Source organism: Falco cherrug, chromosome 12, assembly GCF_023634085.1.
Source record: "Falco cherrug isolate bFalChe1 chromosome 12, bFalChe1.pri, whole genome shotgun sequence".
In the NCBI taxonomy this organism is placed as follows: domain Eukaryota; kingdom Metazoa; phylum Chordata; class Aves; order Falconiformes; family Falconidae; genus Falco; species Falco cherrug.
The window spans coordinates 4604466-5703718 of record NC_073708.1 but is presented as its reverse complement, the minus strand read 5'-3'; the positions used below and the strand labels follow the sequence as shown (position 1 = coordinate 5703718).

General features: G+C 44.8%; 23 protein-coding genes, 2 long non-coding RNA genes and 7 other non-coding genes across 105 annotated transcripts; 19 read left to right on the top strand and 13 right to left on the bottom strand.

Moving 5' to 3' along the window:
* The first annotated feature begins 12230 nt into the window (after positions 1-12230).
* Positions 12231-97584, top strand: TNR (tenascin R). Of its 2 annotated transcripts, none has more exons than XM_055724216.1 (22): positions 12231-12400; positions 59428-59983; positions 62359-62835; positions 63292-63555; positions 64368-64483; positions 67008-67158; positions 69806-70075; positions 71858-72043; positions 74859-74948; positions 75061-75324; positions 75977-76243; positions 76353-76472; positions 77005-77148; positions 78456-78575; positions 79110-79253; positions 79866-79996; positions 80994-81126; positions 84163-84314; positions 85224-85320; positions 86139-86300; positions 87884-88047; positions 88496-97584. In XM_055724216.1, exons 2-22 carry the CDS (start codon positions 59488-59490, stop codon positions 88613-88615), a joined length of 4068 nt encoding a protein of 1355 aa, XP_055580191.1. In that variant the 5' UTR covers positions 12231-12400; positions 59428-59487; the 3' UTR covers positions 88616-97584. The 2 variants fall into 2 exon arrangements, with proteins under 2 accessions (XP_055580191.1, XP_055580190.1); XM_055724215.1 differs by having other exon boundaries at positions 77002-77148.
* Positions 29670-35601, bottom strand: LOC129737163 (uncharacterized). Its single transcript, XR_008734672.1, has 3 exons — positions 33350-35601; positions 30187-30392; positions 29670-30059 (listed from the first exon to the last, which is right to left on the bottom strand). It is a non-coding gene; the product is annotated as an uncharacterized LOC129737163 (long non-coding RNA).
* LOC114016956 (uncharacterized) lies at positions 35607-106377 on the bottom strand. 19 transcript variants are annotated; one of them, XR_008734658.1, is made up of 16 exons: positions 106252-106377; positions 103206-106153; positions 72184-73736; positions 68994-69409; positions 68645-68857; positions 64353-64519; positions 63569-63660; positions 63274-63484; positions 61903-62026; positions 56162-56253; positions 53101-53280; positions 47765-52163; positions 44401-47684; positions 40979-41163; positions 38599-39353; positions 35607-38256 (listed from the first exon to the last, which is right to left on the bottom strand). It is a non-coding gene; the product is annotated as an uncharacterized LOC114016956 (long non-coding RNA). The 19 variants fall into 19 exon arrangements; XR_008734657.1 differs by lacking the exons at positions 35607-38256; positions 38599-39353 and adding an exon at positions 39746-40673; XR_008734659.1 differs by lacking the exons at positions 35607-38256; positions 38599-39353 and adding an exon at positions 39746-40414.
* On the top strand, positions 106361-112107 carry KIAA0040 (KIAA0040 ortholog). The gene is given in 3 exon segments (XM_027811227.2): positions 106361-107716; positions 108612-108676; positions 108679-112107. Coding segments are annotated over 3 exon segments (477 nt in total). The 5' UTR covers positions 106361-107675; the 3' UTR covers positions 109050-112107.
* Positions 112108-115491: 3384 nt separating this feature from the next.
* Positions 115492-144340, bottom strand: TNN (tenascin N). Its single transcript, XM_005443352.3, is given in 21 exon segments — positions 115492-115925; positions 116529-116692; positions 117382-117549; positions 118249-118345; positions 118916-119006; positions 119008-119058; positions 119907-120031; positions 120554-120684; positions 123158-123421; positions 124803-124859; positions 124862-124966; positions 124969-125058; positions 126058-126281; positions 126283-126321; positions 129136-129295; positions 129298-129376; positions 131426-131526; positions 132054-132239; positions 133105-133368; positions 136874-137251; positions 138023-144340. Coding segments are annotated over 21 exon segments (3513 nt in total). The 5' UTR covers positions 138567-144340; the 3' UTR covers positions 115492-115730.
* A 3304-nt stretch (positions 144341-147644) lies between these two features.
* On the top strand, positions 147645-150705 carry MRPS14 (mitochondrial ribosomal protein S14). Of its 2 annotated transcripts, none has more exons than XM_055724943.1 (3): positions 147645-147728; positions 148134-148292; positions 150389-150705. In XM_055724943.1, the coding sequence occupies exons 1-3, from the start codon at positions 147654-147656 to the stop codon at positions 150569-150571; spliced, it is 417 nt and encodes a 138-aa protein (XP_055580918.1). In that variant the 5' UTR covers positions 147645-147653; the 3' UTR covers positions 150572-150705. The 2 variants fall into 2 exon arrangements, with proteins under 2 accessions (XP_055580918.1, XP_055580917.1); XM_055724942.1 differs by having other exon boundaries at positions 147663-147791.
* A 188-nt stretch (positions 150706-150893) lies between these two features.
* CACYBP (calcyclin binding protein) lies at positions 150894-157535 on the bottom strand. The gene is made up of 6 exons (XM_055724941.1): positions 157382-157535; positions 156833-157025; positions 156021-156117; positions 155359-155458; positions 154002-154096; positions 150894-152196 (listed from the first exon to the last, which is right to left on the bottom strand). Exons 1-6 carry the CDS (start codon positions 157400-157402, stop codon positions 152037-152039), a joined length of 666 nt encoding a protein of 221 aa, XP_055580916.1. The 5' UTR covers positions 157403-157535; the 3' UTR covers positions 150894-152036.
* A 7016-nt stretch (positions 157536-164551) lies between these two features.
* RABGAP1L (RAB GTPase activating protein 1 like) lies at positions 164552-419406 on the bottom strand. Of its 9 annotated transcripts, none has more exons than XM_055724784.1 (26): positions 419137-419401; positions 396929-397096; positions 395468-395660; positions 393422-393632; positions 391817-391991; positions 390855-391015; positions 389899-390009; positions 385084-385150; positions 383011-383113; positions 381187-381353; positions 375238-375382; positions 360167-360260; positions 355279-355429; positions 278017-278130; positions 266083-266157; positions 262442-262567; positions 260930-261073; positions 247524-247565; positions 227296-227424; positions 179985-180077; positions 172531-172641; positions 169989-170093; positions 168677-168760; positions 168105-168176; positions 166542-166739; positions 164552-166176 (listed from the first exon to the last, which is right to left on the bottom strand). In XM_055724784.1, exons 2-26 carry the CDS (start codon positions 397061-397063, stop codon positions 166021-166023), a joined length of 3162 nt encoding a protein of 1053 aa, XP_055580759.1. In that variant the 5' UTR covers positions 397064-397096; positions 419137-419401; the 3' UTR covers positions 164552-166020. The 9 variants fall into 9 exon arrangements, with proteins under 9 accessions (XP_055580759.1, XP_055580760.1, XP_055580761.1 ...); XM_055724785.1 differs by having other exon boundaries at positions 419142-419401; XM_055724786.1 differs by lacking the exon at positions 419137-419401 and adding an exon at positions 418840-418948.
* On the bottom strand, positions 319714-332542 carry GPR52 (G protein-coupled receptor 52). Of its 2 annotated transcripts, none has more exons than XM_055724796.1 (2): positions 332400-332542; positions 319714-332171 (listed from the first exon to the last, which is right to left on the bottom strand). In XM_055724796.1, exon 2 carries the CDS (start codon positions 330500-330502, stop codon positions 329417-329419), a length of 1086 nt encoding a protein of 361 aa, XP_055580771.1. In that variant the 5' UTR covers positions 330503-332171; positions 332400-332542; the 3' UTR covers positions 319714-329416. The 2 variants fall into 2 exon arrangements, 1 of the variants encoding a protein (XP_055580771.1); XR_003561737.2 differs by lacking the exon at positions 319714-332171 and adding an exon at positions 332185-332323.
* A 16035-nt stretch (positions 419407-435441) lies between the features above and the next one.
* Positions 435442-501509, top strand: RC3H1 (ring finger and CCCH-type domains 1). Of its 10 annotated transcripts, none has more exons than XM_055724775.1 (20): positions 435442-435606; positions 458946-459314; positions 466609-466729; positions 468070-468309; positions 469437-469612; positions 470446-470646; positions 471387-471513; positions 473649-473767; positions 475743-475855; positions 479248-479529; positions 479839-480056; positions 481552-481928; positions 483109-483240; positions 483829-483999; positions 487184-487394; positions 488343-488433; positions 488554-488689; positions 490702-490872; positions 491460-491575; positions 492771-501509. In XM_055724775.1, exons 2-20 carry the CDS (start codon positions 459084-459086, stop codon positions 492922-492924), a joined length of 3387 nt encoding a protein of 1128 aa, XP_055580750.1. In that variant the 5' UTR covers positions 435442-435606; positions 458946-459083; the 3' UTR covers positions 492925-501509. The 10 variants fall into 10 exon arrangements, with proteins under 10 accessions (XP_055580750.1, XP_055580753.1, XP_055580748.1 ...); XM_055724778.1 differs by having other exon boundaries at positions 435443-435606; positions 471381-471513; positions 490729-490872; XM_055724773.1 differs by having other exon boundaries at positions 435443-435606; positions 471381-471513.
* Positions 501510-504594: 3085 nt separating this feature from the next.
* Positions 504595-513386, top strand: SERPINC1 (serpin family C member 1). The gene is made up of 8 exons (XM_027811241.2): positions 504595-504778; positions 507314-507427; positions 507989-508367; positions 511045-511260; positions 511593-511730; positions 511816-512209; positions 512556-512620; positions 512844-513386. Exons 2-8 carry the CDS (start codon positions 507330-507332, stop codon positions 513015-513017), a joined length of 1464 nt encoding a protein of 487 aa, XP_027667042.1. The 5' UTR covers positions 504595-504778; positions 507314-507329; the 3' UTR covers positions 513018-513386.
* A 1749-nt stretch (positions 513387-515135) lies between these two features.
* ZBTB37 (zinc finger and BTB domain containing 37) lies at positions 515136-540578 on the bottom strand. Of its 7 annotated transcripts, none has more exons than XM_055724792.1 (5): positions 540446-540578; positions 538320-538431; positions 535164-536116; positions 533663-533762; positions 515136-531393 (listed from the first exon to the last, which is right to left on the bottom strand). In XM_055724792.1, the coding sequence occupies exons 3-5, from the start codon at positions 536084-536086 to the stop codon at positions 530905-530907; spliced, it is 1512 nt and encodes a 503-aa protein (XP_055580767.1). In that variant the 5' UTR covers positions 536087-536116; positions 538320-538431; positions 540446-540578; the 3' UTR covers positions 515136-530904. The 7 variants fall into 7 exon arrangements, 4 of the variants coding, with proteins under 4 accessions (XP_055580767.1, XP_055580766.1, XP_055580769.1 ...); XM_055724795.1 differs by lacking the exons at positions 538320-538431; positions 540446-540578 and adding exons at positions 532837-532921; positions 537493-537632 and having other exon boundaries at positions 531277-531393; XR_008734750.1 differs by lacking the exons at positions 538320-538431; positions 540446-540578 and having other exon boundaries at positions 515136-527740; positions 528634-531393.
* A 100-nt stretch (positions 540579-540678) lies between these two features.
* NPL (N-acetylneuraminate pyruvate lyase) lies at positions 540679-576049 on the top strand. 14 transcript variants are annotated; one of them, XM_055724806.1, is made up of 23 exons: positions 540679-540765; positions 541926-541972; positions 542441-542480; positions 542722-542767; positions 543178-543209; positions 543495-543574; positions 544150-544174; positions 544588-544640; positions 544968-545017; positions 545565-545614; positions 546592-546622; positions 546816-546858; positions 564882-564950; positions 566564-566637; positions 567752-567839; positions 568977-569034; positions 569125-569200; positions 570536-570628; positions 571442-571590; positions 571777-571823; positions 572630-572714; positions 573971-574010; positions 575390-576049. In XM_055724806.1, exons 13-23 carry the CDS (start codon positions 564886-564888, stop codon positions 575539-575541), a joined length of 927 nt encoding a protein of 308 aa, XP_055580781.1. In that variant the 5' UTR covers positions 540679-540765; positions 541926-541972; positions 542441-542480; positions 542722-542767; positions 543178-543209; positions 543495-543574; positions 544150-544174; positions 544588-544640; positions 544968-545017; positions 545565-545614; positions 546592-546622; positions 546816-546858; positions 564882-564885; the 3' UTR covers positions 575542-576049. The 14 variants fall into 14 exon arrangements, 12 of the variants coding, with proteins under 12 accessions (XP_055580781.1, XP_055580779.1, XP_055580780.1 ...); XM_055724804.1 differs by lacking the exon at positions 544968-545017; XM_055724805.1 differs by having other exon boundaries at positions 546592-546858.
* On the top strand, positions 541538-541615 carry LOC114016975 (small nucleolar RNA SNORD74). Its single transcript, XR_003561760.1, has one exon. It is a non-coding gene; the product is annotated as a small nucleolar RNA SNORD74 (small nucleolar RNA).
* On the top strand, positions 542298-542364 carry LOC114016972 (small nucleolar RNA SNORD75). The gene has a single exon (XR_003561757.1). It is a non-coding gene; the product is annotated as a small nucleolar RNA SNORD75 (small nucleolar RNA).
* On the top strand, positions 542573-542654 carry LOC114016969 (small nucleolar RNA SNORD24). Its single transcript, XR_003561754.1, has one exon. It is a non-coding gene; the product is annotated as a small nucleolar RNA SNORD24 (small nucleolar RNA).
* On the top strand, positions 543018-543100 carry LOC114016976 (small nucleolar RNA snR60/Z15/Z230/Z193/J17). Its single transcript, XR_003561761.1, has one exon. It is a non-coding gene; the product is annotated as a small nucleolar RNA snR60/Z15/Z230/Z193/J17 (small nucleolar RNA).
* LOC114016970 (small nucleolar RNA snR60/Z15/Z230/Z193/J17) lies at positions 543267-543352 on the top strand. Its single transcript, XR_003561755.1, has one exon. It is a non-coding gene; the product is annotated as a small nucleolar RNA snR60/Z15/Z230/Z193/J17 (small nucleolar RNA).
* On the top strand, positions 545418-545496 carry LOC114016973 (small nucleolar RNA SNORD79). The gene has a single exon (XR_003561758.1). It is a non-coding gene; the product is annotated as a small nucleolar RNA SNORD79 (small nucleolar RNA).
* Positions 546673-546748, top strand: LOC114016974 (small nucleolar RNA SNORD47). The gene has a single exon (XR_003561759.1). It is a non-coding gene; the product is annotated as a small nucleolar RNA SNORD47 (small nucleolar RNA).
* Positions 546767-553202, bottom strand: HEBP2 (heme binding protein 2). The gene is made up of 5 exons (XM_027811222.2): positions 552212-553202; positions 549672-549756; positions 549166-549301; positions 548745-548910; positions 546767-548292 (listed from the first exon to the last, which is right to left on the bottom strand). Exons 2-5 carry the CDS (start codon positions 549744-549746, stop codon positions 548118-548120), a joined length of 552 nt encoding a protein of 183 aa, XP_027667023.1. The 5' UTR covers positions 549747-549756; positions 552212-553202; the 3' UTR covers positions 546767-548117.
* Positions 576050-576820: 771 nt separating the features above from the next.
* On the top strand, positions 576821-628465 carry DHX9 (DExH-box helicase 9). 5 transcript variants are annotated; one of them, XM_055724749.1, is made up of 30 exons: positions 576821-577029; positions 578689-578829; positions 580126-580240; positions 580506-580618; positions 580990-581135; positions 584929-584975; positions 585635-585771; positions 586394-586483; positions 586579-586740; positions 588101-588178; positions 588488-588679; positions 589190-589331; positions 589827-589909; positions 591118-591274; positions 591853-591953; positions 592793-593006; positions 593211-593305; positions 593452-593525; positions 594185-594337; positions 595999-596159; positions 598123-598234; positions 599265-599426; positions 599573-599700; positions 600853-601082; positions 603348-603463; positions 604305-604505; positions 605418-605515; positions 606268-620983; positions 621825-621922; positions 627412-628465. In XM_055724749.1, the coding sequence occupies exons 1-28, from the start codon at positions 576919-576921 to the stop codon at positions 606291-606293; spliced, it is 3585 nt and encodes a 1194-aa protein (XP_055580724.1). In that variant the 5' UTR covers positions 576821-576918; the 3' UTR covers positions 606294-620983; positions 621825-621922; positions 627412-628465. The 5 variants fall into 5 exon arrangements, with proteins under 5 accessions (XP_055580724.1, XP_055580722.1, XP_055580726.1 ...); XM_055724747.1 differs by lacking the exons at positions 606268-620983; positions 621825-621922; positions 627412-628465 and having other exon boundaries at positions 605418-605879; XM_055724748.1 differs by lacking the exons at positions 606268-620983; positions 621825-621922; positions 627412-628465 and having other exon boundaries at positions 576963-577099; positions 605418-605879.
* Positions 628466-631334: 2869 nt separating this feature from the next.
* On the top strand, positions 631335-700780 carry LAMC1 (laminin subunit gamma 1). Its single transcript, XM_055724744.1, has 28 exons — positions 631335-631880; positions 675267-675571; positions 677512-677642; positions 679047-679213; positions 680347-680535; positions 682562-682679; positions 682778-682876; positions 682976-683112; positions 683988-684110; positions 684200-684389; positions 684658-684770; positions 686073-686294; positions 686386-686574; positions 688031-688276; positions 688605-688758; positions 689212-689354; positions 690083-690261; positions 690410-690566; positions 692897-693102; positions 693521-693600; positions 694023-694160; positions 694359-694503; positions 695089-695238; positions 695649-695763; positions 696141-696340; positions 696567-696725; positions 697231-697330; positions 697777-700780. Exons 1-28 carry the CDS (start codon positions 631484-631486, stop codon positions 698031-698033), a joined length of 4809 nt encoding a protein of 1602 aa, XP_055580719.1. The 5' UTR covers positions 631335-631483; the 3' UTR covers positions 698034-700780.
* A 5660-nt stretch (positions 700781-706440) lies between these two features.
* LAMC2 (laminin subunit gamma 2) lies at positions 706441-725053 on the top strand. Its single transcript, XM_055724948.1, has 23 exons — positions 706441-706522; positions 710825-711013; positions 713465-713594; positions 714536-714634; positions 714839-714975; positions 715364-715486; positions 715607-715796; positions 716150-716262; positions 716554-716772; positions 717755-717934; positions 718456-718689; positions 718932-719068; positions 719369-719522; positions 719646-719851; positions 720123-720202; positions 720660-720797; positions 721565-721709; positions 721973-722122; positions 722588-722702; positions 722803-723002; positions 723571-723729; positions 723819-723918; positions 724127-725053. Exons 1-23 carry the CDS (start codon positions 706441-706443, stop codon positions 724375-724377), a joined length of 3531 nt encoding a protein of 1176 aa, XP_055580923.1. The 3' UTR covers positions 724378-725053.
* A 1486-nt stretch (positions 725054-726539) lies between these two features.
* On the bottom strand, positions 726540-757959 carry NMNAT2 (nicotinamide nucleotide adenylyltransferase 2). Of its 2 annotated transcripts, none has more exons than XM_055725287.1 (12): positions 757759-757959; positions 736793-736881; positions 735990-736057; positions 735197-735275; positions 733998-734127; positions 733375-733455; positions 733216-733260; positions 731819-731895; positions 730147-730248; positions 729835-729902; positions 727940-729703; positions 726540-727900 (listed from the first exon to the last, which is right to left on the bottom strand). In XM_055725287.1, exons 1-11 carry the CDS (start codon positions 757841-757843, stop codon positions 729601-729603), a joined length of 927 nt encoding a protein of 308 aa, XP_055581262.1. In that variant the 5' UTR covers positions 757844-757959; the 3' UTR covers positions 726540-727900; positions 727940-729600. The 2 variants fall into 2 exon arrangements, with proteins under 2 accessions (XP_055581262.1, XP_055581261.1); XM_055725286.1 differs by having other exon boundaries at positions 726540-727909; positions 727951-729703.
* Positions 757960-769222: 11263 nt separating this feature from the next.
* On the top strand, positions 769223-823135 carry SMG7 (SMG7 nonsense mediated mRNA decay factor). 8 transcript variants are annotated; one of them, XM_055724196.1, is made up of 24 exons: positions 769223-769594; positions 791319-791350; positions 792654-792771; positions 793750-793882; positions 797100-797271; positions 798111-798182; positions 799214-799364; positions 799705-799840; positions 801894-802056; positions 803148-803304; positions 805588-805658; positions 805974-806034; positions 806687-806806; positions 807051-807486; positions 811220-811364; positions 812611-812751; positions 812869-812999; positions 813761-814126; positions 815666-815815; positions 817907-817987; positions 818575-818734; positions 820090-820260; positions 820360-820511; positions 820986-823135. In XM_055724196.1, exons 1-24 carry the CDS (start codon positions 769566-769568, stop codon positions 821097-821099), a joined length of 3462 nt encoding a protein of 1153 aa, XP_055580171.1. In that variant the 5' UTR covers positions 769223-769565; the 3' UTR covers positions 821100-823135. The 8 variants fall into 8 exon arrangements, with proteins under 8 accessions (XP_055580171.1, XP_055580168.1, XP_055580167.1 ...); XM_055724193.1 differs by adding an exon at positions 777447-777595 and having other exon boundaries at positions 812611-812999; XM_055724192.1 differs by adding an exon at positions 777444-777595 and having other exon boundaries at positions 812611-812999.
* Positions 823136-824380: 1245 nt separating this feature from the next.
* NCF2 (neutrophil cytosolic factor 2) lies at positions 824381-835133 on the bottom strand. 2 transcript variants are annotated; one of them, XM_005443323.4, is made up of 15 exons: positions 834816-835133; positions 834240-834322; positions 833824-833932; positions 833504-833638; positions 833036-833143; positions 831951-832010; positions 830742-830785; positions 830390-830531; positions 830045-830107; positions 829614-829692; positions 827913-827956; positions 827221-827372; positions 827040-827151; positions 826790-826952; positions 824381-824682 (listed from the first exon to the last, which is right to left on the bottom strand). In XM_005443323.4, exons 1-15 carry the CDS (start codon positions 834987-834989, stop codon positions 824585-824587), a joined length of 1566 nt encoding a protein of 521 aa, XP_005443380.2. In that variant the 5' UTR covers positions 834990-835133; the 3' UTR covers positions 824381-824584. The 2 variants fall into 2 exon arrangements, with proteins under 2 accessions (XP_005443380.2, XP_014138755.2); XM_014283280.3 differs by lacking the exon at positions 833036-833143.
* Positions 835134-839332: 4199 nt separating this feature from the next.
* ARPC5 (actin related protein 2/3 complex subunit 5) lies at positions 839333-844054 on the bottom strand. The gene is made up of 4 exons (XM_055724200.1): positions 843849-844054; positions 843125-843197; positions 841146-841322; positions 839333-840606 (listed from the first exon to the last, which is right to left on the bottom strand). The coding sequence occupies exons 1-4, from the start codon at positions 843989-843991 to the stop codon at positions 840544-840546; spliced, it is 456 nt and encodes a 151-aa protein (XP_055580175.1). The 5' UTR covers positions 843992-844054; the 3' UTR covers positions 839333-840543.
* A 1176-nt stretch (positions 844055-845230) lies between these two features.
* APOBEC4 (apolipoprotein B mRNA editing enzyme catalytic polypeptide like 4) lies at positions 845231-863356 on the bottom strand. The gene is given in 3 exon segments (XM_055724947.1): positions 845231-845857; positions 845859-846112; positions 862687-863356. Coding segments are annotated over 3 exon segments (783 nt in total). The 5' UTR covers positions 862976-863356; the 3' UTR covers positions 845231-845617.
* Positions 863357-882380: 19024 nt separating this feature from the next.
* Positions 882381-961593, top strand: RGL1 (ral guanine nucleotide dissociation stimulator like 1). The gene is made up of 18 exons (XM_055725109.1): positions 882381-882514; positions 883418-883528; positions 911171-911379; positions 920985-921062; positions 934481-934665; positions 937955-938079; positions 938693-938902; positions 943994-944097; positions 945233-945317; positions 947798-947887; positions 949756-949842; positions 951009-951041; positions 952472-952593; positions 953457-953546; positions 955605-955793; positions 956978-957215; positions 958534-958648; positions 960788-961593. Exons 1-18 carry the CDS (start codon positions 882488-882490, stop codon positions 960973-960975), a joined length of 2286 nt encoding a protein of 761 aa, XP_055581084.1. The 5' UTR covers positions 882381-882487; the 3' UTR covers positions 960976-961593.
* A 3448-nt stretch (positions 961594-965041) lies between these two features.
* Positions 965042-1024986, bottom strand: COLGALT2 (collagen beta(1-O)galactosyltransferase 2). 2 transcript variants are annotated; one of them, XM_055725104.1, is made up of 13 exons: positions 1024443-1024986; positions 1023685-1023808; positions 984857-984967; positions 983206-983323; positions 982321-982455; positions 977788-977992; positions 972778-972897; positions 972225-972301; positions 970240-970346; positions 969292-969424; positions 967891-968018; positions 967165-967371; positions 965042-966743 (listed from the first exon to the last, which is right to left on the bottom strand). In XM_055725104.1, the coding sequence occupies exons 3-13, from the start codon at positions 984868-984870 to the stop codon at positions 966467-966469; spliced, it is 1521 nt and encodes a 506-aa protein (XP_055581079.1). In that variant the 5' UTR covers positions 984871-984967; positions 1023685-1023808; positions 1024443-1024986; the 3' UTR covers positions 965042-966466. The 2 variants fall into 2 exon arrangements, with proteins under 2 accessions (XP_055581079.1, XP_055581077.1); XM_055725102.1 differs by lacking the exons at positions 1023685-1023808; positions 1024443-1024986 and adding an exon at positions 1019351-1019756.
* Positions 1024140-1037853, top strand: TSEN15 (tRNA splicing endonuclease subunit 15). Of its 3 annotated transcripts, none has more exons than XM_014283284.3 (4): positions 1024140-1024164; positions 1025282-1025363; positions 1026609-1026744; positions 1037414-1037853. In XM_014283284.3, exons 2-4 carry the CDS (start codon positions 1025291-1025293, stop codon positions 1037616-1037618), a joined length of 414 nt encoding a protein of 137 aa, XP_014138759.1. In that variant the 5' UTR covers positions 1024140-1024164; positions 1025282-1025290; the 3' UTR covers positions 1037619-1037853. The 3 variants fall into 3 exon arrangements, with proteins under 3 accessions (XP_014138759.1, XP_055581081.1, XP_055581080.1); XM_055725106.1 differs by lacking the exons at positions 1024140-1024164; positions 1037414-1037853 and adding exons at positions 1024267-1024448; positions 1034987-1037406; XM_055725105.1 differs by lacking the exon at positions 1024140-1024164 and adding an exon at positions 1024299-1024448.
* Positions 1037854-1099253: the final 61400 nt, after the last annotated feature.

Below are 1099253 nucleotides of genomic sequence, written 5' to 3'. Positions count from 1 at the left end.
GCTCTTGGGGATGTGAAAAAAGAAGCAGGGATGAAGCCTTACAGCAGAATTGGGGACAGATACTTTCCTGATTCAACGTTGCTGCCAGTTTCTAGCTTGGCTGTAGGGCACATACATTCTCCTTCAAAGCTAGGAGGGTGTGGGGACGCATGAAAATTGCTGTTGGCTTCTGGGGAATCTTGCCCAATGGGGAAAAACGTGATGCTCGGCTCCAAAAGAGGCGTGGGTGGCCCTTGGGTGCTGTGTGCAGGTGTTCTTGCTGTTTCTGGTATGCCAGTGGGGACGAGCAAGAAGAAGAAAAAGAGAAGAGAGCATACTAGCTTGCATCTTGCTCCGAGGTGCTACCTGCAGGTCTCCATCGTATGAGTCACCCAAGTCACTGTGCCAGAAGGAAACAAAATTGGTTCCTTCTGCTTGATGGCAGCTGTCTGATGCGTCCCGCTGAGCACTAGCTTGATTTTTATTTTGCAGCATTTGAAGAGAATTCGGTGCTGGGTGACTGTGCTGGGTTGTGTGAAGCATCCTTCCCAGCCTGCCGGCACGAGGAGCAATGGCCATCGCTCTTGCTGCTTCAGGCGTGGGTTTCCCTCAGCCGCTGTCTTTGTTTATTGCTGCCTACTAATTTGTTTTGCAAGCTGCTGTGGCTGCTGTTGTACCCCAGCTCCGTGCCGCGCAGCCGCTGGTTGGCAGGTGACCTCATTCCTTCTCTCCCCTATTTGAAGGTTTTAAGTTGAAATCGCTCTGACAAAGCTGAGATCTTAAAAAGAAAAGAAGAAAACCAGCTATTTTGAATGCTGTAAGGTTGCGGCTTGAATTAAACAGGGAAAACAGTTTAACACTGGCTGCCCTTATTTTTTTAGCTTTCATTCTGTTTCAATCAAGATAAAATGCAAATTTGGTGTCTGGCCCTAATTAGAAACACAGCAGCTCATAAACACAAGTTGATAGCATTTTTGGCTTTGTCTCTTTGTCACGAGTGGTATGCTCCTTATTTTAATCCCCTTAATCTTCTTTCCTTCAGGTAACTCTTTGCAGTTGACATATTAAGTCGCATATAATTACTTACTATAATCTCTTTTTATTTTCAACAGCATTTGGTCAATATTTTTTCAATTAGTCACCTCCTCAACAAATGGTTCCTATCAGGTTTTCAGCTTTTCTCGAGTTGGGGAGTTGCTTGAGCTTGGGAGGGGGCTCCAGAGGGCTCTGGTCTCCCCCCTGTCCAGAGCAGGGCTTGCCTCAAAGTTGGATGAGGTTGCTCAGGGCTTGGAGGTGTTCCCAGATCACCTGAGCAAGGATTGGAGATCTTTGGGATCTAGGAAACCTGTTCCAGTGCTCAGCTGCTCTCCTTGTGAAAATTAATTGCAGATGGTGGGCACTTTGGAGTCTTTATTCTATTTTTTTTTTTTTCTTTTGAAATAAAAGGGTTACAAAGCCCTTGGCTGGAAGCTGCCCCAGAATGGTTTTGCCTGCAGCGCTTGTGTCCCTTCGAGAGGTGTTGGGTGAGTCAGAATTTTCTCTGATAAGGGGAATTTAAAACCCTGCCTGGCCAGCCAGCCTCTTTAATTAATTTTAAAGCATTTAATAGAAGAGTAGGAGGAACATCCCTCAGTGCTAAAAAGAAGTTCACTGCTGGAGGGAATCAAAAATGATGGTCAAGGGGAAATTTAAATTAATATCAATATGTCAGGGCTCTTCAGCAGTGAGTGCAGACGGCTGCTAATGCCAGCGTTCAACCCAAACACTGGAGCCTCGTTTGTTTAGGGTAATTTTGTTTAACTATGGAAGGTCATAACGACAGCAGCAGATAATTGGAAAGGCAAATCTAACTCCTTCCTTGCTCAAAAGTCCTCTTTCCTTTCTTGCTGCTTTTTGGAGGCCAGAAACACCCAGCAAGGACCTGCAGCAGCCCAGGGGTGAAGGAGAGCGTTTGGCTGCAGTGTTTGCTTTGAAGAAATCATCTTGCATGTCGGCAGCGTCCATGCGTGCAGGCGGCAGCGTTAGCCCCAGCATTCTGGCCAGCATCCAGAGAAGGTAATTGCATCCTGCCTCCTGCCAGTCGTGCCGCCGTCCACAAAGACCTTTTCTTGGGACCAGCCTCGTAAGATCTTCCTCGCTCGATTTCCGCGAGGGGCTTTTCCTTCCTCTCAACAGTGCAGAGACCGTGTGCTGCACTTGGTCATGGGTGGAGGGTTCTTACTGAGCATCTGTGGGAGGTCAAGGACTGTCACTTGCTGTAGATGTTGAGGAGCTGAGGGGTTTGGCTAGCAGGGAGTTGTGCTTGAGACTATGGGAAGCTGTGAATCATAGCAGCACCTGTGGCATAAGGACTGGAGCCCACATCTGTTCTCTTCTGGAGAGACACCTGTAGCCCTGGTCCCCACAGCCCCCTGGTAATTGTCACCATGTAGTTTGCTTTAGTTTTGCTTTGACAGCTGCAAATGAATTCTCGAAGTGAGGGTCTTCTCATCCTTATCTCTGTTCAACTGCAAAGCATTATTTGGGTATTCTAAGTCTTTAATGTCTTCATAAATGAATTTAAGTGGTTGGTTGGGTTAAAGCAAGACTTCTTTCTTTGGTCCATGTGTTAACCAGACATTTTTGATGAGCAGGTCTTGCCAAAACACTGTTTTAAATCTTGCCAGCTGAACTCTCACGCCCTAAATCTGGCTTTGGCTGATGGCTGGCCATTGTTACTTGGTAGAGGCAGGACAAGAATTTACCCTCTAACAGCAAGCAGCAGAAAGAATTCTTGGGAGGGGAAAAAGTGAGGGTTTGACATCTCTAGAAAGAAAACTAAGTACACGCCTTCCTTGGCCAGCCTGCAGTGCACGGAGGAGGTGGCTCCAGCTCCTGCAGGACCACAGCATCCTGCAGGGCTCGCTGCTTCATGAACCTTTCAGGTGAAGGAGGCCTCACACACCCTTCGTAGCCTATCTTCTCATCTCCCTGGGATAGCAAGTGTGCGCATCATCAGTGGGCTGCAGCAGAAAATAGCTCGCTGGGGGGAGGGGGGGTCATCTGCGATAGCTGCTTGCCCAAAGCCTCTGGTGAATGCAGCAGCAAAAGCAGAGAGGTGCAGGTTAATTTTTTTCCTCTCCCAGTTTTGCCTTCCCTTAAAGCTGTCGCTGTCTCCCTGCTCTGTTTAGGGAGGTGTGTTAACCCTGATGCTCTTGTTTGACGAATATGGGGGGGGGGGGGCAATAGGACTGGCTTTTACCTGGAGACTGGTGTGAGTAGCAGAGGGGTGTGAGCTCCATGAGCATCTCTAAACCTGTCTTCCTCCCCAAAATCCCCCCAGTGCCTCCAGCCCTCTGAGGGCTGAGGAGCATGCTGTCACCTGGTCTCTTTTCAGGCAGCCAAGGAAAATAGTTTGGAAACTTTCAGGAAAAAAAAGAAACCATAAAGGCCATCCTTAGATGGAGGCGTGAGTAATAGCATGTGACAGCTGACAACAAGCCAGCAGCGTGTGCTCAACGCGAATCCCAAACCAGCAAGTGCCAATGTGCTCTTCCAGCCCTGCCTGCCCTTCCCATCACCCCTCTCCATGCCAGAAGCCTTGCTGGGAACAAGAGTAGCCCCAGGGGCTTTTAATTCAGAAATTAAATGTGTTTATTTAAAGCTTACCTCGCAACCCCCTCGGCATCGTGAGCCTTCCTGATAGGGCTGGCCAGCGCTGCAGGGGGCCACGGGCATGGTGTTGGGTTCCAATGGACCGAGCTGTGGAGGTGCCATCCCATGTGTCCCCTTCTCTGGACCCTGCAGTGAGGACAGTGACTGCCAGAGGACGAGCAACTCATGCTGCAGGTGTGACCCCATCCCACTGCCTGTCCCTCCACCCGTGAAATGTGCGGGCTTGGGTAGGGAAAATGCTCAGCAGCTTTGATCCCAGGAAGGCCTTAGTTAAACAAGTTTGTCTTGATTATGGTACTTAATCTGACTTGTCAAAATCCTCATAAAATCATTTAGGACTTTAAGAGGAAAAACACACTCCCCTCATCCTCCTAGACCTGAGCAGGAGCTGGTCTGAAGCTGCCAGCCCAGCCCAGCTGCTCCTGTCCCATTGCTGGTGGCCCAGGTCAGAGGTACATGCTGGAGATGCTGCCTCCGCGGATGAGCCCTCACTGTCCAGCCCAGTGCCAGGGCTCAGCTACCTATAAAATATACAGAGTTAATTTATATAGAGTTAATTTATGTAGAGTTAGTTAATTTATATTTTTTTAATTGTTATTAAAGTAATTATTAAGAGCTGACAGCTCTTGCCTGATCCCATGGCGACTAAAAAACATCCTGAAGCTGGCATGGATCTGTGGAGTACCGAGCGACCCGTGACTAAATGGGGCAGGGGGGTGTTGAGACGAAGCAAAGCGGGGCCGACCCCTCAAAGTCATAAGAGCTTCACGCTCGAGCTGGCGCCAGACGGGCACCCGAGCCAGGGTGAAATGAGCCAAAGCCCAGCAGACCGCGATGGCCCTGCCCTCGGCATGGCCCTGGTGAAGGCGAGCAGCGGGCTGGGGGCTGCAAATCCTGGGGGGCACCCAGGGCAGCCCTGCCCAGGGCTGGGGGGAAGGTGCAGCTGCATCCCAACGCCATGGGAGCAATGCCATGCTCCCCAGCTCTGCATGGAGGAGGAGAGCTAATTTCCAAGCTCTTTAAACGCGATGAGAAATGATGGGTTTACATTGCTGGCAAAAGGCGGCGGGGCTGGGAAGATCTAGGAGCGCCACATCTATTTTGTGAGATCTTAAGGAACAGGTTATGTCTGGATGTTAGTGGAGAAGACATCCCTGTGTGCCCCAGCTCACCCAAGAACAAGGAGGAGGAGAGGGCAGCATCAATTACATCCTGTGCCCCCCCCCCCCCCCTTTTCTCCTGTTCAGTTTTTTCCTGTAGGAGATTAATGGGAACTCTTTGTCTTCTAACATGACTGTACCTTATGAATTCTCTGTCGCACCCTCATCCTTTAAATTATCCACATAATAAAATATGTATTCAGTGATTTCAGGTCATAATTTGATCTGCTTAGGGAAGAAAAGGAATGATGGAGAAGGGTTGCCGGCATGCTCAGCTCTCCTCCATTTATCTTTATTTATCGTATTTTTTTTCCTAACCACCTGTGTGCAGCCAAGCGATGGAAATGCCGGTAACTGTGTCCTGGTTCCTTGCAGACCAATGCCCCCCCCGGCGCCTCCAACTTGGCAGGACCTGGTGACCCACCCTGGTCTGTTGGCAGAAGTGACGTTTGGGGTGGCCGAAGGGCTGAGCCATCCCCGTAATTCCTGCCTTGCCCTCGCTGCCTCTGGGCTTGGTTTTACGCAGCTGTAAAATGGGCACAAATTTGCCTCCATGCAAACCCCAGGCCCATGGTGGTTCCTGCAGGAAAGCAGCTCCACACAGGTAAGCTGGGGGGGCACGTGAAGCAACCGGGATCTGCCCAGCCTGCTGGAAAAGGTGGGATGGCATGGCCTTATCCCAAGGCAGAGACATGGCTCTAAAGATCCCTCCTTCGTTTTTCCTGTGGGCAGCTGTGGGGCTGCTGTACAGCACTGGAGCTGCCAGAGTTTCATTTTAATATCAGATTTTCAGCCTGAACATGGGTTTTAATTACTTGAATACACTCCTGCGACATTGAAAAACCTAGTGCATGGCAATAGCGGCACTAAAGGGCATTTTGCATTTTAAAAAATCCCAGGAGCTTGTAATGCCTTGATGTTGCTGGGGGATGCTGCAATTCCCACCAGAGCTGTGAAGCTGCCTTTGCCCCATGGGGCCGGGAGGAGGAGGAAGGGGAAGGAGCCCGGCACTGCGCAGCCTGCAAGGGGACATCCCCAGCATGGTGTGTCCCAGGCGAGGGGACATCCCCAGCATGGTGTGTCCCAGGTGCAGGGCAGCCCCCAGGCACCAGCCTCTCATGAGGAGGAGGAGACAATCTGGGGGGATTTTTGGCCTCTTCTGCACAGGGGGAAGGAAACCCTCCCCACTCAGCTTCACCACAGGGAGTGATCGTGTGGAGAACACATTATGCTTGTTTGTAATAAAAAATCAGGGTTTAAAATCCTTCTGTTTAATGCGGTCCTTGGACTGATGTCTCCCGGTGCCTGTTTTCCCCATGGCTGTTTACACAGCTATTTGTCTGTCTTCGAGCCTGCAAAGCCTCTTCTTATGGGGATGTAAAGCCAAGGGTTTCAGCTGTGCTGGCTGGTGGGTCAGTGCTGCTGCCTGGGGAGGCAGGAGGTTTGGGAGAAGGCTTCTTGAAAGGAGGTTTGGGGGGCTTCCTCTCTGCCCAGATGCTCCGAGCCCCCGTAGGCTCTTTGCCTCTTGCCTGCACTTTTAAGGGCTGTTTATTCTGGCGATGGAGATGCTCTCTGCGTGGCTGGTACCACTGACAGATGAGAAAGCAAGGGCTTGTCACGGCAATGATACTTTAATGATGATGAAGTGTTAGCGTCAGCATTGCTTACCCCGGACAGGTGGAAAGGGGGAGAAAAACCACATCGGTGCCACCTGACCAGGGAGGGGACCCGGCTGACCTGGGCATTTCTGAGCAGCTAAGGGTGGCCTTGCTGCTGCACATTCTGCCACAAGCAGGGGTGTGGTGGGGGAGACAAAAAGTGAAGGCAATGCCCCAGAGCACCCAGCGTGGTTGGCAAAGCTGGGTAGTGTCTTGTTTTGCCGGGATTGCATTGTGTTTTGTCAGTGGAGGAGATGCTCAACCCAATGCCAGCTCTTGGTCCCTGCAAGCTCATCACACCTTGCCTGCCCAAATCCCCTGCTGCAGGCATGGGTGCCACTAGTTGCTTTCCAAGTTTGCAGTGTGTTTTGATGCTGAGAGGTGACAGCATCGTATCAAAGTCCCCTGCCACTGGGGCAGTGTGCTGTCCCATAGCGCTGCCAGCCTGGCTTGGGTGAAAAGCCTCCTGCGTGGTCTGAGCTCCAAGAGGGACCCTCAGAGGAGCCCTTGCAGGGTGGCACCTCTCCCCCCACTCTCCCTGTGGCCCGTGGGTCCAGGCACCAGCCATCTCAGGTGGGATGGAGAGGTATTTGGGGATGAGGCTGAGCACAGGTCAGCAGCAAAGCAGCTCATGCACCTGTACATCAGGCTGAAATAAAGAGCTTTTATTTCTTATAAAGAAATAAAAATTCTCCCAAAGCAGCAACACCTCCATCCGAGGTGCTTTACTGTCTTTAGAGGCCATCAAGTGCACTGAGATGCAGCTGATGCTAGGGGGAAGCAGGGAAATTGCTGCTAGCAGCACCCTAAAACCCAAGGATGGGGCATGGCTTTGCAGCTGCTCCCCCCCAGCAGCAGCAACCAACCTCAGCCCTGCCCTATGGGTGACTGTCGTCTTCTGAGGCTCTCCCAGGGATGCTTGAGGAGGGGCTGAGGATAGAGAAGGATGGACATGACCAACACCTAGAGACAGGAGGTGCCCTGTCCTTGGCACCTCTTACAACCGGCAATGCATCTCTGTGCTCTCAGCCGCGAAGTTATGTCCTCCCTTAAAATGTAAAATTAAAAAATCCATTTGGTTTCTTATGTGCTTTTGGTGATCCCTAAGCACGGGTTTATTGGATGTCTTCTAAAAGGTCTTCTCTCCTAATGAGCACTGTGTATAGAGCCATGTTGGCTCAACCCACCTGCTGCAGTAGTTGGACATCACAGTGATGCCATACTATAATATTAATATTTATTATTCACATATGAAATGTTAGATGAACTGTTTTGTCATTGAAAGCACAAACTTCTCCCAGCTTCACAGTGAGGCCGTTTGCTTCTTGCCAGCAGGGTCAAAGATGGAGACACCCTCATGGACAACACGGGTCATAGGTGCCAGCACATCTCCCACCCAGGCTTGCCATGTCTCCCACTGCTGGAGCATCTCAAGGTATTTCTGCTCTCTCTCAGAAACACAAACCCTACACTAAGGAAGCTCTTTGCAGCAAGCTGGGATCAGGCTTTCCCTTCCCATCACTGGGAGGACTGATGTCTTGGTGCTATGGACCGATAAAACACCTGGGCTGCCTTGCCATAAAGCTCGCATCTATTTTGCAGGGCTGTTTGCTGGCTCCGCCACTGTTCTCCGCACCCCTGCCAGTGCTCGCCTTCATTCAGCCATTGTATGATAGCAGATAATTTCGGGGGTTTTGATTGTAGGGTATTAGATGGATTTAAAGATTTGGGTTTATTGCTTTCATGATTACAGTCAAACATTTTTAATATCACTCCTGGTTTATGATACGCTCCCTCTTATTATCCACAGACATGCCACCCTGTGTGTGCTGCAGGTTCCTGGGGAAGTGGCTCAGGATGCTGTCAGCCCCCATGGCCCCGAGCATCCCCCTGGGGTTCTAAGCATTCCCCCAGGGCACTGAGCATCCCCCACCATGGCCCTGAGCAGACCCCCTGGATGCCCCAAGCATCCCCCCAGGGCACTGAGCATCCTCCCATGGCCCTGAACACCTTCCCATGACCCTTAAGCATCCACCCCAGGTCCCTGAGCATCCCCCCCATGGGGCTCAGTGGGGCTGCAGTGCCTGGGGTGTTCCCCTGCCCAGGAGAAGCCCTGCGGGCTGGGGACCTCTCCGAGACTATTCAGCCTTCCTGGGGTCTCTGCATGGGGAAGGCAGCGCCTGCCCTCGGCTGTAATTTAAATAGATGGGATCAGGATGGATCAACGTCTAATTCCTCACCTGGGTGAATGGAGACATATGTTTAATTTTCTGGTAATTCAAGCTGGGAACCCCAGCTCGTTCCTCTGCGCGCACACAAGGATCACCGCTGCCAAGAGGCAGTTTCGCTTTGTCTGCGTAAAATCCCCTCCCTGGGGCTGCCATCCCCAGCATCGGTGATGGGAGAAGAAACAAACATTTCCCAAACTTCTTCTGAAAGGACAGAGTTCCCATGCCCCTGCACACCCAGGGGAAACGGCAGGGATGCTCAGTGCCCAGGGATGCGGGTGGGTGCCGGCTGTGTTTCCATCCAGGTGTTTCTTGAGGGCTGTGCTGGGAGAGGAACGGCAGGAGGGGAGAGCTTGGAAACAGCAGCAGCTCACTGCTGGGCATCTCCCCAAATGGGACCGCACAGAGAAGGGATCCTGGGGTTTTCAGGCCAGGCCAGGCCAGAAGGTCTTGTGCTTTTCCCTAATGCACCATGTTATTGGGAGGTAGAAACTCCTGGGGTGTCCAGCTGAGACCAAATCCCGCTGGCATCAGCAAGGCAGGCTTGGGAAGCGTGAAGGTGCCCGGGCTGCATGTGTGTTTATGGGCCAGAGCCCCAAGGAGCAGGAAACAGCACAAACGGAGGGGGGACAGGGGTTTGAAATGATGTCCCCAAAGATATCTTTGAAATGAAGACCTCTAGTTTTTCCCAGAATGATGCCCCAGGACCCCTTCAGACCAAGACCAAGGTGTGTCTTGTGTTCAATACAAAACAAGCAAGTTTCCCGTTTTGGGGGTGTGTTTTGCTCTGAAGTACATTTAAGAGCAAGGGATTTTGTGTGTTGCTCCTCAGCTTCGCCATGGGTTTTGTTAAGGTTCCTCTTAGGCGGGCTGTGACAGCCTTAGACCCTGCTTTTTCCTTGCACCTTCACTACCACAGGAATTCAAGTGTGCCATTTTGATACCCAGCCACCCTGCCCTGAGCAACTTGGGCAAAAAACCTCTCCTTCATGCATGGTGGTGGTTAAAATGCCATGACTTTCAGGGATGTTGCCCTCCACTTTGACTTGCAAGCTTGTCATCATGACTGGAAGCTGAAGAGGAGCAGTGACCTCCTTGTCTCCAGCTCCTGTGATTTCAACTTCCAAGGCAGGACCCAGCCAGGTCCTTTTGCCCACCACAACAAGAAGCCCGGGTGAATAAAGCCAGGAGGGCCTGATCAGCAGTTTCAATCTTGCATATGGTTTCTTGGGGTTTTTTGTATGTGTGGTCCAAGGAACGTAATTTTTGTCTTGCTGGTACATCTGTAAAACCAAAAAGGGAGTTTTCTTGCAGCTGAGGTACCTCATTTCCAACTCGGGTTTTTGCATTATGGTAGGAAAGTTGCATGCCACCTCACTGGTGGTACCCGTTGGGTGTAGGTCAACCAGGTTTAGTTAGCTCTGGTGTCTGAAGTGAGGCCATCAAAAATCCCTGCCTACTCCCTTGGGGCTGTGGGTTTCACTCTGTAGGATGTCTGTGCACGTAGGTGCAGATAGATGACTCCCTGTACATCTAAGTGGGCACTTATCTACAAAGCTGAAGCATCTCATCGTTCTTAATGGGCTTTACATCTCTCAATGAACTTCCATTTCATGGAGGTAGAGGTAGATTAGGCAATTTACCCAAAGCGATGTGGGGAAATTGGGAAATGAAATTATATCTCTGCAGTCACGGATACTTTTAGGGCCACCAGGTTACCGTGACTAAGGAAGGTCTGATTTAACTTATCAGGATGGGAGTCTCTCAGCTGACGGAGCAGCTTACCAGGAAAATGTTTGAGCCACCTGTGGAAACTGCATCTAAAAGTTGTACGCAGAATTAGAATGACTTGCTTTTTTCAACTTTGGTTTACCAGCTCAGCTGGAAAAAAAAATCTTCTACCAGAACATTACTCATTGTTGAGCAAAAAGCTTTTGGAGGCTTATGACTTTGAATATCCAGGTAGGTTCTGGTGTTAAAAGGAATTAGAGTGCTCCAAAGATATTAAAATATGACATTACAGCCTCTTCGGCATCTTTCCTGCATTATTTTGGCTGAGTGATGGTAATTGGGTGAGTTTGTCAGGAATTCACAAATGGCTTCAATGGCTCTTAACCTGCAAAGAGAGAATTCGATTGAAAATTTCTCCTGGCTGTATTTGAGGCAGTGACCACTGGGGATGGAGGCTTGTTTCTGGTGGTCTTGGTGAGGCCAGCCTCTGGCTGTACAGAAATAGTGGGGAGTGATAAACTCGGGTGTTTTTAACCAAGTCAAGTAAGGATGGGTGTAGAAGTACCTACTGCCAGCTTGACCATTTATCCTTCCACTTCCCCAAGGTCTGACAGCCGGTCGGAGGCAATGTATAATGCTAACATCCCTCTCTTTCCCCATCCTGCTTGGAAGGGGAGCTGGGGGTGACCCTCAAAGAGGGACCAGAGTGAGGATGGTTTTCAGTCCCCATGCTGAGGCTGAGGCTTCTGCCCTCTCCTCCCCAACCAAGCAGCTCTGTTCCCCTGTCCGGGCAGTGATGTACAATTTGATACCCCAACCTCCCAGCTGGGTAGGAAATCCCCCCCAGATCCCTCCCAGACCTTTGGAGGGAGAGTAGACCCAAACTTTGTTGTGTGGGGTTATAGAATCATAGGATGGTTTGGGTGGGAAGGGACGCTTAAAGGTCAGCTAGTCCAATCTTCCTGCCCTAAGCAGGGACATCTTCAGCTAGGTCAGGTTGCTCAGACCCCCATCCAACCTAAGCTTGAATGTTTCCAGGGATGGGGCACCTACTACCTCTCTGCACAGCCTATGCCAGTGCTTCACTGCTCTCATCACTACCCTCTTTTACTTGAAAACTATTACTCCCTGTCCTATTGCAACATACCCTGTAAAAGAAATCGTAGACTCCTACACTACCACGTTGGAAGGGTCCTCAAGAATCATCTGGTCCAGCCTTTCCTGGCAAAAACAGTCTAGACAAGATGGCCCGGCACCTTGTCTAGAGGAATCTTAAATGTGGCCGAAGTAGGGGAATCCACCACCATCCCCATCTTTCCTCTAAGCTCCTGTTAGGCACTGGTGCTGTTAGGAGGTCTCTTCCCTTCCCCAGGCTCAAATCCCAGCTCTCCCAGCCTGTCCGCACAGCAGAGGGGCTCCAGCCCTCGGACCATCTTTGCGGCCACGCTGGTTCACATTCAGAGCCCAGTAAGGATGAGGCTGAACTCAGTTGGCTCTCACTTTTGGTTTGCATCCCATTTTGTGGAGTGGCATCCTTCCCCCCCCCCCCCCCCTTTTCCAGGCGCTTCCCCCCGGGAGCCGGTGCCCGGCGGCGGGCGGTGCGGGGCCGTGGGGGTCCCCGGGGGCGGCGGGGGGCGGTGGGATGCGATGCGGCGGGGCCGCCTGGGTTTGCGGGTGGGATTTTCCTCCCGCCTCTGCCCACTAGGTGGCTGCGTGCTGGGAGAGCCCGGAGCGGGGAGCGGAGGGAGAAGAGGGGAGAGCAAGAGGGAAAAAAAAACAAGGGGAAAAAAAAAAAAAAAACCGAGCTGCTGAAATTTAAGCAGGAGAGGGAGCGGCAGCGCGGCAGTCCCGGGGTCCCTCCTCTCCGCCGCAGCAGCCAGCGGGGCTGCCGGCGCCAGGCGGGGCGCCAGGCCGAGCCCGGGGACCCCGCAGCGGGGCCGCCCCACTTCCCTCCCGGCGGCGGCAGGAGGCGCCGGCCCGGCCCGGCCCGGTGAGTCTGCTCAGCACCGCGGACAGCTCCGCGGCCGCGCTCGGCGGGCGGCCGCCATCGGGCTCCGCGTCCGGGGCTCCGCGTCCGGGGCTCCGCGTCCGGGGCTCCGCACCCCGCGGCCGCGCTCGGGGCTCCGCGCTCGGGGCTCCGCGTCCCGGGCTCCGGGCTCCGCGTCCGCGCTCGGGCTCCGCATTCGGGGCTCCGCGTCCGCGCTCCGTCTCCGGGCTCCGTATTCGGGACTCCGCGGCCCGGGCTCCGCGTCCGCGCTCCGGGCTCCGCGCCCCGCGGGTGGCCGCGCCCCGGCCCGCGGCCGTTTGTGCTCCGGGAAGGGACCCGCGGCTCCCCCGCCGCGCTGCGGGCTGCCCCCGGCCGGGCCCCGGGGGGCTGTGCGGGGGAAGGCGGTAGGGGTTTGGGGCGGGGGGCAAACGCTGCCCGCACTTTCTGCAAGTTCCTTTTGTTGCTGGAATGAGGTTAAAGAAATTTGGCTCTTGGCACCTGCGTCATACGGCGAGAGGAGACATTTCGGGGAGGGGAGGAGGTTTCTTGCTGCATACTCGCCGGCAGCGCTGAGGGGGCTCACTCACACCCTCTCCCCCTCCAGCTCCAGCTCCCTGCCCACGCCGTGCCCTCCCTCCCTCCCGCTGCCCGCCGCTCCCCTCCGCCGGGCGCCCAGCGCAGCCCGGTCCCCGCAGGGCCGTGCCGGGGACGCAGCATCCCCGACCCCGGCGGGGGGAGCAGCCCTGCGCAGCCCTTCCCTCCCGCACACGGCTGCCCCCGCACGCTGCTGGCCGACACGGAGCCCCCCCAGGCTCGCTGCGGAGCCCTAACCCCGGCTTTCTGTCCCAATTCACCAAAGTTTGAATGGGATTTTTGCCTTCTCTCCTGCCTGCTCACGAGTGCCTGGTGGGCGGCGAGGGTCCCTTTCTCTGGGAGAGCTGACCCCTGGAAGGGGCCGTCTGAGAGCTCTGGGCTGAACGATGCTCCCCGAGCCTGCGCTGAGCTGCGACTTTTAAAGCCGGGGAGCAGAGCACTGGCTTGGCGAGGTCACCGCTGAGCAGAAGGGGGGGCGAGCAGCTGGAGGAAGGGGCGGCAAGGGTGTTTCTGAGGCACACGTTAATTAGGCATGCTTCGTTAGCAGTTACCTGTTACGGCTTCTGGCAGAATCCATCTGTCCAGAGAGGAGAAGGAGGCTGAGCCCGGTGGGGAGATGCTTCCTGAAGAGGCAAGGGGTTTGCCAAGGCTCTGCAGAGCCAGGGGGAAAGAAGCATCCCTGTATCCTGCCCTCCTGGCTGGAAGTGGGAAGCGCCTCGCTGCTGCAGGCTCCTGGCTGTGTGTTGGCTAGGCACCTGAGACTAGACATCTCCTCCTGCGGTGGCACTGGGGTGGCAAGGAAGGGCCAGGTTTGCGGGTCACTTTCTGCCAGCAGCATCGCTGTGGCTGCCCCCCGCATCACACCCCCATGGGACGAGTGTCTGCAGGCAGGGAAACTGCGGCATGGGGAATGGGCAGGAGGAGGCCAGGCAGGCAGGCAGGGGGGGCCAGATGAGGGTTCTCCTGCACCTTTGGTGGAGCATGAGTTTGTCTGTTTATTTGACTCTCAGGTCTGTGCTCACAGCGATGGGGTGCGAATCCCCAGGACGGGATGCTGGACAAGTGGGTTTGGTGGGAGAGAGGGGCCCCAGAGCATCAGCGGCCCCACCAGCCTGCCAGGAGGAGCAGGTCTGCCCCTGGGTACCTGTGCAGCAAGAGGTGGTGACTCCTCAGGGGCTGGGGCTCTCACTGGGGCCACAGGGCAGAGGTGGCCCTTGGAGGGGCATGGACCCACATGTAGATCCATATCAGCGGAACTGGAAGGTACAGTGCTGGTTGCCAAGGCTCATCATGCTGCTGCTGGGGTGGGATTTGGCTGTAAATTCTGGCAAACCAAGGCTGAGGAGAAGGCTTGTTTGGGGCTGAAGCTGGGGTTTCCTCTGGGCTCAGCTCCCGGTGAGCAGAGGCGGTTCTGTGGGCGGGGATGGACTGGGCTGCCCGTGTCCAGGGGGCTGCTTGTGGGGTACAGGGGAGCTCAAGTCACACACACACACGGAGAACTCCCCACCCTGCCCTGTACCCTAAACCTGCTCAGAGGGACTCAGCAGGTGGCTTTGGGCACCAGCAAGGTGAGGACAGAAGGCTGCGGTGACACAGGGCAGCAGCCTTGGAGGTGGACACAGATCTCTTGCTGTTCTCTGACAGTGATGCCCCAGGCTACCCAATCCCTGCTAAGGCAGCTCAAGGACCATGTTAGGAGGCAGAAATAAATCCTAGAGGAATCCTTCCCTGCCACAGCCACAGCTCTGGCCACCAATAGCTTCATCTGCAGCTCTGGGTAGGGCAGGGGACAGGCACCCAAACCTGCTGCGCTGGGGTGGGCTGGGGGCCGGGGCTCCTGCCCCAGGCTCAGGATGTCTCTGGGGCTCCCAGCCCTCTCCCTGCTCCCATTCATCTTGCCAGAGCGCGTAGCAAATGCAATAAACACCGAGAAAAATGCTAATTAGTGACTACAAGCATGCAGGGTGTAAAGTAGATGTTTAACCATATTATATAAACAAACATAAAGGAGCCATAAATTAGGTGGGGGAAGAAGTCGATCCATTGATGGAACTGCCCAGGCAGAAGAGAGAAAGGCAGCACACAGCAGCCGAGGGATGGGGACACAGCGTGGCCGTTGCCTGTAATCCTCTCTCCTTTTAATTGCACCTGTAACAAGAAACAAAAAGTCAATGTTGTTAGATGCTGCTTCTCTGTAGGGTGGTCCCAGCCAAGGGAGCAGCATCCTACAGCCAGGCCAGGGTTAAAATCCCGGAGAAAGCAAAGCCTGGGACTCCTTGGAGCCTCTCAGCCCTTGGGAACTGGTCTCTAACTGTGCCCAGTGTGCTGGCTGGAGTTACTGGGAGGTGGCTGGTAAATCCTGTGGCATTAAGTGCATTAAGTTCGAGGTCTCTACAGGACCTGTTTGACAACATGATTAGTTCTCTGTCTTCTCTAACCCACATCACTGCTTTCAGCCCGGTGTCACCTTCACTGTGCAAGAAATAAAATAAGGAAATAAGAAAGAAATAGGGATAGGAAATTGAAAACAAAAATAGAAAATAATGGGGCACGTTTGGCGGGTACTGTTTGTCCATCCCTTGGCCTGGAAGGGATTTTCCCCCCCAGTGCTCTCCCACGTCTCACAAGGCGGTTCAAGCCTCCTTACCAATGCGCCTGAAACTAACACCGGGGTGCTGGGCTCCCTTGTAGCCAACCTTTAGTTAAGGATTTTATTTCTGTTTTTTAAATTTTTTTAATTTCTATACTTTAAAGACCTTTAGTTAAGGATTATCTCCATCAGCTCCCTATGCTCCCTCAGCCCTGCAGGGAGCTGCTTCAGCTGGGTGTTATGGGGACTGGCAGGGCCTCTCCCCTCCATCCCTCCCCGCTATTCCCTGGCTGAAGAAGGGGGTTGCAGTGTGGGTGAGAGAGCCCCTTCCCACTGGGGCAGCAGCATCCCTGCACTAATTAACTGATGATGATATTCCCTGAAACAGATTGGAGGAGTGGGACTGATCCAGCCCAGGGATGGGCAGCTGGAGCTGGCAGCCAGCTCGGTGCTGCCTGTTGAGACATCACGTCCCCACCCGCCTCTTGGCCTCTGGACCAGCTTGGGGAGTTTTCTGACTGAATTAATATTCAAAGGACCATCCTTTCCTGCCAAAATCTCAGCGGCAAACCTCCCACTCAGGGGCTGCTGTGGGGTGCTAAGAGCCCCTCTCCTCCTGTGCCTCCCCAGTCCGGCCCAGCATGTCATCCTCATTTCGGAGCTTGATTTTATTTTCCCTTTCTAATTACCCGTTGCAATCTCTCCCGGCAGCTCCTTGATGAGCCCCTTGTTTGTAATTGTTTGGTCCTTTTTTTAACCCCTCTATTTTCCTTGATGCTCTGCAATGTCAAAGCCCTGTATTTCCATAAGCCAGCACGTTTCTCTCCGGTAAAGCATCTGCAGGGCAGCAGCACTGGCAAGGTGCAGGCAGCAAAGCCGGCAGCTGCCTGTCTTATGTCTCCCAGCTTCAACCGGCCGCCTTCAGTAAAACACAACGCTTTTAATAAGCCAGCACGGTGAGCTCGTCCTGCGGGCGCATGTGCATCCGAGTCAGCAGAGTTTGGGAACACATGAGAGTGGTGGAGGTGTCACAGCTGCGGGATGTCACATGTCCCCTCTCCTCTTCCCCACGCTGGAGACCCTCATGGGGTATGGGTTTTGATACCCCATGGTTGGCTGCTGCCAGACTTGCCTGCAGGGTGGAAATTCCAGGGACACTAAATTCTCCCCTCATGCTCGCTGGGGTTGCTGAGGGTAGGAAGGGGGCTGGGTCCCCCCAAAACCCCTGCAAAAAGAGACAGCAAAGGGGGTATGGGCTCACTGAGGTCCCTGTCTCTCGGAGGTCTGGTGGGCAGAGATTTTAATCCGAACCTTTTTCTTCTAAACTGTTGGGTTTGGGGAGCAGCTTGACCCAGAACAAGCTAAGACCCACCCCAGCTACCACCTCCCACCTCCTCCCTGCCCCTCTCTCAACTTTTGTGCTAAACAAGCGCTTTTTGGCAGGCATTTCTGCTCCCCATCCCTTTTCCCAGGTCACGCAGAACCCCAGCGCTTGTCCTCCACAGCCAGCCACCACAGGAGGATGAGATTTGAAGCCTCCTGCTAGAGCATGGTCATGTGGGTCATCGTTAGAGGACTTATTCAGGGATGTTTAATTGGTATCTGGGTAAGCGTGGGATGTAGCCAGCCCACCTCATTTCCCTTGGCCCAACTGGAACTCCTTCTCCTTTTGCAGGAGCTCTTAAAATCACCCACACTTTGTGGAAATGAGGTGCGTGTAGCTACTACAAGTGTAGAAATGTCCTTTGGTAATGGCTGACCTCCAGGAGAGAGGTCTGGCAGAGGCGAGGGGTTGTTTCTCTCCTTTCCCTCCGCTCATGAGAGCCATCACATGAGGGAGAAATTATTTCAGCTTTCCGTCCTTCATCCCCAGGACAGCTGCCTCCTCTTCCTCTCGCTCACTTGGGAAGAAGACCCGACTTGCAATCGTGTGGGGCTGGGGGCTGTGGATGGGGAGCTGGAGAGGCGCCTGGGGAGCAGACATGCTCCAGTGGGTGCTAGCTCTCCATCCAAAGTGCAAATATCCTCCCTGGAGGAAGAAAAACAGCCTTAACTCTGCCCACCCAGCACCACTCTCTGTTTCAGAGCCTGCCATCATGGGATGTGAGGCAATGTCCCAAGGGAAAACTGCTCCATTTGCATTAGCTGGAGCACACGGCTGGCCGGCGTAATTACTCTTCCTTGGCCCCGCTGCCTGGGATTTGAAAATTGATTGCTGAGTCAATACTGATGCGTTTGGACCATGCCGGACTGCCTGCAGCGGGAGGCAAGCGCTCGGGACGGCTGCCCCCACCCATGGCCAGCATGGGGAAAGGCTGGGCTTTGGCTTTCTGAGCTCATCTCCAGCAGGAGAGGTGACCCCTGAGCCCCGCTGCACCGTGCTGGAGCGGGGTGGTGGGTGCAGGACGTGTGAGCAAGCAGGAGGAGCATGTCCCGGGTCATGCGGCCCCTCATGGATCCCACCCTTAGGGCTCCAGTCCCACCATTGTGGTCCTGGAAGATCATCTCCGTCAGGGAAATGTTTCTGGGTGAAGGTCTCAAGCTGTTTCCCCGCTGGCTTCCTTCATTTTGGCTGAAACTATGTTAGTCAGCAGAAATCCCTGAAACTGTGGATTCCTAAAGTGGGTATTTTATTTTCCTTTGGGTTTTGGTGGAGGAGTCCTCTAGTCCCCGTGGGGTTTTGCAGTCTCGCCTTGCCCAGCCTGGCAGCCAGGAATAGGTCCTGTCGATAGAGCACAACCATGTCCCTCCTAAACAACACAGGGGACATGCAGGGAGCTCCACCAGCGGCAATTTTGGCTGCTGGCAGCTGAGCTCACACTGCAGACAGCTCAGCATCCCCGCGGCGAGAGCACGGCCGGTAATTAAAACGCAGATTGATTGAGTTCGATCTGGTTGTTGTCCCTTGGGGAAGCGAGGGGCTCCCCAAGGGGACTTGCTGGTGCTGACAGCACCCAGTGTTTGTCACGGGGGATCGGTGCCCCGCCTGGCCCTGCCTGCCTGTGCCCACGGCTGTGGCGCAGGATTCGGCCCCTCCTCACACAACACTCGATGCCCGTGTTTTTGGAAGGGATGCTTGTACTTGCATGGAGACTTAAAAGAAAATCCCTCTGCAAAGCATCAGCATTAAACTTATCTTTAATTACACAGTTAATTTATTATGTAGCACTAGTAACAAAGTAAAATGGGTAAACGGCTCTAAGATAGCACGCCGAGGATTGCCTCATTTAGTAAATAATTTTAACTTAAGTAATTATTTCCTGCAAGGGGGATGATGAGGGAGTGTCCCAGGGGGCATTTCATTCATGGCCACAGGAGGGATGAACCCTCTGTGTAATTCCTCATTAACTCCTGGATGCTGTTGTCACCTGCTCCGTGTCTGGCTGACGTGCACCCATCACCCCACGCACCCCAATGGGGTCCCAGCGGGCGCTTTCAGTGCTGCCTGTGTGTGCTTGCTGGCCCCAGCCTGGCAGCATCCCTGGGCAGAGGCTGGGTGGTTTTCCTTTGGGTTGCTGCGTTTTTTTCATCCCCAATTTTAACATAGCCACTTGTCATTTTGCTAAAGCTGCATCTCCTTTTGCTAGCCTTGCATAATGAGGACTAATTGCAGCGGGACACCGATTAACTTGCTGGGCACTTTCCTGCTGGGCGGGAGGTGGTGGGCAATGGCTGAGCTGGAGGCAGGCAATGTTACCCGCATCCCTGGTACCTGGCACTTGTGGCACTGCTGGCTGCATCTCGAGGTCCTCCAGCTGCCCTGTTTTCGGTAGGAAACATGGTTTATATGTAGCTGCTTCATTTCTGTTCCCCCCCCGCCCCATCTTCCTCTGCAGCTCATCCTGCTCTCCCCTCCTCCCTGGCTTGTCCCCGTCGTCCCCCCCCCATCCCTCTCTGGCTTCGCCCACACGCTCTTCCCCACTCCGGCCTTTTGTTTCCCCCTGGGGCTTCATTTAAAAGCGCTATTGATGCTGTTAGGCGCTAATATGAAGAGAGTCTCTCTCCGTCTGCCCTCCGCAGATGGGGACCTCGGCTCAATCCACGTCCTGTTCTCCACTGGGGAATAACAATGAACTTGGGCACCATGGAGAGATGGAGAAAGAGCAGCTCTGTGCTCTGGGAGACAGCCCTGTCCCCGGGGCCAAAATAACTCCACTTGTTTTATTTATCAACTCCGGGGGGACGGGGAGTGAGTGGCATACAGATGTTGCCACAGCTGGCTCTGCTGGCCCCACGTGCCTGCGACTGGCCCTGCAGTGGGGTCCCCTCTGGAGGGGGGATGCTCTGTGGTGTCTGGGTCTCGGCATCCCATCCAGAGCTGGAAAACCAGCTGAGGGGTGTTTCAAAATACAGAGCAAGATTTGGGCTGTGGGCATCTCTGTGGCCAAGCCCCAAGAAGCCTTCAGCTGCCAGCATCCGATCTGCCACGAATTTCTACCCTCCCCCAGGCTGGTACCCTAGTGATGCTCACACAGAGCCTGAGACAGCTATGCATTTACCCAGCATCTCTGGTGCTTGCAAAGGGAAGAGGAAATGGGAGAAAAGTCCTTCTTCATCTTTTATGCACGCACACAAAATGAAACGAAGGGTGGTAGCCACTGAGCTGGTTTTTCCCCATCCCCTGCTCCCTCCCCACCACTGCCCCCCTCATACACGCAGACTCACTCCCCCCTGCTCCTCTCTTCCTGCACTACCACGAGTGAATTGGATTAGTCACCTTCTTAATTAACTGTGCCGGTGTGAGCTCTATTAGGTATTAAATGTTTGTCACAATCCAATTAAAAAAATCCATCCCAGCAGGGCAGGGCTTTGTAGGCACTGGGCGTTTGCAGCCCTCACACCGGGGGTGTGGAGATGTGAAGTTGGGTGGGACGGGGCGGGGGGGGTGAGCCTGGTGGGGTTTAACCCCCCCCTCAATTCATGGATACCCCAGGGTCTTGTTTGGCCTTTGGGAAAGGTCATCCTCACCCTCTAAGCAAGGAGTAGACCCAAAGGTGGTGCCCTGAGGAGAGGCAGGGATGTCCCCACAGCACCTCCCAAGCACCCCCCGACCCAATGCAGGTTGTAAATTGGGCTGGAGCTGGGTGAAATCCATGATGGAGCTGGGGTACACAGACTCTGACCAGCAGCGGGGTGCCTGGCGGCATCGGTGAGGCCAGCCTGGGGTAAACCCAACCTTTTTGGGGGGGTTAAGGGCTGTGTTGTTAGTGTGCAGGCTGGACGCTTTCGGGAGGGAGATGGCATCAGCATCTTCAGCGTCAAAGGCAGCGTTCGTTTTGAATGAACACCCACACCAGGGATGAATGAGGTTTAGTTTCTGCTTCAGAACCAACCCAGCTCCCGAGGACAGGCATGGCACATCCTCCTGCAGCCCCCTACACGGTCCAGCCACCTCCCTGGGGCAGGAATTGTCCCAAGCTCTGCACCCCATCGGATGCCTTCATCACTGCTCATCTCTTTTATCTATCTTTTTCTCGGTCTTCTAGACCATTTCTGAGCTGTAACAAACTTTCACCTCTTGTCTTAGTTCCCTTAATAGCCTCTGCAGAAGGACTTTATGAAAGTCTCCTGGAAACTCTGAATTTATTACAGCTCCTTATGCCTCAGCACACAGCGCTTTTCTGGCTCCCTCGGGTCAGGGCTCCGGTAGTTTATAGGAGGCATACGGAGTACTTAGGCTGGTTTCTTCCTAGCCCAAATTATTATTTATCATTTTTATGTATTTATTAATTATTTATCAATATATAATTATTATTATGATGTATTATGAATATGTTTTCTCCCCACGCCAAGTGACAAGGCTCACTGGGCTGTGATGTTTCCCAGCATCACCTTGTGTGTATTTTGCTGTAGAGGATGGTGAACCACTGACCAGATGGGTGGGAAAAGCATCATTTTTCACAGTAGATTATATGTCATTCAGCACTTTTAGTCTAAAAAAATGCCTCTTGAGTGAACCCTGCAGGTACCCAGGGGGGTCTCAGTGGGTACCCATGGCCACACTTCTCACCCATGAGGTCCTGAGGCAGCTGATGTGGTCCAGGAGGTGAGACCCTGATGGGGAGCATCTCATTTGTGGCAGAGGCAGAAAGCTTAATCCCTTTAAATTTCTCTTTATTGATTGCAGCTTTATGGCTAAATCACTCGATGTAGCGATGCATGATCTTCCCCATCGCAAGTGCATTAGTGGCCTGCGGAACTCCAGCCATTGCACAGCACTGCACAGCGGCACCTCACCTGCCATCCCCTCCACAGGGCTTGGCAGAGGAGCTCAGGCAGCACCCAAGCATCCCTGATTTCCAGCATGAAACGGGAATGCTTGGGCAGGCCCAGGGAAGAGAAGTGGGATGCGATGTGTTGCCTGCACGGACAGGGGTGCAGGTGCCGACGTGCTGAGGCGCTTGCCTTGGGGAAGCAGTTGGAGGTGGTTTGTCAGCCATGGGTGCAGCATGGAAGAGGTCAGTGCTTTGGGCCCTGCTTTCAGTCTCCCAGGTGGAATTATAGGTGCTTTACATCATGCATCTTCTGGGGGTGTCATATCCTACATCCTGTACCTGTACTCCTGCCTCCACTCCATGGGTGTCCCCAAAACACATCCTCCTCACCAGGATGGTGGGCTGTGGCAGGGGATAAGAGGAATTTGGAGGTGTTATCAATTCCCAGAGCAAAGAATCTGCTTCTCTGGAGGATTTTTCTTTCCAGCAATCAATGGAAATGTGTTTATCAGGAAAACGTGTTTGACCTGGACAAGTGTTTTACTGATGTAAACAGAGCCAGGGAGAGTGATGGGGGGGAGGAGAGATAAGGAGTGTTAGGAGAGGAGAAACAGCCACAGAAAGGACCAGGAGGGAGGAGAGGAGGCTAAAGGGGCAGAAGTAAGGAGGGATCCTGCCCTTCCCTGCCCAAGCTGCCAGAGAGCAGAAATAGGGGCACACACACACACCCCAAGCTTTGCCCAGACCCCTGTGAGTGGTGGGCAGGGGCTGCCAGGTACAGGCAGGCAGAGGGGCTTCGCTGCCTGCCCAGGTGGGTTGTCTCCAGCCGGTCCAGGCAGCTCCTTAGGGAGCAGAAAGGAACCGGTTTCCTTAAATTAGCAGGAGTGCAGGCAGGGGAAGGAGCGAGGAGGGCAGGTTTCCATGGAAATGGGAGCTGGCATGAGAGGTGGCAAAGGCAGAACAGGCAGCAGTGAGCCCTGGCAGGGGGGATGCTCTGCCCACCTGCCCCTCGCTGCCCGAGGGAGGGCTTCTCCCTGTAGTTCCCGGGTATTACTTGGAGCAAAAATTAATCTCTTCGCAATGGAGACATTCTTATGCCTGCTGCTATGATAACAGGTCTTTTCTTCTTCCTCCGCAGCATCATTTATGCTATAAGATCCTCAGGAAAGACAAGAAGCAAATGCCCAGCCTCAAAATGCTGGGTTGGGAAGTGAGACTAGGCAGCAGGTTTGGAAAAAAGAGCAGTTTCAAATGTCAGGGGAATTTGTGTGATGAGGATGTGGTTTGCAGAGGGCAGCTGGGCCAGCAGGTTAATGTGCCTACCCTTTGCAGAATGAACTGGGGGACATTTAATGACTGTAAATAGCAAGGGCTTGGGTTTTACATCTGGTCTTAAAAATACCCGGTAAATCCCAGGTGAACTCTCACTTGTCTGTAGTTTGGCCTCAGTGTGTATTTCGGCTCCTGGGTAGGAGTAGCTCTGTCTTGCAGTCTTGCCCCTGCACATCCCCTTTGGGTCCCATCCTAACCAGAGGAGAAGTCCTCATACAGGATCCTGTGAGGCTGGTGGCAGAGCAAGATTCAGGTAAAGAAAACAGATTCCTAATATCAGTGGGGCATTGCGCACAGGGGTTCTGTGCAAGCAGCAGGACGAGCATCACTTGGGAGCTGGGGAAGGCATGTGCCTCCCTTCAGCTGGGAGCGAACCTCTTCTCCTCTGGCCCAGGCCGGGTAGAGCAGAGCAGAGATGGAGCTGGTCGTGCTGCAGAGAAGAATAAGGCATTATCTTGATTCTACTTACAGCTGGAGAAGGGGACGTGTGTGCCATCGCTGCATCCCGCACGTATGCGTGTCGCTGGCAGGCTCATACCCAGGTCCTGCGCAGCGCAGCCTGGCTGGGTGCAGGGGAATTTAGGAGCCCGTTCAGCAGCCCATGGATGATGATCCTTGCATGTCCAAGCCCCAGCCCAGCACCAGCGAAATGCTCTTCTCCAAATTCAGTGGGATTTGAGGTAGGGTGGTGATGTGACTGCCACATGCAGTCAGGGACCACACTGCAGAGCATCAGACTACCTGCCCTCCTCCCCCAGAGCGGCTCCTCAGCCACCCCCAGCACTGATTTGAAGTCACCCAGCCCCATAAGAACCCCTCAAGTGCCACCACCCTGGAGAAAAATCCAACTTACACCACCAGTGAGATAGAGAGAAGCCCAAGACCATGCCCAGATGGTGCCAGCAGACACCTCTCCCCTGCCCTGGCATACGGCCTGTGGCAGCCTGGCGCTGATGACTTTTTCATAAGCCACTGCCTGACACGAGGCCACCGAGTCCAGTAGGTTGGCACTGGTGGCTTTTATTTCCACCCTCCTCAAGAGTTTGGGTTCCACTGAGCCCGGTGCAGACAGACCTCTCATTGCATCAGGGCATGTGGTGCCCCCCACCAGCTGGAGGGACAGTCCTCCATCGGCTGGGACAAGGCAGGAGGGACCCCAGATCGGCTCCCGGGGGCAGAGGGAGCTGGGTAGCCCCAATGCGGGTGAAGGATGTGCTGCCCACTCCTGCTGCCTGCTCCTGCCGGGGGGCATGTGGCCATGGGACCCGTGGAGCTGGCGCGGAGGAGGCTGCTGAGATCCAGTCCAGCCTGGGCTCCCTTCCTCCTAAAATAAGGGTATTTGGGGAACACCCCGCTGCAGAAAGCAGCAGGATTCATCATTTACCTTGTTAGTGCCAATGCTTGGGATCGTCTTAAACAGGACACCAAGGGAATTAGAACAGATCTAAGTCTTTGGGGTACACATTGAACTGTTAACTGATGCCAAGCTGGGGGTGCTTTCTTCAAACTTACCATCACATACGCGTCCTTTTTGCACCTGAACCTCCATACCTCTCTATCCAAATTGGGGAAAATCTCAGCTTTGCTTCTAGGGACCAGTGCTGGCTGCTGGCTGTGGCCACAGCAATATGCCAGTGTGCCCAGCTCCAGCGCAGCCACATCCCACCTGTGGCCATAAATCACCTTCCTGGAGGGAAACTGCCTCACTGACCTCGGGCAATTAGTATTTGCCTCGTGCCTGGATATGCCAGGGGTTTTTATCCCCTCTAAGCTTTTATCCTCTCTTGTTATCCCTTTTGGTGTCTAATCCTGCCTCGAATCCCACTAAGCCGCTGACGTGGCTGTGCCCAGACCCTGACAGCCACCCAGGAATAATTCCTGCATCGAAGGGTGGGGATGCTTTGGGGTCCTCCAGACCAAAACCAGAGCAGACTCAGGGGGGAGCACTGGCCATCCTTAATAGGCTAAAAATTAAATTGGAGCGAAAAAACAGGTTTTTAGTGGGGGGGTTCTTCCCAAATCCTGCAGACAGCTACAGAAATACATTTTCCGCCACTTGACCTTGATAAAGCACTCACTCCAAATGAGATTCAGAGGTGCAAATACAGTTAATTGCTGGGTTGGGCTCCACTCCTGAATTGTGGGGATCCTTAGAGTGCGATGGGTGACGGTGTGTGGGACACCCCAATTACATGGCCAGTGCTGGGTTGTCCCCAGCAAGGGAGCATCTCACCTTGCTGCATCCCCTCCACGGCTTTGCAGAAGACAAAGCTCTCAGCTCTTTGCTTTCCCCTGGAGCTGCTCTGCCCCAGCCCTGGGCTCAGCCTGGCAAAGGTGCTGCAAACTCATGACACCTGTGGGTACCACCAGTCTTTCCCCGCCCATCATCTCAGCTGGATCCTTTCTCCTCCCTTCTTTTTTCCTCATGGTCACTTGGAAACAAATGTTTTAATGTAAAGGAAGGAGGAGCTGGGGGGAAGCCCAACCACCATCCCATTTATGCCCTGGTGTGTTTGGTATGAAAAATGACACTTGGGACAAGTCCAGAGCCAGATCTCCAACTCCCAGCCTCCAGCAGGAGCTGGTCTCAGTAAAATACCCCCTGCTTACACAAGAAAAAGCTTTAACTTCTTGCTTGCTGGGTTGGAGGCAGCCTAGCAGCTGCCCACATCTGCCCATGCCACGCTCGCTCGCTTGGTCCCCAGAGTGGCTGTACTGGTGCCCCTCAGTGTCCCAAGCCCGGCTGCAAATGCCACCCCACTACATCACAGCCCAGCAGCGTTAATTGCCCTCGTTGCTTTGTAATTACCTGGTAATTACTATATTCTCATTCCCCAGTCTGCCTTCCTGCACCCTGCAGCCACATCCCCATTAGGGGTGCCTCTTGATTATCCCTAATGATGGCAATGCAGCTGAATGCAGCTGAATGCCAAATTCCCCATTTCCCTGTAATCTGCACTGCGGCAGTGCAGCCAGAGCTAAGGCCACGCTGGCTTTGGGACTGTGGGGCTTGTTACTCACTTATTATCCTCTGGGCTCACCAAGATGATGGGGGAAAGGGGAGATGTCCCCCGGGATGGCCCCCGGGGACTGCGGGGAACACAGCAGTGTGCTGGCCCCAGGCAGCTCAGTGGGGTTTTCCCACCCCAGACTGGGCGTGCAGGCAGGAGACAGGCAGCCTTTGCCAGCAGGGGAGCACACTGGTGTGGCTGAGACCTTCCCAACTCATTCCACTCACCTTCCTTGTAGGGATGCACAAGGTGCATCGCGCCCCCTCCCCAGCCAGGAGGGGGTTTATCCAGGCAGCTGCGTGGGCTTCTCCAGTTGCTGTAGCAAATGGGAAGGTGAAGCACCAGAGTGAAGAATTTAATTTTTTAGTCTATTTCTGTAATTCCTTATTTTGTTTATTCCTCATCCTGCTTAGGGAGACTGAGGCATGGGCACTGAGCTGGGGGCTTTGACTGCAGGGATGTGCCAACATCCCAGGGCAAGGCAGGGATGGGTCACATCCTGCTCTCCCCACCCTGGAGGGGAGTCTGCTCACAGGCTGCTGCCTTGTCCCCATCCTGTAGAGAACCAGGTGCCCATCCATCATTCCTCCGCGATATGGCATTTGGGGAGAAATCCCCCAGATGCCTGCAGGGTTCCCCTGCCTGAGCTGAGCAGGCAGTGGCACTCCTGAGCAGATCACAAGGGCTAGTGGCATCCCTGTGCTGAGTGGGAATTGCTTGGAATTGCTTGGAATGTCTTCTGGGGTAGTGAGGTCTTGCATGGTCCTGCTGTACCTCCCTGGTGGGAGGCAGGATTACTGCTAGGCAAGGGAGGTTGGCAGGGATGCTGAGATTAATGGGCTTTCGGAAGGAGGTAGCTTGGGTGGGATGCTTCTTGAGCCTTTTTAATAGCAAAAAATAAAAGATAGCCTCCCAGGACAGAAAATAAATAGCAAAGCCCATTGACAGTGCCTGTCGCGGCGTGAGGTGCTCCGTTCGGCTGAGCATCCTTGGGTCACTGCTGGTCCTGCTGGGCAAAAAAAGCCCCTCTGCAGGGGATGGATCCATCCAGGGCATGATGTGGAGGGGGGGGGGGAACAGAGGGGAGGGGGAAATCACCAGTGATGACTATCACAAGGAGGAATTAGCAGAGGCAAACACCCAATCCAGCTGCTGAACCCCCAAAAGGTACCTGTGGGGGGATCTGGATGCTCCTCCTCCCCAAAACTCTTGCAGGGATCCACCAGGGATATGGGTGATGCCTGTGGGGCTGTGACCAACCTCTTGACAATTTTATTGCCACCTTAGCAGCTCAGAGGGAAAGACCAAGGGCTTTTTATACTTGAAAAAAGTCTTTTTTAAAACTTCGAGCTGTGCTGTTTCCAGCATGGGGGCTCAGGAACACAGGGTTGGGGATAGGGCAGCAGGGAGAAAATGAACCCCCAAAATTTCCCTTATTTGAACCCAGCAGCCAGAGAGGTTTGGGGTTGCTCAGCACAGGTGCAGGTTTTTGGCTGAGCTGGCAGCACGTGGCTGGCCAAGTGCCAGTCCCCGAAGCAGCAGCTTGGGGTTTTAGCCTTTCCCTGGGGTGAGCGCAGCCAGCGTCAGCGCTAAAAAAAAAAATATGACACAACGGAGGTGTGAATCAGCAAGAGGAAAATTCCCACCATTCAGGGAGGGAGAGCAGGCAGAAAAATTGCAGGCAGAACCATGCTGGACTCTGCAAGGCAACTTCATGGGATGCAGTGATGGGATAGGAACGGGGAAGGCAAGGAAAGGCATGGAGGCATGGTGCCAGAGCAGCCGGTGATGTATAGCAGCAGGGCAATGTATGGAGTATGTTCAGCAGATGATCCTGCAGGCTTGAATTCCAGCTGCCAGGAAGCCTGGGAAAGCTGCCCCAGGTACCAATCTCACAGCATCACTGAAATGTGGGCTTTGTCCCCAAACCCACTGTCCTCTGCAGGGTGGCCAGGTCCCGAGCATCCCAGGGCGAAGGGATGCAGGAGTGTGGGTACATGTGTTCACCAGTTGCAGGTTTCTTGGTGCCCATGTGCAGGACAAAGCCTAACCCCAAAAATGGGGAGAAAAGTGTGTCAGGGCAGGGAAGCATCCCTGGGGTGGGATGCTGAGCTCCTGCACCTTGTGCTCCTGCACCAATGGGTGTTCTTCCACCACAGTTTGCTGAGCTAGAGCTGAGCATGGCTTAAAAGAGAGGGCACAGAGACGGGGCCGTATTATCTCGCCCGTAACGCACTCGAGCTGAGCAGCGCAATGGAGGCCATAAACAAGATTGATGTACGGATTAAAGAGACAGAGGAAAGAGAGGCAAAGGTTAAGAATATAAATAGGTAAAGCTCCAACCAGGAGTGCGAGGTAGAGGCTGGGCAGGAAAGACAGTGAATAAAGCAGGGAGTGAGTGGCCAGAGGGCTAGATAAACATGCAAGGGATGGGGGAATTGAGAGAAAAGCCAGGTGGATAAATAAGCAGCGAGATGAGAACAGCACCAGGGGGCTTGGGGTTAGGGAGAGCTGGGGCGCAGGGTGGAGGGATGGGCATGTGGTGCTGACTGTGCCAGGGCGCTCAGCATCATTGGAGAGGAAAGAAATAAAATCAAAACCCAGCATCTCCCAAACGCAGCTCATCTCTGTTCCCCTGCCAAGCACCAAGTTGCTTTTTCCAGCTTCCTGTTTTCCCAGCTCTCTGCTCAGACATTATTAATTCTACAGCCCAAGTCGACAGAGCTATTCGAAACAAAGCGAGTGGCACCATGGTGCTAATTCCCAGCAGCAGCCAGGCACCATCAACCAGCACCACACTGCCTTCCCCGACCCTTAATGAGCCCCCAACAGGGCGGCACCATTAATTGCATTGCCTTGCACCCTAAAAGGATGGTCCAAAATATATATGTGCATACATCTATAGCATGCACAGTGTTCCTATTAACATCCGTAGTGGGGGGTTCTGCTGGTTTTAGGTTGCCAGCTCTGTGGGGAAGATGCAGGGATGTCCCTGTGTTGGAAAGCTGGAGAGGGGCAGAGCAAAAAGGAGAAAATCTCACTCATCCATAGAGGCATTTTTGAGGGCCATACATCTCATGGGGGAGCAAGCCTCCCCTGCCACAGCCGCGCCATGCCTGGCTTTGCTCATGGCTCAATCCCCTGGCTCCCTATCACCAGCAAGGGGATTAAATGCTCTTTTTATGGCATGGCTGGGGTGGAGAAAAAGCCCCCAGTGATGCTTTGCTCTCCACTGCAGCCATCAGGTCCCTGCACATTCTACGGAGTCGAATACTGATGGAGAGGGGGGACAGTCATCTTTTCACATGGACAGGACCCAGCAGGGATGCTTGTGCCCTCGGGTACCCCCCAGCAGTTGTGCTTCCCTCATCATTGGAGACAAGTTTTTACAACTGCTTGGACAGACAGTAGTTTTTACAACGGTTTTTACAACTTCTAGAACCACTGAGTTGCAGTTCTGGTGTCTCAAAATAGATTGTCGTTAAAGTGTCAGGGTAGCAGGTCCCTTTGGTGGCCAATTATTCTTCTTTATTATATCAAAGACACTCAGCAAAGGCCAAAAAATAAAATAATCTAGGTGATTTACTCCTCTTTGTAATTAGAGTTACTAATTAGACTGTCCTTCATAACACGGTGGGGTTGTGTCCAAGAAGCGTTGGCAACGTGGATTTTGTCAGCAGCCCTACCCAAAGACCTAAAACTCTCTGGCTGGCTCCTGTGAGGGACCATGGGGACATCACAGCAGTGTCACCAGCACAGCTTCAGTTTTGGGACCTTTCTCCTTTGTTGCTCCAGCTTAGGATGCATCTTGCTCAACTCCAGGATGGGAAGGACCTTGGAGAACCTCGGCTGATGGGTTCTGTTGGGACCCAACAATTGCTATGCAATTATTGAGAAAGTAATTGAGCAAATGGAAATGACTGAAAAATAAGTAGCAGAAAAGGGATATTTGAGGCCTTTCCATAACTCAGAGGATTTCCCCATGCAGCTTGCTCCAATGGGGAAAGAGGGTGCCTGTGCAGGGTACCAAATGCAGGGTTTGCTCACCGTTTTCCTCTCCTCGGCACTCACCGCTGATGCTGGTGGGGTTGTGTCCTCTGGAAACAGGCTGGGATGGGGTTTTGCTGAGTGGAAGAGAGCATCTCCTGTTGGATTTTGGTGCTGGTGCATGCTCTTGCTGGGATGGCTGACACTTGAAATTTGTAACTGCACTTTCCTTCAGATATATTGACCACAAGGTTCTGCTGGGCTTCCTAAAAATAAAGCAAAAATAAGAGAGAGATGTTAAAAAGTCACTTTAGCTGGCTCCAGCCCTTAAAAATAGGGGTGTCTTTTCAACAGGCAAAGGACTGGATAGCTTGTTTGGGTTATTTTAATTAATCTTTACCAGCATCCTCTTTATCTCTTATGACCCTCGCACCTGGTCCTGCCACCTCTCTGTGGGGTGACAGTGGCCAAGCCCTCCCATCCCATCCCATCCCATCCCAGGTCCCCATCACCTGCTTCATCTCTCAGGCTGTGGTGACTTAGGGCTGCATTTGCTCATGGGTGTTATAGGATTTATTGTTATTTTTATTTTGGCCCTGAACTGGAAAGGAGAGAGGATGTTTTGGGAATTGTTTTTCGCTTGGTTTAATTCATTTTTAATCGGCTGACGGTAATGATTTGATACAGACAATCTTCCCCAACTGAGGTTAATCAGGACGGAGCAAGCCTTTCACTTGGTGTTATTTAGAGAGGCATTTTATAGAAATACTGTTAGAGAGGTTATTTAACCATATATTTGTTTTCATTGTGTACACAGCTTTTTCATGGGCTTCCCAGCTTTTAATGCTGAGAGATTTTATTTATTTTTGTCATTTGGAGGGAATTCAGGCCTGCCAAAGTGCCCAGGACAGATAGCCCCGTAGGCTGCAGTAATCTGTTCAGACCATCTGGGCTCCAGCTCCTGGAGCAGCCCCGGTAGGGAGAGCTGGAAAGCTTTAACCAGCCCCAGCCCCATCAGCCTGGGAAGATGGGGTTTTTTGGAGATGTGGTGACAGACAGATACCCCAATGGGGATGTGCTGCCTCCTGTCAGTCCCTGCAATACAAAGCTACTCCCAGTGCACCATCTCTCTGGAAGGGCTGAGTTTTGCTCTGGTGGGTTGGTGATGGGTTGGGGGCAAAATTAAACTGGGAGGTGGAGGCAGCCCCTCGAAGCTTGAAATTTAAACTATAGAACAGCTGAATGGTCCAGCAGCCGAGCTCCAGCACAAAGTTTTCCAGCCAGCGCAGAGCAGCGAGCATCCACACCACCTTGAAAAACACCCTCCCCAGGGCAGCGGGGAGCAAATCCAACCCCTAGATACCAGCTGAGCAAATACTCATTTACTCCTACAGGTAGGGCTGCATATGGGTATTCCTAGGCCAGACACACGTAGAAACCCACTTGTCAGCAAAGCCCCCAGGGCTGCTGCTTTGCAAGGGAACGCCAGCGCTTTTAGCTGTGGTTCTTGACCCGCCAGAGATGCTCAGGGACCAGAGAGTCCCCCCGGCATGAGCGGTGCCTGCGTGGGGCTGCGCTCGCTTTTGTTTTCATCTTGTTGCAAGGAGTAAAGCATCTGTCTGGAGACAGTAAATTATCCCCTCGGCTGGTGTATAGCTAATGTAATTGAGCTGCATTTAAAGACTCCCCAAGGTGCTCCCTTCTCAGCCTGGCAGTTTGCAGTGTGCTTGCTCCCAACTGCAGCCCAGCACATCCCAGTGCATCCCTCTTGGGGGGACCAGCATCCCCAGCTGTTGTTTGCAACTGGTTTTCGATGGGGGTGGGTGGGAAAAGCAGTTCTGCCCAGTCCAGGCCCCAGGCAGGAGATGATGGATTATTTGCAGTCTGCAGTTGTCTGTGCATAGTGGAAATTGCCCACTGCTGGTTTGGGCAGGTGGGCTGCCAAGCAGCAGGATCAGACCATTGCAAGGGGCTCTGTGGAAAACAGAGCCACCCCAGTTCAACCCCAAAATCATTTACTGGCCTCACCAAAAGTTTCCAGAGCCTTGAAGCCTGTAAAAAACTGCCGTGCTCTACTGCCTGTCATAATCTGCATGTCACAGCAGGGAAACCTGTGTTTCCTTTTAATTTATAAAAACTCCCAGATGTTCTGGCTCCAGATGTGCAGTGAGCAGCCTGGGCAACACAAACCCACTAGTGAGGGCTTACTGGGGGGTGTTATTTTAATCCTGAATGTGTTTGCCACCACAATGGCTGCTTTCTACCATCTCATGACTTTTATTCAGAAAAAAAACAACCAACAAACCAAGGTACAGGCAATAGGCTGTGGCAGCAAGGCAGTTTTCTGGCTGCTTGCTCAGGCAATCCCAGTTTATGCTTTTTTATAAGAGGCAACCTGTGGCTATGGCTTGAAACCAAAAAGCCAGGAGAGCCAGTCTCCACCCCAGTGCTGCTTCCCAATTCTTCAATAAAATCCTTACCCTTGACCCTGAAAGAGCTTAGATCTCCTGTCACGCCGTGTTATATTCAGCCTTCCCCATATAGATGGGGCATTGCTGGGTACTGAAGTGCTCCCCCAAATCCCCAGAGGACTGACATAGCAGGGCAGGAGTGCCAGCTGTCCCCATGTCCCTCGGGGAGAGCACTGCCTCGTGGTCTGCAGCAAGCTCGGCTCCGTCAGGTGCCTTTACAGGCAGCGCAGCAAGGAAATAACAGGAGAGAGATGCCAACTGCTTCACCTCCCTTTCTCTGGTCGCTTTGAACCTAGCCAGAATTAGGAAAAACTCCCCCAGAGTTTGCAGCGGGGTCGCAGTGTGGTGCTGGGAGCTGCTACCTGCCCCATCCGTGGTGTGGCTGCATGGCAGGTTGCTCCCCCTTCGTTAGCTTTTCCACTCCCAGTGCTCGCCAGCAGCATCTCGGGGGGTGGGTGGGGTGGGGAGCGGGGGGCGGCGTTTGCAGCAGCACAGGGCCACCCAGCCTGAGCTCCCTGGCTAGGGCTGCCTCCCTCACCCCTGGACTTATTTATATCTTTTATTTTTCTCTCTGAGCCATATTCCTCCTGGCATTGCTAAACCAAACAGAGTACAAAATCTGATAAGCGCAAGGTAGCATTTTTTTTCCCCCTGCAGGATACATTATTTACGAAGCTTATCGATTGTGGGAAATAACCCAGGGGCGTTCAAACATGAGCTACATCCACTCTTACACCAGACATGTTAATTACCTGCAAGCTGTTACTGGCTTCTCTGCTGCTGAGCATCACCCGCAGACCAGGAGAGTTTAGGGATGCGAGGAAATGTAGCTCGCGAGCTGCTGGATCACACCTTTTCCAGCAGCCTCCTGGAGATGCTGGGAACGGGCATCGCTCTCACTTTAAACCCCATGTGCTGCATCAGTCATCTAAATTTGCCTGCCTTAGCTCCCAGCCATCACTCCCGCTCTGCCTTTCTCCTCTGCTGTAAAGAGCTCTTTAGTATCTTCTTTAGTATTTCCCTGCCTTGACAGTTCTTATAGGAAGTCATGAAGTCACCTCTCAATCTTCATGATAAACTAAGCAGACTGAGCTCTCTAAAGCTGGCAGCTTCCCCATCCTTGGGGAGTTCTGCGACTCTCTCTGTAACCACTCCAATCTCTCAATGTCCTCTCAAGGAGCACGGCCACTGGACCTGCTGTCAAAGCACTTGTCCTCAGCTGCATCAGCGCTATGTAGAGGATAAAATGGTACCCTACTCCTCCATGGCACCCTAAATGATGCAACCCACCCTCTGCTGGCAGAGAAGCTTTTTCCCTCCTCTTAGTGCTGATGAAAGAGGTGCCAAACGCTGCTCGTGAGGCACCAGGGTGGTTTCTGGAAGATGAAGGTAGCGTGGGGGAAGCACAGGTGGGTCTGGCAGTGCCTGGGGTGGGCAAGCAGCTGAAACCATGGGGAGAGCAGCACCAGTGGGATGTGGAGCTCAGGGCTGCACCGCAGGAACTTACAAAATTTTGTACCTTTGCAACAAACCCACTTCTACTACTACTACTATCACACCAGATACACTTTTAATTTAAAAGAATGAAGTGTCCTTAGAGTCATTGTCCAGCTCTAGGTATGGAAAACCAGAGTGGGTCAGGGATGCTCCTCCACCCAGGCAGGAAGAGAAGGGGCACCACCAGCTGGAGGACGTGGTCATACCCATCACAGAAGCTGCAATGGACATAAGCTGAAGGATAATGGAATGATAACATCAGTAGTTAGGGCTGCAACAGAGATTAAATGCTGGGATTGCAATGGAGGACAGTGATGGGGTGAAGGCACCTGCTCAGGGCTGATGCAAATCAGTGTAATATCACTGCCCTGAGTCTCAGCTCACACCCCGATACCCATCCCAGCTATGATACTTCAGGGAGAGGAGAATGACCAATAAATGAAGCAATAACAGCAAAAGACTATAAAACCATAATGAAAAATAATTAAAATACAACCATTGGTATGGGGATAATTATGAATGCAGGGAAGGTGGCGGTAACTGCGCTAGGCGATGAAGGCAATGAGGAGCAGGAAAGGCGCGCTGCTGGTGACGGGCCGATGGAGACACCGACTTGTCTGGATGGAGACGCAGATCTTGAAATTGTAATGGGAATAATTATGACTGTAATGGGGTGGTAATAAAGATAATGGAATCGTAATTGAGGAGGGGATGGCTGTAAAGGAGGAGGTGCACATAACAGCCTTGTAAAGGAGATGATAAGAAAGATAATGGATGGTAATGGAGTTGTTGTTAAAGGTAATGGAGTTATAATGAGGTGACGACTGCGGCAGGTAGAAGGGATGGTTGGTTTAACGAGGACTATGATGCAGAGAGGACTCTATTTCTAATTCATCATGACAGGCAGTGCTGGAGGTGACCATGAGGCTAATAATAACTGAAGGGGTCAATCGTTAAGACAAATGCAGCCACACAACGAGCACAGCAGGACTGCAGTCCCTGGAGATGCAAGGTGGAGGTGCAAAACCTGGGCAGCGGGTATGTGGTGTTGCATCATGAGGTACAAGGCAGAGGAGACAATAAAAAGCACCGTGACAAATTATCTGGGCAAGTCCTCTGAGGTTTGCTTTAGTGCAGGGCTGCCCTTCAGAGTCTTGAACCTAGGAGACAGGGATGGGGTGGGGGACAGCAGCTGACAGGGGCCATGTGTCCCCAGGGAGGGCAGCCCACAGCAACTATGAGGAGCCACTGCAGCAGAGATGATGGTGACAGGGACCGGCTGATGACCACAGGGGGAGGAATTGGGATTAGCAAGGGCAAGGCTGGCTCTTGCAGCATCAGGACAGACATACAAGCAAACACATCAGCTTGTAGTGACTTGGGCACCTCCACAGGGGGACAATTCAGAAAGCAGTTAATGGCATCATCCATAATGGCAACATCCCATGCAACGTATCTGCTCTTCACCTCCCGCTGAAGCTCAGCCCAAGGTCCCCAACCCTTCCTGCAGAGCTGCTTGCCACACACCACCAGCCAAGCCCCAGCCTGTCCCCCACCACTCCCCTACCCACCAGCCCAGTTACCCTGTCAGAGGAGTAAAATTAGATTGGTTCCACTTGACTTGTTCTTGACAAACCCATGTCAGTCGTTACTTTCTAACCTCATTATCTTCCAGGTTTGTACAAACTGATTGCTTAATGAGTTCCTCTTGCAAGCCTTCCTGTTTTGAAGCCTCTAACTCCAGGGGTTGCCCCACTTCAGCCCCCAGCTTGCCCTGGGCTCCTGCAGTGCTGGAGAAACACTGAATGCTTCCAGGGTTGGGTTGGCTCTGGCAGTACGCCCAAGGGAGATTTTGGGCAGCCCTGCCAACACCAGCACACCTGGCTGATCCAAACACCCTGGAAGGTCTTCTGCCCACTGAGTTGGGCTCCTGCCCAATATAATCATCCTGTCCTAATTAGCTGAGTGCAAGGAAAGGCTCAAGCAAAGCCCACTCTGAATCCTTTAGTTTTCCTCCTGCATTTAAGCAACATCCTTGGGCTTTCCTCAGCTCTCCCTCTCCTTCCTGTGCATTTACAAAAAGGTTTTGCCCAGCCTTAAAACAGCCAGTGCGCTGGAGCTCGTTCTGCACCTTCACATCTCCAACTTGTAGCTGCCCTGTTGTCCCCATCACCAGGTCTCTGGCCTCAGTTCCCCTTCTCTGCAGCTCTTCTTTGGGTCTGAGGTCCATCAGGTCTCTGCATCACTTCCCTCTTGTTCCTCTGCATCAGGATGGCTTGTTGTGGTGCCCCTAATGCATTCGCTTTAGATAATTGCCAGCTTCCCTGTGCTCTTTAGCCCTTAGATTATCCTCCCTAGAGATGCTACCTACTGGTTCCCTGAGATTTTTGCAGTGCATTATCCTTGCTCTGCTGTTCACGCTCCCTTTCTCTTGGCATTGTGGGATCCGCTATTTTGTGACTTATTTCCTGAAATTACCTTCCACTTCTTTCAGTCAGTTCTTCTCTGTTAGCCCAAATCAAGCCCAAAATAGCAGCTTTTCCAGTAGCTTTCTCCATCACTGGAAATGAGATGTTGCACTAACACACCCAGGGAACTGAATGGCTCTGTCCTGCTGTATCGCTCACCCCAGAGATGTCCATGGAGATGCCATTACCACCAGGCTCTGTCATGTAGAGGTACTTTGGGTTTGGAGAGTCCCTCACACCCATCCACCTCATTCTTCTACCTCACATGAAGTCTGTCCCACCAGCTGCACCCCTTTTAAGTTAACCACATTTGATGTAACCTGTTCCCCACCCCTTGCTAACCTTCAGGAAAAGCGGAACCCCATTTTCGGGACACTCCTTTCCTTCATTTTCCTTGCCTGCTTCTCCCCAGCAAGTCACGGAGGGTCCTATGTGTCCTACCAAGTCCCTGTTATTTAAGCCCTAGACTGAACAAGGTACTAAGATGTCTACATCAGCCTGTTTGTTTGCCATGCTCTGCCACACGTGTACAGAAACATTTGCCCTGTTATTTGCTTTCTTGTCCCTTTTCTGATCTCACCACTTATTTTTTTCCTGCCATTTGTTGGCATTTCTTCTGTTTGCCTTGCTGGCATGACAGGTGCCTTTCCTCATTCAGGGGATCCCAACCTCCCCCCAGCAAGGACTTCTCCATACACATCAAGAGCCTCTGGTTCCGCTGACCCCCAGCCCAACAGCAGATGAGAGCATTTCTCCACTCCTCACCCACAACCCAAGATGACAGGGAGCCTGTCTCCACCGGCCACCTCTCAGCTCATTTTCACCCAGAACTCCTCAAGACCTTTGCAATTCCACCCCTGCTTCCAGGAGACAGTTTAATGGGTTTAAAGTACCATCTGCATGTGTCCAAGAAGAAGGGGAGAAGTAGTGTCCTTCAAACGCTTAAGCACCTGTGAAATAAATAGAAGAGCTAATAAAAAAATATATTAAGGGTGAAAAAACTGGAAAAAGAGGAATACAGGAGATTGTACCAGCCTTGGAGATAACCTAGGGACATTTTTGTATCACGGAAAGTCCATTTTCAGTACAGATGGGACTTTTTCTTCTTAATCGCTTTCCCAACAGAAAGCCACCAAGTCACAATAACCTAACCCACCAAAGGACAAAGCAATTGCAAGTCCTTTCTCTGCTAGCTGGTTGCCAAATCAAACTCTGCTAGATAGGGGGGGTGGGGGCAAATACTCTACAACAGGTCTCCCAAAGGGAAAACAGGGAACGAGGGTGAAGGATAGGAGGGGAAATTGGAAAAGAAACACTGCCCAGCTGCAGGATGAACTTGTGCAGAGAGCCCTTAATAACTAACCAGCTCTGGCTGCCTGGGGAATTTAGTAGAAAAACTCCCATTTTTGTCATCACCAGCAACGCCAGCCCTGATAAATAACAAGCTGGAAAATTTGTGGGCACTCGTGTCCTAGAGACCAAGGAAGGCAATGGAGCCTTGAAGCAAAACTGGAAGAGTTGGCTTTCACATGCTGTTGCTTGGGAGGTTTGTACTGGGATGATGTCCCTCATCTCCAGTATAGGGCTGGCCAGGAAGCTCAGGAGGAGTTTGCCTGAGGATTTCAAGGGATCAGGATATTTGCTGGTCATTTTGAAGCAGAGCTGCTTATAGCTGCCTGATATAGGAGGAAAACCTGGAAAAAAGCCAGAGCAGAAGGGAAATAAAATGCAAAACCTGTGATAGTGCATGGGAAGGCACCAGCAACACAGAGCTGGAAAGGATCAACACTTTGTCCACCGGCCTTAATATAAAGCGTTTAAGCTGTCTGGAGCCTGCTTTCCTGCAGAGCTCTCTGCTCAGCCGGTCTTTAAGCGCAGGAACAATATTATCCACACTGAGAAATGCCCAGAGGCAAGGTGTCCCCCCAGCCCAGCCCCCCACATTTGCAGATTAGCAGCTGTGATTTCCCTTTAGGGGTGGCAAGATAAAGACAAGGAACTACAGTAAAGGTTGGGGGGAAAAAACTGAGGCTGACCTGATGCTGGCTGGAGAGGGAGACTCGGAGCAGGACTCCTTTTCCTAGTTAACGGAAATCCCATGGAGTAAGGGCTGATCTCTCTTTTTGCTCTCTGCCACCTTCTTTTCACTAAGTTCCCCCAGTCTGGTGTCTTCAGAGCTTCTGGGCAGCAGCCAAAGCCCCTCCAGGCTCCGTGGTCACGCAGGTGACTTTGGCCAGGAAGACAAACCTGGGTGCTGGGGTGAGCGCTGGCTGCAGTAAGGCTTGGTGCTATGGGGTGAGCTGTTGTGCTGGGACCAGAGGCACTGGGGTCTCTACAGCAATGGGACCAGCTCCTGATGGCATTGCATCCTCACACCTCATCACAGGGACACAACCTGCCACTACCGAGGGATTAGTCAGCCTTGAAGTGTGGCAGGAGGATGGAAAACCAGTAATAAGCATATGGTCATCCCCCAGGGAGCTGGCTCCAGCCACAGCTGGTTGTCCCAAGCCTGCAGAGATCACATTAGCATGGAAAGGCACAGCAAAAATAATTTTTTTTCAAAAAAAAAAAAAAAGAATCAACCTTTTCAGGCATTGCATGCTTGCTTTGATCATGCCCTGTGCTCAGCAGCCTTACCCCACATAAGCCCAGCCACCCAGGCCAGCAGCCTGCTGCCAAAGGGAAAAGTCCATAAACATCCCACATGCCCTGCTGCATCTCTCCAGTGTTTCCCCCTCTGCCCAAGCTTGTGAGGGTATCGGCATCTGGGCATAACCTCAGGATGTTGCTGAAATAGTTGGAGAGAAAAGAAAATAAAAAGGGAGATAAAAATTCCCATTATGCAAGAGAAGAAACAGTGTTATTTTGGCTTCTGTAGATGCCCAGCTGTCAGTGCACACTGTTCTAGCTCCCTGAGAAACGGTACCTTGTGGGGAAAATCCTACAGGATGCAATAGCAATGCAGCTAATGGAGTTACCCTGAAACCTGCAGGATTTAATAGCTCGGGATGCTCTTTCTAATAGTGGCTTTAACCATCCAATGTGTTTTTCTTTATGGCAGGGGGAATTATTCTTGCCCTTTCATAGAGCACGAGCCACAAAAACCTGTAAGAAAGCCATTTTCTATTAAGCCCTGTATTGCTTTCAAGGGGGTAAAAAAGCCAGGAAATGAAACTCAAGTGAAGTTTCCCCAAAGTTATAGTTTCTTTTTAATTCTTAAAGTCTTACAAGGATTTGAGAGTTGGACTCTGCACGCTTGGCATCCATGGTCATTTAGTTTGGAATGAAATCCAGGCATGTCACAGCCAAGGAGCTCATGGGTCTCACCAGGACCCAGCTTTGGGCTGAACCCAAATGTACATGTTCAGCCCAGGGTTCGCCAGGCAAACAAATTGAGTTTTCACGGTCGTTGCTGTGGTATCAGAGTAGTGAGAAGTCTTGACTGAGTGTTTTATAAAACAATTTGTAAGCAGTGGGCAAAAATCGTCTATTGGCATCCATGTGAAAACTGGGAGTCAAACTGGCTGCTGTGGGAACAGGCTGCTGCAAGCTCTGGTTCTCCTTTCCCCTCACCTTCCTGGATGACTGTGCCAAAGCCACCAGTGGCGACGTCGCCTCCACACCGATTTGTTGCTGGTGTTGTAGAAATTAAAGACGTGCTCTTTTCAACTCTGAGAAGGTACACTCAGCTGCTGTAGATTTCCATGATGGGCATTGCTCACCCTGTGCCTGCACAGATGCGTGTGCATTCACTCCTCCCCCGGGGTGTAAGTTTTCACTTCACCTACTTGTCCAAAATGTTGCCGTTTGATTTCTTGTCGACTCTTGGACTGCTCAGAGATGTGGGATCTGCTGAGAGAGCTGTGGTGAAGAGCTTGGAAGAAGGGGAGAAAGGGGGTCCTCTGATCCAAAGGAAGAGTCCTGCAGAGATGGGCCTGCCTTGTCCAGGTCCTGCAGCATTACAGGTGCCCTCATGGAGTGTGGCATGGTGGCACACATGGTGGGGTGACATCTCTTGCTTAGAGCTGCTCAGTGGGGTTAAAGCTGAGCAGTCACCTCAGTCACACACAGAGACCCCCTCCAAGGGATGCTCTTTGCAGCCTCCTCACTTAGGAATATAAAACAGATGTCACAGCAAGGTCCTGGGGACCTGACACCATCCTGCTAGCACCACGACCAGCCTGCAGCACCAAGCAGAGATACCAGGGGTGCAGGCAGCTGTGCCACAACCCTGCCTGCAGCCAGTGTGAATGGGGTAGAGACACCACAGAAGCTGGTTTTGGTACAGCCAAGGCAACCTGGCTGCCCTTGGCCACTTCTGCCTCTTGGGGAACATGATTTTCCCCACCTGAATGGCACAAAGCACCAGTGAGACACAGGGGCTGCAGAGCACCTATCGGTGCCAGGATATACCTTACGTGCAGCTGGGGGAAGAGCATCCAAACGCTGCTGATGAGCCCAGGACCATGATGTCAGCTCCCACAGCAGACAAACACCAGGACTGGATTCATGAGCCATTTCACCTGGGCATCAGCCCAGTCTGAGTCAGTCTTCAGGCAAGCAGCAGCAGTCCTGACATTGCACAGTCAGGGTTGGGTCTAAAAATAAAATTATAAAGGAAAAAAAATTATATTCTTAGCTCCAGCCCTGTTCCAGAGCCCCCCAGGGGACACTGAGATTGAGAGGAGATGGCAAAGTCCAGGAGGTTGGAAGCACAGCTCTGGGCTGAACGTGCTGGGTGTGCAGCAACATCAGCTGCATTTCACAACAGAGAGGGAGCTCCCCATGACACCATCTCCTGCCCTCATTTTTAGGGAGGAAAGAAAAATGAAGCAAAGGAAGCATCCAAAAGGCCACGCCAAGTCCCAGGTAGCCGGTGCATAAGGCTGTGACCACCACGCTGTAAATCCTCACCCACATCCCTTGGTTTTTGTGCTGTTGCCACCTCCCTTGCAGGCTCGGCCGCGCTCTCTGGAGCAGCGTATTTGGGTAATTTATTCTCCCCTGGCAAGCTCAGCTCGTGGGTAGCATCTGGCTCTCTGCAAAGGTCACTCTGTTTTCTTAGCATCAGCCTTCCAGCCTGGTTTGGCAGCAGGACCCCGAGACTCACCAAAAACCTGGCTTTGCAGCCCTCCCCTTAAACAGAATAAGGTTACTCAGAAAACAAGTTACCCTGAAACATGGCTCAAGAGATTTCCTTTAAAATAGATATTCAGGCTTCAAGGCCATTTTCCAACTAAAACCATACGAAGCTTAACTTCAGACAGGTTTGGGAGCTGCTCTGATGTGCCTCAGTTTGCCTTTGCCAACCAACACGTTGCTCCAGCAGCCAGACCCGGACTGAAGCCAGGAGCTGGAGCAGTGCCCGCAGGATGCTCCACTGCCCTCAACAGGGCTCACAGACACGTTGCCTATTGCCTGTGATCAGATTTGCTCCCTCAGTGTCTTAACTTGTCCCAGGTCCCATTTTTCTGTGCAATTTGCAATATGGGATGGCTCCTTCCAGCAGCCACAGTACTGCCTCCCAGCCCTGGAAAGCAGGGACTTCCACAACTGATACACTTTTATGGACATTTAAGATTTTATTTAAGTTCCTGATGTCATGGAAGATAGAAAAAATATTTTTTAACATGCCAAGAAAGGCTGACATGAAATGCAGGTGAGTTTCCTTCACCTATCCCCACCCCCTAGAAAAATAAAACCAAAACATTTAAAGTAGTTATAAGAAAGAATTTTTTTTTTTATGAGGGTGCCTAAACACTGGCATAGGTTGCCCAGAGAGGTGGCAGATGTCCCACCCCTAGAAACATTCAAGGTCAGGTTTGGATGGGGCTCTGAGCAACCTGATCTAGTTGAAGATGTCCCTGCTCATAGCAGAGGGGCTGGACTAGATGGCCTTTAAAGCTCCCTTCCCACCCAAACCATCCTATGAAAACCTTATGCTAACAAGAACATCACTACACACCTGAAGCCAGAGGTGTGCAAGCACAGCAGAGCCACTGTCAGATGAATGTCCCTGTTGACATCAGCACTTTCTACTTAAGCTTCTTGGGCTCTCCAAACTAGCAAAACTCTTTGTTTTCAGAGTCAGCTCAACATGAACTTGCATAAGCAGGTCTGCTGCGGGATGGATGGACCCACCATGGGTGCACCCATGGCCACAGTCCGATGTTGAAGCATTGCCAGAGTCAGGTAACAAGTCATCATCTCTCCTATGTCTCCAAAGCCTACATGCATCTCTCACCGCCACAAATAAATCTCCAGGCTTTTTCAGAGTTGGATTTGTAACACCGAAGCCTCAGGTTGCGTGTACTCAAGTGTTCCATGGGAATTCAAAGGTCACTGGAGTGCTTTTGAAAAAATATTACTTAAGCTCCTCTGAAAAGCAGGTACTTCAGTGGGGGCTTGATCAGGTTTATAATCACGTACGGAAGCATTATCCCATGATTTTAGTCTAGCAAAAATGCAAAACATGATACCCAGCAAGGAAAAAACAGAGTTTGAGTTGCTGATGGGGTTTTAAGTCAGTTCAGGGAGAGGGAGCATGGCAGCTGAAGGGAAGCAGTTCCACGGCCAAGCATCCAGCAGCTCTCCCCATCCAGATGCACTGCATCTAGCTGGAACGAGACCTCTCTTCCAGCTTTAAGAGCCACACTCATCACTTCCCAGGGCAAATCTCCAAGCAAAGCACTCAGAAGAAGCCTTAGGGCACACTGATTACATTTGCCTAACTTGCTCAGGGCAGAGGTTTCCAGTGTAACCAGTAACCCCAAGCAAGGGCAGCCCTTTTGCACTGGGAGCAGGGCAGCAGGCACAGAGCATCGACTGATTCCCCACTGCCTGTAAGACACTTGTCCCTGTGCCCATGGTTGCACTGCATCCCAAGATGCTTTCCAGAGGTGCTCCCACCTTCACTGTCTGACCAGCTCTTCCAGCAGTTTTCACTCAGACCCAGCAAATGCAGAGCAGCTTTGTCTAAAGACAAATAAATTTTAAAAACCCTCAGAAGGCCATTATAAAAACCATATACCCGCTGGATAACCCTGGCTGCAGCTGTGCCAGCTCAGGGCTGTGTGCTCTAATTACTCTGGAAATCACTGATTTACCTGCAAAATTTCAAAACCAGAACAAACCCTTGATCTTTTTTTTTTTTAAAAAGAAACAGTTGTGCCTCCTGGCTTTTGCAAACAAAGAGCATTTTACTGCATTCAGCTGTTCTCCAAGTTTGGTTTAGATGATGCTAAAGTCTGTGTGCTCCAAGGCGCCCATGTTTAGGTCAGCAGGAAGGCTTGTGGGTCACCCAGGAGGGGTAGAAAAGCCTGTGACAGGCACTGGCAGGCTCAGAGCTGCAGGAGTGGCCCAGAGGAGATACCAAAGCAGCTCAGAGACAGAGCATCACCTGGGCACACAGGGAAGTCCTGGCATGAACCAAGCCCACCTCAAACCCACTGATAGGAAATACAGGGCAGGGAGCCAGGTGAGGTAATGAGACCTTCCCACCCTGTCTTCTCCCACCCCATGCTTGAGAGCCAGCTCTGAGGAGCTTAAGATTCAATGTTTATTTTTAAATAGCATTCTTCTCAGGGTGTAAATACTTAAAGAAAATACTTGAACCCCCTCCAAACACATGGCTTTCTTTACAATTAATTGCTTGGCCCATTTAGCATCCCAACTTTGCTTAGAGCAAGGGATCCACCACACATTAAAAAAAAAAAGTTTACATCAAAAAAAAAAGAAAGTTTACATCTTTATATATGCATGAGACACAGAGGACCACACAGGGCACACACTGTAGAGAAGGAAGAACTGCAGAAAAATCAACACAACAAGCACACCTGAACTCCGGAGCACAGGACTCAGGTCACAGAAGATCAATGTGTTTCCTCCTCCAAGGCCACAGGCAACGTTCAGGCTTCTCAGGGGCCAACACGTGGCAGAGCAACAGCATGTTAATGCACATACTGGAACAAGACAGAAGTAGCACTCCAGGATCTTCTGGTATTTCTTCCACCTGGTATCAAAAGGCAGCACTGCCACAGGCACCCCACCAGACTTCCATGTTCCTCATGGAAGCACAGTCCTTACAGAAAAAGTCAGCTCCCTGTCTTCTCCCTCTTAGCTATATCTCCTATCTATCTAGAGCATCACTAACCACACTTAGTGTCCACCCAGCACCACAAAACCCCCAGCCCCATCCTTACCATAGATACTCTGCTCCTGAGCTGATACAAACAAGCAAGAACTCAGCAGAGCCACATGGACCTAAAAGGAGTTGATCAGCCAACCTAATTACTTATGGCTGGTACCACCCCTGTAATTAGCCATCTCACCTGTGAGAGCTGCAGCAGCTTTAGAAAGGAGAAACACAGGGTGAAGGAGATGGAATTTCAAAATAACTATCAACAACGCTTGGCATTCCTTTGGTTTCTCCAGAACAGCCAAGGCAGGTGTGTATCTAGCAGACTAGATCCCCTGCCAGGAAACATAATCATATATGAGAATGATTATAATGACTTGCAAGCAGAAAACCTTCCATCGGAGCATGCTGCAGCACCGTACAAGCCGTAATGAGTGAAAGCCCCTCTGCAAGGCACACCAGAACACCACAGGTGAAACACCAACCATGCCTTGGCTTTAGGGCACCCACCTATTTGGGCAGGAGGAGATCTGAGCTGCTCTGGCCTGGCCCTGGCCACATGGTGTTGGCCTCAGTCCAAGGAGGCAATTTGTGATGAAAGCCCAGAACCTGGCAGCAGAGCTCGTCACATCCACGTGCTGCATGAAAAGCAACATGATTTTTTTTTTCCCAGAGCCCTGCAAAACCAAATATTAGACAAAAATACATGTGAAGCTGCTATTGATCTTCCAGCCAAGCTTTGTGTTAAAAGAACATTCTTTTCTACTTACTTCACTTAAAAAAGAAAATGAGGTATCAGAGACATCACAGCTCAATTTTATCTCCTACAGACCAGCCAAACACCATGTTAGAGGTTGGCAAGGCCAGCCAAGATAGGAAGAGAACCCACCCAAATTTCAGTGTGACCAGATTGTAAAATTAATCTTTTTCCGTAGTTTTGGCAGTGGAGTTGTCCCTGTCACCTGCCCAGCTGAGCACACGTCTGAGAAGTCTGTTACAAGGCTTTCTGTTTCCCTTCCTCACATGCATTTTAGCGGAGTATTTTGGACTTTGTGGAAGAGAAGTGTTCTATAGGTAATCCCACCAGAGTACAAGGACTTTGGGTAATTAAATATCTATCTAGAGTGGAAAATTAGACTGGCACCTCTGCAGAGAAACAGATTTCCACCAGCTCATGGTACTGTTCATTAGGCTGTCATCTCAGCATTTCATAGGGAGCTAGCCCTATGTTATCCCCATTTTTCAAAGGGGTTAAGCAGCAGTGCACCAGCAAGATGTATCCATGGCAAAAGAGCATGGCCAGGGTCAGGGTGGGGGTGAAATGCCTGACTGCTGCCGCCCACCCTATCCACTCAGCCACATCAAATGAATGAATTATATCCCAAAAGGTAAAACAATTGCTCCAAAATGGAAATGGCTGTGCCAGAACACCAGCCTGCTTGAAAGCCTCATGGTGACCTACTCCAGAAGGACGCCCTAACCCACAGCAAAACCCAGCTGGGGACATCATACTCATGTGCAAGTCGTTGTCCCCCTCTCAAGGAGGACCACCCTGAAATGTCAGTGGATCTGTTCCTTGCAGCAAGGAACCACCCAAGCCTGTTCCCAGGTGGGATCCTTGCCTTGCCAGTTGAGTGAATAGAGTGTTTTCTGCTGTTTCCCATTCATTTTCCCATGCAGAGCTTCTTGCACAAATCTCTCAAAAGCTTCAACCCCTTTCTCCTACTGCAACAATTTGAACTTCACTAGAACCACAGAGGTCCCACCAGTCTTACCATGATGCATCTCAAGCCTTCCCAGCTGGTGGCCTCACCAGCAGTTTTCCAGGGATGCCTAGCTTCCAGACTCAACAAAAGAGCCCCATCCTCTGAAGTGCCATCCTCCCTGCCCTGCTCAGCAGTCACAGCTTGGAGTTACAGGTAGTGGAGGCACCACAGTGCCTAATGCCTCTGATTTTGAAGAGAAAATTGCAGCTGTGTAGCCCTCATCGCATGGCCCGTTGCAGGCTGGTGGTGGGTGGGAGTAGCCAGGGAGAGGCCAGGTCCAGCCATACACCAAGACATCCCTCTGAACACTGTCCTATTTGCTCTGTTTAAAGTGCATAAGAAGCAGTCCATGTCCAACTCAATTAGCAGGTTGAGTCTGCCTAATTTGACAGGGCTGTCCTGCTCCCAGCAGGCATCAAGGGGCGTTTGCTCCTCACTTTCTGCAGGAATAGGTTGCAGCCAATAATTCCTTGCTTTCAAATTGCTACGCTCCAACTCTGCAAATATTTTTTGGCCGTTTCCCGTCTTCCCACAGTGCTGCAATTGCTGCCCAAGTGATCTCGTTTCTCAGTTCAGCAAGCCCTGCTCGGATGGCTGCAGTGTGTTATTTATCATTATTTATCTATCCATTCCATAAGAAGTGAAGGAGGGCAGCAAAGGCAGGCACAGAAGTGTGTTTCAACTGACTGTGGTTAATTTTGGATTAGAGATTGTCAGAGTCTCCGAAATACGAGGTGCTGAGCCAGCCTTCTGGGACATTGGGGACCACAGAAGTCAACCTGAAGATGAATTTTGACCCGTCCATGAAAAGGGTTACATCACATCACTGCCTGTCACAGGCCTGAAGGGGTCTCCTTCATGCTGAGTCTTACATCTCCACACAGTTCTTCAGCATAAAAACAGCCTTAAAATTGATTTTAAGTGCTCGCTGGTGAACTGTCTAACCCCAACACTTACAATACTAGTGGGAGAACTAAAGCGAGCAAAACCAAGCTCTAGCTTAAAAAACATCACAAAGCAGTGGGCTTGCCTCCAAGCTCCCATGCCCTGCACCAGCTCCAGGCTCAATGAAATTATGTTCCACACTTATATCCACTCCTTAATGAGGTACTTACCTATTATAGGGCAGTAAAACCCCAACCTGACTCAGATCTTTGGCTGGTGCAAGCCCACATTGACTGCAGCTGTTTTCCCTTCCCAAGGATCTTGGGCTTCCCTGCAACAAAAGCGCTGAGGCTATTTCCAGTTCTTCCCCAGGGATGTAAAATGGGGAGAGATACAGATTTTCCCACTCACCTTCGTTAATACGGTAGCCCAGGTCTTCCGCCAAAGTACAACAGAAACAAATCTATTTTTAACCAAACCGCTCCAGTAGAAGCCTTCAAGACCTGCTATAAAAATGACTGAAGAATATTATCTCTGGCATACCTTGATTAAAGCCATTTTATATTCCTCCAGAGGCACTGGGGGGTCTGTGCAGGCACCCAGCCAGCTCCTCAGACCCAGACGTGTCTGTGGCAGCTACCCCAGCTGTCAGGAAGGTATAACCTAAGGAAATCTAGGATTTGGACTGCACATCTCGGCATTACTTGTTGTAGAGGGTTCCCATCCTAAAAGCCCAGCCCAGCTCTGTCCTACCCCTGTGAGCCCCTCTCGCTACCTGGGGCAGACAGGCTCTCGAGGCTTAGGAGAGCCCTGAACCACCATGGCCTCCAAGGCTGGGTGGGTGATCACAGTCCTCCTCTCCCCTATCCCCCCTTGCCCTTTTTCCAGAGCCCAAAACTGAGCCCCTGGAATATTAAGCAATCTGGAGTCTCAGCTTGTTCTTTGGGAAGGTGCACGTTTTTTTCTTAGCTGTTGTGAAAGCAGTTTTTAAGAGCATCAGGGCAGAGAGGCAGGGGGGGATTCTCCCCTTTCTTTTGGCTCCCTAAAGAGACCCACTTGCAGCCCTTATTTTCCTACCTCCACATCCTGAGATGTCAAAAGAGGGAGGACGAGGGCCAAACCCACTGGCTGGGCTGCCCCCCTGCTATGGCTGTTAGGGTCAAAGGGATGGCAAACTGGGGAGAGGAGGGGATGCGACCACCTCACGTAACGCCGTTGTAACAGCAGCACAAATTGCAAAGGGAAATCCTTGCTCCCAGCGCTGCACAAGGATGACCAGGGGTGATTTAGCTGGTCATTTCCAACATCCCATCTTTCCTGGGGGATCCACCTGCGGGCAATGCCACATGCTCTTTGGGAAGCATGCTTGCAGCCAAAAAAGATGTTTCAGAGGAGGACCTGTCCCTACCAAGGGAAGGATGAGGGGCACTGTCCTGGGGTGGGGGAGCCACATCTCCAGCATCAGGCTGGACCGGGGCTGGTGGGTAGGTCAGGGTGCAGCATCCTGGTGTTGGGGTGGTGGGTACGCGTGCGCCAACCCAGGGCTATAGGTCTCCTCTTGGCCATATGTCCCTGACACGCATTAACCTGGGGAGCTTTCCTAAACACAGCACCACCAGTGCGTCTCTTTCCCCCTGCAGTGCCTGGAAATGCTGCCTCCTCTCCGTACACGCACGTGTGGCTCATCAGAAGTGAGAAAAGCCCCAGATTAACCTATCTGACACAACAGAGCCTGTCACTGCCTGCCCTGCCTTCCTCTGCGGGAGCAAGCACCCGTCATCCCATTCACCACCTGGAAGGAGGAATACATCCAGGATGTGTCAAACCCAGACCAGCTGCCTGGGTCAGAAAAAAACAGTTATTACTGCAAACTCTATATACATTATTTATCAAATGAAGTCTCTGCAGCAGGACCACAATTCATTACTCCACTCTGGCTTTCTCGTGCTCCCTTCAGCTGTCTTTTCAATGGGAAATGATAGAAAACATTTGCAGGCTCCTTGTGGTCACTGCTGCAAGGCTGTTCCCCTCCTGAGGAGACCCTGTAGGTCACCAAGAGGGGCCTGGGACAAGCTTTGCCCAAGCAAAATCATCAGCCAGCCCCACCGCAGCAACTTTGCTCCAGCCCCAAATCCATTGCACAAGTACCTACTGCTGCTCTGAATATTCCGGGTGAAATGACAGTGGGAAGGGGAGTAGAAAATACCAATTACTGGAGGGTTCGAACAGCACAAACCCTGGTGCTACCTGCCAGGTTGCATATGCGTGTAAATCAGCTGTAAGATGTGATTTAGTTTGAGCAACATATTAAAAAGCAAGGAAAATCTGATTTTTTTCTAGTGGAGGGGGGGTGCGTTATAAAGCAGGTGGGGGAAAGCCACAGCATGCACAACCCTGATCACATGGCCCTGACCTCTGCTTCATCCCCACAGTGTAAAAATACACATGTGGGGGGAAAACAAATGCAAAAACACACCAGATGAGCATTTCTTTTCCATTCCCCTGACTTCGGGTCAGGTATAAATGACTAGGCAAACCAAAAAGCAAGTTAAAAAAACTGTGCTCATTTGACTTCAGCAGGTGGCTTTGCTTTCACTGAAAGCAAACTGAGTTCCTGGGTGCTCTTGCTCAGAGTTCCTGGGGAAAAATGCAGCAATCCCCTAATTATGGTTAAAAAAAGCCATGATAATAGCGGGGATTTTCCTCTCCTGGTCTGCAGTGCTGTTATCCATTTAAACGTGGTCGCGCCGGCAGCATTCAGAGATTATACAGGGCAATGGAGGTTGCAGCACATCAGATTTCTTCAACATGACTTTCTACTTCGTCGCACACTCCTTCATCTCCATCACACCGTATGCTCAATCTGTGGCAGGGGTAATGGGTGGCAGCATTTTGGCGATGGAGCATCCCAAGCTGGGCCGTTTTCATTTGCTTCAACTAAGCCCTGAGGAGGTCCGGGTTGACTCGTAGACTCTAATGCAACATGACAGCCAAGCATTGGCTACACGAGCACGAGGGCTTGCTGCTGGCACCCAAGCTGAGTGCTGGGAGCAAACGGGAAAAAAAAAAGCCTCGTGCCCACAGCTGAGAACAATCCGAATCCCACCCGCTGGTTATGGGCTGTGAGTTCACAGCATAATTGAGGTGGGATCAATTAACCGTGGAGGCTCTCATGCTTGGTTTTCCCCATGCTGGAGGATGACCGGGAGGATCACCACCCTGACTGCCTATGCATGGATGGGCAGAAAGTGGGATGCCGCTGAGGGGGGAGTGGGAAGGGTTGGCAAAGCCATGGCTGTTAGAGAGGGAGGAGAAAGGAGATTTGACTGTCCTGGGCAGCAGCACCTCTGCAGTATTGTGCCTGCAGGATCCACGCCACGCCCACATTCAGCTGGGTCCTACGTTACCCTCCAAAATTAATTACTGGTGCCCCTGCTGAAGATAAAACTGAAATCATATTTATTTTTGCGCTTACATTCCAGTTGTCGTGTAATTAAGTACTGCCACGTAATTAAAGAGGATTTAGAGGCTGTTTACGCCCTGCAATGCTCCATAATTACAGCTAATTCCTCCTTTACGGCTTCCAAGCATCTCCGGTGGAGCTCCGGGAGCCGCCAGGGCAGGCAGAGCGGCTGTCGTGGGGCTCAGAAATGCGTGCACAGCTTTAACGCTGAATGGTGGCATCTCAGAAAGGCCTGGCCCCATCCCAATATCTTCCTTTAGCAGTTTAATCTCTCCCTAGGCATGGGGCAGGAGCGATACCCCCAGGAGCATCATTATGGGCAAACGGTGATGCAAGGGAGAGCAGCAGCAGGAGCCATCCCAGCCTCTGCCCCCAAGCTCTCCCTGGTAAAACTGCTGTAACTCCCAGAGACACTGCATAAGGATTAAATAAACCATTCTGCAACAGAGAGGGCTGCTGAGGGGTGATTTATTTCATAACTGAGTGTGAATAAATATATGCTGTGCAGTGCAGGACGTGATGACCTTTCATGGGTAGGGAGTCCCAAGGGACAGGGCTGTCCCAGCAGTGGGGCAGGCGAGGCCATCTCCAACAGACATCAAATCTTAGTGCTCAGAGAGCTGGGCTACGAAATATTCACCTGCCACAACTCAAATCATACATCCAGCCTTGTAAGTAGGCATGGAAGGGCTCAGCTTTAGCAGCCAGCAACTCCCATTAGGACCTGGGAGTCCAGGTGCCACTTGACCGGGGTGTTACATATAGACCCAGAAGGGAACGCCGTCACCCTCCTGCAGGACACCGGACACCATGTTGGTGTTAAAGGATGGAGAGAAGCATCTAACCATGAGCCATGACATGCTGCACCGTGGGTTTGCAGTCTGCACCTGCATCTCAACGTCACCCACGGAGCGCTGGGGCCAGTCACAGCAAAGAGGTACGGGCAGTAGCCAGGCCACTGCCCAAGCCCACTGTTAACCGCCTTTATTACAAAATTAGGCATCCACCTTGGCTTTCATTGCACAGTTAGGTGTCCACCTTTGCAAGCTGGTCATACAAGTGAATTTTGCACCGAGCAAGTGTTTTTCATGGTGTGTGGTTCAGCGCAGTCGCTTCGAAGGGAGAGCTGATAACGTACCTGCTGCTGCCTGAAAATATATATATAAATTAAGACAGGCAGCGTCACAAATTGCTCAGTAAAATGCTGGGATGGGCTTGGATTAGAGCTGGCACCCTTGTGAAAATGAGACTTAGCCTGGTGACTCCCCAGGCTTCACAGGGGAGCAGGTCGGAGGCAGCGGCTGAATGAGACGATGTGAAGCCAGACACGCTGCATCCCGGCTGCACCTGTTAATGGGAAAATGAAATGAGATTCCCCCAAAACCTTTGCGCTAAGCCACTGCCTGCTTTCCTGTGGGAGCTTATAGAGACTATTGATATATGTCGTGGCAATTGAATAAAAGAATATGTAATGAAAGCAAGATATAACGTAGGCTGCAATCATAGAGGCGTACATGAATTATTAAGCTGGCAGCATTTGCAGTCAGTTGGGGGGAACTATAGATTTCTTCCTCCACATATGGTTAGGGAACGCTGGTAAAAGCATCGAAGTATTTCATCCTTAAATATGTTATTAGTCAGTGGGGTGAAAATCGTTCTCTCTCTGAGGGCTGCTTGGTGGTGGCGTGAAATGACTCGGTTGGGTTTCTCCGGCGCCGTGCAGGTGTCACCTGCTGGTCCTCAGCTCCAGCCCCATGAGTCCACAAGGTCTGACCTTCAGCTAACCAGTGTTATGAGGAGACATGATGCTTTGCTCCTCGAAGCTTTCCATCTCCTTTAATTCTCCCAAAAGCCTGCAACAGGCTGCGTTGTGAGGGAAGACGAGGTTTGCAGTTAGGCAGAGGGTGCAGAAGGGGTTGATCAGGGAGAGGGCTCTGTGTGCTTGCACGTAGCAAGGACCTGCATTCTGCCACAAAGCCCAAGGAACTAATGCAAGGAAAACCCTTTTAAACAGACAAGTTATACATCAGTAGGTTAGTAATAACTGGGAGCAAGTGCTCTTCCCTACAGAAAGCTGCAGGAGGGAATTGGGTCTGCCGGACAGGCTGCATCTCTACATCTGCTCAGGAGAGTCCTTCTGGGGCAAATCAGCCTCAATGACACCGAATCTGCAGCAGTTTCAAGCTGCTGAGGAGCTAAGCCAATTATTTCCACTATTTCTCAGTTAGCAACTTGCAACGTAAGTGCTTTCCAGTGAGATGGGCAAACCGCAAGAGTTTCTCACCAGATCACAAAGCAAAGCAGAAGCAAGACGTGTGCCTGCCCGTGCATACATCCCCACCTGCCATGGCTGGAGGACTGTGGCACCCAGGAGCGATTTCAGCGTAGAGCCAGTACCGATGCTGATGCACGGGAGTGATGGGTTGCTCTAAACCAGCGAGTACCGCAGCCTCTTTTGGGAGGTCTAAAAAGAAAAAAACAGAGATGGGCTTCAGAGGTTCCAATCCACCTCGGTTTGCCAGCTGTGTGGTCCCTTTGGAATGGAAGGTGTACGGTGGGAAGCTGACCAGAGACATCACAGAGCTGAATTTCCTTCCCTGTGAGCCCAGCCAGTGGGAGCAAAGCACCTCGCCATAGCATGGAGCAGCCACCCTCTGCACTGAGTGCTTGGGTACCTCCAGGGGGGTTTGGGGAGACTTGAAAACTGTCCATCAGGGGGTCTTTTGCCTTATGGGAAACCTCCAACACACTTTTCAACATAAACCCCCAAATAATACACTCGGAGGCTGCCTGCCTGCTTCACGCACCACCATGCCCCGGGCTCGCTCCCACCATCAGCAGCAGTTGGGAGCAAATCCGTCACGGCGGTCTGGCTCCTGCCAGCCGAGCTCTGGCAGGGAACACATCACAGCTCCAATGAGCCAGCCCCGACACAGCTCGGGGACCGCTGGGTGTCAGCTAATATCTGCCTGCTCCTGCTGTGCTGGGGAAGCAGGCAGCGAACTCCGTTTCTCAATGGTTTGTTGGTTGGTATTATGGATGGATGCTGGTGTGAGCTCCAAATAGATCCGATTTTCCAATTTGCCATCTGCACCAAAAGCAGGGTCTGTGGTTCATCCAGTGTTCAGGAAAGCAGAATGCAATAAATGCATGAAATGCGTATATGTACACATATATTTCTATGTGCTCTGGGTAGATTAAAATGTTTCTCACCCAAAACAAAAACATTCACTTCATTTTCACACCTTTAGTGACTACAAAAACAATTCAATGTTTAGTGACTTCAAAAATATTTTAATAAACAATATCTGGCTGGAGAAACAAATGCTTTAATTTTTCAAGCATCTTTCCAGGCAACATTGAGTGGTTGTTTTTAACCAGAGCAATTCACCAAAACTGGCATGAAAATAGAAATATTGTTGGACCATCCAGATATTAAATTATCTCCAACAAATGCTGGCAGTCACACTTCTGGCATCATCCTTGTTGTGCAGATCTGATGTCCCTGCTCCCATCCTGCAACAGCCCCTGGGGCACAGTTTGCATTTGTTACATTCGTATTGCTAAGCAATAAAAAAAGGGGCTGCAGATGCTGCTGGGGAATATGGTGCTGTAATTCTGGGTGAAGCTGCCCCCCCAAAAACTGCTGCCACACCATTAATAACTTTCTCGGCACAGCTGCTCTGAGCATCACTGCACGCAGGTTCCCTTTTGCATGCCCAGCGCTGAGCTGCTCACACAGATACAGCCCATCAGCAAAATGTAAAAATAGCTGAAAATATATAATTGGGGTGGATGCACTGTGGATTTAATAGGGTTTTGCTATTTCTTCCTTTGCTGGCCCATAAGACACAAATCCTGGGTGGAGAGAGGCCATTCGGGAAAGAAAGAGCACGCTTTGCTGTGGTATATGTTTGGCAAAAGCCCTCAAATATTTTTCTCAGTTGTATATTGTGTGTATTTTTATTGAGCATCACACAGAAATTGCAGCAGATTGATTCTTTCACAGCTCCCCAAAGTTGAAATGCTTTGGAGCTGAAAGCTCAGTACCTGACAAACTTCGTAATTAACTTTAATAACTCTTTTATTTAAACTTTAATTCAAACACCCATGTTTCTGGGGGACTGTAGGGAGGGGTGGGAAAAAAAAAAGTACAGCAAACCAAGGGAAACCAGCTCTGGTAAAGTAAAGCTGCAGCCTCAAGCCAGAGGCAACTGGAGATCCACTATCCTGTCCTGGGAGCGAGCAGATGGAGAGGCACTGCCCCAGCCCAGTGGAAAACAAAGGAGAAGATTTTGCCATCAGATACCAGGGAAGGGCCAGGCTCAAAGCTCAAAGCTGCCTTCGCTGCCCCAGCCAGGATTTCCAAGGCCACCTCCAGAGACAGAGGGAGCAAAGCCACCAGGAATGCCACCAGCTTGGAGTTTTATCTGAACTTGGTGACAACGAAGGCAAAATTAAAAAAAAAAAAAAAAAAAAAGATTAAAAAGCACCCCAGATAAATTTGCCCTAACACAACTAATTTTACATGTGAGATGACCACAGAAATTTGCTTCTTTTTCCTTGTACAGGGAGAAAGAAAAAATATATAGTCCTGGATCTGTTTGCTCAGTCAGTGGTTTCTAATGCTTCTGTCACTGCCCATGGGCAGCATGAGCTGGGCTGGGAAGCGCTGGGAGGACAGGAGGATGAGGAACCCCAAGCAGGAACATTAATGCAACTTCTCTTCCCTGACAGACAAGCCTTGAGCTGTCAGACCATGCATGCAGCCCCGGCACCCTGCCAGCCAAATCCCAGCACTAGCCCACCCTTGCCAAGCCCACGGTGGTGGTGTCCTTTAGGGAAAAGCAAATCGTTGACAGGAGGAGCAGGAGACAAAGCAGGACCAGATAGGGAATGGAGAGGACAGACCCTGGGAACACATCCACAGATCTGGCAGAGCTTCAGAGCTGTCAGCCCAAGCCTCCAGGAAGAAGCTGAGGATTAATAGGGATGTCTGGCTCAGATGGTCTGCTGTGGGTTGGAGGGCACCAAAGAGCATCCTCCTGCCCTGCAGGACCCTGTGGATTCAGCCTGGTTTGAGGCAGAGACAGCCCAAACGAGGTGACTTTTCACAACTTCACAGAAAAGAGCCCACACAGTGGCATTAAGCCTGATCCAGCACCTAATCGATGCAGGATTACATTTCTTTATTTATTTTCCTTCCATGATCCTGTTCCTAATAATAATAAAAACCAGCAAGCTTCCTTAGCATAGTGCCATGTGGATGCCACCGCACCCGCAGCATCACCCCCTGCCCAAGGCCACTGCGCTGAGCAGGGCTGGAGGGGGATGCCGTGACTTACCGCTCAGAAACGAGAGCTGGGCAGCATCCCACCGGTGTCTGCCGTGATGAATATACTGATAACGAGATTCAGATCAATGATCCTGGCAGTTCCTACCAGCAAACAAATGGCTTTCAGTCTATGGGTTAGAGAGTCGTTAACTACCCAACCTGCTCACTGTCATTCGTGAGCGATCACCACCCTGTATCTGCTCACCCCACTCTATCCACCCACCCGTCTCCCACTCCCTCATCCCTGCATCCACCTAGAGCCCTTCTCCCCCCATCCCTCGGCTCCAGTTTTGCTCATAAACAGGCTCTGGCATCTGTATTGAGCCAGGCTGGATCCGAAGAGCAGGGAGAGGGAGGATTTCATTTCCCCATGTCTAAGCTGTTCCCGTAATCCTGCAAGGAGGCTGGCTTTGAAGCTCTGGCCCAGCTCGGCGCAGCTGGCTCATCACCACAATTACTTCCACTCCAAGCACACACAAAAAAGCTGAGCGAGAGGCCAAGGAGCAGGTAGTTAGCCCCGAATGCTGACGAGTCAGTCAAAGGCAGCCGGTGCTAATTAGTCCCTGTGCCTTCCCCTGTCACGGTTGCCCCATTACACAGGGACAAGAAGTCTCTCCATGGGTCAGCCAGGGCCACCCAGGAGCCACTGGAAAGCCCAGAAGGCAGAGGAGGATTTGGGGGGTCAGAGTATGAGAGTCCAGCCCCAAATCGCCTCTTACAGAGCATCGACTCCACTCCCTCCCTCACACTGTCACCTCCAGCGCCCTCCTCCATTCTGTCTTTTGCAAGCATGGCCAGAGCAACCATGGCAGCCAAGGGGAAGGAGGAGAACACCCCGCCACAGAGTTATTTCTATTTTTCTTGCTTTTCCTAACACTAGAAAAACAGAGATCCTACCGAAGGAGTCCCAGGTGCCTGCTCACAAGAAGCAGGCATTAAGTAGGGAGCCAGGAAGAGAAGTGCAGCAGAAACATTGTGGTAATATGGGATAACAACCCTGTGAATGCTGTGAGGTGGCTGAATAGTTGTATTTTCTGGAGTAACATGATATTGTTGGAGAGAAACCAGTGAACAAATATTTTCATCCAGCAACAGGGCATGGGGGGAGGCATGACCATTTCCCAGGGAGCCGGAGAGTTGCTCCAGAGCAGAAGAGTCATTACGAGTAAGGGAGGGCAATTGCTCAGGATTATGGCACTGGCAGATACCAGCAGTCAGATGCAGTGAGCAGCCCCGAGCATGGCTCAGCTGTGGATCACAGTCGAACACGGCACTGTCATCCTCTCCCACACCCCCCTAAAAAAACCCCAAATACTAAATTGCTGGAGTATTGGCTGGGAGAGCACCCACCCTGCCAGACCAGCTCCCATGGTTTGGAGAAGATCCCAGATGAGTGATTTGGAAGCATCCATCACTGCCCTGCACCTCTGCTCACCATGACCAGCATGCCCTAGCATGGGGCAGATGTGAAACCCCAAGTCCAGACCCTACAGGGTCTGTACTAAATGCAGTTTGGGAGATTTGGCTTTAGGCAGCTTGCTGGGAACACTCAACCTGCCACTCCTTTCCACCTCCGTTTCCCAGTTCTAGCAACTGGTATCAGAGCTACTGCAATAGGCAACTGAGTCAGATCAGGTTGATGTCTCATCTCCTTTTGCCCTCAGATGTCCCAGAAGAAGGATCACGTTGCAGTGGGCAGATGTTGGCAATTTGCAGCTCTCCATGTAGTGGCCCTTCAAGGCAGGTCCCATTCAAACACGTCACAGCAGCACTCGGGCCTCTGAAGTTCTTGAGGTTTAAAGTCCTTCTTAACCCAGATAGTCCTATGGGCTTATTTGTAGCCTTTGAACCTGTACAAATGGCTAAGCCCTCTTACAGCCTAAATACAGAGATATTAATGTGACTAAAACCAGAGTTATTAAAGTTAATTATGAATTAGGGCTGGACACTGCAAGAGGCATGTCCTGGCTTTGAGTAATACCTAAACCCCACAACTTCTTGGAGCTTTGGTAATCCTCAGCTCATTGCATCTTTTTACCAGCACTTTAAAGAGCCTGTTGCCCAGATGTAATGTGCCTGCTGCATCTTTTACACTGCTGGTGCAGAAAGAACCACAAAGCACATCTCCAGCGCTCACCAGTCCAGGTCCTACAAACACAACACAGGTAGGGAGCCACAAACAGGGTGATTTACATTCCATCCTAAAATGCTGCAAGAAATCCAATCGAGCATTTGAGCCATTAGCTGGAAATCTTTAATTAGCTGTCCTGACACTGAAGCAAGTGCCAGGGCTCAGCTGAGAGCCTCTAACCATGGCACAATGTGCCCAAGGAGAAGCCACACTCCAGCAATCCCACCTGGCCTGCAGGGAAAGTACAAGGCAAACAGTATCTTTGGGTGCAATGACATTGCAGACACAGCCTCTGTGCTGTCCTGTGACGGACCTGGTGGTGATTCCTCATGGCAAACCACTTGGAGTTAAGTATTGGTCAGCAGATAACGGTCCCAGCAAGAGTAATGGGGCCAAATCCATCCACAGCACAACTGGGCTGGCACTGCTGATTTCAGGCTGGAGATAAATGCGGTTCTCGGAGGCTGGCTTACCATCCAGGGGCTCGCGATCGATACCAGAACAAGAAGTTGTGTTGTCCCAAATCAAGGCAAGGTTAACTTGTAATCCAGAGCATGGGCAGGGTGTGAAGCCACTTTAACAGGAGGGATTTGTCTGCTCAGAGCGTGGACCTGAACAAGCTGGAGCCTGCCTGTAATTTAACGGTGTTTAACATCAAGGCTACCGTTCCTATAGCTACTGGAGGAAGCTTAGCAACCCTGGCTGCAGCTCCTGGGGCACGGGAGACAACCGAAGGAGAGTGCAGGGATGTGTCACTGTCACCCATACTTTAACCCCTTGGACCCTACACACTGTACTGATCTGGCACTGAAGGCAGGTCCCATGCAGGGTGTTTCTGCTGAAAACGTGGCTGTTCAATGCTTTGTTAGTACCAGATCAACTGTTTCCTTACACACATACAAAAAAAAAAAATAGCAACAAGAATCTGCTTCTGTCACTGTTCAAGGGCTATGGCAGGGTTTCCCCCCAGGTCACAGGCTCCACGTAGGGTTGATTTAGGCTCCATCAACACCAGCAGGACTGAGTGTGCATCAAGTCAGCCCCACGTCTCCCTGGATGGCTTTGCCCAGAAGGACTTGCCTCTCTGCACTGAGCACAGTTTCAGGGCTAACACCAAGTGTGCTCTTTTTCTTCTGTGTCCCCAGGTCCTCCCTGCGCTTGGCTGACCAAAGCTGGCTTAGAAGGCTCTTCCCTCTCCCAAGAAAATGGGGACTGACAGTGAAAACTCGGTCCTGAGGAACGTGCTCATCAGCTTCAATTTGCTTCTGCTGGGTGCCATCCTCAAGCCTTTCGAGTGCAGGGTGGAGGTGACAACAGAGCCGGCCAAGAGGCCGATGGTGGATGAGGAGGGCGGCCTTGCCAACTGCAGCCCACCCATCAAAGAGCAGCCCATGGTCTTCCACCACATCTACAACATCAACATCCCCCTGGATAGCTGCTGCTCATCCATGTTCAAGTCTTCGGCCGAGGAGGTGAGTTCAGAAGACGACCGGCTGGCAGAATACGCTGAGCAGACCTCCGACAGCGAGAGCCAGGTCACCTTCACCCACAGGATAAACTTGCCCAAGCAGGCCTGCAAGTGCTCCACCTCCCTCCCGTCCCTGCAGGAGCTGCTGAGCAGGATTGAGATGCTGGAGAGGGAGGTCTCCATGCTCCGGGACCAATGCAACTCCAATTGCTGCCAAGAAAATGCAGCCACAGGTAGTAACGCCATCCTGTTAGCGCTCGCTGGGGACTGAGGGTTCAAGCAAAAGGCAGGAGAGATAAATACAGAACGGGTGATGCCACTCAGAGTGGCAACAGAGAGAAACCCATGTTCACCTGTGATGTGGCTGCGGCTTTAGGGGAAAAGTTCAGCTTAGGTCCTTTGAGGCAGGAAAACCTCTGGGAGGGATTTGGCCACTCAAGTCCCCATGCCCCGCTTGCTGCAGAAACCCTGTAATGGCCAGAGCTACAGCCCCATTACAGACAAAATTAGAGCCGCCAAGGGGTGGGCAGGGTGACCTCCCAGCCCTGCAGTCTTTGCAAAGCTGTTAGAGACCTGCCACCGCTCCTGGGACAGGGAGGAGAGACGGAGCTGCTGCTCTCCTAAGCTGTCCCTGGGCTAAAGGCAGCACCGCAGGAGCTGGCAATAACCCCTTCATCTTCTCTGTAGGAGGAGTGAATCTGTATGAAAAGCTGAGTTTAAAAAAAATTAGAAGAGTAAAAAATCCAGGGAATAACTTCTGTTGCCATGAAAGATGCAAACAAAACCTATTACAAAGGCACAAAACCATCAATGGGATATTTTATCTGAATGGAAATATTTGTGGTTTGAGCCTCTCATTTCACCACGGCCATTCCTCAGAGCCAGGGAAGAAACATGCAGCTGAAATCAGGTGGGTTAGGAAAGGTTTGGGCTAGAGGCTGCATTTTGATAGCACAGGAGCCATCATAGTGATGGTTTTCCTTACATCTTGGGGAGGCTGGTAAGAGGGACTGTCCCAAAGGGCATCCAACCTTCACACGGCCCAGCCCTGCTTGGGGCTCTGACACACCAGGGCTCCTTGCAGGAAAAGGCCACCAGGCAAGGAAAGCCCCGCAGGGCATCTTTCCAGGGCCTGCTTTTCAGGCCAAGAACAACAACAGGGAGGAAGAAAAATCAAAATCAACTTTTTCCCCCCAGTACCCAGTGCTTTTTTTTAAGTTTTGCAGCTACTAGTGTAATTTTTCCGGTGGTACCCCAACTAGGACACATTAAAATGAAATAGGTGCAACCCACACTCAGGTCAACAGAGTTGGATCAAGGGTGTGTGGGTTGAGGAGGAAGAAAATGGGAGGCTCGGGCTGACATCTCCCATTCCAGCCGCAGGCTCAGCCCACAGCCCCCCCTTCCCCCCCCATGTGACAGTCATCAGCTGCATTAATAATTAAGACAAAACAGAAAACACACATACGTGCCACCAGTGTGTGCAAAGCAAGGGTTAAAATCATCTAGGAAACTCCGTGGGAAAAAAACTGTTTTAAAGGAATTAATTTGAAACTCTGATGGGCCTATTTGGGTTACTTGCAGCATAGGCAGGCAGTCCCATTAAACATTCATCGCTCGGTGGAGTCTCCACTCCAATCGCAGATGCACTGAACTAAAACTGGAGTAATTTCATTTATTTTTACTGGAGCTGCTTTTAATTCACTGCACCACGAAGGAGATCGGGATCCCTACCCCACCACCCGAGGCGTTTCCCCAGGGAGAGCCGCCCTCTTCCAGCACACTTACAAGCATCCTCTCTCCTTTTGATAACTTAACTAGAGACTGAGATCTGAAGAAACCCTGATTGTCATTCCCAGCATTTGCAGTTTAGATGGGAAGTGTCCTGCAAGGTAACCCAAATGGGTCTGTCTGGCACAGCATGTAACTGAACCCTGCTGAGGATAAAAGCGGGACATAAGAGGTGGTGGCCATGGTGGCCACATGCTTTCCCTGCTTTCCCACAACCCTAGCACACCCAAACCCCTGATATTTTGTGCAAAGCCAATGGCTCCATGCTAATCAGGCTTTCCAGGATAGGGATGAAGATGATGTCTTTGGGTATATACTGGCTTTTTGTAGGATAGAGGGTGAGCAGACAGGGATTGCTCACCTGTAAAAAGGAACAGGGGGTGGAGAGGAGACAACAGGAGTCACGGCTGGTGCAGAGACCTTGGCCAGGGAAGGCTTTTTCCCAGTAAGAGGTCTAGGGAAGTTCCCATCGACTGGGAGCTGAGCTGAAAAGAAACCAAAGGGAGCACTTGTACCCCAACAAGGCTGATGGCACCCATAGCTATGGAGGCCAGCGCTCCCAAGGGGACAGACAAACTCCTAGAGACCCACCCAAACCACACCATGAGCCCGTATCACCAAATCTGCCCCTGCCAGCCCTAAATCCACCAGCTCCCCAGAGCTGGACGTGCTGAATCAGACAGAGGGTCATCCCATGCTTGCCCCACACGTCTCCCCCCTTCCCCACCACCCATGGACAGGCTGACCCAGTGCCAACGCTGACCTTTTCCCACCTCCCACCTGGTGGGCTCTGACCCTCGGTCCTGCCTCCTTTCAGGGCAGCTGGATTACACCCCGCAGTGCAGCGGCCACGGGAACTTCAGCTTGGAGTCGTGCAGCTGCGTGTGCATGGAGGGCTGGGCGGGCAGCAACTGCTCCGAGCCCCGCTGCCCCCGGGGCTGCTCCAGCCGCGGCGTCTGTCTGGAGGGCCAGTGCATCTGCGACAACGACTATGGGGGCGAGGACTGCTCCCAGCTCCGCTGCCCTGCCGGCTGCGGCTCCCACGGGCTCTGCGTGGACGGCGAGTGCGTCTGCGAGGAGGGTTTCGCCGGGGAGGATTGCTCCCAGCTGCGGTGCCCCCACGACTGCTCAGGGAAGGGCCACTGCGCCAACGGCACGTGCATCTGCCGGGAGGGCTATGCCGGGGAGGACTGTGGGTGGCTGCACTGTCCCAACGCCTGCAGCGGCCGTGGGGTCTGCCAGGACGGTCTCTGCATCTGCGAGGAAGGCTATGAAGGGCAGGACTGCTCAGCAGGTAGTGGGGGCATGCAGGGGGAAAGCCAGACCCTAACGTATGAGCAAGGGCTTCAGAGTTCCCAGAGCCCCCTAAGAGCACCATGAAGCCTGGGAGAAACTCCCATCCAGCAGAGCATGTCACACAGGACCTGCTCAGGCCCCGCAGTTTGACCACCTTCCTGTTGTCCCTGTCCCCAGAGACACCATGGGCAAAGGTTTGCGAGGCAAGCAAAAAGCCAGCAAGTTCCATCCCAACATCAGTGGCAAACCCTGGGTGCAACAGCAGCTGCAGTCAGTTTCTCCTGAGCCTTTGCCTTGCTATAGCACTGAGTACAACCACAGATAGCACGTAACCCCCAGCTCAAAGCCCATGCCCGTGTCCCACCAGCAGACCCACACACCCTTCCCCATGGGGGGGTGGGAGGATAAGCCACACACACCCTGACGCTCTCCTTACCTCTGCCCTTCCCATCAGTGGCTCCTCCTGGAAACCTGCGAGTGACGGGGATCAGCGACAGCTCCATCGAGCTGACCTGGGACAGCCCCGGGGCAGCCACCGAGTATGTCATCTCGTACCAGCCGGCGGGGCCAGGGGGCATCCAGCTCCAGCAGCGGGTGCCCGGGGACTGGAGCAGCATCACCATCACAGAGCTGGAGCCAGGCGTTGCCTACAACATCAGCATCTATGCAGTCATCAGCGATGTCTTGAGCACCCCCGTTACCTCCAAGGTGATGACCAGTAAGTATCCTACCGCACTTGTCACTTGGTAACCAGATAACCAGAGGTGATGCTCAAGCTGTCTCGCTTTTTCCACAAAAACCTTCTAGCAGTAGAAACTTGAGCCTTCAAAAAAAAAACAAAAAAAAAAATGAGGATATTTTTATCCCCATTTATATTTGTACGGGAATATAGGAAAGCAGGAAATACGTCCACCCTCTGCAGAAAGACTTAGTCTGGATGACAACCTGAATGATTAAAAATCAAAGAAACTTTCAGTGTTTGACAAAAGCCCCCAGAATACGGCCCAAAATATTACACTTTTCTCCTCATAGAAAATATCACGATACATTGCAGAAGTCACAGGTCATCCTCCCACTCCTGAACGGGTTGCCCATGGTGAATCCCCACGACGTGGGTGATAGTGCAGCAAGAGGGGCTGCCTCTGTGCATCGAGACATACGTAGTCCTGACCAGGACTGTGATGCACAGAGGAAAACAGGAATATCAAGCTGTAATGGCAACCTGCAGAAAGGTTCCTCAGAAAATAAAGATACAGAGGGCAGGGGAAAACACAGTAACTATACAGACACCCCCTTTGCAACCCCATCGCTCACTCTGTGTGCACAGTAATGCAGTGTCCGGCAGCCCAGGCATTTCCCTCTTCTCCCCCCAACCCACGCTGAGGAGGGACAAAGGGGCTCTGCTAACAGCTACCAAAAGGTTCCCCATTGTTGTTGCCCAGATAATGAAATACCCACAGGGAGCAGGGTGGGGATGGGCAGCACCCGCACACCCCTCCTGCTCTGCTCACCCACCCTGCTCCCTTCCAGACCTCGCCACGCCGCAGGGGCTGACGTTCAAGACCATCACAGAGACGACAGCGGAGGTGCAGTGGGAGCCCTTCTCCTTCCCCTTTGATGGCTGGGAGATCAGCTTCATCCCCAAGGTACCGCCGCCACATGCATGGCATCACCTAGTCACCCTAAAAACACCGAGCGAACGGATCCTAAATCAGCTTCCAGTTACCCCCGCCTCACAAACCTGACCTCTGTTTGCAATTTGTGTGCTTCGCCTCGGACAGCCCCAAACACCTCAACCTCCAACTGCCAGCTTCAGGTTCCCCAGTAGTCTGGTGTCAACACATACACATTCTCTAAGAAATTCCCCAATAAAATCAAGGCAAATAAATAAATAAACCTTCTAGCCTTGCTGCCACCTACCATCACACACACCCCCCTTTTTTCCTTCCACATCCTTTCCCACGACCCTTCCTCCTCCTCCTCTCCCTCGCCCCTGCTCTCTGCACGCTAAGCTACCCAAAGCAGCCCGGCTCAAACCAAGCAGCTGCCGGCTCTCAGACAACAACCTTCAGCATCCCCGAGTCACACGCACAGCTAATTCCTGCCACGGAATTTTAATCACAGGTAGAAATTGTGCCAGAAAAGATGAAAGGATGAAAATGTTGCCCTAAATATCGCAAATTTTCTATGCACGGCAACAAAAATTGTACATCAAGTATTTCATCTATATTCATAATTTCTACACCATTTAGCCCTAAGTATAGCTTCAATTGTATATAGAGCCTCTTTACAAGAGCAGTCAAGCCCCAGCAGTAAAAGAAATGCTGATTAAGTGCTCAATTATGACGTTTTCACTTGTACAAAACCCTTGCTGGAGTCAAAGGCAGCTCTGGGCAGAGGAGAATTTTAAAACTTGGCCCCAAAGTTTTAAATGCTCTTAACTGTAAAGGGCCATTATGCAGCATGAAGCAAGGGCCCAAGTGCTTTAAATAACTCAGTCCCTCATTTCCAAAAAAGGCTGGAAGGATGCAATTTTGGTACATCTACACACAAATTCTGTCAGAAGTCAAAGTTCAGGTACTGCAGGTACAAACTCCAGGATAATTTTCATTCACCGGTGGGATAAAAGCCCAAATGATAAGGCAACATCAGGGAAGAGCATTTCGTAACAAAAAGTAGCTATCTTGCCAGCATTTCACTGATACTCAGGAATTAAGCTCAACAGCATCCCCCTGAAGCAGATAAATGGGGATAGATCCATTTTAGGGTGATGAATCACCAGGATAGAAGCAAACATCTCCCTGCAGGGTCAGAAACGATAGGTTTTTCTCAAGCCAGCCCAAAAATACAAACCATTGGCCCTCCTTTCCGTTTTTAAGCTTTACACTTAAAACCACACAGCAACATTTCAGGATTTCAAGGAAGAGATAAGGTGCAAAAGGATGGCAGCTCCTGGGTGCAGGTTTTTGGAGCAGGGAAAGGATGCAGCTCTTTGGGCTTTGAGGTTCTTGCACCCATCGGTCAAGCGCATGGTCCTGCAGCGTGAACACTCACGCCTCTGCTTATTGACTGCTGAAATTGTATTCACTGAGTCTCCATCACAGCTTTTCTCCTAAAATAAGGCAGAGGGTGCTGTCTCCTTCATTGCCTGGAAGCATCACTGCCTTGGGCAAACTCTAAACCATTGCCACACCCCAAATAAAACTGAAACCAAGTCCCAGAGACTAAAAACAAGAGAGTTATAACAGCAGCAGCACAAATAACCTCTACGAGCAAAATCAAAGCTCACTCTGTCTTCCCAAAAACTGGGCAAGAGGATGCTACTTTGGTCTTCAGCATCCCCGTGAGGCTGCTCACACCCTCCCACAGAGCAATCCTCCTCCTGTGGTACCCGCAATGCTTTTGCCCCCCAGAAGCCGGGTCAGGCAGGGATTGCCTGTCAGCTGCGTGTGCTGGGGATGGGGTGCGAAAAAGGTGAAGCAAAGACAGATTTATAAAAGAAAATTAGGAAAGGTAAGATGGCAATTTATGGCTAAAATGGAAGATTTCCTGTTTAATGAGAAAAGAGATTAATATGAATTGAGAGCTATGTGCAAAGATTTGTTTAGCGTGTTATTAGTGAAGACAGCGGCAAGAAAAGATCCTTTGTCCAAACACTGGCAGGAAAGGTGACATTTGCAGTTGCTTAAAGCCTTACAGTTTTTCAGAGCAAAACCACAAAGTATAATGAGTTTAATAAAGATATGTAAAAAGCAGGGGATGGCAAAATAAAGACCTTACTGTTTCATACCCATATATGAACAACAAAAGGTTCCTGGCACCTGAATAGTAGGAAAAGGAGTCTAGCCCAGGCTTTGGTTTTATTGTCTTTTCTCTTCTGGAGAACAGCAGACATGCAGATGGCAAAATACAGAAGTTAGGGGTGGGGAGAGAAGGGATGGGGGAGGATTTCTCAGCCCAGCAATGTGAGTGCTCTGTGTTGGTGGGTGACTTCACCCGGGGTTTCTGCACCTCCATAGTGGAATGTGCCAGGGTGACAACACAATTTGGGGATGCAGGGCTGGGCGGGGAAGGTTGCAACGTGGGGACCACCTTCTCACCATGCATCAATCCCCCCAAACCAGCTTTTTCAGTTGTGTTTTTTTAACGCTTATTTCTGCTCCCTGGCAGAATAATGAGGGCGGTGTGATCGCTCAGCTCCCCAGCACCGTCACCACCTTCAACCAGACAGGGCTGAAGCCGGGGGAAGAGTACACCGTCACTCTGGTGGCCCTGAAAGAACAAGCCAGGAGCCCTCCCACCTCTGACAGCGTCTCAACCCGTGAGTGAGCCTGACCCTGGGCAGCACGGCAGTGCCCAGGGCTTGGTCCCCAAAATAAGGTCCCATCAGCAAGAACAGCCCAGCACTGCATGGCAGGGCTGAAACTAGCACAACTCAACTGCCCAAGCTACAGGTGCATCGCAGAAACAGCTTCTTCATGCGGTATCTCGTCCCTCTCCCTCCCAAAGTGCTGCAAGCACAGAAACCGTGGCGAGGTTAATGGGGTTGGGAACGAAGGCTTGGGTCCACTGTTATTACATAGCTCTTCTCCACTAATCTCACAATTTGGAGGCTGAACGCCCCCAAGAAACATCTCTATAAATGTATCGCCTGCACATATATAACAGATTAAAACTCCCACCTGCTTTTGTGCCACTAAACACCCTCTACTCCCAGCAATTCAGGCAAATCAGGCAGCAGGACAGGGAGCCAGGAGCAACAGCATGTCCCTTCCTAACCAATTTCTTTGGCTGGTCACTGGTCCACCCCATAGGCTGCAGGAAATTCAACTGTATCTTCTCCTTGCCGAAGGAGATGTGGTGATGGGCAGAGCTCACAGGGGAGAAAAGGCTCTCCGTGTCAGATCTGCTGCAGTCTGCCTTGGCAGCCAGGCAGATGTCTACCTCCATCCAAGTTGTTGTGAATGGAATCGGCATTTAAATAGCTGCCAGAGGGTTATAACGAGGTGATGCTCTCTTCGGGCTGCTAATTTGAGGCAACAGTGAGAGCGAAGGGAGCAACCCCCCACCAGCAGCAGCTTGCTGCAGGTCTGAGCTTCCTCGGCACAGTCCTCCTGCCTTGCCTCCACGCTCAGCTCAAAGTGGCTTAACAGAGACATCTCCTGGTCAAGCCCAAACCTTCCTTTCCCTAAGAAGACAGCAAAAAATAAAGGCTGGTACTTCAGACTCTGCAGTTGACCTTTGCAGGGGATCGCAGATGGAGTGGTGGGCTCCCAGCTCCCTGCTCCATGAAGGTGTCCCCATGCTGGTATGTCTGCCTTCCTCTGGGGCACACCCCATAGCTTTGCCTCCATCATCCTCGTCCTGCCTCAGCACCTTGTGCCGGGATCGAGCAGCAAAAGCATGGATTTATGCTGCACAGCTAACTAGAACTTGATGCTCCCCAGCATCACCTGGATGACTGGACAACATGAAGTAGTTGGAGATTTCAGGGTTTGGATAAGCATGATGTGGTCCTGGCCAAGCTGGGCAGCCAGCTTGTACTTAAACACTATGCTTCCCAGCTGTCCTCCCTCCTCCATTGCTGTTTTACCCCCAGACCTCACCCCATTGCTCCCATTTCTCCCACATGTCTTTTTCTAACCCTCCCTGGTCCTTCCCACCCCTGCCCACACACATCTCCCCCCGAACTTCCCACCCTGGGGTGCAGCATTCAGCACATCCTTATTACATAGTGTCATTTTCTAATATGTACTTGCATGCAGTATAGCCTGAATTACAGAACCAGTGTGGGGTTTTTCACCCACCTTGTGGTCATGTAAGTGGTAAAACGGGCTGACTGGCGGGCTCCAGGCATCAGTGCTGCCATGGCACAGGAGCGATGGCCGGGCTTGGCCCATCCATCCACCTGCGCAGCAGTGAGGTCCTGCTGGACTCAAAGCATCCATCACCTGGGCTTAAGCCCATGATTTGCAGAGGTCAAGTGTTCCCAGATGAGGAGGAGGGAAGGGCCCAATTCTCTGCAAAAGAAAGCAGAAATGTCCAAAATGATCTCCTGGTAGATCCCCAGTATGAATTTAACTAAAACCCCTTTATCTGAGAGGCTTTGGTAGACACCCACCACAGCCCCGCACCCAGCTAGTTATGAAGACTCACCAGAGCAGTTGCATTTTCTCTTCTCTCCCCACAGCTAAGACATAACAGCTTTATGAGCCAATCCCTCAGCTTAACGACAAACCAGGAGCTGGCACCGAAACAGGAACATTTCTAGATATGTGCCTCAGTTCTTGATGCTTGGATCAGTCCTTGGCCCCACGTTATTTAACACATTGTCAACACCTTTCAAAAGACATAATATCATTGCTGATAAATTTTGCCAGCGATGGAAAGGCTCAGACAAGAGTAAATTGAGTGGAAGGAGATCATCGATAAAAGCAGTCTGAATGGCTCAAAGAGCTGGGCACAAAGGAAAACTGTGTTCTTCAACACATTGCAAAGTACAAGCAGTTATCTAGGAGCAAAGGAAGTGGACCACAGTCAGACGTAGGAGGTTTTATCCTGGGAGATGTCACCTGAAAAAGCCAGGGAGGAATTGTTACAACCAGCTCGAGGGAAGGGCACGGGTTGCATTACAGCTGTAAAGGGCATCAATGAAAGAGCTGCTGGCCTTGCTCTGATGCCCACAGCTCGGGAGAGACATCAGTGAAAGTGGAGAGGGTTCAGGAAAGAGCCAGGAAATTGGGACAAGGGACTGGCAACCCATCAAGACCAAACCCTCTGAATACCTTGGGGTAGGGTGTCATGTCTCCTGCCCATGCCACCTCCCTGCCTTATCCCCAAATGTTAATTCAGGCCACTCTGAAGGTCAGGTCGAAGCATGCCTGAAGCTTGGTGTCCCCAAAGATGCCACCTTGCCCCATCTAACCCTCCCAAAATAACAGGTGCCTGTTTCCCCCCCTCCTCCACAGTCATCGATGGCCCAACGCAGATCCTGGTGAGAGATGTCTCCGACACGGTGGCCTTCGTGGAGTGGACACCGCCACGTGCCAAGGTGGACGCCATCCTGCTGAAGTACGGGCTGGCGGACGGGGAGGGCGGGAGGACCACCTTCCGCCTGCAGCCCCCCCTCAGCCAGTACTCCCTGCAGGCCCTGCGTCCCGGCGCCCGCTACCGCCTCGCCGTCAGCGCCCTCCGGGGTGCCAACGAGAGCCGGCCAGCCCTCGCCCAGTTCACCACAGGTAGCTAGCTGGCTTTGCTGGGAGAACTGGCGTGAATTTGTAAGCCTCCAGCAAGCACGGGCAGATGGCTTGCTGCAGTCTGCAGGTGGGCTGTTGCATATCTGGAGCTGAATCGAGGGTTTTTTTGGCATCTGGGATTTAGTGGTACCTGGTTTTCCTCTGGCATGAGTGAGTTCGGGTTTAATCCAGTGTACTGGGAGGAAGCAGCGCAATGAAAACTATGGTTAAGGTGCAGGTTCAAATGGAGATGCCCAAACGCAGGTGCCTCGCATCCCATTGCGGTGCCAGTACAGAGCAAGGCAGCGCAAATTATTCAGCTCACCCTAAAACACGCAACCTATACCACCCCTTGACCCCCCTCCACTAGTGCCTACATTTCTGTTTAGTCCCTAAAACCTCCAGAGCAACAGGTCTTCTTCATGCCCTGTGCCCCCCAGGGATGCTGGCATGGTCCCCAGGGCAGCCCAGGTGATCCCGGATGCCAGCACCCGGCAGGTGACTCAAACCCCCACATTTCCATGGCAATGCCTGAGCAAACCCCACCTTGGCCGCACCCTGCTGCAGCATCAAGGCTGAACCTGCTGCTGCCTGGGACACACGGCCCCACCAGCTTCAGTGCCCATTCAGACCCACAGCTTAGCTTGAGCTTACTGCTAAAACTTTAAAACCCAGCAGTTTGCACCCTTAATAGCAGCTGTGGATCAAAGTGCAATTCTTAAAAGCACCAAAGCAGCAAGCACAGGTCTGAATTCAAGGCGATGCTTGCTCCCATTCAGTGTTGAAAGCCAAGGCAGATGCCTTGCCAAAGGAATCAGCAGTTACGCAGCTGAAAGCAGCCCGGTCAGAAACATGGTTATCTTATTTTATATCTTCTCTGAATACCCTAACTGGTCGGTAAAACTTTAATTAATGTTAAGCCTGCACATAGCTAACAGGTTTAATTTACCGTGCCATAAAGGAGAAAGTAGAGCGTGTATTTCAGTGCTGGTTTATGGTATATAAATTATTTGTCATGTATATTTCTGGTGGATACTAGGCTCCTACTATAATAACTGCGGTGTGTGAATTGTGTGTGTATGTATCTTTATAGATAAATATTTTGGACGAGATGTTCACCCCGACTGATTTGCTGCGTTGGCCTTCCTTGCTTTATTTCTAAAAGGCAACATAAAAAATCCCCCCCTAAACTGAGATCTATCAAGGAGCAGTAATTACCCCTGTCCGCTGGCACCCAGCCCCTGCCCGGCACTAACCCATCGCTCACCAGCAAGGTTTATCGTGCAAATCAGAGCATATTTGGTGCACAGCCTCAGCAGCACTAATAAACAAACCCTTTGGGCAACATCTGAGTGTGAATGAGCTGGTAAAGATGCTTGAGGTTCTACTAAGGGCTGTTACTAAGGCGTAACTGCTACAGAGCCCTTTTTCTCTTATGCACGCTACCTCGGTTTCTCTTACTCTAACATAGGGGGGAAACACTTTTCTTTTTCAAATAACACACCATTAGATCTTGAATTGAACTTACTGAGGGATGCTGCAAACATCCCAGCACTCGCATCGGTCTCACGGGTGGCATCTCTCGGTCTGTGCTAAGCAGGAGGTGAGAGCAGATGCCCCAGCCCTGTCTGCAGGGACATGCCCTGGGGAGGAGGGACCGCACGTGGGACCTCATGGACATCACACTTGGGTACCCCTCTACTGCCGTTTAGCCATGGAAAGGCTATGGGGTGCATTCCTGGTGCCCGGCGATGAGACGGTGCCTCTCTCCCTTGTGTTGCACAGAGATTGATGCCCCCAAGAACCTGCGGGTGGGCTCGCGGACGCCCGCCAGCCTTGAGCTCGCCTGGGACAACAGTGAGGCCGAGGCCCACAGCTACAGGGTGGTCTACAGCACCCTGGCAGGGGAGCACTACCACGAAGTCCTGGTGCCGCGTGACACCGGTCCCACCACCCGGGCCACCCTCGCAGGTATGCGTGCACCCACACGCCCTTCCTCCCCCTCCTCCTCCTCTCAAGCAGGTAGGGCAATGGAGAGCCCCGTCAGCACCAATGCTCGGTTGCCCTTATGCTGCCACATATTTGAGGCTATTTTGGAGTTTACTAGTTACCAGAGAAAATAGGTTCCTTGGGATGAAGTTCATTTCCCGCTCTGTGGGTCTGCATTTGGACACAGCTTATCCATGAGCTGAACAACGCACCTCCCAGTGATGCACCTCCAGTCTGTCCAGGCGCCAAAGAGAGCTGGCAAGGAGCAAAGTGAGAAATGGGGAGAGGAAGCATTTTTAGACTGATCTAAAGGAAGATACCATTTCACCGTTCTTTCTTTTCCTTGCTGAGAAAGAGCCATGGGCACCAATGCCCCGTAAGAGCAATGGGGAGCCAGGCTGCCCGAGTTCATTGCCTTTCTCCTAATCAAGCACAAAACAGATCCAAATCCAGGGATGCTATTTTTGAGCAGGTCCTTCAAGTGGTACATTATTCAGGCCAGCACAGGGTGTGCCACTGGGGGCTGCAAACACCACCCGCCTCCTGCTGCCCGGGAAGTCCCAAACACCTTCTGCAGCAACATGGTGAAGCACCGTGTGAGGTCTGGTTTCCATTTTTTTTCAACAGCAACTGCTTGCCTGCTGGATTTGCAGCTCCGGTGGCATTTTTGGGGACAAATACAAGACTTAGGCATGTACAAAAAAGATCACTCATTCATCCTGAAGCTCTTCAGTATGGCAGGACACCAGGTTCTTCCACATCAACTGTCTTTGCCCTCCTGGGATCGCCCCAGTCCAAAGGGGGCTCAGGCATCTCTGCCGTAAGGAACTATAGGAGTAAGTTCAGTGGGAAAGTCAAACGCGAAGTTACAAGTACAGTGGCACCAAGTCACGAGAAAGGCTGGTGGGCAGGAAAGCAATTAAAGCAGGTAGCTTGAAAAACGTGGTATGTGGGGAAAAAGGAAAATGTTAGGGATAGTTTCTGCTGCATTCATGATGAGGACACGCATGGAGAACCAGGATGGGATCAAAGAACCAGTGCTGGTCGCCTGCTAGGTTTCCTCTAGGACATTTACTACCTTGGTAAGGGAGAAAGAGCATTAGAAATGGGCCAGATCCCCCCTCCCGCAGAGGTGCAATACCACCCCAGCGACCCAGACTGCGGTGACACCCATGGCAGAGGCTGAGCTTGCCTCGGAGGACATGGCAGCCCAAAGGCTCTTGTTTTCCTGAATAATAACGTAAAAAGCTGACAAGTCTCTGCCAGACTCAGGCAGGGCTACAGGAAAGCCTCTCGGGAGCAAGCTCCAGAAATGCAGAAGCTTAAGTCAACAGCAGTGAGCGATTTTTATATAGTGCTTCCATCATCACCTAAGTGCATTTCTTCTGGTTCCCAGGGTACTATGTAATAAACAAAGAAATTTACAAAAAAAAAAAAAAAAAAAAAAAAAAATCACAGCAGAAAATAACCACAAAAACATTCTACTGGCAAAAAAATAATCCAGGATAGCACGTGAGCCTCTCCCATAGCTCCATTACGCACATGGTAGTCGTGTCCTCCAAAGTCTTGCTGCACGTGGTGCAAAGCCCGTTGGGGTGGGTTTCCAGCCAGCCAGGACCTGGTGGGATCCATGGAGTGAAAGCAACCAACAATTCCTTCATCCACCTTCATCTGCCTGCAGGAAAACCAACAAGGAACAGTGCTGAGCAGAGCTTATCAAAGATTTAAGCTTAAAATACAGCAAGCCTTGCCCTGCCCCATATGTCTCTCTTCAAAATCAGCATTTGCACAGAAACAGCCACAAGTTTGCTCCATCCAGAAGAGCTGGGAGAGAAAAGGCATCATTTTATACATTCCTGCTCATTTCTTCCTTCTCCTCCCCCTTCCTCCCAGGCTCTTCTCCTTTCCAGGCTACTTCTGACACTTACTAGGCAGGGGCAAAGGGGGTCCGTTTCCACCCCCTGGCACCAAGACTGCACCATAGCAAGAGGAAAGGAGCAGGGAATGTGGGTTTCCCTCCCTCCTGGCCTCTCAGGGAAGGTTTTAGTGGCTTCAGGGGATGCTGCCCCTGGGCAAGGCAGGGTGAGACTGGGCTGGAGGGTTTATGGCTTTCTCTAACCCTGTGGGAAAGATCATGAAGCACAGGGAGGCATGGAACAGAGCTGCCAGCAGCCAAGCAGAAGTGAGAGGCAGAGGCAGGAGATGTCCCACAGAGATAAAACATCGATCAGCAAGAGGTGCAGGGGAAAGGAGCTGGATGAGCTTGATTCCCATAGCCCTTGAGAAAGGCACCGCAGGATGCATCCATCCCAAGGAGCAGCACTTGATTCAGCTCCCAGAAAGACTGCGCCTTTCCTAATTAATGTGCATTTCATTTACTCTGCATAATTTATTTCTCTTCAAGACACCAGCCCTGTGACAATATTTGATGTTGAATCAGTTTGGAAACAAATGTAAGATACTTTATCGTTCCCATCTCAGCTCACATACACACAATTTCTGTCTCGGTGCCAGCAATTACAGCAGACCTCAGCAACAACTTTTAGAAATTGCTTATTACTGAGCCTGAATAATCCAAATTCCCTGTCCAAAGGCATCCATGTGGCTTTTTAAAAAGGCTCAGCTCTTCTGCAACGTGCAGAGGAACCGCTGACCTGTGGGAGGGCTGCTCACCCCAGGGATGTTCAGGAGGGTCCCCCCCTGTCCCCAGCTGTGGGAGGTGGGGGGGTCCCTCCCTAAGGCCACCCAGCCAGGTGCTGCTCTCACACCCCTTTGTGTCCTTTGCACCCCCCGGCAGATCTGGTGCCAGGGACAGAGTATGGCATTGGGATTTCAGCGGTGATGGACAGCCAGCAGAGCGTGCCGGCAACCATGAACGCCAGGACCGGTGAGTTTGGCCCCATTGCATGCTTCAAGCACGGCTGGCTCCTATGGCTCAGATGTCCCCATAGGACAGTCCGTGCATGGGAACAAAGGTGTGCACCAACCCTCTCCCACAGAGCTTGACAGCCCCCGGGACCTCCTGGTGACGGCCTCCACAGAGACATCCATTTCACTGGCCTGGACCAAAGCCATGGGTCCTATCGACCACTACCGTGTCACCTTCACCCCTGCCTCAGGGATGGCATCCGAAGTGACAGTGCCCCGGGATGAGTCACAGCTCACCCTCTCGGAGCTGGAGCCCGGGACAGAGTACACCATATCCATCATCGCTGAAAGGGGACGCCAGCAGAGCCTGGAGGCCACCGTGGATGCCTTCACAGGTAGAGAAAGATAAACTGGGGCCAAGGGCACAGACCACCACCCCACATTGGCATCTACGCCAGCCCGCTGTATCCCCAGCACCTAAACTCTTGAGATGGTGATGGGGATGAGAGCTGGAGGCAATGCATCCATATGGGAACAGGTCTGTTGACCTCAAAAGGAGGATGGCCCTACCAGTGTAGGTGCATTGTCCCCTTTGCCTGCAGCTCTGAGCACACTTGCTTGGCTAGAGGCTCCCATAAGGACAAGGCAGGGTTGGGGGAACGGAAAGCCCATGCCTTCCCCTGTGGTCAGGGTGGCCTGTGTGTCCATAAGAAAGAGAAATGAAGCCTTGAGGGACCTTACAAGGACCTCTGGGTAGAAAGCCTGCAGCTGAGAAGCTCAGACAACACATACCATCTGTAGTGGGACAGCCTTACCACCTACCGTATGGGTCTGGGATGGAGCGTGTGTGCAGGCAGAGCTGAAAAAAGCACTGTTTTTCCCCTCACGGTTCTGCCTCTTGATCCCAGCACAGTTTCAGATCAATAGAGAGCCCAGAGCTCCAGCTTTGCCACCTCTCTTGGGTATTTCCCACACAAACACTGAGAACATCGTGGAGGCCAGGATCTGCAGATGGTTGGGGCTGCATCTCCCCTCTCCATCTTGCAGGTGTCCGGCCCATCACACAGCTCCACTTCTCCCAGCTGACATCATCCAGTGTGAATGTCACATGGAGCGACCCATCCCCACCAGCAGACCGCCTCATCCTCACCTACAGCCCCCGGGATGAGGAGGAGGCACAGCAGGTCACACTTGAAGGCACCCGTAGGCACGCCAGCCTGGCGGGCTTGCAGCCATCCACCGAATACCTGGTGTCACTGGTGGCTGTGCACGGCGCCATCAGCTCTGAGCCTGTCATGGGCTCCATCACAACAGGTACCATGGAAAGCCCCCCACCGGGCACAGGACCCTACCAGGAGGGCGGGCCGGGGGACAGGGAGCGGACCTGCCTCCCACAGCTTTGGTTTCTGCTCCATCTCACCAGGGATTGATGCGCCGAAGGACCTCAGGGTGGGCAATGTCACTCAGGAGTCCATGATGGTCTACTGGAGCCCTCCCATTGCTGCCTTTGACCACTATAGAATATCCTACCGTGCCGCCGAAGGTAATGGGTCAGACCGCTCTTGCTCATACCCTGAGCTCACAGCTGCCAACCCTCCCTCCACCCACTGACAGGAGCAAGCCACCAGGTCATCTTCACCCCAGGCAGCATCCTGGTGCCCTGGGCAAAGCCACCAATAGCTGGGATGGACCAAGAGGCTGCAGGGACGGGGTGTCTGGGACAAGGATGGGAAGGGACCACCGCAGCCAAGGGCCAGCCCAGCACAGAGGGGCACAGGGAGTGATTCACTGCAGTGAGCTCTCCCTGGGGATGGTTAATTCGGGGCCCAATCCTGAAATCCCACCTCCCTCACCTGCTTCCCAGGTTCATCTCCCTTGGTCCCAGTTTTGCCTTTGATGCTGAAAAGGTTGAGCCAGCAGCGATAGGCACACAGGTGTGCACCTGCAGGCACAAAACCCAGTTACCCCCAGTATCAGCCCTGGACTGGTGGCATTGCCCTCCCCTCCCAGGCACCTCCTATAGCCCAGGGATGGGGCCAGCTGTGATGCCAAAGCTCTTGGCTCCATCCCAGCAGGCAGGACAGACAGCACCGCCATCGGCAGCGACGCCACCGAGTACGCCCTCCGCCACCTGCAGCCCGCCACCAAGTACGAGATTGGGGTGAAGAGCATGCGGGGCCGGGAGGAGAGCGAGGTGGCCTCCATCACCGTGTACACAGGTGGGAAGGAGCTCCTGGTGGGCAGGTAGCGCTCAAACTGTGCCAGGGCCAGCCCTGGCAGCCCCTGCTTGCACTAGTAATCAGGCAGCTGAGAGCAAGCTAGACCTGATGCAAGCTCAAGATGATGAGCAAGGCTCACAAGGGCCCAGTGTGTACTTTTGAAGTATATCTAAGCAAAGCCTTTCCCAAATATGCGTAGGTAGTCATGGGAGGGAGTGATAAATCTGTGTACTGGGCACAGGGAAGCCAGAGATACGATGGTGGGCAACCATGACAACCTTTCCTAAAGGAAGTACAGACTTCCAGAAATAATCCCCGGGGAAGCCCGGACACAGACAGCATCTGCTGCAAGAATAAAACCCTCTGCTAACTTCAAACTCCTCAAAACCTAAAAAACTCCTTAACATCCCAGGCTGTGCGTCAGGAAAGCAGTGGAAGAGCAGCCCCGGTAGCAGAGTAGCACCAGCTATGACATCTCTGCTCTCCAGCTAGGGCGGCAGTAACTCCTCTGCAGGCACATGTGCCTGTGTTACCGAAATCTCAGAATGAAGAACTTATCGACACCAATGTGATGCAGATAAGCAGACACTTCTTTATTGACAGCCGGGTGCGTGAGTGAGTCCTCTCACGATCAATGCACACCAAGTTTCAAAATCATACACCATATATAGAACTTATTCATACATATTCATTAAGTATTCACGCATAATCATGGTATTTCCCAAAAATCATTAACATACCCTCCTCCCAAATCCGATTCTGCACAGTAAAGGTTAGAAAGGTCCAGAAATGGGTCTGGGGTACGATTTGGGTAGGTGGTACATGAGTCGGTGGTCGCTATCTCCCCCCTGCCGGAGTTACCTTTTACTAAAGCTCACGGTTTCTTGGCAGGTAACTACAAGCTGTTCCAGTTGACTCTCCCCAGTTCCCGTTAATTCTACATTCTGACATTTCAATACACTTTCTACATACAGAAGACTAGTCAAATACAAAGAAATCTGTAAAATCCCAAATTTGTTACCTAAGTTTTAAACAATGATTCTAGCCCATTCTTCTGGCCTTGGTACAGGGCTGTACAGAGGATTTCATAGCAACTTTTGCTGTGCAACTACAAGTTTCATTAAAATCTGTTTCTTATTCCAAATGATTTTACAAAATCAAATAAAGTCAATTAATTCTAACTTATTAGCAGATCTGTAACACCTGGGTAGCAAGTCAGGACCACGAGCGATGGGCCACAAGAAGCCTTTCCAGTCCACATTCCCATCTTTTAAACACTTCTGACTCTGAATCTGTCTTCTGTGCAGCCATGGATGTCCCCTTGGGGGTCACGGCCACCAACATCACCCCTACCGAGGCGCTGCTGCAGTGGAACCCACCGCTGTCAGAGGTGGAGAGCTATGTCCTCGTCCTCACCTGCCGCACAGGTATGCTGGGGCTCCATTTCACCTCACCTCCACCTCTCCCCCACCCCAAAGCCCAGGGCTCAGTAGGTGTCCTCCACGGAAGGAGCCCTTGCTTCAGGAGGGCAGCAGCTGGTGGGTGGCGTGGCTGTACCCCATCCTCAGACACCAGCTCCTCCCACGCAGGTCCCATGGCATGCGCCTTGCACTGCCCCCACCAAGCCTCAGAGCACAGCAGTCCACACAGGGAAGGACTGGGATCCTCCCAATTTGCTAACTGGCCCACCAGCAGCAGCCCTGGGGCAAGCAAGTACCCATCGCAAAGAAACTCGGTGTGTGGCAACACCAATGAAACCCACCACTGAAGGCAAAGAAAGTATCAGACAAATATAGGGACCGTGGGAAAAATAAGACCATCCTTCAGACCGACCACCACCACTACAGCTCACCTGCTGCACTGGAGCTCACGGTGTTTCAGCCATGGTGTGTCATACCCATAGACACATTTTGGAGAACCACCTTGAACATCTACCTTAACTCATCTCTTTTGGCTTACAGTTGCAGGAGAAACAATTCTGGTGGATGGAGTCAACCAGGAGTACCAGCTGACCAATCTCCTGCCCAGTACCACCTACACAGTCTCTATGTACGCCACCAACGGGCCTCTCACCAGCCAGACCATCAGCACCAACTTCACAACTCGTACGTACAGTCACCTCCCCCATCGCCTGTTATGCGCCCCTACCCACACATCCACCCCAGGAAAGGCGGCCAGCAAGGCTCAGCCAAAGCTTTTGTCACATACACATGGGTGTAGAAGTAGCCATGTGCCAAAAGGCCACCCAGATACCAGTGCTGGGCACAACACAAGAACAGAATTTTAATCACAACAAGCATCAACCATCATTTTCACTCTTGCAACCTCCATCCACCTCTTTCTTTGATTTCCCCTGGATGTGGTTCCCCGAGAAGACCCTTGACCAGGTCTTTTTCTTGCCCCAGGCTATAATCCAGGAAAGTCCCACAACCCATTTTGCTTACAGGAAGCTCGGCAGGCCCCATAACACATGAATTTCAGAGCTGTTACCCTTCAGAGAACATGCAAGTAGAGAAGGACATTTAGAGGGCTTACAGAGCTCTGATCAAGGTTGGAGATGGGTGGTGGGGTCTGGAAACTGAGGGTGAGGATGGACTTTGGGCTGTAGCTCAGGGTTGCAAGGTCGAATCCCAGTGCACTGAGTTGGGAAGCAGGCCTGGGGAGGTTGGTTGTCTGTGAGAACTTGCACTTCCCTTGGTCCCAATCCACCCTTGCAGTTTTGGATCCTCCAACAAATCTGACTGCCAGTGAAGTCACTCGACGGAGCGCCCTGCTCTCCTGGGTGCCTCCCGTGGGAGAGATCGAGAACTACGTCATGACCTACAGATCCACCGATGGCAGCCGGAAGGTGAGCGAGTCCTCACAAAGAAAGAGGCTCATTAAGTCAGGGAATAACACAACTGTGGAGAAATGAGCAGGAGAAACCCAACGAAGTAAAAGAATGATGCTCACCAGGTCAGGGAGAGACCAGAAGGGCAAACGCTGCTTTCTACATAAGCAATACTTTAGACAAAAAGTTAGAAAACACAGGAAAAGATTGCCTGGGGCAAAATCTTCATGTACATCTGCAGGTCTGGGCAACGAGGGCATACCTGGGAAGTCTGGAGGAACAGGGGAAATTCCCAACTTGGGAAACACAAGCAAGCTGAGGCAGGAGAAAATTACCCTGCAAACAGAGATGCTGAAAAAGCCATTTGCCCTTCTTGCAAAAGGAAGATAGGAGCAGACAGCTAATTAATCCCGCAATACAATATATTTGATTATTTAATGAGTACGTCCATATCTGCCTGTCCGGAGGCTGCTACAAACACTATCAGGAATACGTCACTGCAGAGTCTCATTGCCTTTGCCGGTGCAACTGGCTCGCCGCAGCCGGAGGATAATAGCTTTGCAAAGGGGTTCGATATAATGCTAAGTGGCATTGGCTGACGACCAGAAAAATTAACATGACAGGAACTGATGGAGCCAAAACTGGCTGATAACCAGGTTTTGGCCAGCTCTGCTCCTTGCAATGCTTGGGCAATCAGTCATGCCCCGGATTGAGGGCACGCAGATCCCGACAGTCGGTAAACAGAGCACACAGACTGCAAACATTTACATCTCCTGTGCCTAAACCAAACCAGCTAGCTTTCTCCTGCCCAAACCATCCCAAAAGGTTGCATATATATTGACACCACCTTGACTTAGTCCAGGGGTGTAAGCAGCCATGCAACACTCCTCGGCCAGGCACCAAGGGCTGCAGCAGTTTGTAGCTTCCCTTCCCTCCTCGCTTGCTCTTTAGGCTCCCCATCGCTTTTCTCATCTGTTGCTCTTGGTGTCTACCTCCTTCTGGGACCCATGTACAGGAGCTGATTGTGGATGCCGAGGACACATGGATCCGCCTGGAAGGGCTTTCTGAGACCACAGAGTACACCGTGCGCCTGCAAGCTGCCCAAAACACCATGCGGAGCGGCTTCATCTCCACCACCTTCACCACAGGTGAGGACCTGCGCCGCATCAGCTTGGCCAGGTGGGGTTTAGGCCACTCACCATGCTGGCAGACACAGACTGCTTTTGTGGGCTCTCCCTTCTCAGGCAGCATTTCACCATGATCCACAGAGAGGTATCTTCATTGCCACGACCTACAGAGCTGTTTTGCTATGCAAAGTTAATGGCTATACCTATATCTATAATACAACACAAGACCCAGTCCAGGGCAAGGGGTTTTGAGCTTCAGACCAGGAACCATCAACCAAACCCCTCACCTTGCCCTTGCCCCTCCTCAAATGCATAAATAGAGGGGGAAAAAAACCCAGAAGCTAACAACATGTATCAAGAGATATGCTCTTGGAGTGAGCAGGGAGAGACTCAGCTGGTCTCTCCATGCTGTAAACATGGTCCAACCTCTCAGATACATCATAGAATCATAGAATGGTTTGGGTGGGAAGGGGCCTTTAAGGGCATCTGGTCCAACCCCCCTGCCATAAGCAGGGACATCTTCAGCTAGGTCAGGTTGCTCAGAGCCCTGTCCAACCAGACCTTGAGTGCTCCCAGGCATGGGGCATCTCTGGAAATATCAAGCAGGTGCATCTCCACTACCATCAGTGGAGTCACGGACAGCAGAGCCAACATGCCCGCAGGACTGCGATCCCACAGATTTTACCTAATGGCATTATTCCTCCCTCCTCTCATTCCACAGAAGTCACGATCCACTGAGGTAACGGGGATTTCCTTTCCAAATCAAAGGGTGGGCGTCCACATCCAACCCTCACAGACAGAGTGCTTATGCTTGCAAGAATGACACTTGTATAAAAATGTCACCATTGCCCCCACCTTTTGCAACCATTCATGTTAGAAACTGTGCAAAGCATGTTGTCCCTCCGCCTCTTTGAAAGCCATGCTAGGCCTGGGCACTTAACAGACAGAGTGCCTGTTGTTCAGGGCTGAATCCAATTGCATTTCTCCTGGGCTTCAAAAGCACTAAACCTGAAGATGATGTCCACCAAAATTCCTCCTATCTGTGCTGCCAGTTCGATTAGGAGAGTTTTCTTTGCATCTGCTGCAGATACACTTTCCCATCTCAGTTACATGCAAAGGTCCCTTCATCTGCTTTTAAGAGATAATAGAAACTATTTACATTACCAAAAAAACCCCAGAAAAGACTCTTCCCTAATGCATCTGTGGATCAGGTTTTCCTGTTATTCTCACCTCTTATGCAGGCATATAAACCCAGCACAATTCAGGCAGGTGATGGAAAAATGCATGTCATCTTTGAGGTTCTTTGGAAGTCAGGGACAAAACTGCATGGGGCTGGCTTCTCCACTGAGATAAAGCAGCAGAAATCCACTCACGTCAGGCAAGGAGAGCACCGTTTCCATTAAACACAAATGCCAGACCTCGGCAGTATTAGAGACACCATTGCCAGCTGATGCAGCATCCAAACACATGTTTAATTGCTTTTAAGATGAAGATAGGCATCAACTAGACACCAGCTTCTCCCCACTTACCCCCCATATCAATGAGACAGAAGCACCCAGGAACGACCGCTGAGGCAACACAATCCATGGGCAGCATCCTCAGCAAACAATCGGGGTCTGGGATTCAATTATTTCATTTACTCTGGCAGCACATCAGGGCACTTTGCAGAGAATAAGGACTTGTCTTTAAGGAGACAGGAAAAAAAAAAAAAGAAAGAAAACAAAAATACCAACCAGGCTTAATTTAAATTGTTTTGCTTCCTTCTGCTCACAGTACACATCCCGGGGTTCTGCCATTGCTTCTGACATATTAATAGCTCAGCCTCTTTGTTTCATGTTTGCATAAGGTTCTTGGGGAATTGTATACAGATGGGACAAAAGGAAGAAACAGATACAGTATTTATAATTTATAGTGGTTTGAAATGTCTTTCAAGGTCTCCTTCGCTCCTAAAGATATGAATATAAATTAAGAAACGAGTAATCTCTGCAGAGCTCAGGGGAGCCTGAAGTCGTTGTCTTTGAAGCAGTTTTCATTGTTGGGTACTCTAAAATGCAAACACTGCCTCACCAGACCTTGCGTTACAGAGCACAGAGACAGGAAAAAATAGGGGGTCTTCAACATTTGGACAAAGTGACAACCTCCAAAGTCTCCAGGTGGCATGAATGGGGGGGAATACACCCAAGTGGGAAATAACAGACAAGGGTCTGTACCCTGGTCCTACGGGGTATCACGCAGTCGTGACAGATGTACACAGCACACCCTTTGCACCTTCTCAATGAGTAACCAAGGCACCCTCCAAAGCCACATCCGTATTTCCAGCTCTGCACTCATTTACTCCAGCATCCATATGCACCAACGGCAAAGAGAAAGATGTAGTTCCACATTTTTGCATTAAAGGAGAAAAAAATCAAACTCAGAGTTGACATCCCAATATTGTTGGGGTCTTGTAGTTCAGACTCTTTTAAACTCTGACCCCTAAATGAAAAGTTTCTTCCTTAGAGGACACCTGGAGCACAGCCACACAGCCCGTGCTGTCTGCCCATCTCTAGTATCTGGCACAGCCTAATTCCTGCTCAGTTTGCAAGTGACAGTCAGCCTGGCATAAGTCCACCATTGTTTCCAAGGGCATGGATCAGGAGAATCCATCTGGAATCAGTAAAGTCATAAAACTTGCTTGTAGCTGGCAATCCTGAGAGGAGGACAGGTTCTGGTATTGTCACAGCTGTCTAAATACGCCGGTCACGGCTCAAACCCCAGGGTTTCAGACACAGTGCAGAAAGATGATGCAAGAAGTGACATCCCTCATCATTCACAGCGAGGTTACAATGCGCCTTTCCAATATGCACACACTTTTTTCCACTAAATCCTCCAGTGTTGTTGGCAGAGGTGAAGTCCCTCCACTTCACAGAGTAACTTGAGACGCAGAAGCCAAATTAGACTTTTCCTGGATCACAAGCAGTGGGGCCCGAGGCGTGTGGAAAGGGTGTTGCTCTGCTTAAGTTTTTCTTGGGTTGTTTTTTGTTGTTGTTGTTGTTTTGTTTTTTTTTTATCTTGCAGGCGGCCGTGTCTTCGCTAACCCTCAAGACTGCGCCCAGCACCTGATGAATGGAGACACGCTGAGTGGCATCTACACCATCTCCATCAACGGGGACCTCAGCCAGCGAGTGCAGGTGTACTGCGACATGACCACGGATGGAGGCGGCTGGATTGTGAGTAGCCGTGTGGCTGTCCTCTGTGTTGTCACCATCACAAAGTAACCGAGCCTCACGCTACCAGCAAAGCCAAGCACCACGCTGCACGGGAACGACAGCAGGCTTAATATCGCATGCTTCATTTCCCACGCCATAGGGAATGGCCCACGCTCCAGTAATAATAGTTACACTTGGAGAAATGCCCTTTGATTTATTTGACATGTTTGCAGTGCTTCTGGAGAGCAAAATCTGAGAATGAAGCTGATTTATTGTTCTAGAAATGAAATTAATGGCCGGTAGCTTTCACAGAGAATGATTCACGCTGCCTGCAGTAGGAGGGTGTCAGGCATCACCCCAATTGAGTCCGCACAGGAGCACTTTAGAAGCAAATGCCTGTTTGGCTTTTGAATTGCACAAACACTGCCTGTCTTGATGTAGATGGACTGACAGCTTAAGTAAATAATGCTCTGGTGCTTTGATTTTATTCATGTCAAATGCTTGCTTACACGCATTACACAAAACCCTGCTAGATGTATAGCTAAAACAACAAAAAAAAGGACTTGCCCAAATGCTGATTTCTAGCATGGGTATTATTCTAGCTAGGAAATTTACCTCCATCTCACTCTGCTTCAGACCATCCCCTTGCATGCCACAGAAAGAGCCAGCTGAAAGCAGAATCACATGCTAGAAGAACAGTCACCATGCATTGGGTAGAGCAGAAAGCTTGACGGCTGATTCCTTCCTGTTAGAGCATTGATTTGCCTCGGACATCATCTAACATCTCTTCAGTTTCTCCATCTGCACATGAATTAATTGCATGGCTACAATTAACACTAACTGGATGGGCACTGCAATTTGTGCCTCTGAAAGGGGCAATGGAAAGAAAAAGTATTGTCTTTACTTCACACTGATCTTCCCCCACCACAGGTCTTCCAGAGGCGGCAGAACGGGCTGACTGATTTCTTTCGGAAATGGGCGGATTACCGGGTTGGCTTTGGAAACCTGGAGGACGAGTTTTGGCTGGGTATGACCCTCACTGGTTGTCTGTCAATGACACGTCAAACCTGAGCCCCCTACGCACCCTGCTGCTCGCCCATGCCAGCTGTTGGCTCCTTGCCTTTCACCCCACTCCTCTACGCTCTCCCTCGGACAGTTTTTCTTCCATTCATTCCCAGCCCTTCACATTAGAAAGTCACTCAGGGGCACACAACATAAAAGCACATTGTGAAGGCCAGCAGCTCCCCAGTTTGCTCCTCCTAGGAGAGAAGGGGCTAAGCTGGGAGTTTTCATGGACCAAAAAGCATCATCCTCCTTTGGATGACTACAGGTTGCATCAGTAGCATCTATGGCTCACGGACCTCGCCTGGCCTTGGCCAGCAAGCCAGTTGCCCGAAGAAAGTAGGAAAGGGGCAAGTGGGAGGAAACCCAGCACAGCTCTGAAACGGAGCGTGCTGCCCCAAGACCTGAGCACAAGCCAAGGCCAGCCCTGCAGCGTGAACACGCTCTGGCTCGTGTGGAAGCTTAGCAGCAATGGGAGAAGCACCAAGGCTCCGCAGCTGAACTCCCCCAGCTTCAGCAGCAGTGTGGAGAAAGCTGAGCCTGGGCCTTGAACCCACCTCTCATAGCCACGGGGAGGTGAAGCTCAAGTGCAAACAGAGCTCAGACCCCACCGCTGCCAGGAGACACAAAGACTTAGCCAGAAGCGCTGTTGCTTTTTGGTTCCCCTCCTCGCCCTCATTTCCCACAGCTGTGTTATTTACCTAGAGCTCTTTTTGTTTGCTCACGGAGTGGATCCAGGCACTCACTGGGTCTCACCGGGTGTCTTGCTGCTTGTGTCACCAGGCTTGGACAACATCCACAAGATCACGTCCCAGGGGCGCTACGAGTTGCGAATAGACATGAGGGATGGCCAAGAAGCAGCGTACGCCTACTATGACAAGTTCTCCATCGGTGACTCCCGGAGCCTGTACAAGCTGCGAATCGGGGACTACAACGGCACTTCAGGTACAACCTCCTTGCTAGCAAGTAGTAAGGAAATCCTGGCACCCGTGAGTCTGAAACTATAAAGGAAATCCCAGCATCAAAGCTCACTTGTTTGGAGCAGCAAGACACAAACCCATAGCCCTTTCTGCCTCCCTGCAGTCCGTCATGTAAGCCAGGCTGGATAAATCCCACTAAGGACACAGGGAATTTTCCATCGGGGATTAGATATTTAATATCAGAGGCATTACTGTTCAGATAACCAGGTCAATCATCAGAGGTGTCATCTCACTTGGCAGTAACCGCAGAGCACTATTGATGCTGTGCTGGAGGGTGTATTTATTGCCCTCCCACAGCAATGGAAAAATCTGAAATCCTCTTCATTGTTTCCTCTTGCAGAGGCCAAACAATGGCCAGTTTTTCAAGGACACTGTCACACCTGCTTGCTCAGTCAATGCAGCAGCATGAGGCTTTGCCCACCAGAAAACAGTGGGTGATGGAGGGAGGGCACGGAGGTCTCTTCCCAAGAAGGCGGAGAGGGGACGGCTGCAGCCTCTTTAGCTAGGATAGATAGGATAGACAAAACTTCACCACCATGTACTTAGCAAGGAACCACACACCATATCCAAGATGCAGGAATTTTTTATTCCAAACCTGGTAGCTGCTACTGGAAAAACAGCAACAGGAATCTTGGTTGTGTGCAACAAAGCACTTGCTCTGACCTTAAGTCCTAGGGCATGAGGCACCCAACCTATTACCAAAAATGCCAGTAACTACTGCAGACATGACTCCCTCCCTTTCCCCACACAAGCTCCCCTTCTAGCCGCCCAGCCAAGGAGCTTCTGCTCCCCCTTGAGCAAAGAGAGCCAAGACCTGCCCAATGGTTCATCGCCAAGAGGTGTCCTAGCAAGCTTCTCTGTGCCTGGACTGCATGATGCTGGCATGAGTCCACTTTGTATTTTCTTAGGGACCACCAAGGAGCATAGTAAGAATGTCTCCTGTAAATACATCAGTTGTAATAACCATGTTTCACTTGGATGTTCTTTCACCCAAAAGCAGCTCTTTTGGTCCTTAGTAAGAAGGTGAGATGAGGTTTGTGGTTTTGGTAGAATAAGACATCACACACCTCCCAAAAGCTTCTTGCCCTTATCCAAAGTGAGAAAAGAAGGCTAAGCATCTTGATTCAAGGGACAAATGCTTGGTCTCCATTAGGTGAAAAAGTTCCCTTTGGCTCACAGGAGGGAAGGAGGCTGAAAGAGTCCTGAAGTTAAGTAGTGGAGCCAGGCTTTGGAAAATCAGGGATGCCCAAATCTAGGACTTAGTTCATTTCTGAAACACTGAAATTCAGATCCAAACTCAGACAGCATTTTATCTGCCAAGCCTAAGCAGCCGCTGAGCTTTGCTATGGTCTGTACTGATCCTAAACGGACAGCAGAGGACCTCAGATGAACCAGTTGTGAGCAATTCCAGTTAACGTTGTTCCCAGACCTTCAGCTGCTTGAGCCGTGGATTGGCAGGCTGCCACATCTACCAGAATATCTTAATTTCCTTGTGAAAAGACCAGGTGACTCCGGCTCTAACACCTTTAACGGCACCTCTTTCCACAGGGGACTCCCTCAGTTATCACCAGGGCCGCCCCTTCTCCACCAAGGACAGGGACAACGATGTGGCTGTGACCAACTGTGCAATGTCCTACAAAGGGGCCTGGTGGTACAAGAACTGCCACCGTACCAACCTCAACGGCAAGTACGGGGAGTCCCGGCACAGTCAGGTAAGGACAGAGCTGGGCTGAAAGCCTTCGGCATTTCTTCTAGGGGTGTGACCAAGCCTGACAGCAAGCCTAGGCTAGAGCTGGGGCCGCACAGTCCATGCACCAGGGGTGGGAGCACCGGTGGGGTGACCCCACACCAGCTGGAGCAAAGGGAACCACCTTCAAGCCATTTAAGCTGATGCTTTGTGCCTCAAACTGGCTGCCATGGTCATTTACCATGGCACCTTACTGCATTACATTAAAAAAATATACATACTGGAAATCTGATCAGGAGCCTTTGAGCAGTGGGAAAAACAACGGCATGGCTGCAGAAGAGTTTCTTACCCTTCCTGTAGCAAGTTCTTCCTTCTGACTTCTCTACAGCCATCAACCCTGTTTCCTTCCTTTCCAGCTCTGGTTTCTTGTTAGGGTCTTTCTTTACCCTGTGCCTTTCTCTCCCTCCTGCCAGGGGATTAACTGGTACCATTGGAAAGGCCACGAGTTCTCCATCCCCTTTGTGGAAATGAAGATGCGACCTTACAACCACCGTAACATCGCTGGGAGGAAGAGACGGTCCCTACAGCTCTGAGCCAGCTGAACCCCTCCTGCCTCCCACCACCTGACCTTTTCTGTCATTTGTTTGTATTTTATAATATGAAAAGGGAAAAAAAACCAATTACTACTCATCTGAGATAGCAACCTGCCCCCCCACGAGTGCTGGAGGGAACCAGGGTACAAGCAAAGGCCGTGTGAAAGGGAAGACCTCGTTGCTTTGCATCTGTCCCAGAGAAATACCAAATTTCCAGTTTCCCTACCCCAGTCCTCTGGCCCTTAACATGAGAACAAGAAAGAGACAGACAGATTTTTTTGATATTTTTTTAAAACACATAGAAATCCCCAGCAAAGCCTGTTAGAAATGTTTGTCACAGGGCTCATGGCAGAAACCTTCCCCACAGGGACCTTGGGGCAGCCATTTCCACCCCAGTCATGGCCAGGGACACCCGTCCTCTCCCTGCCTCCCTGTTGCCTCCTGGAAGGGAAGTCCCAAGCTTCATGCCATCCTGTAGACACCAACTCTTCCAGCAGGCAGAGGCCTATCTCTCTTTCTGGCCTGGTCATCCCTCCCCTACACACAGGCACTGCACACATGAAGACAAACTGAGGATGAGCAAACGCAAGGCTCATCCCATCCCCAGTTTTCACACATCACACCAGGAGGGCTTGGCAAGCATCAGCATATGTAGGCAAACTCTAGAAAGCCCACAGCTCATGTGCTGGCCCCACCACAGCCAAACTCATCCTCATGTACATGGGGTGTAGGGGAACAAGAGCTGTTCCACCAGCCCCAGCCTGTATCATCCACGCCTTCCAGTTGAACTCATCCCACTCCAGGTGCACAACATCTGCCTGGGTTGTGCTGAGCTTGATGGAGAAGAAAGGAGTCAAAGGAGAGGACCTGGGAGAAAAATCACTACTTGTGGTCTTGAGGCCTAGGGCCCGTTTCCTCTGCTATTTCTACATCCCACTGCGCTGGCTTTCACTGAGGGCATTGGTCCCAAACCAAATAGTCTCAGAGAAGGAGCAGCAACCAAAAGAGCCACCACACAAGCGCAGCCCAGCCTGAAGCCGGCAGCTGGTACAGCCCAGGTGCTATTGTTCAGAGACCTCCACGGTACACGGGGAAGGATGGCAACACAGCTGAGGGAAGAGAAGTGCAAGCTGAGAAATGCCCATTCCTTCCCTTCTCCTGCACCACCCCTCTTCGCTGCCATCACAAGAGGGACACAAATCTCAGTGCCTTGGTATCAGCATCTCTCTAACAGGAAATCAACCATTTCCCTTCCTGGAAGGAATGTTTAGTCCATCCAGATTCTGGAGCTCTTCAAGACTCTTGAAAGAATAGATGAGTTCACTCTTCCCACCCTTAACTTCTCCTCTTTTAAGGAAGATGGACCCTTTGGATAGCTCTGGCTGGGTCCTGTTACCATTGACACCACCTCCATGTAGCCCAAATGACCACCCACCGGAGTCACTCCTCTGCTGAGTGCTCGGATCAATGCTGGGTATTGTCACTGGTCTGGTCTCGGAGAAGGGACTTGTCCCCACAGCCAAGGACAATACAGCTCATCATTGGGTTTGCAGCCAAGGGAGCATTACAAATGCTAAACGCTGCTTTGTTATTTTATCACACTGAAGCTGCTTTGTCTCAAGAAACATCTACCAGATGGCAACATAAAGGCATCTTTACAGTAGCTTATAATTCAGGCCAGTGTCTCTTTCATGGCCATGCTCCTGGATCTGCTGACGTTACTCACCATGGCTGCAGAGCTGAAGAAGGGCATTAAGCAGGAAACGCAGCCTCCTTGTCCATGTACTGGCACGCAAAATCATAGCTAACCCCAAGGTCAGGATCAGATCCAGGCTCCAGCCCTTCAAATGGTCAGCTTACAAGCTGCAGTCCAACCTGGAGGAAGGATGCTGTAGCTCAGCAACATCACGTGTGTAAATGAGGCATCTCTTGTTACTTCCAATCAGCATCAAATCAGGCAATAAGTCAACCAGTTGGGCAACAGGTCAGTCAGAGAGGCTGCAGATGATGGGAACTCTTGTAGGACATGGCCGGTGTCACAGATGGCAGCATGTCACACCTCCTGAGCAGCCTGCCCTGTTTTATGTCCTAAAAGTCAAGCAGCAGCCACAGCCGATTAAAACCTAAGAAGCCTCCTAGTGGACCGGCAGAGTAATATTTTTCCCAACATCACCAAGAGTTTATGGGCAAGAAGTGTCCTAACAGAAGCACTGTAGTGCACCGGTTATAACCAGGAGCAGAGACGGGCGGTGGATGGTGTTCATGGCTGCTCAGATGGTGCTGTTTGCTTGTCTACCCAGGCAAAAGGAGGAGACGTCCGTGGAAACACGAGAGCTCATCACTAGCAATCAAGTGGAAGGCAAGAACTCTCTTTTGAAAAGTATGAGTCAAACAGAAAAATCAAAACAAGCTTTTTCCAGGGGGTTCAAAAGAAGATCCTCAAAAAAGTTGATTGTTCTCTTAACAGATTTACTGACGCATATCTCTCCCTCCCTGCTCATGTCCGTCATCCCTTTTATAAGTCCTGTAACTGGGATGAGAGGGCCCAGTTGACACAATGCCATCATTGAGTCTGAAGGACACTCTTGGAGATAACACCCGACCTTCTGGTGCTGTTATATACCATTGCTGGTCCCTGCTCTCACACATGGTACCAGAGTGTTGTCTTTCTATTACCTCGGTGAAACGCAGTTGCTAAAATCTTTTAAAGGAAAGACTTCTACACGTCATGGTTTTCTCCTGGTGATAGCCTAACCCAAGCCTAAGCACGCAATTAGCAAGGATGACATGGTCATTTGGGCCATTGTCCCTTGTTCAAGTTGCCCACGTACAAGATACAATTTTCCAGAAATTCATTTTTCATTATTGCCTGATGAATTTTCCTGGACAAAGCTCCTGCCAGCAGTTTCAAGCAAATTTGTGCTTAACGTTGATGCTACAGAGCGTCAGAGAGTGTGATGAAGTACAATCTCTCTGCACCCTCCATCAGTGGTTGGGCAAGCCCTTTTTCTGAATTCACTCTCCAACCAGACCAGGTTTGGCCCTTGTCCCCCATCAGCACAGCGCTGAGACTGAATAAGTCTTGGCATGAAATTCCCAGAAGCCAAGCCCAGATGCTGCCAGTGCTCATCTCACCTTGACTCCAGCACGTGAACCATCACTGGGCTCTGGTGGCTCCTCTGCCATCCAGCTCATACGACCCAGGCTTGCCCCAGAGCCCAGAAAGGAAACTGAAGCCATTACCCAAACCCCACTATCCACTGCGAGATGCCAGCTCCCACAACATCAAGCAGGAGGAAGCACATCATGTCCTTCACCCAGCAGAGCACCACGTGTACCCAGGACCCTCTCAGCCTTTCAAAGCTGCCTCTTATTTCTAACCCCAAAATCTTGGAAGAAAACACCAAGGGACTTTCATCTCTTGCCCAGTTTTGATTTCCCTCTGTTTCCATTCCAGCCAGACCTCCAAGGCCACCATGCACTGCACTAAAACATAACAGAAAAACCCAAAACCAAAAGTTCTTGAAAGGAAAAGCTGCTTTTACTAAAGTGATCCTTAAGACAGCACTTATAAATTAATAATTTGGGGAAGGAGAGAGGCCAGGCCCTCCCCAAAGGTAGCTGGGTTTTGGCAGGAGGATGCTGGAAGAGCATCCACACAAAAGTTTGGGAGAAGCCTTTGTTTCTACTGCTTTCCTTTGCATTGCTTTACCATGGGCATCTCAAGGCGTAGTACCAGCCTAAACGCGCTTTTGCCCAGCCTCTTACCTCCTTCCCAAAGCGACGCTCCCCCCAGGAAGCATCAGGGTGCGGACAGCACAGCTTATGCCATCTTCATTGCCAGTGCTGCAGCAGGTGAGGGCTCGAGCAGTGGTGTCCCCACGCTGGGGCAGCCCTGTGCCTGCCACAGGCTTAGAGCAACCTGCTGAAGCACAGCAGGAGCTCAAACACCCACCTGGTGCATCACCTCGGTGCCAGCACATGCCCTTCATCCAGACCCAGAGCCACCCTCCTGGGATGTCCCCACCGTCACACCCTGAGGTAACCATCACCCCCTGCCCTGTGGCCCCCTGTGATGCCCACAAGCTCTGACCTTACCAGACACTGCCAGCAAAGAGCACCCCCCGCCCCCGCCAAAACCCTTTAACTCCTGCTTACACCGCTAACAGAGGGCTCCATCCCGGGGCCAAGGGAGAAGCCCATCCGTGTTTCTGCCAACCAAGCACCCTGGGATGGCCATCAAACCCAGCTGGTACCCTCCAGGCTCACCTTCCCCCTTCCTTAAACCTGATGGTGCCCAGATGGCGGTGGCAGGTCCTTGCCCCTTCTGGGGGGGGGGGGGGGGGGGGGGGGGTCGGGTAAGGTGGAGGGAAAGACTCATCCCTGGGGATGTGCTCATGCCTGGACCCACCTCGGCACCCAGCCTACAGCTCTCCAGGTCTCAGTGGTTTCTCAGAAGGATGGTGACACGAAGACCTAAACAAAAAAACGAGCAGTCCCTTGTGTACAGGTGTTACCCTGGAATTGTATTTATTACTTTAAAAAAAATTTAGAAACCATAAATAAGAAGGAAGAACGGAGGCGACGAAATCCCTTGGACAGGTTCTGACGAACTCAAACACAAACCAACGCAACCAAATGAGGGGGAAGATAAAAGCAAATAAATGCATAAATAAAATAAATAATATAAATAAATAATATATTAAACAAGCCTCCCCACCCTGTAATGAAAACGTAGCTCGGAGAATGGGATCGACGCTTGTTAACCATTGTTAACTAGTATTTTTAGTCCTGACCGCTCTTAGGCTATGTATAGTTCCTTTTTTTAATGCATTTTCTATACATTAATAAAAGATACCGAAGAAGCGAGCCGTGTGCCTGTCCAGGAGCGGGGTGGGAGCGGGGTCCTGGCGCATCCAAGCCCGGCAGCAACACAGCCCCCCCCAACCCCACTCCAAGCAGGGACGTGCATTCCCTGCCCCTAATCCTTTATCCCACAGGAGAAGGAGCACAGGCGGCTTGTCAGCAGGGATTCGCACGCTCTCACCCTCCTGTAGGACATGCCCCGCCCCAGCAGAGCTCAGATCCTTCTGCATCCAAAGCAGCTGTCCAGAGAGGCTTGTTTTTTTGCTCTGCTCTTTGCAGCTGAGCTGCAAGGTGTCACAGTCGAGGCAGCCGCCCCAAGAAAACATCCTCCTTGTTTGCAAAGCACAGCCAGAAACACCAACCAGGAGGAATAGAGCAGCTGAGAGACAAATCACATGCCATGTGATAAAAAAAAAAAAAAAAAAAAAAAAAAAAAACAGAGGGAGGAAATTCTGGGGGCAGCCCAGTGTCAGCTGGTGGTGCCATGTCCATCCTTGGAGGTGCTCAAGACCAGGCTGGAGAATGCCCTGAGCAACCTCATCCGCCCCCACGGCTGCCTCAGGCAGCAGGTCAGCTCAGAGGCTCCCAAGACCCACCCCACACCCCGCCCCCCACCCCCCACCCAAACTATTCTGTTAAAATATATAACAATAAAGTGACCCCAAAGTTGGGTTGGTGTGGCCGGTCCTTTAACCACGGTAAGGCAGGGAGCTGTGCTTTGGCCTCAGCCCAGCGCAAAACATTTTGTTAATAAATTTAGCTGCTCCCATGAGCTAGAGAGGCCCTCAGCTCTGCAGCTTGCAGCCAGAGAAAGCAAAGCCACAGTGTAAATGCTCAGAAGCAGAGCAAAACAACCCCAGAGTCTTCAGTTAGAGCTATTCTCCCAATTTAGACAGCAATCTGTTCCCAGCATGATGGAAACCCCACCAAAAACCAAATTGCAAGGCTATTTCCAGCAGAACATGCTCCCCAGTGGAAAACAACAACAAAACAAAAAAAGCCACGAAAAATGAAAAAGCAATATTGATTTAGCAAAAATCTCTGGGACAAGTAAGAATTTCAGAGGATTTTGAAAGCTGTTTCACAGACAGACTTTATTTAGACCTCCTTGTCTTAAGTTTTCAAGTTTGACACGTAGCCAGGCAGGATGAGAAAGCCCAAAAGAAGCTCTTCCGCCAGACTGGTTCAATATTTTCTAAATTTAAGTTCTAAGAGGCAAAACAGGGGAATTTGCAGCAGTTTCTCAACTTCTCTTTCTTGTTCTGATTCAAAAGAAAAAAAAGAAAGAAAACAAAAAAAAAAAAAAGGAAGTTGTGAGCAGGGGGATCGCCCACCTTGGCCACAGCCACCAGCACAGCAAAACACCAAGCCTGAAGCCTGGTAGACTCAGCTGTCTGGATCAAATGAACTTTTTCATGTTTGAAGGGAATCAGTGCCATGGAAGACCCTTCAGGCAAGCCCAGGATGGAGATGGGTTTGGGATGGAGAGGAAGGGTTGTCTGCACCAGTGCTTGACATCCCAGTCTCACCATGCTTGGCCAAACAGTTGATCCAATGCAGTGGGTTTTGTTTACGGTCCCTTAGAGGAGGGCATTGCTCTCCATTGTACCCCTCGTGCAGCATGTCTGGGGCCAACTGGGGACCCCAGGACCTCCATTCCTTGCAGAGCACCCCAAAAAATGCTCACCTGGAGGAAACACGGTCTTCCCATTGCAATAACCAGACATGAGAGCTGGGCACGCAACGCTCAGAAGTTGGTACCCAGAGAAGGCAGGCGCATGTGGGACCGCAGCATCCTTCTGGACCATAACCCACCTCCCAAAATCAGAGCCATGGCCCAACTCCATGCTTCAGATGGGATGAGAAAGGGGTCAGGGCTGGCACAAGCTCTTTCCTAAATGCTCCAAGTTTTGACTTAAGCCAGGAAAGTGTTTTGCCCCACCACGCCAACCCCTGGGGAGCTCCTTCCCTGTCACCCATTGCAGGTGCCCACCACTCTCATCGCCCTGGCCCCCTCTGCCCTTGCTCAAAGCCATCTGTATACTCTAGACACAGTCCTGCAGTATCACATGTGGTGGGATTGCACTTTTCCAGCCACTCCAAGGAGCACACGTCCCCAGGGAACCCAGGCTTTGCGCAGGCACACACTGCAGGCAGCCATGCTCCTCTTTGGGCACTTCCAGCCATCACAGAGCATCACATCACCAGCTCCCCCATCTGCACTTTGTACAGAGAGATTTCATCACAGCCCTCTTACCAAAGTCCCCTTCTTGCATGAGCGATGCTGGAGAACTTTGTTCCACCAGCAAACAACAGGAGGGTGTACAAAGGTCCTCAGCAAGGGCGTTGGGCATCCATCCCAAACCTGGAGCTCAAGCAAGGCATTCCCAGCAACACACCCCACAACCTCAGCCCAAAAAACCACAAGGGAAATGCTCAGACAGGAGCAAGCAGCACTGTGGGAGGAGGTGCAACGCCTGCAGGAGCAAGGCTGGAACAGATCAATGAAGGGGCATCCTCGTCCCATGAATTCACAGCTGCTTTATGCCTGGCGGGATGTGATTTTGATAGCACCATCTTTAACATGCTTGGGTTTTAATTCCCCCTCGTAAGCCTGGATGTGCTCATCATCCCTTTAAAACCTCATTCCCATTTTTATATTTTCAAATCCTGTGGCTACAGGCTCTAAAGCTTAATTACGTAGAGTGTAAAAACAAAAATAAATATCTCTTTTAATCAAATCTAAATGCAGGGCTTTTATATTTCATTGATTTGTCCCGTCTCCCTGGGATAAGGAGCACTACAGCCATGGCCTCGACACGCAGTAATTTTTCTGCTTCTAAGACATTATAACAATCTTCCCCACCAAAAAAATATAATCTGCATTGTATACATCATATTTGAGGCAAGATCCTAGCTATGATTAGGGACCTTCTTACAGTGGCATTTCACTCCCACTATTTTGGATTGCCTCCTGCTGTCGGTGGGGATGCTGAAGGTGCGCAGCCCTCCTACAGCACGCACCATGCAATGTATAATAAGCCCACTCATTCCCAGCGACGTAGCTGATCCTCTCTCTCCCACCCAAGTTATCCCCTGGGTGTCACTCCCCCGTGGGCACCAGGGCCTGACACAGCTGCCAGACAGCAGAGTGGAGCACACCAGGATGCTGGTGGGGACACAAGCCACCTCTGTTGCCCACAAGGGCACCTTGTTCCCAGGCCATCCCCTGCGTTTGGTGACATCGCAACAAAAGACGGGTTTGAAGGAAGTAATTCTGCAAATGTTTAGGAGAAAAACCCTCCCCATAAGTGAGAAAAGGGGGGTGGAGGGGTGGAGGGGTGGGCAGGGGAGTGGGAGATCTTTCCAGAATTTCAGGAGAAGGCGTTGGAAATGGGCGGGAGCAGCAGAGAGGACAGTCCTGGAGGAGCATCACTGGCAGCCATTGTCCCCCTGCTCCTGGGGACAGGCTCTGGCCCTCCTCCTGGTCCCACGTCCCCTGCTGCACTCATGCAGAAAGCAGCCAGCACCTGCCTGCTCACCACCTCGTATCGGTTCCTCTCCCGTGACCCAAAGCCACCTCTCCCCTGCCCAGGCGGGACTCTGCCCCTCCAAATAAAGGAACCTGCTCTCCCTCACAGGGGGCAGAGAGAGGCAAAACACCTCCAGGAGAAAGGTCTTCAGTGTGGTTTAACTCTTTGACCCACCATAATTTGCATTTTGCTCTCGGTTCCCTCTCTAGGGAGGGTGTGAGCCCCCCCAAGCCACCCTGCCCAAGCCCCAGCACCCAGCTGCATCCTCCCCACCAAGCCTTGCTAGCAAGCAAGATGGGGAGGAGGAAGAGGAAGAGTCTTTGAACTGTGAAGAGCAAGGGTCAAATATTCCCCATCCCCAGGCAGGAGCTAAGCCCCAAGGCAGCGCAAAACATCCCAGCACAAAGGCATACCTTGGCCAACTGCAACAGGGCCACCAGCCAAAATCCTCATGTGGTCCCAAGCTAAGGGACATCAGCTCACTGGAGGTCTCCAGGAACAGCTTCCCCCATGGAAGTGGCTTATGGAGGTGAAGGAGTAATAAAAACATTAAAAAAAAATTAAAAAATTGGCAGCCACTTATCATGAAAAAAATGGGATTGGATCTCCCTGCCCACCTCAGCTGGGCTCCGGGCACTGAGGGATGGCTGCTGATTGCTCCTCAGCATCGCAGGGCTAAGCCAAAGGAAGGACTGCAGAGGATGGCACAGCCAGCACAACTGGTTTGTCACCTAAAAATCCACCTTGGCAGATCAGATCCAACACCCATCCGGCATGGGAAACCCCCGGGAGTGGCTGCTCTGGGAGGAGGCACAAGCTACCTCTTCCCACTACTGGGGGCACACGCTGGTCCTCAGGGGGCACTGGGGCTGCGCCCGAGCATCACTTGCTCCTCTGCCTTTGGTTCCCACCTCCCACAACTCCAGCCCTTGGGAGGTGATCCCACGCCCATGCCAAGGGAAGGAGCACCCCCATTCACCAACGAGTTTTTCTTCCCCTGGCCTTCATGTAACTGATCCTTGAGCCATTCCTAAGTGGGAAGGCACCACCCGGCACATCTCCTCACCCCCCTCACCCACCGCCAGCACTGCGCATAGGATTTCCTCAGGAAGGAGTTCCTGAAGGCTCGTGTACACAAAACAATCATCAGCTCTAAACCAAGAACAAGCCCTCACCGGTTCCCTCCGGATCCCCACAGCACACACTGGGACACACAGCCTCCCGCCCTCCCACACGCACGCGGGTCCCCATACCCCATCTTTTCTCAACACAAACACCAAGCAGAACTTGAGGAGGCACCCAAGGACCCCACCTTGCTCCCACCCCAGCCCTTTCTCTCCCCTCAGCACCAGGGAGGGAATCTCCAGCAGACCTGGACCCACCTCAGCAAGCCCAGCTGCACCCAAAGCCGCACAGGTGACGGGTGGGGAAGAGCCACCCCCATAAAACACCCCAGTTTTGAGGCATTTCCCCTAAAAGCAGCCTTTCCCTCATGCAGGACTGCGCCCCAAACCAGCACACTGGCACCAAGGTGGGACCTGGACACCTGAGCCCACCCCAACCCCACGGCTTCCCCCTGCCAGGAGGGGACAGAGCCAGGCAGGCACCAACAGAGGGAGAAGAGGGGATGAAGCAGCAGCCACAGAGCCTGCCAGCCCCAAAATCACCAGCTCAGTGTTTGTTCTCCACCCACCCCCCCCAAGGGTCACCACCCCATCCCATCCCACCCCATCCCATCCTGCTCCTGCCTCCCTGTTCTCCAAAGCCAGAAAATCCATTGCTGCTGCTAAAGCAAATACCAAGGGCTGCTATTTTTATCCAGCACACAACTAGGCGTGCTTTATTTTTGGTATTTAAACTGCAGGCTTTTTTTGTGGGAGGGGGAAAGGGAGGGAGAAAGGCAGAAGCATGGGGGAAAAATGAGAGGAATGTTCCTCCGGGAGCAGAGTTTTCCATTGCTTACTTTAAGCCAGGCTGGCGCCTACAAACGGAAATCGCAACCGGAGAGCAAAGCAAGCAGCTGAGAAGAAAGGTGTGATCACATCTGCAGTCACTTCACATCTCCTCCCATCCCACCGTGCTGAGAAAAAGCCAAATATACCAGCCCTAGGTACCAGCTGGGTGTTACAAGGCAGGAGTGAAGCTCCCAGCTGTGCAATGGGGCAAACTAGTAAATAAATCAGCTGAATCCGATGAAACAAGGGGAAAATAAGAGGGTGGTTTTATTTTCAGTGTAAAATTAGTAGTGTGTTCCAAATAAAATTAGAAATTGAGAGGATGCTGGAGGAAATGGAAGTTATCAGGGGAGCTTTTCAGCATGTGAAAGGTTTTGATCTTGCAAGGAAATGAGGGGTTTCAGAAGGATGGATGGAAAACAGGGGCTGGAGGTAGGATTTTGGCTCAGACCGACATCCCACAATGTGACAGGGGCTTCTCTGGCACGGGCTTACTTGGTTCCTGGTGCTGAGGGGCACCAGCAAGCAGGGAGATGTGTAATGTGGAGCAACAGCTATTCATCAGCAGCTGAGTCACGGCTTCCTCTCGCCCATTAGAGTTTCCGAGAAACAAAGGGCAATCCCCTGGAGCCCAGATACGCTGGATGCCAAACAAAACTAGGAGGTGGTGGGTTCAACACACAAACACACACCCCCGCACCCCCAGAAAGTCCTTTTTCCCCACGCTGCATATGAAGGAGCTGTGGAACTCCTCACTGCAGGAGACATCCACAGGGTCAGGCATCAAAAGGAATTTAGATTCTTTCAAAGCATCTCCTGTGGACCACTATGGGGAAGAGGATGCCGGCTAGACAGGGCCGTGGCCTGACTGATTATATTTGTATATACTTGCATTAATTCTAAGTTTCTTCAAGTCCATCCAGTGCTTCCCAGCTTGGTTTAATGGTGTCACTACACTCAATGGCATCAAGGCTCCCCTTTACAGGTAGGAGCATCACGGGAGGTTTAAACGCTGAGCTCAGCGTTATCAGTGCCCACTGGCTCCACCACTTTGCCACAATGCTCCTGCCTGAAGCCAAGTGGATGCTGAAGCACCGTGCTTGGAAGGGCCCCCAAAAAGCCAGGGAAGGTGCCCAGGCTGGCAGCTCCTCCCTTGTTGAGGCCTCTGCCAAATTAAATTAGCGACAAGAAGGCGCCAAGCCCCAGCGGGGCTGTTTGCCCAGGGAGCAAAGCAAACCTCCCAGCCGCCACAGCAGCAGCTCTGCTGGGGATGGGCAGGGCTTTCATCACCCCAGCCCTGGACACCCCTGAGCCTGGTGCCTCTAATGATACAATATTTCCAGGCAATCCTATTAGGCTGGTTTCAAAGGTGACGTTACGCTGCCTGGTGCTGTGGAGTGGCTGGGTGGCTTCTCGTGCATGTGCTGGGAAGGCTGTTTCACAGGAGGGTTTGGTACCTGCAAATGAGGGAACTGCCACAGCTCTGCGAGGGGGGGAGCTGGGATGGGGGGAGCTGGGATGGGGTGAGCCGGGATGGGTGAGCTGGGATGGGGTGAGCCGGGATGGGTGAGCCGGGATGGGGTGAGCCGGGATGGGGTGAGCCGGGATGGGGTGAGCCGGGATGGGTGAGCCGGGATGGGGGGAGCCGGGATGGGGGGAGCCGGGATGGGTGAGCCGGGATGGGGTGAGCCGGGATGGGGTGAGCCGGGATGGGGTGAGCCGGGATGGATGAGCCGGGATGGGGTGAGCCGGGATGGGGTGAGCCGGGATGGGGTGAGCCGGGATGGGGTGAGTGGGGATGGGTGAGCCGGGATGGGGTGAGCCGGGATGAGTGAGCCGGGATGGGGTGAGCCGGGATGGGGTGAGCCGGGATGGGGTGAGCTGGGATGGGGTGAGCGGGGATGGGTGAGCCGGGATGGGGTGAGCCGGGATGGGGTGAGCGGGGATGGGTGAGCCGGGATGGGTGAGCCGGGATGGGGTGAGCCGGGATGGGGTGACCTGGGATGGGTGAGCATGGATGGGGTGAGCCAGGATGGGTGAGCCGGGATGGGGTGAGCTAGAAAGGGATGAGCTAGAAAGGGGTGAGCTGGGATGGGGTGAGCCATGAACATGGTGCAAAGCCCAGGGATCTCCATCCTGTAGCATAAAAACTGAGAAAAAAGTTCCTGGCACTAACAAGCAGTGAATCCTTACGTTAAAAGGGTTTGGTACTTCCCGCAGCACATAAACACCTTGCCAAAGGCTACCAGGAGACACTTGGCACAAGCCGCAGCCTGCAATGGGGGTCTCTCACTCACACACCCCCCGGCCCCAGCAGCAGGATGAAGGCAGCAGGAGGGAGGCCAGCAGAGGCAGCTGGGGCTGGCAGGCACCTTGGCTCCATCCCTCCTCTGCCCCTCTTTTCTCCTATTCCCACCGTGACTGTGCTGCTGGCACTGCCGGGGCACGGGGCTATTTTCCAGCAGCCTGGAAGGGTCTGGCAGCCCCAGCTCCCCCAGCCCGGTGCCTTGGCACCAGGACCCAAGGGGAAAAGCAAAGCCACCGGCTCTGAAGCGGGGAGGAGGGCGAGGAGGGCAGGCAAGCACGGGGTTTTTGTAATCCAGAATGATTCAAGCCAGCCAGAAAAATTCCAGCAAAACATTTTTCTAGTTGTGGCTTGCCCAGCTGTCAACATCACAACGCTGCACAGAGCCCGCTCAGCCCCAGACTGGGGAGCACTGGGAAGCCGGTGACTCCTGGCATCCCTCAGGATGCTCGGAAGCAAGAGGGAGGGAAAGCAGCATGTGGAAGCTGGGGCGGCGATCCACGCTGAGCCAAAATCAAATTTTGGGAATATCAGAGCCCTGCACAGGCTGGAGCGGCTTCCTGGGGGGAAAACATCACGTACAGCCCCCATGGGTGCCCACTTATATATTTATATTTATATTTATATTTATATTTATATTTATATATGTATCTATAAAGCACCCTACACTATACTGATAAACACCCTTTGGAGCCACTCGAGGGCAGAGGTGGGGCAGGACTCGGCCTCTCGGTACTTCAGCACTTCGCTTTCCAACCAATTAAAAAAAAAAAAAAAGCCACCAAACTGTGCCCTGTGCCCCGCGCCCGGCGGAGAGCAGCCCCCCGGCGGGGGGGGGCCTCCCGGTGTGCCCCCCCACCTCCCACCGCTTTCCCCGCTGCAGGGGCGTGGGGTGGCACCTCCCTTTGGGACACGGGGCTCTGCCCTGTCCCTAAAAGCCCCCCGACAGCATCGGCGCCCCGCAGACCCCACCCCCCGCTGCCCCCGAAACAGCTCCTGGGGAAACCGCTGCCGCAGCCCAGCCGCCCCCCGCCACTGCCCAGGCCGGGCTTGTACCCCCTCCCCATTGCCGCCGCCCCAGACTGAACAGCCCCAGCTCCGGCAGCGCCCGGCCGCGCCCGGGGCACCCCCGCTGTGCCCCCCCACACCCCGCGGTGTCCCCCCACCCCGCGGTGCCCCCCCGGGCTCCCCCCTCCGGCGGTGCCCCCCCCCCCGCTGCGCACCCCCCCGCTGTGCCCCCCACCCCCGGCGGGGGCGCGGGGCCGGGAGCCCCGGCGGGGCGGGCGGGGGCGGGGGCAGCGGGACGGGGCGGCCCATTTCCTCCGCCGCGCTGCGGGCCGGGCCGGGCGGGCGCCGAGGTAGGTTGGCCGGCCGGGGGTCGGGGCGCGGGGGGGGGGCCCGGGGGGAGCCGCAGCGTTACCCTGGGCGTTGCGCTCCCCCCAGCAGCGCCGTTCCGCTGTGCGGGGGTTGAAGGCCACACCATTTGCTTAACGGGCGGGGGGGCGCTGGGGGTGGCTCCGGGCGGGGGCAGGTGGGGACAGCGGCACTTGACGGCGCCGAGGAGCAGCCGGCTGCGGGGGGCCACGCCAGCCCAGCGCAGGGGTGCGGGTCAGCAAAGCTCGAGGTAAGGCTGCGCCAGCGGGTGCTGCTGCGGGGGTCCGCAGCCCCCCGAGCCTCCCGCAAGCAGCGCTGTGGGCAGCCCAGCCGCGGAGGGGCACGGGTGGCCGGCCGGGGTACCGCGCTGCCGGTGACAGTGTCGAGGGGGTGGACGTGGCCCAGAGGGGCGCCCGGTGCTGTCGGGGTGATGGGGGTGATGTCGGAAGGCAGAGCTGGCCCGTACACCGAGGGCGGCCATCCCGCCGGCGTGCGGATGGTGTCCCAGCGGGCTCCAGGCAGCATTTTGCAAAATACTTTCACTTTAACCCTCTTACCCAGCACTCGGAGGGGTAGTTTTCCAACTCGCTCCCTTTAGGGGACGAAAGCATCGCCGCACGGCTTCTGGCTGGAAGGTCTGACGGCGGTGGGAATAAGACGGAGCTGTAGTTGGTTTTGTTTGCTGGGGGATAGCTTTTGGTGTTTGGTTTTGAACGTTTGAGGAAGGTCTCTGGAGCCTGCTGCGAGTTTGGAGAGACCGGCAGCAAAACTCGTATTATTCACCGTTTCCGAAAGAGTAACATGCAATCCCAGCGCAGGAAACTGCTCACTCCCAGTGTCAGCTTTCATCCAGTTTTCCTTTAAGTCTGCAGGTGCAAATGGGAAAATAGATGTCACTGGTGTGCATGCATGCGTAGCTGTGTCTCTGCTAGTTGTACCAGAGAGTGCACAGGCTCTGAGAGAGAAGTTAGCCTCTCCTAGCTGGATCCTGAGCTATCACTGCCAGCAGAAGTGGGTACAAAGCTTGATACAAAGCAAATAACAGAAGGAAACGGTCAAGTTGAATATTGTGATTCCTGCTTTGCACCACGTAGCATCAGTTGCATGAAGTGAGGTCTCACCAGAAGATCCGGTATGGTCCGCATTAAGGAAACGGGGGCAGCTGCAGGTCAGATGCTTTTGTGTTACCACGGCAAGTCCCAAGCTGCAGCTGAACACCAAGCGTGGGGGAGTTCAAATAACCTAGGGGCACACGGGGTCAAACCCCGCAGGTCATGGGCTGTCAGTTGGTTGTTCTCCAGAGCTGCCCCCTGCTTCAACATGGATGCAGGGAGAAGCACCTTAGAACAGCCCCGCTCCTGCCTGAGCCAGGCATGTCAGCCAAGAGGAGCAGCTGAGCTTTGTTAGGCTGGAGGGAACTACACACAGATGTAAGAGCCAGTTGAGGGTTGAGCCTAAAGGATTTAACTTGCAAAATCAGGTCCTAAACCACCTCCAGCTCTCTCCCCTCTGCCACAGTGACCCTGCATAACAGTTTCTAGCTCTTTGCCCCCTGTTTCCAGCAAACTGCAACTTTTCTGCAAACTCTACCTCCATCCCCAGCTGCTGCGGTCGCTCTGCAGCGCACAGGATGTGGGCAAGCCAGCATTGCCAAGGCAACCCCTCTGTTTTGATTTCCCCATGCTCAGGCTGGCAGCCTTTACCCCTCCAGCCCAGCCAGGCAAGCCGTGCATGCCGATGGTTTGTGGTGCCATCCCAAGCTGGCCCTCCAAAGGAGCTTGTTTTCCACCCACGGCTGCCTGTAACTCCAGAGGAGTGGCAGACGATCCCCACCCTTGAAAACCGGCTCTTGCAGAGCCAATGTGGATTAAAGAACCTTGTATTGGACGCCCAACTTCGATTAAAACTTACACAAGACGTGCAAACCCCAGCCATGTAGAGCTGCTGTCAGAAGAAGCCGTCCATCCCTGGCCACAGGATTTCCCGAGCAAGTTACCGTGTCAGCTTTCCCCTGACTCGCTGCCAGCACCGGCTACCCAAAAACAAAGAGCTCATTTAGCAGGGCGCTCGGCAGCCCTCCCCGAGATGCTGCCCTGTCTCCCAGTGCCTCCCTGGGCCTGTTTTTTGGTCCCATATCTTGACCCAAAAAAACAGCTGACCTCCCAGCTGTGGCAACACGTGCATTGGGCACACGGTTCACACCCGTCATGGACCACGGCACGGACGCAGCTCTCCCTGTTCGTCCCCTCTCCAAGGGGAGACGTTGCTGTTGCACCACGCTCAGTGGCAGCATGGATTTTTCCTAGATGCAGCTCCCCACTGTGCACACAGGCTTTCAGCTGGTGATGGCCTTGGGTAACCCCTCTGCCCTCGGAGCCACTGGCTCAAAAGGCACCAGTTTTTCTACTTTCCCCTCCCCCCTGCTTTTTTTTTTTTTTTTTTTTTTTTTAATTAAACTGAAGAACCCCTTTATTTAGCGCACAGGCATCCCTTCATCTACAAAACAAAAGGCGACGCACACACCAAAAAGAAAAGGCATTTGAAAACCAGCTGCATAGCTATGCTGAAAGGTGGCCCCAGGATTTTGGTGCTGCTTGGTCAGGGTGGTAGCAGGTACCTCTGCCTTCCCCTTGCCAGGGACACTCGGCCGCATCCCTGCTGCTATGGGATTGCTCAGAGCAGCCACATGTCCCCAGCTGGGCACTTCCCAGGACAAGCAGCCAGAGCCTCTAGAGCACATTCAACTCCAGTTTAAAGTGGAAACATTTCAAAGGACTCTGCTCCCTGGGTTGTTTTTTTCTCTCTTTTTTTTTTTTTTTCTCTGCAAACAATTAATTACAAGTTTAAAAGGAAGTTCCAGCCCTCCTTCCCTCCCCAGAAGTTTAGAGGCAATAAATATAAAGCAGCTCAGCCCAGGAATAAAATTGTACATCCTGTTTTGTCTGAAATTAAAGGCGGTTGTTGTTTTGGGGTTGGGTTTTTGTACTTCTTTTTTGGAATGAAGTGTATCCTAGGCGTCCAGTATTCCTGCCTGGATAATGAGCTGTCAGGATATTTATGGATAAATGGCAAACCTGCATCACACAGATGATTCAGGCTGAGGAAAAGCTGCTCTGTTTACTTGTGTTGCAGTTTAACCTTTACGACAGCTGCCCCCAAAAAAGGCCTTAGCAAGGAGGAAGGCTGGGACAGGAGCAGTCTTCAGAAGCCGCTGCCCTTTGCTTGTCATGCCTGCAGGCAGCAGAGAGCTGCACCCAGAGAGCCCTTGCTTATCTCTCCTGTCAGCAAAAGCAGATCTGTAACCTCACTGCCGGCCCTGGGCAGCGGGTAGGAAAAGGGTGGAAGGGATTTCGGTCTCTGAGCCTTCAGTGGTAGCCTGTGATTTCTCAGGTGGGGACTGGACATCACTGTCCTCTGCCGGGTAAGGGCATGAGGCAAGGCAGGGAGCAGCCAGTTTCCCAAGGCCAGCAAGTTGCCCAGTGGCAGAGGTAGGGTAAAAAAGGCTCTTCTGTGTCTTGCAGCACCATCCCTCCCTCCTGGGTGCATGCCTGGCATCCCCCCCCCCCCATCCTGCTTGCCTACCTCCAGAAAAAGCCCCACCACAGTCCTTTTTTTTTGTCTTTTTGTGGTTTGTTTTTTTTTTTTTTAAATTCCCCTTCTAGCAAGCAGAAACTGGAAGATGCAGCAGACTGGAAAAAAAAATCCAGCAATAAAAGATTAGCTTCAAACATCTTCACTTAGCCAAAGCCCAAACCACCTCCCAAAGTGCTGCATTTCATTTGGTAAATCTCCAATGAGAGTTTTTCAGAAAGGCACCCACAGAAATTCATACGCCTGTTTTCATCACATTTCCCATGCACGTGTTCGAAAGAAAAAGCACCAGCACCAGCTAATTGGGGCCAGCTCAGCTATGCTCTCGTGCATATCGAAACAATACATTTACAGCGGTCAGTCTGTTTCTGTGAGAGGCAGGGAGGATAAACCCCTTCTTTTAATAGGATCTAAGCACTTGTCCAAAATTCCCCAAAAAAGCCCAAACTGAGAGCTCAGCATCTATGCTGAAGGACATGGCTCTTGGGATCCTGGCAATCAGGTCTGAAAGCCAGTGGCTGGGGGCAGCTGGGGAAACAAGACCCCCCCATACAGCTTTGTAGGTCCCAGGACACTGTTTCTGAAGGCAGGTTTTTCCCTTGGGAAACACCTATCTGGGGGCTGCCCACCAGCTCCCGCCTTGGCAGCGGCACAGGGGCTATGGTTAGGTTTGGGTGGGACTTGCGGTTTCTTTTTCAGGCAAGGCTGGCAGCTTGGTTCGTTAGGAGGCAGGGTGTAATTGCAGAGTGAGGCAGGAAGATACGCAGTGGCACCAGCTGGGTGAAGCAGAGCATCCCAAAACGCTCGGTGCAGGAAAGCATCCCTTAGCAGGTGCCGCAGCAGAAATAATCGTGATGCAAAGCAAGGAAGGATGCTATAGAAAGGAGGCTTTAGCTGAAACCAGCCTGGGTGCTCTTCTCATTCATCTGGTGCTGGGGCTCTGGGAGAGCTGCCAGAGGGAGAGCCGAGGAGTTGGTGGTCACAGGGGACAAGTGGATCAACTGCTCCAGGACACCTTTGGAGCTCAGGCTGTACCTTTTAAGTTTTTATTACATGGAAGCATTGGCTTTTCTTTTCCCATGCCTCAGTTTCCCCTCCTGTGCACACGGGGATTTTGCATTCCCTCAAGAGGCTACACGGCTTGAATCCCAAAGGCTGGCAAAGACGCTGATGTAAAAAGCTGAGCAAGGGTGAAACACGGTATTACAGCTTGATGTTGCCCCTGCCAGCTCTTCATCTGTACAACCCATAATTTAGCAAACCTCATATTGAACCAGAACTGCAAACTCACAGTACAAAGCCCCCTGCCCTACTCAAAACCCCCAGGAGCTTTGCCTGGCCCCAGGAGAGCAGGAGGGCTTCCCTGGGAGCCCCGCCACTCAGCAGCACCTCTCCCTCCCTGAGGGGAGAGGAAAACCTTACGTCAGGCCGCAGAAATGCTCCTCAGCCCTACCCAAACCCTTGGAGCAATTCCCAGGTGAGGCACGGCACCGGCTTTTCCATCCCCAGCCAACCCTCGTCTTCCCCCACCGCTGCCTTTGTGGCCAGCCCTGGGCGCATGGAGGCAGCCCTGGGCACCAGGCTGGGGTCCACCCACTTGCCTATCACCTACGAGTCCCACTGACCATAGTCCCCATCAAAAATCCAGGCTGTTTAACCACAGCCCCCACCCCAAACCTGCTGGCAGTGCCCCGGGTGCCAGAGCGACAGGGCCAGACCCCCGTGTGGTGGCTGGGACAGGCACACCTTGCCTCTGCGCTGCCCGAGCACAGGGCAGTGTCCTGCCCACAGCAGCTGGGCTGCCTGTCCCAGACCGTGAGAAATGGGCTGTTCAAATGAGACACCCCATCCCAGGGTGGATGGGAGTAAAGAGAGACCTGTGACATGTCAAGTCCCAGTTCCGATGGCAGCAGAACTGCTCTCTGTGGTGCGGTCCCTTGCAAGGTGGACCAGGCAAGTCCTTTCCTGGACAGGAAAGCTCCTGCAGACAATATTTCCTCTTCTAAGAAATAAGCCCTACAGAGGTCTAGTAAGAGCTCCGTGTTGTGGCTGCCAAGCAAGAGTTGAGGTATATGTCCAGAGGGGCAGAATTTGTGCTTGGCTAGATGACAAGGCATGTAGGGATGCTCAAAGCCCTCCTTGCCCATCCACACCACCACGAATGAACCCCAGAAGAGGTTGACAGGCTGTGTTTCTCAGATGGGGACATCCAAAAGGATGTGGCTGGCAGCATGGCCTGTCCCTTGTGACCCCAGACCTCTCCAAGGCAGCAGACCTTTCATCCTGCTGAGGCTTTGGCTGTGCTGGCAGCTCCATGGAGAAAATTGCTGAGGGAGCAGGCACCTGATCCGTGTGGTTTCCTGTCTTTGCAGGCACCATCCAAGGACATTTGTGGAGCCCACTAGCTGCTTACAGAACGTATCCCAGGGGGCCTTCAGGTGGAGAGAGCAGCACAGGCAGCCTGCCCAGGAGCCAACATGGAGCAGAAGATCAGCTCTTTCTTTAATTCCATCTTGGAGCTCATCCGTACCAAGCACGAGGAAGGTGTCTTCAACACTGTCTGCCTAGCTGTGCTGATGGGTCTGCCCTTCGTCGTCCTCATTGCTTTCATTTTCATCTGCTGCCACTGCTGCTTCTGCAGCCGAAAGGGAGAAAGCAGGAAGAAAGGTGGCCCCAGCAGCAATGGGCAGCTGCACGCCGAGAGGAACAAGAAGAAAAAGAAGAAGAAGAAGAAGGATGAAGAGGACCTGTGGATCTCGGCTCAGCCCAAGCTGCTCTTGCTGGACAAGAGACCCTCCTTGCCCATCTAGCAGACAGGAGGGCATTCAGGCCCTCCTCTCTGAGATGCCACCAGTCCTTTCAGCTGTGCACTAGGAGGGACGAGGAGATGCCAAAGCTGCTGCCACTTTATGGTGACTTTCAAAAGAGGCTGAGCCCAGCGGCTAACCAGCGTGTTGAAGGGCCAGCAGAGAGCAAGGCAGTCAGGCGCAGGTTTATGTAAGCCACTTCTGCCCAACCATGACAGCATGCCCAAGGGCAGAAACCCCGGCAAAGGACAGGTGTGCATGTGGACACGTGCCCTGCTGAGCATGCAAGGGTATCCTGCCACCGGGCCATACGTACCTCCTGCCATGAGCACAATGCATGCACCGGGCTGGCACGCAGTGAAGCGGGTGCGAGGCTCTCCCTCTGCACTCATATGCAAGCACACGCACTGTGGCGCAGGCAAGGGTGCGGGGGACCATGTGCACTCAAAGACCGAGCCACCTGCTTGCTCCCCCTGCACAAACACGGAGGGCCGCATAATGAAGTGAGCCCAGGCATGCCTCATTCGCTTGCCCGGCCGCGAAGATGGCACAACTTGACTGTCTAGGCTCTGTCCAAACTCAGCTCACGCTGGAGATGCAAAGAAAGCTGAGAGCAGCTACCCCACAGCTCAAAGATGTGCCATCTTCCTGGCCATCAAAGGCAACTGAGAGCACCTGAAGCCAGATGCCCTCAGCCCAACCTTAGAGACCTCAAGACACCACCTTAAGGCAGCAAAGTGGAAGGATGCATTGCCACCCAGGTGAGAGGCAGGGAGGAGAGAGAAGGCTGCAAGACCGGCCCTTTTGCACCAGCACTTAAGAAGACAAACCTTTCTTGAAAGACTGTTTTATACAGACTTGCCTTTAAAGAGCCCACCACGCTACTGCAAGAGTGGAAACGCAAGCTGAGGCTGTGTAAAGGCTTAGCTATGGGCATTAGAGTTATTTATTGAATGACTACTAAAGAAGAACAGGACCAAAGGCCCCTCTGTTGTGGGGCTAGGCACACTGAAGCGGTATTGAAGCAGCAGACACGCTCTCCCAGCACACTCAGCCACCCCCTCTCCCTGCAGCCCTTGTGCCACGCATTAAACACACGCAGACCCACGAGCACGCGCTGCTGCAGGCTGATGCCATGCGGGCAGCTCTGTATGCTGTGCAGAGGGCTTTGGGAATGGCTGTCAAGCCTGCCTGCTCTGGGATTTGGCATGTGCTGTAGGAGCAGAGGCGGGTAAAGTTCATGCCCACAGTCATCCCTTACTCAGGGATGCAGCGTACAGCTGGACTCTGCACCCCTCTCCATCCTCATCTCCCTTGGATGCATGACGGCTCAGCCAGGCAAAGCAGCTAGAGACCACACACAGCTCTCACCCCTACTCTGGTTTTAACCTTCTGCTTCCCCTAGGGCTGCGTGCCCAGCCTACCTCCCAAGGAGCTCAGGGTCTCTGCCTCCCCACTCTCCACCCCGCCAGGCTTTGTCTCCCCCAGCTTGTTTTGCCAACGAGGAGTGTGCGCGTGTGATGACAAGCCCCATCACATCTGGGTTTTGCCCAGCATCTGTACACTGGATGTTTTCCTCCCGTTTTCTTCCAGTTCCTAAGAGCTGCTGGAGCAGACCAGAGCTACCAGCCAGAGCCAGACATCTGGGGGGACGAGCAGCCAAATCCATGTGAGCAAGCCTGGATGGAGCTGCTGGACACAACCGCTTCCACCCCAGGCAAGGACAATGCCACCTTCCCCTGGCTCCCAGGGCACGTCCCACTGCGGGGCAAAGCCACCAGTTAGAAACAGCTGCCTGTGCCACCCAATCCCAGCACAGCCTGTTTTGACCCATGCGGAGAGGGTGGTAATATTAACATCACGTCACTTCACGGGGTTTGGCTGTGTGTGGCTGTGCTGGTAACAGCCGGGAGGCCAGGCTCCTCCTTGAACAGCCCCTTAAATTGACCCCATATGTGCCTTAATTTTCCAGCTTGCTTTGTTACCATTGAAATAAGTAACTCCCTCCTCCTCCAAAACATGAAGCAATATACAATGCTATAAAAAAATCAGGATTTGCCACAGCTAATCCTAGAGAGAAACATGCAAGAATAGCGCTGGTCTCTGTCCCAAACCCCTAGCCCAGCCAAGACCCTGGAGAGCCAGCACTATATTTGTAATATTCCTTCTTCCTTCCCCCCATCCAGGTACTTTTCCCAGCCCTCCTACCTCCACGCTTACCAGGTGGGCAAAGCAGCCTCCCTGCCCAGGCAGGTGTTCCTGCTGCAATCCAGAGGCACCGGCAGCCCTGGAGGAAGGGCGGCGCTGCCTGGAGAAATAAAAAAAATAAAATATCAGAGCGAAGGGAAACACGATGGGAGGTCAGAGGCATACCCAAACAAGCAGAGGCACGGAGGCAGGCAGCACCAGCAGAGTACAACCTGCCTGGTGTGGAGCTGCTGGGCTTTGCGCAGCTCCCAGCAGGAAGGTCCTTCTCTGGAAGGGGAAGCAAGTAATGTTAGGTGAGAGCAACCAATTCCTACCAGAACTAGAGAACTGTCAAGAAAACGTGTGTTGTGTTGCATGCAACACGTCTGATCCAGGCTTTGGGGAGTTCAGAGTCAAGTCTGAATTTCAAGAGCTCCCCAAAATCATTCAGACCATCCCAGGGCTGGGCAGGGCGGGACTAGGATACAACCCTACCCTGATCCATCCGACCAGTGGATGGTCTGAGCCTCTGCACCCTGTAAAGCACGCGGGCCACCTTGCTCGAGGGGTGCTGGTTTAGCCATACCACGCACTGAATAAGCTGCTTCTTGAGACAAAAGCAAAAGAGCAGCAACAGCCTGAGGTGCACCAGAACCCGCCACCCATCAGCAGCAGCAACCCCACCCAACCCATGCTAACAAGGCAGCAGGAGACGCATGGTACACAAACCCTGCTGCATGGGTCCCCACTCTCCAGCCACCGCACTGCCTCCCCACAACTGCATTTCAATATCAACCTTTTATTTTCCCTAAACAGTTCACGTAACAGGGGGAAAGATAAACCAAAACAAATTTTTTGGTTTTATTTTTTTTTTTTAATAAAAAGAACCCAAAAATAAATGACTCAAACTGCAAACAAATGCTGTGTCTCTAGCGCTCAGTCGTGTGTTTATTTTCCTGGGGAAATCTTTCTTGTATCTGCATCCTGGCCCTAGATAAGACACAGGGAGAGCTCGGCGGGCAGAGGCTGTGCAGTCTGCCTGCAGCCAGCTGTGCAGCTCAGAGACATTTTCTTAAAGAAACAGCTTAGTTTAATAAAATTTAATGGTCTTGCCTTGTTAACGAACTCAGCCAAGCTCCTCTACCCAAGGGCAAAAAGTAGCAGGAAGAAGAAAAGCTGTGTTTGTGCACTGCAGGAGGTGGGCTGCAGAGGAGTTATTTTAACTTGCAGAGGGTCAACAGCACAGACTAGTTAACCCCAGTTGGTTTTGATCAGACAAGTATTTCACGGTGTCTGCAGCTTCTCGCAGCTGCCTGCATTGGGTAAGTCGTAAGACCAGGCACACACCACTACTGGGCAGAGCTTTCCAAGTCATGCACCACTGAGGTCTCCCTCCACAACGGCAAAAAATAAAAACCTGCTTCTCACCTGGGTGATGCACCAGGCTGCACCTTGCCTACAGAGCTGAGGCTCTGGAAGAGGCTGGTGGTATGAGGCATGCAGGACCACAGCAGCGAGCAGCTAGAAATGGCAGACACACACTTTTGGGGGGAAGGAACGAGCAGTGTGCCCACCTTGCTTCTCTGCAGACAGCAGCCCTGCACATTGTATTCAGGGCCAGGCGTTCAGGGGTACCACGGGCTGCAGAGGGAAGGGGAAGTTCCTGGGTCCTAGGTTAGAAACAGGCAGGGGTTGGGGTGAAGCTGAGCATCTTGGCGCAGTCCAGGGATTGAGGGGATGCAAAAATTGCCCCCACAGTCCATGAAACCCCACTAGGAGGGAAAATTTGGATCTTCACTGACTCTTCCCCTCTATTTACTCAGCCAACAAAGCTCAGAGCCGTGACCAGAAGTAGCACTGCTGCTTTGCAAGCCAGTGCCCAGTGTAATAAGACACTTCTATCTTCTCTCCAAATTACACCGTTCAGAGGACATTATCTTTGGGAAGAGGCAGGCCTTCTCCCTCCTCGTCCTGGGTAAATGCTGGGGAACTGAGTGAAGAATCCACCACCTCTCCACCCGCAGCAGCATTTCACTGAGGTCCCCCTACAGCAGCACTGGCCACACTGCACCCCAGATGTGTCACACCAGATGGGTCCTTGCTGGTGGGACCCAGCAACAGGACAGTCCCCATCTACACAGTGATGTCAAGGCAAAGAGGATCCTTCTTGGATTCTAATTCTGCCCCTGGGCGTGTTGCAGACCAGTATATAAAATTCAGGTGACCTCAAGGCAAGGCAGAGGTTTTCAGAATATGTTTTGGCCCTACAGCATCACCATTACAGGGCTGAGTATTGCAGCAAAACAAGGTAGTAAGAGGCTCTGACATTTTTTACAGGACTACCCGAACCAGCCTGAACCTTGAAACCAGAACGGCCAAGTCCTTAAAGCAAACGAACTGCTTTAGCTGAGTAGTCCCAGCTTCTGAAGCTGTAGCACTGACTCCCGTTAACCCCAAAAAGGTCTCTCCACAGAGGCCAGCTGGACGCAGGGCAGTTTCTCCTGCACTAGCACGAAGAGATGATGCCATCCTGTGGCTGTTTGGGAACACTGACTTCCTGCAACGGTTTTCAAGCTGCCTCCACTTTGACTGCCCTTCCTGGTGAAAGAGGGACACATAATTAGAAGGGGTAAGTAAACTCTCCTGAGAAACTGCAAATAAGGTGTCTTATTTACCTTTATCTCTGAAATACAAAGCTCATACCTCTTAAGAGAATATTCCCTGCTCTCATGTAAGATTCAGCTTCAGAAGGAGATCATGTCTACACTGTGCCCTTTAACTGAACAACACAGCAAAACCTGTTCTTGCCTACAGACAGGCGACAGGAAGAAATCACTTCACCACAGTAAAGAACCCTCATCATTTTCCTGTGTTTTTCTCTCAAGCTCTTAGCACAGAACCTCTGCTATTTTCCTTTCCTCCCTCTGTTAGTCTCCTCCTTCCCCCAAACCAGGGCCTGGATATCCTAACACGGCTCAGATGAGTCTCTGTCTGCCCATGCACACAAGAGGCACACTCCTGATAGTACTCAGCTTTGAGAATCAATCCTCTAGCTAGCTGTCCTCAGCCAGGTCCTAGCAACCACAGACCAATTAATTGCTTTGCAGTATTAAGTCATTTAAGAGATCACATAGCCCCCATCCCTGTTTTAGAGCAGACTCTGAAGACCTAGTCTGGGCCTGAGTATTGCTCCATCTCCGTAAGGAAGGCTTAGTTTAAATGGGAAGAAAAAGAGTTCTGCCACCCAAAGCAGACAGAAAAATTTTATGAGCTCCTTTATTTTCTATTTCATTACTTCCCCCCAAATCCAGGAAGGATTCTTTAAAATGTATTACTCAGTTTAGCACTGGGATAGAAAAGGCCATTAAGACATAGGACAACCATGCTCCAATCTGCTCAGACAAGGAAGCCTTTGAGCAAGCATCTGTTGGTGAGCTCATACTTCTTTTCCCTGGCTGTAGCTGATGGTCCAGAATTTTAATATCTGCTCAAGGAAAGAAAATAAAACTCACCTTTATGGCTGTGAGGAAAAAAAGTAGCCAAATGTGAAACCATGCTAGGGAGAGCACGCACGATTTGTTTAACTCAGAGATACTCATTTTAGAGGCAGATGACAAGTATTATCATTTCAGCATCAGTAGCTACCGCACTGCTAATGAAAAAACAGAAGGTGGCAGATGGGACAGTTGCATGGAGAATTTTTTTCATGGTCTGTAAGCGCCTTCTCAGGCAAGCAGTATGCAGAGGCAGGTTTGGAATGGTAAGCAGAGGATTGGAGGAGTATAGCCCTTGCACTCACCCTCTTCTGGGCCTTGCCCAGGAGTGTAAACATTAATTTACTGCATGTCTTCTCAGGCTTTTCTTTGGGCTGGGAGACAAGAAGACACAAGCAAAATAGAAAGCAGGATTTTAACCTGGAGATTAGATGATACTGGAGGTTGAGGAACCCAGACTACAGACCTCACTTGGGTTAACGAGCCTTGCCAGCAGCCTGACATTTCCCAAAACTCAGCTCTTTGACTGCAGGAAGAGTAGGGAATGTGCCCCAAATGATGAGGCAAAAAGGAAAAGAGGACCACCCACAGACCAAGGCAGGGAGAGGGGACAATCTCAGGAAAGGGCTCTCTGATGTAAATTAGGGGGATGTTATTTTTTAGTGGGTTCGAATTTAATTTTTTTGAAGTCTGAAGCAGATGGCACCTGAGAGAAGGACAGAATTAAGGGGAGTCAGCAGCCTGGGGTTTAAGAAAGAACAACATGTGTTAAAGCTTGTTTTATGTAAAGTTCATAGAAGGTGCATACATTGGATCGAGCAGGTGTTTGTGTTTAGCCAGTCAGGGGAGCTACAGGGATGCTCCCCACAAGCCCTCTCCCAGTCTCTAACAGACCATCCACCAAGAGCTCCAAAGGCTGGAAGCAGGCTAGGCTGCAGATGCAATCTCTGGGGGCATGCTGGTCAGCGATTGTGTCCAATGTATTGGAGAAAGCTGTCTGAATCTAACTTGTTAAGAAATACTGAATCTTTGGGTACTGTCCTTCACAGAGTTCAGCCCTGATCTTGTTCCTCTTCCCCGATACGGACCTCTTCTTCCTCCCCATGGTTGGCTTATTACTGGAAGACTGAGGATGGATCTTCATCTCAGTAAAAAGGATGGAGAATTCATGGCCTTTCCATGGCTCCCGGTTCATGCCCTGGGAAAAAAAACCCATGGAATTTCTATTACTAAAGCACCCAGACCAGGTGTTAAGAGTCTACCACTACTGTCCCCCCTCTAATACCATTTAACTCTCCAATAAACAGAGACGCTATTGTTTACCAGATTTTGACTGTAATTATAACCAGTCTTCCAAACACTCCTAATATAAATCAAATCTCTATCCAGTTTGGAACACAACAGGACTGAGTCATCTTCAAATCAAAAAATAAGCCTGTACAATGAGATGCACACCAAAGCACGCACTGAAAGCCAAGGCACAGGCTACATGAGACAGTGAGCCAGCATCCCACTGTGTCTCCTAGTGACTGTTCTTTTATGTGCTCCCCTCAGAAATCAAGGCAGCTCAACATCAAGTATCTCTGCCCACAAGAATAAGGGAGCTATGCGCTCAAATCCTCTGGATCCAGGGAGGACAGAATAAGAGCTGGAAGTTTCTTTATGGATTATTTTCCCTTCAAATGAAGTTACTTAGGATAGCCTGGGCAATCTCTCCTGCTCCAAGGAGGGACATCCCACGCATGTGTTTTCTCAGGGCTAGGGAAAAGAGTTAACCACCACACAGAGCTCTGCTGCTCACCTCACTGTGCTTGTTCTCTCCATATTTCCTATTCAGGTTGGCCAAGTGGCAGTTCTTGTACCACAACACAGCACGGTGTGTCAGAGCACAGCTGCTGAGAGCCACATCACTGTCTCTGTCCCACACAGTGAACATCCAGCCATTGTGGTAGGTCATTGCATCCCCTAAGGGAAGGGATGAAAGACATGAATAGGAGTAAGACACTGCAGTTGCTCAGCCTAAGGGCTTATACACCCTTCAGGCAGAACACAGCAAGCCTGTCAAGGGAAAAGCAACAGCACAGCATAGATCTGGACAATACTTTCTAGAGGGCTGCTATTAGAGGGCATATCCTAGGGCCGGATCCTCCCAGCTGAAGAACTAAACCTTATGGCAAGAGAATATTAAAGCATTAAGTGGAAGACCAAGGACACAATGGCAATGGTAAGGACCTACCAGTGGCAGAAGCCAGCACCAAGATGGCTACTGCTGCTGGGCAAACTCCCATCTGGAACAAAAGCCACTTTCTTTGCACTTCTCACCTGGGAAGCCCCAGAAGTTGCTCCCGAGTCAGCATAGGTTACCTCATGGAAATGCTTCCCGTTCTGCCTTCTCAGCTGGCGTTTCACTGGGTTAGAGCACCCTCTCTTCCCCATGGAAAAGCAACTGTTTCTCCTATCTTCTGAGGAGACGGGCCTGTGGGCACACTCTCCTCCGTCTTCCTAGGACTTCCAGGCTTCTCTCCTCAAAGGGTACCACATCTGCTCTAACCTGACCTAACGAGCTCCCACACTACTGGAAAAACAAATACAGAGGTCCCAGATTCACTTCCCTGTGCCAAGCAGAGACAGCACAAGTACAAGGCACTCCTCACCGGCATTGCCTCTGTAATTCCCCGCTGACAGCCTCTATCTGTCCCTGCTCCAGGCAGCCTGGAAGAAGTCATAGACAGCACAGACAGATTCACTAGCTGTCTGCAAATCCACCCGGAGCTCATAGCGGATGGAGCTGCTGCTTGTGAGATTGTGCAGCTTGTCAAGACCTAGAAGGAAAAAAAAAAAAAAACCCAAAAAAACCTCTGTAAAGGGAAAAGCTTGTTAACCTTTGCAGTCCTAGACTCTTACCCTGTAGCCATTTTGGTTAAATCGGCTATTTCCTGCCTCCCTCCTTCCCTGCTTGATGCTGTCATGACATTTTGCCAAGTTTATGCTGTCTTATCTCATTTTCTGGCAAGAGGCAGCAGCATCAGAAAAAAATCAAACAGCCTAAACCAACACAAGACTGGCTGTAGTGCAACATTATTTTTCCCAGAACATTTAAAGACCCTTGCGCTAAAGACCTTGACCTATTTAGTGCTGGATTTTCTGATCCACAGAGAGTTCACTAACAGGACAGACAAAAAATGACCAAGTACACCAAGTTTTTTGTAGTATGCTGGTCTTAGCATTTTCACAAATGCAATTTCCTTATTTCCCCTCTCCTAGGAACACCCGAGCCTGAAATAAACCTTTCCAGAATTTGGCTTGCTCTGGGACTTCTCCAAAGCCCAAAGATGTCAATAGAAATACTTAGTGGGCCTTTAGAGATCCCTCAATACTTCATTAGCATTTCTAAGGAAGACACAAAAGCTGACAGTTCAAGACTGCAGGCTTGGGGGGGGCGGGAAGTGGATAGCTCAGCATTTAAGTGCTTCTACAAAGCTAATCTTCAGCTCTTCACTAGTCACACCCGTGTACCGTACCAAGCCAAAATACCCCAGTGTGATCTCCAAAGCCTTCCACATAATTTTCCCAGCGTTTGTAGAAATCCACCCGGCCACTGCTCTGCCTCTGAAACACCTGCAAAGTAAGTGTGAGTTCATGACAGGTTGAGGAGATACAAAGAAGACAGAGATCAGAAATACTCATCCTGATTCAGACGCAGATGAAAAGGTGACACATTCAGGAACAGACAGCTCTACCCGATGGTACACTGCACCTGCGCAGGGTATGCACAGGAATCCATTTCCATTTTCTGACTGCACAGAAGCGCTGGGGTGAATATTTAGTTGTGTAAATTTTACAGTTTACTTTCTACAAATGCCTGAATGTGATCTAAAAGTTTAGACAAAAGAGACTTAGAGACAAGATACACCAGACATTTGGGTTTCTAAACTTCACCAAAATCAGAGGGACTTAGCATCCACAACCAAACAATGAAAAAGCCTTTGAGTGATTTAGCTTCCCACATCATTCCTACCAACAGCCTGAGATCAGCATCCACCACCCTTCCTAAAACATGTCACTCCATCAAGAAAGAGCTGAAACATAGTAGCACAGTAGAGCAAAAGGAGCCTCAGCTAACATCAGTACCAAGTCCACTTGATTATGTGGGCAAAAAAAACCAAAGAGGTGCAGAGAATCACTGACTATCCATCTACCTCCATCGTCACAGTACACCTGCATCAGCCTGCTGCCATGCCCATTCAGGTAAATGGTGTACGTGCTGCTGGAGGCACTTCTGCTGTCTCTGACTGCAGCCTGCTGGATACGGGTAGAGGAAGGTAACAGTGAGAACAGGGAGGGCAAAACTTCACACCAGCAAAGCAGGCCATAGAGCTGGAGGAGGCATTTCACACCCTTAGGAATCTCCTAAGGACAACAGGACTGGAAGAGATGTAAAGAACGCAGCAGCTCCCACTGTACACTCACACAGTGCCCAGCTGCATCAGCAGGTTGCTGCTGGCAGCCTTTCCCGCCACCTGGGAGCTGGCACATGGATGGGGTCCCCAGGGGCCACAGGAAATACAGGAGAAGGAGCCCTTGTTTGTGAAGGTGGGAGTGTCAGCAAACAGGGACTTCAGTTTCTCTGCATTTCACAATTTGCCCACAATGGACAACCCCTGTGGGCACTAGCACAGTAAAAGAGGCTCCCACAGCAAGCTGGCATGAGGTTTTGTTTGATTTGCTACCATTCTAGTGTGCATTTCCTCACTTCCTGACCTTCGAAAACAACCTCGGCAGCTACCCAATGCCGCGAAAGTACTTAAAGATCTGTGCCCTACCATTACCGGATGGTGCAGAAAGATCTCTAGCATGTCATCATCTCTCCTGCCCACTGGCAGCTCACCAGCAGGCTTTGTCCTGTGCTTGGCTAGTGAGGTTTGCCAGCAGCACTGACCAGCATGGGCAATCTTCATTCACGCCATCCCATTGTGTTTCCAAGCCTCCAGATGGCGTGGCTTAGACTAGACACCCAGCCAGGAGACACATCATTGATCTGCTGGATGGTTCGCTTATGATCACATAGTTCCTCAGTGCATCTGTACAACATGAACTCCATGGCTGACCTCCACCATAAAGCACAACAACTGCAGAGCACAGGGAAAAGTGCAACACCTAAGGCCAGTTCCTACCTGCTGAGAAGGTACTGTCTGTTCTGCTCTGGTGATCTCCCTTATAGGCCATCAAAAAGATGGCATGCCTCACTCCTTATTCCAGTCCTTCTAGCACAAACGGTTGTTTGCCAGGACTCAGCTGTACTTCCTGCCAAATAAAACAGATCAAAGGTCAACCCAACTCTGAACGGCATTTAGCTTTTCCAAACAGTGCCTCATACTACATATGCATTTACAGGCTCTTCTCGTAGGGTTCAGACAGGCACATTCACTGTATATCCGTGAAACATGCAGTCAGGCCATCTCCTCAGAAGGAAAGTTCCGGGCAAGGTCTCAGGAAACACTGTTGGGACACTGAGGATACCCTGTCCCTGGTGAGTGCTGCCCTTCCAGCTAATAAGTTAGAAAAGTGAAGTGAAGCAGCAAATGTTCTTTGCACCCAGAGATCTGTTGGGAAGAGGCATTCCACTGTCAAAGTCCCTCCACAGCTTCTACTCCTGACAGTAACACATTTCCTTCCTTAAGCTCTCCCTCCCTGGGCTGTGGATAGCATAGATTCGCCCTCAAAATTGTTTTCTTGTGGTCCATATACCCACAAGACCCAACTGGCAGAGCCCATAATCACAGGGTGATTTCGGTGGGGTCTGCAAGACTGAAGAATTCACTGTACCTTACTTGTGCTGTCTTGACCCTGGAAGGTCAGAGCGTAGCCATCAATCTGTGCTGCAGGAGGAGTCCAGGTAACCACACCAGTAGAATGAGTCACAACTGATACATGGAGGTTCTTGGGAGGATGAATCTCTATTGAAAAATAAAATTCAAGTCCCATTGCATCAATGAAAGACGGCAACGGCAGTGCAGGGCTTGGGCTGAGATTTCAAAACCTGATCCTGTCAATGGGGAAGTACAGAAGTCACCCAGTGACCTTCATAGCCAGAAAGCAGTAGGAGCCTGGACCAAACATGGCAAGGCCTGCTATGGATCTGGTCTGGGATGCTTTGTGAGCCCTGCAATTGGCTCAACTGTACAGGAGCTCCTGATATGCCTGTTTGAGAAGTTGCCATCAGGCTCATCTCTGAGGAGCATTCACAGACAGGTCAGGTTTGAGCTCTATGCCTCAATCCTGGGGCATGGTCCTAGTGTGCCCTGCTGAGAGCCCCTACACCTTGTCGCCCTACTGCAGATAAAGAATGACTTCATGGGTTTCATTGTTGTCATGCTTCAGCCTTCTTTAGCAAGTGCAGGAATACAAGGAAACCCACAGCTTTACAGTTTGGTCTGTGCTGTATATGGGACACCAGCTCCCTCACTGACATCAAGGGCTTAGCCAGACTTCTCCTGTGCAGTCAGACTGCCCAAACAGAATTATTTTTATGCAATGCCAGATCACAGCAGTTGTCAAAAAGTATCTTATGAAATACCCACAACAGGGCTGCAGTTCTTCCCTTAGGATAAAAACTATTTCTAAAGTTCAGTTGGAAATAATAACAATAGAAGCAGCCTCTCCCTAATTTTCATCCAGTGCTTGCTATATTCTATATATTTTGGGAACGTGTTAAGGAAAACAATGTAAAGAGTATGATTTGTCTGGCTTTCCAGGTTTTAGAGAGAATGTTCTTGGTGGGCAGTGCTGGCCTTCAGCGAAGAGTGCTCCAACCCTGAAGTACACCTGAGTTTATAGCAAACGGTAACTAAATAATTCATCTAAATTCCCTGCTCTTCCACAAACCTCCCTGGGAGACTATGGACATGTCATTGTCCATTGATTCAGTTCTTCTCCATATAAACCAGGCCACAACATTTCCCAGACCTTGAAGAGTGCTACAAGGATAAGCGTAACAACAATCATAACACATCAGTGAAATTCTACAGTTGTTAAAAGCCACAGCGAAAGAACAAGGACAAGCAACGTCTGTCTTAGATAAATGAGTGGAGCAGCACGCCTTCTCCCAGGAAATGCTGCACTCCTCAAGCATCGAGTTACCGCTTAAAAAAAAAAAAAACAAAAACAAGGCAGAGAAGAAATCAAACCACCAAATACAAGAACAACAGGGACAGTGACACCAAGATCCACACAGCACCGTGTCTAAAACACTGGCTATGCATTATAACTGAAGGCCATAGGCTAATGATTTAAGCATTAGTTCAATATCTAATGAACTTATGCTTCATTTGGGAGACCACTACACAATGGCTAAAGTAAAACGACCCAGACACCTCGGAGTAGCTCACTACGTGTGTAGCCCCCGCTGGACAGAAGAGGGAGCTAAAAGGTACCAAATCCACGACGAGAAGCAAGGGGTGGGAAGGGCGGCCTTACACAGCGCTGCTCTTGCAGGCCGGCCCGCAGTTTCCATGGGCGCTGCTGCAGCCGGGTTTAACGCTAGGGAATAATCAGCATTCACCTTGTGTAAGAAAATGTTGTTTGGAGGATTTTTTTCCCCCTCCGTACCTGTATTATTTTAGCAGAGGTGTCATTACTTTTGGAAATATAACACACACACACAAAAAAAAAAGATGAAAGAAAAAAAAAAAAAAAAGAATACATGAGGGTTTTTAGTGCAGGTATTTCAAAAATATCTACACCAATGCTTAAAGCATTCCCTCTCCCAGAAATTTCATTTCACTTGAGTGTCTCCATTTTCATTCCAGTTAAGAAACCCCACTATAACATTTCAGTTCGCAGAAACTCTGCTTGCATTTCTAGTTCCAGATAGGTTCAGTCTCTTGGCCTCAAGAGACTCGCACCAGCTTGATTCATAAACTAAGAAAAAGTACATTAGCAAAGGCAATGGATCTGGAATGACCCTGACATGTTCCCAGTACACCATAATCCTTATGGCTGACTGAACAGGACAGATTTAAGCCTGTTTGGCAGTCTCCAAGGTCCAGTCTAAGGTTAGTAGTCAAAGGGCAGGCCATTCTTTTTAACTGTGCGCGATTCTAAAATGGTTTAACTTTGGTTGTTAAACCTCTGTTATTGTTAGGCTTGATAGCAGCACATGAAGCACTACATGCTTTTGATTAAGGACTACTGAAATAAGCTGGGTACCATCAGCTGTCATCACTCTTGTATGACGACATCTGCTTTTTCTATAATCATCTATAGCAGCAGTCTGTTATAGTAGCCTATACTTACACATTTATCTCCAGAATGGGTTTACCACTGTGCATCTTCATCACCCAGTAATGCAAAGGGAGATCACGAAACACAGAATAATAAGAGAGTAGGGTCCCTTCTACCCTGTTTCCTTTCACTTCTGCCCACAGTTACCTGTCAGTGTGTCAGGGCTTGCCCTCTTGCTCTGCTTGCTTCCCAGCTCTGCCCAGAGATGGATAGGGAACTTCATGCCTGATTTCAGTCCTGCCAAGGTGGTAGTGCTTCTGTCCTTCCTCACTTCTATTTCATAGGTGTCCCCATCAGCAGAAGCGTAGCTTACCATATACCTGTCTATGGGAGCTTGGACGTTGTCCCAGGAGATGGTGGCCGAGTCCTCTGTCACGACGTCACTAATCAGATTCTTGGGACTGTCCATTTCTAAGAAATAAAGTGCAGAGTAGAAAAGGCGGGTAATTAAAAGACACATGCTCCCTTTAAAGCTTTTGTTTTCTAAAGCCCCATGACCCTACCCTCAGGAAGGAAAGGATGACATGGACTAACCCATCTGTAGCTTTACTGGATCTCAGTAGCTGATCACCACACTTGCTATTGACAATGCAGAACTGGAGTAAGACAAAGTAAGGCACTGAGACATGGCCATATTCAGACAGAGGCCTCCTAAGTATCATCAAGCAGAGATACAGGGAAGAATGATTGTGCAGAAGGTCCAACTGAAATCTGAGGCTATGTCAAACCTAAATTCTTATGAACCTTAAGCAAGATCCATTAGACCATTATTCAGGAGTCCTGGCTGACACAGATACAGGGAGGCAAAGAAAAAGATGTGAGAGACTGAGGCAGCACCAACACCCTGCTCCCCTTTATCAGCCTCTCCCACAAATACCTCTTTTTGAGATGTGAGGTGCCAGCAAGGTATAACACTTCTCTACATTACAACTGAGGAAGGAAGACCTCGGTAAAAGAAGTGGCCAAGGGAGAACATAATCATAGCTAATTCACCACGTGAAACTACATTCCTCCTTCCATAGCTGCAACCATCGTACTCCAAGATTTCCAGAGGCCACTCAGAGTGTGCCTGCCCTCTTGCTCTGCTTGCTTCCTTTCCCTGCCCAGATACAGATGACACACACCACAATTGGCTTCAAGCTAACCAGGACAGCAAGACCTGTGTCCTGCCCTGTCTCCCCCTCATTCCCAGGAAAGGCTAGCAGTGTCCTCTGCCGAACAGTCAGTCTTCAGCCTAGCTAAGCAGTCAACTTTTGCAAGCAAAAGTCTTGATTATACAAAGGGAATTACTGACAGTTAAGAAAGACCTAATCCAGGCTCAAACCATTTGCTAGCCTTTCATGTTTTGGGAGAAGACGATTAGGATAAGCATGTTTCCTTCAAAGTCTTGATTCATTGATAAATACTATTCTTATAAGTGAAACTAGTTGAATCCTGCCTAAACTTAGGACGGTTCAACAGCAGTAGCATATACTGTGGGGCAGAGCTAAGCCACAACTGCAAACCTTAGCATACCTGAAGACCAAAAAGAGCAGGCAAAGTTGCTAAGCGAAGGATCACAGTGCTTTAGCAAGAGCTGTGAAGCTCATACTGGGCTGATAGTTTCTGAACTAACAGAGCAGCTATTAGTTCTCTACACTTAGCACTATCTCTATGTGAAGCTTGAAGGTGCCCCCTCAAGACAAACGAGTGTCTAGTATATGCTCTATAATAGGTCAGAAGAAAACAGGACAGAAGTTGAGGTCACCTCCACAACGGTGTCATGTAAAAGCAAAAGGATTCTCTAGAATACCTGTCACTGCCTCAGTGCTGATCCTCTTGCTCTGCTGGGCTCCCTCCTCTGCCCAGGGAAGATGACATATTCAATGCCAGGTTTTAGTCCTGTCAGACTTGTGGTAGTCTTGGTCTTTCCCACTTCCATCTCCTCTGTGTCACAATCAACAGAGGTGTAGTTCACCTATCTAGGAGAGCCTAGACCCTGTCCCAGGAGATGGTGGCTGTGTCCTCTGTCACTTGGTCAGTCACCAGGTGATCTGGGCTGTTGATTTCTGCAGAGACAGTTAAAAGTGAAGAACACAGGCTGTCATAATCAGGCTGTACTGTGACACTCTTTCCCCCTTTAAGGGCCTTGCCAGTGTCTTCCTTTTTCAAGTTCCATTTCTGATCACACATTAATTAGAGCCATAAAGCTGGGAGGTGTCAAGGTCTGAGGTGGTTTGACTGGGGTCTGTCTTTAATCCTTACACATGCTTTCCTAGGAAACTACACAGCCAGTCCTACCTGGACAGAAAAGAGCCTTTTCAAAGCAAGATATTGTTACTTCCTTGTTTCCTCATGGCCACAAGACTCCAAAGCTCACATACACGTCATCTCTCCAGAAAGTCAGATGCCAACCAAAGCTCTTTTGTTAAGAGATCAGAGTGACCCAGGTACACGTTTACTTCAGCCAGTCTATGACCTAGGGCATGAGTCTTGCAAATGCTTACAACCATTTGCAATGGATTCAGACGTTCAGCTTGACAGTGTTGTTATAAATTGGCAACCCTCACACTGGGCAGATCCCTTATACCTCCTTAACTAGGACTGGCAACACAGGGGAAAGTCCTAATAAGAACAACTGAGGAACCAGGATTAATCATCCTATTGCAAGAAAAGGCATCCTGTATTCTGTTAATTTCTCTGCATTTCAATATTTTCATCCGCAAAAAGGAACTGAGCATTTCCTTATTCCACGATGAAGGATAAACAAATTAACCAATTAAAACAAGACTACACAAATACATGAGACACTTTTGCAAAGGCTTCATTTTCCTTAATCCCTATTAGTATTCACAACACAGCCCATTTGTAGTACATACAGGTAACCAGAATCTCTCTGTGGTGATGCTGAAAAGGTTTCACAGCAAGACGCACTAACCTCAAGACTTGATCTGTTAAGCCTGAATCTCCCTCTGCTGTGAAACTGTCTTGGGATGGACGTACTCACTGTTGTTAAGGGCAAGCTGGGCTGTAACTTACAGTCTTAACAAAATATATTGCCCACTTACCTGTTATAGCCTCAGTGCTGACCCTTTTGCTCTGTTGTTCTCCCTTTTCTGCCCAGATGCAAATGACATACTCCATGCCTGGCTTCAGTCCTGCCAAGGTAGTGATATTCTTGTCTTTCTCCACCTCTCTCTCCTCTGTGTCCCCATTAGCTGCAGTGTAGCTCACTCTGTATCTGTCTGTTAAAGCCTGGACTTTGTTCCGGGAAACAGTAATTGCATCCTCCATCACTTGTCAGCTCAGTTGGGCTGTCGATTTCTGTAAGCAGAAGTCATAATTATTAGAAGTTTCAGTATAGTGCTGTGGTAATCACAGTGGTCTAAAGACACAGACAACACAAGTTTTTATAGGCAGAGGTAGTATGTTTTATTAAGACTATCAAATATATTTGGAAAAACAGGTGAATTTTGAGAAAGAATTCTATGCCCAAAGAAAAAGAGCTTGTGTGTCCAAAAGCTTGCCTGTTTTTTTTCCTCCAGCTCAAACTGGTAAATCTAACAGAAGTTTTATCTGTAGCTATAAACTGAGTTTTGATCATGCAGTGTAAATAACTGACACTTAAGCGAGTCCCATTGAATATCACCATTTGCAGAGCCAAATCATTTTGTACTGTTGGATACAGTGCAAGTAGATAAAAAGTGGGTGCTAACCACCTGCAAGCCCTGCCACTCTTGACACATTGGTAAACATGCTTGCATGTCAGTGCGAAGGCAGCCAGCCCTCTGCTCCTGTGCTAGGTGAGCTAGGCCGCTGGCTTCTGCAGGAACACTTAGGAGTGAAGAATGCAGATTGTCCCAATGAAGCTACACTTACACCCTTCCCCTCAAGGGCCCTGCCAATGTCTTCCACCTGTCATCCTTTATTTCTTACCAAGGATGGACCTGAACTACAAAGCTGGAAGGTGCTCAGTTCTGAGGTATTTCAGCTGTGGTCTAGGTCTCCTCCTCACAGCAGCAACAGCAGGACTTTCTGTTGGGGGGAGACAAAAGAACAGCCAGCCCTGCACCAGCAAAGAGGAAAGCCCAACTGCCTTCTGAAGATCACTGCCTCTTGCCTGGGTTGCTCTGGAAATTAACCCCAAGACCAAATCACCTCCTCAGAATCTGTCTGAAATGCAGCTCTCCTGGAACAAGGTTATTTCATACTAAAGCAAAACATCCTACCTGTCACAGCCCTGATGTCTGCTGGGCTCCCCTCTCTGCCCAGAGGCCAGTGGCATATTTTTTGCTTGGCTTCAGTCCTGTCAGAGCATCAATGCTCTTGTCCTTCCCCACCTCCATGTCCTTTGTGTCCTCATCAGTTTTATTGTATATCACCAAGTACCTGTCTTCCAGAGGCCAGATCCTATCCCAGGAGATTGTGACTGTGTCTTCTGTCAGCCATCTGGGCACTACGCTACACTGGCAAATTTTTTAAGAGAAGGTTTGAAGGAGTGAGGACTACTCTCACATTCTCCACTAGAAAAAAAAGCCGCTTTCAATCTCCTCCCATTATTACAATCATTCCCCTGCCCTTTTCACAGATGGAAACATGATGCTAGAATTCACGAGCCTTAAGTCACTACCACAATGCAGCCTGCGGGAACATGGCCCTTCGAGGACAGCCCAACAGTCCATGATCTTTACACAGAGCATTGTTTTTATTGGTTTTGGTTTTTCTTCACTAACTGCTAAATACATCTTAGCAGTCGGAGCAATGAAGCACTTGCAGATGTATCCCAAATGATTGCAACGGCATTTTATTCCGGCTTAGTCTTCTGCAGGCTCTAAACTCCAGAGCACAAATGCACAACCATCTAACAGCCACACTGTAATTTACCACACACCAGCTTAGCTGCACTATGATTTACCACACATTAGTTATGGTAAAAGTTGTGCTTTTTCCACCTGTGTGTACTAATCTCGCCTCTTTTGTGAGATGAAAACACATTACTTCTCATTTTAATGAAAGATGCTGAGGTTTGTTTGTGTCACCCTAGAACAGTGCACACTGGGAACATGTATTTGAATAATCACAACTCGGCTAGTTAGCAGTGTAAGATGCTCACCTGTGGCAAGAAAAATCAAGTGAATGATTTTCTTGTGTGATATGAAAATCAAGTTTTTTCTTCAGTTATAAAAGTACTGCAGCTGGATATGGGCTGTGCCTGTACCCATATGCAATGTATTTAACTCCTTCACAACCTGGGTGGTCCAAGAGTTTCCTAGCCAGTCACCTGTACAAGTGAGAACATGGGCTAGCCTGAGACAATGGACCAACTTGAAAGCAGGTGACTGACTAAGCTTCATAATTAAGCATTTAACTGATCCTAACTGATCCTTGCTGGGTGGGAACTTGAGGCAGTCTTACAAATCCTCCGAGGCAGCTCCTGTTGTGTCTGGTCTGATTTATATGCTTAAATGTGTTGGTTAGCATCCTGACTGGAGCATCCCAAACACTCCCCCAGGTAATTTCTGCTGTAGAAGTCCAGATTGCACACATATAATGTTTCTAAGTGACCAGTACAAGCTGCTCCTGTACACACACAGCCACACTGGACCATCACTGGCTGGATTATAAGAACTGAGCAAAACTGGTTCAAGGAGTTTCCCAATCTAGCTGCAAATGCAAGCACCTTCCAATGGAGACTCCCTGTCACCAAGGGACAGCAACCAAATGTCCTGTTTGGGAGATTTGATTCCCCAAGTGATTCTCAATTTATGCCATGACCCAAATAACTTTGGTTTTCCTCTTTAACAAACACTCATGACTATTTGTACAAAATGTGCATGACCCGCCTCGTTCTATTGGGAAAGGCCACAACAGCCACCCAAAGAAAAGCTTGGAGGTGGTTTATGGCATTTTAAAAGAAAAGCACAAACGACACATCCCACTTACAAGGCTTTCATTTTGGCTGTGTTTCACTGTTTTTTATACCAGTAGTAAATGCTGCCTACCACAGGGCCTGTCCACAGCAGGGCTCAAAACAAAGAGCCTTCAAACCTCTGCAAAGCAGGAAAAGCTTTACTAAAACAAGTAAAACTGATTAAGGAGTTTGAATGTCAAACTCAGTTCCCTCTGCTGCTGCAGCTTACCTGTCAGCTCTGGTACTCGCCTTCTTGCTCTGCTGGGGCCCCTTCACTGCCCAGATGTGGGTGACATACTCTATGCCTGGCTTCAGATTCAGTAAGGTGATCATGCCATTTTCACTCCCCACTTCTATTTCCTTGGTGTCCCCATCAGCTGAGGTGTATCTCACCAATACCTGTCTATGGGAGCCTCAACTTTATTCCATGAGACAGCGGCTGTATCTTCTGTCACCCGATCAGTTGCCACATTGGGCTATCAAGTCCTGAGAGAACATTTCAGAGTACAGGATTAGGAAACTCCAGCTGAATTAAACCTGCCACGACACATGCCCATTTCCTTCATTTTTGCCTTGCTGCTATGGCCAGCTAAAACATATCACCTAGGTTCCCTCCTACAGCCCCTTGAGAAGAAAGGCATCTGTGGGCAACCAGCATGGTCAGAGTGGGGACTGTTCCCACCATTTAGATGAAAACATTAGAAAGCAGGACTGTTCCACCACTTAGAGGAAACTTCCAATTTTTTTTCTGCAGGAATAGCTTGCATGCTACCTGCCTCACCTTCCATGGGTACAGACTTGAGCATTACGTTCTTGCTTGCCCTCCTCACAGCACCAAGCATAGGCCCCATCCTTTCTCTGCCTGCAGTATCAGCCATTTGTTGCTCTTCCCTTTCTGCCTACCCTGCAGACCTGTCTCTCAGATTCCCCCAGGGCTTCTGCTATTTTAAGTGATGAATCAAAGTTTAGTGGTAACTCTTGCAATAGCTGGTATTCGTCTTAGTCACAGCTCCTAAGTTCCAGGCATTACATAAGAACATGAGCAGAATTACTCATTGTGGATTTTTTTTTTCCTTTTTAAGAAGTTTTGCAGCCCCATGTCTGTGAAGAACAGCTTGAAAACACAAGCCGAGGGTGCTGCAAATAATCAGAATCTACACAGGGAAGAAGAGCAACCTCAATGGCAGCATGGAGGTTGTAGGTTCTGTTGTTTCAAATCAATTTTATTTTAATGGAATAATTTAAAAGACAACCTCAGGAATGTCAGGCCTGATTTGGGGTTTTTCAGCCTTTGAATGCAGCATGCCTATCCTTTGGGTAGACATATTTCAGAGTTCCCAGAATTTTATAGGTAGAACAAGAGTTCAAAATTCTTCAAGCTCTCTTTTGCAATATAATAGCTCAAAATTATTCTGCCTTTTTTTTTTTTGCCTTTTTCATAAAAAAAAAAAAAAAAAAAAAAAAAGACCTTGAAGCATCAATGAACCAACAGGGTTTCCAGATCTGTTTTAACAGTCAGGTCTGGAATGGCTAGGCTTCCATTACAGGAAAGACAACAGTCAAGTAAGAGTAGAACCTGCCAGGCCTTCTGAGCTGCGCTGAGCATACAGTTGGAGCAGAAGCCAGCTTAAAGATGTTTCTGTGCTCTCCTCATACAGGAGATTACTATGTCTGACTTGGGCTCTGTTACAGGATAAAGCAGTCCAAAGCTTCAACCTCTAAGGGCCAGCAAGGAGCTGAAGCCCTTTCAGTCACTTCAGATATAAGAGGTGAAGACTAAAGCTACTACAGAAATGCCAGGGCTGGGACACTGTGCAGTCCGCTGGACAAGCACAACTTCACCACCATGGGGCAGGCATACCAGAACACACAGCAGGCTGGGACTACAGCCCCAGTGGAAATGCACGCCTGGCAACAGTGTGCTAATATGCTCCTCGGTCCAACTATTCTGTTCAGTCTGGTGACCAGAAAAATAATGTTGGAGTCGGGCAATACAAGAAGGAAGAAGAACATCTTGTCTTCCTTGCTGTTCCTGGGCTCAGAGACCAGACATATCAGTGGCAAATAGCCGTGAGGCAGTTGGCGGCAGCTGCCCCAAGGATCCACGAGGAAGGGCCATACCCAGATCACAGATCGTGTGCGCTAGATTTAAGCAAGGTCATTCTGTCAACAATCTCATTAGGGAAGTCATGAACCAGAAAACTTTGAGTTACTGTTGGACCTAGCTCTGAGCTTGTCTGAGGGTTGTTATTACATACAGAGGCCAGCTTACTATGCTTTACCCTGAGTCTGGCTAGAGTCATTAGTCAAGTTAAGGGAGAAGTTACTGTAGGTTTAAAAATCAAGGCAAAAGACTCAGCTATGGCTAGGTTTAGTGTTTAATATACAACGTAGACAAGCCCAAACAAGATATAAGCAGACCTGGCTGCAGGTCATGCATGAAGGCAGCCAGCTGTGCACCTTTAGTGCTGCCATCTTGACAGATCTGTCCCTGAACTCTGTAGTAACATCACTATCAAAGAAACTTTCCACATACCAGTCCTACCACTCACTGAGGATGGTTTCCCCTCTGTATTGTCCTTCACAGGTACGACAGTGACCTTGTACTCTGTGCCAGGTTTCGAGCCTACAAAGAGCAAAAGGGAGCATTACCAACAATTAGGGAAGACAGAAATCTAAACTTTAAGTTCCTTTCTACTACAAACCTAGAACTGGATAGACTAAACAAAATAGCTTTAAGAAAAATTACTATCTAACTTCCTTTTGTCTTGAGAATGCCTCGATAGCACTTTTAGCCTAGGCTTACCCTTATTGCTGACATTAACTATAGCAAGTGGGGATTTCCATAACATCAGTGTTACCAGCTTGGAAACAGAAGCATATTCTTTATCCCTAACAAGGACAGAATTAAAGCTGAATGACTATTCCTTGTAACTTGCTATCCACAGGGTAGAAAGGCTTCATCCCTGTGGAGACCCATTATTACAGGATGGGGGAACCCCAGCAGATCTCACCCTAGACTACAGCAGGCACGAGGTGAATTGAAACTGGCCATCCACACACAAAAGAAAAATCGTCTCAGGACTGTGGTCTGACTGTCAATCACTCCTGCCACTTCTCCCTGCCCAGTTTGGAATACCCACAAGTACTCACCAGTCATACTGTAGCCACTCTTAGGGTCATTGCTTTTGGGCACCATAACTTGCTTCTCATCCATCTCCACCAGGGATCTGAACTTCAGCTTGTAATAATCCACATCTGTTGGCGGGTTCTCCCACCCCACTTCCAGGGAGTGTTCCATCTCCTCTGTTATCCAGACAGCATTAAGTGCAGACAGGACTGGGAAGGATAGCAGAGGGCCATGAGGAAGCAGCCTCTGCACAAAAAGGTAAATATAAGATACAAAGTTGCTAAACAGTCCTCCTCCCTACCCAGTCACGGGCTCTAAGACCCCAGACATTTTCCTCAGCCAAACTGAAGAGTTAAGCAAGTACAGCATAATCATTATTTCACTCCAGCTCAAGAGTTTTCTGGCTCTCAGCTCCCACCTGTTATGCTAGAAGCGAGAGAAATGTCAAAATAACCAAACTTCTCACTGCTCTTGCCAAGTGCAGGCAGACAGCATAATATCACCTTCTAACAAAATGGCATTTCGGTTCTCAAGGGACTGCTTCAGACATGCAGTCTTTCCACACTCAACCTCCTAACCTCAGCAGCATCAGGCCCATTTAGTCCTGGGAAGAAACTATGAAGAAAACTTGCTGCTGCAGATATGCTCGGCAAATTAGTACCTAGGAATGACAACCTGCCTACTTTAAAGTCCCTTTTGCATCCAGTCAAACAGTGCATTATTCTTAATAACATGCTGGCTTTATCTTGCACGCTTCCATTCCTGTTTCTTGCAGCAGACAACGTTATGGATTCCCTGGAATTCAGGGGTGTCAATGCAAGTAGGATTTGGACAAGATAAAGGGAAAGAGAGGAAGTTTGCAATATATTCAGCCCTAATGATACATATCTGGGAATAGATTGCCCAGAAAAGAACATTGACAGAAATCTGCAACTGAGGCCGGGAAGAGAAAGCACACTCCAGCACTCAGACAGGATGTTACCAACCTGCAAAGCCAAACAATTCACTCTACTTGTTCAAATTAACTTTAAAGATCTACAGCTTCTGACTGAAGAAAATACTGCCTGCTCCTACCTGTACTTGCTTCTAGATACTTTGGCTCACTGTCAATCCCCTTCTTCACATGACGAAGTGTGACATTGTATGTGGTGCTGGGGTGGAGACCCACAATCTCATAACTGAGCTGCTCTTTGGGCATGTGGACTTATTTCACCAATGTCTCATACCCTATGGGATGATAGGTAACGAGGTAATTTTCCACATCAGCCATTGGATCCCAGCTGACAGCCAGAGAGTTCTTTGTAGAGTTCAGCAGCTGCAGGTTCTGAGGACTGAGCACTGGAAGAGAAACAAAGGAAAACATTACAATGAGGACGACGTCTTGCCACATGGCCAAGCAAGAAATTTTTTCGAATCTATTTTGAATACAGAGAGAATGCAGAACTAGAATTCCCAGGCTGCAGTAATCTTGGATTTGTCCACTTCTTTCTGCTTAACAGCGTATCATTAAATACACATGAATAGTGCAGTCAGTAAAAATTAAAATAACTCCCTGGAAAACTCTTCCCAGCTTCTAAAGCAACACTAGCATGGGGAAAACTCTCTCATAAAGCTGTCCCTTCCAATACCTCTAGCATGAGAAAGACAAGCCAAAACCTTCTTTTCACATCACTGTCAGAGTTATTTCAAAATGTCAACTGGTCCCCAAAACTGGGGAACACAGCTTCTCCATGGCAGAGATAGAAAACTGAACTTTTATCCTGATGGAAACTTACACTTGGTGCCCAGAGGAGATTTGGGCAAATCTGCCTTAACTGTTTTGCCACAAGACAGACAGCTCATCAGGTTTTGAAGCAGCCCTTGAAAGCGGTCAATGTCGAACATCTGTCAGGTAGTTTATCTGATTTTAGTTACAAGTAAGCACATCATAAACTGATCAAACCATCTACAAGCTGTATTTCATTAGCAAGGTACTAACCAACAGAAGAAAATAGATATCGATTGCCTGTAAAAAGGCATGTGTCAGCAACATCAGGTCACATAACACCATGAGACTCTTCTCACTTGAAAGGCAGCATTCATTCCCTCATGTAATTCACAGCTTTCACCAAATTCCACCCTCAATATGTGCATGACATTGCCTTTAATGAAAACTTTGTACAAAATAGGAAAATGTTGATCCTGCCTCTCCTTGTGATATAGAAGCCGAATTTCAATAATCCAGCTTTGCAGTAAAATAACAAGGTACCCAAATACGTATGGTGTGGTTCAGAAGAGGATTGTATCTACCTCTCTGAAGAGGAGAAGTGTAGCATAAGAAAGCATATCATCCATTTAGGACAATGCCTAGGACAACTTGTGTTTCAGAACATGTATGAGGGGTTCTTGCAAAGGCAGTGACTCTAGCCCAGGGGAAATGGATTTTACATGTTTTTCAGCTCTGCCCCAAGATGCACCAGAGCCGTCTCCTCCAGCCGATGTGACAAACCCCAGCACTTCAGGGCTTGACAAAGACACACCTGGGCCAGGGCCAGGGCTGTGAAGGGGAAGGAGGCACTGCCTGGACCTGGACTTGATAACCCTTGAAAACCTCCACTTCTTGCTCTCCAGCAGCAGAGGACCTCCTAGCCTGAAGCAAAAGGGTTCCTCACAGGCACAGCACTAATTGCGGAGGTGAATTAGGAGGACGGGTGGTTGCGGCCCATGCCAGAGTCCATCTCGCATCCTGCTGGCTCCCATCCATCTCTATCCATTAAGCAGCTTCTCCTCCAGAAGCAGGCTGAGGCTGGAGCAAGCAGGGAATGAGCAGCACATCCATAGATCCAGGGCTGGGCCAAGAGCTCACACGGGGGCTTGTTGGGAACCCTGGCTCCCCTGGGAACAGCAAAGAGTACCTCTTTCTTTTCCAATTTCCTGATTACAGCATCAGCACAAAGACTTCCCAGTTAAACTGCTGAGATAGCAAAAAACTGCTTTTGTGGATACCTTGTTTTAAGTTGCTGGTTTATTCATCTTCAGATATCCCACAGTGCTACTCTTGGAGTGACAGGAAACAAAGTTTAGAAAGAGCACAGGCCAATACTTGCTGTTCAATATGTCCTTGTCCTCTATTTCTCCATCAGAAGGAATTTTAAGTCCTCAATTATACTGTTGCATGCTTGATAGTAACTTCTAGATGTTCAGGCATTCCAGTTACTATGGCGATATACAACAAAATATGTCATGTCATAATCTGAGACACATAAAAAAAAGAAAATAATGATAAATAAATACAGTGCTCTGTGTAAATCTCCCAGGATGCAGAGACAGAACCCAAAGTGGAACAGAAAAGGCAATCTGACATCTATGGGAGAGCAATGCTTGGCTACAGATGCTGAGAAAGGAACCATTTGCCTCTGGACTCAGAAGTTTTTAAGTAGGAGTGGAGATGTGCTCAGAAACAGTAGCAAAATGGATCATGCTGTGTGTATTAACTCTGTAGTGCTTGCTCACTGAGAGAGCAGAGGCCACTTTCACAGGCTGTAAAAGAGCTGAGGGTGTTGTGTAAGGAAGAGGATCCAAAGCTGGACTCAGCCAGCCCTTTGGGAGAGGTTGGCTGAGCAATAGTTCTCTGGAAGAAACTCTTCTGCTTGCCACCTCTGTAAAAGTTGCTGCCTCCCAAGCAGCAAATCCCAGTCTACTGACAGGAGAGAAGGGAGCTGGAGTCACAGAGAAACATCCCTATATAGTGTGGAAGGCATAGGAGGAGTGAAGTTTTGATGCAAAGATCTTGTTTGGATGAAGAATTTGAGCTAATGATCTTTTATTTAAAAGATGACTCTCTAAGCAGATAGATCAAGCCTGAGAGGCGACGGAGGATCTGGAGCGGAAAAGACCTGAGAGTAAGGTCACTGCAAACCTTTTCTGAGCAATACCTGAGCACAGGGGGTGGGTGTTACCTACTTCTCCTTCAGGAGAAGCTGTGAAAGATTAGACCAGGGGTCCTCAAACTATGGCCTGCAGGCCAGATACAGCCCCCCAGGGTCCTCAATCCAGCCCCCCATATTTACAGAACCACCCCCCGCCGGGAGTTGGGGGGGGAAACCAAGCAGCCGCAGATGACTGCCTGCCACTTCATCCGCACGCCGGCCCCCTGTTTAAAAAGTTTGAGGACCCCTGGATTAGACCAAGCAGTGATGTGCTGAGAAGGAAAGGCAGCCTCCAGGGTAAAAGGCTGAATGCTGAAGCCTGGAGTATCAACCTGCGGTTATAAGGAGATTATAGCTTTTTCAGAATTAACCAGGAACTGCTGGACACACACCCCAAGGTCATCTCAGTCAGGTCTTCTCAGGCAAATCCTACTGCATTGTAACAAAGCAGGATAAGGGAGAATTTCCCAAAGACCTCACTTCAAAGGGTGGTTATTGAAAGGATTTATACATCCTTTGTCTCACAGATTTTATCAAATCAACTACCTTATTGGCAAGCAGTACACTCTGCAGCAAACATGATTTTACCTTCCATTGTCTCATTTGTATGTCAAGGAATAGACTCTGGCTCCCTCTTTAATTATAGGCTCCGTAGCCAGTTCGCTCTCTCCTTCAACTGCTGCACACAGGCTTGTGTTAGCACTGACTTTAACTGCATTTTTATGCCTTACTACCTTTCTGCAATTCAGAAATGTTTTCCAGGCTATTCTTGAAAACAAGGACCAGTCAGCAACCCCTAGCCCAGCAGGAACTCTGAGAGGAACATGGCAACCCCAAGCTTGGCTTACCTATAGGATTAATCAAATGTTTATGGGAGGAAGAGAAAAGTTGGATTGAAGGAATGAAGGAAGAAATAACTCACAGGCACGTCTCACCCTGGGAGCACTCAAGGCCAAAGAAGCCATCGTGGCAGTCGCATTCTCCTGTGTCACAGAACCCATTGCCACTGCAATCCCTGGGACATCGTTTCTCACTGCAGTCCTCTCCAATGAACTCCGTGTAGCACTGGCAGACCCCTTTGGCTGTGTCACAGATCCCATTGCCGCTGCAGGTCTCAGGACCGAGCTGATAGCTGCAGTCCTCACCAAAGTAAGGCTCATCACAGATACAGTTCCCACTGTCGCAGTGCCCATGGCCGCTGCAGTGGCTGGGGCAGGTGGGGTGGGAGCAGTCACTGCCCTCCAAGCCCTCGGCACACTTAGAGCTGCAAGTCTTGTAGAGGAAAGTCCCATGGCTGCTGCAGTGTGAGACACCTGGCCAGAGCAGCACCAAGATGCACAACAGCAAGTGTGACACACAGATGAAAGAAAAAGAGAAAAAAAAAAAAACCAAGAAAAATTAGGAACATAAGAATAGACAGGTAGTGCAAAGGTGTGTTCAAGGTCATTAAAGAAAAAGCATAAATATTGCTGGAACGTATGAGCTGAAAAAGACCAAAGACATCACCTTGCCCATCTCCCCCAGTCCACCTGTATTTTTTATGTAAGCAAAGAATTAGCACTTCTCCCTGTCTCCATTCCCCAAACATCAGTTTATTAAATCTTTTCTTAGAGGCCACACAGTATAAAACTTTGATCACAGGCAGAGCCAGTGGCCACCACAAAACAGCATCATCGTAAACTCTGCTCTTCTTTTTAGTCAGTTATCAAGAAGGAAATAAAAAGACAAATTCTCAACAATTGCAAAATTCTGGAGGCAAAAAGGAGAAAGGAAGAGGCAGCAATGAGAAGTGCTTCCCTCATCTTGCACCCTCCTGTCCTCCAGAAATTCCTCCACTGAACCCTCCCACCTATGTGAAACTCAGGAACTTGTTCCCTTCCAGTTCCGAGAGATGCTTGTGGAGATTTGCCCTGCACTGGTTCTTTATATGACAGAAGCCAGAGCACCACCCCATCTGTAGGGCTCAAGCATTTCACTCACAGAGAACTCCCAATAACATTGAGAAATGGATTCCAGTCCCCAAATCTCTAAGGTAAATAGGCTGTATCTGGGATCTAAGAACCGATACTGCATTTGTAACTTACCTTGGCTTCCCCCACAGCAATTCTGAGGGCTGCAAACTTCTTTCAGCTCTACCACTTCTTTCTCAAGCTTCTTCATCCTTCTAAACAGATCTTTAATGTGAGTCAAAGTTTCACAATCCCCTTTGGGTGTGTGCACATGGATGTTGTGCCTAAAGATTATATTCTGGTCTTTGTCTTCCTCATCCTCCCCAGGATCTATCTGCACTCCACTGTTGTCTTCATGCTGTAATGGGTCTGCTTCCACCTTAATCTGGGAGGATGTGGGCAGGTCAGTCTTGTAGGAGTGGCTGAAGGATATTCTTTGCCCATCACTGGTGCAGTTGTGAGATGCAGGATGTTGAATAGCAGATGTTTGAAGAGCGCAGCACAGCAATAGCCCCATTAACAAAGCAAGCCAGTTCTGGAAATCCGTTTGGCAGGTTTTTAGAAGAAACACTGACCCCTCAAACAGCAAAGCTGCTTTCAAGAAGGGGGTGGTGGTGGTGGTGGTGAATATATAACTAAGAAGTTTATATATATATATATATATAAAGCTGGTTTTCATTATTTTCTAAAAGACAAATTATTTGTTTTGCCATGATTCAGTACTAGGTTGGCCAAGTACCTGGAAAAAGAGTCACACTGGATAAATTAGATACAAAAGAGCTTCTAGATGCTCCAACTAGGAGCTTTAAGTTTGCAACCTTCAAGGAAAACTTAGTATCACAGTCCACCATAACTATTAATTATGCCATAGCACTTCTCATTCCCCTGCAGTTACAACAGACATTGTATTAGTCTCCCAGCTGTGAACTGCATTACTGGTTGCTTTTTGGCCATGGCAATCTTCAGCAGCTTGCACGGTTTTCACCTAGAAGTGTGATAACTGTGCAGTGCTGCACGCATGAAAAATTCAGAGTCAACACTGATCTTTTGGCACAAGAAGTTTGAGAGAGAGTTTCGCTCACTTAACATGCATCATGCATGAGATATCTCTCCCAGGACAACTGCATTTCAGGCATGGGTGGAAGTGTTTTCAGGAAGGTATTCAAGGGGACACCAAGGGTCTGTTTCTACAGGGACTATTAAGTGTGGAACACTTGCTCAAGGAGGGAGATCAGCTAAGAGAAATGGACCACAGAACAGGTGTCACTGGGATAGACTGGACATGTTTGCACGCAGCTGCAAAACAACTCACACCTTTCTACAGCACGCTGTTAAACATCCCTATCCTTCTCCCATCCCTTAGGGCCCGTGGCGCTGCAAGTGCACCTTGTGCTGACCTGACCAAGTATGAACCCCAGCCTTAGAGTCCTCATCTCTGCCTGCTGGAGACACAGCAGAGGGGCTGAGTTTCTGTGGAGCTGAGGACATCTGCTCTGTACAGGCAGGACTGAGAACCTTATCTGGCTTCACATGTGCTGTCGATTACATCTCACAAAACCCTCACTTCGGGTACAACTGTTCTGATAGAGCTGAACCAGCTGTCTTCAGCTTCAAGGTCTCACACTAATGATTCCTGATTTTAGTCCACCAGTTCAAAAAGGCCCTTCAGATTTAAGTTACCAGGTTTTCATCATTGGATTCAAATGATACATAAAATTAAACCCATCCTCCTCTTCTAATACAGCGCATAGCCTACGCTTTTATCTGGATCAGGGAGAATTAAAAAAAATTCCTCTATGTGAAACCAACACATCGGCACTTTGTGTGCCTGAACGCTGGATTCACTTGAGGGATTTCAAGGTCTTGCTTTGACTTAGTTATCTGATTTGTTATCTTAGCATTGGCAAGGTTAATTTAGAAGATACTGGAGTAAATCTGTTAACACATGGAGCAAGAGAATGTGTTGCAAACCCATTTGTTTTCCTGTACTTTTATTTCAAAAACATTTCTTGTTTCCTACCCTGCATAAATAAATAGGATGAGCTTGGGTTTAGGCTGATTAAGCCTCAAAACTAAGTCTTAAAAATAAATAAAACACTACTGTTTAACTGCATTGATATTTAGATGTCAAAAGTCCAAACATTTAGTTTAAAGTTTTCAGGCATAGTCTTTAACAAAACCAAATCTGTTTGCTGTAAAAGTCTTGTGCTGCAACTAAGCAAGAATTTTGGACTTAAGAAATTAACACCTCATAGATAAGAATAACAGGAAGGAAGGAACTGAACAAACAAGGGTAGAAGGATAAAGTGTAAAGCTAGAAACCTAAATTTATCAATTGGCTTATTCAACATTACAAGCTAAATTTTGGCATTAATGGTAGATGTCAATCTGTAGAGGAGGTGATATATGCTTGCTTAAATACTTACACTTTCGTATCAACAGGATGCAGATACATACCATATGTAGCTTACTAAGCAGTCATGTTACTCATCACACAAGCAGAAGAGAAAACATTATTTAAGTGCTAAATTAGGTAATGCGAGAACTAGAAAGCATTTGGCCAATATGTATCCATAGTAACAGGACTTCTGAACTCAAGATAACAGTGCTGCCCCAAATAATACTCTCTGAAGTAACAGAAGACTCCACTCCTAAAGAGTCATACCAAGCTTCCAGCTCCTCTGCTATTTCCACTATAGTCACATTTCTGAAAGTCAAACAATCCCAAGTTATGATGAAAATTAACTGTTTCTGTGAAACATTCTTATATCTCCTAAATGTCTGCCAGAACTTTGGAAACACCCCTACCATCAGAGTCATGCCTTACCATGCACATCTACAGGAAGGTGTCCTTCATGCTCAGAAACACGAGGCTTTGGTTGCTAACACAAGAAACAGAAAACCACCAACACTGGAAATACGTATTATATCTGCTTATACCTATACTGCAGGCCACTCTAGTGTATCTCTCTTCAAGCAAAGTCATCACTGATATCAACCAAAATAGGGTATGGATTTCAAGATTCGGTCTACAACTCCTATATTTTATATGTAATAAAATAAGGGAATTATCTCTGCTGCCACTTGTAGCAATTTGTTTGGTTGGGTTTTCCCCCCTCCATTCAGCACTTATCTACACTTAACTTACAGTAAAAGAAATGGAGGGGGGGGAAATTATGTTGCTCTGCAGAGGCAGGGCTGCTTCCCTGTCTCTGTCTCATGAGGTTTTGCAGATACCTGTTTATGACTAAAGATACAGCCTTCCCACAGACACACACTGCTATTCTGCTTTCCAAGACTCCTCTCCCTCAAAGAGCTACAGAAACTAATCATCTCTTTCTTTTTCTGCTATGCAGACTTCTGAAACAAATCAACAGATTGCTTCAAAGCTCTGAACAAGTTCAACGCCTAAGTTCCACAGGTTCTCATCATAGCCTACTGCAGGAAACCCCAAAAGCTTTGTTTTGCAGGGTTTATTTCCAAACCCCTGCAGGTGTGTTGCGACGGAGGGAAGACACAGTCACTCAATATGAGCGATCAGCAGACTTCGTTTATTGTACCTTACAGTCACCTTTTATGCCTTGTTATAATTAGCTCATACATATTACAAAAGTTAAGCTCATTATTGGTTAGTTGCCTAAATACCAAGCCCGCCCCTAGTTTCTCTTCTGTAGTTTTCTGTTCCCACCTGCAACATTCTTTTCCCACCGAAATCTTCCTGTTATTGTGTAACAAGGACAGCCAAAGACAGTGTATTTTGCTTTACTTCAGATAAGCTGAGAGCGATGTGCATTTTTGTCCAGCCAGCTGGACTATGTCTATGAGACCTTTTTTCAGCTAGCAAGTTATCCACAGAGGTGAGTCCCCCAAACCACCCCACCACCCCACACAGGCACATGCACAAAATCGCCCAGCACCAAGTGCTGAATAGCATTTGGAGTTGTAACATGATGTCATTACTAATTAGGGCTTCATGGGAACCACAAATTGAGGTCAGATTTTCCTGGTTTTAAAGATCATTCAGGAGGAAAACCCCTTGAACATAAGCATTTCTGTCAAGCATAATGAAAGAGGACAGCTTTTTTTGGCTTCTTCATCATGTAATGAAGAGATTTTCCCCTGCTGTTAAAAAGAGTGGGTTTAACTGATTCTTCGTGGGGAATATCATGCCGCACATATAACTGGCAATAATAGCAGATTAGGGAAAGGACTAATTTAGGAAAGAACATCTAACAGTCAGATCTACTACACGCAGAATACTCTCCTAAGGAAAGGGACGCAAGAAGCCCTGCTCACGTCTTTCCAACCTTTGCAGAGGAAAGCATGGGATGATCAAAGCTGGAAAGAACCTACAGTAATTATGTGAAAGACTCCAATGACCTAACTCTCTAAGTCTTTTTGCATCCCACAGGTCAATGCTTGAATATCTGGGCATAGGCCTTCACAGCATTATCTTCTGCTAACGCCCAGTCAGCCACAGGAGAGATGCATGACTGGAAGTTGCTTCAATCAAGGCAAGAGCTGATAAAGATGTGGATGTACTTACCAGGGTGCCACCCAGGCAATGTGGAGATGGGATTGAGGAGAGAAAGGATGGACTTGTAGTCACAGGAAAAAGGAAATGCAGGTCTAGGACAGCTCCAGGGTTGCAGAAACGGAAGAAAATAGAGAATTATAAGAGCAAAGATTGAGAAATGGGGCAGAATATGTACATATCCAAGCAGCAAGTGTTATACAACGTGACACTAAAAACAACACACATTAAAATTGAAGAAAAAGAGGAAAAAAAAAAAAAGAGGTGCAGTGAAAGGAGCCATAGGCTGAGACTGAGATTTCTAAGTACCATGGGAAAGTACATTGTGTGATTTTCTGAGCACAGCATTTTGCACACAGAGGCTATAACAGAAGCCGCCAAGCTGCACCATAATGCAGGAGACACAAGAGCTGGCAGTTTCCTAACTGCCAAGTCAGAAAATTGGCATGTTTGACTGTCCTAAAGCCAGGGGAGATTTCTTCAGGAACGCAAATGGAATAACAAATACAAGAAGACATTTCAGAAAGTCCTTAGCAAGTTCACAGAAGTGCTGCTGATATCCAAACAGCCATCACTTATTCAATAACTCCTGAGAAGAGCAGCAATGGCCCTGTCTGACCAACACTGGGAAGGTAGCATTTAGGGTCAGGATACACAAACATTACCAGTGACAGACACTCATCATGTACTCTGCTTTTCCATGGATGTTGACCTTAAAACGCCACACTGCTTAAAGCATGGAGATGACAACGTGGGAGTATGTAGCAGCAGCCTGTGGAGAGAAGAAAATGCACCTGCAGAGGCACACAGCAAAGCTGTGCTCTTCAACACAGAAGCAGATGTAGCAGCACAGAAGCTGGTAAGCTAGCTCATCTCTGAGCAAGTTGGAATGCATTTGCACTCCTTACATCTTGTAACACTTTTAGCAATAAAGAATGACACGAGTCAGTAACACCAAAGAGTCGAACTCAGTCATTGGGGGCTACTATTTTCTGTTGGCGCTCTGACAAAAATGAAGGGACAAAACATGCACAAAATGATGATACTACTGCTCAAACACTAAGCAGTCTAGCCCGTTTTACTTCTGCTTTACCTATTTTTCTTAGTGAAGCATTCAGCTGAGACAAGCTACTAATTTTACAGACAAATAAGTATCATAAGTATAATTTAGTTAACCAGCTGGATTATTTGTCTTTATTTTCTGTGGTGAAACTATTCTACTGTTGCAAACCTCATCTACTTCAAAAAGCTCTGCATCAGATCCCCTTTTCTCTGATATTGGTCATAGAAGTCATTTGATGCAACTGCTGTAATAAGCCACTATTATGCAATCTTCACACAATTAATGGTTGCAATTAATGCAACCAATGACTGCCAAAATAGCAATCACTAACTTAGCAAGGTTGTTTCTTTTGCAAGTATCTACCTTTTTTACTTTGAGACTGAACAAACTTTACCTAATGCTACAGAAGTTTGGGATGATTTGAAATAATTAATAGAAAAACATAATTATAATCAGCCAGGTAGACACTGTGCTTCTGGATTCATCCTTATATTCACCTTTTCTTTCACCCAAATTATTCTGCAACGTCTGATAAACAAAGTGTATTAACTGTTCATATATGAATGAGAGGTTGCTTCTGAAATCCTATATACTCATTAGAAAGTGCAGAGAGGCTTAACAGTTTGTACATTTACTAGTTAGTATAGATATGCTTCTGTAATATATTACAAATTATGTTTATAATATAATCATGTTTTGTAACAAATTTCCTAGCTCCCCTCTGTTAAATCATTAGCTTTCAGTGTAAGTCAGTCTTTCCTGAAGCAAATCTTTGTTCTGTTGCCTGCATAGCTCAAGAATTTTGTAACTCCTGCATTTGATAATTTTAACTTAATGAATGACTGACATTTTTATTCTAAATCGTATAATCAATAAAGTAGTTTACTGTGAAAATAGTGATATATTTCATTTTATGTGGTAAGAAACTTCTACTGGCTTTCACCACCGAGTCTGTGAAAAGGTACACTAGAAGGCATAGCAAGAGCTTTTGGATGAGAAAATACAGAACAGTTACCAAGAGTGTTTGTTGCAATCACAAGATGTGTGATTAAATTCCAGCATGATCTCATGACGAAAGGAAAGGCTTTTAAAACAACTACTGTCACATACAAATCAGAGCCTAAAAGGGAAATTACTAGGAAAAAGCATCTAAAATAATCACCTTCTAGGTGAAACCCTAACTCTCTTAAAGCCAGAGGAGAAACTCCCATTTACTTGAGCAGATAGGTGGTTTCATACGGTTGGAGGAGACAACCTGGGAAAGCTTAAGCCCTTCAAAATAGAGTAACATTAAATACCACTATACATTTTACAGTAATAACACGTGCCCGTGATACAGGACTATTGATGTTTGTGTAAGGCTTCCAAAGTCTTGGATGGCATCTGCTACAGGAAGTCAAAGAAAAATTAACTGGGTTTTTCATTCAAAACAAACAACAGGAATCTCAATGGAAATAAAAATACTTTTCTCCTACCTTTTCTGAGAGCTGCCTGATTCAGAGTCCTTCTGATGCAGCCACCAGCTCAAAGGTAATTCGAGCAAGCTGAAAGGTCACCAAATCCTCTCCTCTTCCCACTCCAGCTGCAAACTAGCAGTAGTCCCTGTGCTGAATTTAAGGCCTCATGAACCAGATGAAAGGAACCAACACAGGCCTCAGGGTGTTTCCTTCCCACAAACCACCTAAGGAGCACGCTGGGTTTGGGAGCGATTCCCCTACTCAGTATCAGTCTTGCATACCAGCAGGAAGATTAATTTCCTATTTGTTTTATGCTCTGCTTCTAGGCAAAAGCCAGAAAACCCTTCCAGCCTTGTAAATCTAGTTTCAAACATCCCAGAATTATCACTGAGACCCAGATACTGACAAGTACATTTGTAGTATTAATGATGTGAAATTCAGGTGCAGTAACATAACAAGTAAAAATAAAACACCTTTTAAAACCAGCAGTAGTTGAACACAACACCGCACTTATCCAGCACAATACTTGAGAAAAACCCTCAAGAACTTCAAAGAAAGCAAATTATGTGTTGTAAGTATTGTTATAAGATTATTTTAACCACATGGATTAGTGAGCCAGGTTTTAGCTAGAAATTGTCTCAGATTCTGACTAGTTGCTTCGCTTTATTGCAACCAGAAGCCATGGTGAAGGAGCTGAAGGCAGCAGCAGCTGATGCATCGTTAGCTCTTGCCAAGCTGTCACTGCAACAGGGGAGTGAAGTCAAATGCAGCAACTGCACTGAACACTGCAAACACTGCTAACTCGCGCTGAGGGTCCGTGCTTTTTCACCTAGTTTCTATTTATTAAAGCTATAAGCACCAAACACTCTGTCCTGGGCAACCCTGTTACAAAAAGGGAAAGGTAGTGCTGCAAGGCAGCAGGCATAGCCCCAGGGCCATCAGTGGGAAAGTGCTGTGTACACAGGTGATGCTATTGAGCAAGGGAAGGATTCAGCCCTGGCTGAAGAAACAGTTCTCCTTCCCACACTCACTGCTTCCTCACTCACCTGGAGCATCCAATAAACACAGAGATAAAGGGGAAGTGGAACAAGGTATTGTAGAAACAAAGGCATGCTCTAACATCCAAATCCACTTTGATCACATCCAGCTCCCTACTTTGTTTGCTCTGCTGATATTCTACAGATTGCTTTTACCAGCTTGAAAGCTGAAAAAATAGCAAGTTATAGACAGTAACATCAGGGAACAAAGCTTGACATTCTCTCCCTGCAAACAGCAGAAACCTAATTCCAAGCTGTCAACACACCACGCCACCAGGAAACACAAACAGCCTGAATTTTGAACTGGATACTCACAGAAGGGTTGCAGCCCACAGGCTGTGCAAGCTGGGCCCTTGCTGCTGCAGTTTCCCTCCATAGACAGACCCTCTTGCAGCTTAAGAGCAGCCTTTCAGCTTCTCAGAGTACGAAGGGAGCGCAGAAAGGTGGGAAACAAGGCCAGTGACAAGCATCTCAACCTCTCCATGGCTCATGACACCCATCTAAAGCAAGGAAAAGGGAAAATGGCTATACCTCTATGTCAGTTTAAGGGTCTGTCTAACAGGTGTTAGTGGTTTCAGCTTGGCACATCACAGGACAAACACCTTCGGGGTAGCTAACACCCAAGTTGGCAGGGCAGCCAGAAACCAAACAGGCTGTGGAGAATGAACCACTTCATCAGCACCAAAAATGGTCTCTTTCCACTGATCACCATCACCTGCACCAGGCAACCTAGGTGGGCAAGTTACTGTGGAAGCTGTTGTTGCTGTCTGCAGCACGGATAATAAAATTTAAGTGCATTAGCCTGCCAATCTAGCCATTTCCAGATGACATGTATGTACTTCAGGACCAGCACAATACACCTGGCACAGACAGCAAGCAGCATGGCAAACAGAGGGAATCCACCTTCTCACATGACTTTTTGGATGTAGCTGACAAGCTGATACAAAGGGAAAATTTAATCAAAACGATTAATTCAACATCAAAAACTTAATGGATGTTCTCCCTGAGATCAAGACCTAGATGTTTTAAACACTGCCTAAGTGAAGTCCCAGTCAACAGAACAGGACAGATTCTCTCACCCGACAACAGGGCAGCTAAGAGCAACAGAAGCAGAATTTCCCAGATATATTTTTTTTACTGTTCAGGGTTACGGTTGTTCAATTTTGTCTGTAAAACGGTGTAACTTACCCAAAATTCATGAGTTTAAAAGAAATACAAAACGCTGATACAAATTTACGCACAGTCCTAGGTGACATACAATGAAACTCTTTACAAAATAAAACTAGAACCTGTAAGAGCAAGGGCAGGTACGCTTTTCTAGACAGGGGCCCACAAGGCGATGCGAGGCCTCTGCACCCCATTCCCCCCGCGGGGCTCCCTCCCTGTCCTCCACACAGACTTCCCAACACGGGATCCCCCAAAATCGGATCCTGCGTGTCTGTGGCAGCTGCCAGCTCCCTCTGGCGAGCCAGGCCCGCCGCTCCCCGCCGCTCCCCGCCGCTCCCCGCCGCTCCCCGCCGCTCCCCGCCGCTCCCCGCCGCTCCCCGCCGCTCCCCGCCGCTCCCCGCCGCTCCCCGCCGCTCCCCGCCGCTCCCCGCCGCTCCCCGCCCGCAGCGGCGCGGCCAACGGGGCTCCCGCCGTTCCCGCCCCCAGCAGCCCCGCCGGCCCGAGGCGCATGCGCGGGGCGCCGCCGCGCAGCGACAAAATGGCGGCGTCCGCGCTGGGCTGGGCGCTGCGGGCCGCTCGGCAGGTCAGCGCGGCTCCCTCCCGCCCCTGTTCCCCTCAGGGCCCGGCCAAGGCGCTGTGGGAGCGGGTAGGGCCCGGCGGGGCTTGTTAGACTGCGGGCGGCGGCGGCTGGCCGCGGCCTGGGCCCCGCGGCAGCGCAGACCGGGCCTGAGCCGCTGGGGTGTAATGGGGGCGGGGGTGTCACCAGTGTGTCCCCTGTCGCACGTTGCTCGCAGCCGTGCGGGAGCTGAACTGCATCGCACAGAACCTTCAGGGGAAGCAGCTGCTTTGCAAGAATGTAATTTGAAAAAGTCTGACAGGAGAGGGAAAAAAAAAAAAAAGATACACTTTAGGAAATAACTCATACTTGACCTGGGCAAACGGTATGTGCAACAGGTGGGTGTTATAAATTTAGGTTTTTTTTAATTAGGTTCTTCCCTTGCCCCGCACGTGGCAAGTGCGGAGCTACTACGTGGACTGGAGGATGCTGCGGGACGTCAAGAGAAGGAAGCTGGCGTACGAGTACGCGGACGAGCGGCTGCGGATCAACGCCATCCGGAAGAACACCATCCTGCCCAAGGAGCTGCAGGTAGCGGTGGCCGTGCCCCGGCCAGGGCAGCGCATGGGCCCGCACCGGCCTCACTGCCGTCGTGTGCCCTGGGCTGCAGCGGCCGCCATACGGAGCCGAGCAGCTGTGCCAGGTCATGAATGATGGCGTTTCCCTAACGCATAAGCACGTACATTGCACGGTTACCACTGGCACCCAGGTGCCTTCAGAGCCTCTGCCTTTTGGGGGTGTTTAGAACAGTGTATCCACCTGACTAGAGCTTGTGTATGTTGGGTTGTGGGTTTTTTTAAACCAGTGCTTCTCCTGTAAGCAGTATATGTAACGCTACATATGGTGAATCTCATTTTTTTTTTCCTGTCACAGCTCTTACTAACATACATTCGGAAAGCTGTTTTCTTTATTTCTGATACTATGGGATGTTACATATTTTGTAGTTTCCTAAGTAAACTTTACTTTTTTTTTTGTACTTAAAAACCTGGAAGCCTGATCCAGCCAAAACCAATTTGTTCAAAAGAAATACTTAATTTTACTCCTTCCCTGAGCTTCAAGCATGTAAAAAGATGCATCAAATGTGGCAGTTAGATCTGTTCTTAAAAAAGCAGTTATTTGATGGCCTGCTCCCAGTCTTCCTTACTAAGCATTAAAAACATTTGCAAGTATCAGAAATATTTCTCTGTGATGTTGATCTGGCCACGCCCAGTTGTGGCAAGATCTTTTCACATTTAAACATCCTGATAAAGTGTATGAATCTGCGTTCTATATTAACTGTAATTAATTGTATTAATTGCAAGTCTAGTCTGTTGGGTGTCCTTAGAGAGCAACAGCAAAACATGACCTTCTCCTCCTCCTCTCCCTCCCCCCCCACCCCCCCCCCCCCCACCCCCCAAAAAAAAAAACCAACCCAACCCACCACACCAAACAAAAACCACAAAACCAAAAAAACAAACACAAAAATGGCAGCTGGCTTTGCTTTTAGTATTCCTCAGCTGCTTTTGTAATCTTTTGAAGTCACTAAGTCATAGGAGCAGTTAAAATGAAGAAAAAGACTCTAGGAAAGTAACTTTTTTTTTTCTCCTCTACAAAATGTTATTTGGCTCTGAATTTAATGTCTTAAAGAGTTTTTGAAAGCATAGGCTACTTTCTGAATAAAATCCTGGGAATTAAATGGGTCAAAAAAAAATACTGTTTGGCTGTACTAGACAGTGTATAGGTAGAGCTATATACACTGTACAAAACCAGTAACTGAAATACGCTCTGAAGACAGAAAGTCCTACTGACCTTCCTGTTAGTGAAGTCGAAAGTCATATTCCTGCTTTCTTGATGATGTCTTTCACTGAAGGCGAACATCACTTTAGAAGACAGCCTTATACTATTACTGTTTACGTAGGCCGGCCTCAGTCTTTCCTTATACCTGCAAATGACTTCCTACCATGACTGAACACGGGATTCATCGAGCCCTTGTGTCTTTCAGAAAATAGCACATTAGGAACGCTGCAGTTAGGGATGCTTCCCTAGCCTCAAGCAGCTTCCTTTTGGCTGCGTTTCGTTGTTGGGCTCGCTTGTTCTGACATTTCAGTTGCTGCTACCTGGTGCTTCCTGAAAACTGTTAAGCTGTCTTGTACACAGAAGGACCTTTCTTAAGGCTTTTTATTAGAACAGAGATGCTTTGACTTGTTCTCCTCTGGCTGTAATGCCTTCTGAATTAGGCTATGTGATATCCCATTTACTGACATCAAACCACATTACCGGCGAAGGCAGTTGATAAGGGACAATATATTTACATTCAGCTTATCTTAAAGGACTAGCCCACCCTGCAACAAGAAAGCCAAGTGGATTTTGTCTAACTGTAACTACTGGTTTGAGGTGGTTCAGTCTGTAGTAAGGTTAAATTTTGGACCTCTTAAAGAGCTAGCCCACCCTGCAACAAGGACAAACTATCATTACTGGCATGAGGTTGTTTAGTCTGTGTAATAAGGTTAACTCGGGGGTCTCGGTGTGGATCATTTTACGTTCACTGTTAGGATGCCTAGAAAGGGTCAAGTGAGGAAGATGGGCCATAAGCCGCCTCAGAATCCTGGGGAACAGGATAAACATTGTGCTGTGGTCTTCTCTTTTAGGAAGTGGCTGATAAAGAAATTGCTAACTTGCCCCGGGACAGCTGCCCTGTGAGGATCCAAAACAGGTGTGTCCTGACATCCCGCCCCCGGGGGGTGAAGCGTCGTTGGAGGCTCAGCAGAATCGTTTTCCGCCATTTTGCTGACCATGCTCAGATGTCGGGGATACAGAGGGCTATGTGGTAGATCACTGCATGGATGTACATTCAGGCAGAAAACACAGAATACACTCCGTTGGTGTATTTGAGTAATTAAAGCAAGACTGACCTGTCTACGAGTCCAGCATCAATATCAAACTAATAAAAGGAACAATGACAAGCCATGCTGATTCATTAAACTCACTGGAGTGCAAGTGGCATCAGCTGACAAAAGCAGCATAACTGTACTAAACTGGTCTGTATGAGAGGCAGTTTTATTTTGAGAAAAAGAAGTCACTACCTGATGGCTGGAGAAATAAACAGGTTTGTGATATGGGCAACATTAGAAATAAAGACATACAGCACAAGGCTCATTTAAATGGCTCATTTAAACAGGTTTTTTTGCTACCGTACGGTAAGTTCACCATGGTAATTTGGGTAAAAGCATAAATGAAACTGTACAACAGGGTAAAGGGGTATTCTGCCACAAACAGGCGTGAGCACAAACTGAAAATATAACATGGCCTCAAGTTTAGATTCTGTCACTTTGCAAACTTAGTACACATGTATTAACAAGCAGACAAAGTGGATAAAAGGACCTATTAGAAACTACAGTGTGCTACTATTTGTCTACTGTTTGTAGTACAGCACTTGGTCCAATGCTTTAATAACAAAGTAGCAAGTAAGTCCTAGTCCAGACCATAAGAGAATAATGGCTTCCTTAATTTGTACAGTAACATCAAACACATCTGTCCTTGGGAGACACATGAGAAGGAAGCAGGAAAGAGTAACAAGAAGCTTGCTGCTAAGCTCATGTTTGCCCTGTACTCTTCTTCAAAGCAGGGTAATAAAGGGGTAATGGCTACTTTGCCCCCCTCCCCCACCTCAGAGACACCCCAAGGAGGTCACAGCATAGGCACTAAAGAGCTGTTTTCATTTTCAAAATTCATACCAGGTTAAACAGCCAGTAATTAACTTCTGAGAATAATTAAATTTTAATACCATAGAATTAACATCATACTGTTTCTGCTCAACTATCAAGTGCTTGAATAGTGGTTCTACTTTCTTCAGCATTTCTCCCTTTGTGACATGCTTTACAGTTCAACATACTTTCCCACATCTAACCAAAAAACCACAGCCCGTGTAGTGAGCATGACATTAGCCCCAGCAACCAGCCGGTACAGCTCTCCCTTGCAGCAGAGGCCCTGACCCATCCTAGTTCAGGGTTCCTTTTCCTTTACATTCTGTTCTCTGTTTCACAGCACTCTCCACTCATCTGAGATGCTTTTTCAAGGAGGGGTAAGGATATACCTATCCTCCACTCTTCAGGAAATGGTGAAGCACTTGACTGAAGGAAATGCTTTATAAGCTATATTTTATTTAAATATTTTCTCCAACCTGAAATGGAAAATGACTGTCTTGGAAGCCTGGAAGAAGGTTGTGTAAACAATGATCTTTGCAGCACAGCGTGTCTCACATGGAAGATCAGTGTTAAGGCGGCCCTTAGAGTACTTTCAAATATCCATTGGTATGTCCCCTTTGGATTGCTTTTCTCTGCTTTCAACCCAGGCCTTGTTGATGGTGCGCTTCATTTCATCATCCCCTTCTGCATACATCTTTTTTAAAAGGTTCATAAGCCCTTCACTAGGATCTGAGGTGTCGTAGGCAGCCTTCCTGCAAAACGGATACATAGGAGAAAAGAGAGTATATTCAACAATTCTGTGAAAAAAACTTTTTTTTTTTTTTTTTTTTGAAACGTCCTGGTTAACAGTGAGGATTCTGCTTTGGCAAAGGCTTCAGACCCTGGCAGTCTCACTCAGCTTCCAAGGAGCGAGAAGTAAGTGCAAGTTGAACAGTACACCCAGAGCTGCCCCCCACTAAAGATGATGGGAAGCATTCTGCAGTAAACATGACCCAGGAAGCACCACCCAAAGTTAATTTTAGAATGCAGAAGTGGAATATAGCAGTCACAGAAAGTGCCAGTATCTGTCCATGATGTTATGTGACAAGTGAATAAAAATAGAAAAAGAACCACACTGAGCTCTTCGAAGTGACCACATTCACAACTCAAAAGGTATTTTTCTGCTTCCCATTCTTCTGATTATTTCCAGAGGTTAATCGAGTCAGTTTTAGCACCTTGCCTTTCAAAGCAATTTTCTTAACAGCTGACAATCGGTGCCACCCAGATGGTAAGCACCTGGGTACGACATGCCCCATATTACCAGACTATACATAATGTCCTCTCTGGCAAAATTGCCTCTCTCTAGCCTGTTTTCTAAAACCCCCTAGGTAGTTACTAATGCAGCTGCAAGCTATCTGCAAAACAGGTAGACTGAAGTAGATTAGGAGAGAGAACAAGTTCCCCAAGCTCGGGGCTAAGCACCAGCCTCACAGACACAAGCACTCAGAAGCTGAGGTATGTTTCCCAATTTACTCATTTGCCATACTGTAAATCCTCAACACTGAGTAAGGCAGCAATACTGATCACAGCAGGCTGGGCAGCATGCAGGGCTTCTCTGCAGAAGATACAGGTTTCACAAAATGACCCGGTCCCTCCAGCAACCTGCATGAGTAGTCAAGTCACCTTCTCTTAATCTCCAGTCATCTCATTTGAGAGGGGAAGGTAGTTCTGCTCTAAATGCAGGTATGGTTAGTTAAGACTAATAAGTTTTAGCAAACCACCCTATAAAACACAATATGAATAGTTGTTGGCAGGTGTAACTTTTGAGAGGGTGAGTTTTTCCATGCTTCAACGTGAGCTTATGCATTCTGGATAAACACATGTGTACAGTAAAATAAAATTATTACAAGATATACTACTTTTATATATATTTAATCTCTTGTCCCCAGGTGTTTCCTGCTGTAATTCACCACCCTTATATATCCAGTGTCTAAGCTGCTTGCAGGATTGCTGCCAAGCTCTTGAAGTGATACAAATTAGCTTGAGACCTTATATAATGATCTAGGTAAACAAAGACCTGTGTTGCCAAAAGGACCCTGGGATTTTTGCACAGGCGCTTCACACACAGGTGACTACAACATTTATTTTACCAGCACAGCTGCAGGGAATGTATTTCTTTTAATAAAGTCAACTTCACTAGAGACATTCTTGCAAGGAGTGCAGCCATCAAAATATAAATATATAAATGAATCTTTAACTGGCTGATTACCTTTAGCACTCTCACTACAGGTCTCATCTATCCTTTTTCCTACGATGCAGCCTCGATCACAGCAATAACACACCAGAACAGTGGCAAACAGCTACTCAAAGTGTTATCTCCTCCATTGCCAGTCCTACTAGTACCAAAAAAAATCTCAGCCTAATGATTCTCAAACATCTTAAGGGCTTGTCCCCCACAAGAGTGACTCTCAGTTTGACCGTGCAGTCAGTATCGTACTGACCGGCTCTCCTGGCAGTCCTAAAGCAGTCTGTAGGACAAGAAATGGAATACGAGATGAAGGGTTGAAGAGACACTTACTCTTTCTCTTTGCTTTCTTTCTCCACTTGAGTGAGACATTCCCATTTTTCCTCCCGCTTCTTCCTACACATCACAAGGACCATGTCTGTCTTTATCTGTATGGTGAACAGCAAGGTGTGAATTTAGAATGCTTCATAAAGGGATGCCAGTCACAGCCACAATAAGGAACGTAGCTTTGAACATAGACCTGCTCCTTTACTCACAAATTCCCCAAAACATTTATCCTCTTGATCAGTATGTAGCACACAATTTATAGTACGTACACAGCTTCAGGATACAAAGTATCAACCTCGTTGTGGACAATTTAGGTGGCATAATTAATATAATACCAGTACAGAACTGTAGTACCAATACAGAAGAGCTTATGGGGCTGCAGAAACGCCATTTAGTGATTCTCAGGATGCTAGAAGTACCCAGGACTGTCTGGTGAAGGGTGGCTATACTTACTAGACTTCTCCAAGAACACAAAGGTAGAGGCTCTTGCAATTTATTTCTTCAAGAATAAGAAACTAGTTTTAGGGCATTGCTAAATCTTTCAAGCTCCAAGCAAAGCCTGTTTAATTGCAACGCTGACCTAAATTTTGCAAAAAAACTCCTGTGCGCCACGGCACACAAGAGTCTGCTGGAGCTTTAGCTTAGCCAGTACGTGACCACTGCTCACTTTTACACCATGTTAAAAATTACCAGAGCATCACCCTCATTTACTTCAGTTGTTCTAATTTTACACTGGCCTAGTTTTAAGGCAACTTCAAATTGAACCATCATGTCTTCACATCTGATGTCACTAAGCACAGCACACAAAGCACAGAACGCACACAAGGTATTTTGACACATCCCTAAGCCCAGAAAGGTGCTATGAGTAGCAGAGTAGTGACACTATCAGCAGTAAAATGTTACTAGTGTTCAATTCTGGAGCAACAAACCCTTACAAAGGCAAAAGCACGTTTCAGACTACTTTGGGTATTAAGCCTATTTAAGCTTCCCAAGATTCCAGACTGCTAAGGCTCTTGGAGGTTAAAATTGCAAAGAACTTCTCAGAGGTATTTAAAAGCACAAGGATGCAAATAGATGCTTTGTGGAATTTTCTGCTTATTGATTTCCGAAATCCGGTTGGCGAGCTGTTAAAAAAAGCATATGATATCCAGACATGATCTTTTGAAACAGGAGCCCGTGGATTCCAGAGGATAATTCCACAGTTATGACTGTTACCAATTAGTAAGAATCAAATTCACAGTGAAGAGACTTTACAGACAGAAGGGAGGGACTGAAGGTTAGTACCCAGTTTCCTAACTAGTCAGGCAAAGAACACTGTACTTTGTGAGGGACTGAAACACCTCTAACAAGACAGTGCACGGACCTTCCTAGAGCTGCCTTCCACAGAGATGGGTTTCAGGAGGTTGTTGAAGGTCATGGTGTAGTTCTTCCCATTCAGGTTCTTCACTAGCAGATCAAATGACCTGGAACCAGAAAGTGGAGGGAAGTCATATTTCAATCACTGTAAGACTGTTGTACTTTGCCGCTGAAAACAGTGTTTGAAAGCCCTTTATATAGCATATTTCTTGGGAAAGCTTGTCAACAGGCTTGAATTACTTCCTTCCCAAGGCTCTCAAATCTTCAGTCGGATTTAATACTGAGGACTTCAAAGGACCTATCCAGACTTCAGAACAAGTCAAGAACTTTAGGGTTCTTTCTACCTACACTGGTCTTGAAAAGGTAGATTTACTTCACATACACTTCAGTTCTATCACCATCAAAACCTGGACTAAGACTACATATCCTGTCAAGCACGAGGTACCACAAGCATCTGTAAAATGAAAATACCCTGATACCCTCTAAAGAGGGCTACACTTAATGTGCAAAGTGCTACTGAAAGCTAATACTCCTCAAGTTTAAAAAAAGAAAAAAGGGGGTGGGGAGTAATGGCTGATCCAGAACAGAACTCAACACATCCCTGCATTTCAAACAGTCATCTTCACCCATGTTCTCCCCCTGTGCTGTGGTGGAACAAGGTAAACTCACCTCTCTGTGAAATTCACCTGCACATTCTCAGCTGGAAGCTTCTGGACTCCACTTAAAGAGATGTAAATCTTAATAAACTTATCTGACTGATCCCAACCTGCAAGTAAAAACAAAAACAAGAAAAAAAAAAAAAAGAGAGATTAGAGTTCCAATTTTCCTCCATAAGCTTCATGCATTCCATTCCAACTCCCTCTGCAAAGTTCCCTAGCAATGACGAGGATCTCTCTGCCTTATTGAAACAACCAATCTTCAGAGGGATAAGGGAAAAACAAGAATTATTCAGGCATAACTGGAGAGCAAAAGGAGGTCATCACATGTGGCCCTGTTCCCCAATTCCTGCAAATTCTGAGAAAACACACACATAACCAGCTTCAGGTAAAAGGAGAGCAACACCTTCTGTGCAGGGGGAGTCAGAGGTAGCTGTCTGCTTCTGCTGCAGTTTCCTTGACCCACTTTTTCTCCTGCTCCCTGCACAATGAGTATCTTAAGCAATTCCCTCTCCTTTCACCTACATGGCGAGCAGAGAAGCCAAAGCTCACTTTCACTCCTGCTAAGCACCAGGCAATGGAAAAATACTAGCTGGTCTACCAGGATCATTGGTGCATCCCACCAGTACTATCACACAAACGGAATTAGCACACACCATGGCTGGGGCAGCACAGCAGGCACTGTGAAAGTTGGGTCTCCAGTATGAAATAACCATGTAACAAGGCTTTTCTATAATGCTACGTGTCAACTGTAAATCATACTAGAGCCGCCCTGCCTTCTCTTCAGACAGAGGCTCCAGTAAGCGTTCAGAAAAACAGTCCTACCATAGTTGTTTATTTTCACCGTGTACCCCCCCAGCGACGACTTGTCTTCCTCTACCACATCTTTTGGCTTCGGAGGGGGCTGATTCTTGATTTCTAGCTCTAGCTTGTGTTTCTCCGTCATCAGGACATCACGAAGCCGCTTCCTCGTGGCTTTGGTGAGCAATTCTTTAACCTCTTCCAAATCTTTTTGTAACTGGTTCAGGAATAAAAAGATCACACGCATGTCCCTGACACAGCTCTCTCCAACCAAGACCCACAGCCGAGCTCTCGCACGTTCAGCCTCCCCAGGTGCAGCGGTTCCAGGTCACCGCCAGCACCATCGCTTCCCGCCGCGCCCCGCCCCGCAGCCGCGGCCGCCCGCCCGCCGCGCAGCCCCGGCCCCGTGCGCTCGCCCCTCCACCAGCCCGTGCTGCGCCAGCCCCAAACCCAAGAGCAACCGGGAGGGGGCCGAGCGCAGGACGGCGCCCCCCGCCCCGGGCTGACAGCGCCCCGCGGGCCCCCCCCGGCCCCCCCGCCCCCCGGGCACACAGGCACAGCCGCGGGGCTCACCTCTTCGCGCGCTGCGGCCATGGCGCGTGCGGCGGCTCCCACGGCCCCTCTGGAACCTTCCGGCCTCCCGCCCCGCCCCGCTCACCCGCTGCGCCGGCGCGCGCGCCGAGGAAGTGACGCGCTGGGGTTGCTGCCGCCGCCAGGCGCGCGCGGCGCGAGCTTCGCCCGTTCCGCCGGGTGAGCGGAACTGCTCCTCCCGCCCCCGGCCCCGCCTCACCCGCCGTGTTGCCATGGCGACACGCAGCCGCGCGGCCAGGCCGAGGGGTGGGGCCACGGCCCTTCCCGCCTCCTGGGCGGCTGAGGCGGGCGGGCGGCTGAGGCGGGCGGGCGGCTGAGGCGGGCGGGCGGCTGAGGCGGGCGGGCGGCTGAGGCGGGCGGGCGGCTGAGGCGGGCGGGCGGCTGAGGCGGGCGGGCGGCTGAGGCGGGCGGGCGGCTGAGGCGGGCGGGCGGCTGAGGCGGGCGGGCTCCAGTGCGACCGCGATCGTAACTCTTCTAGAGCAGATTTGTCGTGCCCCTCCCGAGTACTGTCACCTCGGTTGCAGCTGCCCGAGACAAAAACTGTAGCGAGGTGTTTCTCCGCCGTTACCGCGTCAGCGTACTCAACAGCAACGAAGGAGCTTCTGTATCCTCAAGTCCTAGTCGGGCATTAAAATTTCCCAGAGGAAACAAAAAATTAAAAAAACAATCTTTCAGTAAGCAGGTAAATGGAAGAGTCAGCGTTTGCCTCTCTTTAACAATGGAGCCCGAGGCAGGACGCAGCCCCTCAGCGTTTACAAAATAGGTTTCTCTAAAAGAGGATGCCAGTTATAACATCTATTTTACCAAACCAAGGAATACCAGCTCCTTTGCTGATTTGTGGGATTAGGGTTTTTTTTCTGTTCCTCTTCTAAAGGGAACATCAAGGAATTAATTAATCTGTAAAGAGGTGGCTTTTTTTATAGAGGTGTGGAGGGAAGAACAGACTGGATGAAGGTAAATACACAGAAAAGCTGAAGCCAAGGCTTTATGTTCAAGTCTGCATTCCACAAAACAGTTTTAATACGTTGTACTGAACTGTTCTATTATAACCCTCTGGTCCAGTGCTTCAAGATCTGCAACTGAGAAAGGGTCAGGAAAGATCTACATAACTAACTATGAGGTTCTGGTTTAATTTTCATAGGAATGAGCTTCAGCCTGTCTGCCTTCAGGAACAGCATTTGAAGCTGGGCTTGTTGATTTTTATCTGCAAAATACAATATGGTCAACTGGAATGTCCTTCAGTGTGATGGTTATTTAATAGGTTACGGGCAGTCGCTTATTCAGGAATTGCTTCCTTATGATCTTTTTGGTGAGCAACCACTGAGACAAGAAAAAACTGTGCTTTTTTTCTTAGCTACTAGTCTTTACTTTCTTCACTCCCAGTTGCAGTCTTATATTAGGAAGCACTCACAGTTTTAGAATTTAAATTGGTATTGCTTTATAGTTTTAATTTCTGGCTAAAGAAGAAAATGCTTTCACTGCTATATAAATGCACGTATATATGTACAATATAAATGCAAGTATACTATATGTAAGTGACCCTGTAATTTGCCTTTTTTTCCTGGGATTTTTTTAAAACCACCATTTATTTTGTTTCCTTAAATCAGGAGCATTTTGGTGCCCGTGGCACTTCCACTTCAGTGGCAGCTCCTGTGTGGAAGAGTTTCCACTCCTGTAATGCAAAAACAAGTTCCACACAGCTCTCCTTTGCATACAACTGCAGTAGCGCCTGGATGCTGCATCCTCCTCTGGCTGGAGACACAAGAGCCTGACAAAGCCAAGTTTATTCTGTGCATCCCTTTCCATCCCAAGTGGCAGGCCTTCTCCGGGGGCGGGGGGAGAGGGGTGGTTGGGGGTGAGAATCAGAACAGTTCCTGCATCGGGAGGGGGAAAAGGCGCTAGGTTAGAGTTAGCAGGAGTACTGAAACTCAGCAGGAAGATGCTGGTCTAGTCTAGCAGCCAAAGTGCAGTACAGAGTGCTCCTCAGTGCCCATCAGCTGGGGGTCAGGGGGAAGGGAAGGAAGCATCTGAGAGGGCTTTGAAAGGATGTGCTCTCTTTATCTAGCACCATTCCTTCTGCTTCTGTCTGCAGGCATAGATAGCAACTGATGACAAACAGTCTTTGAATAGTGATGTGGAGGTAAATCAATACAAATCGTTAGGTCTGGTAAATTTAATCTTCAGCTTTTCTACTGCTTTGCCTTCATATCTTCTGCTGAAGTGCTGTGCGCTTTTCCAGTTATCTGGGAATAATGGCTGTTCATCTCAATTAAAAAAAAATCCTAGAGCAAATGCTGACACGGAAAAATGGTTTTATAAAGCATTTGAATACTTTTGACTGCTGTAAATTCTGCTCTGTCCTATTCTTGCTCTGTTATGAGTTTTCAGTCTCTTGCTGTTTCCTTCTGCTCCCTGTCTTCCTTCAGGCACGCTGCCTCATGGCTTACCTGCTTATTTCTCTTGTGTACTCCAGGGAAGCATGAAGTCCTTAACAACTCCTGTTGCCTCATTGCTCTATATGAACAACCTTTAAGAAAAGCATATTTACCAGTATATTCTCAGTGCTGGAAACCTCAGATTAGCATTTGGAACAGAGGACCGGGGTGACCTGTTAGCTCTCTAACACAGCATCTGTCAGAGCCGTGCAGAACAGGTTATCCCTTGTGAACCATCAAGTACATTTATCCTAACAAACGGGCTGGAGTTAGCTATGTAGCACACACACGTTTTGGACAGCTGGTTTGCCAAGTCACTGTGTCCTAGTGCAATAGTGCCGCCTGAAAATAACCAGCTGAGTGACCTGTATTGGCAGGCCTGACACAGCAGCTGCTTATTGTTGCAAACAGATTTAAGCTGTTTCTTAAGTAAATGGCTTATGAAAATAAGCACCTTATTCCCATTTTGTTTGCATTTCCATTTATTTTACAAGGTATCGTTCACACAATGATAACAAGGTACCGATCCAAACAATTCTGTAACAATTAAAAAAGTAAACATTTGTTGTGACCATGTACATTGAATTGCACTTTTAATAACAAGCATCACACTTATATTTCCATATTGTACTTTATATAATACGTGGATTTGTTATACAAGTACTGGCAGTACTGAATTGCTCTCAGAAGTCTGGCATTGCTGTTTTTTTTCCTAGCACTCTAGGATTTGTGGACTTGGGACACACCCAGGAAACAAATGCAACTCCAAACCTGGAAAACTTCATTGTAATGGAGTTGGAGCTTTGAGGCTACTCTCTGGTTTTTGTGCTAAAGTGAATCCACCTTGGATGGCAGACACTGAGGGATTTGGATCATGCTCGATTAGACCCTTTTCTGCATTCATGTGCCATGTTCAGAGAAGCCACAGACTCTTCTTCCGTGGGAAAGCAATCGTTCCCAAAGCTTGAGAGAGCGCTCCTGGCACAGCTTTTGAAGGTGGTATCAGCAGTGGTGCAAACCCAGGGATTACTGGAAGCAGGGAATTGGGATTTGGAGAAAAATCTGAGAACATCTGTTCTTGTTTGCATTAGTAGTACCATCCATGTATTATATAAAATACAAAAATAAGGGAAATGGAAAGGAAATTAGTACAGCCCAGTATTCTGGTGGTATCAAATCACAAATGGAATTTATGATACCAAACCCCTTTGATGTATTTATCCCCTTGTGATTCAGTTTCCTATATATTATTCTATATATAAGTTATAGTTTTTCAAAGATACATATATATTCCTTTACAGGTTAAATAAAAGCAAGTCCCACTGAATAAGAAAATAAGAGGAAGTAATGTCCTAATTCTCTACCCATATCTTTTTTTCTTTTTTAGGTAAAAATAGCATGAAATACATTCAGTAGCGAAGCAGTTGGAATCCAGGAGAAGTTGAGAGCCCTGTATTCCTGGAGGATTAACCTGTACGTGTTAAGTCACGATCCGAAATAAATTATGTAGACTTCTGACTTGGGAAAGATAGAATCTTGATCAATGCTGAGTATTATTTATCCAGTTGCAAATTCTTTGAATTTCCCCAACCCCACCTACGGATCAGCCCAGCTTTAAGGGCTGCTGTGATATATACCTAACCAAACTTGAAAGGTCCAAACTTGAGTGCTTCATTGTGTCTCCCCTTAGTAGTATTACCTGGAAGGAGGTAATGGGACAGCTTCCAGTAGGATAGTAGGATAACAAACGGAAAAATAATTTAGTTCAAGCCTTTGTGTTTGCAAGAACCACATGATGCCTGGCGCTGTGTGTACTCACCACCCGGGGTATGTACAGCATTAGATGTGTAGCGCAGCCAGCTGTTTGCACAACAGCCCGTTCTGCAGGGCTCAGCTGCAAGAGAGGCAGGCTGGTCAGCCAGAACAGTCCCTCGGTCTTGAGGGAAAAAGCTCTGCCCTGATCTTCACATTCAGAGAATAACACATACTAAGGTTTTCTCTCTAGCAGTTGGAAGAAAACCAGCATTGTAAGATAAGAGTGTTTCTCTTTTCAATGCCAAAGGTATTTAGGCTTATTAGATTATGCAGAAGTATGCCAATTATCCCTGAGTCTAACAGTGAATCAAAGTAAGAGGTATAGTACAAGTAGTTTCATGGATTTCACTGCAACTGGTTAATAGAAGGAAGGGAACAACCCTACCTTTATCCCGTGGAGAAAGCACATAGCTTTCAAGTTTTGATACTTCAGTGCCAGTAAATTCAGGTTTTTATTTACTCCTAAATTGCCACATTCAGTCAGTGAGTGTCACTGTGACTCTGAAGTCAATGGGATATTTCATGCTTTGTTGAGGGGCTGGATTCTTGCTGTTCTTGACTTTCTTATCTCCCTCTCCCCTTGTAAATGGCTGGTTTTATTTTGTTTTTAACACAATGGCACAGATGAAAGCATCTACCTTACAAGAAATTTTAAGGGCCAACCAAGAGAAGTCCTTTAAAATGTCTAACAAGGGAAAAAAAAATGCTTACCTGTGTAAGCAATGAAACTTAGCTGTAGCAAATCATATGCTAATTAATGGGCAGGACAAAGGATGTTGTTTGTCAGGTGGCAGTACCGATTACATGGCTGACTACCTTTCCTGAACATTAATGCATAGGGACCTCAGGGATTTTGCAGTTTCTTGGATTAACACCACACATGATATTTTCTATTTTATTGTTTTTAATTCTCTCTGGGTGCATTTAGAATTTAACTAAGTGAAGTAAGTCCTATTACTTTAGAATATTAAGTTTGATTGACAAAGATAATACAAGACTAGTTCACAGATGTACCGTGTAACTAAATCAGCCTTGCTTCATTTATCCTGTAAAGTATTACAGTCAAAGTAAAAACAGATTCTTTTTAAAGTGAAAAAAGCACCTCAGGCACCTCACCCCGCAATATCGGGCATCTCAGGAACAGATTAAAATCCAACAAGGTAAAACAGTTGTACTAAAAATACTCTTTGGAGGTCTGTCCCCAGTCAAAGCAAAGGTTTTATTTCAGAACTGTGCATTCTCAATAAAATCAAAAAATAAGTTTTGGTTCCACATATATATTTATAAAATTCAAATTACCTTTAATGAAAGTTTGATGTGGACGCATAGTTTAATACTGACTCAGGAAGAAAGTATTAATCACTCCAGACTTGGGAGCTATGTTAGCTGTTCCAGTACCACATGAAAGTAACAGTTTCAGTGAGACTTTGATGATATTTCCTGCTGAAAAGGAACGAGCCAGCTATCCCTGACGAGTTGGTCTGGGATACGTGTGCGTGTAGCTCTGTCACCTGCTGCTGAAAGGGCTAATTAAAACCCAGATTTGTTTTCTCACAGGAAGCTAAGTTTTCCAATAGCATGTACAGTCAGCAGGTAGAACTTTAGCTTGCCTGGTTTAATCCTGCAGTCTTGCTCCTTTCCTTGTTTCTGAATATCACTAGGTTTTTTCATTAAGATAATGCCATAGAGCTATTTTCTTATTCTTTCAGTTGTTTTGAGAAGACACAGTATCCACGTAAATATTACTCTTCGAAATGCCACTGCTACAAACACTACCTTGGATCTACAGATGAAGGGTGAAAATTGTTTACTGCCTTTATGCCATTGACTTCTGAAACTTTTTTTGCTGATGTAAGCCAGCTTCCATACTAGAAGGTTTTGAAACCATCACGGTTAGCCGTTAGCAAACATGTTATGGAAACTCAACTTCCAAAGCCAGAGAGCTGCTACACTCAGGAAGATGATGATGTGTCAAAGCTTGTTCCATGAAATGTGGTGACCTTATTTAATGGTTCTTTTTTGATGAACTGGGAAGTCCCACTGCCAAGATCCACTTGCACTCGCTGGACCCTTTGAGATGATTTAACTCATTAACCTGGCAAAACACTAACCGGGGGAGCAGGAAATCCACCCACATATTTTTGTTTGTTTTTGATCATCTCCAGTAAGTGCCGTAACAAGGACAAGGGACACGACTGTACAGCAGGGAGTTGGAGGGGTGATATCTTTGAGCAGCACTGAGCTGTTAACGTTAACTCAGCTACTCAGGGAATCACAGTCTTACCCATTTTTTTATTATTATTATTGCATTTTTCCAATCAAGGTTTTAAATTCACTTCTAATTATGATTTAAGATAAATGAAACGAGAAATTCGGACACTTGTCAAACCATTAGTGTCACTCATTGGCACAGTACTCAAATGGAACAATCAGATGCCCACCAGCTATTCTTAAATGTCACTTTGAATTTATTATGCAGTTCATTTCAAGTGTGAAGCAGAACTGGTAAGTGAATGACTAATACTAGGTTTAGGCAGTCAAGAGAATGGAAACATTTATGTAAATATTATTAGCAAAAAAGTGACCAGGGAAAAAGATCTTTGTTACAAATATTTGCAAAAGAAATTCTGCTTTTCCTCCCCTTTTTTCACGTTGTATTAATATATCCAGATAATCACTATTCTTGCAGCTACATTTTAAAATATTAAAAAATTTTAACCCCTTAATCTTAGAAGAGAGAATTTTGTTGCAGTACAGTTGTGTCAGGATACTGATTTTATTTTGATCTCTACTTCAAACAGCTGACTGCCTTTCAGAATCATTCATTTGGCACAGGTAACATTAAATCTGTACTACCCTGTTTAAAATAATTCACAATTATGCTTGACAACAAAGCACAAGATGGGTAACATTAGATTTTATTGTACAAAACTGACAAGATATGGCATTCCTTAGAATTAAAAAAAATAATAAAACAGAACTAATGTCCCTGGAACAATTTTGTAAATGGAACAATTAATACACAACCTTTAGTCCAGCAATGACATTTACCTGCAAGACCATCTTTAGACATGACAGGTATAGTTAAAAAAATATTCCATCAGTTCAAGCAATAGTTTAGCTTTCCATGAAATAAGTATTTCTATAAACACTTTATGTTCAGTCAAAACAAATGCTTTTGAATTTTCTTACCTTAAGAGATATAAAACAACCAGACAGGTTTGGGAATCATCAGAGAAGTCTACCCCATGGGAAAGTCTAGGTTTTGTATTCCATTTGAAAATGTTTGTTTTTACAAAAATAAGTAATACCAATGCAGCATTTCCTAACCAAATATTTCTAGCAAACCGATCTTGCTTCTGTGATGTTTTATTCATCAGTGCAGCACAAGCCTTTTGAGTTTTCTATTTGATACCTCAATTTCTGTGTCAAATTCAGAATTTGAATATAGACCCAGGGAAAGGTTTTCATTGTTTTTACTCATAAAACCTACCCTTTATTGCACAGGATTTACAAAAGGTCAAAACTATGCAAGGTCTCCGCTCTGCTTCTCAGCAAAAACATCAAATAAATGTTGAACAGTTTTCCCTTTATCCCAGTGGAAGGGGTTTTTTCTCGGAATTCTTTGTATAAACACTAAATAAAAAAGGGAACCAGATAACTGCATGTTAAATTCCAGTTCAGCTGGAAATAGCCTTTAAACAACAGTGCTACAAAGAACTGCACTACTTGCATTTCTGAAGAAAAAACAATCAAAACTAAGAAATTATCAGGGAAGCTCATAAACAATTGTGCCAAGAGAGCACAAGACTATCTTTGCTATGGCCTAAGCTTTACAAAAAGTGCTTCTCTGCAGGACGCAGTCACTGCGATAAACTTCTGAGATGGTCCCAGGGCGTAAGTTATCCTAGACACCCGCACACACACTAGTACTTATTACACTGTGCTTTCTATGAAGAGATTATGATTCAGTACTTTACATTTTCCATTCTCTCTCTTCCTCCAGAAGAAGGAAAACCTTCTATGCAAGATAAAAATAATTTTGAATAATTAGTCATGTATTAAAGACCTAGTTTTGAAGTATTTATTTAACATCTAGTCATATAAAATAAAGTGTAAAAGTATGAAGGTATCAGAACGTGGCTTTCAGCAAGGCAGTTTGGGAAGTAAGAATTCAACATAAAACAAGAATTATTTTTTTTTCCCCTTTGAAAAGGGTCACATCAGAATGAATGAAAAACACCGAAGAATTTCACTTCAAGCCTGCACTCCTGCCTTTTGTCCTTTCCCCAAGAGGAGAGACCACTGGAAGAATCCTCCAGGGTTTCAGCTGTGTTGTTCTTTGTGCTCTTGTATTGGGTCTGGCTGGAACTATGTGCTGCCCTCCTTGGATGGCAGGGGTGGCTGAGGCTGCTGCAGTGGCTGTGTGCCTGTGGCTGTTTTGATAGAGTTCAGGGTTTTGCTAAACCAAGAGTTTTTGGCAGCTTGGATTTCGTTCATAAGGGCTCCTCTCTGGTGCTCCAGCTCCTAAGAAAGCAGAATAGTCAGAATTGATCAAACGACAATTAATTAACTAACAAAAAAGCATATTCAAACTCAGTCCCTGCAATCCAGCACTTTCCCTGTGACCTCGCAGGCACTGGGGAGAGAAAATAGGTTGAAATTGCAGAAACAGCAGAAGATATTTAGATATACAAATAACAGTCTCTTTTCTTTCTTTCTTTTTTTTTTTCTTTTTTAAAGAGAGAAGATTGTTCTGGAACTTCACAGATACACAGCGTTACAGGTATATGGCTCCCTTTTTGAACAATTTTTTGCACGACTCAGAACTATTCTGGACTGAGCACGAGGTTGAGGAGACTGCCCTGCTGCTGTACTTCGGTTCCACATACCTGAATTTTGCACTTGGCTTCCACAAGCTGCAGTTTGGTCTGTGCAAGTTCCAGCTCCATCTCTCTCAGCTGCTTCTTCAGTGCATCCTTCTCATCATCTATTTCTATGCCTTTGTTCTCCATGCTTACAGCAGGCAGCTTCAGTGCCCCCTCCTTACTGAAAATCTCACTGCAGTGTTTGCAGGCCATCACTTTACCCTGAAATACCCAGAAAGCTCATTTTTAATCCACGTCACAGGAGTCGCTATACTTCCCGGAAGAGCCATTTTTATGTTAGACTGCCTTTCAAGTCAGTAATCTTGAACTATCTAGCACTGCAATTTTCATATGGGGCATGAAAAGAATTTGAGAATTTCATGAACAATTTCCAGGGTATATTAACCAGTATACAAATTCTTAAAATCTACTTAGCGTGCTCTGTCTAAACACAGAGACTTTGCTCCTAGGTTAGAATTACTCAAGCCCTCTTGCTACCAAAGCGTTGTAATATTTTACAGTGTTTATGCCAGCACAATTCAGAAGAGTGAATTATACTGCAGAGACTTTTCATCTTCCATAAAAGCACTTGACCAAATTAATAGAGATTGTGATATTTTAAAGAATGCCAGGCAGCTTTTCCGTATTTCCAGAAGCAAGGAAGCAGCCTGTGCTCACTGCAAGGGCTGATACTGTCCCGTTGGTGCCGGCTTAGCATCGTACAGGATGGCCCTTTTTGGCCACAGTGCCCGACACACGGCGCTAAGGTTCTCATGCTGCCTGGAGAGGTGAACCAGTTACTTACAGCTGAAAATATAACACAGCTGGCCTGGCTCGCACAAACTAAGACGGGGTATTGAGCTACTTCAGCAGATTACAGAAATATCAATCCTAAAATTATTTTTTTAATCAATGACATTAAAAAGTCACTAAAAAGCAACAAATCTGGTTCAGCTTGAGTACTAAAGAAAACTAGAAGCTACAGCAGAGGGAAAACAATTCTGCCTACTCAGGAGTGACCAGGCTGAGGGACGGAATTACTACCTGAGGAGGAATCATTTAGTGTGGCTGTTCCTGGTAAGGGCATTTAGAGAAGGCAGAGGAACTGCTATGGAAATTCTGAGGATGGCCCAAGCTGTGCCAATTAATTAAGCCGACTCTGCTTACATTATGGAAACCCAAATATTAACATTGTCCCATTCAGCCAATTCTGACCCCTCACGGTGCACACCGGAGAAGCAACATGTTTTCTCTTCTAGAGAGGCTATTCCCCCTCCCCCATGTAATTAAAACATCCAAGTAAACACCGTCTCGCTACATTTTTTGCCAAAAGTATACATTTCAATAGGAAAAAGAAAAGCCAAGTACTATATCCACTTCAGTTTGAGTGTGATGCAAGGAACCGTGAAAGGAAATGAGCCCTTTCATTGTTTTCACCTGATGAAACATGCATGTGGGACTGTCAAGTGTAGCTGGGTGGACACCGCTGCTGTTACGTTAAACTTCAGCTCACATTTTGTTCTGTAGCCCTGGCATTTAGCAGTGCTTGCGTTAGAAACATCCCCTATGTAGAGGCATCGCTCTCACCTTCACAACTTCCAGTTCATCTTTACTGGCTGCTTGTTGTTTTTCCAGCCTGGTACTCAGCTGGGAACAAATCTGGAGCAGAGAAAGCAGTTTCTTAGCTTATGTTAACTATACTCAAATATAACCTGTGCTTTTTAACAATTTTTGTTAGAGCCAACATTTCTTAAAATTCTGCCTCACTCAGGATTATGCACCCCCCCCCCCCCTTAACAAATGCACTGCTGCTGATAATGAGACCGAAAAACGGCAGCATTCAGTACGGAACCTGAACACAGAGACCGGAATGTTTTATGGATGCACTGGTTTATCATGTTTATACTACATTATGTCACAAAGTAAAGAAGCATTCACCCTACAGTACTAAAATTAGCTACAGACAGGTTATACCTGATTCCCTAAATTAGGAGACTTAGGAAAACCACAAAAAGATTTATGACAAATTACAATGCTTGCTCTCCGAAAGCCTGAAATACAGCACCTCTTATTTAAAGGATGACATCTGCAACTCCGAAAGCTTAGCTCTCAGAACAGGCTGAAAGAAGAAATACCAGAAAGTGTCTCTAGAATGGTACCTGTTTGTACTCTGCAATAATGGCTGTGGTTTTCTTGATCTCAGATTCTGCCTTCTCTAGCTGCTTCCTGAAGACTTCCTTCAGCTAGGCAGTGAGGGAGAGAAGTTACACAGTACACTGAAAGAAGTTCTCAAAATGCATCACCAGATTGTTCTCTCAAAGCCTTGCTGTGTTTGCAACGGTTCTACACCTTCTTCCCACACTCCAGTTCTTCAGAAAAGTGTCTGATTTATTCACTATACTAATACTTACTATATTCAGTTATAGCCAAAAAGTCTACGCTGCGGTGCAGCGTATGCCTGCTTAGAGAATTCTCCTGGAGGGTAAATCTCTTCCTCCGCATTAAATGGTGGTACAGCGTGGTCCACAGAATGCAAAACAAACGCATTACTGTGAAATGGATTTTACTGATTTTGGTTTTGTTTTTCTGCACGCTGTCAGAGCAGGTTTGGGCAGGCAGATTATTTGGTTTTTTGGAGATGGAACAGGAAGAAGAATCTCAGCACTATCATTTTCATCTCCCTAACAGAAGAAAAAAAATAATATCTGTTTTGGTCTGTGGTGCTGCATTAAAATACAGCTAACTCACTCCTCCACCGTTCAGAACCACTAAGTTTTGAGAGCCCTTTCACTAGGAAAAACGCCTCCATTGCTTGTTTACACCCAATAGAGAACTCGCCCTCCTCCATTTTAGACACACACAATTACCGTTTGATTGTTGTAGTGACTGCTGTCAAACGGCAAAAACAAAACCTGGGGTATCACTTTTGAAACATACCTTCACGTGTGGCAGTATTCAGCACGTCGGATACATAGGATTAACAAACTAAGACTGAACATTTTGCAAACAAGCAGGAGGCCAGGTCTAGTCAGCACAATCCTCCCAGCCCTCAACCCTGTGCTGCTGTTGGTCCTAGCTTCAGGCAGGAACGTTCACAGCTTGACTGCAGGGAACCAGCAGCTGAACCCAGAATGGCCTCTTATTAAGACAATTCCTCCAGCTCCTTGTTTAGATAATTAAAAGAGGTCTGATCATGTCTCCTTAGTTGTGATTGCTCACCACCAGTGAAAATTAATATTACAATACTGGGAAGAGGATAAGGTGTAGAGAACTGAACATTCAGAGCTCAAGTAAAGGAAAACACTGAAAAACATACTTAAAAAAAATTTACCCCAGCACTGTAAATTTGTAATTGCAACTGCATTTTGAAGTCAAAATCCTTGCTGCAACTGCAACATACTCATGCTCTTCTGCATATCCTTTTGTGTACATTTCCTTGCTAAATGTTGCTAAAGTTGGAGAATGCCTTACCTGAGCAGTTTCCTCTTCCTGCTTCCGTTTCTCTTCCTCAGTCTCCACTAGCTTCTGTTTGGTCAAGAGAAGTTCCTTGTTCAAGACATCTGCTTTGTCTTCAGCCTAGAATTAGAAACGCTGCTGTAAATCAGATGTTATCTGTGCCAAAGCAAACGTGTGGGTCTACACATCTCAGAAATTCTGCAGATTCAGGTTCTAGCATTGCCTTTTCCTGCCCTCTGATGGCTCACCTAACATGTTTTAGATGGAATTCCCTCTTCAAGAAGCCGTTTATCTGGGTTACTTCACTGTGTTTCAACAACTGTGCACAAGGACCCTTTTGCCAAATGTTTACTGACGCCCAGATGGCAAGCAAGTATAGATGCTATGTCCTAATACAAACCGAATACAACAATGTATAGAATACTTTTGTTGGGAACAATATTAATCTAAGCGAGAGCAGCATGATTTAGCTCCTGTGGAACTTCACATAACTCACTGGGTTTTCGTATCGCAAGTGGGGAAACCAGGTAGTACGGAAAACATTGGGTGCCTGCACTGTGCCCTACACGGTGCCCACGCAAAGGCAAAGGCAAGCATAAGAGACAAACAGGACCCCAGATAAAACGGTTTATCAGTGCAAATAAGTATTACCTGGAGAAAGCTGATACTGTGTGCGTGCTGGAGAGTATGAATTTTCTCCTTTCTCTGAAGGGCCAAGCTTATGGTGAAACATACTGGGACTGCTCTGTTTTTGGGAGCACTATCCTCACCGATCAGCGGGAGAGAAATGTGTTTCTCAGTGTCTGGACATATTCTGCTGACCTCCCCAGCTGGGAGGTACTGCAGCACACCGCTCCTCCTGTTCAGTAACTAGGTGACAGAACAGACAATGCTTGCAGTGGAATAATACTTAGTTTGCTGAAAACACAAGAGGGAAAATGGCACTGGAAACAACGCGCAACGGTGCAGGACTTGTCTTTCTGTTGCAGTTTGGTGTTCTGCCACTGCTGGTGGTATCAGCTGATCTAGCTGCTACAGTGTTAATTATTAATGAGAGTGCTAGTGGCAATTGTGGCTAGCAGAAGAAGCTCCACCAGGGGCCACGACTGAAAAGGCGGACTGAGGATTCCTGCATTGCTTAGTGTGTCTATGGCTGTACAGGAGAAAGGAAAACAAGCAGCGAAAGAACAGAAAATTGGTAAGACTGGCATCTTCGAACAGAAGAACTCTGGGATTACAAGGATATTTTTGATGAAAGATCTGTTTAAGATATGCTTTGAAGGAACTACAAATCTTTCCTCCTTTTTTGTGTTCATTCCAGGTTCTCCAAACACCTGCGGTGGTGTACAGTATCACTTGTCCTCGCAGATGAGGAGTGCAGGAGCACAAAGCTTTTCTTTCAGGTGGGGTGTGGGAAAACTTCACGGAGCCACTCTCATCTACAGAAAGACTGCTAAAATGCAGGAGAGGAAGGAATGGGACTGGCAAAGGGGTGTGCTTGGCAGCCTTGAGAAAAAGCAGGCACGGGCAGCAGCAGGCATACAGCTGCTTTATGCACAGCCATACCCAGGGAGGACTGTGCACCCCAGCGCGCTGCTTTCGGCCTCAGCACGAGCCTGCCCACTCCATCACCCAACGTGCATCTCTGCCTGCGTTTGCTCACTAAGACAGCTTGGATTTTTACAGTCACGTGGATCCAAATCAGCAGAGCCTACCTGTCAAGGATCTGCCTAAACAGAAATACAAATTGCACAACGGCGGTCATTGATGTTTACAATTTTGAGGTTAGATAAAGAAAGCCAAATAACTACAGGAAATCAAATTGAGAGGCCCTTGCAGGAAAGGATTTTACATTATGAAAGGCACTACAGCCCTCACTGAGCAAGGGACTAATCACAGGCTGTGGTGGAGTGTGGCCCTCCTGTATTTAGTACCTTAGTAAGAGCTCTTACAGCACGTACCGGTACTGCATAAACCACTCCAGAAACAGGAGGGTTGAACGGGTAGTTCTCTTCAGCTCTGAGATAAAGGGCTCTGGATGCAGCTGCCCTCCACATTCCAGTCTTCACAGGAAACAAAAGCAGTTATCAACAAACACCCAGGAGCCCTTCTAATTTTTGGTGCCATGTCACTTTGTTACCTGAATTTTGCTGGCTGCACTAAAACTGCTGTGAAAAACAGATCCACGTAAGGTGGCAAGATGTTCTGCAAGACAACTTCCCTTGAAATTAGCCTTTTGAGGAGTATGTGGTGCTTTTTTCAAGTAAATGTTTGTACTTTGGTATCTACCTAAAGGTTATGGCTTACATTTTCTAAAACAATCCATAAGAGAGAAGGCGCAGTTAGCGTTGGCAAGACACCGCTGTGAACACCTACAGCTGCACGCATGTGGAAATCCAGCCTTCTGCCTGCAACCAGGAGTGAGGTTGTCAAGAAAATAATGGCACATATAATTATACTTTTCATGTTGTGTTCATGCTTTCACTTGAGCACAGAGCAGGGCTCCTAAAATCGGTGTTGCCAAGCCTGAGCTGGGTCCCATCTGTGTTAGCATTACCTGGTCCAGGTCATTCCGTAAGGCAATTTTGCTTGTTACAAGCTCATGGGCAAGGTCATCGTTCTCCTGCTCCAGCCGCATGCTTGCTTCTTGGAGCCTGCGGTTTTCCCTCTGCAGGAAGAAAGGAAGAACCAGAAAAAGAAGTTAATCCTTATCAATATTAAAGAGCAATAAGCGAGTATATTGTGTGTGTAAAACACCGAGAAGGCAAGAGTGCACATTAAGACAGGACTGCTGCTCTGGGAAACAACAGTGAATTAAGCCAGCAGTGCAAATGCAGCTGTTCCACTTACATCCCAATGGTTATGATTGTGTCGCATTAGTGACACACCGATTGTAGGGTTTCTCTGTCCAATGTAAACACAGTCCTCTCCACAAAAGCACTTAGTTTCTGCTTGCCCATCATCAAAAGAAATCAGGCAGATAAAATCTAACCCAGAAGCAGTGAACAGGGACCAATTAAAAGATACTCATAATAATGTTTCCAATTGAAAGCAGAAAGCTGTCCTGCTCCATTTTACATAATTTTGTCTGCAGGAATCCATAAAAACAGTCCATTTTGTAAATGACGTAGTGCCAACTTCCCATCTTCTGTGGGACCGCTAAAGAACAGCATTTAGCTCATATAATCCTTATCGCCATTTGTGCACTTTCTGCGTAACCTGTGCCAGTGACAACAGCATGTGTTTTCCAGGATAGCTGCTGAGAAAAAGTGCCAGGTGGAGAGGGGACCTCACACCCCAAGCACAGGCCCAGAACCCGCTTGGCAGGCGGCGTGCCGCAACGTGAAATGCACAACTTCGAGACTGCAGGCCCTGGTCCTCGGTGCGCTGCCTGCCTTACCCACTCCGCACCGGCAGAAATGACTACGGAGAGCACTAGCTAGAGAAGGGGAGTACACCTGAGAAGAATGTACAGTAGTAATTCGTGTTTTTTCAAAATCGGTTTCAGTGACTGTTCTTCTAGGGCTGAGAAACAGAATCACATTCAAAAGATGGCTGTGGGTCAGTGGACTTCCAGGAGTCCACATCAAACACACATCTTCAGAAGAACACAGCCAAGCGGGACAGATGGAGGTGCCCTCCTCCAACGGATTTTAAGAGAGTAAACAACGTGCTGGCCTTCAGTCGCACGCTGACTTGTGTCTCTTTCATACCAAAAGAGACTGCAAAGGGAATCTGTGCACTATGGAAACGGAAGGAAAAATGGAAACGCGTAGGTGGAGGAACAATAACCTACATGCTGAGATTTCAAAATGGACCTGTGCTCACTTGAAAGGTAAGTTATGTTCTCCAAGACAAAACAGAAAAAGTGAACATATGTCAGTGCTTAAGACAGCAGAAAAATCTCCAAGAGTTGTTCAGCAAATGCCTTCCTACAAAATGTGATTTCTTTGCATAAGCACATTATTCACCTGCCTTCACTTCCTCCTGCTCGCCAGCTACACTCAGAGATCTTTCCAAACTCACCACCGTGAAACTGCAATTTTCATTTCAGTTGCAAGAAGATTTCGCATGCTTTGCTTAAACAAAAAAGGCCAACTACCGCTCTAAGAGGATGCTAAAAAAGGTCTCTTCTGTGTGGAGCTTCCTCTGTGGCAGGAACCAGAACCTCTACAAATACACTCTCCTTAATGTGACCCTATTGTGCAACTAGACTGTGCACTGCCCTGTACAGGAAAGTAAGTTTGTTTCCTTTCCAAAAGACTGTATTTTAAATAACTTGTTTTGTTACCAAAACTGTAAGTAAAATACTTCTGTTTTAACACAGTTAAAATAACCACTGCTAAAAGATGCGTAACTTTGGGGATCTTTTTTTATTTTAATTGCACTGTATTCTGTTTGGGACAAGGAATTTTTAAAAGTAAAATTCTTCTGTAGGGATAATACAAAGTGTAAAATCAAACTGCAGTCTTTAATAACAATAGTAATTAAAAAGGCTCTAATGTGTCTCTACTTCTGTATTTTGTTCAGGCGATCTTGGAAATGTTGATTTTTATAGACACAGATCTGCCCGTGAGCAGCTGTCAGAAAGTGAATTGAGTTCACCTAAAAACCGGGACCAGATCAGCTGCAGCATTAATATCCCTTTTCATGGGGATGTTGCTTAGAGGGAGAAATCAGCAAATTCTTAAGACTTCCCACAAAATAACCCAGAAAGAATTTTGCTTTAACATTTTTGCTATGCTTTTGCCAAAAGCTTCGGTGTCCGCAAAGCAAGCTGCACAACGTGAAGTTCGAAGTTCCTGCTTTGCATTCACAGACAAGTGGGTAAGCAAGCTACGTGGCTGGAAATGCGTTATCCTCCTCTTAAACTAGAATGTACATGGCACGTTGTTAGGAAGTAAAGATCTCTTACCTTGGGCATCCAGTCAATAGCTAAGAGATGTTTTTATCTCATTCACCATACTTTTAATTTCCAGCTGAAAGTCTCTTACAGGGGCACCTTTACTCTTCCTCCACACAGGGCAGGATGTGCGATCAGATGGTTTGTCTTTTCCAGCTCCTCCCCCCAGATCTAGCCGTGAAACATTGCCTCCTTCCTCAGGAGGAAACTCTTAATCTGCTTAAGTCTAAATAAAACCTAACGGTACACAGTAAAGACAAAAATAGCAAATAGTGCTTTTCATGTGTAGCGACCTGTTTTCAATGGCTCTGAAGTATTTGCGGGGTTTTATAAAATACCGTTTGCAAGGGCATGAAGTTCAGCAGATGGAGCTGGCTCGTTACAGCAGGACTCACATCACAGACAGCATTTTGTAACCTGGCATAAGCCAACTAGTCAGACCTGCTGGTTGTCCCTGGTGTAAACAGACAGCTTCCTGCCTTTCCTCTACACACCACTAACAATTTACTGACTATGACAACAATTTCCTTCTCTTCGGCATCGCGCAGTTTCTACAATCAGTAAAATAAGAGATTCCTCTTTCCCAAATGCCTGCCTCCCAGTTACAAAAGGCAGCTGGTGAACTCTGGTTAGCTTTTAAAAGGAGGATACCGCATTTCCACAAGGGACAAACACCGCTGATACATACAAACACAAATAAACTTACCTCCTATAAAGTCACAGACCAAACACTGCTTTCAACCATTGGTGTAAAGACAATGAAAACAGGATATAAAATAATATTTAATACCAACAAAGACAGCCAAAAAAAAAAGAAAAAAAAAAGTCGCTGATTCTTCAGTGTGTTTTTGGTTCTGAGTTTTAAAGAGGATATATACTTCAGCTTCCATCACACACTGGACGGAGAAAAGTAAATTTGAAAGCAGCAGGCAAGCCTCAGTTCAGGAAGACTGAAAGGCTGAACTCCACCCTCTGCTTCCCTCCAGCCAGCACCAAGGACCAACTCCTGACAAGATTAGTGGCGATGATGCATCCTCTCTGTGCTGCTGCTCGAGCTGGGTGTAACGAGTCACAAACCTTGTTAAGCAATTCAGTGTCACACTTTCTGATGAGCAAACACCCAAACCCCAGATCTTTGGGCAGGAACAGATCCTCAGCGGTGGAATGAAAACACTGATTAAAATTCACTTCTCTGGTGTGAGCAAACTGAAGTCTTTTTAAGCCCATTGGAAAGAGCTTTTGGAAAGGAGCTCTATAGGAAAACCTCGTGAACCTCCTCCATCTAGAAACCCAAAAGGCTTTTACAGCAAACTATCCAGGAAAACCTCTCATGGGAAGCAAGACAGAAGCTCCTGGAGGTGGTTTCTCTTTTGTTTGTTGACTCTGAAGAAGCATTCCCCAAAGTGCCCCAGCACACTTTTTTTTTTAGAAAAAACACAAACAATCATCCACATAAAGATTCATCTTATGTTTTTCCTCATGACGGTTACCATTCAGTTACCCGTGACTCTGAATAAAAATGACCAGCTTATTAATTTTTGCTTCCACTTCAAACACGTGAAAGGCCATTATGTCCAAATCACACATTTATTCAGACAGATAACTTCTCCACTGCACAAGGTCCACAGAGGAAAGGGTGTTTCTACTCTCAGAACAGACCTGTGTGCACAAGCAGGGTCTGCTTGCAAAACTGCAGCCCTTCTCTGCATGCTTACATACCCTTTATTATAAATTAAGAAGTCCCAAGCCCAACTCTGGCGATTTCTCATCAAGGAAACCCAAACCCTGTTACATGAGTTGTTCTCACCCACAGAAAAAAACCCCATAATATATAGAAAAATATCAAACTATATTGCTATTTTTTCTGTATGTGCAACTCAATTTTCTTCCCGGCTTCTAGAGGGAATTTGTAATTTGTTTTAACCAAAAGTCATGAAATTTGGTGACAAACAGCAATTCAGAGCACATTTACTTTTGCAACTTTTAAAAATCTGACAAAAATGTGATATTGGTTATAAGCAACGGAAAACAAAATGAAAAAGTGTCCATAAAACCCCCACGCTTTTCCTAAGTAATACCTGTAAATACAGAAAGAAACAAACACCAAAACCAATGGCACTCTTTAATGCTGTTCCTTTGGTAAGTCAAACCACAATCAACATGTAAAATACGAGCCAGGCAGGAACTCCTGCGGCACGTAACGCAGCTCGTGGCAGCACATGAATTTAACCTGTCAAGAGAACGCGACCGGTTAATGGCAGGGCAAGATTTCGCAAACCCAGCCCGTTTCTGGAGCCCGTGGGGGTCTGGGGTCAGGGGTCAGGAGGAGCGTCCTGCTGGGATATCCCCAGCTGCCCTCAACCAGGAAGCATCTCTGTCCTGGCGTTTTGTAGGAGGCTGCTCAGGAACACCCTTCCCACGCTCAGAAGCACCTCTAGGACCCGAGTGCTGCGGAGGAGGGGAAGCCACGCACTGTGCCCGCACACTGCTCTGGTTCAGTCCTGGTCTCCCTGGGATGCCCAGGTGACAGTCCCACACGCGAGAGCTGCAGTGGCTCCCGCACGTTCCCCCCGCAGCACTCGCAGCGCAGTGGGGATGGACCAGGAGGAGGAGGCAGCAACGCAGCAGCAGCCCCACCGCCACTGCAGCGGCTGCTCACCCCTGGCGCTGTGCGCGGCACATCTCCTACTCTCTCAACAGTCCATCCAGCCATTTCCACCGAGGGCAGGTCACACCGAGGTGTCTTACTCAAGACATCCTTCAACTCCGAAGTGCGTCTCTATGGTCCTGACAAACGGCTATTGGCAATAAAAACCAAAACATGCTGCAAACAACAAAACCTCTAACAACTACAACTAAATACTACCAACAGGCTGAAAGTCCATTTCCTTCTTGACCTATAAAAGGAATATTTCTGCAGGGATCTCCACTCCAGTGATCCCATCCAAGAACCATCCCCACCCTGGGCGGTAAACCAAGAACTCGCTTTGTTTTGGGAAGAGAAACTGTAAAAATGACACCGATGAAGGTCCCGAGGGCACAGCCCACACAGAGCGCACGGGGCAGAGGGAGCGGACAGCAGCGCCGCGCTCAGAGGCAACGCTGGCTCCTCGGCAGTGCAGACTCGGGTCTTTTCCCAAGCCAAGGCTGGCTGGGCAAAGTCTAGCTCTGCGGCTGCCAAAATGAAAGGCGTTTCTAAACACACGGGCTGCGGAGTGATTGTTTGAGGGGCAATCAAAGTTGGCTCTCCACTTTCTGCCTGCAAGGACCCACACAGCCTGCGTTTCCTGCTGCCCCTTGGAAACCCTTGAAATGTCGATTCCTACCAGCCTCAGCTGGACACACTAATAAAATCGAAAAAGCAAGAAAAGGAACAGAGAGCACTTACAAGCAATTCTCCATGATACTCATCAGCTGAAGGATTTGTGGGGACTCTCTCTAATCACAGCATCGCTAAGAGGATGAGACTCACTCCCCCTTCATAAAAAAAAATAATCACGCAGCAAGTTTCAAAAGTGCAAACCAAAACCCCAGGTGTGATCTTGACTGTGACAGTGACTCACATAAACAGTGGCCAAAGAGTCACTTTCTGCATCCTCATCTGCAGCTTGGGGATAATGTTATTCACTGTCCACCACCCAAGATTAACTATTTAATATGCTTCCACAGAGCTTTAAAGAACCCTTATTTGTTTTCTAAGTATTATTTTAATTCCACAGTACTGTAAGTGAACCGCTGGAAAAATACTTAGTCAGAAGTTAATCATCAGCATGTTGTGGTTTTTTCTAAATAGGCCATACTACTGGCTCTCGGCTGCTACAGCAGTCCCAGTTCTCACAAACAATAAAATCTACACCCTTTAACATCAAAAGAACTACACTCCAAACACCATTTTTCACAGGTAAATGCTTTTTTTTTTTTTAAAAAAAGGTCAGTTTTACTTTCTCTGTACCTGTAACTGTCTTGTCACATTTATGAATTACGGCATCGTCTTTCACTACAGATTTTCATACTGCGGTTTTCTGAACATGGTGCACTTACCTTATATTCACAGACCACATAAACCTGTTGCACCCTGTATGATTATTTACTGCCCCACACTCCTGGCAGACCCTGTACCAACCGCAATGTCACTTAACATATTAAGGCACAATGAAGTACAGCAGGAAAACAGTACTGGTACATGTAAGCAATGTCAGTTCCCAGCTAACCGGGCAACGGGCAGTAAAGTGCTTCATCTCTGGCAGCTTCACCTAAAGAAAACTCAGTTTTTCAAAACAGGGTAAGCAATAAATGGATCCTGAACTCTAAGTGAAATCTATGCCTAGAGGCAGCGCCTCCACTACACAAAAATCTATGGCAACAGAATGCAGCTATGACAATAAAAGCAAATACATTGGAAAGATAAGCAATGTGGACCCAAAATTGAAGAACTATTCTTTTTCAGTGAACTATCAAGCTATCTTATTAATAAGTGAACCTTTATTTATCTGCTGCTTTAAAGCAGGATATTTATCACTACTTATTCTATTGCAGTAGTCCATTGGGACCCCAGGAGAGCTCTGGGTGCCACTGTACTAGGCACTATGTTAACAAAAAACGACTAATGTTTGGTATAAACAGAGCTGAATAGCAAGGATCGCATCAGTCAAGGAAGAGTTCATCTTCCAAAAGTCTCTGTGGATGCCACTGCACACAGCTTGGGCTAGAACAATGTGTATTTTCTCCTTTTTGTGTCTGTAGCTGAGAATCACCCTTTGTTTCTGCGTCTCATGAAGATCTCCCGTAAAAGTGCAACAGCAGGAGAGTTACCTACAAACATATAAACTGAAAGAAGAAAAATATTATATGTGGCTACTTGCAGACGTCTTGAGAGTTGCAAATTGTGATTGAAATATTCACGGAAAAAACACTAAATCCAAGTGTTCCAAGTGCTTGTTCAAGAAAGGGGATGAGTTTCACCTGCCACCTAACTTCCCTACGGTCTGCATCAGCATATCCCAGAGAGGTGAGCGCAGTACACGCACCCCTGCTTCGCCGCCGGAACCGGGTCACTCCCCATGGGACTCGGGCAATGAAACAGGTTCCCACATAGCATCTCCCCGTACCTTGTATCTGTCCATAGGATCTTCCTGCTGCAGCTGACTCTCTCGCATTGTTTGGTACTCTCTCTCATATTTCTTCAGCTTTTTTGTGGGCACCTGTGGAACAGATTTGGAAAACATGCATTTAAAGATTAGAGGAGCACCAGAAAGGCTGTCTGAAAACTCTCCTTGCAAAGAGGAAGCCAAGGAAGTGCTGGAAAGCTGCTGCTGAGTACGGTCACTCCCCATTGCCCCCGCCTTCCCTCCTCAGCATGCCATGTCAAACACTTCCCAGTACAGTTCACATCGACAGAAATCTTTCTGTGCCTACTGCTGTTACTCAAATAAGGAAAAAAAAGGAAAACAAGAGTGATGCAGAGACATTTTGGTAAGAGTAACAAGAAGAAAAAAAGGCATGAACAGCGAGCAAGAGAGCAAGAGGAAAATATGCTGTGGTACATATGATTCACCAAAACAATGCCTTAGCAAGAAAAATGTTAAAAGTGAGGTTAGAAGAAAGGAGCGTTCATACAAAAGAAGCGGACAATTCCCCGGGGGAGAGCCAAGAAATGGATTTTATTGCTGAAAGAGTATTAATGTCTAATGTGACCAATGCCCTCCTGAAGTCTGCCAGCAGACTCTGCTTGGCAAAGGTGGAGACGCTGCAGTGCTGGCTCCAGCTGCAGCAGGGAAACAGTGAGGCAACCACATACAAATCACAAGCAAATTCAGTAAACAGCCATGCAGAAAGGTCAAGTTCCAGACCGCTCGATTCTGGGAAACACAGCTTCAACTTAAACCAAGGCACACCAAGAACACCTGTGTTCTTTTAAACAAAGCTCCAAGATCCTCTGCTTTACTTTCACCTTTTAATTGGATACACAGTGCTGTGTGAGTGATCCCGTCTCTCTCTGGGGACCTCTGATGGCATTGCTCTACCCCAGCGCACACAAGAAGCTGGCCCTGCTGAGTGTCGAGTCATCTGCTGGCAGATCCCTACCGCCATGTACCATCATCACTCGTAAACATATGCTTTTCCTGGATCTGTCCTGTAGGTATCTGCTCTTCTTGCATATATTGATAGTGTCTAGCTCACTCCTGGTGTGAGGACATGCCACTGTCACCTTGCCTTAGGGCAAAAAACTACTGCCAATGAGCAGAGATACATGTCTACATGCAGTTTTGGCTTATGTTTCCCTTTACTGGTTTTCGGCCCAGTACCTCCTTCCTCTGCAGCACAGGAAGGGGCCGAGGAAGTGCTCAGTGTTGCTGCAGAAGCTTCTGGGAGGTACGGTTAGAAAACGTGAAACCCACGGTCGGCAAAGCACCGTGCACAGAGGTCACTAACGCCCACAATTCCTGATGAAATCTTAAACCAACCCCCCTAAAGAAAGCAAAGAGAAAGGGTAAACATGAAAACATGAAGCAACTTGGATAAACATACAAAACAGTTTCGATTCCATGACACTTAACGGTGCAAACCACAACGAAAGGAAAATGACTAAATCAGAGATGCTTTTTTATGTTTCAACCGAACGACATTCAAGATGCAAGCCCAGCCCGTTTGGTCTTAGCTCCAACTTGAAACTGTTCAGGTTACTTAATATTCAAGAGCAAGAAATCATTTCAAAGCGGTGTTCTAAATGAAGTGAACCAGTCACACATCCGAAGCCTGATCAATTCCTTCCTTCCATGATGCTTACTGGGATCTCATTTGGAGAACCGGATCAAGGTTCCCAGGCTGGGGTGTTAGAGGACGACCTCCAAACCTAGCCCTGTGCTGCAGTGGAGTTTTGTGCTCCAGTACGCGACCAGCAGAAAAGGAAGATAAAGATGAGGGAGACACTGTGGCACAGTATGGCAAAAAGGTGCAACATAGGTGTAACTTAGAAGATGACCTGTTCAACCAAACGTTTTCCTGATTCTTGATGCTTTTCACTAAAGACTTTAAAGTACACATAAGAACTAAGTCTCATTACACAGAGCGAGCTGCACGAGGACTTCAGTAAGAACCCTGTCCTCTGAAGGAGCGGGAAACATGATTGTTTTGGTGTAGTGAGAAAAGCGTGGAAAGCAAAGGTAGTTACCCAGTCCCAATCCTCTTCCCCCCAGCAATTCCCCCATGCACAGGGGAACCCCCCCGTGTCATGTGCGCGCTGCTGCACCCCTCAGCCTGGCACTGGGTGCTGGGGACTGCCTCCTCTGACCATCGCAGGGACCCACCAACGCCTTCACCTTTGCAGCTGCCGGCAGCAGCACCCTCCTTTTTGCTTTAACCACGAGATTCGCTTAAATGACTTGTGAACAAGAATCTGCAATCCAGGGTATCCAGGCATACTACAGCCGAAAGGTAATAATCTGAGTAAGTAACTCTTACCAAGAGAGCAAAAGGGATACAGCACCGCTATGACCCCCGTGCCTCCGCTGAGCGCTGTGCCACAGCTGTCCCTCACCAGGCCGAGCCACTGGTGTCCCTCACCAGGCCGAGCCACTGGTGTGCAGCTCTCCTTGCCCGTTCATTAAATATTGATTTTTTTAAGCTGCCTCAGAGCAGCCTTATTTCTCTGGTTTCACCTTGCGTTCTGTATCAAGATGAGGCAGAACTTAACTTGCACAGAGTCTGTTTGGCATTTCGTCATCTGCCTCGACAATACCAGAAGCTAACCTGAACACATCACATCAAAAACCGTATGATGAGCAGGGGAGAACAAGAGTCAGCTGCTTCATTTAACTCTGCTCTCCACCACCTTCACAGCCCCTGTTTCCACTCACTGACAATTCACAACCATTTCTTAACACCCGGTAATTCATCCCTCCAACCCTTCTTACCTACATGTTCTCCTTTACTTTCTTAAATTCTAATTCATAGCTGTGAGGAGGACGACACATGGGTCCTCAGTGGCTGCGTGTGGGATAAGCTCCCTCCCTCACCACTACCAGAGCTATCCATGGCTTGGGATGACGGGAGGTTCACGTGCCTGGCACGTTCTTCAACAAGCAAACAGCATGGCAACACTGTCTTGGCAATACTGACAGTAAATCGTACCGGAATCGGGGATCAAATCATGAAAGGTGTAAGCACCAGGGTGTAAGCATCGTGTTGCAACACAGAAAACTGCTTCTGTGCTTTTTGAAAGGGTACCATGACTTAGGCGTGTTCACATCTATTTATGCTACAACTTTGCCTTAATTGGAAAGCAGTTACCTAAACACAGGGAAAGTCTGTCTTAAGGAGTTGGAGGGAGGGGGGGAGAAATTCCTGTTAGGAAACCAGTCCATACTAATCCACTTATAAAATAGATACCTGAACAGATATGCTTAATGACTTTGGCAGGGACTATGCTTCACTGTTACTGTCTGTTTGGCTACATTACTCAAAGGAGCTTGATAATTTATTCCAGCATTTTCTTCTTCTGAGTATACACTAATAAATAAATAAATAAATAAATAAATTAAAAAGCCCATTTCCATATTCCCCAATTTAATTCCCTGGAACAGTTTGTGAATTCAACAAGGGACTTCTCTGTAAGCCCTTTCATAAGTGCATAGTGCTAGCTATGCTTCAATCTTCATGGACTGATCCTGCACAGAGTGTGCTCATAAATTTTCTGTAAAAGCTTCTGCAGTATTGATTTCTTCTTTCTTTAGCACCGTTGGGTATATTGGTTAGAACTGATGGTTATCAAATTTAGGAGACTCTTACGGTTTACAAACATTTCTCATCTGTTTATCTCAGTATCTTATCTCCTTGACTCGTTTTATTTTATTACGTTCAAGCACAAAATCATGTCACAACTAGTCGTACATAGAGAAAAAGCCATGCAGGGCATCTTAATAAAACATCCACGCGGAAGAACTGAACAAGCAAAACCTCTTCCTGAAAAAACCCAACAGGCTACTACAGTGAACGTGCAAAGGACTCACTGCAGTGAGAGGATAACATGGCAGGTGAGAAACAAACCTACTTTGTTTTTAGCTGCCCCCCTGCTCAGACAGGGCTGGGAAGATCTGCTCCACCTTCCCTTGCAGCCCTGCGCGTGGGCAGCGTGCCACGCGTCGGCAGCCGCCCAGCTCCAGGAGACCTCTCCCTCGTTTTGCAATTTCTTTCGCTGTTTACAGACAGTTCAGCCTGACCTTGCTGGATTAATAAATCACACACCTATGACTCCTTCCCCCCAAATGTTTTATTGCTGTAATGAAGCATGAGCACTCAGAGGAGGCAGTTATCATTATGTTCATTTGACAGCCAAGGAAATGGAAGCAGAGATGTAAAGTGATTTCCTGAACATACTGAAGACAGCCAGGGGCTGATCCAGACAGGAAAATCCTATTACCTGATTTCTGATTTCCAGCACTGCCACAATGACAGGCTGAACACAGTATCTCCCAGATTCCCACTTCTCTATCTAGCACTGCATAAACACTCCAAAAATATACTGTACCACCACACCAACAATGTAGCCAGCATTCTGTGATCTCTGCACTCTGTACATTTTCCTCTGTAGCTCTCACCTCAATGTGCAAGTTGAAAAAAAAAAAGAAAAAAACCAATTAGCCAAACACGCAATGCTTTCCTTTCCCATTCTTTGAAGAAGGTGACTTAATTTTCTGTTTCACTGGTGATGGATTTGCTTGGTATTTCAAGACTGAGGTGAGGGACCTGCATCCCTCCAAAGGCAGGGTTGCACTGTGTGCTGGTGACCGATGCAGGAGACTGCCAAGCTTGCTTTGGGCGAGCACCCACAGCAGCCACAGCCACTGGCTGCAGCCCAGCTTCTCTTTTATTCATCCATCACACACACACCCCAGGCTGCGGTCCCCATGATAAGCCCAGACTCTTCTCACTGCTGCAAAGCAGGACCATTTCCAAGCACGTGTGATGCCCAGGAGCCTGGCTCAGAGGCGAGAGGACCAGCTCCAGCTCACTCGGGCTCAGCTCAGCCCTTGCACACAGCCAGGAGCCCCAGCTGCAAGAGGCTCTCACTAAACCCCTGCCACGTCTGCCCCTCTTGAGGAGACCCAAGTTATGCTTGTGCATACTTAGGTGTCTTCACACTGATTTAAAACAACGCTAAAAGCAAGTGAATTTCAAAATTACACTTGGCTCTGTGAAGTGTGTCCTGTGAAGACAGTGAGCTTTAAACGGAATCTCAGCAGGTTAGCAACAATTTCAGATCCCACGCATCATCTTAGTTCACACTCAAAAGCTGTATCTTTTTGTTCCAGTTAATACTCCACATTTAAAAGACAACTAAATCAGGTTCAAAGAAGGATAATATAGCTCCATTTAAACACTTAATTAGGCCAAATTAAGGCTTTAATGTAACAAAAGCATACGAAGAAACTGACTCAGTGCTCTGCTGCTCTGTGCAGTCATTGCTATGGGTAACTGTATCCTCCTTTTCCTAAAAAGTGGTTGCCCAAAGGCATGATGAAGTATCCTGTGATATCGGTCACTGGGAGTAAAATCCAGAAGTTGGTAAGCAATTCATTTTTCTTTTTGAGAGATGCAGGAATGAAAAAGAAAGAACAAACCCCACAGTAACATGTTGACACAACAGACTCGTCTCTTGGATTAGACTTTAAAGGGGGTGAGCGGATGTCATATTTAGGTATTATGCCATACAACCCGAACAACTGTACCTCCAATGAGGTATTAGCCACAAGCATGAGATCTGGGAGGAAAAAGGGGAAATCTTAATTCCTCACAAACCTCTCTTGGTGATGGGTAGTCCACAGAGAAGAAAATCTGCAGCATAATTTGCAGAAAAAAATGCAGGGATTAAAATCAGCTGTTACCTAAAGAAAATTCACAAGCTGTAGCATAGCTTGAAGAATTCCCATTTCTCTTTCTGTCACCGTGCGGTGAAGGGCTTGCTGATCACAAGCTGTTTCACCGCAGGTTTGAATCAAGTGGAACAGCCCTCATCAGTGTTTCACCTAGCTGCAGCATCGCAGTCAGGATCCAGACATCCCCCACTCTAAACCACACCTTAAATCTCATTAAACATCTAACCCCTGGTTTTGGGGCGAGGTGAGCGGTTAAGTTTTGTGAAGCAGCCTCTCAGACATCATCTGACTCCAGCAGGGTCCTCACTGCAGCCTGGCTCCGGGCAAGCCTGCAGCACAAACTGCCGTGCTGGGGCTGACGAGCCACCTCTCAGCGCCGTGGATCCAGGTGGGTCCATGGTGCCGTTATTTCCCTTGAGCTCGCATGCTGCACGCAGCACAATAAAAGCCCCAAATGTCAGATGCTATTTTACCGTCTATGTTGGCAGGAAGATGTTCCCTCAAATTCCTTGTAAATGTATATTGTGTTGGAGAGATCGTCTGCTCAGTGCGTGCCTGTCTGAGTGCCTGCACAGAACAGCATTTCTCTTCCACCTCACGACTGGAAAAAAGAACTAACAGAAATGCTCTTTTTACTTCAGCAAAGCAGATTGCTCCACACCAGCACACCTAAGTATTCTTTCCTTGTAGGGGGAGAGTCTTCTTCCCTCTGCAAGTCACCTCGTTGCCAGCTCTGTAGGTGTAAGACCTCCTGAAGAAAGTCTTCAGGATAACACAAATCCAATCTGAAAGCTGGCTGGAGGCAAAGGAAACCAGCTTTGCTGTGAATTTTTATTTTTATTTAATTCTTCCATGTAAGTCCATTATCAAAAGATCTCAACTGCAATTTAGACACCCACAGGAATTTACAAGAAGAAGGTAAAGGCAGGTTGCAAAATCTATAGCATACCTGCACGCTCTACTGTGATTCAGAACGGCAGCAGCCACGCAGCCAGTGATGCTGGATGGTTTCCAACACCAGATCCTTCTGTCAGTTTTTAATCTCTACAACATATTTCCGTTCATCGAAACCTGCTGAACCTGGCAAACCCCATTATTTTTCCATAGCCCCGCTGTTTGAAATATCTGCTTAGTTAGGCTCAGCTAGCAATGCAGCTAACCAAGTTTAAAGAGTAAGCGGAGACCGAACGGACCTCAATCAGCCTCACTGTACAGCAATCCAGCAGCAACTCAGGAAAACAGAACAAAATTCAGATTCCCTGGACTGTAGCTCTAAACAGCGGTGTGTACTTCTGCACTCACCACAGTGCTCATGTTCGAGACGCGCATCTATTGACTGCAGGGGAATCTGCATCGGGGAAAAAAAAAACAACCAAAAAGGCTCAAGGAGAGGATGTTCTGCCTTGCGGCACAGATTCTTCAAAACACTCCTTTTCAGATCCTCAAAACAGTTTTCAGCATTCAAAAATTCATTTTCACTTTGAGATATGGAGGGCTTATTATCCACTTCAACTCTATTTGTTTTAGCGAAAAAGAGACACCCCGAGTGGCTTAAAAGCAGTGCTTGGAAATGGCTGATTATTTTCTATCCTTGCAGCTGATGTCTAGCAGCTCAGCCAGACAAACAGTGCTTCCTCTCACGCGTACAGATAAGGGCTTTAATATTGAGCTGCACACCGTGAAAGGAAACAGCTATATCCACTTTGTCAGCAAGCACCTATTTTGCATTTAAATTGGCTCTGGTCAACAGGAATACTGTGGTTAAGGATACCAATATTTGGAACATTCTAGATGGAAAATATCTGTGTACAGGTCATTTTTATTATTCGACATAACTCAAAGAATGCCTGAGCAATGAGATCTCTGTCACAAACGACTATATAGGCTAAATGAGACTGCGTATCTATCCCGAGGCCACAGATTAGGACCAGGTAACTGGGGAACTGACACTGACCAGCCGCCTGGGACAAGGCCCTGCTCTGGGTAACACAGTTACTATGGTCAGCAGCCGTTTTCCCAGCACAGAATTTATTCATTGGTTGGCACCTCCTAACGTAAGAGTTCCAGGGGATTTTGTGTCTTTCTTACACCTTTTGGTATACAGGACTTGGTGTGAAGGGTTTCCTGTATCTCCTCAGTGACTATGCAAAATCCAGCCCTCGGCTCCCCCCATTCAGAGGTACATAATTCATTTTGATTTATATCTAACCCATGCCCACAATAATTTTAAAGCTTTGGTTGTACTGCTTGGCACATCACAGCAGCAGAAGAGAAGGGCGAGCAGGAAGGCAAGCGCAGCCTTCTCCACCATCCCTGGGACAACACCATCAGAAATTCAGAAGTCCCCGGTGATTTTCTTGTACCACTAAGCAAAGAAACCACCTCAGGTTCACTTTCCAACCTTGTTTATCCTGGAACTAACACAGACCTACCCCACAAGCACACTTAAGGAAAAGTACTGACACATGGCTAGCAACTGATCAGTAGCCAAGTCCAAAATATTGGTATTATCAAGGCTGTAAAACCTGGCATGTTGAATGTATTTAGTTCGCAGGGTCCACAGCTTCCAGCTAATAAACCCCCAGCTGAGTGTGTCTTCTGAAACCTGCAGGAGGGTGGCGAAACCTGGGACCGGTGTCTGCCAGGCTAGATCCTGACTGCTGAGTTACCAAGCCATGTCTTGGCTCCTGTCACACTCCATGCCCAGCACAAGATTAAAAAAAAAAAAATATTCTCCCTCCTGAGATGGAGGATGGGTGTTAGAGCATAACTGAACCCTACGGCCAGGTAGAGCTATATTCACCAGTAAAGAGCCTCACGTACTCCTTGAACACACGTTCTATGTGTTAATATTATTTTAGATCAATTCTGTGTCACAGCATCAAGAAAACTGTATTGCTGTCACACTTTAAATTGGCATCTTTAAAATCACCATCAGGCTTCTCTGATGTGTGGTGAGGCCCTTGATGCTAAAACACCTTTCATTACTTTAAGTATTTCAAACTCCCAAGTTACTAAGAGCAATTCCCTATCAGTGCATTATGCCATTAACAAAAAATATATACATTTTCTATATAACAGCTGAACCATTACATACTTACATTCAGGGCTCCACAGTCCCTTGTTATATAAAATACTTTTATCTTTATTTCAGCAACTAACGCTGTTACCACATCTTCTCAAAAGCCCTGCTTTTTTTCTGCTTGCCCAGCTCCATAAACACAACTGCTAAAACCCCAAAGCAAAATAAATAAATAAATTCTTTAAAACCGCACATTAGACGATCAGCATTTTGAAAACAAGTGGGACAGTGTCCAACTTCCAAGGTATCAGAAACGCTCGCTGAGGCACGGAACAGCATCTTAGTGCAGTAATGAATCCTTGCTCTCCTCTGTTCTCTCTCTAATCCTTCACCTGCTGAGATTTCCTCTTTGCCTGTAATAAGGCTTCGGGTTTTGCCATACTTGCACCTTTCAGTCACTGTGGTACTGGCGAAACACCTCGGCACGGATCTGGCGGGTAACTGGAGGAAGGTTGGCCAGCAGTTTAGGAACACCAGCCAGCCATCCCTGTAGAGTAAGGGGCTGCTGGGGAGCACCCCTGGGGATGGGAGCGCGCAGCAGCACCGCACGTCAGCCCCAAGAGATACAGAGCAGGCGCACCGATTCGCACACCTGTATACACAAGGCTGCTTTTTGGGTTTTTCAACCTTCTGTGGTCTCCGCTGGCCCAGCTATGGCCCCACCCCACCGCTAGCACCGCCGGCTGAGCGTGCCACTTCACCCACGTGGAGACCGATGCTCATCCTTTACGTCTAGCCGAGACCCTGTCAAGCTAACCGATTACTGGTGAACTCGAGACCTTCTGCTGTATCATCTCGCATGGAAAATCCCACGAGCATCTTAAGCACCGACAAAAGCAATAAGTTGGCGTCAGGCAGGAGGGGCTGAGGGCAGTAGCTGAAGCGTGGCCATGCCACCAGCCGCAGCTGGCAAGCCAAGCCCCTGCTGCCACTGAAGGGAGGTCTACAACAGAAAGGGCTCCCACAGAGGGAGAACAGCTACTCCTTGTGGAAAAGGAAGCCAGCTAGTATTAGCAGCAGCATCTGGCTCCCACCATTTTCAACCCCCGGGTACCAGCAGCAGAGAAGCCAGCCGGCCCTTCTCTTCTGTTTTTTTCTGAGCTCTCTGTCCCAGGTCTGTCTATTCCATTTCCCATTCTGCTGGCCATGGAAAGAATGAGGCCCCCACTTCTGGGATAACTGAATTCCTGTTACCCTGTTCCAGTATTGCCTGACCTGCTCTGGAAGTTCAACCTGAGTGTGGGTGATCACTGTGTGCTTGTTCTTGCCTAAGCACTCAGCTTCTGTGATCTCCAAGGTGAAGGACAAACAAATATAGTACCTCGTACCACGGTACCGTAACTGGGGATTACTTTGGTGAGTCTACCTTGTAGCAAAAGTGCAACGCTGTGTATACACACCGAGCTTTGTCTTGGCAGAGCTAACCCATGACTCTGAAATCAAGCCATCTGGATTTTTCTCAGCACAAAAGACAAGCCTACGGCTTTAAACCCTCAGCGACCAGCGTAACCAGCACCCCAGCCAACACGGGTGGCTTTTTTTCTTTGTGAGTTCATGTTGACACAGCTAGAAGGAAGCAACAAAGAAAAAAATGTGTGTATTGAATGGTGCAAGAAAGCACCAACTGAACAAGATAAAACCCACCAAACTACATTGTTCCAGCCTCAGCACTGTCTTTATGCCAAATTCCTCCAAGAATCGGGTTCAAAAAGAATGAAAATAGTTGTAGGCAATGAAGACAGAATATTTTTAACCACCACATTCACCTACTCAAACTTTCTAATCCATTTTCTAGTAATTAAGAAATTACAAAGTAATTAAGTAATTAGAAATTAAGAAAAAAGGGATTAACTACCTTTTCATCTAGTTTTAGCACTCCTTTCAAAGTTGGTGACTACCGATCACGGAGACACTGACAGAACACCCATAAATACGCAAACTTTGCATTTGCTATGAGTACACAACAAAGCTTTTGGGTTTGTATATAGCTTTACTAAGGTGTTACGTGTTACATTAATGGCAATCCACGAGAAAAGGCAAGGGAGGGAAGAAAGCTGAAGGCTTAGAGTTCAGGAGCTTCACATGTCTCGTTTGACCCACTTCATTTTCTCATCTTAATATGATGACTACTGTATCTAACAGGTACGAAGTGGCTGTATCAGTCACACCTGACCTACCTCACCTGTGGGTTCTTTATTCTAATTTAACCATTTCTGCATTTAAATGTTGAAATATGGCCTCACAAAGTAACTCACCACCTGGCTCTTCTTTAATTGCAAAGCTCCATGCTGATACCCAACACATTCAAGGTAATTAAAACTAAAGATCTATAGAACCAATAATGTCTAGAAACTTTTTTCAAATTTCTTCTCCCAAATGGGCTTTTAACACAGTGACACTAACAGAAGCACAGTTTCTCAAGTGTCCAGAAAAACTTGCATCAATTTTCCTGAAATTCCTTTTAAGAAGAAAATGAGGAAGCTCCAAAATACTGAGATGTTCCGCTTTTGAATGTTTAATCACAAAGATTCTGTTCTTATTTATAAAATGTCTATTTGAAACATTGCTTAAATAATTCCTTCTGGATCCAATGACAATAAGAGAGCAGCAATAAGGAATGCTTTCAAACATGAAGAAAAGAGAAAACAAACAAAAACTTAATATAACATATTAATTTGGAACAAATAAAAAATAACTAAAACTAAAAGCAGAAGACAAAAATTTAAATTCTTGAGTTTTGTAAAGCTTAAACCAGCAGAGATTCATGCAGACCAGAAGAAAATCCTGTATTCCCAGTATTTAAGTATCACAAATCAAACCACCCGGCGGACTTGGCTGAAACCCACGCTCTGCAGAGCTGGTGAGTGTGCAGCTGAGGCACGGAACTGGCTCCACAGCAACATAATTCTATAAACTGTAGTTCCTATTTCATTCTTTATTCACAGGACTGATTGATAAAAGTAACTTTACAGTTGTAAGTCTTCTCTAGCTCTGGCTTCACGACTACATGATAGTTCTATTAAAAAAAAAACAAACCAACAAAACCCCCAGAAGAGTATCCGATAGCCTTAAAGCATGAATTAAAAAGCTTAGGAAATGGGTCAAAAAGCCATTGTCAAAGGGAATCATTATTCAATAACATTTTTCATTTTTGGTTAATGACATTCTAAAGGCTGTCTTCTGGGACTCATAAAAGATCCAGCACTATCAAACAGTACAGTGGCCTGGAAGTGAAAAATACAGTCCTGCTAATAAAATCTGCAGATGACACATGGATAGAAAGAGCTGTAAAGAACAAGAAGAAGGGCCAGAAAATTGCAGACATATATTTGACTTCCTGGAAACAGCATACTCGCATGAAACACACCGCTGTGCCGACTCCAGACCAAAAGGACGCAGGGCTTACCTACAGCACAGAGCCACAGACCTCCAGCTGGGGTCGAATCCCATGAAGAGGTGGGCTCAGCCCCAGGAAAACACCGTTCAGACTTTTCCAAAAGTTTGGTATTTTTTCTGCTCTCTGGGAAGAACCAGGGATGGGGGGGAATGAGAGGCATGTGCTGTGAATGCCAGCCATTGACCTGGCTCTCCCTCTTGTCTCACTCCTCGATGGCAAGCGGACCAAAATAATCCTTCAGAAATATGCTTTTTTTTTCCCCCCACTTCTAATTTTTAATTGTATCAGTGCCATTCATAACAGCAGCCCCACAGGGAAGCTGCACCGGCCCCACGCAGGAGGCCACACAGCACAGCGTGGGGCTGGGAGCAAACACTGGTATGGGGAGAAGCTGCAGCGAGCAAACGCGGAGTTGGGCTGCGGCAGAACGGCTAATGGGAGCCCTGGTATGTACAAGGATAGGAAAAAGCAAGGTGACTAGGGAAGTTTTAATCCTGGATTGCCAGTGAGACCAATACTGGAATACTGCATCTAGGCCTGGAAGATGCAGTCGGGCGAAAAAAAATAAAAAATTAAGAGGATGCGGAGCAGAGCCACTGTGCTGCGCAGGGTGTAAATGCCTCGCAGCAGGAGATTTAAGAGCACAAGCTCCTCAGTTTGCACAAGACAGCACGGACAGCTGAGCTGGTCGCAGCATGCAAGTACCTTCACAGGGATAAAATAAGTAACGGTGCAGAATGCTGTACCCGGGTACAAAACCACATGCCGGATCCAAGATGGGAAGCAGAAACCAGAAAGAATCTAAACGAGATTTTGAACAGCGAGAGATTACCATGGAAAATGATACCTTTCCCACCTCCTGTTACACCCCAGTGAGAGCTGGATGCTTTTCCAGAACAGCATTTAATAGTTCTTAATTTTCAAAAAATGCTACTGGAATAAAGTTGGATGAAAGAGAGAAGCTTCAATAGCTGAAAGATGTAACCTCTGTGAAGGCACAGGCAGGATGAACCAGCTCTCCCATTTCCATGCAACTGAACCTGGATGCCAAACAGGGAAACCACTGGGCTGATGTGCACTGGTGCGATACCGAAGACCAGTGCTTGGCGCAATGCAGCAGCACCTGAGGGCTTCTCACGGAGTGGGGAGCTGCCCCTCCTGCCCTCCCACTCCCCAAATGCCATGTTTTCTGCACAGATACCACAGGCTACGGCTTCACCTTTGATGGTTTCTACTCCACTTAATAACAGGCAGCAGCAAAAATGTGCTGCGCATTGAAGGTTTAAGACAGCTGAAAACAAATGCGATGCAATATAAATAGTTGAAGGTATTTTAGTACCGATTATTACTTTTCATATTGAATAACAAATGAGTGATGAAGGTCAAATAAACATGAAGAAGAATAACATTCTATGCCAGCTACAGGTTACCACAATATAAAACAGATGCTTCTTCCCTGTTTATGTGTTCCACATTTAGGGCCAGATTTGTGTATGTTAAACAAGCACTCCGCGAGTTTTATCAGGGTGTCCACTCCATGATCAAGCCTGGGTTTAGTAGCGTGAGGGACCAGGAGCTTACCCACTGCGGGGACATTGCCTCCTCTCAGGCTACAAGGATTCGTATATGACACATACGGGGCTTTCAACACTGTCACTGCAGAAGCTGCGCCAGTTTTCCTAAATATGCTGGAACTCCAAGACTTTAAAACATGGGAAATCCAAGGAAGGAAGAGATTTCATTTTGATGCATTTAGTTTTAACATCAAAAGGTGCCAACCAAGTCTTATTGAGAAAAAATTGCCGTCAAACTAGTATTTGTGCACATCAGTTCTACTCTCAAACCTAAAATACAGTAGTAAGCAAACCACAGTCTGATACAACGATCCATTTAATTAACTTTATATAAGCAGTTTCCTTCACTGACTTCAAATCTTGATGATTTCTGGGGGAAGACAACAACGTTGTGGGGCTGACTCCTTAAAGCAGAATAAACATGTAGAACTCTTATAAACAAAAATTTAGGTGATGGTAAACATAACATGTGCTATTCCATATAAACATGTCTCACCTGAATTTTTGGGAAGACAAGATTTGTACTGGCAAAAGAAATCACAGAAAAGGTTGTGAAGCTGGAAGGATGACAAGCGAGAGTAGAATACACAAAATGTTTAAAAATTTTAGAGTTAAAGGAAGAGCAGCTGCATCGTGAAATCACAAAAGCCAAGGGACTTGAGCAATCAAAGGAAAGGAAAGACAAAAACTATTAGAGCTTTTCTTTTTCTGCATCACCTGCTTAATAAATAAAATTTGTTATTTTATTATCTGTGTATCTTATTTATCTGCAGAAAAAAGAAATTTTTTTCTGCTCCAAAGACAAGGTGAGAGGATCAGGGCGGAATCTGGCTGTTCCTGCCCCACAGAGGAGGAAGAAGTGGAGGCCAGACCACTCCTAGGGACATCCCGAGAGCAGGGAAGGGCGCAGACAAGGATTCTATCTGCTGAAAACAGCCAGTTCTAATAGCGACCACCCAAGCTCCCTTATTGCTCCTTTGGCAGCAGCAACAGCAGCAGCATGCCAGCACTAATGCCACCCAGGGAAAAATAGTCTTCAAAAGCTCAAACGCTGTCAGCTCCTCCTCATTTGCAAGAGTTAGAGACTTAGAAAAGTGTAGACTGGAAGGGCTCTCCAGTAGGCACAGACCAACGTCCTGCTCAGGCAGGGATAGCTTCAAAGGCAGAGCATGCTGCTCGTGAGAGTCTCTCCAAGGACGGAGAAGCCAGGGCCACCCTGGGCAGCGCTGCTTCCCCTTACACTGAGCCAGAATTTGCTTCGCTGGAAATCCAGACCATTCCTTCTCATCTCCTGACTGTGTGCCCCTGAAGGGCGTTTGGCTCCAGCCTCTCCAGGACCTTCTTTTTGGTGGCAGGAGACTGCAATCAGATCACTTTTCCTGAGCTTTCTGGTCTTCAGGCTAAGCTGCCCCAACCCTTTCACCCTTCCCTGCTGCGGTCAGCCCCCTGCCCTCGCAGGGCTCCTCTGCCCCCTGCCCTCCCAGGGCTCCTCTGCCGGACCTGGGCTCTGAATATCCCTTTGTTGTGGTTTAACCCCCACCAGAAACTAAGTACCACTCCCTCCCTGCCCCCCTGCAGCGGGATGGGGAGGAGAACTGGGGAAAAGGTAAAACTTGAGGGCTGAGATAAGAACAATTTAATAATTGATATAATAACAATGATAACAACAACAATTGTAATGTCAAGGAGAGAGAAGGGGAGAGGAACACAATCCAAAGGGAAGGGAAAAAGCCCCAAGTGACGCACAACACAACGGCTCCCCACCTGCTGACCGATGCCCAGGCCCCAGCCAACTCCCCCCAGTTTCTATACTGAGTACGATGGTCTATGGTATGGAGCACCCCTATGGCTAGTTCGGGTCAGCCATCCCGGCCGTGTCCCCTCCCCATTTCTTGTGCCCCTCCAGCCCTCCCGCTGGCAGGGCCTAAGAAACTGAAAAGTCCTTGACATAGTGTAAACATGACCCACAACAACTACAACACCAGTGTGCTATCAGCATTGTTCTCACACCACATCCAAAACACAGCATTGTGCCAGCCAAGAAGAAAAATTAACTCTATCCCACCCAAAAGCAGGGCACCCCTTCCTCTGGGGGGGCTCAAACCTGGACTCAGCGTGTGAGATGCAGCCTCAGGACTGCTGGGTGGGAGGAATCAGCATCCCACCCGACACGCTGCCAGCCCGCCCTTGTCCCCACACGCTGCTCGCTCCTGTTGCCACCCACCATGACTCCCAACGCCCTTTTTGCACTGATACTATCGACGTTTGGTTCCCAGCCTGCACAGACTATGGAGTTATTTCTGCCCAGGGAGGAGCCCTGGGTTTTGCACTTGCCTTTGCTGAACCTCAGGAAGTCCAGCCCACCCCTGCTGAGGTTCCTCTGATCAGCAGACCTGTCTTTCCGTGTGTCCACCACCTATTCTCTGGATTTTGCTGCCTGAAAATGAAGGTTTTGCCACTTGAAAAACAGGGCACATCCTCTTCTGGTGTCTAGGCCTGAAGATGCTAAACAGTCCCAGTCCCACTATAAACCCCAGAAACGTTTACCCAGCCGCCTGTTAAACCCACTGACCGCTATGCCCTGTGCTCCTGCCAGGCCACCTAGTTCTTCACCCCATTTGCAGTTCACCCATCCGCTCTGAACCTCCTTAGTTTGGCTTTGACGGGAAATTGAGAGCCTAGAAATCATTACGGCAGAGCCTGCTGGCGTGTAACTACAAATCGCTTGTATGAAATGGCTGCTAATTCCCCTGAACAGAGCGCTAAACACCAGGCAGGCAGGCAAATGAGAATACAGCAAAGCTCTCCAGAAGAATGCCCTTCAACCCTGGATTAAGAGGATTATACCACTTAGCATACCATTTTTGCAACCCCTTGGGTCCAAGTTTTCTGCAGATAAGTCGAGAATTGAAATTCCCCAGAGTAAAGCTACGCAGTCCTTGCACAAACTACACAGCAGTCCACTTTCGTAGGTCGCTTTGCATGTCTGTACGAAGCAGTTTCAGAATAACTGGAAATCTCGAAAGCAGGACCACACAGCAAAACAACCATGTGTCATGGTCACACTGCAATATGACTAATTTTATTAAAATATATGTTGGAGGATTGCTATCACACAGCGTTGCTTTGGAGTATATTTAAAAACCCCTTATCTCGGATCATCTGCAAACTGTTCCACTGTCTACTATTTATGTGCATCAAAGCAATGCTACAAAACCACTGCTACGCCTTCCACGGAAAAATTCATATTTGCCACTGAAAAATACGAATAGAGTTGACGGGACCTGGACAACAGCGGATAATTCTGATTTTCCTAACGAAGTTCATTACCACGGACATGTCAGAAGGTTAGGCAAGGCTGCCCTCAAGCAAGAGCACCCCACAACAGCTACCAGCTGGGCCTGGTTTGGTTTCGGCATTAACCCTTTGCCACCTCATGTCGTAACACGTGGCGCTCTCTGTGCAAGACAGACTCTGTGTGCCTATGGCACTACCCAAGTAACTATGAGTTACTAGTTGCAAGATTTCTGGAACTACAGCGATAACGATCCTGCCATCCAAACCACGGAACAGAATGAAAGCCTTTAAATAACTTTTTTTTTTTTTTTTAAAACTTCACTCTGCAACCAGAGCAGCATAGTAGAAATTCCTTTAAATGTATATGAAGCCTGGATTTTGCAAACAAACAGATGAATCCCAGATTGCAAAAATACATGTGCTATTAACATGAACTCTCAGAATAAACAAAAGCACTGCAAATTCCTTCTGCAGAATCTTACTTCATGTACAGTACATACCTTTGTGCAATCTGGTAGAATGACCAGGACAGTCGAGGGGATTTGCCCCAACTTATCCCAGCTGGCAACTTGTCCCATGATTAAACATAGCAGTAGAGAACTGAAAGAAACTTTCTGAGTCATCAGGTCCCGTCCCTTAGTAGCGCAGGCTCCCACGCACTGTCTAACCCTATTATAATCCTGTCGAGCTTCATCTTAAACCTCCTCAGGTTGTTTGCACCATTATTTGCTTAGTTAATACAATTCAAAACCATTTAAATGGGTAGTTAAGTATTTCCTATGTAAACCCTGCAAACCCCACATTTCTTAACTTATTTACTAGTACATAATGCACCGAAACATGTTAATACTCCAGGAAAAAAAGAGTTGGTGAGAACATGTATTTAACTTAAGTCAATCATTCACATCTGATAAATATTAGTAATAATGATACTTTTCCTCCCATGGTTGTTCCGTGTAAGTATCTCCGTTTACTAGGAGATAAGTAGTTACTTCATAGAGAATTTTTTTTCTTTTAGTGTTATTTTCAGAGTGGCAAAAACCAGCCAGAGCTGTAACGTGATGCTCTTGATACCAGTTATTGTCTCCTGCAGCCACTTGCAGCTGACCCGGAGGAACGGCGAGATACATATTGCAATGTCCAGTACTTTTGCTCCAAAGCTATACAAAACTTCAGAGGCCATCACCCAGCCAGCTTCAGTAGCACTTTCCAAAGACTGAAATTATAGGGTAAGCCATCCATGAAATGTTTTCCTACCACAAGGATTTTAATTTAAACAACTGCAGTACAGGCTCTAGCCCACACAAGCAGTTCAGGACAGGAGGCATCTAGGAAACCCCACTGCCACCATCACCTGCTCCAAGAAACTCATCCGAAGGGCTCTCCCGGAGCCCGCCGGTGGGACCTTCTCCGCCAGCACCCGGCTCCCGATAGTCCTGTTGCAGCATCCCTACCTGTCTGAAGGATACTTCTCTCGGCTTCTAGTCAGAATCATAAATGCTGCCCCAGCAATCAGCTAAGGCAGAAGAAGAGGAAGGGTTGTGCCTGGACAATTAACTAATTGTAAACAGTAAAAAACTAAATTAACTAAAATATACCACCTATTTCAAAACACGAGCATGAGAAAAGTACGTAACTCCTAATACCCCGGTGAAGTTAAAGTCTCTTTGGAGCCCAGTCTCCATCCAGGTCATAATAAAGTAACAATTTTATCTGCACTGGATTTCCATATTTATTATTTAACTATTCTAACGGGCCTTGTAAATTCTAGCCTAGAGGAGGCCAGAGACAGAAAAAGGCACCATAATAAAAGGGACTGGGCAGAGCTCTGGATTAAGTCCAGCAGCCTAACGGGAGACGCAGGAGAGGAGTTCGTGCACCCGAGATTTCCTGAGCGTGGACAGGCAGAAAAACCCAAGCAGGAACTGTGCGCAGAGAGGTTTTACACAAGATAGCAATAAAGCAAATTTTTCCTTTTCTGAGAACACCTCCCTTCGTCACAGCTTAGCGAACTGCCTGGACACAAACACATACACAGACCGAAGTGTGCAAACACAAATGCTTCATTGGGTGGCCAAAGAATTAGCCTGATTCGTATTTAGACTGATTTTTTAACGGTATCTGCCTTCAAGTTAAGCTCAACACCTGTAAATGCACTTTTATTTTCCAAGCCTTACTTTGACTGCTTCTAGGTGGACTGGCTCCCACACGGACTCATCTGTAGAATTTGAGACCAAAGATGAACTTTGGCACCAATCCTCAGAACCTAACTTTATTGACTTGAATGCAGCTCCCCACAGGGGCTGGGATCTCCATGAGGGAAGAAGATGACCACACTATACGTGTCATTTACACAAAGACATAGGCTATTTATGAAAAAAGGAAGCGGCCATTTAACTAAAAAGTTTTTACAGATATTTATGCTGATTTCAGGAGAACATATAAAAGTGTAACATCACCAGTGCCATGCAAGGAATAGATTCTCTCAGATTTAGTGATGATGGTGACCTACACCCCACATCCTCGGCATACACTGAGCATTTGCCCTGAACTTTTAACTGATGTGCTAAGGCAAAGGAAGTGTTTATATCATTTAGTGCTGATTCCATGGATAGATAAGCTCAGTCATTTGCTGCTTTAATTATTATTTCTATTATTTCAATATTATTTCAACTGTTCTCATACTGAGCAAATCACCTTCTTCTAAACTTAGTAGCCCAGAAAGATCTTATTTTAACAATCTTATCTCTTCTGACATCAATTATTTTTATTGATGCATGACAGCAAATTTCTGAAAAAGCAATAAAAAGAGAAACTAAACAGCAAATAGCTTCCAGCAGAAGGACTTAACCACTGGACAGAGTATAACTTTAAGCATAATTGGCAAAGGAGCAAGAGCAACACCTACCACAGATTTGGGTTTGCTGACTGCCACCAGATTGGCCAGAAAGTCTTCATCATACAGTTGGCTAAAAACATGGGCATCGTAAGCCACCGTTATGGAGATTTCTTCCATCATTTTGCTGGCAATCTGCCGTTAGCGGCCCAAGCAGGTTGACAATCCAAGGCTGAACCTTGGCTCAGTTCCGTGTCGGTTGCTCACACCCACCTGAAGAAGCTAATGAGGAAGGAGCGTCACCAGAGAATGACCCAGCAAACCAGCTCCCCTGGGGGTCCTCCTCTCAAGGGCGCCTTTGGGTATCACGGGAAGCACGTCTGAAACACCTGCTCACCCTCCCAACACCCAACTTGCAAAAGGCACTGGCTGCAGCTTGGGGAAGGCCAGGGAACCTGCTTTAACTGCAGTCTGAGGCTCAGGATGAGGAAGCAGTAGCCAAACCAGATTATTATTAAGCAAGAAAAGATCTGTCAGTGCTTGACAGCGGGACTGGAATCAGTTCTGTTCTCCTCAAGCTTTGTCGCAATTGTTTATTCTTTAGATCCGGTTTTCTCCCACAAAAGCTGATATTCTTGTTAGCAGAGTCTTGCTTTCCAATGAATTGCTTCTTCTGGCTTATTTGTAAATTCATGGAGAGGGGTGTAATGATGATTTCTTTCAGGCATTCCTTGGAATTTTTCCACAAGTTTCTAAACCTCTTCTTTAAAGTCTTTAAAACCACTCACTAGATCTGAACAGCATTTTGTGCCACGCAGACACCGATGGCATCAAATCCCAACCCTCCAAAAAGTTTTTCAGTTTCCATTTGTCATAGAGGGTAAAACAGCAATGCAAAATGTAATGAAGGCTGTAAGCTCTTCCCTGAATAAACTCACACCACCACAAGTGAAATAAAACCAACATACACAATCAAAACTTCCCACAGTTGAAGGTTTTTAACTTGAAGTGGGGATTGGTTTGCTTTTAATCAAGAAGTGACATGGTACCTCTTGTCTATGTGTCCTAAACAGCATAGGTACCTTCCAAATTGCTCCTCACTTTCCAACTCATTTATCGTAACATTATCTAAAACAGTGCAAGGAAAAAAATGGAAAAAAAATAACTGAAAATCTGTATTCTCAAAACTACAAAAAAAAATCTAGAAAATAGTAAGTGATTCGAAAACACAAACAAAACAACTCCAAAAGAAACTCCTTTCAGGACACTCAGACAAGGTAAAGCTCCTAACCAAATTCACCTCTTCTGCTTAGACTCATTCACCGCATTTTTATCTTCTCTGGAAGTCTTTAGTTCTTCCTGGTGGAAAATCACACCTGATCAAGAAACATAAATCATTTCAGCCATCTTCAAAAAGAATATGTGCTGGATGCAGCAAATCCGGTAGAAATTTCCAGTTCAGTTGGCGGTAGCATATGGTTACACTCTCGCTTTCCAGAATAAACAGGGTCAGACCCACCTTGCTTTTCTGTTTTTCCTGTGCTTTTGGAGTATCCTTATCAAAGATTACACAGGTATCTAAATAGCACCAGGTGCTATTTGCAGTTGAATAGGAGACTTGAGCAACAGCTGTAGCGTACAGGATTAAAACCCCACCACGTCTTTCACTTAAGGGCGGGGGGGAATTACATGTTATTGCTAGGAAACAGAGTTCTAATAGGCTTATGGCAAACAAAAACCGCAGCACTTGAGGTTAAATCCTTGAGAATAAAGCAGATTCTGATCATGCTTAACCCTTGCAGGAAGAAGAAAGGTATTTTTTCCTTGAAATGCACCCATCGTGCGTTTTTAAAAGTTCTTCTTCAAAGGCTTGCAATTTTTTTCCAATTAATTCCCACAGCAGAAATGCTTTAGATGCCAATCCCGAAGCTCCGATATCCAGCTCACGAGATCGCTCTCCGTGTCACCTATGCAAAAATCATACCTGCTGTGCTAAATCCTGCCCAGGTTTTCCGAAGCCCTTGAAATGACGGCTTCCTCTTCGCTTCCACTGCCTCATGGGGTGCCTTTATTTGCTCTTGTAGCAAAAGTTCAACGCGTCAGGCTAAGAGTGGCTCCTCCTTGGCTGCCTCTGAGGTGTGCTGACAAAGGCACCTGTTGTAAGAGGTAAAGAAAGTCCCTTCCCACAACCCCTCCCTGCTGGCACCGGCTCCGGAGGCTCCCAACAGGGACCGACCTTACGTTGGAACAGGCGCAGGGGAGAGAGCAGGCGGTACAACAACAAACATTCCCATGTTAATGAGAGACCAATTTAATTCTGCAATAAGGGCAGGAGGTGGGGAATGCAAATTATCAGACGCACTCCCCAGCTGCAGCTACTCAAATCCCTCCCCTGGTTTCACCATCAGGCATTTCTATTTATAAGGAATTATGGACCAGAACCTACACTCCCCCCCCCCCCCCCCCCCCCAGGTTTTTTTTTCATATCTACAGAGGGTTTGTAATTTTGGCATGTTCTAACTAGCCATTGCCGGAACTAATAACTGATTTTGGATGTTGGCTAATGCATATCTTTACTTTAAAAAGAATGTTTTTCAGCTGTCTTTTCAAGCTAATGGAGCTGAGCTGCCCACAGATCCCTATGGACCTGCAATTTACATCCGCGATAACAGTCTGTGCTGTAACCTGAATCAGCGCACATCATCTTAGGTATCAAACCAGTTAAACTAAATCTTTTGAATGAAACCGACTGAAGCAAATCCGTCCACCCAGACACAGTGGTAGCATGCTCACGCCAGAGGAACTGGAAAGGACAAGGCAAGCAGAGAGATGCCCTTCACCGCCTTCTCAGGCCACACAACACACTCCTCCCAGCATTTCAGCACAGAGCCTTCCCCTCAGCCAGGCTTTCTGAGTGCTGAAGTGATGAATAATCTAGCAAAAGACAATAAAAACCACAGAGTGCAGCTTCATATTTATTTAAAGCAAATAGCGCTTCTCCGTATAACACCGCGTCTACCTTGCAGTAGCCTCCCTCAAAGAACAGGAACGCAGCCCCCTCCATGGCATAGGTTTGAAAGCATACCTCCAAAGCAGGAATTTTTGGAGAAGCGGTTCAACCAAGCAGTCAGGCCGACAAAGGAGAGCCAGCAGAAGGACAGGTGAGCTGCAGAAAACTTAACTAATTAAGGTAAGTAGTCCTAATTACAGTTGTTGGGATTTATATACTGGTGGATAATAGAGATGAATGGAAAATTCCTGAATTGAGCAAAACAGCCAGTTTAGCAAAGCCAAATCCTGCTCACTCCCAAGATAAATTCACTCTCACTCCACCCCCAGGAATGTCTTGCTGCTATCTGACGGGGATAGGATCTTCTGATAGACAGAAATCGCGTTACGTATGTGAGGTATGTGCAGCTTCTTGCTAAGCTCTCCCTTCCTGCCACCACATTTCTGAAATGCAAAGGCGTTTTCTGTGATTTGCTTTCCGTGTATTAATGAAACTGGGAAGATCACAGCAGTCTTCAGATAAGGAAACATAAAACTCCTTTCAGAGCACTTGGAATGGCATTTGGCAGTCTTCAAGATAAGTTTACAGGGGTTTCCCCCCACCCCCCAGATCGGAATGAATAACGGTAGTATCAGCTCTTTCCCTAATTGCCTTACCCAGTAATGACCTGTAAGAACTGTTTCAAACACAACCAGCAGGTGAAAAAGACCGGGTTACACATCAAACACTGTGAATCCCAAAGCACAGCTCCATTCTCTCCTCGCCCACAAAGGGCTTCCCAACCACCAGAGAACGGCGGAGAGCCCAGATCTTCTGTCCACACACTAAACCCCTGCAGCGCTGGTGCTGTGCCGGACCCTCGGCCACCCCAAACACCCGTGCTGGGGTGAAAGGTGGGGGAGCAGCTGCCCGTCCCTCGCACGCCTGCTTATCCCAGGGAAATAAGAAGCAAAGCGTGTACCGCTGTGGTGGTGCAGCCTTTCAGAAGGCTGCGCTTTTATTCATAACCCTGTTCCAGTTTTAGACATCAGAAGGTAAATACCTTTAGAGGTGTTTTGGGATTCAAAGTGAGAAATGAACGCCAAGCCGTTGCTCGCAGCAATGCCCCACACCTTTCGAGAAAAGCAGTTGCCAGGCTCAGGCTGATCTACATGCAGTTCCGCTATGGCTTCTCCAAGTTTTATTTTTTTAATTGAAAATGTCAAATAACACGGCCTATTTCCGCCCCCCCAGCCCCAAAGAAGTGGGTGTATGCACCTGTGTTTCGTTTAAAATAATCCTCCAAATGTGTGGAAAAATCTGGGCTTGCTGTGCTTCAGCATATGTACTTACAGGGGTAAATCCTCCCAATTTGCAGCTACTCTGCATTCTCCTGATTTGAAAGTGGGCAAGATTATAAACTGATTTTTACAGATTAAAGCCAGTAAAGTCATCCCGCCGGGCAGAGCGAGGGTTTCTCTCCCAGCGTGGCTGGAATTGCTGAGGCAGAGGCATTCAAGACAAACCAGTGATGCTGGCGTGTGCTCCCCCTCCATGTAAACGTGTAGCCCGGCACAGGGAAAAGCTGAGGACTTCTAAGTCTTCATTTTCTGTTGCCAGCTCTGCCTCTTGAATTATTTACTGTAAGCCCAAAGGAAGAGAGAGCACTATCGCCCAGGTCTCCTTCAGTCTTACGGGAAAGCACAAATAGCAAACTCACTGCAAAAGCAGGAGGAACCTTTATAAATACATCTGCTTTGTTATGGATTAAAACGAACGGAGCAGAAAATACCCCAACTCCCCTCTCCCAGCCTCCCCTAATCAGCTGCGTGCCACACAAAAACTAGTCCTGCTCCCATGCAACAACTGCTGCATAAGGATTTTCTTCCACAAAGTTCCTAGATGATCTTTAAAGCTTATTAAAAGAAGTAAAACCATCAGCCTCACCCCTCAATCTACAGAGGGTGGAAGGCCAGGCCAGCTGCTACCTCCCCAACCTGTTGAAGGTCACTCCCTGTATTTATAAAAGCATATTCTCCATTAATTCTGTACTGTGTATTTGTTCTGTTCTCAAAGAGGTGGTTATTAACGCAGTTAGAAAAGGTTTGGGTCAAGTTTGCACTTCATTTCGAGTTTTACATTAACTTGAAATTACCGCTAAACAAGGGCATGAAGCTGCCTAAACCAAATCCACCCGTTTGACTTCTAAAAGCCATACGAACCTGAAAAAGATGGAAGAGCAGCACAGCTGGGATGCCAGCGTACAGGTACATATTTAGTCAGCTCAGTCCATTCCAGATTCTTCTGCAGCCTTTTAAATTAATTCACAACTCTCTTCTGATTTTTGATTAATTAAACCCACATTTTAACTTTCTGTGTCCGTATTTTTTTTTCCATACTGCCACAATCACTTTCTAAGGACACTAGAAGTTACCTCCCCTCTTCAGTCACGTTTCCCTCAAACATCAGCCGCCTGGCAGAAATACCTCACTTAACAAACCTCCTTCTTGTCTGCCAAGAACCTGCATTAGAGTTGGGATGACTTTTTGCTTGTTTGTGTTTTTCCAGCAGCAAAGGCAGCACGGGGCTCTGACCAGCCCGAACCACTGGTGCAGTTTATTGCCCGGCCCCACAACGAGCCGCGGTGCGATGGGTGATGGAGGCAGTGGGGCTGGGGAAAGAGCCTGACATCCTTGAGCCAGTACCGCTACCAGGTAAAAGGAATATTGAATCTTACTGTGAGATTTTGGAAATCCTAGCCTTTGGCTGTTGAAAAAAACAGGTTTTTACAGCATATTTGGGGCATAAATGGTGCATAGAACCTGATGTAACCGACTGAGGTTTAAAAAGGAGCTGAGAATACTTCCTCCTTCCCATCTTTTTATTTTAGCAAAATAAAGGATTTTGGTTTTTTTTTTCTTTTCTTTTTTCTGTTTACAAAGGGAAGGGGTGGTACTGGTGAGCTCTATAACATGCGCACGCCTACTCCAGCCTCGCACAACCTGAGTGGGGCCGCGCTAATTTGCACGGCAGACAGCCCCACAGAAACCACTTAGAAGGAAAAGGCAGAAATTCCTAAACTGACTTTGAGCGTCATCTCCTGGAAAGCAGCTGGCTTCAGCCACCTGTTTCATGTTCCACCCTTCTTCTTTGGGGACCCATTTTTTATCTCCCCCCTGGCTCAGTGATGGCAGAGGACCACGAACAACTTCACACCCCAACGAGGGAGGCAACAGCCGTCCAAGAGCAAGCCCATGTACCAGGGACCTTCCCCAGCTGCCCCAGGGCCACCGCCAGTGTCTCCAAATTCCATCCCCTCCAAGACAAATCAGTACAAACAAGTCCCTCTGGCTGCTGAAGGGACAAACAATCTGTTTGCCATCGTGAATGTCTCCGATATATATTCCCCGGGGCTATTAATCCAACTGAATAATGCTTGTATGGCATTCAGACCATGCCAATGCCATTGAGAGCTAAGTTCCATAATAAACTGACTCTAACCCAACAATAATCTAATCTAACCTGCAAAATGTATTTTAAATTTGTTGCATTTATCATTTCAATTGGTATTGAAAAGAAAAAAAATGGCGTCAAGCATATTTTTCAAGAAAATTATCATAGCAGGTATATAGGAATGCTTTGCACTTACAATTATTTATATGGATTTCTGGCCTGGCTTCAATATAGCATGATTCAGGGATTTCACCCAAATAGCCTGCAAGTTAGTGCAAGTAGAGCCAACTTTTATCAAGCAAAAGCTTCATCAGAGCAACAGAGCTAGTTCAGGCTTCGTATCAACAATAATCAGACAGCAAGTAGCAAGTATAGATCCGTATCATACCTTCCCCCATGTTCTGCTGTCTTTTAATTTGCAGCATGTGATCAGCAAACAAAAGATATTAATTAATATCAAGGAGCACATTAAATAGTGAACATCTCTCACATGAAAAGACACAGGGTCCAGAACTCAGGGCTTCTCATTCTAAGCCCACACCTGACTTTCCATCCCAAGGTAGATACATCTCTCCCTATTTTTTCTTTCCCCTCCCCAAAGATGGGTTAACAGCCCTTATCTACTTCCCAGAGGAAGATTAAAAAAAAGGTGAAATTAATGAAAAATGCAAATGTGGAAGTTGTATTACCATTGTTGTTATTACTGTGATGTTGCCTGTCAAGTTTTCTCCAGAGTGCTGTTAAATACCTTACAAACCTGCCACACTGCAGAGGGAGAGCGCAATGACGCGGTCACCTGGATGACCTATCCGAAGCACCCTATACCACATCAGATTTCAGTTTTTTTACTGACTTTCACTTTGCACCTGACCTTTAAGCCTGGGACAAGAAAAAAATGGAGAAAGAACAAAAAGGCTGCAGAGCCAGGCACTATGAGAAATTCTTGTAGTTAAATGAAAGAAAAAGGCAGGACCACAGCACATCCTCTGTCCCCCAAAACCACAGGAGCTGGTGAGGCACAAACCCACCGTAATATACTCTGCTGTGCAATGAGTAGGCAGGAGCTGTTGTACCCCTGGAGCACCACAGCAGAGCCCCAGAAAGGGCTGTAACCACGTCTTCCACGTGGACCCCCTGCCAGAAGCGTCATGGAAAAGGTGAGACATTTCGATGTGTAAACAGCACAATAGTAATGGCATATTCCCAAAACAAAAAATAAATCTGCAGCATGATTGCTTGGATGATGAGATAAAGAGTAATTAAGACTGAAATGACGCAGGTGAGCAGGAAATGGCACGTGGTGTCAGCTAAACTAAGCTAAACCAGACAGACTAGTCCAAGTATCTCGGCAGCGGAGGTATAGAAGACAGTTTGATTGTGAGACGCAGTCTAGACGGAGGCATGCCTGAAGACTCCGAAATGAGATTATTCCATGCATTATACATTAAAAGTACAAACTACTGATACTTTCCAGGAGAGCAATGTGTCCCACAATGCTGGAGTTAAGAATGCAAGCATTTGCTTGGAGGTCAAAGAACTGAATGCAGCCAAAAAAGTCCAGAAAACAGCACGGGCTAGTATATATTTATACCAAAGATGATTAACAGCAATCTGATAGAAAAAGCATTTGACATGAGAGATCCATTTGCTGAGAAAGACAGAAGACAGCTACTTCTCAGTACTCCCCTGGACCAGTTCCCCTGGCATTTGTACAGGTCAGCTCCAGAGGAGGAAAGCAGCTCAGGACTGTGCAAGCTGATCAGCCGTGTAAGACTACCAGCAGCATCCACTAATCTAAGCTCCACGTAATCCTTTGCCGCTAAATCCCTATTCATCATCATACAGTACAGTGAAAGGGAAATTCTGTTCTCAGAAGATGATTTGGGAGACAAACTATTTCAGTGCTTAACTGTGCTGATCTAGTCTCCTACTGTGAAAATCTGCATCTAGGTTTTAATGCTTCAATATACCACAATGAGAAAAACATCTGTATTTACATATGATTTAAAGATTAACTTGTCTTGATTTGACTGTTAATAAGCTTATTTTAAGAGCTCAAATGGTTATGTATAGAAGGGTGAGAGAAGGCAGATTATTCCACAAGTTATCAGAGTTCTCTATGTGATAAGGAGGTAATTCTTCAGATATGGGAGACCAGAGATATTTCCATATACTGTTCCACCCTCCCCATTTGTCTTATTCCAAGTTTGTCTTTTAGTTAAAATTTGAACTATAGCTACCATTATATCTATGCAACTAGAAGAAATGAGATACTCCCTTAAAAAAAAAAAATAAAAAATTTCAGGAATCGGTCCAGCTTAGCACAGATGTCCACAGGGCAAGAGAACATTTTCTCCTCGTGTCCATGTGCTCTGGCTGGGCACAACGTACTGCTCAAGCTGAGTTCAGTGTCTCTGCCATGCATGCACAAGGGCTGCTCCCTTGGAAGCCCACTCGCTCCCAGTGCTCCTGTTGACTCCCCTCAACATCCAAATAAAAGGCTACATATTTAGAGAGAAAATTGAGCCATAACTTCTAATCTGTTCTTGATTTTCAACATACCTTTTATATAGGGTAAGCGTTTATGCAAAATTCCTTCTGCAAGGAATGCAAGGAAAGTGCCTGGAATGAATAAGAGCTAATTTTTGCTTGATTTGAAGTCAAAAATCCACAACAGCAAACAAATTAAATCAGAGGACGCGATAAAATTTAGGATGATTTTTTTTTAAAAAAACAACCAACAACAACAACCCCCCCCAGGTTTTTCAAAAGAGGTTTATATACCATAATGTTCCTCAATGTGTTGTCCTGTAGGACAAGAAGAAAAGGCCTCAAGCTTCACCAGGGCAGGTCTAGATTGGATATTCAGAAAAATGTCTTCACGGAAAGGGTTTGTCAAGCACTGGAACAGGCTGCCCAGGAAAGCGATGGAGTCACCGTTCCTGGAGGTATTTGAAAGACTTGTAGATGTGGCACTTGGGGACATGGGTTAGTGGTGGACTTGGCAGTGTTGGGTTAATGGTTGGACTCTATGGCCTTAAAGGTCTTTTCCAACCTAAAGGATTCTATGAGTCTATGATGCCTTTAACTGAGGAGCATGGCAGTTCATTCATCAAAGTTATCGTCACCATCTAACACTGATGCTGACGTGACCAATGCTATTACAACACACAGCCAGGCACTGTTATGGTATATCCACCTCATGTTTTCCTGAAACATGTGAAAAGTGACTCAAGTCAGCGGTTCTGATTCTTGGCTTGGCAAGGTGGATCTCTGGCACCCTAACAGCTCCATTACACTTCTGCTGTCCTCCTCTACCCACGTGCAGCCGCTCCAAACGCTCTGCCACTTTACCTATGCGCCAACTACTCCACCATCAGCAACCTCCTCCTCTCCTTGACACAATTTCAGGCAAACCTGTGCCCTGGCTGGGATCCCAACCCCACCCGACAAAAATGCAGCTGTTCCTGCAGAACTGCCCCTACAGCAGGGCTTTTCCCAGCGCTGCCGGGCAGGTGAACGATAACCATCTGTTCACTCTCTGCAGATCTAGTTCGGCTAAAGAAGCCTGGAACATGGACACAGCTGAAGTTAAAGCAGCCAGAAACACAGTAAGCAGAAAAATGGCTTAAAGCCATCTTTGTTCTGGCCCTTTTTTTTTTCTTCCATCAAGGACTGTTGGGATCGAACGGATTCCCAGCTGCTATCTCACACCAGCTACTGCAGTCCATTGCCAGCTACACTTTTAAAATATACTTCCAGTATACTCCCAGATGCTGCTCCAGCTTGACAAATACCATGAGGAGCGTGCTCAGCTGATGAGTGGGAACACCAGTAAAAATAGGGTAGCGGATGGTATTGGAGAGAAGACAAACAGCCATACAAGTGAAGGCACCCTGCTGCAACTCCAACGCTTATGGCTCTGCTTCCGCGCTATGGAAGAAATCTGTTAATAAATAAGATGTATAAGTAAATAAATAAGAATACGGATGGGCTGCAGAAAAGCAGCCAGACCATGGCCCCTTCGGTATTTTGAAGGTTGCTTAGCAACAGGCTGGCTGCTGCAGGGCTAAAGTAGCATGAAATTAGCAGCTTTTCAGCAAAAAAACAAATTGAATGTAAAACTGGGGAGGTGGCCTTTGAGTGGCAACAAGGAGAAAAGCATTAACTGGTCAATTGGATATGGTGGGCATCTTTTAGGAGTGTTTCCTGAGTGTGGGGGATCTAATTAATGCAGCCATGGGCCTTTGTCCTGCCTGGCAAGTTAATAATCCAATCTTGATTAAAATGATGGCTGTTACAGTCACCTCATGGGTTAATTACTTATTAATGATCTTAAATAGCTCAAACCCAACCATATCAGACTTTGCTATACTAGTGCCAGCTGACTATACACCATGTTTACAGTTCCAGAATTATCAAATATATTTCCCCATCATTTCAGGTCTACGTTATCTTGATGCTATCGCTTCATTCACTTAAGGAATCTGGTCCCTGTGAATCCTTTGAGTAACTGAATCTCAGCATCATGGATCCACATGTTCTGACCAAATAATTCCTCCAAATCATATTGCTTCTCTAGTCTTCTGGAACAACCCTGTGTGGACGCAGAGAATCATTACATAGACAGCAGCTATTAGAGAGAACTAATGAGAACAGCAAGAAAAACATGTGTACACATTTCAGGGAAGACTTAAACAGGAGTTTTGAAAGAAAGATTTTTCTGGGTCATATCATCTGGGGCCAGGTTGTACCAGTTAATTGTTTCCCACTGCTAATCGTGCATGAAGCTGGTCCCTGGCAGCCAGACACAACCAGGGACCCATATGGCACGTGATCCATTGAAAGGTGGTGTAGGATGGTGGCTGGGGCAGGAGAGATGCTAAGTTAGCTTGTCCAGGCATTAAACTGGAGGAGGAAAGGGAAAACACTGTGGTTCTTTCCCCTGCTTTTTATACACGCACCGAGCAGTGGTAACTTATTTTACTCCTTATTTACAAAACAGCTTGTATTTGTGTGGCACTTCAGAAGCAGAATAAGACCTAGTGCAAGTGCACCTGGGTCGGGGCAACCCCCAGTATCAACACAGGCTGGGCAGAGAACAGGTAGAGAGCAACCCTGAGAAGGACTTGGGGGTGCTGGTGGACAAAAACCTCAACGTGGCATGATAATGTGCACTTGCAGCCCAGAAAGCCAACTGAATCCTGGGCTGCGTCCCCTCCAGCGTGGCTGGCCGGATTCTCCCCCTCTGCTCTGCTCCGGTGAGACCCCCCTGCAGCGCTGCCTTCAGCTCTGGGGCCACCAACACGAGAAGGGCACGGACCTGTCGGAGCGCGTCTGGGGGAGGCCACGAAGATGCTTGGGGGGCTGGAGCCCCCCTGCTATGGAGACGGGCTGGGAGAGCTGGGGTTGCTCGGCCCGGGGAAGGGAAGGCTCCGGGGAGACCTTCCGGCAGCACCAGTGCCTGGTGGGGCCGGCGGGGCAGCTGGGGACGGGCTTTTACACGGGCACGGAGTGATGGGACACGGGGCATGGTTTTAAGCTGAAGGAGGGTAGAGGTAGAACAGTTATTATACTGTGAGGGTGGGGGGACACTGGCAGAGGTTGCCCAGAGCAGCTGTGGGTGCCCCATCCCTGGCAGTGCTCAAGGCCAGGCTGGACGGGGCTTGGATCAGCCTGGTCTGGTGGGAGGTGTCCCTGCCCAGGGCAGGGGGGTTGAAACTAGATGGTCTTTAAGGTGCCTTCCACCAACCCAAACCGTTCTATGATTCTATCTAGGGGCCTACATGTGAATCAAATTTGCTTGGAGCAGGGAAACTTCTCACCGGCATTTCATCCGTCTTAGTGCCCCAGCACAGCACTTAATTGTTCCTGAGATTGGGGTGGAGTATATACAAGCTGTCACCAGTTCTGTTGGCAATAAATTATGTATTGTAGAGCAGGCTGACTATTTTCAGTCTTTATAATTTTCAGAATGATTTCTGTGTCCTTGGGGGCTGCACACAGAGAAGCCTTTGGCAATGTTTTGTTTTCCTGTTTGTCTGGGGTTGAAGAGAAGGCAACCGAGGCTCACTGATATGGCAAACACTTAAGTGAGATGTCCTCCATTTCCTTAATGAGCCTATTAAGTCATCAATCTATCAAAGGTGTAATGACAAGTCTCAGAGGACAGAAACACAGAGAGACAACTCAGTGTCCCAGGATTTTCCTAGTACATGTACACAAGAAAACAACCTACAGGCTACAACAGTTAACTGGGAACAACATGATCCTGTTGCTGGAGAAGTACATCAGCCTAAAATACCTTGACACTGCCTTTTTGCATGGCCAGAGTAAGCTGTGCCCGAGATAGCCTGCCCACCTGCTTGCCCATCTCCTCCTCCGAATGGGAGATGATAAAACCCTGCTTCATGGAGCTGCTGTATACATTCATCTCTGGGGTATTTGGAGACTCAAGTGTCTGGTGAAACTGTTAGTGCTCCCTGAACTTGAGCAAAATGAGTGACTGAAGGGAGATAGTCTTAGTTTAGGTCACAAGAACCAAAGATGGTATCAAAACTCAAAAGGAATTGTATTCTCCACTTTCCTAAATGAGTCCTTGCAGGTGTGGACCCCAGGATTTAATCTCCCCAAGGAGATTAAAAAAATACTACTATATTAAATCAAATATACTGGTTACCAGGCATACAGCAACTAGCTTACATCACTCTCCAGCACACAGGATTTGATTTAGATGGTTAACTATTACCCAATGCTGCACGTTTTCAAGTGCTGAGCCCCGTTTTATGTGGAAACGGCATTGCTCGCAGGACTAGTATCTGTGTGCAGCGCCTGTTGAAGCTGGCTCACTAGTATCTACCGGGCTAAAGGCTCGGTGTAACACCAACAGGCAGCAGGCTCCCTTGCCCTGGTACCTCAGCTGTGACACAAACCGAGCAGTGAAGCAGAGCCAGGGAAAACAGTAAGTACTGGAAACTACCAGGGAGAAGAGATTTAATAAGTGAAGGTGCAGACAAGCCTGAATCTTGCATTCGAATCATTAAGAGTGGAAAAAGTGAAGCAGGAAGAACAAATAGCATCAGCAATGCTTAGGAGTCTGAAAGAGATGTACTAAAATACATGCTTATTTCTCTTAAAATGTCACTCTCTGTCAACTGTCATGGTTTCCAGACGTCCAGAATCAAATTATATTGTAATTGCTTCCTATTTGGACAAGGTCACAAAAATAAAAGCTCAATACCTTCCTAAATTACAGTCTACTATATGTTCCTTATGCTCCTGTAGCAGCCAGGTCTCCTCTTCTGATGTCAACAAATTTGCCTTCAAAAAGAAATGTTGGTTTAGGTCCATTAGTGTAGTGTAAGGCACATTAAAAACTTAAGAGCCGTCGTTACTGATCTTTCTGAGAAACCTCCCAGAGCACAGAGATCTTTAACCTCTTCCTAATCCTTTCTAATTCACTTTGTATCATAAAAGCAACAAAAAGGAAACAAATATGAAACCCAGACCCATGCAACATTCGGACAGGTGATCATTCTCCACGTGCCCTCATCAATGAGTAAGGACCTGCAAAATCCCTTACACCAGGGATTCAAAACCATTCCTCAGTTTTTTCCACCTCTCCCCCTGCCCCCAAATCCCCGTGACGGTATATAATCTTGTATAATATTCCTGTATGATGGATCAAAGGTTGAAAAGCCACAAGGTACATAGGTAAATAGTTCCCTTGTATGAACACGTCGCCTGCACACACTGCTTCTGCCAAGGCCTTCTACAAGACATTGTTACCAACACCGTGTGGATGTTACAACGAAGGTGGAAGGAAAAGAAAGAGGTACTCTTTGCTGTTCCCAGGGGAGCCAGGGTTCCCAACAAGCCCCCGTGTGAGCTCTCGGCCCAGCCCTGGATCTATGGATGTGCTGCTCATTCCCTGCTTGCTCCAGCCTCAGCCTGCTTCTGGAGGAGAAGCTGCTTAATGGATAGAGATGGATGGGAGCCAGCAGGATGCGAGATGGACTCTGGCATGGGCCGCAACCACCCGTCCTCCTAATTCACCTCCGCAATTAGTGCTGTGCCTGTGAGGAACCCTTTTGCTTCAGGCTAGGAGGTCCTCTGCTGCTGGAGAGCAAGAAGAGGAGGTTTTCAAGGGTTATCAAGTCCAGGTCCAGGCAGTGCCTCCTTCCCCTTCACAGCCCTGGCCCTGGCCCAGGTGTGTCTTTGTCAAGCCCTGAAGTGCTGGGGTTTGTCACATCGGCTGGAGGAGACGGCTCTGGTGCATCTTGGGGCAGAGCTGAAAAACATGTAAAATCCATTTCCCCTGGGCTAGAGTCACTGCCTTTGCAAGAACCCTCTCATCAAAACATTCTGCTTGGAAAAACAAACCATCCCAAGCAAGATGTTGCTTCTGTACCATGTCCTTCCTCCTCTGAAAGGTACACACTGCTTCACATGGGGCGCAGAAAAGGACAAATGGGTTAAGCACTCTTGGACAAAGTTCATTAAAACCAAAACCTAAATTTCACTTTGCATTCGAAGAAACCCGAGGGCTGAATTTGCCTCTAAGCATCCTGTTGCTCCTAAAAGCCACTGGGATTTGTGTCTATACAGGCTGATGTGAATGTTAGGGTCTGGATGAGCTCCTGTAATGAAGAAAACTGTGAGCTGGGATCTGTATTCTGCAGACACCAAATGGCAGCTCCTTTCAGCACAGAGCCCCTGTTTCATTTCTACCTCCTGAAGAAAGAAATCGCACTTACTATTTTCAGGCCTATTTAAAACTTGAAAGTAATGCAGTGGTGACAAGGTGATGAAAATCTTTTTTTTTTGTTTCTGACAGGTCAGGTAGATTGCAAAGTCACCAAAACTAACAGCCTGACAATATGTTTTTGTGTGTCATTGCCGGTGGGAAAAGAAAAGAGCCCAAAGTGGAAAAAATAGTTTATCAGGGGATGAAGGTGTTATTGAATAGAGCATCTTGCAACAGGCTACCGTCGCGAGAGTGGAAGCGTGCGAGCAAGCAGAACAAAGCATTCTCGATAGGCAGTGAGGAATCAAAGCCCTGATCTGTTCCTGATTTCTTCCACTGCTCTTGACTAGCTGAAATATAATCAATATTCCCTACCGTGTAAAGATGGAGCATCCCAGGTGGCTTACTCAGACTGCCATGAAATGGTTCCTTGTGAGGATGTACGATAAGGTCATTGATCTCGTGCTCTAAGCTATGGGTTAACAAAAGGATTTCTGAGATTAAAAAAGAGCTGTTCAGACAATCACTTGACTCTGCTAAGAACTTCAGCTATAGTTTATTTTTTTTTTTTCCCAGAGGTCAAGGCCTTAACCTCTGAGCCTCTCCAAGCTACACCACCCCCAGCAGATTTATGTTGGTGAAAGTACACCTGTATTTCTTGGGAGAGGAGCGATGCAGACCCCCTGCAGGCTGGTGCAACGTGCAGGCACAGCTGGGCTGGAGGATGCTGAAGCTGAAGATTTTGCAGCTTTGTTGTCACAGTAACTGGGTGACTCAACCTGACACGCTGTCTTTGGGCCCGAGCCATGCATACACACTGAATTCATGCCTTATACTTCCAGATTTAAGATATTATTTATGATGCTGATTAATTACTCAGCAATGAGATTTTTTTTTCATGGCTTTTGACTGACTCAAGGATCAAATTTTGGTTAAGAATTATTGTCAAGGAAATTGCATTAATTAAGCAAAGGAAGTTGAAAGAAAAATAAAGAGATACAATAACGTAACAAGGGCTTGATCTTCATCTGCTGTTTGAACAATTGAACAGGGAAATGAGATACATGGTCAAGGCTTCCCAACGAACAGACCTACAATACTACTTTTTAACATTTGCCTATGCTTTCAATTTTTGTTGCAGAGATAAGGAACATAGGGGAGTGAGAGCAAAGAGAAGGAAGCTGTCATCCCCCCCATGGCTTCCACACCTCATCAGTACACCTGTAGGGTGGCGGGTGCGCTTCTGAAACGACGAGTGTAACAGCAATGAATTTCTGCAGAGAGCTGGCTGACATGGCAATGGGTTGACACCACTTTGCCCAGGCAGTTCACAGCACTACATGAAAATAATCACTTACACACAAATTATTTCAGACTTAAGCAACATGATACAGCCAAACACCACAACACTACTTTAAAATCTGTGAACGAGTAAACCGGCACATTGCCATTCTTAAATAAAACTAAGCACTTTTACAAATGGAGATAAATATACCAGGACGTTTCTACATAGCACTTTAGCTGGATTCTCCAAAGTCTCTGACATACAGCTCTTCACCTCCATTTACCAGCCTGATGTAACTTATTTATGTCCAAACACAAATGAATTAAACAACATAAACAATTTAATCCTACATTTACTATACTATTTACCTCCACAAGAGAAACAAGGCTATAATATGGTAAAAATAAAAGCAATTCTGCAGGGAAACAGAGAATCCTGAAGCAAAACAACAAGGAGATCCTAAAAATGTGAATACTGCCCTTATGAAGCACCTAACTAAACTACTCCAGTAGCTACATATTGCTTAAGTAACAGCCAAGTAACCATTCACTGAATTTAACTTTGAACAGTGTCAACAATGGCAAAAATATTGCCTTGAGTTTGCAATGGAAAGTTATTAACAGGGACTTGAGTTCTAAAGCTACTGTCACTGCAGAGCTCTGCATTTATAAAACGCGTATGGCCATCTTTCTATCCTTAGTTTTGTTTGTTCACTAATTTTCAAAGTGGAGAAATTCAGCTGCAGGTGCTTGAGAAATCAAACACCAGCAAAAATATGTAAACACACTGCCCCCAGTGTCTTTGTTTATTTGCAAAAGCTCTGCAAGAAAAAGAGAGAAAAAAAAAAAAAGAGAACATTGTTATTGTTAGTCTTTGCCTTCCCCCCCTCCCCCCCCCCCCCCCCCCCCCCCCCCAGTTATTTTTAAAAGTTTAGCTTTAGGTCTCAGTATAGCATGGTGCTTCAGAATTTGTCACTTCATTTAATCTGTCAAAAAACAAATGAAATTAAACAAATGTCCGGTCCCAACTGTTTTCTGCACTACACTGAGAATGAATCACTGGGTTTTTTTCCCCAAGCCACCGCATGCAATAACCATTGGCTCCAGCTTACCTAAGCTTTCTGTAACATAGTCATGACTTGTTTCCAATAACTTGTTTTAAATTCTGTAACATCTGCAGAAATAAAATAACCACAGCATTTCTGAGACAGGCACGTATCAGAAAGGCTGATCAAGTATGACACAAGGCAGCTTGAAAAATTTTGTCCAAATGCCATTTCTTCCACATGCATGTATTCTAAGATTTCTAGGCTTAGAAATAAAAGATAATTCTCCTTGTGTGCACTGAATTCCTGGTAGATAACAGAGCTTCTTCCTCCACTGGTCAGAGGGGAGAATAGAGTTTCTGTGGCCACCGGAAGTGAGCTCTAAAAAAATTAAAGACATAATATTCTTCAGGGTCCTGCAGTTTAAAAAAGGACTGGTCACGGACAACACAAAGACTCAGGCTAGCAAGGGTCACAGCTTCTGTGCCACAGGGTCTTTTGTATGGGAAGAAATAGATTTCCTCTGAATTGCCACCATGCTACTTAGTGCTGAGATGCTACCTGTTCCCTCAGATCCGACTGCTTGAAAGAGGTTTAAGAGAAGCGCGGGTGACTTTTCTCCCTCAGGGAGATTTCTCCATGTTAAGCCTCAATGGTTTTGTTGATGCTGAAGATGATACCAAGGAACACGTCTTGGCCAACATAAATATGGGGCACAGAGCTCATTACCAGCCATTTCTGCATCAATACTTCTACCTATGCGTCTTTCTCCACAAAATCCGAAAGCCGGTAGGTTTGTTCCATTTAATTATGGACATAAGTGCTGATCCTGGGATACGTTTATTCAGCCTCTACGGTCTCTTTTGCATCACAGAAGTGCCTTCAAAAAGGAAATCATCTTACTGTGAGAACACAAGGCACTGCAAACCTGCCAGGCACCACTGTCACAGTCCTTCTCCATTTTCAAACTCAAGACATCCCTCAGAAGAATCAAGTACAAGTTCCTGGGTTTGTTTCATTCAAAGGAAGCGAGAGTTTAGACTTTCTCTTCTAAAGAACAATTAAGATGACTACTACGTGACAGTAGTAACTAGACACTCTGCTACCACTTGACATAAGGACCACTGGACGCATGAAACTTTCTGTGGAACATTTTATCATGTCACCTTCTAGGAAGTCAGTCAATCCTCCAGCCAACCTGCATCTGGGATTCGAATGCAGCCAGTTCAGCCTGGGAAAAATTTTCACTTCCTCTTACTCATAGAGCTGAGTTATTTTAGACAAACTGTGTCAAAGATGGCAGAAGACAGAACTGTTAAACAGTGCAACTGCCTGCTACCTTCACCTATTGCTCTCTGTACTATTTTCAGAATCAAGGATGGAAAGGAGCTGTTATTCATCCAGGAGGAAGGAGCCAGACACAAGAAGCTTAAGCCAAAAGACCTTCCGACTATGCCTTCCTTCTTCCGTTCTGTATGGAAAAAGATCTGTCAGCCTGGAAAGCCATGGCTCCTGACGGCACCAAGGTAAACAAAACAAATGTAGGTGGCCTGCTGGACCGTGGAACGGGTTTCAGACGTCCCCCTCACCTTACCGAATTAAACAGTGAATACTGTGGGCAGATCTCTTCATGATAAGCGCTGTGATACAATTGCTGGGGATACAGACGATGGATATTCCTATCCACTTTTCTACCTCCAACTTTTACAGTTCTTTGAAGATCCTTACCTTCAGCGCTTCTTGTTGATGCCATTACTCATGGAAGCACAAGTACACATGCCAACAAATGACTACTGCAAGGACACTAAAATATTTGTACTCACTCAGGTTGCTGCAAAGCTACTTTAGATGGCTAAAATGTGATTACATTTAACTACTACTAAAAAAATCCCATTCCTTCTCTGTTGATAACAATATACCTGATGTCATTTAAAATGCCAAACCAAATGAAAAAAACAACAAATACAATTGTTGAAATGAAAAATACAACAAATACCCACCCCCCAAAAAACCAAACCAAACAAAAAAAAAAACCCACTTAGTAAAAATTGAATGGTTTTCCTAATGCTTAAACCCCATGAAAATATAACCTCACTACTAGGCAATATGTCTGCACACCAGAAAGCTAGATATGCAAAAAAGTTCAAATAAATAAGTATTCCAGAACTGACACTTTTTAAAAATGCATTACACGTTATGAGTTGTTGACACTTACTACCAAGATTACAATAATATTTAACATCCAATTCCACTGTAGGCACTTTCATCTGATTGTCAGGTGCCAGTTCATTGCGCTTCGTTGTAACACAAAGGCAAGCAGAAAGAAGGAAGCTGAAGCCGAAAACAGAATAGGCATTAAAAACCATGACCCTCCTCACAAGGACAATTGGATCCTGCACTTTGGCGATAACAGGGCAGACATAATAAGTGGAATTGATCATTGGCTTTTAATAAGAAATCACACACAGGCATGGCAGGGTTTTCTATAGATCTAAACACAATTTTTAATTCAGTTTGGCCTTTTCTTGAGAAGTTGATAAACGAGCAATTTTTTTCCTGTCCTTTATATTGGAAGATTAATTAGATACATCACTGGTAGAAGCAAACGAATATTCAAGGCTTGTGCAGTTTCAGGGCGTTTCTGCAGTTATCTCCTTTGCTTTTCTCTTGCATTTGGGTTGCCTTACCACCTCTCACAATCGCAAAAAAACCCCAAGTATCTAGATAAATACACGTATACACATATAAACACAAAGCGAGAAAATGCACTAGAGAGAAGACAGAGAGCAAGTCAGCTATTTTACTCCTTTCCATTGGAACTCACATAAATCAATATATAATCCTCTGTTAAACCATGCCTGCAAAAAATTACTTTCAGGTAAAACAGTGCCAGAGGTGTGAATAAAGTAATTCATCCCCATCAGTAAGTTGCGAGCTTCAAAACACCGGTTTGAATTCAAAACATTTAAATAGCAACATTATGAAAGTAAATCTGTTTTAAAACTGCACAAAGGACAACTCTGAAACGAGGAAAAGCTTAGCACGCCTCCTGCTACCTGAGCCTTTTCTTTCTGACTCCTCTAGCAGAGCTATTCTCCATGAGCCGTACAAGGCTCCTGGCAAGCCAGCCCTGTGGGTGCACCCAGGTGGGATCAGTCACCTTGTCAGTACAGTGAGAGGTGACAAAAATGCGTGTGTTTGTTTTGCATTGAAAAAGGCACATTTTTTTCTCAAGGCCATTTGCTCTTCCCACCTAAGGTACTGAGAGCAGCAACCCTGTGACACTGCCGGGGAGCCGTAATTCCTCCAAAGAGCGTAGAGATTGACGTGGTTAGGAAGAAGCTTCTCTTAGAAGAACTTCAATATACCACGTCTTTCCTGCCACTGATGATGATGAAAGATGAGACAAGGAGTCACTGGAATCCCTGAGCCACATAAAAGAAAGTCTCATTACAGATACTGCTCCATAAACAGAAAAATCTTCCCTGCAGGTTCCTTTGCTCAGTTCCTGTATAGCCCATCCCACATGTTCCTCCCCCCTTCACTGGGCTCCCAGTTAACCTCCCAGGATCTCTCCACCTACCTGTCTGCTACACCCAACTTCATGGCATTTCCAGATCTGCAATGTAATGCATTTTGAATGTTGGCTCTGCTCTGTTTCCAAATATCACAGGACAGTCATGGAGAAATGGGCACAGCTCCCTGAATTCACTTGAAAAACGTCAATCCAGGAAATTTTCGGATGGAGAAAATCTCCCAATGAGACTTGCTTTCTCCCATTCTACAACTCAATTGACTGAAGTTAGGTGCAAGAACAGAGGTATGATAGGCTTCCTATGCTAAAATCAAAGGACACTGCAATTCCTTTTGGACACACACAGATTTCTAACGAGAGAAATTGCATTACGGGATGCAAAAGGCAACTGAGGCAGATTTAGTGAGTCTGCAGAACGTGCTAGTTGTTCTAATGAAACAGCATCATTAAGCTTAGCTCTCATTAATCTAGAATAGGCTCTTCATTCATTTGGTTGTTTATCAAACAGGGCTTCAAGAGACATAGGAAAGACTATGAAATCTCTTGTAAAGCAAAAAAAATTAGGAGGAAGAAAAGCGCCTCCCCGTGTCCCCCCCCCCCCCCCCCCCCAAAAAAAAAAAAAAAAAAAAGCATGAGTACAAAAAGCATTGGTAATCATTCCATGAAGTAGGAAATTAGGGTAATTCCTTACTCTAGAGACACAATACACAGTCTGCTCTGGTCAGGCAGAAACTTATCATCCCCAAACCCATTTTTACAGCTGTAATTGTCACTGGATGCTCTAGGAGGAACATGACCCTCCCTTTGTGAAGGCCTTGGCAAAATGAAAGGTATGGTCATCATAGACTAGAAAACTAACAGCAAACAAAGGAGGAGAATCCCCCATTCATTAACTCTAAAACTTAGTATTTTATTACATTTCATTTATGTAATTAATTAGCATCTGACACCCTACTCAGAGAATTTGTCTTTCTCCTCTGTTTGGCTGTCTGGGAGCTGGGAAACATGTGCAATATTGGGCTCTATCTGCCCTAAGAGCCTCAGAAAATACCTTCATAGAATCAGTCTCTTCCACCTGGATGTATATTCTACTCTGCAAATGTTTGCTGTAATCCTTCAGCCCAGTATTAACGGGACCCCAGCTTTGCATAAATGCACGTAACATGCATATGACAAAACCAAAGGGAAGTTTCTTGGGACATGTTGTTACACAGTATGAATTAGTTCCAAACATTCCTAAACCACGGAATACTACCCAACAATCACCTGCTGGAAAATACTACTATTATTGCCGATTCCACTGACTTTGTTCACAGTGATTTCCTTACCGGTAGATGACTGGAATTCAGACCTGGTGAGTAATCACCATGGATAACACCTAATTGAAAGAGACATTCTCTACCACATTTTATATACAATTATCAATTAACAGGAGCTTTTTTCTTTGTATTTGCAGAGCTGTTCTTGAGGGAAAGATTGATGCTAATTCTTTTTGTTTCAAAATCAGGATGATAAAACTAATTCCAAAGCAGCAGCTTCAAAATCCAAGGGTTAGGTCCTGAACTGATGAGTCAAACTTAGAAGTTGTGAAATAAAGAAGAAAAACCACCAAGTATTTTTTCATTTGCCTTTTCTAGAATAACGTCAACTAGAGCTCAAGAGAAAAAAAAAAGGAAGCAAGGACAAATGGATTTTTATTACATGTTAAACTAGTGTTTTGTTTTGCAGTAGTATGGGAACAAAATAAAAAGAAACACTGGAAAAGATATAGCCAGAACATGAAACCTGGCCACACCATGATTCTATTTTCATGTTTTTATGCCTGAGTAATTAGCTTAGAAACCTAAAGAAAATACACTTACTGTGTGATACTTACTCTAAAAACATCTGGTGTTTAGTTTACAAATACTGATACAGAAGTGAGAAACAGTTGAAAGACACACAGTGCCTCATCCATACAGCAGAAAAAAATAATCACATTTAAGGGTCTTGTTTGGATATTTTTTAACACAACAAGTTTTGCTGCATTCAACAAAACAGACAATTATTCTTTGTATAACCTCTGCATTCCCCAGAACCTCTTCTTGTCATAATTATCAAAACCATAATTTCCTATTTGAGCATGTCAACTCCTGCAATTATTAGCTCCTGTTTGTAAATAAATACCATGATTATAATACCTAATTGCAGAATCAGAAACAAAATCAGAACAGTTGAGGTTGGAAGTGACTTGTGGAGAACATCTTGCCTAAACCACCCCTTTAGGAAGCAGGGTTCCCTACAACAGGCTGCTCAGGACCAGTTGCATTTTAAGTATCTCCGCAGATGGAGACTCCATGACCTCCCTGGGTGACATGTTCTTGTGTCTGATCACCCCTGAAGTTAATAAATAAATAAAGAGCTTTTAAAGAAATTATTTTATTTCATTTTATGTCCACTGCCTCTCGTCTGTTCACTGGACATCACTCAGAAAAGCCTGGCGCTCTATACTATAGTTCCTCCCACCAGGTATTTCTACACCAGGGGTAAGATCCCCCACCAGAGCCTGCTCCGCTCCAGGCTGAACAGCCTTCCCTCCCAGCCCTTCCTCACGGCAGAGATGCTCCAGTCCCTTGATAATCTTCTTCAAGGCCCTTCACCAGACCCTCACCACTGTAGCTACGTGCTGCCCTGGGCAGACCAGGCCTGGACACAGCACTCCAGATGTACCTCACCAGCGCAGAGTGAGAAGGACCACCTCACTGACCTGCCGGCAACACTCCTCCCAACACAGGACACCACTTGCCTTCTTTGCAGCAAGGGTACACTGCTGGCTGACATTCAACCTGGTGTCCAGCAGGACCCCCAGGTCCTTTCTGCCAAGCTGCTTTCCAGCCAGCTGCCCCCCCGTAGGCACTGGTGTATGTGGCTGCTCATACCAGGCACAGGGCCTCGCACTGCCCTTTGCTGAACTTCATGAGATTCCTGCCAGCCCGTTTCTCCAGCCTGTCAAGGTCCCTCTGGAGACCTGTCAGTCCATCGGCCGCTCCTCCCAGCCCTGTCCCCCCCGCAGACCTGCTGAGGGTGCTCTCCGCTCTGTCCTTCAGGTCATTAACGAAGAGGCCAAGCAGCACTGGCCACCAGCCTGACATCCTGCTGATCACAACCATCTGAACCAAGTGATTCAACCACGTTTAAATCTACCTCAACATCCACTTATCTAGTCCATATTCATTAGTTTGTCTATAACGATGCGGCAGACAGTGCCTATACTTGCTATACTTGAGATAAATAACATTCTCAGCTCTCGTCTCATCCACCAAGATAATCATCTCATCATAGAAGGCTAATAGGTTGGTAAGCATGATTATCCTTCCTAAAGCCATATTGATGACTCCTGATCACCTTCTTCCTTATGAGGTGATTTTCTCTTCTGCCTAGCAAATATTTAATGTGCCATCTCCAGTCAGAGGTTACATTCCTGTGATTCAGATTTGGCTCTCTAAGGACATTCTAAATGGCAAAAGTGTGAAAAGTTGATCCAAATAAATAAACACTGTGAATGTGAAGTCAGTTCAATCCTTGTGTGTCCTAAATCAACGCAGGACATCGAGTTAACAAAGTCAAGGCATTGCGTAATCACTCAGTGGGGATGCGTAACACAAATGCTAAGATACTAAAAGAAGTACAAATGGAAGTGTCTGCATGCAAAAGTGCAAGAAAAAACAATGCAGAGAACGCGTTCCAGGAATGGTATGTATTGACAAGCAAGGACACAAGTACCAGCAATCAAACTAGCCAACGATGAGAAACTTCTTGCTACATCTAGATCAGAAGGCCAGCGCTCTAGTGAGGCTGAACTAGAGATGACCAGCCAGTCGGAAACCCGCAGCAAAGCCACACCATGTCACCTCTGCCCACAGAAAAGCAGGCTGGACACCACAAACCCACCCGCCCTGAGGCAATGGAGTCCAAGGACAGCAATGATGGGCTGAAGCCAGCAAGCTTCTGAGGGAAAAGAGCACACCACGAGAACTGTTTGACTCCTAAAGAATACCGAAAATCTGTCTAAAAGCCAGTTTACTGCCATCAACTAAGAAGAGCCCAAGAGACACAGTGAGGGGACTTTATAGCCACCATCACTCATCCCACGCAGGTGATCCTGCACAGATGCCTTCGTGTTGGTGAGCATGTGGCTATCAGTATGAGTGGCATCTATGACAGAAGGAGTGCAAATGAGTGAAAACAGATTAATTTAAAGTAAATATCACCCCCCCCCTCCAATAAGGTCTTGCACTGAGCTTCCTCACATTAAGTTCCTGAAGTCTTTCACATTTTCACTGTTTTAAACGCATCACCTATGTTCAGAGTCTTTCCGATTTAGATTAACTTTTCTGACTACGCCATTAATCCTGACAACAACCTTAACTAAAAGGGTCTGAGTTTCAGAATGCTCCTCTCCAAGAGCTTAGTTGTTCCTAGCTTAACTATCAAAATACTGCTCGGGACACAGGTTAGACCCCCTCCTGTGACTCCCACCTGAATGAGGAATGAGTTGCATTCCCAGTGAATTAGCAGAACCCAACTATACTCCTTACAAGGGCTGAGTTACTAACACATCAGAAAGTATCTTGAATCTTCTACTTTTTCCTATCCCTGCTAACCCCAGGTCTTGATGCTAAAGTCTCCCTCCATTCCAGTAATTCCTACTAGTCCTTGTGTACTTCTGCAACACTCAGGAGAGCGCCTTGACTCTGCATCTGCTGTACTCATATGTGCTTTTCTCTTATACAACAGAATCCAGAATGTGCAAAATCCTGCGTGTGCAATAGATTCACTGTCAGATCCTTCAGCTGTTTCCCTGTTCACATTGATGAACAGTTCAGAATTTATTCCCTGCTTCTAAAAGGCCCCACATGCTGAACCCACATGAAGCACTAGGCACTGAACATCTGCCTCAAATGCATTTCAAAATACTTTCCCAACAAAACACATTGTATACGTATGTACCCCATACAAATAGAAAAAAATAATGAAAAATAACATCACGTGGCACACAATATATTGCACAAGAAAATAAGAAAGGCATGCCCAAGAAAATTGATAAATATCTCTTCCATAAAGAACCATGAGGACTTCTATTATAAATGCCCATCAGAAAAATGCACAGACTAAGTAAACAACATATAGATAGTTTTCCTGTACTTGCTAAGTCCTTAAATTACTCATTTTCAAGAACTGAGCAAAGGACTAAATACTAAACAGTGAACTGTAGTCTTTCACTCTCAAATACTCTCTTTCAGCAGCAGAGTTGAAATCCAAGTCCAATTTTAATAAAACCTTTGCACAGATCTTTTTTCTGGCTGAAATAAACATTAGTATGGCAAGCCCCACTGTTTCACAAGATCAGTATTCTAACAAGTACGGAAAACGGCCCTGCTTAATAATCTATGAAATTAAGCAGCAAAAAAGGAAATGAGTGAGAGCGATAAAGGCTGGGTGTTAGAGGAACATTCTTTCTGATGGAACATACTCAGTCCGTTCTTGGGCCACACTAAATGTGCATTTCCCATCAGTGCTCACACTCCAAGAAATAACAAAAGAACTTTTTTTCAAGATCAAGTATTAAGCCCACCCACAGCTATACATATTCCAACAAAAAAATCCCAGAAGAAGTAGCAGACTTTTCAAATGTCACCTCTGTGAACCTCTGCAGCCATTTTAAATGGAAGATTTCCATCCTCAAAAGCTTACAGCGAGGCTCTGCTAATTTGCCGTCATTCATTAAAAGCCCAGTACTTGTGGTCCAAATGTTCAAAGCAGCCTACCTTTTCACAGAATGGTCTTGGATAGGGTAGAAAATAAAAGATATTCTGCCTTGGTATGCTTGATATACAAACAAAACTAAGTTTCTACTCCAATACAAGTGTATTATACAGCAGCACTCAGCAAATAAATAGCTTCTGAGCTAAACAAATAATATCTGACCTTTGGTTGCACGATTATCATACATTTGATTAACGGGGTTAGTGTAAACACTGTTTATAAATCAATTAATGAATTACTGAGTTCTGATAATTCAGTTTGTTTGATACTGCATTGGTTTTCTATTTGAATTATTAACTTGAACCGAAGCAGAGGGAAAACCTCAGAGCTTTCTTTAAATAACAATAGGTGTGCATGTATAAATTACACAAACATATAACAAGTAATAAAATAACAATTTCATTGCTTCACTTTCCACATGCTACTGCCATTCTTAATGTCACACCTTACTTTCCCTGTAAAAACCTTGGGTGAATGAGAAGAAAAGAAGAGCATCCTTACCTTAATGTTGCAAGCTTGTTCCATCAGTCTTCTGGCGTTCTCTTCAGCTCTGTACCTCTTGGGCAACTGAACCCTGAAGAATTTTAAAGCTCCTTCAAAATCTGCTTGCAGAAGGTCCTCTTTTGAGGTCTGCAATTAAACAAAGGGAACTAAAGTAAACACTGAGAACACGCAGTCATGCTCATTTCCTGGGTTTGTCACTTACTGAATGTATTCCAAACCACCAACATTCACATTAGCTAAAAAACACCCTCCTTGAATTCAGCTCTCTAACCCCAACCTCATCAAACAAACCAGAGGCTAAAGCATATCCAAGGAATGCCAGGCAGAGCAGCACAATCAGAGGACTGTAACACATTAATGCATTTTATCCTTCTATACCTGGAGGGTAAGAAAGGGATTCTGGCTCAGCCTGTCAAGATGTCACTTAGTGTGGAGAAAAACAGAACCCAAGGAAAGAAAAGAAACCTAGGAGAATGTATAGTATTTTCTAGAGAGCTTGTGCATTAGACCATTGCTGATTCTCATAATGCTGCCCTAAAAACCCAACGTATATATAGATATATATGGTTGCAGACATGAACAGCAGAAGCAGGAATGCATATGACTCATAAGAGGCATCAGCGAGTCAATGTGCAGAAGTCTGTGACACAATTTCTCAAAGAACACTGTGCTAGAAAATGTTTTACAAGCTTATTTCTACATCTCTCATAATACTGTACCTCTCAGTGTGGTACCAAGCCTAACAGGTCAGAAAACATTAAACATTCAACATTAATCCAGTTCTGCTACTGACGGAGCAATATGATTCACAGGGACAAATGCATTCATCTTTGGATTTACTAAGAGCTACACCAACAGATGTAGCAGATAGGAAATACCAAGCCTTGGGATAGCTCCTGTAAAATGTTCACAGAAGCTGAAAGGCCAGACAAGACATGTAGGACATCATCTCAAAAATGTGAATGTCAAGATATTTACCCTAGAAAGAGTTAACAAAAACGTGTTAATGTACAGACTAGTATAACGGAGACCAGTGCTGTGTATCCCAGTATGACTGCAAATACCTCAGGAGCAGCACCGGTACCTTTTGTTAAGGTTAATTGCTGAATGAATTGCTCACGTACCACCGCCAACATTTTCATGTGTGCATCCCCCGCTTCCTCATGAGTAACATCCTTTTTCACCTTGTTCTATGCAGTAGGTGTATTACATACACATCATTTCCAAGTTTGATTCTTAACTATGTCGTTATCCACTCAAAATCCCTCGCTGTCTCTAATTTCAGACTTTCCAGAAAACACACCTTAGCCAAACACAAGAGATTTAGCTCTATGCAGGGAGAATGGGGAGAAACCATGTCGCCTTTGACATGCCAGACGTAAGGCTCGATGATACTATTATTTCTCTTGGGTGTTAAATTGGTTTTAAATGAATAAAATAATAAAATAAAAATAATTATCACTACAATGCAGAGAAAATTTTACTTTTACTTACAAATCCTCCCTACACACCCTACAAAGTAGCATCTCTAGTTCATTTACGTGAAAATAATTACATCTACTATGTAAAAACCCTTCTTAAAAGTACAAATGTATTGTTTCCCAAAGCAAACTGAACTTCAGCATGGTGCTGCAGACATGTAACCACAATACCTAATAATGCAAACCTAGTTTGCCATATTCCACATTTCTGCTGAAAATGCTACAGCACCCTACCCAGAGGTTCTATCAAACCCAGCGATTTATCCCAACTTTATTTGGTGGGGGGAAGGAAGAAGGGCTTTGGAAGGGATTTAAAATTATGTACCAAGCTTGGAACGGCAACAGAAGTTAAGGGGGTGTCTTGATGATTATACAGCCTCTCTGATAGTGGAGAGCGTGACCTGACATCAGGGGAGTGCCCCTCCAACACTGATCATCACCATCATCGTGTCCAATTTTTCACTTGGGGAACAGGCATAGCAATGCCACCTGTGATGTCCCCATGTTTACCCATCAACCGGTGTATTTCTGGAGATTATTATACTGTGTACCCCAATGGGCACTGTTGTAGTAGTTTTTGCTACGTTAACCGAATGAAAAGCCTGAGAAAACTCCAAGTACAACTCAAGTAGCTTCAGCATATCTGTTTCCACAGGACTGCAGCATTTTTAAGGCAGACAACTTTCTATCAGCAAAATCCTGAGTTCTCCTAAGGTCTATTTGACCCTCCCTTCATTCACAGCCAAGGAAGCTGCTGGGTCACCACTGCAGGGGCACAAGAAAAACTGCCTTCAGGATGCTGATGAGAAATGTTCAACTTTACAACCTATTGCATCTGATTCTGTCCACAAAGATCTGGCAGACGGACTGGTTGGCTGAGACTCAATCAGACACGACCAGGGTAGTGTTGACAGAAAGCTGGAGCCATTGGGTATTTGATGAATCAGACCCACTCACAAATGCAGCCACGGCCAACACATCTGCTTCCTCCTCCTCGCATCGTTATTTCTCTTGGACAAGTTTTTACTGAGGTTATATATGCTTCTGTCACACTTGAGACGAGATCACCATTTCATATCCACAACGGGGCTATATTTAAGATTATCTGCAAGTTGCAGAGCACGGTGGGAGCAGCCTGTCACGCAGGCAGCATCGCTGCCAAAACCAGCGCTGGCAACCAAAGCTGCGCCTGGGCAAAGTTCAGCTGGGTGATGCGGATCGAAGAGCAGTACACGATAACAGCTTACCTGAAAGCAGTTCCTCTCCTTCCCTCTCAGTGATGGTGACAGCTGTGATCACTACCCAATACAACTACATTTCCCTATTACCCTGCAAATTTGTTTTCCTGGGAGACGAGCCCTCCCACATTTCCAGCCCCTTTCCAGTACTATGGCAGCCTCTCCCTCCCTCCTCCAAAATCTGGCCCCAGACACGGCTCCAACCCCAGTGCACAGGGACACCGGCCACCCCGGGGAGCCCCTTCTGCTGCAGCTGGTGGTTTCACACTGAAGGTGCTCAGTGCCTGCGATGCTGGAAGACGGGCAGTCTCCACGGCAGGCAGCTGGTACACGCTTCCAACAGAGTGGGAGGGTGTTTTCAATTAAGACTTCTGGACAGTTGCTCCCAGCACAAAACAAACACCAAACACACTTTTTGCCAAAGTTTTATCATTTTGTCAGAGGCTGAGCTATCCTAATTTGAAGCATGTAGTCTTCTTAGAGGTCCTGACTAAACACCTGTATTTTAATTTTGAATTTAATTTTCTTAAACCAACATAATGCATCAAGAGGTTTGGAATTATTTTTCTTTTTTAGAAATCAGAGGAGAAAACACCCCAAAAAAGGGCAATAATCAGCAATTAAACTACCCTGCCAGACTTTAGAAAAGCAGATGCCTCTACCCTTTATGCCCATAGCACTTCGTTTTAAAATAAATACTAAAAAATGACAGAGGCAAATACATCAGAAAAACAGCAACTAAATATAAAACATTTAAAGTCACATTTAACTCTTCTAGGTTTCTCTTTGAATCACTGTTATAATAATATTGTAATAGCCCACAACAAATTACTCTCATTGAATTTTGAGTTCTCAGTCCTGAAAAATCTTAGTCAACGTAATTCCCATAAGAATAATGACGAATCATGGAACTAAGAACTCCTGACAGAGTTTACTGAACTAGAATTATAGTCATGAAACACTGTAAACCATCACATTGTACAGTTGGCAACATCAGCGGTAGAGCCTATATTGCTCAGCTCTTTCTACTTTGCTGAGGATTTTAATATCATGAAAATAACCTGTTGATCAAAAAATCAGTTTCACTATTAAAATCACAAGAAATTGAAGTAACATTTTGAGAGCAATATTAACTGGGTCATGTACTTTGTATATTTTCTGCAAATTAATTTAAATTTAAAAATTTTAAAAACAGCAATGTTGGCATCCTAAGATTCACATTTCCTGACATTTTGTGCTTTTAATCAATAATGCATAAAGATATCTCAGGACCCTTTTGGCAGCTGTCTGACAGGCGGAGATTTGTAAGTGCGTTGGTTCACGTCACTCAGCTTGTGGAACTCATCAACAACTTATTTCACCAAACCATCTGTAAGTTTAATGAACCAATAATTAAAGTCTGGCAGGTGCACTGGATTTTTGTGCACTCAGAGACTTCAGGGCATTTTTTTATTATTCTAGATGTAATCTCCAAATAGTCATCTTTTTGGTTAAAATATATTTTTAAAACCGGGCAAAAGAGGAAACTCAGTGAGAACTATAACCAAAAGTTTCAGCTTGCCTTTTAGCACTTGACTAAATATGCCCTCAAATGTCCTTCCCACATCGCTTATGTATTTCAATATATTCATAAAATTATCTTATATGGATTAGTTGAAACTAAGGGAAAGCCCTTTCCTACAAGTACTAGCAAAGCTTACAAATCTAAAGGTAAAGTTCTAGAAAACCACAAATGTTCAAAAACAGGAATGAAATTTGAGAGACTTAGATTATGTTAACTTTGATTTATTTTTTTTTTAAAGTAAATAGTGTTACTACTACTTTCCCCAAAATATTTAGGAAAATGTGATTAAGATAAAGGACGAAGCCTTAGCTTTTTTCTTTAATTTAATTTCTGTCTTCAACTATTATTCTGCTGTCTCATTTATTACTGACTATATAACTAAAACTCCTATTCCCACATGGGAACTAATACAGCAGAAGAAATTTCAGATCAACCACACTACACTTCCTTAATTTAATGATTCCTCTTTCATACAAACAGATAAAAATTACTGATTTTGACATAGATCTTTAGAATTTCTATAGAATGTCAGTGAACATAAACTGCCTATTTTACACTTTAATGTGCATGTGTCAGGAACAAGACCAATTTAAAGGTTGAGAAGAATCTGGCTGTACTCTGCTCCACTATTTAATTTACTACTGGTAAATTCAAACCATTTACAAGTGTCCTCACACTAATTTTTCAGAACATACTATTTAATCTGTAACACACACAGATGCAATTTTAACTTTTTTTTTTTAAGACATGCAATGTGAAATCAAGGTATTCAAGCTATTTTTTTATAACTTGATAGTTCCTCTTCCACTGGGAGCAACAAGACTGCAATGCTGCACGTCGTACGACTTTGCACTGTGCTGCCCTCAAACACAAGCTGCAGACCTGGCATCCATTCAGTGAGTCCAAGAGGACAAAGCTGACCACCTGTGCTGCCAAGGACCAGGAGCGTGGATAAACCTGGAATCCAGGCCTGGGGAAGACCGATGGGGGAAGCTACGCTGCTGCAGCCACACCGGCACACACATCTAGCACAATACACCTAAGGACTCCTTTTACTGGCACAGCTTCTGTACATTTCTTTGCCGTGAAAGCTACACTGTTAAACACATTTTTTCCTAAAGAAAATCTATGATCTCTGTAACATGCTGTTTGGTACCAAAGCACTATGGAAAAAAAAATAGCTTTGGTTTGTGTGCAATGAGTTGGCATCCATAAATATGGGGATAATCTTGTGTACACCCAGTAGTATCCCTCTGCTCAAAATTTCACCACTGCATTTATACGTAGTTCCAGACTTAGAAAGCTAATGTTCATTCTGCCACACAAAATACTGATGAATGTGGATAAAGACAAACACAAAATCTACTTGCTTCATCCACCCACAGTCATCCCAAAGGGGATAAACCCACACAGAATTAGGACTGTTTCACTTGCCCATCAACGCAGGTAGCTGATGCAGTGAGTAGGTGATCTGAATTTTTCTACAGCTGGCATAAAGGTTATAGATTATATTTCTCATTTAACAATACAATGGCACGTATTCTGCGTGTTCTAGGCATTTATTCCCAAAACCACAGGCGATGGAGAAGCTTATGCATGTACAAAAGAATCTAGTTCTTAATTTTATGACAACACTGAGGTTTTGAAATATCTTCAGTTCTGATTAAAGTATAGATTCCTGGTCTCTAGAGATTTCTCATTCTAAAAAAAAATTATCAGGAACATGGTCTCTCCTCCTCTACAGAAGGGGTATATGTCAAAAGGGATATATGTTAGAAGAGATATATTAAGCTAATAAAACCTGACAGGAAACCCCGCTGACTCCACAAGTCAAGACTCTCTAATAACACAAGCGTGATTTGTATTATTTTGCCTTTTCCCCCCTCTTTTTTTCTTTTTTAATAAACAGCATGATGTCACGCAGCAAAGCTAAGCTGCCTGGGTGATGAAGTATGCTAAATTTCCTGGTATTCTCCATCTGGAGGGCCAGATACAAAGCCTGATTAAGTAGAGTGAAAAAGAGCTTCGTGGTTTTGTCTCTGCTCTCCTTAGAGCTCATCACAAAACAATTCACAATGATTTGGCAGTCCTTGCCCAAGAGACCATCAGCAGGATGGGATGCATGAATGTTTAGGTACACTTAGAGGTAAACTGGAATAACATTCACACAACAGATTCAACCATGCGTTATTAGCTACTACACTCAATTCCACAAGTGACTGTAGATATGCAAATTCATCTGTGCTTCACTAGCAATCAAAAGAGTTTGTGGATTTTTTATTTTTATCCAACATCTCACAGTGCAGAGACACACTGGTTCAACCGCCCACCCTTTTTTTTTTTTTTTTTTAACACCAAACATAATACGCAGAGCACATTCATTTCTGTGAGTATGCTGCAGAACACGGGTACAGGCTTCTGTAGGACGATGAAAATGTTAAGCCAGGTCACTGTAACCACCTGAAAGGACTGTACAGCATATGGAAATAAAGGAAAGGCACCATCCCACTAGGAAATGGGATGGGACGAGTAAAGAACTGTCTTCACATGCATCACATCAAAATGACATTCTGATGTACAAGGCTGTTGAGCAAGTGTACCTCTGAGCTGCAGCCAGGTTTAGTTACAACACCCCAGAGCAGACTCAGCTAGGAGGAGGCACTGACTCCTGGATTTGCCACTCTTTTGTGGGTTTGAGTCTGCTTCATACAGCAGTAGAAATGGTAAGTGTGCTCCTCCGTACCGTAACACACCACACCAACTTCAGGCCATTTCACACACAGACATCATTTGCTATGATGGATAAAACCATCTTTAACAATTTAATTCCCAGATAATTCTACACATGTATTTTAAACTTTTTTTACATACTGTCAACTGCCTTTTCAAGATCAAACACAGAAACAGCAGTAAACGAAAATACATCAACACAGATTGATTTTTTATGAATGTTTAAAGCTAACCTTTGATGTCACAAGTATAAAATTTGAAATGCTGAGCATTATCGCACTTTTAATCAGTATCTAGGAGTAGACTGGGCATGCTGTTTATTTGGAATCATTACAGAACTAAGAACAAAAGCATTCATGGCTTTAGGAAAGATATTTTTTTTTTGTAAGGCAGCCCTGTTCGTGAACCCTTCAAGCTAGTTAAGGAGTGGCACCGATCCCCATTAGCAGGACTAGCATCCAGCCCTCCCAGCTGACATCAAAAAAAAAAAAAGAAAAGACAAGACTCAGTGCTTAGCAGATGGGTTTATGAGAAGCCAAGAGGAAAAAATATAAGAGACCTCTCATGCCTCCATTCAGTGTCAGCAATCCTGGGGAAGGGAATGCAGGTTTGGGAGGGAAGATGCCAAATTTGCAATGAATTAATTTCAAGAAAATGATCTCACCGCAAGCAGCCGAGGCACAAATAGGCGATGCCCCATTCCCAGAAGTTCCAGCACCCGACATGCATACTCATTCACCAGCTTGCTTCTCTCGTCATGCATGTCCTGGGACTTTTTGACAGGTGGTGTGAGCTTGGCAGCTGGGGTTTTGCAAGGCACCCCTTCTTCCATGAGCAGCAAGTAGTAAGTATCCAGAGTGAGAAGAACAGGCTTTGAACCGCAATTTCAAAAAAGTGCAAGATTAGAAGAGCCAGCCTCAGATCTTTGAAATGGGCTTGGATGGCCGCCTACAGCAATGCCCGTCGGTCTCTCAGAAAGAGAAAGGCATCTTTGCTAAGAATCAAGGAAAAATATGATCCACCCTGCTGGCTCAGCCAGAGTCCAAAGTAGATTTGAAAAACAAACCAGAGAAAACATGGATCTAAAAATGTACCTAAAAAGCAGGAAAATGGCAGAAAATGAGTGCAGGAAAGCTTGAATGGGAGAAAAGCAATGGAGAGCTTTTAGGGCTCTGTGTCTGTGGACGTGTGTGCAAGCAGCAGCAATAAGAGCAATAAAGCCAGGGCAGTTCTAAAGCTGCAAAGAGAAAAGGATGAGCTCATTGCAATCTCTGATTCGTGACAAGCGTGGCGGCTGCCGCTGCTGCCTCTCGCTGTGAATCAGTAATGAAGGGGTAGGCAAGGAGGGGGCTGGGAGGAGGAGGAGGGGGTGAATGAGCATGCAGAGAGCCTCTCGGGGGAGAATGCCGTAATAAGAAGCCAATAGTGAGCGGCTGGACAGCTGAGCTCCCCCTCCCCGTCTACCTTAAATCAATTCAGCTGTAAGGGTTTTTGCTTTTGAATCCCAGGCTCACGGCACATGAACTGCATCCTCTAACGTTTGATGGTTAGGAAGAAACTGGCCTGCCAGCTGGTATAATGAGTTGTAGTCAATCCGCTTCTGAATAATGCAAATACAGAGTCAGCACAACCCGGAGACGGGCAGGTAGGGCAGGAGACCCTCATCCCTCCCAGATGATGGATGGGAGAGGAGCAAGGACATCATGATGGACTGCTGGTGAGGAGAGAGCAGCAGGCGGCTTCTGAGAAGCTGAGAAGCCATAGCCCATCTTTGCATAGCTTGTACAGGATTGAATTCAATAATTTAAATAATAATAATTTCCAGCGCTGTGTTCTCAGGAGGCATTTCTAAATCTAGAGATGACGGGCAGAGAGGGAATGATGTCAGCACATGCATTTGAATTGATTCTAGAAATTAACTGCACACTTGTAAGGAAAATGCTATGATGTCACACCTTAAATTGCCTCACATCGCTCCCATGCAGGGAACTGGCCAGGTGCCTCTGCCATCTGGGTAAAGACAGCCTGGCAGGTATTACTTCATGTCATGGATTTTACGAAGTACGTTTTAATGCTGCTTCATTTTCGAATTGCCTAGTTATAAAATGGGCTATGTAACAGAACAATACACATTTCCCATCAGAGCAGACACCAACATTCCATACACATCTAACATACAGAAAGGTGGTAATTTAAAATATTGCGAGGAGCTCTATGGATCTAAAACACATTAATAGCAAACACTTCTGCAAATATAGCTCTAAATATCATATGCCTAACATGTCAAGAAAAAACATATTTAGTTAAAATACTAATGCCAAGCAAAAGTCTGTAGCATGGAGATAATAAACATGTTTACTGTGAACATGACTAGACAAGTACTACAAAAGCAGGGAAAATTAGAAAAAGATACTAATTGCATTCAGTCTGACATACCACCCATAGTGGACTCCTTTCAAATATAAGTAAATTCTCTTGGATGAGAATTATTATTATTATTATTATTTTAAAAGGACATTATTATCAAAAGCAGTCCCAGCCACAGAGATCACCTTGGCTCATGGTGACACACGAAGCAGGTGGGAAAATGGTTAAAGCAGAACCAGCAGAAGTCATAGGTCAAAGATGACAGAGGATGACAATGAGGCCTCACCCACTTACCCTCTGGTGACATGGGGTTTAAGTCAACTAAAGCACCTGCAAATTTTGCGCCGTATTGGATAAGCTGTTTAATACAGGTGGTCTTCTGGAAGCTGATTTAAGTGTCTCAGGTTATGAACCACTGTTTTGCAGATAAAAATCTTCCGTACGGATCAGTCCACAGAGCAGGGTTCTGAAGAGGTGGAGGCTACAGCAGTCCTGAGATGAGGGGTATTTATGAGGTCCTTTACAAGAGAAGCCATGACTCAAGAACAAAAGCACAAGCAACAACTCCAGGTTAAGACTATAGTGAAGATTGTGATGGGAACTCTCCTTTCCAAAATCTCTCTGCATGCAGTTACAGAGATTCTGGTTTATTATGAATTTTGTTATTAAATATATAGGTAAACACCACAATGCTGCTAAATTATACATCACAGGTTAAATTATCAGCTAACCAGACTTATGTTTGTAGGGTGAAACGTTTCAAAGAAAAGGGAGTAGCTTTCCGTATTTTTTCTGAATTTCTTAAGTGTTTCCATTTAATTTAAACACATGCTGGTAAACGTGGTATTTTAGAAACATCAGGTTTTATCTTCCACATGTGAATGAAAACGTTGCTCAAAACGTTAAAAAGGAGTAAGAGCATTATACTGCGTGTATTGGGAGGCAAGTTACAGAACTGACTAGAAGCACAGAGGTGAACCAGCAGTCACCGGTGACTTGTGGGCAAAACAGGAAAGAGGTCAGAGAATTCAGAGCACCATCCATGTCAAAAGCCTTAAATTCTTCCTTGCATATACCAGACTTCAATAAGCTAATAGCTAACTCTCATCCTTATAGAAATTCAGGTTTGGTTCACTTTGTGCAAGGCCTAGGCTTACGAAAAATGAAGTGATCATTATATAAAGTCTTTAGTTGTAGAAAGTTATAATAGCATCCAATAGTTAGAAGATAAAACCAGATGAATTCAGGTTATAAATAAGGTGTAAATTTTTAGGAAAGAGGAAAATTAACTACAGGATTAGCTTCCCAAGAGATGTGGTCTACTACCATCATTACAATTTTTACATTAGGCCTGGATTTCTTGTTTAAAAAGAGGTCTCTCAAATAAAAAAACCCACACCTTAATTATCAGCTGAAATTCAACACTTTGTGTTTTTCAGGAGCTCCTTTCACACAGCTTAACAGTGAACTGTCATTCAGATGTGCAGTTAGAGACTTTTTACACTCCCTACCACTCTTAAATACTTCCACATCCTCAATGAACACTATATGTTATTTTAATGCATGTCCGACCAGGAACTGCAGTTTTCCCTTCATGTAAACTTCACTACTCTCATCCATGCCATTAGATTACTGTCCTGCCTTCTTCAGAAGGGCCGGACTGAAGCGAACTTAAAAACTAAAAATGGCTCAAAAGGCAGTAACTGGTACAGCAAGTAGAATATCTTCGGATGAACACATATTAGTCGTGCTTTGATTTCCATGTCACAGACTATCTATCTGGTCTTTAAGTACAGTTAAATCCTGTTTCTGACCTTCCTATCCATGTTTACTCACATGGGACTGATGCAGTTCAGTTCTGCTCAGATGTACACAGCTGATGTCCAATGAACTGGGAAGAAGTGGCTAATGGCAAAATATTTTCTAAGCAAATAAAACCATATAGGATGCGAGTTGAAATTACCTATATGTTCTGAATCTTGTAGCAAGATACCAAGGATCTTGATAAGTCCTTTGTAAATCTCCATACTTTAAAATATACCAAATTAGAAGAACATATGAAACACTACAGAACATAAATAAATAAACAAATAAATAAATAAATAAATAAGTGTATATAAAACCTGAGAAAATATTTGGGAAAGGCTCATGGAATTCCACGACAAATGATGGGTTTCTATCTATCATTTTATGACAGTTGAAGTGGGAGCTTTGTGCTTCTTCTTCTGTTTTCTATAGGGAAAAAAGTATGTGCCATCAGGACTGTTGCAGCCTCTACCTTTAGATTTTCTATCTTTCTATCTTCTATCTTTAATATTTTGCCAAGAATGCATAGAGCCTGAACACAAACATGTTAGTTTTAAGGTATACATAGTGGGTTAGTTCCCAGGTAACAGTATTCTCACTTGCATGTTGAACAAGGCACAACCACTTGCTGTAAAAACTGGCAACCTGCCCACCTGACATTATTTTAAAATGATGGCCCTATGGGAGCACTACAGATTTCCTTCATCCCTCTCTGCTCCCGCTGCTTGCCCACGTTCCCCCTGAGCAAGCAGCCCAGCCTTTTGTGTCCTCCCTCTACCCCAGTCCTTCCTGCAAAACCACCACTGGTCTCGTCTCCTATCCTGCACTTTGCGTTGACAAGAATATCAAATTTTTACGATAATGGGGCACAATACTGAAAGGTCACTACTCAGATAAACTAAACATTTTCATAATTGCTATATCAATTCCTAATTGATCAATGATGATGTATGATAGCATCTCTCTTTTCTATGTCAACTGCAAAAAACAGAAAAAGGAAACAAATTGGATCGCCTTTCACATTTTAGTGGCAAAAATTACTGACTTTGAAAAGCTGAACAGTCTGTAATACTGGAAGAACAAAAAAGAAAGTTCCCCTTGAAGTTTATTCCTGTAAAAGGATAAGAAAAATTCTGCACCAGAACAGCTCTGAAAAATCCATCTGCGTTACATCATGCCCACCATAAGAACCTCACCTCTTACCTTATCAGAAATTACTTTGTCCTTTCTGTTCTTCAGGTCTAATTACAACTGTAATCTGGATTTAGTGAAGTTTACATTTTTACCATTATTAGAGAGAACATGATAAAAAAATTAATTTCCATAGCAGATTCCACCAGCAATGTGTGCTGGCGTCTCGCTGGTCGGTCTGTTCTTAAATGACTTGGAGAAGAGGGTGAACTGCGGGGTGACAATGTTTGCAAGTGCTACTAAATTATTCAGGGTTTAAAGACAGGGGCTTACAGTAAAGAATTGCAGAAGGACTGTAAGAGACTGAATGACGGGGCAATAGTACGGTAAATGAAAGTCAATGTACATAAATGTAAATTGATGCATATGGAGAACAGTTATCAATTTTATATATAAATTATAGACTCTGAGCTGACAATTGCTACTCAGGAATGAATCCTGGAGTCACTTTGCACAGTTTTATGAAAATAGCAGCTCAGTGCACAGCAGCAGTCAACTAAATACACCAAATAGTAGGAATTAATAGGAAGGGAATAGAGATCTAAACAGAGAATGCCATTATTCTACAGTATAACTCCTTGTGTTTTAATCTTTGATATTATGCTTTACTCTGGTCCTCCCATCTCAAAAAGGAGATAACAGAGACAGTAAAGTATTTATAGAGTGAATAAGCTCATCGGAGGCTTCCAAATGTGGAGACAAATAATAAGAACAAAGATTATTAAACCTGGAACATAGACTGTTGATGAGGGATATGTAGACTTATAAAATCATGAGTGGTGTGGAGAAAATGAAGAGGTACCATCTGTCCAAAATGCCTTCCAACACAGGAACCTCACATGAAACTCACAGGTGACAGGTTCAAAGCAAACAGAATGATAAACTGAGAAAATCTCTGTGGCTGCTAGTTTACTGTGTCCAAAAAGTCACCAGACAAACCCCTGGAATAACAAATCATATAGAGTTATTAAATGTGAGACACCACCTCTTTCTCAGAGTCTCCAAGACACAAATTGCCAGGGGGGGCAGGGGAAGAAAGAGTATTATGAGTATTATTGCCCTTTTCTTACAGTCTTTCCTATGTACCCACTATTGGCAACAAGATACTGGGTAGGTAAGCCTACAAGTCTGACCTGGAATAACTATTTTACGTTTTTATTTACTTCAATTACATACTTAAGAAACAATTTTTCCGTAAGGTCACAAGATTTGCTAGGCACATATATACAATATATTAAAAAAATAATAAAATATAATAAATAACAAAAACTAATAGCATCAGTCAGAACTGTATGCAGTCCTGAAAACACCATCTTCAGTTTCCAACATCTCGAAATTACAAACAGACAATATAATGGGGAGGTGTCATCAATATATAAATCAGGGTCCGGCGCTGCTAAAGAAATGCAGTCCAACAAATTTTTTGTTACCTTCTCTGCATTCAGTCTTCTATTCCTTTAAAAAGAGAACGTCTCCTCCCTCAAAATTCCAAATTTATGGTGAACATTCACCTAATAGAAATTTAACCAATTTCAGGCATGAGGAGATCAAATGGGCTAAGAAAGTAACTAGTCAGGACAGGATGGAGTTTTAGCATGCAGATAAATGTGGACATTGAGAAAATTGGTTATATTAAGGCTGGGAAATCAGCAGTCTGGGAGTTGAATGATTTTGGAAGTTTTCAGGCACAGATTTTTCATTTGAAAGAGATAATCTCCAACCAGTCACCACATACTGGTTTTTGGGGTAGGGGGTGCGGGTGTCGGGGAGGAATTCTTCAGCCCTGCAAAACCTACAGTTTAAGGACATCCTCAATTTAGGAACTAGAAATATAAAAACAGTGGTCTGAGAGCCTCTTGAAAACTGAATTTCTTGTCCTCTACCTAATGGAGAAGGCTTTGAAAACAGAACAGTTGGTTCTGATCCCTGGCACCAAAGAGTTAGGATCATCTTCTCTACCAGAAGCTTCAGCTCTTATCCTGGGATCAGCCACATAAAGAAGCTAAAAAAAATTTCAGTAGAAATACAAAGAACATCTATTTTTCCTTATATTCTAATGTGGACACTTCTGTTTTATCTTGAAACGAGTCTTTTGAAGATTTAATGCACTTACAGAGTGGACTAAACCAGATCACCTAGATTCAAAACCAGTTTAGGTTGGAAAGGAAGCCTGCATGTCAATTCACCCAACCCTCGGCTTAAAGCAGTGCCAATTTAACAATCAGTTCAGGCTCCTCAAGCCATTGCAAATGCAAAGAACAGCATCTGTATGCAGAGAGAGAACGAAATAACTCTTGGATACAAGGCCTAAGTACCTTTACCTACACACTCAGTGAACTTCTCATGTGATACCTCTCAAAAAGTTACAGTAATTATCACAATTTCATTCCCAACTGAAAGACAATCCACATTTTTTAATTATCTGCATTGACAATATGCAAGTTTTACCTAAAATGGGCACCTGTCCAGTCTTCACTGACATCCTCAGAAGTTTAGCCAGTAAGATTACACAAATTTTCGGTAAGATGTGGAAGAGTATGATTGCTCAACTTAACTGTTCCTTCTCTACGGCCTGTTTTCATCTAACCAATAAATTTTATTTCCTTACTTGCTGTTACGACTTGAACCCTTCGGCTTTTGCCTTCTTTGTTTTCTTAAAAGACTACATACACTACTTTTTAAAACACAAACGCCCCAGGCTAGATTGTGGCAAGTGATAATTTCTGAAGCAGGTGACAAAGTGAGACATATCTCAAGGGAAGTCACACCGGTCACTTCAGTTTACACTGCAAGCAACACAGCTTCCTGAAGGAAGAGGTGTCACTTCCCCACCACCAGCAAGATCTAAGCTGCACAAACCCAGATGACGGGTCTGGCTATCTTTGGGTATGTACACTTCTCACAAGCACAGATTTTTCAGCTACGCCTTCAACACAGAACAAAATTTCAGATCTGATTTTCAAGTTCTGGGTGGGTGCAAGCAGTAATTCAGGAGATGGATGGACAAAATCCAAGACAGGTGAAGTCAGATGTCTATCCAAAGAAGATAATGTCTTGAAAGTGAGAAAAGAAAACCTACAATTCACTATTGCAAATTCATCAAGAAGTGAAATGCAAAATGTATACAGAAGTACATCATAATTTTATTCAAAATTTGTGCTCTTACACAACCCCAAACTTCAGGTGGTGAAACAGTATTTGTGGAACCCGCTCATTCGTCATGAATACTATTTCATGCAAACAGCCCCCATAGTTCTCAGATGCAGTAGATTTTTTAGAAATATGGAAATACATTAATATAGAAAACATTGTGACCTCTCTTAAAGATTCAGTCATTCACCTCTAAAACGATTAATACAGAATTGAGGAGATACAGAACTATTAAGATGCTCTAGAGTTCAAGAAAACTAAAAATACTGGTTTATTTAGTAAACAATATGAATGGTATCTATAAATACTTAAAGGTGATAAACACTAGTGTGAGTGTCGTTGGAAATGGACTATTTGAGATAAAGGACAATGCTGATATAAGAGTAGATAAGTGTAAAATGATCAGTAATAAATTTAAACTGGAATAAGGGCAACGGCCTTCCATCAGCAATATTGCTGCTGTTACTAGTTTATGAAATGGATGCTGTGTCACATAATGGCATCATATAGCAGAGGTGCATTTCTTTGGCCCAGGAGGTCCTTTGCAGTCCAAATACAGAAAAAAGATAAAGATAAAAAATAACCCTCCTTATACAAGGTAGGTTTGACAGTTTGTTGGTTTGGGTTTTTGTTGGGGTTTTTTTTGTTTGTTTTTTTGTTTTGTTGGGGTTTTTTTTGTTTTAATCTAGGGAGCCTCTGTATCAACTACTTGAATTAATAGCATCATCTGCTGTCCCCGCCACTACAACCAGTATGCTTCTCCGTAATCTGCTGGGCACAGACTGACACAAACAACATTGAGACCGAAAGGTGGCAACAGAAATAACCGAGAAACACAACTGTTTTGTTTGTGTAGTAGACAGTTATCACTCGATAACACGCAGTGAGAAGTGTAAGAACTCATAAGCACCGTTAGAAATGCTGCTTGCATTTGCCTGAGCTCAAGGAACAATGTATAGAAGTACTGGTTTTAAGGTAACATAGGTACTGAAGTGAAACTCTGTAAGATAACGCACTGGCTGGGAAACACAAGCAGTAACAAACACGTTGCTTCTCACTATTTTCAACCCATTTTCCTTGGAATATTATACATCTTCCTGTTCAAAACTATGGGTTTTCTCTGGCATTAAGTAACATGTCCTTAATGTCAGCCAGATGAAAGCTCAACAACCTAAGCATCGACCTTAAGAGCTGTTACAAATCGCACTCCATGAGTAGATGAACCCTCAAAAAGAAAGCTGGGATATGGACCCATTTTAAACCCCCGTGGTTCATCCCTGCACGTGTACTCCTCCCTGCCTTTTCAGCAGTTAGCAACTACAACAGTAGTTAATCTAGAGGCCGATTTGTCCACAATCACGTTTTGACGTCTGCCTCAGTTAGCTAATTCAAAAACAAAGCACGTGTTTAGCTGGTTTTGCTAAGGTAGCACAATCAGAGGATTAAGGAAATAATTACCAAAATATTACAATATGAAAGAAAGCTTATTATTGATATTTTTTTCTTAGCACATATGAAGATTTTAATGCTTACTTTGTAATTTCCAAGTAAGAAACTAACTAGCTGATGACAAAACAGATCAGAAAGCATGCTGGCACTGGAATGGTGTATTTTCCTTTATCATTCATAATTAACGGTCTTAATTGGGATTTTAAAAATAAAAATACCGACGTTGTTTGTTGAGTTGCTCTAAACCAGTTTTCTACTCTGCCTTTTTCAACACTGGGGTTCTTTGCACACCCCAGTGCTTCACCGTATTTCTGCTGCTCAGAAAATGAAAGGTGAAGGATTCAATCTTCCGTCAGCTCGGTTTACTAAATGTTAATTCAGTTGCAGTCTCTCCATGACCGAACAAAGTGATTAATTTCAAACTGTAAAATAGTGCCACCAGCTGGAGAGCCTGGCTGATGAGCACTGTGGAATACACGAAAAGCAGTGACATGCATTAAAAAGCGTAACATTTGGATGCTACGGGAAAAAAAGACCATGCTTTTCCTTCTATAAGAAATCAGATTAATGCCCTATTGCAAATTATGGCCTCCATAGGAGGTCACAAAGCTTTAGCTATTCATTGCCACAATCATACTCAGAACTAGGAGAAAGGGAAGGATTCCCCTCATGTCTTAAATACATGTTTATCTTCCAAAGATTACTGCATCAAGGTGTCTCGGGTAATTGGTCACAGAAGTAGTACTGTCATTTCAAAACTAACAAGCATTCGCTTTGAACACTAGCAGCTGCTTGTAACAGTGAGAAACTGCATTGAGTAGAAGGGAGTTCAAGATAAAAGCTTTATTCTGTTGCTATTTAATGAGGGACTGAGGCACACGCTTCACAAGGAAGTGAGCAAAACGGCATTTACACAATAAACACTCAATATCCCACTGACGAAGGATTCCCTCGTCCAAATTAAAAAGAATCCAAAAGATTGTGGATGAGAGAATAATCGCTCTGTTTTAACAAGGAACAAATCCTTAGAGGCTGTTTTAGTTTGCTTCAGAATCAGAGAGAGACAAGAGCTCAGAAACCCAGTTTTTAAAGTGGTTGTTCTGCAGCACGCACATTCAGTTTCTGTAACTTAAAAAGACCTGTATGCTAAATCACTTTCTAATGATTTTTCTAATGATTAGGAAAGATTATGAACACATTTGAATAGGAAAAAAATTACTTTAGGTCTTGGAGTAGAAAATATTTTCCTCCCTAACGGAACAGCAATTCCTGCTGAAAGCAAATCATAATGCTAATTCAATTGTATATAATCACCAGCTCCATCTTGGTACCACCATGGAACTGTGCTCGGACGTGAGTGTTTCTGACCCAGAATCTTGTCTGTCTTACCTGTATTTTCTTTGTACTTGTTTTTGGTTGCAATATAGAAATACTTTCCCAGGATTATACCTCCCTTACCACTTACAGCCTATTACTGCCAGAGCAGGCAGATACAGCCTACTGCAAATATATGCATATATAAGAAGAATTGCTATAAGCAGAATTGAAACCAACTCTTAATACAAAATTGGGCTAATTATTCAACAACAAAAAAAATCCTTACGTGCTGTATGACATCTGTGAGTTAAGGATTTTAGTCCTTTCCAACATCATCACATTTTCTGAATAGTTGTTCTGCTGCTAACCTCAGTTCAACCATTCCCACCACCAGCAGCTGGAAGCAGCCCACTGGGTGCATCCCCACGGGCTCAAAATCATCCTTCACAACCAAACTGAACTAAGCTCCCATTTCCCAGAAACCTTGCCAGCTATTTTCAGCTCAGTCCAAGTACTCCTCTCCTTTTCTTCTTCAGTTTTAAGATCCATAAGCTATCATCTCTACCTCTGTTGAGAACCTACTACTGTGGCAGCATACCTGTTGGGTGCTGCTTGGATGCTTGCTTTCACTTCTTCACTATCACACCGTAACCTACTAGATTTCCCTTTATCCATACTGGCCTTAAAAACCAGAACATTAACAAGCCCCCGTAGTTGCAAATAAAATATGAAACAGGAAGAAAAGAGCACACACCTCCCTCCTCCCTTTTTACAAATTTAGATTTGTGTAGGAGCACTTCCCTGGAAACGTACAAGGAAGAAATTTCCTGTTTATAGGCAACTTCATTTAATATATATACTCACGCAGAAAGTCACAGCCCCATTTGACACATTAACTCTGTTAGTGTCAAACACATTATTTTGGACATTTGCTTACCATAACGCTAAATACCGTCTCATACCTACACTGCAGTACTTTGCCAAAGTTACCCTACCTCAAGTGAAAATATATGTGTTCTGAAATTTCCAATTGCTCTGTTCACAGCAGCAGCATACATATATTCCTGGCATGGAGCACTTTTTCTGTAAAACTGCCACAGAATTTGAATCTCTGAAAATTACTCTTTACTGAGTAACTCAACCAGTAGTTGTTCTCCCTTTCAAGGTAAATGATAAGGAAAACCCACTGGAGAACTAGCAACAGCATCATGATACTAGTCAGCGTACATGTCGTGGGGCTGTTGTGTTAGGAGTGACAGGCTGCTCTACCCTGAGCCTTAGCCTAAATTATTTGACAAGGATATAATTTGAATTCAAAGGTGGCATTTCAAATTCCATACCACATGCCTGAACCTGTACTGGATTTCAACTAGAGCCAACTTGTGAAGGTTGATGTAAGTTAACTTTGAGCTATCTCACTGGCATCAAAAGGGCCAATGCTTTACTTAAAGGTTTACTTGTTTGTTTGTTTGTTTGTTCAGGTAAATTTTGTGTCAAAGCCAAAGATAGAAGTTCTCCATATTATAAAAGACTTCCATTCCTCTCTTAACATTACAAATACATTCGATACCAAATAATATTCAACCACATGCATCTTGAATATTTATATTAAAGAACCCAGCCACAAAATAAATATGCTGTGAATCAGAATTGTTTTCTTAATAGTAATTACACGAGACTTTTAAATCCTTAGACTGCACTCCTTGTTCCATGAACTTTGTGACACGATCAAGTTTAATAGAAACAGACCTACTGTAAGTACAATTTTGAAGATATCTCTATCCAAATAGATATTTGTCATGCGTTCTCTCCTCCAGAAGCCCCACTATTATTGTTCCCTTAGAGATGATATATTAAGCTAAGAAAATAGTCCATACAGTTTAATAACATTGAAAATAGAAACAAACAAACCCTTTCTAATCAATGACTTACCTTTAAGAGAGCCAAGGCTACATGGAAGATTATGTTCATACCCTGAAAATAAGAAGAAAAATACTTCAGTCAGTCCCAGCATACCAGCCTCTCTTCCCTATTACTTACTATGTAGCATCAAAACTAGATGCTGCCAGTCTCTGGGGAATGCCTCCCTCTTCCCTGCTACACTTCAAAGTTCATCATTAAAGCCCCAAGGCACAGGTTCCAAACTCCCGGCTGGGGAAGAAGACAGCTCTTTGGAGCTTTTGGAATGTTACTGTTCAATTAATCAGGTGCTATGGATGCGACAGAATATCCCTACATCGTTTCAGTACCTGTCAATGCTGGTTTTCACGAGCAGTGCATCAAAAAAACCACAATAAACATTCTAGTTGATAGCATTTTTACCAAGTAACTGAGCTTAGCTCAGTTTAACCATGTACAATCTTTCATGCTCAAACTGTAAAAAAAGAACCAAAATGAAAGAAAAAAGACCCCACGAGTACACAATACACCTTTTTCGCTGCTATTAACCAAAAGTCCAAACTATTTCAAAGGTAAGCAAGCTGATGTCTGTATCAAAGAGTTGCCTTCTGTTTTGATAAAGCTGGAAACACAAGTGTACAGAAATCTATTCAGTGAAAAATACAGTGATGATGTGAAATTATTTAAAAATCAAAGAAAGTAAAACCCACTCATGTGACTGATCACAGAGGGGTGAAAAAGGCTACATTTCCACTTACGTTGCATACAAAAATATGAAATAGCATTCCTCTGCTTTTGTTCAACATCGTTTTATTTTGACAATCAAGACTTGGAGATTTTTGCAGAGGGAAGGGGAACATGTACCCTGAATGAGGCTCCTTTGGAGCAGCCTAACTGAAACTGCTCCTGGGGTCCTGCTTGGAAAAGTAGCCAGGGGCAGATCAGGCCAGAGGATGCAAGCTGACAGCCTTGCTGGCAAAGCACACATTGCCTCTGCTGCTGGAAGCACCTCTCCTGTCTGTAGCCTACATATCTTGATTATTTAAGATTATAAAGAGCTCTGTGTTCATTGAAATAATGAAAAATACCATATGCAAGTCTCATTTGTACTATGTACTTTGTGTTCAGACTATTTTCCTAGATTGTATTTTACAAATCCTCTTGCCTGCTTGTTTAATGGCATGATAAATCTTTTCTTATAATGTCTTTCAGAGCTGATACCTAAAAATTTGCACACAAGGAATACTGTCGTTGCAATACATATCATTGTGGGATAACAACAGGACTTTTTCTAAGGGAAACTTCTCCAATGAATTTCTGCTTCTGCAACTGCATATTTTTCCAAGTCTCTTACTGGAAGTCTGAGATCATATTTCTATAAAAATTAGCTTTCATAAAAATCTGCAGAGACTGTTCAGAGGTATTCTTGAGAAGAAATTGCATTTTTTTACATGGGTAGTATGGTGCCTTGAAGGTACCATTAATTAGTCTTGGAAACGCTACGACATTAGATATAATGAATATTGCAACACTCTGTGAATTAATTTGCAATCTGACGCATAATCATTATGATATCAAACTGACTTTTTCCACTAGAGGTCACAATTGTAGCAGGACTGAACCTGGCTTCATCAACAGGAAACCCTTCTTCCAAATAGAACAAGTATTTCAAGGTTACTTCGCTTTTTATACTTCTTTTTAACAGGAAAAAAAAAAAGTCTATCTGTGAATTTCAGTCATGACACTGATAATACTAGCACCACCAGCAGCAAAATAAGTTCATAGTACTCTCAGTTTTATTCCAAATATCAACCTGAAGTCAACATATCATTCCATATGGTCATGACATCAACTTTTATTTCCCAACAGAGAGGATTTGCTGTGAACATACAACCTACAAATCAGAGACACACTGCTACAAGGCATCACAAACACTGTGCTTTCTTCTTAACTGATTGATCAGATTTTGTTATTTTATGAGTAGGAGTATTCTGTCTAATTGTTGGATTACTGAGGAATTAGTATCCTGTGTATTTTCTGACACTACCAAAAAAAAAAAACCCCAAAAGAAAACCAAACCAGTTTTCATTTATTTTCGATATAATTTTTTTCTGATCTGCCCAAAATTCACATCACTTCTGAATTCAAACTAATCAGACTCTCTCCTGGTACTCCTCCTAGAGGATCACTCTTCACGTGGATAGCAAATGCAGCAGAATAGTTTTCCTGCTTTGAGAATCTTCAGCTCTTTTTCTAGCCCCACTGGGCAAAGGGCAGCAGGCAGACTCCCTCACATTACTGACAACACACAAGCCCCCTAAAATCAGAACACCAAAAGGACTTAAAAACCTTCATTATACAGCTGTCCTGAGTGGCACTCTGCTACTCCTGGGAACAGAAAACATTCCGCACCTCCCTCTTTCCTCAGCAGGAGAGGGAACCCCCAAATCCAGGCGGTATTTCAGACCTGAGGCAGCAGGTGCTGCAGCTCCACACTGACCAGCCTGGACTTGCTGGACCTGAAGGATTAACATACCCCCGACAGCTGAGGGACTGGAGGTGTCATCTGGCCACCTACAGTGAGGCATCTACTCGTGTTTGGGTTTACAGAAAGATGCTTCAGATTTCAAATGCAGTGCCTTACCTACCCATCGTAACAAGGCACTTTATACCCGCTGATCCACATACTTGAGCTATTTTTTTCCTAATGCATGCAAGACTATTCTGACATAGCCAAGCTTAATGATTATGAAAAAGAAGGCTCAGCTCATTTTTCCCCCAATCTCTTATTTAAAATCCTACTTCATTTACCACACACTGATTTATAAGATTCAGCTTAAACTTCTCCATCTATTTTAGAAGAAGGACCAAAAATACCAATGTGCACCAGACATATAAATCATTGCTAGCAATATCCCTCCAGCAATTTTATAATGGAAACATGAAAGTACATACAAATCATCCACAAGGGGGAAAGAGAAGGGAGCCCATACGAAATAAGCTTTGGATAATTACTTTTTAAAATCAAAGGTCATATGTTTAACTAGGCACTTTGAAATAAATGCTTTACTGTCATGCAAATCTCATCTTAATATTTAAAAAAAATGCAAATGTGAAAGTTGTTTGTAATTGCCTAAACGCTTGGGGGGGGTTAATATACAACAGACAGAAGTAAAAATATACACTCACTAAACAAGAACTGTTATAAGAGTACAGGAATGGGTAGGGGCTTATCATCATGTCATATTGCTTCTCCATGATGCTGCTGTTCCTGTGTTTTTCAACCTGAGAGGCTTTGCTGCTGGTGAGTAAATGCAGGAGGAGTGTGCAGCCTGCACAGACATTAAGCCCACAGGCAAAAATCCCAGAAACAAGGCATGTGGGTATCGTTCTCTTCGGAGCTTTTAACTAGCCTTTTGCAGAAGGCTAGCAGTTTCTATGACAGCCTGGCTTATCTGCCTAGTTAAGCATCTGCACAGGATCTTCTGGTTTCCGACAGGTGCTATTTAAAAATTCTCTTAAGCTGGTGTAGAGGCCCAGAGCATTTTAAGAGATCTCATTAAGCTCAGCAGTTCTGGAGAAGGAACAGGCTCGTCTCAAAGCAGACAACCCCTCGACTTCTGCAGTCACGAGGGTAAGATAAGGGTCAGGAAAAGGAAAATGTTAGCGTTTGTGCCACCTTCCAGCTCCTTCCAGCGCCTGCTGCCTGCCACACTGACCGTGCTCTGCTTTATGACGACTTGCGTAGGACAGCACTTACTTCAGAAGAAGGACCATCGTTTTGCAGAAGAACCCTTTGTACTTACTGGGACGATAGTGCTGGGATGAAAGCTCACCATCCAGTAAACCACCATTTAACTCACTTAGACTGCGCTTTACGGAAGCATCTGCTTATTTATTTATGGCCAAAAGACCCTAATTTCCAACAGGATTGTAGGTAACATTCTCTCGGGCAAAATAGTGAAACTGTATCTCATGAGACTGTAAAAATGAAACACTTCAACTGCATGATACACATGCACGAAATTAAGACTGGCTTAAAGTAAGTGTTAATCTTACTATGTTAACTCTCTTCTAGCAAGAGATTTTCACTGTTCCTTAACTCCCTCTGAAGCCAAGATTCCTTCTGCAGATAGAAGCCCTCTTTGAAGGGTCCTCACTTTGAGTCCCTCTGCACTCTGAAACAAGGTGACTTTTGAAAAGGCCTGAAAAGAAGATCGGGAACAAAGAACAGCAAATGGTAAAGATCTGATTTTGCAGGATCCAGTTTGTCTTTAATGAGATCTCTGTGACAGACAGGATGCCTGTGGCTTCCTTTGGAAGGGAGGAAGCACATATACCCATCTGACCCAGCCCATCTACCCAGAGACCCGAAAAAGGGAAGTTAAGGGGGCAGCAAACTAACGCTTGCTACTAGCAAAGCTCAACAGCCCCGCATGAAGCTGACAGAAGAGTTAGGCCAAACGATTTAATCACGCGGTTATCTGGACCACATCTGCCTAGGGGATGACTGTGGAATTTAGGTCCTGTTTTAAAGCTTCTCTTCAATGCCAGAAGCCTCTGGGAGAAGGTAGGCTATAATAGTTGCTAGCATCTCTCCCCCTCCAACCAAGGTGACTCAACGGACCTTCCTCTGGTTACATGGCAATACCCTCTGCATCATTTTCACAAACAAAAGGAAGTGAATCTCTTAGAAAAAAAATATTGAAAATTCACTTTTTTAATCAGTGTTCTTATCTGTGGTTTTGCTCCTAGATACGCACAACATGTAGAAGAAAACAGTGAAGACATCGATGCAATATTCTCTGAAGTTCAGCACCAGGTAAAGCAGATGTATGTGAAAGTCAACTGAGCACCTCCTTAAGGTCAGAGAAGTCTCAAGCCTCACATGCCATGCCATCAGGAAAACCAGTTAACCTGTTCCAGCTTTCTAATAACTGAATTTTCCTTTTTTGCTAAAGAGGGATTAGCTATTCAACTGAAGTTAATTTGACATTGTTTCATAATTCGAAAGTGTTTCATAATTATGTGTTCAGTTGCATACTCTTTCAAAGGAGCTGCAGAGGGTAATTGGGGTTACAAACTCTAAAGAAGAATTAAAATTCTATTTACGGTTTGGATTGTTTCCAGCAAAATACTTATTTAGCAACTGTAATATGTTGAGAACACACAATAAACTTTAGGAATGTCACAAATGTATTTAACTTGCTGACAAAATAAATATATGGTCTGGAGCTCAGATTTCTCTTTGTAAGTAACAGACTCGGAGCATGCTCTGCAGGGATACACATGTTAATTAACATCTTTTACTTGGATAGTTTGTGTAGCTTGTACATTCATTCTATTTCAATGACAACTAAGGGGAAGGAAGGTTAACTCACTCAGATAAGGCACAACATAAAATAGCAAGCTTTGTATAAGCAACAGATACAGCTTTCTTACTAACAGTTATATTAGAGAGAGAAAAGGCAAAAAAGAAAAGAAAAATCAAACTGCATAGAGATCTTACTGCTAACATATGAGGTACAGTTGGACTCTTTAGACTGGGCTTCCCCCAGTGACTCCACACACACTGCCTACCACAGGAGCTCACACTGGGAAACGCTACAACACAAGAAAGAAAAAAACACAGCAATCTCCATCCTGATATGATGATGCTGTGACTAATACACAAACCAAATTAAAACCAGTTGACTCAATTATTAGGTAAGCAGGTACCAGGGAGATGGTAAAAATGGCACCATGGGATTCAGCATTTATTGTGCCACCTTTGTGTATTTTGCAGCATGAAAAGGCACATGATAACTACTACTAGGCAACCATGAACCTGTATTAGTATGATTTCATATGAAATTTTGTTTGGTTGGTTGCTTTCAACAAAAATGAATGGGATTTAGAAGTTCTAGTGAATGTTTACATGTTTTGGGTGATTTTCACATAATTTGCTGCTGAGATGTTGCTACGGCTGAATGAAGGTAGAGTGCTATGAGATTAGCGCCTTTTTGTCTCCAGCTTCTGTGACTGTTTTTGAAGAATAAAAATTACCGCCACAGAATCTGAACTCATTTTCATGTACCAAACTGCTCCCTGCCTTCAGGTATTTCTGCAGTGACATGCTCCTAATTCACAGGCAGCTGCTTATAGGCACTAACATTACTATTCTGGTTTTCCAAAGTTTAAGTTTAAATTACAGGGGGTTTAGACAATCCTTTCCCTCTTCCCAAACCTGATTAATATGGGGATGAAGAAAGGGGCCTAGGCATCAAGGGCCGTATCACATACATATAAGGAGGACAGACACAGAGGTCTTGTATCTCTGTAGCTAACACAGGTCCTCCAGCTCTCATGGGGAACAGGGAATGGCTGTTAGACATGCTTGGAGGAGCAGGAATCCTCCAGATCCCAGTTTCCTTGAGAGGAGACAAGATGAGGGGTTGAGAACACCTCGTGACAGAGAGCTGTGCCTCCTTCCCCCTCCACATGTGGTCACATAACACAAAGACAAATGCCTGCCCATGTTAAATCCATGTCCTGCTTCCCTGCGCTCTGATCTCTTTCCCAGCATTCATTCCCCATCTTCGCCCTTTCTCTGCCACCACACAGTCCTGGCCCTTGTCCCTCTACACTCCGACATTCATTCTTCCTTTCCGACAGCCACCTGAATGCAAAGTTCACGTTTTGATTTTACATACTCAGAAAATTCAGTACGGCCTCAAGATGCCAAGCACGAAGTAATGGAAAATGTTTTGGCACAGGCAGACTGTGCTATCCTCTTTTTTAAAAACAGTCCCCAAATTAGCTTAGCTTCCTGGATTTGTTCACGGAATATCACTCTCCCATTTGTGATACTTTCTTTCAGTTATTTCTGAAGCGTTTTTGAGGACTGCCAAGACTGCTTAGAATATGCTGTTATTCAAATACAGCAGATGGCACTGGTGTTAAGTAAGCATTATGGAAATTTACTGTATTCCTAGAAAAATCAGCCAAGTGAACATCAACTAGTAAGTGGCTAAAATATTTCAGTAGCAATTGGGAAAGTAACTCAGAGCCATACTGTGACATCGCATTAGATGCTTCTTCCCTCTAAGGTGCAAACTAGGTCATTCAAACAGGTCCCTCATCTTCGGCGACTGTCACCGGTACCTTAGAACATTTTCTGAAACAGAAGCAACATTTCAGGACCACAACATCTATTAACATCACCAAAAAGGTACCTCCTGTTCACATAAGTTATCTTGAACTGCAGATTGTTGTGAGACTCTTTTTTTCTTTGCTCATGGTGAGCATTTATTGCAGCTTTGTTATTTTGGGGATCAACAAGCTGCAGCTATGAATGGAAGACACATAAATTATGGATGCTCACAGGAGCAGCTGGACAACATAGCGTAAAGGGTTATGCTAAACCTTGTGGCTCTCCAAGAACCTCTCAGATGTACTCTATTAAAATACTGTTCTCCTCAGTCCAGGCTTGAATTATTATAAATTCTGTGTAGCTTTAGAATTAAATAGAACGTTTTGTGTTCCCCTGTCCGTGTGGCAATACAGAACATGGTATTACATAATTTCTATTGTTAATTGAAATTGTATATCCAAACACCTAGTACTTCTTATGACCTTCACTTTGAAAAAAACTTAAAATTCTTTATCATTATAATCTCAATGTTATAAGCATACACTCAACAAAGGCTTTAAAAGTTCCTCATGCATCAGACACAATAAAATACTACGTCCTTTTTCCTTTCTTTTTACTTTAATTTCTGCTGAAATTAAAACTGGAAAAACCCCACAGTGGAATACAGCTGTAGTCATCAGATAAATTACGCTGAAATTACTTTTAGCTTGGATTTAAATAACTCATCTAAATACATAAAAGCAAAACATCCACATCCACAGCCAGGAAACCTGAGCTAACTCCATTGCAGACCTCAAGTTTTTGCAACCAAAAAGATTGTAATGGCTGACATGTCAACAGATGCTTGAATGTAGCAAACAAGCATTACCACTGGACATGGATGTTCAAATTCTAGTCTTCCATCTGGAGTCTGAGAGACAACCTATTCTCTTTCTTCTTAAATTAATTAAAAGCTAGTTACAGCAGTCTCAGAAAGAAATCCTTTCCAGTGTCTTTACATGAAACAGCAGTGGAGGAGACTTAGCTCCCTCGCAGGCATAATGGAAAGAGCAATGGACAGGAGGAAAGGCAGTCCAAATGCCAAAGTCTAATCTCCTGTCCTTGTAAGAAGGAAAAAACCCCACACCCACCCACGCACACCCACCCACCCACCCCCTTTTCCACTGACTTTACTTCTGCAAAGAGTACTGAAATAATGCAAGCAGCTTTAGCACAGACCTATACCTACTCAGAATTTAAGCCTAGCTTTTAATATGCTCTTACTAAAAGCGATCTTGTTTCTAGCAAGCCCAGTTTGCTGTTTTATAAGATCTATTAAAACATTCATAACTGGAAGGGTTAATAAACATAGACAATATGTCAACAATAGGTAATTCCAAAAAGTTCAAGTTTTCTTCCCCTATAGATCTACAGAAGATAAGTAACTGTACACAATCTTTTATTTAATTCACATTTCACCTGAGTGCAGATTTAAAGAGGAAGTGGGCTTGTTCCTGACTCAATTCCTGAGGAAGTTTAACAAATTAAAATGTTAATCTGTTCTTTCTCAACTCTGTGGAAGGCATCACAGAAGTATCTGACAGTGATAGATAAAAAATAGCAGGCTATTATGGTATCTACTACTCAGTACTAACACACAGAGATGACTGGTCTTAGCATCTGAGGGATACCATACGGTGTAGTGTTTCCTGGCACATCCATTCTTCAGCAAGACGCACATAAGACAGACATCAAATCTTCAGCGCCAATAGTTATAATTCCTCTAAGATTTTCATTATTTCATTACGAAGCAGTGCTCCTAGGAACCACAACTACTCAACACGGTGCCACATTTTTACTATCAATAGGTGCGCATTTACTAGCGCCAAGTCATTCACATTGTAAAAGATTTTTAAAAACACCCATTGGCCTTTATCACAGTTTCTCAAAACTTCTTATAACAGTTATTTCATACAAAGTTTGGAAAGCTCTAGTTGACAAACAAACACTAAGAAATGATGCTATCTACCTTTCAATTCGCACTTCTTCCACTGTGCTGCTATGTGGTCCTGTGAAAGGTAGTTTCACTTCTTTGTTATCACTTATATTACAACACATTAAATTATTTCCTATTCAAAACTGATAATCAGTTGCATCCCCTTCTATTCAGTCTTGATCACAGAGCAGCAGCTTAGTAGTCAAAGTATTAATTTTTGTAACAAGACTATGTAATTACTGACACTAAAATACAAAAATATCTGTACCAGCCCAGAAAAGGCAGCATGTAGTAGGGTTTTTTTTATATACTCCTTAAAAGGAGAAAACCATAATCCTTAAGTATTTTATATCGACAAGAACTGCACATAAAAATAGTCAAATCGACTCAAAACAGAGGTGACCAGTAGCAACTTGAAATTGTAGGTTAGTAATGGAATTGACAGTTTGAACTCGGACCCTCCTTTAGTTTTGGCAGTACTGTATATATCACAACCAGTTACAGTATTTTCTTTTTTAAATAGGAAAAAATAATGAAAATTTTAAAAATGCTTAAAACTTGTCTGTCAACTCGTTTGATTTTTTTTTTTCCTCTTCTAAATGCCTAATTAAGGTAACTTATCTAGTGCTTTTAAAACACATTTTCATTTTAAAGTGAACATTTAAAGATGCACAATGAAGTTAAATGTCAACTCTCTGATAATCTATAGTACAACCCAGGTGCAGTTACTGCACATGGGACAGCTCTAAGCAACATGCACTTTATCTAGACGAGTCGCTACTTCTGAGCATGACTTGAAATAATTTAAGATGGAAGAAAAAGAGACAGCAAAGCAGAGCAAGCTCAGAGTGGTCAGTAACATAATGTCATATTGATAAATAAGATTGGCATGTCCAAAACCAACTCTGACTTTCATCAACAAAGTTGTTCTTCAATGCAAACAGAAATCGTGAAAGGGGAAGAGACAAAGGAAACTTGAAACAGGCACCTGAAAGGAACATTGTGGAAAGCTTTTCAGTTGATACCGACTTGTTAAAATATACCTATGTAGACAAAAACATGCACTTTGCTGTAATCACATGAAAAGTTTCAACTAGATCAATATGTTTGTGTTTTTATAATGGGCAGTCAAGCCTTATAGTATGTACCATGGTATGGAGTACCTGCCTGCAAGCCCAAGATCTTCCTCAAGTTTCTGTTGTAGGAAAGACAAAGAACTCCAAAATATTTTCTGTTTAGATGAGGATGGGTGACGGATTCTGTCCCAAAGTCACTGAGACAATATTCTATGGCCACTGGAAATGTAGATAATTTGGCAGTTGAGTCACATCCTCAACAGCCTGGAGACAACTTAAAGAAACAAAACACCAAAAGGTCTTAGGAAGACAACAAGATAAAAGAACTCAGAATCACACAGAGGCCATGGCAAGTCCCAAATCCATATGAATTTAAAGAAAACTGTTCTTTCTATCAAGTCATATTTAACATGAGAACAATGAAAAGACCTGGAGTGTAATGTCACTCGCTTCGATGGAATTTTAAAAATTTCTCCATAAAATTTAATTCCCATCATAAATTTAGCTACTTTTTCCCAGGATATGCTCCTGCCCAGGAGGTCCACAGCCCGGCTTGTGCTGCTGTCCCACTGTGCGTGCAAGAGAAGGACATGACCTTCCCTGGTTAGTGGCGAAACTGCAGGATCTCCCACAGGTATTTTTCCTCTCTGGATTGAGAGTTAAAGAGTATCTGTAAAGACCAATTTCATTCTTCCAGCTGCAGTCAAAATCTAAAAAAACGAAGCACATGCAAAACCTCTTGGTTGACACGAACTGTTCATCCATAATTCAAATATTTCCATGGACTCCAGAAAAGCTCCCTTGGAATGACTAGTTGGCAGCACCCATTCAGCAATGGTTTTATCTGTTTTTCTTCCCCTAGTATTTTTCTTTCATAAAGGAGTTACATAGGATGTAAACATTTTGTCAACAACAGACAGGACAGGGATGTGGAGAAAACACAGTCAGGAAGGAAGTTGAAGGCTATTTAAAATTCATCTGTATCTATGACAAATTAACGAGAAGGCTGGAAGCTTGTTTTTAAAAACATATGACACTTCAAAGACTTCTTGATTTTTTGAGGATTTTTTTGCAGGATTTTTTTTTTGTTCCACTGTTAGCAGCTGCAACTGTTTTTTCTCCTTCCAGTTGCTGGAATTACAGGCATGCTGTTTGTTCAGAGATAAAGTAAGGAACAATTTAATGCAGACAAATTTATTTATTTAGTTTTGACGGCTTCATTCCTCCTTCTGGAGGCTGACCAGACAGACAGGTTCACAGTATGATTTCAGTCCTCCATTAAGGAATAGATTCTTTCTTACTCTATAGCCATAAGCCTTCAGATTTTACTTCTATGATGAGAGCCAACTACATTTTTATTTTAATATGATTTTAATCTACACTCCTCCCACAAATTCTCAGAAGCGCCTGTTACTTCAGCCTAGTTGACTCATGAATCTTAGGAACAGCTTCCTGATAGTCTACACCATTGCCTCACACTGCCCCACTGTTTCTCAAGATGTCTACAAGTATCTTCTCACTTGCAATCCATTTTCTAACCATTTCTGGTTCATTTTTAGCTGTTGTAAAAGAGGCTCCGTTAACTTTATGTGATTACCCTCCACAAATGCTAACAAGTTTCCCTTGCTCTAGCAGACTCTAGTGTTGCACTCTCCCACTTTCTCCTTGGATTCTTTCACCTTTGTGCCCAGAGTAATCCCTTCAGGCATGCTGAGATAAACACTGCCAGATGTGAGATGAATGCAAATGTTTTAAGAGTTGTTTCTTTTTTCATTCTAAATATTAAATCTATATTAACCATGACTAAAAGACTTCTTCAGCATATTTTATCATCAAGCTTAATATAACAAAAAGTGCAGGAGCTTCAGACAGGATGTAACTACAGTGCTATCACAATAATCACCACTATGAAAAGATGTTCTGTACTTTTTGACAAGCGACCTCTTAAAATGGTCATTTCTGAGTGCAGCTCCACATCAAGATCAGAAGGAAGTAATAAACTGAACTGACAAAGAATGATCAAATGCACACCAGCAGCTCATTCTGAAAATTAACTCGCTAACAGTTGAAAAGTGATCAAGGGATTGCATTCACCTACTGCATGACCAAAGAGGAGGACAAAGAGCAGAAAAAATAGCAACCTTTCTACTTCTTCTATTTGCTTACTTAAAATCATCGACATTGTGAAAGAAATAAAGCTCAGTTATTTATATGGAAGTGTGAAAACACTTCACCATTACTAACTTTCACACTTACCTGGCTACCTGGTGGTATTAACCTACCTCTTTTTGATAACTGTGCACCAATAAGCAGAAGAAACAATACTCTCAAGGAAAAAAATAGTGAGTTATGAGTGGTAAACCATATTGGTTTAATAATGAATCCTATCAAGGCATGGGCCACGAGCCTGAAAATTCACCAGTAAAATACTTCCCAATAAAAATTAACAGAATGAACTAGAGTCAACAGTGTTTTGTACTCATGAAACCCTTTGCATTTAAAATTCTTAATTATTTTATTTATTTATATTTTTTAGTATTTGTGATTGATGTAAATCAGAGGGGAAATCACTAGCATGTTCAAAACCAGGTTTAATTCCATGGATGTCCTGATTTCCCAGTGACAAAAGGAAGTACTAGTATTTTACCAACATAAACGTTCCATCCAGCCTTATCACTATTCTGTCTGGTTTTTTAAAAGAAGTGCAGATATATCTGCAATACAGAAATGTACCATTTTGCATCTGCAGTGATGCGTTCCTCAGTTGGAACAGTGGTAAAAAACAAAAGGGAAGAGCTTTATTCAGTTGTGCTGCTTGGCACCTCTCACTGTTTGTTTAATACCACGCCATCAAAGCAACACGCAATATCCTTACTGTCTTTGGGCACTCTGAATCAGACAATTTGGAGAGCTTTCCCTCTAAAAGCCTGCTAGGCTTTTACTACTAGGTATCTTTAAGAAATTAGAATTCCTAACTTCGAATAAATTATTTAACAAATTAAATGAAGAACAGATGTGTGCATCAGATATTCTTAATTAGATCCCTCAGCAATGAATGAGGGAATCCACAATTCTAATTTTAAAATCAAACCAACATTTCACCGAACATCTTCTCTTCGATATAACCATGGTTTCTACATAATTTAGTTACACACACTTCAAAATTAAATGGTAAATGACTCCAACAAAACAAAACAAAAAAAGAAGAAACATGCATGGAGAGGAGAAAAGGCTTTCCAATAAAAGTTTTTTTTACCTCACAAAGTAGTAAGTCAATGATGTGGAAGACCATGCAGAGTGGAAACTTGGCAGTAAAAAGAGTGAGGAACCACTGGGACGCATACATATGAGCTTCCAAATTGAGGTCTGAGAAATGGCTATGCAAGTCTGGTAGTTGCTCCTAGAGTAAAGGAAAAAAATAAATGCTTCAGTATTACTCATTAATCCGAGTTCTTCATCTACGCTGCCAGTAACTACCAGGTTGCTAAACACTGAAAAACACAACAAAGTGAAATCCTGGCTTCTTTTGAGCAATGGAAACATGTTTCTTCATAAATTTCAGTGCCCATGGTTACAGTTTTTAGTAAAATATCCACTGTGGATCCTATCACAGTACCAAATAATGTACTGAGATTATATTGAGAAGTTACATAAACTTTATTGAAAGGAGGAGCAGTTGTGAAAGGTATGTCATGCATAGCATATAATGTTTAAGTTACTCCTTTGCTGGGTCTTGCTAAAAATGCTCCTGATATAAAAACTAACAGATACTAGAACAAGGAGATCACTTTGCAAAGCCTGGAAGCAATAAAGCACACAACTCCATCAAACCATTCCTCTAACTAGGAGGATATATTTAAGCAACATAAACCAAGCACTGATAGTCCTACTGTACACTGAGGATACATTCATATTCAGTTAACAAAGTAAAAATCTTTGTTAACACATGTAAATACTGAGAACACCATATGCCAATGTATCAAATTAATTAGTATGTAATTCTAATCCATCAAGTGGGAAATACGTACAATTTGACATCTGAAAAAAAGATCATTAAATTAACAGTGGTCTGTTTTGTTTGGCTTTAATATTTCTCAGAGGTATATATGGTTATCTGTGGTAATGGACTTCATCAGCTAGCTTTCCCTATGCTAACAGAAGCACAGGTCAAAGCTTAATGAACTGTTAGTAACTGCTTATTAGTCAGAACAACAATGTGTTAAACTTGCAGCCATTTATTTATGTTAAATTGCTCTGACTGTGAAATAATTCCATCTGATAAAAGAGCAACGTATTGAAGACACAGTAAAATCTACAAAATAACCTATGCTTGATTCATATTTCATAAGCATCAGGATGTCCTGATTTGCCTGACCTCTTAACCATCAACATAATTCATAGAAAGTAGGACACTGATGGTGGCAGTCCAAAAGAAACTCTGGCCTTAACAGAACAGCTATTTTCTCTCTAACCACCATCACAAAACAGGGGGGAGAACAAGCAAACAGAGAGAAAAACACCCAGATACCTACTCTGCTTGGATACAAAGATTAGCAGCAAGCCTGGTTTGTGAAAGACAAAAGAAATCAGAAACACATCTGGCTCACAAGGTTTGGACCCAGATATTAAACTTCCTTGCTTTAGTTCTACCCCACCCCCAAAAGGAGAGGGGTTTTACTGTCCAGTAGCTTATGGAAGCAAAGCATTAATCTCTTCATGCCAGTATTTCCATTAATCAAAGTAGAATAATTTGTTATTCTGGCCCTACCTGCATTAACTTCTCCAGCTGGAAAAATTTGCAATGGAGATCTTCAAAGTTATTTCTGTAGAGGTCCCTCAAGCCATAGTCATACATTATTTTCACAAATACACAGAATGCCTGCTCCTCTGGCATCTGTTTGGAAAAATACAGAAATATAATATTAAAAACTGAGCTGATGCTGGAAATGCCTTACACAAATACACACACTTAAAAACCTTATGCATGATGAATTCAGAACCAGGGATATATTAAAAATTTTAGCAAAGCACTATGAATGTAGAATTAAGCAATTAAAATCTCAAGGGGCCTACTCTCCTTGATGAGCACCTAGATTTAGCTCAGTAAGACCTTCTTTGGAGAAAATGTGGGATCATATCTTAGGTTCATATACATATACATCCCCACAGCAGCACAACTGTCGTCAGTATTCTTTCTGCCAAATACATATGAGAACAACCAGTACACAACTGTCATCTACAAAACAACATTAAAAAAAAAAAGACAGAAAGAAAAGAAAAAACAACAACTAATGACAGTGATTTCTGAGAGAGATCTGGTTAAACAGGAAAAAATTGGGAGAACTAAGGTACAACCAGTTCTTAGTGCAAATAACACTTATCTTCTTTCATGCAAACCCCAGGACATCAAACTCTCTAAAGTCAGGTTTCCCACAGAAGTAAGGAAATCACAAATTTTGCCATCAGAACCTACTTGTGACCTCAGGAGCGCTGATTCCATCTATAAACATCATGACTTTTCCAGAAGCCCTATCTCCGTCATTTCTATTTAATTTTGACCAGAATTTCTCATCCAACAGAGTTTTAGAAGGTGGCACTAAAAGACAAAGTATGTGAGCCACTCTGACGTTTCATTTGTTGGCTTGAGCCCATTGAACACTGAATTTGTGGGAAGCCCTGTGTCATGAAACCTTCACTGACAAGACATCTCCCCCACACCTTCAGGTAACACAAGAACAAGGTAGGCACAAGCAGAGTCACCGCAGACCCCAAATCAGATTTCCAAACACATTAAAAATAATCTTTCTTTTGCAGGCACCAGATTGGAACAAATGAAAACAATTACTGAGTATCAAGAATGACGACTCTTGACCTTTTAGTGTATTGACTCATTCAGCTTCTTGCCAACCCCTCATCAAATATCAGCAATGGATAAAAAGCTCAGTATTTTCTTCAAAGAGAATTTTAGTCTCTTGATATTTACCTCCAGGGTTTCATCTTTTATGTTCAGCCTATGATTATGGCCTGTCTCCATGGGCAGACACTTTCATTTTCATTTTCAGACATCATACATGAAAGTAACTAGTTAGCATAAAGAACTGCCAGATCAGCTGCTAGCTACCTGTCTAGGCTAGATTTGCCCAGGACAAGCTCTTATGAATCTCAAAGCTCTTTAACACAATTTTATCTGGATGGAATGGATCCCCACTGACAGTGGATAAAAGCTGCAGACAAAGTAAAGGGAGAAATAGTTTTATCCTGACCAAAAGGCTTGAATCTGCTGTATAATCAGATGAATGCAAATTTCAGGTTTTTTGGTAAAGTAACAATTATTTCTAATCAAATGACAGATGCTCATGCACAAGCACACCTACCTTGCATGCTCAATCAAATGCACGTGCATTGACAATCATTCCTCCCCCAAGACAGGGAGAGGGAGTGGGAACGGGAACAGAGTAAGTACTAAGCCAAAGTTGTTTACAGGCAGAGGCTACCAAGTCCTCACTCTCAGTAGACAGAGGTTCTCCAATATTACCAACCCCAAGAATTTAAAATCATAAATCAAGTTTTCATTTCTTATTTTATTTAAGCAAAACACATATTTTTGGCATTTCTGTTCTGATTTTTTGGCATTTAGATATTTGCCCCTAATTATCTTTTCTTTGGAATCAAAAAAAGCCAAAAATTTACAATTTTTTAAAATGAAATTTTAGTTTTTCACATAGCAATGACTTCAAAAATAGACAACAAGGAAAAAAAAGTTAAATACTGTGAGACTTACAGTAAAATGATTAGAGTTGGCAACACTGTTCCCCTGCAATTAGAAGTTACCTGCTCACCTTTGATAGGAATTTCACCAAAGCAGCAAAACCACAAAAATCCAGGATGGAGGTTCAGGCTACCCAACCATCCCTGAAAGATATCTACACTGAAGAGAAAGGATATCCTGTCCCAGAAAAAAAAGGGAAAGGAAGGGGTCCAGAAATCCATGCAAAGATAAAGAGTTAGAGAGGGTCTTACAAGCATTCACAGCATACAGATTGGTTGGAGAATTTGAGAAAAACAAAGAGTCTGAGGGCATCCTGGGAAGCTCCCAACTTACATGAGCTCATTGAGACTGCTTCCCTTTCCCCCTGTCTCTGATTATTTCAGTTTAATATCCTATTATGAAAGCAAATGTTATAAAGGGCATATTAAAATGAGTGTAATTGCCATTTAGAATTCCCAACGTACAGGGCAATTTCTTCTAACTCCAGAAAGACTAGAAACAGAGGTGATTCTCTATAGTAATGACAGCACACAACTAAGTGAGAGGAGCCGAAGTATTAGTCAAATGTTAAGAATGCGACACCCACTCATTTCTAAACAACTCTGGTATTGAAAATGGCTTATTCGTCCAATGGAACTTAAAAATCCTTCTTTGGGTAAAAAGTTAATTGCAAAATAACTGTTAGATAAGCTAATTTGCACGGTATGTGGGATTGCAATAATGTGACTAACTCAGGTTTATCCTTAAAAGAGTCTAAAGCTTCTCTGCAACACTGTCACTGTACATTATGCTCCTTAAGTCTTCATGGAGTCACAGATCTCACCAGGAATTAACACTTAAATTAATCTGAATTTGAATTCTTGATGCCTTAGGAAGCATATGTGTAACATCTATACCACCAACAGCTGACTCAAAACCACAATCCAAAGTGTATTTCAAAAATTTATTAATTAAAGCCTGACAAAAAAAGCAGGCAAGAGCCTGACTAAGAGTTGTTGGGGTTTTGGGTGGTTTATTCAGATACTCTTTATGATACCCACACTACATGAATCTGCTGCTTTTCCACTGACACATCAAAAGTTAAAGCATCTTCAAAATATAAAAATTATGTATTTACCTATCTATCTCTATATATACATGGATGTGTATATATAGGAAGCAACAGATCAAAGTTTGTAGGTTTTGGTTACAGGCAAAAATATCAAGGTTAAAATTCAGCTTTCACACAAAAGACATTATAAAATGTCCTTAGGAGAAAAAGGCTGACTGAAAATTAATGAGACTGCCTGCTCTTGTTTGCTGCTCCAAGAATATCTCCCAAAGTTAAACTCCCCATAAACCCAAAGGGAGTTCACCTACCTGACAACTACATTAAAAGAAAACATTAATATGTAACAAATTAATTTCAGGTTTTGACACAGAAGTACTTGACAATTTAATGGATTTCTCCTATATAAAGGAAATGGGCATTCATAAAGATAGAACCCATTAGTCACTATTTGCCAAAAAGCAACAAGAGGAAAATGAATACAGGCAAATAAACAACATTAAATATCTGTCAAATAGCATGTTACAGTACTACTGATTTTAAAGCTGCTTTGGTTTCAAATATCAAAGCTTTCATTTTGCAATTAACTCACATGAAGTAGAAGCACAGCTGCAAGGAAAGACTGTCCCTGGCAATAGCCAATGTCTTCATCATAGACAGAGTATGCCTAGAAAAAAGAAAAGTCAACATATATTTAAAATGCACACAGGCATTATCAAAATGTGCTATAATCAATGAGCTATTCAGAATTCATAATGCAATGCGGGCTGAAATAATAAAGGGAGTGAAACTGTAACCGTGCTTGCGTAGGCTTTCAGGGCGCTTAAGAAAACATCTACAGATCACTCTCAATCTCCCATAGATCCCATATCGGTGTATTTTTGTCTTTATTTTCTGAACAGCATGAAAAGAGTTGGGTGCAATTTCCTTTCACCTAAATCAAGGATAATTCTGCTGAGGTCCGGAATGATATAACTTTAAGGATAAAACAAATATGATGTAAAAACCAGGTTAGCTTGTGCTGTGGGGAATGCTTGTTTGGTTTTGGAAACACAAGTTCTGACATCACGGAAGTATAGAACCTGAGGCTGGCTGTTAGAAAACCACTGAGAACTGCTCTAGCCTGAAAATTTCATCAGAAACAGTTTTTTCATCTCCTTGTTATGCTGAAGAACAAACAAGACTCATTTTCCTATTGTATGACTGACATAGTACTTTTTTCTTACTCTTAAAAAAACAACACTAAAATAACTAACCTTTCCTTCCCCCCTTACTTTTCCGAGACAAGAAGACAGATACTGTTTTTAAAGAGATGTCAGAGGATGTTAAGAATTTCAGAAAACTTGTGAAAGTATAAGCAGCAGCAGGATTGACATCAGGGGGAGAGACATCCTGAGAGAACAAGCAAGGTACTAAGGTTACAGCCAGGGAAAGCAAAAGCACAAGGTCAGAGCTACGGGGAGGAACAAGCCACAAAAATCAGAACATGGGCTTTGCCCCCACGACCGTTTACAGATGAGAACGTTTCAAACTGGAACACCGTGCTTATCTCTTTTTTAAAGTCTTGAATGAACTCAAGATTGCAAATTCACTGAACAGGAGCACAGAGAGCCTGAACAAACGATGGCAGGTGATGCGCTGGTGGGTCTATCGTACAATATTTTAGCTGCCTCTTCAAAATGTAAGAAGAATTGTGTCTCAAAAAGAGATGCAACCCCTTTCCAGCCAAACCTATTAACATAATTGCAGATAATTTCTGCCAGAAATGTTGAAATGGAGGCCAAAACATTTAAATTTACACCATCTTTCCTTTTTCTTTCTGATGGGCAAAAACTAAGAAGTATTTATAAGGAATTCTGTCATGATTCCAGAAAAGAAGATCTCTGTAAAGAATACAACCTCAGTATTTCTTTAAAGTTCACTGTTTATAAACAATTAACCCATACATTTCCAATTATGTCTGTAGCTTGTGAAAAACTGAACTGTGACTTACAGCTTTTTGCTATTTGTCTATATTGCTTACCATTTTTTAAAGTACGTTAGATGGGATGAGTTAAAATCTGAGTGAAAATAATCCAAATCCACTGCTCAGTTTCAATGGTGAAGCAAATACAAGACTAGCCACAAAAAATATTGAAAAATATTAAATGAACCATCACAATCTGCTTACTAGTTTAAACCAGCTCTAGCCACAAAAGTAAAATATAAAAAATAACTCCTTAAGTCTACAATAGCAAATACAAAACCTGACTTGGAAAAAAAGGATGCTCACTCAGAAAAAGTTCATTTAAAATTACTCTTTAGCTACTAAGCTCTGAAATAACAGAAATTACTTTCAAAACTTAAATTAATATTGCATAGGACTAATTAGAACCATCCACTGGTTAATCATCATCATAATGAATCTTTATCTACTTATTCCAAAATCTATTAGTTCATTGATGTCAAATATTTTATTTCTGTAGCATTCCTAAAAGATGTGTTATTTCTGCCTTTGAAACGCTAGCCTTGTGTAGAAACAGATGTGTAAAATTTTAAATAATGCATCTGGAGTTATGATTTCTTTGTACTATATGACATTTTTTACTTTACTTAAAAAATCCAGACTGAAAAATCAATAGCAAATTATCAGCACGTATGGGTTCTCTGTTGTGAGAAGCACTATCAGCACAATAGATAATAATTTGCTGAAAACAGCAATAAATTAATCCAAACAAGTTTTAAAATAACTACTGAGAAACCAACACACTGGAACAAACAAACCGTCTCCAAAATGGACATAGGTTAAAAAGTACAGAAATTTATCAGAAATAAAAAGATACTCCTTTTGAGACTGTGAAAGCAAGCTGAAATGATGGCAAAAGAGGAAAAATGGGGAGGGTGCAAAAAAATCCTCACTCTGCATGTTCAGTATAAAAATATGAATGAAGACCAATAAATTTTCTCATAAGCAACTTCCTAAACACATTAAAACTAGTAATACATCCATTTCAAACACATCCAGAGCAGGAAGGCAAAGCCTCTGCTTGGAAAATATATGATCAAGGTAGAAAAGCTGTATTTAAACTAGAGCAGAAAATCCACAGGAACTTTCCCTGTGTCTGTTTTATTACAGAAGAATCACAGAGGTTGTCATCCAGCCATTTCCAACAGGGGATGTGTTGAAGGACCTGTTTCCAACTGAGTATCAGAAGAGATGATAAGTTGAAAGGAATAAAAATACTAAAAATGTATTAAGAACAGACAATATTCACCCAAAAAGCCGGGGGGGGGGAGTGAACTGGTAAACCATTAATTGGCTGATTAAATCAGAAGAACAGATGACAAATTTGAAGCATTTGTAAAAAGAGGTGATCTACAGAACTACAAATCAGTAAGTACTGGATAATATGGTTTTAAAAAATATTTCAAATTAATTAGTGGACACAGGTATACATAGGATATATAAAATAAATTCATCTGAAGGACAGTAAAAGAACAGTAAAAAGTAAAAGAACATCATCATTAACAAACCTTCGAAGCAACCAACAACCATGGAAAAAAATATTAACTACTTGATCTGCTTGCTTTTTGAAATTAGTTTCCACCAGGTCCTTCCCCAAACCCCCAAAATCTGATCTTCAAAAGCAGCTGTTATCAGATACTTGGCTACTAACTGCAGTGCTACACGGGAATTAGATAAAACTGAGAAAGATTCTGCTGTTAAGTCAAAGCATCGTAATACTGACAACAAAAGATTTATTTTTTAATGAAGTCTCTAAAATCTAAATGATTTCATTGTATTTGCCCAAAGCAAAAGAGTTTTTTGGAGCTTTATGCACATTACATTTCCAATTATACTTTTTCAGTTTTAAGTAACCTATGGGACTTGATACTGCTGAAATATGACGTCAGAAATAAGGATGCTACCTACAGCCACCACCATAATATCGTATTATTAACAAAAGATCTAAGATTAATTATTTAAGATTTATCCTTTAAAGGGACTGAGGAGCATTAACTTTGTCTTTCCACATGAAATACAAAACCAAAGCAAAATCCCAAATCCCCTATTTCCATTGCAGTCGTTGTAACTTTGTAATTTCAAGCAAACAGGATTTTTCCCATGACAACCTATGACAATGCTGTGGTCTTTTAAGTTATTATTTTCTTAATCTCTTGGGGAACTTCCAATCACAATTCACTAGTTAACTGAGATTTTAAATATTCTCTGTCTCATAAATGGGACTTAATGAAGATACTGATTTGAAGACTACTTTCACTCATTTTAACTAAATTAAGATCTTACAGAATTAAAATGTCTTTTTAATACTTATCTGTCTTCTGAAGAGACCTACTACACAGTTGTTAGTACAACACCGTTAGAGAAAGTGAATACTTTGGAAGCAACGGTCTCCTCAGTGACAGAGAACCACATGCATGTTGGGAAAGTGAATGAAGAATCCAGAGACGGACAGAAATTCTTTGCTAAAATAATTAATGGAGGAAAATTTCCCAAGATCAGAATCTTCTGTAGACAGAAAAATTCCAAGGAAGTAGCATTTAAAAGACGAATGAAAAGACTGCTGACTTGAATTTAAAACCCCAGATTTGGGATTTCTGCAACTAATGTGTATAAGTTCCAGCAGTTTTTAAAACTGAAGAGTAGAGAGCATATCTCAAGTTCCAGAATGAAATGTTTTTCATCATTTTGCATCCTCATAAGCATGAAAACTATCGCTTAACAGTTGCTGAAGGTTCAAATGTACTTAACGAAATGCAAACCACTAACTAGCAAACACCAGCTTACAATCACATTGCCAATTTGCTTTTTCCATAGTAACTCAATGACATTAGAAACTAAACGTTGCAATTATATAAGAAACTCAAGAGAGCTCATGAAAAATATTTCTGTAGTGTCTGCCTCGTACAAAGGTTTTATTTCCAGAGCTTCCACTTCCCCCGCCCTTCTTCGCGGTAATGCAGAGGGAAAGGTATGAGCAGAGGCTCCACAGATCCCCATCTCTTATCTGCAATAACAGTATCTCTCTTGTCAGTAATAACGTTTCCTGGCACAGGAAACACTCACTCCTCTGAAAAAGTGACAGGCACGCTGGCACAATGCTCATTAACAGCCATACAAGATATCCAGCATCTGTGTCTCAGGAAAAAGGAAAATGTAACAGGAATTGAATGCAAGTTTTTTGGGAGAGAATGACAAGCCTCGTTTGCTCTAATTACTTCACCTTTGTGTCAATACCAGATGATAGAAACGATCTAAGGAATCTACTCTATGTTTGATGCAGACATAGGTCTGTGCTGAAGTCTGCTTTAGTACAGTTAAAAGACCTACATGGTATCTGAAAACCAGACTGTGTCAAGAAAACATCCATACTTTGATGCAGACTTCTCAAGCAACAAGGTATTTTACAATATGTTTGATTGCTGAATAATTTTAGTGATAGTATAATTTAAAACTCCATACCTAAATTTATTGTAAGGCTAACAGTCTGAAAGTAATAATATTCCTACGACTGCAGCATTTAGGATGTATCACATTATACAAAGACTTTCAGTGTTAACTGAAAACTGTATTTTTAGAAATTAGTTACTCATTTATTGAGTATCAGGGAGAGGCACATGTATGTTATACAATATGCCTCCTCCAGAGCTATAAGAGCTGAGAGAATGAATTAAGTCTTCACATTTATTCAGGCAGATCTCCGAACATGCTAAAGCCTTTACTCTCCTTCCAGCATCCAAGATTCACAGTCTTGACCTTTTCACTAGTACAGTCTCAGCAGAAACCTCATATGCAACACCAGTACTGCTGCTCCCGTGCTGAGCACAGACGCATGGAGAAGAAACCTTATTAATATGTAAATGGAAGAAGACAAGATAACGTAAAATATCCTTTGCATGAAACAAGACAACAATATTTACGAAAATTGCTCTTCAACCCAGGAGCAAAGAAAATAAATAACTAAAAATAGATGAAAAAAAATTCTTAACTGATCCTGTTTACGCTACTATGTTTATTCTAAAATTAGCAAATTTTAGGAATTTATTTACTCCTATAGGAAAGAAAGAGATCAGTTCTCTGACAAATAATTAAACCAAAGTGGACAAATACTGAAATTCTCCATTTGTAAATCTGAGGAGATACTAAGGATTGAAAAATGTGGAAGAATCTGTGCATGCTGAGAAGAGGTGATCATCTCAAAAAAGGTGCTACAATGAAACTGAAATGAAAATGTAAAAAAAGGATGAAAGTTAGACAATCAGCTTACAGGACAGTACTAAGCAGCAGCTCTGCCACGCTGAAGGATGAGCCAAAGAGTAATCCATCATTCGCAGCTTATCACGGTATAGAGGCTACTGGTCACAGAAGAGCAATTCCAAGACATTTTCACATTTCAATTATACAGAAAAGAAAGCCCAAACCTGCCTATTGCAGCCCATTCGGTATTAGCTTTGCTAGAAAAACAGTTTACTATTCTCTCTACTAATGTGCGTACCAACAAACAGACAGACATTGGAACGACAAGTAAACCAGCGTGTTTCGTTTTACAGTAACCCAACTATCGCATCTATCCTGCACCTAAAACCTTCAGGCAAGAGTGACTGGGCTTAGGAAAAACACTACATTTGATCAACCAAGGTTAGGTAAGTATTTAGTAACAAAATATATCGTGATAAAAATTAGTCATATACATCCATAATGCTTTTGTTTACTGGAAAACACTAACACCAGCTTTGAGTCTCTGAAAAGTGATTCAACCGTTTTTAGAAAAACAGGGAGGCCTCGTGCCTATTTTTCCAGTTTGCCCAGTAAGAACATTAACCCAGCTAACCTGATGGATTTCCCTGCAACATACACCCTTTCTCCTATTAAAGTCACAGTGGCTGGTCGTTGAATAGGAGTTACCTTAGTCAGAAAATTATAGAGAAAACGCATCTCACGCTAAATTCTGCACTACATACACTCCGAACAGTTGAGAGGACTAATTCTGCCAAGTGCTTTGATTCCCTGGAGCATCGAGCTGTTAACTACATATGCACGCATGGAAGTAGGCTGTGAGTACTATTCTGTTATGCATTGTAAGGCAGAGAATGAGCTCGTTAAACAGAGCTGGAATTCGCATAGTATTTAAACAGAAAGTATGCAAGTAACAGAAGTATTTTCCCTAAAGATGTTTGCCCTGTGCAATCTAGTTTATGAGATGTCCTCAAGTGAAATCTCCAATCTAGAATCTGGAACTCTTTTCATTCCTTATCACCATTGTCAGCCTTAAACTTTATTTTTAGATACTTTGTCACATAAATGTTCTGCAACTGAAAAAGTTTCCATCTTTCCTGATTTCCTACTGTTCTGAAGAAGAGATTAAGAGACGGAACTAAAACTGACAGACCTGTTAACATGAGGCAGTGAGCTTTTAATGGTTTTCCTTTTTATCTGACAGCTCAGATCATCTCTCATTTCAGTGGGGAACGAAGAAAATGCTCTTCAGCTTTTTTACCCTCCCACTTGAGGACAGAACTCTTCTAGCCTTATTCAATAATCCTGTTCTTCAAATATCTTGCTTTCATATTAGAAGAAGGGCATGAGTGCACAGCACCTCAGTTCAAAGTTATTCTAGTAATATAAAGCAGCCACAAAATTACTTTCAACACAGATGATTATTTTTTTCCAACAGAATGACAAAATTATAAGCAAATCATTTAGGTTTTAACAATATTTCTCTAAAACTCACTACATCAATCATAAACTCAAGGTCTAGGCAGACCCAGCCACAGACCGGTCATCTGAAGAAGGGAACCCATAAGCATTTAAGAAAACTCTGCAAGGATGAAGGAAAAGTTGCTGCCTACAAATCTATGTAGCAGTTGCATCTGATCTCAGTACTGGCAAGTAGGTAGAAACTGTCAAGAATAAAATTAGTAAACTTATGAATAATTCAATGTTGGAGATTAGATATGGCTGTTCTACCAGGAAGTGATGCTTCCCAAAGCCTTCTTTGAACCAGTAAGCATATAAGAGAATGAGGCAGTCAATAGAGTCTACTAAGATTTTTAGCAAACCTTCAACAAGATCCCTTCCTGAAGGCTTCTGAGGGAACTAAGCTGCCATAGAAGGTCCTTTTCTATACTCATATAATTGATTAAAGGACAGAAAAAGCAAAAGGTCGGAATAAACAGTTCCCACCTACAGAGTGAAGGTGAGGTCACTCCCAAAACCTTACACAAAGCCGTGCTAGCGCTGATGCTGGTGAAAATATTCACAAATTCTACAGACTACATAAAAAATAGCACAGTAACAAAGACTGCTGATGCTGTTTGGAGCAGTAAATTAAAAGCTGACTGCAAAGATGTTATGCAGAACATGTTCGTATCAAGAGAAAGTGGCAAAGTGGCAGAGGTCATTCAACTGCAGATAAATACAAAATGCTTCCATGGGAAAAGCAGTCCTTAACCTGACGTACACACTGACAGGCCTCTGATCTAGATCACAGCATCACAGAGTGGTTTGGGTTGGAAGGCACCTTAAAGATCCATCTAGTTCCACCCCCTGCCCTGGGCAGGGATACCTCCCACCAGACCAGGTTGCTCCAAGCCCCGTTCCAGCCTGGCCTTGAGCACTTCCAGGGATGGGGCACTCACAGCTGCTCTGGGCAACCTCTGCCAGTGTCCCACCACCCTCACAGTAAAGAATTTCTTCCCAATACCTAATCTAAATCTACCCTTTTTCAGTTTAAAACCATTCCCCTTGGCCTACTGCTACAGGCCTGTGTAAAAAGCCCCTCCCCAGCTTTCCTGTCGGCCCCATCAGGCACTGGGGCTGCTAGAAGGTCTCCCCAGAGCCTTCTCTTCCCCAGGCTGAGCAACCCCAACTCTCTTCCAGTCTGACTTCATAGAGAGGTCCTGCAACCCTGTGATTGTCTTCATGACCCTCCTCTGGATGCAGTCTGACAGATCCATGTTCTTCCTATGTTGGGGGCCCCAGAGCTGGACACAGTACTGCAGGTGGGGTCTCACAAGAGCAGAATAGATGAGGAAAATCACCTCCCTCGACCTGCTGGCCACGCTGCTTTTGACACAGCCCAAGACACGGTTGGCTTTCTGGGCTGCAAGCACACATTGTTGGGCCATGCTGAGCCTTTCGTCCACCAGCACCCCCAAGCCCTTTCCCCTCAGAGCTGCTCTCAATCCATTCCCTACCCAGCCTGTATTTGTGCTTGGAATTGCCCTGACCAGGTGCAGGACCTTGCACCTGGCCTTGTTGAACTTCATGAGGTTTGCGCAGGCCCACCTCTCAAGCCTATCAAGGTCCCTCTGGATGGCATCCCTTCCCTCCAGTGTGTTGACCTCACCACACAGCTTGGTACTGCCAGCAAACTTGCGGAGGGGACACTCAACCCCACTGTCCATGTCACCAACAAAGATGTTAAACAGTGCTGGTCCCAACACCAATCCCTGAGGTTACTGTTTTCCACTTCAACAACAAGTCATTGACCACAACTCTTTAAGTGTGACCATCCACCCAATTCCTTATCCACCAAGTGGTCCATCCATCAAATCCATGTCTCTCCAGTTTAGAGACAAGGATGTTGTGCAGGACAGTGTCAAATGCTCTGCACAAGTCCAGGTAGATGACGTCAGTTGCTCTTCCCTCATCAGTCCATGCTGTAACCCCATCACAGAAGGCCACCAAATCTGTCAGGCACAATCTGCCCTTAGTGAAGCCATGTTGGCTGTCACCAATCCCCTCCTTATTTTCCATGTGCCTTAGCATAGTTTCCAGGAGCATCTGCTCCATGATCTTGCCAGGCACAGAGGTGAGACTGACTGGCCTGTAGTTCCTCAGGTCTTCCTTTATTCCCTTTTTAAAAATGGGGGTTGTGTTTCCCATTTTCCAGTCAGTGGAAACTTCACAGGACTGCCATGACTTCTCAAATATGATGGATACCATCCGTTCTCTTAGGACCAATGCATGCATCAATAAGTCCCATGGACTTGTGCACCTTCAGGTTCCTTAGATGGTCTTGAACCTGATCTTCCCCTACAGTGGGCAGTTCCTCGTTCTCCCAGTCCCTGCCTTTGTTTTCTGTGACTTGGGTGGTCTGGCTGGAGCACTTGCTGGTGAAGACTGAGGCAAAAAATCACTGAGTACCTCAGCCTTCTCCATATCCCCAGTAACAAGGTCTCCCATTTCCTTTCTGAGCGGGCCCACATTTTTTCTAGTCTTTTTTTTTTTATCACCAACATACCAATAGACCCTTTTCTTGTTGCCCTTGACATCCCTGGCCTGATTTAATTCTTTCAGGGCTTTAGCTTTCCTACCCTGATCCCTGGCTGCTCAGACAATTTCTCTGTATTTCTCCCAGACTACCTGCCCTTGCTTCCACCCACTGTAGGCTTCCTATTTGTGTTTGAGCTTGTCGAGGAGCTCCTTGTTCATCCATGTAGGCCTCCCGGTATTTTTGCCTGACCCCCTCTGTGTTGGCATGCCTTGCTCCAGAACTTCAAGATCCTTCAAGAAAGAGGAACAACATCTGCAGCAGCTTCCTCTGCAGGAGCAGTCGAGGCCCTGAGAGCAGGGAAGGCTCCCAGCTTTGGAAGACAAGTAAAATTCTTCACTTTTAATACAGAAAATCCAGGAAGGTCTGGGATCTCTGCCTCTGTGAAGCTGCCTGCTAGACAGATAATTCCTTTAAGTTGTTTCTAGTTCAGACAGATTCATTACTTTATCTTCTATTTATTAAACAAAATAGACTGAGATACTAATGCATGAAAATGTTTTTCTTTCCAAAGTACGTTCCCAAATCCTCTCATCATCCTCATGGAACTTCTACAGACTCTTTCCAATGATTTAGTTCAGGACACAGTAATCAAAAACAGCTGCAGCAACTGGAAAATACCAAATTACTCAAGTCATTCAGTTCCTACACAAAACTGATCTATCAATACGTCATATAACACCTCATCATTCACCATTGCCACCTTCTCTGTGACATCAAGATATCTGTATCAGAAATTATTTTTCTATTTTCTTTTAGGTGACTAACTGGAATACATTGAATGAACAAGTGATCTTCACGATGCTTTGTTTGAAATGCATCTATTCAGTGCTGATGTATAGTAACCTGCTAGCTAGCTAGTTTTTAATTCTTTAATGTGTATCTTGTTCATGTTCTAACTTGTCCAGCATTTAAGCATTTTTTTGATGACAGACTACACAACGGAATTTTGATAAAATTACCTTGTTACCGTCACCAATGAAACCTGTATTTTTTATTAGCTTGTCAAGATCTATTTTCAGTAAACTCATAGGCATTCATTATAATACACTTATCACATTTAATTCTTGCTAAGCTGAATGCTATTCCATCATTTTTACTTAACTGGTATCAAACTGACAAGCCCACAATTACCTGCATTATGCTAGTTATTCTTTTCAAAGACTGGCAGAGGAACTGTTTTCTTGTAGCCCTTTAGAGCCCTCCAAGATTAGCAAGATATAAGTCGTTAAAAGTTTTCTCTGCTCCTTTATTTTTTACTGGTTTTTTTTAAATGGGAATTGCTCATGACAATGAACTTCAATATATGTAACCTAAGCAGCTATATTTAACAGTCATCCAAATTATTGTTTGAATAGGAGTCAGTATCACCATAGAATTTTTCTGGAGAACGGGAATATGTATCATTATATCCCAAAGGCAGGACACTCTTTTCTGCTTGTTATGACAACTCCATCATTTCTGTCTATTAATCAACTGGAGGTGGAAACAGAGTAACAAGGAAAAGGAAGGGAAGTGGAAACGGCTTTGTCTAAGGCAATAATTTATTCTACATGTAGAGAAATATGTAAAACGAAAACTGACTGCCAGAAGCACAATAAAATCTGCAGCTGACAGACAGAGAAGAGAACTACCTATCTAGATGCAACATTCTACCTCCGGGATCTCTCCTGAGCAGCAAAAGTCTGTCTGTACAAGCTGGACAAATCTGTTCATATAGTACCTCAATTTCCTATGTGCAAATTGGAAAAAAAAAAATTTGGAGTTTTCTTTGATCAGAGGTGATCTGAGAACTAAGAGTGAAAAAGTTATGCACACAATACTGCTTGTGGAATGGTCAGCTAATTTGTTTTCTATGTAATTATCTAGAGACATTCTTGCTTAAGCTTATAGCAGAGCTTGCTCTGAGGATTTCTCCTCCTCTGCAAACCCCTCTACCAGCAAAGCAAAAAAAGTTCTTCTACATCATACTTCTACTGAAGCAGACCTCTAATATCAAACTGCCCACTATTAAAGCTAGCTTGAGCCTTGCTCTTCTTATATGCATTTCAGGAGATACAAAATGCTAAGTTGTTAAAAGTACTGCATGCTATCCAGTACTGCAGAAAGAGTACATTCTCCACATGCAAGCTAAATAAAGCTTTAAAATCTTATTGATTAGTGGCACGGATCAGAACAGGGCTAGCAGAGCAAAATACAGTCATAGCAAAATATGGAAGACACTTTAAAATTCAGAGTACTGACTGTACCTTACAGATTTTGTATAGAGATTCCTGACCGTCTCCTTCCGTATCTTTGAAATAATCATGTGCTGGAAACGTACGATGAATATCTCGTGTAATGACACTCTCTTGAGCAGAATCCTGTAAAAAAAAAAAAAAAAAAAAAAAAAATGAGAGAAAAATCCCGAGGTATTAGCCCAGTAACAGTGTAATTAAACATAACAGAATATAAAATTCAATGTGCAGTCAACGTGGATACATTAGATAACTGCTTTACTGACTCATCCTCCAAAAATGCTTTGAGAAGAAACTGAAAATCCTCTAGTCTCATATGCAGTAATAATTTGACAGTTTAACAAGAGCAACGTGGCATGTTTTCTGTCCTTCAGGCTTACAGTTCATTTTTAAAACTCATGGGAAATGACTAGTTATTTAATTGTAGGTGCATTTTTACTAGAGAACATATGTTTATGTATTTCTCTGGGAGTAAAAAAGAAAATCAGACTGTCTCTCTCTTGCAAGCTCAGTGGTAATAATTTTAAATGTACATCCATTTACCATAAAAGCGGTGTCAATTACAAATAGGAACTACTACTTTGAAACATTCAAAAGTTTACCATTAAATGGTCTTTAAAAGAACAAAATCAGATGAAGTATCAGAACTGTTGCACTTTCCCATAAATCCCATATCCTTCCCTGCTACCATCTCTTTTTCAGTTACACTTTTACATTGACTAGCACCTAAGGATAAGGTCAGGTGCCTTAACACTGGTGTCAGATGCCATTTTAGAAGCCCAAAGATAACGCCTGGTAAGGAGCTGCTACTGCAGAAGGATACAAGTCTGTTGTAAGTGCTGCATCATCTCTGCAAGCTTCATGTGGGTGATCTGCATATACAAAGACAGCTAAAATGACACCAAATGCCCACGTTTAGGCAACAGAGCTGTTCCCTAGACATACCTAGCTCTGCAGATAAAAGAAGCAATTGCTTACAATACTGCGTTTCTATAAAATGATGGAAATCACTGCAATCAGACCTGAGTAATACCACTGTGTGTATGAGGAACTGGTATCAAAATGTCAGAGCTGAAACTACACCAGTTAATCAATTATCTTCAGGTTCAGTTACCTTCACTATGAGATAGTACCTCTTTAGGTTGGTAAATATCAAATGGTGCTTTTCTCTACTACCTTTTAATCCTAAAGGAAAAAAACAACAGAACCCTCATCTGTGACTCAGAAGATAAATCCTTTATAAATACTTCTACTTTGAAAACAAAGTATCTGCTATAGAAAAGCTCCTAAACCCTCAAACTGCAGTTTGTAATCCAGGCCTCCCCATAAAAAAGCTTCTTCACACCTACAGGAGTCAGCAACTGGGTGATCTCCTGAATTTGGGCAGTTTCCCAAGCCCGTAAAGCCCTTCCTGTGAGCCTATGCCATACAGTAAGGCAGCTGCCCGGGGGGCTTGCCCAGCAGTCCACAGCAATTCCCCAGCACAGCCTCCTTTGGGACTACCCATAACCAGCGCACACAAAGGCATCATCACCCCGGGCTGCGTCAGGACCCCAGAGGGGAAACCCCATCATCGTGTTTCTCTACTCACTTGAACGGCATCTAAGGAAACAGCTATAGTCGCAACAAGCATAAACATCACAAGCATAAACATCACTTTAACAGGTTTGATAAGAGCACTCAACTGAGTATCACAGACAAGAAAAAAAAAGAAGTCATGGGGTTTTTTATTATTATTATTTATTTATTTATTTAATCTAGTTATCTTCTATTCTCATCTGTTTTCTCATACCCTGTCATTTTTTCCACCCTCCACGTTAAACTATGGCTTTATCTTTCCTCCTCATCCCTCTCTGCACTGGGCACAGTCTTCCAGTCCTTGCACATAGAAGTCTTCCTCTTTCTTCTCTCAAATCTCTCTCTAAAGTTCACTGCTTCTCTGAATCTTTGCTATCATTAATTTATCCATTTACACTGTCCTAATTTTCAGTGATCTCAGCTGTTGCTTCCCCTTTGTTTGACAATAACATCCTTAGTACTAGACACAAGTAGTAATGACACAAGCTGTATTTTGTAAAGTACCAGGCATGTTGTTATGTGCTATGAAAAGGAAAGCTTACAAAGAGAGGTGATGTTTTTATTATGCTAATGGATATTGCTGAAGAAATTAAACACACTTTTGAGCTTTCACTGGGTTATCATCACAATTTTCAGGACATCTAAGCATCGTGCGACTATCAGTAACTAAAACTAACCATACAGCCTAAATCACACTCAACAAAATATATAATAGTAATAATAAAAATTTAGTAACAAGCAGTTCTCTAATTGACTTCTTTAATGAGTATCTTCATTCACATGGCTTTCAAACACAAGAGAGGCCAAATAACTGCAGTCATCCTCGCAGATTTATCTGACTATTGAGCTACATTGTAAGGAAACACCTTAAACAACATTGAAGATCCGCCAATACAGCACAGTTCGAGTCCGTTATAAAAACCTGTTATATTAATTCTTCAGCACAAGTTTGAAAAGATCCAGGCGTTTTAAAGAAAGTTACAGGAAGGCCACCACGTCCAGCACATATATCGCTTTTCTGTCAAGCCACAGAACGTGTTTGACTTCCCTGGATTTCTCTCTTTCCTTGAACTGGGAGGCAAATGTATAACTGAGCACAACTGGAAGTTGACAGGGTAGATGTCCCAGATAGGACCAAAAAGTATTTGTGTAAAGGCCCAAATGCAAATTCATTTTTACCGAGTTAGGAGGAGACAGAAGCAGAGTTTTCACTCAGCATTATTAACAATAAATGGTTCTAAAAAACTGAAGGAAAACAATAAAACCGACCCAAAAATAAAATCTCAGCTGAAAAACAGGAGAATTAACGCCTTCTCAAAAGACAACATCCATCTGAAATAAGATAAACCTAGAATCTTAACAGAAACAAGAAATTACTCTAGAGTGAAGGTAAGTGTAGAACTACTTCTTAAAATACATTAAAAATATTTTGGTTACATTTCTACCTTTTTCCAGGTAGAGTTTGCTGATAGCGCTTCTCTCAAGGAGTACCACAGCAGATGAGCTTACAGTTATCCTAATAAAGGTTTTCAGATTATTTTTATTCTTCTGAAAGTCATGATTAGTTAATTTATTACAAAAAAAAGCTAAGGTGAGATGGCTATCAAAGCATTCAGAGTTCTAATAATCTTTCTCACATCTCATAATCATTTCTGTGCTGCCAACTCAGAGAAACAATATTCTACTGAGGAAAAGAATTATCTTCATATGTCAACTATATGACAGCTGACATTCTACTGAACAAGCTCTCTACTTTGAGTCGTCTCACTTTTAAAACAGCTCAACTTCTGCAACTGTGAAGCAACTGCATTGGAATACTGACTCCCTGACAGCGCTGTCATTTTAAACTATTAAGATGCTTCTGAATGTGGACACTTGATGCCAGAAGGCAGACTGACATAGAAATACAGAAGGGAACAGAAAACCGTTTATATTAAATAAATGTTAAAAGAAAATTAAGGGTACATAGGCACTCAAAATTGGCAACCCTAATGCGCGTACATCAGGGATTATTTTTTAATAAAGAACATTTCACACTCTCTCCAAAAAGGACCTCTACTCATTTGTCGTCATAGGCGTACACATTCTAGTGATGAGTTACAGTTAGGGAGTAGAAGAGAGTCCTGTAGGTACAGCCTTGCTTCCTTTGTTGCAAGAACTGGAAGACAGGTATGGTACAAGCCAGAAAAATGTATTAAGAAAGAAAAATCTTTTGGGGCATAACATCTCAATGTTGTGTTGACTTGGATCCTTTCCCCACTTCTGCCCAAATTTACTTATGTGAAAGGAGGCACACCAATTACGCAAAGAATTCCACAAGTGATCACCTGCGTTTTCTTTACTATACAGCTGCCTGTACTACAGCCGTTGGCTCAATATGGAGAAACGCAGCATTATTTACAGTTGCAATTAAAGGTATTCAGAGTTTCATGTGAATACTAAAAAAAAAAACAATAGGTCACAGGTGTGTCAAACCTGGCATTCAAACTGAGTAGTACTTCTGACCTCAATCTCCTTGTGCTCCATTTCCCTGGTTAATAATAATTCCCCATCTCAGTAGGGTGTGATGAAAATCAATTAACATCTGAAGCACTGAAATACCATAGTGATGAATCCTGCAGAAATGCCAAATTGGAAAATAACAACTTCAACCTCAAATCCTGATCTGAATAGCATATAGTAAGGCACAGGGTTACATGATGAAAATACACAATGAAAAATAGTAAGGGGGGAGAAAGAAAAGAAAGGAAAAAAAAAAAAGCTGCTCATTAGATTAGCACTATTCCTTTTGTACACAGGGCAGAGGTCCTGGGAAGAAGACAACCAAAACCATGGAACTATGTGTGATAATGAATATGTCATTACACATTCTGGTAGGCAATGTTCATATTGTACTCAACTTTCAAAGGCTTATCTCTAATCTTAAACTCCTTCAAAGTTTGGTTTTATCAAATATGTTTACATATGAAAACAATATGATTTGTATATGCTGAAGGCTCAGTACAAGTTCACCTGACTGGGCCCATTTAAAAGGTCTGTAACTCTGGTGAGGTTCAAAGAGCTGATTTTGCATCTCATTGTCCCGCCTGTGCTTCATCTCTTCACTAGCTAAAAATAGCCAGAATCCAGATTATAAGGAAAGTTAAAAAAGGGAAAAAAAGGAAAAAGAAAAAAAAAAAAACCAAAACAGAAGAAAAAAAGAAAAAAAAAAGAATAAAATAATTTCAAAATGGGGTTTCAACTTCTAAAATTACCATGCCCTAGAAATCTTGGTGTGTCATGCTCCTTCAGGATTAGACATTTCTGAAACTTTTCTATACATTGTATGGAAAGCAAAACCTCCCAGGCTGCCACAGGTGTTCATCACTCTTGTTTCGCCAGAGTCAGATGATGTGGAAACACACCATCTGCTGATAGCGGGAGTTAGAGGTGCCCTCAATAAATCTATGCCTCTTAATCCTGAAAAGCTGTAAATTTAAATATTGACTTGCCAAGTGCACATTATTAGACATTATGACACTTTCAGTACCCTAAGCGTTCTGCTGAAGGAACAGATTTTTTGCATATTGTTCGTTTTGTTCCTTACGGTTCTTTGTGGTCCTCTACAGTTTCCACACATGTCCACAGGGGAATATGACTAATAACTTTAAATTCTCTAAAACATAATCACAAACACGCAGCAAATACAAACCACAGAAAATAGATGAGTCAATCAGTAGAGGTTTGAAATGATCTGCGTAACTGGCATGTAGCTTTGCCCCCCGTTATTAATGGTGTCCCCACAAACTCATGCTTTCACTGAAACCTGACATTATGTTGTGCCAGCATATATATACACACCACCAGCCCCTTTCCCCTCATCATTTTCCATACACCTTTTAACCCTCCAAGTAGAATGTGCGATCCAAGAAAATCCCAGGTTCCCTACCAATCAGTATTTGGAAGAAAAAAAAAATCGATAGCTCTTCCTTTTAAAAACATTGAATACAGACATACGGCTTATGCTCAGTTCTTCTGTAGCATTTCTGTAATGCATACCTTATAGTTCAGTTATTTTCTACAAATAGATTTTCTTTCAGTCATCATCAGGTTTTATTCAGCTGAGAACATATAATACTCAAACAGTACTAATTAACAGAGAAATAGAAACAGAAAAAAGCAGGGGATTATTCTTTAGAGAATTTTTTTTTTTAACAGTTACATATCAAGATATTAAAAGTGAACATAATATTTAGGTTAGTTCAGTAAATACACTGGCCAGCTGAACTTTGCAAATTCTGGCTCACTATCAGCTGTATTTATTGCTGCTTGGGCAAAACCGCTTTCTACAAGCGGAAAGAAAGAAGAGTCCTACTGGACATGGGGCCAAATCAATAGTTCAAATCTAAGCAGTCCTGGGCTTCCAGCAGGTCACGCCTGGATCTAAATTTAGTGTCAAAGGCTTTCCTCTCTCATCAGCATAATGTATTGGATTACTAATATAGCTCTGCCCAAGGAAGCAGACATCATCTTTTATCAAATTATCTCCCATTCTTCTCAAGCTGTGTTTGACAAGGTAGAGGCAGCTGCTCCACGCCTCAAATTTTGAGAATTCCCAAGACAGGATCCCAAGAAAAGCATCTACAACACGTCCCTTTTTAGACTAAGAACACAAAATTGCCTATCGCTTCTAAATACCAAATTCTCTAATTTTTTACAAAGCTTGCGGGCTGGGACCCTAATCCTTTTAGATACAGTACCACTGGGAGTGGACAGGCCAAGACCTTGTTGTGACCTGATCCATTATTTATAAGATCATCCATTTGAGTGCCAAGGAAATGGGCAATGATGCTCATTTCGAAAGGCTGTAGTTTTATTTCTTTCAACACTTAAGTCAATCTTAAAACTACTTGAGTGGAGGAGCAGCTGTGACAAGGACACTCTGCCCAGCTGCCCAGCATGAGGTTTTTAACCCTCCCAGAGGCTGGTGCTGATAGTTTCCAGCTACAAGCTGCTGGACAAGGTAGATCTGGACCATAGAAAATGACAACTCCAAGATATTCTTAAAGACTGCACAGAAGAAAAAGGCAGGACTAGAATAATAAAGATACCTATGTAAATACTATTCTGTATGTGGCTATAAAAGAGAGTGATATTGTAGCAGTCACAGAGGTAAGGCAGAAACAGCTCAGATCTTAACAGGGTTGAGCCATCAATCAGCAACAGACAAGATGACATTTCTCTGTAAAAAAATCACAGCAAAACTAGATCAGACACAAACCGATCAATTCTGCATACACTCTCTTGTTCTGAAAAACAAAAAATATCCATGACCTTTATGATCTTTGTGTTTTGTTTTCCTTCTCCCTCTCCTATTCTGTACACCCTCCCTCTCTTGTATGCTACTGATATATAATTTATTCTTCTTACTCTGCCATATCCTTTCTGAAAGATGTTGTCAAAAGAAAAACGCTGTTTGTGCTGCTGGGCAAGAGATCAACTTTTGAATGCAGCAGGCTCAATTTTTTGCCATCGGCATGCTATGCTGTGAATTCAAAGTTACTCTTAAACACTAATCTTGAAGGCTCCCTGATCTCCCACAAGAGATAAACTGCTCTGTACACTAGCTGATGGGGCTTGGGGTTTTGGTGGGGTTTTTTTTTTGTTTGGTTTTTTTTTCATATGATGTACAGTTGGCATGAAGGGCCATGCACATCTGTTTTGAAGATATCACAGTATATCAGTTTCCATTTTATTATGTTTGGGGCTTTATTTGGGTCACCCAATCTTTAGCAGATATGAAATCCAGCATTCTTTTCTTAAAAGAATTTTTTAAGCTCTGGGTTTTGTCTTAGGTTTGCTCTTGTTTTTAATAGCTATGACTTAGGAAGGTTGGCCTCTCCGAAGGACATGAAGATACATTAGACCAACTAAAAGGCATGTTATCCAGTTTACTCATCAACATTTCACCTTTTTTCTCTGAAATGTGTATAGGCGCTATCTCCTAAAGGGACAAGTAAAAAGGTAACCCACAGATTTATCCCTGTAGCAAGTTAATTTTGCCCAATTTTCTGGTTTGCCAATTTTTAGTTTAGGTTTCTGATTACGTCTCTTCTGTGAGAGGCACAACTGCATTTGCAAAGGTTGGAAAAATGTTATTGTGATTAATCTGTAATTTGAAATTCAAATATTTCTGATTCTACCATCAAGTCATTGGGTAATTTCCAGAAGCAACTGGAAAGGTAAGGCCTGCTTCTAACAAACAATACTTAACTGCAGCAGGATCAGACAGCTGTGGAAAACTGTGAAACTGTTTACAGCGAATGGAAAAGGTGACATATTTGAATTCCTGACTCCTATTTATGTACTTTAATTGATGTTGCTACAAAACTTACTTCAATTTTAAACAAGTGCCTTCACATTTTAGCTACAAGAAGCACAAAAAAGAAAAATAGTTACTGTTTAAGAAAAAAAAATATTTTAAAGGCAAAGTTTTCTAAAAGCTGATGCCTTAAAAAGATTAGTTTCCTGCAGCATCACTGACCAAGTAGATACCTGTCTAGTCAGTGTTTCTTTCAACATGTTTTTATGAATTCTGAAATTAAACTTTCTTTTGGCAATCAAAAGATGGCATGATCCATATAACTGGTCCATTTATGATTTTAAAGAAAGAGCTGCCTTCCAGAGTTGCTTGACTTTTCCTTCACAAGCCAAGTGACTCCCGGTCTAAGAAAGTATTCTATATGCAGGGCCTCCTAGAACACCCTAACAATTTACCATCTGTATTGCTTGCTGCTGGCAAAATATTAATAAAAAAGAGAAAATGCTGTAATATCAAGGAAGTTTATCTGGTTCAGTGATGCTGATTTTTAACAAGGAGGAAAAGCCTTGCAGCACTATGCAGATAAAGATTTGCCAATACATTGATTTTGAAAAGCTTATTAAGCTTGCAGCTGTTGAAGTGTGACGCTTATTTCTTCAAAAAGGAAATGTCTGCCCCTCATTTTCTTTAACAATGGAGTTCTTTCAATAATCCAGGCAGAAACATTTCAGCAAGACCTACGGCGAGCTGTAATCTTTACAATAAGTAAAAACATTATTTTTTTTTACAACTGAGTTACCTCCCAGTTACCTCTCATTTGACATCTGGATGCTTTCATTTTAGTACTTGCTCTTACAACACCATCTTCACACCTTCTTTAATGTGAAAGCATCCTGTTATTTGGAAGTATGTAGTTTTTGAACCCCTCATCTCCCAGAACTATTAAGATCAACAAGCCCATTACGATCTTCTCTATTCTTTATATAAGAAATCCAAAATCTGGTGGTTTTGTTGACTTGACAGCCCTTTGTATCACTCAGCATTGACATCAGACTATGAGACCAAAGACTCTGGCTCTTTGGGAGAATAGAAGATCAAAACCACTTTTCGACAAGATCTTAAAGTCTTTATGCAGCCTGAGGAAACAGTGCATTGCAGAAGATGAAGGCTAGGGAACAGGCAGACGGTTAGGGAAAAGGACAGAAATACAAGCACATGGTTTTCATGCCTGCCTCAGTTAAAGCCTGATTCAGCTGTGGAGATACTGAACACTGTATATTATTTCTGAGCATCAAGTCCTTCATTGGTAAATCTAGAGTGATAATATCCATAAATAAGCAATTAATGTGTGTCAAACACTTTTATACTTAACACAAAAATAATTATGGGGATGCCACAACATCATACTAAAAAGAAAAGTTATGTAAGCCTAGTATATCATTGACTATAAGGGTTTTTTCTATTTTGTTGCTGCTTTTAAAATAAATTTATGAAAAAGAGTTCTATTAATCTACAATTTGAACACTTCATGTACATCTCTTCACTGGATCCTTGAGAGCGCATAAGACATTGAAGACAGCTGCTGAAATGGCAGTTATCCAGGTCTCTGCTGAGCAACCACCGCTGCCACTACAGGTGGCACGTACAGCAAACGCAGCTCTGGAATTTGCTGAAAGATGAATCGTAGACATGAGTGATTTAGAGATGCTGATATGGGGAGACTACAGAGCTCCCTTAACCCTTTCTTCAAATCTTCTCCCAGTTACAAGGAGAGGGAATGCAGCACACAGGGACTTCCACCTCCTGACAGCACTACATGTAGCTGAAAGTAGGTTTAAGCAGATGCTGCCTAGGCTCATACTGACTTCTCGATATCTGAGCTTATTACTAGAAGTCTTGGATACAATTTTAGATGAACTAATGAAGAAAAATACTGGAAGGAAGAGAATCACAAATGTTTGAGGTGGGAAGGGACCTCTGGAAGTCATCTGGTCCAACCTGCCTGCTCAAGCACAGCTACCTAGAGCTATTGCCCAGGACCATGCCCAGACAGCTTTTGAACGTCTCTAATAGTGAAGATTCCACAACCCCATGGGCAACCTGTGCCAGTGCCTGCTCACCCTCCACAGTCAAAAGGTTTCTCCTTATGTTCAGGGGGAGGTTTCTGCATGGCCATTGCCTCTCCTCTCTCACTGGGCACCACTGAGAAGAGCCTGGCTCTGTCTTCTTTACAGACTCCCTTCAGGTATTCATATACACTGACAAGATCCCCCTGAGCCTTCTCCACTCCAGGCGGAACAGTCCCAGCTCTCTCTGCCTTTTCCCACAGGAGAGATGCTCCAGTTCCTTCAACTTCTCACTGGCCCTTTCCAGTATGTCCGTGTCTCTCTCACACTGGGCAGCCCAGAACTAGACCCAGCACTCCAGGTATGCCTCACCAGTGCTGAGTAGAGGAGGAGGATCCCCTTCCTCAACCTGCTGGCAACCCTCCTCCCAATGCAGGAGGATGATGCCATTGGCCCCCTACGTGACAAGGGCCCAAGGCTGCCTCATGTTCAACTTTGTGTCATCCAGACCCCCAGGTCCTTTTCTGCAAAGCTGCATTCCAGCCTGTCAGCTTCCAGGGTGCTAGAAACCAGCATGCCAATTGGCTTGTTCTAACTGCATCTCTAATTCTCAAGCAAACCCAGCATTTTCAGGCTACGGTGATTTCTGAATTCAGCATAAGCCCCAAAACCCCTGCCGTCCCACTCCTCACAGCTGAGACACAGCAGTGTAACCACTGCATATGGCAAAGGGCGAGCCATGCCACAGCGCTCGGTGTGTAATTGGGACCTGTGGGGCTGTGTGTGAATCATCAAAAGAAGCTCCATTTTTGCCCTTGTATATTGATCTAGTTTATTCCTATTGTTTGAAAACTGAAATTCACTTTAGATTCAATGCCTCCTAAGATTTAGATCAATACAGTACTGGCATTAGAAAGTATTTATTTGGCCACATATGGGTCATAACAATAAAGACCAGACAGTGCAGACAGCACAGCACACAAAAATAATCCTAACTTAGTTTCAAATGTTATCAGTTTTCTGTATAGTGCTTTTTAATGTATCCGAAGGTTTCTCAAGCACTTTATATAAGCATTGCATAGGAATAAGCAGATTTCAGGAATATTCTTCTGTTGTCTCTCCTTGTAAAAAACAAAGGAGTCTATGTCCACCTCTTATTTAATGATGAAGTTTAGTTATTCCAATTATTCTGACTGTAACGGGGAGGTTATCTGTGTTTACAGGTAATACTGTTACTTCACAACTATCTCTTACTGAATCCCTTCATTTCCAGAGGTTACACACAAACGAAATTTCTGTAATGTCTATGCATACACTCTCCATGACAAAACAAGAGTGAATCTGTTTAAATATGCTAATTCCACATGAACCAACACTGCCCTTCTTGGCACCTCTGACATTTACGCCACTGAGCAATACAAACAGGAAAATCAGTTATTCCCCATCCCCTAAGAAGCAAGGAATATCCATGAGACACAGGAAAACAGCTACTTTCATCATCATAAGATGCAATTAACTAAGTTCAGTATAAGCCCTCAGGCATGGAAGAATAAAACAAATTTATAATGATAAAATGAAAACAAACCACAAAGAGATGATAATCCATTCATATAAAGGATATCACTGGAATAAAATACCATGAGACAGCACTTCATTTTAATGCTACAGAAGCACCTTCCACACATTTGCAGTCATAACATGGCTCAGCTATGTTACTCAGTTAAGGTCTCTATTAAAAGCTAGCACCCATGTAACATTTAAGTAAAGCTAAACCGGTGAGGTTTAAACACCACCCCCAAGAAAAAAAACCCACAGCTGGACTGAAGTCAACTGTACTTTCTTACGATACTTTTCGAGGGTCACCATCAATTAAACACAATTTTATCATCTGGAAGGTTTGTTTGCTGTGTTACTAGACCATTGTATTTAACACAAAGAAAACCACTTCCTCATTTTTAAAGTAAGGTTGTATACACAGTTAATTCTCACACACCAACTACTACTGCAAAGTCTGCAAAAACCCAAAAGCCACCTACAGAAACCCCAGAAAATTAAACTGATTCGGTAACTTCCCTGTCAGTGTATCTTTTTCACCTCCAAGAATATCTAAAAAGATAGGGGCTGAAGTAGTAACAAAACAGGCATCCTGTAATCGGGTATGACGGAAAACTGGAAAGCCACAAAAGGTCCCTCCCACGGCCTAGCAGGTCTGGCTGGGAAGGAAGGTACTCAGGACTTCAGAGGCCCTCTCAACACTGCCAGCAAAACAACTCATAAATCAAGACAGATCAAGTTAAGCTGCTGTTGCAAAGGCATCCCCCAGAGCTGTGCAACTGCAAGCATGCTTTTGCTGTGTAATGAAGGGTAACACACAGAGACAAGGTTACAGCGAACGGGTAACCTTGATTGAGCTTTTCCTCCTCCTTGTTTTCCTTTTGGCTTTCCAGACAAAACACTTCACATGAAATTTTGTTACTTCATTATACGTATACTTGCCTGAGGTGAAGAAGAGGCTTCAACTTCTGATTAAATGACCCCCAGTACTTTAAAAATGTGATTACAACAGGCTGGTGAACAACAAAATGGGAAAGAAAGTTCTATCAGACTATCAGACCAGGCTGAAGAGTCAATGGACAATAAGCAGCCAGTAGGGACTGAAATATGGGACAGAGGAAAATGTAAAGCAGGAGAGAGGGAAACAAACAGAAGGCACAGAAATGAAGACAAGAAGAGGTGGTGAAATGGAGAGGACCAATAAGAAATAAAACAAGATAAAGGATGGGCGACAAGAGAAGTACCAGATAGACTGAATTTAGTTCTCATTGATTCATAAAAGGAAGCTATAAATCAAATACTTTATAGTCAATTAAACTGATTAATATCAGTTTGAAAGAAAATCCAGATTAGTTTTATACTATGCATGCTATGGAATTTTATAAAATCTAGTTCTAGCTGTTAAGATAGGTGAAAAGGGTTTTTTCCTTTTTGAGTATTATAAGCATAGTAGACTAATAAAACAATCCTACTGTTTCCGTTCTTGAACTCCTACAATATACAGCTGATGCAGATTAAAATTTAAACTTCTTAAAGTTGCTTATCCACTTTGGACTTGGAGCGGGTACTGGCTTTGGATACTACTGCTCACTTCTTGTACTTGATTATTGCAGCTAGAAAACAAGATTTAAGAAAATATTGCGTGCACTGCAATACTCTCTGATCTGGATACTTCCAGTTATTACTGGAAAGAATACGGGTAACAAAGGCTCAGTCTTCTTTTCATTACTCCTTTCGACAAGGATTCCTGTACCTTGCATTACACTTCACCATTGTGTTTCTTAATAGACACTTTCAGATCTCATTTGGTTACAATGTGCAATTCCTTATCTATTTGACCTTAGCTCACTTATGCTTAACTTACAGGGGTGTAATAGCCTCTTTACAACTTTTACCATCATGTACAATCATTAGCTTGCAAATGGAAGGAAATATTAATCGAAATATCTACTTAAAAGTGTATAAATATTGCAAATAAAGACAGCTTCTTACTACTTCTGAATCTACATTTCTGTAATTATCACACATTCATTTATACATCAATTTATACATAAAATCCATATTTCCCTGCAGGTAACATTTATGAATCACATACCATTTAAAGTGTTCCCTCTGCAATATGTAGTAGCCTTTAAGTATCTATGGGTTTATAGACCAATAGCCTATACCACTTTGAATCACTTGGCTCTCATAAAAATAAGATCCATACAAGCTTTAGAATGTTCAACATGGAAGGTTCAATCTAGAAAGTAAAAAGCAATTTATTATGTTCTTTTTTTAAAAAACTGGTATTTAGTACTGTTTTAAAGCTAGATGCCCTATAGCTTTGTAGGAATGTGTATATCATCACTTCCAAGGATCATACAGCATGGTCAGAGGATTAAATAAGTCCCGAAGAACACCACAAGCTTCTCAAATACATTCTTTTCCCAGGTCAAAGGACTAAACCATACGGACAAAACTACTTTACAGAAGTTATTCTTATTGCTGACAATACAAGTAAAAAAATTAATGTCAAAAAAAAGAAGCACCAACCAGCAGGACAGCTGATACTCTTTCCTTAAAATATGTCGTGCATCTTAATTTAGACGCAACCGAGCCTATGTACCAAATTTTCAAAATAAGGACTCTTCTGACAGATTATGGCAGAGAGGTTAGTGCCTTTACGTCAGGTCAGGCAAAACCTACAGAGCAGTTCAGTTGAGGAAGAAATCTCTGCTCAGTCAAGGGCTCTCCTGTTAAATATTGGCTTACTGAAGACTGGATGTGCTGCTAGCAGTTGCTGAAACTTCAGTTTTGTGTGTAAGGAACAGTGGAAAAAATTTAGGAAAAACCCAAACAACTGTAATAAGTGATCATAAGAACTTTAACACAGCTATCCCGCTACATCATTGCAAAAAAATCTGATCTTTGGGGCAGAAGGATGATAAAGCTGCACAACCCATTGTAAATGGAATCTCATTTTGCTGCCCTACACGGGTACCTAATGCTTTTGATAGTGAAAAAGGGCATTTGAACAATGCCCTTAATAATGCGCTTTAACTTTTTGTCAGCCCTGAAATATTCAGGCAGTTGGATTAGATGATCATTGTAGGTCCCTTCCAAAAGAACTACTCCATTTTATTCTATAACTTCAAATGTTATAGACCCTTGCATGTCCATTCACCCCTCTGATTTTACAATTCCTAATACCTTTAGTATAGCACAGAGGCTTCCAAATCACAGAACACTATTTCAGGGCACACAGCCCATACAATCTCAGCGTATAGTCAGAGAGACATTTCTACCAGTTGAAGGATCAGCTTAGTGGAACACAAACAGACCCTTGTTCAGAAAACAAAAAATAAAATTAGCACATTTCTTTCAGGATATGCTAACTAGCATAGGGCAGCATGATGGTGAACATTCTCAATGTGGATTTTGGCATGGTAAAACTCCCCAAACTGCTTTACAGCTCCAAAAGGCAGATGTACCTGATCTAGCAATCCATCTAAATGACTTTATTCTAACAAAAACCTGACTAATTATCTTAACAGGCAGAACAAACGTTGATCAGGGCATTAGCAATATTGAGCCTTACCAGCATTTTCACCTTCTCAAGATCAAGACAGAGAACTAAATTTGCTGTTACAGAAAAGTGGGTTACAGCCTCTCACGGAGAGATTAAGCAGAGAGAAAAGATTAATGTTCTGCTGTATAAATGCCTGTCAAGATAGAATATAAAAGATAGAAAACACCAAAAATATATAAAACCAGATCTGAATCTGAACAAAATATGGTACAAAGTGTTCCATTAAGTACCTGCAGCTTTTTCTGCAAAGAATCAGTAAGTGTAAACACAGATTGCTATTTTTAGGCAAAACAAAAAATGTGTGTTCAGGAAACACCCGGAGTCTCTCGCTCTTCGATTCTGCTTAGTACTTTTCTATGTGACAGCTACCATCTTCCCAAGTTTTCTCTTAATTGGAAATTACTTTATCTCCAAAGACTGAAAAAGTATTCAACTTGATGCATAATTTCTTGCAAAGCTATCAGAAACTACGGTATCTTACTAATAATGAAAATTTAAATAAAAAAAATAATTATAATCTGAGAGTAAGGTAGGGAGCTATTTATTTAACAGATAATTGTATTTTTATGATTAAAAGTGTTTTTATCTGATTTTTTTTTAACCCCATTAAATCTCTCTGTACACTGTTGCCTTAAAACATGCAGTGTGACAGTGGCTCAATCAGCAGTTAACAACACTAAAGTTCAGAGCCTACTATTTTCACTTCAGCCTTACGTTGTGTCATAGGAAAAAAACCAAAATATAGAAGTTCATCCTGAAAACACATTTAAAAATTATCTCTACAATTTTACCGCAGCTAAATTTGCTGTTTCAAAGCAAGCAGTCGAAAAAGGACCTGAAAGTTCTCCCCAACCTGAGCAGCAGTACCAGTTACAGATCAAAAAAGGGAAACTTAAGTAATACAAAAATTAAGAAAGTGTGGGGAAGGGAAGGTTACAGGTTTAAAACTCCAGGGATCTATCAAATCTAATATATCATGATGGTAATTTTTAAGTTGCCTTATGTTACTTATACTCTACTGTTTAAAGAGCTCATCACAAATCAAAGCGTCCAGGAGAAAGAGAAGAAAGGGCACACCACACATCTAGTACTCCTGACTTCAGACTCAACGATGCCTTAAACCCAGAAAAGGGCACCTTTCCTCTGATAAGATCCACAAAAATTCCAGGTTCATGATGTCCAGGACACATGTTAACTCGGCGTATTTCCCATCAGACCTAACGATTATCCCTTCCTCCATGAAGCCCGTTGTCGGTTGGGCTACAAAGAGGAAAAAGCCAACCCATCATGATACAGCCACGAATCAACATGCTGGTTTATAAGAAAAAAGACTGCAGTCCGACGATTGTCCTTAATTCTCAGGCCCATCACATGATAAAATCAATCCATATTTTATATGGTAAACACATTCGTGAAAAAATGTTACCCTTTGTGGTGAAAATAAGTCGATCATAATTGAAAAAGTAAAAAAGGCACATTACGAAAATAAAGTATTTCCTTTCCAGACTATTTGTAAACCAGGCTTTTTTACTTCTAAGCATAGAATTTCTTTTAATTCTTCCTGATTTACCCTCTCCTGCTTAAATGTTCTTTAACATATAAACCAAAATACTAATATATTAAATTACGAACTTAAAAGAAGTATTTGTCATTCCATTTGCAAATCACATAATCGCCTATCATTCTCAGTCATCCTAGATATGTCACATACTGTAGCTTCATAGAAGAAATATACATAATGCATAAAACTTCAAACAAAATAGCTTTCGCTTTGCATTGTTTTTCCCAGTGCACCATTCCAAGAAAGCAATATAACACACTACAAAAGGGCAATACATTAAATTTGCAGAGAGGTCTTTTATTTGTCTTTGAAATTATTCATTATGAACAAATGCCCCAAGAGCAGACCTCATCAATAATTGACAGACTGAGAGGAGGAACCTTGCAAGAGAGAAATAAAAAGTACTGGGAAACCTCTGGACAAAAATAAGGAAGAAAAATAAAGAAGAAAACATTCACAAATTACACTAGCATGGGTTAAAATAATATTCCCACTCATCACTGATGCTGTGACAATCATGGGGTGTAGTAGTAAACGAGGATGGTGTTTAGAGTTGGTAGAGGTCTGTATCTTCATGAAATAATACAAAACTGATAACAGACACAAAAATGTTACATTCAAAGTACAGTGAATACACACTTTAAATTCAGACTGAAGTGCATTATTCTCACTGCAGGTGCAAAATAAATGCATTTTTCAAAGGTATTTGTCACACTTATTTCCTAGTGGATTACCTAGGAACACATCAATGATGTTGCAGAGTTGTTTTTTGAGAAGTCAAGCATGTATTTCTGGATGTTTGAAAAAATAACCACAACAAAAAAGGAAAAAAACCCGTCAAAACCAAGACAAACCCAAACCCTGAAGTATTTAACCATTAATTTGTAGGCCAATAATTCTTCATGCTTCGTTAGGCTTACTACTTATTTTACAGCTGGCTCCCAGAGACAGGAGGAGAGAATCTTACAGACAGGCAACAATTACAGCTTGAGCACTGTGAACACATGAGACTGCACAGCATTTACCACCCATCACTTCAAAGAGACAGGGAGAAAGCCAAGTAAGGCATTGATACCAACTAGCCAAAACCAAATGGAAGCAACAGCATTCTTTGAATCCAGGAATTATCTAAAACTCACGTTTTTAGAAGTTTTTAACACTACAGAGAGCACCAAGGGATGACCGAAGTTAGTAAAAAATACTGCCTGGGTTCTGTTGTTACTTGTAAAACAGCAAATTTACTGAATTTTTTCCAAGACCTCAAGGAGTGTGTGTAACATGAATGACGAAAAGTAATTTGTCATTTGTAAGGATATAACTGTCATTACAGAAAACTGTGCATCTCCATCCTGCATGGCCACTCTTACAAACTAGGGTCAATAACTCGTAGAAGTGCGTTTTATACTTCAGAAGTGATGGCAATTTAACCTTAAAAAGAAAACAAAATCCTGTTTGAAATTAAGGGGACCAAACATACTGAGCATCACTTCAAGTCAAAGGGCAAGCTAACCTCTGCCTCAATTAGCCATCCACTTCCAAAATACTGTATCACGATACTACAGCACACAGTAATCACGCTGCATGTGGCTTAAGGCTGCCACAGCCTTGTGCTCCCCTCCCTTTGGCTATGCATCCCCACACACTCCCTTAAGCCAGTACCAGCATTTATCTGATCATACGCTGAACTAATGTAGGCCACAGCTACCCCAGAGGAAAATATATCATTAATTTCCATCCAGGTCAGCTCCCTGATGTCTCTTGCTGGCCGCTCACATGAGCTCCAGTGGCAGTGGAAAAGCAGAGTGGGTAGGAATGGTCAGCTGGGGCAGGCGAGAGGTCAGGACTGCAGCCACCCCAATTTAGATCAGCTGAAGCTATCAAGGAACTCTATCTATCAGCTTTTCAAAAAGCGGCAGCTCCATGCCACATAATATTTCATGTAGGACAAAGTTTAAAGATCCTTTGCAACTGAAAGTACTGGAAAGAACACTTGGCGCAGAAGCTGCTTCCCAAAATGATAGCTCAGGCAGGACCTGGCCCCATTCATTTTCAGGTTTGACACAGAATCTCCCAGATTACCTGTGTATCTGTTACATTCACTTCTATCACTTAAATATATATATATATCTCTCCAAATAATTCCATCTTATGAAGCACTGGAGGGATGGTCACCTATAAACAATAAAGAATCAGGTTTGTCTGACTCCTGGTAGCTGATTACATCTATTAGAAGTTAGTAATGAGTTTTAAGTGCTTCCTGTGTTTGCTCAGAGCTCCCTGTAACAGCTCTTCTTTCTTTTTTTCACTGGTTAGCTCTCTACTCTCAAATGTGTCTGTGCCTCTAGCAATCAACACGGTTCTATTTTCTTCCTTTAAATAGTTTTAAGTGTATTTCAGTATTATCTCAGACAGTGGTATTTCTTACGTATTTCTAAACATAGTGATAACATACTGTGGTATTTCTTGATTTTGAAAACACATTGAAAGCAACACACTTGAAGCTTTAAAAAATAATAATACACGGTAGCCAGTCAGGCACATAAGATCAGAACTTGGCCCAATGACTCCACTGCCAGGTAACTGAAGCCAAAAATAAAAAGCTCAGCTACAAAGAAATGGAATCCAGCCAAGTTAATTTTGTACAAAACCACACAAACTAAGAGGGCAATATACCACGAGAGAATTGGATTTCAAATCTCTCATCTTTTCTGTGAAAGATGTACAATACTGACAGCACAGATGGCACCAACTCAGTCCCAATCAAAACTAATGAAGTTGAACTTGATACACAACAATTTAATGAGCACAATGTATTTTTGTTTTCTCATCCATTTGAAAGCTATCACACAGCTGAAATCATTAAGCCAGCACATTAAATGCACAATGTATTGTAATAGAGGTAGTATTTTGTGAACACCTAAGAAAGTTAGTAGCAAATGATGAAATATATAGACATAATTGAATTGTAGATGGCTTTCCTGTCCCAGTATAAAGTTTAATTGATATCACATACTATTAATCTTTAAAGGAAGAAGCCTTGTTCAGTTTTGTTATTTTTAAAAGAAACTTTACAAGGCAACACACTTAAATAAAAAAATCCACTCAGTAGCATTTAAATTTATATATTGCCCATACCCAGCAAAAATCACGGTAATGAGTTAGATGACATTTCACTTTACTAGCAGCTACAGCTTTAAAATCTTCATGCTTGAGGGTCAGAGAGAAACGAGGAAAACATGTGGAGTAACTAAGCAGACTTACCATGTCTAAATCACTATCTCAGTACTGCATTCAATTCAGAACTGAAACCCCTGTGTTTTTATTGGGTTGTCTTTAAGTCTTTTTAAAATAAAAATATAAAATACTTCATAACAAACAATATTAACTACTCAGAGGAAGACAGAATTCGTGCCTGGCTTACAGTCCAAAAAATATATATTTTTTTTTTAATCAATAACAAAACCCTACAAGAGACTTTAATTGTCAGTAAGATGAAGAACATTCACCTCCAGCACAGCGTACGCCCAGTGCATTACGCCTCCATTTCGAGTTATGGCCAGCACGGCGTCTCCAGCCCTATGGTGTTCTATGAAATCATGGCTGCGCTGCAGGATGCACGGGGGGGAGTGAGGCAGGCGCCCGCACACGCTGCACCGGCACAGCGGCACAGGCACCGGGCTGAGCACCTGGCAAATCCTCACACACCACCAAAAAGGCAATCCAAACTGGAAAGCTATGGTTTTTTGGATAATACAAACCTTAAAATAATCTCTCCTCATTCTTCCTTTTCACAGGCTCCTATCAGCCCAACGCCTGCCTTTTCAGGGTTGCATGCATCTGATTGCACCCAGTTCCACTGCTTCGGTACAAAATACAGTTTGCAGCTTTTCACACAAATGCCATCAAACCCCAAATCAACCATACCTATCTAGGTTAAACACTGAAACAACGTTTCACCTGATTCAATTAAAAAAACCAAACCACCAAACTAAACTTCACGATGAGAACAGTAAAATCAGTCATTTTAAAAAACCCTTCCCCACTGAATTCCTTTTGTGCAAAAAAGCAAAAGAAACTCAGTATAAAAGATACTGTAATGTAATAAAAACAACCTTGTTCGCATTTTTATTAATTATTTTCATAAATATATATTGTGCCTTGCAATTAAAATTCCGTGTGCCTGAGTTGCCATGGCAGCACAACTTCCACAGCACAGTAAATTCTTCCAGCTCAGCCACGACCAGTGCTACAAAGCTGCAAGGCAGGCTGCATTTGGAAGGTTTGCAGGGTGACTGGTGGAGACCAGGCAGGTATCAAGTGGAAAAAGTAACTGCCACCCTTTAGAAAATGTACAAATTTATATTAAGCAAGACTTTTGCATTTCCAGGGTGCTCCTGAGGAATGCGAACCCTGACTTTTTGCACCACCCCCTCACCCCCAAATTGTCTTCTCAGTCCCCTAATGGCTGAAAACAATCCTGATAGACTATTTCAGCAGTGCTCACCTCGGGCAGCTTGGCCGGAGCTATAAATAGTGCCTGCTGCCATCTGCCATTCTATTCCTGTGCCGCCGGCACTGCTGGCGCTGGGCTCGCACCGTGCTGCCAGGCCCGCGGCTGGGGAGCCAGCAGCCGCACAAAACCCGAGTGCAAGACGGAGATAATGAGGTGAGCAACAAAAACGGTACCGCTGTAATTAACTGCTGTTTTGATAGCCGCTGCCATAAAGAAATCAGATGAATGCTAAGAGAACCTTAAAAAGTATAATTAATAATACTGTGTACAGTCTGCAGGCACTTTTCTTATTGTAACGTTCAGACATGGTTCCTTACAATGACACCATTCTTGCTTTCAGTTTCACAGAAATTAGTAATAGATAAAAATAAACCTCAGATATCAACTGCAGTAGCCAAAAATAATCCAGCTGGGGAGCCAGATCTAACTTTCTGAATGAGTCAGCTCCAAAAATGTGGAGCGAGTTCAGAGCCCAGGGTTTGCCCTCTTCTCCCCAGCCCCCCAGCTCTGCCCACCATCACCATACCAGCGTACTGACACCAGGAACAGACTCTGTTAGTGCCGTTTCAAGACAGAAACCATCTTTTCACTTCCAGAGTAATCCAGACAGCTCAGATTTTCAGAAGCAAACCATCACGCCATTGGCACGTCTGTAGCTTGACATCTTTCATGCAATGCCCACCACGTGGAACAACGACCACCGTGGCTGATAAACGCCTGACACTACAAAATAGATTGCACTGAAGCTGACTACAAAATTACTGTCTGGCACTGCCAAATAAAGTTCCTGATTTGGGAAAAAGACACGGTATTTGATCCCCACACCCCCCCGTTAAATACTCTGGGGCTTAATTCTCCTTTCACTGTGGTCAGAAGCAGAACTGCTACTGATGTAGCAGCGTTACGGCTTCACTGTTCTAAAATAACAACTATGTCTATATAAAGGTTTTGATACAGAATCATAGAATGGTCTGGGTTGGAAGGGACCTTAAGGATCACCTAGTTCCAACCCCCCTGCCATGGGCAGGGCCACCTTCCACTAGACCAGGTTACCATTACTCAGAAGTTATATAAAATTAGAAATATAAATATATATAACACATTGCTGAAATCGATGCTTGTAGAGTTGTTATCAATAGATCACATTTTGCTTATTTTTTTAAACAAGTGTAGTTCTGAGTACATTTGTCATATCCCACATATCTGGTTTCCCAATATTCTTGGTGTCTTCCGAACAGATCTCTCATCTCCCTGCTCGTTCCCGTATATATCCTACAGAGCAGATCAAGCGAAGCCGTAATTCTTCTGTACCCAGCACTTGCGATACTGTGTGCCCCGTGGCAAGGCTGTCGGTACAAGCAATCTTATCAACAAAGGGGAGGGAGCGCAGCAGAGGTCTGCCAGGATGACCTGAGGGCTGAACCCCATGACACAAAAGGACAGCCCAGGGCTGCCTGGGTTAAACTGAGAAGGAGAAGGCTCAAGTGCAAGCTAACTGCAGTCTATCAAGAGGGAGGTTACAGGGAAGATGGAGGCAGATGCTTATGTTTTCCTATTATTTTCTATGTTCTATATGTATAAGATCTCAGTCATTTAGGTCAATAACTTTTTTTCTGCTATTAGGACATGGGTTGTTTGCATTGGTACACTGGAATTTCCTTTAATACAGGAAATTCTATTTTTCTATAACTTTTATACAAAAAATGATTTGACATAAACCGTAACTGCCTAAAGCTTTTTCATTTAGAAAAGATAACATAAAGTGATAACCTTGTTTTGTTTACTATATGAAGCACTTTGAAGAGTTGAGTAATTTTACAGCCTGTACATAAATGTCTCCAAGCGTTGCTCAAGCCTACTTTTTAAGTTTCACCATCAAGTTAAGCAAAATTGTTCTTGATTATTTCCCTAAAAAATCATGCTAATTCCATCACTCTATAATGCATAATAAGCTCGATATAGCCTGCAGTCTTTCCAGCGTTTTGGAAAAAAGGGGGGAAATATGTATTTCCACTATCTATAAAATCTAACAGATGCAGAATGGCATTGGGAATTGAAGATTCAGACCTGTCCACCCCTGGGACTTAAGTGCCAGGTAAGCTACAGTGCCAGCACATGAGCTATGTACACTACCAACTGCTTGGTCACAGTTACACCAACAGTACTGCCACTCATTGACATGAGAGAGATGTAAGAATAATGACAGCTTACTTACCTCTAGCTGTTATTCTCTGAGATGTGCCCTATGCACGTACGCTCACACCGTGCATTGACGGGACACTGGAAAGGCAGCACACCAGTACAACGGGTGACCAAGAGCAGGTTCAGAACTCCACCTTGGGGATCTGTAAGACTTTGCCAGACCAAGCTGTATAGCTGCCCTGATTTAGTGACAGCCACAGTCCTGTCCTGAGAGAAAAGCTTGACTAGGTGACCTCTAGACAACCCCTCCCCATCTCTGGCTGTGCCATCCTGAAGCGGATGAACCCTTCAGACACATGATGTAGCTTGTCCCATCCCCACTTCTATTTAGGACCTCTGCTATAAGGATTAGAGTTCTCCAAAAAGCCTTGGAGAAAGGAAGAAAAAACATGGTAAATGAAGATCCCACTCATGAATCAGGCTCCTAACTCTAGCTCAAAGTCACCTGCTGTGGTGAGAATTTGTCCCAGCTCAGCTGTCTGGCTCAGAAGGATGGCATCTAGTGATCAGTATTTTTTTCCCCTGACAGCAGCCAGGATCTTCCAAAGCTTTCGTATTTCCACTGCGTGGGCATACACGGAGCCTGCCTCCACACAAAAGAGCTTAGTTTGTGACTGAAGTACCTAGCAAGTACAGAGCAAGTCTGTAGGAGGAGATAGCAAATATTCACATTTACTTTTTACAAGGTAATCTTTCTGACAAAGTAATCTCTAATGTACTTTTAACCCACATACTGTTGACTTGCACACTCTTGACACTTTAAATATCCACTTTTGCTTCACATGGGAATTCGCCTCAGCAGCAGAGCCAGCAAAACAGGAACATCCATTCCCTCTTTCTAGGCAGCTAGCAGAATTTTAGTTTCTCGTAAGTGACTCTATCAATTATTTTGTTTCAATTATATGTTCAGACTGCCAAATTGGATAAAACACATCCTTTGTAAAACTTTCATCTCATACCTGAAAAGATAAATTCACCTGCCTGAATAAGCAAAAAAAAAAAAAAAACCAACCAAAAAAAAACCCCCAAACCTACAGAAGAGTTTCTTCTAAGCACAGAGAAATACTAATCCACGGGAAACTTGAGGTATAATCAACACAGCATAAAAAAAAATAGAATAAATCTTATGAGTACAGAAATATACAGCCTCAACAGTTGTTGAGGTTGGGAAGGACCTCGAGATTGTCTCGTCAGAGCCCCTGCTCACAGCAAGGGCAGCTACAGCAGGTGGCTCAGGATCACATCCAGTCACTGCTTTAGCATCTCCAGGGACGGGCATTCAGCAGCCTCTGCGGGCAGCCTGTTCCAGTGTTTCACAGCACTCACGAGAAAAAGATTTTTCTTGTCCTTAAACAGAAAATCCTGTATCTCAGTTTGCACCCAGCACCTTTGTCCTGTCACTGGGTAACACCGCCTCTGCCTCTGCCTCCTTAACGGCCCCTCTCCCCAGGCATTTGTACACATGGTTAAGATCTGCCTCATTCTTTTCTCCGGGCCTGATAATTCCAGCTGTCAGTCTCTCCTTGGACGATGGATGCTGCCAGCGGTTAATTATCTCCGTGGCCCTGTGCCGGGCTCACTTCAGCATGCCCACACCTCTCTTGCCCTGGGAGCCCAGCACGGGCCACCGTGCCTCGCCAAGGCTGAGCAGAGGGAGAGGATCCCCTCCCTCCCCATCCGCTTAATGCCCCAAGGACGATGGACCTCCTTCCAGTGCCACTTGCACACCTTTGGGACAACAGCTCAGTACCAACATTTCCGCACAAGAATATCCATATACTGAGCTACAGTAACCAGCATAACATTCCCTTTATATTTATTTGCCACTAATATCAAAACTATATACCTGAACAGCTAATAAAAGATCACTTTTTATTAACACATCACTCTGGATGGTATGTCTTCCAAAAACGCAACACTGCTACAAATGGTTAAAACGTATCAAGCTCACAAACCAACAGCTTTTGAAATGGTGACTTTCTTTATTAGTGTATATATTTAGAGGAGGCTAACGATATTTTTTTCCAATTCTGCAGCAGACAGGAAGTTGCCATCACTGTGAGGTTTCCAGGCCAGAAACTAGTGTTTTGATTGTAAAACATTAAGCCTGAAGCACTAGAGGAGAGCAGCAGAACAAAAGGTTTTTATCATTGTTCTTCATGCTTTAATTACCTTTATCAAATACCATCTGAGACTAGCTATTTTTAAACTCCTCCACCGATTCTGTAATTATACTAAGTTAACACAGATTTTATTCTTCCCTACTTATACAGGTCTATTCTAAATAAAACCTAACATATTTGTGTAGAAAGTACCACAGGATATTTACACACCTATCAATCTAACACCAGCAACTTCCAGACACAACCCTAGGTTAAAGTTCTCAGTTAAACACAAACAAACTCTATAAAAGGGAAACAGAAGTGATGTACTGGGATGATTTATCACTACAAAACACTTCACTAGTAGAGGCAAGTGGTCATTAAAAGATCTGCTTTTATCCAGTGGAAATACAATTTGTAATAATTTAAACACATATCAACATGGTGTCATTTTTATTACTTATGCAGTATCGTTTTCTATGCATCCATTGGGAAAACGAAAGCCACAGCACCTGTTTCTTAGTTATCATCACTTTGAGTCTCTTGCATTGCAGAGTCACTAAAAACTGTAATATTTGCCAAAAAATTTTGATGTATTATTAAATACTTCTATTGGATCATAATTATTAATATTAAAAATGTTCAATTTTTACTTATCATCAATTTCTTAAGAAGGCTTCTTTACCTTAGCTAAATGTAAGTTCTGAATTAGATAGAAGATAAAGAAGTCTTTCTGGAGGCCCTAGGTAAAAGGTGTCCAGCACTGAAACCATCCTCATCACTGAACCGTTGAAAGAAATTCTGAAGAAAAAAGCCACAAAAGCGCCCCAGAGCAGGACAGCTAGGCAAACCGTACACATGGAGACTGGGAAAAAAGCAGGAGAACAGCTCACTGGAAAGAAGGGAGAAGTTGCCCACTGATAACTGTAAAGAGATGCAGCCCAGCAAAAACTGACACATCGATTACATCAAACACTTCAAGATTTAAAGCAGAGAAACTACGCATACAGGGAAAAAAATGAGTAAACTGTCATGGGACTAACACACACACAAGCAGGATTCTGAATTGGAAGTAGAGTCCAAAATATCTTTAAAAAATTTCCTTTTCCAGGGAAGTTCCTAAGTGACAAGGCTTCAGAGTCATGTTCAGGCTGGCTTTTTCTGGCCAAACCTTACTTTTTTTTTTTTAATGTGCAATGGCAGATTGTACCAAGAGAGGCAGAGCACACCCATCTCACATCTGCTGTTTACCTCAAAGCTGGGACCTTGAGAAAGGAGAAGTATCTACTTAAATCCTTCCTAAACTGAGGACAAAATTTAATCCAATTCTTCCACATCCTCCCCAGTGGGCATTCAGAGGGAGCTCTCTGTAAGCTCTTTCTCAAACACAGAAGGTGCATCATCACAAAAGGGGTCAAACGATTGATAAAGTAGGGAGTGCTCCTCCAACAAAGGAAAAATATATCAATATATTACCATGAAAAACTATTTGTAACAAATCAAAATCTTGGCAGAGAGTCTATTAACACAAGTTTAAAAGGTGAAGAATATAAAGAAGGAGCAAAGATCCCAAAGTATAAAAAATTCATGCCGTTTGATTTAAAAGGCTTCACTCTTTTAGACATTTTGAACTGGATAAATAAATGCTTTTTAGGAATATTCTTACTATTGTGGAACTTGCACATACGTGTTAATTCAAACTATAATGCAGCTCTCCATTGTTCTGGAAAGCTAAAGGAGTGCTAAGTATAGCTCAAATCCTGACAATATTTTTAAAAATACCTAATTTGTTCATTTCGTGTTCTTCTGCTTTGATAATTATTTCTTTTCATCTCTCCCTGACTCACATACTGAGGCGACCAAAGGAGAATGAACAAATAGAGGTGGGAGGAGAATTGAGAAGTGGCATGGACTTGAAAAGCTTTGAATGTCTTCAATCATCTGGAAAATCACAAGTACCAACCTTTTAACTTCTGTAATTAAAGCCTCATGACATGTAGTACCGAGCAGCCTTTAGTAGTTCACTACTAGGTACAATTACATTTTAAAGGCTTTTCCTTATTTTTATGCTGCTTTTAGTTTCTAACACAGTATTTAAACAACTGTACTTTGATTTTCATACTGGAAAACAGAACTTGCAGCTGTGAAGGACAAGAAAAACTGAAGGGGAGGCACCAGAGGAGCCAGAGCTCTGCCACTCCTCAGCCGTGCTGGTTTGAGACATTACCACTTGGCTCCGGACCGAAAACATCTTGATTTTATGGGAGAAAGAAGTGACAGAAAAAGCAATGCTGAAACTTTTAACTAGAACAGAGTAGAAGTTGCATTTTCCCCACAGTGAGGCATATGCATCAGCAGTGCTGCTTCCACACAGCCTCTAGGGCCACTTAGAGCTGGATTCTCCTTCCACAAAAATATTTTGAAAATATTGTAGCGTTCGTATGGAAATTATTCACCTTGAATATGCCTTTGAAGGTAGCATCCAAAAATATCTGTTTCTGTTTATGTTTCAGAAATTAACTCTTTAACTTAAAGCCCAAACCTCTGAGTACAATGTAGCCTTTTAAAATTCTACCAGAATGCCCTCATGATGTAAACCTATATCAGAACAGATAGAAACATAAAAACGGGGGCTGGGGAAAATATCCATGATCACGTCCACCATATTAAGCATATGGCAAGTAAGATTTTGAGTTCTTGCTTTGGATATCTTCTTACTCTCAATTTTATACCTAATTTTGGCAGCTATTGTCAGCAGGTGTTTTAGAAGTACAATACATATTCCGCAAAAGGGAGATTACACGTCACCGCTTGCTGTGCCTTATTCCATGCAAACCCACATCCACGAAGAATTGTATTAGATAATTGGTCACATTTCAAGAACAAGAACCTGATTTTGTAAGAACTAAAAATCGTTCAGTACTCCCTACAATTAAAAGACAATGCACATACAATATGCTGTATTTCAACCCTAAATTTAGATGAATACAAATCAGTATCTCCAAATTCAACACAGAAGGTCTTAAAGAAATATGTATCAAACATACAAGCAACATTTTATTTTTAAGAGAAAGAAGTGAAATACGAATGGCAAAAAAAAATTGTTTTAAATAGGTTGAAATGCACAAAAATAACATCGTGTAGACAGAACACAAGGCTGTAAAATAAGGAGCTTGCAGGTTCCTTTTCCTCAAGGTTCTTTTGCTTCAAGGAGAAAGAGCAGTAATTGTATCACTGCCTAGGCCCAGGAGACGGGAATCAGGACAAAGAGAATGCATTTGAAAGTAATCCATGTCAGACCTGCTAATACCACAACATACATCTCTTTGACATTAACAGAGACCAACAGACACAAATAAAGTGCAGACAGTAGATAATCTGTTTATATTTCGACTCTGCTTTTTAGTTAAGAATGGATTTTGTGAAATGAAAGGGTTTACTGAAAGCTATATGCAAAGTTCTTCTATTTTTCAGTAATTATTTAAGAATTGTTGCAATTACAGAGACAAAAATGATGACTGATTATTTCTCCTGAACAAGACAGCATCCCTGTTGCTATGAGCCAGGTTCTCCATCACTAAATGTTTAATCCTGTTTATCCTATGCGAATGTGCTTAAGGAAATCAAATAACCATTCATTTTTCACACCAAAAATAGAAATTTTGTCAAGATCTTATTAAAAAAAGTGTTCTTAAATGCTGAGATCCTGTGGGTTCCAGTTCCTCTGGTTTTTAATAATACAATCACATCCAGAATTGGTCCAGCATGTAGATGTAGCTAAATAACACATTCAAAGTCAGTTTGTACCTATCAAACTAGGTATGTAAATAACTATCTTTTTTTTCCCCTCCACTATTTTTCAGCGGTGAGAATGCTTTTAAGTCCTACAAATAAAAAAACCCAAAACATTTTTACCTAAATATCTAACAGCAGAAACAGCAAATACCACTGTCCAAAGGGCTGCAGATATGAAACTGGCACTACTAAATCCTACCAAGACAGACTTTTCCCACTCCCAAACTAGAGATGGGGCAGGCAAGTGGGCTGAATGAATTTTTCCCAACAGTGAAGAGAAGGAGAAAAGTACTTTTAAAAGAGCAAAGAAACAAAACCAAGGTTAGGATTTTTTTATCTTAACTCTTACCTGAAACCTTCACCCTGCTCCCCCACTTATTTTAACTGATGTGCTTGCTTGGAGGTTTATAATACTTCGAGTTTCAAAAATTTCTACTAATTTCTACTAACTACTTCTCAGCAAATAAGAAAATCTGAACCCCAAATAAAGGAACACAAGTAAGGCAAGAGCCTGGGCTGGTACGGAAGTTGCACAAAGTAAATTAATTAAATTTATTAGTACCTGTACAGTCTGGGAACCACAATGTATGTACCCAACCATCAGAATCTAAGTATTCAATGACTTGTACAGATGTAACTCAATTTATCTTTCAAAGAAAATATCACAAATGGTTGGGAGTGATTATAAATATCTAAATTTGAACAGCAATGCTATGGCCCATGTTGGGTATTGTAACTAAGCAGATTAACAACCAACAAAATACAGGCCCACATTTAGAAAACTGAAAAAACTATCTGAAATTTTTCAAAACAGAAAATACTACTCAACTCAATCATATTTATCATTATTTAAAGATTTATTTTTTTGCATATACTTCCACAAACGTTTAAGATCCCCCTTAGCTTAAACAGTAGTCAAAGGAACACCTTTTTATCATTTACTGTATATGATAACATCATTTGCCTGTTTTCTATGCAATTACTGAAAAACATTCAATTTTGGTGAGTACATTACTCAAAACCCACTTGCCACATGAAGTCTATTTCTTGTCTATCGAGCAGGCTCACTGAAATGTCCCCCTTTTGTTTGCAAATCCTCGATGTCAGCAATAAAGAACTCTGACATTAGTAAAAACTATCTAGAGCCCATCTTATTTGCATTACTAACACATGCAACATCAAAAATACAAAACTTAAGAAAAAAAACCACCAGAATTTGCTGTATAAGCAACTCCGTGTTCATACTTCCATCACAGCAATCCTATTTCAGTACAGAGAATTAATTCTTAGTTACCAAGCAATTCATCCAAAAGTTTCCATTCCTCATTGTTCCATATGAAAATCACATTGCAAAACTCCAATCCCCTCCGATTCGCAGAATCACAGAATTGTTTAGGTTGGAAAAGACCTTTATGATCAAGTCCAACTGATCTTAACCCAGCACTGCCAAGCCCACCATGAAACCACATCCCTAAGTGCCACATCTACATGCCTTTGAAACACCCACAGGGATGGTGCCTCAATCACATCCCTGGGAAGCCTGGCCCAGTGCTTGACCACCCTTTCGCTGAAGATGTTTTTCCTAATATCCAATCTAAGCGTCCCCTCGTGCCCCTGTCGCTTGCTATTTCAGAAAAGAAACCAACCCCCACTGCACTACAACCTCCTTCCAGGTAGTTGTAGGGTAATGTAAATTAATTTCAAACAGAGTCATGCCTATGACAGGGCAGATGGGATGCTGAGGAGGGTGGCAGCAGGGTGAGATGGAAGGTCGGAGGGAGGCAGGGACAAGGATGGGAGCGCTGCTCTGCCCAAAGCCGTTGAAAACGGCCTGACAATGTTTTTTCGGTCTCATTTTACCTGGCTCCATGCGAGCAGCACAACTCTAGCTGAAGCTCTGACTCACACATCCACATTTTAGTGTCAGTATTCTCAGCACAGTCAGATTGAGTACTGCTTTAAATCGTCATTATTCTTGGCTTTTAGGTTTTTATTTTAACACAAAATACAATTACATTGCCAGTAAAAAATACTGGTCTTCCACATATCCATCACAAAATATTTTCCTGGCTTCTTGGCATGATGGGAAATCAGAACTATAAAAAGATCCATATATTATAGAACAAGATTGGTAGGCAACTTATGAACACAATAAAAAAGAAGTTTTTAACATAAATGGGGAATATGATTATAATAACTATTAAGATATGTGCAACAGTTGTAACAATCTAAATTGTATTTATATATACAAGTTAGACAGTAATAGGTATAGCATAAACAGTAAAAAGCAAACTTCTTCCAAGAAGAAAATTACTTGACTACAATTAAGACAAATTACTACACTACATACCCATTTAGCATACAGTACATTGTCACTGGATTGGGAACACTATGCTAAAACCTTTCTTAATGCAGACAGGTGTCACTTCCACTTAACTGTTGCTAAATCTCTTTGCAATAAGTACAGTACATGTGTTAAATATGACCAATGTTAACTAGAAGGAATGTGGTTTATTTTAGACAGTGGCATCCAGAAGAAGTAACTTTCTCTAATTCCCTTTTACCGACTAGCACCTACACTGTTGAAATTCAGAGGCAAAGAAACATTGCTGCCCTGCTGTTACAGCAGCAACGCAGACTGTTTACAACAAGAAATGAGGGCAACAGGTATTTCAGAGTCCTACTGACCCTCTTACACTGTAAAACAGTAAACCAATTTCCAAGAAAACCTGAAGTTATTTTAATCAGTTACTAATGTAAAATTGTAAAATTAAATAAGATAAATTGAAATTGATCGCCTTGCATTTTCCTGCTCCTCCTTAAGGAAATTAACTCTACACTAAAGGGAATCTCCTTTGGCTTCACCAAGTGCACAGGCTCTATTTCTCTCTGGCTTCTTAGCAGTAATCTGCTAATATCCCAACTGACACCTGCCCACTCTGCCAGCTTTTCCTTATATTTTCTCAGCCAAACTAAACAATCACGTCAGATAAAGGACAGCCATCGTCATCCTCATCATACCCACTCTCCCTGCGACAGTGGCCAGCAAAGCACTGGAGCACAGCTTGGCGCTCTCCATCGTTTGCTGCCTTTGTAACAATAGACAAGTACGTAACAAGTGCGACACGGGAGGCAGCATCAACCGAACAATCTCCTGGCCTCCTTCAGACCTACAGTCTATCAGTATTTCCCCTTATTAGAACAAAAACTGGCTTTGGCAACACAAGGAACTATCAGACTACTCAGGCTGTGCCTGTACCTTCTCTTCTGCTTTCAGTCCCATGCTTTTTTAAAACTGGGAACGAAGTGAATAATGTAACTTAAATTTCTGTTCTGTATACTGTAAACCATTGCATCCAAAGTTAAGACAGTAATGTCCAGAGGGCAAGAAAATCCTCACATACTGCTTTAGACAAAAGCAGCTTATTACAGACCCCATTTTTAATATATTTATTATCCATTCTCTGTTTTCTGAAGTATTGTGTTGCTAAATTGGTTGAGCAGGCTTTACAAAACTTTGTGTACCTACTGAAAACATGTTCTGTTTCAGTAACTTCAATATCGCTGACTAAACATTACCACTGACACTTCGCATACCATCTGAACATTAAAAGTATTCACGCATATTGTTTCTGTTTTAATTCTGTTTTTAAAAGCTTCATCACCATTCTGCAACCTCTTCCTTATCTTGTCATTTCTCCGGTATTTGTTGCAACAAAAAACAAGGCCTGCTTTCAGTACCCAATTACAGGAACAATGTTACCCTGTAACTGCATAAGACAGCTTTTCATTAAACTCGCTCTCACCAATACATCACTATTAGCGATGCATTAAAGTGTATTTTTAGCCTCATTTCTTATGGAAATGAATCCTCCCCAGCCACTGCATTCCAGCTCTGCCTCTGTATTGCCTTCCAATATGCACCCTGAGGGGCAGCACCAGAGGATTTTCACTGACACATAAAGGAAAGGTGCTTGACACTTTTAACTGTTTCCCACTTTATTACTTGTAGACAAACTGTCTATTACCAGTAGGTGAGAAATAGAAAATAAGTAACTTCAAAACTAGTGTTTTCACTGAATTGCATTCTTCCTTGCCTCCACAAATCTATACTACTCAGCAGTGACTGCAAAGGCATTAATTCGTTACATCTTTGAATAAGTAATTGAGTAAGTTAAGTAACTAGCTAGTTACTTAACAAATACCACCTTCATATTTCTTAAAGGCTAGAACATTACATTGGGCATTTTTTTTTGGCGGGGCGGGGGGGGCGCAGGCTTGAGCAGAGAAAGATTGGGAGGTTCATGTCCTTCACAAAATCTCTCGTTTTAAATTTTGGCCAAAACATTCTTCTTCATTATACACAGACATTTTTGTTTGATATTTAGGTAACTCTGAATGAGTTGTTCTCCTATCAATTTCTTTTATGTTGCTTACTTTGAGAAAAAGTATGTTATTTTTTATTTATTATTTTACTCACATACAGAACACCTCAACTTCTTCTGCAAGGAGGACCACAACTGCACTTGTTCCCCTGTTCAAAATTCGTACTTTGGGGGTTTTTGGTTGGTTTCTTTTTTTACTTTGGGGGTCAGCTGTGTTTTAATCGTTATTAAAACAAATCCATTCTGCTCTTTCCTTGATAACATCAGGCATTTGGTTGTTCTTTTGGGGAGGGCAGGAGGGCTGAGACCTTTGCTTCCTACACAGACTAAGAGGCATGTGATAACCACCTGTGGTAGGCATCATCTGCACAACAAAGAGCCTGAGGAACATCACTACAATACTTACACAGATATCTATTCACAGTAATAATACATTTCCTCAGCTCCCTATTTTGAATAAAGCATCATGAGTTACAGTGCAAACAGCACTTCAAAACTGCATTTATTTACATGCAGTTAATAATTCATCCCGACCATGCTGTCCATAAATACACTATCAGCACAATTTATCATTCATATAACCTTCCCATAAGTAATGCTACAACAATCCTATAAAGTAGTGATTTAAGACTCCATACATAGGCACATCCACCTAAGTATTAGAAATATCCTGCTTTAGAAAGCCAAATACAGTGGAGAACCATTGTTTCCTATGGTTAGGGTTTTCTGTGCTAACAACCTAGACTCTTACTGGAATTTTAATACTCCGTCCATATAGCTTGAGTATTATTCACATCATCTTATCTACCTAGAAATTCCATACGCATGAATAACTAACTGTAATTGAAAGCACAGGAAGCATGGCAAGGTTGGTTTTAAAAAGCTGTTAATTTTTCACTGCACAGCATTTCTCCTGTAACAGTAACAGAATGAAACTCAGTACAGGCAGTGTATACAGTTACCTCTGCAAAAAGATACAGCATCCATCAGATTTTAGAATACTGGCTGTAACAAAAATAATTGCTAAATGCCTTCCTGCTTTACGCAAAAATTAGAGGCACATTCTGAAGAGTGCTGACTCTCCAGGATAAAGTTTTCTAAAATCCTACATCGATTTGTTGATTCTTCAAATTATTTTTATGTGGATGACCTTGCCACTAGTGTCGGTGTAAGATTTTTTATACTGTTTTTGTTAAATTGTATTTGGGTTTGATCTCTACAAAATGCAGTCTCATCAGAAGCAGAAGTTTTCTTCACACTTCAACGAGGAAAATTTCCAAACTCTGGAAACTGTCCTGTCTAGCTACCCTGAGAAACACACTTACAGCTTTCCTGAAAAAGCCTTCACTAAGCTTTCAGCTTCAGCTCCATATGGGCTAGCAAAATAGTAATATCAATTTTAGCAAAACCCTTCTTCATCTGGTGCCCCATTAAAGGAAACACTTAAAGAGTTCACATAAAAGTTTTGAATTGTGTAGCTGGTGGGGACAATTTTAAGAACTGCAGTTCTAGAACTGGATTTTCTAAAACGCATCATTCACCTCAACAAAAATCACATCGCTGGCCCACTAAAGACATTAGTTCATTCCTTAGACAACGGATGCTGCTAATCACTCCGGTGCAATTTTGCCTCATACCAAGAATTACCAGGGGGCAAGCAAACAAGGTGTTCCCAAACAACTGTTTCAGCTGTTACTTTTCTAATCCTGTTTCACAGTTATTAATGCTCAAATCAAGGTAGCACATACAAATAACGGTGCCAACTTCTAAGAAAACTCTTCATTTCTAACATAATTATTTTGTCACACAAACCGTGGAATTGGAAAAAACACAGTCACAGAATGGATGTCTACTTCTTGGCATTAACAAAAAGTTCAAAAAAAATCTCTACTGAATGATGGAAAGAGAGAGAGAAAAAACCAAACCCTGTTCCAACAGAGCAGAAATGTGATTTATTCCTACCCACCTGCTACCTAGCAATATTTTAAAACAACCTCATATATATTAGATGAAGAACAGTGTAAGTCACCCATACTATCACCCACCCTGGACACTGGATAAGCATGACTGCCGAGTTTAAGAGAACAGCCCACTTTCAAAAGTAAATTTAACTGAAATGCAGCCCAGCCAGATCAAGCTCTCCAGTAAGCATGCAATGGATGCTACCCACCGTGAAAGCAATGGAAAACACAGACTGCAGCAAGTCATTGTTTCATTTGATGACATTTCTCCACACACTGCCCTTACCTCTCATCCATGTCTTTTACCCAATTAAAAACTCCCTTTCGGAGCACAGCTCTGAATTTTTTAAATATGCTTTGATCAACAAAAACTTACTTGATTTGCAACTGCTCTCTGTTTAGTATTAATTGTTCATGCCCTGGAGACTTCCATTTCCCAATTTAAACTAAAAAAAAGTAATATAAAATGTGCTATTTGACACCAGTATTGTAACTCTAATCCATATTCAGAAAGGTAACTTAACTTTTCTGTTCCCTTCTGATCTCAACCAAATTCTAAACAAGCACCAGATATGAAAAGCAAGGTGACAGTATCCTTATATGTATGTGTGAGGTGCTTCCCTCATCAGTCAGGGGCAGCCACCTAAACACAGCTTTGAAAAGAATTCAAACTGTCCAGTTGTCCTAAGTCCCCTCTTAGAACAGCTCTTCCTCTTCTCCAGTCACACTGCTTCCAACTACGATGCTCTCGGTACAACGCAGAGCACTGCTTGTTAGAAAAGCCTGGAGGCACCTGACAAACTACATGGAAAAGAGAGAAGTGGGAGAAGATAGGACTGACCAAACAAATGAAATTAATAATATATAAATGAATGAAAAATAGGAGGAATGGAAACAATCCATTATGTTGACGGACCCATTAAACTCAACTCATAATAGCATTTCCGTCCGTGGTATAACCCGGAGTTCCAGTAAGACAACTCAACAATCAGAAACAAAGATGATCTAGGCTAAATATCTGTAATCCTTAACTTGGCTAAAAAACCCCATCATGTAATATGGTTAGAAGAAAATGATCACATTTGAAATCTCAGTACATTTACAGACTATCTGTGGAGATGAATTATTTTTTTCAGTAACAAATCCACAGTTGTCGAGTTACTTGACTAGGATGTGGGGTTGGCTCAGCAAACCCGAAAAATCAAAGTAGTGTTTTACGAATGTAACTTTAAATCCCCAGGATTCCAAGCACCATTCTATCTCTTTCTATTACACCGCAAAAAAGATCACAATATGCAAAGCTCTAAAAGCCACGAGATACAATTTTTGCCTCAAAAAGTCCTACCTATTCTTGATTATTTATTGCCTTTCTAAAAGCCATTTGAGAATGACCTTTAAATTTAAAGACCTTACCCTGTGGGTGTCTACCATATAATAGTGAGGTCTGGAAGTCAGAGCAAATGACAAAGGAGCACTGATTTGTGTTCCATCCAGAACACCACAGCTCCCTCTAACAACTTCCCAGAGTAGGTATGATGTTTTGAAACTTAAGGAAAGATCGCAAGTAGAGATCTGAATTAGATGTGGACACAGCACATTAGAAACAGAGAGGAGTGAGGTTAATGATCCGCCAGGAAAAGGCAACCTCAGAGAGACCAAGCGAAACAAGGACGATCAAAAAGTGCAAGATTAGTGAGAAGCCATCTAATCAGCTCTTGGTCGTACCTTAGTAACTTGGGGGGGTTGTTTTGTTTTAAACAGAACTATTACAGGATAGAGAATTTATACCTGGTGTCAGGACTGAAACAACATTAAATTTAGGTAACATAACCAGAACATAAATGTAGAGACTGAGAATGCACTGGAACAGATCAAATTTGGACCATCAGGTATTTTTTAAAATAAAAAATGATGTGTTACCACAATAAAAAGTAGCTGTTTAAAACCATACCCCCCCCAAAAAAAAAAAAAAAAAAAAGGGAATAGAAAAATGGTTCTTGCTTTTCTAAGTAATCTTCCTCTTCACAGGTCTAACAAAATTATTTTCCATAGAAAAAAAAATAATTAAAAGCATAGAAATCAAACCTAGTAAAGGTAAGAACAGCTGTCTAAGGCTCTTCTCTTTTCTTTCACATTCAGTCCTCCTGAGAGCAATAAATTAACTAATCAGAAGTGTAAAAAACCAATACTCCAGAAGCCAATATTTGATAACAACACAAGAAGAAACACCGTCGAAAACAAGGCATAAGGTTTGAAGGCAAAATCTTCTCACAACACCTAAAATCTACACCTTTCCAAAACTTCCCACACTGACTGGAGGAAATTAATGCTTTGCAGTATCACACACATTAAGATAAATCATGTCACTGAATGCATCATTGTCAAACGGCTTCGTTTGGTTATGTTTCATTCGGTTTGCTTCAAGGTTTCTGCAACATTTACTGGATTAGTTCCAAGTCCGATCTGGAGCCCGTCCCATACACCCAGATGGTATCGCTACGTGTGACAGGGTGGGGAGGAAGGACGTCCTCCTTCAACCTCAGCTGAGAAGCAGCTCAGATTTTATGTAAGCCCAACAATAACCCTTTTTTTGTTTGTTTTCTTCAACCACACAAAAAAAATTGCGACAGAATTACAGTGCCTTCAGGCCAATTCTCTGATCCAGGGAGAGCATTAAGGCCTATTTACAATCGCTATCACAGCGCCAAAATACATTTGGGCCATAACATGTAGTTTCTGCCTTGCTGGTTCAAATTCAGTGTATGTGCTCAAATGCACCAGTGTTCTCCAAGGGAATGCAACTCATAAACATATGTAGCCTAAAAAATTCATGACTTCAGGTATTAATTTTGTGAGTTCTGGATGAGTTTTAGATTTGAAATCTTTAAAACCAGCACTGCAGAACGTCAAGTCAAAAAGACCTCAGAATGGATCCATGCCTTGTCCTATACATTATTTTGTCACCTGTGAATCATCTAACTAATAATGAAATGAGTGTGAATTGAAAGTTGCCCGTTTTATAGCCTATAACTTTATATTTGATCAAGATCCAAGTCTTCTAAAACAAGAGACCAAAATAAAAATGAAAAGAAAGAAAAAAAAATATCTTACCCACTGTTGACAGTGGGCTTACAATCAAGCTGGTTATCAAAACTACTGATCTTAAGAGAATTAGGCAACTGAGTCTAAATGTAATGTGAGTGTTACACTTTTCTAAGTATTAACGCTAGAATTATTAAAGACATGTATTTTTATTAGGGTTCAGAGCCAAGATTTTTCTACCAGTCTTCTGAACCACTCCTAAGAGGTTGTAATGGTTACCAACACAGGATACAAATCCACTGGCACAAAATACTAAATTCTAAATCTAACTGTGAATTCATGGAAGTCCAAGAAAAATGAAACCTAAATATAACACAACGTATGCTGATATTGCCCTAATTTTGAAAGAAAATGGTTAATGAGAAAGCAGGTCAACACAAACACAGAGATGCTGTTGCAACGAACCAGAAAGAACTGAAGAGACTGAGCTGAGATAAACCATTTTGTCCAGTTATAACAGCACAAGACATAACATGAACTTGATTTATATGCATGAGATTGTCTTGTCTTGTTGTGGAAAATAATAGTGGCATGAATAAACTGAAGTGTGACCAAGAACCTTCTGTTAGGCAGAAAGTTCTCACAGGATGAAAACAGGCTTTTTGTAGCAGTAGTCAAGGAAGCATGTTACACATCTAACAGAAGTTCTACACAACAGTAAACAATTATATAACAACCTTTTTTAAGATTACAGTCACACTTAAGTAAAAAAGTCTTTTTTTTTCATTAAAAAAACAACAAACAAAAAATGAAAAACAAAAATCGCACACTCCCTACAGCATTTGAAATTTCAATTCTAATTTTGAACGTTCAACTATTCCACCAGACAAACTGGATAGTAACAGATGACAGCAACAAAAAATACTTAACATTGATTCAGTCTTTACCTTTAATCTAGTCATGGCGTACTTTAATGCCTTTTATGTTCACATGGTCGTAACTCACATCAAGGAAAAATGGCCAATATGCTGTTACATTAAAAAAATAAGAGCAATGCAACCATGGGAAGGGGAGGGCTCAACAAAGAAACTATAAAAAAATTTAGCCAAATTCTTTGGAGTTCAGATACAGAAGTTCTAAAATAATATCCTAGAGTTATACTTTTTAAACTGTCATGTGTTTACCACAACAATCTATATTTAGTTTTTCAATAATGTGAAATAATATGGTATAATATTCTTACAACTAGCATCTTTACATATGTGCAAAAATAACACTATGTTTCAATCCAGCCTGTCAATGTGCTTATTTAGAGGACAGGAGGAAAACATGAAATGCAATATAGCAAACCAGAGCTATGCATCCTCTCCCTTTTGTCTTTCATGGTCTTCAGCAGTATTTCTTAAACAGAGACACAAAACGCGCTTTTTTGAACATATGTTAACATATTGCCTTCAGTTCAGCACACAAACACAGATGCACACTTGTTTCACGCGAGACTTCTGTTCTCATTAGTAATGCTGCTGCTGCTGCATTCCCTGCTACTGTAATGGAGACACTCATGAGTTATATTAAGTACTTGCTGAAAAACCTGAAGTTTAGGGCCTTCCATGTCACTGCGAGGCTGAATACAGAAAACTAAGCCAAACTTCCTTAAAATTCCATGATTCCCCTATAGTCAATGGGAATTCTGCTTCCAGCTGGGATGAAGGGTTGGACCAAAATGTGCGTAATTAATAATACTGACAAGCTACTGCATTGAAAAGCGGCAAAAATGCTTCCTGATTAAATTATTGGCAAATTTTGATGACTTCTAGACTGCAAACATTGTTATGAAGCACATTAGAAATGCCTGCCAGTGACTACACCTTCATTTTTCGATATTTTAAATTACCAGTAACAAGAATGTTTCCAATAAGATAACAGAAAAAGAAACCCAAACCGACAGTATAAACTAAACATCCACCTAAAATTTCAAGTTTTTCTTTACAAGCACATTGTTTTTCAAATAATAATTATTGTATAAGGAAGAAAAATTCAAGTGCCAATTGTCTTGCTGCTTTCTGCAAGTTCACTTACATTCTATTATAAGAAAATGAACAAGACATAGTCATGAAAATAATTTAGACATTGACATCCAAAGCTACAATTTTGCCTGACATTTTCCCAACTTTTCCATGAACAAGAGGAAGAAGACTCAAGCTAGCCTGAATATGCAGCAGTGCATGGAACTGCAACACCACAAAAGATTTGAGCATAGAGAATCGAATGTACCTTAAAAAAAATCACATTTTAGTAACATAACTATTGACACTGGTTTTAAAAGAAAACAAGAAAATGTCATTAGGGGCAAACTAGTGTTAACTGATCTAATTGCAAAATGACAGGAGTAGGATGGAACTTCTTTCCTCTATAAGAAAAAAAACCTAATGCGAATATATAGTTTTGGAGATACACTGACAGAGCAAACCACAGTCTGTTTCCAACTTTATAAATATATCAGCCCCAGTTATATGGATATAGAGTTTGAATTCTGGTTTTATTTCTCAATGGGTAACACATTAGTTCACAAAATAGGTAACATGCTGACGATTATAAGCGGAACGACACAGCCATACTCAATCCTCATCATGGCTCATTAAGATACTTGCTTTGTTCACTGTGGAACTTTGTTGTTAGCTTCGCTGTCAACTGTGGTGAGTGCAGAAATACTTGAGAAAATACCAGTTTACCATACATACTCTATGTCATCAGCCACAATAGGCTGTCAAGGAAATTTTCTCAACGATTCAGTCCCTCCTTGAATACAACATTGCAGTCTCTCTGCACTGTTAGTGATCTCCTTATCTTTTATCCTGTTGGTATGATAGCACAGATTTTCTAACAGTGTGATAAAGTAGAGGTCTTGTTGGACCTCTGCTGAGCCAGCTGCAGCTTGGGAGGGGTACCTGGCTTAGCCACATGCAAGGCAGGCACTCCTGCTTTTGCAGCATCACTTTTTATTTTAAAAAATCACGGTATTTAGATAGGATTAAGAAGCCTTTTTTGTTGTGGACTGCCTATAATAATAGCCTGACTCTTAACTACTATAATTATTGCAAAAAAAGTGAAATTTATCCCCTAAATCTTGATTTACAGAACTAGCAATATAGTTCCCTTCACGACTGCTTTGTTGGTGCTTTTCCAGAAGGTATTTTGCCTCAGGAGCAAGAAGAGGTGGGGACAGCTGATCCTGCTGACGCTTCTACTCTCACAGCCACCTTCCACACACAAAGATGCACAGCCACAGATGTTCATTTTTCACTCACAAATTTATTCAGAACAAAACAGCTGAAGTAAATTGTGTGTTCTTAGTTCCTGACAGACCAAACATGAAAAGAAATACCCAGAGTTAGCGTATGAAAAGTAATAAAGATGTAACAACAGAACAGAGCAGGAAGGTAGGAGCAGACACTTGAGGTTGGCCCTTAGTTCCTCTAGTACCAACACTGTCTGCAGTGGCAACTAGGAGCAGATGCCTAAGGACAAGCGTAAGAACAGGGGACACATACTGTGACGATTCCCCCATCACGGTCTGCCAGCCACTGGTAATCTGCAGCACGTGGACTCCCAAACCAGAAGCATGAGGACAGCATTTAATACACTATTCCTCCCTGAATGTCTCTGAGTATGTAACCCATGTCAGCTTTTGACATCCAGAGTGTCTGTTGCGAATGTATTCCACAAGTCACTGGACACTGCTGATTTTCATAGTGCTACCTTCATTTAATTTTTTTTTACACTGGAACAGAAAACGATGAGTAATCGCACCCAGTTCTCCCCCATGACATTCATGACCTTGCAGACTTGTCAGTCCCCTGCACCTTAATCCTTTCCTTTCTAGGCTGAAAAATCTTAACAGAGATTTTTTAATTCTCCCTAGGAAAGGCTCTTTTGTCACTCCCCAGAACTCGCTCCAGCTGTGCTACCATGGACCAATTACACCCAGCATCCAAGGTCCAGGCACGCTAAAGTGATGCCAGTGATGATTTCTAATAGTTATCTTTATTATTTTTATCATTAGTAATATCTCAATACTTTTTGGTAAGCCATGGCTCATTAAACTATGATTTTCATAAGGCAACTTACAGTAACTCAAAATCCTCTTCCTGACAGGAAACAGATACAATTCGTTTTGTTATTGTATGAAAACTAAGAGGTGCTTTTCTTCAGAATCAATATTTATATTTAATCCCTCTAATTTCACCTGCCACTTGAAATCCAAATTTTTCCCAAAATAAATTATCAACAGGCATTTCTCACATATATCACATTTCAAATCTCTTTTTTCCAAATGTAAACACTTTTTGTCTTGCTATAAACTTATTTTTAAACAAAATCAACACCATTATTACAAAAGCACTTTGCTATAATTTTTATTTTTAAAATACAGACATTTTAATATGCAGTGAATTTAATAAAGTAAGATTATCATTGAAGCACAATTGTATCAATGACCAACCATCACAGGCATACTTTTCCCCAAAAAAGCTTCTCAAGCCAGGATAAACCAGAAGAAAGGAGCTGCAAATGCACAGGGATAATACAGACAAAACTTCCAGTGGCACTTAGGCAAGAACCCTCTTACGCCGCGCCACCAGAATCAAAGGAAATACAATCAAAGAGATAAAAGTATCTCCAGAAATTCCATCCAGAACACTGATTCACCACCAAAACAGAGTGTCTTTAGTTAGCAACATTTACAAATAAAATCAGTGGCAATTTCAGCCCAACAGAAGAGGTTGGAGAACTTGTCATCTGTCGATGAGGCTTGCTGCCAAGATACCTGAAATCTAGTAAACAAGGTACAGCAACAGCTTCTTTTAGATACAATGAAATGCAGTATAGATTTAAGACTAGATGTTCCCTTGTAGGACATGATCTTTCTAGTACTCTCATAAAAGTTTTTACATGAGTCAAGTGAAAAAACATGTCTACATAACAGCAAAACTGAATTTCAAATTCAAATTTGAAACTGAACTTTAAAAAAACCAAAAGCCAGAGATCAAGTAAAGCACACCCAGCAAAGGAAAATAATTAATTGGTTGCGAGTTCCCAAGGTAAGAGATCACAGAAAATATGGTCTCCGAAAGTCCTGAGTTGAAAAATAAAAAACCTTAAAAACAATTTAATTATGATAGCATGTAGTTGTATTTATTAGACTGCTTCCTTTTCTATACATCATCTTCATAAGCCAACACAAGATACTGCCTGGACAATATTAAGTAGCCAGTATTACAGAGAAAGTAGTTTTGGATAAAGGTCCTTCATTTACAGCCTGTGTTTGCTGTTCCAGCTTTGGTAATTTTAGTACATGCTTAGCACTTATCCAACTCTAGCCACAGAGTGGTCCCCAAAGCCCTTAAAATGAAGGAAAAGCTGCCACTGAAACCTTGCCATCATATGACTGTTTACATCCCTTATATATGTATAGTTGCATTAAAACTCACTATAAAAATTGTAGTGTCCAAAATCTACCCGATTATAATAAAATTCCCTTATGAAGATCCCATTCCCCTATTGAGGGCATAGAGGAAGAACAGAACTAATGTGTTCTTGACCTAATAACAATTCATTACTCATACAGATATTTTTTTTTTTAATTACAATAAATTCCCTTACCATTAAAAACCCTAATAAACAAAGCTCTGCAACCTTGTTGAGGCAGTTTAAGGCATCATTGCCTTAAGCTGTCTATGCCTCCCCTTCTTTGGAGGATTAACTCCATGTAGTAAAAGTACAAGCAGAGGACATGCACGCTCATCAGCTGTGCCAGCTGCCGTACAGCCCTACCCACTGCTGCTAAAAAGCTGCCAGACCAACCTGAAACACCAAGGGAACAGGAGGGGAGGCATGTTTCATTCTGCTGCTGGAATGGTAACAATTCAAACCACCACGAGTTTACTCAGTGAACATGAATCAGAGGTTTCAATGGCATGTTGGATGGAGAGAGACCTACACGAATCTTGCCAGGGAACAGGAAAGTATACATATTCCAAAGCAACACAAGTGTTTTGTATTTAGCAATCCCCATTTAAGCATACATGTGAACACCAAGATAGAGTAACAGAATGGCATTAAGGTAAACTACTGAAATAAGTAAAAAAAGGTCACTTGCTCTCAAGCATTTGGCCCTCCAAAGCCACAACCCCACCTGGGCTCATCTGATGTAATAATTTCTGTAATACAACAGATAAGAAGCAGTCCATCTGAGGAACAGTCAGCTCTTCTGCCTCAATGCACAGGTCCTGTATTTGCTTCCTCACCACAAAACAGCTAATGAGAACCTGTATGCTATTATCACTTAATAAATGCCAAAAACCTGTGGGTTCAGCAAGTGTCTTTCATAGGTCAGAACAAATTTGCCTGATCATGGAAAGAATCATTTGTCCATTTACAAATCCAAATTTAGATGTCACACAAGTAGAACTTTTACATAATACATGCACAAGCATAAATAACACTAGAGAGATCATGAAAGGACTAGAAACTCTAACCTGGTACAAGTATTTGAAGACTTCCCTACCCAAAGCGTACGAAATTCAAAGCGGTACATGTGCCACAAGTAACATACTTAGTTCTTTCCCAAGAACGCTCCATTGTACTTTCCCTAACCACTACTCGGTTTCTCATTTAAATATTTCATAAAATTTAATTCTTCCATGATAAAACAATTTGTGCTTATTCAAATATCTTATAGAAGAAGGGGAAAAACAAAGACAACAAGCATTACCTATTTCATTTAAAGAAAATAAAGAAACAAAAGGCAGTGCTGTCAGGATGCAGAAATGCCCTCCCATGATTAACACTGTCATCTCGTGAGCTTCCCCTTCTCAAAATCTTGGTGTTTTGTCACTTCTTTTAATACTGCTGGTTGCCAAATTTAGATTGAGGAGCTTTGAGGCAGGGACGAATACCCCATATAAAAAGTGAAACTCTTTTCCCCGGTAATCATTCTATTTACAAAGTTTCACTTTGATCCGAATCACCTTTTCTTTGTTCAGACGACTCACGCGGTGATTAAAACGAAAGCCTTCGGCATTGCTGTCACATTCTTCTCCAGGGGGTTAAGTTTGACCGCAGTCAGCATAAGACTGTGATAAAATCCCAAAGAACTCCAGGCACTTTTACTGCCCGAAATTGGTTTTCCTAGCCTCCTGTCAGCGCAGCTGAAAGCACTAAGATTTCCTTATACTCATCCTACCTTTCACAGTACTTGGACAAAGGAAAAGTCCACAGAAATTATGGATGTTAAAGCGAGGGGGTTTTTAGTATTTTCCCGAGGCTGCGCTGGGGCACAGAGCCATTAACAGCTTCTTCTCCATTCACATACTGTTCCTTTAGCACTTAAAGCTCATGGACCTCAGAGGATTTTCATAATACCAGATTGAGAAAGGAGTAATTTCATTTAAGAATGACTAGAAAAATCTGTGAGTAGGAAACTACTCTTAAATATCCTTCCAAATCGCTTTCACCCCACTAATCTGCAATAATTTGTTAACAACTAAAAATGCTTAATGGCTGCAGAGATCTATGTATAAATTCAGTATATGCTTAAAAAAAAATTTAAGTATGTCTATGTTAAAAAGGCGGAGGGTGGGTCAGCAGAAATCAGATTTTACCTGAACTTTGTATTTGGTTTAGCAAAAAAAAACCGTAACCTTTGGAAAATACTACCTTTAAGCAACGTTCCAGGCAATGCTGCAAATACCAGGAAAACACTACCTCAGTGATGGATTTCTAGAAAGGCCCAAAAATTAATCGGCATCAAGTTAACAAAATGTTTGGTTTTGCTATTCAAATGATATACGTAAAAAATGTTTAATCAAAAAAACCGCAACAAAATAAATCTAGCTCAGCTGTTTAGAAGAACAATGCACCACTCCATCCATAAAACAGCCTAAAGAGAGACAGCAGTAACAGGGGGCAGGGATGAAGTCCAAGGCATAAAGTTATCCTTTTGGTGACAGTGACAATAAAACTGAAAGGTCTGCAAATCAGCTGATCCTGGAGGATGGCTGGGGAGGCCACTGCCACCTTCACTGACATTCTTCCCCCCCAGTGCTGCTGGCCTTCCCAACCTTTGGCACTGCTCCTGGCAAAGCCAGCGCCAGGACCAGCATGTTGCCAGGCACGTGGCAAACGAGCTTCAGGTCTGATAAAGCAACATTCCCACCACAAGCAGCAGCTTGGGTTGAGAGACACAGATCCTCAGCATTCAAACACCAACATTAAAAAACAAGCAAACAAAAATCTTACAAATTGATATATCTGTTTGGCTACAACTGCAGTATGGAAAGATAAAAGAGATTCCTGTTGAGAACCAGCTGTGAGATGGTCTTACAACTGATGCATTTCCCATCAACTCGATATCCTGTTGCAACTATCTTTTGTTTATAGTCTAACTTAATTTTTCATACACAATATAATATAGCTAATGAAATAACTAATCATTACATTGATACATTTTTCTCAATCCTCAATTTCTAATATTGACTGGTAAGTTATTTTACCTTAAAATGGTCATGTTATTATTTTTGCTGAGTGTGAAAACTAAGCGTGCTTATGGATATTCGGTCATCAAACACTAATTAAAAATAATCATAAAAACAATATAAAGGCTATTTTTAAAAAGTCCTCATTAACTCTTATCTATGAAAGGTGGCTCAATAAAGCAAAACACTGCAAACTTTTCAGTAGAGGAAGCACAAAGATTCTGCACAAAACCAAACCTAGCTTGATACCTCACGCTTTACCAAGTACAATTACAAAACAGATTCTTAAGCAGAAACAGGGCAGGTGGGGGGCGGAATATCTTACTATTAGACAATAAGTAAACTTTACAAAGACGGCATTGTACTTTTCATTACTACAGTTTTCCTTCCCTTTAAAGAACAGTTATGTTAAGGAGAAATTCACAGAAAATAAGGAAGCACACAGAATTTGGTTATGAAAAAATTACTTTCCTGGTAGTGCTTTTGCTGCCATTACACAGGTTTTTTACTTTTTCCTTAGGCTGAAGATATGAGGTTCCAAAAACAGTAAGGCAATCAACCTTGACATAGCCTCTGTTACAGTACAAGCGCAAGTATTCAAAAGAAATGTAATGGCACAACATAACCTACCAGACAAAGGAGCTCTTTATATATAGTTGTTGTTGTTTTGCTAACCTATTAGGTATATCTCTTCACTTTACGCTTTTTATTTAATATTTAGCATAATCTTATCACTACCTTTTTTTTTTTTTAAAGAACCTAAAGTTTTAGCAACTCCTTCAATATATCTGTATATGAAGAGATTTTATTATTAACTGTATTATCAACAATGATTTTTTCACATTGATTTCTTTAGTTAGTGTCTGGTCACCTACTTACAAGGTATTTCATAAATCATAAAGATCTTTAGACACATGAAAATGGGATATGTAGTCCAGATGCCAGCTTTAAAAGTCTCATTCATTAATCAGATTTTCATACAAGAACATGAGACTTTATGTAATGACAGAATGAAAACCAGAAATGACATACTGGGTGACTGGAATTTCTATTGGAGATTTTAATCCATTAAACATTCAGTCATAATTTTGGAAGATAATTTAGCACCAGCTGGAATCCTCAGACAGCATCAGTAAAACAATAACAAACCTCCCTGAAACAAAATTTTAAATCACGAGTTTAGAAAACACTTTCAAAAAAAATGAAACACTCTTACTAAATTTAAAAATTCATGTGACTGACCACCAGGTCAGATCCTGTCGTCTGGGAAACAGCAAGAAGAAATGCAGTATTTAACTCTGCTGAGGATGTTTAATTTGACAGATTCCAGGACAGCAGGAGACACAGATTTACAGAGAATAGGCTGAAATGGGACTTTACAGGAACTGAAATTCAGGGTCCAGACAAGCAAATTAGCATTCTTGCACCAACAATGCTAAGCCAATGCTTAAGAAACAAAACAAGAAACAAAACAAAAAAAAGGACAAAGAACCTAGGATATGATGGCAGGGTATTGGATTTCTACTATGTTCTCTCCCTCCAACGACAGCCTGAGGAAAAGGGAAATCTTCAGTTCTGCCTGACAACTCCACAAGCTCAACACAATGGTAGAGAGAAACATATTGCTAACTCTGCCCTTTAGGGCAAGAAGCCAGTGGGCTGGCGAGTAAACTTTGTGCTGCAGCCTCTGAAGCAGCTCTCCTTCTGACCTACCGTGTGCAGGCAATAAAGCTTCAAGGTGCTGGACATCAGCTCCGTTTGCTGAGGTTATATAAGCAAGGTTCAACTAAGGCACTACCAATACAAATGAGTTAGCCTGTGTAATTCTACGTATTTGTAATTACAGTACCATACTAACAATGCATCTACTGCCTCCAGGCTGTGTTTAATAAAACATTAGTTCAACTTCAAGCATCTTCTAGAATTCAAATTCACAAATTCAAGAATTTTCTTGAATTTCAGGAGGTCCCATAGAAACTTGTTAGCAGGAATGCCAACAAAACCCAGAAGCAGTGAGCAGCCAGCTCTGGAGCACAGATATAAAACTACTTCATTGGTATGAAACCAGCCCTGTGAGTTGGGAGAAATGAGATAGTTCATTGCTCCTTGTCTAAGTCTTGCACGCTGAGGACCTACTAAGCAGGAAACAATGACAAAATAGTGACAAAACGAAATGAATCCAAGTCATGTCTGTAAGAAGAGACGGTGTTACGCAACCTTACAGAGCAGCAGTCAGCCGAAAAGAGCCTTCTGAAATAAACAGCAACTTTTCAAAAGAAGGCAGCAGCCACATTCCTGTAGACATGGAGCATTACAAGATACGTGCAAAGAATACTGCTCAGTTTTCCATATCTATCGGGGCTAATTGTCAGCAACAGCTCAGCTTAGCTAGAGGAATGTTTCAAGTCATATTTCAATCTGCTTTAAAGACTGTACAGTGCTAGAAACCAGTATATAAACGTTTAAGATGGCCAGTAAGCAGCTTTGAGGTTTGGATTTTAAATCGTTCGCTCTTGAGTCCTAACCCAAAAGAACTTTCACAGAGAACAGAGCATAACATCAGGGAACTAACGCCAAAGTTGGTTTTGATAAACATAATACTACTTTATTCCATTGTTTTAACTTTCTTACAGGTTTAAAAAACATACAGGGGTTCAGAACCACCTCAACAGAACAAAGAATACATAATTAAAGGAGATCTATAGTCAAACCACAAGTGTCCAAGCGTGGTTAGCTTCCGTTACAAAAAGTAATCGGCATGATCTTTACATATGCATTTTGGTGAAAGAAGGACTGATAGTGCAGTGTTACAAGGCACCAATAACCAATAATTGGGCCTTTTTTAAAAGCCAATAACCATCTAAGAAACTTACATTTGGTTCAAAATAGTAATTTAAATATTTTATTGATTGGCATGCATCTGAACCCCTGGCAATTTACTACATAAACCTAATGTGCACCCTTGCAAAATAAAAAAAGATTTCATCAGTGGACCTGAAAATCAGTTCAGTACAAAAGGAAATACTGAAGCTCTTTGCCTGCATTTAATACTAAACTGTCTTGTTCACCTCCTCCAAGAACACTTGTCTAACAAACAGCACAGAAGTATTTCTCTTAAAGCAAGTGTAATTTTTTTAATCCTGTAGCATTGACCTATTCCATGTGCTATGAAAATATTAGGCACAGACCACGATTTACGTTTTCTCTAAAAAAAATACAGTTATGTGCAAGCTAGGTTCACACAACGGATTGACAGCTACAACAGTAAGCTATTTAGACCTCCCAAAGATAAGGGTTGGTTAGTTTTAATTTTCTAAGCAGTGAGGCACACTGCTGTGCGCGATTATCATATTTGCATTAGGATTATCTGTGTAGCCAATAAAGGAAAAGCTTCAGTACACCCTAAAGGACACTACATCGATACTGTGTGCTAATTTAACAGGATCAAGAGAATGAGAGAGTGAAGAAGTCATTGTATGTGGGCAGCTGCAGTCACTCAGCCAGCCAGGAAGGGCTATTGCTTTCTGCAGGAAGAACGGTGTGAAACTCAGTTTACCTCGTAGGTGCCCTCAGACTAAACCACTTGGACATGATGGGATCTAGGGATGCATAGCATGGAAAAAAAAAGGGGAAATGAGAGGCAGAGCTCCCATGAAAGTTGTACCAAAATGTGCCGTTTTATCCAAAAGCGTCATGCCCAGTGTAAGTTTTATGCATTGCAAATTGTTTGTACAACTGAAAATTGTACAAGATGTGAGCAGAGACAGAGCTGACTGTTAATCTGCAATATCTACTATAGTCCTCAGGTATATAATTTACGGATAGCCACTTACTTTGTTGTTGATTGTTTCCTCTTAAATATATTTAAATTCAGAAGGCTACAGTATATTCCGACACAAAGATAGTAAGACAACTTTTCTACAAGGGGAAAAATGTAAGGTAGTAACTAACTTATTTATTTTATGAGGAACCACCTCTGATGTGGTAGTTATTTCATGCCCTTTGGAAGATTTTTAGTTCTGACTTTCTTCAGCGTCTCTGTTGAATTGCTCTCCTCACAATTTCACAAGAGCTATATTCAAGTTCAGTGACCCCTCTTACAGCAGCCTTTGCCTTTTCCACAATCACTTTTAAACTCACTCTAACATCATAGCAAGCTATTCAGGTAAACATTTCTCTTCTGGCAAGCTTCCAGATACAGCAAATACTATCGAAACTCCGCGTTTGATTACGTGAGCCAGTTTTCTTTAAATGGAGCAGGAATTAGCCCGTTTTCTCGGTTTAGGGTCCCGTGCATCCCTGTCTTTTAAACACATACAAGATGAACATATTGTCTCTGACAGTCTCCGCAGTCCCAGCCTGAAAACACTGTTGGAGAGGCTATATATCACACAGTTGCAGAAACTATTGCTTATAGCAAGCCATGTCGTTAAGAAGGAAAGTGCTGGGTTTTCCAGCACCCTAGAGCTCTCCAGCAGAAAGTATATGATATAAGGGAGCCACAGCATGTAGAACACACTGGTTATCCGAAACAAAACCATGGCATAGCGGCGATCAGGGCTGTGCCCAGTCTCCCCAGCAGCATCCACTTCGTGGCTAGGAAATCGAGCTCTCCGATCATTTATCTCTTTGGTGTGCTGCCGGCAAATTTTAAAGATGTGGAAATACGTGAAACATATGACAAAGGCAGCAGGAGCATATAGTAAGCACACGATAAAGCCAGTAAAATAGGCATTAGTTAGCCAGGAGGTAGCACACCATTCAAAAATATCTCCATGGTAACCAGGTTTTCCCCAACCAAAAAAGGAAGGCAAGAAGATCAGACAAGAGTATATCCAGATCAAGATGATGCAGATTCTCAAGCGACAAGGTGTGACCAGTTGATTATAGGAGAGAGGCTTTGTTATAGCGAGATAGCGATCCACACTGATGCAAGCAAGACATGCCATAGATACGCTTTTTAGCACAGAGATGATATATCCAAAAACTTGACAAGTCAAGGACTCGTGGACACCTGTCGAGTAGTGGAGCAGTGACAAAGTAGGAACCAAGCAGCTAACTCCAACAAAAAGATCAGCATAGGCCATGGTCTGAATAAAATAGCTGGTGGTATAATGATGCAGAAGTGGAGCACAGTGAAAAACAAATATCACAGTTAAGTTACCCGCAATAATTAAAAATGTTAGCAAGACAATAACAACTGTCTCAAGGATACAGATGTCAACTGCATTGTAGTGACCAAATCCAAGAGGGCAGGAGAGATGCTCAGATACGTTCATAACACTACTGCTCATATTCAGAGTCCTCCATTCAATCCATCGGGACTGGTTCATGTTTTGTGATTAGGGAACACTGCAATCTGAGCCTTAGTGAGCAGATGACCTGCTTAACAGCAGCTAAACTCTGCTTCAGCGTCTCACGAGCTCTCTTTGTAGACACTGCCAGTGCTTACATTTGAGAGGATTACAGTCCCATAGCTGTTGATGCCGCCTCAGCATCAGTGCATCACCTCTGGCACACCTTAGCTTTAAGGAAAGAAAGAAAGAAAAAAAAAAAAACAAAAAAACAAAAGCCAGAAAGAGAAAGGCCACTGATCAGCTCCTCCAGTGCTCTCGACCAATCTTTAGCAAACACAAGGCACTTCTAAAACAAACAGATACTGTGAAATAACGGAAATAAAAACTGACAAAAGAGACACATTCATTTCCCAGGACATAGGGGGGGGGGGAATCTCTGACTGCTTATTTTCCTGAGAAAGTCATTTACTTTGGATGAGTGAGGGGTGAGGGGGAGGAAGGGAAGGAGGAACCTCCATACAGCTCAGGTTTCCTGGACCAGCAGCAGTTACTGGAGATAATCTTTTTAATGTCTCAATTTAAATCACAGACTGACTGGAGAGTAAAGGAGAAAGTTCATCATCTAATACTGTCTTTTCTGGCTCCACGCAGGAGATGGTACTCCGTCTTATCCATGCTATTCATTGGAAAGGTAAGGAAAACATTTTTGTCAAGGTTAATTCCAATAGACTCACCACTGTTTGGGTATGAATAATGAATTTTATTTGGAGGGAGACGGGTGGGGGACAAGGCAGATTTGTCCTCTGACTCCCAAGAAAGAAAATACATCTCACGTACAATGAGGAAGATTGTGTCTATTCATTTAAAAATGAAAATAATTTAAGAATAGAATTTGGAGACTTATGTCAATATTCACAATTCCTTCAAGCAGTTATAGTCCATTACAATTATTAATGCCAGAAGCATAACTCAAGGTCCCCACAGACAAAATAAATTCTCTTGAATTTAATTTCAGCAATGGTAATTTAAAATAACCATCTTTGGAAACTCTGCCATATCTGCTACAGTGGATTGGTACCCAGGAGTTCACAGGTATATCCATGATATTGCTCACCTCTGTAGCAACACCTGAATCATTTCACAAACCCCCATACAACGAGAACAGAAACTTCCATCTGCATTCTGCTGTGAAGCTAACGAAATGCTGATTTGACTAGAAAAGCTGCCATTGTTTACTAATCCATTATTCTGTTATTCAGCTTCATCTTCTTAGTGTTGTAGGGTTTCTATATTTATTAGATGATTGGCATAATAAAGACCTGCTTTAAAAAAAAAATGTTCTTCTAATTGCAGGACATTACCTTGTTCATTTCATTCACAGTTACGGAGAAAGCAAACGCTAAAAGCAAGCATCTCCTCTGTTCAGTTTTAAGGAAATACTTCATTAGTTCAGGAATCATTAGGCAGGTAATTAATTGTATACAATCTTGTTTTTTGAAAGGCCCCTAAAATGTTAAAACCATCTTTAATCCTAGAGTTCCTGAGACTAGAAGACTGGCAGTGGAAATTAATGAATCCACACGAAATGATCTCCAAGGTCATTCAGATATTAATGCTGGCATTTGCTTTAAGTCTCTTTAAAGTACCAGAATCTCTCTGATGTTTTTGATAGTCCTTGCTGTGTCTTCAGGAAGAATTTCAGATACTAGGAAAGAAAAATTTTCAATTCAGTTGCAGCAGTTTGAGGGAAAGCATTCTTTTTGGAGTTAATTTCCTGTCGTGCATCGCCACGCTGTACAGAAAGTCCTTCTGATTTTATAACATCCCAGAATATTTCCGGCTATTCATTCCCTTCGTCTATAAGCAACAGAGCACGTATATAATTAGTACTTTCTCTAATTCTTTGTTAAAGCAATATAGCAATTTTTCTCACCTACACGCATCCTTATCAGCCGCTTTGACGAACTGCTTGACAGGGGAGTCCTAGTTACTGTGGTGCGGCTGGAGCGTCTGTCGCTATTCCTTCTCTCCTTCCCCCTGGAATGATTCTTGCACCTGAGTCCGCCGCCGCTGCTCCTCCTCCTCCTCCCGCCCGCCCGCCCCCCCCCCCCCCCCCCCCCCCCGCCGCCGGGCGCTGCAGCCGAGCCGGGCGCTGGAAAGGTGACAGCCGGCCCCGGCCCCGGCGCGCAGCCAATGGCCGCGCCGCGCCGCTGTCACTAGGTAACGGCGCGCGGCCCGGCCCGGCCCGGCGGCGCCCCCCGCAGCGCGGCGGGGGCTCGGCCCCGCTCGGCCCCGCTCCGCTCGGCCCCGCCGCCGCCCGCCGGGCAGGTGCTCGCCCCGGCAGCCCCGGCGCGGGCCACACCGCGCCAGCATGCCGAGGGCGTGCGGCCCCGGCCCGGCCAACTCGTCCTTCAGAGCGAGCGATCATTTCATCTATAGGTGGAAATACAGCATTTCAGAAACCGCCATCACCGTCTACCTAAAAATGTTCTGCAAAAGTTACTCTCGGGTTACCGATTTCGCACGCAGCTTTTATACGGTGCCTGCAAATGTTGAGCTGGGTAAAATACTTGCTACAGTCTAACACACGTTTGTCTTGTCTTACTTGAACGACAAAATCACAGTCCCCTAAAAATTAATTATTTTTATACTTCAGGCAGATTATTTTAAAACTCGTCTGCAAGCGGTTTCAACACTGTGCGAGTTTTTAATTGCCTCAACCGGCTGCAAACATGGGTTTAAATACAAATACTTGTGAATAACACATTCTTCCCCACAGCACAGACTTTTTAACCCAATTAACTAATCTCGCTATCCACGCAAATGGATGCTGCTACTCCCTCATTAAGGACTCAAACTTCTGTTTACTTCTGCTGCCTAGAAATAAAAACCAGCAACAGAAGTACAATCATCAAAGTTATCGTACACAGACACTCCATACGTCCTCTGACACAGAAACAACAAATTTAGATACCAACATACCAACCACGAAACAGTATTTTGGGCTATAGATCAGGAAGAGACACATGTCAAGAACGGGATCGAAGGCTTTAACAAACTAAGTCATTAGAAACTACAGTCATATAAATTCTTTTAGTTCCGAGGCAAACCACAGGCAAAATTTTAATAAGCTGCTCCCAGGTTAACATCTTGTATTTCGAGTATAGCCTGGAGCAAATATTCAAGACTGAATGACAAGTCTGTAGAAATGTGAAGCAAGAGAAAATGCAGCAGTGGAAAAGTGGTTTGCAATAACGGCGTGTGATCATTCCAAATTCTTCCATCGAAAGATTTTAAAAAAAAAAAAGAAAAAACCAACAAAAATTAAAATCACTCCGATACCTCAGAACTGTAAATGGCTGCAACAACAGATTTAATGACTAAATTTAGTCCCTGAGCACAGCTTTAAGCCATAGCTCTCCATACCACAGGCAGAACAATAGGAAGCAATTTTTATTCCTCCTCTTCCCACTCCTCCTGTGGGGGAGGAGGAGGAGAACAAACAACGGTGTGCACAGGCATGGCAGCAACCAGTACTTCATTCTCCCTCTCTGCCCTCACCTGTTTTGGGGTTGGCACCGGAGACATAAAGGGCCAAAATGTCTTAAAATGGACGTTAGAAAGCCTGACTGACATGTTAAGAGAAGCAAAGGTAAAGCCTAAAATGAAGTGGACCGCAGTAACTACGTGCTCGGTGCATCCTGCTCAATACGGATTTACATACTGGTAACTACTAAAGTTTCCAAATGTTACAGCGACCGTTGAGTCACCCTGCTCACAGGTCGGATCCAGCCGACGTACAAAACCCCAGCGCCTGTTACTGTGTGCACAGAACACCGAACTCTGATAGCAAGCGCTCGTGTCAGCCAAATATTTCAGGTCTTGCAGGAGAAACCCGGATACTGCTAAGCAGGTACGAGACAACAGAAAAATCAATGGCAACCTCTGCTGGTTGGTTTTCAATGCAGGTAAAATGCTTCCCTTTCATCAATTGTAACTAAAGGGACAAAGTAATTCAAAAGTGAGGAAGTATCATTTCATTTAAAAAAAAAAAAAAAGTCACACTGCAAGCTGCCAGTGGCTTTATCACCTCAGTTATTCCCAGAGCCCAACTCCTGGTGGCATTTTCTAAGCAGCAGCAGTGCAAACTGGAACTGACTGACTGCGCTAACTTGTACTGTGGTTTACGTATATTTGGAGACAAGTGAAAATTAAAGCAGAAGTCAGCTAGTCCTGACAAAACGATGCAATTACAGACAGCCTTTTACAAGAGGCAGCAACACTGAAAAGCTATATGGAAAAAGTTTTCTAGGTGTACATTGGAGACACAGTAGGGACTCTGGCATGGTTTTAAACAAAATGTGCTTCAGGATTATTTTTTTTTTATTGGCATGTAAAGGAAAGGAAGTGAGAATGAGTAAACAGTTATATTGGAAGAATTTAATGGCTGTCACCAAGGCAGTATTTTACATGGTACAGAAATTCTGCAGCTGGTTACGTCCAGCAGAAGGACTGTGCTGTTCTTCAAGCTGAATAGAAGGAGCAATTCCACACCTTCTTTATAAATTACATCAGCTAGAAACAACAGAAGTTACCATCCAAACTAGAAGACTCGCACCATCTGATCCTGCTGAAAACAGAGGAGATGTGGTAGGAGCTCGAGCTTTGTGTACAAGAAGAAAGCCTGTTAAAGCAGTGGTGATGTGTGTGATCCTGTAAGGAAACGAGGTAAAGCTTCTCCGACAGAAAAAGTCCATACAGAGGTAGATTTAGAAGCTTCAAGCAAGGAAACAATCTATTACTCACTTCTATTCAGAAGGGAAGAGCAATATTTGTCTTCTAAATCTTTTTTTGTAAAGCAACAGGACTGATAGAAGCAATTCCTGCAACACACAAAGCAGCATCTCAGTCGCACCACTCATTTCTAGTTTGAAGTCTTTCAGGACTCTCTTTGTTAAAATATTGAATGGTCAGCTGGATTAAATGGACAACAATGATTTCTGTAAAATCTTTTAAAAAGATATTGATTAGAGCAGGGAGATGCAGCTGAGAGTACAGGATGAGGAACATAACAGATATTTACTTAGATGCAGACCTGAATTACAATGTTGATATACATACCAGCTCCTTATCTTCTTTTCTTCTGCCTGACTCCCCATCCCCCCCCCTTTTTTTTTGAAGTATTATTTTGTTTTATCCACTTTCTCCTCAGCCTATAGAACAAAGGTGTTTCTTCAGTTTGCTTTATTTTTATCTTAACTACCTTTGGCATTTACATGTCCACTGCCTCGTATGAACACCCTGGTTTTGTTTCTAATGCCTCCAGAAAAATTCTGTTCTAAAAAGCTTGCAGCTTGTAGTGCAGTTTAAAGAGACGGAGTAATAAGAAAAATCAGTAGTTGCCTTAATTTTGTGTTTGTGTGTACATGGTTGGGTTTTTTTTACATCAGACCGGTGTTTGAAGTTACTCTCTGAAGTCATACTGGTGCTATATTTAAGGCAGAAATCAGTTTTATTTGTTATTTGGAATATAAAGCCTCTTCCCAAAATCCACCCACTAAAGCTGTCTATTTTCAGAACTGCCATGAAAAGCTCTAGCTTACACAGAATACACAGAAATATTTACCTGAGTACAGGCATATAATATCAGATATAAGAGGTATACACGTATAATACTCTCCCCCCCCTGCTTTGAAACAATCTTCACTTAAACACTTCATGTTGGAAGGCACCTCTGGATATCAGCTGGTCCCAACACCCTGCTCAAAACAGGGCCAACTTTAAAGTCAGGTCCAACACCAAATTTAGGCCAGGTTGCACTGGGTCCTATATCCAAGCTGAGTCATGAAAATCTCCCAGGGATGGAGTTTTCACAGCTTGCATGGGTCCCCCACCTTTGACCTCTCCCACTGTGACTCCCAGTACCGACTCAGAATTTTTCTTGTTGCAACTTCTCTTCATCCTCATCCAGACTAAACACACTTGGGCCAGTGGTGAAAACCCAACAGTGTCAGTTCTCAAGGAAACTACAGTATCTTGTAGAAAGTTTAAACCCATGAAATATTTCTTCACCTGATAGTCTCATTTCTCGGTTTTGCTACCACAGATAATTTTCCTTTCCTTCTCCCTCCCACCCCATGATCATAAAGAACGCCATAAAACATTTAACAATGCTATGGCCCACATACCCCTGTGACTGCAAAAAAGATCAAGTGATAGGAGTTACACAGCTATGTTTTTGAAATGCAAATGCCCTTGTGGAGCACCTACCTCACTGTTAGAGGAAAACCTTATCCCAAAGCCTGCATAAGCCTTTTCCACATTAGAGGCAAAACTGAATTTGATGGCAGCAACCCAGTAGGTTCTATAAGGTGGGGAAGAAGGAAGTGGCTGGTATAATTTGGAGTGGAGGGTGGAGGGAGTTCAGGTAAGAGGCTGGAAGGGGATAGTAGCTTTCTAAAAGGTCAAGTTCTGTGAGGGATGTGGAAGGGAGCTAATGATCCCTTTTTCTCTTAATACTACTCCAGCAGGCTCTGCTTCAGCCTACCCCTCTGCTGGACTCGCAGCCCCAGTCCTCTTCTAATACTGTTTCTAATAAGGCAAATATTAGCCAGTATCATCTACATGTTTAGTAATTAGCATGCTGTGATGCAGAACAAGAAACTGGCAAAAACCAATTTTTTTCGTGTGTTGTGGTGGATTGGTAGAGAAAGATGGGCATTCACATTTGCAAGTTTATTGTGCAGTCTTTTCATGCTGTTATCTAACAATTACATTACACAATTCTGAAGTTTGAAACTTTTAAATTACCCACGAACATTATTCATGTATTTAATAAATATTAAGCAAGTTGTCAGAGCAAATTGCTACAATCTCCCTTTAAACATTCCTACCTGTGATCTCACGGATTAGATAGTTACTCTTCTGAATTTTACATTAAAGAACATTTTTCTTCAGGAGGAGCTTCCCTCAAGATTATATTGATGTTCCTAAGACAAATGGAATTCACTTTACAAACTCAATTCGGAACGACAAATACCACCAAACTTCCGTGCCTCTAATCAACTGAAAGAAAGCACTGTGCAATAAACTATCAAGAAGTGAATTTACTTCAGGGAAATGCTGTGAAGTCTAATGAATGGTGACAATTAGCATTTTTCAGGAATTAAACATAGTATTTGCTTTACACAGCAATTAAGCTATGAAAGGGTGCTATTTACTAACTGACTACATATGATAAGAAATGCGCCAAAATGAATGAAAATGGACGTTGGAAAAACAAGAAAAATGTCTCACGATAGTATGAAAAGCAAAAATTAAACATGTGCCCTCTGAGAGTTTCATGTACCTGCCACTAAAACTAATCCCCCTACTCCTAAACTAGCAGTAGTTAAAAAAAAAAAAAAAAAAGGAGAAAAAAAAAGAAAAAAGTAAAGTATACTAGCAAAAGAGAGGCTTACTACCTACCACTGCTCCAGGTATCCCAACAGAGGGCTGTTACTTGCATTGCTTTTCCTTTAGCTCCTGCTTTTGATTATGTGACTGATGTTTAGTGAGTGATTTGTAAAAGCACACGGAAAGTCTAAAACATGCATTTTTTTCAGAATTGTCCCTCTGCATTTCAAGTGCCACAACAAACCCATGTCCTATCCATGCAGCTGTCCTAACATAAAACATAGCCTCTATGCATTAGTACATTAGAGTGAACGGAAATGAACTAGCTATTAATTACACTGCTTTCAAGAGATGATTAGAATTTTAACCTATTAAATCACAGGACAAAAGACAGCAATTAAGAGACTGTAAATGAAGAAACAGTGAAATGTAGAGAATAATCTGAACAGTGCAGGTAGCATTACCCTTTTTCCTGTGGGAATCATTTCTCATATTTTAAATTAACGCTTCAAAGATTATTTTAATACAGCATTCATTTAAACTTTTTAGAGTCATGTTTTGACATAGTTGTGTTTTTACTAATGCTTTTGTCTATGTCAAGCCAGGAATTACATTCCATAAATATTGGTATTCTAAAAGCATATCACAACTGGGCAACAAGACAGTGTATGTTCAGAAGGATTCCAGCTGACTTGGCAGAAGCATAAGCTCAGTCAGTACTAGTAGTAATTCCATTTCAGCCGAGCTAGAATAAGAGATTTTAAGGCTATTAAAAAAAAAAAAATCCCAAACACTGTGACCACCTACTTTGATTTTTCACATACTGCAACCCAAAGAGTTCTCTTAACTACAGCATGACCTTTTAAAAGGCAGCCCGTTTTGAATTAATGAGGTCAAATGATGAATAATTTATTGTAGCCTTGACTAGGAAGCCAATTTCTAAGGCCTGTGCAAAAGCAACTACTAAGATACGAACACAAGGATCAAAACCATATACATCTGTCAGTCTTTCAAAATCACAAGTTTGGATGCACCAAAGAATAAAGTTGACATACATGCAAACCTAACTAACTTTCATTTATCACTGCCTTTTAAAAACAAACAAAACCAGCTGCATCCAATATTATTTCTTTAAATTCTCCCAAAAGCATCGCCACTATTTTATCCTTAAAGCATTCCTCGGAACTCAGTGCCAAGGCCACACATCTGTCAACTACTGCATGATCAACACTGCACAGGCTTCCAAATCCTTCTCCATCTCAGCACCATACTTCTGAATGTCACAGCGGCAAACCTCTCTGACAAAAACTGCCCACCGTAAGCTTTGGCAACTTACTTTTAATCTGTGCTGAAAGCTCCAATGCAGAGTGCAGCCATGTGCATCATTCTTCTCAAAAATAGTTTCAAACTTTCAAAATTATCCACTTCAGTCTAATTCTCTTTTCTAAATACTGTGAAGTGGCAGCTACCATTATGTGACAAATTGACGGATGCATGGCAGAAACAAGATTCAAATCCACTTTCTGTGGATGCGTCTTATGTTAAATGGTCACAGTACATTCTCCCAGAGCATCTATTCTAATCTAGATGGGCTGGCTGGAAATGTGCCTAGTCACATGGACAATTTATTTTTTATTTGCATATATAATTGGCACATTCCACCCTAAACTTTTCCTTTATTAGATTTTTTTAAAAATAGTACTTTCTCAAGGAGACAAGAGGTAGCTCGGAAAACCACCAAACAACTAGGATCATTTAGGAGAAAGTCACAGTTTCAACTGCTCATGTAGACAAAAATGGGTTTAGAATTAAAGATTCACTATTTGTTTTACTGCAAGACAGCAGGTAGTACTCACGCCTGATTTGAACTAGTAAATCCAGTTCCACTCTTGAGAACAATAAAGCTGAAAACAATCAAAGTAAATTGTGAATTCTGGAAGACTATCTTTAACCAAAGTGTTACTCTGTATTACTATTCTACAACTTTCGTGAAGAAATGGAAGAGAGGAACATGGGAAGGATATGGCATAAAATCTATTTATAAACTGAAGCGTGGCACAATTTCTTCTTGTGCATTTTAAGCTCAGCTTCATTTAAACCAAATTTTCCTTCCGGCTGGAAGTGCTGCAGAGGTATCACTTACACTCTCTTCCAGCATGGAGTCTATATCAGCACGCACTTGCGTCAATAACCATATATGAGAAAAGGACCAGGAATAGCTTCCTACCAAGAACGATCTAGAGGGAAAATTTTGCGAACAATAGCAGTTGAAGCAGAGTCCTAGCTAACTCACAGACATGGAACCTGGCAATGACAGACATTTGGAAAATGCCACTGAAAGCAAGAACTACTGATATTTCCCTCCCCACCCCGCCACCTCCACCCAGAGTTAAAAATTGGCTAATTAAAACTTATAAAATCATCTCACATCTGATAACTATGTTTCAAGATTAATAACATCTAAATATATTCAACTTCCAATAACTAGCAAATGTTGTCTTAAATTACTTTGATTGTATTAGATAATGAGGACGTTTATATCTAGAAATTGGCACATGTAAAATGTTATGTGAGCTGAGAAATTATTTTCTTTATTCAAAAAGAAATACCAAACCTGACATTATTTGCCATCTCTAAGAAAAAAAACTGAAATTAAACATATACTTTATCAGCTCTAAAAATAGGTTAAATATAAAGGCAGAGGTTTTGAGAGCTACAAGTCCTTTAGCAAAGGTCACTTTCAGGGAATGCAGAAGTCAAGTCTATAGATTAAATTCAAGCCCAGTTTCTTTCACCAAGATTAAATTTACACATAAACCTTTCCCCTCTGCTCAAAATTATGGCTTGAAGCTAAATGTCAATCTCTTCACTAATATATTTTTAAGATATATCACATGTAACTGCACAAAACTCAGCATATCAACACACTGAACTAAATACTGGCCTCTAAGTAATTGACAATATGCCTGGGAAGGGCCATACAGGAAGAAATGGAAGTACTGGGTCCTACTTGCTGTATTTGTATAGGATGCTAGTGGCCATCATTTTTATACGGCCACTAGAATTAATTTGGCTTGAAAAGGCACACAGCATGTTTCCTGAACACCCTTCTTCCCAGCATGTCTGTGATGTCTGCTGCAGGAACAAGCTAAGCATAATTTGTTCTCCTACTTTTAATGAAAGGTAAGATAAAGAATGACATGGCAAAAATTGAGTTACTTGCTGCAAAACTTAAAACAGTAATCTTTAAAGCAATCCTACAGTAACGAAAAAGAAACAACCAAACAGAATGAGGGACAGCATTTGACAGCGTAAAGAAAAATGATTCCCATAACAGAAGCAGTTGCTTATACCTTATTTATAGCCATTCCATATAATGAAATAAAGATCTTGGAAATTACTCTCTAACAGTTACGGTTTTCTAATACACTAACTACAACATATAAAAATGAAATCCCAGCAGCAATTTTCTACAAAGGCAAAGCTTTATACTCTGATTTGCATCCATTTTTCTGCATAAGGTATGAAAACACTCAGTAGTCAAAAAAATTGCCATAGAAATGGAATAAGGCTAGATGAAAAAAAATTAATTCTTTTTCAGGATATGTTCTAACCAAAGTGCTCACTGGGGAAGAGTTTTGCTACATTTCCTTTTACCCCCAAAGAAGGCTCTTTATAAAACAAAGCAAAAAAAAGAGTGAGGAAAAAATGGTTACATTCAAAAAGCTATATTTTATTGTTATGGCAACTGATGTGCTAAAAATAAAGAAATAAAGTTGTTATGGCAACTAGAATTTTAAAGGCAGTCAAAAGTAGAATAATCAAACATTCTGCTGGCTTAAAATGTAACGTCTATGACTCAATTTTCAGAAAGAGCTTCAGAGACAAGTAGTGGTTGGGTTTTTTTGGATTCTGCTTTAAAGATCACAATTAGTACAAGTTTCAGAGAACTCTACACAGTACAAGGGAGGAAGTCAAAGTGAACAGAAAAACAGTCATTTGAAGTTCTCACGGTCAGCAGGAAGAAACACACACCACTCCTTTAATGTCCTGATGACCCTACCTAGATCCATAAAATGTATTGGCCTATTATTAAAATAAACAGCAGTAGGACAGTATCTATGTAAGTCATCACAATGATCAAAAGACACTATATAACTAAAAGGTACTTAATGATTTTACATTAAGTACTGAAAAATTCAGGAGTACCAAAATTCATCAGTCTGAAGCAGCAGACTTCTGCCCCTGTATACATATGAAATTATAAAGAGAACTACAATTATAAGATTCTAACATATTTAAATTTCAGATACATGCTTGATCATCATTACTGGGCTCCTAGCTATACAAGCACTTCCACGACAATCTTAGCAAACTCACTGTCTCCCATCCAACACATCTCAGATTATCGAAATTGGTACTTTTATTAAAAAAATTAACAGAACAGTGCGCACTACGCAATGTTCCAAAGCCCATAATCAGATAAGCCATAATTACTACTACGAAAAGTATTTAGAAGATACTTCAGAGAATTATGAATAGAAACAGCAACTTATAGTGGAAATTTCTGCACTGGAACCACGCACCTAGCATGTGCTAGCATCCCAGTGTAAGCCAGGATTTTAACACAGTATGTGCCTTGTATTTTGTCTTCACTGAGTTAATCAAGGGTCCTTCTAGGATAACTCATAACTCCTTTCTGACTCATATGAAAAGTCTCTCAGTCCAGTCCACAAGAGCCTTCAGTGTGCAGAAGCAGCATGGACAAGAATACAGATCAAAGTCAGGTTCCTCCTTCACTTGTACTAAAGGGAAGAGAATCAGATAAACTCCTTATTGCAGCACAAAAAAAATCCACAAGACGTAAACTGGAAATTCAAACAACACACAAGAGACTGCAGCAAGGATAACACAGACAAATTTAAGTCTGATTTTGCTTCCTCAGTATTAACCCTTGAGGCTAGATACACACACAGTTAACTCATTCCCTCTTAAGCATCACATGAAGCCACAGGTATTTCTAGAGATGCAAATAAGGCAGGGAAATAGATTAACTAATGCATCTGTGACAAAGTCATCAGCTTCTGCAAGGAAAACTCCATGTACAACAGTCACTATACATAAATTTTCATCAGTCAGGATAAATTTTAGATATATGAATATCAAGGTTTTAAATCAAAGTTTTAGAAGTATTCTGTCTGATGCTTAGGCTAAAGGAGCCAAGCTGCATATTTTCAAGGTTTGTTGCTGACTCAACCAGCTACTGAAGACAAAAGGCATGTTGTTCTGAGCTTTCTATGAAATTAGTGTCCTTATTGTATAATAATCTAAACTTAAATCAAGTGCATGGTTGCCCGAAACACGAGTACAAAGAAAACGTGCAGCAGCCCAAATAACCCCCCACTTAACTGACAGCTCTGTAAAACCCCTGCTTGCAGTCAGCATCTGAGGGTCCTGTTTCTTGTCGGATCAGGTATAGCCAGTCTGCACTGAATATACATACGGACATATATTTTAAAAAGCATCTCAAAAGAGTATTTATTTTAACAGTTGCAGGCACATTTTATCCTTAAAATGTATTTCTGTATTTTCCATTTTACATTAAAGAAGAATTTGAGAGCAAGCATCTTCATAGAAAGGCCAAGGAAATCCTGGAAGGTGTGACAACAAAGACCAAAAGTGCTTTCAGGGATTACATTTACAAATGCATGAAAGAAAGGTGGCATTGCTCCAAAAAGGTAGCTCTAATTCCTTTGCCATATAGGTAACAAGAAGCATACTATTTAGACTGCAATGTGACATTAACCTAACTAAGGCTACCTGAAGACTGCCTCAAAAAGGGCCTCACCTGTCCCTCTGGCCCTACCCCAGCTATATGCTCCCAGCCCACCCCTTACACCACACCTACACAGTGAGTCAATCTCATTGCTCTAACAGAGAAATGGGGTGAAGGACATTTTCTAATTAAAAATCTAAAAATTACTGTGATTAGCCTTGCCATTGCTAGATAGAGTATACAGAAGAGATGGAAAAAAGCAGTAAAATAAACCTCTTATGGCAAGCACACAGCTTGAAACCGTACACACACACCCCCCCATAAGTGATGATTTAGTTTTAGATTCAGGCTCTATATTGTACTATCTAGTCAAAAAAAGGTTGTATTTTGAAACTAGATTGCTTTTGAGACAAACCAGCCATATGAAGATGGCTTTATAATGTGCAGCATATGATTAAAAAACTTGAAGCTCTATATCGTCAATATTCAGTTGTCAGTTTGAAAAACAACTGATGAAAATTCACAAGAAAAAAAAATTCTAGCTGCCAAAATATTTGGGTATGTCCACAGAAACCTACATAAAAGATTATTAGAAAGAGTATATGCACTAGCAGACTGCAACTGATGTCGTTTTGGTTAGTTTATCTCAGCAGCTGCAAATTTGCATGCTGATAGGGGAAATTACTCTTAAAAATGTTTAACAGATATAGACTGTAAAGATCTATAGGTCTCTCATGTCTTCTGAAGTGATTACTGTAAAACATACTTAATACTAGTGCAGCCCCTTAGAAGAATATCCTAAAGAATGTATGAATAATACTGTCATTAGGGGTTTTAGCATAAAGAAGTCATACATAAATTAAGGTAGCAAAAGGTATCAGAATTACGCCTTATATTAAATTCCAGTTCGAATTTAAGTGATGTATTCATAACTTATGTATGCTTTAACTTTTCTACACAGGCAGCACAAGCCTTTCTGGGTTTTGTTACTATTTCTATTATAGTGAATTGCCCGTTGCTAGCTGCACACTGCTGTGGTAACACATGCTTTAATAAAATGTTGACCATCAGTACTGTTGTTAACAAAGGCATTTTAAGAGACTTTAAACACCAACTGTGATTCTTCAGAGAAATAAAAAAAGCTAGATTGTATAGTTTTGGATCCTTTGATTCTTAGTGTTCCTCTCTACGCATTTAGAGCTCTCTGTTTAATTCTTATGGCATCAAACCTTAAAATATTGAAACCAGCAATTAATAGTCAGGAAAAGGTGGTTTGTTCTCTTAAATAAATGTATTTAAGATTTCTGAAACATTACCTTTCATAGAATAGTCACAGGAAACACTTTATTTTAAAAAGTGACTTCTGCATCTTTTTCTCTGTAAGGAGGTACAGGATTCCAGATGGGGCTTTTAGACAAAACAGTTCCTGATGATTTCAACCAACCTTTCAGAAAATCACACAACAGAATCTACAAGGAAGTTGCCCTCAGCCTTAATTCAGGCACAAACCATTCCAAATACAAACCACAGCTAGCAAAATTCAGGTTTTCGAAAGGCATAGTCATTTTTAGATGGAGTCACTGCATTTGCACAACACAGCAGTTCAGCAACCCAGTGACACACAAATAGCCTTCTTACTTCAAAGTCAGACTGAAGCTGGCTTGAAATTCTTTTGAAGACTAACATTACTGTTCATTTACGTGTGCAATAACAGAAATTAGTTAGCCTTACAAAAAAAACATTTGCAATCCAATTACTCTGATTTTAAGTGCAGCACTCTGATTTCCAGAATATGAACCCTATGGGGATAGTATCACCTAATTCCTGTCATACTACCTGCTCCATTACAGCAACATACAAAACCCGATGTTTTGTCTCTTCCTCTCACCTTCAACAGCTTCAGCCCTCCAGTAACACAGCCTCCTGAATGCCAGTTATACAACCTCTGTTTGAAAGCAGGGGCCAGTTAGGAAGAAGTGACTTTTAGATGAAAGAATTTCATCTAAATATACCAAGAGATGGCTGATTGTTTAAGAAAAAATGATGTTCTCGGGAACTGCAGCTCTCTTGCAGTGGTCCACATACATAACAACTCACTTCATCTAAGCAGTGCCCTCCGCTGCAAGACAGAGATGCCTCCACACAGAATGAATGTGCATCGCAAAGACACACTACAGAGAACTTCAGAAATGATCCAATTTTACTCAGTGGTGTAGAATACTGTTGTTTAAAATGTCTTCTTATTATGAGCTGCTCTTCCAGCATCAGTGTCATTCCTGCTACAGGAAAACTGAATGCCTATTAACAAACCAATATTCAAATTAAACTAGGATACCTATTAATGTTTTATCTAGGAAGGAGTATCATGGATTTTAACATGAGCTCTGAGGTGCCAAGCATTTACCAGAACTACCAGCTATTACTGCACACCCTACTGTAAAGAAATACACTGAGACATCCCCACTCCGTCCTACCTAACAAAACACTTATCTGTATCAATATACATATATCCAGAGTCTATGAGACTATCAATCTTAATATCAGTTCTTCCAGTAACCATCATTTAAACCTATTCAGGCCATAATACTGATATTACCCAAGGTTTTATCATTCCGTTTGAAAAGATGGGCAACTGTGCTCCCCTCCTTTTGCAGATAACAGTGTATAAATTCACACAGACAAAACAGAACACAGTCTCAAAGAGGGCAAATGCAAATCTCATTTGCACTCTACCCTTCAGAACAAATGTGTCAATTTATGTGACTTTCAGTGCTGGTAGGTCATACAGCACCCAAGAGCCAGGAATTGTACTGTGAGTGTCATTTCAGTGTTGTCGTAAGTGGGTTCTGTACAGAAAAGCAACTGCAGGAAAATTCTTAACGTGGCAGAACTTTCTATAATTTTATGCAGGCCCTGAAAAACATATTATTGGCATTATTTTCCACCTCAAACATCATAAATAAAAGTTAAAATTAAGATGACATAAAAATAAAAATTACTAATGGATGCTACTCCTTTTTTACCTGAGAAGAGCTGTCATTAAATTGACGCATTTATCTGAAGATGAAGAGTAAGCACAAGATTTTCCCTTTTGTGCACACAAAATTGAAAGTTTTTCTCCAGATGAGCTCTAAATGAATCAAAACTTGGCAAATTAAATTCACCTTAGGGACATTTTATTCCTCAGTTTGTAAGAGTAATACTAACATTTACTATGAAACTAGGTACCCTGTTACACTCATAATGAACTAAACCTTTTATCTGAAGACTGAATTTAAATGAAGCTATTTAAAGAACTAAAATTCTGACAACTTATGCTCTTCAGAGGCAATATTTTTTCACTAATTTCTAATAAGTATTTTCAGTTCATGTATACTTCATTATTCCACTGTATGCAGTGCCACTAAAATAATTCAAACAAGTAGACTGTAAGTGTCAGCACTAACAGCTCCACTCACACAAAAAATGCAGCATCCTATCAACCCAACCATCATACGATCTGGTTTTTCTCTACAAATCACATTAAATTATAAAAATATCAGGAATCTACTTGCCATTAAATGAACGGTCTCAGTTTAAGAGTTAAATAATAGTCATCCTATTCTTACCCTTTAAGAAAAGGTAAAGTAAAACTTAAGAAACTGCCTATAGATACTGAACTGAAAAGAAACATGAAGTTGGAAGAGTTGTACATACATTTCAAAGTCATCAGTCCCTCTAGAATTATTTTGCTTAATATCTAAGTACCTCATTCAAAAAGCAACAGAACAGGTATTAGTTACCTCTCTTTTTAGACAGCTGAAAAAACCAATTTTTTATGATGATAATTTTAATAGGATCTTTTATAATTGTTACGTATATACCATTCCCCATACCTAATCTCTCTAAAAGTCAAGGGAGAACACTCTTAATTAGTAGAGAGAACAAATAAAGATGCAAAGAAAAAACTACAACAACAAAAATATAATAGGTCAGCATTTCTGAAACTTTTTAGCTTTCATTGCTGGGAAGTTTGTTCCATGCAGAAAGACGGGCATGCTGTGTTCTGAATATTTGTAATCACAAATTGGACAAGGTACCACCTTCAAAGATTTCAGGATGCTTTTCTTGCAAAAGGGGGGACCCTTTATCATTTTCAGTAGGCTATCTGCCATAAGCATGTGTCGAAAGAAAAGATGACAGTTGTATGGGGTTTGGCCGTAGTCCAGGAGAGCAGTCTATTCAGAAATATGAGAATGCTTCACTGCATAGACACAGTTTTGAAAAACTGCTGCAGGAAGAAGCTAACATGTCACATACTGCTCCTGATGCTCTCCTATTGCTTGTGACCAGAGTGCGTAACACAGCTCTGATGAAATGGCTCACTCCTCACTGTACTGGGCAGTGAACACAAAAGTTATTCCTTGCTTACGTAGAAGCATAGACTCCCCCATTTTCAGTTAGGACAAACAGATGCAGAATTCCGAACACAAATATTTGCTACAGAAATACTCTCCTGTTTCAGTTCATTAACTAACCTGCTGTGGCAGCTGGTGAACAGTCATCTTTTTAATTAGACACCCTTACTGATTAATTAGTCTCAGAACACTGAGCAGTGAAACCCTGCATGATATCATCTGGACAAAAAATATTCCTCTTCCTAGTGCTAACTTAATATCCTTTGGTATTGCTGCAAATAACAAGCTTGATTAATTTTCTACTCAAACTAAAATGACCTTCCTATGTAAGTAATTCTCTCAATCCACAGCTAAACTGTTTCAACCCGTGTCATACAAATAAAAAAAATAATTTAAAAAAAAAAAAACCAAACACCCAAACCCACAAACATGGTATGAAAGCACCAGTTTCAAAGTCAGCTGCATTTAATCCTATTTGTATAGACACAGTGGATTGTTTGTAATTTCCTCCACTTCCCATTTACTGACTATGCAAGCAAACTAGCAATACAAATAAAAAAGCCAAGTAAATATTAAGTATGAAACAAAGCAGCAAATACCTTTTCTTGTTTCAACATTTAGGTAATGTCAAAGTTTAAAAAGTAAATACATTTCTACATTAGGTTTACATGAAAGTTGATCTTTGCTTCAGTCCTTTGAGATCTGTCTGCTGAGAGATGCACCAAGGATAATAGATAATTAAAGATAATACAATGCACGGAAGACCGTGCTTAAGCAGATGATGAAACTTCAGCAATGGTATTTGCTATTTTTAGCTATCCTATTTCTAACTTTTAATTTGGGACAAGAGACTACTATTCTACTTTCTGGAGGAGAAATGACACAAACATTCATTTGTAGGATTCTCATAGTCTATGAGAATAGTCTACTCTACCACTATGAAAAAGTCTGTCTCAGAAGGCGCTTATAATAATGAAATATAGCTGTTAAAGGATTCCAAAGATTTTTCTCTCCTGTAGATCTTCCTTTTCTTTAAAGGTTTGTAACAGAAGTGCTAAGATTGATCTGATGACCAGCCAGTCAGAGACCGCAGCAAAGCTACAGCACATCACCTCTGCCTATAGGAAAGCAGGCTGGAAGCCACAAACCCACCCACACCGAGGCAACAACGGACAGCAATGATGGGCTGAAGCTGGGAAGCTTCTGAGGGAAAAGACCACACCACAAGAATTGTTTGGCTCCTAAAGAGTACCAAAAACTTGTCAAAAAAACAGTTTGTCATAACTAACCAAGGGAAATGCAAGAGATGTAGGGATGAGTTGTAGTCACCATCCCTTGTCCTCTGCATCACACAGTCGATTCTGGCTAAGGCAGCTGAATACATGCCCCGTAGGGCTTGTGACTACAGGGATACAAGAAAATTAATGTGAGTAATGTGTAATTCCAATAGTGTACACAGATTACTTCCATTTGCCATCATTTACCATCCTTTTCAGCAAACAAGTGCTAAAGTTTAATTTTCTATCTGGGCCTGTAAAACTTGTTCACCTGAGAGGTTTCCAGACACCTCCTTAACTTTTTTTTTTCTTTTTGGTTTGTAATGAGACGGTATGGCTTATAGGAATCAGAAAGAATAATACTGGTCCAAATAGAATGGATGAACTATGTATATTAGCTCTACATCAATTACATTTCGTCCAGCCCAAAAAACAATACATTTGCTCCATGTTCTGCAGCAATGGAATGTACTTTCCTGTAATTGGTCCCTATTGCATGAGAATTGTACCTCTGTGTGATTAGTGCCAACTTCAAATTATTATGTTACTGAGATAAATTATTTTCATGATATGGCAGTATTTAATCCCCAAATCAATGCCTCTCATATTCTTAGGATTTTCACTCTTCTGCAGAGTTACTTGAAACGTTATGGGCCCAGACACACATCACCATTACACAGTCAGCAGACAAAGCTATTTTTTGGCCAACTCTTCTGAAGCCTGACCCTTTAATTAGTTATTATCTCTAACTGTTCTGGGCACATGCTCATATTGTATTGCCAAAGGAAATTATGACAATAAACAAATAATCTTATTTTTGGTTCTCTTACAAGTCATTTGGAAGGACAGCCATTTAGTCTTTCTTTAAGACCTTCAACTCAAAGTCACCATCTATCTCAAAAATGAGCATTCACATTCATATGCAAACTTCCATTGCTTCTGAGTAACATAACACTACCAACATCTACTTTATCTAAAACCAGGCTTCTTTTTCTGATCATACTTTAAACAATTATAATAATAAATTTAAAACACGTTTTGTTTCCTGAAACCAGAACAGTAGCAGCATTTAGAAGCAGTCTGTATATGCTGTTAGATGAACTTGATACATACAGCTCATTTCTTAATGGAAATCAGATTGTAAACTGAAAGTCTTTTATAAGGAAATGATACACTTACTCATAAATCCTACCTTAAAATGGTCCACCCAAAAGTTTTCAACCTACAGAAAGTGAATGACTGCCCTCTTTTTCTCCTTTCATTCTTTCACTTACACAGTGACACAGAACCCTAACAGGGGTTACTTTCTAAACTGAGGAGAAAGGACTTGAGTGCAGGTAATTTCAAGAGTAATCAGCCACAGCACTACAAAACAGGCACCTAGTTTGTAACACTGAAAAGGATAGAAAGAAATTTTGCCCTACAAATTCAGCAGTGAGAACACACAAAAGAATGAAGCCATCTAAAACAGAAAAGCAGAATGTTAATAAAAGATAAAACATCTGTCCCGGTTCAGATGGAACAAATGTTCTACAGTAAGTTACTTTGTTGCTGCTCTCAAGTGACAGCAGATCTCTTAATGATTTACACATTGACAGTGCCTGACTCCTATTCTGAAAAGGACAGAGTGGGGAAACGTGGAGCATAATTGTTGCTGAGTACCAGTCACCTCGGTTGTAAACAGGGTAAGCTGTAGCTTGCCACTGGTCAATATATCAGAGCTCAAAATATATCTCGTAATGGAAAAAATTAATCTGAGTCTCTTGAGAGGAACCAGTGAAGCTGAACATGAAATAATGTGTCGATGAGGCAGGAGAAAAAAATCTCCATCAAGGAAGTGACCCTAGCTTGTGCATGTTTTTCTACTTCCATTCTTTTAAGAAATATATCTCATACCCTTTTACAAAAGCTCTATATACAAATACCACCCCTTCATTGTCATCACATAAGCTGCTTTTTCTCACTCTGATTTACCTTTGTCTCTTCCTTAAGATAAATAAATAAATGAAAATATACATTCATTTCTACTGATTATGTTTTATTTTCCCCTTCCTATACTGTGACATGTGCAGCAGGGTCAAAAGCCTATGGCACACATGCCAGAAAGGTAACTCAAGCAGATTTTGATTGTCATACAGTACAGATTTACATATATGTCAGAAACGAAGCAGCTGCCAAATCACAACTCCTACTCTCTCAAATTGTATGCAAGACCTACTATTGTGCTCCAGTCAAAATTTCTGAGAGGCTCACAGTAATCACCAAGCTGAAGCTCAGCAGGAGTGCTTGTCAGTAAGAAAGTATTTGGGAGAGCAGAAGTATTTCTTTCTCCCTTCCCTCCTGGAACTCCAGACTTACCTAGAGATGGGGAAATGTATTGGCATGCGAATGCTCTGATACAGGAAAAGAAACACCGTTCACTAGATCATTCCTGACAGACTGCTGACCTCCAGTGTGGTGGACTAGAGGACATGCCTCCTGGAGAAAATGCGTACAGCATTGATTTTTCTAAATAAGACAGAGATTTTATTTTGCTTTCTGTGCTGAACTGAAACAGTAAAACATGGCCCAAATTACTCTCTCCTACAGAACACACTGAACAAATCACTCCTCTAACTGAAAAATACTGCAGTAGATTTCAGAGCTCTGCATACAGATGGATACATGCAGTATAACACAGATCTGTGAAGTGATATGACTAATAGTTGGCCAATACAACATGCTACTTCTGCACAAACGGCACGCAACTGGAGTAGAACAACAAACGTGTCTATATCACAGTCTCCAAAGTACATTTAAACAGTGAGTCTGCTATCATTCGGTTCATCACAAGGAACACATTCCTCCTCCACTAGCGAGCACAGTTTCACCAGAGTTAACCAGCAACACTGCGGTAAAGTTCCAGTTTTCAGCAAATATCTCTGCTCCCCATAAAAGGTAGTCATAAATTAGGTATCACATATTCAATATTAATAATTCTAGCTCTTGGGATCACCTTTCAAGCTATGATAAAACAACAGTTTTCAAGATCGGTTCCTCAAGTTAGGCTTCTGAAATTTTCCTTTAGATCTCATAATCAAAGCAGTCAAAGATGCTTTTAAAGCCAAGCCTCATTCAAGAAAACTGGCTGGCATTCCTAACCTTACTGGTGAGTACTGTTTAACACTGTATTAATTACTACATTCTCTCCAGCATTTTGCTCTAGCGTTACACAGTTCAGCCACATTATTTTGAACATCAGACAAAAATCCCCCAACTATACCTATATAAACTTACTTTCTTACAGATGTCTGGGTGCAGAGATGATTGCAAAGTGCCCTCTTTCTCACTGAGGTACCGCAGCTGGCAGTTCAGCCAGACAGTGCAGTAAGGCCAGATGACCAGAAAGGGGAAAGGGCTGGGGTGCTGGGAGAACAGGCTCTTACAAAGGAGCTATTAGAGTGAGCTAGGAGGTAAGGGAAGCATGGGACAGTTTGAGGGGCCTAGGCGCTAATGGGGAGCTGTTTAAGGGAGGGAACTGCACGAGGAGGTGAGTAGGCAGTGGGTCAAGTTCACAGACGTTACTACCACCTCCCGCTTCTTCCATCTCACACTTCATTCTCAGGACTGCAAGTGCAGAACACTGCCACCTCTAATCACCTAGGAATGTCTTGAAGAAATATGCTCAGGAATGAACACACACACAGAATACAGAATCATAAAATGGTTTGGGTTGGAAGGGACCTTAAAGACCATCTAGTTCCAACCCCCTGCCATGAGCAGGGATACCTTCCACTAGACCAGGCTGCTCCAAGCCCCATCCATCCAGCCTGGCCTTGAACACCTCCAGGGGTGGGGCATATACCACTAAAGCAGTCAAGATACCAACAGAAATATCCAGCTTCCAGAAGCAGCCTAAACATTAAGAAGAACGACCAAAATATGAGGGGACAATGAATCTCTGTAAATGTATGCATAACCTGAAAGAATGAAGATGAAAGCTATATATTTGATGGGAAGAATAAATAATTATGGAAAAAATAAAGTATACGTTGTTGGTATATTGGGATGGTAGCACAAAAACAACTGAAAAAAATAAATCAGTTGTGCTTTTTCATACAGGAGAAGCAAGTGAACAATTGTTAATACCCGAACAACTCTGAAGTTTAACATGCATATTATTATTGACACACATAAGTAACACTACAGCAAAGCTTTTGGGGGGGATTCAGAGAATAACATACACATGCCCCTCTCTCTCTCAAATACCTTAACTCACATTACCAACACACCAAAATGAAACTGAAAGTTCTCTTCACAAACATAAATATCGGATAATAATTCATACAAAAGTAGCTGACAAGTTTTTCTGGAGCACCCAGTATTAACTGTTCCTAAAAATGGGCCCAAGCTTTGGTTTGGCATAGACTCTTTCCTGTTCATTTCTTTTCTTGAATCCTTTCATGCAATGTATGCCAAATGATGTGATCACCAGCAGTTACATACAGTCAGACTATAGAAGAAATTTTGAGATTTCAGAATAAAAGTGATTCATTACAGGGAAAAAAAACGAGTTTGTGTAAATGCTTCAGTTCAGAATAGGACTTGATTTTTCTAATCCCTAACAGCATAATATTTCACATTAAACACTGTATGCAATATCTTTCAAAATATACATCATTGAAATACTTCTATCATGAAAAGGCCAAGTGTAGCAAGGTATTTTTAAGGCATGAGGTCCTAGCATCAAGATAAGGCTTGCATTTTAGACGTTTTCCACTCCCTCCTCCGCCGTGAAACAAACATCTTCCCCACTTTTGGAAAGCAAGAGCAAAATAATGGAGGTGGTTTTGATGCAACATACAGCTGACAGATGTCCTGTGAATGGTTTCTAAGGAAAATATAACCCAACGACAACGTCAAAAAAGAAAAATTTACACTATCAAAACATCCTTCTTTATTGGTAAAGGAAAAAGAAGCCATGAGACAGCTCTCACTCTGGGGATGCTTTTAAACTTTACAAACATAGCAGGTAGGTCAAATTAAGAGGACAAGTATCAAAAAGGTATGACAACATTATGAAAGGGAACTTCAATAACAATGTCTACCACAGAACTTTGGTATGGACAAACAATTCATTCTCTAGATAACAAATCCAACACTTTCTATGAGCAACATACAAAATTATCTTCATCCATTTCTGCCATTTTGACCATTTTTGAGACCACTGTTTTTCCCAGAATGCCTAACTACTCTGCAGTGGCAAGAATTTTAGAACCTCAAACGGTGAGTTTACCTCCTGACACTGCACAGAGTTTTTGCTACTATAACACATTGGTTCCCAGTCTTTCCATCACAGTTATAAGCAGTCTGGAACATCTATGCAGACAACTCCTAGTAACATTTACTGACTGCACTGATGACATTAGCATACAGAATGAGAAGAAATTCCCAGAAGGATTTTCCTCTCAAATCCCATACAGCAAGGAGACTGGTTTCCTGCTAGGTAAAAATGGTTTTAATATTCTTTTTTAAAATAAACAACAAAACAAGAAATGCCCAACTTTCTGAGGTTTCGTTTTGGGTTGTGTTTTTTTTAACTAAAAACTTGAAAATTAAGGCACACAGAGAACAGAAATTGTTGAAAAACAAAGTGATGAATTTGAGTTTATTAAAAAGGAACAAAACCACAAAACAACAAACACCTGAACAAGCTGATGTACCTGTTATCACCACAGCAAGTGAATAGAAAGCAAAATGTCAAGCATTACTACGGATATAGGTTAGCAATTAATGCCATTCAGCAGGTACCCCTGGCAGGAGGTAGAGGCACCTAATCACAATTTCAGTTGCTTAAAACAAGTCAAACTGTTTCACTCTTTTGCTGCTTTACTAATGAATAAAACTGCTACTCAGCAGAATTCATTTTAACCAAAGGAGAAAAGAAAAAAAAAAAAGAGGGGGAAAAAAAAACCCCAAGTCACTTACCATTGTGATGAGAACTCTATATTTATCCAGCATTGCATGGTTGTCATGGCATCCTGCCAGCAACTGCCAAACCTCTGCCCTCAGTGCTTCTGGAACACCACTTTTCACCAGGGTAGATAATCCATTTGGTCTCACAACAAGATTATTGTGCCTGAGAAACAAACAATCACTTGCCTATTATATTTCAACTATAGGAGTAGAAATCAAGATTAAAACATTATTTAGAGTTTTTAAACTTTCCAATGTTATTCTGAAAAGGAGAGTCAGCAGCTGGCAACACGAACTTTTCTTTCACTGGCTGCATTAATTAGTATTTGCCAGACTCAAAAATTCTGCAAGGATTTACAGTAAGAACCAGTGGCAAAATGCAATGATATCCAAATTCTCTACATGTAGAGAAAGTAATGAAAATTAAAACAATAATCAACTGCAGAAATTGAACTACACTGGCTCATGAAGAACAATTTGAATTGAAAGAGAAAAATATGCCATCTGTGCAGACAATTCAATTTAAGTATTTGTCCAACATATACATTTCACTTAGGTTAAGAAAAGGAAATTAAAAATAACCTAAGCTGTATAGAGAATTAAATTTTGGAAAACAAATAAAAGCCAGTATTCAGAGTACTAACATGAGGACTGAAGTTCCAGTTTTAACTTCATGGCAAGAGTATGTTGCAAGTCCCACAGAGCAGTTAACACTTGCATATACCTTGGTAAAATCCCACCATTCCAAATAAATGTGCCTATTAGTCTGAGCTGCTGTTTTACTCTCGGTTTGTACACACACACACCCCCCAAGAAATGTAGGAAGACAACTGCAAGATGGCTGGGTTTATTTTCCAACACTGCATAATTAATCCTACAAAAGTTGGTATAGAGAACTATGAAAAGGCCGTATTTAGACAGGTTGAATACTAAAGACACGTTTTTAAAAAACAATCCAGTCACTGAGCCCAGACGTTTAGGATAAAATCATTGCACACGCACAAGACTGCAGAGCTTTTGTTTGGTCACAGATGTTTAAAAATCCTTTTTGAAATAACAGTGTCTACTGATCTAGATTAAAACTCTCTTTGACTTCTTACGGCAATTTTCATTGCAATACAGCAGGAAGACTGCATGAACTGACTCTTTATTCTTCCTAATGTGCTTTGCTCTGTTATTGTTTTGACCACTGTTATGTTTTTCACCTCTACTGGTAGAATAATGAGAGCGGCAGTTTAGCCAAATGCTAGCAAGCTGCGATTAAGTTAAATAACCTGCAATTTGACCCTTGAATCTAAGTAAACATTTAGAGACTCATTCTTTGAAACAGGTCATTAAGATGTGAAAAGTTTACCATTACTGTTTAAATTTAAAAGGTGCTCTAAAATTTCTTTTTCCTACATTCCAAGGATGATTTTTCCAAATGATTTAAGAATGAAAAGTGTGATTATATAATGCCCTTATTATTTTACATTTTAAGTGTGTAGTGCAATACAAGTAATTTCAGACTTTGTAATTCAGTTAGCCAAATTAAAACCCAACTGTCCCTTTTCTCTTCTTCAGTACATTTTGCAGCAAGTCATATTAGACTAATGGTCTTGTGATGGGAAAAAGCTAGAAAGAAAAAACAATAATCACAGAAATATTAAAAGAACTAGACACTCTGAGTGGTTACAAAATTATGAAAGGTACATTAAGGAATAAATAATTAAAATAAACCAGAAACTTAGTTGTGTGAAACTGAAGCATTCATAGGACACTTCTAATAAGGTTACTTTGGTTATTACATGAATTTGATCACGCGTGTTATATGAGAAACACAGAAGGCCACCTCTGAGGATGTGGTGAGCAGATAAAATAAAATGAACAGCTAAAAAGGTACATTCCCATAGAAACATAACCAGGATTTTTTCAGGGACAGCTGGAAAACAATTCAAAGAGCTTATGGCAACAACTAAAGGAGATGCATATTCCATGCTGTAATACCATCCTTACTACTGAACATACTCACAGTTGAGAATTAATTATGCTATACTACACCAGATCTAACTGGATTTGTTTTATATTTTGATAGTTTTATGGTAGAGGTAATACCTTAGCAACATTACTCCATGCAGTAAAGCATAACTCGCTAACAGACAACTTCTCAGTTTCTGAATGTCTGTTTGGGAAACAGCTCCATCATTAACAAATATTCCTCTGCATTCTACAATGATGAAAAAATATGCATTTTTCCGTCCTTTGTGTAGAGGCCCAGGCACCTTACATTCCTAGATGCTTTCTGACACCTGTTTGGCCAGACTATAACAAGCATAAAATAAAAGCTTGTCTTATTCTAGCCTTATCCTTTAGCATGTGGGAAAATTCATGTGGGCCATTCATGGATGCTGACATCTTTAATTTGTTACAAAGTGCTGTAATTCTCCTGCCCGAAATTCAAAGACAATTTTAAAACATCAGACAGCAAGGATGCAGAATAGTGATGCATAGACTATGCCTCAACTTGACAAAAAAATACTTCTGATCAAAGACTGCTATTGACCATTACTACTTTAAAAAAAAAAAATCAACAGAAAACCCACACACATCAAAAATAGTTAAGTACTCAGCTAAACTAACTCAGCTTGCAAGAACAACTTTAATGCTGAGGATGCAGTAAATAGTAAAATAAATTAAAAGATATCCATTACTTTCAAACTGTTTATTGTTGGTATTTTTGGTAAATTAACTTATTCCTGTTTATGTGTTTGAAGGAGACTCTTGAAGCAATGCTTCTGCTGAGTCAGTCCATTAGGTTACAGTGACATTTTAATGAAACAACAAGAAGCAATTAAAGTGCAAGAAGTTTTTCATCTAAAAGACAAATCAGCACACACATTTCTCCAAGTGGAAATGTTAATTTTTGTTTGTTTACTTTTTTTACAAGTGCACAGATATTCCACTAGCATATGCTGCAGTTTTTAACATACTACAAGGTTTTATTTCAATCTATTTTTAGTTTTTAAATTGTTAACGTTTTTCCATCTGTTACTCTTTCCAAGCTCTGTTCTTAAAATGTAACATAACACTATTAAAGAATTAAAGTATTTTATACACTTGAATTTCTCTCAAAAGGTAATACTTCTTGAGATACTCCTAAAGAAAGTGTTTGCTACTGCTAGTCATCAAGCTGGCTGGGATCTCCCATTTTTAACTCATTTTAACTAAGGAGTTTTAACTACTAAATGAATTTCTGAGTTAAGTGCGTAAGTTATGTTAGGACTTCAAAACAGTTTACTTCAGAAGTCTTAATATTTTGTCCCATTGAACAGTATTCTTAAGAAGTATATGAAGAAATAGCGGGTTACGTGAAACTTGAGAGAACGAGCAGATGGTTACTTGAGCATGCTTATCCACAGGAGTCCAGATATTTGTCAAGGGCAAAAGCTAAAAACTAGAAGAACCAACCAACAGATGAACTAAAAAAAAATAAAAATCAAAATAAGTAGCATCTTCCAATGCAAATGCAATGCAGACTGAAACAAGCTTGCCACACAGTTCTCCAAGGACTCAGGATGGCCTTCCTCCTTGGCCTTGGGGTGCCAGATATAGCAACCGATTTATAAACTCTCCCTTGTGATGTCCTTTAGAATAGGCTTTGGAAAGTTTTAACAGCTCCACAGCAGATCTGTTTATAGCCTTTTCAGGCGAGGAAAACACACTTGTCAACAATCAGCTGAGTTCCACACTTTTCATCATTACTTTCTTAATCATTCAGAGGGTCCGTAGTCAGAATATTTGTACAATCATTCCATGAAATATTTGTGCTTCCTCAAAAACATCTTTCATTGAGGCCAGAAACTTGGATGACAAAACAGTTAAAAACAAGAAGGAGGGAAGGGTTCTATTAAGCTCAATAAAATCTTGTGATTTTTTTGTGATTTTATTATGTGATCTCATTTAGCAACTTTTGCATGAGATTCCCATTAAAGATGAGGTCCGCAGCAAGACGCTATATTTCTCCAAAGCTACAAAGTGCCCAAGTAAAAGGAGGAATTGCCCAAATAAATCCTTTAATGTTTTTCAGCTGTCTTATGGGAGCAAGGAAAAGGAAACTTTGCCAATTCCAGATTAAGGACCTCTGATTATTTTTGTCCTGGGCAGCAAGAGCTATTACTTACAAAGGGAAAACCAAGTAAGTGGTTCTGGCATTTACTAGTAGTATAAGGTCTCTCAGAGGCAGCAAATACACAGACTTTTTCCTCTCTTGGCAATGTATATGCTGCTACTGAAGCACTTAATTAAACCACAGAAATACGCTGTCAAGAACATACTCTAGGCTTACAAATATTCTTCCTTTTACTCTCCAACAAAAACAGTTTCAGTAAGGATCACAGTCTTTCTAGAATTACTTTTCAAGTGCTTACATATAGCACATTGTGGGGGGTGGGAAAAGGGGAAAAAAAGACTACTTCTAAACAAATCAATCAACTAAATGTACGTCAGCTAGCAGAAATGGCTTGTATAGGATAGACTGGAGTTGCTCTCTTTTCTATTCTAGCACTGAGTTTCATGAGAGCTTAACATTCAGCCCCAAGGAACACAGGTGGCCAGAAAGTTCTGCATTTGACCACTCACACCTGCAGTGTAAGCATACACAGGCATTTCTCAAACACTGAAGGAACAAGACTTTTGCAGATGCTGTGAGAGATTTGTCAAATAACTGCAAGTTAAAATAAGAGAATTTACCAGTCCCTTTTAAACTAGGTTTAAAAAAACCCCACACTTTGGTTTGTTTTGTATTTTAATTTTTAAACTGTATAAGCTAAAGAACTTCAAATCTCCTGTTCAAAAAGCCTAGTGTCATAAAACAAAGGCAAGGTTAGTATGCAAAATCTAAATTTAAGAAATGAAATATTACCATCTCCCCAGTAATTCTCCCCAGGAGTACAAAATCTTCTCAGGACAATCCTTTGACACATCACCAGTGCCACTGGAAAGTTCATTATCACTCTCTGCAAAAGGAAAAAAAAAAAAGAAAAAAAAGAAAAAAAAGGAAAACAAAAGCATGCGCAGATTTACCAAAGAGAACAGACATTAAAGATGCATACATATAGGTCTCAGACAAATTCTTCTCACTGACATATCAGTTTTAAAACCACAAAAAGACAGAAAATATTAGTGGAACCATAAAGAATGTTTAGCAGACCTGACAAAGTAAGTGTATTAATAAAGTTACCGTGAAGTTTAAAAGAACAAGACTAGGGAATAATTCACAGCACCGGTACAGGAAAAAGGGCTAGGATCTAGAAAAACATTATTGTGAGAAAAGATTCAAGGCTGTCAACCATCCATTTAATGAAAACTCACAATGCAGTATTATGCAAAAGTCACATCCACTCCAGACTTCACATGGAAGAGAACTCTCCTAAGCATAGTACATAATGCTGCTTCATTACACTGCATACCTTAGGCGCCATTCTGCTCTTGTGTGATACTCTGAGCTCAGGAAGCCTACTCAGAGCCACAAAATAACTTTTTTTTATTGAAACACATTCATGGAGGAGCAGCAAAAACACCACTGTGACATTAAAGATCATATTGCATGGAACACAAAAAAAAAATCTTCAAATGGAAAAGTAACCTCGTAAGTGTTAAGAATAAAACAGTTATGGAGGAATATATGTCATATGACTAATACACTAAACCAGAAGGGTACTGTGAGCCTGGGTTGTGCGCTCAAATAACCACCCAATTCAAGTAACCACCCATTTCCAAGTGTCTGCTGATGGGTCTATGTAGCTGTCCACAGGAAGCTCAACAGTCCAACTCTTTAGAGCAGCTCTTCATGTGAATATGGTTTTGCAATTATTCAGAATTTTCCCAGTTTCATCTGAATAAAATACTGCTAAAAATTAAACTTGAGTACAAGGTCATCAACAACAAACACTGACAGGGCCCCAATCCTCAGCATCTTTCCTATGAAACACAACCTAAAGAGAAAAGAGGCACTGCAACAGCCCCGTTACCCTCAGAGGCTTCTGAAGCTATGGACACTTTAGATGTCTGCAACCTCGGAGACCCTCTCTTTCCTATGAAATGAGCTGTCTCAAGAAGCTAAAATAAAACAAAAACCAGAGGACCAATGCTACATCTGCTCCCAAAATCCCTCAGATACTCTCTTCAACACAGCTCAGTCACATCTGGTTGCTGACCTAATTTAATTCCTCAGGTACATTAAACACTTCACCTCCAACTTTACATAGACAACAGCAGTAGTTCAGGTAGAGGAGGATCTTCGGTACTTGTACAATTATTCTCTTAAGTCTTCATTCTTGTCACTGTCACTTCAATTACGTATTTCTAATTTATAGTCTCAGCAACCATCAAATACAAGTCATTAATAAAAATACCCTTAGTGCTTAAATTTGACAATGAACTGTGAGGACAAAGATAGCATATACTTTATTTCAAGGACAACTGACAGCAAAAATACTGCCCTGAGAGAAGCATATCAGAAATCTCTTTATATTTCGAACTGAACATTAGGTTAGTGAAATTCTTTTACTTGGAACCCGTTCACACAGCTCTACAGGCTCCAAATTACAAGACCAACATGCATTTGCTTTCCCTTAGAATTGAGAAAAAACCAAAAACAACAAACATCCACATTCATCATAAATCTACAGGAAACTTCATTTTAAGGTTTCTCAAACTTTTGTATATTAGATCATTCACTAGATCTAAAGATGGAAATATGAAGACCTAAAAATCCCAAATTTATCATTTTCAATGAAATTTGATATTACTATAAAAGGTTTTCCAGTAACCAAAGGTACCCATTAAGTTCCAGCGGATGAAATACATTTGAAGACTCAACTTTCCTTTCATTTTAACATTACCAAAAATACCATAAAGGTAAATCTCACTTACCACCCAGGCCTGGTAAGAACTAAAGCAATTAAATGCATTACATTTTTAAAATTCTCTCCTCTGCTGATTTGCCTAACTAGGTCAAAGAGATCAGTTATAAATGCATCCCTTCTATTTCCTATGGAAACAAAGGGAAAACATTTCTGAGGAAACCTTCTTTAGATTGAGCACCTTGGCCATTCAGAGATACAAGGTACAGGTTAATGATACTAGTACATACAAACAATCTCAAGAAACCTGGCTCACACCAGAAATTTATCATAAACCACAATGGCACACAAGTTTCACATATTCAAGGTAAAGGAAGACAGTCTGGCATAAAATTCTGAAAGGAGAGATATGAATTATTTTGGCGAGACTAAAGAACTACAGTGCATCTCTGCAAGAGCTATTGGTGAAAATACACACAAACTAATCTTGCAGCCTGAAACAAAATCTGATAAAGATGAACAAAACACCCAACCAGATTGAAATGTTTAAAAAAAGAAGCTACACTGAATACTTTCAGAAACAAAGCACGCTAGTTGTTATATGAGCCAAACCTGAGCTTGCCAAGGAATCCTAACATCAGACAAAAGAAACAAACTCGTTTTCTCACTCCAGCAGTATTCTATGCAAAATTCTTCGAAGTTCTTAAGGAGATCAGTGTTACATAGCATACATGCTCCAGTAAGATATATCACAAAGCTACAGTGCTTCAACCCTGAAAATTCTTTCATCTAGAAGGCTTAAGAGCATTTGGAATGTATTATTCAGTTATATGTCAGAAAACCACAGGCCTTAATTAGAAATGCCATATGCTCCCTTTCAAAAGACACCAACGTCAAACTTCAAAATAGAACAGGGCAAAGGAGAAAGAATAAACAGCTTTAAAAATCTCTACTTTGTTTGCATTCTAAAGACTATTTACATATTCTAAACTGTGTAAGCACTTAGTTATAAATTAAGAGGAGGGAGAGGAAAGGAAAAAAAAAAAAAAAAAGGGGGAGGGATATTTAACTGTAGATGTTCTTCTCCGAGGTGTACTTTTATACACTTTTTTCCACATTCTAAAGCATCTATAAGCCAGCAGCATTAGCCAGAGCATGATTTTATCCAGCTTTATTCTGCTGGGAATGCCACAGATCCCTTCCTCTATGTACTGTGTACTTCTCTCTTCCTCCTTTATTTGCCCTGACCTCTCAGAGCCTACCAACTGCTCGATACAACTTCGGGCCTCATCAGAATGAGAGGAGGATGGGAGATGTCTCAAGGGAGCAAACCTGGGTTGTAAATGTGCGTACACAGTCTTTAAGAATACTTATAGGTAACAGTAAGTGTCTCAGGTTTTTTGTTTACTTGTTCAGTGTGAATTGCAATGGGATCCACAAAAAGCTCACTCTGTGGATGCCTCATGAACCTCCCTGAACTCAGTCTCCATTTAAAACAAGCCTGAAAGCATCCCTCTGTGTGACATCAGCCTAGAATCATAGAATAGTCTGGGCTCAAACAGACCTCTGGAGATCTAGTCCTATCTCCTACTCCAAGCACCTCTAGATCAGGGCGCTCAGGGATCTGCTTGGGAGGTGTGCTGGTTTTGGCTGGGGTAGTTCATTTTCTTCACAGCATCCAGCGTAGGCCTGTGTTTCAGATTTGCGCTGGAAGCAGCACCGATAACACAGGGTGGTTTTCGTTACTGCTGGGCAGTGCTTAAACAGCACCAAGGCCTTTTCCGCCTCTCACACAGCCCCTGAGCAAGTGTAGGCTGGCGGGCATAGGAAGCTGGGAGGGGACACAGCTAGAACAGCTGATGCCAACTGACCAAAGGGATATTCCAGATGACAGGACGTGATGCTCAGCATAAAAAGCTAGGGAAAGAAGGAGGAAGGGTAGGGGGAATGTTCAGAGCCACGGTGTTTGTGTTCCCAAGTAGCTGTTACGCATAACGGAGCTCGGCTTTCCCGGAGACAGCTGAACACCTGCCTGCCAATGGGAAGTGAAGAATGAATTCCTTGTTTTGCTTTGCTTGCACACATGGCTTTTGCTGTACCTGTTAAACTGTCTTTCTCTCAACCCACGAGTTTTCTCACTTTTACCTTTCCAATTGTGTCCCCCGTTCCACTAGCAGGGAGTGAAGGAGTGGCCGTGTGGGGCTTAGCTGGGGTTAAACCATGACACAAGAGTAGTCTTGAACACTTCAGGAAAGGAGACTGCAGAATCTCTCTGGACAACCTGTTCTCCTACTTGACCATGCTCATGGTTTAAAAACAAACCAACCAACTCAGCCACCAAAAACATCCTTTGATCTAACCAGAATTTCCCAGGTCTCAGCTTGTGTCTGTTGCCTCTCAGCCTGTTACTGTGCACCTCTAAGAGTCTGCCTCCATCTTCTCCAAGTCCTCCAGTGTAGCAGTTGTAGACAGCAATAAGATTCTCCTGTGTGTATTTTGTTCTCCAGCCTGAACTGACCCCAGTCCCTTAACCCCTCCTCGTACATCACGTGCTCCTGCCATCTGGCCAGCTCGGTGGCCTCCACTGGACTTGCTCCAGTGTGTCAGTGACTGTCTTATACTGGGGAGCCGAAAACTGGACGCAGTACTCCAAATGCAGTCTCACAGGTGCTGAAGGGAGAGGATGGATCACTTCCCTGGAGCTGCTGGCTGGGCTTCTGCTGAACAGCCCAGGGTGGACTTGGCCACCTTTGCTGCAAGGGTACGCCACTGAGTCATTTTCAACTTCTTGCTTGCTGGGATCTGCAGGAACTTTTCAGCAAAAGTCACTTTTTATCTGGTTAGTGTCCAGCCTGTCTTGTCCCGTGGGATTATTATACTGTGGATTCAGGACTTAGCACCTGCTGTTGTTGAACTTGATGAGGTTCCTGCCCGTGCCTTTCTCCAGCCTGTTCACGTCCCTCCAAGTAGGAGCCCTGCCCTCCAGCACTATGGACCACTCCCCCCAGTTTGCTGTTGTCCACAAACCTGCTGAGCATGCACTTGATCCCACCATATAAGTGATTAAACAAGACATTTGACAGCATTGGTGCCAATACTGATCCCTGAAAGATACGAGTACTCGATGGCTGCCAGCTGGACTCTGCACCATTGATTGATTCTTGCACACCACCAGTCCAGCCAACCTTCCAACCGCATTATTTTTCACTTACCCTGCCCCTACCTCATTGATTTAATGGTAAGAACACTATGGAAATGGTGTTGGGAGTCCCTGCTAAAATCAAGGTATACAGCGTCCACCACATGCCCCTCGCCCACAGTACTGGCCACCTTGTCACAGAAAGTAATGAGGCTGATTACAATGATTTGACATTTATAAATCTATGCTGACTGTTCCCAATGACTTTGTTTGTCCTTCACATGGTTAGAAGCTACTTTCAGGAGTATTCGCTCCATAACCAGTCCCAGGAACCAAGGTTAGACTGGCCTGGAACTTCCTTCTGGCCCAATGGCATTTGCTTTTTTTCTTTTGGACATTTGCCATTTGCATGAGAGAAATATGGAAGCCTGTACAGATATCACTCGGGCTGAGGGAGAATCTCTGGATGGTAGATTGTGGATCCAGGCTGTTTTGTTACTATACCTACAGACAAACATAAAAGTGTAAAAAGTGGTCTCTTTCAAAAATCTATAGGGACATTCAAAAACAAATTAAAAAAGAATATAACTGAAAAGAAGACTGGCAGCCTACTGGATATACATAAGTTTGTGTCTACTCCATGTAGAAACACCCATTACATAAATTATTCATTACATGAGCAGACTGGGCACAAAGAGTTGTATTTTAAGCAGCCCAGCACTAACCTATTATGTAACAATACTCTATTGACCATTTACAATACACCACCACCCCCTTAAAAAACAGACCCCAACTTGCTGAAGCATGACTGTTCATATGAAAGACCTCTTTGCACTTTAGCAGCACCTTTAGCAAAATAAACTATGGGTCATTATTCTCAATAACCAATAGTTTGGAAAATGCTTCCCAAAATGGCCCACCTTCCATGTAGCAGAGGCACATCTTTGGTCTTAGTCAGATCCAGAACAGCCTGAAAGGCTGTTAATAGTGGAAAACAAATAAAGCTTTCAGAATGACAACAATTACCCTTAATATGTTGGGAAACATGCGTTTGGGGTTTTTGTTTGGCTTTTATAATAAAGTATTTCTAACTGATGCAGTGCCACAGAAGACGCAGTAAAATGGCTGTACGCATTCGGAACACTGTAAAACCACAAGAGGCTTTGACTATCTCCCAAGATAGCAACAGAATGATTAAGATGAGCTTTATGAGACAGCTCCACTAGCTTATCCAAACTCTTGAACTTGGCTAAAGAGAACACAGGTCCTGATCATATAGTCCTGCAGATACTTGCCTAACTTAACCCTACAAACCTGCGGTTACCTCCCTAAGCAGTTCATTCCAAGGACTTCATTACTCTTACTCTACCTGACTGTATCTCAGTTCAGACGTAATTTTTTCTACGGCAAATTTAAGCCAATTACCTTTTTCTCCTAAAAAAATTTTAGCACATGTCACTTCCAAAAAAAACCCCCCAATTTCTGTCTTTATTCTTTCTTCTTTAAAAAACTCTGCTGCTTTGCTCAAAGGACTCCAGACTTCCACTCATTTCTGATTTTTCCTCCAGCTGGTCTATATTTTTTCTTGATGAGAGGTGTCCAATGAGAGGTAGAAATACTGAGGCATGAAGTGTTCAAAACAGAATTACTTACACAGTAACTCTTTTTCATAAGCAAATACCCGACAGAAAAAAAAACAACCATACACACAGAGACACAAAATCTCGGTCTTTTCTTTCCCCTCATTTATTTTGATAGCACGAGGCTATCAAATACAGAACATGGAGCATCCTTAGAGGAGAACACTAGTATTGACAGCAGCAAGGTTGTGTGAAGACTGCAACAAAATACTGTGAGAAACCAACTCAGAAAAAAGTCAAATAGCACAGATGTTCCGCTCTCTGATCAGGTACTTAACAATCTCTTTCAAATGAAAACAAAACAACTATGTTTATTGGTATTTTCCTTTTTTGGCCTGAGGAAATAGATTCCAGTTAAGAACTCTTACTCATGTCAACAAACATTGACATATTGAATAGCTTGAATGTTTTTAATCTTCCCATTTTTACAGTGAAAAAGGGGTTGTTGTTTTTATTTTTGAATGGGCCCTTTTTTGCATCCTACTTCAAAAATTTTCCTTTAAACAATTCTCATCTCATCTATATTTAACACCAATTATATAGTTTTCCTTAAAGAAATCTACTACATCACCTGGAATATGACAGGACCATGGAAGTCAAACTCATTTGTCAGTTAATAAAAAAGGCAAATAAGGCAGAAAACTATACTGTTGTTTCAGAGAGTCCAAGCATGAAAGTAAGTAAGTGAAGTACATCCTAAAATGAGTAGAAATGCATTAATATAGCAGATAAAAATGAACAGGTGGGATTTTGAGCACTGATGTGAAGAAGAAAAAAAGCATTTTTAATGAGTTTTAATTGAGAAGCTGTTACATGTGAAATAAGGAGTAGGTGGAACTGAAAAATAATATAGTTGGAGCAGCCTGAAGGAGAAGGAAATTAGGTCATGAAGATAGGTGGGAATAGAATCTGAATACTTCAACAATGAGAAGTTTGATTTTTATGTAGGAGAAGAACAAAAAAATGAAGGGGGAGCTCAAGTTGGCAGCATATTATCAGGGCAACAAGATATAGACGTTACTGACATGGAATCATTCCATACATACTAGATGAAAGAGGATCGTGAGAAAGGCCACAAAAAAAAGCTGATTTCCATTTATAGGGTAACAGGAAATTATAGAGCATGAACTAGAGCTTTGCCAGGAAAGACAAGAGTGAAACAAAGTTTAAGTCATTAAATTCGTTCTAGTATTAAATTAGGTACATTTTCAGAAAGGTCCAACTTTTCAGTGCATTACAAAATATTTTAATGAACACAAAAAGATTTCAAAGTGCCTTCCAAATGATATATTTATGAAACCACAATCCTCAGTAGATTTTCTAATTTAGAGGGAAAGGCAATAATCAGGAGCAGAAAAATATGGATTTATGAATAGGAACAAAGATGATTTGCATTGAATTCTGCTTACAAGAACCTTCTGTTTATAGGTAAGTTACATCATTAATTTGAAGAAAAAATAATTTGGCAGCTACTGAAGTACATATAAAGAGAGTAAAACTGACAAAGATACCCCAGGTCTTCACTAAAAGCTATCAGTAATAACAAAAAATAGTATTTTTATTCTTAATTCTCTTTTTTTTTGTATTGTAAGTACACATTTTTCACTTCAAATCACTCAAGCAAAAGCTAATGCTGACAAATCTCAAAAATTCTGATTATCTTGCAAACAGTCTGCAAATTTAATTGCTTCTCTGTGTAACTGAAAATCTGGTTCCCCAAACCCCCTACATTTGATAACCTCTGAAAGAGGGTAGAACAGCATGGGATTAGATGTCTCTTTCACTCACTGTATACAGTAACGGGTTTCACATGTTATAAAGAAGTCTGTGCAAAATCTCTCAAAGGATCCATACATCCACTTTGAAACAAACCTGTTGGTTGTGTGAAATGGCCAGCCAAACTGCTTTTTCTTTTTAATACAATAAAAAATATTCTGCATTTAAAAACATATCTTAGTTCTGAGTCATATAGTTTCTACACTGGCCCTTCATTATTGTCATATTAGACAAGAATCATTAAAGAAAGTCAGACAAAATAAACCTTAACTGTGCATCTAAATCTGAGTGTAGAAACATGCGCAAATGTTCTACCTTCGTGTAGTGAACATACAAGTGAGGCACCATGACATATCTAAATTTGATGTACAAATGCTTAAAGCTGAATAAGAGAGTGAAGAAAAATCATCACTTCAGTTCAGTAGTTTTTCTCCCACACAGATGACAAAGCCAACTAAATGCTGCACAGCAGAGGTATTCTTGTAAATATAAACATCTTCCACATGTACTGTGCTGCCTGAAAACTGACATCTTTGAGAACACACAAGAAAATGAAATTTGAGATGTTGCAATTCTAAAGTAATGCAATTCTTTACTCTGTATTACTGATCTACAAATTTGTAGAGTAGTACCTACTGCCATATTTGATATACTCAAATAAAAATATCACCATTATAAAACACATTAAAAATATATATTGCCTGGCTTTTACTTAAAGTGCCAAGGTAGTATGCAAGGCACTGATTATAAAATACTCAGACTTAAAAAAAATACTCGAAAGCTAGTGACCAAAACTAAAACCACAAGATTCTCACTCTGAGGTTAACAATGACTAGTAAAAAGTCAGGGGAAACTGTCTGTTGAGAAAAGTCTTTTTAATCATCTCTATATAATGTGGTTATACAAAGTGGTTAAATAAGAATTTTTTTTATTATATGAAATGTGAAATGCTATGAGCATAGTAGTGCTAGCATGGGGCCACACAACACAGCGCTACACAACACAGCGCTCATGGCAAACCTGAGAAGATCCTCTAGCAATAGTAAGTTCTAATTCCTAATAAACTGACAGAATTGCAAATTCTTTTTCAAATTACTTTCAAAAATACCCCATACTGTTTATAGGCAGACAAGGAAAAGGTAATCACTACTAAAAATAAAGCATCCAAAACATTTCAAATAATCTGTAATTGCTTCCAGACAAGATGCAAACACCAATTCATACTCATTTATTACTGAAAATTGTCTACATTGTACCACAATCTTGAAGTGATTTTATGTAAGTTATTAAAAAAAGGATTGAAATCCAAGAAACAGATTTCACCTATGTACCCAAGGAACTGAAAGCTCCCTTAATCTGAAAGTAATTTTTCCCATAATTCTGCAAGAATAAACCAAAACCATCAAGAGATTTCCCTGCAGCATTCATGAACTGCCAGCCAGAATTATGGAATTATATTTTGCCTTGAACTTCACAAAGTCAGCATGAGCAACAGATTTTATAAAAGAAAGAATCCCTACCTACAATGTGTTCCCAGGTGCACCTTGCAGGTGTGTCTGAGGAAGAGGGGAATATAATACTCGGAGCAAGTCACACATTTCTTAGGGGCCTAGCCTGCAAACCTAGTTTACAAGTGAACTCCAATAGTAATCTAGGTTAGAGGACAGGAAAGAACCAGAGCCACAGGCAAGCAACCTTCCCTGTACTTCCCTCTCCCCACACATCTGGAACAGAAATAACCTTAAAAGTCCCTGTTATTCCATTTCATATACAACCCTGCAATTTCATTAAATACTTCTGTAACCCATAAAAGTGCTTCGAATTCAATTTCAAATACTTGCCTTTTAACAGAAAGGCCATACTTGCCTGAACAAATTTAAATACAACTGTAGCTATCAACAAGAATTGTTACCATTCAGAGCATATTAAAAGAACCAGAGTCTTCTGCACTCGGGATTTTTTCATGTACTAAGGAAGGGATCACATTTTTTCTGGCGTTCTTCAGATGCGCTTGTATTTTCCAACTCATCTCTTAATAGAACTGCAGCAAAGAGCTCTTGTCTGAAGACAGCCACTAGCCAAATAACCTAATGAATTTAGGGTTTATAAAGTTTTAGTTCATTTTTATGGATATAGCAAAAAGACTCCAATGCAGATTTAATTGATCTTGTTTAGGACCCACCAAGGTTACTCTGTATTGGATTACGATAACAAACAGTTCCTATGAATTCCAACAAGCTATTTTTAATTTGGATAAAAAGGCAGAGTGGAGTATTTCTACACTACTAATGTTGTTGTTCTCACTCAGTCATCCTCATTTTTTCACACTATCCCTCATCGTAAACCCCTATTTTATCACAAAATACTCTCAATAGTTCTGACTCCTAAAACACCACCACCTCTACTCCTTTGCTTTTCTGAATCCCAAAAACGGGCTCTACCACCCACAACATTTGACACAATATCCTAATTTAGTCTGGCTGATCATCTCCAATCATTTAGTATTGCCCACTCCTTATCTACTGTACACATCATCTTTTTGTGCCATCCAAAACGTCACACAGATTTCTTTGAAGCTTTCAGGGTCCTCTGTCCTTTCATTTCTATTCTCATTGTCAGACTTCACCATCTCCACACTGAGTTTCCATACCTCATGTTAATTTTTCTACTGTATAATATCTCTTTTTCTTAGAGTACATATGGCTAGAGAGAACACAGAGATAAAGTACCACCCTCTTGAGTTTGTTATTTTTTTCTCTTTTGCTCTTCTTTCTTACTTCTACAGATTCATATTTGTATATAATCTCTTATTATTAAAGGCCAATAACTAAACACCAAACACATTTCAATAGGAATTTTCTCAGTTTAAGTCCACTGTTCATGGATCAGTATCCACTATGCTGTCAACTGCATCCCTATTCAGTTCCTAGCTGTCAGAAAAGTAGTATCTAACCCATCAAGAAATGTATTGTTGCAAGTAAATAAAAACACAAATCCAAGTAACACTGTATTCCTGGAAGTCATCTGAGAGTGTTCTAGAGACAATCTATAAATCATGCTCAGAAACTTCTTTTTGGAGACTGGGTAAGCATGTTATCTTTTACCTATCATGAATTAGCTGTTTCAGGACATCTGCTAAACATTCCGAGTTTGCTCTGCAGGCAATTTATGGATTGGAATAAGAGCTAGTAACCAGACACCTGGGATCACATAAAACTTCAGGGGGGTTAAAAATAATGTGCAACTCAGATACAATTGGTTTAAAGTCTATTTTCTGTTTTTAAACAGAATTGCTCCCACTTACAGTGATCCTTACCCTTCCAACATTATTCTGATTCAAGAAGAAACTCAAATGGAGTTATATCTAGTATTCTCCTAAAATACTATATTATAGTTAAAAAAAAAAAAGGAATAGAAATATTAGAGCAAATGGAAGGTTGTCATTTCATATATGGTCTAAGTATGCACTGCTGCTAAAAGAAGCCAACCTTTTCTCCCCCTTCTCCTTTCTTTCTAGGACTACATTCTCCTGGCAAATGCTTCTGCTGGAAAGCAATTTTCTCCAATCCTCTGGCTCACACATGCAGCCAGCCATTTCATCCTGCCATAGAATGACGTTATGATAAAAACATTCTGTGCAGCTTTGTCTTTTTTGAATAATGCACTATACAAACCATCACTTCTGTACATGTTCTCACTTACTCTTAACACTCCAAAAAGGAGAAAAATTAGTTCAACCAATTGTGCTCTGCACCTTGTTACAAAGTTCTACTTAAAATTAAACATTAATAGTGAACATTTCTGCTTATTGATAAAAATTGAAACTTACATTCACTTTATGTGAACCCTTTCCACAAAATGTAAGAATTTCCTCATTATAGATCTTTTAAAATTATGTTCTGAATTTAACAGAAAACTTCTTATCAAGGAGCGTACTTTACATCCTAGGTTTTGACAAGAAATCATTAATATTAATTATATTTTAGAATTATTATCTCTAAAGCAAGGAACCTTAGATGACTGGGTTGCCAGAAATATCTATTACAATGTTAATATTTTTTTTAAAAAAAAATGAGGTTGACCTGAAAGATCCCCAAGTAGCTATTGCACAATCTTCGCAGAGATCTTAGTTTTTTTATATAGCTGTTCAGATGAAAAATAAAGCTAAAATGAGAAAATAATATTAAAAACTAGTAACGTTACTTAGGGAACATAGGATCACAGCTTTCTATATGCAGTTGCTGCATATTTGAAAGGGACTATGCCTAACACTAGTATAATAATTATTTTAAATCATTATTGTGAAGGGCAGGAATCATGTTTGGCCTTTCATTAAAACAAAAAGAACAAGAATATTGAAAAAAAATGCCTTCTTTCTTATGAACAACTTTATTCATATACTCATAAGACAACCCACTGAACTGTGTGTATGCACACACAAAGAGTACACAGAAACCAGGTAAAGTGCAAATGAGGCATGCATTGCTATACAAATGAAACTGCAACATATAGTGCTTCTGAAGTAAATTAAGTAATATTTGGTGGGCATGTAGGATATATATGAGGATATATAAGGGAAAAAAAAAAAAAGAGAGAACAGATAACAATCAGCAATAGCTGTAATGGGAACACCAGCCTTTGGCTTGTGAAATAGTGAAGTCCTTATAATGCATACCTGCCCTACTCAGGTTGCAAGCAGAAAAAAAACCTATATGGCCAGGTAGCCATTCTTAACAATAATGAAAAGAAAAAGCCTTCTTCCAAGGCTAAGACAAGACACTGTAAATTCAAGGGTTTGTTTTTTTTCCCCCATCATCATAATTAGAACCCTGAAAAGAAAAAGAAAGAAAAAGAATGAAGTGATTTATTTAGAACAACTGCAAATGACTCATTTAACCTGCATATCCACTAGGATAGATAACTTCTAGGCAGAGAACTCTAAATGCAGTTTCCATGAGAACAGAGTCACATCATGATATTTTTAATGTCTTCTCCTAGGAAGTAATCTACATTTAAAATATGGAAACTAGCATTAGGAAGCTAAAGCAAAGTTAAACTTAGGTTCATACCCCAGTGGAATACTTCTACTCTGTAATAAAACAAAGCCATTCTACAATAGCATCAAGAGGACAATATCCACATTATTACTAATTGTGCTACATTCATCAAATCCTGGAACAGTGCTTTACTCTTCCCAGTAGGAAGCAATATAAAAAAAAAAAAGTATTCAAGTAATTACTTAAACCCTATCCTATCAAACAAGCTCCAGAAAACATTCTGACTGTACGACTCAAACATCCAGCAAGAGAACACCCACAGATGTTGAACTACACTACGCTCAACCTGAAGACCCAAATGTCAAGTCTGAAATAATACTTGCTATGAACAGTAAAGCAATCCCAAATACCAATTAAATATAAAAGTTCCTTTAGGGAAAATAGTATTCTTACTATTCAGAAGTGGTACTTGATACAAAGGAGGGAATAATGGTGATAGTCCATGCCCATCCCATTCCCCCAAGGAATCAGTAGGTTTTTGATTCACCAAAGAGCACTTTGGCTGTGGGTTTTGTAAGCCTGGTGTCACCTGGGATAGGTGGGGGGTTTTGTTTGTAACTGGGAGAGAGCAAGCATGTAACTGCATCTGTCTGCTCCCGATTCATCACAGGGCTCGGATTCATATTGCATAAACTAATATCCGACTACTTACCTATAATTAAGAATCAAGAAGGAATTTTTCCAATTGTAGTAACTGAGACTTTTTGTAGTATTGACACAATAGTGCCAGAAATCTGAGGAATAATTTTGTTAACGATCACAAGTTCTGGTAGATGAGATGTCCAGATCAAAAAAGGCATAAAGCCTATTCTGAATGCTATGGGCTAACCCTCAGGAGTACAGGGAGACAAGAGTAGACCAAGGGCCTTAAAAAAAATCCCAACCTACCAAAAAGACCACCAGTGGGAGAGACACTGAGGTACTGTTAGCTTTGGAAGGGGCAGTAAATACACTGGGTCCGTGAACAGCAGCAATCCCTGACACGATCCCACCTGAACCAGGAGATATTTTGGTAAACCCAAGTTATAAATGAGGGAAAACAAAGCACATGCTAAGCAGACCGACTGGGAGTGGGGGAATTCCTGGTATGAGTCTGATTGGGATTTTGTTGGTTTTCTTTACGAACAGGCATTTAAAGCCTGCCGTTTCAAAGCCCATTTCAATGCTGTCCTTTAGCAGCACATTCAAAGCAAATGGCTTCTGATCAGAAGACAATCTCTCTAAAAAAGGTTTTCCATCTTGTTAGCAGAGCACATCAGTAACATTTTGAAACATTTTGAAAAAAAATGGACATGCGTCGTCTGCTGCTGCTACTGGAAGAACTCCAAATAATGCGTTGGTAAAAATACCATTACTAAAGAAAAAGAACTGCTGCTAGTAGAAAATTACACGTGATCTTTTTGTCCAGAATAGTTGTACTTCTAACAGACACAAACAGAAAGAATTAAATGAGTAAATTAACAGCAGAAATGTGACAGTACAACCTATGGGAACTATAAGTGCTCATTTATCCTTACCTTCTTCTGCCTCATCCTCCTGCGATGACATAGGCCCTCCTCCACTTGTTGGGCTGACCAATTCTTCCTCTCTCGCAGATTCTCTTTGTAGACTAACAACTTCATAAATTGCATCCCCAGCACTTGCGTGGCTCCTTCCTTCAGACTAAAAGAAAAATCGTGTATGTATTAGGTCCCCACTGGTGATAAACACAGTTCTAAGAGCATGCCAAAACCAAACCTAAACACATACAAACAAATCTCCTAACAAGGCTAAACAATAGTTTGGGCAAGGCTCCCTCAGATATCTTTGCAATGGCACATGCAGACTGGCAATAATTGACAGCTCTGTTTCTCCAAGTTTTATAGGTAGGAAATATAAATAAAACTGCATTATTTCCAAAGCTCCCTCTTAAAAAACCATTTTAAGTATTGTTCAGAACAATGATAAAAAAAGCTTCTCATTTTAAATAGCTACAATGAGATTAGGTCAAAGAGAAACCGCAGCGAAAAAAAAAGCTAAGAACAGGAAAAATATCTGAGTAACTGACATCACAGACACAGGAATGGAATGCCTGAGGTTGAGGTGTATGTGTGTGTTTAATTAATGGTAAGAGGTTTTAGTAGGTAAAGACAAGACTAAAGAAGAAACAAAACCTCATGCTTTTTGAAAGCCATAAATTGTGAAAAGCTCCTTTGTAGTGTTTTACTCATTAAAAAACAGAAAAAAATCATACTTCTTCCAGTGAGCATAATTTGTAATATACTGCTTTCAACAGGGAAAAGTATTGGCTGTACCTAGCTATGAAATTTGTGTTTGTAGCCTAAGGTTATTTTTTGTTCTTTACTTTTATATATGTGTGTGTGTGTGCACGTGGACAAATCATCTGTCAATCTAACAGTTACATTAACTTGGAAATTTGCATGTGGTATCTGTAACAATATATATATTTGACATCAGAAATAATTTGAGATCAGTGGAAATAATTTTGTTCTGTAAAAGCAGTTTTTCTTCCAAATCTGTCTCTCTAGGAATTTGCTAGCTTTCAAGGCAAACTACCTCAAAGGCTGGGGGGCAGGGGGAAGTTGTTTATGTTCTTTTAGGTCAAACTGGAAAGGTTCCGTTCAATCAAAGTCTTTCATGTTCAATGGGCTTCCACATGAAAAAGAGTTAGTTACCCACATGTTAAGCACTGGATACAAAGTTGCAAGTTTAAAAATAAAAGCAGTATTAGTTGTCCTCTGGGATACAGTTGTGAACACAATTATTATTGAGTGATTAATACATTTGTAGGGAGTTGTATAAAACTGCAAACTAATGATTGTATTAAATGAACTAGCCCAAAATGTGCTATTTTGTTCTTCGTGCATCTTGCCTAACCAGTTAAAATAAGTAACTTCTTTCACATATTAGAAACATCAAGTTAACCATGAAAAAGAACACAATTTCAGTGAAAGAATATTCAATGTGTTTTAAAAAAACATGATTTAAAAAAAAAATTATAAAGTTGAAAGACTCCATTAGCACCTTTGCTGGAGATCCACATGAACTGCTGACCAGCACTTGCAATTGCAACAAGCTGATGAAATTATGCAGATGGGTAGCTTAAATAGGGACTGCTTGAACTAATACAATACAAATTATTTTTTACTGAGAAAACTTCCCTACTGTATTTTAGATTAATCATTCAGTTCTGTTTCCTTTAAAGCTGATACTCCTTGGAAGCAGTGGCTCCAATTATCAGCCAGTTTTGCTGACTGAACTTCTCATTAAGTCAACTTAATGAACTTCATTCAGGGTGTAGGCATAAATACCCTGCATTTTGTAACATTTAGCGGGACGATATTAGCACCATTATGCCTGTTCTATTCTCACAGAACACCACTATCAAGTAATTACAAAGTACTTGGTTAAATCAATGAAGTATTGATGCCACTAATATTATTAACCATTGCTATCTATAGCCTTTATTTTTGAGGGAATAAGCTGTGAGGTGCTGTGGATTTTGTTGCATGTTACAAGAATTACAAGTGTTCAGCTTGTTCTAGTTAACTGCAAGATGTCTCCCCATACAATGCAAATAATTTGGGGTTTTTGGGTTTTTTTCTGAAGCAGAAATTTGCTATCTACAGGAATCCACCTTTATAAGGATCATGTTCTAGTGATGAAAATGTGCATGAGTAACATAGCAAGATAGATAGATAGATAGATAAAACAATCTAAATCATGCAGCAACCTGCATTTATGTCATTCCTCGTAACTGACTGCACTTCAACCAGTCTTGGTTCAGACTATTAAATCTACCTGAATCCTTCCTTGGAAGAATTCTGCTTTCACTCTGCTAATACAGACAAGTCCCATTTACCCCTTGTAGGAAAATGCCATTTTATTGCTTCCTTTCTTTTGGAACATAAGTAATGGATGCTTCCTTAGTGGAATGGGCACGTTCCTGAGACAGCCCAGATCTGAAGTCTCCTGCAAGGGCCCTGCATGCGAGAACTTAAACTGGGCAGACTGCACGCATGAATTTCTCACCCACAGTCAAACATGCTAAATTTGCACAATGACGGACAGCATTATCGTCAGGATTTTACATCAGCACAAAATTATACTACAGGACTCATTGTCCTGCACAGAGAAGCCACCTCTCTTTGGAGCTGAGGCTTTTGATATTAATCTGCTGTTATATTCCCTAGAGTCTACTTATGCTCAACTGCTTTCCCAAAAAGGTCACAAATGGCTGATCCCAGTGCTGTTTGCAATGTTATTCTCCCAGGAGGAAGAGTGCCCTGAGGTACAGTGCCTTTCACAGTATTGGCAGGGCAGGAACAGCTATTGCAATAGTCCTGTCCAATGGATAATCAGCTAAATAAGGACTTGCAACAGGTGAACCAGAGAGATCCTGTCATCCATAATCAGGACCTCTTCTTATAGAAAGATTACAAAGATTAAAAGCATTTGTTTCCCAAAAATCTGTGGAACAGCTCCTCAGAATTTTACGGCAGGAAGAAATGCATGTGTTTCTTCAAAGAGGGGAGGCACATGTGTTTGTCACATTATAAGGGGTGAGAAAGAAAAAAAGAAAGCATCCATGTCACTCAATTTAAAATGGTACAGTTGTAAGTGATTTAAAAGGAAAGCTTAACTGATTATAGATAAGTATCAAACAGCTGAGAATGTAATATTTTCAAGTGTATTTTCTTTAAATTCAAAACGTAGATCATCTCAACATTTGCATATGACAGTTGGTTTTCCCAGATTTTCTTAAATTCTAAGTTGCTATGCTAATCTCTAGAAGAAATACAGAAACATCATTGCATGAGATTTATTTACTCACTGTTAAACACAGCAGCACTTTTGCCATGTAATATCAACATAGCTTGCTTTTTCAGACCTATTACTATACCCCACAGGAAGACAACAACTCAAAGATTCCCATTAGGCTAAGTAAAATTAAATCACCGCTCTTTGGTTTCATTAGTTAAAGATGATGGACACTATTCCAATACAAATGGCACAGTACGCTTCTGCTGTTCACATTTTCAACCAACACCACAACAGAAGCCTTTAGAGAAAGCAAGTCACCAGCTGCTGCAGGAGCATGCACTTGCACATCATCCTACAATGCTAATGGGTAGGCAGAGATACTTTATGTACCTCACAATGCCAAAAACAGAAGAGACTTCAGCATTGAAGTGGGTGGACCACTTGGAAAATAAGGAATTGGCTAGATGGTCACACTCAAAGAGTTTTGGTCAATGGCTCAATGTCCAAGAGGAGACTGGTGACAAGTGGCATTCCTCAGGGGTCCATAGTGGGACCACTGCTGATCAACATCTTTGTCAGTGACATGGACAGTGGGATTGAGTGCACCCTCAGCAAGTTTGCTGATGATACCAGGCTGTGTGATGCAGTTGACACACTGAAGAGAAGGGATGCCAACCAAAGGAACCATGAAAGGCTTGAGAGGTGGGCCCATGTGAACCTCATCAAGTTCAACAAGGCCAAGTGCAAGGTCCTGTGCACCTGGGTCAGGGCAACCCCCAGTATCAACACAGGCTGGGCAGAGAATGGATTAAGAGTAGCCCTGAGGAGGAGGACTTGTTGAGCTTTTTGTCCACCAGCACCCCCATGACCTGACAATGTGCACTTGCAGCCCAGAAAGCCAACCATGTCCTGGGCTGCATCAAAACAAACATGGCCAGCAGGTTGAACGAGGTGATTCTCCCCTCCACCAGCAGTACCACATTCAGTTCTGGGGCCCCCAACATAAGAAGGATATGGACCTGTTGGAATGAGTCCACAGGAGGGCCACAGCAATGATCAGAGGGTTGCAGGACCTCTCCTATGAAGTCAAACTGAAAGAATTGGGGTTGCTTAGCCTGGAGAACAGAAGGCTCCAGGGAGACTTTATGGCAGCCTTTCAATACTTAAAAGGGCAGTTATGAGAAAAATGGAGACAGGCGTTTTACAAGGGCCTGTAGCAACAGGGCAAGGGGAATGGTTTTAAACTGCAAGAGGGTAGATTTATTGTGAGGGTGGTGAGGCACTGGAATAGGTTGCTCAGAGAAGCTTTGGATGCCCCATCCCAGGAAGCGTTCAAGGCCAGGCTGGACAGGGCTCAGAGCAACCTGGTCTAGTGGAAGGAGTCCCTGCCCATGGCAAGGGGCTGGAACTAGATGGTCCTCAAGGTCCCTTCCAATCCAAACCATTTGATGATCCTGCTCAACAGATAACTATTCAAGAAACATTACCAGATGAGACGGATATATCATCTTTCAGTACTTCAGGAAGAAATAAATGCACATTAATCACACAAGCACAGGACTGGGAAAGCTGACATAAAAGGGAATACACAACTATACATTAAGCTTTACCTTAACCACTCCTCCCCTCTGTAGAATTGAGCAGTGTTTGCACAACCTGGCTACAAAGCCAAACTCCTAGGGACTGACAAACTGAAATACTTCAGAGAAAAGAGTTTTAGAAAACCAGTTATTTCTTATTCTTACAGCCACCTCTCAGCAGCCAGGATTTCCCCTTCTTACATAATAGTTGATTTTAGAGTGAAAAATTGGAATAGTGATTTCCCAAATTTACCAACCAAATGGACTTGGCTTTAGATATCTGCACACAGGCCATGAAACTATAAAGAATTCAATAGGTAGGTTCAAAATTGTTTAAGCCCACAAAGCCAATGACTTATGGACTTATGACTCATTATAATTGAGTTTACATAGCATGCTGGTTTTGGCTGGAGTAGAGTTAATTTTCTTCACAGCATCCAGTATCGGCCTATGTTTTGGATGTGTGCTGGAAACAGTGTTTGTATGTGCTTACACAGGCCTTTTCTGCCTCTCACACCACCCCCAGCACAAGATGTTGGGAGAGGACACAGCCAGGACAGCTGACCCCAACTGACCAAAGGGATATTCCCGACCACAGGACATCGTGGTCAGCATATAAAGCTAGGGAAAGAAGAAAGAAGGGTGAGGGGATGTTTGGAGGCATGGCACTTCGTCTTCCCAAGTAACTGTTATGCATGATGGAACCCGGCTTTCCTGGGGACGGCTAAACACCTGCCTGCCAATGGGAAGTGCTGAACAAATTCCTTGTTTTGCTTTGCTTGTGCACACAGCTTTCGTTTTACCTGTTAAACTGTCTTTATCTCAGTTCACATGGTTTCTCACTTTTAGCTTTCCAATTCTCTCCTCCATCCCACCAGGTGGGGAGCGAATGAGTCGCTGTGCGGGACTTAGTTGTCAGCTGGGTTAATCCGTGACACATAGGCACAGGACATTTATACAGGTTCCACAACCATTACGCATTTAAGCATCTCAAAAACAAACAGTTAAAAGAAACAAACTACTGAGGTGCAGGTGTCATGCTAGCTTTTATAAAGGCCAAATTAAGACAGACAAAAAATGCTACCAGCATCAACTTTGCTTTAAAAAACAAACATGCATTACCTGTTTTAGCTTCATATAAAAAGTTTCTGTGAAGGTTTTTCTGCTGAAGTACCAGAAGCGTTCATTGGCAGGATACACACGCACAATAGTCTCCAGCAAAAAACGAACTGGCTCTACTACTTCAGTAACAACCATATCCACTGCCACAGTCATGAATACACACTTATCTAAAACACAAAAATAAGTCACATACAAACAAATAAGTCAAAGTTCACATTTCTCAAAGCAACAAATGACAAAAGTAATCAGTTTTTCAGATCGAAGACCCCTTCTACAGAATTATTGATTCTATTGCACCTATTTTATTTATCTGAGTTTTACACCCTATATGCCTGCTGTATAGAATGAGAATACGCGTTAAACAGCATACAAAGTGACTCTGATAACTTTTTAAAACAAAGGCAGTATGTCTTTGTTTTAAAGACAGGAGCAAAATGCCATGCAAAGTAAACACCATGAAGATTCCTAATCCCCTTCAGAGAAAAGGAACATGCACAGGATAAGGTCGTGTTTTAAAGTGTACTTACTGCTATCGGAAAAAAAATATATATATATATGTATTCATGTATAGCAAATCAATGTCAAGGATCTCCTAAAGCATTGTTTATCCTCTCACAACACTGAAAAACAATTCACAACATTTTTTGTCTGTGCTGATACCCTATCAGTTAAAAGGACTCAAAACATCTTACACCTCCCAATCCCACTCTCAGGGTCAGACACTCCTCATAGCAGCAAAACATATTTTTGAAGCAAAGCATGGATCAGTAATCTTAACCTGTAATAGCTCCATCTTCCTGATACTTGAAGCATAACTCCAACTTTTTCAAGGAGAATGCAGGATCAGCTGACCAGAGGACAAGACTGATAACACACCAAGTGTATTCTGCAGGTTTACAGTGCAAGAAAAGGTTTGCTGCTTCTGGCAACACTCAGACAGAGGTAGTAACCACTACGTTGCATCACAGCCAATAGCTCTCTTGCTGGAAGCACAGATTTTTAAAGTAACACTTAGAACCAGACAGTACAGACCCCTAGGATCTCTTGTCTTATCAGACCAAAGAGGAAAGCGAGCATTTAAGAAATAAATTTAAGAAAAAGAAGAAAAAAGAAAGAAAAAGCCCCACATCACAAAACCAAACCACACCACACACACAAAGTCAGAGCGTAAAATAGAAACTGTGTTGAGCTGCACTTTGCCTATATGCTACAAGAAATAATGTGGTTTGATGGTTTGAAAATCCATCAGCAACAGCAGTGACACTGGCTGTACATACTCGAATGTGCCTTTAAGCACCTGATGCTTCCTATCCCAAGGCAGAGTTCACGAACGCCAGATTTGCATTCAAACCTTTTACATCACATCGAGAATAAATTCTCACAATAAGAAATGGTGCTATATAATCAAGCACTTCAGTGCATCACTTCCAGCTGCCCCAAGATGAAGGGAATGTAATGCTATTTCTAACCAACTCACCTCAAAACTAAAAGAAAGAGAATAGCAATGCCTACTATTTATACTGCTTTGCTGAGTACAGAAGCTGGAAAACAACTTCTGCACGCTTAGGTCCAAAAAGTCCCAATAACCAGAGAACAGGCACATAAGCCCCAGACATTTAACATCTCCAAATGAGCAACACACAGTTCTATGAACAATTATTCATATTTCTATGTTGCATATATTTATGCAGAAAAGTTCCTACCCACAGACTCTTGGAACATAAGGGCATATGTACTCAGGCATGTGCACCACTATTCTCAGGAGAAAATACATACACCAAACCCATGTCAGGTAAAACAAATTTACAAACTAGATTAAATTACCTTTAGGAGTTTCCTCATTAAGGACTAGAAACATGGGTGCATTAGGATTCCACATTCCAGTAATTACATAAGCCTTCCCATCAGAACTCTTTCCCATGGATTCCTAAAAACAAAACCACACAGGATTATTAGTTATGGTTTGAGATCAAAAAGATTGAATATGGGGAGGGGAAACAGTTGTAGGAACTTCAGAGTAAGATTGTGTTTGCTCTAGACAACACAATCTAAATAAAGAATATGAAATAACGGATTGAGAATGGTTACAGGGAAATGGGAGAGAAGGAAGAAACTTCAGAAGAAGAGAGGAGAAACATTACATAAGAAAATTTAGACAAAATAGTTCATCAACATATTTTTTTAATGCATATCAGAAGCGTGAAAGTGTGGTGGGATGTCTGCCACTCTGCTTTCTAAGCAGCCAAGATGGTTGTTAGGAGAAGATGAATTACAAGAGACTCCATAAAATTAAACTAGCCCCACAGCATACACAGAATTGATCCAGGAAAAAAACCCAAAAAACTAAAAAACAAAACCAAAAATAACTTAATAGAATAAGGCCTTGACAACTCTAACTCAGAGGTCAGTCTGAGTTTTCCCAATCCATAATCATACCTCTGCCAGATTTCTCCCTGAGTTGCTCAGGCATGGACTTAACATTTGTATGTATGCCAATGAACTGGAATTCCAGTCCATAGGAACTTGAGATTTAAAGAGCCAAATTTCAGGCTCTCTACTTACATTCAGGACAAAATGCAGATAAAGTCAAAACAGGCACATATGATGAAGTTAGTATTAATTGTAACGCCTCTAAATCTGGTTAAGATAATCTTTTGCTACACATCTGTTACTTCTAAAAATATTTCTTAGAGACCTGCTGGGAATAATCAAAGTACATGACCTGCACATATGAGCCATTACTAGTATGAGGCAAGTACATGGCTCTTGAAGTTTTCTGGGACAGTTCCTATGGATCTGACAGGCTTGTAAGGGTAGCCACTTTATAGCTGAAAGGAGACTGACATTCCTACTCTGCAATCCAATTTGTGGTAGAGCAGTAAGAGTGACCGAGTTCTCCAGATTTAAAGAGGGAGAAAGGGGGTTGAAAGGAAAACACAAATTTATATGCATATGCTATAGCCAAGAAATGAACTAATAAGCCATTACATCTAGCAGTTAAATGCACCTGGAATGTAAATGTAAATAGAATTATAGGTGCACTAAAGACAGGAATTCAAATATACAATCCATGCAGTAAAGAAGTGTTGCATAGATTTATAGAAGCCAATTCATTACACTCCATAACTCTCATTTATTTGATTTTCTAATCAAATAATAAAAACGGAAAATCAGAAATAACGTCAGCCAATAAAACCAGGAAAAATGAGCTAGTAGATACAAACAGGTAAATAAAAGAGTCTGAGAAGAGAACTGATAGCTAGAATCATCAACATGAATAAAATGGACTAGACAAAACTGGGATAACTGCATAGCCACAAAATGTTTGATTGGTTTAACTAAAGCACTTCTTGAGTTGAAAAGGGATGTTCTTATCCACAGTGTGAAAGTAAATTGATATTATCACAGAAAATACCATACTATTTTGTAGTTCTCTTAGAAGCAACTCTAAGAAACGAAGATTGTAGAAGACAAGAATACATCAAACAGAGCAAGAATTGAAATTCAAATAAAGAAAATAAATGCAAAATTTTCAGCACCTTGGAAAAATATGAGCACCTCCCCAACACCCAAATATAAAAAAAAAAAATATTTGCTTTAAATTTCTAGGCAACATGCTTGATACAATACAGAAAGCATAGTTATTTGTAACAACCAGCTGTCAGCTGACCTAATCAGTGCTTCACCAACTGAACAAAAAACAGATGACACAGGTTTTGACATTACTTGAAATATTTTGTCCATTGCATGTAACAAGTTTTTTTCTAGTTTGAAGATCTAAACCCCAGGATTTAAGAAACAAAAACCAAACAAAACCAAACAGATGAGAGGTTTGTTTTGGTTTTTTTTTTAAATCACCTCTATCTTACCAAACAGGTTATTAGAGCTAAGTATTACCATGTCTAGTAAATGCATGTCACTGTTCTTCACATTTCGTCCAGGGCTTAGTAGCATCCCAAAGCACCTGTGAAGTTTATTTAGGGAAAAAGAAAAAAAAAAAAAAAACAAAAGCAAAGAAAAAATAGATAGATATTAGCTCTTCAAAATACAAAAGTATTTTCTTGAACATAATGGCACAACCACCTACTGCTTCTAATTTAAAGAAAACCTTTCTTAGAAATATTTTTAGTGTTATGGCAACGCTCAAGAAACATCACAATATGTACTATAGAAACAACAATGAAATTACTTTCCAGAATAAAGATGACAGAAATCAGTGTCTGATCTGTGAACAATCAATTATTCTTAGAGACAACTCAGAATACTGAGTTTAAAGACACAAACAATTCCTGTACATTAGTGATGGAGATCGGCAAGAAGAAATTCACTCTCTTCCCAGTCCATTTTAAAAATCACTTACATATAATCATAAGAAAAGTTACAAATTCACCTATTCTAACACCCATAACGTCACTGGCATAAAACATCATGTAGCATCATGGGCTCTTAAAAAAAATACAAACACCTATTTGCTCAATTTTTAGACTTCCATTCTTTATTAATTTTTTTTAAAACTGAACTTGTGCTATACAGGGCCTCGAATTCCAGAATTCCCACCCAATCATTTGACAACAAAATGTTCTTAGCATTTTTAAAACTAAAAAACCTAAAAAAATTCCTAAAACATTCAGACTTTCCAAACTTTCCGAATACTGAAGGCACAAAGCCAGGTCTGAAGTTTCTGCAAATCATCTTTATCTTTCTCTCCTTTGAATATATTCCATTATGAATAAAAAAAAATACCAAACAGAATTATGTATTTGTAGCATAAGCTGCAAGCCATTTTGCCCAGACTTTGAAAAATGTTAGATCTCAAATGAGGAAAAAAACCCCAAGTTGAAAGCAATTCCATCACGTAATGTTATGGAAAAATCAGGTCATGTTTCAGAGGGTTTTACTTTGAGAATTTTTCTTCTGTACAGCTCAATTCTCTAATAATCAGACATAGCACTTTCTATCACTTACTTTCAGAACAGTGTAAACCAGAATTGATCTCTACAAGCAATCTGACCCAAACCTCTACTCAAAGTATGACCAACTTCATCCAGGTTGCCCAGGGTTTTGTCAAGTCAAGTTCTGAGCAGCTCTGTGAACAGGGAATGAATGATCTATTTTGGCAACCTGTTCCAGCGCTCAACTCCCTTTGAATTCACAACAACTGGCCTACTTCAGCAGAGGAATTTCCAGTGAAGTAACTTGTGTCCATTGACTCTAATCCTACCACTCTGCACCTTCAAGAAGAGTCTGGCTCCATCTCCTCCATACCTTTCCACTAGGTATTTGAATGCACCAGGAAGAGCCCCCCATTCCCACCTTCTCTATATCTGAACAAAAGCAGTTCTGTCATCTGGGCTACCCATTTATCCAAATGATAATTTGGGGTTTTCAGCAAACAAATTGTAAGAGATTATATGAACATTCACAGGTTAGCAATGAAGATAAAATAGTTTCACAGCTTTCAGGAAAGCACAATATCATGAACAGACATGTAATTTTTTTTATATATATATATATATATAAAATAACTATCATTTCATTATCGCTATTAACTGTAAAAGTCTTGAAGATACGCAATTATTACACCATCTAGTAAGTTTACCCCTATTACATTTGGCTACATGATTTTCATTTTCCACCTCATTACACTTAAACAGTAACTTACGTCCACAATTGTATTTTTCCTTTTCCATATTCTTTTGCTACTAGAATCTTAAAAATCAACGTGGTAAATAAAACAGTAGACAAGAATTTTGACTTATCTGTCTAGCATAATGCAGTGCCATGTAAAGCAACCAAGCCAGCTATGATGCTAGGACTTGTATTTAAACACACAAGCCAGCTTCTCTGCTAAACTAATTACACCAGGCAGAACGTTACAGCAGACTGGCTTACTACTTTTTGTTCCTGGGGTAGGAACAGCTCTGAGACGTCTATGATTTATAGTAGTAGAGGGGTCACTAGCTTCTGGTACCTCTGCTAAAGAAAACTGTAAGGTGAAGACTCAGAGGCAGGCAAAATATCTGTGCTTTTCAAAGGCAACAGCTCACAGATCCTAGCTCGTGCTGTGCATCTCTCAGATGAGCACAAGTTCTAATGTGTGCCAGCCGAAATTTTTGCTAAGTATGCTTCCAAAACAGTGGGAGTCAGGATCAAGTAACCCCTGCCTCTCACAGAAGCAGATATTTATGATTACTGGCAGCACCCTGCTACTAGAAGACTCAGGGCTGCTCTTCCCACTAAGTTCAAAGAGCAAAATGAGTTCAAATGAGTTCAGGACCCTCACTTGCAGAGCAGCTAGATTTTACACAAACAGTTATCGACAGATTTAGCCTCTGATTTGAGGAGGCTGAACCACACACCCAGGATTTGAAACGACCAGCACACACTGTGGCCCTCAGTCTTGCCACTTTTGACATGTTGGGGTTTCTGCACTTCCAGCTTGCTACCAAGTGGCTATGTGCAGGTGCACTGCTCTGTTTAAATTCAACTAGTTTCTAGACCTGCAAAAAAAGAACTGAAATTATTCTTCACTAATACGTATTTCCATTTATATAAATACAAATGCTACCCACTGATAAGGCTAATGGTATTGAATTAACATGGTAACATGATCTTTAAGAGTTTCAACTGCTACTGAGCAACCAACCAATATTCTGTACATCAGCTCTAAGGACACCAGTCTAGACTTTAACTCAAGCTATACCTACATAACTTGGTATTAACTCTCCCATATGACTGGTAGCATACTATATTTAAACACCACTCTATTGAGAACAGTCAATCTTCTCATTTCTCAGAAAGAAAGGCTATTTCACTCTTCAGAACAACTTTCTTAAAGCCCCCGATCATTAACCAGAATTTTCTTCTTGAGTCCTGTAAACAACTGAGACTTGATATCCCACATTGTGGGAACTGAACCTATGTAGCACCACACAACTCAAACCTGGGAGACAGGAATGAACATAATTTCTTTACTTGCTCTGACCTAGATAAAACCAGGCAAAACCCAGGTCAAACAGGCCACAAAGACAGAAAGGACCAAAGTAACTCAACCAGCAGTAACCTACACTATCAACCTAACCCAGCCGTAAGCCCCATGTGAATACCACGAGGTGGCAAGTTTCTCTGAGTGATACCAGGTTTATTCTTCTGAGCCCATGAAGAAAGATTCTTTAATTCTTTAGACCAGAGACCAAATTTCTTTAGCAACATTTTTTCACTTTATAATTTCCACTTAGAAATACTTCTGAAGAAACATTAAATTGCTTGGAAGCTCACTGTCTGCTTTAACCTCTGTTGATCTTCTATACCAGTTTTGAATTTTAATATTATGTAGGGTAAGCACATAAAATGACTTACAAGCCTGTGTATGTCATATCAATTAAATAACTTTTTATCAGCAAAGGCTGTGGTGATAAAAATAATATCCTAATTGAATATCCTAAACAACATAAAAATTAAAGCTAGGTACATCATCAAAATAAAAGGAAGGTATCTGTACTTTTTTGGGGAAAAAAAACCCAATAATCAAATGCTATTCAGAAATGCTTAAAAGAGCATTTATCATTCATTAACTGAATTCTGAAACCAAAATTATTTAAATTAAAAGTACATTGAAAATATATTTTTTTAAAGCCACTGAATAGCAAAAGCACAATTTTACAACACAAAAGAACAATGATAAAAAAATCTGCTGTATATTCCTTGCCTAAAATTTTAGTTTCATTTTTGGAATAAAAGCTTGAAAGCAAGTCAAGAGATCAGTCTTAGGTTTTGGGAGGGTTGTGGGGTTTTTTCCTTGATTCTCCTGTTATCTTGAATTTCCTTTTCACTAAAATTGAATTCTCCTATTGCTACTCTTTTGATAAGATTGCCATCTGGTGGCATCTGCTATTTTTAAAAATTGTGCTATTGAGAAGGAATTCCCCAATTTAAATTAATACAATACCTAGTGCTACTGTAGTAACAAGAGTCTGCTGTTAATGAAAACATTAACTAACAGTTATTCTTCACCTTCATGGCCCACTTCTCGTGCAAAAGCTTTGCACAGAAGGTCAGGTTATATTGTCCAAAAGAGATTCCCTTCATGTAATTTCCAGGAAATACAACATCAACCATTCCTGGGCTCTTCACCACCACTCGAAGATAGACGTTAGAATCATACTGTAACAAAACTACAAAGGAATCCTACACATCTTGAAGTCTGAACCAGAAGACTGCTGCTTCTAACCAGCAGGCTGAGTACAAACTTGCAGTGTTCCAGTATATTGATCTAACAAATTAATATGCTCCAAGGTTTAACATAGCTCAGACAACCAAACATGGTTACTTTTACTAAATAGTGAGATGCTGGTAATGCAGGATTACAATAAACACATGTTTTTGCACTACTTAAAAAACAATGGAAAGCAAAAGCATTTCAATGTCCTAAGTATCCTAACACCACATTCAAAAAGACAACTAAAAGGCAAAAAACCCAAGAATCTTTGAGTATTACAGACTATGTTTCTTGTTTTCACTTAAAAATGACACAAATACTTCAAAAGAAATTTAAAACTAAACTGCACACCTACAAATCAATTACATTGTGCAACAATACTTTGTGTTATTGTTGTATTTTTTCCTTCCACATAACTTGAAAAGCCAGGGAAAAGAACATTAAATACTGTTCTCTCAAAAGCTCAAACTGCACTATTTTTATAGGAATCTCACCTTTCAATGGCCAGTTCTTTGTTCGAGAGTTGCTGAACTGTAATCACCACTTTCTTCTCAATTCCCTGTTTAAGCTTGAAATATAACTTCTCTCTATCCTTTGGCACAGGGCTAAAAGAACAAAGAAACAAATTTCTTTAGCACAGTATGGAACACTAACTATTAAACACAGAAAAGAGAGTAGCAGCCCACTTAAATGGCTCAACTCATTTGAGAGACCTTCTATTTCTTCATTCACAAGTTAATAAACTGGCACTGAAGAAAGAGATTATAGGCTCACACTTCATATAATAACTGTCTGGGGGATTTATCAGACAAACATATCCAAAAATGCATGGTGTATTTTGGGTTTTAAAAGGATAGAAAACGTAGTACATTGCCTGGGAAATAAAAAAATAAATACATTTTCACAGAATTAAGTCTTCTTATCAACTCCCTCTTCCACTAAAAAAAATCTTGTCATTAACTGTTAGGCAAATAATACTTTGTTCCCTTGTCCCCTGTAATGCTTAGAGAAGTTTACGTTTTCTAAATCTTCAATAAATTTGGAATTCATTAGCCTAGACTAAGAAGAAACAACTCGGTGCGGGGGGTGGGCAGGGAAGAGAGACCACTAGACTGTATATCTCAAGACAACTAAAGGTTTGACTAAAGTTTTTAACAGACTTCCTACTATCTTATTTCCATACACACACGCCTATCTTGAGCACCCCTAAAAGAAAGCATGTATTTAAAAGAAAATAACTTAAAAAGGGTATCCTGATTTTTAACCTTTTTACAGAAAAGATACAGAGAAGAAAACTGTAAAAGCAAAGAAACAGCTTCGTTTCTATAACAAGGCTACTTATGAAAAGAGGCCAAATCAATTTTACTGCAACATAGTAGCTGTGCATTCTGCAAGTAGCTATATGTTTTTTTCAAATAGATTTATACTTTTCCTTTTCCATTTAAATTACCTAAAGTTTCCTTTCCCATCGTCTTCTTTAACTTCTAAGGAAACACTGAAAGTGTACACATCACTATCTGGAGTAGGAAGAACAAAGTCCTTAACATGATCAGATGCTTGTTTGGAAGAACGTTTGAACGCTGTTGAAAAACTGTATAAAATTCGGCTGACCTGCAGAAATGCAAAAGAATTAAAAGTTTTATCAAAACTAGAAGTATCTTTGATGGCATATTGTGACATCTTTTTGAAGGTCATAAAATTACTGCCACTTAGCTCTTATAACACACAAAGTATGCCTCATATCACACAGATCACATATAACACATTAGATTGGGTGCTTCACAACCAAGCAAATTCAGTAACATCATCTCCTATTTCCATTTGTGTCACATTCACTGCTCATGCAATATATATTAATTTACTGAGCAAGACTAGGAATGCAACTCATTAGAGGAGCTGAATAATGTACTTTTCAGGTTTTGTATTTAATAACACAGCTTACAGCTTCCTCCCACAGATGTCAAACAAAAAGGCAATTTCTTCTCTTTCAACCTCAATTTTTCCACCCTAGAAAATCCTTTTCTCCCAAACTATCACATCGTCTTCCTAAAATACCTAAGGCAGTACTGTAAAATGATTCTGTCTAACTTACGAGGTCTACACTGCAACTTTATTCTGAAACCTACCCAAATGAGGCCTGAAAAACAGAATATTTGTCTTAAACTTAGGCTTTCTACATCTTCCCATTATGGTGCACTTTGGACTTTATTTTTATTTTTATTATTGAAATACTAAAAAAAAATAATAAGTTATATCAAATATTCATGTACGACTAGCTGCACATTTCTGTGAAACTCATTATAGATGTGTTAACATATTTTTCAATATATACCATTTCTGTATCTGGAATAATTTCTTAAAACACTGCTTGTATCCTTGTTACCAGTGGGTGGTACAGCATTTAATACTTACTGCTTCTTTAATCTCACAGGAGAAAACATGAATCTGGAACTCTTCTGTTCCACAGCTGCTTTCAGTAAATGCAAAACAGTCACTCTCTGAAGTCCCATTCTGTCCACGCACACAAAACAACACCTTATAGATTGGAAAAGAGGCTATCTCCATGTTGCTTGATTGATCTATTATTCTGTCAAGGAAAGGAACAGGGAATATCAAAGAGAAAGGTCAGTAAAATAAACAGGCCTACCTAAAAGGCTTTCCTCCGATTAGATAAACAAATCTCTAACCTGTAATGACTACTAAATTCAAGTACACAAGATGGGCAGTAGGAACAGAAATGTCAAGCTTCCCAAATTTAAGATGTAAATGTTTTTGTAAACTTTTAAAGGCAAGAAAAGCCCAGAGAGGATTCAGCATATTGCCATACTGGTGGGACATGTTAAACAGAAACCCACATGACAAGTGTTCAGATAAAAGGAACGGAAGCACTCCTCAAAGATGACCCTAGTGTCATTTGAACTGTGTGATGGAGTGTGTTATGCCACACAAGGATTCACCTTTACAGCTCTGTTCAGATTCTTAGGCAGTCCTTTGCTTAATAATGTTCTCTGCAATTAGAGATCAAAGGAATCTGCAGTTTCACTTGCAAAACAACCTTCTTGAATGGCCACAATGGCTATAAAAATAGGTATGACACACCTAACATCTTGTGTCTATGTGACAGTTGCCAGTGTAAAAGTATGCAGTGTAATTTCCTAATTCAAATAAAATATTGCAATAATGTCAAACAAAACATTGAATTGGGTCCAAAGAGCAAAATGGAAGAAAATAGTACATGTGCTTCAAGGTCCTTCTGTCTTTACGCACAACATAATAGTCAACACATGGGCAGAGCAAAGGAAAGGAAGGAAATCTAACCATATCCTTCAGATATCTCAGTATCAGAGTTTAAAAATAAAAATTAAAATCTTGAATATTGAAATGCTTCCTACTTCTGGATGCAAGACTGCTACAGATGCACCTTCAGTGCACCCTCATTAACAGTCCTTGACACTCTCATCACTAATTAAAAGACCCTTCTCATACGGAACAAGTAAGTGTTTTCTAGTATCTAGAGACCATCAGCATACACATCTTGAGGCAGACAGGTGAGACTTGGCTTTAATGTCACAACGTCTGGGACAGAGATTAGCATCGCATGTCCTCAAGATGTATGGAAGAGTCTAAAATGGAAATTTCTTCAGTTGTCCCAAGACTAGCAGGACTACTACTGTCTCAACATATTTACCTTGGAAGAGATTACTGACTAGGGAGGCTGGGAGAAAACAGTCATCAGCTCTCCCTTCCCAGTCTCTCTCTTATCATCACGTTTGAACAGATGCAGGTAGAAAGACATGCTTTTATTGACACTGTACGGCAACTGTTACCACCACCTATGTACTGCATGATAAATTTGAGCATGCATTTTGTTGCTTCAGAGGAATTCCTCAAAAATACTGTCTTCAGCAAGAACTTCAGGCACAACTCCAGTGATTCTACTTCCCCATGCAAATAACCAAGTCAAAATCCGTTTTTCATGTGTCTGTGCAAGTAACAAAAGAAACATTTGTATGTTACCTTACAGAGCCTTCTGGAATGTTTGGAACATAAAGTGTTACAGGTAAAGGGGCCTGACTTGAGGATTTCATGTTTGCCATGGCACGTAGAGCTTCTGGTTCATTTCGAGGGGCAGACACCTTCGTGCAACCTAAATAAGTCAGTTTGTTAAACAATACGCTGTCCTCTTCCAGGGGTTCACTAGGAGAAGATGGCCTTGGTGCAGAGATTTCTGAAAATTAAGAAACCACTTCTTTAACCATTTGCTTTCATTTTTACACATTGTTTTCTGAATGAGTTCCATAGCAAAATCTCCCACTTTTTCTGAGAATGGACATGGGAGTCAAAAGTCCAGCCCCAGTAGTAAGAAATCCATTTAGCAGCATAATAGTAACATTAAACCTAATACATGTTTCCAAGTAAGGCACAGGGACAAATTGCCTTTTGATTCTTTTCAGCAATGCTAGAACACAATTTTTCTTTGAGCTGCATTCCCCAGATGTTCTTTTCTTTAGTTTGCTTATAGCTCCTTTCAATTCCTACTCATCATTCTGCATAAAGATGCCCTGAATTCTCTGCCATGTTTTTGCAGCTTGTGTAGAATTATTAAATGTGGTTCACATTCCTGGGATAGCTACATCAAATGCATGAAACCATCAGGGAGCTGAAGAGAAGAAAAAGGATATCTGTTTGTTCCTCTACTCAGAAGAGAGGTGCTCTTTTTCCACTATCACACTACTATGGAGATGGGCAATCTTGACAGAGCTTTTGCAAGTTTTTCTGTTCTTGTTAGTTTTGGTGGGGCCTTTTAAAGCACTCTGACATTTGAGAAACGAGAAGAGGTGGAAGAAAAATTTCTTAAGTACAGAATCAAAGTAATCTAGGTTGGAAAAGGCCTCTAGAGGTCATCTAGCTTTAACTCCTGCTCAAAGACAGATCAGTTTAGATTAGGGCTAGTTTCAAAACTGGATCAGGTTTCTTGGGGCCCAGTCCAGCTGAGTTTTGGTATCTCCAAAGATGGACATTCCAAACCTCTCTAAGCAATCTGCCCTGTTATTTCTATTTCTTATTAGTATACCCAGTATTTCCATGATACTTAAATCATAAAGGCTACAAAATCTAGTTATTCCTATTGTGGGGGGAGGGAGGTATCTCCAAGTACTTCTACGTTCATTCAAGATAAGGGTTGTGTTCTGTTTCCAAACAGGGAGCCAGTAAGGTAAGTTTCTCAAAAATACAGCATACACTTAATTACAAGATGGGCGTTTCCATTATGTGTAAACTGTCTACCTTATTCTACTACAAATTTTTTTTTTGTTTTACTTCCCAAACAGATGCTATGGGAATTAACTGACACAATGCCATAGAAGTGCTCTGCATACTGCTGAGGGAACAAGAATTCTAATTCAAAGCCCACAGAGATGGACACAGCCTTGTATTCCTAATATATGTATTTTTTTAAAAAGATACAGTGTATTTTACATAAAACATATACAATACAGTTTATATAAAAAATTTCTAGTCCTCCCTTCTTCATCAGAGCTTCAAATACCACAAAAGTACCACAATCATTCCTAGCAAATATCAAATCTAAAGGTGTCCTTACTGATACCTGGCGATAGAACCAGAGCTGAAAAATTTATCAGTTTGCTCAGGGTGTATTTCATTGGCAGGTAGTACTGTCAGTGATCACTGCCCTGAAACTTCCAATACTCCATCAGTAGCACTTCTACCTCAACTGTAGTCCATTCAGCAAGTCGCACAATACTTAGTGCTAATTCCTCTATGGCTGGAAACAAAATAAAAATTATCTTGACCAAAACAAAGCTGCACAGGGTATCAACCCAATGATAATCTATTCCTGTCTATGATCCTCAACTAAATCAGGAAATGAGAGAAGGCCTCAGGGTATTCTCCAGTACAGTTTTGGAATGAAGCTCCAGAATGCTTTACATTCATTTTAAGGTTAATTGAAACTGCATAAAGAAAAAAACTGCCATATATGACTGAGGGGGAAAGCACTTCAGCAGTACCTGTAGACTGAGGGGGAAAGCACTTCAGCAGTACCTGTAGTAGAAGGGTCTAAAACAAGGTGCAAAGATGGCTGATTTGTTTGATCTGCTGACCCATCTCCAGCTACTTGGCTATTTCCATCACTGAAGCCTTCTCGAAGAGCAGTGAAATTGTTCTGATTTTTTTCAGAATCTCTCAGTATTTCTCCCATTGCCTTCTCCAGCTGATCATCTCCATTCGAAAATACCTATAAGCAGAAAGAGGTGACGTTTTTTAAAGGTATTTGTAGTTTCAATATTATTTTTCAAACATATAGTCTTACTCACTGCAAAAGTTAAGAAACTTTGCTGAACAAGACAACAAGAATTAACAAAATTAAACTAAATATAATACAATGTACCGTCTCATTACAGGCAATGCATATATTCTCACTGCTAATCCAACAACTATCCACCTAAAAACTGCAGACCTCTCTTAAAATAACAGATTTGTGTGTTCAAATCCTCCATTCAAAACAAAGATCAACATACTTTGTTATAGATCAGTCTTAAAGAAAATTATTTCTTAGTCATATCCAATCCATTTCAGTGGTTTCACCAATCGACCCACAGGGAGGTGTGCAAGTCTATGGCAAGAAAGTGGTGAGACACATTCCCCAGGAAAAAGAAAAAAAAAAAACAAACCACAAAAAACCCAATCTTTCACAAGTGCTAGCTTTTCAGAACAAAAAACCCCATGGCCAATAATGAAGTTGCATCATGGATTCTAGTCCCAGCTCACCTGCATCTTTCCAGACGTTATTACTAAAGAAGCAGCTAGTGTTTAACATAGAAAGAAAACATCAGTTATAAATTACTGCCAAAGAGTTATGCAATGACAGACTAAATACTTATTGTCATTTCAAGGGGAACAAACTCCTATTGTTCCAAGTGGACCAAAACCTTTAAATCAGCTACTGCAACCGAAGCAGGAAAAACTGTAAACAACCAATCAGCTGTCATCCAGACAGTAAAATATTCTGCTATTTAGAGGTTAAAAGCTTTTAGAAGAGATCTTAGTCATTCCTAGAGCAGCACTATGCAGGAAAACTAAATTAAAAAAGAAAACCAAGACCCTCTGTGGTCTATTTCTATGCAGTTTAATTACATGCTTTTAAGGTAACAACATGCAGAGTCTCTGACCATTAAACCAAGAATACTTCCCAAGCTTTAAAAGAACGAGCTTCAGATTAAAAGAACTTCTTAGTCCTTCACTAATGTATAAATTTACAGAACACCAACAAAGCTGACCCCTGAAGAAGTTATTAAAAGAAAAACTGTACTCGCGCTTTTGGATATATTTGCTTAATCAGAACAGTTAATTTCGCTGGTAATCAGCAAGGACAAAAATTACTTAGACAAAAGTCTAAGTCTCCTCAAGCACACACAAGTATCTTTAATTAAATATTAAAAAGAAGGCGCAATCTTTTGATCAATACAAATCTTACTACACATTTAAAATATAGCAATAGTAAACCTTTAGCTGAGGTTTTTCATCTTTTCCAGGTGTGTCCTCGGATTGCTGATGAACCAGGCCAAATTCTTCATTAATTAATGTGGGCACACTTTCAAGAATCCTACTGGCTTTACTAAATGATGCTTTGACTTCCATTGCAGATCAGTATTCTCTTCCTGCCTCAATCACCTAACAAAGAAGGAAAAATATTAAATAATTAGTTTTAAAGCTGTAAATATTATGTTAACAGGTGTAATACAAAGTTACTGTAGAATAATATAATACTTAGTTTTACATGAATGCATTATACTATATTCCTCAACCTCTGATTTCATTGGTATAAGGCTTTTTTTTTTTTTAAATAGGAACTATGATTTTTAGGGTGTGTGTTTAAAAATCCTATGATTTAACAGTAGTGACTGTTTGTGTATAGATAACACATGAGGAAGTTCACCTCAGAGCTTCACTTCCCCCATTTTTCATCTTCCATACTCTGCTCCCTCTGTGTCCTTAATTCCTGCCCTTTGTTCTCCCTCATACAGACATATTTCTTACCCAGAGTGTCACGCAGGTTGTGTGAAGTTAGGGATTACCTGAAGACTAATTTTCCAAAAACTGCATATCAAAGTGTATGCCCTCCACATGAAAACACATTTAGCAAACAATTATGCTGGAGTAGTTTTTAGCATTCTTTATATTTCTAGGTGATACTAAACCACAATCACATCCTTCTCAGCAAACTTCTGTGAAACCGCCTGCAACAGAGCTAAAATTAACCACACCACTTAAAAAAAAAAAAAAATTACAAATAGTATGGAAACCAAGAACATGTTTCCCCTTGTTTTCATAGCAAAATACTACATCTAGAAACAAAAAAAAAAGAGGGCAGAATAATAGTCAGCCTATTATGAGTTCATATAAAAATACAAAACCAAAACCATTCCTAGCACTTCAGAATGAGGACAGCTACTGTTGGTATCCACAAAATAAAGACAGTATCACCTATGTTAACTCAGAATGTCTTCCCTGATTTCCTTAGGAGAATGAAGAACACTGTGTTAAATTTTTCCTATCTTAAATGGATCTATGTTTTTATATCTTCTGTGTCAAAAAAGAGAAAATATATTTTCAGACAGACTTCAGAAATAGCATGCGCTTCCAGATATGGTCTATTTCCATTTCAGTTTCCTGAAAAATACTGCCTGAGTGCTGAGATTTATTGTGCTTAAAACTCAAGAGTTCAGAAGAGTCACATAAAGCACAGGGGGAAACAAACTGCTATTGTCACCTTTGCCAAGCTGAAGAGTGCCCCTTTGCCAAGCTGAAGAGTGCCCAAGGAGGGGCAGCTCAACCAAACGGCTGTTGTGACTGGTGAACAAGGATAGGTTTAGCTTCACACCACCTTTCACAGCAGCACCAAGATGCATAATTGTGCCATGCTTGCTTCTAAGTTACAGTTCCAAAAACACCAAGAGATCAAGAAAAGCATGCAAATTTAGGTCTAGCTATAGGGAACCACAAAAACTTCACATAAAACAGACATGCACATGCTCCACCATCTGAACAGGCATTACTTAACATGCTAGCCACCAGAGGCAGTTTAGCAACAACTTCAGACCAAAAAACAAGTGTTGGAAATAGACTACTTTTGATACAAAAAATATTTTTTGTTTCTTTTGAAACTGCAGTCAACATGCTCTTCGGAAGATGGCTTCTCCTCACCATTTAAACATGCGACTCTGCAAAAAGACTTTTCCCTCTCCCTAACCTAACCACAATTTTACCCATCAACCCAATGAGGGTATTATATATAGAAATCCCAGAACACCTAAAAAAACTCAGGTTCTTCAGATAACTGACTTGAATAGCATAAGCACTTGTTACAAGATTCACATTAAAAAAAAAACACCACACTAAACCACAGCTACTCAGAGAGTGATTACAAATTTGGATTAGCAGTTCAGCCCTCTGTTGTCTTTCATATCTCCAGATTAATTCACAAGTGTGAATATTTTTCAGACAGATGACAATCTGAGCTCCACCCAAGCCTAGGTAACGGATTCACCACTAAAATAAGTTCTGTTTCAGTTTTTTTAAAAGCATCTTTACTTAAAAAGATCTTTCTGGCAAAAGAAACAATTTTAATACAGGAAATTTTAAGCGTGTTATAAACAGTTTATTAACCCCATGTACTTTTTAACAAATGTTATGTTGTAAAAATGTTCCTGAAAAGTTTGTGTATTATTTGCAATAAACAGCAAGTCTAGCTCAAAATCAACACTAATTTAAAACTAAATTTCAATATAAAAGTGAAGGTCCACTCTTAGAGAACTCTTTGAAGGCAACAAGGGGACGTAAAGTTATGCTCCCCAAATACAGCATATCCTCCTGAGTAATCATTAGCTCTGCAGTCACCACTGTCGGAGAAAACAGTGGAGGGTGACTGTCAGTAACATCAGGAGCAAAGATCTAGTCTAGTACAAACCTCTCTCCCTCCCACCCTATACCTACTATTGCTGGACTTACTGAAGATTGTAAGGATGAAGCCCCATCACTACTTCTAGCACCTCTGCAGAAAGGAGTGATCACAAGATATGCTATTTTGACAATTTATTGTGTTTAAATCTATTTTTTGTGCTTACTTATGGGAGAATAACACAAGAACACCAATGTAAGATGGTTCTACTATATTATTAAAAGACAAACACAAACTGCTAGCATTAGCTTATCTCTCTTCTTTCTTCAGCAAAGTAAGAACTGACAGGCACACCGTGAACTAGGCACAGGTTTTTGTAGCAATATTTTTATAATAAAACCAAGGGAAATGTAACATTTGTAAAGCCAAATAAAATTATGATAATGCAACTAGAGAAGCACACTGATGTACAAAACATTTGTTCTTGCCCTACGTGAATAAAGGCAGCTTAAGAGAGTATTTACTTCCTATATTTTAATCTGAAAGACAAAGGAAATATTATAAACATGAGATGACTGCAAGGAGCTTCTCATTCAGATCAGATACTTAAAAGCATACCAAACATACTCTTGCAATTACATTTGAGTTGCAAGGTCTCTAATATCCTTAAGTGTCTTTCAAGCTTGTCTTTGCAATCAGCTTCAAGGACCACATCCAGTGAAGACACATACCTTTTCCATACACAACTGTGTCAGCTGAATAAATTACCACCCCAGAACAGCTAATTCCAGCTTTTCATTCCAGCCTACTCCAACCTGCCATCAGCGTTATTCACGTAAATGCCCTCCATCCCACTACAGTCAAAACAAAGCCACAATAGTTTCAGTTTAATAGCAGAACACCAACAAAACAGGTCAGACATCCAGGAAGCAAACACCTCAACCAGAAGAATGCAGTTCTAGTTCTGCCCTCTAGGTCACACACAGTACAGTTACAAGAACCAGCCTACAAACTGCTCGGGTCTTCTGCTAAGACAACCTCGATGTCCATGCTGGAGAACTTGCCATATGATAAATTAATACCAGTGCTCTAAATCGTTCATGGAAAATGTATATACTAAAAATGAAAATCACAGTGAACAGACGGTTCATTTCCTCCCCCATTCTAGTCACATGCTATTTAGAAAGCAAAAGCTTTATGCACAATATCTTATGATCAGGCTTTGATCAAAAATAGTTTGTCTCTGGCATTCAAAACTAAGAACCAAAAATCATGATCAAGTCACTTTTCTTATTAAAAAACTTGAGTAAAGATCATGTTAGAGTTTTAGGATATAACTGTGAGTGTCAGGAAGATTATTGAGATTTATACCATCTTAAGTAGTATACTACTTGGATGGAAAAAGTTTCTGGCTTTATGTTACAAAGGTACATGATCTAATGTTCAGCTAAGCATTTTTGAGGAAAAGCCGTAAAAAGAATAAAAATCTCTCTGAAAGAATCAGGCATTAAGGTTATTTGGGGAAGAGAAGTTAGAACATCTGAAGGGTGTTTTTTTTCAATTAAGAAGAGGCATGTGCATTCTGGACTTTCCAGTCACCTCCAGTCAGTAGATGGTTATGTCATTTCCCTTCTGTTGTTAGCTTTAGTCCTCTTGAGAACTTACTCCTTTTTTACTCATTACTGAGTTACATGCTTGAACTCCCTTTCTTCCTACAAAAGGTAAAGAACAAATGACAGTGTCACCTCCTAGACATGTGCAAACCCTAAGAACAGATCCCCTCTCCTAAACTCATCAATAAGTCTCATTTTTTTGACGAAAAGTTGAAATTTAAGAATGTAAGGATTTATTCTTGATGGCAATACTCAGAACATATTAGACAGCTGTACAGCATACAGTCGTGTTTATTCTCTGTTAACCCCTGACAATCCTGGAGCTGAATACTTTCTCAGAATACTGATGAAAGAGGTTTAGCATTTGCTAAAGTTACTGGGAGGGCAGTAACCAGCAGCGACAGGCTGACAGTCAGGAACAGGAAAGTCAGCAAACATAATGCACTTCAGCTACTTTTGCATGAAGTCCAGCAGCTTACTTTAAGCTTCTAGTGCAGTTTAGTTCCAAATGAGCAAATGGGACCAAGTTGTGAATACACCTTCTGTTCCGCTAACACTGCTCCAAGGACTGAAACCTCAGACCAGATGGTAACTTCCCAGACCACCAGAGCCAAGGGTCAGAATTGCTTTTCCAACAACGCCTTCACAAAGATGACAACAAATTGTGCTTTGAAAGGTACAGTAAGAAATATGGGGAAGTAGGTACTACTACCGCAAGAAAGCTATTTCTACAAAAGAAGTTATCTTGAACAGTTATGTTCTTCCCTATAGAGAAGCCAGTTTTTCCTCCACACTTTGATGAACAATACCACACAGAAAACAAATTCAGAAACCCAGCAACAAATACGCAGCAGTAATTTTTTTTAAACTCAGCTAAATAAGGCCTACTATGACAAAAGGTTTAAAATTTTGAAAAGTAACCATTTCAGAGAAGACATTTTGACAAACTGATGTTCAGATCAAAGGATTCTGAAGATACAAAGTAATTAGACTAACCTAGTTTTAAAAGGGGAACGCGGTGAATCTTGGTCTGAAAAGTATCTTAAGCTGTAGGGATATTACAATGACTGAAGAAAAGCTGTTGCTTTCTGTGAGCTTTGGTCAAGTTATTTAATCGCTCCGCTCCGCTGTACTTCAGTTCCCAATTTTTTCTTACAGAAAATCCTGGATTAAAAACTAAGCCATACTACTTGAAATAAACGTGTTTCAGGGACAAAGATTGGAACTTACTATACAAACAAACAGCACTAAGCTTTAAGAGGCCCAAACCTAGCAGCTTTCCCACTTAATTCCAGAAAGGCATTCCAGGTTTGCTGCAGCTCCCTTTAGGAAGTTAGCCTGAGTGGCTGAAGAACAATAGAACATAAAGAACAGCAATCCTGGAAGACCCAGGTGGATTCAGCACTGAATCAGAGTAAAGGGCACCGGACAGAAATGTTCCTAATTTCTTCCCTTCCTAACTCTTCTATGTATTCTGTATTGAATCCAGACTTGCAGAAACACATCATGTACACAAACAGGTAGGTAGGGATCTATGTCCTGTATCTCCATGGGACTGCTGGGCAGAGTAGCTCAGGACAGGGCATGGCTGGCAACACAGTCACTGTCACAGGAGAAAAAGAATCATAAGGTAGAGCCAGCCACTGGCAGCCACTTTGCAGACCTGATAGATGAAAAAACTTCCTCATCAAGCTGGTCCCCAAAAAGTAAATACCAATTTTTACATAAACCGGTCTTCTAAAGCAGTTACCAGACATTTTTGGGTTTACTTCCAGTTTGTGTTCAACAGATATTTCAAAAGTTACTGCTCAAGTTCACTGTTGGTTTGGGAAAAAAAAGAAAAAAAATATTTACATTTTGTTTCAGCACTATAACCAACAAAAAAAACCCAAAAAAAACTTTGACAAAAGGTAGAGCTACGAAAAGAAAATAAACATGCAAGATAAATGTTGATCTGTTTTCAGTAAGCAATAAGAAACATGTTTTAAAAGGAAGCTTCTTGCCTGCTTGAAAGAAGGGAATCAAGAGCTGGCTAATTCCTACTTTCTTTTATCAGACAAACAAAAATCAAGTCCTGTATTAAAGACAGGCTTTCAAAGCCATATAATTTGCTTCATGATCTCAAACCCCAAATAACATACTGGGAAATAAGTTCTACCTATTTCCTCTTTCTGAAGAGGAAGGTCCAACACAGATATGCAGAGATTCATCCTCTGCTAACAGATGTCTGAAGTACAAATGTACACTGAAAAGTTTGGGTTGTTTCCTTTTTTTGAGCTACACAATACAACGCATGACAGCAAACAGAGCTTTACGCTAACTGAACTTGCAGATGCTACATGACTCAGATCTCTAGTTTGCTGAAGTGATGTGGTTACAGTCTAAATTACTACTTCAGGAACAGGACACTGGACAGACAGTGACAGTTATACACACACATAACTAAGTGTCAACTACAGCACCTTACTTTTAAGAAGTGTGTTAAAACTATGTGTTACTATAGCTCTCATCCCATGACTTGCTAACTTTAATGAGTGGCATACAGAGCTCTCACCCCTATGTGCTTGCTAACATTAATGAGAGGCATACCTTCCCCAGAAAGCTAACAAATGCTTCAAACACACAAAGCTTTACCTTTTCAATGCTTTTTCACTAAAAGGCTCAACAACCTTATAAAATTCCTTATTATATCGTATATCGAAGCAATACAGCTAATCATCTTCCCCAAAACCTTTTTCTCTATTGATTGAGTGGACACATAGGCAAAAGAAAATCCTAGGTGTCACAAAATCAATTTGTTTAAAGCTCACTGATAAAAGCAGCACTATAATTGTATCCTTAATCACAACTTCTCATTGTGCAATCTTTCTATAAGAAGCTACGTCTCTATGTTCATGCTGTTGTTTTACGACCCATAAATTGTTTCCTAGTGTCTTATCTCTGGGAGTGAAAGCGTTACTGATAAGGTTTCCCAAGATTAAAATCAACCTAATACAGAGAGATGACTGCTATATATTGTAAAATACATATATGTATATGCACATAAAAATACCTGTAATTTGCAGGAAAGCTACATTAAGAACAAAAGTCTTTCCAAAGGTTAAAAAAAAAAAATTAAAACCAAAAATAAAACAAAACCCCCACAACTAGAAAGTACCCACAAAGCTTATTTTGGCAACATTGTTTCCTCTGTGAAAGCAAACATCTACTATGTAGGCAACAGCAAATAATTAGTCCCTCCATGAGCAAATTGTTTTTAATTGTTGTACCGGGTGCCTAGATACGGAGGTTTTGCAGGCTGTTTTTACCCATCAATCTTACAGCCAATGAATAACAATTTAAGGAAAAGAGAATCAAGAGGGAACTACATAAACAAGAAAATGTCTCCTCTCCTTCAAAAACATACTACATCCACATATTCTCAAATAAATTGTAACCAGCACTTTTTAAACACATTGCATTATGAATACCGAGATATTTACTATAAAGCAGAGAAACAGCTTTCCTGACTCGAATCTCTGGATTATGTTCATAAACCACTGAACCACTCCAAACTATGAATCTTTGTGATGTTTAAGTCGCTCAGGGAAAAATACTATTTTCATTTATCTTAACTTTTGAGATCATCAGGATGAAGAATCCTTCTAGAGGAATGGTAGGCATGTGGTTGGTACTTAACTGGAGAATGGCTCCGACAAGCAAGTGGCTGACAGTACAGCCAAACAGAGAAGCATCATCTCCTCTTCAAATCACTGCAAGTCAAAAGCATGAAAGAAGATGAAAAGCAAAAACAAACCCACTGCTCTGAACCCCTAAAATTAACATATTGGGTGGAAGAAGCATGGTGAACACTAGATGAAATATCGGCCCAGATAAGTGAGAGTATCAGATAAGCTGCTAGCTACAAAAGGTAGCCTTCCATCAAGTTGGGTACTTGTTTGGGTTTTTTTTTTCCCCTCCTCCATTTGTGCAGTTTGAGCAAGTAAGAGTCATGAAGAATAAGCTACACCCTAGACAAAACAGTTAAAAATAAGGTTGGGGGGGATTCTTTTCAACAATTATTTAAACAATTATTCAGGCCTAAGATTTGTCTACACACAGAAGTTAGTGGTGTAAGGAGACATCAGTTGAAGAACAAATTACACTAGCATACATGCCACTTCCTGACACATACTAATTTATTCTGCTTACAAGTATAATTCATGCTAGCTAATCTAATTAGTGTTTAACCAATTTAAGGAAATACATTTTATTTTCTGCCAATTAAAAGAAAAAAAATGTTTTTCCTGCTTATCTCCTTCCAAAAAGTACAACTCAGAACTAAGTAAATAAGAAGGCTTCTGCTACATCTCTAGAGATGTCACCAGTCTTCATGTGTATCTTATTAAAAATAAAAATAAGTAATAATAAAAATCGCAGTTACATGTCGAGTTCTGGCAAACAGGTTTACTCTGAAGCCTACCACCATTTCAAACAACTAGCTTAAGCAGAGTAGCTCTTTCCGCCCCAAGGATAAAGCAAACAATGCAAATAAAACAACTCTAGCACCCCTTTACTCTGTTTCCCTGTCATCAGCTACACACTAACAGTTCAGATTCTTGAGCCAGTAATTAATTTTTTACTTTGGAAAATAAAAAGTAGCAACAAAGAGCATCCAACTTTTCATGGCTGGAGCTTAACAAATTTGGGTTTCATATTTCTCTTTCATTGCTACATGATGCTTGCAGGCAGCACTCAAATTGAAACTGAGCACCAGATGATTTACTGAACTGTACAGTCACTCGCTCAAAAATAATGACCTATATTCCAGAGGAAAGCACTCGCCTAGGACAACGATTGTTTTAAAGAGATTATTTCATGGTTTATTCCTTAATAGTAAAAATAACAGTGTTGGTCTAATTTAGCCAACAGAACAACCTCTCTCCATTAAATATATTGAATATTTCAACCAGGTATTTTCATCACAAGCTCTTATCTCCAGTAAGAATTACATGATGTAAAGCAAAAGAGACCATACGGAACAGCAGTATGACACAATGCAGTAGTGACCCTGGGTGCCAATCTTTCTCCTTGCCAAACAAGGGCCTTATAAAGTATCACTTCAGACATAAGTGAAACAAAAAAATCTTGATTCATTGCCTGGCACAAACTACTTTCAGAGCCAGTAACATCAGTATTCTGGCATTGAGGAACACAAAGTTATGACAATTGTTATCTTAAGATTAATGCGACATGCATTTGGGGAATATAAGGTTTTGCAGATTTAGCCTGAAATCAGGACATTTTGTTCATAACCACAGCAGCTGCCTTTATACTGCTAACCACAAACAATGAGATTGCTATTTCTCAAAAACTGTTAAACTGTAGTCAGTCCAGCTCTGCGTTGTGGGATGGACTAGACAAAATGGTTTATGTTCTCTTCTAATCTCATTTTCTTTAGATATTTTTCTTAATATTGTCTTTCATTCTAGCAGTTGTCAAAGGCAATCATGAGTTGTAAATGAATAACCACACCACATGTGGTGGTTATTCATTCACAGGTTTTCCAAAATCATAAGGACTATGAGTTTTGAACTGAGAGCCATCTAGACTAGTTTTTCTATCAAAACTGTAGAGTTTCAACAGTGCCCCAGATAATTTATAAGGAAGAAAAACATTTCCTTAATAATATTAAACAAAACCAAGTTCTTGCTAAAAATAAATACTTCCACACACATTATATGCTTAAAAACCTTTAAGATCTAAGCTATAAAATTGTTGCTTGAAAATGTAAATGTTTAGATATAACATGAAAAGATGGAGAGTGAAATCACAGCTATTTTAAAAAATAGGATTAACTGAAAGTGAAACCTCCTTAAAGTTAACTGCTTGAAATTGAGAAATTTAGAAAGGTATACCTGGCAATCAAACACCACAACAAATGACTCTCTTTATAACTGCCATCGCTTAGCCCTGTGGATGATGAGGTGTTATGGTTCAACTAGCATTCTAATTTTTATTTGACCAATAAATTCTTAACAGCCTCTGCATGTTGGAACTAATCTGATGAAAGTCCACATCCCAGGGCAAGTTTTTATAAATATATTCTGCGATGCAGCTTTACTGATAATTTCAAAGGCCTTGATAGGTTTTAGAAAATGGAGAATGAAACTTCATACAAGACAATAAAACCATTTCCTCAATAGAAGGATGATCTTCCATTGGTAAGAACAGGTCAGTATGCAATCAGATATAGCTGGTACTGATACACCATTCTAATTGCATTAGAATAAAAAAAAAAAAAAAAAAATTCCTTAACTTTGTTTTTTCCATTTAAAGTCTGAAGAACCAAACAATTTGTTCACGTCATTGATGAAGAGGAGAAAAACAAGGTTTGGCCTCAACATGCAGATCACTGTTAAAAGTTTTCTGAAGTACCTAAACTATTCTAGGAGCAAGTATGAGATGTGTGCATGAAAGTTTCTTAAAAGACACATACCAAAGAACAATGTGTCTGTAAAACAGAAATTTTTTTTGTCCCCTCTAATGACAATGTGTTCTTTGAGAAGATTTCTCTGTGTGATCAACTTCACTAATCAAATTATTCCAAATCAATTCTGGAATTCAAGGAAGAACTACTGCTTGGAAAAGCAGCATGAAAAAAATCAACTAACCCCTATACAAAAACCTATTCATTCAATTCATAAACTATTCAGAGTATTTTGTAATCCTGACAAAAAAATTACTTGACCTAAAGGAAGTATCCTTCAAAGCTGTATGATTGACTATCTGGGGGGGTGGGCTGGGGGGTGAAATCATCCGAAGAAAGATGTTCCTATTGCATTACCTGAAGTTACTTTTAAATTCTAAGCCAAGGATGGTCTGTGTGCGTGTGTGTATATAATCTCACACTAACAAACTGCATACAACCTTGATTTTCAGAAGATTCTATGCATAATGTTCCCTTCCAAAACATTTTTCACACCAAGACCTGAAAAGCTTAAGTACTTCTTAAGCTCAGTGCTCCCTCCACAGACTGCGTGAAAAGGGGAACGGAAAAGAGAATACACATGCCCTTTTTCCAAGGCACAATTTCTCCTCTCTTCACCCCAGACATCCATAATGATGAGAATTTATTTTTCCTCCTAAAGGCTTAAAGGAACAAATAACTATTAAAAAAAAAAAAAAAAAGTAAAATCCCATGTAATCAAGAGACAGGTATGATCTTTTGCTCACTCTGTTTAACATTCTTGTTTTTAGAATTCCTTTAAACAGCAAACAAGTACATCTCAAGGTATTACAGAAGAGACTCATAAAAAGCCATCTTTTACAATGATTACAAGAAAAAAGGTTTTCTATAGATAAATTAATCTGGGCTGCCACAGAAAGTTTTTGTTAAGTTATCAAATTTGGTAAGTAGAATTGCTTTAAAGGACAAATTCTACATTAAAATATCATGACAAAAAGACTTTTTAGATCTTTCTTATGGTGAAACTATCACTGAGCTCAAACAAAAACAGCTCAAAACTATTTTTTTAATAAATAAACTTAGCCCCTTGGCCAGATCACCACTATTTAGAACTTATGCACCTCATCTATTAAAATGAATGACTAATCTAGAGCCATCTATAAAAATCACAGAATAAACTCCTGCTGGGGAAACGTATCTAAAACAATACAATATAGCTGCTTATATCATCACCAAATATAACTGAAAAGATCTTGCAAAAAGCTATGACAGAACCCTCATTTTCCTGATGCATTTTCTTGTCTAACATTAACCAACAAGCTTGAAAAAAACCAAACAGCATTTATCTGCTGAGGCAGGCTATCCACACTAGCTTGAATTTTAAGTGTTATATTTCTAATTTGATAAATTCACCTGCTTGCATAAACCAAGAAATCCTGAAAAGCCAAAAGCTGTGTGTGCAATTGCAGTGCCTTATTTTTTTTAAAAAAAAAAAAAAAAAAAAATCACAGTTTCTCTCTCAAAGTTTAAGATGGCTATCCAAACACAAGCACACTCTACTATCAGTTTCAACAGAGATGATACACGTTGTCATTAAATGCAGATATGAACGTTTACTATCAATGTTTACATAGTAAACACTTCCACAAAACATTGCTACTTCTGGAAACAAAGGAAGGAAGTTACAGGCAGTTAATCTAAAATATAAAATTCACAGAAACATGAAGCATTATGAAAAGTCATGTTCTATAAAGTAGTTATAAAATCATACCCCTTCCACAACAGTATTTTCAGCATATTATCTTGGTCTCCATTATGGGAGAGTGGTAAGTTATGAAGTCCCTAAACACAGTACAAGCTATGAAAATGAGAAACACACAGTTGAGAGTTTGCAAATATCAAAGGTGGGCTACCCCAACCAGCCTCAGAACCAAAGTGTCAGAATGGGTAATGCTGGCACCACCAGTGACAAACCCATGGCATAAGTAAATCATTTACAACACAAGGAATCCAAATCCAAAATACAAAGTGCAACCCAGAAGAGCACCAGCATTCCAACACGCATCCAAGTCAAAGCTGAGTGTCCAAGGAGCCTAACAAAGCACCCAAAACCCTAACTGTGCAAAATCAAATCGACTGCTCAGCAGCCCCCGCAAACCAGATGATACTAACAGCAAATCTGCACAGTGTGAGAACGTAATCTTATTACGGCACCTCACATGATTTTTCTGGGAAATGTACAGAATAATGCAACTACTTTTTCCATACTCCACAATAAGACCCCAGGAGCTCACTTACTACCAGAAAGAACAAAAAGCAGAATCACAGAGGCCAGGAAGAGAAACTGGGAGGGTCTGCTAGAACCAGGACCACTTCTATTTGTCTTATTATACTCTTTGATCAAAAGCTAGATACTATACTACACCTCAGCCTGACCTCTTTACGGTCAGTCTGACTTTCTGATGTCTCATGATGAAAAAGAAGAAGAATCAGAAAGGGGAAGCTCTAAGGGTCAAAGGGAAATTAGCACTCAGAACAACTATGGGGAACTTTCAACTCCACATTACTCTTTTGCGGCTCGACAAAGTATTCCCCTGGACAGTTTGATCAATTCTTTCCTCTCTCCTCTCACAGCTTTTATACATCCCTATAGTAGTAAACAGTAACAATTAACTTCAAAACAATGTAAAAATCAGGTACTGACTTTTCTACTGTGCCCTTAAGTCACTTTCATGCCTTACTCTTGTTTCCTCAAAATCATTTAACAGTTATCTTCAAGAAGAATTCTAGCTAGCAGCTCCCCATTTCTTGGAAGCTTATACTGCCAACACTAATTGTTAACAATTAGGATCAAGTAGAACAGGAATCAAAATACCTTTTTATGATACAAGTGTAACTAACTCTATGAGCAAACACAAACTGCCTCTGTGAACAGAAAGGTCTAATATCTCCCAGGGCTAGTATTCACTGCATCACCTGATCTGAGTTCCAATTCAAGTTTTACTCCAAAAGCAACTGCTAGCACACACAAAAAGTTCTCTTTCAACTCCATTGCTATTTTGCACTTCAAGGCTCACAAACACTTAAATTCAACTGGAAATGTCGATACTTACACACTACAGATATTTCAGTAACATACTTAAGATGCAGGAGATGAAAAAATGCCTTTAAAAGCTGCAACTCTTCCCACCTTCTCTGCTAAGTTTGCACAAGTATCTGGGCAGTCACACACCGAAAGAGACTGGACAGCTTAAGTGACTGACAACTAAACCCCAGAGAAAGGAAGGAGGATTAGAGCATTTCTCCAGCCAGTTCAACACTTGACTACAGAAGCACCTACGTTAGCACAATAATGCAGAGAACACAGACAAAACCGAGCAGCTAGGACTGCAGACAGCTATGGCTTACGCAGCACTGCCACCAGTAAATTACTTGAGAGAGTTCTCATTTTTTTCAAAATAACAGGAAATAATGAAAGTATACACCAGTGAAACAAACCAAAACAAACTGTTCACAGAAGGGGGGGGGGGCAGGGAACAAAACCTTTTTCTGCCACATGTATTTCAAATCCTTCAGTTTAAATCACATTATCTAATATTTGTTTCTCAATAACATGTAAAAAAAAAATCATGGTCCTATGAAAAACATATCCTTTTGCAGCATTCAAACTCTTAACAAAGGGAAATACACCAGTACCTTCTTTAAGTACAAAGAAAAAACCCACTACATTATTTGTGCAAGCTTATTTTAAAAGTTTAGCCAGTTGTTGAACTTTTCCACCTATTTCTAAATTAAAATTCTGGATCTTGTATTCTGTATCAAAATACACACAGACAATGCATTAGATTCAGATTAATTGCATTTTATTTTCACACTGATTTGCTTGCAAAGGCCTGAAAAACTGAAAAGACATAGCAGAGCCTTCATCCCAAGTTAAAGTTTTGGGAGGAGAATAAAGGGTTAGACATCAAAGAGAAAAAAATTAACATATAAACTTTTTCTTACTGTAATATTTGTTAGAAATACAAATATGTGTATACAATATGTGTACACAATACACAAATACATAATGGAACAGATCTCTGTATCTCAGCAAAATCATTTTATCTAATTCCAGAAGAAATGCAGTAAGTTTGCATACACAATAGAAGCACAAATTAGAACCATCTTACTATGCTGAAACAGTAAATAACAAGACTCCAGATCTCTGCAAAGTACAGTAATCACGTTAAAATATCTAACCTGAATTACTTTAAACCACTTTCCACAAGAGAAATTTCAGGGAGTGCACATTGCTACCGAATCTATAATCAAAATTCAAAAATACCTGGAGACATGCCTGTATGACAGCACTGTAAGGCCGTAACACCACCACATGAGTAATTGTACTGAATGAAAAAGCAATTTATTTCTACGTAACTACTTTTAAAATAAAACACGGGGGGGGGGGGGGGGGGGGGGGAGGTGTGCACTTCTAGTTAACATAGAAACCAATTTACAATAAAGGGACCTATTTCCCTGAATAGTAATAAAGATTATAAAAATTAACTAAAAAATGAGTTCACACTAGAAGTCAATCCTTAGAATAAGATTCTTGGACAAAGCCTTAACTCTCACTTTTTCTTTCTAATAGGAAAAATAATGTTACTTATCAAATGCATGGAGAACCGCAACAGATCAGCGTATGCAGTTTGCTTCCTGCCTAAAAAAAGGTGGCTGTGTGTCTTAAGGTACGTGCAACAAACATGACCTAACCAGAACGTTCAGCTACACTTGAATTGAAAGTACAGCTACTTAACTTAGCTCAGCACCCTAAAAGTACAGAGGTTTAAGAATTGCTTATCACTGATAAGTAGTATAACTTCAAGACTATGCCATATCTGGAAACTAACACCATCAAATTTTGCAACACAAAACTTGCCATACTGAAGTTTTGGTGAGGAAACAAATAACTTTTATAATATATATAAAATACATATAGTGTAAGAGACATTATGACAACCATATTTCTTTGCCTGCAAGAAAAGACCAGGGATTGGTCATAAATGGTAGACTACTCAAAACTGATTTTACATTAAAAGGATTACTACTACACAAGCTTTATAGCAAGTACTGAGAAAGGACTTTTGCTGTCAACTTACATTCACATCCATTTCATTCCTCATCCACTGACCACATGACTGAACCGTTGAGCAGGTTACTTCACTTCTAAGCCCAACAGCAAGACAGAATTCACACTCTGCCACTTCGCAAATGGCCTTCAAGATCCACCCTTAGATTCACTCTTAGATGCAGTCACTGAACAAAATCCTGTTCTAAATGGCAACTTACTGGTTCTTCGAAACACCTTCCACTTTTCTTTTCTTCTGCCCTTTGACCTTTTCTTTCCTATTTAAAAATTATATGCAAGACACTAGGAATTTAAGCAGTAAAGGCAGGGAGTTTACCATCGTTAGTAATAAGCTTCACTATTTAAGAGGCTGCCGGTAGCCTAATGTAAAATGAAAGATCACATTTGAAAGGCAAATGCACAGACTGCAATTGCACCATTAGCTACCATAGTTATCGAGCATTCTTTTACACAGAAATGTAAATCCACTCAAATACCTTTCTACTATATTAGAAATCAACTCAGAATTCCCAACCATGTAAAAACTATATTTCTAGTCCAAATGGATATGAGAGAGCTCTTCAGACAGAAAAGCTAGACCAGTAACATACCTGAGTTTACAACCAAAGCTGTGTCTTGGTGCTGCTTCATCAACAAAGACGCAGCACAAATCACAACACTTGCACCAATTAAGAAACCACAGGACACGTCAAGCGCATGCAGAGGATTTAAATCAACTGAGAGCTTTGTTCCAAACTGTTTGCATAGACTGTAACTCAAGGACTCTCGCCCTCGTTTTTCTCAAATAAATGAGAAACACAAAACTCACACATAACTAAAGGGTTGAATGCATACATGAAATAAATGATCCCCCACTACTCATTTAAAATGGTTCAATTTCCAAAATTTTTCTTTATTCCAATGATTTCTAAAATGGATTTATGCATTGACAGAAAAACATTAAATGAATTCCAATTGAAAGCACTTAGGTACAGACTGCATTAAGTTAAATATTTATCCATCCATCTTGCTGCTAAATTATCAACATCTCCTTTTCACCTACAATGCACAAAAAAGGGAAGGGCATACTGAAGATGTAAATTGCTACCTGGAGTTAATTATTTTAGTTATTGGGAGGGGGTGTGGTTCATTTACCTCATTGTTTTGTCTCCTTGGCACCACAGTGCAAGCTGCACTCTAAATTTTAGACAGGGCTTACCCCCTTATCACAAGAGCTTGGTAATGCTTACTGCTTGCTTTGGAGGAACTGACACCTTTTATTCAGACTTTTCATGCTGAGGTTAGAATCGTTTATTAACCAAGACTTCAAAAAATTTCAAAGTTTTACACATTTCTAGATATGAAAGTCTAAAAAGAAACCATTTTAATCTCTACTGCAGAAGCATACAGAAGGTAGATGCCAGGAGAGGCTACCTCAGAGGAACACGGAGACACAGCCTGTACACACAAGGATAGCATTAGGAAAAACCAACATCCCACCAGAGCTAAAACTGACAAAGGATGACAGGCAACAAGGATGGATTCCTGTCTCAGAGGTAAAAGGAAGGAAGAAGTGCTCTTTCTGCCCAGTGGGACAGGGGACCTGGTAACAAAGTACATGGAAAAGGCTGACATACTCAATAGCTTTTTAATCCCAGTTTTCCCTAGTGAGGTCCACCCTCAAGCCTCCCAGACCCCTGAGCCTAGTAGCAGTCTGATGGAGTAACAAATTACTCCAAAAGAGGAAGATGGAAGCACTCAAGAAAGTTGAAAATACTTTGCAAAGTCTGTGGCACTAGATGGGATACACCTGAGAATCCTGAGGGAGCTGGCCAATGCCACCAAGATACCACACTGCCACTTTTTGAAAGGCTATGAGATTAGGGGAGGTTCCTTCTGACAGGAAAAAAGGCAAACATCACACCCAGCTTCAAGAAGAGCAAGAAGAAGGATCCAGGCAGCTACAGATCAGCCAGCCTAACCTAAGTCCATGAGAGGATTATGGAGCAAGTTGTGTGGGAAACTAACTGCACTGCTAGGCTAAAAGAACAGCAACCAGCAGTACCAAGTCTGTTAACAAGTGGTTACAGTCACATCCCTCAGGGATTACCACTGAGACCAGTACCATCTGATGCCTTTATTAATAACGTGGATGCTGGGAAGGGGGGGTATACTCAGCAAGTTTGCCAATGAAATTGGGCAAACTACTCAAAGGGACCTGGACAGGCTGGAGAAAGGCATTGGCAGGAACCTCATCAAGCTCAACAACAGCAGGTGCTAAGTCCTGTATCCGGGGTAGAAAAACCCCATGGTACAAGACAGGCTGGACACTAACCAGATAAAAAGCGACTTTTGCTGAAAAGTTCCTGGAGATCCCAGCAAGCAAGAAGTTGCTCAGCAGCGTACCCTCGCAGCAAAGGCGGCCAAGCCCACAGCCCAGCCAGCAGCTCCAGGGAAGTGATCCATCCTCTCTCTTCAGCACCTGTGAGACTGCATTTGGAGTACTGTGTCCAGTTTTCAGCTCCCCGGTACAAGACAGACACTGACACACTGGAGCAAGTCCAGTGGAGGCCACCGAGCTGGCCAGATGGCAAGAGCACGTGATGTACAAGAGGCTTACAGACCAGAGTTTACGCAGGCTGGAAAAGAAAAGGCTCAGAGGAATCCTTATTGCTGTCAACTATCTAAAGGAAGGGGGCAGAAAAGACAGAATTGGACTCTTCTGGATGGTGCACAACGACAAGAGGCAACAGATATAAGTTGGAAAGGAAATTCCAATTAGCTTATAAAGGGGGGGAGGGACCACTATGAGGGTAGTCAAATGTGCAAACAGGTCACCCAGAAAGGTGTTAGGGGCTGGAACAACTTTACCTGAATTGCTTTTGCTTTAATTTAAGCAGGGAGCGGATTAGATGACCTCCAGAAGCCCCTTCCCTATTATTTCATCTGCCTGTGATTCTATTTCATAAATTTCTATTCAGCAATTTTTCCATAAAGTTTATTACTTCTAATCATATATTTTAAAAAATCAGTTGCCCTGTACATATAGTAAGCATGCATCCAATGTGGTATGCAAAACTGTAAACATCTCTTACCTACTTGCCCTTTGAACTTCTCCCCTTTGCACCACTGTGCTTCCCCCATAACTAGGGAACATAAGTTTTCAGCATTGGCACAATTTTGCACTTTTAAGCTTACTTGATCTAAAAAAAAAAAACCAACCAACCCACATGTTCTTCAGTGTCCTGACCTGTGTTTCAGGGGTGATGAGAGTAGCAAAGCAGAGGGCTGTGACTCCTCTCACTTTGATGCAAAAAACTAACTTTTCCTCTGTCCACTCAAAAACATTAGAAAGACCTTTGTCCCTGCTATTCTTTCCAAAATATAAGAAGCATTCCACCAAAGAAACAATACAGTAGAGGTTTTGCACAAGGGCTTTACTCATCTTTCAGAGTAATCTATTTAACTAAGCAGGTTTTGGAATCCAATTTATGTATTATTTACCAAACAGACACACCCAACAAATTTTTTTTTCTTTTTTTTTTTTTCCCCAGCTTCACAAAGTCCCCTCTTGGAACATTTCTGATACCAAAATTAAGCAAGCACCTTAAAAGCCACAGAGGTATTTCCTAATAACCTACACATTGGTTTTGTTTCTTTTTAAAGTTAAGAATACAGAAAAAGGTGAAATAATTCAGTTTCAAATTCTTTTCAAGTATGTCAGCCTTTGCTTACAAACCAGGACTCTGTCAAAGAATCCCTTCAGCAACCCAGGTTAAACGGCTCCCGTTACAGATGTACTAGCATAGAAGAGTAAGACTGAGGCTGGAACAAACTGCCAAATGCATGAATTTCAGAAAACACATCTTATGAAAATATGCTTGAAAACATCTTAATCTCCCTTAAAAGGGCACCCCTATGAAGCTCAGAGTTAATACTTGAAATGTGCATTTTAATTTTCACTTTGAAGGCCAAGACTAAAATTAATGGTGAGAAACCGAGAGATATTAGATGAAGATTAGTATAGCTACTGGTCAACAGAGAAAACATGCAGGGTTGCACTTCAACACTTTTTTGCATCCATTTGTTTAAGAGTGCTGCTGTTTTTGATACCAAGATCAAAAGTGCCAATACATCAATCCACTCGGTGCATAAAATGGGTATAATCCAATGACAAATTAATCTAGACTGGAAATCAGGAGATGTGTAATTACTGAGGTCAGTCAAGTTTGAAATATCCTTCCAATTATAGCAGGGGTAGTAACAATATACAACTGATTATTTTTAAATTAGAGCTGAATACATTTACAAAAGCCCCCATCTAACAATACCCAGATCATTCCTCGAAACTAATGAATCAACAAAAAACTTCGAAGAAAGGATAGAGCAGAAGAAAACCACAACTACTTCTGTGGACTCATGGAAGAAAAACAGAGACACAGAGGTACCTCTTAAAAAGCAGTGGTCCGTTTAACATTGCCAAAAGTAAATAAAAAAGACAAACACCACCATGGCTTCATAATCAATGTAAGCCAGCACTGCCATAAAAAGAAGAGCTCCTACCACCCTTACTATCATTTGCTACCTTCTTCACAAGTGGCATAAGCCAATCAAAACCACAGGGTAGCTTCTTTTACTAGTAGTGTCTTCTTACATTAACTTACTGACCATAAAGCCATGACCCAGATAAGTGCATCACCCATCACAACTTCTGTGACTGTGTCAGAACTGCAGTTACACCCAGCACACTTCTTCCCCTGCACTGAGACAATGCCCGCACAGCTAGACAAGCGAGCTGGTTCAGGAAGTTGTTGTAACCAAAAAGTTAACCTTGGAGTGGAAAAAATAAGAAATAAAAGTACTATTTTGTAACCAGTTTAGTTCCCTTAACTCACTTTCTGGCTGTGGAAGTCCCATTGATGACACAAGGGAAGGAGCAGCCACAACTCAGACTGCCTTCAAATGCTCGGAAGCATGCACCAGGAACTTGTTTCCCACAGAAAGCCACATTATGCCCTGGATCTTTTTGCAGTTCCCTTACTAACATTACCAAATCTTAATCTGTGAATCACTTTTTGAAGGACTGAATGCTATTTTTAACAAAGCAATACACTTCACTGTAATCATCTTCAAGAAAACACTGCAGAGTACTTCCATTAATGCTCTAGTGTAGCTTCAAATCTTGTAACACTCAAGTCAATTTGTGCTTACTGTGTGTGACTACACTTCTATCTCTTCAAGCTTAAACTTCAAACTAAACTCTTAATTAGTATCATTAATACCTTCTAACCCACATAAACACTACTGGCTACAGTCCTACTTAAAATGTAGACACAGGCATAATTTGCAGAACTAATCTTATACCCCCAGTAAATCTTCACAAGATCTGCAGCGCCAGTCAGTCTGACAGGCACTCAGGATTTTGGCCTATATCACAGCGATTTGGTCCAATAAAGGCATGGTACTTTCCCTGAATTTAAAGAGATAAGAAAACATTTCCTGGAACATCACCAGAACCTCTCTTTGGAGACAGAAAGGACAGTTACCCTTCTCCAAAGTTTTATTTGAAAAGTCACCAACATGCTTGCAAGACTACAGCTTGACAGTGAAAACAGAAGAACAATGCTTACCTAAGCAAGCTACTTCTTGTTGCTGGATTTGTTTCTGTTTTAAAGAAAAGCTGACACCTTAAATATTATTTTTTCCTTCTTACACAAAAGAATGGATGCATACATGCATGCAACTATAATATGTGGTAAGCTACGACACTTATATACAACACTATCAAAACCAAGTAATCTTAACAACACAGCTTTGAAAGAGTGACACCAAGAGCAAAGTCCACGCCACACTTCAGGAACTTAAGAAACGAACGGAGCTGCTAAGTCCATGTCACTCAGAGTGCCATACCCACTTCAGATGGTTTCAGCAGGTTTTGAGGTACTCTATCTAAAGACAAGGATCCTTGTACTGGATCACAGTTAGGGAGGGCCTACATACAGAATGGGGCTTGGAGGAGAAATAAAAATAAATATTAAAACAAAACACCACCACACACAGAGAAGAAAAGAAAAAAGGAAGGAAAAAAAAATACGTGGATTAATCTGAGCCGTGCAGACAGCACAGTTTTAGGACAGTAGTTTGCTAGTTTTGCCTCCTGGGAAGTGACTTCACTTTTCCTAAGGAGGAGGAGGAAGGGAGACGAACGCTTCCACAACCCTCTCCCCTCACCGCGAAAACAACTTCGTTTTTTTAACTCCCCCCTTCCCCGCAGCTCCGCTCCGGGGGGAGCGGCATTTCCCCAGCGCCCAGACGGCCCCAGGCACTGCCCCCAACGCCACGCACCGGAGAAGGCGAAGGAGCGCACCGTCCCCGAGCAGCCCCGCGCCTCCTCCTTCCCCCGCCGCCGCCGTGAGGGGGCCGGGGCCGGCAGCGCCCGGAGCCGAGCGGCCGGCTCGGAGGCGGCGGCAGGGCCCGCGGGAGGAGGAAGCCACCTCAGGTCACGGAGCCCTGTCACCCTGTGACACGGGGCGGGCGGGGAGCACCGCCGCCCGCCCTCCTCCCCTCGCCGCCGCCGCTTCTCCTGAGGAGGGAGCGACGACGCTTCCCGCCCTCACCCCTCACGAGACCCGCGCCCCTCACCTCACCCCGGCGAAGGAGGCCCGGGGCAGCGTCCCAACCCCTCTCGCCGCCGGCGACCAGGCCGTCCTCCCCGCTCCGCCGCCTCCTCCAGCCCGTCCTCCGCCTGGCCCCGCCACCGGCTTTCCGCGCAGGAGAGCGGGAGGCCGGCGAGAAGTGCTCGGCGGGCCGCGCAGCCGCCTCAGGGCCGGGCCGGCGCCGTCCACATTCCGGCGGCGGGTGGATGGCGGAGCGGGCGGGGGCGCGCGCGCGCGCACCGCATCCCTCCCCCCGCTGACACGGCGCGAGCGCCGGCACCCAGGGCGGCGGGGCGGAGCGCGGGGCGCGAGCGGCCGGCCCCAACCCCCGTGGCGCGGCGCGGGGCTGGCGGCGGAGGCGGCGCGGCGGGGCCCGCTGCCCTGGCAAGGCGGGACCGGGTCGCGCACGGCCTCCCGGCGGCGGGGCCGCGGGGCTGGCGGCGGGGCCGGCGCGTCAGGGCGCTCGGCCGCCGCTGGAGAGCAGGGGGAGCGACCTGCAGGTCGCGGGGGGTTTCCAGGTCTCAGTTCGCCTTCTGATGTTGCTCCCCCGTCTCACGAAGCGGCACATTGTGTTTAGCTTATCAACAGTGGTTTTGTACGGTTAAACAAACATTTACTATTTAAATAGTAAATACATGTGTATGTTTAAGTATCAGCGCTGTTTATGTTTAAATAATGAAAGGTTGTTCTATTGTTGGGTTTTTTTTCATTTTGTCTTGTGCGTGTAACAAATTACATTTAAATTAACCACAAAATTTATACAGCTTGTCTGCGTACTTCCCATTTCAGATGTGGATCAGCAAAACCTTGAGGAATGTCAGACCACAGCCTTAACTAAAGGACCTGTGCTGTGAGAACGCCAGCGGGCCGTGTCCCGCCACCTGGGGACAGCCAGATTCCCCACGCCGGTGCTGTTCTACCTGGTTTTATTGTCGCCTGGCCCAAGCGCTGGGAGCACCGTGCTCCTCATGACGACAGCAAAGAGGCTGCGACAGCTTCTGTCTAGATAACGCGGGTGTTGAAATGTGGGGTGGCTGGCCGCACTGCCGCTGGCCTCCCCTCTCCCATCCCTGCCTTGAGTGAAGGTTGAAGCACAATTACTTGTAGCAGCAACACCACACAAGTCTGATTTGATTTTGGAGATCTGTTTAACGCACTGTAAGAGCGCGGCTACTGACAGCTGATGCATCTGAGGGTTTAATTCCCCTTAGTGCTCGTTTGTATGCTGTAAGAAAAGCAAAGGAAATTCTGAATATGCAAACAGGCGGAGAGATGGCTCAGTTACATGGTCATTTTGCACTGTGATGCTGTAACAAACCAGTCTCAAAGCTGGCAAGGCAAGCAGACAAAGACGAACCTCTCCCAGAGAAAAGCAAAGCAGGACTATTTGGCCAGTTGCATGCTATGCCAGTCCCCTGCTTTCTTGTTGTTACTATCCCCTATCTCTCCTTGTTGTCTGCAGCCAGTGTAAATTAAATTATCTTCAGGTTATTATTATCACACCATACAGTTCAGATGAACCACAAAAGCATGGAGAGAGAAGAAAAAATTGGACGGACAGACGGACACCGATTTTACTGACTATTACAATAGCAGAGTAATAAGAAAAAAGTTTCCCTGGAACTGTACTCAGCTGCTGCACACTGATGTAAGAATATGGGTAATAAACAGGAGGAACTGAAAGTCATTCTATTCATAACCAAAATTATGAATAAATTGTTGTAACTGGTTATTGTTATGAAAATGTCCAGTTTGTTCAGGAAGCATAGGTAGGCAAAAATGAACACAAGGTACAGAGCTGGTGGAAATATTTGGATAATGGCAAAAGAAAGGAACAGTGTCACAGCAAAGACCCACAAACAAAAAAGTACATCATACATTAATTTGGATAAAATCATCCACAGCATAGGAACTGGTGATAATGAGATCTGAAATAGCGAAATAGCTACTCGGAAAGTATTTTGGGAGACTATACAGTGATCATTAACTAAGTTAAAGACTCTCCAAAAGTGAAAGAAGGAAAATCAGACCAATAGACTTGAAGAAAGTAGGTTTCAGTAAACTCACTGTTTGAATGCCAAACTCTGCTGTAGCAAATACAAGAAAAAGTACACTGTGGACAGTTTGCCCTTTCCTGTAGAATCAACATGAAGGCTGCAAACAGACAATTGCAATAAGAAAGCAAGATAAGTCTGGCTAAATCTGAACCATTTCAATGGCTTGCACCTTTTGAAAAAAGCAGAATCTAGGTTAAAGTATTAAAACTGACAACAAAGTGATTGTTGTAATATGTATGGAAAATCCAGAAGGGTTAACGTACAAAACGAGCTAAAATTATCAAAGAGCCATAGAGCGTAATAATAAAACCATTAAATTTAAGATTATCTGGGAAGAACTGATTTCCGTTCAGATGGGTGAAGAAACTATTATCAAGTTATGTGAGGAAGACCAAAGCCTCATTTTTTTGCTTTGTTCTTCTCCAAAATGTCAGCTGTAATCTGATGGCATACATTAGCAACATAAAAATAAATGATCAAGCCAAACTAAGGAAAGAAACAAACTCTGTTCAAGAAAGATGCTTACAAAAGTCATGTGCCAGGCAAGTTTCAGGCAACATATTTAGCTGAATGGCTCAGCAGTCTCAAAAGCTGTTAGCAATTACCTTCAAGAACTCAGAAAAGAGAGCTGATGTTCCATGGGACCAGGAAAGAGGAAACAGTGCCTGCCTTAAGAAAGAAAAGGATGGGAATCAGAGGCCATCAATCAAAATTAGCTTTACTTTGTATCAGGCAAAATACTGGAACAACTTATTAAGCAAATTATTTGTAGGGCCTGGGGATGATAAGATTAATAACAATAACATTTCAAAAACAAATCATGGAATCTTGACTTCAGCAAGGCTTCTAACTATGTATCTTCTAATATATTAAGAAGGATAGAGGAGCAGTAGCTACACGAAACTTACGTGAAATAGTTAGAAAATGACACTCGGAAGTAGTGCCAGGTGATTCACAGCCAAGTAAGAAGTTTGTAGCAAGTGAGATCTCCAGATGCTTACATACCCCCAAGTCCTGAACTGCTTCTGTGATACAACAGGATAGAGAATATTTTTATCGTATTTGTGGAAGATATCTTGTTCAGGTGAGACCTGCAAGTATTTTAGAAGATATAATTAGAATTGAACAAATCATGACGAGTTAGAACAAAGATCTGAAGTAAATAGGATGTAATTCAGTAAAGCAAGAAACTATTACGTATACCTGGGAATAATTGACTGCAAAAATGTAAGCTGGAGACAAACTGATGAAGCAGTTACTTTACAGAAAGAAGTCTTGGCTTGAAGCAGTTCACAAAGAAAATGAGTCAACAGCGATTTGGTGTTGCAAAAAATGTGACTGCTTTACTGGAATGTAGAAAAAGACTCTCAAATACAAGAAGAGCAAAATAATTCTTGCACTCCACTGAGCTCAAGAAGGCTTTTGGTGAAGAACAGTGCTCAGTTTTGGGCACCTCCTTTCAGTTAAGGAAGATCGCTGTGGAGAACATAAAGAACCAGCAGTCTGGCAACTTCACCTTGAATCATACTCAAGTATGGCTGAAAGAAGTTCAGTTGGACACCTGAAAAGTCAAAGTCCTATGAATGTACAGCCTAGAAAAACAGGACAATATGTGTAATGAAAGCAGCCTGTATGTATACAGAAGCGAATACACATACCAGCCCATCTGTTTAATAATGGAAATAACTTTATGCTGCATAATGAACTTGCAAACTAAAACACTTAATGAGACTGCTTTTTTTAGTGTACTTGAATCCTCATATCCTTAATATCCTGATAAAAATCCTGAAGATTTAGAGCATCCACATGTTAGGAAAAAATTAACTTATTTTACAATCCACAAGAATAAATATTAGTGGCAGGCCTCTCCTGCATTATCCACTATGGGGAGCTGAAGCATAATATTGCTGGACAAATGGTGCTAAAGGAATGCAGTTGAGCACTTAACTGGAGCTATAATGTCCACATGTATTGATTTCCACAACCTCACCTCTACAGGGCTCACATGGAAATATTTGACTTGATAGAGAGAATTCCATTTAACCGTCTCTGAAGGACACTGGAAAGCCAAGCTTCCTATATATAATAGAAAGAAAATACATAGTTCAGAATAAAAGCACCAAATTCGAGGGCAGGAATGCTGGGAAAACATAGTTACACATCTATTTTAGAACATACTATTGTGTGACTTGTATGGATGGAATGGTCTCCGCAACTTCCTGTATGTTTGTATCATCCTTGTTAAATCAGAATTTCCAAAATAAAACCAAAATTGTAGTGACTGTTTATAACTGATCCCGCTGTGGTCTCTCTCTCTCACAGCTTTGGCACTAGCATTATCCTAGGGACCTTGCCTCAGGTCTTTACAGCATGTTTGAGCACACTAGCCTAATATATTGCCATATTCTGCAGAGAATACATTGGGATTTACATTGTGTATCTTACTGCTGGAGTAAGCTTTAAAACCCAGAAGAGCAAGTGACTTCATACAGCTTTAGAACTAACAGCACTGGAATTCAGAATAGCTTATGCAGTGACTTTTCTCTAGAGAGGTTTGGTACCCCTAAAATCATAAGGCTGGTGCCAAACGTCATATGCCAGAGGTAAAACGGGGTCAAATTCCCTTCAACAGGTAACTAATCAATACTTGAACTGTATGGGAAGCATTTCACTTTTTGAATACTCACTGAGACTGTCTAGACACAAACTGTGGAGAAGCTAAGTTTGATGCATTAAAAATGTTCAGCACATTTCAAATATTTGAATTAATCCGTGACACAGCCCTAAATAAATACACTGTCCACATAATCAAGAACAGAATATAGATAATCTATTTTGTAATGTGATTGATAGTTTCCCATATTTGGTGGTTCAATAGTACAGAAACGAGTTTACAAGCTATTTCTGACAAAACAAATCGATAAAAATCTGACAATGCTTGCAATGAAAGCAATAGCTTATTTTCAGCAGTATTAACTGGGAGAAAACACAGAAAATGTTTCTAGAGGCTTTGGGATGAAAATATGGCCTTTGTGCTGAGTTACAGCTAGAGACTTCCAAATTCTTTCACCTTTAGCTGCCTTAAAAAACAATATTATTCTGTTTTACAGAGAATACATTGAGATCTACGCTGCCCACAGTCACTCAGAAATGAGACAGAATGGAATTTAGTCCTGGATTCCCAATGAACAACTATGAAGTATTTTGACATTTTAATGAGATATTGTATAAATGCATAACCATACAAATGAATTTTAATTAAAAGTGAGACCATGTCTACCAAGATATAAAAAATTACAAACATTCTTCTTGTAGGAATCAAACAATTATTTGTTATTCTTACATACTAGTGCTATATTTTAATGGGATTTGGTATCATCTTTTTGTCTGTTGCAGATTTACAAATTTAGGGCTTAATTTCCTTGTTACTTTTGCATGATTCATTTAGCAATAGAGTTCCTCTTTAGAATATTAATACCAGATAGACTTAAGGTATCATAATAGCAGAAATATAAAGACCTATGAGGAATTACTGACAAAAGATTTGTGTACTAAAATTACTTAATCCAGAGAAGTAATAGAAGGGAATGAGATAGCCTGAATGACAAAGAGCATTATAACAATTGTGTGAATTAAGACACAATTCAGCAGTTGAGAACCATTTGAAAACTACATCCAGGATGCTCAGGTGGTGTATAAATGCGTAACTCCATAATACAATTTTAATTACAAGTGCAAAATCCTTTCTGCTCAGATTCTAAACATTAAAAGAGCAGCAACCCTTCCATAGCTATACACTTTTTAGAGCTGTGATCTGCAGTTTGCAAGACACAGCTGGACACATATAAATAATGCCACAAACATATAAAATCCTTTTGCTACCTGTTAGCGTGTCTTGTGCCTGTGTGGTGAGAAACAATGTCTCTGTCTCTCACTAGGCTCAGCAGAAGACTTTTGTAGCTGTTAGGTTCCTGATGGGAATAAGGTTTCCTTTCACTTTTCTATTTCTCATAGTAAATTTAATTTTTTACTGTCTTTTCACCAATTATAACTATATACAGGACTGTAAGCATGCAAAGGCATTGTGCTTGTCTTTTCTGTGTGTTGCTAAAGAGTGACCGGGCTGTGTGTGCCCTTCTTGGCCCTGCCCTGTAACAGCAGAATTGAGTGCCAGGCCTCAAATGGCATTGCTAAACTGGGGGACTCAGCTCAGTAAATGGTCAGTAAAACGAAAGGAGCATCCCTTCCCCTATTTTGGGGTGGGGAGTGGAACACAATAGGTACCAAGGAAGCTGCCTCCTGAGAAATGTGGATTTGATGATTTAATTGGTATTGAGCTCAGATGTGATGGCAGAAAGGGTCATTTTTACACCTGAAACTATCTCAGGGTGGAAAACTAGAGGGAAACCATGAGGCTTAGTCCCTCCATGGCGGACCCAGGCACCCTTCTAACATATTATAAATTGTTATATATTGTTAGAAATTGCTTATTTGTATAAATTGCCATAAATGTATTTGTAAATTATTAATTGCTACTAGAAAATTATTTTGTCTTTATTACACATAGATTTTTTTGACAATTGCCATTTATTTTAAGTTTCCCTACCATTTGGTCCTGAGCCCTGCAGTGACAATTCACCCCATGGCTCCCAGCTTTGCCCCTGGATCCTGCGCCAGGGGCAGGATTTGCCCACTCCCCAGACCAGGGAGAGGCCATCTACACTCCTCAGCTGCCCCACACAGAGCTCAGGGTGGGGATCTGCCCCTGGGTGGTGGACCTACACATGGGGAGGGGTTATCTGCCCCTGGGCAAGGCATTTCCCCTGTGAGGAAGGTGAGCCTTTTAGGGATGTACCTACCCATGGGGAGTGATTTACCCCTGGGGGAGACGCACCAGCCTTCCTTCCTGCCCATACATTTGCCCGCAATGTCCCTGATCTGCCCTGCGACCCGCACCTGTGCCCAGCTCCACCTGCCCTGGCCCCACAATGGCCTTAATGCAGGCACCATCGGCAGAGACCTACAGGGACACCAGCCCCCCAGGACCCTGCCAGAACTGCTCCTCAACCACTGTTACCCACTCAGGCATGCATTTACCTCCAAGGGGATTCAATGTCCCAGAGGGGGAATTTCTTTCCCCACAGCCAGGAGGGGGTCACAGGCCCAGCACAGATCCCCAACACTCGCAGCCCTGGGGAGGTGTCTGGCCCAAACCAGGGTGCTGCCCCTCACCCAGGGTCACAGTTACCACCCTGAGCCCAACTCCTGTCCCCCTCGAGGCTGTGGCTGCTGGGAAGGCAGCGCTTCAGCTCTGGGTTACCCTCATGGCTGACTCCCTGCCACACTGGGGGCAGAAATCTTCTCCTTTAGCCAAGTCACAGTGCGCTTCTTTGGAGGAGGTTGCTGAGAGCTGGGAGGAGGCAGCCAACTGACACTTGGAAAAGAAGCTGAAGATCATGCAGAAGGAAAGTAGAGAGTCAAAATCTCCTCCTAAATTGCTGATCGTGATTCAGGATGACAGCCTTCCTTCAGGTCCTCTGCAGATCTCGATTTTATAGAAGCCAACAAAGAAGGCGTGCTTAGTAATCCTAACTCCTCCAGCAGACCAGCCTTCCTCGTGAAATCCTTGGTGCGAAGGGAGGTGGAGTACATGGAGGCCAGGAAGCTAGTACTGGACAGCACAACCCCTGAAGAAGAGCAGGAAAAACCCATTCTAGATAGACCAGCAAGGATCTCCCAGCTGGAAGACACCAGACAGCCCAGTAATGTGATTAGGCAGACTTGATCTTAAGGGTCTTTTCCAACCTAAATGATTCTCTGATATGGTTTGTATATGGTTTTGTTCTTTTAGCAGCTGACATGGAAAAGTAGACAGGGTCAGATTTTTAGAACTGTAAAATTGCATTTCCAGGATTCTCCTTTAGATTTGTGAGCTTGAGAAGTGCAAGACAAAGCCAGTTTGGTTCAGTCTCTGCCTCCTGCCACTTGTGAATGGTAGCTGTTACACTTGAGAGATCAGTGATTTAATATGTTTGCTCTCAACTCGTTTTCAATGTTTGACTCACCTACGTAGGGTAGAAACAGTTTTATCTTCTCTATTTAATATGCAAATAAGTGTATGTATGCATATGTGCTTCCTGTGGAAGGAAATCTAAGAAGTTGGAGTTTGTGTATGAAAATAGAGGCCACTTTTTTTCTCTCTCTTTTTTGCAGTGCTGTGCGTTAATGGAAACATTGATAAGAATAGCAGCTGCCTGGGACAGACAATGATAAACTGTGACATAAACAACCTTCCGATATCAAATTCCTGAACTGAAATTCGACTTCAACCAAATTGTAAAGACTAAGAACTTTACGAGGAAGGTGAATAACTTACTTTGACACCTGCTTTTATGTGCAGGTAGCATGCATCTGCCTAGCGGAGCCACCAGAATACCAAAAGCACTAAGGACAAATAGATTGGAGAAACTGTGGCCTTATGTATAAGAAATTTCCCTAACAGAACAGAAAGCGTGCTTCTCAAATATTCTGACTTTGTTAACAGGCTAAAACTTTTGCCCATACCATAGGCTTTCATGTGCTTCAATGAGTATGTGATAAATATCCATTAATCTCTGAGAAACTGATGTCAGTCTTGCTAAAATGAAATTAATTGAATGCCTTTAAAATAGATATGCAATGTAAGCTCCATCTGTGTTCACAGTATGTTCTAATCCTTTCACTGTTGTTTCTTTAGCAATTGTATCTGTAGCTTATGTAGAAAAATAATATCAAATATAGTCAACCAGCCAAACCACAAATACTATCTCTTCCTGTCTGGTAATGAGAGCTAATCCCACTATTAGTTACTATTTTTAAGTCAGCTTACCGATTCCCTTTAGTGAATTTCCTTTTTCTTCTGTTGTAAATGCTGTTGGAATTAAGGAAGAGTAGGCAGCATCACCTGGCATGTCACATTCCTATAGCCAAATCACCAAGTTTGAAAAAAATCTTACTTTATTAACAACAAAAGATAGCAATTTCTTTTTACAAAACCTGTGTGCTTTTTAACGAAGTTAAAAAGAAATATTTAATAGTTGGAACATTAAATTTAAAAAAATCTTTCAATGTTAGGATTACTGATGTAATTCTTTATGAAAATTTACCAGAAACAGATGAACATACACAACAGGAAAAAATTGTACTGTACATTTACATTTCAGAAATCTCTGAAACTGAATTGCTGGAATGGTGTGTAACAGCTTTTTAACCGTACAGTAATGACAGAGAGGAAACCTGAAAAGAAATTTAAAAGTGGAGGAGGAAATTCTTAGCAAAAAGGTAGGGTTTTGTGTGTGTGAGAATTTGCCTGTCAAAGTAGACGTGATAGGCAGAATGTGGAAAAAGAATAAAGGAAATTACAGCTATGATCTCTGAAAAATCATCTCAGCCTACCTAAACAAATTTGACATGCTTCCGCTGAAAATAACCTTTTTGTAAACTGCTGATCAAGCACATACTGCAGCTACGTGTTATAAAATTTATTTTTGTTGATAGGTCCCCTCTTCAAAAACCACTGAGGGATGAAATGTAAAAAATGTCCCCCTGCAATTACCTGAACAATACACTTTTAAAAAACTTCTAGAATTGAGATCTGAATAGCAGCTATTTGAGATCCACACCTATATAAAAACACCTAAACTTGCTTTACACAGTTATTTGTACGTTAGGATTAACTAAGGTTGGCCCTTTATTTTCCTGTGGGAACAGAGAGTCCCATTTGCTGGAAGATGCACTGGGGAATTCTTGTATCAGGCGTTCTCAAACCAAACCAGCGAACACTTCAAGTCTTTATAGGTGACACTAAGCAAGGACAACTCCAGGAAACCATCGGCATGTTTTCTTTTACTGCAGAAATGTGATGTGACTACAGAGACGTAAGACAGTCCCACTTTTTACTTGTAGTAAGAGTGCTCTACCTGGGAAATTTGATTGGAAAAATTACTCGAATAGCAGTTTACTCATAATGTCATTACTGTAGCTTGCACGAGTGTGGAGGATGCCTAAGGTCTAGTGGTCGGAACAGGATACCAGACCATGGGGTCTATTCCTCATCCTGTCACTGCTTGTTACGTGAACTTGAAAAGTTGCTCAACCTCTACAATTTAGCTTCCCCTGCAAAATGAGAGTAAGGCTAGGGTTTTAACACACAGCTAAACAAAAATACTGACTTGCTGTAGAAAACTCATGCTGACTGTATTGCCCTGCCAGTCCTTCATTCTTCACCAGTTTTACAGAATATGGGCAAATCTGCCAGAAAGAAATAAAAACTACATTGCTAATAGAGGTGGTTCTTGGTTTTATACACACACCCCAGATGGAATTCATAGAATGGTTTGGGTTGGAAGGGACCTTGAAAACCATCTAGTTCCAGCCCCCTGCCATGGGCAGGGACTCCTTCCACTAGACCAGGTTGCCTCAAGCCCCGTCCAATGTGGCCTTGAACATTGCCAGGGATGGGGCACCCACAGCTTCTCTGGGCAACCTGCTCCATTGGTTTACCACCCTCACAGTAAAGAGCTTCTTCCTAATAGCTAATTTAAATCTACCTCCTTTCAGCTTAAAAAAATTCCCCCTTGCCCTATTGCTACAGGCCCTACTAAAACGTCTGTCCCCATCTTTCTCATAAGCTCCCTTTAGGTACTGGCAGGCTGCTATAAGGTATCCCTGGAGCCTTCTGTTCTCCAGGCTGAACAACCCCAAGTCTCGACCTGTCCTCATAGCAGAGGGGCTCCAGCCCTCTGAGCATCTTCATGGCCTCCTCTGGACTTGTTCCAACAGATCACGTCCTTCCCGCGTTGGGGGCTCCAACATATAATTCTTATAAAATGTAATTTTCTTAATTCTTTATCACGTCAACTCATATGTTACTTTCTGAAGCTCAATAAAAGGCTGTTGTAAAATGTGATGCAATAATGTTATGAAGGAAAAGAACAAATTTCAACTTAAGTACCGCTGGAGGAAGGAAAGGAAATAAAGGGTCATGCTTCTGCTTTTTCTTGAGACAGAACAGAAAAGGAAATAAATCAAGGCACTAAAGTGCAAGATAAAGAGATGGCAGCACGTGGCACTTGGCAGAGGCTCTTGACCCTCCCGGGGGTCGGATTCAGAAGCCAAACAAATGGTTATTTCAGCAGAGGGCACCAGAACAACAAGTATGTGGTAGTGACTTCGAGTCGCTTTGCCCAGTGGGTATACTGGTTACACCGAGAATTCCTGTATTTTATAATGCTTCAAAATGTTTGTCATGCTGAGAGAGAGATGTTGCTGAATGACACTGGAAGCTCTGGGATTAAAGCAAACTAGGCAATTACATGTAAGCAAAAAGGCAGTAAGGAGTACCATGAGAATCTGTGGCACATATTAAGTCAGCATATTGCATCCCTAAATACCGGTGGGACAAGGAGGATAATGAGATGGGACAGTTAAGTGAAACTTCTAATGAGAAATCATCAAAGGGAAGTTTCTTACCTCCCTTATAATTTTTTTTTTTTTTTTCACAGCAACTGCAGCCACAGGGTATATTTACATAGTTTTTGCATTCCAAGCAGCCTGAAAACACAAATGTTATTAACTGCACTGTCATCCTGTAAATCTATTATGTATGGCATCAAAGAACTGCAAGAAGTTTTTAAACGGATCCGATAATGTTTGGTGGATTATACAGGACTATTTGCTTGTGCAAACTGAATGGCTGAGAGAGAAGCATTCATGGAGGAATATTAATTTTACACTTACGCACTTCACATTCCTTTAGATCATTCGGGCTTCTCTTGTATAAAGGATGTGGAGTGGCTGGAAGAAAATGGGCATATTACGAGCAATCCAAACCAAGTAACTTTGTTGTAATAGCAGACCGAGCAGGCCGAAGCTGTAACAAGCTGCAGCTGTTGTGAAGGACATATGCAAGGCCAAGAGAGACAAAGAAATCGTGTACTGGCAGAGAGATAAGAAAGCTGGACTATTAAGGAACTGCATACATAGGAAAGAGATAAAGAAGTTGGACGGAAAAATAAGAAAATAGAATGTCGAAACAGAATGTAGGCGAGGAGCATGGATACCACACCATGACCAATCATAGAGTGCAGAAGAGTGAATAGACAAGCAGCTTTAGCCTATTAGCGATCTAGAAGCAATGTGTGTGCTTTGTGCTAGTGTATAAATTGCTGTGTATCCCTTAATAAAGTGGCACTAACTTGATCACATTGGTCGTTTAAATTGTGTCTGAGCCTTCTGCATCAACAAAAGGAAATCTAAACTTCCTGTGTTATAGTCAAGATACTGAGCACGTCCTTCCACTCCGCTATCATTCTCTTATTAGTTTAAAATAAGCATATATAACTAGTTCTAAAAGTTGCATCTGAATTACATGGGCTTGGATGATATTCAGCATACTCATTAAAGAGTACTGGGGTGGTTTTTTCTATGATTACATTGGGTGGGTATGCTTCAGTCTTCTGCTTTTGTCAGTGGAATTTTATAAAAGTGTAGGAATTTTCAGTTTTCTTAACGTGACAGTCAAGCACACAAAAGTGCTAAGGGTTTTCTTTTTTGTTATCTGTTGGTTTATAAGATACATGCAAGAATCTTGGCTGTTTGAAATAACGAGGACCTTTTTTACATGCTTGCAGCCAGCTGGAAAAATATTTAATTCTTGCCTTTCATTCTGATATCACAGGTTTCAAAATGAGAAATTTTCCATTATTATCAGCTTTACAGGTCAAATAGATAACTAAAATAGAAAACTGAAATATGACCAACCCATTAAAAAAAAAGTATCTTTCTTTTTATGAAGACAGCTATTGTGCTACCACAGGTTTATATCAGTTTTATATGGAAAAAGTAATGTAAAAATTGAATCATGAGATGATACCATTTGACAGTTACACTGGTATTTTAGCTATTTCTTTCAGTCATACAGGCTAATATGGGGATTAATTTCTAATGTATAAACTGAGGAATGTTACTAGGGTGGCCACAAATCTCAAATCCTAGAACCATGCCTACATATTATCCCCTTTTGGAAGGAAAAAAAGAAAAGGGAATGGGAAATTGAGATGATATATTGTAGAATCAAACCTAATTATTGTGGGGGTTTAAAGACATAAAAGAACAATGTGAACAAGTGGAGATAAATTACAGCAGATTTAATAATGAGCTGAAATGAAATATGAAAACAGTAATCCTAAAAGCAAACACTGTTGTGTGTTTCATATGCTAAAGCAGTGTGTCATGCAAGAAAAATGCTGCATAACTGGAGAACATTTTAAAATAATCTAGGTATCTAGTGGGTCCAGGTCCCAAAGAGAGAAAAAGCTCATCTAAAATATCTGAACTTTTAAAATCCAGAATAAAGAATTAGAGGAGTGTTACTCTGCTGGAGGTCTAAAAGGGGTTTTGAGACTTACAGTACTCATCTTTGCAATGCTACTTTATAAGAACCATAGGTTATTTCAGATGCCACTTCCTTAAATTTAAACAATGCAGTACTGTGGTAAACTATGTCATAACACTGAATATTGTTGTTAGCCAGTAAATACTGGTAACAGAATGAAATGCTGAGGGAAAACACACCCTACCTGAAAATGAAAACCTTTCCGCAATATAGGAACCATATACAGGAACTAAGTATTAGGACTAGGTAGAAGTCTCCAGACTGAAGTATTAAAAACCAGACTAAACAAAACATCAGAATGATGTGTGGTGTACAGTCACTTGCTAGAAACTAGAAAGTAACAGGATGTCCTCAGACCTTCACCATTTCTAGTTTCTGCGACTTTGCAACAAAGGTCGCAAAGAATACCTAACATTTTAGCTCCTAGTGCCGTCTTCTGCACCTGAATGGGATACTAATAATTTCAATAAGGTTCACATTTCTAGTGTAACATTTAGGAGAGGAGTCTGCAAAAGATGGCAATTGCTCATTGAAAATTTTATGTGGTATGTACAGTTTTGGGTTAGAGTAATGGGATGAAGACAGTATTTAAATTGACCTAGAATAACATGCAGAGATATTGCTTAGTAGTTCATTTCCAAGAGAGAGGACTAATTAGATAGGCGTATAATGATTCACTTTTAAAAAAAATTTTTTTAAACAAATTATGCTGCAATTTGCCAATTGGTTATATAAAAGACTGTGCTTCAGGACAAAAACTGTTGCATAATTTATACAGTCATTAAGAACAAGTGGTATTAATGTTTCACGGGGGCATTGCAGGAAGTATTACAATGCCAATATAATGATAAAAATATAATACTGTACTAATCTGTAATCATCCCCAACTTCCGAATCTGGCTAGCTATGACATTCTTGATTAAATCATTCATTCAGGTATTTAACTGTGTATTGATGGTACGAAGGATTCTGATGCTTACAAACATTGATTGGTTTAGACTTCTGTTGGTAGACTGAAATCTTTCCTGCAAATCTCTTTGAAATAACGACAAAACAACCATAATGCTTAAGAACCACACTTCCATGTTAAATTTCCCAATTTCCACTTCTTTTGTAACTTGTATTAAGGCTCCCACTATGTTAAAGGTGGTCTTTGTAAATGTCTTAGTCTTCTGAGTTCATGAGATCCCAAATGCCCGTGAATAGGGCAAGAAAACCCTGTTCTCAGAAATTAATTTAATAGCTGTTTTTAGCACTGTTTTATTCAAGCACTGATCCTCAGTAAGCATTAAGCTTAAAAGTTTTGGTGGAAAAGACCAAATAGTAGAGAAAATGTCTTTAGCAAAACGATAGAAGTTACACATTAAGCTACTATGGCCACACTTATTGCAAAGTTAACATGAAAATCTGTCTACAATCAATACAAGAGTCAGAAACGAGAGCTAAAGATTAACCTCACCCTATGTAGTTTTTCCCTCCAGTCTAAGAGTCTAGCTCCGTGATTTGTTTCCATGGGTCCGTCTGCATGACATGACCCAGCTTCCTTTTGCAGGTTGCCTCAAGTAGCCTGGCTCTGGGCCTGGTTACTTCTGACCCGACATGGCCCTGTTTTAATTGTCTCAAGGTCATGTAGTCCTCTGCAGTTCAGATGTTGAACTGACAATGCAGCGCGTGCTGCTCGCAGCACTATAAAGCCTTCAGAAATGCAGCGCTCCCATACACAGCATCCCATACAGAGACCCCGCAGAGCCTCCAGCTGGGCATATGCATGATAAAATACCTGGGGAATAGGACAAGACCACCAAACGCCGTCTTGGTTCTTAAATTGGGAAATAAATTTGGATAAATCCATTAGTATTTTACACCAGAGTTCCTGTCCCCATAAAATAGGAATCAATTTGATGTTACCTTCAAATATCCTGATGTTTAATTAGCTCACCTAATGTTTTACAAGTATCAGTCAGTGTACGTGCTAACTAAATGCTGCAAGCCATTACAAATACTTGTATTTTATAACTTCATTTTAAAACTTCTTCAGTAGCCCAGCTGTACTTCAGGTACTGTGTGATCAAAGGAGCCCCAGCACATCTTACCTGAGGTGTTGGTTGAGACTGAGGATGAATTAAATGTGTCCTGCAGCAAAGCAAGCTATGAGGTAACCTTCTCCAGCAGCAAGCCCAACTCTGTGCCTTCCCAGGGATCCGGTGGGCAAAGCCGCAGGGTTTTGGCCTGCCCAGCCACCTGAAGGGAGAACAACCTTTGTATTTTCTTTTCCCTCTCTAAGCAATAAAATAAAACAACCCCAAGCTCTAAGGTTCGATGGCATGAGGCAACCACAGCGGGGAAGAAGGGGGGAACCGCAGTGTACAGCGAACAGAGAAGGCTCCCACCCTGCCGTGGGCACTTGAGGGAGAGAAAATGGCGGGCTGGGGACTTCGGGAGGCTGTCAACACACGGAGACCTTCTCAGCCTACGCTTGTCGTATGCACAGCCACAACCTCGACCCCGTGGCCTGGCTGCGGCCGCCCTTACAGCTAACGAGAGGAGGTGAGGCAGCGAACAACCCACCCGAACAGCGAGGGCGGGCAGCGGGGAGCAGCCACCGTCCCAGATGGGAATGGAGAGCAGCCGACGGGGGACAGCATCCCCGGCCAGAGCGCGGCCCCCGCCGTACCCGGCCCGTGACTCGGCTTTTTTGCCCGGTCCCGCCCCGCTTGGCGGCGGGGGGCGGGCGCAGGAAGGGGCGGGCGGCATCGGCGAGGCGGTGCAGGGAGGCAGGCAGGCAGGCGAGGCTGCCGACGCACAAGATGGCCGCTGCTGCAGTGGCGGCGGTAGAAAGGCGGCAGGCGATGGCGGTGGGGGGACCCCGGAGCCTGCGGGTGCTGGAGCAGCAGGGCACTGCGGCCACCCCCGTGTGTCGTAGCTGAGGGGGTCGGTGGCCGCTGCCGGGAGCCCGGCCCGTGTGGTGAGTGCGCCGTCTTCTTTATGCTCCGCTGCCGGGTGCCGCTGCGGGGAGCGCAGAGCCTGGGGTGTGGGGAACAATGGGGCTGTCCTCAGGGGCGCCGGCGGGGGAGAGAGGGCTCTGCCTTCCCTTCCCGGGGAAGCGTGACGGAGGGGCAGACGGTGTGCTTGCCTGTGGGGCCTCTTCTGCTGCCTGCCTCGCTAGGCCTCAGGCTTCTACCAGGCTCGATTTCTGAGCGCCCCGGGCAGGGAGGGAGGGAGCGAGCTGCGGAGGCCGCCATCCCCGGTGCGGGAGAGGCGGAGGGGGTGGGGAGGGCAGGGACCGGGCTGGGGGGTGGGGAGAGGCAGCATCGCCTCAGGCTACGGCGGCGAAGGGACAGGCGGCTTTTGTGTGTGGCCTGCGCCTGCTGTTGTTTTCCCAGCGGCTCTGCGCGCCTGGAGAGAAGAGAAAACTTCGCCCCCCCTCCCGCCTTGTCGCCCTCGGCCCGGTTAGAAGCGGGGGCGGCGGTAAGGCCAGAGTCCCGCGCTGCTCGCGGCCGGGTGGGCGCACGCCCCCGCCCCGGGCTGTCGCTCTTTTGTCTGTGGCGCCTGAGGGAAGAGCGAGGTGTCCCCCGGCCTCCCTCTGCCCGGGGAGAAACCGTGATAAAACCAAACAGAAACTCCGCTTACTTTCACTAGTTTCTCACTCTGGAGTTCGTTGGTTTAGCTGTTGGATTAGCAGGGTGAGGATGGGTAGGGTTTTTATCCGGGAGTGCGGTGTTGGTGTAGCTGCTATTTAATGTGTTTCGGTGGTTGGGAATGTCTTGGTGCTAGTTTTTGTCCTCAAAAGCCATTGTGAGGCCTTGTGCCGTTTTGAAACGGAGAACTGATACGGGTTTTCCTAGGAACTGAGAATATTTAATTTTCTGCGCATGTATGTGTGCCTTTTTTCTCAGAGTAGCTCTTACTATTTTTATTATTTTCCATCTATTTCGCTTAAGTATGAATGAAAAATCTGTCCCTCCGGTGGTAGCTGCTGTTTTCTGTGTGTTTTTACTATTCTGAAAATGGCTGAAGTGAGGAAAAAAAAATTAATTACAAAAATAATTACAAAGTTCAAAGTCACCTGGACTGTTGCAGACCTGCTTTAATCATTGTAACTGGCTTAGCAATGCTATCTTCTAATGACTGCTTGGAAGAGACATGCAGTTGTTAAATTCAGCATTTAGTATTTATTCGTGTCATATAGCTATAGAGCTGTCAACACAGCAATACTATGAAGCAGAAACTAATGTATTCCTAAACCTAACTTTTTTACCCCCTTCAGGCTTATAAGGATGTGGAGGGCATGAATCTTATCAACTACAAATGTCAGTATTTCCATGTTTGAAGTGAATGATTCTAGGAAGAGACTTCATAGTTGTATAAATAACCCAGCGTTCCTAGGAGGAGTGTGTACCTTATTGGTGGTTTCTAAGCTTCACCAGTAGCACCGCAGCTTGCTTCAGTCCATTAACACACAACGTTCATATGAAATTATGGTTTCCACTAACATATAGAAGCAGCTGTTACTGGTTAGGAACCTTTTCTTTTCCTCGCAATAGCTTGTTGCTTTACTTTCCTGGCCTACAAGAGGTTCTGTCAAAGCAGACAGCTTGACAGGCTGCTTTGAGGAAAATGTAGAAACACAGGTATCATCGGTGCAGTCTGTTTTGACAACCAGAGGCTTGAGTGGTGTGCTTGTCAATCGCTTTTGAGCAGCAGTACCCTTAAGTGGAGGTGAGTGGGAAGTTACTTGTATGTTTTCTGGTGGTTAGTTGGGTTTTTTTGGCAGCTTTGTATCCAAGCTTGCTTAATTTAAAGCAAAATATTTTAGAAATTTATGAGATTTTTGTATGCTGATGATTTTTAAAATGAATGGTCCAATGAGCAGATGAATGTATGAATCCAGAAACTGCATACATTAATATGTTGGGGTTTAATTTACAGGCATCTTGGGACATGTATATTATTATATAAAAGTGGTCATGCTGAAGCAGATGAACAGAAATTAACAGGATTGCTTTCGGAAACTTCTGCCATGTTGTCAGTGATTCACCAGCAATCTGGGTGGAAACCATTATCAGTCTTGTTGAATTAAGCATTGCAAGAGCTGAGATTCAGTGAGTGTATGCTAAAATATTGGCTTAATTTCTTTATATGTTGTTCAGAGGTCTCTAGTGATGCTGATGGTGGTCACCTTTTGGTAATGATAGTAAAGACTGATGTCCCATTTTATTTAGGGTCTGTATGTCAGGACTAACCAGTGCTATAAAATGTTGTTTCATGATACTCTGGAAATAGACCTTTCACATTCTGTAATATTTTAATAATATGAAGGATAATTACCACCTTTTTTTTTTTTAACTCCACCCAAGAAATCATACGGTTTACAAGCTGAATACCTGGCAAAAATGGTTCATCCATTTGAAAGAACTTGTGGAGTCGTAGTTTTCAAACAGTATGGAGCGTAAAGCTGAACTAGAAGGAACGAACTCACCTTCATTCAGGCTCTCAGACTTCCCAAACATCTCAAAATAGCTATGCAGCAGCTGCTCTGATGTACCTTTTAAGCAGATGACCCTTTATAAAACCTTTTTAATTTTTTGCAAAGCCTGCTCATTGTTTAAGTTTCTTCCCCAGTGGATTCACTGAATCATTTTTCATGTGAAATCCTATATGTGGTTTTGTGGTGATTCTTCCTGTACCCCATACATCGGATAGCTGGTTGCTGGAGCATCCCAAGTAATATTGGCTGTTAGGCAAAAAAAATTCTGACTCAAAGTTCATGAGAAATAAGCCATAGGGAATTTGTATTTGGAAGTTAATGCCTTGGACTGTACTTGGTAATGAATACAAAACTTATTATATAGGAATAAAGATATAATGTGCTTCTGTTGTGAAAGATCATTATGTAAACATCCTGCACCAGCTGAAATTTCAGTGTGACCTTCAAGATTCTGTGTAGGCTATATTACAGTAATGCAGTCTGAAGTCTGTGGACTCACCATAACTGAGAAAGAAAACCACAAATATTTACTTCTGTTGTGTTACTTTCCTTTCTGTACAGAGATATTCCACAGTGCATGCTGAGTTAGGTGCAGTTCCCATCACTTAGTTCGACCACTTGTTTTTCTCGGTAATTGTGTCTCTTGATGATTATCTTTTGCATCAGTTTCATTTTCATGGTTACCAGTATGGTAAAAGTTGAAATAGTATTAGATTTCAAAGGGCTAACAGATTTCTAATGAGTTTTTTTTATTTGTGGAAATGCGTAATGGGCAAGAAGGTGCAAAAGTCCTATCAGCTTACTGTAAATAGATTTTTCTGATACAAAAAGACACTCTGATTAAAGTGCTTGAGGAAATAATTTTCCTGTCAACTGTACAGTGGCAAGATATTGTGTGCTATGAGCTGGAGAAGGAAGGGACTTTTGTGATAGAAATACCAAGATTTCTAAATCATTTGTTGCAAATTTATGTTGTCAGAAGCAGCGCTGGTTGTGCACTGTTCTATGTGGAAATTTGTAGAGGAGTGTGTTTTGTGCAAGTGTTGATGGGTGTCACTGTCCCTCCTTTGAGATTTCTTTCTAATCATTGAGAAGGGAGGCAGCTACATGTTGTCTAGGTCAACTTCTGGCAGGTAGAGATGGCTTGTTAGTTACATCAGCACCATACTGAAGAACTCTTACGCATGCAGACTTCCAATAGTTTGTGGTAAGACTGGCAGAATAACTCGTGAGTAGGTATTACTGGTGTGTTTGAGAAGGTACTCTTGGCTGTGGTGGCTCAAGCTTGAATTGATATGAGCAAGACACTTGCATTATGCATATAAAAAAACGTCGTATTGCCTAATTAGCAGCATCCTCTGAGCACCAGCCATTGACATCTGGAAAATCTGAAGACAAACATTAATTCACATAGAAAAAGGACCTGGACAACCTTTGCAGACTTTTACATGAAAGCTTCTGCTCAGCATGCTGGGTTGTAGGTTCTTTTTTTTTCTTTTCTTTTTTTTCTTTCTTTCTTTCTTTTTTTTTTTAAGTAGGCACAGGGAATGGATCTTGGGAATCATAAGGACCAGGTGTTGTAGAATAATACGGTTCTCTCAATTGATTGTGTGCCTTTACCTATTTGGTACAATGTTAGCTACACTGTTAAAAAAAGAGGAATTATTAGGAACATGGAGAAAACTATCTTCATATGACAGGAGGTTGGGAGGAGGAGAGGGGAGGCAAGGGAAGAGGACTGTTTTGACAGATCAAAGAATACAAATTGTCCTGTTCTGCAACAGAAGAAATGGTGGATATGCAGTTAAACTGAAAAGTAGTGTCAGTGTGGCTGAAAGAAGGAATAGATCTTTCATTTGCTTCACATAGATTGTGGCAGAGGTTACAATGTAATTTGAGGCAAAGAACACAGAAGAGAGTGTGTCAGGTAATACTGGGGTGAGTCCCGAGTTTAGCATTACAAAAACTGGACAGTTTATTGACAATTATTAATTCCAGCCATGAAGTCACTAAAATAGCCATAAGTGACATGTTCTTCTTGCTGTATAAATCCCTCTCACTGCTGACATTTTTGCAAAAAGTCTTGCAAAACCACTTTTTTTAATCATTCACATAAAGTGTTATTTCTCAATTGCACAAATATTTGGAGTTTGGGGAGTGCATTTTATGTTAATCTGAGACTTCTGTAGCTTCAGCTACGAGACAACTGAAGAAACAAAGTGTGTGGAGTAGCTGAAATAACTGAAATGCCCTAATCTGGAAGAATCTAGATCTTGCAGGTGGCTTCTCATTTCTTTAGTTTGTTTTTTGTTTTAACAAGGATAGTCTGGTGGTCTTGTACTATGCCAGTTTAATAGGTGTTTTTAGAATGATCTAATTAACTACTGTTTAAAAGCAGGCTGTTAATCTTAATGTAAAATCTGGGCATTGCAAATGTTGTTATTTTTCAGGATGCTTCTGTGTTTATCAGACCCTGTCAGGATAAACTCTAAAGGTTGAGATATGGTTGGTTTTAAACCTGTTGTTAGTAATTAAATTCTGGTTGATCAGCTGGTGTAGCAGTAGTGCTTGTAGCCTGGTTCTAAAGGTCTTCTCAGAACTTCATCCTGAAATAATTTCTAGCAATTGCTTCAGCTCAGAGGATGAGCAAATTGGAAGTTTTTCAATTACGACTTTTAACTTCCTTACTGTTTTGAAAGGAGACATCTACTAGGGTAGCAGAGATCTTGTCTATTTATTATGCATTGAAGGTCTTCAGGGACGTGCAGCTAATTATTTTTTGATAAATTGTGGCAGACAGTGTTGGTCTCCAGCTCAAATTTAAGAGCAGTCTTTTGGGCAAAAGGAGTGAGGTTCAGGGAAGGTATAAAAAAAGTGAATTAATAGAAATTCATGCCAAGGGGGATGGTTTTAATTACCTCCTTATTAATAACCAGCTTCTATGGAACACTCCTAGTGTTCAGTAGCATTTAACTTTCTCTGTGCTTTGTTTTTAGAGTAAACATTATTCATATTGTCCTAGCACTCTTCACTTTTTATAGCAGTTGTACTTGACTAACTCTTCCATGTTTTACTACAGTGACTGCAATAAAAATGTCCTTCAAAAGTGAGTGAAATAAAACTGTACTGTTGACTGACTTCTCTTGTAAGTCACATTGTTTCAGCTTGTTGTTCCCCCCTTCCCCCCTTTGTTATCAGTTTAGAATGGAAGTCCTTCAGCTACTGTTTGATGTTAAGAACTGTACAAACAAGTGAAAGTGTTAAGGCTTCCTTATCCAGTGTTTGTATCGGTTGAATCTGGTACTCAAAGTATGGCAAGAAAAAATTGTTTTGTGCCTTTCATTTCATTTTTTTTTGAATGCCATGCCAAGATGCAACAACCAAAGGAGAGACTTCGAAATGAATGACCACTGTATTTGAAAGAAATTGTAGAAAGTGAGTTTCATTAGCTTACGTGACATTCTGAAATAGTGACATGTTGCATAAGCATTATTTTATGACTTAGTAGTTCTGGTGTTACGCAGGCCTAATGATAATCAAATCTCGTGTTTCTGAATGTAAGCTGTTGTCTGGGAGGCTCAGTAGAAAAATTTCCCCTGCCTTTACAAGTGAATGTTGTGCTAATGAAATCTTGAAAAAGCTGACCATGCGTCCAGTGAAGCAATCATCTCTGTGATGTTTCACAGTTTAAAAGTCCTATTACACCTCACAGAAATCAAGGCTGGGTTTTGTGCCACAGTGAAGTGCTCTGAATGGTTTGAGGAGATACAAACCAGCAAAATACTGTCCTGCTTCAGATGGGAGGTGTGGAAGAAAGAGTAGGAGTGTATCCATACTGTGAGGAAGTCTCAGCCTCTGCTCTCTATAAGTGAAAAATCTTCACAGTAATGTAAAACATATTTTCTAGCTTGGTTTAGGTAGGTATTTCTTGAGTTCTTATAGAGCTGTTAAGAAATCAGCTTTACGTGGCATTTGGGCATTTGTTTTTAGACGTGTCTGAGGAGCTCAGGGGTTTAGATGCTATGTACCAAATTGACAAAGTAGCCTGTTGTAAACAACAGAACCAATTCATCAAATTCAAAAGATCTTGATGAATAGTTGTTTATTGTAACTGAAATTCTCATTGGTCACCTGCATTGTTGCTAAGTATTGTGTGGGTAGACATTAAAATTAAAAAAACTTTGGAAGCTGGAAAATTACTAGCTCTTACTTAGTAACTCCAGAAGGACAGTTGTTCTTAAATCTTGCTTGCTTTTTAAACAGAATGTAGATTTTGTTTAAAAAACAGATCAGAACAGGGCAAAGTGTCACAAATCACTAAAGCAGTTACAAAGAAATACCATTCTCCCATGCATCTTTTTAGACTTGGAATTAATTTTCTGTAAGGAGTCCTTACTACTTCGCTTGCTAAAATGCTGATTTCTTGTAGGATGTTTTTTTCCTGGATCCATGGGTGTCTTCACTTCTCCAATGATCTTTCATTCTGTGGTATTGGCTCCTTTCCTTCTAAATGCATTATTGTTGTTGTTTTGGGGTTTTTCAAATTTTGGTCTGATACGAGCCAGTATTCAATTCAGCTAGCTAATGCAGGTAACAGAGATGGCATGTTGCCTATAAATTTCATTGCTTTGACCATTCAGACATGCATGATGGGCTGTTTGGATAATGGAGCAACTGTGGGACTCTTTGTTCTTGGACTTTACTGGCGACTATCAAAACGTCACTGCTTCCTCTGGAACTGGTGAGAAGCTAGGGAGCATTGTTCATGGTGCACTCCCTCGTGACTACTTTGGCTGTTGCTGTAAATTTGACAGGAGAAAGATAAAAATAAGTTAGGCTTAACTGGCTTGATGGAATGGACTGGGTAAGTTAAACCAGAGGCTACAACTTGGGCTGTCCTTCCTGTTCGTGAGTCACTCTCCTGTTTAATTGCATGAAAAGGCCTCCTGTAGAATTAATTAAAAGAGAAGTCTTAGTAGTGCTGTAAAAAACTTTAGTTAAAATGGTGAATGTTAATTTTAGTCTTCCCTGTTTAACCAGGCCTTAAGGATGGAAGCCTGGACACTGTAACTTCTTTGTAGGTGATTCATACAACAGATGGAAAGAAAATGTTATTCAGGGAGGTGAGAATCGGTTAAACTTCAGTTGCTTGGAGTAGTCCAGCCTGTTTTAAATGTGACTGTTTTGTTGCCAGTTGTTGGATTCTGCAGAAGAGGTGTGAACTATCAGGGTTGTCCTCTGGACTTGCTAATGCTTGTGTGCGTTGTTTGTCTCCTGTATTAAATCATGTTGTGACTTCTTTCTCAAGACATCACTTCTGTGATACCTTTGTGCTGTTTACCTGGTGTGTTGTACTTTATACAGAGCCTTTTCATGACTTGAACGTGGCTTACTTTACAATTCCCTCTGCTTTTCTCTACTAAATCATCTCTTCCATTTGTCAAGTTTAAGGACGTATTTGTGTTAAGAATTTTCACGGAGACGGATAATCTGTTTTGCATTGACGAGTGTGATTCAGTGCACAGAAAATGCTCTAAGTAAGGCTTGACTCTTTGGAAACAGTCTAAATTATCAAATCTCTTTGGTTTTTTTGTAAGAGTAAGAGGCTGCCTATTGATAACAGTAGGTAACTGGACGACTTGTCAGAATGCATTGGGAAACAGCTTTTCAGTTTTCCCTTCAGTGACACTGCTTAGCATTTTACTGGTGACACTGGACATAGTCATAAAACTTCTGTCGGAGGGCAAAAGAGTTGTTATTTTTATTAGTAAAATAATAAAGTGAAAGACTGCGGACAAAGCTCTCCTAAGGACTTTTCCAGAAGGCAGGAGGGTGCAGCCCAGTTGGTACTTTCCAAGCTAAGGACCTGTTTTGTATTAAGTCACCTTTGGTGGCCAGCTTGGATTTTGCGAGTAGCATTTCTCTCAGCCTCCTGTTTTGAGGGCTGCTGGTAAAGAAGGGCAGACTTCTGGTTAGAGCAAGAGAGATTTGGTAGCAGAGACTTGACAGCTTTGTGGCTGCAAAGCAAAATAAATTCCATAGATTAGACTTGTACTAAATGTCTCCCTTTTAATTATTACCAGAATTAAGAAGACTTATCTTCTCGCTGAGCACTGTAATTTTTGCAGAATAGGTTCCTGGGGAGGGGGGAATACTTGGCAAAATTTTAATCTCTCCTTAATGTGTGATGTTTCCTCTCATGTCTGTACCATTTGCAAAAAGGAAGGAATAAAAATAAGGCTAGTAAGAGGACATAAAAACTGGAAAGTCAGGCTTTTTTGTGTTTATTCCTGTACCAGGTGTATTGGAAATTAATCAGGTGGGTTATTCTACATTAAGTGTTAGTGTCTGCATTGTAGTTCGTGGAAATTAAATATTTCCCCCCCTGGTTTTGAAGTCTGAGGATTTACGTGGCTTCAGCAAGCAGAGAGATTTGTACTTGGCTTTTCTGGTCACTCCTTTCTCAGTGGAACTTCTCAGTCAAATGTTTATAACAAAGTACCACACAAGGACTGGGCGGGGATGTCTCTGGGTGTGTTTCTGGGGAGGAATTACGTGATCAGCCGTTTTTATGTGGGTTTTCAGCTTTGCTCCGCCAGTTTAGAATAGAACAACTTGAACTCTGTCAAGCTGAAGCTTGGGCATGATGTAGATGATTTCAGGACATACCAGGAAGAAAGGCATCCCCAGAAATGCTTGATACCGGTTAAGTAAATTATACATCAGTATTTGAGGATGTAATGACGCGGCTATTGCATTAGGCGCAGCATGATGAGAATGGGGTGTGGTGTCAGTATTACTCACTAGGTATTAAAATGATCACAGGCGTATTTTCTTTTATGTAAAACCTGAAGAGGGGGGAAAAAACCCAACACATTCCACTGTATCTTCCTGTGAGTAATACCTGCATTCACCTGATACATAAAAATGCTATTTGTCCTTTCCCCAGGACAGGGGAAAAAGAAAGCCTTAGATGGGTTCCTTTGCCAGTTCATGTGACAATAGTTGGGAGCCTTCAGGAAGGGGAAGTGAGTGACAGCAATCCCTTCCTTCAAATACATCTGATAATTCATTAATGTAATTTCAGAACTTATTGTAGCTTTTGAGAAGTGGGAATAGAATCAGTCATGTTGATGTGACGAGCTGGTCTGTGAGTTGTCATTACAGAATGAAAATTGACAGCAAGCCTTTGAAAATCCAGTGACTGCAATATGCTAATAAATAAATTTAAATACTTTGTTCTTGGTAGGTTTTCAGTATTAAAGTAATTCCCAGTGCAATTATGAGGGCTTCAATAGTTACGTTACAGGTGGCTTTGGTTTGCAGATTTTGAGAATTTTCTTTTTTTGATTTGTTTGTCATTCAGTTTTAGCTTACTGCCATTACTTTTATTCCCAAAACAGTGAGTGGCTAAATACAGGAATGTGTAAAGGGATGTTGAGTGCATGGGTAGTAAGATGGTTTCAATGCCTAGTTTTCCCTTCCTATGCCTTATGTATTTAGATACCTGCTGTTTAATCAGGGGCTTATACAACACAAGACAGAAGGATTTTTAAATGATCAAGACATGTAAATATTATTGCCTGTGCAAGGCTTGCTTGGCACTTACGCTGGCTTGGTCTGCACTAGTAGAGGTGTGTTTCGCAGCTAAATGCATCGGTTTTATTTTAAGACTAAAAGAAGAAAATTTTAAAAATAGAAGTAACTTTCCATGTAGTCCATGTGTGCAGTAGCTGTAAAACATCAGATACGCTCTGAGTACGGGAATAGGTAATATTGCAGCCAGGGTGTGTGAAGGCTTGAACACTTGCAGTCTCAGAGCAGTCTGTGATGCTGTACCTGTTAAAAGCTCTTGGTGGGCTGTGGCTGTTTCAAGGAGGAGATTGTTAATGGAAGTTAAAACACCCAAATTAAGTATAAAGATGCTTGGCTGTGCAGATACTGTTGTTTTGTTGGGGTTTTTTATTAGCTTCCAGTCCTTAGGTTTTCATGAGTTAGGTCTAATCTGTGAAAAATGTTCATTAATAGTTTACCCTTTGCTTTTTAAAAGGTAGGGTAGTTCAGTATGGTCTGGAGAACTATATACTTTTTACTGATAGAATTCTAGCAATAGTCTATAGGTTGTGTCCTATGTATGTTATATTTTACCTCATTCCAGTTGCTGATGTAGTTGTGATATTTTCAGTGATTAATACATCTTTTAAGACTTAGCATTATGAATTGGGAATGAGAAAATTGTTTTTCATAGACCGTTCCATTTAGAAAAAGCTTCTTGCAAAATAAGCAGTAAATAAGAGAACTTTCTTCTAAAAGACAAAATTACATATCTGGAATAGAACTGTTTTTATAAGTCCAGAGCAACAAAATTCATCAAGTTGGCAGTGGATTTTTAATAGAAACTTCCCAGGAATATTTTATTTTGCCCTCTTGCTTGGATGATTTTCAGGTTATGTAACTTTAAGCTTTTATAAGTAGGGTTATAATTCAAAACCTGTTTTTAAGAGGATGTAAGATACTCTTCTCCCCCCCCCCCCCCCCCCCCCCCCCCGCCCCATTTTCCATTTGAATTCAGTCTCCTGCCAAAAATAAATATACCTGTTATCCATTATTGATAGGAGAATCAATGGGATGTTGGAGGTTAGGCTTTTTTCTCTTGTACATGACTATCTTGCATTGTTTGCTATATTAAATAATTAAAAAAGAAAAAAAGAGCAGGAGCTTTCATTTTTGTGGTTAAGCTCTGAGATGTTTGTTATTGGTTAAGAGTAGGTGTTTAATGGAAACCCTGAGATGAGCCTTTTGTTTCCACTCACTAAAACCACGAATACTGTTTTTAATGATCTTGTAAAGCTGTAAAGAAAAGATGCTATTTTTATAAATCTGGAAGGTGAGACTAACACCAAAGCAGCAAAATATTTAAGTGGGTCTTTTTTTCTTATAATTGAAGGTTACATGAAAAGTCTCATTCAAAAGGAGTACCTTGCCCCAGGCTATTTCAGGCCTCTGGAACTGCTCTTTTTAGCATGCTACAAATTGAATCACCGGGTGCCAGTAGCATTTGAAGCAAATGAGGCTCAATTACATTCTGAGTCAGAAGTACCTGAATTAACCTGCTTTTCAGCAACTGTCGTGTGACTTCTCCTACAAAGACTTTAAGGCCTGTGTGAATAGTAATGTAACACTACTTAAAAGTGATGAACAGGTTTGTCCATGCTGAATAGTGTTTGGATTTTTACGACGAAACTATGCTCAGAGGTGTGGAGAAAATCTTGAACAGTATGTTGACTAGCTAATTTATTTTTTTAATGCAACTGTTAGAGCTGAAACTCTTCAGGCTCGGTGCCATTTCTGCAACAAGCTGCCTCTTAACCTTGGATGACTTGAGAGCTTTAGTGTAGACTAGGTTATGTTATTAAAACACAACTGCAGCCTGTGTCATGGAAACAAGCAGAATAGTCATCTGTGAAATTTGTGTTCTTTATCTTGATATTCCTGCTATTATTACCAGTGAAGCTACTACACTGCTTGCCAAAGGAGGATATCTGGCTTAGTTTGGTCCTTTTAAACTATTTTCCTATCAGCTGTTGTACCATTTACATGAGTGCTTCTTTGTTTGCAACTCTTAGTTCTGGGAGCAGTAAGAAAACTTTGGGACTGCTACAGCATTTTCATTTTTAGATAGCACTTTGCTCAGTGCTGTAACCATGATGAGCTGAAAGGATGGCTTTGACTGTATTTGCATGACTTGCACTGTCAGGAAACATTGGTTAAATGTAGGGCTGAAGCATCATTTTTGAAACATGGATTTTGAGGTGGATTTAGTATGAAGGAACAATTCCACAGGTTGTTATTCCTTGAGTTCCTTATTCCATGTCACCTACCCTCATCATTCCAAACTGTTAGTCTAGTTATCCTCATTGTTAGGATTGTTTAATAGCATTTAAATGTGTAATTAAATTTTAGCCAATATTTTAGATGGCCTTCATTAATGAAGACACATTTAAAAATCTGTGTTGCCCTGGTTGAGCCTAAATAAGCTGCTCAGGAAATTACACCGAGAAACGTGACAAATCTGTGTTGATCCTCAAAGAAATGTTGTTGAAGTTTCCCTTTTTTTGTGCTTCCCCCACTCTTTCCTTTATGTTTGCAGGACTGCTTGACCTTTTAACAGATCTGGAACAGCTTTTGGAGCCAGTCAGAAGCTAATGTGGGAAGGAAAATGATTTTGTTTTGACAGGCTTAGATCCCTGGTGTACACGACACATGTTGGGTCTAGAGCTGGCACAAGAATACTTTCCGAGAAGCTGTTTCCTAACTTGCCCCGCTGTAAGCCATGCACGAAATGGTACTGAAAATGCCAGATAGGTAAAACTTCATTATCCGTCTTCATTGGTGGTAGAATGAAAACTTAAGTCTGGATGTTTCAATCCTCGCAAGGGTAAGATGGTTAACCAATGTTAGCTTGTGATAAGCAATGCATTTGTCATCTGCTGTCTTAGGAGAAGAGATTCTGTTGCTGTGGCATTACATTTCATCTGGAGTTAATACTGTAATCCTATACTATACTCTAATATATTATATATGATGTAATAATATACTGTAATAATAAAAATAATAAAAAGTTAATACTGCAGACAAGAGTTTGTAAGCTCCTAGGCCTTGTAGGTACTGGCTGTGATTTGGTCTTTGTTTACAGCTTGGGTGTTTTCACGAATCTTTTAACAACTCTCTAGTTCTAGACAGGATGAGTGTAGCTAGCCTTAAGTTGTCTCTCTGGGAGACAGATGGAGAAAACCTTGATTAGCTTCTATCAGCAGCTCCACAGTCTGCCTACCTCTGCTTTTTGGAAGTGGTTGTTACGACTGCAGTGTTGTGGTAAGCAGAACAGTATTTTGACAACTGTTTTCAAATGTGCATCTTTTCTCTGAAGTTGATGGTGCCATGCAGTTTTTTACTAACATAGAAGTGATACCACGAGATTGACTGAACAGATGCCTGAAGTAGAGGAGCTGAATTCTTGAAGCTGATATAGGTTAATAATTCTGTCTCAAAAATCATTGAAAGGAGGATCTAACTGGGTATAGAATTATTATAAGGCTCAGGGAGTGAAAAAACTTTGTCATTGTGAACTCTGGCTATGGTGAAATGTATGTGCCAGCAAACTGCTCCATTGCCTTTTTAAATAACACCACAGTAGCCTAGAGATTTTTTTATATACAACATAGAATAAGAGAAGCTTTCTTGTGATTATAATGTGTTTAAAAAACAGGCAGATGAGCAACTGCATTGGTAGTTTCACTTAAAAATTCATTTGTTGTTTTCACTACTTTTGGATGACTTTGTGCTTTTATTAAAAAGATCTTCTTGATGTTTAAGTGCAATCTTCCAAAACAAATTGCTCTGAAGGTAAATAGAATAACTGAAACTTTATATTAGAGTACTGTTATTTAAACAGTTGTTAACATGAAGCTGTTTGACATCTATTTTTTTTAAAATGGGGGCAGCATCTACTAAGTGACAAGAAAAAGCACCTGTAAATCAAATAAATTAAAAGGGAGAGGGGGGGGAAAAAGAAACATTAAAGAGGAAATTCTGAGAGTAAGTTTTCAAATGGACACTTAAAATATTTGTTTTCTGAATACCTGTGGAGCTTTATGTAAAATAGGATTTTACGTTTTACACTTTGAATGACTCACTGAAATAGAAGCCTCTTCTTTCCTATGCTTGGCAGTAGCATTTATTTTCACTTAATGCTGCTCTTAGAGTATATTTCAACATTTCCTTACTACTGCACCTGGAATTTTGGACATATGAGGTTTGTTTTTTTTTAAATTACTAGGCACTTTGAAAACAAAAACACTTTTGGGAGGCTGAATAGTAATGCTAACCCTTGAACATAAGGGGAAGGAGGTGAGGGGGATGTTCAGACTGTTACTTGTTTCTTGCCTTGTAAGTCTATGAAAGAAATACTTTCAGTAATATTTTCACAGTACGCTACAAAAAAAGCATGTGCATGCACACCGAAAGCACTCGACCAGTTTTGGTGATTTCTAGATGTATTTTTTTTTTTCTAGACAGAGTATTTGTATTGTAAAAGTTTGCTGGGGAGCAGGGGGTGAGTGACAATTATTAAAGGTGGTGGTGTAGGCTGGAGAGCTTTTTTTGAATAGTTTTTGACCAGCCAGTCTTTAATTCTCTCCTTCTGTCTCATTGTTTCTCATTGCCATGATACTGTTACTGTAGGTGTAGTGTCATGGACATCAAAGCAGAATTGTAGCTGCTGAATCAAGCTGGGAGAGCAGCTCTTACTGGAGAGTGGGTGGCAAGAAACACTTTCTAATTTTTTTATTAGGTTGGGTTTTTTATGCTTTCTCTTTCATTGAATTGTGCTGGATTTAACAAAATGATTCATGTCTGCTTATCTCAGTCTAACAAACGATAAAGGCATTGCAGTGGCAACCAGATCTTCCCCTCCTTTCCTGAATTTACTTTTCATCTACCAAACGCCTATAGTAGTAGTCAGGTAACTGTAGATTATTCCTGGATGGAAAAAAATGATTTGTGTTAGTGATGTTGACCTTTAATATGGTTTCTCATTAGCAGATGCCAATCTTATTACTGCTATGATACTTTTGATACTTCAGATCACTAAAAGGTTTATAGAAAAGTTTTGCTTCAGCGGGTTAGGACTCAAAGATGCCTGTTCTTTCACCTGTGCGTGTACAGCTGAATGAAATGTTTGCAGTCTCCAGAATGCTAACTGCTTCCCATTGCTTTCTCTTCTTGAAATTTATGACTTAGATTTTTATTTTAGATGAGCTGTTTGCATGGCTGATTTGTTGCCCTGTTTCAGTTCAAATGACGTATTGGTTGTGTAATTGCTGTCCACCCACATTTCTGCCTACCCATGTTTATTAATAAAAATCTACGTTTAAAACTGCTAGCTTCAGCTGAGGAACAACTATGCAAAACTTCAGCTGGAATATCTCGGAAAGGAATGAGGAGAGAAGAGTAGTGACTAGCTGACACCAAGAAGTAATGCGTGGCTGTGACCTTGAGCCTGAAGACTTTTACAAACTTGTCCTGTTTATCTTTACTATAGCTTCTTTCATAAGCAATGGCACGCTCTAGCAAATCTGGAAGTTGTGGGGTTGGTTTGTTTTTTAAACCAACGAACCAAAACGTTTTGCAATATAGGGTCATGTATAAACTCTGAAAAACTGTCATAGGAGGGATTAGTCTTTCTGGATGAACAAACTTTAACCTGTCTTTTCTGGTCTTCCAATATGGATGGATAGGAAATTGCCCTCTCCAGTTTCCCCAATTACTTGGAAAAGGCCTCAGACTCTAAGTAATGTCAGAATATAATACTTCAGGGGCACATTAATTGCTTAATTATTAGCTCTAGTTTCCAAATTTGTAGTTGTTGAAATTCTTTTGGTTATTTGAGTGTTCAGAAAGCAACTGTTCAAATGTATTGCTTCAGGGAAAAGCAGATAATTTGCTTGGCTCCTTGAGAGCACGATTGATAGCTCTTGAGTGTTTGACCAGTTGAACCACAGTCTCTTCTGAAAACCATTGAGGATATTTTAAGTGCTTTCTGCCTTTCTTCTGTTAATCTGTTTGGCTTTTCTTTGATTATGAATCCTGTTTTTTTCATTGTGTTAACAGTTATAGTCATTTGCCATTGACAAATGCAAGAACTTTTAATTTGAAATGAAAGGAACACATTCTAGACATGCTTGTCTGCTATTAACTCCCTAGACTCAATCATCTATGGTCTTGGGAGTCCTTATGATTGGTAGAAAAAAATTTCTTGGGTAATAGATCATGAAACCATTTACTATTAAGAATTGGTCACTTCCCCTTTTTTTTATAAATAAGCTGTAAGGGATGTATGGTATCAGCCAGAAATGAAGTTAGTTATGTATATCTTCCCTGAAAATTTACTATTTGAGCCATGTGCAGGTTGTATGTGTTGGAGGGTATGACCAGGGAGGTTTAAGTGTCCTCTAACCAAGCGCTGTCTTTTAATGTTCATGTCCCTAATGGTGCAAGACTAGTGATGGAATGTTGAGTGGGAATAAAAGGTTAACAAAATGATGTATTAGGTTTCATTCCGTATTTATCCAGTGTTTCACGGGGGGCGGGGAATATTCAATAATTTTCCATTCTACATTAAGACCTTAGCTCTTGCCTCGCAGGATGTTGTGAAGCGTAAATCGTTGTAAATTGCTTTTAGATCCTCTGCTGGGGAGGTACTGTGGTAGACTTATGATGGTGGAGGTTTGTGTTTTGGGTGGGTTTATTTTTGTTTCTCTTGTGGTGTTACAAGCCAGGCAGGAAGCTTCAAATGAGGAATCATGTCTTGTCCTTAACTGGCCCCATTTTCCTAAGGTACTTTAGAGACTATGAAAAAAGAGGCTTTTGCATGAAAGTAGGTAAACTTCTTCCTTTGTTTTCACTGGCAAAATAAAAATTACTGAGGATAAAAAGTAAACCTTGAATGTGATTTAACTGAGCTTCAGTGAGTTTCTGACAGAATTTTGATGGTGTTCATGATACAATATTTTTTTTTTTCCTTCCTCCTCTTTTTAAAGATTTATAACATGGCCACTGAAGCCCATTGGTGTTTATGTAGCTTTGAGGGAAGGGTAGGAGCCTGTGTTACACACAAACTTCCAGGAGTTGCTGTTGGGTGGGAATTTCTGTTGTTACAGAGCTCTGTCTTCTGGGCAAGTGTGCATTGGTGTTGGGGAGCAGGCATGCGAGCAGGCATGCGCGGAGGAGGAATGAGGAAGTGAAGCACTTGCCATGGTGTGTAGGGCGAAGTTTCAGAGAACAAACGAGAGGGGGGAAAAATATCCAATCTATTGGAAATACTATTCTGGGCTTATGGTATGTGTTGTTCATGGGGCTCCCTGAGTGTGGAGGTAAGAAGCTTTTTCTTCTACCTACTGTTCTCTGACCATGCATAGGCTTGCTTTCTCTTCTTTATTTTTCTTCAGAGTTTTTTTTTCTGTGAGACTGGAATTGGAAAACACAGGTAGCATGATTTATCCTATTCTGTGAACCGTGAAGTTGGCAGTATGGGGTGTTTGTGTGTGTGGCTTCAGCATGCCTTTTGAGAATAAAGTGGTGAGTCTTTATAAAACAACCCATTACTTCTGGCTAGTCAGGGTTTCCTATGGGTTGTCAGGTCAGTTTTCCCCTAAAATGAAGATCAGGACTCGTCTAGAAAGTATTAGGTCCTGCACTTCTCAGGGAAAGGAGAAAGATACTTAAGTGCTCTCAGAAGTGTAGTTTATTACGTAGAGCACCCTGGAGCAGAAAACTGACTTGAATTTAAATAGGTCTTGTGAAGCACTGGTGAAAATCAGTGGTGTCTGACATTAGGCAAGTATGGAGGGGGTCCAGTTGTTGGTCAGGATTGCACTGTCAGTGCCTGCTAATCCTTATTAGTTAGGAGTTTTACTACTATCTGTTAATTTCGTTTAGGTTGTTGATTTATTTTTAATGTCGAGTGTCAGAGAGGCTTTGAAGTAGTTAATGTATTGCAGAACCACTCTCATAGGAGAAAAGTGCATCTTTGGCTAGGTTACTTTTTTTCTCAGAAACATGTACATTACTACCAAGGAGTAAGTCTTTAAAAGAGCTAATAAAATTATATTGTCTGTCTTTATTAGATTAAAATATAGATTAGCCAAGAGCTGTATTTGCATGAGCAGAGCGGTTGGTGAGCCTCAGTTTGTTTTGGCAGTGAGGAGCTGTTACAGTGTAAAGCTTTGTGCTAAATAAGCTGACTTGTATGTTCCTTGTTAACTGTTACAGGAAGTTCTGCTCGTTTTATTTCTAAGTACGACAGCAAAAGTGAAACAGCTTCAGGACTAAAGTAAAAGACAGTAAAAATTACTATTATTCAGAATTTTGATCTTCATCTGTCAAGAAGATGGTGATATTGCTTGGATAAGAAAAGCTTAGCGAAAGGCCATATAGAGATGTGTAAAAACACAGGAGCAGGTAATGCTGTTAGGAGCTGTGTATACTGAGCAGAAGCTGAGCAGAGGGTGCCCTGTAGGTGTGCTGAGTCACTCCTGTAACATGACTTGCTCTGGACTGCTGCTGGGAATGATCAGTGCTAACTTGTGTGTGACAAAGTGGCACATGATACACGTGTGCTGGTACATGTTAGATCCAAATAACATATTGGTGAGGGGAGTCAGTATGTACTTCGTACCTGTACTGAAGCAGTCGGAGACTGCGGTTAATGTAAAGGGAGTTGAATTCTAACTGAAAGCAGAAGAGTTTTTCTGTATGTCATCATCTGAAACTGGATGCCGGTGGATATTGGTACAAAGTGTTCTGCATTTTAAAAACTTGCAGAGCCTTCTAGTTATGTGTGGAAGGCTCTGGCCATCACGGACATAACGCAGCTTGGACAGGAGACTGTGTTACCCCTCTGTGGTTAGTGCAGTAGAGTAAGGAATGTGATAAAGCGTTGAGCAGTTGTCCTGGTGATGTGTAGAATGATTCTCTCTTTCTCTGAAGCACTGGCAGGGTCACTGATATGATTAGTGTGACATTTCCAGTCTGCCTTGAACGTTGGAATTTCAAGGAATTTTTGAGGGTTGGGGGAAGGCCCAGAAGAGAGGAGGAATTTTTCAGGTGTTTCTAGTACTGGCTAAAAAGAGTTTATGGAGGGCTAATCAGAAGGAGGAGACATGCATAGAGGTATCTTATATTATCAAACTTGGAAATAATGAAATAAATCTGACTGGTCCCAGTGTACTATTTGAGGTCTATGTCTGGGTGCATCTTCATTCTTAATTACAGCTTCTTGTCTTCCAACTTAGGTACTGTGGATATGTCTTTTTAGTGTTTTGTTTTCGTGGTTATTGGTATATCTTTGTTTTCCTCAATCATGCACAAAGAAATGTGTGTGTAATACAAAGTGTTGGAAGCTAACAGGTGTGAAAAACTTAACAAATTGAGAGGGTGGTTAAAAATGTCATAAGGGGAAGGGGATTTTATTTAAATGGGTATGTCTTCTATAAATGTTTGCATTCTTTGCATTTTGCTTGTGTCTGGCATAATAGTGGAGAGAAACATTTAAAAAACCCATATACCATGAAAGTGTGAATATGCTTTCCCTACTTCTATATGTACAAGCAAGTGTCGTTTCTGTAGCGATGGTGGTTCCAACAGCTGTCTGTGATAATGAAACTGTCTTGTTTCCATCATTTTACTGCCATTTGTAATCTCTCTTGTTTAAAGTAGCTCTTAGAAGTTAAAGAATATTTTGTTTCTAGTTATTTCCAAGGTTGTAGCAAGTCACAAACCTTGCAAAAAGGCATGCATCTTTCCCAGCTTCACTTCGCAGGCGTATAACCCATCTATACGCTTTGTGCCTGGGAGGTATTTGTATTGTATCTCAGCGCTTGACTCTGCTTCCTAGTCTGAAGATTGAAGATCCAGCGTGAAAATGGGACTGCGTGTGTGGAAAGCTGTGGCAGCAGCAGTACTTGACTTGGTGCCAGCCTGTATGTGTGCAGCTCACGAACCCTCAGTCCCTGTAATGCCATTCCTGTCTTAAGTGGGACCGGAGGAATTCCACAGTTCTGTGCTGATCTGCTTGGGAGATTTGTTAGCATAGTAGGGTTTGTTGCTCCAACAGCTATTCTTTTTTCCTGTAGGGAAAAGGTTGGCTGGATCAAGCCAGTTAGCCATCTGTTCCAGCAGTTAGACTGTGCTAAATAGATGATTTCCTGAGGTTTCTCCCAGACTTACTTTCTATTGTCAGTGTTATCTGTGGCCTTCCTCTGGCATTCAGGCATCAGTACGTGTCCACAGGTGCTGCAGAATTTGGTGAAACGAGGAGTAGGAGAGATGTTTATCATGGGTAAGGGGGAACTGTCACCCACTGTTGAAATGTACCTCTAGTGATTACATGCCTGCTGCCAGGGCTGTGGGTTTCCCATTCACGCATGATGTGCCCTTCTATTTTGGCAGTTCGGTGCCAGGCTTGGGCTCATTAGAACGCTTCAGAGAGTTGTGCTTGTATGTAAGCTTTTCTTCCATTCTCTAGCCTTTTGAGACCTGCCTTGATAAGGGATCAGGGATGCCACTAATTACTCCTTCCCTTCCCAGACTTCCCAAACATTTCTTTCAACTGTTGAGACTGTAAATAAATATTACCTGTTTCATTATGCCAGTTATCTGGAGTGGACAGAGGTACAGGTGGGAACATGTCTGTTTTGTTTTGTTTTTTAGTGAGTTAACTCATGTTAAAGTTGTGTTCAACTCCTTTTTTCCAGTTCAGAGCCTGGGATGGTGGGATCTCCATGTCCACATCTACTTTCTAGTGTCGATAGTATAGCTTCATGTTAGCTACTGGTTTTAGATTTCCTCAAGTAGTAAAAAACTGCTTTTTAATGCCAGGTTAATAATCAGTGTTTCAAATAGAGTGTTCAAATGGTTTCTGAATTGCAGATGATCTGGGAAACTGTTCATAGGTATTTTAATACCAGCGTGGTAGGAAGGAAGCAATATGATTCAGCTCTTAAATTTTGAACCTCAAGTGGTATTTCATAGCACAACAATATGTACACTGGAATTTACCAAGCTGTGTACTGCTTTTGGCAGAAGGATTTCTATGGAGTTTAAAGGCAATGTCTATTATGGTTTTGTTTTACAAAGAATGATACTAGCTGGAATAGATACCAAGGTTTACTTTAAAATATATAAAGGGAGGCAGGGAAGGCTTGCAAATAAACATCCTGGATGGTTTAGGAAGTTAGCTCAAGTCAAGTAACTTACCAAGTATGTTTTCGTTTGGGTTATGATGATACAGTAGCAATTTGACTGCCTGCTGACAAGATGAAAAAAAATATACTGATTTTTCTATTAAAGAGGTGGTTTGTGACAGAGAGTGGGAGCCCAGAACAACTTTGGCAGATCTTTGGTGGTGGTGGGGTTAACCACAGGCAGTGCCTCTGCCTCAGCACCACTCTGTCTGGGTAGTATTGATTTCTTATTGATTCCTTGTTGGCTGGGAAACAGTGGCTGTGTGGTATTGTACCTATTCTTTTGAAGACAGAAGTAATTGTTTTCATTAGCTTTAGAACTAAACTTTAATGTTTTCTTGATGAAACATGATTAAAAGCTCAACTAGTAGCTCCTCATTGTGTGCCTTAGCAAAATGATGCTAACCCTGAACAGCATTGCACTAAATTCTGGAACAAAAGCCTGAGGCTTTTCAGAGTCGCTCTGTTTTAGCATCAGATTTTTGTTGCTGTCTTAAAATGCTTTGATTCTGAATTGCACAAGTCCTAACTTGAAGTTTCTCTTTGCCTTTACTTGGAATTGAGATTTTGATTTTGAGGTTGTTCTTTAAGCTAAGATTTGATAAAAGGTTGCTGTTTTGCTTATAGAAGAACTTTCTATCTGAACATAATTAGCAAGCAAGCGCACACTCCTTGGTATGAAACCAAAGCCCTGGTGTGTGGGAAAGAAACTTAACATATCTGGGCGATTGGGGTGGTTTGGTTTTTTGTTGCTTTGCTGCTTGATTTAGAAAAATGTGTTCGGTAGTAAGCCTATGTGACCTGCAGTGGTTTTGTGCAAACTTGTCTGGCTTTCTATCACCAGTGATCAGAATTTTTTTTTTATTACCAATTTTTCTTTTGATAATGGTTCTTTTCATATCGCTTCATCTGTCTACTCCTCTATATTTCTCCTCACATGTGGAGTTCTGCTTTTATTTACTTTTCTTTGTCTCAAAGGGATGTCTTGCCTTCCTTTCCCTTATAATTAGTAACATCTGATTTTCTTAGCATTTTGGTTCAAAAGTGCCATGAATAAAGACCTCCCAGGTTCTCCTCTATTGTGTTTCAGTGTAATTTCTCAGTGTATTAAAGATGTTACTTTCACTGTCAGTATAATCTCTAGATAGGCAATGAATGCTATAAACCAGTGTTAGAAAAGGGTCCTTGAGAAACAGTTGGCACTCTTCCAGTCAAAAACAACTTCTAGAAATTTTCTTCCTTCTTTTGAAGGACAGAGCTGCTTGGTGGGCAGACTGAGAGCAAGCTACCAGTGCTCAATTACACCCAGTAATGCATGGAGATTCCCAGGGTAATGCAGACGTGACTGGATAAGTCCACGTGGTACTGGGCAGCTCTGTACAGATCTGTTAGTGTGAAGATGCTGTAGTAGCAGTACTGAGTATTACCTGGCAATGTGTGTGAGCAGTATTGCATGCAGGTAGTGTCTGACTCTACTCCGAGCCATTCATCCAGTTCTTGGGGCTGTTTCTGCAGGGTTGTGTGCCAGTTCAGAGCCCACTGAACTCAGAAGAAAGTTTGCTTGTGATGGAGGTTTTGGATGAAGCCTTGTCTAAGCAAAAATATGTAAAGCTCACAATTAAATACAGTAAAAAGTGGTTTTAATGTAATAAGCACAACAGTCCTTCAAAAATTGCCTTTTTTATTCAAATCTAGTTGATGTTAATTGGCTCATTTGTAAAGAAAAAAAAGAACATAAAACCTAAAAGCTAATTTGTCTTATAACTTCAGTGAGATAATTATCTAACTTGGGGTTTTTTTTCTTAAGCTGCATAACAGCAGAAATGGTTTTAAGTGGCTTTTCCAATGCTAGAGACTAGCTGGAATTAAAGCAAGTTATGACTCAGTCCTCTGATATCAGTACTGTACTCCTAGTTCAGCTGTACCTTTACAAGTGATGTTTACCTAGCATAAAAGATTTCACATGCCTGTGCCAACAGAGAATGCTAATTTTCTGTTTCTGCTTTCTTACAGGTTATGTTTCACACTATGTGCTGACTGTCTGTACTTACAGAAGATATTTAAAAACAAACAGACTTCTTTTTTCAAAGATTTTGATTCCAGTGGAATCTGTGCTTTAGATTTTTGTCTTGTCAGTTAACTCCTGAAGCAATGCCTGTACAAGCTCCACAATGGACGGATTTTCTCTCCTGCCCAATTTGCACACAGACTTTCGACGAAACAATCCGGAAGCCCATCAGCTTGGGTTGTGGCCACACTGTCTGCAAGATGTGCCTCAACAAGCTCCACCGTAAGGCATGCCCTTTTGACCAGACCACTATCAATACAGACATTGAACTCCTTCCTGTGAATTCAGCCTTGCTGCAACTAGTGGGTGCTCAGGTATCGGTGCTTTTTTTTAAAAAAAATCTGTTTCTACGTTGTTATCCATCTTTCTTTTGGGAGGACAACTCATGAATAAAGAATAATGACTCTGTTAACAGTATGTAGAGTAGACATCTACCTTTTTGTAGACTGATGAATACAGGTTTTAGACCTTAGGCATGCTGTAGTAAAGGTGCCCTGAACAACTGTTCAAATTTTGATTCTGCTGGTAGCTGACTGATTTTGTGTTCATCTAATTCAGTGTAACTCTGAGCTACCACCAGAACACGTTGGTTCTGTTTGCTTCCTTCTTCCCTAGCCATCCTTTGCTGAAAGGATGAACTGGAATCAGTGAGCTTAACTGGTGGGAAGCCATTCTTCTGTGGTGGTTTACTTGCTTTACCATGTTCACCCTACAGGCTTGTGATCAGTTGTCCTGAAAGCCAGGAGGGGGAGAGTAAGAGAAATGAATCAGACCCTTCTGGTAGCAGCCTTTGTACTGCTTTATGTTTAATTTGAAACTGTGCTCTGGAAATGTAACTTTCTGAGCTGGTATATTAACCTAAACCTGTATAGGTGAATGGGGGGAGCCTGCCCGAACTCCCCTTTCTGGTGGAAAGGGTACTCGTAAGGTCAGCTGCACCGCTTATCTGATGGAGGTGAGTACTCCAGTGGCACTGGTACTGACAGCAGCAGCCTGAGAAAAAGGGCAAGGATGTGTGGAAAGCAGCATTGTCCTCCTGTTCAGTTGCAACACAGACTTAAATTGACATAAACTTGGCATGGTTAGATCCTGTGACCCATACCTCCCAGGAGTGGAAAGGATTGTGGACTTGGGGAGAGCAGGGACAATGTTGTGTAACTTACGGGTGAGGGACAAAAATGTAGATGGGATGCAGTTATCATAGAGGGATTATTGTTTTGTTTTGTTCTGCTTCGGTGTCTGGGTTCAGCAGAGTTGGAGGCAGTGAAATTCAAGAAGATCCATAGTTCAGGGAAAATGGAAGAGCTGTGGTGTGGAGGAAAGATGCTCTTAGAATGCTTTTTATTAGGCACTGGGACCTAGAGATCTAGACGTGCTTTTGCCACTTTTCTTTTCATTTGATTTATCAAGTAATACAGCTAATTTGTTCTGTTGTGGTGTATGGCATAGAAGTTATTTCAGAAGCTTTAAATTTAATTCTGTTTCTGGTTGTGCCAAGTGACTCATCCTGCTCTGCAGGAGACGGTGATGAGACTGTGTGCTTCCATTTCTGTGATATACGTATGCTGCCATCTTTGAAGAGCTTCCAAACAGTGTGAAATCTGTGGGTGATGCCATAAATAAATAAATGCTGTAATTCTTTATCTTCCTTATATCTTCTTCCTTCCTCTCTGGAGTTTCTAGAAAAGTTCCAGCTGTATCCAAATGTCCACGCTTACGATAAATGCCTTTTCCTCTTGCATTTTTTTGGTTGTTCTGTGTGCATTTGTTAAGTTTTGTGAGAAGCTATGTGATAGCTTTTAACTTGAACTTTGTCTGAATTAAAATTTCCATAAAAACAAGATCTTCTGAAATACGATGAAAAATCACCCTGCCTCTGTCACAGGTAATTGAGAACTTTATTCTGGTTTTGCTAGTTAGGCAGCCAGTTCCCTTATGCATATGTGTGAGGTATGAAGAAGGAAGAGTGGCTTTATGGTGGTGTTGTATTTGTCTTGAGAGTGCTCTGAACTCTAGGTTCCAACTTTGAATTAATGACGCTATTTCTGTGCTCATTTTTATATCTTAAATTTTTATGTGATCACGAGTCATAGGATTTTTTTGGTGACCTTAAAAAGCTGGAAATATCACCAAAAGAAACGGTATTCCCTTCGCTCTCATTAGCTGCTTGTTCCTGCATGATCCTTACGGGTTGCTTCCAGCTTGAGATCTTCTATGATTCTACGTATGCTGCTTGCTGCATTCTGTTACCTAAACAATAATGGGTCATCTTAGCTGAGTTTTTATTACTGATGAACTTTCCCCTTAAGAGACATTTGCACTACCTCCCCCCCCCCAGCTCCTAATTTCAATGAGGATGTGAATGAAATCAGTGTTCAGTGTAACTCACCCTCCCTTTCCCTTCCTGGCACCTGTGGAGTACTAGAAAACAAGTACACTATTTTCAGTGAAGGAACAGGGAAACATTTGCTGTTTTCCACTAGTATCTCTAAGGCCATTTAAAAAATACTTTCACAGAAAAAGGCTTGGGGTGGGGGGTGTGTACTTTAGAGAAACTACAGTGATTTTTTAACTCTGTCCCATTAAGAAGGTGGGCTCTTTGGTACATGTCAATGAAAATGATCTGTGAGCAGCAAGCTGGTTTATGAAGCATGAGTAGTATCATAAATTTTGATGAAACTAAGTCCATTTTCTTGTTCTTCTGCTTGGCGTCAGGAGGGTGTATGCGTTGTTAATGTCCTCTAATCTCTCAAACAACCCCCTGTACACCTTAACCTGAGTCCATGGAGACTTGTAATACTTTATTTTTAAATGATAAATTCCAAAGTACAGGTTTCCTTTTAGAGTGAAATACAATACAACACAATGAAAGCTTTTATCTGGGGGGCGAAAGAACAGTTTGTTCTTTTCCCTGTGGGGAGGCTTCTGAGAAGTTCACACATTTATAAGTGTTAAGTGCTTTTTTGCTGGAGGCAGAGGAGGGAACCAGGCAGTTTGAAGAAGCAAATCTATTCTGTCATGACTGGCAGCAATGATAGGATTCCAGGGCAAGTCACATTGCTTGGCTTTTGCACAGGCACAATGGGTGAAATGAGCAGAACTGTACTTCTGGGGAAAATGTGCTAAATTTGTCACACAGTCACCCGAGAAAGCAGTAACCTATTTCTCAGACAATAGCGGTTGCTTGCTCTCTCTGTAGATTTTGTCACTTTAATGGTGAAGAGAGTTGGTTTCTTTCTCAAATAACAGGCTGTTTCTCGGTTTTTGCCTTTCCCCACCCCTTTGCAAAAATGAAACCTGTTGCTCAGGTTATAGCCACCCTTGATGTGAAAATTAACTGTTGCAGACACACAAATTCCTGCTGCCCTGCTGTAGCATGGCACACATCAACAGTGGTTACAGGGCCTGTTCTGGAAGGCAGTGGTCAGGCAATTCAGCCCACATATAGATAAGTTCAGCCATATAAGATGAGGGTTGAGGGGCAGAAGGGATTGTAAGGGGAAGATGAGAATTACTCCTGGGAGAGCTGGAAATAGCTGAGTGCCTAAGCAGGAGCTAAGCATATTGTGAGGAAAGGGAGAGGCACAGTGGCTGCCTTAAACACAAATTAAGGAAGGCGTTCATGGGATACCTTGCTTTTTAAACTTCTTGGGTAAAGAAATCCCTTAAGCCAGTTTCTATGGGAATGAGGGTTTGAGTTTTAACTATTCAAGCATCCACATAGTACTCGCTATATGCACCTATTTTAAACATTCCCCAGGCCAGTGTTTTGAAGGTGCAGAATCATGGATCTGTCATCTAAGCTCTTCCCTCCTGTTTTTTTAACACATGAAACAGCAGTGTGCACGTTCCAAACAGGTGACATTAAGTGGCAAAAATTACTGAGGTGCTTTAATTTCTTTCATAGTCTCCTGCTGGATGTGATAAATAAAATTCTAGGCATTAGGCAATGGGGTCATGCATATGACAAGAGAACAGGTGAGTGATCTTAACAGCCCTTTCAAAAGTGGAAGATTACAATCACAGAGATATTAGTGTCACATTTCAATAATATTTTTATTGTTATCTCTGGTGGAATGAGGTACTTCAAAAGAAGATTTATCTGTGAAGTAGCTGTCCTTAGTGTGAACTCTTGAGGAACTGAAGACAGTAGGCTTTGGGTTTTTTTTGTTTGGGGTTTGTTTTTTTTTTTGGCAGGAAGCGAATCATCCATTCACAGGGGGGTGGTATATTGAGGGAAGGAGTTTTCAGACCCAACAAGAAGGCGTTTGGTCTTTTTAACATGTTCTCATACTGTGCAATTAGATGTCTAATGGTAATTAGCAACAACTCAAGCTGACATCTTTCATCAAATTACGCTTAAATGACCAACTCAAAATCACTGCCTGGTATGAGATGATGCTTTAGCATTCTTTTCCGGTCCCCTTCCTCATGCCGTCATAACCTGCCTCTTCCCACAGCCACAAGTAGTCATGCTGATGGGCAGCATTCCACTACCAAGGTACTCGCAGTCATTGCCAAGGCAAATGCATGCAGAATTATCACAAATTTAAAGTAATTAAACAGCTGAGATTATTTTTCCTGTCTTGTTCTAGTCCCCCTTGGGAGGTGTTTATTATATTATGTAAATATATTTGCACTGAAAAGTGTGATAAGGGTGTGGTGTCTGGAAGAGTGGAATATTGAGTGAGGATGAAAATAATGAACTTGCTCTGCAGGGCATCTGTTTTGAGACTCTCAAGAGGTGTTGTAACATAAGTGACTATAGGGTCCTGCACGGTATTGAAAGGCTATTTTGTGAAGGGGAAGCAAAAATGCTTTAGAGTTATTTCTCAGTTGTCCGTCAGTAATTCCATGATAAGAGCCAAAATTAATGCACAGATCTCCCGTGACTTTTATGAATCATGTGTTTACCATTTTTCTCTTGGTAGATACCATTGTTATAATCATTCTAGCCTTAAAATATTTTAAATGTCTCAGAAGTGCATATAAGAGAAGCAGCAAAAGGGCAGATTACTTGGAAGTTTTGCTGTGTGTTGCATTGCATGAGTGAAGATGGAAGTGTGTGTGAGGTGAAATATATTCTCTTCCCCTGAAAATGGGTGAAACTTAAAAATAATCATCTTGTTTTACTGTTTAGTTACTACACTGGCTCCAGCTTGGGATGAAAGTTAAACTGTAATCTTTCAGCCTCGTTTTGCAAACAGTACAGTTGTGCAAGGCATTTAGATTTTTACACTGAAGCTTCACTTGCAAAGAGAAGAAATGGGAATGATATGCAGATAGTGTTGAACAGCTTGATTAACTCTTGGAAGCTTTTCTATGCCAGCTTTTTCCTGGGGCAGGGGGGAGCTTTCTGTTAGCTGCCTAGACAGCCCTTGTGCCTCGCTGATGGAGTTAGTGTTGCATATGGCATTCCAAACTGCTGCAGTGAATGTATGCTAAACCTACCTTAACAAGATGGAAATCCAGGGCTGAACACAGCTTCCTGTCCCATGTCTGTTCCAAACCTCCTTTGTCTGCTGCGTGTTGTGACACTGTGGTTGTATTTCAAGTTGTTGCCAGTGCCAGATTGCATGCTTGCAGGAGTAAATAGGAATTTGCACAAAATACATTACAGCAGTAAATAGGGCACACGGACTGTGTAGTCTCTGTCTCAGCACAAATGCATGAGATGTGTGTTGTTTGATCAATAAGCCAGTTCTGCTTGTATAACTTCCCAGACAGAGGCAGACTGCTAAAATGGCAGTGGCTTTGAAAAGGAGGTGGAGTATTTGGTGTGTTCTGTTAACATGAAAGCAAATATTGAAGGTGTTAATATTTGTTTCCCAAATCCTGAGAAACCAGTCCAGCTGAGGCTGTTGCTGTTGCAACAGTTACAACTGACCACTGTAACATATAGTTGCAAAATTGCCTGTAAGCTTTCTTGCTTACAGACAAAAAAAAAAAACAAACACACCAAAGAAAGACAACCCTATTACCGAAATTAAAACAAAACAACAAAAAAAACCACCCCACAGAACTTCAGATGTTAACTGCAGTCTGTGAAAAGCATCCAGGCTAACCTTGCTGTCTTGGTGTGATAAAACATGGGTTTGATTTTCCCTTTAATAGGGATAAAAGGGGCGTTGTCTGATCCAGGCTATCTTGATTATGTCAGTTTTGAGGTGGCATCAGCTCTCTTAATTGCAGCTGATATGTATACTCAGAGACTTTTTTGTCACCTGCTGTAAAAGCCAGAGTGATCCAGCTAGTAACTTTTTATTTGGCCATGTGTGTCAAATGAGCAACTTAGCATGCGTAGTTGTATAAACCTGTAGGAGAAGTATGATCTCATTGATTACTTCCTATGAAAATTTATTATTTTCTATTAAAATTGATAGGAAAGCTCCTGTCTGCTTTGGTGACAACATTATGTGTGTGTGTGTAGATATATCTATTTAGATATGTTCAGTGCTTTTATTTGCTGCTGCCATCATAATGCTACTCTCTACATGGCTGAGTTGCATGTGAAGGTTAGCGGGTTTGTAGCTGTCTTTAACTCAAGCATTAAAGGCTTGTGCTCTTACACTGAGGGCCTGAGTTGTTCCCTGTAAGCAGAGATTAGCGTGAGATTAGTGTGCTATTACCAGTGGGATAGTGATTGACTTAGAAATAGAAGTCTGAGATCTATTTGCACTTCAAGCACTTTTTGCGTTATGCTATTGCATTTAGTCTTCTGAGAAATTCCTGTTCCCTATACTATCACATAGATAACTGATTGCTGAATGGTGATGTTGAGAAACATTAGTACAGTTGTATACTGCACTCTCAAATTTGTTTAAAGCTTTAAGAGTTTACCTGGAGGAAAACAAAACTAAAATTATAACTTGGGGGGAGGGGTGGTCCAACATCCCTTTGAAAAATCCTAATTTCTGCTGAATGCCTGGATGAAGGAATAAATGCCACAACCAAAAAAAGCCCCACACACATATACCCCAAGGATGTAAGTGGCCTGTGGTGTCAGATTAATACTTGCAGGGTGTGTTCATATGCACTGTGTAACATAACTTGGTCTTGCTGCTTGATAATTGAGTCTAGTTAGAATACGTTCCAAGGGTGTCTTAAAATATCTGCTGCTAAGTCTTTCTTCCCACAAATCCAAATAACTCCAGTCACGTATCCCTGGATGATTTTAGAGCTGTGAGGCCCTAGATATGAATCTCTGCTACCTGCAAACCAGGGTTTGTCTTATTTGATTGCCAGCCAGCCAGCTTTGGAAATGTCTCGATATGTGTGTTATTTCAGCCAGAGTTTTGCAGTTATAAGTAGCAGCATGTTATCATGTAATACTTTTTGTCACAGAATAAACCCTTCTGCTTCTCGTTCCTGTTAGCCACTAAATAAAACAAGTCTGCTAAACATAAATTCTTTACGTTATTTTTTTTAACACTGGTTTTTTTTTAATGTTGTTTGTTCATTAAACAAGCTGGAAAAATGCTTACTAATATAGAAAGAAACCCAAAGGGGAGGAAAACAGGAAATACTTGATATTAACAAGTGTTTGTAAGCATGGCTGCCATTTATTTGTGTATATTCATTGTAGATGTACATGTCATCTCTTTTCAGGTTCCTGAGCAGCAGCCAATTACTTTATGTAGTGGAGCTGAAGACACCAAGCATTATGAGGAGGGCAAAAAATGTGTGGAAGAGTTGGCGTTGTACCTCAAACCACTCAGCAGCGCGAGAGGTAGTTCCTGCATTGTTTCCTTTGAAAATGAAAGCTAGAAACAAATAAGAGGCAAAACAAACTATCCAAATGATTAGTTAGCTTGTTTGAAAAATAGATATAAATCTAGTTTAAAAAACAAAATGAAACAAATTTCCTAAGTATTAAGGTTATGTCTTCACAGCAGCGGGGGTGGGGGGCAGTGGAATCTAAAGGCATTTTGTTAAAACTGATACTGAGAAAAGGCTGTGGTATTTGGCCATGGTATAGTAAGTTGAACCAAACTTTGTAACTGGGGTTGACTTCTGCAGACTAAGTACAAATAGATAATTCTGCTTTTTTTTTTTTTTTTTTTGAGTTATGCTTTGCTTTGAGAACTGTAGTAACACAGCTTGTTTGTGGAGGAGGAATAAACTGAAATGAGAAAGTTACTGCATATGGGGTATATAAGAGAAATAAGTAATAGTCTGTTTATACAAGGTCTTACACAAGAGCTGAGTCAATCTGAGTAGTTCTAATTTAGCTAAACTGCACTGGGGTCAAGAGTATGGATTTTATCTGTATTACATATGGTGGACTCGGGGAAAAATCTGTCAACTTAAGTAGTAGAGGTGAGCATCATGGGCATTATTGAATTTTTTACAAAATGCTGTCTCAGGCTTTTCCAGCTAGCGCAGTGTGATAGCAATACCACTCTGAGTAGCAGTGGCCCAATGAATAAGCTTGGGTGCTGTAGAACAAACTCGGTATGGCAGCCATATGTCCCGCAAGTCACTTGTTCCTTTAACCTGCTTTATGTGGCTCCCAGCGCATCTGTGAATCGCAGGTTTTGCACATAAAAAAATATCAGCCAAGCAGTTTTGAAATTAGGTGTAAGTTTGTTTGGCTAGGCCAAAGCAGTGAAGATACTAGATGCAGATAAGAAGCTAAATGTCTGGTGAAAACAGACAGACATCAAAGGCAGCAGTGATCCCTGAAGCCCATGAATAAGGGAACTGCATGATGATTTTACCTTTGAGGAGACACCTGGGAATCTGTATGGGAAGGTGCAGGACAGATTACCAACACAAGGAGAGAATTCATTAGCGGTTCCACCTTCTTAGAGAGCCAAAAGAGTCAATCGCACTACTTAAAACCTGTGGGAAAGCTGACTCCCAGGAACTGTTTGCTTTTAATGCCAAGTGAAGTAAACTGACAAAAATGAACTTCTGATATGCCTTCTCTAGTGTTCTGTTTAACTAAGTGGACATCAGGACAGCTAGGTTTACACTTCTGCAGTACAGTGGTTGAAGGCTGACAGAAGAAGAGGAGATGATACGAGGTAGTTTATTATTTTTTTTCTGCTTCACTTTGTTTTGGAGGTGTGGGTCTTAACAGTACTACTCAGAGCGTGCTAAGTCGTCCCATGCAACGGAAACTTGTGACATTAGTTCATTGCCAGCTAGTGGAGGAAGAAGGGCGGATCAGAGCCATGCGTGCAGCACGGTCACTTGGTGAAAGAACAGTCACAGAGCTCATTCTTCAGCATCAAAATCCTCAGCAGCTCTCCTCCAACCTCTGGGCTGCAGTGAGAGCCAGGGGGTGCCAGTTCCTTGGACCAGGTAGGTAACATCACAGTACTACTTCTATACTAGAAGCAACTGAGAAATGAGGATTGATAAATGGGTGTCAGATTGCCTGAGTGATTTTTATTATTTTTTTTAATTAGGCAGTGGATTAATTTCTTAACAGTAAGTCTTCAGAACTAATGATACATCTATTGGGCTGCTGTCACAGATTTTCTTGCATTTTTAGTGCTTTTGCAAGTCTTCTATAAAATTCAGAATAATGTGTGTCCTTTTGTTCTTGTGCTAAGTTCAAATGGAAGTAGTTCATCACTTGCTACACTCAGAAGACCCTTGTGGAAAAAAATTATGTTACTAGAAGTGACTGGACATAGCTGCTTTTCCTTCTCTTTGGTAACAAACATACAAAACAGTTGTGGGGAGTTTTATTACATTTGGGGGGGTGTGTGTATGCATTTTTAAAAAGTACTTAAAAATTAAATTCCTTTTCATAGAATTCTTAAGCAATCAATTTTGCTTAAATAATTGAAGTTTTGTTACTGAAAATGTAGACTTAACTTGAAGACCAACAGAAAGAATGCCTTGAAATAGGAAGCCAGTTTCTTAAAGAAAAAAATGAAGAAGCTTTCCCCCACTGAACCAAACTATGGAAGAGTAACTTTGGGATGCTAACTTTTGAACTACTGTGGGGAAGAGAGGCTTGTTAAATGGCAAAATATGTGGTGTTACAGCACCTGATTTATTTGTGTGGACATCAGTTCTCTTTTACCTGTGTGGGAACCAACCTTGCACTCAGCCTGTCAGCTTTTTCTGCTGGGATAGATGTGGGATGTAGATAGTACACTTTGAAAAATTGCTAATAATCAAGAGGGACATAGAGACAGGAACAAAGAAGTCTTCCTATCATCTGAAACCCAAAATAGAACTACTACTACTACTAAAATTTAAGTCTTATTTCCCCGGGCACAGTCTAGGACTCTGAAGATGTTCCTTTGCTCTTTTCCCTCCCTTCTTGCTGAGCTCCCTTTCCCATCTGTGAGTGTGTGTGTTGTGGGGGAGGGGGCCTGTAGCCATCTCCCACTTGTAGGAAAGCAAGAATCTGCAGAAATCTTTCTTGGTCTTCTCTCATTCTTTGTCTCTTCTTTGCGTTTTCCCCCCACCAGCAATGCAAGAGGAGGCTTTAAAGCTGGTTCTGCTGGCTCTGGAAGATGGATCTGCTTTGTCACGAAAGGTCTTGGTTCTCTTTGTGGTTCAGAGGCTGGAGCCGCGATTTCCTCAAGCTTCTAAAACTAGCATTGGGCATGTTGTCCAGCTTCTTTACAGAGCCTCATGCTTCAAGGTATGAAGAAGATTGTTTTTGGAGATTTCATAATGCTGTGAAAACTATTGGGTTTACACTTTGAGTTTTCATTGTTCTGTAACATAAAAATAGATGTAGTTCTAGAAAATATTATTCATGTAGTCACACATATTTGGAGAGTTCTCTGTTGTACAGCTATGATGGCAATGTAGGCTAAAATTGCAACTGTAAGCTGTAAAGCTAGGTTTTGACTCTGTCCAGGTTTAATAGGTGCCCAGTAAGAAAACTTGTATGTAAGTCAGCATGGCTTATCTCCTTAAAGGAGGCTTAAAGCTGGAAAAGCCCCCGTTCAGTTAATTGAGTAGTGATGTAGTTAGAAATAAAGGAATGTGAGGCTTTTGGATATCAGTGTTGTATAAAGGGAACTTAAGCTGCTTGATCTGCTTTCAGTATTTAATGGTCCATTCCTAGGTCCTCAACTTAAATGTCATTCACTTTTGCTAACTGAGGTGAAAAACATTTTGTGTGCTTCTAATTGTACCCTCAAACAAAATTCTGCAAAAAAAAAAAAAAAACACAAAACACCCTGACCGGAGAAGTAAGGTGTGGATGCTATAAAGTTGTTTTAGGAAGTATTGACACTTCCACCAGTATCTGGGTCAGAGTAAGTTACGTTCAATAATCCATTTCATAGAGGTTCAGCTTTATGAGGAGTGTGTTATTTTAGTAGGAACTAGCGTTTGCTGCGTGGTGTCATAGTTGAGTTTGGGAGGAAGAACTTCATTGTTGACTGAAGATTTCACTTGCCTTAGACTTTACGTAATCTCTGCTTTATCCTGCTTAATTGTATTTGGCTCGTTTCTCCCTATTAGGTGACAAAGCGGGATGAGGATTCCTCTCTGATGCAACTGAAAGAGGAATTTCGGACTTACGAAGCTCTGAGAAGGGAACATGATTCCCAGATAGTTCAAATAGCTATGGAAGCAGGTTTACGCATTGCACCAGATCAGTGGTCCTCACTGTTATACGGAGACCAGTCCCACAAATCCCACATGCAGTCCATCATTGACAAGGTAAAGCCACCTAAAATCAGCCTTGTCTATCTTGTTTGCAACTGTAGTAGATTTAAATGCTTGTAACATGATTTTACAAGTTGTGCCCATGTGTACTCGCCCATTAATCATTTCCCCTGCTATTTCAAAACTTGTTGTGGCCTAATTAATTCAAATATGTATTTGTAACCAACCTAATGAATCTTGCTCCCTCTGCCATCCTGCCATCTCTTTCTACTTTACTTCTTTCTGCAGGTGGGAAGCCACAAAGGTTAGCTACACGGTTGGGATGTGTCCTTTCTTAACAGCTGATAACTGCCAATGTAGTAACAGGGGTTAATGGTTCATGTTTCCAGGCAGGTCTACACCTGAAGTAAGAAAGATGTGGAAGCACATTCCTTAAATAAAATTACTTGATTCTGGAAATGCTCTGATCCCTTGAAGTTTAAATTAAATGGTTTCTAATATTCTCTGGGTGCCAGCACAACACAGAAAAGAAATAGGTTGTATTGGTAGAAAAAATACCAGCCTTTGTTTTGTCTATTTAGAGCTGTATTTTAACCTGCAGTGTCAAAGAATTGTGTGTTCATATGCCAGAGAAAGAATTTAATAGAAGGTACTGACTGAAATGGGCTTGTGTGAAAAGCATTTTATTCCAGTTTTGGAAGACTGCTCTTGTGAGCCTGTGGACCAACCTTCAGAAACCATGAGGATTGCTTTGCCTGTAGAAAGTTAATTATAATAATTTTTTTAAGTTGCAGACCCCAGCCTCATTTGCGCAGAGTGTTCAGGAACTAACTATTGCTCTTCAGAGGACCGGAGATCCAGCTAACCTGAATCGTCTTCGACCTCACCTAGAGCTCCTGGCAAACATTGATCCCAGTCCAGGTAAGTTTTAGATGTTTTATAAAAACCTTTGACTTACAGTTTACAAAGAGGAGCTTAGCCCTGTTGAAGGATTGAAAGCTGTTCATCAAATGCAAGGAACGTCTTCTAACTCATAAACTTAAGATTCTTGAGTGATATTCATAATCAGCCTGGGAACGGTAGTAATCTTTGTGAGGAACTAAACTATTTTGAAGCTAAAAAAGATTCAAAAGTATGGCAGGAATAATTTCACCGCTTCTCTGAAGAGAGCTTCCTTGTTTGACTGCTCTGCATGAGCATGGATGAGGATGTTGAATACATACAATCTTGCGAGGTGACATGGTGTGTACTTGATATTGGGCAATGCTACCAGGGGGAGTGGCAGCAGTCTTGGCTTCCTTATTTTCCCCTTTTTTAGTACATGTGCTGCCATTTGAAATCAGATTTGCAAAGCAACAGGAAGATTGCTAGAACCACTGTGCTTAATGCAGAGCCTTAGCTGTCACTGGGATCTTTCTCTCCAGTCCTTCACCAGAGGAAATAATTTGTGAACAAGTAGGGAAAGTAGTCAAGAAAACACCAAATTAAGGACTTCTATTAACTTATCTAAAAATAGGATGTCTTTTTCTTTGTTCTAGAAATTCTGTGTATTAGTTTTTGATCTGAGGTCTCTAGCCTGCAGACATTTCACTTGGAAGACTCTCAGAGGCAGCGTTAAATCATAAGGCACCTTCTGTGTAAACAGTTTTGGATTCTAAAGTACAGTTTTGATGGATTGATTAGACAGAAGCTGGGAAAAAATCAGTCTAGGCAAGAAAGGTTTGTTATGCTAGGGAATTCAGTATTTTCCTTGTTCATGCGTAGTTCTGCAAAGGTGTGAAGGACAGTCGGGGAAGGGGACGATAGTTGGAAAGAGTATAACTGGGAAATAATCTTACGTTGTTGACAGGAGAGAAAAATGGAAATTGTTGAAAAAGCGGCACTGTGAGGATGGACTGCCTGAGGGAGAAGGGAAGGGACAGAACAGAGTGCTGTGGCTGAAGTTTTGTTTTATACCTATTAGTATTATCAAAATCAATATCAAAATGCTGTGAAGACCTAAACTTTGGTTTCGGGAGGTAAAAATTTTTAGTTACCAATTTGTTTGTTCAAGCAAATAGTTACCTCTCAAATGGGGACCAGTTGTACTTTACAGATAAAGGAGATGCAGTGCTTTCTTCCCAAATCTTTCATGCTGTAACAAGTCAGGGACAAAACTCTGTGTGTACTGCAAATTTGTTAGCCAAAGGCTGATATGGAAAGTGGAATTGCTAGTAGTCTTAATCAGTTTCAGTAGGTGAGTCTGATCTTGATGCTTCTCTTCTGTGCTGTTGAGTTGCTTCCCTGTTGTTCTATAGGTACATTGAGGTTCCTCTGGAAGTGTAGTCCTTGCGAGCAGAATAGAATGTAATTATGCCAAGATCTTGAAAGGCACTTTGAGGTCTTCTGTTTTACAGCAGGGTGTGTAGGCACGTGGTGGGAGTGTCATCTGCTGGAATGGATTAAACAATTAGAAAAGGAAATTGGCTAGAAGAAACAAGTGCCCCTATAGAATTGCGACTGTAGAGTTTATTCACATTGCTCTGTTAGAGGGTGTTCTGATACATAGATGCGCCTTGTGACATTTTTCCATCTGAGAAGCAGCAATTTCTGTTGCTGTTCAGTGACTGTGTCTGTGTGATCTAGGCCAGTGATGGTATTTGTACAGAATGATTTTACCTACTGGGGTCTGAATGTGAAGAGAGATTTTCAGCCTGATTTTTTTTTTTTTTTTTTTTTAATTACATGCGGAATTTGTACAATGCATTTACTCTGGAGTTCTTGTGATATGTGGAGATTCTGGTAAAAGGAAATAATTTGACGTGTTAATACTAGTCTTGCTGGCTCGTTTGGTATTTTGTGTGGTTTAATCTTGAGTCTATAGGTAGCTTTATTCTTTAAGTGGTGCTTTTCCCTTGAATTAAGGTGCTGAATGCTTTTATCTAATAACACATTTCTGATAAAAACTCTTCAGTTGTCTGGTGAAGTTTTGCAATACTGATGGTTTCTCCATACCTGGTTTTGGAAGACTCCTTCTGATCTTTCTTTTTATATTCTGTTTGCTGTCAATGCAATAGATGCTCCACCTCCGACATGGGAACAGTTGGAAAACGGACTAGTTGCTGTGAGGACTGTGGTTCACGGCTTGGTTGATTATATCCAGAATCACAGCAAGAAAGGAACAGATCAGCAACAGGTAAAAGCCAAATAATTTAAGTGCTTACCCCTAAATTTTATTGGCAGTACCTAATAGTAGAGGTTTACTAATGTCACCTGGAGGAGATTTGCTTTGACAAAGAGCTGATGGAAAACATCACTGCTGTGACATATTTATCAAAAAAGAAACGAACAAGAAAGGAAAAAACCCAAATCACTACGCCTCACGCCCCCCTATACCTGTGGCATTAATTTGCACAGCTCACTAGGGTGAAAACAGTCTGATTGTGCTGCAAGTTTAGGGAAATGAATAAACAACCCTCCTGACTAGAGGGTGGGGAAGAGAGGTCGGGGTGCCTGGCACTATCATCTGTGTGAATTTTCTTGGGTTTGTTTTAACGGGACATATTTCAGCCAGATGGCTCTGTGTTAATGAATTATTCTTATACCTGTACTTAGTGGTCTGTAAAGTTTGAAGATTTGGGGTAACATCATATAAAGATGCAATTCACATTCCTGAAACTTTTTTTGTATCTGAAAGAAAATGATGTTGTCACATACATAATTAGCTTACCTCATAGTTATCTTACCACATGTTCCTTTGATCTCATTTTGTATTATAGCTAAGTTGATACAAATGCTAGCTGCTGCTGCAAGACAGAGCTGCCTGTCACGCAGTTCCCCACCCCCTCCCTTGCTTTGGCACTTATCCTTTTGGAGAGCTGGTTTGGGGAGCAGAACTAGTAGAAAGATTATCTCTGCCAAAAACAAAAAAAAAAGAGGCAAAATTGAAGTGAATTATTTCTGCTGTTCTACCTTTTTTGCATTCATTGCGAAGCTTAATGAGCACTGCTACCAGCAGAAAGAAAAGCAGTAGGAATACACAAGTGGAATCGTGGTGGGAAAAACAGTGAGGGTTTTTGTTCTGGTGAGACCATCGCCTAGACCTGGTACATGCTGTGCTGCTTGGAAGGGAACTCAGAGCCTCCCAAGTGAGAAAGGGGACATCTGCTGATCATTGGGCAGAGTACTGCTGGCTGGCAGCAGTGGCCAGCAGAAGGCTGTGCAGCTTACGTGCACCCTGCCTAAATCCTTTTTTTTCACTGCAGTAGATGACAAAAAAAAAATTATAAAAATAATCAGTTTGCAGGTGGCTTCTTACAGATTTACATCTTTTGGCTGTTTTTCAGGAAGCAAAAGTTTATTTTACAGACCTTTTCCCTCAGTGGGAGCTCTGATAAAGTATTTCTGCCACTGATGTAATTCTGCCTTAAAAACTGTAGGAACCTAAATGTCTTTGAGACCACCTCTGGCCTTCTGTCAAAATTTATTTAGAGAGACTGGCACATGGGTGTATATGCAGACAGTAAGATTGCAGTAAATTGTTTCTTGGGAAACTTAACTAAGAAAAATACAGAAGACAACCCATACCCTGCTGATGTGTGTAGGAGTAAGATTGCATTCTCAGCGATTGACTGAAATAATTATTATAGATGGTGAAGAGATTTTTAGTCCAAAGTGGGCTAAAAGGGGTCTTGAGTATCCCTTTGTCTATGAGAGTTGGATTTCATCAAGTGCCATTTTGAGCTAAGAGAAATCAAGGGAGAAATAATTGACTAAACTTTCAATCTACCACAAAGTTTGATGAATATCTGGTGATTTCTGGTTAAGCATGATAATTTTTTCAGCCTGTATCAGTTTTGTCCACTTAACTGTGGCCTGAAACATACAGCTGTGTTCCAATCAAGCTTCAGTAAGGAATTCAGATAACAATGTTTTAAAAACCTGATAGTGACTTAGTTGTCAAAATATTAATTCCTGAATCCAGTAGTTCTGAAGAACCAAATACCAATACTGCTCCAGTCATTTATTTCACAGTAGGTACTTCTGGAACATTTAAATTGAAGGAGTTGTTAACAGTCAAACATTGGGCCTTTTAATAGAGGGGTATGTTCAGCTCTTGGTTAAGCGTACTTGTCTTCAGGTATCTCACGTGGTGTCTCTAACCTTGTCAGCCTCCTCAACACAGCAAGTACAAGACATACATGTGCAGAGACATGAAACAGAGAGGAGGATGCCCCCGAGGGGCCAGCTGCACCTTTGCACATTCACAGGAGGAGCTAGAAAAGTAAGTGTTACCTCTTATAGCAGAAATGGGTCCAGTCTCTGTTTTGTCTTACACGTGAGTCATGCGTGCCTCCTGTACTCATTCCTTGATATCACTTGTCTGTCATGTTAGCAAGAAATAATTTGAAAAACTTAGCAGTCATCTCAAGTTTTGGAATTGTTTGTTCTTAAATACAGGATATTTTGCCTTGTTCAGCAGTAATGCAGCTCTGAAAGTCTTATGTTGACACGGGTGTTATTTGAGACTTTGGAGGTGGGCTGTTTTTCTTATTTCTTAAGTGTGACTAAACATGCTGTCTGCATCCATTATGCTCGTTTATTTGTGTGTACTTCTCATCTTGCCTTTATATTCAGCTAGGTTCCTGGCAGTTCTCCAGATGGCAGGGGTTCTCTTGTTTTTCTGTGCTGCTAGGGCTATCCAGAGAGCTAGAAATTATCATTGCAATTTGTTTTTTTCCTGCAACAGTTATTCTTTGAAACTTCTTGGCAGATTGCACATGCAGTAACCTTAAAGTGGTTAAAGCTATTGTTGAAGGGTTAAAAGATGGTGGTCATACAAAGCCTGCAGTAAATAAGCTACATGCATTACAGATCAGGAGGGGGCACCCAGTTATCTGCTGTTCTGAAGGTTGTCTTAACTTTTTTTAAAGTAAAATGGATTATTTAAGAGTTGAAAGAAAAAAATACAATATAATTTATACAGTACATAAAACTTGGTTTTCAGGCTAAAATAGTTAATGTCTTTTAAAGAAGAGGTGTTTTTTTCTCCAATCAGAATAAAATGCCAAAGATTTGGAAATGTTATGCAGCTTTTTTAATTTTCCTTAATCTAAAACTTGAAACATTATTATGGCAGTTCATTGGCTGTATAGCCAGCATGCGGTGCATAGGCAAGACAGGAAGAAAAAAATAACAGAGCACATGGTGTTAGAATGACAAAGGCAGTTACTCAAATGAACAGAGAATAGGACTTTGATACTTGTGTTCTGCAGAAGCAGTTGGGGTTTTTCCTCTTTCGTCATGATGTTAAGAAAATAGAGATTGGTGGTGCTGGTTTGGATGGTTAACAAGAGTGGTGAGTCAGTATTAGTATCTCTGAACTAGCTGTATGTATCAAGAAGGGCTGTTTGTCAGCTTTGCAGATGTAAGAGACTTGTTTTGTCCAGACTGACTTGTATGTCTTGGTAATAATGTTGTCATGGGGTGGTTGTTCTGTTTCAAGGTACAGTGGTTTCTGTAGGTGGCTGGGGGACTTCTGAGTTCAAATTCTTCCTTGTACCTTTTATCTTGGCTTAATTCCTTTGAGTAGATACTGCATTAGGGTTACTCCTTTTTAAAATGCTTAGTATGAATAATATGCATTACCATTGTTATGTAGTTCCTGTATCTTACATGTAGCTTTAAGTTAGCAGGAGGATTATGGGGAAGTGTGTAGTAAAGCCTTAGATAGCAAACTGTAGTCTGCACTTGCTTGAACAGCAGCAGCTCATTCCCCTCTGGACAAGGGACAAAGACCCAGTATACATAGGCATATATGAAACTTTTTTAGATTATTTTTGTGTCCTGCACATGTGGAGACTGCAACAAAGGTTCATAAACCTGTTCAGAACAATCCAGAGGGCAGCATAGTACTACTTTTATTCTAAGTATTTTTATCATGAGAGGGTGTTGTATCAACTCTTCCTGTCACCTTTGATTGAATAGGTGTTTATATACGTGCTCCTGTCTCTCTTGAGCATTCTTTTGTGTTCTAGATGAATGGGTGGGGATGGCCAGTCCTCCTGTCTTAAAAGTAGTGTGCAAGCGTTCAGAGAGTCAGGAGCCATTGGACAATGTACCTCCAGGGGACCTGATGGGAGGCAGACATCCAGAAGTAACTGGCAGGGAGAACACGGCAGTGGTTTCCCAGTGTCCTGCTGCTGCTTTTCAGGGAGCAACTGGTTTGGGTATTGAGCAGGATGCCCAAGTAAAACCCAAAGTTCAGCCTGGGAAGCTCACTTGGCTTGCCTCTTGTGTCCAGCTGACATGAGATGCCAGAAGAACTTCTGAGCAGCATGTTTAGAAAGCTGTAGTCTGCCCCTGCTCAAGTGCTTCTACTGTGGCGATGGCCTAATTTGTTTACTCTCTTTTAATGCATTCTGAATGATGCCCACTGTCAGCTGTAGCTTGAATTTATAGTGTGATTATGTGGGCAAAGATTAATCCAGACAGGAAATTGGGAGAGTTAGGAAGGTGGCTAGAAGACAGTCAATGAACTCTTAAGAGATCAACGGCTCAAATTTGTACAGTGGTATCACACTGTCTGACTCTATGCTCAGTCATATCTAAAAAACAAAACAGCCACAAAACCAAAAAAGAACATTTTGCTTCTAGTATTGCTGTTAATTCTGTTGCATGTGGGCAAATACAAAGACTATCTGAAGATTGAGCAATAGAGTATAACAGCCCCCTTTTGCTACAATAATGCATGCACCTTCCTAGGCTGTGTTACCATCTCGCTTAGCTTGTTAGGTATGATATCAAAGTGTTGGCTTCAACCCTGTTGAAGAAATTGCCTCTTGTTCTGCAATATAAACAGCAGGAACACGCAGGCCTACAAATACACCCTCCCACTTGCATTCCGGTGTCTAAGCTAACGGCAGGATGTTTAGTGGAGGACTTTCAACTCTGGAATTTGCTCTCTTCAGTGCTCCAGTGCCATAAGTCTGCTGATTTTTGTGGAACATTAGTTAAAAGGTTCATGCTTGTTCAGACTGTTGTCGGAAGCAGTTACATTTTTTTGAATTACAGTACGTTCAGAGTTTTTGTCTCTGCAGTCTATTTGTCAAACCACACAAATGGTATAAGCTGTGTATAGTATAGTAACATAAATCTTAACAAACTGCTTTAAAGGATAGCACATGCAAATAAATACTTGACTTGGCTTATTATTGGCCACATGATGCACAAGTGAATCCTCATTATTTGTCACTAACTCTCTGCTGTTACTTTCTTCTCTGAATAAAATGGGCTTGAATAGTCTGTGGTCTATATTCTGAAGCTTCTGTTACTATAGGTAGTATTTTGTGTGATGTTTGGTTTTGGTTTTCTTCTGTACAGTTGAAATGCATATATGTACAGGAAGTAAGACTTTAAACTTGCTGCGTGAGGTTTAGCTGTGAATTCTTGGTGGAGTTGTCATTAAAAATCCATCCTTGTTCTTCTGATTGAAACTGCTATTAACTGTTCAGACAGCAGTGAAGTTGTAGTCTAATAGATATTCTTGCAAGCCCTTAGGGAGCTTGAATTAAAATTTGAAACTTTTGGTAGCATCTGCGTTTGCAAAATCTTGAAAATGCAATTCCTTTTAGTTTCTTGTTTCAATTTTTTCCTGTGTGGCTTCTTTTTCTGAAGATTCCGTAAAATGAACAAGCGTCTGGTTCCCAGAAGACCCCTGAGTGCCTCCCTGGGCCAGCTAAATGAGGTGGGCCTGCCTTCAGGAGCTATCCTCTCGGAGGAAGGGGGAGTGGACTTGCCCAATAGAAAAGCTTCTGCTCTGCCAAATGGAATTGTGTCAACAGGCAGCACGGTGACGCAACTTATTTCTCGAGGGACTGACTCCGGTTATGAAACTGCTCTGAAGCCAGGGAAGATGGAACATCTGAGTAGCAGTGCCCCTGGATCTCCTCCTGACTTGTACGGGTCTTCCTAACTTGTTCCAAGTGTCATGTGTGTAAATATGCAGTAGAAACAAAGTAAACCCATTCTCTAGAAAAGAAATGGAACAGGGTTTGTTTTTTGTTTGGTTTGGTTTTGAGTTTAAGTGATTAAAGAGTAGAAAATTAAAGCTAAAACTCTTAAACTGCTTTACTCTCCCCGTTTGCTTATTTTAATTGGAGAAGGTGATGTAAGCCTTCAGAACATGGAGTATAGGCAAAGAACAGTGTTTTTAAGTAGTGTGCTATATCAGGCCTTAATGAGCAGTGCCATCTTTCTGCTTTTTAGGCTGGAATCTGTCCCCAAGAGCTCTATTTCTGCCTTGCCAGTGAACCCTCATCCTGTACCCCCTCGGGCTCCAACAGACCTGCCTTCAGTGTCTGTCACCAAGCAGTTGCAAATGGTACCACGGGGGTCTCAGTTGTATAATACTCCACAAGCGGATATGTTTTATCAAGATCCTAGAGGAGCTGCCCCACCATTCGAGCCAGCACCCTACCAACAAGGTAGGTTTTGAGACCAAGCTCTCTTTCATCTTTGTACTGATGTTATTCTTCCTTCCCACTCTGCTGTTTACTTAAGCCCCAAGTTGAAATTGTCTTGCATATCGCATGGAGTATAGGCACTAATGTGGTGATGGTATAATAAAATAGAAATTGACAGGCTTTTTGTGTCTTGACTGAGGACTTTAATGCGAGCAAAAGCAGAGGTATCCATCCAGTGTAGCAGATGCTCCTCTCTTCAGTTTTTCCTGACTGGGCTAGGTCAAGGATCTAATATGGTAAACCTTAATTCAGTTTGAGTTGGGGGGCAGGGGGAATGGAAATAAACTTTAACCAGCAGAGGGGTTTGTGCTTGAGGGATGAAAATACTTACGTCCTTAATGAAAAGTGTGTGTGTTTCATAAATGTCTGCATGTGTATGGGTAGAGACAAGTGAAATTAGAGAAGGGCAGGGCGCAAAAAGAAAACATCATAAAAAAAGGAACTAAGAGGAAAAGTTTTACGAGACCAAGCAGAGAAAGATAATACTGAAGGGGATTAAAAGGAAAATTTATAGCTGTATATAAAGACAGGGAGCTATTCTTATGCAGCATAAGATTGGAGAGATAAATGATACAAAGTGAAGTTAATATGAAAGAAAAATAAGAATGAAAGACCAAAAGAAGCGGAAAGAGAAAAAAAAAAAAAAACCTAGAAAGGAAAGGGGGCTGGGGGTACAGACCATTTTTGAGAAAGTGACAGAGCGTTTTGAAGGAGAAAAAAACTTAACATTTGATTGTGTGCAAATGAAGATCTGAGGTTGTCCACAGAATTTGATGTGTGTGGTGTTGACCATGTGTTCATATTCATGCATGCTTTTAAATTATCCAGAGATCGCAGACAGATTACTAAAAGCGTCAGGTAACTAAGAGGTGTGATGTTGGAAGTCTTTGGTGATTCACGGTACTGAAATTTCCTTCTACTCTTCAAGAGGTAGAACAATTCTTTAGGTAACTTTAAATAATAGTTAATCCAACACAGGCAGTGGCTCTGATACCTTGGGACAAATAGAATTTTACTTGCATAAAATAGAGATACGCAGGCTAATCTTCAGTTTACTTTTTAGGTCTTGTCTAGCTAAAAGCATTCTTATCAATCTGCAGAGACATTATTTCCATTTGGTATGCTAGCAGCACCTCTGTGGTACCTGTGGTGTGCTCAGTCACACCACCTCTTCTCCAGCTACTATACCTTTTACACCTTCCTGAGATCACATTTAGATGGTTGAACCGTGTCACTTGAGCTTTGGGTCAGCTTTTGCTTTTTCAAGGTTTTCTGTGGTTAATTTTTGAGTAGAAATACGAGTTACAGTGAGGGAAAATAACAAATGTGAATTAATTTACACCCTTCTCTTCACAATACTTGTAGACTCGAGTATTTGAAACAGGTTTTTTTGTGGATGGTTGCGATGATTACTTTCTGTATCCTTTTTGTGTTTTTTCCTCTTGCCTTATTTCAGGAGTTTACTATCCCACTCAGTCCATGTCTCGCTTTGTCCGACCTCCTCCATCGGCTCCTGAACCTGGTCCACCTTATTTAGACCATTACCCACCCTACCTTCAGGATCGTGTGGTGAGCCCACAGTACACGCAGCCACAGCAGTATCCTCCCATGGGACAACCCATATACCCACCGCACTATGACAGCCGTCGCGTGTATCCCCCTGTCCAGCCGTATCAGCGAGAGGAGATTGTCCGAGGAAGCCCTGTACCCATTGAAATTCCACAAGCAGCTGTACCATCCTACGTTCCTGAATCCAGAGACAGATACCAGCAAACGGAGGGTTATTGCCCAGTGGCTCCGCATCTCGGTCAGATCAGACCTTCATGCCACAGGGTATGGTTTTTATGTGGTGGGTTTGTAGTTGTTTGAGAGAGAAACTATAAACTACTTGAATATTTTTGCAGTGAAGTGGTGGGTTTTGTGAGGAATTAGAAGTTTGAACTTTAGGGAGGGGGTATATTTGATGAAGCTGATCGGAATCTGGAAAGCTGTTTAGTTACTGGTCAACTCTGTAACTGTGATGATGTTAATATGTAAAAGAGTGGGTTGCTACTTAGTGCTCAAAGTAGAAGTTGTCGTGGTTTAACCCCAGCTGGGAAACAAGCACCATGCAGCCGCTTGCTCGCTTCCCCCGACCCAGAGGGGTGGGAAGGAGGATCGGAAAGGAATGTAAAACTCAAGGGTTGAGATAAGAATAATTCAATAGCTAAAGCAAAACCCCTGCATGCAAGGAAAGCAAAGCAAGGAATTCATTCACTACTTCTAATCGGCAGGCAGGTGTTTGGCCACCCCCAGGAAAGCAGGGCTCCATCACGCGTAACAGTTACTCGGGAAGACAAACGCCATCATGCCAAATGTCCCTCCCCTCCTTCTTCCCCTAATTTATATACTCAGCATGTCATATGGTATGAAATACCTCTTTGGCTAGGTCAGGTTGCCTGTCCTGGCTGTGTCCCCTCCCAATTTCCCGTGCCCCTCCAGCCCTCTTGCTGGCAGGGCCCAAGGAACTGAAAAGTTCTTGGTTTAGTATAAACATCACCCAGCAATAACTAAAAACATCAGTGTCTTATCAACACTTCCCCCATATGACTGCAAGGGGGATGTGCCATACTGGAACACGTTCCAGGGGAAACTTTGCGAAGCTGGAACACAGAGTTCATGTTGAGCTACCAGTGACTTAAAGATTAGTAATTTTAAAAGTTAGAAATGCTGGGTTAGTTGAGGATCTAATCAGTTGTAGGCAAATAACAATCCCTGCCTTTGGCATGTCTTGCACTAACGCTGGCCAGTGTAGGAGCATCTGTGTCCTATATTAAACATGAAAGTTAACAGATAGACTGGATAATAACAAGTAATGATCACTTCATTAATGATACTGTCTATTCGCTGTATTTTTCCTTTTTTGCAGTATATGGTTATCGTATTTTATTCGGGTAAACAACCTTTTTGAAATTACTAGTTTCGTGCATTAATGCTTCAGAAGCTTTGTAACGTATTTCTGTCTTCATTTCAGCCTCATCCCAGCCTGGATGAACTTCACCGACGCAGAAAAGAGATCATGGCCCAACTAGAAGAGAGGAAGGTGATTTCTCCACCTCCTTTTGCATCCTCACCAACCTTGCCTCATCCTTTTCATTCAGAGGAGGTAAGCATATTTTGACAAAAATGTGACTTGCTCTCATGTTTAGAAAATGCTTCGGAGTTTTTGTGTGCTAGTAGGTGAAGACAACAAAAAAATAGGAATGGTGCAGTGTTGGCAAGTGATGGGGGATGTAGATTTTGTGCTTCAGATGGGAAGCCCTGATAGTGCAGTCTCCAGTTTCTTGATTGGCTGTTGGTTGCCGGATCTACCAGTGATCCTAAGCTGGTTTTGGTGCAATGAAGGGAGTTAGTTTTGAGCCATTATTAATTGAAATAGTCAGTCTTCACCATTACTGGACTTTGCTTTGTTTGCTTCTGACATGTTTAAAATTAAGTAACAGCTTGATAGAAGTTTGTGGGTTTTAACCAAGGTCAAAATACCACTTCTATACTGGCCAAGCGAACAGTCAGCACTGGGAGTGTAGCCAGGTGATCAGAATTTCTTGTATTTCATGCTTGCTCTGGCCCAATTCCAAATGGTGATGTATTAATTAAAAAAAAAATAATCCTGGTGGTGTTTTTCAAGTTCATTGCTGTTGAAATAAGTAGTGGTGGCTGTGAAGCTGCTTCTTCCCTTCACTTACAGAACCAGATCTTTGTTTTCGTACAGTACTTGGATGAAGACCTGAAGGTAGCTGGGAAATACAAAGGAAATGACTACAGCCAGTACTCTCCCTGGTCCTGTGACACCATCGGCTCCTACATTGGAACCAAAGATGCAAAACCCAAAGATGTTGTGGCAGCGAGGAGTGTGGAGATGGCGGTATGTAGGGATGAGGGGAGCACAGAAGAAAAGCTGATTCTTCTGTGGATTGGGAGGGACTCTTTTCATTTGCTTTCCAGTATGCTGGCAGTGCCTGTATTTAAGCTCAGAAGTGCATTGCAGTCAACAAATGCATCTGCAAGTGTGCAGAGTGCTTTGTTTTCACAGCTATCAACAGTCCTGCATCTGTGTAGTTGCTTTAAAGCTCTGGGTAGAGATGCAGGCTAACCACTCTGCTCTAAAGGCATGGATAGCAAGAGATACTTTGCCATGATTCTTAACACTTAACTTGAAATCCAGAAATTGCTATGTAATGGCAGTTTGTTAATTAAACGTGTCCATCTGTACTTTTTTCTGTCGGGGGAGATGTTGTAACTTAACTTTGTGCTATTAATTCCTTTTGAGGTGATTGTTACTGTTGTTAACAACATCTTTACTTGAAGGAGACTCTGTGATTTGTGACTACGAGAATACCCAAAACTTGCATGAAGCTTTTGAGAGAGGTGTAGTCATAATACCAGGCTGATTCTTCTTGAGGGCAATTTCTAGCTCTATGCTGTGCGCATTCAGTCCTTCACAGAAGCCATGGGTGTCTTACTCTGAACTTACTTTTGCTGCTGCCTTTTTGCTAGGTCAGTGTTGCAAAAAGAAGGGACTACTAGGGTGTCATTATTGGGAGTCATGAATGTGAAGAAAAGAAATAGGATTCTGAAATACCACCACTGTTCTTTTTTTCCTAACATTTAAGCATCACTCAACAGCAAGAGGTAGGTATGTAGCATGGTAGCCCACGCAAGTAGGAAGACTTTCAAGTCTTCAAGAGAAAGGATTGTTTAGTCTGAGGGACATTTTTACAGAGATGGATCTGGTTTTCTCCTTCAATTCCCATCTGCAAAAGTGTTCAATCATCTTTTGTTTATATATTGTCACTGTCATGGCGACTCTTCTTTGGCCAATAAGGGGAGGGGGAAGCAATCTTCTGTGGACAGGTGCTCACCTATTGCAACCACTTAACTAAATGATAGGATTTTTCTGTCTAGTTTCTTCTCTTTGTGCACAAGCAGGCTTCCCTGTTTCCCATCTGCCTTATTGGAATTAAATGCATCTGGTTTCTGTCCACTGAATTGCTTTCCTGTAAGACCTCAAAGGCACTGTGTGAATGGGAGCAAAAAGGAGGCTTTTCTCTCAGAAAAAGCAGGGCAAGAAAAGGCGTTTCTTTGCAGCTTTGGGGTTTTTTATGTCCTTTTGCTCTCTGTCCTACACAGCGTGTTTGCCTTGAGTTATAGTGCTGTCACGTTTGACCTGGGGAAGTAAGGTGGCTCAGAATCAGGTTATTGCTTCCAAGTGGCAGTGTTCAGGAACCAACAAACAGCTCTTGTCTTTCATCCCTGCTGCTAAAAAACTGTGCAAACAAACTGGAACTCAATTAAGAGAAGTAATAGAGTTTTGGAGAAGCAGCCTCCTTTTTCATTGCTAAACAAAGCATTCTTCTGCCCCCGAGGTAATTTTCAGAGAAAGCAAATAGGATCTTTGCTGCTCTTCATTTTTCGTTTCCTCGCAGGAAAAAATTCTCAGGAGACCTTTACTGCAGATGGCGAGTGAATTAATTCTTCCTTTTTTTAATTGCTCATAAGAGATTCCTTTTTTCAAGGATAAGAATAGTATCATCTAAGAGCACATAATGCTGGATTTTATGCAGATAGCATTGCACCTCTACTGTGTTCTTTCCCCCCACTCAGTATATGGAAATAAATTAAATTGGTACTGTCATCCTATGGACTCAAGGTTGATACAATATTTTTTTAGAATTCCAAAGTAGATGGTGTCTAATGCCTGTTCCAGTTTCAACATGTTACACTTCTTGAGTTTAGCTTCCAACTCTGTTGTGACTGCCATTTTCACCCCTTTATTCCTCCCTTAGTTATCTTATTGTGTCTGTTTCTAGCAATCCTTAACGTCACTGAAAGCTTGCAGAGTTTCATTTTAATTTTGGACCATAATGAAGTTTTTAGCCTTCAGTCTGTCCTTTTTGTGTAGTAGCCCCACTTACCTTGTTCTTTTTATTGTACACAGCACTGTGCTACAGTTTTACTTCTTCAGCAGTCTTAACTCTGTTTTGTAAGTTCTTACCATGTTACATTCTCTGGCAGCCAACAGACAGCTTCTCATTTAACTAAGTGCTTTTCCTTTTTTTTGTGTGGTTGTTTTTGTTTTTTTTTTTTAAATCTGTTTATTTCTTTTCACTGTTTTGTGTTTATCTGGATGGGGTGATTATTCTGGGGGTGGGGTTTATTTGTTTTGTTTTGTGTTGAGGAGCCTTCTTAAAATCAATTTTTATTCATGGAACCAACCCTTTGACATGTGTTTTTAAGTTACTCCAGGTGACTTCTCCCGTAACTGGCCTAACTTGTATCTCAGGAAAAGCTTTGTTAAAAATCTTTATGATAATGTCTTGTTTCTTCTTCTCAGTAAGTTAAATCACATTGACTTACCCTGCTAAATCGAGCTTGTTTTCTATGCACATCATCTCCCTTGTGACTGCTTGACAGAGGTCTGTGAGTAGAGAGGGAACATTTTATCTGTTTATCTATATGCTAGCCCGTTAAAGTGTTTGAGTCTGAAGCTTAGTTAGAAACTGTGATGTTCCAAGCAGTACTAGTAGTTAATGAAAAATGTGCCTGAAAAGATGTACCAGACATCCCAAGTAAGTGCTGTGCTGCGTAATTCCCATTTTGAGTCATCTCTTAAGCTGTTAGATGATATGGTTGTTAACACTTGCCTTCAGAGAAATTTCTTTTGGACTTTGGAAGGAGGAGTGTATTCCTCAGAGATGCCCGCTGATCTCGTCTGACTTGATTCTGGAGGGGTTTTTCCCTTCTGTCCCATTAGACTTTCCTCTGTCTTAATTTCCTTTTGCTGCTGCTCCCTTCTCTTGGATTTGTTTGTAAATAATTATGCAACTGTTTCACAGTGGTGGTAGTAATTGTCATCTGAAGTTGGGAGTGATGTCTCGTTAACAGTATAACAGTGGAGTTACAAACTGAAGAATTGGAAGACTAGTTGAAGGATGAAGGGAATAGAGAATACAAAAGAGACTTACTGTACTGGTACCAGCTTGTAAAAGGAATGTGGGTTTGTTCATTTCTGAGTAAGTTTTTGACTGCCTTTTCCATGTCTTGTCTAGAACATAGATAGTAAAGCCATGCGTGACCAACGATTAGACATGCAGCGAAGAGCAGCAGAGACTGGTGATGATGACCTCATTCCATTTGGAGACCGACCAACTGTGTCGAGATTTGGGGCTATCTCTCGTACTTCCAAAGCGATGTACCAGAATTCTGGTCCCATGCAGGCCATGGCTGTTCAGGGAGCTACCACCAAATCGGTCATTTCAGGTACAGTGTGTGCTCTTGGATTTTCCTGGCTGTTGCTGTATCCTTTAGTGCTATGGCGCAGTACAACTGGAAGTCAAACCCTGTAAACTTGTTTCTTGTCTTAGAAATATAGATGAGATGTATGTGTTTACACTACTAAAAATAACTCTAGGTAGGGCTATGCTGAGCAGCCTGAGGAAGAAGGCTGCTGCAATTTTCTGTCCCAAGGACAGGTTTGTGCATGTGTTGGTGACTACTTGTTGCTATTTGGAAAAAGTTAATTTGTTCTGCTGGTCCCCTGTGGTGGGAGGTTTTTTAAATCTGTTGTATTACAGTGCAGAAACTTACTGCTTTCTCAAGTAAATAATTCAAAAGCATCATAATGAAGTACTGTACAGCACTCCTACTTTATGGATAGTTGCCGCTGCAAGCTTAATGCAGCCAAGGTTTTGTGTGATGTTAGGCAGAGCAAATAAAGTAGGAATAGTTTATATTTTCTAACCATATGTATAGTGTGGCTGTATACCTTAATCCAAAAGTGGTCCTTTTTTGAGGTGCACTAAATAATCATAACAAAAAATGTAATTATATTCCTCCAAACTTCCTTCTAGATTTTTTTCGGGAGTTAGCTGCTGGGAACAAAACAAACCCATGTTTGTTTAATTCACATAGTGAATGTAAGTTTGTGTCCCTGTCTCTCAGTGTCTGAAGTCCTTCACAATCTCACACTCTGGGAGACTATCACAAATCTGTTGGATGTACATGAAGGGTCATGCATTATGCACATGAGACTAGTGACATGTTATGTTTCTGTATTTGTTTCAGCAGAAGAAACATTAGACCAGCACTGTTAGAGGGTTGGCCTTTCTGGTTATTCTCTAATGTCTGTCCAGTTCTGTGTATTGGCTGAACTACTTAAAGGATACTTCTGTAGTAATGTGACATGGATTTCTTTCTGTTCACTGACAGACTACAATCCTTACGGAACTCACGGTGGCTGGGGAGGCTCTCCATATTCTCCTCATCAAAATATACCTTCTCAGGGACGTTTCAATGACAGGTAGGATTGCTTCGTTTTAGTTTACCTTTTTTAAAATTTTCTTTATCTTTTTTCTATGCCAGCTGAGTAAAGCTTTTTTTTCCCCTAAATCTCCTTATTTTTCCTTTTCTGATCCCAAAGGGAGAGACTGTCCATGTCAGATGTGGCTGGTCATGGGAAACAGTTACCCTCAGCAGAACGAGAGCAGCAGCTGCGCATGGAGCTGCAGCAAGTAGACCATCAGATTAGCCAGCAGACACAGATGCGAGGACTAGAGGTTGGTGCCAGTGTTTGGAAGAATGGTGAGGGGTGGTGTGATGGTATGAGAGATGAAGCTGGTAAAGTTGCTTTTCATGTGTTGATCTTTCTTTGATTGTAATACTACTCAGTAACAATACTTAATTCTGTGATGTCAGGCATCAGGACTATGGTACAAGTCTAAACCTCTCTGCTTAGCAGCAGAAACTTCCCTGCATTTCAGCTGGAAATTGACAACATACTTGAATCTGCACTCTATGCTTATTCATGTTTGCTTTCATTCTCTCTCACTTCCCCCCCCTGCCCCGCCCGCCCCCTCTGTTCACCTGTCTACACGGAGTTAAACTTGTGGTGTAGATAACCTGTTCCTCTTGGCTTTACTGCCATTGAAAATGTGTGATTTTATGTACAGAAGTCTTTGACCTTCATCTGTTTCATGTTTGGCTTCGTGTTGTACCTGTTTCTTCCTAAATAGCACAAACCAGAAGAGTCAAGAAAATAAATATCCAAGATATTCAGCTTGAAAAATTAAAGCTTAGTATTTTATGTCTCGTTGTGTAGAAGAAATGTAGTAATTTGCAACATGAGGAAGGATGGGAGTCTGCATTCATAAAAGAATTAATGATCTGAAATCTTTGTATTTTGTGAGATGCAGAAGGGGAAATGTTAAGGCATAATCAAAGAATTGTTTTAACAAAGCTTTAGTTACTTTTTTTTCCTCCTTCTAGGAGAAAATCAGTAAATATTTACCAGAAAGCTATTCTAGGTACCTCAGCAACTGTTCATATTAATGTTTTCCCAGAAGGAATTGCTATAGGTAATGGAGAACAGCTTCTGCTGAAGGTATAGTTACCTAAGAACACATGTAATAGAGGAGGGTTATTGCAGAGTAATTGCAAGAGCTCACAATTTTTAAGTTGCAGCAGCAGTTACAAGTAGTACGGATTTCTTAGCTAAAACGTAACTCATGTTCTTGTGCTCTTGTTTGGGAACAAGAGGAGAAAATGTTTTAAATCTTGCATGTCTTCCTGTGCCATAATACAAAAGTATTGGAAAGTTGCAAAACCCGTCAGTAGCCTGCCTCTCCTGCCCGTTATTACTGTGATTGTGTCAGTGTTAAGTCCTACATAATTGAGTTTTGAGCATTGATTTATTTTTTTTTACCGTAACTTGAATTTCTCAGAACTAATCAGCTATTTTGAGTAATAACAGCTTTCTACTGTGTTCAAAGTGGCAAGTAGGTACTTGGAATCCAGGAGGCTTTGCTGATTTACTTGTTACAAGGTTGTAGCAATTGCTTAATTGAGTCACAGCATGAAGAGCTAGATTGTTGTGCTTTCTCAAATGAGTGAGCATTTCTGCTTGAAGACTAGGCACATGTTTGGTTGCATGGAGTAGTAGATAGTGTGTTTAAATGCAGAGCACACACTTACAGAACTGACACCCAAGTATTAGCAGATTTCTGAAGCGGCTGATGGGGTTACTGCTTTTACTTGGCTGCTAGTAGCTTGCAACTTGTGAATAACTGTCGTTGCTTGCCCCTCTTTGTTTCTGTGCTTCCTAATCTGGGTCAGTAAAGCGCTACAAATTGACACCCACATCTCAAGATATTTTATATGATTTAGCAATAATTCTGGCTCTACTGTAAAACTTGATAAATTCTACTATTGTAAAATAAAGCAGCAGATTTGCTTATCTGCTGTTATCTTTTGTTCAACAAATAGCTTACAAAGAGTAGTGGTCTTGTTCCTGTGCTTTTAATCTTAGTTTTGAGCAGCATATGGGGAAAACTCATGCAAACTTACTATAGTAAAAGGTATTTAACACTGCTTATTTTAAAGTGAAAAGAGAGTCTGTAAAAAACGTTTGAACTTGCATTGGAAGTGATTTCAATTGGGACCTTATTAAGCATGGAGAGAGGCAGCCTTGGGTTTGCAAATAAGCAATACTCTAGAGTTATGGCCTAGAGCTCTTTCTGTGCTTGGTGTGTTGTGTGCTCAGTTGTGTATGTGCTTGGCTTTATGCATTTAGGCTGTTAGTAACAGGCTGCTGTTGCAGAGGGAGGCGACTACCCTGGCAGGCCAACCACAGCCCCCACCCCCACCTCCCAAGTGGCCTGGGATGATCTCAAGTGAACAGCTGAGCTTGGAGCTACACCAGGTGGAAAGGGAAATTGGGAAGAGAACCCGTGAGCTGAGCATGGTGAGTGCTGTGGGGGTGGGAGGCAGAGAGGTGGAGTGGAGAGCTGTGCAGCTGGCTGCAGCCCTTTTAGCCTGGCAGAAGGGCTCTCTGCTGGGATAACCACAGCTGGAGTCATCCATCTCCCTCTTTATTCTTCCAAACCTCCTGAGGAGTTCTTTGATTCTTCTTCATGAAGAATTTTAATTCTAGCCACCTTAAAATACTCTACTGCTGTTTTATTGCCATTTGAAAATAAGCGTGCCACTGAATTAGTTGAAAACTGCATAGTCTCCAAGGTCGCTGTAAACTGCTTTAACATAGAAATCATCTTCTGCAGGTACAGGCTAGCATTCAGAAGTCTGTGTGCTGTTACAGTCTGTGGTCTTTGCTTGTTGTTATGAGAATCATCCCTTTCTTTCAGGAAATACAATGTCCTGAGAGGATAAGCATGTCTTAGTCTGTTTTCCTGTCTCATGGTTTTTGTGGGTTACGCTGTATAACTCCCAATCTACAGGCCTTCATCGTTGGTCCTAAAGGATCGAGTCTCAAATACCTTTAACACTGTGTTTAAAGAATTTTTCTTCTGTCCTTTTGGTTTTTTTTAAAAGGAAAGCCAGTCTTCACTGGATATGAAAAACAAACTGGGCACGAATAAACAGACAGAAAATGGACAGTTAGAACCGCAAAGCAAGGTTCCAGCTGAAGACCTCGCACTGACATTCAGGTAACATGGGTTTTCAACCTTTCGTCGTGAAACAGCAGAATGACTTAATCAGGGTCACTCTCTGGTGTATGAATAATAATAACCCTTGGTCTCACATTGGCTCTGATGTGGAAGCATCTGCTAGGAAAAGATAGAAAACAAGTTTTTATCGTGCATGTGTGAATTAAGGGCCCTTTCAGCTGATGAGTAGGTGAGTGGAATGAGGCTCTGTATCAATTAGCACAACAGAAGAATTTCAGTGTTTGTAAGACCAGAAGTCCATCTAGTCAACTATTAGTAGGGAGGAGCAGGAGATAAACAACCCTAGAAGAAACATTTATCTGCTGCTTTAGTTTCAAAGAAAAGAAATGTTCCAAATGTGGGAGGAAAGTTACTGCATCCTGCTAATGTTTGTGGTGTGGGTCATATCTAGGAAGGTATGTAGCTTTGAAACAAAGATCACTTTGATTTGTAGCAGTAATCTTTATCTGTGTAGATGTTGGGGTTGATTTCAATTGACATTTGATATTCAATTGAAATAAGATGTTGCCTGGGAATGCTGGGAATCTATACAGCAACCATTTTCAGATGGCTGCAAGCATCTGCGTGTATTCAAGCTAAAAGCTTTGAACAGAAAAGCTCAGACGTTTCATTAAGTTTACATAACTTGATGTGAGCAGTTTGGAATCTGAATATTTATTCAGAAAATGTATCCCTCTCGATTGCTTATGAAGTCTGCACCAATTATTAAGTTCTGCACTGCACCATTAGGTTGAGGCCTCCAGAGCAGAAACTAATTTTTCCATATGGAACTCTGGAAGTAATGAAACTGCAACAAATATTTCTTTTTTTAATAAAAAAATCAAGATAAATGATCCAGATAAGTTAAATGTTCTGGAATGTCTGCACTGTACAGATTGTACATCTTAAGGCACATGCTGAAATAGTTTGCAAAGCATAACTAATCTAGAACCTTAAAAATACATTGACTGATTTGTTTTCAATTAGCCATATCTTGGTTCATTCTTTTCTGTTAAGTATCTGCAGCATACCAGACGACCTATTTGTTATACAAGGCAAGTCTTTACGTGCGTTCCCAACTGTTCATTGAGATGCTGCAGAAACAAATAACTGACATCCTTTTACTTAAATAAAAAAAATCTCAGTAATTACTTCTCTTTGCCCCCTTCCCCCTTTATCCTCAACTTTCTTTCAGCAGTGATGTTCCAAATGGATCAGCCTTGACACAAGAGAACATTGGCCTCCTGTCCAGCAAGACAGTGTCTCTCAGCCTGTCAGAGGACCCAGAGGGAGGAGGAGAAAACCACGACTCCCAGAGAGCGGGAGTTACACCCACATCTGCTCCATGAAGTGAGGCCAGCATACCCCAGAGTTTCGTTTGCTGGGGTGTTGGTAGCTTCCATCACATTTTTTTCCAGGGGTGATTGGAGAAACCCAGGAGCAACAGCAGTAGCAGAGCAGCAGGTCCAGAGGCAATGTGCACAAACACAACTACTAGAAACAAATCCTGCACATAGTTCACATTAACGCATTTTTTAATTAAAAAAAAAATGAAAATTAGCAGTATCTGCAAGCAATTCAAATTAAATTTGTTTTTGTTCTGTGAATGAACTTTATTTTAATAACTTTGGACGCCTTGGATCCCAGGGCTTAAAAAAAAAAGATATTATATATATATACTCTGTTTGATTAATTGTATGATCTTAATGAAGTAGGTTTCTTCTTTTATTTTGGTATTATTACATACCCAGTGCATAATTTCTTATCACCTTAATTTCTCAACAACTAAAACAACCTGGCCGCTTCCTTGTATGGTTTAAGGGTAGACAAGGAGTGAGGGTTGGAGGGTAGCTGTGAACTGCAGTGTCAAAAGATGTGCAGCAAACTTTGTTCTTAAAACAATTCCCCCCATTGTGGCTAGGAACTAAACTCTAGCTTGTGCGAGACTTCTTGCTTAAATTATTTTAAACTACAAGTGACAGAATCTTTGCAATGCAACAGGTGCAGTCCTTACTGTATGTCCCAGCACAGCACGTGTAATTAAAGAGGATAACAAAACGACTGTCAGGCATATGTTACATTATTTGAAGGTTGCTGGCCTTTTGTTTTCTGTTGGGAGTGAAGGGGTCAGCAGAATGCAGACCGATCTACTACAGCATGAGTATTTCTGAAGCTGGTTAGCTGGGGCTTGTGGTAGAGACACTTAACTAACCAGTAAAGGTTGTGCAGCCATGACCAAGGTAGTATTTCTAGTAAATGGGAAGCAGAGGGAACGCAAAGTTACACAGTTTCTGGAAGGATGTTAGCTGCTGATGAGCTGGTGATCCATCTTAGTTCATCTAGCGTCTGCTGGTTGTGTTTTCCCCCCACCCCTTTCACTAGGCCTTTAAAACAAGCTTACCCAAAGTCCATACTAAAAATTGATGCAGAGGGACTTACTGACCTCTCTGCCTTATTAAACAGGTCTTTCATATATGCATCCTTCTCAGCAAATCTTGCCTTTTTTTTCTTCATTGCTATTTTACGATGATTATTAAAACTACAATTTTCTTCACAACCTGATTTTTTTTTTTTCCCCCCTTTCTTTTGTTCAGTGATGTATCAGTTATTTAATTGTAATGCTGTTGTGAGGGCCTTTTACTGAAGGAGACAAACATCTCTGATTTGTGCTTGTCAGTGATGGTGATCTTTAAAATATAAAGGGGAATTTTAATTTCTTTTTTCAAAGTTGGCATTTTTAAAGGTGTGTGTGTGTTTGTATTACAATTTGATATCTGAGAGTCAATCTGCAGCTTGTCTGCCACTGCTGCGGTGAATCCTTCCTAGATTCCCCTTTCATAGGGGAAAAGCTGCATCAAAACCTATCACTTGAAGGTGCAGCACAGAATCTGTCAGAAGTAGTTAGGAGTACTGAAAGGCAAATCTTGCTTGATAGATCTAGTGTGCTACTTCTCCAGGTAGGTCTTCATAATTGAAAAGAAAAAAAGTTGAAGAAACCATAGGCCTTTCTAGACGTTTTCTTAAAGAAATAAAAGAAATCTTGTTCTTGCTGCACATTTTTGACTCTGTCGACATGCACTGGGGTGAGACCCTGTATGCAAAGAATTCTGTGGAGAACAATTTTAAGTGCTGCTCTCTCTGCACCTTCTTGGCCTGTTCTCGTTTTTTCTTTCTGGGTTAGACTACTAAATCTGAAAGCACTGGTTATGTAATAAATTACTGCATTGCTTTGGTTGGGTAAAGCAAGAGTTAATAAATTTTCTTGGTTTTTAGTTTTTTTCCTTAACCTTAACTCCTGCTGAGGTCATAGCAACCTTGGGCTAAGCTTTGCATTCATCATACTGTTAAATAAAACAAAATGGGGGGTGGGAGGGGATACAGTCCCAGTATTGCCTACCAGTAGGAGAGTCCAAACAGAAGACTCTTTTGAGTAGCAATTATTTAATTTGCCCAGTCAAGGCACCGCGTTTATATACTATTTCACATTGAATTTGATTATGCCCTACAGACCTGGCTGGTCAAGGATTTGATACACATATTGGCTTGGGATTCGAGCTTTCTTTTTTATTTAAATAAAAATTTATATATAAATATATATATACATATATACATAGTTATATATGTATATATATTGGGTATGTTTTAAGAATTTTTTCGCATGAGCGCAGCTGTTGTGATCAAATGTCTGGGAGGTAGAAGCACTGAATGAAAATAAAGGCATTTTTTCGGCACACCCCCACACACTTTCCATATGTCTCCACACAGGTTTATTTTGCTCTTAATTGAACTTTGGCCTCTTAATTGCCAAGAGGAGTTTTGAAGCTTGCTTTTTTTTCTAACCCTTCTAAACTTTTGGCAAAGAATCATCTCTGTACTAGAATAGTTTCATCTACGCTTTGCCCCCATCCATCTGTATCTCCTACTTGAGGCCTAACGTTACACCCTCCCCGCTCTGAGCCGAGCAGAACCTAGGGTGAGGCAGTTTTGAGCCTGTCAGGTCTGTTCTCCCATCTCTGCTCTGGATATGATGATGATTAACGAGTTCCCCTGGCAGCCTGCTCACAAGTCAACTGATACAGGCACGGTGCCCTCTTCCCCATCCTTTAGTGCAGAGCACCACCGTCAGGTCAGCTTGCTTGTTTTTAATTAGTGTACTTCTTCCTGCTGTGTCTTTATTAACACAGGGAGTTCATTCTAGTGTTGAGATAATTAGTGCAATATTCTAACCTAGGAGGACAAGCCCAGAATGTACCTTTTTTTTTTCTGCTATAATTCTTGGTGTAAAATGACTTTTCAAAGACGGTTATGATATGTTTGAATCTACAGATTCATTTTGAACACTAGGAAGAAAATCTGAAGGGGCAAAAACTTTTTTTACCTTTCGTTACTTGTGCCGGCTAGTTTCCTTGCCAGATTAGGGATTAATTTTTTTTTCTCCACTTTTCCTCCTGGGAGGAATTCTGCAGTAAGAGCTATCCAGATTGCTGGCCTGCATATACTGAATGTTTCCAAAACCTGTGGATTAGAAAGGAAACTTTACTGTTGTTTTTTCTCCTTCATCCAGCTCTTGTGTGCTGTACTTTTGTGCATGGTGTCCTTGCTGTGATCAGTGTGTCCAGGTGAATGCCCTGTTTGCCCAGTATTACAGTTTGGCTTGTTAAATAGTTTGTTTAATGTCTACTAACAGTATTGATTTTTGGTTTTGTTTTTTCCCCTCCTCCTCTTACCCTTTTCTTGCTTTTTTTTCAGGTTTAATTGATTAAACAAGCCAAACAGCAAAACATAGTATATGCTTTGAAGTCTTTTCTGGAAGCTGCCCCTAAAATTGTCCCCTTTTGTGGAAAAGCATGCTGGTAGAACTGGGAGGACAGGTAGCTGTCCATATCAAGGAAGCATTGATGGTTACAACAAATAAGCAGGAAATGAAAATTTCTGGAGTCACTCTGTATTCAGATACATTCATTTCTACAGCCTGTCATTGTCCCAGTTTTACAGGAATGCTGTCTGCTTCAGTGAAATTGGTTTTGCTAGAAGGTTTACTTTCTTCTACTTGGGCAAGAGGAAGCAGTATTACAATGGTGTTGGGGCACGACTGCATCGTTTGGTAGGTAGGTTAGATCTTCTACTGCAGTCGACAACTTTCAACTCTCATTGATAACCTGGGTTTCAGCCCCAGCATGGACAAACCCCCCAGGAACAGGAAGCTTCGAGTGTTAGGTTAACTTTTAGTATGTCAGTGATTCAGGCACTGTAGAAAGGATGTTTGTTTATTCTGTAGTGTTACTTTCCTCCTCCTGTCAACATCTCTTCTTCCTTTCTGTTGACCCAGTTCTCCTAATAGGAGAAATTTAGACTTTTTCTTCTGGCCCTCTTGTATATTACAGTGTTCTGTCCCATTTCAGAATAGGACTTATTTTACTTAGACCAGAGCACCTTTTAAACTTGCAGCACTGTTATCCCCTTTAAGTTCTTCTCTGTCCTAGTTTCTTCTGAGCCTTATTCTCTCCCTTTTGTCCTTATCTTCCTTCCTTTCCTTCTGTGGCTTGCCCATTCACCCTCCCTGATTGTGTAACAGTGACAGCTTGCTGCCTCAAAACAGAGCATTCAAAGGAATTCGCTTAGCCAATAACTTCTGTGAAGTTGCCTTTTCTAATGGTGTTATTACTCAGTGATGCACAAATGTGATATTGCCCCTACTGGTAGGCAAACGGGGGATCTGTATAAACATGGTAAACTGCTGTTTTTCTTTAAAGGAGAGCCAAAGACTTGTGCTTTACACTTTTTTTTTTTCCCCTGGTGTAACCATTTTGATTGTCAGATCTTTGTAGGGTTTTGTGAGTTGACTGTATTATCCTAATAACAATTTACAAAAGTTAATGATTGTCAAGCCTTATCCATGCATTGAATTGTGGAAAATCATTCCATTTAGTCATACAATTTGCAATATACTGAGATGTATCTGGGGTATTCTGACATGTTTTCGGTCTGTCATGCACTCTCTCAGCTGATGGAATGGCTCATTTAAAGAGGGAGAAGGAACATAGAAATGTAATATAATCAAAGAAGCCTTGTCTTTAAGTGTTTAAATTGAATACTGTTTTAAAATTTCTTCAGTTACAGTAAAAGATAAATCTGTGTTGCAAATGTAACTGACTTTTAAGCCCATTGGAACTGAAAAGACTTGTCAAACTGTAGCATTACATTAAATTAGATGTGGAAGAAGCAAACTTGTATGTTGATACTGTCTCTTGACAGCACCAATTGAGTAAGGTGGGGCAAATCCTCTATTAGCAAGGGCTAGGAGTGAGGCTTTTCATTAATAATATGTTAAGAAAGCCGCTTGCATTTCCCTTCCTTGATCTAACTTAAACTCTTGCAGACTGTTAAGGCTTTTGGATTTAGAGAGAAATCTGTAAGTCAGAGTAGCATAAACCCTAATTTCCATTCCCATTTATAAATCTGAACTATAATGAAGCAGACTTACAAGATATATTGGGGTTCTTCAGCCAACTAATATATCTTCAGTTGACTAGTTATTTCAGATCCACTTTTATGGTCCAAGAGCTTCAGTGCTAGTAATCGGGAAGTTCAACAGCAGGAGTGCTAACTCATCATCTCTGTTCTAAAATGGGGGGGAAAACCCCATACAAGCAGTGTGCAAGTTTTCTGCTTGGCTGTGTGTGTATGAAGGAGGTTTTGTAGTCCTACAGTAGATAGAAGGAACACAGAGCAAGGCTGGGGCATTTATACTCAAATGTTGTCATTGTTCACTTCCCCAAAATACGTGCTTCCTATTCCCGCCTCCTAATGCTGGTAGCACTGATTTAAAAACAACCCAAAAATGTCAGTGTGTCAGCAGCTTATTTTTTTGTATTAACAATAAATCAGTTCCCCTGGATGAAAAAAGGAAGCAAAAGTTCTTGAGTTCTCATAAATGGTAGTTTAGACATGAACTGGCAAAACATCTACCTTGCTTGAGTAAATGTAAACTCTGAATTTGAAGGAAGTGAAGCAGCTCCTCTGAGCCACATTTTAGGTGTAGCCTTGGTGCTAAGAGTTGGGTGTTTGTTACTTGCAGTATACCAGCATACAGATTATGTAGCACAGATTGATTTATTCAGGTAATCTGAAATGTCAGAAACTTCATTGGGGATTCTCTTTTCCATACTCAACTGTTTTATCAGCTGCGTTATTTTTCTTTTGAGATGTCAGGGGGCTGAAAGAGGCTAGAGTAAGTTAGTTCAAGTTACACAATATAAGTAAGTTATTCGGAGGGAAGGTTGTCCCAGCACAGTGTCCTTATACAGTCAGCGTGTGGTCTTCATTCTTATGTAGGAAGAAGAATGTAACTGCTTAGTGTTGTCACAGTCTTCGAGGCACTTCTTAAGATGCAGGTAGAGCCTTGATTAGCAGGGAAAGGAGAACAAGCTTACTGTTGGGTTTTCTTTTTAATTTTATTTCCCAATGGCGATTCTAATATCATGCCTTGGAAACTCTTTGAACACTATGGTAAGCAAAGAGGGTGCAGTTTTTTCTGAAATTTTCCAATAAAAATTGCTCATGGGAATGTTCCTGATGCAGAAAAATCCACATCCCATCACTGGAAGGTTGAAATACATAACCGTAATGACGATCGGATGCCTGTAGCTTAGTAACTTAAATAAGAAACTGATCTTTCCCAGGCAATCTTCGCAATTCCAGTGAGCTTGTGTATGATTTTAGTGCAGATTGCTAGATGTTCAGCATTTGGGAAAGTTTTAGGTGCCTGGCTTCGTCCAGCAAGAAAGACGGGTGTCTTTGGATATACAGGTTGAATGTTTTCATATTCTGGGAAACAACTGATTCTGAGATCTGAAAGTTTTAGGAGAACGCAATTATCAACTTCAGTTTGAAAAATACCGTCTTGGGAAAGATGGAAGCAACAGGTGGTGCAGTGTCTCTAAAAATAAAAAAGCATTAGAGATGATGGAATTACATATGAAATGTATATGGGGAAAATATATCTGTAAGCAAAAAAAAAAAAAAAAAAGAAAATCTTGTGGAGTATTTGATGTTTAAGAAATTACTTGCTTCTTTGTAATGTTAAAAAGATTTATTAATAGTTCTGTGGCAGACAGTACTCACAAGTCTTTGGCATCCAAACCAGATTGTGTTTTGGATGGATCCCACAACTGGATGTGTGCACTGACCTCTTCATTTCTAGCCTTCTGAAAATGTTTTGTAGATGTATAAAGCAACCTGAGACAGAAGAAACCCTGTTCACATCACAGCTGCTGCACAGTTTACAATTGGTACCTTTAATCTGCAGCCTCTTAAGCGAAGCTGCTCTAACGTGGGCGCACCAAATGACATTGTTTCTTCTAATTTTCAGGAGTTCCCATTACCCCTTTGGCCTCTGCTTGCTGTGTAAGCAGCCTCTATGTGAAGAGGAGCTTTCCTTGAAGTCAGCTTAGCAACTGTGCTGTAGCCTGGTTATTTTGCCCTGTTTTCTGTAACCGGTGGCATAGTGTCGAGCTCTTTCCCCATTGTATTTGTTGCTATGGGGGAGGAAGACGGTGAGGCAAGGCACGTGTGGGAGGAGGGAGGAAGAGTTGTGGGATCTCGTACAGGATAGCTCCCGCTCCCTCTTTGGAATCATCTACTTCCAGTTGTGGGATTTCTCTATAGATGACATTTTTTCCTGTTTTTTGTAAGCCTAGTTTTCTTTGATCTTGTTAGTTCTGTACAAGTCTCCCCGAGACATTCTGCAGTCATTATCACCTTTTTGGGTGGAGTTTATTTTTTGGTTTGTTTGGGTTTTTTTAAATAACTTTTTAACATTGGTGCATATATGCTTGGGATAGAGCTCATGTAATTTTCCAATCGTATTGATTGTATGTGATTGTGCCCTGCAGAGGTATATTTAACAAAAAAAATAAAATAAAAAGGATAGCCTAGGTAATAAAGGAGACCGTGAGATCTGTTGAGTCAGGTTATGAACTGTTTCTTGAATTTATTTAGGATCCTGGATAAGTGAAATTCACTGTCTGCTGTTCTCATAAATCAATGCTAAACAAAATGTCATGAATTCTCTGTTTGAACTGGTTCTTTTCTTGCTTTTCTTCTTCTACTGTTTTCTTCCTTTCCTGCTTCTCTTCCCCATCAACAAAATTCTTGAGCCTTTATGGGAATGGCTGACTCTGGGTTGATATTGTGAATATTTATTGTTTGTAACTATCAAAACATTTGTAATAGGAGTAGAGATTAAGTAGAATATATGAGAAGAATTCTGTAATCTGAATTCTTTGCAAGTTCAGGGGAATCCTCGAGTGTTGTACATACAGGCCTGGTCACGAGGGACACGTTCAGAGGCACAAAAGGCAGTGATACCTCTTTCCTGGAAAGATTAGATGCTTTACTACCTTTTGGAAAAAATCTGAGCTGACAAAAGGAGTAGCAGAAAGAGTTTACTATATCCAACTCCCTGTGTCTTTACTCCTGCAATATACTAAAACTTGAAAGAAAAGCCTTCTAAAAACTATGCTGAGGTGGGACAGAGTGGATTGAAGGAGGCAAAAGGCAAGAGGATCCAGAGATCTGGAAGTCAGTATTTGTCTCCTTTATTTCTTTTTTAGAACTATACAGCAACAGTATCACTTTTATATTAAAGAACAAGGAAACGGAGACATATTGTGTGTGCATGGTGGTTCTATAGAAAAAGCCATATGTTGAAATGTTACTTCTTCCTTCTTCACCTTGCTTTTCTCTCATAAAGATGACTCAACCTCACCTTGCTTTCACATAGTGTCTAAGGGTCCTTTGAGTTGCTGATTCAACAAAAAAAAAAGTGGAAAGGTGGTGATTCGCTACTTGGCTTGTAAATAGATGGAAGTGTCTACAAGGTCTTACCTGCTTTTCTGTCGGCATTTATATTAAATGATAAATTAATGGAGAACCCTTTGAAATATCTCTCATTTTCTGTCTGGGTTGAATGTGCATTCCTCTTTAAGTTTTGTGTGAGGTGTAAGACTGACTGTGTAAGGCTTCCTCCAGGTCAAGATGTGTGTGTTCTCTGCCGGGCTGCAGCATGAGAGATGCCAAATAGTGGAGAAGCTGCCTGCCTCTGTTTGGAGGTCCGGTCTGTTCTCTTCTGACTCTGCCTGTGAATAAAGTGGCTTCTTCCTGCGTTCGGAACAAGAAAGGATACTCAAAATAATCACTTTTCCTAGTTGAAGAGAAGCTGCATATTTAAAAAACAAACCCGAACGTAACAAACCCTGTAGCTGAAGGAGCACGCAGTGTGCCTCTGGTGTTGCACCAGGTTTGGAACTTGCCTTAGAGCGAATATAACGTTTGCTGCACAGTCGGCTTCGTGGTTTTTAACCTTTTCCCTGCTTTTTGTGGGCCGTTGGCTAGCTCTGAGTCTGAGACTGGCTGAACGTAGTCTGACACGGAATAAGCTGCTGCTTTGCTGAAAAACTTGTTCCTTCTCCTATTGTGGGGCCAGCCCAGCCCTCTGCCCTGGAAGCTTATGCACGTTTATTACTTCTGTCTTTACTTTTGATCGCAGGCACCGCAGATCCAGTCTGAGGTGTGTGCTTTGTTGGACTGAAGCCCATCGCTGCTCGTTGCTGGGCCCCCTCACACTTCCACGCAGTGGTGCTTCCTTGCTGGGTGACCTGGAACCTTATGTTTCTGTAAAGGGAGTTGTATTTTGTGGGCAGTCCAGAAAACGGTATTTCAGTTGGTGCTGGTTTCCCTTTTCCCCACCAGTCTGAGGGTCCTGGATGCTCAGGTACTCGGTCGCTTGGGGGTGGGGGAGCTGTATTTCTGCAGCGGTTGGCTTTTGAAGAAGGTTGAAGTGCTGTGAAGAGTCAGATCCCTTTGGAAGGGAGCCACGGCTGCTCTGCATCAGAAGGGCTTTGGAGAAATTTCCAGGCTTTTGTATAATGAAAAGAGGGTAGACTGGGCTCAAGTGGGCAGCAGCTGCTGGCAATTTCTTTTCCCTTTGGGTGTGGGTACCAGGATAGAAGGGCGCTGGGAAAGGCCAGCCCAGAACGTGGGATTGCTTCATCCTGTCTTGCTCTGACTGTACAAGTCTTCCTCCCTCTGTGTCACCGTAAAACTCAACAGCGAGCACCCAAAGCACAACCCAAGCCCCAAGTACGTTTGTGTTCCTGCTCATGGCTCGGGTGTGTTTAGGGGCTGTTTCTTTCCAACTCCCCCCCCCAAAAAAAGGGGGTAGTTCAGAGGACAGTGGAAGCTCGCGGAGGAAGCACGCTCCCTGCTGCTGTGAACTTGCTGGGGGCTCTTCTGTCTGCAAAGCAGAGCCTGTGGTCTTCCAGAGCAGGGGGGGCTTTGGGTCACTCAGTCACTTTGGATGCTTCCGAGGCACAGCTCTGCTCGGGTGCGAGTGCTGGGTTGGTGCTTTGAGCTCAAGCAGCTACTAACTGCCACTGCTGCACTCAAAAAACAGATTTACTCCGCTCCCCTGGAGGATGTGGCTTGGGTAGCCGACGGATCCGGATCCCTTCAGCCCTACAGCATCAATTCTGCAATTAACCTCGCTGTTAATAGGGCCACCATCGTTAAAGAAAGCATTTCTATGCACGGTTTTAGCCGTCTGGCTCTTTTTTCTTTTTTTTTTTTTTTTTTTTTTTTTTTTTTACAGTGAAGCAAGCATGCAGCCGTGATGCCAGCGTGCGTTGTCCTGCTGGCAGGAGTTCGTCCACGTTGGCTGGAGCTGTATGGGATGTGCAGGACACAAAGGTGTTTGCTCTCGTTTTGGCTGCCTTAAACTCCATCTGAGCATTGGGTAAATGGAAACCTCTTATACTTGGGTGTCTGCCTGCTGCTCTCCGTGGGCTGGGGAGGATCCCTAATTTACCCCTGGGACCCGCAAGTGTGAGTTACCTTGGGAAACCAAACCAGCAGCCACTTGGAGCAACGTGGTATGGTGCACAAGTCCTTCCCTTCTCGTGGAGGATGCTTTGCCTCCTGCCGCGAATTACAAACCCCGGACCCGCGGGTACTGACGTGTGTGGCAGGTCTGCCCCGATCTGCTGTCGGGCTGAAAGCGGTTCTGGGGAGCAGGTATTGGCGTGCTGCTGGGCGGTGTTCAGTGTGGATTGCATAGCTGTTGTGCTCGCTTGCGGTGAAGATTTTTTTTTATTATTTTTTAATGAAGATTTGGATGAAGCCCTGGTTATAGAACTGGAGAGAGCAAGAATGATGTTATGTTGGGCAGAGGCAGTTTTAAGAGTGGCACTTGTGCGCCTGGGCTGTGGAGGGGAGCCCAGGAAAGCAAAGTTGAGTCCTGAGCATGGCATCCTTTCATTTATTTCTGCAATCCCTGTCCCATTTAATTTTAGCCCATACTGGTATAGGAAGGTCTTTTACTTCCCTCAAACCAGTTTGCAGCTGCTTTTTCTATTAGGAGCTGGGTTCTTACTGGAGGCCAGTAGCAGTGCAGCTGAGCACCCCTGCGCCAGCCAGCTCCTGGCATTTGGGGCTCGGCAGGCGACGCTGCTGGGTTTGGGGCTCGGCAGGCGACGCTGCTGGGTTTGGGGAGCAGCCGCACTGTACCTTGGAAATGGTGTTGCTCAATCCTTCTCCCAGTGCTGCTCTGTGTGAGCCAGAGATGAGGAGAGATGCTGTTAATCAGCTTTCGCGTTGTGCAAGTGAAAAGGTGAGTGTGTTTAAGAGGGGACGTGTTTGAAGCTGCGAAGTGTGAAGTGGGGCGGTTTCTCCCAGCTTGTGCCGGTTTGGGAAGGGGGGTGACGGGGCCGGGGGCAGAGCAAAACGTTTTGCTGAGCTACAAGATACCGAAGTGAGATCTACAAATACTTTAGATCACATTTGAACTGTTGAAAGTTTGGGGGGTTCTTTCATGGTGTAAGCAGTTAATTTTCTATTGGCAAGAACTGAAGGCACTTGCGTGAGGTGGGTGGTCGAACTTTCCCTTGTCAGATTGAACTTTAAAACCTCTTTCAAACTAAACATTGCTTTTTTTCCGCTCTTTGCTTAACCTTCTGTAGCTGGTCATCAGCCTTTGGCCTCAGCATCCTACTCCCCTCCCACCGTCCCCTGCTTTTGTCTCAGCTCTGCTTGAGCACAGAATTCCAGTGGGGAAACTGCATTGGACTGGCTTGGGCTCAAGCAAGACTGTCCTCTTAGTGGTTGCATTTGCATCCTGAAAGCAGAAGGCTGGAGGTACGGGGGCAGGTAAGAGAAACTGATTCCACTTATCTTTCATTGGGAATTAAGTCCTTGTAACAGGTTCTTTTGCCTTTGTGGGAGCCTGAGAATTGTGGCTGCTGCCAGAGTGTTGTTTTGCTCTGGGCATGGGCCCGAGGAGCTGTTTTAGGAGCGTCCTCCGAAAGCTCGCTTCTGTACAGCTCGCTGAAGTGTCTTGCTTGACTTCTACCCTTAAGCTGTAGCAATGCTTCATGGTGCGGAGAACAAGTCAGGAGACCAGGCTGCCCCCAGGGTCCACTGATCCCTTGCCTGGCTGTAAGAGAGCACCGCTGACGTGCTTTGCGCTCTGCTTTTGGGGTGCGTGGGGGCGAGGAAGGCTTCCCTTCTCAAGAGCCCGACTCAGTCTCAAAATGGTTTGAGCTACTTAACATTTGCTGCCCGGCTGGCATGCTGCCAGGGTGCTGCGGGCCGGTCACGCCGCCGTGGGTAGCACGGGTGGGTTCTGTAGGGTGGTTGCTGGAAGACGAGCGGGGTCTGCAAGCTGGTTCGTTGTCCTTCCGTGCAGCCATGAGAAGCAGTGGGATGGAGATGGCCTGCACCGGCTGGAGCCCGGCGTGTCGCAGGGCAGGCGTGGGATGGGGGAGTTTCTCTGCGCTTCCCCAGAGCAGCCTGATACTGAGCTGAATCAGCAATTTGTTTTGTGGCGTTCTATGCTCCTTACAGGGGTGAAGCAGGAAAAAGAGAGCCCTTTCTAATTTTTACATTCTTTCCTGCCAGTAACCCCTTTCAGGCAGTGATGTTGCGGTAATGCTTTTGGGATCCTTCCAGGATGAAAGCAGTTGACATATGGAGTACGTGGCAGTGCTGCGATGGAAAAGGCTGTGCTGAAGGGCTGCGGAGGGAGGAGGAGTGTTTTTCAGCCAAGTGCTGCAGTGAAGAGCTGGCCCAAAACTTCGCAAGGGCTCTTGCCTGTAAGAGACAAGATAGGACGTGTTAGGGGCAGCGCCAGCCTGAGCACTTGATAAATTTTGATTTAAGGCATTAAAGTCCTGTATCTCCTCTAAGCTGGTGGAGTCAGGACTGGAGTAGAAGCAGGGGGGGTCTTTCCCGTTTAATCAGGGCAGGATGAAGATGAGGTGCTCTCCCCAGTCTTGCCCTTTGGGTTTTAAGCATGAGTTGGCAGCACTGCGTGTGACAGCGGGCACCACGGGCTGCCTCTGGACAGAAGCAGGCACTTGTGCTTGCAGGGGCAGACCCACACCCGCTTCAGGCATGCCTGTCCCGGGAGGTGAGCGAAGTGACAGGGCAGGGACGGCAGCCAGCTTGTCCTTTCCACGGTGGGACCGGCAGCCGCAGGCGCCTCGGTGCTGCCGGAGCCAGGAGGACCCGAGCGTGGGTGAGGGGGGCTGGCAGGCAGCGGGGGGGGGGGGTCGCTCTGGTCCTGGCCCTGGCGCTGCGCAGCACAGACGCTTGCCTCGCTTCTTGCTGGCGGATTTTTCCTGTAAGAGGGAAAGGTTCGGAAGAGCAGTGCTTCCTGGAGTACTTTCAATTGTCTGAATAGTTTTCCTTTCTCTTGCCCTCCTGCCCTGGGTGTTGTTTTTGTTTCTGTATTTGGTTGACTCCTCTCCCCTTTTAGATAATTTTTCTTTTTGCCCTTTGTGGTGTTGTATCTATCCTAAACCCTTTGGAAAATAACTGGTTTGTTGTTAGCAGCAGGAGCGGTGGCCATGGCCGCAGCAAGCACGTCTTGTTTTGCATGTTTTCATGCAGAGCTTGTTGCTGTGCTCTTAGCGTGTGCTAGAGAGGGGCCCCGGGGGCTCGGTGTGGCCTCGGTGCCAAATGAGGTCATTAATGCTTTTGCGGAGGAGCCGGAGCCAACATGAAGTCATTGCCCAAGAGCCTGGGGAGGGGGCTGTGAAAGAACCCAGAGGTCTCCTGCATCCCAGGTCAGCCCTGGGGCTGCTCCCATTTTCCTCCCCCCGGCGCTGGCCCACCAGCACTGGCAAGACCGCGGGGAGGTCGCTGGTGCTAAACGCAGCCGGTCTGTAGTTACTGCGGTGGCAGCGAGTACACGGGCAGGCAGAGCCCTACCAGCGTTAGCCACATCTCTGAAAAAGTCCCCCATGGCAGGCGGGTCCTGGGCGGGCTGCCAGCCTTTCCCAGCAGCCGTTTCCCGAGCTGTTGTGGCTGTGTCCATGAGCTCACTCCCATGAGGGGTGTGAGCAAACCCAACGTGGAGCCGTGTCCCGGGCATCTCAACCCACGGCACACGGGACACCTCGCATGCTGCCTACTCAGCCCCAGGATGGCTCTGAGGTCCGGCCGCCAGCGGTGGTGGGATGTGCGGACCCCCTCCCTGCTTCAGCAAAGTTGGAAAATACAAATTCTCTCTGCCTTGCTGGGAGGTTTGCAGAGACCTGCTTGTGCTGAGCGTGGTTATTAACGTGAGCCTCCGCTCCCCAGGTGCCAGGGACAGTCTGCACTGAGGTGGTGTGGACTTGGGACAGGAATAGTTGTCCCGTACCAGCTGTACCATGCACGCTTATAAAATATACTTTTTAGGGATTAAAGATGCTGAATGAATGAAGGGACCAACTCCTGTGGAGACTTCTTCCTCATCACCTCTCTTGGCTGTGGTGTTTCCTGCATCAGTAACTTAAATAGCATAAAGCCGAGGTGAGTCTGAGCACAGACAGCACCTGGAGGGGACTGAGGGCTTCAGGTGAAGGGAGAAAAAAGAGACCAGGAGAACTAGGAGGATTCCCCCAGGAAGGGGGTAAGGGAATGGTCAAACCCACTTTGTCTAAGTGAAGCCTGGGCCACCTGCCACCAGCCAGGCAAGGCAGTGGGCAGCAGCGGCTCCAGGCACAGGCGCGCCTGGGCATTGTGCTGTAGCCACCTCGGCTGGCTGCTGGGGACAACCCCCGAAGTTCAAGTCATAGGCTTTGGGGCAACCTGGTGAGGGCTGAGCCTGCTGCTTAAACAAGACGGTTCCCAGGGCTCTGGGAAAGCAGAGGTTTCAGCGTGGTGTTTCTAAAAGCGGTGTGTGCTCAGGGGTGCGCTGGTGGTGTCTGTCCACCCTCCTGCTTTATCCTGCAGCTACAGGACAGGAGGACATTGGAGAGGACTGCGGGGCTCCTGTCTGACGTTGGCCGAAACGGGGCTCGTGTGCTGTGCCGGCAGCATGGGGCTTTCTGGGCAGGTGAGCGTGTGTAAGCTCCCTCTTTCTGGTTCCAGGACAATGCGTCTCTTTGTGCTGTGTCTCTTCGGCATCTGGGGTCTAGCTGCCCCGGAGCACTACGTCGTGGAAGACATCTGCACGGCGAAGCCACGCGACATCCCGGTGAATCCCATCTGTATCTATCGCAACCCTGAGAAGAAGCCCCAGGAGGGCGAGGGGCAAGAGCCAGGGAAGAGCAAGCTCCCGGAGGCCACCAACCCCCGGGTCTGGGAGCTGTCGAAGGCCAACTCGCGCTTCGCTGTTGTCTTCTACAAGTACCTGGCTGATTCCAAGGACAATGGGGAAAACATCTTCATGTCGCCCCTGAGCATCTCCACAGCCTTCGCCATGACCAAGCTCGGGGCTTGCGGTAGCACCCTGCAGCAGCTCATGGAGGTGGGTGCCGAGGGTTGGGAAGGCAGCGGAGGGGACAGCGGGTGACCCGTCCGGGTCGGGATGGCTCTGTGGCTTGGGAAGGGAGGCCTCCAGTTAAACAAGCCCCCGGGAAGGACGTGCACAGGCTGCACTTGTCTCTGGATCTGGTTAGATCCCAGCTCTTTCCTCTGATTGCCTATTCGGATCCGGCATTCAGGGTGGATTTCCTGGGTTTGGGAGGTTAGCGTTCGCCTGTCCGGGAGCTGAGGGGAGGGAACGGGAACGGTTTGTTCCTTGCAGGCTGGGCCAGCACGTAGCTGAGCAGGTGGCTAAGCCTTTTCTTAAGCAAAAAGCAGGAAAAGCCGGGATACCAAGTCCCATTGGGAGAGGCTGTTTTTCACATTCCCTTTCTCTCCCTTGGGACAAAATCAGACAGGTGGGACACCCCCCAGTCCAGCTGGCTTCCAGGGCTCTGCCACCCTCTGGGAACGCAGGAACATCAGTTACTGGTTGAGGGCCTCCTTGTAGTACGTGTAAGAGCAGTCTGAGCCAGGACTAGGACAGCAGACTGTCCCAGGCAGGCCAGCCCGTGCGCGGGGACCGTGTCCCACCGGCCGTGGCTCCTGCGCTCGGAGCGGGGAGCCCTGGTCCCACTGGAGGGGTAATCCCGAGTGCTGGCTCTGCCGTGGGACCAGGTAACTCCCTGCCTGTCCAAGCACCTTTCTCAGTGTCAGCCCCGCTTGCCTGCTCCGTGGGGTTTAGTCCTGCCCCTACCTTCCTCGCAGGTGGGACACTTTCTCCCTGCAACGAGGAGGTGTGAATCCAACTGCTCCTTTTGTCCCCACTGCCGCTGTCCTGGCAGATCTTGTCTCTGGAGTAAGTCATGTTGGGGTTTCCTGTTGCATCTCCAAAACCCTCACTCAGGCCTTCCCCCCCGGGCAGCCCTTCCTGCTGGATGGGGACCCTTTTCTCACTGAGCCACCCAGGCTGCGGAGCTGCGCTCCTAATCCGCCCTTTTCCCTCCAAAAGCGCCAGGAACACCAACTTTGCCTGGTAGGAAACTGTGCCAGAGATCCTGGGTGTTTGTGTGGAGCAACGTGCTGTGGGATTTTCTGTGCCATAAGGCCCTGAGGTTAGATAGCGGTAGGCAAAGTGTAACTGTCGTTGTAGCTGGGAGCAAATAAGACCAAACACGCTGTGCTGCAGAAATCAACCCTCAAAACGCTTGCTACGTATTCCCGTTCCCTGCAAAAATAGGTAAGGGGTGCCAGAATTACTCAACGGGCCATGACAATTGCTCCTGGGAAGGAGCAGTCTTTTTGGCACTGTCCCTCACAGGAGGGTTTAGCACAAACCTTGTGAGTCCTTCTGGGAGCTGCTGTCGTGGTCGAACCCCGGCCGGCAGCTCAGCCCCACGCAGCCGCCCGCTCACCCCCCCGCAGTGAGGTGGGGGAGAGGATCGGGAGGGTGAAAGTGGGAAAACTGGTGGGCTGAGGTAGTTTGATAGCTTAAAGCAAAAGCCACACACGCAAGCAAAGCCAAGCCAGGAATTCATCCGTCACTCGCCATGGCAGGCAGGTCTGGCCACCCCCAGGACAGCAGGGATCCAGGACGGCTAACAGTCGCTTGGGAAGACCAACACCATAACTCCAGGTGTCCCCCCCTTCTTTCTTCTTCCCCCAGTTTATACACCGAGCATGATGCCCCATGGTATGGAATATCTCTTTGGCTCAGGTCAGCCGTCCTGGCCGTGTCCCTCCCAGGTTCCCATGCCCCCCCCCCAGCCCTCTGGCTGGCAGGGCCTGAGAAACTGAGAAGTCCTTGACTTGGTATAAACACGACCCACAACAACTGAAAACATCGGTCATCAACATTGTTCTCGCGCCACATCCAAAACACAGCCCTGCACCAGCTACTAAGAAGAAAATTAACCCTGTCCCAGCTGGAGCCACGACACCTGCACTGACCTGGGAGCTGCTTCCAGGCCCCAGAGCTTCCATGGCCAGAGCAAAGCTCATCTCCTGCGAGGCTCTGGCCATGGGGCATAGGGGCTGTGAGCACCGTGCACGAGTGATGCTAATTGTAGCAGCACCGGGGGAAGCCCCGTGGTTCGTGCACCCAGCTAGAATCTGTCCCCTGACACCCGAAAACCAAGGTGCGCGTGAGCAGCTCGCCAAGTTCTTAGGCTTCTGCACAACCACCTAAAGGGTCTAGCGAAGTCATGCCCACCTGTGAGCCGGAGATCTGCAAGACCATGTGTCTTGCCCACAGCTGGGGCAGTGGAAGGGGGTGGGGAACAGAGGCAGGGAAAGAGGCAGATCCCGGCAGGGACTGCAGTGAGCAAGAGCTGAGTCTTCCCTCGGGTAAGACGGGCTCGAAGACAGAAGCTGGGACCTGTGAGAGGTGGCGTATGGAGAGCAAGGGAACCAGAGCTAGAAAGAGGAGCAGCCCCTCTGCGTGCCGTGTTTTGGGAGTCCCCAAACTAGGTCTTAGGCTGGTGACGTGTTGCTCTTACGTAGGTTTGGGTTCCCAAATAAACGCGGGGGGTGAAGCTCCGAGGGCCTGCAGGTTTCTTGCGTCTGTGATTTAGGCTGCTGAGCAGAAAGCAAAGGCTGGATCACACTTGCCGTGGGCGCTGGGAGCTGTGGGGACGCAAGGGCCTGCTCATGGATTCCTCCTCACTGTTTGGCTCCTCCAGGTCTTTCAGTTTGACACCATTTCGGAAAAGACATCTGATCAGATCCACTTCTTCTTTGCCAAGCTGAACTGTCGCCTTTACAAGAAAGCCAACAAATCCTCAGAGCTGGTATCAGCCAACCGCCTCTTCGGGGAGAAGTCTTTGGTCTTTAATGAGACTTACCAGAACATCAGCGAAATAGTTTATGGAGCGAAACTCTGGCCCTTGAACTTCAAAGTGAGTTTGAAGTGCTCAGGATTTATCTTTTTTTGTTTGGTTTCGTGTCCACCGCCTCCACTCCGGTCCTCCTGCTTTTGCTGCGTCCCTATCTTTTGCCCACAGGGAGTGCCCTGCTCTGGGGTGTGGGACGTCGGGGAAGGCAGGAGGGAATCTGGGATGCAGCTCCTCCTGTCCCAGCTTGCCTTAACCGCAGTCACTTCCCCACTCCTGACTGCTAAACGCTGCAGCACTACGCTGGGATCGGTGTCCTGTTAATCTGCCTGCTGCAGAAGGGATACAAAGAAGTGTTTTAAACCCTAGACTTAACTTCTTTTGGTCTCATCCTTCAGGAGAAGCCAGAACTTTCCAGGAAGATCATTAATGAGTGGGTGGCTAATAAGACAGAGAGGCGTATTACAGAAGTGATCCCAGAAAAAGGTATTGATGATCTCACTGTCTTGGTCCTGGTGAACACCATTTATTTTAAGGTATGGCTAACAAAACTGGGGGTGCTGCCCACTTCCCTAGGGGAAACACGGCACTCATATTTGTTTTCCCCTTCTCCCTTTTTAGGGGCACTGGAAATCGCAGTTCCCAGCTCCAAACACAAAACTGGATTCATTTCATAAAGCCAACGGTGAGACCTGCAAGGTCCCAGTGATGTACCAAGAGTCCAAATTCAATCACGTGTTCATCCCCCAGGACAAAGTCCAGGTGCTGGAGCTGCCTTACAAAGGGGATGATATCACGATGGTGCTGGTCCTGCCCAATCCTGGGACATCGTTGGTGGAGGTGGAGCGGGACCTGACATCGGAGAAGCTGCAGGACTGGATAGACTCCATGACAGAGGTCTCTCTCTTCGTCTACCTCCCTCGCTTCCGTGTCGAGGACAGCTTCAGTGTCAAAGAGAAGCTAAGAAAAATGGGGCTGGAAGATCTCTTCAGTCCAGAAAGTGCCAGACTCCCAGGTCAGATGTGGGGACAGGGTGGTGCGGGGTGGGGGTGGAGGGTAATCGTTCCTCCACAGGCACCAGGGCACTAAGTGTAGCAGCACATGAGGAACAAGAACACGAAGGTGTTGAGATGTTGCTGCAGTCAGTGATGCGCTCTGTGGTCAAGCCCATCACGGAACGCAGCCCAGCTCCGCGCTGAGGCTGTGGAGTTAAGCAGTCAGCTGCAGTTGGCGGAGGCTATTTTTTGCTCTAGGGCAGACGTGCTTTCTGCTTGAACGCAGGCCATGAAGGATGGAAGGCTGTTCTCTCTTGAGCTGTTGTCTAAAAACCTAGTTAGAACCATCTTTATTTTGTATTTCAGGTATCGTTGCAGAGGGCCGTACAGACCTCTACGTATCCGAGGCTTTCCACAAAGCCTTCCTCGAGGTAACCCTTGGTTTTGTCCCAGCGGCATCTTCCTCTTTGTTTTCAAAACCGTGAAGCGTTGAAGGAAAAAAAAATAGCTCTGAACCCACGATGTTGGCTTCCTCGGCCTCCTGGGGCCTTGGGGGGAGCGGGGAGCTTGGCACCCGCTGTCTGTGGAGGAGGAGGGCCAGCCCTCGGCGTAATGCCCGTATTTGAATCCCATCTCTTTTGTTTTGGTTGTTAGGTGAACGAAGAAGGCAGCGAGGCATCGGCTGCTATGGCTGTCACAGTCTCCGGCCGTTCCTTCCCCATGAACAGAATCATCTTCAACGCCAACAGGCCCTTCCTGCTTTTCATCCGGGAGGCCGCCCTCAACACCGTCCTCTTCATGGGCAGAATAGCCGATCCTTGCTCCTAGAGGGGCTCTCAGGGCTTCGCTTCTCCCTCCTCCGCCCCCGCACGAGGGGTAGGGCATCGCCACGAAGCCCAGGCTGCTCCTGGGGTGGGTGGTCCTGCTGGCTGGTGCAAGCTGCAGGGGGGCTGCCTCCGGGTGGGCTGTGACCGCTCCTCCTCGCCGTGTCGGGTGAGGGGGCTCCGAGGGCACCTCACCTGCTGCACCCTCCTGCCTTCAAAGGGAAGCTGTATTTTTTTTTTTTTTTTTTTTTTTTTTTCTGGCACCCAAACCCGAGTCCAAGGTTGCTGTCCCTCTTATACCCAGCCCTCCTCCCTTTCAGGCCTCAAGCTGTAACTCTGCTCCCCTGGTTCATTAAAAACCTATAGATCTGTACCTAACGAGCTGATCTCTGAATGGGCAGTTTTCACTAAGTCACTTCCCAGACTTAAACTTTCTTTTTTCCACAAACGGGCCCTCCCCAGCGCTCGCCAGCCCCAGCGGGACAACCCCGCGCTGGAGGGCTCGGGGGCAGCAGCCCGGTGGCCGGTGCTGGCTGGGCCAGGAACGCCACCGTCTCCCCGTGCTGCGGGCAGCTGGCGGAGCTGCCCAACGCCAGCGCCCTGCTTGCCGGCAGCCCCGGCGTGTCCGAGCGCTGAGCCACGGCTCGGGGAAAGCCCTGCGCAGCCGAGGCTCCGAATCTGTCCCTTTGGGTAGAAAGATTTAACCTGGCCCTGTGCGAATAGCTGATGCGGTGGGGGTGGCGGTGAACCGTGGCTGTGCCCAGGTAAGGTGACCCAACCCGGTGTACCTGTAACTCGGTTGAAATTCTGTTCCTTCACCTGCAAGTTTACTCCCAGCGCTGAGGTGTCCTGGCCTGCCGCCCTGCCACACGTGTGCTCCCGCCTCTGGGCCACGCAAGGTGGCCGTCCCGCTGCAGGAGCTCTGATGGGGTTGTCCTCAAGACGCTGCAGAACGCCTGGTGAGCTTCTCCTCTAGGATTCCTGCATTGAGGGCAGCTGTTTAAAACAAGGGCAGCGACAGCAGGTGCCTGCCCCCTCAGCAGTCCGTTATGGGAGCGTTGCGTGCAGACAGCTGCTAGAACACCAGTAGATGGCATTGCCCAGCGTGCCATCTGCACCGGATTGTGTAGAACCAGTGACACATGTGCCTTGGGAAGGGCTTCCCCCCAGCAGTGTGGCCACAGCAAGCCAAGCACCAAGGGGCTTCACTTTGATGCACCCAGCTGTGGCAGAGCTGCTGCAAAAAGGCGTCCAGTGGCTCCGTCTGTAGCCCTGCAAGCGGTCAGGGGGTTGGCAGGACCGTCACTCCTGTGCCCCAGCAGGAAGGTCTGAGCCGCGGTGCGTGTGCCGCCAGCAGCGCGTGGTCTGGCCATGGGAGTCACCTCCTGTGCTGTATCACGGGGTGATGGCGTCGGTCCCCTACAGGCCGAAGGGACCCATAAAGCACTTACCCCTTCGTGCTGACGTGCTCGCCTGGGGCGCTCCCTCGGAACGCAGCTGCGTGTAACGCAGGAGCCGGGGCCCTGGGAGAGAAGAGCAGGAGCACTTTGGAAATAGCTAAGAGTTCAGGAAGCTGCTCTTCCTCTCGCTGCCCTACTGTGGCTTTTCTTGCTGGATCCCGTCTTCTGCTGGCAGGATCTGCTCACCGTGCAGCTCCAGAAACATACCAGCTCCTCCTGCAAGCTTTGCCTTTGCCGTTGTGCTCCAGGCTGCGGAGGTGGAGGCTGGTGGAAGAGGAGGGCTGCTGTGGCCGGGCCTGTGTCTCCCTGGCGTGGCACCAGACCAAACTGCTTCCCCTGCCCTCGGCAGCTGGGAAAGCCTCTTGCTGCAACAGGAATTGGCCTGCAGTGAGAGCGTAGTGCTTTCTCCACCTGGTGAGACCTAAAAAGGGCTGAGTCTACGTACTTAGTGAGACAAAGCTCATGAAAAGAGGACAGAAGTCATCTAAGACGCCAGGAAAAGCAGCCTGGCGCTTCCCAGCCTCTCCCACGTCACTAGACTTAGTGCAGCGCGGAGCTGCCTAAAGCAGGGACCAGGCTCTCGCACCCCGATGATGGCAGGTGGGCAGCAAAGAGAAAATTGTTGGATCCCAGCAGTCAGCTACACGACACAGACAAGGATCTGAGTATTAAACCATTTAATTCTCAAACCACTCACATGCATAATGTTCTTTTACACAGTGTTAAAAGAAAGAAGAAAATGCGATTTTTTTTTTTAATACAAACAGAATTTCAAGTATACATTTATAGAATTTTCAAAGATTCCTACCCAAGTTGCTAAGTTTTCATTCACATTGTTCTTAAAGCTGTCCAACGAGCGCACTTTTTGCTAAACTGCTTTCAATGCAATTGTACAGTCCCCTCTACCTTGGTTTTATTTCCCCCTTCCCCCACTCTGGTTCTCTTACCACCTTGCCTGTCCCTCCTCCAGCAGCACTGGCCACCCCTGTATGCCACTGGCCACGGGGCCACCAGCCCCTCCAGAGGGCTGCTGCCTGCCCGCTCCGCTGGGAGAGGAAGAGGAAAGCGATGATTGAGGACCAGCTTGGGACCAGCTTCTAAAATCATAGAACAGTCTGATATCCACAAGTTACAGCAGGCTTACACTTCAACCTACTGCAGACTAGTGTGAACACTGACTTTGTTTTTTTTCTTCTTGAAATAAGGACTGCGACCAAAAATTTAAAAAAAAAAAAAAAAAAAAAAAAAAAGAAGAATTAGTACAGCAGGAAATCTTAACTGTGAAAGTAAGTCTTTGAGTGTTAGGACACCTGTCCTAAAAAGCATGACTTATAGGTCAACAGTTGAAGGTGACAGCACAACTTTTCTTCCAAATGGTTATTCTTCAAACCAGCTCAGAGCGGAATCAATGTGGGATGCACAAACTTGGATTTAAAAAAAAAAAAATAAAAATACTGAACTGACTAGGGCTCCATATCCATGTTATGGAAAAAACCCCACAACCCCAGTAACAACTTTGTTGTGGCTTTGCTCGTGGGACTTAGCTCAGCCCTGTGCAGGCAGACGGCCCATCTGCTGTGTTGCAACTGGGTGTAACTTCTGACCTATTATAAATGGGGTTTAAATATTCTTTACAGGCAAGGATGGGTTTTTCTTGACCGATTACAAAAAGTATTCTAACAGGCCGCTGCATGCCGGCCCTGTTAGTGCTACAGCACGGCTGAGCTGCAACCAGGTTTGCGGTTGCGGTGGGAACTCCTGTCTGTAGTGTGGGCAGGGGCAGCGCCAGGCCGGGAGGGCTGCGGGAGCGGGAGGTAGAGCTGCGGTAGTTTGTGGGCCGCCGATGGCAGCGAGGGTCTGGCAACATCGCTCCCTCCCGGGCTCTGGCTGACAAGAAGCTGCCTGCCTGTACGGCTGTGTCAAAAGCCAGCAACAGCCATACTCATCTTACGATTTAAAGTGCATTTCTTCAGTAAAGGGTTTTTCTTTTTTTCTTTTTTTTTTTTTTTCTTTTTTTCTTTTTTTTTTTTTTTTAAAAGAGGAACCTATTTAAAGTGCTGTTCTAGTTTGGAAAGGGACTCTTGTTTAGAAAAAAAATGGCACCTTTTCACATGAGAGATCTGCTCTCTGTATGTGTTTGTATATATATATAAATTTGCAGTCAGATCTGCTGACTAATGAACAATATATAAAAGTGTTTTGTATTTTATCTTATTGCTTTTTTTTTTTTTTTTTTTTAAAATGCTGCCTGCTCCTTTGGAGGCAGGAGGGAGGTGGACTCTCCTCTTACCTTCCATCCCACTAATTTCCTGGCGCAGGGAGCGGAGCCGCAGCCTCGCAGCAGCCCTTGGCCCGCGGGACAGTTCACTATTCCACAGAATACACGAAGTACCGAACGCACCCCGCACTGTCCCAACCCCAGGGCAAACCTGCGAGGGTCACAGCAAGAAACTGGCAGCAAAGAGGGACAACAGACCCCAGGCGGCTTCCCCCTGCTCCTGCCAGATGCCATTTTCATAGAGTCACTTTACAGAGCAGACCTGCATTTCTGAAACACAGAGGTAAGGAAAAGAAATCTCTTTTAAGTGAAAGCTTTGCTGATATAGAGTGTGTAGCGTGGTAACCTCAGCACTCTGAGAGAGAGAGGTAGTTACTGTCCTGTGAATCTTCTGCTGCTTAACGCAACTCAGTTTCTGGAGTGATTGCTCAAAAAAAAAAAAAAAAAAAAAAAAAAAAAAAAGGAAAAAAAATCCTGTGCTCTTTCTTAAAAGTTATCCCAGTTAAATCTTTCTGTTGAAGACATACTTGACTATTCCCTCTAAGAGGCTTTTAGTTTTTTAGAAATTGATTGTCAGTTTAGTTCGTTACGAAATCAAATTTGATTAGCAAATTGCTACACAAAGCCGCTGACATTGTGAACTCCCGTCAGGATACCCTTCCGCTGCTCTGCAGGGAAGTGCTCAACCCTCGGTGCCCTGCTTGGGGTCAGCGCCCAGCTGAGCAGGGCTCTCCCTCACACCGCACAGCATTTCACACCGCACAGCATTTCGTGCTCCGAGCAGTTTTAAAGGAAACGTTACAAAGAGCTACCGGTGTCGTATTCACAGTGTTGTCCAGGAAAGGTGGGGGGTGACGCTGTGGGAAGGAGGGGGCAGAGGGCAGATTCAGAGACAAGCAGGGCACAGCTCACGGGATTCAGCTAGTGTTTAAGGGACCAGAGGCTCAGGGGCAGCCCCCATTTGTTCCTTTCCCTTTTCAGCCAAAGGCAGCGCTTCCATTTCTGTGAACTAACCTCGGATACAGTCTCCTCTCGTCCTGCGCTAACCCTCCGGTAAGCGTGGGGCACGAGGTGAGGGCTACGTTACCACAAGAACAGCCAGCCCCATACTGCTGTCTTCCTCTCTGGGCTTCTGAAAGAGCTTGTTCAGAAAAGTCCCTGTTTTGCCACCAAGAAGGATCACGCTCGCAGCAATTTTACATACACAAACACAAAAGAAACATGCATTATTTGAATGACAAAACTCCCTTTTCACTTCAAAAATATTTCTCACAGTCACGTGCCCGGTGACAACGTGGCCCTGCAAGCTGTCACACATCAAGCTTCCTGCCTGGGCAAGCACTTTAGGGGAGCCAAAAGGAATTAGCCTTAAGCAAAGGGTATGCCAACATTCTGCTCTCCGTCCCAAATTCACCCGCACTCCGCACGGGCTGCTTCCCCCAACAGCACAACCCTGGCTTGGGAAACCTTCTAACATGTGAGAAAAGTACCTTTGTGCCCCCTGCGACATCGCCATCGGGGAGCCTGCTGGCCCTCGGCCTGTAAACGCACCCACCGATGGCAGCCCGTGCAAACACGCGTCCCCGTGGCTGTACGGGGCAAGCTTAGGCCTGATTCACCTTGACTCTGGCATGAGTGCAGCCGCTCAAAAGCCCCCCGCGGGCAGGGGACAGCCGCAGGGGTGATGGGGCTTCACGCCTCTTGCCAAAATCAAAGGTGTCAGTGGGAGCATCGCACTGCTCACCTCCTCTTAGGGTAACTCCCAGCTGCCGGCCTCCGCCATGAAGCGGCACCTTCCTCCTCCCCGCCAGCCCTCACCTCTTCCAGCCAGGAGTTGTGTTCAGTTACCAACTGACATGCGATGAAGTATTAGATAAAAGCTTCACAGTAATCCACAGAGTTTCCTTAGACACGTAAACCCTAAGAAAGTAACATCCCAGGAGTGCAAGCTCCCGTATCAGACCAATGCCCTAGACACGTAGATGAACAAACAGACCCTGGACAAACCTCTCGGTCTCAAGAAACAGCTTTTAAACCTGACCAAATGGGGAACCACTGAAGCAACATCATCAGGTTAAAACCCATTTTCCAAGAAGTTTCTCAGCCGTAGTTTTGTAATTCCTGCCCCTGCCCCAGACTGAGTAATTTGAATTGCATTTTTCTCTTTTATGCTGCTATTTTTGTGTTATTTTACAACCAGCAGTAAAACGAACCAGTCTAGTCTCGTTTTTCATTTCTAATTCGTTTGACAGTTTCACAGCCAATGGTATTGGGTCTGACTGCAAAGGTAACGGGAAGGTTTAAATAAATGAGCTTCACTGCAATATAAACATAATGAAGACATTTAACCATAGATCTGGGGGGGAGGGGGTTAAGTACATTGACAAAAACTAAATAAAGCTGGAGGCTTAACATAACTGACAGTCTGCAAAACATTAATGCACTGATTTTTTTTTAAAGTACTGCCTTAGATAACTGCAGTAAAATAATAAATCAGAATATGTCAGATTAAATAAGGAACTTACACAGCAGTATTTAAAAGATACCTGAATATGTTTCAAAAGCTTAACTGATACGAACTAGGAAGCCCATTGAAGCTGCCCATTTTTACATGATAATACTAAAAAAAAAAAGGTAACAAAAATACAGCTTGGCATAGTCTAATGGAAACGGGAACCTGGAGGCTGCACTCACGTATGGGGAGCAGCTGGACTTCTCTGTAGACTGTGGCAGAGAAGATACTATTGCATGGGTTCATCATGGACAAATGAAAATATCGCAACTGGAAATGCACTGGCAGGATACAACTCTCTACCCCTTGTTTTGTGTTATGCCGTGGGGCAGTATTTCATAGCCCAGGGGAGGAATGGAGGGTGGGAGGGAGGCCTCTGGGTCCCAGCCTTGCCTCCCCCCTCAGAGCAGGACTAACGTCCAGCAGGGCGCTCAGGGTCTTGCCCCAGCAAGTCTGGCTTATTTCCCAGGATGGAGACTTCACAGCCTCTCTGGACAAACCTGTTCCAATACTGTTTGGCTACAGTCTGAAAAAAAAAATCTTGTAATACCTAACCTGAATCTCCCTTGTATAAGCTTCTGCCTACTGCTGCTCCTCCTTCCACCGTGTGCCTCTGAAGAGCTTGGCTCTGTCTTCTCTGCACCCTCCCCTTGGCTGCTGAGTTTCAATAGAAGAAGTGACATGGGTGAAGGAGAGAGTACTGAAACAAAAGCCAACTTCAGTCTTCAACAGCTTAAATACCTGACAGAAAACCTAACATTCAGAAAATGGCACTTAGAAATCTGTACTGCCCACCTGCCACCCTTCAGCTCCTTCCAGTGGAGTTTCTGAACTCTGCGCAGCGAATTTACCTCCGCTAGGGACTGATTCATCTTCCTTCGGTACCATTTGCGGATCCAGGATGGAAGACACCGGTGATGCTCAGCTCTAATGTTTCTGAACAGGGTACGGGTGTCTTTGCACACCCGTTGCCCAAGGCAGCAGGGTTTCCTGTGCGCTCCCAGACACGTGCACGTTCTAACGCTGGCATTTCCCTGCCCGCAGCACCCCCAACGCACTAGACACACACATGCGTCTTCCCAACGACACTTCGCTGTTGTTTCACCTATTCTACCCACCACCTCCAGCTGGTTTCCAGTGCCAACAGCCCCAGCCAGCGCTGCAAACAGATGAGCACTCTTCATATTCCAGGTGTCTCCCTCCTCCCTGCTAAGCCAACCTCCTTTCCTTGCTATTGCTGTTTGCACGTTGCAGATCTCTTCCCTGCTACAACAAATGGCTCAGGCTAAGGAAGAACCAGATGGCGTGTCCCTGGCTATCTAAAAAAACTCTGGCTAACGTAGGCAAACTATCTGCGTGGCTGGAGTGCTGCTGTTTTCAATCACTGCGAGGGCTGAATCCTTTACAGCGCTCAGCAGCACGCAGGGAAAGGGCCTCTTCCCATTTACAGACTGCAACGACTCTGCGGCTGCAGGGAGCTTTGCCACCACTTCTAAGGTGGGAAAATCAAACCAGCTTTGTAAGGTGTGATGTGGATCACATGCTACATGATGTAAGCCAGTCACCATCACCAGATTAGAATTAACACTATTTTTCTTAATCAAAAGAAGTATTTTGTGGATTATTCTGCTGCTGGAATATAACCAGTAATGTAACAGGTTTCCTAGCAAGAATTACCCTAGACCCTACACGCAGTTTTGTTCTAGCAGATGTGACAGCTTCCCTCTAGCAAAGGTGTCCCTCGCTGACACACAGCAGGTCTTGAGCTCTCTGTCCCCAGGGCTAAAAGGCCTGGGCTCTAGCTGAGGCACAACCCCCACCTCGCTCTGCCTCCCTTCCTGCACCACATGCTCGGCTCGCCCCACTGACGCTGCGTGCAGCAGTAAGGGATGAGCTGGGGGAGCTCGTGCAGGGTTCTGGTACAGCACAGCCCTGGGGCTCTGCAGCAGCACCGCGCACGGAGCTTAAGGTGAAATGTATCCCCTTCCTCTCCCGACACTCACTGCCAGCTCACCAGAAAACTACTAACCCACAAACTTTACCAGCACAGCTCAGACCACTTTTTAGGAACACTTCCCCATCCCGTTGGTCCCAACGGGTGTCCGTTCACCGGGGGATCTCTGGCACGGGGCTCCCAGCACCCCCCAGCGTCACCCATACACCCTCCCAGCTGCCTAACATGATGCTGCACAACTCCCCCTCCACCCCACCGATGGCACTGACATACCTGGTGTGGTTCTCAATGGAAACCCGGAATAAGAACACAGGGTTCAATTGCTACGACTTTTCCTTGCCCAGATTCTGAAATGGCCCATCTGACCCTGCAGAAAAACAAGGAACTGAATACATGTTAACAGCCAAAGCCCCCAGCCTGCTCCACCACCCTGCCGAACGCAGGTTTAACTCCTCATTCACAAAAGCTTTTGACAAGTTCAACTTTTTGGTTCTGAAGGTGCACAGCTGCCCTCCTAACCCCCCCCCACGGGCTCCCATCAGACAGCCTCAATGCTGACTGCGTTCCTGAGGCTGAAGGCAGCAGAGCCTGTTGTTCACTCCTGAAGCAGAGAGCTGAGGCACTCATGCAATGGGAAACGATGGGGAAAATCTTTGAAGAAAAGCCCATCTGCACCTCTAACCTCAAAGACTCCTGCAAGCAGACACCAGTGCCCAGCGACTTGAGTCACACCGCGACAGAGACTGGCTCTCCACCGAGACCCTTCCTCATTCCTCCCAGTCTCTACGGCAGCACAAAAACCGCGTTAACAACATCACCTCCTACAGCCACAGCTTTTAAACCTTCTGTGATCTGCAAAGTTCTACTCGATGGTTATTATAGAAACTGTTCTTAGATCACAAACTGATACCAGATAAGAATTCAACTGAACTGAACATAAAAATAATGGGAGGGAGGGGGGAGCTAAGATTTTTCAACATTTCCATTAAAAAAATTAAAGCTTTCCAACAAAAAGAAGCATTTTTGGTCCATGTCCCAAAGCCATCGGAATGATTATAGGGAAAGAGAGCTAGCAGCATGCATTCACAACCCCCTCACCCAAAGCTCCAGCTTATGTATCATCACCAACTAGACACCGAGGAGTCACTGGATGCAGCATACTGACACTTAATAATCAACTTGGGAAATTTTTGGTGGAGAAAAAAAAAGTTATTAAAAGTTCTTTGAATAAAAATGACAAAGTCCACGTACAGATCACTGTCTCACTCAAATAACTCTTTTCAGCCAGCACTTGGTCTAAGGTACCTCTCTCCTCCTGAGCCTGCTCTCCCTTCTTCTTTTGCCTGGTTCATCACAGCAACCGCTATTTGACACAGCAGCCAGACAGGATCTGCTGCTGCTCTCAGACCAGTTTCTCCTGTCAGCCACCCTGAGAAGCACCTTTGCACTGAGGTTGCTTACAGGATGCCTCGATCAAAAGGAATTAGATGTGATGGGTGATGTTCCTACAGGCTACTACAGCATGCAGCACAGAAGGGGTCTTGTACTCAACCCACAGTATCTGGTGACTACAATTAGATTAGCTTACAGTCTTTTTATATTTGCCAGATCTAGTAGCTAAAAATTGTACTGCGTGTGGCTGGCAGAGTGCTTGATGCACCATGAGCTGGGAGTATGCACTAATCCTGCTGGGGAGTATGAAATGAATTTACTTGATCAACAAAAGTAGGTGGACCATCACCGTGCTCAATATAAGGGATGCAGGGAAACCTTCCGCAAAAAGAGACTCTATCCTGCGGGCTGAGCAGAAGAACAAGAGGAAGCAGAGCCGCTGCCAAGCCTGTGGGGGATTGTTAGAAGTGAATCTGTTCTCAGATTCCGGAGAATTCCTTGGAAAGGCAATTACTCCCAGCACAGAAGAATCAGTAAGATCTTATCTTTGAACTCATCTTTTCTGCCCATTGGTGACAGTAGAACATGCATCTCCACAGAAGTCACTAAAACAAACCCCAGTCACCTCTAGACATCAGTAAATAGCAACAGCTGGTTTTCTAAACTATAAATTGGACACTAAATACATCAGTAGCTGTTTTTGTGGCTTCCTCTCTCTTAGCTCCCAGTTGTGCCAGACTACAGTCCCATCTGCTGTTTTCTCCCTTTCTATTTCTAGGCTTGCCAGAACATACTTGTTTTCCTACAAAACCGTTAAGTTTCATGAAAAACACCACAATCTCCAAGCTTTCCTTAGAAGGCCCTGAACCCCGCCTCAAGGGTTGCTTTAACCGCTCTGACAGCACCCACGAGCCAAAGCCCAGGAGCTCCTGGTCTGATGGCAGCTGGACTTCATCTCAGCAAACCCCTCGCAGCTCCAGCCTTTATTGGATACCACAGCAAGAAACAGCAAGCCAAAGGGGACGCGGGCAGACGCAGTGCCAGCACTGAGCAGCCTGTCCCATGTTTTCTATGTGTGTTTACAAAAATTCATCCAAACCCTGCATTTATAAGGAAGGGGCCAGGCAGAGGACCGTACGGAATCACTTTAGATCCCTGTTACAGCATACACAGCAAACCCGCACCTAAGCTCCTGCCTCATTGTCCCTTGCAGGGGATTTCTTTGAGGCATTCTAGTAGGCAAGTCCTAGTGCTTCCTTAAAGTACCCCAATTCAAAGAGGCAGGGCAGAACTGCCAGGTTTTGTGACCAGCAGGCACAGCGAGATGGCAGAGACTCCAAAGTGATTCTGCTGGAGAAGTCCAGCAGCAGAAACACTGCTGAGACGCGTTTTTAATGTGCTTACTGAAACCATCAACTGACCAGCTCCCTGCAGGGTCGTTTGGCGAGGTGGTACCGAGATGCCCTGAGCTGAACACAGCACACCTCAATCCAGACCTGTGAATGGAAGACACCAGAAGCAAACAGCACTACATGACATCACTCTTTTAGCTTAAACTACGCTTTAACCACATGCCTCATCTCCACCAGATGCCCCGCCATACTGCTCTTGCAGCAATTCCTCCCATACCAAGTTACACTGCAGGAGAAAAATAACAACAGCGTTTTCAAACGGTAACCCACACTGCCTCCCCACCGTCAAACTCTACCCAGTAAGTCTTAAATCCTTCTGAGGCTGCAAATCTCTAGGATTCAGCAGCACAAGTTCTTAAGTCTTATTCGTGGTTTTGTCAGCAAAGAGCTTTCAGAGCTCCCATCTATGAAGGTTCCTCCTATTTCCAAGACGCATAATTTCACAAGCTGTAATACTTTGGTTTACATCTGGATTAAAATATAAATTAAATAAGAATAATGCTAAATGAGTTTATACTGAAACACTTTATATATGTATACATATATATGTATATACAGGTATGTGTGTGTGCACTCCCTAATGACAGCTAGAGGAAGCAAAAGTCATTCTCCAAAGGCTTCTACTCTTCCAACTAGCGTGGTCAGCTTATCCATTGCAACAATTCCCTGTGCATAAAAGCTAATGAAGCACTGGAAGGTGGTGCTGGTGAACAGCTGGATCATACAGATGTTCAAGAACAGAAAGATAATAAATTATAAGAAGCAGTAGTAACTTGTTCACAGTTGGGATGAAGGTAATGTTATAGGAAACCTGAATTTTCTACAGTCACGAGGAATAAAAAGTCAAAGGTCACTGAAGATTACAGCTGGATATATGGTAGTTAATCCTAAAAGCAAAGACCAGATCTGACACCAAGAAGCGTTAGAAGCCACATGAAATTCCTCCCAGCAGACTCAACTCTGGTACCATCAGATTCAGCGGGAAGATTTCTGACACCTCCACCAGGACCAGAATTCCCCCTGGGGATGCTTTGATCACTGCCTCCATCTCAGCGACCGACATTTGCACAAGCATGAAGATTCCTTGAAGCCGACTCAATCCTACGTCCAAAAGAAAATGCTCCCAGCCCCTTCCTGAATCTGCTTCTCTTCTATCATTCCTAACATCACATTCAATCTCTCCTAGTCCCAGCCTCTGTGTTTTCCCATGTTTCGCAAAAGAAGGCCTTTCAGCAATAATACCAAGGCAGATGGAAATATTTTAGAGATGGCAGGACTCTTCAGATAATTTTTATAACCCGCCTGAGTGGGTTCCAGGTTAGGAATAACCTAAGTTTCTAGTAAGACTAACTGCAGCAAAACTTTGGTCTGCTGCATTTTATTTAAAAACAAGAAAACAACAAGCCTACTCCGAATCTACTCTATTCCAAAATGTTCTGGCGGATATTAGTTTCAAGCAGCAGCCAGTAGCGTTTGCATAGTTCTAGCTTTTATTTGGTTACAAATATATATATATGTGTACATACATACATACGTATGTATTTTATATTAAAATATCCTTTGAGTGACGATGATTAAAATTAAGATACTTAGCTCCTCTTTAGGACCTTCCACTGAAGACATCGAAGCTCTGAGCATGAATCTCACCCATGATAGGACTAATGCTCATCTCTGAGAATGTCACTATCACTGGAGGAGACCAGGCTGGCCGTCAGCCACAGCTCCATCGGAAGACCCCAGGTGTTCCGACTGCGGTCCTGGCTACAGGCTCAGCTCCCAGGGGAAACCTGGAGCCCAAAATTGGACAAAAATTAGAAGTCTCCTAAATTACAGCTCCTTGGCTTCTCCCATCCCCAAAATATTTCCGGTAGAGAAAGAACGGCATTCGGTGTCACTGATCTCCAGAGTCACCTGGATGCTGGTATGGCTGAATCGGCAGGCACGAATCGAAGAGGAGAATTTTATAAAGTTTAAATACTAAGTTGAAGGGCTGCTAATTTTCGTTAGTTTTAAAGGTGCATCACTCTGTCTACCTCACACGCTACCTTCCACCCAAATAAAATGCACCTTTTCAGCTGTCCTTCTCTTTATACATTAGGTTCTACAGGAGATATGAAGTCAGCAGCAAATAAAAGCTGCTCTTGCAAATACATCATTAAGGTTGAGTCACCCAAAGGCAGCAGCAGGACCCTGCTCGAAGCCCAGCCCGCTTAGAATCATTTACCAAAACAGGCATCACACTTTTAAGTGACATTACTACTGCGCAGAGGCATGGGACAGCCTGCCCTGGAACACAAAGTCACCTAGCTGTCACAAAACAAGAGCAGGACAAGCGAGGAGACCCGTTCTGTCAATTTATTTCAACCTTGATCTCGCAGGGGGCTGCAAGCCTGGCTCTGTGCCCTCCCCCCAGCCGGCCCCGCTATGCTTTTCAGCAAGATCCCAGCTTGTTCCAAATGCAGGTTCAGCTCTGAATCGCTGTCAGTTGGGAACAGTCAGTCACTACCAACATCAGCTGGATTTAAAACGGCAGCAGGGACACAAAGCACTTTCTATTCTGCGTGCCCTTCAGCCACCTGAACTTTTGAAAGTTAAATTATACAGATCACAGCTTGAAAATATTGTAGAGAAGATGTAGGTAAGTCACAGGACTGAACCCGATGGCCGGACAACGTGGGGAGGCCAAGTGAGGGATTGCCCATCTGCAGCAGCTGCTCTGACTCTTACCAGGCTGATATCCCCCGATCTTATTACGTGGCTCTAAGTGTGTTCTCAGCCTCCTGTTATAAATTCACATTTCATAAAGCCTCCTTACTCATCCCTCTCTATCTAGCTGCTGGAAATAAGAAGTACGGTTTGGTTTCACATACTCCCATTGCAAGAGAGCAAAAAGACCTTCTGCTTTTTCCCTTTCCCAGCTTCACGTCAGTCATCCTCCTGAGAGGAAGAGGTTTAGCTTTTCCCGAAAGCAGCAGCACAGTATTAACACAATTCTTGTTATTTTCACAGCTATTCCCAGGGAACCTGGCAGCAGCAGAGAACGGCCACGGCAACCATGCTGCGACTTGGCACCGGGGCTTTCTGCAGGCTCAAGGAGATAACCACAACACTTCACATTTGGAAGGTTTCTCTGCCACAGCAAAGAATTAAGAAATGTGTTCCACCTCCAAGAAAGAAAACTGCAGAAACAGAGTGTGCTCCCCCTCTTGCCCGAGGCAAGCAAACAAACGGGTTAGTAAGCCCTAACTCTGAAGCAGACAGAGAAGTTACATACAGAGGTATTAAAATACAACAGAGTTCTCTTCACATCCTCCTTAAATCACAGTTGAACTCACAGTTTTGGCAGAGGGGAAAAAGCTGCAGCTAGACGTGGAAATGCAGAGCTCTGCCTCAACCCATCACAGAATCATTCGCACTTGGAAAGTTGGCATCTGATTCTCCACAGCTTCGGTGCAACCGTCAAGAGCTCCGGTTTGCCAATGGAGAGGCAACAAAAGATGGTACCGTTCTGTTACGGAAAGCCGCTCCAAGTGGCTACACCACTGCCGGAAAATTCACATGAGGTTTTTCCATACTGTATATGACCTCCAACCCCTTCTTCTCGAACCTTGGCCTTATTTGCACTGAGGAAGTCAACCACTGAAAGAAAAGTTTAATAAACTATTCCTTCTGAACTGGTTCCATCTTCTAGTGCAGATGGACCTAAACTGCTTTCAGCGCTGTTCAAGAAAACATTAGAGACACCATGATTCCCACACATACATACACATAAACATCCATTAAATGTACAGAAATAATATTAAAATGATTCCCACTACCATACCTTATACTGACTCTAGCTACAAGCTATAAACTTCACCTCAGCGAGGCCTGGGCAAGAATATTGGCTCTTTTGCATGCAATCAGAAATGATCATTTATACAGTGGCAACCTCTGCACCAAAAAAAAACCCCAAAACAAAACAAAACAGAACATAAAAGAGGAAAAAACAAAATCCTTTCACAAGCTTTGTTTTCAGACTAGCCCAGTACAATATGAAGGACGAATGTCACGGTTTTCACCAGGCCAATTGAAAGTAGTGAATCAGCAAAACGGGACGCACTGCTGGCATCCCTGACTGTCAGGATGCTCCTCCGTTCACAGTATCAATACAGTAAACCAAAAACCTGCTCAAGAAACTCACAGCTATGCCGTATGAATAAAGGCATTTACCATTTTATGTCAGCCCTTCATCGCTGCGTTTTGATGGATCGGTTGCCATCTGTTTCAGAAAAATGTTGCTTGTATAGCAGTTACTGCACCTTCACCCTTCTCTTCACAGCAAGCTTAGCAGGGAAACTTTCCCACTATATTTATATATAATATATGTATATAAATAATTTTATGTTTTTATAGTTCGGTAGTATTCTTTTAAAATTTCTATTTTAAAACACTTAAAAATCTTTTAAGCAACTAAAAGTAACTTTTGATGCTCTCTAGTGTGAACAGCATAGGATTTCAAAGTTTTTAACTTTTTTCTTTTTGATTTTTGGTAACTTCAAAAGCTATGACTAAAGCAGCATACTCTGCACATCTCCGCTCCTCCCCACACCTCGATTGCAACGAAACCTACCTTAGCCACCCTCTTATCTCATCTTCCGTGACTGCTCTCTGGCAACCTTACTGTTTCGGTACAATCCTGCGTGACCTTCGACAGGAAACCCAATGGGGCTGGTCCCTCGGGTGGCCGCTTAGAAAATCATTCACTGTGTGACGATGCACTTGACAGGAGAGGAGGAAGAAGGGACAGAAGGAAAACAGAGGTGAAATATCAGTTTTCCTGTTTGAAATGGTCAATGAAATCGTACTTTGCAGGTGCCCAGCTCAGGACCTGTGAAGGTTCCTCTCTTAGGAGCACATCCCTGTTACACGTGATCCTGGCACCAAGCCCTTCTCTTCCCCACACACATGAAAAAAAACATTAGAGCCACATCTGCTCTTTGAGAGAGAGATGGGAGGAACAGTGAGACCCCACACTTATAAAAGTATATAAAGTGAGGCAAGACTACAAATTCTTCCCTCTTAAAGAGGCAGGAAAATGACCCCGAGTCCCAGTTTACAGGTGGGGAAAGTGAGGGCTGGAGATGCTCTCACGTGCCCAAAATTGTGCAGTTAAGACTGCGGGGCAAGCTTTATTTTCACTCGGTAAGTCGCCTGCCTGCCAAGCCCGTGCTCTAACCGCTCACCCGGCTTTCTTTGCCAAAGCACGATGAAGCGTATTTCTTGCTCAATGTCTCCTTGTTCCTCCCATCACCTTAAGGATCAGAACTTCATCTTTCCTTATTGTACATGTTATACATCCTCAAGAGAACTCCTTCAAGCAAATGTCCTCTCCCAAACCCAATCTGCGCAACCTGTCCTTCATTTTCCCCCTCCATCATGAACAACTCGGCATCAGAACCAGAGAAAACTCTTAAAGTATTGCATATTTTTTAAAGACTTCTTCAAAAGATGTCAAGATATTTGCACTTTTCTACCTGTCCCATGCTTTTCCGTTTATGAAACACGTAAGCACGTGCAAACACCTACAATACACAACGCAGGCATGTCTCTCCGGGTTTGCTAAACTTGCTCTAAACATCAGAGCTGCTTAGAATACAAAAGTTTTAAGTCCATGCAAGGGGACAGAGTTGTGATTGCTCTAGGAACTGTTCACTTTTAAGTTTCCTGAACCTTTACAAGGAAATAAAGTAGGGTTTTCTTTTCTTTTTGCATTTCATTGATAAAAAAGTTATCAAACCAGTTTGTAGAAACACGTTTAAAAGCAACCACCCACGATTGCTCAGCTGGGATGGTAGTATTTCAGTATACCATATTGCTGTTATAAAAGATCAAGTGCGTGTCGAGGGGGGAGTAGGGGTGAAGGACGACTTTGGTAGCCAGCCTCTAACTCCGCAATTCAGCCAGTCCAGAAAAACTCCTAACGCTCGGCAACACCTGAAGCACAACAGTGCACCAGTCAGGGCGTCAAGAGTGCTCTGAACTCTACAGATCAGCAACAGCAAAGGACAACCTCCTTGGAACAACCCCTCCAACCCTTCTCCCAATGCATCAGTGTCTAATGCAAACCTCACAGCTGCTAAATTTCACGTTCAGTAGCCGAAGTGCTTCAAATTTTGCTGACCTCTAGAATACCGCTGTATAGCCGTGCCCGCTTGTAACAAGGGGCATTGAGGCCACACGTCTGGAACGGGCAAGCCAAAAGCCCTAAAATAATAGTTTAAGTAAAAACGTAAAGAGACACACCAAAAATAAGACAGGGATAAATACACTCGGGCAAGGCAGGTTCCACCAGGACAGTCTTTTTGTTTTCTTTAATGTGGCAACTACCTGGGCAAGGGAGAAAGGCAACGGCACCTTGCCCCTGCTCTCCCCTTGAGCTGGACCAGCAGATATGGCGAGGAGCAGCCCCGCACGCTAGGCTCGCTGCATCTGCATGGCTGACGGCCGGCACCGCCGGCAGGACCTAGCTGCTGGGCCAAAACGCTGTCGAGAAATACAAATGACTGCTCGTCCCAGATCACTATGGAACATTAAAAAAATTTAAAATCCTGTCGATCCCTGAATAAGAAGTTGATTGACACAGTTGTTTTGTTTTTCTCCAAGAGGAGGAGGAATAAGGGAGAAAAACTTTAAACACTCTACGTGTGTGTACAGGGGGGGGTGTGAGAGAAAGAGAGAGAAAGAGAGAGAAATTTTTCTATTTTGGCAACATCTTGGGAGCTTCTTTCTGTCCAGTGGTGGCATTGCACTAATTACAGTACCAGCCTGCCAGGTTGGTGCTGACTCTTTAGAGCCAAAAATGGGAAGACGGTCCTTTCTCCCCAGACTCTGCAGCTGTGTTTCAATCTGGCCCTGTCGTGGACACAGATCCCTGTGCCGTCTCCCCCACAGCGACAGCCTCCTCCTGTGGAGGAGATTCCTCCTCTGCCTGCCCCCGAGATGTGACGGTGGTCTCAGGGGAGATGCTGTGAGGCCCCTCCAGAGGCATACAGCCAGGGTGGTTCTTGCGAAAGTGCTGGTTGAGGATGGCCTGGAAAGGGAAGCTTTTGCCACAGACGTGGCAATGAAAGGGCTTGTTGCCTGTGTGCTTGCGGATGTGGTACTCCAGCTGATCCTTGCGGGTGTACTTCTTCCCACACATGCGGCAGACAAAAGGTGTGATGCCCATGTGGAGACGCATGTGCCGGTCCAGGCTGCCTTTCTGGTTGAAGGACTTGGCGCAGTAAATACAAGTGAGCCGTGGGTTGTACCGGAACCAGCGCTCTGAAACCTCCTGCTCCCGGAGATATTCCACGTAACCGCTCACTCCAAGCATGGCCGATTCCTCCCCCTGCGAAGGAAACAACACAGATTTAAATAACAAGCAGCCTAACACAAACTGCAGGAAAGAAGATCAGGCCTCAGTCCAGCCAGTAAAGCACTGAAGCATGTGCCAAACCTCGAAATCAGCAGCACTAATATCTTCAACCTCAGGCACACATTTAAGTGCTTAACTGGAGCCTTGGGGCTGAAGACAAATGAGCAATCAATTAGAAACCTCTGCTATGGCAGCCCCTTCTGCCAAGTCATCTGCCAGATCTGGGGAAGAAATGACAGCCCTTGTCAGGAGGGCGCTTAGCCATGCATTGCATTGTGGATCAAACATGTCAATACATGTTACTTTTTTTAAAACTTGGGCCAGTTTGATTAAAATACTGTATACCACGTTCTGGTTTACTTACTGAGGGTTAAAAAAAGAAGCCAGTTGATGAGCTTGCAGAAAAACGAAGGTGGAATAAACTACAAATCACACCTGAACCTCTTCAGGTGTGATTTTACACAGGTATTCATTCAGGTGTCAGTAAGGATTCATTTTACAACGAATCATGTTTGCCTAAACGGCTGTGTAACCCATCCCAGCCCCACGGCACTGCAGGTGAGGATCTGCAGCGCAGAGAACTAGCCTGCCTGGCCCGAGTCACACAGCAAGGACCAGCTGGCTCCTTGTTATTTTCTGAAGCCAGAAAGACAAACAGCCAAGGGTAACTCTGAACCGCAAGCTCCGGTTCTTGGACTGACGCTTCTGGCTATCGTGTTCAGAGTGAGCACAAACAGACAGTCTCCTGAATGCCTCCACGCTGGAGGATGCAGTATTTGCACTCCCACCCCTTATGCTTCTTTCCAACAATGCCAAACGCGGACAACCAACCAGTGCAACAACAGGAGGGCCTCTCCTCTGGCAACCAGGGCTGTGCACGTGTCAGCAGCAGCATAACTCTGCCAGGTGCTGTTGAATTTGGCTGTACAAGCACTGGTAAGCTGCTCAGGACTAAAGGAGATGCACAAAGCTGTGGTATTTCTTTCCGCTCTACCACTGAGCAGGGACCACAGGCAGACTACTTATAGCATCAATATGGCAATACCAGAAGAGTGGAAGGTGATGGTACTTCCCCATGTATATGGAAGCCTCTGGTTTTACATTTGAGGCCATCTCACAATGGAGAAATAATAGCAGCTTTTCTGTATGTGGAGCTAAAACTGCTTTGTATGTCGCATTTGCCCTGGAGGGTTAGTTTGACCTGAAATTTTCTAGGTGTAATCTAAGGACACAAAACAAAGCTTCGGCAGAACAAGATCAAAAAGGTATCTTATGTTTTACGGAAGTGTATTACAAAGTTAGCAGGCAGCAATCGTGATTTTTTTTCCCCCTTGCTTCATTCGGTCTTACTCAAGGGCAAAGCAGCCTGGTGACTCCTCACCTGCCTCCAGAAAAGTCATTTGATTACGAACTTACACATTACTTATCTGCCGGGCACACAAGAGTCGTTCTACACAGTGCTGGGTGATACACTTGCACTACAGTGGCACTGCCATGCTGACTGTATGTAACAAAAAAGTCAGACCAAAATGATTAGGCACAGATAATACCACCGTGTCCCACTTCGCTGCACTCTATAGCCCACTGCCCTCCCGTGTTTCTGCATATCTCTCCCTCCTACCCCAAAACTGTGCCCATACCCGAAGAAAGCAGAGAATTCAGAGCTACTTTACATTGCAGATTCTGCTACTCAACACAGTCCCTTGGGGATGAGACAGAGACCTCTGTACAAATTCACAGCCCTTTGACACTCCACCCTCAAGATTTACAGGTGTAGTGTCTGAAGGGCTTTTTGGAATGGTTTTGGTGCTAGCATGGACAGGTTCAGCTGTTGTCACCCCTCAGTCTTCCACAGAAGCCAACTAACACCTCCCTCAGCTCTGGCATTTGCTGCCAGTGTTTTAGGGCAGATCCAACCCCGCAGGCAAACGGGGTTTCTCCTCGGGAGTTGGTGGCCTGCCCAGAATGAGGGTTGATATTTATGCCCTCAGACAACAAGAGAAACTCCCTGTGTTTGCCAGGTATCTGGCCAAAATCCCAAACGACAGCCAAAATCAGTTTTAAATCATATACGGACGGCATATGTTCTCAGTGTGGGCAACTAAACCCTTTGCAACAGTAAAAGGTCCTTGTTTCACACACAGCATTGGTTGCAAATATAAAATATTATACACTTCATCACAACACAGTCCCCTTCACCTTCAATGCCAACATTTACTTGCAAACTTCTTGATCTGCCTACCTGGGAACTGGGCTGCTTGGGCTCATCCATCCGCCCGGGAGACTCGCTTTTTGATCTGTACCGCTCAGTCACAGCGACCATGCTGCCAGAAGGGCTAAATCTGTGGGGTGGGGGAAGAGTGTAAACGGAGTTTTTAGGGCATCAGGTCACTACGGTGTTTAGATCAACGGGTGAGCAATAGAGGCACCTGTATAGCATCTCTTCATCCTCACCAGCTAACACACAGGAGGCGGAACAGCGCAAGTATAAAGGAAAAACCAAGTCATACTGGTCTGTGGTTTCAGTCTTAACATCTGAAAAATAAAACTGAGTCATTTGGCTTCCAGTTCAGTAACAGTGCTTTTTGGTTGCTATCGCAAGTACAGCAGTATGGGCCCGGTGACTCAGGAACTGCACAACAGGAGGAGAAACCATTTCTCTAAGGGCACCTTGCATTCACCTCCCACGCCCTCCTCCCCCTGTCCAAGTGTGAAAAAAAAGTGACGCGATAGACTCCAGGTGAGAAACAGTGGATACTGAGTGCACTGCAAAAAACTATGCTTGAGGCTAGCTGATCCATGGAAAAGAGTTAAGGAACTAGGAAAGGATTGCTTTCCCAAGGGCCAGAGCTCAAGATCACTCCTAATGACTGATTTATTAAGTGACAAGTGACAGAATATCCACTGCTTCCAGGTAGCTGCTCCCCCATGGGACCAGAGGGATTGAGTTAGAAGAGAAGAGAGGCAGATGTGAGGGGAAACCCCAGAAATACAAACACCCCCCCACCAAACACAACAGACCTGCCCTTTACCAGATCCGTTCTTTGGTCTGAGCTAAGGACAAGAAAACAAATGCTGGAGTAGAGGGGAAGCAGATGGATGGAGAATCAAAACGCAACGGATTTCACCACCTATTTTCAACAAAGGCTTTCTGCTCTCTCATATAAATCAAAACAACGGCAGAGGCTGATGGGTTCCCCACTTCAACCGCTTCAGAAGAAGTAAACCCATGACCCACTGCTGTCCTGAAGCATTGGGAAGAATATTTCCTTTTGACCTACAGCTGATGACCGTCTTGTTTCTCAGACAGAACCACCCTCACATCTTCAGGCCAGAAGGCATCGTTGCAATGACACTTTGCATAACACATAGTGACCTCGTTAACTCTCATGCTGAGCCCGGTACCTGCTGAGGCTGAACACCTTTAAACAAAAATCCCACCTCAGCTGAAACACCGAGCGGTAGAGATTCCAACCTATGCACCTCTAAGTGCTAATAATTAATTTTCCAAGCTAGCCTGTACCTAGAGATCTGGTCTGATCACTACCCAGCCAAAACACTGTAACCCAAACCAGACACGCTTCCTAACACCAGGGAAAAAACATTCCTTCAGTTCTTACGCTTAAGATGGCCACAGGAAAAAGAAGGGGGAAACATTCCAAAGCGACTAGCCCAGCCAAGTGAAAATCTTGCACAATCTCCTCTTAGGGTCAAGGTCAGTAATTAAATTAAAGAAAACTCACCTGTCAATCTCACTGCTGGTTGGCCTAACCACTTTGGCCCCGGAGGACCCTAACGCATAAGCCTCTTGGCCCATAGATCCGTGGCCTGTGGTGTCAATCACCATAGCAGTGACCTCCTCAGCGCTGCTCCCATCTTCTCCTGATGGCTGATGCTCTGCCCCGAGCCACTCCTCCAGGTTCTCTGTTTTAATTCGTACTCCTCCCAACACCCGGACGTCGTCATCGTTCCGTCCCCCATGGTCTCCCATTCCCGTCTCAACGTACCACTGTCCCGCTCTGTTAATCCGTAGTATGGGCTCCCTGCCTTCCACATCCGAACTCTGCTCAATTATCTGGGGGCTGGTGGACTCCTCAGGTGGGCTGAGTTCCCGAATGTCCAGCACTGTGCTAACCTGGCCCAGGCGACTCCCCTTTGGGGTGTTGTGACGTGGGCTCAGGGAACGGTTCAGGTTTGGCGTCACCCGGTGAGACTCCGGCGGTCTCTCCTGATGCTTTGTCCTGGTCTGGCTCAGTTCCGCTTCCACCTCTGCCACGTTGATTTTGAAATGAATTCCCTCAAGAATCTGCGTGCATTTGTCTATGATGTGCTGCATCTGCAAGAAACTGGCGGCCGTTAGGTAACTGATGATGTCAGCCAGCTGCAGACATATCCTACCGGTATAACAAAAGGAAAGGAGCTGCTCGAAAACAGAAGGGTTCTTGATGACAGAAATGGAAACGGTGCTCATTTCGTTCAAGGACATGTGGTCACGGAAGTAGGGAGAGCTGGCAGCCAGCACCACCTTGTGAGCACGAAAAGCTTGCCCCTGCACGTTGACCACGATGTCACACAGGCGACCCTGCATGCGTAACTGGTTCAGGTGGCTCAGGACAGAGTTACTAAAGTCGGGAATCTCTAGCTGAATGTTCCCACTCTTCTCCATGGCTGTCCCAGTTCCAAGCGCACGACCTTACTGGAAAGGGGGGAAAAATACCATTGTTAACAGAGTTAGTCTATCATTTGCATTTAAAACATTTTTCACCTACTTTGATGCAGTTTGAGACACTGGGATTTTGAGACAACTCTCTCAACATTTAATTTACAAGGCCTTGCAGCAGTTCTCTGATCTTTATGCGCTGTACACCACCTTTCACAACCACTATGTTAAACCAGTCCCCGATAGATCCCCATTCCCCATGCCTTAAGTGCTCAAAACAGTTTGTTCTGTCAGCCTCAATAAAAGCACATTTGCATTGTAAAAAGAACATTAAAAATGGTTCAGGTACTAAAAATAGACTGCTGATTGCATAATGGATTAAAATGCTTAGCACTTGTACCTTCTAAGCACTTTGAAAAAAAAGCAATATTGTTATCCCTCCTTTTAGAACAGGAATCAGGAAGGAGACACCAGGACCTACGTTCTCCTGAGAGACTTTTCAAAAGCTGACCAGCACATATTTGACCTCAGGGCATCTCAGGTACACAGTTAAAACCAAGATACTCATCATATGTGGCGTTTCTGACACATGGCAGAAAAGATATAACAGGATGGCGAAAGAAAAAGAACAGAATCCCGTTCTAAACACCAACTTATCAGAGCATCCACTGGGTACAAGTAAATCCCTAGCAAAAAGCTGGCGTTTGTGTTGTTTGGGATACTGCACACAGCAAAAGAAAACTTAGGAGCAATGGGGATTAACAACCTAGCTCTCCTAGCTTCCCTTCCATAATTCATTTTCCTATAATCATCGCATTTCATTTTGGCAAAGTTTGAAAAGGAGCCCTGACCATATATGGTAAAAATTCAGAATGATCCAAAATTAGACGTAAACTCGCCCAAAAAGAAAAAAAAAAAAAAAAGAAAGGAGAGTAAATAAGCTTGTTAAAGACCACTCACGGCATGAACAGCTTCCAAGCTGGATGGCATCTGAAGTGTCAATTAAGCAGTGTGCTGCAGATATCAAAACAATTTCAGGCAGGCTGGGAATACTGAGGCTCATAGTGCCCACTCTGAGAAATCTCAGAACTGAAGGGACTAGCACACAGGAACGCATGTGTGCCTTTGAAGACATTTTTTTAAAATTTATGAATGCTGCAGGATAGCGCATGTTCATATGCCCAAGCAGACTTTGTGCAAACTTGGCAAAATAGGTGTCACACGCCGATCAAAGACGGGAGCGAGGTTCTGCTTGTGATCTCGGGAACAGAATTAAGACTCAAAACGGAGTCAAGTGCCAAGGAATTTTATTTGCCCGACAACAGGTTTGCAAATGCAAAGGAGAGAGTGAGGGATAAAGAGAGAAAAGAAGGAAAGAAAGAAGGAAGGAAAGAGTTCACAGCAATAGCTACCACCCTGGAGCTGCGGTGTCCCAACACTCCGATTCGTTTCCAAGTCCGGTGGGGAAACGCTCTGTCCGATGTTGGTTGGTTCCGTTCTTTCATAAGGTTGTCATGAGCAGTCCTGCTTAATCACACCTTCCACCCGGCGGTGGTGCATGTGCCCAATACCATCAGGTGGTCCTCAGGGGTCTCCAGGCCCCTCAATCTCCACAACAACCCTGGGTCTGGGCGCATGCACAGGGGTTTGGTTAAGTTTCTCAGAATTAGCTCCCCTCATTGCTCTGCGGTGTCAGTCGGTGGTTTTCCTGCCATAGCAATGTTGGGACAAACATCTGCCGTGGCAGTGGTGTTGGTTTCCTGCCATAGCAGTGTTGAGATAAACATCTGCCCTGGCGGTGGTGTCGGTTTCCTGCCATAGCAGTTTGAGATAAACATCTGCCGTGGTGGTGGTGTCAGTTTCCTGCCATAGCAGTGTTGAGATAAACATCTGCTGTGGCCGTGGTTTTTAACTGACGCAGTCTCTTACAATATGTTACTAAACCTGAAGCTGCAGGACAGCCTGTCAATCTTGTGAAGTCATGCAAAGAGATTACTAAATGGCTGGATGGCTGCGTGTCTCTGGGGTAGGTGAGATCAGGGGTGCACAGAACTTCACAAGGTACAGCTTAACAGCATCACGTCTTAAGGCTTCTTCTCCCCTTCCCCTATCTTGAGAAGAAAGCAGCAAAACCCACAAAAATCAAGGAACTATAGCACACAGGTCTGCATCAGCGCAACATTAAGAGCAGAACTTCAAATGCACAAAACAAGGTAAAATAGAAAATCCGACACCTTACCTGTAACGTTACAAGTAACATGCAAAGGGGAGGAAACGGGGCTGTTAACTTGTTGTTTTCCTTTTTTCTTCTGATGTAGTAAGAAGGTCTGAAAGCTTTTTGCCCCCTTCCCCTTTAGGAGGAAAAAAGAAAAGAAAGAAAAAATGTAGCACAGAAGAACTGGATTCTCCTAAGCACAATCAAGAATGTCAAGCTTCATCATTCTTTGTTTTGCTGGAGGATACAGCAGCAGGATTAGCTAACCATTACATGATGTCCCACCCCAAACCACAGAGAAACACTGAATCTTATCAAACTGATCTTTCCCCACTCTCTGCTCAGTGTTTGTGTTGTACTGATTGCTGTTAAAATAAAAAAAATGGAGGTGCAAACATCGTCAGTCATTTCCTCTCTTAAGAAGCTGGTGTCTCTGGCACTAACCCTGCAGCATTTAAACACATGCAGGGTTTTCCTCAAATGAGCCGTCTCACTTACAGGAACACTCACACGGCCAAAATCACATTGAGCATGTGCAAATGTTTACAGGACTGGGGAGCCTGTAATCTCATAATCTTCCCAAACCACCAGTTCCTAAAGCAATAAACCCCAAAGCATTCTCTTAAGGAAGGCAAGCGAAGGCAAGGGGCGCAGGCAGCCCTTGCTAGGTGAAACACCCCTGCCGAGGCAGCAAGCGCCCAGGTAGGCTCACGCAGGGAGGCGAGGATGGAGAGAGAGGCTGACTTCTCCTTTCTCAGGGGGTCAGCTCAGGACACACAGAGAAGGGGAAAAAACTTAACTGCTGAGCGTGGCTGTACAGCCCTGGTCAGAAGTCAGCTGCTCCCAGGGGAGCCCGAAAAACTATTTGCGAGCTTCTGCTCTGAAGGCAGGGAAAAGTCCACTGCTGCTGATGGCAGGAGAAAAGGACCCACCTAGCTTCGTTCGGCTTAGTATCAAGGAGCAGCATTTTAGGATATGCTTTGGGGACAACCTCAGTCGGAGGCTGGCAAAGGGGAATCTATCTTTTTGGTTCAAACTGCCCTTGTCAGAGGATGATTTCTGTCCTCCCAGGTAAGTGGTCTATCATAAGCTCAGGCACCTCAGCTGGCAGCACGATGACATCCCAATTTTTGTCTTTCTTGGCACTGGACTGCAAGTTCATCATCTCAGCCGTTCCCTGCAGGATGAGCAGGATCTCCTGCTGAGCAGTGCTCTTCACAGAGAACAAACTGAGACACTTATCTGTTTCTAATACAATTTAAAGTGGCACCAGCTGAGATTTAGACTTGCTTATCTCAGAAAATGCCTTTCACCCTTCGAGGCAATTGCCAAGTACTGAGACCAGGAGAAATTCTCCACACATCAGACCCTTGTGAAACGCCGGGACAGGACGCCCGCAGCAGCTGATGTTCGCTCCAATCTGTCCTTTGTCAGACAGCTGTCAAGCCGGGGAGCTACAGAGGAGGTGGAGCTGAAAACTCTGCTTTTAGGGCTAAGATTTACCACGACTGGTCAACTCGACTACTTTCAAATTACGGTGGGACCTTAATAAAGATTAAAACAATAGCAATTCTAAATTGAGAGGAGGGATGGTGCCTTCCTCATCCCTCCCTGCCTCAGCTGAAAAAGCGGATTTAACCGGGCTGGGCTCTTCCCGCTCAGTCGCTCCCAAGCGGGGATCCAGGCCTGCGCTCCCGAGGCAATCCCGGGGAATTTTTAGCGCTGACAGCTGCGAGAGGCGCCTGCGGACCCGGACCCGCCGGGGAAGGGCCAGAGCCCGCCCGCCCGAGCCCCCAGGGCGACCGCGAGCCCCGCCGTCCCGCCCGCGGGGCGCACAACGCGCCGCCCTCCTCCCGCGGGGTACAGCGCCGGCGGGGCCGAGCCCGGGGGGCGCCGCGGGGCCTCCGCCGACGGACGGGCCCGGCCGGCGGGGGCAGGGGGCAGCGGGCCCGGCGGCCCCCGCCCCGCGGTCCTGAGGGAAGGAGGGGCGGCGGCGGGGCGCGGCCGCACTCCCCGGCCCCCTGCGCCGGCCCCCGCGGGCGTGACGGCGCCTCACGGGCGGGGCGAGGCGGGCCCGGGCCTCCCCCCGCCCCACCCCGCCCCGCCCTGCCCTGCCCGGCCCGCCGGGCCCGCGCCGCGCCGGTACCTACCTGGCGGGGGTGGGAAGGGCCCGCAGCACCGTCCCGGAAGCGAAACCCCCCGAGCGGGCCGCACCCCGGAAGAAATTTCCCGCCCGTGAGGCCGCGGCGCGCATCGCTCCCCCGCCCGCTGCCGCGCCGCGCCCCCTCGCCCCGCCTCGCCGTGCCCCGCCCCGCCGTGCCCCGCCCCCGCCGCGCGAGGGGGCCGCGCCCCGCCCCCGCGTCGCGCTCACGTGACCGCCGCCAGCGGTATATAAGGGGCGCGCAGGCCCACCGCCGGCCTTTTAGTTCCGTGGAGGCGTGGGGTGTGGTGGTTTTTTGCCGCCCGGCCGGTGAGTGGGGGGTAGCAGGATTCGTGCCTGCTGTGGGCCCGCGCCGCTCCGGGGGTTGATGCGCGGGCGCTGCCGATGGGGCTTGATCCGCGATGGGCGCTGGCGGGGAAGGATGGGGGCGGATTGAGTCGCCGGGGCCCGACCTGCGGCCTAGGCCGCTGGGGCAATGTGAGGGGACTGGCCTCGTGGCGGCCCGGACGGGGCTGGGCTGGCAGCGGCGGGCGCTTGTGCGGGAGAGGGGAGCCCCCCCGAGCTGCGGACGGAGGCCGCCGGTGCAGGCCCGGCGGGGAGGGCAGGGCAGCGCCCCGCGTGTGAGCGCTGCGGCCTGGGCTCCGGGCTGGCGGCCCGGGGTGCCTGCTGAGGCGGGGTTTCCCTTACCGAGACTCGCCTGGGAGCCCTTTTCCCGTGGGAAATACTCCTGAAAGGTGGCGAGCTGGCATGTGCCTGCCGCAGAGATTAGCGCTAGGGCTTCCCCCCCCCCCGCCCACAGCTTCTGCACTAGACTTCAAGAAGTGTTGTGCCAAATGTATTGTTGTAGGATTAAGGGTTACCCGCTCCTCTGTTAAGCTAATGCTTGGAAGCAGCTGCCAGGCCGGGGAGGGCCATTTCATTATGGGGGAGGTGGAGGTTGTCCCCTGCAGAACATCTTATTAGTAGATGAGGAGACGGCCTTCCCTGTCTCGTGATCTCTGGGCAATAGTTAACTTTCTAAGTGTTACAGCTAAAGGCCTCGTGTTAACAAAGTAGTGTGTTAGCTCACTTGGAGTTCCACGTGCCTGCACATGATGAAAACTATGTTGGTAGGGACATCTGAGAGGGTGATGAATACCAACATATCTGAGCTGGGCATGGAGTAGTGTGTGGTGATGTACCTGGGATGGCTGAAACGCTGCACAGTCCTTCCTGAGCAGCCAGAGGAAGTTTGGGACTGGTTGACTCTGTGGTTATGTGCTGGAATTGAAACTAGAAAATTAGCAAGTCGGGTGGTTCTGTCCTGCTTAAAAATAGGAGCTAGCGGTTATTTTTGTGGCCTTGTCTCTTCAAAGGCCTGATGTGTAGATGGCATCAGGTGAGAGCTATAAGGTTGAATTTTACGTAGTTTTCAAAGAGTATGTGAACATCTTCATTCTTAAAACTTACAGATGCTTTCTTGTTTACAGTTTAAGATGCATCAGCTACACTTTTCGCATTTACAGCTGCAAAACAGGTAGGTGTTGCTTCTGAAATAGTTTAAATGAAGAAATAATGTGTGGTGCACTTAACAGTAACTGGCCTGGAGTAGTGTGGTGTCTCTTCAGGCACCTCACTCTTCTACTGGGAAGTCACCTGTTTCTCTGTATTGGAAAGTAGATGTGGGGCTCCTGTTTCTGAACCACCCTGTATTCAGACTACAATAGTACCTACCCTAGGTGCCTTTTTTCCTTCACTACTGCTGTTTCGTCATCCACAGCAATAGTTTGTTTGGAGAAAAGTGCCTGATGCATGCTTGAAAAAACATGTAGCTGTCAGGATTGATGTTGACTAAATCAGAGAGCCTATGATGGTTTCAGTACAAGAGTAGTGGACAGAAGTGATTTCTGAAAACCCTGTGCTGAGGCTTTTTTTCTGTGCTTAGTGTTGCTGCCAGGGTACTACCTAGTTCTACAAGCATCTGAAACTGTTGCCTCTCTTCCAGATCTGCCACAGAGTATGGGGACCTGATGCTACTTCACAAGGTAAAAAGTACTTATTGAAAATTCAACATAGTGTCTTCTAATACCATCATCAGCAGGCAGACTTTATTCTTGGAGCCAAGTTCTCCCTGTGGTGCCACAATGATGACATTTATTTGCTACTCTTGACCTAGAGGATGACGAGCACTTTTACCACCATAACTTTCCGCTGAGGCACGACAACTGAGAACTCCCCCGATGTTTTGACTTCTGAATATAGTGTTCATAAGCTTCTTTCTTACAGGATCTGAATCATGCACTTGGAAGACTTGCAGAAGAAACATCACCTGGTGAGAAATGTGTAGTCTGTATATGGGATTTCTTCCATGGAGCTGCTGAAACACTGCAGTGGAAAGGATGGGCTGTGTAAAGTGGGAGGGCAGTACTTTGGGATTAATTTTCTCTTTTGGAATTAATTTGCAGAAAGATTTGATAACTTGCTAGTATTCAAAAGCTTAAATATTTCTTTGTTTTATTTGGAGAACTTCAATTTTTCAAAGCTGTCACAAGAGGTGATTGCTTGGTACTGTTGTTCCAAAGCAGATACAGTGATGATGGCATAGTTCAGCAGAATATCCTGTGACGAGTAGAGTTTTGTCTTTCGCTCCTGTCTGATGTATCTAGCTTTTGTGATCTCTTGGTAGGAGTTGTAGGCTCGGCCACAAAAGCTGAGGCAATCTGTTTTTCCGCTTTGTTGCAGGTGTTGGGAGATGAAGTGATAAGCTGTGCAAGGTAACTATTGTATTGCCTGTATCTGTAAAAACTAATTTGTATCTCTGATGTGTGAAAAGGCTGTGTGTGATGACTGCATAGTTCAGCAGATGACCCGTGGTGATCATACTGCAACTGTCTTTCGCTCCTATCTGATGCAGCCTCCTGTACCTTTAGGCAGTTAGACAACTTATGTGGAAAACTGAGAGTGAAACTACTTTTGCTTCATAAATGTGTTTTGAAAATATCTTGGTTGATCTGGTGTTAGTGCTTCAAGTTGTATAGAAGTGTTTTGTTTCTTTGCAGGCTGCTCTGGACAGAGGATGCCTGTGCCTCTAGTTTGAGAAGCTGTTTAACCTGTTACTGATCTTGGTGCCTAATTGAAGGTAATTGAAAAACACTTTTAAGATTTATGCTATGTTTGAGCTTCAGAGTTTGCTTTTGGAGATAAGAGGGTCTGAAAATCTATTTTGTTTCTGGAAAATCTGAAGCCAAGATACTAGTATTTGTAAGCTGCCTTCAGATCCCTTGTGTTTAACAATAAATGTGTTTTGTAGTCTTAAAGATGTGTAGAATCGGCCTGTTGAGACAAAAATGGTGAATGTGGCAGTACAATGAACTTGATACCTGAAATGTTCTTCCTGTTTTAGTCCAATTTAGATGTTTATGCCTAGTGCATGTTGCTGAACTTTGCAACTGAGAGGCTTGCTCCTTTCTGTAACATCAGCAGTCTTTGGAGTGAAGGAATTTGTGTCTCAAGGATGTTGAATGCTGGGGGATGGCTTTACACCCTCCTTGTGGAGGGGATGGGAGTGTTGCAGTATACTGTAGATGATGTTGAATCAGGTCTCTGATCCTGATGAGGACACTTAACTAAGTGCTGATACAGTATTTCAGTGGAATTGTTCTTAAATGAAAACTTTCTGCTGGACCCTGTCTAACAGCAAATTTTCCTTTGCAGGCTTCCAGTGTGTTTCTCATTGGGTGTAAGTACTTTTAACTTTGCAAGTATTGGCATAAAAAAAAATGCCTAGAAGTGAAGTATTTAACTGCATGTGAGCTGTGGGGGTGGTGGTGCAAGGGGCCACTGTTGGCTGCTGCGTGCATCTTGTCCAAAATGGGAGGATGTTTAAGGGGAGAACTGCTAGGCAAGGCCCGGCAGTGTGAGCTGCAGTTGCTCTGGTGGCACTATTTGTGTGTTTGCCCCCTTCCCTGTAGCAGTCTTAGCCTAAAGCAGATAGCTGTCCAGTGCCTGTGAGCTGCCTGCGTGATGAGATGTGACTACCTTGACTTCAATCATGGAGGTCTCCTATTAGCTCTATCTGACTTCAGGCACCTGACTAGATTTCATCCTTGCGTGCTTGTTTGTGCGCTGTCCTGATGCCTTGCTTTGTTCCAGGGCTGGCATGCTGGAGCTGGGAAGTGGTGCAGTTACTAGTGCTACCAGTGAAAGTAAGTTGCTGGCAAATGTGTGTGACTGGTTGGAACTGTGTGATAGGGGATGGGGAGGTTGCTAGATGCTGGCTTCTAATCGCAGTGCAGGTGCAGTGTTAAGCAGAAGGTTCCTGCAGGATTCTTGCCTCTCCCAATAGATCACAGGTTACCAGCAGCCTGCAGGGCTCGCTCACCCAAGGTGCCAGGGACTGAATCTCATACTTCATGACCAAGATAGTGATGATCGTAACAGTAACGGACAGAGGAGTTTCTGGAAGCCTTAATGAGGCTTTAGAAGCAACATCAGTATCAGACTGATGTTTCATTTTCTTACATGTATCCTAGGTTTGAGAATGGAAGAACTGCTGAGTACTTAGACAAATGAAACTTACCAAGTAAGAAGCTTGCTTCTCAGTTGCCATAATTTTTTTACTATTTGAAAATGTTAACTCCTTTCTGTAACTGAAAAGAAAGTGTGGGCCAGTTGAAATACATAACTGCTATGGACTACCTGACTTTCTAGTTAAGTGTGGTAGCCTGACAGTGCAGAGCTTGTGCTAACCAAAGACCATACAGTTACTTGCTGTTTTAACTTTTTGCTGGTTAAGTAGTGGGGGTTTTGCAGGGAGTAGCACTGATCTTCAGCAGTTGGAAGTAATGTGGTAAATTACCTCAACAGCTAGGTTAGAGATTTGATGTGAATGAACATGTGGGTGGGGGTAAGGTCTGAAATACTGAGGCTGAGTCCTCTTAAGAAACAAAAGTAACAAAACATTAACCTTCTCTAAGCGTGTGTACTGTTCATGATGAATAATTCTAAGCAATGGGAATCTCTCTGAGAGAGGCTGAGGAGGACTTCTATGCTGAAACAGTACCCATGTGCAAACTGACTCTTGAAGCTCTGCCAAGGAGAGTGTGTTAATAAAATTTCACTTGTTACAGGGTGAAGCTGCTGGGGAGTTTGTGTGAGAAACAAGTAACTTAAGTCTGAGGTAAGTGTAGAGTACTTGGATTTTGGTAATTACTGGAATACGTGTCTTTGTGCTAAATGCCTAGACAGGGGTGCCTAAAATTAGTCCAATAATAAATCCGATCTTTCCTTTGTTGTATTCTTTCTCCTACTCTGCTACTGTGGGAATAAAAGTGTTGTGCTTGAAGGAAGAATGCACTTCTATGCAGTTCTGAATTTGACTTGAAAAAGGGCTGCTTTTGTGCAGATCCCCTGACAATTCCTGAACTGTGGTCAATGGTGAATTTGAGTTGTTTGTATGGACAGAAGGTGTGGCCTCAATGACTAAAAACTGTGTTTATTGCTGGTTTTCTTCACACAATGGAAATAGTAAAGGAGCTGGATCAGTGGAGACCACTTAGTCAATACATTGTTGATTATGTAGTAGTGCAAAACGCATCAGCAAATGTAACTCTGACAACTCACATCCGATGTATCCAATTAGTCTGAACTGACCCTGTAATGCTGCACTTAAACTAAAAAGAAGACACAACCCTATATGCTGTGGTTGTCACTACCCAGGATTTTTTGCTGATCTTGGTTACATTGGCCATATACAAATTTAAGATTAAGTTGTAATGATTACTGCACAAACTTGTTTCCTCCAACAAGCCTGGCTTTCCTGTCTATAGGTTTTCAAGATGATTTCTATGGGACTTCTGTTTTAGGTATCAAAACTCAGTGGATACAGCTATGTTGGGGAGAGACAGTATCAAAAAACTAGTAACATTGTAATTTTCCCCAGTTATTCCAGTATTAGTAATTTAGTATTTCCAATCTAGTTAGGATTTGTAAACTTTGTATTTGGTGTTGGGTGTTGCAAGCTGAAGTTCTTGTCAGCTGCCAGCCGAAACGTAGCCTCTTTGTAGATAAAATTGGTTTGGTGAGTAGAATTTCATAGATGAGTAATTTAACTTGGATATAGTGATGTCCGTTATTCTGAAACAACTTCTTTTTCAGGAAAGGACTGTGCTGTCTGCAACCTCATTAGGTAAGATCACACAGCAGATGAATTGTTTAAAAATTTCTGGGAATATTTGTACCCACTGATGAAACTTGATTCTGCCAGATGAATTACTATGATATTACAATTTCCGTTCCACTTTTGTCTGAGGTTACAAAGCTGCTGTGAAGCTTTTAGCAGTTGTGCTGCTGCATATGTTAATTGTGTTTTCTTGCTTTAGGTAGGGAGGCAACTTCGAAACCACTGTATAAAAAACTGAGAAGGTGAGTGTAACTGGAGTAATAATGAAATTTATTTGCTGGAACAAATGATGATAAAAACCTTAGCTTGAACTCTCTCTCTGAACAGAGATGAAAATCTAAGGTCTGAGGTGTTCTCAGCAAGCTTCTTGTGCTGGTTTGGTGCCTTACAATGGTTCTTATGTCTGTCTTAATAGGTGGAAGATTGCAGAATAATAGGTTACACTTGCATGAACAGCATTTAAGCCAAGGGGTTTTTTTACCACACTGATATTTTTTGCCTGATACTGATTGGAACCAATAAAAATCTGTAAACTCTACCTGTTGTTGTGAACTGCTTTGTGACTTGAACTGCTTGCTGTAAAACAGCTCTGGGCTGCTTTACAAGAGCTTCAAATGGTTGATTTAGAGCAGGGACTAAACTACTTTATATGGTAGTTCTGCAGGTGTCTTAACTCTAGGTGGCAGATACTGCTAGTGTGCAGACTGCAGTTGACCTGACCAATACCAAGAATTTGACAAAGCTAAATAATTGTAGTAATTAGTGGCTTATAGGTGAGAGCTAAACACTACTTTTGTATTTGCTCCTAAAACTACAGGCCACCAGTAAGTTTGGTGTTACATGTACAGATGCAGGTGTGCATAGAGTAAGCATACACCTTGGAGGCTCAGCCCTCTTCTGCTGGACTCCTGGTCTAACCTGATCACTGGCATTAGTCTGGAGGAAAAGAGCATTCAGCCTCCATGAGGGCAAAAAAAAATACTTCAGTGAAGAGGTGGTTGATTTTGATAGTACTACTTTTTAAAGTTAACTGCTTATGAGGCACTAAGGCCTGCTAAGGTATTCCTGCTTGGGTTTCTTGGAAAAAATAACTTTCCCCATCTTTCTGTTGTCTTGGGAGTTCCATCAGTACGCGAAAAATCAGCTCTATGAAGAACTGATTCTCCATAACACTTGAGCTATTGCTGTAGCACTTTAAATGAGAAGTTAAAGCTTAGACATTCAGACTGTTCTGCAGGAATATTTTTCAGATTAGTGTTCCCTGGAACCTTAAGAGCAATATCTCCTGCTCCAGCTGGTACAATATATGTCAAGTTACATCTCATAGAAAGAGCTTAAATCTTCTTGGCCAGAACAGTATTTCATCCTCAAGAAATGAGTTAGACATGATTCTGTGTCCATGTGCAAATTAAATCTCTTCTGCACTAAAGCAAAAGCCATTATTAAGGTCTGTTTTCATCCAGAGCTGATTAGTAGCCTCTTAGTATTCCCCCCAGCATTATTATTTTTTAAAATACCACACTTCATTGTGCCTGTTAAAGAGCTTGAAGGGACTGTCATAGCCTGCAGTGTAGAAGAAGTCTTCATGGAATGGTTGGCCTCTGTTTCTTAAGATTCTGGCCAAGACTTCAGCTTCCTCAGCGTATTTCTCTGGGGAAGCAAATCCACCGAAGGACCTGGTAGGAGTGAAAAGGGAGGAGTTAAGAGTTTGAGCCCCCCTGCTGCTTCTTTTCACAGAAGGGAGCTCCAGACTTAAAAAAAAAAAAAAATTAGTGTTTAAACACTTGTGGTACAGCAGAACTAGCTGTTCAGGAGTATATGGCTGTATTTGTTACTTTAAAAAGTAGCATTTAAAAACAGAACAACCCACACCTAAGTTGCTTGGAATTATGAGAGCATTAGCTGGCATGGACTGTTGCCTGTGGCTTTGATAGAGGCAGAGGGGGGCAAGTATAGCTTTGGGCGCTTTTCATGCGATGAGAGAACTGCCGTGTTCTGTGGAAGTTCAGGGCTCAACAGCAGGATATATCCATGGTTAAAAATAAGCTGTATGAAAAATTAGTTCAGACTCCTAGTAGATCAACTCCTTTCAGTAGCTGCCTTTGTCAGCTGTGCTGGTGCTGCTTACCGAACAAAGATGGCTGCTGCCTTCCTCTCTTCAATGAACACATCTGAGTCGGTGGGCTGTGGTGGGGAGTCCTGGTGTTCAAATGGCACAAAGAAAGAGATCTTGAAGTCTGCGCAGCCAGATTTTATCAGGCATGTCACTGGTACAGTCATGTCGATCTTCATTTCTAGAGGGGGGGTGGGGGAAAGAAATTGTCTAAGCTGCAAGCAAAGACAGTGCCTGAATGCTGCTGTGAATGGCAGTGCAGGCTTATCCTAAAAGCAGGTGGTCAAGCAGCCTCATGGCTGTAATGGCTTAGTGGAGTTACAAGGGTGTTAGACCCAGAAGGGGAACTGCTGCATCCTGTAGCTCATCTACTGCTTTATACTATTCGGCTTCATCTCCTGTGTGTGCTTCTTGCAGTTTAAAATCGGCACGCTACCTTTTTCATTCTTCCCTTGGATGTAGTGGAAGAGTTTCCAGAAGCCCTGGCGCATCGCCTCCTTCTGGGTTTCTCCCCTAATGACAGTGCTGACCCACTTGGCTGTCTCATACTGACGCAGTTCGTAATCCTTTGCCTGAAAGGTAGCAAAAGTAACCATGAGATGAATATTAAGCATAACAAATTAATAGCTGCTTTTCCCAAACTGGCATGAAAATACTGTTGCAATGAGATAACACTGGGTGTCCTTTGCTGCAGGCACTAGGCACACCCCCAATGTCCAAAGTGTTTGAAGCCTCCCTTGCAAAACCATGCTGTTCTGCTTTAGGCTGAGCTCTGCAGAGCTTGGAAACACGTGTTCCTCTGCCCCTTTACAATGAGGTGTGAATGGTGTGTATAGCGACTTCCCAGCTCCTCCATGCTCATCAGACAGAATCCCAAATCCACCTTGGCTCTGCAGCACCCTGACTGCAGAGAGCTCTGCTCCCCTGGCCTTCAGCCTTTACCGTCATCTCTGCTGAGCTCCACCGAGGGGACTGCAGATCCAGGGACAGAAACGTTTGCTTGAAGGATTTGATCATCTTGCCAGAGCTGAAAGGCAGACACAGTTCATTGGCCTCCCAACCAATACAGTATGAATGGGGCAGAAGAAACCCCTAGGGCTTTTCTGCCTGATGTTTCAGTTGTCCCTGAAATTGTGAAAGGCTTATCCCTAACGGTTCAACAAAAAGGGCTGAAATCCTTTTAGCCCTGAAGGAACCAGGGAGAACCAGGACCAAGAAACAAACTACTTCCAGGCTGGTGTGGGGGTGTTCCTCCTTCAAGGTATTCTACCTTAGTGAGACCATTTCCTGGGTGCAAAACAGAAGGTTGGAATCCTACAAGTGGCACGTCTGTGTAGATGCACAAGTAAAAAGGACTCGCAGAGTTCAGCCAGTTTGCTCCTGGATGAGAAGGCATGGGTGGTGATGGTATTGACACTGCCTGTAACTTTATTGGGCCTCTCATAATAGCTGATGCCTTTCTTAAAGGCCTTTAGCCCCAGAGTCCTGTGAATAGAGGAGATTTTCTGTGTTTATGAATATGTAGCTACTTGCCCAGGGAGCCTTCACGGAAGGAAGAAGCTGAAAGCGTGAAAACACTCAACTTCCTCTTACTATCCTAAAACAAAGCGAGACGAAATAATCAAAATCACTATTGAAATAAGTGCATCTGGTTAAAGTCTTGAGATTTTAGGAGCTTTGATTTTGGATTTTTGTCATTGCCGGGCAGATTGTAGCCCATAATCTATATCCTGAGAAAGTCTCTGCTTTCTATTAAGTTACAATGTCCTTTGCACTTCACATTGCAACAACATAATGTAGTTAATTCAGCAGTTATCTTGATTCCTAGATCATAGAATGTTGTCTTCTCAGAGTATAATTTAATTGCATGTTTCCTGGGTAACAGCAGACTTTGAGATTATTTTTTATTTCTCTATCTCCTCAATTGTTTATAGCTACCCATACAACAAGAAGCCACTCTCCTGTCACTCAAGGCTCTACTTTCTCCATGGGCTTTTAGTATTAGCACAGCATATGCTGCCTGCAGTAGTAGTGGTACAGCATGTCTGAGTGGCAAGGGGAAATCCTGCCACCTAGGACTGCCGGCAGCGGCACTGTCTGTTCTTGAGGTCCAGAACAATGTTCTGGGTTGCGGTGGTATCTTAAATAGGAGTGATGGACCATTCGTAATCTGTGGTAGGCGTTTTTAAAGCCTTTAAGGTATGCCATCTTAAACATGGTTTGTGAATATAAGACCATGGCTGCTTTTGTAAAATCAAGAACTGCCTTGTGCTACTTGACTGCTTTCTTCACTGTTTCTGTTTTCTTCTGACATGCAGGCCACTGTTGAATGCTATTAATCCCGCTCTATACTCTGGTTTAGAGGTGGCTACAAGGAGTTTTCTCTTGGGCATCTATGAGGTTGAGAAGCTTTAAAAAAATACACCAAAAAATCCAAAACAAAAAAATCCACAAAACACCAAAAACCTGATGGCACTGATTTCGCTTACAATCCTTAAAGTAAGCAGTGAACTGGGCACTCGCGTGCTGAGCTTTTTCTAGCAGCTCCTTCAGTTGTCACTGTAGAGCAAGGGAGGATCAGAGGACCATGTAGCAGGAGACTGATGCCAGCAGTTAAAAGCAGGTGCTGTCCCCTGCCCTGTCCCAGCCTGAAGATACATCTTCAGCAGTCTTTACCAGAATGACTCACCACCGGGGACTCTGGTGCACGGTCCCCAGCTGGACAGTTTTACTCTAAAAACCTCTGTGTCAATAGTATTTACAAGTCAACGAAGCATAACAGTAAAGCAGGAATGCAATCATTTTATTAGAAGCAAATGTGAGGAATGTTACTGAAAATTCCTGTATTTTTTTTTTTCAATCCGTTGCCATTTCAAAGGCAAAGATGCTGCTCCTTTGCTGTCACTTCACTTTCCATTTCGCCTTGCTACAACTTGACATTGCTTCCTTTTATGTGCTGTCTGGGTATGTTAGAAAGCAGGGAAGTAAGCATTTCTCTGTCTCAACGCATGCTGTTGTAGTAGCTGCAGTGTGAGCTGGCTTGTCTCTGTACTTGCCGGTTCCAACCCCTCCCCAACACACCTGCTCTTAACTGCTGGTGAGATGGCTCACAGCTCTGTCTTTTATAACTTTGTGGCCAGTACTGTGGGTGACCACATGTAAGAAGTATTTTTGAATTACACGAAACAAATGGGGGTTTTTTGGGGGGAAGACAAACTGAGAAGAATCCTCCAAATATTTACAGTTGAATGAATTTTCAGATCTACAGGAAAGCTTAAGCTTTGAGATTTCCATCTGCTTATATAAATATTACTGGAGGGTGTTTGGGCTTTTTCTGCAGCTGTTAATACACAGGCCAAAGGGACAGAAAGCATAGTAGGCATTTTTACAGGTTACTGATGCCACAAGTAACTGTAACCAGAACATACCATTTCACAAGCCACTAATTATATTAAGAAAGTGGAGGAAGTAGATATACTTACGTTTTAAGCCGTCCTTATCCTTCCAGCTATCGCAGTCTGTCTGAGGCTGCACATACTCACAAGATGCTGCATGGCAGTGTTTATTTTAGTTTCATCAGACTCCGCCCATGCCTCAGCCTTACTGGTGGGAGATGCTGTTACAAAAACCAGAACGTTGTAGCCTTGTCCTCCTCTGGGTCTCATTGGAGAGCTCCCACACAGATGCCGAAAGCCCCACCCACACTGCCCACGAGGCAACGTTGGAGCCAGCGTGTGATCTGGCTCCATAAACAGTTTTGCACCCTTGTGTAACTTCCCCTGGTTTCCATGGCTTTGTTCCTACTTATGTCGGGGTCAGCAGTGGGCTTTGTGCTCTTGGGAGAAAGAATTTCACATAAATAATGTCTGTCCATGTCCCCCCTGACTCAGATTACATGAGAGTGATGGTACAGAATGGCAGCTTGTCCTTTTTACCCCGGGGTAAAATGGTAGGTAGAAATCTGGCTGCAAACTAAGCTGAGACCATCCTCACGAGATTTCTGCTGGCATGTTATGAAAGGCAGGCAGTGTTTTATAATGGCTGTCTGTTTTGAGCGGTATTTGAGACTAATCAGCCCCCTTAGCCCTTGGATATCTGCACAAAGGGGTTATACAAAGCTATTGTGAAATTATTTCCTGCTTGTAATACATAGAGTGAAGCTGAACTCTTCATTTAACCAGCCGCAATTCCAGACATACTTAGGTACCAGCACAATAGGGCAGATTAAACTTCACAGTTTGAGTCCTGAGAACACCTCCTGTGCTTGCCATGGTTTGTGCAAATTCCTTGCAGGCAAATTCAGCTAAGCTCTCTGGGACATTTGAAATCAATAGGCGGGATTGACTTTTAATAGGAAACATGCTTTGCTTGCACAGAACTTCGTCAGGATGCTGCGTGATACACTCCTATTCTGAAAGGAGAAATTAAAAACCCCAAAACCATGCCAAATAGCAATTGCAAACTTACCTCTAAAGCCACAAAGCTCTAAAGCCACAGAAGTGGGGTGGTGTAAAGAGTGTTTTAGTGAGGGAGCCTATTAGGACGTGCTAAGGCCTGAAATGCAGAACCATTTCTGTGCCTGCTTTGTACTTCTGTATTCCAGAGTAAACTTTCAGTTTTACTCGCGTTGTGTTTGGGTCAAACAGGAAGACCAGCAGGACATTTTGGAGAAAGAGAAGCTGCTGCTTGGTGGTCTTTGCTCAAGAGCTATGGGCGTGCACAGGCACGTGCTCGTGTAAGGTTAGCCGTTACATTTCACTTACACTCCAACATTCCTGTCAAGCGTGTACTAGTAATTATTTTCTACAGAGTAGAGAAGGCTATGTAAAAAACCATGATACCCAGCCGCAACAGTTTGGCAAATCTCCACAAATTTGCTCCAATCATGAGCACAGAGAAGGATTGCCTTGAAACGGGGGGCAATTAATCTGTGGATAAACACAAGCCCACTGTGGATTCTCATTTTGTTTCTGAAGCAGAGATGCCCAGAACAATTCCCCAGTCAGTTTGTATGTGCCCAGCTGATGTCCTGACAAAGAGCTAACTGTTCTGGTGGAGTAGCCCGAGGCTGGAGAACAATCATCAGTGTTTTCCAGAGAGGTTGTTTTCCAACACCCTTGTTTTTCACATATACATTGAGAGAACATGTCAACAGTTGGAAGAGTCAGTAGGGCAGGCATGAAGACATGTATTCTGTACATAACCCTATACATACCCAAACTGGGGAAGGGATTATGATGGAAGCTGACACACAGTTGAACTGGTACCTCCAAATAGGGGAAAGTCTGGGTGCACTATACTCTGTACCCCTTGCCCTTTTACACAGGAAAGTAACGTGAAAGAACTGTTTTAGCACCTTGAGGTTCCCAGTATTTTGCAGAACATATGGCAGGGAAGTTCAACAGCATCCATATATTGCTAGTTTGATGGCTATCTACTGCAGGGGGAAAAGCAAAACCAGACAGTAATAAAGGTTCATACTGCTTATATAAATACCATTTGCTATACCTCTAGTGCAAAGTGTTGCTGCCCACAGAGGAGCCCTAAATGCACTAATTAAACAGGCAGTAATTCTCAACAGTAGCCTATGACACTTCTGTTTTAATGTCATACATAATGTCTGGGACTTGACTGGTATTTTTTAGAATAGCTGGCAAAGCAATGTTTTTCTTTAGTTTTGCCTTAAACACAAGGAATAGAGATGATGGCACAAGCACATTAAAGCATGTGGTCTGTAGCTTAACTTTACTATTTTCAGCATGCGCCTCTGCACAGAACACCATAACGAACTTGTACTTAAGCAATGGCTTTTCAGGCTTGCAGCTTCAGTTGGATAAGGACAAACCTGTGATATGATCACTTGCAATTTCCATTTTTCCTCTTGATAGACCCTATCTATAACAAACACAGACCTTAGAAATGCTTGATGTCTGCTCTGTGGCGACGTTACAATGGCTGCTGTCAAATTCATGCAAATGTGTTGCAAGTTGCCTTTAGCCCTAGAAGCAAGCACAGATCGCTTGCACAAAAAATATAAATCTTTTCCATTGACCTAATTGTGTCAGGATTGGAGAAGCCTGGGAAAAAAGATGTTTTGTTACAGCATGGGTAGTGATAACTGTGAGTCATATTCTTGTAACTGACAAGTCTGTAGCGTAATATGAAAAAATTGTGTGTGAGGGACAGAGAGGGGTGCAGGTGTCTCCAGGCTGGCCACTCACATGTTCTAGCAAGTGATCTCAACCCAGATGCCCCAGGCAGTTTTGCACTTCTGCCTAAGCCTGTGAGAACATCAGTTGGCCCCGTGTTTGATAATGATTTTGATTTAAAAGAACTGAGATTCTTTATATCTAAATGGCATTTGCTTTTCTGAATGCACATTCAGATGATGCAGAAGCCCTTCATATCAAAGAAGTTGAGCATGTGATGTTACTGTAGTTACTGTAAATAACAGTCCAGGGCAACAAAATTGTCTTTATATGTTATTAGATGAACTGTGATTTTCTGCAAATTCATTTCTCAAAAGAAGGCTCTTATCTTTATCTCCTTGCTCTAAATGAAAGATAAGCCCTTCTAGCAAATTCTATTTTATATCTTATGCTCACTTGCAGCAAGGAAAATGAAGAAGCATAAGCATAGCAGCTTCTAAGGAAGCAGTTGAACGTACTATAGCGCTGTTCCAATGAGGTTCTATATTATCCTTTGCAAATTGTGGAAATGAAATCTCTGCTTTAACTCTGATAAGGTGGTAATTAGAACTTATGCTCTAACCTATGCATCTTATGTCAGCACACCAGTTTGTTACTGTTGGACTGGCCTTCAACCAAAAATCACTTGCTTTCTGGAGGTGCGTATGTGGATTTTGTCCATCTGCTTTTTGCCTGATTCCAGCTAATTTGTTAAAAAAGACACATGAAACTATTGCATCTCCCTGCTACTTCAAACAGCTGACTCAATGGCAGCATTACCTAAAATCTTGCTACATTAGTGGCTTTTTGCTCACTTCATCAGAGATTGCATGGAAATGACTGCTCTTGACCAAATAAAAAACTTCCTACATCCAACACCACTCCAGAGCACTTTTGACTTGGCATATTCCAAGATTTCTCTGATGAAGGTCACATTTTAGAATCATTCTATGTTTGGAGAATTAAACCTAAATTAATCTTTCCTTCCAGCTGCATGAAAAACCTTCCTAAACCTTTCTGTCTTCTGTCCATAGAGGCCAGAGAGAGAGACTGGAAGCTGTCTCAGCTTTATATACTGCTTTATTCACTTGGATTATTTCCAAAATAAGGGTTATTTTAAATATAGATCTGTTTAGGGATCTAGCTGTCAGCTGAACCCCACAAGTAATTGTCTCCATCCAAAACCACAGAAAACTTGCAGTTCTCTCTGAGTGCTGGAAGACGTGGAAGTGAATTCTTTCCCTACAAATCCATCTGCATTCTGCTATTGACAGATTCTTCTCAGAAACAAGAACGTGAAAGAAGATGAATTTTTATCTCCAAGATAAGAACATCTCATTCAGGGAAACAGGATTAAGGTCACATAGGTAACAATGTTTGCTAGAACAAAGCCTTGACACAAATCTATTTAATTGGCATTTTTTCTTTTTTAAATGGTATTTAACAATGACTTAAGCTATAGCCTAAGGTGAGAGAGAATACACTTTCTTTGCAAACAGGAGGAAAGAACCAGGCATCAATCATCTGAAAACATGACTCAGAGGGCTCAAAAAAACAGCCTTAAGGAGAATATTTACTGAATGTTTCTTATCAATAGGACAGTCCAGTATTTGAAGTCACTGACAACCCGTACCACAGATAATGCTCTCAAGCAGTACAGAGAAAGGGAGTAGTTAGCAAGCACGTGGCAGCCCAAGGCCTCTTACATCTCACCTGCTAGGCAGTCTCTCCAGATGAAGGTAGGAGTTCAGTGTCAGCTCCAGCAAGAATAATTTTTATATCTGCATCTTCCAGCAGATACCATCCAGATACCTTCTGTCCTGTCTCAGTGGGCAGGAACACAGTGGCTCTGCATTTTCTTTCTTCAATCCACCTTCCTAGACTTGTAAGATGATCTTTTCCTTTCTCTTCACCTGCTTTGGCCCCTACCTTCCCTTCCTCCCTCCTTCTCGTTCTCAGCTTTCTCCAGTCTATGTGCTGCATGGGGTGAGACCACCTGGCAGCTCCTCTGCCCAGGACCTTGGTTAAGGTCCTGACTGTGCTGAAGGGTCATTAAGAAATGATGTGAACAGCCCCACGAGTCTGAAGAAGTCCCAGGTATGCAGAAATTGCCCTAGAGAGCCCAGGGTTTCCATATGGAGTCCCGAGGACCTAAGGACATGTCCAGAAATGATGGAAACAGCCCCAGAGCATAAGGGTTCATTACTTAAATAAAATGCGCTCCTAAAATACTGTTTTCCACTTTTACCAAAAAGACATGAAGAGGTAACTGAAACTGAGCTAGTGAGCTTCTTGCTCGGAGCATCTCTGTTGTGACAGCTCTTCAGCAGTATGAGTTGAGGACCACTGTGGTACATACTGGGTAACGTGAAACAGAATTGGGTGGCGTGAATGTGAAGCCCTTGCAATCTAAGCGTGACAGTGTTTGTCAGCGCACAGGCGTTAGCAATGCATGCCTGTAGGAGCATGTTCTCTTTCTGGCCTGCCAATCCAACTCGCCACCTAAGCATAAATTGACCAGTTACCCTAGCTGAGCGTTTGTCTCCTAAGCTGCTTCCTGATCTTATTTGGGTATGGATCATACCAGAACTTCTCCCGTTCTCTAGCAGTGGGGATATTGGTAGTGGGTGTGGGGTTTCGGTAGGCATTTTTGTTACTTAGATTTGCAAGTAAGGCCTGCAGAGATGGATTTTTTTAAGAACCCAGTCTCTCTTTCACTCCTTTCCCAAGATGATCCAGTGCTGCATTCTGCAGCAGATGGCACTGTTATTTGTGTTCAGAGGTGAGTTTTACTTCAATACAAAAGTCCCTCAAACTCTTGGTTGGCAGTGATCACTTTAGCTCACTAATGGATCCAGTGTACCTTAGTAGTTCTCTGTTTCTAAAGCCTTACATTTCAATATACTCTAGTACCTATTAGTTGACTGTTAATGGGAAGATTAAATATTTAAGCACCCTAACATTTAAATTAACATCTTGGCATGTTAAAGATCTTTTATGCAGCAGACACACCAGTCTGAATGTCTGTGTAAGACAGTTAAGAAAATCCTAAATTAGTGATTCTCCAGGTTATGCTCAGTTCTAGAAGAGTTAAACTTGCAAGCTTTTGGGCAGAATTGCTATCCAACGATGCAGTTTAAAACTCAAATTTAAAATCTGCATTTCTTTTGATTTTTGCATCTTTCAATTTAGAGAAGAGGAGGTAGATGCTCTGCATGTAAGGACATCATGTCAGCCTCTCAGATGATGACCTTCTGAATACCAGCCAGACAAGACGAGATTTAACAGGATTTCATCACTTTCACACGTGTTGCCTTTTTGAATTTCTGCCATCATTTAGGCTTGCGCCCTTTGTATGTGTTCTGAAAATAGATTTGGACTGCCTTTGGAAGAATATTGTGTCTGGATACATTTATTTATTTCAGAGAGAAACAGAAGCAGAACTGTAGTTTAATTACGGCCAACCAGAACTGCGCTCATGGTAACCTGAGAAGTAGGAAAATCCAGATGTCAAAACAGTGTATAGGTAGAGAGAAGTGTAATTTGGGGAAACTAGAAGTAAAGGACGAGGGTGGTAAACTGTAGTCAGCGTAGAAAATGTTTGAAGTGTTAACACAGCAATGACAAAGAAGTCTGGAGGAAACTTGCAGGGCCTTTGGCTTTAGTAGTTAAGCTGCCTCAGCAAATCAGTTATTTGAGTAATGGAGTTCTTAGTAGATACGTGAATCCCCTATGTTGGCACATGGCCACAAAAAAGTGTTCATAACTTCCCTATTCAAAATTACCTTATGGGGTTACTTAGATAAGGTTTTGACATTCATGTTTATTTCTTTTCCTTAGAAAAATTGTTTAGATCTATAAAGCTGTGGTTTTATTCCTATACTTGTTTTGGAAAAATAGCAACTGATTTTTGTTGTTTTCACTGGTATCCTTATTCTCCTTCAAGCTTTGGCACCACTACACTTTACTGATTATTTCAGTGGGAAGCAGGAAGGCACTTTTCCGGTCACTGCACAGCATGCTGCAGCTGCAAATTGCCCAAAATTTACAATGCAGATTTTGGAACCTGAATGTGAGTTCATGTATTCAGATTTGCCTGAATATAAATTCCCACAGCCATTCAAGTCTTCCTGAATGTTTTGTTTTGGTTTTTTTTGTGTTTTCCCATTGGAAGGATATATTTGGCATTAAGCATGCACTTGAAATGAGTATAAAGGAGAAGAAGTATTTTAAATGGCAACAGTAAACTCGTTTCTTCTTTCTTTTATCCTTGAGACTCTGAGCTCACATACGCATCGTTGGGACTGCTGATTGCATGCGGTATGCTAGCACTCGGGACATTAGCATAAGAGGACATGCAGATATTCATTTGCTGGTGACTGCAGGAGGAATGAAGAGAGCTAGTGATTATCCACTGCATTACGTAGCACTGCTGAACTGGACCTGAGCTGTCCTCTAAACCCCTGTAGAATAACTTGGGTATTTGTTTTAGCTAAAGCACAGTTCTGTTTCCTTCTGGTAATAACATAGGGCTTTATCAGTGTAAATATCAGAGAGTCTTAGAATCTTTACCATCATTTCCTTAAATGCATTCCTTCCAAAGGTGAGCAAAGACTGCCCTCAAACATGAAACCTTCACCCAAGGACTGGGGGAGATGGATGGAGGCAGTGAGGGGAGTCAGAAACGGCGATCGAGGCTTTGAAAGATGTGGGAAGAGTCTCAACGGTGAACCAGCACTGAACGGGGGAGGTGATGAGCTGGGGCAACCCTAAAATTTTTCAGAATTTCTCTGAACTACTGTAAGATTTTAACCCACTACTCTAAGATTTTAATCCCCTCTAGGCAGCTCTAAATCACTGTCTACCTCTTCTAAATTGCTCTAAAAGACTGTCAGGACCTCTGTATTGCTGCAGTGAGGCAACTGCCGCAAAACAGGTGAAATTTACGCAACTCAAAGTGGTCTCTAAACCACTCTAAAACTCTTCTAATCAGCTCTAAACTGCCACTAAATGCTTCTAAACATCTCTAACAATATATAACCACTTCAAAAATGTCTTTATATATCCTGTAAACAGCTCAAAGATCTGAAAAATAACTCCAAATTCCTCCACAGCTCCTCAGAAGCACACTAAACAGTTCTGAGGAGCTGTAATATCCCTTGAAAGAGTGCTAAGGTCCTCTATACTGCACTAAGATCTTTCTAAACCTCCTCTAAGCAGCTTTCAGATTTGACTGATCTTATCTAGAACTCCTCTGCATGGATTTGAAGATCCCTGAATTTCCTTTGGGCCTCTTAATCTCTGCTAAGGACCTCCAAAACTCCTTGCATGTACTCTGAGGTGCTCTAAACCCCTCTAAAATACTGTCAAGATAGCTACAAAACACCTCTGGTGAGCTCCAAAAGAGCTATTAATACACCCCCTAAATGAGACCTTTTGAAATCATGTAACTGATTCTAAAACGCTCTAGGGTGCCGCTTAGCCAGTCTGGACTTCTTTAAACAGCTCCAAAATATCTCTGAAATGCACTACATTGTTCTATGACCCATCTGAACAGTTCTAAAACACTTCTGATCAGTTGGAAACAATGGTAAGAAGCTATAAATTCCTCTAAAACCTCGACTCTACCTCTGAAAATCCTCTAAACAACACTAAAATTCCTCCACACTGTGTTAAGCAGCAGTAAAATGCTTCAAAATGGATCTCAAACTCCTCTCAGTCTCCTTGCAACTGTTCTAGAACTCCTCTCTGCAGTTCTAAACTCCTGTTTAGAGAAACAGCGATAAAAACTTCTCTGAAGTCCTCTAAAACCACTCTGAACAACACAAGCAGCTTCACACCACTCTAAATTGATGTAACTGCTCTAAAACCCCTATAAACAGTTCTGAGCAGCTCTAAAATCATGTAAAGTGTGCCAAAACTCCTGTAAAGCTGTCTGAGCAACTGTAAACTCCTTTACTTCTTCTAAACCTCTTCTAAAAACCTCAGAGCACCTCTAAACTGATCCTCTGTGTTGCTGTAATCAGCACTAATGTGTCTCTAAATACATCTAAAATGCTTCTGTATCTCTACAACTCTAAACTCCTCATACAGCTTTAGAATTCCTCTAAAGAGCTCTAAGCAGCTCTAAAACCCTTCTACACCAATCTGTAACTTCTAAAAACTGTTCTAAGCAGCAGTAAACCACTGTAAAACTTCTCTCGCATGCTATCAAACAGCACAAAGCAGGCTCGTAAAATAATCAGAGGATCTTCTCAACATTCTCTAAATTACTCTAGAGACCACTGAATTGTCTCTGAACCTCCCAAAATACACTGTTCTTCTTGGATTAGTACTGCTTAACCTCTTCATTGATGACCTGAATGAAGGAGCAGAGAGCACCCTCAGAAAGTTTGCAGAGGGACCTTGACAGGCTGGAGAAAGTTTGCAGAGGGACCTTGACAGGCTGGAGAAATGGACTAACAGGAACCTCATGAACTTCAACAAAGAGAACTGCAATGTCCTGCAGAAGGGAGGAATAAGCCCAGGCACTAGTACAGAGTGGAGGCCACCTAGCTGGAAAGAAAGTAGCTTAGCTGAAGAGGACCTGGGGGTCCTGATGGGCAAGAGGAACTTGAGCCTACAATATCCTGCATTAGAGAGCTGCCAGGAGGTTGGTGGAGGTCATCCTTCCCCTCTGCTCAGCTCTGGTGACGTGCATGTGTAGTGCTGGGCTCCCCAGTAAAGGGAAGACGTGGACTTCCTCGAGTGACTCCAGTGAAGGGCCTCAAAGATGATCATAGGATTGCAAAATCTGTGTTACAAGGAGAAGCTGAGAGAGCTGGGACTGTTCAGCCTGGAGAAAGAGAAATTACCCATAGGAATGGAAATGCGTAGAGAAGAGGGGATTTCTGGAAGAACAAGATGAGCCTCGAAGAAAAGAAAAATACATGTGCTTTGTGAGAACTTCTTAATAAATCCAAACCCCAGAGCATGTGAACAGCCCACAGTGAGCATATTTTGGAGCGGAGGAGGAATACCACAAACCCAAACTCCTGAGATTATTATGTGAATACATGAAAAATGTGCTCCCAGAATGCACAAGAGGGGATTGTTTTCTTTACTGCAGGCACTGGATGCTCTCAAAACGCGCTTTAATAGAAGATCTGAAAGCACACACTGAAGACAGAATGTTTTATTGCACCCGTTTTATGGATGGGTGTAGAAAACCCAAAAGATTTTCCCCGGGAAGCAAACCAAGCCCACAGGAGAGCTGGAAGCTGCAGGCATTGGGGCGTGTTCAAGAAAGATCTATTGATGCCTTTGGTGGTCAGTCCATGTGCACTCTATATGGCCTTTCATAGCCTCTTTCCTTCTGAGTCTGTTAAATGTCAGCCACAAATATGTGCAGGGCACTGCTTTGTCTTAAGAGATGCTGGTGGTCTGCTGCTCGGATCTGCTGGGTGAAGATTTGAATTCAGCACCAGCTGCGGGTCTGGTAGGGCGGAGGGGGACTGTGCTGTGCACAGCTGCCTTTCTGCCATGGGGCCCAGACCCTGCACGTGATGCACATCTGGTAAAACCACATGCTGGAGAGGAAAACGGGAGCCACATGGGCTGCACACAAGGAGTGGGTTTAGCTCCCCATGAGCCACTGTTTTCTGTTCGATTGTCATAGCCTGACCTCCTCTGTTTGCCTTACTCACACAGCAACATGGATCCTCCCAGCTCCCCACACTGCATGTCCCAGAGCCAGAGCACTGCACTGGTTTTGGGACTGCTTCCAGCACCACAGTGGAACAAGAAACAAGCAGGAGATAAGGAAATGGGCAGCCGGAGCCTTTCCTGGTGTCCTGCAGCCCCCATGACATGAGCTGCACCCAGGTCATGGTGGTGTACATAGCAGGGGCAAAATGAAGCAGGTCTTCCCCTTAACTTCTCATTTCTGTGCACCTCATGGTTTTTGATTTATGGCATGGTTTTTCTATTCATACACTGTATGTTTGTATGTTAACTGGCTTGGGTTTCTCTTATCCAAATAGTGATGATTTGTAGAAGAACAGCAAATTGGAGGCACTGAGTAACAGCAGGTCTCCGCCACAGCAAGCATCCATCAGAGACAATTAGTATGTGCTTAGCTTGCAGCTAGGTAACTGTGGCAAGGAACAGAAGAGCTAAATACAACCTGTACAAAGGGGCACTAAGGCACAGAGATCAATGACTGGCTTATTTCTTCAACACTGCAACTTTTAAATTTGATGCAGAGTACAGATTTGAGACCCTGAGGGTGAAATGTGCAAGTTTGTCACTTAAAAGAAATGCAGAGGTGTAAGGTGAGTTGGAACAATGCTGAATTTGGGGGGGGCATATGGGATTTTGTTTTACAATAATGATAATATTTTGATGATCACCCTTAAATTACTGAGCTGTAATTTTCCTTGCAGAGAACCAAGCAAGGTTTCATCTCCACTTGCACCTTTGTTTTTGTCTGGGAACAGAGAAAAGATGAAATTTAACTCAATTTGTTTCGAAAAAATCTGTTAATCCGTGATGCCCAGGCCTTCACAAGCTTTTGACATGCCAGTGGGGCTTGTTTCCCTCACAAGGCAGGGTGGGTTTGCTTCCCCGCTCACTATGACTTGCCTGTTGAAATCCTTCTCATTCAAGGACCCTTGAACTGCAGAAAACATGTTTTTTCTTTCTACTGCGTGGTGCAGCAGATGTCTCTCGAGCAGCAGCGGTACATGTGCTGCGCTGCAAGGGCAAGGTGGCGTGAGGAGAGCTGAGCCGCAGGCCTTCAGGTGGACACCCTTCCCGTTTGCAGCTAGCCTTCCTGCGTTTTTTCCAGCCAACAACAAAAAGATATCCCCTATTTTTTTCCAAGTGGCTTGTGCCTGGGCAGAAATCCCTGCTGAAATCCATAGAGCTATTAACCAGCCCCCCCTGGCTCTCCTGCAGATCTCCTGCAGGGCAGCCTGGCGTCTCCTCAGGTGTGCAGCCAGCTCTGTTTTACCTCTCCACCCTGTCGTGTAGTTATTCTTAAAAGTCAGTCAGTCTATCTATTTATTTATTTATTTATCTATTTATCTATTTATTTTTTAAAAGTTTCCAAATAGCGATTAACCATCCGAACAAGCCTTGGCTTTCCAGCAGCAGCTGTGGGTTACGGGCAGGTTACGGGCGGCCCGGCATGGGAAGCCGGGGCGAGGGGTGAGGTGCGTTGCGGCGCGCTGAGGCGGGCTGCGTTCTCTGGAGAGCTGTCAGGTGATGGCGGCTTCCCCCGCCCTCGGGCCGGCGGCAGCCCGCCTCCTGCCGGCTCCGCGCCTTTCCGCCGCGCCGCCTGCACCTCAGCCGTGAGCGGCGCCCGCCGGAGCGCGGCCGGGCCAGCGCCCCCTCCCGCCGGGCCGGGCCGGGCCGAGGGCGGAGCGACGCGGCCGGCAGGGCCGCCCCGGAGACGCTGCGGAGCTGGGCCGGCCGGCGGTCGGGCGAGGCGAGGCGAGGTGGGGGCAGGCCGGGGGGCCTCACCCCGCGTCCCCGGGGCCGGGGCGGGGCGGGCGGACCCCGGGCTGCGCCGGCTGCTGCCCGCAGGCGCGGCGGGGCGGCTGGGATCTGCTGGGGGTGGGGGTGAGGCGGCCTTTGGCCGGGGGAGGGTTTGAGCTCGGTCCTCTGCAAAACGGTGCTCCCCTCCCGGCTGCCAGGCGTGACCGGGTGGGTGCAGAGCACCGCCGGCGTGTGGGTGAGGAAAGGTAAAACTGGGGGCATCTCTGCAGTGTAACTGCTGCTGGTGCTCCCAGCCCTGCCCTGTGTGGGGCTGGCCCCGGTAAACCGTTCCTTCAACACAGCGAAAAGACCGCTCTCTAACCAACATTAACGGCCTCCCACAGTCCACTTTTTCTGAACTTTGCCTCTCCAGTTTGGTCTTTAACACAAGTTGAGCATCTCTGAAATAAAAGATCATTATCAGTTTTATCTCTTTTCCAAACAGCTCAATGACACCCGGAAAGAAGCTGCAGGGTCTTGTAGCTGCTACAGTCACTCCAATGACTCCTGATGGGTGAGTTGTCGAAGTTGCACTGGTTACCATCACTTTAGAACCCCTGTTTTCCTTTTCTCTTACTTGGGACTGATCAGTTTTGTTTCATTGTTGTGTGTTTTTTTGGTTTGTTTTTTTTGTTTTGTTTTTTTTTAAATCAGATCTCTGGTGTGATAAGGAAACTATTATGTTTGTCCCATAGGACTAGAGTGGGATCCCTTAGCCTTTGCATTGTCCTGTTGCCCAGCAAGTGCTATAGGTCTGGGTTTGGAGAGTTTGGATCAGTCTCACATCTCTCTTTCTGCTGCTTTTGTAGGTACAAATTAAGTCAGAGTAAGGAAAATCACAGTCCTAGTTAAATGAGAGTTCTTGGAAGCTACAAAATAATTGTTAAAATTGGAAGGCCTTTTAGACTTTACCCTAGCTAACTCATGCATGGGTTCACGTGTATGTATATGTGTGTGGAATTAGTCTAAATCTGAAGAAAATGCTGCAAGGGCTGCACAGTGCTGAAAATAAAACAAAATTGAAAGTTTAAATTCAGCCTTCCTCAAAATAGTGATGGTAAACAGATGTCCTTCCTGCCGCATTTTGATGTTGCAAGATGACAAAGTTGTTTGGAGTCAGCAAAGGACCCTGAGCTTCTCTGATGGGTGATGTTTAAAGATCTGTATGTGGTTTTTAGGGAGGTGGTGAAGATTTGCTTGTACAGTCCTCTGAAAGTGAGCCTTTGCTTTTAACAAGCCCTGTAAAGCATGGTTCTGTCTCAGGGAACTCAATTGCATTGCAGTCACTGCTTTGTTTCTTGCATTAAAGGAAACTTATTTCTGATTTAATTTTTTATTAGAACTCAAATTTTATTGCAACATGGTATTTGGAGAGTGACCTGGGCCCTCTGCCTGGAATGCACGGCCTTTGTAAGATATGTTCTGGGGAAGCAGCAATGAAATTTTGGGTGAAACCAGTGAACCCAGTCAAGGTACCAGAATTGACTGCCAGACTGTAGGGTTGGTCTGTATGTTCGACAAATGAGAACAACAAAATGAGAATTTTGTTTATCAGACACTGATAAATAAAATAAGTTTGTCTGGCTGAGAAGATAAATCTGGAATCCAGTTTCCCCTGTTTGTCAGGGAAGTTTGTTGCTTTCCTCATCCTTTAATGCAAGAGAGGTTAAAGTCACATCCAGCAGATGCCATTTCACCTTCTGTGTCCAGCAGTTACAAGTGTAGTTTAACTATTTGCCAGCACTTGCGCAAATAATCTTTGTGCTCTCAAGAGGACTTGTGTTTCCTTCAACAGTCAAAAAGGTTTGAGTGCCTTTTGTTCTCTCATATCTCCCTAAAAAAGTCCTTTGCTGTGAGGAGCCTGCAGTAATTAACAATTGAGATAAAAGGTTAGGACAGTGACCTACTTGTCAGGAAGAAGAGAAACTGGAAGAAAGAATTTCAGAACTGAGCTGTTTACCTGAAATGTTAAATACATGTTGAGGGTATCGTATCTTGGGGTAATCTCTGTGTGTACAAAGGCAAGGCTTCAAAAATGCATGTATTTTTGTTGTTGTTTCTTAATCTCCAAGTTATAAGGTATCTGTGGGTGGAGCCTTACAGTTGCTCTGGTTCCTTTCATTTCAGACAAATTAACCTTTCGGTGATTCGTCAATATGTGGATTATCTGGTAGGGGAGCAGAATGTGAAGAACGTTTTTTGTAAGTGTTTTTTTTGACAGAAACTATGTTACAACCCTTTTGCCTGGATGGGAATACTGTGATATCTTACCTGGTAAGAGCTGTAGTGGGGAGGACTGTGAATGTGGGATCATCCTAGACGTTTATATTCACCAGTAGAGAGAGTGCAAGCAATACTTAAGGCATCTGCTTTTGCCCACACCCTATTTCTCTGTGGGATAAAATAAGTGTTGCTTTCATATGGTGATATTCCCAAAGATGAATGGATAACGCTGTGTTGGGAGAGAAGACTCAACCAAATGATTCTCCCCTTTGCTTGAGCAAGATACAATCATCTGATTAAAAAACATCAGCTTGGGAGGCCAGGAAATTAAATGGGCTCATCAAAGCCAAATAGGCTTCTTGAGGAGACCCATGGTGCAGAGTGATACTGAGGTGGCTGCTGCTCCCATCTCTCTGCTCTGCTCCTGTCCTGGGGACTACTGCAGGGACAACAGGGATGGCTGGATAGAGAATACAGTATCTGCCAAACCACTTCCGTTCACAGCCTGCCATAGTAAAGTAAGCTGAAAGTGATAAGATTGTGGTTCAAAGCTTCAGTGGAAAGACTGCCAAGATGCAGAGCAGAGGGTGGCAGTGACTTCAGCTATCCCAGTTTAATCTGTTGTTTGTGACTGAACATACTGATGTCTTGTCGTCATAAGCACCCCTGGAAAACAGAGACAGCAAATTTCGGGTCAGGCTGTTTCCTTGGGCTGGAGGATAGACAGTCACTGCCTGGCTCGCTGAGCAACCCCTTGTGCACCTTTCACAGCCTGCCTCACTGCTGGGAAAAGGAGGTAGTTAGTGTCTACTGGGGAGGAGATGCTGTGGGGTAGTTACCCAGTTTCAGCAACTGATTCTGCCTCCTGCCTCCCAAAGCTGCCGGTTCTGAAACACCCAGGTTTTGAACACAAGCATTTAGTGATGATAACCCTGCAATCCCCATGCAGATGCTGGTGCAGGCCATTGCTGTCTTAAAATGAGTTTGGGGAAAAATATTTCTGTTTTATGTCAAAATCATCAGTTCTTATCTTTGATAAAACCAATGCATGTAGGCCAGGCCTCAGCAAGTGTGTGCGTTGTGTTGAAACAGTGAATGGCACAACAGGAGAAGGACTGTCCCTTAACATCCAGGAGAGGAAGCAGTTGGCAGAAGAATGGATACACCAAGGAAAAGACAAGTGAGTAGCTGAGAGGGAACAGGGGATTCACGATCTCGTGTTATGATATAGGCACACCTGATTGCAAAGTCAGATTTGCTGAAGACCTGCTTTTTGGTTTTTTTTTTCTGAGTATTGTTGGGCTTTTCCCCCCGGCTCCTTTGTCATAGAAGTCTGTGTTTTTATCACTGTCAGTTAGCTGGTGTCCATTTCTGCTGCTTACAGAGCTTGTAAGAGTCCTTCTCTTTGGTACAGTGAAGGCTAGAGGGACCAAAAAGGGCTCAGAGGGAGAAAAAGGGCTGTGCCCGTTGCAATTGATTCTGGAGAAGAAATGGAAGTAAAGAGCAATCTGCCTATCAATGCCCTGTGAGCATTTCTGAACCTTTTCATATATTAAATGATTTGGTATGGGGGAAGCTGAGGTGTGCAGTGTTTAACTGCCTCCCTAAAGGTGGAAAACTAGTGCCAGAAGAAGGAATTCAACCTGGATCTGCAGCTGTGTATCCAAATTGCACCTCCATTCTCCATCTCTTGTACCTGTTAACAGTCTTGTATTACTCACTGCTGCTGCCTTGTTAGTTGCTACGTCAGAGGATGTGAAGAGGAGGAGGTGTTTTGGGTGAGGAGAGTGAGCAGAAATAAACGGGTGTGAAGGCTCACAGTCTGTATGGATATAAAGGAGAAACACGGCAATGGGACTGACGGACTGGAACCTGAGAGATTCCCTTGGCAGGAACAGACAAAGGTGCTCTGTGAGGTTGAACTCTTCTGGCAGTTCTGCAGAGATGCAGGTTTAGAAAGCAAATATGTGCTTCAATATCCTTTCCTTTTCCCAGCTTCTCCTTAAATCCTTAATGTCTTAATATTAACTTCCTAATAAAATGCTAAGATTTGTCCCTCCTGACAACCTTGCAAAGATAACACCGAGGAGTCACACGACTGATATTTGCAAATGTGTTTTCTTTTTTCCATCACCAGCTGCTTGGCAATGTCAGCATTTTTCCTGTGTGTCTGCTTGTCGCATCAACACAGGTTTTATCTAGCACAGTGAAGTTTTTTTTCTGTGGCTCCCTGGTGTGAAACGAGTCATTTTGACACACTGGTATTTTTCACCATCATTGAAACCTCCCCAAACCTTCTGAATTTGTTTTTGTGCAGATTGGATCATGTGATCATTCATGTGGGAGCACTGAGTCTGCCAGAATCCCAAGAGCTGGTGTGTATATATTATGATTTCTTTTCACTACGTGTGTAATAAATATAAAGATGATGTACCTTAAAGTACTTCCCATTCTCTCTTCCACAGGCAAGACACGCAGCAGCCATAGGTGCCAGTGGTATTGCTGTAATAGCCCCCTTCTTCTTCAGACCCGCAAACAAAGGTGAGTAGATGTGATTGCCAGACTTGCTGAGGCCTTTTATATTGCCCTCCAAGTCCTTTACCATAGATGAAGGATTAATGCCAGTTTTATATTGCGCTCCAAATCCTTTATCATAGATAAAGGATTAATGCCATCTTCGTTCTTGGGAAAATATTTTGGTGATGACATTTGTACACCTGCCATGTCTGTTGCCATGCAAAAGCAAAACCCAGAAGCAGCATTTTTTAAAGATGGTATCAGAATTCTCCCAGTAAGAAGTGGCAAGGATGTCTTTTGGGATGTATTTTCTTAGCCTCTTGTGCAAGGAGGAGTTGCTTATGGAAAGAGTAGTTAACCAGTCTGTCTTCTGAATAGATAGTACGGAGTTCACGCCTGATCTGGGCCATTCTAGGAAGCAGTTGGTTCCATGCTGATCCTTGCTGGACACTGACCAAGTTGATAAACTGCTGATACACAGATGTGCCTCTTGTTACTGAGGTGATCAGGTTTGGTTCTGTGCATATAAGGTTTCCTCAGAACTTACACGTTAAGTGTTTTGCTTTTAATATCATCAACATAACATAAAAGAACCACACAAAGTGGAGGGATGTAACAGAAATGGTAAAAGTTGCCTGAATTAATTATGAATGGCAATGTTCATATGAAAGCACCAGAAGAAACCAGAGCGGATTGCAAGAATGGCCAGTATTGACAGCCAAGGATACAATCAGGGCAATCAAACTGGTCAGCACAAAGGAACAGCACAAAGATCAGCAGAAGACCTTGCTGATAGTAGTAGGATGGAAGCGAAGTTTCAGCACATTGGTTTTTTGCCATTCCTCTTCCTGCTGCGGTGATAAGAAGATTGCCCAAGATCTATGAAGGATGCAGTGTACAGGATTCTCAGGAAGAATGTCAACCATGATAACTCTTTGATTCCTAAAACTGTATGAAAAAGTTGGCCAAAATCCTGTTTGTCATCACCCTCAAGCAGGACCCCAAGGGAGGTGAATGTGAACTTAATCCCTTGTCCTCTGTGTTGCACACAAGTGATCCTGGTGAGACCACTTTGGCACACAGGCCTTGCATGTGTGAGAGCATGCATGAGTTACCTCGGTAAGAGGATGAGTGTGCATTACTGAAATTGGTTTCGTTTGAAATAAGTATCATCTTTGCCTTCCCTAAGGTCTTCCACTGGGTTTTGTTATGTTGAATTTTTTATGATGTGTACTTGCTGTGTATGGTACACAAGCTGTAGATGGCTTCTCCACACACCCTGGCTGCTGTGAATCTGAACTGTCTTTCACTACAGGTAGTCTCCTTCCCTTATGGAGGTACTCGATTGTTTTCTTTCAGATGAACTGACTGCTTTCTTACAGAAGATTGCGTCTGAAGCCCCTGAGGTTCCATTTTATTACTATCACATTCCTTCTCTGACAGGTGTGAAGAGTAAGTACTGCTTAGTCAGCTCTTCTCAAGCATGTAGGCTCATAGCAACCTGAGTAATCCTGTGGCTGGTGTGATTAGTCTGCCAAACCAAACTAGGTATGTGGTCTCTGTTCCCATCACATGCCGGCCGTACTGGAAAGGCTCCTTTCTGAAAATGGGAGGTGATTCCAAGACTGGAAAATAAATTTAATTCCTCTTCATCAGAAGAAAAGTCATGGCTTGTGAGTGATGCACAACTGGGATGGAGGTGCTGACCATGGCTTTGCAATTAGTGTGGACCAGGATAGGATATTGCTTTGGATACTCATAGTTGAATCCTGATTTTTTTGCAAGATAGCAGCCACCATCTCTCTTGGTGTGCACTGACTGCGTAGTCATGTTTGCTAGTAAATTACGTGTGAAACCACAGTGCTTCTCAAGTCTTACTATTTAGCAGAGGAATGAGAAATAGAATACAGATCTTTGGTTATTTGCTCTAGACAGCAGGTTATGTGGTGCTTCTGGACGTATGAATGTATATTTATTCTTAAATATGTTGTTGACAGTTCATTCCTAATCTGTTATCCAGGGGTTTTCCGTTCTGATCTGGTAAAAGGAATGCTTCAGAGGGGGTGGAAAAATATCTTCTGTGTAACTCTGGGAAATAATTACACTGAAGTTGTCTTACTCTTTGTTTTAGAACTATATAGTTTACTAGGCTTAGGCCAAAAGCGAACAACTTGTGAACTAGTAAGTCTCCCTCATGGGGACAAGGCAGGGAAATCTCCCAGAACAGGGGTGCGTTTCTTCATATGAGATTGCTGTTCTACACAGTTCGCGTTGAAGAGTTGCTGGATGGCATAAAAGAGCAGATCCCCACCTTCCAGGGAGTGAAGTTCAGCGACACGGACCTCTTGGACCTTGCACAGTGTATAAACAAGAATGAGAGAGAGCAGTTTGCATTCCTGTATGGGGTGGATGAGGTGAGAGGCTCCTCTTAAAAATAGTTTCTTCTAAGGCATTCTCTTGCTTCAGCCTTGGGGAAAAAAATAACCTTGGACATTTGGTGCCGGGTAGTTTTGCTGCTTGACCTCCCACCACCCCTTTTTTTTTCTTTATTTTGTTACATGAAGTAATTTTTTTTTTCTTCCCCCCCTACCCCAAACTAGCAACTGTTGAGTGCACTGGCAATAGGGGCAAACGGAGCAGTTGGAAGGTCAGTATGGCTTGGACTCCTTCCCCTCAACACACACACTGTATTGTTGTATCTTCCACTACCTACACAGAATTTCTCTAACAATCTTCTGTCAACGCTGTGGAGAATTTTGCAGGGTAGGGCTGTACAGTAGCAAGCAGACAGATAAGCTAGCTCTGGTGCTAGTGGTGGGACAGTCATATAACCTGGGATCTTGGATTATGTTCGTTGGGGTGATTATTGCTGCAGCCTGTAAGCCGACGCAAAGGTTTCAACATATTTCTTTAACCTCACAGCAACTTTGTGAAGTAGAGAATCGCTTTTATATTCATTATATGGGTAAGGAACCAAAGCCCATAGAGACTAAAATTATTAGTTTGCATGTGAAGTCTATGAGGAAGAGTGCTCCACTGAGTTTAATTTCTGATTTGCATTTCTGCCCCTCATACCAGACTGCTTAGATGAGTTACTGTTGATATCTGTGTTCTTGTCTAGATGATCCATTCAATGAACAAGAAATTGGTAAATTAAGCAACTGACTTTCCATATTGCCTAATTGTGTCTTTTGATTTTTAATTGTGAAAAGTGGTTCTATTTCGAAAGAACTAGGAAGAGGAATCTGCTCTCTAAACTCCTCCATAGGGCTCAGCATACATCAGATGCTTGACAGTATAAACCACACATAGTTTGCATGAATCTCTATCGTAATAATGGCATTCTTATAATGTCATCAGCAAAAGTGTGTGGCTCCGTCTTTTGTTTCAGTGGTTCTGAGCTCCTCCTCTGCATGTACCGATTCTGGTTTTGGTTTGGGTTTTTTTTGGCAGTACGTACAACTATTTGGGCCGAAAAACCAATCTGATGTTGCAAGCCTTTGCAAAGCCAGACCTTGCATTAGCACGGAAGTATCAGGTACAGTATTTTCACTGTCCCTACTGGGAGCAGCCTTCTTTCTCCTGTAGCTTTACTGGGGCTGTTCTCCAGGTGGTTTTGTCATCCATACCCTAAGGTAGCTTTATTAAAGCAAACTTCCTTCAGCTCCAGCCCCTCTGCCTGTTACTCGTCTCTCCTCATCTTTTTGAGCGGTCCATACTAACTTTTAACCAAGATCTGCCTTGCTTATCCTTCAACTCTCTAATCTCATCTCATGATTTGGAGACTGAAGCATCTCTTTTAGAAGGAAAGGCTGGGAGAGCTGGGCCTGTTTAGCCTGGAGAAGACTGAGGGGATCTTACCAATGTACACCAACATCTTAAGGGGGAGCATCAAGAGGATCAGGCCAGGCTCTTTTCAGTAGTACCCAGCGACAGGACAGGGGGCAACTGGCACAGACTGAAACACAAGGAGTTCCATCTGAATAGGAGGAAAAAAATCTTTACTTTGATGTGACAGAGCGCTGGAACGGGCTGCTCAGAGAGATTGTGGAGTCTCCTGCTCTGGAGACACTCAAAACCTGCCTGCAGACTGCTCTAGGAGACCCTGCTTTAGCAGAGGGTTGGACCAGATGATCTTCAGAGGTCCCTTCCAACACCAACCATTCTGTGATTCTGTGATCTATGCAAAGTGAGCGATGGCCTGGCCTTTTTCCTTGAACAAGCCCTCAATGGCTAGGCCCCTTGACAAGGAATATTCTGGGGATACCTGACATGATACAGGGCAGAAAGGTGTCCCAAATGAGCTCTGCCTGGACCCCCTTGGTCTTGGCAGCTTGAAGATTTGTGAGAGCAATCAGTGTACAATCTATACTCAACGTTTTTGTGGGACATTTGAGGTATCCTACTTTTGCCTTAAAATAGAAGTGACTGCAGGTTGAAAGTCTCAAAGACATCTGAGAGATTATCTGCTCTGGGAAATCTCTTCACTAGACAGTGGATATTCATATTTGTAAACCTTTAGAGCCCAGTATGAGACTTACCAGTGTTCTGACTGCTTGCAGTGAGGGATGGCTTGAACAGGAGTGACAGACTGAGAAGGAGTGATCGTTTTATTGTATCCCTCCCTCCCTCCACTATTCCAAAGGAATTCAATTAGTATTTCCCATAGACTGGTGGCCAAAGGCTTTTCTCAAAGCTGTGCAACATTGTATAAGATGTAAATATCATAATAGCTTTAGATGTTTTTACATCTTAAAATTTGAAGGAGTTAATAAACTACTGTGTCTTTTCTAGTTTCTCACTGGGGAATTTCTCAACTTTGTCATCAAACTAGGTAAGTCCTGCACTGCTCGTCTACCTCATTATATCTAAAAATGCCGATTTGGTGCTCCCAAAACTCTCATGTTGCTGTACCCTGAGAACTTCCTTCCCAGAAGATTTTGCAGTAAGAAAATGCTGCATCTGCTGTTTCCCAAGTTAGTAGCAGCTGGGAGCTCAACAAAGGGAGCTGACCAAGCACCCCTGACAGATTCCACTCTCACTTCCTTCCTTCTATGAAGTCTCACAGCTTTAAAGCTGTGGGTCTGTGATTTATCCTTTTTCTTATCCTGACTCTTTTGATGGGTTGTTTCTTCTTCATTCAGTCTCCAAAAGCTCATTTCTAGCTCTGTTTCTAGAGTAATTTTTCTGAAATGGTGGTGCTCCGGTAGGAAAACAGATCTGACACTTGTCTCTCCTGCCTTGTAAGAGTAACATTGTTCAAGCCTGTACAAAACCAAAGCATTTTAAAATGGAATGATTTTTAGGAACAAACCCAATTTTTAATATAAAAAACAATTAAAACCAACCAAGACAGAATAGTGTAGGGAGACAGAATCGGACATTTCATGGTTTTCACTTAATGAAGAGAGCTGTTCACTGTGGTTTTGCTGTACATGGGCAAGCCCCAATGAATCTGGCGGAGCTGCAGTGCTTGGTTGTGTTTCTTGGGTTAAAAGTCAGAGGAAATGCTTCATTATTTAGCCTTATAAAGAGGCAAAATGCCAGAGGTACATAAGGGGACTGGAGCTATGAACAGAGAGGCCTCCATAAGTTTCCTGTGTTGGTTTAAGCTGGCACCCCATGTCATTGTCACGTGCCAGCAGGATGTTACTACTCCCAGGGCTTGCCTTTACGTGAGCCTGCATCAGGGGGTACCTCCAAGGCTGCAGACATTGGGGTGCTGTGGAGACAAATTGGCTGGGCTAGCTCAGCCTACCAGTGAAGGGGAGCTGGAAGTGGCCTGATTTTTGCTTGTTTTGCGTATGGAGAACTTGCACCATCTTTTCAATTGTCAGGGCTGTGTGTGGCAGTAGATTTTGGCAAGGAGAACGGAACACGTGTACAGCCCTGATTATCTGTAAAACTGACACAGTAGTTTTTGAAGTGCGTAGGAATATACTCTGCTTGGTATCTTTAGGAGGGAAACAATAATGGTATAATAGATATACAAATGTAATAACTAGGCATTAACTTTTACTGTAATGTCTTTCCTGTCTGCAAGCACAATCATTTCTTCTTAGTTACACTGTTGTCATTTCCATGAAGTGCTTAGACCCTGCTTTATGCCAGATTACACAGGAATGTGTATGCTGCTGCTTTTTGACACCTGTCTAGAGACTGCTTTAAGCAAAATGATCTGTAAATGTTCTGATTTTGCTTTTGTCCACCCAGGTTTTGGTGTTGCACAGACTAAAGCTGTAATGACTTTTGTTTCTGGCATTCCCATGGGACCTCCACGGCTTCCACTTGTTGATGCCTCTGAGGAGTTCATCATCAAGGCCAAAGCCAAGCTGGATAGCATTATGTGGCCTGATGGCAATTGATGTTCTGGAAGTGGAGGCTCCTTTTCTGAGTTGGACTGTCACATGGCACGTTCCCCACGCGATGGGCTGCAATTTCTTTCAGGGAATTGGCAATGTGCCTGAGCCCTTTCCCGTTAGGACTGGCTCTGTTGGTGCACATGTAGCCACCTTTTTGCACAACTGTTCCCCTGGAGCTCTGCACATTGCAGGACTAGGTGGTTTCTTTTAATAAAAAATAAGCAAATTTTCCCCAATTGGAGGATACTGACTCCTTTTGTCTAGAAAGAAGGAAGATCTGTCTCCAGCCTCCCTACAGCTAGATTATGTCTTGTCCAAGGGAGACGTTCATGAGCACTACACTGAGTGTTTAAACCACGGAGTGACACCGCCTGGTTGTTCGTACCGCTATCCCACTGTCTGTGAGAATCACTGGGACACTTGACTGTGCATGTAAAATCCTGCTGTTGCCTTACCGTGTTTATACACCTTTACTTGATGCAAAATTAAAAGCAACCTTTTGCAACAGAAAGCTTTTGGCTGTCTGATAAGCAGATGGTTTTGCTTACATGTCTTTCCTCTGTGTCTTCCTGTAGATGTCTTTTTCCTTACACCAAAACCAAAGGCACGACTGAGCTGTACGTCACAGGCACGACCTGTACATGACGGAAAGTCACCTGCTGTCAGATGGAAAGGTGCTCTTTTGTACCCGGAGCTGAACCTCTCTCCACCAGCTCGAGCTTTTACTGTCTGATCGTGCGGGCAGGTGACAGATGTGAGGTGCTGGGCCTTGCTCCTGCGTGCGAACACCAGGACAGGGCACGGGTGGAAAAGGGGAGAGAGGGGGGTAAATGCGGAGATGTGAGGGCGTGAAAAACTGCGATCTTCCTCTGGCTGTATAACCACCGAGCCTGGCATACCCAGGAAAAAAGGGGTCCTTTTTTTATCCCCCGCCTGCCGTGCATTTGGTAAACCCTGAGGGAAGCTTATTTTTGCCGGCTGAGGGTAAGGGAGTGCGTGGGCACGGCGCTGCCAGCGGCTCACGGGTCCCGGCGCCTGCGGACGGGCTGAGCCTTGCCAAAGCCTCAGCTGCTTTGCTCCGAGCCCGGGCGCGCTCGGCGGCACTGCGGAGGGCGAGCGCGGCCCTACCGGCTCCCGGCCCGCCCCGCCCCGCCGCGGCCGCCGTCGCCGCGCATGCGCGGCCGTCGCTGTGAGGCGCGGGCGGGCGGTGCTGCCCGCCGCTGGGCCGTCGCTGTGAGGCGCGGGCGGGCGGTGCTGCCCGCCGCTGGGCCGTCGCTGTGAGGCGCGGGCGGGCGGTGCTGCCCGCCGCTGGGCCGGCGCTGTGAGGCGCGGGCGGGCCGCGGCTCGGCCGGTGCTGCCCCCGCCCCGCCGGCCGGAGCCATGGGGGACGTGAAGAACTACCTGTACGCCTGGTGTGGGAGGAGGCGGGTGACGCCGGCCTACGAGATCCGCGCCGGCGGCGGCCGCAGCCGCCAGACCTTCCAGTGCGAGGTGCGGGCCCTGCCTGCCGCCCGGGAGAGGCGGGCCGGGCTCCGGCGGGAGGGTGCGGGGCTGGCGTGAGGTAAACTCGGGGGGCTGTGAGAGTACAGCACCTGGCACCGCGCTCTTACGGTGAAAAGGAACGGATTTTCCTAAGGGCGTTCGCACGGCGTGTGCCACCCTGCTCGCAGCGACAAGCGCCGCCGCGGGCTGTGTCACCCCGGTGGGGAGCGTCGGGCCGGCTGAGCCTGAGCTGGGGTGTGTTGGGAAACCCCTGTCGGCCGGGCCGCGGGGCAGGCGCTGCCGGGGGGCGGCTGCGGCGGCAGGAGCGGGGCCGGGCCGGGCTCGGCGGAGCTGGCAGTCACGGCAGGCCGGGCGCTCAGCGGGCTCGCTCGCCATGCCGCGGGTTGGCACGAAACGCCTTGAATCTGCCATTCTGCCATTCTTCCCCCGTTTATCTTCCGCACCTGTTACACAGCTGAGAAGTGCGATGATGGTAAACCAGTTTTAATGATGGTAAACCAGTTTGAAAGGTGTTGGGACTGAGCTGGGGCACGGCTTGGTTGAAATGGTGGTATGGACAGCTACGTTGTTCTCGGTTTTGTGCGTTGCTGCCCTGTGAGCATCCATACCAACAAGAGATGAAAGGACCGGTCTTGCTGAAACATTTGTTTTTGCTGATTTGCACGGTCTGGTGGGATGGTTGTGGATCCGGTGAGGTTACTGTTTTGTTGGTGATACCATTGTCCTGGTAGATTGATAGTCTGCTGGGAGCAGAAGCTTATCGTTTGGAACCTGTTAAGCAAAATACTAGTGAAATGTGGTGTTTGATGAGAAAATGGGTATCGGCTACCAGTGGATTCAACACTGCCTTTGTTCTTCAGTTTGGTATTGGGGGTGTACAAAACTGGTTGGGACTAGCTGGAATGTTATATGCAAGTCTGTTTACTTCCCCCCCCCCCCCCCCCCCCCCCAATACAGACTAACTAGTAAAGAGCTGTTCATGTGGTCAGCAGTGGAAATCAGAAATGTGTAAGCAGTCTGCGCAAGTGAAACTGAAATGGAGTTGCTGACTGTAAATGTAAAAGAAGGACAATAACCTTTAAGATGAGGGGCAGTCAGTGGTTGCAGAAAAGCAGGTGTAAAATACCTGGTTAGTCTAAATTTTGAATAAACTGCCTGTGATCAGGTTTTGCAGCAGCCTGTCAGGCATGCTAGTGGGATATGAAATTGCTGCTCTGAAGCTTGTCTCTATGAAATATATTGCACGGTGCTAGCTGTAATAACGTGGAGCTACAGCAGAGGACACGCAAGCTCACTCCTGCCCTTGTTGTCTGAGGGTTTGGGATTAGGGTTGTGGAAAGTGAACCTGCACAGTTTGCTGCTCTGTGTTGCCAGGATCCCTTCCTGCACTGGTTCGTATTCTTCAGTGAGGTTTTGGGAGACCCTCATGCTCTCTGAGAAAGGACTGTGGGTGTTTCCTTCAATAGGTATAAAGTATACATTCACAACCTACAGAAATATATAGATGTGTAATAGTGTGTAACAACACTTAGTAATAATATTTCTGCTGTACTTATTAACAACTGAAATTTGGTGTTTCAGTCAGTTTTACTGGTTTTCAAGACCCTTTCACTTGTACGTGCTACAGATGAGTGTTTTTATTTGCAGGTTCGAGTGGAAGGCTTTAACTATGTTGGCATGGGTAATTCCACTAACAAGAAAGATGCGCAGAGCAACGCTGCTCGAGACTTCGTCAATTACTTAGTTCGGGTGAATGAGATGAAGAGAGACGAAATTCCTGCGTTTGGAGTAAGCTGCTTTTTCTCCTTACCAAAGACTAATCTTTGATTGCAGTGCTGTGCGTCCAGTTGCATTTCATCCCTGGAGTTCAGTCTGGCACCCATGTGCAGTGAAGAAGACTGAATGTGTGGAACGTCTGCTCGCAGTGCTGGAAGGCTGGATGGAATACACGCAGTGAATGTTGTAGGGTGATCTAGTAAAAACAGCTTCATGTTGGTCTGCATAACTGATGAGGTTAGAAAGAATTCAGAGAGGCTGTAAGGTGCAGCCTGATATGAAAAGTGCTGAATACTCACACCTAACACTGGAATTGTTTTAAATGCATGTTATGATATATTATACCATGTACGTAAAAAAAACCCCAAAAACACAACAGTAAAAAGATCACAGATACCTCAACCCGAACATTCAAAACTTGGCACTTTTTAAACTGTAAATGCTTTCTGCCTTAACTCCTCACGTGTGTAACAGGATCACTGCTTTTTATGATGTTTTATGAACCATGCAAGTACCAGCAGTGACTATCACAAAAGCTGAGCAGGAGGGCAACTCTGTCTTTACAACAATTTTAGAGAACACTAAATAAAGCACAAAGCTACATGTTATACATTGGGATGGAAGAATCTTTTTCTACTGCCTTATCAAGGATTTATCTGCATAAGAGACATAGTTTGATTGGTGGAAGCAGTGTCCCTGCCTTGGTAGCCTAGGTGAAGCCCTATGGTGACAGAACCTATATTGTTTCTGGTGTAGCAGTTAGTTTCATGGCAATGCAGCGTGCTGCACGGCTGGGTTCTAAACACAGACAGCATGTTCTGGGTCCTGAATAAAGCAGCGGTGGTGTGATCAGTTAGCTGAATGTACATATCTCAAAATGGGAAGAATTCAAAATGTAATGGTTAACTGTAATTTTGTCATTTCCTAAGGATACTAATGTTTTCTTACGGGGTTTTTCTTATGTGTTCATGAAGTACTTTTGAGTTCCCTTGGATCTACAATATGAAATACATCTGTTATTTTTCCCTGGATGCTGGAACAGTCAATTTTATAACTGTTGAACTTCAGTAAGTCAGGGATACTTGTTGGTTGGAAATCTTTTTACAGAACACCCACAAAAAGCCAAATATTCAAGCAATTGCATTTCTTTCAGTTTTTAGAAGGGTGTTACTATTGGGTGTTACTGCTACGGGTAACTGTTGTGTGATGTTGCATGAGCTATTCAAACTGCCTGAGTTTTCTAGCTAAATAGTAAAAAGACTTACTCTGTACAAATATGCTGAGGTTTTCCTTCATTCTCTTTCTTAGCCAGCTGTAGGTGATACCCCCAGTGGAGGATCTGAAGCAGCTAGAGATGTTACTGGTTCCAGTCCTACTTTGGGTGGACCTCTTCCTCCACATTTGATTATAGAGGCTGAAATAGGTAAGATTGTGAAAACTGTAATTTACATGTACGTAGATGGAATATATGCATATATAGCTTTAGGTGGGTTCTTTTCTCCCTAATAGCGTAATTTTGCAGACAGAAGACAGTTAGAAGTCATTGTGGTTTTGAAGCAGAGATGTGAATGACTGCATGAGGTATGCGGGACTGGTCGTGTCCTATCGGGATGGCCAGGCAGTACCTCTCTATTGCTAAAAACATGTTTCGGGAGAGTTAGTTTGTTTTTGTTTTTTCCATGTGGTAGGCAATGGCTTAGGTACAACACCTGGAAACAGTGGCAATCTTGGAGGTCAGTGGGATCGAGGTGCGAATTTGAAAGACTATTATTCAAGGAAAGAGGAACAAGAAGTGCAGGCAGTAAGTCATTCTGTGGAATTCTCCTTTAGTTCTTAGGTATCTTTCAGTCCCTTTGATTTATTAGCATTTATAATCAAGCTTTCTGTTTTCATTTGATGTTTTGCTGTTGGTTTTAACTTAAGCTTCAGATTACTTGCTGATTTTCAACAAAAGTAACTTGTTTAAGCTAGGAACAAAATAAATCACTCAGGATGCTGTGAATTGTTCATATAGACATTTTGTTGTGAAAATAAGGAAATAATGAGGACTTTCTAGCATATTCTGGAATGTCTTAATTTAGAGCATCTAGACAAGTTATTTTAAGACTTGTAAGAATTTTTAAAACTGAAATCTGTTAGAAACTAGTAAATGGTATTGTTTTTAAATATTAGTCCTCAGAGTCAGAAGTGGACTTAAATGCTGATCTTCATGGGAGTTGGACCTTGGAAAATGCCAAGGCACGTCTGAACCAGTTTTTCCAAAAGGAGAAGATTCAGGAAGAATATAAATACACTGAAGTGGGGCCTGATCACAACAGGTTTGTTAGTCACCTTTTAGTCACATTCTGCGTATGAAGCGTTAGAAATATTTTTTGGTGACAGTGGCTAATCATGTTTGTTTGCAGTGCTCCGTAGTGCTGTTTGAGAAAGCAGTGTTCTTTACCAGGACCAACAACATCCCTAAATCTTGAAATGGGTGTGCTGAACGCTGGTGTCAAGATCTGAGCGACTGAAGAAGTTTCTGTCTGATGATTTTCATGGATGTGCAGCTTTTAAAATGATTGCTATGCTCTAGCTAACTTTGAGGCGTCAGTTTGAATGGAAGAGCTCTTAATTGCTTGCAGTAATTGTTTGTATGGCTGTAGTTGTCTTTGTACATTTTGAGTTAATCTTAAATATGCTTATATTTGCATATGTAGAAAGGTACTTTTAGGACATTAAATTTATATTTTTTATTTACAATTAACTTTTTTGGCAGCAGAATCTTCTACTGGAAAAAATAGTTTGGCAGAATTCTCCCAGAGGAGTTTTTGAGGGTCTTAAATTTCAGTTGAAACCAGCTGGATATTACTCTTTTGACTTTCTGCCCATTCCATCAGAAAATTTGCATGTGCTTCTCCCAAATGAAAATAATGCATAATAGATTGTGCATAAAGAATTTATGTTTTGTTATGATTATTTTTTTTTTTACCTCTGTTTGGAATACTCTTTACAAGTCATCAAAACTTTATGACATTGTATTATTTCTTGTGAAATATAATTACATTTTGTGGTCAGAAATGTTGGCTTCTGCTGCTGGATTCTTGTAGCTGGCTTCTGCTGCTGGATTCTTGTAGCTGAGGTTGGGGTTGGGTTTTTTTTTTTGTATTCTAGAAACTTGTGTTCTATGAGAGTTACTGTTTTTAGAAAGACAAGTGACTTTTCTTATTACAGTCTTCCATGAGAATCTTACTCACAGGACTTCTGGTATTCTTTTGTTGTTGAGCTTTACAAGCATTTAGAACAGCTAAAATATGTGTATTGGTGTCAGAAAGTTCCAAATTAAAACCTATCTTCAATTCAGTTTATCTCCATTTATGTTCTCAAGCAAGGATGTTTCTTTCCCTTAAATGAGTGACATAAAAAATCAGTACGGTACTAGGAATTTTAAATAAGCTTGTTGCAGGTGTTGTTCTTCAGCATGTCTTTTATTCTGTAACTTGCAGATTATTTGTGCAGCTGATTTTGTTATGCCTTCTGCAGGTAAAAGCATTAAATCCCATTTTTTATTTTAAATGTATATAATCTTGAGCAGAATGGAGTGACCACAGATGACAGTATGTTTCTCAGCCTGCTTACCATTCTTCTGGAGAGCATTTCAGGGTTTCCTATTTACTATATCCAAGACAGCTTGTGAATTGCCCTGGATGGAATGGCAGAAGGGGGAACTATCTGCTTGAATGGATTGTATAGGCATGACAATTCTGGTGTGTTCTAGTGATCATTGAGAGAGGGCAAACTATTTGATTTAATCCTTTTGGTATGTGTAATAGGAGAGGAGTAATTTCAGATGGCTTTGGAGGTTTGAGGACAGTAATATAGTTTACTTGGTTTTTTGTTAAGGAGTATGAGTTGCCTTATATCTTACCAATCTGATTATTTTTTTTAAATACCAGTCTTTATACCAGAAATATCAGCCTTGCTCTCAGAGGTTTTTAAAAGAGAAATGTATTTTTGTTGTCAATTAATCATAGTCATTTGATACAAGAATTTAATAATAGCTGGAAAATTTGGGTTTGGAAACTTTGTTTTAATTATGACAGGAGGGTATAAATCATAAATGTAAACATAGCTCTCCTAATACACAAAGTATGAACTAAAAATTAAGGGATGGGATGTGGCTTTTCTCTTTTGGGATTCCATTGGTAGTGTGGGATACCTTTGCCTCCTTGTGTTCCTGCTGAAGGTGGTAGCAGTGGGTGATGCTAAAGATCTGTGCGTTCACACACAGGCTACTGAGGCTGTACTAAAGAATCACACGGGATTTTGCTGCGAACTGATTTCTGATGTTGCTGTTGTCCCCTTAGGTGGAGGAGAATGAGATTGAATGCTGACTATAGGCCTGGCTGAGAAACATACTGTCTTCGGTGCCTTAGTTGGCTGTTGTGTCCCTGAAAGCCAGTGGCCTTTGACCCATGAAGCCACTGTGCCTGAAGGTCAGTTCACTGATAGTACAGGAAGGAGTTCTAGGTGAAACTTAAATTGCTCACTTAACCTTTTGTTGTTTGTTTGTTTACAGCAAGAAATGAAGGACACAGATGCAAGGCTCAGCCTGCAGCTGTGGAAGTACCAAGGCATAGTTTTCAAAGAGGATCTCAGTCTGATAAAGCCCAGTCATACATCTTGAATCACATTTGCCAGTTTAAATCCTGTCTTACCAGAATTTGGCTTTAATTTTTAATCTGTGCAAATACAGGCTTAGGTTTCTGATTGTTAAAGACATGGATCTTGGTTTCCATCCTCCTCTGTTGACATATAGCTTTCTCATTTATTTTTAAACCTAAACTGATATACCAGTTGACTTCTAATGGGTTACATGCCTACTAGACAAACTATTACATCCGCTGTGCAGAGTTACTTTTGACTGTATGCTCTGTCCAGAGTATGGGAATAAGAGCTTAATAAAAATTCAAGTATACTGTCTCCTTCTGTACAGATATGTGCACTGGTCTTTGGCAGACTGATCTGGTTGAGTTTTGTCTGTGCTCTGACCTGACCAAATGTGTGGCAAAACCCAGGGTGGCTGTATGTAAAGTGTTGCATCTGAGTTAATAAACCCAGGCTACTAGTGGGTTATGTTAATATAATGTGGGATACAGTTAATGGTACAGTGGGATGCATGTTAATATTGCAGTAACATGGTATCTGCTTTATAATTTTTGCCCTAAACTTTTAGGCAGCTCAGAGCATACTTCCTAATAATGTAGCTTTAAATTTCAATGCTGGCACTGAATGGTGGCATTTGCTGGACTCTTCTTAACAGATCTACTGGTTCTATTGATGGCAAGTCTATTAACCTACTAACTTGGGATTAAAGGGACTAAAAGCAGTAATATTTTACCTTGGTGTCGTGGTTTAACCCCAGCCAGCAGCTAAGTACCACACAGCCAGTCGCTCACTCCCCGCTCCACCTCTGCCTCAAGAGGGATGGGGAGGAGATTATGCAAAAAGGTAAAATTCAAAGCTTGAGACAAGAACAGTTTAATACTTGACAGAAAATAATAATAATGAATAGGAGAGACAAGGGGAGAGGAATAAAATTCCAAGAGAAGGGAAAAAAACCCCAAATAATGCACAATACAATTGCGTACCACCTGCTGATCAATGCCCAGCCAGTCCCTGAGCAGTGACTGGCAGGTCCCAGCAAACTCCCCCCAATTTCTATACTGAATATGATTTTCTGTGGTATGGAACACCCCTTTGGCTAGTTTGGGTCAGCCATCCTGGCCGTGTTCTCTCCCAATTTCTTGTGCCCCTCCAGCCCTCTCACTGGCAGGGCCTGAGAAACTGAAAAGTCCTTGACTTAGTATAAAAATGACCCACAAGAACTACAACATCAGTGTGCTATCAGCATTGGTCTCACACCACATCCAAAACACAGCACTGCACCAGCTAACTGAGAAGAAAAATTAACTCTATCCCAGCAGAAAACAGGAGCTTGGCCCTTGTTAAGAGTTTCTGACTGAGGACATAGATATCTTTGCCTAGAGAAACTGGAAAGAGTGGATATTTTTGCGGTGTCAGTATCAGCTATTGGTAATCATACCTTTGTGTCCTTTCTTTCTCTTACAGGAGCTTTATTGCAGAAATGAACATTTATGTGAAGCAGCTGGGCCGAAGTACGTGTTCCTATTTAATTTTTTAATTTAACAAGAGATGGATGTTGGTGTAGAGGAATAGATTGTACTTGTGGGTATAGACTTTTATAATGTGTTCGAGCCACTTCTGGAGGTGAAGGTTCATGTTTGTTTCCTGATGTGGAATCTTTTTTCTGTGTGCTGTGCCTGTTGCAGTCTACTGCTTGTGCATTACGTGCTTCCACTTATGTCTCGGCACAAAGAAACGCTTGTGAGACATGGTAGCTTTTGTTTTTCTTAATTACTTTTCTTCACATATCTGAGAAACGCAGGTGTCTCATATGTTTCCAGGCAATGGGCGTGCTGTCCATACCTCATTATGTAGAGCTTGCTGTGAAATTTGTACAGTGTTGCTGGGTGGTACAAGATAATCATACTACTTAGACACTGAATGCAGAAAAAACTTTTCAGGAGTTCCCCAGGAAGTCAGTAAGTAACATTACACAGCTAGTGTGCATCTGTTGATGGAGGAGCCTGGTTCAATTTTATGTTGAAACTCTGAATTTACCAAAATTTGAAACTTTCCATGAAACCTAGCATGTGTGTACAATCAGAAAGCCCATTTGCCCATTTCAAAGTAGTATCTTCTGTGGAAGCTCTTTGGCTCATCAGCTACTACAGCTCTGACCTTTGTGCTGCAGGGATTTTCAGTCGTGAACATGGATCAAACAAAAAGCTGGCAGCACAGTCCTGTGCACTTTCCTTGGTTAGACAGCTCTACCATCTTGGTGTCATAGAACCTTATTCTGGACAGACAAAGAAAAAAAAAGGAGAATCGGTGAGTGTGGTAGAAGGGTCAGGAATTGTTGCTTTCATTTTAATAACACACAAGCACTTCTTGATAAAGATGAGTGAGTGAGTTTGCTCTTGATATTTAACAGCTTACAAGTTAATAGTTTTGATTCTTTAGACCAGCAGCTGTTTCTGTTCTGGTCAGTGGTGTGGATCAGAAATAGAGTTTCATGTGTATGTGAATGGAGCAGTAAACTAGTTTCACAACATATTAAATGAAATAGTATACAATGAAATAGTAAAACAAATGCTTTTTTCAGCATAAATTTTCTACAAGTGTAAAGATCTCTGTTTATGCTACATACAATTCTTATCTATTTGGTTTAATTCTCTGGCACTTCAGCATTTTTTTGGTATTTAGTTACAAGTTTGGGAATGTTTTCCTCTGAAATTAAACTTAGATACTTAAAAACATTCTGCAGATTCTTGGTGGATGAAAAGTCAGCAAAATGTTTCAAGAATGTGAATTTTGAACTGATGGTGCTCTTTGGCCTGGTTTCCCAAGGAAATATCTGATAGTTCAGTATACTCCCTAGTAGCCTGCAGTTCTGGCTTCCACTGTCTGTCTTTTTCTGTATATCAACATGTAATTTTTAAACATTTACTAGGTGGAACCATATGAGGTCATGCTGTCTTCTGACCTAGAAAATCAACTGCAAAAGACTGTACGGGAACTGTCGCTGGAGACTGTGCCTTTGGTGAGTGTGTGGTTCATATAATCCAGTGTTTAACATCAGGCCTGTTTGTTTAATGTATTTATCTTTCTTGGCCCACTTTACTTTTGGATTTATAGCCTGAGGATCCCAGTAATCCAGTTCTGATTAATGTTGGAAAGTTGGCACATTTTGAACCATCGCAGAGACAAAGTCATATGGGAGTTGTTCCGTGGTCACCACCTCATTCCAACTGGAACCCTTGGACCAGCTGCAATATTGATGAGGGTCCTCTGGCAAACGTAAGATAGCTTTAAAAATTGATTATTGTTTGTTTTCCCCATGCTTCTAGAACTTTTAAATGCTTTTTTCCCCCAGGATTTAAAGTTTGAGCTATTCCAAAGGAGAAAACAGTCCACTGATAAAATTTCTTCCCTTCTTGACCTGGAGGAAGGGATTCTTTTCATTGGTAGGAGTTCTTTGTATTTACTTCATGTTTTATTAGGTTCTTGAGCAGCAGTGTCTTAGATGTCCCAGTTCTTTGCTTTGTTTCACTTTTTGCTTGCTATTGTGCAGCCCATACAAAGTTCTAATTGAAATTGCAAGGTAAGTGTATGGGCATGTAATTTATAATTCACTAGCCTCTCTTTCTCGTATTTCCATGCTAGGACTTTCTTTTCTGGGAGGAGAAAGTACTGCAAGCCAGTGTCACTACCCAGTCGGCCTGCTTTCTTTTTTTGTCATTTCTTGTCCCATTTGACACAGAACAAATAAAAAACATCCATGTGGCATGATAAAATGAGGAAGAAGGGAACAAATAGTAGGCTTCCAAGCTCAGTGGTGTAATTTGGCCACTGGTATAATATGATCAGAAAAAAACTCTCAGGGCAGGAACGTCAGTTTCCTATGACAGGGAACCAGAGTACTTATGACCAAAACAATAATTTAATAATAATCCTTTTGACTGCAGTTTTTTCCATAGATGACATTAAATTAACATGGATCATCATATATTGATTTAAAAAATATGGAACTGACATAAACTTGAGCATTGCTGCTTAAAACACCTAATGTATTTAGGGACATTGCAGATTGAATTGGCTTCAAATCTCACAATTTCTATGTACTAGTCATGGTGCAGCTAACTCATTTTCAGTAAAACCAATTAGCTGTTTGATAACAAATTTGAATATCTTTAGAATTTTTTCTTACTTGAAATACAGGAGTTGCCTGATAAATTTCCCTCTCTGCTCACTTTTTCCCTTTTCAGCTACCGTTCTGTGGGTGGTTATGTGCTTACATTATTTCATTCCTTACATTAAAAAATCCTGTCTGAATGATCATCTAAGTATCTCATTGGCTTACTGCTAAATGGAGTGTGTTTCTTGAGCAGTTAAAGTATTTAAATTCAGACCGTCATTCTTTTTCAGTGTTTTAGATCTTTCTGAGAAACTTTTGAGGATGGCCATTTAATTTTAACAAACTGGAATGAATGAAGTAAAATTGCTCATAGTTGTAACTCATTTCAGGGATTTATGTAGGAAATGATCCTTTACTGATATTTGGGATCGTTATGTTAGTGTGACTGATTTTTGTACTGGAGTTACGATACAGATAAGCAGAGGGGTCAAAAAGCCTCCAAATAATGTCTTGTGTTTACAGCTCAGTCCAGAGCAAATAAGCATGGATTTGAAAACTGATTTCTTGTACCGTTTGGAGCAGGATCAAGAATTACAAAGGGTAAGTGCTTCCTGTAACATGGTGTGCTTGTGGTAATCTTTTTATTTTCCAGAAGTGGTTGAACATAGTGTAATCAAAGTTGTGTAAGACTGGATTTCAGTAGGTTTTCAGAAGTGCTGGATGTTACGCTGGGATGGATGTGGGGATATGTCACGCTGTGCAAGGAAAAACTACAAACTATGATTTGTTCTTGCACAGTTTTTCCTTTGTGTCAGCAAAACCTGTGTAGAAAGTGAGACGAAGTGTGGACATGGAGCCGAATAGGTTGATTTTTGGAGATTTTTGGAAATGTGCTGCGTTCTTTTCCAGATCCAAAAAGAGAGAGAGGCCTTACCTGTGAAGAATTTTGAAAGTGAAATTCTGGATGCAATCTGTCACAACTCTGTTGTTGTAATTCGTGGTGCCACTGGTTGTGGCAAAACCACACAAGTGCCACAGTACATCCTGGATGAATACATCAAAACCAACAGAGCTGCGGAGTGCAACGTAATAGTGACACAGGTGAGAAATACATTAAAAATGCAACCACTTAAATTTTGTGATCGGATACTGGAAAAAAATCAGATCTCTCAACACATCCTAATAGTTATCATTGCAGGACATTGTTCATAGAAGTATCTCCTTAGTGCTACGTGTAGGAGAAGCCTCAGCATCATGTGTATCTTCATTTGGAGTGTTACTCTTTCATGTATCTACGATTGGGATAATCTGGCTTGTACCTTGCCCAGGTGAAAACTTTCTGGCAGACTGAGGGAAAACGATTTGGCAAATGCCAGCTAGTAGTTCCTATGTATCCTTGTCTCTCTCCTCTGTGATTTTTTGTGCAGAATTAACCATTGTAGAAGGAAAAAAGCCTGCTGTTAGAGATACTACTGTTTAATGACTACTCTGTAAAGGAATCTTAGGACATGGCACCTATAACTTCTATAATTTACTTTCTTATTTCAGCTGTGTTCTGATAAACTTATAAAACCTCATCATTAAGTTAGGGAAAACTTTTTCATCCCTCAGCCTCGGAGGATTAGTGCTGTTTCTGTAGCAGAGCGTGTGTCATACGAGAGAGGAGAGCAACCTGGGCAAAGCTGTGGATACAGTGTGCGGTTTGAATCTGTGCTTCCTCGGCCGCATGCCAGTGTGATGTTCTGCACTGTAGGTCTGTATTGGTTTGTTTGTGTTTGGAGCTTGTTACTTATGGATCTGAATTCTTTCGAGTTAGCAACAAAAGCAGAGGGAGATTAAAATCTTTGGAAGGTCTGTTTGAAAGATTAAAGTTTTTTTTTTTTTGGATTCAAGAAGTTTGCTGATACGCTGTTGTGCAAAGAAAGATTGTTGTTCAGATGTATGATAATACAGGTCTAATACCACACAGAAATAATCTCTTGAAGAGATAAAATTGCTGTATATTGATTGTCTGTAGAAGACAGAAGGGGAAGCACTATCGGGTGGGAAAGAAGAAAGAGTCTCTCTAGTCATAATACTTTATACCCTCGCCATCACTTGTGAAATGGTGATTAGAGGTGGGGTTGTAAAAGGTGCTGGGCAGCCGGCACACTTCTTGATTTTTAAACCGCTGCAACTGTTTGTGATGAAATGGTGGGGGGGAAGATTGAGCTGTTACATGAACATTTAACTACTATGTCTGTTTAAGGTGTTCTTCTGAGAAAGGTGGAGGCTGGGATCCGTGGCATTAGTCATGTTATTGTTGATGAGATCCATGAGAGAGACATTAATGTGAGTTAGCTGGTGGTTACAGTCCTATTTCTCTCTGTGCTTCTGTTGTGTTTAACTTTTGTGTGTGTTCTTGTGTAATAGCTAACATGAAAGGAAACTGTGTCTTACTAAATGCCATATATGTGAGTTTTCCATCTTTGATAAGATTTTCAGAAACTCTTAATTACTCCTTGCCTGGTTAGAAGAGCAAGGACCTGTGTGACCTTGCTGCCCTGTGTCTTTTTTCCTATTAGAATCTCCTTCTATCTCCTTGTTCTCTTTGGAAAATAGAACATTGTGGTACAAGCGCTTCTTGTCCAAATGTGGGAGCATGCTGAATGTTGCTTTTATTTTGGAGTGCTTTTTCTACTGACAATGATGTATTACTGTAACAGAACAGCAGTAGTATTTACAGAAGCTGCAGTCTTGAGAGTGATGCATTTAAATTTGATTTTGACATGAAGAAAAAAGCCACAAGTTGACAATAGAATTAGGGGAGGGATTATATATAATTTAAGAAATGAGAAACCTTTTCTGTCCCTTTGATTCTCACACCAAGTGCGGCAGAGAATGAGTGAGAGAAACCACTGAGTTCTGACATGATGTTTAAGCTTGTTTTGACAGAATTTGGGGACTCATTTGGATGGAATTGCAATGCAGATACTTCTGGTGCATCTCTTCATTTATTAGGTTTATATTAATGATGTAAAATATAAGTTTTGAAATTTTGACTGAGGTTAGAATTTTATCTGTTGAACTAAGGGCCTGCCTAGCTGCATGGCAAAACTAAGTAAATGTCATGTTCAAATAGAACTATAAAACTTTGCAATAAAACTGCAGCTAGTCATTCCTATTAATTTTATGAACTATAGCTACTTAATGTGTAAACCAAGTTTAAAAGTACCTTAAGTTGTAATGTATTGTTAGGAAGGAAGCAAACCATTTTTGAATGCATTTCTTTAGTTTGTTTCATTCTGATAAAAGAATAACCCTCCTTTACACTGGAAATCCTAAAATTCACTTATCCCAGGAATTGCTGTATTTTCTAAATAAAGCACTGACAACTTGTTTCTGTTTATAGAACATTTTTGTGATACTTGTTACTTCTCTTGTCCCGAAAAGTTCCTGTTCAGTGAACGTGTATGTCTGTAATTCCTTCTGGTCTCTTGGGAAGACACTGTTTTGTATGGGTGGGAAATTAATGGTGTGTTTATTCTCTTTATATGCAGACTGACTTTCTTTTGGTGGTGTTGAGAGATGTAGTTCAGGCATATCCTGGAATCAGGGTTATCCTCATGTCTGCCACCATCGATACTAATATGTTTTGTGAATACTTCTTCAACTGTCCTATCGTTGAGGTCTTCGGCAGAACCTTTCCTGTCCAAGGTAAATCATTAGTTGCACTTTCAGGAACTGCTTTAGTTTTTATTTTTTCGGTTATATGCTTCAGGATTATGGGACAGCAAGATATAAATTTCTTTTGTATTGTCACGTCTTACAGATGTGGCTCACAAACCATTTTGTAGCACCATTTGGTTTAAAAACACGAGCAAACAAATAATACTACCACCACTACACCACCCACCACCCCCCAAAATAAAAAAAAATCACATCTCTGCCCCCTCAAAGGACCAGAGACATGGTAATATCAAGCTATGGTGTTTCAGATCAGTTGTCTGTGATATTGGGGGTAATGGAAATAGCTTTAAATCAGCCAGTATTTAAAAAAAAAGGTAAAAAAATATGTGGAAGTATACTGAATAGAGGAATAATCATTGGGATAATGTGGGAATAATTCTCATCCCCTAGTGTACAGCCAAGAAGTTTTCTCCAAGCTTGGCCTCATACTTAGAAACATCACAATTATATCAGGAGAATCTCGAGAGAAGATGAAAAGAGTTATGTTCCATTACACAGGCTTTTAGTGGTCAGTCTTGATAACCAGTGGTTGTCTGTCCTTGCAGATTATTTTCTGGAAGATTGCATTCAGATGACTCAATTCATTCCTCCACCAAAGGAAAAGAAGAAGAAAGAGAAGGATGAGGAAAGCGCTGACGATGATGATGTATGTTTGACTTTTTTAATACGAAAAATTAAACAAGTGCCAGTTAGGACTCTAGCTCAAGTGTAATTTTTCTGGCATTGTTGAATTTCAACATCTTTAGCAGCTTTTGTATTTTTAATATCCAAGATTGCTGTTAACTTCAGAAATGGAATTGAATTTTCTCATTGCCCCTGTAAACTGAAGATTTATTTTTTTTTTTTTTAAAGCTAAAATTCTCATGTTTTGTCAGTTTGCTTCTCTCTAAAGATAAACTTGGAATGCTTTTAAATGTGAAAAGATTGGTGACCTTGGAAGAAGAAATAGATACAGAAATATGAGCTTGGTGATATCTTTTCAAGGTGAAAATTTAGATTCTGTCCCTTCTTTTGCTTCTTTCCTTGCAGTTAATAGTGTTTACATCCGTTGTCAAGAATCTATCACTTTCATGATACCGCTCTTAATTTGTAGGTCTGAAACTATTGTTTAAGTAAGTTATTTGAAATTTTAAAAAATGACCAGTTTTTAATGAGAAAAGCATTTTCTTCTCCTTTTTATGATGTTATCCCCATTCACCTGAACAGAAGCTACATTAATTTGATGCTTTACTGGTGCAGATTTGTATTGAGCTGTAACTCAGTGCAATGGATTCATAGTTCAGTTTTTATATTAGAAAGCTGGGGAGCAGAACCTGAACTGCTTATTGCAAGTGTTTCTGTGAGCTGTGCCCAGGATGGTCTTCCCTATCAGCTACCCATGTATTTCATTTTCTTATTTGCCTGGCCAGCCAGTCTCCACATAAATTAATTTATATGACTTCTTCTGTGTCTTTTTTTTGTTTGTTTGGTTTTTGATTTTTGTAGGCCAATTGCAACCTTATTTGCAGTGATGAATATGGCCCAGAAACAAAGCACTCCATGGCTCAGCTGAATGAGAAAGAAACTTCTTTTGAACTCATTGAGGCCCTGCTAATTTATATCAAGACTCTGAACATCCCGGGAGCTGTACTTGTTTTCTTGCCTGGCTGGAACTTGATATATACAATGCAGAAGCATCTAGAAAAGAATCCACACTTTGGTACAAGCAACTGTGTTCTATTATATTTCATCTTTTCCAAAGGAAACTATTGACTGTGTAAAGAGGAGACTTGGATGAGTGGCTTAGGGAGCTGAATTAATTTGTCATGAGAATGCATGGATAGAAATTTGTATTTGTATTGTGCAAAGAAGAAATGAGATTCACATAGTAGTAGTTACCAACCTTCTTGTATTTATGTTGTAGGAGGCCGCCAGTATAGAATTTTACCTCTGCATTCACAAATTCCTTTGGAGGAACAACGTCGAGTGTTTGATCCTGTGCCTCCTGGAGTAACGAAAGTATGACAGCCTTCTCTGTGTGGAGTTCTGTTGTGCTTTTGTGGAATGTATTGCTGACTTGTATAAGTTATGTAGTTGATCTTGCAGTCCATCCTTAACTTTTTCAGACCAAATATATTTCACTATGCATTTCCTGTTTTTTGTAGGTTATTTTATCTACCAGTATTGCTGAGACTAGCATTACCATCAACGATGTGGTCTATGTTATAGACTCCTGCAAGTGAGTTCATGAAGCAGCTTTTTGTTGTGTAAATCCTGTTCTTTGGAATGCAAAAAGGGTTTCTGAACACATAGAACTGCCTTGTGTTCCCATAGTCGCAGAGCTGAGTTTAAGGGCTTTAACTCACTCAAGACAAATTTACATTGTCTTTAGCTGTTCGGCAGGGTTATAAACCACACTGGCATTTCAGTGGGCTGGTTTCAGTCGGCTGCATTCACGCTGGCACTATTCATGTGAGGTGTCACTGGGTCTCCATGCGTGTTTGAAATATGTTATCTGCCAAATGAGTACTACAAACGCTCAGTGTATAGCTGATGGGAAAGAGGAAGATTTTTGTAGACTGTTACAGATCCTGTGTTGCTATGCATGTTCTCTGAGCAGATTACACATAGGGATCTCATTAATTGCATAAGAATTTTAAGCTTTTGAGACAACTGTGAAAACTTCATTCTGCGTATAGCTTGGGGCGCTGCTTTATAAAGAGTATGATACTTTAGCTTCCAGATAGATGCCTAACTAGCCAAATCTTAGCTAGTCAAACAGGGGTGGTTTGCTTCTTAAAAGCAGTGTGGCTGCAGGGAATAAAATAAGAACTGATTTGGCAGGACTTAAGATGAAGAACATCTGATCTTAAGTGTTGGGTTTTTTTCCTGTAACAGACAAAAAGTGAAGCTTTTTACCGCTCATAATAACATGACAAACTATGCCACAGTCTGGGCATCAAAAACTAATTTGGAGCAGCGGAAAGGAAGAGCTGGACGTGTGCGTGCTGGATTTTGTTTCCATTTGTGCAGCAGAGCTCGCTTTGAAAGGTGAGGCTGTGCTCTTTAGAAATAACCTCAGAGATTTCTCCCAGAACTGTTCTGTGCTACTTCTGATCAAACTGGGGAAATAATTTTAGAAAGCACAGAGAGGAGGTGCATGAACTTTGTTCACACTGGAATATCTCCATTCTTTTGCTTAAAAAAAAATTACATGTTTATATGCTTTTATTCATGGCATGAGATGGATAAATAGTTCATGATTTTATTAGTAAGCACTTCACTGCAACCTACAGAACCTCTTGGGAGAAAAACAATGCTGCTGGGGGACGGAGGTAAGGCAGAAAAAAGCTTTGTAATGAGGGTAAGGCTCTAGTCTGCCTTTAAATATTGTTGGCACCTGGCATCTTCACCCAACAGGCAATTTTGTCATGAAAGTAGTAAAAAGCAGGGAATACAGATGTTACTTTTCCCTCCATCCCCATTCTGTGGCCAGAAAGGCCCTTCACGCTGCCCTAGCACCTTCCCTGCTGCTGCAACTTTTGACCTCTTCTAGCTGCCAAGCTTTTTCTCAGTTACTAGAGCCATGGAAATCTTTTTGCTGGTTGCAGAAGTCTACACAGCTGTTACGCTCAGTGTTTGATCTCTCCCATGAAAGTTTCAGTGCCCCTTTCTCAGATGGCTGTTAGAGCTTAGCTATGTTTTGATGTTCAACTTTTTGTAACCTCTGAAAGCATCAATTGATCAAAAACTTTCCTTAAATCACTCAAATTTATTTTTGTGTTCTTTCTAGTACAGTGGAGTGATTTTAATGAAGAATTTCTGACAGTGAACGGATTTTAGGCTACTGCAGTAATCATGGGACTTCATGACTTTAAGGTTACCTTCCTTCAAAAAATATAAACCCAAATCATAAGCTCTGTGGTGCCTAGGAAAGAAAAATTGTTTGTCACTGGTGCAGATAATCCTTTGAGAGATACTGTCTAAATCTGGTGCCAGCTGAATCTGGAAATCTGTTTGAGGTGTTTTGAAACCTTTTCTGGCTGTCTGTTGCTCAGTGCAGTCATTCCTAGGAGTTCGTATTTCAACCAACAAGCTAAAGGATCACTAATGATACTGTGCTGAAGTTTTAAGAGCTCTGTTTCCATCGAGTCTTTTTCCTAGCAGAAAAACACCTTTGGAAAGCATCCAGGAAAAATACTTCATCTTCTTAGTGATCAAAGCAGACATGTGCAGAAGTTGGGTGGTTTGGAGTTGATAGAAGGACAAGCGGAGAAGTGCTTTTACATAAGGCAGACTGAAAGCAGGTTGTCATCTCAGGAGTGGAAAACCTTCCTTAGCAAAGTAGGAGATGACTGTAAGGGGACAAGTGTGGGGCTGGACACAGCCATGCTGTGAATCTGGCTTCAGCCATGCAAACTTTGTACGTGCTCAGCTTATGCTAGAAACTACACCAGGTAGTGATGACGCAAGGGCTATACCCTCTGTGCATTTCCAGCGTAAATTTACCCAGAGATGAGAATTGAGAAGCATGAAAGGTAGATACTGGTAGAAGAGCCTAAATTACAGGAGCACAGTGAGAGCTGATGGGTGGGCTGGGAGGCTGTATTTGCTTTGGAGGGTGGTAGTTTTTGCTGATGGAATGACCCATGCTGGTGATCAAAGCCTATGTTCAGAAAAACGTGAGCTTTTTTGTTCTTTTCTCATTCCAGACTTCAGACTCATAGGACACCTGAAATGTTTCGAACACCACTTCATGAAATTGCTTTGAGCATCAAGTTGCTGCGGCTGGGAGGAATTGGTCAGTTTTTGGCCAAAGCAATAGAACCACCACCTCTGGATGCAGTGATTGAAGCAGAACGCACGCTAAGAGGTACCATTGTCCACAAAATTGTATTTAATGGAGCTGACTCCAAGTGATTTCCCGTGTATAATGATCACTTATGAACCTGCTTTAACATCTCTGGTTAGATTGTTTGTGTAGTAGCATGCTGTCTGAAACAGCAAGGTGTTTCCTGGATGCATCGTGTGGGTGGCAGTGTCTTTTGCAGCTGAAGAAATACTTAAATTCCCAAGTGGAGTGTCATTCCTTTAAGAAACTTGAGCCTTCAAACTTAAGGCTTGTTTTGTTATTTTACCAGTAACTTATGTTAGCTTCCAGCTTCCTGTTTTCCAGCTGTGGCACTGCTGTGTATGACAGACTCAGTTTAGTGCCTAAGGCGCTTAAAAAACTACTATAGAAGTACTGAGAAAGAGAGGTTAGTAGTTTATTGTATGATTACTGCTTTGTACAGTTTGCTGACCCAAGATCTCAGTATTTTGTCAAGCAATTAAATCCTCAGCTTATAAATATGCAAATGTCAGTATCCTTGTAAAACAGGAGAAACTGAGGTGGGGGTTAAGCTGTCTCCCCAGTTTCTTCAAGGAACTAACCAGAATATGAGTAAAACGAAGCAGGGAGGAACCCTGAATTCATGCTTCAGATTTGAAGCAGTGATCTCAAACTTCAACATGCTTTGTAAATGTCACTAAATAAGCACCTAACATTTTTAAGAACTGAAATAATCTATTTAATTGTTGATCTTATGAAAAAATGTGTGAGGAGTCTAGATTGCTTGTATATAGAAGGGAGACCAGAATGAAGAACATAGCTAGGGATACATATTAAAGTTTAATGACTTTCTGATCTAAAAAATATTAGTGTGTTTCTTGCACTTCAGATAAGAAATGCAAAACCAGGGAAAAAGGCAAATGTTTTCAGCTTTGACGCCAAATAGACCTTTCTGTATGTGCCTCCATTTCCTGGATGACCTGTGATTTTTTTGCAGTGCATGTATAGTACTAGCGTGTTTTTAGGATGATGAGACATGCTGTTCTTCAAAATATTCCCTAGGCTTTTCAGTTCAGTAGATACCAAGAAAAATGTAGCTAAGGAATCCTTTTTTTTATTCATTTTTCCTTTTAATTGCTGAGGCTGCAAGGGTTTTTTTTGGTGGTTTTTTTTTTTTTGTTTTGTGTAAAGCTTTTAGCTGTGCTGAAGTTTCCCAAAGTAATCTGTAAATGGAGTACATGAACTATGAGTTTGCATTTTTAATTTATATCTTAAAAGGGTTTTTAAAGATCACACTTGTGTTGGTTTTTCTTGTGCAAACTTAAGAGTTTTAGGAAGTGTAGTTTAATGGTTATGGCCAAATGGCTAGAAAGATAAGGAGACTCATGAAATCCTTCAGTCTGTCAAACAGCCACAGAAACTTGTTTGACTTTGTTATTGACAGTGGTTAATAGCTTTGAGGATGAGCTCAGGTGATAATTTTTAGGTAATGGAAGGAGACAAGGGCAGGCAAAGCCTCGTGGAAGAGAGAGTGTAGTGTTCTCTTTTTGATGAACAGAGGGTTCTGTGATTTGGTAATTGCAATGAAGACTACAATTGGCTGAGGTAGGGCTGCTTTGATTTTCTTGGGACAGGAATTAGTTTAGGTTAATTGGATCAAATACAGGGACTTGAAAAGGTTTAATAGTGTAACAGTGGTTTGTACAGAAGCAAACTAAAAAGAAATGGAAAAATATGTATGTGACTTAAATAGCAACTATTTTGATTGTGGAGGAGGTATAAAACATCGGTAAATCTGAAGTAAAATTGTCATTGAAGCAGAGCATGCACTAAGGTATTGTTTGTAGGACCAGTTTTGAAAATCAGGTTGGCAATATTGTGAACAACATTAAACTTAAATATAGGTGGGCTTCTGTTTAAACACAATTATTAAAATTCTGAATTTTTTATCTAAGGATTTCTGGGATTAGGTAACCATCTTTGATAATAAGAGATCTTGTTTCAGAGCTTGATGCCCTGGATTCCAATGACGAGTTGACACCTCTTGGAAGAATTCTAGCTAAGCTTCCCATTGAGCCTCGTCTTGGCAAGATGATGATAATGGGCTGTATTTTTTAGTAAGTTTAACAGTCCCCTTGGTCTTTTTCTTCTATCTTATTTCTCTGAGTTCCTGAGCCTCTAGATGTGCACTGTACAAGAGAAAAAACAATACATCTAGATGGGTTGGAAGGCACCTTAAGGTTCACCTAGTTCCAACCCCTGACCATGAGCAGGGACGCCTTCCACTAGACCAGGTTGCTCCAAGCCCCATCCAACCTGGCCTTGAACACTTCCAGGGATGGGGCGTCCACAGCTTCACCAGGCAACCTGTTCCAGTGCCCCACAACCCTCACAGTAAAGAATTTCTTCCCAATATCTAATCTAAATTACCCCTTGCCCTATCGCTACAGGCCCTTGTATAAAGTCTGTCTCCATCTTTCTCAGAAGCCCCCTTTAGGCACTAGCAGGTTGCTATACGGTCTTCCCGGAGCCATCTCTTCTCCAGGCTGAACAACCCCAGCTCTCTCAACATGTCTTTATAGGGGAAGTGCTCCAGCCCTCTGGTTGCCTTTGTGATGAAGATACTAGACCTGCGGACAGGAAACTAAATGTTCATGAGAGCAGAGGATAAATAACTAACAGTACAGGGAATAGAGTAGTCACGAAAGTCCGAATTAACTGCAAGGGACCAGTAGAGGCTGAATGCTTAAGAGTTAAGAGTGGGGCTCTAAATACTGAAGTATAGCAGTGAGCTAGAGGTGGGGAGATGTGAAATTTGACACCTAGATAAGAAGAAAAATGAATCACACGTTTTACTTTAGCAGAAGTAAAGATATGTTGTTTGTAATTGTGATGGCTCTTCACCATGATGTATGCATGGGGGGAAGGGGAGGGAAGATAAAAGGATTTGTGTGTAAGTACTGGAATTGGAGCTAATTTAACATCCACTTCCAGGGAAGTGTTTCTGTGAAGAACTCTGGTAGGTAAGGGCCACATTACTAAGGTCTCTAGCAAAGATGTTGTTACTAGTATCAACAGCCTATAACAGCTGCTGGCAGAAATACTGTGAATAAACTCGATCCTGATACCTTTTGTGGTTTCTTTCAGTGTGGGAGATGCTATTTGTACCATCTCTGCAGCCACCTGTTTCCCTGAACCTTTCATCAGTGAAGGCAAACGCCTGGGTTATATCCATAGGAATTTTGCTGGGAACAGGTTTTCAGATCATGTTGCTTTGCTCTCTGTCTTCCAAGCCTGGAATGATGCAAGGTATATTGTCTTGGCACAAAATTTGATGAGAAGTTAAGGGTAATGCAGGGTGAGCAGTTTTGTGACCAGACTAGATTAAGTCAATGGATGCTTTGGCTGTCACACTTTTCTTGAACAGACTTCTAATTCACTCTGTTATTTTTTAGAATGGGTGGCGAAGAAGCAGAAAAAAGATTTTGTGAACGCAGAAGACTCAGCATGGCTACTCTTAGAATGACTTGGGAAGCAAAGGTCCAGCTAAAAGATATACTTGTTAATTCTGGCTTCCCTGAAGGTGATCCTGCTTGGAAATTATAATTTAATGATTGCATTTTTTGTTCTGAGATGAGAGAAAAATAAACAAGATAATCTATCATGCGCACACAAGCACAGAGGCCTGTAGTGGATTTGCCATAAAGCTGTTCTGCTTTTACAGCTGTGTTCAGATGAAATTGTAGTGCTGTCTCATTCTCTCATAATTGTCTAAACCAGAGAAGTTGTGATGGCTGTGGTGCAACACGGGGAGATTTTGGAGGCTGCAGGATTAAAAATCCATTCAGCAATTGTCCTTAGAGAGTTTACATCCCTGATTTTCTTTCTCCTTCACTTGTTGCATCTCCAAAATGTGCTGTGCTGTGCTTCCCCGCTCCTTTTCATCCTTTTCTCCTTGGGGAGAAGCCGGTGTGATCTAAACAGTGAGCTATGTGCCCTGTGATTTTCTGGGTTTGTGCTACAGGAGGGATGTGCAGTAGTGTGGCATAATAGTCAATTTTCGAAGTGTCCTGGTTTCAACTGGGATAGGCTTAGTTTCTGGCTGGGGTTAAACCATGACACTAAGGAAAAAGAAAATGCTTGAAGTTAACCAGGTTCTGAATTTGCTTGATGTTCCTGAGAAGCTTGCTCAGTTAAATAGCATGGCTGGCTGGATTCAGCAGATGTTCATCTCCCTCCTCGCTCTTTTTTTTTTTTTTTTTTTAAATTCCTTTAATTTTTTTTCTCCTCATGCTGCTAGGATCACTGTTGCATTTATCCTTAACTTTATTTCTGGGCAAGATGACCTGAAAACAAGCCACCAGAGTCTCTGGGGAGGTTTGTAACAAATAAACTAATGAAAACATCCATTCTGACCTCCCTCAAAAGATCTGTCTCCAAAACAGATGATGGTAAACACATTGTGGTACAGCAATCAAACCCCTCTCTCCCTGTTTTTGAAGAGCTTGGGAGAGAAAAATACCTCTTTGTAGTAGTATTTTTCAGCTTTTTGCTCTTCGTGAATAAATTGAATGTAGAACTGAAATGCTTTGAGTGCAGAGGTCATTTGAGAAAAGATGCACATCTACCAGTTGATTGAATCAGAAAATACATTGATCCAGGATCCTAACCAGTTCTGCTGTGCTGTCCTACGTGACTTGTGGATGCAAGCCAGTCTTCTGTTCTCTGTCAACAGAATGTTTGATGACTCAACCGTTTAACAACACTGGACCAGATAATAATCTGGATGTTGTAATCTCCCTGCTTGCTTTTGGGGTCTACCCCAATGTCTGCTACCACAAGGAGAAGAGAAAAATTCTTACCACTGAGGGGCACAATGCGCTCATCCACAAGTCATCTGTCAACTGCCCTTTCAGCAGCCAGGACATTAAGTATCCATCGCCCTTCTTTGTTTTTGGAGAAAAGGTAAAGCCTTTTGAATTTGTTCTTGATCACATGCTGCCAAGTTGTCTAAGAGGCTCTTTTTGGTAAACAAGTCATATGAAAAAAACCCTAAACTGTACAATATTTAGCTTGGGGTTTGGGTTTTGTTTGTTGGTGGGTTTGTTTTTTTGGTGTTTCTCTCCCTGCCCCCTCCCCCCAAAGTGTACCTTATGAGGTCATGGTGTCACTCAGCCTTCCAGTAACTTCCAGTCTCTAGAAGTAGAGCTGCGTAGAAAGTTCTTGTGAGTGTTGTGGAAACAGCCAGTTCCTAGACAAAGATCTAAATTATTCTCTTCTTTAAGAGATAGCTTCAGGAGCTCTTCCATACTAATTAGGCACTAGAGAATTTTTGCCCTTAGCACTTCTGCTACTTATGAATCCAGAGAGAAAACAGGAACATGTAACATGTCAGTGAAGTGCTTCCTTTTTGGCATGTAGGTAATTGGTCATCTCTTGAGGACAACTCCCATTTCCCAAGCACCTCATAAAACCCCCGAGATGCTTTCGCCAGGGTCTCCATGACCTTTTCCTCCATCCCGTTAATTCCGTGTACTCACCACATACCGTACACGTACACTTAAGCTCCTGGGTGCTCTCCTGTGCTCCAGTGATAGCCATAATGAATTCAGCTGCTCCTGCTCACCCTTCTTTCAAGGAGCAAATGAAGGTGATGCCTTTGTGTAGGATGCACAGGAGGTGGTCCTGGGGCTGCCAGCCTGCTTGTGCTGCCTGTGCACATTTACTCTGGCACAGCAATGGGGAGGCCCTGAAGTGCTCTGTCACCTGTTGTCAAAACCAGCTGTGCGCAATAGGAGTTCCTCCTGCCTGGGAGGTGCTGTAAAGATGTTTTTGCGAATAAGCATCAAAATAGCAGAGTATCTTGCTGTAAGGAGAGCCTCTTAAGATCTTACAGCAGAGTGATGCTGTAGGGTTTTTTATTCAGCTTGTCTACACTGGGCCGTTCAGAATTACGGTTTATTTATTCTGATTTTTATATCCTCAGTCCTTTTTGCTGACATGCAGCTTATTTTAGTAATGGCAGATAAACCATTTCACTGGTTATAAATGGAATTTTGATTCCTTTGGGCACTGGCTGAGGGCTCAGCTTGATACTTTGGATTTCCACATACATAGTTCAGAGTTGTGGTGAGATTTTGCCTCTTCTTCACCCCTGATGTCAGGATGTCTTGACCATCTCTTTCAAGTGAGGTTTTCTAAAAACACCAAAAGACTTTTGAACTTAAAAAGCTGTGCTTTATTAAATCAAAGTGCAGATGGAAAACTAAGAGTAGCTAAGATGGTGGTTTAATTGTGGCTACGACAGCGCCTGGGGGAGGCTGGGGTGAAGGAGGGATTTCTGTGCAGTGCTCTCCTAGCCATTATGTACCTGCTAAAAGAAAGTTTCTTTCTGAGGTCTGGTCATCTGTTTCTTGCTGCGTTTGGCAATATCCCTCTGACCTGCAAGTTCAATGCTCCTTGCACTGGCCATTTTTCTGCCACAATTTCTATTCTGGAATTTTCTCTCTTTTCAGCATGGCTGGTAACTTCCAGGCAGGAGCAAATCTCTCTGAGGATAAACAAATACAACAGATTCTGCCCATTGTGCTCCTGTGTAAAAGAAAGGAGGGAGAGAGGCAATGTCAGGGTGGGAGGCTGAAATTCTAAGTCCTGCTCTTCAGTTCCTTTTTAAAACGAAGGGCAGTAACCCATGTAGTCAGTGCTGTTATCTCTGGCTCTGGTCAGACGGCTTGATATGGTCCAAATGCTCATTTCAAGTACAAGCTTAAGGTCTCGTTTCTGGAAAATGACAAAGCAGGCTGGTTGCATGGATGTGCAGCTACTTCAGAATTTGCATGTGTAGGACTTGCAGAAGCAGGAAGATAATTCAGCTATGCCTTGGTCATTTTTAGGTGGCAAAGCATGAGATGGCCCTTGAAAAATGTCAGCTGTATAATTGTAGATATGCACTCATGGAAAAATGAATACTTTTAAGTGGCAGGTAGTTTTTTGGTGGTAGAGGTTGTTGTTTTGGGTTTTTTTCACACCAACCAGTACTGAATCCCTGCCTAGCATTCAATTTTGTGTCTATGTGTGCTCTTGTAATTCCCTAACATTATGCCTAGATTTTTATGTGGGGTGTTTGGTTGTTGGGTTATTTTTCCACAAAATTCTCTGGTTTCAGTGACCAGAGAAGGGTGTAGGGATCTGTTTTCTATTTCAAGGATCATATTCCTCTTCCACCTGCAGATTCGAACACGAGCCATCTCTGCCAAAGCAATGACCTTGGTGAGCCCGCTGCAGCTGCTTTTCTTTGCCTCCAAGGAAGTCTGGTCGGATGGAGAGCTCATTCTGGTAGATGACTGGTATGGGCCTCCTTGGTGCTTGTAATGTTCAGGTCTATGAAAGAGCACAGGCTGAGGGGGAGCAGCTGCTAATACAGACCTAAACCTCCCTAGAACAGGGACCCTAGAGCAAGCAGGTTGATTGTGAAGGTGTTACCTTTGTTTCCTGTGGGGAAGAGAGAGGTTTATATTAGCAGCACTGTCATCCAGATTGTCTGCTTAAATCGAAAACATGGTGCCAGGCAGTTTCCATAAAAACTGCTGGTTTTTTCCCCTTTAACTGGAATGTGAATCAGAATTATTATGTATTTTGGGCCTCCTCTTCAGACAGAGGCTGAGGAAGCCTTGTTTTTAAGTCTCGGAAACACAGCCTGAGGAGAGAAATGGTTGCCGCTAGCAGCATACTTTTTATGGCCGTGACCAAATACCATCTGGATGTTGTCTTCCCCCCTGCTGCTCCCCAGTCAGTAAAATGAAGGTGAAGAATTGCTTAAGCTTAATTCGCTAATAACTTTGAGGGTGGCCTGGAGTTTTCAAAATCTTGAGGAGCCTCATGGTTTTATTTACTGGTTTTTTATTGTTCTGTTTTGACGCTAGGGGTTATGTATTGGATCTGAGTATGTTACATCTGAAGAGCAGATTTAAGCAGAAGGATAGTTATGCTTTAACAATGCTAAATTTTAGGGATCTTTCCAATTTGCTTCCTGAATTTCATGCCTCTTCGTTGATGAATTAAAATTGCAAAGATGAGAATATAATGTCTGGCTCAGTGTGTGCAGCACTCAATGGAAAGATGAATGAACATCTTTTGAAACAGGTTCTCTCCTAGGAGCAGTAATACATCTAATACACTTTGCTCTAGGATCAAGCTGAAGATGCCACACAATGTGGCTGCCTGCATCACTGCTCTGCGTGCTGCGATGGAGGCTCTGGTTGTGGAAGTGACTAAAGATCCTGAGACTGTTCGAATGCTGGATCCAGCACATGAGCGAATGTTGAATGTGATCCGTCAGATCTCCAGGCCGTCAGCCGCGGGCATCACTCTGATGGCTGCCAGTGCAAGGTTAGCTGGGCTCCGTGGGCTTGTGCAGGCTGAGCTCTGGGGTGAGGAGCGCTCGCCACCTCTTGCCCCCAGGGACATCACAGAACCCAAACAGAGTAGGTCCGAGCTGTCAGCTCCACTGCTCACTCCCTGCACAGTGGCTGCAGAAGTCTGTAGCTCAAATAACCTGGAGAGTCTTGTCCCATGTGGTCAGGAGCTTCAGGCTTTCACTTCAAAGTCAATAGTCTTAGTGTATGTAAAACTGTCATGTTCGAAGTCTGATGCAGGCAGGTCACTACCTGTTTCCACAGGAAGGACAAGTGACTCTCAGGAATAAAAGCTGTCATTGCCTCTTCCAAAACACAATGACTTTTAAAGAAAAGACAATCCACATTTATTTTGGGCGAACCTATTCATCTTTGCCTCTGGAATTAAAATGATTATTTGGATGTGCTTGCACCCCTCTTGCCCCTTGTTTTCATGTCTTGCTTCTGAAACAAAGAAAAAACACCGGTGAGCTGTTAGTAATTTAAGGAACAAACCAAAACCCAGCTTCGATGTATGGTTCACTGTGTCTTGTGAGGAGCTAAGTAAATATCACTGTGCTCATGTAAACAGGAACAGGGGTCCCTATGTGTTTGTGTGAGCTGCAGAAGTGGGATTGAGGGGAAAACTTTCTAGGTGTAGTCCTGTCGGAAATTTAGAGGAGGGACTGCTTATGTGGCAGGGCAGGCCACCAGCTTTTCTTTACTGCAGTGGAAAAGATGCAAAAGTACAACTGGAATTCAAACATTGTATTCTGTTAACAGAAAATAGAGGCATCTTAACAGAGTGTCTTGGCAATTGATTATTCCTGTAATATTTTAAAAACTGGAATCTGTAAGATTGCATGGAGTATGGATATATCTCAAGTATCATGTTTCTCTTTGCCAGGTTCGGGGATGGTCCTCGCCCCCCCAAAATGGCTCGCTATGGCAGTGGAGGTGGTCTCAGAGGCTGGGGAGGCTACTCGCGTGGCTCCGGCTACAGAGGTAGAGGGTACAGTGGCTACAGCTACCCTGGCAGGTGCTTAGGGGGAAGGGGATACCAAGGTAGCCTGCGGGGAGGCTACGGAGGTGGGGGTGGCTATCGAGGAGGAGGCTATCGAGGAGCCAGTGGTGGCTTCAGAGGAGGCTGTGGGGATCTGGGGAGGGGTGGGTGGTAGGGAAATTCACCGAGGTCTTTCCACTTTGGCAAAAGTGCATTTCTCTCCCGAATTCCTTTCATGCTGTTACCAGTTTGTCGTTTCAGTTCCTTAGGACAAGTACAGCTCTGTAATATGTATCATGCCTTTAGAGAATTTACTGCAAGTTGTATGATTTTAGTCTTAATAAAGAGTTTGTTTTTAAAGACTTACTTTCGATACATTTAATTTTGCATTTGGATTTAGATTCAGATTTTGAAGCAGTCTGTTGTTAGTTTTGTTTGTAGGAGGGATAAGGCACTCTGAGGAAACTTTTCAGTGTCTAAAATCATCCTCTGCCAAACAAATTCCGAATTACAGAACTTGGGCTCAGTGAGGATTTTTCTTTGTTGTCTAATAAACTGCACAAATAGGCCTTGCTGCTGTGGTTTTCTGCCTGTGCCAGGCAGCACTTGGTTCCTTCGCAGCCAGCCGCTGGCCTGCTGCGTGCTGTGTTACACTTCATGGCGCAGCAGATGATGAGCTCTTTTGCTGATCCAGATAACGCAGGAACACGGAATACCTTTTTCAGGACTGATGTGATGCTTCTTGTCTCTGCAGAACCTGAAGTGATCTCAGCAGCGTGAACTGTGCCTTTCGTCTGAGGCAGTGTTCATTTGCATCGCTCCTCCAAAATAGTCACGCTTCCTTCTTCCAAATGCATGTGAAAAACAGCAATTCTTTAATGAGAATTCATTGAAATTGATTGCAGCCTGTGGATTCCAGACATTCAAAGGTCAGCTAGCTGCCTGGTGCATCTAGAAGTATATTTACACAGAGGGGGTAAAAAGCCCTCCAGTGAGGTGTGGGTTCCTCCGTACCTCTCAGACTAGCACCTGGGAGGTGACCCTGAGCAGGGGCGAGTGACACGGGGTGCGCTCAGGGGCAGGTTCCTCTCAAAGGTTTCCTACAGTCAGGCAGTGTTGTGTAGGAACACCTGTGTGAGCAAGAGGAGAGAAGTGCTCCAGCTTACTATAAATGTGTGTGAATGGGGTTTTTTGGCCCAAACTTGTTGGGCTCTCTTGCCTCTTATTGCATGGCCACAATACCAGCTGTGCTGCCTGGGGCAGCAGCAGGCAGGTACTGCCTCTTGCATGTGCCATGTACTGCAGCAGCAGAGGAAGACATCTGTGGGCACAGCTCGGTATGAATCCTGTTACATTACCAAGTCTGATGAGATTAAACTCACCACTAATCCAACTGGAATGCTTATTCAGAACCAATAATTAGTTGTGCTTACTGGGGTGTGGAAGATGTTGGTGTTTGAGTGAAGTTCAAAGCAAGTCCAACATATTTCGTATTTCTAACAGAGTTCTTAAAACCGTAGGTAAGGGTGAAGGACTTTCCTTAATCAAAACTGCTAAAAGCCAGACAGCACATGAAGCTTAGATACCCAGCTATGAACTATATCATCAAGTGTATCAGTATTCATCTCCAAACTTCAATATGGGATTCATTTGGAGCATGTATTATCTTCTGCGTCATCTAACGCAGTAAGTTCCCCAGTCCTTTTGGCTGATTGTAGACTTTTCTGTAGACTGAAGAACGGTTACTCAGTCCATTTTGGGTTCAGGAACAACCTGTTAGGGAATCAGAAGGGATGGATGCTGAAAGATGTGCTGTAGTGTTGGCCCCCTTGCCTTTCCACATACGTATTTATTGCATCCAGACAAAACTTGCTTTCCTTGGCTTGTCCCTCAAACATTGTGTTAGCTCAGTTGCATTACTAACACAAACCCAGAAACATGAAGCAGATGGCAAACGATTTTAAAAAGAACTATAGTTAATAATGTTAGTATTTCACCTACAAGTCTGAAGTATGATCTAGTATCTGTTAAAGCTTTCTAATTTCCTTTAGCTCTTACTGGTCTTCAAAAGAAGTCAGCATTTAAACAGGAGGAAGGAGAGACGGATGAAAGGCGAGCACAGACCAGAGCTTAAGAGAGGGCCCCTCAGCAACAGGCTGTTCAGCACTGCCTCAGTCTTTACACATGCAGAAACAGAACCAGAGGTACTGGGAAAAATTCAGATGAACTCCAGTGAGCTGGCCTCCCCTTGGAGCACAGTGTTGCCAGCGGTTCCATGACTGAGTCGTGCTGTTTCACTGAAGGTTTTGTTCTGGTGAGGTCTTCATGTGTAGTGGGGCCCTTTGCAGCAGCCTGCTTTCAACTACACAATTACCATTAGCATTTCCATACTTCTACTGGTAAGTTACTGGTAACTTTTAGGAGGTGGAATAGGATACCAGGGATTATCAAGGATGTGTACAATATTCTATGATACTAGCAAAAAATGGTTTTACTGGGCACACTTTGATGTTAAGTCCTAGCTAAAGAAATTCCCTTTTTTAGAGTAAAGTTGATGTTTCTCCAGTCTGTTTACAAAAATTACTCTAATTTGTATCTGCAAAGCTATTTTTCACTGTTAATGAATAAAGACCAAAATAAGTCACCTTAGCATTAGTGCAGCCCTGGCTGTGACAGGAGGTCTCCCTGGTACTGGTATGATTGCAGTGATGAATTCTGTAACTCCAAGATAGCTGTGCTTCTTGGGTACAGCTCAACACCAGAGCCCTGTTCATTAACAAAAAGATTAAATGTAATTTCATGTTGCTTGTAAGAATTGTTAAAAAAAAAATATGGGTATTTGAGGGTACAGCCAGATTTAATAACGTATGAGACTGCGTAGTTCACACACCTGCATTGGGAGTTGCTGCTGGGATGGAGCTGGCAAGGATACGGGTCCTGAGGAGCGCTCATGTCACAGATTGCAGAGGGAGCAGGTGCCGCAGACTAATTACAGTCTACAAATTACAGCTTAGTTGGTTTTATCTATGTGCCTAGTATTTTACATATTAAGGAGTGTCAAGCACAAAAATGCTGCTTATCAATATTCAGTCTGGTTTTTAATATCTCATCCATCAGGACCATTAAGTGGGAAAGCAGTAAGCCTTGCCTGCACTTCCCACGCCAGAAATTAATAGCACAGTCTAAACAAGGATTGATGTGCTAATGAGGAGCTTAAACAGCCTGGGTACAGAAAACTGAATATTAACCTGAAATGACATGTACATTTTTCAGAGCAAAAAATGAGCTTGCAATGAATTTACTGTGTCAGTAAGTTGATCTGTGCTTTGTTTCAAGAAGCCAACCTGTCAGAGTGCTCATGTTTCTTGTGCAACAAAATCAGTTATCTGAAACTCAGGAAGAGCTACCTGAGCCCCAGTAAGCTCGCTGTCTGGCGGTCAGAGCAGCCCCAGCGAGCACAGACACCAGTTCCTTCGCACCTTCGTACACAGTTTGCTATGGTCACCTGACCACGCTCAGCAGCCACCGTTGACTGTTCTTTGCTGTCCCAACCTAAGGTACATTTAGCTTTGTGTCTTGGGCTTTTGATACCACAAAGCTCTCATGAGGGGGTTTGGAAACAATTGCAGATTATTCTGGTTTTCCGGTTCCAAGTGGAAAAGGAGAGGAGTAAAAGTAATATTGGCAATAGCGTCAAACCCATAATATGAAGGACAACACTGGTCAGTTGATTAAGTAATCTGCTGTGTTTAAAAACCTCTCACATAAATACTAACAATGCTACCAACTCATTAGGAAGTTGGTGTTAAATCAACTTCTTAATTTATGGACGATGTGCTTGCCTGCGTGATTTTAATGCAGCATGGTGCATTAAACAAAATGCGAACGGCTCAAGTTTCAAAAGCCTGGTGAGCGGAACACAAAGCACAAAGGCATAGATTGTGTGTCTCTGCACAAGAGGGATGAGAAACAGCATCTTTGCTTTTGTCTCTGAGGTGGTATTTAGTCAGTCACAGAGGAAATCTAAGTGTCTGCCTTTTATTGCTTTGTTTGAGTAAATATGCAGGCTATTCTACTCTACACACTGGTACTCCAGGAGCACTTTGCACAGTGTACTCCAGGGTAACAACTGGAAAAATGTCTTTAGCCATAGAGAGATCGCCACCAGTGGAGAGAAATTCAACATGTGATCGGATGAACTATGCTATGATCCTTGCTTGGAGGAAGTTTAAAGGAAAACTAAGTGGTCAGTTGTGGCATCGACATGGTATCCCATCATCTCCAAGGAGGATAAGTCCTTCTCTTGAAAGGAAATCTTTTCCCTTAAGCGGTTTCTTTATAGGAAGAGTCTCTCTATGGAGTTATTTAGAAACATTTGTACTTGGTCTGTAGAGCATGTGTTAAAAGTGTGCCCACACTGAATTGCTCCTAAGAACACTGACCAAATTAGCATTGCAGTTAGCTAATTGATCTCTTTTTTTGCCTTCAAATAAAAAAATAGGGTGAGTTATGCCAGCTGGAGGAAAGTTCATGTCACAGGTACAACTTTATCAAGGTGAGCGGCTTAGCATGCGAGATTGTGATGCCTTACCTGTCTCTGAAAGCAAAATAATTGAGATGAAGGCTTCTAATCTGGAATGTGTCTGCTCACCCTGTGCTTTGACGGGAGAGAGATCTGAAAATGGCTGCCTACAAGCACTTTGTCAGTTCAAACATTGTCTGCCAAGAGTGTGTGGCCTCGCTGTGTGCAGCAGAAGGGCATGCTGCACTGGCACACATGAGCTCTGAGACTCACTGACATTTTCCATCGCCTCATTCCAAATCTCCCTTGTTGCTTGCTCACCAGCTTCCTCGTGCTTTTCTCCTGACACTGTCAAGAGCTCTGAAACCTGCTTCGTATTTCCTTTTGGCAATAATGGAAAGATACATTAATGCATCCTTAAAGCAAACTGGATAAAAAGTCCTCACCAGTAGCTTTGCGTGAGGCTACGTTGGGTCTAGCAGGATGAGGAGGTCCTTTAAAGAAGCAGGAGGTGCTGCCTTAGTGTTGGTGAAGCATGTGCGTTTGCAGTGTGCCTGGGCAGAAAAGGCAGAGCTAAAAGGGCAAGTAACGGATTCCGTTTATCTGTATTTCTTCTGCTGGGAGCTTTGCTTTCCCGCTTAGCACAAGCCTTCCTGTCGCAGAACCGCCAGCTTTAGCAGGATGTGTGGCAGTGACCCTTCGCTCCTGGAGGTAATGCCCATTAAAACAGCACACTGGGACCGAGGGACAGCTGAAGGAGCGCTTTTGTATTACTTTTGGAATACTAAAAAGCATAAAAAAACCTGATGGAGTAAAAGATAAAACTTGGTACCCAATGCCATGTTTTGCAAGATACATGTGATGGTGTAGGCATCAACCCGAACAAGGAAACGTGTACGAGTGAATGCAGGTGTTCAGTGCTTGCAGGCTTTGAATCTGCAAGGTGTGAGTTACTGAAGTGTGGCTGGAAAGTTTGCTGATGCTCATTTCTTATTAAGCCTGTTACCTTATGGGAGTGTTAAATACAGTGCCGATGTTGGTGTTCTTATTAAAAAAAACGACCAACCAACAACATCAAACAACACATTTCAATATCCATTAGGGAAGAGGGCTTGTCTATTTTAGAGGTGCTGCTACTGCTTAACTTTATGCTGCCGTAAAATATGTATATTTTTATATATACATATGTTTTATGAAATTGATTTTTCACTGAATTCCTGCTATATTGTATTCGAGTTGCACAGTATGTTTTCCCTAGGTAGTAGCTAACAAATCATACTCGGCTGTTTATTTTCACACTGAGAGTTTTAAATCCCATTAAAAGCTCTGGGAAACTTCCTGTTTCCTATCATTTGGTAAAAACCGTTAACCAGGACTGCTTTTGAGCTATGTTTCAGAAAGACAGAGGTATATTATCAGAGAATGCAATACTAAGGTCCAATAATAACATCTGTAGTTGAAGTTTACAGCCTCGTATTCTCCTGGGAAAACGACTGCATGGTCTCCACTGTACCAGCTTTCTAAAGCCATGTTCCAATTATCGTGTTGCTCAAATGGAGTGTCCATAGAGAAATCTTCCACCCGTACAGGAAAGAGTGAGCACCACTTTCTACATTTGAGCAACCTTAAAGAAAGGCAAAAGTAAATTTTCAGATTTACGAGCAATTTAAAAATGTTCCACCCTGTTCTGTTTCCTGCAGTCAGTTCATTTTGCAAAGAGCTTTTTAGATAGCAGGACTGTGTTTGGAATTCCAAGTTTTCCTCCCACGCTGCCATCTGCAAAGAGACATTCAGAGAGACTGTATTGGAAAATACATGAAGAACTGGGGTTTTTTCCTAGCTACTGTTTTTGTGCACGTCTAAGCTCCTGTCCTATAGTTAGTGTCTGTTGTGTAACTCCCCACTGTTTCTCTTGCCTTTTGCTAAAGAAATTAGTTGCTCAATGTAGACAACTGGGTTTTGGGGTTTTTTTGTGGGGTTTTTTTGTTTGTTTGTTTTTTTGGGTGGTGGGAGTGGGGGGAAGGGGAGTAAGAGTTTGTCTCAACTGCATCAGCATGCTTTTCAAGGAAAGAAATTGGAAGAAAAAGAGAATTCTTGACTGTGGTGAACAGAAAGAATAATAATATATTTGGTCACGTACTCTGTGCCATCTGCCACTATTACAGTAATGATGGCCCAGAATTCTCACCTGCGGATGGAAAACAAAAAGTTGAAGGTCCAGGCCTGAAAAGATACATAGTAGGTGGTACCTAGGAGTCTGGAAAGACTTCCAAGGAAGAAGAAAAGGTACCTCAAGGCTTTGTGGTTTTTTTGTTGATGTTACTTATTGTAAAGCATCCTAGAAGATGATTTCTCTTTCAACTGATGGCCCATTTTCATGCTGCACTAGGGATAATTCCGGCGCAGTAACCACTTCAGTTGGTTCTCCCTGTCGTGCTCAGTGGCTCAGACCACCTACTTGCCACATCCAAATCCTGAAAATACACTTTAGCTTCATGAAATACCAAGGCTCTGGGCTTTGGCTTGTTTGAAAACAAGTGCTGAAGTCTTAAACACAGCTCTTCCAGTGTAGCACCTTTAGAACATTTGTTTGACAAACTAATACAGCTGGAGCCAAAACTGCTTTGATGGAGTTTGATTATAGAACCTAAATCACCATTTCATGGTGGATTTACTGTAATTTTAATTCTGTTCTTTCTTACACAGGAACTCTGCTTCATTCCATCCACCCATAAGTGACATTCCTGAAGATGTTTTCTATATCTGTTTTCTACTCATCCTCCACTTTTTACTCCTTCACTCTGCAGGCTTGATCAATTCTGGGATTTGGTGGCAAGAAAGAATTTGAGGATTTAGGAATGATCTAAACTCTGCACGGTGGGAACTGTATAAGCATGGCCTGCCGGATGCTCTCAGAGCAGAAAACTTCTGTGAGAAACTCCCAGTAATGTCATATTTTCCAAGGCACTATTATAAATTTAATTTTTTTAAAATCTTCGAGTGACTCAGAAATCTGGCACTGTCTGAAGTATGAGCTTTGCTGGTATAGTATGAGTATCTGCTGTGGGAGGAAGGGTAGACTTTGACGTTAGGAGTTCTCCTAATCCAATTAAAGATGAATTTAAGGAACCAAGGTAGAAGAAAGGAGAAAGAACCACAAATAACAGCTGCTGATCAGAGTTCAAAAGTCTCAGGACAACCAAAGACCATGGATGTAAAAGTCAGGATTAAAACACAGTACATTATCTAATACAAGGACACATTACGGTAAAAAGCAAAAAAAACCTTTATTATACTGGGCCAGATACCAAATAGAACATTTTGCCCAATATACTTCTTAAAATACAAAATATTTCTTATCATTAGTACTTCTGGCACATAATCACTCAAGTCATAATTAAGGACTTTATACACTTATTTACATGAGAAAAGAGATTTTTCTCCCTGACGCTGCCTATGTAATCCCACCAGAAGGTTTAATCCAGTTTCACATTAATTGTACGTTCTTTATATTCTGTGTGCAATGCAAGGCACCTGTAGGTTAGCCCATGAATATGCAGGCATTGAAAACTGCAATTTCAAAGTACTTACAGATTGCTAAATAACCTGGAAAACAAGCCCCAGACTATTCAACCAAAACAATCTTTTTTCCCCTCCGCTGAACTATTTTTATCTTAATTCTTATCTCTAAAATGGTGGCAAAACCCCCACATTCACTAGAAGCAGTAGAATAATACATTCATTAGTTTTCATACTGAACCAATGTACTTTCACCTGAAGACTATGAAGAGATCATGCTGGAAATGTTAAATATTCATAGTAGTGGATTGAATGTAAACATTTATTTACAGTGAAATGGATTTATTGAGGACAGTAATAAATCAGTTGTGCATTCAGAGGGTAGTACTCAGGCTCTGCGTTAAACAAGGCAGACATCCAATTAAAAATGCCATTATTTTACGGACCCCACCACTGATGAAATATGGTTTGCTGTGGAGCTGCCTTTAAAGTATGTAATTTCACGGCAGGCAGTTGTCTGCCTATCTGCACTACTCAAACTCATCGAAAATTACTGGTGCGGCTCAGCCCTTGAGCTGGTTTTGCCAAGTCTGCCAGGAGTTTTGGAAATGTGCAGGGAAAGTGGTGGGCAGGCAATCCCGGAGCTGCTGCCTTCGGAGGAGGCTCAAAAGCAGTGTGCGGTCACGCCTGACTTCTGCAATGTGTTAAGGCAGCTGCACAGGCATCCGTTTTTGCTTTCTAAATGATTTTAAGATCTTAACCTCATTTCATGTAGACTGTTGAGAGTATGAATCTACACACATGCCCTCTTGAGATGCAATACAGTCCTGCAGCTGCTCATTCATTAGCATTTACCAGTTCTTCACCAAACCTAAACCAAGGCAGGACTGCTAAAGATTTAAATTTTACCCGTGTAGTAGCCCTACAGGAAAGGGCAACATCAAGTGTTTTACTTTTTTATAATAATGCTGTTGCAAGTGTTACAAAGCATCAGGAAAAAAACACACAAATTTTGTAATGTACAATTGTGGCACTTGTTAACAAAAAGTCATTTTGGAAGGATAACAAGCATCAAACGTACCTTGGAATAATTAGGGTTTTTTTTCTTTCTATTTTTTTCTCCTAAATTTTCAGGGGCATAATGAACCAAAAGTGTTACTGGAGACGTAGGTCCTCTGTATCTTCAGCAGTTCAGACAGCCTTACAAGTTCACTTTTTCCAGTATTCATCAGCTTGTCCAGCTGCTGGATCTTCTTTAACATTACATTGATAATGAATCAATTCCAAACACAAGATTTTATAAATTTCCAGATGTTTTGTTAAAATGGTGACCTGCTGCAGCACAAAAAAGTTCCTCAGTCAGAGCTGATTATTTCTCACAACTTTCATCATCATCCCGGCCCCTCCGGATGATGCCACTGAAGAATGGAAAGGATAGCATCACGTTACAGTATGCAAGTGGATACAGCAGCAATAGAGAGCAGGAAAACTTTGTCTTTTTTTAAAAAAACATATATGTAAAAGCTTGCAAATAATTTTCTTAATATGGAAAGACTGCAAAAAATATAATTAAATGAGGGAAAGTTCTGGCATAACTATCATTTGTGGGAGGGAAGAGGAGGAGTAGGAAGCATTCCAGGACAATAAAACTTACCTGTTCTGCAGAATATAATTGGTAGCATACAGAACAAGCAAAACTTTCTTAAAGACAAGAATTTGAGGTCGGTAGCATTATTGGATGTTTCAGGGAATCTCCTGAATACATCCTTGCAGGGAGATATGGCTGAAAGACATGGGAACATGTAAACATATTGCAAAACCAACTGTGCAAGCAGAAGGAAAGGCTCCTAAACTCAGAATATGAAAACTAATCACAACAATGGAACTAGCTTGGTTCTGTTCTTAGGAGAAGCCAAATCAGAAGATTTCTGGTACATCCCTGACTGTGAAACAACGTTAGACTTTTAGATATTTGTAATCTCTTGGAATGCCCCTATGCTCATAAACAAACAAAGCCCAAAAGCCCTGGATCTTGCACAGATTGATGCAAGAAAGGCAGAATGTGTATTTTAGGACAGGTTTTCATGCGTTATAGGTCTTGAGACCCATCTCATTTGACCAACCAGTCTCAGATGAGATAGAAGAAACTCAAATTAATCAACTACATTTTGCTAATTCTCTAGTTTGTAACCTGAATCTCGAAGAGCCAGGAGAGAGCTTTGAAGCGCTTGCTCACATGCATACCGCACACGCATCCAAACTGCTTGGATCAGTTAGGACAACAGATGAGCAGTAGCGCCGGTGTTTACTGCGTGACCTTTTACAGCTGCCATAAAATGGTTCCTCCTCCTCCCTCAGGGCTAATGCAGACATTTGGTTTGGCTAGCAGAGCTGGCAGGCTGCTCGTAGGACTAGCCAGAGAGTCAGCAATGCTTCTGGAATGGAGTTTGGCTTTGCTCATCATTTGGGCGAGGCAGTGGTCTGCCACAAGAGGAGAAAAAGAGAAGAGGTGTTAAAAAATTATCACACCTTTGTCTTTAAAAACCTGTTCTTCTGGTGCACTCGGGTGGGAGAGCTGCACTTGGATTAGCCCAGCAGGTGCTGGGTGGCTCTGCTACGCTGGTAAAGAAGAAGGTGAGCAAGGGCGATGAAAAAACAGATGGGTTAAGCCACACTGACCAACAAGAACAGACCGAAAATAGACACCAGTGGGTCAGCATCTTCATCTTGTGCCAATCCTTCCCACAGCAGAGAGATAAAGAGCCTGTCAAGGAGCTCACTAAGGAACTTCCAACTTCTTCAGCCCAGGAGAGGCACTGGAGAGGCTGTCAGCCTCCGGAGCATCTCTGATGCAGCAGTTATCACAGAAGTTTGTCTCCAAAGAGCTTTTTTTTGTTTTTCATAGGAGTGCCTGTTTTCACGTCATTACAGTGGTTCACAAAGCATCTATAGGAGGATGTGGATATTAGGTAGAAGTTGAAGGTGCAATGCACTTTGATCTTGGCTTTATGTAAATTAGGATAAATCACGCAGGAAGATGTTCCTCTGCATATGCTAATGACTGCTAAAAAAAGGATCACCATCATCATCAGACAGTGAGAGACTCAGAGCTGGACACTAGGTTTAATATCAGTTTGTTCTCAAAACTCATAGTGAACAGCCACCAAAGCAGCAACAACAACCATCTCACTAACATCAAACGTATTAAAAAACCTGAAAGAGGCAATCTTACGTTGGATGAAAAGCAAGCAGTTACTGCATTTGTTTGGAAGCAGATCCTCCGTGCTCACTCTTGGCAATAACACAAAAAATTTTTAACACCCTGGAGATGATTTACTCATACAGTACTTTGAATATTATTACCAGGAAAGACTTCAACAGGTACGAAACCCACTGTGTAAATGAATGTTGCTGTTCTCTGCTGGGAATCATGCATTCCCTAGGTTCCTCTAACTGCATGCTCGTATGACCCTCATCTACTCTGTTGTTAAGGGTCTGCAATTTTTGAAGTAGGCTATAATACATAAAGTGAGAAAACCAAAGTCAAACCATTAGGAAAAAAATCTGCTTATGAATCTTTATTCTAAGGGTGAGGCACCAAAAATGAAGCAAAACAAATCAACAGCTAAATGTGAAAGCATTTTCACATTTGCAGACTCTTGAGACCTTGAGATTAAGATTTCTTTCTCTTCCGTCACTCAGTTCAAAGTCCAAGACTATGTTTTTCAAAACTTAGAAAAACTTTTGTCTTTTAGAGTTCCAAATTCTTTACTCAACAAAGTTTTAAAACAATTTAGTCTTCATTATTTTGCAAAGAAAAATCTCTGGGATTCAAACTGATTGCCTTAGAACTGTCACTTTAAATTTATCACTGGGAACAAAGACAATGTTGCAACAACCTTATCTCCCTGAGTGGTTCTCAATCGCAAGGGTCATCAGGATCCATACCAATGTTGCCTACTTGACATTTTTGACTGAAGAGATGTTTTAAAATGTCCTGTCAGCTCTCAAGATAAATTGCTGAAGCTTTAAAAATGCCATGCACCGGGAACAATAAAGCGACAAGGAGCAACGCCTCTGGAAGTAACAAGAATCAGGTGGGAGGACACACAGCTTGAGTGAGGAGACCAAGTGCCACTTTTCTGTAGAGCCAAGGATGGGCCAATAGAAACTGATAAAGATTTCTACATGAGGTCAACTCAGCCAGACAAGCTTCCTAGCAATGTGACATAGATTTACTCAAAACTCATGTTCAGTTTTACTGCATTTTAGCTTCAGGTTTTCTATGTGGTTCCTCTTACACCATTAACAACACAAAGTACACTTTTAAATATTTATGCTGTGGCTACAGCTCCTCAGTTAATGTTGTATCATCTATGAATGGCAAAATAATGCAAAAAGCTAAATGCCTTACAACTTCCAACACCTGGGCAATTCAAATCCAGCATCACCCTTGTCCCTCTCCAGGCCGGGCTTCCAACAATGTTCTGCCAAGCTCCAGTTCCTCCAGAACATTATCAACCAGTTCTCTTAGTGTATTTCAAAATAAGAGGAAAATTGTTTGGCAAAAGATATGGAGGCTTTTTGCTGACACAATGAGCTCTGAGGTGGCTTGCAAGTAACCTAATTCAGACAAAAGCCTACGCATGTTGGTACCTCTTGACGTTAGCATCATCATGTGCACAAAGAGCTACAGAGGCAGATGTAGCTGTATGATGTTGCGATTCAACGCACAGAGCTGCTTAAATAACTGTCTATAGCATTAAACTAAAAATCAGTATTTGTGAGAACAGCATCTCACCCTGTCATTCTTCCCAGGCAGAGTGTTTTTGAGTCTATGTCCAGTATGCTGGTAACTATAGTCACTATATATATCTACAAGTGAGCAAGAGAAGTGTGTTTAAGCTGTCCCAAATGCTGGTTTCTGAATGTACATTTTTAAAGGATGGTTCCTTTCCTCACGGCCTGTGACTTACATCTTCAAAGTTGTCTAAACAATGCAAGTAGCTTACTTGGCTTTCCCGCACTATAAAACTTACTTTGAGCTGCATCCAGCTTCGATGGAGTGTTTGTTTTCAGACTGAAACCTTCCCAGTTCAGCCTTGGTAATGGTGACCTTCAAACTCTGAGTGGAGGCTCTCCAAAAGAGATCAGTGGAGGAGGAGTTACTGTAAACTTAAATAGGGACTCAGGTCTGGTTTGTTTTGTTCCAAGTAAACAATCTTTGTCAGGAAAGCAAGTTTAGTGCCTGCAAAGACAGGTGTGTGTATAAGAACATTTATACTATTTCTCCATATGCTAATGGAGAGATTACTTACTAAAATGTACCCAATTCTCACATCCAGCATTTTTACAGTGCTGAAAATTTGGAGAGAGTTCAAAGTGATTATAAAGTATCAAGGTCAAAAATGGGTCTAATGAAAAGACTTCAGCCTAGTTAGCTTATTCAAGAGATGGCTGGGAACCTAATCTTCAGCTGAAAGTGTTTACATAACAGAAGTCTTAAAAGAGAACGTTAGTTGTCTTTCTAAGAAAAAAATAATATCTCTAATCACAACATACTGTGCTTGGTAATGCTCATCCTTCACTGAGAGAGACCCGTGGTGAAATTCTCTTATATTAAATACACTATATCGGTCATTAGCCTACTGATTTTAACATGAGTTTTTATGGATCATCAGGATACGTATTATCCTGGATACCATCAAGGATACATAAAATAGATGGCTAGAGAAGTTATCTCAACAAGTATTCCAACAGAAGATGTAATTAAATCTTGATGATGACATGTTCTGGTCTACTCTTGCAGATCCCAAGCCAGTTTTCTTTCATCTTTCCAAGAGGTATTTGGCCATTGCATTGCTGTCATCCTCTGCCTATAGACTATCTATCTTCTGCTCTGCTGTTGTATTAACCGGGTAGTGTATCACTATTTTAAGACCCCGGTAACAAGGTTGGTTCTGCCTCTTGACAGCTCCAGGACTGCACATACCTAACAAGGGTGCTTGTTCTGTGCCACCCCTGGTAATCGTTCTTCAGACTAGCCAGTCACTGGAGAATTCCAGCTCCCCAAGCTCCAGGAAATGTGAAAAACACAGGAAGTTATGGTGTGCAGCTACAGAAACTAACGTGCTGGGAAGAGTCTTGGTGGCACTGTACGGACCACGGTTTGAAAGAGCATTATGGTTCAGGCTGGGACAACAACCAAACAGACAACTGGCAATCTGTCCTTGTTGAGAAGACTTGCAATCTTTCTGTCCAGTTCCAGGCAGCACAAGGGTAGTAAGCGCTGCGCTGTCTTCCGCACAGCCCATCTGTCAGCTCATTTCTGTTTGCCTTTTCTAAATCGCTATATTCTACAACACATACTGAGTTTTCATTACTCGATACTCAGCTGAACAGTATCAGCTGTTACCAATACATTTAATCAAGTTTTTTCTTCCTGTTACAACCCTGTTAAAATTTTTTTGTAATATCTCAGGATAAACCTGTATATGTCTGATCTACCAAAGGACACTGAATTTGTCCGTTGTTGATCACACAGATCAGTTTATAAAGAACTAGCACTGACGAGTCCCTAAACACACCAAATGTAGGGCAAAAGAAAAAAAAAAAAGGCATGTTAATGACTTAATAATGAGTGTGAAATGTTTTTTCCAGTGCCCCCCAGCCATGCAGGACAGCAGGAGGCATTCTTACTGACAGCAACTGCAAGCACCGTGGGGGAGTGAGGGAGCGGCTGCCTGGTGCGTGGCTGCCAGCTGGGGTTAGACCATGACGGTGCCACCAGGTCTGTCCCTCACCTCTTCACATTTGAGCTTCCCCAAAGCAGGAATCCGAGAGAAGCCTGCAAAATGAGCTCACATAATTTAGCAGAAATAAAATAGCAGAATGAACAATTGCTTCATTGAGCTAACTCCTGTTTATACTCTGGAACTTGAATACATTGGCAATCCCAACTACAGGATGCGAGGAGAGTAACACACTGGGAGAACATCTGCCATCCCAACTGCGACCTGGAAGGAAACGTGACCGTGAGTACTTGGGTTCAGTATGAGAAAAATGCTAACTGTCTGTTGTACACTTCAGGGGACCGATGAAGTTATGTGTCCTCTGTTTGTGCAGCTTTTTTTCTTTTTTTCCCTTCTGTTCAGAAAGCCAGATGTTACTAAACTGTGACCTGGCCCTGTGACTTCCAGTGAGTGAATATTCTTTATTGCCTCTTGTCCTGAGAGACAGAATTTTAAAACTGGGCACCTGTACTTGTCCACAACTGAGTGGGAGATAAGGTGAAAACTTGAGTAAAAGCTTTCAAGCCTGACTTCTGCAGGTGAACAAACCAGGAAAGTCTCCTGCAGCTTGGCTCCTTTGGGACTTAACAGCCTCACATCCAGGAGGGCAAGGAATGTCTGGGAGACATAAACACAAGGTGGGGAAAAAAAAACCAAAAAAGAAATCGACTTTAAATATTTTCCTGAATTAAGGCAAGCTGAAAAGAACTCTTAGTGATTATCTGGAAGCTTACTGTGCTTTCAGATACTGCTCGGGGAATGACATTTACATATGCGTAAACGAATTGGAAGGGATTACCCCCCCCTTGGGCAAAACTCATTACATCCAATTCACCCGCTATGCAACCAACTTCCTTGTAAGAAGAAACACAGGCGCTTCAGCCCAATAAAAGAGAAGATGAATATCTCTGCGGATTTGTAAAGCCCTCAAACAAGGGTATAAAATTCATAACAATTCTATCTGGTGGTGTCTGGTAAATCAGTAACATGCCATAAGGCAACCTTCCCTGCTAACGTCCATAGCCAGGGACACTTGGCTAGTTCGAAATACAGGGAAATGCAGAAATGAACAAACTTACAAAATTTCACATGCTGTGTTAGAGCTTTGGAGGCTGCACTGAAGCACTGATGAAAATGGTATGCTAGGTATGTAGTACTATATAAAGATGTTTATGTTCTGGAGTCTTTGTTTTCTTAACCTTTGAAGCTAAACAGTTTGTGTGGCAAAAACTCAGTTGCCACAAGCCAGTGGCTGATGGGGTGGTGTGAAATGTGTTTTGAGAATGACTCAAGCCAAAAAGTGGACCAACGAAAACTACATTCTACGTTAAAAAACCACTGGACAGTTCACAATGAGGTGCTATTTTAAAGAGCATTCTGTGATTTAAAATCATATAACACTTGAGAAGCATGTTCTGGTTTCCAAGTGTCTAATGTCAATTCAATGTTAATTAAAATACACCGGCCTTTCATTGACAGGCATCTGAATCTTTGCGAGAAAACAGGAGCAGGAGGGACTGACATTACCATCCCATAAAGATGTCACCTATCCTCTGTACCCTCTCCTGGTGCTTACCGTAAGTTAACCCCAATTACAAAATAATGCAAACAATTACAGTTGATTGTATAATAAATCAACATGCCAAATCTTGATTTTAACTTCTTTGTATGATTTTAAAATAACATGCTCATAGCTGGAGGTAAATTAACGTATCAAAAATTAATTATCAGGTAAATGTTGCAGTTGATCTACTAGTATAAATGCTTTTAATGTAATTATATTCTCTGATGTAATAATTTCCCTGTGCTCCAAAATGGAAGAAATGAATAACAGTTGAAGAGACTATAGATTTCCTATTCTTTAAACATCTGACAAGTAAAAAAGCAGGACACAGGTCTTAAAATTTCCCATTCCTTTGCAATCACTGCATTTTTCTGAACACTTGACCTTGTCTTTCTGATATTTCCATGAACTGAGGGTCAGGAATAAAAATGTGGGTAGTATGTTGAGGTTCCCGTCAAGTAAATGCAGCTTACAGCTATGAAAACTACAGGGTTTTTTGCCTACTGAGTTCTTATTTTAATAGGTGTTCAAAACCTCTCCTTTAGGTAGCTTGCTACTGGTATTTCAAAAAGCACAAAAAAGTGACATTTAGAAGGAAACAATCTTTTATATATATATATATTTATAAGGCATTTTTGACATTTTTCCATTGTTTGTCATATCCACTGGTAAGTTTAAAAATGTCATTTCCTTCCCTAACAATCTTAATTTTTCTCTTTGCTTTGATATTCCATAAGTAGCAGCGTGAGCATCTGTACAGCTTTTTGCATGCTTTATACTAGGATAAATTCTCTTGTTATTCAAAAAATTACAGATGCAGAAGGAAACAGGAATTCAGCTGCTCCCAATGAATGAGGTTCCAACACTCTGCCTTATGGAGCAGGATTAATTCCTAGTCCCTGCAAAATTAAGGTATCTTCCAGTCCCGTGATACCTATGAATGACAGAACAACCAGGGAATTGTCTTGCACATTTACATTCTTCCCAGTTCCTATTATGACTAGAAGATCATAAGACTTAATACTCCCAGGAAGCTGTAGCTTGCTCTCTTTACCTGAGGACCTGGTAGGGTCAACACGACCTCTGGCCTCTGCAGACTGCATACTCTGCCCTAAGTCCTGGCCTTCTGGGTCTTTGGAGAATCTTTTGTTGGCTCAAAGAAAAGGGAAGGCAGGTAGGGTATCAGAGCACTGGCGTTTCTCCCAGCTTTTTGCAGCATGAATTGCAGGTGCTCTTCAGAAGCTGCCGAGACCCCTATCTACCTGCTATTTATTTATTTACTACCAACAGAAGGCATAGCAAGAGAGAGAGGAGTCATAAATCCCAACAGTCTAGAGTCAGAGAAAGAAAAAGAAGAAACATAAAGTAATATTAAGTCAGTAATGGTGCCATGTTATCCCACTGAGGTGGTCCATCTTCTGGCTACCTACTGCTCAAATGGAAAGTTCAGTCTCAATAGAAGTGACAGACCACAGAGGGGGATGAGTTTGATATGATTTGCCTAAGGGCACTTAGCATTCATAGCGATGTGTTAATGGATAGGTATTCGATCCTTTTATAGTCAGGAAGGAATGAGGGTAGTGTTTAAATGCTCTGCCAAGGAACATAAACAAAGTCAGAATTACAGTGGTGATGCTGGTAGGAAGGTCAAACCACTAGGGTGTCCCCTCTTTTCTTTTTTTTTAAAACCAAAACTAGTGGTTCCTTGTTTTACTGTAAAGAAAGCTGGTAGTATTGTCAAACGTAGCGATTTCAACCTTGTCTTTTCTGCGGTTTGTAATTTTGCAAAACTGATTCTTTTTTTTTTTTTTTTTTTTTTCCCCGACTGAAACTGCATGCAGTCCGTGTCTCATTATCCTTATGGTTGTTGAGCTTTTATGCTCATTTTCAGCTAAGAGTGATTTGGGTCAAACAAAAACATTAGGGAATACTACAGTGTACAGCAATTTCTATCAAAGCCACTGTACGTATTTCACAGCAACACTTTGTTCTTTCTGAACAGTAGATCAAGGGATTAATGTTTGATAGGGGAATGGTCTTGATGTGAAAAATAAGCTTTTGGTGTTCTCACAAACATATACCTTAAGATGGCTGAGTTACAAGCCTCTGAAAATTGCAGTTCATGTATGCTTTGTAGCTTTGCAGAGACTTTGTAGAGCTTAATAGCTATATTTTCAGAAGATTCTGTTCATTCCAAGTCCTTTTTTTGTTTTTGTTTTTTTTGGTTTTTTGTTTTGCTTCTGGCTACAGGGATGGAACAGATTTTCTCTGAATTGCTTTTGTCTAGTCTTTGCTGGCTGGAGGGCTTTGAGTACAGAGAATGTCTTATCTGTCCTCTCAGCTGGTCATTGTCTGACCATCCACAGACACAGGCAGTGCAAGGGAGAACGTAGCGAGCTGGAGGGTACCGGGACTAGAGATGGGGCATGCTGACAGATGGCCAAGAACAGGCATGGGTATGTACCCCAAAGGCAGCTCTGTGGGTCAGACTCCTTGTAGCTCCTCACCATTCACTGTATGCTCCAAGTTATGTGATGGGGAAGCAGCTCTGCCTCAGCTCAGTTCCATGTGGGAGCAGAGACAAGTTGCTGAGGAGCTTTAGGGAGAGAAACAAGTGGTTTGGGGAGATAGTGATCTCCAGATACTAAAATTACATGTTAGTGTTGCCATCCTCCAGCTGGGCATCCAGGTTTAACTCTTCTGGTGTCACAAAAAATCAAACTGCAGCTTGCTCATCATGACAAACTATTTATTTAGCAGGAGAAACGTGAGCTCTGCTCATCTAAGATCCGTCATCCGAAAGACTAGCCTTCTCAATCGACTGTCAGAGAATCATAGTATGGTTTGGGTTGGAAGGGACCTTTAAAGGCCATCTAGTCCACTCCCTCTGCAGTGAGCAGGGACATCTTCAACCAGATCAGGTTGCTCTGAGCCCTGTCCAACTATACAGTGTTTCCTTGAATGTCCCCTCCGTTAGATGGTTGATCTGACCTTGGATCACTGGGAATCATGTACTTCCTGTGATGAGGTTTCCTTCTTGAAGCAGTTCAAGTGGATTTGAATCTGCTAGGACTTCTGTCGACAGTTTTTTAAATAACCCTCTCCACTGCTTGGTGAGGCCTGTCGGCAAATAAAGCCACTATCCCTTTTGATTTCTTTCCAGTTATTTTCTGCATCTAACCTGTCTAGTTTGGGTTCTAATGGCTAGAAATGGCTAAAACATGGCTAGCAAACTATAGCAAACTGCAGAGCAGAAGGAAATCATTAGTTCCCGCTTTTATGTATGACCATGACCATACACAAATGCTACCTACACCACATCTACAAATTCCACATCAATTTTTCTGCAAGTCTTAAAGCATGAGTCCAATGGCGAAGAAAGACCTTCGGCTAAAAGCATACAGCATACAAAGCACTACAGGTTTTTACAGGAAAAAGAACTAAAAGAAGATGGAGTTTCTTAGAGACTGCTTTCTTGTTTTGTCTGTTTTTGAAAAGCAAGGGAAAGTTCCTAAACACCATGCTTAAAGAACATCAAACTTACAAAGGTGAGCTCTTACAATGAGGGAGGTGCTTGAATTAAGGTTGCTTTCAATAGCCATCTTGCATGAAGAAAAGAAAGGTTTTACAAACGATAAAACAGGAACACAATTTACTATTAATAAAATAATGATCATGGCAAGACTGACTGGCAGATTGTGCTATGAAAAAAAAGAGGTTGTGACCATAAACGATAGTTAAGAACTATCGGAAGACAACTTCAACCCTGTTGGCACTGGTCAAAAGAAGTTATCCAACTTTCTGCTGAAGACACTCCTGGGAATTCTGCTGGAAGGTCAGGAAGGATACTTGTTCAACAACTTCATTGTGATCACATGGGTTAACGGCCTTCATGGTGAGATACTCATGACCACCCCCAAGACGTGCACTACTTTTTGGGATGGCATTTTATCAGGCTTGGAAGATAGTTCTACTGGGAATGTTTTACAGTTAGTGTAAACAGCCCCAGCTCATGCATGTGAAGGATTTGCATAGCTATGCAAGTCAGTGAAGAACAGGACTCAGACATTATCCAAATGGATTTGGGTAAACAAGTTCTGCTCTTCACAGAGAGAACTACATCAGCATGTCAGAAACCTAAATATTGCTGGACTTTTTTGGTAGCAGAGCATCCATCAATGGACTCTGTAGTGCAAAAATGAAGGTGGCACTGAGCCTCAGCCTCTTCTCAGTGAATTTAGTGGCTCTATACTATAGATGTAGTATCATAGAGAAATAAATTTAATCTTTGGCACACTTTCATCTGTGCAGTGCACTGCTGGTTTACCGATTGAGAATGGGAGAGCTGGAAGGGAATAAGCGCTGAGGAACATTTCATCTCCAAGAATCCCACTGGATGTTTCAAGGCTCAGTGTGCCCATCCACGCACTACCCTTTCCCAGTTCCCTCATCAGTGGGCTTTACAAAGGCAGCTGTGAAAGTCACAGTGATACTGGACAGGCGAGTGGATGTCTTGGAGAGGGGAAGGAAGCTGAGCTAGGGCTGGCTCGGGTCCTTCTGGTGTTCTTGACATGGTCTAATGTAGGCTGCAAGATGTGGTTCCTTAAATTCAGCACAGGACTACACCGCAGAATAAAAAGAGGGAGTAAAGATAAAAGATAAAAATCTTATCTGCTAGGAATCAAAGATTATGAATTCATTTCATATACATCACCAGACATCCATTAACCAAAATGGGTTTTGGTTAAAAGGATGGGCTGTGTTTGAATCCACAATAGGAAGATGAAAAGCTGCACAGTCCTTTCATATTTTATTTTGTTTTAGCATATTGCTTCCCAACATCACAGTATTAAGAAGAGGCTACATCCCAGACTCACTTCAGAAAAGAGATAAAATAATCAGCTTATGTCTTTCATTTCTCCTGGTTTGCAGAAACTTGTAAGCAGCAGATTACCTCTCATGAACAGGTTCAGAGATACTTTTTTATTCACCTACCTGTACTCACTCTACAGGATTATTTAGGATAATCTTCAAAAGAGCAACTAAGGAAGTCAAACTTAAACCATTTTATGAAACACCTTCTGCTTTCATGCCTATTAGCTCTCTTTTTCAGTTCTAGTAATAAGATTACAGTAACATTCTGCTTCCATAAAATCATGACAGGTATGAATATTAAGTAACCAGTATGGTTCTCTGATTTATTCTGTACTTCTACTGATAGTAGATACGTCAGACATTTACCACACTAATTCACATTCTCTGCACACCTATCGTTGATTGCAGAAGAACTTCTCTAAATGGGTGGCTTTAAACCATATTTTAATAGAGCAGCGCATTTCTTACACATTTGTAACATTGGTCCTAAGTTGCATTTGTTGCACTGCATGTGGAAGGAGATCGTCCAGTCCTTAACCTCATTCCCCCATCTGCACTTTCTGCCAGCCCCGTTGAAATAAGGTGTGAGACGCTTTAACTCTGTACAGCTTTTCTCTCCCGTTTTAGATGTGCCTGTGGGCCATTGCCTGCAGAAATCAATGTTTTGTCATTATTGCTGATGCTGAGACTGAAGCAGCGCCCGGCTGGTAAGAACAGAATTGAAATCCCACCTCGCACAGCATACGGGCACTTTGGGCAGTAGAAAGATGTGACGGATCCGTTGATCAAAGTTGCAGCAGTTTACATGCTTCAGTGGAATCACAGAGATTAGGCCAGCTGGGACTGTAGAGTATTTGTTCTGACTTGGTAAAATAAAGTTTTCAACCAAGATAGAAAACCAAGCCTAAAGCTTGGCTTTTATCTTCATAAAAAGAAATGGTTTAGAGCAGGTTTTTTTCCATGCTCCCCAATGCACTACTGGAGACTGCAGCGTGGATTCTTTTCACATCCACCTGTAAAAGCATCTGAATTTTATCACCCAGCCTTCCAGAATTTTGACTCTTTTGCACTGACTCTTTGGTGAATCTGCTGACTTGCTTGCTTCTGTTTAAGTGGTTTTGGTTATTTGGTGGCGGAGGAGTGGTTGTCTGCTGCAATTACTGTTGTTTTGATTGCGTCCACTGAGAAAAATGGTGGGGCCTGCGGGAAGCCCCTGTGTGATGGAGAGCAGGGCAGGAAATTGCTGGAAACTTCATCTGATATTGCCCAAAGCAGCCAGATTGTGACAAATGACATTTTGTAAGGTTGCTCGGGCAGCTCATCCAGTGGCTGGTAACTCTAAGGCTGATGGCAAGCACGGGGCTTTTCTGTCCTTCATTTTTTAGTGTAAACTGACATATATGTACTGGTAATGAAATGTTTGGTTGTACAGCAGTTTTCATCTGGGGATCGTAGCTATTTACTTTTATTAGCAAATCCGGGTTGTTTTTCTCTGTGGGGCTTACTTTTATCAGTCTGTTTTAATAATTGGCACCCATGGAGCAACCAAGCTCCACTATCACAGTCTGAAACTTCTAAGCAGTTTACCTTAGTGTTATGCACTCAGATTTTGCCTGTGAACAAATGCTGATGCTAAATCAGTGTGTGAAGACTGATAATTAAAGTGCTTGTTGCCCCGTGACGCTTCCTGAAGACATTCTGGACCTCATAAGCCCCAAATGGGTCAGATGTTTTAGTGCACAGTTGTGTTAGCGCTTGGTTTGAGCTGCTGTAGGACAGAGACTGACTGTGCTCTTAATTTGTTATTTCAGATTGCTTGTGGGTGATCACCACATTGTTGCAATTTTAATTTTTTTTGATCAAAAGGAAAGAAAATACTGCTTTTTTTTTTTTTTTTTTTTCCTGAAGGGGGTCTATTCAGAGAGCGAGACTGCCAGCCTTGGGAGTTCTGCCCTTCTGAAAGCTGACAGAATTTCCTGTAAGAGTTGCTTTTATAAAGGCTGCTTCCTCTCAGATTTTTATGTTGCTTTTCCTTTTTTCCATTTCTTCTCTTTGTTCTTACTCTCTCCCCACTTGTTCTCATTCATTTAACTTGAATCTGTGTACTTCAAAAAAGAACTGAAGTAATAACATGCTGATTTCTACAGTTAACTTCATGTATTTACATTCTTCCCTGACCACCTCTTTATTAAATAGAAAGCAAATTTTCTTGAGACTTGGTATTGCTGTCATTAGCACAATTTGGGGCAGTAGGTACTTGAAGACTTGCACCTGCTTCTGAAGCAGCAGCCATGACATTTTTTCACCCTTGTTTCATTATGCCCGTGCTGCCTAAGCCCAGCACAGTCATGAACCTTATCCACAAATATTCTAATTTTACAGATGGTTAACTGAAAGTTTCGTTGTTGTGCCCATCCTATCCAACAGTCCTTCCTTCCTTTCGGGCCACTCCTGCCATGCAGGATGACTCACTCAACTTCCTGGGAGTTTCCAGTCGCAAGAATTTATTGACCGAGGTGTTTTTACTATTATTCACCTCTGCAGGCATTGCAAAGTCAGAGAAGCTATCCAGGTTCTGTATTTTAAGACACAGTTATTTCACATGAGGGTGCTTTTTCCTGTGTTGGAAATGAAACAGGTTTGTGGGGAATATGCTGCAAGACTTTGAGTATTTCAGCAGGTAAGACATTAAAAGGAAAGCACAAGCCATGCATTTATAGGGCTATGAGGTTTAATTCTGGTTTTAGTTAGATGAGTGTAGGTTTGTTGAATGAAATATAACTGCATCGCTCGATCTGTCCGAGTACTTTAAATATGTATGCCAAAGATGAAATTGCAGTTAAGAGTATGAAGTGGGTTTTGATGGCAAATATCACCCGACATCTCTTTTTCAGGATTTCTTTATTAGAATCAATAACTTGGGAATGACAGGGCGGACTTCACATAAACTGCTGAGAATGGTCCTACATATGTACTGTAAAATTCTGGAAAATGGATTAGTTAAAAAACTCTAGCAAATTATAGTTTTCAGGTATTTAAACTGAGTACCTTTAAACCCAAGAATTCTGCACTAAGCTGAATTTTTTCCATTATCCATGGGAACCTCCCATGCATGGACAGATGATCCTGTTACTCCACTGAGTGGGATCTGTGGCAGTACCCTCTGATCCTGCTCAGAGTCCTCACCCCCTTCTCCCCTCTATCCTAATCCTTCCCTGCCTCCCATCCATCTGCTCCACGTGGCTTCCTGCGCTCTTGTTCCTTGTCGCCTGCCCTGCTGTGTCCACTCTCAACTGCAGGCATCAGCCAGGCTGTTAGAGAACCCGAGAAGCTCCATCACACGCCGTTTCCAGAGCTTCTGCCTCGATGTCATCAGCTCAGCATCGCTTTCACAGCAGCTGGCTTGTTTTCAGAAACTGAGGAAAAGGCGGGGGAAGCAGCGGAAATCAGACTTTCCGCTGGAGATGTGTAATTCCAGCCCAAACAATAGTGATGCAGCAATGACTCTGTAATGCAACCGCATCCCTTCTGCTGGTGCTAGGGGTGTCCAGGGGCCTCCCAGCGTGGCGGCTCTCTCATCGCCGCCAGGTTAATGCTCTGCTAGGGAAGCAGAGAGAGGAACCACCACACCGATGCGTAGCACCAGGTGTAACAGTAACATCTACCAGCAGCAGGGTAATTCCCAGGCTGGCTTGCAAGTATGTGTTGTGTGGACCTTGTGAACAGTCCAACACAGGCTCCTCATGCAGGAAGCGAAGGGCTGGCTTCTGTAGGGATACGTGTGTTTACCTTAAAAGAAGAATGTGCATCTTTTTCCCAGAACAGACCGTGTTTTCTGTTCTTTCGGCCACAGGCTGCATTCACGCTTCCTCAGAATATAACAAACACAGAGTTTACAAAGTGTTTCCCTGACTCGCCTATCAATTTCTGTCTCGATGAGTGGTCTCCCGTGTCCTGAGCAGGCTTCTGGAAGCACTTTCTCCCACAGAAGTGGTTTTGGCTTGACACCACTCCTGGATTTTACAGAGCTGATCTTCACACAGCCCCTCGGCCTGACAAGTCACAGGGAGATCTCATGGTGACAGCTAAAATCATAATCCGGCCTTTGGGCACGCCTGACAGAGCTGATGCCTCTCAGGAGCACAGAGATGTGGACTTAGATATGAAAGTACGTTCGTTACAAATGACTAGGGGGAGGTGGCGGGCCCCCTCTGACCCGCGGCTCGGCCCGCACACCCCCAGCCGCGCCGAGGGCGAGCGGGCTGGCACAGCGCACGCAGTTTTCCCACATTTCTTGAGAAGCTTGAGTTTTTTCCTCTAGGAAAAGTCCGCACAAGCACGGAGCGGGCAGCAGCCGCCGGGCCCCGTCAGGGCAGAGGCGGGGGGGGGAAGGGTGGCGCGCGGCCCGCCGGCCTCAGCGCGGTGCCAAGCGGCGCGGAGGGACGCAGCACGCGCGGCCGCCACTGCCCCTCAGGGCGGGCCCCGCCGCCGCCGTCGCCCCTTTAAGCACGGACGCCGCTCCCGGCCTGCCCCGCGCCGGCAGCCCCGCCCCCGCCCGCGCGCGCCGCCTCGCCTCGCCCGGGCCGGGCCCATCCCGTCCCGTCCACCGGCCAGGAGCGGAGCGGCGGCAGCCAGTGAGCGAGCCCCCCTCCGCCGGCCCGCGCCGCTCGGCCAGCCCCTCCGCCGGCGGCCCAGCGCCATGGGGGGCGGCGGCCAGCGCCGGGCGCGGGCGCTGTGGCTGGCGGTGCTGTGGTTGTGGTTGCCGGGGCGGTGCGGCGGCGCCATGGACGAGTGCACGGAGGAGCGGAGCGGCCGGCCGCAGCGCTGCATGCCCGAGTTCGTCAACGCCGCTTTCAACGCCACGGTGCTGGCCACCCACACGTGCGGGACGCCGGCCGAGGAGTACTGCGTGCAGACCGGCGTCACCGGCGTCACCCAGTCCTGCCACCTCTGCGACGCCGCCCAGCCCCACCTGCGCCACGGCGCCGCCTTCCTCACCGATTACAACAGCCCGGCCGACGCCACCTGGTGGCAGAGCCGCACCATGCTGGCGGGCGTGCAGCACCCCACCGCCGTCAACCTCACCCTCCACCTGGGTAAGGAGCGCCCGCCGCCCCGCGCCGCCCTGAGGGAAAAGGGCGCCCAAGGCGGCGGGGCCGCGCCGGGCTGAGGGGCGCTCGGGGGGCTGTGGCCGGGCCCCTGGGGGCAGCGGGTGGCTGGCGCGGGGTGTCGGTGGGTGTAAGCGGCTGGCTGCCGGCTTGGGGGAGGCTCGTCCCGGGTCCGGGCTGGCTGCGGAGTCCCGGCTGTGGCCGAGGGCTCGGTCCCGTAGGGCGCGATGCGGGCTCCTCTTCGCCCCGCGGCTGCTGGCCCGTGAGGAGAACCTGAGCTGCAGAACGGCCCTTTCCAAACCTGGATTTCAGCCTCCTCCGCAGAGGCAGAGCCAAACCGAGTGTTGAAGGGGTCGCTCCCTCGCAGCCCGCGTTGTGCTGCCCTGCAGGCTGCCGGGCGCGTCTGCCCGGTACCCTCGTACGCCGGGGCAGCGCTGCCCGTGAGGTGCTGGGGGGGGGGGGGCTGCTTTGTCAGAGAGCGGTCAGCATTGCCGCAGAACTCCTAACATCGAGTCAATAACAAAGAAGGTGAATTTTCTGATAATTGGCATGTCCAGAGGTTCCTTCGGGATAAAGTGTTTTAGCCCTCGCTTTGGCTTGTGGGCAAGCTTTTCTTTTCCCCTGTGCATTCAGTTGTTTAAGCTCTCATGACGTGGAGGAAGGGTGATTGTTTAGAACTGGAGGACAAGCCAGCCAACGGAAAGTTAAAACCACAGCTTATATCCTCATGTCATCAAATAAAGTGAAAATTAAAAAAAGTCCTGCTGTAACCATTCACAGTTTCTAATCAAGAGCAGCCTGTTGAATCTTAAGTTTAGCGTCAGTAACGCGTCTCACTTCCAGAGGAAAAAAACTTGCGTTAGGGGTCAGGCAGCTGGATCTTGGGTTTGACAGCCTGCGAGCAGGTTGTGTGGAAGCTCCCACCCGAGCTGGTGAGGTGATGATGGTGCCCAGCCCTGTACCGGGGTCGCCTGAGCGCATCCATCTGCCCCAGCAGCTGGGAGTGCCTTGCTGCCCTGAAGTGTTTCTTTGTGTTAGGAGCTTCTAAATAAATACACCACAGAAGCATGTGTAGTCATTTGGATGAGGGGAGGTAGTCACTAAGGCTTCTTTATCTTTATCTTTTTTTTTTTTTGTACATTTGGAAATTTTTATGGGAGGTGCCTGGAAAAAACAGTAAGCTAAGGTTTTATCTCAACTTCTTAATATAAATCATCATCATTCTTCATTAACAAGGTAAAGTTTAGTTTATAGACACATCTGCATTACTGCTGTCCTTGACTCTGTGCACCCATATGCATACATACACATGGGTATTACAAAAATAACGTTGTTTCAACACACTAAAGCAAACAATGTGCCATGTCCTGAGCGCTGAAGAAATGTGCATGTTTCTTGTGAAGAAAACAACTGCATCTTTAAAATACTGTAATATTGCAATATGATTGCTAGTCACTTGGGTTTTAGGTTTGTTTGCAGGCTCTTGTAGCTTTGTATATTTGCTCTGGCGTATTTTAGGCTAGAGTATAACTTTTAAGCAGAAGCTGCGTGACATTCAGATACTTGATGGTTTTTTTTCCCCATTTGTTAACCCCCCGCCCCGAGTTAGGGTTTTGGGTGGCATATTTGTAGTGTAAAGCCTTTGAAGGATCAGAAGCTTGTTACTGGCATGGTAGTGGTGGCAGGACTTAGTTTTAAGACAGCTAGCCGCGAAGCATTAAGCTATCTGTGCATGTGCTGTGCGAGCAGTAGACATTCCTGTATGACTTTGTATGCGTTGCTGAGTTCACTGCAGGCTGAAGAACCGTCAAGCACTGCAAAGTGCCATTTGGGGCATCTCCGGTGCCCCAAACTCTGCAGCATTGCTCTGCTCTGCTTCTGTGAACTCTTCAAACCATCTTTGTGTGCATGAGCTGTTGGGTGCCGCATTTGGATTCTGTGTGCCTGAGGGCCATTCCCCATGGCGCACCATGGTCTGCGGGACACTTAATTATTGACCTCAGTGAGAGAAGAGGCAAAGAGCTTAACAAGTATTTCTGTACTCGGTAGGACGTAAATGCATTCTGGGACACAAAGCCCTTTTATGCAGTTAGTTCTGCAAGATCTTTGAGGATTAGGCTGTGTGCTCAAACCCGTATCCTTGTTTGATTCCGCAGTTGCCTTTATTTCTAAAGGCACTGGTATCCTGAATGGTTAGTGCTGCTTTGCACCTATTCAGGACCGGCAGCATCGACTCTAGGCTTTCAGCATGTAATTGCCGTCCTGCACTGAGTTTTCTGCAGTTTGGGATGTCTCAATTAACATCCAGTGATGTTAAGTCAGTGTAGATCAGAGTAATGTTTTGGAGGAACCTGCAAGAGGTCAGTAAGAGCTGTGGGCCTGTTGCCAACATGTGAATGTGGGTTTCTTTGAATCTTACAACTTGTAGTTCAAAACAAGTTAAAAAACCCCTTTGGTTTGGGGACTAGATGCCAGCAAAGAGCCTGATACAGAAAAATACAGCGCAGATCACTGTTACCGAGTTAAGGGCTTGGATCCCTGGAAGTGTTTGGAGAGGAAATACGTGCCCAGAAGTTAGGGTGTTCCCTGGGGAGAGGGGAGTTGGCGTAATTACCAGTCCCTGCACAAGGAACATCTGGAGTTATAAAAGCTGTTTCTCTTTGTATGAGAGGGTATTAAGACCCCCTAAGTAAGAGGCCTCCCCGGAGAGGCTCGGAGACGTGAGTCTGCAGCTGTGAATCGGGAGAAGGGGGAAGTTGAACCCATTCCCAGGGTGGTGTCTGGGTAATTAGGTTAGTGGGCGAGAGGAGGGGGAGCACTGCTGTGTCCTTTCTTCCACTTATCTTAAAAGTTTCCTTTCACTTCCTCTGTTTTCCAGTTCCTCAGGTTGAATTATTTCTAATTTTGACTTGGCCCAACCAGTCTTTTAGTTCCCCCCCCGCCAGCCCCCCAACACTACCCTCCCGCCATGTTCCCATATATTCCAGGAATAAAGGACTATGCGGCAGCGGTGCCAGCTTTTAAATAGAAGATGGCAGCCGAGCCATTACAGTATGTAGATAGTTGTCTGCTTTTTTTGAAGCCAGAATGTCACGTTATTTTTACAGTCTGTGCTGTTTGCTTCTGCTGGGAGCATTGGGATAGCTCTGGCATCTCCCCAGCACTTTGTGTGCGTATGTTTTAGCACAGCTTTGCTATTTAGACCCCTAATGCACCAAAACAAAGACGTGTGTTAAAGATGCTCCTTTGAGCACTCAAAGAAGGGGTAAAGAAGTAGCATGGAGTATTTTTGGTGCTGAATGGTGTTAATTAAGGGCTTATATTTTTTCAGATTTATCTCTTCTTTCAGAGCAGATTCTCACTTCTTCCTTCTGCAGCTCTAATTTTGCTGTGCTTTCTGTTGTTTCCACACACTTTTACGTGTGCCTCCCTGTTCTCTTCCCAGCTGGCCCTGCTGGAGGCATCTCTCATTTTTCCCCACCACTTTTACTCTCTGCTTGGATCTGCTTGATTTCAGCTATCGTGATCCTGGTGTTTTGTTCCTCGGACAAAGAGGCAGCGTCCTCAGCATGCTGGTGGCTCTTTGGTGGTTGTGGGGTGGCCCCACCTCTGCTGAGAGCAGTTGTGCTTTTATCAACAGCCTGCAAGCTAGGAGCGCTCTGGTCTGGCTTTCCCAGTGCAGGTGAGTCCCCACTGCATCTCAGCAGGGACAGTGCCCAGGAGATGTGCTTGACCGATGATGCTGGTGGCCTCTGCTGTGAATTCAGGGATACCTTGTAGGCAGGAAGGACCAATTCCTACTCCTGTCATTGCCTGGGAAGAGGAGCTGGTGTTTGGTGCTGGGAGGCAGCCTTCTGCTAGCCTGCTTTTCAAGAAGAAAAATGAAATTGCTGGTTACCTTCATTAAAAATATGTCGGCTGCGTCTGTGGGCATGGATTGTGGTTAGAGCTGAGTGTTCCTGATCTTGAATTCTTCTGAAATCCCTGCTGTAGACCAGCCTAGAAACCCATGTCACCCAGCCGGATGGTATCTTGTATGTATAAAAAGAAAGACTTGTAAAAGCGGTTGGTGGTTAGGAGAAATGGATTGCCTGTCTCTTTCACGTCCTCCTTTTCTAACCACTCAGTCCTTTATTTGGCTTTGAGGAGAGCGATGATGCTTGGTTATATATACTTTGTCTGCAAAGTGTAGTTTGGGGTATGACTGCCATTTGAAGGCATTTACAAGGCAACCTAGGCAAGATGCCAGTTCTTGTGTTCAGCCTCAGCTTGATTTGCCAGTTGTTTGTAGCAGGTGAGATTTTTTTTCTTTAGTGCAGAAAAGCAGCTTTTTTTTTTTTTTTTTTTTTTTTTTCATTTAATGGAGGGCTATAAAGTGTGCCTTAAATTAAGTACCTAGTTTATGCTGCTGGGACGCAATCAGTTGCTTTGTTTTACTTAGTGCAGCAGAGCGATGCCCTTGGTTTGCTGGTTATCCTATCAAAAGTTTATGAGGCTGCGGTTCGTTGCCTTCCTAGGGAACCACCGTGAAACCAACTGCGAGCAAGCAGGACGGACGCACGTGAAGTTTTGCGTAGCATAGCTGCAATTTGAAAACTCTTGAGAAATGGTAATTAATGCTCTGGGAGAGTGTTTCCGGCACTTAGGCTGGCGTTACGGGGTGCGCTGGGAAGCCCTCGCAGACTTGTTGAGCCAGGGCTGGGAAGAGCCAGCCCTACGCCACAGTGGCTTCGCGGTGGTATTTGAGGAGCCCTGGGGGGGACTCTATTTTAGTTGGTTTTGCAGAGGCTTGATTTACAATTTGCAGGTTTCAACATGAGTAGTTAAGAGATCAGGGCTTTTAATGGCCAGCAGTTGTTTAGTGCGGTTATATAAAGTCGCTTTAAAGCTCTTTATCGCTTCCCGCATACCCTTTAAATTCCCAGGTTTTCTCCAGTTCCTCTGTCCTGCATCTTTCTTGGGGTGCTGATGCCACTGCGTGACGTCTTTGGGAGTACTGTATGTGGCATAGCGTTTATTTTGGGGGATGGAGAGAGCTGAGTTTGTGTGGTATTTTGCTGCAAAAACAGCTGCTATTTGTGGTGTTTGCCCTGCGTTGCTGGGAGGATTAATCACTGGTTTTGACACAGTCAGATAGTTGCTTTTGTAGGTTTAAATCTTGGAAACTGTCGTTTGCTGCTCAGAATGGTTAGCTTGCTGAAAATTTTCTGGCTTATTCGGTAGCATTTCTCTTGCAGCCTGAGGCTTCGGGAGGCTCTCGCAGTCTCTTTGACTCTGCAAGTGAAAATCCGAGGCTGCCACTTCCCGCGGAAATGAAAAATGGGATTGCTCTGCAAACATGTAGAGAGAATAATTTCCAGCGCAGATGGATAGGATGGGAAATTTGGATCTCTAGTTCACCATAATTCTTAAAAACACGACTGTGAGTGTGTCCTTAATCATGCAACCTTTGTCAGACGGAGACCTCCCGCTTGTGTCCTCAGGGCCTTAATTCATCACTTGCCATCACTGGTGACTGCAGTGCTGAGTGATTTCACGCAGGCTCACTGTCTGGTTCTTTTTTTGTACCTGTGAGTTAGCTGGGACACGAGGTCTGGTGTGTTAAATTGAACTAGTCGCATCTAACGTCACCGTCTCTGGTTCATAATAACCTTCAGGAGCTCAGCCTGGGGCTGCAGGCCCTCTTGTAAGCTCCTGCCTGAGAAGAGCTGTTTCAGCCTGCTTTTGCGTGTCACTTAACCATGAAATCTTGCTTATTGGTGGCCACCACGGTGTGTTTTGATAAGAAAATGAAGTATTTCTGCAAAAAACTCTTGCTGGGTATGTTGTACTGCCGTGCAAACAGGAGTATATTGGGGTCCCCCCCCAGGTGCAGAGTAGCCCTGTGTGTCTCAAATTAAGCTTTATGGTCTTTAAGTGAGGGATGAATGTGGATCCTGGTGTGGAGGACCTGTGGCATCACTAGCTGTGTTTAAAGCTCTTTGTAATGCTAGGACAATCTCCTAATGCTAAGCCATCTGCAAAGGATGTACTTGGGATTGCTCTCCGTAGCATCCCTTGAATAATGTCGTGTTTCTAGCAGCTTGCTGGTACTATGGTGATGTTGGCTGTCGCATCAGCATTGATGAGAGGTTTAGGACAGCTGCTAATGAAGCAACTGCACCAGGAGATTAAAGAGCTGCTACTAGTAGGCATTTACAGTTGTCAAATGGGACAGGGAATGCTGAGAGGAGAGCCAGCCTTTTGTAGTCTGCCAGACTGCAGGTGCAAGCTGCTGTAAGCCTTTGTGGGGTGTGTTAGGTGCTTTTGAGGTAAGACACAATGATTTCTCAGAATTTATCAGATGTAAAAGCTTGGAAAATGGTGAAAACTCATCACCTGTAAAAAGGCTCTGAAATGGCAAGGTAACTTTGTTTCAAGTTAAAGAAAACAAATGAGCCTCGGTCTTTAATCTCCTCCTCAGTCCAGCCTATTTGAGAGAGATTTTTTTTTTTTTTTGGGGGGGGGGGGGGAACCCCAACAAAAAACCCAAACCAAAACCAAACCCCAGCCAACCCCCTTATATATTATTCAGTGATCTTCAGCATTTTGTTTTGAAACTGGGTGGCAAAGCGCTTCTGGTTTCCATGCTTCTACTTGTTTTAGATATTCCAGTGTGATAGTCATCAAAGAGCTGTTTCCACTGGTAATCATGCCTGCAGTTCTGACACAACACAGCTGTGTTCAGTAATGGAGAATTTCAAAATTTCCTCTTTTAGAAATAGTATCCAAAAACTATTATTGGATTTTTTTTTTCCTTTGGTAGGTAAGCTAGTACCATCTTGTACATGGGAGGTAGACTTCCAGGTAGCTTGAGGGCTTCTTTTGTTCAGTTGGTTTGGGGGTTTCTTGTTTTTGTGGGGGAAGGGGAAGATTTTTAAGGCTTTTTTAGAGACTATCTATTGAGATCTTGTGAAGATCCAGCATTTCTGGGTTCTTGGGTCAGCTTTCTGAATGTTCTAGTCTCTGTTGCAGAGTTTGGTATGTTTGGAGAACTACTTATCTGACTTGGCTTTGTAGTGGCTCCTGTGTTTTACAGGAGGACGAGGTAATTTTCTTGAATCTTGAGGTGTGGGAAGATCAGGGTGCAGAACTGTTAAATGGTGTCAGGACTGGCAGCTGGCCCCTATCAATGGCCTGAAGTGGAAAGGAGGAAGACTCGGCCCTTGCGTTGGTAGGGGCCTTTACAACAGAAAGATCAGCTATATCTAGGGAGTATTTTTTTTTTTTTTAAAGGCAAAACAAAAAAACAACCACCAAAACCCCCTAAAAATCTACCAAACATCAAAACCTGCTTGGTAGCAGGGGCTGTTCTTCCCCAGCACCTGTGTGTTCAAGTGGCCAGTGGCTGACTGCATGTAGTAGCCTGTGGGTTGCCTGAAATGCTCACTCTCTCAGGTGCTCCAGGGCCAAGGGAGCACTGCAGATTTTGGGGTTGGCACCAGCCCAGTTCTAAGCAACACTGCTTTCATCTTTTGAGTTTTCAAGGTCTGCTTTATAGCTCAACCTACTTGGTATCAGGAAGGACCTTGTTCCCACCGCTGTGCGCTGCTGCTTGTGCAGCATGTCGCACTTGGGCTGTGGGTTTTTTTGTTTGTTCTGGGGTGGGTGGGTGGGATATCAAGGATCCCAAACAGTTGTGGTTTTGTTTTGTTTTTTTAAATATTTTTTCCTGTGTATTTTGTTTCAGGAAAGTGAATCCATCTAATCTTCTAATTAGAAGATAATGTGTCTCAGACGCTTTAAGCAAATGGTTGCATTGAACCTCATCAAGAGGGATAGATGGGCTGTTTTCTTGGTGCTTTCTTATGCTGTGCTTACAAGGTTGTGGAGTATAAGCTACGTGCTTTGAAAGGAGCGCTTTGTGTTGGGAGGATCTCTTACTGAGGTTAGTGGAATAAAAATCAGTCCCTTCTGGAAAAACTACCATCAGATGCTTCTTGGTATCAAAGTGTTAAGTGGGACTGCTTGACTGAGTAAAAAGAAAATGTTCTTGTCCTAAGACTTCTGTGGTGCATGATGATTATTTATAGCCCTTTCATCTGCAGTCCTTTACATGCTCCCATCCGGTGAGATTTTGCAGTGGGATTTTCTTCCCGGCAGCGTGTGGGGCTGGTCCCTGGGGAGCAGCTGTGGACAGGCTGCCCTGCCTGCTGCCCTTGCCTCCCAGCTTCTGAAAAAAATGTGGTTTATTTGTGGGGATCTGGAGTGTCTCCCTCTGCCCTGCCTCCTGGCTGTGGCGGTAGGGGTGCAGGGGCTGGCCCAGCAACCTACTTCTGTTACAGCAGCTGATGCTTTCCTTCCAGCTGATGCTTTCTCTGCTTTCGGTAGCTGCTTTCACGGGTCTTGTGGGTCCTGCTGTCCTGTCCGGAGTAATTCTCAACACTGAATCAGCTTCTGGATGGACTAGTTAAGAAGCTGATGCTTAAGGCGGTGGTTGCTCTAAGCTTGCAGACCTCCTGTTTGCTTTACTTGTGTTTTCTAGACCCCTCTCCCTTTCTTCTCCTTTCTGAAGCTCCTTGGAGCTTGCCTGGGCTTCACCTCCCTCCTGCTCCCGTTCCCTGGGTACCGAGATGTTCCTGGGCTGTCCAGTTTGGGAAGGTTCCCCCTGCTCCCTGGGATGGGGTTGTTGAACTGAGATGTCCCTGCGGTTCTCATCCCAGCAGTAGCTTCTCAGCCTGCGTGGGTAGTGTGGCTGCTGCCCTCCTATGCTCGCCGCTTTATACATGTCTTCGGACAAGAGGCTGGTGGTTTTCATTTTGGTCGGACTCCAGCGATGCTCAGATAAGTATGATGGAAGTCCAAAATTGTTAAATGCTTAATACTGTTTTGTAGCTTTTCCTCTTGCACACATTAGGGTTTGGGATCGAGGGGAAGCCTTTTGTTGAAGGACAAGTTTTCCTGAGTTGAAGCCATTTTTTTTGTCGGAAAGAACTAATGTTTTCCACTGTTGATTCCCAGCAGGGTTACGAAGAAGATACAAACAGGGATGGGGCAGCTGCTGCAGGGGCTGCTGGTGCTGCCAGAGTGAAATGTGAACTCTAAATAAAGCAAGGTCTCGCCTTTTATGCAGTGTCTGTTTAATGAAATCTACTTTTCTCCCTACCTTGCCTCTCAGCCTGCTCCTTCTCCTGTCCCCCCTCTGCTGGGATTGCTGGTGGAGCTGGGAAGGGTGCTCTGGACTGAGATGGCTTTTTGGTCCCCTCTATCCGTGCTCTGCAGGCATGAGTTAACTGATTAAATTACCAGCATTACACGAGTCACTGCTCTTCTGCTTTCTAAGCAGAGTGACTCGGCATACATCCCTACATGTGTGCTGCCCCTTTCTCACCCTCCTGCCAGCAGTCCCCGGTTGCAAGGGAGCAAGCAGGGCCGTCCCTGGTGCCTCCAGCATTGAGACAGCTAAATCTGAGTTCCTTATTGAACAAACTACGGATTATTTTGGAAGTAATGATGCAGAGATAAGCTTTTCCAAGGGCTTCAGAGCACTTTTAGGAAATAAGGGCCTTTTTTACTTTTATCATAACTACTGCGAGAAAGTGTGCATATAATGTCTGTTTCTTTTTGGCAGTTTAGCTGAAAACATTGCAAGTAGGTTGTTGCAGTGTCAGAGTCTCTGGCTTGTGGTTAGGAAGGGAAGCTTGGGGTTTTCATGAAGGATTGCTATTTCCAGTCTTGGTAAATAACTCTAGGAAACAGAACTACAGCTCTGAAACCACAGTTCCCTTGCAAGTGACTTTAGTATTGCTTGTCCCTTTCCAAAAAAGGCAGGAACAAGTAACGTCTTTTTCCTTTTCCAGAATTAAATTTCTTTAAATCAGAGTGTCGAGGCTATTGGGTGAAGAAGTTGCTAGAAGTTGCCAGCATAGATCATGAGTGAGCATCTGGCTGAAAGGCTGCGGGATGACACCATATTGCTTGTCTATCCCTGGTGAGCAGGCAAGGGATAGCACTGAAAGGTTTTGGTCAGCCTAAGGTGTATTTTCTCTGCCACTGGTTTCTTTCTGGCCTTATGTTTCTGTACTTCCATTCCTTGTAAGATGTAGGAGCTGTGCCATGAGAAGTCCATAACTTGCTTGGAAATGCTGGAAAGATTGTAAATCCTGAACATGGCATACCCCTTGCGCTCCAGGCTGGTTCTCTCCATTCCTTGGCAGACTGCCACTGGTCTTTGGGTACAGAGCACACAATTTAATGAAAAACTATCCAAGAGGCTCCCTTAAAAGACTTTTAATTTGGTATCCACCGATATATTTAGAAATCTCTGGAGAAATGTGTTTTGTCTGTGGCTCTGAATGTACATAGGTGGCACTGGGGAAGGACGTAAGAATATTCCCAAAGTCTGTTTTGTTGCCTTTCTGTGTTTTGATTCTCTGCAAGCTCAAGCAGAAAGATGGCAGTAACAGTCCTGGGGTTTTTGGTGACAAGTAATGTTTTACAGCTCATTCATAGCACCTACCCATGGTGCCCGAAAAAGCTTGGAGCAGCTGTGGTGCAGCTGTGGTGCAGCTGCAGCACTAGCTGCTCGTGAGTACTGCAGTTGCCAGCAGAGGTTGAAAGCTTTGGTTAAAGCTCTTATTTGTGTCAGGGGACGAACTGGACTGGTTTTCTGGTGTGCTTGACTGTTCTCTTTTCTTATTCACCAAATTGGTTTGGATGTGTGGTTATAACTGTGCTACGGTCTGCGCTGCTGACACTGATCTTTGCCTGGACAGTGTCACTAGTTGTTACATGGAAAAGGCTACATTTTTTATAGGAATCTTAATTCTTCCAGTTGCAAAACCCTGTAATAAATATGTCTCCTTGTTAATTTGTCAGTGAGTTAATCACCTTTTTCATGTCATTTTGGCCTGTGTTGCAACACCAGGGCTATGGCATGTTCTTTTGTGAACTGTATGGTAGAAACTAAACATGCTGCTCTGGCAGATGGAAAGGACCCTGTCTCTCAGCCTTTCTGTCCCCCAAATCCTGCTTTTTTAACTTTTTTTTTTTCTAATTGCTCCCACCTCTAAAAAGTCGACGTTAACTTGAAAACAGTGGGAGGGAATGAAACGCGTTTTGAAATGGTGATCCTATCGATAGGAGTGGTATTGAGTGTTTATACAGCACATAGAGAGGGGTTGTGGGAAGAGATGTGGTTCAGCAAAAGGAATAGAGTTTGGAGTCATTAACCTGTGCCATTAGCACTGTGTAACGGAAAGTTTAAACTGTGCCTGGCTAAATTGTATGAGTCTTTGAAATTCACAGCAGTGCTGGCAGCCCTGCTGGCTTTTGTCCTTCCTGCAAACACACAGCTGCTTGGTTCGGGCATCCCATGTGCTTGGCATCCCTGCTGCTTCCTCCCTGGCTGCAGAAAGCTGCTCATGGATTTCAGGAAACCACAAGAGACCAGCTGGAAGAAACCTCAAGTAAATGAATTGGTGTTGCCATTGGACCTGTGGAGGATGTGAAAGTGTAGAGTGCTGGGTCATACCTCTGATCTCTGTGTGTAATTAGTGTAACAGGGGAAAACTTTTTATTGCCCCCCTCTGAGGAGTGACGTGTGTCCAGACTTGCTTAAGAAATTTGCTGGTAGTAGTCCAAAATCCAAATGGAGAATGTGCTCCTGTAGCAGTCTGCAGAAATGCTTGCTTTGTTCAGGTAGCTGTGCTGGCTGCTCAGGGGCAGCTTGTCTTAAAACATACAGTTTAAATCTGTTAGTTTTGCTGTCTTGCTGCTGGTGTTCTAAAGCCAGGTTTCAGCACAGGTAACTCAGCAGAAAAGGTAATGCATTGCAGAAAGTTTTGGTTGGAAAGTAGGCATGGAGCTTGTGAAAGCTGTTTTCTATGTAGCAGTTACTCATCAAGTTATGGGGTGCCTGGCTACCCTTGGGAAAGAGATGGCATTTGCTTCAGGTGGTACTATAAGGTGTCTTGCCAGGTCCAAAATAAGGGCAGTCTCACTACTTTCTAGGGGGAAAAAAATAAAAAAAAATTGTACTGGCTTTCTGACTGTCCTGCTTCTTGCGGTAGATGCTAAGACCCCTTCTTTATTCTTCCATCTGCTTGCTGAGATGGAAGCAGAAAAAAGCCTCTGGGACAAGGGATGATGGTTTTGCATATTGTGGAGTGGAACATCATAGTCTTTCTGTCATGGAGTTAATGATTATTTAAGTTCTGGTAGCAGAGATTTTCTTTAAAGTGTAAACAAGCATTTGTAGTTAAAAGTGTGCAACTCCTAGCTCTGTGTGCTTTTTTTTTTTTTTTTCCCTCCATCCTTGAGGCAGACTTGTTTAAAGATTTGGAAGGGGAGGATTCTTACCTTGTTGGAAAAGATCACTGGTCATTCTGAATCAGCAGTTAAAAAGAGGTTAATAAATAATTGGTAAGGCATTCCTGCAGCACCTTCTGTCTACCATGCCTGTATCTTTGAAGAACGTTACCAAGGTAAATAGTCATTACCAGCCAAATCGTCATTAAACAACTTCCTTTCAGTACTTAAAGGGGGTTTATAAGAAAGATGGGGACAGACTTTTTAGCAGGGCCTGTAGCGATAGGACAGGGTATAGTGGTTTTAAACTAAAAGAGGGTAGATTCAGACTAGATGAAAGAAAATTTTCTTATAATGAGGGTGGTGAAACAACTCAGGTTGCCCAGAGATGTGGTAGGTGCCCTACCTCTGGAAACATTAACTGTCAAGTCAGACAGGGCTCAGAGCAACCTGATTGAGCTGAAGATGTCCCTGCTCATGGCAGGAGGTTTGAACTAAACGACCTGTAAAGGTCCCTTCTCACCCAAACGTTCCCGTGATTTTCCAGAACGAAGCATAAACCATGAGGATGAGCTGTAGGAGGCTCGGGCTTTCTGTTCTGGGCTTGACTAACAGCAGTCAAGATGTGATCAAATACTCGCCCTGTATCTCTATACCGTTGTGCTTGCCCATGTACCGCTTCCCTTTCCCCCTCCACTCCTCGCAAGCCTTTCGTGCTGATACCGTGTGTTTTGTGTCAGTTGCTGTGACAACAGATTGCAAGGCAGAAGCCTTTTGTGTGTGTGAGTTGCACAGTGTCCTTGTGGAACAGGGGTCCTGTGGCTCAGTGGGGTGCTTAAAATTTGGGAGGCAAGGAATGAAGGTGTGGCTTCGCAGTCCCTCAGGGCACACTAGCTTCTTTCAGCCCTACCCACTTCACAGCAGCTGGGGGCAAGGAGTCACACAGCCCTTGGCTAGTTGTATTAGCTTGCTTGATTAAGACCCAGCGGCTAATTTGATGGAAAGATAACCTTTTGGTGGCCTTGGTGATACTGGGATGTGCCTGTGGCTGTGTAAGTGCTGGCTGGTGGGAAGGAGGCACTGGGGATGCACAGCTGGGGGATGGGGGAACTGACTTCTATCAGCTGCAGCCAATTTGAGAACACCCTAAAACTGTTTTTTTTTTTTTTTTAAAGGACTTTTGTGATAAGCTGAAGTCAAAGTGAGGACTTCAGGTTATGGTAAGCTACTGTGAGCTTTGAAAGCTGAGGCTTGTATAAGGAAGGAAATGAGCAATTTGAAATTTCCACTTTTGTGCCTTGGACATGGATGCAGGTCATTGGTTGAAGTAAGAAACTGGAGAAAAAGATCAGCAGAGATCAGAGAGCATTTCTGAGGCAGAATTTTCATAGAGAAGACATTCATGTGTGTAAGTTAAAGTAAAACTCTACAAGAATTCAGTTTATGCAAAACGTCTTTATTTAGAGATTCAGCTGTCTTAGCTTGTTTTAGCTGACTTTGCATAAGCAGTAATAATGAAATTTGTTTTTTTTAAATTAATAAACCATTAAAATAAGTAGGCAAACTGTTGTTTATGCAGCTGCTTGACTATTCTGGAAGCAGACTGAAGGTTAACAGATTGATCTAGAGTGGAAGAATCACTTGATAAACAGTTCACTTGTTTGTCTTTTTAAAAAGCTTTTCATCACAAAGAATGGCTAAAAAAGTTCTATGAAACTAATTTTCATAAATGGTGCTGAAGATTGAGATGGTATATCCCCATGCAATCCAATTTGTAGGCTTACTCATTTTAGAATTAATAATACCATAATGACTTGCTTTTCTCTTTGTGGGCTTGGAGTTCCCATAGCGATGGATGAGATAGAGCCCATAAAAGACTCTTGTGCTGCTGATACTCATGGCATATTTAGGAGTTAAATGTATGCTGAAGGAGAGAAGGAGGCTGAAGAGTCTCAGCGATTTGGGTTAATCACTAGAACAGCTCCTGCAGAATTGTTGTACTTCACGTGTCAGGTTGGCTGGGCTGATGTTGCGTCAGCAAAGCTTCCTAAAAGATGAAAAACTGGCATGTGTGTCTCCTGGGAGGTTTTCCTGCAAGTCACCTGCCACCTCTACAGAGCTTGTAGCGCTGCTGTGAACAGTCAGCCAGTAAATGGTTATAAATCTTTGTAGAATATAACTATTCTTGTGTCTCTGCCTTCTGTTTATGGGCACAAAATAAGTGCTTGTTGGTCCTGCAAATAAACTGTATTCATGAGTCCTAAGGAGTGTGTTTGGTTTTTGGTTTTTTTTTTTAATGCAACTTTCACCTATTTGCTTAATCTGCAGGTTCCTGGAGGAATGGAAAACGAGTTTAGCATACTTGAGGGCTTTTCTTACAGAAGTCTCCCATTAGTATGTGTCCTGCCCACACAGAGATAAAGATGAGCAAGAAAAAACCCTAGAGCGATGCATTTTTGCATGGGTATGCAGCAGTTCCTGCCCAGGCGACTCTTGCTGGAAGGATCCAGCCCATCTGCTGGCCTGGAGCTGCCTCTGATGTGCTGGGAAGAGATTTGGTGATCACTGGTGGGGGGTTGTGAGGGTGCTTGGGCAGAGGACACACCGAGGACTTTTGTTTTATCCCTGTAAGGGATGTATGGGTAGTGATGCCTGAAAGTAGAGCATAGGGACAGATGCTGTTTTGTCAGATCACTGAAAGCTCCTTTGCAAGTGCCGGCACAGTTTTGTGGTGCAACTTCATCCTTTCCCCTCCCCTCCGTTTTGGGGGAAAGGTGGTGAATAGTCAACTCCCTCCTCCCCAGATAATGTTAGAAAGCTGTCCAAAATGGGCTTGGTTTCAAAAGTAGCATGAAGTCACTGGGGTATGTAAGCCACAGAGTCCTGCTGGGGGTTTTGGAGTACTCAGCCCTCTCTGCCGGGAGGGAGACTGGAGAACCTCCAGGTCACTTTATTTTTGATGCTAAACACACAGTTTCCTTCCGAGTTTGTGATCGTTGTGGAGCAGGGTGTCTTCAGCCTGAATGCAAGACAAATCCTGCCAGCAAGGCAAGCAAAGGCTTGTTTGCTAAAGATAGCGTGCACACATGTACATGGTCCAGGGGGTTTTTAAGGCGCTCTGTGAGTACTCGGATTTACAGTGCAATCCTAGGCATCCTAAAGAAAATTAAAGAGATCAGATACATCTAATGAATAACGAGCTATTTAAGGTCAACTTTATGCTTTGTAGCATCTGTTCTTCATGGCAGCCATACCAGATGGCACTCACTTGTGTGACACAAGCATATCGTGCATCAACATTGGCATCAGATTCAACTCTGTCGTGTGCTGTCTTGCTTCGAGGTGATCAGGCATCAGTTCTCAGCGCCTCCCCTGTCTCTGAGGCTGGTACACACTGGCAGTTAGGTAACCCCTGCTATACGTTTAGGCTGTCTAAGGTTATAGCTTGTGCTCATGTACATCAGGCTGGCCCTGAAACAAGTTTTGTTCAACTCTGTTTTGTTACGCTTTCTTTATGTTTATTAAATAGATGTCCTTTGCATGGATGGAAAATGTTAAAAATAGAAATGCTCAAGGCAGGGCCATTGTGTTGGTGTTGATAGGTTTGCTGGAAGCTGAAGCACGCCTTGTATTTTAAGAAGCACCAGATTTTGGAAGGGGTTGCTCTCCGATGTCCTCTTGACCTTACACGAGGAGCTGCTTTTCTGAGTGAAGAAGAGACTGTCTTTGGGATAAATCAGGTTTTCAGAGTGATACCATTCACGAGGTAGTGCAATTATTGCAAGTAATAGGCTGAGCTTGGGATTTCTGAAGAACTGGTGCCTTTTGTAATTAAGGGGCACCAACTGCAAAGCTAGTTGGTGAAAGAACCTGAAATAAGCCATTTGCTTTCTGGTACAACTCTTTTCTCTACTAAAAAACCTCTTTTGTTCCTTGTCTCACCGCTGTGCAGGCAAGCCCATATATATAAGGGAATAAAGCACAAGTGATGATACAGAGGAAGGAATGACACTGTACCGATTTGTACCATGCAGCAAATAAGTTTCTGTATTTTCCCTCTCCCCAGCAGTTGTAACCACTGTAAAAAACAAATGAATTTTTTTCAGGACCCCTAACTTCACCGAGCTTGTCCCAAACCAAAGGCAGGCTTTCAGAAGAGAAGACAGAGGCACTCAGGCCCTTATTTGGTGGGATTCTGTAACTGTGGAGCTGTGTCCCCAAATATAAACCTAAACCATGAGCATCTCTGACCATCGCGCTTGCAGGGATGAACTTCCAAATGTAAATAGTGCATGAAATGATGGGGAGCAATTTCCTGAGCTCTCAGTCTCAAGTTGGCTTCTTTATAGTAGCAGCAGTTAGCTGTTGGTATCTGCATTTTGTCATCACGGAAATCTTACGGTGACCACACAGATTTTACTGTGCCATTGCTGATGGTGTTAGCAGATCCACAGGCTTATCTCAAGCCTGCACAATGCTTGCCAGGTGGTATTCTGTGTCCAACTGTTTCTTGTGCAGCTGTGAAAGTCATCTGTAACTTGTGTGGAACCACAGTTCTGTGGGAAACTGGGACATAGGACTAACGTAAAGGAAAGGTAAAAAGCTGTGGGGTTGTGAGGTTTTTTTGGAGGGTTCTTTTTAGCTTTCCTAAAATGGTTGAAATCAGGGAAGGTTCTGAACTTCAGTTCAACATGGTGATTATTCCCTTCTTTCTTCCTCTGTGCTGCACAGGTTTGTGATTTTCCTTCCTCTCTTCCTCATGTAATTAGTATTCCCCCTAATTTAGTAGGATCATCTAATCTTCAAGACCGAGCTCAGCAGGGGAATGTGTATTTTGATAATGAGCAAGTAATGGTGCTTCCTCACCCAGACTTGGAATGATCCCAAAATCAGATCATACGTCATCAGGGGGATGCTGCTTTCTATGCAGCTTTGACACTTGTGCAACAGATGGTGTTAATAATATAAAGAGATCCTAAAAAGTGTATATAAAAAACTTTGTAAAAATAACCAGATCACTCCATGTCACTTGCTGGTTGTGCCTTTTTTCCAACATGCAAAAGTGTATTGTTTGGACCTGGTAGGTACGTGGTAGTGCTGGGGCTAGAGTGTGAGAGGAGTAGCCCCCCTGCAACTTCACATGGTGCACAGCTAAAACACATTCAGAGCAAGTGCATACATTCACTTTCCATCTTCAGAAATTAATTTTGTAGATTTTGGCAAATGATTTTATTATTTCTGGAGGTTTTTCATTGAAGAACAGTAGTAGTTTTCAACTTCCTTTAAAAAAACAGTGGAGACTACTAATTTTTTTTGTGTGTGTGAGAAAATGCTATTATGCTTTGAGGCTTTTTTGGAGTTCAAATGAGCAGTGTGCTTCCATAAGTCTTTTTTTTTTTTTTTCCCCAGTTTCTATTTATCCTTGTGATTGTAAGTTAGGAAATATTTACTGTCATAGGTCACAACATTTCTGTGCTAAATTTGGGAATATAGCTGGCAGCTAGCTTTTTCCCTGGGAACTTTCTTGCCAGGTTGGTACAGAAAGCTTTAGCTACTTAGCTGTTGAGGGGAAAAAGGTTCTTAGTTTCAGGGGTTTTTTTCTCCTCTCATTTTTGCTTCCACTGCTTTTGTATTCCTCACTGCCTTTTCCACTGTCATGGAAGAAAGTGAAGCTTGAAGTGGTTGAGCTGTTGCAGCTGCTTGGTTTTCAGCATCACGTTTGTCTTGCCTCTCGTGCGAGGCCTTTCCTCTTTGTGGTTTCTCATTGTTTTCTGCCAAACCTCTGTATTTCAGAGCCACTTCCCACTTGTGGCTTTGTACCAGCTTGAGAATCTCCACACAGTTGTTCTTTGCTTTTGGTGTGTGATAGAGGCACAACTGCATGGGGCATAAAATTGTAGAGTGTGATGAAAATCTGTGAAAGAGATCTAGGGTTTTTCTGTGTTTATTTCCAGTATTTTGCATATCATTATTTTGCTTTTAAGAAATCCCACTCCCTTCCCCCCCCCCCCCCCCCCCCCAGTATTTTAGCTAGTCAAATTTCTTATTTAAAAAAAAAAAAAAAGGCAGACCCAGAGATTACTGATCTTCACCTGGCTGCTAGTGCCTGGACTTTAACAATGGTGTCAAATGATATGGCTTCTCCTGCAAAAGTGATAGGAAAAGCCAAGCTGTTCTTCATGCCTTCCTCTTCCATTTACTGGTGTTTTTCCCAAAATCAAATGCTGCTGACTAGAAGGAATGCTCAACACAAGGGAGTATGTGACCCACCAAGTCTGTAGGTGTCTGCCCTTCAGGCAGGGCTGTGCAGCACACCCAATGGCTAGTAGTCAGCTGGGTTAGTGCTTCCAGCTGGTGCGTGTCAGACATAACACGTCGTGGTCCACACCCAAACGACCTGGGATGCTCCAGCACCTGATCTTTTCGAGGGTACTTCCATGAATTTGTCATGTATATGAAAAGGGTGCAAATGGTACTGGACCAGCCTGAAACCTCAAGGCAGGTCTGTGCTGTGAGTGACTGGTGAGTGGAAAAACCACCATGTCTGGCTTGGTGCCTGAGTTGCATGGTGTTAGAAGTTCAAGTGTGCTGCAAGAAGTTCCTTATAACCTGTTCCTAGGCTTGCGGAAGATGTCGTCTATGGGCTGCTGGCAGCACTGTGATGCACACCTGAACAAAAAGCACCCAAATCCCCCAAACTAGGTTCACTTTATTCATAATGACATAAGAAGTGTTGGCCCTTGTTAGCTGGAGTACCCCTTCCCAAGTTATCTGGGGAACAGCCCTGTTTGTCTTGCTGATGTCTGTCCTGCTTATGTTGGCTGGTGGGTCACAGCACTCAGAGGCTTGCAGGTGAGCGCTGCAAGGGCCTGCTCTCCAGCCCATCCAGTCTGTGATACTCATCACACTGCTGGGAGCTAATATGCTTTTTGAGAGGATTGCTGAAGAGGAACTTCTCTCCAAAACCACAGGGAAATAATTGGTGGTAAAACCCAAAAAAGGAACCCGACTGATCCTATTGTTTCTGGGGTCTACAGCTTTCCTGTTTACTCAGCCTGGCTTTCAAGTATTTGTCCTGCCTCTTAGAAGTAAAGTGCTTTTGCACTGATCTGCAGGACTCTTGTCTACCCCTTTGCATGTGTGTTTTTTGTCTCCTGGTTTTGAAAATACATCAGTTTGGAAGTGTCAGAGGGAAACCTCTCCTCCCCTGTCTTTGAGTGTGCAAAAATAAAGCACTGGCAATTCTTTTTTTCCTTCCCTTCTGTTCTTTCTGGACCAACAGCCCATTAAAAAAAAACCCCAAACTGGTATTTAGTTCCTTCTATTTTTTTTTTTTTTTGTCTTTATACTCCTAAGTGCAGCACAGCCCCTTGAAATGAGGGTTTGCAGAGGTAGACATTGTCAGGCACTGATTGTCAGTGGGCCTTTCTGATCATTGTCAGGCACTGATTGTCAGTGGGCCTTTCTGATCGAGGCTGCCTTTGAGGTGAAACAGTGTTTCAAAACTCTGTGCTGGATCATAAAACTGGTATTAGTAATTACTACTTGACAATTGAGGGGATCCCACCTGCAGTTTAATGTGATGCAACCAAAGGTTGCATGAGAGGGAAAGAATATAAGCAGTAGTCTATGAACACCTCTTTGAAGGCAATTATAAAAATAAATCTCTGTGTGTGTATGTATTAGGAATTGACCGTTGCCTGTCCCCGCTCTAAAGAAGTTTAGTGGCCAGACAGAGAAGTAGAAGATTAAATGGACAGATATGTTGGTTGTGGTGTGGAGACATGAATCAAATCTAGGCAACAACGGTGGTTGATCTGCCTCACAAAGAAACGGGGCTCATGTTGGGTGCCAGAAGCGCAGATGGGGTCCCCTGTGTGCAGACTGTGCCCAGCAGGTATAGCTGTGGTGGTCCCTGTGTGAATGCAGTGGTTTTTACTGTGACTTGAGGAACTGGGAATCCCACTGGAATCTGGAGGAAGCAGAGGTGGTGGCAATACCTGGCTGGTCCTTTCACACAGTATCACAGCTCTGCAGCCCTCTTCTCCTTCTTGCCTTCCCTGGGGCTGCCTGAAACCTGGAGACATTCTTCTACACATGTGAACCTTTAAGGGGTAAAAAAAATATATATTTTTTTTTCCATTGCTGCACGTTGCACTGGGTTTGGGTTTTAGCTTCTAGCAGGACCTAGGGCAAGCAATGCCTTTAGGACCGTCTAATAACTTGACATCAACATGGTTTTTGACCCTCTGATATACTTGGTCTGTGTGGGCGAGGAGAAGTTAACAACATCATGGTGGAGCTGGGAGTAGCAGCTCTGTTTTGGGAAAGAAGCCCAAATCCTTCTGTTGGGGGACTCTTCTGTGAAGCTGCTGCTGAGCGATGCGCTTGTGCTGCTCCATGTGGGCTTGTGCCAGGAGGAGCAGCTGCCTGGGGGGGCTTTTGTCGTTCATGCCTGCTGCAGCGGCATGGGCTTAGAGTGAAGATTTCTTTATTCCTCTGAAGGTGGTGCATACAACTTCATTTGCAGCAGTGTTTGCTCCGAAATAGGATTTTTTTTTTCAGAGAGCAGAGATAGCTGGGGGCTCTCAGCTGGATGCTTCCTTCCTAACCTCCTGAAGAGCAGAGTGCCCTCAGCTAAATGAGGTTTTGCCAGAATAGGCGTTCTTACTTAAAGCTGTGTATCACCAGGAACACTTCTGGCTTTAAAGCTTTAGGAAGAGAAGTTGGTCTGGTGTAGCCTGATAACATTTTTATGTATTTACTTTTTTAAAGCACGAGCCTGGATTGCAGAGACAGGGTTTCAAGTTCTTGATCTGAACTGGTAGGGAAAGTGCCAAATAATTTTTCTTGAGTATGAAATATTTTGCATCTCTACCCAGCCTGCTTGTGGAGTGATGCCCCTGGAAGGGGCAAGGTGGTGATTTCCAGCTCTGATAGCATATTACAGTTTTGTTCCTGAAAAATGTCAGGGACATTTTGTTTCTGTCCCAAAAAAAGAACAGAAACAAACTTCAAAACCTTGGAGGTTGCTATGAAACGGAACTGTCTTCCCCTTGGCCCTGTTAAATAAAGGCTTTAAATATGCTCATTGCTGAGTTTCCTTGCTATTGCTGTGGGGGTGCGGTGGTGTGTGTGTTTGGTAGGTATGTCTTCTCTAGTAACCAACGGTTTCCTTGGCTGTGGATTCCTTGAACTGTTTCAGGCAGAATTAGGGTGCTGTGTGCCGCCTGTCCTGTGGTAATGGTACAGAGCAGGGTTGTATTCTGTTCCCGTTTTGTGCAGGTGGTGGAAAATTATTTCAATTTTCTACTAGTTTGAAAATATTTTAGCAAATACAATGTTCTTGCATGCAATGCTTCACACGCACACACCCCCCACCCTGCCCCCAGCTTTCAGTTTCCTTAAAAGGGTTTCTGATTTCTTAGTAACTTCCCTGCAGAAAGCTTTATGCTGTTTGCAGAGAAGACTGTGCCAGAGACTGACACTGCCTTTGCATCTGCCGCGTCCGCTATGCGCAGACTGACTGCGGGTGTGGGTTTGGGTTTGTACAGCAGAGGTTAGCTGAGGGCCGCGGAGCCGGCGCAGGGGACTGCAGCATCTGTTCCCATCTGTGGTGCTCAGCAGCAGTCCTGCTCATTTCAGGTAATTTCTATAAAAATCAGACTTGAACAAAACTGTCCTGTGAAGGAAAACAGCCCAAATGAGGAAACCTTTCTGTGTGCTTCTAAACCCTTTTGGACCCTTGTGTGTACTGAGAGGTCAGCCTTCAGCAGCAGCACATGTAGGTCTGCATCTGCGATATGCTCATGATAGTTCACTCCCAGTGGTATGTGGCCGTGTGGGGCTTGAGTGTAGCTTTTGGTTAGTGAATCTTGAGACTTTCACCTGACTGGCTTGGAATCAGCATTAGTGTGACTGCTCTCCAGGTCTCCTGACTGCTTTGACTTGGGTGCCACTGGCTGTCATAGGAGGTCAGTCATGTATATTGAGGTGTCTGAGTTTATTTGTCTAAAGCCTGGACCTTAATCCCATTCTGCTTCTCTTCATAGAAGAACTGAGGTTGAAAGGGACCTCAGGAGCCCCTCTCAGCCAGACTCCTGCTTGGAGTAGGATAGATGTTGAATTTATACCAGGTTATTCAGGACTTGGTCCCATCTGGTTTTGAAAACTTCCAAGCCCTCTTCGTGACACTTCCTCATGCAGTAATACAGTAACTCACTGCATTGGTGTTCATGTTGAGGACTTCTCCCTGTGCAGTTGTGCCTCTTGGGATTTTTATGGTTTCTTGCTCATGACGATCTTGATTTTCCAGGTAACGATCACAAAGCGGACTGCTGAGCTCCTGGTGGTTAAACATCAGTTAGAAGGTAACTTGTCAGAAAACACTGTTTTGGGTGCTTACATCCACTTAACATAGAGATACTGCCTTCACAAAAAACACTTGAGTGACAGGAAAGAAGATAAAGGGGAAGCTGAACTGGTGAAGTTCTCTGCTGTCTCACTCGTTTACTGTAGCTGGCAACTTGGGAACATCTCAGTGGTTGTGCAGAGAACATGCTGGGTAGGATCGAGGGATGTCTTGCTGCCCCTGCTGTTCCTCATGGTGGGACGTGCTTGCATTGAAGGTCTGTAGACTTTCTTGTTAACTTATATTTTCTGCAGAACTTCGTACTTTCTTTCAAGAAGTAATCTCCTGAATTAGGTGTTTGCAAAGCCATGTTAAGAAATTGCAAGTGTCCCTCTCTTTGGGTGCTCTGCAAACCTCAATTGCAGTAACTGTAGTAGTAAGTGAAAGGTGTGAATTGTCATGTTCTCCCTATCGGGTTATTAAAACCGAAGTCTGAAAGGCACCACTGGTGGTTGCGCCCCAGAGCAAGGAACTGGTTCTGACACACGGTAGAATAACATGCAAGGTGAATTTTGCTCACTGAGTGTTAGGAATATATGAACTTGACCCCTCTTGTTGGGTTAGTGTGATGGAGCAGCTGCTATGTCCTGCTACCAGAGCTTGGAAGGGCCCTGAGCTGTCCTAAAAAGCCTTACTTCTGAGTTTGGTGTTTTGTTTTGGGTTTGGTGGTGGGTTTTTTGGGTTTTTTTTTTTTTTTTTTTTTTTAGCTTTGAAGCTTTAAAATGGTTGAAAGTAAAAGCAGGTGGGTAGGAAAAAAACCCTCAACTGAGATTTCCCATTCGGATAATTCTGAAACCTTCTCCCCACCACATCTTCCCTGGGCTGGTTTTTACTACTGTCAGTAGTGAGCTGATCTCTTATTTTCTTTTTTCTACTGTTTTGGAAAGCAGAAACTGTAGTAGAAATACATCTCAAGAAAAGTAGGCTGGAGGGGTACGTGGATTGTTAGATAAATTGGCGTGTCTTTCTTTTTGGTCTTGATCCCTACCGATCTAAGAGCTACAGTTTGGGGGTTATAGTAAAAATCTGAGGACTGCTAGATTTATTTGTTTCAATCTTTCATGGTTCAGGATGTCAACATACTAAACTCCAAGAACAGGTCGAACATACAGCTGAGGTTTCTGTGGCTGATTTGATTATAGCAGTAAGTGTTTCCCCACGTAGTACTTGTGGTTCTGCAGCAGTTCAGGCAACACAGAAAGCTGAAATCTCACCAGCTGCGTTACAAAGGACAGTCATCAGCACATGCAGGGGTTGTGCAGAGATTGCAGTGTCTCAGGCTCACAGATGAGGTGTCTGGGGAGGCTGGAAAACATCTGCGTGTGTGTGCCCATGTTGTCCGTTTGCCTCTGCAGGCAGGATGTGTACGGTGCTTTCATCCCCACTGCTTCATGTGTGGGTTATTGGCCAAATGAGCCATCGTTCTGTGTGTGTGTGAAAGTGAGGGTGATGTGGAAGGCAGCTCTCTGCTCTGCGGTACTGAAGCCTGGTTCAAAGAGCTCATCAGAGCTGGAAGGGTGGGCTGGGGCAGTCAGGAGGAGCAGATGGTGCTTATTTCTGAATTTACAGTGTTTTCTCCCCTGCCCCCACCCCCTGTGGACAGATGAAATTATTTATCTTATTAATTCCTGAGACTTCTGTAAACAGAATGTGTAAATACATGTAAACATATCCTTGATCGCTCTGGTTTGCACGTGTGGGAGCAGTGGTTTACAAAACGTGCGCCCAGCCTCCAGGCAGAGGAGGAGGAGTGGCAGAAGGAGCTCAGGTGTGGGTCACTTCTTGTCTTTGCTTGAGTCCACCTCTTTGGGAGCACTTATTGAGCTGGTACAACAGCTCTTGCTACCAACAGGACAGGGTCACCCCAGCCATTTCTGCTGGGTTCAGAGGCTTAAAGCCCACCTGCTGTTGTGGACCTTGGAACAAAAGGAGCTGTTGTGTTGGGGTGTGGATGAATCCTGGTCATGGTTTCATCTGCCGCATTACATCCTTGGCAGGGGTTCCCGGTGCGCTGATCTCCCTTTCCAGGGCAGCATCCTTGTTTTTACTGATAACTTTGTTTATAGCTGGCAATGTTGAACTCATGAAGGGTTGATGTTACCAGTTATGTGGGTTTCTGCTGCTCTGCACTGAAAGTGTTGGGGGAAGCCCCACTGGGCACGATGTTGGGTCAGTTTGACCATCTAGTTGGAGGTTTGACTGGTAGAACAAGTGACACACAAGCCGTTTTCTGCTCTTCATTGCTGAGCTTCAGCTGGTAGATTCTGCCAAATGCCATTGTTACCAAGGGAGGGTGCTCACTGTTTCTTGTGAGTTTAACAACGTTTGGATGGAATTGCCCATCCCAGGACAGCTGTGGTCCGGAGAAAACAGCGACATTGCCTCAAAGTGAAGGCAAGGAGCATAGGAGCTTAGCTGTGAGGTGGTTGAGTTACTAGTAAATGCTTCAAGCTCTGAAGTTTTTGTTGCAGTGGTCTTAAGGTTATTTAAAATAAAAGGAAAACACCCTGTTCGTATTCCTCATCTGCAGCCAAGAGGGTACTTGGTGAGTGGCAGGTTTTCTGGAAGAGAGGGAGAGAACAGGCTTATGGCTCTGTTTAGACTGGGAGTAGGATATAGGACAGATGGGTGCAGTGGTGCTCCTGAGCTCAACTTGCCTCTTTAGTGAAAGGAGAAAAAAAAAAACCAACCTGTGTTCCTGGGACTAAAAATTCTGAGAACACTTGTTAGAGCATGGGGTAGGCTTGGAAAGCTTTTTATGCTCCAGGATTTGCTTGTGGTGGGGAGGGAAAAACAAGTACAGTCACTTTTCATCAGAGGTTAGAAATAGGATTTCTCAAGAACTTCTGTTGGCATCTGTGGCTTTTAATCTCTTTAAAAGTGAAGAGGTAATATTTTCAGATGACACAGCTAGTGAAGTTAGTGCTAATGAAGTTGGTTATGTGGTTTCTCATGAATTTCAAAAGGCTGCAGCAAGATCAGGTTATTCAGTAGTGCCTCAGCAGATAAAATACCCCATGGACGTGTTTTGTATTGCGTGCCGGAAGGGAAATATTAGAGCTGTTTGCTTATTGATGAGGTCTCAATTAATGCATGGCTAAGTGTTTTTCCCAGAGTTATTGGATGCATCTCCACTGGTAGGTGGGATTAATTGTATCTTGGCTCTTGTTTTAGTAATGGAAAATATAACCAAGCAAGAATGGGAATGTCAGATGACCACTAAATTGTTACCACTATGACTGCTCTGCAAGCCTCATGTGAACTCCATAAATCTTGAGACCTCTGTGCTGGTTGGAATTGGCGATCGAATTTAAGAAGTTATTGGAGAAATGAGGGGGCTGACAGCATGGATTAAACTTAGAAGAGCTTGGAGAAGGGGAGGAAAAATTTCAGAGATGGAAAGACTTGAGAAAAGTTGGTGTAGGAAACAGCATCCTTTGCTGTAGTGTAGGCAATGTGACTGTAAGATGGTTTTGGGCATACTGTGGTGAAGCTGGATATCGCTGCAGTCCCACCACAGAGCTTACTGGGCTTTCATATCATTTAACAGGAGCACCTGGTGCAAAATACCTCATTCGGCACCCACTGCTGCTGTGGATCATTTAAGATCTGCTGACTTGATGCTGAATATTAGTTAAAGGTCTTTGGATTGAGTTTTGAAGGAGTATGTGCCTATATTATCTTAAACCCCTCCCTACTGTTCTCTGAAATTGGGATGGAGTGGGTGGTAACCTCAGTACTGGCTGAAAGGAGCAGAACATCTTCAAACACTGAAGAACTTCAACTATTAAGCCAGCATCACAGTACTCTAACTTACTATTGGATAATGCCCTGATTAATTTTAAATATACAGTGCTTGAATAAATAGAAAAATCTTCCATTTATGTATTTTTGGGAGGAGGGGGAAGGTCAGCTCCACTACCCCACATATGGACACTTATCCTCAAAGCAGTTGGCCATGAGTGCAAGGGCAGAAATCTCTCTTGGCCATCCTGCCACTCATTTCGGGAACATGCAAGCCTGGAGCATACTCTAAGGCACTGGCTGTTTCCTTGTCCCTGCTCCGCAGCCTGAAACAGCTGTAGCTCCTTTGCACGTTCAGGAAGGATCTGCAAGCTGGAGCAAGAGGCAGAGAGAAGCAGCAGGTGCTTCTTGTGGGTAAGAGAGGAACAGGCCATGTCCTTTGTGCTGACATCTGTTTCATTTAATCCCCAAACAGGCTCTTTTGAAGCACAGGTGATTTATCTGTCCCTGATGGCACTTGACACAGTTGCTCTGTGAAATGTGGTCCCTTGCTGCCAGGATGGGTCCTGGACCCTTGTGTGGGCAGCTTTGGACCTTGTGGCTTGGTGGGGTGGGGTCAGCCATAGATTTGGAGCTCCTCCATGTGGGCGTCCAGCGTGTGGGGGCGGAGGAGCTGGATTTGCTCTACGTGCTGTTCTGCAACTCATGGCCCGGCGGGGCTTCTGTGATGAGGAGGAAAGGCTTCCCACTGCAGCTGCAAGTTCTAAGGGTAAACAGGAGGAAAAACAGAACTATTCGTACAATTTGTTCTCAACCGGGCTGCCCCGACTCCGGGTGATCGAAAGGGAGCAGATGCAGTCTATCTGGTTCGAGTGGATCTGGCAGTCCTTGTGGAGCACAGCCCTTCCCCAGGGTTGCGTGCTCAGCTGGATGCAGGACACTATATGCTTCTGCCTTTAGACCACGCTGTAGGCCTGAATTTTATTAATTTCTTCTTTCTTAATGCTTCCCCTTTGGGAGTGGGAGAATGGTGAGGGTCTTGAGCAACAGAGGTGGTTCATCTGAGCAGTTTTCATAACAATAAACACTTAACGTGCAGCAGGAAAACCCTAATCCAGCATTCCCAAAGCTGTGCAGGGACCAGTGTGGGATGATCACCTCTCCTCCAGTCTATGCTAGTGCCAGAGGACTTCAGATATAATGCCAGTATTAATGCTTTTCTCTCTTTTTTGAGTATTTGGGCAGTTGTTTGGAATAATGCTGATGCTGAAGGTCTTCATAGTTACACAGCCTGGGGGAAGAAAGAAGTCTTTAAAAATATGTTGTAGAGGATGAGCTGATATCTTATTTTGGAAAACAAACTTGGGAGTTTAATTTTGAGTTGGAATTGAAGCATAAAAGCAGTATCACACTGTTGAAGATAACACACATAAAGAATCATTAAAGAAAGAGGGATACCTTAAAATCTTTTAATATCTTGACTAGCTGGGAGATGTTCAATTCCTGCCCCCCCCCCCCCCCCCCCCGATTTAGACAAAGAAATGGATCAGACCAAGCATTAAACCATCTGTTCGCCTACAAGTTTGTTACCAAGCTTTTGCTATTTTATTTTATTTTACATAGGTGTGAAGGTACATTTTTCTTTTCCCCTAAATGGCATTTTGTCTGAGTATACTTTTTAGGATTTGCAGTTAATGGTGGGTATTAGGATTGAGAGATTATCTGGGGAGCTGTTGTGGCACTTCATTGTTAGACTCAGAAATGGGAACTGGGTGAATTAGTTGCTTTTAAAAGGGTTTAAAAGTGGTGTGGGAAAAGGGAGAGCTGTAAGTTTTCTGCGTGGTGGTGCTGAGCATCTATGCAGGCCTGGAGTACAAGCTCAAAGATCTCATAACCAGGACTTACTGTTTTTTTTTTGGTTGGTGGTTTGTTGTTGTTCGGGTTTTTTTTTCCCCTTAGTGTAGTGCTCATTTAAATACTATCTGGAGACTGTCCTATACAAATAGTTGTGGCACAGCTTCATGCTTGTTTGCTATAGAGATACAAATATTTAGAGAGACTTTGCTTAGCAAATATATGAGTAAATCCACCTTTCAGCTGTAAAAATGGCTGTGTCAGAGGGACCTTGAAATATTTGAGAGCCCTGTCTTTGGAGGGAAGGAGTTGAATCTTGAGAAGACTTGATTACAAAAAAAGTTGCAATATAATATGACTGCAACTAGACAGCACAATGACTTTTCTTCTTCTGCATCTTCATGCTTACAGCTTTACCCGCTGAAGTTCATCTTATTTCCAGAGCTTATTGGTATGTCTTTGAAAAGGCTGGGAACAGTCTGGCTTTGTTTTCCCATGAGTTGTTGGAGAATGAGCGGGTGGGAGAATAGATTAGTCTTCAACCATTGAGTCTGGGGGAGGATATGCTCATGTCGGGCAATGTGGCTTAAATTTGAAGGTGATTACTATCTGGTCACTTGGTTAATGAAGCGGTGAATAATTTGTGTACTTAATGTTCCTGGGAGATTGAAATGCCTTTAAAAAGCCTATCTGTTCAACTGCCCTGTCTTTCTACAACATAAAATAAAAAGTAACCAGACCTGATTAGGTGATCAACTCTGTGATACTTGAGAAAATGAAGCAGTATGTGATCAGCATAATGGCTATTTCTTTAGCAGTAACCTTTGTGTGGGTTGTATACAAATTTTTACCTGTACTCTCTCCAACTTTTGTGGGTTTTTTTATCTCTTCCCCACCCCCCGATGTACTTACTTCCAGTACTTAGGGGGTCTAGGTGAAGGAAGACTGGGAGGAGGAAGGAAATCGCAGTCTTGCAGCTGAAGTGAGGAGTAGGAGGCTAAGCATGAGTGAATATTAAAACTCCCTGAAGGTCTTTTCCCAGGGCTCACGCAAAGTAAGCTTTGCTTACTCTAGCAGTTTTACCAGAGTAATTCTGCACTTTGAAGATTAGGGAAAGCTGTTCCCTTATCCTCAGCAAAATCAGTTTTTGCAGGAAAATCCTCCCTCTGAGTTGCCAACACTGTCAACTTCTTCTCCAGGATTGTACCTCTTCCCCATCATCGTCACTTGTGTTTCAGAAATCAGCAATGCAGATCTGGATGTCTTTATACACTTGTTAAAGAAATGAATGTTGCCATTTCTCAGTCGACTGAAAATTAAGTTGTTACTGCTATCCTTAGCTTTGCAAAACAAAACCGAGATAAGAAATCCAAATAACTTATTGCAGAAGCATCCCAGTGTGATCTGGAAGTAATTATGTTATTGTTGGTATTGATTTAAGGCTCTCCTCTTGACATTTGTGTGAAATTTAGTGTATCTTATCATGGGCTGATAGCTTTTTTTTTTTAATAGCAGTGCTTTTCTTTGCATCAGCTTATATAAGGAGACCTAAAATTAAACTATACTGTGTACTTGAGCATTTTTTTCCCTTGTGTTAAGAAAATTCAGCAAGTATCTGAGTTAACAAGTGATAGTGCAAATGTTGAACGAGCTTAAAAATTACTCTAAATGGCTTTAAAGGGAATAGAATTTGTATCTCATAAAAGGGCTTTTTCAGATAAAATAAGATTTTCCTAGTAATGTGAATAATCTACAGCAAAATACAGGGCCATCGGACCTTGTTGAACGGAAACCTGAGCGCTTGTCTGTGCACTTGAAGTAATTCAAGTATTCTTATTTTTTGAGAGTAGAAACCGGTAATGAAACCACTTACTAAAACTGCTCTCTGAGTCTTTGAAGGAGCGAGACGTCCAAGAAGGTTGTCACTGTCCATTTGCTCATTTGGAGGGAAGCTGTTATATCTGATACTGCTCCATTAACTTCATATGTTAAAGGCTTTTTCCTGACGGTCGTGAGAGGCTCATGGAATTTTTTGCAATGAGTCAGGAAGGCATGGCTGTTAGTTTACTCTTTGCAAACAAGAGGCAGTTCCGTCTCTTGCTGGAATGCAGTGCCCTATGGAAGTAAAACTTGCCTAAGAATTCGGTCTGTGCCTCGTCATGTCCCACATAGTTTCTGAACCCTTTGCTGTTCTGCTTGGGTGGGTAGCAGCAAGAAGCTTTCCACAATAATGACAGTTCTCATTGGTGTTACGGAAAATTTCAACCAAAGAGGAAACCAGGATTCAAGTATCTCTCTCACAGTCTTTAGCCTCTGCAGTCAGGGGTGACTCTGAAGATACCGCTGTTGTGGAATTGAGAAGAAGCAAGACTTCCCTTCTAAAACTCAACCCAATGGCTCACATATAGGAAGCCACATGTTATTAATTCCTCCACTTGCAAGGCTCCTTCTGTTCTACCCCTCCTGTGTTAGCAATATCAGAAATTGTGTGTAATTCTGGGTGAAGTGGCTTAAAATGTCCCACTTTACCTGGGCAGATCTTGACAGCCATTGGCTGTCCTTCTGCTTGTCTTGTGTTCATCTGCTGCTCTATGGTAACAAAATGTCTTTTTTTTAAGACCAGTGATGAAGTCCTTGGTAAGCTTTTAATCTTTAGCAACTCTTACTTTCAAACTAAAACCACTATAGAGCAAGGCTTTTCACTTTTATTTTAGCATTAAGTTCTATAAGTAAAAGTTTTGAGTAGGTTTGAAGGTAAAAGGTCATGTTGGTGCTGCGTGTGTGTGAATGAAGATCTGTCCCCCACTGCTCCAATGTATTTGCAGCATTTCCTTAACATGGGCAGATCCTGGGTTTGACTTATTTTCTTCTTTGAGAGGCTCATGTGGCTGCTGAATCCCTTTGGTAAAATGTTTTGTCTCTGCATTTTATGTCTTTGAAGTAGAGACCCAGCATGATTTGCATTGTGCCAGAAGATAGCTGCTGTCTACTACGCCTGATGTGTGCTGCTATTGAGGGCTTAAAATTAGGGTACTTTTGCCTATGACTGGCCCTATTAATTGCTTTAAGGATAAGGACTAATCTTCATTTGATATTGGAAGCTTACTGGGAAATGGTAGACTTCTAAAAACAATTATCTGATCAGGCCATCAAGGAAGCAAGCCTCAAGAATTTGTACCATTTGGTATCTTTCGGATTTTTCTCCATTTCTGTTGCACTGAGTTAGACAATTTTTTTTTTTGAAGTGATAAAGGCATTGATTGCTTTAGCCAGATCCATGTTTATGAAGAAGTGTAACAGTTTTTAAGAGGGCAAAGGTGAGAAACATGTCTTCCTAGTTCAAGTTCTTCCAGAGTTCAAGGGGTTTATAGTGTTTTGGTGAAGGTGGGCTGCATATCTCCTGTGGAAAATGAAGTCTTAATAGGCTCTGTGGGTTTCTCAAATGATTCAGTTCTCCAACTGAAATAGCTTTGGCTTCCTTTTGAGCTGTCCATGCTTTCTCCAAATTTCGATCTTGTACAGGCACCTTGACATCTTGGTAACAGTCCCATCTGTGAAGATCAATGTTTGGGGTTGCATGGTGGTAGCTTCCCTTGACTCCTAATTGAGGTACCTATCCAGGCAACAGAGACATGGGGATACTGCGGGGTCCTGAAAGTCTGAGCTTCTGGAGAAGCCAAGCCCTCGATGCTGTAACTCAGTGGTAGTTTAAAGAGTGTGATGCTCTTCAGCTTTCTTGGGATGTCTGTAGATTGAAGGACTGCAGGTAGGTTGGTTTGGGTTTGACCTATTGCCAAGTGCAGGGATTTAGTGGAAACAAAGGCTTGAGATTGCTGCATTGTTAGAGACTTCAGAAAGGCAGTGGCTTTACAGATGCGTTTAAGCAGCTGTTTCTTCCCCCTTCCCCCCAAAAATACTGTCAAAAGAGTCAGCATGCATACTAAGGACCCTAAAGCATAGGGAGAAATATCTCGGCCCCTACTTCATGGGTTGCCACTGATGGTCAACAAATTGAAGTTTTAATGTGTGGTGGTTTATGTTACTAATTTGAGTTATGAGAGTTAAAAGATAACTTGAAAAAAGGCCTTTTTTGTCATCAACTATGCTGGGATTCAGCATTTTTTAAAGAATGTTACTGCCTTAGCAGTACTAACTAGAAAATGAATTTTTAATAGTCTCTCTCCTGGGAAAAATACTTATGATAGAGTTCATTTGGGCTTCAGTGATGTAGTGTGCCTGAAAAAAATACCATTTGGCATTCAGTGCAAATGGTTAAACTCATCTTCTGTGCAATCACCCTCTCTTGGGCAGTGCTGTTACCTAAGGAAATCCTGAGCTGTTCTTACGCTGCTGAAGAACCGGTGTGTGACTGGGGAGGATGTAGTGTGATCTAACAAGCCGGAGCATGTGCCTCGGCACGGTGCTTGGGGACGGGAGGCTTGTCTTCTAGTGTGCAAGATGCTTCTTGGGCACTTGCTGGAAGGCTGCCTGCAGGGATCCTCTTTCCATGGTGGCCTTGCTGGCAATGTCTTCTGCAACAGTCCAGGGCCTGATGGACCTAATTTTTGTGAATTGGATGGGTTTTCTGTTGCCTTGTCCAGACTTTGTTCTGTAAGTGTTTTTTGCAGCTGTTTGTAATCCACATGTTTTTTTACTTAAATGCAGGTCTGAGTTCTCGAGCACCATGACCTCTGACCATCTGGGAATAAAATGTATTTCTTTGTGTAGCTTCCACCAGACTACTCAATCTGTTCTTCACAGCACAGCTGCCTCACTGCTGCATTGCTAACAAGGTGAATTAATTGCACATCCAGAATTACTAGGGTTCAGTTGCATTCCTGCCATGGGGAACCAGGCACTGACATGAGCTGTATGGCCCGTGGTTTCAAGAGCAGTAGGTAAGCTCAACAAATTGAAGTCCCTGTGGAAGGTCTTTTAAATACATTAAATTATTTTTTCTGCTGGGGCTGTTGTAGGAAAACGTGCTTTGTAGAAAACTCATTTGATGTAATACTGCCTCAGCACTATCCCAGGTGGTTTTTGGTCCCAGCTGAGTGACTATGTTGGTACTTTATTTTAAATCCTTCCTTTACAAAGGAGCAGCAAAGTAATGCTGTCGCAGTCTGGACATCTCCCTCTTACAAAAAATGATAAGGAGAGACTCTGCACATACATACTTCTTGCTTTTTCAGAGTTTTCTCTGTTCCTGGATAGGCAGCCTTTAGCCTGGGTGGAAGGAGTTTTGACCTGCAGGTAACTTTCCAAACCTAGGTTTCCTGTGGATGCATTGAGGTGTTTTGGAGCCTGATGTAAAGCAGATTTGGCTCCATTCTAGTTTGTGAATTAAATCAAGGGCTTCAGATTTTGCAGCTGGAAGTATTGAGAAGCCTGGAGTTAGTATTATCTTTGAAGGGTCAGCAGAGAGCATCTAGTTTCATTTTCCTTTGTTCAGGGTGTTCCAAAATAATCTCAGGGAGTCGCTTCTGTGAGAGACCAGTCATGCTAAGCCACACTGCCTTCTCAAGTACATGTGGTTTTCTGCTATCTTTAGAAATAGTCATTACATTTAGTTCCTTGTTCTTCATGTATCTCCAGACAGAATGTGTGGATGAACATAAACTTGCACGATCGTGTGTTTAATACACCTTTGCAACCTCCATGAACATTGGCAGCTTGTGCGGTTTTCTTCTCCAGAGATAGTTGAAGGCACATGCTGGCTGTTACTTGTAAGTTGAGAACTGGAGTGCAATTCCCCTCTCTGCTTCAAGAAAAATTTGGAAGAGCTTTGCTTCTGACTTTCCAAAACACATGTGAAGCATAACTCAGTGGCAAGCTTTGTTTTGGAAATGGCCTTGCTCCAACAATGGTTTTTGTCGGGTTTGTTTATCCCAATTCCTTACCAGCTTAATAGGCTGAGAAAGTAAAACTGTTGTGTGGGTGGGTGGTTGAAAATGGTCTGTATGGATATTGCTGTAATTTGTGTTTCATAAATAATGGTAGCTTGTGCATAAGCCTGTAATGGACTGAAAATGCATTGAAAGATAGCATGAAGGCATGTAAACTGCTACTTAAAATCCATAGCGGGAGTCTGTTAGGAGGAGGGGGAGAGTTCTCAGTGGGGGATGGCGTGCAAACTCTGTGCAACATTTAGCAGCGTGACTCAAATTCACTAGAAGTTAGTTTTCTTAAATGTTTATCGAAGAACTCCTTAAAATACTCAAGAAAGGAAAGCTGTCCTGTCTGCATCGGGTCCAGGTGACGGATGCTAATAGCAACAGTATTATTTCCAAATAGCTGTGGTGTTTAATTATGGCCTGTGTCTGAAAAAAATCTGTAGCTGGTGAGTGGGAGGCAGAAGGGCAAGGGCGGGAGAGAGATTAAACCATCAAAATTCCAGAGAATTCAGTGTTTTTTGTAAGGAACATTTCTGGCCTCTCCATGGCTGTAGAGCCAGCAGTGTGGGAGCTAGTCTGTAAGGTCGTCTTGCTCCCAGAGCTGCTGAACTTGCTGCTGCTCAGAGCACTCATATATAGTCATATCACTTAATTTGTTCTTAATTAGGCTCAACAATGCAAGCTGTGTGTTTTTGATATCTAATTCAGATAGGAGCAAAGCCAGGCGTTAGAGCTGTTGTGGGCTATGAGTGCGTGTGGAGGAGGAGGGGGGCAAGTGGGGAAAGCGCTGCCTTTCAACAGGCAGGGGAAAAGGCTTCAAAATATTATTTAATAGAAACTAGTGGCTGATTATCATAATCAATGGAGCCGTTGAACAGGGTCGAGAGGCAGCGCTGCGGTGGGAGCTGGTGTACCTCCCCTTCAGGAGTGCTGGGGCTGGAGCAGGGGATGTCTGGCGTCTCACCCCCACGCACGGACATCATCCAAAATAACTTCTGTCCGGCCTTTGGTCAGGGCATTTTCAACTCTGGTCATTTAATGGGTTTGCTGAACTTCTTAAACTGAAGTTTTTCAAGTCGTATGGTTTGACTTTAGGTGTGCTAGTTGAAAGCATGCATGCTAAGGGCGAGGGAAGGGACATCGAGTTGTTGGAGAGTGAGGCTCCTGAGAGGGCATGCAGAAAGAAAGCAGACCTCAGGGAAAGCCCTTAATGTTCCTGCTCTAACTGTTCCATTTGCACCGTTTGCAAAATGCTTTTAGTTTGTTTGGGATTTTTTTTTTTTTTTGGTCACCAGTCAGTAAAATTTACTTGTCTTTTAAACAGTTTTGTAATTCTCAGCAGACTATCTGATACTAGATTTGGTTTACAAGGTACTGTGCTACAGTCCAATAAACTTATTTTCTTTTTACAAGAAGTCATGTCTTTGCTAATTGGACAAATATGGTATTTAAAGAAGCTGCAACTTCATTTTTGTTTAGCTATTTAAACTTTCAAAGTTTGAAAGTAATTTTTAGTCTCATCTTCCCCACCCTCCTTCTTCCATCTCCACATCTGAAAAGATAGAGCCAAACGTCAGGAATACTCCCTCCTGTATCTTCTACTGTCAAATTAAAATATCTGAGGGGAGATTATCCAACTGTGATTTGCTGCTTTTTTTTTTGCTTTTTTTTTTTTGCTTTAAGTTGAATGCTAATGAGAATGACTTGAAAGTGGGTGAGATTTGTTGCTTTGTTGTGATACCTCTGCGGATGTGGTCTTAATACGAGAAACATTCACGAGGGATGTCTTGCCAAGGATGAGAAGTATTGCATTGTACAATTCAGCTGAAAGCATTTTGGTGAATCTCCTCTGGCCTGCTGCTGCCAGCTGCTCTGATCCTGTAGGGTGGTGGTGGTTGCTTGCTAAGGTTTGGACTGTGTGATAGCTGTATCTCCAGCATGAGGAAAACTCTTGGGAAAATGTAATTTGCTGGGGCACAGAGGTCCCACAGTGACTAGTAATGGGTAGAAACTGGCACTTTTAAAGGGTTGCTATTAGTGAAGTCACTGTTGGTGGTGTCATGGACTGTTGCTGATGAAGTGATGATTTCTTGGTAATTGCTGTGCATTCTTCTACTGAGAATAAAGGGCAAAAGACAGCTTTTTTTTCTTGTCTTGGTAAGCAAGCTCTTTAGATCAGTGTTAGTGGTTTTTTCTCCTCTCGTTGGCTAAAACTTCCATTTTGGAAGAGTAGCTATCCACTTCTCTGTGCCCCTTCAGTTGGGGGAGTGACTTGGTCTCACCTGTACCTGTTGTGGATGGGTCACAGAGCAGCTTCTGGATGTTTACAAGCAGATGAACTTTCAAGGGTCCCAACCCGCTGTAACCCAGATCCTGCTCGTCTTGGTGCTGACACTGGTGGCAGGATTAGCTTTGCTTATCTAGATACGTGAATGAAATGGGCCGTTTTGGGGAGGGCTCCGTGGTGTCCTTGATCATCTGTGATCTGGCGGTGCTTGCCAAGTATGAAGTGCCTTTTTAAAAGAGCCTTTATAGTTTGTGCTGAAAAAGGACTTTGAGGCTTCCTGTGCAGATAGGACTTCCGTGTTGTACATGGGATCTTTCCAGTCCCTAGTGAATAAACACAGCTGGCTGTTTTGGGAAACGGACTTCACATCTTTGCATCAAAGCTGTACAGATAAGGCAGCAAGCTGAATTTATTGGATAATGTTTTCTGACTTTTACGCTGACTTAGGAGCAATCAAATGAAAACACGCATTTCTTAGGCAGCCTTCAGCCCATGTGGCGCGCGGGGGGGCGGAAATGAGTTTCTTCCCCTCCCCCCTTTGGAAACATAACTAGAACAAGCAGCCTCGATGACTTATCAATGTTGGATTATCATGCAATAATTTACTGGGCAGCCTTTTTGCTGTCCAGCACCGCCCACGTGCACAAGTCAATGGTGCCTTTGTTCGGGAGCGCTTCAAGAATGCATGATCTAATGGGGTGGTGGGAGTTCGCCTTCGTTCCAGCGTGCTCAAGGCTGCGCTTATTCCCTCAGTGTCCCAAACCGGTTTCCTTCCTCTGTCCTGTCTTAGTACGGGTGCCCAGAAAAAGCAACCTGTATTTACATCTCAGTTGGGCTTTCTTAAAATCCAGGCGCCTGTCTGTGGTAGAGCTCCACATGCCAAAGTCTTTGGTTTGGTGGAGTGTGGTTTATGCTAAGACTTGTTAAAATCCTTCAGCTGTTTCTTGTTCATGACATACGCACCTAAATCTCCAGGCTTCTTAAGTGAGGACAAGAAAATAAACCAAAGGTTTAGTATTACTAGTTTGTGTTCCTATAGGTTCACTACTCGGCATTTGAGAGTTGTCATTCGTGCTCCTGTGTGGAGTTATTTCCCCAGTGAAGATCATCAGAAAATGGAAATCCTTCATTTTCTTTCTTCACATGCTGGATATTCCATTTGCTTGTGCAATAGCAGTGCTCTCATCTTCCTCCTCCTCCGCAAATTTTCCCAGAAAAAGCTAGGGTGTAGTTGCAAAGGACATTTGCTCTACAACTGCAGTAATTGCTTGCTTTCAGTCATAAGTTTGGCTTTTTCATGCACATGTGATGCAAGCAGCATAACTTATCGCTTATGTGTCTTGCAGGTGTTGGGCTGTTGTTTATGAAAACTTTTTTATTCCAAAAGAGCAAGTTGCTCAGGATGTTTCTCACTCCCCTCCTTATTAAGCACTGTCCTGCTTTTGTTGCACACACATCTGCATGCCAGAAAAGCCTGGTCCCTTCTATGGGATGGGAGAACTCGTTCTCCTTAAATAGTCCCCTCTCATCTGTGGCCCCTGTGCTCCAGGAGGAGAGCCTCCAGGAGGGTTTCTGGCATGGGAGGCTGAACAAAATACCACAGCAGCTGAGAACTTGGAGCGGCTGGTTGACTCAAGAAGCAGTGATCAGTCTTGAACAAGCTCTTGTGAACTTGCTGGCCTCTGTCTACTGACATTAACGTTTCTGTCCCTTGCAATTTGTTGCTTGTGAGAGGTTCTTGTATCTGCACTACCCTTTGTGTGTAGCATGAGAGTGGGAGGTGCTGCCTCCTGTCGTGGCTGGTAGCTCCTTATTAGAGCAGCAGATGAGCATCTTCAAGCAGCAGAGTCAGTCTGTCTGCTTATAGCTGGTCCACCACCATTGTGCTGGGCGGTGGGGAGAGTTGATGGTTTAAGGAGGGCAGAGTTGAGGTAGGAGCAAGGACAAGATTGGTGAATGGTATGAGGCATGTTCCAGTCTAGCAAACTGGGAAAGGAAAGCTGGCATTTCTTCCTGGGAATGATGGGGAGACAGGTCAGATAAGAGCAAAATTAAATGCAAATGGTAGTTTGCTCTCTGTCCTGTCACTGCAAAACAAAAACAAAATCCAATCAAAAAGTAGTAAGTAGGCTGTATTTCTTTACTGGTTTGTTTTCAGTTCTAATTTTACATAGAAATCAGTTGTCAGCAGGTACCTGTGTGAAAAATGCTGTCTTGAAGCAGGAGTCAACCAAAAGAGAAACAGAGCAGAGTTTAACCATTTCATTACTGCTCAGCGAATTTTGCTGAAAACAGATCTGCAAAGGCTTGGTTCTTGCCCAGTACAGTCTTCTCGAGTGGATTTTTTTTTTTTTTTTTTCCTTCCCTGGGCAGCAAAACTCAGCAGCTGTATATTGAAGCTCTCTGCTGGGAGGATGCTCTAAAGGATGGCAGAGAGCGCAGAAGAGGTAGTGTGGTTTCTTCCCGCGCAGGGGATGTGAGTGAACTGATAATGGAGGCGGGTGTTGTCTGGGTTTATCTCATCCAGGCATCTGCTCACAATTCAGTGCTTGAGCTGTTGTGCCAGCTGGCGGGACATTTTCCTGATGTAAATTATCCATCCATTCTGAGGGGTCTGAATACAAGGAGGCCTTTTGTGTGTAGGGACAAATTCCTAACTTGGGGGAAAAAGGAGGAGTTTCTAAAGATCTAAATAGCATTTGCTTCCATTTTCTCCAGTCTGTGGGCTTCAGCATGGCGCATTTCCCGGTGGACCTTGGGATACAGTATTGGGCGATAACCCTGCTGAGGAAGGGCTTTAATTGCCGATGACATGTGGCGGCTGTGGTCAGCCCGACAATGTGAACACGGGGGAGCATCCCCTGCATCGAACAACGCTGAACATTTCCAATGCCACTGCTGCCATCTCTGCAGGCACCCAGACTTGCTTCCTTGTTGAATTTGTAATTGTAGTACTGTCCTGAAGGCTCCTACATATGCTTGCTTACTTTAGAGAAAGGTATTGTAGGGTTTCTACATCAGCCTGAATTAGTGAAGGAGGCTGGATATTTTGTCACCTTGTCACTTGCTGGTGAATAGCTTCATGCCTCAGAAAAGGTGCAGTTTTAAAATGTGTGGCTCCTGCTTTTGAGGTCTGGATGCTTTAAAGACATGTCAGGTTGCACTTAGGAAGTGCTGTACTCATAGTCACTAATGGCCATGTGTTGTCTTTCTACTAATGAACTTCTACAACAAACATCTGGAGTTCTTCCTGCAAAGTAGATCTGCTGCTTCTCAGTACACAGAGGGAATTACTATCTGATACCTGACACTATCAGAGCTTCTAAGCCCAAATGAGATCAAAATAATTACCAGCTTCTAGGAAGAGGAGGACAATGACTTTTTGTCATCCAAACGAAACCTTTAAAACTACCTTTCACCTGGTTATTGCTATCGCCATTTCTCCGTGTAATAGCAGTATATATTTATTTAGCCCTGCAAGACTTGAAAGTGACCTAGGTGGCTTATCTTTGCTAGAAGAGGGCTCTGCAACCTTCAAGAGCCCTACTAGCTGCCAGGCTGCTTAGCACAGCTTTTGCATTCAGTATGAACAGCGGGGAAACACGTTTCAACACTGTGTCAGCTGGTCTTGGGTAAACTCTATTGTTCCAGCAGTATTTACCCACAGCAAGCTGATACGGTGCTAGTGCACAGCCGCTCTGTGCTGTGTGCATTAACTGCATTCCTGTTTAATGCCATTAACAGGATTTCTCAAGTAGTTACACTGCCAGCTGAAATAAATGTCTTTTTCACCTGGATTGCTCTAGTTGGGAGGGTTTTGAATGCATTTTCTTTGGCTGCTGTGTAAAACTGAAGATGAAAAAGGAAGTGCTTTTTCCATTTAGCACAAGGGATTTCTATGGAAAATGTTTTTGTGCAGTCCAGAGTGCAGTTTGCACGTGTTATGCCTTTAGCTGAGCTGGAATTTTCACAAGGAGCTGTAGGAGACCTTGTTGGGGAACAGGGACTGTAATCCAGTTATAGTGAAGAGTCAAAAAAAAAAAAAAAATTCTTCTTTGGGATGTGCAGGCTGTGACCTGGCCTTTATGCTAGAGCAGAAAGGTGTGTGTGTGTGTAGTGAGAGCACGTGCCTGGCCCCCTCGCCATTCCCAGGATTCTTTCAAAGCATTTCCTCCTCAAAATCATCTTGACGAAGCCTGAATGCAGGGCTTTTGCTTCATGCTAGAAGAATGCAGCGCTAGTAGAAATAAACTAACTACCCCAAGTCAGCGTAGCTGGGTGTTCATAAGAATTCAGTTGACACTAGCCTCCCAAGTCTAAGTAGCAGGGTATTATTGACAATTCAGTTGACACAATTTAATCAAGTGATCTTCATGCTGTTGCTCTGGCTTCCCCTTCTGCCCCCCATCCAAGGTGTTGGTGAAGTTCTCAGATAGGCTGGCGAGTTGCAGGTCAACACATATACTGGGGTTTTCCTGCAGAAGAATGAGGAAGCATTTGCTTCTAGGGCTCCTTGCCTTTATCTGGAAGAGATGGGGAGTATATCCTGAGGTTTTTTATACCATGGGCCTGAAAAAGATATTTGTGCACGTCTGGCCTGTTGGCTGGTGTCCAGCGTGCTCATCTTGAGTGTCTGCATGTGTATGCTCCTCACCGCTGAAGCACGCTTTGTCCTCAGCGAGGAGCTCTTCTTGAGAAGAGACCCTGTAGCAGGAGAAAGGGAAAACCTCGGAGGGGCTGATCTGTACGTGTGATGCCTGCTTTTTGCCTTGCATTTAGATTCAATAAGAACAATCCTTCCAAATCAATGGAATGGGATTAATCTCTTGTATTGGGCAGCAGAGGGAGGGCATGCCTAAGCTGTTACAGGGCTGATCCTTTGCAGTGTCTAGCCCTTTTGGAAGCCGTTTGGCATTAATAGTGTGACTGCTTCTCGCTTGTCTTCTGCATGTAAGAAAATCTCATTAAATAACTTGACGCCAAACCAGCGATGAGTTAGTATTGAGCAAGAGCCACCGATTGTGAAAGCCTGGCTTCCAGTCTTGTGCTTAGATCATCTGTAACCTCACATGTGATATAAATAGGAAAGGGTATTTTGTGGGACGTATTGGAGGGTTTGTAGCTCTGCAGTGTCCTAGCTGTCTTGCACATCCCGCATAGATAGTACTTTTTGTACGTTGGAGTACTGGCAGATTTCTTTGGCATTAAATGAAAGATGGGGCTTTTTTTTTATCCTTGGGTCATGTAGGTGTAGGCTTTTTGGGTGCTGTATGTTTTGATTTTTACTTAGGTTTTTTTTCTGCGGTTTTGATTTCTGGACCTTTTGCTGTGCTGCTTTTGCTACTTTGATGTTTCCAGCAATCGGAAAGGACAAAGGTTCCTCCCTTGCACTGGCCAGGCTCTGAGTGTGACATGAGTGTGATGTGCCTAATGCAGGCTGGTCCTGGTCTACCTGGTGGGTGGCCTGCAAGAGAGAACAGTGGTTCGTGACCTGATTCATTGCCATCAGGTTGTGTGTGTGTGTGTGCTTTGAGACACACACTGTTCTTGTTGCCTGGTGTTCTCTGGTCTGCTTTAATGAGAAATGAGCCACTCTTCATCAGGTGCAAAGCCTCGTGTTAAAATTTAATGTGGTGGAGTTAATTCATTTTACAAGTTGAGATTAAGTCTGTGTGACATCTACAGGTGGAAAAAAACACCCTGTTTCTCAATCAGTTGAAACATTCTACTAGCTTTTTTTTTTGGTCACCTAAGGAACCAGTAACAGCTGCAACCTCTGCTGACAGCAGTGTTTTTCTTGGGGGTGGTAGGAGTGTAGAAGAGCATGGCAGGGACTAAACATGCGAGGTTTTGTCCCAGAAAAATCTCAGGTTTTAGCAAGCTCTTCATGTGTGCTAGGTTTGTACATGGTCTGCTCACCAAGGTGGGGCAAGAACAGCTGGTCTCCAGCTGTACACCTCCTCCTGGGAACATGCCCCTTAGCTGGCAGGGATGGCAGGGGAAGGTGGCTGAAGCGTGCTGTGGTCCTTTTCCCCTAACAGGCTTTCTCAGGGGTGTGAATCCCCTGGGCAGTTGGTTTATGTGCACGGGGGTAGATGCTCAGGTTGCTGGAGAAGAATCCATGAAGGAGGACGATCTGCTGATTGCTGCAAACCTGTTAGGACATGAAGAGAGGGCAGGGAGGCAGGTTTACATTTGTAGTCCTAGGAGAGGAAGAACGTGGCTAGCTTGTAAATCATTGCACTGATCTGAAAAGTGTCTTGGCAACTTTAATCATATGGTCTGGGAAACTTAACCCTTGTTTTGTCTTTCCAGGGGAATGCGTAGAAGAGGGTGTACTCAATTAGTTCAGTACTGGAGGAGAGGCTTCATGAGTAGTAGAAAGAGTTTGGAGTATTGTGGTTTTTTTTTTTTTAGGGAGGAAGCAGAGGTACAAAACTGGCTCTACAGTGTGTCTCATCTCTCTGGTTAATACTGTTTATCCCATACGTGTGTTTGGAAGAATTGTTATCAAATGGCACGGTTAACTTGGACCGGGTTTTAAATATGCACAAACTGTTTGTGGGTATGATGTAACCTGTCATCTGCTGGGGTTGGTGCTGTCTGCAGAAGAGAATTGCACCTTGAGATGTGTGTTTGGTTGCACAGAAATCTGTAGGGCTGCTTATCTACTGGGCCTGCTCTCAGCGTGTGCCTTCAATTCCTTCGCCTGGTCTTTCCCAGGAGAGGCAGTATGTAGGACTGGAGGAGATACTTGTGGTGCTACTGGATGCTGTTCATCCTGCTGGATAGTACTAGAGGAGATGTTTCTTCCAAAGAGAGCATTGCAGTGCGTCTCTTTCCATTCTTTCTGTTTCGTTTGAGCCTTTCTCATGTCTGTCTTCTCTCACCTGCAGGAAAGGCCTTTGACATCACGTACGTGCGTCTGAAGTTTCACACCAGTCGACCGGAGAGCTTTGCAATCTACAAACGCACCAGGGAAGATGGCCCGTGGGTGCCCTACCAGTATTACAGTGGTTCCTGTGAGAGCACGTATCACAAAGTCAATCGTGGCTTTATTCGGACTGGAGAGGATGAGCAGCAGGCGCTCTGTACAGATGAGTTCAGCGACATCTCCCCTCTCACTGGGGGCAATGTGGCATTTTCAACGCTGGAGGGGCGTCCCAGTGCCTATAACTTTGACAACAGCCCTGTTCTACAGGTACGTGAACAGGACTAAATCAGTCGGGTGGCATGGGCAGAGCCTTTCTGTTCAGTCATTGTGGGTGGTGGCTTTGTGCTGACTGTGGGCTGCTCTGCAGCCCTTACTTATACTGGAAGGCCCTCCTTGCACAAGTAAGTTGGAATGGACAATCCAAAGAGACACTTTTGAAGGAAGAGTTAAACTCTTGACTCTCGTATTAGTGGGATTATGGTACAAAAAGTAAGGTAGGTGGCATTGAGGATGATTTGTCATTAGGCACGATGGGAAGTCTTTAGAGAATGGATGTGTATCTCTGCCTGCTTAGAAAGCAGCTGTGGGCATTTTGCTGTTGTTTCAGATAGAAGTACAGAGGAAGGTAAAGCCCAAGTGAAATGAGTATTTGAGGCATCTGCATGTATGTTTTGAGCACAAAAATTTAAGAAACGTGAGATTCTTCTAAATAAATAAAGGGCTATTGGAAACCATAACCTGTTCTTACACCTGTTTTGGGGCAGGAGAGCTTGATTTTATCCACAGTATTTGTTTTCTCCTACAAGCATCTCAGCAATGGGGTTTGATCGGGGGTTTTTTGTTGTTAGAATTCACAGTGCCGGTTGGGCAGTGGTCAGGAGCATACTGGGAGCACCAGTTTATCTGATTTACTTGCCACTTCCTGTATTCTGCTTGATGACTTCTAGTTTATATTGCAACAAGGAGCTAAAGCTGTGGGGTTTGCCCCACTGGCGCTCATCTCCTTTCGGAGCCGTGATCACCACTTCTGCCCTTTCCTCTTAGAGCAGTGGGAGCACCCAGCAGGCCCAGGGCTCGCCTGTCTCTGATCCCCAGCCAGCAGGCAGCAGGGCGGAATCTGGAGGGGCTTGCTTGTACAAATGAAAATAAAGATCAATGGGAAAGGGAGAACTCCTGAAATGGAAAGGAATCAGTTTGGCCATCTTGTTGATGTAGCTAGCTCGTGCAGAAAACGGGGCCTAAATTTTTAAGGTGAAGAGAGAGATTTCAAGTTAGGGGTGTGGTGTATAATTTTCTGATAAACTTCTCTGTGTTAGGAATAGAGACCTGACTGTCAGCTTCCCAAAATATGTACAAACCTGGCATTGCTTTTCAGAACTGAAGTAAATGTGTATTTTGTGCTTAGCATTTCCTTTTATGCCAGTGTTTGTAATTCAGTAAATCTTACTGTACTGGTTAAGTGGGGACGAAGCTGCAGCACAGCTGTGCATACAGGGATGTTTTTCTTGTGTTCTTTTTTTATGGTGTTTGAAGGAAAATGGTGTATTACAAAAAGCTGTAATAAAACCAAGGAGATACTAATGAGAATCACTGGCTGAAGGTGATGTGAAATTTGGGGACAGGCTACACTTGCTGGCTGTTGCTGGAGGAGGGTATAGTAGTGTGTTGAAGGTGCTATGTAAATATTATGAAAAGCTCTTGTGTTGTAAGTCAGATCTGCCCGTCTGTTTTTCTTTGTCAGCCTCCCCCAGCCTCATTCACTGTCTGTGTCTTTTTGTCTGGTGGGATATGTCTGCAGACAAGTGCACCCTAAAGCTTTTCCCATTGGTGGTGTGGAGCTTTGCAGGAGAACTGCACTCAGATGCATACCATGAGCAAGCTCACGTGATTGCCTGCACTGCGCTTTTTGCTGGAGAGGTTACCCACTGCTTCCCAGCTGAGAGCAGTCAAGACCTGAAGAGGTGTTGGAAAGTACCCAGAGAGGAGCAGGGTCTGGAAAACACATTCAAACCAAGAGAATGCGGTGTAAGGTCTTCTGAGCAGGGATGGGTGAGCTTCCAAGGTGCACAGAGAAAATTGTGAGGAAGGAACTTGCCGCTTGTGAATGGCTTTGTAAATAGAACTGCTAATGGCACAGCATTATGCTGTGGTGCGCTTTTGAGGGAGATAGTTGATGTTTAATCTGATGGGATTTCTGTCTGCTCTAGGAATGGGTGACGGCTACAGATATCAGAGTGACCCTCAATCGTCTGAACACATTTGGAGATGAAGTTTTCAATGACCCAAAAGTCCTCAAGTCTTATTACTATGCAATTTCTGATTTTGCTGTGGGTGGTAGGTGAGTAGACAATAAACCTTTGTACTTATTTAAAGCTTTTGGTCAGGATTACTAGAGTGCTTTAAAGATTTTGATTATACTCACATGGTACCATTAGGCTCAGGTCTTTATTGGCTGTCCTAAGCCAAAAAAGCAGTAGAATGAATCTTACGAAGCTTGCAAATACTGTGTATAACCTCTTGTAACTATAATTTCAGGGCAAAGACTGAACTCGCACTGCACCACCCCACCCCACCCCACCCCCCGCCTTGATTAGATTAAATGTTAAGTGATTTGGGAGGGTGAAGAGAGTGACAAAAATAAAACAAAAAAGAAGAAACCCCGGATTTTTTCTACTGTGTTTTATGTTTTAACATGTTAAATGCCTGTATCTGTAGCTAGAATAATAGTAAGTAGAAAACCTAAGTGTCTCTGCTTCACGTGTATTTTGGGAGCTATCTCCTATGAAGATTTGAAACATTGTGTGATACAGTAGTTGTCCCTTCCTTCTACCAAAGCATACTGCAGAATGCTGAAGTATTAAATTGTTGATGATAAAATGTTTCCATAAACAGAACTGAGACCAGTGCAGTGTTTTGGACTGTTTGCAGAGAGCAGTCCCGAGACTGGGATTTGACAACATGGAGATTTGCATTGGCTCCACCACCAGTCTCTGGAGGTCCCTGGGCTTCTGGATGAGTCACCTTTGTGCTATTTAATTTCTTACTGATAAAGCAGTAGCAGGTGGCCAGCATGCGTGCTGTTTCCTGGACTCTCACAAGAGAGAAACTATGGAGAATTTGCTAACCTAAACCCAAAAAATCTTTGCTTCTCCTACTCATCTTACTGTTAGTGACAGACTGCAAAGGAATTGGTTAACATTCTTGCATTTCTAAATGCCTACATTGAGCATGCTACACCACTTTGTTTCATCAAACAGTTTGGGTTGGAGGGGACCTTCAGAGGTCATCCAGCCCTGTGCAGCGGGTAGGGACATCTTTCCCTAGATTGGGTTGCTCAAAGCCTCATCCAACATGGCCTTCAACACTTCCAGTGATGGGGCATCCACAGCTTCCCTGAGCAACCTGTTCCAGCGTCCCACCACCCTCACTGTAAAATATTCCTTCCATACATCCAATCTTTCAATTTAAAATCATTGCCCCTTGTCCTGTCATTATAGACCCTGATGAAAAGTGTGTCTCCACCTTTCTTGTAAACCCCCTTTAGACGCTGAAAGGCCTCAATAAGGTCTCCTTAGTCTCATCTTCTTCAGGGTGAAGAGTAGCAGTTATGTTCTCAATTTTGGTTTTTTTGTAATTTGCCTTGTCTTAGGTTTTCAGATGTGGGCTCTGTTTTTGGGATCGCTCAGTGAGTGACCTGGATCCCTGGAATTTAAATACCTGTTCCTTGTCTCTCATTAACCAGATGCAAATGTAACGGCCATGCGAGCGAGTGCGTGAAGAATGACCTGGGGAAGCTGGTCTGCAACTGCAAGCACAACACCTTTGGGGTGGACTGTGAAAAGTGTCTTCCTTTCTTCAATGACCGTCCTTGGAGGAGAGCGACAGCGGAGAGCGCCAATGAATGCTTGCGTATGTGCGGCCACGCTTGAGGACAGAATCTCTCAGGGGTTGGGTCCCCTGCCTCTCTTGGCCTCCAGAAGCTGACCCTACATGGTTTTAAGGTGTCTCAGTTGCAGTTAGCCAGTGTTAAGGATAGTTCTGGTGTCTTTCAGCAGAGACTTTTTGAGACTCCTGGTCAATCCGTTCGTATCCTGTGGGAGCTTTCTGGCAGATCCCTAGAAAGGGGTATCCCGTTTCTGGAGAAGGATGAGAGTGACCTTTAGGAAAGAGGAGTGCCACAAAAATGTCCAGGCTTGTACTTGATGCGGCCTATAGGGGAAAAAAAAAAGTTCTGCATTTAGTATGCCGGAGTATAATTGCCCTTTAAAAAGCTCCTCATTTAGCATCGCTGATTTCCTCTTGTATTTAGGTTATTGGCTTTTACAGTTGTCAACTATTTAATCCAATTCCGAAGCTGTTGCAACAGTTCTGGACCACAAATGTTGATCTCTGTGACAGAACGCCAATTTATTTTGCTTGGTTTTGTGTTGCAGACCACAGCTCCTGGTAGTTTACTTTATGGGGAAGCTTTTTCAGACAGTAAAGCTTTCTTGCTGTCTGACCTCTCTGCGTGTTGATCAGTCCCAGCTGTCTGGTCAAGACCTGTGGCTTTCTTTGGCAGGCTGGTGAAACCTGGGTCTCCTGCTGCCTAGACAGATAGGATTTGTAGTCCCGGGAAGAAACTGTCCTTACAACATGGAGTCAGTCTTGCTGGTATCACCTCATGCTTGTTCGCATGGTTGAGATTGGAGTTCCTGGGTAGGAGAGTGGCATCTCAGCTGCAAATGACAGCCTGCCAGTGAAGGGAGTATGGTAGAAAATGCTGGTTCTTCTCTGGATGTAGATGAGAATGGTCTCGAGGAGCCTGTTGCATTGTTACAGCCTTGCTTCCCCCTCCCCACATTCAACCACCACAAAGACATGCTTCCCTCTTCGCGTTGAGGCACAACATGAGGGGGTCGGTGTGTGGGTCTCAGGATGGTTAAAGGTTCCTACTTCAGCTCCCCTACAACTTAATACCAAGTTCTGCATAGTGGGTTTTGTGCCTCTTGGGGTGGGGTGGCCGGACGCGCTGTTCATGGGTAGCACCCTTGTCTTTGCAGCTTGTGACTGCAACGGGAGGTCGCAGGAGTGCTACTTCGACCCTGAGCTGTACCGCTCGACGGGCCACGGGGGCCACTGCACGGGCTGCTTGGGTAACACAGATGGTCCCCACTGCGAAAGGTGCAGGGACAGCTTCTATCGCCTGGGGAGCGAGGAGGGATGTCTGCCCTGCAGCTGCAACCCAGTTGGTAAGTCGTGACAGCAAACTTTTCTGCTTGCAAATTTGCATGCACAAAAGCTAGCTCTTCTCTCACTTGTGCAGCAAATTGCAAACTACGGGGTAAAAAGAGGGCTTTTTTGTTTGTTTTTCTTCCCCCCCCCCCCCCCCCCCCCCCCCCCCCCCCCCCAGCACGTAGGAAATCTTTATTGGGTTGTATTTTGGTTTAAATTATCCTTGGATCTAATTGGGGTTGGGGTGGCAGGGGCAGATGGTTCACCACTGCGGCATTTACTATTTCAGATGTGTTCTGAAATCCATTTTGGGTTGGTCTTTGTTTTTTCCCCCACTGTGTATGTGTTGCCCTGGACACTCCCAGTACTAAAGAGCTCATTTAAATCCTTAATAAACAAGATGATGTGAGTGGATATTTCTGGAAGTTCTTCATACTGAATAATTGTAGTGAACTTTAGCTGCATCAGTTTCTCCTACTGAGTATCCAAGCACTATAAATACAAACCAGTGAAACCTTAAACACAAAAAGGGGTGGGGGTGAGAAAAACAAAATATATAAACTTCTTTTTTTAAAAAAAAAAAAAGGGGGGGGCAAATTCTGGCAGGAGGGCAAATCTTTTGTCGTCAAGGGAACCGCTTGACCTGTATGGTGTGATCCCATAATTGCAGCAGCCCACAGCAAATGAGGAAGGAGACAAAAGGGTAACAGATAGTAAGATATGATGTGAGGTTCCAAAATAGAGTAGCTGGAATAAGTAATTGCTTGCAGCATGTCCTAAAAGCAGCCCGTGAGAGGTCTGCCAGGGTACATCTCCTATCTAATTTGGTTGGAAAGTTGTACAGTTGTGAAAGTTTTGACCAAGAAAGGCCTCTTCCTCCATCTGCTCTCCCAGGTCCTCGTGTCAGACCTTATTTTAAGAGGGGTGAGGATTGGTGTCAGCTGAGATGGTCAAGAAGAAGCAGGGAGGTGACTTCTCAGGTCTTTAAGGACAGATTTCAAAGGGCTTTATAACTTTTAGCCATCAGCTTGTATCCCATGGCACACTGGCACCGAGGGCGTATTTGAAGCCCCTGGATAGGTTTAGATGGCTATTTTTGTCTAAGTACTGTTTTTTTCTTAAATAACCATAAGTGGGACTGCAAAGGGGATTTGAACTTTGGCTGTATATGGTAAAGGTTTTGTGAGTTCTTCTGTCCTGTCCAGCCTAATCATCTTATAACTCTTCACTTTGTTATAAATTTCTGGTGTGGATTGAAGTGGAAAGAAGCAACTATTTCTGTATATTGAAATACTTTTGTGCTGGTAGTTAACTCTTAGAGTGCTGAGAACTCCTGGGCTGCTAGCTGTACTGGTGCTTGGGAGAGGAGAAAGCATTTTGTCTGCTGTGGATTAAAGAAATCTGCTGCTGTGTTTTGTGCCAGTCCTCTTGAACGGAGCAGTACTAAGGAAGATGCCCTTCAAAAAAAAAAAAAAAAAAAGAGGTTTACTGAAGGGTTTGTTAGGGTTAATACTGGTACATGCAGCCTCACCGGAGGCAGTTTAGCCTTTAAATCCAACTTGGGAATCTAGGGAGGAAATCTGAGCATGAAAGGGAGAAGTCAGGATATCCCCTGGCAAAGGGGAGCTGGTGATTAGGGAGAACACACAGGATTTGGGGAATAAAAAGAATAAAAATCTCAGAAATGGTGCATTGCAGGGTAAAACAGGCATATGGAGTTAGAGATATGCAAAGGTTAATTGAGGATGAAACAGGAAAAAGGATGAGAATGCTATTTAAAGTAAAAATTGTATTTATATATTATGAGGTTGGTTGGTAAGAATCCTTAAAAGCTGAATATAGTTCGGACATCTCTAGAGCTGCTAGGGGAAAAATCCCTGTGTACTAGAGGCAGTCTTTAGGTAAGCTGTTACTCATCGGCTTGAAGCTATGCTTCCCACTTTCTTTTCCCGTATTTCTTGCCTGTTTTACGAAGTTGAAAAAATAGCAGCCTCATAGAACTGGGTGGGTCTGCTGAGGTGCGTGTCCCTGCTCTCCCTGCAGGCTCCCTCAGCACACAGTGTGACAGCTACGGCCAGTGCAGCTGCAAACCTGGCGTGATGGGCGATAAGTGTGATCGGTGCCAGCCAGGTTTCCACTCCCTGTCTGAAGCTGGATGCAGGTAAGGGGGACTGCAGCTCTCTAAACAGAAAACTAGGCACCTTTTTAAAGCTTTCTGTGTGGCTTTTAATGAGTTATCCTCTTTCCTGATTCTTTCAGGCCCTGTTCTTGCAATCTGGCTGGCAGCACAGGGGAATGCAATGTTGAGACAGGACGGTGTACATGCAAGGACAATGTTGAAGGCTTCCACTGCGAGAGGTGAGTTTCTCTTCCCGTGGCTTTGTTTCAAGAATGAGAAACATTTGAGCAATGGCCTGGGGTAAGCATCAAGGAAATTAATTCTCTTCACATCTTCAGATGCAAACCTGGATTTTTCCATCTGGATTCCTCTGATCCAAGGGGCTGTACTCCCTGCTTCTGTTTTGGACACTCTTCAGTCTGCACCAGTGCTGTCGGCTACAGTATCTACAGCATCACCTCCAACTTCCAGTTTGGTAAAATCGAGCCTTCCTTTGTATCTCAGGTTAGGCTGTAGACTCAAGTCAGAAGCAATTAAAAAACCCTTGCTCCTCCTTCTCTGTGCAAGGCTGCAAGCCTTCAGCAGGCAGGTCTAGGATCTCTCTTTGGAAGTACTGAGTTACTTCTGAAGTTACTGGGAGCTTCCATGCCCGCAGCTCATTTGTTCAGCTAGGGAGGAATGAATTCCCAGCTCTGGTGTTGGGTGCCCAGCTCTGGTGTTGGGTGCCCAGCCATAATGTACACAGTGCAGGTGCAAGTGGGAATTACAAATGCAAATCTTTTATAGCTTGGGAGAGGTGCTGGCAAGGGGGCATTCCTCAGTTTTAGAACCAAATCAGGAGTTTCTGATTGAGAGGATTATTATCACTCCAGATTTGGGATATACATGGCTCTGAATAAAACAGTTGTGTTTCCAGTGGGTCTGTAAGCTCAGGAAAAATCTTTTCTCATATGGTCCGTTTCCTGCATGTATGCATGTTTTCGTGCTGCCTAGTTTGAAAATTCCACAGGAGAACAGTTTATACAAAGGGTGAAACTCTCGTCAGGTCATAGGGGGCTACAGGTTTTTCCCATCCCTGCTTAAGCTATTTAGAAGAGCAGATTTTGAACAAGAAGCTGTCATAGGGCTCGAAGTTCAGAGGGTTCACATCAGCACTGGAGTTAGGGTCTTAAATTGGGAAGATGATGCTTGGTATCTATGCTCTTCTGCACAGCTGCTTTCTGAAGTCTGTTAGTGCCAGTGTACAGACTGTGTGTTAGTTCTGTATGAGCAGCATACAGTATGATGTGACAAGTGTGTGCAAAGCTGTGTCTCCAAAGGGTGTTAATTCTTGTGTATTTGATTTTTCAGGAGAGGATGAGTGGCGTGCTGAGCAGCGTGATGGCTCAGAAGTCTTACTCCGGTGGAGTGCAGAGACCCAGGATATCTCTGTTATCTCTGACAGCTACTTCCCCATGTATTTTGTTGCACCACGTAGGTCATTTGAGAAGTGAGGGGCTTTCTGTGCTGCTTGTGCCGTTTCTGTTCTGTCCCCTAACTGTAAGGATTTCTTCCCCTTTCAGGCAAGTTCTTGGGCAACCAAGTTTTGAGTTATGGGCAAAACCTGACCTTCTCCTTCCGCGTAGACAGACGGGACACGCGCCTTTCTGCAGAGGACCTGGTGCTGGAAGGGGCTGGGCTGAGAGTGTCAGTGCCGCTCATTGCCCAGGGCAACCCTTACCCCAGTGAGAATGCGTTGACCTACACCTTCAGGTGAGAGGACTCCCCAGGTGTGGTGGGAGCAGCTGGGACCTAGCCTGTGGTGCCCTGGCCTCTGAGCTCTTGAGAAAACAAGCAGCATTAATTTTAGCTCGGAAGAGTGGTCTTATCAGGTTAATTTGAAGCTTGCTGTCTAGCAGCGTTGCATAAGCATATGTGAATTATGTTGCAATAGCATACCACTGTTGGCAAGGGTGCTTTAAAAGGGCACAGCTGTTAGTATCTGAAAGCTTTGCTGATGATGCACGGCTCTTCTCCTTAGGCTCCACGAGGCTGCAGATTACCCGTGGAGGCCTGCTCTTACAGCATTTGACTTCCAGAAGCTTCTCCACAACTTGACTTCCATCAAGATCCGTGGGACGTACAGTGAGAGAAGTAAGTTGCTGAGCAGAACATTGCAGCAGAGAAGAGCAGACTCATTCACCTTGGGCTCGGGTTGCTTTATTGTAGGGCTCAGTCATAAGTGGCAGTTTATTTGGCAAAGCCTTTGCCGATCGCTTTTCACCTGCCCTTCCTGTGTGATGGCTTCTCCCAGGCCTCCTGAAGAGGACATGGGAAAGAAAGGGGCTGCCTTCAAGAGTCTGGACGTGGAGCACCCATCCCCCTGCTGATTGATTGTTTCTGAATGTATGGTTTTGGTGTGTTGCACAGCCAGTGTCTTCTAAACTGGTAGAAATACATAGCACAGAGTCCTGAAGTACATGGTAGGAGTGATGTAGAGAGTTTACAACATCTGGCCTGTTCCTGCTACACTGGGAATGGTTAAATCTTCCCTGTTTCCTGGTCTTGCATTGGCGTGACAAATGGCAAGGATGGGGTCCCGAAAGCTGTGCCTGTGCTGAACTTGAGTGAAAGTTCCTTGTGATGACAACTTATGAAAATCCGGCACAAATAAGGAGCAAAAATATCTGGGTCCTTGGGTACTGTTGTGTGAAAAAAGAATCTTTGTGGAAAGATGCAAAGGATTAATTTGGATTTAGGGAAGGTGGGACAGCTATAAGTGTTTTTACTAGAGATGGCTCATAAAGAGGCAAGTGGGGCTGTGAAATGGAGGGGGGGAAAGGTGTGAGCAAGCCATCCGGAGTGCTGGAGCCACTGCAGATATGCAGGAGCTGAGGCTCCTGCTCAGTGCCTCGGAGAGCTAAAAGTTAAAAAACAGCTGTGTTGTGGCTGGGCTCTGTTCTGCTCCAGGGAAGGGACAGCGAGGGGTGGGGGGAGCACTCAAATGCCAGGTGAAGGAATGGCTTGAGAGGAATAGCTGGAGTTTGCCCTGAGGCAGGGTTTGCAGACACTGTGTTAGAGACAGTGTATTAAGGTTGCCCGAGAGAAGGTCTGTCCTCCCTAGAAAGACAGGAATTGGTTTGGATATTTGATTTGGAAATGGAAACCATATGCTTACAAAACGTAACTTATTTTAGCTGACCGTACTTGCTCACGTGCTGTTCTTGGCATCCTCTGTATTGTTATTCTGAACTTTGCTGCCCTGCACATGCCCTCTGTGAGCTATAGTACATCTTTTCTCATCAGTCTAAACTCTCTTGGAGGATTTTGCTGCTTGGTTCACCTTACCGACTGTGAGCATCCACCTGTCTGTCTCTGGTAGCACTGGGATGTGTGGTTGGTGAGGCGGTGGGAAGAGCCTTTGTGGTTATGAAATGTTTCCTTGGTGCTTTCTAGGTGCCGGCCACCTGGACGATGTTACTATCACAAGTGCTCGTCCTGGACCCGGTGTGCCCGTGGCCTGGGTGGAGAGCTGCTCCTGTCCAGTGGGATATGAGGGGCAGTTTTGCGAGCGCTGTTCCTCTGGGTACCGGCGAGAGACACCGAGCCTCGGGCCCTACAGCCCCTGCGTGCCTTGTGCTTGCAACGGACACAGTGAGACGTGTGAGCCCGAGACGGGTAAGAGGGGCTGATAAAACAGGGAGCAGCAAGGGGACGGTGGTTCTTCCTGGGTTGGATGAAGCAAAAACCATGTCCCTCTCTGTTCTAGGTGTGTGCAATTGCAGGGATAACACAGCAGGATCTCACTGTGAGAAGTGCAGTGACGGGTATTATGGAGATGCGACAGCGGGCACAGCCTCAGACTGCCAGCCCTGCCCGTGCCCAGGCAGCTCGAGCTGTGCCATCGTGCCCCGCACAAAGGAGGTTGTGTGCACCAGCTGCCAGGCTGGCACTACAGGTGTGTTCCTGCATAAAAAGTCTTGTTTTTTCTGCACCCCTACATGCTTGTGAAAATAAGTCTTCTGCCAGTTCTGGAGCTCTGGCCCACAGCAAGCAGTGCTGAAAGCTGCTGTGTCTTCTGGTTCAAATCCTTCTCCCTTCCTCAGCCCTATTTTCTGTCCTGTGTGAGGCTCAGGCCTACCCATGTTCTTTGTGCGTGTCTCTTGAGGATAAAAGGGAAACAAAGGCTTAATCTGTACGAAGTCTGAACGTTCCTGTGCTATGTAGGTGAGCTATGCTAGCTTCTAAGAGAGCTCTGTTAGTTGCATGGTGTGGGGCAGAAAATAGGATAGATTTGGAAGAGCCAGGAGGGCAGGTCAAACAAAATTAGAAGACACAGTTTGCCAGCCAGAGAGGCACTGCAGGATGCTTGGAGGGGAGGACCGGTGCCCTGCCTTAAGAAAAGCAGGAAGGCTGCAGTGACTCAAAAACACTGCCCAAAAACTAAAAGGCAAAATTTATGCTTAGCAGTTTTAAAGAAATATGTGAAGGGGTACAGATCTTTTTGTTTGTTTGTTTGTTTTGTTTGATTGCTTTCTTGGTGTTAAACTGTGGCATTTGAGCATGCACCTGAGTCATTAAGCAGAGCCTTTTGTTCTGCCTGTAAACTGCAAGGAAGCCTCAGGATGGCTGGCAGCCTCCATGCTTCTGTGCTGATTTTTTGCTTGGCATGGCAGGGTCCGCGGTACAAAATACCTGTAAATATTTGAAATGCCTAAAAAAACCCCCAACAAACCCTGACCAAGCACACAGGCAGCTTGTGGGAGATTCCATGGGTGCTGTTGCTTTGTGAACAGAAGTGGAGTCCAGGGGTCGGGGTCCTCTGCAGCTCCAGTGTCAGTACAAGTTCATCTTTGCTTGTAGCTGTGTGATTGCACAAGAGTTCATCCTGTCCCCTGCTGCCCTCTTGGGACGTGAAGGAAAAAGCAAGGGAAAAGAGGATTTGCTTGTGCAAGAACTGCCTAAGAAATGGAGCTTGTAGCTGGCTGGGGAGGTCAGATCTGCAGTAAGTGTAGGAAGCTGCCGAGTTGGATGCTTCAGTGGCTGCCTGTGGAGGTTTGGCAGATCTCATTGACAGCAGGGCTTCCTGGAGCAGTGATGCCCCACAAAGCTCTACCTGCTTGGACTCTTAAATTAACAACAGATTACAACAAATAGGTTTGGCTTAAAGGGATAGGAGGGAAAGGAAGAACTGAAACAATTCATAATGCAATGTTCCAGGGAAAAAAGGGCTTAAATTTAGATATGAGGAGGGATTTGTGTGTGGTTTTGTGCACCTTTCTGGCCTCAGTGGTAGGATGAAAGGGGAGGAAGCTGGAGAATTTACTTTTCAGAAGGGACTGCAAAGAGGGGCCCAGGTAAGAAGGCAGCAAAGGGCTTTCTGCTGCAGCACGTGTGTTTCCCGTGTGTCCCAGGCAAGAGGTGTGAGCTGTGTGATGATGCCTATTTTGGAGACCCTCTGGGCGAAAACGGTGCTGTGAGGCCTTGCCGTCTCTGCCAGTGCAATGACAACATCGATCCCAACGCCGTGGGGAACTGTGACCGCCAGACAGGCGAGTGCCTCAAGTGCATCTACAACACCGCTGGCTTCTACTGCGACCGCTGCAAAGATGGCTTCTTTGGGAACCCCCTGGCCCCCGATCCCGCTGACAAGTGCAGAGGTGAGAGCTGGTTTACCTTGCATTTGAAAATCTTTTTGTCCCCAGGAGCTGCTGTTTCCTAATGTGTTGTCAGGATGCAATGTCAGGCTGTTGTTTGTGACTGTCAGCAGCGAGGCATGGCTTTATCCCGGTTTGGTGGTTCTGGCTTGCTGAAATGCTTCTGTTTGTGGGTGCTTAGTGCCGTCGAAGCAAAAGCATTGTGCGATGCAGGGGTGGGGCTGCCATGTGTTTTGGATCCAGGCCTATTTAGGGACTGACTAGCAGAGTACCGGCACCACAAGGGATTACTAACTTTCTGCATATTTCTCTATCCATTTTGTTTTTGCAGCTTGTCACTGCAATCCCTATGGCACTGTGAATCAGCAGACAAGTTGCAATCAAGTGACTGGGCAGTGTGAGTGCCTGTCTCACGTCACCGGGAGGGACTGCAGTGCCTGTGAGCCTGGCTTCTTCAACCTCCAGAGCGGACGCGGCTGTGAGAGGTGACATTTGCTTTGACTCGGGGCAAAGAGCCTGCTTTTGGTGTATCTGTGCTTAGCTTGTGCAGGAATGTGATGTTTGGCACAAGTAGCTGGTGTGCCTTGGTGCCGCTGTGGGTGGGGAAGAGCAGCAGTCAAGGAGCAGCTATGAGGGCTGTACAAAAAGCCTGATATAAATAGCTTTATAAATAGCTTTAAATCAGGGGTTTAAATAGAAAAGTGCCATGTGACTGTGTGATTGTTGGTCACAGGGGCTCGTGGGTTGCTTTTTTAGTGCAGGCACCAAGTGACCTTGCACAGTTCAAAGGCTCAGTGCCTCACCTTCTTGCTGTGCAGTGCAGGAAAGTGGCTTTTGACAAATGGAGACAGAGCTGTGCTCGTTAGGGCTCCTTCCAAGAGCCACTTCGCCCGTGCCTCCCTTCTGTGTCATGCCTGACGTGTGGCTGCCTCCCCTAGGTGCAACTGCCACGCAGTGGGCTCCACCAACGGCCAGTGCGACATCCGAACCGGGCAGTGTGAGTGCCAGCCTGGTGTCGCTGGCCAGCGTTGCGACAGATGCGAGGTCAACCACTTTGGCTTTAGCTCTGAAGGCTGTAAACGTAAGTCTGAAAGGCTGGAGCGGGGCAGAGGGTCAGGGTGTTGCACAACCAGCCTTGCCTTGCCTTTCCTCCTGTCTCTGGGAAGGTACTTTCTCACCTCGCTCTTCATCACAGCAGAAGCTGGCACTTTCATGTCCACACCCTGCCTGGTGAAATTTGATGTCTGTACAATAGCTTATCCCCTTTTGCTTTTATTATTTTTCTTAAACCGGGGGTAGGAAGAACTCCGGCTTGTTAGATACCTTTGGTGTAAATACGTTCTCTGAATCTTGTCCTGCAACAATCCTGTTCTCTAGTGTTAAATCTCTGTGCAGCTCCTCTACAAATGACCTGAACGTACAGGTTCTGTCTTGAGAAGCAACAGGTCTTGTAAACATGATTGAAAAACAGTATCATCCAAACTTTTACCCTCAGTATCGCTGCCTGTGAAGAGCAGAAAAATTAATTGCAATTGATTAAAATGAAATGGGATAGAAAATTGTCATGCTTTGCAGGAGGGGCAGTAGCAACAGTATGAACAGACACAATAAATGTTGCATCCAGCTAGACAGTGCCCTGCTGTGTGTACAAGCACCCTGATCAGGAGCAGGACTCCAGTTGTGGCTTTGTGCCACATTGCTCTTGCAGACATTTTAGGGTATTTTAAGGTATTGGTATGCTCTTGCCCTGTGGGTTTTAGGGTATTTCTGCCTCTCCTCCAGCCTGACTGAGGTTTAACTTCCCTGCAGCCTGCGACTGTGATCCTGAGGGTTCACGCTCCCTGCAGTGCCGGGAGAACGGTCGCTGCGAGTGCAAGGAAGGCTTTGTGGGAAGCCGCTGTGACCAGTGTGAAGAGAACTATTTCTACAACCGCTCATGGCCGGGCTGCCAGGAGTGTCCAGCCTGTTACAGATTAGTGAAAGATAAGGTAAGGCTACAAATGCCACTGTTGGTACCGCTGGAGGCAGTGGCACGTGCTTGCTTGTGCAGTAGCTTTTATGCCCGTGGTTGGCTGATGCTTGCTGAAAGAAGAGAGGTTCAAGGTGTCATAGCTGTGCTCTTTCCCCGTTGCGTAGGTGGTGGAGCAACGTGAGAGGCTGCAGGAACTGGAAAATCTTATAGCAAATCTGGGTACGGGAGAAGAAACTGTAACTGATCAAGCCTTTGAAGAGAGATTGAAGCAGGCAGAAAGAGATGTTATGGAATTGCTCCAGGAAGCACAAAACAGCAAAGGTGAGTTGACCTGATCAGACATGGATCAATGTGAAATAAGCTCTTTTCTTGATGTTCCTGTTCCCTTTGGACACAGCGTGTCTTATTTCAAGCCTATACTGTGCATCAGGACAGACAGCTATTTTGGGTAGCGCTGGGGCTGTATGTTGTTATCAAAACAACAGTGGCTGTGCTTTTATCCATGCTGTTTTCCTAGTAGTCTCTGTTGTGCATGCAGAGTAATGATCTGCTTCTAGCTCTGTACAGATGCAAGCGTTGTGTGCGTTAACCTCTTCTCCAGATGCAAAGGAGGTTTTTACTTGCTAAGCAAGCAGAAGACTGCAATCTATTTACTTACGCTTCTAAATTTGCTCAGATGTCTTGGGATGAAGTAGTTCTTGTTGGGATATTGTCAGTGATGAGAATGAAGGCTTCAAAATCCTGCTGGCAAGCTTAGTTATTGCACTATAAAGTGTGTAATGTTCTGAAAAGTGCTGTTGTGGTGGCATGTAGCTTTTTTTTTTCTGTTGAACTCTGCTTCAAATTGATTCTTGTACTGTCACCTCTACCATAGGACGTTTGTGACCAGGATGTTGAGCCATATGACAGTGGTTTCTCCTTAGGGTCTATTTAATGTATAAGCTGACGTGTTTTGGGGAAGAGCAACTTGAAGACTATTGACTGCAGTAAAAGATGTTCCCTTGGGAGTTGGTTCAGTGATTTCAGACCACTTTGGAAAAATCTGTTTCCTTTGCGTGAAGCTGGGAAAAAGCAGACACACATCTGACGCTTGCATTTGCTTGGGAAGATTCCTGCCAGTGGGAATGATCACTGAAACTTTTCTCAGTTTTAGCTGAGGTAGCTTTATGCTGCCTGCTTGGCATCCGTGCCTAGATAATAGTCCTACGTATGGAGGTGGGAGCATGGGGACTGGAGAAAGGTGGGGGAATGGATTGGATTTTGTGGTGGTATTTTTAGTCTTTCTTTCCACCTCAGAACAATAGAGTCATTTCAGTTGGAAAAGACCATTAAGGTATGAGAGTCCAACCATTAACCCAGCACTGCCAAGTCCACCACTTATCCATGTCCCTAAGTGCCACATCTACACATCTTTTAAATACCTCCAGGCATGGTGACTGCCACCTCCCTGGGCGGCCTGTTCCAGTGCCTGACCACCCTTTCAGTGAAGACATTTTTCCTGATACCCAATGTAAACCTGCTCTGGCACAGCTTGAGGCAGTTTCCTCTCATCCTATTGCTTGTTACTTGGGACAAGAGACTGACACTCACCTTGCCACAACCTCCTTTCAGGCAGCTGTAGAAAGTGGTAAGGTCTCCCCTCAGCCTCCTTTTCCCCAGGTTAAACAAGCCCAGTTCCCTCAGCTGCTCCTCACAGGACTTGTGCTCCAGCTCCTTCACCAGCTCTGTTGCTCTTCCCTAAGAAGCAAGTCAAATACAACAAAAACTACCCTTGCAGAAACCTGTGCATGCCTGTAGCATTTATTTGTGGTTTTCTACTCTATATGTGGTTTGTAATATGCTTTTGTAATGTGTCAAATACTCTTGTGCAATGCTTAAGTTGTGCTGCAAGGTCAAGGCAACATATTTGGGGAAAAATCTTAGACTTGCAGGCTTCTGCTTGTACTTAATCTCTTAATAAGGCTCTCACCTTTTGAAAAGCAGTTGCCCCTGGTCATGAGGCATGTGTCTGTGCTTTTATGGATCTGTTATTAAAATGCTGTTGTGGGGAGTTACCTGGTGGTCCAGAAATCTGGGGAAGCTTGTGAGGCTCACGGGTCCTACAGATTGGAGACCAAGGCTGTATCCTGCCAGCTTCTGTCATCCCTTTGGTTTGGGGTGGCTTTGCTATGCCGCACCTCTTCTAGCTGCTCTGTATGGAGACTGCCTGGCTCAGCAGTAGTCACCAGTGCCCAAAGTGGGGAATAACGTACAGTCCCACTGTTAATCTCTGCTTACCTTCTAGGAGTTAAGCTTAAGAGAATTTATCCCGTACCTCTTGAGGAGCAACTCTGTTGTCTTTTTTTTTTTTTTTTTAAAGTCAATGATAGAGGTGAAACATGATTCTGAACACAAAATTCCCCATCAGTCGGTTCTAACACCCAGCAGGATTGTCTTATTAGTAGTTAATGACTTTTCATTTGTCATATTTGGTGCACAGTCTGATGATGGCTTTGATCTCAAGCTGACTGACTTAGGAAATGGCTTTGCTGGTCCCTTTTCAAGAGGGAATTAACCTACCAATGTGTTGCCCGCAGTGGTAAGCGGCTGCTCCAGCTTCTCTTCCCGCTGTAATTAATTTCGCTAAATTTCTTTTATATCATGCGTTTCAGATGTAGATCAGGGCCTCTTGGATCGTCTCAAAGACATCAACAGCACACTAGCAAGTCAGCTCAACAGGCTGAGGAACATCCAGGGCACAGTGCGGGAGACTGAGAACCTGGCGGAGCAAGCCCGGGTGCGGGTGGAGGACACTGAGGACCTGATCAGCTTAGCTTCCGATATGCTTGAGAAGGCGAAGATGGCAGCTGACAATGTGGTGAGTGTGCTGCCCAGATCCCCCGTGGTTAGGACAGGAGAGGGCCTTTCTGTCCCTCTGGTGTATTTCTCTGCTTGTTCTCTCGCTCATATAGTAAATTTTGCTATGGAAATATCTCTTCTCCCCTTCCCAAGATAATGGGAAATAAATAAAGGAAGATCATCAGTGTCTCTTACAGATTGTATCTTAGCCTATGCTCAAAGAAACCAGTGTTAAGAACCCCTAAATAAATATTAGCCCATTTGTTTTTAAGGGATAACCAGTGGTGGAAACTGCATGGGCTTAAAAAAAATATAGAGAAGTCAGAAGTAGGTTAGACACATCTGTAAGCATTTAGATCATGCCAATAAATATTTAAAGAAAAGATGAATAAAAGATGAAAAAACAGCTTGAAGATTTTTTTTTTTCTTTATTCCAGTCCATTACACCTCCGGAGTCAAGCGGGGACCCTAACAACATGACTCTATTGGCAGAAGAGGCCCGTAAGCTGGCTGAAAGGTAGGTTGTGGCAAAACACACTCCTCACAGGCCACGTCATGGCCCTGCTCTTCCCTGCAAGGGGGAAGCAAAATTTCATTTGCTTGATACAAAACACATACCCATTGAGTAAGAGACTGGCACTGTGAGTGCGTGCCTGTGGATGACCGAGGGTGAACCACATGTGAATGAGGGACACGTACAACCACAGCGGTGCCTTTCAGCTGATCTCACGGGCACTGCTGGAGCGATGCCTTGGTTGCAGAGGTTGTCTCGAACAAGATCTTCCATTGCAAATGTTTCAGCATCTTCCATGTGCAAATCTAGGTGAAGGAAGGAAGAGAGACTAAAATCTGGAAGAAAGAATAAAATCTGGAATTGAAGATAGAAACTACTGGCTGACAATTCTAATGACAATATTTTTCTTCTGTGATCTTGTTTAGGCATAAAAAAGAAGCTGATGAAATCGTTCGCATAGCCAAGGCAGCAAATGATACTTCCACAGAAGCATATCAACTGCTGCTGAAGACCCTGGCTGGAGAAAACCAAACTGCAAATGACATTGATGAGCTGAACCAGAAGTGAGTCAGTAACAGAAAACAGGTTTTATTTCCTGGCCTTAGAGCAGCGCTTAAAACAAAGGTGTCTTTGATAGCATTGCATGCTTTGGGTTTTATTGGAGTTGTCTTTCAGTTTCTTAGCTCCTCTACTCTCTTTCTTAGTAAGTCCAGTTCTAAAAAATAAAACGGTAGCATAACTGGATCCTTGGGGTTTTTCAGGTATAATCAGGCAAGGAACATCTCTCGAGACCTAGAGAAACAGGCCAACAAGGTGCTTGCAGAGGCAGAGGAAGCCGGAAACAAAGCTCTGCAGATCTACGCTAATCTCACCAGTCTGCCTAGCGTGGATTCCACAGGGCTAGAGGTATGTGCAGGAAGCATCATGTGCGCAGTGTTTTCTGAAGATTAACGAGGACAAGCATCATGGCAGTGTGCTACGTTGCTGACATACCTTGTACGTGCTCTACTAATGTTCTTCTGCGTGAGGACAGTCTGGAATTTTTGTCCATCTAGGCATAGTCCAAGCTTGTGCATTTCAGCTTTTATGTAGGAGACTTGTGTGCAGGAAACTATGTATGTAACCCCCCCATCTCCCCCAGTCTCTGAAGGACAAAAAAAAGTGAAATGGTGATTGCCAGACATCTTGACTTGAACAGAGAAGTGCAAAAGTTTTGGTTCCCTCTAAAGCCTGCAGAACCGCTCCCCCTCCTGTGCTCATCGTAGTACAGTAGATTCTCTTGCACATGAAACACTTTGCAACCTCAGTCCCTCACTGCACTGACCCTTGTATATTCGGGGCTTTGAAGGCAAAGTTACAACTGTAGTTGTAAGAGATGGAAACCTGTCGTAGCCTCTGCCTGTTTCACTGTTGGAAATTATACCATGTTTTTCCACCTGTTCAGAAATTCTTTAACGTTCAGGAATCTCTGTTTCTAATTTCCACTTGCAGAATGAAGCAAATAAAATCAAGAAGGAAGCAGAGGAGTTAGATCAGCTAATTGCCAGGAAGCTGAAAGATTATGAGGACTTGAGAGAAGACATGAAAGGAAAGGAACTAGAAGTAAAGAACCTCTTGGAGAAAGGGAAGACGGAGCAGCAGGTCAGTTCTGTTCTGTGCAGGCTTTTGTTCCCTAGAAAAAAACAAAGGAAAAACAAGTAGCTGGCCAGATATGAAAGACTTGGTCTATTCAGCCTTACCTTAGGGCTGCTTGTTACTTAACACTGAAGAACGGTCCTGGAAAGGAAGTACAAAAAGCTGGTAAAAGCAGTGGCCTTGAGGCTGTATGGGAGAACAGGGGATTTTTGCCAGGTGTGGTGCCATCTTTGTATTCAGAACGGTATTCTGAAGGTACCTAAATTCACCTGGTTTCAGAGAAAGCGTTGCCACCTGGGGATGGATGCTGTTTTGTATGGTGTTGGTGTTTCAGGGTGAGCAGTGCTTTTTGGTACACCTGGATTAGTTGTCCTTCAGAAGATAAGAATATGTTGATACGTGTCATGTCTCCTTAGACTGCAGACCAGCTCTTGGCTCGAGCAGATGCAGCGAAAGCCCTGGCTGAAGAAGCTGCTCGGAAAGGCAATGGCACGCTGCAGGAGGCTACTACTATTCTCAGCAACCTGAAAGGTAAAGAGAAAGCACTTGCAGTAAATCCTTCAGTTCCTGTGTGAGAAGTCATTGGCAGTAAGGTATCTTGGTTAAACAGGCCATGCTGTTGCCAGTACCTGCGTATTGGGGGGGGTTCTTTTGGGTTTTGTGTTTTTTTCTTTTTTTTCTTCAAAGCTAAAAAACAGAAATGTTTTCAGCGATTAGAACTCTTCTCTTAAGTTCCTTGTTTAGCATCAGAAGATGTGTGATAGGGAGAGCTGCAAGCATATGCACCCCACAACCTTCTTGCCTTGTCCCTCTAATGTCAAGGTGGCAAAGCCTGGGTAGTCTGGTCAAAGAAGCACCCAAAGGTTCTTCTGGAGCAAGTGATAAGAATCTGTTTTGCCCTTTCTTAGATTTTGATAAACGGGTGAATGATAACAAGACGGCAGCTGAGGAGGCTCTGAAAAAGATTCCTGCCATTACCCAGACCATTGCTGAAGCCAACAACAAGACATACCAGGCGGAGCTGGCACTTGGCAATGCTGCTGCTGATGCCCGCGAAGCCAAGAGTAAAGCAGATGATGCAGAGAAGATCGCCGGTTCTGTTCAGAAGGTGAGTCCTTTCTGGTTCTGAGGCCACCTCCCTGAGATATTGGTGTGTAAGTAAAATCCTCTGTTCCAGTATTTCCTGGTGAGTCCCACGTGCTTTCTGCTGTATTCCCCACCAAGGAATGCAAATTATGGCATGATAGAAAATTGGTGCATTTTAATGAAAAGGATTGAAGGAAGTTGTGCACCATCACCACCTTTTTCCATCCTGTTCCCCTTGTTGGCTGTAGAACGCTGCTGCTACCAAAGCCGAAGCTGACAAGACTTTTGCTGATGTGACGGGGTTGGCCAGAGAAGTGGATGACATGATGAAGCAATTACAGGATGCAGAAAAAGAGCTGAAGCGGAAGCAGGATGATGCTGAGCAGGATATGATGATGGCAGGCATGGTAAGTAACGATGGCAGGTGGCAGCAGTGGCAAGGAACTGCCTTCTCCCTGCTGTCCTTTTGTAAACACACCGCTGGGTCCAGCCAGTATTCCATGTCTTCAAAGTTTCAGGTGGGATTAAAAACATGAGACGAGCAAAGGAGCTCCTCTGGTGGCATTAGCATAGGTTCCCTGCTGGAATTTGAAAGCCAGTTTTCTTCGTGCAACACCTTCCTTTAATTTTGGTCAGGTCAGAAACCTGACTGTAGCCCTGTTGACTCTGTTCTGCAAAATCCTGCTCAGTTATCAGGGATTTCCATCCTGAAATAGTCAGAAAACTGAATGTTGTCAGTCTCTGCGAGCTGTGATAAAAGATCTCGGCACAGGAGTGTTATCCTGGAGGAGGCAGGGAGGTGTGTGACTAACTGCTTGGGCAGACCTGCGAAGAGGAGAGGCAGCAGTTTCGTAATCCCTACAGCCTTTATTGGGCTTTCATTTTTTTTTTTTTTTTTTTCCTACCCTGCAGGCCTCACAGGCTGCCCAGGAGGCAGAAGACAGTGCAAGAAAAGCGAAGAACTCTGTGAACAGCTTGCTTGCTGTCATTAATGACCTGCTGGATCAATTAGGTAACACTGTCTTTAATGTGCCATATGCTTTTGAGTGTTTTCCTGATGTGGCAGTGCTGGCAGCTGGTGTGGTGTGCTGGCTTCCCTGCTGCTGCTGTGCAAGGAATCAAATGGGTCTGTTGGCTTCTGGAAATGGGGTTTGCATGGGTTTTGGCAAGTACTTAGGGTTTTGTGTGTTTTGTTTTTTTCTTTCTTTTTTTTTTTTTTTTTTTTTTCTTTCCTGGAGTAGCCTCAGAGCTTGTGCAGTGTTCGGTACTGTTTCTCTGCGAGCTTGAGGACTTTTTGAGGCACTGAAGGTGTAACCCATTTGGTTGGTCCTGTTTTAAATGCTGTTTCTAATGCAGAGAGGGCCTGATGGAGGTGTCAGTATGGCTCAGCTGTGTAAGCACCCAAAAGTGGAGTGTTAAAGGCTTTTTAATGGACTTTATTTGCTTCTGGCTTTTCAGGGCAACTGGAGACGGTGGACTTGAACAAACTGAATGAAATCGAGGGTACCCTGAACAGTGCCAAAGACCAGATGAAAGAGAGTGACCTGGACCAGAAAGTGTCTTTCCTTGAGAGAGAGGCCAGGAAGCAAGATGATGCGATACAGGCCTACAACAGGGACATTGAAGAGATCCTGAAGGACATTAGCAACCTGGAAGACATCAAGAAGACCTTGCCATCTGGCTGTTTTAACACCCCGTCCATTGAAAAACCCTAAGGGTGTGCTGGGGGTGGGGGGTATTCCCCCTGTGAGCGGTGGTTTGGCTATGGAGTGCCTTAACACACATTACCTTCTTCAAATCCCCAACTCTTCGCTGCTCACAGCCGCTGTTTTCTTTTCAAATCAGGATACGTTGAAAGTGGGTTTTTTATTATTTTTTTTTTAAGAGAAGCAAATTAAATATCCGTCTTTGGGCATCAAAGGGTTTTTTTTAATATAAATTGTCTTCCTGAGCACTCCACCTTTGCCCTTTTCTCAGACACGGTTTCCCTTTGATTAGCACAAGGATGAGAGATGCTCTGGACTCTATACTGTGGTTCAGAAATAACCATGTGAGCTGTGTACAGCAAGGCAAAACTAACCCTTTCTCTCCTCTTCTCCCCTCGACTGTACAATCCTCTGTCCTGGAGCTCTCTGTCCCTATGAAGGAAGGGGATGGCTACCAAAGTATTACTGTAATGGCCAGTATAGCTGCACTCGTTCAGATCCCTCTTCCCAACTTCTAACCCTGTGAATTATTTTTTTTATTGTTAACTAGTGGCCAATCCAACAGCGTTGGTAGCCTTTGACAAACTAGCCGAAGCCTCTTTCTGAAATGTTTTCTGTGATGATGCATCGCTCTGAGAAAAACTCAGCCTCTGAGAGGAGCTCTTTGGGAAGATGGGATACTGGTGGAGTGGTAGCTCTGTACTGGTGGAGTGGTAGGTCTTGCCAGCCGCACTCCTGGCCTGTGGAGAAGTTTTGGGTCTGGTTTGTAAGCCGCTACGTGCTGGGTCGGGGCTGAGGAGTGTGGAAGCCATGAGCTGCGTTCCCATCTGTAGGTGTTGCTACTGAACTGCCAGAGCATCTGTTTATTTTAGGCTACGAATGTCTGATTGACAGATGAGTTTGTTCAAGCGGGAGGAGTCTTGCTGAAGAGGAGAGCTGCCATCCAGAGAGCTCTGACAGCTGCACTGGCCTTCCTGCTGAATGTCTCTGGGGGAAAAGGAAGGGGGCGTGCAAGTGGATATGGAAAGGTCTTTCTTCCCGTCTTTTTCCTGAAGGAGGACAGTGGCATTTTTCCACCTCCTGATATTGCTCTCGCCTTTTGCCTGTTTATAAGCTGGATTTACCAGTGCACTCCTTTCTTTTTGCCTGCCTATCTCCCAGTCGCCGTAAAGCCACCGCAGCACGGGGACTTCAGGCCAGGCTGGGGTGGCAGGTCTGCATTTCACACCGCGTAGCCTCCCTGGCATCCCTCCCCAGGCAGTGCCTCCCGGCTGTTACCGGGGTGGGAGCCCGCTGCTCCTCCTGCAGCCCTCCTCTGAGACGAGAGCATCCCCTGCGGCTTCCTCCTTGCCTCCAGCCTGGCATCCCTCGCCCCCCTTCCCTGAGATCCAGTATATATCTATCTTTAAACACTATGCAACTTTGTACGTTTGCGTAGCGGGGAAGAAATTATTATCTGACACACACTGGTGCTATTAATTATTTCAAATTTATATTTTTTGTGTGAATGTGATTTTTTTTTTCCGTTTTTTTTTTATCATGATTATAGTGTGAGGAAGTCTCTTGTGTGTGCGTATGTGTGTGTAAATATACTCAGCCATATTTCCAGAGTGGCACAGCCTGGCCTCCTCTATGTACTTGCCCTTACAGCCGTTGCAGCGCGTGCACCATATATTGCTTCTCTCCGTATTATTTCCTTAGAGCTCAGGATTTTTCCTAGCTGGGCTCCTGCTTTCTTCCGTCTCCTGTATCCTCCGCACCTGTATGGGCATCAGCCATAACCACTTTGCCAGCGGGGTGGATGCTTTCTAGCCCTCTCTCCAAAGCCAGCCCCACTGCGTGGTGCCCGCAGCACCCCGTTCTGTGTCCCCTGTCCCCAGGAACGTTGTGCCTGGAGGAGCGCAGGGGCTGTGGCTTTGCAGCTGGGCTGTGAGGAGCTGTAGCACTGTTGGGAGATCAGACCCATTACTGAGGTGGTCGGAGAGCTGGATTTGGGGACACCTCGGTACCACTGTGCGAGGCGAGAGGCTTGGTGCACCCTCAGGAATGGCACTGCTGGGTGGAGGGTGTTCCCAGCAAACCCCGCAGCGCTCTTGTACCCCTTCTTTTAGAGATTCTTACAATTTTACCAGCTTGGGATTTCCCCCTGCCTGCAAACATACCCAGTTACCCGGAGGAGAGCTTACCCGTGCTCCCCCCACACACAGGTGGGGGACGTGGAGCTCAGTGTCCCGGCCGGCTGCTCTGGTCAGATGGCTGGCTGCAACCGCGTCACCTCTGCCAAGGCTGTGAGAAGAGCAGATGCGAAGATGCACGCATGCCCTGGCTGACCTCAGGCCTAAGGTTTCCTGCTTTCTTCTCTCTTTTTTTTTTTTTTTTTTTTTCCCTCTCTTCTCCTTAAGCTGTTTTTAACAGAATTTTATTTTTAAATAAAAAAAAAAATCTTTATAAGCGATCTCTTAATCACTACTGCATTACAGCCATTATTCATTGTATAAGTCCAGTTATTTCTTTACGTAATGTGATGATGCAACAGCTGCTGGTGGAATGCTGGGTGTCACGGGCGATGCGTGACAGTCCCTTCATCACCTTATTCCTGACTGTGGCCCCCTCAGTACGTGCCTTCACTCCAGCTTTTTTGCCTTAATCTGTGGTCTTGCTGTCTGGGGCGGTGAACAAAATGCAACACTTGCAGTTTTTATGTATAAAACAGTATTTCTTATTTATAATAAAGTCTGAATATTTGTAACCCCTTATACCTTGCCATTCTTTTTGAGTATTGTTTTTGGATCCGTGGAGGAGGGATGTTGATGAGGGTGTGTCTCAGTTGTAAGATTTGCCTCTTAACTAGATGAACTGGATTGGGGTGGGAGAAAGGGAAAAGTTGCCTGGAAATTCAGGTGATGGGCTGCGGGTGGCCTAGCGATGCTGGTTTCTCCTCGCGTCCACTGCTCCATTGCCATGGCTACAATTAATTTGATTTTTTCCTGCTGGTTTTCCTTTCCAGGCCTTAAAAAAATCAGATTGTTGGTGCTGATGCTGTTTGAGCAGCACTGTCCTGGAAGGCCCTGGGTAATCAGGGGGTACTTCTTTACAGCAGAAGGGTAAAATGCTTCTTGCTTGCTGCTGAATACGTGGGAAAAGGGCTCCTGGGGAAGAAAACCCAAAATCCTAAATGAAAGAGCCGAAACTTCTCTACTAGGAGCTGCCATAAATCTGGTGCTTTGTGCTGTTCCATGGGTCCTGTCTGCCAGAGCCTGGGATAAATTTAATTCCTGAATTAAGCAAGTTTTTAATGTTACGACAGATTCCTGTGACAGGGACTGGGCAGTTCTGCGGTCACACCTGTCTCACAGCTGCAGACTGGATTTCTTTTATTTTTCTCACCAGAGGAAAATGTTTGTCTCTTCATGGAGCAAATCCCTTCTCAGTCGGTAAGTTCGTTACTTATTTTTATGCCGGTTTGTCTAGCTTCAGCGCTCCATTCTTCAACTCCAATTGCCACTAATGCATTTGTTTTCTAAAATACCTTTTTTTCCTGTCTTGTCTGATGTTTCAGAGGGACTGTAGGTAGCAGTCAGGGAGCGGGGAGTCGGGCTGTGGGACAGTGCTGACCTTGCGTTGGCTGTGGCTTGTCACGGAGCCTCTCGGAACATCTTTGGGCTGAAATACCCGGCTTGGGAAGCCAGCCTGTGCCTCTTATTTTATCTTCAGATCACCCACTGTCAGTGCTCGTCCTGTGAAGCCTGGGCAAAATCCCAAATTCAAGTGAAGCTTTTGGCTTCTGTAGGTTGCTGCTGACTCTGGAGCAGATGTATAATGCTGGTCTGAAATAGGAGGTTTCTGGGGGCAACGTGTGCTGCCGTCCGCGGCAGGGAGAGCAGCAGACCCAGGGGAGCATGAGCACTGCTTCCAGCTTGCCAGAGTGTTCCACTGACTTGAAGTCCAGGTAGAAACACCTTCCTCAGATGTTCTTTGCTCAGCGTGGGCTGAGCTTGACCTCAAGGTGCAAGGGGAGGGACCTTGCTGATGAGGGACTGAGCTGTGCTCGGGTGGGTTTTTTATCCTCTGATTCGCTGTGTTTTTTCTCATGGTCCAAGTTCAAGCTCCATCATCTCTCATGTGCTCTCTGGAGAAGTGAGAGGCTGGCAGGGGGCAAGGGGGAGCCAGGTGGCCGTGGGAAGGACTTGAACAGAGCGGCATCAGTTAGGGGATCAGTTAGCAGCCAGGGTCTCTGCTGCTGGGTAAAAATCATGGGGGTGCTTCTCGCAGCAGGATGGGAGAGAGCTGCTTGAGGAGGGGGGCTTGGTGCTCCCTGGGGGATGGGAGGTACCATGGGCTGCTCGGGGCGGGGGGCTGAGGTTCAGAGGACCTGACCTCGTGGGGCTGCAGAGCCAGGTTCTTCCTCGCTTCTGAGGAGGGTGAGGTTTTGCCAGGAGTTAGCAAGTGCGGGGAGTGGCTCCAGCATGTCTGTGTGGGTCTGAGGAAGGAGAAGAGGACATCGAGCTGTCCCACCAAGCTGGCAGTGTCCTGCACTCCCCATCTATAGCTGTGACATCTTGGACCACGTTCTGGTTAGTTAATCTTTCTAGTTAGTTGCTGGACTGGTACCTTCAGTGTGCTCCATCTGAGAAATATCAGGAATGCCACTTAAAAATACATCCCACGTCGGTCCCCGGAGGAGCCCGCAGCCACCGCTGCAGGGCACGGGTCGGAGACGGGGATGCGGTGGGATACAGTGCTGCCTTCCCTCATCTCCGCCTGTCGGTCTGTCTGTCCGTCCCACCCCTCACTAGTACCGGCAGGGCACAGGCGAGGCAAGGCCAGACGTGACAGCCCTTCTGTGCCGTGCTGCTGCCCTGCTTGCTCACCGCTGTGACCCCGTGTCCCGCTGCCTGCCGGCTCCCTGCCTGCCTCTGCCCGTCCCCACGGACCATCTGCCCCAGCCACCTCCTCTGCCCCAGATGTCTCTGGCTGCCAGCAGTTAGGTCACTCCCCAGCAAGGGCTGCCCCAGTTGTCCAACCGCACCTCTGGACCCACCCAACCCTGCCAGAAAGTGATGTCTCCTGAAGGAAGCCCTTGTGTTCCCGAGCAAGGAGATAGAGATATGTACAGGTATACACACGCTTTTTTTTCTTTTTTCTTTTTTTTTTTAATTTTAAAGGATCAACTGATAACATCACAGTCCTTTAAAACCTAACAGATTTTCTGTCTGGAAATCGCGCTGTCTCAGGGAACCACCTCCGCACCGGCACGGGGAAGGCAGCTGGGCGTGCTGGCCCCAAGCCACTTCGGGAAGCCCAGGGCACCCGTCTGGCAGAGGAGAGGCTGAAGTCCAGGCTTTATTGCTGCTGCACCATGCACCTGGCGATACCGGCGCGGCAGGATCCCTGATTTTCCCCACTGAGGAAATCCTGGGTGGCAGGATCAAGGTCTGCTGCTGGACTGGAGGAGAAACTCCTCAGGCTCAAGGAGGCTGGGGGTGAGCACGTGCATGCATGTGTGTGGTGGCAAGGACAGTGGGCAAGCAAAGAGAAAATAGCTCGAGGTAAGGTTCTCAACAAACCCTGCAGGACCAGCCTGCGGAAGCAGCCAGGACCTGAGCTGCAGGAGGATGCTGCAGCTTGGAATGTCCCTTGTGGAGGGAGGCTTGTGGGTGCCAGGGATGAGCTGTGCTGCAAGGACATGTGCAACATCCTGGTGTCGTTTATCTGCCACGAGCCACCAAAATGGGTTTTCTTACATGGATAAAACTATTGCTTCCGGGCTTTCACACATCCATTGCTTGCCACTGGCAACCGTCGGTGAAATTCAGATTATTACGTGGATTCAGATGACCTTGGAAGTGGTTAAAGCTGCCAGGGCCACGTCCTCAAGGACTGATAAACTTGCCAGCCACTGAGGTGTCTCCCTGCAGTAGCAGCTTTCTTAGCTCTGTTATGAAGAATGAGAAACGGGACGTCTTCAGAAGGACTATTCTTATGTTGCAGATTAAAAGACCTGGGTTCTGCAGCAAAGAAATACTGTTTCATTGCAGTGTCTGATGAGCACCGCTACTCTTCACGCCTCCCATTGCTTACACTTCTGCTCACCCTAAAAGGCAGCATTTCTGTTACCCATGTTTATAGGAGACCTTTCCCAAACAGTGCTGCTGTCGTGATGGGTTGCAGTGGGCAGCATTTCCTGTGGGGAGGGTGGTGGGCATCAGGGAGGGTGGTGTTTGTTCCAGATCTGGTGTGTTTAGAACATCAGGGCCCCAGAAAATGTATTTTTGGTACACTCGTGGCACGCAGTCATGTGGCTCTCAGAGGAGATCTTAAGGATGGTGGAGGACGAGAAGGTAAGAGTAACCTAAGTAAATATACAGAAATGACTGGAGAGCTGTGTCAGTCCCTTGTTTGCCCAAGTGGAGAGGTGGGGTGATAACGGTGAGATAGAAGCAATAACGTGGAGGAGCCAGATAAGGGAAAAGCTTCCTGATGGTGAAAGTTGGTCTTCCAAGAGAGAAATCGGCCAAGCGCTTGGGCTGGGCAAGGTCCAAGGGAACCGCTGTATCGATGGTGCTGCTGGAGGAGATGGATTTCCTGAGCAGAGGGGTCTCTGTGGGTGGGAAGGATGCAGCAGAGGTGTTTGGGGCAAGTGATGTACTTCAGAGCAGAAGGGGTTAAGTGTTTTTTCTTAGAGGAATAGGTAGACCCTATGAACGGCCAAATCGGTGGGAACACCGTAAGTGGTTTTGTCTCACTTCTTTAAAAAGATAATAATAAAGAAAATACACAGAAGACAACCTTGGGTGCTAAAACCCTACATGCTACCAGCGAGTTCATGAAGCTGGGTTCCTTGTCAACTATATTAAGACCCATTGTGTGAAATTCAAAGGAAACGGCCTGTTTATAAGAGTTGACTCAATCGGCGGAGGCAGGTAAGCTTGACAAACGGAGGCGTGAAGATGTGGTGAATTTGGGCTGGTTGTGCCCATGAGCTCACCAGGAGCCGCAGAGGAAAGCCCTCTGAGTCAGCTCCAGGTGCACAATGTCTGGAGGCTGTTGGGCAATGTAAGTCTCAGATGAGGACCTAAATATTAATCACCCGGGCTTGTTAGCTCTGAAACGAGCAGCATGTCAGCACCGTTGGGTGGAGTTCCAGTCCCTAGTGCAGAAGGTGACCTGAAAGGCAACTTGTGTCTTAGACTGGGGGCAAATTTGTTAGGTGTCTTCATTCCACCCAAAGGGACTCGTGGACCACTCGCAGTCACTTGTAGGTGTCCCCTGGACAGTCAGCAGGGGAGATGCTGTGGGACCGTCCTTCCTTGTGATCTTCTGGTGGGTGGCTTTTGCCGACCAGGTGGATGTACCAGCATTTCCCTTATCCTGATGTATGCAGGGCCAGGGGGACTCCAGCCTCCGGGTTTCTGTCTTCCCCTGTAGAAGTGGTTACGTCCTCCTTTGAAGCTAAGGTGGGAAATAAGGTGGAACTGGCCTTCATGTCTTCTGTGGCTTGTTGGCTACCCTTGAGGCCAAAATGCTAATGGGCCTGGGCTGTGGAGCCTGGCATCCTCACCCCAGCTCCATCAGCAGCCTCAGGACGCCTTTTCCCCTCTCTGTCTCCGCTCCTCATCCTCTTTCTAGCATAAAAGTGCTTATACCAGGTCAGGCCAAGGAGCTATCTAACCTCACCTTCTGTCTCGGCATTAAATGCAAACAAACATGTGCGGTGATGCCCGGCATCCACCCCATTTCTAGGTCTGGCAATTTCCTGAACGTGATGCTTGCCTGGTAAATCCCAGCAGATCTGCGGTCCCAGTATGTGGCCAAGCTGATCGCGGGGCCTCATTGCACCCCCAGCAGCCCTCGGCTGTGAGTCCCGCTAAGTCACCTCTTGTGGCTGGTTTTGGGCCCTGCTCTTGTGGGTTGGGTGGCTGGAGGTGGCTGGTGAGCCGGCGGTCCCCATCCACCCTCCCCAGGTTTCCTGTGAGCTCATCGCTTTCATCTCCCTCCCTGCAAGCCTGCGTGCCCGGGCAGCCCAGCTCCCCCAGCAGCACCAGTGCCCTGCCCACCGCGGCAGCGGGATGAGCTGGGCGAGGAGGGGATGGGCAGGAGGGGTGTCTGCGGGGGCTGCGGTTTATGTTTCCCTGCGAGGTCGCGCCCCGAGGAGGGTGCAGGCAGGAGGTCCCCGGGGTGCTGCGCCCCATCCATGCCTGGCTGTGGCGGGGCGGGCGCCTGTCTGCGCGCCCTGGGCTGGGCTCTCCCGGCTGGGCGTGAGTCAGCCCACGGCACACGTGCTCTTCCTGTTGGGAGTGACTCCGGTGGAGCAGCCGATAAAAACCACGCAGGGGGGGGAAAAAGCAATAGGCAGCCGGTGGGGAGCCCTGCCGTCGCCTGCTGGAGCGGGGGCCGTGCGCTCCCGGCACCAGACATGGCTGGGTGCTGGCTCCTGCCCCTCTGCGGCCTCGTGGCTTCTCTCCTGCCCGCAGCCCGGAGCGCCAACGGAGGAGAAGGTGAGGCCTCGGGGAGGTCGGCTGTGCCTGCTTTCGTGCTGGCGTGTGGTCCGGCTGGCAGCCCTGCCCCAGCGCCGGGGAGCCGGCTGGGTGCTCGCCCCTCCTGCCTTTGGGGTGAAAACTGGATCTATAGGTGCTTCTCCTTACATTTCCCCTGGGGTTAAATATCCCATGGCCATGAAGGCTTTTGGGTTTTTTGCTGTCATTCCCTTTAAATAACTTCTGTGCAATTACTTCACTGCTTTCTGTATAAAGCCCTGCTACCTGGGTGGGATTTGGGTGTGAGCACGAGCATCGCCCAGGGAGCGGGTGGCTGATCTGCCTGCTGCTGCTGCTGGAACCAAAACCTTCCCTAAGCCCGAGACGGAGCTGGAAGCAGCCAGTCTGCTGTAGCAACACGTGTGGTGTTTGTATTTTGTGCAAGTCTGTAGGGCTTGTGAGATGCCCCCAGCCCCACTGCACCCCACGGGAGGTGGCGAGTCTCCCACGGTACACAGACTGACGGCGAGCTGTAGAGGTCCAGAGAATCCCCTTGCACGTGTAATTGTAGCAGAGAGCGCAATGTAGGGATGTCTGCGTGCATGCAGCCCAGTGGCGATACAGGAATGGGGTTTCAGTTGCATTGGTGAATAGTCTGGAGATGGCTATGTTTGGCCAAAACCAGGTTTTCACATGTGTTTTGTGAACACATAATGATTTAAGTTTTTTCTGTCTGCACTCCTGGCCTTCTGAAACACACTCACAGGGCTGGAAGTTCCAAAAGAGGCTCTTTTATTAATCTTGAAGTGTAGTGAAATGTGACAAGGGAAAAAAGTGCTGAATAAGTGGTTTTCCTTTTTTTTTAAAAAAAAAAAAACCAAAAACAAAAACCAACCACTAAACCTGATTTGCTTTGCATGCCACTTGAGTAATTATTACAGCAGCCTTAATTGCATGCAAGTTTTAAAATACTCATGTAGATTCTTCCCCTGGCTCTGCCTGGCAGCACTTGGGCAGCTGCTGCTTTTCCATGGGCTCTTGAACCTTTTCTGCACGTAGGTAAAAGCCGTAGCCGATAACTGACTGTGCTTTTATGCTGCAGCAGACCTTCCGAGCTGGTTCAGTGGTGCGAATTAGTCTCCTGTACTGTTACTCCTCCGATTGTGGCGTTAGATGTGTGCCTGTAACTAGCAACCGTTTGCTTGCAAATGAGGTACTTGAGTCACACTGGGCTCATGTACCATCTGGTCGAGCGTTGGTCAGGGCGCTTGTCCGGCAAACTGCACGGAGCCTTGCCTGAGCAGGCGAGCGTTGGCCTGGGTGGTGGGTGCCTGCATCACCTTCAGACCCTGGAGGGGTCTCCCAGGCTTTGGGGAAGAGCTGGATGTGGAGGTCAGAGCTCAACAAGGTGTCTAACTCAGTGTGTTGGAAAGAAGGCACCAGCTTTTGGCTCCTGGTGTGTGGTCTCTCCCTGACGATGCTGATGGAGACACGGGCAGGTCTTCCTGCAGCGAGAAAGCTGTGGGGTGGGGGAATGGGGATCCCCAGGACCTGGGGCAGCAGGTGGGACAGTCTTCTGGGTCACTGTCCCAAAAGCACAGAGCAGGGAATGGCTTGTGTTGTCGTGGAGGCTTCGTTGCATGCAAAGCTCTGCTGGATCTCTTGATGAAACAAATAGACATTGCAGACCAGCTCGTGCGTACAGGGCTATCGGATTTGCTCCTTGCAGACCCAGGGCCAACCTCATTTTCTGGTTTTGTGAATTTAAAAAGACAATTTAAGACGTCTGAAGCTGCCCGACTCCTTCTCCAAGCCTTTCTGATGTGGGAATTTGTCTTGGCACAGCAAACCGGCATTTTTCACACTTCGTTCCACTGGGTGGGAGCTGGGGGAGTGATGTCTTGCCGGATGCATGCCATGACCTCCTTCATCCCAACACAGTGCTGAAGAAATACGGCTGGAAACTTCTCCTCTGTAGAGCCTGTTCTTCTCCACAGTTGTCTGAGAACTGGATGATCTCAGGGCAGAGCCTCAGGGCACCTGGATCCAAAACTGATCCTGTCCTCAGCTGGTGCTCATCTTCCAGCAGCTCCTGCATGCTCTGTCTCGTTAGCAACTCCAGCGTCTCGCTCTTGGTAAAGATTAACCTGCCCGAGCTTTCCAGTTTCCAGGAGAAGACCAGCAACAGGAACAGCTACACTGGTGAGGTGGTGGCACTAATCTGTAACAGCATCTTAAATGGCTTCAGATTAATGAACCCTGAACCCATGCCAGCGCTGGAGAGCTGGCTCTTAACTGCTGCGGCCTCAGAGCAAGACCTGAAAAAAGGTTTTCCTTCCCCGGGGGAATGGTGTTCATGCCTGTGATTTAGCAACCCAGTAATCCTCTGGGTTACGTAGATGTAGGGTGATGCATGGGTGGGGTTTAACATGACGATCCTTGTATGGGTCCCTTCCAGTCTGAGGTATCCTAGCTTTTGTGTGGAGGGATGGGGTGGGATGGACCCCAAGCAGTCCCGCTGTGAAGGTGATCACAAACACCTGGAGGAAGCCCTGCACTGCTGCTCTCGGTGGGTTGTCTTGTTTCATCTCTGCCCTCTGGTCACTAGTGATGTCCCCTGAGGCTCTAGATGCTTTCTCGTACCCTAAGTGGCACGACTTGTGCACCCACAGGTGCCCTCCCAGCGGGCTGGGGTGGCAGGACACCTTCTGCAGCCAGGTCTCGGTCTCCTGGTAGACTGCAAGGGGAGGACCATGTTTGCTGGGGCTGTGGGGAAAAAAAAAAATATACCTCTCTGTTTGCTGGTGCATGAGGTCATCTCTTCTTGGCAGCAGGCTGGGCCGCGGCTCGCTGAGTGCCTCCGTCTGGTATGCAGGTGCGATGGGTGTGTGCGAGGCGCGGGTGTGAGCGCTGGGTGCTGCGTGCTTGGGCAGTGAGCGCAGGAGGCTGCGCCTGGTCCCGGCAATCAGGGATGCAGAAGCCAGGGACCTTGTAGCCTTCGGCTAAGCGGTGCCAGAAGGGCGCTGGGACAGAGGAATGTACCAGGTACAACCCGCTGTCTGCACCCCTGCTGCCATTCCCGCTTGCTGTTGGGTTTCATCCTGCCAGCGCTGCCGGAGGTGACCTGAGCGGGGGGTGGGCAGCTGGGGACACCTCTCGACTCCCAAGGAGCTCCGCAGTGAGCAGAGCTTCACCCATGGAGGCTGAGGAAACCCTGGCAGCACCGGGGTGGTTTGGAGCAGCTCGCCGGCAGGCTCTGCACCCCTGCAGACCCTGCTTTTTCCCTCAGGGTGTGTGTTTCTCCTGCCTGTCTCTGCCAGCCATTCCCTCGGTTGTGTCTGCTCTGCTCCATGGCACTGAGGAGCTCACCTGAAATAAAGGTCCTCAGGCTTACACACTCTATACTGGCCACTGAGGGCTTGGCAGGTATATGAGAAGTGGCTTCAAGAGAAGACCTGGGCAAGGCAATGAAGAAGGTAGCTGGAGGGGGCATGTCTGGTGAGATACCTGCCAGTCTGCTCTCCAGAGGTCCCGTCTGTCCTGGCTGCAGTGGGATGCAAAATCTCATGCCTGTCTCCCCTGGCATCCATCATGCAGTGATGTGGGCAGCTGTACCCTTTCTTTCTGTGGAGGGTGAGGTGAGATGACCTGTATAATCTTGCCAAAAACATTTTTTTTTTTTTTTTTAATCTACCTCTTGGCTGGCATGCTTCTGCCAAGGTTCCTCTGATCAGAAACCTCTCCTCATCACCCGTGCACTTGGCCGGGAGGACACCTGCACGGAGGGACCTGGTGGAAGTTTGTTGAGCTTTTCCTTCTGGGCTCACCCCAGTCAGAGGCTGGGTGAAGCAACACATAACCTCAGGGATCCTTCCCTTTTCCCTGTACGATTCCCCGTGCTTTTCTCAGGATAAAGTTTGGGGTTTTCTTATCATCTCTGCTTACTCAAAGACCTTGTTGTTCTGGAAGACCTCTGAAGGGATGGAGAACATCCCTGGCCATGCTGCACTGTGGGGAGGGGCTGTCTGGCTCAGGGGGGGGTTGTCCATCCTGAGCTGTGTTGGCAGGGAAATAGATGTTGGCATCGCTTCAGAGCAGGAGGGATGCTGAGTGTGGTGTGGGCACTGGTGGCACTGGGGTGGTTGGTGGATGCAGATGCGTGGGGATGGGAGGTTATTAGCAGGGCAAGAGAAGGAGGTTTGCGTTGCCCGGGCTTGTTCCTTGGCCAGCAGGGTGGGTTTACAGCTTCATAGCTGGTGCCCTCATCTCTAAGGATGGTTTGAGATGTGTGTCTCTCTCTCTATCTCTCTCTCCTCTCCCCAGTCTGTGACTGCAATGGGATGTCCAGGCAGTGCGTCTTCGACTGGCACCTCCTGAGGGAGACGGGCAATGGGTACCGCTGCCTCGGCTGCCAGGGCAACACGGAGGGCGCCCGCTGCGAGCGCTGCAAGGAGGGCTTCTTCCGCCAGCGCGAGCGGGGCTGCTGCCTGCCCTGCCGCTGCCACCCCCAGGGTACGTGGCCTATAGCCAGGAGGGGTTGCGGGGGTCGGGGGGCTTACGGTGCCTGCTGCCACCATGTCCCTAGGCTCTGCTGAGCACGGGGGCTGGGGCAGGCGCTGGGTCCCTGCGCGCTGGGCCTGAGCGCTGTGGGAGGAGGGAGCGGGGCCAGCTTGGCTCCAGGTGTGGGACTGGGGGGTGCTGGAGCCCAGCGCCGTGTTGCTGCACCATAAGTTGTAGGAGCTGCTCCTCCACCTGGGTGCTTCACAGCTCGGTGCTGGGAGTGCTGAGCCCCTCAGCAGCTCAGGGCTGCAGCCAGGCTTCAAAACCCACCTGCCCCCTGAAATTATCACAGGCTTACAGGGTGGTTTGGGTTGGAAGGGACCTCAAAGATCACCTAGGCCAACCCCCGGCCATGGGCAGGGACACCTCCCACCAGACCAGGTTGCTCCAAGCCCCGTCCAGCCTGGCCTTCAACACCTCCAGGGATGGGGCACCCACAGCTGCTCTGGGCAACCTCTGCCAGTGTCCCCCCACCCTCATCACAAAGCATTTCCTCCTTATGTCCCATCCAAACCTCCTCTTTCAGTTTAAAACCTCTTTCCCTTGTTCTGTCGCTACAGGCCCTGGCAAAAAGCCTCTCTGCCATTGCACCACCTCCCCTCCCGAGGTGCAACGCTGTGAATTCAGAAATTACCCTTTCACTTTTATGATGCAATTAAAAGCCTTTGCAAAGCTCGCCTTTACACACTGAGCCCTCTTTTATAAATCGGAAGGCCAGAGCAAGGTCTCCCGGAGCCCTCCCTCCCCCAGGCTGAGCCACCCCAGCTCTCCCAGCCCGTCCCCACAGCAGAGGGGCTCCAGCCCTCCCACCGTCCCCGCGGCTGCCTCTGGGCCCGCTCCAGCAGCTCCATGGCTGGCGGGTACTGGGGACCCAGGGCTCCAGGGGGGTCTCACCAGAGCGGAGCAGAGGGGGGGCACCCCCTCCCCGGGCTGCTGGCCACGCTGCTGGGATGCACCCAGGGCACGGCTGGTTTGCTGGGCTGTGGGCGCACAGTGCTGGCTCATGTCGTTTGTCACCCAGCAGTGTCCCCTTCTTGGCAGGGCTGCTCTCCATCCATCCATCCATCCATCCATCCTTCCTCTAGTCTGTCCCAATATTGGGGATTGCCCTCACCCGAGTTCAGGACCTTGCACTTGACCTTGTTGAACTTCATGAGGTTGACATGGCCCCACTCCTTCAGCCTTTCGGCATCTCTCTGGGTGGCATTCCTTCCCTCCAGCACCTCCACCACTGATCCCTGCCTCGCTGAGCAGGACCCTGTTCTGCTCCCCACTGAATTTGGGGGGTGGGCATGAACCCACTGCCACCTGCAGGAGCTGCCCTCGGGAAGCTGCTTGCCCCTCCCAGCTGCCATCCCTTCTCCAGGACTGCGGCCCAACCCCCACGCAGGGAGCGGCGGCTTTTGCCAGCTTTGTCAGTCGGGCTGATGATGCTTCCTGAGTGTCGCAACATTTGGTGGGCTCTGCAAAGGCTTTTAATTGCACCATAAAAGCAAAAGGATAATTCCCAAGTTCACAGTGTTGTGCCTTGGGAGGGGAGGTGGTGCAAAGTGCCCCGGTGCTTGGGGATGGACTGGTGGCTTCAGCCTCTCCAGCTCCTCCAGCAGCTCTTTGCAGACTGCAGGGCTGCCAGGTGGGATCTGTAGCTCTGTGGTGTTTTCGACGGGTCTTGTGGTGGTTACACAGTAGATGCGATGGCTCCTGCATCCTCATCAGGTTTCAGCTTGCTCCGCAAGTAGGTGGCTCGTACATGTGGCACTGAGGTGTGGTGGGTACTGAAATGCCTGTTGGTCTCAGCCTGTTTTCTGCACATGAAAAACAGATGGCAGGAGGCAGAGTAATAGGCTTTAGGGTGGTAGGAGAGTGAATATCCCCTTGGCCACCCCCCACGCTGGCATGCAGGGAGGGCCCAGCAGCAGGATGGGTGCCCATGGCTCTGGCATCCTCTCCCCTTGGCACCTGCGTGGGCACAGCATAGGTCAAACCAAAGACTCTGCCATGGCCTTTGGCCCCCTAGGGTCCTTAAAGAGGCACCAAAATCAAGTTCTACTGATGTTTACTAGCAGAGGGTCTGGCAAAGAAGAAGAAATTTCTCTGCCCAGTTTGCATGCCCTGGAGTCCATCTTGTCCTCCACAATGACCTTTATGGTAGGAAAGAGGATCCTTGTCCTGGGCATGTGGTCGATGCCTGCTGGAATTTATCTCCTCCCGCATCAGTCAGGGAGGCCAGAGCAGTTTAAACAGCCAGCCCTGGTGTCTCAGCACAGTGCTGGGATCTCAAGGTGGGACCTGCTGCTGGGGCTGGGTTGCTCCTCACGCTGGTGTGGTGCTTTGTTCCCCTGGCCCACTGGTGGCATCCCAGGGAGGTGCCTGCCCAAACCGATCCTTCCCTTCTTCCCGCAGGCGCCCTCAGCCCACAGTGCAGCAGTGACGGCCGGTGCAGCTGCAAACCTGGCGTGATGGGCAAGAAGTGTGACCAGTGCCAGCCAGGCTTCGAGTCCCTCTCGGAGGCCGGGTGCCAGAGGAGCGGGCAGTAAGTGCTGGCCACTACCCGTGGCACGGGGACAGCTGGTGGGCCGGTCTCCAGAGCTCTCCCAGCTGCTGTAAGAAGCCCACGCTGGCTGAAAGCACCCTGGGCGAGGGCAGAGGCACTGTGTTTCGTGGCAGCACAGACAGCCTTAAGCTAACCTTGCTGGCAGAGAGTGGGCTCCACCAGGGCTGGACCTCCGTTCCAGCCTGCAGGGCTCACCGCCATGCAACAGCATCAAAAGCTGAGCTTAACCACACTCTGAGGAGCTGGCTTTATTATCCAGATAACACCAAACAGGCAACAGCCAGGCTAGTCAATGTGACATAAAACCCACCCACGCGTGGGTCTGCCTGGTGTCGGTGCCGCTCACGAGGACTGCTCCAGCACAAAGATGTGCACGCAAAGATCAGCCCCTTCCTTTGCATGAAGCCCTGTTTAAGCACCTTCCACAGTGTTTCTGGTTTGGTTTCCTCAGCATTGTGTCCTCTTCTTTCCTGCTTCACCCTGCTGTTGCTCCTTTGGGGTCCCTGGCAGGCAAAGGGTGGGGGTGAGGGGTGGCTGCCTGAGCTGTGCTGCCGTGCCTGGCCTCCTGCCCGAGCCTCCCCGGGGTGTTGCTGCCTGTTGGAGCCCAGCCAGGGACTGTTAAGCTCAACCAGGGTTTGTTAAGCTCAGCAGAGCTTCGCTTTGCTCTTTTAGGTGGGTCTGGTGCTCGGGGGTGTCCTGGGGCAGTAGCATTGGGCACTACCTCAGCCTGGCACCCATACTGGTGCAGCTGGATTAATTAGGGAGATGGCTCTGCTGGTTGTTTTTCCTCTTCTAGCATGGGACTGGTAGCTGGTGGGGCAGGGAGGGGTTTCTCCACTGTCTTGTATAACAGCTGGGGCCACATAGCTCCCTGGCTGAGCTGGAAATGCAGGCGGAGGTCCCCGCTGTCCCTGTTGCAGGACCCTGCAGTGCGAGTGTGACCCGGCCGGCAGCACGGGGGACTGCATCTCCGGCCGCTGCGTCTGCAAGGCGAGCGCTACCGGACAGCGGTGCGAGAGGTGGGTGGCAGGAGCACTTGTGGAACCACTGTGTGGCATGTCCTCAGTCTCTCTGGCGGTCACACCCCTGGCAGTTGTGCCTGCCCATCTCACCATCCCAGCCTGGCAATGACCTTGACACCTTGGCCCTGCTGTCATTAGAGGGCTGACTGTCTTGAAAAAAAAGAAAGTGGACTTGAATGTTGTCACCTTGTGTTTCCCCAGGTGCAAACGAAACTTCTATAACCTGGATGCGGGAAACCCTGCGGGATGCTCCCCCTGCTTTTGCTACGGGCACTCAGCTGTGTGCGTCAGCGCGGACAACCACAGCATTTACAACATCACCTCCACCTTCCAGCAAGGTGAAGCCCCAGCAGGACATCCCTACGGCGCCTGAGGGTGTTTGCCATCCCTTCTCTTTGACGTGCTGGAGGAGCTGGCTGGTTCGCAGCCCTGCGGGGGCTCCCTGTGCTTTGACGGGTGGGGTGGCTTGGTTGTAGGCAGAAGTGGGGTGTGAGGGTGGCAGGGACCATAGGCTTGCTTCATGTCTTTCCTGACACTTGGGAGGAAACCTCTGTGCCCAGCCTGGCTTATTTACAGATGTGTTGGCACAGGGATATCTGTGCTGCTCCCTCAGAGGTCAAGAGGTAGGGAGCTGAAGGGTTTGGATGCGACACAGCTTGAGAAATTTGCTGGAGTCCTGGAAGCACCTTCACTGTCCCTGCTGACTGGTCCTTGTTGGTGCTCCAGGTGCTGAAGGCTGGAGAGGTATCCATCAAAGTGGCTCCCCAGCCCAGCTCCAGTGGTCCCCGCGCCATCAGGATGCCTTCATAGCGGCAAGGAGATCGGAGCCGATATACTTTGTGGCGCCCGGTAGGTGCAGGAGAGGTGACGGTGTCCCCTTTGCTTGGTCTGATTCTGGGAACCAAGCCTTCAGGAAGGAGGAAGGCCAGCTTTTAAGGCTTTAATTTCCTCCCTTTCTTCCCTTCACAGCAAAATTCCTCGGGAACCAGCAGCTGAGCTACGGCCAGATGCTCTCCTTCGATTACCGCCTGGACCGAGGGGGACGCCAGCCATCTCCACATGACGTGGTCCTGGAAGGAGATGGCCTGAGGGTCACTGCCCCCTTCCTGCCCCAGGGGAAGGTCCTTCCCTGTGGCATCAGCCAGATGTACACGTTCAGGTAAATGGAACACTGGGGCATTTGGGGCAGGGTGAGCAGGGAAGGCTGCAGCTCTAAAGAGCTCCTGGATTCAGCTGTGATCCCTTGGAGGTGGCAAATAGCTGCCTGGTTTGGGCTGGATGCATCTCAGGTGCTTCTCTCCTGGATGAGGAGGGCACTTTGTGAGAGGGGCAGTAGAAAATTTGGCTTGAGGCTGGGCTGGGCATTGTGCTTGGTGTCAGTTGCATGGGTGGAGGTTGTTCTCCAAAGCCTTGAGCTGAAGGAGGGAGATGGGGAGAGGGCTGCTGCGTTTTCTTTGCAAGGCATCTTATTTTCTTGAAACCGGTTCCACTTCTCCCCCCTCCCACGGGCAGGCTGGATGAGCACCCGAGCAGCAAGTGGAGCCCGAGGCTGAATCACTTTGAATATCGCAGGCTGCTGGGAAACCTGACAGCAATCTGGATCCGAGCCACCTTTGGGGAGTACAGTAAGTTGGAGGAGAGCTTGCAAGCATTAGGTTGACTTCTTGTTGCTGGAGGTGCCAAGTCTCCAGATGGAGGCACCTTTTCTAAAAGGTAGTAAAATAATAATAAAAATAAAAGTAGTGCCTTAAGATGGGCAAAATATAATTATGGAGAGATTAAGCAGGATGGCAACGGTGGGGACAGCAAAGCCTGGGCTCCAGTCTATCTGCCCATGGGTTTGCAATGAAACACACGACCTGCGCAGGTCCCGGGTGCAGGGGACTTACAGGTGAACCAGCTCTGTCTCCCTCCAGGCACCGGCTACATCGACAACGTCACCCTGGTGTCGGCGCAGCCCGTGGCTGGCGTCCCTGCGCCCTGGGTAGAGCACTGCGAGTGCCCGGCGGGGTACGGGGGGCAGTTCTGCGAGAGGTGTGCCCCTGGCTACCGCAGGGGTGACCCCCACCTGGGGCCCTTCAGCATCTGTATGCCGTGCAACTGCCAGGGGGGAGGAATTTGTGATCCTGACACCGGTAAGAGAAGCCACTGCCACGCTGTGCTTGTAGGGTGTATGGGATCACAGGGTGGCTGCCTGCTTCCCAAGAACTGAATTACAGGGGGGGGTGTGGGGCACTGAATGGGGTGAGATCACTGACTTGGGGGGCTGGAGTGTGGGGAACATCATGGACAAAACTCCCCAGAGCCTAGAGATGCTGCAGTCAGAAATATGGGTAAGATGCATTTGGACCAAATCAGGTTTAGATAATGCTCATTCGAGAGAGAAAAAGCATCTCCTACTGCCTGGATAGCATTAAAAATATGTCTTCTGACCTTTTCTTTTAAAGGTAAGCACGGTAACTTGTCAGGCTGAATGGGGCTCTGAGCAACCTGATCTAGTTGAAGATGTCCCTGCTCACTGCAGGGGGGTTGGACTAGACGGCCTTTAAAGGTCCTTTCCCACCCAAACCGTTCTATGATTCTATGTGGTGTGAGTAGATATCAACCATATGATCATGTTTTACTACCTGTCTTGTTAAAATAGCCCACAGTGTTGCCATGTAAAGTCAAAGTAACGTGAAATTAAGCTATCGGTATTTTCCAAGTCTGAGTTGGAATTTCTAAAAATCTGAGCATTGAACAGGAAGCACAAAAAGCAATGTGTGGCTCCTTGGGAGCTATGTGAGCTGTGACAAATGAGATACAGCCACCTTTGGGTGGTGATGGCCAGCCTTCCCGCCCTGGGATGGGCTCCTGGTGGGGTCTCGCTGGGCTTCCATTGCAGGAGCAGGACATGGTCCTTCCTGCGTGGTGAGGGACTGATGGGCAGAGCAATGGAGCACTTATGGGCAGGCGTGGGGATCTCAAGGAGTCCAGTGGAAGATGCTGGAACATGGGTGCTTGTGCTGCTGTGGGTGGCATGGCCACCAGTGAAGGGTAGCCAGGAGGTGGATTGGTGGAGGGTGTCCCACTGGGGGTGAAAGCAAACTGCCCTAAGCCCTTTCCTTCCTCCTTCAGGCGAATGCTACTCGGGAGATGAAAACGTGGCCAACAGTGTCAGCTGCCCCTTCGGCTTCTACCGAGACCCACGGCAGCCGCACAGCTGTAGGGCATGTCCCTGCAGCAACGGCCAAGGCTGCTCGGTGGCACCAGGTGGCGAGGAGGTCGTCTGTGACCAATGCCCTCTTGGAGCTGCTGGTAATGCCCTTCTCCAGGTTGCTTCTGCTCTGCCTTTCTCTAGAACTTCTACCTGCTGCACAGGGAGATGCAGGCATCAGCAGGCCAGGATGCTCAGAGCCAGGCAGATCAACCCCTCTTCTCAGCCCGGCTTACCTACGGCACTGCCGCTCCTGCCGGTCAGGGGGTGTTTCAGCCCCAAGGGCTGAGTACACATGCATTGCCCCATCCTGGGAAAGGTTCTTATCTAAACAGATAACGTGGATGGAAAAAGGATGGGTGGAGAGGGAGGGGAATAGAAAAACAGCAAAAAAAACCCCAAACCCAAACAAGAAGGAAATTACTTACCCAAGGTTAGTTGTTGCACCCAGCTTTTGAGTACCTGTCTAGTGTGTTGTGCATTTGGCGGTGCGGGGAGGGGAGATGATGTTGTGAAGGCCCTGATGGGGTTGAACACCCTCATTTCTGAGGGGCAGGAACAGTGAAGCAGCCTCTGCCTTCTGGGCAAGAGCATGAGCTTCTCCTCACCTCTTCTTTCCCAGGAGCCAACTGCGAGTACTGTGCTGACGGCTATTTTGGAGACCCAGCGGCTTCCCGCGCCTGCCAGCCGTGCCGGTGCAACGGCAACGTGGAGCCCAACGCCGTGGGGAACTGCGACCGCCGGACAGGCGAGTGCCTCAAGTGCATCTACAACACCGCTGGCTTCTACTGCGACCGCTGCAAAGATGGCTTCTTTGGGAACCCCCTGGCCCCCGATCCCGCTGACAAGTGCAGAGGTGAGAGCCAGGCGCTGTTTGAGCTGGGGGTGAGTAAGAAAATCCGTGCCAGAGTGCAGAGTGCTTGTTGGGAAATGGGATGCTGCAAAAGTTGAGGCTGGAAAGCGGGAGTAGAGAGCAGGAACTGGAGCAGAGGGGGTAAACGGTGGGAGGAAAGCAGGGGGAGAGGGTGGGTGGAAGGATGTGCTAAGACTTGAGGTGGGGACAGGCTCCTTTTGAACCTGTGCCGCTCTGACCTGCAGCTTGCGCCTGCAACTCAGCTGGTGCTGAGCCCTTGAAGTGTGGGAGAGATGGGAGCTGCATCTGCAAGCCCGGCTTTGAGGGTCCCAACTGTGAAGAAAGTGAGTGCCCGGCTTGCTACAGCCAGGTGAAAGCCCAGGTGAGCATCTGTGCCAGCCCCAGGGCCACTGAGTGGCTGGGGGTGCAGCGATACACTTAGCCTCAAGCATCTCCTCCTGACCCCCTCAAGCTGCACCTGAACTTTGGGTTTGTACCCAATTCAACCGATAAAAAAACCTGATGACCTAGAACTGCTGGCCTGCTGTGCACCATCCAAGAAATGAGTCCTTGCATTGCTCTCCATCCTCTGGATGGACCGTGGACATGGTTCCCACCCTAGTCTTTCTAAACGTGGGTTTGGCATCTCACCGGCTGATGGCCTGATCTGCTGTGGTTGCAGGTGGACCTGTACCTGCGGCAGCTGGCAGAGCTGGAGCTGCTGTTCTCTGAGGTGCAAGCTGGTGGTGGGGCCGAGAGCCAGGAGCTGGAGGGGAGGATGCAGCTGGCTGAGGAGATGCTGAGGAGCATCCTCAGGGAAGCCCTGAGCCTCCAAGGTACCATCTGCCCCCTGCCCTCGGACGGGGCTATCTGTGCTCTATCAGGGGAGAGTTTTGCTGCCTGTGTCTTTTTGCTCAGCAATGAGTTTCTATTCAGCCTTCCTCTTTCCTTCTCACCAGCCTCTGACAGGTCTCTGGAAAGCCGTGTGGGCCGGATGAAGGGGCAAGGGTCCCGTTTCTGGAGCCGCTTGGATGAGATCAAGGCAACAATGGAGAGGCTGAGGTCTCTTGGGAGCCAGTATGAGACACAGGTGCAGGACACCCGGCAGCTGCTGGAAAGAGCCAGGCTGGACCTGGACCGCAGCACAGCTGCTCTGCGCCGAGTGGTAAGAGCATCCATGTGCAATGTGCTGCTTGTCTAGCCCAGGGCTGAAAAAACTCCATGGAGAAAGCAAGAATTTAACATATTCCAGTTATTACATTTTGTTTGTGAGAGCGGAAAATATTCTGGTGGCCCGGTCTGCAGGGCTGGGAGCTGGAGAGGAGCTGACGGGGGTGTTCGTGGGGCTGTGGAGGTTTGGTGGGCTGCAGTTGCCGCTTGCTGAACGGGGTGAAGGGCAGCAAAGAGCACTCATGCCTCTCTTCCTCCCTCCTCAGACCGTTCCTGTTTCAAACCTCCCTGGGGGCTCAAATCAGTTCTTGATGCTAGCCCAGGAGGCTCTGAGACTGGCCAACAGGTGAGTGAGTCGCTTCTGCTGTCAGCTGAGAGGGAGGGGAGTGGGACTGAGATCCTGCTGGGCACCCAAGAGGTCCTTTTGGGGGTCCTTGTCTATTCACCAGGCTGCAGCTGCCACCACCTCTGTGCCAGCCCTGCAGCAGGGGAAGATGTGGCTGCTGGGCTGGCTTCGCTGCCCTACAGGGCTGCCCTCAGTTGTCTTTCAGGGGGGAGTTGGGTGTGTTCTGGAAGCATCTTTGGGGTCAGAGTTTGGCCCATTGGCATGGGCAGCATCTCCCCTGGTGCTTCTCTACCCTTGGGAGATACAGGAGGGGCAAGCAAAACGTGGGCGCCCTTCTCCATCACAATGTGTTTCCTGAGAGGGTGTGATCACCGCTGGATACAGTGGTAAAGCGAGGTGGTGGAGAAGACTCGGGTGGGAACCCTTTCTCACGCGCCCCCTCCCCTGTACCCTGCAGCCATGCGCAAGCTGCCAACACCGTAGAGCAAGCCGCGAAGGCGGCGCGGGAGGACGCGCGGCAGGCACTGCAGCTGGTGCGCACGGCTGCTGGCGGAGAGGCGGCCGTCTCCGGCTCCCTGCGAGGGCTGCTCGGCAAGTGAGTTCAGGCTGCGCTCGCCCGCGTGTCACGGGGGGGTGCGGGAGGGAGGAGTGGGGTGGCCAAGGGTCCGTGCCCACCCAGCTGAGCCGCAGAAATGTGGTTGGAGGCAGGGAATCACCCGGACTTGGGTGGCCAGGCAGTCTGAGCGGCGGAGGTGCAGGGTGGGCAGCGCTGTGGAGCATCTGCTTCCCACCCCGCAGACCACGCTGCTCCTGCGGGCCCGCCTGCAGCTGCGGGAAGGGGTTTAACACCACGTGGGTGAACGGGCTCCCCGGAGCACCTTCCGCACACGGTTGCAAACTTGGGCTGGGTTTAGCCCCAGGGTGGATTCAGCCCCGCGTTGGCTGGGTGGCTCTCCAGGTTGGGCTGGTGCCTCCTCAGAGCCCGCCATGGCGTGAGGATCTTTCACACCCCTGGGGGGTATGAGCAACAGCCCCGAACAAAGTTATGGAGCTGAATGGGGATGTGTAGGAGGAAACATCCAGCGGTAGGGCAGGGATTAGCAGCACCCAGGTGGAGCCTGTGCTGGTTCAGCTGGTGTGGAGCACGTTTTGTTTCTGGAGTGGGAGTTAGAAGCCAGCGGGTGCCCGCTGGGCAGAGGGGCTGGGATGTGGGGGGTGTTTGCAAGTAGCTTTCCCCATGTGATCAATCTGCATGGGGCCTTGGAAAGCACGAACAGGTTAATGTAGGAGGCAGTGTCAGTGCTGTGGTGGGAGGCTGGCAGCGTGGCTGGTGCAGTGTCCTTCAACCTCACATCCCTACAGGTACGAGGAGGTGAAGTTGCTGGCCGGAGGCCTGAAGGCTGAGGCTGATGGGGTGGCCTCTGACGCAGACAAGGCTTATCAGGGCAGCCTGGTGCTCCTCAACTCCATGTCCCGCCTGACCAAGACTGACATTGGGTCCTTTGAGGTGAGGGCTTTGTGCCTGCAGGACGAGGAGACCCCCTTTTGCTCTCCCCTATGCCCTCCCTACTAGCAGCTCAGCCCTTCCCAGGGCTCTGTCCCACTGGAGAGCCATTGGATATGCATCTTCCCACTCTTTTGGCCCTGTAGCTGGCCATGGCAGAAGGAGTAAGAGAGAAGCATCTGTTGCTGCTTGCTGTGGGTCCTGGAGAGCACCAGGAAGATGCTGGGTTCTTCCAAGAGATCCCAGTCACTGCATCTCTGTTTCAGGGGGAGGCAACCCGGCTGAAGCAGGATGCCAGTGCTCTCCTGAGCCTGGTGGACACCTACCTGGCACAGTACAGGCAGCTGCAGAGCCGCACGGGGCGCTGGGAGGAGGAAATCAAGCAGCTGCTGCGGCAGGGAGAGGGCGAGAGAGCGGTAAGAGGCTGGCTGGGGGCTGCAGCTTGGGGCATCTTCAGCCCGAGCTGGAGCCACGGTGCAACGGCCACAGCACCACCACGACCACGGGGACGCAGCCCTGCCTGCCTGCTGCGGGGCAGCACCCGTCCTCAGCCGTGCAGCCCCTTGGGCTCGGTTTGCTGGAGCTGGTGGGACCCCACCGCATGCACGGAGCTGCCGGGCAGGGTCTCGGCTGCACATCTCCTCCATATGAGGCAGGTTGAAGACCTGCTCCCGGAAAGATCGGAGTCCAGTCAGGGGCTGGTTGAGGAGCACTGGCACAAGCTTCTGCTGACGGATCAGGCTGTGGTAGATGGATTCAGGCATTTGGGAACAGGCTGATGGGTCTCTTCCCCCAGTGTGGCTCCTTGCAGGCTGTTCTGGGACTGTCCAGTGCTCCTGTGCAGTGTCCTTCATCTGTCCTGTCCCTTTGGCCTGTCACAGACACTGACGCAGCTGCTATCCCGAGCCAACCTCGCCAGGAGCACAGCCCTGCAAGCCGTCAGCGCTGGCAACGCCACCTTCTACGAGGTGGAACAGATCCTGAAGAGCCTCCGGGGTAATGTCCTAGAAAAAAAATTTTCCTTTCCCCTCCCTTGTGGGATCTCACGAAGGCAGCACAGCTTCATTGCTTCATTTCCGCGTGTGTTTCTTTTCAGGCTTTAACCTGCAAGCAGATGACAAGAGAAGGGAAGCTGAGGATGCCATGAGGAGGCTCCCGATTATCAGCAGCATGGTTGCGAGTGCCAGGGAGAAGACGGACCGAGCTGAAGCTATCCTGGGCACCGCCGCTTCTGAATCCAAGGCGGCCAGCAGCGCGGCAGGGGAAGCGAAGGAGATCACCGCAGGGATCCAGCAGGTGAGGACAGGCTCTGGCCCTGTTGCTGGCAGAAAAGCATTTGGAAGGGAAAACCATGGAAGAGGAGGAGATGGTTGTAACCTTCGTGGTGGACCTGATGCGTTGGGTTTTGGCCTGAGATTTGTCTACAGTGGATCCTGCAGATACCAGAGCTGGCTGTAGATGACTGGGGGGGGCGGGGGCGGGGTGGATCTCTGCAGGCACCTTTGTCCCATGCGGATCTCTGTGGTATATCTCTGTAGCCACCTTTTGGTGACCAAGGGGATTTTTCCAGTTCCACAGTCTGAGTCACTGACAGGCTTGTGAACTCCCAAAACTGATGTTGGTGGGTTCAGCTCCCAGATTTGTAATTCCCCAGGGATCTGCTAATATGTGCAGGAGGGCTTGATCCATGGTTGTAGAAAACCCTCTGGAGCAACCGGTGGGAGGACATGAAGGATGCAGGACAGCCTGTGACAATGTTGGGTCCCTGTAAAAGGAACCAGTCTCCACCAGCTCCATGTCCCAGCACACCCAGATTGATTTCAGCTGTGCCGTGCCCCTCTGAAGGTGCCTTTGCCTTCTCTAGGAGATTACACGGCTGAAGGTGGAAGCCAACAAGACAGCCGATGGTGTCCTCGCCCTGGAGAAGGCAGTGGCCTCCCTGCAGCGTGAGGCCAAGGAAGTGGATGCTGAATTTACGAGGAAGTTCTCGGAGGTTGAGGCAGATGCTGCTGTGATACAGGAGGTTGGTCCCCATCTTCTTTGCCTTGCCCCCCTTCCCTGTTGACTTTGGGACTAGACTTCACGTGACAGCTGCTGCCTTGCCTTCCTTAGACAGCTCAGGAAGCCCAGGAGGTCCACGCCAAGGCTGGCCAGGCAGGGGTGGTCGTGCAGGAGATGTTGAGTGCCCTGGAAGAGCTGCTGCGTCTGATGAGTAGGTTTTGCAATGCTGCTGTAGGGTATGGATGGAGATGGGTCCCCGCTGGGCTCTAGGCAGGGCTGCTGGCAGTGTGGTGGGGAGCTGCCTCAGATGGTGCCTGTAAACGGGCCGAGCAACGGAATGGAGATGAAATATCTAGAAAGATCTAGACCTCAGCCTCCATCCATGTTTCCTTCTTCCTGATTTTCCTATTTTGCAACAGACCAGCCTGGTGCTGTGGATGAGGATGGCCTGAAGCAGCTTGAGATGAATTTTCGTAAAGCCAAAACCAGAAGCAACCAGCTGAAGGATGAGATGTCGGAGCTGGAGCAGACAGCTGCGCTGCAGAAGGCCCGGGTGCGGGTGCTGGAAAGCAGCATTGATGAGATCCTGGTGGATATTAAGAACCTGGAGGATATCCAGAGGAATCTTCCTCCAGGCTGCTACAACACCAAAGCCATTGAGCTGCCGTGAGCAAGCTCTGGAAAGGCTGCAGCGCCTGCCAGGCTGAAGGCAGGAGAGCCTGGCCCAGCTGCCCTCCCCAAACCTGGTGGCACCGATTGTGCTGAACTGACCCTTATCCTCCAGTTCAGCGTGGCGGCTGAAATTCACGTCATCACGCTGGCTCTGGAGATTCCCTGATTTTTCAAAGTGGTCCGTCCCTCGGTCACGGGAGGAAGGAGATGCCTGGTTGCGTGAAGGTGCTACTGGCTGAAGAACAGCCCGTTCCAACATTTCTCTGAGATGCAGGTGGGGGGTTGCTTGTGTTGTCAGCCTTGGGAGTCTGCACAGTTCAGAGCCTGAAGTTCATGGCTGAGAGGTTCTCTGCCCGCTGTGGATCCCCTCTCCCAGTTTGGCACACACACAGAAGGACTAGAAGTTGCCTTACTTTTGACACTGCCACTGCCACCTCCTTCCTCCTTATGTTCTCCACGGCGTCTTCCTCGCCTTCAGTAGCTCAGGAGGCCAGGAATGAGCACTGTGAAGAGGCAGCTGGAAGAGATGAGTTTTGAGCTGTGGCACCGTTGGTGCTTCACGTGGCTTCCTCCTCCCAGCCTGCCCAGTCCTCACCTTGCTGGGAGTGCTGCTGGCATGGTACGGCTGTGGCTTAGACATTTGGCATCAGGCGCCACTGATGACCCTTTTCATAAAGCTGCAGGTCTTCTATGGTGCTTCTCAGTGAGGTGGTTACTGTTCTGCTAAAGCGGGGGGAGGGGGCGGGGGGAAGAGCTGCCAGCTGCTTCCGAGCTTGTAGCGGTGGGCTGGGTGGAGGAAGAGGGGGGGTCCCAGGCACAGCACGTTAGCAGAGAGAACTGCTGGGTCTCCTGAAGTGGAAAATCTTTCCTGCTCCACCTGATCCCTTCAGCCAGGAGGAGAGGGTCCCCTTGCTTTCTCCTGCAGTTCTTTTCAAGTCCCAAAGCCCCTGAGGGGTGGCTTTCTTGTCAAAGCTCCTCCTGGGCAGACACAGGTCTCCTTACCTTCTGCGCTCAAGCACAACCTTTCCTTCCAAGACAGCTCAGTTTGGTACTGGGCAGCTTCCTGGGTGTTCCAGAGCCCAGGAGAAGCAAGGTGGCTGTCCCCTCGGCACAAGCACCCAGGACCCTGCAGCACATGTCGCAGGAATGGGGGTTTTCTCCAGGGACCCGCAGCCACGAGCTCTCATGTCCGAGAGCCCAGTCCCATCCTGCTGGAGTGCCTGTGCCCTGATTTGATCGGTTTGGAAATATCAAAGATGTCTGGAATGTGTCTCTGCCTCTGGTGTGGTGCTGCCCGGTCCCGCTCCCTCCCGTGTGGTGCTGGATGTTTCTCAGGCTCGAGCAGTTGCCCGCCCTATGCTTCCCACCATACGCCTGAGCAGAGCTGGAGGAGCTGAGGACTGGAGCATTCACATCACCCGCCTGCGGCTTTCCTGTGGGTCCAGCTCCCTTCTGACACCGCTCCCAGCTCCCTTCAGATGCCATCTCAGGGGAAAAAAGATCTAGCAGATGCTAGAAGTCAGCTCTGCTGAAGCCCCTGACCTGGGTGGTGGTGAAAGAGGAGGTCCTGGACAGGAGGATACTCCGGGGGACTCACCCCTCACGAGCTCTGATGCTCTGATAAAGCATCACCCATGCTTTTGCTTGATCAGGATATACCAAGTACTCTGTTTGCCTTATACTTCTATTTAAGCCAGATGTCTCCTTGTCTCTGGTACATCTTCCTTCTCCCGTTGTACATCATAGGGACAGGTATTATGGACCTGACTTCATTCTTCCACAAGCTGGGTTTTTTTACAAGGGAGGAGGTCAGTAAATAATGAATACCTTTGGGTGGCATCTTGCAGCCTGTTTTATTTTTCCCGGCTCCCTGGTGTGGGTGAGTTGGGCTACCAGTTGTCCCAGCAGTGCAGTTGCTTGTTCTCTTTGTGCTGACTCAGTCTTGGGGCTGTATTGAAATGACACCAGTAACATCTTTGTTTTGTTTTGTTTATTACATAATTTAAACATTTTGCTGATAAAGTTTTTTTTTTGTCAATGACCATTTTTTTTCATATAGCAACAGAAGAAAAAAAAATAATCAGGCTCCAAAACTTGAAACAAAGGTGAAATCGGTGGCATGGCAACTTCAGCCCCTTCCCCCCCCCCCCTCCCCCCCCCCCCCTTTACTTATTTTTTCCAAAAGGCATTTGAAATTAATTTTTCTTTCAGCAAATTGCACTGTTTAAAAGTGGAGGTTCAAAGACCATAACCCACGAGCTTCTTCCCACCCCTCCCCTGCACCCTGGAAACCCCAATCCCAGGCAGTCGCGTGGATCTGCAGGGATAATTCTTTTCTTTTCCATACCTTCCCAAAGACATATTTCCAAACCATTCCCAGAACTGAACAACCAGTTACAAACCCCCCGTCCCCCCCTCCCCCCCCGGTCCCGTGAGTTTTGCTGAGCGGATACACGAAGGCGCAGGTAAGACTAGTAAGACAGAACGTACTCATCACCCGTACCACAACGCTACGTCTCCAAGGCATGCCGTCCTAACCGCAGCGGGATGGGAAGCCGGCAGGCTCACCCTGCGCCCCATCCTGCGTACCTGAGGGAGGGAGGGATGATCTGAGATGGCTCTCGGATGTGTCACCTGCCTGCCTTCTCCATCTCCTGTGTTTTATCTCCCTGTGCCTTTTCCTCAGTGAAAACCTACTGTCCTTCCTCCCCCTTCAGAGAGGCATCGCTGCCCCAGGGGGGTGAGATCCCTCTCTTTGCGTGTGTGTGTGTGTTTTGGAGGCTGGTTGCCACCAATTGCTTTTTCTCCTCCTGCTTGGAGCCAAGACACGTGGGTGTGACGCCTGGCGAGGAGGGGAGGCTGTCTGAAATCACTTCTGTGTTGGGGTGCAGAGGGGCGAGACACTGAAAAACTGAACATGTAAGAACGGGTGGGGAGGAGTCCAGCTACATACGTGGGTGTCTCATGGATGAGATGTCCCGCCACGGGCACCGGCCTAGCGCGCCAGCTAAAGGGAGCTCAGTAGGGTATTGGTGAACAGCTTGAAGTGGCTGAAGACCTCCCTGGAGAAGGGACATCCCTGCACTCAGAGTCCCACATACACTCACCACCCTCTCTGCTTTGGCATCTCCGTATCTCCTCACCCCATGGCATATGTACGCAACCACCTGGAGATACCAGAGCTGGTGCTGAGGGCTTTGGCTGATGAATTTACGACAGTTCAAGAACAAGCCTCTCCATGTGGAGGGAAATCCCTGGCAAGGAAAGACCTCTTCTGGACTTTGGGCAAGTCACATCACTTCTGTCTCTCCTGCTTTCCCTTCTGGGAAGGGCCGTGCCTCCTTGGAAGCTGTTAGCTATTGCTCACGAAACCCTGCCTGCTGCAAAGAGCCTGTGGCTGTAGGCTACCTGCTTTTGCCCAAAGTTGCTTGCTGTTATGGAGATGTCAGCAGCATTCAGCAGGTCACCAAATTCAGCACTATGTCTCATCTTGGGAGCTTCCACGAGAGCAGCTTGTGACCCTCCATAAACTTTTGTGACCCTCCATAAACTTTTGTGACCCTCCATAAACTTTTAAGGAAGAAAAAAAAAAAAAAGGTAATTTTTGATCTTTCCCTAAAATGCCCTGGAGGACTGTTAGCCTTCAGGTGTCTCAGTGTGATGATGTCCCTTGCTGGGGACTGGGAGCTAGTCACAGCGCTGCCCTAGGAAAGCCACAAAGCCAACATGGGCAATGGTTGTGCTTTGGGAGAGGGTGGTGCTGTGGACCAGCCTGAGCCTAGTTAGCCCAAATGGGTGGGGAGTGTGCAGGTGTCCAGGAGCTATAGGCAGCAGGGCTATACCCAAAGCAACACAAGGTTAGATGGAGCAAAGGGAGAGGAAAAGGTGTGGAGTAAAGCAGGACCATACCTTCCTCCTTGTGGCTGTGGCCTTTCCCAGGGCTTCTGCAGGGTCCTTGCACCCCAGGGATGCTCAGCAGGGCAAGGGCCTGCTTCAGCAACCCTCCTCTCTGCAGGTCTTAAGTAATTTTCTCTTTCTCCATGTTACCTGCCCCGTTTTTAATGCCAGCATCTCCACTAGGATCCATCCTTGGCATTTGAGGGCACGTCGCAGGCAGGAGAGCAGGAGCCTGGCATGTCCCAAGGGATGTGTGAAGTAGCCACAGCCAGTTTGGGAGGGGGAAAGTTTCATGCATTTAATAAACTCTTCAAGGAGAGGGTAGGAGCAGAGGGAGAAAGGGGAAGTTTACAGACAGAAACAGAGAGCTGGAGGATGGGGATGGACCCAAGCCCCCATGAAGCTCAGTGGGGTTTGGGGCAAATTCTCACCAGAGGCTTTGGGTCACTACCTGCTGCTACTTCCCTCATTTTTTGGCTTCACAAATGGTAGGTCCCTTTTTCGGTGCTGTGGGCTGCCCCCTCCAACACTGAGTCAAGAGTTAGAGCATCACCCCAACTCCACTTGCCTAAGGGGTGGCTTGGTTTCACTTGCAGCCAAGGCAAGGTGAGACACATCCCCCCTAGTCATGCTTTGGCAGCAGTGCTTGCCAAGGCTTCTGCTTCCCTTCAGAAATGCCCTCCCTGTGATTTTTCAGGGCCAGGAAGAGGGTTTTGTGAGCTGGGTTGTCTTACTGCTGCCCTGAGGAGGTTCACCTGCCGTGGGGCACCAAGCCAGCTGGGTTACAACTGCCTGTTGCCAACCAGGATTCATTTGGTCATCATGTTGAGAGATCTAACGGGCTCACACTAAAACTATTTAAGAAAAAAACAGTCCACCTAGATCTATTGAGCTGATGTACTGTAAGATGATGCGGAAGAGAAAGCCCCTGCTCTGAGCATGCTGGGAGGATCGACCAGGGGGGCCATCTCCCAGTGATGCTGAGAGGGGGGTGTCTGAGCTACCTCCTCTCGAGCGCACTGAGCACATCGCCTTTTTACCGGCCACCCCCTCCCTGCCTGCATACGCGAAGAGGGCAGTTTCCCCAAAAAAGAGACCAAACCGTTCCCTTCGGGGCCGTGCTGCGGTTCCCTGGACATTGCTGCACGATGGAGCGTTGGTGCCGGGGGTGAGAGGCAGGCACGGGCGGGACGCCATGGGGTGGGGGAGAGAGATGGAGACACGGACTGAGAGAGAGAGAGAGAGAGAGAGAGAGAGAAAAAAGTGATGGAGAGCTGTAGGCAGGCGAGACACGAGGGCTGTCTTGCTGCAGGACCCCTGGCGCTTAGCCGGAGGCGTTGATGTAGAGCTGGCTCTTGAGGATGTAGTCGATGACGGGCTGGCAGAGGTAATCCACGACGTGGCCATCCCCGTGCTGCAGGGCCAGTCTAGGGGTGCGGGGGGAGAGAAAGGGGTCAGAGCCTTCCTGGGTGCATCAGGTGCCCCCCGCAAGCAGAGCGGCTGGTTGGGGGGCACCCCTCTCCCCGCTCTGTGGGGGGAGTCCCCTTGCACCACCCACCTGCTTTTGGTGGAGCTGACGACCGACATGGGGTGGTTTGAGTCATCCTTCACCACCAGAATGTTGTTCTGCAGGGGAAGGAGGAAGCGAGGAGTGAAGGGCCAGCCTGAACGTGGGCGTCTGCCCTGCCAGCCTCCCCAGCCCGCTGGCCTCGGGGGGCTGCTGTGCGGTCGCCCCGTTGCTTGTCCCACCTAGCAGCTGAGAACATCTGGCCTTGAGGTGTTCTGTGCCCTGTGGCAGGAGCACTGCCCTGCATAAGGAGGGGCTGCAGGTCCCTTTGCAGCCTTCCTGGCCATGCTGGCACCCACTTACTTTGTACTTGCGGAGTATGGAGGAGTGGTTCATGATCCGGTCAGGGTCTGCTCCATCCCGAGGCACCACCACGATCCCAAACTCCCCGACAATCACCTCCATCTAGGAAAAACCAAAGTGGAGTGATCTTTATAACCACCCCACGCAAAACCTGCCACTGTCCACCAGCTCCCCTGCACCAGAAGAGCTGGGCCGTGGTTTGGGATGAGATAGAAAGTGAATCTGAGGCTATCACAACTGCCTTTGGCAGAAACTTGGGACCATCATGGCATGGCGAGTGGTCTGCAGGGGATGAAATCAAGAGGCCCAGGGTCAGGTACTGTTACTAGATGTTGAGGTTAGGCTTTAGGGAGGGCTTGCAGCAGAAGGAGAGTGACAGTAGAAGAGGTTGCCCAGAGAGGACATGACTTCTGCTTTGCTGGAAGGCTTTATGAGCAGGATGGACATGTTGGTCCTGAGAGAGGTCTTGAAGGGGCATTCTTCCAAGGCTGTTTGCACCAAGGCTGGTGGCCATATTTTCTGCTCCCGCTTGTGTTGGGCGAGACAAACCAGGCTCATCTGGAAGAGCTCTGGGTCAGCATGTTCAGGCAGCAGGAGCCCGTGAGGTGGTGCTGGTGCAGAATGACTCCGCCGCCTGCACTCTGGTGTCCAGTTTTTGTATCCTTTGTGCTGTTTTTTGCATCAGGACTTGCCTCATCTCCAACTTTGCAGCCCTTCAGAGGAGATATCTGCCAGCTCATTGTTTTAAAAACCTTGGGACTTGAAGATGCGGTAACTGATTTTAGAATTGGTTGAGAGGCTCAACCTCAACCGGGAGGAGTGGGGAGGTTGTGTTGGCTGGCCGATTTCAGTGAAGAGCCAGGTGAGGTCCCATACCCAGCACTAGTCTGGCTGCCAGGAGCAGCATGTGGGTTGGTAACCCAGTTCTTCTCTAGTGCTGGTGTCTTTCCAGGAAAGTATGGCTTCTTCAGGCAGGGACTGTGGTGTTCAAGGTGTCCTGCTGCAATGTTTTACTGGTGGGGGGTGGGGGCACAGAGAAGTGGGCAGTGGGTTTCATCCCTTTGAGCTGAGGCAGTGAAGATGCTGAGATGGGCTGGGATGGGTTTACTTCTCGATCTTTGTAAAGATGGGTACTTGGGTATCCCACGTTGCAGAAAAAGCCGTTTATTAAGTGAAAGCTGTTGTTTTGGCTGTAAACATGTCTAATTTCTAACATCTGGCCAACTTTTGTAAATCCCTTATTTCCTACCTCCACACCTCACTCTGCTGGGACTGGCATCTACTTGATGCTGACTCCTTCCAAGGGACAAGGAGTGGGAGCGAAGCCTTTGGAGATCCCTTGGAAGGGGGTTTACCCTGCACCCCAAGTGACATCCCCTGTGTGAATGGTGAGTGGGAGCAGGGCTTCAGGTCTGTGGAAGGGGAGGCAGGGTAGGGCTGGTGACCCCGAAGCAGAAGACCCTGTCTCTCAGGCTGCCTGTGTGTAGGAGAGGGGAGGGTCAGGGCTGGGATGGGGGAGGCAGCGGGGATGGTGGGGATAGCTCCTGCCATGCCAGGGGACCTGGGCAGCTCCCAGGAGTGCTGGGTGTGGGAAGCAGAGGAGGAGGAGGAGGAGGAGGAAGGGAGCCAGGGAAAGAGAAGCACGGAGGGGTGCCCAGTGGTGGTGACTCACATCTGCCTCGTTCCAGAGACCAGGGATGCAGAAGGATTCCAGCAGGTCGCTGCCACAGAGCAGTAGGATGCGAAGCTCTGAAGAAAAGAAGAGGAGAAGCTCAGACGTAGGAGCAAAGAGGGCTGAGCAGGCACTGCTACTCCCACCACCCCATTGCACTGCTCGGGGGCACCTTCTTCTGCACAGACCTCCCCTGCCAAAACAAGTCCTGCTAAAGATGCTGTGGTCCTTCCCACATCCCTGCAGGTGCCAAACTTCAAACACCCCCCACCCTAATTTACTTCAGCTCCTCTCCCATGCTGCTGAGTTGCTGTCAGCATTGCTAAGTGCTGGTGAACTGCGGCTGTGGTCCAGCCCTGGAGGTGGGGTATCCCTGGGAAAGGGAGTCATTTCTCCGTGCTGTGGGCACCCACCACCACTTTGTGATCTGCTGCAGAGGCTCCGGCCACAGGGTGATGGGGAGAGCCCAGGGGACTGCCCAAAGCCCTGGGCATGGCTGTGTTTGCATTAGCAAAGCTAGTGGTGAAGCACTGGAGGTTTTCCTTGTTTATCTTGAAGGATTTCCATGTCCTCCCTTTCTCTCCCCAGGCTGGGACTGGTGCTTGCTGACAGCTTCCTTAGAGGGTTGGCTTTGCTGTTCAGTGAGAAAGTTGTCCTGTGGGGAGGAGCTTTCTGCTCTGATGGGCCTGTGATGATTAATTTATTTGCACAACCACCAGAGGAAAGCCATAAACCTGCCCAGAGTGGGGGGAAGAGGCAGCTGCATGGGAAGATGCCTCCCTGCGTGGCACTTCTAGGTGGCCAAAGCCTTTGCGCTCTTCGGGGTGCTGGTGCTAGGACGGGTATTGTGCTAGGCTGTGTGTGAGCTAGCCCATGAAACAGGTCCTAAAATCACCAGCAAGCTCCCCATGCAGAGCCCTGGGTGATGTACAGTGGTGCCCAGTGCATGGCAGCCTGGTGGGTCTACAACCCCTAAAGGGCTTTAGGGAAAGAGGCACCATGGCTGGTCAGGCAGCTGAAATCCCTCCTGCTGCCACATGCAAAGCTCTGCAGGGCTCCAGGCACCGCAAGGATGTGCCCTTCACCATGGGAGGGCAAGTTTGATGGCACGTGGGGGCAACTTTCAAGGCATGATGCCATGGCAGGTCCATGCCAGTGCTGGGAGCCAGGTCCCCGTTGCTCGCTCCCTTATTTCAGGCTGCTTGCCTGCCAATGGGAATGGGCTCAGGCCAGTTTTGCACTGGTCCTGTTTCACCCCTGAGCCCTGATAGCTGGCACCAGGGCGAGATGATCCAGCATCCTTCGCTCACCACTGGGTCTGTCATGTAGCTGCTCCCGAGCCACATGGCACTAGCCCAGAGGAGCTGGAGTGACGTGGAGGGAGGCTGCATACTCACCTATCTCCTCATATCTCATCACCGTTCCCAAGTTGGCATTTTCATCTGGGGAAAAGAAGCAAAAGAGAGGTGATGGTGCCCAGTCTAGAAGAGGGGGCTTTGGAGGAAGGCTGGGGGCTGGAGCTAAAGTGGAGGTGATGGATCTTTCCTCTTACATACCCACGAAGGTGAAGCGCTCCATGGGCGGGCGAACGCAGCAAATCCGGCTCAGGCTTTCTCCCACCTTCCCCAGGATCTTTGCTAAAAGTGAAGAAGGAAATTAATGGGAGAAAAGCTGTGTGACCAAACCACACAAGCACTTCAGCCACCCTGGTCCTGCAAGATACTCCTGAGCCCGGGTGCAGGAACTGCTCTCAGCATCTCCCCACCACCTCCTTCATGGTCTTAACTCCCAAGAGCGCTATGCTGTGCCTTGAAGGAACCAGCTGGACAGCTAAAATCATAGGATGTTCATTTTAATGGGATTTAAGTAATGTCCTCTTTCCTCCCCAGCTGTGTCCTCAGTGTCCCACATCCCATGGAGTATCCAGCCACGTCATTTCTTCTGCCAATTCATCCCTTGCACGAGCCGCATGGGTACCAGGTAACCTTTTTCTTAGCTTATCTTCCTATGCTGGATGCTAACTCCTCCATCACAAACCTACCCAATCCTGGGCTTGGTGCATGGAGCCCAGTGATCCAAAAATAAGGTGATGGAGCACTGTTCCTAATGCTCAGCAGCCCTGCTGGGAGGTGAGGGGTTGGGTGCTCATCTCCCTCTTCCCTACCCTGCTGCCACCTACCCGCGGTGGGCTTGTTGGAGACGTTGTTGTTGTTCTGGTAGATAGTCTGCGAGGACTCGTTCTGGGGCTGGCCGATCACGGGGGTGATGGAGGGCGTGTTGACGTTGGAGAGAATGCAGCCAGTCACTCTCTGCAATGAGGGAGAGATGTAGCCTTCACCGCAGCTACCCCCCAAACTCTTTATGACCCCCGTATCAAGCCTGGGCACCCCAGGGTGAAGGTCAGCTTTGGTGACAGGTACACCCAAGCTCATTTGGGCCTGGGGCTAGCAGGACCCTGCAGATAATGACTTGCGATTAAGGCTGGGGATGGTGGGATTAACTTTTTGCGTGGACTCACGGGGCTGGCAAGGCTGGAGCCACGCTGCCTGCAGGCAGGCACCATTCTGATGAATAAATAAAAACACAGTGGCTGATGAATCAACGGGCAAAGCCAGTGGCTTATTACCTCAGGAGCACATGTACCCTCTTCTCCTCTACCAGCCCCTGCAGGAGAAGGAAGGCATCTCCAGGGGCTCCCTGCCTTCAACACCACGGTCCCTGGATGCACTGGACACCCCACCGGGCTGGGTAACGCTGCTGCTGCGCCTCTGCTCCGGGCTGCCCGTGAGTTTGCGTGATGCTGTTCTCCCCATTTCCCCTCCTTGGCTTGCTCGCTATGCCCGGCGCTGGCAGCAGCCCTGCCCTCCCTGTCCCTGCCATCACCTGAGTGTAGTCACGTTCTTCCCTGGCTCTCAGGCCTGCCTGGGCTTTGGGGGAACTTTTCCTCCTGGGTTTTGTGCTCCCTGGGGGCTTCCCAGGTGATGAATTTTCCCCCTGAGTTTTGGCTCAGCTGGTGCGCAGGGATGCCTGTTCACCCATCCCTCCCCTCAGGGTGGTGGCCAGCATCAATGAATTTGGCTTATGCCCACCCCTGCAGTTGCCCCTGCTCCCCAGTCCCCAAGTGGGACTGGGACGGCTGCTGGCTCCAACTGAAGGGCTCAACTGGATTTTACCATCAGGGCAAGGAGCTCAAAGCCACCGTGACAAGGCACCTCGCACCACCTCCAGGTCAGGATTTCAGGCACGTTCCTGCAAGCCTTCTCTCTGGCTGTCCCAGCCGTGCTTTGGCTGTTGATGGCCGTGTGGAGAGCACCCCCAATCCTGCACGCTCCCCACGCCCTCAGCCCGGGTGCACCCATGGCGTGGGGGCTGCCTCACCTTCATCAGGTCGCGGTGGTGCTCCAGCACGCTGCAGGTGGTCTGCCAGGTGTCCTGGTAGCACTCCCAGGGGTCCACCCTGCAGGGAGAACAGCAAGGCAACAGTGTTGGCTGGTGGCCACTGCCTGGACCTCCTGGCCATGTTGCCTTCTCCTCAGTGGGCCAGCCAGCAGTGCCGTGAGCAGCTACCATCAGTCCCTCAGCTCTACCATGGACCATGTTCCTCCTCTGGCCCTTCCATCCAGTTCTCCCTAATAGTTTTGGCAAGCTGAATGTGTGCCTGGACACCTTTCCACTCTCAGTACCCAACTCTTGGTACAAAAGCTCGCATTTGGCTTGGATCTAACTACATGTGTTAACTGTTTCCTTAGGGCAGCCCAGAGATGTTTCTGGTCCCGCCTCAGCTGACGGACTCGATGTGGCAATGCTGGGAAGGGGAGAGTCCATGCACAGGTACAGCAGGTGTAGAGAAAGGGAAGGTGCCACGGCACAAGGCTGGGGTGGGCTGGGTGACTTTGAGCTTCACCCAGACACCACAGACTCAGGACAGGGCTTGCAAGACCCCCTATAGCCAAAGGACCCCTCTGAAGGACGGCACAGCATCCCTCATCATGGACTAGGAGAGGAAGGCCTCTGGGTTTTAATCAGGTTTTGGCTGGGAGACGAGAAAGTCTATCCTGGAGCCCTAGCAGCTGGTGGCATCTCCACTCCGCATGCAGGACTTTGTCACCACGGCTCCGGGGAAGGGGCAGGGGCTGCGGGTGCCGCAGTGGGTGCGGGCTCCGCCACTCACCTGATCCAGTCGGAGGACTGGACGGCCAGCTGGCACATGGTCAGGCGGTGCCGGCTTGAGACCAGACCCTGCAAGAGGGGGTGATGGAGGAACAGTTACGGGAGGCAAGCACTGTGCCCTGGCCAGCCTGGGCTTGCAGACCCTCCTGGGGCAGAGCTTCGGGCTTGCTCAGACGACAGCCCAGAAGGATTCCCTCCTACCCACAAAAATTTATCTAAGTTCCTGTTTGCTGGAGGGGAGGAGTTCCTGCCTCGCTTCAGCCCTGGTTACAATACCGGTCGGTGAGATTTGCTCAGCACCACCGCGCTCAGCCCTGCACTGCAGCGGGGCCAGACCCGGGATGGTGGTTTCTTGATGAAATTTCTCCAGCTTTCAGAAGAGGAGGAAACTCTCTCCTAATTTGGATTTTCCCCCACCCCAGAAAGTGCTTTTAAAGGTTCCTGTTTCCATTGTCACCATCCCACAATAAAATTGGCTTTGAAATCATTCAAACAGAAAAAAACCCCAAACAACCAAAGCCCAAAACAACCTAGCAAGATGACCACCACCATTTTGGGTGAGAATGTTTCTCCTTGCTGTCTAGTACTTTGGCTGGTTGTAGGATCTTCCTACACTTTTTATCTAAGAGTGAGTGGTTTCATCCTCTCATCCTCTTAGGGTCTTTCCTATGCTCAGGAGACACCCAGGGCAGAAGAGGTCCAAGAAAGAACCACAGGTATAGGCAGTGCTGCCCAGAGCTCAGCCCTGGCTTCAGAGGTACCATCTCTTGTAGGAGGCAGAAAAGGAAAATGGGGACCACTCACCGTTTTCCCGTAGGAGTCGTGCACAGGCGAGACAATGCCACCGATGACGATGAAGCGTCCAGTCTTGTGCAGGTAATCCCGGGCTCGCTCTGGAGTAGGAGGGTAAGGAAAAGGGTACAGGGTGATTCAGCTGGACCCACTGAGCCCCTGCAATGCCCTGCTGCTCCCTGTGGAGCAGCTCATCCCAGCTCAGGCAGCGCTGGGTGGGGAAGGAGACCAAGGGAAGGACTGGCTTCATCTTCACTGCCTGTATCATTTGGCGCCATCCTTGGTGATTCTGAGCATGGACCTTCCTGGGGACCCCAAACCTTCCAGGAAGGAGGATTCGGTGGAAGAAGACAGGTCTTTAGCAAAAGCTAAATCACATTCAGACCCCAAATCACCTTGAACCACCTCGCCAGGGCATCAGAGGGGCAGCCAAGAGCCTGCACCACTGACGGGAGCTGCTCAGCAGAGATGGGCTCTTTCTGCAGCACTGGAGGAGCCAGATCGAGCTCACGAGGTGATGCGTGAAGCTGGTTCACTCACTGCCTGCAGACACATCCTTTTCTTTCTATTTTTCTTTGCCCATAAACTATACATCCACCCTTTCTCTCCCCAGGACTTCTCCCTTCCTTGCCTACTATGATTTGCTGCTGACTACCAGGCAAAAGATTTCTTAGCAGATGGAAGATGACAGAGGGATCTCCTAACCTCGAGCTGACAAAGACCCCTTAGATGTGGGCAAGATCAAAAACCCCAGGATAATAACAAATCCCACCACCTCACCTGCTGCTGGGCTGCAGGGACAACACTGTGGTTTTGTGAGCCGAAAACTTTTGCTAGCTCATGCGTCGGCAGCCAGCTGTGCCTCCCTGCAGGAGGAGAACAGTACAGACTGGGGGGGATGGGGGGATGGATGGATGGATGGATGGATGGATGGATGGATGGGTGGATGGAGAGCAGCCCTGCCAAGAAGGGAACACTGCTGGGTGACAAACGACATGAGCCAGCACTGTGCGCTCACAGCCCAGCAAACCAGCCGTGCCCTGGGTGCATCCCAGCAGCGTGGCCAGCAGCCCGGGGAGGGGGTGCCCCCCCTCTGCTCCGCTCTGGTGAGACCCCCCTGGAGCCCTGGGTCCCCAGTACCCGCCAGCCATGGAGCTGCCGGAGCGGGCCCAGAGGCAGCCGCGGGGACGGTGGGAGGGCTGGAGCCCCTCTGCTGTGGGGACGGGCTGGGAGAGCTGGGGTGGCTCAGCCTGGGGGAGGGAGGGCTCCGGGAGACCTTGCTCTGGCCTTCCGATACATTAAGGGGGCTTATAAGAAACATGCAGGGTTTTTTAGCAACCCCTGTAGTGCCAGGTCAAGGGACAACAGTGCTAAAATAAAAGAAAGTAGATCTAGGGTAAATATAAGGAAGATTTTTTTTTTTCTTTTTTACAATGGTAGTGGGACACTAGAATACCTTGCCCAGAGAAGTTGTGGATATCCCACTACTTGGAATATTGAAGGTCAGGTTGGATGGGGCTTTGAGCAACCTGATGAAAGATGTCCCTGTTGGTTGACCGCCTAAATAAGAATTGCTGTCATGTACAGGGCTGCAGGCATGGGTCCTTAGCACAGATGGATCCCTGCCGCTCTCACCACAAGACCCACACTTCATGTGCCGTTGTTTTGGAAATGCTGAAGAGTTCACCAGGAGCTGCACACCACCAGGACCAAGACCCTCGTCCCTATCTGCTCCTCTCTGCTGGAAAGTGCTGGGATGCTGCAGGTGAGTTCACCACCTCTGAGCTCTAACCCTGCTTGCTCCAACTGTTGCTTGTACCCTGCTTGCTCGCTCCCTGCTTGATCCAACTCACAGACAGCAGCTGCTGGGAGCTGCGGGATGAAGCCTTGGCAGAGGAGAGGGAATGTTGGTCTGAGAGCATGTCATCACAGTGGGACAGGGAAGAGCCCTTCCTGCATGCACTGGGGGGAGTGAGGGGCTCCAGTGCCCTGCATATGGGCTCCTGGGGTCTGCCCAGCATGGTCTCAGACAGACGGATGGAGCTGCCCAGTTGGGGAGCAGCAGCCCCACTGCAAGAGCAATGCAGGGTCAGTCACAGCATGGTCCCCCACGGTGGCCAGCTGACCCCCAGGTTCTTGCTTCTGACATTTTTCTCTTCTTTCTCTGGGATGGCCCCCTGATGCAGCCCCCTACCCTGCTTCCCCCCCTGCCTGTTGGCAGGGCTGCCTCAGGCTTTGGGCAATAGTGGTTATGTTCTCCCCTTCTAGAAACCTCTTTGCCAATGCCTCGCGGGGTTGTACCCACCTTCATCATGGCTCTGCCTCAGTGATGCTGTTATTTGCAGATGCACCTTCAGCCCTTTCTCCCTCAAATCCTCACCACTCCCCCGACACACGCTGTTGAATGTCACCTGAGACATCCCTGGGGGTTCCCTTGGGTCCCCTTCCTATGGCACCCATCACCTGCAGCCCAGCTGGTTCCTCAGCAGCCGAAGGGCTCTTACACCCCCCCTACCTGTTCAACACCACCTGCTGCCTGTGTCCCACCACTGCCAAGAGACAAGCCTGATGCACAGGCTCAGGCTGGTATTTCTAAATGGTGACATTTGAGGATAAAAATGCTGGTGAGGAGTTGTTAATCTGCCGTAGGCTCCTATGGCATATCCAGCCTCCCTCCTCCTGCCCCAGAGCACATGCTTTCGTGCCCCGATGGTTCTCTGAAGATGCTCTCAGAGAAGCAAAGAAGGGTTCTCACTGATGCCGGAGAGGGAACATCCCACCTTCTCATGCTGCAGCAGTGATACCTCCTGCACCCCAAGCTTTTGCAGCTGTATAACCCCCTGCTTTACTCGAGCTCTCCCACTGGGTGCATTGCAGCCGCCTGGTCCCTCAGGCCCACCATGCCTGTGCACGAGTACGGCACCGCAGCAGGGTTGCAGCCCAGCAGAAAGTGAGGAGCAACAGGCTGGGGGTGTGAGCGTGGGGCAGGTCGGTGGTGGCGATGGCCACAGCTGGGCTGGCCCTGTCTCTGTCCCAACATGGGGAGGGTGGTCGGGGAGTGAACAGCACAGCAGTGCCCACCCCAGCTACTGAGAGAGTAGAAAGAAAAAAATACAGCAACGGCAAAAGCAAAAAGGGAAATGAGATTGATGAGTCAGTAGAAAGTGCCTCTTTGGGTTTTTTTTGGTTGGTTTTTTTTTGCAAGTGGAGGATCTGGAAAATATTTTGCCTTTACAAAGAAAGCAAGCATTTCTGAAGCTGAGGTGAGTCCGGGATCCATCAGCCATCCCAAGATGTCCCTGCGCATCATACCTTGCAGGAGCCCATTCCAGCCGCCGGTGTTCGCCCAGGGGACCGGGAGCAGCCCTGCCTGAAGGGCTGGTGCCCGCCTGTGTGCCAGCAGCTGGGAGAGGCTGGCAGGGAGCCTTCCCCCCCCCTGCCACCTGCACCCAGCCCCAGCTGGCACCTCCTAAAGCTGATGCAAAGCTCTTCAGCCTGCGTGGGATGGCTCCTGCTTCCCTCGGCGGTATAGCTGTGGTACTCCTTGGGAAAAAGCAGCATGGCTCGCTCCTGCTGTCTGGGGAGATGCTTCCCCATCCCGGCTGCTCAATGTGGCACTGGTTGTTGGGGCAGGGGACACAGCCTACAAACACATCTTTGCCAAAGCAGCCACGTTCCTGTTTCCCCTCCAAAACAAACTTTCCCAACGAGAAATAGGAAAAAAGAGGGGAAAGAGAACAGCCAGTGTTTGCCATGTGCCCAAGCACAGTCCAGTGGCCACAAAGAGGAACGATGAGCATACTGGGGATCCTGCTACATCTTCTGGAGCTGTTGAGCTGAACTGGGGCTCCTGGCCTCCTAATGGCAGCAGAAAGACCTTGCTGTCCTGCTGCTGGTTGAAAATTAACCACTGGCTTGTTACTGCCTGCTAGTGCCATGAGGGTGACACCAGCTGGGTTCAGGCACGTACAAGTGGCAGCTGAGCCCTGGGCTACAGCTCAGCATGATGGGCAGATGAGAGCATAGCTTGGCAGGACCAGCTGTGGGGAAAGGGGCTTTTCCATGGGTACATCGATGGGTACGTTTTCCCTGCACGTTTCCTGGTCAAATTATTGTCTCAGGGTGGTGTGGATGGGGTTGTGCTGTTTTAGAAAGGACTGTTCTCCCAGTGGCGCATCTTTGCAGCTCCCATGCCCTTGTTCCTGCTTTGCTTTGGGACAAAAAATTAGCTTTGAAATTATTTCAGAGCTCCCTTGCAACAGCTTGGGATGGATGGGGAGCACTCATACATCGAGGGAGGCGAGAGGGGCTGAGCAGGGCAGGGAGGTAGGCATGTTGGTGAAGAACTGCTGCAGTGAAATGATTTTTTCCCCCTCCAATTTCTAAAATTTCTACCAGGGAATATTGTTCAGCTATTGGGTTGGTGAAAAGTCAGTTAAGGAACTATAATTGCCATGGACTGTTTCCTCACCTGCCAAGAGTGTTGAGCAGCTCCAGGCCCCCGTGACAGCCTGTGGGAGATCTGCCAGTATCAATAAAAACTTTTCCTCAGACTCACCTGAAATCCTTTCCCTGGCTCTCTTCCCAGCTCTGGTGCTCTGGGCGTGCCAGCCCCCAGGGAGAGGAAAATGGGCTTCAATCATTTGCTTGGTGCAGGGAGTAAAATTCAACTGCCTGAATTAGATGTACTGAAAGTTTCCCTCCCTGCCCTCAAAATCCTGAGCTCAGAGGGGTTAACACCAGCAAGTTCATTCAAACTGTATTTTTTGCTAGCTATCCGCCTGCTGGGAGCATCTCCCTCTGCCAGCGGGTTTGCTGGGGTGGTGAGGGGACCGGACCCAGCCCTGTGCATGACCATGGCTATCTGTGCACCAGGGGACACCCAGCAAAGCACCCTATAGGGGAGCATGCACAGAAAAATGCAATATTCTTGGGTTTTTTTCCATGGGCAGCAGGGTTTGAGGTTGAAGGTGCATAGTAAATAAAAGCACCAAACTCTGTGGGTGGTGGGGTTCCTTTCACAGCCTGCCATGACAGCCCTCCCTAATCCCACGCCCAGAAAGCCAAATGTGCAAAAATTTCCTCTTTCTTCTCCATTCTGAGTTTTAAAAAGAGGAATCAGTGGGTGCCAGCAGCACTTCTCCCTCTCCTGTCCTGCACTTGCCTTTATAAATGCTACTGGGTTTCCCACTGGTGCTTTCAAGGCTAATCAAGAGGGAGAGAAAAAAAGTGCCTTTTTTTTCTGATTCTGCTTTTTGGGGAATCTTTCACACAAACCCTGTCCTGGGACCTCTTCTAGATAAATTCTAGAAAGATGAAGACTGCATAGCATATAAGTTACAGACAACAGCATCAAGACACTTTTATAGCAAAAAAAAAAAAAAAAAAAAAAAAGGAATTGAGCCATGATGTTGGAAGATAAATTAAAAGGGCTGAAGAAGTGGTTTTGGATGAGCCTAGGAGCAGAGAAGTCTGCAGGAAAGCTATCCTGACCTCCTTGGAAGCATGCACAAGTAGACAGCTGAAACGCTCAGAGCCGATTGCTGCCAGGCAGGGACAAATCTAGGCAAGATTTTTGGAAAAGCCAAAGCAGAGCATCCCCGATGCATGCTGCCATGCAGGAGAGCTGGGGCTTTCAGTGTGCAGAGGAGCCAAGATCGATGGACCCGCATTTACCTTTACATTGTAATGCTATTTAAAATGGAAATTAAAATGAAAAGGAAATTCCCTAACAAAAAAGTTGCCATCAAATTTTAAATGAACACATCCTCTCGTTATTCCCTGCTTTGCCCCGACTTGATTTTCCTTGCCAGAAGGAGATTAAAAACACTGATCCATTCATCCCCACACCTGTCTCCTTTGCATACAGCACCTTTATAAAGCTCGCTCTGAAGAGAGACTGAACTCCTTGCACGTAACCTCTGCTTCAGGGTGGCTGATGGTATTAATTTACCTTGATTTTTGGTGGCAAAAGCCAGAGATTTTGCCTGGCCATCAGTTTATCAAGATCTGTATTTAAATAGCCGGGTGCCAAGCCTGCATCTTCAGGGGACGTGATCCACGCTGGAGGCACAACATCTCAGCTCTGGCTCCTGGGAGCTCACGCCAAGTCCTCACCACCTGCCTTAATAAAACACCTTTTCCTGCAGAAAACAGTTCATCTCCTCCAAACACATGCAAAGTATTGGAAATCGAAACAAAGTAATGTAATTCTGGAGGTGGAAAACATATTTGCCTGTTTCTACAGCAAGGCCAACAGCTTCAGCGGGACAGATCCTATGGGATGCTGGTGCCTCGCAGTGCTCATGGAGGGGTGTGCTGCTGGGAGGAGATGGGTGCTGCTGCTCTCTGAGTCACCCTCGAAACTGTTCATTTGGTTTTTAATCTGCACAATGATACTTAGAGAAACCTGTAAAAATGATGCTGCTCTCCAAAATACATACATAAAAGTTGAGATCTGCATTTTCCAGAGTGTGTTGTCTACCTTAGAAATACCAAACAGAAATAAATCTGCATGGGAAAAAATAAATATTTATTGACTATTGAATCTCTGCCAGGCAAGTATTTGGGTGAACACACAGGCTATGAAGCAGCAGTATGGTATAGCAGAGGGCTGAGCTGGGAATGGGAAGACGTGCCTCCTGGTCCCGCCTTGCCTACAACTTGCAGAACATCTCTTTGCATCCCAAACTAGTCTGTTCTCACTTGTTTTGGGGGCAGAGCACGTCCATTTGCAGGGCTGTGTCCATCAGGTGGCTCTGCCTGCTTGCTCGCAGCTTGGCTGGCTCACTGGTTGGTGTAACTGTCAGCTAAGCCAGACCTTCACAGCCATCCACTTCAAAGCAAAAGCCTTTAAAAAGATTGCATTTTCTGAAATGCCATCTCAAGTCTTGCTTGGGGAGGAGCTGTGGGGGGTAGTGGGAGGCCACTAGTGGGGCCAGCACCATGGCAGGGGCGGGCATCCTCACTGCATGGTGGCAGAGGATTCGGAGCCAGTGGCACTGTGGCTTTGGGGTGGCACAAGATTGCAGGGCAAACTTGCAGCATCTAGATGTGTCCGCACTGCAATCATGATGCTGCGTTTAAAGCTTCAGTACTTATATATTTTTTAAAAAAATATTTTTAACAGGTTGAATCTTCTTAGACTGACATGCTCTTCAGTGGCTAAATGGAGAGGGCAATAGGCAGCTGTAGCTGAGCCTGTCTGAATGCATTAGCTCATAGAGCCTGGAGCCTCATCCTCTGTACAAGGTAAGACAAAATTGCTTTAGCTCTTGTAAGAGACACCAGGGAAGTTGGTTGTTCATTCCCCACCCCAGGCTGAGGCCACAGTGCCTCCTGCCACCGCATCTGCTCCTGGCACATGCAGGAGGAGGTGTGGGTCTCAGCATCTTGAAATGATGGGCAATCAGCAACGTGGCTCCATGTGAGAAGCCACTAGGAGTTGGGCAGCCAGGGTAAGGAGATGGGATGGAGGTCATGGCTGGCACAGAAAGGGCAAAAAGGGTGAGTCTCCTGCTGTCCTTGGGTGTCTTGCTGCCTTTGGGTCTTCCAAAATGAAGAAAGTAGGGCTGTGCATGGCATGAGGGTCCACACTCAAGCACTGCACTTGTTGTTCTTCTGGGTTTCTGGAAATGGGTGGGTCGTTTCTTGGAACTGCTGTGGCTGCTCTGATGTTGTGGTGCTTCCTCCAAACCCCCAGGTCCATGTTCCCAGAAAAGACCTTTTTAAATAAAATTTCTTGCATCTTTCATGCAAAATACGCTGCTTGTGGAGACCAGCTTCATGCTTTCCCTGCAGACGTCACTGATGCCAAAGACACTGAAGCAGCTTTGTATTTCTCTTCTCATCCATATTCCTTACAGTCAGCCATCTGGGCAGCTCCCAACATTTCTTCCCTGCTTGTACAAAGATTTCTGCCTGGGAAAGACTAGGTTTTGGTCTAAAAGCCATCCATCTGGGGAGGCTTGCTCCTGCTTCTCGGCTGGTGTGTTGGGTTTCTGGCCTGGCTGTTGTCGTTGAGCTCACCCTTCTGTCACGGCTTCCCAGCCTGTTCCTTGCCTGTTGAATACCTGTGATGTCCAAGAGACCACACCAGACCCCAGAAAACACCCTCTGGTATTTTCATTCTCTAGAAGCACTTCATAGCCTGCAATACCAATGCAAGGATGTTGGGTTGGAAGAGAAAAGCTCTTTTCTTTTCCGGTATAAATTGTCCTTAATGCTCCAGGCAGTCTTGCATGGCTTTTAAACCCTGACAGAAATAAACTGCCAGTGATGGCCCCTGCCAAGAGGTGCATTAGCCCACCGGCAGCGTGCTTTTGCAGCAGAGAGCTTTCAGCCGCGGCTCCCAGCTCCACGCCTCCCGGCTCGTGGTTGGGCTTAGTCTTGCTGTGTTGGGGAAGGAAGGGACAGGGGTGACACTAGGACCCTTCCCAAGCACTGGTGACATCTCCCTGCTGCCCCAGCCCAGCTTTGCTTACCTCCCCTGCAGAAATATTTTTGGGTCTACCACTTTCCTGCAAGGTGATGGTGGGGAAAGAGCAATCAGAGATACGGTCCAGGGCTACAAAAACATAAGTGATGATTTTGCCCAGATTGAATGAAAAAAGAACATCCTGCTTCCCCAATAGGAAATCAGTGCTTATTTAAGAGATGTTTCTTTTTGGCGGTTCTCACTGAGTATATTTAATCATGGCGTTTCGGTTCCCTTGGCACTGCTCCATCACCTAAATTGATGTTAATGAAATCAAATATTCCTTGTGTTCAACTTTTCAAGGTGTAATTTCAAATTCTATTTACTTTGCCTTTGTACTTCTTTCATCCACACCCCTAAGACTTCCTTTTTTCTTTTAATTTTTTTTTTTTTTTTTTTTTTTTTTACGCTGCTGGCCAGCTCTGATTTATGCCCTTCTCACCACGGGGAACTGAAGCCGCAGACCGTTCCCGCTCCGCACCAGCCCTCTGAAAACACACAGGAGGTAGCAGGGAGGCAAGAAAGTTTTGCACAGTCTTAATTGCTCTTCCCCGAGAGCCAGAGCAGAGGAGGGTGCACAGCCACGAGTGATGAAGGCAGCAAAACCATTTCCCAGCTGTCTCATTTTCATCTCGAGCAATTTGGCCTCCGACATCCTTGGGTGGGAGGCGGGAGGCAGCCATGAGGTGCCGAGGGCAAGGCAGGCGCTTTCTCACTGTCTAAAATACCTTCTTCTGCAGGGGAGAGTGACCCAGATACGCCAGCACACTTTGCTTTATTCTCAAGCTAGCAGCACTTGCAGGACCTAAATGTTGCTTCCTACCCTGAGCTCAACTCGGGCAAGGAGCCAGCAGTTTTTCTCAGTCTAATTGAGTGGTGCGTGTGTATATATTTATATATATATTAAAAAAAAAAAAAAAAACACCAAAAAAAACCCCCCAACAAAACGAAAAACCAACTTGGAATGCCAAATCAGGGATGTACTCATCAGAGATGTACTGATCTCAAAGCCCAGCCCTCCCGCCTGCCTCAGGGCCACTTTCTCTGCCCCCTCCTGTGTCTTTGCCCACCCACCGCCTACAGCCGCCCCTTGGTTGGAGCTGGAGTAACCACTGGCACACTCATTCCTTGGACTTCCTGGAGGGACGAGGTGATGTTTCTTTTAGGAGACCAAGCCCTGACTGCTCTTCAAGGGACGTTTCTTTTTGGGAAGAAGCAGGAAGAGGAGCAGAGAGTAATTCTTCATCATGGGGTTGACCCTTCCCCAGGCAAGTGCAGGGAGATCCCAGTGTGTCCCACTGACCCAAACAGCTTGTCCTGCCTCGAGCTCAGTGCCTTTTAGATGATCTCAGTCAGATTCCCAGGAGACTTTTGGTTGGTAGAAAAATCCCATTAAGCCCCCTAAAGCTTAATGATTTTCATCTCTGAGCTAATTTGCTGTTACATGTTTTTCCCCCCACCCCGTTAGTCCATAGCTGCACCCAGGCATTGTAGAAGTAACAGATTTGGAAGGGGCTTCCATGCTAAATGGCTTCACTCATTGCTGCACATTTGTTTTAACGGCTTTTCTTAGGCACAAAAAAGCATCGGCCACCAAATACCTCAAAACTCGTGGGTGGACGCAGATACTACGGAAGGCCCCAGAGAAGTGATGTTGCAGCACCTGACCCTCCTACCTGCCAGCCCACCGAGGTCCCCCACCAGTGTCCAGCTCCGAGAGCTGCCGGAGTGATGACTAACAAGCACCATCTGTTGACCACTAATGGCTTCATGACAGAAAAGAGGAATGAGATGTTTAAAACAAACCAAAAAAAAAGGTTGAAGACTGAGTCACAGTGAGCTGACCTAGAAATAGCAGAGCATTTGCTGGAGACCCAACAAGATGGGGCCTGGTCAGGGCACCTGGCTGGTCTCAGGTGATCTGGGTTTCTTAAATGAAGCTGGGGAGAAACAGGCTGTTTGATATTATTGAAATTGAAGTTTAAATTCAAGGCATCATCCTGTTTTCCCCTCTTCTTTCAGCACTGAAGTACTGCAAGGGGTCAGTGGGTGTGAGAGGGCATGCAGAAGCCCAGTAAGAAACTCTCCAGCTCCCAGAGCTTAAGAAGAAGCATCTGAGGAAGAGCCTGGCAAAACAACACAGGCTGAAGTGCTTTTCCCTCCTAGAGCATCCCACCTGGCTGTGTTGAAGCAGGTGGGAGCAGGCAATGACCATCAGGTGAGCACCATAAGGACAAGTACAAGGAGATGCTTCTTGAGTTGAAGTTGCCACCAGCTCCTCTAGGTAGGGACTGGACCTACTTTTCTGTCAGGCAGGTGATTAGCACAGCACTGTCACTGTCACTACTGCTAAGGAGAAGCAATATCATTTATTGCCCAGAGATCCCCATCCTGGTACCACAGGGTGAGGAGGAACATGCTCAGCACCTTGCTGGGTCTCACCTGAAGGCTAGGCAGCTGAGTTCTGCCAAGGTGGACCATCCTCCGCTTGGTATCTGACATCCAGAGCTGCTGCTTGGGCATCTTAGAGGTCCTGAGGCTGGCCAGGTGAGGGTCAGCATTTAACCTGGTAAAAGCAACTCTTAGCAGGTAAAAATGGATGAAGAAGATGACTTCACCTAAAGAAAGATGTTTTCTGAGCTCCCTGCTGCAGGACATCACTGAAACGCCCTGCTTAGAAGGCTTTGGAAAAGGATTACGTGTCTCTAGGTAAGATGAGTGTCTGTACACACAGTGTTGAAGTGAAATGGGAGAGGTCACTACCTTTCCCTGGCTGCTGCAGTCGCTGGCTGCCCCCTAAGTCAGCAAGGGCCGTGCATGGTGGGGAGGAGAAAATTTTCCTCTTCCGCAGTATTTTTGTTGGGTTTCAGAGGCAAATGTACCAAAGTGTGCATTTGCCCATGCTCGGTGTAAAACGCTCCTCTGAGCACCAGGCTTTATCTAAGTACAAACCAGGGGAGTGAACGTCACCACAGCTGGACTGGGCAGAAAGCAGTTAGTGTGGGTTTGACTGAAATCTGTCTCTCCTAGGGGTTTTTTAAGGGTAACAGCTCTCCAGCTGGTGTAAAGCGATGTAAACTCAATGCCCAAGGTAAAGTGGCATCTATTTGCGGCGTGAATCTGGCCTGGAGCTGATGTTCTGTGGCTGTATCTCAGCTTCAGTGAGAGTCTAAATATCAGAAGCAAAAATAATTGTTTGGCAAGCAAAGGGGAGGGTATTCCAGATAGCCCCAACTGCTCTGTTTCAAAATGATTTTTATCACCCTGGGCCCACCGATAGCATCCATCAGGACAAGGGAAGCAGCAAAAGGCACCTGGTGAATACTTTCATTACCCTGCCATGAGTTTGTGTTTTGCTTTCACCAGGATGTGGGTGGCACGTCCGAAGTAGGACAGGCACATCAAAGCTCATCCCTGGAGAGGTCCCAGTCCCCATCTCAGCCAGCCACAGGCTGGGAAATCGGTGTCACTTTTTTTTTTTTTTTTAAACGGAGGGGGGAAAAAAGCCCCAACAGATTTCCACACTTGTTTTCTGCTGCCCTAATTTCCCTGTGCAAGCGCTCCGTTTGTTTTCATTTCCAAGCCGTTGTAGCACATCAAAGGCAGCGCTTTGTACGCCCCGGTGCGTATCGTGCTGCTCCTTTGGGATGACGTGCTGTGGGATCACAGCCTTACTAGCAGCAGAGGATTTACGGTCCCTGATTCCCCACGGAGCAGAGATGGGGAGCGTTTTCCTGGCGGCTTTTTGTTGGTCGTGGGTTGCCTCTATGTGGGGCTGACCCCTGTGCCGTGAGTCTAACCACGGCTTGTCTTTGCTGGCAAAGCATCCAAAGATGCTGACCATGGCAGGGATTTGTGTTGGCTTATCCAGGACTGTGCAGGCAGAAAATATCCCATCTACAGAGATGCAGAAAATCTGGGGGGATGCTGGTGACAACATGGGGTGGCGGAGGCAGCCAGGGTAGGACTTTAGTCCCATGGTAACACCAAAGAGTTGTCGCGTTCCCATTACCACAGCTGTATCTCACCTGGCTGTATGGCTCAGTGGAACCCTCTGCCTTTGCAGATCTATTCCCAAGACTCCATTTCCCCCAAAAGAAGCATCAATGATGTCTTTAAACAAAACAAAGGCACCAGAAGCAAAGCTATGCCTTTCAGCATCCCCAACACAGCTCACAAGATCTCGCTGGAAAAACTGGATTTTCTTAGTTCCTTTGCCAATAAGCCTTAGCAAAATGTGATCTCCTCAGGGAAGGCTTAAGCTCTATTAGGGGCTGTTGGATTTTCAGTGAAAGTAGAAACCTTTGTGGAGCAGGGGCTGAGCAAGTCTGTCCTTGCCTGGCTGAGAGACGGGCTCCCCACCCATCCCATGGGGATCTCCTCTGTGTTGGCCTCCTACTCCACCTCCAGAACAGACTTTTCCCAGTACATCTCCTCCCAGGGCAAGACCTATAGTGGCTCTTGAAAATATATATTTCTAAAGACTCCAGCTTCTTCTTTTTCCCAAAATATGGATTTGGCAGTTTTCTGCTGGTATGACCAAGCTACATCCAGCAGCTCAGGTTTACTGGAGGAAACTAGTTGATGCTGGAAAGGGAGAGCAAAAAAAATGTGCTCCCAACCTAGCCTGTCTTCTCCAGGTATGACTGCACACCATCAACATGTGCAAGCAATGCTGCTTTTGGGGGGACAAGAGCTGTGCCCTGGCCCTGGTTTGTTTTCAGGGCTGTGATGGGCACTACAGACTTTGCCTGACCTTCTCCACGAAGGGCAATCCAAAATTCCAGCCCTGCTTGGCTGGGCACCAGTGGCACCACACAAACCCTTGGATTCGGGGTTTATAAATGTCAGAGAGGGCACGTTTGTCTCAAAATGCAGAGATGCCCTGGAATTGTCTCCATCTTAGGGTAATTTTTCTGTCTTAGAGGTTGTTGGGTCTTTCTGTAGCTGCTCTGGGCTCCCCCGTCCCAGGTAGATATTAATGCTGGGGTTACTCGTGCTGCACAGTTAACACAACTGGACTGTTTCTGCTTGCCCATTGCCCCCTGGCCACAAGTGGTGGGATGTGGTCTTGGCCCCAGCTTCAATACATCTCTACACCTTCTTCCTCAGCTCAGGGGACCCCTCGCAGCCCCCCTGCCTTGCTGCCAGAAGGGATTTCAGAGATCAGAGCATGCAGGGGTGAGGATGTCTATTTTGGGCCAGCTGCTGCTCAGATGCACAAAGATCAGCCTAATCACGAGCCGCTCCTACTTGTGTCCCCCATTGCTGCGGTACCTGATGCTAACCCACAGCATGGCAGGGAAAGCCAAGATGTGAGTCCCCCCCATTGCACCAGTAGAGAGGGATTAAGTGACTTGCCCAAGGTCACAGGAAAGATGTGGGCTGCCGCTGTTGGGATGTAGCATTCAGCTAATTTATACCCTCGGCATTGCACAGGCTGCTATCAACATGTATCAGAGAAGACGATGCGGGAGGTGCGAGCATCTTAGCGAGCGCAAACAGTATTTAAATAGAAGCAGAGCCCCTGTTTCTTTCTTGAATGAGGTTGTAGGACTGGATTTCTCACTGCTGGGTTTGTTTATAGTCAGTGGAAGTAGGAGAAGGTACGTGGCGCATTTTGGGGGGTGGCATTGTCATAGAGACAATGTAATGTCTCACAGACAGTAATAAATACTGCTAAATATTTAAGAGCCTATAAATATTTTAAAAGAATCCCTGAGTAGTTATTGATGGAGTTTAATCTGGTGCTTGGGAAAACTCCTCCTCTCCTTGGGTCATAAAAAGGAGATGAGATGCTTGAGATGCAGGAAGCCGGTGATAAAGGCCATGAAAAAAGTCTGTATGGGGCGCAGCGATGGGAATGTGACATTAACTGATCTATAATGGCACCCAAAAGAGCCATGGGTGCTGCAGTCCTGCTGGCGCTGCTCTGTCCTCCCAGCACAGCACCCAAAACCTGCTGTTTCAGCACATTTTGGGCAAGTACTGGGAGTGGAGGTGTCGGTGACTCACCAGCCACAGCACCAGGCTGGGCTGACCTGTTGCCCTGTCTGCCGCCAGGCCAGGCACATCTTGCCCTCCCAGTCCCCTTGTGCCTATGGAAGATTTTGGCTGTTTGCAGAGATTTTGGCAACTTGGGTATCAGTGGAAGCTCCTCTACTGTGCCACAGAGCCCAGCCAGCATTTCAAAAGCTGCCGGGAGGTGAGAACAGATACTACAACTCCCCATGTCCAATACATCACTCGGGGTGTTATAAGTAATGCCTGTCCTGGCTCTGCCCCAGGTCGCATCCTGCCCGCTGCCGCTCCACCTGTGCTCCATGAGCCCTGCCGGTGCTAAGCCGTGCTGGGCTCAGCCAGGCCACCTGCCTGCCACCTCCTCCCACAGTCCCATCACCCTCCGCTTGCTCTATCGATCACTACGGCTAATCACGCATTCAGGTTTCAGCCCGGAGATGAAATGGCAACACGAGGCAGCCTTGCAGAGGCCTTGACTTCTCACTCATGTTGCAGACAGCGGAGGCGAAGCCTCTCTCCAGCTCCTGACGAGCTTTTGCTAGAGGCGGGGTAGGGAGGGAATTTTGCTTCTGGTCATTTGCAGATATATTCGTGTTTAAGCCCAAGGGGAAAGGGTGAGCTGTCATCCTGCTCGCACATTTCTCCCAGCTCTGTCCCAGGCAGCAATGCTCTCATTAAACTGCTCTGCAGTTCAGTCATCTCAACAAACTACGAAAAAGTGATTCTTGACATTCAGGATATTAAAGCAACACACCATAAACAAAAGCCGCAGCTCCTGCCTCTTCCTCTCTTTTTACTAACAAAGCTCCATCCCTTCATCTCTAAAACCCGCATAGTGCGATGCAGCAGACCTCGGTGCTGCTCCTCGAGAAAGGCTGCATGGCATAATCAAAGAGCAGCCTGCTGGGATGTTTAATTGCTCAAATTTTCGTAAGAAGCCATGCAACAGAGAGTTTTACTTTCATGGCAGAGTCCTCTTTCACTGTTTTCCATCAGGAATGGTTTTTACCCAGCTGTTGGCTGGGATATAAACTCTCTTCAATAACAGGTGGACCTAGGACATAGGGGAAAACTTAATTTTAATTACACAGAAAGGGCGAGGAAGAGGAAAAATAGTGGAGATTTGCTGACTTTCAGGATTCACCCCATCTACAAGCTACATTTTTCTGCATAAGTCCAGGTTTTGGCACTGTTTGAAATGAAGTGAATGGGAAACTATGGCCAAACAGATTTAGAACATCTAAGGTACCAAGGCTCCCTCTGAGAAGGCCACAGCTGAACGACAGCTCACACATCCCTTCCTCCCATGTGAGCCGACCTGGAGCAACTCTACAAACCAACGTGCAGGAGATGGAACAGGGGAGGTACATGCAGATGGCACAGATTTGATTGAAATTGCCTGTTTGCTGCCAAATGCTTGATAATGCCCCCCAAAACAGCTGTAAAAAGGGCCAAGTGCTTCTGGCAGAGTCTTATAATAATGTCCCAACCCTTTCCTTGGGGGTCACCCAAACTGCTGCCTCTGAGCCCAACTCTGAGCATCCCCGTGGCCCCCAGCCTCCTCGGTGCTGGACCTCGTGGGCACCATGCCACTGGGAGAGGGGAAGGACAGCTTGAAACCTTCCTCTACAAGGGTAGGGAGGTCCCCAGTAAAGCTCTTCTAATCAAAGGCTGATGAGCAGAGGTGGAAAGGTGGACAGAGATGTGTCAGAAAGGGTTGGGCTTGATTGGTGACCCAAGCCCTGAAGATGAAGCTGTGTCAGGCTGTTCTTAGAGCTGGGCAGAAACAAAACTGTTTGATGACCAAGGCCGTTTCCTTGAAGCCAGAATTTTGCACGTGAAAGGATGGGTTGTGAGGAATTTCAGAACTTTAAAAAGGCAAGACAAAAATGTCTAAAGTGCTAAAATGAGGAATGCGAGCATTTACAGAGAGGGCTTTTCTTCTATAATTTAAGAAAAAGGAATAAAAAGAAAATAGAAAGAAAATCAATATCAAAACACTGCATCTTGATCGACCTGCTACCATCTCGCCTCACCAAACCCCTCATTCCAGGTTGCAGAAATCATCAGAACAATCCTTGAGTTCTCATATGCCCACGGGACAGTACAAGACCTTTCCCCTGCAGAACTATGAAGAAACTCAGCATCTTCCTTCCAAATCTGGTGGTTTTTTTGCTTCTTCTCCAATCCTCAAATCTGTGTGGTTCTCCCCAGGAGGGAGAACCACACAAAATCTGGAGCCTCTGACCTTGCACAGTGACGTCTTTAATCCCAGTAGTTTAGCCGAGACCACCTTCAAAGTGAATTCTTTTTGAAAAAAAATTTGAAAAAATATGCTTTCTACCTTACTCTGCAGGGCTCCTCTTTGTCTTTCATGCTCTGAACCCCAGGCAGGAGGAGGTCGTGTTTGGGTTCCCTGAGTTGGGACAAGGTGGGGAAATGATTGAATTGTCAAAGCAAGCACAAGCTCATCAGCTGGAAGAGTGCCAGCACGGGCCTTGATTCGTTTGCAGGGCTGCACGGATTAGGTTTTGCTTTTGACATTGGTTCGTTGGCTTTTGTCCTTTGGGTGGCATCACTTGCACGGGGAGGAAGCAGCAGGGGAACTGCAGCAGGGCCAAGATGGAAGGAGATGTCCTTTAGGCAGCAAATCCTGAGGCTGGCAATAATGTGCCGCTCCACATGTCCCCAGTGGTTTGGCACCGAGATGCCAAAGCCACCATGGGGACATCTCAGAGGTTCCCCTCCCGAGCTGGCTGCGGGGGAGGAGGGTTAAGCATCTACCCCGTGTTCAGTGTTTCTCCGAGTGTCAATGGGAAATTAAAGTGAATTGGTTTGAATTCGGTGCCCAAGGTAAGCAGCCGGGCTCGCCGGCACCAAACAGTGGGGGGTTTCTTGTGGCTTTAATGCGGGACTTTGCTCTGAATCTTATTTTTCTCAAATTATTAGGACTTCCTGCATGAGATCCGCTTTTCCTTCTCTATACCTCTTTAGGATATATCTGGAGCTTCATTGCAGGCTAAAGGCCACCAATGTTCATGTCAAGCCTTAGAAACCACCTCTGCCCTCTTCTCTCCTCTCACCCTGCCTCCCCGCCACATTAGCATGCTAAACTCTTTCTCATAGCCCCATAAAGCTGGAAAATACAACTCATATTTGTGACTCAGAACATATGTATATCTCAAAGCACATCTGATACCACAAATAACTCCAAGTGTTTTCAGGGCTATGTGGGTGTTTGTCTCAACCCCTTGGTATGGATGGCTGCATAGCACTGTATCTCACCTACCTTTTTATTATACATTATATATCTTAAGTATTAATTTATATGCATGATATTGATTTTTTATACACAGACTTGAATCAGTCTCATCTGGCGAGCCCTAGTGACCCAGCCTTGCAACTGGCAGAGGATGGAGGGAGCCCTGTTGCAGTAAGTTCAGCTCCATACGAGCTCAGAGCTCAGAAGTTCAGCTCAGATGCGAGGGTCAGCAGTGGTTGCAGTTGCTGGTCTGGGGTTGTAAGAAGCAGCCCAGCTTTCAGTATAATGATGATACTGAGTCTTCAGTTCACATGACTGGTGGAAAAAATAACCCAGTGGGAACCTTTCCCCCCACTAGGAGAGACTTCCAAATATGTAACCCATCTCCTAGTCAGGGAAAAATCTATGGGAAAAGGTTGGCTTTCGGCACGAATAAAACATGGTGAGGTCCATACTGGGAAAAATTATGGTTGGCATGCAATGGTATGTCTATAGTGGCATACCAGTGCAAATCTTATACTTCCTTTTGGCTTAATTAGTACCATGTGTTAAATAGATAACTTGTATCTCTCTGTGTTAAGCAAAACATCCTCCTATCAGGCTCACGAAGCCCAGATATTTGCCTGAAAGATAAAGACAATATTTTTGCACAGATTCAGCTGTTTGAAATGCAACATTTACAGGATGGAGTACTGTTTGGGTTGGATTCATATAGCAGAGAGCTAAATGAGTAACACAGATTTCGGATGAGATTCCCATGGTTTCACGTGATTATTCTTTTAGAATTGAGGAGAAGTCTTCCTCAAGCAAAAATGAGGAGGGACTTAGAAGCTAAATTGTGTCCTTTCCTTGTGAAAGACTCATTTGTCCCCATCAGGTATCTCAGGACTTAAATTCCAGGATCTCTATAGGACATACACATAGAAAATTTCCACAGCAAGCCATCCTCTTGGAGCTAAAACGTATCTTCCTGAAAGATGTCTGAGTCTTGATTTACAGCCTTCACATGACAGAGAATCCATCGGCTACCCAAGTACTTCTTTGTACTACTTGATTACCTTCACTCAAAACCACACACTATATTTCTAGTCTGAAGTTGTGTGGTCTCCAGACCTGCTCCTGGCATCTCACCAGTCCTTATTCTGCTGAATAAAGAGCCCCTTTCCCTCACATATCACATACCCCCTCCCCCAGGCAGATCCTTAAAGGCCATGATCAATTTGCTGCTTAACATCTTTAAGGATGGGTCTGGACTGAGCCTCTTTAGACTCTTGCCACAAAGCCTGGTTTCCGGAGCTAATGTAATTCTTGTTACTGTTCCTCCAAGAAAGGTTTTGTTAATGCCATACATGAAAATAATACAACCTTTCTTCCTCTGCCTGATATTCCCCTGCTTGTATCTACAAGGATTGCATTTGCTGTTTTATTTACAGCATCACACAGAGTTTGTATTCAGTAGGCTGTGTACAATCACTCCTCAGTCCTTGACACAGTCGCTGTTTGGCAGAAGACATTTGCCTGTTGTTTATAATTGACGTGCGTTCCTCCTTGCCGGACATATGACTTTGCATTTGACTTCGGTATTTGAAGAAGCCCTTTATATCAAACAACCAGAGTAAGGCAGCGCAACTGACTCATTACCATAATTAATTGCTATTCTACCCATTTTGGGGTTATTGGCACTTTTTCACTGGTGGGAATTATACGTTTTCTTCCAGGTCATTGATAAAGATACTGAACAGTATTGAGGAAAATAAAAAAAATCTCATCACGAGCCTAGTAAAAACACCCACTGCATACCAGTATCTCACCAATCCTTATTTTCTAAAATATATTTTGTTACCGGTTTTCAGTTCACTGAATATGGGCCACATTAATATTTTTAGTATTACTTTTCTCGATCAAAATATCATCTAGAGTCAATAATATGAATTACAGAAATCTGTTTTATCAATAGTTGCTTCTATTAACCAAGTCCCTGTAATTTCATTTAATTATTGTTTTTCTTTTTGAATAGTTCCTCTTGTGCCTTGTTGTTCGCAGTTGCTTTTAGCTTAGGAAAAAGGATTTTTTTGAAGTTTCAGATATATTGGTGCCCAGGACTACATTGTGCTGGCAGTTATGAAATGGAGTAACAATGTGATCATTTGCATCTCGAAAGCCATCATTTTCTAGCCTGCTGCCCAACTCATTAAGATCTGCAAAACCAAGGCCTGACAGAGAGATACCCCAAGCTGTTTTCAATTATTTTTGTGCTTAGAAACTTAGGTACAGCTTTTCAAAACCCTAGGGATGCTTCTCCAGCTGTGGCATGAGACCTTCAGCATCTGCTCCCCAGCCTCAGATCTCCTATGAGACATCAAGGATGGTTCCTCTCTCTGCGCTCCGGGAAGGGATATTAGAGGAGCTGATCTTTCTACTCCCGTTTTTTTCTGCAGTGGATACTTCACCCTTACGGCACTCCTTGCCACCCCAGGTAAGTCGCCGTTCACACAGGGATCTCCAGGCATTTCAAGCTCTCCCCAAACCGTCAGTATTTATGGCATGTCAGACTGCCTTTGGCAGAGACTGCCCTCCCTCCCTCCCTCCCTCCCTCCCTCCCTCTTGTCTTGCCTGAACAGGCTGTAGCAGCAATTCTAGCATCCCCGTCATCTGGATCATCTCATGGATGCTCAGTAATCTCAATCATCTCACATAAACATTTCCGATTCCTTTGACCTGTTATCAGTCTAAAGCTTGGATATTCCTACGTTTCAGTTAACTGCCTATATTTTTGCTCACTGGTGCCATACCTGGCTTTAGCTGCTCGGCCCGCTCCCTCCCTCCCTCCCTCCCTCCCTCCTTCCCCGGCCAGGGAGGATAGAAAAGTGCTGCAGCGGCCGCAGGCTCGCAGAGCCAACCGGCTCACAAACACGGCCAGGAGCCCTCGCCAGCACCGACCCGGGGGGCTGCGGGGGCGGCAGCGTGGCCAGGTGAGTGCGGGGGGGGACACGACCCGGCTATGTGAGGGCAGCACGGCCCGGGGCTGGCTGCCAGCCCCTCCGCCGCTGCCTGCCGGGGCGGGCGGGGGGTCCAGGGGGCCGCCTGCGCCCTCCGCGCCTTCAGCACCACCGGCCGCGGACAGCGCCCGGCCGGCCCGGCCCCGCCCCCGCTGCGGTGCCCGCTGGCTGCGCCCCCCCGGCGCCCCCCGCCCCCCCCCGGGGTCCCGCCCGCACTGACCGAACATCTGGATGTGGCCCTTGGTGATGGGATTGAAGCTGCCGCAGGCCAGCAGGATAACGTGGGTCTTGGTGGTCTCCGTCATGGTGCCGGCGCGGCCCTGCCCGGCCCTGCCCAGCCCTGCCCCAGCCGCTTTTTGTGTCTCGGTGCGGCTGCGGCGGCGGCGGGAGGGAGGGAGCGGGGCGGGAGCGGCAGCGGGGCCGGGGCGGGAGCGGGGGCGGGGCCGCGGCTGCGGGAGTGGGGAGGGGGCCGGGGCCGGCACCGCCCCCCGGCGGGCACAGCCTGGGGCACGGCACCCCCGCGGGCACGGCGGGGCCTGGGCACGCGCGGCCGGGAGGGCAGGTACGGCACAGGCACGCGCACAGGTATGGCACAGGCACACACATGTATGGTACAGGCACACACACATATACGGCACAAGCACACACACACACACACGTATGGCACAGACACACACACAGACACGTATGGCACCAGCACACACAGAGACACGTATGGCACAGGCACACACACACATATGGCACTGGCACACACACAGACGTATGGCACTGGCACGCACACACATGTATGGCACAGACACACACACATGGGTATGGCACGGACACACACACATGCAGGTACAACACAGACACACACACACGTATGGCACTGGCCCACACACATGGGTACGGCACAGACACACACACACACATGTGGGTACGGCACAGACACACACACATATGGCACAGATGCACACACACACGTATGGCACAGACACACACACATATACAGGCAGGCAGGTGGTGCAGCCCGGGCCAGGGGCTACAGCCAGACACCTGGAAACTATACACACATACATATATATATATATATATGTATGTATACATATGTGCATGCATGGCCATGCACACAACCATCTCCACAGGCACAAATATAAGCACATGCAGTTGCGGAGACACATGCCCACCCACCCACACATACACACACGTGCACATACCTATGGGCACACCCCCACACCCCCTGTATATGCACACACACACATGTGCACACACATGTGCAAAACTTCCCATGTGCACAAACACAGACGTACATGTACGCAGAGATGCATGTGCCTCCTCCGAAGAGGGCTGGGGAGATGTAGCCTGTGCCCCCCGTCATGCATTTACACACACACACACACAGAAGAGCTGTGGCCCCCCAGCCCCTAACAGTGGTGATGTACTGGCATTCCCAGGGCTGAGGAAATCTCTCCCTCTCCCTCTCCCTCTCCCTCTCCCTCTCCCTCTCCCTCTCCCTCTCCCTCTCCCTCTCCCTCTCCCTCTCCCTCTCCCTCTCCCTCTCCCTCTCCCTCTCCCTCTCCCTCTCCCTCTCCCTCTCCCTCTCCCTCTCTCACACACACACACACACACACACACACACACACACACGTCGGTATTCAAGAGCCGCTATGCTCTGCACATCCCCCCAGTCCTGCTCAGACAACCCTGAAGACCTCAGCCCCAGCCCCCCGTAGCCCCAGCCCAGGACCCACACGGTGGCCCAGCTGCCCCAGCCCCCCTGCAGCATCCCTGCACACCCTTTTCTGGGCTCTGTGGGGAAACAGGCCTGGGGGGCTTCAGCTTCACCCAGCACCTCCATCTCACTGTCCAGAGGAAGTGAACACTGAACAGATGCTGTGGGTGCACCAAAAGCCAGTCTCTATGACAAGGTAAACCAGTACCAGCCTGACAGGCTGACTAATTACCTTCATTTCTTCTTTGCAGGATTGTGGCATTGCTGTTCTTCCCCAAAGAAGCCCCTCTGCCCCAGTCAGGGCAGCCGGAGCCCCCTCTGTGGACACCCACCGCAGGCAGGGCTGCGGGCACCTGCCTCCAGCGGCCTCCCAAAGGCTGTCCCTGGCCTCTTGCTTATGCGCAGCCTTCCCTCCCACGGGCAGGTCTTTGCCACCCAACAGGTTTCCCTTTCTCGTCCCTCACCCGCCCTCCTCCCTCTGTCCCCAAGAGGCACCCACTGCAGGGCTCCTCTCCCCACTGCCTTCCTGAGGCGGGGGTGCTCAGCCCTGCCGGCAGCAGCGGAGTGTGTTTCTTGCTGTCCTGCTAAGATGAATTATTTCTAGTCCTTTGCCCTGCCAGCTCAGCCAGGTGCCGGGATGCTCGTCAGTTCTATCCCCAAGTGATCCAAAGGAGCAAGACCCCCAGGGAATGAACCCAAGGCGATACTGAGTCCATTTGCTGGGGGAACCCTTCAACTCCTGCTTGCCCCGGCTGCAGCCCTGCCCTTCAGAGCACGCACTGCTACCCAGTGCTGGTGTCCCTCACCACGTACGAGTGCAGCAACACGCCCCAGAATTATATTTTTTTATGCTGGTTTTTAATTCAGACTAAGCTGGCACTGAGGGAGAGGGATGCTGAGACAGCTGGTGGTGCCCTGCCCCTTGCTCCCTGCCTCTCCCCTTCGACTCCATCCAGATCCCCAGGGAGCTGTGGGATACATTAATGGGATGCTCCTCTTTGGTGACAAGCTGGCTCAAAACCCACGGGTGTTTGAGAGCTCGCAGTCCCCTTTGAATAGACTTTGCAGGTTCAAAGCTGCAGGATGGGGATCAGGAGGGAAGCTGATAGATCCATCACAGTTTAACAAACCATTAAACCCCCCATCCATACAGCATGTGCAGTATGGAAAGGAGAAAGCAGTTTACATGTGTTCCCAGAGGTTTTTACAGCCAGGAAAAAGTAAAAATAATAACAAAAAAACCCACACTAGGAAAATACTGTCAAGTAAGAGGAAAAAAAAATGGTGTTAAGGATGTAAATGTCTGTCTACAGGCAAAAATCCTTCAGGGAATTTTGTTTTCTCACCAGCAGAAATCTGAGTGGGGAGCTTCCTGCTGCAAACACAAAATGAGTTGGGTTCTGGGAGGTTCACTCTCCATGTCAGTCTCAAAGGCAAACAAACCCCACCAGAACGGGCTGGTAGGTGCAGGGATGTGGCAGATCAGCCCCAGGGCAGGCTCGGCTGGGGGAGGCAATGGGGTGAGAAAAGCAGACCAGCCACTGCCCTGCTGGGGTGGTGGAAGTGCTGCCCCCACAGCTACCTCCCCTGCCCCCTGCCTAGAACCATCCTGGTGGCAGTGTGACCCAGGTGCAAGCCTGGGTGAGGTCAACCATCAAGTGAGATGCATGCAGCAGCTCCTAACCCGTGCAAAGGGTCCCGATGGTGCCCTAAAAACGTCGGTGCTGCCTTTGCCTGCTTGGCTCAGCTGCCAGGGGAAAGGCCAGGGGAAGCAGATCCATCTCTTCCCTTTGGCTGCACGGGGAAAGGGTGATAAATAAATGAACAAATAACATCAATATGGTGCTCTGCTGTCTTACTAGCTCTGTACAGACATTTGCTCATTTGATGGGATGAGATTTTGGAGGTTGTGTTGGGCTTTTTTTTTGCCATGTTCCTCCAAGCTTACTCTGAAAGGGAGAGACTTGCTGCTTTGGGACAGGCTGTGGCTCTCTGCAGTTCAACACCGGTGCTGTGTGCGTTATAATTGCCTTCAAGCCAACAGGCTTTTATGAGCATTTATAAGCCTTAAGGTAACAGCAGAAAACAAGGATATTCTTCAAGCATGCCTAGGTCACACGTGTGTGCTGACCAACCAGTCCTCTGTGTGCACATCTCGCACACTCTGTTTTCACAAAACTTGTTCTCCAATTTTGTTACAAATTAGCCAATAAGTTCAAAAGTTGGAGCCTAATACACTGAGGGACAGAAGCATCTCTACATTTGGAAACCAGGGAGCCATGATCTTTCTGGGTAAGCTGGTTTCCACACCGGCAAAGTGGGATAACGGTCCTTGGTTTTCCATTGCAGAGGCTCCAGTGTCTCTACCGGAGGCAGCAGCTGTCACTCGTGTGAAGTGATGGAACAAGCTGCAGGTCACCATGGTTCCTGCACAAGAGCCAACCTTGCCCTCTTCTTACTTCAGGCTTTTCCCCTGGTGATGGGCCCAGAGCTCCTTGGCTCGCTCCGCTGTACGTCGGTGCAGGCTTTGGGTGGGAACGGCACCATGACACTGCTGGTGAGAAATCTTGTCAACAGGGAGCACAGTGCTTCTCTCCTGCACGTTCCCACCTAAGATGGTGCCCTACCCCCTTCCCTCAGGGTGGCACGACTGCACCGAGATGAAATGTGGGGGTTTGCTCTTTACAAGAAGACTCCTTCACTGACTCCTTTCATGCAGAAGAGAATGAAGATCAGGTGAGACACTTGAAAATGAATTTTTTGTTAATCCTAACCCCATTGCCCACTAATTTTGCACAGGAAATTTTGCAGGAAGGCATCTTTTCCCTTTAGCCTCTGTGGGTTGCATTACAGGAGCATCAGGTGCTGCTGTTGCAGGAGAAGGCGCAAATGGAGAAAACCACGTGTGGCTGAGCTCTCCCACTCCCTGGCAATACCCACCACAACCCACTGGGCCCACCAGCTCCTGGCACGCACGGCCAAACCTCTCCACCTTCTCCATTTCACCAGTGTTAGACCTTCAACAGCAGACAGCAAAAGGTTAAGGTGGCCTGTCCAGATGTGGGTTACACACTGCCTGGCCACGGTGGGGCTGAGGTCCAGCCAGCACTGCCCATACCTCTTCCTTGGCTTTCCTGCTGCATCCCAGGGTGGGTAAGCGATGTGGTAAATCAGCTGTCACTTAGCAACGCTGCAGGTTGGGAGAGGTGGTGGGTTTTGGTGCGGAAAGCGATGCTTGCGAGGCTGTGCAGTGGATCAGCCAGCCCGAGGCACAGCCTGCGGCGATGTGCACCCAGAGCCAAGTACTCGGTACAGACTGGGGTGCAGAGGGAGCTGCGTGCATGGGGGGAGGCTCCTCTCCTCCAACACCGACTATGTGTTCATCTTTTCCCCCCTCAATGTTTTCCAGCCCAGCCTTTATTTTCTTTTCCTTGCTGCTTTCCCTGAACACATGGGTGCAAATTTCCCACTGGTGAAGACAACGGCCCCAACCAGATGTTCCCTGCCAGCCCCTGCTGTGATCGCCGTGCAGCGCCCTAAGACTCCCAGCTGATTTGGGCTCCAACCCAGCCCACGGTAGCAAGCAGCCATCTGCCATCTGCAGAGCTGGTACAGCAGGTACAGAGGGCAGAGGGATGATTAGCTTGGGTTTACTCTCCGAGGAAGAAAACAGCACAGAGAAATACAGCAACTTGCCTACCCCGACACAGGTAGCTTGTAGCAGCACTGCAAAATCTTTGCCTGTGGGACTCGAGAAGCAAGGCTAGAGCTGTGAAGCACACCTGAAACATCACCTGTGGTTCACACCCAGGGTATTTCTGCATGCAGATCTGTCTGGCTCTTCGCCTTCCAGACAGCTGGGTCCTACGAGCAGTGGGGCTGTGCAGCAGAAGCAGGAAGGTGGTGCCTGTGTTCACTGGGGTGAGGGATGGGGGCTCCTCGGTCCTCCCAGCACTGCCCTTCACCTTGTACTTTCCTCTTGGGCTTGGGAAGCAGAAGGGAAACCTTCCAGCTTAAGGCTTTTAAACTCAAAGTCTGCAAACTGTTTAAAATAACCCAAATCTACTGGGAAAAAGGGCAATTATTCCTGGGGGGGGAAGCAGGAGAGGGCTGCTCTGCAAGGGCAGGTGAGCAGGCAGCCGAGCTTAAAAGCATCTCCTAAGTAGAGGATGGAGGCCCTGCAGAGGTTCCTCACATCTCTCCTGGCTCCTTTCCCCATGGGCTGATCCCAGATGGGACCTGCCATATGGGAAGTGACCCTGATCTTGGACAGCCTTTCACTGCCCCCCACCCCATCTCTCTGCTGCTGGCCCCAGCAAGCACAAACCAAATCTCGCCTTGGCCATGTTACCCACAGCTGAGCGACCGTGAGGTGCAGCTGAGGAGTTAGAGGGGCTTAAACCAGTCCTGAAACCACCCTGGCATAGTTCAGAGCCTTTGCTGTCTAGAGCTAACAAGGGGGTTCAGTTTTGCTCCCCACATACCAGCTCTGAATTAATGAATAAGAAATTTTTGTAATGTGGAAACACATATTTAAAAAACAAAAAGGCCTTCCCTTGAGAATTAAGCAGCAAAAGATCTTGAATTAGGCAGGCACTTACTTTGTGGCCCAGTCGGAATAAAATCACGGGTTCCCACAAAAGCAGGTTTTTAATTTATACCTGCTTTTGAGCTATAATCTGAATATATCCAAACAAAACTCAGGCCTGCAAACCCAGCCCCTGGGAGGGAAAGATTTTGCAAATATAAGGAAGACGGATGGGACTGGCAGATTGGGCCAGGCTGGACCAGCTGAGCTGAACCAGTTGATCATGGAGCAGCCACACAGGACAGAAATGGAAGCACATGGGCAAGGCTCAGGGGTAGCTGCTGTGGTGGGAGCCTGGCTGAGCTGGAGGGAGCTGCCGAACCCATGGTGACCAGGTCTGAGGCCACATGGGCTGGGACAGCCTGGCCCAAAGGGAAAAACTTTCCTGTCTGTTGATCCCAGGTTGGAGCAGGCATTCAAACAAGGAAGGAGGAAGCAAAACTGAAGAGCAGCCAGTGAAAGAGATGACTTATAACCGAGGTCTGAAAATTCATGAGTCGCCTGTGGAGTATGGCCAGGGACCAACTGGTGACTGCCTCTTCCAGCTCAACAGCTCTTCTCAGGGCATGGTTCACCACGTCCTGGCAGAAGCTGCCAAAGGGCACCAAGGGATAAAGCTCCTGTGGGCTCCTGGAAATGTGTTGAGGTTGTGGACCTAACACCCTGGTGTGGTGGCCTCTGCAAACTGAACCCGAGTGCTGTGCAGTGTTTCTAGGACACTGGGCAGACTTTTCAAGATATCTCCTCGGGAAGGTCAGCTTGGTAACAGATTTCTCCCTTGCCCGTATTCAGCAGCTGAGCATTGGCCACAGATGCAATTAGCTCTGCAGGCATTTTAATGTCTCTAATTCTGTCTGAGGTTACAGCTCAGCTGTGCAGGATGGATCGATCTGCACAGTCACGATCTGAGCAGGGTTAGGCGGGATGGGAATGGGAGGCAGAGGCACTTGGCATGGCTGCCCAGGAACTGCTTTCTCTTCCCCTTCCAAGAGGGATCTAGCTTTTATTTAGTGTGAAATGGTACTTCTTTCCAGAATGCTCAGCGCTTGCTCTCAAAGAAATAAAAATAAATCCATTAACTATTTCATGAATTATAAGGTTTAAAAGGGATTTCTTTAAGAGATGCAGCCTATTTTACAATTTTTTCTTTGTTTTAAGTGATATTTGCAAGAGAAAAATGAAGACTTGACAAACCTCTATACCGTCAAAATTCCTGAAGTCTTGCATATAGACTATATTTGGAGAAATGAGGTTGTAATTAAGGTAAAATAAGACTTTCATTGCTAACAATTAAAAATTGAACTAGTATAATCTGGGATGACAACAGATACGTTTTGATCATGGTAACATAATTACTGAGAGGGATGAATACATGGCAAAATTAAGATTGTTTAGATATCTTCATCCTTTGTTTCTTCCTTCAAGTTCTTCATTTACTTTTGAGTGCTAATTTCCCACATTCACAACATTTAGATTGAAATAATCACCAAACCCGCGGAGAATCTGGCATTTTATCATTCAGTTGTTGAGCTGTACTCTTATCTTTCCTTGATCCCAGGTTTTCACCCTGAGCAGCAGGAAAATGTGTTGTCTCAAAGATCTAAAAGCCAAGGCTTGGCACTGAGACAGAGGGCTGTCCAGCAGCCACATCTGTATGTGAAAACAGGGGGAGAGTTTATGCACACAAAAAGGAGACTTTGGACTCTGCAATGCCTGCAGGATATTCCTGGACAATTAAAGATGTTAGTCTTAATGAAGAAGGATGGGAGTGGGCTGTGATTTGGTCCACCTCCCCATTCTTGTCTTAAAGGACACTGAGGAAATCTCCTGTGACTATCTGTTAAGTGTGGATGGTGGCTCACTGTCCTCTTAGAGCAGGTTAGATCCATGTTTTGATAAACGCATCCAAGGTCTGTGAAATGCTGAGCTTGTACAGTAACAGAGGCTGCTGAAGGATGTAAAACAGATTCACATTTGGGATTATGAGACTTTCCCTCCGGAAAGCAGAGCAGCTTCGCTTCTGGGCATTTTGGCTGCGTTGCTGGCTGAGGGCCAGGGTTATTCAATGGGTTCACAGTGCCTCTAGTCTACTGTCCTCATCTGTGGATCAGGGCCTTCCTGATGCTGTGTAATTAATAAAATGGTAGGCCACAGTTATTGACCCATTAACAACAAAAATTATGTGTTGATTCCTATGAGAAAACTGCTTCTTTGAAGATAACACTTTCATCACTAATGTCTTGGAACAAAACTTACGGGAGATTGACTTGTGCCTCTCCCTTAAATGGGAGAAAATCAGCCCCCTTGCTGTCTGCACCAACACGTTCAGAGTATTTCAGAAGAAACAGAGCAGAGCAATCAGCAGCAATGCCAAGTCCTCAAAAAAGTTTTGTGGGAGAAACTGAGGCCAAATCTGGAGGTGTGGGATGTACAAGAGCTCTCCAAGAGGCAAAAAGAGAGGGCAGGGGAGAGAAACTCATGGACATGCTGTCCTAATGGACAGATCCGTTCCAACAGTGCAGAAACTCTGAGGGAAATGGAAAACCCCACAGTTCAGAGGAAAAGCCTTGAAAAGCAGAGAAAAACCTGCAAAGGCTCTGACATCTTTTTTTTCTGTGTCTGGAAGATATTCAAGACGGGTGAGAAAAGGCAAAGGGAGTCTTTGTGGCTGGGCAGGTTGCCTGATGGGCCGTAGCTTCCCTCATATAGCTGCCTGAGGTATGGCTCCACGGGGCAATTTATATTGGCGTTAAATAATACTGGCAACAACACCCATCAGGCTCTCTTGAAAATACCCAGGGCTGCCTGTTCCCCACTGCCCAAGATGCAGAAGTTGGTTCTGCCCCGTGCAAACCTCTCGGGTCTCTGGAACTGGACTGGACCAAGACAAGACCAAACAAGACAGCCACTGAGTCAGCGCTGCCCGCTCCTTGCTTCTGCCTGACGTGGCATGAACGTGATGCCTCGAGGGAGCATTTTGTGGCCTCCTGGATGAGACCTGTGTTTGTCAGCTGAAGAGATAGTGCAGAAAGCCAGAACATGCCACCCCTTCCCTGCCCAAAATACCCCAAATCAAGCTTATGCCTTCAAATTTCCCCTCTCCTATCCACATGCAAACACAGAGGTCAGGGAGAGGCAGCCCTGGAAACACCTACATGTACAGATCCAGCTTGTTGAGCTCAGAAGTGCACCTGCAGTTGCAGAGAACATAAGCCTGTGCTTCAGTGACTTTGTCTAAGGTCCAACACAGTGCTAAAGGGGGCTGAAAAATGAAGAATCACTTTTTATTTTAAGCAATAAGTGCACAGGTTAACATTAATTTTATTTTAAGCATTTTATTTTAAGCAGTAACATTGCTGCCAGTGGAGCATGAAGCAGAGTATGTACCAGAGTGCTCTTTGCAGTTTGGTGGCTACCTTATAATCGGGTTGTATGATATCATTCTGCCTGGGAGGAAGCCTCTGGCAGGTGATCCTCTCCAGCAAAAAAAGATGGAAAAGCAACAGTTTGTTTGGCCAAGGCTAAAGAAGGGATGGGGAGTCCCTGGGAGAAGAATGGTGGAGAAAATGGGCAGGAAGATCCCAAGTCAACTCTGTGGGAGGCAGGGAGGCTCACAGGGAGCCTGTGTTCCTGTAAGGTTTTGGCTTTTGCTGCTTAAGCCGATGTAAGCAGTTCTCATGGCACTACTGCACTGCTGTGGGATACTGTGAATGCGGGACTGAATAAAAATCTGGCTGAAAATAGGGCTTCGAAGTGAGGGGCTGGTAGAAGGGAAAGTGGCACTGACTTAAGGTGCTTCTGCTTGCAAAACATGGGATATTCAACTCCCCTGTAAGGAGAAGGAATGAATGGAAAAATCTGGGAAGGGTAGAGATACACTCGGGGTATCTGTGCAGTAGTACGTGCTGCCTGGTGGGTCTCCTCAAAGATGCAGGGTGCCCTAAGCATGCCAGCCCAGGAACCAGAGGGACAAAGCTTCAGATCATGTAGACAACATGAAGCATCTGGGGAGAGTCCTGGACAACATGCCCTGGGAGACACAGCTTCTAGGAGCTGCATTTGTGCTGCGCAAACAAACTGTTTTAGCCCAGGACAGGCTCCGAGCAGGTAGGAGCAGCCCCAGTTTGCTCAGCGCTAGACCAGTTTGCTCCTGCTTTGCAGTCAGAGCCTGCAGGGATGGAGGCTGAGCCCCGAGCCCTGCTGCGGTGCCTGCCCGAGGCTCTGCGCAGGACTTGATGGGAGGTTTGGTGGCATGGCTTGCTGCCCAGCCCTGACTGCGCTGAAACCAGGAAACTGATTCTGCAGCCTTGAGAGGCTTCTGTTTGAACATGTGGGGCCCTGAAAATCATTTCCCTAAACGCGCTCTTGTTTCAACCTGAAAAAATGTGAGGGATTTATTTTTGAAACATGATCTTTCATTTTGTCCTTGGGGTCACTTACATGCTCAAATAACACAACGTGCATTAGCCAGCCTCCTTGGTGCTCATCTGATCCCAAATTGCCATCTGCCTCATTTCTTGAAGTTGGCTCATTTGGTCAAATGGCCACTGAACTCGGTGGGATTTTTCCTGCCCAAAAAGACAAGTTTGAGCACAAAACAAGTCACCACGTCAGTACAGGAGGCTGCACCACACGGTGTAAATGGTGTAAATATTTAGATGAGATAGACTGCTGTACTGAGGTGCAAGGTTACCACCCAACATGCCCGTGTCCCGGCTCCACGCTGTGACCTGCCGGACACAGGGCCACCTGCGGGGCCATGGCCCGCATCCCCGGCGTGGGGCCCACCCCATAATGGAGGGAATGTGAGGCGAGGGCCACTCGGGACACTGTGGGGTGACCCTAGGGGCCCGACACCTGAGCAGCCGAATCCTGGGAGTCCTTCGGTGTGGGCAAGCGAGGAGGCAGGGTTCAGGCAGCCCGGTTTATGTGGGAAGCCCAGGCCTACTAGCGCTGCTCCTGCCAAACGCTTTTCTGCCAGGGAAGCACGAGGCTGCCCCTGCTGCCCCCGCGCTGAGGGACGGGGGCTCCCCCACAGCGCCGGGGGCCAGCGCCACCCGCCAAGCCGACCCTTCGGCCTCCCGGGCTCCGCGAAGGGGGGATCTGATGGGACCGTTGCCGCTGCGAGGGTCCCGGGGCGGCAGAGGCCGCGTAACGCCGTGGCTGCGGGCCCGGCCCGGGCCCGGCCTCAGCGGGCGGGCAGGCGCCGCGGTTGCCGTGACGACGCCCCGCTGCCCCCTCGGTTGCTATGGCAGCGGGGGAGCCAATCGGCGGGCGCCGCCGCGGGTCGGCGGAGGGAAGGCGCGGGGGAAGGGGTTGCCGGTGGCGCCGCCGGAAGTGGCGGCGGGGGCGGGGCCGGGCCCGGAAGCGCGGCCGGCGCGGCGGGAGGGTCGGGGCACCTCAGCGGGGCGGCGGGAGGAGGGCGAACGAGTGAGTGAGCGAGCGGGTGAGCGGCGGCGGCTGCCGCGCGGGCCGCTGAGGTTGCGGGACCGGCGCTGCCGGGGCCAGCGGGGCGCGGGCGCTCTCCGCCCGGCCGGAGCGCAGAGCGGGGACACCCCCGCCCCTTCCTTCCTGCCGCCCCTCCCCCGCGGCGGCAGGCCCTGCACGGGAAGATGGCGGCGGCGGCCGGAGGCGGCAGCGGCAGCGGCAGCAGCGGAGGCGGCGCGGGGGCGGCAGGCCGGCCCGGGCTGTGAGACCCGCGGCGGGACGGGGCGGCGAGCAGCGGAGGATGAGCCTGCTGTGTGCGCAGTATCTCCGGTGAGCGCCGGCCGGGGAGCGGCGGGGGGGGTGTCGCCGACTGCTCTGAGGCGACACTGCGGCCGGCGGCCCCGGAGGCGGCGGGGCGCGGGAGGACGTGCTCCCCTTGGCCCTGAGGAGGCCTTGCGGCGGCAGTGGGGTGCTCGGAACCGCGGGGGGGATGTGACCGGGGCGGGAGTGTGGGGGACCCGGCCGCAACGTTACCGAGCCCCGCGCCGCTGGCGGGGAGCGGGGCCCCGGGCGGGCCGGAGCCGCGTACCGGCGGGCGGGCGGCCTGAGCTGCCGCTGGGCTGCGGGCTGCCCGGCGCGGCCAGGGCTCCCCAGCAAGGTCAAGCCGGTGCCTTGGAGCCGCGGGGAGGGCAGGGGAGCCCGCCGGCTGCCGTACCGGGATTCTCCAGCCCCTTTCTAGCAGGTGCCGTGCTAACCCGCCGCTGCGGAACCACCGCCACGGCTGATCCCGGCGGCGAGGCGAAACCTGCGCTCGCAGCCCCGTGAGGTGCTCCGGGAGAACGGGAGCAGCAGGAGCTGTGCCTCTGCCCTCGGCAGTCGGCCCTCGGCAGTCAGCCCGCGGCCTGCGGAAAACCCTCTGTCATGGCTTATGCAGTGGATCGGTTGGGAGAGAAGCGAGCCTGCTGGGGCAGTGCTGCTTTGAAATGCATTGCTGAACAGAAGCGTCCCTTGGTCCCTGAAGTCGAGAGTACTAGATGCCACATGCTGATATGAGCAGGACTCCAATAGGCTTTTGGGTGAACTTGTCTTTTGGGTGTGAAACCCTCTTTCTCTAGTGATTTTGGAAAGGAGCTTTGCGAGATACAAGTGGCTTTGCATAGCTGTAAAATAGGAAATACTGTGTCGTCTGTGATGCGTTGCCCCTTCCAGAGAACCTCGTGGAAAAGGAAAAGGTATGCCAAAAGGGCATGCATGTTCTGAAGAGCCCTGGGCTTGGGGAGGATTTGTAAAGAGTGAATTCAAGCAGGTTTTTTACATTTCCAAAACACTTTCTATCCAGGGTTCTGAAACACTTTAGCTGTCTCCCCTTACTGATTCTCCAAGTCCTCCCCTTCCTCCTCATCTTTCTTGACTCTCTGTCTGCCTCCTCCTGGTAGACCAAATCCTGTCTCAAGCTTATCTTCAAAAAAAAAAAAAAAAGTGATGTTTTTCGCTAATAGCAAGCTTATGAGCCTTTTTCCTTTCTAGCCTGCTTACCTATGCTGTCTTAGAAAGTTCTTTGTTCTTTTCTGTTACATTATAGAAAAAGCTCTTTAATGCCTTATTGTTAGTTGTCCTCTATGAGTAAAAGACTTGCCTTTTGTACTGTAGCGTATGTCTTAATAATATTGGAACCTCTTGCTCACCTCTCCTACCCTGGGACTATGAGTCTTCAGCTGCCTTGCATTGTTACAAGGCGGTACTGCTGAAGTCACACTTGTCCTGCCCCAGTCACCTTCTTGTACCACCAGACTCTTTTCTTAGTGTTCTGTATTCTGCTGCACCAAGTTGGAGATGCTCCTTGCCTGCCAGCTTCTGGGCAGTAATCACCCATTTCTCTTAGCTTTGTTTCTCCAACGCCGTAGCTCATCCTGGGCCTTTATTACTTTTTCCCGACTGCTTTGTTTGTTTTGTGCCTAATACATTGAGACAGAAGCATCTGGACACTATTACAAATATTACAAGTAGTGACTCCTGTCTTTGTCACCAGGAGTCTTATCTCCTCTTAGAAGGAAAAAACCAGGATGCTCCCCCTCCCAAACTTTTCAAGCACTTTGTAGTCAGCAGTCTTCACCTTCTCCCTCTAAAGAACATTTGGGTTTGTTCCTCTTTGTAGAGGGTAAGCTTCGGAAGATTTTCTTAAAAGCTGTAAAATCTTTTTTACATCCTCAGACAGAGTGTATATTTAAATTATTTCATTTGCATAGGGCAGAATTTGAGCTGCGGATTACTGCAGCCCAAGCTCATAAAGAGAACTGGGAATAGAGCCTCAGATTCTCAGAGCCAGTTCTGTTAGTCCTTTGCCTTAAGGAGGAGGGCATCCTCCTTACTGTAGCATTACAAGCTCAATCCGAGTGTAATGATGGAGGAATAAATAGACAAAAGTATAATGATGTGAAAGGGCAGCTTAACAAAACATTGTGCCAAATGAAAATTAGCAGTTGGTCGCTGCTAGTATTCATTGTCTTAAAACTAAGGAGGGACAGAAAAGTTTTTTTGTCAGAAAGTTTTCTCTGTGTATTTGAAGTTTAGGCAGAAGAGAGGTGAGTTTCTAAGGTGACCACATAATGGTTGAACAGCTAGCGAAATAATGACTCTGCAAGAATTGAGATGCTGAAAAAAATGAGCAAGGAAGAAAGGACTTTTAGCTGGACTGCCTTAACTCCTCCACTACCAGTCTCTTGCTTTCTGTATAAATGTATATGAACCAAGTGTTTTAGAATGCTGTCCTTCAAAGACTGTGCCCCTTCAAAGTGAGAACAGAGAAAACACTTGAGACTCCTACAGAAGTCTTCCAGAAAGAGCAAAGAAGGTCAAACTTCATGTACTGAGTCTTTCAGAAGTTGCAGGAGAGTCAGTTTTTAAGTCAGCTTCATACATTGTAAGAAAGTGTTGGGATTTTTGCTTTCCTAGTCTTATTCTTTTCAAGGTCACCTTTCAAGAGTGTTGGAATGTATTCTGTCCCATCTAGTTTCCTAGATCCTTCTTTCGTGTCGTTGTTTGAGTCTCTTCTCAAAGATTTGCATTGCATCTGGTGGGGTGAGTAGACCTTTCAGGATGTTCTTTCAGAGATCTCTTGGGGGAAAAAGAGGCACGGTTTGTGTCTCTGGTCAGGTGAATGTGTTTGTCTCATCTAGCTAAAAATCTCTATCCATTAATTTGTGCTGCTTTGGGAATCTACAAGTACTCCCCGTAAATGAAATTAATCTCACGAGGCAGTTGTTTTACAGTAAATGTGTCATGTATCCTTGCTAGGTACAGAAGTAGTCACTTCTAAAGCAAATTATCGTTACCGATAGGGTTTCTAACAGAATACCACAGAAACTTCAGAGTGCATCCTTTTTTATAAGACAGTATTGAGCTTTAGTCCATGTTCGTTCACTTTAAAGAAATGATCTTCATTGCCAATTTTATATGTTAATGTTCAAAATATAGTTAACTTGGATTCAAAAGTTTAGCAGTTTGAGATATGACTGTTTTGATTGCATTTCACAAAGATGTGAGCTCAGTTACTAGTTAAATGTGGCATTACCCTGCTAAATTGTGGCTTTTAGCACTCTGTAAACATAGAATAAAAAGTGCTTGAATTACAGGGCTTGAACACTGCTTAGAAATTCTAGTGCTGACAAACCAGTAGGTAGTTTCCTGTAGCCTTATGATGAGGCTATAACCAACTTCATTAAAGGTTTGACTGTTTTAATAATTTAAATTGTGGCTCTCTTTTCAAAGACTCATCAGTAGCTCCATTAACTTCTGCATCTGCTGTGTCTCTTCATGGTTGCTCCTTTGCCGTCTGCCGGTCTGTGACGCACCTCTTGCAGTGTTTCTTCACAGTTAATGGAGGAGGGTAGAGCAGGGGTAATTTAGACCTGCAGTCTGTGCATGGGCATGTTCCAGTACTGATTCCTGATCAAGATGGTGTAGAGTTGATGTTTGTTAGTGCTGAAAAGGCACAAACCTTGTTACTGTTTGAAACCTAGAACGAGTCTCGGTGAGACGGGCAGAATCAGTTAATTTTTTTTTTAATAATTATCTTGAGAGTATATGGAGGAAAACGTTAGTAAATGCAACTTCTTAACAGAGAATCTTGAAACGTGTACCTGCAGCATGCTTCCTGGAATTCATAGCATCACAAAGCAACTTGGACTTCAGGTGACCTGAGGAGGTCCCTGTCCAACCTCCTCCAAGCAGGGGCAGCCCTGGGGTCAGACCAGGTTGCTCAGGGCTTGATCCACTCAGGTCTTGAAAACCTTCAGGAATGGAGGCAGCTCAGCCTTTTGGGGCAGCCTGTGCTATTCCTTGACTGTCATAAAATCATTTAGGTTGGAAAAGATATTTAAGACCATGGAGTCCAACCATTAAGCCAACACTGTCAAGTCCACCGCTGAACCATCTGCCTAAGCACCACATCTACATGTCTTTTAAATGCTTCCAGGGATGAAAAAGATTTTCTTTACATGCAGTCTGAACCTCTCATATTTTGACTTCTACCCGTTGTGTCTCATTCTCCCGCCACATGCCACTGCAGAGAGCCTGGCTCCATCTTCTCAGTCCCCTCCCTGCAGGCATGTGGCTGCTGTGGGTGCCCCAAAGCCTTCCCTGCCCCAGGCTGACCGAGCCCCACTCCCACGGCCTCTCCTCCAGCCCCAAATAACAAGTGCCTCAGCCTTGACTGCCCTGGGGGCTCTGCTGACCTACCTCCAGTTGATCCACATCTTTCTTGATTTGTCTCGATATCCAAACAAGACCAGTCAGTCTTGGAAAGTATTCCCTCCAGCTTTTTTATGTTCTGAAATTTAGTGCTACTTTCATACATTTACTTCTGAATTTCAAACAGGGGAGGAGTAGTGGAGAGATCAAATACTGCATTGGCCTTTCAGGAGGCACCTCATAGCACAGTGGTTTGGGTTTTTGTTTTTGGTTTTGTTTTGTTTTTTCCTCTCCATACAAGGTGTTTCTAGCATTTGATAGCTAGAATTGCTGCCAATATTTAGTATTAGCAACACTTACTCCTCTTTAAGGCAGAGGGTAATGGTTTAAAAAGGCAAATAAAATTGATGATTATTACTGCTTACTACCGATGAACAAACTTTTTGCGATGATCTATGAAGTAAAAAGAATTACAATTAAAAAAGTGTTAAGCAGTTTCCCTCTAAGCTTTCTGCTGAAGGAAATTCATCTTGCTGAGAGCCCCAAGACATGCACTATACCCCTTGGGTCTTTGGTCAGCTGTTTATTGCTCTCTTGTTCCTGTTATGAGGATTTGGATTATTGAGCATCCTCTTGCCACCCAGGGACAACTTGTGCTAAAGTCACAAGCTGTCTGCATGCACTATCATAGTTCAGATACTTTTATTCAAGCCTAGATTCCGAAGGCTTGCGTGACTATACCGCTTAGGGCTTTTTTTTCTCCTTTCTCAAATGGATTGAACAAATTTTAGCAGCCTTCTACAGAGGGATACAAATTTCAGAGTTAGTTGTTGCCCTTAACTTTATGAAAGTTAGCTGGTTAGAAGAGTCATCCAGATGAGCTCAGCTGGTGTAAATTGGCACATGCAGAGTTTCATGTCAGCCCTGGCGTGTGCGTTTCTGTGCGTGGAGTTTGAGTTTGCTTCTCTGTACGGAATTAACAGTGAGGATTTGAATGCTTGTGCAGTTCAGCAGGTGGTGGGCACGCTTTTCTGCCGGAGGGACTGGCGGGAAGGTGACTATGTATGAGCGTGTGCCAGAGGAAAGAGGGCTGCAGTAATGAGAGAACTTGACCTTACTAGCTTAGTACATGGCAAAAGCTTGGCCATATAGACAAAGGGTGTGTTTTAGACTTGAACTGCTCCTGACAGATGTTTCTCACTCTCCCTCTCACCTGCAGCCCTGATTTGATGGTGTAAGTTTATGGCCAGGTGAACTGGACTGGGGAACTGTGCTAGGTTAAAACTTCTTTTGTTTTGTGTTTTTTACCTATGGAGCTTAGCCTGAGTGGGTTTCCTGATCCCATTTGTCATGTTACCGCACATGTGCTGACACATGTGAAGTTGCGTGTAGCAGGAGTGAGGGCCTAATAGTAAGGGCAGGGTAGGACTGCTTCTAGTGATAGTACTCATTATCATTAAAATGCTCACTGACCCATAACACTAGTAAATAATGTCCCATTTCCTACAGTATAGCTGTAGCTATATATTGAATATATATATACAAAAAATATAAAATATATAGAATGTAGCTGATATCACTGTCACAAACAGTACCCCTGTTTTCAGTCTGGGCTGAGAGTCTCTCCCCTGGTTTTTTTTCTTGCTGCAGAACACAGCTGATTGTGGATGCTGTTACGGCACTTTCTTTGTGCTGTGCTTGAGGTTACTTGCAAAACAGTGTTCCAGTGACCTAGAAGTGCAGGTTAGTGTAAGTAAAGTTACAGCTGTATTTATTTATTTATTTTTGATGGCAGGGATGATTCTTTTAGCATTTAGTTCTTGTTCAAACCTGTGTATTCCTACGTAGTTTGATCTTTATTGAAAAGGAGAAGGTTCTGTTGTGGCAGTGAAACGAGGTGATGTTTATCTGAAGTTTTGATGAGGCACTTAAGCTGCACCAAAGCATTTTGAGAAGGCTGCCCTCTTCCTGAACACACGGTTTGGAGGTTTTTTTGCTGAGTTTCTTCATTTCAGTGCATGGTAAGAAGATAGATTTGCTTGGTGAATGCTTAGCTATTTTACTTAAGTACTCAAAGTATACTGTGATATTCAAGCTACTTGTAAAACCTGTTTCTTCTGTCCTAAGAGTGCATCTTCCATACAGCAGCTTCATAACAAGTAATCCTAGCCTGCTCCAGTGAGATGTTTTTTGCCTTCAAATCAGCTGATTTGAAGGCACTGAATTGTAACACTAACTTTTACGTCAAGCAACTTAAAACGTTATTTAAATCAGTGTGGAATATGAAGCTGCCCTGCTTTTCAGTTTGCTATGTTGGCTATTGCATGCATTTTTTTAGATGTCTTGGTGCTTCCCCCTTGAGAAGAAAGGCTGTCTGCAGTCATTGTTCAGAACACTTGGGTTGATGGGAGAAGACAGTGACTTGATGGATGGATGCCTTGGCATCTTCCCTGCCTTGCCCAGCCAGCAAAAATCGGTGTGGAAGAGGAGTAACTGTAGTTCAAGTGCATGGTGGGGAGGGAGGGAGGAGAGGATAGTTTTCTGTAGCATCTGATTTTGTTCAATGAGGAGCTGCAGGGGGTTGTAGAGTTTTAAGGGTCCTTCATCACTGCTGTTGGGTCTTCACAACAGCAGCAGAGATTCACTAGCAGGAGTGGACTCCTCAGAGTAAGGAATGGTGGAGGAACAGTTAAGGAATGCAGCTGTAGTGTATAAAGAGTATATGTGGGAGGACATTAGTTACTGCTCTTGTTACTTTGAACTTGAGGCTTGTCCTCATCTCACTTGAAAGCTGTGCAGCTGCTGAGAAGCAGGAGGGGAATAAAACCACAGGTTTGTTTCCTTCAAATCATTAGCAGAACTGCATACTTTGGTCCTGTACTTTACAATGTATTACTAGGGAGGTCATAGATTTCGGTGGTGGTTGGTAAAACGTAAGGTTTTCCTGTGCTCACGGGAGGTGTGGCAGCTTTACTCTATCTTACTGCAGTTAAAAGAATAGAGGACTAACGTAGTGTTTATTGTGGAGTGACACGAGGAATCGTGGAGCTGACTCATGGGCCATAGTTTCTCACTCTTGCACAGGAGGGAGGGCTGCTGGCTCTTCTTGTATGTGCCTCTTGAGCGCTCGTGTTGTTGCATGCAGTATCTTGTTGAATGTAACTTCACAGTTGTACTGGTTACATCACCAGCTCTCACTTGTGCAGCCGTGCTCAGAGTCCTGCCTTTAGGCAATGTTTCTAGACTTGTCTGGCCACTGCTTTTTTTCCCATTTGAATTTAAGAAGAACTTCTGATCGTAAGCTTGGGGACTTCCTCAACAACCACATGAGGGGGAAGTGGCTTAAACAGTGTTCTGAGACTGTGTATTTCAATTCCTCTGAGTTAAATCAGCAGCTACCTGTTAAGATCAATGTAATGTTGTGAGTTGGGGTGGAATAAGAGCTTTTTGAGTAACTTTAGGCCTGCTTTCTTTTCTTTCTGTATTCCAGTAGGACTTTTCTCCGATTATTCACACTGGCTTCTGCACTCAAGGGATTATCATAAGGAACCAGAAGGCTGAGGAGTCTCTTGGGATTGTTACACAGCCGTGGGCGACAGACTGAATTTCACTGATGGGACTCAAATCAGAGATACCCTTGAGGTACTTAGGAGTCCTGCTAGAGTTAATTTTCTCTTCCACCTTTAGGGAAAATGTGATTTTTCTGGAAGTACTTATGATGTCTCTAATACATCAACAGTCTATTTCTTATATTTTAATTTCATTGTCTGTGGTGTTGAAAGTATCCTCTAGTGCTCAGCCCTGTTGAACACTGTTCTGCTTCATCTAATATTGGTATGTATAAGCTGATTTTTATTTTATTTCCTCATCCCCGCCCTCTGAAGTATTGTCTGTTTTGAGTGTGCGGGCCCCACTTGTCATATGGCTGAATTATCTCAGAGGGCTGCTCTCTAGCTGCTAGGAAATGAGAAATTAATTCTGAATGTATTCCCAGTGAAACCTTTAAGATTGATTCTGCCAAATGAATGTGGGGGGAAATTCTTGAATTCCTTCAGAGAATTGTAGGCAGAGATTAGACTTTTTGTTTGGATGAAGTAAAATAGACCTTTTGGGCATCAAGAGTCTATATTTCAGACTTACTTTGGTGTTTCTTGGTGCCTTGATTTAATGAGGCCTTGACAGTTGTTCCTATTTGATCAGGCTACAGCAAAGGGCAGTTTAGAGCCAGCTTGTTCTAGGCCCCTTTGGACTCGCCCGTGGTCTGTGCTGTTATTTAATCACAGTTTAACTTCCCTACAGGTATTGTCACAAATAGAAAGATTTTTTGTTAGATCTGTTGGGAAGATCATTTCCCCCCCTTTGTTTTATGATAATCCTACAAATTTTGCTACTCTTTCTGTTGCAATGAAAGTCTCCTGGTTATTTGCTTTGCCATGTCCTGCCTTGGTCTCGCCGTGATTTGAAGAAAGCATATGGATATTGCTATGTGTCAAACAGCTGCGAGTGTGTGATAATCTTTTTTTAAACCAGGGTTTCCTGTAGCCAGCTAGGAACCTTTGACAGACTCCAGCTTCGGTTCCTTCTGCAGTCAGTACTGGTTTTGGCTGTGCCTTTGAGCATTCATGCTCTTAATATGAGGTTCACTTGAGCCATTAAGAGGGGTCTTCAGGGTAGTTTTTCCAAACTAGCCTAATAATAAATAAAACTAAAATGCTAATCATCTGTCCCTATGAAGAGGGGGAGAAAGAAGGATGGGGCAGGACTTTTGTCTGTGGAATAGATGCTAGTTGTCTGTCTTGGAGTAGGGTGAAGTACTTGTCGAGGCCAATGCGGTGACAGAACTTCTGAGCATAGAGGCTTGATCTAGTCAGCTGTTACCTGGAAAAAGCCAATTTACTAGTGGGTCTCTTTTTTGTAAATTGCAATAAAAATAGTGTGCCAAGGATTTAAGCCACATTTTTTAATATTAAGAAAAACCCAAAGCCACCAAGAGCATGTAGAAACATGAGAACTGTAGCAGCTCTTAGAGCTCCAACATGCAGCTGCACTTACGAGTAAAACAGAGGAAATGTAATTTCAATGTGAAAAAAAGGTGAGATTTTTCTATGGGTTAATAATTATAAATGAAATTATTAAAGGACGCAGAATAAACTTGCAATAAAAATCTAGAAGGTGTTTTAGTTTATGCATATTGGTGGTATTAAGACAAAGTTGAACATACATGTGAAATCTTTAACTAGAAAAAGAAGTGATAAGCTGCCTGATATGCTTTGTCAACATTCATTTGAATTGAAGGCATGAATTTAGGAGCATGCTGCATAGATTATGCTAAGGCATGAACTTTTGGCAGTTTTTCCACCCAGTTTGAACATACCCTGACTATTTCATTTTAGATATTTATTTCGTTACGAGGTAAACTGTAGGAGTTACGGGGCTTGGGGCAAGGCCAGTTGTAGGGGATTGTGGCTTGCAAGGTGTTCGGTCCAGCTTCAGCTGAAGTACTCATCTTCTGGTTTTTGTTACCAAAGACTAAAATAACCTCTAAAGGTTGAAACTATCTAGAAAGGTGTTTCCAGTATCTTTCTAATGAAATGTCAAATGCTTGCTGATGCTGCTTGTGCAACTACAGACTATTTTGATAGCTTCCATCATAAATGACTAGGTAGAAGTTAACACTAAAAAAAGTGATTTATCTACTTGTAACATTACATTATGTATTCAGGATTTTGGGATACTCTTTCAAAATCAATTCACTTTGGGTTAGAGATGGTTATTAAAAATACGTTTTATATCGTGTATAACTGATTCTATGCCTGAAATAATTCTTCAGGAACTATAAAACTAGAAACTGCTGTGTTAGTGTTAAGTGGAAAGGCCCAAGAGTGTCTTGTGTTTAGGAATGACAGACCACAAAGGGGTGAAGATCTTTGACCCTTTAACGACTCAGCTGCAGGAAGTGTTATCTGTATGGTCAAAAATGCTGTTGAACATATGGGCTTTAGATTTTGTGGTTAGAGCAATGCGATTCAGCTAGTTTCCGGGCTTTATTGTCAAATGCTGAAATACAGTGCCAAAAAAATTCTATTTTAAAATTTGTTTTGGACATGCTGGTGTACTATATAAAACATTTGATGACAAGGTCCAAGCTATTGTGGTTGCAAAGTGAAATGCCAGGGCTGAGTTGGCTTGTGCAACCCGAGTAACGCACAAGTGTTGAGTTAGTAACCAAAAATTGCGTAGTCACATACTGAATTGCTTCCTGGCGTCATCCCTTCTTGATTAATATGTGGCAAAGATTCAGAAAATGTCTTCTCAGTCTGAGGATGGTCCCTGCCTCTTCACCACCTGATGAAGGTAGCAGCAGGTTGAGCAAGGCTGGCGATGTTTGCTGGGAGGAAGGACCCAAAGTGGGTGAGCCCAAGGCATACTGCAGTTCTTTAAGCCAAGATTTGGTGCCATGTGGAAATGGTTTAGCAAGGTGATGGGGACAGGCTGCTTTCGGGTTAGAGGTGTCTGCCTCTGGAGGATTTCAAAAACAAGAACTCAGATGTTTGTCACAGAACACCAGGGTGCAGGAATGGGTTGCGTAACCTTCTGAGGTCCTTTTCCAACCTCAAGATTTGATCTTCAGGCTGGATGGATGTGTTAGTCCACCGCAATGGACCCTTTTGCTCGGCTGTTGCAGAAGGTAAAATGAGTGTAATGAACAAGTCTGGTCTGACTATTGAATGGGAGATTGCAGTTCAGAAAACTGCATTCAGATTTGTTTTCTACGGAGTTTATGTTCAGTAAAGATACACTAAACCCCAAAATTTTTCCATTTGTGAGTCGTAAAGCAGATACCAGTTTGTAGTTGGCTGAACATCATGTGAACTTTTCTAGATACAGAACTAGAAAGGACTCTGTCTTAAGGTCTCAAGATTTAAATTTGAAATAAGATTATTTTTATCAAAAAACATTTAATCTCCAAAAGCAGGATTAACCTTGAAAGTTATAAATTTGCTCAGATGCTTGCTTCGAACCAATTCATTAGTTTTTAAAACAGGAAAGGTAGGTTACTGGTTAACCGGCAGGGCTCCTCCGGGCAGTGGCTGCAGCCGCAGCTCTGTGCGGAGGCAGTTTGGACCTGCTGTGAGCAGAGCTGCGGAGGTCAGCTGGGCTCAGCCAAGTGAGCGGCACTGCTTCAGCCAGGTTGGTTTTCCTCCAGATCTATTTGTGTTCAGCAGGGCTCCAACGCTTCAAGCTGCACCCTGCCTAGAGAGGGGCAGTTCCTGTAGGAGTGTATCCATGCTGTTTCGCTCCTGACCCTAACACAATTTCCTAGATCTGAGCAGGTTGGATGGGCCATAGGTTTCTCCTTCAGCTCAGCGCAGACCCAGAGGGTAACGTGCATGTACTAGGGGTATGTGTGTTCTGGCGATAGACTCTTGGCTACTGTAGCTGACAGCCGGTCTGGCTGAGCCGCTCCCACACCTGAGGAGAACCAATACAGGTGACTACGGGAGAGTTGGGTGTTGCTAAACCAGAAGTCACATTAGAGGTTCAGTAACAACCATAGCCCCATGCAGCTCCATTGAGTATCCTTGGTACCTTGTGCCACATTTAAGCTTTTGTTGAAATGTGTAGTAAATATTGCTGGTTGTGGTGTTTGAGGTGAGAATTTAATGATCATGGTGGGTTTTTTAGTTAGAAATTACTGTATTTGATAGAACTGCATTGAACTTGTGGTGGTAGAGGATTCTACCTCTCTCTTATTTCCATACTTTTTTGGGGAAAATAATCATTCGTATATTCTCTAGTTGAAAAGTAAGTATGTTTAAGAACAGCATTGCCTCTGTGTTTCTGATAGACAATGGGGAGCAGCTAATGAGACCCCTGTAAGCAACTGGCAATGAGGCACTGAGTACCTATTTAATTATCATAAATGGATGATATAATTCTCCCTGACTGGTGTTCAGCCTTTGTGCCATAGCTGTGCTTTCAGAGTGTGGCTTGCATTTAGTTTCAAGATGGACAATTGAAAATAATATCTATTCTGGGTCTGTCACATTTGTGTTCAGATATGTGTCTTGTGTAATGTTTACATAAATGTGCGTTTTTATAAAATGAGTGGGGTTGGGCAAAAATCAACTTCATACAATTATTGAATGAATAACTAAATATCAATAATGTTGCTTTAGGCCTTATGTTTTTGAAGGTCTTGACTACCTGGACATAGATCTCTGTATTAGTGGTTGGAGGTTGCATGTTCAAAACGCTGAACTCCGCTGTATCTGTTGTAGTTAACTTGCTACAAGCACAGTATGAGGGGTTACTCATACTTTATTTTTGCCACCTCTGGTGACATCTAATATATTTGCTTTCTCTGTCTGCTCCTTAGCAAGAAAGACAGTATCTTGAATCCCAGTAACTGACTCTTTAATGGTCATTACTTCTTGTGTCAATGTGAGTCGTTCTCAGTGTTCCTGAGCATAAAAATCTGTGTTTGCCAGTGGGCGAGGAGTAATTTCAGAGGAAGGGGGTCCATAGAAAACGCTGAAAATCAGCAAGATACCTTGTTTTTATATCTCAAGCTATTAGAGAAGGCTAGAGGCAGCAGGAAACTGCTGGACATGAAAGTCAGGACTTAGAGGGCTACAGGTATTGCTCTCTTCATGCAAAGTGGGGTGGACTTTTCAGGGGTAAACGTATGTCACCTTTGTAACTAGCTCCTAGCTGCAGGCGCTCTGCTCTCCAGCTCCACAGGTGGGTGAGAATGTATATTTTATCTGTGTTGCAAGAATGTGGCACTAAACTGACTGTGTAATTACCAGCCTTTAAATGTAATATTATGCTTGCCTGGGAGTTCTCATACAATGTCCAGGGAGGGTTGACATCTGCTGCCTAACCTTAGCTGGTCTGGCTTCTGCAGGGTGGACTTAAATAGCCTAACTTTCTGAAACTGAGTTGATGATATCTGTCTGAAGCTGATCTTGATGCTCAGATTTCTGCATTTTCCTGTAATTCTGGACGTGGTTTTCATAATGCAAAAACTGTTGAATGTTATTTTAACATAGATCATCTGCATTTTCCATCCATTAACCTAAGTGAAAATTTCACCAAATCAGGAAGTGTAGTATAACAAATGAATACTGGTGTTACTATATTTTTATCACAACTGAAACCTGATATTGTGTGCACTCTGATAAGAGCAGATTTGAAAGAGCAGAAGACAGTGATATTACAAGGGCATAATTTGTTGGGTTTTTTTGTTTTGTTCTGGTTTGGTTTTTCTTTTGTTCAGAAAGTAATTGTATTGCTTTTTCTTGCTCAATCTCAAAACCTTGTGGGAACTACCATAAGAAGTAAGGATGTGGATGCAAACTTCTTACATCCTACTTAGTGCGGTAGTCATATGGATTAATAATGCTCCTGTGTGCTTACCAGAAGTTCCTTATTGTGGGTAGTGAGCAAGCAGAGCTTTATGATTTTTCTCTTGGACATATGCATCTTTTTAAGGGAGTGGGCTGTGAATCGATTGGAAGGCAAACTTGGAAGTTTTTGTGCCCTCACACATTTAAGATTGCTTTATTTTTTAAAAACTGGCTTGTCCTACGGGTAGTATAAAGATCAAGGAGATATGCAGATAGATTATGTATTCTAAAACCTTTTGTCTTTGACTTGTTCAGCTGCAAAGCTGATGTGTTGTCAGCCAGTGCAGTAAAGGTGATACTGTATGGATGCTGATGAGCAGACAGGGTATTCCATAAGAGTATTCGTTTGTTGACAGTTTCCTGTTAAACTTTCATTTAAAGATATTCCTTAACATGAAGATATCCATGTCTAGAAGTGCCACATGTCAAGTATCCATTGGTTATTTCCTGAGCATGCCTTTTTTATAGTTATTAAATTGTTATTAAATAGTTATTAAAGTCTTCAGTAATTTGCTCTTAATTTTTCTACACTGAAAGTACTGTCAGGGTTACCTATGGAGCCACACTGTCAGCTCCTGGAAGGCGGACAAGGTGTATAAGGAGGGTGGAGTTCTTGTGCTTTCCTTTCATGGCCAACATCTGTTTAGAGGTTAGTTTTCTCCCTTATGGCTCCAATAAAATTCCAGATAACTAGTAGGTCAAGATGGAAAGTTAAAAAAACAGCACAGTCAGTATTTTAAAAATATCTTTACAAACCAGCGACTATGGAAAACACAGCTGAGCTTTCCTGAGCTAGTTTTGATGCTGTACATTTATTCCAAGCTATTTTTGTTTGAATTGGAAAATACAGGTTTGGTGGCTATTTAGTTTGCAGATTACTGACTCAAATTTTAGAACTCTTTGGAATAGACACAGGCATATTACTGATCTTGAATGGATCCTGAACTGGACCTATGGACTGGATTCCATTTATGAGACATTTAACTCACATTTGCAGCACTGCTCTTCTAATAAGGTTCAGACTCACTCCTGTGCTCAATGTGAGCTCTAGGCTGTAACGAGAGGGAGAGCAGAGACTTCGATGGAGGCAGTTGAATGCTAGAACCCTGAGCAGGGTAGAAGATTTGTATTTTCTCCCATGTAGATTTATATCAGAGGAGACTAAGCACATATAAACTTCCCTTAGGGTAGCTTTTACCTGTTGGGCATATCTTTTAAAAATCTTGATACAAAGGAAGTGACTTCCATGAAACTGGAGGAAAAAAATGAGTTTGAATGAAGCTGACTGCAATGGTACTTTTACTCATATCTGGAGAGGAGGATTGTCAGTTCTGATCAAACTTGGATAGAGTTGCTTTTGGTGGCTGCCTTTTGAGGATGATTATTATGACTTGCTTCTAATAGAGCCTGGACGAGGAGAAAGGGGGAAGATGGGATAAACAAGAACCTATTGTGTGTCCCCATTTCTTGCTATCCCTCTCAGCTGAGGTGGGAACAAGAAGGCAATAGAGCAGAATTCCGTGTGGAGAGGGTTTGGGTTCAGATGGTGATAGCATTGCTTTAGCATATGTCTTTAGAAGTGTTGTTTTTATTTGCACAGTTACACTGATGCTAAATTAATTGTTTGCATGACTTTGGTATCTGGCTATAATCTGATAATGCCATTGGTCAAAGAAATCAGCTGTACCCTGACTTCAGCTGCCTGGAACAGGAATAATAAGCTTTAAATGTGTAAAAGTGACAGTAAGGTGGTACCATTGAAGGTGTTTTTCATTGCCGTAACTGGGAAAACTGTCCTTTCAGTGTCAAAGGCACATGGAGCGTTTAACTTGACCCATAGCTTGAGGTTCTCTTGCTATGTCAGTGAGAGCTGACATCACCAAAACCTGGCTGCTCTCAAAGCAAGTGATTCCAGCACTTAATGAAAACTACAGACATTTAAATTAGGTGGTGACAGTTGCAAGTTTGGAACGTTAAAAACTTGTTCCATAAAGATAAAGCTGCTTTTAAAAAAGTTGTTAAACAGTGCGTATCTGGTGCACAAGTGAGTAGGTGAAGTCTATACACAAATAAGTAAAATCTATTCTGGACTCCCTATAACACTACAAAATCCTGACTGACCAGTTTCTCTTTCAGGAAAAGGTGTGTCAGGCTGTTAACTGGAGTTGCTGTCTGAAGCCTGTTATATTCAGGTGATAGTGAATTAATAGGTGAAGGAAATAGCAAAGATGGAGTTGATCCACAAGACCCCTGCTACTGTTATTCAGGTATAAAAATCTAGGTTTGTGTACAATGCTAAGATTGCTATAAAAATATTTCGCTTTGATGGATCCTTGTTAGAGATACAGTTGCTGTGTCAAAAATCAAAATAGTTCAGGGAAGTCAGAGTTATTTCTGGATCTTCCAAAATCCAGCCTTTAGTGAAGTTTACCAGCTGTGAATCATTAGTGCCCAGTGAGTCTCTAAAAACTGCTAATAAAGCTTTATATTTTAGCAAGTGTTAGTGGTTACTTTTGGGAATGGAAGGAAGAATGCTTATTTCCCATAAAACTGTCAGCCACTTATATCAGACAGTAATTTTTGCTCAGTGCTGAACTCCAGATGTGAGTGCTGTACTGGGTACAGTGTTCAGGGTCTTCTGAGCAACCCAGCTCCCCCTAAATCTCCTGTAGGATATTCAGTGCCTGTGCGTTCCTGCTGCTTTCCCCTGCCCGGAATCAGCATGGGTATACTTAAATGCAAACAGAGGTATTAAGTCATTATAAATTTTTGTTGAAGTTAACTATTATTTTGAGAAAAAATCTAAAACAGTACTTGCTGGATGTTCTTTTGGAGTTCCTTTTGGGTGTGAGCCTTGCCATGTACTGGAATGATTAAAATAAACAGTAGTTTGCTTCAAGTGTTAAGTGTATTTGAATTTTTTTACTATGTTGGTATAGAAAATTTACCTTCCCCACTCAAAATGAAAAATTTCCTACATCTATTCTGTATATGTTCTGTATCTTCTGACTACCTTTCAGAAGAAGGAAAACTTGCTGGCGGTGCCCTTGATGAGCCTTTGGATCAGTCACCTGCTGAGGCTTGCTAGGCTGCAGGCACTTCTCATTGTGGTTCAATTTCTGCAGGTACCTCTGGGGAGGAGAAGTGCAGGAATCTAAATTCCTGCTTGGAGTGAAACTACCCTGACCATTTAATATGGTTTTTTAGTTTGTAGAGTATTCACAGGACAAGTGATTGGATTCTGATCGCTTTTATAAGCCTAGCTGCCTGGACTCATTACCCATTTTAGTACTGTAAATCCTCAATTCCGTGTCAGCGGATTTGTGTCACTGAGATTTGATAAGGGAATGATACAGCTGCTGATGCTTCAGGGCTGCCAGGGGAAAACCAAGTGGAGTTCCCCTTTAAGCATGGTGGAAAGCAGAGTGTTGTGTTCAGTGGTTTGTTTTTTGTTGGGTTTTGGGTTTGTTTTTTTTTTTGTGAGGTCGGGGGTTTTCCACATTTTTTGTAGAACTTGTGCCATAGCAGATCATGCCTGGTTCATCCTCGCTGTGTAAATGAGATGAGTGTGGTGTAAGTGAGGCTTGACTTTGACCTGTTGCACTTCCAGAAATACTGGGTGTTAGCTGAGTAGCACAAGACTGCTGCTTTGAAGACTTGGGCTTAAATTTTTTTGCTTTTCTGTGCTTGGTGAAGCTTGTTAGCGAAAGTGTGCTTCTGTAGAACTGCTAATGCCTTCTTACAGGTGCAGTGTGTGGTATATGCAGAACTGAAAAATTTTCATTATGCATGCTTTGAATTATAACAGAACTGAGGAATATATATTGAAACAGATGAGCTTTTTTAGGGGGCAACAGTAAAATAGACCTGTTTGTTCAGTGATACATGGATGGAGTTCAAAGTCAGGTGCATAAGAAGGTTAGGAAACTTGGTTTATGAAGGTCAACTTTATAACCTATGAGAGAACTGATGGTTCAGAGTGCATTTAAGTGTTTGGCTTTTCAAGTGGCTGTTGTACAAAGGCAGTGATCAGTAGCTGGGTGTGCTGTGGGGAGGGCTTGGTTTGCAGCAGAGGGGCCACAGGTTGGTGTTTCAGAAAGAACTATCGCTGAGCCATAGCATAGTTAACCAGGGAGGTTGTATGATCTTCTCTTGTAGGATTTTAAGAGCAAATTAAACAAACTTATCCCAGTGTAAAAGTGTTAAGTGGGTCTACATGATCTTTCAACGTACCTTTCAGCTTCTCAGTGTGGTGGTTCAAATGCTTGAAAATGTGTATGGGAAAGACATCCCTGCATTTGTCAGGTTCCCCTTCTGTAGTGTTTACCAGCTTAAGGGGAGCAACTTGTTCTCTTTTTCTGCTTAGGGAAAACTTAATTGATCAAGAATGGTAAAAACTTGAAAATGGAAAACCGCAATGCCTGTCTTGTCTTCCTTTGCTAAATCCAGTGGTTCATTCCAGGCTAAATGTAGTCTCAGAGTTCCCAAGTTACAGCAAAACAGGACCTTATATACTGTCAGGTTCTTAAGAAAAGTTTTCTATGCCATCTGCAGGTACTTAAATTTTAATATATCTTATGCATTCAGAACTTCAAAAGAAAGCCCTGACTGCTGTGTTTTAAAGTTCTGAAGCTTTTCAAGTATTTTAATAGAATGGAAGTTCTTTTAGCTGTCAAACTGTTTTACGGAATTGAGTGGAAGGCTTTTGTATTTGAGTTTCAGGTTTGACTAAACACAGGGCTAGATTTGTATTTGGTTAGGAAATTACAGAGAGTAGCTATCACGATATTTCAGGGTGATATATCATCGAACGGAGACACTTGAAATATAATTTTTTGAACTGTGGGTTGTACTTATTTGGCTTTGAACCAACAAACTCAGGGAAACGTGACCTGAAGACTGAATTGCTGAGTCCAACTGGGCAAGGAGGTACTTCAGAATATTCTTGAAATGATAACATATGTAAGCAAGTTGTACCAAGTTTGCTGGCAGGCAATGTATTTTTGCACCAGAGTGAGTCATTCTAATGCAAATTCAATATGAGGTGGTGCAAGAAAATATATGGACAAAAAAAAGCTTGTTAAAAGGTGCTTGACAATACAAGGAGCCATTTGTCCTGTCAGAAATTCTTGCTGTTATCAGTGAGCACCAGTCTGTGCTCCCTAGGGGTCTCTGAGCTCCAGCGAAGGCTCTTCCATAAAGCCTGGTCAAGGAACAGGCAATGCATCTTTTCTCTGGAGATGCTGCCTTAGCCATAGTAGGTGCAGCTGTTTTAAATAAAAGTTGGGTTTAGGTGGAAATGAGAAACAGCATGCTAATACTAGGCTTGTTTTACTGATTCCTTTGGCCTCTAGGAAGTATTGAAATAACTTCTATACATTGTATTAAAATTTATAGTGATAATCCTCTCAGTGTAGCTTGTTGCAAACTTATAAAATATGGAAAGCAGTTTGCTTTACGGCTAGTGAAGAGGTTGGTACAGAAAGCTCTTGTTCTGTAAGTGCAGGAAAGTCTCGTTTGTAAGTACTGTCTTCCAAAAAAAACCCACAAGCTTTTGGTAAAAGTTCAAGTCCAGCCATATCGTTAGGGCTGTGCGTTTTCAGAGCATCTGTCAGCAGTTGCATTAGTGCAGGGGTTGAGACATTCTTCATCTAAATTCTCCAGGCAACAGCAAGGCAAAACTTTACGAAAATAAAGCCTTTATAGTGGTGCTATTTGTATTTCCCCCTTTAAAGATTAGTACTTAACATAGTGGAAGGTAGTTCTGCACAAGTAATTTTCAGAGAAGCAGTTCTTGGCTTTTAAAGGGCTTGCCTGGAGGAGAATTTTGGGCTCATGTTTGCTGGAGCAGTACTGCGTGTCCTGCTCAGGCTGAGCCTCTCCGTAGGATTCATGGCTTTGGCAACACACATCGCCTTCTCAGCTCAAAGAAAAAGTTTGCACAACTGGCAGATGTTTAAAGTGCGAGCCAAACTGTATTAACTTGGCTGGCCGTTCAAAAAAGATACTTCAGCACCTGAGCAAGTCAGCTTTTCCTTCTGAGCAGCGGTGGTTCTAGTTGCCAAGTCATAGCATCACAGGACTGGCCCAGCTTTGTGCTTGACTAGACTTGCAGGTCAGCGTCGCAGAGGCTCCCGAGGCACGGCATGCAGAGATCGCTGGCCTTTGTCGGCTCTTAGCTGTGTCAGGGGAAAGATCTGCTCTTCCCCACCCTGCTAGCTGCAGCCCCGGGGAGGGCATTGCTTAGGCACCTTTCATTACCTCCACATGTGCAAGGCAGAAAATGTTTCTTGGGCTTTCAGTTTTCTCGTGACACAATATCTAAAATTTTCCTTGCTTGTCTGTCAGCAATAATAGGTTATCTCTTCTTCCAGTGTTCCTTGTTGTTAGGGGTTGAAAAAATGTATCAATGCTTTCTTGAAAGAAATAAACTGAAAAAAGTTATCTGAAATAGATTACATTTGTGAGGCAGGTGAGGAATCTACAGATTTACTTCTGGCACCAGTTAAGATATTCTTAATTTATTTAAAGCCCTTGCAGCAGCCCATTTGCTTCTTGAATGGTACACTGTGGTGACTATGCTGAGTTGCTACAGATAATTTTTGTGTTTAATAAATAGAAATTTTGTGAAGGGATTTACCGACATACATCTTACTAGTGAAACACTGGCACTGTGTTGTATCTTTTTAATCCTGATGTGGATCTCAAACCTTCCCCATAATTTGTGGCCAGTAGGTAGAACCCAGAACAACCTGAAAAACTGTTTTTTTTACAGTCACCACAACATCATGTTGGCATGAGAGAGTATGTGCTTGTTGCTGAAACCTCTGTAGGGATTAGGTGGTGCTTTTCACCTGGCTCTCCATTCTCTCCTAAGCTGGCATCTGACTGTAATGTTAGTCACAGTGCAGCTTCCACCTAGCTTTTTTGCTGAGGGAGGCAGGTGGAAATGGGTATTTTATATGCTAGGAGGATTCCATCTTTGGTATGGACAGCTTGCAGTCTTTGCAAAATATATGTAAACATTTGTAGCAAAAGCAAGGGGACACGTTCTGCCCTACCAGGCAGCCTAGTGTCGCTTCTGCCTGCCCTGTGGTAGTTGTGTGTCAGTCAGACAGGCCAGCGGCGCTGCCCCTTGAAGTTCTGTGTACTGCTGTCACAGTGCTTAACTGTAACATCTCAATTGCCTGCTCCATCTAGCCACTGAGGACCATTTGTAAATATTTATTTTTTGGAGACTGTGTCCCAGTGTTCCTCTATTTGCAAAACTGCCAACCTCCACCAGCAGTGGGGGTTTGCAGAGGGTGTTCAGTGAAGGAGTGGTAGTTGATTACCTGTAGTTGCCTTTCTTTCTGTATGTGTTTTGGTGTTGTTTTTTTTCCTTGAAAATCCTTGAACTGCCTCCCTAAAGTCATGATTTCATTGGAAGAGAAGTAATTTGGGAAGCCATAGTCTTTTTATGTCCTCTCCTTAAGGAAAGCTAGTGCAACACAGAGAGGCAGGAGGGCTGTAGCAGCATGCTGAGAAGTACTGATGGGAGTTTGCTTTGCTCTGACTGTTGGCTACCGCGTTTCATATGTGATAACTTTAAGTTGTTATCAAATTCCCAGTTACAGGTAAGCAGGTATCATTAATGTTGGCAGGATGGCACTGCCAGGTAAAGCTTAAAATGTAGTGTAAGCAGGTTTTGGTTCGTAATTCTTCTGAAAGAGGCTTAAGCTAAGCAGGGTGAACAGTTGACTTCTGTTATGGTATGAATTAGGCGAAATACTGTTAAACACAGTAGCTCAAATTCATGCTGTGTGGGGTAAACTATAGCAGTGTAGGTTGCAGGCAGCCTCTATGAAGCTGCCCTCTCTTTGTCTGCTTACTGTTGCATAAATGTGCTTTAGCATAATTCAATTATTTTGATCAGTCTGTTTCTAATTTATTGTTTTATTCTGTTCTTACAGGCAGGCAGAAGTCCTGAAGGCTGACATGACAGGTAATTGCCTTAATTGCACAGTTGACCTAGCTGCTAATACTTGATTCCTGTTTTTGTTTGTGTTTCTTATGATTATTGCTCCTAAGAATTCTCTGGAAAGTATGTGATGTTATGTTAAACATTTGTCCTTTGTATATAAATCAATAGCATTTTAACAACTGTGCCCCTCTCTCTTTTATCTAAAATAAGCGTATTTTTAAAGTTGACTTTGAGTGTTTTAAAGCATTTGGAGATGGAGGTCATGCCCTGACTCCTCTCCCAGAGACTGTTGTCCACACTACCACAGGAACTGCTGGACTTGGATTAGCAAGTGTCTGGATGGTTTTGAGAAACCTGGGTGATGGAAATGTTGATCTGAATGCTACCACATGTCATGAAAGTGCAGCCCATAGATGCTATGAAATGCTACAAGCTATGTTTTGAGCTCTGTGTATTTATGGAAAATGTAAATTATTTATATGAGTGTATCAGCCATCCAGTACAAGCAGCTTGCATAATGGACCTATGCTCAGCTGTGCTTACCACCTTGGTGTAGTGCATGTAGCAGGTTGGAGTGGTCCCTGTAGGAGCATTAACTGCCTGGATCCATCTAACCCAGCAGGAGTAGCTGTACCATCAGCAAAACAGTTTCCCTGGGTGAGAACCATCCCTTGTGCTCCTGCAGCATGCCCCCCCGGCCCCCCTAGCTCAGGTGCTTTTACAAGGCAGGGAAATTGGACTCTGTAACTCGAGATAGCCGGAACAGTGTTTGCGTTCACCCTGCGTGATGGAAAGCAGATGGCTACCCAAGAGGTAGCAAACGGCAAGGAGTAGTACTTGCCCACAGTGTTCTCCGGAATACCAGTGGCATTGGCTTCAAGGACTGTTTTGTTTAGCATCACCTGATGGATTTCTTTTCTGCTAATTTTTTCAGGCTACTCTGGAAATCTTTCTAAATCCGTTCAGTGGCAAGAAGTTCTGCAGCTTAATGACTTGCAGGGAATCACGTTCTTCTATCTGTCTTTTTTTTGGGTGTTTGTTTTTTTGTTTTTTTGGTTTTTTTTTTTTTTTAACTTGCCAGCTGCTGTCTTTGCTCATGTCTAGTTTTGGTGTTGTAGGAGACTGATCAGTCAATTCCCCAACCTGTCTGTAGTTTTTGTATGTCACTATTTTGATGAATCTCTGATAAAAGTGGGTGTTTGGCATTGGATATCTTACGCTGTGCTATGTTTTTTCATTTGGTAGGTGAGTGAGAAATCAGTTGGAGTAACTGTAAATTTGAGTATTCCAAAAACTGTTGTGTCTTTGTTTTTTTATTGCTCAGATTCGAAGCTGGGTCCAGCAGAAGTCTGGACGTCCAGACAGGCTCTACAGGACTTATATCAGAAAATGTTAGTGACTGATTTGGAATATGCTTTAGATAAAAAAGTGGAGCAGGACCTGTAAGTACCTCAATAAATTTGTATGTATATATTTAATCTGGACTGATGAGGAGGAAACGCTGAGACTTCCAGAAAAGCGATTGTATTCTATGAAATGGTTGTCTGACTTGCTTTAAAATGAAGAGTTGTGCTGTGGGTGAAACATGAGAATGCACTGCAGAGTCAATGAAGAGCATTCAATAAGTTAGTATTTTACCTTTGGCAATTTAGTAGCAGCCATGTTATGCAGGAGTGGGTTTTAGTGAGCCAGATGGAAGAAAGAGAGCTAAGAAATAAGAGCCTTCTGTGATGGCAAGAAGGGGCTAAAGTGGAGTTTCCAGAACAGAGGAGATTTTTCCTGATGTAATCACCTGGAGCTTTGAGCAAGGTCTAACAGGAGGAGTTGAGTAGCTGCTAAAGACCCTCATTTTAAGCCCTCTGTGGTAGGGCTGGGCAGAGGAGGAGTATCAGGAGGGGGAGGAATATCAGGAGAGAACTTTACAAATCAGGGGAGGATCCTCCTGGGTTTTCTCCAGGCCCTGAGTCCATTCCCTGATTTAAGATGCAGACATGAGTTCTAACAGGTTTAGGTTAGAGAAGCATGTGGTTCTTCCAGCACTGAGGGAAGCAAGATGAATAGGCTGGCTGGGTTGTCCTGTCCGTGCCTCCAGTTACTGAGTGATTTTTAACCCTGATTTCTACACCCTACATCCTGTTTCAGGGAGGGAGCACTATGCTGTGTAAACCAGAACAATTATAAGCAAATATTAATGCTGTTACAGTGTTAGCTGTATAGGATCAGGATCTGTTTCCCTAGTTATGAGAGGTGAGGGAAAGGTAGTTCTTCCATATTAAACATTATTTCAAATCAGAATGTTGCCTGAATTTAAATATTCTTCATTTCCATGTCTGATGCTATGTAATTAAACAATTCTTTCCTGTTGCTTATGCCATCTGGACTTTCAAAGTGAAAAAAGGAAATGTTTCTTTTGTTTTCAGTTGGAATCATGCCTTTAAAAATCAGATCACAACGCTACAGGGTCAGGCGAAAAACAGAGCAAATCCAAATCGGAGTGAAGTTCAGGCAAACCTTTCTCTGTTCTTAGAGGCAGCTAGTGGCTTCTACACACAGGTGAGTTGCAAAAAAGTGTTGGCTGTGGTGTATTTGCATAGTCTGGAAGCAAGTGTGCCTTGGCCTTACGCTGCTTGCGTGTGGGTCCTTTACAAACCTTTGGCTGTCAGACCTCCTGTGCCGTTCATGAGAGACGGGCTGCAGTATCATACCAGCATGTCATCTCTTTGAGGAAGGCTGGGAGGATAGGTTTTAGGGGGGTGAAACCTGTTCTTTTCCCTTAGAGTAGGAAATTATCGCTGTACTGGATCAAGCAGTATACTCTGCTGGTGGTGGTGCTCTCGGCAGAACGTGTTTGCAAAGCTGGTGATGTGCTTTCTTTTGATCAGCCGCAGCCTCAAATTGATCTGAAACTTCTGTGAATCTGGTAGTTGTTTTGGTGCTCTATAAAAAGATGGCAACAATTTCAGTTCCCTTCTAACAGAATCTGCTTTAAAGCCTAATATGTGCTGCTTTGGGTCAGATCGAAGGTCCATTTAGCACCGTATTTTGTGTCTCTCAGTAGTCTGCTGTGACCGCTCAGAGTCAGCATTAAGCTGCAGGAAAATTGCTCTAGTCTCTTGCTTTCTGGCTGTATGTTTGTTGCCGCCTTGAGCTAGTTTGTATCTGAATCATGTAGCTGTTAGGAGGTCTAGCCTTTAATTGACTCTCCAGTCCCTCTTGAAGCCGTTTACTCTGGTCTCTGCAGTGATCTGTGGTAAGAATTCTGTATTTTAATTGTAATGTCTAAGAGTAACACAAAAAAAACCCACTAAGCCCAACAACAAACATGTTAACTGATGATTTCATTGTACTCTTAGTTCTTTTTTCTGCCATTTCTCCAAAAATTCCCATTCACCTTTTCATTACTGTGTATGAAATTGTGGGTCACTTTCATAATTCTTTTTCATCTTTAAAAATGTGAGACTTCCCCCATATAGCTAAAGCTCAGCAAAGAAAGTCATTGTTGTTCATAGCTCCAGTTATTCAAGAACAGAAGTATGTGTAAAATTCCAAAATGCAGGTGGACTGAAGGATGTGTGATGACGCAATGTTTAGTGCTTTGTTCTGTGTCCCTTCCTTGTAACTCCAGTGATGAGCATTGAGTTAGTGTTTTCCAAGAGCTATGTACATACTACATACATACCTGAATACAGCTTTTTTCCTAAATAATACCTAACTTAGTGCCCACCACGGTTGTGCACGTAAGTAGTGTGGTTGTCCTCAAGAGTATCAGGTAGCATTTACAACATATAATTTTTTTGATGAAGACTCTCAAGCTTACAAGCACATCTTCAGTCTGAATTCTGTTTGGTTTTTTTGTCAATTAGAATTTCAAACTTCAGTTACAGGAACTTTTCTTCCTGTATAGCAAAACTTTTGAGTGCTCTTGCACTAAATATCTTTTGTGAGGTTTTCTGTTGATTGTAAAAGGGGTGTGATTCCTTTCATGTATTCCTTACTGCTGGGTGTTTGCCCATATTCTCTTCCAGTGTTAGATTTCAGTTGGTAGATTATGGAAAATTAGAGTCAGTGTGTGATAATGGCCTTAAAGATAATTTGCCTTTCTATCCTTTTTCTCCTTGTTTGGTGTACACTTCAGCCACATTGTCACTGCTGAATCCTCTATCTTGAGTAGTGGTCTGACTAGACTTTCTGTCGTGGCTAGTTTGCACTGTCTTCAGGTTACAACAGGCACTGTAGGTCATTCTTACTCTATCAATTCCTAGTTTGATTCTGAATATCTGCAAGACAACCCCAGTTTTTTCTCCAGAATCTCTGTGATTATCTGCCCCCCTTCCCCGCCTTCAGCATTTTTTTTGGGAAAGTTTTTATTTGAAGCAGCCAGTCTGACAGGCTGTGGCATGGTTGCCTGGGGTTTTCTACCATCTCCACTGTATGTCTTGCAAAAACCTTGTTCTCCCCTGAAGTGTATCAGGGATTTTTTCTTCTCCGTGTGTGACGCCACAGACTGGGTTGTCTTTCACTGTTTGCTGTGATGCTTATTGTCCCATTTTCAGTCTAGAGATTTTGCTCAGGCAAGATACGTGCTCTGCAACTGTGAGGCCTGTGTAAGTGACAACTTTGAAAGAAAGCATGAATTTTCCTAATTCAGCATGTCGGAAGATGTCAGGTTCCTTTCTTTTACCCAGCTTTCATCTATGGAATCCCTCTTGTTTGGGGATTTTTATCTACTATACAAAAGTCAGCAAAAGAGGAGGGAAGTGTAGCATGAACCTTTTTCTGCAGCAAGCAAAAGCACCCCATTGCATGTTTAGCCACTGACAGCCCTGAGCTTTCTATATGCCTTTATCTGGAAGCAGAACGCTGCTGCAGGTCAGTTTTATTTAGAGACCGAGTATATTCTCAGCTGGGAGAAAGTCTGTCAATTCTTACTTGCATTTTTAACCCTGTAACACTTTGGAACACACACTTGTCATCACTATGTGGTTACTGTTACTTTCCACAGTATTTGCTGGAGTCCATTAGGAAAAACTTCACAAGCACAAATTAGGATGGAAAAGTTCAAGTTTTCCTTCAATTAGCTTCTGAGATATTTGATCAAGTAGCTGATGCCTTGTTCTTTGAAAGAGTCTCACTGTTTAGCACAAATATTTACTGATGACTCGGGCACTGAACTGTTAGCTGCTGTTGTCTTATGTTGGCTACAAACTTGGTTTTGTTCTGGCTTCTCTCTAAAATTTAAGTCAGGGTGGTGCTGTTTCTTAAGCTGGAACAAGGTTGTTTGGAGGATGAGTGGCATTCCCTTACATTATTTTCTGAGAATGGTGTCACTTCATCAAAATATAAAAAAAGACTGTCTTCCTCTTGAGTGCTCTACTTAAAAAAAAAAAAGGCAAAACAACAAACCAACCAAAAAACCACCCCAAAACCTGAACAAAACAGATAAAACCCAACAAGATTAGTAGATCTCTGATAGTCTCCGCTGATACACGCTTGGTAATATAAGTATCGTGGGAATTGAGTTGTTTACTGGTTTGGGATGCACAGCTCTTAAAGAAGAGTACAACTGCTCTTCATGGTTTTGGGCAGAATAATGCAGCATGGAGTAAAGAATGTGATTTTAAGTCTCACTTACAGTAACCTAGGCTTGTTCACTTCAAATATGTTTAGCCAAGTCGTGACTCTGAGTAATGCTCTGTTAGTTTTGTCAATTGTTTCAGTGCTTTTCTAATTACTCTTTGTAGCTGCTACTAAACCAGACCTGTTTTTCTAGTTATTACAGGAATTGTGCACAGTTTTTAATGTAGACTTGCCATGTCGTGTAAAGTCTTCCCAGCTGGGAATCATTAGCAATAAACAGACGCACACCAGCGCCATAGTGAAGCCTCAGTCTAGCTCCTGCTCTTACATCTGCCAGCACTGCCTTGTCCACCTTGGAGATATTGGTGAGTTTTTGAAGGAAAAAGAAGTGGGATATTGAGTTCTAGCTGTGTTCAGCCCTCACACAGAGGGTTCTGTACATAAGATGGGCAACTGCTGGAGCAAGTGTCCTCCAAATTAGTAGCTGATTGTATGTTTGATGGTTGGTGCAGGGGGAAAGGTCTGGAAAGTAATGCTGTTAGACTTTTCTAATGTGTGTTACACATTAACACATGGAGACAGTTAATCACTAGCTTTCTAGTGATTTGCTAGAATCTGTCTTCTAGCATACTAATCATGTTATAGCTGGTAGGCATAGTGAAACGTTGAAACCGGTAACTGTTACAAAAGCTTGTTGCAGCAGGCTAGCATACTTCTCCATTTCAGAACATAACTTTTAAATCTTACATAAAAAGGCAACAATTAGAAATCCAGCCTTTCATAGACAGAGTTAAGTTCATTATGTTCAATGGGTTTATTTCTTTATTGATTAAAGCACAACTATGTGTTGCAGAAAGTTATCTTTTCACAGGAAGCTGCAGTTGCTTTTGGAACAACCTAAAGGTTGATCTAGTTTCTGATTGTGCAAAGAAGTGTGAAAAATATTTGTAGTTCTCTGGTTGTGTTGCTATTGGCACAGCATCTTTCTGTGTAAGAACTGATAAGCTGTGCCATAAGGTCTCAGGAAAAAACACCACCTCAAAATTCAATGCATTGAATCCTTGTGCTCTTTGGTGTAATTGTATGTTTTTGTGACGCTTATTTCTAAAATAATAGTAAAATGCTCTTCAGATAAACTGGGTTATATTAAATGCAGGACAGTTAAATTTTACACCTCAGCTTGGGTTTTTTGTTGTTTTCTTAGCTCGCTATAGGAATCAGACCAGCCAGGCAGAGTCTTACTACAGACATGCAGCTCAGCTTGTCCCTTCTAACGGTGAGTCTGGGATACCTTTTTGGTTTGTAATTTCGAAGGAAGATTTTGAGGTACTGCTTTTCTTGTGTGGCAGTTGGAAACTTGGGATTTTAAATAAACCTCTCTTCCCCAAATATCAAAAACAATCGTGCAACAAAGCCTGACTTGTTGGTAAATAGCTGTTTCCCTGATCTGTGTCACTTCTCTCCTTTTTGTGAATATTTAGAAACAAAAAAGGTAATGCACAGCTTCATTCCAAGGCTTCACTGCTGCTACATTGTACTGCGTTAGATTCATATGTTACGAAGTACAATTAAGGAAAACTTGCCTACCACCAGTGTTTTTTTCTTTTATTGCAAATTGGCATGTGAACAAAGTTTAGTAGCTAAAATGGGATTTTTCAATTTGTTCATGCACGTTAAGGGCTTCTTTACTTCAGGGATGTAGCTTTTTAGTTATTGTCTTACAGTGGTCCAAAACATAGACATAGTGATAGAAGGATAAATCATTTTTTAGCCAGGCTGCTGAAACCAGTAATGCAATTTTTTTAGCTAGTTATATTCTACCTGGAAAAGTTTCCTTACTCTAACTATAGGAATTTTTACTGTATAGGCAAAAAATATGACTGACTATTGACAGTCATATTTGCCTCATGAGCTAAAATTGGGCTAGATTTTGTCCAAAGAGATGAAGCTAAAAATCTGTTGTGGTGAAAGGTTGGTTTTGACAGTACCATCTTATTTAGAGAAAAATCTTATGCCATATTTGTTGTCCAGTTTTAAAGATGTGTGAAAGCAAGCAAAACACACACACACACACAAAAACCCAAACAAAAACCCCCACCCCAAAAAATAACGGCACCACAAATCTAGAAGCTTTTTCATTTGAGTGGTCCTGATATGAGGCTGGAGTAAAAGGGTCAGCACCTGAACCTTGTCTGTTGAAGAATTTAGCACTTCGTGCTCGCTTTTCAAGTGACCACACTTAATCTGCAATCTGGCATGCTTCAATCTGTGACAACTTGTCGGACGATTTGTCTTTCTCTCTGTTAGGTCAGCCTTATAATCAGTTGGCTATTCTAGCTTCCTCCAAAGGAGACCACTTGACCACAATTTTCTACTACTGCAGAAGCATTGCTGTGAAGTTTCCTTTTCCAGCTGCCTCCACTAACCTACAAAAAGCACTTTCTAAAGCACTGGAAAGGTAAGACAAAATCACAATGTGTTTCTGCTTGGATAAGATGGAGGAGACTTCTTCCAGATGTACCTCTCTTGCCAGAAGTTATTCATATTTGGTAGTAGAAACAGGAATTTCTCAATCTCCGTCCAGTCCTTACACGTGTGGAATAAAGAATAGTTTGTGTCTGGGATGCTCCTGAGTGTGAATAGTGAACGCAGGAAATAAACATATTGTGCCAACGTGAAAAAGTAGCTTTACATGCACATTCCTCCTTTCTTGAACTTCACAGGAAAACTGTGTTATGTTATGTGCAGCTGTGTCTAATTCCAAAGGCTAAAGTTGGGTATTTCTGTTCTGAATGTAGTCGTGATGAGGTGAAGACTCGATGGAGTGTGTCTGACTTCATCAAGGCTTTTATTAAATTCCATGGCCATGTGTACCTGAGTAAAAGCTTGGAGAAGCTGAGCCCTCTTCGAGAAAAGCTGGAAGAACAGTTCAAGGTTAGTTCTAATAACATATTAATTAGTATATTGAGGAGGTTATTTTTAGCAGCTGAGTTCTGAAATTACAGTCCAATAATAACTTTTTCACATGCTAAAATACAGGAAGCTCAAGTAACCAGTTGTGGGAAGTTTGTATGACAGCTAACACTGGATAGTTCTGTTGACTTCTGCAAACAGGGACTTTTCCCATTTGACACGGGGTGCATTGCTGGTAGAGATACAGGAGAAATCAATGACCACTGTTGATTCTGTGCTCTTTAACCTGGACGATTCTTGGGTACCCGTGAAAAGCACTTGATTCATCTGCAAAGTCTTGGCTCAGTTGCCTGAGTAATTTTGAGAGCTTCGTTTTTTGGATGGTGTTCATTCATTCCCACTGGTTATTAAGGTTGCTTTTAATCTTCCTCAGACAACTTGCCTCTCCTGTCAGCGGTTTGCCTTTAAAAAGTGTTCCAGTACTTAATTTGTGTGTAGTCTAGAACTACTCAGAACACGTTTCCTCTGGAAAATCTAGGTGCACCCATTAATTATATAGCCAGCTCATTAAGTTGGACAATACAGAAAGGATTGAAACAAAGATAATTTTGTAAGGTATTTATACCAAGGTAGTACAGTTTCAAAGACGACAGCATATTAACTGTTCAGCTCTGCTTCATCATCTTCATTTGTAGAAAATGAGTAGGTAGTACAGATGTGTTCAACAGAGCAGTTGGGTGCTTTTCCATATTAAAAAAGGGGAAGCTGGTCTTAGCAATATAAAGAATTACAAATATTCTTCACAGTGTCATTTTTGCGTTTTTGCATTGAATTGGGCTGCAATTAAGAAACACAAAACTTGTTGGGAATTGTATTAGCTTTGAATATGAGCTGCTTGAACACTGGGAATTAATGTTGTCTCAAAATTAAGTAATTGTGTGTCTTTTTGTGTGTGGTGTTGGCTGTTGAACAAGTACTGCTTTTTCCACAATACTTTCCGTCAATAATTATGAGCATTGCTCAGGCATGTGGAACAGTCTTATTTTTCTGAACTGATCCAGGGTGTTAAAATAGAGCTAATCAAGCCCTGCTTTGTTGTTAGATTACTTTTTTGTTTATATTATGCAACATAAGGTTTAACTTACTAGAAAGCAACTCTCCGACTTAAATGGGTTGAATGTGGATGTGAAATTGGCTTTATGGTGGATAATCACTTTTAACTTTGTGGTTGATTTTTAACTCCGTATGAGGAGAATGGTCCTAGGGTTAGGAGTGTTCAGCCAAGCCCACGATTCTGCTGCTGACAGCTCTGCCAGTTTGAGCTGTTGGCTGTAGAGTGCTTCATGCCCTGAACTAAAAACCAAGGTTGAACGTGGAGCTCAAACCTTTTCTTGTTGCTTACTCTGGGGAATCCACTTGCCTCTCTGACTGTTGCATCTGAAGGTAAGTTGGTTGTGGGTTAGGATATCTCCTTTTTTTCCCCCAGTGCTCAAAAAAAACATTTAAGTTTCTTTCCTTGTTCTGAGAACGGTGTCTTTTACTGCATAGTTACTGTTGTAAATAGCTCATGCTATTTTGGTCCACCGTGGCATTCCATGACCCATGAAGTCAGATGTGGAATTAGGCTTTAATACATAACCACACACTAGTTAAATTTTCCTGGGGTGTTTTTTTTTTAAAATGTCACCTTCTCCGTGCTGTTTCTTTGAAAAACTGAAAAAATACAGTAGATATACATGCCTCTGCAATTCTTGCAGTTGCATTGCAGTGCTGTCATTACACATTAAAGTTGCACTTGCTCTGAAAGAGAACCATATCCAAGGGGATGTTGATTTGTGTGCGTATGACTTGGTGTATGAGCAGAAGCCTTGGGCTTAACAGTGGGCATCTGCCCAAGTCCTCGTGGGAAGCCCAGTGCCGTGCTAATAGAGATGACCTGAAAATAAAACTTCGAATGAATATTGCCTTAAGGGCAGACGCATTAGTCAAGCAGTGAAGTAGCAGCTGTTAATCCTTTCAAGTCCATGCTTTACCATATAAAAATACATACATCATACGTGTGCTTTTGTTGCAGAGGTTGTTATTCCAAAAGGCCTTCAATTCTCAGCAGTTAGTACATATTACTGTTATCAATCTGTTTCAACTACATCACCTGCGAGACTTCAGCAATGAAACAGAGCAGCACAGCTACAGCCAGGATGAGCAACTCTGCTGGACACAGTTACTGGCTCTCTTCAGTAAGTATGAAAACTAATTGATTTTTGTATTTCTTCTTCATTTTTATATGGAATCCAGTAGTAATTTGCTGTCGGTGTCTAGCTTAATGGTTGTGTGAGGTAAGTGATGAGAATAGATGTTATGGGAGAAAGACAAGAGAGAAGGATCATTTATGTCTAGCAGTGCTGACTAATACTGGATTTATGTGCCCTGGACTTAGTCTGAAGCCCTGCAGAAGTCTGCATGTTTTTGCTGGTTCTGAAAGAACATTTTAACTTGGGTGCAGAGTTGGATCCAGATTTTCAGTGGGTAGTGCCCCTCTTGGGGGGCTGCTCCGCAGCTGGCCACAGTGCGGTTTGAGCAGCTTTGAATGGAGCTATTTCTGAGTCACCAAGACTGAAGTTGAAGCTGACAGAACTAGGTCCTCAACTGCTTCTGTGCTCTTGATAATATCAACCGTGAGATAAGTGGGAGTGCAGAGCATTTTTGACTCTAGCTGCATAATGCTGATTTGCTTAACCTGATCTGGCCCATGATCAGCTTGGCCTTGTTCATAAACACCTAAATTTCTAAATAGCTGGGTTTCTGCAGTTTGCTGGCCTGGAGTTGATTGTGAAAGCACTGTAGTCACGCTGGTGTGGTTACTGTTTCTCAACTTGTATGCCTAACGGGTGTGAGCTGCAGAGCTAGCTCTGATGGATTTGTGTGCCTGCTGACCTGGGGAAGTACGTATAATACAGGTAGACAGTCGAGATCATAATTTCTAATAAATGAATAAATATTTTTGTAATGAGCTTGTCTCACTAGCTTTTGTTAACCTACCAAAATCATTTGCCATGACACACTTGAAAAGGAGAGGTGGGGAAAAAACATCAAGATTCTGCTTCGTGCTAGAAAACTCTCTTCTGAAAAAAAAAAAAAAGGTATTCTGATCTGTTGGTGGATTAAGATGAAGTAATTGGGCAGTTTTGTTCTAAAGAACTAGCTCTTAAAAAATAGGGGTTTATGGGTGGGATGTGTTTGATAGGTTATTTGATCAATTTTCATGTGTCATTCCTGCATCATTTGGTGTTTTTTGGTTTTGTTTGCTTTTTTCTTGCTCTGTTTCTAGTGTCCTTTCTTGGAGTTTTGTGCAAGTGTCCTTTACAAAATGACTACCAGGAGGACTCTGGGGCTGCATACCCTCTTCCAGCTGTGAAAGTTTCAATGGACTGGCTGAAACTTAGGCCCAGTGTTTTCCAGGAGGCAGTGGTTGATGAAAGACGGTAGTGAGTGTTCATCTTTCTTTTGATACATTTGATTGAATAAAGTAATAATAAGTGGTGATCCACAAATGAGTAATGGGGAAAGTGATTGTACAAATATTACAGACATCAAAATGATAGAGAATGTGTGCTAAAAAGCTCATGGAACAAAACATGAAACTTGTAGGCTACATGAACAAGTTCACTGTTGCAATTGGCTTTAGGCTTGCACGTAACTTTTTAAGATGAGGGGGATCTATTTTACCATGTCTGACTTGAGCGTAACTACTGAGTGTACCCTTAGTCTAACCTTTTGTAATGATTTCTCAGATTAATCATGGTAGGTAGCAGGAGAATAGTTGCGTTAATTTCATGCATTAAGCAGTCTCTTCAGCAGTACTGGCATCTGTGTTTTCTGGCTTATCATCTAGGAATTAAATTGAATTTAGTAGAGGATGTCTTTAAAAGTCAGCACAGGCATTACTGTTCTAGATTGTTGCGATGATTTTCCCCTTCTGCCTCTAATCTTGTATATTTAGGCTTAAATAGTTCAAAATTCGCCAACTTTTTAAATAGCCTTTTAACTTTTCATGAATTACAGCAATTCAATTAAGTGTTTCTGACCTGTAAGGCGTTTCTTCAGATCAGGGTGGCTGTTACTGACACAGATGGATGAGTATTTTTTCTAGGATGGCCACAATAAGAAAAATGGTGTGAAAGCAGCTTGCTTAGCTGATCTTGTGCGATGTGCCACAGTAGTTTCAGCTCTCTTGGGATTTATTTCTTCCCTATTTATTTCTAATCAAAGTTGTTCTTTGCCAACTAAACACACGCGTGCACATGCCTTTATTGGTCTCTGTTTAATAACCTGATGTCTGTGTTATATTGAGAAGTCTTCCTTATTCTGAATTCATACTTAATTGTGCTCTTGGTTCAAGAAATAATCCTTATTCCTTTTTAAACTTTCAGTTGTCCCCACTCTATGCTTATGATTTTCCTGTGAATAATTAATCGTACCCCAGACTGAACAAGCATCTGAAATAGGAAGGAAGCCTAGAAAAGCAGGTGAATCTGAACGCAAGAACTGAGGACAGAAGTGACTACATAAATACTAGTGTGTTGTCTTTGGAAATGAGTTTTTCCAGACTTGCCCTGTGGAAGCCATATTAGGTCTAGATTAAGTGTGTCGCTACATCACTCTTCTTTAGGAATCTCTTACTATGAAATCTCATTATTTCAAACGTGTAGGAAGGTTGCAATTTACTGTAGGTTGCAACAGACTTGGACTCTTCTTTTTTTCCCTCCTTCTGTTCCTTGTCAGTCACGGGAAGGAGCTGTTGCTTAGTTTAGCATAGAGAATAAGCATAACGTTTCCAGTCCCTGTGGCGGTGCAGGAAAGCAGCTGACCTCAGGCTTTTGAGTGCATATTGCATTCTCCAACCCAGGTGCTGGATGATGACTGAAAGCCTTGCTGAGGAAGGGCAGATCCGTTTCACTAACATGGAACATAGTGGGCACCTTCCTAAAACAGTTTTATGTTGTTTCCATGGACTTGGTGCCCATCACTAAAGCAGAAGAAGGATGCTTAGACTTTTGGGTTGGAGCTTTTTAAAAATAGGAGAAAGCAGCCTGTTGGTGGTGGTTAAATGTTAACCACCTATGCAGCGATTGTTGAGATTTTTAAATTATTTGCTCCAGGGCCTTTGTAAAGAATTTCCAGTCATTGCTTGTACTGCTATTGCCAATGCAAGGCAGCAAGGCTGCCAGCTAACCTCTAGTTTAATGGTCTTACTCAGTGCAACCCTTACTTAGACCATCTTACTTTTCTGGTAACTGTTTCAGTGCTACAGTAGAGTGCTAATGTTCTTAGAGTGCTAAGAACAGAAGTACTTCTGCACAGCTGTATCTTGATAAATTGTTTTGCTTCCCAACTGATTAATTTATTGTGCCTTGAAAGCAGTCAGCTTTGGACTGGGAAACATGAATTGCAAGCAGGTGCTCTGAAGGTTTCCTTGTGCAATAGGTTTGTCTGGTTAAATTCACAGCAGGCTTTCTGACTTGCTGGGTAACGAACACTGTGCTGCGAGTGCCTGGCTTCCTTGGTAATGTTAAATTGGCTTTTTAAAGATTTTATTTTTCCAATGAGGTGGTTTTTTTCCCTGACACTTGAGAGAAACTTTACCTTTTCTTGGGAATCAGAGATTAATGGAAGCTGTGGCCATGTAACAGAGTTCAGTGTTTTCTTGGTAAGGTAAATAGATTCCGTGTTTTGCAGTTCTCATGGTTTTTCTGTTTTCTGATTTGTAGCATATGGCCCTGGCTGATTTCTCTTCTGAACAGCTTCCAGCCGCATGAAGAAGATCTATCCAATAATAATGGTAAGGATGCTTCTAGTCTGTGCTGTAAAGCGCTGCAAATGGTGTTTTTCCTGATGTTATGAGGAATTGCAGTTGAAGAGCAAATAAGGGAGCAAGTTGTCTTCTAGTGTTAGTGCATATGAATACTTTGCAAATGCTGTTTCTTCATGCTGAGCGGACTTTACTTTACCATTCCTGAGCTCTCAGGTTGCAGGGTGGACCAGTACAATTGAGCATGTTAATTATACCTTATGTAGTGACCTTGCTGAGATACCTACTTATGATACTGTACTCAGTGCTTTCATGCTTTCTTTACACTGTTTGTCTGTTCACCAGCAACCCCCCTTCCAGAAGAATTTGAGCTGCAAGGATTCTTGGCTCTGAGGCCCTCGTTCAGGTGGGTGACAGCTGAAGGAGACTGTACTCTTACTGATACCACTACTTTGATAGACATTGTCCTGTTCTCTACCGTATCTTATTTATGAATACTTACTACTGTATGGATTGATGTAGGTGTCTTTTCAGAACAACTGCAGTAGTCATTGTAGCTAAACTCTAGGGAAAGTGATGAGCTTGTAATATTGCTCATGACTTTTTTGGTTTTCTTCTGTAGTCTTCCTACTAGTGAATTGAAAGGGAAGAATTTGAGAAGTGAGGAAAGGAATACTTTTACATTAAAACTTCCTGATGTGATTTTACTTTGCTGTTTTTTACTCTTTTTTTAACTGTATCCCTGTACATGTACAAATGCTGACTAAATGTCACACATATTCATTCAACTGTTCTGTAATCTTTATCATCACACAGATGAGCTTTTTGGCCTTCTGTTTTAAAAAACCAACCACCAAACCTCTTTAATGTATAGCTGCATCTTAGCAGAAAATTATATCTGTGAATCGGGCATCTTGTAACAGTCATGTTTTGAATAGTAGCTGGTGAAATTTCACAGCTTATAGTAGAGTGTCGCTGACCAGTTGTCTTTCTAAAGAAATACCATGTTGCAGAGGGTAATGGTGTAATTATTTTTCCCTCTCCTATGTCAAAATTAGAAACTTGGATTTTTCTAAAGGCCACCAGGCAATTACGGGAGATAAGGAAGGGCAGCAACGTCGGATACGGCAGCAGCGCCTGATCTTCACAGGCAAATGGATTGCTGATAATCAGCCAAGGTAATTACAAGTAGCTTCTCGGTGTTTCATTTGCTGCTGTAAGCTTAGTTAATGCAGGTACCAGAGTAGAATGTTATTTTTCTCACTATTCAACACGGCAATTAGGTATAATATAAATACGAGATGCTGACAGCACCAATAACATGTTGTGTGGGTCAGCAGCCATTGCTTCATAGAGTGGTTATGTTAAGGAATGTATTTGGAATAATGTGCTTGCTTTTCAATTCCCTTCTGTCTTTTCCAGGTTGATTCAGTGTGAAAATGAGGTAGGAAAGCTGTTGTTTTTGACAGAAATCCCAGAACTATTACTAGAGGACCCTAGTGAAGCCAAAGAGAGTCTCGCCTCGCAGGAAACATCTATTGCAGAGCCGCTATCTACAGATGGGAGCCCTGGACTCAAATCAGTTCTGTCCTCTGGCAGAAGCCTGAACAACAACTGTGACACAGGAGAAAAACCAATGGTCACCTTCAAAGAGAACATCAAACCACGGGAAATGAACAGAGAGCAAGGGCGAGTCTATCCCCCTAAAGATGTAGGTAGGGAAAGGCGGGACTATAGCAAAGGAATAGTAGCCAATAAGAATGATGCGAAGAAGGATAACAATAAAAGAAAGAACGAGACCAAGAAATGTGGCTTGGATAAGATGCAGGAAGCAGGAAAGCAGAACGTGGCAGTTCAGGTAAGCTTTTAGATCAAAGGGGTACTGCGTCTTAGGCGGTACAATGCTTGTGTCAGGGCTGTGACTGCTTGTATAGAGTATGGTAGAGTTGAGGTCTCGCTGTGGGCCCTGCAGGGACAGCTAATGCACCAAAAAAATAGAAACACAACTGTCTCAAAGACCAGGTATTGGTGATCTTTGGGTCTCTGTCCTTTTCCTTGATGCTCTCTTGATTTGTTGGGGGGGAAAACACAGGGAGCAATGAAAGGTGATTTTGCTGTATGAACCTTCTTAAAAAATCCAGACTTCTGTCTGTTGTTCCACAAATTATTCAGGCTGCGAAGGCTGTTCGCATGGCCAGATCACAGTCATGCTCTTTCTCGTACTGTGGTCTGTTGTGAAGGAACTGGGTACTCTGCATTTTCAGTTCAGTTGACTTGTGCACATTCAACAAATTGAATACATCGCAAAAACACCAAATTGTATATGTGAGGTAAGATTCTCTGTAACGTGTGTGCAGTCAGGTGGCCCTCTGTGGAAGTCAGGAAAGACACACTGCTCTTAAACCATGTATCTCTCTGTGCTCAGGTGCTTGCTCAAAACTGTTGGCTTCATATCAGCTGCTCTATCAGTTATATTTTTTTGAAGCATGCTTTTTTCCTCTGTTTCTGTGAGCATTATGTACAAAAATGCTTACCTCGTGAGTAAATAGTGAATTTACTGGTCTGACTTCCATCAAGTTGTAGAAGATAAGGGTGGAGAGTTTCAGGGTTGATCTGATCTGTAGCTGGATGGTTTGGCTGCATCTCAGCCATTGCCTGATGATGTCTGGAGGCATTTAGTAATAGCAGTGGAGACTCTATTATTTCCCTGGAGAAACTGTCAGTTCTTCACTGTTCTTGCAAGTGGAAATTATTTCCTAATGCGCTTTATCTCCCTTGCTTCTGTGTAAACCTACTACTAATTTCCGAAACTGGTCTGCAGAGTAACTTAAGTCTTCCTCTTTGCAAATGCTCTGAAGGCCTGTGCAATTGAGGTCTTTTTTTTTTCCTAAGCTAGACAAACCAGCTCTTTCATATTTCCAGCTGGTGGTGTTAGGACCCTTGGCTCATTCTTGTTCTCCTCATTATTTGCTATTAAACATAATCATTATAAAATGGAAGTTCTGAACTGGCATTGTTATTCAGTTGGTTTTGCAGGGGTCCTACCAAGGCAGGTAAAAGGGTCGTAGCCTACAGAACCATGTGGCAATTGTTTGTGAGTCACCGCACAAGATTCTGATATCTGAAAGCCAATGTAGGTGAGTTAGAGTAGCAAGTTTCTTACTTATTTGTTGAAGTCTGGAATGTGGTTGCAGGCCTGAGCACAGCTCCCAGTTTTGGTATGTGTGCCCTTGAATTGGAAAAGAAGGACTTGCTGAAAAAATACGCTGGATCTTCTGAGAAGTATGTCTAGTTTTTTTGGATAGGGAAGACATTTTAATTTTGACCCAGCTGATTTATCAGAAATTTGCTTGTCTTAGTCTTAAATGTTTACAAACTCAAGAAGAACTTACTGCAAACCCAGCAGTAGAAAAATATGTTTTTAGGTGGTTGGTCACTTTTCATCTATTGTTGAATAGAAATGCATTTTGACTTTTTAGTTGCATCGGCTGTGTTTGTTATGGCACCTATTCCCATGAAATGCCTTTTGGATGCCTTTTGGTTTGTATAGTTTGGTGATCTTACTTATCCAGACCTACTCCAGAATATGGGGAGGGTTTGATTCCCACTCTCTGAGAAACCAGTGTAGGTTTTGTATCCTTAGGTGGTTTGTGAGTGCTCTGTCTGCTTTGGCCTTCAGGTTTTATCTCCTCCATAGTTCGTTGCCTTCAAAAGCCTAAATGCTACAAATGTTGCAGCTCCTACTTAGCAAAAATGTTAGCGATATTATACAGAAGTAATCAGTCCTGTTTTGCAGATAAGTAGAAACCTGGGTGCTCTGAGGCGATTATGAAAGTGTGACATAGGTTGACTCTCTTCTCTCTAGGGAAAATAATGTTAGATGCCGAGGAAAGTTTAATGCAGACTTACTTGAGGTGTAACTTACTTTTCAGAGGTCACTGTGATGAAATAGTGCTTCTCTCAAGCACTGCGTAGGAGAAAGTAGTTGGTGGTGTTGACACTTTTTAGGTGAGATCAGGTAGAAGTGTGGAAGCAACTGAAATTTGTCTGTCTTGATTGATGAATTTTAGATACTTAGGTTTTAAAAGTTAACTACAAGTCATGCAGGGTGGGGGGAGGGCTTTTGGAAGCAGTCTTTGGTAATGTGCTACAGCAGCTTTGAGTTTATGGCAGACTGGAGCTCATGTTTTGAAATCCCATGGCAGGACGAGTGTCTTTGAATTCTCTGACATTGCTATAAAAGAATGCATAGCTTTCAGTATGGGTTATAAAAACATTTGGCTTACTGTGCAGAAAAAAGGGACAGCATGATATAAGTTGAATTTATAGAATGTGGTGAAGGGTGAAGCTGTCAGTGAATAGATGTGACATGAGCAGGGGCTGCATCATTCGTGGTGCTTAGCATCAGCTAGAACCTTGAGGTAGAGTTCACTCCTGACTTTTTCTAGCGGGAAATCAAAAACATGCCCAAACCTCCCTTACAATCTACTTTTTAAATTAAATGCAAAAAATAAACCACTCTCCCATAACTTCTAAATGGGGACATTCAAATTTATTTGAAAACAAACTTGAGAAAACATTTGAATGCATCTACCCCTTTACCACTGTATTTTGGCAGAAAAGACCTGCCCTTTAACTCCTTTCAACTCAGCAGCACTAAATGTTGAAGTAAAGCCCACACGGTTTTGGTTTGTTTGGTTTGAATTTTTAAATTTGGTCTGTGATAAACCCCTCTCTTTCAATCACCTTTGAGGCTTGGCGTCAGGTCTGCTCCTGGGCCCTTTCTGTATTGCCCGGGTTCCTTGCTTGCTGTCTTTTTCCTGCCTGCTCCATCTTGCATTCCAGGCAGTTCTGCTGAGCTGAACAGAAAGGGAAAGTAGTCTTCCCCTCTGTCTTCCTCTCCAGGAAGACCCAGACCGCAGCAGACTCAGAATCAGGTAAACATTACATTACATTCTTCTCTCTGCCTTTAACTGGTGCAGCTCTTTTAACAGAACATACAGCAGTTACACAGTAAACTGAAAGAGGTTTAAACACTTCTGCAATTTGTCTTATATGCTCTTGGTCAAAAGAATTTCGTAGTATGCAGGAGTTGGTGCGTATATGTCACCGAATGGCTTAGGCTGAAAGTTCCCTAGGAAGAACATGGTAGTGTTTGTTTTTTAAGGTGCTGCAGGTAAGTACCATGAGTTAGGTTGAAGTAGTGCCCTAGGAGAAGCATAAGAGCATCTGCACTTTTTGTTTTGTTTCTAAGGCACTGCAGTTGAGCAGCATGGTAAGTTCTTTGTATGGTCTGAGGATATTATGATGTCTACTTCCCACTCTCTCGCTAGAGAAGGAGCCTGTTGCATCTTCTGGGTAGATCTCCCTAGAGTGCTTTTGTGAGGCAAGGAGTGCCTGAGGACAGGCAGGGTAAACTGCCTGAGGTCAGTGAGGAGGGAACTGAGTTCCTGTGTTCCAAACCTCTCCCAATTACTTAGGGAAAAGAAAATAATCTCTCAGACAATCTGGGAGTTCATTTTTGGGCTTGAGACATGATGTGGGTAATTACAGGAGAAGTTGTGTAATTTCTTCTTACTTTTTTGTGTTAGGTGAAATCCCAGACAGAGATGAGGAAGACTCCGGTGTCTGAAGCCAGGAAAACACCTGTAACTCAGACTCCAAGTCAGGCCAGCAGTTCTCAGTTCATCCCCATTCATCACCCAGGAGCCTTCCCTCCCCTTCCTAGCCGGCCAGGTAATTTACATCATTCTTTTGAAGTGTGGTTTACTCTTCACTGCAAAGAAAATCTTGTAATAGTGGTTGTTACAGCCTCTGAAGGTGGGAGCTGTTTTAATGAACATGCATTCTCACATTGAGAGTCTTACTAAGTAGTAAAGAACGGGCATAGCAGAACTGAAATGAGATAAATAAGATTCCTTACGCTTTAGAATCGAGGTCTGTCGTAAAATCTGCCGCCTTCCTTCTTGTTTAGTGGGTGTGAGATCAAGGAGCTTCATGGTAGGCTGTTTCTGTAGTTAGTCAAAACATGACAAAGTCTCCTGCTAGCTGAGGAGGAAGCGTTCTCTGTGTCTGGGACTCCATTACAGAAGATCAATCACACTGCTTGCTTCTTTTAAAGCTCAGTTTCTTTTGTAGTGGTGCTCATGTTTCAGGCTGTAACTTGTGTGGTCTTACTTGCTGTAGTTGCCACATTGCGTGTTCCCATTTTGTTGTAGAGTGTTCCTGTCATACCTTGCTGTTCATGTTTGCTCACGAAATAGCTGGAAGCTGTATCTTCCCTGCAGCTGCTACATGTAGTTGCTGGATATAAGACAGAGGGACATCTTCCCTGCTCCAAAGTCAGCGTAAAATCTGGCCCGTGAGACACAGAATTAAAGCTTGCCTTCCAAACTTGTTTTCGTTGTGAACTACAGGAAAGGAACTGATCTTGTGGAAATGAGGATTTGTTTGCTTACCATCTGTCTCTGTCTAAATTAATCCAGAGACTGGTGATCCTCTGGGAAGAGGCAGTAGACTTATCGACTGCTTCTGTTCATTGCTCCAGAAGTTTAGTCACTGAAAATGTGTGTGTTTGAGGGGAAGGGAACTTTGGGAGTAAAGCATCAAAAAACCCAGAACAGTGAAGGAAAAAAGTAGAAGGGAAGAGAAAGTGGGGAGACTGACGTCTGGGGTGGGGGGTGGAAACATGTGACTCTCCCAGATACTGCCCTTGACTGACTGTTACCAGTGCCTGGAATATTGCAAGAGAACCTGAGAAAAAACTCTGGATCCCCCTGTGATCACAGCATGTGTGTGCAAGGGTGAGAGAGGACATTTGGAGTGCATGTATGCAAACTGGTGTTCCGGGTCCTCGCGGCCTAAATGAGCTAAATGAGCAAAATAGGAGGAGAAAGGAAAAACCAAACCACCAAATATTTTCTGGAGGGGAGCTATCTGCTCTGTCAAATTGTGCTTAAAGGTGCATTTTTATCTTTTCCAGGGTTTCCACCTCCAACCTATGTTGTTCCCCCTCCTGTGGCTTTCTCCATGAGCACAGGATACACCTTCCCAGGTGGTGTTTCTGTCCCAGGAACCTTCCTCCAGCCCACAGCTCATTCACCTGCAGGAAACCAGGTGCAAGGTGGGAAACAGTCCCACATTCCTTACAGCCAGCAACGGCCCTCTGGACCAGGGCCAATGACACAGGGACCTCAGCAAACACCACCTCCTTCCCAGCAACCCCTCTCATCTTTACCAGCTCAGGCAACAGCACAGTCCGCAAGCCAGTTACAGGTCCAAGCTCTGGCCCAGCAACAGCAGCAACAGTCCCCTACAAAAGCTGTGCAGGGCCTGGGGAAGAGCCCACCACACCACTCTGGATTCCAGCAGGTAAACTAGACTAATGCAATATGCTAAGCTTTGTTTAAAAATAAATGGCAACGTTCAAGACCTAACGTTCCTGGATTATACCTTTTCAAAACTGCCATTAAAGACCGTAAGTGTGGAATTTCGATCTGTGAACTTCTGGGCAAATTTTAGAAAAGAGCTGAAGTTTGGTGGGCGTGAACATACGGTTCTATAGCGGAGAGGAAGGCATCTACTGGAATGGGAAGGTGGTCACTCTTTTCTGTGTGTTTCTGTTTATAGACAAGGTATTGAAGGTGGTATTTCTGTCTCAGGCTTTTCTGGTTTCTTTGTGTGAGTAATGAGGACTGAATCTGAATCTTCACCCACACTCTCCAGTGAGCTAACTGGGTTGCAGTGTCAGTTCTGTCACAGATCTTAGTTTTATGCTCACGTTGTGCTAGAGATAATCTCCCTTCTGGCATGTCTGGACTTGATGCTGAGACCCTCCTGATGTTCTGGGCAGCAAAATGCTGGCTCCGTACCTTAGTAAAGGTGTTTATAAGGTACTGGGTTAGAGTAAGGATTATACTTGGCCGTTGGGGTAAAGTGTGACTAAGGAGTATTAGATGTCTATTGAGACTGTGAATTTTGGCGAATAGATCAGTAGTTAAATCAGTAGTAAATCAGAATGTTTGTGGAATATCTGTCACAAGCGAGCCAGACCAACAGTTTGAATGGAGTTAGGTGTTCAGTTAACGTGAATTGTTCCTGCTTGCTGGTGAAATCGTGTGTCTCTGCCTCAGTATCCGCAGACAGACTCATCGAAGCAGCTCTGGAACCCACCTCAAGTTCAAGGCTCACTGGGGAAGATCATGCCCGTTAAGCAGTCCTATTACCTGCAGGCCCAGGACCCTCTCAAATTATTTGAGCAGTCATTGCAGCCTCCTGTGATGCAACAGCAACCTCTGGAGAAAAAAATGAAGCCCTTCCCAATGGAGCCATATAACCAGAACCCCTCAGAAGTCAAGGTGCCAGAATATTACTGGGACTCTTCCTATGGCCTGGCTGACAACAGGGTGATGGCACAGCAGTCTAACATGGACCGCAGGGGAAAGCGGCAAGGAGTCTTCCGCCCAGAGCAGGATGCTGTCTCCAGGATGACCTTTGAGGTAAAGATCCATGCTATGAGTGGTGAAAACCAATGAGACTCTGATACTCCTGACAACTCTAGGAGTTTCCCTGTTTCAGGAATGCCCTGTAGCCCCAAGTATGTCTATGTGAGCTTGTTTAGTAGGGAGCTGGGTATCAGTAAATGGGATTCCAGCAGACAGCGATGAGTTCTCCATTTTAGTTGGCTGTATGTGAGATCCGGCTGTTGAAGATTTGGTTTCAAGTAGGTGTAAGTCTTGTTCAGTGTAGTTGTGACATTGATATTTGCACTGTGTCTGCCAGGCCAAGAAACATGGCAGCTGATAGTTTTGGGGAACATTCTTGTCTGGCAACTGATGAATACCATTAAAGCCATCCAAATAATTGCAGTTGAATTAGTACCCTTTAGATGAATTCTTAACACTTGTGTAGTATCTTGAGTGCACTGAATGGCTGAGGCTGTAGTAGTCAGATTGAGAAGGGTAGGAGCAGTCTTGTTTTGGATTTTTTTGTTGTTGTTGTTTTTCCTGTAAATCCCACCACACAGTGAGGGAGCTGAACGAATTCCTTAGCTGTTGGTTGAATTAACGGAATACTTTGCTTCTGTTCATGCAGTTGTGCTTTGTGTTGCCGTTTATAAAACCTGCAATATTTGTTATTTATTAACAGTCCAGGAGTTGTCTGTGAGTGCTTTTGGTGATGTTTATAAGGAAACTTAAACAGAGGCCTCTTTAAACTTTTGGTCAGGTGTGCCTCTGTAAATGTGCTCAGTATTTTCAGGTCAGCTGAGATCCCTTGGCTTATCCTTCAGAGAGAAAAGCCAGACAATATACAGGAGCCTGATTCTACCCTGATACCAGGTTGTGGTTTTTAGATGGAGACAGGGTCCAAGCCTTGTTCTCATCACTAAAAGGGAACCCTTACCTGGCCGCCAGCACAGTGCAGTATGGACAGTAGCTGTGCTCGTGATGCTTGTGTTCTAAGCATCCCTCACAGAAATCAAGAAGTTGAGTTTGACCAGCACTTTGCAGGGTTTTTTGGCCCATTGGTCTGGTCGGCTGTACGTTGGTGTAGCAGCCGTTAGCAGTGGAAATAAGTCTTGTGGGATTTAAATTCCACAAATAGAGGAGGGAAGAAGATGCAAACATCATTTTACTTGAAACCTAAATTACTCACAGGTCAGCTGTAGAAGAATAATTGTAAGATTTCATGTTCTCTGTCCTTGAATGTGAAAAGAGGTTTGATATTTGGCATGGATGCAATAGGAAGCACATGCTCCACTAATAAAAACTATCTGCCCATCATTTTGATGGTGCAGCTCTGCCCCCAGCATGCTTTAGGTAGGCCATGTGGCTAGTTATGTTTTCTGCTCAGCATTTTCTGTGTACTTCAGCACACTTCTGCTGCACCACTTTTCTCACCTTGTGCCTCTGCATGCCGCCTTCTGCATTTCTCTTGCTATTTGCTCTTGTCCTGCTGTGGCTTAGCCCCTCCTCGCTGTCTCTTGCTGTTCTCCTTTCTGCCTTCTCTTGTCTCACTGTACTCATTTCTGTCACTAGGACCCCAAGAGCTCCCCTCTGCTTCCTCCGGACCTGTTAAAGAGTCTGGCTGCCTTGGAGGAGGAGGAAGAGCTGATTTTCTCTAATCCTCCTGATCTTTACCCAGCTCTGCTGGGGCCTCTCGCCTCTCTTCCTGGACGAAGCCTCTTTGTATGTATTTGATGTAATACTGCTGCTTCTCACTCTTAACTGGCATCTCTTTCTTCTGTGAAATTACAAGAAATGTGGAAATCCTCTCTCCCCCCCATCCCTGCTGTCCATTTCCCTGCCTCACCCTTGAGCTAGTCTTCATAAAAGAGCTCAGACCAGCTGAAGGCCCATGGTACAGCTCTTGGGCTGAATCCAGGCCTGCTAATTTGTTCAGAAATCAGAATAACAGTGGGGATTTTTGTAAGTACAGTCCACAAGAGAGATGTTGGTGCATCATTTAATGCACTTGCTCTTCTGCAGTTGTATGGGCTTAGTAATTAAGGGCAAGGGGGAGCACAGATTCAGCTGTGGGAAGTCTTCAGAAAAACTGTGGCTTATTATAGTCTGCATTATATTTAATTCACAAAAATGTCTGAAAAGCAGAGGGAATCTGCTCTACTAAATGCAGAAGAGATTGTAAAAGAGCAGGATGGCTTTGGAAGAAAATTGCAAGCAACTGGCTAAGTAATCAGTAACTCCTGTGGAGTTACAGACGACTCCTCCCCCATTTATGAATTAAAACCTTCCTAGTTCACTAGCTTGGAGGGTCCTAGAGCTGCTGAATTTGTGAATTGCCTCTGAAAATGCAGTATGCCTTTCTAGTATGGCTACAAGCACGTTCGTTACATACTAGTAATTCAGATTAGTATAAGTAACAGAGTCATTTGTTACTCTGCGCAAAATCTTTGATTAATTCTATTCCTCAGTTATTTGACACACCATCCCAAGGAGCCAGTAGCAAAACAGACATCCATTTCTGTCTCATTAGATACCTTTGCTAAGAAACTAATAGCTGCTTTTTCAGCAGCTTCCTTTGAAGCTGCTACTGCTGCTGTCTGCCGATAAATGGAAGGAAATTCTTCTCTGTGCAAGCTGTGTGGATATGCAGAGTGTGAATTTTGTCTGCCTTTTAGAACGTGCTTTCAAAGTAATGAGTTGTCACTTTGAAAATCTAACAAGCGAGAAACTGCTTGCCAGGAAAATGAGGCTATTTGTCTTTGGCTTACAGGATAAAAGCAAAGATATTCCAGATACCGAGACCATGTTAAAGAGAGAGACATGCTAGTTCAGGTTTTGGTTGTTTGAACAATAAATTTTAAAACATCTGACATGCTGATCTGGTATGAGTGCAGGAGAGCTTTTATTTGGAACAAGACTACAGCTTTCATTTTGGATCACACACAGTTTTACTTATGGCTTCACCAATTCTATGGTGTTCGTTGTCCACCAGCTGAGCTTTGTAATTTTTCTTTGATTTCTGTATCGATGAGAACTGATCCTATTTCTTCCCTAAATAGGGTTGTTTTAGATAAACTGTTTTTTCACTGCTTAATCATTGTAAGAACCAAAAAGAAAGCTGAGAAATATTATGCTGGAAATAACAACTGCATGAGAGAGGGAGATGTAGATGATGGGAAAGGTCATGGTCTGTAATATCTTAACAGGGGAGTTTTGGAATCTGCGTTCTAAACACTGGAGGTGGATTTTTTCCTTCCTCTCTACAGTCATTGGTGAAAATGAGAACATGCTGAATGAAACTTAGACTGTTTAACTCAAAAATCACAGCGCTTGGCTGCTCTTTCTGTTTTAAGAATGTCTATGAAGCAGGGATGCTCTCAAGCTGAAAAATAGTCTGTCGGTAGCAACATACAAGAGTCTAATTGTGTTTGAGGAAGTCCTTTGGTCACCAGGAAGGATCCTGTCTCATTTGAACGAGGTTTTACACACCCATAGGGGTTTTTTGGCAGGAATCTCTCCTCTAGATGTATTGGACAGCGTATTGCAATTGGAAAAGCTGTTCTGCAGTGGGGTTTGCCTGAGACTCTCAGCTGTCGTGATTGTTGATTAGGAGATATTAAGCACAGTTAGTAGGGAAACTACTGATTTTCTGCATGTTAGTTTGCTCTCCCTGTCCTCCAGGGTGCTAGAGCTAAAATATAAGGAGGGTTTTAAATACGACCAAAACCACCTTGGCAGTTTCTGATAGTATGTTTTCCTCCTGCTCATTACACTGAATACTAACTGCTCTTTTTCTCTTTTTGGTTTCTGAAGAAGTCCCTGCTGGAAAAACCATCAGAACTGATGTCTCAGTCATCGTCTTTCCTGTCCCTCAGTGGCTTTTCTCTTAATCAGGTAAGCGAGGACCAGAGTCTGCAGCCCTCTGCTGCAGAGCTTGCCATTAAACTAGCTAACATGGCAGAAATCTGGGGATATCCTTTAGTTCAAACCAATGGAAAACCTGGAAGAAAACCATATGGATGCCTAATTTCAGTCTGTATCAGCAAGATTATCTTTACCTTTATCAGCTGTCTTTCCAAATTCATCCTAGCTATAGTTCTGCAGACATACTATTGAATCTTGCAGAGTTCGTGGGACCCCCTGTTGTTAGTGGAATTGTGAAGTTGACTGAAAAGGTGCATCTCAAAGTGTGATGGTGTGTAGGGTCTTATTTCCTGAGCGATGGATTCCCTGTTCTCTTCCAGAGGACTGAGCTGGTTCTTGATAAAATTTTTGTGAAAGCTTTGCAGTCCAGCCAGGAGAAATCTGTCATGATTCAGAATGTGATGGACTTCATGTTAAATAAAATGGTCAAAGAAGAGGGGGCTGGGGAGTGAAAAAGGAGTTAGGAAAATATATTGATCTATAACTGTTTCCTTTGTACAGTGTCAGTATTTGAAATAAATCCAATACCTAAACATTTACACTTAACGTTTTGGCAGGAAAGATATCCAAATAACAGCATGTTCAACGAGGTATATGGGAAAAACATGAATACCAGCACAAAAACAGAAGTCACCCCTTCAGTTGCCCATCAGGAGACTTCACTATATTCTCTCTTTGAAGGGACTCCGTGGTCTCCATCCCTTCCAGCCAGCTCAGGTAATCCTGGTATGGTTTTTCTTATATCTAGTGATTTAAGAGGATTTGAGTTAATTCTGAACCTACTGCAAGTTAAATGTAACTGGAAATTAAAAAAAATACCTGCTTGACAAGGTGTCTGAAGGTTTCTGTTTTTCTTTATATATCCTCAGAAGTATGAGGGGATTCTGTAATTAATACAGCATAAGAACCTGGTTTTTAATTGAAGTGGTTGAGCAGGATTAAAGTTGTAGGAGGTATTAAATCCTGAAATCTCTTTAACTTAGATTCCTGACAAGCATTTGTGAGTAGGGCTGAAACTCAAAGATCCATATAATTTGTGTTGCCTGTTTGGAAAGAGCTGGAAGAACTGGATTTCATAATGTAGATCTTTGAAAGAGAAAGAAACTGTATGACCGAAGAGTGTGGAAGAAAATATGACAGTGGGGTTTTTGTTTTAGTTTGGTTTTTTACTGTTAAGCAGCCTACAAAGCAAACCAGCTTTTTCCTTGGTAATTATCTTAAAGGTGTAAAATGTAACTATTAGATCATGACTTTATTTTCATTAAAAATCCAGAAGAGTGTGAAGGGAGGAATTAAATTAGTTGAATCTAAGAAATGAGTGGATTTTAAATAACATCTGCACTGGATGAGATTTTTGGTTGCACTGAGACTTTTGCAACCAACCAGGAATAACTGTTGTGGGTGAAATGGAAGGAGCTGCAAAGTGCTTTTATTCTAGCAGGATTTACGGCTCACATGGTTTCAGCTTTCTCTCCCTTCAGCTCTTCATTCAAGACCACATAGTTTCCTGCCACCCTGCTATGGTGTCTTGTCTTCAGTCATCATTCTGTCCTGACTGCAGATAGGCTTCTTCATGCTTGTTCTTCTCTTCTGCTCAGTATTGGCATCTGGTCTGAATTGCTTAAGACTCATAGAAGTGTAAAACATTCACAGACTTGGGAGTTGGAACTGTAAACTTAAAAACTCCTCAAGGTCTAATGTCATTTTTTTTAGTGGTTTGTCAAGCTTGGAGACAGATTATTGGGGGTTTTTATTTTTGAGAAAAGTTCTTCAAGAAACCTTGGGAAAGCTCACTTTGGTTAGCCAGCTGTCTCGGTCTCCTGGTTTTTGGTTTTTCTGGTAAGCACACGTATACATTAAGCACAGTCCTTCTGTTCTTGTATATGCACAAACATTTTCACTCGGAACTTAGGAATTTGCATTACGCTTGTGTAATGGAGGGAATAAACACTGACCTTCAGCACTGGAGAAAACTGGGTAATGGCAGAATTTGCAGCAGCACTAAGAAATTCAAAATCAGGAGGCTCCTGCTGTTTCTGTTGACCTTTTTCCTCTTGCCTTGTAATCACTAGATCATTCGACACCAGCCAGCCAGTCTCCTCACTCCTCCAACCCCAGCAGCTTGCCAAGCTCCCCTCCAACCCATAACCACAATTCTGTTCCCTTCTCCAACTTTGGACCTATTGGGACTCCAGACAACAGAGACAGGAGAGTCGCAGACCGCTGGAAAACAGATAAGCCAGGCAAGTGCTGGGTTTCAGGCTCGCATGAAGCCAGCTGGTGGCGGTTGTTTGGCGGTGGTTTTGCTACCTTCCTTTGAACTTGTCTTTCTCCCGTTTTAGCAATGGGAGGGTTTGGTCTGGACTATCTCCCAGCAACATCGTCATCTTCGGAGAGCAGCTGGCACCAGTCCAGTGCTCCCAGTGGCACCTGGGCAGCCCAAGGCCCTCCTGCTATGGAGGACTCCTCAGCTGTGCTTATGGAGAGCCTGAAGGTATGTTTGACTGAAACTGTGCTCAGGAAGGGGCGTTTGTCTGTGGGGCCAGAAAGTCCATTGATGGGCATTAGAGCTCAGAAACTGAAGGGGTTTCCTGCAGATTCAAATGTGGGAGGTGTGACCAGTGCTGGAAGATGTCACAGTTCTCCAGTTCTTGCTGGTTTAGAATATTTTGTGAAACAAGACCAGGCTGGCGGAAGTGGAAGAAATGATAACATTTGCTTTGACTAGTCTAAAATTAGTAATCGTTAATGTGGGATGAATTTTTATGGTAATGAGGATTCTGGAGGAAGATAAGCTTCTTCCAGGGAGCCTCTTTTTAGAAGGCCTTCTTTGAAGTCTGGATAGCTTTCATGGTAAGCCAGGTATGAATGATAAGAGAAGAGGAAGAATACAGAAAACTGCTTTTTCATCTGAAAGAGCAGGGCTCTCTAACGCAAGGAGGTGCTAGTGTTGGCTGTTTGTTTTTAGTCCATCTGGTCCAGTTCCATGATGCACCCTGGACCCTCAGCCCTGGAGCAGCTGTTAATGCAGCAGAAGCAGAAGCAGCAACGTGGACAAGGTGCCATGAACCCGCCGCATTGAGACAGAGGTGGCAACCCTTGCAAACGAAGGCTCCATAAACCATGGCATGTTGGGTTTGCAGGACTGGCCCACACAGTCCTGTGCAGGTGGCAGCCCTCTCTTCTGTTCCTTGCTGTCAGGAGGGCGTAAGTGCTCCACCGACCCACTGAGTGTGCACAAAACGTCTGCAGTGCAAGAAAACATCATCAGGAACTCTCCATCCCTGGGCTCTCTGGAGGGAGAGAGGAACTGCTGTTTGTCTCACTCAGTGACCCGATATCACCGCCTCTCACCTTCTCCATCGTGCATGTCCCCAGCCACATGGGAAGTAAAAGCTGAGAATGAAGGGCAGATGGGAGAAGCCAATGAGAACTTCTCAATCCTTTTCCTCTCTTTGGGGAGATAAAATAGGAATCCATTAATGATTGCTTTGCTGACTGAGAATGTAGTTGAAATTACTCCTAAACATCTTTATTACTATCTCAGTAGTAAGATCACACTGAATTCTTCCGTACACAAGACGTGCTTCGTAGTCAGTGTGTAGCAATGAAAGCCCCAGCTGCTGCTCCAGTCAGAGGTGGTGGGTGGCGAGGTGGGGCTCTATCTCCTGGGGTAACGAAGGACTTTCATGAAGGAGAGTCTGGCACTTGACACCACTTCACCTTTCACCCAAAGGCTTTGGCAAGCCCGTGGGTGGGTTAGAGACTCCAGCATGAAATGCCGCCCTCTCAGTAGGTGTTTGAGCTATAAATGGTGACGTGGGGCATTGCAGCACTCTGCTGGACAAGCAAGTTAACTGCTATGGGGTTTTAAATTAATGTTTGATTCCTGTACATTTTACTGTAGCATAGTGGCTAGCCCCACAAAGGGCAGGCTAGTCTGTGCATTCACAGCCTGACTCATTTTAATAGGTAGGTAGAAAGCTTTCAATGGTTTTTGGGTTTTATTTTTATTTTTTCTTTCTCTCTCCATCCTCCCATCTTTGCTGGATGCTAGTAGTTTCATTACCAACGTGCGACATCTCGCAGAAAATAATCAGGGGTCCAGCAGGGCTGGGTAAAGCCGACAGTCAGCCTGGACAGTGTGGAGTGTTTGCAGCCCCACAGGCACACATCAGCTCTGCAGAAACCCGTCCCTCCGCGCTCCCCGCCCCCAGCTGCAGCCCCAAACTTTCAGTTGCGGAATGAAATTCAAGGCACCCGTGGACACACATGTGTAACACACGGAAGAAAGCATAGTGCTGTTCATATGTGAAAAGGTGCAGAAGGGAAAAGGAAAACGTTTTATTTGCTATTTATTAGAGGGAAGGAAGACTGGAAGCTTCGTTAAAGAGAAGGACAGCGTTTTTGTTAGGTTTCCCAGGGAAGTTACGGAAACAATCTCAATGTCCGTTTGCTGTGTTTAGCAGTAGGGGTTTGTGTGACGATTCAGGATCTCTGAGCTGGAAGTCAGCTGCAGAGCAAAGCACATGCAGGAGCCGAAGTGACACTGGAGTCTGAGCAGCCCCAAAGAATACAAAAAGGGAAGACGGAGGAGACACGATACCCCTCCGGGGGTATGAGCAGCTCCCCCACGATCTCCACCTTAGCAGCATCACTGTTCTTTGTTGCATTTCGAAGCTGTATTTCCTTTAAAAAAGTCCAAAAAGTGAAATTCCCACTCAGTGGTAATACAAACCAAACCCCTCTGTACTTCCCTCCAGCCCTCCCGGTTTGTGTATCGAGCTGTGCACCCAGGCAGCTGCGACATTCCAGTGTTTGAACCTTCAGTCACTGACTCTTGCACCCTAGACGAGCTAACCAGGTTCACCATCTCACTCCCGGCAGTGCCAGGGTCCCAGCTGCACGTTCCACTTGTGCATGAGCATCTGGCCTCGGGAATGCATCCGACTTGGCTGGGATTCCCGTCCTGCCCTCCGGTGCCTGGGGGAGCAAGGGAAGGGGCCCCCAACAGAAACTGGTTTGTGTCGTAGGCTTTTTTTGTGTTTTTTGTCTGTCTGTGCAAGAACTGCAGCTGCTGAAATCAGCTTTGCCTTTAATTAAACCATGTTCTCTCCATCCAGGTCTGTGTGTAGTGTTTATTTCCCGTGTAACTTGGCTACAGGCTTTTAAAAATGCGTGATTTTTCTGGAGAAGTTAGAAGGTTTGAAGTTGAATTTTTATTTTTTTTATTATTATTATTATTTGGGTCTGTCTAAAAGAGAACTAAATAAATCGCAGAGATTCTGTCATGGGCTCAGTGCAGATAATTGGATCGTGATTTTGTGCTGTCTGTGTGCAGTGTGTTTTACATGCCAAACCAAAAATCTGGGGCGGGAGTAGCTTGCAAAGCTGCTCTTCAGTTGCAGACTGAACCCAGTAGAGCACACGTGGTGGGAGCTGGATGACACAGATCCTTCTGCTGTTTGACCCGCCTGCAAATTGGAGTGTTGCTCGTTTGCAGCCAGGTTTTAAACAGCATATTTTCAAATGTGTCAAAGAAGACCACGGAGATGCTCCGGTTTTGGAATGACAGGCGTTCATTGTATCCAGGCTAGTTTTCAGAATAAGTTCCTTTTAAAAAATAAAAACGGTATTTAGGTTATTGGGACAGTGGGGTTGTGCAGAACTCGCGTGATGGGATCCGAAGTGGGGAAACTGCTGCTCTTGGCACCTTGGAAGCAAAACGCTCCCAGTGCTGTAGGTGGCTGGCTGTGGCTACAGGTTGCGTGGCGTGAGGATGCAGCAGGGCAGGTAATTGTAAAATGCCAGAAGGACCAGCTGTCAGTGGCCAGGGGTACGGTGAAAGCAGTGCCAAGGGCGGAGAGGGGCAAACCTGTTGGGTAAGGAAGAGGGCAGCAAAGTTGTGTGGGCTTTTATAAAGGGGACAACTTCGCTGCTGCGTGACCTGCTGAGATTCCAGGCAGTGCCTTTCTGAGTTGCTGTTCTGGCTGCTGAGAAAAAGCTTTGAGATCCAGCTCCCAATGGGGCAAAGAATGTATATATTTGTATTGCCGAGGGGTTTAAAAGTCACCGGGATTTTGAAGTGAATTATTAACTGGAGCAGGGTGAGGCTGCATGGTATCTCTTAAGCTCTTGGGGTTGGCAGTAGTGTTTTAAGGAAGCAAATGCTGTTCAGCCTTTCCTGTTCTATAGCTTCTGGGCAGGGCTGTGAATTCAAGTGGCGCTGCCACCCCATGGGTTTTCCCAGCTGCTGGCAGGTGTGTTTAAAAGCTTTGTCAAGGGTAGGGCAGGTGGGACGAAGCAAGTCTCTAGACAAACATGGGTTTTATGGGTTTTAGGATTGAATATTCCAAACAGGAAGACAGTTAGCAAGTTCTTAATAAGTACATGTTTTAGAGAACAATGCAAAAGGTAAAAAAACCCTGAACACTGAAGCTTTTAATACAAGTAGCAATAATATTTAAAGTTCATTTTCAGATGCGGTGATGAATATGGAAATTTCTTAATCGTAGCAGTTGAATTCTTAATTTCTTTCCACATCCACAACTTTAAGCGGCACTGAAATCACATCTCCAGGTCTTTAGCGTTAGACTTTTGAACGAAGGCGGATGGGAAGATGCCTATTTTCCCATTGCACTGGCCTTCTAACCAGTCTTCGTTCACTGGAAGATAGAATAGACACAATTTTTGTCACCCTAGGGATACACAGGAGCATAATAACAGTCATGTGCTGCAGACAGAAGATCACCGTTCTAAGGTTTTCTGCTGATGAAGCTTTTAGCCCAGTGGAGAGAGGAACGTGGAAGAAAGGGGCTGAGGAGGAACGAGGTAGAGATCAAAGTTGTAAGGTAAGAAAGAATGCACTGCCAAATGAGGGTGGGAAAAGTAGATCAAACTAGAGACTGAGGGGCATAGAAACTGCCTTGAATAGAAGACAAATGGAAACAAAGTGAGTGTGAAGAGCAAGGAAATGATCTGAGACCTTGGGTGTCCTCTTCAAGATGCCAACTAAAATGTATTTTCATCTGCTATTCCATGTTCCTATCAAGAAAAAAAAAAAAAACAACCAACCAAAAGTCTCTGCTACCCTGGATTGAGTAAAGCTTAGAAGCTCTGAAAACTTGCTGTGGGGGAACTAAATGAGGTGAGAAACAACTTTTTAATGGTAATTACTTAGCTGAGCTGTGAAGTGGAGAGTAGGATTTGGGGGTCGGGGGTCGGGGGGTGTCATCCATGTTGTGTGGAGCAAAACTTCCCCGCACAGCGGTGGAGAGGGGACTGCGATGGCTGTTGTACTGCTGCTGCAGTGTGCGAGCCAGCACAAATTAGTGATAGAGCTTCATACAGCCAGGTATTGTAGGTTTTTTGCCTTTAAAACTGTTCCTTGATGCCTTGATTTCACTCAGAGGCTCAGCTGAGGAGGGAAGCGGATGCCCCGTTGCAAGGTCTGTGTGCAGCTCTTCGCCTGATGCGGGCTCACCGGCAGCTTCTGCTGAAGCACAGTAACTTTGTCCTCCCCTCCTGCGCAGGCTTGAAAGGATCCAGCTCTAAACCATGTACTGGATCTTGCTGACATTTAGTCTGTTTTCAAGCCTCCGATCTCATAGAAGCACTTACAACTTAATATTGAAGAGGACTGAGCTGATGGAAGGTGGTACCCTTCCCTTAAAGAGAAAACCAGCCGGGTAAAGGTGCCAGGTGAGAGCAGTAATAGTCTCCAACAAACTGATCAGTAAGCTTAAACACAGCTCGAGTGAAACTCTCCCGTCTTGAAAGCGTTTGGGGAAGGGGATGGCAGAAACAGGGGCGTGATGAAAATACGTTGGAAGAAGCGTGTGTGCCGCTGCCACTGGGGTGGGAGGCGGGCGGCAGAGCCGGAGGAGCTGTGCTGCTGCAGCACGAGGCAGTTGCTGTGGAGGGAGGCCCTTGAAGCAATCCTGCAGGCTGGGGGTCCCGCGGGGCTCGCGGCTCCACAGAACGGGCTGCTGAGCCGAAAAGCCTGTCCTTCCTCAGGAGCACGCAGAGCAGAGGCTTGGGTGGCAAACTGCGGCTTGCAGGAGAGGCTTGGTGTCGGTGAAGGCTGCCTGAGCCAGGCTGTTGCTCTGCAGGTCCCCAGCATGAAAGGGTCTGCTTCAGGGGACGGGAGGGGGCAGGGGAAGGGCTCGAAGTCCCTAGTGAAGCCTGTGGGCTCCACTGAAGGAAGCGCCTCCAGCATCTGACCAAATCCCTGAGAGTTTTTGGCCTCACCAGCAGAGCTCAGAGGGCTGGAGCCCCTCTCCTATGGGGACAGGCTGGAAGAGTTGGGGCTGCTCAGCCTGGAGAACAGAAGGCTCCGAGGAGACCTTTTAGCAGCCTGCCGGTGCCCGAAGGGGCCAACAGGAAATCTGGAGAGGGTGGTAGGACGAGGGCAATGGTTTTAAACAGAGTAGATTTAGATGAGCTATTAGGAAGAAATTCTTTACTGTGAAGGTGGTGAGACAGTGGAGCAGGTTGCCCAGAGAAGCCACGGATGCCCCACATGGGTTGGACGGGGCTTGGAGCAACCTGGTCTAGTGACAGATGTCCCTGCCCACAGCAGGGAGGTTGGAACTAGATGATCCTTGAGGTCCCTCCCAACCCAAACTGTTCTTTGATGATACTGTGATGGGAACCCTGAGCTCCCCCTGACCTGAGCAGCAGCTGCTGCAGGCACTTGGCATCTCAGGGTCAGACCCCCACTCTCCCCAGAGCTGGGAGGTCCCTCCCCTGCTGCAGAAGCAGCACCATTACCTTTGGATAAAACAAGTATCACGTCTCCTGCCTGGAACTCCAGGTCTTCAGGTTGGGTGGCTTCGTAATTGTACTGCGCTACCACTTGGGTTGGTCCAGTCTCCTCCGGCGTTGCCTCCTGCGGCGACTCCTCTGGTTTGCTGTCTGGTATGAACCCCTCTCCCTAGGGCAGGAGATCCGTTGGTAAGGACACCTTTCGGCTGCTTTTTCTTTGTATCAGGGTAAGGGGGACAAGCTAGCTGTCACCGACCTCCGTGATATCGCACCAGACTGTCAGACAGTTGTCCTTGCTCTGGCTCCAAGCTGCTTCCAGGTTCTCCGCGCTCAGAATCACGAGTGCCTGGCTCTCCGCAGGCCTGTACCTGGGGGTGTGGGGTGAGGGGGGAGCCCCAAGAACGTGCTCTGGCTCCCTGCGGTGAGCACTGCCTCACCTCAGCTGGGTGTGCTCAGGCTGGAGCTCCAGTTTCTCACAAACCATGGCCAGGAGCTCTGTGTAGGAAGCACCTGGCTTGACCTGCAGGGCAACCGTGTATTTATAATGCACCTTGAGGACATGGGGGCTGGAGATGGCCGCTTCGGCCTCCTGCGGACGATAAAAGTGGATGTCAGAGCTGACGTGGCTTGGTGAGGGCAGGGAGAGGGACTGGGATGTGGAAACTGCAGTTGTCTGAGCCAGATCTGAGCTTCAGGGCATCAGCTGGCTGCTGGCCAGGGAGGTATCTCTGCTAGCCCATGCTGCCCTTGGGGCAGGCCGGCAGTTGTGCCACCCCAGCTATGGTCGGGTGTGCGGCTCCTTGGCTTTTTAGGGAGCGCAGTAACAGATTAGGCACGTGGCAACCAAACTGTGGCTTTTGGGTGACCAAATTTGAGGTCTGTCCACCCTCCAACCTCCTTTTTGGGAGGAGAACTCCCAAAAAGCAGCCCTGGCCACCTGGTTGGGTCCTGATGACCTGCTGGCCCCTAACCCTGTTGTTATGTTTTGGGGAAGCTCCTGACTGATGAAATCCTGAACCATTTCCAGGGCTGCAGCGCCTGCCAGGCATGCCACAGACCTTTCAGCGTGCAATAAATGCAACTTGGTGACGCCAACGGGACCTCTGGGCCTGCGTTTGTAAGATGTTACCTTTGCTGCATCTCTTGGCTGTGTGGCAGTAGCAGGAGCAGAGTCTGTGGGAGGAAGAAAGAGGTGGCTCAGCAAGTGGGACAGGGTAAACATTGCTGCTAAAGACGCGTTCGGATCTCCTGCAGCCTCTCTCCCATCATTATCTGTGGACACCAGCCAACCCTGGAGCCAGCAGTGGTCCCTCGAATTGATGCAGTATCAGCTGTGGTGCAGCTTATCTGTAAGATTTAGATACAACCACCGAGCAGAGGTCTGGGCTCTGCACCTTCCCTCTTAAGAGGGATGGGAGCTTTAGGGGTGGGGTGTCTTTCCTGGGTGGATTTAATATAGAAATAAATGTCAGCTGCTGGTTTTAGTGTCTTTGCTCTTCTGATCTCCCTAGGTCCACACCAAAAGCCGGAGGCAATCCCTGTCCTTCACCGGGGTCATAAAGCCAAATTCAGACCTCCAGGTAGGGTGGTTCACGCAGGTGTGTTGAAGTCCCCTCACAAGGGTCTGCCCTGCGTTTGGTCAGTACTTTGACACGACTGTGCTCGTTGTGGGTTGAATGTGGTCCCACTGCTCTATCTGTGATGGCTTTTGATGCCATGAAGATGCTCTTTGAGGTTGTTGGGTCCCTGAGCTCTTTGCCCTGCACTGCTGTGAGCCACAGCCATCTTCTGTATCACCTTGACCACTGGACAGCCTATAAGGCTACTCCGCTTGGGACGCGAGCCCTGCCCCATGGTTAGCAGTCTTTTGGGCCACCTTTCCCCACCACCAACTGGCTCAGGCCCACCTCAGACCAAGGGCCTTGGCAGTTGGTTGGCTCCTGTTCCTATTTTTCTTGGCTGGTTGACCATCGATAGCCAGAATGAACGGCAGCAGGTGAACCTCTGTGTGGCACGCTCTGCGCAGTGGGGTTTTCTACCCCAAATGGGGTTCTCCTACAGCAACGTGGAGCTCACGTCTCAGCTGCAGGCTCCTACCTCTGAGCGCCATGGGATGTTTTCTAGAGAGGTCAACTGACGGTGCTTTCTCCCAGCTCTTCAGCTCAGCTCGCGTTCCTGTGACCCGCGTGCCCCTCAGCTTTAAACAGCAATTTTGGACCGCGCATCTGAGCACTTGTGTGGCAGCGTGGATGCAGGTGGCAGAGCCTTGTTTCAGCTTTCCAGTATCCTGAACCAGCTGTGCTGGGAGCAAGGTGGTGGCCCTGGTGCTCGCATCCCTGCCCCAGGCCTGCGATGTGGGGCGCCGGGTAGCACCGGCCAGGAATCCCCTTCCCAGGGCAACCACAGCCCCTTCAAACCCAGCCCAGCTCGCAGCAGCACCCGAGCCATGGCAGTACCCTGCTCTCGGGGAAGCCTGTAAGGAGCCTTCTACTCCAGGGCTTGGACAAGCTGGGTCACTTGCCTTGATCCTGTCCCCGGGGCCTTTTTGCCATTAGTCTCTGTGCTAATTGAGAGCACGGCGCGACTTGCTTTCCTCAGGGACCTACGTGCTCTATTTCACTCCGTCCTCAGCACTGCACCTGCCATCTCCGCCTCCTGCTTTAATGGCTCCCCGTCCTTGACCGCAGATAGGTCCGAGAATGAGATGGAGACGAGCTGTAGGCCTGGTCTCAAAGCGCGAGGACGCAGTGCCGAGGAAGCCATCCCAAACCTGCTGCCAGGGGGGTCACCCCTAAGCCCCCCCCGGTCCCTTCAGCGCCCTGCCACTGACCTGGTGCTGGCCGCCGCGGCTTCTCTGGAGCGGTGGAGCTGGGTGACTCTGGGACCTCGGCTTCCAGAGGGATTTCCTCCTGTGCCAGATGGGAAGAAGGTAGTGCTGCCAATCCCACCCTTCCTCAGGGAGCTGGGGTGCTGCTGCCTTGGGGTGCTCCCCACCCCCCCGCTATTTTCCCAAGGTTTGTTTTGCTACCCCTTACCTCCCCAGCATTGCCAGCCACCACCCTGGCGGCCATCAACACACCAGGTTTTGCAGTTCTCTGAGCTCACGTTAAGGTGACCATGAGCCAGAAGAACCATCCCCAGCATTACGAGGGGGAGGGAGTTGCAAGTATGGGTCCTGCTGGAAGGTCCAGAATAGGTGGTGGGTGAAGGTGTGGGGTTCTGCCCTCCCTGGGACCAGCGTCTCCTCCTGGGCGGCCTCACCTGGATATGCAGCTTGTTCTGGAGCTCCACTGGCTCGAGGTAGTTGCAGGGAACGATCCCTTTCTGTGGGGGAATTAAAGCCCGGTGGTGACTGCTTGGCGAGGAGGCAGCGCGCTGCTGGGCTTGTCCTTGCCCTGCACCTGGGGGAGCCCGAGGCCCCAAGGTGGGGTGCTGCAGGTTGGGTGGCTTTCACTGAACCCTGTGGCCTAAGCCAGGGCGGGCTTATAATCAGAATAATCAGAAACTCATTTAGCTGTCAGCACGACCTTGCCATGCAAGTCCTCTGCAGAGCCTCACGGTGTCTGCCCCATCGTTCGCCCCCTCCTGCCACGCGCACCCCAGTACCTTTCCGTTGAACATCACCGTAGCCCAGTTGTCCTTCTCTTTCTTCAGGACAAAGACGATGTTTCCCGGCAGGACCTGCAGCTCCTCGGTGGTCTCGGGGATGAACTCGTACAGGACACGGTGGGGCTGCCCTTTGAGGGCCCTGGGTGCGGGAGCAGGCGGCTCAGGAAGGCGGGCGATGTTGGCTTACTTTGTAGGGGGAGCCCAGAGCTCTGCCTCCTTGTTGCTGTGATCCATTCCCTGTCCCCCCTGAGTCTCGGGTGCCGGCTGGATGCTCAGCTGCGGTGGTGCAGGAGGGGGCTGCACCTGGCTGCCTGGCTTAGCAGCACCATCCATACTTCATCCAACTTACCTGAGGATTTCGGGGGTCTTGGGTCTGGGTGGAGGACCAGAGGCCTGCCAGCAAGAAGACAAAAAGAAAACTGTTGTTAATCTGGAGGGGTTTGGTTGCTTTGCAGAAGTGTCCTGCAGCTTCTACCACACCTGCCGTCATGCCTGCACGGTTCCTCCCTCCCCGTGCTGGTGTCAGGCTGGGTGATTTGAACCTAAGGGGGGGTCTTGCTGCTTTGCAGCTGGCTGCGGCAGGTTTTCAGCTCTGCCACCCTGCCCCATAAAGGAGCTGTCTCTAGAGCTGCGGGGAATGTCACTGGCTCTGCTCCTTTCAAGGAGCAGTTCCCAAATTCTTCCACCTGCAGTTGGTTTTCAGACGCACAATCCTGTTTTGGCTCGTGGCTTCGGTTTCAGCTCACAGAGGGCTGACATCAGGGATCAGAGATCAGCTGGGTGCAGCTAAGTTGTCCTTCCCCGTACCTTTCCATTACCGTGCTTGTCAAATCCCCTGCTACCGTCTTAGTGCTTTACAGTCTCTCTTGCCTAAGTAATTTAAGGTCTCTGGAGGCTTTTATCAACGCTCCGAAGAAGCTGCTTGAAACAGGCCTGACTCCTGTGGCGAGGTGTCAGCGCTTGGCTGCATCGAGAAGAGCGTATTTTATCTGGTGTAACGGTGCTGTAGGCTGCAGTGGCTGTGCTGCACCTCATCCTCTCAAAAAGCCCCTATAAAAACTCCCAGGCAGCGTTAGAGATGGGAAGGTGCTGCCGCATCATCAGGAAAATGGCACGGGAAATGCAAAGGGCTTTGGGAGCTGGGGGGGTGATGAAGAGTGAAAGCAGAACTGCTCGTTTCTCCACTCAAGCTTGGAGAGATGAACCCTCGAGAATGTGACAGAGGCTGTGAGACAGCTCCCTGCCACCAGTCACCCGCAGCCCTTGCGGGGGTGGGGGATGTGCCATCAGGCCACCGCTTCCCTTCTGGGGGAACCCGCGTGACCTCAGCCACAGATGTAGCTGGGTTTGGGCTGCGCTTTCTGATGACAGAGCGAGCAGCTGAGATGTGGGGGCAGCATCTGCCGCCTCCCCACGGCAGTAGCAGAAAGCTCACGGTGGTGATGCTGCTGTTCGGTACCCACTGTAGGCCAGAGCCCTGGGCAAGCTGCGGGATGGTACCCATCCCCACATCCTCCTGAGCTGTCACCAAGGATGCTGCTCACTGGTGGTGCCTTACCTGTGGTTGGAGTGGAGCAAATCCTGAAAAATTGTCCTTGTCCACCACAGAGGCTACCACCTAGAGCCAAAGACAGACAGGTAGTGACAGGTGACTAGTAGATCCTTCTTAGGCCTCTGATGTCCCTTCTCCTCCTTTGCTGTTTGCCAAGCCAAGTTCCTCAGAAGGCTTCAGGTCCAAGAAGGGCTGTGGTGTCAGGCTAAGCATCTTTGACTGCAGGCTGAGTGCCGCTGGCACCAAAACTCCCCTCTCAGCTGTGGTAAGTTCTCAGCTCTTGGCCTCGCTGTTACCGTGGTTAGAGGCGTTATAACCCAGGTTCCCCTTTATGTTTTAATCACCCATGTTGAAGGGAGCCAAGGCGCCCAGCTCAAGCCCTTACCTCCTATAGGTGACTTTAGACATAATTTAGCCATTTCATAAACGTTTGTGTGCATGTTTCTGGGGTGCCCCTGGCACCCAAGGAGCTGGTTGGCTCTCAGTTGTCCAGTTCCCCAGTGCCTGCACAGCCAGTGGTCCCTTTTCCAGGGGGCACTGCATCCCGGGACCTGAGCCCAAGGGCGGTATCCCAGTGCCTGGATGTTGCACCCTCATGGGAAAAAAAACCTTTCTCACTTATCTGAGCTAAAAAGCTTCTTTCAAATGGAGCAGGGAAAGAACTGGAGGTTGGTTGTGGGTGATAGATGTTAAATAGCTTCTTTTGTGCCCCCTGCCCCCCCCCACCCCCCACCCCAAAAAAAAATATCTTGGCTCAAGTTGAAGCTCCAGTGGGACCTTATGGGACCTTAGTACCTTGCTGACTGACTGTCCCTCAGGTCTTGCTAAGGAGAGAAGCTGAAAATAGGCCGTGCTCTGCAGAAACGTGCTTTTAGGTCCTCTCTCCTTGCAGAGTCCCTGTTCCCCACCAGATCCCTCTGTGCCATCTCTCCCTCCATGCCCTGAGGCATGGACCAGCTCCTTATATCTCTGGATAGATGTCTCTCCCACTGGGCAGCAGGTAACAGCTCAGAGGGGTGGTGAGAAGGATTGTCAGCAGCAGTCCTCAGCCCGCAGGCTTGGCCCAAATAAATAAGATATTTCTTTTTTACCATAGCCTTTCCCAGGTAGTCCTTCTTCTCCAGCTGAGCCACTTGCTTTTCGTTTGGTCTAAACAGCTTCCCCACGGGAATGGCCACCAGCCCACAGAGCTTCTGCTTCTGTAGCACAGAGAGGTCATAGCTCTTCAGAGGTGAGAGCAGGGGCTGCTTCATGTCCCCTTCCTTCTCCCTCTGGGGTTAAGGTCTTGCTCCACGAAGTCCACCAGCACCACAACAGCCCAACCCCAGCCCTGGCACGGTCCTTTTAACCTGGTCTTCCCATCCCTGTCTCCCCAGTGACCCAGAGCTCATCTTACCAACTCGTGTCTCACCACAACATCCACGCCTGCTGCGTCTCTCTCCTGCTCTGCTAAAGCCATAGGTAAAAGGTGGGGGTTCCATCCCTGGGATTTTTCTCCCTCCTCCCTGTGGGGCTGCTGCAAGCGAGCACAGTGGCTGTGAGACCCGCTCCCCCCTTACCAGGATGGCTTCCATTGCCCTGTCGATCTTGTTGTGCTGGGGCTCGCTCTTCATGCTCATGGCCAGTGTCAGGTGCTCCTCAGCTTTCTTCCAGTCCTCCATCGTGGCGTACACCAGCGTGATGTTGTAGAGTATCTGCCAGAGGGATGAGAGCAAGGGACCGAGCTCTCGGAGCAGCCGGACCATTGCCAAGAGGGTAGTGGCGCTGCGCCAGCTTGCTTGCTTTTTTGTAAGGCGCAAGGAGAGGTTGGCTGTCTTCTCCTTAGCTGTCCTGAGCTGGTGAACAGACCGTTGGGATCAAAACTGCCAGTCTTTCTCACCTCACAGGCAAAGAGCCTGTACCGCAGCCCCAGGATCTTGTAGTCGATGAGCTGGTTGCCTCGCAGCTGGGCCAGCGCCTCTTTGAAATCCTCAATGGCCTTTTCATGGCTGGGGAGCAGAGGACAAGGGCGTCACCACCTCGTGGTGGCAATCTGCCTGCTTCTATGTCCTTACTTGGGTGAGTTTAGTTGTGTCTCTCATATCTCTTGCAGTGTTTTTAGACACCCCAGGGGGAGGAGAGATGCTCCAAGGCTGGTGTCAATCCCAAGACCGCTCTGCTGATGCACAGGAGCCTGTTCTGCCTTGAGAGGTGGTGGTTTGGCCCCTGGGGTACCAGCCTGCCTGGGGCCATCCTCAGCTGGAGGCTGGCAGCTCCACAAGCAGCCAAAATGAAACTTTAAACCCTTCCACTCACTTCTGCCTCCGGTAAAACACGGTCCCCCGCTGGAAATAAGCCACTGCCAGGTGCTTGTCGCAGCTGATGCTCTGGGTGAATGCCTGCACAGAGGTAGGAGTGGGGGAAAAAGGGGATAAAAAACTTTAAAAAACCTGAGGACATAGAGCAATTCTACCTGTTCTGCTTTAGCCAAGTGGCCTAAGCTGGGCTCTGTGGGCCGCGTTTCCTTGCAGTGCTGGGATCTGGGTGGTGCAACCTGTACCAGGCTCCTAATTTTTTTGAGCTGGAACCATCTGCCACTGCTCGCTTGGCAGCTTAGTGCCTCTGTGGTCGCCTCTCCGGGAGAGGGAGGGCGAGCAGCAAGCTGTGCGCCTCTGCTGCTGCTTCACCTCTGCTTCACGGGGGAAACGGGTTCAGCAGGACCAGCCCGGGGGCGATACGCTTCATCCCAGCTTTAAAAGGCCCTGAGTCCTTCCCTCAGATCATGGCCCTTAATTCCTCCCTTCCCCGTGGCGTCCATCGGGCTGGCAGGTCCGTGAGCAAACTCGCCGGTGCCTGCGAGCGGTAGTAGCGACCGTAAGGGCTGTACCTTACCTCCTCCGCCTCGACCAGCTTCCCCAGGACAAGGTGGATGCAGCCGATGTTAAAGCAGATTTTGGCAGGGGGGTTCTGGACGGCCATGAAGGCATCCAGGGCCGCCTGCCAGTCCTTGCCATCCGCCGCGCACACCCCTTCTTGCCACAGCTGGATCGTCTTCACCAGGGACATGGTGCGGCGGGAGTGGGACGGGGGGTTCCCGGCCTCGTCGTGGGTGTTGCCCCTCTCCTCGTCCTTCCTTGTGGTGCTGCTCAGCTTCTCGGTAGCTCCCTTCTGCTCGTACTTCTGCCTTCGCTGCTGCTCGTGTCGCAAACGGGGCAGGAAGTGTCCTCACGCCACGGGATGGGGAAGTGGCCAGGGGCCACCTCTGCCGCCACGGAGCGTCTGCTGCGCTGCCACAGGTCGCATGCAGCCACTACTCACCCCTTCGGGTTTTGCCTCTTTGGGTTTTTCAAGAAAAGCCGAGGATTTCGTCGGCTGGGGGGTTGGCCAGGTCACGCTGAGGCTTGCAAAGCCACAGGGGGAGCGGTGCTGCTGAGCCCCCCGTGCCCTCCCAGCGCGCTCCTTGGTGGAGGTCACTGCTGAATGGTTTCTGCAGGCACCTCCTGCCCGCCCAAGCAGGAGGGCAAAGCGCAGCCCAAGGCCCAGCCTGGGGGACCTTTTGGTCCTGCCCACCTCCCAGTGAGGAGCTCTGGTGCTGGGGGTGCGCGGAGATGCCCGAGTTTGGGGCTCTTGGGGGCAGCGGCCGTGCCGCGCTGAGCCCCCGGTGGTGGTAACTCACTCGGTCCAATGTCTTCTGGCCAGCGACCGCAGGGCTCCGACCTGCCGACTCAGAAGGTCTGGAGCTGGGTGCTCCACGCATGGTTTCCAAGTAGTTTTGGAAGTACTTTGCCTCTGTCGCACCTACCAGCGATGCGATGTGTATTTTGGGAGAGCTAAAAAGAGCAAGACTTTGCCCTCGTGTGTTTGCTGGCACTTCCCCAGCAAATTGCATAATGTGAGGAGCCTGGAGGAGGCTTTTGTTCATCTGACTCCTGCTCAGAAAGAAGCCCGAGGTGCTGAGCAGCAAGGACTTGGGTTCTAAGCAAAAGTAGGACCCAGCACATCCCTGAACCTGGGGCTTGCTTTGGTTCCCCAGGTGTAAGCGTGCCCTCAGCATCCCTCTGCGCCCTGCTGGCTCCCGTGGGCTTCCGATGGGAAGGGGGGGGGAGGCGCTTCGACCTCCAGAAAAGCAGAGGGAAATGCAACCAGCTGAAGTGATGCTAAAGGAGGGGGCTGAGGATAACAACGTGGTGAGTGTGCAAACACCCCTCTGAGATGCCTTTTCTCGTTCCTGTGAGGAGCGGGAGGCCCCATCTAGCAGGGAATGCCTTATTGTAGGGATGATTTTCTGCTCGTTTCATTGTCTGAATTGTTGCACTGCTGGGTCAGGTTTATCCCAAAATCGGGACAAGGGGAGCAGGAGGAGGATGCGAGATCACCCCTGTGACAAGTTTTTCTTTTTCTTGCGTTGCACGGCAAGGTGGGATGTGAAAGGTGCGAGCACAGCAGATGTTCACAGCAGCTATCCTCCTCCTCCGTTACTCTTTAACGTAACCTTCAAGCAACCTCAAAGCCACAATAGACTCACGCCTTCTAGTTAGAGGGAGCCTCTTGTTCCCCGTTCTCATGCTGAGCTGATTTAGCAGGCAAGCTTGTTTTTTCTACGATAACGTACAAGAGGAAGTGATGGTGATGCCTCCCGTGGGAGATTCTTGGAATCTGGCACAAAGGCAGGTTACCGAGAGATGGGTGAGAATTACACAGAGGTGCCCGGAGCCCAGCTGGGGTCTGCAGTCAGGCTTGAGTCTGTGTAGCTAGAGCATGTGCAAGTTTATCATCATTTCTGGAGAGGAAACCCCCACAAAAAGACTGATCCGGGCACTAGGAAACATTACAAATGAGGGAAGACCAAGGGGGCTGACCTTGTTTGGGAGGAGATCTGTAACGCGGGAGGAGCGGAGGAGGCTGAGCATGTCCAGCGCCTTCCCTGGAAGCAGCTCCGAGCTCTCTCTGCACAGGACCCGAGGGGGTTTGGCTCATTGCAGTGGCGGGGAGCGAGGCAGGGGCCCACGGGAGCTCTTTGGCCAAGCGGTGGATGACCGGGAGCTGGGGGGGGGGGGGGGGGCTGTGCTCGGGGCAGCGGGAGCCCAGCAGTTTCTCTCGGCTGTTACAAAAGCAGTATGTGACTGATACGGTGCCATTGCCACATGCTCCGGCCGGAGCTGAAGGCAGCGGTGGGAGGTTTGCAAACGAGCTCAGAAGTGCTGAGCCTTCCTGGCAGAGCTCTGCAGGTGCTGTCGTGTGTCCCCCCCCCCGAGCAGGTCTGATCGCCATGTGGGGTGTTTTCCATTGAAGGCTTCCTTCTCACAATAGGAAGGGAAATGTGTTTTGCAAAATTGAATCATTTAGGGATTTTTCTTCCTTGCCCACCTTTCTGTGTTTTTTTTTTTTCTTAGAAACCTGTTATGCCATATTGCTCAAAGGATTCAAACGCTCCCCCTGCCTGGGTGGGTGCAAACGGCTGCTCTGCCAGGATGAGCGGGGACAAGAGGGATTTGAGGCCAGGAGCTGAGGACGGCCGCCACCAGCCCCAAGTGCTGCTAGCTGGAGGTGGCGGCTGCGGTGAGCTCCTCGCCGTGGCACAGGCCAGTCCCATCCCTGCGCTTCACTGCTGGTGGTCCTGTTAGTGCTATGCCGGGATTGTGGCTGTGCTGGGAGCACTGGGTGCCCCCCGCTGCGTGCCTGCCGGGATAAGCTCAGGCTCTGCGTCACCATCGGGGTGGCGGAGTTGGTGCCTGAGGATTTAATGCTGCTCTGGGCTCGCTTAGCTGGTGACAGCCCCCAGACAGAGCGCTGGGGGCTCGCTCCCCGTTGTGTTTGTGTGGTCCACCACTACGAGCAAGGTGGGATTTGAATAAGTCCATTATTATTTTTTTAAAAAACTAGATTTTACTTTTTACCTCCCCGTCAGTTACCAGAAGAGATGCCTTCCTGCAAACCTCACGCTGCTGCCCTCACATCGGTGCGTGTCCTTTAGCACGTCCCCGGACACCGATGCAGAAGGTGTATACATTTTGTAAATGTTTCTGAACACACCCCAGCCCAGCCCGAGGGGGCTCTGGAGAACAGGGAGACCCCTCCTCGGGTCGCCTCCGTTTATCTAATGCCACCTAGAGGTAGCTGACCTGCTTTGATACCGTTTTGGAAAGTATTTTTTACTTATCTGGGATTACAGCTTTTTATTTTTTTTTTTTTAAATGAGGATTGATTGGTGTCTTCATCAAATCTGGACGATTGGAAGGAAACAGAGAGGCCAAACCCAGCCCCCGGGAGCCCGGTGAGGACGTGCCCAGGCGCGAGGCTGCTGCATGTAGGTATGGTTGGAACCTGGGTCGTTTCTGGGTTGTCCCAGCAAGGCTCGGTCCTCCGTGCACCCGCTGCCTCCCGTTGTGCCTGTGCTCTCTTGAAGCACTTAAACAAGAAAAAGCATCCTAGGAAGGCAGGGAAGGAGGGCACCAAAGGGCTGTGGGTAACCACGCCAGCTTCTGTCTGCACCAAGGCCCCGAGGACACGGGGGCTGCGCAGCGTGGCACCCCACGGGCACCCCGGGGGAGCGGGCAGCAAGGCGAGGCAAGTGGGGTGGCAGAGCTCAGCTGCTCCAGCTACGACGCAGGGATGGCAGCGTGTGGCAGCTGTGGTCGTGCGGGTCTCTTGACTGTCCCGGGGAAAATGAGGGAGGAGGAGGTGGCACAGAAGGGGAAAGAGACTTGTACGGAAGCTGCCTTACCGATTCCCGAGTTGAACGTGGTGCCATCAGGAACACTCTGAGCTGGCTGAAGGCATTAGCTCCCTTTCTGCAAAGCAGTGACTGGGGTAACGAATGTGCAAAGCCCTTCGGATGTTGGTGCCCAGCACCGTTTCCGTATGCTTGGGCTTTTAAGGAGTTCAAGCCGAGTGCGTATGCCATCGGCTCCCACCCACAGGACAAGCCCAGGACTGTATCTGTGCTTAAATTATTATTAAAACCAACAATTAAATGTTCGGTCTCTTGGAGGTGAGGCCAGCAGAGAGAAAAACAAAAGCCCAACTGTGGAGTCAGGAGTTTTGCTCCACACAACCACCTTGCTGGGCCATTACCCTTTTCCTTCTTTTGTTCTGGAGGAAGCCTCGAACATTAACAGTTGTGAGGAACTTGCTCTGCGGCTGCCACTTTTGCACAGGCAGAGACATCTCTAGTAGTCCTGGTTTGGAACATTTTTGTTATTTAATTATCTCACTAAAATCATCTCAGATTTTTTTTAGCTGGATGAAGCTGTGCACGTGTCACCATTACATACAGGTACAAATAACCACCGGAAAGGAAGCCTATCAAGAAAAATAACGGAGGGCTGAAGTTTTAGGGCTTGCTGTCTTACTGTTGTCCGTCCTGGAAAAGCAGCCTGCTGAAACTCCAAGGCATTTCAGACACAGAGTAAATGTTCAGTGACTGTTTATTGTCTGGTCTTTATTATTATTACAAAAAAAAAGCAGATATCAAAAAACAGCAAAGATATCACAAGTTCCCCAACAGTTTTACACAACTGAACTGCAGTAAAATGGTGAATGTAAAACACAGGGTTTTCAGTTCTGGCCCTAAACCTTCAGTGGTGACCTGTGGTCTGGGATGCCCTGGGCCTTCCCAATTCTTTTTACAGTACTCTTAGCGTGGAACCCAGTCTGCCCGCTAGCTAACACGCTGTAGCACAACGCAACAGGAATGTGAACTGCCTGGTATCCTTTAAGACCCTGTACACGCAGAAAACAGAGTATGGGAGCTCCGCAGGGATGGTGTGGACACCAGTATGCGTTTCTCAGATTATCCCTGGCAGCCGTTTTGTTGTGCTTGACGAAAAAGCAAACCACTTTCAAGTTGCTCAAAGGTGATCTGCTGTGTGAAAGCTGCTTTTTCTTCTCTGCAGGATTTTTGCTCCCCAAAATAAGAGTTCACTGGGTTGGGCTCCAGCGTAAATGGACCATCAACCTTTTAAATTCTACCATCCAAACTGCACGACGGGTAACTTCATGCTGCTGTGACTTTCCCACTGCAGACCCAGCGTCTGACTGATCACAAGGAACCTGAACAGGCCGTGAGATGTGAGGTTAAGGAAAATACTCGGCTCTCTGGAATGATAATTGGGGCTGGAAAGGAGCCTTTGCTTTCTGTCCTGTTCATGGCTGTAGGTTCAGAGGTTGACCAAAGGAAACATGGTCCAGTTACCCATATTAATAGCTGCCCCACTTCTCAAATACGGATCTTGCATCACAACACTGCTTGGCTAGCGAAAAGCATTAAGACACTGCCCTACGTCCCTCAGCATTTGCTTGGAAAGTCAGGTCCAAATCTGCCACAATTATCCACAAATGCAAATCACCCTAAACATGAAGTTATATATGTCGCTATACACGTCACTGAAATGTTCGCGAGTACCAAATATTCCTGTTAGAAATAAAATTGCACCTTCATAATTTTCCAGAACTTAACAAAAAAGGTATCACGATATGCATTATTTGTCAGGTACGAAAGAAGCAGCGAGAAGGCAAGCTGAGAGACAGGTGCTGCCCACCGGGCAGCAATGGCATTTGGTTGGTTTCTGTACCAGCTCTTCCCACACCGTGGATGGCAAAAAACCGCTCACTGCTGGATTTAAACCGTTTTCCTGGCAGTCAAAACACGGACAATGGACCCTACTCCTCCAGCAGCCAGGGCCTGACGAGAAAAACACGGCAGGTTAACACCAGGTCAAGGCAGCTACAGGTTGGAACGCCCGCTGATCAGAAAGGCTGCCCAACTGTATCTCAAACAAGCATCTCCCTGCCCGTTAACATTAAGAGGAAAACACCAGCGCTCAGGGTGCCAGGGAAGGATAATCACATTCATGTTCAAGACAGCTATTTAACAAGCTTTGATTTTCCTGCATAACCAAGTTGCAAATTTTGCTTCCCTCTAGGAAGGAGATTCTAATTCCATCTGCTTGAATCTCCAGATCAAACCACTGTGTTTGCCTCAGTCTAACAGAAAAACAAAATTTAATCGTAGAATCTTTACCTGAGAAGCCAGAACTGGGCACAGGATATTACTCAGCTGTGAGCTTGCAGGAGCATACCCTCCTCACAGCATCAAATGGGGTGTTTTTTTTAGTTTTACCGGATGGAAAGGTGGTTCTTCTCAGGGTCAGCAAGCATGCCTCGGACCCAAGAACCTGCTACCACGGATAACCCAGCCAAGAGCATGCCCTGTAAACGCACCTTCTCATGCCACTGCAGCAACACAGCACTGCTGTTGTCAGAAGGGCTCTCAAAGCCTTTGTAGATGTACTTCATTAGCAGGTCGACACCGTTCTTGTCCAGTGACTGCACTGCCTTCTCAATATCGTTGGCTTTGAAAGAGATGAGGACCTTCAGGACAATACTTTCTGCGCGATCCTGTCAACAAGTAAGAAAGGCAGAGGTATGTTCATTCTCATATACGATACATACATTCTCATGTAAGATGCATCCAAATACTACTCATCTCTCAAACTGAACTAGATTTTTTTTTCTCTTTAACAATTCTAAAATACATTCGAAGAGGGCGGTTTGTGAAGACAGCTTGTGGTAATAACACACAACAGACACATGCTCCCAATGATAAACAGTGTAAAAGAGTTTAAACGCATTTATCCTGCTCTAGGTTTTCTACCTCTCTGCTTGCATTTGCATTTCTCCACCTATTAAATAAAGTTATGGCTAAATAATACATTTTCATATTGAAACTCAAGGTCTAGCACATTCCAAAGGAATTATAAGAATCAAGTACTCGTCTGGCTTCCCTCACCACCACAGCCCTTTCCTTTGTACTGTTTACTATGATGTAACTATTACATGCCATGGAAACGCCACTGGCCAGCCTGGAAGAGGTGACTCCTGGAAGCTACACATTTTCAAAACGGTCAGTTTCTGTCCCAGGCTCACTGGATGCAAAACTGGCAGCATTAATATTTTGCATTAATAATGACTTGCAAGTTGATCTGGATGTCATTTCAGGCCCAGGAACATGTGCAGCACGCTTACAGTGCCGATTAGCCATGTAATCAGCAAAAAGCAGCTCTTCCTGTTCATCCATCACTAACTGTTAGAGAATGAAAGAAAAAAGGTCTCAGGTTTTGCTGGACTTTTGAATATTCCATTACACAAGTACTTCAAGCAGCTTCCTCCTACAGAATTTATGTATGTTAGTTTTCTTGTCCCATTTAATATCCCACAGCCGCTTAGCGAGACATCTAACTAAGTAAAAACATAAAAGTTCTACAAGATCAACTACAAATTAAGGCAAAAATTAAAATTCAGTCACTCTGCCCTCTTCGATTACACTGCCTTCCTGGTGTATTCTTAAACCTTTATCAATAAAAAGCTAATGGAAACAAGCCATTAACGCAAGGACAAAACTGTTCAATCTCTTACACAGCACTATCTGTAACAAACAGCTGTGAAAAAACAAACTCCTGTGAAACCTGTCTGAAAAGGTCTGGGGCTAGGTGAAAAAAAATCTCCACAGCTGGCCTGGCGAGCAGCACAGGAACGTGCTGGTGGGACTCTTCAGAAGCAGGGAGAACAGGCCTGCAGGCGCTCACCATCTGAGCAGTTGCACATCTTATCTGCCTGTTCCTCTTGCCACTGCAATTATGAGCCATTCAAGGTTTATTCTGGGGAGATTCAGGAACACATGCACATATATTCTGTCACAGGGGGCGTGTGCTTGTGTTTTCTGAGGTTTTAACGGCCTCGCTTCGATTGGATGCAGTAACCATCAGTTCTTCCTTTTTTGTAGCTTTCTGGTCCGGCTGTGCTAGGAGTTTCCTTAGTCAGGTGACTGCTGCAGTCGTGGTTCCTTGATCGTTCAGTACCAACTACATCTATGTGCTGCTTGGTCTGGATGAGACGCGGGCACCTGGTGATGTGCGGAGTTAGCCAGGGCGCACACACACAACCAGCGCTGGCAGGAGCACACACACAAAGCCTGATCTAGCACCAAGGTAAGGATACACACGCAGATGACACCCGAGCTACAGTATTTTGAACAAGATTAAAACACCGGAGACCACAGACATTTCAGTGCCACAGAATACCCTAAAACCAGCTTCCTTGGCTTCCTCAGAGTACACCGGGCAGGGCTGGTGGGGAAGGGCTATAGAAACAGGAAAGGATTTTTAAGGAGTGACCCGTAAGCGAGTCAGTTACTATTTCACCTTCACTGCCTGGTTCTTTGTGTTGATAGGAGGGTTCTTCAGAGCCGCCTGTAGCGCGGCCATCATGTTCCCTGTGCCAGACGGTTAAGGACCAGACACCACATATTTGGAAAGCAACAGAACCAGCTCCAGGCCAGCGTGAGACCTGTAGCTGGCTTGTGCATGACTGAAAACACTTGAGGTTCAGCGGCTGCAAAGATTCCCTCAACAGATAGCACAATTACGGTGTAAGGTGGCCATTATTAGGTTGTCTGAGGAAGAGGCAGCGCCAACAGGAAGCTGTACGGCTGCAGCGCCGGAGAACACTTCTGAGGCCCTCTGCTTCATGAACGGGGATCCAGGTTAAATAAACTATCCCCCGCCGCTCCGGCAACTCGTAGCCCTGCGCACAGGCCCCCGCTCGGTACAAGGGCCTCCACCAGCCGGTGACAGGGGCTGCTCGGGAGCCGGCTGCGGGCCCGGGGCGCTGCTCCCCGCCGTGAGGGACGCCCCGTCCCGCCAGCCCTCCCCGCCGTGAGGGACCCCCGGCACCGCCCTGCCCCAGCCCCCGCCAGGGCACGGCCGGTGGCCCCGCTCCGTTCCGCGGCGGGAGCGCCGGGCACGGATGTTCCCATAAAAGGCGGCCCCAGCCGCCGCGCCCGCTCCCCGCCCGCGCCGCACCACCCCACCCCCTCCGCGGCCGCTGCTGACGGGACTATTTTCCTGCTGGGCGGTGGAAGGATATTGCCGCAGGCACGAGTCCACCTCGCCCTCGTCGGGCCCCGCTTGCCCGTCGCCTCCTTCCTCCTCATCCACGAACTTGTTCTCGTCGTACTCGTCCACATCCACCCGGCGGAACCGCGCCGACGACACCGTGTGCTTCGCCATGGCCGCCCCGCTCGCCACCGCCCCGCGCAGGCGCCCTCCGCACCACCCCCCCGGCCGCACCACCCCCGCGTCCTGCGCCTGCGCGCTGAGGCGCTGCCGTTGCCGGGCGGGGCGGCAGCGTAACAAAGGGGTGCTGCGTTGTTGGGGCCCCGGGGTGCTGCGTTGTTGGGGCGCCGGGGCCGTTGGTCGCGCAGTGCTCTGAGGAGCGGTAGCGGTCATGGGTGCCGGTTGTCTCTCGTGTCTCCGCGGGGTGCGAGACGGCGCGACACGTGGCGGAAGAGACGGCGTTCTCCCCGTCGCGGGCGGTTCCGAGCAAGGCAGGGCCCCGCCGTCCCTGGCCAGGGCTGAGGGGGCGGGGTGGGCCGGGGCGGCGCTCCCCGGAGCGAGCAGCCCGCGGCGGCGCCTGAGGGGCCGAGCGGCCGCGCCGCCGGGGTTAGAGACCGGCTCGGGCTGGGCGTGTTGTGGGGCCGGGGGTGCCGGCCCCGGTGCCGCTGCCGGCCGGGTGCCCGCCGCTGCCGGGCCAGGCGGGGCCGGCAGCGTCCGAGTGCAAGAAAGCTGCTCGGAAAAGGCCCCCGGGCCTTGGACAGTGAGGGCACCCGATGGATTCCAGCCCGTTTCTGCCCCTCGTGTCTCACGAGAGGCGCCGGCAGGCGCTTGAGTTTCCAAGGGGGATGGATCTTCTGCCGGGGGCCGGGGGCCCGCCGGGCAGCGGCTCGGGGTCTGGTTCCCTCGGGCCCCTCGGCTGCGTGCGGTGCCTGCGGCCGCAGAGGCGGTTGCCAGAGGAGCACACGCGCCGGCTTGTACAAAACCAGCCGCTGTGGTCCCTCGCCGCCAACATCGCCGGGGAAGGGACCCCTGCTTGCTGGGGAACAAGGCGCTCCCGACTTACTTGCCCTGTCCAAGACCTTTACTATGCTAATACATATGTTCAATCACAAGGGAAAGCGCTGCTTTAAGTGATAGGAAGAGATTTTTCTTTTTCAGGATGCGCCTGCACTGCGTAGATCCACGTTTTCTACCTTATCCTATTAGATACTTCTTACTAATTAGAAAATGACACAGCTTCGTGAGGTTTCCTCTTGACAGAAGGCAGCAGTTCTAGGAAATAAAAAAATACACACACACATATATGTATATATATGCCCTCCCCCCCCCCCCCCCCCCCCCCCATTTTAAGCAAGTAGCTGACAGGAAAACTTTATTCATTTATTATTAATGTATCAGCCTTACCTACAGAACCACCTTCTTGCTAGAGGAGGAATTGAGGACGTCATGCGTTTCCCCCAAGGTTGCCTCAGCTGGGAAGCTACAGTCTGGCTGTAGTTGTGGTTGTAGCTTGGTTTACATTTTCCTGGTAGAAACTGGCTTAAGGGCAGGCAACAAATGAATTTCAGGAGGGAATCGGAAGATACCGAGGTTTTAGTTTTACTGCTATGGGTTTATGTTGGAATGGTATCGGACTAAAATAAAAGCGTGATATCTTCAAAATCAGTTATTTGAGACCCACAGTTATGCTGTGGGTTGACTTTTGTGGGAGGTGGCTTTATTGGTGGGTTTGGTTTTGGTTTTTTTCACCATCTGAGATCTCAGTTTTAGAGCCTGGAAGTGGTTCGATTTGCATCCTCTTCAGAGGAGGTGTCTGCCACTTGGAAACATTTCAGAATTATGAGTTTCATCGAGTTTTTCCTTTGGCATTTTTAAATGCCTTACAATATTTCTAGGTCTGGGGTATAGATGTTCCCTCCAAAAGGGCAGAAACACGGCTGGAAAAAGCACAGAGAGCCTTTGAGACGTCGGAGGTAGCAGACTGCCTTTTACCGCTTGGAGAGGCTGTTGGGAAGCCAGGCTAGGAGGAGAAAACGCCTTTTAAGTTCTGCTGCACAGCAGACTTTCCCTGCCTGGCTTGTGGAAAGCTTTTCCTAAAATATGGTTTAATTCCAGTTAAGTCATTATTTTGATGTGGATGTTGTCTCTGGGCTAAGGTTCTTGATGGTGGACTTGTGTGATAAAGGGATGACCTGGGGATGCCACACACAAAATTGCAGAAGAGGTAAAGGCTGCTGTAAAATAAAATCTGTATTTTATTCCAGCTTTCTTCTGCATTCCACATTGGTTTGCCCTCTGTCAGTATTTAATTTTCTTCTTAAATTACTGATTTGATTAATTTGCTTTGTTTTCCACTCCTGACTCTGTGCCAACTTCCATGTACTTTCCTGTGTTGGTACTCTTTCCTGATCCTGGCCATTGTGCTGTTCTCATTCAGATTACTTTGAAAGATTGGCTTCCTGACATCAAGAGTGCTTCGTCATTTTTGACGTTTCTGTACATTTTTGGTGTTCAGTTGTACTCTGTACTGTGCATCACAACATAATTGTGGTAGCGGTGTGTCTCAGAGAATGAAAAATGCGTTTGCTACCTGCCATAAAAAAGAGCAGGTCGAAGAAGGGGGTGTTTGTAGAGGGATGGTATGAGTTACCGCTGCCTCGCCAGTCCTCCTGTAGGTTGCCGATATTATTAAAGACAATTTAAACAGCTGCAACCTGTGGCAAGGTTCCGATTCCGTCTGTCGTGGCTGGTATTGCTGCAGAGCCGGAACGGCCTCACGATGGCAATGTTGCACGCCAGGGTTGCATCCCATGTTAGGCCTGTGGATCGAGGCAATGGCTTGAGCGCTGTTTCAGTGTTTTAAAAGGATGCCACCAGAGTCCCTGCCACCAGAGACATTTAAAATTTTCCATCTCCCTCTAAAACTTGCCTTTTTGTTTGTTCGGTTGCGTGGTGGCTTGGCCTGATCAAAATCCAGCAAATATTCAGCCTTCCTAGTTGATAGTGTCACATCCTTACAGGACAGGAGCCTGACCCCAAACTACCCAGTTTGATGGATTAATGGGAACCGCGTTCCCACGAGCCAAGTGCATTTCTACATGCGCAGTACCAGCCTTTGGCTCCTTTTCCAGCGCTGTGACAAGGGCTGCTTGCTCTGCTGTCCCACCAGCCTGAATCCTCTGCCAGCTCTGACAAGCAGAGAGGGCCAGGGAGCAGAATCCCAATGCATCTGTGAATATAGATGGCAGAGGCTTCTCATTGCTCATGTACATCACATTTTGGGGGTGCAAAGACAAAGGCTGTTTACAAAAAGTGCAAGCTAAGAAAAATGGAAGAAAGCTGACCACTCATCATGTTCTCAAAATGGACCCATTTCTGGTTTATGAGGAAGCAGAAAGTTGTTTTTTCTTCCTTTTTAGCATGATATTTTCTAAAGTAGAAAAAATTGTGCAAATGTGTTACACAAGATCTCTTTAAACTGATGGATATATGCACGTATGTACGGATGTGTGTGTATACATGCACGTGGATTAAGCAGCTAATAGAAGCACTTATCATTCAGCTCTTTCACAGGAAAAAATTCCATTCCCACACACAATTTTATTTAGTAATACTGACCAGCTCGGTAGTATTTGTCATCTTCGAAGTAGTTTATAAATCTGAGCAAGTGGTTAAAAGATAGACTGGTCTAAATGGCTCTCTTCTTGGTATTTCTGCTGCTTAGTGTCACTTAGGTCCCATGCAGGGGAAAGTGTTCAAGGGGCTTCTGACTTTCAGGGTGCCTAATTTGTCACAGTCATCCTGGTGCGTCTGCAGAGTTGGCAAATGCTGCAGGCTTCAGCTGAAGTTAATAGTTTATATAGGTTGGCAATTGGGAATTCAGACAGTTTCAGGCTGGGAAATAAAAGATGAAGGTACTCCAAATGACTTTTCCCTTTTGGTAATTTTCATCTTGATTTCAGTGTTTGCAATCCTGACTGTGAAGGAGGAAGAATTTTACCTGATGAGTGTTGGTTTTGTAGTTCATTATGAGACGGCTCTCCTAATGCTTGTTTCCAGTACCTGCTGTTGGCACTAACCACTTGCAAAGCGCTTTGAGATCTCCAAGATACATGGTGGGCTGCGGTGTTGTGTGTAGCTCATTTGGTTTCATTCTCTTTATCCTTCAAATGCAACACACCAAAAGTCAATGCCCTGGTATAAAAGCAAGATACCCAAACTGTTCCTTTGCTTTTTCTGGTTGTCACATGCTTTTGAGCCGAAAGCTTGCCCACATATTCTCTAACAGTAATCTTTTCAACACACAGCCCTCTGTGAGCTCACAGGCTGTTTCACATCCTCTAAAGAAATGCTTCATTTTAATATGCTGTATGAGATCTTTTAACACTCAAAGTCATTAGGAAAAATATCATCTTCATCTATCAATTTAATTGCATGAAGACATCGTTCTGAGACAGAAGATCATGCCTAATGGATACGGTTAGGACCACAAAATGTGTGTTAACAGATCTGTGTCCCCCCAGTTATATTTAAAATTATAACTCCTCCTGTCTCTCCCAAATATTTAGAGGGGACAGGGATATAATGATAACTTTAAGAAAATGTTTCACTTATTACTAAAATGCAGCCATCTCTGGGGCAGAGGGCAGTAGCTGTTTAATAGTGCTCCACAACAAGGTATAAATGTTCACAGGAGGAACTGGAGAGGAATGCTTTATCCAGTTAAAACCGCAGGGGAAACTGATGTGGTCAGTACATAATTACTCACATTGGAAGTTAGCCAGGATACAAGCCATATGTTCTGCTCCTAGGGAAAAAAAGCGTAGTGATCAGGGTTGTGAATTTCTTTTTATCCAAATATTAGCTGAAACCTGGTGTCTCTTTAGGCTAAAAATCACGCAGAAATCCTGATTCATCCCAACGTGGCCAGTTTGGACGTGATACTGACATTTACTGGTATGAACTTGGGATACTGTAATTTATGGAGATGTCCTTTGGAAGCAAAGTTGCATGCATTGATTAGACAAAAGCTGTTTTTTCTGAGGCGTGATTATATGGAACTGTGATGATTTTTTTTTGTTCCCTGAACTAAAACATGCTCTACTTCCACAGTCTAGTACAAGTCTAGTTCTGTTTATGTGAGGGCATCTGGTGCTTCCCCCCAAAGTGCTGCGCTCAGTACAAGAATGGTTCCTTTTTTTGCTGCTGAAATATGAGTGTTGAAATTTTGTTACATTTCTTAGTACAGCTTCGTTCAAAATAATCTCTGTTGGAAAGCATTTTACACATGACTTCATTCAGTAAGAAGTTGATCTGAGTTCAAAGTACGGCAGAGTCACATGGTCCTTTAAACAGCCACAGACTTGACGTTCTTGTGCAGTCCTAAGATTTTAAAAATAAGAAGTAAAGGAAGAAGCAGAATGCTATCCCCAGCTGCTAATAAACACATCCACACGGGCAATTTAAACCCGAGCTGTTGTGGCATAACTTGAATCCATGCTCAACAGTCTCAAGTTCATTTAACACGTGGGTTTGCAATACCTAGTACTGCAGGAACGCTGTCTTGCAGGTGCAGAGCAGAGCCCTGGTATTTTGCATTCTGCCACCGGGCCGTAAAGATTAGAGAGGATTTAGGTCCCAAGTTTGGAATATTTCCTGCTCGAGCTTGTGCGAAAGTCAGACCTTCACAAAACTGTTCCACCAGACTTTCCTCACCCATTGTGTCCAGCCTCAAAATGCTTTAAATTATCACCTCGCTTCCAGAGATTTTTCCAGGGCTCCACCACTTTGTTGTTTATTTCCCTTTCACTATCTTTACATCTAAAATAAGTATTTTTCCCCTTGTCTGCCTATTCAGAGTAGAATTTTAAAAAACAGAGTTTGGCTACTTCTGAAATCTTCCCATCCACTGATAAATTTACGATGCCCCTGATAACGAACAGTGTCATGAGCAGCAGCTTGCCTTCCACTGCTGTTAATTGGCATGTAGATCAGCTAATGGTGATCCTGGAAATTAAATCCTCGCCGGGCACGCAGTACATTCTGCTATACCCTGTCTGTAGGCTCAGAGGATTTGATGTGACACCATGCTTGATGGGCAGTGGACCTCCTAAAGCCCATAAGGAACTACAGGGGCTTGTGTCTTACTTACCCCTATATATGACCTCTGTTCATTTCTCATCTGGGTTTGACAGGTTCAAATCACACAGGATGGAGCACGAAGGACGCAGAAAGGCAGCAGGATTGCATACACTTGTTTCTCTAGGATTTTAGGCTAATAGCCCTACAGAAGCAGCCAAAAAGAGGGGAGAGAGGCCTATTTTCTATCAGCTGAGTGAGAAGGTGTCCTGGTTTCAGCTGGGGTAGAGTTAACTTTCCTCTTAGCAGAAGAATGAATTGCCTGAAATGCTTAAGAAAGCTAAAAATATACAAATAATGGGAAACTTACTGATTCTTGTTGAAGGCGGTGTTGGTCTGTTGGGTACTATAGCACTGCACAGATGAACCCACTACAGAATTATTCTTTAAACCAGAAATTGACCTGCTATGTGTGTGAACTTGAGATGGGGTAAACTTTATGCTGTGGGTGTAAATTGAATATGTTTGAAAACGTAAGCCAGTGAGAGCCGAATGGCACATCCACAGAGGTGTAATGGCCTAGGACTGTAACATCCAGAGGGCCACTAAGCAATACTGGGTGCTTATTCACTTCAGCTGTGTCATTTCTATTTTTGCTCTATTAAAGGAGTTGAGAATTAGACCCCCTCCCCTTGGCATGAAGTAGAGGAAAATCTTTTGCATGTTGTGGATAACTGCTGGAGACTGCAGCAAAGAGTGAGTGATCTTGTAGCTCAGATGCTATTAGTTGTAGCAGCTACAACGGGCAGTAGAATAAATGGCCAAGGGCAAGAGCTGTAACAAGAAACTGCATGATCTTGAATCAGGAAGACCAAACAGTCTTAACTGACATCTCTAGCACTCCTTGTACTTTGGTGTGTGCTCTCTGCAGAATCCGTTGCACTGATGATGTTGATTAATTACTGGGTTTCATTAGGTAAGTGCTGGTGGCCATTGAATAGAATTTTGCTGTTGAATTAGACCAAGATTAGCAAAAATAAATATGCCATTGCTAGACCGGCCCCTGAGGCACGCACTTACCCTCAGGTTCATTCAGTTTAAATAGTGTATGTAGGTCACTCTTCAGCATGAGGATAAAACTGTTGAGGCAAATGGCCATAACTGGTTTTCAGGTGTTTTCTTGTCAAAGAATCATGCTGTTCCTTTTGATGGGTTTCACTTGTAGACAGGCAGACATCTAAATGAGCCCTTGAAAGATTTTCTGGGCTTGGAGAGACATATTTGAACCTAAGGTCCCTTGAGAAAGCATCATGAAAAATGGGGTCCTGAAAACACAAAGTGAAGAAATTATAATCATACTTATTTCAGACTCAGATTTTATTTGCTTGCGAGAATTCTAGTCAGTGCCCTGATTCTATAAGGTTTAAATGAACAAGTGTGGGGGCTCTTGCTAGTGTCACTGGGACCGTTTACATGGATAAAGTTAAGCAGATGTATAAATCTTTGCAGGGTGTAACAGCTGCCAAAGATGATTTAGTTACTGTATGAGGGAGGGTCCTGGCTGCTGAGAGTGAAGGCTGACATTGTATGAGACTGGTCAAATTGGTACCTGCTGTTCCTGTCACAGGTTGGAATTTGGATCAATATGTGGCTGGGTGAAAAAAATGTAAATCGAGGTTAGAAAAAAGATATGTCACATGGCAGCTACAAATCCTGTATTTCTTTGTGTATACCCCAAATAAATTAGGATCCAGGATTTGCACTGGTATCATTGCCAACCTTGAGCACTTCATGAGGCTGGTGTGAAAGCTAAGCCCCTTTTACTGAGAGAAAGGGCTCATCTGCCCTCCAACACAGAATACTTCCAAACTTTGATAAAGTTTTCCAACTTTGGAAAAGTGAAAAGCACTGAGGTTCTTCAGCAGTGATCTGGTTTTGTTAGCTGGGTTCCCATCTCAAGAGCTAAGTATGAGCATTGCTATCCAGAAGTGAGATCGTCTGTACTTTTGGTATGTTTGTAAATCTTTCATTCAGGTAGGGCATAGGTTTCTTCCCTTTTGTCTTGGTTTCATCTGCAGCAGTGCAAACGATCTGGTAATCTAAAGCACCAGCATAATTCACTACCTTGGTTTCCTGCTAAAAGAAAATGCAGTTTTGACTGGATTCAGTGGAGGTCTAGCCCATGAAAGGAACTGTTGGTCTAATTTTTCTGTTGGAAAGAGGAAATGGTTTATTTCGTAACAGCAAGGATGCTGAGCCTTCTGCTTGTTTTTGCAGGCATGGGTGAGAGGAAGGATGCTGTCCATATCAGTGAGGTTTGCATGTGGATCTGGAAGGTGTGAATCCACACATCCTGCAGTGTGAAGCTTGGTCTCTTATCATGTGCCACCTGCTGCGCTGGGTTTCCTGGTCATCCCTCTTTTTTATTACTTTGTCTTCCAGGCCAGACAAAGTAATTGTGCTCCTCTCCAAGGCTTTTGGAGTCCTTCAGCTCTCAAAAGAAAGAAGCTGTTTTCTAAGCAATGGTGATCGACAGTATACTGCTGTCATCATCATCATCTTCTGACTTATCTTTTGTTCCTCTTCTTTTCAAGAGATGATTCTTTCAGCTTCTTCCTGGAATCTAGCAGAGTCTAGCAGCAGTTCTCTAAAGTCCTTTTTCCAGATCTGCAGGGTGACCTTTCTTGTCCTGACTTTATCAAGCATTTTTTGCTCATGATTTCTTCTAGCCCACTGGAAGGAAGGGGAAATTAGTATCTGTATTTGCTGTCTGAATTTTACTCTATTGGTTCTATTTGCAGGCAAGTAATAATTGTGGATTTCTTTGGGGTTTGCTCATCTTTTCCTGTGTAAGGTATGGTCTACACACCCTGACACGGGTGAATGATCAGAACCAGACATTCACATGCTCAGGTTTCAGGGAGCCATGTGGGTGCAGTGAATGAGAGAGGTTTGCTTTATTCTCCTGTATAATAATCTCCATAAAGGCGGCTTTGTCTTCAGTTTGTGAAACACAGAACATATAGATCTCTTTCTTCTGTGCTAGAAAAATACTGTCCTCATGTATGCATTCTCCTCAGGAATATAAACTGAAAATGCAGGAATTGAATCTAATATAAGGGTTTTCATGAGTTTGTGCACAGTGCGCTAGCTGGAGACTGCTGAATAATTTGTGCTAGTGGCATTAAAGGCAGAGTGGAAACTTAACGTGTTATCATCAGCACCCTATTTTCTGAAATAGCAGCAAATATTCTGAAAAGAGTATGAATTTCAGTGGACAAAGATTGATAGTGGTGTTGGTTTGTTTGGTTTTGGGGTTTTTTTTGTTTGTTTGTTTTTTTCCCAGCTGTTACCTAAGGATGAATTGCTGAAAGTTTGGATAGCGGTTTGCCAATTTTTGTATATAGTCTGTATGTTACATTAGGTTACTCCCGTGCTTGCATATGGGAAAAATCTGGTCCTGTTTTGATTGTATTCCCAGGCTTAAAAAGTGTAACTAACTAGATCATAAAAATGAAAAAAAAAAAAGTTCATTGTTAACTGATCAAAACCTCCATCTGTCAGATTGTTTCCAATCAATATTGAAAGAAGGCAAGAATATTATTTAAAAAACCAAAAGATTGCAATTGTCTGGATTGGGCAGAGGTAAAACCAGAGAAAATGAAAGACAAATGCTTGTTGGCTTTGGAATACTGTCCATCTTGAATAAAGAAGGAAAGCATTGAGTCAAGAATAAGCTGTAAGTGCCATAAAGCGGGGAAGGCCAGCAGTCTTCCTTTTTACTTCATGGTCTTTGCGTAACCTTGAGATACACACCGTCACATCCATTCGGGTAAATTATTGAATCACATTCCTCCTCCTCCTGACACCTGTCTCTTCACTGCAGTTTTCCTATATTCTTCCTACTCATCTCTTCCTGAAATGTGCGTTCTCTCCTCCTGATGGCTCTTGGATTGAGTATTGCTCCCATTTGGGAGTTAGAATTGGGCAGTCTCCTCATTGGTCATATTTGAGCTCTGAGAAATACTGCAATCTCTTGTGTTGAAATGCAGATTTGTCCCATAGCAGCAAGCAATCTGTAACGTGAATGACAAATAAGGAATACTTAAATGTCATAGGCAGGGTGACCAGTTTAAATTTTAGGACAGCAAAAAGTATAAGGAAAATTTATAGATTAAGCCACAGGTGGGTTTTTTGGGGGGTTGGTTTTGTTTTGTTTTGTTTTTTGATTATTTTTTTTTTAAATTCCCATTCTGTTGAATGTGGAGACACTACAGATTCTACGTTGAGAAACTCTTCCAATTCTTTTTACTTTAGAAAGTGTTATCGGTGTGCTTTGTTTGTCAAACAATTGGACAGATTTCCTCTTGACCTATGAAAAAGGCAGCAAACTTGCCAAGAGCCTGTGTTTATAGATAGAAAATATAGAAGACTAAACCATAAGTTTAGAGATGGAAAGAGAAGGGACCTTATATATATATATATATATATATATATATATAAAAAGAATGATACTTCTGAGTTTGATTCTATTTAACTGTCAGTTTTTACAAGAGTGAAGAATGAAGCAGGTCTACAAAGCTGGCTGCAATTCACGTAAAACACATGAAGCAAGCAGAAAGAAGAAACTTAACAAAAAAATGATTGAAAACAGCTACTGAATGACTGCTAGTAGTATGCTGTTTCATCTTCTTTCCATTTAAAGTGAAGATGATTCTTGGGACTCAAAGAGCCGTATTTCATTCTTAGGAAGTTTCAGTTCAGAAAATAATTTGAGATTTAGGGTCGAATGATTAATGTGTATAAAGATTTGCTTCAGTGAAGATCAGCAGAGCTGGGACGGTTTCCAGAAGCGCAGGGCCAGAGAAAGTTTTACCAACTACTTGCATAAGTGTCTGGAGACAGGCAGAAAAGTTCATTTTAATTTTTCTATGAATTATGAGCTGTGTACATGTAGAATATTGCACCAATATTCAGTCCAATTCTGATCTCACTTCCACTTGTCTAATTTATGACCCTTCTTTTGAAATAAGTGGAATTAAGTATATATATAAATAATTGGCATAAATCCCATTTGAGTTGTGACTCCACTCTGTTAATGGTATAAACCAGGCAAATCAAAATTAGCTAGTGCAAAAAAGGATGCTCACAGCTGTTAACTCCTCCTTCCAAACTAGCTGCCTGGTGATTCAGATCAGGCGGACCGACAAACGCTGACTGTATGTCAACAAGAAAGTGGAGGCCAGAATTTGCTGCTCTTTGGGAATACCCAGAGGTGCCTGGGCCTGTTTGAACCGTGGGCTCTGGGCTCAGCATCCCAAACAGCCTCTCTGGCCCTTGTGGCTTTTGGGGTTGCTTACAAGAACGGTCATCAGAGAACCAATAAATAGGACTGGGTGGTGCATACTTCCAAACTGTTTGGTGGGGCTCAGCGTGTTGTTTCGGGCCAGTTCCGTCTCTAATCTTGTCATTAAAACAGTAGAAGAGTGGAGGAAGTCACTCATATTTCTTTATTTGGATGACCTATGTTCTTTCACTACGCAGAGATGAGTGTTAGCTAAATAACACAATTTAAGATCTGCTGGTCTCTAATAGAAAAAGAACTATTATAGTGTAGGAAAATCTGCTTTCAATTTATATTGTTAGGCATTATTTTAGTCAATGAAAACAAAGTGTGCTTGGGAAGTTGCCTAGAAGACATGTGATTTCAGGGTATCGCTATTTGCCTTTTTATGGGAAAAGAGCCAGCTTTTTTCTTTCATGTCATGGCTGGATAAAGTGATGTATTCAGTATGGATGATGGGAATTCACTCAAACTCCTTTGATATGTGCAAGGCAGCTCTACGTGCTTGCCGGTTGAACAGCACTGAATTCTCTTATTTGATCTGGTTAAAACTCATGTAAACTACCTGAATTCTGTTAGACATCTCAAGGTCCAGTAAAAATTGCAATATGAAATAATATCCTGTTTCTAGATACGTGCATTGTGCAATTTCAACTGGTTCTTATCAGAATCATTTAGGAGAGAACGAGGTGCTTCCTGATACAATTGATGGTGTTAAGACAACGGGAAGCTTGAGTTTTGTGTTATTTCATGCTAGTTGCATTGCTGATAAGCTCATGAGGAGAGGAAAAAGCAGAACAGGAAAGTGGATGAAAACAAACACTTTGCATTTACAGGACAGCGGACTTCCTCCCTCGTCCTTCTCTGCCCCCTTCTCCCTTTTGCCGGTGTTAAACTGCAAGAACTGCATGACCTCATTTTGTTGCCTACGTGATTTCTTGACCAAATCAGTTGAGGTTTCCTGTGTTCTCAGCTTGCTGTCATGTTTGGTGGTGGTGGGTGAACCTCAGCAGGTTCAGATTGCAGATGGAGATCAGACAAGCAGTGAAGTTATCTCTCCAAATTAAACCTCATGGATCTGCAGTCTGGTCCTTCCTGCTTCTGATTGTGTTGAAAATACCTCACAGCCCCTTTTGACATTTCTCTCCAGATATTTCAGACACTCTAGGATGTTTAGTCCTTGCTGTTCTTTTAGATGGATAAACTTACGGGCAAGGAATGTCTTGTTATTTTTTTCTTTATTCTGAATGGGACTAAAGATTATTTTCAAAGTATCAATGCCCTGTTCTGCTATATGACCCTTGTTTCAGGTCTTCTAAAACTTGTATAAATGCCAATGAAGTAGAATGTGCATTTCTCTGAGCTAGACAAATCCACAGTCACTGTACCAGTAGTATTTAGTGTAAGAAAATCAGAACCCTTTATGTTCAGTGTCTAGAGCAAGAAACCAAGGTGCAAGTGAGTTACTGACTGAGCCAGGAAAAGAATCCAGATTTTTCCAGCTTTGTGTCAGCAGCAAGACTAACCTTCCCCAGAACAGCAGTTTCTTCCAGTGTCCTGATGGCTTGTGTGTGCCAGCTGTTCCCATTACAAACCAGATGTGCTGTATCATAAGCCAGATGTAAACATTATTGGTAGCTTTCTCACATCCCTCTAGAGCTGGCCCTTATAGAAACAGATCAAAGAACTCTGATGAGATCAGCATCACATCTGCAAAAAAAACCACCCTGGTTTCAGACACTTTGGAGAATCCCAGACTCGCCTGTAACTCCCCGAATTACGCAGCACCATCAGTGGGCAGGTCCTGCCCAGAAGCTGAGGGTCCGGCAGCCCATTCGGTGATGTTCTAACCAGTGTACTGCCGATGTGGTTCTGATCTGTATCAATGTTGAATTTGTGTGTGAAGCTTCCTGGTACTGCTTCTTGCAGCTTTGCCCGTCTATGGAGTCAGAATTTATAGGTGAAAGCAATATACATTTTTTTCATATGTATATATTTTTATGTATACACACACACGCACTTGTTGTGTGTTTGGTTTGCTTTTAACGGACATGGTTCTTTACACAATTTATTGTATTCGGATATTTTGGGTTTTTCATTTTGTGTTGCTGCTTATGTACAAAATAACAGGCTGCTTCTTTCCAGGGTATTGCTCTGCTGACTCCTGCAAGCATGTTTACAGTGCCCTGCAAGATGGTATAGAGGAATCACTCTGTTCTATACAATAGCTGTGTATGTGACTGATTGCTGAATGTGTGGTGAAAAGATGTGAATATGGTGTAAACACATTACCCCTCCCCCAGGGCTAACAGGAGGGCTGGATCTTACCCGTATTGGGTGAGCTGGCAGAGGTGGGCTGCTGATTTCCTAGTCCATTCACTGCAGTCCCAAAGGACATGGTCTTTTGGGAATGTTCCTCAAGGACATGCAATTATTTTCTGGAAAAGCTAGTGAAGTTTTTCCACTTCAAAGATGGGGGGTGGGGGGGTGGGGAGGGGAAGGGGTGCTTTTTCCTTTCTGAGTGGCATTGAGAAAAATGTGCATCTGGTATAGTCATGCCTTTTGCACATTGCTCAGGCTTTTATATCCCAGAGTGGGAGAAAAATCTTACTGTGATATAGGAAATACTTAAAGAACTGCAGTTTTCTTTTTTTCTTAGGTTTTCAAATGCTTTAGTAGGGCTGTGTCTGGATTTCTCATCAGATCTTAAGAATACATTGGATCATTCTTAATAGCACTTGCAAAGACAATGCCGAATGGCTTGTGTGTGTTTGTTGGGTGCTGGTGCTTTGATCCTTGATTTTTATATATTTTTATGTGTGTTTGTATAAATACAGGTTAAGGGTTAAACATTGACAGCTGTGGCTGCTACCTCACTGACCTATCTCCCTCTGTTTTATGTACCAGTACTTGATAACTGTATTTATAAAATGCCGTCTCTCCATTTTGATAGCAGTCTGGAATGCAACAAATGAAATACTTTGCTGCCTCTGAGCTTCTCAGCCTGCACGCTGTTTTGTATCACTTGCCATCCACAGGACACAGGGAGTTTTTTGCTCTCTGGTACTGTAACTCATCACTTTCCATGACCGTAGTTTCTACTGTCGCCCTGAATACAGGTTAGATGCATTAATAAAAAAAGAAAGTTGCATTTGCCTCTTGCATTCTCCAATCCAATTTCTTTGAGAGGGGCATTATTTTACCCATATGCTTTGTAACACCCCTGTACAGGCGATAATTTTTTTTCTCTGTTCTATTTTTCTAGGGTGATGGGTTTTTTCCCCTTCTCCCTCTGAATTTAGCAGGAGAAGGGGCACTCCAAATATCTGTATTTTTTTGCCGCTAAGAAATAATACAATTAAAATGATCTTGTTAAACAACGAAAGTAAAAATACACGAGAATAAAACCTGTTTTCAAAATACAAACAGAAAATAAATAGAACTTTGCACAGGAAGAATGTAGCTGGTTTCTGGTTTGGGCCAGGTGTCATACTGAGTCATGGAAAACCTGGATTTCCAGCCAACGTATTGCTTGTGTTGTGATAGGAAGGTATAGTTCCTTTACATGGAAGAAAACCTGCTGGTTTAATTTCTTTTAATATTTAAAAAATATTTTAATATCTTTGTAGTACCTTCAGTCTCATGGCTTCAAAGTGCTCTACAGATGTGGAACTAAAATCCTAGGGGCAGGAAGAGTCTTGTATTTGTTGTCTGACATAGGATTAGATCTTAGTTTTGCTGTATGGATTCCACCATAATGTGTGTAAGAAGCAGGTGTAATTTTCTTGGTGACCATGAAATGGGAGCGTGAAATCCCTTGAAGAGATTTCTTCCTTTGCAGGGACATGGGCAGAAGGCTCTTGGGGATGACACGTTTATGTTGTCTGTTTTGGAAGAGGGAAGAGATGGTGGAGGAAGGACCATAATAACTTGCTGTGAATTAACTGAGTTTTCATACTGTCTTGTGTCAGGAAAGGAAGAGGTGTCTGAAAAATCAAAAAGTCTTGGTTTTATTTCAAAGCTTGATTTTGGTTCAGACAAAGTAGTTCTCACATTTCACAAAAATAAGAAGTCTCCTAGATCCTGCAGGTTTTGGTTGGGGTTTTTTTTGTTTGTTTTTAAATCCCGTTCACTTTTATGTTAACTCCATTAACCCATTTATTTCAGCAATTTACACTTTCCAGAGTCGTGAGCACTAGTGAGCCTCTGGCCAGGGACAAAATAATAGGAGTCTAGGGAGAATTCCGCTGGAAACTCTCAGTTTGCGTAAAAGATGTTTCAAACCCCAGGTATTTTTAATGAACCACATTCACTCAATAGATGACCCATTTTCTGATTAAAAAAACTTAACATCTGAAAAATTTCAGAGCAGTTCTATGTGTTACCCATGTCTTAAATATAAGTAAACAGGAAGCTCTTCCTAAAATCATGCAACTTTCCAAAAATTATGTTAGGCAGTGCCAAAGCCCTGCCTCTCGATCCTCATTAATTGACTGTATTACCCTCCTGTTATACTGGTCCCCTTTTGACCCAAGCAGTTTGCCAGCGTTTTGGGTTCTTACAGACTTTTCTCATTAGAAAGAAAACCATTAGAGCCAGACTTTTCTTTTTTTTAAACTCAGTTCTCTTGTTTCTAAAAAATGTATCCAAAGCACCAACTTTGTATAGAAGAGGATTCAAACTGCCAGCAGGTTTTTGTCTTCAGTTTCCAGCTTCTTTCCAGGTAGCACCTTGCCCCTGCTCCTCTCTGTCACTACACAGCTTACAGGGTGTCCATCTGCCACCATCTTTCTTAATAGTATTATTTCTTCGTATATGCCAATCAAGATATATGTAATGCTCTGACTTTAGGCTAAAACGCAAGTTAAAAGTAAAAATTTCCATTTATGACAGCCAGTAAATTTATCTGGGAAGCCAGATGCAGCTACTGCCCTTAGCTGTCTTGCATGCTCTTCTGTCGAAACGATTCCCCCTGTAAATAAAAAAGACCAAACAGGGTATGTGTTGACTTTGGAGTTACCAAAACTTTTATAGCTCACTACAGCAGCAGCAATGGAAACCACTAATGGACTGTACATTTGTACAGGGCTGTAAACTGCTGCGAGTCATCTGGTCTGTGAGTCTGCAGCCCTCTGCTCCTGGAGGAGCTTCAATTCCAGTTCCACAAAAGCTTCGTCAAGGTCTTCATTTTGACTTTTGGTTCTTTCCAGAAAATACTACATCTTATATTATCTTCATCTGGTTTAGTCAATATTGTATAAAAACCTCTTCATGCCTCAGATGCTCTTTTTTCCCCCTTTTTTATTGGCTACAGTTGCAGAATCAAACCATCTGTTCTTAAAAGGTTTCCTAATTTTACTTTGCTCTAAAACATCACCTCCTTTTGCAGGGCTGTTTCCAAATTCTCTCTAATCTCAACAAAACGTATTTATTGGCCGAAGCCAGTGAGGTTTATGTAGGCATGCCTGCCTTCTTTCAGCCCGTAACTCAAATGAATCTTGAGGCGCTTTGCGGGTGTCAGGGTGTCACCTTAGCAAAGCAGCAGAGGTTTCCCAAGCAGTGATGCAAGTGCTATAATAGCCAGCACTGGGGGAGCGAAGGGAACTTGTTGTGTGACCCCGCTGGAAGAAAGGCTTCCAGCCGGGGCTGCACACGCTTCCCTCTCTGGGCAGCTGGCACGGCCGTGCCGGTGGGGCAGGCGCTGGCGGTAGGGACCAGCTACCGCAGCAGCTGGTTTTTGCCAGGGCATGGCCGGTGGCTCCGCTCCGTCCAGCCCCGCAGCCCCCATCTCAACCGTCGTCGGGGCCGCCGCTGACAGAACTTTTTTCCTGTCGGGCGGCGGAAGGATATTACCTCCGCGGCCGCCCCCACCGCTGCCGCCCCCCACCGCGGCCGCACCACCCCCGCGCCCTGCGCGCTGAGGCGCTGCCGTTGCCGGGCGGGGCGGCAGCGTAACAAAGGGGTGCTGCGTTGTTGGGGCCCCGGGGTGCTGCGTTGTTGGGGCGCCGGGGCCGTTGGTCGCGCAGTGCTCTGAGGAGCGGTGGCGGTCATGGGTGCCGGTTGTCTCTCGTGTCTCCGCGGGGTGCGAGACGGCGCGACACGTGGCGGAAGAGACGGCGTTCTCCCCGTCGCGGGCGGTTCCGAGCAAGGCAGGGCCCCGCCGTCCCTGGCCAGGGCTGAGGGGGCGGGGTGGGCCGGGGCGGCGCTCCCCGGAGCGAGCAGCCCGCGGCGGCGCCTGAGGGGCCGAGCGGCCGCGCCGCCGGGGTTAGAGACCGGCTCGGGCTGGGCGTGTTGTGGGGCCGGGGGTGCCGGCCCCGGTGCCGCTGCCGGCCGGGTGCCCGCCGCTGCCGGGCCAGGCGGGGCCGGCAGCGTCCGAGTGCAAGAAAGCTGCTCGGAAAAGGCCCCCGGGCCTTGGACAGTGAGGGCACCCGATGGATTCCAGCCCGTTTCTGCCCCTCGTGTCTCACGAGAGGCGCCGGCAGGCGCTTGAGTTTCCAAGGGGGATGGATCTTCTGCCGGGGGCCGGGGGCCCGCCGGGCAGCGGCTCGGGGTCTGGTTCCCTCGGGCCCCTCGGCTGCGTGCGGTGCCTGCGGCCGCAGAGGCGGTTGCCAGAGGAGCACACGCGCCGACTTGTACAAAACCAGCCGCTGTGGTCCCTCGCCGCCAACATCGCCGGGGAAGGGACCCCTGCTTGCTGGGGAACAAGGCGCTCCCGACTTACTTGCCCTGTCCAAGACCTTTACTATGCTAATACATATGTTCAATCACAAGGGAAAGCGCTGCTTTAAGTGATAGGAAGAGATTTTTCTTTTTCAGGATGCGCCTGCACTGCGTAGATCCACGTTTTCTACCTTATCCTATCAGATACTTCTTACTAATTAGAAAATGACACAGCTTCATGAGGTTTCCTCTTGATAGAAGGCAGCAGTTCTAGGAAATTAAAAAATACACACACACACATATATGTATATATATGCCCCCCCCCATTTTAAGCAAGTAGCTGACAGGAAAACTTTATTCATTTATTATTAATGTATCAGCCTTACCTACAGAACCACCTTCTTGCTAGAGGAGGAATTGAGGATGTCATGCGTTTCCCCCAAGGTTGCCTCAGCTGGGAAGCTACAGTCTGGCTGTAGTTGTGGTTGTAGCTTGGTTTACATTTTCCTGGTAGAAACTGGCTTAAGGGCAGGCAACAAATGAATTTCAGGAGGGAATCGGAAGATACCGAGGTTTTAGTTTTACTGCTATGGGTTTATGTTGGAATGGTATCGGACTAAAATAAAAGCGTGATATCTTCAAAATCAGTTATTTGAGACCCACAGTTATGCTGTGGGTTGACTTTTGTGGGAGGTGGCTTTATTGGTGGGTTTGGTTTTGGTTTTTTTCACCATCTGTGATCTCAGTTTTAGAGCCTGAAAGTGGTTCGATTTGCATCCTCTTCAGAGTAGGTATAGGTTTTCATGGTTCCATGCAGTGGTGGGGAAACCCTCACCAGTGTGATAAAGCTGAGAGAAATAGGTGCAGAGTGTGACTTCTGGATGCTTCAGCAAGAAGTTGTAGATTTTACTTATGCAGCAGTGGTAACCCTCATTACAAGGAGAGTAGGCTTCATTAATTCTTTTGCTCACAAAATGGATTTGTTTCAGATCGGCATTATGAGGTTTCAAATCGAAGACTCTGAGTTTCTTTGTATCTGCTCCAAAACTCCACATACAAGGTTTTCTGAGGTACATCAAATACACCCTACTGTGTGTTTTCAGTCACTCTCAATCATGGAGACCAGAATTAATGAAGCCTGGTTTTCCTCTAGTTTGTGTTTTGTGATTGATTCTGGATTCTAAGAAGATGTGTGCTCAGATTGAAGTATCTCCCAAGATTGGGTCATTTTTTATCAATGAGATGCTAGAAGGGCCTTTCCTCCTTTCCAGATGTAGAAGATCTCCATCAACCATATAGCAGTTTAAATTTCTGTTCAACCTGACTTGAATCCACTGTTGTAAGGGGGAGGGTGGCAGGCAATGTGATTGCCTGGGAAATCAAGCCAAAAGAGTATACTGATCTAATTCCTTTAGTGTTGTTAAAGAGTTAGCCACCTGAGTCCTCAGAGTAAGGATGGTCCTTCCTAGCATCTTGTCAGGTTCTGACTGCTGTGATTAGGAGTTTTATGACTTGCTACTAATTTATAAACCTCTGGCTTTAGAGTTTCTTCTTCCATGCATACATAATGCCTTTCCAGCTTCAGGTCTAATGAAGAATCGGTTTGCAGTTGTCACATCCTCTCAGTTCCTTGTTCAATAAATTTCAGGTATTTGGGTAAGTTATATGTGGCAAACATGCTGACTGCTGCACCTCAGGGAAGGCCCAAACGGGTTAGTAGCTGCTTGTCTTGGGGGCCTTCTTGAGCTACTGTTGCGTAGGTGCTCTGTCAGTCTTAATGGCACCTTTTTTTGCAGTGGTAACGTGATAAAGTGGAAAAATTCCTCTGATCTTTGCTAAATGTTGTTTAAAATATCATTTACCTGACTCTGCACTGTATTGTTGCTGGCCTGAATACCTAGATCAAAGGAGGTTGTAAAACAATTCCTCAAATAATTGAGCAGGAAAAGGTAAAACAGTGACCTAGATAAGAAACATTTTCAGAAGCACAGTAAGAAAGTCCTGAAGAGGGACTCCGAAGTCCCCCCATTGCCAGTGTCCCATGGAGACTAATTAAGTTTTCCTGTGGATTCTCTTTTTTAGCATACCTGTTTAATACCTGCATTTGATCTGGGTGTTGTATTCCATGCTTGTATAAGCATAGGAGACCAACAAAGATTATGGATGACAGGTTAGCACAGGTAAAAGATTTGTTGCCATAATACTGTTACGGCAGATGGCTAGCACTGTATTCTGATCCTGAAACTAGTCATAACCTGAGTGTGATACATGTCATGACTTTTTTTCTTAAGTCTTTTGATTAAACATGTAGGAACAGGCAAGTCATATGCCCTGTATGTAACATGCAGGGCACTTTGTTTTGATGTAGTTTTATGTTAATCAACATTTGTATAATCGGTTGAATATTACTTTGGAATATTTGTTTCCATTCTTCTCTTCTAAATAACGTTGGAGGAACTGCTTTCCTCATCCCTCAACTGTAGACTGAACCAGAGGAATTCGTTGTTTGTCCATGGAGTACGCTCAGAGCTGGCAACCAAGTTACAGTGAAGGAAATCCATGGTAATTTGAGAAAAGGAGGTGAGGAGAGAAAGAAGGAGACCTATCCTGTCATTCAGACACAAGCAGTGTGAGCGTTGTGATGACACAGCCTCTCGAAAAGGACAGACCTTCAAATTGTAAAGCCTTGTGCCTTAGAGGTGCAACACTGCGCTCTCTTCCTTCCCCCCTCACTAAACCATTAGTAGGCCAGACTATTGTAAAGGGTTAGCTAGTTAGCATTATCTAGATGTGATTAGTGATGAGAGGCAATTAAAAAGGTTACCTTTCCTTAAAAGGAAGAAAAGAGCAAAACTGAAAAAAAAGGGAAACATGCAAGGCTGGAGTGTTATCCAGTATCAGTGTAGTAAAAACCAAATAGATATCCTTGTCTGAACCCAATTATCAGCCTTGCCTGACTTCTCCAGAGATTTAACTGTTGGGTCTCTTCCAGAGCCCAGCTATGATCTCAGATGCTTTGCATTTTGAAATTTAAATGTCAGGAAGTTAGCAAGTAATATATGGATTTTCAAATTAAAGCCCAAGGAGCAGTCTCATTTAGAATAGCAGGACTTCATGGTCGTAATCCTTGGATTAAATGTTGGCTTTCCCTACACGTGTGAATATACATTGTGTTTCTCAGGAAAGAAATAATGTCCATCAAAATAATCTTGAAGCCTGGGGAGACGTGGTGATAGCCCCATAGTTAGTATTGCATTTCCACAGAGTGGAAAGGGATTTAAATTAAATCTCTTGGTGTTCAGATTAAACTGGATGATATCCTTATGTGTCTGAATGACAGCTGTTAAGGTTACAGCCACATAATTATCAATCCCATCTGGCAAGCTCTTCCCTCCCCAATAGGAGGATGACATAACTACAAGACTTAAAAAGTAATCATGTTTGCATTATTTTAATTTTTTAGGTATTAAAGGAGTTATTGGAGGAGCCATATTGAGGTATTGGAATATAGGAAATTATTTGCATGTAAGTGATGGGTTCTTCAAGGAAAATGCTAAATGAGATAAAATCATGATGTATGGCAAGATTGCTGCCTGGATCACTTGTATTAGGACGTGCCTGGCCTAGAAAATGTATACTTGAGACTCAGCACGTTCACTGGGTGATGATATAGAACATGTATCTGTTGCTTTGCATTACTGTTGTTATTTGCTAGTGCTGGAGGCTGTGTGTGTGTTCAGGCTGTTGTTGCAAGTGCTGCTCAAGCCCATGGCCCAGGTGGTGGCTGCACAGTCTTTACAACAGGTCAGCTTTCTTTGTTAAATTGTTCTGGTTGCCACTTGATAGGAAGCCTTTCAACAGTTTTGGTGGTAGTTGGATCAGGTTGTTAATGAGTTCTGTGTTATTGTGAGAGACTGAATGTATTCCTTTTAAAAAATGAGCCGAAAATAAAATCTTTCAGAAGTCATTGTGCATTTCTTTGTGGGTTTCAGCCTCTGATTCTTTTTGTAAGGATTTGTTCCTAGGCCACCAGGCCTGAATGGAGAATAGGAAGTTGCTCCAGCTGTTTTCCTTGTGTTGGCACTGTGCTGAACAGGAATTGCTGAGCAAAGAACATAATTTCCCCAGAGAGGTTTGCTGGGGTAGCACAAAGGCAGTCTGGATTTTTTTTTTAATTAAAAGTTCCTGCCAAATACTATCATCAAGGGCTGGGACAGGGAGGGAGGGAAAGAAATACATGAAGTCTGGAGTCCACTTGGAAGAGCAAGAAACCTGCCTGGAAAAGCAAAAGAGCAATGTGTTTCTCTGCTGAACTCTTTTGCTTTTTTAACCACTTATCCAGAAAAGTGGATTGAGATTTTTTTTTTTCCCTTCCCTCTTCTGTAAATCTTGGTTCTGACTATTGCTTCTCCAACGAAGTTGGAGGGATTGTGCAACTTTGCACTTGGTTTTGGACTAGCTAGTGGAACAAAAAATAAGCAGAATTCTTTCTCTTAAGTGGGTGCCAAATTATCAACTGACATATCATGCCACGTTATAGTGATAAATGCATGTCTGGTCATGGTTTGCAGTAAGTTTAAATTCTCTGTTTTTTCTCTTTTTTTTTTTTTTTTTAATATAATAAGGCTATGGCTTTGGTTTCATTTTGCTTTGCAAATCAAAGGTTAAAAAAACAAGCCATAAAGAATAATAGACACATATTTGGGCGAAGAGGAAAATACAGAGTCATTTCACTTCTTGCTTGCAGGTTTAATCCAGGACAGCCACCTGATGCTGTCTGGTGCTGGATGGGAAATGCATCGGGTGGTTTATTCCAGTCCTCAGTGCACTGATGACCACTTTATAAACTCCTTTATTGTATTTGATGCTTTCTGGTATTCTTGCTGGCAGTATTACTAAAGAATTGCCTTGCAGTTTGAATAGTCCTCTCTAGCAAGACAGTTTCAGGTAGGAAATGATTTGTGGATGAAAGGCTGTGTGTTTTAGCTTATTCTTTGAGGATGCTGCAAACCCCCTACAATGTGGAAAGCAGCTATGGCTATACCAAGATTGACAAATTGCCTATGTAGTGCATATGTAGCTCCTGACAGTTCAGTTGTGGACAAGTATGGAGTAACTTCTTACAGGAGGAACTCCTCCATGGAGCCTATCAGTCTTCAGCTCACAGCCCAAAGTGAAAGAATGTAATATTCCCTTGATTTTTTTTGGTGTGTTTTAGTTATTTTTCATATAATTGCATAATTACTAATTATCTACTCTAGGTTTTTATTTCCAATCCAGTTCATCTTCCTGATCACAGTAACATATTGCACAATTAATTTGTTGTTTATAATATTCCCTTGAAAAGAGTATCTTCCATCCTGTTTATTGGTGTGTTTCCAGCCGATCTCTGGATAACAAAACAGTTGGCTTCTGCTCAGTGTTCAACCTTGGCCAGTTTTGAAGTTCTTTCTTGGTTTTTACTGAGGAGAAAGTATGTTTGACTTCAGCTAGATCTTTGTCTATGTAAAAACTCCAAAACACATCTTTATTAACGTCATCCCAATACAATGGATAGGATTTGAGTTTGCTAAGTAATGCTCTACTGCCAGCAAGCTACATGCTTGTTCAGAATAGTGCAAAACTGATCTACAGCCTGGCTTGCCTGTTGATAGGTTTTCTGAACTTCTCCAGTACAGCTGGGTTTTTATGTTCCTGTATCAATTACTGAGAATGCATATATAAGCTAAAGGACGTTCCTTGCCTCAGCTTGTGGAGATCTTGGAATTGGATTGGCTATGAAGCTTCATATACCAAAAACATTCAGTTATTATGTTCACCTGTCACTGTGGCGAGTACTTTGAAAATACCTAAGCCAAATATCTTGTTAATATACCCATCACAAAATACACTGAATGATTGTTTTATTTGTTTTGTTCTTTGTAAATTTGCTTGGAGGCAGACAATGGAATTTCTGCAAGTGGAACATGGAATCATTTGTTCTGGTTACATCTTGTTACTGTCATGTCACCGTTCCATTCCTGCTTTTATGTAGCCAAATTTTTTCTAACATAATGTTCTAGACCTGGATTCTCTCTAAAATTTTCCACTCTGCTGGTATTTAAAACAAGAGGATTTCCCCTTCATGGAGTTTTGTTTATGTTTTTATTTTGCTTGTCAGACTTTGTCAATATCTTCAGTAAATATAATCTGGAGGAGAATTGCGGGAACTGTCAAAACACAGGCTGTTTCCTGTCATTGTCTAGAGTCTCAAGCATTGTGGACTTCCATCTCCTTCCTGTCTTTTGTTTCTGGGTTGATAATGCTGTCTTTAAATGAATTCAGATAAAAATAGATGTAATAGAGCTGGAAATAGAAACTAGTATCCTTAAATGAATGCCTTTGCTGTCTGTGCATAATGGTCCAATAATAATAATAACACACCGTAATCCCAGAGGGTACTGAAGTGTTTACAGCTTGTGGTTCTAATCCTGTCACCTTTCCCTTGGAAGTGAATCCACTGAAGTCACTAGTAGCAATTCTTCAAGGAAGTGATATAGGGGCTATAGCAGCAGCCAAGCAGCAAGGACACAGGTATTAAGAGGTATTTCTCTTTATGCGAGTATGCTTGGGCATGTTAGAAAAAAATTGTTCAGGTGGATTGTAGTCTATTAATCTACAACAGACTGGCATCAGTTGGGATGGTTGTTGGATATTGGACTCTATGGACCCATTGTACAATATTATTTTTGCATTGTAATAGTGCCAAAAGGTCACAGCTAGGATTTTTATTGTCTTGTCCCAGAACATTTGCAAGTAGGTAGAAGTCTTTCTCAAAGAATGTAATGAAAATGAAGAGGCAGAAGATGGGAAGGATGTAAGGCAAGGTATGAAGGTCGATACCAGTGAGAGCAAATATTTATAGATCACTAGTGATACGCATCAATTGCAGGCTGTAAATCATTTAAAACTTTGTTAGTAAAGGAAATACTGCTTGTGTTCTACAGGATCTTTATGTCATATTGTTGTAAACTGCAGGTGCATTTTTGGCATCAGAATAAAGATGCATCTTAAAGCTGGGCTTATACTAAGTGTGTATGTATAGCATATAGAAGAAAAAATCTTGCAGCTGTTTTTACCTTTGGGAGCTTCTAGCATGTATTGGTCTGAGGGAAGATGCATCAGCAGAGATGAGGACCTTCTGAGAGATAAAAACAAGGAGAGTTAGACAAAAGATTCTGAGGGATCATAAAAATGAGTATTAAATAACTGAGAGCAAGAGAATGGTGCATTTTCACTGATCTGGAGTGTAAGAATATAGCCTTTGGAAAGACCAGAGTTTGCAACAGATGGAAGGCAAGAGTCAGTCGTAACAGCATAAAGGGAAAAAGGTTGGAGCCGACTTATGCTGCCAGAAGCATTTTTGCCTTCCCTAGCAAAACAGGTCACTTCCAGAAATCTGTTTAACACCCATTTTCTTAATCTAAAGGTGTCCTGATTGAGGAAGTCTTAGCATTGAACTTACATATGCAGTGTAGTCAAGAGGTAGAATTCGAGGTTGAAAAGGAAAGGTAGAATTCGAGGTTGAAAAGGAAAGGTAGAATTCGAGGTTGAAAAGGAAAGGTAGAATTAGAGGTTGAAAAGGAAAAAGGCCTAAAAACCTAAAGATCCACCTGAGAAAAGTCTCAGGTAGAAGTTCTGTCCTGCCTTACAAGATTGCCCACCTTGGTTCCTGAGGAACCATAGCATGTAGTGCTGAATCACCCTGTTCTTGCTCCCTGTACCCAGGCCTAAGCCATTGTTGGAAATCACTGTACCAGGTACTAGAAATCATAAATTAGGTAGAGTTAGGCACCTCAATAGAAGAAAATGGTAACAAGCCAAGATTCATGTACAAGATCCTGGCAGGGTCACTTGTGAAAGAAAGTTGAAAAGTGCAACTCTGAGACCACCTGAGCAAGGCCGAAGGCTGGAATGACCCTCTAAAAATTGATGCCAAGAGAAAACTCCGCCTAAATTCTGCCCAGGCCCCGCCTAGACTCTGCCCTTCATTAATATGCAATGAGATGTTGTAATTGCGTTAATAATGTATGAGAAGATGTTGCAATCATGTATCTCAAATGTATAAATTTGCTTGCTTCACACCTGTACTTGGGAGCGAGTTTCTGTGGTGCAAACCATCTCCCCTGTGCAGAAAATTAATACCTTGCTGCTAAAACTACAAAAAGTCTCAGCAGTTTTCTTCATTCCGAGTTTTATTGGCATCAAGGTGCTATCTAGGTTACTGGTTTAGGCCACTGCAGTAGTGGTACTTAATCTAACATCAGAGAAAGCAAAAAGTTAAGCGAGCTGGGAAGGGGGCTCAAGTGTGTGTAACCGTGCTGTTGGTTGTGAGTGGCTGGCACTGCGTATGATGACCATGACTGAGCATCTTCCTTATTTATGTAGTGATCTTACTTGACTGTTGTGTTTGACAAGAGAGAAGCATGATGTCCATTAAAAGTAAATGTATTCCTATCCACATTTTAAAACTGCCTTTCTGTTGTTTTCAGATACTGAAGTTGTTCAGAAACGGCGTTTTCGTTTCTGGAAATTTTGCAGAAGACAAAGGAAGAATTTCCTGAGGAAGAGTCCAGAGAGCCTGCAGCAGGCAAGTCACTAGTGTACAGGCTGTTGCGTTTGACTATGGGATATTTTAGAGATGGAGGACGTAAAAACAAACAAACAGAAAAGCAACTTGAAACCCCCAAACCCCAGCTTCCCCAAACCTTGCATTGCATTGGACTTGATTGCGCTGCACTCAAAAGACATCCTTTCTAATTTAGAGATTTCTGTGTTCAAGGCTGTCGTAGTCAGTAAAGCCCTGAAATCGTAATTGTTCAAGTGGTGTGTATGATGATGACACATGACATGGTTGTAGGGGGAACAGTATATATATTTCTAATGTTAATTGTTACATATTTATTTACAATAGTCTTGTTCTTTGCTCCTCTCTGCAAATCTAAACAGCACTCAAAAGAAAGCTGTGGACTAGGGGTCTGATTTAGTGGTGCCTGTCTACCAGGGCTGTAAGAGGGTAATACAATCTCTGTACAATTTGACGAAATCAGATAGAATGAATGTGGCGTCACAGATAACAAGAGACCCATAGATATGCTGATTTCTTGCTTCACTTCAGTTATTTCACTTTTAACCCAATGAAGAGAAAAAAAAAAGATGACAACTTTGGCTTAGTGTTGCTTGAGCACTGGGAAAAAGATAGGGTGAGTAGCCCAAGCCAACTGGAAAATGAGATTCTTTCTCATGCCTTCCCTCTGAGCTGAATTGAAGCCTATGTTCTATTTTCTGTTATGCTAGTGGGAATCCTTTGTTGGCTTGGATTCACAGCATTGTGATCTGAGACCAGAGAATCTCACAGTGCACCCATCTTACGTGAAAGCTTGCAAGGATTTGTTTTAGATCTGGCTGAGAAATTTGTTCAGGGTGTTCAACAGTCTTCAGCATGTGGAAGAGCTCTTGTATGTGATGGCGTTCAGCAGGCATCTTAAAACGGGGTCTAGGAATTTCTGAGTATTTTGAAATATGCCCCACAATAACAGGGCACATAGTTTTTAAGTTTAATATGGGTCATTTAAAATAAAAAAAACCCCACAAATAAGATAAACTATGATAGTAATACAAGGATTTATGATTAATTTATCCCTGTTATTTTAATGACCTCTGAGAGGTTAAGAGTGCTGCGTTTGTGCATAACACTCCGGAATGCCAAACTTTGTCTTGGGGTTCACAGTTCACAAGATTGCTTTATGCGCATTTTCCTTATGTTTTAAGTCTAAGCTATAGAGTTACTTTTGGACATTTTAATTGTGATCTCTAACATATATAATGCTGTTGAAAACGTATGATTACTAGGATTTGTTGTAGGAACAGCATTTAAATTGAAACTCTTAATTTAGTCTTTCTGGAAACTATGTATGCATGAAGGGAATGAGTCAAACTGAAGACATGCCATCTGATTATAACTCAATGTGTGGGAGGGACGACGTCCTTGGGCTTTGAACTAGTTAGATAGAAATACAGAGCTAGCTGGCAAAAGCCTGCTCAGAGGAATGGGAGGCCTGAGATAGAGTGGGAAGTACTCCCAGTATCCTAAATAATAGACATTCAGGTATAATTTTTAAGCCTAGAGTACTCTGGGGAGCGCTTGGATTAAAGGATACCAGAGTGATACAGACTTCTAGGGGAAGAAATATTTCTTTTTTAAGAGGATAAATGAAAAAGACTCTAGTGTCAAAATTAAGGAGAGGAAAATCCTCATAGTCAACAGAGATTTATACTGTTTAAGCATACTGTAACAGGGCCATAAAAGGCATATGTGCAGTATATCTGTAACCAAAGCAAAATGAAACAGGGCAGAAGGGGAAAAGAAAGTTATGTTTGCAAATGAGAACTTTTGAGAGCGCATTTAATCAAGTAGTTCAATTTCTTGTTCTGGAAACTGAAGCTTGCTAGAAAAGAACATGAACTACAGCAAGTAATTCAGGAACAAGGAGGAGGATTGAGTACCAACTAGCCAATAATATAATATATAATAATAAACAGACCAATGTCCTGGTTTCAGCTGGAATAGAGTTAATTTTCTTCTTAGTAGCTGGAGCAGTGCTGTTTTGGATTTAGTGTGAGAACAATGTGAATAGGACACTGATGTTTCTAGTTGTTGCCAGGTCATGTTTATGAAATCAAGGACTTTTCAGTTCCTTGGGCCCTGCCAGTGAGAGAGCTGGAGGGGCACAGGAAATTGGGAGAGGACACAGCCAGGACAGGTGACCTGAACTAGCCAGAGGTACCACATGACGACATGCTGAGTATATAAACTGGGGGAAGGAGGGGGGGGGGGGGGGGGCATTTGGCATGATGGCGTTTGTCTTCCCGAGTAACTGTTATGCGTGATGGAGCCCTGCTTTCCTGGGGGTGGCCAAACACCTGCCTGCCGATTAGAAGTAGTGAATGAATTCCTTGCTTTGCTTTCCTTGCATGCAGGGGTTTTGCTTTAGCTATTGAATTATTCTTATCTCAACCCTTGAGTTTTACATTCCTTTCCGACTTCTCTTCCCCATCCCTCTGGGTGAGGGGGAGTGAGCAAGCAGCTGTGTGGTGCTTGGTTGCCAGCCGGGGTTAAACCATGACAGACCTTCTTGGCGCCCAACGTGGGGCTCAAAGGGTTCGAGATAACAACAGACTTGTTTGGGATGTGCTAGTTCAAATGTATAGCTGTTACTGCTGTTTAGCTATTAAGGGGCAGGTTTCTGTGCTTGCCCTGGGGCTTGCTTGCCTTAGAGTCTAGTGCTCGTTAGTGGCTGCTTCTTGCTTTCTCTGCTTGCTGTACTGCTGATCATCTTACTGTGCTGGGCCCGGGAACATTTTGATAACAGCAATGGCGATGCGCCAGGGCTGGCAGGTGGCCAGGGCATCCCTGCTGTTTCTGTGCTGCTGTACTGGACAGACTGGAACTCCAGTGTGAACTCAAATCAAAGGAACCTGAGAATGAGTCCACATGGGAGCATGACACTTCAAATCCCCTGTGGCCGTGACTAAGTCTGTGCCTGAGCAGGTGTATCTCAGAGTGTGTGTGGCCACAGTTACGTCTGTGCCACAGCAGCTATGCCTCTGAAGGAATTGTGGCCCAAGGGTAAGTCCACGCAGGAGAAGGTACACCTCGAACTGAGATTGTAATGGATATACCTTTAAATTGTTGTAACCCATGGTTTGAGTTTCATGTTATAGGAATGACTATAGTGGGAACCACCTGGACAAGCTGCACAAGAAGCAGTGCAAGTGCAACAGTGACCCGACCTGAGCTGGCTTTGACACACGATAACCCCACACAACACACAACCTCCCTTCTCCTGAGTGACCATCGTAAGAGATCGTGTTCATGGACTAAATGAACTCAATGGACGTTTTGTGGACACTTGTGGACATTTTATAGACATTTTTACAGAGGTGGTGCATAGACTAGGGAAATGATGTCTGTGTGTTATATCAAAGGATGGGAAGGGTAATAGTGGTTAATGAGGTTGTATTGGAAAGTGTGGCATGATGTAAACGGTATGGAATAAGCGGTGGATAATGACAATAACAAATTTGTAAATGTATTGAAAGTAAGAAGTTTCTTATGGAGAATCAGCCTGTTTATGGAGATGAGAGCGCAATTAGGGAAAATTAAGAGTTTTGCTACATAAACCAAATACCTGTTTGTGCCATGACCAATTTAATTCTTAAACTTTCCTTAGGTGCAAAGAAAGTATCTGAAACACAGGAAGGCAATATTCTGAGTGACACTTGTAAATGAGAGCCATTTGATTCACAAGTCAGGAAAGGGGTTTTCTTTTCCTTAATTCATCTGATGCAAAGTGACCCATTTATATCACAGTGTCTGTAAGGGCTTTTTTCCCCATGTTTGTCGGACTTATTTTATGATGCTGTCCAGGAGCTGTGGCAGAAAACTCAGTGGTTACAGTACTGATGATATTGAAATGTGTGTGTATATGTGTGTAAAAGATGGGAAAGTCAGTCTTTTCCTTGAAAAAGAAAGAAATCAGTGAACTCCATCTCCCTGTCTTCTCCTTTATATGTGCACTTGTCTATTCTTCTATGAAACAATAATGTGATAAAGGAACATGGTTCCATTGTTTACAGAGCGATCTCAATGGCATAAGGAACTTTCACTTTGTTAATACCCCTCTGTCCCTCAAGATAGCCTTGTTTCAAGCACTATGCAGTATCTGAATGCCTCAGTCACTGTCCCTTCAGGCCTAAATCCTTGACCTGCTATACCTGGTTTTTACCATCTTTAAAAAAAAATTACTGAGTGATGTTACCATGTGATGTTGTATTTAACATTTATTTTTTTTTAGATATGACTGAATTATCATGAAAGGGTAGTAAACTCATGGGCACTGTAGGCATAATCCATGTCTAAAGTGTCAGCTGAGCAAGATGCAGGCTGTGCTAGCGCAGAGTCTGCCACAGGATTCAAATTTCCATCTGGCCAAAGTCACCAGGCTCTTTGATGACCCTGTTATTTTTGTCACTGTTCTTACAGGTATATAGGCTTGCTGGATATATTAACCTTCTCTTTTCAATTTTCCAAGGGAGCAATAATTTTATTAGTTTTGTGTAGGCACTGGAGTTGATTCTGGTCTCATGACAATGTAAATTGGGAGAAATGGAACTGACGTCAGGAGAATTACAGTCAGATTTGTAATTGAGGAGTGCCTTTTTATATGATTAAAGTATTTATTCTTTGCAGAAAGTTTTAAAATGAGGCCCTTGGACGCTGCTCAAAGGTAAATTTTTTGGAAAGTTTGAGTGAAAACATTTCATCCATGTGTGAGTATGAGGAGACTGGAAAACTATTTTTCCTTCCATAAAGACTTTTTGCTGCCTTCTTTTGAACAGCTCTGCAATGTGAGTGGCTGAGGCCTGTGTACTAAAATTTGGCATTGAAATAGCCATAAGTATGAAGTGTCTTAGTTTTGACTTTGATTTGACTGAGTTACAAGCCTTAGAAAACCATGTACTCAGGTTTTTCAGTGACTGAAACTCTTCAGGGTTTTGTTTCTTCCTGCAAAGCTTGTGAAGGATGCAGTGAAGATTTCTTGATTCACAATTCTAGAGCTTCATGAAACTCTTATTTAGAGACTAGAGGAAGATACTGCTTTGAAACAGCAGGGACACATGGGGCTGAAAGGAACAAAAGATTTTGTAAAGCACTTATGAACTAAGAAAAGTTTCTGGGTGTTTTGCGATATGTGCAGCTGGGACTTGGGTTCCTAGGGCCCACTGCCTCTGCTCCTACAGGTCGTTCCCAAAGAACCGAGAGAGGTTTCTGCAGGCTGAGCTGGGGGCAGGTCTAAGACCAGACTCTGAGGTACACAAGCACTTACACACCTCTTGAGTCAAAAGGTTCAGGGGACAGGGAGTAAAATATGCTGCTGTTCCTGCATGTGATGTTGCAGGTGGCGCAGTTTACCAGTGATCTGACTGTGGTTTTGCAAGCAGCTTTGTTTTGAAGTCTTAACAAATGAAGTCAAAGGACTTGCTGTTCCTGAAGGAGATATGCTACCTAGATCTGAGATTATATAAAAGCATGCCATATCCTATTGGACAGCATAGTTTGTGAAACAGTGCATGCCTATCTAATTGCAATCACATGTGAAATGAGAGGTCAAGGGAAGGCTGGATGTGCTTCCTCAACTACATAATTTTTTGACTTAGCGCTGTTAATTATGAAGCCTTATGAATCATTAATTTAGTTTCATGTATGGGAGCTCTGCTGCATTTCCTCTGGCATTTTACAATGAAGCTGGTTAGTACTTGCAATTACTTGAAGGCCTCTATTTAGTTCTAGTGTCAACGAAGACAAATTATGATGAACTTGTGTATCTGGTTCTTTACTGAGCTGCTACTGCATCGTCACACCTTTCAATGCAGTTCAGAGCGAGTGGGGAACATGGTTTTTCCCTTTTTGCACAGCATTAAGGATTACAATGTTTGCAGACAGTGCTAGATTAGACATACAGTGTGTAGTGTAACGTTTCTTTTGCTTTGATTAGTTAGTGATTTGAAATTAAAATTTAATTTCTGATCCCAACAATTTTTCTTACTGGCTGACATGTAGTGACATGCATCTTATTAATTTAAAGAATATAAACATCAAAATTAATTTATTTCTAGATGAAGATGACTGAGGACCTAGGTCACCTCTGTTACCCTTTACATCAGCGCACAGCATGTGCAAAACATTACCTCTGTACTGCATGAGCTATGTGCCTCTGAGGTGCTTTGTGCTGTAAAGGACCTTCAGTGTAGGTGAGATTGTAGCGCACTGCAGGTGAAGCAGATCTAAAGCACTCCTTGACAAACTACCTGTGTAATTGAGCAGAAAGTAGGAACTCATACACAATGTCAAGGAATACTACCAGGTGATTTTCATATGGTAACTGTAGTAAAGAGCTTTCTGCAGCCAAGCTACAGGCCAGAGTCCACAGTCATTAAAACACAATATAAAACCGGTTTGTGTTTGCATTTCTATAGTGTCTGCATTTTCTAGCTTTTGTGGCTCATCAGTGATCTTTATCTAGTTGTAAATAGTTTCATTCTCAAGAACTGTAGTCTGCAGCACCTATTAGTTATCAAATTGAGGGCATGCACCATAAATGGAAAGCAAGAACTAAATATGGTTATAAAGAAAGCAAATGAATAATAATTAATGGAATAGTCTTCACAGAAACAGTACTTATTTCCTTTAGTAGGCATGTGCTTCTAATGCATCATCCATTGCAGGGGTGTCTCTTTGGAAGTGCTTCATTCCATATGATAGATTCTCGTATTTTCTGCAGAATGAAAAGGCAGTCTCAAGGAATCCTCTCTTCCAACTGACCGTTGCACATGTGTAGGTAGTGCCCTTGAAGTGGTAGCTGTTGCCACTTAAAAAAAAAAAAAAAAAAAAAAGGAAAAAAAGAAGAAAAAGGTAATATTGTAAAAACATTTCATGCAAAGGCATGGTTACTAGGAAAAATCTAGCATATCTGACATGCAAACAGTTCTAGTCCCTGGCTCAGTCAAGCACCAGGGAGCGGAAACTGCTTGAGCTGGCACTGCCATTGAAAAGAACATTTTGAAACCATGGCCTAACTTAATGCAAGGAATTTTCCCTATTTTGGAAAAAAAAAAAAAAAAAAAGAAAAAACGAGACAGTTGTGTTTTGCTTTCCCATCTCCCACTGAGCATCCTTTGCTAGTGAAGCTAATTTACATGCAGATCTCTGGTACCTGGCTTCTTTCCTTTTAGGCTGCGTGATGCCGTTCTCTCATGGAGAAGCTGTCTGGAATGATTCTTACATCACCTGGTTACTCTGCCCTTTTCTTTGCTCTTCTGAATATTTCCCTTGTTTGGGTATCTCTGATGACTTTTTCCTCTTCTCCTTCTGTTAGGCCCCTAGCATAGGCCGTAAGACTAGCTGTTCTTTATTTCCAGCTGGTTTATAGGTCTTTTGCTTTGTCTTCTCATGAAAGCGTCTGCATGCCAGCTGTAGCAACAGCCGAAAACAAGGAAAAATCATCACTCTGTGACTAACTTAGTTCTCTGTGGACAGTCAGCAAGTTCTTGTTGGGCTGTAAGTGGTCAATTATCTGCAGTTTGAGAACTTTACAGACCTCAAAGTATTTTATCTAACATTTCACTGTGAGAAGTGTAAGCTTGCATTCACAAATGGATTTGCATTTCTTTCTTGTTGCGAGATGGAGGGAATACATACTCAGATGTATTAGAGGAACAATTCTGATTCAGTAGAAAGGGCAGTCACAAAGCTTGATCATGGTAGGAATTTAGTTATTGCATGTGAACATGATTTGGAAAGAGCCAAATATTTAACACGATGTTGACTGTGAGTGTGGTTCACTGGTACAGATCAGCTCTGTTAAAAGAGCAAAACAGCAGTTCTACTGAGTTGCAGACTGTTCTTACTCTTTTTCATGCTTCCTTTGGTCCTTGAAATCTTTACAGAACATCTTTTAGATTAATCAGAGCCTGCTTTGTCTTCACGTTCTCTTGTGCATTCTGATCCTGTCTCTTGGTCTCAAATAAATGTTTGAAACGGTCTTAGAGTGCAACTAAATGGCAGCTAAATGTTACACATGCTTTTACTCCTTTCTAGTACTAAATAATCCGTGTTTGGATATAAAGCAGATTTTTAGGAGCCTAGACTAACCACAACCCTTTCTCTCTAGAAGACCAAATAAATACATATATGTTATGTATACATACACAGACCTGCATGTTTTGGTAAAAGTTAACGACAGGAGTTGGAGTTAAAATGGGTCCTTCTGTTACATTTGTAGTTGGTACAGTATGTTTCATTCATTCACTGTGAAAGATTCTACCAGTCCATGAGAAATTTCTTGTAGTCCATGTAACAGCAGTGCTGTAGCTACGAGATCTGATGATGTAAATATGGACAAGGTCTGTCGAAAGAGGTAGTGTATTTAAATTGACCTCTCTGCGTAGCTGGAAAGCAATAAAATACTGTGGCATAAGAAAGGCACACTATGTTGGAAAACGCTATCCCATCCCATGTCAGCTGCTTGAATGAAGATACCACCCCAACCGACAAATACCCTTTTCCCAAGTGAGATGGTTATCAATAGAATCCAGACTTCCGAGGAACTAGAAAACTGCAAATATTAGAATTGGCAGAGGATTTGGATAAACAGTCTTTCACTGAAAATCTGTTGCGAATGTGATTGCTGGGCTTTTTGCAATGCAATGTTTGATGTAATTCTTGTGGGAGGCAGACTTGGTCCCATGGAGGTTTGAACCTGCAATTCACTTTGATTTCAGGATCTAGGCTCCAGTTCATCAAAGAATCTTAAGAATTTAGTTCCTTTGATGTGAATATTTTAAGCTCATGCTATAGTAAAGCTACTGCTTACATGTTTTTCTGAGCTGGCATACTAGGTAGGGGGCTAAAGAAAGATTAGTTAATTAGTCAGGCTAAGTTGCAGTGTGCGTTGTCCTGGCCTTCTTGCAGTTTTCCTCTTGCAGCTAAACTAGTTAATGGAAACAGTTTCTAGAAGCTTAATCATGCAAACTAATTTAAGGGCTAAGTAAACAAAATAACTAGACTTAAGAATTCAATCAAGGAAACGCTGAAGGTTTCTACAAAAGACAGACTTTTAATATTGGGTTGGGGTTTTTTTGCCTCATCCTTAAAAAGCAACAACTCTTAGCACAGACAATGAATTTTTCCTTCAGGCTAATTCTGGTAGCTCCCTCCTGGATCTGCTGGCTGAGGACAGTACAGAACCAAATATCCCACTGTAAATGTATCATCTTCAAGGCTCACTCAGAAATCTGTTGAGCTGGAAATAGCTGCCTCTTAAGTGTATCTGCCTTCACAAGTGCATTTAACACCCATGACAGCAGAGGGTGGATGATCCTGGGGAAACCCAGGTAACAACAATTTGCCATCTCAGGTGCATGTTGGCAGAGCTGAGATCTAGGGGTAACGATTAGCATCTGTGTGTGGTTTAGACTGCATGAAACTCCAGCTTCAAGTCTAGAAGAGTGTCGGTAGCTCTTTGTTCTTATAAAATACATGTAGTTAATATAGACCTCATCACCTTGGCCAAAATTTCTCCCTCCCCTCACTGCTCTGGGTGCCTTTGTGCCCGTTGCAGGTTCTTGTTCAGCAGCCCCAAGGGACCGTGCGCCATTGTGCAGTTTATACAGCATCTTGTTTGTGCAGTCCTTGCAGTCTTGTTAGGATGAGAGACAACGTGTAAATTCAAAATACTGTTTAAAAAGTACGGTTCGGTTTGACATACTACCAATTTATATCCCTGATTACTGTCCTTCCTGTAACCTTTGACTGTGATGTTGATCTTTACTTTTTTTCTTCCATAAAGGTGTATCTGCGTTTAATGTTACAAAGTTTGGGCACCAAGTCTCACTGAAAACATTCTGGAAAATAAGTCTTAAGTAAGCAGGACTAATGCAAATCTAATTAATAATAAGTGTAGTATTTTGTTACTTGCTAAACTGGATGAGTTCATCTGGCTCTCCTTCATGATGGAGAAGATTCAAAACCACCATCCATGATAGGACTTGGCTCATACCTTGAATGAAAAGTCTGACCTTGTCTCTCTGTAAGGTGTTCTCTGAGGATCCAGCCTGAAATGTGAGATTCAACAGAAGGTAAGTTGGGCCACATATGTGTACTCCTTCCCACGTGTACTCCTTCCCACTCTATTAACTCACTGCCATTTTCTTCTTATTAACAAAGTAGTTAGAAATAACCACCATGTTTTGGTGACTGCCATCCAAAGCAATGGTAGTAGCATCAGTGCACTTACTGTGGCATCAGATCATCATACTGTGACAAAGCTTTTATTTCAATACAGAGTAATGATTTGGCTTTGGTGTTATACTCCTTGTAGCTGGCTATCCATTTTCATATGCTAACATATGTCTGTCCCGTTCAAGGGCAATTTGTTCAGGAACTGCTTGCGTGCCTCCTGGGTGAGCTACATGAATTCAATGCAGACTTTGTTGTTTGCGCCTAAAAATTATGATGTGGAAAACCGGTTTGAAAAATCTAGAGCGTTCAGAATGCTCTGTGCAGTTTTACAGAAGAAGCCAAGGGACTTTGGAAAATCTAGACTTTGGATTGTATGCTAGAATACATTATAGTCAGATTATTAAAGTCAGTATCTGCCTCAGCATATTCTGGATCACTTCAGCGTGAGGCAAATAAACTGAATGCACAGTCTAGCAAATAATCAGATCAGGTCACCCATGACAGCATAGCTCAATCTTGGTTTTGTAGCTTAAAATCATGTTCCTTGCTTTTGTATGCTTCCTCATGTTAACAGCTGCAAGCGATGATCGTCTCTCTGAACTAGTGCTGCTCCTGAGCTAATTGGTGGTATAAATACGTTAGTATACTGACTGCTAGGGCTGAGGTTCAGGAGATGTGAATTTTCTAGTTAAATTCGTGCTGCTTTCATTGACTTGCATGGTAATTTGTGCAGTCAGCTCCTCTCTCCTTTGATTTAGGAGTCCCCAAAACCAGGCAGCTGAAGACAGCCCGGGAGGCAGCTCCAGGTGGCGGCTGCTCCTGGGGTTGGCTCGCTGGTGCCTGCCGCTCGTGCTGGGGCCGGGCCCAGCGCACCGGGCTCTGCCCGTCAGCGAGGGGCTCCCGGGCGAGACACGGCGGTACGAGGTGGGCTCAGCCCGTGCGGAGAGGAGGGCGGGGGAGGCGGTCACCGAGCCGGTCCGAGACCCTTCTCTTCTGCAAAGGGAAGAGGTGGGACAGGTGGAGACGGTCAGGGTCTGTCCCCTCATGCCAGGACAGGCCAGATGGGCAGGACTGCCTCCCCCGTGCCTCCATTCCCCACCGCCCTCAGCCGTGCCGCCGCCCCTGAGCGCGCAGCCCTCCCGGCCCCCCGCTCCGCCTCCCCGGGTTCTCACCTGCCGGTGCTGAGCGCTGCCCGCCCGGCGCGGCGGGGCCGGAGGAGGAGCAGGAGGAGGGTCCGCGGCTCCCGCCCGAGCTGCCCGGTGGGCGAGTGCTGGCCAGGCTCCGCAGGGCGACGGCACGGAGCGCCGCCGCCAGCAGGGCTTTGCCGTAGCGCCGGGCCCGGCGCCCCGCCCGTCGCGCCCTGCGCTGGGTGGCGCCCGCTCGGCCCCGCTCCCCCGCGCTGCCCCCCGCCCCGCCGCACCTCGCGCCCCTCCCGGCGGGACCGCGGCCGGGACCGGGGCGGGCGGCCGTCCCGCTGCCGGCGGCGCCCCCGGGCAGGCGCGGCTCCCCCCGCCGCCACTTTTCGGCCGGGGCCGCCCGCGATAAACAGGAAGCCCCTCGGCGGGGCCGGGCCCGGTGCCGGGCCGAGGCGGGGCCTGGCGGCCGCCCGCCCTCCCGCCTCCCGCGCCGCGGAGCCGAGGGGCCGCACGGCTCGGCCCGGCCCGCGGCGGCGGGGGCCGCTGACAGGGCGGAGCGGCGGCGGACAGCGGCGGCGTGCCCCGTCGAGGCGCCCGGGAAGGCATCGAGAATGAAATTGCTGTGGAAAGCTAAAATGGTAACCGGGCGTCCCGTGTCCCCCCACCCACCCCCCCTGCCCGCGGGGTGCCGGTGTCGGCGGGGCGGCCGCCCGCTGCCCGCCGGAGCCTGCCCGGTCGCCCCCCGGGGCAGCCTCCCGTGCCCGGCTGGCTGCCCCCGGAGCAGCCCGGCGCCTGTTTGCCGCCCCCCGTGCCGCCGCCTGCGCTCTTTTGTACGGCCGATCATCTGGGAAACCGGGAGGCACTGCACATGTTCGCTTAAAGTTTGGAAGACGTTGCACTTTTTTTTTTTTTCATCCTCTTTCTATTATTTGTGAGTTCTAAAGCCTCGACTCTGTACAGTTTTTTAGGTGGTTGGTTTTTTTTTGCAGCTCGAAATAATAGGTTTTTGGAAAAGCAAACCACAAGCGCTTTAAATCCCTCCTGTCAAAAGAAATAAAGGCTTGCTGTATTTTAAATGCTTGTTAGCTTCAAAGTTTAAAGGCTGTCTGCCTAAGTAATTCAGCAGTTTTTAAAAAGTGCAATTCCTTCCATAAATGAAAGGCCAAAGAGATTAATTGCTTTCAAAAAGCGGGGAGGGGGAGGGAGAGGCAAGAGAAGACTGCTAATCAAAACCAAACTATTTCCTTAGAAAAGACTTTCTACAACTATTTAAAATATGTGCTAGTCTAGGAAAAAATAGTTAAATGGAAAGTCAGGGTATCTTGATACCACAGGAAAGGACAGCTTGCCAAGAATATCTCCAGTGTTCCCTCGATCTGCGAGTATCCTGCATTGCTTTGATTGCAATTACTTTGTGCAGCCCATCTCCTGCCCTCAGCTCTGCACCAGGCACGGGAGCACCTGGTATAGATTGTGGTTAGCAGAGGAGGGAAAATGTGCCTTTCTCTCTTACCTTATTTTCTTTCCCCTTTTCCTGGCAGATCACCATTCAGGATGGGGGTGAGGAGGTAGAAGAGGGAGCTGTTTACCATGTCACCCTGAAAAGAGTGGAGTTTCAGCAGGCTGCCAACAAAGGAGCGAGATGGCTGGAGGTAAGTAAAGCTGGCGTGGTGGCATTTTGGAAAGCTGCTCATGGACTTTGGAGCCGGCTCCGGGGAGCTGAATTCCACACAAATCATTACGATATTAACTTTTAGCACTGCCTGCTCTCACTATTTAAGAAAACCCAAAGCACTGAAGTCGTCTGCCTGGATGATCTGAAATAACCCTCTCCTTATGTTGACCCTTCCTCTTTTCATGGCATGTGAAAAAGATTTGACCAGTTGTTGTGACCATGGATGAGATGATACTTAGTGCAGAAATATGGATCTTAGCTTATGGCCTGAACGTTTAGCAGTTACTTCAGACTGGGCTGTGGCTCATTTCTGCTGTTAGGAACTTATCTCAGGTCTCCCAAACAAATAGTCGCGGTATTTTGGCAAATGCAAGTTTTTCTAAAGTTAGTGGAAACTTCTTTAAAACTTGAGTGAATATCAGTTTGGGTCTTATTTTCATACAGCTTTCTGAGTCAGATGAGAAATCAATTGTCTGTATTTCTGCAAGAATTAAAGCTGTGTGCTGTTTTACCAAGGTGCATTTCAAAGCACGAAGGCTTTAGTGCTAAGTAAAATAAGCTTAAATGCACACGCACTCCATTTGGCATGCTGCTGACTGCCTTCACCTTTGTCAGGCCAAGTCCCCAGCTGATATAAAATGTCCTCACTTCATTGGAATCAGTGCAGCTGTGGCAGTTTGAGCCAAATCTTCAGGAGGTGGTTATAACTTTCGTATTATTTTGTTATGTTTATATATTTGCTTCAGGATCAAAAGCAATAATGTAAGAACTTGGTTTGATGTAGTGTGCAGGCTGGTATTTTAAAGGCTTTTCAAACTACCCTGAGATTTTTATCAAATCATTTTCTTGTGAAGTTCCATGATATAAAGCAATACAGCAGTGCTGAAACCACAGTCAAGAAAAATAAGCAAATTCTGTCCTGCGTATGGACAGTTCTTAGAATCTCCCCATCCCGTGTTTCCAAGAAGTACATAGGGTTCTAATCAGAACAGACAATTTCAGATCTGCTTCCTTTGAGTGGCAGATTTCCCATCTTTGCCTCCTGTTTTTACCAGGAAAAATATTAGAAAGTATTTTTGAGCTCCTGTAAATTTCACAGCTGGTGGTTTTTTGTAAGAGGTGGAGATCATTTTAAATGTGTCTGTGTCCCATGAACATACTATAGAAAAGTAGAATTTTTTTTCCGTCTAGGCTACGTTTGTCCTCGTATGCAGAAGGATTTTGCCAGGTCTTGGTCATATTCTCAAAGGAAGAGTGCGTATGTGTTCCTGAGATCATCACCACAGCTGGTGGTGCCAATCTTAGCAGGAGGACAAGGTCATGGAAGTGACTTCTAGCTTTCTGTGGCTAGTGTTGGTCTTTCCAGGTCAGAATTGAGCCCTGTTTGTGGGGAAGGAGGCAGTGTGTCAGAAGTCTGCACCTGTTCCAGGCATAAATTGGTGACTTCAGCTTCCAGGCTGCTGTTTTTCAGAGCAAAAAAACCCAACCTACCTCATGCATATTATTTAAAAATGTTCTTAAACATATGGGCTGTTTGTTTCCATTAAGCTCTTAACATAAAGTATTTTAAGCTCTTTTTCTGTTCTTGTTTTATTAATGGCTTTACTGTGGTCCTAAAGTCAATAAATAGCCTCTAACCCAGAGCATTATTTATGAAGAGCCATCCCTGCCCCTAGCAGTTTTGCCTTAAAAAGCATCGTCTCTTTTATAATTGTCATCAGGTGACTTTTTTTTTGTTTTTTAGCCGGAGTTTGTAGGGGTTTACAATGTGTTTTTTTACACTTTGAAATTTATAGCACTAAATTAATATGCTGTTGGAATTATCCATATTGGTCTTAATTGTTTTGATGGTGCTCTAAGCCAGGCTTGGATTGAAGACTTAAGGTCAACAGAAGAGTATGGGAGCAACCTATTTGTGCATCAGCAAGTATTGAGCCTTCCTTGTAACAAATATAGTACCTCTGTTACTGATTATATTGTACTTTTTTAAAAGTTATTTTTTCACTGTCAGTTTGTGTCCTGTAAAGGTCTGCCTAGCAGTTTGACCTTCTCTGAGGCATGGAGCTTCTCATGGTTTATTGGTTCAGGTCAGGATCCTTGTGACTTGAAAAGCTCAAATCTTTTCGAACCTTGATATGGCATGTGGTGATCGAATCTTGTGTGGTATCAGAGTAGGAGGTTTGTCCAGTGGTTCCAGTGCGGTTCGTTCTTAGTGAGGCTGCATTCTAAAGTGATTTGGAGGATTTTCAGCTGCAAAACATTAGATGGTAGATTATTTGATGTGTTTGAGAGGAATGCAGATCTGGCTGAAAATGTCATGGAACCTGTGTTGAAAGGAATATAAAAGGTTTTATTTATTCTGAGTGTGTTGGGATTTATTACCAATTCCTTCCATTACTGAGAAGCTTGAAATCTGGCCTAAATACATTCTTGTACAGGTACCAGTAAGTGAATGAACCTAGCTCTTCTGTGTTTCCAGAAGTCTAATAAGCCTTTCTTGAAATTCTGTATCCTAAGAACCCATCCAGGGTTCTTGAGTGGTTGGCTCCATTCTGAGAGAACGGTCTGTTTAAAAGTCAATCCTAAGACCGCAGTTTAAGCACCATTAATAGTTGTCTATTTAAATACAGAAATGTCTTCTCTGTGTTTCAAACCTCTACAATTAAGAGAGGAAACGGGCAAACAGGCTGTAACTTCTGAAGTCATCAGCAGTTCCATAACTTTCAAAAGTGTGGAGCTTTTGTATAACCACTAAATTTATTAGTTTTAATATTAGACATGAAAGGATGCCAAGAATAGCTACTGGTTTTGTCACTAAATACGTAGTGAAGTTCAAGACTTTAAGCACTACGGTATTACAAAATCTTAAAAGCCCGAGGAGTCATATTGTGGTAGATGCTGCACAAAAGCACTATCCTGACTAAAAAGAACTTACGGACTGAATATCAAAAGAAGCTTGTCTGTACACTTATGTTCTCAGCTGATGATTGGTATCCGAGGCAGTGGTATCAATTTTGCAGCAGTCTGATTTTTCTCAGGTTGCCTGTAGACGTCAAGGCAATGGAGAGTCTTAACAAAACTTCAAAAGTCAAATATAACTTCTGGAGATGTTGAGCGAGAATACCTCCCAAGCACGATAGGTTCAGCAAGAGAAAGCTTGAAGGCATTTTTTGCAAATGAAGTGGGTTTTGGTGTCTCCAGGATAGACCTTGAGAGGTCACCAGAATCTTGAGAGAGATGATGTGGAGATTGGGAATAAGCCATGAAGACCATGGAAACTGAGGTACATGGCCAGAATTCTTTGTGAGAGAGAAGGATGGAGAAATAGAGATTTGTATAGGTGGATGTCTTGCTCAAAAGAGGGGATGAGGAGAATGCTTTCTGCAGCTGACTTTTGCGTAGACATTCAGCATCATTTTGAATGGCATTACATCGGGCTAGAGAAAAAGACATTGGTAACTGGAATGGAAGGTTTGAGAGTGCAGCAAGGAATTTTAGTGATGTGGCTAGAAAGAGAAGGTTGTATTGTAAAACTGACACAGAAAGAACCTGAAAAATCAGATTCATCTTACCTCTGAGGACATAAAGACAGCCTATAGGGAGGCTGGCACCCTGTGTGTCAGACAAGATGGTGTTATTGTCCATGAAGAACAGACAACAAAGCAGAAGAGACAGTTGAAAAATTTAGAGTTCTGTGGGTTTTTTTGATCTTGAACTGACAGCCAGGTACCCATGAAATGAAACAGAGACAAGCTGAGTCGTACCATAGCCAGAAGCAGGTAAGAACAGTAAAGCAGTGGCTGTAAAAGTAGATCAGCTGCTAAACACCTGATTTTTTGTTGCCAGCAGCAGAATGCTGACACAGTATGAATGGCCTTGGAAGGGGTGAACTCCAGTCAATGATCTATTGTAAACAGTTAGTTGAAAGAGAAAGTAAAAGGAACAGGTAGAGAAGTAAGTGAAGAGATGGCAGGAATATTTAAGAGGTGAGAGGCTGAAAGATTTTGACAAGGAGAGTGGTGGGACTATGGGAGGCAAAAGGTACAAGAGGAAGTGGTATTGGGTGGGATGGAATCCACCGGACAAGTGAAAGGATTAGAGGACCACCACAGGAGAGAAACTTGTGCACTTGTGGCATGGTTAAAATGAGAATTGTTCAATGGGTCCTTTGCAAAGAGGAACAAGGGGTGGAGAATTTGAGGAGCTGGGAGTGCAGATGTGGAATGGGAGTAAATTTAAGTACTGCACTTGCTTGATTATGGAGTGGACAAAACTGAAGAAAAAGGGGAAGGAAAAAAGGCCTTTCTAGTCAAGATAGTTGGTCTGGTTGTTGTGTTTGTGCCATATGCCAGTGGATCTGTCCACTGAAGATGCACCACAGCTAGAGGCTAGCAGAATGGCTCTTCCAGTGATGGAGGGAGAAAAGAGTGAGTGGTGCAAGGCAATAAAGCAGGAAGAAAATGAATGACCATATAAATAGCAAAAAGGCAAGGGGGGGCATGGTTGAAGGCTTACCTGGTTGGATGAATATTCTTGGCAACTGGCAAGAATTGTATTAAGGCAGCAGATACTATTGCCAGCTGATTCCTTCATCAAATATGGCTGATCCAACAAGAGGTAATGCTGTGTCAGTGGGGTTTGCCATAAATTCTGTAGAAGGGTAAGTAGGGTAAGTCTGTGAGATGCTTGGCTTCACAGCGGCACACTTAGAAACTGTGGGAAGTATTTGGTGTGGAGCAGGAAGTCCAGATAGTTGAATGTGTGAGCTTGGAAGCTTGGAAGTCAAAAGTGTAAACACTAGCTTGATTTCTCATCTGAATAAGGGGAAAAAGCTATCAGAGGAGGGTGCAGGAATAATCTAAAAAGGATTTGTTTGATCTTTTTATGAATTGGGTTTTGACAAATAGAGGAAAACTCTTTGTCAACAGAGAAAGCAGTATCCAAGAGTTAAAATATGAGTTGCCAGAAGTCAAGCCTTACAAAGCAAATGAAAACAAAGAGCTAAAGGTTTGTCAGCCATATAAGAACAACAAAAAAAGTCTGCTTCACAGAGACAATAAGAATTAAACGTGATATATAACCTGAAAAACTAAATAGATTTTTGCCTGTTTTCTGTAAGCATGACAAAGGTGTCAACCTGGATGTTGATAGTAGTGATGCCACATGGGGCTTTCACATGTCTTCAAGTTTTCGCTCTGCCTAAGAGCTTAATGTGCCCACCCTGGGCAGCTGGTGGTGTCCAGCCCAGAACTAGAAAGGAATTGGTGTAAGAACTGATAGTCAAGGAGCAAGGAGTTTTACTTCATCGATCAAGTCAGAAATGCCATTGTATGACTGGAGAAGAGCAGTGGTGCCTGGGGTATTGGGGTGGGGGAGGTACGACCTAGGTAGGTAGGAGCTATTTGTCTCATGAAGAGAGCTATCTTCCGGATTTAGAAAGGCTGTGGGCTTAATCTGTTTTTTTTAAAATCTGCCCTTGAAATGACTCGAAAACAATTAGTCTCTGGAGTGGCTGAGGAATTACAAAGTATTTTGAAGGACCTGTTGAAGAAGAAGGTGATGCTGCAGCTTAGGCTGAAAGAGGGATCGTTGGTCTGGAGGCAAGTGCCTGCGGGAGTTCTGCTTGGGTCAGTCCTGCAACTGAACTGCTGTCGTGTTCGTTCGGGCCAGTGACATACAAGCAGAAGCATGCTGACAAAATCTGATGGTCTGACAGAGGAAGAAAACACCTGGAGGATGGAAATACCCTGCAGGCTGACATTCAGGGTAGCTGTAACAGCGGCGGGGTGAAATTAAGTAGCACGGAATGCAAAAGCATGTTTGTCAATGAATTAAAATAATTTCTGCTATAGGATGATATTTTTTGTCTTCATCCCTTCTGACTTTGGGTGTATTAGTCAATCACAGGATACGTGAGCCACCGGCATGATGCAAAACAGAAAATGCCAGTGTGATGCTCTGTTGCTTTATGTTCCTGCCAGCAGAGATGGGAAGTATGAACCCCCTTGCAGTGTTCTGGCTCAGAGTCTGTAATTCTGGTTGGTTTTGAGAAAGTTGATTTAAACTGGAAGGGAGATGGGATTATCAAGACTTTTGGGATCATCAAGAAAATGATGAATATGTCTGATTCTAATCAGAAGACTATAGCTTAGATTAAAAAAATGAAGATTTAGGGAGTATATGATTAATACCTATAAAAACATAATGAAGTAAGTGCAAGGGAGGAAAAAGAACCATTCACACCAGCTATATACTGGTGGTGTAGAAACTGTTAGAAATTAGAAGAAAATTTCAAATTGTCAGAGGAATGAGGTAGTGGAGCGGCACTCTGGCAAGAGTGAAGGAAGCAAGGAACTCGGCAGCATCGACTTTGGAGCTGGATCAATTGCTGAAGAAGGTTATAAGGCAATTTCCTTTGGTAACAGAACACAGGATCCTCCAATTGTATGTTTCTAAGCCAGGTGGAGATACAAGAGCAAGGAAGTGTGCAGTGAAGGGGAGGACTGAGGTAGTTTTTATACAGAATCTGCATTTTTGAGAGGAAAAATGTGGGGGTTTGTCACAAGAGAAAAAAGAGAGATCCAGTTGTGTAATCAGGAGGAGTTTGTGCAGAGCTGATGGATGATGAAGGTGAGAGGAGAGTCTGGAGAAGACGGACGGCAGAGGGGAACATTTGGGAGCAGCTCCGTTGTGGTGCAAGTCCCCCGTCGTCTTACCCGGGCTGATGAAGAACAGGTGTGCTGTAAAGCTTTGGTTAATTCGAGGCAGACGGTGGTGCTGGTCTCTCCTGCTGCTGGGCAGGCCGGTGTGCAAAGGGGAGGTCACTGTCACATTTTAGATTCAAAATTGCTCTAGAGGCAGTGAGGGAAGGGCAGGGCGGAGTGGGGAGTGTGGCAGGGAAGGGGGGAGATGGATGAAGAGAGTGCCTTGTTTGTGCGATGTCTGGATACACACTGGGAAGCGGAATATGGAGAAGTGGACGCAGAAATGTAGCAGGGAGGTGTTAGGAAATGTTGGTGTGGAACTGGACGACAGGGAACAGCGGTGTGGGAAGAACAGAGTGGATGCAGTGCCGCAGGAAAGGAGCGGTGAAAGGCGTGGGTGTGGCGTGGGCAGATGGACAAGAAGATTACAAAAATGAAAAGCCAACAAGAGTTTTTGAAATGCTATGAAGTGGCTTTTGTAGACCTCCCTGTTAACCAGGCAGAGTGCTTTATCTTACCTTTCCAGGGGTTAGGGCGGGCTGGGGCAGCTGGTGTCCAGCCCTGGAGGAAATGAGGGAAGCAGTGAGGACTGAGCCTTGAGACAACAGGGCTCCCCAGTGCTTGCAAATGTTTTTCCTGTTGTAATGCTTTATCCAGGAAGGAGTGAGGAAGAGACCTGCGCTCCGCCTCTGGTGTTTGTACTGAGGCTGGTCAGGGGAAACGCAGGCAGGGGCGGGAGCTCCCCCAGCCTCTGTGCACCCGAGGAGACCTGGAGGGATGGTGTCTCCACATCTTAAACAGCTGCTGAGCTTTCAGAGCCAGACCTCGAGGATCAAGTTTCTTGTTCTACTGACGGATGACACAGGCTGTTCTAATATCCAGATAACAGAGAAATACTATGCTCCCTCACGGCCGGTGCTGCCCGGTTTAGTTAGCCATCGGGTACGTGTCTGGAGTGGATTTTAGATACGTGTTTTTCTTCCTTTCTGCTTTATTTTTGGCCGCAGCTGAACTTCTGCCTTGGGTTTGTTCAGGCAAAGATTGTTTCAAAACATTGCTTGTCTCAAGGTGTCTTTTAATGCTGTAGCATTGGGTGTGTAGCAGAACGTGTTCTTCCAAAACTATAAAATGAACTGCTGCAGAAGGGTGCTTTGAAATACCTTCAAAATCCTGAAAGGGGAAGAGCTGCAAAGTACCAAATCCATCATGAAATATTTTTCTGTTTTCTTAACACTGAAATTATTTGATAATTACCTTTTCTGAGAATTTTGTGGTGTTTTAAAAATGAGTTATGAATGATTGTCTCACACTGCACACTGCATGTGACCACAAGTTTGGCTTCTAAACACCTCTACAGTCACATACATTGGCAGGAAGCTCGTGTTGCAGAGTTCAGTCAGAAAATTATTACAAAAACTTCTGTTTAACTCATCTGTATGCCACTTAGGACCTAGAACATAACCTTCTCTTTGACTGGAACAGTATGTCAGAAAAGAAGTTTTAGTCTAGATTTTTTTCTCTCCAACACTGATGTCCTAAGTATGGGTTGAGATTTAAATGGTGCCTGGAACCATCAACATTTTAGCAACATGCAAAACCTCAAATTTTCTCGGAGCCTGCTCCTGCCCTCCCATATGCCTTTCTGAGCCAGCTCTGTGATTTCTTTTCTCTCTTACTCTTTGGTCCCAGGTGTACCGGTCAGGCGCACTTTCCTCTGCAACCAGCAGGCAAGGACTTGGCTGATGGTTGTGCTTGCTGCAGCTTACTGTTTTATCTCCTGATTTATAGCCTATGTTAGTCCCTTTTGGCTAAATCAGACTCTTTGGAATTGGGCTCCTGCAGCCTGTCCTGACCGCCCAGACCAAGGCCAGGGTGTAGTTCTGACCATTTGTTTGGCAGATGCAGCAAAGCAGTTCCCAAGGAGCTGACAGGCTCCCTACAGAAATCGGGTTGTGCTATTGTCTGCTCCAAATCCCGTCTTCTCCGAGGAACTGCCTTGGAGAAGGAAGAAAGATGGTGTGTGCTCACATTGATTTTGCGTGGTGGAAGATGCCTGTCAGCTGCTGGAGACCCACAAAGTAGAGATACAAGAGATTTCAGAGGGAGCTGAATGATTTTGCCTATAGACAGGTACATAGTCATGAAAAAGAAAGCTTTGGCATCTCATTCAGCTTGCCTTTTGGTTTTGTGTAAGCTGTTTCCTCCTGTCCTTTCCTTCAGTTGTGGGCATAATAGTACTATAGCATTGCAGTTCTTATTAATGACTTCTTATGGAATATTTTTCTCCTTACTTCCCAGTTCAGGCACACATCTCTGCCCCAGGGACATCCCAGGTAGCACTCCTCAATGCAGTCATGAGCTCAGTAATAAAGACTGTGTGGAACAGACACTTAAAAATAAAACCTGACCTTATTATGAGTTTTAAAATGGAAGCCTGAAAGATTACTGTCTTCTACTTTCCCAGTTCCAAATACACAGTGCGTAATTAGAAGGGCAGCTTGCTTTGCGGCACAGTGTCATGCGCTCAGCTGGGTTTCAAACCACCTATTGCAAGCAGCCATTCAAAGGGCGACAGGGTGGCAGGGCTTTAATCTTGCGGTGCTATTAACGCTGAGTTAAGGCTGTAGGATACTGCTGCAAGGCCAGACGGAGCTAGGGAGAAAGATGCGGGCAGCATCCCCTCCTATAGGGCTGTGCAGAGGCATCTCGTGCTAATGATTGTTCTGTTGAGAGGAACAGCAAGAGCTAAGGGAGGCCTCTTCAGCAAAAGCTGCTGGAGACGGCACTGTTCTGTTCTCACACTGGTTGCGTATGACTGCGTTTCGGAAATCTCACAGCCAGCCTGCTTGTGTACGAAAACCTGCCTTTGGCATACTTTCAGTTTACCGGTGACATGTAGGGATATCTATCTGTCTGTCTGCTATAATTGATCTCCACTGGGATTTCCCCTGATAGCAGGATGCCTGCCTTTTTTAAACTGTGCTGCTTGGGTGGTAGAGGTTCTTCCTGAATTCTAGCATTTTGACTGTCTTGCTGCTAACATCACTGAATGTTACCTTTTGGCTTCTTCAGGAAGAAGGGAAAGGAATAATGAAAAAATCCACTTGCTTTGCAAGGAAACTGGCATTTTCTTTGTGAGCGCGAGAAGATCTAGGTCACTTGTTGAGTTGAAGAAGTGTTGGCAAGGGATGTGGCTATGTGTCATTGGAAAGCCGGTGAGAAGCAGCATACGAACTGCACTGAGATGCTGTAAAGAGAATAGACCTGGCAAAACCATTAGTTTTACAGTTTTGGTTTTGATGTTTTCATTTAAGAAAGAGGCTGAAGCATTGCAAGCTTGTTAGTCATGCTTGGCTTTAAATTTAACCTCAGTAAAACTAGTTAAAAATGTGTGTAAATGCATGCTTTGGAGTTGCATCTTTTGCTGTTGCTGTAGGAATCTGTTTTCTAAGAATATAGCTTCCTGTAGTCCTGTAAAGGGGGTACAGATCATGGCCTAGCCCCTTGAAGAAAATGGGGTTACCTTGTGTGAAAGGAGTAAATGACTGCTAACTCGGCATGCATCCTTGCTTGTGCTGGTGTTTGTGTAGCCAGTGTGTAGTATCTTGTAAACCAGGTAAAGGTGGTGGTGATGTCTTAGTGTTATCACCCCAGTAAGACAGAATCAGAGATTGTAAAACATTATCTTTTTGCGTGAGACCTTTTTTTTGGTTTTTTGCTTCCCCCCCCCCCCCAAACACCAGGAAGCGGTGTCCCACTAGCATTTGAAATGTTACCTTCTTAGCAGGCTGCTCAGTGTGCTGTGGATCCAGTGGATGTGGACTAGTTTGACAGAACATTTTCTGAACCCTGGGATGATACTTTGATACGGTTTATTTGCATATTTTTTTTTTTGTATCTGCATCATTAACACAGATACACCTTATGCCTAAAGGGCTGAGCAGCCAACTGGTAGTTGTCTCCGGGGTGTTGTCATGGTTTGCCCGCAGAGCCTCCCAGAGCTTTTTGCCCTTGATTCCTCCCCAAAATGTTCTCTTTTCACGTTCAGTGGCCATACAAGCTCTTGCAAAGTGGCTTGTAGTTCTTCATGGGTGGTACACTAGCATGTAGGTTTGCATTTAGGGCCAAACTATAAAGTCTGTGTTTTGTTTTTGCACCTTCTGTAATAAGAATTTTATTGAGATGTGTGAGGATGTGGGTTTCTTTTCTTTTCTTTTTTTTTTTTCCGTAATGAAGTTTTAAAGCTGTAGTGAGGAATTCTGTGTTATGGGCATAGAAATCGGTTTGCTGTTTATGGAAAACACTCTACCTTGGACCAAAGTGAACTCATGCTACCACCTGAACACAGCTAGTTCAGCACTGTGCCACCAGTAATTAAGGGACAGGAAGGAAAGTAAAAACATAGCTAAGTGAGATGATAACGATCTTGTATTCTTACAGCATCTTTCATCCAAATAACTTTCAAAGCATGGCCACAAACTTTGCCCAGACTGTGTGAAATATGTTGTAGTGAAACATTGCCCAAAGGTATGATTTGGGTGGGACTTAAAACTCGGTAGCAGTGCTGTTGCCTGGGTTTGTTACCAGGGGAGGTAGGAAAGAGAGGAGAAAAAAGTGTTTCTGGGACAATGTGACTTTAAAAAGGCTATTTTTTGAGGTTGCTGATGATTTTGAAGCATTAGAAAAAGTTCAGGAGGAGATGGATTAGCTGTCAGAGTTGCATGGTAATATTTATTAAGTGGCTTCATAGTGTTATCGCATGGATATCTTCTCCACATGTGACATACATGCTGCAAGGAGCAGCTGCTTAACAATGCACAGCAGCACATTGAATCAATTTAGGACCAGAAGTGAATTAATTAAAACAACTTGGGCAGAAGACCTGGACTTCTGAGAGTCCAGAGTTCTGTGGAAGCCCACTATGCAACAGCAATTGTGAAGGCAAGCTCAAATACCAAGCCGAAGTGGGGAATGAAGTGAAGCTTAGAAAATACTATTAAGGAGATTACAGTAGCACCTCACTCATTCCTGGTGCTTGTTCCCTCGTCTCAAAGATAAGTGAACGAGAAAAGGGATCCACAGATGGGAAAAGGTTGCTGGCATTTGCAGACACTGAAAAGGTAAGGACTGTTAAATTTGCGTCTTGGTGCAGCTAGGGTCGAGGTGCAGGTTTAACAATGAGCACATTGGTTAAATCTTCACAGGATTGAGGCTCGATACTGGCATTGAATAGGAGGATATAGTGAAGGCATTTAAAACAGTGAGTGGAGAAGGGACGCTTTATCTCCAGGGAGTGTCTGGTGGTTTTGAAAGCAAGGCAGAGGGGAAATTTGTAATTTTACATTGCCTGTAATTAACCTGAAGGATGTGCTGCTGGAAGAAGTAATTGAGTCCAGCTGAGTTTAGAAGGATTCAGAAAGGATTAGACATTTATATAAATAATGAGGAAAAATACATGGATACTAGATGAGATTTAAAACAGAAGACGCATAGCTTTTTGTGATTTAAGTATAAACCAAACATCTCCTGCAGCTGAGAAGAGTCTTTTCCTTCAGCCTGGTTATTGTGCATGTTACGGGTGTTATTTCTTCACCTTCCTCTTCAGCATCTGGCCATTGTCAGAGGGAAAAACCCTCTAGTTTAGTTTAAAATGACAATTATTATGTGTTACTGTTTATAAAGTTCTGGTTTCAATTTGTTTGGAGCAAATATTTAACAAGGCAGAATAAGATTGAACACAGGCACTCATAAAAGGAATCATGAGAACTTTAATGTCCAGAAGATGTCGGGGCCATATTGCAACATGGTATGGGAGCTTGTTGTGGGCCTGTTTTCCAGCACTCCTGCAACCTCCTCCTGGTCAATGAGAACTCTGGGTGCTCAGATCCTACTTTTTTTGCGTGTTAAACAAAAGTTTGTGTCCCTGCTGTTTTAGACTCTGCGAATGTAGGAACCGTGTGGGTTGCCCTTTGCTTTACCCCATTCAACTTCATAATAGCCGCTTTAAAAATAAGGCAGCTAGAACAGAGTATGGTTCTCTACATGTGGTCTCATCAGACCTTTTATGCAGTGGAAGAATAATGTCCTTTGAGTTGCTTCAGTACCCTTTATTTATACTTTGCAGAATTGTTTGCTTTTTGTTGCTGCTTCCAAGTGTTGTGCTGAAAGATTTAATGTTCTGCCCACTCTAACCCTTCAGATCTTTTCTCTGATCTGTGTGCCACAGTGTGACCTTTGAGGGTAGTAGTTTCAACAGACTTTTTTGCTGGCCTCTTACATTTCTCTGCATTTAGTTGCTTAAGCCATCTGTTGCCCATCGGAGTGTAGCTACCCTTTAGCAGCTTTGGCAATCAAAATGAAACTTTGGCAGCCTCCACCTTAGGTGTGAAGCTCTCTGCCATTTTGCATGGGAGCAGTCATTAACCTTTTGCTCTGTCGGGTTACTGGGTTACAGTCTGACGGAGTCTTGACTTGTTCCTCTTTGCCATCGATTTATGTCCAAATTTTTTGCAGTCATCTCTGTGTAGCTCGGCTCTGCATCAGTGCAGAGGTTGCTGCATACTGCAAGCACCGCTGTAACTTGTGGTGGTCCCTTAGCTGCTGCTCCACTTGGCTCCCATAACTTAAAAGTAACGTGGAGTCATTGCTGAGAATGAACTGTTTGCCGCATGTGATACTGCGCACAGGAATTCTCATCTGGAATGGCCCTGGCATACCTGTTTGAGGACAATTGTTATCCTGGATTTGGAAAGGTGTGGCAGGTGAGGGGTCCTGTGCTCCGTGTTCGTTTGCTAATGGCTCAGCCTGTGGCTGGAGCTGACCAGCTGATCTTCTGGGGGGTTAATTTTGTCATCTGTAATACACTCAGTATTCGGTCCTCTGAGGAGTGTAGAGGCAAACTCTTGTGCTTTAAAACAAATGTATAGTATTCAGACCTGTGAGAGAGAGAACACTTCCACTCTGCTGGACACGCAAGAAAAGTTCTGTAGCAGAGCAAGGTCCTCCTGATGTGCCCTGGGATTCTTCTGTCCAGTCTTTACTGTTGAAATTTTGGAGAGCAAGGCACTCTGCTGCTGCCAGATGCAGAGATGTGGCTCTTCTCATCCCTTCGGTGAAGAGAAAGGGTGTTGGGTGAGACACCGGAGTTTACCTCCTCCTCCCTAAAGCTTCCCGCAGGACCCCAGGAGTGCCTCTCCCGTGGGGTGGGTTGCGGGGACTTTGGGTGCTGCAGGGGTCCTCAGCACAGGGTCTGTGGGTACAGCCGGCAGTGCTGCTACTGGCCCACAGTGGCACTGATAAGGTGTAAGCATTTAAAATGCTTTTGTGGAGTGAGCCTGTTATGTTATTCTATTCTTTCATCTATTTCCCTCTTGTGTTCTTCCCACCTTTTTGTTCTGAAAGCAGTTTAAAGAATTATTTTCTTTTGCCCTCCCCTCAGCTGCTTTATACAGTAGCCTTTCTCCTCCTTATGAAGGCTCCACCTTTCTCCAGTCAGTAGCTGTTTCTTCCTGTCAAGGGAGCCCATGTGCAAGTAAACCAACATGTTTTTATCATAAATGGTGATTTCTGTCGAAAGGTCTCAGAGGCGTTGACCAGTATGGAATGAGAGGACGCTTTGAGATGCGTTCAGCTGATGATGGCTGTTGGGCTGCAAGCTGGAGGTCTGTGGTACATCTCGTGTAGTCGTTCAGACTTCCTGATCTTAGTGGCTCCTTCTGGCTCTTAAAAATCAATGATCTAAACTTGGGTATCTATATATCCTAAAGCAGAAATAGCCTGTGGCATACTAAAGAGCTATTAAAGGGTTTTATTTCCTCCTATATATAGTTTATGCCCCACATAAACTTGCATAAAAGCTTGCCTGCATCGAATCGTATTGAGTTGCTGTTCTGACTCGAATCAAGTGTGAAATGTCCTTCAGCTGTTTATAGTATTCATGTGGATAGAACTTATTAGATGAGGTTCATGATGTTTCCAAGCTTTGTTGGTGTTGGGATGCAAATAACAAGTCAGTACACCCTTCAGGATTAACCGTTGTCTTCAGCGCAAGAGAGATTAGTTAACTAAATGCTCCTGAGGTGCGTTTGGAAGCCAGTTTAAATATTACATGCAAATACAGCAAGAAAATGATTATGAAGATATGCCTGTGCATCCTTTTGTCTGTTTGCTTGGCTTGTAGTAATCTCTGGCTCTACCTGTGATGCATTTTATGTTTTAGAGTAGAAACCCTTTAGGGCAGGGATGGTGTCTTACGTTTTGACATGGCAGCCATTGTGCTGATGTTGGAAATGTTTCATAAGGAACAATAACATGTTTCATTTGGAAGTCAGATCTTACGCTGCTGCATTCCTCCTATTGAGTGCTTCAGATTGATTCTGGCTGTGCTTTCGGGCTGCTGGCTCCCCGTAGCATACAAAATGTGAATGAACTCTTGCACACTTACTTAAACCGTAAGGCTTGCATTCTTTGTGCAAAACCAGTTGTTTTGTTCACAAAACATCGGGTGGCTGTAAAGTTAGAACAGGACAGAGAAGAACAGAGGTATGCTATTCACTCCTGATGAGTAATTAAATAACAACCTAAAAAACCCCAAACAAAACAAAAAAACCCATACAGTAAACACAGAGGATTTCTGTTTTATCTTACAGCCTGACATTTTTTGCTCTTTCCCCCTTACAAGTAAGCTATATTTGTTTTGCATTCTGACTCAATACTTCCACATAATTATGTGTGTATTTTGATTTTTGTCCATTGCCTAAGGATTTCAGTTTAACTGCAACATAGCAGCATTCTTAAACTGAAATACAAATGACTGCAGCCAGTTCAGTGCCAGCTCACGCGACCCGTGCTGCTTTCTGCTGTGTCGAGAGAGACGGGTTAGTGGCCGGGTGCTGCAGTTACACGAGTGCAGTAATTTGTGCAGGTATGCAGTATGTTTAGTTGCCATATGCTTATGCAGTTCGTCATACAAAATGCAGAATTTGTCACAGAGAAGAACCCTATAGGATTGCCACAAGGATGTTGCTGTCACAGGTGTGGTACATGCAGACACACATGGAGTCATACATATACTGCACATACACATACATACATACACACACATATACTGCACATACACATACATACATACAGATACTCCCTTTCTCTACATGTGTATGTATACAAGAGAAGAATCCTAAGAGATTCCGTAATTGGATCCTCTGTGATGTCTGGATGATATAGTAGATATGCAGTTTGGCCCGAACTAATGATCGAACTAATATTTTTGGACTCTTCAACACTTAAATAAACGTTCAAGCTGGTAACTCTTAGCATTAGGTAACATTAGCTTACTATTACTGCCTTTTCTACTCAGGCCCCACCCTGGAGAGGTCTCTTAGTTTCAAAACAAAGGGTAGTAAAAAGCACAGCCATTGAAATGAAGTTTATAATGCAGTTTAGGTATGTATTCGTGCCATGATTATAAAACTGGTTACTTACTGCTAACCTATTTCTTTTATAAAAGATTTTAAAAGCTTGGCAATAGGGATTGCTCACGGTAGTTATTATGAAACATGTAACAACATTTCCTGGATGTTTTTTTTCTACCACAAAATTACCTTATGTTTGAAGTGCAGTTTATTTTAAAATCTAACTCAGTCTTCTTCTAAGTATTTGCTCCTCTGTCAGAATGCATTTAATCTCGCTGCATGTACAGTTTTATCTTCCAGCTATTCATACTATTAAAATCCATCACTCTTGCCTTGTTGTTTACACCGAGTGCAGTAGCAGTTTACGCTGATTTCCTGAGTCAGTATAATTTTAATTTCTGTGTACTGTTTGAGCAAGCTTTACAGTGTGAAAGGAAAGCCAACAACACAATCAGGATGAATAAAACCATTTTGGGTTATGTAATGTGCATTCATGCTCTTATTATGCAACAGAATTATTACTTGTGGCATCCTTAAATCCATTTCGAGTGGAGCAGTGTTGCCTGTCTCATACAGGACATTCTTTGTTTCTACTGACTGAGCAGAAAGTGATGATGAGCTCTACAATTAAATTAAATTACATTCCTGGAAGGGGAAAAAAATAATGTGACTTTTCGTAGGAAAAGTATCACAATTTTTGGCTACCAACAACATAGGTACTGGTGAAAAATGAAAAATTATGTTTCTGAATGGTCAAAATAAAATTTTGTCATGTTGACCTATAATTATCATAAAATGATGTGACTGTTGCCATATTAAATCTGTCTGACTGTAGTAGCGATACTATCAATCATCCCTTCTCATTGCTGTACTTGGCATTTGTTAAAAAATTACAGCACATTCTATTTTAGCATTTTTTGTGAAAGAAGCATGGCAGATGGATTTACTGATCGCTGTTGCACAAACAAAATGTGTGTAATCACTTTCCTGTGATATGTCTTAGGGTAGACATAGAATAGCTGTCATCTTTGACATCCAGCAGCTTTTAAATATGAGGCTAATAAAGAATTTTCAGCTTCTGTGTGGTGGCGATGTCATTGGGCTGATACCGTAGCAGTGTGAAGTGGCATCAAAAATCAGCTGAATGGGAAATAATCCTGTGGTGTCTAGCCTTGTGTCAAAATAATCAAGAGTCATCTAATAATAAGACAGGGAATTGGGGAGATGGGAGGAGATGCAATATTAAAATCGCAGTTATGCAGTGATGGCAGCCTAAGTGTTGAGGTGGACGAGACCAGGAGATGATGCTTGGGACAGGGTTGTGTACCAAGGCTTGAAGGACGAGGCTTTTGATTTCAAGGCAGACTATGAGTTATTTATGGACTTGGATGATGATATTTGCAGCAGCGCTTTTTATGTCTGGGAGGATATTGATGTAGGTGACATGGGGAGAAAGGTCCAATGTTGCAGGCTGTTGAAATCTAGATTAGTTTAAAATAGGAGAAAGAATTATTTGTAGAGGCTGCAGTGTTGTCACATGTTGTTGAATCAGGTAACCTGAGTTGTTCTATCTTGTGCGGTCTGCCTTGGGTAAAGTTCTTCAGTATTTGCATTCAAAAGGAGACCTGGAAGGACAGAAAGGGACTAATAAGTGCTTTCAGATCAGCAGTTTAGCTTAAGCTGGTGAACTCGTTGAAGTGAGGAAGGTAGGTTACTACCTGTGTGTGTCCGTGTTGGAAATGCTCTTGAAGTTGGGAAGCTGATGTGGCCTTAGCCATGTGTGCCATGTTTTCAGAGTTTGGTTGGCTCTTCTGTAGGAGATCTACACACTAATAAGTGAATCCCATTATGTGTATTCAGCCTGCCTGCTTACGATGCCTATCGGCATGTCATGGCATTTAACAAAAACATCGCTATGATTTTTGACAGCATTCTTTTGCCAAAGCATTTGTCCGTACCTGGGTTTGTGCTGCTCCCTGCTTGCTGTGCCCTTAGTTGGTGGCTTGTGACAGCATTCTGGGGTCGCTCGGTGACGGTGCAAAAGCTAAGGTTGTGTGAAGGTGTCTTCTGATGGCTCAGCCCCGGGTTAAGATCTAGACTGACTGGTATTGCATGACACTAGCAGGTGACTCCTCCGAAGATGGTAAAATGGGTGAGGAGGAGCTGGGGAGAAGTTTTCATTTCAGTAAGAGATGGTTTGTTTTCCAGCTCCCAGTAGACATCACAAAGAACTGAGCTGGGAACTGGCCTTTTGAGCTGAAGGCATGGATTTGTCCTGGTTTCGATTGCTGTTTTTAGCTTCCGTTAGTTGCAACAAAACTTGGGCTGGTTTGGTGGTCTTCTACACCTGCTATATGGACTCTGTGCCATCTGATTTTTCTGGTGTTTTATAGATATGGATACTAACTTCTGCGGTGGCGAACAGCAGAACCATGCTGCTTGATTATGCTGTGTTTTCAGATAATCACAGCTGAGACTTGCATTCTGTATGTAAATACAATATTTGCTGAGCTTGAACCGCTTAAGTATTCCTCAGATGGAAGGCACAGTATGCCCATCATTGTAACCTATAGTCAGGATTACTTATTTGAACTGCCTGCCACGTTTTTGTACTGGTTTTCACTGCTCAGCAACCCTTCCTTTCTGTTTTATGGTTCCTAGTAAGTAACTCAGCCTGTGAAGTGTAGGCAGGCTTTGGCACCGGCAGATTTCCAGGGTAGACTGGAAGCAGTGAGAGTGCGGAGAAGGAGTTAAGATAAGGGTTGTTAGCGCAAACAGTAATTGCTATTAGCCTTTTCTGGGGCACAGGGGAACTGCCCCAGCTGCCCGTTTCCCTCTCTTAGGGACCCTCTAGCATCCATACCTGTAAAAGCTTTTATTGGTTTTGACAGTTAATCACTACCTGTTTTTTGCAAGTCTGAAGACTCTGCGTAGAGCTCTTCCTTCCTGGAGAAACTGTGTAACACTTCCCTGTCTCCAGAAGTCAAAAGATTTTACAAAATGGGCTGATTTTACTGCCAGAAATGGACAATAAAACCTATTTCTGGTGTCCTACTGAGCCGTTTATTATTTTGCATATTTACTTACTGCTTAGTTTGGTTGATTGGACATTTTGGTGCTCCTGTGCACTGCAGAGAGGAGGATGCTGCGTTTTATGAAAGTGATTCTCTTCTAATACGGAAGGGCTTTGGAAAGATATTTAATATGGAACACACTTGTTTGCTGGCTTAGAAGAGTGTTTCTAGTAAATGTCATTTGATGACAGCTATTCCTCGAACTGTAAGATGCACGTGACTAAGAGTTTTACCTGACTTACTGATTTCTTTTTCTTGCTTTTCTCATTTAAATTAGGAACTTGCTAAGCTTCAATGTCCGATCAAAACCACCAAAGGAATATTTATTATGAAAATAATATGTCCCTGGCATGGTTAAGTGAAACAAGATTGTGGTGAACTGTGAAACATGACAAACAAAAATGAAAAGGGTTGAAGTAATCTGATGTTTCAGGTTCAGTTAACTCAATGGAGACAGTAAGTCAAGAGAAGGGGGTGGGAGGGCTTGTCTTGATTTTATTAAAAGTCCTTCTAGCAAGGGAGGTGAGAGTCAGGATGAGGAGGAACTTTTTGTGTGTAGGAAGCAACGAGAAGGTAAGTGCATAAGTCGACAAGAAAGCTAGAGATGGAGATGGGGCTCAGCTGTTGCGGCAGTTTTTGATCTCTTTAAAAACCTGGTATGCTGCATAGTGAAACTCAGAGGAGTTGACTCTCACTGAATAATACAGCTATATTCCTTTGCTGCACAGATGCTTCGAGTGGGCCAAAATCAGAGGGAGGGATTTATATGTTCCCATGGCTGAGTAAGTTCCACCGTTTGTAAGATTCGGACAATGCCATTTTAATGTAGACCCCTTTGAAGATTCAACTTCTTCATGCACTTGCTTAGACTCCTTTAGATGCATGCAGCGAGAGGTGATGTGTAAATTAGGCTTCTTTTTTCTTTGTTTCATTTAGACCTAGTCCCACATAGTTCACTGATATCCAAATGAGCCTGAATTTGCATAACTTCAGAAGGCGCGAGAGCGCACGGCTCAGCGCCGCGGTATGCATCTTGTATCTTATTTTTCCCAGAGTGGCTTGAAGTAGCTGCAAGGTGCCTGAGTGAAAGGGTTCTAAGGGAGCAACAGCATCTGTGTGTTTGTGTGAGAGGCTATTTCCACCCCCCCACCCCCCCATTTTTTCTTTTCTTACCTCTAAATCTGACCCACAGCTTTTGTTACTGTTTGCCAGCTCTTCAGACAGATACCAGCTAGGCTGTGAGCTCTAAGGATGTGAGAATGCCTTTTGTATAATGATCATGGAATTAATTGGTCCTGGAAACTCCGGGTTGCTGCCAAGAAAGGTTATTTATGTGGCAAGAAAGGAAAAGGGTGGAGCTTTGGAAATCCAGGAATACCCCTAGCTGTGGGATCATAGGAAAGTGTTCATGAAGTTACTTTGTCTTCTGAGTTTGGTGCATGCAGAATTCTGATTTTCAGCAGCATCTGAAATGAGGAAACAGGAGTTAGTGAAGTGGAGAGGGCTCTGCGGGGAGAGCTCCATGGTCGTTTTATTTCCAAGTGTGCTGTACGGTAAAAAAAGGCATCTACGCTGCCTGGAGTCGGCAGGCTGCAAGCGACCCTACCTCTGGCCACCCAAATCCTGCATTTCAAGCCGTGGTTTCCTAGACTGGAAATTCTGCTTTAAATTCAGAATCTTTATCTCATGCCAGCTGTTTTCCAGGCTGACAGTTCTGCAGAGTGGAGGACAAGGACAGAGAGGACAGTGGTGGGATGCAAGGCGCTTACACACTGCCGGCATTGCAAGAGGAAGCACAGATGTGTGCAGCCAGGGGCCTGCGCTGGAAATACTTGTGACTTCTTTTGATAAACTTAGTCTGGTTGCTGCTCTTTCTAACGTGCATTGTTACATGGCATTGTCAGTGCAAAATTACAGCTTTTCATCAAAGTTTTCTTTTTTAGTGGTCATGTGGTGTGGATGGGGGGAGCCAGCGCAGCGTGTGCAAGTTTGAGTCAGTTCAGCATGATTGTCAGCTGCTGTGGGTTTTGTCTGTCAATATACATATGGGACATCATGCTTGCTTCCTTTTAAGGGGAGCAAGCCCAATTATAAAGTTCATTAAGGTCTTTGTTGCAAGGAAATACTATGTCGAATAAGTTGTTAATATCCTTGCAGTTGTTCTTTATGAAAATACTCGATTAAAGTGAGTAGGAGTTTTATGTAGCATTTTGGAGACATATTATTAAGTTCTGTGTGTTTTTTGCCATGGAATCCAGTTGCTCTGTTGCTCTTCAAATAACTTGTTTCATCTGTTTTGCCACTTTAAGTGATGTGTGACTGCATGATAAATGTAAGATACTTTAGGTTTTTCTTCTCTCAGATTGGTGCTATGGCTGCTTGTATTTCTGGAACTTTAGAAGCTTAACCATTCCATGATTTTATTTTGTTTTTCCTACCACCCCCCACCCCCCCTGAAGATGAGGGTAAATATTAAAGGTTTATGCTGGAGAGCCTGTGTGTAAGGAAGTTATATGTGTATATATATATATAAAAAAAAAAAGGGGGTGTGTGTCCAAAAGTCACAGAGAGCATCTTATTCCTACTTTCAGCAGGTTAAAGCTGATTCACCTTTAGGCAAACAGTGAAATTAAACAATCATTCTTGATTAGTAGCCTTATTTTTAGTTAACTGATAAGTTACTGCACTTCAGGCAGTTTTATTCCAGCATAGGGTGTCTGTCCAGTAAGTTAATAAAAATAGCTAAGGTGGAAAACTCACCATCTGGAAAAGCTGTAAGTTTCAAAGAAAGTCAAAAGCATTTAAAAATCTGTCAAAATCAGTAAAAATGGAGTTTAAGAGACACTAGTTAAGTGCTCTTGAAAATAATTTTGCAGAAATTCCAAATAAAACAAGTCTTTACTAAAGTGGGAGTGTTTTGAATGACTAAGTCTGAAGAGCATTTGATATTTCATTTACTTGTTGTTCATCTCAGTTGTTCCCTTTCAGGTTTTTTTTCCAGTCTGCCTAATGAAAAACAATTATGTTGATTTCATTCCATGATTCTCACTTTCAGAATCTCAACAGATAATATTTGCATTGGAAAAAAACCTGCATACCAGCAATTTTTGGGGTAAAAGCAGTTGTTTCCAGTGATATTTCTAAGATAGTGACTATTCGGGTAGCAGCCTATTTTTTACCATTCATAATTTGAACTCGGTTTTTTATCTTGAGTCTTTACTCCCTCTTGCTAGGATGCATCGTTAATTTAGGAGATGGTGTTTATAATTAATTCATAATCCCATTGAAGGTTAGCCGGTAGCTTTTCTACCTTTGACCCATGAGGCTGTGGCATCCAGATCTGTGTTTTGGCTGTCAAACTGAGTGAAATACCTGGCAACTTTGGGGCGCATGTGGGGTTTTGCTTTATTTTCCTCTCGTCAGTAGAAAAAATGGCAAAAGCTCAGTGTATTTTGGCCAGTTCTTGCAGAGAGGGACTGGTGGGGAATGGGGTATCGAAGGTTGCACGTGGTGTCTCACTGGATTCGTGGAGTACTGCTTTTACACCCCTAGTAACAAGGTGTGTTAGCAACAAGCTGCTTGTAACTTAGGACCTGCTTATTCAAGCCCCGCATTGGTGACCGTAGCAGAGAGATGGTGCCTGTTGGGTATGATGCTGATACTTGTATCTTTTCCTCATCCTGCCATCGTGTGCGTGGCTCGCTCATGCTTTCACAATGCCCTGGTGAGTCAGCGAGGTTGTGTGTGGTGGATGGAGGAGCCAGCCCGTATGGGACAAGGTCAGGACCTTAATTGTAACCAGCTTGGAGCCAAACTACAGCTCCTTCAGGACCAGGCATCTGCTGCTGCTTTCGGAGTCGGGTTATGTTTGAAGGAACGTTTAGCCTGGATGCGTTTTAGTCTGCGTGGAGCTCTCCCGTTGCAGCAAGAACTGTATACGTGGGTAATGGTTTATGCTGTGTAGCTGTAAGATGATCACCTTAAAAGGGAGCGGGCCCCTCTGAAGGTACAGCCTTAGTAAAGATGTTGGAATTGCACTAGATCTGTACCCACACAACCTCAAAAAAGAGGGACTTGCAAGATTATATCTCAGTTCAGTCTTTCTATATTTGCTTTTGAAAGGTATTGTCTGTCTTGTAGGAAGCTATGTGCTCACCAGTTACGCTTGCAGGTTATCAAGGCTATAATCTGTTGCCTGAAGAATCAAAGTGAGACTTTAAAAATCACAAAATAGATCAGACTGTAATATGCCATATCTGTTTATTTTTAGCCTTGTCGAGGACCAAATAGGTATTACTGAAGCCTTGAGATGTTGGGATCTAGCATGTTAGACTGCTGGACACATTGAAGGAGATGAATGGAAGGAGCTGAAGGGCCTTTCATTTGTTTTGATGCACAAAACGATGCAAAACTTCTGGTGACTTTAATTGGTACCACATCACAGTGATCACTGCGTGCCACTGTCAAAATTTGCAGAGAACTGTAGGAGCATCTTTTAATAGCAGTAGATACAGTACTCCTCTGAGTGGACAACACATAAGCAAACATGAAAACTTTTTTGCCTTTGGGTAGCCTGTTATGTCAGCGAAGAGATGGCCTCTTGATTAAATCCAGACTGAGCAGTTTCCTGTTAGCATGCTAACTCAGCCCACAGTGTCTTATTCTGAAAGTCTGTTATTGAGCTCATCTGCCAAGTCCTTTTTCCTTTTAAACTTACAGGCAGAATTGCTAAAATAATACAAATACAAACAGTCCCTAAAAAGTCTCTTAAAATGATTTTGAGCAGTTTAATGTTTTGCTGACAAACTCAGTTTTAGATTTTCAGAGTTTGGGTGGTGGTTGGTTTTTTTTTGTTGTTGTTGTTTGGTTTGTTTTGCTTTGGTTTCTTTGTTTTTTTTTTAAGCATTCTCCCAACAGGATGTCTTGGGGAAGTTGCAGTGTTGCAATTAATGGAAAATTTTGTGCATGTATCAATCTTGGAAGCGGATTCTGCCCTCATTTGGGACACAGTCACATCAGTGAATGAGAGATTTTTACACACACTGAGTAGAATACAGCCATAAGTCATTACATTGTGAGTAGGGCAATCTGTTGGACAGAAAATTAATGGTTAAATACAGTGGTGCAGACTTTATTCCCTGTTTGAGAGCAGGGTATTGTGTAACTAGCTATTTCCAAAAGCGTGTTTTTATTGTAAGATGAAAAGTCAGCAAGAAAATTGAGTATTTTTTTTTTTCTTCCGAGCGAGTTTTGCTTAGGGAAAATTGAGATCAAGGAGATACAGTGGTAGTAGTAACAGCATATCCTTTTAGTGTAATGTAGTGTAATTTTCTGTGATGGTGGTGTCATATATAATTCCAGATACACATCTAAGTCAGGTATATAACAACTAATACACCTTTAAAACGGCTGTAAGACCCATGCAACAAAATTTTGCAAGTTTAGCCTGGTGTAATCTCATCCATTTCCCTGCAACCTTGGGGTTGCTCTGGGTAGCAGTGGGGCTCGGTGCAGCAGTGCCATGCATTGCCCTCTGCGTTTATAAAAGGCATTAATGGGTTCACCACGCAAGACCAAGTTACCCCATCTGTAATTTCACAGTCTGACTGAGCAGATGTAATCCTGCGGTGCTTCCAGAAACTGTCTTACATCTTGCACCCAAGCTTGTTTTTCCCTGTGTCACTACGTGTGTTTCTGCCGCCGTAGGGTGAACAAGGTGGGGAAACTTGTCCGGCTTAAACCTGACCCTGCCATGTGAAGGGCTCCGTTTTGGCTGGACCACTTTCCGAGCCCAGTTTGCTGTAGCAGCTGGGCAGAAAAGAACCTCTGGGCCCTTTTCGATGGCTTAAACTCAATATGAGATGGTGGCATTTTGCAGTGGAGACGTGGCTCTGAGTTTCCCAGGACCTCTGCTTACCTACTGTGTCTATGCTCTTCACAGCCTGTTGACAGGTCCTCATGTCTTGATCCTACAGGATGCTCCTGCCTCTTCCAGGGCTTCCTACAGACACAGAGGCGCTTTTCTGCCAAAGAAACTGTGCCTGTGCCCACTTATTAGGAATTCCAGAACACTGTAGGGTACTGATATTATTCCTATTTTTTCTTTCCCCATGTAGTCTGTTTTTTCCATACAGACAGCAGGTTTTGTTTCAATGTAACAGCAAGAGTTAGTTGGACCTCGTTAAGCTGGGAAATGAGATATCCTCATGCAAGGGTAGCAGAGATTTAGGATAATATTAAAGCATCTGTATTGTTTAAAACAAAAAGGAGTATCTAGTAGAAATAATTCAAAAGCAATGGAAGGTAGTGATGTAAATATTAGGTGGGTTGGGTTATCTGTTCCTAATTATCTCATGTCTGGGTGAATTTTTTTCTTTGCGTTTTGTCAGCATGCCAAGCCAGAGCCAGTAGTGACTGTAAGTCATTAACATGCTGTCTTCATGTCCTCGGTTCAGTACCAAGGTGGTGTGTTAATGCTGGAATATTGTTGGCCTTGTTGCTTCGAACTCCTGGCTCAGGAGGCAGTTTGTGGAGCAGAACTTGCGGTCAAACTGGCCGTGTGTCTGAACTGCGTGTTCAGTCCTGGTGGTGTTCTGTCGGGGTGAATTTGAGACGTCTTGTCAAGGAACCATGAAGAAACCCACAATATGTATTTTACTGTTGCTTGGGGGGAGTCTCTCATTCTGTATAAATACTCAATATTCAAAACCCAGAAGAGCTGTATAAAATATTGCTGTAAGGCGGGGAAGCCTGACCAGGTGATACACCGTTACTACCTGCTGCCCTGCTGTAGCAGAAGCCGTTACCCAGGAGGGGAAGGCTGGGATTTGGAAGAGAACCACCGCAGCAGTCCCAGCTGAAAGCTTGCTGTGGGTGTATAAGGAGGGAATTTGCAGTGGAATAATGCTGCGATGAAAATAGGTTGAACTTCTTGGTTTTTATCCTGAAACTGCAGGAGAATTGGTGATGCAAAGACTAAGCTGGGCTGTTGGGTGTTCATGCCCAGTATGTGTTGATTTCCTGTAGTATTTTTCTACTGATATATGTGATCTAACCTAAAAGGTTCGGTTTTTTCACAGTCTTGAAATACTTCACGGTGGCCTGATTTTTCCTTTGCGTGATGCCATTCATTCTAGCTAGGTACGAGACTTGCCTGAAAATACTTTCTAAACTCAGGAAATGTGAATAAAAGTAACTATACTGCAAAAAGATATTTCATTCATTCAGATGACCTTCCAATAGTTTATTTACATAAATCATCGTGGTCTCTGGGAATTTTTGACAGGGTTTTTCTTTTCACTTACGGTTGCAGCCACTCATATGGGCTGAAGCTATTTCTTACTCTCAGGGAAAATAACTTTTTTGTTGCTGGAGTTTTATTAGCGCTGGTGCTGTGTGACAGTAGTGATTATGCACATGCTGTAATTGTGGCCAAGGCAGAAGAGCAGGTGCATCACAGCATGTTTTCCTCCAGCTGAGGATGCAGTACATCAGTCGGGTTGGTCCCTGTTACACAGCAGCAAGGGAAGGGGAACCGTGCGCTTCCCCGTGCTGCATCTGTGGAGTTCAGCCTTTCTGATGGTGGTGGTGGGAATGTTCCTCCCCAGGGACAGCCAGCTCAAACAGTAGGGAGAAGTTTTTTGTTAGCTTGCTCTTGTTATGTTTTTTATTGATAATCCCATTTTTGAATATTTTTTTATCACACATATTTGACAAGTATTTAAACTAGTTGAACCATCCTCTAAAGAGTGGCAGAATTTAAAGGAACTTTTTAGTTATTTCAGAGTTAAAGCAGGCTGTAGGCATTAAAAACAAATGCTGTTTAAAAACCCGCATACACCCCCGACACCAAACCCTAGATTTGTTGACAAATATTGTGCCAAATGGAAACTGTAAGAGAAAATTGAAATGTTATAAGGACGTGTTTGCAAGATGGCTTTGACACCTTCCTCAGAAAAGTATGTTTCACATCCAAACATGCTTGTGACCTTAGGTTCTGTGTGGCAGCCCCAAGCTGGTTTTTCAGCAAGGGAATCACAAGTGCTAATGCTAAAGTTGTGGTCAGTTTTTATGTTTATTCAGAAATTGAGACTCTGAACTACCACTATTTTTCCCTCCAGTAATATCATTCTTTCTGGGATAATAGATTTATTTTTAGATAACAATATATGATGGGATCATACGATAACTTGATAGCAGTCAGACTCCAAAATACTTTGTGGAGCATGTCAGAAAAATAAATCTAAACTTACTAAAAGCCTCCCTTATTTGATACAGCACTTGGTGTTTGGAGAACCAAAATGGAAAAAATCATTAGTAATTAAAGATGGACTATTCCTGTGAAAAGATGGAATTTAATCTGTTTCATTGTGGAAGCTGTGTCAGGGATCTGGCTTCTGTCTGATTTTTGTGCTTTGTTTCAACGTTGTAGGTTGAAGAAGACCAGTTACCTCCAGAACATACTGTCAGCCAGTATGAGACATGCAAGATCAGGACAATAAAATCTGGAACTCTGGAGAAACTGGTGGAGAACCTTGTGACAGCTTTTGGAGATAATGATTTTACCTATGTTAGCATCTTTCTGTCAACTTACCAAGCCTTTGCTTCTGCTAAGGAAGTACTGGATCTTCTCCTTGACCGGTAAGAGCCAATATATAATGGAAAATGAGCCATCTTTTACACGAGAGGGGGATGTGTTAAGGAAGCCATCAGGAATTTCTTCCATTCCTTTTAGTGGATGGGTATAATAACCCAATGAACAGGTGTCAAGAATACTACAAGATTCAGAATTTCAGCAGAAACGTAGAATGTGTAAATGCATGCTGCCCTTACCCCAACTCTCATTGTAGCATAGTCACCAGGTAGGGAAAGTGTGCCATGCCCGACTGCTACGGAACCAAACTGGGACCGACACAAGAAAATAAATACAGCTTTTGCCCCCGGCTCCCCCGAAAAAAAAAAAAAAGAATGTGTGGGCTGCAAAGTCATGCCTAGAACAGATTCCTATGTTTTGCTGATACTGATGTTTTCAGACTTAACTCTCCTGTTTGGGGGCTGCTGATTTGAAACAGGGGTTGTATAAACGGGAGAAAGTATTCGTTATCCCCTTCTGTTACTTCACATGAACATGCAGTTGTAAATTTTTGCAGACAGCATGAGAACTGCTTGATGTTGTAAGAATAGCTTTTACGGTAAGACTGTTAAATCATGCCTGCTATTCCGTATAAATGCTTAGAAAGCACAACACTAGCTTTCTCACTCTGAATTCTATGCTTTATAAAGACTTACTTTATAAAGATACATTTTTAACAGAAAAAGTTAGAATAACTAGAATAGTAGCCTTTGCAAGGATGCTTTGCCCAATATGGCTATTTTAAATATGATTCCCCTAACAGTGCAGTTTTTGTTGCTTTGTGTTGGTGGGTTGCCAGACTGCTCTTTTGGGGTTCTTACGTATTAATTGATGTGTATCTAGGGAAATTTTCTTTCTGTAATCAATGAGAAGTTGCGAGTAGCTCAAATAATGTGAATCACTCAGTCAAAGGTGGCTCTAAACCTGATGATACACATCTCGCTTCTCAATTAAAGGTTCTTAAGTTGTCTTAAGACAGCTTATTTTATCTTACAGTACATTCATGTATCCTGTTTAAATGCCCAAAAAGCATCTTTATGTGCAGTCCCCACCCAGTTCAACATAGTTTTGATTTTTAGTGGTTTCCATTCTTATTTCTCTATTACTGAGGTACTTTGGTCATGCAAATAAATGTCCCACCTGAGACCGTGACCTCATTTTACAAATCACTGTACAAACATGCCTAGAATTGTTTGCAACAGCCCCACCCAGAAGACCCTCTACTGTGAACAGATGATAAAGAAAAACAGTGAGAGGCGTAGACTAAGACGCAGATACTTATGGAGAGCATACTGAGCCAGAGAGAGAGTGAGGGTTCAGCTCGCAGTGAGTTTGGAATTCAGCCTGGGTTTTCACACATCCATATTTTTACATGTCCCTATCTAGTTGTTTTTTGCTGTCCTTGGGAGGCAGAAAACAGTTATGCAAAGAGCAATTCTTATATTGCACTTAGTCTGTGTAATTATAAAAGATCCTGTGTGTCTGACAAGCAAGTTTAGAACCTGCTATTAAATCTGTTAAGGTGCGTGCTGGTTTTGGAGAGAAGTTACTGATGCTGGGAGGCTGCCTTGGGTCCTTTTTGGTGGGCTGGCTCTTGGGTCGGTGCAGAGCCCTCAGGCAGGACTAGGGACGGGGTCTTGCAGCTGTTGGGCTGTTCTGTCCTCATCTGTGCTTCTGTGCAGGGGACTCTGCGTGTCTAACCCTTGTATGGGGCAGGTGATTTTCATGTGCAGGTGTCTGGATCTTTTCCTCTTGATCACCTCACCTGGCTGGATTCAGTGGGTGCTCCAGGTGGTTATGGCCAAGAAGCCAAGCTGTGGGTGCTGCTGGGGAAGAGACGTTCAGCTGCTGTGTCCCGGCTTGTGCTTTTCCCCCTTTGCACTTAAGGGCTGTTGCTCTCTCGAATTGTCAATCCAGCCCTTCAGTGACTATTGAAATAATTAAATCTCTCTGTAATTGAGGATTGGAGCATTTTAAACTTGAGTTGGGCTAAAGGGGTAATCCATTGAAACAGCAGTCCATCCTACCATCCATTAGCCTTGTTAGGGTTTGGATTGTTTTGTGGTGTTTCATCACTAGCCTTTAAGATGTTCAGACTCTGTTAGGCTGTGCTGTTATAAGGATGATTAAAAAGTCTTTTGAGAGCCTTGCTTTTGCACTGAAGTTTGTAGAGTCCTCTAGCCACAGTTCTGTTTTCTTCCCATATTTTCCCTTAGTGAAAAGGATCATAGCAGTCTAAAAATAGAAATATATAAAATTAGTGAAACACTGAGGTTCTAAAATCAGGTACTCAAAGATCAGGGATTTGAGAGGGGGAAGAACTCAAGATCTTAATGAAGTTCATCATCCTGGCCTTTAGTTTCTGTTTCTGTATTGTTTTGTTTGGTGTAAGTATTAATTATAGGATTTTTAAAACAACCTGAAAAAAGTATGTACTTGTTTTCTGAGAGTCATTGGTCACGAGATGTCTAAACTCTGTGGGCTCCTGTGAAAATGCCAGCTCCATGCAGTAAAGATTTCTATAAATTGTATGTCTGGTGCAATTTAGTTCAGTTAACTCTACAACTAAGTTCTTAATATTTTTTGTATCTGGGAATTAGATCAGTAATATTGCAATTGGATTGCAGCACAAAAGAAGTGGCAAGTCTGCCTTCTGAGTCTCTTGCATTTTCTCAGGAGTGTATCAGAGGAGGGAAAAACCAGCGTTGGTTGGAAAAGAAATTGAGCAGACAGGGCTAACTCTGCTTTGCAATGTGTGCGTAGCCGGTTTGTAAGGGATTTCATTTGAGCATTCAAGCAGGAATGAACAGGAAAACAGGTGTCATCTTCTAAAGATGATGTGCTTGTCATTCACTGCATGGTTGACTGCTGGTCGAGGGGAAGATCTTGGGCCAGACTTGTGCGCTGCTGTGTCCTTGGGGTCTTGGAGAGACTGAGTTCCTGTCCCGTTGGTCTTTGCTAACGTGCTGGCATGGTAGAAACCCTGCTTTAAGGATGGACATTCTCTGTGGCTGGCTTTGAGGGTGCGAGGGGAGAATAAGGGAAGTCTAGCTACTGCAGTTTTGCTTCAAACAAATAGCCCAAGTGGTATTTGCAGCAACATCTCAGCTAGGTTTGGGTAATCCAGTTGTTTAGAGCAGCAGCAAGTCTGGAGCATGCATGATTCGTAAGGAAGCTGGCCCTGTCCTCCTCCTCTGCTGCTGCTTTAAAGAGGGGAAAATGTCAGAAAAGGGCAAGAAAGCATCGGGGGGGAAAGTCTTCATAGAACAGAACTTTATTTTCTGAGCCCAGTTCTGGTCTTGCTGGCTTGTGTACCTCTGAAAGCACGTTGTAACAGGCTGCCTGGCCTTGTCAACATTATCCCCAGCCTTTTGTAACAAATGATAGAATCCACAGGAAATCCTAGGAGGTCACCGCTTCCTTCCCCTCTCACAAATCGTAGGAGTGTAGTGTTTAAGAGTCCGTGGATGTTTCCCATGGCTTTTTGAATATAATGGATGATCTAGAATTTTACGGCTTGGGACAAAATATAGATGAAACTGAAGCTATGAAAGTTGGAATGATTTACATGCAGCTGTGGAATATACGGACTTGTGAAGAAAAACAGAAATTGTAATGAGAAATTAAAAAGAAATGGGTAGTAATTGAATTTAACTGGCTTAGTTTTCATCTCCGCATTAGTTCAGAACAAGTAGCAAAGACTCTGCAACTTTCTTGTTAGTGATACTTGTTAATAATAACAGTATGGAGACCAAAGTGGGTGTCAGTGCATAACCTGTGCTTTATAAGTACTTGTATTTTGTTTTCCAGTGAAGCAAAAAAGTAATGAAGAGGGCAGTCTCTTAAAAAAAAAACCACAAAAAAACCCCCCCAAAAAACCCAAAAGAAACCAAGTAAGATTTTGGCATTGGTTGTGATTTTTGGTTTCATGTGAAAAGCTTGAGCCCCGTTCCTTATTCTGGGTGATAGAGCAGGTCTGTGGAGTAAGGGAAGGATCACGAGTGGCAATACTAAACTTTTGCTGTTTGGTCCAAGGGAGAACAGTGATGTGGCCAGACTGAAAAAGGCCCTTCCAACTCAACATAGAGTAGGAGGAAGCAGCATCTGCATTTCCTAGTTGTAGAATATTATTTTTTGTAGGAACATAGACATCGACCAACTTCCTCTGAAATTTGTGTGTGGAAGCTGGATCACCCTCAAGTCCCATGCATTCTGTTTATGTTGGATACACCCCTCAGAGGGAGTGCTGCAGAATTCTCTGTGTTAGATATAAGTAAATCCAGATTAGACCAAGAGAGTCCTGGGACTCTTAGGAAAGTGTCCTTGGAAATCTGGATTTATTGCACCCTAAGTGTGTGGGGATACCTGCTGGTCATTTGATGTTGTCTGCAGAGTGTCCTGTCCAAGCAGTGCAAGTGTTTAACTGAATCTGGGGCATGAAACATTTATTCTGTCCAAAAAAGACAAGATGCTTTTCCCTGAGTGACAGAGGCAGATAAAAAAAGGAGATGCTGTACTTAAGATCCTGTATTTAACAGGAATCGCCCAGCTTCACGGTGCTGGTCCTCGCAGCGTGACTCCCACGGTCACTGTCACCAGCGGTATGGTCATTGTGGCCATGCACAAACCAACGGGGCAGAGGGGAGCGCAGCTCGAGTTCGTTTCTGCCCTACGATACATCCAGTGCAGTGAAGTCACAGGAAGTGTCGAACAAGGCATATGAAAAGGTTTAAATTGTTAATGTACAGTTCAGAATATTTTAAGGCAGATGCAGTTCCCTGTGTTTCAGTCAGAAGATACTGATCGGGCTTTTAGCGCTGTGCTACTTATTGTAATGGACTTTACGTTGGGCCCTTTGATAACTTCTGTCTGTAGTAACACCAGGGATGTGCTATTTGCTCTCTGAGTAACTTGTAACACTTTTTGGAGATAGTGAATAAATCTGTTCTTTTTATTTTTGTGGGTTTTTTTTTTTTTTCTTTCCTCCCCTGACTTAAAGCTTTTGCTTCTGATTAAATTTGAGACTGGAGCCCTTTTCATTCTTTTAGCTGGATTCAGCCTATAAAGGTTTTCTTCTAACATAGAGTAGAAATCAAACTAAACAAAATCTTGAGCATAAGCTGGTATGTTGAAAAGTGAGGGGGATGACTTGTATTTTCAAAGCTCTCGAAGAGTAATTGGACATCCACATCCCTTTAGTATTCATGGAAGTCTGGCATCTAAATGCAGCAGACAGCTTTGAAAACCTGCCAAGCCTTTAACACTGTATGTTCTGATATTTTCTTTTTGTTTGATAGAAGTGGGTAGGGAGATTTAAAAGGAAAAGAATCTTGTTGCCATTTGGATGTGAAAACTCTGGATGGAAGTTCCTGGAGAGAGGAAAAGGAGACCAGCTCCTCCTGCCCCTGGGTGTGAGGATACAGCCGGATGCTTCCGCAGAGATCCTTTGGGATCCCCAGCATTGCTGGGTGCGCTGTGGAATTAACTGCTCACAAGTGTAACGGAAGCCAAAGTTGTTTAGCTGTCCATATGAGAGCAGAGGCAGTCCAAGTTCCTTTCTTACGTATTTTATTTTGTCCTGGTAATCGTGTTCCTTGCAGTGGAGCTTAAAAGCAGGGCCGTGCTGTGCTTGGCACGGTCACAGATGAGGCAGCAATTGGTCCCTGTCTTGAGGAGCTTATGGAGAAGGGAATTGATGCTGTTTGGTGGGAGAGCTAGAGCCGGCTAATGACAGCAAATAACAAGTTAGTTTTACATTTTCAGGTTTTTTCCTTTTGCTGGAGGATGGCTGGATAGAGGGTAAATGGAGAGGAAAATGAAGTTGGAGAGGGGACACTGAAAGCATGGAGCCTTTGGTAGCAGAGCCGCGTGTTTTGGGACAGTATCTTTATATGGCATTTGGCTCACAGTTGTTGCTGTAGCCTCTATTCTTTCCTCTGTTGTTTTCCTACATACCAGGTGATTTGTCTATTCAAAGCAGCAATTTCATTTCCATGATTCTGTTTGTGATTCAAAACACCTTCTGATTCTTGCTGAGTATCTGTGCTTCCAAGTTGCTTGTTTCAGTGCTTACAAGCCTTATTTGTGGCTTTGGGGGGGGGGGGGGGGGGGAGGCTTTCATGGAGGGCCACCTTTCCTTATTATTTCCTAGCTATTCAAGGAGTATTTTCCTTCCTCTTCTCCCCTTCCCTTCTTAACAGAGATGCAGGGGTGCATTTGCTACTCTGTTTTTCAGTATTTCAATATTCAGTACTACCCATTACATTCTGGTCTCATTTGCTTAGTCAGTCCCTTTGAGTGGAGTCTATAACTTTCCAAATGCCAAGCAAGGCTGAAAAGTTCTGTGGGCTACAGGATCCTTTTGTTTATCGTGTCTCTTTTTGTATGCAAAGCATTCATACAAGGCTGGGTAGTGAATGGCTCTTTGTCCAGGAGCTGGTGAGAACAGAGCAGTGGAAGTCTGCAGAAACGCTGTTCTTTACATCAGATGTATCATTAACTCCTCCTAACCCGTATTTAATGACCTGTTATTCATGCAGAGCTCTTGCGTTGAGAGATAGACAGAGGTTTACATCTGGCAGTATAACGAAGCGTTATATACTTCTCCAGTTTTGTACAGAAAATTGCCTGCTCTTTATTACTGTGTTACGGATTTCTATTATAAAAATCAACATGTATTTCTCTAGTGGGATTTAAATGCAAATGCCTACTGTTCTGCAAATACAGATTTTATATTTAATACAATACTAGGACAATGGCATTGTAAGTAATCTCAATAAATTCTGCTCTAAGAATTAATGACAAGTTTTGAAAAATTATTAATATAAAAATTTAATTTTTATTCAAAACCTGAAGCTTTCTTGGCATATTTCTCCCAGCAGGGAGAAAAATATCTTTGGTCTGTTGGTCAAGACGTATTTTAGCCATCTTCCCTAGCAAATGGCAGTGGGGAGTAAAAGCACTCTTAGCACCAGGATGGGAGCAGCCATCATGGCATGGAATGAACATTGAATCAGCAGCATGTCTCCGTTCTGTCCTGGGCAATCTCCACTGAGGTGTCAACATGGTTCTCTAAATACCCCCCTTATGCTCTTTTTCTGTCTTCTTAGTAAGACGAGATGTTTCCTAGGATTATAGTATTTGGAAACGCAGAACAATTTACAGGTCTGCAGGAGCAAATATTGAAACCAATAGAGTTAACTCTAATAAAAATAAGTTAATCTCTACACTTTAGCTTAGCAAAGTGTTGGAAGTATTGTTCTTAAGGCTCCTCTGATTTATTCCATCCTTGCAGTAAAGCGGTGGGAAGTATCTCAAATAGTTAATTGCATTCACTTTGAATTGCAAAGGCTGGTAATGAGCGTTTAGGGTAGGGCTGAGAGCTGAGAGAGACCAGGTAGGATTAAGTGGTGAATTCGGGCATAGCTGAGAGTGGGAAAGAAGGTATCTGTTCAGTTTTACAGCTTCAGTAGTGCTGATCCCAATAAAAGGAGCATGGGCAGGGTGTGAAATTGCTTGGGAGAATACAGGAGAAAGCACAGAGGCCACTGATAAGACCAAAAAATTTCTGAACAAGATTGACAGCCATTCTTGTAGCAAGCAGTGGTTCTTCTGTGAATACTCCTGGTGTGGTTCACTGTGACCACCGAGGGACTGAGGTGTTATTCGGCGTGTTCAGACCTGGGTTCTTACCCCACTTGTCAGTTTAGCCAAGCATATTTTTTTGTTAGATTTTGGATTAGCTCTGTGAAACTTCAATGGCAAAATGGGTTATCCTGTATGTACCTCAGTTTCCTAAGGACCCTTTCTGTTTTAAGAAGCCCTTAAAACCTACTCTGACACTTCTGCTGCCTTATAGGACCAAGCGGGATTGTTTCAGAATGACAGAGAAAAATTTAGACCCTTTAAAACCTGTTTGCAAGTTTTTATGCATGTGTTACGCCTTTTTGTTTGTTTGTTTGTTCCGGACAGATCAAATGCTGAGATTTCTGAAGTCTCCACCGCTGGTGCAGGGACCTGGGTTGGATGGGGGACAGCGTGTTGGTCAGACTAAGCTACGGGGCTCAGGCAGTCATGGTTTTGTTCTCAGCTTGTCGCCGATATGCAGTAACAACTGGAGCAAATAATTTTTGTTATGACCACCTGCAATGTAGTTGGAGATGCAAGATCTGGTTTTAAATGAGCCGTTCCGGACGCGGCAGGAGGGGTTAGTGCGGTACTCTCGAGGCTAAGTAAGCCGAAGCTGACCTCCTTAGGGCTGTGGCTGCGCCGCCGCTCTCAGAGGGGTTACTTGTTTGCCGTTATTAGTCTGGGTGTCCCTTGCTGTGCGTGCATGCCCTCGGTGTCCCTCTGCCTCAGCTTCCCTGCCCGCAGTGGAATTGTCCAACATTGAGCCCTGGTCATAAAAGACTGTTGACACTTAAGTTCTTGTTTGATTGTGGAGTTCTGAGGTTGTGAGCCGTGCTGGGGCAGAGTATCGGTATGAGCGGTGCTGGATGGTTCTTTACCAGCTAGCAGGTCTGCTGGTGAGAGTGAGCTGGAATTCTGTGGTACTTGTTTCTGTACAGCTCTGGGATTCTTACGTATGAAGCCTTAGACTGATACTTTAGAAGAGCATAAAACTACCACCTCTTATTTTTATCCCTTGAAATACTCTGGATGGATTTGTTACAGTTCTGACCTGAACCTTCTGGACGCAGCGACAGCCTGCTCTACTTTCTCTGATGCTACTAGGATGTTGTAGCACAAACACTTAAAGTTGCACTTGTTCCCCGAACTGTTCAGGTTAATTGCAGGTGCCTGACACAATTAGTTGAGCACAGAATGTGTAAAATCAGTTTGCCTTATTCTAGGCTGTGCCTAATTGTCTGCCTTTGTTAAAGCTGCCTGTAAGGAACCATGAAATCCTTTATGGAGCTGTATGTCTGGAACAATGGGCGCTGCGCTGAGAACCAAGCGCATAATCCTGCCTTCAAGGCACAGGCACTGCCTGCAGGAGGGAGGTTTTGCTTTGCACTGTTGGCGTTGTGCCCACGGTTTTCTCTTTCCCAGTGGCACCTTCACAGCGCCACGGGCCATTCCCACTCGTGACAACTGCTTCAGTAGTTTTGGCACAAGCGGGCACTTGCCACCTGGAAAAAACTTTGTGTGAAATCACGCTTGGAGTTAGAAGGAATGGCACGTGCTAGAGAGACAGAAGCTGTGTTGGAGAAACGCTTGGGGAAATGCTCTGGAAAAGGATGGAGCGAAGGAAGGCACGAACAGAGGTCTTGGAGCTGTGGTTGATGCCTTCTGTGTGCAGGCTGCTTCATATAAATTAACAAATTAGGTTGAAAGATCCTTGCTGTCTCTTTAGAATTTTTTTCCCCTCCTAAACAAAATAATTTTCAAGCTCCTTAATCTTGCCCAGCTGTTAGCTTCCATATTTGTAGTTTGAGCTAGAAACGCTTTCTGGTTGTTCGATAATTATGTATATTATTTGTATATATACGTATTTTATTTTGTACATTATGTACATTATACAGTATATGTATAAAAATGTATATGAATTATGCTATTTGGGATTTCCCTTTATTCGATAGAGGCTCCTCTGAACACCCGTCTCCTTTTTCAGGTATGGAAACTTCGAGATTTCAAGCTGTGAAGAAGATGGAAACAAGATTTACTCCGAACCCAGCACGGAACTCAGGACGTAAGTGAGGTTTTGCACTGTACAGCAAGCCCCGGCTGGGGCTGGCTCTCGAGGGGGATGTGGGCAGCAGCGCTGCTGTTCCCTTTGAAAATTCACCACGCTGCTTGCTTGCTTAAACAAGCTTGTGTAAAGGCCAACTATCAATTGTCTCGTAACGTATCCAATAATATAACCCAGAGATCTTTCTGTCAGAGAAATTGTCTGAAAATTAAACATGGGATGAACACATCTAGGCCAACGTTTTGTTGATTAAACAAGGAGTGTTTGTTTCCCCTGCCTTATCTACGGCAGTAAATGATTATTGGTTATGACTGATTTTATTGTGCATTACAGCAGTGTCTGCAGACGAAAGAAGCTGAGGTTGTCTCAGGCGCCACGTGTTTGCATGTATCGTTTCCATTAGTGCCCCTATGATTTACAGTGTTGCTTTTAGAGTGAAATTTGAATTATGAAGTCATCCTAAATTGCAAGAAAAATAGCAAAGCTGTTTAAATGGGGGGGGGGGGGGGAAGTGGTTTGGTTATCCTCCTAACATCATATGAAACTGCATTTTATCTTTAGACATCTGGGTGTAAAATGTGCCTTAAGTCATCAGCATTTGTCCTTTGGCATCTGTGTGATCTGTGGTTTGCATGCATTGTGGCAGTAGAACATAGCTGCATTGTTATATTTGATTACAGTACGAAGATGCTTGATTCTTGTCAGCGTTACTGAAGATCAGTTTTCTATGAATTTACCTCAGCTTTTGCCAGTTAAGAAACCCTTAATATTTTTTACCACTGCACTGATTTCTCAAGGTGTAATTGAAGAAGCAGCCTTTAGTTTCCTTTTGTTTTGAGGTGGAAGAAAATTGTTGAACTCTTCTATCATGAGATACACAGTCCAGTCAAGACTGAGAAATACACGGCAGTATTTTCATTCCTGAGAGTTAGGCAGACTGTTGATTCAAATTTAACATTTTTTTCTACGATATTTGGCCTGGCCTTCCCACTGCTTACCTCCGTGCTTTTATGATGGCTTGTGTGTTGTGGGATAGGAGGGGTTTGAGTCTGGCTGAAAGCGGTTCCAATATCCCCAGTCCAGAAATGTGCCATGGACATACTGACCACCTTTCCGTCCTCCGTTCTCGGAATGGGGTGGTTAGAGAGTGGGGTCACTTTGCCTTCTGTTACCCATGTGGATATTGTTTTGTGTAACCACTAAAGTAAAAAACAACTCCTTGGCTGTGAGCGTTTCAGTGGCTGTCTCTGAAAACACAATGGAGTGCGCTTGCTTGACTGCAGAAGACATGTAGCGCTTAATTAACGTCTGTAAATGATACAGAATTCTCAAAGGCTTCATTAGAAACAAAGTATCGCTTGTTAGTTTTATTTTTTTAGCTATTAGCAAGGACAGAAAGCTACAAGCTCTTATGATTTGGGCTGTTTCTCTTGCTCCATGAGATTTGACGTGGGAGCTCAGTTCTCCGGTTCTTTCCTGGCTAGTGTAATAGAGAGCTGTCAATATGTTTCTCTCGTTCTACCACGAGAGCTCATCAAAGAACAGCTTGGAAGACCAAGCACCAAGAAGGCGGTATTATGTAGTGGGCAGAGGCAGTAACAGGCAGCCAGCAGGTTCCCACACTTCCATCCAAAATGAGCTCTGGGGCCTCTTCCAACTTTGGGCAACCCATTTGACCTCCCTCTATCTCATTCAGTCCAGCCACAAGATGTGAGCTAAAGCAGTACCCTTCCTGCAAAACAGATTAAGGATTTATATTGCAGATGAGGAAGATAATTTCACCAGCATAGATCACGTTGGGATTAATCCTTCAGCTGCTTTTTCATGGACCCAACGGAGCTTGATTATGAGTTGGAGAGAAAAGGGGTGAAAGTGGTCTTGATGTTAGTGCCACTCAGGCTTTGGACCAAAATGCATCAATTTTTTTGTTAGACTTGGAGGTGAGCATGCAAGTGAAATAGCATTTAGTAGGAACATGTTTGTTTTTTGGTTTGGGGTTTTTTTTTTAATGGAATTGTTTCCCTACTGGCACACCCATAGTTTATCATATACCCCCTGCCTAATCGCTTCCTGCTGCATCAATGCTGTCTCCCCTCTGGGCGTGTAATGATCTTGTAGTGCCTTTGCACAGCCAGGGGCTGACAAATGAGCGGAGTCTGTGGTCCTGTTCCTGTGGTAACACAACTTCTGATGAGTTTTATCTGACATAATTTTCATTAACATAGTTGGCACAGCTGATTTTGATCCTTTGGCCCTTGTAAGATACAGTTTATGTCTGAATTTGATACCTGTTACCCAGCTACTTATTTATAGAAAACTCAACAATGAAGTTGTCAACAAAGTAATCTGTCAGGTATATGTGTTTTAACAGATTCCGTATAAATGTGAATTCACTTCCCTGCCGTTGCTCTCAGTTGCTCTGGCTACTTGTCTCTTAGATATGATTAATGGTATCTGGAAAAGAGGTTGGCTTTTGTAGTCCTGTTGTGAAACACGTAGTTCTAGTAGTTCAGGTTTTCTCCTGTCTGGGATAATTCCAATATAATTGCATTTACCCTCTTTTCTCATAGAACAGAAACACAATATAATTACGCTATGAGTTTTATATGACTTGGAGAAACAGGAGGAAGAAGCAGTAGAGCCATGTCTTTTCTTGGCATTAGCTCTGCATTTCTCAGAGGAAAAATCTCTCTTGGGGAAGCGCGTGGTCTGTCGCCAGAGATCTTCTGCATTCGTCAGACTCCTGTTATGACAGTTGAGATGCTTTAAAAATCCATTTGAGGCGTTAGAAATGGGGATGCAATTTAAAGCATTTCCACTGGTTTGTCACACAAAAACACTACAGAAGTTAAAAACAACTGCAGGAGAAGAATTTATGGCTCTTTAAATATCTCGTGGAGCTTTAAAGGAGAGAGGGGGTTTTGCAAAATCTTAGGGTGCGCATGGGAGGAATATTATGTTGTGTGTGATGTGCTGTAAACCCCCAGGTTACTACTCTGTGATGAAATTCTCTCTGTTTTTTGTACTTGTAATACAGAGTTGTGATATATTTTGAGAAGGAAAATGCCTCATGTACATAAAGTTTTATTATTTTTTTACAAAATTATTTTAGTATTCCAGCCAGTGTTCGTGTAGCTCAAAACCTGCAAGTGCACTGGTGGCACAGCCTTGTTTGAGAGACTTGTGGGAGCTATAAACCTGCCCTCGTGTTTCCAGATTCTGGGGCTGAGCCAGCAATTACTTCTCACACTTGTTGCAGTGACATATAGTTGTTACTGACCCAAGATCACTTTGGCTATGTTCGGAAACATGCCTTCTACGGATCCTTTCTGCCAAGGGGGTTTTCTCCTGTTCACTCAAGCATCATTCCTGTCATTTTTTGGCCACCGGAGTGGTCAAAAAATTTATATTTTTCAACAGGGACCTGACTTAATTACATCTAATACAAAATGTCTTTTGGGCTTTTCTTATTATTGCCCTTTGCTTTAGAACTGCATTCAGTAATACACAGTTTAAACAAAAGTACTGTAATTTTGTAACTTTAAATTACACAGGCAGTTTGGAGTTATGAATAAGGTCTGAATGCCATCAAAAGTTTTGTGAGCTTAAAAGAACTGCCATGCATGACTCTCAGCTTTGTTTGGTATGGTGCTTTTTTTTTTTTTTTTTGGTTTGGTTTGTTTTGTGGGTTGGTTTTTTTTAGTATCAGGATCCACCTTAGCTTTTCATGCCCAGTAGTTTGCTTTCCACAGTTCTTGCTACTTTTCAATCAGTCAGAAAGTTTGTCATCACAAGTAACAAAAGAATAAAGTCCAGTAAAGGTCAGATATTTTCCAGCCAAATGTCTGAGTGAGTTGGACTTCAACCCGTGTTTCCAGAAATACGATGTCATGCCTCTCTTAATTGTCTGATAAGAGAGTTGTAAGGAGTAACTTAACTTGACCCTGTATCTCCTCCTGTAAGCAGTTCTTTTTGTGCTTCCTTGCATCATATAAACAAGATTAGCTGGTGCTGTTTCTCAGTTCTGCATGCTTTTGTGGTAAGGTGTTGCCTCATCTTAGAATCGTGGCTGTTTTCAGAGTTCTCTGTGTTCGTGACATGTTTTTTAGCTTAGGACTTCTGTTGGCTTTCAAAAAGAAAAGGGTACCAATAGCACACGAAGGCAGGTGACAATTCGGAATGAAACCATTAAACAAATAAAAATTATTGGCATGATGAGTAACGTTAAGAATTAAAGAGAGGTCCTTATGATAGTACACGTTACATGAACCGTAGAGAATTTGTACTATAATTCAGTTATGGTTTTGTTTTTAAGTGAGGCTGTATACTTCAAATGTATGGTTTGGTACGTGTTACCTGGCAAAAAGCAAATGAGGAAGGAAAGTAGAGCAGAAAAATAAAGTACTTTCGCTCGCTCGTGTCTGATGTGAAGACTCTCTGCACCTTATCAGCCAGGAATCACGGGAAACTTAAGTGAGATAGTCAGGTCCAAGGGATCTCAAGCACCTTTACATGTTTTGGGAAGGGGATCAGCAAGCCAAGCAACGAATGCTGCCTGGGGACTTCAGTCCTCCTGCGATGGCTGTGTGTGTTGCCTGTGAGATAGTGCGAAACAATGTTCTTGGCGATAGGACCTGGTCACTCTGATCTCCGTTCGGAGCAGGAGAGTTCCTCAGTTAACTTTTAACTCACTGGTAAAAGGTTGAGTTTTCTATGCAGAATGACCTGTCAAGTAATTTGTGCTCCATTTCCCTCCTCCTACTGAAAGATTGTGTTAATTTTGATCTCTGGGCAATCCACTGCTGGCAGACAGCTATAACCAAACCACAGACTCCTTGAATTTAAGGAGGTGATGTATTAAAGGAGCAGAATCATTATTTCCCAGAAGATAGAGGCATTAAAGACCTGGCTGGAACTGGTTGAGGACAGAGAAAAAAAACCATCAAGCCTTCAAAAGCATAAAATATTGTAGCTGCTTGTAGCTTTTGGAAGTCAATAGCTTCACTGGATGCTGAGATGCCTCTGAGTACTGTGAAGGCTGGAAACAGTGCTGAGGCTGTGTCACTGAGGTGACTTGCTGGGCTTGCGAGACCTGGACAGCTGCTGCAGCACATCACACTTCATGAATAAAAGGTGCTGAGCTTGTTGCCAGGGGTTTGAAAGATTTCTGTCAGTGAAGTTCCCAGAAGTGATTCATTCCTGCTCAGCACACACACAGAAAAACATCCAGCCTGGCAGTCCAGGCTTGCCTGCAATGTTTGCGTTCAGGGAAGACCAGTTTAATGTTAACGGAATCTGGTTACTTGGAGACCTCACTCAAAAATACGAGTAGTACGAACCTGAAATTACCTGTGGGAGAGGTTTTTCAAGAGGCAGACAATGTTGTCATATTGGTCCATGGACATGGATGATGAATTTTGTTTGCTTTCCAGAGGTCTAACATTGGCACATTTTCTTTAAAGATACCCTTTAGGCATGTTGGTAAATATAATGGGGAGAGGAAAAAGTGTGCCGTCTTCCCCCAGCCAGGGCAGAGGCGATGAAAAGGAAATGCTGTGCTGTAAACAGTGGGCCATGTTCAGATTCCATTGTTTACATTTCCCCTGATGAAACCAAAGAAAGTTTAGGAGCTTTTATAAATCTCAGTTTAGGTTATATTTCTCAAGGATGTTAAGGAGAAAGTGGTAGAACCAGAAAACTGGTCTCCTGGTTGCAGTATGAGGTTTCAAATGGAGATTTTAATTATCTTTATTTTTTTTCCTGGCTACATTGTATACTCGCATCCCTAGCACTGCAAAAGGGAGGATTCTTACTGGAGTTGGACCAGCTGAATGAGAAGCAGAAACAATTTGTGTAGTGCAAAAAGTACAAGAGCTTTAAGCCCTCAAACTCACTTCTGCAGTTCCAAGCAATGCCACGGCTGAGTCCTGAGGCTTTTAAGTCCTAAATGAGGTTGAGTAACAGTAACAGTAGAAGTCCTTTCAAGCCTCCTCTTGGAGAATAAGGTTGTGGTTTCCTTCTGCTACTGGCTTTGGTTTGCTGATGTGGAGTAGATTGGTGGTGCTCTCCCTCAGATGAATGACGTGCCACAAAAATGAATCAAAATACTTGGGTTTGTGGGTTTCTTTTTCCGTTGCCTTGAACGTCATCTCCTAGTTGCATCTGCTTTATTATCAAAATATGGACTGTATTTGTTATTAACACTTGGAATGTGGCACAATTGAAAACTGCAGACAAAGCAACTCAAAGCTAAAGTGAAATTTCCTTGTGTCATTCCACAGCAATCGGGTGAAACAGTTCAAATAAAGAAAATGAAGGAACACATTCAGTTACCACATGGCATGTCTTGCATGTTTACCCCTCCTCTTTGCATTAAAATAGCAAATACCAAAACTTACTGTAATATTGCAGCATTTGGAATTTCTCATAGTGATAAACAAACATTGTCCTATGGCTTGTTGTGCATTTAGACCTTCCCGCCAGAAAACTTGTCTTGTTTCCTGCTGAAGTTAACAGTCCTGCTGGAAAACAATGTGCACAGTTACAGTGCTGCCAGAATAAAACTGGTCCTGAAACATTGTACTCCAGGAGAACAGCCACCAAAAGAATGTGAGACAAATGGAAGAAAATTGGCTGAAAGTTTCTGATGCCTGGGAAATGCATGGTGGGAAGCAGTTAAGATGCATTTGGGAGAGCAACAATCAGCATTCATTCCAGTAAAGCCAATTAAGCTAAAACAACAGCAGAAACCAATGCGGTTACATGAGAAGTGGAGTCAAACACAGGGCAGTATAAGCAATGGAAGAGTGGGAGAGTTATGAAAACAACCGGAACCAAGCAAAAAAGAATAATTAGCAGAGCAAAGGAAAATAATGATTGGCATCTCCACTTAAAAGAAAGTACAACTAGGAGAGCTATTCCCTTAGTGACTTTACATGCATGGCAGCAAAAGCCATCCTGTCCCCACTCCCCCCTCCCCGCCCATGGTATTGAACCAGTTCTTTCCAAATGAAGAGCAGGTCATTTGCTGGAACTCATCAGCATGTTATTTATAAATAGACTGGGTGTTAGAAGCTTACCTTACCTTTACTTGCAGTTTACATACATTTTACCCCGATTCAAAGCTGAGATTTAAGTGCCCATGTTGTTATTTAACAAGCAAACCTGAGAAAATTAAGTTAAGCTGGCTTAAATTAGTCTCTGTGAGCAAGCCTGAAAGGTATTGTGTGGACACGGGGGGAGAGGGAATAGCCCTCTGTAAAGATTATTCCATTGATGGTCTTAAGTATGCATTTGGCCAAGTACCGATAGTTTTGTGCATGTTCCTGTCTAATTTCCTAAGAAATCAGTCATTTAACCTCTTTTCGCAACTGAGGTTCTCCTTATTTTCCTTAATTGTTGAGATTCCCTTCTACTCATTCTTTAGAAATGATTGCGGTAGGAAAGAAAACACTGCTTTTGCCTTTTTGGCAAGAAATGATCTCTTGAATTCCTACGCAGACCTCTTCAGGACCTGGTGTTAGAGCTGTCTTTCCAGTTGAGAAAGGACTACACAGAATTTCCGTGTAACCTAGTGAATCACTTGTGGCTACGTGATACGAAGCCCTTATTTTCCATCTCCTCTGTGCCCTGCTAGCTCCGCTTAACAGGTGTTAGACTTGGAGCTGCCACAGCCTCGTGGCATTTTTGGTACCTCAGGGGCGAATGGGAGTGGACGAGGAGTTCTGTGTTCCCAGAATCTGATACGCTTCTTCCACCTGCCAGGAGGTAGATTTTTGGAGACTGAAACCTTCGGAGATGAGCTTCAAGAACAGCCGGTGTGGGTGTTGGAAGGCTTCCCGATAGGTGTGGAACTCGCAAGCGTTGCTGAACAGAGCGCAGAGCCTGGGGCTGGCAGGACAGGAGTTAAACGTTAGAAGCTTTTTTTTCTTATAGGCAGGAAAGGCAAAATTTATAGCGCGTAATCAAGGCCATGAAAAATGTAGTCTGTGATGTTTCTTTCCTGCCTGAGATCTGGGAAGGCTCCTGTTCCTATCTGTCTCTGGGTCTGTCGAGTGCAGGGAGTTTCTTCTCAAGGGCAGCAGAGGTAAAGCTACTGCAAGGCAGGGGAGAGCATCCCTCCTGGCACACCACAGAGGCGGCGACGGGAGGGCAGTGGGGCACAGGGTACCTTCTTTCTGTTTCCTATTTCCCCTCTTGACTGAAATGATCTTGCTGGCAAAAATCAGTGTCTGGAACAGCTGTGAACTCCTCACCCTGCTCTGGGAGACTGGGTCTGTCTTAAACTCTGTTTATTCTTCAGCTTATGAAAGTGATCATCAACCAAGCCTCTGGACACTGAGCTTAGCGTAAAGACTGTGTGAACAGTATTTTAAGAAGAACTTACCCTGTGGAGAGGCTCCTTCTTCCCGGTTATTGCTGAACTGGTAAATGTTCATAAGAAAAGAATACCCAGCCTAGGTTTTGGTGGTGGCGACTTTGTGATGTGGGTGGGGAAAAGGGCCACGGAGCAGGAGGCAATACACGGTTAGGGCATGGAGCGAGGCGCAGTGTTCCCCTCCCTGTGGTGGAAAAGAAATTTAAATACTGTGGACGCAGGACGGTGGTGTTTGTGAGTGTAAGCGCTGCTGTGATGCAGTGTTCTGGGTATGTGTGGGGCTAGAGAGGGTGATCAAAAATGTGAGGAGAGGGGAGGATGGAGCCAGAGCTCTGGAGCATCGCTATGGGCATCTCTCTGTTGTGGCTTTCCTTGTGCCTTGGGATGTGGAGCTGGGCTGGCACTGTTGGCTTTGCCACGGTGGTTGTGGAGCACTGGCTGTGGTGTGACACCTGTCCTGACTGAGAAAAGTGGTCCTGAAGCTCCACATAACAAGTTTGGCCACCACTGGAGTGAACTCTGAAGGCCATACTTGTTGCATATGTGGTGGAAGCTTGTCTGAGCAGAACTGTGAAAATTTGAAAACCAAAATGGTTTTCAAATGCAGAGAGTCTTCCAAACTGCACAATCTGTGTCTCATGTTTGCAGTGAAATCTGAAATCCAGAATGTGTTTGCACACTAATTTTTGGTTGTAAATAGTTTTTGTAGCTCTAGACCTGTAATTCTAAGAGTTTCTCCTGTCCACAAGCCTAACCAAATAGTATTACTGGCAGATTTCCAAACATTCAAATTAGAACTTCAAAGTTGCTACAATACCAGAGAAAGAAACAACAGATTAAAATTGATGGGACTTGTAAAATGAGATCTGTATGGGATTAAAAGTTAATGGAGTTTGGAGGAAGCACCAATATGGTTAAGATGAGACAAGGGACATGGGAGAAACTGTCTTTACTCTTTCTTAACTCTTGGTTTATTTTGACTGGCACTGAGCAGCTGAGTTAACCAGGTATTGCTGTGGTTTCCCTACCTGTAGAACAAATGGGCTGGTATTTTTACACAGCTCTGATACGAGAGCTGCCTGGGTTGACTTTTGGATTCCTTCTTGTCTGCCTGTGAAATCCGTGTTCATATTTGGACTCCTCTCGTGATCTCATACCTTGAGGAAAGAGAGGACCTTCTGGCGTGCTTGTCCCTTCCCATTTTGCAGCTATTAACGTGCTAGATCCAGAGCCACATCATCCATGTTTTTCAGGGTTTGAACTTTAAAAGCGAAGTGCCTGGCTGTCCTGAGCGCAGGGCACAGATGCTCTTTGAGGTGACCCATCGGTGCCTCTAACTGGATACTCGTGGTTAGAGGTTTTCACCGAGGGCATGGCCCTTCTCTTTGTGGAATAGCATTGAGGGTATGAGGTACTGGTATTGCATGAAGGTCTTGGGAAATGGGGTTGCTGGAGCTGGTATTGGGGAAGGTTTCTGTAGGTGTGAAAAATGTGGCCATCAGAGGGCTGATATCATGGCTAACTACGCAGCACAGCCCTAAGGACCTGCTGCAAACCAGGGCTGTTGTCACTTGGCCGTCTCAGCTGTTTTTCTGATGGCAGTGGAGCTCGTAAGATCTGCTGCCGCTACAGAACTGTGTTTCTTCCCTCCTAAACATCTTCCATGGCTTTCCATGAGAGCAGTAGCTGTAAGTCACCTCTTGTGCCTGCCACAGCATTTGGAACTACGGGCTGGAAGAGATGTGAAATACAGGGATGGTTTCAGTGTCGCAGAGGAAAACTTCGGGACTTCTTTTTCTCAGGAGTCTTAGGTGTTTATTGTGCCTTTTATTCTGGAACAAGGGGCTTTCCCCCCCTCTCATGTTACGTCCTACTCTAAACACCACAACAAGTGATCATGAGACAGTGGCCACAGCCAGTGTGTCATGTTATGTGACCACACACCAAAGTCCTTTTCCCTAATGTCTCCGTCAACCCAGGTAAACAAAATTCTCTTTAAGATACTAGATATGCCGTCTGTGTCTTCCCAGCCTGTAATGCACACTACGGCTGGCGCCAATTGTTGCACCAAAACACACATGCTGATTTACCAGCATGTTGCTATGAACAACCAAAGCTCTCAGTTTTCCTGCAGCAGAAAAAAATAAACTGATCATTATTTTTTATCCAGGCTTGAATTTTCTTGAAACTTGAAGAAATTTGGTTATTTTTTTCAGGCTGCTTCCAATTTTTCCACACTTAGTTGAGATTTGTAAACAACATTGTGTAAGTTCTCTCTGGAAAACCATAGCATAAATTGTAAGTCTTACTTTCTTAGAAAAGCAAGTTGAAATGATGAAAAATTCCCACAAAGACAATATTTAAAGAAATTCCTGTAAGCATACGTTTACGTGGTATCTAACTACCAATCTGATAGGTGGGTGTGGGTTAAAAACTTCAGAAATCAGAAAAAATAAACAGATCGCTTTCCTCTGTTTCAGCCAGGGTGGAAGCCACGCTGATCCATCGCCTCTCGTTTCCCTTGGCCCTCTCACTCTGTAGAGGGCTTGCCCACGGGCAGTTCTTTGCAGCTGGTGTCTTTTTAGCTGCATATGTGAAAGAAAGTCCGGGATGACTTTCCTAAACAAGGTCACAGTAGCACTGGATTCCTTAAACATCCTTTTCCTGTACTGCCAGCATGACCAAGCTACCTTTTTGCGTGGTATAATTTGACAGCCCCTCCTTGTCTTTGGGCTAAGGGTAAAAACCGAGATGCTGCTGATACATTTTTGTTACGCATTTCATCCTAAGATTAGCAAGAGCAGCCTGTCTTCTGGGTTCAGCTATCTTGACACTTGAAGCTTGATACTGAGCGCCGGCAGCATGGTGCTGCCCATGCCGCACGTGCCACGATTAGGGCTTTATCTTCACGGATGAGGCAATCGCGCTAACTGTGTGTGCTCGTGGGGCTTAGGTTCAGGCTTAGACCGCTCTTTTTGCAGAACCCAAGGTTTCATGAACAGGCAATCTTTCTACTAGAACGGCAGATAACGTTATGATACAGAATAATGGTAATACAGTGTGGAGGAATATGCAGCTTCGGTGTGGTTCCCAGACTTGGCAGCAGCGGTTGATGAGAGGAAGGGCATCAAAGGAAGCGTTTAATTTAGCCTCTACCTTGAAGGTAGGAGCTGCTACCCTGAAGGAGCCATGAATACCTTGTTTCCTTCTTGCTATTTTCCCCCCACGTCCCAGGGAGCGGTAACAGAGCAAATGTTGCAGCCTTGCTGGGCCACAGCTTTTCCCACTGGCAGAAAAGGGAATGAAGAAATTCTGTCCTGCTCTGGTCTGGTAGTTATTCAGACATAGTCACGGTCCAGCTAAGCAAAGATACTTCAACTGATTAAACAAAGCATAACTCCAAGGTCATTTGGGAGTCTTGCTTTGCTGGCTTGACAGTGCAATACTGGGAAGCAGGATGGTAATGAATGCTGGTAAATAGAGAATGAGTTGGTTTTATCCCAGATAAACCTTATACCCTTGGGAGAGGGCTGTTTCTGTTACTGTCGATTGCAACGGGTGCTGGAGCAGTGCAGGGAGCACCAGCAGCGGTGGCAGCAAGCAGTGGCAGGACACACAAAGAGAGATACATGTGGACAAGGAGAGGTGAACGGGGGCTTTCCCCCAGCCACTGACCCCAGACTGGCTGACTGGACAAGACAGCAAGGCACGGAGCCTGCACCCGGCAGTGCGGGGGATTTAAGCAGGTGAAAACAGTCAGCCTAGCTGATGGCGAGGGGTGCCAGAGCATATCTGTTTCCAGACAGGCAGGCACCCAGCAGCACGGTGACTACCTGCCAAAAAGCAGCGTCCTCTGCTTCCCCTAAGCAGGAGTCAGTGTAACGAGAAAAAAGGACCGGGAGCTACAGACCTGTTAGTCTAGCTGCAGCACCTGGAAAAATTAGGGAGAAGATCATACTGGGTACTGTTGAAAGGCATTTATTCTTTAGAATTTATTCTATTCTTTAGAATAACGCAGTCATCAGGCACAGCCAGCGTGGGTTCGCAGGAGGAGAGGCCTGTGTAACTGGTGCGATACCCTTGCGTGATAAGGTCACCAGCCCAGGGGGTGAAGGGAAGGCGGGGGATGTAGTTGTTCTGGATTTTAGTAAGGCTTTTGATCCTGACCCTCGCAGCATCCTTCTGGACCAGCTGCCCAGCTGTGGGATGAGCAGGTTGGTGGTGTGCTGGGTGAAGAGCTGACTGAAGGGCAGAGCTCAACGGGTCGTAGTGAACGGGGCTACGTCTGGCCGGCGACTGGTCACCAGCAGTTTTCCTGGGGGCTCCATTCTCGGCTCAGGCTGTTCCATGTTTGTCAGCCGTCGAGGCAGGAGTTGAATGCACCGTAACGAGTCTGCTGACGATACCAAAGGCGGGGGGTGCAGGTGACTCTTGAGGGACAGGAGGCCTTGCAGGGGGATCTAGACGGATTGGGGCGCTGGGCTATGGCCAGTGGGAGGCACTGGGGCAGGCTTCCCAGAGCGGTGGTCGATGCCCCAAGCCTGTCAACGTTTACGAGGCGCTTGGCCAATGCCCTTAAGAACGTGCTTCAGCTGTTGGTCAGCCTTGGAGTGGTCAGGCAGTTGGACGAGGTGGTGGTTGTAGGTCCCTCCCAACTGAAATAGTCTGTTCTGTTCTGTTACCTTAATTGCTTTATCTATCCTTACTTGATATCCTGAATTTAATAGAAGTGTCTCAATATAGCTCAAAGGTGTTTGATTCTTGATTAGCTTGCGTTATGGTGCTATAACTGTGTCCACTCTTAGGAGCGCAAATCAGGAGTAACTTCACTGAAGTCCCTGGTAAAATCTGAGTGATATCTTAGTAAGATTCCATGCATAAAAAGAACAAATTAAATTCCTGGCTCAAGAAGTCTTTATACTGCCTTCACATGGGGTATGAATACCTCTGTGTTTTTGTTGTTGTCTTAGATGCAGATACGTATGATTGCATCAATGCATGCTGTATACAACCAGTGTGTTCTCTGTCTATTCGCTTTTAGTGCTGTCACATCCATCTTACAAGCATGGCTTGATCAGTGCTCTGAGGATTTCAGAGAGCCACCTGAGTACCCGTGTTTGCTGAAGTTGCTGGATTACCTGAAGAAGAATATTGATGGCTCTGACCTGGAGAGAAGGGCTCAGAACCTCTTGGAGCAGTTCCAAAGGAAAGAAGTGGAAAATGACGGTAAGTTACCTTCCCCTTCTGTCTGTCTGTTCTGTTCTCCCAGACTGTATGGTACCACGGGGATTTATGTGGAGTACATTTCATCAACTCTTATGCTAATTGACAATCTTGTGAGGCTCACCAGTGACTTTTTTCTTGTGGTTTGTTTTTTGCTTTGGTTTTTTTTTTTAAAAAATATCTCTGTATAAGGTTGCAGGTTCTGTGCAGGATGAAATAGTCGTACTGCATAGGTGCCTGTGCCTGTTCATTCTAGGGTGGATGAGGAAATCCAGCACTTCTCTAATATTAAGCCAAAGATTTAAGAATGCTGTGGCAGCTAAGTGGTTAATTGTTAGTGCACTTCCCATGTCGCTGAGTTAAAACGCACAGCTGCTCTTTAGCTAGTCTTCTCATTGCAACACCCTCCCACCCCAAGAAAAGCCCAAACCAACATGCAAAATACAGAGCTGCAACGAAATAGAGCTTGGGTCACAAGCTTTGTTGTCATTAAGCTTTTCTTCCTAGTTACCATCATGCCAGAGGAAGTGTCTGTGGCTGTTTTTTCCTCTCTGAGTGGCTGGCTGCTGGTATCCAAGGACAGAGGAAAAACTTACGTTATTGGGGGTCACAATCTACTGAAACAATAGCGAACTGTAGTAACACAAATACGCTGTGTGCAGCGTCAAGCCTGACATATACCCTTATCCTGGTCATAAAGCTTCCTCTGGCATAAGCTGAAAAGTCATGGGAGCTCACGTAGTGTGTGAATGAGAAGTAGAATCGACTTCCAGCTTTAGTAAAGGGACGAGAGGGAATGATTCATGTAATAAAGGATAAAGGAAATGGCAGTAAAAAACCTATTTCATCCCATAAAAATGATGTCTGCCGGATATTCCAGAAATACCATGTCAATGCATAATACTGTGAAATGCCAGCTTAACTGTCATTAACACGCACATAAAAAGCAGTACCACGCGGGGCTCAGGCGTTTTCCTTATTGAACCCAGGTAAGTGACCAGGATTGCTGGTATCTTTCTGTTGATATCCTTTCCTGGGTTTGGTTCCCCCAGGTCAGACAAGAAAGCTGACGAGAGCTATATTTGGGTTCAGCTGTTGTTCAAAGTGAATAGAAGTTCCCAGCCGCCTTGCTTCTGCATTTGTTTCCTCAAGCAATAGTTGAAAAAATTCTTTATTGAGTAATAGATGGGTCGGTTCGAATGGTAACATTTTCCAAATTGTTGCAGAATAGAGGCTGTTAATTAGAACAAAATAAGAGGAGGAGAATGAAATTAACCTGTGGGGTCTGCAGAAGAGAGTTTTGGAATATCAGAGCTCCATCTTTGTTCATTTCAGAGATTTCTTTGTCTGCAGTCAAGACCTACTGATAATTATTGTTCTAAAGCAGTCCTGTTGTGCCATGAATTTACAAAATTGCGTCCTAATTCTACAGTTTGATTTGTGTAATCAGACCTCCCTTTACTGCTTCCATCAGCCATGCCAGTAGGCTAGATTGCCGTGCCAGATACATGGATAAAAACTCAATTCTTGTAGCTGAAGCAATGCAAAGCGAGGTGAGTCAGAGAGTGCAGGTTCAGAAGGGGCAAGTGGCCGGTCTCGGCGAAGTCAAGAGGGCAGCTGAGCTTGGAGAGGGCTAAATGGATCTGAGTGATTTGAAAAGATGATGAGGCACTTGAGTACAAGAGGATTCCAGCTTCTTGGAGAGTAGGGAGAAGACTGGTTGCACATTTATGAGTGTGAGAGAGAAAGGGGAAAAAGAAGCATGAAAAAAGGAAAATGTTGCGTAGGCACTTCAGGACCTGACTTTAAGGGCACTGTGAGGTTTTGAGTAGAGTTGCAACTCAGTGATGAGGATTTTCAGTTGAATTCCAAGAGCTGAAAGGAAAATGAGGAGTTACATAGCGAAAAAGAGAGAGAAAAAAGTGTGAATTTAAACAGTTCAGTAGAAATTCCTTTAATTATGTGTATTGCTACAAAACACCCACAGAAAAATAATACTGGAGCAGAGGTCTCCATTTATCTCCTTTATCTCTGTCAATAAATTGTGCAATTGGAATATAAAGATGGAAATGTGGATACAGCCTGTAGTTATAATTTGTTGCATCAAAACTGTAGCAATTTACGTTGATTATTAGGTTTTACTAATTAACGAAGAAAGGAAAAATGAAGTATTTAAAAAAGAAATGACGAAGTATCACTTTATCTGCTTTTGTTGCTTTTATGTCTCTTCTGCTTTAACTGGGTATGAAGTATTGTGTAACATACTCTGAAGCACGCTGCTTGTTTTTGTTAATGAAATCTCACTAGTAGTAAACTCAGCGCTTCTGTTGTTTGTCTTCAACAAGTCCATTTTTTCCCCTCTCTTCTTACGGAGTCACCCTATGGTAAAAGGGATTAGGAAGAGGATTTATGTTCAGGGATTTTCTGACTTTCTCTTCTACGATGGAAAACAAGGGCATATTTCTTTGTGTTTTAATGTGGCTTTGTTCCCAGCCTGTGGGAGCCAAAAGGTGACATGGGAACATCTGGAAATACCTTCCCTGCTGCTCTGGATTGGGTCCCTCGATGAGGACAGCTCTCCTTTCTCACCTCTTCTCTGCTGCCCAGAGTAAATTTAGGAGAAGCATTTAGCAGAATGCTGTAGGTGCTCCCTGTATTTACTTTTCTGGGAAAAATGTCCAGAGCAGGAAGGTGAGGGATGCTGGAATAAGCTCTCTTCAATATAGTCCATGTAGCCACAAAGGGTGCCAAGCAATTTAATATCCCCTTTAATTTCCACACATTGGAGATGAAATCTGGATATAAGAGCATTCCTAATGCAATATTTTTGAGATATAACTGCAGTCTCATCCCCTTGCAGTTTTGGCGCTTCCTGCCACACACCCCCCCCCCCACACCCCCCCACACCCCCCGACTATAAAATGCATAAATACTGAGAAGTAGATCAGCAAAATTCTGCCATGTTAATAAAGAATTTTTGTTGGGGTGGTGGTGATGTTTTTTCTTTCAGAAGAACGATTAGTGAATGGATGAAGCTGCTTCTCCAGTAAGAGACCCCGAACAGCTCAGTTCTCTCTATTTCTTTTTCTTCCACCTTTTCTTTGCCAATTTAATCTTCTGGTCATCATCTTTCTCACTAAAATGTGCAGCACCATGGAGCCATTACAATAGACAGGACCCTTTGGGTGTTCTGCTATAATGTGTACAGTGATGTTTTAAAGTAAACGAACATCTGCTTTGATTCACTGTTTGCTGTATAAATTGACTAAGTCGTGTTTTCCATCCTGGACAGATGTGTTCCTTAAAAGTTCCTGCTGTAACCTATACGAAGAGGAGGAACTGGAGATGAGCAGTCCAGAAGATTTCTCTCTTTTCCCAGAAGACCTGGTGGCAGAACAGTTGACATATATGGATGCCGTATGTAGAGCATATGTACTAAAAGTTATGTCAATAGAAGTATAGTGTTCCAGACCAGGTCTGTTGTTGGGACACAGAACACAGCTCTGGTTACTTATCCAAACTTGCTTTGTTCGTTGGGCTTTTTCCTTCTGTCATTCTGAACGTTTGGGGGTTTTTTTGGTTTGTTTTTTTTTTTTTTTTTTTAAATTGTGAATGTGTATTGTGTAACCTTTTTTGCAAAGTTTAATATTTGACACCTGAGAAATAGCTCGTGTTGACTATATTGCTACCTGGCCTAAAGATGTATATGTGCTCTTAACTCTAGTGCTCTGATTTGGTTTGTCTGTATCAATCTCCTCCACATTTTTGTATATAAAAGATTTTCCCATTGGTTATGCAACTGATAAAAAGGTGTCTCTTATTTTCCCAGGGCTTTTAGCTGGCAGTTGTTTTAGGGCATCAAGCCTATAGAGAGTATGCTAAAGTTCATATTTAAAACTTAGAGAAAACAAATATTTACCTTTTAATGCCATATTAGATTTAGGTCCAATTAGTAAATGTGCATTTCTTCTTGTGGACAGTAGAGATCTAGGAGAATCTTGCTGACTTTGACATTTCTGCTTCACTCCAGATACTCTTCAAGAAAGTTGTGCCCCACCAGTGCTTGGGAAGTATCTGGTCTCAAAGGCATAAGAAAGAAAATGTGGCACTCACCGTCAAAGCCACTGTCTCCCAGTTCAACGCAGTTACTTCGTGTGTTATCAGCACTATCCTGCAGAGGAAGGAACTCAAAGCACAGCAAAGAGCCAAGATCGTTGAGAAGTGGATTCTCGTTGCACATGTAAATCGTTTGTTCTAGACTGTTCAATGTTTCTTGTGCGGGTGCCTCGGAGTGAGGGAGCTGGGAGGGGAGAAGGGGGTTGTATGCATTGGTCCCAGGCCAGTGACCATCTTAGCTCTAATTCTTCCTATTTTTGACTGAATTTATTTGTAATAGCAAATGAAGTATTGCCCTTCCTCTCCCGAGTTCCTTCCCCACCATGGAAATGGGGTTGATGTTTCTCTCTTCACAGGGCTGGGAGTGCTAATTAACGGGCAGGGCAGATCCTGTGCCTTGCAGATGGGGTGCGCCGTATATTTGATAATGTAACATTTGTGATAAGATAGGTATAAATTCGACCAGTTCACTTCCCTAGGAAGAAAACACTGCTCACATCAGTGAAAGAAGTAAAGTGAGGGCTGGCATCATCCGAAGGTTAGGCTTGTTTTCAGAGGATAACGAGGGTGGAATAGGACTGGCAGTGGCGCAGTCAGAACAGGCTGTGCGCTTCCCTGCCTTCAGCTGCTCCTGCTCAGCCAGTGAGCATCTGCTCCCTGTCTTGCATCTATGGACACCGTGGCAGTGGACATCAGGGGTGGTGGAAGACAGCACAAGTGGTTGTGTTTTCATGCATTTATATAGGTGTGTGTATATGTGCAAGTAAAGTAAACACAAGGTCCTGCGTTTAAGTGCAGACAAAACTAACTTACTTCCAGGCTGCAGTAGCCTGTTTAGCATGGAAAAACTTTTAAGTAATTGTTTGTACTCTTTTGATTTGAAAGATTCTTGGGGCTGAAAGGTCATTTGCCTGCTGAATTATTCACAGTTTATATCGGGTATACAAAGCAGCTGGGTTTGGAAGGGGGCAAGAGGTGTGCAAGCAGCAATCAGAAAAAATACAGAGAGTTACAATACGGTACCAGCCTGCCCATCTCCTTACCTTTCTGCTTGATCCTTGTCTCACACATTTCTCTAACGCATTTTTACTCTTTGCTTCAATTCCTTTCTCTTGTAGAATCATAGAACGGTTTGGGCGGGGAGGGACCTTTAAAGGCCATCTAGTCCAACCCCCCTGCCATGAGCAGGGACATCTTCAGCTAGGTCAGGTTGCTCTGAGCCCCGTCCAACCGAACCTTGAGTGTTCCCAGGGATGGAGCATCTGCCACTCTCTGGGAAACCTGTGCCAGTGCTTCACCACCCTCACTGTATAGAAATGTCTTCCTTGTATCGAAATCTACCCTCTTTTAGTTCAAAAGCATTACCCCTTGCCCTATGGCAACAAGTGGTGATAAAAGGTTTGTCCCATCTTTCTTACAAGCCCCCTTTAAGTACTGAAAGGCTGCAGTAAGGTCTCCCCAGAGCCTTCTCCAGGCTGAACAAGCCCAACTCTCTCAGCCTGTCTCCACAGCAGAGGTGCTCCAGCCCTCTGGTCGTTTTTGTGGCTTCCTCTGGACCTGCTCCAGTAAGTCTTTGTCTTACTGTGCTGAGGACCCCGGAGCTGGACACAGTACTACAGGTGGGGTGTCGGGAGAGCCGAGGGGCAGAATCACCTCCCTCCACCTGCTGCCCATGCTGCTATTGATAGAGCCCAGGATATGGTTGGCCTCCTGGGCTGCAAGCACCCATTTTCTGCTCATGTCCATCTTTCCATCCAGCAGTACCCCCAAGTCCTCCTCAGCAGGGCTAATCTCGATTTCTTCCGCCCCCAGCCTGTGTTGATACTGGGGCTTGGCCCTGCCCAGGTGCAGGGCTTTGTCCTTGGCCTCGTTGAACATCGTGAGGTTCACATGGGCCCACCTCTCAAGCTTGTGCAGGTCCCTCTGGGTGGCGTCCTGTCCCTCAGGTATGGCAGCTGCACCACTCAGCTTGGTGTCTGCGAACCTGCTGAGGGTGCACTCCATCCCATGGTCCGTGCCACTGATGAAGATATTAAATAGTACTGGTCCCAGTATGGACCCTTGAGGGACACCACTTGTCATCCATCTCCATCTGGATATTGAGCCATTGACCACTGCCCTCTGGGTATGCCCATCCAACCAATTCCTCATCCACCGAACGGTCCACCCGTCAAATCCATCTCTCTCCAATTTAAAGAGGAGGACGTTGTGGAAGAGCATGTCAGTGGCCTTTCAGAAGTCCAGATACACATCCATAGCTCTTCCCTTGTCTGTGATGTAGTTACCCCATCGTAGGAGGTCACTAGGTTGCCCTTGGCGAGGGGATGCTGGCTGTCGCAGACCCCCTCCCTGTCCCCCACGTGCCTTAGCATAGCTCCTAGGAGGATCTCGTAGCAGAGCTTTGTGTGAAAGTGTTTTGCAGGCCTTCTTTACGTAACTGCGGTTTGCTGATTTCTTAGATTTGATCTTTAATATTTTACTGTAATCTTTTTAACTCTCCTCAGAGTGCTGGGCAGCTGGCAGTAAACCAGATCGCCCTTTTGAAGGGAACATTTAGAGCACTTTCTTATGGACGTGTGATGACTTTTGTTTTAAGGATCAAGTAGATTCTTCCTGAGCTCTGCAAAATGAGCAGTCAGAAAAAGCTCGAGCCACACAGGGGCTTCCCGACCTTGGCCGTGCACTTCTGTGCTTCCAGAGGCCGCGTTGTCCGTCCTGGCACTAAGCTCTGGCAACTCCGCGGTTGGGGAAGCGGGTGTGGGGAAGCAGCCTTTCACCTCTCTGCGGGCACTTACGTCGGCTCGTTTCTGTTACCATCTGATGCCTGCTTTATAGCCTGTGTGGCTGGATCGGGAAGGCTGGTTCCTGGTCTCTGTGTGCAGATCTTTTAGGTGGCGAGGGTACCAGCTCAAGGGGACAGCCTGGGCGAGCAAGTCCGATCATCGCGGGGCAGCAGGCAGCCTTGGGGAAGCCAGGACAGGCACCACACTCATCATGCTTGTTCTGTGGATAGAGAACTTTGTTCTCCACCTCTGTTGATTCAGGACTTCTCCCTTTACTTCAATTTATACACATAATTAAATACTCCAGTCTTAGCTAGGCACATGAAAAATGCATGCGCACGCTCTACGAAATAATTGCACACGTAGAACAGCTTGTTGCATATATACTTAGCTGCCCACTTCTAAGCAAGCTGCTTGCTTTCTGCATGCAAATGAGTGTTTTGAATAGCCTGATGCCTGAATTAGAAAATAATCCACTCATTAAAGTGCAGTTATTCACTGACAACTAACTCTGTACCTTAGCAGCATGGAGTTCCATGTTTGTTATCTGTTCGTGACTGTTGGATCCAGTTTCTTGGTTTACAAGATAAAGTAGACACTTTTTCTAGCTGCCAGACTTCTCTTCTCCACTTAGATCTAAAGTTCCTGACCAGGAGCAGCCAATTTCATTCACACAATATATTCTTTAAAAATATAAATAAAAATTACATCATTAATATCCTGTTATGCGTAATTTTTTTTTTTAAATCAGTTGCTTCTGCACAGGATTCTTTCTGGTTTTCCCCTTGTGAAGGACACAGCATGAAACAAAGTTATTCAAACCAGTCTTAAAAATTCTTCTGATATACTAACAAAAGCTTGCTAAAGTTTAGTCTGCAGTCAGTTAAACCGTTGAGAACACAAAATCCAATATTGAATTCCTAATGTGCTTTAAATTATGCAACGTACAATTAAGTCAAGATGGTTCCAGATTGGATCCTCCAGTCCAAACTCCTGTTGTATTTGAAAAAAAGAAATGCTGAGCATTTGTGCCTGTAATCAGTGTTCTCCCCAGCCTGAATTTCACGTTGAACATAAAGAAAGAAGGGTCTTGTTCTTAAATGTCTCAGTCTCTGAGAAAGAGCTGTTACATGGCTTCTTTGGCTCTGAACCATGCAAGAACAGTTTTCAGGTCTTGCGTGCCCTACCACATGATGTTGATTTTTGTCTTTTTATAGCCTAACTGCCAACGTGCTTCATGTGCTGTTTGCCCAGTCAGTCTTCTTAAGCCACACTTTGTTAAAAGTAGCCTCCTGAGTTGCACAAAAGATTTCTTTTTTTTTTAAAGTAAATAAATGGAAGTAAATGTACTGGCTTTAATTGTTAAGTCAATTTTAATGCAACTCATGAACTGAGTTGTTGACATACTAAGGTCTGACCTTTGTTTATGCTAAGTTGGCTTTACATTTGTTCAGTCCTACATAGGAAATAAATTGCATCTCTTTTTGCTGTAAGGCTCCTTTATGTAATCAGCGTTATTAGTGTAATAATCAGCCCCATAAAACTTTGCAGAAGTGGAATTGTAGTCTGAGTATGTTCTTGTCCACATAGAACAGGCAAATTGGCGGGTTTTGGCTGCTGAATTTGCATGTACAGACACCTGTTTGGGAGAGCTTGTGTTTGCAAGAGTTTCTGAGGTCTGTGGTGCCCATGCTCCGGTTCATGAGCCACCAACAGATCTGCAGGGGTTCCTTGAAAAATGACAGGCCAGACTTTCCCCCTCCTCTTTGCTTCCATCTGCTTTGCTAGGAATCTCTGCTATTTTTTCGAAAATGAAGGTTTTCGGTATCCTTTTCCATCAAAGCTTTTGCCGCAGAGAAGCTGCGTGGCAAATGTCTATGAACCAGTCTGTCTGTTAGGATTTGATCCCAACTCTGGAAGAGCTGGGAAGGTTTTTCTCTTTAACAGTGTGCACATACTTGAAGAACAGGTTATTCCTTTGCGTGTCTTTGTTTTTAATTGACACTTAGACGATTGAGGGTTTATGTTTTAAATACCACATACAAAGAGGCGAAGCCTGGTTTTTCCCCTGAAGGGTAAAAGGGATTGGTAAATATAAAGAGGTTTTTAAGAAGTGTAACATTTATGCTTTTTAGCCTGGCTTCATGGACTCGGTTTCACTTTTATTTTTACTAGGAGAACTGGAAGCTGTAACACTGCAACATCACCCCAAATACATGAAAGTGAGGAAAACAAGATTTAAGTGCCAAAAGCCCATAAAATATTTGGTGGCTGGAGGGGGGAGTGATATTTCTGATGCTCAATATTTGTACAGCTGCCCGCTTAGCAGTGAGAATGTGTAGCAAGCATGACACCGGTCAAACAGAAGAGCACTAATGTATTCGTAATGCTGACATTTAATGCTCCTATATTTCTAACCGCTCCTTTCACAGGCATGTAGGATCCTGAAGAATTTTTCTTCCTTGAGGGCCATCATTTCAGCGCTGCAGTCCAGCCCCATCTATCAGCTAAAGAAGACCTGGGCGTGTGTTCCAAAGTAAGCCTCCCCCTCTGCTCCTGTGGCTAGCCCCAGACAAAGGCAAAAAGCTCGGTGCTCACTGTTTTCATCTTGTTCTTCTCAGTCTTCCTATTCTGCTCCTTCATGGACATCTCTGGTAGAGAACCTCTCATTCCTGTGAGTCTCAGGCCCCTTTTTGGGGTCTGACTGCTGTGAACTGCTTTTTCACGTTGAAGAGACAACCTGCCCTCAAGGATACTGGGTTTCTTCTGCCCTTTTTAGTATATTGGATCTTCCACAACCTATTTTGAAAAACCGTGGGACTAGCTACTCACAACTCATGCACACATACCTGCCTGTTGTCTTCTATCCTATGAAGTTCGAGGAGGTCCGGATTGCTACAGACTCTCACTAATCCTCTCCTGGTCCTGACATTTCCTTAAAATATATTCACAAACAACAAAATCCAAACCTGTATTGAAGATAAAGTACTCCCCTGTAAGAAGTATTTTTTTTTGTGCAGCTGGCACATTTACTGCATGCCAAACAGAGACCAGAAGTGTCTCTGTAGGAAAGAGGGTGCTCTGCTGGTTCGGTTTGGGAAGAATGGGTTTGTTCCCTTTGCCTTTGATAAACAAAAAAATGTGGTGCTCTGCCACTGTGTATACTTGTGCATTTCCCCTAGAGAGAGGTGGGCCATTCCTTCTGCTGCCCCCTGTTCCTGTTCCTGATCAAAATACTGCTGTCTTGTGTTCCTGGTGTTGGCAAGAGAATGGGACTCGTACACTGAAATGCTTCTAGCTTTCCAGAGTGCATGGATCAGGGCAAAAATGAAATACTTGGGATACCTCTCACAGCTGTTTTTCTGTTCCTTTGTATCCATGTACCTACTTTCTTACAACAAACTCGTACCTGCAGCGTAACTCAAAACCCTGCGTACCTGTGGCATTGCTTTGTGATGTTGTCAAATAAGGCCTGACTTTACTGGGAGCACCAGAAGATCCCGGGAGGGTTCCTAGCAGGTGTGCAGCATCTCATTGGATGCATTTTGGTGGTGGTACCCTTTACATGGCCAACTGTTCATGATTTGTGAGAAACGTTTTGTAATCAGCATTAGTAGTAACATAGTATCTGATGTAGGGCTTACTAATAACCTAAATCTTTTCCTGTACAGGGACATAGTGCTGCTGTTTGAGGAGCTGTCTGAAGTCTTTTCAAACCGTGACAACTATTTGACAAGCAGGGAGCTGCTAATGAAGGTGAGAATTAGCGGGAGCCGCAAGCCTTGCGATCTCGGGCAGAGCTGTCAGCCCTTTGGCCTACCCAGCTGCCAAAGCTCGTCCCCCCCGAGCACGGAGAACCTCCGCGGTGCTGCGGGGAAGGCAGGTCTGTACGTCTGTGCTTTTGTGCTGGCCTGAGCGGTGGTTTGATCGTTCCTGAAGGAACCTACAGCAGCGTTAGCCGGCTGAGCTTTGACACCCGTGAGCGCCAGGCTGCAGCAGTGCAGATTCGGTGCAGATTCGGTGCAGACTTGTTCACGAGACAGCAGCCAGGACCCCGGGGAGCCCCCCCAGCGGAACACGCTGCTGTGCTGGGGAGCTGGTGGTGCTCCCCTGGGCACGGTGGCATCTACCTCAGTAGCTGTGTGCGCCCTACCATACCTGTGGTGGAGCTGCAGCCACAACCAGAGCGAAGAGGCGCTGCACGGTGTAATTTTGCTGAGATGAGTTACAAATTAGCGCTTTGGCTTTCTACTGCTCTGTGTAGGAGGGGAACCTAGCTTGTGCGCCCTCGGAGCAGAGCTGGAAAGGCTCAGGTTTGCGCTGGTGAGCGCGGGGCAGCTCCAAATGAGATTCTCAACTGGGTTGCACCACTGTAGTGCTTTTGACTTCACTGGAACAATGCCACTCAGCTTCAGCTGAGGAATTAAACCAAGATGTTTATACGACTATCCCGTACCTTTCTTGGAACTAGAAAACAGGGCTGGGAATTTCGAAGGAACAGGCTTCCTGCTCTGTGTGTGGCCAGATGGACAACAAAGCAGGCTCTGTCTGAAACAGCTTGACTTCTGCGCTCTCCTGGGCAAACCCCAAGCAGCTCAGGAGCTTGAAAGGAGTGAGGAAGAATAGCAGGGAAAGGTTATATTCTGTAGAAACTGAGGAATGTTTGTGGCAGGTTTTTTTTTTCTGTTTACATCAAAAGGTTTCTATAAACTGGCTAACCAGTTTACTTCTTGGCAGTTCCAGCCAGTTAATCTGGCATTTGTACCTTCCCCACTTGCCTTGGTATCTGAAACACTGTTTTGCTCAGGAATGATGGGTGAACACACTCAAACCTGTTAGTCTGTTTTGTTTATCATCCATTTATCAACATCTGTAGCTAAATTTTAAAGCAGGTGAGACAATAATAAGCATAGATGGAAAATGTGTGTTCAGAACAGCCTATTTAACTAAATATTAAAAGGCAAAACAACAACTCGCTCTGAGCCCAGACCTTCTGGCTCCCAGCAAATCACTCCTTCTAGCTGCTGTGAGTGGATTTGCAAAACATTTGGAAAGCGGTGAGAGGAGAAAAATTCCACAGAACAGCTAGAACCTCTCTCCTACTTTTCGTCTTGGATCATTTTGTAACAATTGGAGGATTAATGTCCACTGAATCCTTAAAAGTCTTTTGTTTTCTTTCACTATAAATAGCCTCTCTAGGGAAGCTGTCTTTGACCTTGCTACCCATCCCACAGATTTAAGCGTAGCACAAAGTGCCACATGAAACAGGTTGGCCGGCCCGGGGAGGGAGCACCGTGTTCTTTCCTCCCCAGACAGCAGCTCTGCTGCGAGCTGCACTCTGAGCTTCGGTGCCTGCCCTTGGAGAATCTCAGGTTTACCTCTCGGTATCTTGAGGACATTGAGACAACACTCCTTCTTTTTCATGCGCTCCTGTTTTTCAGCCTAGGAAGGAGATGCAGGTTGAGTGATCTGTTCGTGAACTGCGGCTGAGAGAAGTAAATGTTGACATGGGAGAATCTTTACGAGTGCAGGCTGTTGCTTTGTGCCTCTTAAAAAAGGCATTGATACTGATTCATGTCCCATCTATCTGAACACTGGAAAAAACAACAGTAACTCCCAGCATCCCGTATGGATTCAGGGAAATAAAGGCGACAGCTCTGTTGTGAAATAGCTTAGCCATTCCCAGAAAAGCCTGAAGTGTGGAGATGAAAACCTGTTACTTTCATTCCCTGCGTGTTTTTTGCTTAGTCAACAAGCCACAGAGGGTAGTTGCTGGATCTGTATGCTGTGGCATAAGAAAAACAACAAAGCTTTACATAAGACAGAAATGTTTACTTGTAGCCGTCCTGATTGGGAAATTAAACTGAAATCCTGGGGTCAAGAGTGTCAGGATAGAGTTTAGAGAAGCAGCTGGACACATGAATTATATCTAAGCTTCTCTGATTGGAATTCTCCGAGGATTTTCAGCAGCACTTAGCTTTGGCCAGAGTGGACCCATTTTGCAGAAAAATTCCCTTGTAGTCATCTTGTGAGATTCTGTCCAAAATTCCCAATCGGCGTATGAGTCCCAGAAAATTAATGCATGTATGTATACACACATGTCCTTGCACAACAAATATTTTTGCTGGCCTAGCTTGCCTGGTCAAATATATTTGCAATTATTTTACACAAACGTAGATGCCAGCTTACCACTTAGCTCCTCCTATAATTGCCTTTAATTTCCTTTTAACTCACAGGAAGGAACATCCAAATTTGCCAATCTGGAGAGCAGTCTGAAAGAAAATCAGAAAAGGACACAGAGGCGACTGCAGCTTCAAAAAGATATGGTGTGTTTGGGGTTCTTTCCCTCCCCTCTTCGAACTGGTAACATAATTAGCCCTAATCAATGAATTATATAAGAAGCAAAATCTGGAAAGGTGTTTAACGACGTGAGTGTGCAGTATGTAGTGCTCTTGAACGTGCCCTCTGTCAAGAAAAAGTCGCATCAGCGCTATTGATTAGCTGATACAAAGCAAGTGAACTGAAAGGTTTAGACTGAATATGCAGCCAGAATGTTTGTCCCAGTAAATACACGCCCAAAGCTGTATTGCTGTTGTGCTGCGGATCATAGTAAGCAGGTGATGCTGTGTGTGTATATATATAACGTGCATATATATATAAAAGATCCCACACATGCATACATCTGTGTATTTCAAAGTGGGATTCATGCTGCACCCAGCTGAAGCCTGTGCTGAGCCCCCAGGCTGTAACAGGTTTAAAAAACCAGGTTGTAAACCCCAGGCTGTGGGTTGTAGCGCAGCCCAGCTGTCCTTTTCCTCCGGCAGCACCCGCCTGCGTCCGGCGAGGCTGGAGGGAAAGGCTGTGCAAAGCGCCAGCGCAGCCAGCACGTCAGCGAGCTGGTGCTGGGAACGCTCAAAGAGTTCAGGATTCAGTGGAGACGGGCAAGGGCCGCATTGCGTTCCCTGGGCCGGTCTGCCCCTGTCCCTTGCAAAGGGATAACGGGCTGTAGAGGCTGGCTGCTCTCCTTCACGCTTGCTTCTTCACATCCCAACCAGCTGTTTAGGATCGATGCTGAGCCAAGGGTTCGGCCTTAGTTTCAGGTCCAAAAATTCACTAAACCCGTCATAGAAAAGGGGAATAAATGGTTGATGAACATAAAAGTGTTCATAATATTCAGCTGTCTTGTTTCTGTCCTACCAGAAAGAATTCCGTGATCTCCTCTTTGTTACCTTTAGAAGGAAATATGGGGAAAACCACACAATTTTTATGTAGTAAAATATGTAATGCAAATACTGGAATTCTTGTGATAAAGAAAATTAGCTCTACCCAGAGCAAAAATCTCATTTACTTTTAAACAAGCTCCTAAAGCTTCTGACATACCAGCTTGAAAATTGCAGAATTCTACAGAGATTGCTTTGTCAGATGTGTCTGGTTTCCAGTCTGCTGGTGAAAATGGCTTTTGTCTCAAAGTTGGCAAAGATTTAAAAGAACAGGGGGAGATAAATCTGGGATAGGGAGGCAAAAGTGCCGAACGTGGGGTTTTTTGTCTATTTGTTTGATTGGAAAAAATAGAGATCCTTTTGGATGATAGAAACAAGTATTTCCCTCACAAGTGTAGAAACAACCCGAACCCTAAAAGTGCTAGCAGTCTAGAAAGTTTTAAATTTGAATAATTACTGTTCAAATGCAGTGAAGGGCTGGGGAAAATGGTCACCACTTGGAGGAAAAAAACTGGGACTTGGTTTGACTTGACTGTCACATGGTGCGAGATCGTCATCAAGTGAAAATGCAGCGGAATGAAGCAGAGAGAGGAACTGCTTACACGGGTCACCAGGACCGTTCCCCAGCTCTTGCTCTTGTCACAGGCAACCAAGGGGCCCCGTCCCTGGTGCTCAGCGCTTCTTCCACGAGCAGGGTTTCCTGGTGACCCGCTGCTAGAAATTGGTGCGTGGTGACAACGCTGTGATACGGAGCCGCTTGGCAGTATCCGAGAGGACATCCTGCTCTCCTTAGAATTTCATTTCCATTCTAGTTTAGATACTGAGGATGATACAATGAAGGAAGACAATTTATAAGACCACTCTTCGGTTAAGCAGACTACTTTTATTCCGTTTTCTTATACAGGCATATTCTAGCGCTCTAATTATTACCATTTCTCAGTCAATTAATTCACCATTGCTCCGATTGTTTGCAGGGAGTGATGCAAGGCACGGTACCTTATCTTGGTACCTTCCTCACTGATCTCATCATGATTGACACAGCATTTCAGGACTATACAGAGGTAATCTGGGGCAATTTTTTGAATCCTAAACATCCTCCCTGCCTTCCCAGGACGGAGTGTGTCTGTTCCTCTATCTTCTACTGGCTGCTTCTGCAGTTCTTAAAAGTGGAGGGATCTGTTTTCAAAACAAAGGGAGCAATATGCAGTTTTATTAGCAATGAGAATCCTGCGTGAATTTGAGCGCAGTTACCTCAAGGGACAAGCTTAGCGCCTTGTATTTTGTCTTGTTTCCTTAGGTTAGAAAAAAGTGAAGACCTTAGGCTTTCCCTTATCCTGTTTTATTTTTTCTGAAAAGAGCATTTTAGGTGTGAAGATTTCTGGGAATAATTGGTAAAATACACAGAATCACAAATTCAGCTCTCCAGCCTCATCACTGAAGTGCTTCAGTACTGACTCAGACACGTCTGAGCCCTAAAGTGATTGAAGAGTTGGGTTTTTTTTTTTAATTCCTCTTTAGCTGAACAAGCAGGGGGAACTAATCTAGCATAGGTGGGGAAGAAGGATTACAAGAGAGTCTGGTTGTTTGACAGAGAGTGAGGACGGGGCCGATTTTTAAAGGTATTTGTTTCAAAGGTTTTCAAAGGACTTTGAAAACCGGCCCCGTTGACGGGCGCTTGAGGAGCCCGGCTGCAGGTGCTGGTGTCGGTATTTATGATAAGAATGGGAAATTCTCCCTGGGCTGGGGACGGTTGCTGGTGTGTGTGGTTGTGGTTTGGCAGAACCGCACCAGGCGTGCGTGAGGTCGCTGTACATCCGTCTCCGCTTTGGCAGTTTCCCTTCTGGCCGCGCTTTGCCTTCAGGTGGTGTTTCTGAAACTCACTGCTAAGCTCACAGCACAGGCAAAAACCAAGTTTGTTTGTTTCTTGCCTGCAAAACCCTGCAGGTTTCTTCAGACCTGAGCTCGCCACAGCTTTGATGAGCATTCTTGTGCTGGGCTTTTCTTCTTGGGCAGATTGCCAGTTAGGCCAGAAGGACAGGTCTCCTTTGGAGACTGGGATATACGAGTGCTGTGGTTTACACCAGATCTGGAAACTGGTATTTTTAGAAGGTCACTGCTCAGAGCAGGTCTGTGCTTTACATTAGCCTTGCTACTTCATCCTGTTTGTGATTAAATTCACCTAAGCATGTGCTCTTCCACTCTGATTCCTTCTCTTTCCTTCCAACAGGGTGGCCTGATAAATTTTGAGAAGAAGCGAAAGGTAAGTTGAATGTTCTGTGATATTTAGTTTACTGATGCCCACTTCTAGAGCGTTCCCGTGGCAAGGGCATTTGTTTTTGCTCAGGCATTTACAACAGCTGCTAATTTTAATGCAAGTTCGTGAGGAGAGAATAGATCCCTGAAATGCTGTCAGCCTCTGCCAAACTGCGAGGGGTGGCACAGGAACAGAGCCTACTTTTTGCACGTGTGCAATAGGGGAGGAGGAGCTGCAGGCCACTTCCATGGGATTTAATCTGGGATTTGCACATTCCCTCCATTTGGGGCTCGTGGGAACGTGTGTATGTGCATACACGTGTATGTGCCGAAATCAGAGCTGCTGGCACGAGACCGTTGCTTCCCAGAAGGCACCGTTTGTACCTTCCTTCTGCTGCAGTCAATTATTTGTGGGTAAAGGCTGCGAGATAGGGAACTAGGAACATGGGACTGAGAAATAAATGCTATCAGGCTTTCCGTTCTGCCTGATCCTTGTTGGTCAGAGGTAAGTAATGCTATGTAGGAGTAAAGGTCCTAGGGTTACATCTGTCCGAATGAAGTCGTGCCAAATCTCCGTTCTGGGGTCTGAAAGCAGACTTGGATTTGGCTGTGATGGAGCCATTTCCTTCCCTTAACTCTCCCAGCTCTACAAACCACTTCTTGGACTTGCCTCATATGTATAACTCCACGGCTCAGGATACTAATAATGCGATAGGCGAGCTGCTCCGTTCCTGCATCCCGACTCTATAACCTGCTCTAACACAAGGAGTTTTTAAGCATTATTTTGGCAAAGTGTGTATGCAAGTGGGATTACAGACGAGCAGCGCGTTCTAGTCGCATGTATCAAGGAGAGCATTTTAAGATTCCCTGGTGCGAGTGTGAGTGTACAACGTGCAAAGCTGTGGAGGATCAGACTCTGCTTCCATTGCAGACACCCCTGATCATTACCTAATTATTACCCTTGCTTGCTGCCTGAGAACCACCCAGGTACAGAGCAGTATTCTCTGGCAGCAGGTCTGGCCAGAACAGGGTGAGCGGGCAGGGTAATTGAAGAATTTATGACCACTTGCTACCCTTGTTCCTAGAGGAACAAGCAGCCGTGCTGCTGTTCGGTGGGTTTGCACCGGTGTTACACTTAGGTTACTACTTGGGAAAAGCTCAGTGGTGAAGTGTGGTTCCTTGTGTTTGTCTTCTAATTTGTGTGTGTCTGATAAAACATTCACTTTTCAAGGCACGTTACGGATGCTGGGGGAAAAAACCCCAAACCAATCTTCATTGTTTGAAAAACTGGTTCTTGAAATAGTCACTCGACTAAAACTGAACTTCAGGTCAAACTAAGTTTGGCCTGGATCTGTTGTATGTGTTTAGTATATGAATGAATTTGACTTTATCTTGTTTTCTAATTGGAATTCCTGTTTGTTTATTTATTTTCTTAAGGAATTTAAAGTAATTGCCCAAATCAAACTTCTACAGTCTGCATGTAACAGTTATTGCATGACACCAAACCAAAAATTCATCCAGTGGTTCAGAAGACAGCAGCATTTAACTGAGGCAGAGAGGTAAGTTCTCAGTCCCGCTGGCGAAGCGGGCTTTTCTGACCCCACACCCACCTGCGAGTAGGTTATGTCAGCCTTTAGCTCTCCTCTTATACACACACACACACACACACACATATATATATACACAGTGCTGCTCCAGGAGAGCGGAAGTACATCTGCCTTCTACTGAACAGCTGTAGAAGAGCAGTGAGCAGGGCTTAGTTTTCAGACTGGAAATCAGGCTTCTGACTGACATATGAGGGTCCGTTGTGTCTGGGCTGTCTGTGTGCCTGGGCACACGCTCCGAAGTGCGTCCTAAGGGATGTCGAGACGCAGCTGCTGAGCGTTCAGCTGGGGGGTGCAGGCAGCGGGTAGCCACAGCACCACAGAGCTGGCCGAGCGCTCGTCAGATCCGTGTCTCCTGGGTGTCTGCGGTGGGTTTGGCAGCCCTGCCGCGTTCTACGGTACCGCACGTGCTGCAAGACCAACCCAAGACAATTTATTTACAGCATTTCAGTATCTGCACTAGGTATCTGAATACCACTCTGCTGCACTAAGAGTGTAAGCACAGATACCTAATGCGTTGTACCAAGTTGTAGTAAAAATAGTAAGCTTATCAAAGATTCACATTTTCTTTTTTTGCAAATAAAATAATGAATGTCATACAAAAAAGCACTAGTTTTTTAAAACTGTTACAAAGAAGTGAAACATCCCCTTCACCGTGGTAAATTGTAGATGGAGCTATGTCCCTCTTTGTGGGCTTGTAACCTTCTGTGAAGTGGGAATAACTGAAGGTTTCTCGAGCTTCTTGATTATTGCTACTTGGAGATACATAACTAATAGTATTGTCTGTAAAAATTAACCCAGTGGCCTCTGTTCTGCAGTTACACCCTTTCACGTGAGGTTGAAGCAGCTGCTGACACCAGTAGCACGTCACCAAAATCTCGGAAAAGCATGGTGAAGAGGTTCAGCATGTGAGTACGGTGGGGCAAAGGGTGTTTGGTGGTTTAATGTGAACGTGAAAAAATCAAACAAGCAGTACTTATTTCACCAGCTGAAAAACCCGGCCGGGGATCCAGACCACTGTGTTACTTTAAGGAGACACCATCAGCTAGAAATGCATACTTCTGCCTGAAGCTGTCCCTTTCGATTGTTATAAGTAGTCCGGAGGACTATTGATGGTGAAAGAGATTAGAAAGAAACAAGCCTTCCTAAGGTGTCAGAAAAGGGAACAATTTTAGTGCTGGATTATAAATTCAATATCTATTGTGTAATAACTTCCCTGAATGCAGTAGCAAAACAGAGTAAATGAGGGTAAGTCTGGCCTATTATGAATCTAATCTGCTGTACACATGCAAAAATTCCTTGAAGGATTTTAATATGAAAATTAAGGTTAGCAAAAAGGCATTTGATAATGGAAACAATCTGCCTAACTCCCTCCAAGTTAGAGAAGGAAAAAATTCACGGGGACGTGGTCTGATTTAGTCTAATACCACAGAGATTCAAACAGGAGGTGGGTGGAGAACAGGGGCACGCAGCTAAGGCAGACACAGGAAACAACAGACTAGCAGGAATTCGGGGAAAGCTGCAGGGAATGAAAGCAGAGGTCAAGGACTGAAGTAAAAGTATCTTAAAGGTGAGAAATTTGAACGTAACGGGGGAGGAGGCAGGAAGGGTCTCCCGCAGAGCACTGGCACGATGAAGATGAGGAGGCGGGAAATGACGAATGAAGAGCACTGTCAGCTCTTAACTGTCTTTTCCTCCTTGGTCCTTGTACCTGGTTTCCTCAGAACAGCCAGCAGCCCTTCACGGCACGGCAGTGCTACTGCAGGTTAGGGTCTGAAAGAAGGCGGCGTGTTTTCAATCTAGAGTTTTGGGTTCTGATACGCAAAAAATATCCGGGCAGCCTTTTGGAAAGCATTTTGACTAGTCAATCTGAGCTGGCGGTGTCGCGTTATGAGAACGTCAGCTTTGAAGCTGACAGTGCCTGGACTCTCGGTGGCCTCTCGTTTGTGTCTCCCTTGGCACGTGCCTGAGCTGTGTGTAAGAACCGTCGCTGTGGAGCACAGGCTTTATTCTCTCCTTGCTGACTGCGTTGCAGTGCTGTAGTATTGTTATTTACCGTATTGAGTTTGTTTGCACTGTGCGGTCTTTGTCTAAAGAATTGTTTCATCTGCGCTCTGAATGCATTTTGCAAATTAATACTTTAGAAAAGACTGGCATAATTCATCCCGGCAACAGTGAGTGACACCTCTCTAAATTGTTTAAGTCATTAACTGCATGCTGACATAGCATCTAATTCACCTTGCTTCTCTACTTCATGTATTATACAAGCTTATTTCCTTTGACGCTCCTTTAAATTTACTTGACCTGCATTTAGAAATGAGTCTCGGAGAGGAAGAGCCTATAATTTACACTTTCTTGTGATCTCCTCATTGTGTACATCTGCATTCAGACTCTTAGAGAGAAACTGGTATCTGTGGCACCTCCAGTGAGTGAAAGAATTGTCAGCAGGGATGAATTTGCCTTTTGAAAACCTTTGCCCAGTTTATGGCCATGTGTTACCTCTCACGTGCTGTTTCACTTACGGCGACTGAGTAGGTTTTACGGTGCCTGGCGTCAGGGGGAGCAGGGAGTGACAGCAGCGTGGAGGAGCGGGTCAGGTGGAGCCAGCTGCCATGCCTCTAACTGTCCCCTCATCCCCTGGGTTTGTAAACACGTCAGGTTTGTGATCAATCATTTCCTAGCCAGTGAGTCTGAACATGTCACAGACCAAAAGAGGAGTCGTGTTTGCGGTACTGGAGCATTAGCTCCGATTTTGGCTTTGCGGCTGGCGGGTGTGCCAGGTCAAGAAGATACCGTGGTAGTGTGTAACAAACTCTTTGACAAACCATATCAACAGCACAGAGGAAATGAAAATCAAGGTAGGAAAACAAAACAGTATGTAAGATTTTTGAACCGTGACAGCTCTGCGCAGCCTAGCTCTGTTCTGCTTTCACTTACTGGCTTTGACGCTTTCTTTTTTGCCCTAGACTGCTGCTAGGCTCTGAGGTGCTCGTCCATAGGACACCCACAAAGCCGGAACCCAAACCTACTCCGGGTGGGAGCTCTGGTGAGAGCACAGACTCGGCCAGTGTTTCGTCATGTGAGCTGAATCACTCGGAACCTGAAGACATCTGCATCACTGCGACAGACGCTCCTGCTGAGTCTCAGCAGAAGGTACGGGCTGGCTTCATTGCTGTGTGTGCTGTACCTGGGAGAGCCTGGCGGCACTGCGGGCAGGTCCGAGGCGCTTGCCCAGCTCTGCTGGTCTTGACTAGAGTGTTGCTTTTAGTGGGATGGAGAGACTCTAGAAGCAGATGTGTGAAAATGGAAGTGACCCAGTTGGGATTTTTGCAGTCTCTACTATATTGCTGAGACACGAGGCGGACTACAGTTAATTGCATCGCTGAAGCCCTGAAAAGGGTTATTTTGCTGAAAAGTGTCATATTGGGGGTTTGCTTATGGCTATTGTAAATTAAATTGTACTAAATGTTCTTGGGCCAACTGAAGCGTGAGGTCCCAGATACTGGCATCCCTAACTCATTTAAACTGTTTAGCCGCAACAGTTGTTACGGTGGGTTTGATGAGTTGGCCAGGGAGGATACTCTCAGCAGACAAAGAGAAAGGCAAAACCCTGAGCATCAGGGGAAGGACGGGGGCAGCTTCCAACCAGGGAAGGTTATTCAAGAAGTGGCAGACAGGGAGGCGTGTGTGTATTTTTCACTCGTGGAAAGGCTCTGACCTGGAGCAGGAGCAGAGGTGCTGGTGATGCCTTCTGCTCTTCCCCAGCTGGTCCTGGTCACTGGCTGGTTGCACTCAACCTGCTTCTGCTCACTGTATCTGCTGCCACCTCCCGGCCCGCTCCTCCTGCGAGGCCAGAACAAGCAGCGCAGTGTCCAGCACACCAACTTGGAAATAAGTTTTCATTAAAATGGTGAAATTAGTCAAGTGGAGTTCACTTTTTCTGGAGGCAAGGCAATACCTCTGCCAGCCTGCTGGACACAGTGCAGATGGCGGAGGTTTTGCATGTGCCTTCTGCTTTCTCAAGTTCTTCCTCAGAATGACACGTATAGACATACAAAATGTCCAGTTGATGACAGTTTTTCTTTCTTTCTGTTGTGTAGGGCCATGAATCCTCCCCCCCTTCCCCTTCCCGCCCCCCTTCCCCTTCTTCCCCTTCCCGCCCCCCTTCCCCTTCTTCCCCTTCCCGCCCCCCTTCCCCTTCTTCCCCTTCCCGCCCCCCTTCCCCTTCTTCCCCTTCCCGCCCCCCTTCCCCTTCTTCCCCTTCTTCCCCTTCTTTCCCTTCTTCCCCTTCCCGCCCCCCTTCCCCTTCCCGCCCCCCTTCCCCTTCCCACTCCCTCTCCTCCCCTTCCCCTTCTTCCCCTTCCCCTTCCCCCTCCTCCTCTTCCTCCAATTCCATGGAGAGACCTTCCTTGGGGGATCCATCTTCCATCCTAACCTGTTACGACGACTCTGCCAACTCCGTGACACCTGGAAGCTCACAAGTACTGTCTCCCGTTTACAACCGGCAGAACGGAGACACCTGTATCATTCGGATCAGCGTAGAGCGCGACAATGGCAATATGTACAAGAGCATTGTGGTGAGTAGTGCGGGAACAGACCAGCGCTGTTACCGTTGCTGGTGTCACGTTTTCATTCAGGGTGACTTTAAACAAATGGTGTTTTCAGTGTTGAAAGCCCCTGTTCACTGAAGGGACTAATCAAACCTGGCTTGAAAGGGAAAATGACAAATGTCACAAGTCGGGATATGTGGAGCATGGTATGAATGAGAGGTTTGAAAATAGTATCTTTGTGGAGGTTTCCGGTCTTGAAATGAAAGCCTGTGGTTGAAGCTTTAGATAAAAGTGAAGCGTTTTGATCGAGTGCAGGCTTTGCTGCTCCTGCCCTTCTGCTAGCCCTGGCAGCTTTTACGCTAGCTCAGAAGCTGCGTGTGAGTTTTGACACCAGATGCCACGTGCTGTTTTCCTGGAGAAGCTCCCCCCAGGAGCTGGGTTCTGGGAAGAGGGAGCTGTACGTGAGGAAGCTGACAAGCCCTTTAAAGACACAGCTGCTTTCTGCAGCAAAGGTTGCCAGACCAGCAGCAACCAGTGCTCAGGTGTTTCCCTCAAGGCTGGTTCTCTGGGGGGCTCCCAGCAGCGCTGGGCCAGCAGCCGAGGGCGCGCCGGGCTGTGGCCGATGTGACTCGCTCACCATCTCTCCCCACAGCTCAGGGAGACTCAGCAGCCGAGCAAACGCTTTGGGTCCCTCAGGGCCTGGGGGGTGAGGGGGGAACAAACGCACGGGGTGCGGAGGGTAGGTCTCAGCATGCGTAGCTACCTTGGGATTGAATGGTGTGACCTCCCCAGATTGCAGAGCTGTTCCCTGAGGGGCTGACAAATTCGCCTGCTGGCGCGACAGATCTTTCTGTCGACTGCACAAGGCTCTGGAGGGAGCCCTGTGTCTGCTCCGGCTGCACAGCACTTCCACAGCAGACAGTAAACCCAGTTACAAGGCCAAAAATCTTTGCACGATGTCAAAGAAAGTATTTAGCACAGGAGACTGCAGATTAACTGATGTCTGCAAGCAACAGACGGGGCAGCTCTTTATGTGGACTTGTATGTCTCCTCTCTTGAAGTGTTTGCTCAGAAGAGCAGACACTGCGATTTACTGCTGTCGCTTCTAGTACAGTAACTGTCATCTTGAACTAGAAAACCACCACCACCACCAAAGGTCACAAATACCATGGGTTAGTATCTGGCAGCATCTACTACTTTGTCACTGACCCATCGTATTTTTTTTCAGTTCTCTGAAATCTTTTCCAAGACCAAGTGGTCCGCAGAAGGGCAGGCCTTCGTCAATGACTAAATCATTACACAGAGTGAATAAGCAGAATCTCTCATTGCAACTCTCTCTTTCCAGCTCACTAACCAAGACAAAGCTCCTGCTGTCATCCGGAGAGCTATGCAGAAGCACAACCTGGAATCGGATGCAGCTGAGGATTATGAACTTGTACAGGCCATCACTGTGGACAAAGGTAGGGAAGGAGAACTCTGCTGCTGCTTGAAAAGTTCTGCTGGATTTGGAAGGAAGGAGCAAAACGTGAAGCAACGTTAGCAATGCCACAGATGTGTTGTCACAGCTGGCAGTGAGATGAAGCCCCCGTGCTAACTGGTGCACAGGGATGATGTATCATGGTCTGTCAGCATGTGGCTGTATACATCGTGGGGTGCCAGCTGTCCCCCTCGGCGTGTGCATGCGACTGGAGAGCAGTGTCTGCCACGGGGGCTGGCGTACGACCCCCCAGGGGTCAGGTGTCACGGTCCACTCAGTGAACGCACGATGGTTCGTTTACTATGATCTCAAAGCGCAAAAAATCAAGGCAACCACGCCAAGGGGCTATGCTTTGATCAAACAGTGCAACTTTATTGTTCGCCTGTAAAGTGGTGTGCGATAGATAAGAGTGACAGGTAAGGAAGAAAAGGTGAAGTGAAAAAGAAAAGAGGATTATAGCCACCACCACGGGTCGAAGGTGCCCCTATGGTCCCAGGTCCAGGCAGCGTCCCGCCGGTCCTTCCCATCGTGATCCTGGGTGGGGAAGATCTCCAAAGTTTGGTTGCTTAAGAGCCGACTTTTACGCCAAGGAACACACCTTGCTCCTCCTCTGGTGAGCACAGCTACCACTGTGTCCAAAGAGGAGGGCCTGAGGCGTGGTTTGCCTTAGGGGCGGGTAGCTCGGGACCAGGAGGTGTGGTTTTGTATTATGATGATATTATAATGAAGGAAGTTCACCTGAAGTTCAGCTTTTCTGGTTCATTGCTATGACAGTGGTTGTGATCCATCTTCTGGACAGCGGTTATGCAGCCTTAGCGTAGTTGTTCCTTTCAGGCCCAGGGAGCAGCATAGCACTCCTCGTACCACGCAGTTCTCCTTCCCAGGGTCTTTGTGTCTTGGTGTCCACGAGGACCCCATTCCATCTCCAGGTCACTGTTGGCAACGTTGAGACAATATCGTTCTCTTTGGACCAACTCTTACAGCAGGGCAGGTCCAGGTCCGGCCATGCAAACAGAGCTTCCAGCACAAAAAAGGGGCAGCTGGGGGGCTGAGGACAGGAGATGGAGGCCAAACCCCAAGCATGGCCAGCCTGGCTGAAGGCCCTGGCAGCCACCTGATGCAGCTTTGCTGCAGAGGCACAGCAGAACACGGGAAGGGGCTGGCTGCGTGCACTTGGTCTGCTCGCCCGTGTTCTCTCCTGGCCTTCCTTCTGTGATGTGCGCTACTGCAGATTAACGCGTGCTCTGGTCCCTCTTTTGCAGAGTTGGTGATCCCAGGCAACGCCAACGTGTTCTATGCCATGAATACCCGCGTGAATTTCAATTTCGTCCTGCGGAAAAAAGCTTCAGCCAAGGGCCAGATGAAAACGAGGAGCCGCTACAGCCTGACCCTCCCCAGAAGTGCCAAGCGATGCATTAAAAGAGATGCCGTAGTCTCACAGAAAGTAAACCCCCTTGCTTTCTACTCCCCTCCCCATCTCCCTCTGTTACTGAATTGATAGATGGCACGGGGTAGTTGCAGGTGCCACTCAGGCTCATGTGTTTTCGCAAAGCGCTTGACTAATCCGTTGGTGCGCTCAACTGTGCCATGCGCCTGAGGGTAACAGGGAGTGGGGAAGGCCCAGCGCCTCCCTTCCTTCTGGGGCCACCCTTGCACCACTGCAGCTGTGAAGCGTGAGCTGTGTGAGCTGTTACCGCTTCGGGTTTCCTCGGGAAAGCGGCGCGTGCTGAGCCACCCCTTAAGGGCCTTTGCTGTGTTTTCCCCTGTGGCTGATTCTACACTAGTGGCCATAGCGAGGCCGAGATGATTTCCACTCCTACCAGGACATACTTCCTTTTACCTGAGGGTCTCAAAGGTCCGACACGATCGGTTTGCCAGGAGTGCCACAATGTTTTCTTGTCCCAAATGTGTAAGGGAGGCACCTTACTGGGATGATCTCTATTGATCCACAAACGGCATTGTGAACAGGCAGTTACTACCTGTTTGCACAGTTTAACTGATACGGGCCATCCTCGGGCTAAACCTTCTTGATATAAGTCTGCTCACCCCTGTTCTCTCCTGGCCTTCCTTCGGTGATGTGCAGTACTGCAGATTAACGCGTGCTCTGGTCCCTCTTTTGCAGAGCTGGTGAGCCCCGGCAACGACAATGTGTTCTGCGCCATGAACACCTGCGTGAATTTCGATTTCATCCTGCGGAAAAAAGCTTCAGCCAAGGGACAGATGAAAATAAGGAGCTGCTGGAGCCTGACCCTCCCCAGAAGTGCCAAGCGGGGGTGCTGGAGCAACAGGCACAGCAAAATTACACTGTGAGGAAGGCAAGGCCACAAGAAATAGCTGGTTGAGAACTGCACCTTTTCTACCTTCCAGTATTACAGCAGAACACATCCAGAACTGTGGCCACATACGGACGGACAGACATGTATTTATAGGACAAGACAGCCTGGACTATTTTTCATTGTTGTTTTGCACATTAGCCTAGGAGGGTGAGAGCCCCTCCCTAGCGGGGAAAACAGGATGGCAACATTCGCCTTAAGAATACAATGCAAGCCAACTGTGTTAGAAAACATTTTCCTTTGTGCCAGTATTACACAGAAGAAAAACTTTATATTTTTATAGAACTGGAGAAGAAAACTCTCAATACAATGCTGCCTGCACCACAGAGGAGGTCCCAGCCAGCCTCCAGCCAACTGACAGCACTGGTCTGAGGCTTTTGCATTCACATAAACACTCAGCGCTGGAGGCAGCAGAAGCCACAAGGGTGTATATTGCTGTCGCACAACTGGCAGACCTTTTTGCACTTGTTCCACACCAGAAAATTACCTATTTGGGATTTTTTTTCCAAAGAACTTTAAGAGAATGGACTGCACTTGCTTTTGGATGAATGTCATAAGGCAAACACTACTTGCCTGGATTTACGTCTTGTCTTAATACCACTACAGGGTGGTTTTCCTTTTACTTTGCTTTCTTCTTTTTTTTTTTTTTTACTTTGCTCAGGTTACATTAATAGTCATATTAGATAGATTAATAGAAGAAAAACCGATGCAAGCAATGTTAGTTAGGTGATACTATATATAAAACTGTTTTTCCGTTATTTGCCTGGAGTCTTGTTTTCTCTCCTTAGACTTTATTACTGCATGTTAATATGGGATTTTTTACATCTCCCACCCTGTCACTCTTCATCACTTTTACTGTTTTAAGTGTTCTCAACTTCATCCAGCTCCCACAACTCGCCTTCCCTGTCACCCAGAGAACCTGCAACACCACCTTTTAGCTGTATTCCCTGTAGGTGTAACCCTTCAGCTACAGCCTTCCTTCAGTAGTGTTTTACTCTTCAACCTTGCATCCACTAACAGTAACACTATCAGCATTACTGTCATGCATTACTTTTTCATTTCTAAAAGTTTTTATGGGGATGGCTTTGTGTTTCTTCAGCAGTATGGCTGGAAGAGCCATCCAAGTAAACCAAATGTCTTCCCTACATCACCCACTGAGTAGCAGCAGCTGATCACGAGCCGTATGTAACCCAGTGGCGTGCTGCAGGACTGCCAAGAGCTTACCGAAAGCTAAAGGTCAGCAAAGCAAAAACCATCCCAGGGCATCAGTCATGCTCAGCGAACCTGCTTTTGCTATGGAATAGTTTGAGCTTTCAGTTTAAACATCCCTGTTGTAACTAACCGGGTAACTTAGGTTATAGACAAATTTTACAACTTCTTCAGGAAGTCATTCTCTTTTGGGTCACCAAATGATTTCTGCAGTAAGTTAATACCCAAAAAAAACCCCACCAACTGGTTTGAGTGTTTCTCTTTTCCCCATTGTCTCCATCATGGCATTTTTTCCTCCTGGCCTCACAACCATTAGCTTGTTGGGTTTTTTTCCCCTCCCCTGCACAGAATACAAATGTTTGGAGTTTACACACAGCATAGACACTTCTTCTGCCTTTCAGCACCATCCTGTACCGTTCACACGGACACCCTGCCGTTCACAAGTCACTTCAGCGTTGGCAGAGGCTCCTAAAACTGCCAAAGGTTACACTGAGTCCCTGAGCTACAGCAAGTTGCTTTTGTTACTAAAGGGTCTCTCATGTTACAACAGCAAAGGCAAAAGAAAGATTATCCTGAATTCAAACCGCCTCTTGCTTTTTTTCCTACATGAACCACCTAGGGAGACAAACTGCCACAACAAAACCTTACTCAGTTTCCTTCAGGATAAATACAACCTATTTAGGAATGAGGGATTTCATATTACCACACTGAGAGGACAACAGCACTTTTCCTGTCTTGAACAAAAGCAAAGGCAGAGGTAGGTACAAGCAGTTGTATTGCAGATGATAATTTTTAGGGCCTGTCACCATAACCTTTCTTGTGAACAAGCTGCTTTTCCAGCTGGCTTGCTACTTAGACCTTGGAAAACCTGTTCCCAGCTTCTGCTGGTCTGGCACCAGGCTCACTGGGGTGGGCACTGCTGGGTGTTTTTTCCATCAGCTGTGGGCTCCTGGGGCTTAGCGCAGATGCTCCACAGCAGAGCAAAAACCCCCTACCAAAAGGAAAAAAAAAAAAAAAAAGGGGTGGTGGTGGAAAGCAGCGCCTGCAGTTCATAAAGCAGCCTGGCATATTCCTACTTATCCCTTGTCAAGTTCTGCTCACAGCAACTCATTTCCAAGATGTACGAGCAAATGCACAACCCCAGTGTAAGGCACCTCCACACCTGACAGCCAGCAAACAGCTGCCTCAGCCGAAGCCAGAGGGCTGCTGCTCCTACCTGCACTAGTTTTAAAGCCCATGAGATCAGTCATGAAAAAAATAAGTACATGGGAAGTGGAAAAATATCAGAAAAACCAAGAAGTGTTTCAACTGGCTCCTACTTTTCCAAATACAGTTAATCCTGAGTAGGGGCAACACCTGCCAAGGAACTGCAAACACAGACAGGGAAAACCAGCCCCTGCCGTAGCGGGTAGAACCACTGCCCAGCCACCAGGTCTTGCGTATCGAGATAAACAGAAAATGGTGTATGTGCACATGCACACGTGTGCATACAGGTAAAAGAACCATCAGCCAGGCTGAGGCCACGGCTGCCCTGAAAGCCCCCTTCATTTAATTCACATATTCTTGCTGCCCAGCTCCCCTGAAACCACCATCATGCCCCTCGTATCACTCGCTTCCAGCATTACCCAACAGAAAACCCACACATTAAAAAACCCACCAAACAACCCCCCCTGCTCTCTTACCAGGATGTTTTTAATAAACTGCTACTGTTCTACTTAAGGACATCGAAGTTAACTAAATCCATGCTGTATTTCCTGCACGGCCAACACAGCGATGCTCCTCGCCTCCCGGGGAAGCAGCCAAAGGGCTATGCCACAGACACATCCCCACCGCTGAGCCCGGGGGGAGCCCAGCACCGCCAGCATGGCACACCGCCCCCCCCGGCGTGTCTGTCCCTTCCCGCTCCAGCACCGAGCACCGGAGCACAGAGCTCTTCTCAGCCAGAATGTTAATGGAGAAACCGCTTCAGTGGGACTGTGGAAGGTCAGAAGAGCGAGGGCTGGCAAAGCCAGAGCTCGTGCTACACAGGTCAGTCTGCTCCCATGGCTGGGGGAGAGAGGCCTCCTGGAGACACAGGGATGGGTCTGTCACAGAACAAAAAGTGCATGAGGCTGGAAAAGATACACAGTGGTGACATACCTGAAGATAGCGTTATCACCACGAGCCCTTACACAGAGAGGCCAGCTGGGACCACCCACCCAGCGCCGCCTCGTCCCTGCTGTTCTGCCAGACTCAGGCGCACAGGCACATTAGCAGGACTGGAAACCTGCACGGGTGCCACGCCGAGCTGGGGCCCTGCTCCTCTTCCCACCACAGCCCAGCTCTCAAACAGCATTACCAAAGGTCTGGAGAAACAGCTCCACTACAAAATCAGCCCCAATTCCAAGGGAAGCACGATGTGCCGGAACACCAGAAGTAACACGGTACTCGTGCTCAGAGTGACACCTGACAATGCGCTGGATGCTCACCAGTTCACAGCAGTCCTGCTCCTGAAGGTCACAGCAAACTTCTTACCAACCTCTGCAACTGCCATCAGGCTTCAAACTGGTCAGACTGGCCACTCGTAAAGCGAGACCTGAGGAGGAAGCAAGAGGGCTTGTTAGAGAGGAATGACCCCAGCTGCGTGTGGCGGGCCTGCTCTCCATACTCACTGTCGCGTGGACACCTGCTCCAACCCGGACAGCAGAAGGAACACGGCTTCCAGGCAGTAGTTGCACAACAGGCACGTTTATACAGCCAGTGACCTCATGGTAGAGTGACACAGCTGCAAAACTCTCGAGCTGGCCTTCCCCAGCCAGCGCTACTCCCACCCAATGAAGAATACTCACAGTTACTCATCTTGCACCAGGTTCTATGTATTATCAGACCGGCTGACAGGTAATAATAACATGTCTTCTTTAGCAGAAAGCACAACATTGATCAGTAATTGTTAAAAACAAACAAAAACTTAAAAAAAAAAAATACAGCCACACATACTCAACCGCACAAATCTGCCAGCAGGTGAGTCTCTAGATTGCAAGTCCAGGAGGGCATCCTCCCACTGCAAGAGCAGCTTGAGGTCCGTGCCAGCTAACCTAAGCAGTGTAGTCTGTCATCACCTGGCCTCTGAGAAACATTTTTTTTTTAAAAAAAAAACAACCAAAACAAAACCACCATACTCTGCTGACATGTTAGCCAACAGCAAGTACATCAGAACTCATCCTAAAAAACAGACGAGTTTGCTCCTCACATGAAAAAGTATCAAGGCAAGTTGCCTTTCCGTCCTGTAACGCGCAATTCTATCCAGGCTGTGGAGAACAGCACAGCTGACAACAGTAACACTTCTGCAGGTTGTTTGTTTTTTCTAAGTATAGCGTCAAGCAGGTTGTAACCAAAATTTTTAAGTTCCTGGAAGTCCTACGCTTGGTTTTACAGCCTAATGAAACAGCCCTGCAAATAGGTTGCCAGGCTTTGTTTTCCTGAAGGAATAAATTGAGGCAGGGGGTGAAGCAGGACATGACACAAACCAACTCCACCTGCATTCCCTGCACGCAGTAGAGACACAAGTAAGATCGGCAACCTCCTCCTTCTCTGCTAGCATCTGAGATTTTAGCCATGCCAAGACATCAGTTGTGGATTGGGAGGCCTGTTTAGATGAGATCTAGCAGAGGGGAAATTGCAGAGGGGAAGCCAACAATAGTTTCCTGTAGGAGTGTGATGAGGGAGAAAGTGCAGAGAAGCGCTGCTCCAATGCACTGAACATTTTTGGAAACCATCTTGATTCTGCCAGGGATCACTCTGAAAAATCAAAACCAAATAACCCAAACGCTTGCCTGCAGTTTCTCTCAGTGAACAGGGTTATAAAAGCCTACAAACCTACAAGGAGTAAGAGTTACACAGCAGCCAAGTTACAGGCTATCCAGAACGGTATTAACACTTGTACACCTCTATATATTAATCTTTATAAATAGAGTGTTCTACACGAGGAACTGTAGAAAGACGTCATTCAAGGTTGTTGGTTTTTTTTACAAAAGCTTGCGTGGGCTTTTGTTCAGACCTCTGCCTTTTTTCTGCCGGTCAGGAACACTTGTTCTTTTTCCTCCTTCTTCTCCCACCCTGTGCTAAGCACCTTGGTTAATTGTCAGGTCCAATCACGTGCTTTGCCATTCGAAGCAGTGGGAAGGAGACCACATGAAGAGCTGCTCTACAACTTTCAAGGGTGAAAAGCTGAAGTGCGAGGCAGGTTCAGCTGTCAACAGAGTCCCGGGGGAAGCAGGCAGTCATAGTTCATCCCTGGAGGACGGTGCATTGAGAGATGACTGGGAAGGCAGGGCATCCTTGTTCTGAGCATCGCTGTGGATCTTGCCCTGCTGCCGGGATTTCCAGGAGTGTGTTCTGTCCCAGTCCGTTGACACGGTCTCGTTGTCCCAGATTGTAGAGGTCTCTGTGTCGCTGAGGTAGCCTGGCTGCCCTGTGTAGTGGGTGGGGTAAACAAGCAGGGGCTCTGCTGAAAAGGCTTTCAAGTCTCTGGACTCATAGTACTCCATGTACTTCGCTCTAAAGAGAAGAGAAAAATCATCAGTAACAGAGTGAGCATTCATCAGTGCCACTGCTGGTAACTGACACAAGCCAATCCACTGAGCAAACAGGTCCCAGGGAGTGGAGGCAGTGGCTGAGGTGCAGTCTGACTCCCTGCAGCCAGTGCCACACACAATCTATACAGCCAATGCCTCCGATACCAGAGAGCGCCAAGTCCCTCAGGACCAGCCCACAAGCCCTGCACCAGGTAGGGACAATAAACCCTCTGCAGCAGGTCTGTCACCTTCTGTGTCAGGAGCTCTCCCGCAGACAACCAAATAGCACGAGGAATAGCCCTGTCCCCACAGAAGTGAGACACATCAGCATGATCTGAACTAAGAACATTCAGCAAGACAGACCCAGCTCATGGCAACCAGAGCAACGAAGGCGTCCTACTTACACAGGGTGCTTGTTGTACATGACTGGCAGAAATTCATCTACAGGCAGCATCTTGCTGAAAGGCTCAGCTCCGATCAGTTTCTGAGCCCCTTGGAACGAGATTGCATACCCCAGGGTCCAGTACGAGTAATCAGCTTCCACCAGGTTCATGACATTGGGAACTGCTTTCTCAGGCTCTTGCACCTGCATCCTTTTCCGGCCAATGTAGCTTTAAAGGGTGAAAAAACCAAGGAAATTGGAACCAAAGGGAATCTGCAGCCATTAGGACCACAAGACTGTTTGTGTGAACCAGGGAAGGGCAAAGGGTCAATCCAAGAAGCCATCCACAACCAGGCTCACAGATTTCCATCCTGCACCACTCCCAAACATCCAAGCCTTAACCCAGTGGGTGGTATAGCTGCGAAAGACTTCATAAGGGAGCCAAGATTACACAGTCCAAGCCTCAGAACTGAGTCGTGACAGTTCCTCTGTCACAGCAGCAGCTCCAGACACTGCTGAGATCAACCAACGCTGCCCACAAAGGGCAGTAATGGCATCCAATGGGCATTCCAGCATCAGCTTGCCACAGAGGGCAGGTCTGTCCTGATGGGAAGAGCCACTGAGAAGTCTCTGCCCACCTTCCCCTGCACTCCAGCATTAACCTACACCTCTATCCCGATGCAGCAGGTGCTGCTGACCTCCCCTGCATGCCCAGGAGTTCCCAGATGGCCTCGGGCTACGTACTTACATAAGCTCCCAGTCTAGCTGGGCTTGTTCAATGTCACCCATCAGCTTCACGAGCTTCCTTTTAAACTGGTGTTCAAAGCGCACATCATCCTCGATAACAAGCGTCTTCTCCAGTTCTCTGTTCACCACCTGAAACAAGAGGGTTCAGAAGCAATCGCAAGGGCAGACACGGGCCACTGCCTGCACCCTGAAATCGCTGGGGTCAGCCTGACCTGGCATTACCCTCTAGACCGTGCAGGTAGGGAGGCTGAGGAACTGCTCCTAGATTCACAGCTCACTTGGGAGAGACTACGAAAGCCAGTGAGAACAGTCCTGAAAATTCCCTGTGGCTGAGCATCTCAACCTAAAAAAACCCTTTATCTGATGTTGCACCACCTAAAACCCACGAGTTAGCATCCGGCACTACCACAGCAACCACCTCCTCAGAGGAAGGTGCAGCAGCCTTTGATGCCAAAGCTGCTGTTCAGAAAAACCTCTTTGGTGGAAGAAAGCGTTGCTGAAGTCTGGGAAGACAGACAATCAAGCGCATCCCAAGTCTGGCCCTGACAGCTTAGAGAACACACACAACCTGCACGTAGGTTCCCATCTGACCGTTGGCAATTTAAAGTCTCAGGCCCAAACGCCCAGCTGACTCCTCGGTGCTGCAGTCGCTCCTGCTGGCTCTGGGCTGGATCAGTGCCCTGCCCTGCTGAGCGCTGCTGCAGCTAACGCCTCTGAAGGCAGAGGGCTGTGCCTCTTTGGGTAACCACTGCCACTGCCCAGTCTTCCTTCAGTACCGAGTCCTTCTCCCTGCCTCCACCACACCTTACTTCAAATAATCCCTCCTGTTGACATCTGGCTGTGTAACTGCAGCATCTCTGACCAGCGCAGCCCGGACCCTCTCAAGTGTCACTCCCCAGGTGAACAGCGAGAGGCGGAAGCTACAGCTTTTACCACCCAAACAAGATCTCTTAGCTCAGGTAACAGAGGCCTCTGCTGTTAAAAATATTCACGATACGCCAGCTTCAAAAAGCCAGTCAGCAGAGTTACTGGAACTTGCCTCAGTCCAGATGCAGAACAAGGGGAAAAAAAAACAAGAGGTGTGTTGTTTTTTTTTTTTAAACACCACTTGTTCTTCAAAGCCTTCTTGCCTTTCTCATAAGCACACATGCTCCAAGCAGTCTATCGGATAATTTGCAAAAACAGTCATGAAAATATTCTGATAAAAATTTGCTCAGAGCTGTTGGTAAATGGAAAACAGAGATGAAAAAGCTGAATGCTGCATTCAAGAAAACCCCTGTGTGCAATCCCCTACAAACTAAGGAAAACAGTTTCATCCTACGCTTCCAGAAACGTGCATCATATTTGATGCTCTGCCCTAGGACTGGCTGCAGGACCTGCAAGGCACCCACAAACTCCTTACCTCCTTCCAGATGTAATAGTGACTGAGGAAGCAGCCGATCTCTCCTCTGGTTAGCGGCCTGGAGGAGTACGGGTCCCGGTATCCTGGGAGCATATCGATGCTGAGAGCTTTGAGCTGACTCGTGTTCAGTGCTCTGAGAGAGAGAGAACAGCTATCACCACTTAAAAAGGAAATTCAAGTCAGACACAGGGGCAACATGGGAAATGCTGCTGATGTTCAGAGAAAAAGCATATCTCAAGAAATTCTTGCACTTGTTTAGCTATAAAACCTGGAGAAAAATTAAATTCTTGATTTACAAGTCTAAATCAAGCTGACAAATCATATCCTTAACTCTGCCAACAACTTCTTGTGGGACCACCAACTTTTCAGTGGCTTGGCTTAGATTATTTTTCTAAGAGGTCTTGATGGGTACCCAAATCTCAAAGACCACTAGATGGCACGTGGGTTCCTATCGCCCTAAGGCCTTTTTGCAGCTCACAGACCAAAAATTTCTGCCTTGATTTCTCATTATAAAAGGGTCTTAACACACCTTAAATTAAGCTTGGAAAGGGCTCCGTCATAGTTACCACTGTAGCACAACTTTGTAGCACTAGGATGGACAGTCTTCCCAGGAGATAAATGCTCTCAAACACTCTCACTGCTGACTCCTTTTAATTGTGTGCAAGTGTTGTAGTTCAAAGAAACCAGTATGATTTTAACAATCATTTTCACGTTAGCCTGAAACACGCTGCCCCAGTTCTCTCATGGAGACTGACTAATTGCAAAAGAAGAAAGAGCGAGCAAAACTGCCCCTAAACAGACCGTGAGGTAGGTAAAAGTGATATTCAGCTCTCCCCTCAGCCCACCCTTCCTCACCAGCAGGCAGCTCAGGGTATCCAAGGTGATGGTGTCAGGCAGTCATGCACAACCCACTCTTCGCAAACATCAGCAACCCCAGCTGAAACTCACTTTCCATCCACAGCCTCCACTATCTTGACTGCAATCTCCTGCTCATAGAGAGTCCTCAGCATCCGATCCCGCCTGTCTTTCCGACGCTTCAGATTGATCATGAAAATCTGGACAGAAGAGAAAGACATCAGCCTCCTGGCTTGGGAGAGAGGAAAAAAAGGGAGCCCTGATCCACCCTTGCCTAGCAGCCCTGCTGGAAAACCAGATCTTATGAAAACACCGGGTGTTTTTCATTCCAGGTTGCTTAGAATTTGTCAAAAAATTAAGAGTTGCTTTTGAGTTGCAAGTTGAGAGGCTTGTTGTCTAACAACTACTTTTGATGAATGTTCATAGGGGAAACGTGCTCTTCGAGGGTGAATAAAAGTGAGAGGAGACCAAGTCTATAATTTTCAGAGATACAGGGTATTCTGATTTATATCAAGCACATGGCCACCTCCAGCCTCAGTCCTAGAGGCAACACTGACCTACATGTTCCTCTATAAACACTGCCACTGCTTGTATTCAGGATTGTCAGCAGGGTCGCCATCCAAGTACAAGGACACGGTAGAGAGGATTTTTGTAATTAATTCAGGCACTGAAAATCCACTGCTACCCCTGCCAGAAAGCCTAGTGGAGAGCCAGTACCCGGAACAGAGATGTCTGGGCAGGGCTCCCTCCAAGCCTTGAGGAGACAGACGCTCTGGTGGAGGGCAGAGGGCTGAAGCCCTCATCTGCAGGTAAACTGCAGAGGGTCAGGGATATTTTTCAGTCCCAGGCAGACAAGTGCAGCCTTGTAGCCTGTGGAGCAAAACCTCATCCCAGTAAGAAGTGGATCAAATTCCAGCTCAGTACAAATACAAAAATAATAAATTGGATAAATAAAGCACAGCCACAAAGGACAACATGGAAAAAACCTACACCAGCTGTGTCCTAAACACAGACGCTCAAATACACATAGCCAAATTGGGTTCAGACTTTACAAGTCATGCAAACAGATGTAGCAGAATACACCAAGAAAACAAAGGCTCCCCTGATCACCACAGCTCCCTCGGTCACGGTGCCACTGCCAGCCTGGCAGCTGCATACACAGGGGTTGCTGGCTCTGTGAATAACACGGACACTGGTGAATTAAAGCCCAGCAGACCCCTCTCCAGCCTTCTCCCCTCCATGCCTGCTCTCTCCACAATGTGAGGCAGAGGCAGGAGAGGAATTTCTGTGGGGTCTTGAGGTACTACCAGTGGCAGCAACCATCATTCTGGTTCGCTTTTACTTAAGGTCAAAAATATGTGGCAACCAAGCAGGGCAGGGGGAGAGCTGCCCAGGCAAGGAGACAGCATGTATGGGTTTCATCGCTCCTGGACGTACCCCGGCTGGGCTAGAACCCAGCTGTGAACTTGGCTCCCCCAGCTGCTCCGGGCTCTCCTGTGTCTCCCTAAGATGAGAGAGATCATTCTTTTCCATCACTGGAAAGCAGAAGAGGCTTCCCAAAAGACTAGTTTTTGTCACAGAATGGAAGGGAAGTCAGATGTAGAGGAAACAGCACAAGAACCAGGGAGTTAAATAACCTGTTTTTCAGCCTTGCCTCTGCCACCTGCTCCCGAGCTGGGTTAAAATCCGTATCATCAAGACAGGAAGCCCAAAGATTTCCTGGGCACTGTCCTGGTACACAAACCTGCACTTCTAATCAAGGGTCTTGTAGCAAGTATTCAGTGCCCACACAGACCTGAGTGGCCTTGTTTCTCCACCACAAACACCAGGGGGAAAGACCGCTCCCTGAGCCCTTTCCCTTCTGCTTCCCTGAGCTCAGCAGCTCTCCCCAAATAAGGATGGCATTTTCTCCTCGTAGAAGGCTTATGTCAAGAAGATGAGTGATTGGGAAGAGCTAACTATGTGAAAAGATGATGTACTCCAGGGGAAACTGCTAGAAGCTCAGCTACAGGGAGAACTCGGGTCCTCTAGGTGATGAGTGGGAAGACAAGACAGTAACAGCAAAATAGGTTCCTTACTTCATCAAATCCCATCTTGTCAGGGTGCTTCAGAGGAACAGAGACATACTGAGAGGGTTCGATGGGAGGACGATCGACTGAAAGAGAGAAGAGATCCCAAACAGCACATTCACATACACACTGCATCAATGTGATGTATTGTGTTTTTATCACCAGGCCTAAAGCCCCAGGGAGCTGGGATGTGGAGTCAGTGCAGGGGCAGGTACAGCAGAAAGCATCCACGTTGCAAAGCAGAAGCCAGCAGCCATGTGCCAGACAGACATCATGACAAAAACAAGGCTCTGCAGCATCCTTTTTGCATTAAAGATGCATTTTTGCATTTGATCAAGGGAAGTTGAGAGATTTTGTGAATGGGGTTGACCTGACCGTGAAGTGATTATATCCCTAGGTAGAAAAGCAGTGGAAAAATGGAACGCTGCATATCAAAAGAGTATGAGAGCAGTCGGGTCAGGATGCAGACTCCCAAGGGGAAGACAGCTGGGCTGCTGGCAGGCGAGGTCTACAAACATTAACTCTGGGGGTGGGTCCATCATGGCAGGGCACAACAACTTACTCATAGCCTCAATTAGTGTGTGCACAAAGTTCTCAGTTTCTTCTTGCAGCGTTTGGTGTGATTTCAGGGGCATGGGCAGGAAACCATAGTGTTCACGGTTGCAGATGAACATCTGTATTCCTGGGGATCACAGGAAAACAGAAATTAGAATCAGGTCTTTTACCAGCCGATTGTGCACTCTGCAATACTCTGTTGCTATGTAGCCACAATCAAACTTACGCCAGGACCTCAGTCCTGAAAACTTCTGCTTCATAAACAAACAATTCAAACACATCACACTGCCATTTGCTGTTTTATTTGGCTGGCAGCAAGTGGCCTCTCCTATGAAACCAATTGCTACTCGCTCCCCGACAGCAGTATTTTTAACCAGAATCCGTTTTCTCCTAGGAGAGACTGGGAACCCATGCCTTTGACCAGAGAAAGGGTCTTTTTTGGCTGTTGCCTATGAAAACAAGCCTACAGCAGAAGGCAGAACCGGCCTTTAGCACAAGGGGTGTCTGACCCACCCAGCAGAACTGCTGCAGGTACCTGGGGGTACCACAGAAGCCCCCTTCCCCAGAACCCTGCTGGCACTGCTCAGCCCTGGCACCTCACCCGACAAGCCCTTCACAGACCCGGAGCCAAAGGCAGGAACAGGTTTTCGCCCTCGGAGTGAGGCAGCCTCAAGCGGTGCGATGGCTTCCAGCGGCGCTGTGCCAAGGAGCAGCAGTGGTGGCCTTGGGGATGCGGGGCCTCCCACCCCACAGAGACCCAGGGAGCCTCCAGAGGGGAGACATGGGGCTCAGAGGTGGGGGAAACACACAGGTTTCAAAGCTCAGGGTGAAGGGCAGAGGCATTTGCACCCACGACTGGGCAGCACTGCCCCTCGGTGAGAGGTGGCCGGCCCTGCGCGCCCAGCAAAGACAGCGGCAGCTCCGTCCCAGCAGCCAGCCGTGGAGAGGGAAAAATCCCAACAAACCCAGCGTGGCAAGGGGCAATGGCAGCTTTCATCTGTGCTTTGCGAGGATTCTCTGTCAGACCGCAATAAATACAGAACGACTCTTCCAGCGTGGAGGAGCCAAGCCTGATCCCCAGCTCCGACAGCACACAGCTGGCCAGGTGCCAGCCCAGGCAGCTCAGCTCTGCTGGGATCACACAGGATGAAGCTGTGGGGCCCAAGGCACCAGTCTAGCTGCAGGGCCTGTTACTGGCCTAGCAAGGGATTCAGCCTGGGGTTTGCAGTCGGGCATCTTCCTGCTTCTGTTTGCTTTGGCTAGAAGATAAAGGCAATCTATTTTTACCTGTGCTGGCAAAGGACTTTGAGGAATAGGTATACACATACAATAACCATCCTGGAAGCACCAAGTCTACCACCAAACATGGTCCTTTCCTCTCCAGGATTAGTTTTACTGTGCCCTGAAGATTAGAGGAAAACCCTAGCGAGAGCCACTAGCAAGAAGAAAAGATGCTTTCCAAAAGAGGTGGTAATGTAACAGCCTTCTACTCCAAAGCTTTTGCAACTGCTCGTCCAAGGGGCCAAATCTGAAGGTGTGAAACAAGGAGAGGATGCAAAGCTGCTCCTCAGAGCAGACACTCTTGCAAGGGAGGGACACCCCCACCACCCCCACTGAGAGTGTTCACTGGTAACGTCCTGGCTGCTCCCGCAGGACTAAAGAAGGCTTTGCTCACTATCCGCTACAACTGCGGCAACACAGGGCCTGACAGCCCATCAGGCAACGCACTCAAAAGCTACAGCCAGATAAGCCAAAGGAAAGTATTTCCGTTGTTTTTCACTGAGTTCTGGTCAGGTCCTTTATTAATTAATCACAATCTGAGAGCCGCTAGAACCCATACAACTGGCCAAGCAGATTTAACAAAAAATGTAAACTGCCTCGTTTCTTAAAAAAAAAATAAAATAAAAAAAAAAAAAGTACAACCACCCCCCTCCCTCCAGCAAATAAATGAAAACCAGACACTACCTGGTGTGTCAATGCTTTCATGTGTTGGTCCCCCTAATCCTTGGTATTTTTAGCAGAGCAGAATTGTCTACTTTAATGACCCCGGTGTTTCCACCATTTTAAGTTCTGCAAGCAAATTGCTGGCTACACTACTTGCCAAAACACATTCAGCTGTCAGCTGCAATTTAGGTAAATGGCAGAATAAAAAATACTACCTGCTGACATTAATGGATTTGGCACTGATCTAATCAACTAATCTTATCTGGCTCACTGATCTCTGTTCTTAATCTTCCACTGGCTTAAACACTGTTAATCTGCATAAATTCATGCCAGCATTTCTGTTCCTTTTGGGATAAAAGCTACTTTAGAATGGTAAAGCCACCTTAACATGGGGAGGGGGACTTGCTGTCCAGCTCTGTTTTTTTACCAAAACAAATGATTGCTATAAGGGACAGAACAGCTGTAGGTATGTGCGTTACTATTAGCCGTTGTAAGGCAGCGACCAGGATTCACAGCCGTGCCCCAAACCCACAGCCACATTCAGACAACCCGAATTTCCCCCACATCCCTGTGAGCAGACCTTCCAGCTGGCTGGCTGTCGGGCTTCAGAGCCTCAGGCTGCAAGGAGCTCAGGAGATCTGGCTGGCTAAACGCTACCTTGTGAGTGCAAGGCGCTCCAGAGAGTCCACCCTTGCCAATAAAACACTCCCACTGAGGTTTGTTCCGAGTCCGTACTCCCCCCACAGGCCACGCTCTCTCAGCAGAAGTGGGAAGGACAGTCTCTTTAGGGCATCACAAAACAATCGCTTTGAGCAGCAGATTCACTGTTGAAAATCGACGGTTTCATTTGAGGCATTAAGTGCACTGGCCTGGACAAAACCCAGCATCATTTGAGACTTTAGGGAAGTAAGTGAAGTTACTCCAAAGAGAAGTTTACCTCAAAGTCCATACATTTTTCACATTTCTGAACTTGGATGTCATCCTTCTATCATGGGTGACAAACTCAGCCCAGGACACAAGCCAACAATCTGAGCAGACCAATGGGCCAGACTGCTGAAGCAAAGCCTTTCATGTCATGGATCAGTCATGAGAAAAGCTGAAGTGTTATAGCATGGAAGGAAAAAATGATGGGTTTGAACCCCTGAAATACTTCTTCAGCAGCTGGAGCTCATGTGATGCAGTTACCACATACGTTGGATGCTGCATTTCTGGGAGAGCTGTCAGAGGGAACAAGCAGGGCAGGCTGATGTCAAGGAGCCAGCTTTGCTATCCAGACTGAAATCTCAGTTCTCCTCTGGAGCCAACATACTGATGTCGTGACTCAAAGTCAGGGCCCCAAAGGTGCTCTGCGAGTTCACATCTTGCCTCTGCCTCCCAAGGGCTCTAATTTCAGCCCTTGCTGCCTCCTCTCTACCACTCCTTTCTCATTTGATGCCCCTTATCCTCTCATTGCTGAGTTTTAAAAAGCTCTGCTTAGGCTGCCAAGACAAGACCATTTCTTTCAGTGCTTGTCAGGACCTTCACACCACAAACATCATTAAAATGAAAGCTACAAACAGCTGGTGGCTGCTGTGCTGCTCTGGGAACGGTAGGAAAGGCAGTCTGCTCAGCCTGCCTCTTCTGCAGAAGTGATTGCCAACAAACCATACTTCTTCACTTTCTCTCTGCTTGTCTGTTCCCCAAAAACAGCCCTTCCTTCTCACCTTAACTTTGCCTCTTTTACAAACAGAAGACAGCTAACACCAACGGCACATCACTCAGAGGACCCGCAAACAACTTCTCCCTATTAATTCACCTCAGCAAGCCAGCAAACCAGTCTTGAAGCTCTGAACCGAAGCACGTTTATTGGTGCCACTGAGGCTGCATCAGTGCTTTTGTCCTTGTAAGGCCCCAGACTTTCCCCTTCCCAATGCAGCAGGGCCAAGAACCACAGGGATGGCCATTACAGCCGCAGCCTTCCCGGGAGCTCCTTGCAGCTCTGACACTGCTACGCACCCGTCTGCCAGCCAGGACTTTGCTTTAGACAGAATACCCACCAGCTCCACTCTCCACAAAGAAATGGCACTAAATAAACATCCTCACCACAAGTACAAGCAGCAGTAGCAGCAGTCGCATGCACTTAAGAGACAGTGATTTCTCCGAGACACCTAGAGCTCTCTGCCAACACCAACAGCCATTCCAGACAAAGGAGAAGGACACTGAGGTTGTGCCTTGGCCCGAGAAGAGCCCTGTATCTCAGGTCTAACTGAAATCCTCCCACTGTCCAGCGGAAACTGATCCCAGTTATCAGCCAGAGTGGTACACATATTCTCTCTGCTGTGCCCCAAGGATCTCAAGGCAGCTCTCTGTGCTCAGCTGGTTCTCCCAAAGTACCAATGATACCACGTCAAGCAATGTCAAGTATGCAGAGGTTTTACTGCTTGCACATGAGCTCTAACCTGCTCTTGCCTGCAAGAGATTTCCTTTCAGCACAGTCCACAGACTCCACATTGTTCCCCTGCAAGTTACACTGATTTTGCTTTAAAAGCAGAAAACAAAAAAACACCAAAAACCAGAACAAAATCCCCCCACACCTCAGACAATTCCTGCTGAGCTGCCGTGAAGCACAGCCTCATCAGCGCTGCAGGTAAGCAACTTGGGGTTTGTTTTCCGCAAGGGCTGCTACATTTAGAAAGAGTCTCTTGCCCTTACTCCCTTCCTCATGGATCTCCTGGAAGCGGCGACTTCAGATCCCTTACCTATGGACTTCAAGGATACCTTCTGCTCTCACAGCATTCACCTGTGTTCACTACTGTCTTGCTGTGACACAAACCAGGGGTGGATGCCACACGTTTTCTTTCTGAAACACTGCCCCCATCCCAAGAATGGTTCCCATGGCCTTTGAAGCTAGCCGATTCAAAACTGCATTGCCTCTCCCTTGCTGCTAGTTATCCCTGACTAGATCTGAAAGAGGAAAGGGAACTGGGTCTTAGCTCAACACTACAGTCAACACAGGACTTCTGGCTGTGAACTCCAGCTAGAGGTCTGCATGTCTCTACTAGTGACTCCTCCCCAGCAAAGGCTCCCGACATACCTGCTTGGCGACTGGAAAAGGCAAAGACCATGATATCATCAAAGCTCCAGGTGTAGTCCTGGTGAGGGGGGTAGAACATCAGCTTGGTGGAGGCCTCTTTCCTCAAGTCAATGAGGAACGTGGAATGAATCATCGGGACAGCAAAACAGCCTGTCCTCTTCCATTCCCGAATCAGGGGATAATCCAAGGTCCTTTTGTAATAGCCCTGAAATCACAACGAGGGGGCTGCTTGTTACAAAGAGATTTCTGTTTTGGAGATGCTCCTTAGCAAAAGCTCTCACCCTTAGACTTCCCCAGCAGAGATGGATCAATGCTCAATTCTCAGGTTTTTAAGTGTCTCCCATTTGGAAAGGGCTCAGTCGGGTATTTAGAAACAACCTCCATCCCAAAAGCTAAGGCTCAACCTTCTCTCTCTCCTTTCTAGCAGTGATTGGAAATCCAAGCCTTACAGTTGCAAAAATTTTCTTGCAAAAGAGCATCAAACCTTGGACTATTTTCTCCTGGCTCTTCAAAAACTTTTTTTGCACATAAGACTCTCAGGTCTGATCCTGGAAGCTGACGAGCATCTGTGACATCCTCCATGTTCAACAGGTACAAAGGACATTCAGTGTCTCACAAAATAGGACCTGCAAATTATTTCTGACCATGACTTAAAAAAAATTTAAAATTATCATTTGCTTCATTGCAGTGAAGGCAACATCTCAATCTTTATCAGCTATGTAAGAATCCCTGCTTCCTCCATCCCAGGGCAAGCAGGTTTAATACTCACCCCTGAGCTCTCCCCACAGACTGCCTGGGGGAAGCACTTCAGTCAGCTCATTTCTCTGTAAGCATGAGCTCTGCTCACCTTCCAGCGTTGTGGATGCAACACCCACGTTGTGCAGCTCACAGCTGCTTTTGCAGGTGTATTAAGTATACAGCTATCAGATTTGGAAATAAACACACTGAATTCCTTCAGAAAGAAAATCTTAACGCACAGTAAGACATCCAGACATGTGAATCCAGAGCAGATTCTGGTCTTTACAGAAATAGGAGTCACTAAAATAAGTTAAAGTTCCTCGTACATTATATTTTCCATGAGCATCCTAGCAAAGGCTGAGTGAATCACTGCACAACCACTTTACCCTGGTTTTGTGTAGAGGCATGGTGTGGCGCATTTGTCTGTTTATGTATTTGTTGATCCTTTCCTCTGCCCTTTAGACATCTAGTCCCCACAGTATGGTCAGAAGGTATCTCAAACACAGCTGGTCTGATTTTCATGAAAAGGAACAAGTGAGCAGAGACCTTACTGGTGTTCCCACTGAAGGAAGGGTTAAGACATTCAACCTTTACCAGACATCTGAGAATGCCCACAGGTGAGAGATGCTGGAAACTAATCTTTCCTCCTCCAGTCGCTCGCTGTGGGGTTTTGGGGCTTTTCACTGCTCATAAATCATGTGTAGTCAAGAAAGACTCCAACTTGTCAGCACTGCTGCTGTGCTCGCCTTAGGTTAGCTTCATGACGACTAAATGTCAAGCTGTCTGGAGCTGGGTTTGGCTGCTTGTTGCTCAGTGCTGGAGGCGGTGTTTCAGGGTGTGCTCCAGCTCTTACTCCCTCCCCAAGTCCCCAGGGAGAGCAAGGCTGAGAGCATGAAGCTGTGGGACTGTGAGCACAAAAACAAGCAGCAGCAACTAAGAAAAAAAACAAAGTGGAAACTTTCCTGTTCATTTGAGCAGCTTTTTTTCACCAAATTCTGCAAGACACATTTGCTGCTAGGTTTTTCCCCTCTCCTTTCTCTCAGCTAATGCTGGTAATGATGGAAACTTACTACTGGAGAGGTAACATCAGGGGCCAGGGCTGAAGCTGGTGCACACAGGCACAGATCCATTTCAGCCTGCGGAGCAATGCTGATTTACATCAGTGGAAAACCTGGCTGTCTCAGGACTTAACCTTAACGGCTTAAAGGACAACGCCTTTGCTATGAAGCTTCTATCTCCATTTTAAAACAAAAACTGAAACAAGTAAACACCCATCATGCCCACCCCCCTGTTTCTTATCTATGTATTTACTTCCCAAGAATTTGGGAAGTTCAGGACCTTTTCCTGTTATTTTTACTCAGTTAGTTAGTCTGAACTGTGGAACTCCTTCCCATAAGATGGCATCGGTGCCAAAAAAATCAAAGTTTCAGACAGTGCTTTCTATAAAATAATAATAAAAAATAATCACCGAGAGCTTTAAAGATAAAGATCTCCCTCAAAGAATCATAGAGAAGGAGATTACCAGAGGCTAGGAAAATATTTTGGGGAAGTTATCGTTCACTTACTTGTTTGCCATGCTCTTATATTATTCCCTAGGCATCTACTAGGAACCGCTGGTAGCCAATGGACCTTTGGTCTGACCCAGTACACTTGTTATGTTTTCGCCCTGCCTGTGGTCCCTACTAGTGTCCTTGCTAACACTGGGAAGCAAGAATGATGGTTTACACTAGGTAAATAGAAGAAAAAGGGAATGGAGTTTGCTCTTTGTTTCACTCCAGCAATAGTGACAATAATTAGCATCTGGTTAGTTTTCTGGAATAAAGCAAGAGGGTAGGGAAGGGCAGGACCATGGAGCTTCTCTGAAGTATTCCTTTTCACATGCCCCAGGGAAGTTACAAGCTGTGTGCGCAGCTCGAACTTAAACACATTTGCCTATGCAGTAGGGCAAGCTTGTCTTTACCAAGAGGGAAATGCAAGACTCAGGCATGGAAGTAAAAAGAAGGAAATTCTGAAGCTTTCCAGGAGAGACACAGCTTGGGATCCTGCCGCCTCGAAGGATGAGGAAACACATGCCAGCAGCAGACTAGAGAACAAGTGAAAAAGCTGATCTCATTACTGAGGCTTACCTGGGAGAAAAAAAAGCATTAACTACAGTCTCCATTTCAGCTTCAATGTCTTGAAAAGCCTACCCAGAGCTTAGTCAAGAACATTTCAAAGGCAGAGTGAAAAAAAGCAAAAAATTACCATGACAATATATCTGCCCTTCTATAGATTTACATATCCAAGGTGGTTATACTGGGTTTGGCTGGGATGCAGTTAATTTTCTTCACAGCAGCCAGTACAGTGCTGTGTTTCAGACTGCTGACCAAAACAGTGTTGGTAACACATGATGTTTTAGCTGCTGCTGAAGCATGTTTGCACAGCATCAAGGCCTTCTCTGTTTCTCACTCTGTTCCCCACAGCGAGTAGGCTGGGGATGGGCAAGAGGTTGGGAAGGTACACAGCTGGGACAGGTGACCCCAACTGACCACAGTGATTTTCCATACCATATAACATCATGCTCAGCAGTAACACTGGGTGGGGGGGAGTTTTTCCAAAGTAGCTGGTGCTCGGGGAATGGCTTGGCATGCATCTCCTGGTGGTAAGTGACTGTTTTTCTATCACTTTTTTATTTGGGGTTTGTTTTCCCCAATTCACTTATTAAACTGTATTTATCTCAACCCCTGATGATTGCTTTTGGGTTTAGTTTTTGGTTTTTTGCTTCTGCTTTTCCAATTTGCTCCCCTATCCTGCTGGGTGGGAACAAGTAAGTGACTGGGTGGGTGCTTATCTACCAGCCAGGGTCAACACACCACAGTGATACAGACCAGCTTGTAAAGTGATAGCTCAACCTCATTTTGGCTCTAAAAATAATGCTATTTCTACTACACAACATTTTTATATCTGATACTTTCTGCAGTATATGTGATCTGAAAAGGTAACATAGAACTAATTTCTGTACTCATCACTTCTGTCCTTCACACCAGTACCCTTTACATACACACTTCAGCACACACACTGCATACAATGCAAAGGATGTTGTCCCACTACATAAATCTTGTTCATATGTGAAAAAAATAACCTATACACAATGGAGAGCTGTAGAAAGAAAAGCAAATTCCTCTCAGATTAGTGTCACTATACAGGAAAGCTAGTATAAAATTATGTACAGAGAGTTTTAAGGCCATTACACAAACATATGGAAACATCTCCAATTCTGGTGTGTATATCAGTATTTTTTATGTAGTTAGTGGGATTGTATCAATCCCCAACACTTCTGGCAAAGCAAGCTCTGGTTCCTCCAGATTCAACTTTTTCAAATGAGGAATCTCAGATAAGGAAGCAAGTTTCAGCTATGTGCCTGCACATCCAGTGCAGAACATGTACTGCTTTGCTCATACCTATAGCTCAGCTAGAAAACAAAGCCTGAAAAACATTCACAGACTGCAACATCCTCTCTACTCTTCTTCCCAGCTTCCCTATAAAGGTACGGACCTTCCCCAAAGACACCCACCCAAGATTTGGGGTGCCACCACTATGACAGGTGCAAGCCGAGACAACCACCCTTCACCACACGCCAACACTGCCTCTGCATGCCTCAGAGGTACAGCAGCTTCTTTTCAGAAGGACACTATAAAAGCAGACGGGAAAGCCCACAGAAGAGAAGCAATGCCCACTGCTCCACAGACACAAGGCAGGAGGCCTTTGAAAATACAGCTTGCACAGTCACCCAGCACCGTTCACGAGGTCACTTGCCTGGGGAGTGATGCCGCACCAGAAGTTAGAGTAGAGAGAGCGAGACTCGAGCATTGGTGCCACCAATGTCTTGTTTTCTGCTATCATCAGGTTCAGGGTTTCTGGGTTGGTCAATAAATTATCTGCATCAATGAACTAGAGAAAGAAGAGGGGAAGAGAAAAAAAAAATCGTTATTAGAAGAAACTATATGCTTCCCCTGACACTTGCTTGGGAACAGGGCATACAGAGGCATTAGGTTGGCAAAAAAAACCACCAAAAAGCACTGAGCTGCTGGTTTTGATTCTGTAGGGTCGATCACTGTTACAGTAAACCCAGAGGTGCCTGGCCCCACAACAAAGCTATGAGATGGGAAAAGATGCAAAGCTTCCCTCCGACTCCACACAAAATTACTCCAGCACAGGGGCAAGGGAGCTGCAAGGGAAAATAACATTCAGGACAAGTTTATTCTGTGAAGACGATCAAGAACAACTCTTAAAAACTGGCCTCAAACCCTTGCCTTGGTCAGGGGTTGTGGGAACGCCACCATTAACTGCTGCTGGCATCACCAAAGATCTTTCCAGAACTGTCCTGCAGAACTATTCCCCTTACATTTCATCAATAACAGGTGATGTTTCAATCTGGGGGATCCTTGCAGGTGCCTACATATCACCAGGACTATATTCAGTCCTGACACCTGTGAAGAAAGCCTTGGGCTTTACCCAGGGACATACCTCCCTGGCTGCAAAGTCTCTTGCTCATCAGACCAAGAAATGACACACAGTATCTCACTGCAGAGCACTTTGTCTTTAGATAGAGAGGAAACTTTTCGACAGCCCCAAATATCAAAGTAACTACCTGAAAAGCTTTTGCTCGAGGGCAGTTAATAAATCAAACCTTGTATTTACCAGGATGTAGTCTGACCACTTCTCTCGTGCAGCACGCAGGGCAGCCTGTCGGAGTTTCATCACATGAGTGAATCGGGAGCTTGGCCAATGTTTTGGCCCAATTTCTTCTGGGTAAGACCTAACAAAGAAAAAAAAAAAAGTGACTGCACCCAGTTCTGAGCCCTATTACAACACTAGTGGAAAAAAAGAAAAAAAAAAAAAGAGAAAGTTCCCTTGCTTTCCAAAAGAAAAACAGTGTTAGAGTTACCTCAGGCAACCCAGGAGAGGTTTTGAGGGAGAACGATTCCAAGTTTCATGCTGGCATGTGTACGCAGGGCACCAGAGAACAAACAGGACTGTAGCATGTCCTGCCGACCACGTGGCCACAAGCAAAATAGCGCTATCGAAACCCGGAGTTTCTTCTGCTGCGGCAGGCCCTCACCTGACGTAAGCAGAGGTTACCCCCGAAAAGGAACTGAAGCTGATTTACCTCATCCGACCCTCTGGTAGAAAGTCATCTGTCCTCTGCTAGGCTTTAAGACTGTAAATACAGCTTCCTTAAGCCTAGTAGGACCAACAAAGCTGAGGAGGTGAAGATGAAGGCAACCTGGATTCCCCCAGGGTCTGGGCATTATTAGTAACTGTTAACACATCCCGTAATGGCTCTTAAATCTAGAAACACCCAACCCCATGAGCCCAATTACATGAACAAAATTATGTGCATGTCTGTTTTCAGGATCAGGTCCAAAAGCAAATACTTTTTCCTTCCATCTTTGTTTAACTTAGGGACAGATCCCTATGTGGAATAAAAATTCAGGACTTTGAAACAGTGCCAGCATAAACCAGTGAAGGAGCTAAAAATTTCAAAAACTTTTGACAGAACTTAAAAAACCTAAGTTTGACAGGATTAAGAAAACTCAATTGCAAAGAAAGGACTTAAAGTCAATAAAACAAGTATTCCCCGTGGGTTTGTACCACACATGCCCCACCACTGCACTGAGGACCTTGAAAATAAAAGCAAGCCCAAAGAAAGGGAAAACTGATGTACTTTTCCCTGATGGAAGAAATAGAAAACAGAACAAACCAAGGAACGGTTAATCTTAAAAACAAAAACCAACCAAATAAGAGCCCAACACACCTAACATCATATTTCAAAGCAAGATTCCTGCAAGTCATGCAAAGGCATAATATACTGAATTAAATCCAGTTCTCTGGCTCGGAACTTGGTGAATATTTGATGTTTCAGACAGAAGTTTCACAGACGCTATGGGAATGGGCTACGATTTCTCTGCTTCCTTGCAAATAAAGAATGATAGTTTTTATTCCCTGTAGCTTTTGATGTGATTTGTTTACCATGTAAAGAGAGCAGCTGCAGATGCTAAATAACCAAATGGAAAACGCCGCCTTCTCTGAAATTCTGCCTGAGTTGCTTGATGGAAGTCAGAGATCTTTTTATGGGCTCCATGAGAACACCATTTTAATGGGACAGACCCCACCCCCCCAAAAAAAACCACACACACCCCCCAATAACATCAAACCAAAATCCACATTTTAATGCTTGGACATTTAGTACATCTCCTGGTTCAAACCCAGAAAAACCTAGAAAGTTTGACATATACACCTTCAGCTGTTTGACAAACAGCTTCAGACAGCCTCTCGCTGCAGTACTCACTGGGGGTCCTCCATCGGTCTCCACTCCACATCATGGTAGAGGTTCTGCACGTTCTTCAGCCACTCTCTAAGGATTGCTGTGGTGTTATCAGCGTTATGGTCAGTGGCCGCCCTGGGAAAACAAGAGCACAAAGGAAGCCTGTTAACACAGGATTTAGGTCCTTTGCCTTTTCCAGCTGGTAAATGAGTCAAACAGAAGCAGAACTGATTTCTTACAGGTGCATCCATCTCCTGGCAGAACTCAGGGAAGCTCTGCAGATGTGCAAGTCCTTAAGACACAGGGCAGAGTCCCACTTTCCCACAAAGCCAGAGCACCCCCTTAGTGCAGGCATGCTCGCACACCGCTCCCCTCTTGCTCACAGCAATCACAGCAGCTTTACCACCAAGCGGATAGGGGGCTGAACTCTGTTCAGTTCATCCACTGGAAAAGACAAGACAGGCCATCCCAAGACGAACGGCCCCAGGTAAGCTAACTGCAAAGGTCCTACCTCTAGAAGCACCAGATTTTGCTCTGCTTGGCTGTATCGCCCTGCAAGCCCACCACGTAAGCTGTACAGCCCGGCTGCGAGCAGGCGGCTGCGCTGCCTCACACCACAGCCCAGGAACCCCTCACACCAGGACCAGGGGCTCTGCTAAGACACTGAGAAGAGCCCCTGCCAACATGCTGCTAGCAGAGGGAAGGATCAGGTCACACGCTGCTCTACAGCATCATAATTAGGCCTAGAAAGCCACTTGACTCCAATTTGCAACCTGCACAGCCCCTCTCACTGCCCTGTGTATGGTCGAGCTGAGCACAGAGGCAGCAGGAGAAGTCAGGGATGCTCAACACACACCAGGAGCAGCACCAGACCTCCTTCCCCCCACTCTGCTATAGCCAGCAAGGCTGAGGCTCCCAGAGAGGCAGCTTGCCTTCTTACCACTTCCCAACACAGAGCTTACAAGTTTGTGAAAACATGCGGAAAAGCTTGATGCAGATGCTACATTCCATTAAAACACTGCAACAGCACTCAAACAATGGGATGGGAGAAACCAGCCTGCTTTCTCTCTGGCCTCTGGATCCTCCCCGAAAGCAGCATCTGAAGAATGTTTTTTTCCTCAGGGTTGAATAGTATAGCTGCACAAACTGGAACAGGATGCACAGATCCACATCTCTGACAGTAATCACATGGAAGCATCCCCAAAGGAGCCACAAGCTCATCTCTGCCTGGGATCCTCACGCCCCTGGGTCACAGAAAAAGCGATCCAAGACACATCCCAGCTGCTCCTTTCCAGCACGTGTTTCCCTGGGATTACAACTTTGCACATCCAACACCTGGCTGCTCACGTGGTCACAGCAGATCCCACAGCAAATTCCCTGAAGTGGAAGGGCTGCTCGATTTTCCTGGCCAGAAGGCAGGAAAGCACACACAGCTCTGTAGTAGGACACGGCTTGTGCAGCCACAGCTCAGCAAGCTCCACTGAGAATTTACAACCCCTTTATATTCCTCTGGGAGTATATGTACTCCCAAAAGGTCCCGTGGAGAGACAGCAAAGATGGTGTGAAACATGGCCGTAAGAGGAGGGCACTGGAAGGCCATGCTGAGCCCCCATCAACTGCTATAAATTGCCTATTTTGTCCTGCAGCTCCGAGACCCAAAGGCACTTCCCATAGCACCCTCCACCCTACTTAAAGCCAGAGATACGTGTGGTTAGAGGAGGGCACACTGAAGGTAAAAGGGGGCACATCAAGCCCTAAAGCTACTCCAAGCTATTTCAGGAAAACACCTGACCCCCAAGTCATCATATAATCCTCTGACGAGCATCAGGGCATGAACTCTTCCTCGTTCATACAACTAGAAAATATCATTCCTGCAGGGTTTACCCTGATTTAAATTTTAAAAGACTCAAGAATTCAGATTTTATTTATAACCAGAACACCACAACCACTTAAGGACAGGAAGCTTATTTGTTGAATATTTATTCTTGTCTACTAAAACAATAAATAATGAAAGTTCAGCAAGCGAAGAGAGGCTGGTTTCTTTGTTATTAAATGCTCTCTACGACACAGCAAGGCTGGGTTTAGTCATAACTTCAGGGTTTGCTCTTGACCAAGGCCCTGCGTCAGACTGCACTGTAGATGTAGTTTGCAAGGACATTTAACCAGACTAAAACAGTCATAGTGCTGACTTTGTAGAACACACTAAGTCAGGCTTGCTCCATGTGTTTTACACATTGCAGCTCATCCACTCAAGCCCCTGTTTCAGCACACTCGTTTGGGCCTCCCACAGCCACTGCACCTTTCACTAGTCTTGTTCTGCTTTCCTCCCACACCCCAGCTGCACAGTAAACAAGAGCTCCAAAATTCCTAAAATACCAGAGAACCAAGAAAACTGCTTTATGTTCGTGGTCATCGCTGGAGTTGCAACAGCACCTAGTACATAGCAGGACCACACTGCAGAGAGGCATCACACAAACCAGGCGAAGATGATGGTGACAATCCATCTCATGTCACAATCTTTGCCGGGTCCAGGCAAGTCTTAAGCGCACAATTCCCAGTCAGGCCCACGTGCCTGTTTCCCTCAACAAGCCTCATCCCAGTCCTTCTAACCTCACATAAGATCGGCAGGGTCATGTGGAGGGGTTTGGTATGGTCTGGGGAGGGAAAGGGGAAGCTTCAGCTGTGTGCGTGTCAAATTGGTCTCAGCATTGTGCTGGCTGCTCCCTGGCCTCAGTCAGATTTTTCTCCATCCAGCTTTGCGCACACACAAGCCAAAAATGTATTAGTGGAGGAGCTGTTTGCAGGGATGTGCAATGGAAAACCAAAGTTCACAAATGAAACACAGTTTCCATGATAAAAAAAGTAAAAAACATAGAGTCATTCAACCTCAGAGAAAGTTAGTGACATGACAGAAGGCTGTTTCCTCAATCACTGAGAGTTGCTCCACAAAGCCCAAAACTTCGACTAGCAGAAGAAACCTTAAAATTGAAACACAGTGGCTGACAGAGCTACTACAGCTCTGCCCTCAAAAGCTAGCTGCCCTCACTGGCTAGCCCTTCTTTGCTTCCCCAGGCAAGGCAAGGGGGCTGAAGGATGCTCCTCCTCTCACGCCTTTGTCCAGTTCCTGTAAGGTCAGACCACACAAGTTTTACTGCACGGACACACCGCCATCCTGAGAGAAGGCCAGAGCACACTGAAGACTGCTGCTATCTGATCTTGCCCTTTGCTGCCAATGGCTGCCTAGGGATAGAGCTTCCCAACAGTCAGTCAGACCCCCCAACACCTTTGGTTCTCCATCCTGCTCCTGGAATTGGCAAAACTCCCCCCCAGGAGACCGCAACACCTAGCATCTTCCAGACAGAAGTGAGACACATGAATGGCTGCCTGGAGGAATCTTTAGATCCACCCACCGACAGGCTAAGGAAAGTAAGAAAACTGCTAGAAGAAAAATGGCATTTTACTGCCCAGGCTGTAATGGCATTATGTGGAAGGTAAATTCACATCCCACTAGACCTGCAGACATTGATGAGACAAAGCTCTGGCACAAAAAAAGGACTGCTGCCTCCAGGACTATTCAACCAGAAGCATTTCTAAGCCCAAAAGTTCTCGAAGGCAATAAAGTTTGTCACACCCTGGATGAAACATGCCCTATGACTAGCAATTTGGCAAACCTTTGTTTTTCCAGCTTTGAGCCTCAAAAAACAACCCCAACCAAAAAAAAAAAACCCCAAACAACCCAAGCTATTCCCAAAAGCAGGTATCACTATTAGTTTCAGAACAATCCATGTTTAAGATCAAACAAAATCAGCAAGTACTCCTACTGTAGTATCTGAAGCAGTCCATCTATCCCCCCAGAAAAAACATAGCAGCTATGGTGTCTGCAACACCACCATATGGAAAAACAGGCACTTTTTTTCCCCCCTCTATTTTTTTTTAAATAACAACCCCTACACAAGAAAAACAGGCAAATAAAAATGTGAGTAGGACTTCCCACTGGCAGCCAGAGCTCCTCAAGCCATAAGAGGCACGTCAGGATATTTCCTGTTACAAGCACTTCTTCTGTAATAGACAGTTTGTAGGACTTCAAGAAGCGAGTATACAGTTAAAACTCCAGTGCTCTAACTCAGATTGACAGATCAGTTGGACCCTGTCCATTTTTAATCCATTTTTCGAGATGCTAAGGCCATCTCTGCTACAGATCTCACCACCACCACCACCGATGGTCTGTTGCCCATGGTGCACAGTTCTGGAAAACTGACCATCCTTTCCCTCGGTGATGCCAGTCAGGAAGGGTTAAGACACACGGACAGAGCAGCCAGCACTTGTGCCACATCTGGTACAGTGAGGCAAGGCCACGCGATGAGACTGTTCGTGTGATAAACTGAGGGCAAGTTGGCATCGAAGACACTGTGCTGTGAGCATCCTGTGCTAGCTTCTCTTGGAAAATACAGGAGGTGAGGTAAAGCAGCACCTCCAATACCTGCAGAAAAGCAATTTCAGACTGCCCAAAGTCCTCCTACAACAGCGCTGGGGGAGAGGGGCAGCACTGGCCAACAAGTCTTCTCGGCATGCCCTGCGAGTAAATTGGATGGTGAAAGCACACCACGTAAGAGATGTTATCACCTCTCCACACTTGCCTGTCCTGGAAAAGTTTACCACATCCTCTGATCATTACTGGTCCATGGTATGGACTTGATAAGGTGAGGAGAGTGGATCACCTTAACCCAGCTCCACTTAGCTCCCCAAGAACACACCTTTGCAGTCCACATGGCCCTTAGACTAAGGCAGTGTCCAGATCTATTTTTCTTTTTGTGTATTTTTGGAAAGCATGTTGGTGAGCACAGTACTATTATTTGAGCTTGGGTCTATCAGCATTATTCTTGGCACAGTGTCAAGTCCAAATCACATTTGAGTGGATCAGTTTGAAACATTTCTGCAGTCAAGACAAAGCAGAAGCTACAAGAAGATGTGCTAAGTGCAAGGCTACAGGAAAAGGAGAGATGAGCTGGCTAGCCAGGAGTACAGTTCTTACTCATTCTCCAGTGTCTCCTCATCTCCATGGCTCTCTGCTAGATTTGCTCATGCTCATTAACGTCTTTCTTTACCAAGGGGGCTCCAAACCAGACACGGTATTCCAGATGTGATCAAACAAGTGCCTAGCAGAGGGGAACAACCCCTCGCCTTGATCTCCTGACTTACTTCTGTTCACGCTGCCCAGGATGCAGTTGACCTTTGCTACCAAGGCACACCATGGCCCACATTCAGGCTGCTGGCCACCAGAGCTCCACAGGACCCCCAATGCCTTTTCAGAAGAGCTGCTCCTCAGCCTGCATCACTGCAAAGGGCTCTTCCTTCCCAGGCACAGGATCTGATGAAGGTCAAGAGATTCCTCGCAGGCAACTCTCAACTCAAAGCCCACACACTCTGCAACTAGTAATGCAGGCAGGAGATAAAAAGCATGTTTCTCTCACAAGGTTATGTCTGCACCAAAAAGGAGGCAGCTTCACGTTCAAGAGCTGATTAACAATTTTAAGAATTTAATTAAAGAAAAAAGGTCTCCTGCAAGATTTACAACCAAAAGCCTGTATGACACAGCCAGGAAAGACTAGCGGAGTGACAAGGAAAAAAATCTAAATTCCTGACACATTTCAGGAAAGAAAGTTTAATAAATTAAACTGGAAGAGACCTCCAGATGGACACTCCTGTTCCAGTAACACGGCAGCTTTTTTCCACTCATATTTAAATCCATTTCCAATAAACAGAAACTAAATTTTAGAAAAGTTTGAGTAAGAATGTTCATATAGGGTCTTATGTCGGCGTAAGTATAACCACTCCAATATTTACTTTGGCTTTAGCCAGCAGTTTTACCATGGACACAAGCCCTCATTGTCCTTGCTCAAAGCACCCCCTCCCAAAAAAACTCAAGTACCACAAATAGCGGAAAAGTAAGCGCAACATTAAGCGCCTACTGTTTTAATTAAGTAACATGTGAGTAGCAGTGTATGAGGAAAACTGTTCCTCTTACAAACTGCTCATATTTTTAGCCTGATAATGTCTCCTCAAGTTACGTTTGCAAGCGGGAGTTAATTTAGGCTTTGATGGTTACCCTCATCTTTTCCTCCCCCAAAAAGGAAGGGGAAAACAAACAAACAAACAAACAAAATCACCCTTTTTCACATCCCAGTTTGCTCCCCCGAGCTATTTACGGTCTACTTACCTCAGGCACTGGGTCAGAGGAGAAAATTTTCACCTTCACCATCTGTATAGAAAAAGTACTACAGGACAAAACCAACACTGTGTGCCTCTGGTTTGTCAGAGTACAGCTCACATTGTAACACAAGTTGTGGGAAACTCTATGGCCAGGGCCCTGCACTGATTTCCCTCCCGAATTTAACACGTACCAACGCTTCCCTCTGGCAAACAGGGAGGGAAGGAACGAGGGTGGGCTTCGAACAGCGGTAAGCACTTCATGCTCAACAAGTGTATACTGCAAAGCACAGTCAGAACCAGGGGCAGCCAGCTTTCAAAAGCAAAATCTGTAAGGAAAATCTTTTCCCTTTCTGTCAATGTTTCAAAGACTTGAAGAGGGTGTTGGATTCTCCCTTTACTGCTATGAGAGCCAACTCAGACAGCCAGGTTCAAGCGGGCCCTTCCCATCGCGCCACCAAGCACATACCACAGATGACAATGGTCAGAAGGCTGCTGATGGTTGGGGCTGCACTGACAATGGCTCACACAAAGAGGGTGTCCATGGCTTTCCAGGGCTCCTGCAGCTTCTGCACGCTGCAGGATTGAATTGGGCCTGTAACCAAGTCCCAGGAAAACTCAAGAGATACGTATTTTAGCAGTCTCCCTTGCTTCCTCTCTGCATGCAGCCAGGGATTCAATTTACCCCCAAGGCTTGCTATGGGGTATAGTCCAATATTGAGTTCCACTGAAACAAGAGCCGCAGGTTGGCCACATGCCCTAAACCCACAGGTTGTCCTCCAAAGCAAAGTCCAAAGTCAATGGAAAACCCGTTAGAAGATCACTCCTAATAACTGTAACATAGAAACTGGTGACAAAAGCGCCAGTAGCTCACCTTGGCCATCTTCCACAGAACAGAGCAGCAATAAAGCATTCAGTCTCAAAACAAACGGTGGTGGAGGAAGCATATTTCTGTATGCCGTGTTCTACAACTTGTGCCGACAGAGGTGCCCATACACTCAGGCTGGACCTAGAACCCCTCCATGTTCTCACACGTTTGAGGCAGTGAGACAGAGCAGGAGCCTCATCTTTCCTGTTTTGTTAGAGATAAGACAGATGCAAGGGGGATATGGCAGTTCAGGCCCAGCTCTCTTGCTGTTTGCTGAGCAAGGCCACTTAACCTGCTACCTTCCAGCCTATTACGAAATGCTGAATTCTACAGTTATTCCTAAGGAAGTAACCTCCCACAAACAAAAACCCTCAACAGGAATTTGGCTAGTCTGGGCTCTCTAGAGAAGCCTTGGAGACAGCAGAGTGCTGTCACCGAATGGCTCGGTCTGAGCCAGCAGAGCTGCATCCCCCCCTCCTGTATAAGGGCTATAGCCAAAGGTGGTCCCACCAGATGCTTTGAGAGGGGAAAGCTCAGCCCTTGTGGCAGGACTCAGCCTATTCATGGCAACCTTCTGCCCCAAGGTAGCAGCAGTAGGGTACCGCACAGAGAACTCCCTCCATGCTCTGGGGAAACACCAGAAACTTCAAACCCCAGAGCATTAGAAAAGCCACCCTATTTCATTCAGCACTGGCCACTACTCACAAGTTGCTACAATGTTTTCTACCACAGCACTAATGATACACAATGAACAGAGCACACAGTATGTGAATTTTAACAGCTTAAGTTGAACTAAACAGAACATAGGGCAGACAGCCAAGTACTTACTTCTAGCTTTGTATGGCTTGCTACAGGCCCCCAAATTGTTTGGATCCAACAGCAAAAGCCTTCAGCTTTCAGTCACTTTGGGCAGCTCAAAGAGCTCCCTGGTCTGAGCTGAGAACTGAGCTCAGTGTCACACAGGCTACCCTGACTGATGACTGTGCTTATTCTGGGTGTGAATTCAGCCCTGCCAAAAATAACTGAAAAAAAAAAAATAATCCAGCAATGGAGTCTTAATATGAGTCAAATACAAATTTGGATTTAGATTTCCCAAAACAAGCGATAAATAAAGTAACAGACGAGTCACTTCTCCCTGCCTTCTTGTTTGAATGCTGCCAGACTTAGAAAACCAATTCAAAATATAAAAACCACCAAACTGGCAGTTTCCACTGTGAACCAGTGGTGAATTACCTTGACTAGGAAACAGTGCAGCTGGGAGAGGGTACAGATCCTAAAAGGAAGAAAAAAATTTCAAAACAAGACAGAGGCAAAACACTTGTGAAAAACCCAGTGAGAGGGAGGGTCCCAAGGCAGCGGAGAACTACCAGAGAGCAGCTGCACCATTACAACAGCCTGAGACAAAGCTTTCCTGCTATGGCTCTATCACCGTTCCCCTGAGGGCCACAGCACACCACCCATCCCAAAGCAGCTGGCTTTTACAGCCCCTAGCATGGCTTGATGCACAACTCAAGAGCTGTTCAGCACCCAGTTGGGCAGTACAGCCCCATTCCCCAAATGCCAGCGTTTTGTTTCAGCTGTGAAAACACCCTTCTTTACCACAAAGGAGCAAGTGGAGCTGTTACTGTCAACTACTTCATGTTCTCCTGCTCACAATCTTCTCCAAAATATGCAGCAAACCAAGCAGGGTTCACTATATCTTTTCAAGCGTTCCCCCTTCAACTGGCAGGTACGGCTCTTGCTCACCCACCATGGAGTAGATTCAGCTAATAAACAATTTTCTCTTCATCTGAAACACTCTCACTTTGAGATAACTGTGCTGCTCCCTGGACTGCCAGCCCTACCTTGCATCTATTAATCCAAGATTTCATACCTCAAATCTCACAGGTGTCAGTAGGACCAGGAGATAACACATCAGGAGCCTCACCAAGCTAGCTCACAGCAATGCAGTTCAGAGACTGTATACAGATTTAAACCTTTCACACCAACACTGATTTTAGCACAATTATGCTCACACACTTCATTAATAAGGCCTGAACATTCAGGCCAAAGTTCAAATAACTGTTCAAGCATTTAAACAAGTTGCTAAAATGTCAACGTATGTGTAAGACTTTTTGGCTTCATAGGGACTTGGCGTTTGTTCTAAGGTTTTCCTTAATTAAGGACAGGCTTTTGGAAGCATCTTCTTTTGGGTTTTAATGATTTTAACTTGGTCTCCAAGGTGTCAGCTCCCAGCAGAAAGGTGGCCTGAGCCATGATCAGTGGCAGGGAGTTGTGTGGGAGCACAGAGCCAGTAACAAGAGCAGCGACACTCTCCAGGCTGGGCAGCTGTACAAGAACAGGACCTCACAGTACAGGAATGCAACAAATATCTCTTCTCTAACTCTTTCCCCATGCCCTTCAGCAGCTTGTGGATAATAGATTTTGCTGGCAACAGCAGTAATTTTAAAACCTTCAATGATCTTCCAAGCCCAAGTGAGAGAATGATTCACAGATGTATGTAAGTGTGTACATTCGTACACACCAGGGTCTTCACTCTTTCCACACTACCTCAGGAAATCTCTCTTTCTGGTGTCTCATCTCCAAGATCCTCAGGCTGTCTCCAATAGTACAGTGCCACAAGAGGTATGTGCTTACGCCCGGTGGGCACAGACACAATGGGGGGACCAACATCTCCCCAGAAAAGCCATCAGGCTAGGGCTGCTTATGGCTGTCTCATGCCAGTAGTCAAAAATCCACGTTTAACAGCTTCTCTGGCATCCATGCAAGGGGAATTCTCTTGCAGTGCAGAGGAGGTTCCTGCTGTTTCAACCCCAAGTCCTCACTTTGTCTTGCTTAAACTCCCCGTGGTTGCCCTGCTGCAGAAAAAGCTTTAAAAGAAACAAAAAACCATCTGCATCTGGCCTTGTGAATATTTCCAAGCAGACTTGGCTTCAAGGGAACAACTCCCCTAAGGAAAGCCCGGGAAATCTCATACGCACAGGATCAGGGCTGTGACTAGCCTCTGAAATCAATTTGCTCAAACGAGGAATTAATTGTGACAGTACTGTAACTTCTAAAGGGATAGCTTGTTCCCACCGATGCTAATTGAGACAACAGCTAATGCAGCTGTTCAAAATTAATGTAAGCATGTAAGCCACTGGGAAGGAGCACTGGTATTTAGAAATATTCTTGGCTCTAGTAACTAAAAATGGATGGGTTTTAAAGGGCAGAGTCTGCTCAAATTTAGGTGTCCAGTACCACTGATTTTTTCAATGGGCACACTGAACATGGGCCCGTACCACATTACCGAAGGTCCCCCCAAAAAGAAAAAAAAAAAAAAAAAAAAAAAAATCAATCTGAAAGGCTTTCAGTCTCTTTACCAAGCTTGCAGAAGAATGAGTGCAAGGTTCCCGCAGTCTGCCTTGCCTCCACTAAGAAGATTCAGATCACAGACCACTAGACACCCAGTATTGGAGAGAAAAGCAGACTCAAGTCATTCCACTGAGCGGCCTCCTTTTTTAGTTTAGGGTGGGTTTGGGTTTTTTTTCTTTTTTTTCCTTTTCCCCCAAAAGTTATAACCATGCCCTACAACTCTCAGTAAGTACACAGTGCTTGCCTCCCAGCCCCCTACCCTGCAATGACAGCTTTCATCTGGAGATATATCTTACACTTCTGACAGTTCTACATACACAATACTGAGATTTTCAGAACTTAAGAGTAGGTTTTGCGACACCCCACGATAGAAAACCTAATACCTCTCTGTATCTCCCTTTACCTTCCCCACCTTTCCCTGAAACTCACCTCCTTTCCAAACTTACATTAAAGGTCAAAAGCTTGATGTTATTACTGCAAACCAAGCTGACTCTTTTGCTGACATACTGTAATACTGGTATGGATCAACACACTCTTCCTTCAAAGCAGTCAATGGATAACGGAGTAGTTGTTTCAGGATTACACCAATAAGACAGGTATGCTCCATTCTTCCAAAGTGTTTAAGAATGTACCTTTCCAGGCAAGACATTTTTAGGAACTCTTGACTTAAAATATGAAATATTAGTTCCTTTGCATTATGAATGGATTTTCATTCTAATCATATCATACAAGATTTAATCAAAGTCATTTTAACACACATAGAAGCACTTTTTATTGTAATCCAAATACTGTACAACTAAATGGTTGCAAATAAAAGTGATTTTTCATCACTTGTCTAGTGCAGGCTGACAGAAACTTTGTAAGACAATAGGAAATGGAAACAGAGTATTTTAAATCATGTCACTGATTAGGAGTTCAAGCAGCAATAAGAAATACATCAAACTAATTCTGGAGCAAAGGAAAACTCATTTTTTTTACCAGTCAAGAATCTGGTCTGTGATCTGAAAACCAACAGGATGTTTTTCCATGACACTAAAGTGAGATTTACACAATAATTGACCCTTTCATGTGAAAGCTTTGCTGATATGCAACAATAAAGACATTCTTCCCAAAGGTTTTTAGCCAGCTTTTCTTTGAGGCCATAGGAAATATAAAATAGGAACACAGTGATTTGCATCTCAAACTGGAACAAGACCGCTGAGGAACCCAAGGAGTGCTAGTTCTGTGAGACGAAACCCAAATCCAGCATTTGGGGAAGACTTGCTTCAAAGCAGGGAAGAACTGCAAGGAAGTCTAAGAAAAGGCGAAGTTCTTCCTACAAGCAAAGTAGAAAAGGATGCTTGGCTATCCAGAAAGATTTTGCCTCTGGAAAAAGAAAAGTAGCTACGTTTAGAAGAGCAGGAGATGCTCAAAGTTAAGTAGTCACTGAAAATCACTGGTTATTTCATATTCACACATCAGGCTCCCTGGAACTCCCAACCTCTATTGATATAGTGAAAAACCTAAAACTCTGCTGCAGACAGAAGCTGCACAGATAACAGAAACATTAACACCGAAAAAAGAGCAAAAGGTGGGAGCTCAGCACTCTGAGAAGGGACAGTTAGTACCGATACAGATGAGCCCAACAGGAATGTAAATAAGGAGCCTTCTGATGAGGATGTGCTAACTGCTAAAAGAAAACAAACTAGGGTAAAATAATTGTGGTAGTAGTAGATCAGCGACCTCCTACTCAGCTGGCCCCCACACCAAAGAGGGTGGATCCTCGCTCGGGGTTCACGCTGGTATAGATTAAAACCAGCCCAGTGGGCACATATTAGCTTGGCATGTTTAGAGTGGACAATAAGGAAGGGCTAATCGTTAGCTAGCAGATGTTATATGCTTGAACAAAAGTTAGATAATGGATGACGTATAAAGAACTCTAGTAGAGAACAGAAACTAAACAACAAAGACTGCTAACGTATGCAAAGATAAACAGGAACTTTAGGTAACTGCTCAAGAAGGTGAAAAGTACATCCTGAAGAGGCGCCAGAGGGAGGAGATTCTGAATTTTCAGAAACCTTATGTATACACATGACTTTGTATAATAAATACCCATCTGCTTGTTGAAACGGTGTGCAAGTTAGGAGTGATCCCCCTTGCACCCGGCGTCGCAATAAACATACCTGCTTTGTAACTCTCCTCAAGCTGTAGAGTTCCATTCTGCACATCACTATAACCAGCCTAATGCAAACGTCCCTGAATTACACAGATTTCTTTCACCTGCAGTGACCTTCAAAGTACAGCTCACCAGCCTTCTGATGTTTGAGGAAAGCCATTCATTCTCTTCAGTAATTTACAATTTTCATTTGTCTTTCCAAAAGTACAGGCTTTCCCTTCAAGAAGCTATGCAGGTGGAGCGTAAGTAATAAAGCCACGTCAGTAAGTCACAGGGCTGCATTTTCAAATCAGACTTTGTCCTATTGAAGGCACAAGCATAAACTCAGTGTAACCAAATAACTGGGACTCCCACTAGCACATGAAACAGGACCGGCCGGTTGGACAAAGACGAGCTGTGCCGTGTTAAGTGCTCTCAGCATCCTGCAGACTTCCTGCAAGTGACACGGGCTTCAAACTGATAGTCCATCGGGGCAAGGAACACACTCGAGCAAGAATAAATGAAAGAGCTATCGGGCAAACATGATGATGAGTGTCCCTGATGCCCCTGAACTCAAGAACACACCTCCCATCACTTGGTCAACGTCTAGCCTGGTTTAAATAAACCCAGGCTGCTCTACAGCAGTCACTACCTTTTGTTAGCAGCCTTTCAACAAGACCCCCGTGCAAACCAGGCAATAGAGCTGCCACCCCACATTTGAAGTCAGCTCTGCATTCAGGGTTGATTTCCATCCAGATCCTGTGCCTCTCCGGTGGACCAGGAATTCCTTCGCTGTTGCTGCGGGCTGAACAGGACTGTCAACAGGACAACAGCACTAAGCCCTCAAACCCAGTCTCCCACAAGTTACTACCTGCCTACATACTCAGGTGCTCAGAGACAGCACAAAGAAAACCTCAACAGTAAAACATTTCACGTATGTGCGGCAATTTCTGAAAAATGCAGCACAAATACTAGGAGCTATCTTCCAGTTCAGTAGGTTGGGAAGACTTTGGGGATTCAGGTACACATTCACTGAGCCACAGCTTGCAAAACACCACCTCTGTAGGCTTTTGGACAGTAGCTGTGTTACAGCACTCTGTACTAAACCTGCACAGCTTACTGGCAGACCTCGTGCTTTTCCACAGTCTGGTGCTCACGAAGGCTCCCTCTATCAACATCTGCACAGAGCTAGAAAAACTCCGTATGCCCCATGGGGATATATCCATTCCACCAGAAGCAACAATCTGTCTTTGCCCACAAAGGCTTGGAAAAGGGGAGTTACAGGAAGAAGTCTGGACTCAGCCATCATCCCAAGTTCAGGACTGCCAGAGGACTGCAGCTTCGCTGAAGAGTCTCCCGGGGCAATTCCAGGAATGACAAGAAGTATCCCATCAACTTCCAGAGGGCTGGGATTTTTTCTTAGCATTCCTGGGGGATGCAGGCCAACAAGCCCAGTGCAAAATGTTTTATTTCTGTTGCACCATCCTATGGAAGTGTCTAATCATGAAAGACACCAAGACAGAGTGAAGGACAATCAGTGTTTTGATGAAGAACTCTTAGCCTTTTGCACTACCTGCCCTCCAACAGAGGAGGGCCAGCCCCCAGCTCCTCCGGCTGGTCTGCTGGCAGTGTATACACTGATGTTCACTTACACCTCCCCTGTTCCAGCTCCGTGTGGCTCACTTGCAGCGTAGCTGTTGAGAGAAATTAACTTGGCCGAGCCTACACTACAAATAAATCCTCTGGCCAATTTGCACTCAGAAATATGACTCTGCACTTCTCCTTCATAAAAGGGCTTACTGTCTGGGCACGGAGAGGGCTGCGGCAGGAGCATGTACCAGATGAATAGATCATTAGAGACACACCGAGAAATCCCAGCACTGCTGTCAAAGCGCAGGGTATTGTCAAACGCCCAGCTCACTCTTTGCCATGCTCTCACACAGAGTTTTGTCAGGTTTGAAGGTTTTGACCCCGAGACAGAAGCTCCAGGCTTGCCTCATACAGGCAAAAGCAGTTGTGAGAATTTAAGTTTTTCCTCATTGCTTAATGCATGTGAATCTCTTTCCACCACTATGATCTGCAATGCTACCACCAGAAGTGGATGATACAGAATACAAAGACAAATCTAAACCCAGCCAGAAAAGGTAATTCCTTCCCTACTCCTGCAGCAGATCAGTCTCAGGTACGTGGGTCTGTTCTACCAGGTATCAGACTTACAGAAGCAGACAAAGTTAGCAAGGCTTTTTCAAAGGAATTTAACTTCAGGATGGCTTGGAAACAGCTGTTTTCAAACTGTGATCAGCAGGTATCTGTGGAGTATTTCTAGTTTGTTTGTGAAAGGTAACTTTAAAAAAAACCCGTATCATACACAAGTCAAAGTTTGCTACGCAGGCATCTGCATTCCCACTGGAAAAATGTGTTTTGGTTTATGCTCAGCTGACAGAATACCATTCCCCTTTCACTTGTGCTAGAAGGATCAGCACCACTGCCCTCATCAGAACCCATGCCAGCTAAAATTTTACCGCGGGACCCCCAGCACAATCTTAGCAGGCAGCACAATCAGCCACCTGTGCATCTGGAACCTCACATGATTTTTGACGCCAATAATGACTTGCGTTCATTTGTACAGTGCAAGAATACGAGAACAAGGCTGGCACAGGCACATAATAAACACTCCTGATTTCCTGGGAGGGCTGTGAATTACTGGGTGCCTACAGGCAAACTGGGAAAGTGTAAGGATGATAAAACCCCAGGTGCTAATAACATTTAGGACAGACACAAAGGAATAGAAACAGAAACAAAGATCTTGACTGCTTCTTCTACAGCCTCTGAACAACCAAGTCAGCATCCTTTGGGATGGAAAGTGTTAACAGAATCTGCTTTTAAAATATAGCTAGGAAGAACAGCAAGTAAAAGTCAACCAGGGACCTGTAACAAACTCTGTGTGAGGAGAGTTGCCATGTTTTTCGTCTTGTACTTCACAAGGGATCCAGGCACTGGGCTAGATCACAAGCAACCCTGTAAGCAAGCCGCCTTCCTCCTGCTGCCAGAGCACCTCCTCCTCCACAGACCACAAAGCCTTAGAGCTGTCCTAAGGGGCAACCAACTCCAATGTTTCTGGAAGCACAACCTGTAAAAAAGGCCAGTGTCAAGTCTGCAAGCGAGGGAAATGTCTTCAGGCTATAAAAGCAAGGATAACATGTCAATTAAAGGCTTTGTCTAGAGCACAGCATGAAGCAAGGCAAGGAAGAGGATTGATCTCTTCATCACCAGGCTGTGCATAGCAGATCTTCACAATACATCCCAATACAATAATACAAGGAATTTGCATTATTTATTCCATTAACATTGCCATGTGCTGAGGCATGTTCTTAGCCACTCAGGTGCATGGCTCATGGGAAATGTCACAGCCCTCCAAAAAGTCACAGAGCTAACACCTCTCTCCACCAAAGGAAAAGAGTTTCTGCTTTTTAAAAAACTCCTGAATCTGATCCACAGCACCAAAAACAAGCGAAGAAACTTCAAAACACAATAGCAAAAATTAGCTGTGTACCAGATGCTCCTCGGAAGACTGAGGCATGAAATCCACCCAACACTATCTCCAGATTCCTCCAAAGATATCCAAGGTGTTTACAACAACTGTTTCTGATGGGAGCCACATGAAAGAAACTGAACACACAACTAAAAAATGATCATAAAACGTATATCCCAAGATGTTGCTGTTTACCATATGGTAAGGAAATGAAAGGACACGATGGGTGCAAGCCAGGACAATCTGTATTCAAGGCAAGGCATGTGCACTGGCTTTACAGTTGGCATTAACATTATGAAGAGCCATACAGAAAAGCTAATGTAGGAAAATTAAAAAAAAAACCAAAACCAAAACAGTCGACATGGTTCCAACTGGTTAGTTACTGTCTCCGAATGATAACATAGCAAAAGGCTACAGAGCTTTCATCTCTGCAGCAGACAAGAGGTTTACTCAATCAGGAAGGTAACCACCAGAGGAGAAAGTTTGGGAGTCAGGTTGTGATTTTAGCTGTTATTCAGTAGCCACATGCAGATAAGCCTACATCTTTGATTATACTGGACTCACCACCCAGGCTTTAGGGACTTACTCATGCCACCTTCATGGACTTAGAACTAACTCAGCCTGCATTTCCAAGCATTTCAGTGACGCCATGAAGCTCAGAGTCCTTGCCACATCACATCTTCACTGCACTGTTATGCTAAGTTTGACATCTGGGGGCCTGACTTTCCCTCTATGACCATCTTCTGAACAGTTAGCAGATTCTTCTCTTCACCATGTGCACTAAACCTGGTCTCCACCACCACCCAACCACACAGAGGTTATACAAGGGGCCAGCCAGAGCTATGACATCGATGCAGTTTGGTCCACTAACACTTTAGCCAAAGGCTAAAGCACCCTTGTTAGTCACAGGGTCAGGAAGAAAAGACTTTTGCCTTTTCAGGGATTCTCAGAGCTTCAGAGAGCGCCCTTGAAAAGGAACACGGCCAGAAACATGCAAGTCATTTAGCTTCCTGTGTTGTGGGATCAAGGAATCAGGAATAAAAAAAAACAAACCAAAGCGTTAATGCCAGAGGTACAACCAGTCCTGCCCTCCCAGAATAACCCCTTAACAGTTTAATAGCCCAACCAATGCATAACACCCGTGAACCTACAATCAGTTAATCATATGCAGCATCTAATGATGTCAGACTATACATTTCTCTTGATCAACTGCAATTTCTCAGCAAACAAACACAGCAGGTTTCATTATACTCTCCCTGGCACAGGTTTCACTTCGCAAATTGATGCCAAATTTTGCTTTCCCCAACATTAAACTAAAGATTACAGTCATCAGCAAGTTATTTTAGAGTTAGACTTCGCTAAAGCCAGCACGGAACTTGAGACTTCATAATTCTGGCCTAACCTTTCTCAAGTAGCCAGTTACACTGGAAAACGGAGGTTCTCTGAATTGCATGGAATGGTACAGTGCTTCAAAATAAACGGATTATGTCATATTCATTGGCAAATGGCTGAAAATGTTTTAAACATAATTAAGTAGGAGATTAAAAACAACCACTGCAGCCAAGCAGGAAAAAAAATAATTCAACCTTTATATATGAAGTAGAGTTTTCCTAGTTGTCATCTGTAGCTTTGTCTGTCACATTTCAGATGAAGAAACAGTTGAAAAGATGACACTATCTCCTATGCTGAGAGGGTTCTGAATATGGGGAAGGAAAGAAAGCAACAAATCCCCCCACCCCACCCGTTTGTTAGCACAAAACAGTCCATTTATCAATTAAAATTTTCTGACTTTCTACCAGAGGCAGATTTCACAGTGTTCTTGCTTTGAATGGCTAAGTGTACTCATCTTCATCGTACCTCTGGGAAATGGGCACCGGATCAGACAGGTTAGAGGGCATGCCCATGCCCAGAGACCCCTGAAATCCACGGCAAAGCTCTGAACCTCCCTGAGCACCGCACTGAGGCAGTACTACAGCTTCATTTTACAGGGAGGGAAACAAAAGCAGAGAGATTAATGGATTTACTCAAGTCACAAAAAAGGAGTGGGTGTCAGGGCTGGGAATGATACAACAAGCCTACGCTCCTTCCAAAATACACACTGAAATAAACTACAGATACTCAGTTTCTGTAGAGCAGTTTACTTAACACATTCACAAAGTATTTGTCAGACTAGTGATAAATCTGTGGCCATGGCAATCTCGAGAACAACTTTTCCATGTTGCTTTTAAGAAACTCTCACAAGCTCAAAGGCAACATTTTTCTTCTTCACCAAGTATTTTGTCTTCATCACTGAAAAAAAAGACCTGGGTTTTTGGAGATGTGGTTCTAGATATATTTTTTAAAGCACTGAAGCACCCTTACTGGGGGGGACAGAGGATGACAAACCAACCAACCCCACCAGAACCAAAACATCTCCAGGATGAGAAATACTTTGCAGATACTTTTAAGAAACAAGTGGATGAACTCTACCGAGGAGGCGAGGCCCACACCCCAGCCTCCACAGTGCTAAACATGACTTACTACTGTTGTAGTGTCTCAAAAGTAGACCCAAATCTGCCGAGTTCCTTGCTCAGCAGACTGCTTCCTTTGCTGACCTGGTGATCTCTCCCCAGTTCCAGCCTCGCAGGCAGAAGGGGGACAGATATCAGAGGGCTGCGATTCTGAGTTGGTTTGCTAACTGCCTTCCATCTTTTTGCACTTTGAAGGGTGTGCTTCTAAGCAAGCTGTGAAATGACAGCTAAATCTCTGTTTTTCCTGCCTAACTCAGCACTCAGGTGGCAAAACCCCCCCATGTTTTCCTGTCATCTCACACAGGCAACAGCACAGAATAACATGGTGCTCTGAACAAACAGTACACCACCACATCACTTAAAAGGGCTATGTGCAAGCAAGGCATTTCTCTTTTAAATTCCAAATACTTCGGGTGAGCTAAGATTTCTGAGTCTGAATCTCCGTCATTTGTGATCTCACGTTTCACTCTCATATACAGGAATCCATATGGCTTCTCCTGTGGAGGGAGGCACAGGCACACATGTGCGGGACACATGGCTACCGTTTGGTGAACACACGTGACATACTACAGATGCCAGAGTCAGAACACATTTTCTCTTGGAAACGAATGACTCTGGACTCAGACTGATGGAAAACTGGTGGTATGCTGATGGCTGAATTAACTCTAAAGAGAAGAGAAAGAAAAACAGTGAGTTCTCCTTATTTCACTGATCTTGTAAGCTAATAGGTCTACAGCCTTCTGTAAGTAACACTGTGCATGTCTCGTCCCCAGCTGAGGAAAAGGGATCATGCAAACCAAGTGACATTTAAGCAAAGTATAGGATTGCTTCCATTACAGTATACAACGTTGCAATTCTCACTTCTGGCGGTCTGTCCTCTTTGCATGGGTTTCCGGAAGCATCACTGGAGAGGTGCAAAATTCAGGGAGAGCAGAGCACTGAAGGCTGCATCAGCAAGTGTGGGAAATAAATGTGGAGAAGAATGCAAATGCACAATTTATTTTAACTAAGTGACCACAAACACATGGTTTGAGGATAGCTAATTTTTTCCCCTTCATTGCCTGGAGAGAGGAAACAGGCACTTACTTAATCTCAGTAGCCACTTCCTAGTAAATTGACTGGGTAATTGGAAGCCCCATAAAATACACGTATGCCTTGTTTCTTCAGAGCGTGGTTCCTGACTAAACCATTTCCAATGGCAAAGATTCACAGCTTAGATGTTATCCATTGCACAGGGATGAAGTGCACAAAATGCAGTGCTTTCTAACCTCAGTGGAGAGACTCCCCCACACATCTGCAGGCATTAGAGTTGCCTGTCCCAGCAGGAACACACTCTGACCCAAACAACCCTTGCACGCATGACAGCACTTGTCCGGCAGCATTCCCATGCCTGGACATTTGAGCTCCCCGGGACTCTGAGGCAATTTCAAAGACTGGAAAACTGGATTTTTGAATACCTGATAAATCCATCAAGGCATTGCTGTGGTAGGGATGAAAGAGCAGAGAAGAAAGTGACAGGTTTCAATGAACCCACAGTCCCTCAGCTGAGTGTGCAGCAAACCAATCCGAGGCTCTCCCTCTGCCAGTAACAACCATAATCCCAGTACTACATCAGGGAATAGCAGATACCATCCAACAACTGTTTTCTCGTTTACAAAACGTGTATCCACTTCATCTATTGTGACACAGGCTGTCTTCCAGAGACTAGGCTCTACATAGAGATGTGACGTATAAGGAGACAAACTGAAACCTAACTGCTATTTTAACTTATTCGCTGAAGCTATTAAGTTTCTTCGAAGTTATGTTCAAAGGTGTCCAACAGATCATTTATTCTGACCTATGACACACCACAGGTAAAGCATCACTTCATGTCCCCAAAACTAATGCAAAGATTTTAGCATCACCCGCTTGCCACAAAAAAAAAAACCCACAAACCACCAAGTCCTTTCTTTTTTTTCTGGTTTTCATCTGAAACGGTCTAAGGCCCTTTTTCAGAAGTCTTTCAAATAGAAAGAAATCAAGAGTTTCATCTGAAATCCATACAACAGTAGCAACGGCTGTGCAAGATCATCTGCAAGGCAAGAGCTGGTATGTCATAGAAGCAGCTGGCCACTAGAGGGATTTCTAAATAAATTAAATAAAGGTAATCGGTCAATTTCCTCATGGAAAAACTGAAAGCCTAGTTCTGTCTCATTTGAGAAATCATTCCCTTAAACATCTGCCAGCTTCTCAGCCACTGCCTGGGAGAACCGGCAGAGCAGATAGCAGGGTTCTGGAGCCCGCACGGCTGCTGCTGTTTTCAGTTAGCCTGTTTCTTGGGCTCCAGACCTACCCACCTGAGACGGGCGGCAGACACCCCGCAAACCATTCCAGCATAAACTATTTGGGCCCTGTAGGGTAGGACTTTTGTTTTAAAGTGTTTCATTAACCTCTTCAGATCACGTAACCTGATACAAGATCTAACAAGCTGAAATCTCAGTTTCTTTGGCTCCCTATTTGGCTTCTCCCAAGAATATTCTTAAACTTCCATGCCAGAGTTGGCACAGCTTTATAGCTCCATCTGTGTTGTCGGTTCAAGAGACCTGGAAGAAACATGCCTTTGTCGGTTCACTAGATTTGGAAGAAATACATCCTCCAGAGCAGAAAAGGCTGGAGTTTTGGTCCAGCTGTGTGCCCAAACTGTTATAACCAGATGTTTTTCTTTATTTGTGGCCGGTCCCAAAAGCTTATGTGTAGTAACCAACTTGGCCACGCATCCTGCAGCAGCAACAGGAGCTGGTCAGATCTGTCAGGCAGGCAATTACTGCTGTTAAATGTAATACGCAATTATTTTTCCTTAGTGATCTCACTCTATTAGGAAGATAAAAATAATTGAGAGAGACTTGAACCCCATTTCGCCTCAGCAAATCTCCTCTGTGGTACACCGAATTTGTGCTTGCTATCATTTGTGATTTAGATCCACCTGCTCTGCAGTGGTTGGGCAGTCTGCATTCAAATAAGGATGCAGCCTGTAATCCAAGTGCAGCTACAAACTATGCACCTTGCACCAGACGATACAGCAAACCTGAAGGTGATCGATGCTCTCCACAGGTAGCAGGATCAACCCAACACCATCACTCTGTTTTTTGCAATTTGTTGAGTGTAGGAAAGAAATTACTGTTTCCCTTAGCCCCGGCCTAGCTCTGAACACACAGTCCTCCCCCCTTAGACTTACATGACATACATAAAGACAGGCTCATCCAAAAAGACAGATGCAGTGTTTATAGTCAAAGCTGCTGGAAACAACTGCTCCCCACTGATAGCAGCTTGAGTCTTGTTCTGCAAAACAGAGCTTCCTTCAAGGCTCAGGTATTAGGCAAAAAATCCTGGCAACACCCCTAGTTTGTATGAAGTCAGAGCAGAGTTCTGCCAGCAGACAGCTATGAGCTCACTAGTCTGAAATAACAACTCATTGACGAGGCTTCTGGTGGAAGCAACAACTAACTTGTTTGTGTGAGAAATAAAGCAAGGGGGGAAGTGAGTCTGTGATGAGAGTGATAAAATGTGTATCACCAGCCCACTCCATGACTTAGCAATGATAATTTGCATTTAAATGCTGCTTTAAATAAAAAAAATTAAAATCATAAATTAAGAGAAACTATTTAGCAACAGTGACATTTTCATATTCCAGTCACACACACTGAATTTATTTCAGATTACTGTTTTGAAAAATGAGTGTAACCAAAGTCTCTGACAGCCAGAGACGGAGGAAAAAAATATTTGAAGAGGTGAAAGACCCAAAAGTAATTATTATTCTCTGCTAACCTATTTAGAAGAGTCTGGGTAGGCTCCTCCAGAACCCTGAAGCCAGTCACCTCAGGGACAACTAAATGGAAACTCCATCCAGAACTTCCTACTGAAGAAGCACATATGATTTGGAGCAAACACCAGCAGCTTCCAGAAACTGATTTATGTGAGTCAAGTAAAACTAATGGTGTAAGACTGGGAAAAATGAGCATAGTGCTGGTCTCCTACTCTGTTGTTCCTCACTTGCTTATAAGAACTGGTTATGTTGGAGCCTCTTCCCCATGGTTACTAGGACTGCCCGCTTCATTTCAGGCCCAAGGAAATTTCGAGCCTTTTACTTTGTGAAGGGAACCTCAGGCCATACCAACCCCTGGCCGCCTCCTCATTTTGCCAGCTCTACAGAACGCTCTGGGGTCTAGAACCTTTGCACTCTCCATCCTCACCCCTAAGACAGATACAATCAGGGTACCCACCAACAACACAAAAAAGCATGCAGCACTTGGCTCCTGTCGGCAACAGGACCCTTGCTAAACCTCCAGGACCTGAATAATCTGCTCGTACCTCAGCCTGCAGCAGCTTGAAACTCCCCAAACCTAACCCAGACCTAAGCTGTTCCATACAGCAAAAGAGAACAGAAGGAATTCACTTCTACCAACATCCCACCTCCACCTGCAGGCACTGAAAAAGACAGAACCAAGCCAAATTATAGAAGCTATAGAGTTGCACGCATGAACTCGAGTGAAAGTATTATCAGAAAACCCATACATACACTAACAGAGAATAAAATGCCATGCACCCAAGCCAGTACTAACCTTCTTCCCAACTCTGCCAGACACGCAGAATCCAGCAACACATTCAGATTTCCAATTCAGGTCACATTAAGGACCAATGTATGGGCCTTTTGTTATGAGCAACAACCTCCCTCATCTGTCCGGAAACCATTTAAAACTGGCACCTCAAGCTTTCTTCTCTCAAATGCCACGGCAACCTCAGTTCTGATCCCTTCTGATCCCTATGGTTGATATAGACGTGGATCCCTTCTGATCCCTGTGATTGATATAGACTGGTGGATCCCTTCTGGATCCCTGTGGTTGATCCAGTGTGACTGTTGTGACAAGCATGGCCCTTCAAGTCACCTTTCCCCCAGACTGTAACCTGAATGAGGGGATGAACCCAACACTAAACCACAATGTACAATGCTGACTCTTTCCCAATCCTGCAGGCCCCACAGAACCTGAAAGCAAAGTGGCTTACTTAAAACCCCAGACTTTAGCCTCTGCCCGTAACTGCAACCTTGATTCTAGTCAAGAGGGGAGGTCTGGGGGGGGTGGGGGTGGGGGGGCATGTGGGGAAATAGAGATAAATAAAAATACCTCTCCTCCCATCGAAAGGACTGAGGAAAATATCACTTGGCCCCCTGAGTGCAGTACTTCTGTTACATTCAGGACTCAGGATCACCTCAGCAGCACCACTGGTGACCACAAGGATGAGCAGCACAGCCGGAAAGCCGGACAAGCTTCAACAAACTCCTTGCAACAGCCCGGGACATCAGGTCAGGTTGGCAGGTAGGCGCCCCTGCCCTCCACAGGACATGGCTTCTGGTAACCATCGCCCTCCTTTTCCTTCATGCAGACACTTGATTGAGCTTCAGCAGCCTCTGATGAGATATCCTCCTCACCTGCTCTCCCAAGTGCTATACCTGTTCTGCAATTGCAAAACCACAGACAAGGTGCCTTTGTAGCATTGCCAGAGTGCCAAGTTTCCAGCCTCTCCCTTACTGTGAGTCTTCACCCACTGGTCCTTCGAGGGAATCTTTCGCTGCTGCTCCTCCTTCCTTGTAACATGGGTTTCAGGATCTTTGTTCTGGCGAGTCTCTGTGAAGCCCGTTTTCCTCCCATTCATCCTCCCCAACGACACACAGCTGGCTTGCCTCCTCCTCCACTCCTGCACCGGGCCACCCAGCACCTGAAGAGCAGCACACATCCCCCATGCCAGGCCAACACCAACATAATGCCGTACCAATAATACAGCAACACAAAACAAAACCTTGGCACTTCAATCCTGCTTTCCCCAGGCCTTACCAGTAATTCTAGCCAATTCTAGACAAAAATTCGTAAGAAATAAAATGTAGACCATCAGTTTCTGAAGACACCAGAACTTCTTTAATCCCTCAGTTTGCAGAAATGAGGAATAGCCTGACTTTGGCTGTTTTCCAAAACAAAAACATAAGCCTTTGCACTAGTCATACAGTTCCTACACTGACTGTTCAGCTTTCAGTATGTCTTTTTTGTTAGGATTCTTGCTATTCTGGTGTAGTGACTTTTGCATGTAACTGCTGTGCTTTTCACTTAGTTTTAACTATTTTTGTCACGGTCTTTATGGGTTATGGTATCAATTACAAATTCTGGTTAGACTACAGGAACAGACACTTCATTTAAGAAGAATTTTCAAGAGCAAAAACACATCCTCAATAAACCTCAAGGGGAGTTAATAGCATTCAGATACACCCCAGCACTGAAACTCCACTGAGCAGCAAATCTGCAGCTAAACCTCAGGATCCTGGGATTTCACACCTAAGACAGTACTGAAAATAGGCACCCTGGGACATATAAAATCAGTACACCAGTCTACCCTCCATCACTCCTCTCCATCAGCTGTGTCACTGTTGCAGCGTTTGTTTATCTTCTCACACAGAGCTGCAGCTGGGAGACATAACTACCCAAAAAAAGTCACCTCCCTACTGGCAGGCAGCAAGGTGAAGGGACCAAGGACAACACTCCAGCACACACCAAGAAAAGCAGGTAACCAGCTGCAACAGGTCGAGACAGTGCAGCCAAGGTCAATGCTATGCACCCACATGCCTTTCTGCAGCAAACATTAAACCACACCGGCTCCTCTACAAGGAGTTTTTACTCTCACCAAAACACCTTGGTTGTTGGGTTTTTTGGGGGTTGATTTGGGGTTTTTTTTTGATGCAAAGATGACATAACTTTCCTGCATCCTCACATAAAATGTTAAGTACTGATGACTGAAGAAGAGTCTTGCTGCAAAGCCTTACAGGTCATGTTCCTCCTTGCCTCCTAGACATAGGAGGCTATAGGAACTGAAAAGGTTTCTCATAGCTTTTCGTGGCTGTCTAATGCTCATGCTTCCTAGTTAAACCCCTTCTAGCACTTGCCACAAGATGGGTTTTGACCATCTAGTGACACAGTGCACAAGTAGTCCAACTACAGGAATTTGCTTAAGTTCACTTGCCTGAAGCCAGGCGGGGAGTAATTCACAGATTCAAACCAATGAACAGAATGGGGCTGGGGGGAAATCAAAGCATTTGCATTTGTCAGAGTTTAACATTTAACTTCGAAGTCACAATTAGCTGTTCAAAGTATGAATGCTAGAAAACAGCCTTTTTTCCTAGATACCTTGTAAGGACAAGAACGATTGAAAATACTAATAACTCAGCCTTAAATTCCTATTCTACCCTCAAAGTTACAATGCACCATCCATTTTAAGAGCAGCTGTAGAACACGTAGCAAAACCAAGATTTTAATTTGCTAACTGAAGAGATAACCACCTGCTATCAGCTTCAGGATATAAACTAACACTTCACAGCTAACGCAACCTAGTTTTTGCCACTGGGCAAAATTCAAACCAGACTGCAGCCACCCATAGCCTTTCCTCTGCAGAGGGATCAAAGCGAAACGAAGCAAACAATGCTTTTAGAATCAAGGGAAGCCCATACCCTGTCGGGGGGGTGGGGGGGTGAGATATCATATTTTTTCTTCTTAAAAGGATAAAAATCTTTTAAAAAAAAATGAACAACAACAACAACAACAAAAAAAAAATCAATCTCTGCTGGAGCCGAAGCATTCCAAAACTGAAGTAAAAGAGCTTATATGAGCCCTGCCACAGCACTGTAGTTTACATGGACTCCCACTATCTTTTGCTTCAGCATGACTTTAGATCCTCAGGAGCCAGGGGGGACAGCCTCAAACTAAACACATTTTCTGGTCCAAATGAAGACCTGCTTATCTTTAAAAGAGGTGCATTATTTGCTACCACTGCATACAGACAGAATGAAAGGAAAACAGTTAGAAAGCAGTTCACTTCCATGCACTACTACCACACGGGCATCAGGGTTATCACTGAAGCTGACATCTCCAGCAGTGCCAGTGTTTCAAGAAACCCTGGAATAGGAGCAAGGACAGACTTTGGTGAAAATGTATTCCCATCCCAAAACAACACTATAAACTTTCATGCTGTAATCCAACAGTAGTTATACATTGGGGGGTGGGAAACATACTATGTAAATAATTGGTCAGAATGAAAGCAGAAGACAGAGCAGCTTTCACACCTGAATAAGGAGGTCTCATTTCCCAGCATGTCTAACAGCTGTCTCGAACAAGCAATCATCTCTCCCAAAGAAACATAAGAAATATTGCATGAACACAATTCCAGTCCTCTGCATTGAAACTCCTTATTCAGTCTCTAGTACAAAATTAAGCCATTTATTTAGGAGTGCCACGTCTGTCAAGAAGAGGATCAACATGCTACATCAAAAAACATTACCAAAACCAAAGCAGTTCTCGGAAAACTTTGGTGACTAAACTCCATTTGAAAGCATATACCAGTTCCATAGTCACCTGGAAAAGGTTCAAAATCACCACATATTTATTAGGTTCTCCATTAACTTTCCAGGATGAAAAGTGAACTCATTCTACAGTAATGAAAAGTACTCTGGTCCAAGGACACCAGATATAGATATACAAATAGATGTGCATGTCCACACACACACATATATAACTGAAATAAATCATTTCTGTGTTTAAAACCAGGATACAGGTATTGAATGAAGCAAATTGTGCAGTTCCATTAAAAAAAAAACCAAACCAACAAAAAAGTGGGGTTTTTTTCCATACAGATGAGCCTATTAGAAGTGCCACATGCCTGTCTGAAGGATTTATTGGCCAAAAATCCATCCTGGAGAGAATACTAACACATTTTTTTATTCCTATCTTTCTTCAGGCTGAAATTTTGATGCATGTGGGCCCCATTTAGCTGTAATCCATCCTTGGCAATGAGCATCATCAATGTACACTATGGTTCACTAAACCAAAGGAAATGAGAGGCACATAAATATATTGAACTAATATTAAGTCTGAGACATCATCCCACAGGAAGGAAATTCCAGGTTCTGACAGACAGCACCCTGCATCACCTCGGTCCTCTCTCTCACCCTGCAGCCCATATGGTCTTTCAGGGAGTCCTCCAGAACCAAAGAATAACAGAAAGCACTGGCAATGGGCAGCTCCCAGTGTTCTGCATCCCATGTGTATCATGGATCTATTTTTAGAGAAACCTGACCCAGTACGTGAAGACTTTCCGTTCCAGGGGACTCAGATAAATAATTGCAGGTGTTGTGACACTTTACATAAAAGATCAAAAATGTCCTTCAATCTATGCGTACATCCCAGCAGGCATCAGGGCTAGCTGCCCCGCTATTCCCTCTCTGGTTCCCCAAGCAAAAACTCCTTTTCCTTTCCGAAGCAGGCCCACGCCATACCTCCCAGGAACCAACCATTCTCCAGCTATGCCCAGACACCTGGGACCTCTTCTTCAGGAGTCTGACTAGCAGTGATCAGGCAGCTTTCTGAAAAGAAGATATGCTCAATTTAGCAGAAAGAAAATGCAAAAGAGAAAGGAAAAAAAGGTATTGGTACAACAGTCTTCATCCCAAAGGCCTGCCACTCTGCTAGACTCACCCTCAACAGAGTGATTTTCAAGACACTCTCTGACAGTGACTGCCTCACCAGAACAGGCTGCCCAGAGATCATGGAGTCTCTGTCCCTGGAGATATTAACACCTTGAACTGCAGTGGTACTAGGCAGCCTTCACCCGAGCCTGCTTTGAGTAGGGGTTGGGACTAGACAATCTTCAGAGGTGCTTTCTGACCGTAACCGCTCTAGGATATCCATGCATTAGTCCCAGAACGTTCCCGTTGGAGAAGCCCTGTGAAAGGAAAGAGGCTTTTCCCCTGTAATAAAAGGATACCAGCAGAAATTGGGTAGGCTTCCCCTGGGTCAGACCTAACTGATCCAGATTCACCAGAAGTTAAGAAGCTGACATAGCTTGTATACCAGGAACGTACAACTGAAATTGCCCCTTAAAAAAATGGCAATTTAACTCCAGCACTTTACAGCCAACACTGGTTGCAGCTGGTCCTCTGACACACTCCCACAGCTGCCTCCCACTTCTCCCACACTTGAACAGGCTTCAGAAGACATGACAGTACACAACCTTGACCGTCTGCAGCCTTGGCTGGATAAAGAATCCCAACCCCAGGCAACAGACAAGTCAGGGATGAAGTGGGATCCTGCCCTGGCCAGGAATGAACTAGATGACCCCTTGAGGTCTTTTCACTCCTACTTCGTACATATTTACAAAAATCTTGAAAACTAGTTCTCCTTCACCTTTGAAAGCATCCAAAGGCTTATAATAAACAACAGCCTCTGATATCCAACTCTGTCCCGCTGTTTCTTTGTGACAACATATTATTTTATTGGCATCTAGCCTCTAAACAACACTTGCAGTACAAGGCATCAGGTAGACAATTACACAAGTGACAGACAAACAGGTAACGAAGCAGACCTGTCTTAAAATGTGGTTGCCAAAAGACAGCAGCCAAAATAGATGGCTGCCTTTTCGAAGATACATAGCATGCAGGATTCGGACAAAAAAAACAAACAAAAAAAATCACACAATGTATTATATTCACCAGTCTCACAGAGTTTCTACTTATTTCAAGACTTAATATATTATAAAGTGTGGAACAAATGGTGTTTTATAGCATCAAAAGGCATCAGAATCTGGCAATTTGTGGGAACCATAGGAAAAATAAAGAAACTACTGCTACCCAGCAAATTTCCATCATGCAGCTGATGCTTGTTTTAACAGTTCTCTGCAGAACTGCAAAGTATTTAGCTGAAGAGCAGTTTAAGTCTTGCCATGCAGACCTCAGTGAGGCGCAGCACTAATTTTCGGCTTCCCTTCAAATGTTTCTACTGAACAATTTCCTGATGTCATTTACTTAAGGTTGCCAAGATTTAGATGTGGGAGACAGGCCCAAAGGACAAAAAACCCCCAAAACCACAACCAAAACTTATTGTGGATATTGGGATGGGATCATTTCTTTAGCCTTCCCTGGTTCTCCATTTCTCACATAAATTTACTGCATTTCAGTGTAAAAGTGATCTCAATAAGAAAGAAGAATCAAGACTTCAGTTATGAATTCTATCTCTGGTCTCAATAAACTCAAGAATCTTGTGTAGATAAGTAACCTTTCTTCCCCAATTTCCCTAGCAAGAAAATGGAAGCATTTTACTCCCTTTATTTCTTTTCATGGAGTCATCTAAATGCAAGTTTGTTGGAAGAAAGACTACGCAACGTCTTGCACAACAGGAACATCATCTTAATCATAGTTCCAAGGTTGTGCAAGACCCATCTCACTCTTAGTCCCACTTAGTCTATGATTATGTTATTAAAGCTGTATTATAAATAAAGTATCCACTTTTTGTTATTTGTTATCCCAAACAAATATGAATGGGAAACTAAATCCCACAAGTTTCAATGACAAGCCAAGTGAAAAAATTTAATTTCTAAAACCTAAGTTTTAATAGTCACATGGAAGTCTAAGCACAGGTGATCAAATTTTAAATAGATGAAAAACACCAATGGACAGAAGCAACAGAGACAGAGCCAGCAGACTGGAACTTCAGCATTCCTAAGTGATTAATCCTGACCATGAAGATTTAAGTGACCCTACTGCACAGATGGAAACAAGGACAGAAAACACAGTGCATTTGAAAGCCAACACTTCCCAGTGAGTAATAACACCCATTAAAGTTTCAAATTATCCCTGCATCTTACCAGATATTGTCCTCTATGTAGAATTTTTCACATTTGAAGAGCAGACTGTTGAAGAAAACGCTCAGATAGAGTATCATCAGCTAGTTCTAGACTAATAATATATAATCATCAAAGTTAACTATTATACTGATCTCATCAGCTTCTATTTTCAGCTACAACTAGTTCTTTCAAGCTGAAACCATTCAGTCACTGGAGCCAGCGTTACAGTATATCCACTGATCCCTCATCTGGGATTTATTCCAGCTTTCCACCAATCTCGCCTATCTTTCACATTATCATTTCTGAAATTAAGCATACTCTGATCAGCAAAGCAGGCACACATTTTCAAGCACAAAAGAACCTAATTATTGCTTCCAAGCTCCAACTCATTTAATGCAAGCAATTAATCCCCAGGTTAGTAAGAGATGAGAGAGCAGATGGCACACAACTATGAACTAGCAGGTCTTTAAAGATGAAATTACAACTTTCTTGCTATACTGTCAGTTAATCCAAGGCTAAGGGAAGTGTGAGCCAGTGTGATAAACTGCTGAATACACATGCATTTACTTTGCCCACTACAGCCAAGAAGAACCCACCTGACAAATGCTCTTTACCTATAATCGAATGGATCTCAAATACACCATCAGCATTGCTACTGTTCAAAATAAAACCAAACCTTAGCCCTCAACCACCCAAAAGAGTTGGAGCATGCTGACTACGTAACTTCAGGGTCAGTTTTGTCCAAGACAGAGAAGAACATTTTTCCCTCCCTTCGCAGTTCTCCAGCACCAATGCAAACAATGCAGCAAGCCTGCCTAACATGCCCAAGTTCCCCGACTCAGCTAGGCTGTTTGCAGCACAGTCACTGACACAGCCCTGAGAAAAGCTTAGCCCATCCCCGTTAAACATGCCAAGTGCAGCCACACAAGGAGTGTTTAGAAGAACACTCCCTAGCTAACAAATAGCTTGACTTTGGTCCAACAGCCATGTTTTCTTGAGGCTCTCAACTGTTGCTGGGCACTAGCCTGTTTCTCACAGCGTTACTTATTTTTGAGCCAAATACTGGCTAGACTTTCCACAAGCACCAGAGGCGAGGGCTGTGACCCCTTTCTCCTTCACCAGACGGGACAACTGTCACCTCCAGCACTATTCTTCCACAGCTACACAAACACCAAGCTGAAGAGCAGAGAGGGAGGCTGGGTTCTGCTGCTGAAGCAGGGAGTCTTTGCTGTTGCCACCTCGGTGGCCAGCACCACAGGTTCACAGACAGACTGCCTATGGCCAAGTCTATCCCACCAAGCGGAGCAGGGCTGGGACAAAGACCCAAGTACTGTTCCACAGGAATTTCCACCGTTAAGTCATTAGTACAATCCTGGGATGATCTGGCCTATGCCCACCAGTGCTCTCCGGGAAAAGGATGGCTGGGGTTAATACAGGCCAGGGACCATTCCCAGGAGGGGGTCTGGATGCAGCTCCCTAATTCTTGGAAGGGGAAGGAAGAAAGGAAGGAAGCATTGAACTGAAAGGACATGGGTCACAATGTGCCAGTTGGCTTTGGACCAAACAGCCTGCTTGATTCATTAGTAGCCAGCAATTTCTTCCGCAGCAACTAAAGAAGTCAGAATTAGACAAGAAGGAAGTATGAGACTGTCCCACATATATCTTTTGCTCAGGATCTGGCTAACAAAGATTGAGATTAATTGATATAGGCTATGAAAAGAAAGTGTCTGCTTCAAACTCATACATTGACTCTTAACCCCCCTTTACTGCCACTCATAAAGCTTCCACCCTACAAACTTGAGGAATCTGCCATTGAATTTAAGCCCTCAAGCAATACAGAGAGCATATGGGAGTTAAAGAGATGATACATGTTCTTAATTTTTATTCTCAAGACCTACATTTGGGCATTTTAAAACGCTGACTTACTCCAGAAAACTTTGAAGTAGAATATAAGCAGCAATGAAGGAATGCAACTCTTTGACAACCACCACTTCACCGCCCTTCACACCAAGCTATCCCAGTAATGCAACAGCACAGGGATACAGGCAAATCCCGGGATTTATCTGTTGAAAAGGCTCATGTCAGGCACAAAGTCTGAAATGTGAGACGCTTCCAGAAATGGACTGTATTGTTTCATTTGTTCTCAAGAGACTGGATAGATACCATATGTGAGCTTCCTCTCAGTGGGTATGTTGTGCCCTGAACATCCCTGGCTCCACAAAAGCTCAAGTTTTATTGGGGAGCTGAAGAGAACAGGGCTAACCCTCTCCAAAGAATCGCTGCCACCCTACAGGTGCTGTTCTCTGTGGCAACTCAGTGCATCTACAGAACTTCCTTTTCAGGGGCCGTGATTTTTTGGTCATTCTCATTTTATAAAGCTTTAAACAGCAGATTTTCCAGTTTAACCACCACCTGCACCTGTGTGCAATCCTCTTAAAAATGGAGTGATATTCTTATCAGAATCTTAGAATATTTGAAGTTATCTTACACTGTTATTTCATTAATAGCCCTCACAAATACTTTCACACAATACCGGAGAGATCTTAAGTAGAGTAAGAATAATGCAAGCAATGTACTAAAAAAGTTGTAGAGCTAACCAGTGCTCTGCGGGATTTAAAAATAAAAAACAACCACACACAACAAACTTATTCTGCACTTGCAGAGCAACAGGCATCCAGGATTCACCTTACTTTGGGGATCGGGTCTGCACTTACAACTCCCACTTACGTTTTATAAAAACCAAGCTTAGCTGAATCACAGTCTGTACGTAGGGTTTGGTATCTACTCCTACATCTGCTAAAATGAAATCCAAACCAGCCAAATTCCCACTGACACAAATGAGAGCACAATCATGGACCTACACACAGATGAGCCTGGCATTCATTCACCCACCGCCATACACCAGCCTGTAATTCCATGGCCACGTTTGTGTGGCACACCACATTCAGGCTGATACCACAATCTGCTTTGTACACCCTCAATAAAAAAAAAAACAAAACCAAAAAAATCAACACACACACCCAACCACCAACAAAACACAAAAGTGCCATGCACTGATTATACCAGCCACGGATTTTCTGCAAAGATCTGTAGAATACTTGAAGACAGTAACAGGCACGTTCCTGAAGCATGCACTGAGACATCTAATGCTGTCTGCCTAATGACACTCCAGCATCAGCGATGTGGCTGGGAGGAGTGGTTTTCCCCACATCCCTTTATACAGAGTAAAACTTGTATTGACTTTTGAAGTTAACAGGAGTCTCCCCACTGACTTCACTGAACTTTGGATCAGACCCTGTAGCACCATTTCTTATTTTACAGGATTACCACACTCAAAAAAAAAAAAAAAAAAATAAAAAAAAAATCTCTTTTGGGTCCTCCCAAGCAATTCCTGTTTCTCCCAACAATTGTGTCAGGTTGAAAGAAAAAGACTTTTTTTTTTTCTTTTTACCCTTATAAATAAAGGCAGATTAACCAGTTCCCAAATTGGTCCAATTCCTCCATCCCGACACACACTTGATTGCCACAGCTGCCCCCATGCTGTGATTTCTGAATACATCTTTGAATCTATCTTTCGGACTACAGCCTTGCAACAATGCTCCTTTTCAATGCCCACCAGCACCTCCTCAGCAGGCCGGCTCTCCGGCCCTGGCAAGCCCCGACCAGCTGCCCACAAAGCCCGGTATTTACCGGGCAAGCAGCGGCACCCCGCTCCGGACCCGGCGCTCCGTACCGAGCTGTAGGTCCGGACAAACGCTCGGGCAGGCGGGCAGTGTCCCCAGGCTGCGGGCCAGCCCAGCTCCCAGCCGTAGCCCCACGCCGCCCGCACACCGCCGCGGCCGGGAGAACCCCGCGCCCCTCGCCCCGGGGGGCGAGCTCTGCCCCAGCCGCACACGCCGGCTCTCCGGCCCCGACGGCAGGAGCTGCCCCTGCGCGTCGTCGCCGCCTTCCCCCCGCGCCTCGCCCCGGCTACCTGCGCTGCGCGGAGGCAGGGCGGCCCTGCGCCCCCGCCGGAGAGCCAGGGGGCGGCCGGGGCAGCGCAGGCAGCCCCTTCCCCCTTCCCGGGCACGGCCACGCCGCCGGCTGCCCCCGCAACTCCCCGCCATGCACAAGCCGGGTGGAAGCCGAGGGGCTGGGGGGGCCGGGGCTCTGCTCGCAGCCGGGGGGCGGCGGGGCCAGGCCGGGGTCCCCGCTGCCTCACATCGCCCCCCGCCCCTCCCCTTACCAGAGGGCGATCCTGCTCTTGGGGTAGCGCAGCCTCTCCACGCAGCCGAGGAAGTGGGGCAGCGTGTGCGCGGCGTTGCGGGCGATGATGGCCAGCAGCACAGTGGGCTTCAGCAGAGCCGACTCGGGCAGGGGCTGGGGCTCGGGGCTCGGAGGCGGCGGCGGCGGCTCCGGGGGCAGGCTGGCCCCGCAGCCGCCCAGCAGCAGCAGCAGGAGGAGGAGGAGATGAGGGGGCCGGGGGGCGCGGGGCCCGGCGCACGCAGCCATGATGGACGCGGGGCGGCCGCGGGGAGCCGCGCCGGCAGTGCGGGGCGGCCGCTGCAGCGCGCCCGGCGCCGCGGGGAGGAGGAGGAGCAGCGCCTCCGCCTGCCCGCCCGGCCCAGCGCCCCCAAACCCGGCCTTTGTGGGCAGCACGGCTCGCCGCACCTCCTCCGGCACGGCACGGCACGGCACGGCACGGCCCGCCCCCCGCAGGCTGCCGGGCGAGGACGCGACCCCGACCCCGCGGGGCGCCGGGGCGGCCCAGGCGCGACCCTCTCGTCCCCCGGCCCGCTCTGGTTTGCGCAGCCCGCACGCACCTGCCTCACTTTGGTCCCAGTCAAAGTTACAAACCCGTCAGCCCAGGTTTGGGTTTAAAAGCGCCCTGTGCGGCTGCCGCGGCCGCCTGCCCTCCGAGGGCTGGTGTAACGCTAACGCCCCTGCGCTTGCTGCTTGCGGTAAGATCTCACCCTATTCCCCACCCCGTCAGGGAACGAAGGTTACTTTGCGCTTTTATATCAAGAAGTATTTTGCAAACATCTCTGGGATGCCAGCGCAAAGCCGCCTGAGATGCTGTATCCATCCCACGCTGCAGGACAGATGCACAGTGCGGTGGTCCCAGCTGGAACGTGGCTGGAAGATGAAGACATTCCCTTTATTTCATTGACTTGCCTGCCACGGAACCACTCCTATGAATGGACTGATGACAATTTAACAAGATAAATAAAACACGTTACAGCAATGAAAATTATTGGGTCATGATCTTAAAAGGGGCATAGTAATCATTGCTCTTAGAAGTTAATAGGATTTGGGTATGTTTCAAGATGAAATCTCCAATTATGGGCCCCATCATGGCATATCTGTTTTTTACTGTAGGTTTTTACCTCCAATGTGAACAAACCCACTTCAAGCAGGCAGCACTGGTGTCTGTACGCTTGCAAGCCTCATACAGGAGGAAACATTTAGCAACCAGACAATTGTTTATTAACTATCCATGACCTCATTGTGAATTGTGTGCAGGTAGTGTCTCTATATATAGTTCGTGTCTGTGGTGTTCTTTGTTTACAGAATGTATTTATCATCCAAACCAAGCTGCATTGTCTCAGTTTCCTGATCAGATGACTCCCAAAAAAATTAACACAAAAAGAACCACCCTAGGAAAAACAGTAAACTTCAATAAAGAATCTCCAGAGGTCAAATCATCTGCACCAAAATTTTAGAAGCTTCTGCAATTTGTAACCATCTTTCTGAACAATTAATGAAAATATATTCCTTCTGTTTGCCCTTCACGACACCTTTATAATTGTCCTTCTAGAATGATACATTAATGAGGCTTTTCTTTCATGGTTAGTTTGCCACATGTTGCTTTTATGCTTGGATTCATCAACCAAATAGAAGGAGCAGCTTTGTGGTCTGTACGACGCGATTAGGGTTTTGCCGGAGCCAGCTGAATCCTCATGCACATAATGCCGCTGCCGCCCACGGGAGCACTCGCATTTGGAGCATGGGGACTAATGCTACTTGCATTATGCTTGACATGGAGGGCTAGCAGCTGGCTTTGTCCATCCACTGGGTGTTCAAGCTGGGCCACAATCCTGGTTTTAGGAGGCTATGTGGCAACTTCAGGAAAAACACGCACCTCCCGTAACTCCTCTTTGCCGTGCCTCTACAGCTGCACATGCAACAACACAGGCTGTGTACCAAGTGGTCCCTTCTCATGTGAGGGGATGCAGGGCCACACCTCCCCCGCAGCCCAGAGCCAGCATGGCCAGGCCAGGGCCAGGGCCGAGTGGAGATTATTCGCCCCACAAAGGAAGACCTAGGAGGCAGAGACTGGAAAGCAATGGCTTTGTCCTGCGTGCAAAGCAAAGTTTAAAGGTGCGATCCAGTTACGCATTATTGCAGTCAGCATGTTTGCAGAAGGCTGAGTGCGAGCCTGTACAGCTCTTAAAGTCTTCAGTGAAATCTAAAGTACCTTCAGCTCTTTACAGACTACTCCCTTCTTTTTGTTTTGTGAACAGCATCAGGACCATAACAATTTGCTGGGGGCAAAATGCAATGCCTCCAGCAGCATCCTACAAACGGTAATTTTCTCTTCAAAATTATATTCCACTCACTCATACAACTCACTTTGCTGGCTGCCTCATGTTGGTACACAAAACAAAAAATCCAGCCTTACCCTGGAAAGCAAACAGTAGATGCCTGACACTTGAGATGTTTCTCCATGGAAAGGAGAAAGGAGTCAACTCAGCTTAATTTCTTACTCACATCCACATAGCATGGGTGAAAGTTTGGAAAGTTCAGGTAAGCAGTTACCCTTACAAGTCATGTCATTCTTACATCTATAAATGCTTATATCTTTATGTGCATATACCAAGAAACCTGCATATATTTTGAGTTCTTTTTTAGTGGCTAGAATTATATCCTGTGGGTTTTTAGGCCAAGACCTAATCCTGCTGTGACCAGACAATTAACCACCCTGTGTTGAAATATTCTAGCTTTGAGGAAGAAACAGCTTTTTGCAGATATAAGTCCCACAGAAATAATTTTAGGCCATTTGTTTCAGCCTCCCCTAAATATCCACACCAAACAAGAACAGTCCAGCTGTGAGAACTATCTCTGGCAGTGGCATACTCCCTTGTTTTTGTGGGTAACAAGTTCTCTCAGAGGCAGCTTTCTTCTAATTTAGACTTGTTTCCCATGCAGCAGAAAACAGAGGATCCACTCTTCTGATAAAGCATATAATGTATACGGATCTACAAGCATCTATAGACAAGTCTATGTCCTTTCATTTGCTTCTTCACCTCCAAGGATACAAATCCACCCGATTCTTTTCCCAGTAGCCAAGTGGGCTACTGCTGCCAACTCTTCCATGAAAGTCTCAGAGATTGGATTTTTTTTTTTTTTTTTTTTTTTTAATTTACTTATTTTGTGCCCAGGGAATTGAAGTGCTGGCTAAAACAATGCTTTTTAAACAGGCCAGACTCCTCAAAATTGCTTGAAGATTGGCCCCAGTATGGCTTCCTGTGGCTACAAACCACGTGCCAGTTTAGGTACTCAATACACATAGATTAATTTTCATTGATGCTTTCTTATATAATTATCATTAAGCCAATAAACAAGATGGGTTAAAGACAACACTGTTCATTTTTCACTAGGCCCAGCATCAATCTGATCATCTCAAGGTCATGCTTGGGGTTTCCTTTAACCAGTGTAGCTGTTTGGCAGCTTCCAAGGTCAGCCACATTTTAATTCGTGTAGCCTGATCAAGAACAAGCACAGCATACAAGTGAGGGCTATGCAGCCTCTCATCTGACCCAACAATATGCTCTGTGTATCTGTTAAGAAAACCACACAGCTTTTTTTGTGCATGGGCACCAGCGCAAAGCTATCCAAAATGCTGCAAGAGACAGGCCTGACTTCATTTAAACCAGTGTTTGAAATCTATCAGAAGAGGTGCCAAGACAGATGGAGCTGCTAAGCCAGACCTGGGACACTTTACATAAGGCAAACTGTATTTGCACTGGAAGTCAGAAATATTTTTAAGTAAAGCAGTCCAAGATGCTTTTAATAACAATACCTTGAATTTTAATCCCTTAACCAGCCTATGAAAGCTTTGAACACCATACATTAATAACATTCTTTGCTTTTGTTTCTGTTTTACTCTTCTCCCTTCATACTTTCTCTCCAGGCATTTCTCTCCCTTTGCAAGGGGACTTTCACTCAGGTTTTGTTATGTTCACCTGCAGTTTATACTCCCCACAACCATTTTCCCCTCTTTCCCTTGAGACTAAAATCTTCCACCTTTTACACAGACACCCTCCAGCGACATGGACATCACCGCTTCACCCTCGCTGCCCACCTCACACTATCCACCCCTGTTCCCCAGGCTTTCTCCCAGCTCAGGGCCCCACGAGCCCACCTTTGGCAGGCCTCACCGGCTGCTCCGCCGGCCCCACGCTGATTAGAGACTCCTAGAATGGTTTGAAGCGATGTTAAAGACCATGTCGTTCTAATCCCCCCGCCACGGGCAGGGATACCTTCCCCTAGAGCGGGTTGCTCAAAGCCCCATCCTACCTGGCCTTGAGCACCTCCAGGGGTGGAGCTGCTGGTAACGACAGCAAAGCCTCTGTGCCCAGGTGTGTTGGAGGGAGCTCCGGACATTCCTTCCTCCGGACATTCCTTCGTGTCTGTGTGGCACCTGCGGGTGGTGATGGGATGAGTTACGCCTGGAGATCCTCTCAGGAAGCTACATGTGAGGTATTTTTGAGGTGCTCCCCACGCCCGTATAAAATTTTCTAAACCCAAACAGGCTTAAATTTGTGCCTGGGTTATAAATCCTGCCTTGTTCCCTTAAACTTCTTTTTCTCGGAGCTCTGTGCCTCTGTCACGGCCTCCTCACCTCTGCCAGGTCCCCACAGGGGCCGGCGCAGGCCCTGGCCCTCCTTTCTGGGCCACCTGCCTGAGGTAGATACTTGAAATCCCCAAACCTCCTTGCAAAACAAGGCCTTGCAATGAGAAAAAGGGACTGCGAAAGGGCAGACACACCGTGACAAGGTATATAAGTATCACCCCGGCCGTAAACGGGGTTTAAGGCCGCGCCGCAGAGCCTCGGCTGGGGGCGGGGGAGCGAGGAGAAGCGGAACGGCAGCAGCGCCGCCGCTGTTGCCGGAGAGCGCTCGGCCGCTGCGCCGCCCGGAGCGAAGCCACGTTGCACCGCGGAGCGCATGGAGCCGGCGGCGGGGGGCAGCAGCCCGGCGGCGGGCACCTCGGCGGGCGGCCGGGAGTCGGGGGGCTGGGCGGGGGGAGCTGGCGGCAACTGGATGGCGACTCACCCCACGGTAGGCCTATACGGGGCGGTGGAGGGGGTCGCGGAGCTCCGCGGCCCGCCGGTTGCCGGGCGCTGAGGGGCGGCGGGGCGCCAGCGGCGAACCCCCCTGCGCTGAGGCGGGGGCCCGCAGTCGCTCAGCGGGTGCCGCTTTCCCGCCCGCTGCCCCGGCCCCTGACAGGATGCCCGCCCGCCCGCCCGCCTCTGAGGAGCGCTTCCGGCCCGGGGCGCACGAAGCGATCGTGGGCAGCCCGGGGCGCTGGGGACGCGGCCCTCTTGATCCCCATCCCCCCCGAGAACGGGGCCTGGAGGGAGAGTTTTTAATATAAGGAGTTCCCCCATACCGGGCCTGAGGGGGCCGGTCTCCCGGCCCGTGAGGGGAGCCGGTGGGTGCCTGGGCAGTGCCGGGACGAGGCAGTGAACGCTGAAATCACCACTGGCAAACGCGAGCCTCTTTAAATTTTGACTTCATCTTAATTTTTAGAATACCGAAGACATGGAGATATTTAATTTGGCCGCCACCTTATGTTGATCTACTGCAGCAAAAATAGGTGAAATTCGTAGCCCTTCTCCACAAAGCCAGATCTGTTCCAGAAATAGCTGCAATTCCTCATTGATTTGTTTATTTGGCTTGCTTTCTTCAGCGCTGAAATAGGGGGAATGTGGAAAAAAAGAGCTCTTAAGATACTATCAAAAACAAGGCCTGTTTTTTTAAATTGCCTGTTGGTCTTTAAAACTGGTTTCAGACTTCAGTGCCTTAGCTGGCCGTGCAGGTTCTGGTTTTGGTCTGTGCATGCTTAATATAAATTCTTCTTTCCTTCACCAACGTTACTTTTTGGGTTTCAGTTCACAGATATGATGTCTCTTGACATATCTGACAGCGCTCAAATCTATGCTGCGTTTGTGGTATACCTGGACCTCTTAGAAGGTAATTCAGTGACGTGACTGGATAGACATCTCAACAGACATCTTTGCCTTTAGGTGCTGTTCAAGTCTGTGCGCTAGCAGGATCTTTCCTACAAAGCCCTTGGTGTTCTTTCTGAAATTTAGTGCAGTGACGGTTAGGTAAGAAACAGATGGTATTTTGTCACTCAAGATTTCTGTCTTGGAGCCTTTACGAAGGTGAATGCCCTGGAATGCCTGCACCTGTAACTGCTGGCCAAAATGGGCTAAGACACTTGGCATGGAAAAACAGCAAAAGAGGAGTCGGGGAAGCAAAAGGAGTGTAGAAAGGTGAAGTTACAAGTTCAATGATTGCACTGGTAAAAGAGTCCTTACTTAAATCGATGTCAAAGTTGCTAAATAATGATTACCATTTAGCAAATGGCTAATGTGTGCCTCATCCCTTTTGAGGATGCTATTTACTGGAAAGGGCAAGGATTCCTGTAGGAGAGAAGATAATCTGGGAGTCTGCTGGCAATAATTATGACAAATGAAATGTAGTCTTCTGGTGTCTTGAAAGAGGGGAGCAGAGTTATGTGATATATACACTTTTGCCTGCAATTCTTCCAAGTTAGCTTTATTGAAAAGGGACTGTGCGTAGGCAGGCAGCCAGCCTAATAAAAATATTTTAGTTTCTCTTGGAAGCTGGTGGTACTCAGGGTCAGGGAAGGGAGGGATTTTACAGGCCAGAAAGCACTGTGTCTGTTATTGTTACACCTCTGAAGAAAATGCCTTAATAGGCTTTAAGAGAAGGCTCCTGTAGTTCTGCAGCAAAAACTTTTAGCTTTATCCCTTCAAGTAGGAGGGAAGAACTGTGCATTATCATTAATCATGCTTTTAGCACCTGCTTCTTCACAGTTTACGGTACTGATAAAGTCCAAATTTGGATTACAGTTTTATGCTGTAGATGACTAAATCTGTGGGGAGTTTTCTTGTCTTTTTGCCTTTTTGAGACAAAGCTTTGTCAGACAGATCCTTATTCACCATCGGTCGGTGCAGCTCTGGAGTCAGCAGGCTGCTACTGCACCTGTGGGTTTCTTTGACAGGATTGTTTCTCAGAAGGGGAACTTGACAGGTGAATGGGGTCGTTATCTCTCAAGAGAAATGTCCTGTGAGGGAAGGAGGGAAAATGGAACCTTAGATGTTAATGTAAATGCAAAAATTGATATTTGAATGATTAAAACTTGTGTTTTGTGTTCTGGTCCTTCTCATTGATGATGAACCTTTCTAGGGAGAAACTGGCATGAAGTGAAGCATGTTGGAGTAGCAGAACTGCAACTTGTATGTTTACATGCACGTGAAAAAGAACAGGACAGTCTCCAAGTGATGGTGCCGGTACCTGTGTACATATCATTAAGCCACGAGAGGTGAGGATGTGGTTGGTCAATGCTTGCCTCGCATTACCAGTAAGATAAAATAAAGAACAGATCTGTTTAACAGGCTGCTGATGACTGGGTCAGGAGGGGAAGGGGGAGGGAACAAAGGCGTCAGAGCAAAGCAGTATCTCAGCCTGAGAACAGAGTTATTTTGAGTGCTGCACACATACATGCACAGTTGAGATTTCTTCAGTTTTCTGAGCTGCATCAGTCTCTGCTTCTTCGTCTCTGAAAGTGGTATGCCTTTGATGTTGGCTTCCCACAGCAACTGTCTCCTTCTGCTGATAAACACTTCGTATTGTTTAGAAGTTGCATATGCTCAAGGAGATAACAGTGGATATCAAAGTATGAGTTTGAGAGACAAGGTTAGAATACAAGACCTTCGCAGCTTATGTTTTGGAACATTCTTGTGCTGGTTTTTTTTACTCTGGGAAATCTAGCAATGCTTTTTGTGTCACTGGGTTTTAAAGTACCTAAGAGGAAAGAAATCCTCTTGGACCTAAGAATTTTTAAAATAGTCAAATGTATGGATAAGCCTGGTGTGTTTGGTTTGGTTTGCTTTTTGTTTTGAAAGTATAATTTGGCTACTTTCAACCGGAAATTCCTCTTACTTAGCCAGTCTAATGTGTAACTGTCCCTTGAGCTGTGATTTTGGCTTACTTTCCTTACACATGCAAGACTAATTCTTAAGCAGAGGACAGCACAGCTATGACTTTGTGATATTTCAGATATTTGCAGCCTAGAGGAATTCTGCTTCAGTAATTTTATAGTATATTTTAACTGGCCCTTAGAGCAGCCTCAAACACACAGTATGATTTACTCTGCAATAATGGCTGCCTTCTCTTGCTGGTATTTGCCATTCTTTCCTATGATGTCTCCGAAGACCTGAACTATTGCAGCTGCATCATGTGGTAGTACATCTTTCAATTTCTTCTGTTCCTGCTCCTGCTAGTAGTGTGTGCTCAGGGCTGGCTTTACAGATCTTGCTAGTGTTTGCTGTTTCCTCTTCCTCTGTGGGCAGCAGCCTGATAAAGTAGTAGGTAGCTAGTGAATTGCACTTAGCAGATGTGTGTATGTGCACCCTAGGAGTGGTGGTTTAGACAAGCTATGGGTTTTGCTTTTTTTTTTTTAAGGTTTTAGAAATGACACATCGGTCTCTTGCAAACAGACATCCATTTAATTCTGCTATGTGTTTTCCTAAGAGTGTGTTTGTGAGCGGAAAGAAGATTACTTAATAGATATTGATGGATTTGAGTGCTATCTACATGCTGAAAAAAAATCTTCCATTTGCAAATATTGGTCAGTCACTCTTGTGAGCTTGGTCTTGCAGAGAAGTACAGTGTTATCTCCACAACAGTGGAAAGTTGCTGAGGGGTCTTGCAGGATGAAATGCTGAATGGAATTCAGCCTCCCTGCGAGAAGTGTATCACTGTATGTGTGTGAAAGAGACACACTGCTATTCAGAGTTCAAACTAGATTTTAGGTGGGAAAAGAAGGCAGCAAATTAGGATAGGTGATCTTTGAGAAATTGTGCATACGTGCCGAGTTGTTGTGCTTGCTCAATGTAGTAGGTTTCCACCTAGATTGAAAACGTTGATTTCTGGCGTTGGCTCAATGCCAGCAAGTATGTTCAAATTGGCTTTTAATGACAGTGAGATATGGCACTGCATGTATGTCCTATCTTTTACTGTTTCATTGGAGCTTTTCATTTGGAGCCTCTGAACGTGTTTGTACTGTGGTGATACTGTTTGCTCAGCTTCTGGCACCAGTGTGGATGGAATCCGTTACTGGAAGGATGTGTGTTAGGAAAGCAAAGAGTGAATGCATCACATTGATTAAAAGTACAGCTTGTAACTAGGTTTTGCTACAGAGCAACTACATAGAGTGTATTGTCACTAAATGAGCTGAATACCTGGCTGTAGTGCCAGGTGAGTCCATCTAAAGCCTGTACGCTGTCAGACAGGAAGATAGTATATGCTTGTATTTGTGTTATTGAACGTGCATGTGCGTGCTTGGCATTTCATTGGCAAGTCATGACTAACTAGAGAGGCCTGGTCTGTCTTTGTGGAGAAAGGACAGCATCAACTCCTCAGCTCCTTTGCTGGAGCAGTAGGCAAAACCCAGGGGGTATAGACAATAAATGTAGCTCAATGTTACGTAGCATAGAGGGAAGCCATTAAAAAGGCATCCTACAGAAGGCGTTGGTGGGAAACAGTATCACAGCACTACTGCCTTTTTGTTCTGACAGTGATGAATATTTTGTTGTGATTATTGATAGCAGGAGGCTAGTTATATATCTGATGTTTTAAATGATATTTTCTCACAGAACAGGTGGGGTTGGAAGGCACCTCTGGAGATCATCTAGCCCAACCCCCTGCTAAAGCAGGGTCACCTGGAGCAGGTTGCACAGGATCACATCCCGGTGGGTTTTTAATGTCTCCAAAGAGGGAGACTCCACAGCCTCTCTGGGCAGCCGGTGCCAGGGCTCTGTCACCCTCAAGGCAAAAAAGTTCTTCCTCCTGTTCAGATGGAACTTCCTGTGTTTAGTCTGTGCCCGTTGCCCTTTGTCCTGTCACTGAGCACCACTGAAAAGAGCCTGGCCCCATCCTCTTGACACTTGCCCTTAAGATATTTGTATACATTGATGAGATCCCCTCTCAGTCTTCTCCGGGCTAAACAGGCCCAGCTCTCTCAGCCTTTCCTTGTAAAGGAGATGCTCCAGTCCCTCCTAGTTCATTTGACTTCCCAAGTTATAGGTAGGCAGGGAAGCTTTTGTACTTAGCTGCTTTGCCATTTTGTTCAAAGGAATTCTTCGGGGGTTTGTTACCTGCTGAAGAGATACAAGTACAAGTGAATGCAGCTCAATGTTGCAAGTAAGTTGTCAGAGCAGGTTGGGAAGGTGAAAATGTTCTGTCCTCATTGCTGGGCCTGGAAATGTGCTAACTGCAAAAGCAGATAGCAAATGGCAGTGTCTGTGGGCAGCATTTCCTTTGTTTAACCCTGGGTTTGTTTAAGGCCTGGGTAGGGGCTGCAGGGGTGGTTTTCCTCTCAAAGCGACATCAGCCGAGCTCTGCCTTCCCAGGTGTCTCCTGAAGATTCCTCTTGGCTGGCACTCAGGGGAGTGTGTTATGAAAAAGGCCGTAGTAAAGTTGCTGTGGAAATTACCAGCAAGACACCTAAGCAAATGATAAATATGGGTGCCCATATTTATCATTTGCCACAAAATTTTGTGGCATATACAAATATGCCACAAAAAAATAAATATTCCACTCAGTGTTTTTTAGCTTCTAAGATTTCATCATGTCCAGTTTATGCATGACAGTTAACTGCTTAAGGCAAAAGCTGTTCTGCTTACTAAGCTCGCTTTCTGCTTGTACAAACAGCTCGATGGATGCTGATCATCCTGCCCGGCCGGTGTAAGGCTGCACAGGTCTGGAGCAACGTGACCACCAGTGTAAATGGTAGTCTCATACAGTCTGGGAAGTGGCTTCACACTGTGTATGCATGCTATTAAAATGAAGATTGCTGAATCTTCTGTGAGTAAAGATCTGGAGAATAAGATGCAACTTCTGTCTGTCTTGGACCAGTCTCTGCAACCACTCACAGCTGGCTGAGGTTTGGAAAACCTTGTGTTTGTACACCTTTGAACTTAGCAGTGATTCTTACTTGCAGGAGGAATTCATAGGTCCGTTGCCTGGGATGTCTTTGTTCACTACTGCAGACTACACCTTGGTGCACACCAAGTACCTGACTGTCAGTACATTCCAGAATTGTGGCTCCCCGAAGGGGGTGAAGCAGTCAAATACAAGTAGTCCTGCTTCAGAGATGACAGAAATGACTAGCATAAACCAAGCTCAGCAAGGGTAGGAGAGCTCACACTGTTGTTAGCTGGATCTTCTAGATAGCATTGAAAGCCTTGATCCTTCCAAGGGCCAGGGAGTTAAATGCCAGATCTAAGGGAACTGTGTGTCCTTCCAAGGACCAAGGAGTTAGATGCTGGATCTGATGACATTACATGCTGTCTGTCCTAGACAAATAACATTGTCTAAGCAAAATCTTACTAATAAACAATCAGATTAAATGATACATCACTGCCCTTTTTGTTTTTTATATGCATGTGTCTGAAATGAAGGATGAAGTCAGTTGCCTGAGGTTATGAGGACTGCAAAGTTTAGTTTAGGCTAAGAGGGAAAGGGTTATTTTATTAAAATGGTAATTTTGGAGAAAGCATACATAAATGGTTCATTTTAACATTGCTAAGCATCCTGAGAAGCAAATCTGAGGACTGGAAGCAACGTATCCTCTTCTAAGTCTGTAGTCTGTGAAATAGATCTTCCTTCCTCTAATGGGAAGTGGTTTCGCTTATAAGAAGCATTGTTATTTTAAATGCACTGGAAGCGTGACGTGCTCCTTGCATCCTCTTCACAGTTTTGTCTGTAGCTCTTCTGCTGTAAGCACTGAGTTTACTCATACGGTAAATCACACACTGAAAATGTAATTTATGGCTTCAAAATGCAAGCTCTTAATAGTTTGTCGTAGCTTGTACAGCTGAGCTGGTTATGCAGTGCTATGATTGAACATGCTACAGTTGATGTGTCTTGTAGAACTCCACTGAATTCTGATTCCTCCCTTTTTCATGATTTGTCTTGGTTGTTTTTTTCAACCTCCATGGAAGAGGACTTTATATTCCTTTGGATTTCAATTCCTTTTCCAGACCAGTGAGGCATGTGGTGTTTTCTTTGGTGTTTTGTTGGTTGTTTTTTTTCCATTTCTTCTATCATCCCATGTTCCTGTTGTTTGGAAACAAATCCCTAGAAATTGTGGTGTCCATTTACACCTTCTCCCACTATCATGTGCTTCTTCCTGTATACTTCAAGGCACTGAGTTAATACTGCTGCCTGCCCTGCAGCTACAGCTGAAGCAGCATTCCTGATGGTAAGCCATGCTGCGCTGTTTTCATAGCACTGGCCAACTTCAAGGTACTGTGCTTTATCGGGGTTTCCTCTGTCCACGTTCTGCTGTCGTGGGGCCTGTCTGAACAAGTCTGGTACAATGGCGCACTCCAATGCACAGCGTAATGATCTCTGCGTAGTGCTACAGAGACCAACTTGTGTTGACTCTCCAGCCCAGCCTTGCATGGAGGGGAGGGAGCTGTCTGGGCTGGCCAAGCCTGCAATGAATTATTCATCTAAGTATAAAGGGCAGATTGAAAGCCTTTGGCTTTTATGGTGTGGAAGGCAGTAGTTCCATTTCAGCTCAATGGAGCTCTATGCAACCTCCATAAAACTGTTCTGAGCTTTCGGTGTTGTCGCTACTTCTCAGAGTACTTGCATGGGATATATCACTGAAATACTCTTTTGTTTGTCACAAAGCTTGCTGCCCATGTTATCTTTCCTTTATGATACGGTTCTTTTTCCGGTTTTGGACAGTCAGTTAAAACCTCATGCTACAGTTGCCTGAAGTTCACCGGTCGAAGACCTGTCTCTTTCTCTGGAGTGAAAATGTCAATGTTACTTTGTTAGGAGCAGATCATTAGGAAAGACAGTACAAATTTCTGACATGTGTTGAAGGCCTACCTAGCATGAAAGGCTTTTGTTAACAAAGAATTAAGATGGGGAAAGATGGAAAATTCCCCTCTTTTCTTTGGATGGATTTGTATGAATTTGTTTTTTGGGTTTTGTTTTGGTTTTAAGCTATTAATTGCAGCAGTAATAGAAGACCAGGTAAGTTCACTGTTGCCATTTAGTTTGAAGGCAGCAGTAAAGGCAGATACAGGATGACATTCATCCTGCTGTTACCTTAGCTGCAGTGGTCCTTGTATGATGTTAAATAAGTTAAACCTGCTCTTAGGACTAATTATTCGGTAGAAAAAAGCAATTCCTACCAATGGTAGTTTGTAGGTATCTAGAAAGCCTTTTCTAAAGCTTTTTTTTCTGATACAAAGGGCTTTAGAAATGCCAGCTCCTTCTTTTGGATAATAGTGTCTCCTTCAGTGTTTGGGATGAAATCCTTTTCATCTCCTGCAACGTGAGGTGAATGTGAATTTGCGTCTTAGGTGGAAACTGAGGGCTTAATCCTACTTGCATTTGGCTTGGTGGGAGCAGATCCTGGCTTGCAGTGAACATGCAGACACTAGCAGTTTTTAGAGATGTTTTTTCAAGCTATTCTGAAAACATTGTATGATCTACAACAGATGAGAATTCTTATTTAAAAAAAAATTAGTCTTATTCTATTTATAGGACTTAAATAAAACTTTCCAGTGTTTCTTCTGGTGTCTCTGTTCCCCCAGTTTGTGTGTTATTTTGCTTTCACAGTGCCTTTGTTTGAGACATACTTTTTGTATGGGAAACCTAAAGCTTCTGTGTTGCCTGTCTTAACATTCAATGGCTCCTCTTCATGGGGAGGGGGAGAGAGGGTAAGGAGTGGTTGCAGGATATTTTTAACTCCTAGATTTCTCACTGTGCACACAGCAACACACATGCTTCATTGTTCTGTGTGTTCTTGTGGGGCTCTAGATGCCTTTTATTTTTTTTTACCAGGTAGTCATTGGCATAAATCCTGAGAAAGCAGCATGTATAGGGTTGACTGTCCCTGATCTTCCTGTGCAGGCTGAGCCTGTAGATGAGGAAGTCTGAGGTGATGAACAAGGCAGAGCCTGTGGATGAGCATGTGCTAAGGTGATTGAGTATTGTGTTGTACACTGTTCTTCAGGAGATGACAAAGTGAAATGGTGCATTCTTCCAGCGCAGACTTTACCTGAGACTGTATTGAAAACCTGCTGAGCTTTTATTCAGACACTGCAGAACAGTATTAACTGCTTCTCAGCTGCACCTTTTGTTATGTTAAGTCTGTACATTCTGCCTAAAACCTGATGTCTAACCAGTTGAAAGGGAGGAACCAGGTAGAGCCAGTCCAATGCATCTTCTGTGGGGTTTGCACTATTAGGGAACCAACACCAGAGTCATTGTGGACCACTTGGGATCAATGGGAACAATGTTTGCAGAATGTGTCCTAACACAGTTGTGACTCATGAGGAAAAGGAGATCACCATGATGGTGAGGGAACATTATCAAGACTGTTGGTGGAGTTGCCAAAGTACTGGATGTATTGAATTCCCCTGTTCCCAAGGCTTCTAATATTTGACACTTTCAGAAATACTAAATACGCTTTACTTAAGCAAAAGCCATCTTTTATAACTGACATCACTTGTATGGTGTAGCAGATGTACTGGTCATTAAGGTGCTTATCTGTAACTATCAACTTAGTAAATGAAGTCAGCTAGCTCTGTTGGGGGGGGGGGTGTTAACATATGGCTTCTTGTTTATTTTAGTCACTGAATGCAGCTGTTGTGTGAGATGGGTAGCCTAGAGGGCTGTATCTCTTGAAATAAAGGCTTCTTGCCTTGTTTAGGAGGTCAAACATGCATTGCCTTGAATTTCAGAAGGCCAAGAACACTTCTTACTTTTTATTTTCCCCCAATACACAGTGTTAGAAATATCAGAAGGATGAAAAAGCCCTATACCTTTCCTGCAATACATTATTTTTCTGTTCGTGACAGGTAGCAAGTGCAGTGAAACCAGCACAAACCCAGATGTTCTCTGACTCCTCCTTTGAAATGTCTGCTGCTGCAGAGAAACTTTGTGAACATGCTGGATGCAGAGACTAACAGTGATGCCTTAAGGGAAGGAGAGGAAACACAGGCGTCTGATACAGACTTCCTGAATTCCAAAGCTTATTCTTTTAAAAGATATCCTCTCACTAATATGCAGATGTGCTGCATTGCATTATGGCTAGTTGTGGTATGCATGAATGAGAGCTTTTGTTTTGGGGCTGCTTGTGTTGAGAAAAGAGGGAAGAGGAGAATCTTGCATTTGCAGTTGTAATTCTTTGTGGTGATAGAGGCCGATTTCCCCATGTGCAGTGGAAAGCATTGGGCTCTGTGGACAGCACTGTCAGCAGGTCATCCGGAGGCAGTGACCTGTCTTTGTGCTCCTTGCACAAAGCCCGAAACTCAAGTCTCCTGAAAAGTAAGTCAGGGGTGTGAAGATATGTCATTCATCTGTTGTCAGGACCTGGCCACTTTTGGGATCACGGCGCGTCTTCTAAGTCTTAACTGCTAAATGGGGAGGAAATTAAAGGTTCAGATGTCTGTGCCTGACAGTATAAGAAGGAATCATGAGTGATGGGAAATCTAAATCTAAGGCCTTGCTGTTACATCCACCCCTCCTAGCAGACTAGGAAGAGAAACGGTGACAGTTACTAAAGAAAATACAAAGGAGCTTCTGCCTTGGCTGACAGGTGAATACAGGCCACTGTCTGAGTCTGCTTCCAGATATGGGGCTGTACACGCTCAACACAAGATGGGTTTCTTTGGGTCCCAAAATATCTCTCCTGGGTAGTTGTGCCTTTTATTTGCCTTTTTATTGTTATTTCTATTTCACATTCCCAGGAGAGAGAGAGAGATTAATATCCACAGCTTCATAAAACCATGGATATAGTTCTTTCCTCATTGGGTCTCTGCTAGTAGCCTGCCCTCACCATTGATAACTTACTCAGAGCTTCCTCTAGACATGAGCTACCAAGGTGTTAACAAGTGGATTCTTGCTCTGTGCACATGCAGCGTGTCTGGAAGGACATCTGGAATCTTTTCCCAGGCCCTTGTCATCTGCCAGAGCTACAGCAAGACATTGTGGTGCTGGAGGTACCTCTAAGGAGGGGCTGAAGGTGACAGGAGCAGAAGGTGCCCAGCACCAGCGCAGAGATACAGCGCTTCACAGCTTGTTTGTCCTTGCTTACTGCAGTCCTGGTGCCTGCTTATACACCTGTGATTCATTTGGTACTTAGTGGTGCAACTCCAGCGGGCACGTGACCCCTTCTCTTGCCAGGTAGTGCTTTCACTGGAAGGTCTTGCTGTATTTGAGGCATTGCTGATAGTGTGCTGGATTTCTTCCTTGTTGCAGAGCACCTCCATCCTTGAATTGCCTGCAGCTTTGGAAGGCAGGCTTGAGTTTATGCTCTTCTTAATACCCACGGTGCAGTTAGTGTTCCCACAGCAAGCCCTGAGCCTGAGGCACCTGCCAAGTAAACGCCTGCGCATAAACAAAGCAGTGCCAAGGTGGCAGGGAGCAGAGTAGGTGGTATCAAGTTGCTTGAAATAAGAGTCATTTGCAGGTGTCCCTCTCCTGCCAGTGGCCACTACGCTATCTCTTTGCTTGTTTGTTCTCTTGTTATGGGATGTGCTGATGGTAGGAGGACCAGAATATGGCTTTTCACAGCCTTAGTCTCTCTGTTGCATGGAATGACTTAACTGTATTATATTTCCATGCCTTGCATTATATATGGGCCAGTGGTGAAAGCAAAAGAAAAGGCACTACTGAATTTAGCCAAGCTGAATTATGAACAGTTCAGAACACAGATGGATGCTTAAGAGGGTCACGGGCTTAACAGCGTAGGCTTTCCAGGCTGCTGCTTATTCTCTGCCGCTTTCCATTTGGCTTTTATTAAGGGATCAAAGAGATTTCGAAGGAAGATGATGATTAAAGTTTAAAAGCTGATGCATTTAGAAAAAGCCTTATTTTCAACTACGGTGCCCAACTTCAGAAATGCATGTTTTCTGGTGAATGAGATCTCAGGGGCACGTGAAGCGAGGGTTGATTTTTCCCACTGCATAGCTGACCTCTCCCCAGAGTGTAACCTCTCTTGGCAATCCCAGAGGAGCCCTCTTCCACCTTTAGGTGAAGGAGAAAGCAAGCATGTCCACAGGGGGAGCTATGGGGTGTGTTATTGTTTGTCACAGGTGAGTGGTTTAGGTTGCTTAAAGAATCACCATCAAAGGTATTGGCTACTAAAACTATTTTGCTCAAACTTTTTGATGGTGATTCTTCAAGTGTTTTGACCTAAACCACTGGTTTGTGACACTGTTGTGCCCTTGGGCACTGCACTCCTTCTGTACCTGCTCCCCAGTCAGAAAAGTAATACAGGGACTCCAGGACTCAGTGTCATCCTCTGCTCTGAATTGAAAAGTGACTGGCATGTTACTTTTAAAACAAGCTGAATCGGAAAAATTGCATAACCTTGCCTTGAATTTTTAAGGAAGACATTATTTATGCTCACTGTCTTAAAGAACATTAGTCTTGTGGCTTCTCGTCTAGACAGGGAGGTAGAGAAACCTGGCTTCAGTTCCTGGGTCTTTCACAGTCTGGCAGAGAATTATAGTACAGTGACTGGAAGACCTACCTCTACATATGGAACAAGTCTTAATTATTTTGTTCTCTAATTGAACACCGTGTGTTGTTCAATTAGATAGATTTTGTTTTTAATTTAATGAAAACAAGGCCATTAGAGATTGCCATGCTATGATTGTGGTTATTGAAGGATGGCTGAGGCCTGTGCACAGTAGTACACCTAAGGAAAGCTTAAAAGCATGTGTTGAGCCGTTTCCAGCAGAGATGTATGTTTTATAAGGTTCTTTGTTCTTGGATTTTGTTGCTTGATTATACAACTTTGGATTTTTATTAGAACAGATAGTGCACTTTCTCTACTGAAGACAAATTTGCAGAATAAACCCAGACTGAATAAAAATAGCAGTGGTGCACTTCTACCTTTGTGCCATCGTTAGGCGGTTGTGGGCTCCTTTCTAACAGACTGTTTCCTCTTCCAGGATAAGAGAAATCATGAAGAAAGCGTCTCTCCCACAAGACGATCCCAACATCCCGCTGTCAGTTACCTTGGCCATAGTTGAGTCAGATTCCACAGTAGTCTATTATAAAATGACTGATGGCTTTGTGATACCAGATCCTCCTGATGATACTGAAGATGTGGACAATAAACAGTGGAGAAAGAAAAGAAAGAAGCTTTTCAAATGATTAAGACAAAGATATTTTTTTTTCTTGAACTACTGTCCTGAAACCTAAACAAATCCAGGAACTTACATATGTAAATAAGTCATGTGCTAAAGCTTGACATGCAGAAGGCAGACATCTGTTCAGGGAGAACAGAGGCTTGTGCAGCTGCACGGTAATGAAATGCCATTAGAAGTATGAGAAGAGTTATGCTTTGAGAGTGATTGCTCCTGACTAATAAATATACTTGTGAGATGTCTCCAAAGGTAGTCTCTCCTTTTTATCTGGTCAGGTACGTAACAGAATAAATGCATCCTTACCCATAACTGGAAGTATTGGCTAAAGGTAAATCTGAAGGGTTTCTGGCATGAGTACTGATACCAAGTTAAGGGCTTTGTAGTTTACTGAGTGTCTGTGTCTTAACGCTGTCAGAAGCACTCATGCTACCTCCCAGGTTACGTTTCTGACCAATTACTTTCCCCTGCTTTTGGAGAAAAGACTTTTCCAAAGAAATATCTTCCTTTAAATTTTTCTCTGCAGAGGGAGAACTGGCTAGCAATACCAGAGGCTACTAGAACTAAGTGTAGACTCGTAAGGAAGGCTCTCTGGATCTGCCTGAAGAAGCTGTGAGCAGAGGCCAGCCCTTTGCATGGAGGTTGGTTGTGACTGGATCAACCACACCTGAAATGTTGAGCCAGGGTAGCGTTACCCACGTAGCTGAAGGCACAGCATGCTAAAGGTCGTGATCCAGAAACCACCAGGTGCTTGTGCCCAATACAGGGTTGGACAGCTGCCTAAGAACCGAAGGTTCCTTGCGTTTGCATCGCAGTTCGGTAAGGTTGTCTGATGGGGACCTGCCTCTCCCTGGGCTTCCTGTCTGAAATAGCCGCGTTGTGCTTTCCGTACTTTTACTGTGATGTTGGTGCTTCAGGCTAAAAGGACCTGGACAACAGGCGAACGCTTTTATCTGTTACCAAAGTATGTCATCTGTGCTGTGAGCGGACCCTAGCTTTATGCAGCAAGCAGGTTTCTAAACCCATTGTAATTTCTAAGATTTATTGGGGTTTTTTTGATGTAGCGTTTGCTCATTAAACTGGCTGCCCAAGAGGTGCTTCAGCTTGGAGTAAGCTGAGAAGAAAAAACCTGACTTTTGGGTTTTCTATGGGAATTTTCCATGTATTTCACATAGAAATCTTCAGGTTAAACTTAGGAGTTTCTTGGCAATCAAGTAGCATCCCAGAAGCAGCTTATTGAGTACAAAAATGTCTGCATGACATTTGTGTGGCCAAGGACCACACATCCAAATTTTGAAGCACAAGAGCTCTTTTTTTGCATGGGCATAAGAATGGGAGAGAATCCAAAAAACCAAGCTGGAAGTGAAAGACCATTTAAGCTTTGCTATCCCTATGGCTAGAGTGGATGTTTTTGTGGTTGCAGAGTTTGAACTTGGTTTGTCCAAATAAGCTGGGAGGCACAATGGTCTAGCAGGGAGAGCCCGGGGCCGGAAGGCCCTCGCACTCCGTGATGTGGGGCGTTGGGTTTGGACACCGATCCTGCAAGTGTTTTGCAGGCGCCTAGGCTGGGCAAAGGAGGCAGCTGCTGCTCTGGCTTGTTCAGACCTCAGCCCTGCCGGGGTGCTCCTGGGCTTGCAGCACATGCTCACCCCTCCCAGCTTGGCCAGCAGACTTGGAGAAGGGTGCGCTGTTACGCAGAGCTCTTGTGTTCACCTTTGGGTAAGGGGGAAAATGTCTTCTATCAGCTTTGCCACTAGCACCGTTGCCCGGGGTGGGGGGGTGGAGGTGCTGTGCTGACCTGGGGCCCTTGGTAATCCACGAGGAGCAGGCTGCTGCGCGTGCTCAGGTGCTCTGCGGAGCCCATCGCAGCCTCACTAGTCTCGGAAGCTACTCCGAGCACGTGAGCAACTCTTATATCGTCCCTCGCACTGGTGCTATTTTTTGCATCTTTTATTGGTAGTTATTTCTCACAGCTGTATGTCACAACGGTGACATAGCTTGCAGCTAGCTCCTTGCGTGTAAGCTGCGGTTTGCTGAGGTGAAAGCTTTGCCACCTAGTACCAGCTCAGAAAGGTTTGCTTCTGGCAGTTAGCCTGCCCCCGCAGGGGCTGAGCTTGGGTGGGTTACAACTGCGTGGATGTGTACCCCGGTCTGTTAAGGGTACTTGGACAAGCCATACCTGAGGCTTTGTGTGTTTTGATGTAGTGAGAAACAAAATGGTTGCTTTCTTTTCCTGTACAGCAAGGAGAGACCGTGGATCTGTGGGCTTCAGTCGTGGAGTAAAGGGGAAGAAGTCGTCTCTCTTTCTCAGTCTTGCTCCCCTCATGGAGTTAAAACGTCGTTCTATTTTGGTCCGATGCCATAGTGCCTTGAAGGGTACCTGTGTGCTGACTCCTGACACGCTGTGTTTGACCTTAACATTGATATTTTGTGTACTCTACTGCTGATTCTACAAAGTAAATCTTACACTTTGCTAGGCTACATACCACCAGGTAAATTGTCCTTGTTACAAGCTGTCAAATCCTTCAGCCCTGGTGTGAGTATATGCTGGAGAAGAGCTGATTTTGTGCAAAGAAGGCTGTAAGAAATGCTACACATCGCAGAGTATATATATTTATATTTGTGACACACATTAAACTCAAAAGCAAATTCTTTTGCATTTGCCTCAGTTTGTTGGAAATACTGCCTTTTGCAGTTTGCTGCATGACCGATGCCTGGCTTTACCCTTCATTTTATTATTTCTGTGCACAGAAAGACGAGCGTAACTCGAGCTTCCTTTTCTATGCACTGAAAACTGCTTACCCAGTCTTCAGAAGCTGAGTTGGAGAAACTGTGTCCGGAGGCTTTGATTTCTGCCATGTGTCCCACTGAGAAATGATGATCTAGGCCTTTTTCCATCCTCCTTAGATTGTGGTGGGGTTTTATTTCTGAGGAAAAAAACCATAGAGGAATAAATGGTCTCACTGCACTGTTTGTCCCGTATGTATTACAATGTAAACAAGGCGTTGTTAAATAAGTTCAGAGCCGGCTGTGCTTTTCCTTTACGTTCCGCTGAAGTGTTTCAGTGTGTCAAGTCAACAGCACACAGGCCCCAGCCTCTGCTGTTCCAGGCACTGAACAGAGATGGGAAGAGACTTGAAGTGTATTAGCTCAGAGCCGTTAGCGCATTAAAATTCCTAAATCCATAGTATCTTGGTGCTGTGCCTAAAGTATTCAAACACTGCTCTGCTTTAAGTGTTTGTGAGACACCTGTGGAAGCATAAGCCATGACATCTGACCTTGACACCTTTGCAGACTCATCTCTTATTTCAGTCCAGAAGATTTTACAGGCTATATCGTACCCTCTTCTAAAGTTTTTTTTTCCCAAGTTTTATTTGCCAAGCACAGCTTGATTCGTTTTGCTGATCACCTTTGACCAACAGAAGGTATGTTTTAAAATCTTAAGAATATCATTTTCCAGTAGATTATTGTTTCAAGGCTTTTCTCTCTTCAGAGAGAGATTTGCATTGAAGCTTCCCCACTGAGTAAAGAATGATAGAAAAGCAAAGTGATGTTTTGGCATGGATTTGACGACGAGACTCGGTGCCCAGTTATGTAAGTGAGTGTCCGCTTTGGTTTAAGCAAACTGTGTTTCCTTGAGGCATTCCTGGCACCGTCGCCCCAACTGTCCTCTATTCAGCCTGACTGTTCGCAACGCGTGCACAGAACATTTTATGCGAAAAAACCACTGGTCAAGAAGCAGGAGGCCTTGTCAGATGCATAAAGAGGAGCTGTGGTTGCAAGAAGCGGCCAAGAAACATGCGCTGTGGCAGACAAGCTGCCCAAAGCGAACGGCTACCGCAGCTGTCCCTTTTTCCACTCTGAATGAGCAGAAGCACATGTGTGTGTTTGGGCAGTGGGCTCCTCCTCTTGGGGTCACCCACGCCTTCGTGGCTGTGTGCATGCTGCGTGTAAGCTCAGTGAGGAGCAGGTGGGCGAGCAGAGGATGCTGGAGCTTCAGTTCATGATCTGTCCCTGCTTGCCAGGGTGTGCCTGCGTGGCAGCGATGCGGTCCCTGGCAGCCCTGCCCAGCAAGCAGTGACCAGAGGAAGGTGTGTTGCTTACAAGCCGTACCCTAAGCAGGATCTCGTACCCTAAGCAGGATCTCGTACCCTAAGCAGGATCTCGTACCCTACAAAACAGCCCTCGGCATCCCTACAGAACTGTTCCGTTTGTCAGAAATCACTGGCAGAAAGGCAGAGTCAGCTCTTGGCACCCATCCTCAAGCTCGGCAAGGTTTTCCATGGGGTCTTTTGCTTGGACACAACATTGAAATATCAATAATATTACTAAAGCCAACCGATCTTAATCTTTCTTTTTTCCTGGGTCAGCAAACCAGCAAAGCTTTTTTTTTTTTGTTTAATTTAAAACAATTTTTTTTCTAATAACCAGTGTATACATTTGTTAGTCGTCTTACTAGTACTGCAGGTCCCTGGGACTTAGGTATTTACTGTGCTGTCCCACTAGTTTTCAGGAATCTAAACTCTATCAGCTAGCCTCCAAGTCCTGCTGTGTATCAGTGGGTTTACTGTTAATCTCCTCTCGTCCTCCAGGGATGCTTCAGTCCTCCGTTATAACCCAACAGTTTAAATCTTCCTTAAGTCATTAGCCAAAGCAAATAAACTGCAATAAATTCAGGCCCTACTAACCGAATGTTCTCAGACCAAATAACCTTTCACCTCTACTTCCCTTACTCCTGTTGTACTCTCATTTTAATCATCCTGTCGATAAATTGCACTTTGCCAGGCTGAAGCAATAGCGTTGAATGCCTCAGCCTTTTCCATCCCTTCCTTTAAGAGACGTGTGCGTTTCCTCCTGTTTTACTTTTTCAACAGTTTTCTTGCTGCCTTTCACATCACTGCATCACACCTCAGCACGCCTCGGTTTTGCAGGACTGGGAGGAATTTGGTGCATCCCTGGTGCGGATCCTGCCTCAGCACCCCCAGCTGCAGCAGGCAGCCAGCAGGCGCAGCAGCACCGGCCAGGACTGCACAGCATCCCACGTTATTTCAACCAACAGCAAATTGCCATGCTGGCAAATAACCCCTATGCAAAAATGAAGATAATTATTAATAACTAGGGTTTCCTAACTCTTCAAAAATAGCTGCAGCTGCATCTCATGTTGCAGAGTATCCCAGGGAGCCGGTTGCTTTTCCATTTTCTTTCTCTGGTCTCTCGGATGCTTTGGTGGCGCTGTGAGCCCCAGGAACCCCAGGCTCGGCCACTACCTGCAGCAAACCCGACTGACAGCCCATTTGCTGGGGTGAATTAACGAGTGTCCCAGCTCCTGCTTAGCTACACGCTGTGTGCTGCGTTCTCAGCACCTGACATCATTTATAGCCCTAATGGTTTATCGTCTCATTAATCATTCTTTGCGTCCCCACCTAGCTGCAAGCTTCTCCCCATGTTTCTTGTCTAGCCATCAAGCTTAGCTTGCTAAAGCTGAGTAGCTTTGCTCATCTTTAGCATGACTTTTTTTTTTTCATTGCCTCACTGCTCTAGTCATCTTGCCAGCCATTTTTTTACTATCATTTGCTGCCCTCCTGGCCCATGTTTCATGCGTATCCTTCCCCCCCCCCCCCCCCTTAATTACCCTCCAACGTATCTCTCCATGCTATCTGGAAGCTCCCTTTTCTTTCCGACCTTCTTGCTATCACCCTGTCTTCTGCTGGGGTGCCTAGGTGGTGTCCCAAGAGCCACCTTTCTCTGTCCTAGTCCAGGTGGCAACTGGGCATCCACCAGACCAATCCCATTTACCAGCAACAGCCTTGGTAAGAACCCGAGGGAAGGTCTCACGCTGATGGCCACCCTGCAGGGGAGGCTGGCTGGCTCTCGGGGGGCGCTGCCTTCGTGGTGCAGGATGGCTGTCAACCCCCTTTCCACCCCTGAAACCCTCACGTGAACCCCCACGATGGGTGCTTGCTGGATGAATGCGCCGGGCAGAGCTGGCTGAAGCGCACCAGAGGGCGCTTACAGACCGCCGAGCCTTTCCCTTCCTCTGCGAAAGCCAGAGCTTTGCAAAACTCCGCTCGCACTCCGCTGCCTGGTTCTCATAAACAAAAGGAGGAAAACCATCCCTTGTGAGCAGCAATCCCTGCGATGACAATCCTTTCTGGGATGCTGACGTGATACTACAAAGATGCTAGGCTGGCTTGAGGCTGAGGAGATGGTGGTTCAGCCTGAAAACCAGACCTGGGCTCAGGGAGGCTGGCAGGTCCAGCCTGGATCTCCCCAAACCACTGGCCAAAGGGCTGTGGAAGCCCGGGCTGCCCTCGCCCTCCTGCCCGGGAGCTGGGACACACACGACGTCCTTGCTGGGGAACGGGGTTTTGGTCCCTTCCCCAGCGCGGCGCTCTCTCGCGAGGTGCAGTTCTGTACCCTGAGCTGTACCGGCCACCACAGCTCTGTTAGCCCCATTGACTCCGAGGTCTGCAAGTGACTTTGCTGTAGCAATTTTGTGTTTTCACAGACAGATGCGTGGAAAATCATGGAAGCTAAATGCACCCTGAAGGCGTTTGTCTGCCTGTGTCACTCCCCCCCACAGGCAGCGGGTACCAAATCCTTCTGTGGACTGAGGCTGCCCTGCCCTCCCCATCCTCCCAGCCAGCCCAGCCTCAGGGCTGGTCACTCCAGCTCTGGAGGTGTTTACTCTGCTGTCCCCTCCTTTGTGACAGGCGAGCATCTCTTCTGCAAGCTGGTCTGATACAACCATTTTATGCTCTCACCACTGAGATCTAAGTTGATCATGAAAGTTGGTGGGTGAGATTTTGCATCACCATGGATTTTTAAATGACAGAGTGAAAGAAAACATGATTTTGGCATTCCCCAGAGGCTCCGCTAAATCTCCCCACTTATTAATAGCATTACACGATTTAATTAGGCTGAATGGTACAGGGTTCAGGCCACTGATTGTTGCCGGCTTCTCCATCTATTAGAAAACACAAGAACAAGACTTTGGGGTGTTTAAATCCCTCCCTACTGTCTGGATCCTCTGCAGCTGATTTTTCCACCCCGGTGCCTCAGCAAGGCAGGCAGGGTGTGAAGCAAGGGCAGCCTTGCCAAGCGTTACAGCAAGACACCACAAAAGAGTCTTTTAGCCCGCCAGCAGGCCTCGCCTCTGCTCTCCGCATATATTAGACACCGTGGTAGCCTCTAACTAAACAGCCAGCACGGCGGGTTTCTCAAGACCTGCTCCAGTCCTCGCTTTTTCCCATTTAATCCTCCCTTACATGATACAAAATTTTAGAAAGTTGGCCCCGGCACGGTGGTAATCCCAGCTGCCCACCTCCTGCACAGAACCTGGCAGGCTACCTTCTAGAGTCGTACATGCGTCTTTTGAAAGTAGGTAATAAATATCCAGAGGGGAAAATCCAGCTTGAAACTAGCCATAAAGGATCATTTTTAATGTAAAAGAACATAAGATGACATAAATAACATAGTATCATATGAAAGAAGGGGCTGAGAGAGACTAGAAATACTTGCTGTGCTTAAAAATGCGTTATATTCTGCAGAAAATAGTAGAGCAAAAGAGAAAACAGTTATCCTCCCAGGAAAATTTAATTTCCTGAAAAAACAGATTTGAAAGTAGAAGGAAGTTTTCAATCACATGAACTCCAGCATTTAAGATATATCACTTATTTTCCTGAGAACCAGGTTGCTACTACTTAGGTATTTATAATCCTCACTGTCCTGAGAAGGGATGGGCTCGGCTGATACTCTGACCAAGCTCTTGCTAAAGCCAAATTATCAAAACAAAGAGCAATCATAATTACTGGCAAAATTGGTTTGGAGATGAGATAGTATGATAGGTGAGAAACTGTTTAGGAAAGAAATCACGAGTTGTACATATCGAGAGAAGTATCAGGGTGGAAGGAGGTTACTCACAGATTTGTTCAAGGGTTGATCTTGGGTCTAGTAAGTATTGTTCATTATTTTAATTGCTGATGTTAGACTAAACACAAGCACAAAGTCAATTAAGTGTCAAGGCAGCAAATAATACAAAAGAGGAATAGAATATCATGTGAGAAGGTACAAATGACACCGAGAGCCAGGGCAATACCTCTGTCCAGCCTGCAGCGTTGCATGTCTGGGTACAAATTCTGTGCTGTCATCTTTGGCTTACCAGTTAGGACTGGTGGAAGCCAGGCTTTGAACCCGTCAGCCACCCTCAGTGAAATGCCACCAAATAACGTGACCGTGAAAAGACAAATGGAATTTCTAGGACCTCTCAGGCAAAGTCTTCCCAGTAGAGATGTGCAACCCAGTAGGTACCAGCACGGAACACGGCACCTGCCCTATCTCTAGGTACCCTGTGCAGTGCTGGGCATCCAGGTTTCACTGGCCAGGCTGGGGAATGGTGGGTCCCACCTAGAAGAGAGGTGTGAAGGAGCTGCTATGGGGATCAGAGAGTGCAAAATACAAAACACATCCTTCAATAGGCGGCTGCACATGCTCAAAGGCTTCTTTACCATCTGATCAAACCCTTTTCTCATGGAAATGGAAGCACAGGCTCAGATAACACCTTTGAGAGGGACATCAGGTCAGCCAAGGCTGAGCTGGCCCCTCCTGCTGCTGAAGGAGACGTTACTTGGAGGACTGCACACACAGCCCTTTTTCACCACGGTGGGACTGAGAGAAAAGAGTTCCCACAAGCAGACTGCTTCATGCAGCATGGGTGTTGTGTTGGGATTACAGGTTTGTTTTCACAGGAAGGGAACCGGCTGGAGTATATGAATAACCAGGCGAGCGATTTACCCTCCTGGCCGGTACGTCTCGGCTGGAGCTCCACGCGCCTGGCAAGGCAGGTTTGCTGGGGGAGCTGAGTAAGAGGGTCAGGAGAGCATCTGCGTCCAGGAATTTGGTTTCAAGACCACAAGGAGAAACACAGGCTAGGATCAGAGGTAGCTGGAAACATTTTTAAAGTGTGTTTTTTAAAAACCAGCTAGTAAAATGTGTTGTCAAAGTAATGCATTCGGTCAAAAGAGTTTAAGCTGAGCAAAGGGAATTTGCATAGCGGCACAAAAGCCCCGAAAACCTCTGGGTGGTCATTTCCCCAAGTCAGACTAATTCCCATCTAGCTTGTTCCCCAGCATCGTCTTTAATTGCTAGAGCCTCACAGAAAGGCCTGTGCAAAGGAAGGAAGATAATAATTAGCCTAGCATTTTCCTTGCCTTTGTTGTGAGTCTGCAGGGACTGGCCTTTTCAACATTTATTATTTGGTTACATCATTTTGTTCTAGTGGGTTGATAGGAGCGAGAACTGGGATGGAAGAAGGGTGTTTGTGTTGCAGGCGTTGCGGCTTCTGTCGCTGGCTACAGGGAGATGAGTTTTGTTGGCACGCGTGAACAAAGATTTCTCTCCCATTGCACAGAATCACAGGGGGGTTTAGGAATGTGAGAGCAAAATCCTGCTAATGTAGGGCAGCTTGAGCACCCTAGGAAAAGTGCTGGGGAGAAGACCTGGAACTTGGAACAAATCCAACAGATAAGCAGAGGAGAGCAAAGGATGGAGTCCTTTTCTGCTACTGCCCCTTTTCATCTGCAGCACCCAGCCAATTCTCTCCCCACGGATGCTCATCAAAGAACAAAAACTGGGGGAAAAGCCTCACTAATGCTATAGGTTTTTTGTCTCGGTTGGGAGAAAGGCAGCGCCGAGGACAGGTGGGGGCTGGAGCTGGCACAGGAGAGTCGCTGGAGGTTGGGGTGAAGTTTGCAGCTCTTTCGTAGGAGCCATCCCATGAGGTGTAAAAATCAAACTTTCTCTGAATCCTTGCAATGTGAGGACTTTAAATGCTGTCTATCATCTGTCAGATTGGCCAGGTAATAAATCTGTAGCATAACACCACCATTCGGGCTGGAGGGGACCTCAGGAGGTCCCTGTCCAACCTCCTGCTCAAAGCTGGTCAGCTCTGGGGTCAGACTGGATTGCTCAGGGCTTGACTCGGGTGGATCTGGAAAACCTCCATCCACAAACCACTGTGCCATCTCCAACCTCCCTGGGCAGCCTGTAGCACAGCTGGACTGTCCTCAGTCACCCGGCATCACCCAGCCCAGGGACAGGGTCCTCTGCATGCTGGGGTCCCAGGGAGGGCTTGGTAGAGCCCGAGCAGCTGAGCTGCCTTGAAGTGCTGGTTTTCAGCCTTGGAGACCTCCCAGAGGGGCAGGCGTCCCATCGGTGTCCGATTCTTATCAGTATGGTGTGGTGGTTTCGACTGTGTGCCGTGAGCATTGCGAACGGTGAGCAAAAATCAGCTTCCTGTTTGGAGGTGCCTAGCTTCCCCTCAAATTAGCAGCATCAGTAAGGATAAAATTAAAGCACAATGGCAGAAACTGAAGGTCAGCTCGCAAGCCAGAAACTGCACAAGGGAAAACAAGGCTAACAGGAGGAACTGCTTATGAGGCTGCCTCTGCAGAAACAACCTTTGAGAAAATTTGGGGGATGGCACGCAACAGAGTTTGTTGTTATATATTGTCATTGCTGTATCCCAAAGGAGGTGATGTAACTGCAAGTATGACAAAAACTTTAATGAGGGCGTGTAAAAAAAATTGGGAATATAATTTCAGCAAGACAAATCAGAATACTGAAGGAGGGAGGGTTGTGGCTTCCTCTTTTTATCGAGTCCATAAGAAAAAGGAAGATCCATCACAAACCCAAAGGGCATTAGATCTCAAAAGAAGTTTTGAGGAAAACAGGGTTGGAACTCAAACCCATCCCAGCTCGCCCCAGGTACAGGGGCACGTTCTACTTATTTCTAAAGACCCAAAATGAGATTCAACAGTGTGGGGTTATATTGAGAAAACACACAAATAAAAAATAAGGAGCCTAAAAAGAATGAGAAATATATGTATTTATGCGGTACTCTTCCAGCAGCACATGAGATGAGCGGTTCTCTTTACTTTTTTAATAGCCAAGCCTTGTCAAAAAATTTGGTCTTGATCCAGTGTGGAGGTAAGCAAATAACTGAGATCGCAACACAGAGGAAATTGCAAATTATTTTGGGAAGGGGAAGAACAACAGAGATTTAGAAAATGAACTTCAGCACCAGCACTAATAATAAACCATGATGATTTATCACAGTCCTGCTTGGGAAGGGGGGGCCAGCAGCGAGGACAAAAACCAAGCTAGAAGCAAGATAGTTTGGTAAATGGAAAGGCTGAGGCATCCTGATGAGGGCCCAAGTGTGGGAAGTTATCTAAAAATAAACAAACAAATAAACCCCCAAAGCCCTGAAGATTTCAGCACCATCTGGAGACTCTGGGAAAAAAGAAACAGCTTGCTGCTGTAGGAGGTATTAAAGAACAGGGTTTATATATACACGTATAGATGTATAAAGATGTATATCAAAGCAATGCACATCACAAACAGAGGTGAGTCCAAAGCTCAGAAGTCAAATCCAATCGGAGATGTCTGAAGTTACAGTTTATTTGGATGGAGGCTGAGTTTGGGATATTTTGCTCCAGTTTACTGCAAAAAGCTGCTCCCCCCCAGACTTGCATCACCCGTGTCCCATGCCCTGGCGTGGTCATTACACTGGGCAAGTTTGATGGAAGGAAAGGGGGCAAAAAAAGAGGTATTTATCCCACCGGGACATTATAAGGTGATGTGCTGTGGGTGGAAGATCTTTTGGACCAGACCCCAGAAAAATTGTGCCTGCAAATCCCGGAGCAGCCACCATCTGAGAAGGGTACAGAAAATCCAACAGAAAACCGCCAGAGCTGGGTAGGTGTTGAAAAACCCAATAAGGTTTGCATATATTGGCAGAAAAATGATCCTATGGAAAAAAAAAAAAAAGAAAAAGATGTTTTTGCCAGTTTGCTGGGCTGAGGTGCCAAGTGCTGAGAGAGGCAACGTTCAGCCAGAGCCCAGCTCCGTGTCCCAGAAACACCAAGTGTCAGAATTTGTCTCTGAGATTAAAAAAAAACCCAACAAAACCCAACAAAAAAACCCATGCAGGGCCTTATTATTATGAGTTTGTTTCAAGGTGGACTTAAGGACTCCTGAGTCTTCAGGAGAAGAACCACATCCCATCCCAAAATGATGGGAGCATGTACGAGCCATGACCAGGTCCCTTCTCCGAAGTTCATCCCCCTAAAGTGAGGTTTACTTCGACGTGTGGATGGGTTTTGATTTAGCTGTTGCTTCCACAGAAGGTTGAACCAGTGAAGTGCAGCTGAATTGCTAGGCAATTAAATTAAATTAAAAAGTTAAGCTCTCATTATCTGAAACTGAGCACTGGAAATTAATACACACTTATGGCCTTAATCTCTTTTCCTCAGATCTCTAGCTGCAAAAGGGAGCAGCATCACCCCTGTCTAATTTCCTCATCTAATTATATCGGATTACAATGCTTACAGCTCGTTAGTGTTTGGGCATTGTTTTGATGTTCCGGTGGAGCACCCCGAAGGCAGGACCCCTGTATTCGGTGCCGCCTGTGGATGCTCTTTGGTTAACAACAGAGGGTAACGTGCCGATGAGAAGGGTAAGAGGGAAGCGTTCAGAGCCAGGTTGGACGGGGCTTGGAGCAGCCTGGTCTGGTGGAAGGTGTCCCTGCCCAGGGCAGAGGGGGTGGACTAGATGGTCTTCAAGGTCCCTTCCAACCCAAACCACTCTGTGATTCTATGATTTGACTATTGAGTAACTCCCCATTTACTGAAAGGGAAAAACCAGTATTGGAACCTACGCTAACAGACTGTTTTAACACACGCACAAGAAGGTCAAGACCAGGATGACAAGAAGATCAAGCCCAGGATTCACAAGCAGCCTGAACGCTGTGATCTCCTGGTGCCAGATTTGCAATCCTAAAACTCCCTATAACAGCCCCACATTCCCTCTTGTGCTGTGCTACCAACCCCAAGGTGGACCTCTCCTGAGATGTCACTGCGCTTACAGCCACCACAGCTGATGGCCAGCAAATGTGGTAAGCCCCACCTCCACCACCAGTACCTTTGAGGGGTCACACCACACACCCCCTCCTCTGCTTCTGTGCCTTTGGGGAGAACTGGCCCCCCCAAATCAGCATTTGCAAACATACAACTGCAGTCAAGGGGTTTTTTCCAGGTGGGAAATGCCGAGCATGCCTAGGGATGGCAGAATTATCAGCCCTGCAGAAGGGCGGCCCAGCTGGGCATGTGTTCTGCTTTCCTGGGAAGCAGAGCTGGCCACGGAGCACCCCGGCCCCGGTAAACCCTGGCGTGCTCCCAGCTGCCAGCATCCACCCGCATTTACCGCATGAAGCCAGAGAAACCTTTCCTCTAGGATGGAGCGTTGCTTCCCCCCATCAGGGCTGGCAAAAAAAAAAAGTCTGACTCAGCAAAAGGTTCGTATTTTACTGCAGATGTCAGTCTCAGGGGAAAAAACCCTAGTGCTTCTAATCACATCGTATAAGCGTTAGGGAAGAAAACATGACTTTAATGGAAAGTTGGGACATTTTGCAGTTCATTTTTTCACACTGAGCCAGGTTTTCATCTCTGAGAAACTCCCCTGCTTGTGCACCTCATGCTCGCAGCTAGCATCCTCCTGGCAAAGCCTCCTGCCGCGGCTGGTGGCTCTGCCACCTCTCCTCTGTCCCACGCCACCCTGGTGGGGGGCCGGGCACCCCCTTTCCCTGCTTTTGCTGTTGGAGCGAGCACTGCAGCTCATCTGGTGGTGGGGCTATATTTAGCTGCCGTGTGGTGGCATTTCCAGCTTTCTATTTTTGTAAATGCCATTTCCCAGGAAAAAGGCTGAGCCGCCTCTGATCCGTGTGAGTGCCAGGAGGCAGGAGCTGCACTTTTGCTGTGCGTGTGGATGATTGCACCCATGCCGGTGCTGGTCCAGCCAGCGCCCGCAGCTCTGCCAGCAGGATGCTGATGCACAGCCCATTCCCTTTCCCTTATTGCAGGGCATCCCACAGCTATTCCCCCGTCCCCTATAGCACATGGAAAGGTTTTCCTCCTCCTTGCCTACATCTCCCCATTGCAATCACTCATGGAAAGGTTTTCCCCCTCTTGGGCATCCTCCCCGACGCCATCCTTGCTCTGGCTGCCCAGCCTGTCACCACCTGCATGGGCCGGGGCACTACAGGGCTCGAGGCTGGGTCACACTCCATTGCAGCAGCTGCTTTCTGCACACATGGGGTGAACAGAGGTAGTGCATAAACACGGCACTAGTATATAAAAAGCACAATAAGGTGATGGGGAAACTTGCAGCGAATAAATCCAGCATGAGAATATCTGTACAAAAATCATTCCTATGGCTGTTTCAGTTTTTTCTGGGTGGGCTGAACATTTTAGGCTGCACAGAGTTATTTCTTAGACATCTTAAGAACTATCCACTGGTATCAGTGTCCCCTGGAAAGACGACTGGTTACCATGGCCCTGGGACCACTGGCACGAGATCAAGAGGGAACGGGACAATTTCCCCCAGGGAAGTACAGAGGCACCCGCCTCCCTCCAGGACCTTCCCACCTCACAGCCAAGGCAGTTCTGCAGTTTCTCCCCAGGTGGTAAAGCCAGCGACAGACTTTTACCATGTTTCTTTTAGCGTAAAGAACCCTTTATGACCGTGCGATGTGTCAGCCTAATACAGCCCGGAAAGGCAGAGCATCGCAACACGCTCGGCTGGCCTTTCAGGCTGTAAGAAGTATCTAAATCTCCCTTTCTCTCCACGCCTTTCATGCAAAGCCTTTCAAAGGCTTTGCTAAAAGAGGTATTGGGGAATGCCCTGGCAGACCCAGACCCTGTGGGGCTCCCACAAGCAGCTGTAGCAAATAAAGCCAAGAGTGGAAAAGGAAAAAAGCTATGTTCAAAACACAAAAACACTTCTGGGGGTTTCTTGCAGGGTTTCTCTCTCGTGCAGCATCTCCTTGGCCAAAAACACTTCTGGGGTCCACGTAGTCCTTGCAAGGTTTCTCTCTAGTGCAGTATCTCCCTGGCCTGAGAATAACCTCACATGTTTTTTGAACTTGCCACCAACAGGCTCTGGCCAGATCACTAGAGTATCCAGGAGAGCTTCTCATTAGTAGTTTATGCTTAAGGTAAACCTGGTTTTCCCCTTCTCAGTGTTCAACAGGCAGCAGCTACCTGAAAGAGCACCTCAGGGCTGAACTTGGTCTTCCAGACTGGGACAGCTTTCCCCCACAGTCAGAAGTATTCCTAAATATTACTAAATGTTAGCTATGCCAGGGTAAGTGATGGAACTGACAAAAGAGATTGAGATTTTTGGAGAGATGCTCAGGGACTTGGGTTGGCCAAGCAGGAGCTGCAGTTGCACAAAAATAAGCCATCCAAACACTTTGGGTCACCACCAGCACCCCTTGCCATCCAAACACTTTGGGTCACACGCCCCCACCCCTTGCCATCCAAACATTTTGGTTTTTTCTGAATATCAGAAGAGAATGCATGCCAGTGAGCACTGACCTCAGACTGCAAGTGAAAGGAACGTCACCGCATATCAGTGTGGGGACAGAATTTGGCGTTTTGTGGGTTTTTTTTGCCATGAGGTAAGAAAATTCCATGCAGGGCAGATTTCACTCGCCTCTGTGTTTTTTGAAGCCAAACTGCTGGCCCATGGCGGGTAAATCAACCCATACAACTGAGTGACTCACCCAAAATATGAGAACAGTGGTGCCATCAGGCTGTGGCACAAGAACCGGAGGAACCTGAAGGTAAAAATACAGCTCCATGATTACCCCAAGCCCTCCTGGACTGCCGGGGCCAGTGGACACAAACCAGCTACCGCCTGACGCGCCGTTAACCAAGCCGAAGGGGAGAAGGAACCAAGCTGAATTCAGGCACACCGCTCTATTTTTAAAAGCTAATTCACTCTGCGTAACTTGCAGCGTAAATTCATCCACACAGAAAGCACACTGGTGCCTCTGAAGATGATATATTTAACCCAGCACTGTCTTGAAGCCGTATGTAGTTCTTACACCGTTTTCACACAAGAACACGCTCGTGAGGGCCGGCAGTTCGCTCAGGATGCTATTCTCTTTCTGCCCTGACTGGTCCCTAAGTGGATCACCAGCTTCCAGTGGTTCATTGGTGGTTTGCAATGGTTTCAGAAGCTGCACATTCCCTCTTGTAATCTTGTAATCAGGCTTACCTGAAGCAAAAGACAGGGGTGGGGAGGAGCAAGCAAATTCTGCCCTGAGTTTTTCTTTCTTCTTTGCAATAAACCCTAAATTCTGCCCCGAAACTGACATGTTATGATATCCTTTTCAATTCTACTCTGAGATCAGTGCTCTGTGGTATCCGTACTCTTGAAGTATTCTAAATTCCATCACTTATTTGTTTCAATGCCTTTTTCCTTCCTAAATTATCCTCTGGGTTCACGACCGTTTCTGTTGTCTCCTGTACACAGACCGACCACAGGGCAAACATCCCCTGGGTCCAGTGTTTTCCAGTATCCCCAGGACCAGCTTGCATGTGCAGGCAGCCAGTTCCCTCATCCAGTGTAGCTGCATTTGGGACTTCTGCAGTCAGGCTCCGCGCCGCTTTCCCATCTGGGATCTTAAGCAAACCATGCAGAGCCTGCGGATACCACCTGGTATCTTAACGGTTAAAGATGTCCACAAAGCCTGATGTTTCAGCTGCAAAGCAGCTAAAATATTCATTTAGGAACTTAAAATAGACTGTATGCACTCCTGAGTGCATAAAGGTGGAACGCGTCCTGTTCTGCAATGTGTATTTACAGCCCAGAGCTTTGCACCCAGTACTCGTTCACTGCCACGCTCCTGCATCTCTTCCCCAGGGAACTAGCAGGTCGTGCCAGCTGGAGAAGCCCCATCGATACCCTCATTTCTTCCCGATGCTGGGATTTTGTGCCAAAAGGTCTGTCATCGTGCCTGGGAGCCGACACAGTGGGCTGACAGCAGTGGACTGTTCCAGTATGGGGACAGACCAGATACAAGTGTCTATGGGGATACAAGGTCTAAGCAGGTACCTTAGTCTCTCCCTGTAATAGAAAATTGAACTCACAGAGACCCAATAAATTATTGTCAAGTTTCCTGGCCCCCGTCCCCCCCCACCAAGCCTACTCTTCCATCCCTCCATCACTCACAAGCATCTGAGCAGAAAGAAGTCATGCTCTATTAAGCCCGGTGAGCAAAACATGGAAAAGCCAGAAGCCACTTCAGTATTTAACACCGGCGAGTCCATTGCACCTTCGCCTGCCCAGATAAATTTCTTTCACCCGCTCTACTCCTTTTCCACAGACAATGTTTCTTCTGATGTTATTCCAGGACTGATATCAGCCTCCTTTGATGCACTGAAATCCCCCAAATAACAATACTCAACTTTAACACACAACCCTAATCTGCATGTATGTATTCCTTCTCTCTGCCTCCAAGGAATAGCTTCCTATGATCTTCCAATGTTTATTTAGGTCATTTTTGTCTCCATCCAATTTTTCCTTTGGAGAAGAAAGCCTGCATATGTTTCTTCAGATGTCACTCTCCCTCCCGTACAGTCACAGTAAATACGCAGCTATGAAGTCTTTCCTCCGTGTAAACATTCAAGTAGAGAGAAAGTATCCCAGTTATCTCCAAGATTTACCCTTGGGGTAACCGCTCCCCTTGAAGTATGTATTAGCTTTAGCATTCACTTCAATTAGCAGCATTAACCCAACACCAAGGCAATTTCCAAAGCCTCCACCCAAGTTTCTGCTACTAGGGTTTGCTTCTCCCGGAGCCTCTAAAGACATATTCTGCACGTTTCAGGCGAGTACAGCAACTCGCTGTATCCATAGGAACTTAAAAGACACTTTTGATAGATCTGATTTCAGATCAATTCAGATATGAACCTGCTCACAAGCAAGAGCTGGCACTGGACCTATCAGATGGCAAGCAAAGGATGTATAGATCTTGGGCCTATACATTTCCAAGTCACTCCTAGCTAAGGCATGTTTCCTTGTGAGCTGCAAAGTGGGAGAATAAGATCTTTGCTCCAAAGACGCGCCTGGCAGCAGCCCTGCCCTGCTGCTCCCTGGGTGAGGTCCCCTTGCCTCGGCTACCAGCTGCTCTGCTACAACCCGCCACTACAAGATTGCGAAGGAGGAAAGCCAGGCTGTATTTTTGCCTAATAACCAGACAGTGAAAGTTATTCTGAGACTGCCAAGTCACTGCTAGAGAGCCTGCTGAATTTCGGACCGTTTCCACAATTTGCCATGGCCCAGGTATCGCTCGCACGCACATAACCAGTTCATTCCTCAGGACAACAGCTTCCAGCAACACCCAGCTCAGGAGGAGGAGGGCTAGCTCTCTGCTTTTCCAGCTCCCGAAGCTGGAGAGACTGGAGTGAAATGGGCCTTAAGCCAGCTATTCCCACGTGGGATGAAGAGGACAAATAAGCATCCTTATGGTTCAGCTCGCAGGCTTTGGGAGATGCTAAATTTCTGCCCAGGGTTGCTGGTCTTTTGTAGGCAGTAATCTGCTGACATGGCAACTGGATCCACTTGGGTGGATCCTCGGCTAAGCACAAATTTCCATGGCGGGAGTCAGCGTGGGCAAAAAAAAAAAAAAAAAGGCCCTTCGTGCCAGCGGAGCCAGGTGCCAAATTCTGCTTGCTGTAATCTCTCGGTGAAACCACTTATCTGAGAAGGCAGGAGGAAGCTGGCTCCAGTTCTTTGCATAATTAAAGGCCTGGTGCTCTGGGCACGTATCTTTGGAGCAAAGATCTTATTCTCCCACTTAGCAGCTCACAAGGAAACATGACTTAGCTAGGAGTGACTTGGAAATGTATAGGCCCAAGATCTATACATCCTTTGCTTGCCATCTGATAGGTCCAGTGCCAGCTCCAAGCCAGGTGTGTTTCAGTATTTGCATCCACACTGCTGGGAGCAGACCTGATGTTTCAGCCACGGGTATGAGAGCCTGTGAGATGAGCATTTACATCTCATCACAGATCTAAAAGCTGCTCTAAGTTTTAGGAATAAATAGTCCTATATTCGGATATATGTATCAATCTCTCTATATATATGTATCTGTGTGTGTGTGTGCATAAAAACACACAGGTATAGATGAGAGAGGGGGTTATTTATATCAAAAGCAGACTTTTAATAAGCAAAAAAAAATGTATACCTGAGTATCTGGGGATGCTTTGCTATGGCCTCTCAGCAGCGTGCCCACTGAAATTCATTTCTGGCTGACAGATTTTACTGTAAATGTTCATTTTTTCACCCAGAGAAAAGTATTTATTTAACCAAGCCCCTGGGAAAGAATAAAAGTTGGATTGTCCTACTTACATGAAACAATTTGTTTCTGAAGGGTTTTTTTTATTCCTCAAGTGGACATAGGCGGCCAGGTTTAATAATCTTCTTCTTAACCTCCATTTGTAACCTGTCTTAGTAAGGTGAGAAAAGGTCTTTATGCTGTCCCTTGGAGAGCAAGGAAAATTCTTGAAAGAAAAAAACCATCACTGTTATAGCTCTGCTCTCTGCTTCAGCAGCTTCACAACATGGACTCTTGGCTCGTTTCTCACTGTTCTACTATTCATACTTCCCGGTTTTTACATGGCTGCTCCCCCTGTGGGGGATATTCCTGCACTTTTTACCCAATTCCCTTAATTTTTTGCCCAGAAGCTTTGAAAAGAGTAGCTTACTATGATGCCTGTGTAGGGACAGGTTGCATTTCCATAAGGCTGGTATGAGAAAGGCAGGAGATATAACCAAATATAGCTCCCCAAATTTTACAACTATTTACCATTATTTTCTCTCTTTATAAATAGAAAGAGACTGAAACCCGCTGAGCTGAAGACCAACATCTCCATGGTTCCTCTGTGTGGTCCTGTTACTAAAAACATTAAAGCTTGCGCTCAAAAATGCTGAGCTAGCTGTGAATTCGCTGGATGACTATCAAAAGTAGCAGATCTGGATGTCCTTTGGCTCTGTCTTGTTGGAGCGGGGTGAGGGTCTGACCAAGCTGAGCCAGAGCTGCAGATGGGAGATGGGACTAAGGCTTCGATCCATTCGCATCGCTCTGAGCTCCACGAGGAGTTCCCCGGGAGATGGGTTTGTATGGCTCTGAAAAGACAGATTTCCTAACCTGCTCTCCAGCTCACGACGGCGAGCGCTTACACTTCTGCATATGATGCTGATGAACAGCCCTTGTACGCTCACTCAAGCAGACAAGTTATTTTTGCATGAGTAACCCTGAAACTCTTGATGGGATTGAAAGTCTGGCAATAAGAAGATTGTGCTTTGCATCCAAATGGAGTTATAATTTTACTGCTGAGTAGTTTATATTCAGGCACTGCTGCTTAAGGCTGTAGCTATAGGAATCCATGGTGTTAAGAAAGCGGAAAATTAACAAACAACTCATAATGTCAATTCTGTCTAGAAAAATGACTATTAGTGTCAGTGCTGGAGCAAGCCTGCTTGTTCAAGTGGGCTGAAATGCACCTTCCACGATGTTCGGTCCCAGCTGAGGAGCTGTGGGTAGCAGTATTGAGAAGCATTATCACAGGCAAGTGTTAGACATCACCTGGATGACTTTGTCTTTACAAAACGGTATTGGTTTACGTGTGCCAGTGGGGGGGGAGGACAAGAGGCCTTGACAGAAGAATCAAATGCAACCATTTCACATGGCACTTCCATCCTGATGGCTGCCAGTGCACAGATGTACCCTGGCATCACACGTACAGAGCTGGGTATCGGAAATGTCCCAAGCACCCTGCAGCAAATTACTTGTGTCGTAGCTCACGAGCCTGCAAATACACATCAGGTCGCAGCAGAAACGTGAGACAAAGTGACGGTCAGCGGAGAGATTATGTAAACAAACATGAATGCACTTATGGCCTTGTGCTCCCAATCTCTATTCATAGATCTGTGGGTCCTGACCTCTTGCTGACCTTACAACAAATTACTGTGGGTGAGGATCTGAGCTTCATTTGCTTGGGGTACTTTGTGGAGGATGGACAGCATGCCCCTGGTATTAGCGGGGTGTAAGCTGCTGCAAATGAACCGATTTGGTCCTCTTGTCAACAGGGAATGACCAGCAAACACAGAGGTGGCACCTCAACTGACAATCAATCTCATTTTAGACAAAATCCTAACTGGTGGCTCGTCTTTGGACTCTGTAGGTGGGTTTGGGTCTTCAGCTGCATTTAAAGTTGTGTTTATCAATACAAGTTGATTGGCAATGAACTAATTCAAGTATCAGCATGACTAATCTAATCAATACACCAGCTTAGGGTGGGGAAACCTCTATCTGATGAACCATCGGCAGATGTAGGTCATGCTGGTCCTTCCCTCGCTCCCCCACTGCTCAGTTGTGCTGATAAAGCCCTTCAGACAAACACTGTCTGGCAGCCTGCAGGCTTCCTTGTTTGACCACCTGCACAGAGGGAACAGGACAAGGTCCTGACACTTTGTTCGCGACCCCTTGAGTATAAATCTTGGGGAATGCTGGTCTGCAAACCAGGGGCTGGGCTAGCAAAGACAGCATCTCACCGAAGGTGAAGCTCAGCTGATGTGCCATTACTTGGTTGGCATGCTGAGATGCTATGGACCAAATCTCCAAACTGTATTTTGCAGGGACTAAACGTGAATGCTTGCAGCCTTACTCTTCCTATTGACATACATCTCTTAGGTGCTCAACCAAAGTCCTAATCCCAGCCTGTCTGAACAGAAGAAATAGCAATCCCAGCTGAAAAGCACATATAAATGCAAAAGAGTAAAAGAAGACAGCCCTGGCCAGCGAGAGAGGCCGCTGGCACTGAAACCGTTGCAGCCAACATTGTGGAAGGGCCAATAGCAAGAAAGACCTCACAGATTGTGCCATCCTCTTGAAGCCTCACGCAAGGGAGAACGAAAGAGGTTCAGCATGGAGACCACGTTACAGCAAAACAGGCCAGGTCAGCCAGGCAGGTTTGCACAGCTGTGCAACACAGGAATTCCTTGATGTTCCTAATGAATATATTGTTTCCCATACTCCATATTATTCCCCTTAAATCTGGCCGCCTCTGCAGTGCCTTACAAGGTTTGACCCCAAACCCCATAAAAACAGCAGGTCTGGGAGACACCACCAACGCACACAGTGGATCTGCTCAGATGTTACTATAAATCCACCACACTGCCACTGGGCGTGACTGTTTCCCAAGACTAAGTTTTCACATGTCAAAATCGATGCCCTCAACATGGACACCTAAACCCAATTTTTTTTAGGGTTCATCCGAGACAAATATAAGAAAAATCTAATAGCGTAACAAGCTGGCTCCTGTTGACTTCAGAGGGAGCATGGATGCAATCCAACGGTATTTCAAGCCCACAGAGCACCTTCCCTCTGACTCCAACAGCCTCTGCATCCTTTGCCGACTAATGCACTGTACTGCATTATGAGTTATTCATGTCTTCATGGTTGGGAATGTGTGAGCCCTAGAGCACTTCCAAGCTGCTTATCTCCAGCTGTACAGCTTGTGGGCTGCAAGGTCATGAGCAGAAACCCAGCAGAGATGGCAGTCTTGGGATAAGAGCTCAAACTGATACGTGCCTGTCTCAGCTCTGGGATGCCAATAGTGGCTGTTGGTCCTTCGGCAGAAAGAAGCAGCAGAAAGCGTGCGGCCTCCAACAGGCCCTTGCAGCCATCAGGATGGGAATGGCTCCAAAAGGGGATACTTAGCAGATGAAAGATGTTTGTTTTCAACGTCATCTATCTTGGATATGTTAATCCACTTTGTCATCCCTCAGACTTGGAAGTGACTGTGTAATAAGGCCTGACAGGGAAACTGTCAGAAAAATGGGCAAACAGACCACTGCTGTCAAACAGTTGACTTCTGAGTCCCTCCAGGTCCCTGTTAATTCATTATTATGCACTTCTGCCATCAGTCCTTTGATCCAAAGAACGGATGACATGAGCATACACCACGTGAGCAGGTTTTAGTTCAGTCTAGCCCAGCCATCCTCTGTCAGCTCACAAATCACACATGGAATATGTGCACATCCTCCTGCAGAAGTCTGGTTACAGTTGTGACCATGTGTAGGTAGCAGATGCAAACTATTGTGCATGGGAGCACAGACTCCCTGGAGGCAGCAGGACAAACTGGTTTTGCTCCAAGAACATGGACGAGAGCCCTAGCAGGTTTTCAGGTCTTAAATGCTTCATTTGCTGGTACTGAATTACAGAAAGGTCCACAAACCACATGCAACCAACGACAAAGGTTTTGTCTACCCACTGCACAGTTAATTCTACCCACGAGCAAGCTGAAGTTGGCCTGACGAGCCTGTCCCCAGGGTTATTTCATCACCACTTGACCTTTCAGTTTAGCAAGGTGCTTACCTTGTCTCAAGCTTCTGAGGGTTTTCGTAAGAACCTTCTTCTTGGTCTTTACTGACCAAAAAAAAAGACACATCCCCAAAGCCATCCACAAAGGGCAGAGCAATGCTCACTTTGATCTGCCTCTCAGATGTCCCTGTTCGTTGCAGGACAGAGATTATGTGGTACCTATTCCCAGGTTGGACCAAATTTAGTCAACCTCTGTCATCTAAGAAATTCATGGGTGAAGCTAGGAGCTGATATAGCGTGAATCAAGTTGTTTTAAAAAATACCTCTTATAGTAAAGATGCAAATGTAAGGTTTTCCTTATTCCATTTCCCTGTCAAGGCAGTAGAATACAATCACCACTTGTTGGGTTTTTTGTTTTTTTTTTTTTTTCCCTAGTGGACTTTTCAGTAGGAACTCTGACACTCCAGAGCAAGCTACAGTGAAAAAAAAAAATGATATCTTACATCTGACAACAAAGAGATTTAATTTTACATTAGAGACTGATGCACAACTATGTGTTAGAGAAAGCAGTCACCACTGATTCACCCTCCCTTCGGGATGCTGTTGCCACTGTAGCAAAGTCGAAGCCTGGAGCAGGCCCAAACTATTTCAGACATGGGAGGACATCGCTGCCACGCTGCTGGTAGCATGAGTTCGAAGGAGCTTCTCTCTGCAAGTTCAAAACACAACAGAGAGGTAAGTGTAATGAGCCCTGTAAAAGCTTTGTAGCATCACTGAGGGCTCCTGCATACACTACACCAGCTGTGCAGAAACACCTCTGTGAGAAGGGTGCGTTTTTACTTTGATTTTGTTTTGGTTTATATAGTATTTTAGTACTCTGTCTGCCTGCTGTAAAGTCTGAGCCAAGTATTCCTGTGGGCTCAGTAACTCCACCTGCAGAGAAAGAAATGTCCCGAACAGCTTCTGAATAGGACTTGAGAGATTCCCAATTCATGAACAAACAAGGAAAAGTAAAACAAGCTTACAAAACCCCACTGCTTATATGAAACTGTAATGTTTCTATGATTGAAATCCTCTTTTTATGGCCTTGAATGGCCTAATGGGGGCATTATCTTATTAGCTCTGGTGACAGGGGATGTACAGGACACCTTACAGGTGACTTTGTTTTCAGGTCTTTCGGATGCAGATGTCGGCAATGCAGGGATTTGGGGCCAGTCTGGCCTTGGAAGAAATCCTGTGTTCTTCATCACAGTAATTTATCACTCCGGAAGATACATTTGGAGAGCCTTAAAAATTTGGAAGGTCAGACTTTGCCCCACTGAGGATATGCAAAAGATGGAAATCCATTCTGGGAAAATCAAACATGTTGATGTGTGCATTATTCATTATATGGATTGACACATCCCAGTGAACATGGCATACAGATGCAAGCGATCATCTTCATTCCATTGTTCGCACAAGCTGCTTTCAGCTCAAAAAAGCTCATCAAAGCCCATGAGATCACGGCTGGAACCTAAACACTAAAAAGCTTTCAGCAATGATAATGCTTAAAGAATCAACTTCCAAAGAGCAAGTCGGGAGAATGGAAATGAGACAAGGTTTCCTTCTCACCACTGTTGTGATGGACAGCATCAGCCTGTGACATGTCTCGTTCAGCTTGTGGAAAAAGCAGGGTTTGAGACCACTTATTTGAATTCTCGGCAGCTGCTCATTTCAGTTGTGCTCCAACCTCTCACTTATTCTTTGCAAGTCATCTGTAAACAGCCAGGGAAAGGACTTTTTGTTCTCTCAAAATGTTTGGGAAGTGCCTCTGTGTTCTAAATATCCAGAATTGTGCACATACAAAATGGCTCTTCCATTTGCAGAACCTCTCAAACATCATTCATAAACAGCAGCTGGGGTGACTGTGTGCTTTGAAAGCTTGCCCCTGCTGGAAATGGTTTTTAATAGCTGTTCTCTGCATACTTACAGAAAGGTACATGCGAAAAACCAAAAAGGAGATCTGTGAAATAAGGGGCTTTTATTTTGTCTTTTGTACAACTGCCATATACTACTTGGGGGGGGTGGGGGGGTGGGGGGGTGGGGAAAGAATAATATAAGCTTCCCTGTCAGTGTAATTCAAGGTTCACCTGCTTGTGGGGGCAATTCAATAAATTCCTCGGCTCACGTTTAGGTCCAACAGGTCCTCCCGTTGCTGTACCTCCCTCCATGCCTGCCGGCATTACAGCTGTACCAGATTTAGCAGCCTGCCACATGATGACACACTAGTCACCGTGCTCATTCAGAAATCCATGCCTATTTTTTCAATCCAGGCATTAGGACGTCCTCCTCCGCATCGTACCAACTGCAGTGTATGTCACCCAGGCAATTGCCCAGCGAAATCCAACCGAGATTGCCAGTGGTGTTCCCAGCCCACAATTTCTGCACGTCAGCTGCGCAGAGCAATCTAAATGCTGCAAATGGGGTATCCAAACCCAGGGTAGCTGCAGAACAAAAAAAATTAGCTTATCTACATTTCTGCCTCATTATTCCCTGCCAGCAAGCATAGTTTCCCTTCTCCCCAGCCTTTAGGGAGTGCTGCTCCACAGCCCGATCTCTTCTCATGCAAATAAGAGCACTCTCTGCATGAATAAGCAAAGAAGATTGTGTTTTCCTCCAACTTTAGAGAATTCTACCCATCTGGAAGCAGAAATGATGTTACTTAGGTGACGGTGCAGAGCAGGAGGAAGGAATAGCAATAGAGACATGTGTGAAAGCTGAAGGAATACGACCAAACGATTTCACAAGCACTTAAAATACTAATGAGCGGGTAAAGATGCAACAAGGATAGCAGTTAAAATTAAACAAATAATTTGGCTGCTAATGCTGCTGGGCTTGCTGTAGTACAAGCAGTGCCTTTGTACGGCACCAGACAAGAAATCTGCATTCACATCCATCCTTGCTCTCCCCTTCCTGGTTCTTATATTTTTCTGTAACATGATCCTGTCGATTAATTGTTAGAACAAGGGGGAGAAGGTCTCTCTCTAAAAAAGCACAGCTATGTTTAAATAAGTCATAGCCCTTCCTCTCCTCCGCCCAGGGCACAGTGGGCACAGAAGCAGCAAGAAACTCAAGCTGTGAAATCTTGGTCAAGGAGCTTTGAGCTGCCCAACCTGGGCAGGGCTGGTGCCTTTATGATTACATGCATTTCTTGGAATTTCAGCAGAAAAGCAAAATGAAAGTTTTGAACAATAACATTTTGTTTTTTTCTGTTTGAATGATTAAAAAAAAAAAAAGACTCCAGAAAGGTACAAAGCAATGATGATTTCCCCCATCCCTCAGATGCAACACAGGAGGAAAGATTTGTTCATTCACACAGCATGATGAATCCCATCATCAGACCATCACAGCCCGAACACCAGCTTTTCCACCAGTTCACAACCCCCCCCACTGGATCGGGCACCTGAACCACCTCAGGCTGTGGTCTCACGAAAGGCTGCCCGCTGCCCCTCTCCTGCCTAGGGTGGCCAAGTTGTTCAACAAAACCCTCAACGGCAAAGGTGGTGTAAACATTTGGCAACTCCTGCTTCAGGAATCTGCTTATCCCCCCATTATTTGGGGATCGGTGTGAACTTCTATACCTGTTGCCCACAGACACTATCACTGGGCACCTTTATTTTGGAGATATCTCGTCCTAGTCATTGCAGCTGAAAAGATATGAGAGCAGGAGGAATGCTGGTCTCATTCAATGGGGGAAACCTCCAGTTTCGGGCGAGTTTGTTTTTTTTAAAACACATGCATCTTAAACAACAGTTGTCACAGCCAACACAGCTTCTCTGATAAGGTTAGAGTGAGAAAAAAGTGAGGATTGTGCAGTGGGTTAGTTGGACATTTTACCGTGCATAAAATCACCCGTGACCAGCGTCTGCTGGATGCAGCCATACCATGAAACAAGTGAACAACGTCTTTAGCTTGGGTCAGGCACTGACTGGCCGCGCCGGAGCAAGAAGCTGATTGCCACGACAACAGGAGACATTGCAAAATGACAGACGTACTGCCAAAGTCGAAAATCCTTCTTGCTAAGCCAGAGCCCACCCCATAGGGCCCCGCTTTCCTCACCTACTGTCTTCCACTTTACTGGGTGGGTCTCTTATGGCAGGACCTCCAGTTCCCTCTAAGCCATGCGAGCAACACTTCCCTTCTGCTGTTTTCTGCCTTCTTCTGTAAGAAGGGAGGGACCCTGCAGGTGGGCTTGGGCTGCCACCCTGCTCAGCCCCAAGGCTTCGTGGGTGCTGAGGGGCTGCACCGCAACACGCAGCTGCTGGGAACTCTGATGATGCAGTCGAGAGACAAACCTCACCCAGCCTCGCTGCTGCCATCTCTTGTGCTTCCTCAGAGGTGGCAATTATTGCCCTTCTGCACCTGCCTCTCTCCCCAGGGCTCTCTGCTCTTACACAGGACAGGAGTTCACCTTATTTCTAAACAGAGAACCTCTTTTGGTGCCTTCTTGTTCCAGTTTCAAGGTTACCCATGGTCCGCACCCCCAGTTGCTTTTCTTTACAGGAGACTAGCTCCTTGGTAATTAAATCCAGTCATTTAGACCTGTTCTGTCTCTTTTGGTGTGGTATCACCACAGTCCAGTTCTCTCCCTGGTTTCTTTCTAAACACATCACCTAACGTGGTGGTCTGCCTCATTAGGTGTGACAAACTTCCCTGAAGGACATCTGAATAATGAGCAGGCAGCTTCCGACAGCTGGTCCCTTCCTCCTCCTCACAAAGGTGAGGAGATGTGCTGGACACGGGCTACCCCTGCGTCATCCCCATTACCTGCACAACGGGAATGAATCTGGAGCTTCTCCGAGTGAGTGAATTGATCAGGATTTAAGGAGGGCACTTTGGCAACTGAACTTGCAATAGCCACCCAGTTCCAGGAGATGTTGCTGTGCTTTCAGCTAAGGGCCTGGAGAAGATGCACACGAAGCATGGGAATTGCAAAGAGTTAGGGAAGAACTGTAATCGAGTAGTGTTAGAGAGTGTGCCACTGTGGGTACGAGCGGGTCTGGGGCAGTTCTGCACTTCACAGGCTGCCAAGCGGAGATGCAGGAGGACTCCAGCAAAAAGCTGGAGGGTGGTAGTGTCAAGGATTGGGCTTCTTTTTCTAGAAAACTCTCATGCCTCTGACTGTGTTGTTTTTTCATTCTTGCTGGTCTGATGCCACACAGAAGGCAGGTTACTGCTTTAAATAGAAATTCAGTTCTTTTCAAATATTTTTTGATCTACAGTAGGAGAAGAACCTCGCAGGATTTCTAGCCCACTGCATGGACATTTCAACACAACCCTCTAGAGAACAACAACAGGAGATATATACACTTCTTCTAAACTTTTAAACAAGAGCCTGGATCATAATTTCTCCAAGGCTGTGAGCAAAGTCCCCAGGAACGCTGGAGAAGGGACAGGGCTCAAGTACAGCGTGGCTGGAGGAATCATTGACGTGCCCTGATGTCCTGGTTTAACTGGGTCTGTCCCGGCACGCCAGCAAGATTAGTCAGCGTGCTGCCTTGGGGTTTGCTCCGGGCAGAGCGTCCGCGTTGTCTTTTGTCGCCCCCACCCAGGCTGCAGCCCTGGGAACGAGCTTGTTCCCAGCTCCCGCAGGAGCCGAGGACAGCCGCCTCTTCACGGGGTCATTACCCATGCTCGAGGTCACCCTGCATGACCTAGCTTGGGGGGCCTGCCTCCTATATTTATTTGTAAAGACTGGCCGCCCTACAAGTAGAAATAAGGACAACCAGAGAAAACAGGAGTACGTAAGGTTGCTTGGTTCCCATGCCTACCCTGCGTGCGCAGAAGCAACTTCAACTTCGCATTGTCAGTACTAAGACTCGCAGATCAGAACGTGTTGGCAACCAGGAGTATCGCAGCGACCCTTTCGCTGTTGGCTTGCTCTGCTGTATCCTCTCCATCCACCATAGCATCACTGACCTTCTTCTTGCTTCCAAGAGGCTGCAGGACAGCATCTGCAGTCCTGTCGCCGGTGAGGAGCAGCTCCAGAGCTTGGCATGGCTGCAGGTGCCGTCTTCAACCCAGACACACGATATCTGCTAGTAGAGTCATTCCCGTGAGCCATGGTTTCATCAAACATGAGCCATAGAGGCCAAAATCCCTTTGAGAGCAACAAAAAGGGTGTTTGGGGTAATTAAACTCTTCTGGGTGAATTGTGCTCCCTGCCCCAAGGAGACTGCCACCTCACTGGGGGACAAGCAAAAGTTAAGAAAAGATGATGATGATAACAGGCACGGACACGTGGGTTGCTCGGAGGGTTGAGTTAACATTCATTTGCCCACCGAGGAAGGGATGGGTATGCTGAAAGAGCCATTTGAGAAGCCAGCTGCCCTCCAATGCCTAATCCTTTTTAAACTCGACTCAATTTGCACTACTTGGAGGTAAGTAAAATTCATGCAGGGTTTTCCCAGGTAAAGAGAGATCCAGGCTGTTCAGTATCTATTCATCCAACCACTTGCATGAAAAGTTATACACATGTCCAGGGTCATCCATATAGAACCAAGTACCTGAAGCACACAGTGAACGTTATTGTTAGAAAGGATCTGAGTGTACGACGACTAATGCAAAAAAGCCAATAGTGTCTAGACACAAGTCTGATGAAGCTATTCTTCAGTCACGCTCAAGACTCTGCCACGGAGATGAAGCAATGTGTCAGAGGCACAACATCTTGTTTTGTGCCCAATATAATTGCTTGCTGCAGATAGGAGAGAGTGCTTAAAAAGTCGGGCACCTTCGCACTGAGCTTTGATCCCTGAATGGAAAGTGCTCCTCAAGACAGAACCTTGCTGCTGCTGCTGCCTCTCTAGCCAGCCCTTAACCTGATTTTCTTAACAATATGTGAAAAATATCCTAGCCATTTTTCTAGTCTATGTGAAAAATAATGGAGAGCAGGGAGAAAACGCACTGTTTTTAAAGCACTCCAGTTTTGTGACTGAAGCTGGCTGTGGGCACAAAGAATTGGATGTCTGCTGGTCTGGTTGAGGAACGCAGGGGCTTGAAACCTTCATTTGCTGTTACTTCTGCCCATCCCAAATAGCTGCCCCCCAGGACATGGACTGGTACAGAAGGAGCAGCTGGCTTCAAAAGCATGAGAAAAAGTAATGGAAGTATATGCTTTGTGGTAAACGCTGCATTAGTATGCTCTGAAACATCAGCTAGAAAAGCATGGCATAGAGGTAGCGGTGGGCAAACACTGGGCCTGCCACAAGTGCCAGCACTGAGCTACGGGGTGTAGCTGGGCATCTGGATTGGGGACTTCATTTTAAACATACATGCATTCACCAAAGTGCTTTAGAGTTCAAAACAGCCTTAAGGATGCTGCAGAATTGGAGCTGCAGCTCCAGAGGCTCCTGGTCTGTACTAGACCAAATGGCTCTAATGAAACAGGGCCACAGCAGGGGCCGTTTGATCTTTAGCGATGGTGAGGTCTCAGCCTGCACCAAATATCACTCTTCCAAGCAGCACCTGGTTACTGATTTGCTCTCCAGAGAGCTGGGCTGGATATCTTCCATCACTGCAGTTTCTTCCCTCCATCCTGAGCTGCACCAAGAGCACTGCCATCAATCTGCCAGCTGGCACTGGGGATGGATTTGGGCAGATGGGTGCTCAGACCCTTCACCATGTCCTGCAATACCAAAATGCCCATAACTGGAATGGGTGAGCTTAAAAGCACTTTCCTAACCTGCAGACATCTCTTCTTTGTATGCACACAGGCACCTATAGGCATAAAAGGCATCTTTATCCTTCATTCAGGACCAAACAAAGCCAATTCATACCAAAGCTTTCACTGCTGCGTGCACATAGGGGGTTACAGACACGGTTATCCCTGCACCACCAACATGCAGCGAAGGTCTGAAGCATGTTTCAGTCTACATCAGTGTCTAGCCCATGACGTTTAACTTGTGTGACAAAGCCAGAAGCTGAGCATCAAGTATTAAGATTAGATCCCAGCGTCAAAGAGTTTCGAATTAGAAGCACAGACAAAAGGGAAACCAGCTCTACCTCACAGCAAGTCCTATTTCATTCCTTGACACTCTCTAATTGCCACTATTTTTAATTGCATATTTATACCACAAACTATTTATTTCCCTTTAAGGAGACAGGAATGAAATCAGCTTATAATGTATCTGCATTCTTTCATGAAGGTGTTGAAGTAACTGCCTGCTCATTTTTACTTTTTTAAAATGTATTTCAGGGCAGCAAAAAATGACTTGATAAATACCAGAGAAATGGAAAGTCAGTGTCTCTTCCCAGCTGGGAGATTTTAATGTGGGTAAGGGAAGGAGCACAGCTTGCAAGGCAGGAACAGGGCTTGAGATGCTGACTTGCACAAGTCCATGGCCTTTTCTTTTCAATCCTTCATGAGTTTGTTTTTAAACCCTATTTTGTGGTCCAAGTTCTGGGGACTCTTCCAGGTTGTTACGGCCTCATATTTGGATTTATTAAGGTAATATGCAAGAATATGTATCTGCAAAGTGTACAATACACTGAGTTTAATGTAAAGCTTTCAACATCCACATAATGCAAGAAAAAACAGCTTTAACTTAACAGTGCCACCTTCTCTGCTCTCCGACATCACCCCAGTGTTCCCCCTGCCCCCTTTAGAAATCAAGGCATCCTTGCTAGTGCTAAATTTTAAATTTAGGTGAGTTTTAGCACGATGGTGCTACTGAGCAGGTTCTTCAATTAGGAAAATCCCTGAGCTTCCAGGTCCACCACAACCAGCCTGGGACAGGCAATGCCACCCTGGGAAGAAAGGTTTGCTACCTCCATCCTTCCTTGCACCATGTGGCAGAACAGAGTTGTTCATTGCAAACTTTCATGCTACAAGGTCACTTCTTGAATGAGGAGACAGAGCTTCATTCCTTTCTGCTACTCGAAGCAGATGTCCCCTTCTCATCTGTGGAAACACAGACTCTCTCCCACAGACAACGGTGAGTCAGATCTCTTTTTTGGCTTTCAAGCAAGTCCCTTAAAAAAGCATTAGGTCAGAAATCCCCTCATACCATATAATACCAGATGCAGATACAAATGAAAATGTAATTAATCTTCTGTTCAGTAAGAATTGCTGCTTGTGATGGGAAGAGACTCTCAGTTTGCTATAGCAATTGGTCCAGAAGGATACAAATGAAACTGTGTTCTTTCATTTTTACCATTTATAACCAAAACAGCTATTTCAACAGTGGAAAAAAACAAATGCTGAGCACAAACACTTTCTTTTGCTTAGTATCTGTCACTGGCAGGTTTCAGTAGACTGCAGTTAAACAAAGCTTCACCATCTCCCCAAGGGCTGGAGGTAAGGCAGGCTTCATTCAGATGAAGAACAGAGGCAGATGTTAAGGTTTAACTTCTCCTTGCTGCCAGTGCAGAGAACCCAAATGGGGGGATCAGATACCTCCACATCAGCCTTCATGCATCTTAAATTAAGCAGTCAGAAGATAAACCATCCGAGGTAAGTCTAAGCGAGTTGAAAGCTGTAAAGAATCAAAATTGAAGCACTGATAGACTGAAACATTGATTTACCTAAGCCTAGCAGACCACACTGTGTCACTTCTGTCTCGTTTATGACTGATAAACATGGATAAATGTGTTTTTATCAACTAAGGTATCACTACTGCAGAAAAAAAAAGAAATAACACTTCATTGCCCAGAATGTTCCTGTTCGAGCCTGTGACTGGCTGTTATATTGACTTTAGGACTCTACGTTTACGTAGCTGTTGGCAACTCAAACCAGACTCCACCTAGTAGGAGAGTTTAATGGGGAATTGTGGCCTTTGACAGAGTTGATGAACCAGCTTCAGAGCAGACTGGGTTTAAATAAACCTGGTACTTCCAGGTCAGGGGTTTTGTTGACAAGGCTAGGACCAGTTTTCCTGTACTTGGAAGTTGAAGGCTGAAGGTGCAGCAAGAGAGGTGGTACTGCTTCTTTCAGACTTGCAGGAGCCATACTCTTTTAGTCCATATCATCAGCTTCCAGATCTTCTCCAACCAAATATTCAGGGTGGATTTGGGAAGACAAGGGGGAAGAAAGCAAGGCAGGAGGAAGCACCCTCCATCTCATAACCCTTAATGAATGAGGAAGTAACAGAAAGGAACAAGGAAAAAGACCCCACCCTAATACTTTAGCTTCCAAGTTTAAAATCTGCTCAACTAAAAATCCAGTAAACTCAAGTTTTCACCATTTTCCAACCAGTTCTAAATTTTGTTCAATCTTTTTAAGTTGACTTATTACACTGGAGACCCCCATTACATTCCAGAGGGCAGGGGGAGAAAAAAAAAGGAAGAAACCTCTTTGAAGGGATCTGTTAGGGATAGAACACTTTCTGGGGGTGGCTTTTTAGGGAATTGGCTAAGGCAGGTGGACAAAACATTCAGTATGACCACCAGGTACCTGCAGAGCAAATGGAGCAACATGTTTGGGGGTTTTGGTTTGGTTTTTTTAATGCCTTATAGGAACGGTACCTCAGGAAACAAATCTCAAGAGACACTATTTGGGTACCATGGAGCTATGCAAAACATCTACGTAGATCCTAAAAATCAAGGAATAGTGCAAATGCAAGTCTCAGGTGACCCGGCTGTGGGCTCACAACTCATTCCTTCCAAACAGTTTCCTTCAAAGCAGCAATTCCTCTTCAGAGCTGATCCAAACTCACCCCAAGCTTTTCTCCATGGGCCATGAGTGCATAGAAGCTGAAGGCTGCCTTCCCTTCATCCCTCCTGTGTATACCAATGCAGAAGCTCACCTGTTTTTAACTGTGACTAAGGGGAGGAAATCTGTTGAGTTATTGCTCCTGCTCAGGCTCTAGATACGGCTGCAAACCTCTGCTCTTATAGCTTATTAAAAAAGCGCTGTGAAGTGTGTATGTAGTTTGTGTACACTGAATTTATTTCAGAAACAAACCCGGATGCTAGTACACAAATGCATCAGTGCATTCTGGAAAAAAAAAAAAAAAAGCCGGCTACAGAACCAAAGTCTATCTCTATCCCTTCAGTGGAAACACAATTAGACCTCTACACAAAACTGATTTTAATAGGCAGTCTGCACTGTGTGCTTTTGACATTGACACCTAGTTGACACCAGTCTGTTTGATTAACACAATTATTCAGGTCAAAAGGGACCTCAGGAGATTTCTAGTCAGCCTCCACAAAGCAGCAGAAGTCCCAGGAGAGATTCCTGATTAACCCCACTTGTAACCAGTCTTCAGGTCAAGTAGAAACCACTAACCACTATGCTTTGACTCTATGATCCAGCCCGTTTTCCCACACATCTAGTAGTACACCAATCCAGATCGTAACATCCCAATGTGGATACAGGATAGCTGGGGGAGACTGCATCGAAACCCTGGCTAACGTCAAGGTAAATGACATCCACTGCTTTCCCTCATCCATAGAGTCAATCAGGTTGGTCACACTTAATTAACCCTTTGAAAATGCACACTGCCTATTGCCAGTCACCACCTTCTTCCACTGCCCAGAAACGTGGACTTGCTCTCCATGATTTTCTCAAGGAGCAAAGCAAGTCTGAGCCCTGTTCTCCCTGAGCAGCAGGCAGCCTGGGACCAAAGGGCAAAGCACTTTTGGGTTGTAAATCAAACTGTAAATCAAAAGAAACAGCTACAGAAGCCCCCAGCCACAGAAGCCACTTGGAAGCTACCAAGAGCAAGCTGAACTTCAGAACAGCAAAAGCTGAACAAAAGAAAAAAAAAATGCCCCGACATACAACAAACCCTACAAACAAACACCAAAACCCAAAGAAAACCTCCCCCCCACAAAAGCCTGCCTGTATAAATAATTCACAAATGGTCAAAAAAACAAAATGGGGAACCACCCATTTCCCCAGCCTGCCAAAAATGGAGGGGAAAGACAACAACAACAAAGTCAACAGCCATCCAAACAAACTGCCCAAACCCAGAAACAATAACCCCCTCCCTCCCAACCTTCTGAAAAGGCCAACAGCAGTAGTGTTCCTGGCTGAAAAACTTTCCAGGGGAAAAAAAAACCAACCACCAAACAAACAAAACAAAACCCAAACCAACCAACCAAACAAAAAAACAACCCAAAAAACCCAACGAAACAAAAAGAAGACAGAAGCCAAACAATGGTTTGTTGGTTTCTTGGAAATATTTATGAACAATATTCAGAGGAAATGTTCTCAAGGGCAAGTCACGTAACCAAGTACAGAAATGAGGCAGAGATTGGGAAAACAGCTGGATTTGGCTCTCCAGAGGGGACTTCTGATGCCTAGCGAGTCCAAAGTCATCAGTTCATTCCCATCATGCACATACATCAAGCCTCTGACATAGAACAACCTCATACCTTAGCTACTGACACTGTGGATGAGATACTTTAGCTGGCGAGAGTATGATTTATTAACTCAAGAGCTGACTGATGCCAGTAAAGATAAACTCATCTAGTTTTCAGAGGATTTTCCATCCCATTTGCTTTTTTTAGTTGAATATTCCAAATGTTCTTTAACTAAACACCCACAAGATTATTTGCTGTTAATGGTCCTTTCATTTATTTGCTTACAAGTGAGAATTTTGCACCAGAGGGAACCATTTTTGCACACAAACTAACAGACCACAAGGCAGGTATAGATAAGCTAAAATAAAATAATGCAATACTTGTGACTTCTGGCCCATGAAAAGGTAGATGTCTCTATAATTTAACGTCTGTTTGAAGAAAATGTAATTAAGCACTGGGGTCGTATTAAGATTTCAGTATTGGTTGCTGTGATGTTTCATTTGACCACAGGTAGGAAATTGTTTGACCCTCCAGGGGATATCGGAAATAAAGCACCTCTTCATGCATACATCAAATGCACCTTCTATGTCCCTAATCAATACTGACATTAAAAACCTCACTGGAATCCTCCGAGCAAGCAGAGTCCTTACAACAAACGCCTACAGGGGAAACGAACCCCCCAGGAATAAAAGAAGTCTGCCTCAAATGGCTCTTCTAAGGCTGTATTGACACCCATACAGCTTTCCATGTATTAGTAATTAGTGGTGCTGTTCACCATCTGCATCAGACAATTTATTTGGAAGCCTAATTAGGCTCTTTGGTACTTGCAACCACCTCTTACGCCTGAATTTCAGAGGCTGAGGTAACAAGTAACTTGTGTTTTGCAGTCCCCCCAGGACGACACGGTTGCAGGGACCCTACGGCTGGGACACCCAGCACGGTCTTCACACCAAACGAGGTCAGCACGGCACGTCATTACACAAACCTGGGTCTGAAGCTCTTTCTGAAATAATCTTTGCCCAGCAGGTAGAAATAAAGCTGAGATTGTTCTCAGGCATCTCTTATTTCTACACCAGCAAAGCAAAGCTCTGATAATGAATACTCAGCACCTGATGGCATCGTCCTAACCCCGCTCGGAGCAAACACAGGAAACATCTATTTTTGCAACTGGATCTGAAAGCCCTTGCTATTTTTTCTTACAAGCTTGCTTCAGACAGGCTGCATCAGGACTGGTGGCCCTTGTCCCCAGGATGGCTCAGTGTCCTCCTGCAAGCAGAGGTGAGCTAATACGGTTCATAAGACACATCATATTTCCCAGTGTGAACGAACCGCTTAAGCGATATCCAAGCTTGTGTCACGTGCATTTGGAGACTTGTTTACGCAGTCTCCCAGCAGCCTAGGCAGGCCTGTTGCAGACATTTATAGTCCATGTCACCAGGCTATGCAAGCCCTGTCCAAGAGCCGGGATGCAGCAAGTCCTGCTAGGCAGAACAGGCTGTCCTCTGCCCTTCTCAGCCTGTTGTCCAGGTCATTAACTGGAGTATGATATCATTGCTTTGCCCTACTCTCGATTTATCTTTAGCAGAAGAATAGCACGATCGCATTGGTAACAAGTGCATTGAGAAAAAACGTACTGTATATCACTAGAAATATTTGGTTCAGGACTTCATGCCTCATGAACGTCATACAATCTCCAAGGAAATGTAAAGAAATTCCAGGCAAGTCTCCGCGGCCCCCCATACGCAGCCAGCCAGCACTTATTAATCTTAGGAGCCATTTAAAAGTTCTGCAAGAATAAAAATCCAATTTTATGTACGTTTTAAATATATGACACGTTTGATACCCTGCATTAAGTCTCCAGAAGACATTCCCACTATGCTAATAATCTATTATCACTAAGTAATTCCCATTTTTCATTCACAATTTACAGTACTATTGAGTCTCTAACAGCATTATTATTTTTTTTTCAGTTCATCAGGTGTTTAAACCAAGGAAGAAAGGAAGGTCAAAAGAAACTAAGCAACTTGCTGAAGGTCCCTAAAAATAAAAGGAAAAGGTAACAAAACCCAGGTGTCTCCACATTGGCTCAGCACTCTTACAAACAGATTCACTTTACAGTCCTTCAAAGGTCAAAGCCACATAGAGGTTGCAAAGAGAAACTAAAAATATATGTACACAGAACACTTTGCACACCAAACCTAGAGATACATAGACATTTAAAAAGCCTGAATAAAAGCAACATCACTTGTTGACCAACTTAGTAATGAACTGTGACTCCACGAAGGGAAGTAGCACCGGACCTCCCCTGTCCCCAAATCCTACACTGATGGACTAAGTCTGATGGGGGGAGGAACGGACCATGATCCCAACAGATTTCCAGCCTCCCCCCAACAGACTCTCCTCTAACTGCAATTTTCATTAGACTAGTGGATTTCCACAGGACCACCTCTACCATCTGCCTTGCAACTTGAGCGTTAGGAGATTTAGAGCTTTACTGGGATTGCACCTTGCATTAGGTAAAACTACCAGCCATTTTTCCCCCCAGCTGGGATGAGGTAGGAGCTGTTTTGCTACACCACTCAAATGAACAGGGCTGTCACAAATTATGATTATTATTTTAAGCTGGAAGAAGTTAGGGTCTTTCAGCACTGGAAGCAGGGTGGTCTTTGAAACAAAATCCTGAGCAGATGGAAAAAAGTAATTTTCATTTTCTTAATGTCAGTAGGGTAACGCTGCAGGAGAACACAGTTCTGTTTCTTTCTCACTCATACTCACCTAGGTGAGAAAAAAAAGACTGCCTTTCCACTGGAGAGTCAAAATTTCTCATTTGGAGAAGCAGAAGTGACTGCTGCAACTCTGTTTTGGATTCCAGCTTGCTCCACTAACCTCATGCCCATTACTGTGGGGTTTCTTAAGATTAGTCAGCACGCAGACATTTCTTGGTATATTTGTACCACTAAACTCAGGTATCAATTATTTCAGTGCTGAAGCATTTAACAGTTGTCTACGTTGAATAAAACAGTACTAGAAAACATCTTTATGAACACTGGCCCGCATGACTTTCCAGTCTTCAGTTCCTCCAGTGCCATCACAGCCAGTTACACCTCTGCCAGATCCCTCCTGCTAGCTCTTCACCTTCTTTCCAGAAGGGAAACCACGGGACAGCTTCAGCATTCGCTGCCCAAGAGGTAACTAACAGACACATTTCGTTTCTCCCCAAATGAGCTTGGAGCGACCACTCTTTAAGAAACACATCACATACACGGATCCATGCCATTTTAGATGCCCCTGGAACACCTGGTATTGTTGAGAGGGAAAAACCCACTGACCTCTTGAGTAGTATTGAAACTATTCTTTATAAGTTGCATAAAAGCAACTCCTGTTGATGCTTGAGCAGGGAGTCTCAAAAACAACAGGTCAAACATTGGCCAGATGAGCCCTTAGAAGTGAGCAAGGAATCCAAGTGCCTCTGAACCCATCTTAATGATTGCTATCTTCTTGAAGAATTTGTTTTCTTAAAGAAATGAGAAGTTTGGATCCTTTGCTGAGGAAAAACAAACCAACCAACCAACCCACCTCCCCTCAAAACTAGAAAACCAAACCCACCTTTGAATCAGAAATCAACTGTAACTACATTCTGCGGAGAACCCAAGCAGTATAAACGCCCCTGCTCACTTCGAAGGACCATACCTGAAGACGCCTGGGAAGCAGCCAGACATATGAACAGAGGCAATGACAGAAAGGCAGAGCACTTTTAAGACTCAACAGCCAATGACTCAGCCTGCTGTCAGATGGCAGCAGCTCAGAAGCTCTGATATCCGACAGCCCAACCAAATGAGAACTAGGAGAGCTTTCACCCCAGATGATGTGCACAGGTGTGCCCTACCTGAATCTCCTGAGTCCTCAAGAAGCTCATATAATTTTATTTTAAACTTTTTAGCACTTTAGGACAGGCTAAGAGAGCATCCATTCTTTTTTTCCATCCGTCCTCATCCTTTCTCCGTTTCCCCTCATGCTCGCCCTGAGCGGGATGGGAACATCTCCCATTTGAGGGAGCACCTCCAGCCACATTGAACTCCTACAGTCAGCAACACCAGGAGGTCAGTGCACAAAGTCATTACGGCTGCTGGAGTCAGTGCTTGATTTTCCAGATGAAAGCTTTCCACAGGCACTGATCCTGCTCTTCTTGGCCCAGCTGCTCACAACCCCACAGCCAAGTGATGCCACTGTTGTCACTTAATCCTTCCCAAAAGCTTTACTTCATCTTTCCCAAAAGCTGCACGAACGTTGCAGAGCAGGCAACCTGCTGCCACAGGGAGCTTTTACAAGCCCTGAGCTGCAACACCCAGGCCAGCTCTGAAAGAGGTGGCATCCCTGATCCTCTTCCTAAAGCGATTCCAGCACTGAGAACTGAAGCTGAATGTCGGGGGGCTTTCCTTCTGAGAGAAGGTAAATGCAGCTCCTGGTCTTTGACAATGTGACTGCTGCATTGGATAGTTTAGCCCCATGAGCTTTTGGTGCAGAGATTTCACTCTAATTCAGTTTTCAGTCAGCCACCCCCATCCCACCAGGTTCTCCTAGCAGGGACATGCTCCAGGAAGGGACATCCAATTTGGATGGATAAACAGTAACAGTTGCCAGCAGAAGAGATTAACTGTTAAGGTAAAAAGGTTGGCAGCAAAGCTGTGCTGTATGTTTTCAGTGAAACCTGAGACTCAGATAATGACCTCCCAACCCAGGTGAGCACAAAAGGGATCACAGCTCACATTGGTTTGGAGATGCACCATTTCCTCACAAAGAGGGACCTGGCTTCAAGAGATCAGCTTTGAAACAAAATGCTTAACAGCAAGTGAGATTCACATTAAAACAGGTGAAGTGTTGGATGGTTAAATGCAACTGTGGCAGCTGGTGAACATGATCCAGCATCAGGTCCAGACGAGCGCAACGTACCTGCTCCAGAAGGCACTTTGCAACCCAAAATTTTCCATGGTTAAGCACATTTAAGGGCAGCGTTTCACAGAAACTGATTAATTTGAAAAATTTCTTTTGCTTATGTTGTCTTCCAGGGTGAAGGCAAGGACACAAGCCAGGTAGCTGTTGGTTTCTGTTAAGAAACTTTACTACATTCAAAGTTTTGAGTCCTTTACATGTGCTGGCCTTTCCTTGCTACAGCTGATCCAACACCTCAACACCCCAGCAAAACACAGTCCCCAGGCACTTGCACCTGACGTGCTTGTCACTGTGCTTCTGGCAGAGTGAAGAGATCAGTCCAAAGTATCAGGTTTGGGGATCAGAGGAGTGAAGGCTAAGTGGAAACACATGCAGCATTATTCACATGGCTAAAATGTACCCGGAAGTTTCCCATGACTTGCATGCTTGCCTTCCTTTATACATATATATATATTTTAAATAAAGCTTGGCAACGGTTCAGACCTAGGATTAAAATAACTGCTTTGTGTCATCCCAATGCAAGAGCAGAGGGCACCTCCATGCTTTGCCAGCCACTCTGCCCCTGCTGCCGGCATGGACTGTGCGAGGTCTGGCTCCTCCTGAACAAGCAGGAGGCAAGGAACATCCTTTTTCACAGCCATTATTTAGAGACATTCATGCAACTCTTCCCTCAGACATGCTTTGCAAAGCTCAGTTTGGGAGGTTTTTAAAACCAGCTACCAGTTCCTGATGTTAGTGGTGATAACCTGCACCACACACAAGTCCAAATGGAGAAGGTCCACATTAGGTAGTCTAGCATTAGACTGCAGGAACATTCAGTTCACCCCAAAAAAAGTTACAAAATTTGCAGTTAAAGATCAACTTCTCTAGGGCTGCTACTGGAAGAGAATCTGGCTTTTCATCTAGAAATAGATTTATTTCCCCAACTACGATGGCCTGAGTGTTTGAGAACAAGAACGCAATGTTCACAAGCCAGTTAGCAAATAAAGACCCTGAGGCTTCTTTGTATTTAAAAAAAAACCCAAACTTATGACTAAGGCCTGACTCATGATTTTCAAATTCATGGAGGCAGCGAATTTAGTAATCCTGTGGTCTCTTGTGGATTCAGACTTTCATGTTATTTCTTTGCACATAGCTAACAGAAGTTTCACACAAGCCTTTCAACCCCATAGACGTAGTATATGGAAATCTGTTTCATTGAATGCAGTCCAGGAAAGCTGGTCTGTGACTTCTGCAGGAGATACTCATGAATAAAACATCTAGCCGTTTTCAGCAAATTCAAATCTCTAACGAAAGGAAAAGGCATATTCCCAGCTCGAGCTCTGCTGAACACCAGGTCAGATCCCAGCAATGCAAATCCATGGTCAGGAACAGAATACAGACCTTCAGCCTGGCTTAGCCTGAAGCACTCAGAAAGCCAAAAGCTTTCCTTTAATGTGCTGCTTCACTTTTTAAAAGAGTGATTTATCTATATTGGCTTACATGATTGGACACTACCTTTCCCCACAATCACAGCACAGTATTTTTTGTGCATAGCGCTGCTGCACTGCTTCAAATACCCAAGGTCAGTCAGTGCTTAAGCAACAGGAGCCTGGAGGAGTTTCAGACCTACATACGCACTGGGCTGGGAGCAGCCGAGCCTCCGGGACTTCTGATGGCCAAAGCCTTAAGCACACACCCTGGTTGCAGGACAGACGAGCCTCCCAGCGTGCTCCCAGAAGCACGGGCTCACCCATCCCGCACGGTGCCGACAGCCACATCACAGGCTAGGCTGGGGTTAGGGGTCTTTTTCCCAGGGGAGAAAGCAAGAAGCAGCGTCGATAGGTTTGCTTTGCAGTAGCCATCACTGCTCCTTGCCTCTGCTTTGTTATTACCGTCCTGCCGTGGGCCACCCCCATTGCCCACAGCCCAGCGCTCTCCAGAGCGCCGTGTGCTGCACCTGCAAGTCGATAAGGCTGCTTTATGATCTGTGGCCACAGCTTTTAATTAAAGTTACCTCCTCTGCATCGCTTCCAGCCTTGTGCAGTCAGGAACGCAAATGATTTCATCTTCTCTGATCCACCAGATGCCAAGCTCACAATTACAAGCTGCCATTACATAAGGAAGCTTCTCCCACCGCTCCCGCTGGCTCAAGCGGAGCTGGAAGAAGAGAACTAAGGAGAAGATATACAGTGATAGCAAACTAACCCCCCACTTCACCACACCGACTAAGCAGAAAACTGATCAAGCACATTACCTTCAAGCCTCCCCATCTCCCGAGCTCCTGGAGGGCTGCAGCAGAGGATAATGAGAAGTCAGCCCAAGGACGCCACTTGCTCAGTCACCTTCAGAGCAGCAGAGAGCTTCTACTCCTTCAAACTACCAAGACAAGCCCCAACCAGGAAAGCATGGTGGACCTCCATCTTTAATCCCTACCAACATCTTCTGTGTGGGGGTGTGCAGGCGAGGGGTCTAGTCACACCTAGAGACGCTTCTCCACTCCTCCACAGGTGGCACTGGGGACATTAATGGGCCTTGATTGCCCTGACCACCCTCACCTGGGCCACATGGCTGTCTCCTGCGAACCCCCAGGTGTAACCCCCTGGTTTAACCCAAAGCACAGCACTGCATTAGCTACTACGAACAAAATTAACTCTATCCCAGCCAAAACCAGGACACCAGGCCATGGCCAAGCTATGCCATCGGTTTTGCTCCCGACTTGCTATCTGTCCTTCCTGCACTGACCTCAGCCCAGGCCTGCTGCCTGCTCCCCATGACCATGGGGCTGCTGGAAACCTGTTGCTGTGGTCACCCGGCCCTGTCACCTTGCTGGGGTACAGGTGGTCGCTGTGGGTACCCTTAGCTCCTGGCTCATGTTCTCTCCTGGGGCAGCCTCCTGCTTCCCCTGTCATCAGCTGAGGCCACCTCAAGCCCTGCACTGAGCACCGTGAAGCCTGTGGCCCCCATGAAGCTTCAGCAGCCTCAGAGGGGGCCCCAGGCCTGTGGGCAGGGGGACTGTGGGGTCCCAGGTGAAGCTGTCCCAAGGCCACCCCACAGCACCTCAAGTCCTGTTTGCCCTCAGCACCCATGCTAGGTTTCCTGGTCCATGCAGCCTGGCAACCTCATCTCCCGCCACCTAAGCTAGTCCCATCTGCAACGAGCTCCTCAAGGTGGGAAACCCCAAGCTGGCGTGTGGTTCTGGGGGGCCTGCGGTCCATGCTGTTGAGGCACAAGAGATGTTTTGCCTCCCTGACCTGACACTGAGATCACCTGTGGAGGTCAGGAAAATTGCAGACAGTTTTACCACAAAGCCAGGCTCAGACAAGCTTTCCGTGGGTGCAGAAGTCCTACCTCATGTTCTTCTCACCCTTATGCTGTTTTTACAGTACGCAAGGTTCAAGCAAGCCATTTTATCTTCAAAGCACCCTGATGGAGGGGAAAAAAGTAAAAACCTCAAACTCTTGACCCTGTGTCCCAAGTGGGTAAGTCAAGCAGCTGGACCTTGCTTTTAGGATCACCTTTGGTAGAGATAGTATTTAAACTTTGTAGCACCAGACCTTTGACAAAGAATATTCTTGTTTGCAGAGTGGGAGATTGGTTGTCTTCTTCCCCATACAACTAGGAAAGCAGAAGACAGGGCTGCTGACAGCCTTCCTTGGCCATCAGCTCATTCTTCCCAGCCTCCCTATGCTCCAGGGCTCCTAAAATTTAGATCAGAGGCACCACAGCTACAGTCAACTGAAGACTCCCTGTTGAGGGTCATGGCAGGAGATGTCAGTCTGCAGAAGTTATGGCAGACTCAGTGGTGCTCTGCACCCTGACACCTTAGTCATGCAAACATGTGAATAAAGAACATTAACCCTTTAAGTCCTTAACCCTCTAAAAGAAAGCTTTATGGTCACTTCCAGATAGCAGGCAGTTTCATCTCTTTAATGTGTGGGATGCTTAGTGTCTTATTTCTTATATGTCTCCAATGTTGTCATAGAAGCAAGCAACATATTTTTCTGATACAGATCTACTTTGGTACATCCCAGGCTGGTACATTTTGTGCTTACTTTCTGTCTCCAGAGGCCAAGAACAGCAATCTCAAACCCCACCTGAACTTTTAGGATATCGTAGCATGCAGTGTATTTTAAAAGGACCTGTGGTATCCATCTAGAGTCAACAGATTCAAATCGCAGGGTGTGGGTAGTTGTACCACACAACGCTGCTCAATGGTTTTTGACTGTTAAATGCAAAAGTTAAATAATTAATTTATTTGAAAATACCAAGTATTTTTAGAAACAATTTGTACATTGAGCCTTTAACGTAGACAAGGGGAAAGGCTTCTCAAGACTACAACTGTCCTGGAATTTGACTCAAATGAAAAAGCTGAACAAGCCTAATTCCACATTTGGAATTTATTTTCTCATGTAAAGATTAGAAACCTACGTAAAACTGGGTGCAGCTCCAAAAATCTTTTCCCCTCGTGGAAATCACAGTGATGATCTGAATCCATTTAATTCCTGAGCTCTGTAACCACTTTGCTTGTACTTATGGCACTCGGTGATCCCACAAAAACAGAAATCAAAGCTGGGCACTTGAAACCAAGTACTTGAGCTGAAGTTATCCTTTAGCCAGCATCCATCTAGGGCCTACCCCACCAGGGTAAGCAGACCACATTTACCTACAGAGAGGATTTCAGTCTGCAGCCACTTGGCTCAGTCCTTAATTTCACAGGGAGAATGACCTCTGAGATCAAGGCTTTGAGCTTCTTACCAAAGAGCACTTCTGGAAGAGCTGCATCATACTGACTGTCTTATACCCTGTTTCACCACAAATGGCTATCCATTCACGTTTTCTTTGTCTGTTTAGTGACGATGGTTCACATCAGAGCCTTTTTCATAGATAAACCTACTAAGAAGGTGGATCTGCAAGACACAAGACTGCTAATCAGTTCTGGGAAGGTGTACCTCGTTACACCCAGCTGGAAGAAATGGTCCCAGTGCTTCAGCATGAGAACCAAACCTTGTAGCCTTTGCTCAAAGCCTGATATTGTGATGACTCAAATGAGCATTTCTGCTAGTGGTCTAGCAGGAATTGTGTACCATGCTCTGTGTGTATCATAGCTGTGGGAACATTTTCCATAACATATGGAACTTCAATCTATGTTTATACGAAGGCTTGTCACTTAAGAGTACAGAACTGCCTCCCATGTCAAAGAAAAAACACCCACCCAGGAGATAAAGTACTACTCAAAGCTATCTCTGAACAATTTATTTTTTTTCCCAGAGAAATGAAAATCCAGAATAAATAGGACTGATAGCCCAAACACAGAGGTCCATGCACAATTCATACAAATTGAGCTTCCTGGGTCCCTTTCCTCTTTCTCACTCATGTGCCTGGTGTGAAAGCACCACAGCTAAGCAAGCTGCACCCAGCTGGTCTAACCTCCTCCACCAGGAACATCACTTCATCCTGCTGAGCCGCATCTTAGGAGGCGATGGGTTGAGACACTGTCCCTCTCTGGGGCTAGCAGGACACGGTATGCAAGCAGGCATCTACCCTGAGCTTTGCCTTGACCAGATATTTGCAGCCTAGCACCAGCTATCTATCTGGTACCCTCAAAAAGACTCTCGTTCTCCTCCCACACCATTGCCCATGCTCGGTGGTGTCTCTGCAGGCATTTACCAAGCTGTGCAGTCCCTCTGTGGGCTCAGCCTGGGAAGAGCCAACAGCCCCTTTTGCTTCATCCAACCTCTGGCTGGAGTCCCTGCATAGCTCTGGTTTCTGCAGTCTCTCCTCGCACATCTCTGCACCTCCCTGAGGTGTGCGTGGGCTGTGCTGACAGCTCCACATGATGCCAAGAGCACCCGCTCTCCCAAATTGCCTTTTTCTGGCTGAAGAGGGAAATGGGAGGTGCCAGACCTTACAGGGAGCCAGGGACCCACTGCCCCCAGCCTCAGCCCAGGATCACCTCCACCTGCAGCAGCTTTGGGGCAAATCCAAACTCAGGTAAAGCTGCTCTTGCTTTTTCCAGAGGAAACGGGAGCAGATTTTGGCTTGCTGGTACAATTATTTCAGATGACCTAGCAAACAGGCTTTCATGCTTCCCTCTGACGTAAAAGATGATGGACAGGGCTCTCATGGAGTCACAGATGAGTTCTAAAGCTTCAGGATATCACTGTGATCTCCAGCAGCAGCAGCTTTGAGGTGCAGCCTGAGGAGCCTCCTGTGTGATTTGTAGGAGTGACCCAGAGGGGCAGCGAGCAGCCCTTCAGGAGCAAAGCTGCCTTTTGCCTTGTATGAACTAGCAGCGATTGTAAACCAAAAGCAAAAGCTGTGTGCTTCAGCCCAACAAAAGGGCAGTTACAGTTCCCATTTTAGCAAACTAAACTTTGGTTCTCCACATAAATCCTCCTCAGGTCCAACTTCCAGGTTCACCTTCATACGTCACCCATCTCCACCCTACCTAGAAATAGATGGAAATGGGTAAAGATGGAGCCAGGCTTTTCTCAGTGGTGCCAGGACAAGAGGCAACAGGCACAAACTGAAACATACGCCATTCTGCCTAAACATAAGAAAAAGTTGTTCGCTGTGAAGGTGGACCAACAGTTTGCCAGGAGAGGTTTTGGAGTTTCCATTCCTGGAGAAATTCAAGCACTGTTTGCATGTAGTCCTGGGTAGCCTGCTCCAGCCGGTCCTGCTTTGGGCAGGAGGGTTGGGTTAGACACCTTCAGAGCCACCTGGAGAGATCACCAATCTCAACTGTTCCGTGATCTGGTCATCTCATCTAAAAACATCATTGTAACTTTCTTGAAAGGAGCTGTGAACACCTTTCTGTAACACATGGACACGCTTTCACAGCCTTTTTGGCTGAGGTTTGGGTGTCTCTCCAAGGAGGCACCATAACCATGCTCCTTTCCCTGACCCTTAAGCAAAGTCTTTCCTAAGCAGCAATCTAGTTTATAGTTTAATTTTCATCATAATTTTCATAAAGTAATTTTTTTTTCATTCTTCTGTGTGGCAGACGGCAGAAATCGGAGAGGATGATAGCCAAATGTGGGAGAACTGGGAGCAGCTTCAGAGTCACTGAGTTACCTCGAGGTTGTTGTCACATCCATTATCATTCATTACAATAACCTCCTGCAGACTAATAAACGTGCCCTATTAGTGCTGCAGTCACCATGAGGAAAATAAAAAGCTTTGGACAGTTCTAGGAAGGGTCTCAATTTCAAGCCAATTTTATATCACAGCCTATTTTTGGCCAGTGCTGCTTGTTTGGGACCTCCTCAGAGCTGCTGTTACAGGAAGAAGAATTTTTTCCTTATAGATGACCATCTCTTGTTGCCCGCAGCTCATGTTCTGGGCGATAAAAGCGCAGGCCTGGGAGTTGTCAGTCAGGGTGAAATCCAGACTCCAGTCCCAGCCAGTTCAATGGGGCCAGAATTCCCTAGATGTCTGTTCAATCAAAAATAGGTATTTGAGAAACCTTATTCAAGACTATATTCAATCAAATTTCAACATTGGACACTCATTATTTGCTGCTGGTAGCATTTTCTTTTCCTTCGAAAATAGTTTTTTAGCAAAATAAAGACTCATGTCACTGTTTTGCAAAGCTAGCTGACCTTGTGCTAATTTGTTGCATTTGAAGGCACACAACATAACCTCGTGGTAAGCAAAACAATGAGCAGCCTATAAATAAAAAAGAGCTACTGCTAAATTTCACATGTTCAGCTTTAAACTTAAAAGATTTCCACAGGAGTAGGAGGTCACTTCACTGACTATATTTATCTCTTTAAAATTAACAGAAAGGAAAAAATAGGCCCTTTTGCCCTCAAACTGGAACATAAGGTCAGGATGACAAGTGGCGCTGGCAGGGCTGGGGCAGTCTGGCTGCATTTGAGGCTCCTCGCAGCAAAAGTCATCACCATCAACATGCTGGCACTGCCCTGGGCTCCGATACGCTGTGTCCAGCGGGCTGGAAAATGATATTCCTCTCGTGTCCTGAGTCATCGCCCTGCTGTAGACAGTGTCCATGAGATGTAAAAAAAATTTAAAAAAAAGTGTGCTCAGTCTTTCCTGTCAGTTCCTGGCATATGAATGCTAAAAAAGTCAGGAGAAAAACATTTGCCATTTCCAGAAGCCCTGGGGAATGGAGACATGAAATCTGGGAGCAACTCAGAGCCTTTCCTAGAAAATGGCACTTGTCACATGTCCACATATTCCACTGATTCAAGGAGCTGCTAACAGTAAAGGGTCAAGCCACCACTTCAGCTGTTTACCTGCAGCAGGGTCCATTCTGACCTCTCTTTGCAGGCACGACTGCTATGATTAACCATGATGGGATCCATCTTTGTGCTGAAGGGAAAATAGACCCTCATGCTCTTTTGGTGTTCTTGCTCTCCCCTGCTCTTCTTTTGGCCCTGCTCAGCTCAAGCCGGGCTAAGGCTGGACCACCTCTGTAGGGAAAGCGGCACGAAGCCTCCCAAAACAAAGGGATGCTGAACTGAGGTTACCGTCAGCTGGAGGACAAGTAGTGGCTCAGATGCCAACCCAAGCCAACGCTTCACAAAAAGCTATTTTCATCTCTCTAATTGGACATGTTTGGACAATGAAGTGTCCCAAATGCTAGAGCAAGTGACAATGAAATTATTAGAAGCAGATCCTGTTTCAGTAAACCTGGTTTTGGTGTTATAATCCTTCTCCACCTGTAAATTTTGACTGAAAATTACTTCAGCTGCAAACCCGCAGCGGCAGATCATGAGAATTACTGAGAGACAGTCAAGGGAAAGAGATAGCAATGACATTGACTGAGGGGTCCTTGACACCAGTCACAAATGCAAGAAAAAGCAGAAATAGAAAGCAGTGACTTTGACAATCTCATCCCTGAGAGGAGCCAGGGAGCAGCAGGGACCCTGAGCACAAGCCTCGCACTCCTTGCTGGAAGCCACACGGTGGGGTTTTCAGAAGCACCCCTGGTTAGTCTGTCCTCCTGCCCACAGGAGCCCATGGGCGTCCTGCTCCTGCCTGCACCCATGCTCGAGTGGCCTGGAAAACTCCGCTGTAAGCCAGCAGTTAGGTCATTTCACTTGGCTGAGCTCAGCAGCATCACTGCAAGGGGGAAGCTGAGAAGACTGAGGGTGCCCCATCCACCTTCTCCTCCAGCTGAGCCCAGCAAGTGCCTCTGCTGGCCAATGCCTCCTGCAGCCCAGCCGCTAGCCATCATCCCTAGGAACAGCTGGCCTTCATTTCCAAGTCTCCATCCAGCAAAAGGGATTGTATTATCTGATGAACAAGAAACATCAACTATGTTCTTTGATCATCTCCAGACTAACTCCCACGACACAATTTAAATTGCTTAAGTTATAGTCACGCAGCTCAAATCTGTCCCAGGGACTATAAAACTTGAGGACACTTCTGGCTTTTTCTGGTTGTTTTTTTCTCATAAAGAAATGCTTGCTGTGCTGGGCGAGGTATAACATAACTGCAGTGCCTCAGGCACCCAGAGCAAGTGGAAAAACCCAAGAAGTACGTACCCACATCATGCCAAGCTTTATCAGCCTGTGAATAGCAGTGATGGCTCTGAAGCTCCCAGGGGAAGAGCAGAAATAAATACTCCTTCCTCTGAGCACCACCGGACTAAAATGCAGGAGCTGAAGGTCCCACCGTAGGGTGAGGTTCCCCCGTGGGGCTGCAGACGAGGCTGTTGAGTTTAGGGCTGCTCGCTGGCATTTGGAAGGAATTTGTTCCATCAGTGGAAACTTTTGTGGCTGAAGCAGTTAGAGAGGGAAAAGCCAGTTAAAATTCTGCCTTTCTCTACAGAGGGTAAACTTAGAAACATGAATTAGACACATAATTTAAAAAACCGAGATAAAAATCAAGCCAGCTGCTTCCCTCAGAGCTTTTTTGATTATTGCTTACTGGGACAGCCGCATGGACTGAGTGCTGTGTTTTGAGCACAGACTTTTCTGGGTAAGCCATGAAACCCACCAAGTGTAATTTTTGACCATGTAATTTGTCCTTCTCAAACAAACTCAGAAACTAGTGAAGCAGGAAAGAATAGGATGTGAATTGTGAAGCATCCTTGTGCACACAGACTTCAGCAACTACTAATATCCGTATTATGGTATGATGATACCTTTGGCAACCAATTTGTCAAGTGTTTTCTTGAAACAGAGTATCAGTGGACGATAAAGCTAAAAGTCTCGACATACCAAATGAGCCGTGTTTGTGTATGGATAGTGAAAATTAATTTACCACTACTTTGGCCTTGGTCTAAACTAAACCAAAATGAATGCCTTGGTCTCATCTCACCCTAGACTTGCTTCTAGTTGACAGCTCTGAGTAATTCAAGAGAAAGCCTCGTTCCTGCCAATTACTGCTGCAGACAGATCCCAGTGCCACCAGCCCCTTCAATATGCACAGCCCTGGCTCTGAGCCCCCGCAGCAGAGGCGGCCCACCCAGGGCAGTGGGGGAGGACAACACTGCCATCCCACAACAGGGAGGGACTGTCGTGTCAAACCGAGATTTCTGTCTTCTGTGTTGGTTAGGCACTTCCATGTGATAAAGGGAAAAGGTAAGTCAGCTCTACACACACATCCTACATCATGTTAGGAATAAACCCTGTTGGTTAATGCGATGTGTAGCTTTAATAAATTAATTGCTGCAGTTAAAAATCTCTCCTGCGGAGTGAGGTTTTGTTTAATGAGTAATTATAGAAATCTGTGCATTCATGCAGATGCAAATCAATAGCGGGGCACTCTCCTGTTCCACCCTGTTCCTTAAGTACCTCTTCTGAAGAAGAAGTTTCCAGCAGAGTTGCAAGAGCATACCAGGATGTACTGAAATATCTTCAGTCACATTTTGTACTGGGGTCTGACAACAGTCAGGTTCTCCAGCCATTCCCATTGTGCTCTCACACATTGTCCCATCTTTTGATAAGAAAATGTTGAAGCCTTGAAATTTTGCAGACTTCTGTAGACACTGAGAAATCGATCTCCCTGGGGTTCTGGGCACAGCTATTATCTTGTTCTCTTTCTAATGTTAAAAAACATTGTTGTGACTTCACCGCCCCAGACAGGCATCATGGAAAAATGGTGCATGGCCCTGATCCCATCTCTTGATGGATGAAAATAGGCAAACGAGCTGGAGGTACAAGGTAAGAGCAGAAGGCTGTGAATCAGATCACACACAAGCTCCTGTTGGTTTGCATTTGCACCCCTTGAACAGAAGCCTGAGTCCCTTCCACAGCGCAACAAATTTCATGCCAAGCTCTTGAAATGATTGTTGTAACATCTAAGCTATCTACATGGTTATCTGCACATATCCATGCAGTTAGAGCTGCCACGGTGTTTCTGGTGGGGGGCGCAGGGCAGGCAGGTGGCCCATTTGCTCCCCTCATCGGGGCTCAATGAGGACACCCCAGCCAGGATGCAGAAGCCACAGAAGGTTTTCTGCCAAGCTGTTTTCCATACAGTTGGCCCCCAGCACATACTGGTGCCTGGGGTTGTTTCTCCTCAGGGGCAGGACTTAGCACTTCTTGTTGAACTTCATGCGGTGCCTACCAGCCCATTTCTCCAGCCTGTCGAGGTCCCTCTGGAGGGCAGCACACCCATCTGGTCCATCAGCCGCTCCTCCCAGCTTCTTGTCCTCTGCAGACTTGCTGAGGGTGCTCTCTGCTCCATCATTGAGGTCATTAATGAAGGCGTTAAACAGGATTGGCCTCAGTATTGACCCCTGGGGTATACCAGCAGTGACTGGCCCAGCTGGACTTTGCGCCACTGATCACAGTTCTTTGACACCTATGACAAAATCACTTATGCAGTAACCCTGATCCACAAGCTCTCAGCTGGCTCATGACCCATCCCTGAGCGTATCTCCATACATGCCCTCTTGCCCTCTTATACAGAGCAACTCCCCCTCCCGGGTTGTCCTTCCCAAACACTGTCCAGTTGAGTAAGCTATTCCACCATGTCTCCACCATCCCAATACGCTCGTAGCCTGACGATTCACACAGCCCCCCCCATTCCTCCTGTTGGTTCCCATGCTGCGTCCACATCTTGGTGAACATGCTCCTCTCACAGCATCTTTTCATCACTTTTCTGCCAGCACGTAGACGTGAGGGCCAACATCAAAGTGGCCTATCCAGCTCCTCCAAGACAACCACCAGAATCAACTATGCCATAAGAATATGTGGCAAAGCTCTGGGCAGCACACTGAGGGATTTCAGCCTTGTTGGTCATCTAGGTAGCTTCTGATGAGCACAGGGTGGGATTCCAGGGTGCGGTGGGGAGCTCAGCTTCCTTTTAAAAAGCCTGATACTTACAAACATTGGTGTTAAACTGGTGCTGTTAGATTTGCAAATTTAAGCACTTCAGAAGGTCCAGCATTAAAGTTTCATATCCGTTGGCCACTGGCTCACACACATTTTTTCCCCTGAGCAGAGAGACTTCAGGAATGTGTGGTTGATGTGTGGTTTGACATGACATTGACTTCAGCTGCAGAAGTGGGTAATGGTCCCGATTCCTGCTGTCACCAGCTAGGCAAGGACTTCCTCTGTGCCACAGTTTCTTGTCCCCAGGTGGTGCCAGGACAACTCTTTGTGGGGTCAGGCTGTCAGCTGAGTTACGTTATGGACATTACCTGGTTTGAAAATGAATGGCTTTGCCTCCACATGTGGCATTTCATGTGGTGCACGGGACGGATGTTCTCTGTGTCAGCCTGGGGTGTAAAAAGGTCTGTCTGAGGATGGAAACTCTGTCCTGTGGGAACCCTTCCTCTTTGTTGCAGAGTGAGACAGAGCCTGCAGAAAGGCAAGGGGTGACCTTACGGTCCAGGCGATGGAAAGTCCACAGCTGCCACCGCTGCCACTATTGCTTGGGTTTCATACAACACATTTCTCCGAGACAGCTGCTGGCTAATGGTTCCCCAGATTTCTGCTGACTGGCTTGATTTGTCTGATGTACAGAAATGCTCATTGTTCATAGCTGCAGCTCGAGTCACTGAGAGCTCTGCCACTGTGGCTGCAAGGGGTGTAGGGTCTCCCCAGAGAGCCAGAGTGTATGCAGATGGATGCTCAAAACCAAAAGAGCTGTGGCTTTAACTTCAGGGGCTTTAGTTCCCTGTCCACAGGATGGTCACAGTGCCAGTCCCCAGCTTGGCAGGGTGGTGAGGGTTAATGCTGAAGCAGCACGAGGCAGCAGACAGAGCCATGCCACTCACCAGCACAGGCAGGAATTAATAGCTCTGTCTGCCATCGACCTTTCAGTCCTGGGCTGAAAACAGAGAAACAGGATCAGTCACTGACTAACAAGGAAGAAACAGGCTATCGTGTTGACTTGGCATTAAGTGCTCCTCTAAAGATTAAAGCAAGGGTTCTGTTCTAAAGTTGGAGGAATCTGCAAAGGAGCTGAAGCTGAAAGTTGTGATATGCCATGCCTTGTCTAACTTTTGAGGGGGTGACTTTTTTTGGGTCTACTAATGAAAATAAGTCATATGCCCTGTGGCTCTCTTTCGGTGACTCTTCTTCATTTAGGGACCAGTTAGCACCAGATCAATGTAACGAGCAGCCAGCGTGTGTCATTCTCAGACACTTCATCCCCATGGAGAGCTCCTGCCACTGCTGCCAATACCTTGTTTGCAGTGAGATCAATGGCCTGGCAGTTCACCTTTAGGTTCCATGGGAAAGAAATTGCAGGAGGAAGTGTGGAGAGGTTTGCTTTTGTCAGGCAGGCTCTGGCAGCTTGTCAATCTGGCAGCTTCCAAGTGCAGGCGAGAAGTCTTTTAGCCTGGTTTCCTGTGGAAATGAGGCTGTTACCATCAGACTGTGTTCAGCTTTAACCCAAGCTAGCTAGCAAGTAAAGAGCTTAAAAAGTCCTCTAAATTCCGTAACAACAGAGAGGCACGTAGAGAAAAGTGATGTTATTAATGCTGCCACAGAGGGAAAAGCAGGGAGAACTAGCCTTCTAGATATTGCCTTCAGCAGACACTGCTGGCTATGGATGTGCTCACCAACTCATCCACAGAATGAAGCTCCAGGGAGCAGCTTGTGCTGTCTTCTGGCTGGGTGACACTAAAGCAAAAGAAGAGAGATGTGGTTGCTGTGGTGTCCACAGGTGACATGAGAGAGGAACTGGTGAAAGGGAAGATCCAAGAGATGAGGGGAGGAGAGCTGAAGCTGTTTTGCAGACCTTAGCCTCTGGAGCCATCCTGAAGCCAGAAAATAAGCCTGCCAACACTGAGAGCCAAACTGGATTGCCCACGCTGTTCTGGGTCCCACAGTGACACCTGAAACCATACTGTACAAAGCTGTCAAAAAACAGATACAGAAAACAAGGTAGAAAATCCATTTTAGGCATGATAACAGACTTTTTCCATATCCAACATCTTCCAAAGTAAAAAAGCCTTCCTAGTACAGTCTATACTTTCAGAAACATTTTTTTTTCCCCAGGAGGCATGTGTTAGCATTCAGTTTTGTTACAAATATTTGTGCATAGAAATGTTGCTCACCTGCTTATTCAGAGGTGGAGGGGCAACCTCTGGACAGTGGTAGCAAATACAACTACACCAAAACTTCAGAGCCGGTACTGTTCTTCCCATACCCCTGTCACAACCTCAGTTGCCACTGATGGTCACAGTGCATTGGGGTCAGTAATGACTTTGCCGTGACCATGGTGTGGGGAAGGGCCATATCCTGGGCCTGGCTGCCAGCGTGGTTTCACTGCTGAAAGCTACCTTATCATTCAGCAGGTGTTATTCATGTGAATTTATGGTTGTTTTCTGCCTGAAGAGAAGAAAACAGATACTTTCATGGCTTTCCTTTCTTCTCCCAGCACACTCAGCAGCAACAGCTGGCACCAGGAGACCTCAAACTGGATTTTCTCCTACCCTGAACCTTCTAAATGGTGCTAAAGCTAATGGGCTGGAGCCAGTAAGACCAACGTGGCAGATACAATCTTTATAACAGAGAAGGTGCCTGAGAAGCAGTACGTTAATTTGACTAAATTTAAGGCTAGCAGCTGGAAAACAGCCTCACAGCTTTTTACTTTTAGCTAAGCATGTTTAGCACCGTAAATGGCAGAGAGGCCAGGGAGTGGAAGAGCCCATGTTCGTTAATCACAGTAGGACAGCACCTAAGTAAAAGGCTCTCAGGCAGAAAAATAGTGTTTAGCTTAGCTCCTGCAGTAATTTTTGTGTCACGGATTAGTGTTTTTGCAGAGAAATGGGACAGAAAGCTGGGCGAGTTGTTCATGGGTCTTCCTGCTCCAGCATAAATACATCTCACATTCAGCTGCACTTGGCAAGCCAAGGGAAGAGACTGCACTTGGCAACCCAAGTTGTATTTAGCCTGTAGCTAGAAATGTTTATAATTTGTCCTGAAAACAGCTCTGAGTATGTCATCACACTGGAAGTTGTTCCGCTGGTGTCAGCTGAAGTACAGGAGGTGGGCAATTATCCTGCAAGGAGTCTGTGGATTCAGGTACATCTTGTATTAAAATACCTGCCACTTGCTGCAGTTTGGCCCATGTGAAAGGCTGAGCTGCTTTGTGATTTATTTTTACAATTCCTTGGGGTCAAATCATCTCTGCGAAGGAGGATTTAATGAGAAGGACTGACACATCCTGCTGCTCTTGCTATTTGACAATGAAATTTTCACCAGCATCTCCTTAGAAGACAAACTACTCATCAGGCCAATTTTGTATAATCGGTATTTCTATTAGATTTCCATTGCTTCCCCTGGGGATTTCAAAGGCATTTCACACAGAAGGATTTGCACTGGCACTTGCATACCCTGACTAGCAAGCCCTGTCCCATAATGTAATGGCACCCCCTAAAGCCACCAGCACAACCGAGACATCAGCCACCCTTCTTCACTCCAGGAACTTGTAGCAGGTGAGGGGAGCAGAAACATTTCTCTGAGCAGAACAGGTCAAACCCAGCAAATGCACCAGGGAAGTGTTTACCTGGAGCTGGGTTTGTGGCAGCATCTCAGAATCCCAACCAGGAAACTCACAACTCTGAAGACCTGATCATCTAAAAGCCTGGGAGGACTGGGAAGCATGCAGGTGGAGTCAGTCTGTCTTCACTAGCGCACTAAGCCGTGTTTTGAGGGCTCCTGAGCTCTCATTCTGGCCAAGCATTTTGTAGGCGTCATAGAAGAGGGATGGGGAGAAACAGGTTGTAATTCCAGAAAATCTGTGAACTTCTCCAGCCAGCTATGGCTAGAAGCCTCTGACTCAGAGCTCTGAGCTTTTTGAAGTATTCCTCCTTCTTCTACCAGGAGAATGAAATGTTCTTACTAAAAACAAGGGCTGGGGTGGCATGCAAACCTGCACATAAGCACCTTCCAGTGCCTCAGGACACTTGCCTTTGGATCTCTTAAAGCTCAGGCTCATCTTGAGTTAAAAGGACAATCCAGCACATACCTTAAAACAACTTGGCCCAGCCTCTGTCTTTCTTTTGCCTTAAACAGTGAGCTGCATCTTCTGTAACTTTAATTGGTGTCATCAGATTGTGATGGCAGCTTTCCATTTCAAATAGTTAATTTTTCTTTATGAGATCGATCCCTTCAGTAATTTGCTCTTTGCGGTTACTGCAGATAGCAATGATCAGAATATTTAAAATATTAGACTGCAGCTTTTCTGTAATGGTCAAAAAAAAAATATCTGGAATATCAAAAGGTATATCCAACAACAACAATAAGGTGGTTGGATGTTAGAGCCTTTTCCTGACAGGCAGAGTTCATGTTCTTCACCCAGGATTTGGTTTATATTAGGCAGGAAAATTGCAGTTTTATTTTAAAATTCAAAGGACTTGTGGTCCTGAAAGCTGGAAAGCTTCTTTTAACTTCATCTACCCTAAGAAAAGCCATTGCTTCTACCCTCAGCCCTTGCCTCGCATTGCCTAGCCAAGCAGACAATCCTGAAAAGTTACCCAGACCATGGCTGCTTTTACTGTTTGTGGCAGCAGATTGCAGTTTGAAAGCAACACTCACGCAGGGTGGTAACACCTGAATGTTTCCATTTTCTTTGATACTATCATTATGTTGCAAAATCATCTAGTCTCACCTAGTTAATGTTTACAGCTTAATATGGCCTAGGTTTATATCGTCTGAGTAATTACCAGTATGCAGGATTTTCACTCTGTTAAGCATAGGAGTTCTGGGCAGACATTTTAATTTCTATCAGCTGTCATACTCTGGAAAGATAATTAAACACTCTTCATTTTCCATTTAAAATGGTATACAAATGCTGGACATTAAACCCAGAGATATTTCCAAAAGAGAACATGCGGGCAGCTTCAAACTTTCCTTTGGCACCCAGCCATCAGCAAGGTTCAGCAGAAGTTCACCATTTCCCATTGTGTAAGGCTATTTGTTTAACATTTCTTTTGTCTGAAATGGCCTTGTCAAGTAAGATCTCTACATAATTTTTGTTTGGCCCTTCACTCACATCTGAGCTGTCACTCCCAAAGAAGCAGTTTGACTTTAGGCTTAACAGGAATATAAGCATAAGTAGATAAAATTTTTAAAAATTCATCTAACTTTTCAGCTTAATCATAAAGGCATCCTTCAAAAAAGAGACAGGGCAGTCTCAGAATCTCATGATGTAAAAGCCCAAAGATGCTTCCAAGGACGAAGGTTCAACACTTGGTTCACTTTGCCTTTGCGGACAGGTTAGCCCAGGTTTTGCAGCCAAATTCCAATCTCTATAATTATATTTTGACTAGATTAAAAAAAAAGAAAAGATAAAAGCTTCACGTTTTTCTAAGTGAGGAACATATCCTTCACATTCTGTCCTGCACAGCAATGCTGAGCAGGGTTAAATGCTCATCACCTCCCCTCCTCCAGCATGAAGCCACCCACATGCTGTAGGTACCTGACATCCACGATGCCCTACAGCTTCCCTCTGACACGGCGCAGCCACGTGTTTGCTCTATGTGATATAATGACATCCCCCTAAACAAATTAATGTCATCTCCTGGCAGGTTGTTGTTTCAGAATTTGACTGGGGGCTGGAATCAGAGTCACTGTTACCGCTCTAGTTGCTGCTCCTCGGGCCATGGTTGTACATGCAACTGCTCTGATCAAGGCTTCCAGCTGGAGCATGTACCCATCTGTGTACCTACTCACCTGGCTGATACTGAACCAGAATAGTAGTATTTTTTCTTTTTTAAGAGTATATTAAAGATAATATGGAAAAGGGTGTTGCTGAGACCTTTTAAAGTGTCATATTCACAGGTAATGTCACTAAACTTCGTACAGATCCACCTCTACTAGTATTTGACTTGCAAATGAAAAAGACCACATTACTGTTGGCATAGAATCACATAGGTTGGGAAGGACCTCTGGAGCCCCTCTACTCCAACCTCCTCGTCAAGGCAGGTCCAGGTACAGCAGGTTGCTTGGGACCATGGCCAGTCAGGTTGTGGATATCTCCAAAAATGAAGGTTTTACAACCTCTCTGGGAAACCTACACCAGTATTTCTCCACCCTCACAGTAGAAAATTATTTTCTTCTATAAAGTTGGAATTTGTATCTAAGACACATACAACAAAAGGAAAAAATTCAGCCCTAGCTAGATCTAGAATCTACACTCACTTCTGACATGGTTTGCTCAGCCCTCAAAATTTCTGCTTCCTCCTTAGCACTTTTCCATTGCAAACAAAATTACATTTCTCTCTAATCTCCTCAATTGTCTATATATCCTATTTGTGTTCTAGAACTTGCCAAGGCTGTGTCTCATTTTAATTTCTTGATGGCCTTGCTCAAAGGCCTGCTGTCATTGTATGGAAGTCCAGTATATTTAAAAAATCAATTACAGAAAATTATACAGTTGCAGAAGACTTCCAGTCAGCTTCTTTGGATTCAATATGAAAGAGTTAAATGACTGCAGCAAGAGCAGTTGCAGTCAGCAGGGTTGTCTTTTCAAGGGTCAACGCATATAGCAAGAAAGTAATGTAAATTGATGCAAGGGATGTAAACATCCCCGGCAGGATCCGATGCCAGCCCTACACCACACCCCAAAAAGCACTGCCCTCCCGGGGATGCATCCTGCCCCTGGCCCCAGCAAGTCGCTGCTGTTTCCCTTTTGCTGATCTCCTGCAAAAGGGAGGAGGAAATGAGTTCAGTTAATGCCCCTGCTAGCTAGGAGCGACAGAGCACGCTCCTCATGTCATGGCATATTTCATCATCTATGTATCTTTAATCTGGAGACACAGATCTCCTTTTTTAAAGGGACTGGGAGCCTTGCTGGTGCAACATGCCAGCACCGTACTGCAGAATAAAAGGGAGCTATGGCTCAGGCTGATGCTCTTGGCTTGCAGCTCTCTTTCTCTTCCAAGTCTTTGATTTTTTTTTCAGCTGTGGTCACCAGACTGGCCCTTGCTGCTGACAAGTGGCACTGCAGCAACATCTTTCTGACGCTTCATGTAATCTACTGTACCCTTCCTTCATTGTTGGAGATGCGGCAATGCTAACACAGTACACATCAAATGTCAGCTGGGAGACAGGCTGTCCCCAGAAGGAGAGCCATCTGAATTGATAAAAGATGAATAACTTCATGTGATCACAAGAATTAGCTATACTAAACGTGTTTCTGAAAGGCTTTTGGCAAGCTCCTGATTGTCACATACATTCAACATGCTGCTCTTTGCCACAATATAGCCTTCAATATCCTTAAAGAACAGAAAATAATGCAAGTTGTATCTTTGCCTTACACAGGGGATGCTTCAGCTCTTCCCTGTTCTCACACTTGAGTGATACATACTTATCTATACAGTATAAATCAGAAAATTATTATCTTTGGCACCTATAATTTGAAAGATTTCTCCTCTAGCAAAATCAAACACTTCTAAAATTGTGCTCCATGACGTTAAAGAGCTGCTGCTCCCACGTTTCTACAGCAGGAGACACTCAGAAGTTTGTAAACGAACAGATTTCAAATTTGAGGGTTAAATCAGAAATACCTATTCTTTCTGAGATTTTAAAAATACATTTTTCAAATTACTAATGACATTGTGGAAGAGCTTTGAGCAATCCTTTCCTTGCTCCAAACCCCAACGGCCACCTTCCAAAGTGGTACGGAGGGAGGGCAAGGAGGAGGATTCAGATTTCAGAAAACATGAAAACGTTATTGAAAATGGAAGAGTTTATTCTCCAGTTGTTCAATGGGGAAAATAAAATTGTGTAAGATGCAAAATCATATCTTTAACATAGCACATTTTTAATTCAGCAAAGAAAACCAAGCATTAATTTCCAGCCCACTGGAAGGAAGTGCAGCTATTTACACAGCGTACTCATGTAGGCTCCCTCTGTGTTAACATGCGCCGCAAGCTGTAGCTATTTTAATAATTTTTAGCTATGGCATTCTTACATGTCATCAAAAACATCCGGCTTTCTACGAAACAAATCTGTACTCTAATGAGGTAGTTGTCTGGAATACATATTCCATTACGTGTTATCAGATAGGAAGTTTGAAAATGAAACAATGAAATACATACAAAGCAGACCAAAGACTAACATCCTGAGTACCTGTTACAAGGGTCTGCTTATGTCCAAAGCAGCAAACCATTCCTTCTCTTTCCACAGTGTTTTTATTCTTTGCTTTTTTTCAGGGCTGAGCATAAAAACTGGTCTCTTCCCTGGTTTTCTGTCTATGTGACTTTGCCTTTTACAAAGAGTTGTTAATTAATATGACTAAGCTGGCACATCTGTAAGTAACATTAAGCTACTTCAAATATATTCCTGCTAATACTTCAGGTTTTTTCTGAGATTTGTAAATCTCCTGTCATTTGCCCCAAAGGAGTTTACTCTTTTGCACCTTTATAGTTAAACTACGTGTATTTTGAATTTATCTAGCATTCTTCTGCTTTGACCTTCACCACACTTCCTTCCCAGATCTGATTTTCTTGTTGATGACCAGGTTTATTTTCACTTGAGTTCCTACCAGGTCATAATGCTGGTGTGGTTTTGCTCTCAGAAAGCAAAAGTCCCAGCTGGGGTTCCAGGGGAGCTGCAGCTGCCACTGTAGATCTCTCAGCCAGCCAGCCAGCCTTGCCTCCTCTGGACACCGGGAGAGCTCACACCCGGGTCACCACCTATGAAATGGTGGGAAGCTTAGTGGTGGTACTGCTCTCTCCGTGCTTGGAGTTTGTGGCTGTCTATGAAGGCTCTACAGACTGGCCCTGCTGTGCATTTGCTGCCTCTCCCCAAAGCAGAC

Bases quoted from the DNA above. Each gene is read 5' to 3' on its own strand.
- TNR (XM_055724215.1), top strand. From the start codon at position 59,488: ATGGGGACTGACAGTGAAAACTCGGTCCTGAGGAACGTGCTCATCAGC. The intron at 62,836-63,291 runs GTAGTGGGGGCA...CCTTCCCATCAG, and splicing joins AGGGCAGGACTGCTCAGCAG to TGGCTCCTCCTGGAAACCTG. The intron at 76,473-77,001 runs GTAATGGGTCAG...GCTCCATCCCAG, and splicing joins ATCCTACCGTGCCGCCGAAG to CAGGCAGGACAGACAGCACC.
- MRPS14 (XM_055724942.1), top strand. From the start codon at position 147,684: ATGGCGGCGTCCGCGCTGGGCTGGGCGCTGCGGGCCGCTCGGCAGGTC. The intron at 147,792-148,133 runs GTAGGGCCCGGC...TTTTTTAATTAG, and splicing joins CCAAGGCGCTGTGGGAGCGG to GTTCTTCCCTTGCCCCGCAC. The intron at 148,293-150,388 runs GTAGCGGTGGCC...CTTCTCTTTTAG, and splicing joins TCCTGCCCAAGGAGCTGCAG to GAAGTGGCTGATAAAGAAAT.
- CACYBP (XM_055724941.1), bottom strand. From the start codon at position 157,402: ATGGCCGCAGCGCGCGAAGAG. The intron at 157,026-157,381 runs GTGAGCCCCGCG...TTCCTGAACCAG, and splicing joins TGGCCGCAGCGCGCGAAGAG to TTACAAAAAGATTTGGAAGA. The intron at 155,459-156,020 runs GTGAGTTTACCT...TTCTGGTTCCAG, and splicing joins CAGGTGAATTTCACAGAGAG to GTCATTTGATCTGCTAGTGA.
- GPR52 (XM_055724796.1), bottom strand. From the start codon at position 330,502: ATGAACCAGTCCCGATGGATTGAATGGAGGACTCTGAATATGAGCAGT.
- RABGAP1L (XM_055724784.1), bottom strand. From the start codon at position 397,063: ATGGAAGTCAAAGCATCATTTAGTAAAGCCAGTAGGATTCTTGAAAGT. The intron at 390,010-390,854 runs GTAATTTAAATG...TTGTTCTTTTAG, and splicing joins GATGGGAAAGGAAACTTTAG to CCCTGTGCCAAAGGATAGAG. The intron at 360,261-375,237 runs GTAAGGATAAAT...TTCCTTTTGCAG, and splicing joins GGAGGATGAGGCAGAAGAAG to AGAGTGATAATGAACTTTCC.
- RC3H1 (XM_055724773.1), top strand. From the start codon at position 459,084: ATGCCTGTACAAGCTCCACAATGGACGGATTTTCTCTCCTGCCCAATT. The intron at 466,730-468,069 runs GTAGTTCCTGCA...TTTGTTTTGGAG, and splicing joins ACCACTCAGCAGCGCGAGAG to GTGTGGGTCTTAACAGTACT. The intron at 481,929-483,108 runs GTATGGTTTTTA...TCTTCATTTCAG, and splicing joins TCAGACCTTCATGCCACAGG to CCTCATCCCAGCCTGGATGA.
- SERPINC1 (XM_027811241.2), top strand. From the start codon at position 507,330: ATGAATGAAGGGACCAACTCCTGTGGAGACTTCTTCCTCATCACCTCT. The intron at 511,261-511,592 runs GTGAGTTTGAAG...CTCATCCTTCAG, and splicing joins TCTGGCCCTTGAACTTCAAA to GAGAAGCCAGAACTTTCCAG. The intron at 511,731-511,815 runs GTATGGCTAACA...CTCCCTTTTTAG, and splicing joins TGAACACCATTTATTTTAAG to GGGCACTGGAAATCGCAGTT.
- ZBTB37 (XM_055724792.1), bottom strand. From the start codon at position 536,086: ATGGAGAAGAGTGGGAACATTCAGCTAGAGATTCCCGACTTTAGTAAC. The intron at 533,763-535,163 runs GTGAGTTTTCTT...CCCACCCCACAG, and splicing joins ACCAGCAGTGAGATTGACAG to ATTTAGCCCTTCTGGCAGCA. The intron at 531,394-533,662 runs GTAGGCAGATCA...TTTCCTTCGCAG, and splicing joins CCAAGCAGCCCAGTTCCCAG to GGGGAGGAATCGGCCATGCT.
- NPL (XM_055724800.1), top strand. From the start codon at position 546,559: ATGTCCGTTATTCTGAAACAACTTCTTTTTCAGGAAAGGACTGTGCTG. The intron at 569,035-569,124 runs GTGTGTATATAT...TCTCTTCCACAG, and splicing joins TGCCAGAATCCCAAGAGCTG to GCAAGACACGCAGCAGCCAT. The intron at 570,629-571,441 runs GTAAGTACTGCT...TGTTCTACACAG, and splicing joins TTCTCTGACAGGTGTGAAGA to TTCGCGTTGAAGAGTTGCTG.
- HEBP2 (XM_027811222.2), bottom strand. From the start codon at position 549,746: ATGATCAAATCCTTCAAGCAAACGTTTCTGTCCCTGGATCTGCAGTCC. The intron at 549,302-549,671 runs GTAAAGGCTGAA...GCTACCTTTCAG, and splicing joins GGAGCTCAGCAGAGATGACG to GCAAAGGATTACGAACTGCG. The intron at 548,293-548,744 runs GTAAGCAGCACC...CACTCCTACCAG, and splicing joins GCAGCAGCCATCTTTGTTCG to GTCCTTCGGTGGATTTGCTT.
- DHX9 (XM_055724747.1), top strand. From the start codon at position 576,919: ATGGGGGACGTGAAGAACTACCTGTACGCCTGGTGTGGGAGGAGGCGG. The intron at 591,275-591,852 runs GTAAATCATTAG...CTGTCCTTGCAG, and splicing joins CAGAACCTTTCCTGTCCAAG to ATTATTTTCTGGAAGATTGC. The intron at 601,083-603,347 runs GTAAAGCCTTTT...TTCCACCTGCAG, and splicing joins TCTTTGTTTTTGGAGAAAAG to ATTCGAACACGAGCCATCTC.
- LAMC1 (XM_055724744.1), top strand. From the start codon at position 631,484: ATGGGGGGCGGCGGCCAGCGCCGGGCGCGGGCGCTGTGGCTGGCGGTG. The intron at 694,504-695,088 runs GTATGTGCAGGA...TTCCACTTGCAG, and splicing joins TGGATTCCACAGGGCTAGAG to AATGAAGCAAATAAAATCAA. The intron at 697,331-697,776 runs GTAACACTGTCT...CTGGCTTTTCAG, and splicing joins TGACCTGCTGGATCAATTAG to GGCAACTGGAGACGGTGGAC.
- LAMC2 (XM_055724948.1), top strand. From the start codon at position 706,441: ATGGCTGGGTGCTGGCTCCTGCCCCTCTGCGGCCTCGTGGCTTCTCTC. The intron at 715,487-715,606 runs GTAGGTGCAGGA...TTCCCTTCACAG, and splicing joins GATATACTTTGTGGCGCCCG to CAAAATTCCTCGGGAACCAG. The intron at 722,703-722,802 runs GTAATGTCCTAG...GTTTCTTTTCAG, and splicing joins GATCCTGAAGAGCCTCCGGG to GCTTTAACCTGCAAGCAGAT.
- NMNAT2 (XM_055725287.1), bottom strand. From the start codon at position 757,843: ATGACGGAGACCACCAAGACCCACGTTATCCTGCTGGCCTGCGGCAGC. The intron at 733,261-733,374 runs GTATGTAAGAGG...TCTTTTCCCCAG, and splicing joins GGAGCGCTTCACCTTCGTGG to ATGAAAATGCCAACTTGGGA. The intron at 731,896-733,215 runs GTGAGTATGCAG...TCTTTTCTTCAG, and splicing joins GATGAGATATGAGGAGATAG to AGCTTCGCATCCTACTGCTC.
- SMG7 (XM_055724191.1), top strand. From the start codon at position 769,566: ATGAGCCTGCTGTGTGCGCAGTATCTCCG. The intron at 799,365-799,704 runs GTAAGACAAAAT...TTCTGAATGTAG, and splicing joins CTTTCTAAAGCACTGGAAAG to TCGTGATGAGGTGAAGACTC. The intron at 802,057-803,147 runs GTAAGTATGAAA...CTCTGTTTCTAG, and splicing joins ACAGTTACTGGCTCTCTTCA to TGTCCTTTCTTGGAGTTTTG.
- NCF2 (XM_005443323.4), bottom strand. From the start codon at position 834,989: ATGTCCCTGGTGAAGACGATCCAGCTGTGGCAAGAAGGGGTGTGCGCG. The intron at 833,144-833,503 runs GTAAGGGGGGAG...TCTGTGCTACAG, and splicing joins GGGCAATGGAAGCCATCCTG to AAGCAGAAGCTCTGTGGGCT. The intron at 832,011-833,035 runs GTAAAAAAGAAA...CTTTGGCTCTAG, and splicing joins ACTACCTGGGAAAGGCTATG to GTGGTAGCCTCTGTGGTGGA.
- ARPC5 (XM_055724200.1), bottom strand. From the start codon at position 843,991: ATGGCGAAGCACACGGTGTCGTCGGCGCGGTTCCGCCGGGTGGATGTG. The intron at 843,198-843,848 runs ATATCCTTCCAC...ACCGTCTGGCAC, and splicing joins GTGGACTCGTGCCTGCGGCA to AGGGAACATGATGGCCGCGC. The intron at 841,323-843,124 runs GTGAAATAGTAA...ACTTGTTGACAG, and splicing joins CAAAGAACCAGGCAGTGAAG to GATCGCGCAGAAAGTATTGT.
- RGL1 (XM_055725109.1), top strand. From the start codon at position 882,488: ATGAAATTGCTGTGGAAAGCTAAAATG. The intron at 883,529-911,170 runs GTAAGTAAAGCT...TCAACGTTGTAG, and splicing joins AAGGAGCGAGATGGCTGGAG to GTTGAAGAAGACCAGTTACC. The intron at 953,547-955,604 runs GTGAGTACGGTG...TTTTTGCCCTAG, and splicing joins ATGGTGAAGAGGTTCAGCAT to ACTGCTGCTAGGCTCTGAGG.
- COLGALT2 (XM_055725102.1), bottom strand. From the start codon at position 1,019,616: ATGGCTGCGTGCGCCGGGCCCCGCGCCCCCCGGCCCCCTCATCTCCTC. The intron at 984,968-1,019,350 runs GTAAGGGGAGGG...TTGTTTTCCCAG, and splicing joins AAGAGCAGGATCGCCCTCTG to GGCGGCCACTGACCATAACG. The intron at 972,302-972,777 runs GTAAGTTGTTGT...TCTCTCTTTCAG, and splicing joins CACACTAATTGAGGCTATGA to TCGATCGTCCTCCCATCGAA.
- TSEN15 (XM_055725105.1), top strand. From the start codon at position 1,024,335: ATGGAGCCGGCGGCGGGGGGCAGCAGCCCGGCGGCGGGCACCTCGGCG. The intron at 1,024,449-1,025,281 runs GTAGGCCTATAC...TTTGGGTTTCAG, and splicing joins GGATGGCGACTCACCCCACG to TTCACAGATATGATGTCTCT. The intron at 1,025,364-1,026,608 runs GTAATTCAGTGA...GAACCTTTCTAG, and splicing joins ATACCTGGACCTCTTAGAAG to GGAGAAACTGGCATGAAGTG.